This window comes from Sceloporus occidentalis, unplaced genomic scaffold (genome assembly GCF_023333645.1).
Source record: "Sceloporus occidentalis isolate IW3139 unplaced genomic scaffold, rSceOcc1.0.p SCAF_201, whole genome shotgun sequence".
NCBI classification, from domain to species: domain Eukaryota; kingdom Metazoa; phylum Chordata; class Lepidosauria; order Squamata; family Phrynosomatidae; genus Sceloporus; species Sceloporus occidentalis.
Genome location: NW_028317181.1, coordinates 329,328 through 1,460,724, shown reverse-complemented (window position 1 = coordinate 1,460,724; position 1,131,397 = coordinate 329,328). Strand labels below are relative to the sequence as shown.

At 47.3% G+C, this 1,131,397-nt stretch overlaps 33 protein-coding genes, 3 long non-coding RNA genes and 1 pseudogene across 70 annotated transcripts; 18 read left to right on the top strand and 19 right to left on the bottom strand.

Moving 5' to 3' along the window:
- The first annotated feature begins 26,987 nt into the window (after positions 1 to 26,987).
- LOC149278137 (uncharacterized) lies at positions 26,988 to 51,618 on the top strand. Its single transcript, XM_089502322.1, has 3 exons — positions 26,988 to 27,054; positions 48,191 to 48,313; positions 48,399 to 51,618. The coding sequence occupies exons 2-3, from the start codon at positions 48,283 to 48,285 to the stop codon at positions 50,267 to 50,269; spliced, it is 1,902 nt and encodes a 633-aa protein (XP_089358448.1). The 5' UTR covers positions 26,988 to 27,054; positions 48,191 to 48,282; the 3' UTR covers positions 50,270 to 51,618.
- A 22,723-nt stretch (positions 51,619 to 74,341) lies between these two features.
- On the top strand, positions 74,342 to 95,298 carry LOC149278136 (uncharacterized). Its single transcript, XM_089502339.1, has 2 exons — positions 74,342 to 74,966; positions 92,623 to 95,298. Exon 2 carries the CDS (start codon positions 92,787 to 92,789, stop codon positions 94,008 to 94,010), a length of 1,224 nt encoding a protein of 407 aa, XP_089358465.1. The 5' UTR covers positions 74,342 to 74,966; positions 92,623 to 92,786; the 3' UTR covers positions 94,011 to 95,298.
- Positions 95,299 to 113,583: 18,285 nt separating this feature from the next.
- Positions 113,584 to 137,583, bottom strand: LOC149278135 (vomeronasal type-2 receptor 26-like). The gene is made up of 6 exons (XM_089502384.1): positions 137,504 to 137,583; positions 136,582 to 136,873; positions 121,337 to 122,128; positions 120,533 to 120,760; positions 114,780 to 114,906; positions 113,584 to 114,476 (listed from the first exon to the last, which is right to left on the bottom strand). The coding sequence occupies exons 1-6, from the start codon at positions 137,581 to 137,583 to the stop codon at positions 113,584 to 113,586; spliced, it is 2,412 nt and encodes an 803-aa protein (XP_089358510.1).
- A 16,328-nt stretch (positions 137,584 to 153,911) lies between these two features.
- On the bottom strand, positions 153,912 to 168,762 carry LOC149278134 (uncharacterized). Its single transcript, XM_089502383.1, has 4 exons — positions 168,700 to 168,762; positions 161,015 to 161,141; positions 159,095 to 160,932; positions 153,912 to 153,991 (listed from the first exon to the last, which is right to left on the bottom strand). Exons 3-4 carry the CDS (start codon positions 160,920 to 160,922, stop codon positions 153,912 to 153,914), a joined length of 1,908 nt encoding a protein of 635 aa, XP_089358509.1. The 5' UTR covers positions 160,923 to 160,932; positions 161,015 to 161,141; positions 168,700 to 168,762.
- Positions 168,763 to 173,898: 5,136 nt separating this feature from the next.
- Positions 173,899 to 185,121, top strand: LOC149278132 (uncharacterized). Its single transcript, XR_016278788.1, has 5 exons — positions 173,899 to 174,464; positions 175,160 to 175,273; positions 181,751 to 181,858; positions 182,410 to 182,653; positions 184,885 to 185,121. It is a non-coding gene; the product is annotated as an uncharacterized LOC149278132 (long non-coding RNA).
- Positions 179,012 to 182,513, bottom strand: LOC149278133 (uncharacterized). Its single transcript, XM_089502355.1, has 2 exons — positions 182,383 to 182,513; positions 179,012 to 180,437 (listed from the first exon to the last, which is right to left on the bottom strand). Exon 2 carries the CDS (start codon positions 180,235 to 180,237, stop codon positions 179,245 to 179,247), a length of 993 nt encoding a protein of 330 aa, XP_089358481.1. The 5' UTR covers positions 180,238 to 180,437; positions 182,383 to 182,513; the 3' UTR covers positions 179,012 to 179,244.
- Positions 185,122 to 194,780: 9,659 nt separating the features above from the next.
- On the bottom strand, positions 194,781 to 900,764 carry LOC149278109 (uncharacterized). Its single transcript, XM_089502305.1, has 6 exons — positions 900,701 to 900,764; positions 898,127 to 898,683; positions 897,661 to 897,976; positions 325,713 to 326,417; positions 222,634 to 223,530; positions 194,781 to 196,542 (listed from the first exon to the last, which is right to left on the bottom strand). The coding sequence occupies exons 1-6, from the start codon at positions 900,720 to 900,722 to the stop codon at positions 195,407 to 195,409; spliced, it is 3,633 nt and encodes a 1,210-aa protein (XP_089358431.1). The 5' UTR covers positions 900,723 to 900,764; the 3' UTR covers positions 194,781 to 195,406.
- LOC149278131 (H-2 class II histocompatibility antigen, E-S beta chain-like) lies at positions 258,443 to 266,475 on the bottom strand. Of its 2 annotated transcripts, none has more exons than XM_089502340.1 (6): positions 266,353 to 266,473; positions 265,132 to 265,413; positions 262,768 to 263,046; positions 261,378 to 261,488; positions 259,771 to 259,870; positions 258,443 to 259,447 (listed from the first exon to the last, which is right to left on the bottom strand). In XM_089502340.1, exons 1-6 carry the CDS (start codon positions 266,432 to 266,434, stop codon positions 259,183 to 259,185), a joined length of 1,119 nt encoding a protein of 372 aa, XP_089358466.1. In that variant the 5' UTR covers positions 266,435 to 266,473; the 3' UTR covers positions 258,443 to 259,182. The 2 variants fall into 2 exon arrangements, with proteins under 2 accessions (XP_089358466.1, XP_089358467.1); XM_089502341.1 differs by having other exon boundaries at positions 259,337 to 259,447; positions 259,847 to 259,870; positions 266,353 to 266,475.
- Positions 267,501 to 278,597, top strand: LOC149278130 (H-2 class II histocompatibility antigen, E-D alpha chain-like). Of its 2 annotated transcripts, XM_089502364.1 has the most exons (5): positions 267,503 to 267,668; positions 268,010 to 268,279; positions 271,910 to 272,191; positions 276,212 to 276,365; positions 276,771 to 278,597. In XM_089502364.1, exons 1-5 carry the CDS (start codon positions 267,539 to 267,541, stop codon positions 276,772 to 276,774), a joined length of 840 nt encoding a protein of 279 aa, XP_089358490.1. In that variant the 5' UTR covers positions 267,503 to 267,538; the 3' UTR covers positions 276,775 to 278,597. The 2 variants fall into 2 exon arrangements, with proteins under 2 accessions (XP_089358491.1, XP_089358490.1); XM_089502365.1 differs by lacking the exon at positions 276,771 to 278,597 and having other exon boundaries at positions 267,501 to 267,668; positions 276,212 to 276,369.
- Positions 295,498 to 301,387, bottom strand: LOC149278129 (uncharacterized). The gene is made up of 4 exons (XR_016278791.1): positions 301,283 to 301,387; positions 297,951 to 298,061; positions 296,983 to 297,006; positions 295,498 to 296,585 (listed from the first exon to the last, which is right to left on the bottom strand). It is a non-coding gene; the product is annotated as an uncharacterized LOC149278129 (long non-coding RNA).
- LOC149278127 (uncharacterized) lies at positions 302,186 to 377,046 on the top strand. 2 transcript variants are annotated; one of them, XM_089502324.1, is made up of 5 exons: positions 302,186 to 302,267; positions 355,845 to 356,060; positions 360,781 to 360,867; positions 371,275 to 373,063; positions 375,926 to 377,046. In XM_089502324.1, the coding sequence occupies exons 2-4, from the start codon at positions 355,997 to 355,999 to the stop codon at positions 373,020 to 373,022; spliced, it is 1,899 nt and encodes a 632-aa protein (XP_089358450.1). In that variant the 5' UTR covers positions 302,186 to 302,267; positions 355,845 to 355,996; the 3' UTR covers positions 373,023 to 373,063; positions 375,926 to 377,046. The 2 variants fall into 2 exon arrangements, with proteins under 2 accessions (XP_089358450.1, XP_089358449.1); XM_089502323.1 differs by having other exon boundaries at positions 375,921 to 377,046.
- Positions 302,188 to 345,183, top strand: LOC149278128 (uncharacterized). 3 transcript variants are annotated; one of them, XM_089502337.1, is made up of 3 exons: positions 302,188 to 302,267; positions 342,896 to 342,982; positions 343,663 to 345,183. In XM_089502337.1, the coding sequence occupies exon 3, from the start codon at positions 343,731 to 343,733 to the stop codon at positions 345,126 to 345,128; it is 1,398 nt and encodes a 465-aa protein (XP_089358463.1). In that variant the 5' UTR covers positions 302,188 to 302,267; positions 342,896 to 342,982; positions 343,663 to 343,730; the 3' UTR covers positions 345,129 to 345,183. The 3 variants fall into 3 exon arrangements, with proteins under 3 accessions (XP_089358463.1, XP_089358462.1, XP_089358464.1); XM_089502336.1 differs by having other exon boundaries at positions 343,660 to 345,182; XM_089502338.1 differs by lacking the exon at positions 342,896 to 342,982 and having other exon boundaries at positions 302,234 to 302,267.
- On the bottom strand, positions 383,577 to 384,734 carry LOC149278126 (uncharacterized; the record flags this gene model as incomplete). The annotated part of the gene is made up of 1 exon (XM_089502381.1): positions 383,577 to 384,734. A coding segment is annotated over exon 1 (1,158 nt), but the record flags the coding sequence as incomplete, so codon positions are not given.
- Positions 404,311 to 427,345, bottom strand: BRD2 (bromodomain containing 2). Of its 7 annotated transcripts, none has more exons than XM_089502311.1 (12): positions 426,854 to 427,345; positions 416,999 to 417,302; positions 415,878 to 416,015; positions 414,788 to 414,929; positions 414,422 to 414,648; positions 413,938 to 414,321; positions 409,376 to 409,504; positions 409,012 to 409,275; positions 408,215 to 408,429; positions 407,686 to 408,005; positions 405,507 to 405,629; positions 404,311 to 405,317 (listed from the first exon to the last, which is right to left on the bottom strand). In XM_089502311.1, the coding sequence occupies exons 2-12, from the start codon at positions 417,191 to 417,193 to the stop codon at positions 405,181 to 405,183; spliced, it is 2,274 nt and encodes a 757-aa protein (XP_089358437.1). In that variant the 5' UTR covers positions 417,194 to 417,302; positions 426,854 to 427,345; the 3' UTR covers positions 404,311 to 405,180. The 7 variants fall into 7 exon arrangements, with proteins under 7 accessions (XP_089358437.1, XP_089358436.1, XP_089358434.1 ...); XM_089502310.1 differs by lacking the exon at positions 426,854 to 427,345 and adding an exon at positions 426,500 to 426,766; XM_089502308.1 differs by lacking the exon at positions 426,854 to 427,345 and adding an exon at positions 421,919 to 422,674.
- LOC149278124 (class II histocompatibility antigen, M alpha chain) lies at positions 432,419 to 441,047 on the top strand. Of its 2 annotated transcripts, XM_089502368.1 has the most exons (5): positions 432,423 to 432,532; positions 433,490 to 433,756; positions 436,898 to 437,188; positions 438,718 to 438,846; positions 440,214 to 441,047. In XM_089502368.1, the coding sequence occupies exons 1-5, from the start codon at positions 432,439 to 432,441 to the stop codon at positions 440,216 to 440,218; spliced, it is 786 nt and encodes a 261-aa protein (XP_089358494.1). In that variant the 5' UTR covers positions 432,423 to 432,438; the 3' UTR covers positions 440,219 to 441,047. The 2 variants fall into 2 exon arrangements, with proteins under 2 accessions (XP_089358495.1, XP_089358494.1); XM_089502369.1 differs by lacking the exons at positions 438,718 to 438,846; positions 440,214 to 441,047 and adding an exon at positions 437,307 to 437,486 and having other exon boundaries at positions 432,419 to 432,532.
- Positions 445,616 to 451,785, top strand: LOC149278123 (HLA class II histocompatibility antigen, DM beta chain-like). The gene is made up of 6 exons (XM_089502367.1): positions 445,616 to 445,865; positions 446,860 to 447,144; positions 448,205 to 448,486; positions 450,265 to 450,384; positions 451,108 to 451,143; positions 451,537 to 451,785. The coding sequence occupies exons 1-6, from the start codon at positions 445,811 to 445,813 to the stop codon at positions 451,542 to 451,544; spliced, it is 786 nt and encodes a 261-aa protein (XP_089358493.1). The 5' UTR covers positions 445,616 to 445,810; the 3' UTR covers positions 451,545 to 451,785.
- On the bottom strand, positions 454,419 to 464,491 carry LOC149278122 (E3 ubiquitin-protein ligase RING2-A-like). 3 transcript variants are annotated; one of them, XM_089502350.1, is made up of 7 exons: positions 464,384 to 464,491; positions 463,375 to 463,497; positions 462,398 to 462,558; positions 461,366 to 461,581; positions 459,071 to 459,385; positions 456,035 to 456,203; positions 454,419 to 455,025 (listed from the first exon to the last, which is right to left on the bottom strand). In XM_089502350.1, the coding sequence occupies exons 2-7, from the start codon at positions 463,450 to 463,452 to the stop codon at positions 454,924 to 454,926; spliced, it is 1,041 nt and encodes a 346-aa protein (XP_089358476.1). In that variant the 5' UTR covers positions 463,453 to 463,497; positions 464,384 to 464,491; the 3' UTR covers positions 454,419 to 454,923. The 3 variants fall into 3 exon arrangements, with proteins under 3 accessions (XP_089358476.1, XP_089358478.1, XP_089358477.1); XM_089502352.1 differs by having other exon boundaries at positions 459,071 to 459,370; XM_089502351.1 differs by having other exon boundaries at positions 464,412 to 464,457.
- LOC149278121 (uncharacterized) lies at positions 490,950 to 502,923 on the bottom strand. Of its 3 annotated transcripts, none has more exons than XM_089502342.1 (2): positions 502,836 to 502,923; positions 490,950 to 493,557 (listed from the first exon to the last, which is right to left on the bottom strand). In XM_089502342.1, the coding sequence occupies exon 2, from the start codon at positions 493,530 to 493,532 to the stop codon at positions 492,438 to 492,440; it is 1,095 nt and encodes a 364-aa protein (XP_089358468.1). In that variant the 5' UTR covers positions 493,533 to 493,557; positions 502,836 to 502,923; the 3' UTR covers positions 490,950 to 492,437. The 3 variants fall into 3 exon arrangements, with proteins under 3 accessions (XP_089358468.1, XP_089358470.1, XP_089358471.1); XM_089502344.1 differs by lacking the exon at positions 502,836 to 502,923 and adding an exon at positions 501,959 to 502,010; XM_089502345.1 differs by lacking the exon at positions 502,836 to 502,923 and adding an exon at positions 494,307 to 494,389.
- HSD17B8 (hydroxysteroid 17-beta dehydrogenase 8) lies at positions 515,002 to 521,528 on the bottom strand. 2 transcript variants are annotated; one of them, XM_089502361.1, is made up of 9 exons: positions 521,377 to 521,522; positions 519,174 to 519,364; positions 517,934 to 518,050; positions 517,742 to 517,840; positions 517,382 to 517,467; positions 517,213 to 517,297; positions 516,997 to 517,039; positions 515,645 to 515,719; positions 515,002 to 515,522 (listed from the first exon to the last, which is right to left on the bottom strand). In XM_089502361.1, the coding sequence occupies exons 1-9, from the start codon at positions 521,423 to 521,425 to the stop codon at positions 515,506 to 515,508; spliced, it is 762 nt and encodes a 253-aa protein (XP_089358487.1). In that variant the 5' UTR covers positions 521,426 to 521,522; the 3' UTR covers positions 515,002 to 515,505. The 2 variants fall into 2 exon arrangements, with proteins under 2 accessions (XP_089358487.1, XP_089358489.1); XM_089502363.1 differs by lacking the exon at positions 517,213 to 517,297 and having other exon boundaries at positions 521,377 to 521,528.
- On the bottom strand, positions 522,777 to 532,461 carry SLC39A7 (solute carrier family 39 member 7). Of its 3 annotated transcripts, none has more exons than XM_089502335.1 (8): positions 532,363 to 532,461; positions 530,105 to 530,671; positions 528,832 to 529,000; positions 528,662 to 528,745; positions 526,757 to 526,891; positions 526,142 to 526,255; positions 524,945 to 525,141; positions 522,777 to 524,585 (listed from the first exon to the last, which is right to left on the bottom strand). In XM_089502335.1, exons 2-8 carry the CDS (start codon positions 530,657 to 530,659, stop codon positions 524,334 to 524,336), a joined length of 1,506 nt encoding a protein of 501 aa, XP_089358461.1. In that variant the 5' UTR covers positions 530,660 to 530,671; positions 532,363 to 532,461; the 3' UTR covers positions 522,777 to 524,333. The 3 variants fall into 3 exon arrangements, with proteins under 3 accessions (XP_089358461.1, XP_089358458.1, XP_089358459.1); XM_089502332.1 differs by lacking the exon at positions 532,363 to 532,461 and adding an exon at positions 532,239 to 532,294; XM_089502333.1 differs by lacking the exon at positions 532,363 to 532,461 and adding an exon at positions 532,205 to 532,292.
- On the top strand, positions 532,899 to 556,347 carry LOC149278118 (retinoic acid receptor RXR-alpha-B-like). Of its 4 annotated transcripts, none has more exons than XM_089502329.1 (10): positions 532,899 to 533,037; positions 542,482 to 542,714; positions 542,853 to 543,006; positions 546,102 to 546,281; positions 547,223 to 547,449; positions 547,817 to 547,946; positions 548,265 to 548,397; positions 549,718 to 549,809; positions 550,618 to 550,723; positions 555,316 to 556,347. In XM_089502329.1, the coding sequence occupies exons 1-10, from the start codon at positions 532,950 to 532,952 to the stop codon at positions 555,461 to 555,463; spliced, it is 1,491 nt and encodes a 496-aa protein (XP_089358455.1). In that variant the 5' UTR covers positions 532,899 to 532,949; the 3' UTR covers positions 555,464 to 556,347. The 4 variants fall into 4 exon arrangements, with proteins under 4 accessions (XP_089358455.1, XP_089358457.1, XP_089358454.1 ...); XM_089502331.1 differs by having other exon boundaries at positions 533,000 to 533,385; XM_089502328.1 differs by lacking the exon at positions 532,899 to 533,037 and adding an exon at positions 541,888 to 542,099.
- COL11A2 (collagen type XI alpha 2 chain) lies at positions 565,079 to 662,269 on the top strand. The gene is made up of 67 exons (XM_089502379.1): positions 565,079 to 565,154; positions 579,111 to 579,278; positions 580,194 to 580,404; positions 584,890 to 585,052; positions 585,652 to 585,792; positions 592,937 to 593,230; positions 595,405 to 595,554; positions 596,226 to 596,405; positions 600,673 to 600,732; positions 602,900 to 602,941; positions 603,072 to 603,134; positions 603,522 to 603,596; positions 604,688 to 604,774; positions 606,767 to 606,823; positions 607,874 to 607,927; positions 609,256 to 609,309; positions 610,494 to 610,547; positions 612,139 to 612,192; positions 613,121 to 613,174; positions 614,564 to 614,608; positions 615,158 to 615,211; positions 615,297 to 615,341; positions 616,578 to 616,631; positions 617,799 to 617,843; positions 617,930 to 617,983; positions 620,380 to 620,424; positions 620,818 to 620,871; positions 621,765 to 621,809; positions 623,103 to 623,156; positions 623,257 to 623,364; positions 623,485 to 623,538; positions 625,188 to 625,241; positions 625,439 to 625,483; positions 626,922 to 626,975; positions 628,654 to 628,698; positions 629,466 to 629,519; positions 629,644 to 629,697; positions 630,603 to 630,656; positions 631,099 to 631,206; positions 636,436 to 636,525; positions 637,394 to 637,447; positions 642,796 to 642,924; positions 643,783 to 643,890; positions 643,985 to 644,038; positions 644,168 to 644,221; positions 644,940 to 645,047; positions 645,171 to 645,224; positions 645,913 to 645,966; positions 646,096 to 646,149; positions 646,672 to 646,725; positions 647,200 to 647,307; positions 648,462 to 648,515; positions 648,624 to 648,677; positions 649,056 to 649,109; positions 649,664 to 649,717; positions 651,229 to 651,336; positions 651,692 to 651,745; positions 652,122 to 652,175; positions 654,552 to 654,659; positions 656,136 to 656,189; positions 656,279 to 656,314; positions 656,415 to 656,468; positions 656,718 to 657,003; positions 657,818 to 657,930; positions 658,830 to 658,898; positions 660,950 to 661,210; positions 661,825 to 662,269. Exons 1-67 carry the CDS (start codon positions 565,079 to 565,081, stop codon positions 661,969 to 661,971), a joined length of 5,643 nt encoding a protein of 1,880 aa, XP_089358505.1. The 3' UTR covers positions 661,972 to 662,269.
- Positions 664,653 to 691,355, bottom strand: VPS52 (VPS52 subunit of GARP complex). 2 transcript variants are annotated; one of them, XM_089502320.1, is made up of 20 exons: positions 691,204 to 691,355; positions 689,592 to 689,673; positions 689,244 to 689,296; positions 689,063 to 689,138; positions 688,647 to 688,714; positions 687,468 to 687,643; positions 685,196 to 685,346; positions 684,138 to 684,238; positions 682,656 to 682,788; positions 681,818 to 681,875; positions 680,550 to 680,683; positions 678,909 to 679,064; positions 676,690 to 676,808; positions 676,304 to 676,427; positions 674,577 to 674,672; positions 671,183 to 671,290; positions 671,025 to 671,090; positions 668,925 to 669,036; positions 665,750 to 665,868; positions 664,653 to 664,936 (listed from the first exon to the last, which is right to left on the bottom strand). In XM_089502320.1, exons 1-20 carry the CDS (start codon positions 691,276 to 691,278, stop codon positions 664,790 to 664,792), a joined length of 2,154 nt encoding a protein of 717 aa, XP_089358446.1. In that variant the 5' UTR covers positions 691,279 to 691,355; the 3' UTR covers positions 664,653 to 664,789. The 2 variants fall into 2 exon arrangements, with proteins under 2 accessions (XP_089358446.1, XP_089358447.1); XM_089502321.1 differs by lacking the exon at positions 691,204 to 691,355 and adding an exon at positions 691,042 to 691,147.
- LOC149278115 (small ribosomal subunit protein uS13) lies at positions 692,024 to 699,959 on the top strand. The gene is made up of 6 exons (XM_089502376.1): positions 692,024 to 692,132; positions 693,614 to 693,712; positions 694,721 to 694,807; positions 698,552 to 698,653; positions 699,524 to 699,615; positions 699,835 to 699,959. Exons 1-6 carry the CDS (start codon positions 692,130 to 692,132, stop codon positions 699,908 to 699,910), a joined length of 459 nt encoding a protein of 152 aa, XP_089358502.1. The 5' UTR covers positions 692,024 to 692,129; the 3' UTR covers positions 699,911 to 699,959.
- Positions 699,973 to 735,333, top strand: LOC149278114 (ral guanine nucleotide dissociation stimulator-like 2). Of its 4 annotated transcripts, none has more exons than XM_089502317.1 (19): positions 699,973 to 699,988; positions 702,825 to 703,550; positions 705,175 to 705,333; positions 707,277 to 707,363; positions 708,029 to 708,228; positions 709,308 to 709,367; positions 711,216 to 711,513; positions 713,252 to 713,467; positions 715,407 to 715,510; positions 717,717 to 717,801; positions 718,652 to 718,729; positions 719,380 to 719,454; positions 721,125 to 721,157; positions 725,542 to 725,663; positions 728,129 to 728,221; positions 728,562 to 728,688; positions 729,047 to 729,292; positions 729,744 to 729,858; positions 732,879 to 735,333. In XM_089502317.1, the coding sequence occupies exons 3-19, from the start codon at positions 705,211 to 705,213 to the stop codon at positions 733,094 to 733,096; spliced, it is 2,280 nt and encodes a 759-aa protein (XP_089358443.1). In that variant the 5' UTR covers positions 699,973 to 699,988; positions 702,825 to 703,550; positions 705,175 to 705,210; the 3' UTR covers positions 733,097 to 735,333. The 4 variants fall into 4 exon arrangements, with proteins under 4 accessions (XP_089358443.1, XP_089358445.1, XP_089358442.1 ...); XM_089502319.1 differs by lacking the exons at positions 699,973 to 699,988; positions 702,825 to 703,550 and adding exons at positions 703,804 to 703,887; positions 730,725 to 730,804 and having other exon boundaries at positions 732,879 to 732,955; XM_089502316.1 differs by lacking the exons at positions 699,973 to 699,988; positions 702,825 to 703,550 and adding an exon at positions 703,804 to 703,887.
- On the bottom strand, positions 737,065 to 754,372 carry LOC149278113 (prefoldin subunit 6-like). 3 transcript variants are annotated; one of them, XM_089502372.1, is made up of 5 exons: positions 754,263 to 754,372; positions 745,783 to 745,881; positions 743,636 to 743,706; positions 738,266 to 738,390; positions 737,065 to 737,334 (listed from the first exon to the last, which is right to left on the bottom strand). In XM_089502372.1, the coding sequence occupies exons 2-5, from the start codon at positions 745,844 to 745,846 to the stop codon at positions 737,214 to 737,216; spliced, it is 381 nt and encodes a 126-aa protein (XP_089358498.1). In that variant the 5' UTR covers positions 745,847 to 745,881; positions 754,263 to 754,372; the 3' UTR covers positions 737,065 to 737,213. The 3 variants fall into 3 exon arrangements, with proteins under 3 accessions (XP_089358498.1, XP_089358500.1, XP_089358499.1); XM_089502374.1 differs by lacking the exon at positions 754,263 to 754,372 and adding an exon at positions 754,001 to 754,220; XM_089502373.1 differs by lacking the exon at positions 754,263 to 754,372 and adding an exon at positions 753,726 to 753,779.
- LOC149278112 (putative cation-transporting ATPase 13A5) lies at positions 775,687 to 813,087 on the top strand. The gene is made up of 30 exons (XM_089502378.1): positions 775,687 to 775,752; positions 777,520 to 777,693; positions 778,313 to 778,453; positions 778,917 to 778,987; positions 779,093 to 779,173; positions 781,813 to 781,882; positions 783,786 to 783,920; positions 785,089 to 785,161; positions 785,391 to 785,522; positions 787,964 to 788,134; positions 788,279 to 788,436; positions 789,945 to 790,133; positions 790,592 to 790,653; positions 791,620 to 791,767; positions 793,494 to 793,571; positions 793,964 to 794,138; positions 795,034 to 795,154; positions 796,451 to 796,575; positions 802,890 to 803,056; positions 804,115 to 804,216; positions 804,748 to 804,827; positions 805,115 to 805,157; positions 806,024 to 806,133; positions 807,521 to 807,617; positions 808,569 to 808,641; positions 809,581 to 809,755; positions 811,016 to 811,209; positions 811,759 to 811,847; positions 812,099 to 812,179; positions 812,887 to 813,087. Exons 1-30 carry the CDS (start codon positions 775,687 to 775,689, stop codon positions 813,085 to 813,087), a joined length of 3,582 nt encoding a protein of 1,193 aa, XP_089358504.1.
- Positions 814,804 to 823,198, top strand: LOC149278111 (zinc finger protein 92-like). Its single transcript, XM_089502377.1, has 6 exons — positions 814,804 to 814,816; positions 815,543 to 815,677; positions 819,924 to 819,994; positions 820,361 to 820,487; positions 821,400 to 821,486; positions 821,603 to 823,198. The coding sequence occupies exons 2-6, from the start codon at positions 815,650 to 815,652 to the stop codon at positions 821,620 to 821,622; spliced, it is 333 nt and encodes a 110-aa protein (XP_089358503.1). The 5' UTR covers positions 814,804 to 814,816; positions 815,543 to 815,649; the 3' UTR covers positions 821,623 to 823,198.
- Positions 823,349 to 1,073,580, top strand: LOC149278102 (uncharacterized; annotated as a pseudogene).
- Positions 843,680 to 879,237, top strand: LOC149278110 (C-type lectin domain family 4 member K-like). 5 transcript variants are annotated; one of them, XM_089502356.1, is made up of 10 exons: positions 843,680 to 843,748; positions 845,126 to 845,344; positions 846,630 to 846,708; positions 852,305 to 852,415; positions 854,228 to 854,347; positions 856,877 to 856,975; positions 858,797 to 858,883; positions 866,903 to 867,054; positions 873,786 to 873,892; positions 878,891 to 879,237. In XM_089502356.1, the coding sequence occupies exons 3-10, from the start codon at positions 846,666 to 846,668 to the stop codon at positions 879,063 to 879,065; spliced, it is 894 nt and encodes a 297-aa protein (XP_089358482.1). In that variant the 5' UTR covers positions 843,680 to 843,748; positions 845,126 to 845,344; positions 846,630 to 846,665; the 3' UTR covers positions 879,066 to 879,237. The 5 variants fall into 5 exon arrangements, with proteins under 5 accessions (XP_089358482.1, XP_089358484.1, XP_089358483.1 ...); XM_089502358.1 differs by lacking the exon at positions 843,680 to 843,748 and adding an exon at positions 846,217 to 846,332 and having other exon boundaries at positions 844,627 to 845,344; XM_089502357.1 differs by lacking the exon at positions 843,680 to 843,748 and adding an exon at positions 846,217 to 846,332 and having other exon boundaries at positions 844,627 to 845,615.
- LOC149278108 (zinc finger protein 250-like) lies at positions 901,603 to 906,535 on the bottom strand. The gene is made up of 4 exons (XM_089502296.1): positions 906,523 to 906,535; positions 905,643 to 905,777; positions 902,303 to 902,373; positions 901,603 to 901,830 (listed from the first exon to the last, which is right to left on the bottom strand). The coding sequence occupies exons 2-4, from the start codon at positions 905,668 to 905,670 to the stop codon at positions 901,603 to 901,605; spliced, it is 327 nt and encodes a 108-aa protein (XP_089358422.1). The 5' UTR covers positions 905,671 to 905,777; positions 906,523 to 906,535.
- Positions 937,800 to 939,646, bottom strand: LOC149278107 (uncharacterized). The gene has a single exon (XM_089502354.1). It carries the CDS (start codon positions 939,538 to 939,540, stop codon positions 938,008 to 938,010), a length of 1,533 nt encoding a protein of 510 aa, XP_089358480.1. The 5' UTR covers positions 939,541 to 939,646; the 3' UTR covers positions 937,800 to 938,007.
- LOC149278106 (uncharacterized) lies at positions 965,767 to 981,204 on the bottom strand. Its single transcript, XM_089502327.1, has 3 exons — positions 981,123 to 981,204; positions 980,749 to 980,862; positions 965,767 to 967,526 (listed from the first exon to the last, which is right to left on the bottom strand). Exons 2-3 carry the CDS (start codon positions 980,813 to 980,815, stop codon positions 965,923 to 965,925), a joined length of 1,671 nt encoding a protein of 556 aa, XP_089358453.1. The 5' UTR covers positions 980,816 to 980,862; positions 981,123 to 981,204; the 3' UTR covers positions 965,767 to 965,922.
- Positions 999,815 to 1,007,454, bottom strand: LOC149278105 (H-2 class II histocompatibility antigen, E-S beta chain-like). The gene is made up of 6 exons (XM_089502366.1): positions 1,007,370 to 1,007,454; positions 1,006,711 to 1,007,010; positions 1,002,580 to 1,002,864; positions 1,002,306 to 1,002,416; positions 1,002,060 to 1,002,083; positions 999,815 to 1,001,718 (listed from the first exon to the last, which is right to left on the bottom strand). Exons 1-6 carry the CDS (start codon positions 1,007,440 to 1,007,442, stop codon positions 1,001,702 to 1,001,704), a joined length of 810 nt encoding a protein of 269 aa, XP_089358492.1. The 5' UTR covers positions 1,007,443 to 1,007,454; the 3' UTR covers positions 999,815 to 1,001,701.
- Positions 1,009,038 to 1,016,365, top strand: LOC149278104 (H-2 class II histocompatibility antigen, A-U alpha chain-like). 2 transcript variants are annotated; one of them, XM_089502371.1, is made up of 5 exons: positions 1,009,038 to 1,009,161; positions 1,011,198 to 1,011,452; positions 1,012,306 to 1,012,587; positions 1,014,195 to 1,014,360; positions 1,014,987 to 1,016,365. In XM_089502371.1, exons 1-5 carry the CDS (start codon positions 1,009,095 to 1,009,097, stop codon positions 1,014,988 to 1,014,990), a joined length of 774 nt encoding a protein of 257 aa, XP_089358497.1. In that variant the 5' UTR covers positions 1,009,038 to 1,009,094; the 3' UTR covers positions 1,014,991 to 1,016,365. The 2 variants fall into 2 exon arrangements, with proteins under 2 accessions (XP_089358497.1, XP_089358496.1); XM_089502370.1 differs by having other exon boundaries at positions 1,014,195 to 1,014,402.
- LOC149278103 (uncharacterized) lies at positions 1,025,722 to 1,034,574 on the top strand. 2 transcript variants are annotated; one of them, XR_016278789.1, is made up of 3 exons: positions 1,025,722 to 1,025,742; positions 1,033,478 to 1,033,646; positions 1,033,880 to 1,034,574. It is a non-coding gene; the product is annotated as an uncharacterized LOC149278103 (long non-coding RNA). The 2 variants fall into 2 exon arrangements; XR_016278790.1 differs by lacking the exon at positions 1,025,722 to 1,025,742 and adding an exon at positions 1,032,354 to 1,032,494.
- Positions 1,073,581 to 1,098,272: 24,692 nt separating the features above from the next.
- On the bottom strand, positions 1,098,273 to 1,129,456 carry LOC149278101 (uncharacterized). Its single transcript, XM_089502346.1, has 3 exons — positions 1,129,421 to 1,129,456; positions 1,125,546 to 1,125,663; positions 1,098,273 to 1,099,386 (listed from the first exon to the last, which is right to left on the bottom strand). The coding sequence occupies exons 2-3, from the start codon at positions 1,125,571 to 1,125,573 to the stop codon at positions 1,098,338 to 1,098,340; spliced, it is 1,077 nt and encodes a 358-aa protein (XP_089358472.1). The 5' UTR covers positions 1,125,574 to 1,125,663; positions 1,129,421 to 1,129,456; the 3' UTR covers positions 1,098,273 to 1,098,337.
- Positions 1,129,457 to 1,131,397: the final 1,941 nt, after the last annotated feature.

The following is a 1,131,397-nucleotide window of genomic DNA, read 5'->3' as shown; positions in this document are numbered from 1 at the left end:
GTGGAATCTCTTTTCCTGTAACTTGCATCCATTGTTCCGGGTCCTGTTCTCTGGAGCAGAAAAAAACAAGCTTGCGCCATCCATTGCACCAGGACAAGGTGATCAGCTCCAAGCTGTCTTGGATGAAACCGATTATCTAGACCCATTTCAAACCAACTTCAGGGCGGGATACGGAGTTGAGACCGCCATGGTCGCCTTAGTCAATGCTCTCCGTCTGGGCATCAACAGGGGAAGTGTGACCCTGCTGGTGCTCTTGGACATCTCCACGGCATTCAATACCATAGACCATGGTATCCTTCTGGAACACCTGAGAGAGTTAGGTATTGGGGGCACTGCGCTCCAGTGGGTCAATTCCTACCTCTTGGGCAGATTCCAGATGGGGACAGCTGCTCTCGTAAAAGACAGCTGACATCTGGCGTTCCCCAGGGCGCCATTCTGTCCCCTATGCTTTTCAACATTTACTTGAAGCCACTGGGAGAGATCATCTGGAGACATGGGGCGCGGTGTCATCAGTATGCTGATGACACCCAAATATGTTTCTCTATGCTTCCGACTCTTGCAGTGACCAAAGATGGCATCTCTCCTCTGAATGCCTGCCTTGAGTCGGTCTGGATGAGGGAAAACAAACTCAGGTTTAATCCAGAGAAAACGGGGATACTAGCGATAGGATCCCTAGGCCCGGGCAGGGAAGTTTGCCAACCTGTCCTGGACTAAAGGACAAAGTTCGCAGTTTGGGAGTACTCCTAGATCTGTCTCTGCAGTTGTCATCTCAAGTAGATGCAACGGCTAGGAATGCTTGATACCAACTTTGGTTGATATGCCAACCTGGACCAAAAGGACCTTGAAGCAGTGTTACTTGCACTAGTAATCTCTCGTTTAGATTTCTGTAATGCGCTCTACATGGGGCTGCCTTTGTACCAAGTTTGGAAGCTTCAATTGGTTCAAAATGCTGCAGCCAGATTGGTCACTGGAACATAACACCAATATTAAAACCTCTTCACTGGCTGCAGATCAGCTTCTGGGCCCAATACGAAGTGTTGCTTATTACCTTTAAAGCCCTATATGTCTTGGGCCTGAGTTACTTGAGGGCACGCCTCTTCCTACACAATCTGCCCCGCACTCTCAGGACATCTGGGAAGAAATTATTAGAGGGTGCAAAAACTAGGTTAACAACAACTTCCCACAGAGCATTTTCCGCCATAACCTCCAAATTATGGAATGACTTGCCAGAAGAGATCCGCCTCATTACTACCTTAGATGCCTTCAAGAAGGCACTAAAGATAGATCTCTTCCGGTGGACTTACCCACCTGTTACCAGCATTGGAGCCTTAAAATCCTAAAAATGTGGATGACTTTTCTTCTGATGACCCTCTGCAGAGTGCCTGATGGGATACCTGACATAGAGTTCTCCATCACTGCAAGACAGACAGGTCACGTACGCTATTGAAACATAGATCAAAGAGGCCCAGATAGGAGTTGCCAACAGAAAAGAGTCATTCACACCTTTGAGGCAGATTTATGGCCAGGATGCTTTGCCAGGCCAGAAACATTCTCACCTTGGATGACCATTCTCACCTTGAAGACTTCTATAGATCAAGCAATCTTTAATATGTAGATTTGGCTTTGCTTTGAAATATGGAAACATCTCTTCTCCTGAGACAAGATTTTGCCTATTTAAGGTCCCTCAAATCTTTTGTAATTGTTCTGTGTTAGAATCCAGACAGGCTTCATGTCGGTCAGATTCTGATATAGTTCCAGTTCACTTCCCCTCCCTTCCTTCCCCTCCGTGTTTCTGAGTCTTCATCAATCTGGACCTGGAGCACCGCCAAAACAGGTGAATATTGCCATTAGAAAGCCTCATGTTATCCATCCAACGCTAACTTACTATATCCCTGAGTTCTTGGGTGATTGTGTGAGTGAATGCTTGTCTTATGTGTGTGTGAATAACAAACAGTATTCAGTTTCTAGAAAACTTGTCTCCATTGACCTATTACCTTGGCTACCTTTGTATTCATAGGACAGAGGCCACTACTCTATTTGAGCTAATGATAAATTCCCCAGACCAGGGTCTCCTTATTACCCACCCGATCTTCTATGAAGAACCTAAAGAAAATCCTACTTTTGGCTGTAATACTGCATGTTCGATGATGTTTTTATTGTCCTGAATTGTATTTTTAAGTGATGATATTTTATTGTAATCTAGATGTCATTGTGGTTTTATGCTTGTAATCCCGCTTCGATCCATTGGGAGAGGTGGGAAATAGAATTATTATTATTATTATTATTATTAAAAGAAGAGAAGGAAGAGGAGGAAAGGGAGGGAGGACATGTAGGACGCCAGCAGGGAAGGGGGAGACAGGAAGAGGAGGAAAGGGAGGGAGGACGTGTAGGACGCCAGCAGGGAAGGGGGAGACAGGAAGGCCAGGAAGAGGAGGAAAGGGAGGGAGGACATGTAGGACGCCAGCAGGGAAGGGGGAGACAGGAAGAGGAGGAAAGGGAGGGAGGACGTGTAGGACGCCAGCAGGGAAGGGGGAGACAGGAAGAGGAGGAAAGGGAGGGAGGATGTGTAGGACGCCAGCAGGGAAGGGGGAGACAGGAAGGGAAGGGAAGGAAAACTGAGAAAAGGGAAGAAGAGGAGGGAGGAAAACAGCAAATCTTGTTTGAAAGAATTTCCAAGACATGAAGACACACCGCACACACACCCAAGTCTGGGAAGAAGAGGAGGGCAAGAACAAAATGGCGTCCCCCAGGGCCTAATACCTCATTGGGGAGGGGGGGGCCGCCAACAGGAATGGTCTGGGCTTGGTTCTACAACGGACAGCTAGGCTGCAACAAGGAGTAGGCCCACCACATGTGTCTCTCCGTGCTTCCTTGCTGTGCTCTGGTTTTTCAGGGACAAACTGGGATGGTACAAGGAGCAGGGTGATGTGCGCATGTGCGCTCCTGCCACACCTCTTGCCCCTTCCACTGGTAGCTGCCATGCCCTCACAGAGTGTCCTCAGAAGTGGCACGCATGCCATAGGTTCACCAACATGAATCTAGACACTATACTTCTATTGATGCAGCCTAAAATCACATTGGCCTTTTTAGCTGCCGCATCATAATGTTGAGTCATTGTCAGAATCCATAGGCATGGTTCTGCCATGATTTGTGTGGTTTATGGAAAAGGACCTAAGCATCGAATATTGAAGGGTATTGAATACTGAAATGTATGTATGAATCATGTATGGGGTCTGAGAAGAAGAAATAGGAGTGCACAAATGGCAGGGGGCAAATGGTAAACAGGGTGATGGGATTTATGGTTTTATGACACTGTCCTTCCTGCATCGATCCTGGGATGTAGAGGAAGAAGGGACTATTGGAATTTGCTTTGACCGGGATCAAAGGCTGGGCAGCAACAGCCAGGAAAACGGGGGTGGATTGACTGTATTCTAATACTATGGGAGGGGAAAGGGATCCTCCCTGAGCTGGTAACTTCTGTCTTAATGTCTGAAATGAAAGTCTTTCTTTTCAATCACAATGTTATTCTGGCCATTGGGAACCGAGGGGCTCTTCAGACCGGCCATTAACAGCCCCACTGTCCACTGGTTCTGACACTCATGTTCAACTTGTGGCCTACTAGGTCTCCCAGATCCCTTTCACATGGACTGCTGTCAAGCCAGGTGTCCTCCATCCTGTATCCAGGCATTTCATTTCTTTGCCCCAAGTGTTAGCCCCGTTGTGAAGACACACCCAACTAAAGGCGGTGGCAGGTCCCTTTCATGTTCACAGACTCTCTGTTTAATGATCTGCTCCAGAATCTTTCCTGGGATTGATGTCAGACTAACTGGACGATAATTGTTGGGATCCCCTTCCCCCCCCCCCCCCGCCTTTTTGAAGATGGGGACAACTTTTCTGAGAAGACTGAGGCAAAGAAGGTGTTGAGTAATTCTGCCTTTTCTCTATCTCCTGTTAGCATTTTGCCATCTTCTCCACGCAGTGGCCCTACCGTTTCCTCCTTCTTCCTCTTGCTGCGGACATATCCAAAAAAGCCCTTTTTATTGTTCTTAACCTCTCTAGCAAGCCTGAGTTCATTCTGCGCTTTAGCTTTTCTGACTTTACCCCACAAATGCCTGCTATTTCTTTGAATTCCTTTTTTGTGATTTCCCCCTTTTTCCATTTCTTATACATGTTCTGTTTCAAACTCATCTCAGTTGAAAGTTCCTTAGTCATCCATCCTGGTTTCTTGAGACACCTCCCGTTTTTCTTTCTCACTGGAACTGTTTGAAATTGTGCCTTCAGTATCTTCCTTTTGAGAAACTCCCATCCGTCCTGAACTCCTTTATCTTTTAGTATTTCTGACCATGGAATCGCCCTCAATACTTCTCTAAGTTTACTGAAATCCGCTCTCCTAAAGTCTAGGATGCGTGTCTGACTCTGCCTGGCTTCTCCTCTCCATTGTATAACAAACTCCAGGAAAACATGGTCACTTCCACCTAAGGATCCCACCACTTGCACCCCATTAACCAAGTCATCCTTGTTGGTTAGGATCAGATCTAAAATAGCTGACCCCCTTGTTGCCTCTTCCACCTTTTGGACCATGAAATTGTCTTCCAGGCAAGTGAGGAATTTGCTAGGCCTTGAGGATTTTGCTGAGTTTGACTTCCTGCAAATATCAGGATAGTTGAAGTCGCCCATCACTACTACATCTCTCTTTTCTGACTGTGTGGTCATCTGTTCTAGAAAGATATCATCCAATTCCTCAGTCTGACTTGGGGGTCTGTAGCAGACTCCCACCGTAACATCCTTGTTGTTTCCCTCCCCTTTGATTCTTATCCAGATGCTCTCCACCTGGCTTCCATGATTGATGTCCAGGATCTCTTCACTGGTGTAAATATCTCTGACATATAGTGCTATTCCTCCTCCTTTCCTGTTTGGCCTATTTCTCTTAATAAGGTTATACCCCTCTATTTCCACATTCCAATCATGAGACTCATCCCACCAGGTTTCAGTGATGCCTATTATATCATATTTGCTTTGTTGTACTAGGAGTTCGAGTTCATCTTGCTTAATTCCCATGCTCTGTGCATTAGTGTAGAGACATCGCAGACCATGGTTCCCTTTTACTTGCTGCCTGTGCAAGTTTTTTTGCCTCCCACTGTTGGGTCCTTGCACTGTTTGCCTTGTTTCCTCTATGTCAGTTTGACTATTTTCGCCATCCCTTTCGCCTTCCTTAATATTGTCTCCCTTCCCCTCGGAACTTAGTTTAAAGCTCTCCTGATCAAGTTCTTGAGACTGTTGGCAAAAACATTTCTTCCAACTGGCGTGAGATGCAACCCGTCTGTTGCAAGAAGTCCCTCCTCATGGAACCGCAGCCCATGATCGAAGAATCCAAATCCTTCTCGGCGGCACCATCTGCGAAGCCAGTTGTTCACATCTGCTATTTTCCTCTGCCTTCCTGGACCATGCCCTTCAACTGGCAGAAGAGACGAGATGACAACCTGTTCATCCATTCCTTTCAGCTTCCTACCAAGCGCCTCGTAATCCCTTCTAATGTTCTGAAGGCTGTGTCTTGCAGTATCATTAGTTCCCACGTGGACCAAAAGGAAGGGGTATTGGTCAGTAGGCTTGACCAGTCTTGTCAGCCTCTCTGTCACATCACGGATCTTTGCCCCAGGGAGACAACACACCTCTCGAGACATCTTCTCCTCTGGAATATATAGCCAAAAATCTATGTAGGGGAATTTAGTTCAAATTGAGAGTTATGAGTTATGTGGGGGAGGGAGACAGTATTCTGGAAGGCGAAAGGGCTGGAGAAAATAGTCAAACTGACAAAGAGAGAACAAGGCAAGCAGTGCAAGAACCCAACAGTGGGAGGCATAAGAACTTGTACAGGCAGCAAGTAGGGGAGACCCATGGTCTTAAATGTCTTTACACTAATGCACAGAGAATGGGGAATAAACAAGATCAACTCGAACTCCTAGCACAACAAAGCCAATATGATATAACAGGCATCACTGAAACCTGGTGGGATGAGTCTCATGATTGAAATGTAGGAATAGAGAACCTTTTAAAGAAAAATAGACCAAACAGGAAAGGAGGAGGAATTATATGTCAAGGATATTTACACCAGTGAAGTGATCCAGGATATCAACCCTTGAAGCCAGGTGAAGTGCATCTGGATAAAAATGAAAAGGGGGGGGGGGGACAACAGATGGAGGAATTGAATGATGCCTTTCTAGAACAGATGACTACACACTCAGAATGGAGAGATGTAGTAGTGATGGGTGACTTCAACTATCCTGATATTTGCTGGAAGTCAAACTCAGCAAAATCCTCAAGGTCTAGCAAATTCCTCACTTGCCTGGAAGACAATTTCATGGTCCAAAAGGTGGAAGAGGCAACAAGGGGTTCAGCTATTTTAGATCTGATCCTAACCAACAAGGATGACTTGGTTAATGGGGTGCAAGTGGTGGGATCCTTAGGTGGAAGTGATCATGTTCTCCTAGTTTGTTATACAGTGGAAAGGAGAAGCAAAGCATAGTCAGACACACGTTCTAGATTTTAGGAGAGCTAACTTTTTTATTAATTTTTTTTATTGAAAAGTTAAAATTGTACAATAGATTGTAAATACATGTACATTCAAAAAATTTCTTTCCCTCCTCCCCCTTTCCTATTCCACTTATCCATTATCATATTTTCTAATACCTAAACGTTAAACCAGCTCTTCTTGTTTCTTCCTCTCTTTCTACCTCTTTTTTCCTTTCCTCTTATCTCACTATCTTTTATGCTACTTTATTCTTTCAAAGATTGTGTAATAATCTTAAGTGTTTTCTCTACCTATCTCTCCTTCTATTAAACCACATTACAATGATGTATATAGCACTATCTTTTTACTTTCTCCCCCCCCCCCCCCTTTTGCATTAGAACCATCCATTAACAGCTGGTAAAGGTCCTTATTTCCTTACAGTCTTAATCTTTAGGTAACTATAGTATCTATCTCTATTTAACTATCCTCTTTCCATCTTTTATTACAACATTTAATAAGGGGTCCCCATACTAAATCTTCCTTTATTTCTTCTTCTCTCATCAATGTTGTCAAGTTGTCCATTTCTATAACTCCCAGGGTTTTAATTAATCATTCATTAATTTCTGGAGATTTATTTTCTTTCCAATTTCAGCTCTGTTTTGATTTGCAAGATTTCTTGAATAATCTTATGTACTTCAATCCATTATTTTTTAATTTGGGGACATGTCCAGCACATGTGATACAATGTTCTGGGTTTCTCCTGACATCTCCAACATTTCTTTTCTTTCCTTTTATATATTCTAGCCAGTTTCATAGGCGAGAGGTTCCATCTATATAACATTTTAATAAAGTTTTCCTTAATATTTGTACATAATGTAAATTTTAAATCTTTACCCCACGCCCTTTCTCTGGTAACCCCTCTCTGGGTATGGAGATAAGTCCTCCTATTCTGGACGGGGTCACACTTCCGCTAAAGGATTGCGTTCGCAGCTTGGGGGTGCTCCTGGATTTGTCGCTTCAGCTGTCATCTCAGGTTGATGCGACAACCAGAAGTGCCAGTTATCAGTTTGGGCTGATACGCCAGTTGTGCCCCTACCTGGAGCAGCGGGACTTAGAAGCAGTTGTACATGTCCTGGTAACCTCTCATGTCGACTTCTGTAATGCGCTCTACATGGGGCAACCCCTGTGTCATGTCCGGAAGCTTCAGTTGGTTCAAAATATGGCAGCCAGACTGGTCACCGGAAAATCTAAATTTGACCATATTACACCAATTTTAAAATCATTACATTGGCTGCTCATTAGCTTCCAGGCACAGTACAAGGTGTTGGTTATTACCTATAAAGCTGAACATGGCATGGGTCCAGTTTACTTGAAGGAAGGCCTCCTCCCATTCAATCCTCCCCATACACTCCACTTGTCAGGGAAGAATCTCCTACAGTCCAGTAGAACCAGATTAGTGGCAACGTCCCAAAGAACCTTCTCCGTTGCCGCTCCTAAAAACTGGAATAACCTCCCTGAAGATATCCACCAAATATCATCAATTGAGGCTTTCAAGAAGGTGGTAAAAATGTCTCTCTTCAGGCTTGCCTATCCAGACTGATTAGATCATGAAGGAGTAACCTGTTCACATGTGCTCCTATGCTTTGTTGTCATCATGTAATGAACAATTACTCTTTGATAATTTACGATGCTATATTACTCGATCTTATTTTATAAATTGATATTTTAAGGAGAGCAGGATTGAGAGGTGGGAGCTCTTGCTGTGATTTATTTGTATTTTAAACTCTGTTGTTTCTCGCCTCAGTCCTCAAAAAGGAGGAGGCAGGATATAAATAAATATTTTGTTGTTGTTGTTGTTGTTGTTGTTATTGGACTGTATGGTCCTTGTGCTCTCTTCCAACTCTAGGATTCTAGTTTTGCACAACAAAAATGGTTGCCACATGCTTTAAGCTCAGGGGAGACTCAACAGGATCAGAACCTCTTCCTAGTGATTGTGGGTCCTGAGACCAACTCTCAGAGGGGCCACACTCCAGCGCAAGCCCTTGTTCTGCATGACAAGTATGGCTGCCATATGTCATGCTAACAGTCCAGGACGGGAGTCTTTGATATGTCTCATCAGCAGGGTTGCCGTGGATCAAGAACGACGCAAGGGCAACAACGAAAATGTTTCCCCTTTAACGTGACGTGGAAATATGGAAAACAGGATTCGACTTGGAAGGAGCAGGTGTGAAAACTGAGGGAGCAAGAAGCACTTAACAAGTAAGACATGCAGCAGATGACACCACACTACTAGCAGGCAATAGGCAGGACTATAACAGAATAGGGGTGCATCTACACTGTGGAAATAATGCAGTTTGACACCACTTTAACTGCCATGACACAAGGCTACGGAATTATAGGATTTGTAGTTCTGTGGGAATTGTGAATAAAGAGCAGTAAATCTGGATTACATCTTAAAGGAGGCCTTAGACTGCAGAAATAATGTTAATGTTAATGACTCGCTTTGCAAAGGCTTCGCTCTTTCCTTTTGACTTCGTGAGGGCACCTACTGGCCACACAGGCAAATTGCACTTAGCATTATTTTTCATATAGGCGCTATATACACTGGGCTCTCCATATTTCTTTTTTAATCTCCTTTTGGGCTCATTCCCACTTGCACTTTAGCCCTGTTTCCAATTTGGCTTCGCTATGTGCTGTTAACTGATTCCAAAAGGTCCCTCATTCCCACTATAATGTGGATCTTTTCATTATCCCTGCGGAATCACTTTTTGGGGCACGATTGTCATCCTCACTAGTTTGCGCCACTCCTGGCAATCATCAGGGCAGGAAGAGGAAGGAAGGAATGGAGCGAGCGAGAGAGAGAAGACCCAAGTTGGGGATGGAGGAGGGGAAGAAGCGACAGGAGGCAAGGCCCAGGAAGGCCTGCCTGCGTCTCTGGTGCTCCCTCCTTCCTGCCCCTTCCTTCTCTCCCTGACCTTCCCTTTCGCTGTTTATCCTTCCCTCGCCTTCTTGCTCTCCCTCCCCTGCTCCTGGCACACTCCTCCCCTCCTTCAGTTAACAAGGCCCCCTCTCCCCCGGTTCCTCGCCTGCTCCCTCCCTTGCTCCCTCGACTTCCAGACCCCTTCACCAGACACACACTCTCACACTCACAACACTCACTCGGCACACACACAAAAAAGAAGAGGAAGAAGGACAGGTTGCTTACCTGTAACAGTATTTCTTCGAGTGGTCATCTGCGAATACATACAAATGGGTTTCACTGCGCCTGCGCAGTGCTGTTCGGAAACTTCTGGAATCACTGGGCAAAGTTAACTTTGCAACATATAGAAACTTTTTGGCGGTAACTCCGCCCACCCGTTATAAGGCCCCTGCCTTCCCGCTCTTTCCCCAGTTCCGCAATTTTTTCCGCCAAGCAGGCGATGGAAAGAGCCAATCAGAGCAGGACACTGAGGGGACGGACGGGTGGGATTTGTATGTATTCGCAGATGACCACTCGAAGAAATACTGTTACAGGTAAGCAACCTGTCCTTCTTCTTCGTGGTCTCTGCGAATCATACAAATGGGTTTAGACTGACAGGCTTAGGTATACGGCGGAGGGAGTGTCCTGAAACCAAAGCTATGGTAAACCAAAGGTACATTTATTGAACAATAAACACCTTGAACCGTAAACGAGTCAGTCCTTTTGTTCATGCACAAACCAAACAAAGCAACAACATTGCTAAACCTGAGAGGGGAACAAGGGGTCATGCAAGACCAGTCCCATAGAAATTGTGCAACATAACATTCAACAGAACATAAACGCAAAGGCATTATATACACAAATGCTAAAACACCACCATCAGTAGTGCAATCAACGCAACCCTGAAACTAACACAGCCCTCCCGAAAGCTGCGTCTCGAATGGCTCTGGTGTCCAACCTATAATGTTTGATAAAAGTCAGAGGTTGGGACCAAATAGCAGCCTTGCAAACATCTTCCAAGGGAATGCCCGATAGGAATGCAGAGGATGCTGACACTGCCCTTGTGGAGTGGGATCGAACCCTGCCAGGGAGAGGTTTGCCCAGGAGTTCATAGCAGAGGTGGATGGTACCGGCCACCCATTTGGAAAACCTCTGCGGAGACACAGGCAAACCCTTTTTCGGTTCCGAGTAGCATTGGAAAAGTCTCTCGGACCAACTGGAGGCAGCAGTTCTGTCCAGGTAAAACGCCAGCGCTCTCCTGACATCAAGAGAGTGCAGGCTCCGCTCCGCATCCGAGGTCGGGTTGGAAGCGAGGGTGGGCAACACAATGTCCTGGCACATATGAAAGGCAGAGACAACCTTAGGTAAAAAAGTAATATCTGTCCGGAGGACCACCTTGTCCTTGTGAAACCTCAGGAAGGGCTGGTCCCTCCGCAAGGCACATAGTTCACCCGCACGGCAGGCAGAGGTGATGGCCACAATGAAGGCGGTCTTCCAAGTCAATAGTCTCAAGTCCGCTGTGGCCATCGGTTCAAAGGGCTTGGACTGAAGTGCGGCCAGCACCGCCTCCAAGCTCCAAGCTGGAGTCAGTACCGACACGGGATGGTACAGGTTGGCACATCCCTTAAGGAACCCCTTCAATGCCTCTAGAAGTTGGTCTCGCGAGGTCGCTGCAAAGAGCCAATCGTCCAGGTATGGAAACACCATATAGCCTCTTTGGTGAAGATAGGCTACTATCGGTGCCATGCACTTGGTGAACACCCTTGGTGCCGTGGCCAGGCCGAAGGGAAGAACGTTGTAGTGGTAAGCATCGGATCCGACGGCAAAGGTAAGGAATCGTCTGTGGGATTCTCGAATCCCTATGTGGAAGTAGGCATCCTTGAGATCGATGGTTGCAAACCAAAGTCCCTGGTGGAGTAAAGGCAGGATAGAAGCCAACGTTACCATGCGGAAACAGTGGTGGTCAAGGAATTGATTCAGATCTCTCAAGTCTAGGATTGGTCTGATGCCACCATCAGCCTTGGGCACAGTGAAGTACCGTGAAAAGAAAGATCTATGGAGAAGTTCGGGAGCCACAGGTGAGATTGCTCCCTTAGCAAGGAGAGAGCGCACTTCGTCGAGAAGGGTGTCCGAGGGTGGGGTGGAAACAAAAAGTCCAGTTGGGGGGAGGTCAAAAAACTCGAGGGCATAACCCCTACGGACAATTTTGAGGACCCACGAGTCAGATGTAATGGAGGCCCAGATGTTACTGTGAGGCCTCAGAATATCAAGATAGGAGGGAGGGGAAGAGGAGACGAAGCGCGCTGGGACCCTTCAGGACCTCTTTTTAGATTGGTCGGGCTCCTGTTGGCAGTTCTTCCGGTACCGACCAGTGTTGCGTCGACCGGAGGAGGAGGAAGACTGTGAGGGGTATCTCTGCCTCTGGGGTCCCTGTTGTTGAAAAGAACGGTCCTGCTGGAAGGGCCGCTGGGACTGACCTTGAGTGTGCCAGGGGCGCTGCCTCTTCCTAAACGGTTGGGTGGGCGTCGAAGACATGGCGTGCTTTCTAGCGGCTGCTTTCATACGATACTTCTTATTGAGAGTCTCATCAGTGTCGGTATGAAACAGGCCAGACCCGTCAATTGGCATCTCCTCAATAGCGGCCCTGGCATTGAGGTTGAGATCAGAGCTCCTGAGCCATGCATGTCGACGAAGGGTGATAGCGGCTGACATTGCTCTGCCCACACAATCTGTGATGTTTCTAGAAGTGGTGATGAGCCAGCTTCCTATAGAGTGGGCCTCATCCCTGATCTCTACCAGCTTGCGTTGAACCTCGTCCGGCACATCAGGGATCAGAGGAGAAATGCCCTCCATTAGCGTCTGGACATATGCCCCCATGCACGCATTATAATTCGTAGCCTTGGCAGCAAGGGCGGAGGCGGAATAGGCCTTCTTCGCCAACGCATCCACTTTCTTAGCCTCACGGTCTGCTGGAGATGAGGCTTGCTTTTGAGTGAAAGTCTGCTGGGAGCCCTCCACAATAGCAGAATTCTGCTTCGGATGCGAAGCCAACCATGGGCAGGAGGAGGGTGAGACCCTGTAGAGAGTCTCCACCTTTCGGGATGAGCCCGCCAACGAAGTAGGGGAATCCCACGCCCGCTTCAGTATGGTCTCCAGTGACGGTAGCAGCAGAATCGAAGGGGGAGTCGGGACCTTGCCTTGAACTCGACGTTCGACGGGGTCTTGGGCACCATCATTTGCGTAAGAGAATTCAATCTCGAGAGCATTGGCCATCTTGATGGTATGTTCACTGAAAGACCGAACGTCATCAGACGGAGAGGCCGGTCCCGGACAATGCATCTCCTGTGGAGAGCCTGGAGGTGACAGCTCTGCCTCAGATGGCTCGTCTGAGGACACAACAATCTCGGGCTCAGAGTCAAGTTCCTCGGGCTCCTGAAGCACCACTGGACGATTTGGGCGGGGCGCCTTCTTGGCAGGTGCCGGGGCTGTGGGTGCTGAGGAACCGTGCCCATGACGTGAGGGAGACGCAGGCGGATGCCTCGGTGTCGGTACAGCTGGATCCAGAGCACGGCGCTTAGGATGCTTGGATGAGAAGCACTCAAAGGCATGTTCCTTGGAGACAGACATATAATATTGACCCGTCTCCGAGTCATAGAAGAAGTCCGGGACCTTTCGTCGAGGGACCTCCTGTGTGGGCTCCGGAATCGGGGTTGGGGCCCGGGGCCCGGAAGACAACGAATCTTCATCCCCGGAATGGATGAACGGTACCGTGGACGCGTCCCGAGGTGTATTCATGGGGGCTATGTTGGTCCGACGGCAGGAGGAGCTGGGCTCGGAAGGAGGTATACAAGACACCGATGATGGAACTTCCCTGGCGGTTTCAGGCCGCTCAGAAGGTCCAGAGGATGACCTGGACTTCTTTGAAATCGGGTCGGGCTCGAAGAGGTTATCGAGGGCCGCCGAATGAGAGGCCTTGTCCAAGCTCTTCTTCCTTTTCTTAGAAGACTTGGAGGGGTCCCGGTCACAATGGGATCGCGAACCATCCCCTTTAGACAGAGAGGTGGTGTGGGCCCCTGCATCAACCTTGGAGGTGTCCGGAGGCATCAGAGAGGTTGACGACTTCGATTTTTTGGATGAGCTCCCACCGGACGTAGGAGTCTTGGAAACCGAAGCCTCGGTCCCGGACCCATGGGTCTTCGGGTCCCTTGGATTTTCTAGGGTCGAAGCCGGTTTGCGACCCGAGATCTCAGATGGGGTCTTAGAGACTTTGGGGCTGGTCTCAGATGGAGTGGCCCGATCCTTTTTCTTCCGAATGACAGAAGAAGAACTGGAAGATTCCCCTGTGCCCGAAACTTTATGAGGGCGTTTTGGGGGTTTGGTGGTGGCTCTGGGTGCATCAAGACCACGGGCCACAGCGGTGGCGGCACTGGGTTCGTTGAAACCACGGGCCGCGTCGGCCAGGGGAGCTGAAGACACGCTGGCCGGGCTGTCACGAGCCGGAGCAGAGCTCACTACCGGGGCTGAAGACGGTCGCGGGTCCCCCTCATCTGGTCTCTTGAGGACTCCCTGGGCAATAGCAGAGGTGAGACGAGACTCCCGGTTCTTCCGAGCCTGGGACGTCATGGACCTACAGAGTGGACAGGCCTTGACATCGTGGTCTCTCCCCAGACAAAGAAGGCAGGAGGTATGGGGGTCCTGGATAGGTACTTTACCACCACAGACGTCACACTTCTTAAAAGGAGCCGGAGACATGGTCGACGGAAAAAACGAAGCCAGCGTCAAAAACGGTCCGGAGTCACCAAAACACGGGGGACATGGAAGAAGAGTTGTCAAAAGTAGTCCGAAGTCAGAAAAAACCAGTGATTCAAGCCAAAAGAGCTAGCGAATGCAAGCGAAGTTCCCTACAGCAGCCAACGCGGCAGAAAAAAAGGAACTGGGGAAAGAGCGGGAAGGCAGGGGCCTTATAACGGGTGGGCGGAGTTACCGCCAAAAAGTTTCTATATGTTGCAAAGTTAACTTTGCCCAGTGATTCCAGAAGTTTCCGAACAGCACTGCGCAGGCGCAGTGAAACCCATTTGTATGATTCGCAGAGACCACGAAGAAGAAGGGGGAATTTTTTTAAAAGGAAAGAAGAGGAGAGGAGAAGAGAAGAGAGGAGGGAGGGAGGAAAAGGCGGCTTGGTCTGGGGAGCTAGTTCCCACCTTGGCTCCTGGGAGGGGATCCTTGGAGAAGGTGCATCGCCTCACCCCAGAATGCCCCCCTGGTTTGTGCAGGATTTGTCAAAATCCGCCTTCATATGGAGTTTGGGCAGCAGAGTTGGCATATAATTCCAGGGGAAAATGTCCAATGTGGGTGAAAAGTGACTGGGGTATAGAGTCATTGAGTTGGAAGAGACCCCAAGGGCCCTGATCCAGTCCAACCCCTGCCATGCAGGAACTCTCAATCAAAGCATCCCCATTGACTGACGGCTATCCAGCCTCTGTTTAAAGATCTCTAAGGAAGGAGACTCCACTACACTCCAAGGAAGGAGTGTGTTCCATTGTTAAACAGCCCTTGCTGTCGGAAGTTTCTCCTAATGTTGAGGTGGAATCTCTTTTCCTGTAGCTTGCATCCATTATTCCAGGTCCTGTTCTCTGGAGCAGCATGATGAAAGTACATTTCCAAAGAGCTGAGTCACAGGAAGTATGATCAGTGTGATATCATCGGGTGCAGTAAAGTGCTGCAAACATGCAAAGTCACCTTGCATGGCGGACTGAGTTAAATGTGACAAACCAGGAAAAGGCTGGGCTAAGTAGCCGCATGGTGTCCCTGGTATATAAAGGAGGAGCCTCTTTACACAGTGTGGGTTGATGTTGGTGGATGGTGTGTTGGAGTGTCATTGCTGTATATATTGGAACTTCTATGATTAAAGAGCCTCATGAAGAGACATCTGGCTAGAGTCTCATTTCACTACTTTTGGAAGGGGAGAGGTGCTTCTTCAGCCTGCACCAAGTTGCCTGTCGCTTGTGAGGTGGTAATCCTGGTGCCAGATGTTGGTGTGGTACCATGTGACCTATGCAACAACGCTAACAGGCAGCAGCAGCAACCTCACTTGCCTCCCGTTGCACAGGCGCCTGACAGTTCCTTGCACTTGCTGCTACAACAGTAGCACTAGCCACAGCAGCTGCAGCAGCAGAGGTCTCTGGCAGCGTCAACCATGGCAGTCACCCACCACCCACTCCATTGCCTCCACTCTGCTGCCCTGCTCTCCCACCTGCAGCATCATCACCACCACGCCGCCCCCTACCCTGCCGATCCACCGCCGGCACCAACTTCTACAGCCCAGGAAGAAGGAACGAAGGAAGGAAGGAAGGAAGGAAGGAAGGAAGGAAGGAAGGAAGGAAGGAAGGTACCTGGGAGGAGGAGGAGGATGGGGGACACAGCATGTTTTTTTAAAAACACACACATAAAATTAAGCAATGAATTGATAGAACAGCTTAGCAACTACTTGCCTTTGCACCCATGTCACACCAACAAATAAAAAGGCAGCACTGGGAAGTGTGTGTAATATCTCCAAAAAACTGGAGAGGGATGATAAACACCCCTCTGTCATTAGTCCCTGCCCCCCAGAATAATGCAATTCCAATCTATCTTCCCCACTTGCTGAACACTTTTCGGAATCAGTTGAAACTACTCTCATCAAGTTTTTTGTGTTTGCCTTGCTTTATCACAACAGGAATCAATCACACTGCGACAGGAATGAGTTTCAAATGGGAACGAGGGTCATTTAAACTGATCAGTGAATCGATTCTTTTCCTAGTGGGAACACAGCTCTTGTGAGATGTGGGCATTCCCCTAGACCAGTGATGGCGAACCTATGGCAGGCGCACCAGAGGTGGCACTCAGAGCCCTCTCTGTGAGCACACATGCTGTTGCCCTAGCACAGAGTTTGCCAGAGTTTCTTACTAGAAAGCCAGAGGGACATGGCACTTTGCAATAAGTGGGGTCTGGGTTGCAGTTTGGGCACTCGGTCTGTAAAAAGTTCACCATCACTGCCCTAGACCAGTGATGCTGAACCTTTTAGGGTTTGAGTGCTCCAACTGAAACTTATGCCACTGGGTATGACCTGGTGCCGGGGGAGGGACTTCCATGCAGGGCTTCTTCCCCTGCCCTCCTGGCCTCTCCAGATTCTATATGTGTAAATATCAAGTTGAAAGAGGGGGCTTGGTTTACCCTGCCTAAAATTGTACTATCATGTGGCATGCTTGTCTTGGTTAAAGGAATGGGTAACTTTAAAGGACCAAAAACTTTTAGACTTAGAAGGGACAGGAAACTATTATGGATGGCATGCTTACATATTTTATGAAAAAGTGAAAGTAAATAAGGCCTTCCTTCAACATCATGTTAGAAGAGCCTTGTTTAGAATTTGGTTAAGGTATAAGCCATACATATGTGCAAAAATTCCATTGTGCGCGGTGGAGGAGGGAATATTCTCTGTCCTTAACCAAAAGGTGCCACACCGCAGTCACCATCCCCAGAAGGGGTTTGGGCGGTGAGATGGACAACCTGAGAGGCCCTGGCGTGGCCAGAGGAGAGAACCACCTGTCCTTGGCCAGATTGCGCCCACTGCAGACATCAAACCTGGCAAGAGGTTTGGGCAGTGAGAGAGAGAGAGAGGAGGCAGACCTCAAGAGGTGAGTGAGTCCCTATAGGTGTGCTAGGAGTGACAGCTTGGCCCAAGTTGATCCTAGTACTCTGTGGACCGACCTTAGGATGGATTCAATCCTGTCCTGAGGGAAGCAGACTGTCCCTGATCATGTGTCTATCTTGGCTCCCAGATGATGTATCTGCTGGTCCAGACGGAGAGTACTCTTTTTGAAGTTGATCAGAAAGCTGTGTTTCTCCAGAGAGCTGAGGAACCTGTTGGTGTCCTGGTCCCCCGTTGTTCTGAGGGCGACCGGATCAGAAAATCGTCCAATTATGTGGAGATGCTGGGCTCTCCAGTGGGCAACCAGTGCCACCATAATTTTAGTAAAGACCTTCTGAGCGGACGCGAGACCAAATGGAAGTGCTCTGTATTGTAAATGCTGCATTCCATACTTGAAGTGCAGGAAGCATCTGTGGGAGGTGTGGATGGGAACATGCAAATAGGCATCTTGAAGGTCCAGCGAGGAGAGTTTCCAGGTTGCAGGCTGACCAGGATGTTCTTTAGATTTTCCATTCTGAACCTGACAGAAAGAGCTGTTCGAGAGTGGCACACACTCCCTCGGAGTGTGGTGGAGTCTCCCTCCTTGGAGGTCTTTAAACAGAGGCTGGATGGCCATCTGTTGGGTATGCTTTGAGATTTCCTGCATGACAGGGGGGTTGGACTGGATGGCCTTTGTGGTCTCTTCCAACTTTATGATTCTATGACATTTTCTTGCGAACAAATTGGTTGACGCCCCTCAGATTCAAGATGGCTCTCCAAGATCCATTCCTCTTGAGCACCAAGAATGTTGAATAGCAGCTTTGTCTGATCTGGTCCATTGGTACTGGTTCGATGGCCTTGATGGCCAGCAGACAATCGAAGACTTCCAGCAGGAGGCGGTGCTTTTTGGGATCTTGAGACTTGGAAGATGGTGCGAACATGTTGTGTGGAGTGTGACAAATCTTTATCTTGTATCCCTAGCGGATCGTGTCCAACACGCGCTTGTCTGCAGTGGATCTCTCCCAAATGTGCCAGAAGTCCTGAAGCCTGCCCCCTACTGGAGGTGTGCCATCATGATTGCTGGTTCTTTGCGAATATTTTGGAGCCCCCTCCATCCTTGGGGGGAGGGAAAGAGAATCAGTTTTGTTTGGGGAACTTGGAGTTTCCCCAGCAAGGCTTTCCAGGTCTGGACTCCCTGGCTTGAAAGGAGTTAGAACTAGAGAGAAAGAAAGACCTGGAGGATTGAAAGGCAGAGCGCTGTCTAAACTGCCGCCTATCCTCCCTTTTTTTTCCCCAAGGGTAAAGCATTCTTCTTATCCTTACCATCCACTAAGTCTGGTTCGAGGGATTCACCAAACAGCTTACCCCCTAGAAAGGGGGTGAAGGCCAAATTTTGATTGGATTTAGAGTCCACATTCCCATTTTTCAACCAGAATTGTCTTCTGACGGCCACGGTTGCTGCCTTTGCTCTAGCGCACTGCTGGACTGCATCAAGAGTACCATCTGCTGTGAAGGAGGAGGCTTTGGCAATCATGTTGATGGTCTTTCTGGCCTTGATGTCGACATTAAGCATTGTATGCAGGGGGTCCCTAGTCCACTGGAGGGTGGCACATGTTACCATGGAGACAGTAACTGCTCTAATGGCTATGGAGATAGCTTCATTGGCTTTCTTAATGACCCCCTCCACCCTCCTACCCTCTGGACTCTTAAGGGTATCCTCCCCGTCTCTACTGAATACTGCAGAAGAGACCAAGGCCGACACCAGGGCATCTACCAAGGGCACCCTGAGCTTATCCATGACTGCTTGTTGAAAATTATAAAGTTTACAAATGGTGCTATGATTGGGCCGGCTGGCAGCCGGTCTGCTGCATTCCTCCCTAATGATCTGTAGGGACAGTGAATCTCCTGAACTGTAGGAGCTGTAACCGGGAACAGCTCCTCATCAAATCTGGGAAGGTCAGAGTCCCGAGCAGGTGTTTGATTCGAGGGCAGGCTGATGCCCAGAATCTTAGTACTGTATTTTTTTTTAATAAGAAGGAGAAAATCTTCCACCCTGAATAGACGAGAGGAAATGGGAGCATCTTTGTTGTCCTTCCTCTTTCCTCAGACAGCTCTCCTTCGTCCGACTTGGAAGCTAAGGTTTCGTAGCTTACCTCTGTATACTCCTCGTCCAAGGAGTGGAGACAGTGAGACCGCTTGCGCTAGGAGGACAGCCTAGCATGCTTTGCTGAAGGGCGATAGGACTGTTCTGTGTCCTACTCTGAGGCAGAGGCCTCCTCTTCCTCCCCCCTAAACTCCGCTGAGGCCTGGGTGGGGGCCTGACTTGGGGTGACTGGGTCCTGGACCTGTTCCCCCGACTGCCTGCCACCCTGTGAAGTTCTATCGGGTTGGTTTCTGTGGGTTTCTGTAACTGTTCCTCCCCGAACTGGCCTGAGTTCCATGCTGCGTTCGGCTGCAGTGAGTTGGCAGAAGGCTTGGCAGGGCAATGGTCCTGTGCAGCGGCAAGCTTGTGATCTCTGGGGCACCAGCAAGATGACGGCCCTGACTGCTGCCACGAGGGCAAGATGGTGGCCCCTATCTGGGCTCACATGGCCAAGATGGCATTCCCCATCAAGGCCCATGTGGACAAGATGGCTACCCCCATAGGCTAGGGCAAGATGGTTGCCACCTGCTAGGACGAACATGCCATGTCTTGGGTCTGTGGTCCAGGGAGCTCCCCAGGCGTAAGGAAGGGGCCCCTCCCGATTGCTAGTGGGTCCAGGGGTTGGGCTTTTGCCCAGGGCCAGACCCTGCTCCAAGAGGGGAATTGATCACATGAGGAGTGAGGACTCCCAAGGGGCTGAAGGGCCCCAACCCCAAGGCTGCCTGCCGCTGGTCCCAAAGGGCTGTGGCCCGGGTTGATTTCCCTCCCCCTGGGAAGCCTTGACAATAGCCGGAGCTTCCTGAGCCAGGAAGGCCCAGAACCACTGAATCATCTCTGGCGGTGTGTATGTTTACTTCCGCCCTCCCCTCTGACGGGATCTGTAGCTCTCTGAGTCAGCCCTCCATTCTCCAACCCTGACCGTGTCAATCGGGAGGCCAAGGGTTCGGCAGCAGAAATCCCTCAGCTAGCTGCGGCCGTGCTTCCATCTCCTGGCTAACTGATGGAACTGGAGCCACAGGGCACCCATCTGGCAAAACCGGGGCTGGCCTGGGCTGAGTAGAAGCAAGATCCCCTGCTGACCTGGCCTCCTCTTCGCCCGCCATCCCAGAAAGGAGGGGAAACAACAGGAAAGCATGGGAAGAGAGGGAAATCTCCCCCCCCCCCCCTTTCTTTGGAAGAAAGGAAAAGGTGGGGAGGAAGAGGAGTAAGCCAGGCAAGTGCAAGATCTCCAAAGAAAGCAAAGGCTTGACTGAGGAAGAAAGAAATCATGTCTTACCAGGTGCATAGGCAGGAAGAAGACTGAGGTTACTAGGAGTCGCTCCTCCCATAGGGATGGGGCCAGGCCCCTGGCATGTTATTTCCCTTCCTGCCTATCAGGAGCCAAGTGGGCAGAGCTACTCTAGAAGGCAATGCCATAATCACAAAAAGTCAACATGGGTTTCAGAGAAACAAGTCATGCCAGACAAATCTAATCTCTTTCTTTGATAAAATTACCAGCTTGGTAGATGAAGGGAATGCTGTGGATATAGTATATCTCGATTTCAGTAAGGCCTTTGACAAGGTTTCCCATGACATTCTTGCAAACAAGCTTGTAAAATGTGGGCTAGACAAAGGAACTGTTAAATGGATCTGTAATTGGTTGACCGGCCGAACCCAAAGGGTGCTCAACAATGGCTCCTTTTCATCCTGGAGAGAAGTGACCAGTGGGGTCCCACAGGGCTCTGTCCTGGGCCCAGGGCTATTCAACATCTTTATCAATGACCTGGATGACAGAATTGGGAGCATACTTATCAAATTTGCAGATGACACCAAATTAGGAGGAATAGCTAATACCCCAGAGGACAGGATCAAGATTCAAAATGACCTGAATAGACTAGAAAGCTGGGCCAAAGCTAACAAAATGAAATTCAACACGGAGAAATGTAAGGTATTGCACTTAGGGCAGAAAAATGAAATGCACAGATATAGGATGGGTGACACCTGGCTGAATGAAACTACGTGTGAAAGGGATCTAGGAGTCCAAGTAGACCACAAGTTGAACATGAATGAACAGTGTGATGCGGCAGCTAAAAAGGCCAATGCTATTTTAGGCTGCATCAATAGAAGTATAGTGTCTAGATCAAGAGAAGTAATAGTGCCACTGTATTCTGCTTTGGTCAGGCCCCACCTAGAATACTGTGTCCAGTTCTGGGCGCCACAATTCAAAAAGGACATTGAGAAACTGGAGCCATGTGTCCAAAGGAGGGCGACTAAAATGGTGAAGGGTCTGGAGACCATGCCCTATGAGGAACGACTTAGGGAGCTGGGTATGTTTAGCCTGGAGAAAAGAAGGTTAAGAGGTGATATGATAGCCCTGTTTAAATATTTGAAAGGATGTCATATTGAGGAGGGAGCAAGCTTGTTTTCTGCTGCTCCAGAGAACAGGACCTGGAACAATGGATGCAAGCTCCAGGAAAAGAGATTCCACCTGAACATTAGGAGGAACTTCCTGACAGTAAGGGCTGTTCGACAGTGGAATGCACTGTGATAGAGTCTCCTTCCTTGGAGGTCTTTAAACAGAGGCTGGATGGCCATCTGTCAGGGATGCTTTGATTTGGATTTCCTGCATGGCAGGGGGTTGGACTGGATGGCCCTAGTGGTCTCTTCCAACTCTACGATTCTATGATTCTATGATTCTACTCATTGTTTAGGATGCTCACCTCCTTCTCTGCTGGGAAACAGGTAGAAAGAGGCCACAGAAACGCTTACCTGGAGAAGTGGAGCTTTGGCCATCCTCTCATATGACCTCCCTTAGCAGCTCCCTCCGTCTGGGGCTTAGTGGATCCTTCTCTGCCTCTGGGAACTCAGTGACTGTGTTTGGCAACGCCTTCTGGACCTGTAAGAGATGGGGAACAGGGGGTCGGGTTTGCCCCATTTAACTTGCATTCACCTCTTCTTCCAGTGCAGTACAACTGTATCTGAAGGACACTGCCCAATTACACTGGATTCAATTCTCTTTCGACCAGAGATGTACTTGGACTGTAACTGCCATCAGCCAAACTGACCTAATACAGTTGGCACTGAGGGTCAATGGAAGTTGTAGTCAAGCGACATCTGAAAAGCTACATTCTGGCACTGTATTCAATTTTTTTTCCTGAACCCATGGTAAGGAACAGGTGGTCCACTAGATTCTTTGGATGACCAATTCCATCAGCCATATACACAAGAAGTGAAGGATCATCGGAGGCTGAGGCTACATGGGAGTGTAGGGTCCCATGTTCCTTCTGCCATGCAGGAATACATAGGATCCTAGGGCTGGAGGGGATCCCCAAGGGACATCTGGTCCACACAGCTTCTTCTGCCATGCAGGAATACATAGGATCCTAGGGCTGGAGGGGATCCCCAAGGGACATCCGGTCCATACAGCTTCTGCCATGCAGGAATACATACGACCCTAGGGCTGGAGGGGATCCCCAAGGGACATCCGGTCCACACAGCTTCTTCTGCCATGCAGGAATACATAGGATCCTAGGGCTGGAGGGGATCCCCAAGGGACATCCGGTCCACACAGCTTCTTCTGCCATGCAGGAATACATAGGACCCTAGGGCTGGAGGGGATCCCCAAGGGACATTCGGTCCACACAGCTTCTTCTGCCATGCAGGAATACATAGGATCCTAGGGCTGGAGGGGATCCCCAAGGGACATCCGGTCCACACAGCTTCTTCTGCCATGCAGGAATACATAGGATCCTAGGGCTGGAGGGGATCCCCAAGGGACATCCGGTCCACACAGCTTCTTCTGCCATGCAGGAATACATAGAACCCTAGGGCTGGAGGGGATCCCCAACGGACATCCGGTCCACACAGCTTCTTCTGCCATGCAGGAATACATAGGACCCTAGGGCTGGAGGGGATCCCCAAGGGACATCCGGTCCACACAGCTTCTTCTGCCATGCAGGAATACATAGGACCCTAGGGCTGCAGGGGATCCCCAAGGGACATCCGGTCCACACAGCTTCTTCTGCCATGCAGGAATACATAGGACCCTAGGGCTGCAGGGGATCCCCAAGGGACATCCGGTCCACACAGCTTCTTCTGCCATGCAGGAATACATAGGACCCTAGGGCTGGAGGGGATCCCCAAGGGACATCCGGTCCACACAGCTTCTTCTGCCATGCAGGAATACATAGGACCCTAGGGCTGGAGGGGATCCCCAAGGGACATCCGGTCCACACAGCTTCTTCTGCCATGCAGGAATACATAGGACCCTAGGGCTGGAGGGGATCCCCAAGGGACATCCGGTCCACACAGCTTCTTCTGCCATGCAGGAATACATAGGACCCTAGGGCTGGAGGGGATCCCCAAGGGACATCCGGTCCACACAGCTTCTTCTGCCATGGAGGAATACATAGGACCCTAGGGCTGGAGGGGATCCCCAAGGGACATCCGGTCCACACAGCTTCTTCTGCCATGCAGGAATACATAGGACCCTAGGGCTGCAGGGGATCCCCAAAGTACATCCAGTCCATACAGCTTCTGCCATGCAGGAATACATAGGACCCTAGGGCTGGAGGGGATCCCCAACGGCCACCCAGTCCAGCACCATATTCTGCCATGCAGGAATACATAGGACTCTAGATAGCCAACTGTCCCCAATCATATGCTGTTCATTTCCTTTTTGTCTCCCTATGTGCAGTATTTTACATTTGTCCCTGCTGAAATTCTGAGGACCTTCTCCTGTGGCTTTCTGGGCCAGATTTCTGTCAGCATTGCTTTCCTGTGAGGCTGAGAAAGTGTCACCTTCCCAGAGTCGCTCAGTGGGTTTCCATGGCTGAGTGGTGATTTGAACACTGGTCTCCCAGAGGGGTCCAAGGATATGTCTATACTGAAGAACTAATGCCGTCTGACAGCTCTTTAATGTCTATAGCTCCACCCTACAGAACCCTGGGATTTGTAGTTTTATAGCATCTGGAGCCTTCTCTGGGTGTATCTGTATTGTAGAAATAATCCAATTTGACACCACTTTAACAGAATCCTGGGATTTGTGGTTTTCTGGGTTGCTGGCACTCTTTGGCAGAGGAGACTAAAGACCTTGCAAAACTACGAATCCCAGGATTCCATAGGCTGGAGCTTCAGCACCCAAAGTTGTGTCAAACTGCATTGTGGAAACCTGAGATCTGTACTTTTGTAAGGTCTTTAGACTTTTGGGTGTCTCACCAAATGAGAAATCCCAGGATGCCATAGAGATGGAGCCAGGGCCCTTTGACTGGGGTCCAACTTCATTATTTCTGCAGCGGAGATGCACCTCAGGGAAGGCTAAGGACCTTGTAAAACTACAAACCCCAGGATTTATGTAATACAGCACCAGGGCAGTTAAAGAGGTTTCAAACTGCATTATTTCTGCAGTGTAGATGCACCCTTTAAGGATAAATCCCTATTTACTGCTCAATTCTTTATCCATAACACCCAGCAAGAACATTTCTGGTAACGTCGGAAACTATGTTTTTGTTGTATTTTATGTGCATTGATGCGCATTTCCAATCACTGTTCACTTTCAGATCGGTCCACAACGTATGTATATTTCTATTCCAAAAGGTCTTTATCTTGACAACTCCAGCATTGATTTGGTGAACACATCCTGTGATCCATCCAGCTGACTTCCTTAGGAAGTTCTCTCACACAAAAGGTTATCTCCTGCTTTTCCCCACATAAACCCTTGGATCCTTGCTCAGCCATGGAAGCCCAAGTCCCACTCTCTCAGCCTCAAGAGGAAGGAAGGCCAGGGCCAACAAGAAAGCTTGCCAAGGAAAGCCCAAGACAGGTTTGCCTTCATGACCTGGAAAGGAGCGGTCACCTGGAGATCAGGAAACAATGGCAATGAACAAGGCACACATCTTCTTCCAGATAATGCACACAAGTACAATCCTAAAAAAGCAATAGCAAAATACAATAGTAAGCTACAATGCGCGCACACACACACACACACACAAAGGCAACAATACAGAATAAAAACTTTGTTTTGTGCACAAAATTGTTTTTAAAGTACTGTGTGTAAAATGATATGTATAAGTTGCATATGAAACATCAATGGATGCCGTGTTTCTTTAAATGTTTTATTTAGAACATATAAAACACATATAATAACATTATATGCACATTGTTTTCTTTTACACGATTATAACCTTCGGAGGTGGAGAAGAACTGCTGGACCTGATCCCATTCCCCACCACCGCTCCCTTCTCCTTTTGTGTCGTGTCTTCTTAGAGTCTAAGCCTGAGGGCAGGGAACCTTCTAACTAAAAGATTGTATGTACAGCGCTGTGTAAATTTACAGCACTATATAAATAAAGCTTAATAATAATAATAATAATAATAATAATAAGTACCAATGTTCTTCACTTTATAGCAAATTCTAATCCTTCTGACTCTCAGTTTTGGTCGCGTTTTGACTTGGATCCCATCTCCAAGGGATCGATCTCTTCATGCATTGGCAACATGGCATTGACATAGGACTGGGGTTCGAGTCCCGGCTCAGCCATGGAAAGCCATAGGGAGACCATTGGCAAGTCACACTCTCTCAGCCTCTGAGGAAGGCAAGGGCAAAGGCCCTCTGAAGGAACCTGCCTAGAGAACTCCAGAGTCGGTTTGACTAAGGGTTGCCATAAGTCAGAAAGGGCTTGAAGGGACGCAACCACCTCCATCTTCACATACTGCAAACTCTTCTGGTCCGGATAATTTGGGATAAGGGAGAGCCAACCAGCCCAAAACCCCAATGAGAGTCCCATCCCATGGAAGGGAGTCCCAGCATCTAACCCTGTCCTCCTTTGCCCTCCAGAGGGGCTTTCCTCTTGTCCTCCCAGATCAGGAAGGGACTGTTTGGCCATTATACCTGGGAGGGGACTGCAATGCCCATCATCCCCCTGTGAAAAGGGGCTATGGCCCAGTGGATAGAGCTGCATTGCTTTTGTGTTCTGGGGCAGGGTGAGGAGCATGAAGGGGACTGCAATGCCCAGCATCCCCCTGCGAGACGGGGAGCCCTGTGGCCTAGTGGGAAGAGCTTTTGTGGTCTGGTGGAAGAGGAGGAAGGGGAAGAAAGGAGGAGGAATAAGAGGGGTTCTCAGGCCAAGAGGGAGCTTGGAGGGGACGGCAATGCCCATCATCCCCCTGTAAAAGGGCTGAGCTGCATTGCTTTTGTGCTCTGGGGCAGGACAAGGAGTGTGAAGGGGACTGCAATGCCCAGCATCCCCCTGTGAGAGGAATCCCTGGGTCCTCCAGGGCAACTCTATCGTCAACATCTGTTGGAACTTGGCCTACAAATCCCGCCTCTAAGGCTGCATCCGCACTGCAGAGATAATCCAGTTTAACAGGGCTTTAGGTGCCAGGGCTCAATGCCAGGCCATTCTGGGAACTGTAGTTTGCTGAGGCCCCAGAAAAGGTTCAAGAAACGTCTCTCAAAAGGAAGAGAGGCCAAGAGGGAGGAGAACAGGAGGTTTGGCAGAGAGACAAGGAACAGATGGGGAAAGGGAGGCAGAGATGAGGATGAAGATGAATTGGAAAGACCTGGAAGCCAGAAGGCGATGGAAGGAGATGTTGCAATGGAGGGGGAGGCCGCCAGGGGGAGCCAGAGAGAGGCCTCCCGCCCTCACTCTCAGAGTCATAGAGTTGGAAGAGCCCAGAGGGGCCAGTCCTCCAACCGCCGAGTTCCGCTTCCTAGAGAGGCAAAAGGGGGGGGGGAGATATTTCAAAGGGCCTTTTGCTGTGAAGAAGAAGAAGAAGAAGGAAGAGGAGGAGGAGAAGGAGGTAAGAGGAGAAGGGAGCCCCAAGTGTCCCTAGTCTGACTCTGAGAGGGAAAGGCCTGGGCTGGGCCCTGCGTGGGTTCCAAGGGGCTGCCAGAGATCCCTTGTCATTCTGGAGGAATGTTTGAATGGCCCCCAGCAGAGCAGGAAGGGACCCTTCCCCCAAAACCCATGGGACAGATGGGATGCTAGGGTTGGAGGGGACCCCGAAAGGCCACCCAGCCCAGCCCTCCTAGAGAGAGAGAGAGAGAGAGAGGCCTAGAAGCCCGGATTCAGAAGGCTGAGCCTCAAGGAGGAGGCGCTGGAAGCATGGAAAGGCACCTTGCAGCCCCTCTGTGATCCCAGGGCGAGTCTGCTTACACAGACTATAGAAGATGGAAAGGGAGGGAGAGACTGCCTTGTGATCAGAGAAAACGCTGAACCAGAACAAGAAGGACTGGAACACGTGATAAAGATGTGATCAAGGAAATGGGTCTGTCAACAGGAGCAGCAACAAATGCCAAGCCTTGGTATAAATGTGATCAATGAGTTGCCAATCATATATTCTGCGTTGCTGGGGCAATATAAGATAAATATCCCTCTTGATCACAGTTCTATTTCATGGAGATAAAGGTTTAGAACATTATTGACATAGGAAGCAAGGGCAGATAGGAAAAGGAACTTTTTGTGTCGTCTGGTTATTGTGGTTGTCTTTTTACGTTATTGCCAATATTATTGTTAAATAAGCTATATTTTTAAAAGAAAGGGGGGGAAAGGGAGCCCCAAAGCTCAGCCTCAGAGAGACTGGGACAAATTCACTTTGCTGACTCTGCATTTGCAAAGAAGAAGAAGACTTTTTACTGGATAAGGTCCATTGCGCATAACTTCTGTCCTTGTTTTTGCTGCCATGTGCCGCCTGCAAGTCATTTCGGACCTATGGCAACTCTAAGGCAAACCTGTGGCAGGGGCTTCTTGGCAGCATTTGCTCAGAGGGGTTTGCCATGGCCTTCCCTTGAGGCTGAGAGACTGGGACTTGTTTAAGGTCTTCCAGTTGGTTTTGTGGCTGAGCCACAATCCGAACCCTGGTTTCCAGAGTCCTAGCCCAGCGCTTCAACCGCTCCGCCACGCTTCCTTGGTATCTCTACCACAAATTATGCAGTCGCGTTCCCCACATTTTGGACCTATGACCTCCTGAAAAGAAAGCTGTATCTCTTTCTGACAGCTTTGACTTTTCTTGCTTTTTCCTTTCTTCTGTTTCTTCCTTCCTTCCTCTTTGCTTTATATAATATGTATGAGTCCTTTTTAAACCCCCAAACAGTAATACCTTTTGTGGAGCCAACCAAAATGCACAAAATACATGTTGCAAGCCTTTGAAAAGCTCCACTGGCTTCTTCATCAGGCAAAGAGTTGTTGTTGTTGTTGTTGTTGTTGTTTGAACTCTGCTTTTATCCCAGAATTGGGCCCAAAGCAGCTTACAGTCTAAATACACACTGCAATTAAAAACTCATTAGGTGTTAAAAATCATCCAGGAGGGGAAAATGTATGTAGATGTTAATGCAGATGTAGGTCTTTCCCCTCTCTGCCTGATTTTTAACATCTTTGCCTGATGAAAAAGCCGGTGAAGCTTTGAAAGCTTGCAACATTTATTTTTTGCATTTTGGTTGCTCCCCGAAAGGAATCCCTGTTTTGTTGATTTTAGGTGTTATTGGTCAGGAACAACTGTGTGAATGCTCCCCTTCAGACAATAAAGCAGATCCAGTCAAACATCACAGGCAGACCTTGCGCCCTTTAGGCTGATCTGAGGTTACATGCGAAGCCCAGACACTGATTGTGTTATTTCATGTTCGCACCTCCATAGACCATACCTCAGTTGATTTGATCAACTGACTTTCTCACAGCCCCGTGGGTCCTGGTCCCATGTATGTCCCACCCGGTGTTTCCCATTGTAGCGCTCTCTGGCTCTCACGGCCTTCGGTCCCTGCAAGGCTCTGCAGCCTTGAGGACTGAGAAGCCTGGTCCTATTCCCACTCTGGCCCTTTCCCTTCCACTGGCAATGCAATGCCAGATAACAGACTCATTACTATAAGATTGTACTTACTAATTAAATATCTATCTCTATATCACTACCTTTATAAACTTATGGGCTATTTAACCATCATTAACAAATTCATAAATCAGTAGTCTTCTGTTCTATCAATATGCTTATACTTTATAGTTATACAGTCGCTTCCTCCATTTTTGTGGGGGATCTGTTCTGGACCCCCCTGCAAAAATGGAAACTTGCATATATTCAAGCCCCATTGGCTTGAATGGTAGCATGTTCTCATGCATGCATCCCATGGATATCCCATTTTAGCCAAGCCCCTCCATGAATAATTGAAACAGCAGACCTGAAGTCTCCGAAATGGAGGGACAGTTGTACACTAACTCAACATCTCATAGCTCTAGCCATCTCTCACCTAAAGCCTCTGTCTAAAGCTCTCACAATAAAATCCCCCCCTCCCCATTCTTCAGGTTCTATTGCAGATGCTGGCCTAGTTAGAAAGCTTATTAACCCTCACTAGGTAATACATTAATTATATAACATCTCCCATCAACATCATCACAGCATAACATAATTCCATATAAACAGGTCTAAGCCAATCTCATATTATGGCGAATTCATGATGGAAAATCTACAGATTTATTCCTGATGAAGACCAATCTCCCTCCTTTTTGACCCCATCTCAATAAATGGCAAATCAATATATCAAAGAAACAATAACACATTTATATAAATGATCACCAATACCATTAAATCATTTATGAGCAATTTAACTTGTTTGTCACTCAGCATTTTATACAGCATCAAGACATACCTTTTAAATTAAAGCCTCAGTTTAAATAGAATCATAGAATCATAGAGTTGGAAGAGACCCAATCTAAGGCCCTCAACAGACAAGCATTAAGAGCTGGCATTGGGGCAGAATGGGGGAGTGGCAACTGTACGCTGCGTGCCCCAACTCTACCCCCCATGCCAGTGTGATGCCACGTGCCCCACCACATGGTGGGAGGCGTCACACCACCCCCTTGGCGCAATGTGCATACATGTTGCGCCAAAGAGGCGTCAAAAAGCTGCAGCACCGGTGGCTATGGTGCCCTTAATGCAATGCAGAAAGAAGCTGCTTTTTGTGGCTTCTCTTTACATCACGGACCTGCTGAGTTGGGGCCGTAGCATGCGGTTGCCATGGCCCTGATCCAGCAAGGAAAGGGGCGGTGGGAAGCTGCTCCTTTGGGGCAGTCTGCCGAGCCCCTAAGGCTTCTTTTTCTCTCTTTGGATCTCAGGAGGCACGGCACACAGTGTAGATCTATGGACTTAGCAAAGTCCGGTGGGCCTTCCTTTATTCTTTCTCAGAGTCTCAACCGTCTCTGTAGTATGTCTGGTAGCATTGGCTTTTAAATTGCAAACTTCATTCTCTGCCAGTTGTATGGCCACAGTAGCCTTTAAACAGTCAAAGCCTTCCCCGGCCCTCTCACCCCCGAGTGACTCCTCACTGGGGATGGCCTCTCCCGGGTCTTCCTTTGGCCAGGGGCTGCAACCCAAGTGTTGCCTTTGTACCCAAGAACCCACTGCCAGCAACCTTTTTTGGGCTGATGCAAAAAGGGCACATCCGCAGGCTCTCTCAGTGGGAAAACCTTTTTTTTAATATAAATATTTTATTTGCACATATATCACAGTCACAATCATATGAACATGCAAAATAGACTAAAATACATAGACATACAAATACACTAACATACATACTAAAATCTTACACTACACCCTTAACCTCACAATTACACATAAACTTGTGACTTCCATCCTCTACAGTTTAACTTGTTGCTTTGTGTATCCCTTATAAATATTCTTTCAGATTCCCATATATGTTCCTATATTCCATCAAAACAATTCACTACTACTCATCTATTTCATTATATGTCTGTACAAAATTTATTTCTCTCCCTTGCAAATGCAATGCTCCTTCAGCAGATATTTTATCTACAAATCATTCCTATTAATTTATCATGTTCAAGATTTCAGGAAAAAGATCCCTTCTTAAGAAAATATCTCCCCCATTTCTCCCTCATATATTCAAACACCAAGTGCCAATCTTCTTTAATTTTTCTTGGAGAGGTATTTTTTGAGTCTGTTTGTCCATCTCTATTATTTCTATTAATTTCATTAACCATTCCTCTTTATTTGGAATGTCTCAATTTTCCATTTCCAGTCATGAAGGTGGGGGTTGGAGTAGCCTTCTCTGTTACATCTCTGGCTGGACTGTCCTCAGAGCTGCTCAGGGCTGCTGCAGGCCCTGTTCCCTCCGGCTGGAAACCTGTGGAACTGGAACTCACAATCTGGGGACAGGACCCCACTGACTGGCGCTGCTCCTCCCAGCTGGCAAAGTCTCCCTCGTCTTCCAGTGCCATTGAGGGCCGTAACTGGTCCTGGGTTATCCTCCAGTCCAAGGGCTGGACTGGTTTCTGTTTTTGCTTCCTTGGACAAGACGCCCTCCAAATCTTTGAGGACTTCCACAGCGTGAGCTTTTATGTGGGAAGCCTTTGAAGCTGTTTCTCTCAAGCTGATCATTGAGCCCTCACCTCCCGGCCCTCCTCTGTCAGTCCCATTCTCCAAATCATTGGGGGGTTGGCCCGGCTAGGTAGCTGGCGGTAATGGTGTCGGCACTTTAGGATCTCTGTCTGCTTTGGTAGGCTCGGGGATCTCTCTAGGGCAGTGGTTCCCAACCTGGGGGTCAGGACCCCTTTGGGGGTCGCCCAACCCTCTCATGGGGGTCGCCTAAGAGTGTTACCTCCCCCCCAGGATCCCTGGGGGCCTGCAAGAAACAGCCAGGATGAGGAGGAGGAGGAAAGGCCATTGTTTGCCTCCCAAGGGCAGGGTAACCCAACATCTTCCTTTTCCTAGGAGAGGTCCTACATTTTAACCTCTCTGAGGGGTCTAGGAAGAATTGCAAAACAGGGAGGGAAGGAGATGATTGAGAAAGGCAGGGAGACGAAGTCCTGGCTGGATGCCATGGGCAAGAAGGAGCCATTGAGGCAGGCAAGCGGAGGAAGCAGTGAGGGAGAAAGAAGGGCACCAGGCTGCTGGGGCCCTTTGGGGAGACAGAAGGCAGCCTGTCTGTGCCTTGCCTGGGCTTGGAGGAGGGGTGATCAGGGGAAGAGAAGGGAAGGATGGAGCATGGCCACTGCCTGCGTCCCCTCCAGTGTTGTCTCTGTCGCAGAGAAGAGGGCCAGGCCTGGCTCAGGGCACCATCCGAGGGAGGGCTCCTCCTCTGCCCTTTCCTCCTTGTCCTGCTCTGGGGGCTCTGGTGCTGCTGCAGCTGCCTCCTGATGCATGGATTGAGGCATGCAGTGGGAGCCAGCGCTTAACACACACACATGCCCATCCCCTTCCAAGTTCTTCTGGACTTATGACAACCCTGAGGTGACCCTAGCCATGGGGGTTTTCTTTCCAAGATTTCCTTGGAAGAAGTTTGTCATTGCCTTCCAATGAGGCTGAGAGAGTGTGACCTGCCCAAAGTCACCCAGAGGGTTTTGTAGCAGAGCAGGGGCTCAAACTCAGGTCTCCTCCTGGGGAGACACCAAAGCCCAGCACCGCAGGGCTACTGAATAGAGGCTGGCATCAAAGTGGCTTTTGTCCCATGGGCTTGGCTGTGGCAGCCATGGTGGCTGTCAGCCTGTTGCCAGTTTTCCCAGCAACTAAAACTGGCAGCCAGCATGGCCAAGCCCTTGGGGCAAAAGCCCCACACCAGCAGCTTGAGCTGGAAGGGGCTGGAGGAGGGGGAGGCTCAGGAGGGCACCAGGCCATGCTCTGTGGGGCAGAGGAAACTTTCCTCCCCCACTTCTGGGATTGTAAATTTGCTCCGTCCCCTCCCTCTTTGCTCCCCCTCAGCAGTGGGAGCTTCTGGGCTCCCCTCCTCAGGCGCAGCTGTGAGGGAAAGTTTGCCAGGCCCTGCTGGCTCCCCATGCTCCCTGCCCCTGTGGATGGCTGCATGCCGATGTGCTGTTAGTGGTGTTGCTGCTCTTGTTGTTTGGTGTCTTCAAATTGTTTCTGAATTATGGTGAGCCTAAGGAAGGCTTGTCACAGGGTTTTCTTGCCAAGGTTTATTTAGAAGTGGTCTTGCCAGTGTCTCCCTCTGAGGCTGAGAGAATGTGACTTGCCTAAGACAACTATGGGTTTCCATGGCCAAGCGGCAATTCAAACCCTGGTCTTCAGTTCACAAATCACTCCACCACACTGGCTCTTTCTTGAAGCCTATCACAGGGTTTCTTGGCAAAATTTGCTCAGAGGGGGTTTGCCATTAACCTTCCCCTGAGGCTGAGAGAGTGTGACTTGCCCAAAGGCACTCAGTGGGTTTCATAGCAGAATGGGGAATCAAACCCAGGTCTCCAGAGTCCAACTCTCAAACCACTCCATCACCCTGGCTCCTATTCCCATGTACCAATACAAAATAATTGCAGACTTTTGTTGTTGTTCTTGTGTGTCTTTCCTTTCCGACTTATGGCAAACCTAAGACAACCTTATGGGGTCTTCTTGGCAAGTTTCTTCAAAGGGGGATAGAGGCTGAGAGAGTGTGACCTGCCCAGGGCCACTTACTTGGCCACAAATTGTACCTACCCCAGAATGCATCACCCAATATATTGGTAGTCCTCCCCCAAACACTCTCATTTCTCTCCAACCAGCTTATAGCTGAGAGATGGAAATAATTTTTAAAGCACCATTTAAATCTGGACTATTTTTCAAAAAGTAAGGTCCAGAACACACTGCAGAAATAATCCATTTTGAGACCGCTTTAACTGCCCTGGCTCAGTGCTAGGGAACATGGGAGCTGTAGTTTCTTGTGGCCCCAGAACTCTTTGACAGGGAAGGCTAAATGTCTCACAAATTACACTTTCCAGGATTCCTTAGCATCGAACCAGGGCAGTTAAACTGGCCTCAAACTGGATTATTTCTGCAGTGTGTTTTGGACCTAAGTGGCCCATATTCAGTTTTGTAGCTGTTATTATAAACTGGAAAGACATAGAGTGCAAACTGCTCAAGTATCCTTCTCTTCTGGAGTGAGATGTGCTTTTCCAGCTGACTCTCACCTCTAAGGAGGGGGCTGCCAGGAGGATGGGGGGGGGAGCATAATAGCATAAGGGGGGGGGTATTAGGAGGGGTTTTGTGCATTTAAATTTTGTGGATTTATATTATTGTTTTTAGCTTTTATTTTGTAATGGCATCTACCTTTTTCTTGAATATCCTACATTTAGTGGTTTCTTTCCCTCCGTTCTGGTTATGACATTTGGTCTCTCTGCTCAAGGCTCCTCCACTGCTTGGCCTTCTCCCAAGAAAGAGCGGCAGCAGAGGATGGAATTAATAGTACTAATATTAATTATTAATAACTAGCCACTAACAATAGTTAATTAGTAAGTATTAATAATTAGTGGTTGATAATAATTAAAATTAATCAATCAGATATTAATACTGTATTATATAAATTCTGTAAATAAATAAATAATAATAACTAATATTTACATTGATTCATAACAGTAGCAAAATTACAGATATGCAGTAGCAACGAAAATTTTATGGTTGGGGGTCACCACAACATGAGGAACTGTATGAAAGGGTCCTGGCATTAGAAAGGTTGGGAACCACTGATCTAAAAGCTTATGATGATGTTCCACTCTCGACTATTATCATTGGCTACTGATAAACTGTTTTTTGGAGAACTAATAGGAATGTGGTAAATTCAGTATTAGTGTTTTATCAATTGTATTTGTACAGTATTATTGTATTATTTTATTGATGTAATCCCGCCTCAATCCTTGGGAGAGGCAGGAAATATAAATAATCATTTATTATTATTATTATTATTATTATCATTATCGTTATAATGTATGCCTAACTCCCTTAGCTCTTTGTCCAGTGTTGCTGGCATGGGGATCAGAGCAGCATTTTGGTCTACCTCTATCCAAATCTCTGCAAAGCTATTATCTGGATTTGTCCACTCCAGCTTCTGGTTTCCGTTAGCCCTCTGGACAGACAGCAACGGCATGTGCTGGACTCAGCCAAAGCTTTACTTTTATCCGGCTCCATCCTGGCTTCTGAGGGAAGAAAGGAGGTAGGCCAATCCCATCAGGCCTCCCCAAAGGAACTGAGCCCTTCCCAGAAGGCATCTGGCTCCAGGAACTGTCTAATTAAAAGATTGTATGTACAGTGCTGTGTAAATTTACAGCGTTATATAAATAAAGCTTAATAATAATGATGATGATGATGATCTTTGTCTGGAGGCACTTTAACAATGGTTCCTCTGGATGAACCTCACTGAAGGTGGCACAACTCTTAAGTCTTGGCAAGGCCCATGCCCTCCTGGCCTCTCCTCAGGCCAGCTGAGACCTGGGCTTCTTCCAAGCAGCCTCCCATAGGCACATGGTCTGACCTATTTTTCCAGCCCCCAGCACTCATCACAATCTGGTCACTGAAGGAAGGGGTTTCAGGTCTCGCCTTTAAGGGGGTTATTCTCAGGTGTGGTAGCTCCTCACTGCCTCTAGGACCTTCTATCTCGAGGTCTTGCTTTGTGTGGAATGCTTTGAGTCCCACCGGACCCTCTGAAGCCTCCCTCAGGGTATCCACCGCCACCACCCCATACTCCATAGGTGTGGATGTTGGAGTCTTTACCTTTAGACTGGCACTTGTCACCTCTGGTCAGCTCACCTCCTGTCCTGTTTTTTCTCCACTCTGCTGAGTGGGCTGGTTGGCTTGGTTCTCTTTTCCGGTCTCTGGCTTGCTGGCCTCCTCCTCTGGATCCCATTGTCCACCTGTTGCCTCTGTTGATGGGCCCAGTCTCACTGCTGCTACAGGAACCTCAGCCTGGTCAGCTTAACCTACTGGTGCCTCCTCTGTCAGGCTGGGTGGTGGAGTCAATGGCTCCACTCTCACTGTCTCACTTTGAAGCCTCCTCGGCTTCTCTGGAGGAAGCTTCATCCTTGAGTCATCGGCAGCCGCCTTATGTCTCAGTTCCCAGACCAACTTGGCCTCCCTCTTTTGCTCCTGTATGTCCTGCATCACTGCCGGCACAGCTTTCTACGTTTGGGCTAGTTCTTGTTTTAGTTTCTGGATACGTTTCTTCTGGTCCCCTTCATTCAAAAGGAAAGGGCTTGACTTGCCTCCCTTGTCAGCATTGCCGCTGGTTCTCCAGGAGGTTAGACGTGCCTGCCTTCCCCGCGAAGTTGCTGAGGTCATAGGCCTCTGTCCCATTTCAGTGTCTGCTGAATTGGTCCTTCCAGACAGGATCTGTTGGTGAAAGAGCTCCTTTCTAACCTTGAGTTGAGGCGGCTAGAGAAAACAATACAAACAGCTGCTCGACACGGAAGGACGATGCTGAGGACGGGAGGAGGAGTCATTGAGGACGGAAGGAAGGGCAACGAGGACGGGAGGAGGAGGTGATGGATCTTTGTTGCTGCGGCTGTTGAATTTATGGCACACGCATATGTGTGCACACAGCACCGCAAGCAGGCACGTACCCCATTATTTTCAATGGGGGCTTGAATATATGCGTTTTTCCAATTCATAATAATAATATTTCATAATAATAATATTTATTTATACCCCTCTCTTCAGCCAATTGGCTTAAAATTTGTTAACTAGACATTTCCCTGCCCTCAGGCTTACAATCTAAAAAAGACAAGACACAAAAGGAGAAGGGAATGGCAGTAGGGAAGGGGAAAAGTCCAGCAGATCTGCTCTCCCTCGGAGGCCTGTTGGAGCTGGCTTGCCTTTCTCTCCCTCAAGATGGTAGATAGAAGGAGGGCCTTCTTCTTTTCAGGCAAGGCCTGATGGAGTTGGCTTGCCTTTCTCTCCTTCAAGATGGCGGATAGAAGGAGGGCCTTCTTCTTTTCAGGCAAGGCCTGGTGGAGCTGGCTTGCCTTTCTCTCCTTCAAGATGGCGGATAGAAGGAGGGCCTTCTTCTTTTCAGGCAAGGCCTGATGGAGCTGGCTTGCTTTTCTCTCCTTCCAGATGGTGGATAGAAGGAGGGCCTTCTTCTTTTCAGGCAAGGCCTGATGGAGTTGGCTTGCCTTTCTCTCCTTCAAGATGGCGGATAGAAGGAGGGCCTTCTTCTTTTCAGGCAAGGCCTGGTGGAGCTGGCTTGCCTTTCTCTCCTTCAAGATGGCGGATAGAAGGAGGGCCTTCTTCTTTTCAGGCAAGGCCTGATGGAGCTGGCTTGCCTTTCTCTCCTTCCAGATGGTGGATAGAAGGAGGGCCTTCTTCTTTTCAGGCAAGGCCTGATGGAGCTGGCTTGCCTTTCTCTCCTTCAAGATGGCGGATAGAAGGAGGGCCTTCTTCTTTTCAGGCAAGGCCTGATGGAGCTGGCTTGCTTTTCTCTCCTTCCAGATGGCGGATAGAAGGAGGGCCTTCTTCTTTTCAGGCAAGGCCTGATGGAGCTGGCTTGCCTTTCTCTCCTTCCAGATGGTGGATAGAAGGAGGGCCTTCTTCTTTTCAGGCAAGGCCTGATGGAGCTGGCTTGCCTTTCTCTCCTTCCAGATGGTGGATAGAAGGAGGGCCTTCTTCTTTTCAGGCAAGACCTGATGGAGCTGGCTTGCCTTTCTCTCCTTCAAGATGGTGGATAGAAGGAGGGCCTTCTTCTTTTCAGGCAAGGCCTGATGGAGCTGGCTTGCCTTTCTCTCCTTCAAGATGGTGGATAGAAGGAGGGCCTTCTTCTTTTCAGGCAAGGCCTGATGGAGCTGGCTTGCCTTTCTCTCCTTCAAGATGGTGGATAGAAGGAGGGCCTTCTTCTTTTCAGGCAAGGCCTGATGGAGCTGGCTTGCCTTTCTCTCCTTCAAGATGGTGGATAGAAGGAGGGCCTTCTTCTTTTCAGGCAAGGCCTGATGGAGCTGGCTTGCCTTTCTCTCCTTCAAGATGGTGGATAGAAGGAGGGCCTTCTTCTTTTCAGGCAAGGCCTGATGGAGCTGGCTTGCCTTTCTCTCCTTCAAGATGGTGGATAGAAGGAGGGCCTTCTTCTTTCCCAGCAGAGAGGGTCCTGTCCTCCTGTAATCTGGGTTTAGCTCCTCCTATTTGCTCCTGTAGGCAGGGACAATAAACAAAAGACCGGCCCCTATATAGGGAGGAGCTAGCCCCCCTGAGCCTCAGTCTTGTTCCTGCCTAAGCTCCTAGCAGGATGTTCTCTTCGAGCCAGCGAAGTTTTTCCTTTCCTCGAAAGCGGTTTGAGATTTTCTTGGCCTTCCCTTCTTCTCCTCTCTCCTGCCTTTCCCCCCTTCCTTGGTGGTGGCTATGGCAGAGGACCCTGAGAGCATGGGTGAAGGGCCATCCTTAACCCAGGCTTCCCTAGCTCAGGGTCTGCCAGCTCAACAGAGGGAGCTGGCTTCAGAGGGAGACCCATTGGGAGGTGTCTGCTATTGCTCTGCAGCTTCTTTACTACAGCCTTGGAAGCATGAAGAAGACTTAAAATGGCAAGGGCTCCCAGGATTGGAGAAAGGTCTTGGCTTTGCCAATGACTCTCCCTCTCCTCCAGAGCTGCCCCCTTTCATGGTGGGAGCACAGGAGATCTCTGCAAACAGCATTGCAGCACATGGGAGCCGTGGGAAGAGATGGTGAGGGGTTTCCCCTCCATGTCTCTGTTTCTCCACATCACCTCTGCCCAGCCTGTTTAAGGCCAGGGATCAGTGAGGAAACTGGCCAGAAGTCATGGAAACTTCCCTCCTCAGCATCTCTGCCCAGCCAGAGTTCAGAGGACAGGCCAGCCAAAAGCCATGGCAAAGGATTTCTCTGCATCACCTCTGCCGAGCCTGAAATGGCCAAGGTCAGAGAGGCAAGCTAGCCAGAAGTCACAGGAGAATGGTGAGTACCAGGGGCCCTCTCTCTCTAGCCACCAAAGAACCTTTGCCAGATCTATGCCCTCGCTCAGGGCAGGCATTGCCATGAGGCCTCTGCCATGACCATTGCAGGCACTATGCCTAGCATAAGATTTGGGACTCTGCCAGGAGGGCAGATGGGGGCATTAACCCTTGGTCTCCCCCTTCCTTCCCATCTCTGGCCCCAATGGCACCCAGGACCCTAACAGGTGTGGGGGATCCTTTTGCAGACTGGGAAACACATGGTGGTGTTGCCAGGGCTCCTACACATTCCTTTTGAATTCTTATAATGAGATGGTGTGTAAGGAGGCAGATGATTCCTCCTCTGTGTTGCACAGACACATGGCTGTAAAGGAAGCTGGACTTGGCCCAGCAGGAGCTGAAGCTTCCAACTCTAAAATGGTCTTTTTTGGCTGCCACAGAGCATCCCACAAAAAGCACAAAATGGCTTCATGTCCACCCCAGAGAGAGCATGGCCTCTGCCACCCACTTCTAAACAGAGGCTGGAGGGCCATCTATTGGGAATGCTTGGATTGAGAATTCCTACATGGCAGAATGGGGTTGGACTGGATGGCCCTTGGGATCTCTTCCAACCCAGGGATTCTTTGAGAGGCCACATGGATACAAATCCTCCTGTGTTCCCTCCCCAAAAAATTACAACAACAAAAAGGGTTGAACCATTTGTGGATATCATGGGTGGAGAGTTCCCTTCACCCCCAATTGTGTTTGGCTGCCCCAAACCATGTCGCTCTTGAGAGAAAAGCTTGAGCGCTTGGCCTCTCCTTTCCATCAGAGATTATCCTTTCTCAGGACACAGACTTACCTCAGGTAAATGTAGAGCCATGTCCCACAGCAGTCCCTCTGCCCTTCCCAGCTACCTATGCAAGTGGGAGGGAGTTGAGGACCAAGCTAGCTTCTATCATGCAGCCAGGTTACTATAAAGCCTGCCTGAAATTAAAAGGGCTAAGCTGTAACCCCAACCTGAAGTTGGGGCTGTTTTAAACATAAATAAAACAAAATGCCCTGTGAGTATCAGGGCTACACTACAGGCCATAGGCAGCTATCTACCCATGATTAGCAATGGTCTTCAGTCACTGCTAACTTAAGAGCAGTTTCCTCAGTGCTTGGAATAAGCCACTGCCCAGGCAGCCTCCCTTGATGGGGCAAATAAAGGAGGGGAGAGCCCCCACATCAACAGGGCTGTGGGCTCAGATCTACAAGAGATACTGGTTAGCCTTTCTGGCGTTCATTTTATTAATGTTAGCACATGAGGTTTGAGTTGTGCTGTTTCTGCTTGCCCCCCTCTCCTTTTTCCAGGCCAGAGAAGATGCCTAGAAACCAATTCTTCAAGGGAGGGGCTAGCCATAAAAGCCACATGATGACTTTTCTTGCCTCCTCATGGGCCTCCATCACTGTCTCCATTAGGTCCAGAGCCTTTTTTGCCTTAGGTGGAACAGCCAAAGACATAGGATGAGCACATGGTTCTACCTCCTTTGTGCAAACTGTTATCAGCCATAGCACTTCTCATTAAGAGCATAAGTTTTAACAATACAGATTCATTTAAATGCTAATAAACAGGGTGACTCAAGCAAAGAGAAGGTCTCTGGTCACTCAGCAGACCTCTAATGCTTACATGCATTGAGGATCTTTGGTAAAAACATCTCATATGAGGTGATAGATATATTGGATTAAGGTGACCAACCAAACTCCATTTTAGTGGCAAAAGGATTATGTTCCTGTTATAAAACACAGTGAACCTCAGTCAGCTAGCCTCAAAAGATGTGGCTCCCCTTGCCTTCCCTTCTTTCTTGGAGAGATGTCTGTTAAAGGGAAGAAACTGAAAAACAACAACAACAATACAGTTTCTTCCATGAGATGGTTCTCACTATACAGGGGATTAAGAAAAATTCTTATCAAAAACAAACAGACAGACTCCTCTCCATGGGGGGAGGAACTCCCCTTCCTCCATGAGTGTTTTAAAACAATATAATCAGGTTTCTCTACTAAGGGGTTGCTTCAAATCCCATTCAGACATCCTACAGAGCCCTGAGGGGTCTGCCACAAAAATCACAATTACCTCTTACCTTGTCTAGATTGTTAAATTTTAAGTAAGAATGCCTGCTGATGGGCTTGCCATTCAACTGCTGCCTGGCTTGGGAAGCCTATTGTAACAGGATCTATCATGCATATGATGAATTGGGCTCAAGGCCATGAAGGTTCATGCTGCTAATCTCTTTTCTTTAGTGGTCTCAGGGTGCTGCAAGATTCCTTTGCATATTGTTGGGCATGCTTTGATTGTGATTTCCTGCATGGCAGGGGGTTGGACTTGATGGCCCTTGTGGTCTCATCCAACTCCATGATTCTATGATTTTATGGTTATAAGGTTAGCTGCTGTGTGGGTGAGTGTCTTATCCCTGATTGGGTTGTCATGACATGGTCTGGTCCAAACAACACCATTGTTTACTACCTTTTGGGGCTGGAAAAACGGACTTCCTAGTGCCTATGCCTTGTTTTCTGCTAGCAAAAATGCTCAGATTCAATATACCATACAGCTCCATATAGAGACTTACACCAGCCACCTATATGCTCACAGCTTATATATATATATATATATATATATATATATATATATTCCAAAAAACAAACAAAACAAAAATACAACACAGCAAACTATGATTTTACTATTTTATATAGGAGACTCCGTTTTACTATGCGATTATATTTTATGTGCCTTGAGCTTCCATGGATTTGGTATCCAGGCAAAGTCCTAAATCCAACTCCATTTCGAGGGCCCACTATACTATTTTAAATTTAGGTTTGTGTTCCTTTGACAGATCCCTTTTGTGGAGAAAATTCTCTCCTCGAAATTAGATACCAGAGGGCTATCCTTGCCAAGCCCTCTGTTCCCATTTCATGACTCCTTAGTCAGCAGTTCATTCAGCCGGGAGACCCCTCAGCCTTCATACAGGTTGATGATAGTCTGCTACATGGAGTTGGGGTGATTTTTGAAGCCTCTAGACAAGTTCATCCTCAGAAGAAATCAGACTTAATTCTGACCACAGGCCCTGTTAACACAGAGTGCATCTATGCTTCTGCATGGACTCACCAATGTCTGCGAGATAAAGGTTAATCCAGTGTCTTCTTTGCCTAACCATGGGATTAGTCTTGTTTTACACAGGTTCACAGATGTTCCAGTAAAGAACTGCACATTGTTTTGAAATTTTAATTGGAGGTCAGACATTAACATTCCTCTTTCAGAGTGGTAAGTCTTAATTACTACAAATGAAATCACCTTAATATCACCTTCATTTCTATAACCAGTTGACAAGGTGATCAGTGATAGGCTGGAAGCTGCCATAGGTCCAGATTAGATCAGGTTCTATTCTGATTGATCACATAATCCACTGCTTAGGCAAGTTCTCATCAACTGCTTCAGGTTTTCAGTGGCTGACCTGCTATAGTCTATCCAAGATGACATTAAGAGGGGACTTGACCCAACATGGTTATAAGGCAGGTGTCTGCCATCACGTCGTTCTGCTCCATACGGGAGCAGCTAGAATGGCAGCCATCCTCACATTAAGAGGCTGTTGAGGGGAGTTTTCCAACAGGGCCTGCCCACCAGACATCGTTTTCCATCTTGGGATGTGAACACGGTCTTAAAGGCTCTGAAGGTTGGGCCGATCAAGTCCCTTTGGGAGGCCTTCCTCAAACACCTCTCCCTCAAGGTCATCTTCCTCAGGGCCATTACCTCCGCCAGATGGGTGTCAGAGCTGGGGCCCTGTCGGTACGTAAAGACTTGTGTATTTTTAGGCCAGACTCAGTGTGCCTTCGTCCAGACCCTACCTTCGTGCCTAGGGTCAACTCAGCCTTTCAGGTGTCACAGGACATTCTCCTGCCTTCATTCTGCCACGATCCTAAGAAGGACTTGGGAAAGACCTGGCACACATTGGATGTGTGCAGAGCCCTCAAAATCTACATCAAGACGACTTCAACCTTAAGGTCATCTGAGATGTTCTTTTCCTTTCGCCTGGGCTCTTTGGGGTGCAAGGTACCAGTCTCGACTCTGAGTAGGTGAATCAGGTCTTCTATTCAAAAGAGCTACTGAACTCTTGATCTCACTCCACCCGAGGGGGTGATGGTGCACTCAACCAGGAGTGCATCTACCTCTGCGGCCTTGACCACTAGCGCCTCCCTGTCAGATATTTGCAGGGTGGCCACATGGAAGTCGCCTTCGACCTTCATAAGACATTACAAACTGGACGTGTCTCAGTCCGCTGAGGCGTCATTTGGAAGGAGGGTCCTCCAACAGATTGTGTCGGGGGCCACAGTCTCCTAGCAGCACCTCCCTCCCAGTTCGAGAGGGCTTTTGTAAATCCCAGATTACAGGAGGACAGGACCCTCTCTGCTGGGAAAAGGAACGTTGGGTATTTACCGTGACACGTTCATTTCCTGCAGAGAAGGGTCCTGGCATCCTGCCCACCCGGGTGCTGCCTGCGGCCTCCGACCCTGCCTGCCTGTTGATGGACCTGCCTTGTTCTTCTTCTTGTTGCTGGATTGGTTTTTCTGAGTTCTTGTTTGTTCTCGGACTAGTTTTTTCTAAGGTGTTCTAGTTAACCCTTAGCTGATGTTACTGAAGTTCAGTTCCTTGACTACCTTACTAGTCGCTTGGCTTGTTATTGACTGAGGCTCAGGGGGGCTAGCTCCTCCCTATATAGGGGCCGGACTTTTGTTTATTGTCCCTGCCTACAGGAGCAAATAGGAGGAGCTAAACCCAGATTACAGGATGCCAGGACCCTTCTCTGCAGGAAATGAACGTGTCACAGTAAGTACCCAACGTTCCTTTTTCAGGCAAGGCCTGATGGAGCTGGCTTGCCTTTCTCTCCCTCAAGATGGTGGATAGAAGGAGGGCCTTCTTGTTTTCAGGCAAGGCCTGATGGAGCTGGCTTGCCTTTCTCCCCTTCAAGATTGCAGATAGAAGGAGGGCCTTCTTCTTTTCAGGCAAGGCCTGATGGAGCTGAACATTTGAACAGGGCTATCTTATCACCTCTTAACCTTCTCTTCTCCAGACTAAACATACCTTCTCCAGGGACAGAACACACTCTGAACATTTTTGTTCTCTGGCATCTCCCATTTGAGAAATTGGTGTTTTGGGATCTCGTGGTGCAGACATGCTACACTAACAAGGCTCCCATTTAGAGATCCGTAAAACTGTCAGTAGACTTTCCTGTTCGACTTTAAGCCCTGGATCTGTTTCATTGTCTGAAGGGGAGTATTCACGCAGCTGTTCCTGATGTTAGTATACATTGTTCTTGTTAATGGCTGCCCTAGACATGTGGTTTTTTTTAATGTGTCTCTCAATTTGCAGGAGATCTGTTCTGGACCCCACCCCTGTGAATTGGAAAAACGCATATATTCAAGCCCCCATTGAAAATAATGGGGTACGTGCCTGCTTACGGCGCTGTGTGTGCACACAGGTGCGTGTGCCATAAATTCAACAGCTGCAGCAACAAAGATCCATCACTTCCTCCTCCCGTCCTCGTTGCCCCTCCTTCCATCCCCAATGACTCCTCCTCCTGTCCTTGTCATCCCTCCTTCCGTCCTCAATGACTCCTCCTCCCGTCCTCGTTGTCCCTCCTCCCGTCCTCGCTGCCCCCTCCTTCCGTCCTCAATGACTCCTCCTCCCGTCCTCGTTGTCCCTCCTCCCGTCCTCGGTGCCCTCTCCTTCCGTCCTCAATGACTCCTCCTCCTGTCCTTGTCACCCCTCCTTCCGTCCTCAATGACTCCTCCTCCCATCCTCGTTGTCCCTCCTCCTGTCCTCACTGCCCCCTCCTTCCGTCCTCAATGACTCCTCCTCCTGTCCTCGCTGCCCCCTCCTTCCATCCCCAATGACTCCTCCTCCTGTCCTTGTCACCCCTCCTTCCGTCCTCAATGACTCCTCCTCCCGTCCTCGTTGTCCCTCCTCCTGTCCTCGCTGCCCCTCCTTCCGTCCTCAATGACTCCTCCTCCCGTCCTCGTCCCTCCTCCCGTCCTCGGTGCCCTCTCCTTCCGTCCTCAATGACTCCTCCTCCTGTCCTTGTCACCCCTCCTTCTGTCCTCAATGACTCCTCCTCCCGTCCTCGTTGTCCCTCCTCCTGTCCTCACTGCCCCCTCCTTCCGTCCTCAATGACTCCTCCTCCTGTCCTCGCTGCCCCCTCCTTCCATCCCCAATGACTCCTCCTCCTGTCCTTGTCACCCCTCCTTCCGTCCTCAATGACTCCTCCTCCCGTCCTCGTTGTCCCTCCTCCTGTCCTCGCTGCCCCTCCTTCCGTCCTCAATGACTCCTCCTCCCGTCCTCGTCCCTCCTCCCGTCCTCGGTGCCCTCTCCTTCCGTCCTCAATGACTCCTCCTCCTGTCCTTGTCACCCCTCCTTCTGTCCTCAATGACTCCTCCTCCCGTCCTCGTTGTCCCTCCTCCTGTCCTCACTGCCCCCTCCTTCCGTCCTCAATGACTCCTCCTCCTGTCCTCAGCGTCGTCCCTCCGGGTCGAGCAGCTGTTTGTATTGTTTTCTCTAGCCGCCTCAACTCAAGGTTAGAAAGGAGCTCTTATTAACCCTTTCGTACTCCAACTTTGTTGTAATTGTTCTTCACTGCTCCTTTTCTCTCTCTCTTTTTTATCCTTTTGAGTCTTTTCTCCTTCCTTCTACATCTTCTTTCTTCCTTCTTTTTCCAGTCGCCCCCTTTTATTGTAATAGGAATCTCCCATGTAGAATTACCTTTGCTGTCTTTCCTTGTGTTTCCACCTTTCCACCTTAATATTCACATCACCTCACTTCTTCACTTCTTTTCTCTGATCTTTTAAATTATACAAGTAGATCACAAGCCATATAAAGATATCCGCAAAAGCTTCTCAATTAAGCGTGGTAGAAAGCTCAATAAGTGCCCATATTTTTGATGTTTGTTAATAAAATTGGTAGCGCCTCTGCCCAAAAAATGGAGAAACAGCTTGGCCATGAAATGCCCTTCGGTTCCACTGGTCTTGCCCCCTTCTTCCCAATCGAGAATCTAGACGGCGAGATCTCAGATCACAAACCTCCACCCGGTCCCCTCCGGTCTCCCTATGCCAAGGGTGAAACTGTGGAGGTATCGGGAAGCTTCCAGATGTCCCCCAAAACTGCAATATCTGATAGACCCCTTGACAGCTAGTTCAAGGGCTTCTCATTGAGGCGCCATTACCAACCGGAAGCGGTTAAGATGGAGGAAAGGCCTTTCTTCTGATTCTGGGTCTAGGCATGGAGCTGGGTCTGTCTCCTTCTCCCCTTGTGAGGCCAAGATGGAAGCATTCAAGATGGAGGGAGGGCCTTTACTCTGATTCTGGCCTTAGGCACGGTGGAGCTGGCTTTGCCTCTCCTTCTCCCCCTCTGAGGCTAAGGCAATGGCAGTGGGGATGGAGGAAGGACCTCTCAGTTGTTTCTGGGCCAAGGCATGGTCGAAGATGTTATTTATTATTAAGATGTCTTTAAGACTGTTAGATTTGATACTCAGTAATTATTGTTATTAAAAATTTATTGTTTGACAGTTTTGGTTACCTAATTAGATAGGTTCATAAGTGCCTCCACTGGATTAAACGTTTGATGTTGTGTTAGGGGGAGGTTTATATTCTTTTAACTTGGGTTGAATAATAGAGCAGTTAGGAAGAGTTCCATGTTATGGTAAAAAGATTCTTAATTGTATTAGAAAGTGCTTACATGGTTAACTGAAGAGGTTATGTTTATTGGGAATTCAGATTTGGAGCTGGTGTTTGTATCTGTTTGAATCCATTTCATTTTTGGTTAAACGCCCGGTGCAGTCAGACTGGGAAGAAGTGTTGTTTATTGCTAGAAACTTGTACAGTCAGCTCTCTCTATCCATGAATTTTTTATCCATGGATTCAAGCATCCACAGCTTGAAAATATTTTTAAAATATATAAATTCCAAATAGCAAACCTTGATTTTGCCATTTTACATAAGGGGCACCATTTTGCTATGCCATTGCATTTAATGGGACAGCATCCATCGATTTTGTTAGCCACAAGAGGTCCTGGAACCAAAGCCCAGCAGATACCAAGGACCCACTGTATATTAAACAATCTTGTTTTGAGAAAATGTTTGAGTGGATACTTTTGGATGAAAACTAACCGACTGTAACAGCTTTCTGACTTTGGGATGTAGCTGCTTATTGAACTGTAGATATATCTATTTTCGGGTTTGAATTCAAACCTGTATGAAACGCATTCTTGGTATATTATTTCCTTTCTATTCATTCAATAAAGTGCTCCCCTGTTAACTCCAGAAGCTGTTTATTGAGTATGAGGTGAGGGAGACTGCTAGGTCCGACACCTTGTCTGTATGGGCCAAAAGGCCTGGTTTCTCCTCATTTTGGCATTACCTTTTTTGGATGATGCATGGCCCAAATCCTGGTTTTGGGGCAAGGAATTCAGATGATGTCTTGCACATTTAGTTCCAGAAACAGAGTATAACTCTCCTCGAAAGAAGCCACGTTCTTGCAGCAGGATGGGCAATTCATCAGTAACAGAGGTAAGCCAGTTCACAAGAAACAACAAGTAGAGTTTTTAGGCAAGTCAAGGTATTCAAGAAGAAGAGGTCTGCAGAATAATCTAGTACCTATAATAGAATTGAGTGCCTATGGATTTTGGTATCCACGAGGTGTCATGAATCCAAACCATTGAACACCGAGGACCTGGAACAGTGGATGCAAGCTACAGGAAAAGAGATTCCACCTGAACATTAGGAGGAACTTCCTGACAGTAAGGGCTGTCTGACAGTGGAACAAACCCCTATGGAGAGCAGTGGAGTCTCTCTCCTTGGAGGTCTTTAAACAGAGATTGGATGGGCATCTGTCAGGGATGCTTTGATTGTGATTTCCTGCATGGCAGAGGGTTGGACTGGAGGGCCCTTGTGGACTCTTCCAACTCTGATTCTATGACCCATTGTACCTGTTTGAGGTGAAATGTAATTTTTCAACACAAGGACATGCAACAGTATTGTGTCATGTGGTAATTCAGTACAAGTGTAGATATGCACCACTATATTGTACCTTCTGCTCTCTCTGTCTAGGGATTTTTTATGCATGTATTCAACCATCTATGGATTGAACATTTATATATGTATATTGTTTCAAAATATAAATTTCAAAAAGCAAACCTTGATTTGGCTATTTTATATAAGGGACAGCATTTCACTATGGCATTTTATTTAATGGGACTTCAGCTCTTCTTGTCATTTTCTCCCTTTCAGCTCCTGGTCTCCTTTGAGGAAGTGTATTTCTCCAAAGAGGAGGAGTGAGGTTCCCTGGATCAGGGCCAAAGGACTCTCTAGAATAAGTCAGGATGGAGGATAATGGGAACGCGGCCTTTACGGGTAAGAAGTATTTCCACCTTTAACCCAATGAGATCCTCATTTTCTGTGTTCACCTCTAAATGGGACCTTATTTTTCTTTCTGAAGCAGGGAATGATCAGGAGGAGGAGGAATTTGTGGACCCCTTTGTGGTGTCAAGGAAAACATCCAAGATTGTTGTGGAGAAAGAGCAGTTTGGTAATCAAAGGGGACTGAAAAGGCAAAAGGGAAACGAATCAGACATTGGGAAGAAGGACATTACTGAACTCCTGACTCCCCAAGAAAACTACAAAGGGAAAAGAACGGTCAGCTGTTCTGTCTGTGGAATATCATTCCAATCTAAATTTCACTTAAACATACATTGCAGAATACACACAGAAGCAATACCAAACGAATGTGGAAAAAGCTTTAGACAGAGGCTACACCTACATTCACATCAAAAACCCCACATGGGAGAGAAGCCATATCAGTGTATGGAATGCGGAAAGAGATTTGACCTCCGTGGAAATCTGACTAAACACCAGAGGACCCACACAGGGGGGAAACCATACAAATGCAGGGAGTGTGGAAAGAGCTTCAGCCAGAATGGACATCTTTACACACATCAAAGAATCCACACAGGGGAGAAACCACATGAATGTATGGAATGTGGAAAGAGTTTCAGTCAGAGCGGACATCTTTACAGACATCAAAGAATCCACACAGGGGAGAAACCACATAAATGTATGGAATGTGGAAAGTGTTTCAGTCAGAATGGACAGTTACGTTCACATCAAATGATCCACACAGGGGAGAAACCACATAAATGTATGGAATGTGGAAAGAGCTTCTGCCATAGTTCTGGCCTTTTTTCACACCAAAAAATCCACATAGGGGAGAAACCCTATACGTGTATGGAATGTGGAAAGAGATTCTCTCATATTAAAAACTTACGTTCACATGAAAGAATCCACACTGGAGAGAAACCACATAAATGCATGGAATGTGGAAAGAGCTTCTCTCACAGTCAAACTCTACAGTCACATCACAGGATCCACACAGGAGAGAAACCCTATACATGCATGGAATGTGGAAAGAGCTTCAGTCAGTCTGTACAACTGCAATCACATCAAAGAACCCACACAGGGGAGAAACCATACAAATGCATGGAATGTGGAAGGAGCTTCGCTAAGAGGGTAGCGCTAAACTCTCATCAAAGAACCCACACAGGAGAGAAACCGTACAAATGCGTAGAATGTGGAAGAAGCTTCACTCAGAGTGGACACCTAAGTTCACATCAAAGAACCCACACAGGGGAGAAAGCCTATGCATGCATAGAATGTGGTAAGAGCTTCTCGTCTAGTGCAAATTTACATTCACATCAAAGAACCCACACAGGTGAGAAGCTGTATCAGTGCATGGAATGTGGAAAGAGTTTTGGCCACAGTGGAAATCTGACTAACCACCAGAGAACCCACACAGGGGAGAAGCCGTATCAGTGCATGGAATGTGGAAAGAGCTTCAGCCGGAACGGACTTCTTTACAGACATCAAAGAATCCACACAGGGGAGAAACCACATAAATGCATGGAATGTGGAAAGAGCTTCAGCTGTAGCGATAGCCTTACTTCTCATCTAAGAACCCACACCGGGGAGAAACCATATACATGTACAGAATGTGGTAAGAGCTATTCTTGTAGACAAAGTTTACATTCACATCAAAGTATCCACACAGGGAAGAAGCCATATCAGTGTGTGGAGTGTGGAAAGAGCTTCTCTCACAGACAAAATTTATATTCACATCAGAGACTCCATACAGGGGAGAAGCCATATTGGTGCATGGAGTGTGGAAAGAGTTTTGGCCACAGTGGAAATCTGACTAAACACCGGAGAACCCATGCAGGGGAGAAACCACACCAAATGCATGGAATGTGGAAAGAGTTTCTCTTACCGAAAAATTTATTTTCATATGTAAGAACCCACACGGAGGAAATCATATAAATGTGTTGAATGTGGAAACAGCTTCAGTAATAGTAGGAATGTATATTTACATCAAAGAACCCACACAGGGGAGAAACCAGATAAACGGATAGAATATGGAAAGATCTTCAGTCAGAAGGCACATCTACATAGACATGAAAAAACTATGGGAAAGAAACCATAAAAATTCATCTCTCCCAAATTAACTTTCTACCCCAAATACGACTCATGGGGTCAGGGAGAGTCACGTCATTTCAACTTATTGCATGTTCCTTTAGAAACATGATGCCATTATACCAAATTAACAAAAGAGGTTGAAAAGAAGCTAACTTTTGTTAAACAGAAACACTTTGAGTCTACTAAGAAGACAGGAAGGTGGCTTGCAAATAGGCTGGAAAAAGAAAAACTTATCCAGGAAATAGTCAGCAAAGAAGAAATTGAAACAAATCATGAGGGATTTATAATCATAGAGTTGGAAGAGACTGCAAGGGCCATCCAGTCCAACCCCATTCTGCCATGCAGGAACTCCCAATCAAAGCATCCCTGACAGATGGCCATCCAGCCTCTGTTTAAAAACCTCCAAAGGAGGAGACTCCACTACACTCCGAGGAAGGAGTTTGTTCCACTGTCGAACAGCCCTTACTCTCAGGAAGTTCCTTTTAATGTTGAGGAGGAATCTCCTTTCCTGCACTTTGTATCCATTGTTCTGCGTTCTAGTCTCTGTAGCAGCAGGAAACAAGCTTGCTCCCTCCTCAATATGACATCCCTTCAAACATTTAAACAGGGCTATCTTATCATCTCTTAACCTTCTCTTCTCTAGGCTAAACATCCCCAGCTCCCTAAGTCATTCCTCATAGGGCACGGTTTCCAAACCCTTCACCATTTTAGTCGCCCTCCTTTGGACACGCTCCAGTTTCTCCACATCCTTTTTGAATTGTGGTGCCCAGAACTGAACACAATATTCCAGGTGGGGCCTGACCAGAGCAGAATATAGTGGCACTATTACTTCCCTTGATCTAGACACTATACTTCTATTGATGCAGCCTAAAATCGCATTGGCTTTGTTAGCTGTCACATCACACTGTCGACTCATGTTCAACTTGTGGTAAGCTTGGACTCCTATATCCCTTAGATCTAGGAGATCTAAGATAAGAGATGTATAATTCTTGTTCAGCCAGGTCCCCCATCCTATATCTGTGCATTTCATTTTTCAGCCCTAAGTGCAGTACAATGCATTTCTCAGTGATGAATTTCATTTTGTTAGCTTTGGCCCAGCTTTCTAGTCTATTCAGGTCATTCTGAATTTTGATCCTGTCCTCTGGGGTATTAGCTATTCCTCCTAATTTGGTGTCATCTGCAAATTTTATAAGTATGCCCCCAATTCTGTCATCCAGGTCATTGATAAAGATGTTGAATAGCACTGGGCCCAGGACAGAGCCCTGTGGGACCCCACTGGTCACTTCTCTCCAGGATGAAAAGGAGCCATTTTTAGCACCCTTTGGCTTCAGCCAGAGAACCAATTACAAATCCATGTAACAGTTCCTTTGTCTAGCCCACATTTTACAAGCTTGTTTGCAAGAATATCATGGGAAACCTTGTCAAAGGCCTTACTGAAATCAAGATATACTATATCCACAGCAGACCCTTCATCTACCAAGCTGGTCATTTTATCAAAGAAAGAGATTAGATTTGTCTGGCATGACTTCTTTCTCTGAAACCCATGTTGACTTTTTGTGATGATGGCATTGCCTTCTAGATGTTCACTGACTCTCTGTTTAATGATCTGCTGCAGAATCTTTCCTGGGATTGATGTCAGACTAACTGGAGGATAATTGTTGGGATCCTCTTTCTTCCCCTTTTTGAAGATGGGGACAACGTTTGCCCTCCTCCAGTCAGCTGGGATTTCTCCTGTTCTCCAGGAGTTCTCAAAGATTATTGCCAATGGCTCCGATATTACATTTGCCAGTTCTTTTAATACGCTTGGATGTAGTTCATCTGGTCCTGGAGACTTATATTCATTTAGGTGAACCAGGTATTCCTGTACTGCCTCTTTACTTATTCTGTGCTGAAATTCCCCTATTCTGTCCTCTGTTCCTTTATCCTCAGGTTGAGCTCTCTTTGCCTTTTCTGAGAAGACGGAAGCAAAAAAGGTGTTGAGGAATTCTGCCTTTTCTCTGTCCCCTGTTAGCATGTGTACACAAAATACTACACAAAAGAACAACCTTGTTGTACAAAGTACAAAAAGTTGAAAAGAGAAAGAAAGAGGATTTAGAAAAAATCCTATCAAAAGATAATTTCAAAATGATTTCAGAAGAAAATTGAAAGACATTAAATGCACTATTCACAATACTGGAAATTAACAAGCAATAAGAAACCAAAAGCAAAGAAGGCCACAGGGCCAGATGGCTTTACAGCGGCATATTAGGAAAGTTTTGAAAAAGAATTAAAAAGTCTTTTGTGAGTTTTCGTATATCTTTCACAGAAGGTGGATATTTAGCTACAGAAAGATTTAGAGACAGATAAGGGGAAAAGAAAAAAGAGAGACATTTAAAATAAGGAAAGAGAAAATGTGCTTTATCTTTCTTTCTTTTTTCCTCCATGTGTAAATTGAAAAAAGTTATAAAGACTTATAGACAAGAATGTTATTTGGATAATATTAAGTCGAAATGTAATGTACTGAATATATGTAAAGAAAGAAAGGTCTTATCTATAGAAGTGGAAGTTTATGTAGCATAAATATATGTAAGAATTTAATAGAATTATTTGTAATTTGTTTATGGTTTATGGATTTTTGTTTTGTGTAAATAAGCAATACAATTACAACAAATCTACTAAGAATTAGGAGCTCCAAGGGGTTGGTGAGGAAGAAGTTAAAGGGTAATCAGCAAATGTATGAAGAAGAGAGAAGAGATTGAGAGGCGTGTGGGGGGGTAGAATTAATGGAACTAGAAGGAGCTATAGATACAAATAATTTTGTGTCTACATTGGCAGAGGGATTCAAAAACATTTTGTATAATGTTATACATGAAGACCAAACGGGTTTCCTTCCTTCAAGACACATGAAAGAAAATATAAGAAGAGTGTTAAATGCTATTGAATACTATGAAAGACATAGAATCATAGAATACTTGAGTTGGAAGAGACCGCAAGGGCCCTGATCCAGTCCAACCCCATTCTGCCATGCAGGAACTCTCAAACAAAGCATCCCCAACAGATGGCCATCCAGCCTCTGTTTAAAGACCTCCAAAGATGGAGACTTCACTACACTCCAAGGGAGTGTGTTCCTGGAGTTGCATCCATTGCTCCATTGGGTCCTAGTCTCTGGAGCAGCAGAAAACAAGCTTGCTCCCTCCTCAATATGACATCCCTTCAAATATTTAAACAGGGCTCTCATATCACCTCTTAATCTCTTTTCTCCAGGCTAAACATCCCCAGTTACCTGAATCGTTCCTCATAGGACATGGTTTCTGAGCACCACAATTTAAAAAGGATGTTGAGAAACTGGAGCATGCACAAAGGAGGGCAACTAAAAGGGGGGAGGGTCTGGAAACCATGCCCTATGAGGAAAGACTTAGAAGTTTATCGCATGGGAGGAATTTCTCTTAATTTCAAATAAAAAGAAAGTGGGACCAGAACGCATTCACATGAATTTGCTAGTTCAGCAAATTTACATGAATTTGAATTGCTTTTGAACTGACTTCCCATTGCCCAAAAATAGCTTGCCATTTCCCGAAATTGAGTATGGTAGTCTATCACACAATAACGTTAAACCCCATGATTGTGTTTGGATTGCCATTGGATTATACTTCCAATTTCCCTTGTCTGATAAACTCCTTAGGGAGCTGGGGATGTTTAGCCTGGAGAAGAGGAGGTTAAGAAGTGATATGATAGCCTTGTTTAAATACTGTATTTGAAGGTATGTCATATTGAGGAGGGAGCAAGCTTGTTTTCTGCTGCTCCAGAGAACAGCACCCGGAGCAATGATGCAAGCTCCAGGAAGAGAGATTCCAGCTCAACATTAGGAGGAACGTCCTGAGAGTAAGGGCTGTTCAACAGTGGAACACATTCCTCGGAGTGTAGTGGAGTCTCTTTCCTTGGAGGTCTTTAAGCAGAGGCTTGATGGCAATCTGTCATGATGATGATGATGATGAAGCTAAGCAGGGCCAGTTCTGGTTAGTCCTTAGATGGGAGAATGGGATCTTCTTGGCCAGGTTTGTTCAGAGAGTGATTGCCTTTGCCTCCCTCTGAAGCTGAAAGAGTGTTGCGGTTGGATTAGATGGCCATTAGGGACCCTAAGGCGAATCTCTTATAGGGTCTTCTTGGCCAGATTTGTTAAGAGAGGTTTTGCCTTTGCCTCTCTCTGAGGTGGAGAGAATGTGACTTGCTCTCATTGCCAAGCATAAGGGATTCAAACCCTGGTCTCCTACCACAAACCACAATACACACAACCGAAAAGGGTTACTCAGTAGTAAAGAATCTCTTTTAATTCATCAGCTAGTAATCTTTTGGTTTTTCTCTGATTACTCTCCCCTTGTAATTGAAAAGGCACTCTGTGTACCTCCAGGACCTTTTCCTAACATTTATCTAGCATAACCCAGAGGGACTTCTTTCAAAGCTCAGCTTTTCTTCACCTTTCCTTTCCAAGTGAGGGCAAAGGACAGCCAGTAGGAGAAAAATGCTGCCTAAAGACCCTAAAAGCACCAGGTCTTAGTAGCTGAGCTAGGCAGGGTCAGCCCTGGTTAGTACTTGGATGGGATGCCTCCAACGAAGACTGGGGGCTGGAGGTTGCCTAAGAAAACCCTGTGGAAATAATTCATGGGGTCTGGACTTACTGAAATATATAATATAATATATATAATAATTTATTTATATACCGCCTTTCCAATAAGATCAAAGCAGTTTACAAAATTACAAAAAATACATAACACATAAATGATTAACAAAAACAAATAAATAAAATACCTAAACAATACATAACGTATACAAGCTAAAATTCCATCCCTCATCCCTTAACTAAAATACACCCATCATTAAACATGAAACAAAATAACACAACAAAGCAATATTAAATAAACTCAAATAACATACATAACATTGTACCAAGAGAAAAAAGAAAAATATGAATAATACAAAATACAATATAAAGCATAACAACATATAACCAATTAACAATAATCAAATCTACACTAGGGAGATAAAAAGTTAAATACATTAACAAACTAATTTCAAAAGGGAGAAATGTAAGGTACTGCACTTAGGTAGAAAAATGAAATTCATAGATATAGGATTGCGAACACCTGGTTTAAGGAGACTTCTATATGTGAAAGGGATCTGTTTATCGCAATAACAGACAAAACGATGCAAAGGAATAGATGACTATAAAAATGGTAAATAACTATATATATAACTATAGTGTGTATATAACCAAATAAAATAGGAATAATAATGATTAAAGGATAACAATTGATGTAAAAGCTATGTGACTAAAATATAGGTGGGAAATGATATCCATGGAGTGGCAATCGATGCAGCAAAGAACTTGTTCTATGCTGCACGAATTGCATCCGCAGAGTCCCGTCCAGCAGAGCTGTTCAGGGTGGTCAAAGAGCAGAACTAACCCAATGGTCTCCAACCTTGAACCCTTTATTAGAATCAACTAAAGTCTGCTGTGATGCTTTTAACTACTTTTTTTGCAAATAAAATCTCTCAGATAAGGGCCGATCTTGATGCCAGCATTAAAACAGAGACTAAAAGAGAGATGTTTTATTTATGCTTTATAAATAAAGGTTAATAATAATAATAATAATAATAATAATAATAATAATAATAATAATGTCCAGTGACTCCGTGGACTATGTTAGACTGGATCACTTCAAGTTTGTAAATATCGATGAAGTGGACAAGCTTCTTGGAAGTGTTAGGAGGACAACGTGCCCTCTCGATCCTTGACCATCTTGGCTGACCATGCAGGGAGGGGATGCAGTAACAACGTTACTTCAATCCATAATCAATGCGTCCCTCAGGGAGGGGAAATTTCCGTGTAAGCTGAAACAAGCGGTGGTTTATCCACTAATGAAGAAACCATCCCCAGATCCCCTGATAAGAAACAACTACAGGCTGGTCTCTTTACTACCATTTTTGGGCAAGGTGATCGAGATGGCAGTTGCCCTCCAACTCCAAGTTGTCTTGGATGAAACCGATTACCTGGACCCATTTCACACTGGCTTTAGGCCAGGATACAGAGTCGAGTCTGCCATGATTGATGATCTCCATCTGGGTATCGACAGGGGAAGTGTGACCCTGCTGGTGCTCTTGGACATCTCAGCAGCATTCGATACCATAGACCAGGGTAGGCAACCTTTTTGAGCCGGGGGCCGGGTTGCTGTCCCCCAGACAACTGGGGGGCCGAAGCCAAAAAATAAATAATTAAATAATTTTTTTAAAAAATTAAATAAACCGGGACAAATGTAGGACAAAATTTTCAAATGGAGGGCACTTTTTCAAATAATGGAGGACACGCAAAAAAAATTGCTGATTTTTAAAAAAATGTTAATATAAATGCATGTTTCGGAGGCTTCTATAGACAATTGCCCCCCTTGCCCGCCATTTGCCCCCCTTGCCTGCCGCTTGCCCCCCCTTGCCTGCCTCCTCCTGATAGGCCAAAGGCTCCAGCGGCAATTGGCGGCAGGACCGGGCTGGGGCCGGTCCCAAGGCCTTGCCGGGCTGCATCTGGCCCGCGGGCCACAGGTTGCCTACCCCTGCCATACACCATGGTATCCTTCTGGAAGGCCTGAGGGAGTTAGGCATCGGGGGCACTGCGCTCCAATGGCTCCATTCCTATCTCTCAGGGAGATTTCAAATGGTGATGCAGGGAGAAAGCTGCTCCTGTAAAAAGGAACTGACATCTGGTGTCCCTCAAGGCGCCATTCTGTCCCCCATGCTGTTTAATATTTACACAAAGCCACTGGGCGAGATCATCCAGAGACATGGGCGCAGTGTTATCAGTATGCTAATGACACCCAAATCTATTTCTCTATGTCCCCGACTGTTGCAGTGACCACAGATGGCGTCTCCCCTCTGAATGCCTGCCTGAAGTCAGTTATGGGCTGGATGAGGGAAAACAAACTCAGGTTGAATCCAGAGAAAACGGAGGTATTTGCGATAGGAACCCCTGGTCCAGGGATGGACATTTGCCATCCAGTCCTGGACAGGGTCACACTTTCCCTGAAGGACGAAGTTCACAGTTTGGGAGTCCTCCTAGACCCGTCTCTACAGTTGTCATCTCATGTTGAGGCGGTGGCCAGGAGCGTGTGGTACCAACTCTGTTTGATACGCCAACTGTGCCCCTACCTGTTCCAGTGGGACCTTGAAGCTGTGGTACATGCACTGGTAACCTCTCGCTTAGATTTCTGTTATGCGCTTTCCATGGGGCTAGGTTTGTACCAAGTTTGGAAGCTTCAATTGATCCAGAATGCAGCAGCCAGATTGGTTACAGGAACACCTAGATCGGACCATATTACACCAGTCTTAAAATCTTTACATTGGCTGCCGGTCAGCTTCTGGGCGCAATACGAAGTGTTGGTCATTACCTTTAAAGCCCTACATGGCTTTGGCCCGAGTTACTTGAGGCAATGCCTCTCCCTACACAATCCGCCCTGCACTCTCAGAACATCTGGGAAGAATTTGCTTGACTTCCCATAAGGCCACGGCACCCAAATTGTGGATCAATCTACTGGAAGGGATCCGTCTTATTGCCACCTTGGAAGCTGTCAAGAGGGCACTGAAGACTCTTCCGGTGGGCCTACTGTTAGGGAAACATTCCCAACATGTTCATTTGAAAGGAGTGTCCTTAAGTGATGATGCGGAAAACCCGAAATGTCCATAGGCAATACGCACTTTATTTGGCCAAGGCGACCGCACACCAGCAGATGGTGATAAAAATGCTGCCGCCCCCAATAGCCATTTCCAAAAGTTTTTATAGTAAAACACAGTTCATTGTTTACATAGCATTAGCTTAATTGGCTATTTAGTACACACATGATTATACAACAGGCAGTTAATTGGCTATTGTCTAAACATCAAGTGATTGGTTGCATTCACTGTCCATGCAGTGTTCACACACTTTCTTATTGGCATGACATTTGCTTGGAGTCTGGAATGCAAAGAGATACTAGCTAGGATGACCCTGTTCCCTTCAAGGCCACAGCAAAGGGAGAGCATTGTATTCTCAAAGCTGTGGCGAAGGGAGGGGTGCGTGTGTGCGGTGTGAGTGTGTACGGTGGGCACACACAGGAACAAAAGGTGGGGGGCCATCATAGCCCATGCACTTTTACTCTGTAGCTCATTCTATGAGTCTACTGTAACCACTGATTCTTTTGCAAAGCCATGTACAGAAGCAGAAAGCAAGAAAGCATAAGTTCAGCCATATTTATGTCCCTCTCACTACCCACCTGTCCTATTATGATGACCCTGAAAGAACCCCACCTGACTAAGGCAAGGTGGAAAATAGATGACAAGCTAGCTTTTAGCAATAGTAGTGATATTGTGATTTTATTGAATGTTGTAATGTGTGTGTTTTTACGGGAGAGGCGGGAAAAGAGAAATAAATGTATTATTATTATTATTATTATTATTATTATTATTATTATTATTATTTTATATAAATGAACACACACATTTGTTTATATATGAAACTTTATTTATAAATGATTTTTATTAATTGCAATTAATATTTTTATTAAAATCTTAAAACACATTCAGAATTACAAAAGTCATTTTAAGCAGGGAAATAGATATAAAGGAAATAAACTTAATCTTTGTAATTCCTAATGTATTTTAAGATTCTTAATTAAAAATTATTTATAAATAAACCTCATCTTGGTCTAGATATTATTATCTGTCCTTCCCATGAATATTTCAGAATCTTTAGATGGTTTAGCAAAAGCATTTTAAAGTCCAGGTTCTTGAAGTAAAGGAGTAAAAAATAGCTATGTCAAGAGTGATCTTGGGTTGCATCTGTAACGAGCTGACCGCCAATCGGCCAATCGGAGGGCAGATGCCCTGAGCCAATCAGGTGCTAGATGAGGAATTTGAACGCTCCGCTTGGCAGTTGAGCTGGCAGTTGGGGTTAGAATCTTGAGGGAGGAGGCTGGTGTCCAGGAGTGGAGGGAACAGCTGAGTCCAGGGAGAGGACTGGGTTCCATGAGGTCCTGAGGGATTAGTCAGTTAGGGGAACTGCTAGGTCCAGAGAGGGACTGGGTTAGGTTGAGGAGTCTAGGAAAGAGAGACTCAGAGTAGCCAAACTCCAAAAGAGGGTTGTGTTACTTTAGACCTTAGGAGACATTGTTAGCCTTGGTGGCTGAGATAGGAAAAGGAATTGTCAAAAAGGGATACGAAAGTCCCAATATAGTTAAAGGTCGGTCAAATCTATACTATATCCACGCTACTATACTAGAAAATAACCTGCCATCTTAATAAGGGGGGTTCGGTAGAGAAATTGGTTGGCAGAGGTGGGATAAGGAAAGCCCAAGCGCCTGCCATCTTAAAAGAGGGAACCCATTACATATTTGGTGACAGCGGTGGGATAACAGAAGCCCCAGGCGCTTGCCATTATAGAAAAAGGATTGTGGTTTGCGTATCCGTTACAGCATCTACACTGTAGAAATAATGCAGTTTGATGCCACTTTAACTGCCATGGTCCCATCCTACAGAATCATGGGATTGGGAGTTTTGTGAAGTACCAGAGCTCTTTGGCAGGGAAAGCTAAAGACATTTTAAAAACTACGGGGTTCCATAAGATGGAGGTACATTTCTTAAAGTAGTAACAAACTGCACTATTCCTACAGTCACCTCCCTTGATCTGTTTAGGAAGAAATTAAAGACCTTTCTCTTCCGACAAGCTTTCCCCCAAGTGTCCTGATGTTATGCTATTCTCCCTCTGATATACAATTGTTTATCCAGCTAGTTTTGTTCTTGTGATTTTAATAGTTGTATGTTTATAGTTTTTATTGTATTGGGATGTTTTTATCATGTTGTTGTTGAGTGTTTTTTTTGTATTATTTTTTAATTGTACACTGCTGTGATCGAATATGGAATTTGGAATAGCGGTATATAAATAAAATTTATTATTATTATTATTATTATTAGATATATAGAACTATCCATCTAGCTATATCTTCTATCTTTCATTAGATACATAGAATTAGATATCTGTCTGTCTGTCTGTTTATCATTAGATATATAGATCTATCTATCTATCTATCTATCTATCTATCTATCTATCTATCTATCTATCTATCTATCGTTCCTGCCAGAGAGAGGAGGAGGAGAGAAGGAGCTGGGCAGCCATTTTGAGTGGTGACTGTTTGAATTTTTTAAAACTCTAGGAGAGTGCTAGTTGCTGAGGGGGTGGAGCTTCTGTGAGTCACATCTGTGAGTCACAAGGGGGTGGAGCTAGCAGACGAGCTCCTTCCAGAGCAGTTCCTGCCAGAGAGAGGAGGAGGAGAGAAGGAGCTGGGCAGCCATTTTGAGGTTTTTTTTTAAATCCAAAGAAATCTACAGCAGTGGCAGCAGCTGAGGAGCAAACCTTTAGTCAGAACCTTGCGCTTAAGTACAAACTAGCAGCCAGGACATTCCTATAAAGTTATATTCCCAGTAGACTGAGCTCGCTGCCAGAGACTGGTGAATAGACCATGCCATCAGGGGCCTCAATGTTGGTGTTTACCAGAGGATTTTTTGAGGAGGAAGCCGACAGTCCTGTTTCAGTGATTACGAAACACTTCACAATATGGACACCGAGGGAACTACTGCAGTCACATGTAATACTTGTGGGATGTTTGTTTTCTTGCCTACAGAAGTGGAGAACTTCACATGCACCAAGGGGAGATTGGGGAGGCAAAGGCAGGAGGGGGTCTCTTTCAACTCTATGATTCTATGATACTATTCCATGATCTCTGGACAGCCCAAGGGGAGGATCAGGGAGGCAAAGGGTCTCCCTGCCAAGGAACCTCCTGCCTTCTCTTCCCCGATCATCTCATTGGTCTGCCCATGGAAAGGATAGTGGAGGAGAAGGGTCTTGGAGGGGCTAAGGCCCTTTTTGCCTTCTCCTCCTCATCCTCTCCTTGGGCTACCCATGGAAAGGATCTGAGAGGAGATGGGTCTCTGAGAGGCCAAGGCACCTTCTGCCTTCTCTTCCCCAATTCTCTCCTTGGCTACCCATGATGCATCTTGGAGGGGTCAAGGCACCTTCCCCAATCCTCTCCTTGGGTGACAGCAGCCAGAGGAAAGCCATGGGGCAGAGAGGGGCTTTTGGGGGTCCTCCCACTTTCTCTTTCGGGGTTCAGTTCCATTTCTGTATGGCTAACCTGGGATTGAGAGTGGCCAGAGGAGGGCAATGGGGCAGAGAGGAGGAGGTCTTTGGGGTCTCTTGGGGGTCAGGTACCTTTCTGGAGCTGCTGGTGTTCTTCCACCTCTCTCTGGAGCTTCTTCCCCAGGGTCTCCTTTGCCATCCCCTCACGTCCGAATGCACAGCTTCCCCTTCCCTCTGTCTGTCTGGAGTGGTTTCCTCTGGGGAGGGAGAAGGAAAGGAGCCAGGTCAGGCTGGAAAAGAGATCCCCCTCATTCCTGCTGGATCATGGGCTCCAGTGGTACCCCTCTGTCTGAGACTCCTTGTGATCCCAGAGCCCCACCCCCACCACCCTGGATATATTTGGGGGTACAGGGGTTTCCCCTCCAGTTCCTTCCCCAAAGGACCCCCCTTCACCCACTTGGTGCAAAACATCCCTTTCGCATGGGGCACCACTGGCCAGGACCCCCACAGCCCCCCTTGAGCCCCATTGGACTGAGGTCACTTTAACTGCCTTGGCTCTATGTCCTGTGGAATCCAGGGATCTGTAGTTTGTGAGTCCCTTAGGATTTTACGGTCTAGTCCCCTGAAATCTCTAGAAGGGAATCCTAAATCCCTCCACCAAGCTCCAAATCCCAGGATCCCACAGGGCAGCCCCAAGCCATACTCTAGCTCTGTCGTCTAGAGCCCTGCTGCCCAGGGGATTCTGGGGGATGCAGGTAGGGTTGCTATACCCTTTCATGGTTTTGGGTGTGTAGGGAATGTCACCGCCTAGTTTTTATTACACATCCTGGGCCCCAGCCGACCGTGTACACACAGACACACACAGACACAGCCAGCCATGGAGGCGGGAGGCAGGCGTGCTCCGTCGTTCCTCAGAGGCAAGTCCAGGCCCCTTCCCTTCCCCCTCCTCCTCAAGAAGAAGAAGAAGAAGGAGACCTAAGGAGGAAGAGAAAGCGGAGGAAGCCTGTCCACCCCCTCTCTCTCACACACATATATACCCTCAGATGCATTTAGTCTCAGAGGTGCAACAAGATCTACATGATATAAAGATTTATGTTAATCTGGTTTCTAAAAAGATATATTAATGTTTTTTGCTTTTAGTTGGTTGTGTCCTCCATTTTTTGAATGTCCTACATTTTGGGCTAAAATTTGTCCTACAACTTGTCCTACATTTTGTCTTGGTTTGTGGTAGTGAATTATGGCAACCCTAGATGCAGTCCAAGAGGAAGCCCCCTTGAGTAGAGGAAAAGTGCCTCCTCTTCAGGCTTCCTCTTTTAGGGTAATAGAGCACCCAGAATCCCCCTCTCTGGAGCCATGATGGGGACTGCAGTCCAAGAGGAAGGGGCCCTTAGTGGGGGAGCGGTGCCTCTTGTTTCAAGGGAATGCAACACCCAGAATCCCTCTGTCTGGAGCCATGTTGGGGGGATGATGGGGACTGCAGTCCAAGAGGAAGGGGCCTTCAGTGTGGGAGCAGTGCCTCCTCTTTCAAGGGAATGCAACACCCAGAATCCCTCTGTCTGGAGCCATGTTGGGGGGATGATGGGGACTGCAGTCCAAGAGGAAGGGGCCCTTAGTGGGGGAGCAGTGCCTCTTGTTTCAAGGGAATGCAACACCCAGAATCCCTGTCTGGAGCCATGTTGGGGGGATGATCGGGACTGCAGTCCAAGAGGAAGGGGCCCTCAGTGGGGGAGCAGTGCCTCCTCTTCCAAGGGAATGCAACACCCAGAATCCCTCTGTCTGGAGCCATGTTGGGGGGATGATGAGGCCTGCAGTCCAAGAGGAAGGGGCCCTCAGTGGGGGAGCAGTGCCTCCTCTTCCAAGGGAATGCAACACCCAGAATCCCTCTGTCTGGAGCCATGTTGGGGGGATGATGAGGCCTGCAGTCCAAGAGGAAGGGGCCCTCAGTGGGGAAGCAGTGCCTCTTGTTTCAAGGGAATGCAACACCCAGAATCCCTGTCTGGAGCCATGTTGGGGGGATGATCGGGACTGCAGTCCAAGAGGAAGGGGCCCTCAGTGGGGGAGCAGTGCCTCCTCTTCCAAGGGAATGCAACACCCAGAATCCCTCTGTCTGGAGCCATGTTGGGGGGATGATGGGGACTGCAGTCCAAGAGGAAGGGGCCCTCAGTGGGGGAGCAGTGCCTCCTCTTCCAAGGGAATGCAACACCCAGAATCCCTCTGTCTGGAGCCATGTTGGGGGGATGATGAGGCCTGCAGTCCAAGAGGAAGGGGCCCTTAGTGGGGGAGCGGTGCCTCTTGTTTCAAGGGAATGCAACACCCAGAATCCCTCTGTCTGGAGCCATGTTGGGGGGATGATGGGGACTGTAGTCCAAGAGGAAGGGGCCCTCAGTGGGGGAGCAGTGCCTCCTCTTCCAAGGGAATGCAACACCCAGAATCCCTCTGTCTGGAGTCATGTTGGGGGGATGATGAGGCCTGCAGTCCAAGAGGAAGGGGCCCTTAGTGGGGGAGCGGTGCCTCTTGTTTCAAGGGAATGCAACACCCAGAATCCCTCTGTCTGGAGCCATGTTGGGGGGATGATGGGGACTGCAGTCCAAGAGGAAGGGGCCCTCAGTGGGGGAGCAGTGCCTCCTCTTCCAAGGGAATGCAACACCCAGAATCTCTCTGTCTGGAGCCATGTTGGGGGGATGATGAGGCCTGCAGTCCAAGAGGAAGGGGCCCTCAGTGGGGGAGCAGTGCCTCCTCTTCCAAGGGAATGCAACACCCAGAATCCCTCTGTCTGGAGTCATGTTGGGGGGATGATGAGGCCTGCAGTCCAAGAGGAAGGGGCCCTTAGTGGGGGAGCGGTGCCTCTTGTTTCAAGGGAATGCAACACCCAGAATCCCTCTGTCTGGAGCCATGTTGGGGGGATGATGGGGACTGCAGTCCAAGAGGAAGGGGCCCTCAGTGGGGGAGCAGTGCCTCCTCTTCCAAGGGAATGCAACACCCAGAATCTCTCTGTCTGGAGCCATGTTGGGGGGATGATGAGGCCTGCAGTCCAAGAGGAAGGGGCCCTCAGTGGGGGAGCAGTGCCTCTTGTTTCAAGGGAATGCAACACCCAGAATCCCTGTCTGGAGCCATGTTGGGGGGATGATCGGGACTGCAGTCCAAGAGGAAGGGGCCCTCAGTGGGGGAGCAGTGCCTCCTCTTCCAAGGGAATGCAACACCCAGAATCCCTCTGTCTGGAGCCATGTTGGGGGGATGATGAGGCCTGCAGTCCAAGAGGAAGGGGCCCTCAGTGGGGAAGCAGTGCCTCTTGTTTCAAGGGAATGCAACACCCAGAATCCCTCTGTCTGGAGCCATGTTGGGGGGATGATGAGGCCTGCAGTCCAAGAGGAAGGGGCCCTTAGTGGGGGAGCGGTGCCTCTTGTTTCAAGGGAATGCAACACCCAGAATCCCTCTGTCTGGAGCCATGTTGGGGGGATGATGGGGACTGCAGTCCAAGAGGAAGGGGCCCTCAGTGGGGGAGCAGTGCCTCCTCTTCCAAGGGAATGCAACACCCAGAATCTCTCTGTCTGGAGCCATGTTGGGGGGATGATGAGGCCTGCAGTCCAAGAGGAAGGGGCCCTCAGTGGGGGAGCAGTGCCTCCTCTTCCAAGGGAATGCAACACCCAGAATCCCTCTGTCTGGAGTCATGTTGGGGGGATGATGAGGCCTGCAGTCCAAGAGGAAGGGGCCCTTAGTGGGGGAGCGGTGCCTCTTGTTTCAAGGGAATGCAACACCCAGAATCCCTCTGTCTGGAGCCATGTTGGGGGGATGATGGGGACTGCAGTCCAAGAGGAAGGGGCCCTCAGTGGGGGAGCAGTGCCTCCTCTTCCAAGGGAATGCAACACCCAGAATCTCTCTGTCTGGAGCCATGTTGGGGGGATGATGAGGCCTGCAGTCCAAGAGGAAGGGGCCCTCAGTGGGGGAGCAGTGCCTCCTCTTCCAAGGGAATGCAACACCCAGAATCCCTCTGTCTGGAGCCATGTTGGGGGGATGATGGGGACTGCAGTCCAAGAGGAAGGGGCCCTCAGTGGGGGAGCAGTGCCTCCTCTTCCAAGGGAATGCAACACCCAGAATCTCTCTGTCTGGAGCCATGTTGGGGGGATGATGAGGCCTGCAGTCCAAGAGGAAGGGGCCCTCAGTGGGGGAGCAGTGCCTCTTGTTTCAAGGGAATGCAACACCCAGAATCCCTGTCTGGAGCCATGTTGGGGGGATGATCGGGACTGCAGTCCAAGAGGAAGGGGCCCTCAGTGGGGGAGCAGTGCCTCCTCTTCCAAGGGAATGCAACACCCAGAATCCCTCTGTCTGGAGCCATGTTGGGGGGATGATGAGGCCTGCAGTCCAAGAGGAAGGGGCCCTCAGTGGGGAAGCAGTGCCTCTTGTTTCAAGGGAATGCAACACCCAGAATCCCTCTGTCTGGAGCCATGTTGGGGGGATGATGAGGCCTGCAGTCCAAGAGGAAGGGGCCCTTAGTGGGGGAGCGGTGCCTCTTGTTTCAAGGGAATGCAACACCCAGAATCCCTCTGTCTGGAGCCATGTTGGGGGGATGATGGGGACTGCAGTCCAAGAGGAAGGGGCCCTCAGTGGGGGAGCAGTGCCTCCTCTTCCAAGGGAATGCAACACCCAGAATCTCTCTGTCTGGAGCCATGTTGGGGGGATGATGAGGCCTGCAGTCCAAGAGGAAGGGGCCCTCAGTGGGGAAGCAGTGCCTCTTGTTTCAAGGGAATGCAACACCCAGAATCCCTGTCTGGAGCCATGTTGGGGGGATGATCGGGACTGCAGTCCAAGAGGAAGGGGCCCTCAGTGGGGGAGCAGTGCCTCCTCTTCCAAGGGAATGCAACACCCAGAATCCCTCTGTCTGGAGCCATGTTGGGGGGATGATGAGGCCTGCAGTCCAAGAGGAAGGGGCCCTCAGTGGGGAAGCAGTGCCTCTTGTTTCAAGGGAATGGAACACCCAAAATCCCTCTGTCTGGAGCCATGTTGGAGGGATGATGAGGCCTGCAGTCCAAGAGGAAGGGGCCGTTAGTGGGGGAGCGGTGCCTCTTGTTTCAAGGGAATGCAACACCCAGAATCCCTCTGTCTGGAGCCATGTTGTGGGGATGATCGGGACTGCAGTCCAAGAGGAAGGGGCCCTCAGTGGGGGAGCAGTGCCTCCTCTTCCAAGGGAATGCAACACCCAGAATCTCTCTGTCTGGAGCCATGTTGGGGGGATAATGACGCCTGCAGTCCAAGAGGAAGGGGCCCTTAGTGGGGGAGCAGTGCCTCTTGTTTCAAGGGAATGCAACACCCAGAATCCCTGTCTGGAGCCATGTTGGGGGGATGATCGGGACTGCAGTCCAAGGGGAAGGGGCCCTCAGTGGGGGAGCAGTGCCTCCTCTTCCAAGGGAATGCAACACCCAGAATCCCTCTGTCTGGAGCCATGTTGGGGGGATGATGGGGACTGCAGTCCAAGAGGAAGGGGCCCTCAGTGGGGGAGCAGTGCCTCCTCTTCCAAGGGAATGCAACACCCAGAATCCCTCTGTCTGGAGTCATGTTGGGGGGATGATGAGGCCTGCAGTCCAAGAGGAAGGGGCCCTTAGTGGGGGAGCGGTGCCTCTTGTTTCAAGGGAATGCAACACCCAGAATCCCTCTGTCTGGAGCCATGTTGGGGGGATGATGGGGACTGCAGTCCAAGAGGAAGGGGCCCTCAGTGGGGGAGCAGTGCCTCCTCTTCCAAGGGAATGCAACACCCAGAATCTCTCTGTCTGGAGCCATGTTGGGGGGATGATGAGGCCTGCAGTCCAAGAGGAAGGGGCCCTCAGTGGGGGAGCAGTGCCTCCTCTTCCAAGGGAATGCAACACCCAGAATCCCTCTGTCTGGAGCCATGTTGGGGGGATGATGGGGACTGCAGTCCAAGAGGAAGGGGCCCTCAGTGGGGGAGCAGTGCCTCCTCTTCCAAGGGAATGCAACACCCAGAATCTCTCTGTCTGGAGCCATGTTGGGGGGATGATGAGGCCTGCAGTCCAAGAGGAAGGGGCCCTTAGTGGGGGAGCAGTGCCTCTTGTTTCAAGGGAATGCAACACCCAGAATCCCTGTCTGGAGCCATGTTGGGGGGATGATCGGGACTGCAGTCCAAGAGGAAGGGGCCCTCAGTGGGGGAGCAGTGCCTCCTCTTCCAAGGGAATGCAACACCCAGAATCCCTCTGTCTGGAGCCATGTTGGGGGGATGATGAGGCCTGCAGTCCAAGAGGAAGGGGCCCTCAGTGGGGAAGCAGTGCCTCTTGTTTCAAGGGAATGGAACACCCAGAATCCCTCTGTCTGGAGCCATGTTGGGGGGATGATGAGGCCTGCAGTCCAAGAGGAAGGGGCCCTTAGTGGGGGAGCGGTGCCTCTTGTTTCAAGGGAATGCAACACCCAGAATCCCTCTGTCTGGAGCCATGTTGGGGGGATGATGGGGACTGCAGTCCAAGAGGAAGGGGCCCTCAGTGGGGGGGCAGTGCCTCCTCTTCCAAGGGAATGCAACACCCAGAATCTCTCTGTCTGGAGCCATGTTGGGGGGATGATGAGGCCTGCAGTCCAAGAGGAAGGGGCCCTCAGTGGGGAAGCAGTGCCTCTTGTTTCAAGGGAATGCAACACCCAGAATCCCTGTCTGGAGCCATGTTGGGGGGATGATCGGGACTGCAGTCCAAGAGGAAGGGGCCCTCAGTGGGGGAGCAGTGCCTCCTCTTCCAAGGGAATGCAACACCCAGAATCCCTCTGTCTGGAGCCATGTTGGGGGGATGATGAGGCCTGCAGTCCAAGAGGAAGGGGCCCTCAGTGGGGAAGCAGTGCCTCTTGTTTCAAGGGAATGGAACACCCAGAATCCCTCTGTCTGGAGCCATGTTGGGGGGATGATGAGGCCTGCAGTCCAAGAGGAAGGGGCCCTTAGTGGGGAAGCGGTGCCTCTTGTTTCAAGGGAATGCAACACCCAGAATCCCTCTGTCTGGAGCCATGTTGTGGGGATGATGGGGACTGCAGTCCAAGAGGAAGGGGCCCTCAGTGGGGGAGCAGTGCCTCCTCTTCCAAGGGAATGCAACACCCAGAATCTCTCTGTCTGGAGCCATGTTGGGGGGATAATGAGGCCTGCAGTCCAAGAGGAAGGGGCCCTTAGTGGGGGAGCAGTGCCTCTTGTTTCAAGGGAATGCAACACCCAGAATCCCTGTCTGGAGCCATGTTGGGGGGATGATCGGGACTGCAGTCCAAGAGGAAGGGGCCCTCAGTGGGGGAGCAGTGCCTCCTCTTCCAAGGGAATGCAACACCCAGAATCCCTCTGTCTGGAGCCATGTTGGGGGGATGATGGGGACTGCAGTCCAAGAGGAAGGGGCCCTCAGTGGGGGAGCAGTGCCTCCTCTTCCAAGGGAATGCAACACCCAGAATCCCTCTGTCTGGAGCCATGTTGGGGGGATGATGGGGACTGCAGTCCAAGAGGAAGGGGCCCTCAGTGGGGGAGCAGTGCCTCCTCTTCCAAGGGAATGCAACACCCAGAATCCCTCTGTCTGGAGCCATGTTGGGGGGATGATGGGGACTGCAGTCCAAGAAGAAGGGGCCCTCAGTGGGGGAGCAGTGCCTCCTCTTCCAAGGGAATGCAACACCCAGAATCCCTCTGTTTGGAGCCATGTTGGGGGGATGATGGGGACTGCAGTCCAGGAGGAAGGGGCCCTCAGTGGGGGAGCAGTGCCTCCTCTTCCAAGGGAATGCAACACCCAGAATCCCTCTGTCTGGAGCCATGTTGGGGGGATGATGAGGCCTGCAGTCCAAGAGGAAGGGGCCAGTGCCTCCTCTTCCAAGGGAATGCAACACCCAGAATCCCTCTGTCTGGAGCCATGTTGGGGGGATGATGGGGACTGCAGTCCAAGAGGAAGGGGCCAGTGCCTCCTCTTCCAAGGGAATGCAACACCCAGAATCCCTCTGTCTGGAGCCATGTTGGGGGGATGATGGGGACTGCAGTCCAAGAGGAAGGGGCCAGTGCCTCCTCTTCCAAGGGAATGCAACACCCAGAATCCCTCTGTCTGGATCCATGTTGGGGGGATGATGGGGACTGCAGTCCAAGAGGAAGGGGCCAGTGCCTCCTCTTCCAAGGGAATGCAACACCCAGAATCCCTCTGTCTGGATCCATGTTGGGGGGATGATGGGGACTGCAGTCCAAGAGGAAGGGGCCAGTGCCTCCTCTTCCAAGGGAATGCAACACCCAGAATCCCTCTGTCTGGAGCCATGTTGGGGGGATGATGGGGACTGCAGTCCAAGAGGAAGGGGCCAGTGCCTCCTCTTCCAAGGGAATGCAACACCCAGAATCCCTCTGTCTGGAGCCATGTTGGGGGGGGGGGATTTTGCGAGGTGAAGTCTGAGTGACAGCTGCCTTTAGAGAGGAAGCAGTGCTTTCCCTTAAGGCTTCCTTTATTTAAAGGGGGATTGCAACCCCCAGCCTTCCCTTTCCCAGAGCTATGCTGGTGGGGGATGCTGGGTGCTGCAGTCCAAGAGGAAGCCTGGAGCAAGGCCGCTTCTTTCTTCCTCCTTGGGACCTTGGGGATGGTCACCTCGGAAGTCTCCAGAAGGGCCCCTTCTTTCCCCAAATACCCCCAAATCTTTTTTGTGGGGGTGGCATATCCCCTCCTCTTCCCGAGGAGCCCCACCCCAATTTCCCGGGGGAGGGGCAGAAGGAAAGAAGCAGGCGCCCAGAGCAGCCCCAACCCAGCCTCCCCCTCGCCTTCCTCCTCCTCTCCCGCCTCCTTGGATCATCGGAAGCGCCCCGCCCGCTTAATCCGTCGCCAAGGGAACCTCCACGGAGGCTCAAGGAAGGGGCGGAGCCAGGGTCAGTGATGCCGCTCACGCGCACCACTTCCGCCCGCTCCCAAAATGGCGGCCTCCATATAGTCCCCCAATGTACCATAGAGAGGAGGAGCGGCGGAAGCAGTGGAGGTGTTAAAAACTGAGGAGGGTCTACAGTTATATAGAGAATGAGATATAATATATCAATCAATCAAGGCCTTTATTACAGTCAACAGACCTCCAGGCAATAAAAAGAATTAAAAACAAAGCAAAACAACCACAACCAGTTTTAACACAACAATGACATATTAAGCATAAATATGCAAAGTCTGTACAATTAAAAATAACAGCGTTCAGTTAAGAGCAGATCCGGACCTTGTTATGCAAAGAGATACTGTGCACTATAAAAATGAACTGGGTCAAAAGGGGATGTTTACTATCAGTTACTAACACCAGTTATTGATTCTTGCTGTAGTAGTTATTATAGCCCTGCGGGTTTTAATTGCTGCAAAACAGAATTTTGCCAGCTCTTCTGTAACCTTTTTGTCAGTGTCCTTTAATAGATCTCTTGTGTACCAGCCCTGAGATCTTCCCTGAAATTTATCTAATAAGGGTTTTATTAATCTCAGTCTGTCATCCTTGTAGAAGGTACATATAAGAAGGATATGTGATATAGATTCTACAGACCCTTCTCCACAAGGGCACAGACAGTCTTTATATTCAACCTGTTGGAAGCGGCCTTCCAATACCGCAGATGGAAATACATTAAATCTTGCTTTAGAAAATGCCAAGTGATATTTGGGGATTGTAAGATTTTTTAAGTAGTTTGCTCTGCCCTTTAGATTAAATTCCAGGCCTAAATTAGTGGGAGAGCAAGTTGTCTTGGCAATTGATGATGAGTGAGATATAATATATAGACATGTGTGTCACACATACATACATACATACACCAGCCTTTTAATATGAAAGTTTAGGTTCCTATAGATAAAATTATATATGTACAGTAGAGCCTCGGGTTACGAAATTAATTCGTTCCGCGGCCGCTTTCGTAACCCGAACGGCTTTCGCAAGCCGAATCCCCATAGCCGCTAATGGGGAAAAGCCGTGATTTGGTGTAAAATCGCGCCGAAAAGCACCAAAAGTTTTTTCGGGACCCGAAAAAACTTTCGTAACCCGGATCAATAATTTCCTATGGGTTTTTTTCGGGTCCCGAAAAATTCGTAACCCGGGTATTTCGTATCCCGAGGTTCCACTGTATAAGTACAGAGGCAGAGTTCTCAGGCCCCTCCCCTGCTATATCCTTTTGGGACTACAACTTCCAGAACCCCCCGCGGCAAGCATGGCCCGCTTCTCTCTCTCTCTCTCTCTCTCTCTCTCTCTCAAAGGCCTGGGGAAATTATGATTTATTCCTAGACTACAACTCCCAGAATCCCCTGGAGGAAGAGTGCCATGCTTGCCATGGGGGGTTCTGGGAGATGCCAGAAAGAGAGAGAGAGAGAGAGAGAGACTAGGGCCTCAGGGCTTCTTCCTCTTGTCTGTCGATGTCTTGCCAAATCCCCCCTTCCTTCCTTCTTTCCTTCCTTCCTTCCTTCCTTTCTGCTGCTCTTCCTCCTTCTTCATGAAGCAGCAGCAGCAGCGCCTGAGGCAAAATGGCTCCCTCCTTCCTCTGAGGGCCTCCCTCCCTTTCTCTCTCCAGAGAGGAGGAATCCTGGCCATTGACAGGGGATTCTGGGTGTTGCATTCTCCCTTGAAGAGGAGGCACTGCTCCCCCACTAAGGCCCCCTTCCTCTTGGACTGAAGTCCCCATCATGCAGGCTCCCTCTCAGGAAGACACAAAAGGCCTCCTCTTGAACCCAGTCCTGAGGGAGAGGCGGAGGAGGAGGAGGCTGAGCCACAGCCAGAGCTTGGAATAAAGTAACTTTTGTCGCAAGACAATCCCCAGAAAACAGCCGCCTTTTGCCCATCTCTGTCTCTCAAGTGTGGCAGGAATCCCTCAAAATCATGGCTAATGTCTAACCCCCAGGAATGTTCTCTGAAGATGCCAGCCACAGAGGCTAGCAAAACGTCAGGAGGAAACTTTTCTGGAACATGGCCACGTAGCCCCCAAAACCCCCCCAGGAAAGTCTTTTCCATCAGAGGAAGAACAAGGAGCCACTGATGAACTTGCTTATATTATATGATGACGACGCCATATAGAACATTTTCAGTCAGTGATTCAGGGGAGAAGGCTGAGGAGGCCAGCCTTCTTCCTGCCATTTTGGAGGCTTCTTCCATTTTCCCTTCTTCCTCACTTTTCTTCCTTTCATCCTCAGTCAGAGGAAGACAAAATGGAGGCCACCGGCTTCTCTTCCTTCACAAATTTCAATCAAAAATTCCTCTCAGGTCCATTAATTGATTTTTAATGGAGAAAAATGGGCGGACAGGGATTGTTCTCCTCACTCCAGATTCCCTCACACACAGAACTCCAGCTCCCATAATTCTGTAGCCTTGTGCCATGGCAGTTAAAGTGGTGTCAAACTGCATTATTTCCACAATGTAGATGCACCCTTGTTCTGTCATAGCCCTGGCTATTGCCTGCTAGATGTCTGTTTTCATCTGCTCCACTTCTTACTTTGTGGGTGCTTCTTGCTCCCCCACTTTTCACACCGGCTTCTTCCGAGTCGAATCCTGTTTTCCATGTTAGTGCTACAGTAGTCGGACACGACTAGACAATCACCTCAAAGGGGAAACATTTACGTCATTGTTAACTGCCCTCATGTCAGTCTCAATCCATGGTGACCTCGCTGATGAGTCCTCTGCTCTTAGCATGACATGCGGCAGCCATCTTTGTTATGCAAAACTAGGGCGTGGGGTGTGACCCCTCTGAGAGTTGGTCTCAGGACCCCCAATCGTTAGGAAGAGCTTCTGATGCTGCTGAATCTTCCCAGTGGGCATAGCAATTATTTTAGCACGGCATGAAGCAGCCATCTTGTTGCACAAAAGTTGTGTTTCAGTGTTGGGTGCCATACCTCTCCAAACTGGTTTCAGCAGCCCCATTAGGTTTATTTGTTTCCTTTTTACAGGACTCGAATCTTATTGGTTTTTCTTCATACAGGTGTTCACTTTCAGACACACACAAACATTTATTAAATGGGTCCATAGGAAGTTGGGCATTTCTCTGTAGGAATATGGACTCCATACCACACACTGGATAAAATGTCTGGAGAGTTTGTGACAAAGGTCACAGACTGTCTGACATTTTATCCAGTGCTATACTTCTGTCAATGCTGTGCAATAATTGCGCAATAACATGGGCCTGTTACAGACTGCCAAAATAAAGCTGTTTCGGGTCTCTTTGGAGGTATGCTATTTAAATGATGCATGGGTCTTAAGAGTCCGGAGGTCGCGCCAAAGCCACACCCCATTCCTAAGTACTGGAGTGCAGCTTTGGTGAAGCTTCCGGATTCTTAGGATGCATGCATCATTTAAATAGCATGCCTCCAAAGAGACCCGAAGCAGCTTTATTTTGGCAGTCTGTAGCAGGCCATGATGATTTATACACGACATTGTGTGATGTCGCCATTATCGCACGATTATCGGCTGAATAGAATCATAGAATCATAGAGTTGGAAGAGACCGCAAGGGCCATCCAGTCCAACCCTGTGCCATGCAGGAAATCACAATCAAAGCATCCCCACTGACAGATGGCCATCCAGCCTCTGTTTAAAGACCTCCAAGCAGGGAGAATCCACTACACTCCGAGGAAGGAGTGTGTTCTACTGTCGAACAGCTCTGCTTTATTCATGGGATAATTGCTTGATAATGGCAACTTTGTGTGAAAACCATCCCATTATTGAGTGATATTGCCAGGAGCATAGTGCTACACTCCCATCTTTTTGTGCAGTGTGATACCAGATGCTGTCTGGTAGCAAACCTGAAAAGCAGGAAGGTGAAAAGGCAACAGTTTTTAATATGTGAATATAGACTCTGCCTAACACCAAAAAGGGAACATTTTTTTAATATGTGAATATATAGTTTGCCTGACATCAATCAATATCAGGCAAGGTTCTAGAGAAGTGTTTTGTGGGTTTTTCTGGCAATGAGGCTGTGTTCTGGGAGAATGTATTCCTGACTTTTTGCCCGCATCTTTGGCTGGCATTTTCAGAGAGTTCTGAGAGGATGCCAGACGACACAGATGCCGTCTGCTATATTTTATTGTTTGAATGTCAAAGTGTATTAATATGTATTATGTTTATTTTCTTAGAATTCCTGGCAGTAAGTTGGACAGTGAGCCACACTCCCTCAATGGAAAGTGGAGGAGTCTCCTTCTCTGGAGGTTTTTAAACAGAGGCTGGATGGGCATCTGCCACAGAGGAGTATTCCTGCATGGCAGAAGAAGAAGGGGCTGGACCGGATGGCCCTTCAGGATCCCACACGAGAGCCAGACAGAAAAACACATAGAGGATGGAGAGCATGGGTCTTTGCCTTATAATTGGGTTCAAATCCCCACTCAGCCCTGGGACCTTGGGCAAGACACACTCTCTCAGCCTCAGAGGAAGGAGGCTTTTGGCTTTTCATACCAGCCTCCAGTTCCACACTCAGCCAGAACTCTGTTATTCAGATGTTAAGGTTTGCATCAAGTTTTTAATACATTTTAAAATCCAATGCATAATGATTTTAATGATTAAAATTGTTATATATATATATATATATATATATATATATATATATTGATACATTTTTAACGCTTTTGCATTTTAAAATAAACTGTATTGTTTTCCAGGCAAAGAATGCCTTTCCAGGGATTTCCAAGCCCAGAAAAAGGGCTGAAATGGGAGTTGTGTGAAAGAGGGACACAGAGCAAAGTGTGTACAGCCTTCCCTTGAAATCCAGGCATTTTGTTTTCCAGTTTTTCAAGAAGAATCCTGACAATTTTGTGAGGAATGTGAGATCTAAAAGAAAGAGATGTAAACAGGAAAGGCCTGAGGCAATGCAAAGGAAAAAGGCTGTGTGTGTGTGTGTGTGTGTGTGTGTGTGTGTGTAAGACTGATAAGCCCCTCTTGTTATCTCCTTGCAACAAATGGCCAGATTGTGGGTCTGTTGCCCTTATGGCAACACAACAGCCACAAAGTTGGACAGATAGGGAGGAACCTCTCCAGTTTTGCAGGAATAAAAGCCTTGCAAGGATCCAAAATGTCAAGGCGAGAGACGAGGAAGAGGCCAGACTGATAAGAATTAATTGGTAATTAATGAGCAACCCTCGTTCATTAATGAAGAGGACCCCTGGAAATCCAAGGGACCCAAAAGGAGGAGGTTTCAGGCCTTTGCAAGGACCGCTTTCTGACTTTCCAGAAGCCCAAAGAATAAGGTCATTCCGATGTTAAGGTTTGCAGAGTTTTTAAGGCACTTTAAATGTTGATGGTTTTAACTGTTTAAAATTGCTTAATGGCTTTTAGGACATTTTACATTGGTGCATATTATTGCCTTTACATTGTTTTGAAAGGGCTATTGCTGCTGGCTGCTTTGAGTCCCTAAATTGGGAGAAAGGCGGCATAAGAATAAGAATTCTAATACAATATTTTCCTAACAGGGAAGTGCTGTTTTATTTGTTAACTTGGGGGAAAAAGAGCTAGGATCTTGGATAAAATGATTCTCGGGAGCTAATTATTGTCTGGTTTACATTAAATGCAATTGCATTAAATTAAATTATGAAATTGATTGCGTTTAACAGGGGCTTAAAAGGGAGACAAATAAGAGAGAAAACAGGGAAGATCAAGAGGTATGAAGTATGTGGGTGGTTTTGAATAGTATATACAAAGGTCTATATATAGCTTATTTATATTGTTTTAATGTTTTGTGTTTTTAAAATGTTTTAAATATGTCTTGTTTTTAGCCACTTTTCCCTTTTAAATTGCATTTTATTCTTTTAATGAATGGTTTGTGTACTAGCTTAATTCTGTTTTAATGTCCACTTTTTGTGTGCTTTTGACTGTATTCTTATTTAATTTGCAAACTGCTTTATATCCCAGTTTTTGGGGGAAAGTGGGATATGAATAAATACAATAATAATAATAATAATAATAATAAATGTGTGTTCAAAGCCACAGGCTTTTGTGAGATGTTATGTGAGGTTTGCTGTTTCCTGCTTCCTCTTCATGGAGTTGGTTCAGCCTCTGATCTTTCCCCAAAAGCCACGGATGGAATATCAAATGCCTTGGGATTTCTAGTTTTTCAAGGTATTGAGCCCGGTCTGGATGCATCTGCACTGTAGAAATTAATGCAGTTTGGCTCCCCTATAGCCACCATGGCTCCCTCCTACATAACCCTGGGATTTGTAGTTTTGCAAGGTCTTGATCCTCCTCTGGGTGCAGCTCCCTCCTACATAACCCTGGGATTTGTAGTTTGCTGAGGCTCCAGTACTCTTGACCAGAGGAAGCTAAACAGGCCTTGTAAAACTACAGATCTCATAGAATGGAGCTGTAGCAAAAGTGAATTATTTCTACACTGTATATACACCCAGAGAAAGCTAGAAATCCCTTCTAAAACTACAAATCTTCAAAAACTCTTAGATGCCTCCTCACATTTTTGAAGAGGAAATGGACAGTGAGACTTTCAGCGGAGTAATAACTATTGCTTTACACAGAGACGTAAGTATCTAGTCTCCTTTATTCCGAAATATTGTGAATTATTCCAAAATTGTCCTTATGGATGGCTGAGACAGTGTCACTTTTGCTTCTTGATTGTCTCATGCATGGCATTATTTAAAAGATTGTGCATAAAAATGACCTTTGGCTATGGGAATATATTGCATAGGAAACATTGATGGATTTTGTAGTTAGACTGTCCATCTCAAGGATTTCTCATTATGGCTACGCAAATATTCCCAAATCCAGGAGAAGAATCCAAAATCCAAAACAGTTTTGGTCCCAAGCATTTTGTATAGTGACACTGTCTCAGCCTCCGGCCATATGGACAATTTTGGAATATTTCAGGTGAATTGTAGGTTTGGGAGACAAAGTCTCTCTCTCTCTCTCTCTCTCTCTCTCTGTATGTGTGTTTGTTTATTTTATTTCACATACATATATATTAAAAACCTCAGTGTAAATGGAGGAAGGCAAGTCACAAATAAATAAGAAACGGGCCTTTCCCTCCACATGCCATGCTCTTCTTTAGAAACAGAAAATGCATCCTGAAAATAGCGACTCCATTGTCTACCGAAATTTAGGCAACTATTATTGTATGGATTGTTTGCAGGAGGGACAAGTACTGCAAGGGGATAGTCAGTTTGTTGTGAAATTAGAGTGTTGTTGTTATCTAGTTGTCTTGTTGTTGCTGTTGTGTGCCTTCAAGTCGTTTCTGGCTTATGGCGATCCTATAATGGGATTGGACTGCATGACCTTTGGGGGCCCCTTCCAATTCTGGAATCCTGTGCATTCCTGCCTGGTAGAATATGGGGTTGGACTGCATGGCCCTTTGGGGTCCCTTCCACCAACGCTAGGATCCTATGTATTCCTGCATGGCAGAAGAAGGGGGCTGGACTGGATGGCCCTTGGGGATCCCTTCCAATTCTAGAATCCTGTGCATTCCTGCATGGTAGAATATGGGGTTGGACTGGATGGCCTTTCAGGGATCTGTTGCAACTCTAGGATCCTATGTATTCCTGCATGGCAGAATATGGGGTTGGACTGCATGTCCCTTGGGGACCCCTTCCAATTCTAGCATCCTGTGCATTCCTGCATGGTAGAATATGGGGTTGAACTGGATGGCCTTTCAGGGGTCCCTTGCAACTGTAGCATCCTATGCATTCCTGCATGGCAGAAGGAGGATGCATAGTATACTATGATACTTCATAGAGTTGGGAGGGAACCCTAAGTGTAGCCAAGGGTCCGTTTAGGGGAATTTTATTATTGTTGTTGTTAGCTCAAATATTGCAAGAGGAGGGCCTGCTACGACACCCTTGCAGAATCGTCTCCTGATGTGTATACGGAGTAGACCAGGGGATTCCAATAAATAGAGCTGAGACAGACTTTAATAACTAGATGTCTAATTTATTGAAATAGGGGAAACACATTCTCTGCGCATACACACACACGTGCATTCAAGGCTCAGGAAAAGCAGGAGTTAGCATGGAATAGGATTTTAGGCATCACTGGGGTGATACGTACCAGAATGTAGACTCCCTCCAGGAATCCAAATGGAATATGATGGGGATGGCATGAGGCTCAGCCATGGAATGACTGGCCAGGAGTCAGGAACCAGGAGTCAGGTCAGGGTTCAAGGGGACAGAGCTTCCCCCTGAAATCCAGACTGGCCCAGTGAACAGGCAAATCTGATTATATTTATAGGCAAAATCTTGCTTCTGGCAAAGGGGCTTGATGGTGAGAACAAAGGTGTTTAATTACTTGCTTTTCACCTGGATGTCCCTGTCTGATGGTCTTCGTGGTCTTAAGCTGCTCCGACAACAGACTCCAGGAGGGGGCAAGAGCCTCATGATAACCCTATGATAATCCTCTTATGCGACTCCCTAGATATGATGATGTGGGTGCCCCTCAGGGGGGTGTGTGCATGTCCTCATGCCTCACTGGCAATGGAGGACAGGCTACTACAGTTCTTCTAGGGGTCATTAAGGGCTATCATTTATACCAAAATTTATATGAAGCACTATGGGTAACATAAGGGCTATGCAGTCCAGCCCCTTCTACCCTGCAGGAATACATATAATCATAGACTTGGAAGAGACCACAAGGGCCATCCAGTCCAACCCCATCCTGCCCTGCAAGAACTCACAATCAAATCATTCCCAACAGATGGCCATCCAACCTCTGTTTAAAGACCTCCAAAGAAGAAGACTCCACCACTCTTCAAGGCAGTGTCTTCCACTGTTGAACAGCCCTTACTGTCAGGAAGTTTCTCTTAATATTGAGCTGGAATTTCTTTTCCTGCAGTTTACATCCATTGCTCCAGGTCCTACTCTTTGGAGTAGCAGAACACAAGCTTGCTCCATCCTCAATCTGAACTCCTTCAAATACGTATCATACCATCCCTTAACTGTCTCTTCTCCAGGCTAAACAAATACTTCACTCAGTTGCTCCTCACAGGGCTTGATGGTTTCCAGACTTTCCACCATTTTGGTCACCTTCCTCTGGACATGCTCTCTGGAGCAGCAGGAAACAAGCTCTCTCTGGCTTCTGCATAGCATCTATAGATTTAAAAATGTATATATAAGTGTATGTGCATCGTGTCATCTTAAATCATAGAATCATAGGCCTAGAGGGCCATCCAGTCCAGCCATGCACAACTACAGCACTCCTGAAAGATGATGATGATGATGATGATGATGATGATTTTCATATTTTCCACCTTCTTCCCAATATAGGGAGTCAAGGTGGCAAACTACAAATCCCAGAAACCCCTAGTAGTGAGCTGCCATGGCCATTAATGTGGTGTCAAGCTGCCTTAATTTTGCAGTGGTGATGCAGCCTTTGCTAACTGTATATCTAAATGATAGGAGGAACTTCCTGACAGTAAGAGCTGTTCGACAGTGGAATACAATCCTACGGTGGAGAATGAATGGTGGAGTCTCTTATTTATTTATTTATTTAATAATTAATAATAATTTGTTTTATTTATATACCGCTATTCCAAAGATCATAGCGGTGAACAGCAAGTAAGCTAATTAGCAAGTAAGCTAATTAGCCCCCAACAGTCTGGGTACTCATTTTAGCGACCTCCTCGCAAGGATGCAAGCCTGAGTCGAGCTTGGGCCCTTTTGCTGGTCTTGAACTCGCAACCTTGTGGTTTCGAGTGAATGGCTGCAGTATAGGCATTTAACCACTGCGCCACCAGGGCTCCTTACAATTTACATTATTTATACCCCGCCCTTCAGCCCTAATGGCTCTCAGAGCGGCTTTGGAGGTCTTTAAACAGAGGTTGGATGGCCATCTGTCGGGATGCTTTGTTTGAGAGTTCCTGCATGGCAGAAGGGAGCTGGACTGGGTGGCCCTTTCTAGGGTCTTTTCTAACTTCTATGAAACATCTACATTTTCATATAGTTTTTAAATCCGTATTTTTAGATATGATCTTAGCTTCCTTGAGTCCCACTGATGAGAGGGAGGTGGGATTGTGGTTGTTGTTGTTGTTATTGCTGCTGCTGCTGCTGTTGTTGCTGTGTGCCTTCCAGTTGTTTCTGACATATGGTGACCCCATGGGCCTTTCTGAGGCTGAGAGAGTGTGACTCCCTGTAATGACTGGGCCCACCAGTCATTGGAGGAAGTTCTCCCAGACAACAAAGGGTTAAGCTGGGGGAGGTGCATGCTAATGAGAGCTTGCATCACATGCTAATGAGAATTTACACCACTTGATATAAGGCCCAACTGGCCAATCAGTTTTGCAGGAGCGGGAGTTTCAAAAATCTTCCCAACAGAGGCTTTAAAAGGCCTTGGACATCATGCAGTTTTTGAGTCTTTTTCCTTTGTGTGGTCCATGAGGGTCTTCTCTTGTTTGTGGGTCCAGGTGTTGGGCCTGGGTCAAGAGGCAGGCTTAAGGGATACTAGCTCCTTGCATCCAAAACCCCTCATGGACTGCATCTCCCATCCCAGTGTGAGTAGCTTAGGAAATGTGACAGCTAAAGCATTTAGGCTTTTGTGATTTTTCTCTTCTGGCTTTCCTGAAATGAATCTCTTGTAACTATGCATCCTGTTTCTGCACTTCCATGAATGATAACATATTGCTCTGTATACTGTCTACTTAGAAAAAATATTTTCTTTAACAGTATCTGCTGGCTCTCTACTCCTATACGCTTGCCTTTGATTAGTTGCTGCTTGCTTAGGTTAGCAAGGGATGGGGACCTGTAAGTCCTTAGCAAGTCCCAGTGTGTGCTAAGGGGAATTCATGATAGATTCCCTGGATGGTGGCAGCTTGACTAGAGGACCTCAAGGGATCCCATTCAGCTCAGCAGGGAGTGGGAACAGAGACCCAGGAGACTAGGGGCACTAGGGATCCCCTGTGGGTTAAGGACCAAGAACAAGGGCTGCTGTTGGCTGCTTGGACCCCAGGGATCATCCCACTCCCCAAGGAGGCCAGCTAGTGGGTTTCCATGACCGAGTGGGAAAGACTGGGAGTGAGTGGGAGCCAGCCAGGGGCTCAAAGCCGGCTTCCAAAGTCACTAAAATGAGTCTCTTATAGTTATAAACCGCGTAGAGACTGCTTATTGCGGTATGAAGTGGTATATAAATGAAGGCGCTATTGCTATTTATATTTATTACTATATATATTATATTTATTAATATTAATATTAGGAACCAGCATGGCATAGTGGTTTGAGTGCTGGACTGTGACTCCGGAGACCAGGGTTCAAATCCTTGCTCAGCCATAGAAACCCACTGGGTGACCTGGGTCAAGTTACACTCTCTCAGCCTCAGAGGAAGGAAAGGGCAAATCTCCTTGGAACAAATCTTGCCAAGAAAACCCTATGCTAGGTTTGCCTTAGGGCCACCATAAGTTGGAAATGTCTGGAAGGCACAGAAAACACACACACACAAAAGATAAATTAATATGGAATATCCTTCAAGTCATTTCCGACTTATGGTGACCCTAAGGCAACCCTATGACAGGGTTTTCTTGGCAAGTTGTGTTCAGAGAGGGTTTTACCCTGGCCTCCCTCTGAGAGAGTTGTGTTTTCATGCCCAGACAGGGATGAGGCTTCCTTGCCTCCCTCTGAGGCTGGGAGAGTGTGACTTTCATGGCCAGACGGGGATTCAGAGCCACCAACCTTGGTCTCCAGAGCAGTCGTTCAATTCTCAAACCAGGATGCCACATTGGCTCTCAATAACACAATTACTCAACAATAAATCATTAAAGAAAGCTACCCAGGAACAGATGCCATGGAAGAGTTTTTAAGAGACACAAATTGCAAAAATAACAATAAACCTGAGCTACAAACGGGCCGATCTTGTCTTCTCATTCAATCCTGGAGGATGCAGGAATCCAAACCAGGAATCCCAAAGTCCTCTGCTTGTAGCAAGGCATCCTCTGCAGACCTGTGTTGCAAGAGACAGAGGCGAAGACAAAAGATCTCAATGGATGTGTTGGGAGAATGGGCTACAGTCCGTTCTGATGTAAAAGATCTCAATGATTCAAGAATAGGATAAAGAGCAACGAAAGGCTGAGTTCATGGACCTTGTAAATTCTGATTTTGGATTTTAATTTCAGGATCCATTGAAGTGTGTCCCACACACTTCTTTGACGTGGGACAAAGAATAACAGAAGCAACAAGATTGGGTAACAACTGGGGGGAAATGTAATGGGATATTGATATTGATAGGGTTGCCATAAGTCAGAAGCAACTTGAAGTAACACAACCACAACAACACAGAGGTGTTGGTCATACAGCAAAGGACAATAGCATCTAAAATCCTAAAGACAAGGATAGATTTATTTGGCCAACAGAAATGCACATGATGTATTTTCTGTATTTCAGTCAGTCATGTAAAGGTATCCGTGTATTGTGGATTTTGTACCTAGGCTATTGTACTTATGCATTGTGGCAATTTAAGGAGAAATAATTTATGAATGAATGAATGAATGAATGAGTCTTTATTTATATACCGCCATTCCTTCGATCACAGCGGTTTACAGAATAATAAAATACAAGTTACATTAGCAAAAGTCCCCCATATTGAACAGTACAATACATCAATTAAAATGCATCATTCAATCATTAAAACCAGTTAAAAAACAATCAGACAATGCAATCAATACAATAGACACAATACACAGGAGAAGAATAGTGATTAGGACATGTGGGGGAAGGCTTGGCGGAAGAGGTAAGTCTTGAGATTTTCCTTAAAAGACTCGTCAGGGAGAGAGTTCCAAGTCCCTGGGGCCGAAACAGAAAAAGCCCTGTGCGCAGACGCTGTATATTTCACCTTAGGAACTCTCAAAATTTAGATGCAGCCTTTGCTGATTTGACATGTAAACTTCTGTCAAAGTTGTTTGAATATAGATATGTTGCTAGCTTCCTTGATTCCCGTTGGGTCATCTTGGCCTAGTCACACTCTCTCAGCCTCAGCAGTGGCAAACCTTCTCTGAAGAAACGTGCCAAGAAAACCACGTAACAGCTTCGTCGCCTTAGCGTTGCTGTAAGTCGGAAGTGACTTTGAAGGCACATAACAATAAGAACAGCAACAACATAATTAGAATCTCCCTAAGTTTAAGCTTTGTGAGCAACACAGCTTAGTAATGCCCCATTAGGATTGCCATTTGTCAATTGGTGAGCCAACTAGAAAAGGAGACCTGTTGGACTATATGGCATCCAAAATCCACCCAAGAGCAATACTGGCACAAAATGCCCCATTAGGGAGAACTAAAAGAAGGAAGGAAGAGAAAGGAAGGATGGAAGGAAGGAAGAGAAAGGAAGGATGGAAGGAAGGAAGAGAAAGGAAGGATGGAAGGAAGGAAGAGGAGGGAAGGAAGGCTCTAAAAGGAAATACAAAAGAAAGAAAAGGTCACTTCTGACTTTCCTTTCAGCAGCTATATCCATATACAATATAGTAAAATATACATACAGAATAATAATCATAATCATAATCATAATCATAATCTCTTATCAACCAGAGGTTGAGTCTCCCTTATCCAAAATGCTGAGGGCTAGATGTATTTTGGAGTTTTTCAGAGTTTGGTATATTTATATATGTATAATGGGGTATTTTGGAGATGGGACCCAAGTCCAACAATGAAATCCATTTGTGTTTCATATGCATTTCATAGATATAGGCTGAAGATAATTTAATACACAATATTTTAAAAATAATTTTGTGCTTCCATACACTGAACTGTCAGCGAAATCCTGAGACCACACCAATAATTCAGTAATTTCTCTAAACCTTCAGGATTCCTGAGTTTCCTTTACTTGGGGTCAGACCAGATGCTGTCATGGTCAGTTTTGGATTTCGGAATAATTCAGATTTCAGAAGTCCAGAGAAAGGAGACTCAGACTCTACTCTGTACATTTCTTCTGATAATGAACTCATGTTTTCAAAAACAGTCATTTCTGGATTTTTGCAGAAAAAGAGGAGGGTCTGCGATGCAAAAAAGCAAGAAGCCCCTCCAGCTTCCTTTTTTCTCTTTTTTAAAATAAAAATAAAATAAAATACAGTTAGCGGGCCCCTTTTCAGCAAGTCAATGGGGGTGCTTTGATTGAGATTTCCTGCATGGCAGAATGGGGTTGGACTGGATGGCCCTTGTGGACTCTTCCAACTCTATGATTCTATGATTCATTAATTAACATAAGGAATGAATCTAAGTGGGTCACCAATGAAAGGTTGGGTGCAAAGGTCTGGGCTGCTCTGCCTTCCTGCCTTGGAAGCAAAGTCCATTGGCAGACCTCTGGGTTTTACTTTGCAAGGAGTTTTTATTTTCTTTATTTTGGCCTTTTTAAAGGCGTTTCCCCCAAATTCTGCCAGATGATGAATCGGGGCTGTTGAGTCCTATGGCTCTGCTCCAGGCAATGCTAGACTGCAGGTCCCATCATCCAGCAGCACCACAGACTGCTGGGAACTCCAGTCTAATAAGGTTGCACACTGCAGAAATAATCCAGTTTGACACCACTTTAATGCTATGGAAAATCCTGGGATTTGTAGTATGTTGTGGCACCAGAGCTCTCTGACAAAGAAGGCTAAATGTCTCACAAAACTACAATCCCCAGATATTATTATTATTATTATTATTATTATTATTATTATTATTTTCTTATATCCCACCTTGATTTTCCATTGCATTAATCTAAAGTAGTGTCTTTCTACAATGTAGATGGACACCCTCATTACATAATTATAACGCTCTGATCCTACTGTGATTTTAAGTGTTTTTAAACTATTGCACTATAATTTTTTATTGATTGATTTTATATGCTGCCTTTCTCCCACAATAGGATTCTCTTAAAGGAGTTTGTTTTTAAAAAAAGAAAGGAACGTATTATTGTAATGTGTCTTGGAATTAAAAGTTATGATATATATATATATATATATATATATATATATATAGAGAGAGAGAGAGAGAGAGAGAGAGAGAGTGTGTCTTGGAATTAAAAATTGTGTGTGTGTGTGTGTGTATGTATGCCTTGGAATTAAAAATCCCTCTTGGAAGTGGGAATGAAATGTTGTGTGGATGCAGCCTGGGTTCTTAGCTCAGTCAGAAGTTGGAATGTAGTTCAGTTCAGAGCTGGGGAGTTCCTAGAATCCCCCGCCAGCTCTGTCGGGGGGATTCTGGGAGCTGTAGTCCCCCAACCCCATAATTGTTCCAAGCTCTGGTTTAGCATTTGGAGACGGAGGGTGGGTGGGTGGGAGTGAGAAAGACTCTTTTCCACTGGCAAAACCCTGTGTTTCCTGCAGCTTGTTTTGAGAAAGAGCTTTAAATCTGCCACCGGTGGTTTATAAATTATCCATAAATGCACCATTAAAGGCAAAGAGATCTATATGGGCCAGGAGGGTGACACTGTGAGCTGCCTTAAAACACCTTTGTGTGTTGTGTATGTTGTGCTTTGTGTGTGCAATGAGTACAGATTACAAAGTCTGGGTATCAAACACCCTCCTATCTCCCAAATGCTCATCCTCAGGTAGCTCCTTTTTTGTCCTCATCCTTAGGCCTTGCCTTCTTGTGCCTCCTCTGAGTGTCTCAGAGCATGAACAGAGTGTCTCTGAGCATGAACAGAGTGGCTGCCGCTCATTGCTTGAGCAGCTGCACTTTGCATTATCGACCTGAATTTATCTGATGTAAATATCTTCAGAGGAAGGACTCAGTTTACATCTGCACTGAAAAAATAATCCAGTTTGGCACCACTTTAACTGCCCTTGGCTCCATGCCGTGGAATGATGGGATTTGTAGTTTGTTGCAGCACCTGACAGAGATGGCTAAACTGCTCCTCAAAACTACAAATCCCAAGATTCCATAGCACATAATGGAAGTTAAAGTGGTGTCATTCTGAGGTAAACACTCGACCCTCTTTCTGTGTCTTGGGGGGGCACTTAGCCTCTCAAAATGGTGGTGGCACTTAGTCTGGACCCCCCCATCCCAAAATCCTGGCTACGTCCCTGTTCATAAGTTGTCTCTAGGAATTGCTAGGTCCTCACTGCCTCTCTGGCAAAGGCTGACCATAGAGTTGAGCTGGAGAACCTAGAAGCTCCTTGAGAAAACAGTGTTCTAGGCATTTGTAGGTCCTCCAGCATGATTCTGTGATCAGCTTCTGGCACATGTTGACCATAGAGTTGCACTGGAGGCCCAGGAGATTCCTAGAGAGGTGTAGTCTTAGATAAAAAGAATAGCGTTTTTTATTTACGTTTTTTCTTTTTCTTTTTTAAAAATATTTTTATTAACCTTCATATCTCCATAAATAATAATAATAATAATAATAATAATAATAAGCCAAGAGAAATCCAAATAAAAAATGCTAAAGTCCTTTCATACATCTATTTCTGCTTACAGATATATAAATTCCTGTATATTTCCACCTTTTATTCATCCAAACGATTTCTTTTCTTTTTTGGTTTTAAAACCCTTAACCCTTTATCCCCCCCCCCCCAATATATTAACCTTGTAGTTTGTATTTACAATAGATTTTAGGAACAATATCATATATATATTTGATATTCTTCCTAAAATTAACACAGGGCCCGTACAGACAGGCCAAAATAAAGCTGCTTCCGGTCACTTTGGAGGAATGCTGTTTAAATGACAGATGCATCTTAAGAGGCCAGAAGCTGCACCAAAGCTTCACCCCGGTCCTTAGGATTGGCGTGTGGCTTTGGCATGGCTTCTGGGCTCTTAGGACACATGCATCATTTAAATAGCATACCTTCAAAGTGACCTGAAGCAGCTTTATTTTGGTGTGTCTGTACAGGCTCACAGTTTCTTTGTTCAATCCACTTCTTATACCAATCAATTTTGGATAACATTGTGACTATGCATACTTCAAATAATCATTTGTATACCTTATAAATCTTCTTCTTCTGTTACTTTTCCCAGTCTTATGATAAAACAATCTTTAACCTTTCTTATATTTGTTCGTCAGTTTTGGCATACTGTTTTTCTTTACTCGTGTATTTATTTAACTTAGAGTTAGACTTTTTTCTTTTCCCCCTTTCTTCCCTCCCTTCCTCCCTCCCTCTCTCTCCCCTTCCCCTCCTTTCATCCTCTCTTTTTTGATTAACATTATATATGCGTCCATTTTTGCATTGTTGTTAAGTTTCCCAATCTAAGTTTGCTTTTTAGACCATTTGGCTTTGCAGAAGTTTCTAATTAGTTCCCTTCAAGGGTTGTCATCCTGTCCATTTCCTTCATATCCAAACACTTTTGAAGCCAATCGTCCACTGCGGGGGTTTCCTTGTCCTTCCATTTTGGGGTGTATGTCATTCTTGAGGCTGTAACTGAGTAGAGGATGTATTTTAGATGTTTCCTTTCTTCTTTTCCTTCTATTATATTTAGGAAGAAGCATTCTAGTGACATTTTCATCCTGGAGAGAAGTGACCAGATGACAGAATTGGGGGCATACTTATCAAATTTGTGAAAGGGATCTGGGAGTCCAAGTAGACCATAAGTTGGACATGAGTCAACAGTGCAATGTGGCAGCTAACAAGGCCAATGCGATTTTAGGCTGCATCAATAGAAGTATAGTGTCTAGATCAAGGGAAGTCATAGTGCCTCTCTATTCTGTTTTGGTCAGGCCCCACCTGGAATATTGTGTCTAGTTCTGGGCACCACAATTTGAAAAGGATGCCAGCATTTTCATTTTTCATTTTGATGAAATTTTGCCAGCTTATTAGGAGTTAGGTACCATCTGTGTACCATTTTGTAAAATTTTTATTTTATGTCCATACTTAACAAACTTTAGATCCTATCTCCAAGCTTTTTCCAGGCTTTCCAGTTGCATTGGGTGACCAATATGTTTTGCCCATTTGATAGTGCATTCTTTGTTTCGAATTCCAATTCTCTCTACAGTAAAAGCTTGTATAATTTAGATATAGTAGATTTTTGGGGTCCCATAAGTTCTGTTTTCTTTTTTTTGTGATACTTTCTAATTTAAGATCAATTTTAATTTTTTTGTTTAACTGACGATAAGTGAACCAATGATATATATGACCATCTTCCTCTAATTCTTTATTAGTTTTCAATCTGGGGGTTTCTCTTTCCCAATTCAGTAAATTATCATATTCTAGATAGCCTTTTTGATGTTTCGCTTGGCCTGTCCTCAATGCTTCTCGAGATGATAATTGGTAATTGGTTGCATATTTTCTGTTTAACTTTGTCCCAGACTCTTAGAAGAGATCTCCTGATTATATGATCTTTGAATTCTTTATTGACACCTGCCTTTTTGTTCCATAAATATCCATGCCAACCATATATTTAATTAAATCCTTCCAAATTCAGTGCCTTTTCATCTTATAACAATATCCAGCTTTGGATCCAATCTACTGTAGTCAAGAGTCTGTTCAGGGGAATAAATTATTATTCTTATTAGCTCAAAAACACAAGAGGAGGCCTGCTACGACAGTCCTGCGAAATCGCCTTCCGTTGTGTATTTATTTATTTATGGTATTTATACCCCGCCCTTCAGCCCTAAAGGCTCTCAAAGCAGCTTACAATTATTATTTTTAATTAGATGCTTCCCTGCCCTCAGGCTTACAATCTAAAAGACACAACACAAAAGGAGAAGGGAATGGTGGAGGGAAAGGGGATGAGGTCCAGTGGTTCTTCTCTCCCTCGGAGGCCTGGACCAAGGCAGATGGATTGGAGAGGGGTCTCTTCCTTCTTCCAGGGTAGCCCTGATGGAGCTGGGCCTGCCTATTCACTCCCTCGCAGGCCGATGGACCTGTATACCGAGTGGAGCAGGGAATCCAAGAAATGGAACAGAGACAGACTTTTCTAACTAATATCCAATTTATTAATAAGGTAAAAAACACACACACACAATTCACTAACACACACACACACACACACACACACACACTCTCACTCACTCACTCATACAAGGCTCAGGAATCATAGAATCACAGAGTTAGAAGCAGTGTTGCCAACAAGCCTGGAAGATAATTCCCGAAAACGTTTGTCCAAAACCCGCTGAATCCCCCCAGATCACACGGAATATTCAGCCACAATTCCCGGAAAATTCCCATAATGTTAAAATGGCGGATGTTTTGCAAATAAACGTAAACATAATTGAATAAAAATAATTGTAACTTATTTCAACTCTCAAAATCACCATTGAACCAAACAAAGAATCTTTCAGTCCTTTTAAGATATTTATTTTGACATGAAGGGGTTCAGGAAGGCTTGTGCCAAATAGAAACGTGTTCGGCTGCAACCGCACTGCAGAAATAAATCCAGTTTGACACCCTTTTAATTGCCATGGCTCAGTGCTAGGGAATCCTGGGAATTCTAGTTTTCGGAGACATTTAACCTTCTCTCTCAGCAAACTCTGGTGTGACAACAAACTACAATTCCCAGGATTTCATAGCACTGGGCCATGGCAGTAAAAACGGTATGAAACTGGGTTGTCTCTGGAGTCTGGAGTGAACATGCAGCCTGAGTTGGGTCCAAGACACACTGCAGAAATAAACCAGTTTGAGACTGCTTTAACTGCCCTGGCTCAGTGCTAGGGAACCCTGGGAAGTGTAGTTTTGTGAGACATTCAACCTTCTCTCTCAGCAAACTCTGGTGTGACAACAAATTACAGTTCCCAGGATTACATAGCACTGGGCCATGGCAGTTAAAGCATGAGTAAAGATGCAGCCTGAGTTGGGTCCAAGGCACACTGCAGAAATAAACCAGTTTGAGACTGCTTTAACTGCCCTGGCTCAGTGCTAGGGAACCCTGGGAAGTGTAGTTTTGTGAGAAAGAGCTCTGGTGCCACAATGAACTACAGTTCCCATGCATCTGAGCAAGTACACTTAAGTCTAGGAAAGCTCATGCTGCCAACTTTTCTTTCAGTGAGACTCAAAGGTGCTACAAGATCTCTCTATCATCATCACCATTATTATTATCATGATTAAATCCAAATGCAGCTGAAGAACTGGACTTAAACTGGCAACACTGATATGCTGTAGACTCATTCTCTGGGGCTGTGATCTGGAAGCGTGGAGGCAATTCCCTTGTCAAACCAGGGAATCCTGGGAATTGTAGTTTGTTGTGACATGAGACACTGCTTTTACCGGCAGCCAGGGCTCCATGCATGAAATTCTGGGCTTGGTGGTTTGTTGTGCCCAGAATCCCATCATCGCAGGGAGCCTTGCAGTTAGAAGCAGTGCCAAACTGGATTATTTCTGCAGTATGGATGGCAATGGAAAAGAGAACGAAAAAGAGATCCACAAAACAAAATTCTTGGAAGACAGGGCAGGGATGCCAACTGACCAGGTGCTCTGCCCATGCTCAGAGGCATATTTAATCACTAACACACACACACAGTCTCAGGGACATCACATTCACATCACACAACTAACTAGTAGGGCAGCCCATGGAAGGGAGGGAAGATGGAGATAAACATCCCTGATTATTCTACCCAGGTGCTCTGCCCATGCTCAGAAGCACCTTTCCACCTCTTTTTCTCCTCCATTCTTCTACTTTTGCCCTACTAGATTCTCCTCCCGTCGACCCAAAGGGTCCACCTCACAGTACAACAACGACCCTGAGAGGTAGGCTTGGGGCACTCTGCCCAAGCTCAGGAATTCAGAAATCCAAATGTCACTCTCAGGCAGACACAGAAGTCCACAAGATCAAGCCATGATACCATGATCAAGTATTGCCTTTGTGTGCCTTAAAACTTATGTCTGACTTGGAAATGCAAGGCAATTGGGATTAAGCCAGCCAAATCCCTCACTCCTCCTGGGCAACACTTTGTGCCTGGTTGGTTGCCTGCCTCTCTCTCCAGCAGCCACTTTGCCTGGAGCGGAGCCTGAATGCCTGGGGGGGGGGGGCAATCAATCACTGTCCTCTCTCTGATTGGCTGAAAACTGTTACACTCCAAAGGGTTGGTTGCTGCAGGCAGCCTTCTCAGGCTGGAGCTGAAAGTCGCCGAAAATGCACTGAAATAGAGGAAGGCACGAAAATCACACGAAAAGCTCTGAAAAGTCCCCGTTTTCGCCTGAAAGTCACGAAATTGGCAACACTGGTTAGAAGAGACCACAAGGGCCATCCAGTCCAACCCCCTTCTGCCAGGCAGGAATATCAGAGGTTAGGGTGGATAAAGAGTTCAGGCTTCACTAGGGCAATACTTTCCCAGAGTGTAGATTTGCCTCTGGGAATCGAATGGGGAAGAATGGCGATGGGACAAGTCCGTTCCGCAGCGTGGGTCTGAACACTGGAAATGCCGGTGTCCGAGTCAAAGGTCCCAGTGACGGAGTATGGAGACCTCTCAGGTGGCACACCGAATTGACCAAAGCCTAGGGTTTTTTATAGAGCCAAAAAGCTACTATGGTAAAGGTGTTTAATTATTGTGCTACCGCTTGGATTTCTAGATCCTGATTGTCTTAGTGGTTTTAATCTGTTTTGGAAATAGTCTGAGGAGGAGGAGGTAAGCAGATCAGGAAAGGCAAACATTGCACCCTCTGATGGCATGGTGGAAATGATAATCTCCTCTGTGACTTCCTAGACTATCTGGAGTGACAATATTCACTGAAGATGACTTCACCTTTTAGGTGTGGTGTGTACATGTCTCTCCACTTAGCTCTTAATGGCGGAAAGACATCCAGAGTTCATCTAGGGGCCATATATGGCTATCATTTATATCAAAATTTAATAAAGAGCATTTTCAGTAACACTATGGCACAAAAATAGTAGTACATTTTAAGATGTGGGATTCCCAACTCACCTCTTTCTTTGGCATCTTTCATTATTTTCCATCTTATTTGTGGCCCTTTCCTGGCCTAGATACATTTTGATAGATAAGTCTCCCATAGTTTGAAGGATTTATCATTAGTTAGAACTGGCAAACTTTGGGATAAAAACATTACTTTGGGCAAGATGTTCATCTTAACTGAGGAAATTATTCAAATAAGTGATAGGTTAGGATTTCTAGAATCAAAATAAATAATAGCGGTGACAGCGGTCCTCTTTCTTTTGCCCCTTTCGTGATTTGGCATGCTTTTGTTTTTTCACTGTTCACTACAGTTTGTACAAATTGTGTCTTATAGATCGCCTGTTTACAAATGTTTTACCAAAATCCATCCTTTTCAGTGTCTCTGTCATGAAACTCCAGTTTATTGCATCGCTGACCTTTTCCTTCTTCTTTCTCAACCAGGAAAATAGAATTGAATGGACCCAGCTTTGAATGATGAGAAACAAACCAGTATATTATGGAAATAGATGAAAGTGCAATAAGGAAACCAATAGAAGAGGAAGAAGAAGAGATCCTGTCAAGGTGCTGGTATTGGAGAACTCTGTAAGAAAGCATTAAGAAGTACAATGCAGTTAAATGTACCCACCACTGTCCGCATGGAGGCAAAACCATATCAATGCACTGAATGTGGAAAGAGTTTTATCAGTAGGGTAGGGTATAATCACCATAAAAAAACCCACACAGGGGAGAAACCACACAAATGCATGGAGTGTGGAAAGAGCTTCATCGAGAGCGGAGGTTTGACTATCCACAAGAGAACCCACACAGGAGAGAAACCATATAAATGCACGGAGTGTGACAAGAGCTTCACTCAGAGAGAAAACCTACGTTCGCATAAAAGAACCCACACAGGGGAGAAGCCATATAAATGCATGGAATGTGAAAAGAGCTTCAGCAGTAGGGTAGTGTATTATCGCCATCAAAAAATCCACACTGGGGAGAAACCATATAAATGCATGGAGTGTGGAAAGAGCTTCGCTAAAAGTGGAGAGCTGACTAGCCACCAAAGAACCCACACAGGAGAGAAGCCATATAAATGCATGGAGTGTGGGGAGAGCTTCACTCAGAGTGGAAGTCTACAGTTACATGAAAGAATCCACACAGGGGAGAAGCCATATAAATGCATGGAGTGTGGAAAGAGCTTCACTCAGAGTGGAAACCTACGTACACATCAAAGAATCCACACAGGTGAGAAACCCTATAAATGCATGGAATGTGGAAAGAGCTTCACTTGCAATGGAAATCTAAAGAGTCATCAAAGAACCCACACAGGGGAGAAACCATATAAATGCATGGAGTGTGGGAAGAGCTTCCCTTTCCGTCGAGTTCTACGTTTACATGAAAGAACCCACAAAGGGGAGAAACTCTATAAATGCTTGGAGTGTGGGAAGAGCTTCAGTCACAGTGGAACTCTAAGTTTACACGAAAGAACCCACACAGGGGAGAAGCCATACAAATGCATGGAATGTGGAAAGAGCTTCAGTTGCAGTAGAATTCTAAGTTCACATAAAAGAACCCACACAGGGGAAAAACCCCATGAATGCTTGGAGTGTGGGAAGAGCTTCGCTCAGAGTGGAAATCTACATTCACATCAAAGAATCCACTCAGGGGAGAAACCATATAAATGCATGGAATGTGGGAAGAGCTTCAGTTGGAATGCAAATCTAAAGAGTCATCAAAGAACCCACACAGGGGAGAAACCCTATAAATGCTTGGAGTGTGGGAAGAGCTTTACTTGTAGTGCAAGTTTATATTCACATCAAAGGATACACATAGAAGAAACCGTATAAACGCTTGGAATGTGGCAAGAGCTCCAGAAGTAAGGTGGGATGTATGGCACACACTGGAAAGAAACCATAGAAATGCTCTGAATGTAGTAAGAGTATGTACCGGACAGCAAAGAAGTGTCACAAGACTGAAATTGGAAATGGCAGAGTGTTTATGCAACAGCTCCCGTGGTGCGACATATTAATTTTAACATACAGATAGTCATATTGTGATTTATGAAATATGGAAAAGAGTCTGAATCTTTCCTGTAATTCCAGGTTCTTAAAGGCTTTTCCCAATGGAAAAACTCGAAAGGAGAGATTTCAGAGACAGAAATTAATTTTCGAAATGTATTTTGTTCTTCAAAGACAATATTTTCTGATTCCAAAGACTCAGCAGGACAGCTGCAGTCCTTTGATAAGAGTGAGTCTAATGAATTGTATGGCACAATTTTTCCACTCAAGGTCAGGAAACAGCTGGACAAAGGAACTGGAAACCTGCCAGTCATTGAGATGGACTCCTGAGCATCTTTATCCGAGACAGAAATAATGACAGACGATGAGTGTGTCTAACAAGCCCATAGCGCATGGCGTGGCTTTGAGGAGGAGTTTGCACAGACTCTTAGGAACCACAGCCTTGTTTTCTGCGTTTTCTTCCCTTCCCTTGGAAGAGGGAGACTTGCCTTCTGATGGCTTCTTCAGAACTTCCTTCTGGAGGGGAAAGGCTTTTGAAGGCGACTGTCCCCTTTTTAGTTCTAGGTTTTCATGAAGAAAAGGTCAAATATTTTGGATTTCAGAATTGCGGATAAAGGAGGCTCAGTTTTCACAGTGTCTATTAGAAATCTTGAACTGTTTATTATTATTTCATTATTAAGCTTATTGTTAATACCAAAGTGGATGGGGAAATAATCTTATTGAGCCTTTCCTGCAATTTCATTCTCTCGTATTGATCACCAGCGTTTGGGTTGGGACTAGCCTTCCCTGCTTTTCTGCCACTGTATATAGACTGGAGCCGCCTGGCTTTGCCTGTTTGCAATGTAAGTTTTTGATTTCTTCCCAGTGACTGCAATGTACCCTTTTGATTTTTGCCTAATAACTGCAATGTAACTTTTTGATTTCTGCCCAGTGACTTCTATGCAACCATTTGATTTTTGAGTAGTAACTGTACTTCAACGTTGTGTTTTCTGCCTAGTAACTGCAGTAGAAGTCCTTCCAACTGTTCTTTGAAATTGACACAAAATTCAAAATCGCCTGTTGCATATAACTCTATCTATCTATCTATCTATCTATCTATCTATCTATCTGCAACACAACCAATACAGATTTTATATATACATTTCCCAACTTCATCCATAATGAAAAAACCAGAATAAAAACCTTATTGGACACTTATTGCAGGGATTCCTTGTCCATACTTCTTCAGAGGCAGGTTTAGCCTTTGCCTTCCTCTGAGGCTGAGAGAGTGTGACTTGCTGAAGGTCCCCAGATGAGTTTCCATGGCAGAGCAGGAAGGGATTTGAATCCTTGTCTCCCAGCGTCCCAGTCCAGCATTTCCAACCCCTCCAACCCCCTTGAATCCCTTTTCCCTGCCTTGATGTTCCCCTGCCCTGGGATAATGGCACCGTCTGGAGCATGCCTTCGCCATCCCACTTTTTCAGAGGCTTCAGAAATGTCCCAGATTCTTCCTCCTCCTCCTCCTCTCCCCCTTTCATCTCAGCTAACATCTCTTGCTTCACATAAGAACCTCAATTAATATTAATAACATTGAGAGCGGCCCCATAAAGCCGGCTCCCGGCCTCCCCCAGAGGACGTCGCCCGCCCTCTTTCACCTGGGCAAGCGGCCCAGAGGACGCCTCACCGCCAGAGCGGCGCTTTTCGTTGGGGGCGGGGGCGGTGAGAGCGGCCCCATAAAGCCGGCTCCCGGCCTCCCCCAGAGGACGTCGCCCGCCCTCTTTCACCGGGGCAAGCGGCCCAGAGGACGCCTCACCGCCGGAGCGGCGCTTTTCGTTGGGGGCGGGGCCGGTGAGAGCGGCCCCATAAAGCCGGCTCCCGGCCTCCCCCAGAGGCGTTGCCGCTCTTTTCTTCCATCAGCCTGCGGCTGAAGAGGACTCTGAAGAGGACTCTCTTTAGACTCCCATACCAGCAAGGAGTCACTGGACCATGCCAGGTGTTGTTTTGTGGCTGCGGACAGTTTTGTGGCGCAAGGGACGAGATAGTTGTGCCCAAGTCAGCATAGGACAGAGGATGACTGTGGTGTCATACCTCTGTTCTTTTTGTGGTCAGCAAGGGGGAGGGAGAGGGCATGGACGTGGGGAATGCCTTGGCTGGGGAGGAAGAGGATAATATCGGTGCGAGCGGGGCTCCTATTGAGGTGGTGTGGGGCAAGGGGAGGTATGGCGGTAGGAAGGTGGACTTGCGTTACAGAGGAAGGCGAGATCGATGCTTAATATCTATCTCTCCTTGTCCGGGAAAGCAGCCAAAGGGCTGATAAGGCAGCTAGTTCCCAAACAAACAAACCCCCTCCCAGCACAGCAAAGTCAGTGTAAGCTACACAGTCCTGGAGATTCACAGTAGTTCTACCAAAAGGGATTACCAAGAGAATTGTCAGACGGTCCGAGGTTCAGGGTAACAGATAGGCAGGTCGATAAAGCAGTCCAAGGTCAAGGTTTCCGGGTATTCAAGACAAGAAGCCAAAGGAGCCAGAGACAGAATCTTTCCTCTAAAAGAGTCAGATATCCACTGGCAAAGAACCACACATGCTCCAGGTGCTTAAGAAGGCAAGGAGCCGGCCTTCAGCTGTGTCTGATTACGAAGACGCTTCTGATAAAGCCTCCGAGATCTTCGAAGGCCCTCTCTTTCTGCTCGACGCTCATTGAAGGTAGGCACACTGCCCAGATCCTCCTCCGTGTCCACAGCCTCGGTACCAGGCAAATTTGACTGCTGAATCTCTGGAGGGGCCATAGACTCTGCTCCAGCAGAACTAGGGCCAGCCTCTGGCTCCTCCGTTACAGGTTCAAGCCCCAGGGGCTCTGGCTCCTCCATTACAGGTTCAGGTCCCAGGGGCTCTAGCTCATCCTCTGAGTCCTCCAAGCCATCCTCCAGGCTGGGCATGACATTCCTTCCTGTCCCCCTCCTAACCAAAGGGACCTGAGGGTCATTCCAACCGTGCCACAAACCCTGTCGCTGCTCCTGTGCAATGCCAGGTCGATCAACAACAAGTCCCACATCCTCCACGATCTGTTGGAGGACAGAAACTGCGACCTGGCTTGCATTACCGAAACCTGGCTTGGGCCTGAGGGAGATGCGGTGTGGGCACAGGCCCTCCCTGCCGGGTTTTCGGTGAAGGACCAGCCCAGGTTAGGTGGGCGGGGGGGGGGTGTTGCCTTGGTCCACAAGAACACTTTGTCTCTCACCAGGAACCACATCCGACAAACTTCTTTTATCGAGTGTATTTACCTGACCCTGAAGGCTAGAGACAGTCTAGGGATTCTGTTGGTGTACCGGCCACCCCGTGCGCTAACGGACTCCCTTAACGAGCTGACACAGCTGGTCGCGGAGCTGATGTTGGAGATGCCCAGGCTTTTAGTCCTGGGTGACTTCAACATCCCTTTCGTGGCCAACTATATTCCATCCGGTGCGGCTCGGGAATTCATGGATACCATGGCGGCCATGGGCCTGTCCCAGCTGGTTACGGGTCCAACGCATTTTGCGGGTAATACACTGGATTTGGTTTTTTGTACGGATGTGGAAAATCCGTGGGCGGAAATAACTAATATTTCCCCCCTGCCATGGACGGATCATTTCCTCGTGGAGGCAAAAATCAAGGCTTCTACCCAGATCCCCCCCGGGGGTGGTGGACCTATTAGGATGGTCCACCCTCGAAGGCTGATGGAACCTGAGAGGTTCCAGGAAGCCTTAGAGGGGCTCATGGTTGGAAATGACGGCGACTCTGTTGATGCCCTGACTGGTATCTGGAATACCGGTCTCTCTAGGGCTATACACAGCATCGCTCCCAAGCGCCCTCTCAGACATGCTTCCAAGCGAAAGCCCTGGTATACGGAAGATCTCTGGGCGAGGAAGCGAGTCCTGCGACGGCTAGAGCATCGCTGGCGGAAACACCTATGCTTATCCGACAAGGCTCTCCTAGACCGCCTTTTGGAGGACTATGGAGAGGCGATACAAGCAGCTAAGAACTCATTCTATGTTGCTCGTGTCGCATCCGTGGAGTCGCGTCCAGCAGAGTTGTTCAGGGTAGTCAGGGAGCTAACTCAGCTCCCTCCCACCCTGAACCTTCTAAGGCAGGGGTAGGCAACCTTTTTGACCCGGGGGCCGGCTTGATGTTTCTCAGACAACTGGGGGGCCGAAGCCAAAAAATAAATAATTAAATAAATAAATAATATAGGACAACATTTTCAAATGTAGGACACATTTTTTTAAATGGAGGACATGAAAAAAAATTGATGCTTTTTAAAAAATGTTAATATAAATGCATGTTTCTTAGCCATGATCAAAATAGAGGACATTTGGGCATTATTCGTAGACAGATGACAGAAATGTACTTTCCTTTTGGTCAACCCCCCTCCCCCATTCCAAACAGCACATTTGGGCATTGAACATGGCTTTACTTAACATGGTCTCTTGCATATTTCAGAGGCTTACTGCATAACCAAACTCTTTGGGTTTCACACTGCACATGAGTTCACATGGCTATGCATATTTGACATGTAAAGCTGGTTTAATAAGAAGTGATTTGCCCTCGGTTTCATGTGTCTTGCACCAACTATACTTCTCAGAAGTGTGTACTTGGTCAAGGGACTTTGGTTTTTCTTCACTGCGCATGAGTTTGTAAAAATCAGAGCAACTTGCATTGGCCGTGCCTCAGAAGCTGGCTGATATCAATATCACCATCATCACCACCACCATCATTGTCACAACAAGGCAGCATTATAAGGACAAAAAACACACAGAAAGACAATTTGGAAAGTCACACTCTCTCGCCTTCAGAAAGTGTGGGCCCATATCACAAAAGCTGACTGATATCAATAAATAAGGGGTAAATATATAAATAAGGGGAAAATGTACATGGGAATACAGTTGCATCCAGGGGGGAAATGGGCATGGGAATACAGTTGCATCCAGGGGGAAAATGGGCATGGGAATACAGTTGCATCCAGGGGGGAAATGGGCATGGGAATACAGTTGCATCCAGGGGGAAAATGGGCATGGGAATACAGTTGCATCCAGGGGGGAAATGGGCATGGGAATACAGTTGCATCCAGGGGGAAAATGGGCATGGGAATACAGTTGCATCCAGGGGGGAAATGGGCATGGGAATATAATTAATTACATCCAGGGGGAAATGCATATTAGAAACGGCACCTTCTTCCTCCTCCTCCTCCTCTTGTTGATCATTTTTGGAGCCAAAGGGAAACAGCCGTTCCTTTCCCTTCCCTCTGGGCCAGAGGTCCTCCTCCTCCTCCGCATCCTCCTGCTCTTCCCAAGTTTCACTTTCTCATTGAGGCTGGCCAATGGCAGAGTGGTGCTAGAAACAGCCCCGCCCCCGCCATTTTTCTATTGGCCAGCCCCTGCCAGGCTCCCTGAAGAGAAGGAGCTGCTCTTTGCAAGGCGTGCGCGCGCGCAAACAAGGACTTGCAGGAGGTGCCTCCGGCTGGGGGAAGGAGAGCACAGAGGCGGAGGAGGCAGAGGAGGCTGCCGACTGGCCCAAAGGCCTTGGCGGCGGCGGCGCCTGCGGCAGGACCGTGCAGGGGCCGGATCTGGCTCCTCCCCGGGCCGGATCCGGCCCGCGGGCCGTAGGTTGCCGATGCATGTTCTAAGGCCTGCTGCGACCAATTTAACAACTTCTTCGCGGATAAAACCTCTCGGATAAGCGAAGGTCTTAACGCCGGCATTAAAGCAGAACCTAGGGTAGAGGCATCCAGAGCCTCCGTGGACTCCATTAAACTGGATCAGTTTGAGTTGGTTAGTACCGAGGATGTGGACAAGATCCTTGGAAGTGTTCGGAAGACAACCTGCTCTCTCGATCCCTGTCCCTCATGGCTAGCGGCTCAGGGGGGACCGGCAGCAACTTTATTGTTGCACCGGATTATTAATACATCCTTGAGGGAAGGGCAATTTCCAACTGATTTGAAATTGGCCATCGTAAAACCTTTGTTAAAAAAGCCCTCCCTCAACCCCCTGGTACATAGTAATTATCGGCCAGTCTCGCTGCTGCCATTTTTGGGGAAGGTGATCGAGAGGGCGGTTGCAATCCAGCTTCAATCGGTCTTGGATGAAACGGATTATCTGGACCCATTTCAAACTGGCTTTCGGGCGGGTTACGGGGTTGAGACGGCCATGGTCGCCTTGGTCGATGATCTCCGTCTGGGCATCGACAGGGGAAGCGTGTCCCTGTTGGTGCTCTTGGACATCTCAGCGGCTTTCGATACCATAGACCATGGTATCCTTCTGGAACGCCTGGCAGAGGTGGGAATCGGGGGCACTGCGCTCCAGTGGTTCCGGTCCTACCTCTCTGGGAGGTTCCAGATGGTGCAGCTGGGAGACGAATGCTCCGATAGGAGGGCCCTTACAACTGGGGTCCCTCAAGGAGCTATTCTATCTCCCATGCTTTTTAACATTTGCATGAAACCGCTGGGAGAGATCATCCGGAGACATGGGGCGCGGGGTTATCAGTACGCTGATGACACCCAAATAATCTTCTCTATGTCTCCGACTGATGCAGTGACCAGGGATGGCGTCTCTCCTCTCGTGGCCTGTCTGAGGTCAGTAATGGGCTGGATGAGGGAAAACCGACTCAGACTGAATCCAGAGAAAACGGAGGTACTTGTGATAGGCTCCCCTGGTCCAGGAATGGCGGTGGTTCCACCTGTCCTGAACGGGATCACGCTTCCCGTAAAAGACTCTGTACGCAGTCTGGGGGTGCTTCTTGACTCGTCGCTCCACCTTACAGCTCAGGTGGACGCGACGGTCAGGAGCACCTGTTATCAGCTTCGGCTTATTCGCCAGCTGCGCCCATACCTGGCCCAGAGAGACCTTGAAACGGTAGTACATGCTCTGGTATCCTCTCGATTGGATTTCTGCAACGCCCTCTACATGGGGCAACCCTTGTACCAAACCCGGAAGCTACAGATGGTACAGAATATGGCAGCCAGACTGGTCACTGGTACCTCCAGGACCAGTCATATTACACCTGTACTTAAAGATCTACATTGGCTGCCCATCCACTTCCGGGCACAATACAAGGTGTTGGTGATAACCTATAAAGCCCTACATGGCTTGGGCCCAGGATACCTGGAGGACCACCTCTCCCCATACATTCCGCCCCGCACCCTCAGAACATCGGGGCAGCAACTTTTGAGGGTCCCAGGGGCTAGACTGGCCTCCACAACAAGGAGGTCATATACCATCGTCGCCCCGACCCTCTGGAATACGCTGCCCTTAGAGCTCCGCTCAGCCACCTCCCTGGCCCAGTTCAGGAGGGAGCTAAAAACCTTCCTGTTCAGTTTGGCGTTCCCTGAAATAAATCCCAGCTAGTCTCCCCCTACCCTTCGACAGCGATGGCAGCTGGCTGTTGGGGTTTTAAAGTTGATGATGTGTTCAATGTTTATTTTAATATTGTTATTGATATATGTATTAGTATTTTATTGCATTAGCTGTTGTACACCGCCCTGATCGCTGGAAGGGCGGTATATAAATAAAACTTTATTATAAACTTTATTATCAATGATAATTGTTAGTAATAACAATAGTTGCAGTTGGCCTTTGGGACCTTGCAGCTCACTGGCTTTGGCGCTTGGCGGCCAGTTTTGGTGCGTGGGGCCTTTAAGGACCATCTGGGGGGAAGCTAGGGAGGATCCCCGCCAGGTGAGAGCGGCGGGGATAAAGCCGGGATACCGGGCCCTTCCTGGCACGCCCCCTTTCGCCTCCACGCCAGACCACCGCCGTCGCTGCCAGGACTGCGCCTTTTGCCGGGTGGCCTCCTCCCGGGGTGTCGGAGGTGCGCATCTGTGCACCGCCCCGGGAGTGCCACCCACGGACTAAGGAGCACCGCTGCTGCGCACCTGCGCAGTTGCGCAGTTTTTATTGGCGTGGGTGGCTTGGATTGGCCCTGGGAGCAGAGGATGCCTGTAGTGGCTAACCTCTGCTCCTCTAGTAGCCATAGAGGGGTGGGGGGAGGATAGGGATGCGGGGGATGCCTGGGCCGGGGATAACACCTTGGTGGGCGGAGCTCCAATCGAGGTTGTGTGGGGCAGGGGGAGGTATGGCGGTGGGAGAAGGGACTTGCGTTCCAGGGGAAGGCGTGATAGATGCATCATATCTATCTCGCCTTCCTGTCCCCCTCCCAACCTGAAGGACCTGAGGGTCTCTCCAACCGTGCCACAAACCCTGTCGCTGCTCCTGTGCAATGCCAGGTCTCTTAACAACAAGACCCACATCCTCCAGGATCTGTTGGAGGACTCTAAGTGTGACCTGGCTTGCATTACCGAGACCTGGCTGGGGCCTGAAGGGGACGCTGTGTGGGCTCAGGCCCTGCCTGCTGGGTACTCGGTGAAGGACCAGCGCAGGTTAGGTGGGCGGGGGGGGGAGTGGCCTTGGTACATAGGAACACCATGTCCCTCTCCAGGAACCACATCCGACAGACCTCCTATATCGAGTGTATTTACCTGACCCTAAAGGCTAGGGACAGTCTAGAGATTCTGTTAGTGTATCGGCCACCCCGTGCATTAGCGGACTCCCTTAACGAGCTGACACAGCTGATCGCTGAGCTGATGCTGGAGACGCCCAGGCTTCTTGTCCTGGGTGACTTCAACATCTCCCTCACGGCCAGCTATGTTCCATCCGGTGCGGCTCGGGAATTCATGGAGACCATGGCGGCCATGGGCCTGTACCAGCTGATACAGGGTCCTACGCATTGTGCGGGTAATACCCTCGATTTGGTTTTCTGTTCGGAAGCGGAGAATCCGTGGGTGGAAATAGTTAATGTTTCCCCCCTGTCATGGACGGATCATTTCCTGGTAGAGGTGAAACTCAAGGCCTCTACCCAGATCCCCCCCGGGGGTGGTGGACCTGTTAGGATGGTCCACCCTCGAAGGCTGATGGAACCTGAGAGGTTCCAAGAAGCCTTAGAGGGGCTCACGGTTGGAAATGACGGCGACTCTGTTGATGCCCTCACCGGTATTTGGAATACCGGTCTTTCTAGGGCAGGGGTAGGCAACCTTTTTGAGCCGGGGGCCAGGTTGCTGTCCTCAGACAACTGGGGGGCCGAAGCCGGGGGTGGAGCTTCCACCCTCTGGGGCGGAGCCGCATGCCAGGGGTGGAGCTTCCATCCTCCAGGGGCGGAGCTTCCACCGAAGCATCATCATCATCATCACCACTACTATCATTGTTACAGCAGTCCTTTCAGCAATAAATGCACCAAAAATACACAGAAATGCACTTTGGAAAGTCACACTCCTCCTCCTCCTCTTTCTCATCCTCCTCCTCTTTCTCATTGAGAGGGAATTTTGCAGAAAGAACACCAAGGGCAAGTAAATAATAATAATAATCATAATAATATTAAAGTTACAGGCATGCAAATTACTAAAATGCAATTCAAAATTAAAGGCAGCAAGCATGCACTGTCTCAACCCAGAAAAACACAAGTAGTTGGTGTAGCTTCAGCTAACCCCCTCCCCCAATGAACCAACCTCTCGCTGTAGCTGTGGCTCCCTTTCTCCCTGGCTCTGCACTCCTTCTGCCTCTCCTCCTTTCTTAGGGAGGAGGATGAGGAGGAGGGTGGAGGGCGAGGTGGAGCCTGCTGCAGCCCCTGGAGCCCTGTTGGAGTGCTCCAGGGGCTGCACCGGGCCTCCTAGATGGGCGCCGCCATTTTGTTTTTCAAAATGGCGGCCGAAGTCTTGCATGACCTTTGCCATCCTGAGGTCACACGAGACTTCGGCCGCCATTTTGAAAAACAAAATGGTGCCTGGAGCGGCGGAAAAACGGGGGCAATCGGTGGCAATCGGCAGCAGGACTGCGCAGGGGCCGGCGGGAAGGCCTTGGCGGGCCGGATGCGGCCCACGGGCCATAGGTTGCCTACCCCTGTTCTAGGGCTATACACAGGATCGCTCCCAAGCGCCCTCTCAGGCCCGCTTCCAAGCGTAAGCCCTGGTACACGGAAGATCTCCGGGCAAGGAAGCGGGTTCTGCGACGGCTAGAGTACCGTTGGCGCAAACACCTTCGCTTACACGACAAGACTCTCCTAGACCAACTGTTAAAGGACTACGGAGAGGCAATACGAGCAACAAAGAATTCGTTCTATGGTGCTCGTATTGCGTCCGCTGAGTCGCGTCCGGCAGAGTTGTTCAGGGTGGTCAGGGAGCTAACTCAGCTCCCTCCCACCCTGAACCAGATCCTTGATCCTTCTAAGGCCTGCTGTGCCTTGTTTAAAGACTTTTTTGTGGATAAAACTTCTCGTATAAGCGAAAGTCTGAGCGCCGACATTATAGCAGAACCTGGGGTAGAAGTGTCCAGAGCCTCCGTGGACTATGTTAAACTGGATCAGTTTGAGCTGGTGAGTACCGAGGATGTGGACAAGATCCTTGGAAGTGTTCGGAAGACAACCTGTTCTCTTGATCCCTGTCCCTCGTGGTTAGCGGCCCAGGGGGGACCGGTGGTAACATCACTGTTGCGCCGGATAATTAATTCATCACTGAGGGATGGGCTATTTCCATCGGATCTTAAATTGGCCATTGTAAAACCGATCCTAAAAAAGCCCTCCCTCGACCCCCTGGTACATAATAATTATCGGCCTGTTTCACTGCTACCGTTTTTGGGAAAGGTGATCGAGAGGGCGGTTGCTATCCAGCTTCAGGCGGTCTTGGATGAAACGGATTATCTGGACCCATTTCAAACTGGCTTCCGGGCGGGTTACGGGGTTGAGACGGCCATGGTCGCCTTGGTCGATGATCTCCGTCTGGGCATCGACAGGGGAAGCGTGTCCCTGTTGGTGCTCTTGAACATCTCAGCGGCTTTCGATACCATAGACCATGGTGTCCTTCTGGGACGCCTGGCAGAGGTGGGAATCGGGGGCACTGCGCTCCAGTGGTTCCGGTCCTACCTCTCTGCGAGGTCCCAGATGGTGCAGCTGGGAGACGTGTGCTCCAATGAGAGGCCCCTTAAAACCGGGGTCCCTCAAGGGGCCATTCTGTCTCCCATGCTATTTAACATTTACATGAAACCGCTGGGAGAGATCATCCAGAGACATGGGGCGCGGGTTTATCAGTACGCTGATGATACCCAAATCATTTTCTCTATGTCCCCGACTGATGCAGTGACCGAGGAGGGCGTCTCTCCTCTCGTGGCCTGTCTAGAGTCAGTAATGGGCTGGATGAGGGAAAACCGACTCAAGCTGAATCCAGAGAAAACGGAGGTACTAGTGATAGGTTCTCCTGGTCCAGGAATGGCGGTGGTTCCACCTGTCCTGAACGGGGTCACGCTCCCTGTGAAGGACTCCGTGCGCAGTCTGGGGGTGCTCCTTGACTCGTCGCTTCACCTGACCGCTCAGGTGAACGCAACGGTGAAGAGCACCTGTTACCAGCTTCGGCTGATCCGCCAGCTGCGCCCATACCTGGCCCAGAGGGACCTAGAAACTGTTGTACACGCTCTGGTAACTTCGAGATTGGATTTCTGCAACGCACTCTACATGGGGCAACCCTTATACCAAACTCGGAAGCTGCAAATGGTGCAAAACATGGCAGCCCGGCTGGTCACTGGTGCTCCCAGGACCAGCCATATAACACCGGTTTTAAAAGATCTTCATTGGCTGCCCATTCGCTTCCGAGCTCAATATAAGGTGTTGGTAATTACCTATAAAGCCCTAAATGGCTTGGGCCCAGGATACCTAAAGGACCGCCTCTCCTCGTACATTCCGCCTCGCACCCTCAGAACGACTGGGCAGCACCTACTGAAGGTGCCTGGGGCTAGATTAGCCTCCACTTCTCGGAGGACGTTCTCCATAGCTGCCCCAGCCCTTTGGAATGCGCTGCCCAAAGAGCTCCGCTCGTCCACTACCCTGGCCCAATTTAGGAAGGACCTTAAAACCTTCCTATTCCAACAGGCATTCCCCGAATAAATATCCTGTGGGCCTCCCTCCTCTTTCGTGGCCAAGAGGTTGGGCTATGGGGCTTTTTACTGTTGGTTTGTTTTTATATTTGTATTTTATTTTATTTAGTGTGTATTTTAATTGTTCACTTGTTGTATTTTATGTGTTGTAAGCCGCCCTGATCGAAGGAAGGGCGGCATATAAATAAAATTTTTATTATTATTATTATTATTACTATGCCCTTTCAAAAGGAGACGCTGCTGGATATTATTTGTGATCTGTTGGCAGACCACTCCAGATCCATTACACTGAAGGTGGCCCCTTTTGCAGGAGCAGCCCAAAGGATCCACTGCAAATGTCTAAAAACATGCGCAGAGGACTGCAAAGGGGACCGAGTTGCTGCAGCCCTCTTGTTGCCCTGGCATCTCTCCTTGCGTTTGAATCGGTTTTATTCTCTTTGTATTTTGTAGATACTTTTTGTGAGATATAAAAATCCACTTTCCAATTTGTTGAACTAAAGACAAGAAGGACTTAAGAAAACAGTCAAACAAATAATCAGGTGAAAGCGCAATAAGCCATATTTATTTGAACAAAATCATCAGTTCTGCAGAATAGGGTGCAATCAATCTATCAGCAAAAATAAGTAGAGAGAGAGAGCATGAGTTTACATAGAGTTCGCGCATATTTATACAGTTCTTTATATCATCATATTTTTCAGTGGCCAGATCAAGACATGCGATTAATCTTAAGACCTCCTTTGCATGTATGTAACCTCATATCATACATCTCATGACCATATAAATTAGGGGTCATTTATGTATAGGAGGTGCCGGATTATGTATTATCCTTATTAAGCATGCTCAGTTAAAAAAATTTGTGAACTTTAAGTCACCCTTTTATTAAAAAAAAGTATTCTTGTCAATTAGTGAGAATAAAACTCCTTTATCTCTTGATTTATTTCTCCCTTGTAACATTGCCCTTGATTTGCAGGTGCAGACAAAGGTTTCTTTCCTTTGAAGCTTCTTTGTCTATTTTAATTGCTAGATTTCTAATGCAAGCCTATTTCATTATTTTTTTTAAAAAACCGGACACTAGCCATCTTAATAGTCTTGATATAGCCAAACATTACTTATTCAGTCTATGTTTTATAAAATAACTAAACCCAAAATATTCTAGAATCGCAGAATCATAAAATAATAGGGTTTGAAGAGATCCCAAAGGCCATCCAGTCCAACCTTTCTGCCATGCAGGAACTCTCCATCAAAGCATCCCCATTGACAGATGGCCTTCCAGCCTCTGCTTAAAGACCTCTAAGAAATAAGTGTATCATGTTTATTTATCAAACATATAAACCCCATTAATTCTTACAAAACTATATATTTAATAGATAACAGTGTTCAGGTGTGCTATATATTTAATAATTGAAGTCCAATATACTTTTATAAAGTGAGCATAATACAAAGCTTATCTAAAAACTATTTCTTTTACTAACTTATATTTTGATAAAATTCCCTTTCAATAAAAGGGCCTCAACTGACCTTTATTCAATCCCATTAGATATATTGATTATAATAGTATTCATGTATAGATGTGGTTTTTATCCTATCTATATATGTAATCTAATTATAACATACGATTATATAATCCTTTCTACTCTAGTCATGTGTTTCTAACTCTTTTGTTAAGTCCTATGTGTTTGATTCAAATCCATTTCTCTCACTTTTGTGGAAAGCATGCTGGTTGTATTAGTCTAATTTCCCTGCAGTGCTTTGTAATATTTTGTAATGTACGTTGTACCACAAGCAAATAAACCTGATGATGATGAATAGTAGTAGTAGTAGTAGTAGTAGTAGTATAGCAGTTGGCTACCATGCCTCAATTTCCATTGGCCAAAGGAGGGAGGAGGGTGTGCTTCTTGGCCAGACAAGGGAAGCCTCTAGTAGAAATAATGCAGCTTGGTGCTACTTTTCCTGCCGTGGCTCCATCCTACAGACATCTGGGATTTGTTGTTTTGGGAGGCCCCAGCACTCTTTGGCAGAGAAGGCTAAAGCCCTGGCAAAACTACACATCCCAGAATTCCACAGGACAGAGCTACAGCACTTAAAGTGCCAAACTGTGTACTGTAGATGTACCCTAAGCCATGGACACTTAAAGATGCCCACGTTTGCAGAGTGGCCTTGCAGATCAGCCCCCAAACGCTGCCAGCCTCCCAAACCCATCCTGGGCCCTTCCTCCTCATGCGCCCATCGAGGGGCATTTCTGACCCACTGCTGCTGGGGCCCAGCATCCCAGGAGACACCCTTTTTGCAGAGGAGAAGAAAGACCCCTTTTTCATAGGCTCTTTTCTGGCACTCCTGCATCTCTCAGTAATAAATTCCTGCCAGAAAGGATGTAATATGATTTAGGGTTTAAAATAAGAGTGATGGGATTGTTTAAACATGTGGCTTTAGACTGTGGGAGAGAACAAGTGTAAATGTGCTTCTAAGGCTAAGAATTTGCTAGAGGTAACTAGAGAAGAATGCAGAGGAGTGATTTGCTTGCTTTTAGAAAAGGAGAATGATTGGGAGACAATTAGCAGACACTAATCCTCTTTTGCATTAGCCTCCCAGCCTGAGGCCGGCCATCAACACAGAGCAAGACACATGCAAATCACTCCTGCCTTCCCAGGATCACACAGGAGATATACACCCACTTTTTCCAGGCAGAGCATTCTCTGAAGATGCCAGACACAGATGCTGCTTGTGAAACGTCAGGAAGAACATCTTCTAGAACATGGCCACAGAGCCCCCAAAACCCACAAAAAACCATGGATGCCGGCCATGAAAGCCTTTGACTTCAGATCAGGGGGAGGTTTATAATGTTTGGTTTAAAGCTGTTTTAATATGTATCTGTGCTTATATAGTTTTATATTGTTTAGAGATATAGATTGTTGTTATATAATTTAAAGCAATAGCTGCAAGTGTCTCTTGTTCAAGATTGTTCAGACTAAATGCTGGTGAGAAAGAGTTTGTTCAATGCAGGGAAATATAACCAATTGTATTGTTACTCCAGGTTGTGGGGTGGGGTTGTCATGTACATCTGTAAAAGTGCCATCTATGTATTTTCCCTTTAGACTTGACAAGAGAGTCACAGATCTGTCTGTTATGATTCCTTTTCTGCAATAAAAGCTCTTCTTTCAAGAATCTTTTTTTTTTTTAATGTCTGAAAGAGATCTGTGGATTTGGGGCTTTCTGACAACCTCTCCCCCAACTTTTCTGGTGGCCATAAGTCAAGAGGGGACAGGGAGGTGCCTAGATTTGCACCCAGGCCCACCCTTTGCACCCAGCCCTGCCAGGCCCAATGCAGCCATGTCAGTTGCTGCAGATTAGGAACCAAAGCATCCTTGAAATGAGAGGAAGTTTGGCTTCCTCTTGGCTGACCTCAGCTGCTTGGACCGGACACATTTCTCTCTTTGCTCCCCCTGAAAGTTTGCTGAGCCTTCCAGCTTGGTCCAAGTGTTGGGGAGCGAAATCGAATCCTCCCCTGCTGCATCTGTCTGGTTTCCCTGCCAGGGATGATGGAGGAGGGAGGAAAGAGGAAGATATGGGGGGCAAGTGACCCCATGTGGGCCCTGAGAGGCTTCCCTTTTGTGGCCAGGAGGCTTCCGACTATGGCTACCTGGCGTATGTCCACCTGCGTCAAGGGTGGCCTATTTCAGATTGCAAAGGGGTCCCTTGCAACACCTTGGAGACTTAACTGTGGGAAAGAAGTTGTAACATGCGCTTTTGTAGACTTACATGCCACGCATTGGGGAGGACGGGGCTAAGTCTATGAAGGATGTCCTGCAACCTTTATTTTATTCATTGATTTATTTCCAGGATCCTGCCTTTCTCCCACGGTGGGACCTTTCACCCCACAGTTAGTTTCAAAGGGGCTGCAAGATCCCTTTGCAGAGCGGATGCATTTTTTGCATCGGAGGAATTTTTTAAAAAACTTCATATTTTTAAACTGTTTTAACTTAGATTGTTTTAAGTTTGTTAGCTGCCTTGAGTCCCTTTATTGGGAGAAAGGCGGGATATAAATAAACATAAAAATGATGATGATGATGATGATGATGATGATGATGATGATGAAATACACTTGGGGCAAAGAAATGAAATGCCTGGATACAGGATGGAGGACACCTGGCTTGACAGCAGTCCATGTGAAAGGGATCTGGGAGACCTAGTAGGCCACAAGTTGAACATGAGTGTCAGAACCAGTGGACAGAGGGGCTGTTAATGGCCGGTCTGAAGAGCCCCTCGGTTCCCAATGGCCAGAATAACATTGTGATTGAAAAGAAAGACTTTCATTTCAGACATTAAGACAGAAGTTACCAGCTCAGGGAGGATCCCTTTTCCCTCCCATAGTATTAGAATACAATCAGTCCACCCCCGTTTTCCTGGCTGTTGCTGCCCAGCCTTTGATCCCGGTCAAAGCAAATTCCAATAGTCCCTTCTTCCTCTACATCCCAGGATCGATGCAGGAAGGACAGTGTCATAAAACCATAAATCCCATCACCCTGTTTACCATTTGCCCCCTGCCATTTGTGCACTCCTATTTCTTCTTCTCAGACCCCATACATGATTCATACATACATTTCAGTATTCAATACCCTTCAATATTCGATGCTTAGGTCCTTTTCCATAAACCACACAAATCATGGCAGAACCATGCCTATGGATTCTGACAATGACTCAACATTGTGATGCGGCAGCTAAAAAGGCCAATGTGATTTTAGACTGCATCAATAGAAGTATAGTGTCTAGATTCATGTTGGTGAACCTATGGCATGCGTGCCACTTCTGAGGACACTCTGTGAGGGCATGGCAGCTACCAGTGGAAGGGGCAAGAGGTGTGGCAGGAGCGCACATGCGCACATCACCCTGCTCCTTGTACCATCCCAGTTTGTCCCTGAAAAACCAGAGCACAGCAAGGAAGCACGGAGAGACATGTGGTGGGCCTACTCCTTGTTGCAGCCTAGCTGTCCGTTGTAGAACCAAGCCCAGACCATTCCTGTTGGCAGCCCCCCCCTCCCCAATGAGGTATTAGGCCCTGGGGGACGCCATTTTGTTCTTGCCCTCCTCTTCTTCCCAGACTTGGGTGTGTGTGCGGTGTGTCTTCATGTCTTGGAAATTCTTTCAAACAAGATTTGCTGTTTTCCTCCCTCCTCTTCTTCCCTTTTCTCAGTTTTCCTTCCCTTCCCTTCCTGTCTCCCCTTCCCTGCTGGCGTCCTACACGTCCTCCCTCCCTTTCCTCCTCTTCCTGTCTCCCCCTTCCCTGCTGGCGTCCTACACGTCCTCCCTCCCTTTCCTCCTCTTCCTGTCTCCCCCTTCCCTGCTGGCGTCCTACACGTCCTCCCTCCCTTTCCTCCTCTTCCTTCTCTTCTTTTAATAATAATAATAATAATAATAATAATAATAATAATAATAATTCTATTTCCCACCTCTCCCAATGGATCGAAGCGGGATTACAAGCATAAAAGCACAATGACATCTAGATTACAATAAAATATCATCACTTAAAAATACAATTCAGGACAATAAAAACATCATCTAACATGCAGTATTACAGCCAAAAGTAGGATTTTCTTTAGGTTCTTCATAGAAGATCGGGTGGGTAAGCCCACCGGAAGAGATCTATCTTTAGTGCCTTCTTGAAGGCATCTAAGGTAGTAATGAGGCGGATCTCTTCTGGCAAGTCATTCCATAATTTGGAGGTTATGGCGGAAAATGCTCTGTGGGAAGTTGTTGTTAACCTAGTTTTTGCACCCTCTAATAATTTTTTCCCAGATGTCCTGAGAGTGCGGGGCAGATTGTGTAGGAAGAGGCGTGCCCTCAAGTAACTCAGGCCCAAGCCATATAGGGCTTTAAAGGTAATAAGCAACACTTTGTATTGGGCCCGGAAGCTGATCGGCAGCCAGTGAAGAGATTTTAATATTGGTGTTATGTTCCAGTGACCAATCTGGCTGCAGCATTTTGAACCAATTGAAGCTTCCAAACTTGGTACAAAGGCAGCCCCATGTAGAGCGCATTACAGAAATCTAAACGAGAGATTACTAGTGCAAGTAACACTGCTTCAAGGTCCTTTTGGTCCAGGTAAGGGCACAGTTGGCATATCAACCGAAGTTGGTATCAAGCATTCCTAGCCGTTGCATCTACTTGAGATGACAACTGCAGAGACAGATCTAGGAGTACTCCCAAACTGCGAACTTTGTCTTTAGTCCAGGACAGGTTGGCAAACTTCCCTGCCTGGGCCTAGGGATCCTATCGCTAGTATCTCCGTTTTCTCTGGATTAAACCTGAGTTCGTTTTCCCTCATCCAGACCGACTCAAGGCAGGCATTCAGAGGAGAGATGCCATCTTTGGTCACTGCAAGAGTCGGAAGCATAGAGAAACATATTTGGGTGTCATCAGCATACTGATGACACCGCGCCCCATGTCTCCAGATGATCTCTCCCAGTGGCTTCAAGTAAATGTTGAAAAGCATGGGGGACAGAATGGCGCCCTGGGGAACGCCAGATGTCAGCTGTCTTTTACGAGAGCAGCTGTCCCCATCTGGAATCTGCCCAAGAGGTAGGAATTGACCCACTGGAGCGCAGTGCCCCCAATACCTAACTCTCTCAGGCGTTCCAGAAGGATACCATGGTCTATGGTATTGAATGCCGTGGAGATGTCCAAGAGCACCAGCAGGGTCACACTTCCCCTGTTGATGCCCAGACGGAGAGCATTGACTAAGGCGACCATGGCGGTCTCAACTCCGTATCCCGCCCTGAAGTTGGTTTGAAATGGGTCTAGATAATCGGTTTCATCCAAGACAGCTTGGAGCTGATCACCTTGTCCTGGTGCAATGGATGGCGCAAGCTTGTTTTTTTCTGCTCCAGAGAACTGGACCCGGAACAATGGATGCAAGTTACAGGAAAAGAGATTCCACCTCAACATTAAGAGGAACTTTCTGACAGTATGGGCTGTTAGACAGTGGTGGAGTCAAATGTTTAATCTGATTTTAAAAAATGTTTTCAATTGATAAAATAATATAATTAATAGTTTAAGTACTTACAATTAATGAAATGATACAATTGGTACCTTAAACCTCGCGAAACCAGGGATAAGAGTGCTTTCCACTGAAATGAATGGCATCTGGCAGAGATTGACCATTCAGTTCTGCTGGAGGATCTAGAGAGATTCCTAGAGATTCTCTAGGCATTTCTAGGTCTTCCGGTGCAACCCTACGGACAATAACCATAGAATCATGCTTGAAGACATAGACAATGCTTACAGATAACATACTTTTTCGAACATGGGTAAGTAAAAATGGAGTTACTGGTGCCATACATACAGAGGATGTACTTTACATTATTTAATGGGAAGAAAAGTGTCTTACAATACTAACACCTAAGGAGCTATATTCCTATGAAAGACATGTGTGTTTTGTTACTATGCATTGAAAAAAATATTTTCAGAATCAGATGCCATGTTTAGTTTATGTCATTAGATGTTCCTTAATATTCAGGTCTGGTCTCAGGAGAAGGATGTAGCACTTGGGAATAAAGATGCATCCCAGGAGCCCAGCGCTGGAGGCCAAGATGGAGAAGATCTGGACGGCCACCATGTACTTTCCCTTGGTGCTCAGGTAGGCAGGCACAAAAGAGATCCAAATGCTGCAGAAGACCAGCATGCTGAAGGTGATCAGCTTGGCTTCATTGAAAGCCCCTGGGAGCTTCCTGGCTAAGAAGGCCACCGTGAAACAGATGGTGGCCAGGAAGCCCATGTAGCCAAGAGCACTGTAGAACATGGCCACAGACCCTTGGTTGCATTTCAGAATGATTTCTCCAGGCTGGGAGTACATATCAGAGTCAGGGAAGGGAGGATAGACCCCAAGCCAGATGGAGCAGATGAGAAATTGGACAAACGCAGGGCAAATGACAATGGACTTTGCAAGACTTTTCCCCAACCATCTCCTTGCATTGCTCCCAGGCTTTGTGGCCAGGAAGGCCAGCACCACAGTGATGGTTTTAGCCAAAACGGAAGAGACAGCAAGTGAAAAGATGAGGCTGAAAGCTGTCTGTTGGAGAAGGCAAGCTCCTTTGCTTGGCCGGCCAAGAAAGAGGAAGGAGGACAAGAAGGAGAGAAGGAGGGAGAAGAGTAGAAGGTAGGAGAGGCTCCGGTTGTTGGCTTTGACCAGTGGGGTTTCGTGGTTTTTAATGAAGATTCCTAAGACAAAGCAGGTGGTTAAGGACAAGAAGAGGGCAAAGGAGGCCAGGATTTTACCCAGAGGTTCTTCATAGGACAGAACGTTTATATCCTTGGCAATACACTTATTGTGGTCGTTGTTGGGGTGCTGATCATCTGGACATCGGGAGCATATATCTGCATCTGTAAAGATGAAGAACCAAAAGAGTGATTTTGACATCACCTGCTTCTGTCCTCCACTGGATCACTTAGAAGATCCTTTATTGTAACCAAGAACTGTCATGTCTCCAGTCTACTATACACTCCTTTCTTTCTTAACCCTTCTAAAGGGACAGTTCCCCTCCCTCCCAACATCACTTTGATTCTGACCTTTGTTTGTTACTGAGGCACAAGAGAGATCCTGCTTCTATCTGCTGAACACCATTAAGAAGCCATCTTCATCCCACAGTCTTTAAGAATCAGTAAATCATGGGAAACAACTCTTACCTTTCTGGGCAGAGAAGGTCCCTTCTGGGCAGGGAAGACAGTCATAGCAGCAGATGGGCTCTCCTTCCTGGACTGCCTTGTGCAATCCGGGTTGGCAGCTTTCCACACACCTGGCCTGGGGCAGGCTCTACCCATGAAGAGAAGGAAGGGCAAGGTTGAAGATGTTAAGGTAGAACTGGAGGGCAATGAGTCATAGATCTGGGAAGGGAAAACAGTCTCCAGTTCCCAGGTAATCTGGCCTTCAGCTTATATGTAGTGAAGAGTGAAGAGGACCAGCTCAGGTCCTTGCTGGTCATTCTCTCTTTCTCACTCAGACCTACAGAAAAACCCATTTTCATTTGGCAATGCAGAAAAACATGGACAGAAGATATTGAGAGATGGCAACGAAGTTCTGTGCCCCTACCCTTCAGACTTAATCTATTTGGATGCCTTCAGATGGGAAGGAAAGTGAGCCAATATCCATGGTGGAAAAATGGATTTGGCTGGAGTTTTTGGAGTGGTGCAGAGAGTTGGATGAGAAGGAAGGGCAGGCCCTACCTTTAGGCAGAAAAATGGGGTGATTACTGCTTTTATGATAGAGGGAGGGTTGGAGTTCTGGGGTTTTTAAATTGTAATTTGTAATTGTTTGATGTTTTATTTATTCTGTTGAAATCTGCTTTGATTCATTTGTGAAAAAGCAGAATACAAATTATTATTATTATTATTATTATTATTATTATTTCCCTTGCATTAGAAGGGCAGCACATTGTTCAGTCATTACTTTTTCATAAAATCATAGAATCGTAGAGACCCCAAGGGCCATCCAGTCCAACCCCATTATGCCATGCAGGAACTCTCAGTCAAAGCATCCCCTGTCAGGACCATGGTAAATAGGTCTGAGAAAATGACATGGATGTGGCCACTAGGTGGAGCTGTTGTGCAAGTTATTTACAGCTCTAGTGGCAGCATTTCAAACAGTGCATCAATGGAATGTTGATGCAACTGTCACTGAGGGAGAGTGAGACAGTTGGTGCCTCTGAGTCGGTTGTTACTGGTGTCAGTTATGACGGTTGGTGTTAGAGTAACGGCATCTCTGTTTGTTGTTATGGTTGTTTGGTTGGCAAAGTAACTTATTTATTAAAGCCCTCATATAGAGTGAAGGCTTGAAGTGCTCTTGTCATTATTTCTCAAGCCGGGACCTCAAGGCCGTTTGCAGTGGAGAAGGAATATTTTCCTTCTTAGCCTGAATACCTTTGCAGACCTCTCCTCAGATTCCTTCTCCCTGGCGTCCTGTCGACGTGGTTCAACTCTGCAGGTGGTCGTGGTGGACACAATGCGTCTTTCTATGCCCCAACATGCCTGACAGATGGCCATCCAGCCTCTGTTTAAGACCTCCAAGGAAGGAGACTCTACTACACTCCAAGGAAGGAGTGCATTCCACTGTCGAACAGCCCTTACTCTCAGGAAGTTCCTCCTAATGTTGAGGCGGAATCTCTTTTCCTGGAGCTTGCATACATTGCTCCGGGTCCTAGTCTCTGGAGCAGCAGAAAACAAACTTGCTCCCTCTTCAATATGACATCCCTTCAAATATTTAAACAGGGCTATCATATCACCTCTTAACCTTCTTTTCTCCAGGCTAAACATCCCCAGCTCCCTGAGACTTTCCTCATAGGACATGGTTTCCAGACCTTTCACCATTTTAGTCACCGTTCTTTGGACATGCTCCAATTTCTCAACATCCTTTTTAAATTGTGGTGCCCAGAACTGGACACAATATTCCAGGTGGGGCCTGACCAGAGCAGAATACAGTGGCACTATTACTTCCCTTGATCTAGACATTATACATCTTATCGATGCAGCCTAAAATCGCATTGGCCTTGTTAGCTGCCACATCGCACTATTGACTCATGTTCAACTTGTGGTCTACTTGGACTCCTAGATTCCTTTCAGACATAGTTTCATTCAGCCATGTGTCTCCCATCCTATATCTGTGCATTTCATTTTTCCACCCTAAGTGCAATACCTTACATTTCTCTGTGTTGAATTTCATTTTGTTAGCTTTGGCCCAGCTTTCTAGTCTATTCAGGTCGTTTTGAATCTTGATCCTGTCCTCTGGGGTATTAGCTATTCCTCCTAATTTGGTGTCATCTGCAAATTTGATAAGTATGCTCCCAATTCTGTCATCCAGGTCATTGATAAAGATGTTGAATAGCCCTGGGCCAAGGACAGAGCCCTGTGGGACCCCACTGGTCACTTCTCTCCAGGAGGAAAAGGAGCCATTGTTGAGCACCCTTTGGGTTCGGCCGGTCAACCAATTACAGATCCATTTAACAGTTCCTTTGTCTAGCCCACATTTTACAAGCTTGTTTGCAAGAATGTCATGGGAAACCTTGTCAAAGGCCTTACTGAAATCAAGATATACTATATCCACAGCATTCCCTTCATCTACCAAGATGGTCATTTTATCAAAGAAAGAGATTAGGTTTGTCTGGCATGACTTCTTTCTCTGAAACCCGTTTTGGCTTTTTGTGATGATGGCATTGCCTTTTAGATGTTCACAGACTCTCTGTTTAATGATCTGCTCCAGAATCTTTCCTAGAACTGATGTCAGACTAACTGGACGATAATTGTCGGGATCCTCTTTTTTCCCCTTTTTGAAGATGGGGACAACGTTTGCCCTCCTCCAGTCTGCTGGGATCTCTCCTGTTTTCCAGGAGTTCTCAAAGATTATTGCCAATGGCTTCGATATTACATTTGCCAGTTCTTTTAATACCCTTGGATGTAGTTCATCTGGTGCTGGAGACTTAAATTCATTTAGATTAACAAGGTATTCCTGTACTATCTCTTTGCTTATTCTATGCAGAAATTCCCCTATTCTGTCCTCTGCTCCATTATCCTCAGGTTGAGGAGTCTTTTCCTTTTCTGAGAAGACTGAGGCAAAGAAGGTGTTGAGTAATTCTGCCTTTTCTCTATCTCCTGTTAGCATTTTGTCATTTTCTCCATGCAGTGGCCCTACTCTTTCCTCATTGTTCCTTTTGCGGCGGACATATCCAAAAAAGCCCTTTTTATTGTCCTTAACCTTTCTAGAAAGCCTGAGTTCATTCTGTGCTTTAGCTATTTGTTTGAATTCACCTTTGGTGATTTCCCCCTTTTTCCATTTCTTATACATGCTCCACTTAAAACTTAACTCAGTTGATTTTTTGTTAATGAAAGACCCTGGGCTTGTGTTTCTGCAGAATACAAAGGTGGGGGCAGAGAGACTTGTATGTAGGTTAAAGGAAGACAAGATCACTCTACTGCAAAAAAACCCACATCTGGAGCATTTCATTGGTTAAAGGTTACTGAATCATGGGAATACAATAGTTATTATTCTCTCTTATTTCTATCAGAAGTGTAAGTAACACAGAGAGAGAAACCAACATTTACTCCAAAGAAATGGAAGGGTATTTTGGCTGAATGAATGCCAGTCTTGGCTGAAGTTTCCAGAAAAAGTAGGGGGGGTGGTGGCTCATGATGGGAATTATGTTGTCACGTTTAATTATTATAATTACTATATAGCAAAGAAGGGTTTTATTTTTGAATTGTTTGTACTTGATTTTAACTTCTACTGTGTGCATGTGGTCCCTTGTTGAAAGAAAATCCTCCATCATAATTAATAATGAAGCAGCGCATTTTTATGGTTTCTTGAGACATCTCCCATTTTTCTCTCTCACTGGAACTGTTTGAAATTGTGCCTTCAATATCTCCCTTTTGAGAGACACCTATCCGTCCTCATCTCCCTTCTTTTTTAGTATTTCTGAAAATGGGATCACCCTCAATATTTCTTTAAGTTTACTGAAATCTGCTCTCCTGAAGTCTAGGATGCATGTCTGATTCTGCCTGGCTTTTCCTTTCCACTGTATAACAAACTCCAGGAAAACATAGTCACTTCCACCTAAGGATCCCACCACTTGCACCCCATTAACCAAATCATCCTTGTTGGTTAGGATCAGATCTAAAATAGCTGACCCCATTATTGCCTCTTCCATCTTTTGGACAATGAAATTGTCTTCAAGGCAATTTCCACATTCCAATCATGAGACTCATCCCACCAGGTTTCAGTGATGCCTATTATATCATATTTGCTTTGTTGTACTAGGAGTTCAAGTTCATCTTGCTCATTTCCCATGCTCTGTGCATTAGTGAAGAGACATTGCAGACCATGGGTCCCTTTTACTTGCTGCCTGTGCAAGTTTTTTTGCCTCCCACTGTTGGGTCCTTGCACTGTTTGCCTTGTTTCCTCTGTGTCAGTTTGACTATTTTTGCCATCCCTTTCGCCTTCCTTAATATTGTCTCCCTGCCCCTCGGAACTCAGTTTAAAGCTCTCCTGATCAAGTTCTTGAGACTGTTGGCAAAAACATTTCTTCCAACTGGCGTGAGATGCAACCCGTCTGTTGCAAGAAGTCCCTCCTCATGGAACCGCAGCCCATGATCGAAGAATCCAAATCCTTCTCGGCGGCACCATCTGCGAAGCCAGTTGTTCACATCTGCTATTTTCCTCTGCCTTCCTGGACCATGCCCTTCAACTGGCAGAAGAGACGAGATGACAACCTGTACATCCATTCCTTTCAGCTTCCTACCAAGCGCCTCGTAATCCCTTTTGATGTTCTGAAGGCTGTGTCTTGCAGTATCATTAGTTCCCACGTGGACCAAGAGGAAGGGGTATTGGTCAGTAGGCTTGACCAGTCTTGTCAGCCTCTCTGTCACATCACGGATCTTTGCCCCAGGGAGACAACACACCTCTCGAGACATCTTGTCAGGCCTACAAATCACTGCTTCTGTACCCCTCAGCAAGGAGTCCCCCACTACGACCACATGCCTCCTCCGAGGCTTAGCAGGGACTGTTTCCTCGGGTGGGACTCTCAGGCTCCCCTGCTCTGTCCCTGAAGTCTGTCCATGCTGCTCTTCTTCATCCTCCTTGATAAGGGAAAGAGCTTCGAATCGATTCTCTAGCTTCAAGCTCCCAGAACAATCCCTTGTTGGCCTACTTCTCTGTGTGACATTCCTCCAGGTGTCTGTCTCCTGTGAATGTGAAGTGACCTCCTCTGCCCCAGCAATTAGGGTCCTAATATGCTGAAAAGGACTCCAGCTGCTGTACTTTCTCCCCCAAGAGTGCTGCCAACTTGCACTTGGTGCATGTGAAGTTCTCCACAGCTATAGGCAAGAAGTCCAACGTCCCGCAAGTGTTACAGGTGACTGCAGCAGTTCCCTCAGTGTCCATATTGAGAAGTCTTAAGTAATTACTGAAACAGGACTGTGGGCTTCCTCCAGCGTTAAGTCCTCTGATGACCTGGCCTTTTCACCAATCTCTGGCGGTAAGCTCAATCAACTTAGCCTCTACTATAGTTCTCCTAGGATGAAAAAAATTCTCTCCTTCTCCTCTCTGTGGCAGGAAGTGCTCTGGAAAGGCTCTGGGAGGAGTTATATAGAGCTAGTCTGCTAGCGCAGTCCCCTAGTGACTCACAGAAGCTCCACCCCCTAAACAACAACCACACTCTCCACTCAAAATGGCAGCCCAGCTACTTCTTTCCTTCTCTTCTCTGTGGCAGGAACTGCTCTGGAAAGGCTCTGGGAGGAGTTATATAGAGCTAGCCTGCTAGCTCCCCCTAGTGACTCTGCCCCCTAGTGACCTTTTGTTGCAGAAAGAGCTGTTTTGTGCCATATATAACTCTAAAACTGTCCCTCTGGTGATGTGTAGACCCTCCATACCAAATTGAACGCTCCCCTTTCCGCACCTGGTTCATCCCTCTGAGCCACAAGAGGGCACTCTCCTCAATCTTGAGGTTTTGGGCTGGTGATTCTTGCCTCTTCAGACTCCCAAATTTCACTCCGGCAACTGAGCCATTGGGCCACACTACTGTATTCCAGATATCAAAGTTGGCAGCCAGTTCCCCATCTCCATCCAAGTACACTCCATCCATGGACACATTGTAGACCCCAACATTTCTCAGGAAAGGGTGAAGCTGGAAGGACAAAGAGAAGTCTTGGTTATCTTAGCAAAATCTGTTTTGGTTCTTGCACGAGTCAGGATCAGGAGATCCCAAAGGCAGGATCAGCACATGTTCAGTGGATGAGTGCTTTGGCAACTTTTAGGATGCTATGTTAAATAGTGCAAGTGAATGGTCCTCATTCAGTTCAGATTTCTCCCAGGTCTCCCAGGGTGTGAGACAGTAATTCATGTCTTCAAATAAAGCCACATCCTTGAGTCACATCCTTCCAATTTTCACTGGAGTTCCTGGGGAAAGCAAGTCTGCTCAGGAGTCATCTCTTGCTCTTGGTGTATGAAAGGGTCATGAAAATACAGGTTAAAATCCCTCCTAGAAGACCTGATTCTGTGCCAGACACAAGTTGTGTTTCCAAAATCTAGAGGGTCATTGGTGGGGAAGGCACTGTCCCATCACTGGGGCAATGGTTAGGCCTCCTCCCTCCCAGTTTACCTCTCAGAACCAGATTATTGTTGGCTGGGGGATTCTGGCCCAGACAAAACAAAAGGTAACTCTTCCTAGCAATAGATAGGTTAGTGATGGAAAAGGACATACCTGCCATGATTGTAGTTGGGGAAGGTCTCGCCCATCTCTCCTGCCCACTGTTGTCATTCTCTTGGGCCTGGATGAGAAGGCGGCATGCAAAGCTTGTCCTACAGCCAGGACACTATAGTAAACTTGGTAGCCATCTTCCGTCACGTGGAGTTCCAGGACGTCCAGAGGGAAATCCTCTACCTGCTCACACCTCCTTCGGCCTTTCACAGAGAGCACAGACTTTGAATAGAAACAATTAAATGCATTAGCCAGGTTCTGGTCATAGGTGTAATCATTTTTGGGCCTCATGTTCATCTGGATTGAGAAGTACAAGAACCATTGGCTCTGATGGAAATGTAAAGAGTATCTGGAGAGGTTTGAGGTGAGGTCCAGTGAGGCTGTGATGATCCAGACTTTCCCTTCATTTGGCTTTAACATATTTTCAAACAAACGGGTTAGAAAGAGTATATTTCTAAATAAAGAGCGAGTGTCTCCATAGAAAACAAGGACCTTGACTTGCCTCCATCTGTGAATCTTGTCAAAGGTGAATCTCACTTCAGGCACATTAATTTCTGGAAGCATCCCTGAGACAACCAGACAGATCCCATGCCGGGTGAGCTGAGGCGTCAGGGCTCTCATGAACCTTTCTCCGTTGTCATTGTCTGGAGCAAAGAGACCGATCCAGGTCCATCCAAAATGCAGGAGGAGTTGAACAATCCCTGGGTACAAGGCTTCCTCTCTGGGAATCATCTGGTAGTAGAAGGGGAACTGGGTCTTATCATGAAGGTCACGGGAGATAAAACCATAACTCACCTAGTAAGAAATAAGTAAGAAATATATATATAATATATATATAAATTTTTATTTCTACCCCGCCCTTCCAAAAAATGATCAGCATATAAACAGCAATAGCAATAGCATTTACATTTCTTTATCAGTGAACTCTCTAAGTGGTTTACAACTATAAGCCAATTGCCCCCAACAAGCTGAGGCCTCACTGGAGGACAGTCCCTGGGTACAAGGCTTCCTCTTTGGGAATCATTGTGTAATAGAAAGGAAGTCACGGGACATAAAACCATAACTGACCTGGTAGTAAATAGAAGGAACCGGTGTCATCTTTTTCCTCACGACAAAGGTAGGAGATGGTTAACCTGGATTTTTACAAAACATAGAATCATAGACTCTGTCATGCCCAGCTTGGCTGAGGTCTCAGGGGAGGATGCTGACCCTGAGCCTGAATCGGAGCCTCAGCTTGGCCATAGCAATGCCCTGAGAGCCCCAGCAGAGTCTGTGGCCTCAGAAGAGACTCAGCAGCCAAACCTCCAGAGCCTTTAGGAACTTTAGACATGGAGGAGGAGGAGCAGGCACCAACATACATACCTTCAAGCTGAAAACCAGCTTTTCAAGGTGGTTAAGAAGTTAACACAGACTCCTTCTGCCTTGAACCCGTTATTACAACCTACTGAGGCCTGCTGTGACACTTTCATTGACTATTTAGCAGATAAAATCTCTCGGATAAGGGCCGACCTAGACGCCAGCCTTAATCCAGAAACATTAAGAGAGGCGCCCAGTGACTCCGTCAATGAAGTTAATTTGGATTAACTCCAGTCTTTGAGTACTGATGACGTAGACAAGTTGCTTGGAAAGGTCAAGAAGACCACTTGCCCTCTCAATCCCTGCCCCTCATGGCCGGCCATCCAGGGAGGGGAGGCAACTATGAACTTACTAAGATCAATAATCAGTGTCTCTCTGAGGGAAGGCTGCTTTCCAGCCAGTTTAAAACTGGCTGTGGTTAAACCTATTCTCAAAAAGCCTTCCCTTGATCCGCTGGAGAAATCTAACTATCAGCCAGTATCTCTTCTATGATTCTTCCGTTTTTGGGCAAGGTGATCGAGAGGGCAGTTGCCAAGAAGTTCCAAGCGGTCTTGGTTGACACTGATTATCTCGATCCATTTCAAACTGGCTTCAGGTCAGGATACAGAGTGGAGACTGCCCTGGTCGCCTTGGTCGATGATCTCCGTCTGGGCACCGACAGGGGAAGTATGGCCCTGTTGGTGCTCTTGGACCTCTCAGCGTTTTAGAGAGCAAGAGGATTCCCTGGACATAATGGAACTAATGATCTGGGACAAGTACTATGCATGCAGAGGAAGTTGTTGGGATGGAGGAGGTCACTTCCCACACAGGAGGCAGACAGCTGGAGTAATGTCAGACAGAGAAAAAGGCCAAGAAGGGATTGTTCTGGGAGCTTGCAGCTAGAGAATTGATTTGAAGCTCTTTCCCTTATCAAGGAGGATGAGGAAGAACATCATAGACAGACTTCAGGGACAGAGCAGGGGAGTCTGAGAGTCCCACCAGAGGGAACAGTCACTGCTAAGCCTCGGAGGAGGCGTGTGGATGTAGTAAAGGGGACCCAAGGTCTGCGATGTCTCTACACTAATGCACAGAGCATGAGGAATAAGCAAGGTGAACTTCAACTCCTAGCACAACAAAGCAAATATGATATAATAGGCCTCACCGAAACCTGGTGGGATGAGTCTCATAATTGGAAGGTGGAAATAGAGGGGTATAACCTTTTTAAGAGAAATAGGCCAAACAGGAAAGGAGGAGGAATAGCCTTATATTTCAGGGACATTTACACCAGTGAAGAGATCCAGGACATCAATCCTGGAAGCCAGGTGGAGAGCATCTGGATAAGAATCAAAGGGGAGGGAAACAAGGATGTTATGGTGGGAGTCTACTACAGACCCCCAAATCAGACTGAGGAATTGGATGATGCCTTTCTAGAAGAGATGACCACACAGTCAGAAAAGAGAGATGTAGTAGTGATGGGCGACTTCAACTACCCTGATATTTGCTGGAAGTCAAACTCAGTCAAATCCTCAAGGTCTAGCAGATTCCTCACTTGCCTGGAAGACTATTTCATGGTCCAAAAGGTGGAAGAGGCAACAAGGGGGTCAGCTATTTTAGACCTGATCCTAACCAACAAGGATCACTTGGTTAATGGGGTGCAAGTGGTGGGATCCTTAGGTGGAAGTGACCATGTTCTCCTGGAATTTGTTATACAATGGAAAGGAGAAGCCAGACATAGTCAGACACGCATCCTAGACTTTAGGAGAATGGATTTCAGTAAACATAGAGAAGTATTAAGGGTGATCCCGTGGTCAGAAATACTAAAAGAGAAGGGAGTTCAGGACAGATGGGAGTTTCTCAAAAGGGAGATACTGAAGGCACAATTTCAAACAGTTCCGGTGAGAAAGAAAAAGGGGAGATGTCTCAAGAAACCATAATCACAAAAAGTCAACACGGGTTTCAGAGAAAGAAGTCATGCCAGACAAATCTGATCTCTTTCTTGGATAAAATCACGAACTTGGTAGATGAAGAGAATGCTGTGGATATAGTAGATCTTGATTTCAGTAAGGCCTTTGACAGGGTTTCTCATGACATTCTTGCAAACAAGCTTGTAAAATGTGGGCTAGACAAGGGAACTGTTAAATGGATCTGTAATTGGTTGACCGGCCGAACCCAAAGGGTGCTCAACAATGGCTCTTTTTCATCCTGGAGAGAAGTGACCAATGGGTCCCACAGGGCTCTGTCCTTGGCCCAGTGTTATTCAACATCTTTATCAATGACCTGGATGACAGAATTGGGAGCATACTTATCAAATTTGCAGATGACACCAAATTAGGAGGAATGGTTAATACTCCAGAGGACAGGATCAAAATTCAAAATGATCTGAATAGACTAGAAAGCTGGGCCAAAGCTAACAAAATGAAATTCAACACAGAGAAATGTAAGGTACTGCACTTAGGGCAGAAAAATAAAATGCACAGATATAGGATTATGGGGGACACCAGGCTGAACATGATTTATACATGTGAAAGGGCTCTAGGAGTCCAAGTAGACCACAAGTTGAGCATGAGTCAACAGTGTGATACGGCAGCTAAAAAGGCCAATGTGATTTTAGGCTGAGTCAGTAGAAGTGTAGTGTCTAGATCAAGGGAAGTTATAATAATAATAATAATATGTTTTATTTATAGACCGCTATTCCGCGATGATCATAGCGGTGTACAGTAAAATCGTTAATACAATAAAAATACAGTTAAAGGAGGGAGAAGTCTCATCCTTCAGGCAGTCCAAGATGTTGCTGGGTCTGCCTGATGGCTCCCTCTGAGGCCGAGATGACAGTTGAGGAGGGAGGGGCCTCTTCCTTCAGGCAGTCCAAGATGTTGCTGGGTCTGCCTGATGGCTCCCTCTGAGGCCGAGATGACAGTTGAGGAGGGAGGGGCCTCTTCCTTCAGGCAGTCCAAGATGTTGCTGGGTCTGCCTGATGGCTCCCTCTGAGGCCGAGATGACAGTTGAGGAGGGAGGGGCCTCTTCCTTCAGGCAGTCCAAGATGTTGCTGGGTCTGCCTGATGGCTCCCTCTGAGGCCGAGATGACAGTTGAGGAGGGAGGGGCCTCTTCCTTCAGGCAGTCCAAGATGTTGCTGGGTCGGCCTGATGGCTCCCTCTGAGGCCGAGATGACAGTTGAGGAGGGAGGGGCCTCTTCCTTCAGGCAGTCCAAGATGTTGCTGGGTCTGCCTGATGGCTCCCTCTGAGGCCGAGATGACAGTTGAGGAGGGAGGGGCCTCTTCCTTCAGGCAGTCCAAGATGTTGCTGGGTCTGCCTGATGGCTCCCTCTGAGGCCGAGATGACAGTTGAGGAGGGAGGGGCCTCTTCCTTCAGGCAGTCCAAGATGTTGCTGGGTCTGCCTGATGGCTCCCTCTGAGGCCGAGATGACAGTTGAGGAGGGAGGGGCCTCTTCCTTCAGGCAGTCCCAGATGTTGCTGGTCTGCCTGATGGCTCCCTCTGAGGCCGAGATGACAGTTGAGGAGGGAGGGGCCTCTTCCTTCAGGCAGTCCAAGATGTTGCTGGGTCTGCCTGATGGCTCCCTCTGAGGCCGAGATGACAGTTGAGGAGGGAGGGGCCTCTTCCTTCAGGCAGTCCAAGATGTTGCTGGGTCTGCCTGATGGCTCCCTCTGAGGCCGAGATGACAGTTGAGGAGGGAGGGGCCTCTTCCTTCAGGCAGTCCAAGATGTTGCTGGGTCTGCCTGATGGCTCCCTCTGAGGCCGAGATGACAGTTGAGGAGGGAGGGGCCTCTTCCTTCAGGCAGTCCCTGATGTTGCTGGGTCTGCCTGATGGCTCCCTCTGAGGCCGAGATGACAGTTGAGGAGGGAGGGGCCTCTTCCTTCAGGCAGTCCAAGATGTTGCTGGTTCTGCCTGATGGCTCCCTCTGAGGCCGAGATGACAGTTGAGGAGGGAGGGGCCTCTTCCTTCAGGCAGTCCAAGATGTTGCTGGGTCTGCCTGATGGCTCCCTCTGAGGCCGAGATGACAGTTGAGGAGGGAGGGGCCTCTTCCTTCAGGCAGTCCAAGATGTTGCTGGGTCTGCCTGATGGCTCCCTCTGAGGCCGAGATGACAGTTGAGGAGGGAGGGGCCTCTTCCTTCAGGCAGTCCAAGATGTTGCTGGGTCTGCCTGATGGCTCCCTCTGAGGCCGAGATGACAGTTGAGGAGGGAGGGGCCTCTTCCTTCAGGCAGTCCAAGATGTTGCTGGGTCTGCCTGATGGCTCCCTCTGAGGCCGAGATGACAGTTGAGGAGGGAGGGGCCTCTTCCTTCAGGCAGTCCCCGATGTTGCTGGGTCTGCCTGATGGCTCCCTCTGAGGCCGAGATGACAGTTGAGGAGGGAGGGGCCTCTTCCTTCAGGCAGTCCAAGATGTTGCTGGGTCTGCCTGATGGCTCCCTCTGAGGCCGAGATGACAGTTAAGGAGGGAGGGGCCTCTTCCTTCAGGCAGTCCCTGATGTTGCTGGGTCTGCCTGATGGCTCCCTCTGAGGCCGAGATGACAGTTGAGGAGGGAGGGGCCTCTTCCTTCAGGCAGTCCCCGATGTTGCTGGGTCTGCCTGATGGCTCCCTCTGAGGCCGAGATGACAGTTGAGGAGGGAGGGGCCTCTTCCTTCAGGCAGTCCCCGATGTTGCTGGGTCTGCCTGATGGCTCCCTCTGAGGCCGAGATGACAGTTGAGGAGGGAGGGGCCTCTTCCTTCAGGCAGTCCAAGATGTTGCTGGGTCTGCCTGATGGCTCCCTCTGAGGCCGAGATGACAGTTGAGGAGGGAGGGGCCTCTTCCTTCAGGCAGTCCCTGATGTTGCTGGGTCTGCCTGATGGCTCCCTCTGAGGCCGAGATATATTTATATAGTTATAGTGCCACTATATTCTGCTCTGGAATACTGTGTCCAGTTCTGGGCACCACAATTCAAAAAGGACATTGAGAAACTGGAGAGTGTCCAAAGGAGCGCGACTATAATGGTGAAGGGTCTGGAAACCATGTCCTATTAGGAACGTCTTAGGGAGCTTGGGATGTTTAACCTGGAGAAAAGAAGGTTAAGAGGCAATATGATAGCCCTGTTTTAACGTTTGAAGGGATGTCATATTGAGGAGGGAGCAAGCTTGTTCTCTGCTGCTCCAGAGAACCGGACCTGGAACAATGGATGCAAGCTCCAGGAAAAGAGATTCCACCTGAACATTAGGAGGAACTTCCTGACAGTAATGGCTGTTTGACAGTGGAACACACTCCCTCAGACCTTCTTTGGAAGTCTTTAAACAGAGTCTGGATGGCCATCTGTCGGGGATGCTTTGACTGAGCGTTCCTGTATGGCAGATTTGGGTTGGATTGGATGGTCCTTGTGGTCTCTTCCACCTCTATGGTTCTATGATTCTACATGTCCCAAAATCATCAAGGGAATTTGGATGATTAAAGCAAAAGGCCACACTTCACTCCAAAATGAATATTTACATGTAAAATGGATGCTCTGTTGGGGGAACACACCAGTGGGACTCAAAAGAGCACAGTTCTTGAAAACACACCCCTGGGGCGAAGACAAAGTGGTCCCACTCCTCCTTCTTAGCCTCCCTGAACTTCAGAGCTGTGAAGCTCAGATCCAAACCGAATGCTGAGTAGTGAAGGACTTCTTCCCTCCTCCGAGTTCTACCAGACTGGAAACCCTTAAAACACTCCACCCTGAAAAACAGGGTTGTGACCATCACTCCCTCAGGGAATCTCCAAGACACACAAAAGCCATCCTTAGTGGTCAGGGGTCCTGAGACGAGTTTGGAGAGAGGTCACATGTAACCCCAAATCTGTATTTTGCGCAAAGAAAATGGCCACAGCTTGTCACATTAAAACAGATGGAAAAGCTATGCCAGTTGACTCATTGTTTTTATAATGTGCATTTTAGATGTTATTGTTATTGTAAGAATATTTTACGGTTAAAATTATTATTATTATTATTATTATTATTATTATTGATCTGACAAGGATGGGGCCTATTCTTAGCGGTCGGGGGTTCTGAGACGAGTTCAGAGAGGGTTCACATGCACCCCCCAAAACCATGTTTGGCAGAACCAAAATAGCTCCCTTCTTGGGGTTCAATGGAGGTTCCTATGGAGCCCCAAAAGATGGAACCCTAAAAGTTGGTACCCCAAAACCTAGAACCCCCTAAAGATAACACCCCAAAAAGTTGACACCCCAAAACCTTGAACTCTCCAAACAAGGAGGTGGGACTAAGACCAAAAAGGGGGCGGAGCACCTGTCACTTTTGATTTGACTAAAGGAATGGGTATTATACTACCATTGGATTTTTGAAACGATTGGATTTTTAAAGTATGTTTACAAAATACAAAGCTGAAAGAACAAAAAGGAAGTGAAAAGACAGAAGAGGGAGGCAGTGAGACGAGATGAATCTGGACCATATATGCCCAAAAAATGTTTTCTGGAATTTGGATAGCTATCAAATACATCGCTAAAGCAGTCAGATCTTCTGACCATTGAACAACGAATGCTAGATGTTTCTCTTTCCACCGCTGGTGTCTAAATCTTTTGGAAACATTAAAGGTACACATAATCCCCCCAAAAGTGGACTTTCTCTCATTCAACATGATTTAAGAGAGGAGGAGTAATCTACAACTGTCCATAATTCTTTTAATACAAAAGAAGACATCCAACTGGAAAGGGGTAACCACTGAGGACACTCACCTTTGCACCACAAAAATGTGGATTACCTAATAACTAAAATGACAAATTATTGTTGAGAATGGAAATGGAGGAAGAGTTGCTGAATATCTAGTGAAATGGGCTCAGACAAAAAATAAGGAACAGTTCCCCAAGATATGATGGCAGCAGTGAAAGTAATTTGAGCATAAGTGGAATGAGACCGTGATACTTTTGCATGAAGAGAGCATATTAGACATATAATTTTCACTGAAATAGGGAGCCAGTGTGGTGTAGTGGTTTGAGCGTTGGACAAGGACTGGGGACCAGGGTTCAAATGCCAGCTCAGCCATGTAAAGCCACTGGGAGACCTTGGGTAAGTAACACACTCTCAGCCTTAGAGGATGGCAATGCCAACCACCCTCGGAAGGAACTTGCCAAGAAAACCCCACAATAGGTTCACTTTAAGGTCGCCATAAGTTGGAAAGGACTTGAAGGAGCCCAGCAACACTGGAGACTTTTAAAGAAGAATGGAAATTCATGGGTGACTGAGATAGTGACACCTTTCTTTTATAATGGTTCCATGTCCAAAAACTTTGTTTCATTCACAAAAATATTCAAACAATTTGATGTAAAATTACCCTCAGTCTTTTTCAAAGATATTAAATATAAATGAATTTTGTGTTTAGAATTGAGCCTCATCTCCAAGACCGCTCATTATTTATGTATATGAAACAGAGGCATTTCAATATCCAATAATATTTGGAATTCAAACCACTTCTGATAATGGAGACTCAGCCTCTATCAGGTTTTGAAGCTTACATTGAATCATTCAATATGGTAGAAGTCAGGGGATAATATCTCACTGGTCAACTATTTCACTACTTTAGATGGCCTTAGATAAAGAAGAATTATTATTAACTATAACTATTCACCAGAGAGTTGCAAGTCCTAGATTTCTCTAGTGTTTTAGTGTGTCTGTTGCATTTTGTTCATTGTGTATTGTGTTTGATCGGAATTAATTTAGTTAGATTAGTTTGTAAGGTGTGTTCCTTCTAATATAGTAGTAGTAGTAGTAGTAGTAGTAGTAGTAGTGATTTATATTTATTTATATTCTGCCTTTCTCCCAAGACTGGGACTCAGGCTGGCTTACAATATTAAAAAAAAAGGTACATTTAAAACCATACAAAAATAGTACATTAAAACAGAATGAAATTGCTATAATATTGAAACAAATTGCTTATTAAAATGTCAAATACAATTTCAAAATATAAAGAATATTTCAAACACATGAAAACAATGTAGTTTCATGCTTTTAAATGTTTGGGTTAAGAATAGTACTTAAAATAATAAAGTACACCACACACTGGGTCTAAAATAGTGACCTTACCCTAAGGTTTTCTTGGCCACGTTTCTTTAGAGGAGGCACTCCATTGCCTTGTTCTGAAGCTGGAGGAGAATGATTTGCTCAAGGCAACCCTATGGGTTCCCATGGCTGGATGGGGATTCGAACCCTAGTCTCTTGCTGTCACAGACCCCGAGCCTTTTCCAGCTCTCTGTCTGCTGGAACCCTCCCTCTTGCAATAGACGTTAACACCTGGAGGGAGGACGTTTGCATCTCAATCTTGTGAAGTAGGGACACATTTGAGCACAAAAGAGTATGCCACTGAGCACTAATGTTAGAATCATCCAAGGCATTGTATGCTCCATCACTATGTACAGATGTGAGAGCTGGAGAGTGAAGAAATCAGATAAGAAGACATGGGGCTGGGGAAGAGTGCTGAGGAGACTGTGGAGAGCCAGGAAGACCAACAAATGGGTCCTTGAACAGATCGAGTCTGAATTTGGAGATGATCACATTGATAATAATAATAAATAATAATTTGTTTTATTTATATACCGCTATTCCAAAGATCATAGCGGTGAACAGCAAGTAAGTTAATTCGCAAGTAAGCTAATTAGCCCCCAACAGTCTGGGTATTCATTTTAGCTCCCTCCTCGGAAGGATGCAAGCCTGAGTCGAGCTTGGGCCCTTTTGCTGGTCTTGAACTCGCAACCTTGTGGTTTTGAGTGAATGGCTGCAGTATAGGCATTTAACCACTGCGCCACCAGGGCTGCTGATCAAATGGAGGCTGTCGAAGGAAAGACTCATTGGAAAAGACAATAATGCTGGGGAAGGTGGAAGGCAGTAGAAAGCAAGGATGTCCACATACCGGGTGGATGGACCCAATCTGGGAGGTCCTAATAATAAAACAAACTATTTGTATTGTCCCCCCTCTCCCAGGTGGATCCAGGTGGGATTACAACCTATCTTAAAATGCAATACACACAATCAATAAAATACATAAAAATTACAGTTAACATCAAGATTTACAAGCGACAGTGAAGCAAAGATGTTCTCATCATAATCAAGGAGGTGGGTCTATATCTTACATAAGAGCAGGTGGGAACGCTCTCTGGAAGAGTCTTAATGCTAGAAAAGGGAGAAGGAGCGGAAAGAGATGAACCCCACATGCTGCCTGTATCTACAAGACCAGAGCAGTGGAGACAGGGAGGCTTGGAGATGTCTCTCGAGTTGAGGTTGATCCAAGGGCAGCTAATTCCAACAGCAAGTCTCATCTGGCCAGGTCTCACCTGGAAGACTGTCTCCATTTTCTGGTCACCAGAATTCAAGGGGAGTGTGGACAAGTTGGAGTGTGTACGGGGAAGGCAACCAAAATTGCAGAAGGTCTGGAAACCATAATAATGCCCAGTGAGGAGGAGCTTTGGGAGCTGGGTATGTTTAGCTTTGGGGAGAGAAGGTTAAGGGGTGGCATGACAGCCATGTTTAGATATTTAAAGGGGTGCTATATTGAAGAGGGAGCAAGCTTGCTTTTTGCTACCTCAAAGAATAGGACACAAACCAATGGATTCAAGACTCCATCTAAAAATTAGGAAGAAGAAAGAACTTCCTGACAGTAAGATCTGTTTGACAGTGGAAAACGCTGCTTCTGTGGTGTTTCCTTCTTCTTCAAAAAGAAGAAGGCTGCTAAAGAAGATTTTTAAACAGAGACTGGATGGCCATCTGTCGCAGGGAGACCTTCAATGGTGTCTTCCTGAAGGGGATTGTCCTGGATGCCTTTGTGGTCTCCTGCAACTCTATGATTTTATGAAGCCTAACCTATAAAACGTTAGGAAAGGAGCAGATTCTCAAAAGGTGTGCCATGCGAGGAACAATCGATAGCCCCCTTAAAAGTGTGGTCTTTTAAGTTAGTACAAATATATACAGAACAGAAGACGGAGAAACAGAATGCTTCCCAATGGGCAAATTGGCAAAGGGATCAGACAAGGCTGTATCCTTTCACCCTCTCTGTTCAACTTGTATGCAGAACATATTTTAAGAAAAGCAGGCTTGAAGGAGGAGGAGTAAAAACAGGAGGAAGGAATATCAACAAGGAATCATTCCCATTTGATATTAAATCGGTTTAAATTAGTTTTTAATTCACATTGAAAACAGGTCATGAATTCTATTGACAACGAATCAAGTTCCCGCTATGGATTTGAATTATGCCCTTATTCCATGTCGTTCCCACTAGTGGTAATGAGCCCATGCTTCAAAATGGAGAACGCTTTTGGACAGAAAGCTGAAAGGGAGGACTGTGGCCTGGAAAGGGAGGATCTGTGGTTGCCCAGTGTGGAAGCCACTAAGCCCCTGACTGCAAGTGGGCTTCCCTGCCATCCCCACACCACTCCAGGGGGCCCTCCTCTCCACCACAGGCTCCACATCCGAGGCCACCACAGCCAGCCTTACCCACACTCCCTCGGGTGGCTGGATGGCAGGATGGGGGAAGGACTCAGGCACCTCACCCGCAAGGGGTAGCCCTTCCACATGCCTCCTCCATTCTTTGGAGGTGAACGGTGGTGCGTTGTAAGATGAATGAGCGAGTTCTGACTTAAACACCGAGCTGAAGAACCAAAGAACCAAGGAACATGGCCTTAAAACAAGCTAAAGAACCAAACAAGATGGTTCCGCGCAGAGCAATGATGTGAAGGTGGGGTTTGGCAGTAAAAGCGGAGAATGCTGAGGAATTTGGAAGCCGAAGTGAGGTGCTGTTCAGGTGTGATGAACAACAATGGCCAGGGAGTTTTCCTGAGCTGCAATGAAGTGAAACTGACAGGACAATGGACTACTTTGAACAGCATGGACCGCTTTGTACAGCATGTCTTCTCCAGAAAGAAGAAGTTGAGTAATGGGCTGCAATATTGCAAATTCCAGCAACTAAGAAGCCAGAGAGAGAAGAAAAGTATAAAGACCCTTGGCTTTTTCTCTAATTTTGTTGGCATCAACTGCGTGGCTACATTGTCATCCCCAGCCTTTGAGGGCAACTGATCATTGCTCAGCGGAAGGAAAGTGTGTGTGAGTATTGTATGAATGTGTGAGTGAATGAAAGAGCTCTTGATAATCAATGTTTGTATTATTTTTGCGATTTCATAAATGTTACATGCATAGTGTCTAAAACCAAATTTGGTGTCTCTCTGTTTGTATCAGCCCTGCTCTGAATAAGTCCACACAATGAGAAATTTTCATCACACACTCTCAGGTTAAATAGGTTGCCCTTACAAACTTGGGTATGACAGTGTCACGTCCTGGAGGGCTTCAAACGCCTGAAGCATTTCCCTCCAACCTCGGTGAGAAGGTGGACGAGAAAGGGAGACAGCCGCCCAGGGAGGATTGCGCTTCAGCCACCCCGCTCCTCCTCAGAGCGCCTCACCGGGAAGGCCTCCAGGGCTTGGGCAGCCATGACAGCCTTGGATGCTGAGCCTGTAGCAGATGGGAGGCCCCCAGGCGTGGCGCGAGGATGGGAGGGAGGGCGTCTTCCACCCAGTTTTGTCTCCCCTGACCTGAAAACCGATTGGACCACCAGGGTCAAGGTGTCCTGGGAGGACCGTGCTTCAGCCACCCCTGCTCCTCCTCAGAGTGCCTTGCCAGGGAGGTTGCCTGTCAGTTGTGAATTGAATCCATCAAAAAAACTAATGCTTGGAAAGAGCGATTTATTTGCATTTGACACGATTCCAAGCATATCTAAGCAGGTGCTTCTGAAACTGTTTCCAAATCACACTGGGACTGACCTCTAAGATACGCAAATGACACTGATAGTACTAGCAGAAAACCTCAAAGATGTGGAACAACTGCTAAGGAAGATCAAAGAAGAAAGTGCAAAGGCAGCTTTAATGCTGAACAGACAATGAAGAAATAGAAATAGTCAAAGAATTCCCATACTTGGGATCAAACATTGAGAGAAATGGGGACTGCAGTCTGGAAATCAGAAGAAGACTAAAGAGCCATTCAGACTACATTTTACCCCGGTTCCCAAACCGGTTTAAAAGTTGGAAGTTCTCACTCGCACCGATTTTTACACAACTCAATCAGGGGCTTGCACAACAGATCCAGGGAAAATCCCCCTTAGCGCGTTTTTTCTGAAAGCAGACTTTTTCCTCTTTCTTTCTGGAAAAACCGTTGTTTCCCTGCTGCCGGCAAATTGACCCCAGTCATGATCGGGTCAAGTTCAGGGAGGGATTTAGGTCAGAGGATCATGCCTCCCCTCTCCCCTCGGCTTTTTGCAAGCAGCTTTCCCCCCTTTTTGTCATTTTATTGACAGATTATGTGCATGCTTGTGCTACAGATGGGTACATAGGAATGTGTATGCTTGTGCTACATTTCCCTTTCCCTTACTTGCTGCTGCCCCCTCCCCAATGTCAGCCTCGCTACTCTCATTGTGGTAGGCAGCAGGGGAGAACCTCTTCTGTCTTCTTCCCCCTCTCTTCCTCCTTCTCCTCTTCTTCCCTGTTACCGCTGCTGTGGCTCTTCCTTCTCCTCTTCCCTCACCTTCTCTGCCATCCTCCTCTCCCTTATAGCCCCCTCTCACCCTCCTGCCTCTGCTTGCCCTCCTTTTCTCCCTCCTCCTCTTCCTCTTCTCTGCTCTTCCTCATTTTTCTTCTCCCTCCTCCTCCTCCTCTTCCTCTGCCAACACCACCCCCCCTGCAGGCTCTTTCTTCTTCTCTTCCTACTCTTGGCCTCCTCTTCCTCCTGCTCTTCTTCCTCCTCTCCCTGCTTCCTCTGCACCTGCAGCTGAGGAAGAGGAAGAGCAGAGTAGAAGAGGGGGAAGGAAAAGGAGGCCAAGTGGCAGCAGCATGACGGAGTGGGGAAAGGGAGCAGGAGGAATGCACTGGAGGTGGGATGGGCTGGGAGTGACCCCCAGGAGCCGAAGAGCAGCAGGCTCGCCTGACCCTCGGCTCCTAAGGCAGGCGGGCAAGGCAGGCCAGGAGGGGGGCCTCGGCTGCTCAGCCAGCCAGCTTTCCATCCCTCCGGAGAGGCCAAGGGCCAGGTAGAGCAGAGCGGAGTGGAGCCAAGTGGAAGGTGGTGACAGAATATGCGAACGCTGCCACCAGTTTAAAAAGGAGGGGGAAAAGCCCCATTCTGTTGGGCAATGGTTGTAGGAGACATTACCTTTGACAAAAGCGAAAGTGAATTTGATTGACAAGAAAGGAGGCTCCATTTTAAACCAGTACCGCAAATGTGAACTTCAGAGGGGCAAATTGCCCCAATTGAGGTAAAGGGTAGTGGGCACTTGTTTCTGAACAGATTCGAGAGGAGGAACCCGGATCTGCCCAGTTCTATCCAGGGCAAATGGGTGAGTGGGAATGGGGCATAAGAATGGGGAGGGTGGCTATGAAAGAACTACAAAAGATTCTAAAATGCAAAGATATACAACTGAGCACAAAAGTCAGAAATGTACAAGCCATTGTATTTCCTATTGGCATGTATGGATGTGAGAGCTGGACAGAGAAAAAAGAATACAGGAGGAAAATCAGCTCAAGATGTGGGGCTGGAGAAGAGCGCTGAGAATCTCATGGACAGCCAAAAAGACAAACAAATGGGCCCTAGAGCAGATCAAGCCGGAAACCTTCCTGGAAGAAGCCAAGATGACCAAACTGAAGCTTTCGTACTTCAGACACATCCTGAAAAGGAAGGACTCACTGGAAAAGACAATAATGCTGGGAAAGTTGGAGGGAAGGAGGAATGGGTTTTATTGGGTTGCAGGAGAAATGAAGCAGAGCAATGGGGGGCAGAGGAGGGTCTTGGAGATGTCTCAGCCATACGGTTGCCATGGGTCAAGATTAACTCGAAGCCAGTTAACAACAAACAACAACAACAAATATATTACACGGTCATCAGTACTAATCCTCTCTATGGTGATCCATACCTGAGGGATTTTGTAGATGGACAACATGTTTGCAATATGGATGGAGATTTCAGAATCGGCCCCTTCGATAACTGCTAGCAGTTCCTTCTGTCTTCCACAGCTGTAGTTTGGGATGCTCTGACCTTTAACCGAGAGCATATCCAGCAAGAGATCATATGTGATCCTTGCATTGAAATAGTTGTCGAAGGCGTTGTATCCCAAGGTGATGTTCGGTAAGAGTTTGGGGTTCTGGTTGATCTTCTGAATGGCAAGCCAGAAGGCCGGGATGTGGCTCCTAATTGTACCCGAATAACTGCAAATACAGAAAGAAACAAATGAAAATAACTCACCTTTTGTTTCCATAATTTGAAGGATTTGTCTTGGCAATAAAGACCACTTGAGCTAACTATCACAGTGAAACAGGTTTGAGCAGATGGCTGATCAGTTTTTGTGCATCAGTGTTTTGCAAAATGCCAAATATTGAGGGCACCAGAAGGTCTTGAAATACTTTGCTTGAATCCAGCCCTGAATCAGAAAGCGTAAAGAAGGGATAGAAGGTGAGAAGCTCAGGAAACTTACAGAGAATAGGACCCAGAACAATGGATGCAAGCTCCAAGAAAAGAGATTCCACCTCAACATTAGGCAGAACTTTCTGTTTGACAGGGAAGAAACTACTTCAATGGAGGAAGGTGGCATCTCCTTCTTTAGAGATTGTTTTTAAACAGAGGCTGGATATGGCCATCTGTTGGGGATGCTTTGGTTGTGAGTTCCTGCATGGCAAAAAGGGGTTGGACTGAATGACCCTTGATCTCTCTTCCAACTCTATGGTTCTATGAAATGAGGAAGAACCATTTAAAGCAGATATTGAAGATATCTAACGGGGTATTCAGAGAAGAGAGAGCCAGTTTGTTTTCTGCAGACAGAAACCAGTGGACAGTCTTACCCTGACTCACACAACCCGTCCCGTAAAGATTGAGTAAACAACCACTCTGAGATAAGGGTGAACTGGTAGCCAATAGTCATCCCCAACAGGCCTCCTAAATGAGTTCCAGCTGGGCTAGCCCACAATTTCTGTCCTGGTGTATGCAGATACCTTTTCATGTAGATAAAAGGAGGGCCTGCAAAGGAGTTGGGTCCAACCGCAGAGTTTGCAGCAGGCACAATCCCACCAATGAGCTGATCTCCTGGCCTGAAAAAATTGAAAAGGTCTGATGAATCGCTTTCTAAAATCAGAGGGCACTTGGCCTTTGCAGTCATTCCCCAGGATGCAGAGGAACAGAGAAAGAAGTGTAGAGGAAGAATAAAGACCATTTGGGCCATGAAGATGCTGCAGCATTTGAATCTTGGCTGCTGTGGAGAAAAGCAAGTCAGCAACCAGGGTCTCTGCTGTTGCAGATGCAAGTCCAGCCAAGTCTTCTGACCCAAAGGGACTGGATTATATTAGCATAACAGCACCAGTACTATCTCAGCCCTCCCTAAACCTCAATATCCCCCTGCCCCAAGTCTCCATGGTGCAAGTAGTATTTATCCTTTCTTTCTTTCAGGCTCATTGCAAGAAATTGCCTCCTCTTGCATTAGATTCTGATTTGTAATCTCTGGGTCTCATAATCACTGTCTTGGGAAAATCAACTGAAGCTAAATCTAAATCAACAAGATAATTATAAAGGGGGAAATAATTGGCTTTGCCATGTCCAGGTATCTCCAAACGCAAGTGTACAGCTGGAGGGGAAAAACATGTTTGTCAGGTCCAAAGAAGTTTCAGATGCTGAAAGTGGTGCTCATTTCCATAGATTATATTGAACAGGGGAACTGAACTTTTTGTTCCACTCAACTCTAACTTCCTTAACATCAAAGGCAGAGCTTTCCAAAAAGTATTGGTAAACTAGACTTATTGTTTTGCCTTAGAATCATAGAATCATAGAATAAAAGAGTTGGAAGAGACCGCAAGGGCTATCTAGTCCAACCCCCTGCCATGCAGGAAATCCAAATCAAATCATCCCCAACAGATGGCCATCCAGCCTCTGCTTGAAGACCTCCAAGGAAGGAGACTCCACTACACTCCATTGAGGGAGTGTGTTCCACTGTCGGACATGTCAGGGATTTGAAGGGTTAAAACACAGCACACAGGGAAATGCTTGTGTGTTTGGCCATGAGCATTCAGCAGAGCGGCTAGGTTGATCAGCACAGCTGAAGCTCATTGGCTCAAGGACACTTCAATGCCCAAGAGCACGTAGCCATGGATGATGAAACCATGTGTCTAAATTGCACAGGAGACACATGACATGGTTACACACCTGAACTCACTGGGTTTGAGAGACCACATGGTCTGGAGACTATATAAGTGCAGGGGTTGCAAGGGTGTGGTGTGGGTTTGTAGAAGGAGTTGGATTGGTGTGGTTTGGAGTTTTAGAGATCTGGTTTTGTATAATAGCACTGTGAATAAAGAGCACTTTGGGAGACTTAGTTTCTCTGGTGGTTTATCAGAAGAAGATATATCATCGGTTTGCTGTGTGTCCCCGGAGGTTCCTGCATTGCTGCAGTTCCTGGAAGACATCCAGTTGCTGTCATCCCAACTGGACTTTGGAGCCACGCTTCTCCTTCTGGAAATTTGCCAGCTCTGCTCCAAGAGTCTGATTTAACTCCAGGACTCCTGTGAGTTGCTGACAGTGGTTGTTGGACCTGACAGGACAGCCCTTACTGTCAGGAAGTTCCACCTAATGTTGAGGTGGAATCTCTTTTCCTGAAGCTTGCATCCATTGTTCCGGGTCCTAGTCTCTGGGCCAAGTGAAAACAAATCAGCTCCCTCCTCAGTATGGCACCCCTTCAAGTATTTAAACAGGGCTGTCATATCACCTCTTAACCTTCTTTTCTCCAGGCTAAACAAGCATGGTTTCCAGACCCTTCACCATTTTAGTTGCCCTCCTTTGGACACTCTCCAGTTTCTCAATGTCCTTTTTGAATTCTAATTGAACTGGATTGAATTGAATTCAGCACTGGACACAATATTCCAGGTGGGGACCAGAGCAGAATACAGTGGCACTCTCACTTCTCTTGATCTAGACACTATACTTTTATTGATGCAGCCTAAAATTGCATTGGCCTTTTTTAGCTGCCGCATCGCACTGTTGACTCATGTTCAACTTGTGGTCTACTTGGACTCCTAGATCCCTTTCACACAGACCAGCAACATCTTGGACTGCCTGAAGGACGAGTCTTCTCCCTCCTTTAACTGTATTTTGCATTGTATTACGATTTTACTGTACACCGCTATGATCATCGCGGAATAGCGGTCTATAAATAAAACATATTATTATTATTATTATTATTATTATTATTATTATTATTAAGTGATAGGATCATTAGGTGGAAGTGACCATGTTCTCCTCGAGTTTGTTATACAATGGAAAGGAGAAGCCAGGCATAGGAGAGCGGATTTCAGTAAAGTTAGAGAAGTATTGAGGGTGATCCCGTGGTCAGAAATACTAAAAGATAAGGGGTTCAAGATGGATGGGAGTTTCTCAAAAGGGAGATTCTGAAGGCACAATTTCAAACAGTTCCAGTGAGGAAGAAACATGGGAGATGTCTCAGGAAACCAGGATGGATGACTAAGGAACTTTCAGCTGAGCTAAGATTAAAAAGGGACATGTATAAGAAATGGAAAAAGGGGAAATCGCAAAAAAGGAATTCAAAGAAATAGCAGGCATTTGTAGGGGTAAAGTCAGAAAAGCTAAAGCACAGCCAAGGAGAAGCCAGGCATAGTCAGACAAGCATTCAAAATTTTAGGAAATCTGATTTTAGTAAACTTAGAGAAATACTGGGAGTGATCCCATGGTCAGGAATACTAAGAGAGAAGGGAGTTCAAAACTGTCCCCTCCTCTTGGTTGAAGCATTGGTCTACAGCCCTGGAGACCAGGGTTCGAATCCCTGCTTGCCCTTGAAACCCCCCCTAGATGACCTTGGGCAAGCCACACTTTCTCAGCCTCAAGGGGAAGGAAATGTCAAACCACCTCTGAACAAACCTTTCCAAGAAAACCCTGGGATTGGTTCACTTCAGGGTCACCATAAGTTGGAAACAACGTGAAAGCACACAACAACAACATGCCACCAGGGAGGCTTTTATAGGGTGTGTATGTTCTGTTCACGTTTCTTTAACCTTTGCATTTTTAATACAATTTTATACTCTTTTAACGTGATCTTTTAATTGTTTTTTAATTTGTATTGCTATTTTTTTAAAATCATTTTTTTCTGTGAGCCGCCTTGGGTGCCTTTCTGGGAGATACATTGCCTATAAATAAAATGAAAATATTAAAAATATTAATTAATTGAGGTGTGTCTGTATATCTGTATGATGCACACACAAGCCAATATTTTTGCAAAGTCAAACTGATTTTGCACAGTTTTGCTTTTCACAAATAAAGAACGTGCAAAATAACACTTTTACTTTGTAAAAATATTGGATTGTGTCTGCATTCCACAGACATAGTTGTTGTTATTGTATTTATTTATATCCTGCCCTTTCCTTAAAGCTGGGACTCAGGGCAACTTGCAATACTAAAACCAGTATAATTAAAATCATACAAAAATGAAATATTAAAATAGAATTACAGTCGTCCCTCCAACTGCCATTCGCGGTTTCGATTATTTGCGAATGGCAAGCCTGCAGGACAACTCCTCCCTCCTCCCTTATCTTACTGAGGCAAGGCCTCAGATGGCACGGCCTTCTTTGTTCCGGCGCAGCCTTGCCTTGGTTGAGGCAAGGCCTTCCTTAGGCCAGAGCGGCCTTCTTCTGGCTGGAGTGGCTTTTGGCTGTGCCAGCCAGAAGAAGACCGCGCCAACCAAGGCGACCTTCTTCCGGCCAGCACAGCCTATTTCCCAGCCGGCGCAGCCTTTCCTCGTCAGGAGCAAAGTGGCACCAGCTGGCTAAAGGCCTCTTGGTCAGAAGAAGGCCACTCTGACCTAAGGAAGGCCTTGCCTCGGCTGGTGCAGCCATTTTCCCAGCCGGCATGGTCCTGCTCCGGCCAAGGCAAGGCCGCGCCAGCCGGAGGAAGACTGTGCTGGCCGAGGCCTTGCCTCTGTAAGGGAAGGAGTGAGGGAGGACTTGAGACTTCGCAAATACTCAAGTTCCCATTGTCCCCAATGGCGGCACACCATTGGGGACGATGGGCCTTGAACATCCACAACATTTCAAATTCGTTGGGGTCCCTGGAACAGATCCCTCACGAATTCGGAGGGATGACTGTAAATTATTACAATATTAAAACAAATTACATCTTAAAAGAATAAAATACAGTTAAAAAGATTTTTAAAAATGTGGAAAACACTTTAAAGCAGTTAATATACCACAGTTAATATATTTTATTAATAGTATAGTAATAATAAAAGTTTGAGGGGTTTTTTTTGACATTGTTGTGAACTACTCAGTTCTTTCCTACTAACAGAGCAGCACTTTCTGGAGAGAGAATTAATTACTGTTTTGAAAATTAACCTGAGCATTGAGTTTTATAAAGTGGCATAAAAACTGGGTTTATTGTGACGCAGGTGTTTAAGAGAGGAAAAATCCAACTAATGCTCTTTCAAGTAAGAGAAACTCTTCAGGGAAATTGCAAGGTGCCAGAGAGCGCAGGTGTGTGAGAGTCTGCCACCGCGAAAACAACACTTAGGATCTTTAGAGATTTGGCGAATTGAAAGAGATTATCAATGAGATATTTGCAGCAGCTCTGAGCTGATGTGAGGAAAGATTAATCTGCTAAGAGAGAAACAAATAAGACAATATGTTAGAGAGATCTTGCAGCACCTTTGAGACTAACTGAAAGAAAGAAATTGGCAGCATCAGCTTTCGTAGACTTCAGTCAGCTCCCTCCGATGCATTTGGGGGAGTGGAGCCTAATTGCAGGACTAAAGGTCATCCGACACAGGGAGCGTTTCCTGAAACTGGCAGGTGGATTTGCCCCTGGGACGCAGAGGGAAAATGAGGTCATTCGAGAAAGAAACGCAAATGCAAAAATGCCCCGACAAAAGATGTTGAACTGAATGTGTCACTTTTTGCAATCAGTTAATCAATTGGTCATTCAACCTGCTGGGAGAAATCATCCGCAGACATGGAGTAGGGTGTTACCAGTATGCTGATGACACCCAAATATATTTCTCCATGTCTCAGTCATCGGCAACGACAACAGATGGCCTTTCTCCCCTCAGTCAGTATCTTGACGCAGTAATGGACTGGATGAGGGGGGAAAAGCTCAAGTTGAATCCAGACAAAACAAAATAGGGCTCCCTAAACCAGGCATCTGGGTGCAACCTCCAGCCCTAGAGGGGTTCACGCTCACATTCTGGGGGTGCTTCTTGATCCGTCACTTCACATGAGAAATCAGGTGAATGCAGCAATGGTCAAGAGTGTCTGTTATCAGCTTCGGCTGATACACCAGCTGCACCCATTCCTAGAACCGGGTGACCTCAAAACATGCACTGGTAACCTCAAGACTTGACTTTTGCAATGCAGTCTAAATGGGGCTACCCTTGTGCCTAGTCTGGAAACTGCAACTGGTACAGAATATGGCAGCTAGGCTGATTAATGGAACATCTAGGAGCGACCATATTACACCAATATTAAAGTCACTCCACTGGCTGCCTGTTAGTTTTCAGGCACAGTACAAGGTGTTGATAATCACCTTTAAAGCCCTACATGGCTTGGGCCCAACTTGCCTAAGGGATCGCCTGCTTCCATATAATCCGCCCCGTACTCTCAGGTCCTCTGGGAGGAACTTATTGCAGCCTATAAAGACTAGGCTGGCTGCAACCTCCCTGAGGACCTTTTCTGCAACCGCTCCCACTCTATGGAATGGTCTGCTGGATGGGATCCGTCAAATTATAGAATCATAGAATTATAGAATCATAGAGTTGGAAGAGACCCCAAGGGCCATCCAGTCCAACCCCATTCTGCCATGCAGGAACTCTCAGTCAAAGCATCCCTGTGATGTCCTGCCAGGACTGATTGAAACTTTCCCCTGCATTTTCTTTCACATCGGTTCAGGCCATAGTATGTTTAGTGTAGGAAAGTTCATTGTATTAGTTTGTGGGAGGAGCTGTAGGATCCCATGCATTATTTCCAGGTTTGGTTTGCCCTTTCCCAGCATGCTCTGCTGTAGCTGGAAGCCTTTAGTTTGGGAGCAGTCTTTGCTGTGAGCAGGCAGAGAGATGTCTTTTGGTGGCAAACAGGCCCAGACAGCCGGAAAGGGCATTTCTTACACTTTAGCCATTTTAGTTACCAATTTAGCCAAATAAGTTACCAAGGCCTGTTACAGACTGCCAAAATAAAGCTGCTTCGGGTCTCTTTGGAGGTATGCTATTTAAATGATGCATGGGTCCTAAGAGTCCGGAGGTCACGCCAAAGCCATACTCCATTCCTAAGCACCGGAGTGCAGCTTTGGTGCAGCTTCCGGATTCTTAGGATGCATGCATCATTTAAACAGCATACCTCCAAAGAGACCCCAAGCAGCTTTATTTTGGCAGTCTGTAACAGGCCCAAGTTAGCCATTTTAGTTACTATCAGCAAGAAAATAGAGGAATTCAGGAGCTGAAAGACCCTGCACCAGCTCCATTGAGTGAGGAGAGCAAACTAACATCAGACCCAGAAAGATGATATCCGGAAGATTTCTGCAACTGTAAAGTACCTTTTGTTTAGAGCTGGGGAGGAGAAAACTCTTTATTTTGTCCTTTAAATTAAATTCCCCCCCTTTTGAGCTTTACATTCAGCTTCAGAGCCTTTTTTGGGTAAAGAGTTTGATCTCACCAGGGTACCGGCGTTGCACACCCAAACCTGCCACCGCCTTTAGTTGGGTGTGTCTTCACAATCCCCGACAGATGGCCATCTGCTTAAAGACCTCCAAGGAAGGAGACTCCACTGCACTCCGAAGAAGGAGTGTGTTCCACTGTCTAACAGCCCTTACTGTCAGAAAGTTCTTCCCATTTATTATTATTATTATTTATTAACCTTTATTTATAAAGCGCTGTAAATTTACACAGCGCTGTACATACAATCTTTTAGTTAGACGGTTCCCTGCCCTCAGGCTTACAATCTAAAAGACACGAAACAAAAGGAGAAGGGAGTGGTGGTGGGGAATGGGATCAGGTCCAGCAGTTCTTCTCCACCTCCGAGGCCTGGACCAAGGCAGATGGACTGGAGGAAGGGCTTGGCTTCTTAATGGACGCTTAAAAGGAGGCTTCCTGGGTCAGAGAGGGGCTCGCCTCTGGGAACGCTTCTCCAAACAATATAGTCTTTATATTTTTCCTAATGTTGAGCTGGAATTTCTTTTCCTGTAGCTTGCATGTAAAGTAATATTGTGTTGCAATGCATACAATATATTGCATGCAAGGTAATCCTACAGGATTTGCCTTGCATTGATGCGACTTTGCTTAGCATGCAATGCAGTGCAGGATTTGCCTTTGCACGCAATGATATTGCCATGCATGCACTGCAACGCAGGTTTGCCTTGTATGCTGTGTGATATTGCCTTGTGTGCATTGAAATGCAGGATTATTATTATTATTATTATTATTATTATTAATTTTGCATGAACCAATGTTTGCATTTATTTGAACCCTCAGAAAGCAAAGGTGTCACTCTCTCAGCCACCAGTGAAACATACTTTGCTTTTTGGAATATATCCAAAGGGAAATTCAACCTGTATATCTTTACATTTTGTTAGTTTGTGTGGTCTGTGGGGGTATTGTCTTTTATGTTTGCAGACTGGATGTGGTTTTTCTTTTCTTTTATAGAATCATAGAATCATAGAGTTGGAAGAGACAACAACAAGGGCCATCCAGTCCAACCCCCTGCCATGCAGTTGGGAGATATAGTTTCACCCTATATCTTCTTTTACATTATTAAAGTTTATATATTACTTTAAAAGTTATACAGAATATGTGCATATGTTATATATATAATAGATAGATAGATTTGCATTAATTTGTCTTTATCTTTGGCATTGTTTTATCTCTTTACTGCACACTAAATTACATACTGAAATGCAGATACACAACGATTTTGTTATTTATTTATTTGTACCCTGTTTTCCCCCAAACAATTGGGACTCTAAGGGAACCTTATCAAAGGCCTTACTGAAATCAAGATATACTATATCCACAGCATTCCCTTCATCTACCAAGTTCATAATTTTATCAAAGAAAGAGATCAGATTTCTCTGGCATGACTTCTTTCTCTGAAACCCATGTTGACTTTTTGTGATTGTGGCATTGCCTTCTAGATGTTCACAGATTCTCTGTTTAATGATCTGCTCCAGAATCTTTCCTGGTATTGATGTCAGACTAACTGGAGGATAATTGTTGGGATCCTCTTTTTCCCCCTTTTTGAAGATGGGGACAACGTTTGCCCTCCTCCATTCTGCTGGGACTTCTCCTGTTCTCCAAGAGTTCTCAAAGATTATTGCCAATGGCTCCAATATTACATTTGCCAGTTCTTTTAATACCCTTGGATAGAGTTCATCTGGTCCTGGAGCCTTATATTCATTTGGATTAACCAGGTATTCCTGTAAAGTCCGCCCTCCCCATACATGTGGGATCTATTCTGGACCCCATCCCCACATATGGGGAAAAGAGGGTATGCTCAAGTCCCATAGAAAGTAATGGGGCAAATGCTCGCGACGGTGCACAGTGTGCGCGGCATGAGTACGCACCCCATTATTTCTGCCGGGGATTGCCTTCCGCGTAAGCTCAAATCCGCAGAAGGCAAGCCAGCCTATAAGGAGAGCCAACTGTACTATCTATTTACTCTGGGCTGAAATTCCCCTATTCTGTCCTCGGCTCCATTATCCTCAGCTTTTTTGGTAGCTTGCACCCATTATTCCGTGTTGTAGTCTCTGAAGCAGCAGAAAACAAGCTTGCTCCCTCCTCAATGTGACACCCTTTCAAATACTTAAACAGGGCTATCATATCACCTCTTACCCTCCTCAGAACATGGTTGTGTAAAAAACCAATGTTTCTGGTGTATTTGACACCATCTCACCATTTTAGAAGGAAACTCTCCTTCAACTAATACTAATACTAATAATAATAATAATAATAATAATAAATCTTTATTTTTATCCCTCTTTTCTGTGACGAGACAATCAAAGCAGCTCACAACACATTAAAATATCCACATTCTGTGGCCAGACACTTTTATTCAGGAAAGGCCTGCCAGAAGACATCCGTCTTGCCAGCTTTTTAAAAGCTGTCTAAGCTTGCAATTTGACGGATCTCATCAGGCAGGCTGTTCCCTAGTCTGGGAGCCATTGCAGAGAAGGCCCTCTGGGAGATAGCAGTTAGTATGGTTTGATTCCTCCCAGAAGACCTGAGTATGCGGGGTGCATTATATGGGAGTAGGCGATCCCTCAGATAGGTTGGATCCAATCCAGGTAGGGCTTTAAAGGTTATAACCAAGACCTTGTACTGTGCCCGGAAACTAATAGGCAGCCAGTGAAGAGATTTTTGGACAGGTGTTATTCGGTCACTCCTAGTTTTTCCGGAGACCAGCTTGGCTGCCATGTTTTGCACTAGCTGAAGTTTCCAGACTAGGCACAAGGGTAGTCCCATATAGAGCGCATTACAGAAATCGAGTTGTGAAGTTACAGTGCATGTACTACAGTTTCTAGGTCCTTTATTTCCAGGAAAGGGTGCAGCTGGCGTATCAGCCGGAGCTGATAACAGGCGCTCCTGATCATCGCATACACTTGGTTCATCATGTGAAGCAACGGATCTAGGAGTCCCCCCAAACTGTGAACACAGCCCTTTGTGGAGAGCATGACCCCATCTAGGACTGGAGGTTGCAACCCTATACCTGGTTTGGGGAGCCCTACTGTAAGTATCTCCGTTTTGTCTGGATTCAGTTTGAGTTTGTTTTTCCTTATCCAAACCATTACTGCCTCAAGACACTGATTGAGGGGAGAAATGCCATCTGTTGTCATTGCTGCTGACCAGGACATGGAGAAGTATATTTGGATGTCATCAGCATACTGATAACACCGTCATAACATGACCGTGGATGATTTCTCCCAGCAGCTTCATATAAATATTGAATAGCATCAGGGACAGTATGGTGCCTTGAGGGATGCCACATTTGAGCTCCGTTTTCGATGACCGACTGTCCCCGAGCATCACCCTCTGGAATCTACCCAAGAGGAAGGACTGGAACCACTCTCCCAGGCATTCCAAGAGGATGCCATGGTCTATTGTACTGAAGGCCACTGAGAGGCCTAGAAGCACCAACAGGGTCATGCTTCCTCTGTCGATGCCTAGATGAAGTTCGTCAGCCAAAGCAACCATGGCAGTCTCCACCCCACATCCCATCCTGAAGCCGGTTTGAAATGGGTTTAGATAATTGGTTTCATCCAAGATGACTTGGAGTTGAAGGGAGACAGCTCTCTCGATCACATTGCTAAAAAATGGCAGATTCTGCCTATGCAAACATCTCTCTCTTTATTGCTTTTTGCCAATGGCCATTGCAAAAATCAAAGTAATATTACAATATACATAAAATTTCCCTAAAAACAATATACAACAGATTGTACCAAATAGTAAAAGTTTAACATTGACAATTGTGGATAACTTGAATAACATGAATATGTTAAGATTCACAGTTGGGACTCTTTTAGATCAAATTATCTCCATTTCTTCCTAGTATTTTTAGCAGCAAAAGCAAACAATGCTACGCACCAGGTCACATATTTATCTGTGTCCATAAGGAGGTAAAGTACTGTTTCTTGAGAGTTCGAAAAGAAGTTATTATTAATTAAAGGTAAAATGAAACGGTCCCCAGGAGCTTTATAAAAAGGGCAACAGGTTACATAATGTACCAAATCCTCTGAATAGGGGCAGCCAACAATACATCTAAGTTCATTTTTCGGAACTTTTTAAAACCTCCGATCCCTTTCAGCTGAATCAAACATGTTAAGCCTCAGTTCTGTGAAGGCTTGATGCAACTGGGCGAAAGTGAGGTTGTCGAAATAATCGGGATGAATTGTCTGAAGCTATAATATAAATGGGCACATGGGGATTCATGGACAGTATGTAAATCTGCAAGGGTAGTAACTTCTAATATTGTATTATTTATTTTTACCTTCCTTGCAGGATAATCTAACCCTCAAAAATGGCAGATGAGAAAACGGCCTGTAATTCTGTTAAGGAAAAAGCAACATGGGATATACAGTGAAAGAAATAAAACATGTATGTGAGAGTCAGGGTGACTCAGCAGAAGCAATTAGAAGCCACACAGGTGTAAGAGGTAATGTAATTTACAAGTCCTAAATGCCAAGGACAGAAATGCAAAGTGGATAATTGAGAACACCTGAGAATTGTTAAGTGGTCAAGGCTGAGATGATGAAATCTTTAATTGTGGGTAGTAGTTGTGGGTAGTATTGGAGTAGTGTGGAGTTGTGTTGGATAGTTTTGGAGCTGTATATAGTAGAATAAAGTAGATCTTTTATATAAGACTACTGAGTTGTCTGGTGTCTTGAGTCAAGATAGAAGAGCCAGCTGGATCCTGAAGAAGTGGGAAGACTTCTGTGGAAGCAAGAGTGAGAAGGCTTGGAGAGTTTGTCAGGGTCTTCAGCCTATTCTCTGTAACTCTGCTGCTTTAGAGCAAAGCATTAACCACTGGCCAAAACTGGTCAGCGCCGGTGCGTAACAAGGTGGTGAGTTCGAGCCAGAGGTGAAGAGCTACAACTCCCATCATCCCTGACAAGGGTTACGGGCCCAGATACTGCAGCACCCAGCATCCACAGAAGCTGAAAGTTCCAGAGAGTGGAAGACAGATCAGAGCAAGCTGTTTACGCTGCACTGATAAGCTCCGTGAGTACCTCCTCCTGTGTTTTGATTAAGCCCGAAAGGGTCAGCTGTGCATACTCAGAAGGACTGTGTCAATTGAGTCACTGCACAAATTAAGATGGAGATTTTGAAGTTTAGTAAATTGAACAGAAGCAACTACTCCACCTGGAAGATTTATGCCCAGTCTCTACTAGTAAAAGAAAGTTTGTGGGCCACAGTTGAAGCCGGGCTGCCAGCCGCAGCAAATGAAGCCACGAAAGAAAAAGATAACAAAGCCAAAGCTTGTCTTTTTCTAATGCTGGAAGAAGACTTGATTAATGACGTAAGGGATAAACAGACTGCGAAAGATGTGTGGGAAACACTTCAAAGACTACACACTCCTTCAACTGCCTTTGCAAAAATGTTATGGTCTAAGAGAATTTATAGGCAGAAGATGGCAAAAGGGCAGTGTGTGATAGAACATTTGAAAACTATGCAAAACTTGTTTGTGCAGGGTGAGCTAAGAGGAGTAGAAATAAGTAGAGAACAGCAGTGTTATATTTTGATTGAATCACTAGACCCTACTTGGAGCAACATTACCAATGCTTTGCAAAACTTACCGGCAGAAGAACTGACGAGAGACTTAGTTGTGGCCAGGATTCTGGAAGAAAACCAGAGGAGGTTGTCTGAGAGAAATGACGCAGCAACTTCTAAGACTGTGCCAAGTGAACAAGCCAAGCCTGATGTGCGTGGGATGGACCAGGCAACTTCTTCGAGGGAGCAAAGAAAATGTTTCTACTGCAAGAAGATAGGACATCTGCAGAGGCATTGCAAGCACTTGGCTGCTGAGAGAAGCAAGCAAGAGAGCAGATGGCAACCACGGCACGATCAGAGGCAGAAGCAGTCCAAGCCGCCATTTTTGAAGGACAATAGAAATAATAATAAGGTGTTTGCAACCATGATTAAGGAAAAACAAAGTGCAAACTCTAAATGGCTTGTAGATTCAGGAGCCTCGACCTCCATGTGTAATAACATTAATTTGATTAGTGATAAGAAGCCAGCAAATGTAAATGCGGTAGTTTTGGCTGATGGGAATGAGCTTAGTACTGTAAATCAAATGGGGACAGTTTACATTCCAGGGCTAAAAGAAAACTTTAATGATGTTTTGCATGTAAAGGAATTAGAAAACAATTTGTTATCAGGGAGCAGATTAACAGACAGAGACTACATAGTCACATTTGAAAAGAACTTGTGTAAAATAACATTGAATGGGGAACTGCGTGGCATAGGTTTGAAAAAGGATAAGCTTTATTTCTTGGAGAAAAATGTTGATAATTACAAGGTAGAGAATGCTAATACTATTGATAATGTTCCAATGCACAAAGACTGCATACATGAGCTCCATAGAAAATTTGGCCATGCAAGCTTTAAGTGTTTGAAGAGTTTAATAAGCATGTGTCCAGATTTGAAAGTGGCAGAATGTAAAAATCATTTAGACTGTACTGTTTGTAATCAAGTGAAGGTCAGAGCTTTTCCAGTTGCTAAGAAATCCAAGAGAATTGCTCAAAGACCATTTCAATTTGTACATGCTGATGTAGCCCAAGCTAATTGTTTGTCATTAGGAGGAAGCAAATATTTCCTAGTAATTGTGGACAGATTTTCAAGGTATGCTTTTGTAAGAATATTGAAAAATAAGTCTGATGCTGGGCAAAGTTTGAAAGCATGGGTAAGAATGGTAGAAAGACAATTTGATAGCAGAGTTGGGACAATTGTTACAGATAGAGGTGGCGAATTTTTAAACAACCAGCTATATAATTGGTTCCAGAAGGTGGGAATAAGGCATGAAACCACTAACCCTGCTTGTCCTGGTGAGGATGGTTTAGCTGAAAGGAAAATCCAGGACATTAAAAGGATTTCTGCTTGCTTGATGGCAGATGCGGGGGTTGGAGACAGCTTTTGGGGTGAAGCAACTCTGACTGCCATACACATAAGCAACAGGTTGTATCATTCTGAGATTGAAGACATTCCCTACAGGGTTTTGTATGGGAGAGTGCCAAATTTTAAATACTTAAGAGTTTTTGGACAATATGCACATGTATACATACCTGCTTGTTTTAGGAGAAAAGGAGAACCCAAGAGTAAAAGACTTATGTTCCTAGGATACTCAGGGAATAGCTACAAATTTCATTTGGGAGGAAGAGAGGTGCAGTACTCCAGGTCTGCAAATTTTGAAAGACATGCTGGCTGGGACAAGCTGCATGCCAATAAAGAAGTGTTCTTGAGGTTAGGAAGCTCAAGTGAGCAGGAAGCCCAGACTGAACCAACTTCAGGAAACGGAGGGGTTTCAGTCAAGCCAGAAGCCTCTACTAGCAGTAGTGGTAGTACCTCAGATGGGGAGACACAAACAAGACCAATAACCACTAGGATGACAGAGGACAAGAGATTTAGCAAAAAGACAACATCTTCTAGTGCAGACAGTGATGAAGAGAGAGGCAGAACAACAGAATTCATACCCAGGCGAAGTCACAGAGTTAGAAAGTCACCAGATAGGTTTGTTGTGACACAGGCAAGAGCTTGTACAGTAGTAGAAGAGCCTGAGAGTTTTGAAGAGTTAGAAACCTTTTCTAGGGAAGAACAGGAAAGATGGTGTGAAGCAATGGATAGTGAATTTAGTTGCTTGGTGAACAAAAATGTGTTTGAAGTTGTGGATAGATCCAGATATAAGAAAGTGATTGACTGTAAATGGGTGTATAAGAGAAAGGAAATGCCTGATGGAAGTATTAAGTACAAAGCAAGATTGGTAGCTAAGGGTTTTGCACAACAGCAATATGAGAATTTTGACAAGACGTATTCTCCAACAGCAAAGCCAGAAAGTTTGAGAATGGTGTTAGCTGTAGCAGCAAGAAGGAACCTAGTTGTTGAACATTTTGATTTTGAAACAGCTTATTTAAATGCAAATTTGGATGAAGAAATTTTTATGGAACAGCCACAAGGTTTTGAGGAGAATGGAAGTCAGAAAGTTTATAGGTTGAAGAAGGCATTGTATGGTTTAAAACAGAGTGCCAGAGCTTGGAATTTGTGTATTAATGATGAGTTAGTTAAGCTAGGATACAAAAGAAGCGTTGCAGATGCTTGTGTGTATACAAAAGGAGACATAGTGCTAGTGATTTATGTTGATGACTTGTGCGTGGCAGCAAAGTCAAAACAGGAAATAGAAACAGTTAAGAGAGAATTGTCTGAAAAGTTCGTTTTAAAGGACCTAGGTTTGTTGAAGTCTTATTTAGGCATTCATGTTGAATGGACAGAAGAAGGACATTGTTTGTTAAACCAGAGAAAGAAGATAGAAAACTTGATAGAAAAGTGTGGATTACAGAATGCTAAGACAGTTAGAGCTCCAATGACAACTGGTTTCGTTTCTGAACCAACAACAAGAGATTTTGAGGACAAGACATTTTTCAGGAGCATAATAGGATCTCTACAATTCATTTCTTGCCACACTAGACCAGACATTTCGTTTGCTGTTAACGTTTTATCTAGAAGACTTTGTGATCCTAAAGTTGAGGATTGGACAGCTGTAAAACATTTATTAAGATATTTGAAAGGGACTATAGTCAAAAAGTTAATCATCAGAAGCAGTAATGCAGATTTAGATTGCTATGTAGACAGTTCGTTTGCGTCAGAATTAGGAGACAAGAAATCAGTCACAGGAATGATCATCAAGTATAGTGAAAGTCCCATAGTATGGAGAAGCAGAAAACAAACAAACGTAGCATTAAGCACATCTGAAGCAGAATTTGCAGCCTTGAACGAAATTGTGAACGAGGTACAATGGCTTGAACAATTGTTAAATGACTTGAACGAAAATTTCAGAGTACCAGTAGAAATTCAAGAAGACTCACAATCATGCATAGCGATGGCTGAAACAGAAAGTTTAAAGAACAGAACCAAATATGTGGGTGTAAGATACCAAAATGTAAGAGACATGGTTCAAAAAGGAGAAATAGAGTTGAGGTACATAGAAACACAAAATAACATAGCAGATTTGTTTACAAAAGCTTTAACAGTGGAAAAACATGAAAGGTTAACACAAATGGTTGGAATGACATTGTAAGTCACATACAATATTTTATTTCGGAGGGGATTGTTAAGGAAAATGCAACATGGGATATACAGTGACTGAAATAAAACATGTATGTGAGAGTCAGGGTGACTCAGCAGAAGCAATTAGAAGCCACACAGGTGTAAAAGGTAAAGGAATTAACAAGTCCTAAATGCCAAGGACAGAAATGTAAAGTGGATAATTGAACACACCTGAGAATTGTTAAGTGGACAAGGTGAAATGATGAAATCATTAATTGTGGGTTGAACCAAGAGAGCCAATGAGAGTGGATGTACACGCCCACTGGGTGGAAACTGACAAGAGTGGGTGGTATTTTCCAAATGACTATAATAATGGCTATGAATCCCAATGTATTTTGTGGGTAGTAGTTGGGTATTATTGGAGTTATGTTGGATAGTTTTGGAGCTGTATATAGTAGAATAAAGTAGATCTTTTATACAAGACTACTGAGTTGTCTGGTGTCTTGGGTGAAGATACAAGAGCCAGCTGGATCCTGAAGAAGTGGGAAGACTTCTGTGGAAGCAAGAGTGAGAAGGCTTGGAGAGTTTGTCAGGGTCTTCAGCCTATTCTCTGTAACTCTGCTGCTTTAGAGCAAAGCTTTAACCACTGGCCAAAACTGGTCAGCACCGGTGCGTAACAAGGTGGTGAGTTCGAGCCAGAGGTGAAGAGCAACAACTCCCATCATCCCTGACATGTTGATCCTGTCCTCTGGAGTATTAGCTATTCCTCCTAATTTGGTGTCATCTGCAAATTTGATAAGTATGACCCCAATTCTGTCATCCAGGTCATTGATGAAGATATTGAATAGCATTGGGCCCAAGACAGATCCCTGTGGGACCCCACTGGTTACTTCTCTCCAGGATGAAAAGGAGCCATTGTTGAGCACCCTTTGGGTTCGGCCGGTCAACCAATTACAGATCCATTTAACAGTTCCTTTGTCTAGCCCACATTTTACAAGCTTGTTTGCAAGAATGTCATGGGAAACCTTGTCAAAGGCCTTACTGAAATCAAGATATACTATATCCACAGCATTCCCTTCATCAATCAAGCTGGTAATTTTATCAAAAAAAGAAATCAGGTTTGTCTGGCATGACTTCTTTCTCTGAAACCCATGTTGACTTTTTGTGATTAAGGCATTCCCTTCTAGATGTTCACAGACTCTCTGTTTAATGATCTACTCCAGAATCTTTCCTAGAACTGATGTCAGACTAACTGGACGATAATTGTTGGGATCCTCTTTCTTCCCCTTTTTGAAGATGGGGACAACGTTTGCCCTCCTCCAATCTCCTGGGATTTCTCCTGTTCTCCAGGAGTTCTGAAATATGATTGCCAATGGCTCCGATATTACGTTTGCCAATTCTAATTATTATTATTATTATTATTATTATTATTATTATTTGTATACCGCCCTATGGCAAACCAATCCAGTTTGGATGTAGTTCATCTGGTCCTGGAGACTTAAATTCATTTAGCTTAACCAAATATTCCTCTACTATCTCTTTACTTATTCTGTGCTGAAATTCCCCTATTCTGTCCTCTGCTCCATTATCCTCAGGTTGAGCACCCTTTGCCTTTTCTGAGAAGACTGAGGCAAAGAAGGTGTTGAGTAATTCTGCCTTTTCTCTGTCTTCTGTTAGCATTTTGCCATCTTCTCCACACAGTGGCCCTACCGTTTCCTTCTTCTTCCTTTTGCTGCGGACATATCCAAAAAGCCGTTTTTGTTGTTCTTAACCTCTCTAGCAAGCATTTCATTCTGCGCTTTAGCTTTTCTGACTTTACCCCTACACACACCTGCTATTTCTTTGAATTCCTTTTGCATGATTTCCCTTTTTCCATTTCTTATACATCTTCCGTTTAAAACTTAGCTCAGTTGAAAGGTCCTTAGTCATCAATCCTGGTTTCTTGAGACATCTCCCATTTTTCCTCCTCTCTGGAACTATTTTAAATTGTGCCTTCAGTATCTCCCTTTTGAGAAAGTCCCATCCTTCCTGAACTCCTTTATCTTTTAGTATTCCTGACCATGGGATCACCTCCAGTATTCTCTGATTTTACTAAAATTAGCTCTCCTAAAGTCTAGGATGTGTGTCTGACTATGCCTGGCTTCTCCTTTCCACTGTGTAACAAACCCTAGAAGAATATGGTCACTTCCAGCTAAGGATCCCACCACTTGCACCCCATTAACGAAATCATCCCTGAACTGAGTTCCGAGGGGAAGGGAGACAATATTAAGGAAGGTGAAAGGGATGGCGAAAATAGTCAAACTGACATAGAGGAAACAAGGCAAACAGTGCAAGGACCCAACAGTGGGAGGCAAAAGAACTTGCTCAGGCAGCAAGTAAAGGGGACTGTTGGTCTGCGATGTCTCTACACTAATGCACAGAGCATGGGAAATAAGCAAGATGAACTCGAACTCCTAGTACAACAAAGCAAATATGATATAATAGGCATCACTGAAACCTGGTGGGATGAGTCTCATGATTGGAATGTAGGAATAGAGGGGTATAACCTTTTCAAGAGAAATAGGTCAAACAGGAAAGGAGGAGGAATAGCACTATATGTCAGAGATATTTACACCAGTGAAGAGATCCTGGACATCAATCATGGAAGCCAGGTGGAGAGCATCTGGATAAGAATCAAAGGGGAGGGAAACAACAAGGATGTTATGGTGGGAGTCTACTACAGACCCCCAAGTCAGACTAAGGAATTGGATGATATCTTTCTAGAACAGATGACCACACAGTCAGAAAAGAGAGATGTAGTAGTGATGGGCGACTTCAACTATCCTGATATTTGCTGGAAGTCAAACTCAGTCAAATCCACAAGGTCTAGCAAATTCTTCACTTGCCTCGGAGACAATTTAATGGTCCAAAAGGTGGAAGAGGCAACAAGGGGGTCAGCTATTTTGGATCTGATCCTAACCAACAAGGATGACTTGGTTAATGGGGTGCAAGTGGTGGGATCCTTAGGTGGAAGTGACCATGTTCTCCTGGAATTTGTTATACAATGGAAAGGAGAAGCCAGGCAGAGTCAGACACGCATCCTAGACTTTAGGAGAGCGGATTTCAGTAAACTTAGAGAAGTATTGAGGGCGATTCCATGGTCAGAAATACGAAAAGATAAAGGAGTTCAGGACGGATGGGACTTTCTCAAAAGGGAGATACTGAAGGCACAATTTCAAACAGTTCCAGTGAGAAAGAAAAACAGGAGGTGTCTCAAGAAACCAGGATGGATGACTAAGGAACTTTCAACCGAGATGAGTTTGAAACGGAAGATGTATAAGAAATGGAAAAAGGGGGAAATCATGAAAAAGGAATTCAAAGAAATAGCAGGCATGTGTAGGGGTAAAGTCAGAAAAGCTAAAGCGCAGAATGAACTCAGGCTTGCTAGAGAGGTTAAAGACAACAAAAAGGGCTTTTTTGGATATGTCCGCAGCAAGAGGAAGAAGAAGGAAACGGTAGGGTCACTGCGTGGAGAAGATGGCAAAATGCTAACAGGAGACAGAGAAAAGGCAGAGTTACTCAACACCTTCTTTGCCTCAGTCTTCTCAGAAAAGGCAAAGGGGCTCAACCTGAGGATAATGGAGCAGAGGACAGAATAGGGGAATTTCAGCACAGAATAAGTAAAGAGATAGTAGAGGAACACCTTGTTAATCTAAATGAATTTAAGTCTCTGGGACCAGATGAACTCCATCCAAGGGTATTAAAAGAACTGGCAAAAGTAATATCGGAGCCATTGGCAATCATATTTGAAAACTCCTGGAGAACAGGAGAGATCCCAGCAGATTGGAGGAGGGCAAACGTTGTCCCCATCTTCAAAAAGGGGAAGAAAGAGGATCCCAACAATTATCATCCAGTTAGTCTGACATCAGTTCTAGGAAAGATTCTGGAGCAGATCATTAAACAGAGAGTCTGTGAACATCTAGAAGGCAATGCCATAATCACAAAAAGTCAACACGGGTTTCAGAGAAAGAAGTCATGCCAGACAAATCTGATCTCTTTCTTTGATAAAATTACCAGTTTGGTAGATGAAGGGTCTGCTGTGGATATAGTATATCTTGATTTCAGTAAGGCCTTTGACAAGGTTTCCCATGACATTCTTGCAAACAAGCTTGTAAAATGTGGGCTAGACAAAGGAACTGTTAAATGGATCTGTAATTGGTTGACCGGCCGAACCCAAAAGGTGCTCAACAATGGCACCTTTTCATCCTGGAGAGAAGTGACCAGTGGGGTCCCACAGGGCTCTGTCCTGGGCCCAGTGCTATTCAACATCTTTATCAGTGACCTGGATGACAGAATTGGGAGCATACTTATCAAATTTGCAGATGACACCAAATTAGGAGGAATGGTTAATACTCCAGAGGACAGGACCAACATTCAAAATGATCTGAATAGACTAGAAAGCTGGGCCAAAGCTAACAAAATAAAATTCAACACAGAGAAATGTAAGGTACTGCACTTAGGGCGGAAAAATGAAATGCACAGATATAGGATGGGAGACACATTGCTGAATGAAAGTACATGTGAAAGGGATCTAGGAGACCAAGTAGACCACATGTTGAACATGAGTCAACAGTGCGATGTGGCAGCTAAAAAGGCCAATGCAATTTTAGGCTGCATCAATAAAAGTATAGTGTCTAGATCAAGAGAAGTAATAGTGCCACTGTATTCTGCTCTGGTCAGGCCCCACCTGGAATATTGTGTCCAGTTCTGGGCACCACAATTCAAAAAAGACATTGAGAAACTGGAGCGTGTCCAAAGGAGAGCAACTAAAATGGTGAAAGGTCTGGAAACCTTGCCCTATGAAGAGCGACTCAGAGAGCTGGGGATGTTTAGCCTGGAGAAGAGAAGGTTAAGCGGTGATATGATGGCCCTGTTTAAATATTTGAAAGGATGTCATATTGAGGAGGGAGCAAACTTGTTTTCTGCTGCTCCAGAGAACAGGACCTGGAACAGTGGATGCAAGCTCCAGGAAAAGAGATTCCACCTGAACATTAGGAGGAACTTCCTGACAGTAAGGGTTGTTCGACAGTGGAACACACTCCTTCCTCGGAGTGTAGTGGAGTCTCCTTCCTTGGAGGTCTTCAAATGGAGGCTGGATGGCCATCTGTTGGGGATGCTTTGATTTGGATTTCCTGCATGGCAGAATGGAGTTGGACTGGATGGCCCTTGCGGTCTCTTCCAACTCTATAACCCTCACAGCACAACCTCACAATTTAAATCCCCTATATATTATCAATCCCATCTCCATTCAAAACAAATTCTAGCAGGAAAGCATTAAACTAATGCCTTTGTGACATATATGTTTTCTTCCCTGTGTGGGTCCTTCGATGTGAATATAAATATTGACTACGAGAGAAGCTCTTTCCACATGCCATGCATTTATGTGTTTTCTCCCCTGTGTGGGATTTTTTATGTCGATGTAGATGTGAATTCTGATTGAAGCTCTTTCCACAGTCTATGCATATATATGGCTTCTCCCCTGTGTGGGTTCTCTGGTGGTTAGTCAGAGCTGCACTGTGGCTGAAGCTCTTTCCACAATCTGTGCAGTGATATGGCTTCTCCCCTGTATGGATTCTTTGATGCGAATGTAAATTTTGACTAGACAAGAAGCTCTTACCACATTCTATGCATGTATATGGCTTCTCCCCTGTGTGGGTTCTTTGATGTCGATGTAGATGTCCGCTGTGACTGAAGCTCATTCCACATTCCATGCATTTGAATGGTTTTTCCCCCGTGTGGGTTCTCTGGTGGTTAGTGAGATTTCCACTGAGGCTGAAGCACTTTCCACATTCCATGCACTGATATGGCTTCTTCCCTGTGTGGATTGTTTGATGTGAGTAAAGTTGCTCACTCCGAATGAAGCTCTTTCCACATTCCATGCATTTGTAAGGTTTCTCCCCTGTGTGGGATTTTTGATGTCGACGTAGTTGTGAATTGTCATGGAAGCTTTTTCCACAGTCTATGCATGTATATGGCTTCTTCCCTGTGTGGACTGTTTGATGTGAGTATAAATTTGTTCTACAAGAGAAGTTCTTACCACACTCCATGCATTCATATGGTTTTCCCTCAGTGTGGGATATTTGGTGTACAGTAAGAGCATCCCCCCTAATGAAGCTCTTTCCACATTCCATGCATTTGTATGGTTTCTCCCCTGTATGGGTTTTCTGGTGGTTGGTCAGATTTCCACGGAGACCAAAGCTCCTTCCACATTCCATGCATTTGTATGGTTTCTCCCCTGTATGGGTTTTCTGGTGATTAGTCAGATTTCCACGGAAGCCAAAGCTCTTTCCACATTCCATGCATTTGTATGGTTTCTCCCCTGTATGGGTTCTTAAATGTGTAGTAAGAGCATTCCCCCTAAAGAAGCTCTTCCCACATTCCATACATTTGTATGGTTTCTCCCCTGTGTGGATTCTTTGATGTACAGTAAGAGCATCCCCTCTAAAATAGCTCTTTCCACATTCCACGCATGTGTATGGTTTCTCACCTGTATGGGTTCTTAGATGTACAGTAAGAGCACCCCCCCTAAAGAAGCTCCTTCCACATTCCGTGCATTTGTATGGTTTCTCCCCCGTATGGGTTCTTAGATGTACAGTAAGAACATCTCCCCTAATGAAGCTTCTTCCACATTCCACGCATTTGTATGGTTTCTCACCTGTATGGGTTCTTAGATGTACAGTAAGAGCACTCCCCCTAAAGAAACTCTTTCCACATTCCATGCACTGATAAGGCTTTTCCCCGGTGTGGATTCTTTGATGTGAATGTAAACTTTGATTATGAGAGAAGCTCTTACCACATTCTATGCATGTATATCGCTTCTCCCCTCTGTGTGTTCTTTGAGGTGAACGTAAATGTACACTCTGACTGATGCTCATTCCACACTCCATGCCTTTATCTGGTTTCTCCCCCATGTGGATTCTTTGATGTGAATGTAAATTTGTTCTACAAGAGAAGTTCTTACCACACTCCATGCACTGATATGGCTTCTCGCCTGCGTGCATTTTTTGATGGGAATGTAAACTTTGATTATCAGAGAAGCTCTTTCCACACTCCATGCATTTATGTGGTTTCTCCACTATGTGGGTTTTTTGATGTGAATGTAGATGTGGCATCTGTTTAAAGCTCTTTCCACATTCCATACATTTATATGGTGATGGTCCTTTGTGGAGGCTGCAATGTGTGTTTAAGTGAAATTTAGACCAGAATGATTTTCCACAGACAGAACACTTGGCCTGTCTCTTCCCTTTCTCGGTTTCTTGGGGAGTCAAGAGTTCACTAATGCCCTCCTCCTGAGAAGCAGAAGCATTCTTCTTCCCATTCTCTGATTGGTTTCTCTTTTGCCTTTTCGGTCCCCTTTGATTCCTAAACTCTTGTTTCTCCACAGACAGCGGATGCAGTTTCCAATGGCACCACAGAGGGCTCCTCAAAATCCTCCTTCTGACCATTCATTCCCTGCTTCAGAAAGAAGAAAATCCCATTAGGAGTTGAACACTGAATCCCAGGATCTCATTTGGTTAAAAGTGGAAATGCTTCTTACCCAGCAAGACTATGTTCCCATCATCCTCCATCTTGACTTTCTTCTAGACAGCCTTGTGGCCCTGGTCCGGGGGATTTCACTCCTCTTTGGTAAAATACACAGCCACCTCCTTAAAGGAGACCAGGAGCTGAAAGGGAGAAAATGACAATGAGAGCTGAAGTCCCTTTAAATAATGGCATAAGAAAATGGTGTCCCTTATATCAGTTTGCTTTTTGGAATTTATATTTTGTTTCAGATTTTCAATCCAGAAGTGGTTGAATCCATGGATAAAGAATCCCTAGATATGGAGGGCAGATTGTACAGTATATTGGCATGTAACTATCTACACTTCTATGGAAGCAAAACTTGACTTAATACTATTACATGTACTTGTGTTGAGGAAATTAAAGTTCACCTCAAAGAGGTGGTATAGTGGGCCCTTGTTGTCTGCTGGGGTTTGGTCCTATGACAACACCTACTGTGCCTCAGTCTTCTGGTGCTCAACCTGAGGATAATGGAGCAGAGGACAGAATAGGGGAAGTTCAGCACAGAGTAAGTAAAGAGATAGTACAGGAATATCTCTCCAGGACCAGACAAACTACATCCAAGGGTATTAAAAGAGCTGGCAAATGTAATATCGGAGCCATTGGCAATAATCTTTGAGAACTCCTGGAAAACAGAAGAAGTGCCATCAGACTGGAGGAGGGCAAACATTGTCCCCATCTTCAAAAAGGGGGAAAAAGAGGATCCCAACAATTATCGTCCAGTTAGTCTGACATCAATACCAGGAAAGATTCTGGAGCAGATCATTAAACAGAGAGTCTGTGAACATCTAGAAGGCAATGCCATAATCACAAAAAGTCAACATGGGTTTCAGAGAAAGAAGTCATGCCAGACAAACCTTATGTCTTTCTTTGATAAAATGACCAGCTTGGTAGATGAAGGGAATGCTGTGGATATAGTATATCTTGATTTCAGTAAGGCTTTTGACAGGGTTCCCCATGACATTCTTGCATACAAGCTTGTAAAACGTGGGCTAGACAAGGCAACTGTTACATGGATTTGTAATTGGTTGACTGGCCAAAGCCAAAGGGTGGTCAGCAATGGCTCTTTTTCATCCTGGAGAGAAGTGACCAGTGGGGTCCCACAGGGCTCTGTCCTGGGCCCAGTGCTATTCAACATCTTTATCAATGACTTGGAAGACAAAATTGGGGGCATACTTATCAAATTTGCAGATGACACCAAATTAGGAGTAGCAGCTAATACCCCAGAGGAGAGGATCAAGATTCAAAAAGACCTGAATAGACTAGAAAGCTGGGCCAAAAGCTAACAAAATGAAATTCAACACAAAGAAATGTAAGGTACTGCACTTAGGGTGGAAAAATGAAATGAACAGATAAAGGATGGGTGACACCTGGCTGAATGAAACTACATGTGAAAGGGATCTGGGAGTCCAAGTAGACCACAAGTTGAACATGAGTCAACAGTGCGATGCGGCAGCTAACAAGGCCAATGTGATTCTAGGCTGCATCAATAGAGGTATAGGGTCTAGATGAAGGGAAGTAATAGTGCCCCTCTATTCTGCTCTGGTCAGGCCCCACCTGGAATATTGTGTCCAGTTCTGGGCACCACAATTCAAAAAGGACATTGAGAAACTGGAGCATGTCCAAAGGAGGGCAACTAAAATGGTGAAGGGTCTGGAACCCATGCCCTATGAGGAATGATTGAGGGAGCTGGGGATGTTTAGCCTGGAGAAGAGAAGGTTAAGAGTTGATATGATAGCCCTGTTTAAATATTCGAAGGGATGTCATGTTGAGGAGAGAACAAGCTTGTTTTCTGCTGCTACAGAGAATAGGACCAGGAACAATGGATGGAAGCTCCAGGAAAAGAGATTCCACTTCAACATTAGGAAGAACTTCCTGATAGTAAGGGCTGTTCGTCAGTGGAACATACTCCTTCCTCAGAGTGTAGTGGAGTCTCCTTCTTTGGAAGTCTTTAAACAGAGGCCGGATGGTCATCTGTCGGGTATACTTTGATTGAGATTTCCTGCATGGCAGAATGGGGTTGGACTGGATGGCCCTTGGGGTCTTTTCCAACTCTACGATTCTATGATTCTATATGTGTGAAAGGGATCTAGGAGTCCAAGTAGACCACAAATTGAACATGAATCAACAGTGTGATGCAGCAGCTAAGAAGGCCAATGAGATTTAAGGCTGCATCAATTCTCTGTCTTGGAATTCATTTTGTTAACTTTGGCTCAGCTTTCATAGAATCGTAGAGTTGGAAAAGACCCCAAGGGCCATCCAGTCCAACCCCATTCTGCCATGCAGGAAATCTCAATCAAAGCATACCCGACAGATGACCATCCGGCCTCTGTTTAAAGACCTCCAAGGAGGGAGATTCCACCACACATGTAGAGAGCTCCTGGCTGCTAGCTCCTTCCAGAGGCAAGTCTCTGACTCACCTCCTCTGAGGAAAAGTCCCCACAAGCCCCTTAAGGAAAAAAGGGAAAAGAAAAAGTGAAAAATTAAAGAAGCCCCCTCCAACAACGTTCTTAGGTCAGCTTCTCCTCTGTTCTCCAACACCTCCTTGACTATATAAGAAAAATTAAAAATTCGCCCAAGCACATGGACAAGATTAAGGGAATGCTGAGGATGTAGCAATTCCTAGTAAGGCCTCTGACAAAGTCCCCAACAATTTTATGGCCAATGTGGACTAGACAATGAAAGTGATCGGTGGATTTGTAACTGTCTGCTTCCTTCACTGTCCAACTGCCAAAGGGTGCTTAACTATGGCTCCTCTTCTTCATTCGGGAGAGAAGTGACCAGTGGGGTCCCACAGGGTTCTGTCCTGGGCCCAGGGCTATTCAACACCTTCATCAATGCCTGGCATGAAGGAATAGAGAGCATACTTAAGGTGGGAGGGAGATAGGGAACCGGTGTTCTTATGTTTGTTGTTACCCGCCTCAATCCAATACAGGGAGAGGCGGGATACATATTATTATTATTATTATTATTATTATTATTATTATTATTATTTACAAAATTTGCAGACACCAAATTAGGAGGAGTAGCCACAGAGGAGAGGATCAAAGGAAGTAATAGTTCACTCTATTCTGTTCTGGTCAGGCCCCACCTGGAATATTGGGTCCAGTTCTGGGCACCACAATTAAAAAAGGAAGTTGAAAAACTGGAGCATGTCCAAAGGAGGGCAACTAAAATGGTGAAGGGTCTGGAAACCATGCCCTATGATGAGAGAGCTGGGAATGTTTAGCCTAGAGAAGAGAAGGTTAAAAGGTGATACGATAGCCCAGTTTAAATACTTGAAGGGATGTCACATTGAGGAGGGAGCTAGCTTGTTTTCTGCTGCTCCAGAGACTAGGACCCAGAGCAATGGATGCAAGCCCCAGGAAAAGAGATTCCACCTCAACATTAGGAGGAACTTCCTGACAGTAAGGGCTGTTCGACAGTGAAGCAAACTCCCTCGGAGTGTAATGACCTCAATAGATTAGAAAGCTATCAAAACTAACAATAATGAACTTCAACAGGAAGAAATGTAAGATGTAAACGTGTGTGGTGTGTGTGTGTGATATGTAATGCATAGACATAGGGACACCTGGCTTCACAAGACATCATGTGAACGAGATCTAGGAGTCCTATAGACCACAAGTTGAACATGAGTCAACAGTGTGGTGCAGTAGCTAAAAAGGCCAATGCGATTGCAGGCTGCACCAATAGTAATGGAGTGTCTAGATCAGGGGTGCACAACTTGCAGCCCGCCAAAGGATTTCTGGAGGCCCGGGGCCAAATATTCAGGAGGAGGAGGATGTCCCGGCTCCCAGAGTCCTCCCTGATCACACAGGGCTTTGGAAGATGGGAACAATGGACTCTTCCCCCAGACCTCCCAGGAGAGCTTTTGCTGGGGGCAGGCTTACAGCTCCTCTCACCCCAAAGGGAGTGAGGCCCAGAGGGAGGAGCTTTTTGTAGGGCAAGCGGCAGAGTAGAGCCAGGAGGGCAGAGAGAGAGCAGGGAGTGAGAGAGCAAAAGAGCGAGAGAGGGCAAGGGTTTGGCTCATTAAGATAAGGGGCCCAGGGTCTTCACTGGGGTGTGGATGGGAGTGGAGGTGGAGGAGGAGGAGGAGGCCACCACACTTTTGGCGAGCAGCCTGGGATTCTGGATCCTTGCAAGGCTGCCCGCCTGGCAAAGCCCCCAGGCTGCTCAAAGGTGAGCGACTCGACAGAGGAGGAGGGGGGAAAGGGTTGTTCTCTGCCGTGTCATTCGCATGGCCTGGGTTTTTTACTGGGCAGGCAGCCTTGCCACTCAAAGATGAACAGCTTGGCATAAGAGGACAATGCGGTGGACGGGTTGTCTTGTCTCTTACCCCCATCCTCCTCCCTCCTCCTTCTCACAAGGCTGCCCGCCCATCAATGGGGGAAAGAGACAAGGACCCCTGCCCAGCGAGTTGTCCCCCTCCTCTTCTGCCGAGTCAGCAAGGCAAAACCCCCAGGCTGCTCAAAGGCGAATGACTTGGCAGAGGAGGAGGAGGAGGACAATGTGGTGCACAGGAGCCCTTATCTCTTTCCCTATCCCCCTCCTCCTTCTCCTCTTCCTCTAGAAAGAAAGGAAGAAGGAAGGAAGGAAAGAAGGGAGGAAAGAAAGAATCAAGGAAGTGAAGAAGTGAAGAAGGAAAGCAAGATGGGGGAGGGTAAGAGGAGGAAAAGAAAAAAGAAAGAAAGAAGAGAGGGAGGGAGGGAGGAAGCAGGGAAAGGAAGAAAGGAGGAAGGGAGGAAAGAGAAGCAAGGAAATAAAGGAGGGAGGGAGGGAGGGAAAGGAAGAAAGGAGGAAAAGAGGAAAGAAAGAAGCAAAAAAATAAAGGGAGGAAAGAAAGAAAGAAGGGAGAGAGGGATTAAAGAAAGAAAGATGGGAGGAAGGGAGGAAGCAAGCAAGCGAAGGAAGGAAGGGATGACCAGACTTTCCCTCCTTTTTCTAGACATGTCTCCCATCTCAGCCTTCCTGTCCAGGAGGAGGGATTCCAAAATGTCCTGCATTTTCAGCATGGCTAAGAAGTATGGATTTATATCCTTCCAGCTTCTATTTGGTCATGTCCTCCATTTTTCTTGAATGTCCTACATGTCACCTAAATGTCCTGCATTTCCCTGTCCTAAACCTATCGGCGGCCCCAACAACCTAGCAGGCCTTAATTTCGGCCCCTACCTCCTTCTAAGTTGGGCACCCCTGGTCTAGATCAAGGGAAGTAATAATGCCTCTGTGTTCTGCTTTGGTCAGGCCCCACCTGGAATAATCCAGTGTCCAGTTTTGGGCACCACAACTCAAAAAGCATGTTGAGAAACTGAGGCATGTCCTAAGGAGGACGACTAAAACGGTGAAGGGTCTGGAAACCATGCCCTATGAGGAATGACTTAGGGAGCTGGGGATGTTTAGCCTGGAGAAGAGAAGGTTAAGAGGGTATTTGATGGCCTTCAGTTCACTTTATTACGGTCATAGACCAGCGCAGCATGATAGCCTTGTTTAAATATTTCAAAGCATACCATACTGAAGATGGAGCAGGATGCAAGCTGCAGGAAAAGAGATTCCAGCTCAACATGAGGAGGAACTTCCTGACAGAAAGAGCTGTTTGACAGTGGAGCACACTCTCTCAAAAGAGGGGTGGGGGGAGTCTCCTTCTTTGGAGGCTGTTTTTAAACAGTGGCTGGATGGCCATCTGACTTGAGTGCTTGGATTGTGAGTTCCTGCATGGGGGACCTTGAGGTCTCTTCCAACTCTGTGATTCTAGGATTCGATGCCCCCTAAATAAATAGCTGCAGCCACTATCTCTGAGCAAACAGAGCTCAGCTAACAGGTGGCCCCAACAGAGGAGTTCTTTGTGGGTCTTTAGCTGGGGAGCAGCGTGATCCCTTCTTCTTCGTTTTGGCCCAGCCTTTGGATCTGTTAAAGTCATTTTGAATTCCGATACTGTCCTCTGGGCTATCAGCTTAGCTCTCCACCTAAATTGGTGTCATCTGCAAATGTCATAAGCAGGCCCTCTATTCTTTCATGCAAGTTGTTGATAGAGATGTTGACTAGCCCTGGGCCCAGGACAGGACCCCACTGGACAGCCCACTGGTCATTTCTCCCCAAGACGAAGAGGAGGAGCCATTGCTGAGCATCCTTTGGGTTTGGCCAGTCAACCAATTACTAATCCACCTAATGGCTGTATTGCCTAGCCCACAGTTTACTACCTTGTTCCACAGCAACATGAGGAAAACAAAATGAAACTGAATCCAGACAAGAGTCCTAAACTGGGGCTGGAGGTGTGTCTACCAGTTCACTCCCCCTGAAAGACTGTCTTTCCAGCTTGGGGATGCTCTGGATCCATTGCTCCAAATGACAGCTCAAAGAGATGCAAGAGCCAGGATGGCTGGTATGCCAGCTGCACCTCTACCTAGAGATGGAGGACTTAGGTGGCAGCACATGTGGTGGAAGCCTCAAGGCTGGAGTTCTGCAATGCGCTGAACACTGGGCTACCTCTGTACCAAGTCCAGAAACTTTGTTTAGTCCAAAATATGGCAACCAAATGGATCCCAGGGGAGTGAAAGGACAGGAAGAGCCCTCCCCTCCCTCCTGCCGACTGTCATCTTCTGGCCTGGGGGGGAGTGAAAGGACAAAATTGGCCTGCACCCCCACAGCCCCCCTTCGCCCCTCTTGGCCTGAGTTCAACTGCCTTGGCCCTCTGTCCCATGGAATCCAGGGGTCTGTTCTTTGCCTAACTCTAACCCTTTTAGAATTTTCTGGCCCTGTCCCCTGAACAACTAGAAATCTCTAGCAGCAAATGCTAAGTCCCTCCATTGAGCTCCAAATCCCATGATCCCAGAAAGGAGCCACAGCAATGAAAAGGGCAGCCCCCAAGCCATCCTCTAGCTCTGTCCGCAAGCAGCCAGGTGAGGTCTGGAGCCTTGCTGCCCAGGGAATTCTGGGGGATGCAGTCCAAGAGGAAGAAGCTGCCATGAGTGGGGGAGCTCTGAGGGGAATACAATACCCAGCATCCCTGTTTGGAGCCATGGGGGCCCCAGGGGATTCTGGGGCTGCAGTCCAAGCAGCCGCCTTGAGCAGAGGAGAAGTGCCTCCTCTGCCTGCTTCCTTTTTGAGGGGGAATGCAGCAGCCACAATCCCTGTGTCTGGAGCCATGTTGGGGGGATTCTGGGGGTTGCAGTCCAAGAGGAAGCTGAACTGAGAGGGGGGACAGTGCCTTTCTTTTCAGGGGTGAATGCACCACCCAGAATCCCCATCTGGAGCCATTCTGATTGTGGAGGGGGAATTTTGGGGGCTGCCATCTGAATGAAGGAGCAGTGCCTCTTTACTAGGCTTCCTCTCTTAGAAGGACTGGAGCACCCAGAATCCCCCTGTCTGGAGCCATTCTGGATGAAAGAGCAGTGCCTCTTCATTAGGCTTCCTCTCTTAGAGGGACTGCAGCACCCAGAATCCCCTGTCTGGAGCCATTCTGCTCTTCCTCAGACTTACCTTTTTTCTCAATGGGGATTACAACTCCCAGCATTCCCTCTCCTGGGGGATTCTGGAGGCTGAAGTCCAGGAGGATCCCTGGGAGTCATCGAAGGGCTCCTCTCCCTCCTAGAGCCTTTGGGGGATCGCGTCTACCATCAAGGACTACCAGCAGCCCCCCCATCAGCCCCCTCCTTCCCTCCCACTCACTTCCTCCTCTTTGGGTCCGCTTCCCACTTCCGCCAGACGAGTCCTTGGCCGAGGAAACTCCCCAAGGAGCCCCCCTCCCCAAAGGGAAAGGGGGCGGGGCCCTAACGGCCCACTTCCGCCTGGTCCTAAAATGGCGGCCTACCATAGAGAGGAGCGTCCTCGGACTCTATGGGAGAACCGTAGCTCTATGAATTAGGAGGAAGAGGAGGAGCCTCCGAGATCCCACAGAGATAGGAATGTATAGAGCTGGATCTAGTTTAAATACATATCGATTGAGAGGCACACAAATTAAAATGAGTCAGAGTAGAGAGGCAGAGTCTCTCTAAGGGGCTGCTCCTTGCTTCGAGGGAAGGGAGCCTTTTATTTCATGTGTGTGTGTGTGTGTATATATATATATATATATATGAAATTGTATACAGACTGAAGTGGAAATTATACATTTAATTTTATACAGAGCTATGCCTAAACTGTATCCTAAACTAAACTTACCTAAATTGTATACTCTCTCTCTATAAAATTATACACAGGCCTGTATCTAAACTTATTTGTGTATCTAAACTTACACACACACACACTCTGCCAATTATACTTTGTACACTTTATTCTATGCGTGGGTGTGTATGTGTAGATGTGCACATCTACACTGTTCCAATTCTATTACTTGTTTCAAATCTTTTGAGAAAAGGCAATTTGTTAACATTGCACTTTACATATCTAACAGGGACGTAGCCAAGGGGGGTCCGGACCCCCCCTTCCATTAGAAAAATGAATGGTGTGTGCTGCTGCGCCGCCGCACTCAAGCCCCAATATAATGGTGGCACTTAGTCTGGACCCCCCCTTCCTAAAATCCTGGCTACGTCCCTGTATCTAATGATCATTTGTTATTACCATTTTAAAACGAATAAGAGTATTTTTTTAAAAAATTAAAAGCTTTCCAAGCTCTCAAGAGGAATTCTTGTTTATAATTATTTTAAATAATTACATAATAATAATAATAATAATAATTTATTTATAGCCCAGCCAATCACAAGGAATCCGGGCAGGTCACAGCAATAAAAATACATAGCGACTACAATACAATAAAATACAATAAGAAAAGATAAAACAGCGCGATGTGAGTCACAGTAATTCACAGCGAGGCCTGTCTTTTTCACTCCCAGTCTGGATGATGACAGCTGGCATGGAGGGAGGGAGGGAGGGCTCTTCTTCTTGAGGGAAGAATCTAATTTTAATTAATTTTAATTTAATTCTTCTCATTACATTTAAGAGAAGAATTGCTGGGCAGAGCGACGTAAGCACAGTAAATGGGGAGTGGAACTAGGAAGGGAAGGCCTGCCGGAACAGATCCATCTTAAGAGCTGTAAGAGTAGAAATGTGGCGGATCTCCTTTGGCAGGTCATTCCAGAGCTTGGGAGCAGCGATGGAGAAGGCCCTCTCGGTAACTGAGCTTAGCCTAGATTTTTCCGGCTGAAGTAGATTCTTCCCAGAGGATCTTAGTGCATGGGACGGACAGTACAGAAGAAGGCGTTCCCCTAAGTATTCTGGACCCAAGCCATGTAGGGCTTTAGAGGTAATCACCAACACCTTGTACTTGCAGAAAATAATTGGCAGCCAGTGAAGGGATTTCAAAACCAGTGTTATTTGATCATTATGAGAAGTACCTGTAATTAATGTGGCGGCCATATTTTGTACAAGTTGAAGTTTCTGAACTTGTCACGAGGGTAGCCCTATGTAGAGTGCGTTACAGAAGTCCAGTCGGGAGGTGACCAGCGCATGTACTACTGTTTCAAGGCCCCTTGACCCCAGGAAGGGGCACAGCTGGCATATCAGCCGGAGCTGATAACAGGTGCTCCTGACTGACACATCCACCTGAGCTGACAGTCCCCCTTCAGGGCAAGTGTGACCCCATCCAGAACAGGCTGACATAACTCCATTCCTGGATTTGGGGTTCCTATAGCGAGTACCTCTGTCTTACCTGGATTCAGCTTAAGTTGGTTTTCCCTCATCCAGTCCATTACCATCCCAAGACAGGCATTCAGAGGAGAGATGCCATCCTTAGTCACTGCTTCAGTCCGAGACACAGAGAAATAGATTTGGGGGTCATCAGTGTACTTATTTAAATTGATGTTATTATTTAAGTAAATAATATGCTGTTGGAATTTAAAAGAGCATAAAAGAGCAGCCTCTTCTGGCAGGCCTATTCAGATGCGTTTTAAACTGTGAATTTTTAAATGTGGATTGTCTTAAGATGTGTACACCTTATTTGTCCTTTTAAATTAATGTGTGTTTTTAACTACTGTCTCTTAAACTGACCTTTCTCTGTCAATGGTTATTGTTCCCTGCCTCAGTCTATGGAGAAATAAATATCACCATCATCATCATCATCAGTATAATCATTGATGTTCTTCCTCTTATTATAAACAACATTATTTATAAATACACATAACTATCAGAACTGAGGGACGTGGGTTTTTCTTAACAAAAATGAATGCTAGTTTTACAGCGGTTTGCCATTCTCCATCCCAAAATGGCCCTCGGATTTGCTCCCGCATCGCATACAGTTGTTGTTCTTTTTCTTCCCTCACAACTTTCTCTGACATGACTATATTTTTGTCATTTGTGACTGAATGAAAATGATTATCCTGCAGAGAGGAGTAATGCAAAAGGGGTTCAAGTCTCTTCTCTTGGGCACTCCATCCACACTGCAGATGCAATCCATTTTGACGCCACCATTGGGGACAACCTCCGGGTTTGCCATCCGCGGATGCTCAAATCCGTATCTAAGAAGTGCCGGCTGTTGAGAGCCACCCACATACTTCATGCCTCACGATCTCTCCTGATTTCCCCTGTTTTCTCTCTTATTTGTGTCCGCCTTTAAAGCCCCTGAGAAATACAATTAATTTCATAACTCAGTTTAATGCAATTACGTTCAATGTAAAGTAGATGATAATAAGAATAAGAAGAAGATTTATTTATAGCCTGCCCAATCACGAAGAATCCGGGTGGGTTACAATAGTAAAAATACACTTAAAATACATTAAAATACAAAATTAATCTCTACCCAACCCCTGCATCCCGATGATAAAACTACAAATTAAATAATCAGAGTTAAAAATAATACAATACGCAATTAGCTTAAAATTAGAGGGAAAATTTGGCGGGCGAGAGACATAATAAATCGCAGCCGAGATCAGACTCATAGACGGGGAGAGGAAGCTAGGTTTTCCTCAGGAGAAAGAGCAGCAGAAGGAAGGAAGGAAGGAAGAAAGAAAGAAAGGAAGGAAGGGGGGCTTGGCAAGACACCAACTGGGGGAGAGACGAGCGGAAGAAGCCCTGAGGCTTGAGGAAGCCCTCTCTCTACGCGACTGTGGCGCTTTCATCCCGCTTCAACTGTCATGGCGGAGAGACAGAGAGAGGGGGCTGTATAATGGCGAAGGAGGAAGCCCCTGCTTTGAGGGTTTTCTCTCTGGGGGGGGCTAAGGGGAAATGTTTCTTTTTCTGTGTGGACTACGTCTCCCAGAAACCCCCACGGCAAGCAGGGCGCTCTTACTCCGGGGGATTCTGGGAATAAATGACGTTTCCCCCCCCCACAAGAGAGAAGCGGGCCATGCTTGCCGCGGGGGGCTCTGGGAGATGTAGTTCCCAAAGGATATAGCCGTGTTCCCTCCACTCACTGCTCGAGAGGGGTCGGCCTCTGTACTTTTATATATATACATATCTTTTTATCTATATGGACTTATACTTTTATATTCAAAAGGGGTTTGTGTGTGTGTACGTATTGCTTCTATATGTATTGGATCTCGTTCTGAAGGAGAAGGCGGCAGACTGCGCAGGCGCGGCCAGCTGAGGGCAAAGAAAGCAGACTGCGCAGGCGCAGCCCCTCCGGCGTTGGCGGGAAAGCAGAGCGCCTGAGGCAGAAGGACGCCTAGGGAGGAGGCCGGGTTGGTGCTGCTGCTCCCGCGCATGCGTCGTCCTTCCCTGGGGCTGGCTCTGCAGTCTGGCCCTTGGCTAGGGAGGAGGGGGCCAGTGCGCATGCGTCGCTGTCTCCAGTCACAAAGGGAGGAAGGCGGCAGACTCCTAAAGGCCTATTCATTCCTCCGTGGCAGAATGGGGTTGGACTAGATGGCCCTTGGGTCCCTTCCAACTCTAAGGGTCTCTGCACCTGAACTAATCCTTGCAAATGGGATCAAGCTGCTGCTCTCCCACCTGAGCCAGACATTTGCCCCCAAAACTGGAGATCTGCTCCTACGTCTCCCACCTGGAAGTGACCCCTGAGAAAAGGAGACTGAGGTCTGGCCATAGGGCAGGCAGCTGGGATTTGTAGTCCACCAACCAGATTCACAGGGCCAGAGGATTCCTTCCCATCATCCAAGGAAAAGAAGGGGGGCTTTAGGATGTAATCCACGCTGGGGAGACGCCATTCCATTGCTCAGAATGTGGAAAGAGCTTCACTGTCAGGCCAGGCCTTAAATACCATCAAAGAATCCACGCTGGGGAGACGCCATTCCATTGCTCAGAATGTGGAAAGAGCTTCACTCAGGTTTCAAACCTAAAAACACACCAAAGGATCCACACGGGAGAAGCCTTTCCGGTGCTCAGAATGTGGAAGGAGCTACAGAGACAACAGGAGCCTCAAAGCACACCAAAGAATTCACACCAGAAATCCTGAGGGAGTCCAGAATGTGGGAAATGCTTCAGGCAAAGCATGATTCTCAAACTGTATCAATAGATTTACATGGAGGCAGGTCACAGTTCCCACTTGAAGTTTCATCAAGGAGCAACAGAGAAGCCATAGAAATCCTTGGAAGAATACAGAACGACTTTTGCTGATAGACTACTAACCTTTAGTAGACATTAAAAAAAATAGGGAGAGGTTAGGAAGGGTAGTGAATGTGGGGCTGATCCAGAGTTGGAGAATATCTGCTTGGCTTTTCCTGTTGCCATTCATTCCACCTTCTCTCCTCTTTTATTTTCCCCATGTGAGGAGAAGCAGGACTGGAGCCACCATCTATGAGGCAGCGCTTGGAGTTGTCAGAACCATGGTTCTGTCAGAAGTTAGAACTGTCAAAATAGGTTTTAATAGTATCGGTTGTTAAATATATAGCTGGTAGTCTTGATAGATGCTGAAGAGGGTGGTTGGGCTTGCTGTAGATGGCTGGGAGCTTTTGGGAACTGAAGGATTGGGAATGTGCTGGAAGGGGTTTTTGGGGAGACTGGTAGAGACAGAAGTGGTGAGGAGAGCGGGAGAAGGGCCTGGCTGGAGGGGGTTTGTCTCTGGGCAAAGGAAGCGGAGTGAGTTTTTGCACCTGTTGAGGGAGGTGGAGTTGGGGAATATTGTAGGTTTAATATAGTTATTGTTGTTGGGGAAATTTTAGATCTGACTTAAATGCTGTTGACTGTCCTCCTCCATAATGCCCTGTCCAAATCCCTTCTTGATCTATGAGGCCTGGACAAAACTCTCTCTCCCCTCTTCATCCTGGAGGCGTCATGAAGCTGGAGACCTCTTCTATTTCTTTCTCAAGGAGGCAGGGTCGCTGCGGAGACATGCAGCTACCTTAAAAGAATACAAAGGAGTTTGGGATGGCAAAAAGAAAACAAGATAGGAATAGTGACTCAAACAATGACAAGTGACAGAAAAATGCCAGGTCCAAATAGCTTTCCAGCCGTATCATATACATTTTTTAAATAAGGAATAAGCAAGACCCTTCCAAACAGTTCTAAATGGCATTCTTCAAATTCATCAAATGCCATATAACTGGAGAGAGGCAAATATTGTATTATTGCATAATAAAAATTGAGATCCAAGTCAGCCCTCCTTATGCGCGGATTTGCCATGCGCGGATTTGAGCATACGCGCATGGCAATTCCGGGGAAATTGTCCCCAATGGCGGCGCCCGTGCATGTGCACCGCCATTGGAGACAAAAGTCCCTCTCCTCCCCTCCTCTTTCCCTCCCTCCCTCCTACCTATCTACCTACCCTCCCTCCCTCCCTCCCTCTGCCCCTCCCTGCTTACCTGCTACCTCCACTGGGATCCTGGGGTCTGTAGCTTTGTGGAGGGACTGAGAATTCCCAAAAGTGAGCTCTAGCATCATAGTTCAGCAAACTGGGCTGAAAAACCCTAAGGGCCTCCCAAAACTGCAGCTCCCCAAGCCCCCAGGAGAGCCCCCTCCGTGGGCAGGTGCCCCTGGCCCCTTTATGCACACCCTGATCCATGGAGGGGGGGCAGGGAAGGGGCTGCTTGGCACCCAGTGGGTCAAGGGGTCCCCCAAATAGCCCCAGGGTCAGAAGGGGGGTCAGGTGGAGGGGTCCCACTGGGGCCCATGGTCCAAGAGGAAGGAGGGGGTCCCTTTCTCAGCCCCCTTGTAGAATCCCACCCAGTCCCTGGACCCCCCTTCTCTCTTGAGGGACTTTTGAGGAAGCAGAGCCTGACCTGTCCCCTTCCCTTCTTCCTCCCCATAGGAACCCACAAAGAGAGGAAGAGGAGCTGCACTTTCAGAAGTCAGAGAATGTCAAAGGAGACCCTTCAGAAGGAGCTCCCGAGAGAGATGGAGGAACACCAGCACCTGCAGAAAGGTAAGAAACAGTCCTTGTGTTGTTGCTGTCATTGTGGTTGCTTTCCAGAGAGTTTCATGGAGAGAGAGAAGGAGGGGGACCTCAAGACCCTCTCCTCTCTGCCTCATGGCCTTCTCCCTCTGGCCTCTCTCAGTCCCAGGTAGGCCTTAGAAAAAGGGAACTAACCTACAAGAGAGAAAGAAAGAGGGGGACCCCCAAGATCCTTTCTCTCTGCCCCATGGCCCTCTTCCTCTGGCCCCTCTCAGTCCTAGGTTTGCCTCACAGAAATGCAACTGACCCCCGAGAGAGAGAAAGAGGGGAGACCCCAAGACCCCTTTCTCTCAGCCCCATGGCCTTCTCCCCCTAATCTCTCTCAGTCCTAGGTTGGCCTTACAGAAATTCTGCTGTGGTCAGGCCCCACCTGGAATATTGTGTCCAGTTCTGGGCACCACAATTCAAAAAAGGACATTGAGAAACTGGAGCGTCTCCAAAGGAGGGCAACTAAAATGGTTAAGGGTCTGGAAACTATGTCCTATGAGGAAAGACTTAGGGAGCGGGGGATGTTTAGTCTGGAGAAGAGAAGGTTAAGAGGTGATATGATAGCCCTGTTTAAATATTTGAAGGGATGTCATATTGAGGAGGGAGCAAACTTGTTTTCTGCTGCTCCAGAGAACAGGACCCGGAACAATGGATGCAAGCTACAGGAAAAGAGATTCCACCTCAACATTAGGAAGAACTTCCTGACAGTAAGGGCTGTTCGACAGTGGAACACATTTCCTCGGAGTGTAGTGGAGTCTCCCTCCTTGGAGGTCTTTAAACAGAGGCTGGATGGCCATCTGTTGGGGATGCTTTGATTTGGATTTCCTGCATGGCAGGGGGTTGGACCTAGCAGTCTCTTCCAACTCTACGATTCTATGATTCTAACTGACCCCCAAGAGGGAGAGAAAGAGCCCCCCCCAAAGATCCCTTCTCTCTGCTGTACCAGATGCTACACTACTTTTGATGCAGTCTACAATTGCATTGGTTTTTTTAGCTGCCACATCACACTTGACTCATGTTTCCCTACTAGGACTCCTAGATCACTTTCACAGGTACTGTTGTCAAACAGGTGCTCCCCATCCGTACATTTCATTTCCCCCGCTTAGTAGAGTACCTGGACCCAGTGCTGTTCAACATCTTTTTTAATGACTTGGATGAAAGAATAGGGGCTATGCTTATCATATTTGCAGATGAAACCAAATTAGGAGGAGTAGCTAATACCCCAGAGGACAGGATCAAAATTCAAAATGACCTGAATAGACTAGAAAGCTGGGCCAAGGCTAACAAAATGAAATTCAACACGGAGAAATTTAAAGTACTGCACTTAGGGCAGAAAAATGAAATGCACAGATATAGGATGGGGGACACCTGGCTTAAGGAGACAACATGTGAAAGGGATCTAGGAGTCCAAGTAGACCACAAGCTGAACATGAGTCAACAGTGCGATGCGGCAGCTAACAAGGCCAATGCGATTTTAGGCTGCATCAATAGAAGTATCATATCTAGATCCAGGGAAGTAATAGTGCCACTATATTCTGCTCTGGTCAGGCCCCACCTGGAATATTGTGTCCAGTTCTGGGCGCCACAATTCAAAAAGGACATTGAGAAACTGGAGCGTGTCCAAAGGAGAGCAACTAAAATGGTGAAAGGTCTGGAAACCTTGCCCTACGAGGAACGACTTAGGGAGCTGGGGATGTTTAGCCTGGAGAAGAGAAGGTTAAGAGGTAATATGATAGCCCTGTTTAAATACTTGAAGGGATGTCATATTGAGGAGGGAGCAAGCTTGTTTTCTGCTGCTCCAGAGACTAGGACCCGGAGCAATGGATGCAAGCTGCAGGAAAAGAGATTCCACCTCAACATTAGGAGGAACTTCCTGACAGTAAGGGCTGTTCGACAGTGGAACACACTCCTTCCTCGGAGTTTAGTGGAGTCTCCCTCCTTGGAGGTCTTCAAATGGAGGCTGGATGGCCATCTGTTGGCAATGCTTTGATCTGGATTTCCTGCATGGCAGGGGGTTGGACTGGATGGCCCTTGCGGTCTCTTCCAACTCTATGATTCTATGATTCTATGTCCAAAGGAGGGCAACTAAAATGGTAAAGAGTCTTGAAACCATGCCTTATGAGGAAAGACTTAGGGAGCTGGGGATGTTTAGCCTAGAGAAGAGAAGGTTAAGAGGTGATATGATAGTCTTGTTTAAATATTTGAAGGGATGTCACAGGAGGGAGCAAGCTTGTTTTCTGCTGCTCCAGGAACAACGGATGCAAGCTACAGGAAAAGGAGGACCTTCCTGACAGTAAGGGCTGTTCGACAGTGGAACACACTCCCTTAATGGAGGATGGTGGTCTCTCCTTCCTTGATGGCCATCTGTTGGGTATGCTTTGATGGAGTGTTTCTGCAATGCAGAATGGGGTTGGCCTGGGTGGCCCTTGGGGTCTGTTCCAACTCTATTATTCTATGAGGGGGGACTCCTTACCCACCACCAATCTCTGGGTCCATTGTTGTTATGTGTCTTCAAGACGTTTCCAATTTACGGCAGTCCAATCATGGTTTTTTCTTGGCATGTTTCTTCAGAGGGGGTTTGCCATTGCCATCCTCTGAGGCTGAGAGAATATGACTTGCCCAAGGTCACCCAGAGGGTTTTCATGGCCCAGCTGGGGTTTGAACCCTGGTCTCCAGAGTCATAGTTCCAAAACATGTGAGGAATGGATTGTTGTTTGAGTGAAAACTGGCACTAGAAGACTGAACAAAATGAAGATTCACAGTGCATGATATGGGAGTTACCTGGCAACCAAAGCGAGGATTTTTGAACCTGCTGGTGAGGTGATGGCGCATCTATGAGAACCAAGATGTAGCTGCCAAGTGTTATCTATAAGGAAAGGACATTCCATGCAAGGGCTGGTACGAACTGCAAGAAATTACAGAATGTTTGGACATGGACTGATAAGAGGAGAAATGTAGAGAACTCACCAGTCAAGGAAATTTCTGTCCGAAGGCCAAAGGGCAGTGGACATTGGAAGCAGAGAAGCAGAAAGCCTTAAAAGAGAGAGCTTTCCAAACCAGAGGTGTGCTCCTGGATCCACGGCAACAGGGCTCCCAAGGTCTTCATGAAGGACGAGTGATCAATGAACTTCAGTGAAGTGCCACCTCTGCATGAGTACTGTATGAATGGTGTGTGTGAGACCTCTCTTGGTACTTGAATATATATGTATATGTCTCTGTATTTTAATAAATGTTACACGAATAGTGTCTAAAACCAAATTTGGTGCTTCAGGTGCCTGTATTGGCCCTGCTGGGGCAAGTTTCCTGAGGGAGGACTTTCAAAGGCACTCTCAGTAAGAACGGATTGGTCTGAACCAAAGTGGGTTCGATGTGACAAACACACTGCAGAAATAACCCGGTTTGAGACCACTTTAACTGTCCTGGCTCAGAGCTAGGGCATCCTAAGAATTGTGGCACCAAAACCCTCCGACAGAGAAGGCTAAATGTCTCAAAAAACCCTACATTTTCCAGTCCTCCCAAGCACCGAGCCAGGGAAGATAAAATGGTCTCAAACTGGATTATTTCTGCAGTGTTTTGGACCCCAGTCTCCAGAGTCATCCCCAGATTTCTAATGATCACAGATCATTCAGTCACACTCATCATATTTGCTTGAAACATGAAGTGATGACAGCAGCCCAATAAAGCTGTTACAGTGCCATTTATTTTATTGGACAAGGAAAATAAGTTTTAACAATATAGAAAACGACAAAATCCGTTTCTCAGTCAAAAAACAAAAACAAAGCTGCACTTCTCTAATGGTTCCAGTATTTCCAAGCCAAGATAGTCATCTGGCTATGAAAATTTCCTATTCTCAGATTAAACTAAATGTAATGAAACATTTCTGTCTTCAGAGGGAACTTCTTTCCACAACCCATGCAGTAATCCAGCAATGATTCCATATAAAAACATTAATGTCACTTTGTGTGAGTTTTCTGGTGTTTAGTCAGAGATCTCACATTACGGCAGCGCTTTCCACAGTCGCTGCATCCATAGGGTTTCCCCGATGTGTGGGTCCTATGATGTCGATTAAGATGACCCTTGGTACCAAAGTGCCTCCCACATATGATGCACTGATATGGTTTCTCCCCTGTGTGCGTTCTCAGATGTAAACACAGACTTCCACTCAGAATGAAGCTCTTCCCACATTCCATACATTTGTATGGTTTAAATGTTGTGTGAGTTCTCTGATGTTTATTATATGTGCTTTTATCACGGAAGCTTTTCCCACAAACAAAGCATTTATGTGGCTTATGCCCTGTGTGGAGCTGTTCATGTACAGTAAGATATTCTCTCAATTTGAAACTCCTTCCACATTCCAAACATATAAATGGTTTCTTCCCTGTGTGGGTTCTTTGATGTTTAGCACATGTGGCCTTTGCTCTGAAGCTTTTCCCACACTCCATGCATTTATATGGCTTCTCTCCTTTGTGAGCTCTTTGGTGCACAGTAAGTGCTGCTCTCTGATTGAAGCCCTTTCCACATTCCATGCACTGATATGGCTTCTCCTCTTTGTGAATTATTTGATGCATAGTAAACGCTCCATTCTTATTGAAGCCCTTTCCACATTCTGTGCATTGATACCGTTTCTCCTCTGTGTGCATTCTTTCATGCAACTGGAGAGAATCTTTCCTACTGAACCTCTTTTCACAATGCTTGCACGCATATGGTCTCTCCCCCGTGTGAACTCTTTCATGTATAGTAAGCCTACTGAGAACACAGAAGCCCTTTCCGCATCCCATGCATTTGTATGGTGTTTCGTCTGTGAGGCCTCTTCGGTGCTCTAAAAAATGACTTTTTGCAGCAAACCTCTTTCCACAATGAGTGCATTTATAAGTTTCTTCTTCCGCATGGATTCTTTCATGGACACCTAGAACATCCTTCCTACTGAAGCTTTTCCCACATTTCATGCATTTATGTCGTTTCTCCCTTGTGTGTACTAGACTATGTCTATTTAGTTCGTTTTTATTTGCAATCACTTTCCCACAGACAGCACACTTCCCTGGTACTCTTCGTTTTCTCAGTTTCTCTTTTTCGGTTCCAAGTCTTGCTTCTTCTGCTAACTTAGACAGTGGCTCCCTATCATTCTGATGGTTGTGGCGATAATCTGCTGGAAAGAAAGGAAAAGAAGGTCTCCGCACAGGAACCAAGGATCTCATCAAGAATCAAAGCCTGCTCCTGCAAGATTCTCCCCTTTCTGCACTGTATGCTATGCTTAAGCTCACTTTCCCTTTTGAATATACTAGTAATGATTTTCTTTTGATCTGAACAATAAGTGGAACTTCATTCTCATCAAGTTGGGGAAACTGCATATTTCTGCACAGTATTCTATGCAGCTTCCACTGCAACAAATGCATCTGAGGAAGTAAACTTTAGTCTAAAAAAGCTCATGCTGCCAACTTCTTTCTTTCAGTTAGTCTCAAAGGTGCTAAAAGTCCTCTCTACATACCACTCCAACTCCCATCATTCCTGAACATGACTACACTGGCTTGAGCTCGTGGAAGGTGGAGTTCCACAATGTCTGAAGGGCCGAAGGTTCTCCATCCCTTTGCAATGGCTAGGGATTCAAAGAAGAAGATAGGAGGAAGGAATGTCAACCATCTAAGACAGGCAGATAGCACCATACAACTCATGGAAAACATCACAGACTTGGAATGAACACTAAAGAAGATCAAGGAAGAAAGTGCAAAGGCAGGGAAAGGCAGCCGTGAAAAAACTAAACATGCTTCTAAAGCGTAAAGATATACAACTGAGCACTAAAGTTAGAATAATCCAAGCCACTGTGTTCCTCATCAGCATGTACAGATAGAAGAACTGGACAGTGAAGAAAGCCAACAGAAAGAAAATAAACTTATTTGAGTTGAGGTGCTGGAGAAGCATTCTGAGGTGGATAGCCAAAAAGGCAAACAATATGGACCCTAGAACAGATTAAGCCTTAAATTGCCCTGGAAGCCAAGTTGATGTAAATGAGATTGTCGTACTTTGGCCACATCATAAGAAGGAGTGGGTCACTAGAAAAGATAATAATGCTAGGAAAGAGAGAGCGAAGCATGCCAGATGGTTATAGTCAATCAGAGAAGCCATGGGCCTGAGGCTGCAGGACCTAAGCAGAGTGGTTGAGGATTACGGGGATAGGAGGTGTCTCATTCGCAGGGTCACCAGGAGTAGAGGCTGACTTGAGGGCAGTTATCATCAAGTGACAGGGAACTGGTGTTTGGGCAATAGAGTCTAGGAGCAGACTGATGCCCTGGACATCTGGAGGTCAGTCAGTTGCAAAGAAACTGTTTGGGTTCAGTTTCTGGGAACCACAGACTGAAATGTCCATCCCTCTGTGTGTGTGTGTGTGTGTGTGTGTGTGTGTGTGTGTGTGTGTGTGTTGTTTGACTTCTTTCCATGATGTCTCACGTGCATCTTTCAACACAGGTCTACTGTGAGGAAAATGTTCTACCTACTTGTCCCTCGCTGTCTTTTTTTGGCCACAGAATCCTGCTTGTGCCAGCTCCATTGTACCACAAAGATAAGGCATTCTAGGTACGTATGAGAAAGGGCTGTTGAAAAATAATTTTGTGGAGGGGGGGGTCAAGTCATTTCTGAATTATGGCAACCTTAAGATGAACCTATAATGTGGTTTTCTTGGCAAGATTTGTTCAGAGGGGCTTTGCCCTTGCTTTCCTCCTTCCTTCCATTCTGTTTACCATTTCATACAATACAGGAATGTCCATGTCTGCTCATTATCTCTTATTACTTCCATTTCCACTTCATGCCCATTAATCTCCATTTAATATTTTCAGACTGCATTTCAGTGTGGGTAAGTAAAACTGTGGATTCTAGTCTTGCAACTGTACTGTTGTTGCTGTTGTTAACTGTCATCAACTTCGACTTACGGCAACTCTATGGACAAGAGACCTGCTTCAACAGGAAGCAGGTAGAAGGACAGACCCGAGGTCTGTCTCCCATGAGAATTAAATGGGATTAAGTACAAACTGAAGCATTCACCAAGATGTTCTCTCAATTCCCAGACCAGAAACATCCCCACCGCATGTATAGTCAAGTACCTCTTGATCTCTTCTCTTCCCTCTCAGAACCCCAGATGAAGGGATCTCTTCCTTCTTCTAACCAAGAAATGAAGTCTGGTTTGGGGAATTCTAAAGAAACAGAGAAACACAGTTGTTAATGCAAACCAGGACAGAACTGCATGAATGGGCCCATATATATTGTCTGTGCCTCCTGTCTTACTTCGGTCTTACTCCCATCTTACTTCTGGTAAAAGGGGGGAAACGCTGGAAAGCAAGAAGAGTAAAATATCAAGTTGACCTAAGAAGGCAGGTGAGAAGCCACTAGATATGTCTACCAGGAGAATTCACAATCTGATGGTTCCTTTTGTTTTCAGAAAGGGTGTATCCACACTGCAGAAAGAAAGCATTTTGGCACGACTTTAACTGCCATGACTCTATTTTACAGCATCCTAGGATCTTGAGTTCTGTGAGGCACCAGAGCTCTCTGACAGACCAGGCTGAATACAAGATACAGCTGTGTTAATCTGTAGTATCAATCTCTCTACATACCTTACTAAACTACAAATCTCAGAATTCCACAGGATGGAGCCATGACAGTTGAAGTGGTATCAAACTGCTTTATTTCTGTTGTGTGGATACATCCTGAGGTTAAATGAAACTAAAATGTTCTCTTACTACTTGTCTCAGCTTCCAGGTAAGGATCAATCCCACCACACATGCAATCAAGTACCCCATTACTCAATCCTCTTCTTCCCAGACTTTGAAAGAAGGATCTCCTCCTTTCGCCATGGTACAGAAAAAACATACCTTACTTATGGAAGCAACCATGGTTTTGCATTAGCAAAGTCCAGTATCCATTTTTTTTTGGGGGGGGGGTCTCTCTCTAGGTGCAAAGGAGGTCTATGATCCTTACCTAGGGAAGCCAAAGTATCATAATTCTCCATCATAACCTCCTTGTAGAGAGTCCTCTGTCCTGGATCCAGAAGGTCCCACTCCTCTTCAGTGAAATACATGGCCACGTCCTCAAAGGAGACCAGGAGCTGAAAGGAAGGAAAACACCCCTGTAATGATAATGATGATGATATTTATTCCTTACCCACCTCTACCCACAAATCAAGTCAGGGAACAAAAACAGACCAATAAATACACAACATCAGTTAAAAACACACATCTGTTTAAAAGAACAACAAGACACATACATATTAAAACAATCCACATTTACGTTTTACAATTTAAAAATCATCTGGAGAGGCCTGCCAGAAGAGAGTGATCTTTAACATTGTTTTATTCTGGCAGGCCATTCCACAGTCCAGGGGCGGCTGAAGAAAAAGTCCTCTGGCTGGTAGTTGCCAACCTAGTCCAGTCATATATGAGTTAGATTATACAGGAGGAGACAATCCCATAGGTAACCTGGACCCAAACCATGTAGGGCTTTAAAGGTAATAAGCAGTACTTTGTACTTTGCCTGCAAACTAATTAGCAACCAGTGGAGTGATTTTAATATTGGTGTGACCACTCCTGAATGTTTCAATAACCAAAGTATCTGAACTAGGTACAGAGTTTCTCAATGTACAGTGCAATGTTCAGCAACGTGTGCACTACCATCTTCAGGTCCTCCAACTCTAGGTAGGGCTGCAGCTGGCATAATATCCCAAGCGGATAGAAACAAAATCATAGAGTTGGAAGAGACCATAAGGGCCATGAAATCCAACCCCCAACAGATTGCAGCCCAACATTTGCTTAAAGACACTCCGCCACTCTCTGAGGGAGTGTCTTCCACTGTCAAACAGCCCTTACTGTCAGGACGTTTCTCCTAATGTTGAGCTGGAATCTCTATTCCTGCAGCTTGCATCCATTATTCCATGTCCTAGTTCGCCACCACTGTCCTAGTCTGTGGAGCAGCAGAAAACAAGTTCTCTCCAACCTTAGTATGACACCCTTTGAAACATTTCAACAGGGCTATCATATCACCTCTAAACTCTCTCTTCTCCAGGCTAAACATACCCAGATCCCTAAGTCTCTCCTGACAGGGCATGGTATCCAGACCCTCCACCATTTTGGTCACTTTGATGCTGCAGCCAGTGCAAAATCAGCAGCTCTGTTGCTGACTGGAATAACATACAATAGCGGTCCTAAAAGAATGTCAGGAATGGGAATTCCTGCCAGATAGGATATAGGGTTAAGGAAGATTGCCATGGGGTTTATAGTTGGTTTAGAGGGAGATTTGAGAAGGAATTGTGCTGCAAGGGTTAAAGTGTTTCTAATGACTGACAACTTGCTAGAGCTGACTAGAAAGGAATGTGGAGGAGTTATCTCTCTTCAGAAGCTTGCCTTTGGAAAAGAGAAGGGTGATTATGAGAAGAGGGAAAATGTAAAGTTTTATTGGTAGGTTTAGGATTGCTTTAAATATATTAATAATATAGGTTTATATTCTGATAATAAAGTTTGATAGTGATAAATATATATGCATATAGATAGATATTAAGGTTAATAAATAGAGTTATAGTTTGATATTGTGTTTCTATAACCACTTAACTGCAGGTGCATTGTTCCCAAGTTGTTTTGACTAAGCTGTACTGAGAAGGAGGTTGTTCCCAGGACTCTGCTCAAATGCCAGACGCCCGGATGTTAAACCATTACATCAAGATAAAAGAAAAACGCGGGAACTTTTGTCCAAGTATATAGTTACACCAGGTTGTGAGGTGGATGTATAAAAGTGGCAATTGTGTGTGTTCCATCTTAGATTTGTCAGACATTATAGACTTGCCTGTTAAGGTTTCTTTACTGCAAATAAAAGCTGTTCATTCACACCAAATGGGTCTGGATTCTGTCTTTTGTTTCTGAATTAAACCTGTGGGCAGGGGCTCACTGACCAAGAATTGCACTGGATTTCAATTTGGCTTGAGACCTCAATACTGGAAGAAGTCCCTATATGCAGTTTTTTGAGGACTGAGGTCTGCTGGCGGCATCCCACCAGAGAGATCAATGCAACATGTGAAGATGTGAGAGAGGGCTTCTCGGTCATGGCTCCCCGTTAGTGGAATGCACTCCCCTGGGAAGCCCCAGTCCGCCTTGAAAGTGGCTGAAAAAGGAGCAGCAAAGATCCACTCCTTCTTCAGCTGGCAAAAAGATGGCTTTTGCTGCCCCGCCACAACCCCATAGCAGCTTCAAGCCGCTCTGGCGCCGTGCGGTGTATAAATGCCATGTCACCAGAACACCTTGAAGCCGCCAATGTCTGGGCAGCCGCCCAGTTTATGGGTGACTTCAAGGCGTCATCATGACATGCGGCGTCTAAATGCTGCACACCAATTATGCTCTGAACTGGGCGTATTTGGACCATCTGCTCCGGCCCTTAGTTCCTACTAAAAAGATTGAGTACCTAAACCTGTATGAAAACATGGTCTGTTTTCCAACCTGAGCTCCCTGACGTTGGCTTGCAGAATCAAACATCAGGGGAACTGCTCTTGCTACTCCACTCCAACGAAAGGGGATCCGGATCGGGCCTCCGATGCTCCTGCTTTACCTGTGGAAGAAACAAGAGAAAGGTAAATGCCACCTACTCTTTTCTCTTTTAGTGGATATTTCAATGGTTTGCATACTGTAAGGGCTGCCAGCTTTCAGGGCCTAGTCCCAAGTCTCCAGTTTTTAGGGGGCATTTCTAGGCAGGGTAAGTTTTTCCAGTTTGTTATGGGGGATGCTCACCTTCAGGCCAAGAGGAAAGTGCTGGGTGCAAATCTCCAGCTCACCCAGAAGCGCCATGCCAGAATTTGCAAGGTTTCATATTTCTCAATATGAAGATCTTGCAAGGATATTCCAGGAGGATCTGTGCATTTACTGGGTTATCTTCCCTCCCGGCCATTGTATTTCCAGGACACTGCATCCTTCAGGCTAGAAGCAAGAAGGCTAGAATGGCCTAAATGACCCAAAGGCTGCAGATCCCATCTGATCTTGGAAACTAAGCAGGGTCAGTCCTGGTTAGTGCTTGGATGGGAGACTGCCAATGAATCCCAGGAGCAGGAGGCTATATTTCTGAGGAAGGCACTGGCAAAAACACCTTTAAATATTCCTTGCCTAAGAAAACCCTCTGAAATTCTTGGGCCAACCAAACTGCCCAATAACAGGTATCACTGTTTTGCAGGTTTTGTACTCTTGTTTATTGTGTGCCTTCAAGTTGTTTCTTATTTATGGCAACCAACCCTAAGGTGAACCTATCACCGTGTTCCCTTGGCAAGTTTCTACAGAGAGGGTTTACCATGACCATTCTCTGGGGCTGAGAGAGTGTGACGTGCCCAGGGTCACCCATTGGGATTCATGGCTGAGCAGAGATTTGAACCCTGTTCTCCAGAGTCCTAGTCCAATGTTCAAACCACTGTATTTTGCTGTACAGCCAACACTGTTGCCTCTGGATAGGTTTTTTGGATTCGGGGATATTGCATTTCAGCCGCAGCAAGGAAATCCTAAATACAAAGCCAAGGCACTTAACTTTTTAAAGTTACTACCTCCAGCAAAAGTAATTCCGACTGCATTTGGTGTGTTTTACCTAAAGAGGAACTAAATGTTGAGGCTTCTGGAGAAATTCATTGTTGCTGCCTAACAAAGGGACAGCTTCACTTGTGGGATCTTTTTGTGTTGCTAATGTGGGGTTTAATTTCTATTTCCTGGACTTTGAGGCTCCTTGTCTCCCAGAGACCACATGGCCAAAAGGGAGGCATGGCTATATCTGCTTCCACGCCATCTTAACTGAGAACACCAACATCTGACAAAATGTAGGCCTGTGACTCTCACACTGTCACCCCCCTCTGCTGTAAGGGCAAGTCACACTCTCTCAGCCCCACAGGATGGCAATAGCAAACCCCCTCGGAAGAAACTTGCCAAGAAAACCCTGTTGTCATAAATTGGAAATGGCAACAGCAGCAAATGATTTTGAACTCCTTTGCCTGATGAAGAAGCCAGAGAAGCTAGGAAAGCTTGCATCATATAGTTTGTGCATTTTGGCTGGCCCAATAAAAGTATCAATAAATGAAAGTATTTGGATGTTCTGTGCTCAAGAACAACAACCCAGCAAGGTAGATAAAGCAATTGACTCAGGCCTTTGAGGGCTGTGAGCCCAGAGGAAAAATACCTTTCCTGTGCTGTGCTGTTTATATTCATTGCCCATTTCTTTAGTGGTACTGAGGAATCGCTGATTGAAATCCAGGGATCACAGAGTTGGAAGAGACCCCAAGAAGGGCCATCCAGTCCAACCCCATTCTGCCATGCAGGAACTCTCAATCAAAGCACCCCCAACAGATGCCGCCTCTGTTTAAAAACCTCCGAAGAGGGAGACTCCAGTTCCACTGTCCAACAGCTGTTAGCTTCAGGAACTTCCTCCTGTTCTTTAGGTGGAATCTCCTTGCCTACATGGTTTTCAGTGGGTTTTTCGGGCTATGTGGCCATGTTCTAGAAAATCCTCTAGAACATGGCCACATAGCCCAAAAAACCACACAAAAAACCATGGATGCCGGCCATGAAAGCCTTTGACTTCTTTTGCCTACTGTTTGCATTCATTGCTCTGGATCCTATTCTCTGGAGCAACAGAAAACAAGCTTGTTGCAGCCTCAACATGACACCCCTTCAAATATTTAAACATTATTTGAGTCTTAATAAGATTACAAAATTTAAAGAACACAACACACCACTTTAGAGACTGGATGGAAGGCAGAATACTTAAGGAGGGGGAATAATTTCTACTTTTGGGGGGATGGGGGCCATTTACCTCTCTCCTGAGAGCACCCCTCTCCCCTTCAGCCTGCACTAGGGCGCCCTGCCCCATTCCAAATCCTAGAGGAAGTTGCATGGATCACCCCTTGTCTACTGCCCCCCTCTCCCCTATCACATCGCATGTTCCAATCCCCATGTTGCATCCTCACCTCTTTGTCCTTCTCTCCACGAAATCCCCAATGCCCCTTTCCTAGACTAATCCTAGTTGTCTTCAATATGTTAGGGGGCTGTCCTTTACCCTGGACCCTCCCCTACAATATACCCCATTTCCTGCCTCTTTAAGAAAGAGAGCCTTGGATGCAGAAAGAGAGGGCCTGGTTCTCAAGTTTACAGGTGACCCCAATTCCTCAAATAGCAATTCCTCAAAGGAAAAGACCAGAATCCAAAATAAGATTAACAGATGATAGAGAATTGGGTCAAAACTAAGAAAATGAATTTCAGCTGGGAGAAATGTAGCGTACTACACTTGTGCAGTAAAAAGGACCTGCACAGAATATAGGTCAGGGGACACCTGGCAGCACATGCAAGGAGTCTTAATGGACCACAGGCTGAACATGATCAAGCAATGTGATTCAGCTGCTTAAAAAGCCAATGCAATACTAGGCTGCATCAATAGGAGTGTAGTGTGTAGATCAAGGGAAGACATAGTGCCACTCTATTCTGCTTTAGTCAGGCCTCACCTGGAATAATCCTGTGCCCAGTTCTGGGCAACACCATTCAAGGGGGATATTGACAAGCAGGAGTGTGTTCAGAGTATCCAGAGGAGAGTGGCCAAAATGGTAAAAGGTCTGGAAACCACCAAGCCCTAACAGGAATGGCTTAGAATTACAATGCCAGACCTGTGTCTCTTTGCTTTTAATTAAAAGTTATTAATACATTCTGAAACAAGGCTTGTTTGTCTTGTAGCATCATAGAAACATAGATTTGGAAGGGTCATCCCCCCATCTCCCTTCTGTCATGCAGGAATACACAATCTCAGCACTCACTGTGACAAATAATAATAATAATAATAATAATAATAATAATAATAATAATAACGTTTATTTCTACCTCCTGCCTCTCCCACGGATCGAGGTGGGATTACAACCTTAAAAGACACTTAGTACAATTTACAATCAATACAACAATAAAATACTAACACTGAATTTACCAAAAATTCCTATTAGTTCTCTAAAAATTACAACTTGTCCATTAGCCCACAATCAGAGTCAAGGAAGAGCCATCGTCATAACCTTTTTATATGGAATAAGTCCGCTGGAAGAGATCTGTTTTGAGTGCCTTCTTAAAGGCCTCTAAGGTAGTAATGAGATGGATCTCTTCCAGTAGGTCATTCCATAATCTTGGGGCCGCGGCAGTGAATGCCTTATGTGAAGTTGTCATTAGCCTGGTATCATAATATTCTAGTAAGAACTTCCCAGATGTTCTGAGAGTGCGGGGCGGATTATGTAGGAGAAGCGCTCCCGCAAGTAACTTGGGCCCGAGCCATGTAGGGCTTTAAAGGTAATAACCAACACCTTGTATTGCACCCGGAAGCTAATTGGCAGTCAGTGAAGAGATTTCAGTAGTGGTGTTATATGGTCAAACCTAGATGTTCCGGTGACCAATCTGGCTGCTGCATTTTGAACCAACTGAAGCTTCCGCATTTGGTACAAGGGTGGCCCCAAGTAGAGTGCATTGCAGAAATCTAACCGAGAGATTACCAGTCCAAGAACCACTGCTTCAAGGTCCTTTTGGTTCAGGTAGGGACACAGTTGGCATATCAACCGAAGCTGATACCAAGCACTCTTGGCCGTCGCATCTATTTGGGATGTCAATTGTAAGGACGGATCCAGGAGTACTCCCAAACTGCGAACCTCATCCTTTAAGGGAAGTGTGACCCCATCCAGGACTGGGTGACAAAACTCCATCCCTGGAGTTGGGGTACCTATTGCGAGTACCTCCGTTTTCTCTGGGTTCAGTCTGAGTTTGTTTTCCCTCATCTAGCCCATTACCAATCCAAGACAGGCATCCAGAGGAGAGATGCCATCCCTAGCCACTGCAATAGTCAGGGACATAGAGAAATAAATGTGGGTGTCATCAGCATACTGATGACACCATGCCCCATGTCTCCAGATGATCTCTCCCAGCGGCTTCATGTAAATGTTGAAAAGCATGGGGGACAGAATGGCACCCTGAGGGATGCCAGATGTCAGTTCTCTCTTGGAAGAGCAGCAGTCCCCCAGCCTCACCATCTGGAATCTGCCTGAGAGGTAGGAATGGAACCACTGGAGCGGTGCCCCCAATACCTTACTCCTTCAGGCGTTCCAGAAGGATACCATGGTCTATGGTATCGAATGCCGCTGAGATGTCCAAGAGCACCAGCAGGATCACACTTCCCCTGTTGATGCCCAGATGGAGATCATCGACCAAGGCGACCATGGCGGTCTCAACTCCATATCCCACCCTGAAACCAGTTTGAAATGGGTCTAGATAATAGGCTTCATCCAAGACAGCTTGGAGCTGGAAGGCGACTGCCCTCTCGATCACCTTGCCCAAAAATGGTACAAGAGAGACCGGTCTATAATTGTTTCTCACCAGGGGATCCAGGGAGGGTTTTTTCAAAAGCGGTCTAATGATTGCTCGCTTTAATTGTGATGGAAATCTTCCCTCCCTGAGGGATGCATTGATTATAGATTGTAGTAATATTTTTGTTGCATCCCCTCCCTGGGCGGTCAACCATGATGGGCAAGGATCAAGAGGGCACGTCGTCCTCCTGACACATCCAAGAATCTTGTCCACTTCATTAGTATTTACAAACTCAAAATGATCCAGTCCAACAAGGTCCACAGAGTCACTAGATATCTCTCTTCCCATCTCTGCTATAATGCTGGCGTCCAGATCAGCCCTTATCCGAGAGATTTTATCCGTGAAAAAGTTATTAAAAGCATCACAGCAGGCTTTAGTTGGTTCAAATAATGCATTTAGGGTGGGAGACAGTTGAGTTAGCTCTTTGACCACCCTAAACAGCTCTGCTGGACGAGACTCAGTGGACGCAATACGTGCAGCATAGAAGGAATTCTTTGCTGCATGTATTGCCACTTCATAAGACTTCAATAGGATCTCATGGAGTGCCTTGTCGGATAAACGTTGATGTTTCCGCCAGCAGCGCTCTAGTCCAGTGATGGTGAACCTTTTACAGACCGAGTGCCCAAACTGCAACCCAGACCCCACTTATTTATTGCAAAGTGCCACATCCTTCTGGCTTTCTAGGAAGAAACTCTGGCAAATTCTGTGCTAGGGTGACAGCATGTGTGCCAACAGAGAGGGCTCTGAGTGCCACCTCTGGCACATGTGCCATAGGTTCGCCATCACTGCGTTATTGTGCAGTCCGCTTCATTTTACGAAGATCTTCAGTGTACCAGGAGCGGACTGGAAAGGACGCTCAGGAGCGATGCTGTCTATAGCCCTGGTAAGATTGTTATTCCAGGTATCAACCAAGGCATCAGCAGAATCGCCATCATTCCCAACCATATATCCCTCTAGGGCTTCCTGGAACCATCTGGGCTCCATCAGCCTTCATGGGCAGACCATTCTAATAGGCCCTCCACCCCCGAGGGGGTCTGGGTAGTAACCTTAAGTCCCACCTTGACCAGAAAGTGATCCGTCCATGACAGAGCAGAGGTATAATTTACCTCCGCCCACGGATGTTCCTGATCTGTACTGAAGACCACATCAAGTGTACTGGACTCGAGACTAATTGGGACAGGCCCATGGCTGCCATGGAAGTCAGGTAAATACACTCAAAATGATCTGTTTTCCGGATAGGTCTCCTGGTCAGGGTGAAGATAGATTTATGGGCCAAGGCCACTCCTCCCCCTCGCCCACTTTCCCTCACTTGCTCCTTAACGGCATACCTGGCTGGGGGGGCCTTAGCCCAGGTCACATTACTATCCTCTCCCAGCCAGGTTTCCATAAAGCAAACCAGGTCAGCATTTTCATCCTCTAACAGATTGTAAACTATGTGGGATTTATTCTTAACTGATCTGGCATTGCAGAGGAGCAGTGTGAGGGTCTGTGGTATGAATCATAGAATCATAAAATCATAGAGTTGGAAAAGACCCCAAGGGCCATCCAGTCCGACCCCATTCTGCCATGCAGGAAATCCAAATCAAAGCATCCCCGACAGATGGCCATCTAGCCCGGATTCTTCGTGATTGGGCGGTCTAGAAATAAATTATTATTATTATTATTATTATTATTATTATTATTATTATTATTATGTTCCTAGTGGTCGGGGGTCCTAAGACAAGTTCGGAAAGGAGTCACACGCACCCCCCCAAAAATAATCTTTGGTGCAACCAAAATGGCTGCCCTCTTGATTTTGGGGTTCTAGGTTTTGTAGTGTCAACATGCTACCTTTGGGGGTTCTAGGTTTTTGGAGCCAACATTTCAGGGGTTCTGCAGACCATCAATGGTGGAGTTGTAAATTAGCAAAAGAATATTGGTAAAAGATTCATTTTATAACAGAAGAAATTCTAGAACCACTGCTACTAATGGCTCCTAAATTGTTTTTGTTAGGTATTATTACAGATGAGAAGGAGGAATTTTTTTTTTTTTGGAAGTTTTTTATAGGACTATGGCGGCAAGAATTGAATATGCATCTAACTGGAAAAACAAAGAAGGTCCATTGATTGGAACATGGTTAATGAAATTATGACCTAATGGAGATGGATAAGGGCACAGTACAAGGTGTTGGTTATAACCTTTAAAGCCCTACATGGCTTGAGCCCAACCTATTTGAGGGATCGCCTGCTTCCATATAATCCGCCCTGCTGCACCCTCAGGTCCTCTGGGAGGAATCTATTGCCGCCTTTGAAAACCAGACTAACTGCTCCTTCCCAGAGGGCCTTCTCCGCAATGGCTCCCAAACTATGGAACGGACAGACGAGATCCATCAAATTGCCAGCTTAGACAGCTTTAAAAAAGCTGTCAAGACGGATCTCTTCCGGCAGGCCTTTCCTGATTAAAGTGCCCGGCCACAGAATGACTGCCCCCCACATCATGGATTAGTTCACCGCTCTGTCCTCACTGTATTTTTTATTGTGTTTTTAATAGATATTTTAATTGTAACGTTTAATCCTGTTTTAAGGGGGGAATTTGTGACATAATGTTGCAAATGTGGATTTTAATGTGTTGTGAGCCGCTTTGTCTCGTCACAGAAAAGGGGGATACAAATAAAAGTTTTATTTATTATTATTTATTTATAGTTAACATGTTTAATTAAAGGGAAAATCCTGGATGACTTTAGAGTGGAGACCTCCATTATCTTATATGCAACATGATGGGGTTGTAGTTTCATAATAGGATTTGATTAAGGAAATGATTGACTGAGTGGGCATAAACTACACCAATTGTATTTTATGACTAGGAATTATTTATCAGTTATATGAGGTGCCAAAATTAGACTAAGGAATTAATTGTATTTACACGAAGGAGGAATAATTATAGTAAGTGAAAAATAATTATGGGGAATAAACTTTATTTGTTCACATTATCTGAAGTAAGATACAAATATAGAAAGCTTTTAATCTGTCTGGAAAGCCTAACTTTATTCTGGGCTTTAGCTTTGCTTACTTTCCCCTTACATATACTAGCCATAGCCTGAATTCCTCTCTAGTGATTTTTTCAGTTGAAAACCTAGCTCAGTTGGAAGTTCTTGTTAGCCATCCTGGTTTCTTGAGACACCTGCTATTCTTCCTTCTTATTGGAACAGTTTTAGTTTGTGCCTTTAGTGTCTCAGTTTTAAGGAACTCCCATTCATTCTGAACTCTCAGTATCTTTCTCCATGGAATTACATATTCCTGTTTCCATACATTTATAGAAACCGGCTTTCTTAAAGTGTAGAATGCGTGTCTAGCTATACTAGTATAGTATAATGAATTCCAAAAGAGCCTGATCACTCCCACTGGGGGGTCCTACCATTTCCACTTAGTTCACTATCAGCTTACTCAGTGCATAACTGCTTAGGGAGTCCTGATTTCATGAATAAGTGACATAGAAATGTACTTGCTATTGCCCTTTTCCACCACATTAACCAGGTCCTCCCTGTTGCTTAGGATCAGATCTGAAACAGCCGATTCCCTTCTTGCCTCTTCTGCCTTCTGGACAAAGAAAGGGTCTGCAAGAAAGAAGGTAAGAAATTGGTTGGACCTGGTGCTATGGGCAGAGGATGACTGCCAAGAGATATCAGGATAGTCAGAGTCTGCCATTACCACTAACTCTCTCCTTCTTGAACATGCGCTCATCTCTTCCAGAATCTGGCTCTCTATAGTTGTCAGCAATTTTCTTCTTCTTTTGTTAAAACAACAGCAAGCATACATTTGGTTGAGGAGAGGAATGCTGCCAAAGCAGTCTGCCCTGGTTTCAGTAAGGCGTTCTCCTCTCTGCGGGTTCTTGCATGGCGATGTAGAGGTCTAAACGTGACTCAAACATGTGTTTTTTTAATTGTATTTATTACATTTTAAAATGTGCAAAGAAGCTAACAACACCCAGTCAGAGAAAACAGAAAAAGAAATGAAGAAACAAAGAAAACCACCCTACACTCACAACAAAGAGCTATTTAATGTCATAAACACAATGAAATCAATTACACACTAAGCTTAATGATCTAAACCAGAAAAGAACTCTGATCCCCTTAATCAGAAATGTGAAAAGAAAAGAAAACCTACTTGTGAAAATGATTCTGGCATAACAGATCTCACTGAATCTACTTGTCAGGAGCAGTGGTTCCCAGACCTTGGTCTTCCAGATGTTTTTGGACTTCAGCTACTTCAGTCTTGATGGTTCTGGAAGTTGAAGTTCAAAATTCCCGGAAGAGCAAAGTTTGGGAACCATTGTGCTAGAGTTACTAATATTCAAAACTACAAATTATCCAATCAATTGTTCTCTTGTTGATCAAGAAATCCATAAATGGTTTCTCATTCTATAAAAAAAATCATTTGGTTTATCTTTTATAGTCTGCCTCAATTTGGAGGCCAATTCTATAATTTTGGCCTATGGATTCTTCCAGTCAGTGCTCAGGTCCATTATTTTACCTGCTCTTCACTGGCAAAGAAGCAGTTTGTACATTTTACCTATCAAATGGCTACCATCTATGCATAATAACTTTTAAATCCTGATTTCTCCACCCCCTTTCATCCTGCCAATTCTTCATATCATCTCTGATTCTTTCCCTTAATTGATAATATGATAGTCATAGGAGTTAAAACCCTTTACTTTCTAAGTTTTCATCCATTTTCAGAAAAGCTTTTTGTATTTCACACATTTATCTGGTTTTCCCCATGTGGGTTCTTTGATGTAAACGTAGACTTCCACTCCGACTGAAGCTCGTCCCGCATTCCATGCATTTATATGGTTTCTCCCCTGTGTGGGTCCTTTGATGTGAACGTAGACAATCACTCCGGCTGAAGCTCTTCCCACATTCCAGGCATTTATATGGTCTTTCTCCTGTGTGGGTTCTCTGATGTAAACTTAGAGTTCCATTCCGACTGAAGCACAGTCCACATTCCATGCATTTATATGGTTTCTCTCCTCTGTGGGTCCTTTGATGTGAACGTAGACAATCACTCCGGCTGAAGCTCTTCCCACATTCCAGGCATTTATATGGTCTTTCTCCTGTGTGGGTTCTCTGATGTAAACTTAGAGTTCCATTCCGACTGAAGCACAGTCCACATTCCATGCATTTATATGGTCTTTCTGCTGTGTGCGTTCTCTGATGTGAACATAGATTTCCACTCTCACTGAAGGTCTTTCCACATTCCATGCATTTATATGGCCTTTCCCCTGTGTGAGTTCTTTGATGTAAACGTAGAGTTCCACTGTCACTGAAGCTCTTTCCACATTCCATACATTTATATGGTTTCTCCCCTGTGTGGGTTCTTTGATGTAAACGTAGAGTTCCATTCCGACTGAAACTCTTCCCACATTCCTTGCATGTATATGGTCTTTCACCTGTGTGGGTTCTTTGATGTGAGCGTAGATTTCCACTGTCACTGAAGCTCTTTCCACATTCCATGCATTTATATGGTCTTTCTCCTGTGTGGGATCTTTGATGTAAATGTAGATTTCCAATCTCACTGAAACTCTTCCCACATTCCATGCATTTATGTGGCCTTTCTCCAGTGTGGGATCTTCGATGTGAACTTAGATGTCCATTGTGATTGAAGCTCAGTCCGCATTCCAGGCATGTATATGGTCTTTCACCTGTATGGGTTCTTTGATGTGAGCGTAGATTTCCACTGTCACTGAAACTCTTTCCACATGCCATGCATTTATATGGTTTCTCCCCTGTGTGGGTTCTTTGATGTAAACATAGAGTTCCATTCCGACTGAAACTCTTCCCACATTCCATGCATTTATATGGTCTTTCACCTGTGTGGGTTTGTTGATGTCTCCTATAATCTCTAAGATCTCTGAAGTTCTTCCCACATTCAATGCATATGTATGGTCTTTTCCCCATGGGAACATTGCGATGTGTGTTGAATTGTAAGTTACATTTGCATATTCTCCCACAGACAGGACACTTTCCTTGATATGAGCATGAAGTCAAACATTCAGAACAGCTCATCAAAAATGATTTGTTCTTCTCATTATTCCTTTGGTTTTCCCTTTTTCTTTTCAATTCTTTTTCATTTCCACACTCGTCCTTTTCTATGAAAGACTCCATAATTTCCCATGACATCACAAGTGGCTTTGCATAGTTCTCACTCTGCTGCTCATTACCTGCTTGAGGAAAAGAAGATCCTAGTTAGGAACCAAGCACTGGAACCACGCAACTGGTCAAGAGGAAATCTGAATTACTGTTTTTAATGCTAAAATCTCCCCATTCCTTTTAGCATGATATGGAATATGAGACTCTCCCAGCCAAGAAATCATCACTTCCATTCAGGTCAATTTCCCTTTTAGCTTCAGTAGACTCAGATGTTTGTCTTCGTCTTATAGGTTCTCCAGACAATTGCTCATTCTATTAATGTCATCATATGACAATCCAATCATGGTGGCATGAGTCTCATGATTGGAATGTAGGAACAGAGGGATATAACCTTTTAAAGAGAAACAGGACAAACAAGAAAGGAGGAGGAGGAATAGCCCTATATGTCAGGGACATTTACACCAGTGAAGAGATCCAGGACATCAATCATGGAAGCCAGGTGGAGAGCATCTGGATAAAAGTTAAAGGGGAGGGAAACAACAAGGATGTTACGGTGGGAGTCTACTACAGACCCCCAAGTCAGACGGAGGAATTGGATGTTGCCTTTCTAGAACACTTATCAAATTTGCAGATGACACCAAATTAGGAGGAATAGCTAATACCCCAGAGGACAGGATCAAGATTCAAAATGACCTGAATAGACTAGAAAGCCAGGCCAAAGCTAACAAAATGATATTCAACACCGAAAAATGTAAGACACTGCATTTTGGGCAGAAAATGAAATGCACAGATATAGGATGGGAGACACTTGGCTGAACGAAATTTATACATATGAAAGGGATCAACAGTGCGATGCAGCAGCTGAAAAGGCCAATGCGATTTTAGGATGCATCAAGGGAAGTAATAGTGCCACTCTGGTCAGGCCCCACCTGGAATATTGTGTCCAGTTCTGGGCACCACAATTCAAAAAGGTGTAGAAACTGGAGCGTGTCCAAAGGAAACCATGTCCTATGAGGAACGACTTAGGGAGCTTGGGATATTTAGCCTGGAGAAGAGAAGGTTAAGAGGTGATATGATAGCCCTGTTTAAACATTTGAAGGGATGTCATATTGAGGAGGGAGCAAGCTTGTTTTCTGCTGCTCCAGAGAACAGGACCCAGAACAATGGATGCAAACTGCAGGAAAAGAGATTCCACCTCAACATTAGGAGGAACTTCCTGACAGTAAGGGCTGTTTGACAGTGGAACACACTCCTTCAGAGTGTAGTGGAGACTCCCTCCTTGGAGGTCTTTAAGCAGAGGCTGGATGGCCATCTGTCGGGGATGCTTTGATTGAGATTTCCTGCATGGCAGGGGGTTGGACTGGATGGCCCTTGCGGTCTCTTCCAACTCTATGATTCTATGATTTTATGAGGAGTGAAGTCTGAGCACCGGAGCCAAGTGTGCCTTCTAAGGGCTATCGATCCCGATAGAACCTTTGAAGCACAACAATCAGTTGAGTGTCTCGCAGAGATGATTTGTTGACCGCTGACCAAATGGGCCTTGATACGGATCGCCGCAGCAAACCTCTTCCGCTCTTCAGGAAGCTCGTCTACAAAAGGCTCAAGCTTTTCCATCAAGTGCTGTACATAAGCCCTCATACATGTCGCATAATTGGCAATTTTCATATCACAAACTGCAGAGGCATAGAATTTTTTGGCTAAGGCGTCCACTTCTTACTCTCCTTTTCTAGGGAAGAGAAGGGAAGGCAGTCTGGCAGCCTTCCACTATGGCAGAATTAGGCTTGGGGTGTTCAAAGACCCATCCTAGACTGGATGGGGCAGTATGGTACAGGTTTTCAATTTTCCTTGAAGAAGAGGAATGAAAGCTGGGGTCACCCAGGACCATTTGGCAATCTTTTCTAAGGACGGTAGATATGCCAACGATGGAGGGGCCAGAATGGACTCACGAATCCAGAGGTTGACCAGGTCGAGAGCATCATCTTCCTGTTGTTTGACTTCCAATTCGAGGGCCGAAGCCATCCAAATTACACGGTCTGAGAAGGACCTGACATCATCAGTAGGGGATGGTGGGTCAGGATCTCCCAGACGCAAGGGAGAATGGGACCTATCCAGGTTTTCAGGGGATGGAGAGCAAGACGGTCTAGAGTATTGGTGCAGAGAGCGTTTGGGAGAACCACGTCTCAAAACAGACTGACATCGAGGTGTGTGAGAACAAATGGAGGCGGCCAGGTCACGCAAGATGTACGTCACAGTGGTCATCTTGGTTGCAGCCGACTTTATCAGATGCTTACATAGCTGCCGCATATCCACAGGCAACAAGTAATTTCCTGTATCCACATCAAAAATCAAATCAGGGTAGCGATCAAGGAGCTCACTGTCAATGTCATCGTCATCCACGTCCTCCTGAGGTTGGGGCTCATCCTCCTCAGTACCAAGGGCTGCAGGGTCCCATTGGGGCAAGGTTTGTCTGCCTGAGACGGTAACACAGGAGGATCAGGGTCCTGGATCTCCCCTTCGTATTCAGAGCCAGTATCAAGGTGTACCAGATCAGTGTCGACACTGACCACAATAGGTTGAGCCAAAGGCAGTGAGGATATGGCTAAGCGGATATCATCCGGTACAGGAGGTCGGGTATCATCCGGAGGAAGAGCAGTAGATACTGAGATTGGAGGAACAGAGATGGTGCTGGGTGGTCCGTGACAAGCTTTCGAAACCAGAGAGGTGAAGCGAGCCCTTCTGAAAGACCGGTCTTGCTCATGGTCCGGGGACCTCTCAGACCTCTCCTAATTCCTCTTAGGAGCCTTTTTCAGCTCATCTCCATGGTCTTTGGAGACCCTAGGATTTTTCCTTGGCTTTTTCTCTTTTTTTGTCAGAGGATTTAGACTGAGCCTTACAAGCCTCAGGGGATATTTGCAGCTGCTCTAGCTGAGTCTCTGAGATGGAGGCTGCAGAAGTGGAAGCCGCTGTAGGCGGGCAAAGGGCTCTTTCATTGAATGCCTCCTTGAGCTTCTGGTACCTGTTTTTGCGGGCCTGAGAGGTCATGGCCTTGCACAAGGGACAGGTCTTGGTGTCCCAAGGCAGAGGACACACAAATCATCGCCATCCAATGTGGCCATCTTGCCTGCACATTTGCCACAATGCTTGAAAGAGGCCATCGGAGCAAAATGACCGAGTTGGAGATCCAGAGAGATCAAATCGAGGCTACCAGAGTCCAGAGGGAGATCGAGAGTGGCCAAAAATTCAAGCCAGTTGTCAATTCCAAAAAGAGATTCCGTGAGAGCTGTTAGGACTGAAAACAGTGCCAACGAAGTTCCTTGAGCTGCAGAGCGCGGCGGAACAAATCAACTGGAGAAGAGCAGGTCTAGCAGGGGCATTATATAGGATGGGCAGAGCTACCGCCAAAAAGTTTCAAAAAGGTGCAAACTAAGTTTTGCCTAGAGATTCCAGAAGTTTCCAAGCTAACTGCATAGGCACAGTAAAAACCCATTTGTGTGATTCACAGAGACCACAAAGAAGAAATGTATATATATAGAAATGCTGAAGTCTGTTCCCTTTATCTCTATGGTCCTGTATGTAGAAGAGTGTTTGCAACTCCAGTGAATTCTTTTGAAGGGTATGTAGAACTTTGTTTAGAACTATATGAATATTATTGTATCAAAGATAGATGAGCATTGTCCTATCTTTTTATATATTATATCTTAACAACTATAAACAGTTGGCCATCTATGAGCATGTAGACCTTGTCTCCTCCTTGACTGCTGTTGGGCCAGAAGCCCCCAGGCATGGCCAGGATACCAGGATCATTCATAATTCACACACTGGTCAGACTCTTCTCAATACAATTCAGCACAAGCTGAGAACTTTCCCAAGCTCACTACCCCTTAATCCCCAGAGAGGAGATCTCTTGACCAACATCTAGGCAGATACCTGCAGGTCCTTCTTCTTCCATGAAGCCCTGGTCAAAGGGGTCTCCTCCTCCTTCCAGACAGGAGATGAGATCTGGTTTGGAACACTCTTCCCAAGAAAACAGAGAGAGGAGAGTTAGTACTCTGTAAAAAATACTTAGGCATGCCAAGAGTGCTCACTGCTCCGATTTCTTCCACTGCAGTAAGAAAAACCTACGGTTAGAGAAGTGTACCTTGTTTTATCTACTGAGAAGAAACAGGAACGCTGTTTCAGGTCTGGCCCTGTTCTTAGGCCATCCCAGGAGGCAGAAACAGGGTCTTGGGAGACGTGTGTGTGTGTGTTTGTGTAGTGGCCTGCCTTCCACTTGTTGCCCATTGCCAGCTCAGACTCTATACATGGAATGGGAGTGGGAGCCATCTTGGTCTCTGTGGGATGTGAGTGTGGATGACCCAGGGGAGGAGGACCAGAAGGGGCCTTGCCATTTCCCAAGGGGGCCCTTCCCTACCAAACTCTAGAGACCAGCAGGTGTGAAATGAGGGGCCATCCTGTTCAGAGAAGCGTTCCCAGGTGCTGAGTGACTATTATTTGTTACTTGATGTTTTTAATTTGTTGCCTGCTTTACTTTATTGTACCCTTTCCTGTATTGTTATGTATTATTTATATGTATTATGCTGTTATTTCTTAGATTATACGCCATGGATAGGTTTACGTTATCTATTTTATTGTTTGTATGTACAGTGCTGTGTAAATCTACAGCACTATATAAATAAAGCATAATAATAATAATAATAATAATAATAATAATAATAATCAGACACAAGAAAGCAATGCACAAACCTATTGGAGAGAAGCCATCAGGGATGCAGTGAGGGAAAGTCTAAGGCCTTATGCTCATATCTCTTACCAAGAAGAGGAGTTACATCCCAGAATGGAAGTTTGTTTCTGGAAACGGGCATCAGGCAAATTCAGGTTTGGCAAAGAGAAGGCCCATCCAGGCACATGGGCCTTGTGGTTTCTTTAAAGCAAAGGTGCTCTTACTGCATTGGTAGAGTATTCAATGGGCTAAGGAGGCTCCCATGTTTGCCAGACCTCCTCTCCAATGCTTGGCTGGAATTTGGAGTCTTTTTGGCTTGTGAGTCTGTAATGACAGCCAGGATGTTGCCTCACTGGTGACTGGACGACAGAGTAGAAAATGTCTACCAAAGAGGAGTTCATCCTCTGAAGACGCAAGACATCCTTACCCAGAGTGGCCATGTTCCCATAAGTCTCCAGTATGACCTCCTTGTAGAGAGTCTGTTGGCTCCAATCCAGGAGGTCCCACTCCCCCTTGGTGAAAATCACAGCCACCTCCTCAAAGGAAACCCCAGGCTGAAAAAGAGGAGGAAAGAGCAGCACATAGCTGATCGCGCACAAATCTACACATGTGGAGCTGTGCTTGGATGAGGCTATACAACCCTTGTGGCGAATGGCAACATAGTACAATGGAACGGAGGCAACCAATAGGTGACCGAATGCACAATGCATGGCAGATGTCCATCTATGCACAATGTGCCACAGCATGTGCAATGGAGTTCCTGCAGCCTTGGACTGAATGCAGACTTTCCCCACCAGAGTAATATGGAAACATTTTCAATGAACAAATGAATAAACAGATGGAAAATGAGAAGGTGGTGGGGAAGGGAAAGGGAAGGGGAAAGGGAAGGTGGGGAATGATGGAGAAGACGATGGGACTCACCTCCTTCCTAAGTCTGTTCTCTGCTGCCTGGGCCTCCAGTTTCTGTTGGGCTGGCAAGCCTTTGCAGATACCTGGAAGAGAAGAGAGGTTTCTGCTGTTAAAGCCCACCCTGGTTGTCTCTGGACACAGAAGCAGGCTGGGGCTCCCTCCCTTCTGACCCCAAGTTGGCAGTCTGGACTCTGGCTGGAGCTGGTATTCCAGGCCCTGATCCTCTCTTTCAGCAAAAGGTGACTCTTAAAGAATGTAACCCAATGAAAGATGCCAAGTGGGTGGTTGAGAAAAACAACTACTGTAGAACTCTAGATTTGGGAGGAAACCCAAGGCCCATCCAGCCCAACCCCTTCTGTCATAGAAATGAAGACACAATCCAAGCCTGTGACAGATGGCCATCTGCAGCCTCTGTCCAAACACCTCTAGAGATAGAGATTCCACCACCCTCCGAGACCACAACCGATTCTCCTATGGAACAGCTCTTCCCTTCAGGAGGTTCTTCCAAATACTGAGGTGCGATCTCTTTTCCTGCAATTTTCATCCATTGCTCCATTGTGTACCAGTCAAGCTTGCTCTCTCCTCCATATGACATCTCTTCAAATAATTAAACATGGGAGTCACACACAGGGGGCAAACATTTAAAAGCCAAGGTTTGTAAGGGACCCCAAGGGACCAATTAGTCAAACCCTCTTCTTCCATGTAGGAATCCACAACAAGAGAGGCTTGGTGTCTTCTGAAGAGGAAATCTATTCTACTGTCAAAGAACAATGACAGAGAAATCTGAGTTCTTCCAAATGTTTAGGTTTGAGCTCTTTCCTTGTAATCCATTCTTTCACAGGATCCTAGAGTTGGCAGGGAGCTCAAAGGCCATCTAGTCCAACCCCATTCTGCAAAGTAGGAGGATACACAATCCAAACCCTCCCTGGGACAGATAGTCACTCAGCTTGTTTAAAATCCTCCGAAGGAAGAGACTCCTCCACTCTCTAAGGATGCAGCATTTTCCACCATGAAACCCCTCTTATGGGCCAGAAGTTCTTCCTAATGTTTTCCTATCTCTTGAACCCATTCTGTCTTATTCTCTGGAGCAGCAGAAGCTTGTTCCATCTTCAATATGGCATCCCTTCAAGTATTTAAATATGGCCCATATTATTTCACCCCTTAAACCGTCTCTTCTCCAGGCTAAACCTACCCAGTAGCTCCCTAAGTCTCTCCTCAGAGAGCTTGAGGGTTTTTCAAGAGGTACCCCTCTTTCTTTCTCTCTTGGGGGGTCAGTTGTCTTTCTGTAAACCCAACCTGGGGTTGAGAGGGGCCAGAGGAAGATGACCATGGCGCTGAGAGGAAGGGGTCTTGGGGAACCCCTCTTTCTTTCTCTCTTGGGGATCAGTTACCATTCTGTATGGCCAACGTGGGACTGAGAGGGGCTAAGGGAAGAAGGTCATCAGGGCGAGAGGAAGGGGTCTTGGGGGTCCCTTACCTTTCTGCAGGTGTTGCTGTTCCTCCATTTTCACCTAGATCTCCTTCTGAAGGGTCTCCCTTGCCATTCCCTTGTGTCTGAATGCACAGCTACTCTTCCTCTCTTTGTGGTTTCCTATGGGGAGGAAGGAGGGAAGGGGGCAGGTCAGACTCTGCTTCCCCAAAAGTCCCCCTAAGAGAGACAGGGAGGCCCAGAAACTGGATCTGAAAAAGATATCCATCTCCTTCCTCCTGGACCACGGGCACAAGTGGCACCCCTCCACCTGAGCCCCCTTCTGACCCTGGATCTATTTGGGGGCGCAGCCATTTCCCTTCTGCTTCCTCCCCCCAAAGACCCCCCTCCCTTTCCCACCAGGAGCAAAGCAACCCCTTTGTGTGGGGCATCATCAGCCAGGACCCTCACAGTCCCTCCAAGAACAAACAGGGGCCCAAAGGGACTGACCCACGGAGGAGGCTTCCGCACAGGGCACAGCTGGACCCGCCTTGGCCCTCTGTCCTATGGAATCCGGGGGTCTGTAGTTTCTGAGGCTCTTAGGATTTTCTGGCCCAGTCCCCCAAAACTTTAAGCAGGGAGTTCTGGATCTCACTGTGTATAATTACAGCGCTTTAGAAATAATGTTTAATAATAATAATAATAATTAATAATAATAATAATAATAATAACCACCAAGTTACCAATCCCAGGAGGATCCCACAAGAGAGAGTCATGGCAAGGGAGATGGCATCCAAGCCCTATAACTGCCTCCAAGGGAGGTCGAAATCTAGGCCAGGCCCAATGGTTCTTTGCTAGGTGGAATTAACACCCAGAATCCCCCTGTCTGGAGCCACTATACTGCCCTGGGGATGTTGGGGTCTGCAGTCCAAGAGGAGGCCTGGAGCAACGCTTCTTCCTTCCTCTGGGAAGGACCCTCCCCCCCATAATATGTCCATATTAAGCACCCCCCTCCTAAAGATCCCAGATCTCTTTATGGGGGGTTACATATCCCATCGTCCCCCACCACTCATGTCCCATCACCCCCTCCTCAAGTTCCAAAGGGGGACCCAGTGCCCCCAAAGCAGCCCCCTCCCTCCCTCCCACCGACCCACCTTCCTCCTTGGACCACCGGAAGTGCCCCCCAAATAGAGAGAGAAGGGGGCGGAGCCAAGTTCTCTGGAGACTCCCTTTCGGCCCCCAAATGCCCCCTCCCCTCCCCTCCCCTCCCCTGCCCTCCCCCAGACTGACTCTATGGCTGGCAGAGCAGTGGAGCTTTGGAAACAGGAGGAGGAGGAGGAGGTCCCATGGAAGCACTTGTAAACCGCTTAGAGTAGACAGTTAACTCAGTATGAAGCGGCCTATAAATGAAGCTGGGTTTCAGTTTCTATCTACCCTTCAGTCAAAACAAAAACAGGATAAAAGCTCATTAGGTGGAAAGGCAGAGTTTTAGGCCACAATAAGCAAGAGGGTTGTTGTTGTTGTTGTTGCTGTTACTGAGAGTGAAAGAAACACGGCACCCTTGCTCTCTTGGGGGATTCTGGGAGCTGTAGTCCAAGAAAAGCAATCGTTCCCAAAGCAGTGGCTTTCTTTGTCGTTACAGAAGTGTGGTTTTGGTCACATGGACGCAATTGTTTATAATGGCTTATAAACCATTTATATATATTTAAAGGTGCAACGAACATTATTGGTTTTGGGCTACTACAGCTCCCAGAATCCCCCGCAGTGTCACATTAGATGATTTCTGCAGGATGTTTTCAACCCTACAGCAGTTCTCTATAGAATCATAAGATCATAGACTCCTAGAGTTGGAAGAGACCCCAAGAAGGGCCCTGATCCAGTCCAACCCCATTCTGCCCTGCAGGAAATCTCAATCAAGGCATCCCCATTGACAGATGGCCATCCAGCCTCTAAGGCAGGAGACTCCACCACCCTCCATTGAGGGAGTGTCTTCCACTGTCGAACAGCCCTTACTCTCAGGACGTTCCTCCTAGTGTTGAACTGGAATCTCTTTTCCTGGAGCTTGCATCCATTGCTCCATTGGCTCCTAGTCTCTGGAGCAGCAGAAAACAAGCTCCTCTAGTGCACATCTATGATCAGATTCAACAGCCTTGGATCAATGCTATGGCACTCTGGGGCTTATAGTTTCTTATGGCACCTACCTACCTATCATCCTGCCAAACTAATGCAATTTGATACTGCTTTAACTGTTCTGGCTCCATCCTACAGAAATCATGGGCTTAGCAGTTTTGCAAGGTCTTTATAACATTGTCTGGGTGCATCTTCAATACAGGAATAATGCTGTTTGATACTGATATAACTACAATGGCTCCATCCTACAGAACTTCTGGGATTTGTAGTTTTACAGGGTCTTCAGCCTTCTTTGGGTGCACCTACACTGTGGAAACAATGCACTTTGACACTGCTTTAATGGCCATGACCTCATCATACAGAATGCTGGGATTTGTAGTTTGGTGAGGGGCTAGCACTCTTGGGTAGAGAATGAGCTAAAGACCTTGCAAAACTGCAAAACCCAGGAGTCCATTTCTACAGTGTAGATGCACCCAGAGAAGGATGAAGACCTTGCAAAACTACACATCCCAGGATCCTATGCAATGGCACTGGTTTAAATGCACCCAGAGAAGTATAAAGACCTTGCAAAACTACACATCCCAGGATTTCCATAGGATGGAGCTACAGCACTTCAAATGGTGCTAAAGCTGCATTATTTCCACAGTGTAGACGCACCAGGAGAAGGCTGAAGACCCTGCAAAACTTCCCATCCCAGGGTATCATTTGATGGAGCTACAGTGTAGCTGTACCCAGAAAAAGTACTAAAGACAACCTTGCAAAACTACACATCCCAGAGTCGCATAGGATGGAGTTCCAACCCTTCAAAACTGCATGATTTCTGCAGAGTGGCTGCACTCTCTCTGTCTCCCCCTTGCAGGGCCTACCTTGCAGGAGGGTGGTGCAATGCAAAGGCAGATGCTGAGGCTGAATAATTGATGATGATGATGATGATGATGATGATGATGATGATGATGATGATGCATCCAATGGACAAGGCTGTCACACACCTTTTACACCTGGGATCCTCACCTGGGCCAAAGCCAGCCTCTCTCTCTCTGCTGCAGAGTTTTTCTACAGACCAAAGAGAAAGGGAGGGGGCCACCCACATTTCTGGTTTCTCCTTTCTTCCATTTCCCTATCACCTGCCGACCTCCCCCTGCCATCTCTCTGTCCCTTCCCTTCCCTTCCCTTCCTCCCATCCATCCATCCATCCATCCATCCACACAGACAGACAGACAGACAGACAGATAATATAGGTAGGTAAGTAGGTGAGTGAGAGATAGATAATATAGATGGGTAGGTCTATCTGTCTATCTTTTTATACGTCTATCTGTCTGTCACCTACTTACCTATCTATGAGCTGGTACAGACCAGCCCTTTGTGAAGCCCCCATCACCTGCTAGGGTTGCCTCGGGACGGTGCTACCACACGCCCCTCAACCATAGCATGTGACGAGGGCATCACAATGGCGGCGCCCTGTACACATGGGTGCTGCCATTGTTACGCAAGCACTGCGCAACACTTGCATGAGCGCACCAGTGGTGCACTGTGGCACACTTGTCACACCACAGCCATGGCGCAAAAAGAACACACTTTTCATGGGTTTTTTTTACTCTGCAGAGTACTCCGCACGGTTTGGCGACTGCGGCTTCCCTGCAGAGGGAAAACAGGCGCCGGCAGTCCGCCCTTTTTGGACGGTATGTACCATGCCTGTATTATCTATTCATCAATCACCTAGTTTTATCATGTCTTATCACCTACCTAACTAACTGAATCTATTTATGTCTATATTATCTATCAGTCTATCACCTACCTATATCATCTGTTACTCTATCAATTTCCTGCTTACCTACCTATACTATACTATTTCACCTACGTACCTATTTACATTATCTATCTGTCCATCTGGCTAGATTGTGGTTTTAATATGGGTTTTAATTGTTTTGTATTTGTAATTTGTACTTTGTATTGACCTGTTGTGCACCGCCCTGATTGGAAGAAGGGCGGTATATAAATAAAACTATTATTATTATTATTATTATTATTATTATTATTATTATTATTATCTTATATATCAATCTATCACCTGCCTACCTATATCATCTATTATTCAGTCACCTACCTACCTATATCATCTATTAATCAATTACCTACCTACCTATATTATTATTATTATTATTAACCTTTATTTATATAGTGCTGTAAATTTACACAGCACTGTACATACAATCTTTTAGTTAGACGGTTCCCTGCCCTCAGGCTTACAATCTAAGAAGACATGACACAAAAGGAGAAGGGAGTGGTGGTGGGGAATGGGATCAGGTCCAGCAGTTCTATATCATCTATTAATCAATTACCTACCTACCTATATCATCTGTTAAATCAATCACCTATCCACTTACCTACAGCATCTAGTCTATTCTATCAATCACCTGCCTGCCTACCTGTTTCTTCCATCTAATCCTTGTCTATAAACTACCTACCTATATAATTCACCTATCTATATATCTATCACCTATCTACCTTTGTACCTACCTTCATCATCTCTCTATAAATCAATTACCCACCTACATATATTATCTCCCCCTCTCTCCTATCTATATCACCTGTCTACCTACCTGTATCATCTAAATCATGTATCTATAAGCTCCCTCCCTCCCTCCCTCCATCATCCACCCATCTATCTTATCTCTGTCCATCCATCTATCACCTACATCATCTATCTATTAACCAATTACCTACCCATCTACCTGCCTTCCTATCTAATTACATAATCAATCAATCAATGTAGGTCCCCCCTCCTGTTTTGCAAATCCCTACCTATCTGTATCCAAAGCATCAATTAAGTACCTGAAGTGGTGGATTACAGTTGCACAAAGAGTCCCCCTTGCAAGGTGGGTTTGGTTTTTTTGAGGGGGTCTTCTTTTTCAAGAAGGGGATGAGGAGGGGCAGGCTTTGCTGGTTCTCAGGCCTCCAAGGCAACAACAACCCAACAATAGCCTTTGCATAATTAAAAATAATATCCACTCAGGCCAGCCTGCCACAAAAAAATAAAAATAAAATAAAAAATAAATAAAATAAAAATAGCAAATGTTTTTGTACTCTTTTATAAACCCCACTCCCAAATTATGGCCAAATGCCTTCAAAAGTGCATGGGTAGCATGTCTACTACATTGCAGGGGGACTTGGGCCCATCTAATCTGGCACCCCCAGCCTCCCCTCCAGCCTCAAACAGTGTCAGGGTCATCTCTACTTAGAACCCATTCCAATAACTCAGTCCATCCTTAAAGTATTGCCTCTTATTTGCCTTTGGCCACTCAGGTACCGGGCCGGCCACACCATGGATTTCCATGGTGTACTCAGGTATGGACCGCGCCACCTGATGCAGCGCCATCAGTTTGGTATGGACCCTCTCGGCCCTGAAGAGGTCTTCAAACCCAGCTCTCAACGTTCACATGAAAGCCTGCAGGCCTTGGAGTTCTGGGGTGCCACTGTCATAAAGACTGACTAGCCATTCTGCAGCCTCTCCTTCCAAGCGGCTGGCAACGTATTTTACTTTGGCCGCTTTATCTGGGAAGGAGGCTCCACATTCTTGCATGTGCCCTGCTACCTGGGCCAAAAAATAGGGCAGCTGCTGTGTCTTGGCATTGAACTTCACCCCCAGCTGTCTTGTCAGCAGCTCTTGTAATCCACCTGGTCCCAAATTTAGGACTGGGATCCCTTGCTCCCAGAAGAGCCGGTCCTGCTGCCCTCACTTCTCCCTCCTCTTCTGCGGCTGGCTCTCCCTCCTCTGAGTCCTGCAGCATCTTCATCAGCTGGGCCATCATGCTCCTCATTTCCTCCATCTCCCTCTGCATCTGGGAGAACTCAGCATCCCGATCAGTGGCCTCTCGGGAAACGCTGTCCAGAGGTTCTGCGATTCCAACATCCCAAGCCCACATACTGCCGGTTCTCTGCCTCTCACGGTCCTTTGAGGGGGCAACTCGAACGGGAGTGTCTTCCCCCCTCAAGACTGTGGTCTTCGGCCGGGCTCCAAAGCCGTCTGCTTTGGAGGGCACTTTCCTCTCCTCCGGAGTCACCAAAGGAATTTTGTCATCTGGACTTGAATGGGTTTCCATCGTTCCAGGTTCAGTGAAGTCTGACTTACTGTCAGACTTCAGCAAATTCAGAACTGTGAGTCAACAACCAGTCCAAGGTTTCCAAACCCAGAAAACTTTATTGGAAACTCATGCACAAATTCAACAGCATTTAAGTCAGATCTAAAATTTCCCCAATAACAATCGCTATCTTAAACCTACAATCTTCCCCAACTCTACCTCCCTCCCCCTGCCTCTTTTTCCCAGAGACAAAACCCACTCCAACCAGCCCCTTCTCCTGCTCTCCTCACCACTTCTATCTCTACCAGTCTCCACCAAAGCCCCTTCCGGCACATTCCCAATCCTTCAGTTCCCAAAAGCTCCCAGCCATCTGCAGCAAGCCCAGCCTCCCCCCAACCACCCTTTTCAGCATCTATCAAGACTACCAGCTATACATTTAACAACCGATAGTATTAAAACCTATTTTGACAGTTCTAACTTCTGACAGAACCATTAATCTGACATGTCCAACCGGTGCCTCATAGATGGTGGCTCCAGTCCTCCTTCTCCTTATATGGGGAAAATAGGAGGAGAGAAGAAGGAAGGAATGGCAACAGGGAAGATCAGAGAAAAGCAAAGCAGATAGCTATCAGCAAAAGTCGTTCTGTATTCTTCCAAGGATTTCTATGGCTTCTCTGTTGCTCCTTGATGAAACTTCAAGTGGGAACTGTGACCTGCCTCCATGTAAATCTATTGATACAGTTTGAGAATCATGCTTTGCCTGAAGCATTTCCCACATTCTGGACTCCCTTAGGATTTCTGGTGTGAATTCTTTGGTGTGCTTTGAGGCTCCTGTTGTCTCTGTAGCTCCTTCCACATTCTGAGCACCGGAAAGGCTTCTCCCATGTGGATCCTTTGGTGTGTTTTTAGGTTTGAAACCTGAGTGAAGCTCTTTCCACATTCTGAGCAATGGAAAGGCTTCTCCCCAGCGTGGATTCTTTGATGGTATTTAAGGCCTGGCCTGACAGTGAAGCTCTTTCCACATTCTGAGCACTGAAAAGGCTTCTCTCCTGTGTGGCTTCTTTGGTGGGATTTAAGAAGTATGCTTTGCTTGAAACTCTTTCTGCAAACTGAGCGCTGATAGGGTTTATTCCCGATGTGAAATCTTTCATGTGATCTAAGACCTGCCCTCTGCCTGAACCTTTCCTCACACTCTGTGCATTTGTGTGTTTTCTTTCCTTTGTGGATCCTTCCATTTTCAGTAAGGTTGAACTGTCGACTGAAGCTGCTTCCGTGCTCAGAGGACTTCAACTGATTCTTTCCACTGCAAATAACCCTTTTGGTTTCTTCTTCAAGTAGTGGAATTCCATGGAAGGCACCTCCTTCAGAACCAATGGATTTCTTTCCCTGATTTGGTTTTGTCCTAGATTTCCTTCTCTCCTGTTCATTTGATTTACTGTTCTGCCTCTTATCTGCTGAAGGAATCAAAAGAGAGGTTTGATCAGGAAGGAATAGAGCCTTAAATCAGAAAAGCAACCAAGTGAGTGGTGGTTTTGAATAGAAGGTTTTCCAGATAGAGCTGCTGAATTGTGCCTCAGTTTGTTGAGCAGGATAGAGGTTGGTGGGCTGTTGGGAACATTATAACTGAATGTTATTAGTATTACAGGTTGAGTATCCCTTGTCCAAAATGTAGGGGCCAGAAATATTTTATATTTCATTGTTTGTCAGAATTTAGCTAATTTGCACATACTACGCAAAATAAGTAGTATAGTCTATTTGTAAGTTATCTGTGAAATGGTGGGAATCCAAGCATAGGCGCGTTACAAACGCGTCAAAAATACGTGCTCTGCGCGTACTAGGGTGAGAAAGGGGTGTACTAGGGTTAGAAAGGGGCGTCTATTCTAGATGCCCTTCAACCCTAGTACGCACGGAGCGCGCACAAAATGGCGGCGCCCTTCCACACGGGCGCCGTCATCTTGACACAGCGGACACATAGCATCCGCACGTCACAAAAGACGTCGCAAGTGCGCCATTGGCACCTCGCGACGTCATAAACGCGCCGCAATTAGAAGCACCATTTTGGGGCTTCTTTTTTGCGGTGCAGAGGAGCTGCATGGTTTGGACGCTGGGGCCCCTCCGCGCCGCAAATGATAGCGCCGGCAGACCGCCAATCTCAGGCGGTCTGTAACGCGCCATAGTGAACTATGCGAATTCACATCTTTTGCCATTTCCCAGAGACTTGTGTCTTTCCCTAGCCTTGCATCCCTGTGTTTGCCGACAGCCACCTGCTTTTCCACCTTCAAGGCACTCCTCCTTGTTCTTTCTCAAGGTGGTAGAGAATGGTTGGCAGGGTCCCTGGGGATCTCCTGTACAGAGACATCAGGTCGGAGTGACTCTCTCTCTAGCCTTGCGTTTCTGTTCAGGAGATCTCCAGGGACTCCAGCAGCCGCCCACTTCCACCTTGTGAAAGAATCAGCAGCAGCACTGCAGCCGCTGCTCAAAGGCTGGAAACAAAAAAAGTCTAGACGTTTAGAGGATTAGGCGGAGTAGCTAATACCCCAGAGGACAGGATCAAAATTCAAAATGATCTCAATAGAATCATAGAATCATAGAGTTGGAAGAGACCACTAGGGCCATCCAGTCCAACACCCTGCCATGCAGGAAATCCAAATCAAAGCATCCCTGACAGATGACCATCCATCCTCTGTTTAAAGACCTCCAAGGAAGGAGAGGGAGTTTGTTCCACTGTCGAACAGCCCTTACTGTCAGGAAGTTCCTCCTAATGTTGAATGGAATCTCTTTTCCTGGAGCTTGCATCCATTGCTCCGGGTTCTAGTCTCTGGAGCAGCAGAAAACAAGCTTGCTCCCTCCTCAATATGACATCCCTTCAAATATTTAAACAGGACTATCATATCACCTCTAAACCTTCTCTTCTCCAGGCTAAACATCCCCAGCTCCCTGAGACTTTCCTCATAGGACATGGTTTCCAGACCTTTCACCATTTTAGTCACCCTTCTTTGGACATGCTCCAATTTCTCAACATCCTTTTTAAATTGTGGTGCCCAGAACTGGACACAATATTCCAGGTGGGGCCTGACCAGAGCAGAATATAGTGGCACTATGACTTCCCTTGATCTAGACACTATACTTCTATTGATGCAGCCTAAAATCGCATTGGCCTTGTTTGCTGCCGCATCACATTGTTGACTCATGTTCAACTTATGGTCTACTTGGACTCCTAGATCCCTTTCACACGTAGTTTCATTCAGCCAGGTGTCCCCCATCCTAGAACTGTGCTTTTCCTTTTTCCGCCCTAAGTGCAGTACATTACATTTCTCTGTGTTGAATTTCATTTTGTTAGCTTTGGCCCAGCTTTCTAGTCTATTCAGGTCATTTTGAATCTTGATCCTGTCCTCTGGGGTATTAACTATTCCTCCTAATTTGGTGTCATCTGCAAATTTGATAAGTATGCTCCCAATTTTGTCCTCCAAGTCATTGATAAAGATGTTGAATAGCACTGGGCCCAGGACAGAGCCCTGTGGGACCCCACTGGTCACTTCTCTCCAGGATGAAAAGGAGCCAATGTTGAGCACCCTTTGGGTTCGGCCGGTCAACCAATTACAAATCCATGTGACAGTTGCCTTGTCTAGCCCACATTTTACAAGCTTGTTTGCAAGAATATCATGGGGAACTTTGTCAAAGGCCACCAAGGGCCATTTAGTCCAGCCCCCTTCTTCTGTCATGCAGGAATACACTTCTGAGAAGTATAGTTGGTGCAAGAAACCTGAAACAGCAAATCCACTTCTTGTGAAACCACCTGGACATGTTCAATATATGCATAGCCATGTTTAACCATGTTCAGTGTGAAACCCAAAGAGTTTGGTTCTGCAATAAGCCTCTGATTAAATATGCAAGAGATTGCCATGTTAAGTAAATGAACTAGGATCTTATGTATTCCTGAATGGCAGAAGGAGGTTGGACTGGATGGCCCTTGGGAAGTCCTTTCCAACTCTAGGATCCTATGTATTCCTGTATGGCAGAAGAAGGGGGTTGGACTGGATGGCCTTGGGGGTCCCTCCCAAATCTAGGATCCTATGTATTCCTGCATGACAGAAGAAGGGGCTGGACTAGATGGCCCTTGGGAAGTCCTTTCCAACTCTAGGATTCTATGTATTCATGCATGGCAGAAGGAGGCGGCTGGACTGGATAGCCCTTGGGGTCCTTTCCAACTCTAGGATCCTATGTATTTCTGAATGGCAGAAGGGTCTGGATTGGATGACCCCCTGGGATCCCTTGCAACTGTACAGTCCTATGTATTCCTGCATGGCAGAAGGGGGTTGGACCGGATGGCCCTTTGAGGGTCCTATGAGGCTACAATTCTCTGCCCAGGGTGCCTCTGGGAGGTCTCTCATTTGGGGGGTCATAGAATCATAGAGTTGGAAGAGACCCCAAGAGCCATCCAGTCCAACCCCTTTGCCATGCAGGAACTCTTAATCAAAGCATCGCTGGCAGATGGCCATCCAGCCTCTGCTTAAAGACCTCCAAAGATGGAGACTCCACTACATTCCGAGAGAGTGTGTTCCACTGAGGGAGCTACCTTGTTTTCTGTTGCTCCAGAAACCAGGATCCACAGCAATGGATGCAGGCTCCAGGAAAAGAGATTCCATCTCAACATTAGGAGGAACTTCCTGACAGTAAGGGCTGTTCGACAGTGGAACACACTCCCTTAATGGAGTGTAGTGGAGTCTCCTTGGCCATCTATTAGGGATGTTTTGATTGAGAGTTCCTGCATGGCAGGGGGTTGGACTGGATGGCCCTTGCGGTCTCTTCCAACTCTATGATTCTATGATTCTAAGAAGAGCCCTCCCTCCATGGCAACTGTCATGGCAATTTTAGTATTGGGATGGGACTAGTTTTGAATTTTATTGTATTCTCTATGTATTTTATTGCTGTAACCCACCCGGATTCCTTATGATTGGGTGGGCTTTAAATAAATAAATAAATAAATAAATAATTATTATTATTATTATTATTATTATTATTATTATTATTATTATTACTTCTAGACTTTGAGCATTGGATTGGGATCAAAAACACGCCACAAAACTAATCCAGTTTGAAACTGCTTTAACTGCCCTGAGTCAGTGCTAGGGGATCCTGGGAACTGTAGTTAATTGTGGCTCCAGAGCTCTCTGACAGAGAAGGCTCCATGTCTCACAAAACTGCAGCTGCCAGAATCCCCTAACATTGAGCCAGAGCAGTTAAAGCCCTCTCAAACTGGACTCTTTCTGCAGTCTGTTTTGGACCAGAGACTCTGGGTTCAAATGCCCACTTGGCCTTGGAAAGCCATTGGGCCAAAGTCACACTCTCTCAGTCCCAGAAAACCCCAATAGATCCCCCTTAGAGCCTCCAGAAGATGGAAAACGGAAGAACACAACAATAAAAATGCTCAGTGTTTGTATTGTCAGGCTGTTGCTGACTGTGATGAAAAGTATCCAGAGTTAGCAAAGTCCAATAACACCCCAAATCCACAAAACACAGAGACCTTTCTGGGGCCAACCAAAATCCACCTTGCCAGCTTTTGAAGCTCCACTGGCTCCTTCCTGCTCATGTGGGTTGTCTCCAGTCATGATATGAAGTCAGGATGGGTTTTGTTGCCCAGATGTTGGGCATCAGATTGCATTGGCTTCTGTAGCTGCTGCATCACACCGCTGGCTTTCATTCCTCTGCGTTTTATCCCAGAAGGAAAATGGCTTCTTCCACTGTATACACACTGCACATGCTCAGGAGAGCTCTCTTTCCTAGTCAGCCAGCCGTGGAACGTGTGTGTGTGAGAGTGTGGCCTGCCATTGGTTCTGCTGACCAGGCTCTTGTGCCATGAGCTCAGGGGGCACAAGAGTGTCAAATTATGGCAACCCCATGATTTCAAATGGCGGTCTCCCATCCAAGGACTAACTAGAGATGACCCAGCTTAGCTTCCCTGATCAGAGTGAATCTAAGGGTGCCTGGATGGTATTTAATAATAATAATAATAATAATAATAATAATAATAATAACAACAACAATTAGCCTGTCTCTCCTTTTTGGATCGATCCAGGTTCCAAGCAAAGACAAATGCCAATTACAAAGTCATAAAATCACAATCTCCATTCCCAACAAAAGCAACAAATTACTCAGTTTAAAAACACATCAGATTAAAATTCCAATCTAGATTAAAAACTATAAATCAGGCAGATAGTAGTAGTGGCTATAAATAGAGAGAGGGGCAGCCTAATTAGTTGTTGGAACTAATTGGGGAAGGCCTGCCAGAAAAGACCCGTCTTAACTGCCTTTTTAGAGGCTTGAAGAGTATCAGTCTGGCAGGCCATTCCAGAGTTTAGGAGCGGCTGAAGAAAAGCTCCTCTAGGAAGTCAGGGCTGGCGACTGTCTTCTTTGGCTCCAGAGGATTCCTGCCAGAGGACCTCAGAGTGTGGGGTGGGTTATATGGGAAGAAGAGGCGCTCCCGCAAGTACGCTGCATGACATGTAGGGCTTTATAGGGAATAACCAACACCTTGTATTGCTCCCAGAAGCTGACTGGCAGCCAGTGAAGATCTTTTGGGATATATGGTCTGACCTGGATTTCCCAGCCACCAACTTGGCTGCCGAACTAATTGAAGCTTCCGAATTTGGCACAAAGGTAGCACCAGTCCGAGTGTGTTGCAGAAATCAAGCCAAGAGGTTACCACCATTTCTAGGTCACCCGGCTCCAGGTAGGGCTGCAGCTGGTGTATCAGCCAAAGCTGATAGCAGGCACTCCTGGCTGTCGCATCAATCTGAGATGAGAGCTGAAGCCAGGAGTCCAGGCGCACTCCCACGCTGAGAACCCAGTCCTTTAGGGGAAGTGTGACCCCATCCAGGACTGGTCGATATCTCTCCAAACCTGGATTTGGTTTCCCTATCTCTGTCTTACTTGGGTTCAATTTGAGTTTGTTTTCCCTCATCCAGTCCATTAATGATTTAAGGCAGGCATCTAGAGGAGAGACGCCATCCTTATTCACTGCATCAGTCTGAGACATAGAGAAATAGATTCGGGCATCATCAGAGTACTGATAACACTGTGCCCCATATCTCTGGATGATCTCACTCAGCGGCTAAATTCTTCAATGTGTGTGAATGTGTGCCTTCAAGTCCCCTGCCGACATGAGTTTCAGATGGTGGTCTCCCAACCAAGTCCTGGAGAAGAGAAGGTTAAGAGGTGATATGATAGCCCTGTTTAAATATTTGAAAGGATGTCACATTGAGGAGGGAGCAAGCTTGTTTCCTGCTGCTCCAGAGAACAGGACCCGGAACAATGGATGCCAGCTACAGGAAAAGAGATTCCACCTCAACATTAGGAGGAACTTCCTGACAGTAAGGGCTGTTCGACAGTGGAATGCACTCCCCCGGAGGGTGATAGAGTCTCCTTCCTTGGAGTTCTTTAAGCAGAGGCTGGATGGCCATCTGTTGGGGATGCTTTGATTTGGATTTCTATTCTATGATTCCTAACCAGGACTGGCCCTGCTTAGCTTCCCTGATCAGTTGTCTATCACCATGAATTCTTGAGGGCGGTCCCCCATCCAAAGACTATCCACAGCTGGCCCTGCTTAGCTCCTGAGATGAGAGGGGAGTCTGGTACCTTGCAGGTATTGAGGCCTCTTTGAGTGAAACTGGGTCCAGGACTTGCCTTGGGGATTGGGGGCTTTGCAGTGCCCTCCCAGCCAATCAGCTTTAAGGGTAGGAAGCTTCCCTGGACTTCCCTGCCTGGCGACTGATGACGCTGCCTAGTCTCTTGCTCCTGATTGGTCACCATCCCTATGGCAGCTGGACTTTCTTCTCCAGTTGGTGGGGCTAAACCCAGAAAGTCCCCTCCAGTATTTGGGGGGCAGAGGGAGACATAGTTTCTTTCCCTATGAAGATAATGGGAATGCTGGGTTTGGGGGGGACCCTGCTGGTGGTGAGGATGTTGGGAGTGATGGTCCTCTCCCCACTAGAGGCAGTGGAGCCCCAGGGGAGCCAAAAAATAGGAGAGGGAAAAAAGAACCTTTTTGGCGGGGGGGACCCTTGTGGGGCACCAGGATCCCCCCCCCCCCCAATTTTCAGACTCTCAGGACCTTCGCCACTGACTGGATTGGGGATCCTAGTCACACTCTTAGCTTCAGAGGAAGAAATCTGGAGAGGAACCCCCACTTTTTGAGACCCAGAGCCATGTGAGTGTTGGACTCTGGTTCCTTGCTCAGCCCTGGAGGGGAGCAAGTCACACTCTCTCAGCCTCAAGTGGCAACCCCCTAAAGAGGAAATCTGGCCAAGAATACCAGAGCCATGTAATGGTTTGAATACGGGGCTCTGGCTTGAATCCCTTTTGCTCAGCCATGAAAACCCATTGGGCTACTCTGGGCAAGTCACACTCTCTCAGCCTCAGAGGGAATTGTTTTGGGTGCAGTGTGCATGCATGGCCAGCAGGTGGCAGTAACGCCCCACAAACCCAAAAGCCAAAGGGAAAGGCAGCTTTTGCAAAGGAAGTCCCTGATGAAAGCATTGGAATGGAAGGGGATGATGGGAAACATACCTTCAGGTGAATGCAAGAGCTGGCTTAGTCCTTGGATATTATGCAGCCCATCTTTCTTCCAATACGGAAGACAAAGCAGCTAGGCTTCCGATTCATGAAGGCTCCAAACTGGAGGCATAATGGTTCAAATGGAGAGGTTTTTTTTTTTTTTGGGGGGGGGGGGATGAGGTCTAAAGATGTAACAATTACTTTATGCCCCAATTTGAAAAGAAAACAGGTAGAAAGTGTGCAAAAAGTGCCTAACTCAAAGTAAGTTTCCAAAAAGGTCTATGAACTGTTTGATTTAATTTGAATTGCCAGGGTTTTCAAGGTGAAGAAGTTTTTTCAATGCAAATAAAAGAAAAACATAGTTTCCAATGTTACCAGAGATCTTGTTGCTGAGTGTTGTGGATAAAGAATTGGACAGTAAATAGAGATTGCACGTTAAAGGGTGCATCTACACTGCAGAAATAATGCAGTTTGATACCATTTTAACTGCCATGGTGCCATATTACAGAGATACTGGGATCTGTAGTTTTGCAAGGTCTTTAGCCTTCTCTGAGAGTGCATCTCCGCAGCAGAAATAATGAAGTTAGACCTCACTCAAAGTTCCCTGGCTCCATATCTATGGCATCCTGGGATTTCTCGTTTAGCAAGGCACCCAGAAGGCTAAAGACCTTCAAGAAGTACAGATCTCAGCATTCCATAATGCAGTTTGACACCACTTTGAGTGCGGTACCTCCAGCCTATGGTATTCTGGGATTTGTAGGTTTGCAAGGTCTTTAGTCTCCTCTGACAAAGAGTGTTGGTGCCTCAGAAAACCACAAATCCCAGGAAGGAGCCCTGACAGTTAAAAGTGGTGTCAAATTGCATTACAGATGCACCCAGAAAAGGCTGAAAATGTTATAAAACTACAAATCCCAGGGTTCATGTAGGTTAGAGCTATGGCCATTCAAGAGGTGTGAAACTGCACTATTTCTTCCTCTGGGAGACCAGTGTTCAAATCCCCACTCAGTCATGGAAACCCACTGGGTGACTCTGGGAAAGTCACACTCTCTCAGCCTCAGAGGAAAGCAATGCTGACAAAACTCTGCAGAAACCTGGCCCAGAAAGCCACAGGAGAAGGTCCTCAGAAGCCACAAACAACCTGGAGGCCTAGGACCAGCAACAACAACAACTACTTTAGCTCAGACATTTATTTGGTTGCCGTAACTTTTACAAACCAATTGAAAAAGTGGTCGAATATGTCGCAAGCCAACAATGAATAGAAGACTGGTTTCCTAACAAGGACCTATTTTAATTCTATAGAGACTTCTACTAAATGTTGAAGGTTTAAAAACCCAAGTAAAATATATATATATACACACACACACACACACACACACACACACACACATATATATATACATTTTAAAAACCTTTAAAAGATGCAGCCATTCAGCACTTCCACAGACAAACAATGGGCCACTCTTTTGGCTGCTGCTGAATTGCATGCAAACTAGGAATCCCTTCCAAAGACACTCTGGGGACAAAACAGCCAGGCTCTTGTGCCAGGCACTAGTGAGTCCGGAGCGTGGAAGACGACGGAGGTGTTGGTGTCATTGGCTGCAGCAGCCTCACCCAAACAGGGTTGCCAAATTACACAACCGGAAAGTGCGCCTGGACATTGCATAGTCGAGCAGAAGAGGAAGGTTTCACCAGAAATTGTGAAGAGGAGAGCAAGACATTCCTTCTTTTGCACAACGTTCTTTCTTTTGCACAACTGATAAGAGCCCAGTTCTTTTCAAAAACCCAATACTTAATTTTGCTCCAATGGGATTAAGAGGAGTGACCACAAAAAGCAAAGTTACACCAAAAAGGGGATCGATTAAACTTTTATTGTGATAACGGACAAAATGGTGCAAATAGTGAGTAACACAGAATATATATTGTATAGACTATGTATACTAAACTAAACAGGAATAATAATGACTAAATCAAAACAACTGACATAAAAGCCACGTGACTAAACTATAGCTGGGAAATGATATCCAAGGGGACCTTATATGAGACAATATACCATTTTCCATTTATAAATAGTTTTATTAAGACTTTTTAAATGCATAAAGAATTACAAAGGTCATGTTTAAGGGGGAAGCGGGGAAAAGAAACTAAACTTTGTAATTCTTAATACATTTATTTATAAGCCTCCTCTTGGTCTAAAACCGAGTCTATCAGCCAGAATCAACTTAAGCCATTTTATCCACTCTCAATTCCCAGCTGTAACAGAAATCAGTATCTATCCTTCCCTTTGCTATTTCAGGATCTTTAAATGGTTTCATCAAAAACACTTTAAGGTCCAAAAAACATTTCAAAGATTCTTCAAGTAAAGAAGTAAGAAATATCTATCACCTACCACTATCTAAAACATCTACAAACCAACAGAAACCGCTTTCCCTTCTAAATATGCAACATAGCATCCCATAGGAAGGAGCTACAGCATATCAAATTGTGTCAAACTGAATTATTTGTACAGACTAAAAGCACTATTGGTATACATAATTACTAGATGTCTCCTGATCTGAAGATAAAGAGTGTTAGTCTACCAAAGATGAATTCATCATTAGTATTTATATTACATCTATCTATCTATCTATTGATCTCTTGTGTTCCTCTCCCTGAGCTGAGACTCCTAGAATCACAGAAGGGCTCCCAGGGGCCATCTAATCCAACCCTGAGACCAGAAATGGAAATGTCAACCATCCCTGAAAGAAACCATCCAAACTTGGCACCAAAAGCTCCCAGGAGGGCTAGTCTGTTCCTTTCTGAGGGAGTCCATTCCATTCTCAACTTTCTCTTCCTGGGGTTTCCAGGGTGAAAACTGGACAGGGCTCTGATACCTTCAATGGCTGTACCGAAAAGGGGATTTTGGAAGCATTGCTTATTCTTTGATTGAAATCTCTCTCCTATGCAACCATTGATGGTACAGGAGATGTCACCAGTTTTCAGCCTGGCATCCTTAGCTCTTCTTAATGTTAGGGGAATCTCTGTTCATTTGAACCTCTTTGTTCTGCTCTCTGAAGCAACAGAAAATAAGTTCGCTCCCTCTTTTCCATGACATCGATTCAGATATTTAAAGATGATGCTAATAATAATAATAATAATAACAGGATTTATTTATATGCCGCCCAATCACTGGGAATCCGGGCGGCTTACAACAGAAGGGATAATAGACGGTTCCCTGCCCTCAGGTTCACAATCTAAAAAGACATGACATAAAAGAAGGGAATGGAGGGGGGGAGGGGATGAGGTCCAGCATTCTTCTCTCCCTCGGAGGCCTGGACCAAGGCAGATGGACTGGAGGGAGGGCTCTTCTTCTTCAGGCTAGCCCTGATGGAGCTGGTCTGCCTGGTCAACTGCCTCATAGGCCGGAAGATGACAGTTAATCATACCATCTCTTCGTCTTCTCCAAGCTTAACATTCTCAGCTCCTGAAGTTGTTCCTCATAAGTCTTGGGGGTTTGCAGACTAAACCATCTTAGGGCTACTCTACATTTGAAAGGATTTAGGAGTCCTAGTAGGCCACAAGCTAAACATGAGTCAACAGTACAATGCAGCAGCTAAAAAGACCAAGGCAATTCTAGACTGCATCAATAAAAGCATAGTGTCTAGATCAAGGGAAGTAATAATACCATGCTTTTCTGCTTTGGTCATTTCCGACCTGGAATACAGTGTCCAGTCCTGGGGACCACAATTCAGAAAGCATGTGTTCAAAGGAGGGCGACTAAAATGGTGAAAGTTCTAGAAACCAAGCCCTATGAAGAATGGCTTAGGGAGCTGGGTCTGTTTAGTCTGGAGAAGAGAAGGTTAAGAGGTGATATGACAGCCCTGTTTAAATAATTGAAGAAATGTTATACTGAGAATGGAGGAAACTTGTAGTCTGCTGCTCCAGAGAATAAGACACAGAGCAATGGATGCAAGCTACAGGAAAAGAGATTCCTGACAGGAAGAGCTGTTTGACAGTTATTTATATAGTTTCTCCCCTGTGTGAGTTCTTCGGTGTGAACGTAGGCTTGAACTCTGGCTGAAGCTCTTTCCACATTCCATGCATTTGTATGGTTTCTCCCCTGTGTGGGTTCTTTGATGTAAAGTAAGAGTATCGCTTCGGCTGAAGCTCATTCCACACTCCCTGCATTTGTATGGTTTCTCCCCTGTGTGGGTTCTTTGATGTGAAGTAAGGTCATTGCTCTGGCTGAAGCTCTGTCCACACTCCATGCATTTGTATGGTTTCTCCCCTGTGTGGGTTCTCTGGTGGAGGGTCAGAGGTCCACTGTGGCTAAAGCTCTTTCCATATTCCATGCATTTGTATGGTTTCTCCCCTGTGTGGGTTCTTTGATGTAAAGTAAGGTTATAGCTTCGGCTGAAGCTCATTCCACACTCCCTACATTTGTATGGTTTCTCCCCTGTGTGGGTTCTTTGATGTGAAGTAAGGTCATTGCTCTGGCTGAAGCTCTGTCCACACTCCATGCATTTGTATGGTTTCTCCCCTGTGTGGGTTCTCTGGTGGAGGGTCAGAGGTCCACTGTGGCTAAAGCTCTTTCCATATTCCATGCATTTGTATGGTTTCTCCCCTGTGTGGGTTCTTTGATGTAAAGTAAGGTTATAGCTTCGGCTGAAGCTCATTCCACACTCCCTACATTTGTATGGTTTCTCCCCTGTGTGGGTTCTTTGATGTGAAGTAAGGTCATTGCTCTGGCTGAAGCTCTGTCCACACTCCATGCATTTGTATGGCTTCTCTCCTGTGTGGGTTCTTTGATGAGAAGTTAGGCCATTGCGCCGCCTGAAACTTCGTCCACACTCCATGCATTTGTATGGCTTCTCTCCTGTGTGGATTCTGTGGTGACTAGTGAGATTTTCACTGTGGCTAAAGCTCTTTCCACATTCCATGCATTTGTATGGCTTCTCCAACCCTAGGATCCTATTTGTTCCTGCAGGGCAGAAGAAGAGGGCTGGAGGCCCCTTGGGGGTCTGTAGTGACTGGGGGGGACCTTTCCCTGGAGCCCTTGGCGCCCTGTGCGTGGCCTTTTACTCCCAGGGAGTCCCCTCTTGTCACACTTTCCCTTCTAGGATCTGCTAGGTCCCATTCCCCACTCCCTGCTGAGCGGAATGCGATCTCTTGAGGTCCTTTTCCTAAGCTGCCACCACCCAGTGAATTTTATACCTAGCCCCACAGCTACACCTCCCTACACACACACACTGCGACTTGTGAGGGATAGAGATTGAGTTTCTTTCTGTACTAACCCAGAGCAATCAGTGGCCGAGTTCAGGCACGTGTTCAGGAGCAAAGAGAGACAGCAGAGGCTTTGAAGAAAGAAGTTTATTTTGACTTCCAGTGGTAATGGCGGCGTGAAAAGTTCCTCCAGGAACGACTCCGGAGGAAACTTACGGCCCGCGGAGACGGGGGTAGGTGGGGTAAGGTACCCCTACCCAGAAGAACCCCCCTGGAAAGGGAGAGGCAGAGGGGCTCGGCAGAAACCCCCCAAAATTTAAACTTACTCAGTAAAAGAGCTGGGAAAATACGAGGGGTTCGAGCAGCCACGTCCGCGGGCAGAGGTGTCTCAAGCCGCGGCTTGGAGATTGAGGCGCCGCCGCCACTCTACACTGACTTGAAGTAAGCGACTTAGAGTAAACCTACCTGATTTATATACTTTCCACACTGGGATCCGACCCTAAGAGCATGCAGCTGGGTGAAGAAAGTGGGCTGAGTGGGGAGTGAAGAGTGCTGTTTGAAGCGGAAGCGAGAGTAAGGAGAGAGGGACGAAACGAAACGAAGCCCAGGAAGCCTTAGAGAGCCTGCTGGAGGAGAAGAAAAACGGCGGCTTGGCTGCGGAGCCTACTCTCTCTCGGACTACTCTCTCCCTCCCTCCATCCATCCTTGGCGGGTCTTTTTCTTTTTCTCTCCCCCCTTTCCCCTTTGTGTTTTATTTTTAGGTTAAGAAAAACGAGAGGAGGATTTGGAATCTGGACAAGGAAGTTGAAGCAGTGAAGAAAGGGGGAAAGCAAAGTGGAGAGCGGAGGAAAAGCAACTTGTGGACCTGAGAGAAAGAGCTGTGTGGAGGAAGAGGGAGAAAGTCAACAGCTACAACTTAAGAAGTGAAGCGAAGTCACGGACAGAAGGAATCCTAAGTGATATAAAATAGTGAGTTTTGCTATAGGTTTATTGGAAGGCAGAATGGTTCTATAAGGGAAAGTCAGGATTGGAAAGGGATTGAATAGGGAAAGTCTACAGAGAAAGGAAGAGGCAGAGGGAGAAAATGGCGACTGAGTGACCAGGTGCTCTGTTTGCAGTGTTTGTTTTGTTAAGGAAAAAGCAACATGGGATATACAGTGAATAAAATAAAACATGTATGTGAGAGTCAGGGTGACTCAGCAGAATCAATTAAGAGCCACACAGGTGTAGAAGGTAATGGAATTAACAAGTCCTAAATGCCAAGGACAGAAATGCAAAGTGGATAATTGAAAACACCTGAGAATTGTTAAGTGGTCAAGGCTGAGATGATGAAATCATTAATTCTGGGTAGAAACAAGAGAACCAATGAGAGTGGATGTACACGCCCACTGGGTGGAAACTGACAAGAGTGGGTGGTATTTTGCAAGGACTATAATAATGGCTATGAATCCTAATGTATTGTGTGGGTAGTAGAAGTGAGGAGTACTGGAGTTGTGTTGGATAGTTGTGGAGCTGTATATAGTAGAATAAAGTAGATCTTTTATATAAGACTACTGAGTTGTCTGGTGTCTTGGGTGAAGATACAAGAGCCAGCAGGATCCTGAAGAAGTGGGAAGACTTCTGTGGAAGCAAGAGTGAGAAGGCTTGGAGAGTTTGTCAGGGTCTTCAGCCTATTCTCTGTAACTCTGCTGCTTTAGAGCAAAGCTTTAATCACTGGCCAAAACTGGTCAGCGCCGGTGCGTAACAAGGTGGTGAGTTCGAGCCAGAGGTGAAGAGCTACAACTCCCATCATCCCTGACAGTTGAAGTGTTTTGGTGTATATTCAAGGAAGAATAACAGGAAAAGTGAGATCATCCCTACTTCCCCTTTGTTTTTAGTAATAACTTATAGTTACTAAAGTTATTTGTCTCCTTAGATAGTTCATTATCTTTGTATCACAAATCTGTTTTATTTTAGATTTAAATTGTATTAAGTAGTGTAACATTGTAACTGTATATCTGTTTTTTGGCAAGAACACTGTTTCTTGGGAGGGGGGAAATTTCCAATTGGCCTAAATTGATACAGATGTGAATGAATGTAACTAGAGGTTGGGGAGGTAGAAACAATCTTTAAAGAATAAAAAGGGGGCATAATTGGAGTATTGTATGATTGTATTGATTCTTAACTAAATTGTTAAATTTTTTTATTACTGCTAAATTACAAAACTATAAACAAGGATTTAATTAAGTAGCTGAATTTCCTTCTAGCCACTGGTCTCAATCCCCCCAACACATTTATAGTTGTACTTGTATTTTCTTCCTCTTTTCTCCACTTTTTGCCATTTATAGCTTGTTCTGAGGCTTGCTTTAGCTCTTATTTCCAACACCGGTGAGAAAACTGTTTAAGTAAAAGAAGCTAGTGGGGTTTGTTGGCAGCAACTTATTAAATCTAGGTAGAAAAGTGCAAATAATTAAACTAGTGAGTTTACTTAGTATATTTAAACTTAAAACCTAGTTATTATTGGTACTTATTAATTCAAACCTACTGAGGTATTTCTTTAATTAGTGCAAACCCAAATAATAAAGACTTAACTAATTTATTGTAACTGAGTAAAGCCAGAAAATAAATTGACCTATTCAGTCAATTTTTAGTAGGGTAATTTGATATCCTACTTTAAAACTTGTTGTTCCTGCAAAATTGCTTTCTATTGTCCTAAAAATTATTTTAATAATTTTTATGATTGCAGTAATTTGCTAACCTGGAAATAGTTAAATAAATAGAGAGCTGACTTGACTTGATAACCCATTTTTATCATACTAGACAAGCTCCAAAGAGATAATACAGGGGAAGAAATAAATAAATAAACAACTAAACAAACAAATTAAAAAAAATAAAAAAAAGAAAGAAAGAAAGAAAGAAGAACTATATAGGGTGAATATATCTTCATATATCCTTATTATCTCTTCCTCTGTTTTGTAAAGATGGCATCAGGGACAAGGAAACAACCGCCCTAAGTCAAGGGACGGCCCCAAATCATAGAAGACCATCAACATCAATAACAACTGAAACTTTAACTAAATCCCCGGATCCATTTGAGGCTCTATTAGAAGAAATGAAGTGGCTACAAGCAGAAACAAATGCGGAGATAAATAGATCAAGTGAGGAAATCAAACGGGAATTCAAGGCAGAAATGAGTGATATGAGATCTTGCCTTGACAAGATAAATGAAGATATGGGCAAAATAAGTGGAAGAATGAAGAATTTGGAAACTTATACGGGGAAAATGGAGAGGAAAATAACTGATGTAAAGAATGAATTATTGGAAGATCAGGAACAAATCTTAAGATTACAGATAAAACAAAGAGAGAACTGTTTAAAACTACGTGGCATACCCGAAAAGACTAACGAAAACCTATACGTAGAATTGGCCCCAGTTTTAGCAAGATATATTGATGAAACAGAAGATCACTTCCCTTGGGAGTTGGATCGGGTCTATAGATTGAATTCTCACGTTGCTAAAATGAAGAAGCTTCCGAGGGACGTTGTTGTGTACTTTGTCCGTAAACAAACACGTGACCTGATCCTACAACAGAGCTACAAATCTAAATTATCAATTGAAGGGAAGGAAATCATGATTTTGAAGGATATCCCAGGGAAGATTTTACGCCGGAGAAAAGACTATATGTTCTTAATTGACAAATTGAAGAGACATGGGATTTACTTTAAATGGGAAGAAATAGAAGGGGTGCAAGTATCGTGGAAACAGAAGAAAATAAGACTCAACTCATTAGACAAAGCAAGAGATTTCTTGAAAGAGATTGAAGATGAACTTCGAAATGGGGGAGGAGGGCCGGAGGGTGGAGGGGGGGTGTAATAACATGTAGACTGCCTTATGTCATCCTGAAATTTAAATTTGATGTATATCTGCCTCCCCACCTATTTGTATGGTTATTGATATCTTCATTTGTATGTAAATTGGTAGTTAACAATTTGTACTTGAGTGTATTCAAGAACACATAACTGTACTTGTTTATAATTAGTGGTTATTGATTATAGGTAATTACACTTGTGCCCCTAATGATATTTAATTGACTTTACCTTAAACAAAAAGAAACTGTTCGCTAGAATTTATCTTATGACAAACAAATCAAGGTTGTGAATAGATTTTATGACTAATAGACGTGAAGAAAGTAGTGTTTTTTTTTCCTTTCTCTTCTGTGTCTTAGGATCTGTATTATCTATCTGTCTGGAATATAAATTTATTACTTATATTAAAGTGCTTGTCATTTTAACAAAGTTCTCGTGTTTAATCGTTTAAAATTGATAATGAAGATCTTATCGTGGAACGTTAAAGGTCTCAACTCATCCCAAAAAAGAAAAAGAGTTTTTCTCTTTTTGGAACGAAATCAGACTGATATCATTTGTCTTCAGGAATCTCACATCAAAACTAAAGATATAAGATTAATTAGGAATAAAAAATTAGGTAAAGAGTATAGTACATCAATTGACAAGAGTAAAAGAGGAGTTGTTATTTACATCAAAGATCATATTGAATCAAAGGAGTTATTTAAAGATAAGGAGGGATACTACTTGGGAGTGGAAATCTGTTGGAAGGGGAAAAATGTCTAATATTAGGTGTTTATGGCCCCCAAGAGAACAAAAACAGATTCTATAAGAAATTACAAAATAAAATAATGGAATTCGATTATGAGGATGTGGTAATATTAGGAGATTTCAATGGTGTTATACAACCCAAAGTAGACAGACTCTCAGAAAAACACATTAAAGAAACACAAGGGAAACTCCCAAAAAGTTTTTTTGATCTAATGAGTAATCTGGGTATGACGGAGGTATGGAGACATCTCTATCCTAAAGAGAAATCTTATACTTTTTTTCCTGAAAGGCATCAGTCCCTATCGAGGATAGATATGTTCCTTGTATCTCAAGACTTAGTAAAAGAGATCATAAAAATGGACGTATACAACATCTCTGATCATAATCCAATTATTCTAAATTTGAAAAACACAAATAGACCCAAGAATTGGTACTTAAACGAAGACCTATTGAAAGATGGTAAAATTGTAGAGGAATTTAGGACAGTATTCAAGCATTTTATAAATGAAAATAAGGATAAAGGGGTTCAGCTTCCGATGGTATGGGATGCTGGGAAAGCTGTAATAAGAGGCTTCTTTTCCAAATGGAACATGACTCCAAAAACGCAAGAAACAAAAAGTAACAGAGTTAATTAATTTGTTAAAAAATAAAGAAAATGAACTACAAAGATTTCCAAGAGATAAGAAATTACAGAGAGAAATTAAATCGATTCAAAAACAACTTGAAGTAGAAGCAACAAATGAACTTAATAAGAAATTAAGATTAGCCAAACAAAAACACTTTGAACAGGCGAATAAAACAGGTAAGTGGTTGGCTTATAAATTAAAAAAGGAAAAAGAAAAGAAAGCAATTAATAAAATCAAACACGACAAAGGAATAGTCACGCAACAAGAAGAAATAAAAGAGGTTTTTGTGAACTTTTATCAGAATTTGTATAAGGAACAATTAGTGAGCCGCGAAGAAATCAAAGAATATGTAACTTTATCAGATATTGGAACCCTATCAGAGAAGCAACGATCACACTTAAACAATCCTATATCAATACAAGAAATCTGGGAAGCAATTGATTCAAGTAAAGTAGGAAAATCGCCTGGTAATGATGGCTTAACAGCAAAATTCTACCAAACATTTAAATTAGAACTGGGAGGCATACTACAGGAAATCATGAATGAAGCTTTAGAAGGGAATATCCCTAATTCCTGGAAAGAAGCAGAAATAATACTACTACCCAAAGAAGGCAAAGACATTCTAGAACCAGCAAATTACCGTCCAATTTCATTACTAAACAACGACTATAAAATATTTTCTACCATATTGGCGAATCGTCTAAAGTATTGTTTGAAAGACTTAATTGATAAGGACCAAAGGGGATTTTTACCGAATAGATTTATGAGGGATAATTCAAGAATTCTATTGGATATATTAGAATATTACGAACAACATAATGATGAACAATTAGGACTGTTACTCGTAGACTTAGAGAAAGCATTTGATTCAGTTAATTGGTATACCCTGATTGAGGTGCTAAAGAAAATCCAGGCAGGCCCAAACTTTATCAATTGGATAGAAACAATATACAAGAATCAAAGAGCTCAAATTAGAATAAATGGGGAGAAAACCAAATTTATTAATATAGAAAGAGGCACCAGACAAGGATGCCCCTTATCCCCGCTTTTGTTTTTATTAATAATAGAGCTTCTGATAAGAGAAATCAAAACAAATGATCAAATAAAAGGTATAAAGATTAAAAACCAACAATATAAGATTAGAGCCTTCGCTGACGACTTAATTCTTTCGCTGGATGACCCCCTTGGAAGTATTGAATTAGTAGTAGAAACCTTTGAAAAATTTGGCTTAATGACAAGTTGTAAAATTAATAAAACAAAATCGGCAATCCTAACAAAAAATATGGGGAAAAAAGATCAAAAACAATTGGAAAATAAAGCAGGTATTAAAATTGAAAAAAAAGTGAAATACTTAGGAATCTACATTTCAAGCAAAACAAATAATCTGTATGAGGACAATTACAAAAAAACTTGGGCAAAAATTAAACAAGATTTATTAAAATGGAACAAACTAAGTCTCTCATTAATGGGTAGGATTGCCAGTATTAAAATGATGGTGTTACCGAAATTACTGTTCTTATTTCAAATGATTCCTGTTATCACGATGGATAAGCCTTTTAAAGAATGGGACAAAGACCTGACACAATTCATTTGGAAAGGGAGGAAACCTAGGGTTAAATATAAAATAATGCAAGACTCTAAAGAAAAAGGAGGCTTACGTCTACCAAATTTTAAATTGTATTATGAAGCTTGTAGTTTAATTTGGCTTAAAGAATGGATAGAGTTAGCAAACCCGAAACTGCTTGAAATTGAAGGTGATGGAAATACCTTCGGATGGCATGCCTATCTAATTTATGGAAAAGATAAATCAAATAGATCATTTAAATTACATCTGATTAGAAACTCCCTCATAAGAATATGGAATAAATACAAATCAAGAATAGTTCAAAATGTAGAAGGATGGGTATCCCCACATGAGACATTTTATAGAAAAGAAATGATTGCGGATGTCAAATGGTACAAATATAAGGATATATTGGAAATAAATAAAGGGGAAATCAATTTAAAATCAAGGGAAAAATTAAATGAGGAAGGTTGGAAAATCAATTGGTTCGCATATAATCAAATTAGGTTGAGGTATAAAGAAGATCTTAAGACTCATAAAATAGAATTAACTCAAGGGAATTCAGAACTAGGAAAATTACTATTAGCTGACAATCCAAAAATAATTGGGAAAATATACAAAATTTTATTATCGTACGAAATGGAACAGGAGTTAGTGAAAGAAGATATGATCAAATGGGCTAAAGAAATAGGTCACACAATAGAGATGCATCAATGGGAGAAAACCTGGAAAAATAACGATGGGCTCACGGTTTCCCAGAATTTAAGAGAGAACTTCTATAAAATGTTCTTTCATTGGTCAAAAATCTATAAATACAACAATAACTTATGTTGGAAAGGTAAAAAAGAAATTGGAACTTTTTACCGCTGTTGGTGGTCATGCAAAGAAGCTAAAAATATTGGGAAATGATTAGCAATCAAATTGAACTTCTTATGGGGAAGAAAATACAAATGAGACCTGAGATCTTTCTGTTGGGCATTTTTGGTGATGACATAAAAGGAAAGGAAAGGAAATTCTTGTATTATTTGGTCACTCGATTGTGTTTCGCTCAGAAGTGGAAAAGTAATAATTGCCCAGGAATAGAAGAATGGATTTTTAAACTATATGAAGCTGTGATGATGGATAGATTAACTCAAGCATTAAGAAATGAGGACAAGAAACAGACGGAGGATGATTGGATGATGGTAACTAAATATATAGAGGCAAGATGGGGAGAGGTAGCTGTAATCTCATTTAAATAGATGGGACAGAGAACTCGGCCAACCTTATGATTTGAACACAATGGTTTTATATTAGAACTAAAGGGAAATAGGATCCACTAATATAATAGAGAAATTTGGAAAGTCAAATAGTATGAAGAATTACAAATATGAAGAAGGTAGGAGGAAGTCAATAGAAGTATGTGTCCAAGAGTGAAAGGAAAGGATGAATGAGAGTAAAGAGGTGGATAGTAGAGAAATTTGAGAGATATTAGAAGAACACTGTAAGTGGGAAGGTAAGAGAAAGTAGTTAGTATGAAGGTACTTAAGGAAGAGTAAAGAAGAGTAGGAGATAAGGGGATAGTTAGGAAGGCTGAGGAAGAGGAAAATACTTAAGGAAGGAACTAGGAAGTTAGGTTGGAAGATAAAGGGAGGGTAGGGTAGTTGATAAGATAGAAACAAGATAAAGGGTGGGCACAGCAAACATTAAACAATAAACAATGAAATTAATATTATATGTGTATATTTGTCTATGTTTGTCTAGTTAGCAATATGTAGGACTTTATGTGTAGTTAGTTGTGTATTTGATTGCGTGTGTATGGATATTGGTATAACTCTGTAGTTGTATTGTCATATACACATATATTTTAATCAATAAGATTTTATTTATAAAAAAAAAAGAAAAAAAAAAGAAAGAAGTTTATTTTTAAAAAAGGATAGAATAGGATAGAAGGGATTTCTATCACTCTTGCAAAGCCCCCTTGCCTTGCAGGTCACAGAACATAGTTATAGAGTTCATTCCACACAAGCCATTGTTGGATTTCCCATAGAAAGTTCTTGAATCTCGCGGTCCTACTCTCTGATTGGTCAGTTAGACCTTACATCAGCTATGATGTCACAGCTTATTAGCATGTGATGTCATCTCTCATTAGCATGTACCTCCTCCCAGATTAACCCTTTGTAGTTCAGGAGAAGTCCTCAGGTGACTGCAGGACCAGTCATCACAGGGTCCCTTCCAACTAACTCTAGGATGCTATGTATTCCTTGGAAGGATTTCCAAGGGATGCTCTTCAAAGAGGGCAAGGAAGGATGCAGATCAAAGGGAGGGAGAAGGAGTAGGAGCTCTTCTTCTTCCTAGGGAGGCCCCAATTCTTCCAACCTTCTGCTGGCTCTTCTTACAGCATTAACCTCCTTCTTCCATTTTTGGAAGGGGAGGGAGTTTCCTTTGGATCCAGGAGGAGGGAGTGGGGCCTAGTGGGTGGAGCAGGAAAGGGAAAAGGAGGGAAGGGGAAAGCCACGCTTGGAAGATCTCACACTTTTTAAGCTTAGGTTTTAACATTAGTATAATTGAATTATGAATTTTAACTTTTGTAGTTCATGTTTTTAAGTTCATGTTTTAGTTTTATCCTTTTCAAATTATGGCAAGCCACCATGAATCCCATCCCATATATAAATACATAAATGCAGTATGGATTTGGAAGCCTTTCTGGGTCCAGGCCGAGGAGAGAAATTCAACCCGCGCTGAATAACATGGGCCATGATAATCTGCTTTTTTTGCCATCCGTGGGAGCTACCAGGGTTGTGCAATTTCAAACAATTCTAATGAGGAAGAAAAATGGGAGATGTCTCAAGAAACCAGGATGGATGACTAAAGAACTTTCAACTGAGCTAAGATTAAAAAGGGACATGTAAAAGAAATGGAAAAAGGGGGAAATCACCAAAGAGGAATTCAAACAAATAGCGAGCAAGTGTAGAGATAAGGTCAGAAAAGCTAAAGCACAGAATGAACTCAGGCTTGCTAGAGAGGTTAAGAACAACAAAAACGGCTTTTTGGATATGTCCGCAGCAAAAGTAAGAAGAAGGAAACGGTAGGTTCACTGCGTGGAGAAGATGGCAAAATGCTAACAGAAGACAGAGAAAAGGCAGAATTACTCAACACCTTCTTTGCCTCAGTCTTCTCAGAAAAGGCAAAGGGTGCTCAACCTGAGGATAATGGAGCAGAGGACAGAATAGGGGAATTTCAGCACAGAATAAGTAAAGAGATAGTAGAGGAATACCTAGTTAATCTAAATGAATTTAAGTCTCCAGGACCAGATGTGTGTGCGTGAGTCCCTTCCTTGCCTCCAGGTCACAACAAGAAACTGTCCCCTCCTCTTGGTTGAGGCATTGGGCTACAGCCCTGGAGACCAGGGTTCAAATCCCCGCTTGGCCAGGGAACCCCTCTAGATGACCTTGGGCAAGTCACGCTTTCTCAGCCTCAAAGGGAAGGAAATGTCAAACCTACTCTGAACAAATCTTTCCAAGACAATCCTGTGATGGGTTCACTTCAGTGTTGCCATAAGTTGGAAACAACCTGAAAGCCCACAACAACAACAACATGCCACCAGGGAGGCTTTTATAGGGTCTGTGTGTTCTCTTCATGTTTCTTTAACTTTTGGATTTTTAATACAGTTTTATATTCTTTTAACGGGATGCTTATAATTGTTTTTAAATTTGCATTGCTACTTTTTTTTTAAATCTTTTTTTTTCCTGTGACCCGCCTTGGATCACTTTTTAGGAAGGATCAAATTAGGGGAATTTAATTAGCTCAAATTTAGCCGAGAGTTGGCCCTAACAACGCCACATGCCAGGATCGGGTCCCTATGTGTATAACAGAGGTCGCCTAGTCCACCCTCAAGAGAAAGAGACTCTGGTACCAGTTGGGTGCAATTAATCTAATGACATTTATTTCAGCATAAATAAAACCACACAGCACAAGGGGGCACACACACTCACACACACACACTCAATGCTATAGCAGGGGAGGGGTGAGTTTGGAGAGACAGGTTGACAAGGAGAGGAATGTGTGTGTGTGTGTAAACACACATATATATATGTAAACATATATATATATATATATATATATATATATATATATATACATATACACACATATATATATATGGTGCACTGGTCCAAACTGTGTGCAAAACTGAGAGGACACCTCTTATTTCCCAATATATATTGGGAAATAAGAGGTGTCCTCCCAGTTTTGCACCCAGTTTGAACCAGTGCACCCCTGGGACGACACACATACACACCCCAGGAATCATCCAGGCCCAAACTGGAGGGTTACATGAAAAAGGATGCACACTTTTCTTTTTTGAAATGCTTGCAATTTGCAAACTATTTTTTGCAAGAAATCCCTTGCATTTCCTGGAAAGAATTTGCACGCACAACACAAAACACACAACATAGATACAAGACACACACACACTCTTGGTTTTTAAAGGCACCAGGGGTTCCACAACGTTGTGAGATGGCTCCTTCCTCCCAAAAAATCCTCAGGCGTCCCTTTTTCAGGGTCGGTTTCCTTTGGGATCTAGAGGTACGGTCAATATATCAAAGGGGAATCCACCTGCCTACTTCCAGACTCCCTTCGAACACTGTGGCTCCATCCACACTGGAGAAGCTCCGCTCTGGACCCCACAACATACTCCAACTCCCAGAATTCCATAGCCTTGAGCCAGACAAGTTAAAGCGGTGCCAAACCGGATTATTTCTCCAGTGTGGATGCAGGCTGTGTCCCCCGTTGTTCAAGAATTCACAGAGCGGGTATCAGTGGAGCTTGGAGAAGTTACTTTTTTGGCTAGAACTCCCTTCCAGGCAGCATAGCTTGGGAAAGTTACTTTTGGGGGGGTGACAACTCATCGAATGCACTCAGGCTCCATGGAAAAGTTACTTTTTGCATTGCAGCTTCCAGAACCCTCCAGAGGCCAAGTGCCTTGAGAAAGTTACTTTGCAAATATTACTTGGGGTGGGGGGAACCCTGCTGCCAGTATGTCTTGGAAAAGTTACTTTTGGGACATTTACTTCCAAGACCCCCCCCAAGTCAACATGCCTTGCAAAAGTTACTTTTAGGGATTATGACTCCAAAGACCTTCAGACCTCCTTTGAAGATGACTTGTATATGTTACTTTTTGGATACAACGCTCAGAGCGCCCCTTCCAGCCACCATGGCTTCAAAAAGTTACTTTTTTGGATAACTTCCAGAACATGTCTTAGAAAAGTTGTTGTGTGCCTTCAGGTCATTTGTGACTTATGGCAAACCTGTCACTACGTTTTCTTGGGGGTTTGCTGTTGCCTTCCTCTGAGGCTGAGAGAGTGTGACTTGGCGCTGGGTTGGATTAGATGGCCTTAAGGGTCCCTAAGGCAAAGCACCAGGAAAAGAGATTCCACCCCAACATTAGGAGGAACCTCCTGACAGTAAGGGCTGTTCGACAGTGGAACAAACTCCCTCGGAGTGTAGTGGAGTCTCCTTCCTTGGAGGTCTTCAAACGGAGGCTGGATGGCCATCTGTCAGGGATGCTTTGATTTGGATTTCCTGCATGGCAGAAGGGGGTTGGACTGGATCAGGGCCCTTGTGGTCTCTTCCAACTCTGCGATTCTATGATTCTATGCATCAGGGGTTTTCCTGGCCAGATTTGTTCAGAAGAGGCCCAATGTTGCCTCCCTCTGAGGCTGAGAGACTGTGGAGTTGGATTAGATGGGCTTTAGGGACCCTAAAGTGACCCTATCACAAGGTTTCATTGGGCAGATTTATTCCAAGGGGATTTCATAGAATTGGAAGTTGGAAGAGACCTCAAGAGCCATCCAGTCCAACCCCTTCTGCCATGCAGGAACTCTCCATCAAAGCATCCCTGACAGATGGCCATCCAGCCTCTGCTTAAAGACTTCCAAGAAGGAGACTTCACCAAAATCTCCATTGAGGGAGTGTGTTCCACTGTCAAACAGCCCTTACTCTCAGGAAGGTCCTCCTAATGTTGAGCTGGAATCTCTTTTCCTGCTTGTGTTGCTCCATTGTGTCCTATTCTCTGGGGTAGCAGGAAACAAGCTTACTTCATCCTCAGTATGATATCCCTTCAAATACTTAAACAGGGCTATCATATCACCTCTTAACCTTCTCTTCTCCAGACTAAACAGACCCAGCTCCCTAAGTCTCTCCTCACAGGGCTTCATGGTTTTGAGACCCTTCACCATCTTAGTTGCCCTCCTCTGGTCACACTCCAGCTTCTCAACATCTTTTTTGGATTGTTATTCCAGGTGGGGCCTGACCAAAGCAGAATAGAGGGGCACTATGACTTCTCTTGATCTAGACACTATACTTCTATTGATGCAGCCTAAAATTGCATTGGCCTTGTTAGCTGCCACATCACACTGTTGACTCATGTTCAACTTGTGGTCTACTTGGACTCCTGATCCATTTCACACGTAGAAGTCGCCTTAATCCAGGTGTCCCCCATGATCCTATATCTGTGCATTGCATTTTTTCAGCCTAAATGGTGACCTTACATTTATCCCTTTTGAAATTCATTTGTTTTTCAGCAAGTCCAGTCATCTGTGGATTTATGACGACCCCATGAATTATTTCTTAGGCAACCTCCAGCCCTTGGTCTTCTTTGGAGGCCTCCCATCCAAGGACTAACCAGGGCTGGCCCTGCTTAGCACAGCTTCTAAGACCTGGTGCTTTTAGGGCCTTTAGGCAGCATGTTCCTCCTCTTGGCTGCCCTTTGCCCTCACCTGGAAAGGAAAGGTGAAGGAAAGCTGAGCTTTGGAAGCAGTCCCTGGGGCTATCTATGCAAGATGATAAATGATAGGCAAAGCACCTGGGGATACACAAAGTGCCCTTTCCATCACAATGGGAGAGTCATCAGAGCAAAAGAAACCCTCTCCCACCCTCCTTAATCCCATCATTCCTCTTCAGGCAACACCCTTTAAAAGAGGAACAAAAAGATTACTAGCTGATGAATTCAAGAGATTCTTTACTCCTGAGTAAGCCTTTGTGGTTGTGGGGGTTGTGGTTTGTGGTAGGAGACCAGGGTTGGAATCCCTTATGCTTGTTCCACTGGAAGGCCTTGGAAGCCCACCTTGAGCAAGTCACTCTCTCTCCGCTTCAGAGAGAGGCAAAGGCAAAACCCCTCTTAACAAAACTGGCCAAGAAGACCCCATGATAGGACCCCCTTGTTGTTGTAGTAGTAGTTGTTGTTGTTGTGTGCCTTCAAGTAATTTCTGACTTATAGCAATCCTAACATGGGGTTTTCTTGGCCAGACTTGTTCAGGGGAGGTTGCCATGGCCTTTCCTTCAGGCTGAGAGAGTGTGACTTGCCCAAGGCCAGCCAGTGGGTTTCATGGCCAAGCTGGGATTCGAACCCTGACCTCCAGACAGAGGCCTAGTCCAACACCCAAGCCATGCTGGGGCTCTGCCATCTGATCCAACCCACACATTCTCTCAGCCTTAGAAAGGAATACCCTCTGAGCAATTTTGCCAAGAAGCCCCCTGCTTAGCTTCCAGGATTAGACAGCATCTGATGGTGCTTTTGGGGTATTTAGGCCAGAACTGAGCTGGTTGTTTTGTTGTTGTGTGCCTTCAAGTTTTTCCGACTTATGGCGACCTTAAGGCAAACCTATCAGGTGTTTCCTGGGGCTGAAAGAGTGTAAAGTCACCCAGTGGGTCTCCATGGCTGAGCGGGGATTCGAACCCTGGTCTCCATAGTCCGACGCTCAAGCCACTACACTGGATATCTACCCTTGTCTTGACCAAGTTCATGGAGACACATGAGCTATCTCCACTTGTGGCTGGACTGCAACTTCCAGCAAGAGGACCTTCCCCTGGATGATCATCCCCTGGTTGATATGGAGCTCCATCATCCCTTCCTAACACAAGAATGCTAGGAATCACAGAATCCCACAGTTGGAAGAGAGACCCCAAGGGCCATCCAGTCCAACCCATTCTGCCATGCAGGAACTCTCAGTCAAAGCAGCCCCGACAGATGGCCATCCAGCCTCTGCTTAAAGACCTCCAAAGAAATCTCCATTGAGGGAATATGTTCCACGGTCAAACAGCCCTTACTCTCAGGAAGGTCCTCCTAATGTTTGAGTGGAATCTCTTTTCCTGCAGTTTGCACCCACTGCTCTGTATCCTATTCTCTGGAGCAGCAGAAAACAAGCTTGCTTCCTCCTCAATATGGCATCCCTTCAAGTATTGAAACAGGGCCTCATATCACCTCTTAACCTTCTCTTCTCCAGACTAAACATCCCCAGCTCCCTAAGTCTTTCCTCATAGGGCATGATTTCCAGACCTTTCACCATTTTAGTCTGAGCTGAGCAGAATACAGTGGCACTATTACTTCCCTTGATCTAGACACTACTGTTGATGCAGCCTACAATCACATTGGCCTTGTTAGCTGCCGCATTGCACTGTTGACTCATCTTCAACTTGTGGTCTGCTTGGACTCCCAGATCCCTTTCACATGTAGTTTCATTCAGCCAGGTGTCCCCCATCCTATATCTATGTGTTTTGCGAAGTTGAAGGCTTTCATGGCCAACATCCATAGTTTTTTGTGGGTTTTTCGGGCTATGTGACCATGTTCTAGAAGATGCCCACTTACCCCGAAAGACTCACGAAAAACTATCTATGCATTTTGTTTTTCTGCCCTAAGTGCAGTACCTTACATTTCTCCGTGTTGAATTTCGTTTTGCTAGCTTTGGCCCAGCTTTCTAGTCTATTCAGGTCATTTTGGATCTTGATCCTGTCCTCTGGAGTATTAGCTACTCCTCCTAATTTGGTGTCATCTGCAAATTTGATAAGTATGCTCCCAATTCTGTCATCCAAGTCACTGATGAAGATGTTGAATAACACTGGGCCCAGGACAGAGCCCCACTGGACACCCCACTGGTCACTTCTCTCCAGGATGAAAAGGAGCCAATGTTGAGCACCCTTTGGGTTCGGCCGGTCAACCAATTACAGATCCATGTAACAGTTGCCTTGTCTAGCCCACATTTTACAAGCTTGTTTGCAAGAATGTCATGGGAAACTTTGTCAAAGGCCTTACTGAACTCAAGATATACTATATCCACTGCATTCCCTTCATCTAACAAGATGGTCATTTTACCAAAGAAAGAGATAAGGTTTCTCTGGCATGACTTCTTTCTCTGAAACCCATGTTGACTTTTTGTCCAACAACATCTGGTGGCTCCAGAATTCGTACCTAGGCCTTTTTCAGCCTGAGAATTACTTCCAAGCAGACTGTTTTCAATGGGCCATTAATGAATTGCCCTCGTATCCTTGTGGCTATTCTCCTGGGGAGAGGCAGCATGGTGCAGTGGTTTGAGTGTTGGACTCTGGGAGACCTATATAAATAATAATAATAATAATTATTATTATTATTATTATTATTATTATTATTATTACCTGGGTACAAATCCCCCAGTCATGGAAACTCACTGTATGAGAAGCCAAAGGCTTTCATGGCCAGCATCCATAGGTTTCTGTGAGGTTTTTTGGGCTATGAGGCCATGTTCTAGAACATGAGTATCACTGCATGAGCTTAGCCAGGTCACACTCTCTCGACCTCAGGGGAAGGCAACAGCAAACCTCCAGTGAATAAATCATTTTCCTGTGGGACTTAATGGTTTACATGCTGGACCAGGGTTCGAATTCATGCTCATCCACAGATACCCACTGGGTGAACTTGGGCAAGTCACACTCTCTCAACCACAGAGGAGGTGACAGTGGCACATCCTCTTTGAAGATAACTGGCCAAGAAAAAGGGGCAGCGTGGAGCACTGCTGTTTGAGTGTGGGAGATCAGGGTTCGAATCCTCGCTCAGCCACAGCAACCCACTGGGTCACCTTGGCCAAGTCCCGCTTTCTCAGCCTCAGAGGGAAGCCATGGAAAGCTTCATCTGAACAATATATTGCCAAGGAAACTTTGTGGGATATAGTGGTTTGAGTGGGGAACAAGGACTCTGGGAGACCAGGGTTCGAATCCCTGCTCAGCCACAGAAACCCACCTTGGGCAAGTCACACTTTCTCAGCCTCAGAGGAAGGCAAGGCTGGCAAAAGTCCTCTGAACGAATCTGGCCCAGAAAAACCTTGTGATGGGTCTGCCTTAGAAGCCACCGTAAGTTGGGAAAAAGACTTGAAGACATGGATTGCAACTCCAAGAACCCCGACTTCTCTCTTGGGAGTTGTAGTCCAACCCACCCCTGAAGTGCCATAGTGCCTTCAAATCCCAGTTTAAAGACTAGTGTTCTCCTTCATAAAAGAGAGTTGTGGGGCGGGGAGGGTGGTCCATCTATTGCCCACCCCTCCACCCAGATTCCTCACATTCCTCCAGATCTTCTGATCCTCACCCAGACTCTTCTCCTTATCTCCTCTTATCAGCCCCAGGGGAGTTTTCCCAGTCTGGACTGGTAAGATCTGCCCAGCATTGAAATAAATGTGGGAGCTGGGGGTGGGTTTTCTTTGCTAGCCTCTTGTTCCCAATTGCTTTCAAGTTGGGTTTGACCTCTGGAGACCCTCCGACTGAGAGGCCACCAAGAGAAACCCAAATCCAAAGCTCAGCTCTTGCAGAACCATGGCTTCTGTGGAGTCCCTACACCTCTGGTGCAAGGTCTTCCTCTTTGGGGTTGTTATTTTCTGCCATGTGGACTTGGACTGGAACCCTATCCAAGAAACCCTGTGATCAGGTCTTGCAAAGTCAGTCCTTCTGCGGAGTCTATCAAACTCTAAGGCAGCCTTGCTCTTTTCCTATTGCCGCCTTCTTTGTTGACCTGGGCAGGAAGGGATCTGCACCCAGAGAAGGCTATGAAGGCCTTGCAAAACTAGAAATCCCCGGCTTCTGGAGGAGGGAGCCATAGCGGTCAAACCAGTGTCCAACTGCGTTAATGCCGCAGTGCAGATGCGCCCAGACAAGGCTATAGAGACCTTGCAAAACTAGAAATCCCAGGGCTCTGTAGGATGATGGGCAGAGCCAGGCAGTTACCTGTTTGCCCCGTTTATAGTGTCCGAGTGTCTATCCGCACTACAATAATTATATCAGTATTCATACCCACTTTAACAGTCCTGGCACCCTTGGGATGTGTAGTTTTCTCACTGAGTCTTCTCTCCCAGAGGGAACCATTCTAAAATACTGTAAGGAAAGGGATCATGTCTAGCACCGGAGAGCCCTAAGTCCCGATGGAGCCACCGCAGTCAAAGGGGAACGAAAGCGGGATAACTTGTGCAGTGTGGACCACACCTTGAGTCTCATGAGAGCTAAAGGAGGAAACGTGCTCTTGCCCAGAGGGAAACTATACTTGCCCAATAGGGAATCATGGGGGAAGACTTGCCCATAGGGAAACATAGGGATTGCTTGCCCTTAGGGAGGGCAAGGCTTCCCAAGCCAGCCATCCCTTCCAAGGAAGCCACTTCCCTCCTTGGGGAGAAGAGCAAGGCTGCCCTCCTGGGCCAGGCCTTGCTAGGAAGGAGCCCTCTCCGCCCCTTTCCTCCCCCCCGCCCCTCCCGCTCCCTTTAAAGGGGGCAACCCAGGAGGGCTGGGGGCTTCCTTGCCACGCCAGCCCTGCCAGGACGAGCCTCCCTCTCTGGGCGCACTCTCTCTACCAAAGGACCAGGTGGGTTTCTTGGGGGGAAAGAAGGGGGGACACGCTTCACTTGCAAAGCCCTGCCTGATCCCAAACCAGTTGCAAAGCAGGTTCCCATTGGAAACCAGTTGCCCGCTTGGGTTGTAAGCCAGTTTTTCCACTCTGGTTGCAAACCAGTTTCCTATTGCAAACTAGTTGCCCACTTCGGTTGCAAACTAGTTTTCCATTAGGAGCCAGTTGCAAACCAGTTGCCCATTTTCAAAAGGGGTTGCTTACTCCGGTTGCAAACTAGTTTCCCGCTGGAAACCAGTTGCCTTCTCCATTTACAAACCAGTTTCCCATTGGAAGCCAATTCTCCACTTGGAAACCAGTTTCCCACTGGAAACCAGTTGGCTACTTGTCTTCCAAACTAATTTCCCCTTGGAAACCAGTTTCCCACTCTGGTTTGTTTTGGGTGGGTGGGGGGCGAGGGGGGCCTTGAATGTGGATTTCACCCACAAAAGCCCCCGCTCCCAAAGTCTAGGGTTGCCACCTTCGGAGCCAGAGGGGGCTCCTCTGCCTTTAAAGGTCGCTCAGTAGAAGAGGGGAATTTCAGCCAGACTGGGCTACGGCGGAGAAAAGTAACTTTTCTGAGCGCAGCTGAGTCCCAGCCCTTCTAGTGAGGCATCAGGTTGCCATGTTTCAAGTTGGAGAGGGCGCCTGTGTCCTTCAGGGTCGTTATTAATAGCTAGAACCCGGGGCTGAAGGCATGGAGCTGGAACGCTCTTGGACTACACATCCCATCAGCCTTCCCAGTGTAGCTGGTGAGGGATGATGGGAGCTGCAGTCTAAGAAGAGCCAGAGGGCTACATTTTGGCCAAGACTAGTCCCAACCCTTCTCCTGAGGCATAAGTTTAAACTTGGAGAAGGTGCCTGTGCTGCTAATGGCACGCAAGACAGAATTTCATATTCATATATATATATATGTGTGTGTGTCTCATCCCTCCATATTTGCAGCTTTCATATTTGTGGATTTGATTAATATGTTCTCTCTAGGAATCTCTAGGTCCTCCAGTGCAACTCTATGGTCAGCTTTAACTAAACGTTGAGCTGAAAGACCTAGAGAGGGTACTCTACTAGGCCTTTGTGGCTCCTCCATTGCAGTTCTATGGCCAGTATCTGTCAGACATTGACCACAGAGTTGCCCTGGAGGACCTAGGGATTCCTAGAGAGAGCACTCTGCTAGGCCTTTGTAGCTCCTCCAGAGCAGTTCTATGGCCAGTATCTGTCAGACATTGACCACAGAGTTGCCCTGGAGGACCTAGAGATTCCTAGAGAGAAGACTCTACTAGGCCTTTGTGGCTCTTCCATTGCAGTTCTATGGCCAGTATCTGTCAGACGTTGACCACAGAGTTGCCCTGGAGGACCTAGAGATCCCTAGAGAGAACACTCTACTAGGCCTTTGTAGCTCCTCCAGAGCAGTTCTATGGTCAGTGTCTGTCAGACGTTGGCCACAGAGTTGCCCTGGAGGACCTAGAGATTACTATAGAGAACACTCTACTAGGCCTTTGTGGCTCCTCCAGAGCAGTTCTATGGTCAGTGTCTGTCGGACGTTGGCCACAGAGTTGCCCTGGAGGACCTAGAGATCCCTAGAGAGAATACTCTATTAGGCCTTGTTAGCTCCTCCAGCGCAGTTCTATGGTCAGTGTCTGTCAGGCGTTGACCACAGAGTTACACTGAAAGACCTAGAGATACCTAGAGAGAATACTCTACTAGGCCTTTGTTGCTCCTCCAGCGCAGTTCTATGGTCAGTGTCTGGCGGATGTTGACCACAGAGTTGCATTGAAAGACCTAGAGATCCCTAGAGACAACACTCTACTAGGCCTTTGTAGCTCCTCCAGAGCAGTTCTATGGTCAGTGTCTGTCAGACGTTGGCCACAGAGTTGCCCTGGAGGACCTAGAGATTCCTAGAGAGAACACTCTACTAGGCCTTTGTAGCTCCTCCAGAGCAGTTCTATGGTCAGTGTCTGTCAGACGTTGGCCACAGAGTTGCCCTGGAGGACCTAGAGATTCCTAGAGAGAGCACTCTGCTAGGCCTTTGTAGCTCCTCCAGAGCAGTTCTATGGTCAGTGTCTGTCAGACGTTGGCCACAGAGTTGCCCTGGAGGACCTAGAGATTCCTAGAGAGAGCACTCTGCTAGGCCTTTGTGGCTCCTCCAGAGCAGTTCTATGGTCAGTGTCTGTCGGACGTTGGCCACAGAGTTGCCCTGGAGGACCTAGAGATCCCTAGAGAGAATACTCTACTAGGCCTTTGTTGCTCCTCCAGCGCAGTTCTATGGTCAGTGTCTGTTGGATGTTGACCACAGAGTTGCCCTGGAGGACCTAGAGATTCCTAGAGAGAACACTCTACTAGGCCTTTGTGGCTCCTCCAGAGCAGTTCTATGGTCAGTGTCTGTCAGGCGTTGACCACAGAGTTACACTGAAAGACCTAGAGATCCCTAGAGAGAATACTCTACTAGGCCTTTGTGGCTCCTCCAGAGCAGTTCTATGGTCAGTCTCTGTCGGACGTTGGCCACAGAGTTTCCCTGGAGGACCTAGAGATTCCTAGAGAGAACACTCTGCTAGGCCTTTGTGGCTCCTCCAGAGCAGTTCTATGGTCAGTCTCTGTCGGACGTTGGCCACAGAGTTGCCCTGGAGGACCTAGAGATTCCTAGAGAGGTGTCCTCTCAATTAAAAACATGGTGTTTTTATTATTTGTAGTTTTCCCATATTCATGGGGGTCTTGTGCCCCTAACCCTAGTGAATATGGGGTGTGTTTGTGTGTGCGTATGAAATTCACTCTTGCATGCAAGTTTAAATATGGCAGCCATGTGTGTGTGTACAGTGTAACCCCACCTGATATGAATACCCCCCCATATGAATGCCATGCCCTGTCTGTGTATGATCCCTGCCCTGTTTGTTGATGCTATTGTTATTGTCTGATGTTGGCTATTTTATTGTTTTTAGCTGCTTTTAATTGAATTTGTATGTAAACACTCTGTGCTTATATTTAGTCTGTAACCCCGCTTCGATCCATCATGAGAGGCAGGGAAACAAAAATAAATTTTATTATTTTTATTATTAATTGTTTGCATGTAACTAATTAGAGGGCAAGCAACTGAACTTGTCTTTCTCTTTTCTGTCCTTAAGGATCACAATTCCTCACTGACGCAAGATGGTGGATCTGGACCTCGAGGGGGATGAGGAGGTCCTTTATGCCCAGGAACTCCGCCGCTACCTCCTCAGGCTGGGCCTCCAGTACTGCGACCAGGCCCTGATCCATGCCACCCGCTGCCGCATTTACGAATGCCCGGACTTCGGCTGCCTGAAGATGAAGCGCTTCGTCAGCCACGCCCGGTGCTGCTGGCGCAAGGTGGCCGGTGGCTGCCGCCTCTGTGGCCAGTTGAACGTCCTGTCCTCCCTCCACGCCAAGCAGTGCCTAGCTGAGCCATGCTTAGTCCCCTTCTGCTCAGAGGCTAAGGGCCTGGACCCACCCAATGTATCCGAGGAGCGTTACAGGCGCCAACGGAGGCAGGAGTGGTGGGACAGCCACGGATTTCCAACCATGCGGGTCAGAGGTGCAAACGATTCACGTCCAAGTTTCTCCATGGCTCACCGAAGGCAGCCCTATGTGAGATCAGCCGCCATGCCTGATGTCCTGTCTGGCGCATTTGCCATGCCCACACTCCGTGAAAGATCTGCCGCCATGTCTGATGTGACATCTGGCCAGGAGTCCTCAGGTGTGCCATCTGTGCCCACACTCTGTGTGAGATCTACCACCATGCCTGACATCCCACCTGCCCAGGGGTTTTCTGATGCACCAGTCATGCCCACACTCCAAGTGAGATCTGCTGCCATGCCTGATGCCTCACTTGCCCAGGAGTCCCTTGGGGCAAGACTCAGGATCACATTTGGCGCAAGATTTGCCACCATGCCTGACGTCCCACCTGCCCAGGGGTTTTCTGATGCACCTGTCATGCCCACACTCCATGCGAGATCTGCTGCCATGCCTGACGTCCCACCTGCCCAAGGGTTTTCTGATGCACCTGTCATGCCCATGCTCAGTGGGAGATCTGCCGCCATGCTTGAGGCCGCACCTGCCCAGGAGTCCCTTGGGGCAACACTCAAGATCACACTTGGTGCGAGATCTGCTGCCGGGCCTGGCATCCCATCTGCCCAGGAGTCCTCACCTGCAACAGTCGTACTCACACTCCGGTCAAGGTCAGGCACCATGGCTGACGTCCCGCTTGCCACCAACATGCCCACCTTGCCCAACGCTCTTGCCCAGAATGCTTTGCAGGAACTGGAAAGGGGCTTGAAGAACCTCCGCACCACAGAGAAGTGAGGGCACTCCGCCATCTGTCTTGTGAAACAATCCCAGTTTTTCTACACAGCCTATAAAAGGCCAAAACGTTGCAATTATAGACAACCTTTCTAGCCAGGCACACATTTTAAACATTCAGGGTTGCCAGAGTGATGTTTTGAAGTCTTGCATGCAGGTGTCCATTTTTAAACCTCGTTTGCTACGCCTGTCGAAATTCTATTTCCTAGCACCATCCTTAAATGCACAGGAGCCCTCTCTAGTTTTTAATCTGGCAACTTTAATAGAGGTGTGTCTATCCTTTAGGGTTGCCAGACTGAGAAATGGAGAGCGCGCCTGTGCCATTAAGAGTTGTGCCCCTCTGTTAGTGTGTGTTCTTTAGGGTTGCCAAAGAGGCGCCAGTCCCTCTTTAAGTCTTGAAACCAGATTAAAAGAAGCCACACCTGTTGAACTTCTCTATCCTAACACGACCATTAAAGGCACAGGAGCCCTCGCTAGTTTTCAGTATGGCAACCTTAATAGAGGTGTGTACATCCTGTAGGGTTGCCAGATTAAAGACTGGAGATGGTGCCTGTGCCGTTAACAGTTGTGCAAAGAAAGGAATATCTTGAAATCATCTAACAATTCCTGGGGGAAATTCCCTCTTCTACGCAACTATGAAATATCCAGGCGCCTCTCCAGTTGTCTAATTTGGCAACCCTGTTGCTATTGCCACTGATGACACCAGCACCATCCGTCTTGCACACTCTGTACTCACAAGTGCCATGCACAGGAGTCCATCTGTTTTCGCTGCCAAATCAAAACTCCAGGAGTGTGTTTTGAACCGATTCCAGTCAACACACAATTCAGCTGCAACCCAAAGCCTGTCTTGTTGTATGTCGCCTTGTTGTGTAACCATCATGGGGTGAGTTTCTGGAAGTGCCAAATGATGTGTTTTAAAAATAATACTTAGGTTACTTAGGTTTTATTAACTTTAAACTTTTTAATAGAAACCCCTATAGAGCATGCTGCATGTTATTCAAAGAGGTGTTTGTTAGGAGGCCACAGTTTATACTACTATTTTTTGCAAAGAATGTGATTATTGTTGGCTTCTCTGCGACAACCAAATAAACGTCTTCTGACCCAAAGTTGTTGCTTGCTTTCTGCCATCGAATTAACTCTGAATTGCTCCCTCCTGGGGTTTTCTGGGCCAGATTTGTGCAGAGTTTTGTCACCATTGCTTTCCTCTGAGGCTGAGAATATGTTCCTGAGAATATGGGAGTCATGAATAAAGAATTGGATAGTAAATATGGATTATACCTGTTTTGTTAATGACTTGCTTTGCAAAGGCTTCGGTTTTCCTTTTGGCTTTGTGTGCCATTACTGCCACCTACTGGCCACACATGCAAACTACACTTTAAAATAATGTTTACTATAGGTGCCCTGGGCCCCCTCCATTCCCTGGGGTTGAGGGTGCAAGGCCCCTGTGAAAGTGGGGAAACTGCAGATGAAAATAACTTACGTTACTCCTCTAGGAAGCTTTAGGTCCCCCAATGCAACACTATGGTCAATATCTGGCAGAAGCTGACTGGAGAATAGTGCTGGAACAACCTACAAATGCTTTGTTGTTTTTGTTATGTGCCTTCAAATAATTTCTGTCTTTTGGTGACCCTAAGGTGAACCTATCCTAAGGGTTTTTTGGGTGAGTTTCTTCAGAGCAGGTTTGCCATTGCCATCCTCTGAGGCTGAGAGAGTGTGACCTGCCCAGAGCCAACCAGTGGGTTTCCATGGCCAAGTTGGGTTTTGAACCCTGAACTCCCAGTGTGCTAGTCATAGAATCATAGAATTGGAAGAGACCACAAGGGCCCTGATCCAGTCCAATCCCATTCTGCCATGCAGGAACTCTCAATCAAAGCATACCCACTGACTGATGGCCATCCAGCCTCTGTTTAAAGACCTCCAAAGAGGGAGACTCCACCACTCTCCATGGAAGGCAAACAGCCCTTACTCTCAGGAAGTTCCTCCTAATGTTGAGCTGGAATCTCTTTTCCTGGAGCTTGCACCCATTGCTCCATTGTGTCCAGTTTTCTGGAGCAGCAGAAAACAAGCTTTCTCCTTCCTCAATGTGGCATCCCTTCAAATATTTAAACAGGACTAGTCCAACACTCGAATCATTCTCTAGGATTATCTCACTCTTCCAGCATGACTTTATATGGCCAACGTTCAGCAGAGTCAAGTTGGAGGACCTAGAGATTCCTTGAGAGAACATACTAATCAAATCCTCAAATGTGGAGGATTAGCTATCCTTAGGCAGGAAAAAACAAACAAACCCCAAAACATACAGCTATAGGATGGGGAAACCTGGCTTGACCACAGCATGTGTGAAGGGGATCTAGGAGTTTTGGCAGACCATAAGTTGAACATGAGGCAACAGTGTGATGCGGCAGCTAAAAAGGCCAATGTGATTCTAGGCTGCATCAATGGGAAGTCACTCTATTCTGCTTTGGCCAGAGAGGCGTGTTCCCATCCAGTCCAGAGAAGGGGAACTGTTGCCAAATTGACCACTGTTCTGCCCTGTAGTCCACCACTATTTGGAGCCCCCTGCCCAGATGCTTCCAAGCAAGTGAGAGGCCCCCCCCCAAATGGGATTGCAGCAGCAGAGTTGCTTTTAACTGTTGTTGTGTGTTTCCAAGACATTTTTAGGGCAACCCCAAGGCGAATTTGTCAAAGATGTCCAAAAGGATCTTTTGCCATGGCCCTCCTCTGAGGCTGAGAGAGTGTGACTTGCCCAAGGTCACCCAGTGGGTTTTTAGGCTAGATTGGGGATTTGACCTCTTTGTCCTCGGAATCATAGTTCAATGCTGTGAAAGCATTGCACAACTATTATTTTCTTCCAAATTCCCTGGATGTCATTTGGTCCCCCAGAGAAACTTGGGGGCACCATTCCACCCTCCTTACCCAAGCCCTACAAAGGGTATGGAGTAACTCCCTCCCCCCCCCCCCAAACTTCAAAATACAATGTCCTCCTGCTTTCATAGAATCCAAGAACACTCCCAATAAAGTCTCTTAAAGTGCATGGAGATGGCTTGTGGTGTGCTTCCTGCAAATGGCCAGCAGAGGGAGACAAAACTGTCGGTTGAAGGAATCTTCTTGTTAATAGAGAATCAGTTTTGGTGGGGATTTTGCCAGCCTCCAGACAGTGGACTTTGGTCTAGGACCTTAGTCCAAGAGTTGGAAGGGACGCTCAAGGGCCATCCAGTCCAGCCCCCTTCGGACATGCAGGAATACATACGATCCTCGAGTTGGAAGGGATCCCCAAGGGCCATCCAGTCCAGCCCCCTTCGGACATGCAGGAATACATACGATCCTCGAGTTGGAAGGGATCCCCAAGGGCCATCCAGTCCAGCCCCCTTCGGACATGCAGGAATACATACGATCCTAGAGTTGGAAGGGATCCCCAAGGGCCATCCAGTCCAGCCCCCTTCGGACATGCAGGAATACATACGATCCTCGAGTTGGAAGGGACCCCCAAGGGCCATCCAGTCCAGCCCCCTTCTGCCATGCAGGAATACACAAAGCACTCCCAACATATGGCCATCCAGCTTCTGCTTCTAAAAGCTTCCAAAGAAGGAGAGTCCACCACCCTCCAAGTCAGTGTCCTCTGAGGCTGAGAGAGCATGCAAAAGGGAGTCTCTGGTCATTCTGGACGACTGGGGACATGAACCCTGGTCTCCCAGAGTCCTTCCCCAAGACACTAACCATAACCCTAGGTTGGCTCTAGTAGGGCAACCCTCTTCTTGGCCAGAGGAGACTGGCCACCATGGTCTTCCTCTGAGGCTGAGAGAGTGTGACTAGGACTCCCAATCCAACACCCAACACTAGGCTGGCTCTCCCTACCAGTTTGAAAGTTCCCAAAAGGACCTGAAAAACTGAAAACTGGGGGAGTCTGGTGTGCCCCGAGGAAGTGGGGGGGCAGACCCCCCACAAAAAAAGTTCTCCCCAAGTGATGTTTGCTCACTTGGAGGCTCCAAGGCGTCCACTGCCTCTAGGGACTACCACACCCATCATCCCCACCACGAGTAGGGTCCCCCCAGAGCCCCCCATGGCCTCTATCCCCTCGGCGGCGGCAAGGAGAGGGTCTAAGTCTCCCTCTGCCCCCCAAGTACTGAAGGGCATTTTCTGGGATTAGCCCCCGTCAGGGGAAAATAAAGCTTCAGGTGGCGGCCAATCAGCGCAAGAGCCTGGGAAGCGTCATCAGTCGCCAGGCAGGAGGTAAAAGACCGAGATGTCTGTATCCGAGTCGCTAAATTTTAGCGGCTAAAATATCCCCAAGGCACCAGATCCCCTCTGATCTGGGGAGCTAAGCTGGGTCAGCCCTGGTTAGGAATTGGATGGGAGACTGCCATCTGAAATGCATGCGAACAGAAAGGAATGTACTCACACACATTGGAGAATTTAGGGCCTAAATACCATCTAGGCAACCTCAGATCCCCTCTGATCTTGGAAGCTAAGCCGGGTCAGCCCTGGTTAGGAATTGGGTGGGAGACCGCCATCTGAAATTCATGGACGCCGCCACGCCCCCCATGCCACCGGGGAGGCGGCCGGAGGACTTGCCCCCGCTGCGGCTGAAAGAACTGTGGTTTGTGCCCTGATACCATCTGGGCAGTTTTTTGGGTTTTTTTGTATTTGTGGTAACTCTGGGAGTTGGAGGGTTAATGCTGTTTGGATATTGTTATTGTTGTTATGTAATATTGGCTGTTTTGTGATATGCATTGATATTATATTGATAACTGTATTGTTGCCTTTTGTATTGAGAGGTATTGCCATTGATATTATGATGTATTTGAAATATGCAGTGTTATGTTATTGTTCTGCAAATTGTTGTAAACCGCCTTGATTAATTTGTTTTAGAAGGGCGGTATACAAATAAACCTTATTATTATTATTATTATTATTATTATGAGGTCCCCATAAGTCGACACTCCTGTGCTCATGGCACAAGAGCTTGGTCAGCAGGATCACTGGCTGCCCGTATTCTTGGGGGTTTCCTTTCTGCCAGGTGGCTCATTGCCAAAGGCCGAACAAAACAATACAACACACACACACACACACACACACACACATATATATTCCACTTGCTGGCTGGGAAGGAGAGTTCTCCTGAGCATGTGCAGTATACACAGTGGAAGAAGCCATTTTCCTGAAATGCAAAGGAATGAAAGCGGAACATGAGCCAGCGGTGTGATGCTGCAGCTAAAAAAGCCAATGCAATCCAATGCATTTCCAGAGGAAATAGCTGTGGGAAGGGGCAGTTTGGGCAGGATTTGGCCCAGAAGTCTCTCACTTTCTCAGGCTGCATCTACACTGCAGAATGAATGCAGTTTGACACCACTTCAACTGCCATGGCTCCATCCTACATAACCTTGGGATTTGTAGTTTTTCAAGGTCTTGAGCCCTCTCTGGGTGCATCTACACTTCAGTTTGACACCACTTTAACTGCCACGGCTTCATGCTATAGAATCCTGGGATCTGTAGTTTGTGCCGGCACCGGAATTCTCTGCTAAATGTGTCACCAAACATCAAATTCCAGAATTCCATAGCATGGAGCCACAGCAGTGAAAGCAGTGTCAGTCTGCATTACTTTCTTCAACACAAATGCAGCCTATGGCTCAATGTTAAGGAGTCCTGAGATTTGTAGTTCTGTGAGATACATAGCCTTCTCCATCAGAAACTACAAATCCCAGGATTCCTTAACATTTGAGCCAGGGCTGTGAAAACGGCGTCAAACTGCATTATTTCTGCAATACAGATGCAGCATATGTCTCAGTGTTATGGATTCCTCGGATCTGTAGTTTTCTGTCTCTGACCATCCAGAGTCTGCCAGCAACTGGTGACATCACCTGCACTCTGTCAGCTGATTGGCTACAATGATAGGAGTGGGGCAAGAGCTAAAGAGGTTGGGGGCTTTTCTCTGATGGGTTTGGGGTCATCTGCCTGGAAAAAGGACTCTGGGCCAGTTGGGAGAAGTGAGGTGGCAATAGGACCACAAGAAAGGGGGAGAGGGAGGGTGCCTCTGAGCATGGACAGAGTGCATTTCCTCCTCTAGCGGCCTTCTTCAGGGCCTAGGCTTGGGTTCCGAAGCAGAGACCTAATGCATTTACTGCAGAATGAATGTTTGTTTAGTCCAGGCCATAATTATATATATATTATATTATATATGCCTATAAATGGCAGGCCCCTTCCCCTCTGATGTTCTGCAGGAAGCTTCCAGGAGTCCCAGCTTGAGCTCATCCAATCAGAGTCTCGAGGACTGTTATGGTCATTGGTTGCCAGGCAGGGGAAGGGCAGTTTTTGCAACAGCCACCTCTTAGGGTTTCTACACATTGCAGAATCAAAGCAGTTTGACAACACTTTAACCTCAGTGATTCTTTCCCACAGAAACCTGGGCTCTGTAGTTTACTGAGGTACCAAACTACAGATCCCAAGATTCTGCAAGACAGTGCCACAGCACATAAAGCAATGTCAAACTGTTTTAATTCTACAATGTGGCTAAACCTTTAGTCTGGAATTTGTAGTATTTGGGGGGACAGCAAAGACCAGGCTGCATACCCCTAAATTACAAATCCCAGGATTCTGCCAGACAGTAACATGGCAGTTTATGAGTGGTTACACCCTTAACCTGGGATGTCTGTAGAAATAAGGCACTTTGAGACCACTTTCCATGGCTCCATCCTGGGAGTCCCTGGTATTTGTAGTTTGTGGGGGCCCCAGAGCTCCCTGGCACAGAAGGCTGAATCAATGGGGATGCTTTGATTGGGATTTCCTGCATGGCAGAATGCGGTTGGACTGGATGGCCCTTGGGGTCTCTTCCAACTCTATCACTCTATGATTCTATGAAAGCAGTGTCAAACTGTGTTAAATTCTGCAGTGCAGATGCAGCACTAAGAGAAGGTTGTTGCAAAAACTATCCTTTTTCTGCCTGGCAACCGATGAGCAAGACAGTCCTGGAGGCTGTGATTGGCTCAGCTGCTCAAGTCTCAAGTCTAGGAAAGTCCCTGCTGGACAACAAGAGAGAGGAAGGGACTTCGATTTATAATATAAATGTTATATACATATAACTTTTTAAAAACCCCAACCCCTCCCAGCATGCAGGATCAGACGCCCCAAGCCCTACCACCCAGCCTCTGTTTAAAGGCCTGCCAAGGGTCACATCTCTGCTCAGCAAGCTCTGCTCTCACCAAGAACCAGGCGCTGGAGTATTTCTCAGGACGATTTATTGACGAAAAGAAGACAGAGAATAACAGGCACTAATGACTTTGGAGTATTGTCAGCCCTAAAACACAATCTTTATACAGTTCTTTTGGAGAACCTGCCCCCCCCCCCCATAGTCCAACCAAATCTATCATTGGTCACTTGAATTCAGAAGTTCCCACCAAAGCAACTTTCCCATCTCACCAGCACTTTCTTTGTATGACATTCTTTCACACCGTCTGTTTTCCCTTTGCGCACCCCTTGGAGACAGGATAGCAGCCAGAACCATGAACATGTCTTCTCTCTCACAGCGATAGCACCCCACCTGGCTGTCCCACAAAGAACCCCCCTTCCCCACGGTTTCAACCTGCCCTTAGCACATGTCATAATCCCTTGACTAACTCTATAAAATAATCTAACACTGGCCTGCTATTAAACTATATCATAACATATATAATATCCAATTACCTTTTCTTTATAAAACCAAGTGTTCATTGTATCTATTATTTACAAGTCATTTATCCACCAATCCACTTTAACATTTTCACCATTTTAGTTCCAGCTCCAGCTTACTAAATTCCTTTTTGAATTGTCGTGCCCAGAACTGGACACAGAATTCCAGGTGGAGCCTGACTAAAGCAGAATAGAGAAGCACTATTACTTCCCTTGATCTAGACACTATACTTCTATTAATGCAGCCTTAAATTGCATTGGCCTTTTTAGCTGCCGCATCACACTGTTGACTCATGTTCAACTTGTGGTCTACTTGGAACCCCAGATCCCTTTCACATGGACGGTTGTCAAGCCAAGAGTCCTCCATCCTATATTTCTTTTCATTTCTTCACCCTAAGTGTACTTAATTAATCCGATGCAAGGAACTACATCACCTCTGCAAAGGGATCTTGCCCATTTGAAACCAATTGTGGGGTAAAAGGTTGCAGCACATGCTTTCATAGACTTAGGCCTGCCTTTCTCTGATGCATGGCATGTAAGTCTACATGCTACAACTTCTTTCCCACAGTTAAAACTCAAAGGTGTTGCAAGAGACCCCTTTGCAATCTAATACTCTGGACTAACACAGCACTGAAACAGGCCACCCTTGATGCAGGTGGACATGCGCCAGATAGCCATAGTTGGAAGCCCCCTGGCCACTGAAGGGAAGCCTCTCAGGGCCCACATGGAGTCACTTGCCCCCCATATCTTCCTCTTTCCTCCCTCCTCCATCATCCCTGGCAGCCGGGGAACCAGACAGACGCAGCAAGGGAGGATTCGATTTCGCTTCCCAGTGCTTGGACCAAGCTGCAAAGCTCAGCAGGCCTTCAGGAGAAACCAAAGAGAGAAATTGTCCGAGCAGCTGAGGTCAGCCAAGAGGAAGCCAAACTTCCTTCTAATTCAAGGCTGCTTTGGTTTCTAATCTGCTGCAGGAGGTTCAGAAAAGAGCCCAGAAAAAGGGGGGAGTCTCCTAGGATGCTGAGCCACTGCAAAAGTAATGCTGGCCCCAAGCTCTCCAGCAGAGAAGGCTAAGTATCCCACAAAACTACCAATCCCAGAATTCCATAGCCTCAAGCCACGGCAATTAAAGTGGTATCAAAATTGCATTAATTCTGCCATGGAGATTTACAATCCAAGAGGTGGTTGTTGCAAAAGCCATCCTTGATCTGCCTAGCAACCGATGACCAAGATAATTGTGGAGGGTCTGATTGGTTCCAATCTCAAGTCTAAAATAAAGTCCCACAAAGTGCTGAGTTTCTTGAACACAGCTCCCAAGCAGTGGATGCGAAGAAATGAAGACTGAAAGGTTGGAGAAGGAAGAATAGTCCATGAAGGGCTTGGGAACGTAAAACAAGAAGTTTGTGTGGTCTCCCCTCCAAGGACTAACCAAGGCTGACCCTGCTTAATGTCCAAGACCAGAGGCAATCTGATGTCTTTTAAGGGTCTTTAGGCAATTATTATTATCATCAAGGAATCTTTAGAGGAGCTTTTGCCAATTCCTTCCTCTGAAATAACACCTCCAGCACCCAATGGTCTCCCATCCAAGGGCTGATCCTGCTTAGTTTCCAAGGTCAAATGGTAATCTGATGCATTTGGGGTATTTAGTCCGGTATTATCACCAACAAGGAATCTCAGAGGAGGTCTTGCAAGTTTCTTCCTCTGAAATAGAGCTTTCAGCACTGCGAGTTAGTTGGTGGTCTCCCCTCCAAGGACTAACCAGGGCTGGCCCTGCTTAGCTACTAAGATCAGACGGAATCTGGTGTCTTTGGGGTATTTAGACCATTATTATCATTAAGGAATCTTCAGAGGGGGTTTTGCCAGTTCCTTCCTCTGGTGGTCTCCCATCCAATCCTAACCAGGGCTGACCCTGCTTAGCTTCCAAAATCAGGTGAGATCTGATGCCTTTTTAAGGGTATTTAGGCCACTCATTTCTTCCCAAAGATGTCTCATTTCCTGGTCTGCACCCCAAAGACCCTCGTTCTTCAACCAACGCACTGGTTCTCACTCTGCAAATGTCCTTCTGGGGGCTGGGGAAGCTGGACATTTGGCCACGAGGGTGGATCTAGGAAGACACCCAAACTGCAAACTCAGACCTCCAGGGAGTAAAACTCCGCCAAGGACAGGTTAAATATAAGGCCAGTTGTCATTACGAGACCTTACAAAAGTTACTCCATCTGACTGCAACTTCCAGGATGAATTCTAGGCTGTATCTGCACTGCAGAAATAATGCAGTTTGACACCGCCTTAATTGCCACAACTCTATGTTATGGAATCCTGGGATTTGTAGTTTGGTGGGGGCACTAGAGCCCTCTGACAGGGAAGGCTAAAGATCTCACAAAAGTCTAGTCCCAAGATTCCATATCATGGAGCCATGGCAGTTAAAGCAATGCCCAACTGCATTATTTCTGCAGCATGGGTTACTAATCAAATGCTCCACAAATGGGTCTCCTATAATTGGATTCAGGCTGTGGGGTGCTTTGAGCCAAAGACAGAGAGAGCATTTGAATCCCATCTTGATTCCCATTCTGGGAGAAAGGCAGGCTATAAATCCAACACATAAATAAATTTTGGGCATCTGCCATCTCCAAAAATACATCTTCAATGAGGAATGGGGAGCATTGACTCCTTGAGGAACCCATCTCCATAGAGCAACATGTAGAGCTGAGCAAGGCTGTCTCCACAAATTGGACAGGAAACTGTATATGTGTGTGTATGTCTGTGTGTGTGTATTGCAGGGAAGGTGGAGGATGAGTTGCCACCGAAGCCCCCCCCCCAAAAAAAGGTCAAGGGGGAAGGGAGCTGGACCTCTGAGTTGAAAGAACTGGAGAGCTGTCTTCTGCAAACAGGTAACCCATGTCCAGGCAAAAGAGTCTCCTCTGGAGGTGGTGCATTTTGGAAATTAGAGTTTCCCTTGTTTGGGAAACAAAATATTGACAACATCAAATCTAAAAATATTAGGAGGCAGCCTTCTTTTGGAAAAGATCCCAGGCTGAATGCTGCCCCGACCAAAGTGTATTCTTATTTGGGGTATCAAAATCCCCCTAAAATATATTCATTTGTGGGTGCTTTCCCAGGACCCCCAGCTTTTTGGGTAACACAGCATTTGCAAAAAAAGCAGGTAGACTGGAACCACCTGAGACACAAACTGTCCCTTCAAAAGGATGTTGATAAGCTGGAAGGTGTCCAGAGGAGGGCAATCAGGATGGTGAAGGGTCTAGAAGCCATGCCATATGAGGAGAGACTTAGGGAACTGGGTATGTTCAGCCTGGAAAAGACACAGTTAAGAGGTGATATGATAGCCTTGTTTAAGTATTTGAAGGGGTGTCACATTGAGGATGGAGTAAACTTGTTTTCTGCTGCTCCAGAGACTAGGACCCGGAACAATGGATGCAAGCTACATGAAAAGAGATCCCACCTTAACATTAGGATGAACTTCCTGGCAGTCAGAGCTGTTTGACAGTGGAGTCTCCTTCCTTGGAGATCTTTAAACAGAGGCTGGATGGCCATCTGTTGGGGCTGGGTTCCTGCATGGCAGAAGTGAGTTGGACTGGATGGCCCTTGAGGTCTCTCCCAACTCTATGATTCTATGCCCATGCCAAGCCAGCCAGGCCAAAGGCGTTGTTCCCCTGGTTGGAGAAGGCAGCATGGCAAGGCAGCCCTCTCCCCGCACCTCCATTCACCCACACTGGCTTCCCATTCTGGACAATAATGCTGCCCTTTCAAAGAGTCTTGGTGGCAGACCTTTACTCACCTACAGACAGCCTCCAAATAGGGTTGCCATAATTCTCTACTAAAAACTGGGACAAAATGTAGGACAAAATTTAGACCAAAATGTAGGACATTTAAGAAAAATGGCGGACCTTAACTGTCCTACATTTTGGGCTAAATTTTATCCTACAGTTGTCCTATATTTTGGTCTAAATTTTGTCCTACATTTTGTCCTGGTTTATTGTAGAGAATTATGGCAACCCTACCTCCAAACCTCAAAACAGGTCCTTACCTAAAGGAGGATATACAACACAGATGTGGACACCAGTGCAAAGCCTTGCCACAAACCCAGATGGTGACTCTGCCCACACATCTATTCAGGGAATGCCATTGAACAAGACCCTCCTTGAAGAAACTTGCCAAGAAAACCCTGTGATAGGGTTGCCATGAGTCAGAAACAACTTGAAGGCACTCAACAGCAACAAGGAGGGAGGCTGGGAAGAAGGAAGGCATGTATTTATTGACAGGACCAGAATTATATCAAGGCTGTGATTACAGAAAGAGGATTGTTATCATCGTAAAATAAGCAGCAGCTGGGCATTTATACAGTTCAATTAATTAGCCAGGAGCCAACAAAAGCAACACATGGGCCCTCGTCTCCAAAAACTTGGGTCCTCCTTGGCATTTGGGGGTGCCATGATGGTGGGGGGGGGAACAGAGGAGTGGTGCGAATAATGTAGCTTTACATAGAGTTATGTCAAATTTTGGATCCTCAGGGGCAAGAAAGGTCCAACCCAGGCATCATCTCATGGTTTCCTTATTGTTAAAAATAATAATAATAAAAAAATAAACCTCTTAATTTACTAGTAATGAGAACCTTGCCAGCCATTTTGTTCCTGGAGAAAACAGTCCTGTGTGGGACCTCGAAGGCTGTCACCTTTAGGGTGGAACAAGGTTCTTGGTTGCCTTTAAAGGGAGATTCTGAATTCAAGGGAGGCTGGGTCATCTCCAGGGAACGCTTTTTACGAGGAAGAGGAACTGGATTTCAGTCATTGGCAACTGACAGGATGGAGTTGACCCCCCCCACACACACACACACCAAGGGAACAAGGAATCCCAAAAGACTGTCTCCTTTAGGGCAGGACAAGGTTCTTGGTTACCATGAAACTGAGATTTGGGGTCTCTCTTAGAGGAATTCAAGAGGACTGGGCCATCTGTAGGGAGGAGAGGAGCCAGATTTCAATAATTGGCAATCGACAGGATAGAGCTGACCCCAAACACCCAAACCCTTCTCTTGCAAGCGGAAAAGAAGCAAAAGGAAGGCAAGCAAAGGCTGCGACTGTCCAGATGAAGAGAAGGGGGCTGGTGGTCTGTGAGGCTCTCCCTCAAGCTCTCCCTCCAAAGTTTGCATCCTCCGTTCTCAGGGCAACTGTCTCCAGGAAGGATGGATTGTGGTTCTCCACAATGCGAAGAAGTGGCAACAGAGTCTAATTCATGAGCCCAACTGGAAGCAGAGAAAGAAAATCATGAGTGAGGAAGAGCAGTAGCACCAGTTGCATCCATTTTGACACCCGTGAAACCTATTAGCCCAATTTACACCCCACCCAAGTTTCCCCCTGGCTGCACTTTCTGCCTTTTCTTCCTCTCTCGGTTTAAAACCCCCTCCCAGAAATCAGGGGTGCAGGTGGGACTATTAAGCCGGGAGAATCGCCCCAGGCATTTAGGAAAGAGGAACAAAGCCCACAAAACTGACTCATTTTGTGGGCTTTGTTCCTCTTTACTAAATGCCTGGGCATCACTGGGCTCTTTCACAATTCCTTGGGATACCTTTGCAGGAAAACATGGGGCAGGGCAAGTGGGTGGTGGGAAATGTTGAGGCAGAAGACAGCAGAGGAAATGTTACCTGTGGCCTGGGTCACAGTTCGACCTGTTGGGGGGAGAGAAAAGGAGAGAATGGTTTGTCCCTAGAAATGCAGACTACCTGCCTCACCCTCCAATGCCAGGTCAAAACAGCCCCCAAAATAGCTCTGTAGGTCACTATACATCTCTTCCACCATGCCCTACGGAAGCTGAACGTTGGAAGGAAGGATTCTCTTCCACAAAATCAGGACAATAGTATACAGCACAGGAGGATTATTGATCCCCCCTCCCACCGCAAAACACACACACACACACACACACCACATTCTGTAATTTAACATCGTTTTATTGCATATGTTTCAAATAAATGGTAAGCCTACACAGAAGGAAACCTGCATTCTTTTCTCCAGTCCCCCAACCACTTGCACCCAGTCCTGTCCATAGATAGATAGATAGAATCTCAAGGTAACGATGGAGACAGTTCCATTCCTTCCAAATTCCTAGCTAGCAGCCAAAACTCCATTGTGGATGGATGGATGGATGGATGGATGGATGGATGGATGGATGATAGATAGATAGATAGATAGATAGATAGATAGATAGATAGATAGATAGATAGATAGAATCTTAGGGTGGAGGTGAAGATGGAAATGGCTCCATTCCTTCCAAATTCCCAGTCAGAAGCCAAAACTGCATTGTATCACATGACCTTCAGCCCTGAAACCCAGGGTTGGCTGCTCTGGCCTTCAGATCTTGCAAATTGACCCTGGGATCCTGGCAACTTAACTTGGAGATGGAGAACCTGTGGCCCTTTGGATATCATTCAACTGCAAGTCACATCAAACTCCTTGGTCAGCCTAGGAACCAGTGATGTAGATTCGAGTCAATTGACTGGGACTTAAGTCAGACTCAAGTTGTTTCAATGACTTGACTTGGACATGACTTGGCCAAAATGACACCTTAACTTGACTTGACTTGTAGGTCTTTAGTAAGTGATTCTCAGTGCCATTTACTTTGAGCAGCAGGCAAGACCCGTTGATAGAAAACAGGACACATTTCTTAGAAGGGAACAGCAACTAGTGGAAGGATCCTTCTGAAGCTTTTGGAAATCTTCAGAAGGCTTCTTTTATGTACAGTGGGGACAGGCTGGCAAGCACATCTCAACCCCCACTTCAAGCCCGTTGCCTAACACATTTGCTGTTCCCCTCCAAGAAATGCACCTGTCCTTTTTTTCTATTAAAAGTTGGCTCCCAGACTTGAGATGCAAGTTGAGACGTGACTTAAAAGTATTTTGTAAGGACCTGAGACTTTACTTGAAGGCAGAGACTAGAGACTTGGCTTGAGATTTGGACTAAATGATTTGAGTATATCACTGCAAGGAACATTGGGAGTTGCAATCCATCAACTCCTGAAGGTTTCCAGGTTCCCATTCTTGGGTGAGAGTGGGACTTGTTGATACTAAATTCTGCTAGCATCTGCGACAATGGGAGAGCATTTTGCAAGTGCAAATATTTTGACCAGTCCCTCTTCCACAACATTACAAACACACACAGAAAGGGAAACTTTCTGCTCACCTTTCTTGTTCCTCAGGTAGAAAGAGAGCCCAGCAGCCACAAAAACCACCCCCAGGAGGATGCCCACGACCCCTGTCCACATCTTGCTCCGGGCAGAGTCTGACTGGGGTTCTGCAAAAGGAAGGAAACAAAGGAAGGGAGGAAAAGAAAGTGGGGTCTCTGGGGCTAGCCCAGAAAGATGCAGGGCACCTTGAACCCCTCAGAGTCCTTCACACACAGCCTCCCAATCTGCATACTAGAAAATGAGGAAGCAGGTTGAGGGTGTGGGTTATAGGGAAGGGAATATCTCAGGGTCTGGAAACCCAAAGCCCTGTGAGGAATGAGTTAGAAATTTGGGCACCTGTAGCATGGAGAACACTGAGAGGGGACACGAGGGAAGCCATCCTGAAAAATGGGAAGGGAAGGAGAAAATGGAGGCAAGTTGTCTTCTGCTGCTCCAGAAACCAGGACAGGAACCAACGGATTCGAATTATAAGAAAAGAGATTCCACCTAAACCTTAAGAAGGACTTCTTGACCATATTTTGACAATGAAATATGAACCCTATGAAGATCATGGACTTTCCATCTTTGGAGGTCAGAGAATCCTAGAATGCAAGAATCATAGAGTTGGAAGACACCTCAAGGGCCATCCAGTCCACCCCCTTCTGCCATGCAGGAACTCTCAATCAAAGCATCCCCGACAGATGGCCATCCAGCCTCTGTTTAAAAACCTCCAAGGAGGGAGACTCCATCACTCTCCGAGGAAGGAGTGTGTTCCACTGTCCAACAGCCCTTACTGTCAGGAAGTTCCTCCTCATGTTTAGCTGGAATCTCTTTTCCTGGAGCTTGCATCCATTGTTCCGGGTCCTGTTCTATTATATTTGTGTAAATATAAACTCATGCTTCTTAGGCATGTTCAAAATGGAGGACATTTTGATATTCTTCCTAGATAGAAGGTTGAAATGTAGGACTCATCCTGAAAAAGGAGGATGTCTGGTCTCCCTGGGTGGAGGACATTTTGGAATTTCTCCTGGACAGAAGATTGACATGTGGAAATACAGAGAAGATGATCGCCCAAGACATTTTGGAATACCTCCTGGAGAGAAGGCTGAAATGTGGATCACATCCTGGAAAAGGAGAGTGTCAGGTCACCCTAAATGGAGGACATTTTGGTATTCCTCCTGGAGAGAAGGCTGAAATGTAGGACATGTCCTGGGAAAGGAAGGCATCTGACCACCCTGGGTGGATTCTCCATCTTTGGAGGTCTTTAAACAGAGGCTGGATGTTCATGTTTGGGGAACTGGGTATTCCTGTACAGCAAGGGGGTGGACTAGTACTCATATGTTTGCCATGTGGTCCCTGGTGCCCCTTCCTTTCCCAAACCCCAAAGAAACAATGTCAGTTCCTCACCCCACTGGATGGAGGCAGGGCTGGCAAAGCTGGCATGCTCCACCTGGCAGGTATAGACGTCTCCCCGCTCTGGCTTTGTCACCAGCATCACCTGGATCCCGTAGGTCCAGTCCCCATTATCGATCAGGTCTGTGGTCATCACTTTGTCTTCCTCCTTCCCATTTCGGAGCCACATGATGTTGATCTTGGTGGGGAAAAAGCTGTCCACAGAGCAAATCAGCATCATATTGTGGGAGGAAGAGTCATACTCCATGGTGGTGATCTTTAGCTTGGGTTCAACTGGAGTAGAAGGCAGAGAAAAAGGGGAAGGAAGGAAAGGGTGAGGATGGGAGAGGAAGAGCAATGGGCTCTCAGCTGTGGGCCCCAGGCCAAGTCTGTTTCTGGGCACCGTGGAAGAGGGGGGAGAAGGTGGATCAGCTTCCTATCTGGGCTGAAAACTAGGTCAATGTGGTCTGTATCCTCCACCTCTGAAAGCATCAGGCAATCATCCCAGGATGATGGGCTAAAAGGTGTACTAAAGGCACAAAAGAGAGAGAATGTTACTGTAGTTGAATCTTCCCAGAAGTAAGGCAGGAGGACTTCCCCCCAATACCCTATGTCTGCAAAAGTATGCACTTTTATTTTCCTATGTGCCAGTTCTATGCACCTTTACCTTCCTATGCACCCACTCTATGCACCTTTACTTTTCTATGCTCCACACACCTTTACTTTCCAGTACAACAACTCTATGCACCTTTACTTTCCCATACACCAACACTAGGTACTTTTACCTTCCTAGGTGCCAACTCCATGGAGAAATGGAAATTACAGAGGAACAAAATGACTAATGAAACGGCAGGGGAGGTTATTATAAACAACAATGAAGACCTATAAAGGAATAATTATTTTATGTTATATTGATGTTTGTTGATTTGTGACTTAATAATAATAATAATAGTAATAGTAATAATAATTTTTATTCTGCTTTTTCACAGAGGAATCAAAGTAGATTCCAACAATATAAAAATGAAACATCATACAATTAAAAATTATGTATGGGCCCCGCAATTCAAAAAGGACATTGAGAAACTGGAGCCATGTGTCCAAAGGAGGGTGACTAAAATGGTGAAGGGTCTGGAAACCATGAAGCCCTGTGAGGAAGGACTGAGGGAGATGCTGGGGATGTTTAGCCTGGAAACTGTTGACAGTGGAACACACATCTTCATTATCTTATCATCTGTCCCAGGAAGGAAGGTGTCCTCTGTTCCCCTTCAGTGCCCTGCCTCATGATGTAAACAAGACATAAAACTACACCTTGGGTTAGTGTCACCTGGTGTAGTCACTCATGGTGTCCTCATCCCCCTCCATTGACCTCCTCTTCCCCTTTCACACCTAATAGAATCCTTAGTAATGCTTTTTGGCACTAATGTTACTCGTAAGTCATAATTCCTATACACTAATGTAATGTAATGCTAAAAGTTCTGACATAAACCATTAGAAAAATTAAAATGATACCTTCAAATGACCATATCATATGCATTGCACAACCTAAACGTATTTATATATACACCACCAGCACCCCCTTCCCCTTCTCCTTCTCCTTCTGTGTGGTGTCTTTTTAGATTGTAAGCTGAGGGCAGGGAACTGTCTGACTAAAAGATTGTATGTACAGCGCTGTGTAAATTTACAGCGCTTTATAAATAAAGGTTAATAATAATAATAATAATAATAATAATAATAATATACACAGTGATGATTTGGTTAAAATGTGATGTTGTTAAAGGAAATTTTAAAAGAATAAAAGTTTCAAAAGTTTCATTTTTAAAAAATCATAAAATTTTGAAATTTGAAACTTTAATTTAAAACCTTCTGGGGCCACTCCTTTCTCCTCCCCTGGAGCTTATCCCTCCTTGGCTCCCCCCATTTCTTAAAGGGAAGCCGGGGAATGCCACAGCCTGCTTTTGCCCAAATGTAGGTGTTTGAGGGGCAGTGGGGTCTCTCTCTCTCTCTCTCTCTCTCTCACACACCCCTCTGTTCTTAGGGGTCACCTGCTGTGGTCCGCCCCCTCCCTTAATTGGCGCCCCGCATCTGCTGCTGTTGTCCCTTTGGTCCCCAACATTGCCCTCCATTGATTGCCCCTCCCTTCCCTTCGGGCTCCCCTTTAGTTAACCACAGCGCTATTGTTCCTATATCGCCACACTCCCTCCTACTGTTTATCATGACAGATCCCTAGGCCTGAAGCAAAGCTCGGTAGGGTTGCCGGGAGCAAAGGGGGGGGGTCTCTGGGGGAGTGGGAAGAGCGGGGGGGGCAAAGGGGGAGGATTCCTGGGTGGGAAGCCCCTCTTCCTCCTGAACGGGGGGTGGGGGTGGGGGGGGGAGACGCACTTCTCCTTCGGAGGGCGAAGGGCTCGATGATGCCGTAGTTGTGGCGGCAGAAGCGCTCCACTTCGGCCATCGACCTCTGCAGCAGGTCTTTATCCCGGTTGAAGCGGTCGACGTTGGACTGGACCATGGGGGCCAGGGCCACGACGCGTCCCAGTTGGCTGTCGAAGTAGACGACCTCCTGCCGGTTGTAGATGTACCTCTGGAAGAAGCGCACGGTCTTGGTCTCCGTCTCGGTCCCGTTGAAGTGGCACTCGCCTCTCCTCTGGTGGACGAAGAAGGATCCTGGGGAGGGAGAGAAGGAGAGAGGCCTCGGGAAGGAAGGAAGAAGGAAGGAAGGAAAGGATGAAGGGAAGGAAGGAAGGAAGGAAGAGGGAAGGAAGGAAGGAAGGAAGGAAGGCGCCTTGGGGACCTGGAAGCGGAGGCTCCTCGGGACTCCCAGCCAGGCTCCCCGAGGAGGAGGAGGTTGCAGCCTTGGCCCAGGCTGCTCCTAGTCTCCGCTTGCTGCGTGTGAGTAGCTCCAGCAAAGCTCCTTCTCCCACGCCTCGCCTCGCCTTTCCTTTGGGGACTGTGTGGCGCAGCGGTTGGGTTTCTGGGCTCCAGAACTCTTTGGCTTAAGCCCTGCCATGGATGGCATTCCTCTATGACTCTCTTAGCAGAGAAGAGGAGTCAGCCTAAGGCGGCTGAGCAGCTGTTCAGTCAAGACAAGCTGCACAAGGCCTTGGATCCTTTGGAGCCAGCTGGATCTACTTGGTCCCTTTGGGATCTGTCACCCGGCTGCGGCGGGGCTTTCCTTGGAGGGGAAGGGGCGCATGGAGCAGGGCCTGGGCGAGGGGCTAGAAACTCTGGGGACCCAGAGGACCCAGCGAGGCTCTCCCCGGGGCTCTCGGGGGCAGGGAAGGAAGGAAGGAAGGAAGGAAGGAAGGAAGGAGGGAAGGAAGGGGCTCTCCCTGAGAGGTGGCGTTTCCTTCCTTGGAGGTCTTTAAGCAGAGGCTGGATGGCCACCTGTTCCAGGGGATGCTTTGAAGGAGAGTTCCTGCATGGCAGAAGGAGGGGCTTGGGCTGGGTCAGGGCCCTTCTTCTTGGGGTCTCTGTGATTCTATGATTCCTTGGCCTTCGCCCGAAAGGCCTTCCTCACTGACTGAGGGGCTGTGGAAGGGCCCGCGGCCGGCAGCATCCCCCTGCCTCCCAAGGGCCCTGCCCCTCTCTGCCCGGCAGACTCACCTGGGGGCCCCGCTGCAGCCCCGGACACCAGGAGAAGGAAGAAAGCCCCCGCCATCGCCCAGACGGACCCCACCGGCCCCATGGCCACCTCCAGCCTCTGCCTCTGCTTCTCCCCTCGCCTCCCGCAAGAGCCCCGACGGAGACTTTCCTGGGGCGACCCCTTCCCCGCCCCACTGGGCCAATCAGAGTCAGAAGCCCGCCCGCGTCACCAGTCGCCAGGCAGAGGAACCGAGAGCACAGCCACATCGGACTGATGGCCTCGGGAATTCGGGGCTTCGAACAAACCCCGAGGGCCACCCAGTCCAACCCCCTTCGGCCATGCAGGAAGTCAGTCAAAGCATCCCCTTTGAAACATGTTCATCATCCAGCCTCTGTTTAAAGACCTCCAAAGAAGGACACACCACTATCCTCCTTTGAGGGAGTGTGCTCTTACTCTCAGGAAGTTCCTCCTAATGTTTAGTTGCAATCTCTTTCGCTGGAGCTTGCATCCATTGCTCCATTGTGTCCTGTCCTCTGGAGCAGCAGAAAACAAGCTTGCTCCCTCCTCAATATGACATCCCTAGGTCGTTCCTCACATGCGCCAACAGTGCGATGTGGCAGCTAACAAGGCCAATGCGATTTTAGGCTGCATCAATAAAAGTCTAGTGTCTAGATCAAGAGAAGTAATAGTGCCACTGTATTCTGCTTTGGTCAGGCCCCACCTGGAATATTGTGTCCAGTTCTGGGCCCCACAATTCAGAAAGGACATTGAGAAACTGGAGCCATGTGTCCAAAGGAGGGCGACTAATAATAATAAATATAAATAAATAAAACTTTAATGTATATCCTGTTTTTTGTTTCCAGAATCAAAGTGGCGTACGACCTTTTAAAAATACAATGCAATGGTGAAGGGTCTGGAAAGCATGAAGCCCTCTGAGGAGAGACTGGGGGGGCTGGGGGTGCTTAGCCTGGAGAAGGAAGGTGAAGAGGGTGACAGGACAGCCCCCTTGCCCAGCCCCTCCTCTCCCGGCCCTTGGCCCTCCCCAGCCCCCTCCTCTCTCTCCCGGACGGGTTTTCTCCCAGCAACAGGCCGGTCAGCGCCGCCGCTCTTTTCTCATTGGCCAGAGAGAGAGAGAGAGAGAGAGAGAGAGAGAGAGTCCTTCTTCGGCGCCCATTCCTCTCCTGGCGCCGGCAGAAGAAGAGCCCGATGGCGGCAGGGTGGGCCTGGCAGTCCCCCTCCTCCGGAGCCCCTCGTCCCCGGCCACTCGGGGCCCTCGCCCGCCCCCTCCTGCTGCTGCTACTTCTGGCCTCGCAGCCCACCGGCGGCGCCCTGGAAGGTGAGTCCGGAGGAGGAGGAGAGGCGCCTGGTCCCCAGGAGGAAAAAGGGGGCGAAGGGGGACACCCCCCGAGAGGGACAGGCGCGCTTCCTCCTCCTCCTCCTCCTCTGTCCTGACAACAGCCCTGCCAGGTCGGCCGCTCTCGGCTCCCAGGCTCTGCCCGCTGCCCTGGGAGGGTGGCCCCCTCTTCCTCTTCCTCTTCCTCTTCCTCCTTGATCATCATTCTTGTTATTAGCATCTGTCTCTAGAGCCCTTTCCCCAGGAAGGCTCAGAAAAGAGAAGCCCAAGCGCCTTCCAAGGCAGCCGCCGGAGCCCACCCTCCTCTCCCTTCCTTTCCGCAGCCGAGGAGACCTACGTGGGGCTGGACTTCTTCCAGGAGAGCTTCCCGGCTCCTGGGGCCCCGGAGGCGGACGAGGGCCAGTTCCTGCAGCAGTTCCAGGGCCAGGAGATCTTCCACGTGGATTGGGGCCAAAGGGAGACCCACTGGCGCCTCCCGGACTTCCCCGGCTTCGCCACTTTCGAGGCGGCGGTGGCCCTGGGCTCCCTCAGCATCGATAAGAACAACCTGGAGGTCTTCATGGCGCTCAGCAACCGGAGCCAAGGCCAGAACGGTAGCAGCCAGCAGGCGGCAGGGGAGGAGGGGGCTGGGCCGGGACCCCTTCCCTTCCCCGGGAGACGCGGTCGGGAGCCCCAGGGAGGGAGGGAGGGAGGGAGGGAGGGGAGGGCAGCTGGGTGGCCCCGATCCCTTGCCTGGCCAGGGTCAGAGAGCAGCCCTGCGCCTGCCGCCTCAGAGGGAGGGTTCGCACCCACAGATCCCACCCAAAGCCACGGCTAGACAGCCCCCCAGGAAACACCACCCCAAAAAGCAAGCCCCAGCTTCCCCCGTTTGATCGCAGGGCTGCCAGTCCGTCTTTTGAGGAGAGTTGAGCATCCGGGGATTGCGGGGCTGTCCGCAGGGAGCCCTGGCTGGAAGCAAAGCCCCGCCGATGCCAAGGGCCCCCGGGGAAGCAGGAGGAGGAGGAGGAGGAGGGATCATAGCCATCGGGGTGATAAGAAGCACCTCCAAGCCCATTCTGCCGGGCAGGAACTCTCCAGCAAAGCACTCCAGCCAGCCTCCGTTTAAAGAGGTGGGATCTCAATAAGAATAATAATGATAATAATAACAACAACAATAATAATAATAGATGGTGCCCCTGTGGATGATGAGGCATCTCCAAGACTCTTTCCCACCCTCCTGCTCTCTTCAGGTCATGCAGATCCAGACCCACAGCCTCCTTCACAGAGTCCCTCCTCGCTTCCCCAGCATGACTGTTCTCTCCAGGGAGCCCTGCCTTCTCACGAAGGGCAAGAGCCTCGATCCCATCATCTTGGCTCCTTCCAGGGAGAGTTCTGGCTTGATCTGCTCTAGGACCCATTGGTTTGTCTTGTTCCCTCTCCTAAATGGTATTCTCAATGCTCTTCTCCAGCCCCACATTTCAAATGGTGTGTTGATTTTCTTTGTCCTTCCTTGACTGTCCAGCTCTCACATCATGTTGGATGGGGATGATGGGGAAGACAGTGGCCTGCTGGGGGATCCTGACTTAGTGCTCAGTTGTATGTCTTTGCTCTTCAGTATCTTTCCCAGTTCTTTCATAGCTGCCCTTCCCATTCCTAGCCTTCTTCTTCTTGCTTGGCTGCCGTCTCCATTCTGGTCAATGTTTGATCCTAGACAGGGGACTTCTTTAACTATTTCCATTGCCTCCTTGTCTAGTAAGCTGTTTATCTATTTCTTCTGGGGCCATTATTTTTGTGTTCTCTATGTTCAGCAATAAGCCTGCCGTTGCACTTTCGTCTTTGGCCTTCCTTATTAACTGACCCAAGTCTGTGATGTCTTCCAACAATATAATAATAATAATAATAATAATAATAATAATAATAATAATAATAATAATTCCTTTATTTGTAGCCCGCTTTTCCCGGGTAGATCAAAGCGGGTAACATAAACTGCACACAATCTGCACATTACAAACAACAGTCAATACATCAATATAGAAGCAATTAAAACAGGATTAAAAATTACACGGCTAAAACACAAACTAGCTGACTTAAAAGTGCATGCGCAATGTGCAATGGGGAGAGTGCAGGTGTTACAATGTCTGGGGAAAGGCTTGTTCGAAGAGGAAGGTTTTTAACCTCTTCCTAAATTGGTCAAGGGAGGTGACCCAGCGGAGCTCGCCGGGAAGAGAGTTCCAGAGCTGCGGGGATGCTGTCATCCACATACCTTAAGTTGTAACAACAGCAACAACAACAAATGATAAATAATTTGTTGTTATTGTTGTTATGTGTCTTCAAGTAATTTCTGACTTCTGGCAGAGCATGTGACTTGCCCAGGTCACCCAGTGGGTTTCATGGCTGAGCTGGGAATCGAACCCAGGTCCCTGGAGTCATGGTCCAACACTCTAACCACTATGCCACCCTGGTTCTCTGGAAAAAATAATACCCCATTGTATGTAAGGGGACTTCAGCACTCATGGATTTGGCTGCATGGGGGATCCTGGAACCAAACCCCAGCAGATACCAAGGGCCCACTGTAACAACAACAACAACAACAACAACAACAACACCTTATCGTATATAATGGAACTTGAGCATCCATGGATTTGGGTATCCATGAGGGGTTCTGAAACCAAACCCGGCATGGTAACTCATGGTGTCACCCCATCCATTGATCCCTTTCCATACCACACCATTTTAATGTGGTTTGTTTTTTTGTACTAATGTAACTTGTAAATTGTAATTCCCATATATCAGTGTATGCAATGGTCATAGTTGTGAGATAAACAACTAGCAAAATTAAAATTATACTGTTACATTACAATATCATATGCACATAATAGATGCATTTAGACAGAGGTAGTTTCATGCAGTTAAAGTGAAAATTTAGTAAAATGTGAGTTTTTAAAAGAAAAATATATTTTAAAAAAATATCATTTCATTTTTTTAATCACCTGAAGCCTCTCTTTTTTCCTCCCAGTGAGCCTCACCCCTCACCCTCTCCCTTCAGCATTTTAAAGAGACACAGGTGAATGCCACGGTCCATTGGATGGCCATCTGTCAATGAGGATGCATTGACTGAGAGTTCCTGCACGGCAGAATGGGGTTGGACTGGATCAGGGCCCTTCTTGGGGTCTCTTCCAACTCTAGGATTCTATGATTTCTGGCAAAAGGCAGGTGTTTGGGAGCAGTGGGGTCACCCTCCCTCAGGGTGCCACCTGGTGCGGTCCACACACCCCAAGTAGCACCACTGGTATTAGTATTATTATCACTATAAATTGTCCAAGCCACTGGCTGATCCCATATTGCAAGCATTCACTGGCTGATCCAGTCATAGAATCATAGTTGGAAGAGACCACAAGGACCATCCAGTCCAACCTTCTTCTGCCATGCAGGAACTCTCAATCAGTGCATCCCCAACAATTGGCCATCCAGCCTCTGTTTAAAGACCTCCAAAGAAGGAGACTCCACCACTTTCCATTGAGGGAGTGTATTCCACTATCTAATAGCTCTTACTGTCAGGAGGGGAGAAGCACATACATCAAAGGAGTTGTATGCCTTCTTATGTGCATTTTCAGAACAACTGAGATGATGATGATGATGAATTTCAATCCAACTTTCCTCCCAAAATTAGGCCTAGAGGCAGCTTCCAGTTTAAAAGAGCAATACAGTTAAAACTGGTGCTCTCAGTCTCCAGTGACATTACATTCCTGATTCAGAATAAATTCTCTCCTTGGCTTATGAGACTTTCTTTTCAATTGTCAGGACAGTCAGCCCACCACATCCACGGATTCAAGCATCCAAGGCTTAATCCTCACCCCCCCCCTCCATTTTTAAAATAAGGGATACCATTTTACTGCACTATTCTATATAAATTTAGTAAAATGTGAGCTTTTGAAAGAAAATGTTAAAAGAATGCAAAAATTAAAAAAACCTGTTAAATTTAATTTTAATTAAAAAAAAAAACACCTAAGGGACCCTCTCCTTTCTCCTCCGACTGAGCCTTGCCCCATTGATACCATCTCTTCAGCATTGTAAAGGGATGCCAATGTTTCAAGAGCAATGGGGTCTCTCCCACTAAAGGTGCCACCTGGTGCGTCCCGCACCCCCTTAGTGATGCCCCTGACACCACTTTAAGCTCAGAAACGTTTGCACTAAAAAGATCCAGGCAATGCATTTATGACCCCTTCCTTGTCTATCTTTCCTAGTGGCTCCTTCGGCAACCATGTATACCAAAGACCCCGTGGCGTTAGGGGATCCCAATGTGCTGATTTGCTTTGTGGATAAGTTCTTCCCTCCAGTCCTGAACATCACCTGGCTGAAGAACGGGGAGGAGGTCTCTGAGGGGGTTCAGGAGACCAGTTTCTATCCTAGTGCAGACAACACCATGAGAAAGTTCTCCTACCTGCCCTTTGTCCCGGAGGATGGAGACTTCTACGCCTGCCAGGTGGACCACTGGGGTCTCCAGGAGCCTCTCACCAAGATCTGGTGTAAGTCATTGCCCTCAGGCCTCCTTCCTCTTTACTCTTTTTTACTCTTTTCTGGAATCAGAAGTCCAGATTCTTAAAAAGCCCTAAGATCTGAGCCATGTATGACATTAAGCGCTATTGCATTCTATGTCCTGTTTGGTCTACCCCTGGGAATGATGATGGAGTTACGGAGCCACCTGCTCAGCTTCCCTTCCTTTTCACTTTCCTCATTTTTATTTGAAAGTTTCTCTTAAGATCTAGTAACTTGCAGTTTTTGGCTGTCATTTTAGGGAAAGATGGGGAAAATGCAGCCCAAGTAGGGTTGCCATATCCTGCCTGGGGGCGGCACTTTCCCGGTTTGGGGCGGGTCCGCACGGTCCCACCCCGGTTTGGCCCCGCCCCCAGGACACACACCCCCGTGACGACACCAGGCAGGGAAAGGATCCTTGTCTCAGCGAGGCCCTTTCCCTGCTTGGCGTCCTCTGACAGCGAGGGAAGTGGCCTGACAGCGGGAAAGGGTCTCACCTCGGCGAGGCCCTTTTCCGCTGCCTTGTTGCCTCCTCCGCCGGCGAGGGAGGTGGCCAGGCAGGAGAAGAGCCTTTCCTCTTCTTTCTCCTCCTCCTTCTGCCTCCTCTCCTCCTCCTTTTCTTCCTCTTCTTCATCATCTTCTTCCTCCTCCTCCTCTTCTTCTTACTCTCCTCCTCCTCCTCTTCTTCCTCCTCCTCTTCTTCTTCTTCCTCCTCTCCTCCTCCTCCTCCTCCTCCTCCTCCTCCTCTTCCTTCCCTTCTTCTTCTTCCTCCTCCACTTCTTCTCCACCTCTTCTTCTCCACCTCATCCTTCCCCCCTTCCTCCCCTTTTTCTTCCTCTCTACTTCCTCTTTTTCCTCCTCCTCCTTTTCCCCTCTTCCTCCTCCTCTTCTTCCTCCTTTTCTTCTTTTCCTCTTCCTCCTCCTCTGCTTCTTCCACTCTTCCTCCTCTTCTGGTTTTTGGCCAGAAAAGGAAGCACATTTCTGCCATCTGTCTAGGAATAATACCAAATGTCCTCCATTTTGATCATGCCTAAAAAACATGCATTTATATGAAATTTTTTTTTAAAATCTTCAATTTTTGCATGTCCTCCATTTTAAAAAAATGTGCCCTACATTTGAAAATTTTGTCCTACATTTGCCCTACATTTTTCCTACATTTGTCCCAGTTTGGAGGTCCTGACTTATGGCAACCCTAAGCCCAAGGGATGAATGCAGACCAGAACCCTATGTCTGCAGGGCCCAAAGTCACCTGGCATTTCCCCCGAAGGCATTCCCTGGGCCCCATCAAAAATGCAATTTGGAGGATGCAAATTTTGGACAATTTTTCATCCCCAACTCTCCCCGCCCAAAAAAAAAACCCCTCCCACTATACAACAAATATGGTGCCCATCTTCCCAACCTGAGAAACTTCAGCCTGCCACCCAACCTTCTAGGGACAGATTTTTGGACCAACCTGGATCACTTCCAGTGCAACTTGCAGGGGGAACTGAACCCACTCTCCACGCAGCTACTTCTTCTTGTTCATGGTAACAGTGGGTTTGTTTTTGTTTTTAAAGGAATCTGAACTGTGTGATCCCAGCCATATACTGTGATTGCACACTCCCTTCTTGGGTATAGTAATCATTTGTGTGCCTTACAGGTGCCTTAACACAACAACAACTTTTATGTATAACAGCCTTTCCATTTAAGGTCTGACCCGTGTATAATATTGAACATATCTGTATTATTGCATTAATGTTCTGTTTGAAATCAGAAACGCAGACTCTGAAAAGCCCTATGATCTGACCCATGTAGGGCATTAAGCAGACCAGCATTATTGCATTATATGTCCTCTTTGGTTTATCTGTGGGAAAGACAATGGCGTTATGGAGCACCTACTCAACCACCTTTTTCAGTCTTAGGAGATATTGGAATTAATTTTGATTTTAAAGTTTCCCTTAAGATCTAGTAACTTGCCTTTTTTATTGTCGTTTTAGGACAAGAGGGGGGAAAGCAAGGCTATGGGATGAACCCTAATGTCTGTAGGGCCCAAAGCCTACCAAAAGAATTCGCTTGGCCTCAGCAAAAAAGAGATTTGTCGGCGGCAATATTTGGACAATTGTCCATTGCCAGCCCCACTTACCCACCCCCCACATCATACACAAATATACAATCATAGAATCATAGAATCATAGCCATCTTTCCCCACCAAACCCAGAAACTCCAGCTTGCCACCTAAACCTTATCGGGGCAGATTTTTGGCCCAAACTGGATCACTTTCAGTGTCCCAGGACACTTGCAGGGGAAACTGAAGCCTTCCCACCAGTTACTCCTTCTTGGTAATAGTGGGTTTTGTTTTGTGATCCCATCTCCCACTGTGTGCTGTGAGTGCATACTCCTTTCTCGCTTATAATAAGGATTTGTGTGCCTTGCAGGTGCTATAACCATAACAACAACAGCAACAACTTTTGTTTATAATGCCCTTTCCACTTTTCCAGACAGTTAACAGAACATGAAAGTGGGCTTTCCTTGGGCAGGAAAAGAAGGAACAAATGGAAACACACACATTCTCGTATACCCTCCAGACTTAAGCCAAATGTCCATGATGCCATTTTGGGAACACAAGCCATAGCAAAAAGTGTGCACTGAAACACAACATGTGGGTTCATAGTTGCTGTTGCATGCATTTTCCAACTTAGGGCAACCCTAAGGAGAATCTGTAATGATGTTGTCTTGGCAAGATTTGTTCAGAGGGGGCTTGTCAGCTTTGCCTTGTTGTTGTTGCTGTGTGCCTTCAGGTCAGTTCTGACTTAGGGTGACCCTAAAGGAAACCTATGATGGGGTCTTCTTGGCAAGATTTGTCCAGAGGGGGGTTACCACCACCATCCCCTGAAGCTGAGAGAGTATGGCTCACCCAAGGTCACCCAGTCGGATTCATGGTCAAGCTGGGAATCGAACCCTGGTTCCCAGTGTTGCAGTCCAATTAGGCTTGCCATATCCCGCCTGGGGGCGGGACTTTCCCGGTTTGGGGTGGGTCCGCACGGTCTCGCCCCGGTTTGGCCCCGCCGCCGGGATTCCCCCCCCAGCGAGGCTCTGGAGGCGGCTCCGCGATCGCGGAGTCCTCCAAGGCCTCACTGGGACTTGGGAGACGCTGTCTCCCAGGCCCCAGCGAGGTCCTGGAAGCGGCTCCGCGATCGCAGAGTCCTCCAAGGCCTCGCTGGGACTTGGGAGACGCTCTCCCCCAGGCCCCAACGAGGCCTTGGACAAGGTTTAAAAATGTAGGACCTTTTTTTTTTAATTTCCTGGCCAGGTAATTTTTTTAAAAGGTCCTACATTTTAAAACCTTGTCCTACATTTTCCCCGGTTTGGAGGTCCTCAGGGATCGCAACCCCAAGTCCAATGCTCAAAACACTGGCTCTCAAACACCAAAAAACAAAATAGTATCATACCCTTATCAAATGATGTAGAAGCCTACAAACCAAAATCTGGGCTTTTAATGGACTGTGGGGTACCATAAACTACATAATGTTTGACTCGCAGCTGAAGTGTGAAAAAGATACACCCATAGTAGGCATAATCATGAGGGCAGGAAAGGTGCAGGAAAATACTCCTTGTTGCACCTGAAGTGGAATCATGAGCCTGGTAATGCTCCAAACAATATTAAGGCCAACCAATTTTATTTAGCATAACATTTAGGGGACTGCAGGTCGCTTCATGAGAACCAAGACTCAGTTGGCAGATAAATATTTGTTTGCCAGGAAGGGTGGACAGGTCAAGTGTGGTGAGAAGGTAACAACAACAAACGCTGACAATTCGTCACAATTGGTACCTTTGTGATAGCACAGACATAACTGGCATAGAGGAGTTTGTAAGTGCATGCGATACATAAGTCTGGGATTTCAGGGCAAAGACACTCTGGGAGAAAGGAGATTGTCAGGGCTTGTTCTGGGGTCTTTCACACAGATGCAAGACACAAACACGCACACACACTTATCCTTGCCTTGTGTCTTCTCCTGTGTCTTTCTCACCCCTAGATGCCAAGGAGCCTACCCCTCTCCCCGAGACGACCGAGAACGTGCTTTGTGGCCTGGGCCTTGCCATTGGCATTCTGGGCATCATCACGGGCACCGTCCTCTTCTTCAAGGCCATGAGGATGAATGACCACAACAGTCGCAACCGGGGTGGACTGTGAGTCCATCTCTTTCCATTTAGCAGTTGGGCTGAGAGTCAGTTCCTTGGAGGGCTTTGCCATGGGGGGGAGGGGAGGGCGGGCAGTATGGTAAGGTCAAAGGGGCATCACTGTCCCACCAGAGACAGAGATGCTCAGATCTGAGAATGGGCATTTGAGTCACAGCTGAGCCTTGGATTCAAGATCACCAAAGATGAGTTGAAACCTAAGAAAAGCCATCAGGGGGGTCTGGGCAATATCAGCTTTAAGTCACAGAGGGATCTGCAATGGATTGTGTCCCATTTTACCTGCATGTGGGCATATCAAAACTCAGTCAATGGATAAACAATGCAGATATTCATATCCTCATCATGGGGAAGGAAGTGGTTCTCTTTGCTAACCAGACCCACTCTTTCCTTTCCCAGATAATCAGCAAAGAAAGGGGCGCTCTGTTGTCTTGGGAGAACCTCATCTTGGAAGGACCTCCATCTTGCAAAGACCACCATCTTGCAAGGACCTGTGCTTCTCTCGCTTGTCTCCCAGCCTGGCTTCCTCAGCTGCAAGAACCTCATATTCGCTCTGCTCTGTCTGCCCCATATCACCCCACTGGGAACCCAAACCAAAGAAACTGGATGAGACAACTTGGCTGCTCCACCAGCATCCATCCATATTGCAACCATCAACTGGTGTATTCCAGCATCAGCCAGGAAGCTAAACATATGAAAGGGCCTAGAGGAATTGTTGTTGTTGTTGTGTGCCTTCAAGTCATTTCTAACTAAGATGGACTATCATGGGGTTTTCTTGGCAGAATTTGTTCAGGGCGTCTTTTTTTTTTTTTTGCCTTCCTTTGCGGCTGAGAGAGTGTGACTTTCAAAGGTTTCCGAGCAGAGATTTAAGCCCTGGTCTCCAACGTGTAAACCACAGCATCACTCTCTCTCTCTCTCTCTCTCTCTCTAAGGGCCAAGATGGTTGTAACTAAAGACCCACTGAATCCATGGGATTTACCTCCATATAGACTCACTGTTCAGCAACTGAGTGAATGGCTCTACTGTAATTCAGAATAACCAAGAGGTCCCAGCCACTGTTTCTATTATTCGGGGGGATGTGAAGGTCTGAAAGACATCTTTATCCCCCCCCCCCCCATTAAAGGGGGTTCCAGTTCCATATACCCCCAATTTCTGTCTTGACTACCCTTTCATATCCTCATGCATCACATTGGAGCTTTCAAGCCTTATAAGAGCTGGAGGCTCTTAAGTCTTTATAGAATGGAAGATCCATGTTACCTGAATATACTAAAAGGCACAATCAGATGCCATGTGATCTTGGACACTAAGCAAAGTCAGCCCTGGTTAGGACTCAGATGGGAGACCGCCCAAGGATCCTAGGTGCTGGAGGCAATATTTCAGAAGAAGAAATTGGCAAAACCACCTCAGAGTCTTCCTGGCCAAAGAAAACCCTGTGAAACTATCTTCCAACACTAGGATTTTAGAAGAGGGTTGGACTGGATGTCTTTTGGGGTCCCTTCCAACTCTAGAATTCTATGTATAAGTCAACAGGCAACTTGAAGGCACATACACACATTGAAGAATCTAGGCCCTAAAGACCCTAAAGGGCACCAGATTCCTGTCTGTTCTTGGAAGCTAAGCTGGGTAGGGCCTGGTTAGTCCTTGGATGGGAGATCACTAATGAGTCCCTGGTGCTGTAGGCTCTATTTGAGAGGAAAGAGCAGACAAAAACCACCTCTGAGGGTCTTCCTTGCCTATGAAAATCGTGTGAAATAGATGAGGTCGCCATAAATCAAGAGTCAGCTTGAAGGAGCTCTCTTGCACACATTGAAGAATTTAGGATCATGGCTCAGGAAGGTTAATGCCTTCCTCCTTTTTGGCTGAAGGAAAACTGAAGGGAGAGAGAGACCTGTTGATTCCCAGGTATGAGGGGAAGACTGTGTTCTTTGCACTCAGGGCTTCTGCTGTGATGGGGTGGCCCTACATTCTTGGAAATGACTTGAAAGCACACAACCTTCTCCTAGTTCTGCATCAAGAAGAAGGGTTCGCCCAGCCTGCTTTGCCAAGAAACCCTAAAATGTCTCTGCGTTGAGGAAAGTGTGCTTTTTGCTTCTATTAATGAATGTGTACAATCCTAACTCTGCATTTCGTAAAGGTTGCCAAGCAGAGCTCAAATAAACAAAGCCTAAATTCTGACGCTGCATTTTAAAATCACTGATAATTCATGCTGTTTTAAATTTGCTCGGCTGGTTTTATTGTATGCCACTCTGGGAAGAGGGTGGCAAATAAATAAATAATTGCATTATTAAAAAGGGTGGCAAATAAATAGTTTCATTATTAATTTCTAGTTTTCTTTTTTTAAAACTGCAACACAAAGGTAAAAAGTTAAGGAAATGGAGGGCTTTTGCCAAATATGTTGGACCCACAGCGGTCATCTGGCTGACCATCTCTGTCAAATGCAAGTGCAGTTTCCACAAAGATTATTCCCAGGTGTTTGTTTAATTTGAAGCAGGGAGTGAGATCCCAAATGGCAGATCAGTCCTGATCAGAAGCTGCTCCAGGTTCTAGGCAAGAATATACTGAATATGTTTTGAATTCCTAACAGAATAAGAACAGAACTGCATTAAAACAATATATAGTAACTCACTAGATGCAACTCTTTCTCTTCCAAGAGTTGAAGAAACGTGGTGCTTTGCAAACACATTTTTCTGCAACCCACTTTGCCTTTTTTGTGACCTCACTACAAGTTTCAACCAAAGCCCAAAACTATGGTGCAATCTGGGCCTTCGTAGAGTACAGGTTAACAGGTTTTCTTATTTGACTTATCATGTCTCTTCCCAGTCTAGGATGCTATGTATTCCTGCAGGGCAGAAGAAGGAGGCTGGACTGGATGGCCCTTGAGGGTCACTACCAACTCTAGGATCCCATGTATTCCTGCATGGCAGAAGAAAAGAGGCAGCCCTTGGGGATCCCTTCTATGGCTCCAAGCCTCTGCTTGAAAGAAAGAGGCTGGAGGAGACGGGGGGGGGATGATGGGAGTTGCAGGATTATTACAACTGTTCCCTCTCCTCTCCTGCTGGGCTCTCTTGGGAGGAGGAGACCAAGGGTGCATCCATGGCAATCCCTGGGATTTGTAGTTTATAGTGGTCCCATAACTCCCTGGCAGAGGCGGCTAAATACGTCTCGCAGACATACATACCCCTAAACTCAATAGCATGGAGCCAAGGCCAGCTGAAGCCGTATTTGCAACAAACTTAAGAGAAGGTTGTTGTAAAAACCATCCTTTCTCTGCCTGGCAACCGATGACCAAAGCAGTCCCGGAGGCTCTGATTGGCTCAGCTGTTCCAGTCTCCCGTCTAGGAAAGTCCCAGCTGGACAGCAACAGAGAGGAATACAAATAATACAAATTATATGCATAAAGACAGTAAACAACTCTTATCAGGAGCAACCGCCAGGTCTGGAAAGTCCCAACTTACAGCTCAAACTTTCTTGGAGTTTAGCAAATTGGCTTGCATTTAGGTACTCTGCACTTACTCAGAGGGGATTCCTGCGCTAGATTTAATGGCCCTTGGAGTCACTTCCACGAAACTACAAATCCCAGGATTCCCTAAGACGGAGGCATAGCAGTTCAAAGCAGTCTCAAACAGCCTCAGACTGGTTGCTGCCTTTCCCTAAGTCAGCAAATGAGGAGGGATTGGGACCAAATCCTGCCTTGTATTGGCCTTCCCCCCCCCCCCCCCATTGCCATACATTAAGCCCTTTAAACCTAGAGTGCAATTTTGCCCTCTGCACATGCTCAGGGGCACCCTTCCCTCCAGCCAGGCAAAAGGTGGAAATAATCAACAATCATGAAACAAAGAGGGTTCAGTGGAAGAGACTGAAAGGCTTCTATGGATGTGGGATTGAGGCTCCACTGCTGTGTAACTTTCCTCCACTGTGTAAGAAAAGGGAAGAGAGGACCCAGTTACAAATATAGGCCACTCTTTTGGAAAGGGATCTTTCTTGGAGAGGAAAGATGGGGGAAAGTGGTAGCATGTGCTTTTGTGGACTTAATTCCTCTGATGCAAGGAATATCCGCCTGCAAAGGGATCTTGAAGCCCCTCTGAGACTTAACTGCGAGGAAAAAGTTGTAGTATGCACTTTCATAGACTTAGGCCTCCATCCTCCAATGCATGGAACATAAGTCTACGAAAGCCAATGCTATATTTTATAATATTATTATTATTATTATTATTATTAACCTTTATTTATAAAGCGCTGTAAATTTACACAGCACTGTACATACAATCTTATTATATTATTTATTTATTTGCACATCTGCTGCCTTTCTCCCTGAAGAGAAGCTGCAGCTTGTTTTGCACAGTGTGCCTCAAAAGGTGTTATAGTCATCACGACAGAAAAGAATGTGTTTAAAACTGGTTTTTATTTACCAGACTTTTACGTGTGAAGTACTCAGTAAGTTATTACTGGAGATAGAAAATAAAATTTAAATAATGATGAAAAAATACAGAATTGATAAAGTTGGAATGAAGTAACAATTATGTTAATTTGTACAATTTCAACTGTTTAGTACTATGCTTTTTAACTTGTATAAAAAACTAATAAAATTATGTGTGTGTGTGTTGCAAGACCCCTTTGCAATCTGATATTCTGGATGAACACAATGATAGCTCTGAAATATGCCACCCTTGACGTAGGTGGACCAAGACCAGGTAGCACTAATTCATAGAATCATAGAATCATAGAATCGTAGAGTTGGAAGAGACCACTAGGGCCATCCAGTCCAACCCCATTCTGCCATGCAGGAAATCCAAATCAAAGCATCCCTGACAGATGGCCATCCAGCCTCTGTTTAAAGACCTCCAAGGAAGGAGACTCTATCACCCTCCGAGGAAGGAGTGTGTTCCACTGTCGAACAGCCCTTACTCTCAGGAAGTTCCTCCTAATGTTGAGGTGGAATCTCTTTTCCTGTAGCTTGCATCCATTGTTCCGGGTCCTGTTCTCTGGAGCAGCAGAAAACAAGCTTGCTCCCTCTTCAACATGACATCCTTTCAAATATTTAAACAGGGCTATCATATCACCTCTTAACCTTCTCTTCTCCAGGATAAACATCCCCAGCTCCCTGAGTCGTTCCTCATAGGGCAAGGTTTCCAGACCCTTCACCATTTTAGTCGCCCTCCTTTGGACACATGGCTCCAGTTTCTCAATGTCCTTTTTGAATTGTGGCGCCCAGAACTGGACACAGTATTCCAGGTGGGGCCTGACCAGAGCAGAATACAGTGGCACTATTACTTCTCTTGATCTAGACACTATACTTTTATTGATGCAACCTAAAATTGCATTGGCCTTTTTAGCTGCCGCATCACACTGTTGACTCATGTTCAACTTGTGGTCTACTTGGACTCCAAGATCCCTTTCACACGTAGTTTCATTCAGCCAGGTGTCACTCATCCTATATCTGTGCATTTTATTTTTCCGCCCTAAGTGCAATACCTTACATTTCTCTGTGTTTAATTTCATTTTGTTAGCTTTGGCCCAGCTTTCTAGTCTATTCAGGTCATTTTGAATCTTGATCCTGTCCTCTGGAGTATTAACCATTCCTCCTAATTTGGTGTCATCTGCAAATTTGATAAGTATGCTCCCAATTCTGTCATCCAGGTCATTGATAAAGATGTTGAATAGCACTGGGCCCAGGACAGAGCCCCACTGGACATCCCTCTGGTCACTTCTCTCCAGGATGAAAAGGAGCCATTGTTGAGCACCCTTTGGCTTCGGCCGGTCAACCAATGACAAATCCATGTAATAGTTGCCTTGTCTAGCCCACATTTTACAAGCTTCTTTGCAAGAGTGTCATGGGAAACCTTGTCAAAGGCCTTACTGAAATCAAGATATACTATATCCACAAGCTGGTAATTTTATCAAAGAAAGAGATTAGATTTGTCTGGCATGACTTGTTTCTCTGAAACCCATGTTGACTTTTTGTGATTATGGCATTGCCTTCTAGATGTTCACAGACTCTCTGTTTAATGATCTGCTCTAGAATCTTTCCTGGTATTGATGTCAGACTAACTGGACGATAATTGTTGGGATCCTCTTTTTTCCCCTTTTTGAAGATGGGGACAATGTTTGCCCTCCTCCATCTGCTGGGATTTCTCCTGTTGTCCAGGACTCCTCAAAGACTATTATTGCCAATGGCTTCGATATTATATCTGCCAGTTCTTTTAATACCCTTGGATGGAGTTCATCTGGTCCTGGAGACTTATATTCATTTAGATTAACAAGGTGTTCCTCTACTATCTCTTTACTTATTCTGTGCTGAAATTCCCCTGTTCTGTCCTCTGCTCCATTGTCCTAATTGGAAGCCCCTTGGCCACCAAAGGGCCCACAAGGGCCCATTCCTTGATCCTCTCTGACCCCCAAATCCTCCTCCTTCCTCCCTCTTCCCCATCATCCCTGGCACGGGAAGAAGGCAGATGCTGCATTGGGGGGATTCGATTTCGCTTCCTGACGCTTGGACCAAGCTGCAAGGCTCAGCAGGCCTTCAGGGGAAGCCAAAGAGAGGAACGAGACTGGTCCAACACCTGGGCTTAGCCAAGAGGAAGCCAAACTTCTTAAGTCAAGGCTGCTTCATTTTCTAACCTGCAAAAATTGACATGGTTGCTAAAGGGTGGGTCTGGGTGCAAATCTAGATCGCCTCTTGACTGATGGCCATCAGGAAAGTTGAGGGGGGGGGCTTTAGGAGGGTCAGAAAAAGTGGGAGACCCCCCTCCTTTCCCCCTCCTATTGCCCCAAAGGGGTTTTCTCCTCTCCTGCAAGAGGGAAATCTCCTGATATGCTGGGCTCTATGGTATGGGATCCTGGGATTTGTAGTTTGCTGTGTCACCAGAGCTCTCCGGCAGAGAAGGCGAAATGTCCCACAGAACTAAAAATCCCAGAATCCCATAGCCTCTAGCCACAACATTTAAAGCAAACTGCATCAATTCTGCAGTGGAGATTTACAGACCAAGAGGTGGCTGTTGCAAAAGCCATCCTTGCTCTGCCTGGCAACTGATGACCAAAACAGACCCCAAGCATCTGATTGGCTCATTTCAAAAGTCTAAAGGATAAAGTTCTACAAAGTGCTGAGTTTCTCAGTTTCAGCTCAAAAGCGGAAGAATGGGTCACTGAGGGCTTGGAAACTGACCACAGGAAGCCCTGCTTAGCTTCCCAGATCAGAGGGACTCTTGTTGCCTTTTAAGGGTATTTAGGCCATTATTACCATCATCAAAGATACTCAGAGGGGGTTTTGCTTCCAGCAGCCGGGATTCTTTGGTGGTCTCCCACTCAAGGACCAAGTCAGTTACCAACTAGGGTTGACCCTGTTTAACTTCCAAGATGAGATGAGATCTGGTCTCTTTCAGCTAATAATAATAATAATAATAATAATAATAATAATAATAGCTTTATTTTTACCCCGCCTCTCTGTCAGAAAGACAATCAAGGCTTCTTACAATTAAAAGAAAGAATACAATGTCCCAATTATTCCCTCCCTCACCTAAAACCTCAATTGAACACATTGACCATTAAAACAGTCAAATAATCAGAGATGAGCCAGTTTAGGCCCGTATTTAGGATATTCAGGACATTATCTTGAGGGAGAGAGAGGCAGGCTGGCTCCACCAGGGCTAGCCTGAAGATAGAGCACCCTCCCTCCGGTCATAGAATCATAGAGTTGGAAGAGACCACAAGAGCCATCCAGTCCAACCCATATCTCCATATCTTCAATCTCTCTCTCTCTACAGGCTCCTTCCCTTCGGACTTCAAACATGCTCTCATTTCCCCAATTCTGAAAAAACCTTCTCTTGACCCCTCCTCTTTGTCTAGCTATCGTCTGATTTCTCTTGTTCCCTTTCTTTCTAAGGTCTTGGAACGGGTTGTTTATTCGCACTGTCTTGAGTTTCTTGAAGCCAGCTCCATTCTTGATCCCTTTCAGTCTGGTTTCCGCCCAAGGCATTCCACAGAGACAGCCCTCACTAAGATCTCCAATGACCTTTTACAGGCCAAGGCTAATGGCCTTTACTCTGTTCTCATCCTTCTTGATCTGTCTGCAGCCTTTGACACCATTGATCACTGTCTTCTAGTGGATATACTTTCTGACCTTGGGTTCTCAGGCCTGTTACAGACTGCCAAAATAAAACTGCTTCGGGTCTCTTTGGAGGCGTGCTATTTAAATGATGCATGCACCCTAAGAATCCGGAAACTGCACCAAAGCTGCACTCCAGTGCTTAGGAATGGAGTGTGGCTTTGGTGCGACCTCTGGACTCTTAGGACCCATGCATCATTTAAATACCATACCTCCAAAGAGACCCGAAGCAGCTTTATTTTGGCAGTCTGTAACAGGCCTAAGACTCTGTTCTTGACTGGTTTGGATCTTACTTGTCTGGCAGATCATTCGCAGCGATTGCAGGCGGTCAGACTTCATCCCCTGTTCCCTTCTCTGTTGGAGTTCCCCAGGGCTCTGTTCTGGGTCCCCTTCTGTTTTCTCTCTACACACTGTCCTTAGGAAAACTCATTAACTCTTTTGGCTTTTCCTACCATCTATATGCCGATGACACCCAGCTGTATCTTTCCGCCCCTGACCTTTCTCCAAGGCTTGAACAGCAAGTTTCGTCTTGCCTCACAGCTGTCTTGCAATGGATGCGCCATCGGCGTTTGAAGCTGAACATGTCCAAGACGGAGCTTCTTGCCTTTCCTCCTAAGCCCACCCTTCAACACTCCTTTTCTGTCTCTGTTGACAACATTTCTATTCAGCCAGTCCAGCAAGCCCGCAGTCTTGGTTTTATCCTTGGTCAGCACTGTCTTGCCGGCATGAATTTTATTATTTTTATTGAACTGTTTTAACCAATTTTTGTAAAGTTGTATTATTGTATCATTGTATGTTTGCTGTGCACCGCCCTGATTTTAAGAAGGGCGGTATATAAATAAATTTATTATTATTATTATTATTATTATTATTATTATTATTATCTTTGACTCTTCTCTGTCATGTATCCCTCAGATCCAGACCACAGCCAAGGCTTGTAGATTCTTTTTGTACAATATTGCCAAAATCCGACCATATCTCTCCGCCTCTTCTGCCAAGATCCTGGTCCATGCCCTAGTGATCTCACGACTGGATTACTGCAACATCCTCCTGGCTGGGCTTCCTCTCTCTCACCTCCGTCCTTTAATCTGTCCAGCATTCAGCTGCACGCATTATCACTTCCACCCACCGCTCTGACCACATCTCTCCTGTGTTGGCATCCCTTCACTGGCTCCCCCTCCCTTTCCGTATTCAGTACAAGCTCCTGCTGTCAACGTTTAAAGCCCTCCATGGACTGGCCCCTCCTTACTTATCAGACCTTCTTTCTCCTCACCTTCCCACTCCATTGTTCCCTCCGTTCTGGTAGTCAAGGTCTGCTGTCTCAGCCCAGGATTTCCTCTGCCCCATCTAGGATTCGCCCCTTTTCACTCGCTGCCCCTCACTCCTGGAACCTTCTTCCCCCACAAGCAAGAGCCATCACTTCTTTAACCAGCTTCAAAACAGAGTTGAAGACCATCCAGTTCAGAGAAGGGTTCTCAGCCATTGCATAATTGTCGCTTGCTATTTGATGTTCCTTTGTTGCCTGTTTTATTGAATCATTTCCTGTATTGCTATGTCCTTCCTCCAGTCCATCTCCCCTGATCCAGGCCTCAGAGGTAGAGAAGAACTGTTGGCCCTCATCCCCTTCCCCTTCTCCTTTTGTGTCATGTCTTTTTTAGATTGTAAGCCTTAGGGCAGGGAACCGTCCAATTAAAAAGATTGTATGTACAGCGCTGTGTAAATTTACAGCGCTTTATAAATAAAGGTTAATAATAATAATAATAATAATAATAATAATAATAATAATAACCCCATTCTGCCATGCAGGAAATCCAAATCAAAGCATCCCCAACAGATCGCCATCCAGCCTCCGTTTGAAGACCTCCAAGGAGGGAGACTCCACTACACTCCGAGGAAGAAGTGTGTTCCACTGTCGAACAGCCCTGACTGTCAGGAAGTTCTTCCTAATGTTGAGGAGGAATCTCTTTTCTTGTAGCTTGCATCCATTGCTCCAGGTCCTAGTCTCTGGAATAAGTGAAAACAAGTCAGCTCCCTCCTCAGTATGGCATCCCTTCAAGTATTTAAACAGGGCTATCATATCACCTCTTAACCTTCTCTTCTCCAGGCTAAACATCCTCAGCTCCTTAAGTCGTTCCTCATAGGACATGGTTTCTAGACCTTTCACCATTTTACTTGCCCTCCTTTGGACACATTCCAGTTTTTCAACATCCTTTTTGAAATGTGATGCCCAGAACTGGACACAATATTCCAGGTGGGGCCTGACCAGAGCAGAATACAGTGGCACTATTACTTGTCAGCACAACTGCTGGGGTCCAACAACCCTTGTCAGCAACTCCAACGAGTCCTGGGGTTAAATCAGACCCTTGGCGCAGAGCTGGCAAATTTCCAGAAGCCGAAGCGTGGCTCCAGAGTCCAATTGGGATGACAGCAACTGGATGTCTTCCAGGAACTGCAGCAATGCAGGAACCTCCAGAGACACACAGCAAACCGATGCTGTAGCTTCTTCTGATGAACCACCAGAGAAACAAAAGTCCCCAAAGTGCTCTTTATTAACCCCTGGGCTTATATAGTCTCCAGACCATGTGGTCTCTCAAACCCAGTGAGTTCAGGTGTGTAGCCATGTCATGTGTCTCCTGTGCAATCCTGACACATGTTTCATCATCCCTGGCTACGTGCACTTGGACACTGAAGAGTCCTTCACACAATGAGCTTCAGCTGTGCTAGATCAACCTTGCCACTCTGCTGAATGCTCATGGCCAAACACACACACATCAAGCATTTCCCTGTGTGCTGTGTTTTAACCCTTCAAATCCCTGACATTACTTCCCTTGATCTAGATACGATACTTTTACTGATGCAGCCTAAAATTGCATTGGCCTTTTTAGCTGCTGCATCACACTGTTCACTCATGTTCAGCTTATGGTCTACTTGGATTCCCAGATCCCTTTCACACGTATAAGTCTCTCGTTCAGCCATGTGTCTCCCAGTGAGTCACAAGGGGGCGGAGCTAGCAGACTAGCTTTATATACCAACTTCCAGAGCCTTCCAGAATAGTCCGGCCAGAGAGAGGAGAAGGAGAGGAGCTGCTTGGCAGCCATTTTGAGACCGTGTGCTTGAGACCGTGTGCTCGTTGCTGAAGGGGAGGAGCTTCTGTGAGTCACATCTGTGAGTCACAAGGGGGCGGAGCTAGCAGACTAGCTTTATATACCAACTTCCAGAGCCTTCCAGAACAGTCCGGCCAGAGAGAGGAGAAGGAGAGGAGCTGCTTGGCAGCCATTTTGAGACCGTGTGCTTGAGACCGTGTGCTCGTTGCTGAAGGGGAGGAGCTTCTGTGAGTCACATCTGTGAGTCACAAGGGGGCGGAGCTAGCAGACTAGCTTTATATACCAACTTCCAGAGCCTTCCAGAACAGTCCGGCCAGAGAGAGGAGAAGGAGAGGAGCTGCTTGGCAGCCATTTTGAGACCGTGTGCTTGAGACCGTGTGCTCGTTGCTGAAGGGGAGGAGCTTCTGTGAGTCACATCTGTGAGTCACAAGGGGGCGGAGCTAGCAGACTAGCTTTATATACCAACTTCCAGAGCCTTCCAGAACAGTCCGGCCAGAGAGAGGAGAAGGAGAGGAGCTGCTTGGCAGCCATTTTGAGACCGTGTGCTTGAGACCGTGTGCTCGTTGCTGAAGGGGAGGAGCTTCTGTGAGTCACATCTGTGAGTCACAAGGAGGCGGAGCTAGCAGACTAGCTTTATATACCAACTTCCAGAGCCTTCCAGAACAGTCCGGCCAGAGAGAGGAGAAGGAGAGGAGCTGCTTGGCAGCCATTTTGAGACCATGTGCTTGAGACCGTGTGCTCGTTGCTGAAGGGGAGGAGCTTCTGTGAGTCACATCTGTGAGTCACAAGGGGGCAGAGCTAGCAGACTAGCTTTATATACCAACTTCCAGAGCCTTCCAGAACAGTCCGGCCAGAGAGAGGAGAAGGAGAGGAGCTGCTTGGCAGCCATTTTGAGACCGTGTGCTTGAGACCGTGTGCTCGTTGCTGAAGGGGAGGAGCTTCTGTGAGTCACATCTGTGAGTCACAAGGGGGCGGAGCTAGCAGACTAGCTTTATATACCAACTTCCAGAGCCTTCAAGAACAGTCCGGCCAGAGAGAGGAGAAGGAGAGGAGCTGCTTGGCAGCCATTTTGAGACCGTGTGCTTGAGACCGTGTGCTCGTTGCTGAAGGGGAGGAGCTTATGTGAGTCACATCTGTGAGTCACAAGGGGGCGGAGCTAGCAGACTAGCTTTATATACCAACTTCCAGAGCCTTCCAGAACAGTCCGGCCAGAGAGAGGAGAAGGAGAGGAGCTGCTTGGCAGCCATTTTGAGACCGTGTGCTTGAGACCGTGTGCTCGTTGCTGAAGGGGAGGAGCTTCTGTGAGTCACATCTGTGAGTCACAAGGGGGCGGAGCTAGCAGACTAGCTTTATATACCAACTTCCAGAGCCTTCCAGAACAGTCCGGCCAGAGAGAGGAGAAGGAGAGGAGCTGCTTGGCAGCCATTTTGAGACCGTGTGCTTGAGACCGTGTGCTCGTTGCTGAAGGGGAGGAGCTTCTGTGAGTCACATCTGTGAGTCACAAGGGGGCGGAGCTAGCAGACTAGCTTTATATACCAACTTCCAGAGCCTTCCAGAACAGTCCGGCCAGAGAGAGGAGAAGGAGAGGAGCTGCTTGGCAGCCATTTTGAGACCGTGTGCTTGAGACCGTGTGCTCGTTGCTGAAGGGGAGGAGCTTCTGTGAGTCACATCTGTGAGTCACAAGGGGGCGGAGCTAGCAGACTAGCTTTATATACCAACTTCCAGAGCCTTCCAGAACAGTCCGGCCAGAGAGAGGAGAAGGAGAGGAGCTGCTTGGCAGCCATTTTGAGACCGTGTGCTTGAGACCGTGTGCTCGTTGCTGAAGGGGAGGAGCTTCTGTGAGTCACATCTGTGAGTCACAAGGGGGCAGAGCTAGCAGACTAGCTTTATATACCAACTTCCAGAGCCTTCCAGAACAGTCCGGCCAGAGAGAGGAGAAGGAGAGGAGCTGCTTGGCAGCCATTTTGAGACCGTGTGCTTGAGACCGTGTGCTCGTTGCTGAAGGGGAGGAGCTTCTGTGAGTCACATCTGTGAGTCACAAGGGGGCGGAGCTAGCAGACTAGCTTTATATACCAACTTCCAGAGCCTTCAAGAACAGTCCGGCCAGAGAGAGGAGAAGGAGAGGAGCTGCTTGGCAGCCATTTTGAGACCGTGTGCTTGAGACCGTGTGCTCGTTGCTGAAGGGGAGGAGCTTATGTGAGTCACATCTGTGAGTCACAAGGGGGCGGAGCTAGCAGACTAGCTTTATATACCAACTTCCAGAGCCTTCCAGAACAGTCCGGCCAGAGAGAGGAGAAGGAGAGGAGCTGCTTGGCAGCCATTTTGAGACCGTGTGCTTGAGACCGTGTGCTCATTGCTGAAGGGGAGGAGCTTCTGTGAGTCACATCTGTGAGTCACAAGGGGGCAGAGCTAGCAGACTAGCTTTATATACCAACTTCCAGAGCCTTCCAGAACAGTCCGGCCAGAGAGAGGAGAAGGAGAGGAGCTGCTTGGCAGCCATTTTGAGACCGTGTGCTTGAGACCGTGTGCTCGTTGCTGAAGGGGAGGAGCTTCTGTGAGTCACATCTGTGAGTCACAAGGGGGCGGAGCTAGCAGACTAGCTTTATATACCAACTTCCAGAGCCTTCCAGAACAGTCCGGCCAGAGAGAGGAGAAGGAGAGGAGCTGCTTGGCAGCCATTTTGAGACCGTGTGCTTGAGACCGTGTGCTCGTTGCTGAAGGGGAGGAGCTTCTGTGAGTCACATCTGTGAGTCACAAGGGGGCGGAGCTAGCAGACTAGCTTTATATACCAACTTCCAGAGCCTTCCAGAACAGTCCGGCCAGAGAGAGGAGAAGGAGAGGAGCTGCTTGGCAGCCATTTTGAGACCGTGTGCTTGAGACCGTGTGCTCGTTGCTGAAGGGGAGGAGCTTCTGTGAGTCACATCTGTGAGTCACAAGGGGGCGGAGCTAGCAGACTAGCTTTATATACCAACTTCCAGAGCCTTCCAGAACAGTCCGGCCAGAGAGAGGAGAAGGAGAGGAGCTGCTTGGCAGCCATTTTGAGACCGTGTGCTTGAGACCGTGTGCTCGTTGCTGAAGGGGAGGAGCTTCTGTGAGTCACATCTGTGAGTCACAAGGGGGCGGAGCTAGCAGACTAGCTTTATATACCAACTTCCAGAGCCGCGCGCCTAACAGCGCGCGAATTTTAGTTTTCTTTAACTCAACAACTCTGCTCAAGTGGCATCAGGTTAGAATCGGATATTGAAACAGAACCTTCCCTTTAAGTGTAAGATAGCAGCCAGTACATTCCTTTAAAGAAGTATTCCCAGTAGATTGACTGTTATACTCATTACTAAAGACTTTGCAGTATGGACAACGAGGGATCTGCTGCAGTCACCTGCAACTCTTGTGGGATGTTTCTCTTCTTGCCTACAGAAGTGGAGAACTTCACATGCACCAAGTGCAAGTTGGTAGCACTCTTGGAGGAGAAAGTGCAGCAGCTGGAGTCCAGAGTAGCTACACTTCAGCAGATTAGGGAACAAGAGGATTTCCTGGACACAATAGAACTAACCATCTTGGATGAGTACCACGCAGAGGAAGATGCTAGAGTGGAAGAGGTCACTTGCCAAACAGAGGAGGCAGACAGCTGGAGGAATGTCACAAAGAGAAGTAAGCCAAGAAGGAATTGTTCGGGGGAGCTTGCAGCTAGAGAATCGATTCCAAGCTCTTTCCCTTATCAAGGAGGATGAAGAAGAGCAGCCTGGACAGACTTCTGGGACAGAGCAGAGGAGCCTGAGAGTCCCACCCGAGGGAACAGTCGCTGCTAAGCCTCGGAGGAGGCGTGTGGTCGTAGTGGGGGACTCCTTGCTGAGGGGTACAGAAGCAGTGATTTGTAGGCCTGACAAGATGTCTTGAGAGGTGTGTTGTCTTCCAGGTGCAAAGATCCGTGATGTGACAGAGAGGCTGACAAGACTGGTCAAGCCTACTGACCAATACCCCTTCCTTTTGGTCCACGTGGGAACTAATGATACTGCAAGACACAGCATTCAGAACATCAAAAGGGATTACGAGGCGCTTGGTAGGAAGCTGAAAGGAATGGATGCACAGGTTGTCATATCGTCTCTTCTGCCAGTTGAAGGGCATGGTCCAGGAAGGGAGAGGAAAATAGCAGATGTGAACAACTGGCTTCGCAGATGGTGCCGCCGAGAAGGATTTGGATTCTTCGATCATGGGCTGCGGTTCCATGAGGAGGGACTTCTTGCAACAGACGGGTTGCATCTCACGCCAGTTGGAAGAAATGTTTTTGCCAACAGTCTCAAGAACTTGATCAGGAGAGCTTTAAACTGAGTTCCGAGGGGAAGGGAGACAATATTAAGGAAGGCGAAAGGGATGGCAAAAATAGTCAGACTGACATAGAGGAAACAAGGCAAACAGTGCAAGGACCCAACAGTGGGAGGCAAAAAAACTTGCACAGGCAGCAAGTAAAAGGGACCCATGGTCTGCGATGTCTCTACACTAATGCACAGAGCATGGGAAATAAGCAAGATGAACTCGAACTCCTAGTACAACAAAGCAAATATGATATAATAGGCATCACTGAAACCTGGTGGGATGAGTCTCATGATTGGAATGTGGAAATAGAGGGGTATAACCTTATTAAGAGAAATAGGCCAAACAGGAAAGGAGGAGGAATAGCACTATATGTCAGAGATATTTACACCAGTGAAGAGATCCTGGACATCAATCATGGAAGCCAGGTGGAGAGCATCTGGATAAGAATCAAAGGGGAGGGAAACAACAAGGGTGTTACGGTGGGAGTCTACTACAGACCCCCAAGTCAGACTGAGGAATTGGATGATATCTTTCTAGAACAGATGACCACACAGTCAGAAAAGAGAGATGTAGTAGTGATGGGCGACTTCAACTATCCTGATATTTGCTGGAAGTCAAACTCAGCAAAACCCTCAAGGTCTAGCAAATTCCTCACTTGCCTGGAAGACAATTTCATGGTCCAAAAGGTGGAAGAGGCAACAAGGGGGTCAGCTATTTTAGATCTGATCCTAACCAACAAGGATGACTTGGTTAATGGGGTGCAAGTGGTGGGATCATTAGGTGGAAGTGACCATGTTCTCCTGGAGTTTGTAATACAGTGGAAAGGAGAAGCCAGGCAGAGTCAGACACGCATCCTAGACTTTAGGAGAGCGGATTTCAGTAAACTTAGAGAAGTATTGAGGGCGATTCCATGGTCAGAAATACTAAAAGATAAAGGAGTTCAGGACGGATGGGACTTTCTCAAAAGAGAGATACTGAAGGCACAATTTCAAACAGTTCCAGTGAGAAAGAAAAACGGGAGACGTCTCAAGAAACCAGGATGGATGACTAAGGAACTTTTAACCGAGATGAGTTTGAAACGGAAGATGTATAAGAAATGGAAAAAAGGGGAAATCACGAAAAAGGAATTCAAAGAAATAGCAGGCATGTGTAGGGTAAAGTCAGAAAAGCTAAAGCGCAGAATGAACTCAGGCTTGCTAGAGAGGTTAAGAAGAATAAAAAGGGCTTTTTTGGATATGTCCGCAGCAAGAGGAAGAAGAAGGAAACGGTAGGGCCACTGCGTGGAGAAGATGGCAAAATGCTAACAGAAGACAGAGAAAAGGCAGAATTACTCAAGACCTTCTTTGCCTCAGTCTTCTCAGAAAAGGAAAAGGGGCTCAACCTGAGGATAATGGAGCAGAGGACAGAATAGGGGAATTTCAGCACAGAATAAGTAAAGAGATAGTAGAGGAACACCTTGTTAATCTAAATGAATTTAAGTCTCCGGGACCAGATGAACTCCATCCAAGGGTATTAAAAGAAGTGGCAAATGTAATATCGGAGCCATTGGCAATAATCTTTGAAAACTCCTGGAGAACAGGAGAGATCCCAGCAGACTGGAGGAGGGCAAACGTTGTCCCCATCTTCAAAAAGGGGGAAAAAGAGGATCCCAACAATTATCGTCTAGTTAGTCTGACATCAGTTCTAGGAAAGATTCTGGAGCAGATCATTAAACAGAGAGTCTGTGAACATCTCGAAGGCAATGCCATCATCACAAAAAGTCAACATGGGTTTCAGAGAAACAAGTCATGCCAGACAAACCTAATCTCTTTCTTTGATAAAATGACCATCTTGTTAGATGAAGGGAATGCTGTGGATATAGTATATCTTGATTTCAGTAAGGCCTTTGACAAGGTTTCCCATGACATTCTTGCAAACAAGCTTGTAAAATGTGGGCTAGACAAAGGAACTGTTAAATGGATCTGTAATTGGTTGACCGGCCGAACCCAAAGGGTGCTCAACAATGGCTCCTTTTCATCCTGGAGAGAAGTGACCAGTGGGGTGTCCAGTGGGGCTCTGTCCTGGGCCCAGTGCTATTCAACATCTTTATCAATGACCTGGATGACAGAATTGGGAGCATACTTATCAAATTTGCAGATGACACCAAATTAGGAGGAATGGTTAATACTCCAGAGGACAGGATCAAGATTCAAAATGACCTGAATAGACTAGAAAGCTGGGCCAAAGCTAACAAAATGAAATTCAACACGGAGAAATGTAAGGTACTGCACTTAGGGTGGAAAAATAAACTGCATTTGGGGGTATTTAGGCCATTATTATTATTACCAAGGAATCCCCAGAGGATTCTGAGAGTTCTTTCCCTTGAAATAGAGCCTCCAGCACCTGCTATAATGGCCACAGCTCCATGCCATGGCATCCTGGGATTTGTAGTTTGGGGGGGCACCAGAACATGGGGTTAAAGTGGTGTATGACAGGGAAGCTTAAGTATCTCACAAAACTACAAGACTTCCATAGCATGGAGCCATGGAGGGTTAAAACAGTGTCAAACTGTGGAATTTTGGGATTTGTAGTTTGATGAGGATTTCCAGCACAAACTACAAATCCCAGGATTCCACTGGGGTTAAAGTGGTGTCAAACTGCTTTATTTCTGCAGTGCAGCAATCAAGAGGCAAAGTCGGAGTCACTACTGCCAACCCCAAACTATGACAGCTGAGTTCGAAATCGGTGAGGCGATCATCATTGGTCTCCAGCCTGAAGCCTCCCTGACTTCTTGGCCTTCAATGGAGCCAAAGACTGCATCCACACTGCAGAAATAATGTGGTTCGACCTTGTTTTTAAGTGCCATGCCTCTGTGCTGCAAAATCCTAGAATGTGAGGTTTGTTTTGGCACCAGAGCTTTTGGAGAGATTAGATATCTCACAAAACTACAAATCCCAGGTATCCTTAGCATGGAGCCATCAGGGACATAGCCAAGGGGGAGGGGGTTCTTGAGGTCCAGACCCCCCCTTCCATTAGAAAAATGAATGGTGTGTGCTGCTGCGCTGCCGCGCCCAAGCCCCATTATAATGGTGGCACTTAGTCTGGAAAACCCCCTTTCCTAAAATCCTGGCTACGTCCCTAGAGCCATGGCAGTTAAAGTGGTATCAAACTGGATTAATTCTGCAGTGTGGATTCAGCCTGAGCAAAGCTTCCCACTTTGCACTTCTAGGAGACGAAGCTGCAGCGCTGCAAAATCAGGGAGCCTTAGATTTGGAAAGGATGTCTAGTCCAACCTCCTGGCCTTATGCCCAATAGCCATGCTAATTTCAAAGTTTTAAAAGCACAAAATTGAAGGTTTAATGGTTTGAGCATTGGATGACTATTCTAGAGACCAGGGTTCAAATTTCTGCTCAGCCATGGAAGCCCACTGGGTGACCTTGGGCAAGTCACACTCTCTCAGCCTCAAAGGAAGCTTGCCAAGAAAACCCACAATAGGTTTGCCTTAGGGTCGCCAAAGTCAAGTAACACAACAACAACAACTGGGAAGAGGGAGGGTATCAATTTATTGATATGACAGAAATCATATCAAGGCTTTGATCACAGAAAGAGGATTCTTATCAATAATAATCAGTATCAGCTTGAAATGTATACGTCACAATTAGCAAATTTGCCAGGAAAGAATAAAATCAATGCGGAGGCACTCATTTCTAAAAACTGGGACCCAACTTTGGCATTTGGTCTTAGCTTGTCGTGGGGGAAAAGAGTAAAACCCTCCAGAGGAAATGGAGTTGTGGGTGTGAATTAAGTAGAATTATGTCGAAATTTGGATCCGAAGGGGCAAGAAAGGTCCAACCTTGGCAAGGCAACTCATGAACCAAGAAAGGATTTTCTTTGGTTAAAAATTAAAAACGGACCTCTTAATTTACTAACAAATTAATTTACAGGAGGCTATTTTGGTCAGCAAGTCACACTTTCTCAGCCTCAGAAGGAAGCCATGTCAAAGCAACCTATACGTCTGGGAGACATAAAAAAAAGTAGCCATGTAATTTCCCAAAAGGGAAGGGAATGGGAGCCCTGCCAGCCATTTTGTTCCAGGTGCAAAGAGTCCTGTGTGGGAAAGACAGCCACCTTTAGGGTAGAACAAGGTACTTGGTCATCTTTCATTTGAGATCCTGGATTCAAGGGAGACTGGGCCATCTCCAGGGGACACCTCTTTTGTAGGAAAGAGGAACTGGATATCAGTAATTGGCAATTGACAGGAAAGAGTGGACTCCCAAACACCAAAGGAACCAGGGGTCTTGTGGGACCTGGAAGACTATCACCTTTAGGGCAGGACAAGGTTTTTGGTTGTCATTAAATTGAGATTTAGGGTCTCTCCCAGAGGAACTCAAAGGAGTCTGTGCCATCTATATGAGGAGAGGAACCAGATTGCAATAATTGGCAATTGACAGGATAGACTTGACCCCAAACACCAAGGAAACAGTCCAAACTCTTCTCTTGCAAGCAGGAAAGAAGCAAAAGGAAGGCAAACAAATGCTGCAACTATCTGGATGAGGAAGAAGGGGTCGGGTGGTCTGTGAGGGTCTCCCTTGAACTCCCTCCAAATTTTGCATCCTCCGTGGTGTATGGAAAAAACAGGGTGGCTGTCAGCAGGAAAGAAGGAAGGTAGTTATGCCACAATCCAAAGAAGCAGCGACCGAGTCTAATCCATGAGCCCAACTGGAAGCAGAGAAAGAAAACCATGCGGGAGAGTCTGGAGAAAGCAGAGAAAAGTGGGTAATTGTGGGGAGGGGGCTACACATTTCTCAGCAGAAGCATTGGCCACATCAATTTTTGCACCCGTGGAACTTATTAGCCCAACTTCCACCCCATCCAAGTTGCCCCCTGCCTGCATTTCTGCTTTTTCTTCTCCTCTCAGCTTAAAGCTCCCTCCCAGAAATCAGGGGTGCAAAGGCACTGTGAAGCCAGGAGGACTGGGGAAGGGGACCATGACACACAAAAGTAAATGTGTCCGACTTCCAGCATCACTGGTCTCTTTCATCCTTCAAGAGGGCATGGTACAGGGCAGGTGGGTAATAGGCAGTTTTGAGGAGGAAGAAAGCAGAAGAAAAGTTACCTGTGGTCTGGGGCACAGCATGGCCTGTTGGGAAAATAAAAAGAGAATAAGGTTTGTTTGGCTTTAAAGGGTCCCTGGAAACACAGCTCACCCACCCCACCCTCCAATGCCAGGCCAAAATGGCCCCCAAAATGGCTCTGTAGATAACCATACATCTCTTCCATGTCCAAATGTGGTAGGTAGGTAGGTAGAATCTTAAGGTAGAGATGAACATGTGGCCCTTCAAATGCCATTCAACTGCAAGTCCCATCAGACGCATGTGCCAGTCTAGGCAGTGGCAAGGAATCAGTGATGTAGACTCAATTCAATCGACTCAGACTTAGGTCCAACTCAAGTTGCTTCAATGACTTGACTTGGACTTGAGTTGGCCAAAATGACACCCTGACTCAACTCATCTTGAGACTTGTATATTTTCAGGGACTGCCTTGCTGGTGCCATTCACTCCGAGCAGCAGGCAAGACCCGCCCTCAAAGTGTGGGACGCATTTCTTAGAAGGGACAGCAAATGCGTTGGGCAATGGGCTTGCTGAACAGACCTCAACCCCCATCTCAAGCCCACTGCCTCACATGTTTGCTGTTCCTCTCTAGGAAATGTGGCCCAAGTTACAAATTGGCTCTCAGACTTGAGACTTGACTTTAAAGTATCTTATAAGGACTTAAGAGACTCGACTTGAGACTTGAAGGTAGAGACTTGAGACTTCACTTGAGACCTGGACTAAAAGACTTGAATATATCAATGCAAGGAACATTGGGAGTTGCAATCCATCAGTTCCTGAAGGTTTCCAGGTTCCCCATTCCTGAGTGAGAAGGTACGCTACCATATTCTTCCCTACTGGGACCAGTTTAGACCAAATTTTGCTAGCGTCTGGGACAAAGCTGGGACTGGGAGGAACTTTTCGAAGTGCAGATCTTCTGGCTCGTCCCTGTTCACATTACAAACACACACACAGAGGGAGACTTTCCTCTCACCTTTCTTGTTCCTCAGGTAGAAAGAGAGCCCAGCGGCCACAAAGACCACCCCCAAAACGATGCCCACGATCCCCGTCCACATCTTGCTTCGCGCGAAGTCTGACTGAGGTTCTGCAGAAGGAAACAAAGGGAGAAAGGGAGAGAGAGAAAGTGAGGTCTCTGTGGTCAGCCCAGAAAGATGGGGGGCACTTGAACCCCTCAAAGTCCTTCACCCACAGCTTCCCAATTTCCATGAGAGAAGCTGAGGAAGCAGATTGAGGGTGTTGGTTAAAGGGAAGGAAGACATCTTCAGGTCTGGATACCCAAAGCCCTGTATGGATAAAGTTGCGGAACTGAACACTTTTAGCTTGGAAAAGAAAGGATGGACAGAGGACATGAGGGAGAAGATGGAGGCAGGTGGTCTTCTGCTGCTCCAGAAACCAGGACAGGAACCAATGGATTCCGTTTACAAGAGAAGAGATTCCACCTAAACATTAGGAAGAACTTCTTGACTGCTTTTTGATAGGCATTGATCTACACCTTTTTAATATATTTAAATGACAATCTCTGACCAGCATCTTGATATCAAAAAGTGCATCTTGACCTGAGTAGCTATATGGCCCTAGCATGTGATCTAAAGAACAGGTTCTCACTGAAACAAGGGGAAGCCATGAGTTTTGATATGTAAACGAATTTCCTTTCCCAGCTTTGATGAGATCATGCCAGGAGCTGCCTTAAAGATGCTATCATGTATCTCAAGGAAGTGTCTCTCTCTTTGTGATTGAGGGGGAACCATTTGAATCAAAGGAATGGCATTTGAATAGCCATTTGGGTCCCTACTCTGGCAGAAACATTTGGGTTAGATCAAAACATTTGGTTAAGATGTGAAATACACTTCAAACAGTTTCCTTTGATTACCCTTTGTCTAGAGACCCTGTTAAACCCTTAAAAAGGTCTCCTAAATTTAGGGAGGGGCGGCCAGCCATTCACTGCTGGTAGCCACTCGCTGCTACTAGACTCTCTCACTGCTGGCAGCCAACATCTATGTCAGTTTTGAAGTCAGGGTCTCTCTCTGACTTGGTCTGCTACCCTCACAAAAATTGGACTTCCCAAGATAGAACCTCTACATCAGGTGAGTATTTCCATTAGAAAGCCTAATATCTATCCCACATTTACTATGTTATTTCCTGAGTCTTGTATGAATGTATGAGCGTATGTGCCTGTATGTTTGAATCCCTATTTCCAATAAAAGAGACATTGGTTGTACTTAAAGCCTCTGCCTCATTTCTGGATTTCTAGTTCCTGGTATACAGATCGAAGGGGCGATCCCATCTGAGGTGTAGTAACAGGCCTCCTCTTGTGACCTTGAGATAATTAAATTCCCCATTGATAATTTAGTCACTGTTCACTGATACATTTTCAACAATGGAATATATCCCCCCCCCCATGAAGATCATGGACGCGTGCTCCATCTTTGGAGGTTTTTAAAAACAGGTCAGACCAGCAATACTCAGGAGTCCTTCAGTTGTCTATATTCCTGCACGGCATCGGTTTGGACTAGATGGCTCTTGGGGTCCCTTCTGGCCCTTTTCCAGGAAGTGTCCTGCATTTCAGCCTTCTGTCCATATGGAATTCCAAAATGTCCTCCATTTTGAACATGACTCAGATGCATGAATTTATATGTACAACTAGCCCTCTACATTTGAGCGTTGACTTTTGCAGACTTGTTTAATATGTTCTCTCTAGGAATCTCTGGGTCCTCCAGAGAAATTCTGAGGGAGGTTGAATATGAAGTGTAGCTGGAGAGATTCCTGGAGAAAACACTTGGTTAGGTATTTGTAAATCCTCTAACAAGATTCTATGGCAAAATTATAGGAGATGTTGAGCGTTCTGCTGGAGGACCTAGAGATTCCTAGAGAGGTATTCTCTCTGGTTAAAAAAAGAATGTTTTTTTATTTGTGGGTTCCCCCCCACTTTCACAGGGGTCCTGTGCCCCTAACCCCAGCGAATGTAGATATGAGTGTTTTAACTTCTATCTGGGGGAGCTTGTTTTCTGCTGCTCCAGAGAATAGAATAAGAACTAATGGATTCAAATGATAAGAAAAAGTAAACACTAGGAAGAATGTATTGACTGTAAAAGCTGCTTGAGAGCACAATGAATTGCCTCAGAAGGTGGCGGAAGCAGGGTGACCAGGTGTCCTAACTGCAAAGGAGGGCAAGGCACTGCAAAATGTAGGACATTCAAGGAAAAGACAGGCCATTCCCAAATAAAAGCACTCATAGAAATATACATTCATGCTTCTTAGTCATGCTCAAAAGGGAGGACATTTTGGAATTCCTCCTCAACAGAAGGCTGAAATATAGGATAGGTCCTGGAAAAGGAGGATGTCTGAATATTTTGGAATTCCTCCTGGAGAGAAGGCTGGTATGTAGGACGCGTACTGGAAAAGGAAGACATCTTGTCATCCTGGAGAGAGGACTTTTTGGAATTGCTCTTGGAGAGAAGGTTGAAATGTGGGATATGTTCTGGAAAGGGAGGGCACTTGGTCACCTTGGGCAGACTCTCCACCTTTAGAGGTCTTTAAAAATCATAGACTCATGGGCCCTGATCCAGACTAACTCCCTTATTCTGCCATGCAGGAACTCACAGTCAAAGCATCCCCATTGACAGATGGCCATCCAGCCTCTGCTTAAAGAACTCCAAAGAAGGAGACTCCACCATCCTCCATTGAAGGAGTGTGTTCCACTGTCGAACAGCCCTTTCTGTCAGGAAGTTCTTCCTAATGTTGAGGTTGGATAGTCATGTTTGGGAAACTGGATATTCCTGTATAGCAGAGGGCTGGAGTAGCCCTCATATGTTTGCACTGTGGTCCCTGGTGCCTCTTCCTTTCTCAAACCCCAAAGGAAGAATGTCAGTTCCTCACCCCACTGGACAGAGGCAGGGCTGGTGAAACTGGCATGCTCCACCTGGCAGGTGTAGATGTCTCTCTTCCTCTCGCATGTGCGGGAGGGGCGCCGGGGCCAGGGGTGGAGGGAGTGTACTCGAAGGAAGCACAGGACCCTGGGGCCCATAGACTTGACCGTAGTCGAGAACCCTGGGGCTTCCTTGCCCAGTGGCTCCCTCGGGGCCAGTCCTGTGCTTTGATTTAGCCGGACCCTCCAGCGACCAGGCCCCCGCCGGAGGGGCTCCGCTGCGAGGTCTCCGGAGGGGGGGAGGGCCTTCCTTCCTAAAACCACTCCCCCCAACCCCCCCTGCAGCCCATTTCTTGTTCCAGCAGCGGGCCGAGTGCTACTTCGGGACCCGGGGCACGGAGAAGGAGGAGAAGGAGGAGGGCCCCTCACATGTGCAGTACCTGGAAAGGTCCATCTACGACCGGCAGGAGATTGCACGCTTCGACAGCCAACTGGGACGCTTCGTGGCCCTGGCTCCCATGGCCCAGTCCAACGTCGACCGCTTCAACCGGGACCCAGAGGTCCTGCAGAGGAGGATGGCCAACATGGACATCCTTTGCCGGCACAACTACGGCATCGCCGAGCCCTTTGCCCTCTGAAGGAGAAGTGAGTCCTCTCTGCCAAAAGAGGTCCGGAGGAAGAGGGATGCTTGCGGAGGAGGGAAGAGTTTGGGAAAGAGAGGATGGCCTCCTGCCCCTGCCCACCTCATCCCTCTAGTTAAGGACCCCTGGAGATGGGGCAGGCATCCTGGGAGGATGGGCTCCTGGGTTTGGAAGGGACCCCAGCAAGGGCCCTGGCCCAGCCCAAGCCCCCTCATCTCCTGCCATGCAGGAACTCCCCATCAGAGCCTCCCCATGGCAGGTGGCCATCCAGCCTCCAAGGGAGGAGCAAGGACGTAGCCAGGGGGGGTTTGGGGGGTCAGGACCCCCCCTATCAGGCCCTGGGGGCGTTCAAGCTCCTTCCTCCCCCCTCCCCTCCATTAAAACCACGGCAAGGGAACAGAGGAAAGACAAAACAAAAGTTCCCCTTTTCCCTCTGCTCCATGGCTTTAATGGAGGGGGGAGGCAGGAGGGAGGAGGGAGGAGGAAGGAGCTTGAACGCCAGTTGCAAGGTCAGAGAGAGAGAGAGAGTCCCTGTGACTCCTTTCGCTTTCGTTTCCTTCAGAGTCCGGCTTCCACTCCTCCTCCTCCTCCTCCCCCTTCCTCCCTTGTGCTTTTGCAGAAGAAGGAAGAAGAAGGGAAGGAAGGGAAAAAAGGAAGGAAGAATAAGAGGGAGGGAGAACTGAAGAAAAGAAGGAAAAGAAAGGGAGGAAGAGGAAGGGGAGAAAGGAAGAAAGAAAAAAGGAAGGAAGGAAGCTTCTAAAAGGAAATATAAAAGAAAGAAAAGGTGACTTCTAATTTTTAGCTGTTATATCCATGTACAATATAGTATAATAATAATAATATCCCTTACCCAAAATGCTGAGGATTAGATGTATTTTAGATTTTGGAGTTTTTCAGATGTTGGTATATTTATATACAGTATGTCTAATGGGATATTATACTGGGAGATGGGATCCATGTATGTTTCATATGCATCTCATAGACATAGACTGAAGGTAATTTAATGCACAATATTTTTAAAATAATGTTGTGCTTCTGCACACTGAGCTTCAGCAAAACCCTGAGACCACTATGCCTTGTATCATTCAATAATTCAGTAATTGATCTAAACCTTCAGGATTTCCAAGTTTCCTTGAGTTGGGGGTCAGACCAGATGCTCTCAGGGTCAGTTTGGGGTTTTGGAAGTCCAGAGAAAGGAGACTCAGACTCTACTCTGGACATTTCTCCTGAGAATGGACTCATGTTTTCAAAAACAGTCATTTCTGGATTTTTGCAACAACAAAAAAGAGGAGGATCTGTGATGCAAAAAGCAAGAGGCTTCCTTCCAGCCTTGTTTCTTCTCTTTTTTAAAAGACAAAGAGAATCAAATGCAGTTAGCTGGCCCCTTTTTAGCATGTCAATGGGGATGCTTTGATGGAGAGTTCCTGCATGGCAGAATGGGGTTGGACTGGATCAGGGCCCTTCTTGAGGTCTCTTCTGACTCTAGGATTCTATGATTAATTAATTAACATACGGAATCAATCTAAGTGGGTCGCCAATTCAAAGTCGGCTGCAAAGGTCTGGGCCTCTCTGCTCTCCTGCCTTGGAAGCAAAGTCCATTGGAAGACCTCCTCTTTGCAAGGCGTTTTATTTTCCTTATTTTTGCCTTTTTAAAGGGGTTTCCTCCAAATTCTGCCATATAATGAATCGGGGCTGTGGAGTCCTATGGTGCTGCTCCAGGCAATGCTAGACTGCGGGTCCCATCATCCAGCAGCACCACAGACTGCTGGGAACTGCAGTCTAATAAGGCTGCACACTGCAGAAATAATCCAGTTCGACACCACTTAATGCTATGGGAAATCCTGGGATTTGTAGTATGTTGTGCCACCAGAGTTCTCTGACAAAGAAGGCTAAATGTCTCACAAAACTACAATACCCAGATATTATTATTATTATTATTATTTTCTTATATCCCGCCTTTCTCCCAATATATGGACTCAAGGTGGTGATTTTCCATAGCATTAATCTAAAGTATGTCTTTCTACGATGTAGATGGATACCTCCATTACATAATTTGTTTGGGGATGCTTTGACTGGGAGTTCCTGCATGGCAGAATGGGGTTGGACTGGATGGCCCTTCGTGGGGTCTCTTCTAACTCTATGTTTTTATGATTAATTAATTAATATATGGAATCAATCTAAGATGATGAATCTGGGCTGTGGAGTCCTATGGCCCTGCTCCAGGCAATGCTAGACTGCAGGCCCCATCATCCAGCAGCACCACAGACTGATGGGAACTGCAGTTTAATAAGGCTGCACACTGCAGAAATAATCCAGTTCGACACTGCTTTAATGCTATGGAAAATCCTGCGATTTGTAGTATGTTGTGCCACCAGAGCTCTCTGACAAAGAAGGCTAAATGTCTCACAAAACTACAATACCCAGATATTGTTGTTGTTGTTATTTTCTTATATCCCGCCTTTCTCCCAATATACAGACTGAAGGTGGTGATTTTCCATAGCATTAATCTATAGTATATCTTTCTACAATGTAGATGGACACCTCCATTACATAATTTGTTGGGGATGCTTTGACTGGGAGTTCCTGCATGGCAGAATGGGGTTGGACTGGATCAGGGCCCTTCGTGGGGTCTCTTCTAACTCTATGATTCCATGATTCTGTAGCACTCTGATCCGACTGTGATTTTAATTGTTTTTAAATGTATAAAGGTATAAAGTCTTATAATGCAAGCCATGCACCGATGGACTATTGCACTATAATTTTTTATTGATTGATTTTATACCTTTCTCCCAAAATAGGATTCTCTTAAAGGGGTTTGTTTAATATAAAAAGAAAGGAACCTATAATGGCTTGGAATTAAAAATTATGGTATAGATAGATAGATAGATAGATAGATAGATAGATAGATAGGTCTTGGAATTAAAAGGTGTGTGTGTGTGTCTCAAAATTAAAAATCCTTCTTGGAAGTGGGAATGAAATGTTGTGTTGATGCAGCCTGGGTTCGTAGCTCAGCTCAGATGTTGGAATACAGTGTCTCAAAGCATGAGCAGAGTGTCTCTGAGCATGAACAGAGTGGCTGCCGCTCACTGCTCAAGCAGCTGCACTTTGCTTTATCGAGCTGAATTTATCTGATGTAAACACCTTCAGAGGAAGGACTCAGTTTGCATCTGTACTGAAAAAATAATCCAGTTTGATGCCACTTTAACTGCCCTTGGCTCCATGTTGTGAAATGCTGGGATTTGTAGTTTGTTGTGGCACCTGACAGATGACTCAACTACAGTTCCCAAGATTCCATTGCACGAAGCCATAACGGAAGTTAAAGTGGTGCCATCAAGGTGTCGAGGGTAAACGCTCAACCCTCTTTTTGTGTCTTGGGGGGGCTCTTAGCCTCTCAAAATGGTGGCACTTAGTCTTGACCCCCCCTTCCCAAAATCCTGGCTACGTCCTTGGGAGGAGTCGCCTTGGAGGGAGCGTGCTCCACTGGCCAACAGGAAGTTCCTCCTATTCTTTCATTTAATGCTTTTATTTCATATTCTTGCAATATACAATACATAACATTTCCCTAGATAGATAGATAGATAGATAGATAGATAGATAGATATCTCTGCATTCTAACATCTTGTATCTAAATACCTTTAATATACCACCCCCCTTCCCCAGAGCCATTCCCATCCAAAATTTTAATTCATCTCATGAAGATGATTTTCCATATTCTTTTCTTAATACTTTTTCAATAATTTTTCCATATCTCATCAAAATCATGTCTTTTCCACAATTCCTTTTTTACTTCCAGTTTACATGTTGATTGATCATTAATAGCTAATTTCCATACTTCTTTATACCAATCCTCCAATTCTACATCTATTTTCATTCTCCAACATTTTGCTATCATTAATCTTGCTGCTGTGAGCAAATTTGTTGCCAAATCTTTTCCCTCTTTTTTCCATTCCTCAGCATCATATAATGACAACAAAACTATGTTTGGTTTTCTATCTGTTTTTACAATCATAACATTTTCTATTTCTAATATCCCTTTCCCCCCAAACCTTTGTACTTATTTACATTGCCTATATGTCCCTTCCTCTTGGCAACCTCTCCAACAATATTGTGAGTTATTCTTGTCAATATAATGTGATCTTGCTGGTGTCAAATACCTTTTCCAAACCAATTTATAATAGTTTTCTTTGATCCGTATCGATAGATTTTTCAAATGTCTTTGTTCCCAAATTTTATTCCATTCCTTTTCACATACTTTACCTCCTAATTTTTCTTCCCATATATTTTTCAAAATATTTTCATTTCTTTTCTTTCCTTCATTCTCTACCAATATTTTATAAATTTTACTAATTATTCCTTTCATGTTCTCATTTTCCTCCATTTCACTGCCTTTCTGAATTATTTGTTCAAATTGTGTATATTTTTCCTTTTCTATATTTCTTTTCTTCCAGTTTTTAAACCATTGTTCTATTTGCATATAATGAAACCAAGACATTTTTATTCCCATGTTTTTCTTTTATATTCCCTTTTCCTCCTCTTACTTCTGTTTTCTATTCCATCTATTTTCCTTTCCCTTAATTCCTTATCTAACAAACCTCAACAAATCTAGACCCTTTCATACATTTAGTTTCCTCCTAGCATCAGTCAGAAACCTAAATATATGCAAGGGCCTAAATTTGTTGTTGTTGTTGTTATTCTGTGCCTTTACGTCATTTCCAACTAAGATGAAGCTACCATGAGGTTTCCTTTGCAGAATTTGTTCAGAGCTATTTTGCCTTCCTCTGAGGCTGAGAGAGTGTGACTTGCAAAGGTCGACTGTGGGTTTCCAAGCAGGGATTTGAACTCTGGTCTCCAACATGCCACTGCACCACTCTCTGTAAGGGCCCAGATAGTTGTGAGTATAGTAAAGACCCACTGAATCCATTAATTTGCCTCCATGTTGACTCGCCAATGGGTCTACTCTAGTTCAGATTAACCAAGAGGATCCCAGCTGCTGTTCCCTTTACTCAGAGGGTGACTGAGTGAAGGTCTCAAAGACATCTTTAACCCCCCCTCCATTAAAGGGGGTTCTAGTTCCAGACGACCCCAATTTCCATCATGGCTACACTTTCACATTGGAGTTTTCAAACCTTACAAGGACATTCTAGAGTCATTTGAGAGGGAAGATCCATGTTATCTGAATACCCTCAAACGCACCATCAGATCCCATCTGATTTTGGAAGCTCATCAGGGTCAGCCCTGGTTAGTCCTTGGATGGGAGACTGCCAACAGATATCTGGTGCTGGAGACAAAATATTGCAGAAGAAGCAACAGGCAAAACCACCTCTGAAAGTATTTCTGGCCTAAGAAAACCCTATGAAATTCATGGAGGTCGCTGTCTTCCACCTTTAGGATCCTATGTATTCCTGCATGGCAGAAGGGGCTTGCATGGACCAGGCAACTTGAAGACACATACTCACACTGAAGAATTTAGGGCCTAAATACCCTTAAAGTCACTAGATTCCTGTCTGATCTTGGAAGCTAAGCAGGGTCAATTCTGGTTAGAACTTGGATGGCAGACCACCAATGAATCCCAGGTGCCATAGGTGCTATTTCAGAGGAAGGAACTTGCAAAACCACCTTTGAAATCTTCCGTGCCTAAGAAAATCCTATGAAATCCATGTGGTCACCATAAGTCAACAGTCAACTTGCTCACTCTCACACACATTGAAAAATTTAAGGCCTAAATACCCTAAAAGGCACTGAATTTGTCTGATCTTGGAAGCTAAGCAGGTTAGGCCCTGGATAGTCCTTGTATGGAAGACCAGCAACAAATCCCAGGTGTTTGGGGCAATATTTCAGAAGAAGGGACTTGCAACCCCCTTCGAAATTCATGGACTTGCCCATAAGTAAAGACCTGCAGGCATGCATACAATTGCAACTTTTGCATGGAGTCCCAGGATCATGGCTCAGGAGGATTAACGCCTTCCCCCTTTTTGGTTCAAGGAAAGTGAAGGAAAGACATGTTGGATTCCCCGGTATGTATGTGGGGAAGATTTTCTGCTTCATACTCAGAGCATCTTGCTGTGATGGGGTCGCCTTCAGTTGGAAATGACCTGAAGGCACACAACGCAATAACCTTCTTCCAATTCAGCGTGAAAAAGAAGGATTCACCTAGTTTGGTCTGGAAAGAGGCCCTAAAATCTCTCTGCCTTGGAAAAAGTGCTCTTTCTGCTTCTATTAATGAATGTGTGAAATCCTGACTCTGCATTTCATATAGATTGCCAAGCAGAACTCAAATAAACAAAACTTAAATGCCAATGCTGCATTTTAAAATCATGCTGATTGATCATTTACACTGTTTTAAATTTGTTAGGCTGGTTTTATTGTCTGCTGCTCTGGGGGAAAAAGGGTGGCAAATAAAGCAATAGTTGCATTATTAAAAAGGGTAGCAAATAAATAAAATAGTTGCATTATTATAGTTATGGGCTTCTTCTTCTTCTTTTAAAACTGTAACCCAAATCAAGGAAATGGGGTTCCTTTGCCAAACACATTGGACCCACAAAGGTCATTTGGAGAAGTAAGCCGTACCTCGTTGGTCCTCGTTGTCAAATGCAAGTATGCTTTCCACAGAGATTATTTCCAGCTATTTATTTAAATTGAGGCAGATAATGAGATACTAAATGGCAGATCATTCCTGATCAGAACGAATGACATTTATTACCAGCACAAAACAATATAATGCAATACAATATAGTAGAATGACCAATACATAAAAAGTTCAAGCGATACAAATAAAAAAGAAAAGCATCATGGAGATGCCTCATACAAGGGTTATAAGATACTAGGATAAATATTATTGTACATCAAATTTTGTCAATTTTCTCAGTGACTCAGAAACCAAAATAAATTCTAAAAACTATATGATAAGAAATTATTCAAATAGTAAATGAAATAGTTAAAATTAAAAATAAAACACCATTCTGCATTGGCAAGCTATTGCAACAACGCAAAAACTTGCCGCCTTGGCTGTAATCCCTGGCTGGTGGTCAGCCCAAAGACAGTCAATATAGTCAGGTTCTAGGCAAGAATATACTGAATATGTTTTGAATTCCTAACAGAATAAGAACAGAACTGCATCAAAACAATATAATAGATCTAGAAGTAACTCTTTTTCTGCAAAAAGTTGAAGAAATGTGGTGCTTTACGAAACACACTTTTTCTGCAACTAACCTGGGATTTCTTGTGACCACACTATAAGTTTCAACCTCTGCCTAAAACTTTGGTGCAATCTGGGTCTTGGAGAGCACAGGTTAAAAGGTTTGTTTATTTGATTTATGTCTCTTCCCATTCTAGGAACCTCTGCATTCCTGTATGGCAGAAGAAAGGGGTTGGACTGGGTGGCCCTTGGGGGTCCCTTCCAAATCTAGGATCCTATGTATTCCTGCATGGCAGAAAGGGCTGGACCGGATAGCCCTTGGGGGTCCTTTCCAACTCTAGCCACCTACATATTCCTGCATGGCAGAAGGGTTTTGGACTGGATGGCCCTTCCAACTCTAGGATCCTATGTATTCCTTCTGCCATGCAGGAATACATAGGATCCTAGAGTTGGAAGGTACCCCCAAGGGCCATCCAGTCCCACCACCTTCTGCCATACAGGAAAACATAGGATCCTAGAGTTGGAAGGGATCCCCAAGGGCCATCTTGTCCAGCTCTCTTCTGCCCTGCAGGGAGACACAATCCAAGCCCTCCCTGGGAGAGATGGCCATCCCACCTCTGCTTAAAAACCTCCTCTCAGTGGGCCTGGGAGGGAGGTATAGGGAGAGATGCTTGGCATGTGGGGGTGGGGGTGATTCCATAATTTGCATCCTTGACCTATATAGGCTGAGGGCAGGAGGGGGGGGGGGCTCCACAGGATGCTCACAGGGGTCCTGGATGCTTCAGAAGGGTTTTGTTCCCAGAAGTAGAGTTCAAGAAGTGAGAGCTGTTGGACAGAGGGACATGCTCCCTGGGATGCAAGCTGCAGGAAAAGAGATTCCAGCTCAACATTAGGAAGAACTTCCTGAGAGTAAGGGCTGTTTGACAGTGGAACAAACTCCCTTGGAGTGTAGTGGAGTCTCCTTCCTTGGAGGTCTTTAAACAGAGGCTGGATGGCCATCTGTCGGGGATGCTTTGATTTGGATTTCCTGCATGGCAGAATGGGGTTGGACTGGATAAGGGCCCTTGCGGTCTCTTCCAACTCTATGATTCTATGATTCTATGAAGTCTCCTTCTCTGGAGGTTTTTAAACAGAGTCTGGATGGCCTTCATTCCCAAGGAGGGGGTTGGACTGGAGGCCCCTGGGGTCTAAGATTCTAGGATTCTAAGTGCGGTGCCCCAGAGATGGGATGATGGGTGCCTTCCTTTGCCAGCTGTTGGGCTCCTTCTTCCATCCTGCTGGAGCCTGCAATACTTTCCAGAGATACAAACTAATGGAATGTACAGACAGGCCAAAATAAAGCTGCTTCGGGTCACTTTGGAGGTAAGCTGTTTAAATGACACACACGTCTTAAGAGGCCATACGCTGCGCCAAAACTGTGTTCCGGTCCTTAGGACTAGAGCATGGCTTTGGTGTGGCTTCCAGACTTTTAGGACACATGCATCATTTAATCAGCATACCTCCCAAGTGTCCCAAAGCAGCTTCATTTTGGCCTGTCTGTACAAGCTCCAAGTCTTGCTTTTTACAAAAGTGAAAGCTTCCTTGCCTGGCAACTGATGACAGGCCATCACCGAGGCCTGCCATTGGCTCAGATGGAGGAAAGTCCCCTGGCCATAAACATCAGCCACAAGCGATGCCAAGCCCTGGCTTTTGTATTCAGGTGACAAGGCCAAGCTGGACTTGCAGGGAAATTCCCAGAAGGCCCAGGGCCAGAATGGCAGAGAGGCAGGGAGGGAGGGGTCTGTCCAGGGGAATAAATAATAATAAATACATAAAATGTTTATTTATAGCCCACCTTTCCAGAGATCAAGGCGGGTTACATAATATACCGTTACAGTATAAAAACACAATAAAAACAAGAAATTACATTAAAAAATGGCAGATAACAAGTTAGAAATAACAACATCCATCTAGCATGAAATATCATAACAGAGACAGTGAGGGGGAGGGAAGGCTGCATTGGGAACAATTAGGGGAAAGCTTGTTGAAACAGGAAGGTTTTTAACCCCTTTTTGAACAGGTCGAGGGAGGTGGCCGAGCGGAGCTCATCGGGAAGCGAGATGGAGAAGGCTCTCTGCGTTGTTGTGGCATATTTCCAGTCTGGAACTCTCCGCAGTTGCTTCCCCGCCGACCTGAGTGTGCGGCAGGGCGGATTATATGGAGAGAGGCGGAGAGCTCCTGGGCCCTTTCCCAGCCACACTGGGTCCCCAAGCAAGCTTCCCAGCCTTTGGGGGGAAATCCATCCACAGCCCTCCCTGCTTTCCTCCCCAGGAGAGCAGCTTCCCATTTGACACAAAGGAGGAGGAGGAGGAGGAGGAGGATGGAGGGGAAGAGAAGGCTCCCCAAACTGAAATAATAATAATAATAATAATAATAATAATAATATGATTTATTTATATTCCACTTTTTCACAAGGAATCAAAGCAGATTTCAACAGGTATAGCAATAAAACAGCATACAGTTAAAAATTACAGTTAAAAGAACAACCCCATATCCCAACCCTCCCCCGATCATACAAATAATAATCAGAAACCATAAAAGGAAATTAAACAGCAGGATAATTTAAAAACATACCAATTACAAGTTCACTAAAAGTGCAATTAGATTTAGGCACAAAAATGCCTTCTTAGAGGGGATGACAGGGCCAATGATTTCGGCTAATCTGGAAAGGCTTGCCAGAAGAGGAGATCCTTCTTGACAGCCTTTTTAAAGGCTTTCAAGGTGGTAATATGACAGATCTCGTCCGGCAGGTTGTTCCAGAGCCTAGGAGCAGCTGATGACAAGGCCCTCTGGGTCACCACAGACATCTGCTCTTCTTGGGTTGCAGCAGCTTCTTCCCAGAGGACCTAAGCATTTGGGGTGGATTATGCAGAAAAAGGTGCTCCCACAAATAGTCTGGACCCAGGCCATGTAGGGCTTTAAAGGTTAGAACCAATAACTTGTACCTCGCCCAGAAACTAATAGGCTGCCAGTGGAGATATTCTGAACCTGGCACAAGGGTAGCTCCATGTAGAGCACATTGCAGAAGTTGAGAGGAGGGGTTACCAGAGCATGTACTATTGCTTCAAGGTCTCCCCTTTCCAGGAAGGGGCACAGTTGGCATATGGGCCAAAGCTGCCAACAGCTTCCTCCTTTCCCATCAGCCTGCAGCAAAGGGGTGTCAAAGGGACCTTCTAAACTGAGAGATAAAAAGGGGTTGGTGTCATGAGCTTCCCAAGACTTGACTCTGCTGCCCCTGAGGAAGAATTAAGGTCTAGGAAAGCTCATTCTCCCTTTCTCTCTGTTAGTCTCAAAGAGGCTGCAAGGTCCCACTATCCTTTTTGGGTGGTAGTGGACTCTCCTTCTTTGGAGGTGTTTAAACAGAGCTTGCAATGGTCAGTGCTTTGACTGTGTCTTCCTGCATGGCAGAAGGGGGTTGGACCTGACGACCCTTGAGGTCTCCTCCAGCTCTATAATTCTATGCTACTACAAGGCTATGGTCTTTCTGGAGTGTTTTTCTGTGGTGTCAATTCCTGCATGGCAGAAGGGGCTTGGATTAGATGGCCTTCCAGCTCTAAGATGAAAACAGACACAGAGCTGCATGAACCAGACTGGTTCCTCTGCCATTCAGGAGTCAGACGACTGTGTCTGCATCCACACTGGAGACATAACCCAGTTTGGCACCCCTTTAACTCTTTCTGGCTCAAAGCTATGGAATTCTGGGAGCTGGAGTTTGTTGTGGGCCCAGAGCGGGGCAGATATAGGCTGGAAAGGAAGGTGGGGTGAAAAGAGGGAGTAGCTCTTCAAAAGGGAAGACGATGAGTAGGGAATGTGGAAGAAAAAGAGGAGAAAGGACGCTTCCTGCAAGACCATTTGGGGAATGTGGAGGAATAATGACCACTGCCCAGCACAAAGCAGCTTTAAAGTTCCTTGTAATTGTAAGTCAAGCTGCTGTTTATGAAAAGGAAACAGATAAGAAGCTCGTCTAAAGAAAGCATGGACTTTGTTTGGAGGCTAGCACCATCTAGCGGCCTCTTTATGTTACCGCAGCCCAAGAGGGGATGTTTAGCTGGAGTTTTGGAGAATGAGAGAAATTAATCTCAATCAAACACATAAGATTTAATAAAAGAGTTAAAAACACATGAATAGAGTAGAAATCATGTAAGACTATATAATCATATGCTATAATTAGATTATATATATATATTGATTAATCTTATCCACTGAATTCCATATAAAAAGGTTATGACGATGGCTCTTCCTTGACTCTGATTGTGGGCTAATGGACAAATTGTAATTTTTAGAGAACTAATAGGAATTCTTGGTAAATTCAGTGTTAGTATTTTATTGTTGTATTGATTGTAAATTGTACTAAGTGTCTTTTAAGGTTGTAATCCCACATCGATCTGTGGGAGGTATAAATAAACTATATTATTATTATTATTATTATTATTATTATTATTATTATTATTATAAACCACATATATACACATATACTATTATAATCAAAATATATATTTAATAGAACAAAAGGTTAAACCTCATGTAACCTTAAAAGTGTTTGCCTTTAACTTTAAAATCACTTAAAGGGTTAATCTTCAGGTCAAAGGCTGAGGCCCTTTAACTGAAAGAGAATTTTATAAAAACATAAGTTAATAAAAGAAATAGTTTTTAGATAAGCTTTTTACAACATGTTTACTTTATAAAAGTTTGTTGGGCTGTAAGTTTCTAAATATACAAACACTTGAACATTGTTATCTATTAAATACATTACTTTGCATGCATAGGATCTGATCAAACATGAACCCTGTGTGCAGGAAGGAATAAGGAGAAGTAGAATAGGCTGACAGAGCTGGAAGGAGGCCCCAGGGCCCATCTGGTCCACCTCTCTCCATTGAAGAAGCATTTCTTTAGTAGTGGGCAGATGTGAGAGAGAGGGGTGTAAGTGCCAGGGGTGTACCTACTATATCTGACACCCATACTCCTTCCTCTCTTCATTCCACAGCCTTTTCCCAGGTCTGGTGGAGCTGCTGCCCAGATGGAGGTGGAGGAGATCCTCCAGATCCAGAAGGCAGCCCCTTCTTGCCACCAGCATACTGCTGTCCGCACCCCCAGCATCCCCTTCATAAGCCCACCACAAGGGCCCAGCAGGAGACTCAGAACGTGGCCCATCTCTGGCCAAGGAGGAGAAAGTGAGCTTTCCATTCTGGGAAGGAAAAGGTCAGGCGGTGGGTCCCCTTCGGCCAAGGGCCAAGGGCACGGGTCCAAATGCTGGCAGGAGACAGGCCTCGCCTCCTGCACTTTGGTCTCTTCTCTCTCCCTGGGAGCCAGCGGAGAATGTGGCCTGGGCTGGCCCTCGGTATCCTGGGGGTCATCCTGGGCCCCATCCTCTTCTTCAAGGCCAGGAAGATGAAGGAGGGGAATGGTCTCCATCGCAGCAGGGGACTCTTGGGAGGAGGAGGAGGAGGAGGAGGAGGAGGAAGGGCTTTCAGTGGGGGCAGCTGGAGGGTAAGGGCCACCAATGAGGCAAACAACTGGTTCTCCTGCTCTTCCGTCTCTTTCTCTTCTTCCTCCTCCTCCTCTTCTTCCCCTTTCTCCTTTTCTTCTTCTTTCTTCTTCCTCCTCTTTTTACTCCACCTCTTCTCCTCCTTCACTGCTTTCTCCTCCTCCTCCTCATTCTCTTCACTTCTTACTACTACTTTTCTTCTTTCTCCTTCTTGTCTTCTTCCTTTCTCCTTCTTTCTTCCCTTCCCACTTTCTCTTCCTTTTCCTCCTCTAACACGTATCCCTTCTCCTCTCCTTTTTCTTCTTCTCCTTCTTCTCTTCTTACACTTTTTCTTCCTCCCCTCCTACTCTTCCTTACACTTATTCCCCTCCTCTTTCTCTTCCTCCTTTTTCTTGCACTACCTCTTCCTTATTGACTTCCTTCTCCTTCCCTTCTTCCTCTTCCTTCTTCTCTTCCTTCTCCCTATTCTCTTCTTACGTTCCTTGTTCCTCTCTTCTCCCGCTTACACTTATTCCTCCTTTCCCTTCTCCCTCCCCTTCCTCTTCTTCTTCCGCTTCCTCCTCCTTCTCCCTCCAATAGTCATCTTGGCTTCCAGGGAGAAGTTCAGTCCGGATTTGCTTTGGGGCCCATTCATCTGTCTTGTCCTTTTCCAGGTTCCAGCTGAACCCAGGTGGCTTTTCTGCCCCTCTGGTCCCCTGCTTTCTGCAAGGAGGACCTCCCTTATGCGCCGCTTCTCCTTCCTGGACCAGACTTGCTTGCAAAAATCAGCCTTGAGAACCTGCTCCTCTCTTGCAAAACCTTCTGCCTTCCTCTGCTGAAAGTACCCAAACTGGCCCCCAAATTCCCAGATCCTGCAGGGCTGGGTGTCTCTTGCCTCTTCCCAGGTGAAAATGGACACCATTAAGCATCGTACCTTCAGGAACAACCCACGGGCTCAGAGAAGACCAAAATTATAGCTCAATGGATTAAATGAAATTAGGGGATTGTTCCTTTCCATTTGCTTAGAGAGATGATGGGAGAGGGAACCTTTCATCCAGTCTATTTGGTTCTACTTTGTGTTGAAAGCAGAGTGGAGGGTGAACCCTGGCTGAACTATTGCAAATGCATTGACCTCTTTGGAGAAATCTTAGCAAGCTGCAGCAAGCAATCAATTAAGTCTTGAAAACTGTACCAAGATGCACCTTTGTTCTCTGATTTGCACCCAGATTTTTCTTCTTGGCTGGAGCTGAGCCTAGAATTTGAACCCTTGTCTCACATTTAGTGACAGGCCATGAAAACTGGAGACTCAGAGCCAGGCCTTCAGATCTGACCACCCTAATTATTTTAAGAGCCAGAAATGCTTATGCATTTTTGCAAAGGAATAAAAAAAGGTGTGCTTTGGATTAGAGTGGCAGCCTCCTCTGAAGGTTTTTGTACTGCAGCTCCCAGCATCCCTCACCCTTGGCTCTGCTGGCCAGGGGCTGATAGGATTTGCAGTGTGAAGCATTCTGACCCCTGTTTCTTGGAAATTAAATTCTTTATTCTGTGCCAAGTAGCCTCACCAGGACTACCTCCATTCCTGTCCTCTGGAGCTCATGGCAAAGGAAGAAAGGGTTCTTTTAGGCAGAGGGGTAATTTGGTGGCCGGGGGGGGGGGGGGAGAGACTGGAGACCCCCTGCCCCAGGGGCTGCTGGGATGTGCAGATTGTCCAGGGGAGATGTCTTTGCTCAGGCAGCAGTGGTTCATCCTGGGTCTATTTTGCTCAGCCAAAGTAGGGAGGGGGCTTTGGGAATTGATCTGGGGTTAAGGGATGTCCCTGTTGTGGCTGGAGTCCCGACAAGACTAACCAGACCCCCAGCTGGCAAGGAGCATCTGGAAACCCAAAACCCCAGTGGAGTCTGGCATAGAAAAGAAAGGCATGCAGCTCATCTCATTTGGGCTCCTGTTTCTACTGGGCAGAAGAGGATTTCACCAGAGCCAACCTGGCCATTAGCTTCATGCACAAAATACTTTTTGCTTATACAAAGCTTTCTTGCTTAGAATAAAAGCTTTCGTAAGAAGGTCTCCTCTTTTCCGCTCTCTTCATTTGCCTTTGCTCAGTTGTGTGTGGGTTTAGGGGTGCCATCTCTCATCTTGGGAGGCCAAGAGAAAGTCTCTGCAAAGTGAGAAGTGGGGAAGGGGTAAGGTGACCTCTCAGTGACTTTCACACTAAGTTAATAAATTTGGGATGTTGATGAAGCCTCATTGCAGCCAGTGTCCCAATAGCACATCTTTTCTTGAGATGAGGGACTGGGGTTGCCTTGGGGTCATGGCAGCTGAACTTCTGCCCTGTTCCTCAGAGGGACACTTTTGGGAGGGCCAAAAAGGGGAGGTGGGGTGCCACCGGCGCTGCCATGGTCCCCAGGGAGTTCACTCCTTCTCATGCTTCAGGGATGAAGCCCACCCTTCATGCTTCTCCCAAAGTCACGGCTCACATGGAGGCAGAGACCCAGAAGGGCAGGAAGTCTGGGTGCTGCTTCTGCTAGCTGCCAGGAGGACAGAACCAGGGCCTTCGGCATGATAGAGCTGAGGGCAACATCACAAATGGACAGATGACACATGCACAGGGAAGCTGCATTGGCCATTTAACAAATCCAAACAAAAATCCATTCGTGATATCTTTGTTGGCCAACCCAAATGCACAATATACTTGTTGCAATGGGCTTCTTCATCAGGCAAGATGTTATATACCTAACAGAAGGTGTAAAACAATTGGAGATGTCAGTCAGATGATGGGGAGGATGTCTTTTGCAGGCAGGCTCCCATGGCAATAGGGAGATTTCCAAAGTCCAGGGAATGTAAAGTCCCTTTGCCTCTCAAGAGGGACCCTGGCAGCCTGGCTATGTATTTCTTGTTATGAGCACTCTCTTTTTCCTTTTCTATCCTGGCCATTTCCTTGGTTGATTTTCCAAATCTCTACACTCTCATGAGGTTCAGAAATTGAAGTATCAAGTCTAGCCACCATTTCTTCCCTGACCTCTTCTTCTTCTACCATTTCTGGCACGGCTGGAGGTTTTATTTTTTTAGGAGGCATGTTTTGAGTATTTCCCTACAATTACCTCAAACTTTTACCTCAAGAAATACGTCTAAATATCTGTGCCTCAACTGAGTATTGAGGTGGCACTTTGTTCCCAACAGCCACTTAGTGATTTTCAACTTTACTCTGAAATTTTACCTCAGAAACCACACTTCTAGTTTGTTTTTTAAGTGTGCTTTTCTCCTTTTCCTTCTAGTCTCTTACAATTACCTCAGAGATACCCTTTACAATTATCTCAGAGGTTACTCTACTGACACAAACACCTAGATCTTAAATTGTAGAACTTTTTACTCTAAAGTTCAAATAAAATATTGGGTATCTGGTATCTCTCAGCTACTGCATTTTTCGCATCCCACCACTGCCACCAAAATATTATGTGACGACGACCACTTAAATTTTTCCAAACCACTGTTCTTTTAGGTTTAATGGCACAAGCACTTGTATTTTTAACCCCATGTATGTTTGAATTTGTAGTAGCATGTTAAATATTCAAGTGTCAAACAAGCCTCTATTTGAAACAGGAATAAAACTTCATTTACAAGAAGATTTAAACAGTATTTTGCTTATTGAGATGGTATATATATTTATTACTTTCAGGTATTGTTTTCTTAGTTTTATTTAGCTACAAATTTAGTTAACTTCTCCACAGTCCTGTAATTAACAAACTCATATCCAGGACCCTCACACCGTCCTTATCTTTAGGTTCTTTTCCTAAACCTATACCAGCCACCAAGGCTAAATATCCCTCAGGATATGACCCCACAGCAACTCCCTCTCTTCAGTTTCTGTGTGTGTAAGGAATCCCTCAACACTATAAGTCTACCCCTATAAGTCCTTCACTTCTGGACTTTAAGTACAACTGTCCCTCTCTGGACTTAGCAAGACCCTCTTGCTCTGAAAACCAAACCCTATCTGAAGTTCCTAACTGCCACAATGGGACTTTCAGTATTTCCCTGCCAGCATCTCATTGGCTCATTGGCTCAGGCAGGTGGCTCATGATTGGCTGCCGCTATTGCTAGGCTATTCTATCTTTTCTCCACAGACACCTCTCTAGGAATCTTTAGGTCCTCCAGTGAAACTCTGTGGTCAACGTCCAATAAACACTGAGCACAGAACTGCACCAGAGGAGCTACAAATGCCTAGCAGAGTGTTCTCTCTAGGAATCTCTAGGTCTTTCAGTGCATTTTAACTAAAAATTGACCATAGAGTTTCACTGGAGGACCTAGATATTCCTAGAGGGAACATATTAATTAAAGCCGTGAATAATCAAAGCCGCAAATATGAAGGGATGAGTATAGTTTTCTTTTAAGTCTTTTGCAAGTGTGTGTTTCAATCTTCTGTTCCAGTTGGTTTCCCATTCTTTTAGTTTTATATCATAGAACCATAGAGTTGAAAGAGACCCCAAGAAGGGCCCTCATCCAGTCCAAGCCCATTCTGCCATGCAGGAGCTCTCAGTCAAAGCATCCTCATTGACTGATGGCCATCCAGACTCTATTTAAAGACCTCCAAGGCAGGAGACTCCACCCCATTTTATCATAGCTTGGTCTATTGTTTCCTTTTCCATTTTTATCATTAGTAGCGTTTGTAAATCTTTGAAATCGCTTTTCTTTTTTCCTAACACCAGTATTTTATCTAATTCTGTTTGATCTTTGGCAAAGCCTTGTAATTTGCTGTCTATCTTGCATCTGTCTCTTTCCTAGCAGACAAGGTCCCATCATCCTCTAGAGTGGGGTAGTTCCTCCCATTTGCTCCTAAGTAGGCATGGAATAAATACAAAAGCCCTCCCTTAGGAAGCCAATCTTCTTTCCTGCCTACACTCCTAGCAGGTTGCCTTTTGGAAGAGCTAGCCAAGTTACTTTTTCCAAGCCATCTTTGGTCTGGATTCTCCCTGGTCTTTCCCTTTCTCTGCCTCATTGCCGTTTTGCCCTCGCTATGGACAAGATTCCAGCTGAAGCTGCAGCGGAGGGCTTACGACTTCCTCTGCCTTGGACCGGGTCAAACAGCGCAGGGACACAGAGTTGGGCACGCAGAGTTGGTTATTACCTTTAAAGCCCTAAACGGCTTGGGTCCAAGCTATCTCAGAGACCGCCTCTTCCCATACAATCCTCCCCACGCCCTCCGCTCCTCTGGGAGGAACTTGTTGCACCCTCAAAACCAAGGCTTGCGGCGACCTCCCGGAGGGCTTTTTCTGCTGTCGCCCCCAGGCTCTGGAATGACCTGCCGGACGAGATCCGTCAATTAACATCTTTGGACAGCTTCAAAAAGGCTGTCAAGACGGATCTCTTAGGGAAGGCCTTCCCAGACTGAAATATCCCGGCCTCAGGATCTCCCCCCTCCTCAGTAATGTCTCCAAAGCCCCCTTTTCTTTTCTTTTCTTTAGAACTGAAGTTGCAGTGGTTTATCGGTTGGTATTATTTTGTTTAATTTATTGTTGTTCTAACTAGTTATTGTGGTTTTAAATTAGATATGCAGTTTAATAACTTTTTAAGGGGGAGGGAAATATATTGTTTTTATGCTGTATGTTATTTTAATGTTGTAAACCGCCCGAATTGGTTCGCCACAGGGCAGCATATAAATAAATTTTTTTATTATTATTATTATTATTATTATTATTATTATTATTATTCTGAGAGATTCTTCCTATGTGCTGAAAGATCATGATTGCGCACCCATGAAAACATGTGGAGCTTCTTGTTTGTCAGATCAAAAGGAAGAATCTCCTGTTAGTTAGACATAAAAGTTAAATCGTACTCCTCCCCTCAGGAAACTAAAGTTAACTATTACTAAGTACACAAACCCAAAGGTCAGACACAGATGTTTAACCAGCCTTGCTATGATTAATCAATTATCCTGCATTTCTTACTTGCTTGTCTCTGTCTATAAAAGGAATGGACTTTCCTAGGAGTTTATCAGACGAGGGAAATTGGAAGTATAATCCAATGGCAATCTGAACACAATCATGGGGTTTCACGTTATTGCATGATAACCCACTACACGCAAATTTGGGCAATGGGAAGTCAGTCCGAGCGCAATCATGGGGTTTCATGTTATTGTGTGATAGACTGCCACACACAATTTCGGGCAATGGCATGCTATTTTCGGGCAATGGGAAGCCAGTTCGAATGCAATGAGTATTCATGTAATTTCGCTGAACTAGCGACTTTAAGTGAATGCATTCTGGCCCCACTTTCTTTTCATTTGAATTTAAGAGAAATTCCTCCCGTTTGATAAAGTCCCTAGTCCGTTGTCAATTAAATTAGCCAAGTGTCAGTTCAGTTGATCAGGATCAATTAAACGGTGCATACCAGATGGCTGGTCTTGTCTGGTTTCTCTGCACAGCCAGGGAAGGGGTTCAGGGCCAGGGAGTGTGGAGGTAGCACTGGCTCCAACTGACCTTCCAGATTTCGGGGCCCTCCGGAATTCCCCTGCCTTTACCAGCCTCATCGAGGCGATTTTTGCCATATCTGTGGGACACCCTTCCAGGGCCCCTTGCGTCCAGGGACACCCACCCTACTTCAGGGCATAGGGTGGCTTCTCACCTGCCAACTGAGCCAGTCACAACTCAGAGGCTTTGGGAGCCGCCATCCCATTCAGTGGGGGCTCCCAGGACTGGGGAGATTCGGGGTCATCCTTGGCCTCCTCCTCGCTCCATGAGACCCTCGGAGTTGTTTCCACCACCACCCCATTGCCATGTCCCCAGCCCAGCCCAGGCCCCTCCTGGACAAGCCCCGACAACTGCCTCCAGTCCACCCTTTGGGAAGGGCGACAGTTGAACGCTGCCTCTGGTAGGCTGCTGCCCGCTCTCACAAACAACGGCCACCACCTTCATCCCTTTCTTGCTGGCTCCCCACCCCAAGTGGCTCAGGTTAATGGCAGCAGCCTTTTCAACCACATGGATAGCGGCTGCCATCTTGGCCATGTGGTTGGTGGACACTATCTTGGCCAGGCACTTTTCAACCACCTGGATGGCTGCTGCCATCTTGGCCAGTCTGCCCTCCTCCTCTCTGACCCAAGGCTGATGGGCCTGCTGTGCGGCCTACTAGGAAACCAGGGTGAGGCCAGGGGAGGGGTCTCCCTGCCTGTGATGGAGTACAAGGCCTCACACTTCCCCCATGAGGCAAATACAGGCCACTGAGCCTACCGGAGAGATATGTTTGGTCTCCCCCTCTCCCTCACCAAGAGAGCTAGAAGAGGGAGTCAGCTTGACCGGAGTCAATGTGGCCCCAAGTGGGTCATGCTCTCTTGACCTCAGAGCCGACAAGGGTGGCCCTCCTCGATATATGGCTTCTCCAGGTGGACGAGAGGGAGGGAGAGCCCAACTCATACTATCGGCATTGCTCTCCCATTGGATCTGGTAGCCTCCAGAAGGGCAGCTGGCCCAGGGTGGGGGGAAACGTTTCCACTGCCGCCACCCTCCACACTATTGCCATGCCAGCCTCAGGTGTCCAGGGCTGTATTAAACAAGCTGGCCACCAGAAGTCCAGGCCAAGCTCGGACAGGAAGCCCGACAATCCCCCCTGCCATGGATTCTGAGGCCCTCCTAGTGGTCACCCTTGCCATGGACAGACATCAGGGAGGCCCTCAGTGTTTGTTTATTCTTGACTTGATTGACATCCTGAAGATTGCCTGAGACAGAGAGGTGGGGGGGGGCAGCTTCTAATGAGTAATATGGGTCCAGGTCTGTGCCCATTGGGCCCTCTGCCACTACTTCCTGGGTGACCAGGGCTTCTGTCCTGTGGTTATAAACCTATCTTTACAGGCCACCCCGTTCAGGTGGGGTCCTAGTGTGCTGTCCTGGCCTCATTGGTCATAGTGACATAAGGCTGGCCATGCTACAGTCATGACAGAGCTTGGGGACAAAGGCCAAGCCAGCAGGGGTCCTTTACATTCTTCAGGGCCTCCTTAAGACTTTTCAGAAGGGACACTGAGGGGCCTGAAACACTTGTGGGATGTTTGTCTTCTTGCCTATCGATATGGGGAACGTCACCTGCACCAAGTGCAAAATGGTAGCCCTCCTAGAAGAGAAAGTACAGCAGCTGGAGGCCCAGGCCGCTACACTTCGGCATCATAGGGAGCAAGTGCTTTTCATGGACAGAAAGGACCTGACTGTCCTGCATGGGAAACAAACAGAGGAGGTTGCTGGGGAGGAGGAGGTCACTTCACATACTACAAAAGTAGATGGTTGGCAGAATGTCACACACAGAAGTAAGGAAACCAGGGATCATTCGGTGAGCTTGCAGCTACAAAATTGATTTGAATCAGGGATGATGATGATGATAATTAACCTTTATTTACACAGCGCTGTACATACAATCTTTTTAATTAGACAGTTCCCTGCCCTCAGGCTTACAATCTAAAAAGACACGACACAAAAGGAGAAGGGAGTGGTGGTGAGGAAGGGTATGAGGTCCAGCAGTTCTTCTCTACCTCCGAGGCCTGGACCAAGGCAGATGGACTGAGGGAGGACTTGGCTTCTTGGAGCTAGCCTGCCTCTCTCTCCTACAAGATGGTGACTGAGGGGAGGGCTTGTCTTCTTCCAGGCAGGCCTGGTGGAGCTAGCCTGCCTCCCTCTCCCTCAAGATGGTGGATGAAGGGAGGGCTGTCCTCATTTCCCCCATTAAACCCCCTGGTCCTCCAATCTTTCCCTTTTTAGAGAAAACAGAGGCCAAGAAGGCTTCTTTATCCCTGGTTAGCACTTGGCCATCTTCTTCTCCACACAGCGACCCTGTCTTTTCCTTGTTCTTCCTTTTACTGCAGACAGAACTAAGAAAGTCCTTTCTATTGCTTTTAATCTGTCTGGCAAACCTAAATCCATTCTGAGCATTAGCTTTCCTTACCTTCCCCCTCCGAATGCTGACTATAGGCCTGAATTCCTGTTTGGTTCTTTCCCCATTTTCCCATTTCTTTACAAGCTTTTTTTTCCAACGCTTAGCTCAGTTGAGTTTTATAGTTAATGATTTTGGTTCCTTTAGACATCTCCCATTTTTCACTTCTTAAACTTTCTACAAGTTTTAGCTTGAGCCTTTAGTACCTCAAATGTTGTTGTTGTTGTTGTTGTTGTTATTAGAAAGATCATGAACGCCCTTCTCTGTCAGGATCCTTGTCCATGGGATTACAGCCAGTAATTCCCTAAGTTTAGAGAAACTGACTTCCTTAAAGTCGAGAATGCCGCTCTCCATGGCTTCCCCTTCTCACGGCCTGAAAATTCCCAAGAGAGGAGCCTGGTCACTCCGGCCAAAGGGAGGGTCCCACCACTTGCACCTCATTGACCGGGTCAATCCTCCCTGTTGGTTAGGGTCAAGTATGAAACAGCCGACCCCCTTCTTGCCAATGAAAGGGTCTGCAAGAAAGGAAAGAAATTTGTTGTACTTGATGCTATGGTCAGAGGTTGACTGCCAAGATATATCTCAGAATAGTCGGAGTCTGCCATTACCACCAACTCTCTCTATTTGGAACATGCGCTCATCTCTTCCATGAAGACATCATCCGTATCCTAAACCCTGGTCTCCAGAATCTGGCTCTCTCTAGTTGTCAGTAATTTCCCCTCTTTTTTGTTAAAAAAAACAACAATTATAATGTTGGTTGATCAGAGGAATGCTGCTGTCTACCCTGGTTTCAGTAAGGCTTTCTCCTCTCTGTGGGTCCTTTAATGGGTCTAAACTGGCTCAAACACGTTTTTTTCTTTGTAAAAATTGTATTTATTAGATTTTAAAATGTACAAAAAGGTTAACGACATCCAGTTACAGAGAAAACAGAAAAAGAAATGAAGAAAAAAAGTAAACCATCCTGTACATACATAGCACCTATATAAAACTAAAGCTACACTCAGTATACAGAATCTAATGCCATAAATACAATAAATCCATCACAAACTAAGCTAAATGATCTAAAACACAAAAGAACTCTGACCCCTTTAAAATGAAATGTGTAAAGAAAGCCTATTTGTGAAAATTATTCTGTTGTGATAGATCTGACTAAATCTACTTACTAGAGTTACTAATAATCAAACTGCAAATTATTCCATCACTAATTCTCTTATTGCTCAAGAAATTTATAAAGCGTTTCCAGTTTCCAAAAAATAAACAAATCCTTATTTGGTTTATCTGTTATAGTCTGCCTCAGTTTAGCAACTTCGGGGCTCATTCTGCAAACTTGGCTGATGGATTCTTCCATTGTTGGTGCTTCGGTTCATTCCCATTTTGGGGCCAATACTGTTCTTATAGTTCATATTTGTTTTCTGATTCCAGATCTATAATACCCAACAGAAACACTTCTGGTGACATTTACAAACACTGTCTTTTAAACTGTGTGAATTAACACACCAATCTTAGACCAGGAACAAATCCCATGCATCAATTTGCACATTATGGCCCATATTTTGTGGCCTACCTTATCATGCATTGTTTTATCAATTTATCTTCCGTCTCCAGGTTCACCTCTGAACAAAAGTCATTTTCTCCAGACTCATTACACAATTCTTTCTTATCTTGGTTAAATCTCTTCATACCTTGTAAGGAACTAAACGGATTAATAGAATCGTAGAGTTGGAAGAGACCACAAGGGCCATCCAGTCCAACCCCCTTCTGCCATGCAGGAAATCATAATCAAAGCATTCCCGACAGATAGCCATCTAGCCTCTGTTTAAAGACCTCCAGGGAAGGAGACGCCACCATTCTCCATTGAGGGAGTCTCCTTCCCTCAATGAGGGAGTGTGTCCCACTGTCAAACAGTCCTTACTGTCAAGAAGTTCCTCCTAATGCTAAGGTGGAATTTCTTTTCCTGTACCTTGCCTCCACTGCTCCATTGTGTCCTATTATCTAGAGCAGCAGAAAACAAGCTTGCTCCCTCCTCAATATGACATCCCTTCAAATATTTAAACAGGACTATCCATTAAAAGTCTATACTCTCCTCAAGAAGTTACTATCTTTATTTAAGATGGCAACTAAGTTGATTCAGGTATGGAAGATCCTTATGCCCTGCAGATGGCAAAAAATGGAGGACTTCAATTCCTCTGGTATTAAATAGGGGCATGCAAGAAGGCAGCCATTGAAACTAATGGCGTTTGCCATCCATGGATGCTTAAATGTGCAGATGGGAAGCCCATGTTGGGGCATTCATGCTATATATATATATCCTTTATACACTTTAGCCAATTTCTCTGGGGTAATATACATTTATACATAGTTTTGTACAGATTTTCTTTATATCTTTTTCCATTGATCCATTCAAATTTATGTCTCAATTTATTTTGTCCAATTAATTATGTATTCTTTAACCTGCTCTTCTTCATTGTCAAATAGAAGTAGCAATTTGTACATTTTGCCTATCAAATGACTACCAAATGAATGTGCATAAAAACTTTAAGTTATGATTTCCCCCTCTTCATAATGCCAGTTCTTCATATCTTCTCTCTTCCCTTAAATGATAATATGACAGCCATTGTACTTTAAACCCTTCACTTTCTAATTTTTCATTCTTTTTCAGAAAAGCTCTTTTGGCATTTCATACATTTAGCTGGTTTTCCCCATGTGGATTCTTTGATGTGAACGTAGATGATTACACCGACTGAAGCTCTTCCCGCATTCCACGCATTTATATGGTTTCTCCCCTGTGTGGGTTCTTTGATGTAAACCTAGATGTCCACTCTGAGTGAAGCTCTTCCCACATTCCATGCATTTATATGGTCTTTCTCCTGTGTGGGTTCTTTGATGTGAACTTAGTCTTCCACTCTGAGTGAAGCTCTTCCCACATTCCATGCATTTATATGGTCTTTCTCCTGTGTGGGTTCTTTGATGTGAACGTAGACTTCCACTCCAAATGAAGCTCAGTCCACATTCCATGCATTTATATGGTCTTTCTCCTGTGTGCTTTCTTCTATGTAAACGTAGATCTCCACTCTGTTTGAAGCTCAGGCTGCATTCCATGCATTTATATGGTCTTTCCCCTGTATGAGTTCTTTGATGTAAATGTAGACTTCCACTCTGACTGAAGCTCCTTCCGCATTCTATACATTTATATGGTTTCTCCCCTGTGTGGGTTCTTTGATGTGAACTTAGCTGTCCACTCTGTCTGAAGCTCTTTCCACATTCCATGCATTTATATGGTTTCTCCCCTGTGTGGATTCTTTGGTGTGAACATAGATGTCCACTCCAACTGAAGCTCTTCCCACACTCCATGCATTTATATGGTCTTTCCCCTGTGTGGGATCTTTGATGTAAACGTAGATTTCCATTCCAATTGAAGCTCTTTCCATATTCCATGTACTTATACAGTTTCCTCCTGGTGTGGGTTCTTTGATGTGAATGTAGGTGTTCATTCCCTATGAAGTTCTTTCCGTGATCTGAGCCTGCAGTCAGATGTTCAGAAAGTTCGGCACCCTGAGAGGCAGAGGAGTTATTCTTCTTGTTTGTCCTTTGGTTTCCCGTTTTGCTTTTCAATTCTTTTTCATTTCCAAACTCCTCTTTTCCCATGAAAGGCTCTGTAATTTCCATTGATGTCACAAGTGGCTCCTCATAGTTCTTATTCTGCTGCTCATTACCTGTTTCATGAAAAAGGAGAACCGGTTAGGAGCCAAACACAGAAACCATGGACCAGGCAAGAATCAATCTGAATTATTTCCTTTATCTTATAATCTCCCCATTCCTTTTAACATTATTTACTTTTGCTTAGAGACTCTTTCAGCCAATAAATCATCAGTTCCATTCTGTTCAATATCCCTTTTATCTCCAGTAGACACAGAGGTCTGTCCCTCTTTCCTTTTGGAATAGAACAGGCATTTCCAGTTCCAGAAGCTTATATGAAGCAAAGGAAAGTCGACAGGTGTAGCGAGATTAGAGGAAGAAGACTCCCTGAAATGGGAAAAATGAACTTCCTACTGCCAGTCTTTTCTATCTTTCTATGTTGGTTATCACCTATAAAGCCCTAAATGGCTTGGGCCCAGGGTACTTGGAGGACCGCCTCTCCCCATACAATCCGCCCCGCACTCTCAGGTCGGGTGAAAGACATCTTTTAAGAGTTCCAGACGCTCGATATGTATCAGCTCAGAGGGCTTTCTCTATTTCAGCCCCTCAGCTCTGGAACTCCCTCCCCAATGAGCTCCGTACTTCCACCTCCCTCGATGCTTTCAAGAAGAACTTGAAGACTGTTTTGTTCCGCCAGGCTTTCCCCCGTGAGCCTTGTGATCATTCTCTTCCCCGTGGCAATGTTTTTGTGTATTCCATTCTACACAGCCACTTGTATAGGGTGTTGTTAGTTTTTACTGTTCTTAACTGTTAACTTTGTATTATTGTCATGCTGATGTTTTAATTGTCTTACTCTTTGATGTACACTGCTGTGATCGCTGGAATAGCGGTATAGAAATAAAATTTTTTATTATTATTATTATTATTATTATTATTATTATTATTATTATTATATCTGTCCCAAGTCAAAGGAAGCTCCTGGTCAGACACTGAAGGGAAGATGGACCAAGGCCAAGACTAGAGACTTTATCCTACTGAGGGCAATTTGACAAATATGAATAACACCAAATTAAACCCTGTGGACTCTATTCTGGGGACAAACCGAACAAATGCATGGAATGTGGGAAATGCTTGTGTCAGCATGAAGAACAATGTTGACATCCATGCCTTTGTTTTGGGTCAGAAGCCACTGAGTATGGCCAGTCCACCAGAATCATTCATAATTCTTAAATGGGTGAGACTCTTCTCAATAAAATTCAGCACAAGCAGAAACCTTCCCCAAACCCACTGCTCCCCTAATCCCTAGACAGGACATCTCTTGACCGGACATCTAGGCAGGTACCTGCAGGTCCTTCTCCTTCCATGGAGACCTAGTCAAAAAGGTCTTCTCCTTCCAGACGGGAGATGAGATCTGGTTTAGGATATTCTGCCAAAGAAAACAGAGAGAGAATACCTAGGCATTGCTGGTGTTATTATTTTATTGACTTATATCCCACCTGTCTCCCAGTATAGGTACTCAAGAGATGAACAGCACACTTAAAAGTTCTAGATGCGGTATCCCAAAGGTGCTCCTTAATACTCTGGCTTAACTGATCTGCTCCCTGATTTCTTCTATGGCCCCAAGAAAATGCCAAGAACCAGGGAAAATGTTAGAGGACTGGTCCTGCCTTAGGTCAGGTGAGGACACCATCCCAGTTGCTGAGTGAAGACATATGTGCGTGTTGTGTGTTGTGGCCTGCCTTCCACTCCCTCAGCCAGTCCAGGTCCTGCACATGGAATGGGAGCGGGTGCCATCTTGGTAGGCAGGACAATGGCTGGGGCTGGCTGTGTGCAGGATGTGTGTGTGAATTAATGGAGGAGGGCAGATGGAAAGAGCTGGCAGAAGTAATCTCAGAGCCATTGGCAATAATCTTTGAGAGACCCCAAAGAACAGGAGAAGTCTAGATTGGAGGAGGGTCAATGTTGTCCCCATGTTCAACCCAAACTATTACCTCCCAGTTAGTATGATATCAATACCAGGGACTATTCAACAGAGTCTTCCCAAGGAGAACGACCAAAATGGTTAAAGGTCTGGAAACCATGAAGCTGTATGAGGAGATATTTAGCCTGGAGAAGAGAAGGTTAAGAGGTGATACGATAGCTCTGTTTAAGCATGAAAAAAAGCATACAATGGATCAGGACTGAAGAAGAAATATTAATAGTAGGATATGTTTATTGTGCTGTTGTGTTTATTGGAGGCACAGTTATGCAGTGGTTCTGGTCTTTCTTGGAAGGACGGACTCAGAAGGTGGTGTTGGGGGACTCTTGTTTGACTCCCTGACCACTGACCTGTTCAGAGTTCTGTGTGGTCCCCAAAGTTATTCAACATCTCCATGAAACCACTGGGAGAGGTCATCCAGAGTTTTGGGGCGTGGTGTCACCAGTATGCGGGTGACACCCAGCTCTATCTCTCCTTCCCATCTGACTCCAAGGAAGCTGTCTCTGTGCTGAACCAGGCCTCACCTGGAATAAAACTGTGTCCAGTTCTGGGAACCACAATTAAAAAAGGATGTGGACAAATTGGAGCGTGTGCAGAGGAAGGCGACCGATTGAGGATGGAGCAAGCTTGTTTTCTGCTGCTCCAGGGAACAGGATGTAATTGAGCAATAGAGGCAAGCTACAGGAAAAGAGATTCCACCTCAAGATTAGGAGGAACTTCCTGACAGTAAGGGCTGTTTTATAATGGAAGACACTCCCTTAATGGAGACTGTGGTGGAGTCTCCTTTGGAGACTGATTCTAAAGAGAGGCTGGATGGCTGTCAATGGAGATGCTTTGATTGAGAGTTCCTGCATGGCAGAAGGTGGTTAGCCCTTCTTTGGGCCCCTTCCAACTCCAACCACCCTCCTTGAAACACTTGAAAGCTCTGGCAGCCAGCTGAGAGGGAGGTGGAGACAGAGAGCAGCAAACTGTTAAATGCAATTCCTCTCTGATATTTGCTGGAAATCAGACAAATCCTCAAGGTCTAGTAAATTCCTCACTTGCCTTGGAGACAATTTCATTGTCCAAAAGGTGGAAGAGGCAACAAGGTGAGCAGCTATTTTAGATCTGATCCTAACCAACAAAGATGACTTGGTTAATGGGGTGCAAGCGGTGGGATCCTTAAGTGAACATATTCTCCTGGAGTTTGTTATACAATGCAAAGGAGAAGCCAGGCATAGTCAGACACACATTGTAGATTTTAGGAGAGCTAATTGTAGTAAACTTAAGAGAAATACTGATCCCATGGTCAGGAATACTAAAAGATAAAGGAGTTCAAGACAGATGGGAGCTTTTCAAAAGGGAGATACTGAAGGCACAATTTAAAGGTTCCAGGGAGGAAGAAAAATTGGAGGTGTCTCAAGAAACCGGGATGGATGATTAAGGAACTTTCAACTGAGCTAAGTTTTAAATGGAACATGTATAAGAAATGGAAAAATTGGGAAATCACCAAAAAGGGATTCAATTAAATAGCAAGCATGTGTAGGGGTAAAGTCAGAAAAGATAAAGCTCAGAATGAACTCAGGCTTGCTAGAAAGGTTAAAAACAACAAAAAGGGTTTTTTTGGGGGGTATGTCCACCACGACTTAAGGTGCTGGGGATATTTAGACTGGACAAGAGAAGGTTAAGGGGTGATATGATAGCCCTGTTTAAATACTTGATGGGATGTCATATGGAGGAGGGAACTTGCTTGTTTTCTGCAGCTCCAGAGACTAGGACCCAGAGCAATGGATGCAAGCTCCAGGAAAAGAGATTCCACCTCAACATCAGGAGGAACTTCCAGACAGTCAGGGCTGTTCGATAGTGGAACAAACTCCCTCGGAGTGTAGTGGAGTCTCCTTCCTTAGAAGTCTTTAAACAGAGGCTGGATAACCATCTGTTGGGAATTATTTGATTTAGATTTCCTGCATGGCAGGGGATTGGACCGGATGGCCCTTGGGATCTCTTCCAACTCTATGATTCTATGAAAAGGAAGGAGGAGGAAACAGTAGGGCCGCTATGTGGAGAAGATGGCAAAATGCTAACAAGGGACAGAGAAAAGGCAGAATTATTCAACACCTTCTTTGCTTCAACCTTCACAGAAAAGGAAAAGGGTGCTCAACCTGAGGATAATGGCGCAGATGACGGAATAGGGGAAATGCAGCACAGAATACTGTCTCCCTCCCCCACATAACTCAGTTTAAGGCCCTCTTGATCAAATTTTTGAGACTGTTGGCAAAAATATTTCTTCCAACTTGCATGAGATGCAACCCATCCGTTGCAAGAAGTCCCTCCTCATGGAACCGCAGCCCATGATCAAAGAATCCAAATCATTCTTGGCGGCACCATTTGCGGAGCCAGTTGTTTACATCTGCTATTTTTCTCTCCCTTCCTGGACCATGCCCTTTGACTGGGAGATGAGGCGAGATGACAACTTGTGCATTCATTCCTTTCAGCCTGGCTTTTACTTTCCATTGTACAACAAACTCCAGGAGAACATGTTCACTTAAGGATCCCACCGCTTGCACCCCATTAACCAAGTCCTCCTTGTTGGTTAGGATCAGATCTAAAATAGCTGACCCCCTTGTTGCCTCTTCCACCTTTTGGACCATGAAATTGTCTTCCAGGCAAGTGAGGAATTTGCTAGGTCTTGTGGATTTGGCTGAGTTTGACTTCCAGCAAATATCAGGATAGTTGAAGTCTCCCATCACTACTACATCTCTCCCTTCTGAGTGTGTGGTCATCTGTTCTAAAAAGGCATCATCCAATTCCTCAGTCTGACTTGGGGGTCTGTAGTAGACTCCCACCATAACATCCTTGTTTCCCTCCCCTTTGATTCTTATCCAGATGCTCTCCACCTGGCTTCCAGGATTGATGTCCTGGATCTCTTCACTGGTGTAAATGTCCCTGAAATATAAGGCTATTCCTCCTCCTTTCCTGTTTGGCCTATTTCTCTTGAAAAGGTTATACCCCTCTATTTCTACATTCCAATTATAAGACTCATCCCACCAGGTTTCCATGAGGCCTATTATATCATATTTGCTTTGTTGTACTAGGAGTTCAAGTTCATCTTGCTTATTTCCCATGCTCTGTGCATTAGTGTAGAGACATCGCAGACCTTGGGTCCCATTTACTTGCTGCTTGTGCAAGTTTTTTGCCTCCCACTGTTGGGTCCTTGCACTTTTTTTCTTGTTTCCTCTGTGTCAGTTTGACTATTTTCGCCATCCCTTTCACCTTCCTTAATATTGCCTCTCTCCATTGCTCTGTGTCTTATTCTCTGGAGCAACAGAAAACAAGCTTGCTCCCTCCTCAATATGGCATGCCTTTAGATATTCAAACCAGACGATCATGCCACCCTTTAACCTTCGCTTCTCCAACCTAAACCTATCCAGTAGCCCTCTTAGTTCCTCCTCAGAGGGCTTGGTGGACTAAAGGGCTACTGATCCAGTCATCCTTTTGACAGAGAGGACCAAGATCTGGAAGCAAAGAGTTAGAAGGGAGCCACAGTCGTCCAAGCAAGGAGAGCAATCCATCCTCCAAGGAAGAAGCCCTATTCCACCGCAAAAAAGCTCTGACCGTAACATTCAAATTTGGTGTCCAGAACTGAGCACAATATTTCAAGGGCTTTTGACAACACTTTACTATTAAAATAATACTGTTTCTAGGCCACAAATGGGTGGCAGAGAGGCGTCCCCAAGAGCCAAAGGGCCTACAAGTGAGTCCTGTTGAGCCAAGACCCTCTCTGCGGAGGAGGGGGAGTCTCCCAAATTTCAAAAATACTCCAAAATGGTCCACAATGTGATATAGTGACACCTGTACTTTCTGATGGTGCAGTGTACACAAACTTTGCTTCATGCACAGAATTATTTAAAATATTGTGTATAAAATTACCTTCAGGCTACAATTTAGATGCATATAGAATTTAAATGAATTTCATGTTCAGACTTGGTTCCCACATCTCCAAGGTAAAATAAAATACTCCAAAATCCAATAATAATAATAATAACAATTATAACAATAAAAATCCAAGCCACTTCTGGTCCTGAGCCTCTGGGATGACAAGGGAGACTCACCTTGTATGGCTAACCTGGGACTGGGAGAAGAGGAAGGCAATGGGGAAGAGAGGAAGGGGTCTTGGGAGTCCTCTTGGGGGAGTGGGGGGTCAATTACTTTTCTGTAAGGCCAGCCTAGGACAGAGAGAGGCCAGAGGGAGAAGGCTATGAGGCAGAGAGGAAAGGGTCTTGGGGTTTGACTCTCTCTCTCTTTCTCTCTTGGCGGTCATTTCCCTTTCTGCAAGGCCAGCCAGGGACTGAGAGGGGCCAGAGGGAGAACCATGGGGCAGAGAGGAAGGAGTCTGAAGGGTCCCCCTCTTTCTTTCTCTCTTAGGGGTCAGTTCCCTTTCTGTTAGGCCAACTTGGGAGAGAGGCCAGAGGGAGAAGGCCATGGGGCACAGAGGGAGGCACCTTAAGGGTCCCCCTCTTTCGTTCTTTCTTTCTCTCATAGGGGTCAGTTCTCATTCTGTAAGGCCAACCTGGGACTGAGAGGGGCCAGAGTGAGAAGACCATGGGGCAGAGTGGAAGGGGTCTTAAGGGTTCCCTCACTTTCTTACTTTCTTTCGTAGGGGTCAGTTACCTTTCTGCAAGGCAACCTGGGACTGAGAGGGGCCAGAGCGAGAAGGTCATGGGGCTAAGAGGAAGGAGCTGGAGATCCCCCTCATTCTTTCTTTCTGTTTTGGGCTCTCTTACCTTCCTACAGCTCCATCTTCCCCTGGAGCTCCTTCCAAAGGGTCTTCTTTGCCATTCTCTGACATCTGAATGTGCAGCTTCTCTTCCTCTCTTTGGGGGCTCCTATGGGGAGGAAGAAGGGAAGGGGGAGGTCAGGCTGTGCTTCTCCAAAAGTCCCTCCAGAGAGGAGAAGGGGAGCCCAGGGACCGGATGGAACCCACAAAGGGGGCTGGGAAAGAGACTCCCCTCATTCCTCCTGGACTATGGGCCCTAGTGCGACCCCTCCACCTGAGCCCCCTTCCGACACTGGGTCTATTTGGGGATGCAGGGCTTTTCCCACTAGTTCCTCCCCCTCTTTTTACCCACCGGGTGCAAAGCATCCCTTTTGGCCAGGACCCCCACAGCCCCTCCGTTCTCATTAGAAGAAGAACAAAAAAGGGCCCAAAGGCACTGACCCACAGAGGAGGCATCCGCACAGGGCACAGCTAGACCCGCCTTGGCCCTCTGCCCTATGGAATCCGGGGGTCTGGAATCTGTCAGGTCCTTAGGATTGTCTGGCCCATTCGAGGGAGTGCTAGGCCCCTCCAGCATGGTACAAATCCCAGGATCCCACGAGAGGCAGCCATGGAAAGAACTGCCTCCAAGGGCAGCCGGGGGAGGTCTGCAGATTTGTTGCTGGGGAGGGGGGGATTCTGGGGGATGCAGTCCCAGAGGAAGCTGTCCTGAGTGGAAGAGCCATGCCTCCTCTTCAGGGATGAAGGGAACACCCAGAATCCCCTGCTTAGAGCCATTCTAACCAGGGGATTCTGGGGGTGTGAGTGGGGAAGAAGTGCCTCTTCTTCGGGGATGAATGCAACACCCAGAATCCCCCTGTCTAGAGCCATGCTGCCTTCAGGGATTCTGAGGGGTGCAATCCTTGAGGCTTCCTTTTTCGAGAGGGACTTCAACACCCAGAATCCCCCTGTTTGGAGCCACCCTTCTGCCCTGGGGATGCTGGGGTCTGCAGTCCATACGAAGCGCCCCCTCCCCAAAATATCCCAAATCAATCTTTGGGGGAGTCACGTATCCCATCATCCCCACCCCAAATCCCAATGGGGGAAGGTAGGAGGGAAGGCAGTGCCCCCAAAACAGCCCCTTCCCACTGACCCTCTTCCGCCTCTCTTCTTCCTTGGACCACCGGAAGTGCCTCCTCCCAAGGGAACCCCTCCCTCGAAGAGAGAAAGAGAGAGAAGGGGCGGAGTCAAGGTCCCTGGGCCCACTTCCGGTCACAAAATGGCGCCCAGTGTGACGTCATACCATAGAGAGGAGGAGGAGGAAGAGCGGCGGAAGACTCTATGGCAGAATAAGAGGCCTAAAAGCCCAATGGACGCAGAGGGCTGTATCGACACTTCTGTCAGAGTTCCCTATCTACAAAAGCAGAGTTTTTAGGCCACAATATGCAAGAGTGTTGTTGTTGTTGTTGTTGTTGTTGTTGTTAGCGAGAGCGAAGGGAGAATTAACTTCTACTACTACTACAGTTCCCAGAATCCTCCACAGCCAACACTTCAACACCCAGAATTCCCTCCCTGGGGATGCTGGGGTCTGCAGTTGAACAGGATAGATAAACAGAGGATAAATAAATAAATGAGGGTAAATAAATAAACACGGAACCCTTGCTCCTTCAGGGGATTCTGGGAGCTGTAGTCCAAGGAAAACAAACATTCCCAAAGCAGTGACTTTCTTTGTCGTTAGAGAAGAATGTTTTTGTACACATGGACGCAATTGTTTATAATTGTTTATAAATCATTTATATATATTTTAAAAGGGTGGATATTTTATGGCTATAAGTACACCGAATATTATTTGTTTTGGGCTACTACAGCTCCCAGAATCCCCTGCAGAAAGCATCACAGTTGCTATAGGGGATTCTGGGAGCTCCAGTCCAAGAAAAAAGCCCAAACGTTTCCCAACATTATAGGGTCATTACGTTAAACACAACTGCAACACGTGTGTGATGTTTGTCTTCTTGCCTAAAGAAGTGGAGAACTTCACATGCCCCAAGTGCAAGTTGGTAGCCCTCTTGGAGGAGAAAGTGCAGCAGTTGGAGTCCAGAGTAGCTACACTTCAGCAGATTAAGGAACAAGAGGATTTCCTGGACAGAACGGAACTAACAATCCTGGACAAATACCACGCAGATAGGGTTGCCATAACCCGGCGGCCCCCGTGACAATCACGGTTTCGGGGGGCCCCTCCCGGTCCCGGTCTGGTTTGGGCCCCCACCCGTGCCTTGTTCCCAGTTTGAGGGCCCGCTCCGGCCATTGCCGCTGCTGCTAATGTGGCTGCTGCGGTGCCAACCCACCTCCTCCTCCGGCTCCGCCTTCCTCCTCCTCGGTGGCAGAAGCACCGCCGCCATTGCGTCAGGGCTTGCCCACCCGCGCACTCGTGCGCGCAGCTCCATAACAGGAGCTTGTCCCTTGCTTTGGCCAGCCAGCCATTGGCCGGCTGGCCAAAGAGGACAGGCTCCTCAGCGCGCGCCGCCCAGCCCTCAGCAGGGGCCAGTGGCAGCGCACGTGCCTGCCCCGCTTCCCTCCACACACGCGCGCGCCTGCCATCATAAGGAGGAGGAGGGGGGAGAGGAGGAGGAAGGAGCCGGAGGAAGGGTGCCTTGAAGGGCAGAATTGGGCCAGAGATAGAGTTGCCATAAGTCAGGACCTTCAAACCGGGTCAAATGTAGGGCAACATTTTCAAATATAGGACACGTTTTTTAAAAAATGGAGGACATGCGAAAAAATTGAGGTTTGTTTAAAAAATGTTAATATAAATGCATGTTTTTTAGGCATGATCAAAATGGAGGACATTTTGGCATTATTCCTAGACAGATGGCAGAAATGGACTTGCCCTCGGGTTCAACTGTACTTCTCAGAAGTGTGTACTTGGGCAAGGGACTGTGGTTTTTCTTCACTGCGCATGAGTTTGTAAAAATCATAGCAAGTTACATTGGCCGTGCCTCAGAGGCTTGTTGATATCAATATCACCACCATCATCATCATCATCACCACTATAATTGGCCAAGAAAGGCAGACTTGTTAGCATTCAAATCGCCATAAATACACAGAAAATGCACTTGCATATATTTAGGAAAAAATTGGGGGAATACTTATCAAATTTGCAGATGACACCAAATTAGGAGGAATAGCTAATACTCCAGAGGACAGGATCAAAATTCAAAATGACCTGAATAGATTAGAAAGCTGGGCCACAGCTAACAAAATGAACTTCAACAGGGAGAAATGCAAGGTACTGCACTTAGGGTGAAAAAATGAAATGCACAGATATAGGATGGGGGACACCTGGCTTAAGGAGACAACATGTGAAAGGGATCTAGGAGTCCAAGTAGACCACAAGTTGAACATGAGTCACCAGTGCGATGCGGCAGCTAACAAGGCCAATGCGATTTTAGGCTGCATCAATAGAAGTATCATATCTAGATCCAGGGAAGTAATAGTGCCACTATATTCTGCTCTGGTCAGGCCCCAGCTGGAATATTGTGTCCAGTTCTGGGCACCACAATTCAGAAAGGACATTGAGAAACTGGAGCCATGTGTCCAAAGGAGGGCGACTAAAATGGTGAAAGGTCTGGAAACCATGCCCTACTAGGAACAGCTTAGGGAGCTGGGGATGTTTAGCCTGGAGAAGATAAGGTTAAGGGGTGATATGATAGCTCTGTTTAAATATTTGAAGGGATGTCATATTGAGGAGGGAGCAAGCTTGTTTTCTGCTGCTCCAGAGACTAGGACCCGGAGCAATGGATGCAAGCTGCAGGAAAAGAGATTCCACCTCAACATCAGGAGGAACTTCCTGACAGTAAAGGCTGTTCGACAGTGGAACAAACTCCCTCGGAGTGTAGTGGCGTCTCCTTCCTTGGAGGTCTTCAAGCAGAGGCTAGATGGCCATCTGTCGGGGATGCTTTGATTTGGATTTCCTGCATGGCGGGAGGTTGGACTGGATGGCCCTTGTGGTCTCTTCCAACTCTATGATTCTATGATTCAACTAGCTGGCTTAAAGTGCGAGTGCAACATGCAACGGGGAGCGAGCAGATATTACAATGTCTAGGGGAAAGCTTGTTGGAAAAGGAAGGTTTTTAATCTCTTCCTAAATAGGTCAAGAGAGGTAGCCGAGTGGAGCTCTTCAGGAAGAGAGTTCCAGAGCTGCGGGGCCGAGATAGAAAACGCCCTCTGTGTAGTCGCAGCATATTTCGTGTCTTGAACCCTTAACAATTGCTTCCTGGTTGACGGTGCAGATTATATGGGGAGAGGCGGTCCTCCAAGTACCCTGGGCCCAAGCCATTTAGGGTTTTATAGGTAATAACCAACACCTTGTATTGCACCCGAAAGCGAATGGGCAGCCAATGCAGATCTTGTAGAACAGATGTTATATGGCTGGTCCTGGAGGATCCAGTGACCAGTCTAGCTGCCATGTTCTGCACTAATTGAAGCTTCCGGGTTTGGTACAAGGGTTGCCCTATGTAGAGCGCATTACAGAAATTCAACCGAGAGGTTACCAGAGCATGTACCACCGTTTCAAGGTCCCCCCGGCCCAGGAAGAGTCGCAGCTGGCATATCAGCCGAAGTGCTCCTGACTGTCGCATCCACCTGAGATGTAAGGTGGAGCGACGAGTCCAGAAGCACCCCCAGACTGCGAACAGAGTCCTTCAAGGGGAGCGTGACCCCATTCAGGACAGGTGGACAAATTTCCATCCCCGGGCCAGGGGAACCTATCACTAGTACTTCCGTTTTCTCTGGATTCAAGCTGAGGCTGCTTTCCCTCATCCAGCCCATTACCGACTCCAGATAGGCATTTAGAGGAGAGATGCCATCCCTAGTCACTGCATCAGTTGGAGACACAGAGAAATATATTTGGGTGTCATCAACGTACTGATAACACCACGCCCCGTGTCTCCGGACGATCTCTCCCAGCAGTTTCATGTAAATGTTGAATAGCATGGGGGACAGAATGGCTCCTTGAGGGACACCAGATGTAAGGCCCCCCTTATCGGAGCAGATGTCCCCCAGCTGCACCATCTGGAATCTACCCGAGAGGTAGGAACAGAACCACTGGAGCACAGTGCCCCCGATACCTAACTCCCTCAGGCGTTCCAGAAGGATACCATGGTCGATGGTATCCAAAGCCGCTGAGATGTCTAAGAGCACTAACAGGGACATGCTACCCCTGTCCATGCCCAGATGGAGATCATCGACCAGGGCAACCATGGCAGTCTCAACTCCATAGCCCGCTCGGAAGCCAGTTTGAAATGGGTCTAGAAAATCAGTATCATCCAAGACCGATTGAAGCTGAGGGCAATCGCCCTCTCGATCACCTTCCCCAAAAAAGGCAGCAGTGAAACAGGCCGATAATTATTATGAATCAGGGGGTCTAGGGAGGGCTTTTTTAACAGCGGTTTTACAATGGCCAATTTCAAGCTAGATGGAAATCGCCCTTTCCTAAAAAATGAATTAATTATGCGGTGTAACATAGCGGTTACGGCCGTCCCCCCCTGAGCTGCTAGCCAAGAGGGACAGGGATCGAGAGAGCAGGTTGTCTTCTTAACACTTCGAAGGATCTTGTCCACTTCCTCAGTACTCACAGACTCAAAATTATCTACTCTGGATCCTGAAGAAATACTGGCATTGAGATCAGCCCTTATCCGAGATGTTTTATCCACAAAGAAGTTGTTAAACTCGTCACAGCAGGCCTTGGATGGTTCCAAAATAGAGTTCAGGGAGGAGGGAAGCTGAGTAAGCTCCCTCACTACCCTGAACAGCTCTGCTGGACGTGGCTCCGCAGACGCAGTACGTGCAGCATAGAATGAATTCTTTGCTGCACTTATTGCCACTCCGTAGGCCTCCAAAAGAGTGTCCAGGAGTGCCTTGTCGGCTAAGCGCTGGTGTCTTCGCCAGTCGCGCTCTAGTCATCGCAGAACCCGCTTCCTTTCCCTGAGATCTTCCAAAAAGATTCTGCTTTTTGGAAGCAGGCCTGAGAGGACGCTTGGGAGCGATACTGTGTATAGCCCTGGAAAGGTCAGTATCCCAGATGTCAGTCAGGGCATCAACAGAATCACCGTCAGTTCCAACCATATACCCCTCTAGGGCTTCTTGGAACCTTTTGGGTTCCATCAGCCTTCGAGGGTGGACCATTCTAATAGGTCGGCCACCCCCGGGAGGGATCTGGGTAGAAGCCTTGATACTAGCCTCAACCAAGAAATGGTCCGTCCATGACAGGACAGAGATATTGGTAACCTCTGACCACAGAGACTCCATGTCCGTACAAAAGATGACGTCGAGTGTATTACCAGCTGAATGTATGGGCCCTGAGACCAATTGGGACAGGCCCATGGCAGTCATGGTAGCCATGAACTCCCGAGCCGCACCAGTTGGACTATGGCTGGCCTCGAAGGGGATGTTGAGGTCCCCCAGGACAAGAAGCCTAGGGGACTCCACACCAGCTCCAAGACCAGCTGTGTCAGCTTGGCCAGGGAGTCTGTTAGCGCACGGGGTGGCCGGTAAACCAACAGAATCCCTAAACTGTCTCTGGCCTTCAGGGTCAGGTAAATACATTCGATATGGACAGTTTGTCGGACATGGTTCCTGGTTAAAGAAAAGGTGTTCTTATGAATCAAGGCAACACCCCCCCCCCCCCGCGCACCTAACCTGGTCTGGTCCCAGATGCTGAGTTGGAACTCCGTAGGCAGCTTCTCTAGGTCGGTGCGCAGCTGCGCAATCCTAACACCCGAACCTAGAGAGCCACCTGGCCACAGCAAACACAGCAACAGTCCTTCGGAGGGCACACAAACGGGGGCGGGACGAGGAGTCCAGCAGGCTGGCTTTGTAGCGTGTCTCTGCCACTGACACGCCCCTCTCTCTGCCTTCCCCCAGCTGTTACCGGGCACTCCTCAGTCCTGGCTGGAAACGCTGAGTTGGAACTCCGTAGGCGGCTTCTCTAGGTCTTGCAAGGAGGGGTATCTCAGTCTTGTAGGCACACCTGTCTTACATTTTACACATTTATAAGACCTTTTCTGTCACAATATGTTATCTTAATTTTCTAGAAACTCCCATTACATGTATATTTTTCCAAGTAGACCACAAGTTGAACATGAGTCAACAGTGCGATGCGGCAGCTAAAAAGGCCAATGCAATTTTAGGTTGCATCAATAGAAGTATCATATCTAGATCAAGAGAAGTAATAGTGCCACTGTATTCTGCTCTGGTCAGGCCCAACCTGGAATATTGTGTCCAGTTCTGGGCACCACAATTCAAAAAGGACATTGAGAAACTGGAGCCATGTATCCAAAGGAGGGTGACTAAAATAGTGAAAGGTCTGGAAACCATGAAGCCCTATGAGGAACGACTCAGGGAGCTAGGGATGTTTAGCCTGGAGAAAAGAAGATTAAGAGGTGATATGATAGCCCTGTTTAAATATTTGAAGGGATGTCATATTGAGGAGGGAGCAAGCTTGTTTTCTGCTGCTCCAGAGACTAGGACCCGGAACAATGGATGCAAGCTCCAGGAAAAGAGATTCCACCTCAACATCAGGAGGAACTTGTGTTACAGTGTAAAGTGTCCCACTGTGCAATCCAGCTAGATGTTTCATCAGCTAGGCACAAGGTGCATGCAGGCACCAGGTTGTCCTTGAGGCTATGAGCATCAGCTGTGCTTGATCAGCCTTGTCCATCCCAGGTTAGATGCTCATGGTCAGACACACACACATCAAAGCATTTCCCAGTGTGCTGACTTTAACCCTCGACATTAAGGCCAAGGTAAATGCACTCAATGTGGACCCTATATTTGTGGACCAAGGCCACTCCTCCCTCACCCACGTCGCCTTAATGTCTGAGCCAAGATGGCAGAGCTATCATCACCCAGCCAGGTCTCCGTAAACCAAGCCAGGTCAGCCTTTCCATCCACCTGGAGATCATGAATTGCGTGTTGCAAAAATCAAGTCATGCACTGGTAACTTCAAGACTTTTTGCAACGCACTCTACATGGGGCTACCCTTATGCCTAGTCCAGAAACTCCAGTTGGTACAGAATATGGCAGCCAGGTTGGTTACAGGAACAGCAAGCAGTGGCCATATAACATCAATATTGAAGTCACTCCACCATTAGTTTCCGGGCACAGTACAAGGTATTGGTTATCACCTTTAAAGCCCTACATTGCTTGGGCCTAACCTATCTAAGGGATCACCTGCTTCCATATAATCCGCCCCATACCCTCAGGTCCTCTGGGAGGAATTTACTACATCCCTTAAAGACCAGGCTGACAGTGACCTCCCAGAGGCTATTTTCTGCAGCTGCTCCCAACTTATGGAATGGCCTGCTGGACGAGATCCGTCAAATTACCAATCTAGAGAGCTTCAAAAAAGCCATCAAGATGGATGTCTTCCGGAAGGCCTTCCGGAATAAAATACTCAGCCACAAAAAAACACTTCCCCATTTATCGAGCTCTGTCCATGGTTATTGTTTGGATTTTAAAATGTTAATTTTAGTCTTATACTGTTTAATCCTGTTTTAAGGGGGGTACTATGTATATACAGATATAGTTTAGCCTGTTGTACGCTGCTTTGATTGCTTGGCAAAAGGTGGGATAAAAATATGTATGTATTTATTTATTTATTTATTTATTTATTTATTTATTTATTTGAATTATATGAGTCTTGTTGTTGACTGACCTGGCATTGCACAAGAGCAGAGAAAGGTTCTGTGGTTGGTCTGGTATGATCTTAACGTCATCTTCTCCAGGCTAAACATACAAAGCAATTCTCTTAGTCTCTCCTCATAAGACATGGTTTCCAAACCCTTTCCCATTTTGGTTGCTTTCCTCAGGAAGACTCTCTGCTGAATAGTCCCTGGTACTAATGTCAGACTAACCGGGAGGTAATAGTTTGGGTCCTCTTTTGTTCTCCTTTTGGAAGATGGGGACAACGTTGACCCTCTTCCAATCTGATGGGACTTCTCCTGTTCTCCAGGAGTCATCAAAGATTATTGCCAATGGCTCTGAGATTACTTCTGCCAGTTCTTTCCATCTGCCCTCCTCCATTAATTCGCACACACATCCTGGGAACATCCAGCCCCAGCCATTGTCCCGACTGCCAAGATTTCCCCCGCTCCCATTTCATGTGTAGGAACTGGACTGGCAATGGGCACCATGCTCCCGAGGGAGTGGGAGGCAGGACACAACACACACATCTGTCTCCAGGATCTTTCCACTCAACATCTCCAGATGGTGTCTCCACCCGGCCTAATGGCAGGACCAGTCCTCTAACACCGTCCCTATTTCTTGGCATTTTCTTGGTGCCATGGAAGAAATCAGGGAGCGGACCAGTTCAGCCAGAGTATTAGGGAGGACTTTTGGGACACTGCATATAGAACATTTTAAATTTGCTGTTCACTACTTGATTCCCTGTATTGGGAGAAAGTCAGGATATAGGTCAATAAAATAATAACAACAATGCCTAGGTATTCTCTCTCTGTTTTCTTTGGCAGAATATTCCAAATCAGGTCTCATCTCCCGTCAGGAAGAAGGAGAAGACCTCTTTGACCAGGGCCCCACGGAAGGAGAAGGATCTGCAGGTACCTGTGTAGATGTTGGTCAAGAGATGTCCTCTCTGGGGATTAAGGGGGCAGTGGGTTTGGGGAAGGTCTCCGCTTGTTCTTAATTTTATTGAGAATAGTCCAAACAATTTAAGAATTATGAATGATTCTGGTGGGCTGCCCAAGAGAAAGACATGACGGTGAATATCATTCTTCATGCCGACATAAACATTTCCCATGCTCCATGCATTTGTTCGGTTTGTCCATGGCATTTAATTTAGTGTTATTCATATTTGTCCAATTGCCCTAAGCATGATGAAGTCTCTGGTCTTGGCCTTGGTCCACCTTTTCTTTTGTGCCTGACCAGGGGCTTCCTTTGACTTGGGATAGATAGAAAAGACTGGCAGTAGGAAGTTCGTTTTCCCATTTCAGCGAGTCTTCTTCCTCTACTCTTGCTACACCTGTTGAGTTTCCTTTGTTTCTCTTATGCTTCTGGAACTGGAAACTCCCAAGAAAAAAGAGAGATAGACCTCTGTGTCTACTGAATCTAAAGGGGAAATTGACCAGAATGGAGTTCATGATTTCTTGTCTGAAAGAGATTCATATTCTAAACAGAAGTAAATCATGTTAAAAGGAATAGGGAGACTATAAAATAAAGAAAGTAATTCAGATTGATTCTGTGCTTGTTTCCTAATTGTTTCTCCTTTATCCTGAAGCAGGTAATGAGCAGCAGAGTAAGAACTATGAGGAGCCACCTGCGACGTCAGTGGAAATTGTGGGGCCTTACATGGAAAAAGAGGAATTTGTAAATGAAAAGCAACTGAGAAGAAAAAGGGGAAACGAAAGGAAAAATGAGAAGAACAGCTCCTCTGCTTCTCAGGATGCTGAATTTTCTGAAGATCTGACTTCAGGCTCAGATCAAGGAGAGTGTCCTGTCTGTGGGAGAATATGCAAATGTAAATCACAATTAAACACACACTTCAGCATTCCCATGGGAGAGAGACCATATAAATGCATGGAATGTGGGAAGAGCTTCAGTCAGAGAGGAAGTCTACATTCGCATCAAAGAATCCACACAGGAGAAAGACCATATAAATGCATGGAATGCGGCCTGAGCTTCACTCACAGTGGAAGTCTACGTTTACATCAAAAATCCGACACAGGGGAAAGACCATATAAATGCATGGAATGTGGGAACAGCTTCAGTCAGAGTGGATATCTAAGTACACATCAAAGAACCCACACAGGGGAGAAACCATATAAATGCATAGAATGCGGACTGACCTTGAGTCAGAGCGGATATCTACGTTTACATCAAAGAACCCACACAGGAGAAAGACCATGTAAATGCATGGAGTGTGGAAAGAGCTTCAGTCAGGGTAGAAGTCTACATTCACATCAAAGAACCCACAGAGGAGAGAAACCATATAAATGCATGGAATGTGGAAAGAGCTTCAGTCAGAGTGGAAAACTACGTTCCCATCAAAGAACCCACACTGGAGAACGACCATATAAATGCATGGAATGTGGAAAGAGCTTCAGTGACAGTGGAAATCTACGCTCACATCAAAGAACCCACTCAGGTGAAAGACCATATAAATGCATGGAATGTGGAAAGAGCTTCACTGAAAGTGGAAAACTACATTTACATCAAGGAACCCACTCAGGTGAAAGAGTATATAAATGCAAAGAATGTGGAAAGAGCTTCAGTCGCAGTGGAACTCTACGTTTACATCAAAGAACTCACACAGGGGAAAGGCCATATAAATGCATGGAATGTGGAAAGAGCTTCAGTGAGAGTGGAAATCAACGTTCACATCAGAGAATGCACACAGCAGAAAGACCATATAAATGCCTGGAATGTGGGAAGAGCTTCAGCCGGAGTGATTGTCTACGTTCACATCAAAGAACCCACAGAGGAGAGAAACCATATAAATGCATGGAATGTGGAAAGAGCTTCAGTCAGAGTGGAAAACTACGTTCCCATCAAAGAACCCACACTGGAGAACGACCATATAAATGCATGGAATGTGGAAAGAGCTTCAGTCGGAGTGATGGTCTACTTTCACATCAAAGAACCCACACAGGGGAGAAACCATATAAATGCGTGGAATGCATGAAGAGCTTCAGTCGGAGTAATAATCTACGTTCACATCAAAGAATCCACATGGAGAAAACTAGCTAAATGTATGAAATGCAGAAAGAGCCTTTTTGAAAAAGAATGAAAAATTAGAAAATGAAGTTTTTATAATAATAATAATAAATTTTATTTATATACTGCCCTGTGGCGAACCAATTCGGGCGGTTTACAACATTAAAATAACATACAGCATAAAAACAATATATTTCCCTCCCCCTTAAAAAGTTATTAAACTGCATATCTAATTTAAAACCACAATAACTAGTTAGAACAACAATTAATTTGATTTAATTTGTTTTATTTATATACCGCTATTCCAAAGATCATAGCGGTGAACAGCAAGTAAGCTAATTAGCAAGTAAGCTAATTTGCCCCCAACAGTCTGGGTACTCATTTTAGCGACCTCCTCGGAAGGATGCAAGCCTGAGTCGAGCTTGGGCCCTTTTGCTGGTCTTGAACTCGCAACCTTGTGGTTTTGAGTGAATGGCTGCAGTACAGGCATTTAACCACTGCGCCACCAGGGCTCCCTGGTGTTAATAAATTAAACAAAATAATACCAACCGATAAACCACTGCAACGTCAGTTCTAAAGAAAAGAAAAGAAAAGAAAAGGGGGCTTTGGAGACATTACTGAGGAGGGGGGAGATCCTGAGGCCGGGATATTTCAGTCTGGGAAGGCCTTCCCTAAGAGATCCGTCTTGACAGCCTTTTTGAAGCTGTCCAAAGATGTTAATTGACGGATCTCGTCCGGCAGGTCATTCCAGAGCCTGGGGGCGACAGCAGAAAAAGCCCTCCGGGAGGTCGCCGCAAGCCTTGGTTTTTGAGGGTGCAACAAGTTCCTCCCAGAGGAGCGGAGGGCGTGGGGAGGATTGTATGGGAAGAGGCGGTCTCTGAGATAGCTTGGACCCAAGCCGTTTAGGGCTTTAAAGGTAATAACCAACACCTTGTACTGGGCCCGGAAACCAATAGGCAGCCAGTGGAGGGACTTCAGAACCGGAGCGATGTGGTCCCTTCTAGATGTTCCTGACACAAGCCTAGCTGCCATGTTTTGAGCCAGCTGTAGTTTCCGAACCAGGCACAAGGGTAGCCCCATGTAGAGCGCATTACAGAAATCAAGGCGTGAGGTTACCAGCGCGTGCACAACCGTCTCGAGATCCCTTACTTCCAGAAAAGGGCACAGCTGGCTTATCAGCCGAAGCTGCTAACAGGCGCTCCTGACTGTCTCATTCACCTGATTTGTCATCAGGAGCAACGAGTCAAGGAGCACCCCCAGACTGCGAACACAGTCACTGGAGGAGAGTGTGACCCCGTCCAGGACTGGAGGTTGTAACCCAATTCTTGGTTTCAAGGCCGCTACCGTGAGCACCTCCGTCTTGTTCTGATTCAGCTTCAATCTGTTTTTCCTCATCCAGCCCATTACCGCCTGAAGACATTCATTGAGAGAAGAGATGCCATTAGAATTCAAGGCCGACGAACGAGACACGGAGAAATAGATTTGGGTGTCATCAGTGTACTGATAGCACCCAGCACCATAACTCCGTATGATCTCACCCAGCGGCTTCATATAGATGTTAAACAACATTGGGGACAAAATAGCTCCCTGAGGGACCCCACAAAGGAGCTCCCTCTTTCTGGAGCTACTGTCCCCGAGCAGCACCCTCTGGGACCTGCCTGAGATGAAGGACCAGAACCACTGCAATGCAGTGCCTCCGATACCTAATTCCCCCAAGCGGTCCAGGAGGATGCCGTGATCTATCGTATCGAAGGCCGCTGAGAGGTCTAAGAGCACCAACTGGGTCACACTACCCCTGTCGATGCTCAGACGCAGATCGTCAGTCAAGGCAACCATGGCAGTCTCAACCCCAAAGCCTGTCCTGAAGCCGGTTTGAAATGGGTCTAGATAATTGGTTTCATCCAAGACAGCTTGGAGCTGAAGAGCAACCGCCCTCTCGATTACCTTGCTCAAGAATGGTAGAAAAGAGACTTGTTCATATCCAGGGGGTCCAGGGAAGGTTTTTTCAGAAGCGGCCTAACAGCATCTTCCTTCAGATAAGATGGAGTATGTCCTTCCCTGAAGGACACATTGATGATATCCGTAAGGAACTTCCTCAATGCATCCCCCCCCTGGACGACCAGCCATGATGGGCAAGGTTCGAGAGGGCAGGTTGTTTTCCTCACCTTACCAAGCAGCTTGTCCACATCCTCGGTACTCACCGATTGGAGCTGATCCAGCATAACTTCATCGACTGAGACGGTGGACACCTCGCCTGTAGATTCTGTTGCAACAGTGGCGTCTAAGTCGGCTCTTATCTGAGAGATTTTATCTGCGAAGAAGTTGTTAAACGCGTCACGGCAGGCCGTCGTCGGGTTAAGCAAGGGATTTGGCGCAGGAGGTACCTGCGTCATTTCCCTCACCACCTTAAACAGCTCTGCTGGACGGGACTCTGCAGATGCAATACGTGCAGAGAGAAAGCTCTCTTTGCTGCACGCATTGCCTCCCAATAGGAACAAAGAAAGTTCCTATGGTGAGTTCTGTCAGATAGGAGTCGAGTCTTACGCCACCTACGCTCTAGTCGTTGTCTGAACAGCTTCATTATCCTAAGCTCTGGTGTATACCATGGCCTACGATTTGAAGCGGATTGGAAAGGACGCTTGGGAGCGATCGTGTCGCTAGCCCTGGTAAGATCGGTGTTCCAGGTATCAACCAGAGCATTGACAGGGTCACCGGCATTCCTAACCATTAAACCCTCCAAGGCTCTCTGGAATCCTATTGGTTCCATTAGTCTTCGAGGGCGGACCATTCGAATGGGTCCACCACCCCCGGTGGGGCAGATATTGGCTCTCAGTGCCGTCTTGACCAGGAAATGATCCATCCATGACAATGTGGAGGTACTTAACACCTCCGCCCACGGATATTCCTGTTCCGTACTAAAGACCGCATCGAGTGTATGACCTACACAATGTGTGGGCCCAATGACCAGTTGGGATAGGCCCATGTTTGTCATGGTCTCCAATGGCTGTCATATTATCAATTAAGGGAAAGAGAGAAGGTATGAAGAACATTATGAAGAGGGGGCAATCATAATGTAACTTTTTATGCATAGGTACATTTGATAGGCAAAATGTACAAATTGCTACTTTGACAATGAATAAGAGCAAGTTAAAGAATATATAATTAATTGGACAAAATTCATTGGGACATAACATTTGAATAGATCAATGGCAAAAGATACAAAGAAAACCTGTACAAAACTATGTATAAATGTATATTGCCCCAGAGAAATTGGGTAAAATGTATATATATAGCATGAATGCCCCAACGTGGGCTTCCCATCCACAGATTTAAGCATCTGCGGATGGCAAATCCCATTAGTTTCAGTGGCTTCCCTCATGCATGCCCCTATTTCATACCAGTGGAATTGAGGTACTGCGTTTTTTCCATCTGCAGGGCATAAGGCTCCTTCATACCCCAATCAAGATAGTTGGCACCTTAAGTCAAGATAGTACAGTGCGCCCACGCCATACCCAGGTACACTATATGCAGCTTTCAGCTTACACTGAAGCCACGCTGCAATACAATGTGTGCTGCCACGCCTGAGTGGTAAAGGGAGACTCCGACTATTCTGATATATATCTTGGCAGTCATCCTCTGCCGAAAACTTCAGGACCAACCAATTTCTTAACTTTCTTGCTGACCCTTTCATTGTCCAGAAGACGGAAGAGAGAAGAAGGGGGCCGGCTGTTTTAGGTCTGATCCTAAGCAACTGGGAGGATTGACCTGGTCAGTGAGGCAGAATATAGCAATAGCAAGTACATTTCTATGTCCCTTGACCATGAACTCAGCGCTCCCTAAGCAGTTATACACTGAGTAAGCTAATAGTGAACTAGGTGGAAATGAGGGCACCCTTCAGTGGAAGTAGAAATGTCTTATACTATGGGAAGGAGAAGCCAAGTGTAGCCAGACACACATGCTACACTTTTAAGAAAGCCGGTTTCTGTAAATGTATGGAAATAGGAATACATAATTCTATGACAAAGATACTGAAAGAGAAGGGAGTTCAGGGTGGATAGGAGTTCTTTAAAACTGAGATTAGACTAAAGGCACAAACTAAAGAAGGTAACTGTCTCAAGGAACCAGGATGGCTGACTAAAGAAACTCCAACTGAGATAGGTTTTCAATGGAAGATGTATCAGAAATGGAAAAACGGCAATCACCAGAGAGGAATTCAGGCCTATGGCTAGTCTATGTAAGGGGAAGGTAAGCAAAGCTAAAGCCCAAAATGAAGTTAGGCTTGACAGACAGATTAAAAACAATAAAAGGGGCTCTTTTTAAAAAAAAGTTATCTCCATTGAGCCAATATGGAGAAAACAGCTTAGTTTACACTGAATTTTTTTTTTTTTTGCATGAACATGTGAGTAAATCTTTATATCTGCAGAGATATAAAGATATATACAAAAATTGCTATACGCTGAGATAGGGATAGAAAATGATATTTCTTTGCTTGCTAAATCTGTCTGGTGTTGAAGCTGGGTAACATTTAGAAAGAGAAGTGAAAGCTGTTCTCAAAGCAGGAAGGAGAAATAAACTCCTTGATAAAAACTGACTTTCTCTTGTGTATAAATTATGTATTAATATGGAAAAGATGATTAAACTCACTGGGGAAAGAAGAACCCACAGATATGCAGCAGAGGAAGGACACTACTAGTGGGCAAGAGCCAAGGCTATAGCAGAATAGGGGTGCATTTACACTGTGGAAATAATGCAATTTGACACCCCTTTAGCTGCCATAGCTGAAGGCTAGGGAATTCTGGGAGTTGTAGCTTTCTGAGATATGTTGTCTTCACTGCAATGTCAAAAATGTGTATGAGGGAATCCAGAGTGTCCCTATCCGTCCATTGGTCTCCCACATAAATATATCTATCAATGGGCCCGAGAGGAATTTTTAATTGGAATTTGTGAGGGAAGGGAAGCTGGTGGCTTTCATTTTGTCTTCCTCTGATTGAGGCGAAAAGAAGGAAAAGTGAAGGAGGAGGAAGAAAAATGGAAGAAGTCTCCAAAATGGCAGGAAAGGCAACCTCCTCAGCCTTCTCCCCCTTAATAACTAAAAATATAATGTCATAATATAAGCTAGTTATTTAGTGGCTTCTTCTTCTTTCTTGGATGAAAAGATTTGCCTGAGGGTTAGACATTATCTATTATTTTTAGGGATCAAAAATCCTAACACTTGAGGGGACCGAGATGGGGAAATGGTGGCTTTTCTGGGAGCTGTCCCTGGGCAAAAGTAAATTTCTCCCATCTCTGGCTATAGTTTGAGTCTCCTTTGCTTCCCCCTTTCGCTTCAGCCCTGGGTTCAAGAGGATGAAATGGTGCTTTTCTGTGTCCCTGAGAAGAAATAAAAACTCTAAACAAATGAGACTGATTCCTTCTCCCTGAAAAGAGAAAGAGAAGAGAAGCCTAGGGAGCCATTTTGCCTCAGGCGCTCATGGAGGATGCCAAAGGAGATGGGCCAATAATGACAATAATAATAACAAATGGGTGCTGTTGTTATTATTGACCCAAATCCTTTGGCCTCCTTCATGAAGCACCTGAGGTAAAACAGCTCCTAGGCCTAGGGTTGCCATATCCCGCCGGGGGGCGGGACAATCCCGGTCTGGGCGGTGCCAACCCGGTCCCGGTCCGGTTTGGTGCCCAAACGGGACGGCCCCGCCCACCGCGGCCACCTCAGCCCCCGCGGCGGCTCCAAGGCCTTGCTGAGGCCTGGGAAGGCTCTCCGCAGTTGGAGCTCCGGCCGCGGAGACGCTCCCTCCTGGGCCCCAGCGAGGCCTTCGAGGCGGCTCCGTGATTGGAGCTCCGGCCGCGGGGTCCTCCAAGGCCTGTGCGAGGCCAGGGAGGAGGAGGAGGCTGCTTCCCACCGCGGCAATCGCCGCGATGAGGAGCGGCCCCTGCCTCTTTCCCGGCCTGGGAGCAGGCCTAGGCTTCCTCCCAGGCCGGGAGGAGGAGGAGGACGCTTCCCTCCGCGGCGATCGCCGCGATGAGGAACAGCCTCTGCCTCTTTCCCGGCCTGGGAGCAGGCCTAGGCTTCCTCCCAGGCCGGGAGGAGGAGGAGGAGAAGGACAAGGTTTAAAAATCTAGGACTTTTTTTTAAATTTCCTAGCCAGGAAATTTTTTTAAAAAATGTCCTACATTTTCAAACCTTGTCCTACATTTGTCCCGGTTTGGAGGTCCTCCATTATGGCAACCCTACCTAGGCCTCTCTCCCTCTCTCCCTCTTCAGGGAGGAGGAATCGGTCTCATTTGTTTAGAGTTTTTATTTTATGAGTGGATTTGGGAAGAAATTGATGTTTCTGGGAACTCAGCTGAGGAACAGACAAGAGGAAACCCTGAGTCCTTGGTTGGGCTTCCTGTCTATGCGGCTGTAGCGCTTTCATCCCACTTTAACTGCCTCAGAGGTTCCCCCAGAGGGACTATTGCGCACACTGTTGCCAATTTCGTGACTTTCACACGGAAATCGGGATTTTTGAGTGCTTTCCGTTTGATTTCCGTGTCTGGCTCCATTCCGTGGAGATTCAGGGACTTTTGCACATTTCAGCTCCAGCCCTGACTCTGAGAGCGAGATACAGAGCAACCGATCCTATTTGGAGTCACACTAACGGTTTTAGCCAATCAGAGGGAGGAGAGTGGTCGCCCCCGCCCTCAGGAAAAGCTCAGCCAGGATGGATGCTGCGGGAGACAAGGCACTTATACACACACACACATATACACAGCGCACACACATATATACATATACATATATACAAGCACAAACACACACAGATATATATATATATATATACACACACACACAGACACACACTCATATATATATATATATATATATATACACACATAAATGTCACAACAAACTACAATTCCCAGGATTCCCTGGTTTGAGAAGTGTCCCCGACTGATGCAGTGACTAGGGATGGCATCTCTCCTCTAAATGCCTGCTTGGAGTCGGTAATGGGCTGGATGAGGGAAAGCAGCCTCAGTCTGAATCCAGAGAAAACGGAAGTACTAGTGATAGGTTCTCCAGGCCCAGGGATGGAAATTTGTCCACCTGTCCTGAATGGGGTCACGCTCCCCTTGAAGGACTCAGTTCGCAGTCTGGGGGTGCTTCTGGACTCGTCGCTCCACCTGACTTCTCAGGTGGATGCGACGGTCAGGAGCACCTGTTACCAGCTTCAGCTGATAGGCCAGCTGCGACCCTACCTAGGCCAGAGGGACCTTGAAACGGTGGTACATGCTCTGGTAACCTCTCGGTTGGATTTCTGTAATGTGCTCTACATGGGGCAACCCTTGTACCAAACTCAGAAGCTTCAATTAGTACAGAATATGGCAGCAAGGCTGGTTACTGGTTGTTCCAGGGCTAACCATATAACACCTATTCTGCAAGATCTACACTGGCTGCCAGTTTGCTTCCGAGCACAATACAAGGTGTTGGTTATTACCTATAAAGCCCTAAATGGCTTGGGCCCAGGGTACTTGGAGGACCGCCTCTCCCCGTACAATCCGCCCCACACACTCAGATCGGCTGGGAAGCATTTGTTGAGTGTCTTGAAGACGAGATATACATCGACCTCACAAAGGGCATTCTCCATCTCAGCCCCGCAGATTTGGAACACGCTCCCCGACGAGCTTTCCGCCATGTATCCTGATAGTGTTTCCCCTCGATATGCACATGGTTTCATCCAGCTAGTTTGCATTGGGTTTTAATAGTTGTATGGTTATAATAGTTTTTAATTGCAATTTTAGTAGCTTTATCATTTGATTATGATAGTAATATGTTACTTTTATTTTGAATTGGTTTGTTTTGTTTCTGTTGTACACCGCTTTGATCTAATTTTGGAAAAGAGGTTTATAAATAAACTATTATTCTTATTATATTATTATAATTGCCTCCATGCTTCCAGATCACAGCCCCAGAGAAAGAGTCTACAACAGTATATCAGTGTTGCCAATTTAAGTCCACTTCCTCAGCTGCATTTGGATTTAATAGTGATAATAATAATGGTGATGATGATAGAGAGATCTTGTAGCACCTTTGAGACTGACTGACTGAAAGAAAAGTTGGCAGCATGAGCTTTCCTAGACTGAAGCGTACTTCCTCAGATGCATGGGAATTGTAGTCTATTGTGGCACCAGAGCTTTCTCACAAAACTACAATTCCCAGGGTTCCCTAGCACTGAGCCAGGACAGTTAAAGGAGTGTCAAACTGGATTGTTTCAGCAGTGCAGTTGCAGCCCAACATGTTTGTATTTGGCACAAAGCTTCCTGGACCCCCTTCATGCAAAAATAAATAGCTTAAAAGTATTAGAAGGTCTGAAAGATTCTTTGTTTGGTTCAATAGTAATTTTGAGAGTTGAAATAAGTTACAATTATTTTTTATTCAATTAGAGTTATGTTTATTTGCAAAAGATCCGCCATTTTAACATTACGGGACTTTCCAGGGCTTTTGACTTGATATTCTGGGTAATATGGGGGGCATTCTGTGGATTTGGTAAAACATGCCAGGAAATATCTTTGAGGCTCGTTGGCGACACCGATTGCACATATCTGTCCACACAGATAGAGAAACGCTTGTACAGTGCGTAAAGAAAGGCCCTGCTTTGAGGGTTTTCTCACATGAAAGGAAACGCTTTATTCTTCTTGCACTACAACTCCCATAATCCCCGGGGGAAGTGTGGCATGCTTGCCATGGGGGATTTTGGGAGATGTAGTACACGAAGTGTTCACTGCGGCCCAAAAACTCTGCCCCTCTCTCTTATATATACTTTTGGCTTTCCCATTGAAAGGCAGTGTGTCTCTCCATCCTTTGCCTCTCTTAGGCCTTACAGCCTCCTCCCTCCTTGTTTCCACAATTCCACTGCTCTGCCATAGAGATGCTTTGATTTGGATTTCCTGCATGGCCGAATGGGGTTGGACTGGATGGCCCTGGCCTAGTGGTCTCTTCCAACTCTATGATTCTATGACTTCCGCCGCTCCCCTCTCTATGGTAGACCGCCATTTTGGGACCGGAAGTGGGGAGTCCTTTTTAGGCAGCCTGGGCCCTGGCTCCGCCCTTCGTTGGGAGGGGCACTTCCGGTGGAGGGTCCAAGGAGGGTGAGAGGGAGGGAAGGAGGGAGAGGGGCTGCTCCTCGCTTTGGGGGAATTCGGGCGGGTGGGCTGTGCGGACCCCCCCCCAAAGAAAAGGATTGGGGCATTTGGGGAGGCCTCTTTCCCTGTGGGGAGAAGGGGCACAGCATCCCCAGGATTCCTCTGGGAGTGCATCCCCCAGCATCCCCCAGGAAGCAGGGCTCCAGGGAAAGCTGAGGGTCGCAGTCCCCCTGAAAATGGAAGCCTGAAGGGAAAGCACCCCCAGAACCCTCCCAGTCAGAATGGCCCCAGGCAGGGGATTCTGGGGGTGGGGATGATGGGATATTTGGCGGAGGGGTTCTTAATATGCACATACAGATTATGGTTGGGGGGTGTTGATCCCTAGCGTCCCCAGAGGAAGGGAGAGGCATTGCTCCAGGCTTCCTCTTGGATTGCAGGGCTCCAAATGAGGATTGCATTCAACTCAGGGCAGCTTCCTTTTGGATAGCAACCCCCACAAGCCCCCATGGCTCCAAATGAGGATTGCATTCAATTCAGGGCAGCTTCTTTGTTTTGGAAAGCAACCCCCAGAATCCTCCATGCTTCCAAATGGCGATTGCGTTCTCCTCAGGGCAGCTTCTTCATCTTGAACTGCAGCCCCCAGAATCCCCCAAGCCCCCATGGCTCCAAATGAAGATTGCATTCAACTCAGGGCACCTTCTTCCTCTTGGATAGCAACCCCCAGAATCCCCCAAGCCCCCATGTTTCCAAATGGGAATTGTGTTCCCCTCAGGACAGTTTCTTCCTCTTGGATAGCAACCCCCAGAATCCCCCAAGCCCCCATGGTTCCAAATGAGGATTGCATTCAACTCAGGGCATCTTTTTTGTCTTAGACTGCAGCCCCCAGCATCCCCCAAGACCCCATGGCTCCAAATGAGGATTGCATTCAACTCAGGGCACCTTCTTCCTCTTGGATAGCAACCCCCAGAATCCCTCAAGCCCCCATGCTTCCAAATGGGGACTGCGTTCCCCTCAGGGCAGCTTCTTCCTCTTGGATAGCAACCCCCAGAATCCCCCAAGCCCCCATGCTTCCAAATGGGGAATGCGTTCCCCTCAGGGGAGCTCTTTCCTCTTGGACTACAGGTCTCAGCATCCCCCATCCAGCAGGGCCCCAGAACTCCTCCAAATTCATACAGACAGAGCTGGAGAGCCTAGGGGCCATTTTCCTTGCCCTGGCTCCTTCCTGAGGGATCCTGGGATTTGTAATTTTAGGATTCTCCACTAGAGAGCTCTAGCATTGTAGTTTGGGGGACTGGACCAGAAGATCCTAAGATCCTCATAAACTACAGATCCCCGGATTCCATAGGATAGAGGACCAAGGCAGGTTCATCTGTGCCCTTCCTCCGTGGGTCAGTCTCTTTGGGCCCCTGTTTGTTCTTGTTCTAGTGGGAATGGAAGAGCTGTGGGGTCCTGGCTATTGATGACCCACGTGAAGAGGATGCTTTGCACCCAGGGGGTAAAGGGGGTTGCTTGGAGGAGGAACCAGAGCAGAAATGCCTGCACGCTCAAATATCCAGCTAGCGATGGTGGGGGTCTTGTGGGGTCAGAAGGGCATGATCCAATGTGGGTATTATTCTCGCCCCCATTTAGGGTCTGATCCAGTACGTGGGCCCCCCTTCTCTCTTGAGACACTTTTGGGAAAGCAGAAGCTGACCTGCCTCCTTCCCCAGAGGAAACCACGATGGACAGACAGAAGAATGGCGAAAGGCAATAAGTAGAGGTGTACATTCAGACGTGAGGGGATGGCAGAGACACTGCCAAAGGAGCTCTGGGGGAAGATGGAGAAACACCATCAGCTGCAGAAAGGTAACCGACCCCTGAAAGAAAAAAAGGAGGCACTCCAAGACCTCCCTCCTCTCTGGCCCTTCTCAGTCCCAGGTTGGCCTTAGAGAAAGGTAACTGACCCCCAAGAGCGAAAGAAAGAGGGGGACCCCCAAGAGCCCTTCCTCTCTCCCCCATGGCCATCTCCCTCTGGCCTCTCTCAGTCCCAGGTTGGCCTTAGAGAAAGGTAACTGACCCCCAAGAGCAAAAGAAAGAGGGGGACCCCAAGACCCCTTCCTCTCTGCCCCATGGCCTTCTCCCTCTGGCCTCTCTCAGTCCCAGGATGGCCTTAGAGAAAGGTAACTGACCCCCAAGAGCGAAAGAAAGAGGGGGACCCTCAAGACCCCTTCCTCTCTCCCCCATGGCCTTCTCCCTCTGACCTCACAGTCCCAGGTTGGCCTTAGAGAAAGGTAACTGACCCCCAAGAGCGAAAGAAAGAGGGGGACCCCCAAGACCCCTTCCACTCTCCCCCATGGCCTTCTCCCTCTGACGTCTCAGTCCCAGGTTGGCCTTAGAGAAAGGTAACTGACCCCCAAGAGCGAAAGAAAGAGGGGGACCCCCAAGACCCCTTCCTCTCTCCCCCATGGCCATCTCCCTCTGGCCTCTCTCAGTCCCAGGTTGGCCTTAGAGAAAGGTAACTGACCCCCAAGAGTGAAAGAAAGAGGGGGACCCCCAAGACCCCTTCCTCTCTCCCCCATGGCCTTCTCCCTCTGACCTCACAGTCCCAGGTTGGCCTTAGAGAAAGGTAACTGACCCCCAAGAGCGAAAGAAAGAGGGGGACCCCCAAGACCCCTTCCTCTCTCCCCCATGGCCATCTCCCTCTGGCCTCTCTCAGTCCCAGGTTGGCCTTAGAGAAAGGTAACTGACCCCCAAGAGTGAAAGAAAGAGGGGGACCCCCAAGACCCCTTCCTCTCTCCCCCATGGCCTTCTCCCTCTGACCTCTCAGTCCCAGATTGGCCTTAGAGAAAGGTAACTGACCCCCAAGAGCGAAAGAAAGAGGGGGACCCCCAAGACCCCTTCCTCTCTCCCCCATGGCCATCTCCCTCTGGCCTCTCTCAGTCCCAGGCTGGCCTTAGAGAAAGGTAACTGACCCCCAAGAGCGAAAGAAAGAGGGGGACCCCAAAGACCCCTTGCTCTCTCCCCCATGGCCATCTCCCCCTGGCCTCTCTCAGTCCCAGGTTGGCCTTAGAGAAAGGTAACTGACCCCCAAGAGTGAAAGAAAGAGGGGGACCCCCAAGACCCCTTCCTCTCTCCCCCATGGCCTTCTCCCTCTGACCTCTCAGTCCCAGGTTGGCCTTAGAGAAAGGTAACTGACCCCCAAGAGCGAAAGAAAGAGGGGGACCCCCAAGACCCCTTCCTCTCTCCCCCATGGCCATCTCCCTCTGGCCTCTCAGTCCCAGGTTGGCCTTAGAGAAAGGTAACTGACCCCCAAGAGTGAAAGAAAGAGGGGGACCCCCAAGACCCCTTCCTCTCTCCCCCATGGCCTTCTCCCTCTGACCTCTCAGTCCCAGATTGGCCTTAGAGAAAGGTAACTGACCCCCAAGAGCGAAAGAAAGAGGGGGACCCCCAAGACCCCTTCCTCTCTCCCCCATGGCCATCTCCCTCTGGCCTCTCTCAGTCCCAGGTTGGCCTTAGAGAAAGGTAACTGACCCCCAAGAGCGAAAGAAAGAGGGGGACCCCAAAGACCCCTTGCTCTCTCCCCCATGGCCATCTCCCTCTGGCCTCTCTCAGTCCCAGGTTGGCCTTAGAGAAAGGTAACTGACCCCCAAGAGTGAAAGAAAGAGGGGGACCCCCAAGACCCCTTCCTCTCTCCCCCATGGCCTTCTCCCTCTGACATCTCAGTCCCAGGTTGGCCTTAGAGAAAGGTAACTGACCCCCAAGAGCGAAAGAAAGAGGGGGACCCCCAAGACCCCTTCCTCTCTCCCCCATGGCCATCTCCCTCTGGCCTCTCAGTCCCAGGTTGGCCTTAGAGAAAGGTAACTGACCCCCAAGAGTGAAAGAAAGAGGGGGACCCCCAAGACCCCTTCCTCTCTCCCCCATGGCCTTCTCCCTCTGGCCCCTCTCAGTCCCATGTCGGCCTTACAAGTTCAGTCTACCTTGGTATCCCAAATGTTCAGGACCAGAAGTGTCTGGGATTTTTGGGGAATTTGGAGTATTTTATTCTACCTATTGAGATACCTTGCCTCGATTTCTGTAATGCATTCTACATGGGGTTGCCCTTGTGCTTAGTTTGGAAGCTTCAGTTAGTACAGAACATGGCAGCCAAGCCAGTCTCAGGTATAACTAGGAGAGACCATATTACACTGATCTTAAGATCGCTCCACTGGCTGCCCATTACTTTCCGGGCGCAGTACAAGGTGTTGGTTATTATGACCTTTAAAGCCCTAAATGGCTTGGGCCCAATCTATCTTCAGGACCGTCTCCTTCTGTATAATCCTCCCCACGCAGTCAGGTCCTCTGGGACGAATCTGTTGCAACCCATAAAAACTAGGCTGTCTACAACTGCCCAGAGGACCTTTTCAGCAACCGTTCCCAGATTATGGAATGGCCTGACAGGAGAGATTTGTCACATTACCACTTTAAACAGCTGTTAAGATGGATCTCTTCCGGCAAGCCTTTCCCAAATAGATAACCAGCCACCAAACAAGTTAACCCTGTTGTTCCCTGATTTATTCTACAGCCTTTTTTGATTTGTTTATTATTTAAAGGTATGTTTTAATCTGTAAACTGTTTAATTGTATTGGGAGGGGGGTATTGGGATATGGGATTGTATATTTTAACATGTAAGCCAACTCGGTTGTGTTGCACAGAGAGGCGAGATATAAATAAATTATTATTATTATTATTATTATTATTATTATTACCTTAGAGATGGAGGAACCAAGTGTGGACATGAAATTTTTCATTTTCCACACATTATATTTAATAAAATGTCCCATCAGAAAGCAAAAGTGTCAGTCTGTCTCAGACTCCCCTTTCGGCCATTTTGGAGTATTTTGGAAATGTGGGAGACTCCCCCTGCTCCCAGCAGAGAGGGACTTGGCTCAACAGGAGTCCTTTGTAGGTCCTTGCGCTTTTGTGGACATCTCTCTGCCACCCACTGGGGCCTAGAAATACTTTTCTCCTCCCCCCCCCCCCCCGAAATTATTCCTTGGGGAAATACAAATCTTTCTCATCTTTCTTAACTTTTCATGTATTAAAAGCACATCTGTTAGATATTATGGTTGCTATCTGTCTTCCTTTGGAAGAACCATGTAATTTTTCCTAAATAGCAACCCAGTTCAGTCCTTTGTCCCTTTTAAGCAGGTATTCCTGCACTACTTCTTTACTTATTCTGTGCTGTGTTTCCCCTCTTCTGTCTGCTGCTCCATTTTCCTCAGATTCAGCACCCTTTTTCTTTTGTGAAAAGACAGAAAACAAAGAAGGTGTTGAGCAATTTTGCCATTTCTCTGTCCCTTGTTAGCATTTCACCATGTTCTCTATGCAGTGGCCCTTCCATTGCCTTCTTCTTTTCTTCATTCCTTTTGCTTTGGACATATCCAAAAAAGGGATTTTCCCCTTTATTGTCCAGTCGCCAGTGAGGCAACATTCAGGTCTGTTATGTCTTCTGTTGCAGTTAGTCTAAGACTCACAAGCCAAATAGACCCCAGATTTATTGCTTCACAAAGTCCAGCGGAGGGGTGGCAAAGAGGGGTGCCTTCTCAGCCCATTCAATATTCTAAGCACTGCCCTATTTTCCCGGTTCTGCTTCCCATCTGTCTCTCATGAGCTTCCCTTGCGTCTGAGGTTGGCAAAACAGGAAGAAATCATCAAGGGGGAAGCCTATATATCCCATAAGGAATTGGGAATAGGGTTAGTGCAACCCAAACCCACACCTGTCCCCCGGATCTCTTTACTCCGCATCTGCCTCCTGGGATGGCCTTGCTTCATGTCAGGACCAGTTCTGAAGCACCTTCCCTGTTTTTCTTGGTGCCATGGAAGAAATCAGGCAGCAGACTGGCTAATCCCGAATATGAGGGAACACCTTTGGGATGCCGTACAGGGAACATTTTCAATTTGCTGTTCACCCCTTGAGTCCCTATACAGGGAGAAAGGCAGGACATAACTAAACAAAACAATAATAATAGTAACAACAATGCCAGCAACAACAATGCCTAAGTATAGTATTTTGGCTGCCTATTCGCTTCCGGGCGCAATACAAGGTGTTGGTTATAACCTATAAAGCCCTACATGGCTTGGGCCCAGGATACCTGGAGGACCGCCTCTCCCCATACAATCCGCCCCGCACACTCAGAACATCTGGGCAGCAGCTACTGAGGGTCCCAGGGGCAAGATTAGCCTCTACAGCAAGGAGGACGTTTACCATCTCAGCCCCGACCCTCTGGAATACGCTGCCCATAGAGCTCCGCTCGGCCACCTCCCTGGCACAGTTCAGGAAGGAACTAAAAACCTTCCTGTTCAAGTAAGCATTCCCCGATATAAGCTCCAGTTAGTCTCCCCCCCTCTGACGGCAATGGCGAGCTGGTCAGAATGTACTTTTAATGTAAATTTTAATGTATTTTTTCTTATTGCATATTGTATTGTATTGTGTATCTGTTTATTATGCTGTACACCGCCCTGATTACAAGAAGGGCGGTATAAAAATAAAACTTTTATTATTTTATTTTATTAGTACTAACTATTCTTTCTCTATTTTCTTTTGCAGAATATCCCAAACCAGATCTCATCACCTGTCTGGAAGGAGGAGAAGACCTCTTTCACCACAACTCCGAGGAAGGAGAAGGACCTGCAGGTACTTGCCTAGATGTTGGTCAAGAGATGTCCTCTCTGGGGATTAAGGGGGCAGTGGGCTTGTGCTGAATTGTATTGAGAAAACGCCAACCTGTTTAGGAAAGTATGAAGAATTCGGGTGGACTGGCCATACCTGGGGGATTCTGGCTCAAGAAAAAGGCATGGATTTGAACATTGTTCTTCAGGCCGACTCAAACACTTTTCATGCAATTTTTTGGTTTGTTTGCTTCATCCCCCAAGATGGACTCTACATTATTTAGTTGAGTGTTATTGGTATATGTCAAATTGTCCTGAGCAGGATAACGTCTCCGCTTTTGGCTGTCGTCCACCTTCCCTTCTGTGTGTGACCAGGGGCTAATAATAATAATAATAATAATAATAATAATAGTTTATTTTTATCCCGCTTTTCCAACTTTTGATCAAAGCGGCGTACAGATTTAGATAAAAAATACATCAAGATAAAACAATTAAAACAGCATTTAAAAACAATCACAATAACAACAATAGGGTCAGCTGAGTGGGAGGAATCCAAAACATTGCAAGGTCATAGACAGAGGGGGTAAAACATAAAATAACATCTCATGGGGGCTTGGGGGAAGAAAAAGGTCTTAAGATTCTTCTTAAAGAGATCTAAAGATGTAGTGGAGCGGAGATCGTCTGGGAGATTATTCCATATTCTAGGGGCCGAGATAGAAAAGGGCCGTTGCGAGGTCCTTGCATAACGTGCCATTGGGACCTCCAGCAAGTTCTTCCCTGCCAACCTGAGTATTGACTGGGGACAGATAGAATGTCCTGTTAAATGGAAAATGTATAAAAAATGGAAAAGTGGGAAATCACCAAAGTGGAATTCAAACAAATAGCAAGCCTGTGTAGGGGTAAAGTCAGAAAAGCTAAAGCACAGAATGAACTCAGGCTTGCTAGAGAGGTTAAGAACAACAAAAACGGCTTTTTGGATATGTCCGCAGCAAAAGGAAGAAGAAGGAAACGGTAGGGCCACTGTGTGGAGAAGATGGCAAAATGCTAACGGGACAGAGAAAAGGCAGAATTACTCAACACCTTCCTTGCCTCAGTCTTCTCAGAAAAGGAAAAGGGTGCTCAACCTGAGGATAATGGAGCAGATTAGGGGAAATGCATCACAGAATAAGTAAAGAGATAGTAGAGGAATACTTGTTAATCTAAATGAAAATAATTCTCCAGGACCAGATGAGCTACATCCAAGGGTACTAAAAGAACTGGCAAATGTAATATCGGAGCCATTGGCAATAATAGTCTTTGAGGAGTCCTGGAGAACAGGAGAAGTCCCAGCCGACTGGAGGAGGGCAAACATTGTCCCCATCTTCAAAAAGGGGAAGAAAGAGGATCCCAACAATTATCGGCCGTTTAGTCTGACATCAATACCAGGAAAGATTCTGGAGCAGATCGTTAAACAGAGAATCTGTGAACATCTAGAAGGCAATGCCATCATCACAAAAAGTCAACATGGGGTTCAGAGAAAGAAGTCATGCCAGACAAACCTTATCTCTTTCTTTGATAAAATGACCAGCTCGGTAGATGAAGGGAATGCTGTGGATTTCAGTAAGGCCTTTGACAAGGTTTCCCATGACATTCTTGCAAACAAGCTTGTAAAATGTGGGCTAGAAAAGGTAACTGTTACATGGATTTGTAATTGGTTGACCGGCCAAAGCCAAAGGGTGCTCAGCAATGGCTCTTTTTCAGCCTGGAGAGAAGTGACCAGTGGGGTGTCCAGTGGGGCTCTGCCCTGGGGCCAATGTTCTTCAACCTCTTTATCAATGACTTGGATGACAGAATTGGGGGCATACTTATCAAATTTGCAGATGACACCAAATTAGGAGGAGTAGCTAATACCCCAGAGGACAGGATCAAGATTCAAAATGACCTGAATAGACTAGAAAGCTGGGCCAAAGCTAACAAAATGAAATTCAACACAGAAAAATGTAAGGTACTGCACTTAGGGCAGAAAAATGAAATGCCTAGATATAGGATAGGGGACACCTGGCTTAAGGAGACTTATACATGTGAAAGGGATCTAGGAGTTCAAGTAGACCACAAGTTGAACATGAGTCAACAGTGTGATGCAGCAGCTAAAAAGGCCAATGCAATTTTAGGCTGCATCAATAAAAGTATAGTGTCTAGATCAAGGGAAGTAATGGTGTCACTCTATTCTGCGTTGGTCAGGCCCCACCTGGAATATTGTGTCCAGTTCTGGGCACAATTCAAAAAGGACATTGAGAAACTGGAGCCATGTGTCCAAAGGAGGGCGACTAAAATGGTGAAAGATCTGCAAACCATGTTCTGTGAGGAAAGACTCAGGGTGCTGGGGATGTTTAGCCTGGAGAAGAGAAGGTTAAGAGGTGATACGATAGCCCTTTTTAAATATTTGATGGGATGTCATATTGAGGAGGGAGCAAGCTTGTTTTCTGCTGCTCCAGAGAACAGGACCTGGAACAATGGATGCAAGCTCCAGGAAAAGAGATTCCACCTCAACATTAGGAGAAACCTCCTGACAGTCAGGGCTGTTCGACAGTGGAACACACTCCTTCCTTGGAGTGTAGAGGAGTCTCCTTCCTTGGTGGTCTTAAACAGAGGCTGGATGGTCATCTGTCGGGTATGGTTTGATTGAGATTTCCTGCATGGCAGAATGGGGTTGGACTGGATGGCCCTTGTGGTCTCTTCCACCTCTATGATTCTATCACAAGAGGAAAGAAGTACAGACATCTGTGTCTACTGGAGCTAAAGGGGAAATTGACCAGAATGGAACAATGATTTCTTGGTTGAAAGAGTATCACGTTCCAAAGGGGAGGTAGATTTCAGTACAGTGAGTGGGGGGGCAGTGTGGCTCTGGTCTGTAGAGATAATCTTATCTTGACCAGGATACCTGTCTGGAAAACATACCACTTTGAATGTATGTACCTCACCCTGAAGACCAGGGATAGTATAGGGATTCTGTTGGTATACCGTCCACCCCGTTGCCTAACAGACTCCCTATCCGAACAGACACAGCTGATCTCTTAGCTGCTGTTGGAATCGTCCAGATTTTTATTTCTGGGTGACTTCAGCATCCCATGCGATACCAGTTTAACAGGTGCGGCTTGGGGGTTCATGGAATTCAGCACAGGCATGGGCCTTTCCCAGTTGGTCACCGGGCCAACGCATTGTGCAGGTCATACCCTCAATGTGGTCCTCAGTATGGGGCAGGAATATCTGTGGGCAGAGGTAATTAGCACCACCACACTGTCATGGATGGAGCATTTCCTGATCAAGACTGAACTAAGAGCCACAGTCGCCCCGTTGAGGGTGGAGGACCCATTACAATGGTCCACCCTTGAAGATTAATGGAACCAACTGGATTCCAAAAAGCTTTAGCGGTTGGTAATGCTAGTGATTCTGTTGAAGCTTTGGTCAATACCTGGAACACTGACCTTACACGATTGCTCCCAAGTGTCCTTTCCAACCCACTTAAAACCATAAACCATGGTATACGGAAAATCTGCAGAAAATGAAGTGGGTTGGACAACCATGAGAACGCGTCTGGCGCAACACTTGACTCTTATCTGACAGGCCTTGTCATAGGAAATTTCTTCATTCCTATAGAGGCGATACAGGCAGCACAGATATCTTTCTCTGAATGTATTGCCTTTGTGGAGTCCCATCCAACAGAGCTGTTTAGGGGACTGACACAGGTTCCACCTATGCAGAACCTTTTACTTAACCTGAGAACAGCCTGCTGTGACACGTATTCTTCTTCTTCTTCTTAATAATAATAAATAAAAATTTTATTTATATACTGCCCTTCCATTGATCAGGGCGGTGAACAACATGATAAAAACAATACATACATTATACATATTAAAAACAACTTAAAAACCCCGGTCAGCCATCCGTCTTGCCGACAACATAGAGAGGGAGGCCATCTAGGATTTCACTCGGGGAATGCAGTTCGAAATAGAAGGGTTTTTAAGTCCCTTCTAAACTGAGCCAGGGAGGTGGCCGAGCGGAGCTCTGTGGGCAGCGTGTTCCAAAGGGACGGGGCAACGATGGAATACGTCCTCCTCCTCTTCTTCTTCTTCTTCTTCTTCTTCTTCTTCTTCTTCTTCTTCTTAAAATTTTCCAAAAAATAAAGCAAACAGCTTATATGTTGTCTTATCATGATATATATATATATATAACATTGCAATAGATACCTCCTTTGTTACTGCAATAATAAATGCTTTGTTTATCATACGTTTAATTGTCTTATTCATTTCCGTTTATGTCATTGTATCTCTCTTTCCCCCCCAAATACAGTGTCCTCCTTAACAAAGCTATAAACCATTGCTGACTTACTGTAATAACCATCTTTTTTTACAGAATTTTCTAATGGGAAACCACGCTTCATTTACCTTTTCAACATCCCCCTGTTTTAATAACAGAGTCAATCCATCTCTTCCATTGTGCTTAGTTTGAATAGCTATTCATCTATAGTTGGTATTTCTTACTTTTTCCATCTTTCAGTTATGAAAAGAGGACTTTCTCATACTTCTTATAGTTTGGGTGACTGATTTTATCTGACATACTGAGTAAATAGACTTCTGGTTTTAACTCAAATTTTATATCAAGAACTTTCTGAATGGTCCTCTCTCTCAGCAGTTGCAGCGTCTGGTCTCAGGGTTCCATGGATTTGGTGTGACTGACGCTGTTGAGTGTTTGGAGTTGCACTCCCTGTCTTTTTGGTGCCCTTTAGGGCTGACACCAGGGCAGCCGGGCCTTTACTCACTTTGCCCTGGGGCTTTAGCTTTAACTCTTTGGTTGCAAGTTTTCCTGAGGCTGTAGAGCCCTCAGCCTTGGAAGTTCTAGTGTCTGGTCTTGGTGTTTCAGGAACTCGGTGTGTCTGAGGCCTCTGGGTCTCCAGTGTGGCCCTCTCTGCCTCCGCTGCCTCTGCTTGAGGCGCCACCCACACAGCTGGGACTTTTCCCTCCTCACCCTGGGGCCACCGCCTTAGGGTTTTTGCTGTGGGTACTGCTACAGCCCTGGGTCTCTGGCCCACCCCGTTTTGGAGGACAAGGTCTGGCCACTCACCCCGCTGAGTCGGCGAAGCCAATGGCTTCCATCTTCTTTCTGGGTCTTTGGCTTGGGCCCTCGGGAGTTTTGGGGACACGCTCTTCCTCTCTTGGATGGATCTTGTGCATTCCAACACTCCAAAGTCTGCGAGACGTTTAACTGCAGGTCTCTTACCAGCTGAAGACTCCCTTGAGGCCTCTGGGGTCTGGCTCTCTTTCGCAGCCTTCTGGCCCTGGCTCCACAACTTCAGGGCAAGCCGTTTCCTCCTTGGAGACAGGATAGCCACCACTCGGCTCTTCAGCCCCTTTCCCTTGGGGCTTAAGTCCTCCAAGCAGCTTTCCCTGGTTCTCCTGCCAGTCTCGCCTGCTGCTTGCTATAGGCACACCGACAGGCGTTCCGCAGCCATTGCGATCCGCTCCAACCGCAAGGCAAGAGCGACACATTGCTGCTCCAGTCGCTCCTCCATCAGGCAGGTTAAAAAAGAAAAGTTAGAGGAAAAGGGAATGGGTGTAGGTTTTGGGGCTTTTGGGGGTCAGATGAATCAGCACCCCCGCCCAGTCCCTACAATGGTGATTCCTGACAAACTGTCAGGCTCCCAATTGCAGCCCCCCTCTTACAACTAGAGGCTGTACTTTAAAAAAGGAACAGCTTTATTGAAGAAAGAGATACATACAACAGAAGTGACTTTTTTTGTCAGGAATGAAGATGCAAAGTTACAGATGGGTTATATAGTCCCACCAGCATACCCACCCCCATAAAGCAATAAAGTAAATTAATTGGATCAGTCTTTCCCGCGCAGTGAAGAATCTCCTCCCCAATGATGGAATGTCCTCTAGTCTGGGATCTCTGGCAGACTCTCAGAACAGTTAAGTTCTCACAAGGCGTTATCTCCTCCTTGCACCTGTGGCCTTGAAGCACAAACATCCTTCACCACTAGACTAAGTAATAATGAACCTTAACAGCCTATAAGTATATTCAAGCATGGTTATATATCCCATCATCTCACATTCCAACATACATGGCAGCATTTAAAATATAACAGCAACATATATAAGCATCATGAACATATTACCATAACATCATATAAGCAATAGCAATAACTCCTAAGGTTTAACTCCCGCTCCCAACTCAGGAACAGTCTCTGCCTGGCTGGGTAACTCCCCAACATTGTCACATTCCAATCCTAATAAGCACAGAAGCTAACCATCAGTCTATCCCCTTCTAGCATATTCTAACAAACCAATATATATCAAACCCATTATAAACTTATTCTAATAATATCTAGACAAAACTTATAATCCTTATGACAGAAACCCCAAATGAATATATGAATGCAGGGGATTTCTGACAGGCTTTTTCTTACCATTCCAGATGAATTTTTAACGTCTCTCTCCCATTCCTTAAAGCATTTGTGTCTGAAGTTATAGACAAATATTGAAATAAGAAATTCATTTTTGGTAAGACGATCATAGGATCGTTTTTATGGCCTCAGTTCTTCCTGTTAACAAAAGATTTAGTTTCTTCCATCTCTCCAAAACCTCTTTGATCTCCTTCCATTTTGATTTGTAATTAATATCAAACAAGTCTAAGTTTCTTTTGCTGATCCAAATCCCCAAATATTTAATCTTGTTTTTAATTATACAACTTGTTTCCAAGTGTTTTTCTTCTTCTTTTGATAATTTTTAGTCAATAAAACTGTCTTCTTATAATTGATCTTAAATCCTGAAACATTTCCAAAATCCTCAGTTATTAGAAACAAAATTTCTATTTGATACATTGGATTCTCAAGGATAATAGCCAAATCATCAGCATAGGCCTGTAGTTTATATTCTTCATGTTTGATTCATGTGCCTTGGATATTTTTAGCTTGTCTTATGTGTTAGGAAATGACATGTATGTGATCACAAGATAGAGCTGTAGCGGAACCTATTAAAGTTCCAATGGCAGTTGACAGTTGACACTTGCATTATGGAATGTTGATGCTGGTCAGTCCTTCTGAGAGAGTGTGTCAGTTATGACAGTTGGTGTAAGAGTAACTGCCTGTTTTTGTTGTTATGGTTGTTTGGTTAGCAAAGTATTTTATTTATTAAAGTAACTCATTTATTAAAAGTCCTTGTATAGAGTGAAGGCTTGAAGGGGGAGCAAGCTTGTTTTCTGCTGCTCCAGAGACTAGGACCTGAAGCAGTGGATGCAAACTGCAGGAAAAGAGATTTCACCTCAACATTAGGAGGAACTTCCTGAGAGTAAGGGCTGTTCGACAGTGGAACACACTCCTTCCTCGGAGTGTAGTGGAGTCTCCCTCCTTGGAGGTCTTCAAATGGAGGCTGGATGACCATCTGTTGGGTGTGCTTTGATCTGGATTTCCTGCATGGCAGAATGGGGTTGGACTGGATGGCCCCTGTGGTCTCTTCCAACTCTATGATTCTATGGTTATTTCTCAAGCCGGGAGCTCAAGTTCTTTTGCAGTGCTGAAGGAATATTTTCCTTCTTGGCCTGAATACCTTTGCAGGCATCTTTTCAGATCCCTTCTCCCTGGTGTCCTGTCGACGTGGTTCAACTCTGCAGGTGGTTGTGGTGGACACAGTGCGTCTTTCCACGCCCCAACAAGGGTTATGGGCCCAGTAGCCGCATAGACAACACTAAAGAAGCTGTGGGTGATCTATTTCTGCAATTGGTGAGCTGTGTTTGGATTACTAGAGGGCTGAAGAGAAAAGTCCTGGAGAGGAGTGAGTTAAGTGCTGTCTGCTCACAGACTCTGTCGTTATCAGTTTGGTTTTGGAAGCTTATTCTTGTTTGACAGACTGCCCAGACTGTTATCAGTATCGGAATGTTTGTTTGCAGCTGTTTAAGTCGCAGACTCAGTGCAAACATGGAAGCGGCTGTCAAGTTTGAGAAACTGTCCGAGAAGAATTATACTTCATGGAAAATGTATATGCTAGCTTAAAGCAGGACTTATGGGACTATGTAAAGAAACAGCCAGATCCTACTGATGAAGACCAACTAGCTGGTAATGAAAAAGCTAGAGCAACAATTGTTTAAGCTATAGAGCCAAGCCAGCTAAATCATATTAGAAATAAGAAGTCAACGTTTGAAGCTTGTAAAGCTCTTGAGGCTGTTAACCAACCAGCTGGAGCCTTGTCTAAAATGCTGTGCAGCAGAAGGCTATATTGTTGTAAACAGCAGGAAGGCGAATCCGTGATTGTATACTTAAAAAGGATGCAAGAAAACTTTGCAGAGTGCAGCGAGCGTGGCATCCAGATTGCTGGGAAAAAGGCGAACTGCCATCAGATCTCCGAGATGCAGTCATCATCACCCTGTACAAGAAAAAAGGAGCAAAATTGGATTGCTCGAACTACCGAGGTATAACACTGCTCTCCATTGCTGGAAAAATCCTCGCAAGGATACTGCTGAACAGATTAGTTCCTGCCATTGCAGAAGAGCTTCTCCCTGAAAGCCAAGGTGGCTTCAGAGCTAATAGGAGCACTACAGACATGCAGAACTCTTTGGGCTGGAAGTCAGTCTGAAGAAAACGGAAGTTCTCTACCAGCCGGCACCACAGGAAGAACACTACCATCCCCACATCACTGTAGGCACATCTGTGCTTAAGTCCGTCCAGCAGTTCACCTACCTGGGAAGCATCATCTCCTCAGACGCCAAGATTGATAAAGAGATCAATCACAGACCGGCAAAGGCATATAGCGCATTCGGAAGGCTTCACAAAAGAGTCTGGAGTAAGAAACACTTGAGGCAAAGCACAAAAATCAGTGTGTATAGAGCCATTGTACTGTCTATTCTCCTCTATGGGTCTGAAACATGGGTCACCTATCGCCAACACCTATGACTCCTTGAACGCTTTCATACAATTGGAGACTTTCCGCTATGCTTTCTGCAACTGGACCTGTTTGTCCTGGATTGGCCTTTTTAGTCACCAATGCGCTTGTACAAAGCGCGGGATGAGTCCTTCCTGAATCTTCGTTCGTGAAGCAAAGCCAGATATATATGGCTGTTGACTGGCACATAGAGAAATATATTTGAGTGTCATCAGCATATTGGTAACACCCCGCTCCATGTCTACGGATGATTTTTCTTCCCAGTGGCTTCATATATATATATATATATATATATGAAGCCACTGGGAAGAAAAATCATCCGTAGACATGGAGCGGGGTGTTACCAATATGCTGATGACACTCAAATATATTTCTCTATGTGTCAGTCAACAGCTTTGACAACAGATGCTATTTGTCCTCTCAATCAGTGTCTTGAAATGGTAATGGGCTGGATGAGGAAAAATAAAGTCAAATTGAATCCAGACAAAATGGAGGTACTTACAGTAGGGGCCCCAAACCAGGTATTGGGTTGCAACCTCCAGTCCTAGAAGGGATCATGCTCTCCTCAAGCAGTCTGGGAGTGCTCTTAGATCCATTGCTCCACATGATAAGTGAATGTGACAGTCAGGAGTGCCTGTGATCAGCTTCAGCAGCTGATATGCCAGCTGCGCCCGTTCCTGGAAGTAAGAGACTTAGAAATGGTAGTACATGCACTGGTAGCGACTTGATTTCTGCAATGCACTCTACATGGGGCTACCCTTGTGCCTAGTCTGGAAACTCCAATTAGTACAAAACATGGCAGCCAGGTTGGTCATCAAAAAATCTAGGAATAGCCTATGTTAAAGTTGCTTCACTGGCTGCCTATTAGTTTCCAGGCACAGTACAAGGTTTTGGTTATTACCTTTAAAGCCCTACATGGCCTGGTCCAGCCTATTTAAGGGTTCGTCTACTTCTGTATAATCTGCCTCAGGTCCTCTGGGAGGAATTTATTACAACCTTATAAAGACTTGACTAGCAGCAACCTCCCAGAAGACATTCTCTGTGGCTGCATTCCCAGATTGTGGAATGCTTTACCAGAGGAGATCTGTCAAATTTCCTGCCTAGACAACTCTTAAAAAGCTGTTAAGATGGATATCTTCTGGCAAACCTTCCCTGAACAGAACAATCGGCTAATGTATTCTCCCCACCATAAGTATCTTTCTACTATTTCCCAGTAGATGGTTGTTATCAATATTTTAACAATTGATTTTAATTGTAATGTGTTTAATTGTTTTAAGGGGAGGTTACATATGATATTGTACAGGGTGTATGTAGTGTATATGACTGTCTTTTAACCATGTAAGCTGCTTTGATTGCTCCTGTAGCCAAAAAGTGGGGTGGTATTATTATTATTATTATTATTATTATTATTATTATTTTAAAAGAAATATTGTCAAATAAATAAGGTAATTGAGATTGATTCTTGACCAAGTCCATGTTTTCTGTGTTTGGCTCCTAACTGGATCTTCTTTTTCCTGAAGCAGGCAATGAGCAGCAGAGTGAGAACTATGCAGAGCCACCTGTGACATCAATGGAAATTGTGGAGCCTTCAATAGAAACAGAGGGGTTTGGAAATCAAACAGAACGGAAAAGGAAAAGGGGCAACCAAATGAAAAATGAAAAGAACAACTCCTCTGCCTCTCTAGGGTCTGACCTTTCTGTATGTCTAATTTCATGTTCAGACCAAGAAAAGTATCCTCTCTGTGGGAGAATATTCAAATGTAAATCACAATTAAACATACACTTCAATGTTCCCATGGCGGAGACACCATACAAATTCATGGAATGTGGAAATACCTTCAGTCACAGTGGAAATCTACATTCACATCAAAGAACCCACACAGGAGAAAGACCATATAAGTGCATGGAATGCGGTCTGAGCTTCACTCACAGTGGAAGTCTACGTTTACATCAAAGATCCCACACGGGTGAAAGATCATATGAATGCATGGAATGTGGGAAGAGCTTCAGTCACAGTGGTAGTCTACATTTACATCAAAGAACTCACACAGGAGAAAGACCATATAAATGCATGGAATGTGGGAAGAGCTTTGGTCGGAGAGATGGTCTATATTCACATCAAAGAACCCACACAGGAGAAAGACCATATACATGCATGGAATGTGGAAAGAGCTTCAGTCAGAGTGGACATCTACATACACATCAAAGATCCCACACAGGAGAAAGACCATATAAATGCATGGAATGCGGGAAAAGCTTCAGCCGGGGTGACATTCTACGTTCACATCAAAGAATCCACACAGGGGAGAAACCATATAAATGCATGGAATGTGGGAAGAGCTTCCATCAGAATGCAAGTCTATATTCACATCAAAGAACCCACACAGGAGAAAGACCATATAAATATATGGAATGTGGGGAGAGCTTCAGTCAGAATGGAAGCTTACGTTCACATCAAAGATCCCACACAGGGGAAAGACCATATAAATGCATGGAATGTGGAAAGAGTTTCAGTTGGAGTGGAAGTCTACGTTTACATCAAAGAACCCACACAGGAGAGAAACCATATAAATGCATGGAATGTGGGGAAAGCTTCAGTCGGAGTGATAGCCTACATTCACATCAAAGATCCCACACAGGGGAAAGACCATATAAATGCATGGAATGTGGAAAGAGCTTCAGTCAAAGTGGAAACCTACGTTTACATCAAAGAACCCACACAGGGGAGAAACCATATAAATGCATGGAATGTGGAGAAAGCTTCAGTAACAGTGGAAATCTACGTTATCATCAAAGATCCCACACAGGGGAAAGACCATATAAATGCTTGGAATGTGGAAGGAGCTTCAGTCACAATGGAAGTCTACGTTTACATCAAAGAACCCACACAGGAGAGAAACCATATAAATGCATGGAGTGTGGGGAGAGCTTCAGTCGGAGTGATAGCCTACATTCACATCACAGAACCCACACAGGGGAAAGACCATATAAATGCATGGAATGTGGACTGAGCTTCAGTCAAAGTGGAAATCTAAGTGCACATCAAAGAACCCACACAGGGGAAAGACCATATAAATGCATGGAATGTGGACTGAGCTTCAGTCAAAGTGGAAATCTAAGTTCACATCAGAGAACTCACACAGGGGAGAAACCATATAAATGCATGGAATGTGGGAAGAGCTTCAGTCACAGAGATGGCCTGCATTCACATCAAAGAACCCACAGGAAAAAGACCATATACATGAATGGAATGTGGAAAGAGCTTTAGTCAGAGTGGACACCTACTTTTACATCAAGGAACCCACACAGGTGAAAGAGTATATAATGGCGAGAGCTACAGTGACAATCTGTTTTCACGTCAAAGAACCCGCACAGGGGAGAAAACAGATAAATGCATAGAATGTGCAAAGAATTTTTCTCTTAGTGACACTTTACATTTACATCAAAGATCCCACACAAGGGAGAAACCATATAAATGCCTGAAATGAGGGCAGAGCTTGAGTCAGAATGAAAATCTATGTTCAGCTCAAAGAACCCATTTGGGAGAAACTAGTTAAATGTATGAAATGCAAGAAGAGCTTTTGTCAAAAAGAATGCAGAATTAGAAAGTGAAGGGTTCAAACTACAATTGCTGTCATATTATTAATGAAGGGAAAGAGTCCGAGAGGCTGTGAAGAGTTGGTAGTATGAAGGAAGAATCAGAATTTAAAATGTTGTGCGCAGATGATAGTCATTTGATAGGTAAAATAATAATAACAACAATAATAATAATAATAAAACTTTTATTTGTATCCAGCTTTTTGTAAAAACCATCAAAGCGGTGAACAACATATAAAATCATACAATGAAATACACAATATTCCCCCCTTAAAAGAAAAGTAAACAAATTGAGATTAAAATTACATAAATAACATTAAAATCTAGTGATTGTGGGCAGGGTCATGGCATAGGCCAAAAGTCTCCATTATGTGGCCGAGCGCTTTATTCTGGAAAGGCCTGCCATGTACAAATGTACAAATCTACTGAAATTCTGACACCGAAGAAGAACAGGTTAAAGAATATATGATTAGTTAGGCAAAGAAATTGGGACATAATATTTGAATGGCTGAATGGGAAAATATTTGGATGAAAGGATCATGGAAAACCTGTATAAAATGATGTACCAATGATATATACCCCAGAGAAATTGGCCAAAATTTATAAGGGATATACAGCACGCTTGCCGCAAGTTTGCCAGTGGCTTTAAGCATCCACAGACAGCAAAGCCTATTGATTACAATGGGTGCAGCAGCCCTAGAGGAGAGATTGCATGCGTGCCGCCATTCAGTGCTTAAGGTCCCACGGCTTTTGCCATCCGTGGGGCGGTCTAGGACAGAACTCTGCAGATAAGAAGGGCCCACTGTAATTAATAACACATGATGGAAATGTGGGGAAATGAGTTGGCTTTTGCTTCCATATGTTGTGGAGTTGCAGGAGAATTCAGAAATATTGGTTTAAATTGAGTAAATGGATACAAAGATGTAAAGAAATCAGACAAAGCCATCTGGAATTGACAATTTAATTGACCCCTGGCCAATTCAATTGACTCCTGGAACCCCACAAGTCTTTTTCTTTTATAGGCAGTTAGGAAGAATGCAGCATAGGTGGTTAATCCGCTGTGCCTTGACCTTTGGATTTGTTACTTGTAATAGTTAACTCATCGCTTCAGATGAGAAATCAGGTGAATGCAACGGTCAAGAGTGCCTGTTATCAGCTCCGGCTGATACACCAGCTGTGCCCTTTCCTGGAACGGGGGGACCTCAAAATGGTAGTACATGCGCTGGTAACCTCAAGACTTGATGTTTGCAATGCGCTCTACATGGGGCTACCCCTGTGCCTAGTCCGGAAACTTCAATTGGTGAAGAATACGGCAGCCAGATTGATTACAGGAACAACTAGGAGTGACCATATTACACCTATATTGAAATCACTCCACTGGCTGCCTGTTCGTTTCCAGGCACAGTACAAGGTGTTGGTCATTACCTTTCAAGCCCTCCATGGCTTGGGCCCAACCTACTTAAAGGACCGCCTCCATCCGCACAATCCGCCCCGTAGCCTCAGGTCCTATGGGAGGAATTTGTTGCCATCCACAAAGACCAGATTGACGGCAACCTCCCAGAGGACTTTTTCTGCAATCGCTCCCACTTTATGGAATGGCCGGCCGGATGAGATCCATCAAATTGCCAACCTTGAGAGCTTCAAGAAAGCTATCAAGATGGATCTCTTCCGGCAGGTCTTCCCAGAATAGATCCCGGCCATGTAACGCTCCCCCCCCCCCCCAGACATATACAAATGAAGACTCTGCCCATCGTTATTTTATTATTGGTAGTATTGTTTTTAGATTTTATTGTCTGTAATTTTAATGGATAGAATTGTATAATCCTTTTTTAAGGGGGGTTGGAAATAGTATATATTGTTGTATTTTTTAAAGGTTGTACGCCGCTTTGATTGTGGAAACAAAATGCAGGATATAAATTAAAGTTTTATTTATTATTATTATTATTATTATTATTATTAACTTGTTTTTTTTCCTCAGACAGGAAATGCCAGGTTAACTTGCAGTTTATGTCTAACTAGTAGGAGATTCTTCCCTTTTCTCCAAAAAACAAGCTCTCTCATGTTTGCATGAGTGAAGGCAATGTCCATAGCAAGAACTCTCCTATACAAAGGATTATAGGATTTAAAATGACTCTTGATCTGGAATTTGATCAGGTCTTTGGCAGCCCCAGCTGGAGCCGTCCTAGCAAGGCCTAGGAAATTGAAAGTATGGCCAGAGTATATGTGGAATGCGTGGATAAATGAGTAGAGGTTGCTGAAATGGAAAGGTTAACTGATTTGTTTAAAGGGGAAACCATTTTTTTAGCTACTTGGAGACCTTTCACAGAATTTCTGAAACAAAATATGTTTTTCAAAACTAGTTGGTGGAACATGTATATTATAATGTGTATCTAGAAAGTAAGTGTTAGGTAATGATGTTAAGTTACAAAAGATAAACAACTGTGTATTTCAAGGTTAAAAAGTAAAAAAATAAAATAAGAGAAAAAGTGGATTAACACAAACAGTTTAAGAGAGTCAAAAGGACAATCTGAAAAAACATCATTTACTGAATAAAGGTTTCTTTTCATAGAGTAGATCAACAATAATTCACAACCGATGCAACCTCCACCACGACATAAACATTTGGCAATGGAACACACTTCTTCCTCAGAGAGCGGTGGAGTCTCCTCCTTTGGAGGTCTTTAAGCAGAAGCTGGATGGCCATCTGTCAGGTATGCTTTGATGGAGAGTTCCTGCATGGCAGAAGAAGGGGGTTGGACTGGGTAGCCTTTGGGGTCTCTTCCAACTCTAGGATGCCATGATTCTATGATCAAGCGCTCCGGAAGACCCAGCCGTTCCAGGATCTGATTAAGTAGAGAACCTCATTAACACTGCGAACCTTTGGACGTTCTCCAATACTCTCCTTCTGCCTTATCATATCCATATCATTATTAGTTGGTTGTTTGGATCTTAATAATTGTTAGATGGCCCTTTATATCTTTCTGTGGACTTCTGAACTTTTCTCAATACTGTTTTTCTACATTATTGTATCCAGATTGTTGTTGCTTTTTTATTTTGTTATTAATAATTGTTAGATGGCTGTTTTTATGTCTTGACATTTTACACAATTCCCGATTTGTAATAAAATTAGATTAGATTGGGGGGGGGGGGGGGTTAGACACAATATATTTAACTGAAAAAAATCAGTTTTAAATAAACAGCAATGGCTCAAATTTGATAGAGATAGAGAAAGGAACCAGGGGAAGATGCCCTCTGCCATCTCTGCTCAGAGGCGTCACTTGGGTTGGGCTCCCATCTGGAAGGGGCCACCCTTTCGCGTTCCCATTCAGGCCCTTTAGAAGAATGGAGAACTTTATGCAGAGTCTCCACGTCCGCTCTCCTTTTTTGAAAACTTTGGTTTGAACTCCGCATCTCATACCAAAAGGACGGAGGCAATTATCTACAAACTTCTCCTTGAACACACGGATGGCCAAGATGTGCGCTCATTTTGGCAAGGAGAATTGAAAACTTACTTCTGTCACTGCAAGGGCTCCTATTTGGTCTTCACTCCTATTCAAATCCTATTCAGCATTTGTGAGGGGGAATGCTTTGAAAAGCATCCGTAGCTGATATCACATACCTGTAATGCTCTCTAAAACGGTTAAAACGCTCTCTCTGGATTGCTGGAGGGGTTGTAAATCTAGAGGCTCTTATATGAATAATAGGACATTCAATCCACATATTCATATAAGAGCCTCTAGATTTGAAAGTGAGGAAATTTTGGGAGGCAGTTCTCTATCAGATTCCATGTATCGCTGGCCAAACCACAAATTTCTGTCCAATGTTGCTTTTGCTTTCTATATTTGTTAAAAGTAATTCTAACTTGAAACATCGGAAAGTGATCTTTTTTCTTATTACTGCTACCAAATGTTGGAAGTCAGGTGGCCTCTCCATTGAGAAATGGTGGCCTAGAATTTGGGATATAGGTGGTTGACAGAGAAAGTGTCTGCTCCGGTGAGGTTTTGCATTGGCCACAAAGGACTGACACTTTTCTAGAAGACTGGATGACCTTATTGACTGTGTTAATCATCCCTCCCACTGGATCCCACCTCCTGCTTCACGGACGGACCTTTGGGGGGACATTCGGCACCTTGAGAAGCCGAACTCTGGCTCTCACTCAGAACTAATTTTTGATTCTGCTGCAGAATAACTCTTCATCAGATACCTACCCTTGGCCCTTGTAGTTGCTCCTTGTTGTTGTTCTACAGACTTTGTGTTTGATTGTAAAACTTCAATAAAAATTTAATTAGGAAAAAAAAAAAGAATGGAGAATTTTACCTCTGGCATTTAATAAGAATGGAGAATTTTATTTATTTATTTATTTGCGGTATTTATACCCCGCTCTCCAACACTATAAAGGCGCTCAGAGCGCGGAGAGTTATTCAGATGTTTCCCTGCCCTCAGGCTTATAATCTTAAAAGACATGGCATAGAAGGAGAAGGGAATGGCGGTGGGGAAGGGGCTCAGGTCCAGTGTTCTACCTAGAGATGGAGGACGCAAGGATGGCAATGCATACGGCGGTAGCCTCAAGGCACTGAACACTAGGCTACCTCTGTACCAAGTCCAGAAACTTCAGCTAGTTCTAAACATGGCTGGCAGTCAGATGGATAAGTGGGACATCCAGGAGTGATCATGTCAGACAAAAATTAAAATCTCTCCACTGGCTGCCTGTATCTGGCCACACTTTATAATAATAATAATAATAATAATAATAATAATTTGTTTTATTTATATACCGCTATTCCAAAGATCATAGCGGTGAACAGCAAGTAAGCTAATTAGCAAGTAAGCTAATTTGCCCCCAACAGTCTGGGTACTCATTTTAGCTCCCTCCTCGGAAGGATGCAAGCCTGAGTCGAGCTTGGGCCCTTTAGCTGGTCTTGAACTCGCAAACCTTGTGGTTTTGAGTGAATGGCTGCAGTACAGGCATTTAACCACTGCGCCTTTAAAGTTTTACCTTTAAAGCCCTACATGGTTTGGGCCCAAGTTACCTACAGGATCTCCTCCTCCTCCCATGGAATTGCCCCACTTATGTGAGCTCACATGTCCCATATGTCCAGGTCCTCTTGAGGACATTTACAGCCACTCACTCACAAACAACAAGGTTGTGAGTTCAATACCAGCAATAAAAGGGGCTCAAGCTTGACTCAGCCTGGCATCATTCCGTAGGTCACTAAAATGAGTAGCAATTGGCTCACACTTTGTAAACCACTTAGGGAATGCTGAATATATACTCTGTGTGTGTGTGTGTATGGACTGCTTGCATACCTGTAACTGTTTCTTTGAGTGGTCATCTGCGAATACATACAAACAGGTTGTACTGCGCCTGTGCAGTGCTGCTCACAAAACTTCTCGAATTGTGGTGGTAAACCTATGCCATGCGTGCTGGAAGTTGCAGTCCGGGCTGTTTCGCCGGGCACGGGCCCTTGGGGAAGGAGAAACAGGCACACGCGTGCCCGTTCCTCCTCCTCCCTGCCATTTTCAGGCCTCCCGCTATCTCTTGAAGACAGCGGGAAGCAAGAAAATGGTGCTGGGCAAAAGTAGACAACTGGAGGCTGGGAAAGGGTCGATGGGGAGGTGGAGTGACCAGTGCATGCCAGTTGCTCCTCCTCAGAGACCTTTCCCAGCCTTCAACTGTCTCCAGAAAGACAGCTGGGGGCAGGGAAAGGCCCCTGAGAAGGAGCAGTGGCGATGTGCCAGGTCCTGGGCTCCATCGCAGCCCTTCAAGCCCCGGACCTCCCTCTGGAGAGAGAGCTCCAGGGAAGGAATGGCTGTGGAGGAGCCCAGGAAGGCAGTGGGCCGGGTCCTGGGCTCCGTCGCGGTCCTTCCAGCCCTGGACCTCCCTCTGGAGAGAGAGTTCCGGGGAAGGAATGGCTGTGGAGGAGCCCAGGAAGGCAGTGGGCCGGGTCCTGGGCTCCGTCGCGGTCCTTCCAGCCCTGGACCTCCCTCTGGAGAGAGAGCTCTGGGGAAGGAATGGCTGTGGAGGAGCCCAGGAAGGCAGTGGGCCGGGTCCTGGGCTCCGTCGCGGTCCTTCCAGCCCTGGACCTGTAAGATCCGCCAACTTCCACCAGTGATCCACAACAGCAACTTGCTCAAAAGCAGTGAAGTTTATTGAGATACAGATGAAAGTGAACAGACAGACTTTTCAGTGAAATCTGAAAGGCAAACCTCAAACACCAAGTTAAAAGTACTCAAGCCCCCACCTTTTTTTCCTCTCCCGCCTTTTCTCCTCTCCACCTTCTTCCCCCCTTTGCTTCCCAGGCTAACTAGGCTTGAGAATCCAACCTGACCTTGGACAGGCTTCGCAGATGTCTCCAGCTAATTAAACAGTGCATTCCAATCCTAAGTTGCAATCCTCCCCATCCCCCCTAGCAAAGCAAGCAAAGCTGGCAGAGCTACAATTAAAGCCATTACCCAGAATATGAACAGAACCCAAAGGGAATGTGAATATTGATCAGTAATTGGCTTTGGAGTTCTGACACTCTGCCCCCCCAAAGCTCTATTTATCCAATTTAGGTTTATCAGGGTAAGCCAAATGAAACTCATGTATCAGTCGCTCAGCATTGACATGTTTAACCCCCACCCACTCAGCCATATCAACTGGGAAATGTTTCCACTGCACCAGGTATTCTAAGCCCCCTTTTACAACCCTAGAGTCCAAAATTTTCACAATTTCAAAATGTTCTTCCCCCTCAATGAGCAATGGCAGTGGAGCAGGTTCTTTCAGTTCATCTTCAGTCCTCTTCCCAGCAGGCTTCAGCAGGCTGAAATGAAATGTAGGGTTAATGTGTTTGTACATCTTAGGCAGGTCCAACTCAGCAGTCACTTCACTAACAAGTCTTTTCACAGCAAACGGACCCACAAATTTGGGGCCTAATTTTTTACAAGGCACTCTACACTTTAAATTCTTGGTAGACAGGAACACCCAGTCTCCCTCCTGAATGTCCCAACCAGGCTTCCTGTGCTGATCAGCAAAGCGCTTGTAGTCCAATTTGGCCTGTTTCAATGCCTCCTCAATTTTAGTCCAACTGTCCCGCAATAGCTGACTCCACTTCCCCACTGGCACCGGATCCTTTGGTTCAGGGGACAGTTGTGGGATGACCCTAGGCTCATAGCCAAACACCACTTGGAAAGGAGACATCCCAATGCTGGCATGACTAGAGACATTAAAGGCCACCTCAGCATGGGGCAGCAAGTCCATCCAGTTATCTTGTAGGTAATTCACATAGCACCTTAAATAGACTTCCAGGCTCCGATTAACCCTTTCCGTCTGACCGTCCGTCTGGGGGTGAAAAGCAGAGCTGAACGCCAATTGCACCCCCAACTTGTCTTGCAAACACCTCCAAAATTTGGAAGTGAAGGACGATCCCCGGTCGGACAGAATCTTGTCCGGCAAACAATGGAACTTGTATATGTTTTCAATGAAAAGGTCAGCCAGTTTGGATGCAGTGGGGACCCCTTTGCAACCCACATAGTGCACCTGTTTGGAAAACAAGTCCGTAACAACCCAAATGGTATCTTTGCCTTTGCTTTCAGGCAAGTCAGTAATGAAGTCCATTGCAATGTGTTGCCAAGGCCTAGATGGGGTCTCCACCGGCTGCAATAGGCCACTCGGCTTGCCCGTGTGGGGTTTGGCTCTGGCACAAATTGAACACCCCTGTACATAAGCCTCCACCCCTTTACGGGCTTTGGGCCACCAGTACTTGGAGCTTAGTGTCAGCCAGGTTTTAATGAAACCCCAATGACCTGCGGCTTTGACATCATGACATAGTTCCAGCACTTTAGACCTGCAGGCCCCAGGCACATATATTTTCCCATCTTTGGTCCATACTCCCTGCTCTGAGCATTGGAGTTCAGTCTTTAGGCCTGCCAACTCCTCATCTGTTTCATATGCCTCCAAAATTTCTCTCACCATGGGGTCTAGAGCTTCCAAGCTAGAGTCCTGCTCCTTTTTGGCCTGGGAGCGCGTGGTCACTCCCAGCCCCAATTGTTTGGAGGAGAACAGAGTCTGAAGTTCACTACGTTCTTGTTGTCCAGGGCCATGCATTCTGGACAACCCATCTGCCAGTACATTGTCTTTACCAGGGAAGAACTTTATTGTGAAGTTGAACTTATAGAACTCTTTTGCCCACCGCCTCTGTTTGGGAGTCAACTGCTTGGGGGTTTGTAGGGCCTCTAAGTTTCGATGATCCGTCCACACTTCGAACGGGTGTGGAGCCCCCTCCAAGAATTGCCTCCACACCTCCAGAGCCCTCTTAATGGCATAGGCCTCTTTCTCCCAGCATGGCCAACCTTTTTGGGTAGAATCAAAACGTTTAGACAAATAGGCGCAAGGCCTCAGTTTGCCCTCGCTATCCCTTTGCATCAGCACTGCCCCCACTGCTTCATCTGAAGCATCTACTTGCACCACAAAAGGCTGCTCAGGGTCTGGGTGCTTTAACACAGGCTCTGTACTGAACAATTTCTTTAGCTGCACAAAAGCCTCTGTGCACTCCCGAGTCCAGTCCACTTTAAAAGAAGGTTTCATTCGGGCTGCCTGTTCTCCAGCACTTGCAGGTTCACCAGATTCCCCCACCTTGGTTTTTAACAGATTGGTGATGGGTAATGCAATTTGAGCAAAATTGGGGATGAACTGTCTGTAAAAGTTAGCAAACCCTAGAAATCGTTGCACCTGTTTGCGGGTTTTTGGTTGCGGCCAGTTCATGACATCTTGTACTTTATGCGGGTCCATTTGTAATCCCCGGGTGGATACTCTATATCCCAAGAACTCCAAATTATCTGTATGAAATTCACATTTAGACAGTTTAACATACAGTTTGTTCTCTAACAGCCTTTGCAACACCTTTCGCACCAGTTTCACATGGCTGGGAAGGTCCGGGGAGTAAATGAGGATGTCGTCCAAATATACCAGCACCCCTTCGTACAGCAAGTCCTGCAGCACCTCATGGATCAGCTGCATGAAACACGAAGGCCCTCCCGCAAGGCCAAACGGGAGGACTAGGTATTCGAACGCCCCCAACGGGCAATGGAATGCGGTCTTATATTCGTCCCCCTCCTTAATCCTTACTCGAAAGTAAGCATCCCTTAAGTCCAATTTGGTGAAAATCTTCCCCGTGGCCAATCTGCTCAACATGTCCTTCATCAATGGAAGGGGATATTTGCTACAAGTGCTGATAGCATTCAAGTTCTTGTAATCTGTCACCAACCGCAGGGACCCATCCTTCTTTTCCCTGAAAAACACTGGCGCACCGAACGGTGAACTGGAGGGGCGGATGAACCCTTTGGCCAAATTCTTGTTAATGAACTCCTTCAATGTCACCATCTCCCTTGGAGTCATGGAGTACAGTTTGGGTTTAGGGAGTGGGGCCCCGGGGGTCAATTCAATGGCACAGTCTGTGTCTCGGTGAGGCGGCAAGAGGTCGCACTCAGTTTCTTCAAACACTGCACTCAAATCCTTATAGACCTCTGGGAAACTCCCCATCTCCTGTAGCCGGTTGACTGTCGCTTTTGGGTAAGGGCCATAGACCGTCACCGCAGTGGCACGGTGCGGCTCTCTCCCCATGTTCCCTGCAGGCGCCACATGCTTACTGCACCCAGGGTCGTTGAACACCAACTGCTTGGTTTTCCAATTGATGAATGGGTTGTGAAACGCCAGCCAGTCTATTCCCAACACTAAATCGCAACCCCGGGTGGGCCCAACCACAAACCGGAGGGTTTCCCAATGTCCTGAAACCTGAAGCATAAGTTTCTCAGTCTGATAACTGCTGGGTTTTCCCCCCATGACCGTCCCATCCATCTGCAGGAAAGGGATTGACTCCGGCAAAGGCTCCTGTTCAATCTGGAGCGATTGCACCAGCTTTTCGCTGATTAGACATCGGGTGCACCCCGAGTCCAGAGCTGCCAGCATTGGCTCTGTAGTCCCTTTTATTTTATGTCCCAATTTAACTTCCAAGTAATAAATGGAGACCCCTCCACTCACCAAATCCGGAATGGCCTGGTCTTGGGCCGGTCCAGCTGGGCGCTCGTCCTCGGCCCCGGCCGGCTCGGCAGCCTGGCCGGCGGCCCCTTTCCCTGGGCCTCCGGAACCGCCTGGCGCCGCCTTGGGGGTCTTTTTGCCGGTGGCCCTATCCGGGCAGGTCGCAATCATGTGGCCCTTTTTCCCACAAGCCAAACACAGGCCCAGTCTCATCCGGCGCTGCTTCTCCACCTCCGCCGAAGACTTGGGTCTGCCCTCTCGGCCCGGGGTCGCGGCCACCTTCCCTTGTTGGAAAGCTGCTCGCTGCTTGGCAAGCCGAATCCGCTCCCTGGTGGCCTCCGCCTCGCCGGCACAACGAATCCACTCTTGTAGGCCCGCGGGCGTTTCTCTCATCAGGATCCACTCTAGCAGGTCTGCGCGGAGGCCATCCTGGAACTGGCGGGTCATCATCGCGTCCGGATAATCCGGAATGTTTGCAGCCACGCTCCGGAACTCCAACACGTACTCTGCCACGGATCGACTTCCCTGCTGCAGGGTGGCGAACTTGGCCTTTGCCCGATCCACGCGGAACGGGTCCTCGAACCGGGCTCGAAGTGCTGTCATGAAGGCGTCCAGGGACCGCAGCTCGGGTGCCCCACAATCATACAGCTGCACTAGCCACTGAGCCGCTTGGCCCTCCAGTCGGCCGGCCACGCATCTCACCTTCTCGGCTTCGTCCGGGAAGTAGTCCCCTCGAGCCCGCATGTGCCCCGCCACCTGCGCGAGGAAGAATGGGAGCTGTTCCGGGTCCCCGTTGAACTTGGCCTCCAGCTTGCCCGCCAACAGCTCGCGCAGCGCCTCTGCTTCTCCCCGACGAATTCGTGAGGTTCCCCCCACTCCTCTCCGACGAGAGGGCGGCCTTGAGCTCTGGTCATCCTCGTCCTCCATCTCCGAGTCGACGTCCTCCTCCAGGTCCACTGGACGGGCGGCCCGGGCGGCGGCGAGTGCGGGTGCCTTTCGGGCTTCCTGCCCTGGTTTCTTCCCTTCCTTGGGCATCAGGGTGGCCATCATCTCCTTCAGTTGACGGATGTCGTCCTTGACACCTGCCACCTCCTCCGATAGGTCCTCAGGTCCGGGGCTCTGCAACATAGCTTCCCCCAGTCCTTGGTTCCACGCCGTCAGTCTGCCAGCCCGGCGCCGGTGTCTCCCGGTCCCCGCTGGCAGGTACCACCAGTCCTCTGGTTGGTCCTCTGAGCTGGTCCCTGTCTTGGGCCTTGCTCCCTGGCGTTCCTCGACGCCGCTCTTTCCCTCGGTCCCGAGGGCCCCGGTGTCTTCCACCACCTCAATCTCCAGATCGGATGGTTCAACCTGCACCTTCACCTCAGTCATGATGACAAGTAGATTACAGTAGATTTCACTGACTGTAAGATCCGCCAACTTCCACCAGTGATCCACAACAGCAACTTGCTCAAAAGCAGTGAAGTTTATTGAGATACAGATGAAAGTGAACAGACAGACTTTTCAGTGAAATCTGAAAGGCAAACCTCAAACACCAAGTTAAAAGTACTCAAGCCCCCACCTTTTTTTCCTCTCCCGCCTTTTCTCCTCTCCACCTTCTTCCCCCCTTTGCTTCCCAGGCTAACTAGGCTTGAGAATCCAACCTGACCTTGGACAGGCTTCGCAGATGTCTCCAGCTAATTAAACAGTGCATTCCAATCCTAAGTTGCAATCCTCCCCATCCCCCCTAGCAAAGCAAGCAAAGCTGGCAGAGCTACAATTAAAGCCATTACCCAGAATATGAACAGAACCCAAAGGGAATGTGAATATTGATCAGTAATTGGCTTTGGAGTTCTGACAGGACCTCCCTCTGGAGAGAGAGCTCCGGGGAAGGAATGGCTGTGGAGGAGCCCAGGAAGGCAGTGGGCCGGGTCCTGGGCTCCGTCGCGGTCCTTCCAGCCCTGGACCTCACTCTGGAGAGAGAGCTCCGGGGAAGGAATGGCTGTGGAGGAGCCCAGGAAGGCAGTGGGCCGGGTCCTGGGCTCCGTCGCGGTCCTTCCAGCCCTGGACCTCCCTCTGGAGAGAGAGCTCCGGGGAAGGAATGGCTGTGGAGGAGCCCAGGAAGGCAGTGGGCCGGGTCCTGGGCTCCGTCGCGGTCCTTCCAGCCCTGGACCTCACTCTGGAGAGAGAGCTCCGGGGAAGGAATGGCTGTGGAGGAGCCCAGGAAGGCAGTGGGCCGGGTCCTGGGCTCCGTCGCGGTCCTTCCAGCCCTGAACCTCCCTCTGGAGAGAGAGCTCCGGGGAAGGAATGGCTGTGGAGGAGCCCAGGAAGGCAGTGGGCCGGGTCCTGGGCTCCGTCGCGGTCCTTCCAGCCCTGGACCTCCCTCTGGAGAGAGAGCTCCGGGGAAGGAATGGCTGTGGAGGAGCCCAGGAAGGCAGTGGGCCGGGTCCTGGGCTCCGTCGCGGTCCTTCCAGCCCTGGACCTCACTCTGGAGAGAGAGCTCCGGGGAAGGAATGGCTGTGGAGGAGCCCAGGAAGGCAGTGGGCCGGGTCCTGGGCTCCGTCGCGGTCCTTCCAGCCCTGAACCTCCCTCTGGAGAGAGAGCTCCAGGGAAGGAATGGCTGTGGAGGAGCCCAGGAAGGAAGTGGGCCGGGTCCTGGGCTCCGTCGCAGCCCTTCAAGCCCCGGACCTCCCTCTGGAGAGAGAGCTCCAGGGAAGGAATGGCTGTGGAGGAGCCCAGGAAGGCAGTGGGCCGGGTCCTGGGCTCCGTCGCGGTCCTTCCAGCCCTGGACCTCCCTCTGGAGAGAGAGCTCCAGGGAAGGAATGGCTGTGGAGGAGCCCAGGAAGGCAGTGGGCCGGGTCCTGGGCTCCGTCGCGGTCCTTCCAGCCCTGGACCTCACTCTGGAGAGAGAGCTCCGGGGAAGGAATGGCTGTGGAGGAGCCCAGGAAGGCAGTGGGCCGGGTCCTGGGCTCCGTCGCGGTCCTTCCAGCCCTGAACCTTCCTCTGGAGAGAGAGCTCCAGGGAAGGAATGGCTGTGGAGGAGCCCAGGAAGGCAGTGGGCCGGGTCCTGGGCTCCGTCGCGGTCCTTCCAGCCCTGGACCTCACTCTGGAGAGAGAGCTCCAGGGAAGGAATGGCTGTGGAGGAGCCCAGGAAGGCAGTGGGCCGGGTCCTGGGCTCCGTCGCGGTCCTTCCAGCCCTGGACCTCACTCTGGAGAGAGAGCTCCGGGGAAGGAATGGCTGTGGAGGAGCCCAGGAAGGCAGTGGGCCGGGTCCTGGGCTCCGTCGCGGTCCTTCCAGCCCTGGACCTCCCTCTGGAGAGAGAGCTCCGGGGAAGGAATGGCTGTGGAGGAGCCCAGGAAGGCAGTGGGCCGGGTCCTGGGCTCCGTCGCGGTCCTTCCATCCTCGGAGCTCCCTCCAGAGAGAGAGCTCCGGGGAAGGAAGGGCCGTGGAGTAGCCCAGGATGGTGGCGTGCCGCATACTGGGCTCCATCGCAGCCCTTCCTTCCTCGGAGCTCCCTCTGGAGAGAGAGCTCCAGGGAAAGAAGGGGCGTGGAGCAGCCCAGGACGGCAGCGTGCCACGTCCTGGGCTCCATCGCAGCCCTTCCTTCCTCGGAGCTTCCGCCGGCGAAAGAATGGCTGTGGAGGAGCCCAGGATGCGGCACGCCGCTGTCCTGAGCTCTGTCGTGGCCCTTCCTTCCTCAGAGCTCCCTCCGGAGAGAGCGCTCCAGGGAAAGAATGGCCGTGGAGGAGCCCAGGATATGGCATGCCGCTGTCCTGGGCTCTGTCACAGCCTTTATTTCATCGGAGCTCCCTCTGGAGAGAGAGCTCCGGGAAAGGAAGGGACATGGAGGAGCCCAGGATGGCGGCATGCTGGCAAACTGCAGAGGACAGAGCACTGTCCTCCGTGGCCCGTTTGCCGGCCTCTGACAGCCCCAAAAGGGACCCTCAGGGGCCGGCAAATGCCAGGGGGAGAAGCCACATGGTCCCTCCCTCTGAAAAGTCCTGCCCCCTGGAGGGCAGAAGCCCCATCCCCTTAGGTGGAAGCCCCACCCCTGGCACCCAGCCCCCATCCTGGGGGTAGAAGCCCCGCCCCCGGCACACAAACTGTAAAAGGTTCGCCATCCCTGTTCTAGAATCACTGGGCAAAGTTACCTTTGCAACTTTTTGGCGGTAGCTCCACCCATCCCTTATAAGACCCTTGCGTTCCCGCTCTTTCCCCACTTCCGAATTTACACCGCATGAGTGACATGCGAATGAGCTAATGAAGAGCAGGACACTGAGGGGAGGCTGGGCGGGATTTGTATGTATTCGCAGATGACCACTCGAAGAAATGCCGTTACAGGTAAGCAACCTGTCCTTCTTGTTCATGGTCTATGTGAATCATACAAATGGGTTGAGACTGACAAGCTTTGGTCAGCAGCAGAAGGAGTATCATGACAGCAAAGTAAGGTTCAAATAACACTGTGTTTATTACACAATAAAATCATTGAAGCCAAGAACTGTGTCAATTGTATTTTGTACTTCAGCGAATAGTACTGTAACCTGATTAAGTAAAAGGCACACAGTAACAAATTAGGTCATGCAAGACTTATGTAAACCATGAGAATGCTGTAAACAAGCCAATTTTGGCAAAAAGACATTCTTTGAAACCTGTAAACAATGGAAATGCAGTGCAATCCATGTAACCCTGAAACCAACACTGCCCTCCCAAAGGCTGCATCCCGTTTGGCCCTGGTGTCCAGCCTGTAATGTTTGATGAAAGTCAAAGGTTGGGACCAAACAGCAGCTTTACAGACATCCTCCAAGGGGACCCCAGTCAAGAATGGGGAGGATGTCGCTGCCGCCCTAGTTGCATGGGACCGAACCCAATAGCTCATAGCAGAGGTGGATGGTTCCAGCCACCCATTTTGAAGCCTCTGTGCAGTCACAGACAGTCCCTTCTTCGGTTCTGAGTAGCATTGGAAAAGTCTCTCAGAATGACTCGAACCCACAGTTCTGTCCAAATAGAAGGCCAAAGCCCTCCGAACGTCCAAGGTGTGCAAACTACATTTGACCTCATTGGTCAGGTTCGAGGCCAGGGTCGGAAGGACAATGTCTTGACACATGTGAAAGGCAGACACCACCTTAGACAGAAAGGTAATGGTGCAGAGGACAGCCTTATCCTTATGAAACCTAAGGAAAGCTGGTCCCTCCGCAAAGCACAGAGTTCACCCGCTCTGCGGGCAGAGGTGATGGCCACCAGGAAGACCGTCTTCCAAGTCAAGAGTCTCAAGTTAGTCTCAAGTCTCCTTCCTTGGAGGTCTTTAAACAGAGGCTAGATGGCCATCTGCTGGGGATGCTTTGATTTGAATTTACTGCATGGCAGAATGGGGTTGGACTGGATCAGGGCCCTTGCGGTCTCTTCCAACTCTATGATTCTATGATTATATGTGGCCATGGGTTCAAAGGGCTTGGATTGTAAGGCAGACAGCACAGCGCCCAAGTTCCAAGACCGGCGGGTGAAGGTTGTTGCAACCTTCCAGTAAATTCTTCACAAGAGGGCATAGGGGAATTTCAGTACAGAATAAGTAAAGAGATAGTAGAGGAATACCTGTTTAACCTAAATGAATTTAAGTCTCCAGGACCAGATGAACTACATCCAAGGGCTTTAAAAGAACTGGCAAATGTAATATCAGAACCATTTGCAATAATAGTCTTTGAGAACTCCTGGAGAAGAGGAGAAATCCCAGCCGACTGGCGGAGGGCAAACGTTGTCCCCATCTTCAAAAAGGGGGAAGAAGAGGATCCCAACAATTATCCTCCAGTTAGTCTGACATTGATACCAGGAACGATTCTGGAGCAGATCATTAAACAGAGAGTCTGTGAACATCTAGAAGGCAATGCCATCATCACAAAAAGTCAACATGGGTTTCAGAGAAAGAAGTCATTCCAGACAAATCTAATCTCTTTCTTTGATAAAATTACCAGCTTGTTAGATGAAGGGAATGCTGTGGATATAGTATATCTTGATTTCAGTAAGGCCTTTGACAAGGTTTCCCATGACATTCTTGCAAACAAGCTTGTAAAATGTGGGCTAGACAAAGTAACTGTTAAATGGATCTGTAATTGGTTGACCGGCCGAACCCAAAGGGTGCTCAACAATGGCTCCTTTTCATCCTGGAGGGAAGTGACCAGTGGGGTGTCCAGTGGGGCTCTGTCCTGGGCCCAGTGCTATTCAACATCTTTATCAATGACCTGGATGACAGAATTGGGAGCATACTTATCAAATTTGCAGATGACACCAAATTAGGGGGAATAGCTAATACCTCAGAGGACAGGATCCAGATTCAAAATGACCTGAATAGACTAGAAAGCTGGGCCAAAGCTAACAAAATGAAATTCAACACAGAGAAATGTAAGGTACTGCACTTAGGCCAGAAAAAACAAAATGCACAGATATAGGGCGATGGGGGACACCTGGCTGAATGAGATTTTTATGTGTGAAAGGGATCTTGGAGTCCAAGTAGACCACAAGTTGAACATGAGTCAATAGTGAGATGCGGCAGCTAAAAAGGCCAATGCTATTTTAGGCTGCATCAATAGAAGTATAGTGTCTAGATCAAGAGAAGTAATAGTGCCACTGTATTCTGCTCTGGTCAGGCCCCACCTGGAATATTGTGTTCAGTTCTGGGCACCACAATTCAAAAAGGACGTGGAGAAACTGGAGCCATGTGTCCAAAGGAGGGCGACTAAAATGGTGAAAGGTCTGGAAACCATGCCCTATGAGGAACGACTTAGGGAGCTGGGGATGTTTAGCCTGGAGAAAAGATTAAGAGGTGATATGACAGCCCTGTTTAAATATTTGAAGGGATGCCATATTGAGGAGGGAGCAAGCTTGTTTTCTGCTGCTCCAGAGACTAGAATGCGGAACAATAGATGCATGCTCCAGGAAAAGAGATTCCTCCTCAACATTAGGAGGGACTCCCTGAGAGTAAGGGCTGTTCGACAGTGGAACACACTCCTTCCTCAGAGATTATAGTGGAGTCTCCTTCTTTGGTGGTCTTTAAGCAGAGGCTGGATCTGTCAATGGGGATGCTTTGATTTGGATTTCCTGCATGGCAGGAGGTTGGACTGGATGGCCCATGCGGTCTCTTCGAACTCTGACTCTATGACAGAAAAGAGGGCCAAAAATACATTTATAATAAGTAGAAAGAAATGAACTAAATTGCGACAACCAAGAGAGTTTATTGGATCATTTGTTGTTATTGTTCACTATTGTCAAGGTGACTTTGACTTAAAGTGACCCTGTGAATGTGAGATCTCCAAGTCACCCTGTCATCAACTGCTCTGCTCAGGTCTTGCAGATTCAGGGCTGTGGCTTCTTTGATCGAGTCTATTCACTTGTAATGCAGTCTTGTTCCTTCTACCCTCCCAGGCATTTTTGTCTTTTCTCGTGAGTCATGTCTTCTTATGATAAGTCCAAAGTATGATAGTTTAGGCATCTTGGTTTCTAGGGAATGTTGTGGCTTGATCTGTTCCAATGTCCATTTATTTTTGTCTATAGAGCTCTCCTTCAGCACCACATTTCAAATGAGTTGATTTTCTTTCTTTCAGCTTTCTTCACTGCTTAGCTTTCACAACCATACATAGCAACTGGAAATACTATGTCATTGACAATCCTAACTAGTATTCACTGATACAACTTTATACCTCTAGATCTTATCTAGTTCTTTGGAGAATGGAGGATAAAACAACATCATTGTGTGCTATGATATAGAAGGTTGTAGTGTGGTTAAGATGTGCTAAGAAAAGTGTCTTATCACAGCCTTGGGACTCCGCATTGTGCTTTATGCAGGACTGGTTACACAGCTCGTTTCCTGTAGAGCTGTGGTTGTTTGTGGGTTGGCTAGATGGATTTTGAAGGAGGATGGTGACACATCAGAAATAATATGGTGGTTTGGAATACTGAAGATAAGGAATGGTTGGAGAGACAAAATTGTACAAAGAAAACCTGCAAGAAATGAGTATATTCACTCAGGGAAACGGAAAAAGGGGCACTATGCTGACAGCGGTGAATGCGATGTGGCCTTTCATACTCTACAACCGTAGCACTATGATCCCCCTCTATCTGCCATAGCTACGTGTAGGGAATTCTGGAGTCTAATACTGGGTAGACTGAAAGGGCTCAAAGTCTTACTAATGCATCATTCTTTTCCAACCACAGGAAGAGAAAACCATCTTGCCCACTCTATATCATAGTAAGTCCCAGAAATTATTATTTTGGACTACAACTCCCAGGAGCCCTCTGACATCATAGCCCATGGCTGTGCTGGCCAGGGGTTTCTGGGAGTTAATAGTGTCCTATGCTGCAGTCAGCAAGTGTCCCAGGAATCAGGTAGTTCGAGTCCAAGAGCTGTTGAGCAGTTAATTCAGTCCAGGTCAGTGTAGCCAGCAGGACAAAGGGACAAAGTGCAGTACCTTGCATTTCTCCGTGTTGAAATTCATTTTGTTAGCTGGGCCAAAGCTAACAAAATGAAATTCAACACAGAGAAATGCAAGGTACTGCACTTAGGGTGGAAAAATGAAATACACAGATATAGGATTATGGGGGACACCTGGCTGAATGAGACAACATGTGAAAGGGATCTGGGAGTCCAAGTAGAACACAAGTTGAACATGAGTGAACAGTGTGATGCAGCAGCTAAAAAGGCCAATGCAATTTTAGGCTGCATCAATAAAAGTATAGTGTCTAGATCAAGGGAAGTAATAGTGCCATTGTATTCTGCTTTGGTCAGGCCCCACCTGGAATATTGCGTCCAGTTCTAGGCACCCCAGTTTTAAAAAGATGTTGAGAAACTGCAGCGTGTCCAAAGGAGGGTGACTAAAATGGTGAAGGACCTGGAAACCATGCCCTATGAATCATAGAATCATAGAGTTGGAAGAGACCGCAAGGGCCATCCAGTCCAACCCCCTGCCATGCAGGAAATCCAGATCAAAGCATCCCCAACAGATGGCCATCCAGCCTCCATTTGAAGACCTCCAAGGAGGGAGACTCCACTATACTCCGAGGAAGGAGTGTGTTCCACTGTCGAACAGCTCCCTAAGTCGTTCCTCATAGGGCAAGGTTTCCAGGTTTCCAGACCTTTCACCATTTTAGTCTCCCTCCTTTGGACACACTCCAGGGATGTCATATAGAGGAGGGAGCAAGCTTGTTTTCTGCTGCTCTTGAGACTAGGACCCAGAGCAATGGATGCAAGCTGCAGGAAAAGAGATTTCACCTCAACATTAGGAGGTACTTCCTGACAGTAAGGGCTGTTTGACAGTGGAACAAACTGTCACTAGGGATGCTTGGATGGAGAGTTCCTGCATGGCAGGGGGTTGGACTGAATGGCCCTAGCGGTCTCTTCCAACTCTATGATTCTATGAAGATAAAGCGCCCTCCCTCCATAACTGTCATCCTTCGGCCTGTGAGGGAGTGAATAGGCTGGCCCAGCTCCATCAGGGCTAGCCTGAAGAAGAAGAGCCCTCCCTCCAGTGCATCTGCCTTGGTCTAGGCCTCAAAGGGAGAGAAGAATGCTGGACCTGATCCCCTCCCCCTCACCATTCCTTTCTCCTTTTGTGTCCTGTCTTTTAGATTGTAAGCCGAGGGCAGGGAACCGTCTATTATCGCCTCTGTTCTAAACTGCTCTGATTCCCAGTGATTGGGCGGTATATAAATAAATCCTATTATTATTATATTATTATTAAAGACTGCTGGGAGCCCTCGACTATCACAGGGTACTGTCTAGGATGACCGAATAGCCAGGAAGATTGAGACAGGGAGACCCTGTATAAGGATTCATTCTTCCTATTGGTTTAAGCGGAGGAGGCCGGTGAATCCCAGGAGCGTTTGGCAATTTTCTCCAGGGAGGGAAGCAGCGGGATCAATGGCGGTGTCAGCACCTTCCCATGGATCCGTTTCTCTATGGGGTCCGTGGCCTCGTCCTCAGTGTGCGTGATTTGAAGATCCAGAGCATTTCCCATTTTGATGATGTGCTCTGTGAAGGTATGCACATCATCTGTTGGAGAAGAAGAGCCAGGTTGGAAAAATTCCTGGGGCGACTGATGACCAGCCTCATCCGAAGAGCCAGTCTCCACATGGGATCTTCAAGGGACATCGTGTTGCAAGCCGTCTTGGTCAGAGTCAGAGAATTCAGCCACCACAAGCGGATGAGAGTGAACAATGGTGTCGGCAGCAGATCGAGTGGGGGTCAGTACCATATGAGTGGGCATCTCCACCTGATGGACCACTGTGCGTGGAACCGGTGTTGGGGATCAGTGGCCACCCGGAGAACCCGAATGAGGAGACACAGTTGGCAGAATCTCAACCTTGTCATCGGAGATGTGGTGAAAGGCCAAGGTCACTGGTGGAGAAGAGAGTGAGGCTGAAGCAGATGCAGCACAGACGCAAGGATGCTCGGGATCAACCGGTACCGGCAGGACTTTCGTGGGATCCGAGGAGGCCCAGCCCTTAGAAGCAGATTCAGAGACGGTCTGGTCCTTGGACGCAGTACCGTGCTTGGAAGCCGAGTGGGAGTTCTTTGGAGTCTCCGTGCGCACCCTCTTAGAATGGGAGGAGACATGAGGTGAAGCATAACCAGAATCTGAAGGCCTTTTCTTTGAGGATTTCAAGGCAAAACCCGTCAGGGAGCTCGAATCCTTATGGGCCAAAACACTCTTCTTGGAGCCCGAGTCCTTATGTTTGGATTTGTCCTTCTTGGAGGACTTAGATCTGGCCTTTTCGGTAGCTCCCTTGGGCCCAGCGTCCCCTCTTGGGGCCATGGCACTAGGCTCAGCACTGGAGCTCTGGGCCACAACAGACACCACTGTAGGTACTGACTCCAAGGCCGCTGGAACAGAAGCGGGCATCAGAGCCTGTTGATACAGGGCAGCTTTGGGGCAGGAATCCTGGTTCTTTCTTGCCTGCGGTGTCAAGGACTTAGAAAGCGCACAGGTTTTAGGATTATGAGCCTCACCCAAACAGAGTAGACAAGAGGAGTGCAGGTCTTGGCCAGGGATCTTGCCACCACAGACGTCACACTTCTTAAAGGGAGCTGGCGACATCGTAGCCAAATTGGTGTTCAAGTCTGTAGCCGAGAATGGTCAACAAAACAAGGAGGGAGTGAGATCGAGAATGGTCAAGCAGTCCATTAGTCAAATCTGTTAGTCAAAGTCCAGTGATAACAAGTAAATAACAAGCAGCGAAGTTCCCCAAGCAGCTAATGCGGCGGAAAGAAGGAACTGGGGAAAGAGTGGGAACGCAGGGGGCTTATAAGGGATGGTTGGAGCTACTGCCAAAAAGTTGCAAAGTTAACTTTGCTCAGTGATTCTAGAAGCTTTCCGAGCAGCACTGCGCAGGCGCAGTACAAGCCATCTCTATGATTCGCAGAGACCACGAAGAAGAAATCTTATTATTAAATGCCCTGCGCTGTCCTGCTATTGCTCCTCCAGTCAGCCAGGACTGGGTTGGCCACTGTCAGCCAGAGAACCATTCCTCCCTTTAGCCACCCCAAGGCTGCCAGAAGACACAAGCTTCATTTATATACCGCTTCATACCGCCTAAGCAGTGTCTAAGCGGTTTACAAGTGTAAGCTAATTTGCCCCAACAATCTGGGTACTCAGATGGATACCTTGGCTGAATTTCAAACAGTATAAAAGTCCAGTCCCTTCTGGCAGGCCTATCCAGATGGTCTTTTTAAATCCTACATTTGAAATGTGGATTGGTCTAATACGCATGTGTCGTGTTTTAAACTGAGGTGTGTTTTAAACTAATCTTGTGTTTTTAATGGATGTTGTCTATTTGTTGGTCTGTTGTTCCAGACTTCTGGTCTGGAGCATTTGGGTTGACAAGGAAGAGTCAACCTGTAAGGCCAATCTAGGACTGAGAACATCCAGGGGGTCTTGAGAGTCCTCCTCTTTCTTTCTTTCTTTTTGGGGAGTCTGTTCCCTTTCTGTAAGGCCAACCTGGGACTGAGAGAGGTCAGAGGAAGAAGGCCATGAGGCAGAGAGGAAGGGGTCTTGGCGGTCCCCCTCTTTCTCTATCTGTTTTGGGGGTCAGTTACCTTTCTGTATGGTGAACCTGGGAGTGAGAGGATCCAGAGGAAGAAGGCCATGAGTCAGAGAGGAAAGGGTCTTGGGGGTCCCTCTCTCTCTCTCAGGGGTCGGTTACTTTTCTGCAGCTGCTGATGTTTCTCCTTCTGCCTCCGGAGCATCTTCTGAAGGGTCTCTGCCTTCCCCTCCCATCCGAACATGCAGCTCCTCCTCTTCCTCTCTTTCTCTGTCCTTTTGGGAAGGAAGAAGGGAAGGGGGCAGGTCAGGGTCTGTTTCCACAAAAGTCCCCTCCCTCAAGAGAGAAGGGGATCCAGGAAGCCTAAAAGGGGGCTGAAAAGACATCCCCTTCATTCCTCCTGGATCATGGGCCCCAGGGGGACCCCTGTGCCTGAGCCCCCTTCTGACCCCAGAAGACCACTCCCGGGACATATTTGGGGGTGCAGGGGTTTCCCTTTCAGTTCCTCCCCCAAGGACCCCCCTTCACCCTCTTGGTGTGAAGTATCCCCTTCGCATGGGGCGCTACTGGCCAAGACCCCCACAGCCCCCCTTCAGCCCCATTGGCCTGAGGTCACTTTAACTGCTCTGGCCCTCTGATCTATGGAATCCAGGGATCTGTAGATTGCGAGGCCCTTAGCAGTTTCTGGCCCAGTCCCCTGAACTACAATACTAGAAATCTCTAGCAGGGAATTCCAAGGCCCCCAGAGCTACATGTCCCAGGATCCCACAGGAAGAAGCCATGGCAATGAAAATGGCAACCCCCAAGCCATCCTCTAGCTCTGTTCGCATGAAGCCAGGAGAGGTGTGGAGTCCTGCTGCCCAGGGGATGCTGGGAGCTGCAGTCAAGGATGAAGAAGCGGCCCTGAGTGGGGGAGAAGGGCTTCCTTTTGTCACGGGGACTCCAATACCCAGCACCCCATTTCCTATCTTTGGGGGGATTCTGGGGGCTGCAGTCTAAGAGGAAGAAGATGCCCTGAGTTGGGGAGAAGGGCTTCCTTTTGTCAGAGGGACTGCAACACCCAGCATCCCCTTTCCTGGCTTTGGGGGGATTCTGGGGGCTGTAGTCCAATGGGAAGCCTGGAGTATCTGTGTCAGCACAACCACTCGGGTCCAACAACCACTGTCAGTAACTCAAATGAGTCCTAGTGGTTAAATCAGACCTTTGAGCAGAGCTAGCAGTTTTAGAAGCAGAAGTGTGGTTCCAAAGGCAGTTGAGATAACAGCAGCTGGATGTCTTCTTCCAGGAACTGAAGCAATGCAGGAACCTCTGGGGACACACAGCAAACCGATGCCAGACTTCTTCTGATAAACCACCAGAGAAGCTAAGTCTCCCGAAGTGCTCTTTATTCACAGTGCTATAATACAAATACTGTACAGATCTCTCCAAACTCCACAACGCATACCAACTCCTACTACAAACCCACAAGCTATCACTTGAAACCCCTGGGTTTATATAGACTCCAGACCATGTGGTCTCCCAAACGCAGTGAGTTCCTGTGTGCAACCATGTCATGTGTCCCCTGTGCAATCCAGACACATGTTTCATCATCCATGGCTATGTGCATTTGGACACCAAAGTGTCCTTGAGCCAATGAGCTTCAGCTGTGCTGATCAACCTTGTCCTTCTGCTGAATGCTCATGGCCAAAGACACACACATCAAGCATTTCCCTGTGTGCTGTGTTTTAACCCTTGACACTCTGACAATCTGTGCCTCTCCTTTCCCTCTTGGGACTTTTGGGGGATGGACACCTCTCAAGCTGCCTCTCCCTCCCTGAAATAAACAAGGAATCACATATCCCATCATCCCCAACACCACTCAATTGTCCAGAGGAGGGGAGGAAGGTGTGCCCCAGACAGGATTGGGAGCATACTTATCAAATTTGCAGATGACACCAAATACCTCAGAGGACAGGATCAACATTCAAAACGATCTGAATAAAGCTGGGCCAAAGCTAACAAAATGAATTTCAACACAGAGAAATGTAAGGTACTGCACTTAGGCAGAAAAATGAAATGCACAGATATAGGCCAATGCGATTTTAGGCTGCATCAATAGAAGTATAGTGTCTAGATCAAGGGAAGTCATAGTGCCACTCTGTTCTGCTTTGGTCAGGCCCCACGTAGAATATTGTGTCCAGTTCTGGGCACCACAATTCAAAAAGGACATTGAGAAACTGGAGCGTGTCCAAAGGAGGGCGACAAAAATGGTGAAGGGTCTGGAAACCATGCCCTATGAGGAACGACTTAGGGAGCTGGGGATGTTTAGCCTGGAGAAAAGAAGGTTAAGAGGTGATATGATATGAGCCCTGTTCAAATATTCAAAAGGATGTCATATTGAGGAGGGAGCAAATGTGTTTTCTGCTGCTCCAGAGACTAGGACCCAATGGAGCAATGGATGCAAGCTGCAGGAAAAGAGATTCCACCTCAACATTAGGAGGACCTTCCTGACATTAAGGGCTGTTTGACAGTGGAACACACTTCTTCCTCAGAGTGTAGTGGAGTCTCCCTCCTTGGAGGTCTTCAAGCGGAGGCTGGATGGCCATCTGTCGATGGGGATGCTTTGATTGTGATTTCCTGCATGGCAGAAGAAGGGGGTTGGACTGGATCAGGGCCATTCTTGGGGTCTCTTCCAACTCTATGCTTCTATGCCAATGTCAGCCATATTAAGGCTTCTTTCCCCCCTGGAGCCCTGTCGCTCAGGGGATGCTGGGGGCTGTGGTCCAAGAGGAAAAAGCTGCCTTGAGGGGGGCAGTAGGGCTTACTTTTCTGAGGGAGACTGCAATCCCATCATCCCCCAAAAGCACTGCAGGCCCCATCTAGCGCCCCTCCCCTGAGCCTCCAAAGTCTTCCGAGGGAGGGAGGAGCGTCGCCTATCCCATCGTCCCCCGCCCCAAACAACCCCAAAGGAGCCAGAGCCTTCTGCTCCTCCACCGGAAGCCCCTCCCACTTCCGACAAGGAGACGCTCCGCGCAGAGGCAGAAAGGGGGCGGAGCCAGAGTCGCTCCACTTCCGGCCGGCCGGCTCCGAAAATGGCGCCCTCCTCGGCCCTTCCTACCATAGAGAGGAGGAGAAGGAGCGACGGAAGACTCTATGGCAGAGCAATAGAGCTCTGCGAAGGGAGAAGAGGAGGAGCCTCTGGGAGCCCAGAGATAGGAAAGTATAGAGCTCGGTCTCCCTTTCTAGAAACAGAGAAAGCAGCGCTTTTAGGGGCCGGAGCGAAGTGGGAATTGACTCTCTCCTTGGGCTGCTGCTGCTACTGCAGCTCTCAGCATCCTCCACGGCAAAAGCTTGCTCCCTCGGGGGATTCTGGGAAGACAGAGTGGCACTATGGCTTCCCTTCTTCTAGAGACACGACTTCTCTATATGGATCACATTGGCCTTTTTAGCTGCCGCTTCACACTCTTGGCTCATGTTCAACTGGTGGCCTACTAGCACGCCTAGATCTGCTCTGGGGGATTCTGGGAGATGTAGTCCAAGAGTAACAAACGTCTCCCCTGAAGAGAGAAAAACCCTTCAAGCAGTGGCTTTTTTACCAATAGAGATCTCAATATCATTCATAAGTCCTTGATATATATTTAAAGGGTGATTGTTATTATTTATTTTTGGCTACTACAGCTCCCAGAATCCCCCACTGCAAGCATAATATGCTCTTCTGGGGGATTCTGGGAGCTGTAGTGCAGGGAAAGCCACCAAGAATAGAGGAAACCCTTTAGAGAGTGGCTTTCTTTATCATTAAATACATGTGTTTTTGCACACGTGGACTCCATTGTTTATAATTACACGCATCCCTCCAGATATGCAGATCTGATTATTCACAATTTGATTAATATGTTCTCTCTAGGAATATCTAGGTCTTCCAGTGCAACTCTATGGTCAACGTGACTAAAAGTTGCACTGAGAGACCTAGAGATTCCTAGAGTGAACACTAGGCCTTTCTAGCTCCTCCAGCGCAACTCTATGGTCAGCGTCTGGCAGGTGTTGAACAGAGTTGCGCCAGAGCGATTCTTAGTTTCAAATGTGCAAAAGCGCTCCTGCTCCCTGCAGAGACCTGGGCCTCCAGGTTCAAAGCTGAGTGCAGGAGTACCCCCAAAATGTGAACCTGCATCTTCAGGGGGAGTGTGACCCCATCTAACCCTGGCTGGATCCCTATTCCCCAATCTGCCTTCCAATTGACCAGGAGCACCTCTCTCTTGTCTGGACTAAGTTTCAACTTGTTTGCCCTCTTCCAGTCCATTACTGAATCATAGAATCATGTAGGATCATAGAGTTGGAAGAGACCCCAAGGGCCATCCAGTCCAACCCCATTCTGCCATGCAGGAAGTCTCACTCAAAGCATCCCCAGTGACAGATGGCCATCCAGCCTCTGCTTAAAGACCTCCAAAGGAGGAGACTCCTCCACAATCTCCGAGGAAGGAGTTTGTTCCACTGTCGAACAGCCCTTACTCTCAGGACGTTCCTCCTAATGTTGAGGAGGAATCTCTTTTCCTGCAGCTTGCATCCATTGCTCCATTGTGTCCTGTTCTCTGGAGCAGCAGAAAATGAGAGAAATAGATTTGAATCAAACACATAGGATTTAACAATAGAGTTAGAAATACATGACTAGAGTAGAAAGGATTATATAATCGTATGCTATAATTAGATTACATATATAGATAGTATGGAACCACATATATACATGTATACTATTATAATCAATATTTCTAATGGGATTGAATAAAGTTCAATTGAGGCCCTTTTATTGAAGGGGAATAAAAAAATAATAATAATAAGTTGGTAAAGGAAATAGTTTTTAGATAAGTTTTTATATTATGCTCACTTTATAAAAATATATTGGACTTCACGTTATTAAATATGTAACACACTGTTATCTATTAAATAGATTGTTTTGTAAGAATTAAGGGGTTTATATCTTTGATAAATAAACATGATACACTTTTCTTAGAGGTCTTTAAACAGGGACTGGATGGCCATAGGTAAATGGGGATGTTTTTGATTGAGAGTTCCTGCATGACAGAAGAATGGGGTTGGACTGGATGATCTTAGGGATCCCTTCCAATCCTATTATTTTATGATTTTGTGATTCTAGAATATGTTGAGTTTAGTTATTTTATAAAACATAGATTGAATAAGTTACTCTTGGCTATATCAAGACTATTAAGATGGCTAGTGTCTTGTTTAGAAAATAAATAAATAAATAATAAAGTAAACTTGCATTACAAATATAGCAATTAAATTAGACAAAAGGGTTTCAAAGGAAAGAAACCGTTGTCTGCACCTGCACATCAAGGACAAAGTTATAGGGAGAAATAAATCAACAGATAAGGGAGTTTTATTCTCACTAATTGACAAGAATACTTTTTTTCATAAAAGGGTGACTTAAAGTTCACACCAAAATCTAACTGACCATGCGTAATAAGGGGTTATGAATATTAGAACACACCTATGAATCTATAATGACTAATTTAAATGATCATGAGATGTATGATATGGGTGGTGATGTTACATACATGCAAAGGAGGTCTTAAGACTAATCACATGTCTTTATCTGGCCAATGAAAAATATGATGATAATAATGATGATGATATAAAGAACTGTATAAATAAGGTGCAAAATCTGTGTAAACCCGTGCTATCTCTCTTTGCTTAATTTTGCTGATAGATTGATTGCACCCTATTCTGCAGAATTGATTATATTTTTAATAAATATGGCTTATTGTGCTTTCACCTGATTATTTGTTTGGTTGTATTCTTAAATCCTTCTTGTCTTTAGCTCAACAAATTGGAAAGTGGATTTTTATATCTCACAGAAAACAAGCTTGCTCCCTCCTCAATATGGCATCCCTTCAAGTATTTAAACAGGGCTCTCATATCACCTCTTAACCTTCTCTTCTGCAAGCTAAACATACCCAACTCCCTCAGTCCTTCTTCATAGGGCTTTATGGTTTCCAGACCCTTCACTATTTTTGTCCCCTTCCTTTGGACACATGGCTCGTTTCTCAATGTCCTTTTTGAATTGTGGGGCCCAGAACTGGACACAGGATTATTCCAGGTGAGGCTTGCTGACCAAAGCAGAGTAGAGTTTCCCCATTACTTCCCTTGATCTAGACACTATACTTCTATTGATGCAGCCTAGAATTGCATTGGCCTTTTTAGCTGCCGCATCACACTGTTGACTCATGTTCAGCTTCTGTTCCACTTGGACTCCAAGATCCCTTTCACATGTAGTTTCATTCAGCCAGGTGTCCCCCATGATCCTATATCTGTGCATTTCATTTTTTCACCCTAAGTGCAGTACCTTACATTTCTCCCTGTTGCGAAGTTCATTTTGTTAGCTTTGGCCCAGCTTTCTAGTCTCTTCAGGTCATTCTGAATCTTGATCCTGTCCTCTGGAGTATTAGCTACTCCCCCTAGTTTGGTGTCATGTGCAAGTTTGGTAAGCATTCCCTCTATTCCTTCTTCTAAGTCAGATAAAGATGCTGAATAGCAAACTGGGCCCAGGGCAGAGCCCCACTGGACACCCCTCTGGTCAGTTCTTTTAAGGCGTGGTCTGTTTTAACATCATACTAATTTCATTCTATTTTTAATGCATGAATTTTGTGTGTTTTTAATTGTACTGTCCTTTTAAATGATAAGCTGCTCTGAGGATCCCAGTTCAAAGGAGGATTCCAATAAATAAAAATAAAAGGTATATATGCAATTAGTGAGAGCCAGTGTGGCACAGCAGTGTTTGGAGACCCGGGTTCGAATCCCAGCTCACTCTCTCAGCCTCAGAGGAAGGCAATGGCAGCAGCCAAAACAAAAAACAAAACCCTGAACACATAGAATCATAGAAGCATAGAGTTGGAAGAGACCCCAAGAAGGGCTCTGATCCAGTCCAACCCCCTCCTTCTGCCATGCAGGAACTCTCAGTCAAAGAGATGGCCATCCAGCTCTGCTTAAAGACTGCCTCCAAATTGGAAATGACTCAAATGCACACAGCGATAATACCTTCAATATTCAATATTGTAATTCAAAATATTCAAGATTCTATGTTCAATAATATAATAGCAAGAATACCTAAAAAACCTTGAGATCCATTTTGTAAGACAGTCGCCACCAGTTTGTGGAGAAAGAATCACAGTCTAAACTAAATGGATTTAACAAATAGGCTAAATTAAATCGATTTAATTTATGGCCAAAATTAAAATGGACAAACTCTGCCAGGCCTCTTTCCCCACAAAAATATGTAAAAGTGGGGTGAAAATTTCTCTTAGAAGCAGAAATTAAAAGAGGTTATTCCATGTCCTTCATAGAAATGGCAGAATAATAATTCCCCCCCAGAACTGGGTTGAGGAAAGCCTTGCTTCAGAGCTCTGGTTTACATTTAGTTTTAAACATTGGGTTTTAAAAATGCAAGGAAAATCATTTCCAAAAAAGAGGTATTCCAGAGTAAAGGCCTCCTTCCTTCCTTCCTTCCTTCCTTAAGAGAGAGCGCTCTTGCCAGGAGGAGGCTGGGGGCAAGGCAGACCCCCCCCTCCGCTTTTAGTTTTAAAAAGCATTACATTGTTATTCCGCCTTTTCCCCAAGAAGGCTCACAATTTAAGACAAATAGGATTAAAATCAAACATGGAATCATATTGCAAAGCATGAAAGGTTTTCTCCTCCCTTGGAAATAGAAGGGTAAAAATACAAATGCAAGGGAATGATTAAAGACTTCCTCCTGCCAATTCCTTGGCCTTACAAATACCTCAGAGAAGACCTCTCTAGGAACCTCCAGCTCCTCCGGTGCAACTCTCTGCTCAGTCTCTTCTGGCAGAAGCTGATCACAGAATCTCACAGGAGACCAAGATTCCAAGAGAAGCGTTCTCTCTAGGAATTTCTAGGTCCTCCAGCAAAAATCTGTGGTCAACTTCTGGCAGAGTTGCGCCGGAGGACCCAGAGATTCCAAGAGAACACATGAATCAAAACCACAAAGAATCCAATCTGCAAAGAGGAGGACAAATGTATCTCACAGATTCCCATGAGAAACCCAGTCTCTCCCTCACTTTTATTTCCCTGGGCATACAAAGACCAATGTGAGTACATATAATGGCATCGCAGAGACTGTTCCAGGATTTGCTAGACTGTCTAGGAATCTCCAGGTCCTCCAGCACAACTCTATGGCCAACCTCTGGCAGAGGTTGCCCTGGAAGACCTAGACTAGATTCCTAGACCAAACCCTTCTCTAGTATCTGTGGGCCCTCCATTGCAATTCTACAGTCACCTTCTGGCAGATGTTGACCACAGAGTTGCCCTGGAGGACCTACATTCTTCGAGTGGCATTCTCTCAGGTTTATGTGTGTGTGTACACAAAAATAAATGGGGTTTTTCCACTTTTGGGGCTAGAGCCCTCCCTTCAGCCACCATTTTGGGGAGAGAGAGGCAGGCAAGCTCCAACTGCCTGCCTGAAAGAAGAAAAAGCCCTCCTTCCGACCACCATCTTCAGGGGGAGAGAGGCCTGTTATGTTTTATTTTGACTTTGTATTGTACTTCCTGTTGTACACCGCTTTGATCTAATTTGGAAAAGCGGTATATAAATAAACATTATTATTATTATTATTATTATTATTATTATTATTATTATGTGCACATCTCCTTTGTCCTTTTAAACTGGGATGTGTTTTAACTGATGTTGCCCGCATCGATCCACAGTGAGGGGGCTAAGAAATAAATCTCCTCCTCCTCTTTACCTTTTTGCTAGAGAAGCGGGGCAAAAATAAAGCTTTTCCTGTACCTATTCTTGATTATTTACCCCCCTCTGGGTCCAGCGCTCAGCCACTCAGCACCATCCTCCCAAAGTGCGTCCGCACACTTTAAGGCACACAAAGACAAGGCACACAAAGCCCGCCGTTGTTGACCCAGACCACAAACGCCGGTCCTGTATTAACATTTTGGTTTTTATTTACATGTTAACCAGAAGTCGTAACATACGGTTAAAGATGAAACAAGAGCCCCAGAAGGAAGGAAGGATAGAGACAAAAGGGGGTGAGGAAGGAGGGAGGGAGGGAGGGGTTGAAAGGAAGAGTAGAAAAAACAATAATATACAGTCAAAATAACAACAGTAATAATAACAATTAAAAAAAGAATGCTCAAGGGGGCCACTGCTTTGCACAACCCTCCTGTCACTTCCCCTTGCTTTGTGGGGCGTGTGGCGGCCTCCCCGGTGCCCCCCGCACCCCCTTCTTCTTCTTCAGCTCCCCAGGAAAGCCACTGAGGGGGAGGCAAGGAAGGAAGGAAAATAAATAAAACCTCAGGGCCCCCCCTGCGGCAGGCGGCAAAGGAGGAGGAGGAGGAAGCCCCCCCTGCACACACGGGCAAAGTCTCTTCTCTCCTCTGCTCTGGGCTCCAAGTCCAAACATTGTGGGTCGCACACACGCAGCCTCTCCTCCTTTCCTTGTCCCTCCAGGGAAGGAAAAGAGGGAGGGAGGAAGGAGGGGAGGGGCGTCACAAAACCAAAACTTGCCCAACGCCTTATAAAACCACAAATTTTTTGTTGTTTTCTTTTCTTTTTTTCAAGATCCAAACAAAACAGTAAAACACGGCCCCCTTCCCTCCCAAAACTGTACAGAGCAGGAAGGACCCTCCCCAAAGGGTCCAAAGGGGAGGAGGGCTGGCCTCGGCGGAAGCAGACACCCCCCGCCCTCCGGACAACGTAGTCCTTCTGTCTCCCCGGTCCTGGTCCCGCGGAAGAAGCGGTCCCAATGTGTGGCCCCGTCCGTCCGCCCGCCCTCTTCCGGTCATCCCTCCTGCGGCCTAGCTGGAGTCCGAGTCGCTTGTGTCCGAGGAGGAGGACGAGGAGGAGCTGGAGCTGCTTGAGTCTGAGCTGGAGCTGCTGGCACTCAGGCGAGAGACCGCCACTTGCTGCTGGGCCGATTCGGGCTTCTCGCTGGCTGCAGGGTGGCAGGGGCAGAAAAAGAGGGTGCATTAGGTGAATGAGGAAGCCCCAACGCACACATGGGCAGCAGCACCCAGAGAGACAAGTGGGAGGGGGGGGACACTGACACACACACACACACACACACACACACACACACACACACACACACACACACACACACGGTCGCCTCCGAAGGACTCACCCTTCTTGGGAGGCTTCTTAGCCGAGTTGAGCTGCCCGCTGACATCCTGGAGGCGCTTCTCCAGCTCCCGCTTCTTCTCCAGGGCCAGCTCCTCCTTCGTCTTGCCCACCGGCCGCTTCAGAGCTGAAAGGGAGGAAGGAAGGAAGGAGGTTTATGGGGGCACACGAAGGGCTACTGGGGGCACCCTTGCCCACTGTGGCCCTCCTCTTCCAAGTCCAACACCAGCCCTGAAAGACCCACTCCCCAGTGGCTTCAAGCTAGGGAAAGGGCCACCTAAAACCCAGGCCAGCAAGACATCCCAATGGCCCACACCCTGGAGACCCCACCTTTTACCCTCCCTGCCCAGACAGTCAGTGCAAGTGCACATGAAAGAGCGAGTGAGTGAAGGAATGAGGGGAGAAGGAAGAGGAAAAGAAAAGAGGCGAAGGGGAAGAAGGCAAGAGGGGCAGGGCCTGCTCACCACCCCCTTCTTGGCCACTTTGCTTGGGGAAGCCCAGCCCCTCCTGCCTCCAAGCCCCCCACCCAGAGAGGCACCAGGACAGCGGCCACCCTGAAGGGAAGGAAGGCCTCCAGAAAGAAAGCGCTAGACAAGAAGGACGTCTCCTCCCCCCCAAGAACACCCACCCTGGGAGCTTTGAGGGAGGAAGGGTGGCCAGGAGGAGGCCGAACCTGCCTCTCTCAACTGAAACCATCACTTTACATTATTTAAGGTCTTGGGTCTCCCTGCAGAAAAGCCATTAAGTCACTAACCACATAAAAGACCTAGCTGCATCACTCTGGAAAATCAGTATGCAAACAGATCTTGTTCCACCCTTGAGACTCACAGAAAGAAAGAAGTTGGCAGCAGGAACTCTCCTAGAGTTCAACCTCCTTCTCCAGAGGCACGTTTTGGATTGGAAAATCCAGGCCCAGCCCTATGGAAGTGTCTCTGATTCTCCGCTCCAAAGGATGCCTCTGAAGGAGCAGGCTCCAGCTGCCCAACTTCTCTCTCAGTCTCTCAATGCAAGATCCCTTTCCCATAAAACTTCCTTCATGTTTTAAAAACCACTCTTCTTTCTCTCACAGAACTCTGTTGGAGAAACTCTCCTCCAAATCCCTCCATGGCCCTGCCACCCTCAAACCACCATGGTCCAGGGAAAGGTCAAAGCAGAGAGCGGCCACTGAGGAGGCAGGAAAGCCCCGAGAAACACAAATGGGGGGCGGCCAGTTTATTACCTGTAAGAGTGTGTTTTCATGGTCTAATAGTACAGTAGGCCCTCCACATTCTCTGGAATCAGGTGGCACAGGACCCCCCCCCCCCCCCCATGCAAGTGGGAAAACTACAGACACCATTTTGAGAGGACATCTCTCTAGGAAGCCCTAGGTCCTCCAACGCAACTCTCTGGAAGCTGACCACAGAAAAATGCTGGAGGACCTACAAACGCCTAGAGAAGTGTTTTCTCACAACTCTACGGTGAACTTCTGGTAGAATAGTGCTAGAGGACCTAAGTATTCCTAGAGAGATGTATCAATCAAATCTGTGAATAAGCAAATCCGCAAACGCCAAAGCCACAAATGTGGAAGGAGGACTGTATTGTATTTTGACTGTTGGTTTTCTGCGTTGTCTTTATAAATTGTTGTACCCCATCTCAAACCTTGAGAAGAGATGGAAAGAAATAATAATACTATTATTATATTATAAAACTGAAAGATAGTTAGCAGCCTGAGTTTTCAGAGACTTAATGCCTACTTCCTCAGATGGATTTTGGTGGAGAAGTAGACTTAAGTCTATGAAAGCGCAGACTGGCAGCTTCTCTTTCAGCGAGTCTCATAGGTCCAACAAGATCTCTTTACGTACGGACTCCACAGACTAACGCGACTATATCTTTGATTCCTATTAGTATTATTTTTATTATACTACAGAGCTGGGGAATTTGGGGCCTCTGCGCTCCTGTGGGCCTCACTTGGCAAGCAATGCTGGAGGAGGGATGGAGTCCAGTCCTGGGAGGCCCAAAGTAGCCCCCCACCCATCCCTTGTTCCACATGCAGCCCAGCCCCAGGCTCCAGGCCCCTCCGGGTGGAGCAGCACACTAGGCCTGCTGCCCCTCCCTCTGGCTTCTTTGCCCAGCGCTGGCTCTTCCCAGAGACCCCAACCCACTCCCGGGCACAGGCTTCCTATCACTGCCCCCTCCAGACTCACTCTCGCTGTAGGGCTTGCGAGGCTTCTTGCGCAGGCACGAGAGGACGTAGCGCTCCAGCTCCCGCAGGGTGGAGGGCTTGAGCGTCTCAAAGTCGATCTCAATCTCCTCCGGGTTGGAGTCGCGCAGGGAGGGCTCCCGGGACTGGATGATGTGCACCACCCGGCCCAGCTTCTCCCCGGGCAGCTTGTTGATGTCCAGGCTGAGCTGGCGCTTCTCGTCGTAGGTCATGGGCTTGCTCTCCTCCTCCTCCTCCGAGTCATACAGCGGCAGCGGTGGCAGCGGAGGGGGCGTCGACTTGGAGCCCCCCTTCTTCGAGTTCCTGGGCGGGGAAGAAAAAAGGGAGCACAGGTGAAAATGCGCATTGCCCACAGCTTAGCCACGCCGGGACTGCGCATGCAGCTGTCAGACGGGACTTGGCTTGTTCACGCAAGGACTTCGCCATGGTCGGTCCGTAGGGGAAAGAAAGAGTCATCACCCAGCCACACTGCCACCCACCCACCTCACAAAATGGCAGCTGGGTCCACTCACTTGTTTCCTCCGCTGCCGCCACTTCCCCCTCCGGCTTTCTTGGACTTCTTGGTCTGTGCCACGTGGGGGCGGGCCTCCTCGTCCCCCACCTTGCCCTTCCTCTTCTCCGACGAGGACCTCTTCTTCCTCCGCTTCTCCTTCTTGTCCCGCTTCTTCTTGGGCTTGGAGACAGGGCCTTGGGAGAGGGCTGCCAGCTGCTCATGGACCGCCCGCAGCTGCAGGGCCAACAAGAGCTTGTTATGAATGTACGTAACGCCATATCTGTCCTCTTAAACTGAGTAGTATTTTACCTTACGTGTAAGTTAAGGGAAAGTTTCAGGGATAAAAATGTAGCTTTTTATGTGATACATGGATAAGTAAAGGTGAAACTTAATGGCACGTAACAAAGAATGCAAAGGGGAAAGCTTCGGGCCTCTCCCAACCACCATCTGCCTGGAGCTGGAAGAGAAGGTCTTAACATCAGCTTGGGAAGGGAAGGAAGTGGAGATAAATGGGGTGTTTGGTGGAGACATAGATCTGAAGGAGGATGGGGAGAGGAGGTTTCTTCCATCTGACTGAGGAGGAATCACACTCCTCCCTGGGCAGCTCTTTCAGAAACCACTGCCAAGGCACCAGGACCTTTCTAAGCAGTACTGGCCCATATATATGTTCACCCAGCATTTTAGGTTCTATTTTTGGGCACAAATTGTTTGACTCATAGGCGAGGATATATAGTAATTAATGTGTTTTAGACAACGTAGTCTGTCTGTTAATTGTTGTTCAATCTATTACTATCATCATTATTGTTACCGTTGTACCTGTTCCTGGAGCTCCGCCAGCCGGTTGGCCCGCTCCTCCTCTGAGTCCGAACTCTCCTCGCTGTCCGAGGAGCTCTCGCTGCTGCTCTCGTCCTCATCCCCCTCTTCATCGTCATCATCGTCGTCGTCATCATCGTCCTCGTCGCTGGAAGAGTCGTCTGAGGAGGACTTCATCAAGAGCCCCGGCTGCGGGAGCGAGGCGGAGGGAGGGTTGAGGTCAATGGGCTCGTCCGGCATCTTGGCGTAGCTGAACTCGAAGACGTCCTGTGGGGAGGGGGCAGGGGAGGTTGAGGCCCTGGGCTCGCTCAGCTGGGGCCACCAGGGAGGGAGGCTTCTGGGCTGTGACCCTCTCCTGCCCGCTCACCTGCAGCTTGCGAGCCATGGCCACCACATCATGGTCGGGGGGATTGTACTTGTAGCAGTTGGAGAACATCAGCCGCACGTCGGAAGCAAACTCCTGCGCATCGCGGTAATCCCGGTTCTCCATCTTGCGCTGAATTCACCAGAGGCAGAGAGAGAGAGAAAGAAAAAGTTTAAGTTTAAAAAAGGAAGAATTGGGACACTAGACTCGGAGCTTTCAATCACACAAGGAGATGCATAACCCAATCTCTTTTACAATTACAAATAATATGCTGCAAGATTAGCCTTAATTCTCAAGTCTAGCTTAAGTGAATTAACAAAACACAGCCTGTCTGAGCCTTAGAGGGTGACATGATACAGCCATCTTTAAATGTTTAAAGGGCTGTCATCATGAAACAGATGGAAGAAGATCGAGGTAGGACTAGCTGGCCATTGGGGGTCCCTTCCAATTTGCAGATTCTATGAAACACACCTCCTCCTCATAGAAGTACCTCTGAATTAATATACGTCTTAAAGTCCCCTGGCTTTGAGGTAAAGAACACAAACCAGTGGAGTCAAATAAAAACAGGGTTGTAGGGAGAGGAACAGGTTTTTCTAAAGACCCACAAAACAATTTTTTGGTTTAACATGGTGTTTGGTTTTTTTTGCATTAACGTGTAGGACTGCATTAATACTGGACTAAATCAGAAAAGTAAGTAGCAAAACGCAGCTCAGATGTTCTGGCCAGTAGCTTGAATCACAAATGTTCTTAAGTAAGTGCTCTTTCAATGGAAGCTGTTTTGAGTGAACGTACAATGAACAACTGCCAATGAAACAGTTAGTTAAAATGTTTACATTTGGGCAGCCACTGCTATTCTAGTAAGAGGGCTGCAGAACTGTCATGAATCCGTTTTTAAAAAAGAAGTAGTTTGGTCATTTAAACCAACATCAGCCAACCTTGACTAACAACAACAACAACAACAACAGGGTTGGAGTAAATGGCCTCTAGGGTCCCTTCCAATTTGAGGATTCTCTGACTTTGGCCCAATACACACTGCAGAAATAACCCAGTTTGAGACCGTTTTAAGTGCCCTGACTCAGTGCTAGAGAATCCTGGGGGGTGTAGTTTATTGTGGCACCAGAGCTCTGACAGGGGCGGCTAAAGGTCTCCCAAAACTAGTTCCCAGAATCCCCTAGCATTGAGCCAAGGCTGTTACAGCAGTCTCAAACGGGATTGTTTCTGCAGTGTGTTTTGGACTCTTTTGTGATCCCCCACCCCACTTTTGTGGTAACTCCACCACCATTTCTGCAACTGCCAACTTCACCTTCAGAACAAGGTGCTCTGCCAGTCGCTTTGTGTTATTTGTGGTGATCCTATCAAGGGGTTTTCTTGGCAAAGTTTGTTCGGAGGCAGTTTGCCCTGGCCTTCCCCTGAGGCTGAGAGAGTGTGACCCAATGGGTTTCATAGCCATTTCGTGGGAATCGAACCCTAGTCTCCAAAGTCCTACTCCAACACTCAAACCACTAGGCCACACTGGTTGTAACATATTTTAAAAGGGAAGGGACTGACTCTGAAGCCAATTTCAGCTCTGGAAGGTGGTCCTGCCAACAGGTCCAAGGCCTGTCTAGTAACCCATCCACCCCTCAGAGGCTGAAAGGAGCTTTAAAAGGCATGGAAGCCATATAGAGTGGTCCCTCCACATTCATCGGGGTTTCGGGTAAAGGACACCCCCTTGGATGTGGAAAAACAGTATTCTTTTTACACCTCCTCTCTAGGAATCTCTAGTTACTCCAGGGCAACTCTGTGGTCAATGTCTGCCAGAGGTTGATCATAAAATCGTGCTGGAGTCTCCTTCCTTGGAGGTCTTTAAACAGAGGCTGGGCAACCATCTGTCAGAGATGCTTTGACTGAGAGTTCCTGCATGGCAGAAAGGGGTTGGCCTGGATCAGGGCCCTTGGGGTCTCTTCCAACTCTAGGATTCTATGGAGGACCTACAAATGGATAGAAGAGTGTTTTCCTTAGGAACCTCTAGTCTCTCCAGCACAACTCTATGGTCAACTTCTGGAAGAGTTGCACCTAGAGATTCCTAGAGAGAACATATTAATCAAATACACAAAAGCCAAAGCTGCAAAAGTGGAGGGACAACTGTACAAGTAAAACAGTTCAGGGAGGCTCAGTGGCACAGACAGACCTTCAGGCCACAAGCACAATCCCATCTGCCTCCATTCTCCCTGCCAAAAAGAAGGGGACCATTAATTTAGGCAGTCCACCTGATTATGGATTTCATTAAAGGTCGAGTCCCCCTTCTCCAAAACACTCAGGAGCAGAAGTGCTTTGGGGTTTTTCAGAGGCTGGAATATTAATATCTATGAGGCCTCTTGGGAGATGGGCCCCAATTTTAAAGAGGAAATCCATTGATGTTTTGTACACACTTGATACACATAGGTCCAAAACACTAGAATGGGACAAACCTACCTGCTTGGTTAAGAACAGAGCCTTAAAATGTTTAGAAGATCAGTCTCTAGCAATAAAATATTGGAAAGAAAAAAGTACTGTAGCTTTGAGATTTATAAATGTAGAGGTACACAACGTGAGGCATATATAAACGTTTAGCTAATTGATTTATAGCTCTGTAATTTGGCTATTATTGTTATAGTTATCCCTAAAGGCACATTAGTGTAAATATGTTAATTAAAAGTAGAATGTACAATAGTAAATGGTAGAGAATGTAAGAAAACAATAGAGTGACAAGGAAAATGAGGAACCAAAAAGGAAGAGCTTTAGACAAACCAGGAGGAAGTTCAACGGCTCTTCTATTTCTGAGTAGTTTATGAAAAGTGGGAAAAGGAGGAAGGGAGAACATTTTTAGTGCTCAACTATATAAACTGCAATGACCTGTTTGATTTTACTTTATCGTCTTAAGAAATGAAAATCACTGTAAAAGAATGGCTAAATGAATAAAACAGAATAGGGGGGAAACACTGTATAAATAACCTGGCTTGAGACTGCTTTAACTGCCCTGGCTGAATGCTAGGGAACTCTGGGAACTGTAGTTTTGGGAGACCTTTAACCATCTCTGTCAGATTTCTGGTGCAACAATAAACTACCATTCCCAGCATTCCCTAGCCAGGGCAGTTAAACCTGTCTCAAACTGGTTTATTTCTGCAGTGTTTTGGATCATAGAATGTCAACATTTTTAACAATTTTGTGCCTGAAACTTAAGTTAGTATATATAATTATCATTATTAATTGTTACCTAGACAGATTGTTAATTCTGGAGTTTCAGATATGGGGGACCCCAAGTTGTCATTAGTAGTGTAAAGGTTAGCTTAAAAAAACCCCAAAAACCAGTAGTCTCCACAAACCATTGTATTATTATTATTATTATTATTTATATCTCGCCCAGAGATAAGCCAGCTTGAGCCCAAAACTGGGACTCAGGGCAGCTTACAATACTAAATTGCAAGGCTTTTACTCTGGGAGCACCTCTGGAAAGCCCTGGCGGCCTCTATTTTCTCATCCGTCCCGTTTTTAGGGAGGGCACAAACCGTTATGCCTATGGGCATTTTGGAAGTTCCTTGGCATTCTTTTCCTTGGTTCCATCCTTACAGACTTTCTTACATGCCCTTACGTTTTAACCTTGACTCATTCACAGGTCACATCAAAATCCAATATTTTGGTCCCCAAACCTGCCCTTGACGTCTGCATGAGCTCATCTTATTGTCCGGTATGTACAGTACATTTCACGGATAATGTGCATTTTATACATGTCTTGTTTAATAGGCCCACAATTCTCATGCTCAAAACATTTCATGTACATCTTGTGTATAAGGTACATTTTATATATTTGCACATTTTATGTTCACGTAATGGTCCTTTTATACACAGAATTTAAAATACTTTTGTGCATGAACAAAAATGAGCCACTTTGAGACTGCTTTAAGTGCCCCGTTTGTTGCGTCTCAATGTCTCGCAAAACTAGTTTCCAGGATTCCCTAGCATTGCGCCAGGGCAGATAAGGCAGTCTCAAACTGGATTATTTCTGCAGTGTGTTTTGGACCTCAGACATTATCTCAGCCACCCGTATCAACAATGATTTTGGAAGATTTTGGAATTTCAGATTAAGGGAGACTCAACCTGTGTTATTATGCTGTAATTTGTAATGGAAGGATGGAAGAGGCAGGCAAGAATAAATCAATCTTCTGTGCAGTGTGATTGGCAAAGATCCAGGGAAGGGAGGCCCTTGTCCCTTTTCATTCTGCACCACCTTCTAAAATTCAACAACAGAAGCCTTTCCTAAAGAGAGTCCTCCTCCTTCCTTGCTCCTTTGTGCTTGGCTGCCACATGTCTTCTCCCTACGCAGACTTGCTCATAGGCCAGGCTAACCTTTCTCCTTCTACACAAAGCCCTCTGGATGAGAAACCGCATCCTTTCCATGGCACAACACCCACTACTCCCGCCTCAGCCCTGAATACTAACAGGAGAGAGAGGGCACAAACACAGAACGCTCAAGGGGCGTAAAGCCAGGTCCAGGCGCGCCCTCCTGCTGCCCCCCGCTGCCAAGGCCAGCCCGGCCAGGGGCCCACCTTGATGGTGCTGAGGTCCATGGGGTGCTTGATGATCTCGTGGTAGTCGTGGAGGCCCAGGGCTGAGGCGTCCACCGGCTTGTAGAAGGGCCAGGCGTAGGCTGCGTGCTTCTTGGAGACCAGCTCCTTCAGGATGCCGTTGCAGTACTTGAGCTGCTCTGAGAGCTTCCCCCGCTTGGAGGTCTGGTGCTGCTGGGAGTCCGGCAGGTCCTTCCGGGGGGGCTTGATGGGGCGCCCACTCTCCCGCCGGGCTGGGATCTTGGCTGCTTTCGACTCCAAAAGGGCCCCCGAGGGGGAGGACTCCCCGCCGTCCCCACCCGTGGTGGCCATGATGGCCGTGGGTGTGGGGGTGGTCGTGTCCGCTTTCCGCTTCACACCTTTCTTCTGAAGGAGGAGATAGCAGGGTTCAATGGGCTCACCAGAGAGACAAGGGGAAAGGCCAAGGGACCCCCTCCCCAGCCCACAACTTGCCCTCCCAGCTTACCTTGGCCACAGGCTGCGTTGGGGTAGGGGCGGTCGGCACAGGCTGGGAGGAAGCAGCGGCGTGGAGTGGCTTCAGAAGCGGTGTGGCAATGACCGACGGGTGGGGGATGTTGATGACCGTGGTGGGGATGTCCGTGGAGGCTGGGAAGAGCTGTGTCTGGGACACGGACGAAATGGCTGGGACCTGTTGGGCGGCGGCGGCGGCGGCATTAGCAGCAGCCAGGAGTGCTGTTGGTGAGGGGAGAAAAGCAGCCCAGTTCAGGGAAGGGGACCCCTAAAAACCTAACCGCCCTCGTCTCCTTCCACTCAAGGAGTGGGTTCATCTTCCCCACTTTCTTTGGGGTGCCCTGCCCCCCTCCCTCCTTACCTGCCGCCCGAGAGGCCCCTTTCTTGTGGCTGTTCTTGGCCACGGTGACCACAACCTCCTGCTCCTCCTGAGGCATCTGGGCCACCTTCTGCAGCAAGATCTTCTCCAAAGTTTGAGCCATCAGGACAATGTCGTCTGTGGTCTGCGGGAAGTGAAGAGGGTCAGGGCAACACACACAGGCAAAGAAGCAGCCGCTTCAAGACAGGCACTGGGGCTGGTCTGAGGGCAGACCAGGTCTCAAACCTCTGCTCGGCTGCGGAAAGCACTGGGTGACCTTGGGAAGGACACACTCTCTCAGACTCAGGGTAAGGCCAGAGTGGCAAATGTCCCCTGAAGAAGCCTGGCCAACAGAAGCTGGGCTGGTTAAGCCCCAGAACAGGGTCACTGTACATCCATGGTCCAAAACAAACTGTAAAAATCATCCAATCTGACACTGCTTTAACCGCCCTGGCTCAATGCTATGGAATCCTGGGAACTTTGTGAGAGATATTTAGCATTCTCTGTCAGAGAGCCCAGAAACTGCAATTCCCAAAATTCTCCTTTGGACCCAAATCAAGTTGGGAACACATTAATCAACAAGGCCCTCACACAAATACTGGGAAGAAATGCCTGACAATGAAAGAGGGACTGCCTCGGAGGGGAGGGGGCTTTCCTTGGAGGCCTTTGAAGAGAGGCTGGGTGGGCATCATCTTCCAGGAGGGCTTTAGCTGAATATAGGGGGTTGGACTACATGGCCCCTGGGGGGTCCCTTCCAACTCTAGGATTCCAAGCTCTACACTCACACCTGGCGCTCTCCAGCTTTGGTTCTTATCAGCTGCAGCTAATAGGCCAGGTATGGCTCTTCTTAGAATTGGAAAACCCAAAGATGGGACATGCTGGTGACCTCAAGCCTAGACGTCTACAAAAGACTGTACATTGAGCAACTTTGGTATCCCAGCTTGAAAACTGCACTTACAACCTCCCTTTCTCTCAAAATGGGGCCCACAACACCTTTAACGTGAACTTGCCCCTTCCAAATGACACTACAAGGCAACCAGGGCCTCCTGCCTTGCCTCCCACAGCCCCACTGTTCTGCCCCCCCCCCTCACACCTTGTTGTAGATGTAACAATTGGTGAACATGGTGTTGAAGTCCTGCATACACTCGACTGAGCTCCAGTAGTAGTTGTTCTCCAAGCGCCGCTTGATGGTCCCCATGTCCATCGGCTTAGTGATGATGTTGTGGTAATCCTGGGAAGGAGATGAGGGAGAGGTGAGGGTCAGAGGGCAGACTATCTGGACATGCCACCCCCAACCCCACAACAGTGACATAGCTGGGGCTAGGTAACAGACTCAAGGGCTGCCTACACCTACTGAGGTGCCCTGGCCACAATAGCGGGGGGGGGGGGGCATGGAGATGTAAGGGAGGCATGCTGTGCCCCAACCTACTTTGCAACCCACAATAAGCCCAGAAAATGCTGAGGGGGATGGCATTCATCTTGCAAGGGATCCCTGCTCTTTTCCTGGGGGGAATCACAAGCTCCGCACTGGGTGAGCCTGCCTGCCAACTCCGAGGGGCAGCCTTGGCACCCAACTGCGCCTCAAAGAGCCAGGCAAGTGGAAACCTAAAGGGAGGGTTTAGTCATTCCATTTTACCTCAGGGCTTTAACTCCTTAGGTGCCACAGATGTGCTGGCCTTTAATTTGGGGGGCCACTTGATGTCTTCTACAAAGTCATGGATGGGAATCTGCAAAACGCATTCAGGGGACAAGAGATTAGATCCAGGAGGGGGGAGCAGCGTGATGTAGCGCTCAAGCGGCTGCGTCATCTCATCCATACCTTTGTAGGGGGGAGGGTGGCACTGAGGAGGGGCAGCTGCTCTGGGTGCAACCCCTGGCCAGGCCAAGGGTTCAAAGGGGGCAGATACGGGGAGCCAAGGCAGCTAGGGTGGGCACTGGGCCAAGCAGGGCAAGAAGCTGCAGGTGGCCACTATGCTGCTCAAAACTGTGAAAGCAGCCCAAGCAGGAGACTATCCCCACAACCTTTGCATATCAGGGGGGCGGCTCTGTCACGCGGAAACCCTCCCCTCTATGAACAAATGCAAACTGGGGAGTCATGCCACGGGAGGGGTCTGACAACCAAAGCAACCACAATACAACAGACCTCCCCCCCCCCTTGTATGTTGTATATCTTGTCTTCCTCCCCTCCTCTCCCAGGCAAGGGAGGCCAATTACCGGGAGGCCCAGCTTGACCGCGTCGACTGGCTGCCGGAAGGGCCAAGCAAACTGGTGCTTCCACAGGGCCTTCATGACCACCTTGTGGAGGTACTGCAGCTGGTTGGTGACCCGGCCAGGCTTCTTGGGGTTGGAGACCTCCGGAGGGGGCGGGTTGGCCGGGGCCAGCTGGAGGGCCGGCACCGAGGAGGCCATGGTGGGGCTCTCAAAGCCCTCGTAGAGCAGTGATGGCTTCCGGATCCGCTTCCCCGGCGTGGACTCAGCGGCCAGGCCCACCAGACTCGCATTGCCCTCCCCCAGGATCCTGCAAGACAGGAACAGACCCAGCCGCCATCAGCACCCAGGCACCCCCTTGGCCCAGGGAAACAGGGTCCCCCTCAAGCCCCCCACTCACTCAGCCACACTGCTGGCAGCTGTCTGAAACCCCACCACCAATGGCCACCACACCAGTGACCGCAAGAGCAGCCCCAGGGGAGTGAGACCTCAATGGCCCCACAGGCCTGCAAAGAAAAGACCTTCTGCAGCCAGAGTAAGCAGCTGCTGAGCCCCCTACGCTAGCTCCCATCTTCCTCAGAACACAAAGAAGCATGGAATCACAGAGGTGGAATAGACCCCAAGGGCCATCCAGTCCAATCACCTTCTGCCATGCAGCAACTCACAATCAAAGCACCCCAACAGATGGCCATCCAGCTTCTGTTTAAAAGAGGGAGACTCCACCAGACTCCATTGAGGGAGTGTCTTCCACTGTCAAACAGCACTTAGTGTTAGGAAGTTCCTCCTAATGCTGAGTGGGATCTCCTTTCCTGTAGTTTGAACCCCTTACTCTGGGTCCTAGTTCTCAGGAGCAGCAGAAAACAAGCTTGCTCCAGCCAAAATAGGGCATTCCTTCAACATTACACTCACAGCTCACCCCACAAGTCCATCCCCCCCCCCCCCAGTTACTTCCACAACAAGCCTGTAGCCAAAGGAGGACCATCCTACAGGCAGCCTTCCAAGGGAAGCCAGACCCAGCAACCTTTAATACACAAGTTTCACCATCTGGGCTGATCCTGGGAAGGTGGGGCAAGAGAAATCTATGAAAATGGGGCAGGGAGTGGGAAAGAGCGCAAAGGGGAGGCATCAGGGAGAATGTCTCCAATAGGAAAGGGACCGGGGGGGGGGGGGGGGGCTGCAGTTTGTCCTGGCGTGACCTAGCTCCCAAAAGATGGCAAAGAAACCTTGGGGCTGACTGGGCACAGCTGGGCAGGAGGGGCACCGTGGGGTGTGAGGGTGAAAGGGAGGCATGATTCAGCCCTTGTAGCCCAAAAGACACAACGCTCAGGCTCTGGGTTCAGGGCCCTTCATCATTAGAGGCCCCCTGGGTGCTGGGAATGGAACCCAGGGCCACCCTCCAGCATCCCTGGCCAAAGGCTATGGCAGGAAGCAAAGAGAGGCGCTCTAGAAGAGGCAGATGTGGAGCACAGCAAGAGCCGGTATCGTCTTCAGCTGCATGGGAAGCCTGGGCTTGGGGAGTCCCAGAAGGCTTAGTCAGCCCAGCTAAGGAATGCTGGGGGGCTGGTGTGATCATGCCTACCCAGCCTTCAAAGCAAAGCCATTCCCCAGCAGAGGAAGAAGAAGACAACCTCAAATGCATCCCTGCAGAGCAAGCTCTCCGCAAGGCTACCCAAAGGCCCAAACGCCATCAAGGCAGGCATCTGGACTACACAGCCTTCTTCTTCATCAAGGCCAAGAAGGTACACAATCTGGCCAGGGATGGGGGTGGCAATGTGCCATCTAGCCCATTGGCTGTGCCTGTTCCCCTCCTTCCTCCTCTGGGGGCACCCCAGAGGCCCAGGGACGGCCAACCCCAGGGTTCAGGTGCCCCGGCCGGCCGGCTGCAAAAGGGGGCCACACTGCCAACGCCTGCGAGGAAACTGCAGGGCAACCATTGAGGTCTACACACTGCAGAACTAAAGCAGCCTGACACCCCTGTAGCTGCCATGGCTCCATCCTACGAGGCCCTGGGATTCGTAGGACAGCTGAGGGGGGTATAGTCAGGGCTCTGGCGCCATACCAAACTACAAACCTAAGGACGCTGTGAGACAGCAACCAAACAAACTGGGGGGGGGGCTTTAAAGGACATCATTTAAGAAATACCGACAGCCCTCTGTATCCACGCATTCCCCCAGATTTAATTCTATTTTAGTGCTCATTTTTAAAATGTTTTTAACTGTATTGTTGCTTTTAATTTGTAATCTGCTTAGTGTCTCAATTTTGGGGGAAAGCAGTATCTAGCAAGCTATAGAATAAACCCTCCATGGCTTGAAAATATTCATATTCAGACACAGACACACAGAGACATAAATGTTAAGGTTTGTTGTTTGGGAATGTGTGTGTCGCCCTCTAAAACAGCAAACCTTGATTTTGCCCTTTGATAGAAGAGTCAGCCTCGCACAGAGTGGAACTGGAGGGCCCACTGACTATGGCATCCGTGGGGCAGGGCAGGAACCAAGCCCCAGCAGATACCAAGGGCCCTCTCATCAGCAGAAGAGCAATACTATGCCATTGGTATGGAACTTGGCCATTCACAGATTTCGGCATCCCCAGTGTGTGCGTCCTGGAGCCCAACCCCAGCAGCAGGTACAGAGGGCCCAGTGTCATATCAATAATGATAGACCCCATTGTATATAATGGGACCTGAGGTCAGACAGATCTGAGTCTCCCTGGGGAAAGGTCCTGGGACCAGCCCCATCGGACACAAAAAGGCCACACCAATGTCACAGAATAATCCTCATGTCCCACTGTAATGGGAGCTGAGCAGAGAGGGTCCTGGGAGCCCAAGGGCCTGCTGTCTAATGGGACCTGAACATCCAGGGATTTTATTATCCATTGGGGGGGGGGGTCCTGCAACCAAACCCCAGCAGATTGCAAGGAAGAACAACAACCCACTCTACCAAATGGGACCTGAATGTCCATGAATTACGGTATCCACCTGGAATCAAACCCCAGCGGACATCAAGGGCCCACTCTAATAATAATCATAATAATAATATCATCCCGCTTGAGCTTTGGGTATGGGGGGGCAGTCCTTGAACCAAACCAGTGGACACGAAGGGCCCCCATTACGCTGGCCATTTGCTGTAACAAATGAAATGCAATGCAAGGGCCCCCCATGTGTTATAACCAGGCCAATGCTGCGCGCTGCTTCTCCCTCCTGCGCTGGGGCTGCCAAAGGGGTGCCGCACTGCCTCACTTGCGCAGTGTGAAGGTTGCTGCTGCTGTTGTTCACTGCCTGCCCCTTGGCTTTGACCCAGGCTGACCCTATGAAGGGGGGACCACCAAGCCCCCTGCCAAGCAGCGGCACTCTCTTGGAGACTTTGGCTGCATCCACACTGGAGAAATCACCTGGATCGGCACCGCTTTCTGGCTCAAGGCTGTGGAATTCTGGGAGTTGGAGTATATTGTGGGCCCAGAGTGAAGTTTAAGGAAAGAAGGCCCCACAACATACTCCAATTCCCAGAATTTCATAGCCTTGAGCCAGAAAGCAGTCCCAAACTGGGTTATTTCTCCAGTGTGGCATCCCCTGAGGTTCAGACCCAGGACCCCCCCCCCCCATTGATATCAAAATCTACCAATGTCTCTTGTTACTATTATTATTGTCCCTTGGTCTCTGCGGGGGTTTGGGCCCAAGTCCTCCCCTGGATAGCTAAAACCTCGGCTGCTCAAATGCCATTCAAGACAATAGGGTAGGAATATTGCTGTTGTTGTTGTTGTTATTACAGTGGGCCCTTGGCCTCTGCTGGGATTTGGTTCCAGGATATCATAATCATCATCATAGCCAATGTATATAATGTGAGCAGAGCATCCAGGCACTTTGGGAGCCATGGCTCTCCCAATGGATACAGGAATCCAGGGATGCTCAGGGCCCATGAAATAAAATGGATCATCATCCCTGGCGCCTGCTGGACTTCCCTCTGGAACCCAAAACCCACAGAGGCCCAGGTCCCACTGAGTGCCCCCTTTATAGAAAAGGGCAAAATCCAGGCGGCCTTTGGGGAATTTATATTGATAGATAGAGAGATAGATATGGACACACACACACACACCCCTGTATTTTGGAGTATTTTCAGGCCAGGGATGGTGGACTCTATGGACACTGAGGATCCGCTGTGTAAATACCTCTCTATAGATATAGGCGGGTAGTAACTCCCATACCTCTGATCAGGGCACTTAGATAGAGATGGATAGATATATGTATTTAATCCTTAAAGTTCTGCATCTGGTCTATATAGTTTGCATATGAATCCATGGAGATAGATGGGGGTATTGGAGGGGGCATAGAGTCCCAGTATTTCTGTATTTGGCCTATATAGTTTGTGTCTTGTATTTGGGCTATATGTTTTATCCAACTGAATCATCTCTTTTTCTCCCTGTGTGTGTGTGTATGTGTGTATATATACACACACACACACACACACAGATGCTCCTGATAGACGAAACACAGGAATTTACATATCTATCTTTATCTGAAGTGTCTATCTTTGTATACAGGGAAACTTCACAACGATGTATACAAACCAAACACAGAAATCGTGTGATTGTACACACACACACACACACAAAAGATATATGGGGGCATATACAGATATGGACACACACACCCCCCCCTTACACATGCCTATACAACTCCTCTGTCCCCAGTCCAGAAAGGCCTTATCCTGAGGCCCAAGGCATCATCAGCAGCCATAGGGAGCCAAGGGGCTCCTGCTGCTGGAAACATCAGGGGAGGGAGGCAGAGGGGGCGGGGGCGTTTGGCTCGGTTGCTAAGCAACGGGGACGTCCACCCCCCGCGCGCGCGTGCCCAAAGAGGGAGGCCCGCCTTGTCTGGCTGTTGTTGTGGCTGCAAAGCAACGCCCGTCCCGCCGACCGAGAGGTACGTACTTGCCGTTGGGGTTCACGTTCTGCAGCATGCCTCCCTCCGCCGCCTCCTCCTCCGGGGGGTCTTCGGGGGGGCCCCCCACTTTGCCCCTGGGGCGGAGGGTCAGAGGAAGAAGAGTGGCCCTTCTTTCTCTCACCAGCGAAGGCGGCGGCGGCGCATTATCCGGCGGCAGTGAGAGGGTTAAGCGCGGCCAGGTAGGGACAATATAACATGGAGAGAAAATGGCGGCCTTTGCGGAGGAAGCGGCCGCGGAGGGGGGCGTCCCTTCGAGGGCCCCGGGGACCCCCCAACCCCCGGGCGGAGACCGCAATATAGGCCGCCCTGGGTCTCCAAGAGCCCGCCGCGTATAAAGGGGAGGGTCCCCGGGAGAAGCGCCGCGGTCCGAGGCGCGGATGGCACTGGATTGGGACTGGGAGCACTGGGAGCGTTGAGGAGAGGCGATCCAGCCAACCGCTACGGAAGCCGGGAGGAGGAGGAAGAGTCGGAGGAGGAGTGTCCGCTGAGGCGCCCGGCCAGGATGGCTCCGGATGGAGTCCGCCCACCGGCTCCTCTTGTCCCCGGCTGTGCCGGCGCTCGCTCGCCTAGGCCGCGATCCGTCCTCCGCTCCAGCGAAATGGCGCCGCTCGGCCTGCCCCCGGCCGGCCTTATATAGACGCCAGCCCAGCTCCCATTGGCCGTGCGAGGCGCTGACATCACCGTTCCGCCCGGCCACGCCCCTCAGCTCGCTGGCGGGCGGAGGGAAATCGGGCGGCGGGTTCTCATTGGCCGCCCCCGCCGTCCATCACTCGCCCCCTTCTTCCACTACCCCGCCCAAGCCATCGGGCGGCTTTGCCATTCGTTGCCTTCTCATTGGCCGCTGCGTATGGTAGAGGGGCGGGCCGGAGGTTAACAGGCAGGCGTTGGTTGTTTTCTCTGGCGGCCCCGCCCACCGCAGAGTGAGGAGGAGGAGAGGCGCCGCCATTTTGTGGAAAGGAAAAAAGCAGGGCGCGGGGCGAACAATGGGGAGAGGCGGCCGAGGCGCCCCGCTCGGGGTCCCCACAAAAGATGCGGGGCTCCCGGTTTGTTGCCCCCTCAAGAAACGACCCAGTGGGGAGAAACCCAGTAACACCAAGCACAAAATCCCCCTCAGATTCCCCTTCCCGCCAAAACCCTGAGGAGACCCTCATTCCCCTCAGAGACACAACACAAAACGATCATGCTCCAGTCGTAACCCCTGGCTGCATCCACACTGGAGAAATAACCCAGTTTGCACCGCTTTAACTCTTATCTGGCTCAAGGCTATGGATTTCTGGGAGTTGGAGTTTGTATATATACTCCAACTCCCAGAATTCCATAGCCTTGAGCAGGAGAAAAAGTTAAAGCGGTGCCAAACCGAACTATTTCTCCAGTGAGGATGCAGCCCGTCAGATGAGAACAAACATGAACATCTCTTGTTTTTCCCCAGCTCCATACTTTGTATTCAGAATGACATATACACACAAACATTGTGTGTGTGTAACTGTACACAATTTGCACAATTTCTGACAGAACAGGTATTATTTAAAAAATATAAAAAGGGTTATTTGTGAGCCTTGACAGCCACACAGCTGAGAGGCCCCAACATCCTCCTCTCACCACAGAGAGGCACAGAGGTAGTGACACACATGACCCTGCAAAAGCACCCACCTCGCACACCCAAAAGTGCAGTGGGTCAAAAGTGTAACGAGAAAGTAGGCAGACGCACCCACAATTGTGGGGCAGCCTCTCCTTGGGTGGGTCACCATCGGCCTAGTCGGGCCCACTACTCCCTGGAAGGCTCCACTGCTGAGGAAGGGCGCTGCGGCAAAAGTTGCACAAATCCACACAAACACACAACAAAACAAGGGTCCCACAGAGCCCCCCCCCCATTCTTGGCTCTGGCCAGCCCCACAACAGCTCTGGGGTTGGATAGGATCTTCGGAGGCGATATTTTGATTGCTCAGCACCCCACTTTCATCCATTTACACCACAAAACACATGCAAATCCTGGTCACGCTCCTTCCCAAAACGGTGTGAGAGGAATTTGGAAGCCACAGGTCTCACCTTGCATCTCTGAGGCCAGAGGAGCAGGGCTGTGGATGATGGGGGGCGCACTTGCTCAGAGGCTGCCCCATGTCAAAGTCAAGTTTGATAGCCAGAGCTCTGCCCCACCAAGGGTCTCCTTTGGCCGCCAAAGCCACCCTGCTCTGCCTGCCCACATCCCCAGAGAGAGAAAGGTGTGGGTCTCCTTCAGCTTTTCTTTTCAAACAATGGTGGGTTTTCTCAGCAGTGTGGGTCTGCCACTATGGCCTCCGCCTGAGGTTGAGAAAGCATGACTTGATCAAGGTGCCAGGCTGTGGAAAGTGAAATAATAGGAACGCTCTTTTCCTTCCCTCTCAAAGGAGGCTATGGGACCCCTGCCCCATTTTCTCCCCAAAATGGGGGAGCCAGCTTCCCACACAGCAGTGCTGCCACTTCTCTTCCGCAACCTTGCAACCTTGACCCACAGCCGCTGCCAAGGCCCTCCCGAAGGAGAGACCAGGCCCCTTCCTGGAGGAGGCGTGAGGGCACTCCACCTCCACCACAGATAGACACAACGCACAAGCCACCCGAGGGCCTCAGACAAATGTGTGGCATGTTGCGCATGGGGCACACAAGGGGTCTCCTCCTCCTGGTTGTTCTTGAAGACGACCCTTGGAAGCATCGTTTTTGGTGGGGTTTATGGAGGAACCCCTCCCCACTGCTGTGCAGAGACCCCTCAACCGAGCTGTGGAGGGCAAGGAAGGTTTGTCCCACGTTAAGCCAACCTGGGAGAGGAAAGGGGGGAACATGTGCATGTTATGGGGCTGAGGGTCTTCTACCACTGCAGCCACCCTTTGCCAGTCTGTGGCCATGCCACAAATCTCCCCTCTCCTCTGCAGAAAGGTGTGGAAATGGGGTGGATTCAGGGGGTTACATTCGTAGAGGGTGGTCTTCTGGCTTAATGTGGGGCAAACCTCCTTTGCCCTCCCTAGCTGGGTTGGGGGTCTCATTGCACAGCAATGGGGGGTCCGCCCCTTTCTCACCCTTGCTAGTTGGGGTGGGGGACCCTTTGCACAGCAGTAAGGGGTCTGCTGGGCACACAGGCTCATGCCCCAGAAAAAAAACATGGCTTCCGAGAATCTTCCTGAAGAACAAGCAGGGGAAGGAGATCCCCCATATATAGAGACATAGATATATGCATTCAAAGTGGCATGTGTCCTTGTGCAGGGCATGCGCCCCTGTGTGCATTATGGGTGCACAGGGGCTGCACTTTGGATGGATGGCCGGATTGTTCTGGAAAGCCGGGCGATGAGTCACATCCTGGCATGGCTGCCTCCGCCGCACGCTACAACCACTTCTTCCTCCTCCTTCTCCTTGCCTGCCAACAAAGGGGGAAGAGGTGGGGGGCACATCCTGCCCCGTCAAAGCCAGAACTGGACACGGCGGGGGAAATGTGGGGTGTCCCCCACCAGCACCCCTTATTTTCCACCTTTCTGCAGCAAGGCTTCCCACCCCCGCCCTCCTCAAAGCAGCCATTTCGCATTTTGCAAAACAAGGGGGGGTTGGTTTTTGGCTGGCCACCCCAGCCCCACTGCAGACAAAACAGGTGCACCTCCCCCCCAAAAAAAATAGGGGGGGTTAAAGAGAAAGTGAGGGGTGGAGAGAGGAAAGGGGCGCCTCCCGAAGCCGCCTCCTCCTCCTCTTCCTCTGCAATCCTGGTGCAGCAACAACAGCAGCAGCCATGACACAGCACTCTCCTGAGGCATCCATCTTGGAGAAGGACAAAAAGGGAAAGGGGGGCAGGACAAGACACACACACACACCCCCCACCTATTAAAATGGCCCCCAGGAGACTGCAATCTCTCTCTCCCACACACACACACACACACACTCTGCAAGAATGGCCCCACGAGGCTGCACTTCAAGCAAAGGGTTCAAAGGCCACACACACAAGAGCTCCTTTTGCCATTTTGTTGCACTCGTTTCCTTCCACAAAAAGGCCTCTTGTTGCCTTTTTGTTGCACAAACAACACCGACTGCATTCATTTCCTTCCAGAAAACCCCTCTGCTTGCATTGTTGTGGCCCTAAACCCATCCACTGCATTGCTTTCCTCTCACCGAAGCCCCGGGGGGGTTTGATTCCCTGCATAAACCCCCCCCTCTGGTTGCATTTCTTTTCCACAGAAGCACCCAGCTGCATTTATAGCCTTCCACAAAACCCTCCTTTGCATTGGTTTCCTTGCTGTTCTTACATGTCACCCATAAAATGCAGCAACAAGGACCCCCCCCCCTTTTTCTCCCCCAGGAGGACGCTTTCCTAGCCAACAAAATCCCAGGGGCGAAGGCCTCGGGCCCTGGGCCCCCAAGCCTCTCCAAAGCCCAACTCTTTGGCATTCGCCCTTTGGCCATTTTGCAAGCTCTCCTTGGAAGACAACGCCCAACAGCCATTTTGCAAACAGGGCCAGTCCTCTCCCCCCCAAAAAAACCCTCGCCCCCCTCCATTTCTCAACCTCCCCAACAAAATAATAATAATAATAGGAGTAATAATAATAATAAAGCTTTACCCCAGTTTCTGCGAGGCATTTTGCCAAAGACCTTCTCCTCCATTGCAGCTTTAAAGGAAAATGGGGCCCCCACAAATCCCTGCCCCTCCCCTCAAAGAAAACTATGTCTCCCTCTTTTCCCCTCTCTCTCTGTGGGGGGGGCAGTCCCCTTTGTCGGGTGCCACGTGACCGCCCTCCTTCTCCCCTTTCTTCACAGTTGCCGCTGGCCCTTTAAGCGGCCACCGCCCGTCCTCGCTCCTGATTGGGCGAAAAGCCTCAGAGGGGGAGGGAGCAGAGGCTTGACTGACAGGCACCCACCTCGCATTCCCGAGCCCAGCCCCTCCCGGCGGGGTCACGTGGCCGGGAAGGACTCACCCGATTGGTGGAAAGGGAAGCCGCGTGACCGCTGAGGAAGGCTTCTTGGCAGCGGCGGCTGAGGCCTAGCCGCCATCTTGAACAAATCCATCTCTTTGAAGTAGAAATGGAGGATTAAATAAGCCGGGAAGCCACTTCCAATTTTGGTTTTAAATCCCCTTCTTCTTCTTCTTCTTCTTTGTTTTTAAAATCCAGCAAAACCGCCGCCGCAACCGCCATAACCGAGGAAACGTCGACGTCACTGCGCTCCTCCCGATTGGCTCCCGATCGCCACGTGACCCTCTGGCGTAAAAGAGGCCCGGATGACGGCCTCCTCTGAGGGGGGGGGCATCTTTTCCCTTCGCCCTGAGGGGAAAAAATAAAATCCAAATGTTTCGGCGACGGAAAGTCCTCGAAAGCGTTCGGAATAAGGAGCGGGGCGACGCTGGGGGCCCTCCTCCCCCGCCGAGGCCTGGCTTTTGGGGTGAAGTCAGCATGGCTCCCGCGACGCCCCCGAGGATCCAACTGCGCATGCGTCCCTGCGCCACTGCCTCTTCCATCCCCCACCCGCCTCTTGCCTCCAGGGCGCATGCGCCAAGTCCTGAGCACGTGAGGACGGAAAAGGGAGGGGGAAGGAGGAGGTTGCGGGCGCATGCGCAGTGCGGCCCCGCTGCAGTCTTCCTTTTCTTTCTTGTCTGCCAGCAGCTCAGTTTTGCAAAAGGAGGTTGCACTTCATTAACGCAATTAAGGATGGAAAGGGGCGGCAAAGGGGCCTTTTCCTCCCCGCCATTCCCATTTTGGGGTGTAAGTCCCAGAAATAAGGCCAGAACCCCCTTCCATTGGCATTAAGCCCCAATTAATCCCCTTTTAAACTTAAGGATAGAGAGGAGAGAAAGGGAGGAAATCAGGCCTTTCCCAGGAGGCTGAGGCAAAAGCAAGCTGCTGCAGTTCACCACTGTTCTTCATACCTTCCAAGGGCCCAATTAAGGATAGTCCTAATCAATCCACCTTAATTGCACCCAATTAATGCAATTGTTAATGGAGGAACCTGGCCCTTCCCAGGAGACTGAAGCAAAAGCAAACTGCTGCAGCCCCCATTAACACTGTTATTCATACCCTCCAATCGCCCAAATTCACAGGGATATTTTCAATCAATTTGTAATTAATTCTTAATTTAGGAGGGAGATTCACAATTAATCCTCTTTAATTGCACCCAATTAAGGGTAGAGAGGAGGGAAAGGAAAGGAAACCGGCAAAGGCAAACGGCTGCAGCATCCATTAACACTGTCTTCATTCCTTTCAGTGGTCTGATTTGGCAGAGAGAGTCCCAATTAATCCTGTTTAATTGCCCCCAATTAACTCAATTCAAGATGAAGAAGTGAGAGAGCGAAGAATCTGGCCCTTCCCAGAAGACTGAGGCAAAAGCAAATCCCTGCCTCCTCAATTAACCCTGCCATTCATGCCCTCCAATGGCCCATTTTGGTCAGGAAAGACCCAATTGATCCTTTTTATTTGCGCCCAGTTAACTCAATGAAGGATGGAGGGGAGAGAAAGGGAAGAATCTGGCCTTCTGGAATAGCCCCTGAGCATGTCTAGAAAGCAGGTATCTTTTGAACTCTGTCCTGCTCTCCCAGTATCGTCCTGCCTTCCCCTTAGAAAGAACAACAAAACAGAATATTTATGCATCACGGTTGCTGTAAGAAGATAAAAGAGGGGGGAAACAAGACCAAGCAAGAAAGTACAGTGGAACCTCGCCATAGGTGGGTGCGCCATACGCGGCCTTGAGCATACACACTCAAGCTGCGGCGCGCGCGCGGGGCAGAAGGGGCGGCGCGCCCCATTCAGTTGAATGGGCGCGCGCCCCCGTTGCGCCACGCGCACCTCCGCGCCGCCGTGCACGAGCCCCATTGTTTACAATGAGGCTTGAGCATAGGCGGAAATCGCCATACGCGGCGGGATCCGGAACGGATCCCCCACGTATGGCGAGGTTCCACTGTATATCAAACACCATTTACAGTCATTTTTGCATTAGGATTAACTATATAGGTGTCCAGGTTGACTTGAAGGTAGTTAACAACAATAACAACACACACACACATATATAAACATATACACAAATTTATATCATAGGATCATAGAGTTGGAAGAGACCGCAAGGGCCATCCAGCCTCTGCTTAAAGACTTCCAAGGAAGAAGACGCCACCACAATCTCCATTGAGAGAGTTTGTTTGACTGTTGAACAGCACTTACTCTCAGGAAGTTCCTCCTAATGTTTAGTTGCAATCTCTTTTCCTGGAGCTTGCATCCATTGCTCCATTGGGTCCTAGTCTCTGGAGCAGCAGAAAACAAGCTTGCTCCCTCCTCAATATGACACCCCTTCAAATATTTAAACAGGGCTATCATATCACCTCTTAGCCTTCTCTTCTCCAGGCTAAACATCCCCAGCTCCTTAAGTTGTTCCTCACAGGGCTTCATGGTTTCCAGACCCTTCACCATTTTAGTCGCCCTCCTTTGGACACATGGCTCCAGTTTCTCAATGTCCTTTTGAATTGTGGTGCCCAGAACTGGACACAATATTATTCCAGGTGGGGCCTGACCAAAGCAGAACAGAGGCACTATTACTTCCCTTGATGTAGACACTATACTTCTATTGATGTAGCCTAAAATCGCATTGGCCTTGTTAGCTGCTGTATCACACTGTTGACTCATGTTCAACTTGTGTTTTACTTGGACTCCTAGATCCCTTTCACATGTATGAGTCTCCTTAAGCCAGGTGTCCCCCATCCTATATCTGTGCATTTCATTCTTCTGCCCTAAGTGCAGTACCTTACATTTCTCCCTGTTGAATATGGTCCAGCTTTCTAGTCTATTAAGGTCATTTTGATCTTTGACCTTCTCCCCTGGGGTATGAGCTATTCCTCCTAATTTATACTACATCCACAGCATTCCCTTCATCTACCGAGCTGGTCATTTTATCAAAGAAAACGATAAGGTTTGTCTGGCATGACTTCTTTCTCTGAAACCCATGTTGACTTTTTGTGATGATGGCATTGCCTTCTAGATGTTCACAGACTCTCTGCTTAATAATCTGCTCCAGAATCTTTCCTGGTATATATTTCTGGACGATAATTGTTGGGATCCCCTTTTTGAAGATGGGGACAACATTTGCCCTCCGCCAGTCGGCTGGGACTTCTCCTGTTCTCCAGGAGTTCTCAAAGACTATTATTGCCAATGGCTCCAATATTACATTTGCCAGTTCTTTTAGTACCCTTGGATGTAGTTCATCTGGTCTTGGAGACTTAAATTCGTTTAGGTTAAACAGGTATTCCTCTACTATCTCTTTACTTATTCTGTGCTGAAATTCCCCTATTCTGTCCTCTGCTCCATTATCCTCAGGTTGAGCCCCTTTGCCTTTTCTGAGAAGACTGAGGCAAAGAAGGTCTTGAGTAATTCTTCCTTTTCTCTGTCTTCTGTTAGCATTTTGCCATCTTCTCCACGCAGTGACCCTACAGTTTCCTTCTTCTTCGTTTTGCTGCGGACATATCTGTCATCTTCCGGCCTATGAGGGAGTTGACCAGGCAGGCCCAGCTCTATCAGGGCTAGCCTGGAAGAAGAGGCTCATCTCTCCATAACTGCCATCTTCCAGCCTGCGAGGGAGTTGACCAGGCAGGCCCAGATCCATCAGGGCTAGCTTGGAAAAAGAGGCTCGTCCCTCCATAGCTGCCATCTTTCGGCCTGGGAGAGAGTTGACCAGGCAGACCCAGCTCTATCGGGGCTAGCCTGGAAGAAGAGCTCTCCCTCCAGTCCATCTGCCTTGGTCCAGGCCTCAGAGGGAGAGAAGAATGCTGGACCTGATCCCTCCCCTCACCATTCCCTTCTCCTTTTGTGTTGTGTCTTTTCAGATTGTAAGCCTGAGGGCAGGAAACAGTCTAAATTCCCAGTGATTGGGCGGCATGTAAATAAATCCTATTATTATTATTATATCCCAAAAAATCCCTTTTTATTGTTCTTAACCTCTCTAGCAAGCCTGAGTTCCTTCTGCGCTTTAGCTTTTCTGACTCTACCCCTACACATACCTGCTATTTCTGTGAATTCCTCTTTGGTGATTTCCCCCTTTTTCCATTTCTTATACATCTTCCGTTTCAAACTCATCTCGGTTGAAAGTTCCTTAGTCATCCATCCTGGTTTCTTGAGACACCTCCCGTTTTTCTTTCTCACTGGAACTGTTTGAAATTGTGCCTTCAGTATCTCCCTTTTGAGAAAGTCCCATCTGTCCTGAACTCCCTTCTCTTTTAATAATAATAATAATAATAATAATAATACTGTTTGTTTATAGCCCGCTTTTCCAAAGAGATCAAAGTGGTTACAACAAAGGTACTACACAATGTACAAATTTACAAACAGCATCCACATTAAAAAATCCATGACAATAGATCAGAGTATTAAAAACAAGATAAAAATTACAAGGTTAAAAACCGCAACAATAACTAGCTTAAAATGCTAGTGTAAAGGGGAGAGAGCAGAAATCACAGCATCTGGGGGAAGGCCTGTTGGAAGAGGAAGGTCTTCAGCTTCTTCCTGAACAGGTCAAGGGAGGTAACCGAGCGGAGCTCGCCGGGAAGAGAGTTCCAAAGCTGCGGGGCAGAGTTGGAAAATGCCCTCTGTGCAGCCACGGTGTACTTCATATCAGGAACCCTCAACAGATTATATGGGGAGAGGCGGTCCTCCAAGTACCCTGGGCCCAAGCCATTTAGGGCTTTATAGGTCATTACCTTGTATTGGGCTCGGAAGCGAATGGGCAGCCAATGAAGATCTTGCAAAATAGGTGTTATGTGGCTAGTCCTGGAGCATCCAGGGACTAACCTAGCTGCCATATTCTGCACTAATTGAAGCTTCTGAGTTTGGTACAAGGGTTGCCCCATGTAGAGCGCATTACAGAAATCCAATTTTAGAATCATAGAGTTGGAAGAGACCGCAAGGGCCATCCAGTCCAACCCCATTCTGCCATGCAGGAAATCCAAATCAAAGCATCCCAGACAGATGGCCATCCAGCCTCTGCTTAAAGACCTCCAAGGAGAGAGACTCCACTACACTCCGAGGAAGGAGTGTGTTCCACTGTCGAACAGCCCTTATTATCAGGAAGTTCCTCCTAATGTTGAGGTGGAATCTCTTTTCCTGGGGCTTGCATCCATTGCTCTGGGTCCTAGTCTCTGGAGCAGCAGAAAACAAGCTTGCTCCCTCCTCAATATGACATCCCTTCAAATATTTTAGTATTTTAGTATTTCTGACCACGGGATCACCCTCAATACTTCTCTAGGTTTACTGAAATCTGCTCTCCTAATGCACACACGCGCGCGCACGCACACACACACACACATATATATACACATACACATATATATTGCCCCCCCCCCCCCCTTTCCTTCTCTCTCTGCTGCTGGTGCATCTGCCCTTCAGAGCTTGGGCCCAGCGCCTTCTGCCTGGCAACCGGTGACGAGGAAGCGCTCCGGAAGCCCATTGGCTGCTGTGCAGGGGCACTCTGCCTAGAGGGGAAAGCCCAGAGTTTGGGGGGTTTGCCTTGGTTCAAGGGGGCAGAAGGGGTCGCTATGGGTCCCAGGCGGTGCCCAGGGGGGCTCCTGGGGGGTCTGCTTTTTTTCTGGGGGGCCACAGGAGGAGGAGGAAGAGCAGATGCAGCGCAAGGTACCTGGCTGACTTTGAGTGTTTATGTGTTTCAGTAAGCAATGAGAATTTCCAGCACCTTGGAAACTTGGAAAAGGAGTTGGCAGCATGAGCTCTCCTAGACTTAAGTCTACTTCGTCAGATGCAATTGAGGACGTAGACTTCTGCATCTAGGAAAGTATTCCTGCTGCCAACTTCTTTCAGTCAGTCTCAAAGGGTCTGCAAGATCTCTCCACATACTGACTCCAGAGACTAACAGGGCTATGTCTTTGTGTGCGTGTGTGAACTTGGGAGGGCTTATTATGTCTGTTGTTCTTGTGCTTGTTGTTGCTAAGTGCCTTTGAGCCAGTCTCAACTCATGGCGACCCTCTCTCTGGATGAGACGCCTCCAAGACCCCCTCTCCCTCCTCCATTCCTGCTCTGCCCAGGTCCTGCAAAGTCATGGAGGACCCCCCCCCCCGCTCTCTGGCCTGGGGCCTTCCTCTCTCCCTCCTCCTCCTGCCCTCCGCCTTCCCCAGCATTACACTCTTTTGCAATGATCCATCATGCCTTCTCATGATCTGGCCCAAATACGACAGCCTCAGCCTGGTCCTCTTGGTCCTCTTCTTCCGGGGAGCTTTCCGGCTTCATCTGCTCCAGGACCCATTGGTTTGGCCTTTTGGCTGCTGTCCATGGGGTCCCCAGCCCTCTCAGACCCATAGAACCCTAGAGTGGGAAGAGACACCTAAAGGGCCCTGATCCAGTCCAGCCCCCTTTTGCCATGCAGGAACTCTCACTCAAAGCATCCCCATGGACAGAGCAACAAGGCAGGAAATACAGAACACAGCCCTGACAGTGGAAGGGAATGGAGTCTCCTTCCTTGGAGGTCTTTGAGCAGAGGCTGGGTGGCCCTTGTCCTGTTGGTCGGTTGATTGATTCATTGATTAATTGATTGGTTGTTTTCTCCCCCCCCCCCCCATGACCCAATCCTTTGGCCAGAGGCTCCCTCCCACCTCTTTTCGGAGGTCTTCTCCTGCCAGCCGGACTCCCCCTTCCTAGGCCTGGCCCAGACGCTGGACGATGAGCCGCTCTTCTGGTTCGACTTCCCGCGGTCCACCTGGCAGCCCCGGCTGCCCGACTTCCAGCCCGAGGAGAGGAACCGGACGTCCCAGGTTCGAATCCTGAAGCTGGCCCAAGTCTGCAAGGCAGCGCTGGACAACCTCACCGAAGTCTCCGAGGCGGGCGCCCACATGCCGGAAGCCAAAGGTGGGAGCCAGGCAGGCAGTGCCAGCCCAGCACCCCCACATTTCCCAGATCCAGCTTTCCTCAGGAGTCTGATTTGAGTTGAGGTGTCTGTATTGCTACCTTGACGGTCCCTGCTGCCCTGAATTTCATACATTTTTCCTAGGCAGGTTTCTTCTTCTGAATTAAAGCCTAAAAGCACTTAGAATTCATTGGCAGTCTCCCATCCAGGTTCTATCCAGGGCTGACCCTGCTTAGCATCCAAAATCAGACGGGAATCTGGTGCCCATTTTAGGGTATTTAGACCTAAATAGAGTTTTCCAAGGGCGAGAATCCCCAGAGATAGCTTTGTCACTTTCTTGCTCTGAAATACCGTCTACAGCACCTGGGATTCATTGGTGGTCTCCCATTCAGGTACCAACCATGGCTGACCCGGCTTAGCTTCCATGATCAGATGCGATTCTGGTGCCTTTTGGGGAGTTTAGACCTGTCCTGACCAGGGTTTTCGTAAGAGGTGGGTCTCCCATCAAAGTGCTGACCAGGGCTGACCCAGCTTAGCTTCCATTCTCAGATGGGAATCTGGTGCTTTTTGGGGTATTTTGGGTGTATTTAATTAGTTAAGTTAATTTATATCCTGCTATTTTTCTTATGCAGCCCAACGGGGCTCATAAATTTCACTTAAAGTGCAATCAAAACTATAGCTAATATTGTACAAAAGTTTTAAAACAATTAGTCCCATTTAAATATATATATATATATATATATATTCCCCAAAAGCAGCTAAATTATAAAAATAATGATTGGAAAAATATATCCAAGCGCAAGACTTCTGCCAGAGACACTGCCTTGCGTCCCGAACCGGGAGAAAGGAGGAATATTGATTAAAGAAATTAATTTATCTTCTTCATTTAATTAATTTTGTGCTATTTTAAATAGATGATTTTAACTGTTTCTTGTGGTGACATTATAAGAATGTTTTTATCTTTGTGAGCCGCCTTGGGTCCCTTTTTGGGAGAAAGGTGGCAGAGGAGAGTAATTAATTAATTCACATAAAATAAAATAATTGAAATAAAAAATAAATAAAACAAAATAAAAATAGTTCACACTCAAAGGTCTGAATAAACAAAACACAATAAAGGCTCCTTGCTGTTATAAACGTCTCCAAGTCTTACCTATCCAGCTTCCCCTTTAATTTCTCAATACTCAAAAGGGAGAGGTCAGATACAAATAAATATTTATTATTATTATTATTATTATTATTATTATTATTATTATTTCAACAGCATCCAAACTGATTTAAAGGTGACCAAGTTCAAAATTAATATTCGATCAATTAATTGCGGCAAGTCCTTGCAAACCTTCCTTTGTGAATCTGGGCTGCTAAGTGTTAAGCGATAGTTTGGAATTATTTGCAAGACTGCCTTTGCCTTTCCTCCATGGAGTTCCTTGAGAGTAAACAGCTTTTGCACTTCAAACTCTGTTTGCAGCAATAAAAGCAAGCTGAGGACGAAGATCCTCAGAGTACCCAAGAGGACAGGATCTAAATTCAAAATGACCTGAACAGACTAGAAAGCTGGGCCAAAGCTAACAAAATGAAATACAATACAGAAAAATGTAAGGTACTGCATTTAGGGCAGAAAAATGAAATGCACAGATATAGGATTATGAGGGACACCTGGCTGAATGAAACTACATGTGAAAGGGATCTGGGAGTCCAAGTAGACCACAAGTTGAACATGAGGCAACAGTGCAATGCAGCAGCTAACAAGGCCAATGCAATTTTAGGCTGCATCAATAAAAGTATAGTAACTAGATCAAGAGAAGTAATAGTGCCACTGTATTCTGCTCTGGTCAGGCCCCACCTGGAATATTGTGTCCAGTTCTGGGCACCACAATTCAAAATGGATGTGGAGAAACTGGAGCCATGTGTCCAAAGGAGGGTGGCTAAATTGGTGAAGGGTCTGGAAACCATAAAGCCCTATGAGGAACCCCTTAGGGAGCTGGGAGAAAGTTAAGATGTGATATGATAATTGTTGTATTTTATATTTTACTGTTGTCAACCGCCCGGATTGGTTTCCCATAGGGCGGTATACAAATAAATATTATTATTATTATTATTATTATTATTATTATAGCCCTGTTTAAATATTTGAAGGGATGTCACATTGAGGAGGGAGCAAGCTTGTTTTCTGCTGCTCCAGAGAATAGGACACAATGGAGCAATGGATGCAAGCTCCAGGGAAAGAGATTCCAGCTCAACATTAGGAAGAACTTCCTGAGAGTAAGGGCTGTTCGACAGTGGAACACACTTCTTCCTCGGAGATTGTAGTGGATTCTCCTTCCTTGGAGGTTTTAAACTGAGGCTGGATGGCCATCTGTCAATGGGGACATTTTGACTGAGAGTTCCTGCATGGCAGAATGGGACTGGACTGCATGGCCCTTTTTGGGGTCTTTTCCAACTCTATCATTCTATGATTCTATGCAAAGAGAAACTAGGACATTTTAAAAGCTGCTGGAAATGTGGGAAAGCAGAGGATTAATCGGGATTCTCTCCGCAAAATCTGTATTTTTGGAGGGTTTGCAATGGAAGTAAGCTGAGGACAGAAGAGGAGGAGGAGGAGGAGGGAGAAACTGGGACATTTTAAAAGTGGCTGAGGAAGTGGGAAGGCAGAGGATGAATCAGGACGGTTGCAGCTGAATTTGGATCGTTGGAGGTTTTGCCATGGAAATAAGCTGAGGACAAAAAGTGGGAGGAGGAGAAAGAAACCGGGACATTTCAAAAGCAGCTTAAAAAGTGGCATGGCAGAAGAATAATCAGGAGTCTCCCCGCCAAATCCAGATTTTTGGAGGGTATGAGGACAAAGGAGGAGAGAGAAACAGGGACACTTTAAAAGCAGATGAGAAAGTGGGAAAGCAGGGGAATAAATGGGATTCCTTTTGACAGATTCGGACGGTTGGAGGGTTGCAAGAGAAGGAAGCTAAGGAGGAAAGGAGGAGAGAGAGAAACCGGGACATTTTGAAAGCAGCTGAGGAAGTGGAACAGCAGAGAAACAATCCTGAGTGTCCCTGCCAAACCTAGGTCCTTTGTGTTACCTTTTCCCATTGTGGACGACCTCTTTCAGAGGATGCTGACCCCTTCTCCTCCTCTCCTCTGCCCCATTGCAGGCACCCCCCAGTTGGAGGTCTTCACCCTGCGGCCACTGGAGCTGGGCCGTCCGAACACCTTGGTCTGTGCGGTCAGCAACCTCTTCCCGCCTTCGGTCAAGCTCAGCTGGCAGCTGGACGGGGAGCCCCTGCCGGATGAAGCCCCCGGGCCCCGGGCCCCCCAGATCTACCCGGTCCTGGGCCTTGACTTCCAGGCCTTCTCCTACTTGGAGGTCACCCCACAGCAGGGCCAGGTCTACAGCTGCACCGCCAGGACCCCCCGGGACACGGCCACCAGCGTGGCCTTCTGGGGTGAGTGACCGCCACCAAAGCCCCTGGCCAAGTCCGCACTGCGGAAATTAATGCACATTAGCACCGCTTTAATTTCTTTTCTTTTTTCCCCTAATATACATTTTTATTCAATTTTCAGAGAAACAGATATACAATTAACTAATAAACGTATATACATATCGGACAAACAAAACAACAACAATACAGTTCAACATCATGACACTTCCAAAAGACTTCAGGAGACCAACTCTTCACTGATTCATAAATTTATCTTCCTTTCTGCATATTCTCTTCCAAATTAAATTTTATTAATTGTTTACTCTTCCTGTTTCTACAGCTTTATCTCATATTTCTAATACAACAGAGATCATATCATAAAGTCTTACAACATTTACCTCCTATTCTTAGTGATCTTCCCCAACGCAATCCTACATATCTATCGACCGGTCATTCCCCCATTTCTTCTTTATTTTCCCCCCAATCATTGGTCTTAGTTTTCTTTAATTCTCCATTTAACTTTCTTGATAGGATATCGGTTTCATCAGTTTGTATTTCTTTTCTTAGTTTCCAATATCTCGCATATACCAACCCGGCTGCGAACACCGCTTTAATTTCCAGAGCGCCATCCTCTGAGGATCCTGGGATTTGTAGTTTGCTGCAGCAGTGGAGCTCTCTCTGACACAGGAAGGCTGAATGTCTCACTAAAACTACAAATCCCAGGATTCCAGAGGAGGATGAAGAGGAGGCTATATCTGCACTGCGGAATTTAATGCTGTTTGAAGACGCTTCAGTTGCTGCGGCACCAACTTATGATAATCCTGGGATTTGTAGTTTGCTGCAGCAGCAGAAGTCTCTGGCAGTGGAAGGCTGAATGACCCGCCAAACTACAATTCCCATAATTCCTTAGGAGGAGGAAGAGGAAGCTGCATTTGCATTGTAAAATTTAATGCAGTTGGTTTTAATTTCCGTAGCACTGTCCTATAGGGATCCTGGGATTTGTATTTTGCTGTGGCACCGGAGCTCTCTGATGGAGAAGATGGGATGTCCTGCCAAACTACAAATCCCAGAATTCCAGAGGAAGGGGCAGTTGCATCTGCACTGCAGAATTTAATGCGGTTTGATGCCACTTTAACTGCCACAGTGCTGTCCAGTGGGAAACCTGGGATATGGAGTTAAGTGAAACAGCCTTCCTCTGTCATACAGAGAGCTGGTGCTGCAGCAAACTACAAATCCCAGGATTTAACATAGTTTGATACCGGGAATCCTGGGATTAGTACTTTGCTGTGGCACCGGAGCTCCCAGACAAAGGCCAAATAGCTCGCCAAACTACATATCCCAGAATCCCAATGCAGGTGCAACCTGGTCCACTTCCTACCTCACATCCCCCCTGGGCTGCCTCAGAAAACTACAAATCCCAGGATTTCTATACAATGGCACCATGGCACTTGAAGTGACGTCAAACTGCATTAATTACACAATGTGGGTGCAGCCTTCCTTCCTTCCTCTTTCTTCCCCCAGGGACCCCAAGTGACCCCCTATTTTTTCCGCAGTCCCCATGGACCCTATCGACCCTGAACTCCTGGCGAACGTCCTTTGCGGCCTGGCGTTTGGTCTGGGCATCCTCTTCACCATTGTGGGAGCCATCCTCCTCTTCCTCACCTTCCGGGTCAAGGAGACAGGTAGGACCCTGGAATTTATAGCATCTGCACTGCAGAAATAAATGCAGTTTTTGATGGCACTTTAAGTGCTGTCGCTCCATCCCTTTGGAATCCTGGGATCTGTAGTTTTTGCCAGGCCTTGAGCCTTCTCTGGATGTATCCACACTGTAGAAATACATGCAGTTTTGACACTGCTTTAACTCCCATGGCTTCCTCCTACAGAAATCTTAGGATTTGTAGTTTTGCAAGGACTTTATAGCCTTCTTTGGGTGCATTCACACGGTAAAAACAATGCAGTTTGACACCACTGTCAAGTGCTGTTAACTCCGCGCTAGGATTTGTAGTTTCTCAAGGTTCTTCACGCCTTTTCTCTGCCTGAGAGTTCTGGTGGTTCCTCATCAAACTACACATCCCATGGAAGTCACAACGCAGATGCACCCCAAATCTCTCTTTTTTCTAAGGGTTGCCAGATTAAAAACTGGAGAGGGGGCTCCAGCCCTTGGCAAAAGTTGCATAGGAAAGGGGATACTGCACCCACTTTTCCCTTTTGTATAAATTGTGTAAATTTGTTTAAAGATAACACAATTTCAACAGGGAGAAATGTAAGGTACTGCACTTGGGGCAGAAAAACTAGATGCACAGATATAGGATTATGGGGGACACCTGGCTGAATGAGATTTATCTGTGTGAAAGGGATCTAGGAGTCCAAGTAGACCACAAGTTGAACATGAGTCAACAGTGTGATGCAGCAGTTAACAAGGCTAATGCAATCCTAGGCTGCATCAATAAAAGTATAGTGTCTAGATCAAGGGAAGTCATAGTCCCACTCTATTCTGCTTTGTTCAGACTCCACCTGGAATATTGTGTCCAGTTCTGGGCACCACAATTCGAAAAGGACATTGAGAAACTGGAGCCATGTGTCCAAAGGAGGGCGACTAAAATGGTGAAGGATCTGGAAATATGAAGGGTCCATGAGGAAAGACTTAAGGAGCTGGGGATGTTTAGTCTGGAAAAAGTCAGGTTAAGAGGTGATACGATAGCCCTGTTTAAATATTTGAAGGGATGTCATATTGAGGAGGGAGCAAGCTTGTTTTCTGCTGCTCCAGAGAACAGAACCCGGAACAATGGATGCAAGCTCCAGGAAGAGATTCCACCTCAACATTAGGAGGAACTTCCTGACAGTAAGAGCTGTTTGACAGCGGAAGATGCTGCCTTTGAGTCTCCTTCTTTGGAGGCTGTCTTTAAGCAGAGGCTGGATGGCTATCTGTCAATGGGGATGCTTTGATGGAGAGTTCCTGCATGGCAGAAGGGGGTTGGACTGGATCAGGGCCCTTGAAGTCTTTTCCAGCTCTATGATTCTAAATGGTTTTCTCTTGTCTCTTCCTCAGAGTGATCTGTCCTGAAGGCCTGACAAAGACCCTTGGAGGAGGAGAAGCGGCCGCTTCAGGGGCCCCCAAACGTGCCCCTGGTACCAACCCACTGTGGGCTGGGTGGGTGCATTTTGTGGCCCCATGCTGTGAGATCGAGGTTGCCCCCCCCACTTGGCCCCGGGGTCACTCGGTCCCTTGCCCACCTCAAGAGAGGTCCCCTGCCAAACCATCCTCTCTTCTTCCTCCAGATTTGGGGGGCTTCCTGTCGACCCTCCCTCTGTACCCCCTCCGAACCCCAATTTCTGGCTGCTCTTCAAAGCTGTTGCACCACAGAGAGGAATCCGTGGGGATGTGCTCCAACTGTCTAGATTTGGCCGGGAGATTCCTGCTTAATCCTCTGCCATCCCACTTTCTCAGCTGCTTTGAAAACGTCCTGGTTTCTCTCTCCTCCTCCTGCTCCTCTTTTGTCAGCTGACTCCCATTGCAAGCCCTCCAACGCTTTGCATTTGGAAGTGAGATTCCCAATTAATCCTCTTCCATCCCGCTTTCTCAGAAGCTTTTTAAATGTCCTGGTTTCTCTAAAGGCACCAGACTCCCTTCTGATCTTGGGAGCTAAGCAGGGTCAGCCTTGGACAGCCCTTGGATGGGAGACCACCAAGAAATCACCAGTGCTTTCAGGCTTTATTTCAGAGGAAAGAACTGGCAAAACCATCTCTGAGAGGGATCCCTGGCCTAAGGAAACCCTCATAAAAAAACCATGGAGTCACCATAAACTGAAGGCACAAAATTCACACACAGAACCTGGATCCCAGAAAGATACCAGAAAGAACTTAATAAAATACTTGGAAACCAGATTTGTGGTTGTTTTTCTGTATTTGTGTGTGAAACCGTTTTCCTTGCAGCTCGTTCCTTTTTGGCCGCATCTGCACCGCAGAAATAAAGTAGTTTGACACCAGTTTAACATGCTATGAAATCCTGGGAGTTGTAGTTTCTCTGCCACAGAGCAAACAAACTACAAATCCCAGGGTCCCCATGGGATGGGGCCATGGCATTTAAAGCAGAGTCGGACTGCTTTATTTCTGCAGCCTGGCAGCTGCTTCTGATGCTTTAAGACCATATCGTAAAATTAAAAAAAAATGTTTCAAATCAATCTGAAACCAATTTAAACCAAACCAAATACAATAAATAAATTAACAAAAATAAAATTTTGAGGATGTGAAGATAAGGGGGCATTTTTTCATATTAATATGATTTTTAATATGTAAGTCGGTGGTGCTATGTATGTAAATTATAATAAAAATGTTAAGTGGTGGACTTTTAAGAAAAGTTACAGTTCTAAGAGTCACTGTTTAAATAAATTAAATAACATAGATTGCAAATGACACACAAAAATTTTTCCTGAGCATTATGCATCTGCACTGACAGAAATAATGCAGTTTGGCACCACTTTTAACTACCAGGGCTCCATCCTAGAGAAACCCTGGGATCTGTAGTTTTGCAAAGGTTTTTAGCCTTCCTTGGGTGCATGCAACCACAGAAATAATGCAGTTTGACACCAATTTAACTCCCCTGGCTCCGTCCTACATAAATCCTGGGATGTGTAGTTTTATGAAGGCCTTAGCTGTCCTCTGGGTCCATCTACACTTCTGGAATAACGCAAATCAACATCACTTTTAACTTCCAGGCCTTGCAAAACTACAAATCCCAGTATTCCATAGGACAGAGCAGTTTCACTTAAAGAAGTGTCATGCTGCATCATTTCTACCTAGAGAAGTCGAAAGGCCTTGCAAAACTACAGATCCCAGGACTGCATAGGACAAAGTGGCGTCAAACCGGATTGTTTCTACAGTGCAGATGCACCCTCCTTTGAAAGAAAAACCCAGGACAAAATTCCAAGAAACAAAACAGAAAGTGAAAATGCCTGAAAGCAAATAAAGGAAGCAAAGAGGCAGCTTTGGTTTTTCAAAGAGGAAGCGTGAATCTGTTCAAATATTAAAAAGGAAGAAGGAGGAAATGTGGGCGAAAAGGAGGCTTTTTCCTGAAAATGTGATTAATTTTGTTGCACGGAAAAGTGAAGGCGTTCTCCTTGGCAGAGCAATGTTTTAGTTCATTACTTGTTTGGTTTGCACTGCCAACTAGTCAATAAAATAGTAATACTTATTTTATTTAATGATAGATAGATATTGTATAATCATAGTAGAATATAATTATGTTGTTGTTGTTGTTGTTATAATTGAAGAAGTCAAATGACTGAACTGTTTGCATGCTTCCCAGACCGCTTTGTTTCTGATGCTGCTGCTCCTGCCCTTTTCCAAAGGGAGCTTCTTCTTGGCTTCTGGAAGTTAAACAGCTTTAATTTCTGAACAGAATTAAATTAATTCCAGAAAGCATGTTTCTCCAGGCCTTTGGCTTCACCTGCGGAATCACAAACCCAGGAGAAAGATAGGAACGACCCCCAGGTTTGGGAGTGCTGGGGTCTTCCTTTTCTCTTCAAGGGGGCATGGTCCTTCAGGGGATCCATCAGAGGCCATGTGAGGACCGGGGATGCTGGGATTTGGAGTACAAAGTGCCCAGAGAGCACCAAGATGAACACGAGTCGACAGTGTCATCATGGAATCCTAGAGTTGGAAGAGACCCCAAGAAGGGCTCCAATCCAATCCAAGCCCCTTCTTCTTCTGCCATGCAGGAACTCTCCACCAAAGCCTCCCCATTGGCAGATGGCCATCCAGCCTCTGGAACTTCCTGAGAGTCAGGGCTGCTTGACAGAGGAACACACTCCTTCCTCAGAGATCATAGAATCATAGAGTCATAGAATCATAGAGTTGGAAGAGACCACAAGGGCCATCCAGTCCAACCCCCTGCCATGCAGGAAATCCAAATCAAGGCATCCCCGACAGATGGCTATCTAGCCTCTGCTTAAAGACCTCCAAGGAAGGAGACTCTATCACCTTCCGAGGAAGGAGTGTGTTCCACTGTCGAACAGCCCTTACTCTCAGGAAGTTCCTCCTAATGTTGAGGTGGAATCTCTTTTCCTGGAGCTTGCATCCATTGTTCCGGGTCCTGTTCTCTGGAGCAGCAGAAAACAAGCTTGCTCCCTCCTCAATATGACATCCTTTCAAATATTTAAACAGGGCTATCATATCACCTCTTAACCCTCTCTTCTCCAGGATAAACATCCCCAGCTCCTTAAGTCTTTCCTCATGGACCCTTCATATTTCCAGACCCTTCACCATTTTAGTCGCCCTCCTTTGGACACATGGCTCCAGTTTCTCAATGTCCTTTTTGAATTGTGGTGCCCAGAACTGGACGCAATATTCCAGGTGGGGCCTGACAAGAGCAGAATACAGTGGCACTATTACTTCTCTTGATCTAGACACTATACTTCTATTGATGCAGCCTAGAATTGCATTGGCCTTTTTAGCTGCCGCATCACACTGTTGACTCATGTTCAACTTATGGTCTACTTGGACTCCTAGATCTCTTTCTGTGCATTTCATTTTTCTGCCATAAGTGCAGTACCTTACATTTCTTTGTGTTGAATTTAATTTTGTTAGCTTTGGCCCAGCTTTCTAGTCTATTCAGGTCATTTTGAATTTTGATCCTGTCCTCTGGAGTATTAACTATTCCTCCTAATTTGGTGTCATCTGCAAATTTGATAAGTATGCCCCCAATCCAGGTCATTGATAAAGATGTTGAATAACACTGGGCCCAGGACAGAGCCCTGTGGGACCCCACTGGTCACTTCCCTCCAGGAGGAAAAAGAGCCATTGTTGAGCACCCTTTGGGTTTGGCCTCCTTCCTTGGAGGCTGTGTTTAAGCAGAGGCTGGATGGCCCCCTGTCAATGGGGATGCTTGGATGGAGAGTTCCTGCATGGCAGAAGAAAAAGGGGCTTGGACTGGATCAGGGCCCTTCTTGGGGTCTCTTCCAACCCTAGGGTCCTAGGAGCCCCATTCACAGAGGCACATTTGCAACCCCGGCCTCCCTCTCCTCCTGGGCCAAAGTCCTTCTCCAGAAGCAAGGGAGGCCTTGGAGAAATTTAGGACTTTGGGGGGGAAGTTGGCCCCTTTTTGGAGGAAGTGAAAGTGGCCCTTTTAGGAAGGCAGTCAGACTCAGGGCCTGGGAGGGAAGAAGCCAGAGGGAAGTGGCAGCAGCAGAGGAAGAAGAGGAGAAGGGGGGCAAAGGGGGCATCCACACGGCGGAAATAAATGCACTTTGACCCCACTTTAAGTGCTGTTGCTCCATCCCTGTGGAGCCCTGGGATTTGTAGTTTTTGCAAGGTCCTTAGCCTTTCTCTGGGTACATCTCCATTGTTGAAACAAATGCAGTTTGAGACCGCTCTAAATGCTGTCATTCCAACTTATGGAGCCCTGGGATGTGTAGTTTTCCAAAGTCCTTAGCCTTCTTTGGGTGCATCTTCTATACTATAGGAGTAAAATCCCTTGGTGAGAGAAAGGCAGGATATAAATATTGGAAATAAATAAATAAAGTAAAAGAGGTTCTGTTGCTCCATCCCTGTGGAGCCCTGGGATTTGTAGTTTTTGCAAAGTCCTTAGCCTTTCTCTGGGTGCATCCAGAACCTAGAAATAAAGGTAGTCTAACACCACTTTAGGTGCTCCATGTTGAGGAACCCTGGGATTTCTAGTTTTTCCAAAGCCTTCAGACTTTTCCTCTAAAGGGACCAGTTGCCTGGCAGAACTACAGATCCCTGTAGGATGGAGCCAGGGCAGTTAAAGGGGGGGTGTCCAAAGGGCATTGTTCCTGCCCTTTGTGTGCACCCAAAGAAGGCCAAAGGCCCTGGAAAACTACAAATCCCAGGACTCTATATAGGGTGGAGCCACAGCAGTTAAAGGGGTGCCAAATTGCATTATTTCTTCAGTTTAGGTGCACCAAGCAAAGGGTAGACATCTGGCAAAACTACAAATCCCAGGATCATATAGTAAAGTGGTGGAAAACAAACTCCAGAATTCCATATAGGGATAGAGCTGCAGCACTTAAAGCGCCAAGCTCAAGACGTTTTCAAAACTATAAATCCCAATGTTCTGTAGAAGCCAGGGCTTTTAAATTGGTGCCAAACTGCATTTATTTTTACCCAGAGACCATTGCAAAACCGGCATCATTCCTGTAGTGCAGATGCACCCAGATGTGGCCAGAAAAACTACAAATCCCAGGATTCTATATGCATTATTATTCCTAGATGATGGAGCCGCAGCCCTTAAAGCGGTTTCAAGCCGCATTATTAACTCTTCCGCCGTGCAGATGATGTTGCCAAAAGCGGTCAGTGCTGCAACAGTTTCCTTCTGGAACTCCGCAGCGGATGGAATCTCCCCGGCGACTGATGACGCGGCGCCGCTCTCCGTCCCCATTGGCTCCCCAGGAAAGGGCTGAGAGAGTGGCTTTCGTTCCCTGCCCCTCATCGCCCCCCAAGGCAAGGGGCCCCTAGAGCAAGTGTGTGCAGCAGCTGGGAGGCTGGGGGCATTTTAGGGCCTGTCCCTGCGGAACTCCTGGCCACTGGAGGCTGGCAGTGGGCCCATGGGGAGGGCAGCAGGGGGCCAGTAGGGCCAAGGGCCAGGAAGAGGGCCATTCCTTGGGGGTCTCCTGCTCTGGAGAGAACTGGATGGGGGTCTTCAGCCCTTGGTGGTCCCTGGCTCTGGGGGCCCTCTGGCCAGCAGGTAAGGAGAGCCAATGGAAGTCAATGGGGGGGTCTTTGGGAAGTTACTTTTGGGACCCCCTCCCCTTGCCCTGAGGCTGAGAGAGTGGAGCCCCCGGCTATTGGGGGGAGTTTGGGGGGAGATCCAGCCTCCTCGGTGGCCTCTGCCCATACGCAGAGTGCCATCCCTCCTTCCTGGGGAGCAGTGCAGAGCTCCTTCCTCCTTTGGCTTTTGCAAGGAAGGACATCGTAAGGGGAAAACACCCCCCTTCAAAAAAAAGAAAGTGGGAAGAAAGTGACAGTGCAAAAGAGTTGGGAGTGGGGGGTCAGAGGAGGGGGGGAGCTCCCAGCAACCATTTTGTCATTTCGGTGGGTGCATCTGCCCTGTAGACCCAAGGCAGTGGGACCCCACTTCCTCTCTCGCCCTCCGTCCCTGAAGTCACTTCCATCGCAAGCCCTCTCACCGCCTCCTTTGGGATGAATCCTCTCCTTTCCCACTTTCTCCGCTGCTTTTACAGTGTCCCTCTTTCCTTTTCCTCTTCCTCCTTCGTCCTCAGCTTACTTCCATTGCAAGCCTTTCAAATGCCCCAAATGGCCAGGCAGAGTCCCGGTTATTCCTCCGCCTTCCCACTTGCTCAGCTGCCTCTAAAACGTCGCAGTTTCCTCCTCCTCCTCCTTTGCCCACAGTTTACTTCAGGTGCTGCAAAAATCAGATTCTTATATCCTGCTTTTCTCCCAATATAGGACTCAAGGCAGCACTCAGATTAACCCATTTGCAGTGAATTAACTCCCAGGGGAGAGGAGAGGAGGGTCCAGGTTGGTGCCCTTCCCAGGAAACCCAGGCAAAAGCAAACTGCAGCCTTCCTCGCTTATCCCTTTTCCCATCTTGACCAGCCCCTGGGGTCGCTTGACCACACGCCATGAAGGGACACTGGTGCCAAGAGAGTGACCCTTTGCGCTCCTGTTTCCTTGCCCTCCTTTCTCTCCCCCGTCCCTCTCTGTCCCTCTCTGTCCAGGGGCCTTTGTCCTCCAGCTGGAGACCGACTGCTTTCTCTCTGCCACCGGCCAAGTCCTCTGGACCAACTGGACGCTGACCTTCAACAAAATCCCCTTCATCTGCTACGACAACGACTACCAGCAGTTCCTGCCCTGCGGCCTGGGGACCTTCTATCCCTGGGACCAAGTGTCCTATCAGCTTTCCCAGCAGCTGGATGCCACTGGCCCTCCCCAAGGACCGGCTGCCTGCCAGGCCTGCCAGGGCCAGACCCAGTCCCTCTGGAGCCAGACAGCAGACCGCTGGAGTGAGTAAACGGCGGGGGGGGGGGGTTGACCGGAGGCCAAGGAGGTGGGGGTTACATGCAGTGCACTGGTTTTACTGGATAGAGGGGGAAAAGTCCTCCAGGCACTAACTCCCTGCAGGATCTGACAGGCCGGGGGTTTTAAAAATGGGAAATCTACCAAAGTGACCCCAAGTGAGAATGGACAGAAGCTGGGTGGCTATTGGTCAAGGGGGCTTGGACTATGTATCCCTGCATGGCATGACTTTGGACCGGGGTCTTTTCTGACTCCTATGAAGTAGAAGGGCATGCTGATTTTGCGGTGAAAACAATTACAGCGGGGCTCTCTATTTAAGCATCCGTGGACCGCAAGCCCCATTGGCCTCAGTGGCAGCCTGTGTCTGGTGCCACCATTAAGTACAACAGGACATGAGGTCCCACATTTTTTCATATCCGCAGGGTGGTCCCAAACAGATTCCCCTCCAGATACGATGGTCTCACTGAATTTCTTTATTAAAAAGACAGACAAAGAAACCAGCGGAACAGTCTGTATTCAGTGCAAGCTGTTTCTCAAAGTAGAAATGGGGGGAAATAGCACAGGAGCTAAAAACCCTGCTCCTGGCTAATCTAAGAAGGGTGTAGCTAAGTTCAAGAGACTACAGGCTAAAACACACACAAATGGATTTCCTCACCCTCCGATTTGAAGAAGAGGACTGGAGATTGGAGCAGCAGAAGGCAGGTCTCACGGAGATACTCTGTATTTGACTTCTTGCTAAAGTAGGGGCAGTCCCCTAAAAGTGATGGGGACGCCTCTGGATGGGGCAAAACATGGCCTGAATGTTGTTCTTGAGAGGGTTCAAAAACCAGCCACAATATTGGACTGGGTGGCCCTTGGGGGTCTCTTCCAACTCTGATTCGATGATTCTATGGTTCTGTATGCTACATCCTAGCAAGTGATGGCACATGCTAATCTGGCAAGTAAGGGCACATACCATCCTGGCAAGTGATGGCACAGACCAATGGCCTTGGGGATTCAGTTGACGTTTGTACTGACTCCATCTTCCCCCTTGCTTCCTCTCTTCAGCACCCCCAAATGTCCTTGTTTTCCCGGTCACCCCCCGGAACACTCCATCACCCATCATGCTGGCTTGCGTTGCATGGGGCTTCTACCCGCCTGAAGTGAACATCACCTGGTTCTGGAACGGGGCCCAGCTGAAGGACAAAGTGGGGGCCCTCACCCTCAACAACAATGGGGACTGGACCTACCAGGCTCGGCGGACGCTGCCGGTCGACCCCCAACTCGGAGGGATCTACACCTGCAAAGTGGATCATGTCAGCCTTGCAGAGCCCATTGCCAAGCAGTGGGGTCAGTTTTGGGGATCGGGGCTGGAAAATCAAGACACGCTGATAGGATACCCTCCAAGAGTTCCCCTTTGGCAGGGACAGCCGCACGCAACCCTCTGCCGCCCCACTTTCTCTGCTGCTTTTAAAGTGTCCTGGTTTCGCTCTCCTCCTCCTTGGTCCTCAGCTGACTTAAATTGCTGCAAACTGAGTTGACAAAAGTCATTCACAGTCATTTAACTCTATGGTTCTATTACACTTGTCCCTCCATATTCGCTAGGGTTAGGGGCACAAGACCCTCGTGAATATTGGGTTGGACTGGATGGCCCTTGTGGTCTCCTCCAACTCTACAATTCTATGATTCTATGAATATGGAAAAACAGTAAATAACAAAAACATTATGCTTTTTACCTGAGAGGACACCTCTCTAGGAATCTCTAGGTCCTCCAGGGCTACTCTGTGGTCAACGTTCTACAGATACTGACCATAGAACTACGCTGGAGGAGCTTCAAAGGCCTAGTAGAGTCATTTCTCTAGGAATCTCTAGGTCCTCCAGCACAACTCTGTGGTCAACGTCCAACAGACACTGACCATAGAACTGCGCCGGAGGAGCTACAAAGGCCTAGTACAGTATTCTCTCTAAGAATAACCTCTAGGTCTTTTTAGTGCAACTTTTAGTTAAAGTTGACCACAGAGTTGCATTGGAGTACCTAGAAATTCCTAGAGAGAACATATTAATCAAATCCGCGAGTAATCAAATCCACAAATATCAAAGCTGCAAATATGGAGGGATGAGTGTATTCTATTAACTCAGAAGGGAAGGAATCTTGCTCTTAGGTGCAAGGCTTTCCTGAATGCAAGCCATAAATTCCTGTGTTTCTGTGCTTTCTTTGGAAGTACCTGGGAAGCAATTGAAGGAAGATGCTTGATTCATTTGTTACTGCAGCCTGCAAAAATGATCCGGAGGATGCATACATTTACTTATACAATGGGATCTTATAGCACCTTTGAAAGCATTTTTCAAGGACTTGAATCTACTTCCTCAGATGCAGGAAGTGCCTAGGAACAGATCTTCATAAACAGGAATCTGAAGAATAGACCCAACTCTATGGAAGCTTATGCTACCGATGTCTTTTTTTCTCTCATTCATTCTCAAGGGTGCCGCAAGATCCCTTTGCAGACTGATCCATCCTAGTATGGCGATGTCTTTGGATTCTGTGCATGGGTTTTGTTAGCGTCCTCCTCTTCCTCCACCCAGCAGCTGTGGAAGCAGGGCTCACCCTCCACTCTGCTCCAAATCCCCTGGAGCAAATCTCACCTCCCCAAGTAACTGAAAAGGAATAATCCCTCATTTAATCTTGCTCTGATGACATTTTTATTTTCAAGAGCAGAGTGGAGGGCGAGCCCTGGCCCCACAGCTGATGGATGGAGAGGAGGACGCAAGAAAACAAACGCACAGAACCTGAAGATGGCATTTTAAGGGACGCCATTTTACTATGCCACAGGAATTGAGTCTCCAGGAAGTTTGGTATCCATAGGGAGTCCTGGAACTAAACCTCAGCGGATACCAAGGTCCCACTGTATGTCCCATCATCCTCCCTGTATGTTTCAGTGGCAAGCTCTGAGCAACTGTGGGTGGTTTCTCTGAATGCCTGGCACTTAGTGGCATCTCCCAGAGCCATTGTCTCTTGATCTCAGGTTTTTGGCAACCCTAATTGTGACCCCCAGGTAGGGGCAGGGCACATCTCTGCTATTGGCACATCCACCTAGGAGGACATTAACACCTTCTCCTTCTCTCTGCAGCGCCCGGTTTGTCTCTGGACCTGCGTCTCAAAGTGGGTCTGGCTGTGGCAGTCTTGGCTGTGGGCACCGTCTTCCTCACGGTGGCCACCATCTTCTGGAGGAGGAAATGGGCGCCGCAAGGTAGGCCCCAGGGGGACAAAGGAGCGTCCGTGCCCAAAGCAGGCATCGCTTTCATACCCTCCGGCATTTCATGGAGGAAGTCCAGGATGCGTGCGGCTGAGCAACACCAAAGCATGGTCAAGAGGGCAAAGGTTACCTTAACAAGGAAGAACCCACAAGATATGAAAGGCTGCAGCAGTTTGCTTTTGCCAAAGTCCACAGCAAAGGGCAAGACTCTGCCTCCTTTAATCTCTCCACACTACTAAGTTAAGGGAGTACAAACCTTGATGATGGTGATTTCTAATGCACCCTTTCCCCCACATTGTGACCATTATTATTAGTAGCAGTAGCAGTAGTGTTTCCAATGCATCTTTTCCCCAGGTTGGGACCATTATTATTATTATTGTGAAGTCGAAGGCTTTCCATGGCCGGGATGCATAGTTCTTTGTGGGTTTTTTGTGGGGCTCTGTGGCCATGTTCTAGAAGAGTTTCTTCCTGACATTTTGCCAGCATCTGTGGCTGGCATCTTCAGAGAATGGGGACGCATGAGCTTTCCTAGACCTAAGTCTGCTTCCTCAGATGCATTTCCCACTCTCCACCAAATGCACCTGAGGAAGTAGATGGAAGTCTAGGAAAGCTCAGGATGCCAACTTCTTTCTTGCGTTGAGTCTCAAAGGGGCTGCGAGATCTCTCTGTATACGTGCATCACTTGTTAATCCAGGACTCTCATCTCCTTCTTTCCAGGTTACGTTCCTATTGATGGCAGCACCTACCCAGAAGGTAAGCACCCCGCAAAAAGCCAGTAAACTGAAGGAAAACACATGCATGCTGCATCCACACTGGAGAAATACCCTGGTTTGGCACCGCTTTAACTTTTATCTGGCTCAAGGCTATGGAATTCTGGGAGTTGGGGTATGTTGTGGGGTCCAGAGTGGAGCTCTCTGGACCCCACAACATACCCCAACTTCCAGAATTCCATAGCTTTGGGTTAGAAAAAGAATTAAAGCAGTGCCAAACTGGGTTATTTCTCTAGTGTGGATGCAGCCAAAACTTCTAAAACACAACAGATGTGAGAACTGGCACGTGCCAGCCACCCTGGCCATCCTAAATTTCCTTATAGGAAATGTATACCGTACTAATAACAACCCTCTCCTTTTCTGCCTCTTTCTGCAGGGCACTAAGGGGTCCCAATCCTGCCCCAAGCCATGCAACCGAGACCCATCCAGGACCCTCCTGTCTGGAAGCGAAGAGAGATTTGGAGATGTATTTCATGCTCCCAAAGCACCCTAGCTTTTCCATTTCCCAATCTGCATTTTATTTTCCCCATAAAACTGGAAGGTCTCCGCCTCATCTGCAGTTCCGTTGGACGCTTTTACAAAGCCAGTTGAGGCGCTGGAACGAATAAAATGCTTTTTGGAAACACCACAGTTTCATCATTTGTAATTCTGCATAGCATCCAACCCTTTTGCATTGCCTGACAAGAGTAGACCCATTGAAGCAAAGGGGTTTACTTTTGTGTAGGTGAGCTAATGGTTCTCTTCTTGCATGGGATAAACTAATGGGGAAAGCCTCTGCTGTATTCCTCATGCATTGAGGGGGGGACTTGTCTTTATTATTATTTTAAATTTGCATTTCAAAAATAAAAATGTGCATTTTAAACTGCAGTGTTAAATTTTGCATTTTAAAAATTAAATTTTAAAATTTGCTTTTTAAAAAGACTGAAAGCAGGCATGTGTGGCTCTGTGTGCCACTGCTGCAGACCTTCTGCCAAAGGAACACATATCCTGTGCATCCCAAGTCAGACTATTGAAGTCCGGTCCAGGCCAGTATTCCCACCTCTGGCTGGCAACTTCATTGGAGGATTCGTTTCTGGCCCCTCCATGGAGAGGCAGCCTCTATCCCTGGGCACCGACCTTGGCAGCAGAAGGGCAGGGATCGTCCCTCCCATCCTCCACCATTTGGAAGGGAATCCATGTAGTCCAGCAACATTGTCTCAGGCTGTCATGAGTCAAGAGTGTGATGCAGCAGCTGAAAAGGCCAATGCGATTCTAGGCTGCATCAATAGAAGTATAGTGTCTAGATCAAGGGAAGTAATTGTGCCACTGTATTCTGCTCTGGTCAGGCCCCACCTGGAATATTGCATCCAGTTCTGGGCACCACAATTTAAAAAGGATGTGGAGAAACAGAAGCCATGTGTCCAAAGGAGGGTGACTAAAATGGCGAAGGGTCTGGAAACCATAAAGCACTATCAGGAGAGACTTAGGGAGCTGGGTATGTTTAGCCTGGAGAAAAGAAGGTTAAGAGGTGATATGAGAGCACTATTTAAATACTTGAAGGGATGTCATATTGAGGAGGGAGCAAAGAACAGGACACAACGGAGCAATGGATGCAAGCTCCAGGAAAAGAGATTCCAGCTCAACATTAGGAAGAACATCCTGACAGTCAGGGCTGTTGGTCAGTGACAGATGCTCACTTGGAGTCTGGTGGAATTTCCCTCTTTGGAGGTCTTTAAATAGAGGCTGGATGTCCATCTGTCAGGTACCGTAAGGTACTGCACTTAGGGCGGGGAAATGAAATGCACAGATATAGCATTATGGGGGGCACATGACTGAACGAGAGGTTTATACATGTGAAAGGGATCTGGGAGTCCAAGTAGACCACAAGTTGAGCATGAGTCAACAGTGCGATGCAGCAGCTAAAAAGGCCAATGCAATTTTAGGCTGCATCAATAAAAGTATAGTATCTAGATCAAGGGAAGTAATAGTGCCACTCTATTCTGCGTTGGTCAGGCCCCACCTGGAATATTGTGTCCAGTTCTGGGCCCCACAATTCAAAAAGGACATTGAGAAACTGGAGCCCTGTGTCCAAAGGAGGGCGACTAAAATGGTGAAGGGTCTGGAAACCATGAAGCCCTATGAGGAACGGCTGAGGGAGATGCTGGGGATGTTTAGCCTGGAGAAAAGAAGATTAAGAGGTGATATGACAGCCCTGTTTAAATATTTGAAGGGATGTCATATTGAGGAGGGAGCAAGCTTGTTTTCTGCTGCTCCAGAGACTAGAATGCGGAACAATAGATGCATGCTCCAGGAAAAGAGATTCCAGCTCAACATTAGGAAGAAGTTCCTGACAGTAGGGGCTGTTCAACAGTGGGACACACTTCTTCCTCAGAGATTGTGGTGGAGTCTCCTTCTTTGGAGGTCTTTAAGCAGAGGCTGCTTAATGGGGATGCTTTGATGGAGAGTTCCTGCATGGCAGAAGAAGGGGGCTGGACTGGATCAGGGCCCTTCTTGGGGCCTCTTCCATCTCTAGGATTCTATGATTATTGAAATTTCTGCCTGGCAGCATCTGTGCCACTTTAGCATTTATTTCAGGAAAGGTTCTTTAGCAGCCCTACCTGGAGATGCTTGAGGTTGAACCCAGGGTCTTCTGCATAAGGAGAGAGATCTGCCCTTGTTCACTCTCCCAGACCCCCTCCAGCCCAGCATTGCCAGCTCAACCGGCAGCCATTATGGGGCTAAGCCAGGGTTGCAAGAGGGCTTCTTCCCTTTGCTCCACTTGGGCTTGAACCTGGCATCTTCCCCCCACAAGTTAATTTCCTACTCTTTCAGCTGAAACCTCTATCCAAGGAACCGTAAATTGTGTTGCGCGATTTACCACAATTGCAATTGCAACGCTATCACCCTATGGACGTTTGGGATTTATAGTTTTTTGCTGGAGGGTGTTGCAGCTCTCTGGCTGAGATTTCTCCCTGAACTGCAAATTTAGGAGGATGGAGCCCCAGTATGGCCATTGAACTGGGATCATGGAGGACATAATTGTGAGATCCCCCAAATCAGAACAGCCCAGGCCTTTGCGTTTGTCGCCCTGGCATTTAAAGTGGGATCGTAGCTCTACAATTAGGGGCTGCAAAAGGACCCCAAAGCTGAAAGGGACCCCCCTGGAAAAGGACCAATCCCACCCAGCCCAGATATAGGATATCTCCTAAATATTTTCAGGACGTTTCCCCCCCGAAATCAGAGCTCGGTTTGCACAAAATGGAGACAAGACAAGACTCTGGAGATCAGCTTCCAAAGTGACCTAAAACTTCCGTGATGAATTCATTTCCACACGCACAAAAAAGAGGGGGGAAATCCCCACATTTGTATAAAAATTGGCCAGAAACCACCAAAATCCTCTGTCCTGGGCTTGCGGACCCCTGTTTCCAACCGCCATCCTCTTCCTGGACCCCCAAAATGTGGGGTGAAAGCAGCGTGTGAGCAGCAAGACCCCAATCATTGAAGCCAGGGGGGAGAAGCCAAAGCAATGGGGCAGTCGGCCCAAATCCCAGCCATCCTGGGGGGCTTCAGGGATCTTTTTTGCTGGGGAGGGAGAATGCCAGATATATATATATATATATATTTTCAGCCATTTGCGGTTTCGCAGCTTGCGACGTGTCCTCCATCTTGTCATGAACTTGGACAGTGTCCCCCAAGGGTCAAAACCAGCATCACTTTCTCTCTACCCAGGACTCGAACTCGCTGCTGTCCCAACCATTTGGGGGGTTGGGGGCTTGTCCCTTGATTATTTCTGCTCCTTGGTGGGAGCATAGTAAAGCTCCAAGGGTCTGCTCAGTTTCCAGTACTTCTCATTCACAAGCTCCAAAGTCACGGATCCGTTCAGCGTCTGGAAGAAGGAAAGAAGGAAGGAAGGAAAGAGGGAAAGAAGGAAGGAAATGGAAAGGTTAGGAGAAGCAAGGAAAGTTAGTGAGACTGCTCTCCTAGCCCTAAAAAAATTAACGGGGGGACAATCTGTTGGAAGAACAAGTAACAACAGAATTGTATTTTCAGGTCAAAATGACCCCAAAATAGTGTTTGGCAAACAGGTAACTCAAACAAGTGATCCATGCCGCACAATAAATTTGCTATCTGCCCTCTCCCCCTGTTCTTCCCCATGGCTTTCATTTATAGAAAGGGGAAGGAATCTCCCAGAATTCCATTCAGGGGATAAAAAATACCCACAACCCCCTGGAGAAGCTGACTCGAACTCTAACCATAACCCTAATCCTGGTGACTCCATCATTGTTTTATTTTACATTTGTCCCTCCACATTTGCTCTAGGGTTAGGGGCACAAGACCCAGTGGGTGAGAAAGGCCTGTTTTTTCAGGGGGGAGGGTTGGACTGTATCTCCCAAAATCCCCTGCATATCCATAGTAGTTGCAAATGATTCTGGACGCTGCATTACAAAAAATTCTTCCAAACTTTGCAGGCATTGGGGCCCATGAAACAGACCTGATTTTTATTTTTAGGACTGCATCTCCCAAAATCCCCTGCATGTCCCTAGGAATTGCAGATGATTCTGGGCACTGCATTACTGGGGCCTATGAAACAGACTGCATTTATTTTGGACTGCAGCTCCCCAAATGCCCTCCTTATCCATAGCAGTTGTAGATAATTCTGGGCACTGCGTTACAAAAAAGTCATCCAGACTTTGGAACAGGTTGACCAGAAAACGGCACCTCTGACAGGTGATTGCCTCCTTCCTGATGCCTTTGACTCTTGAACCCGCAGCCCCCCCAACCACTCCCGCCTGCCCCTGCTGTTGTGGTGGGGTCCCATCGAACCCCCTTCCCGACCCACAGAAGACCCGTGGCCCACTGCCTTTCCCACCATCCCCGACTGAAGGGGCTGTTACCGTGAATGCCCCGCCGGTGGTGGTGATGTAAATGGTGTACTGCTTCTCGCTGACATCCTCCAAGGCGGGCGCTTCGGGTCCGGGCCCCGGGGCCTCCTCCAGGGCGATGCGCAAGGCCAGGTATTTGGAGAGGTGGTCCACCGTGGCGTTGGCCGTGGTCTTCACGTACCTGCGGGCGAAACAAGGAGGGTGGACACGGGAGACAGGGGTGAAAAACGGGTCGGACTTCTGGGGGGCAGGGTTGAGGGGTAGATGGGAGGATCCCATGGCTCTTGGGATTTGGCTGACCCAGAAAATTACAGCGGGCCCTTGATATTTGTGGGTTTGCCGTCTGTGGATTTAAGCATTCCTGGACAATGAGTCCCATTGCTTTCAATGGGGTCCATGTTTAGCATCTGCGCACATGTTGCGCCCACCAGTCAAATCAATGAGATGTAAGGTCCTGCATTTTTCCTTATTCGCAGGAGAGTCCAGAACAGAACCCCCATGAATACGAAGGGAGGAGTGTACAAAAAACATGGAAGCCTGTTCTCTAATGAGGGCGTCTAATTAGGAATCTGCAGTTTGCAATCTTCGTAATCAAATCAACCATCCCCATAAATTCTACAACTTGCAGTCTAATGAAACTTTTTTAGCAACCATTCCCATTACTTCTGCAGTTTTTCATCTTTGTAATCAACCATCCCCGATTGTCTTTGACAGACAGGCGGGGTAAAAATAACGTTTTTGTTTATTATTATTTAATTCTGCAATTAAATAATCTTTGAAATCTAATTACCCAGTCCTATGAATTCTGCAATTTTCAGTCTTCATAATCAACCATCCCCATAAATTCTGCAATTTGGGATCTTCGTAATCAACTTTCCCTGTAAACTCTACTATTTTGCAATCCTTGTAATCAACCATCCTGTTAAATCCTGCAATTCACCATCTTCATAATCTAACCAATCATTCCTGTAAGTTCTGCAATTTGATATTTGCAATATAAGTGTACATTTACAGCGCTATATAAATAAACTATAATAATAATAATAATAATAATAATAATAATAATAATAATAATATTCGTAATTAATCATTCCCATAAACTCTTCAATTTGCAATTGTAATCGACCATTCCCATTAACTCCCCGGAACATAAAGATGTTACCGTTCCTCCTAAAACCATTAATGTTAAATCGACAAATTAAATCCTGCTCGTTAATATCATTAAGTGAGAGAGTGATTAAAAATGAGTCTTCTAAATTACCTCAAAAAAAGTTGTCAAGAACTGAGTAAACTTCCCTCAATTTGGTAAATCCCTTTTCTGGTCAATCATAGGATTAGCAAATGAAAGTCATGAGAAAAGTGAGTGCATGCGCACTGTGCAATCATAGCAGTCTGATACTGCTATTATTGTTGTTGTTGTTGTTGTTAAATCCTGCTTTTTCCCCAAGTTGGAACCCAAAATGGTTTGCATTAGAAATATACCATTAAAAATATACAAAAATAAACATTAAAATAGAGTTCAACTGGTACAGCGTTAAAAGTCATTATTCATTAAGAGAGTAAAATGCCGTTAAAAATGTTTAAAAACAACACAAATTAAAACAGTACAAAACCCCTAAAGTTCTTTAAAGACTTACTTTTAAAAACTATTGTGGTTCTGTCCTGCAAAATCCTGAGATTTGCAGTTTGCTAAATAACTCAACGAACTATAAATCCCGGGACTCTAGAAGACGTGGCCATTAAAGCAGTAGAACCAAAGCACTATAACTCTGCAGTGAGGAAGCACTATGCAAATGTCACCGCTGGGGTTAAATGGTTTAAGAACTGCTGTCTTCAAGGGTTTAGATAATTGTGGTAGACTGTTGATTAATGACTTTGTCACTTTTGTATGTTTTAATTTGACTCCCAATTGTTAATAATAATATTAATAAATTAATTAATAATAAAATAAATCCACACAAGTCAAACTGCAAATGTGGAGGCCTGACTGTTATAATACATTATATAATATATATAATATTATATTATATTGATATTAATTTTATTTATTTATTTATTTATAGAGCGCTGTAAAGTGTGCACAGTGCTTTACATAGTAAGGGTTAAATAAAATAAGGAGAAAAAAGAATAAAACCCTGCCAAGCAGCGTACAATCTAAAACAACAACAGTACATGATTACAAACACTACACAATTAACACATTTAATCATTACATGATTAAAATATCTGGGAAGCGTTCCCAGATATTACATGATTGTTATCTAATGTCATTTTAATTTGTTGCCTGCTGCATCCTATTGCTTGAATGCTAACATGTATTAATATGTACAGTATTGAATTTAATTATTTGTGTAGAGTGTATGCACAGGCAGGCTGATCTTCCGTGTTTTACTTGATTGTATGTACAGCGCTGTGTAAATTTACAGTGCTATATAAATAAAGCTTAATAATAATAATAACAATAATCTCTAAAATAATACTAACTAGTATACAGTACAATAAAGACAAAGTGAGCGACAGATTAGTAATACTACTAATTCCTAATACTACCAATATTATAATACTACTACATCTATTCTAATAGCAATAATATTGAATTAGATTAAGTAATTTTAAACGTATTTAGTTCCAAGCTGGAGAATTAAATCCCCCCCAATGCTCCCCTGAAATGGAGCGATGGCAGGAACTCATTTATTATTTATTATTTTATTTATTTTATTTTTATCCCGCCTTTCTCCCAAAATGGGACCCAAGGCGGCTGACATAGATAAAGCACAACAATTACAACTGTACAGTTAAAATCACAAAAATATAAAATTGCAAATACTACATTTAAAAAGATACAATGTTTTGTATACAACTTGATCCAGATAGCGGCTCACACTCTGCAAGGAGCAGCAAAAGGGGGTCAGGGGTCTTTTCGTGGGACTGGCCATGATGCCCCCCCCCAGCAAATGCAAATCTCCCTTTCAGGATGGCCATTTCACCCCACCTATCCCAGTCCACCGACCCTCCATGGGCCCCGATCCCGGTCCCCAGTGCCCCTACCTGGTCTGAGAGTAGGCCCCCTTCTCCACCAGGACCGGATGGGGACGGAAGACCAGCTCGATCTCGCTGCTACTACCAGGCTCCCCTCCAGGTTCGGGGCTCCCCCGGCCCCCTTCGTGGGAGGTCTCAGGTTCTGCGCACGATTCGTCGGAGGCGCGCGACCGCTTGCGGCTGGGCCCGGCCTCGGGCTGGCTGGGGGCAGAGGCGTTGCTGAGGTGGGACCGGCTGTCGCAGTTGTCCTCCGCGCCGCTGAACGTGGTGTTGTCCGACTCCTGGGGGTGCTTCCGGACGCGCTGACTCCTGCGGGCGGGAAAGCTGGGGGCGTTAAAATCAGAAACACAATGGCCTTTTCATTGTGTGGTTGCTGGACTGTCACAGAATCATAGAATCATAGAATCATAGAGTTGGGGGAGACCCCAAGAAGGGCCCTGATCCAGCCCAAGCCCCTTCTTCTGCCATGCAGGAGCTCTGAGTTAAAGTCTGATTTATTGTGACATGTTGAACATAGCACCCCGCATGATTATTAAAGTTATGGCCAATTTTCAACCCATTAAATCAGTGTCCGGACCCTCAGTCAAAAGGAGGAAGGAAGGCACAAACAGAGGGAAAGAAGGAGATAAAACAGAGGGCAGAAATGCCCAAAAGGCTCAGAGTTTGGAGCCAGTGGAAAATGGGGACCAGACAGCCCTTTGGCGCGGCAGAGGCATCTCGCCCGCTAAAATCCATCTTCCTTCCTGTCTTGGGTGCGAAGCTTGAAAGAAGTTGATGTTTTTCCATTTTCTGAGGGTGAGGTTGTTAAAGCAGCCTCTAAGGCCTTTCTGTTATTGGGGGATGATTCCCAGCCCCCAAATATGACAGCATTGCTGCCCTCTTGCCTTGCCAGAGGATTAAATTAAAATCATTTGCCTCTGATGCAGAAATCTGCAAGACGGAAAAAAGTCTTGGTGCATTTGGAAAGAGAGCAAAAGTCTGGAGCTGGGCTCAACTTTCCATTGTTGGAAATTGGAAAAGAAAGAGACAGAGAGAGATGCCAATGGAAAGAGGCAGGTGGCAAATGTCTCAGAGTACGGAAAAGAAAACACGACACCCAAATGTGACTCCCCCCCCCCTCTTTTGGGGCTAATGCAAGAGCTGCGGTTATTCTGACCATGGATGTGAGAGAGGTGACTGTCATTCTGGAAGAAAGCTAAACCCTGGGAGAATTTGGAACCAGGCTTAGGACAGACTTGGAATGGATCTCCAAAGGCCACATAGTCTGACCCCCATTTGCCATCCACAGGCTGACCATATGAGGAGCAGCTAATACCCCAGAGAAGGTCAAAATTGAAAATGACCTGAATAGACTAGAAAGCTGGGCCAAAGCTAACAAAATGAAATTCAACACGGAGAAATGTAAGGTACTGCACTTAGGGCAAAAAAATAAAAGATATAGGATTATGGGGGACACCTGGCTGAATGAGAGACTTATATGTGTGAAGGGGGTCTAGGAGTCCCAGGTAGACCACAAGTTGAACATGAGTGAACAGTGCGATGCGGCAGCTAAAAAGGCAAATGCGATTCTAGGCTTCATCAATAAAAGTATAGTGTCTAGATCAAGGGAAGTAATAGTGCCACTGTATTCTGCTCTGGTCAGGCCCCACCTGGAATATTGTGTCCAGTTCTGGGCACCACAATTCAAAAAGGACATTGAGAAACTGGAGCGTGTCCAAAGGAGAGCAACTAAAATGGTGAAGGGTCTGGAAACCATGCCCTATGAGGAACGCCTTAAGGAGATGGGGATGTTTAGCCTGGAGAAGAGAAGGTTAAGAGGTGATATGATAGCCCTGTTTAAATATTTGAAGGGATGTCATATGGTGGAGGGAGCAAGCTTGTTTTCTGCTGCTCCAGAGACTAGGACCCAGAGCAATGGATGCAAGCTCCAGGAAAAGAGATTCCACCTCAACCTTAGGAGGAACTTCCTGAGAGTAAATGCTGTTCAACAGTGGAACACACTCCTTCCTCGGAGATTGTGGTGGAGTCTCCTTCCTTGGAGGTCTTTAAGCAGAGGCTGGATGGCCATCTGTCAATGAGGATGCTTTGATGGAGAGTTCCTGCATGGCAGAAGGGGGTTGGACTGGATGGCCCTTGTGGTCTTTTCCAACTCTATGATCCTAAATATAGTGTCCAGATTGAGGGAAGCCATAGTCCCACTCTATTCTGCCTTGGTGAGGCCTCATGGGGAATAATACCGAGTCCAGGCCCCAAGGCGATGCGCGTGCTGCTGCGCATGTGTGCCGACCGGGCGTCTGTGCATACCTGTTCATGGCCTGCATCTTCAGCCCCTCTTCCATGCTGCTGCGGAGGGCCTGCTGGTTGTGGAGGCGGTTGAGTTTGGCCAGGACCCGGTCCTGATGGGCCTCGTACTCATCCCGGCTGGGGTAGATCTTCGAGATGAGGGCATCGAAGTTGGGGTCCGGCCGCAGCGAGCGCTTCGAGACCAGCTTCTTCCGACACGTCGGGCACTCTTTGTTCCTGGGGCGGGGAAGGGTAGCGGGTGCGAGAAAGAAACCTCAAACAAGTCAGATTTGGAACATTACCACACAAGTCTTCTCTCCAGACCCTCCAACTAACAGACCCTCCAACATTTCGCAGATTAAAACAAGGACACTTTGAATTGAGTTTGCAGCAAAGGAAGGCAGTCTGAGGACTAAGGGGGAAAGTGGGAGGAGGAGAGGAAAACTGGGATGTTTTAAAATCAGCTGAGAAAGTGGGAGTCATCAGGACCGTCCCTGCCAAATCAGGGACCTCTGAATCTCTCTTTTCTTAAATTACCTTTTGTACTACAAATCCCCCAAACCCTGCCAGGGTGCTTCGGTTCCCTCTGGGGATGGCCCACCTCTCAGGGTTGCCATGTTGACCTTCTGCAAAAGAGGGCTGGGCTGGAAGGCCGCTTGGGATGCTAGCTCTGTACAGCTGGTCCTCCCCATTTGCGGCTTTGACTTTTGTGGTTTGATTACTGGTGGGTTTGATTCATATGTCCTCCCTAGGAATCTCTGGGTCCTCCAGCACAGCTCTGCCAGAAGCTGACCATAGAGTTTGTTCTGGAGAACCTACAAGTTCCTAAAGATTTGAGTTTTTTCCTTGCTCACAGGGGTCCTTCCACCCCCAACCCCAACGAATGCGGAGGGACCACTGTAACTCTCAGACTTGTCTTGTGGCAGAGAGTTCCAGGGATGAACCCTCTGCACCATGTGAGTCCCATTCCTCCCAAATCCCCCCACCTTCCATAATCCTGCGCAATCTCCACCCAAACCATGGTCTCCCTCCCAAAAAACCCCGCATCAGTACCCGCTGCGCAGGGCGGTGACGATGCAGTCGGAGCAGAACCGGTGGAGGCACTCCTTGGTGGTCATGGTGTGCTTGAGCATGTCCAGGCAGATGGGGCACATGAGCTCGCTGTGGAGGCTGCGCGGGGAGACAGCGATCTCCGTCCCATCCATGATGGCCTCCTGGGAGGAGGGGGAAGCAGGGGAAGGGACACATGTTCGTTTCAATTAGTGTTTGAATTCATTTTAATCCCATCCCCACTGGACACCCCACTGGTCACTTCTCTCCAGGAGGAAGAAGAGGAGCCGTTGTTGAGTAACCTTTGGGTTCGGACGGTCAACCAATGACAAATCCATGTAACAGTTGCCTTGCCTAGCCCACATGCAACTATTAAATGAATCTGTAAGATATAATGGGGCGCATGGAGAGAGCATTGCATAGTGGTTGGAGTGTTGGACGATGAATCTCAAGTCCAGGGTTCAATTCCCTCCTTGCCTGTGAAACCCACTGAGTGACCACAGCAACTGACTTCAAGGCACAACAAGAACAACAACAACATGGTTAAAAAGTGAGACCCCCCCAAAAGAGTTTAATATTACAATTATGATCATTATATTAATTCATATCCCACTTTTTACAGTCCAGAATTGGGACTCAAAGGGACTCACCACTGAAACGAAGGATACAACTAAACAGATACCGCAAAATAAAAAAGGAAAGGCCTCCAAGGAGAGGGTCATTCTGCCCATGAAGTGCCACGGCCGAGGAGGCCACCGTCATTCTCATCTCTTGACCCCAATCGTGACCCGCAGCTTCAGGCAATGGGGTCCCGGTTTTGAGCAGCCTTGAATGCCACCTTGCATTCGGATGCAAAAGCCACCTTGATGGGCGTTTGGGGGTCACTCCAGGTGACCTCCAGGGTGCTGGCCCTTCTCTGCCCCCCAAACTGACCCTCTGCCCCCCCATTTGGGCCTTTTGCCCCCCCCCCCGACACTCACCTGGGGGGTCCGGTGGAGTTCATAGAGGCTCAGCTCCCAGGTCTTGCTGGTGTTCTGGGCATTGGCCGGAGTCGCCATGGCCGGAGGGGGTAGCGGTCAGTCCCTGTGGTCACTTTGGGGGTACTGGCAGGAGAAAGAAAGAAAAGCAGTGGTCAGAAGAAGGGAACGGTCAGTATAATTACAGCACTCTAGAAATAAAGTTTAATAATAATAATAATAATAATTGTCCCCCTCAAAAGGACCCAGAGTGGCACTCATATGCCAGTCCTGCCAAGGAAGGCAGAGGAAACACTGGCTGCATCCACACTGGCTCAAAGCTATGGAATTCTGGGAGTTGGAGTTTGTACATACTCCATCTCCCAGAATTCCATAGCCTTGAGCCAGATAGAGTTAAAGCGGTGCATTTATACAATCCCAATGAACCATAAACTATCAATCCCATTGTTACATCGAATCCATTTCTGACAGGGAAGCATCCATTAAGCATTTACAAAATGGGCATCCTGACAGGATGTCCAGGATGGCTGGACTGTCAGGCCCAGAATCCACCCAACCCACACCAGGGGATTCTGGGATATGTAGTCCAGGCCAAAAAAAGTTGATTTCCCCCCACTCTTTCCAAGCCCTGATTTCAGATGATGCTTTGATGGAGAGTTCCTGCATGGCAGAAGAAGGGGGCGGGACCCTTCTCTATGGGGCTGAGTCTGGGCCCCTCTTTCTGTCCCCCCTTTCCATGCATGCACTCTGCACATGCTCAGGAGCCAACCCCCCTCCGCATCGACCCCCCAAATCCAGAATCAGGGGCTCAAGGGGGTGTTCTGCACTCTGCACATGCTCGCTGTCAACCCTCTCCTTTTGCAAACAACAAACAACAGAGCTCTGGGGCTTTTGTTGTTGCTGTTGTTTTGCAAAATGGGGGGGGGGCTGATTTCCTCCTCCTCCCCCCATAGAACCTGCCTCCGCCCCTCTTTTGCAAAATGTGGGGGTTCCCAATGCACCCCCAAATTACCACTTCTCCCCTCCTTCCTCCCTGGGACCTTCTTCTCCTCCTTTTCTTCCTCCTCCTCCTCCTTCTTTCCCCCCTTCTCTCCTTCTTGGGGGGGGCAAGAAGAGGGGGTGGGAACCTCCGAGGCCTACGTCACTTCCTCCCCCTGACATCACACACACAAAGGGCTTTCCCCGCCCTCCTTCCCTCCCCCTTTTTCCCTTTGCAGAAGCAAGGAAAGGCTGCCTTGCAGGCAGGAATCCCTCTGGTGCAGCCTTGCCAGAGGAGACCCATAGGAGCAACGGGGCTTGCACAAGTGTAAGACCCTCCCTAACTCTAGGCTTTGCAAGGAAAGGGCTCCTGGATTGTGTTACTGTTACTCTTGACTGTGTCCTTTGTTGCAATCGATCATGCAACACAATTTCAATAAGAAATTGTAAACAAATGACTATAGTGATATTTTGTTTATTATTATTATTACTATTATTATTATTATATTAATATTATTGTTAATATATTTCATATATTACACTATATTGTATATATATATATATATATATATATATATTGTACAAAATAGCAATATAGTCATTTGGACTGCAACCAAAGGCCAACGGTTGTGTCTATTTCCTGCTCTCCTGCCCCGATGGAGCCATGGCTCTGATGGGATTTATTGCTGTGCATTAAAATGCTGAAAACAATGCATTAAACAGACTGAAAACATCATTAAAAAGTTCATCAGCTGAAAAGCCAGACAACGTTTTAAAACAACAAAAAACACTTTATTAATATAGCAACAGGAACAGCATATTCTTATTATTATTCTTATTACTATTATTATAATAACTATTTGTATCCCACTTTCCCCCCCAAATTGGAACTCAAAGCATCTTACAATTTTAAAAACATATGAAAGTGACCATGCAATAAAATTCAACAGACACAGGATTAAAACACATTATTAATTAATTAAGCACATTATTAATTAAAATGCTTAAAAACAACACAATTTGAACAGTACAAAATCCCCAGGCTATTCTTTAAATGTGAGCAACATGTTGATGCTATTGTTATTAGAGTATTATTATATTTGCATATTTGTTATGTTATTATTGTATTATATATTAGTATGAAGATTGTTATTACAGTAATATATATTAATATTATTATATTAGTTTAGCTTTCTATAAATATTGTTATAGTAATTTATATTATAATAATATAATTAATGTAATAATTCATGTTTATATAAATATTATAGTAATTGATTTTAGTGTATATTTATATAAGTATTATTATTACATTAATTGATATTATTATTTATGTTTATGTATTCATTATTATTATTATTATAGTATTTTATATTATTATAACAATTATAACAATAATCATAGTAATTCACATTTATATAAATGTTATTATTGTTATTGGTATTTATATTATAGTAAAATATTTTTATTATAGTAATTTATATTTATATAAATATTATTGCTATTAATTTATATTTTATTATTATTATTACAGTATTTTATATTTATATAATAATAACAATAATTGTGCTAATCCATATTTATATAAATTCTGTTATTGTTATTGTTATTTAAATTATAGTGATCTATATTTTATTATTGTTATAGTAATGCATATTTATATAAATATTAACATTTTAGTAATTTATATTAATATTATTATTTAAATTATAGCAATTCATATTTATATAAATATTAATGCCATTATATTAATTTATATTTATATTTGTTATTATTATTATTATTATTATTGTAATTTAGATGTATATATTATTATATTTATTATTAATGTTTATATAATTAGTATAGTAATTTGTATTATTATTATAGTTCATGTTATATTTATGTAAATATTATTTGGGTAATTCACATTTATACAAATATTATTATTGTTGTTATATTTATATTTATATTATTATAGTGATTTATATCTTATTATTAATATTACAGACCAACATGCTTTGAACTGAAATACAGAATTGAAATGGTCTTTGATCTGCATCATCATTCTGGTTTTTGAAATTAAGAGTATCAATAGTGAAACCGATACCCAAAAAGATCAGTGAAGCAGAGCATCAGTGCCCATAAATGCCACGGAGAGGTTGGCAATGCCAGTGCTTCCCATCATCCCCTGGACTTGCCCCAGCCTCTCACTATTCTTCTTAAAATGAGGCTTCTAGAACTGAACCCAGGGCTACAAACAACGAGGCCTGAGCAATGAAAAATATAGAAATATAGTAGGGCTATTAACTCTCCCCAGTTTGGAAACAAGGCCCCTATTAATGCATGCCAGGATTGCATTCGCCTTCTTTGCTGCAGCGTCACACACAGATGTCTCACACTTGATTTAGAATCACCAGTAATCCCAGTTTTGCCACAAAAGACTGATGAGCTAAGGGCCATCCAGCCCACTCTCCTTCTGCCATGCAGGAATACATAGGATCCTACAGGCAGAAGGGATCCCCAAGAGTCTTCCAGTCCAACCCCCTTCTGACATGCAGGAATACATTGGATCCTAGACTTGGAAGGGACCCCCAAAGGCCATCCATTCCAACTCCCTTCTTCCATGCAGGAACACATAGGATCCTAGGGTTCAAAGTTACCCCCAAGGGCCATCCAGTCCCACCCCCTTTTGCCATGCAGGAATACATAGGATCCTAGAGATGGAAGGGACCTCCAAGGGACATCCATTCCGATCCCTTTCTGCCATGCAAAAATACATAGGATCCTAGAGTTGGAAGGGACCTCCAAGGGCCATCCAGTCCAGCCCCCTTCTGCCATGCAGGAATACATAGGATTCTAGGGTTGGGAGGGACTCTTAAGGGCCCATCTTTTCCAAAACTCTTCTGCCATGCAGGAAGACAGAATTTAGGCATCCCCGACAGATGGCCGTCCAGCCTCTGTTTAAAAACAGCCTCCGAAGAAGGAGACAACACCACAATCTCGGAGGGAATGTCTTCCACCGTCGAACAGTTCTTACTGCCAGGAATTTCTTCCCAGCATTGAGCTGGAATAACTCTTTTCCTGTAGTTTGCACCGGTTGCTCTGTTGTGTCCCATTGCTCTGGAGCAGCAGAAAACAAGATCTTGGCTATCTGTGCAGCAATGCAAGAGAGCAGCAGGGGAATAAACAAGATGAACCTGAACTCTGAAACAAAGCAAAGCCAATAAGCCCCAACAGGCCTCACTGGAACCTGGCCTCTTGCTTGGAGGGCAAGGGATTGGGAGCAAAGCCTGGCTCTCTGCACCAATGAAGTGGAGCCAGGCCCTGCATTGCTGCTCCTGTCAGACAAAGAGACCTGTGTAACCCAGAAGCTTCACTGTTCTCTCTTCCTTTCTCCAAAGGGTTTTATTCTCCGGCACAAAGGAAAGGCGGCCATTCAGGGGAACCAGTTCTATGTGGGGCTGGTGTGTGTGGGGGGGGGGGCTGAGGAATGAAAGGACCCCCCTCCCAAGGGACTAGGGGCAGAGGGGCCGCTTTGGGCAAAGGGGGGGATCTTTCTTTTGGTCAGGGATTTTGCAAAGGGCCGAGGCCACCCACGCCGAGCCGAACCCATTGTCCCCCTGAAAAAGAGGGTCTGGGGGATTATTGGGGGGGGGGGGGTTGGTTGGACTCTATAAGCTGCCTACAATGGAAGGGGAGGGAAAGGGGGGTCACTCACTGCATCCCCCCAAAATCCCCTTTCTGCTCAAGAGGCCCAGTCTTGAATCGGAGCAAAGGGACGGAGCTGACGGCCTGCAAAAGCTGGCCCTTAATGAGCATCTCTGGAAGTATATTTTGTGGGGCGTGGGTTCAAATTATGCCTTCAAAACATCCCCTCCCATCCATGTGTGTTGCTGGGGTTGCATATCCCATCGCTCCCTGGGTGTGATGTGGCTGCTGCTCTCTGTGCATCCTCACTGTTCCAGGAATGGAAGATCCAGTTTCTAATCTGAGTGCAGCAATAAGGCTGCTTGGGACTGCTTTAGCCACCATGCTACAGAATCCTGGGACTTATAGTTTGTGGTGACACCAGAATCAGTGGACAGGAACCCTGGGATTTGTAGTTTTGCGAGCTCTCTACCCTTCCCTGGGTGCATCTACACTTCCGAAACAATGCAGCATGACTCCACTCTCAGTCCGGTCGATCCATCCCTATGGAACCCTGGGATATGTAGTTTTGCAAAGGTCTTGATGGCCTTGTCTGGATGCATCTATGCTATTTTATCTGAATAAAGAGCTCTGTGTGATCCACAGGTCTTCCCATGAAAGAGCGCTGTGCGATCTGCAAATAAAAGCTGTGTGTGTGATCCACAAGTCTGTACCAAAGCTCAGGGTGATCCCAAGGTTTTCCCAGTCAAGAGCTCTGTTTGATCTCAAAGTCTGTAAAGCTCTGTGTGATCTCCAGATCTGCCCAAGAAACAGCTCTGTGTGATCTGCAAATGTGTCATCCCCAATTCTTCCCAATCAAGGGTCCTGTGCAGGGCGACTGGGTGCCCTAACTGCAAAGGAGGACGAGGCACCACGAAATGGAGGACATGGTGGGAAAATCTAGGACACTATCAAGTAAAAGCTACAAGCGCTAGTATAAATATGGATTCATGCTTCTCAGTTAATCTCAGAATGGAGGACATTTTGGGATTCCTCCTGGACAGAAAGTTGTAGGACATTATTAACCTTTTAACCTGCGAAAGGTCCCCTGGCTCTGTGCAATCCACAGTCTGCCTAAGGAAGAGCTAGAAAGAGGCCGGTGTGACCTGTGAGTCTGCACCACAAAGCGCTTTCCCATGCAGTCAGCAAGTCTGGACAATGAGGAGCTCTGAGTGGTCTGCAAGGCTGTACAACACAAGTCTCTGCAAAAGCATTTATTTATGTATTATATTTATTTATATCCCGCCCTTCTCCGAAGACTGGACGGCTCTATGCCATCCAAAGGTCTCCAGCCAAGAGCTCCGCTTGATCTGCAAGTCTGCCGATAAAGAGCTCTGTGTGACCTGCAAATCTGTGCAGTTAAGAGATCCTTAATTCTGCCCCACAAAGAGTGCTTTGTGATCTGCAAGTCTGCCCAATAAAGGGCTCTGTGTGATCCATAAGTCTGCCCAATATGTTAATTTGACATTTATTCTTCCTTGTCTCTTCCAAGCCATCTGGCCCTCTGCTTTGCTCCGTCGGGTCGCCCTCCGACCCCCGGCTCCTGACGTCCAGACTCAACTCTCGGGTGCGGGAACAAGAATTGCGTTTGGACAATCACAAGCCAAGGGTCAGCGCTGGGAGGATTCGGGGTCCGGCCTTCAGCGGCACCCAGGATTCAGACAAGGTTCAGCAGAGACTTAGCGGCAAAGGCACACAGCTTAATACTCCAGCATGAGAGATTGCAAACACTCAGGGCCAACTAGTACTTGAACATAACAAGGGGAATATCTAGGAGTCCTGCAAGGATTGCAACGGGTCCTAGGATATCTTGCAATAGAAAGCTGCAGCATGGGATTGGCATCTGCCTCTTGAGGGCCCTTGAATGGCATTTTGGGAGAGAGGCAGGCTATGAATCCCGCAAATAAATAAACATAGTAATCTCAGATGGGGGACTGGATGGCCCTGGGGGTCCCTTCTAACTCTAGGATTCAATGTATTCCTGCATGGCAGAAGAAGGGGCTGGACTGGATGGCCCTTGGGGGTCCCTTCCATCTCTAGGATCCTATGTGTTTTTCTAATTGTAGGCCACATAGACTTTAAAATCCAAGAATCTCAGGGCAACTATGAAACAGACCTTTGAGTGTAAGGGAGTGCTCCTGAGCATGCACAGATTGCTTTCTTGCAGCCAGAGGTTGTTGCCCTGCAAGCCACTCTCTGCAGACTCCAGGCCACCAGACAGAAGAGCTGTGCCAGTTTCCAAGGAAGGACCCTGCATGGCTTCGGCTACTAAAAGGCAACCTTGCTAGCCCCAAACCTGGGATGATCTGGCCCTTGTTCCTGGGCCACAGAGTCGAGAAGAATCCAGTGAGAGGAAAGGGGAAGCAGTTGAAAGTCAGACATGGAAATTGGAAATTTGGGGGGAGATGCAAGCCTGCAAAAAGAGATTTTTCAAAAATTGTGTGTCAGTTTAGGACTGTAGGGCCCAAAATTTAAGAAGATGCTGCCAATTCCTTGTCTTCCCAACGCCTGCTATTCAGGTAGACTGCCTTTGAAGACAGAGGCTCCATTTCAATTGCAAATTTGCACATTTAAAGTTGCATACTTGCAAATTGCAATATTGCAAATTGCAAGTGATATATTTAAATAATTTAAATAATTAAAATGTAAATGTGTCATTTACTTGTACTTAAACTTGTAGTTTACTTTAAATTTGTACTTTATTTAAAATTTAAAATTTAAATTAATTAAAATTTTAATAATAAATAATAATAATAAAATTTTATTTATATGCTGGCTCTCCCTCAGGATTGAGGCAGCTTACAATATCAAATAAAATGCAATATAAAATACAACGTATAGTAAAATGCATTCTACTACTTCCCTCCCTCCTTCACTATTCTATAATAAACTATCATATACCATTAAAACCATTAAAATAGTCAATTAATTATAATTTAAAATTTAAATAATTAAAATTTAAAATTTAAGTATCGCTAATTTAATGTTTACATTATTGTTAATTAAATTTAAAACTCAAAATTAATTTTCAAATTTAAATTTAATGTATTAATTTTCAAATTTAATTTAATTTACATTTTAAAATTAAAATTTAATTTAAATTTAAATTTTTAAATTTAAATTTTTTAAATTTTAAATTATTTAATTTTAAAATTTCAATTATTTATTTTTTAAATTGAAACTGCTTAAATTTTAAATTTAAGTTACTTAAATTTTAAAATTTAAATTATTTAAAATTTGAATTTGAATGTCGCTGATTTAACATTTAAATGATTGCTAATTCAAATTATCTATAATTTTTTTAATTATGGCAATTCTTCCTCCATTTGCATCTAGACAAATGTCATTGAAACCTCCCAGAACATTGCTGCAAAAATGTAGTTGCACTTCATTCTTTTTGCTAGTATGGAATACATAACAGAGTTACTCTCCAAATGTGGGAAATAGAGTTACTTTGCCGGCGTAACGTTTTCTAGTTACCTTTTCAAAGTCGGAGGAGACATTTTTGATAGGAAAACATCAGGATTTTACATCGTTTCTCTTTCTAATCCTAAAATTGGTGCGTCTAAATAACAAAAAGGTAATTTACAAAAGTTAGAAACAACGCAACAGGCGACATGAGTTGCAGCCCTTGCAAAATGCAAGAAGTGACAATGGCAGTTTCTAAAACACTGCAACAACTACCAGCAACAAATTACTTTGCAAAACAGAGGTACAAACTCTGAGGATTTACTAAGTAACTTTCCCACTAAATGTAACTTTACCTGTAGAGGCTGAGCCTTCTTTATCTGCAATCCCAAAATCCAAAAAACCCAGAGCCTTTTAAATAGCAGCCTCTTTGCTTTTCTGAGGGTCCAAAGCACATGAGTTTCATGCTCAAAATTATGAGAAGTATAAAAATTGAAAAGTATAATTTTAAAAAGACATTATGCTTCAGGCTCTGAGCATAAGACGCATACAAAACATGAATCAGTTTCGTGCTTAGACTTCGGTCCTGTCTCAAAAATATATCTTCTTAGATACATGCAAATCTTGCACACATTAAAAAATAATCTGAAAAAATGCTAAATGAGGACATTTTTGGCCAAGAAGCGAAGCTCCCCGGAAAGGACTGAAGGCGGCTAATTAAACCCGACTGGCCTCCAGGAAACGTACGCAGAGCAAAGGACAACAAGATCCAGAACCCACAAAGCTTCATTGGACAACCAAAAGGCACAAAATACACAAAACCTTTGGATTTTTTGGCATTTTGTTTGGCCAATAAAGTTGTGTGGGTTGTGGATGTTGTAGTCAACTGGCCTCTGGATTACTTGTAACTTGTATGAGGCAAAGAATTTGACTAAAATCCTGTCTTGTGGCTACCTTTTTTGTCCCACTTTAGTTACACGTCAAGTAACTTAAAGCTTTGGGAATCTGCAGCTACAAGGCAATAAATGCGTCCCCAGATGTTGCCAAAATAAAGAACACAAATTAAGAAAGAAAGAAATAATGACCGACAAGGGCGAATTACTTTTTGAAACCTTACCCGTCTCCGAATTACTTGTAACTTGTATTACTCAAAAACTTGAGAACTTAAATCCATGAAACTGGGCCGGGAAATGTCTAATTAACAAATTGTAAGCCACTCTGATAGCCTTGGCCAAAGAGTGGGGAATAAATACATAAGTAGTATCATCATCATCATCATCATCATCATCATCATCATCATCTACTAGCGTCAATCCCTGCCCTCTCTGTGTTTCATTTCACTTGAAAGTAAAATAAAAGAAAGTAACTTTCCATGGAAGTTTGCAAGTACAAGACAAAGTGCATGTCCCCTGTGCCCTCTCCCCAAGTTCCTATTATTATCCATTATCTATTATCTATTATTATTATTATTATTATTAAAAATAATATCCTGCTTCTCCCCCCCAAAAATTATTTAATTTTACAAATTAAAACAGCACAGTTAAAAAGACAAGAAAAGGGCAGCAGAAATAAAACCCCAACATTAAAAGCATCCCTCGCCCAAAGCATAAAATGCAACCAGAAAGATAACGTTCCAGATGTTGCTGAAGTTGCAATGCACTGTCCAAAGAGGGTCAAGAGGGTCGGGGATTATGGACTTTGCCATCAGGACCAGGGGCTTTTCCAGACACCAAACTTCATGTGGGTCTGGGTTTTGGGGAGGCTCTTCCTGGTTGCAAAAGACTGCAAAAGCTAGCCTCACTCCCATTACCTTTTAAACTGGATCACGATTCGGTCAGGACTGGTGTAAATGCATGATTCCCCGTCCGAATCACTGAAGCGATTCCAAAAGGGGGGCCCACGTTCTAGACCCATTTAACCTGCGTCTTTTTGACGCTGGCTTTTCCCCGCTTCTTTTCAACCAAATTGAATCTGTGCAAGTGGGAACCAGAACCGGATCAGATTCGATTTCACAGTTCAGCTTTAAATGAATAACTTTGGTGCAAATGGGAACCAGACACAGATTTTGGAATCGGTTTATTGAAAGGGAAAAACATGTTTTCCAAGGCCTTGGAGCAGAACCGATTCTATTTAAACCAATTCATTTCCCAATGCAAACCACAAGTGGGTTATCTTGCTTCAGGAACCGGTTTAAATGGAACCAATTCATTTGTGAATGGGAACCAGAAGTGGGTTGTTTTGATGCAATTCCATGCCAGGAAATGAGATCAGGGCAAAAACCGAGTCATTCCTCCAGTCCGGATGCAGCCTAAAAGTGTGGCAACATCCTCCATTTGCAGCAATTGAAAAGAGACTAATGTGGAAGCAGGAGAGAGGAGCCGGGACATTTTAGAAGAGGTCGCAAAAGTGGGATTAATTGGGATTAATTGGGACTGTTGATGCCAAATCAGATTAGTTGAAGGGTTTGCAAAAGAGGAGGAGAAGAGAGAAACAGGTACATTTCAAAAGCAGCCGAGAAAGTGGGATTGCACAGGAATTAATTGGGAGTCGCTCTATAAATCCAGATAGTTGGAGGGTTTGCAAAGGAGGAGGATAAACCGGGCCATTTTGGAAGCAGCAAGAAAGTGGTACGGCAGAGGATTAATCTGGATTATCTCTGCCAAATCTGGACTGATGGAAGGTTTGCAAAAAAGGAGAAACCGGGACATTTTAAAAGCATCTGAGAAAGTGGGAAGGCAGAAGATTAATTACCACTTAGGTAATGCCAAAGGAGGACAGTCAGGGGCAAAGCATTTGCAAAGGCTGCACATTGCATTGGCCTTTTGCACAGTGCTTTGGAGGCTTCTGAACCATCTGATGATCATCTATCTATCTATCTATCTATCTTAATTAATTTCACATCCATTGCACCTGTTTACTTTGGATTTGTCCCCAAGAGCTTTGAAGAAATTTGTACCCAAGAGCTTTGAATAAAATTCACAAGTTCTTTTTGCAAGAGGCCACAGTTGGTCTCAAAAAGGACTTTTTATACAGAGCAAGGCAGCTATTTCTTTGGAAAAACCCGTCCAAATCAGGATTGCAATATATATATATATATATATCCATTTATAGGAACAGATCAGAAGGTATTTAGAAAGAGAGAGAGATTGTGAAAATATTCGTAGAGGCTGCATATAACAACTAGATATGATGCATTAACAAACACACAAAGTCTTTGAGGAACCCAGAGTCTTCTCCCGTCTTTGTCCTCATCAAACCCCTGGTTCCCTGGAAGGACATTTTTTTAGAAACCACAACTAATCCTCCTCTTTTCCAAAACCTTTCTCCTACTTTCCCTTTCTTGTCTTCTCTCTTGCCCTTTGCCAAAACCTTTTCCAAGCTCCAAAATGGGAGGAAAAAACCTCCCCAATTCCCTCCCCACAACTATTCAGAGAGGCATGAAGCAGCCAAAGTTTCCTCCTTTACAAAATGTTTGCAAGACGGTTGGGATTTTAAGTTTGCCATAAAAATTACATTTGGTCTTCTATGCAAAAGTTGCATTTAATGGTATTGATGCTTCTTCTTGCTCTTCTTGGTTGAAGCTATTGCTCCAAGAAGTGACCCTACTTTGAACATGCCAAGTTACATGACGAAATCTCTCTGATTTCCTAGATTACCAGAATCCAAATCTGTTCAGGGTCCAAAACTCCATTTAGCGATATTCAGAAGATTGTGAAACTGGGAAGAAGAAGAAGGAGGAGGAGGAGGAGGAGGCCAGTTATTATCCAATCGCTGCAGCTATTGAGCGATGCAAGGCTTCTTCCTTTAGGGCTGGGAAGGCAGCTTTGCCATAAAAAGAATGGCATCTTCTTTGCAAGCATTTCTGAATGACTTAAATCTAATGGCAATCAGGATTACTCTTCTTCTTGGCGGCTCTTAAAAGTGACCCTGCTTGAAACAGGCCAAGTGCTCTGATGAAAATGATTCCTTGGAAAGCAACCGAATCTCCGAGGCTCCGAAAAACGAGCAAAACTGAGAGGATGGTGAAACTGGGAATAAGGGCAAGAGGTTTTTGGACCTTTGATGATCATTATCCAATGCAGCCTCACAAATTCCTAGAGTCTTGGATAGAATCTGAAACTTCAAGGGTCCAAAAAGAAATCCAGTTGGCAGTATTTAGAAGACTGTGAAGTTGAGAATAAAAGCAAGAATGGGTCAATTGTCCAACGAAACCTCACCGATTCCTGGAGCTTTTGATAGAATTGGAACCATCGAGGGTCCAAAAACCCAAGTGAGCAATATTTAGAAGACTGTGACATGATCCAAGAAAACTTCCTCAGTTCCTCCAAAACTCCATTGAGCAATATTTAGAAGATGTAGAAGATTGTGAAACTGAGAATAAAAGCAGGAACGGGCCAATAATCCAATTAAACCTCACCGACTCCAAGATTTTTTGATAAAATCTGTTAGCAATATTTAGAAAGCTGTAGAATTGAGAATAAAAGGAAGAATGGACCAATTATCCAATAAAGCTCACAGATCCCTAGATTTTTGGATAGAATCGGAATCATCATGGGTCCAAAAACTCAAATTAGCAATATGTAGAAGACTGCGAAATTGAGACTAAAAGCAAGAACAGGCCAATTATCCAATGAAAAGTCCCTGGTTCCTAGATTCTTGCATAGAATAATGGTTTTAAAAAGGCTCTTTAGTTTGCAATATCGAGGAGAAGACAGGAACAAGAAGAGGCTGCCTTACCTAGGAATAGCTTTCCAGTTCCTGGACAGGAGACTTGAATCACTGGCGGCTGGCAATGTTTGGAAGGCCCTGAAACTCAGAATACAAATAAACGGCCGTATTATTTGATGATAAATCCTCGATTCCTGGATTCCTTGGTCCAAATCCACTCCGTGAGAGAACAACTTAAAAAGCAAACGTTAGTCATATTGGGAAAATGGAGGAACTAATAATAGTAATAATAGGAACAGGTCACATTAGTCAATAAATACCTTGCCGATTCCTGGACTCTCGGACAGAACCCAAATTGCTGATGGTGCCAAACTTGGAGAGAAACCTGCCCCGGCTTCTCCCCCCTCCTTCCCTGAAGCCCCTGTCCCCCAAATTTTCCTTGCAAATGGCCCTTTGCTGCCCCCCAAAACCCCTTGGTCCGCTCCTCCTTGGCTTTGGGGTCTTCTGGGGACCCCCACCCCCAAAAGAAGCAAGCCTTCCCCTGAGGAGAATTTGCTCCTGGTGGACTCCAAAGAAACCTTCTCCAAGATGTTGGGGGTCATCGGGGGGGGGGGCTGGACCCCATCCGTCCCTCCAGCTGCTCCGCCGGACCCCCCCAAAGCTCTTCCCACCCAAACCCTGACCATCTCCCACCCCCACCCCCCAATTGGGACCCATACGACCAGACCTTGGATGGAGGTCCTGACCTTCTTCGGACTAAGGTGCAGAAGTGAGACCCCAATGCGGCAAAAAAAGAGGGAGAAAGTCCAGGAAAGGGTTCTGATGCCCCCCAAAAGCCCCTTTGAATCCTGACCCCCAAATCCACCACCACCGCCTTTCCATTTTAATTTTAAAAAATCCCAATGGCAAAGCAACCTAGGCCTGGAAGAGAAAGTTCTCCTGGGAAAGGGGCCTGTCTCTTGGCTATCCTTGCAAAAGGAGACCCACTTTTCCTGGACCCCCTCTTTTTTCTGGGGGGCTGGAGTGGGTGGTCTCCATTGGGGGCCCCCATGCCCCTCTCCTTCTTGTGCTCCTCTCTTTCTTCCTCTTCTTCTCTTTCTCCATCCATCCCTCCTCCTCCTTCTCTGGGTCTCTGCAGCTGGACCTACAATAGGCCCCAGATATTTGGGGAGGGGGGCTTGGAGGAGGAGGAGGAGGAGGAGGAGGAGGAGGGTCTTCTTCAGCTGCTTCAATGGGGCCCCCCTTGCCAAAGAGTTGGGGGTCCTGGCCATGGAGGAAGGGCGAGCCAGCCACCCAGGGCGCGGGGGGGGGGCAGAGCCAAGAAAGGGGGCTCCCGTTGCCTTGGCAATGGCTCCACAAAGGACTTGGGGGGCCCAGGAAGGCCAGAGAGCCCCCCTCCATTTGTGGGTCAGGGGGCTTCCAAGAGAGGGGTGGGTTGCCCAGGGAGATGGGGCCTTGAATGGCAGGCATGGCAGCCGGCCGGCTTCAAAAGGGGGCAAAGAATAGGGCAGGCTGGCCTTTTGGGGGGGGGATTGTGACCCCCACTAATCCCCCCTTAGTCCTAATCCCCAGTCCTCCAAATCCAAGGGGGCCCAGCAGAGAAAGGGACAGGCCTGGCAAAGCTGGACAGGCTGGGAAATGGGCACAACTGGGGCACTGGCCAAGGTGCCAAGGGGCAAAGCAGGACCCCCAAAGAGAGGCTCCTTGGGGGCCTTCTGTGGGTCTGGGACAGGCAGAAGTCCAACAGGAAAAGAGGCTGCTTTTCCTCTGGCCATAAAGGGTTGCCATAATTGTCCACTATTACCAGGGACAAAATGTAGGACAAATTCAAAACCAAACTGTAGGACAACTGCAGGACAAAACTCAGCCCAAAATGTAAGACATTTAAGGTCCTCCATTTTTCTTAAATGTCCTACATTTTGGGCTGAGTTTTGTCCTGCAGGTGTCCTACAGTTTGGTCTAGATTTTGTCCTACTTTTTGTCCTGGGCTTTAGTGGACAATTATGGCAACTGGCAAAGTTTGTGAAGTTTACTAAGCTACTTTAGTTGTCAATTAATTGTAAAATTAGTTGGTAAGTTAGTTCATGGTAAAGTTGCCAAGTTGCTGAATTAATTGTCACTAAGCTATTACATGAATTACTGAAAAGTAATTACAGTTAAATCGAAGGCTTTCATGGCCGATGGCATCCATAGTTTTCTGTGGGGTTTTTGGGGGGGGGGGCTCTGTGGCCATGTTCTAGCAGAGTTTCTTCCTGAGGTTTCGTAAGCAGCATCTGTGGCTTTGGCATCTTTAGAGAATGCCTCCATGCCAGTATTCTCTGAAGATGCCAGATGGCACAGATGCTGGCGAAAGGAAGAAACTCTTCTAGAACCTGGCCACAGAGCCCAAAAAACCCCACAAAAAACTATAATTACAGTTAAATTATAGTAATTGTAACTAAATGGTGATTGGGTGCTTCCCCTGGAACCCCCTTTGGCCTTCTTGGATCCTATTTTGTGGGTCTGGGACAGGCAGAAATCCAACAGGGAGAGAAGCTAAAGTATGGATTTATGTATCCCACCTTTCTCCCAAAATGGGGTTCAAGGCGGCTAGCTGGAGATGGGCACCATTTGGAACTACTTTAGTTACAGCGGCAGTTTAGTTTACAGCAATTATTACACTAATTGTAGCTAAGTTATAAGTAATGTAACTCAATGACAGTAATTGCAACTAAGTAGTAATTGGATGCTTCGCCTTGAATCCCGCAGAAGAGGGAGAAGCAACAAAAGACCCTTCAAGTTAAATGCAAAGTTATTGAATTGTAAAGTTTACTGAGCTACATTAGTTGTAAATGATTTGTAAAGTTAGTTAGCTAATTAATGGTAAAGTTACCAAGTTGCTAAATTAATTGTAACTATGCTATTAACTGAATTATTGAAAAGTAATTACAGTTACATTACAGTAATTGTACCTAAGTGGTAATTGGATGCTTCCCCTGGAATCCCATTTGGCCATCTTGAATGTTAAAGTATATATATTCAAGATGGGATGTATATATCCCACCTTTCTCCTAAAATGGGGTTCAAGGCAGCTAGCTGGGGATTTGGAACTATTGTAATTACAGATGCAGTTCAGTTCACAGTAATTGTTTCAGTAATTGTAACTAAACTATGGGGTTTATAACCCACTTTCCCTGCAAAATGGGGTTCAAGGCAGAGATGGGCACCATTTGGAATTACCTGAATTACCACTGCAGTGTAGTTTGCATTAACTGTTACAGTAATTGTAACTATGTTACAATCATTATAACTAAGTTATAGTAATTATAACTACATAGTAATTATGCTACATCTTAAATACCAGTTAGTTATAAAGCTACTGTAAAGCTGCAAAGTTATTAAATTAATTGTAACTAGGATACTAATGGAATTTTAATAAAATAAATGTAATTACGTTACAGTAATTCTAGCTAAGTAGTAATTGGATGCCTTGAATCCCATTTTGTGGGTCTGAGACATCATGGCACTTTGCAGCAAAAGAAACAACACAAGAATCTTTAAATTAATGGTAAAGTTTCTGAATTATAAAGTTTACTAAGCTACTTTAGTTGTAAATTAATTGTAAAGTCAATACATTAATTGTAAAATTACCATGTTACTAAATTAATTGTAACTAAGTTGCTAATTAAATTATTGCTACATAATTGTAATTAAATTGCTGCAATTGTAACTAAGTGGTAATTGGGTGCTCTGCCTTTAACTCCAATTGTAACTGAGTGGTAATTGGGTGCTCCGGCTTGAATCCCAATTGTAACTGAGTGGTAATTGGGTGGTCCGGCTTGAATCCCAATTGTAACTAAGTGGTAATTGGATGCTCTGCCTTGAACCCCAATTGTAATTGAGTGGTAATTGGATTCTCCGCCTTGAACCCCAGTTGTAACTGAGTGGTAATTGGATGCTCTGCCTTGAACCCCAATTGTAATTGAGTGATAATTGGATGCTCTGCCTTGAATCCCAATTGTAACTGAGTGGTAATTGGATGCTCTGCCTTGAACTCCAATTGTAACTGAGTGGTAATTGGATGCTCTGCCTCAAACCCCAATTGTAACTGAGTGGTAATTGGATGCTCCGCCTTGAATCTCAATTGTAACTGAGTGGTAATTGGATGCTCCGCCTTGAAACCCAATTGTAACTGAGTGGTATTTGGATGCTCCGCCTTGAATTCCAATTGTAACTGAGTGGTAATTGGATGCTCCGCCTTGAAACCCAATTGTAACTCAGTGGTAATTGGATGCTCTGCCTTGAACCCCAATTGTAATTGAGTGGTAATTGGATTCTCCGCCTTGAATCCCAATTGTAACTGAGTGGTAATTGGATGCTCCACCTTGAACCCCATTTGTAACTGAGTGGTAATTGGATCTCCTTCTTGAACTGCAATTGTAACTGAGTGGTAATTGGGTGCTCCACCTTCAACCTCAATTGTAACTAAGTGGCAATTGGATGCTCCGCCTTGAACCCCATTTTGTGGGCCAGGGACAGGCCAAAATCCAGTGGGAGAGAAGCTTCATCCCTTTGGCTTCCTGTGCAATGGGAAAACAGCAAGAAATGCAGGCCCTTGTCAAGCCTACTGACCATTACCACTTTCTTTTGGTTCATGTGGGAACCAATGATACTGCAAGGCACAGCCTTCAGAATATCATAAGGGATTATGAGGCTTTGGGTAAGAAGTTGAAAGAGGTGGATGCACAGGTTGTCATCTCCTCTCTTCTCCCAGTCGAAGGGCATGGGCCAGGAAGGGAGAAGAAAATAGCGGATGTAAACAACTGGCTCCGCAGATGGTGCTGCCAAGAACGATTTGGATTATTGGATCACGGGCTGTGGTTCCATGAGGAGGGACTTCTGGCAAGGGATGGGTTGCATCTCACGCCAGTTGGAAGAAATGTTTTTGCCAACAGTCTCAAGAACTTGATCAGGAGGGCTTTAAACTGAGTTCCGAGGGGCAGGGAGACAATATTAAAGAAGGCGAAAGGGATGGCGAAAATAGTCAAACTGACATAGAGGAAACAAGGCAAACAGTGCAAGGACCCAACAGTGGGAGGCAAAAGAACTTGCTCAGGCAGCAAGTAAAGGGGACTGTTGGTCTGCGATGTCTCTACACTAATGCACAGAGCATGGGAAATAAGCAAGATGAACTCGAACTCCTAGTACAACAAAGCAAATATGATATAATAGGCATCACTGAAACCTGGTGGGATGAGTCTCATGATTGGAATGTGGAAATAGAGGGGTATAACCTTATTAAGAGAAATAGGCCAAACAGGAAAGGAGGAGGAATAGCACTATATGTCAGAGATATTTACACCAGTGAAGAGATCCTGGACATCAATCATGGAAGCCAGGTGGAGAGCATCTGGATAAGAATCAAAGGGGAGGGAAACAACAAGGGTGTTACAGTGGGAGTCTACTACAGACCCCCAAGTCAGACTGAGGAATTGGATGATATCTTTCTAGAACAGATGACCACACAGTCAGAAAAGAGAGATGTAGTAGTGATGGGAGACTTCAACTATCCTGATATTTGCTGGAAGTCAAACTCAGCAAAATCCTCAAGGCCTAGCAAATTCCTCACTTGCCTGGAAGACAATTTCATGGTCCAAAAGGTGGAAGAGGCAACAAGGGGGTCAGCTATTTTAGATCTGATCCTAACCAACAAGCATGACTTGGTTAATGGGGTGCAAGTGGTGGGATCCTTAGGTGGAAGCGACCATGTTCTCCTGGAGTTTGTTATACAATGGAGAGGAGAAGCCAGGCATAGTCAAACACGCATCCTAGACTTTAGGAGAGCGGATTTCAGTAAACTTAGAGAAGTATTGAGGGCGATTCCATGGTCAGAAATACTAAAAGATAAAGGAGTTCAGGACGGATGGGACTTTCTCAAAAGGGAGATACTGAAGGCACAATTTCAAACAGTTCCAGTGAGAAAGAAAAACGGGAGGTGTCTCAAGAAACCAGGATGGATGACGAAGGAACTTTCAACCGAGCAAAGTTTGAAACGGAAGATGTATAAGAAATGGAAAAAGGGGGAAATCACAAAAAAGGAATTCAAAGAAATAGCAGGCATGTTTTGGGGTAAAGTCAGAAAAGCTAAAGCGCAGAATGAACTCAGTCTTGCTAGAGAGGTTAAGAAGATAAAAAGGGCTTTTTTGGATATGTCCGCAGCAAGAGGAAGAAGAAGGAAACGGTAGGGCCACTGCATGGAGAAGATGGCAAAATGCTAACAGGAGACAGAGAAAAGGCAGAATTACTCAAGACCTTCTTTGCCTCAGTCTTCTCAGAAAAGGCAAAGGGGCTCAACCTGAAGATAATGGAGCAGAGGACAGAATAGGGGAATTTCAGCACAGAATAAGTAAAGAGATAGTAGAGGAACACCTTGTTAATCTAAATGAATTTAAGTCTCCGGGACCAGATGAACTCCATCCAAGGGTATTAAAAGAACTGGCAGATATAATATCGAAGCCATTGGCAATAATCTTTGAGAACTCCTGGAGAACAGGAGAAATCCCAGCCGACTGGAGGAGGGCAAACGTTGTCCCCATCTTCAAAAAGGGGAAGAAAGAGGATCCCAACTATTATCATCCAGTTAGTCTGACATCAATCCCAGGAAAGATTCTGGATCAGATCCTTAAACAGAGAGTCTGTGAACATCTAGAAGGCAATGCCATCATCACAAAAAGTCAACATGGGTTTCAGAGAAACAAGTCATGCCAGACAAACCTAATCTCTTTCTTTGATAAAATTACCATCTTGGTAGATGAAGGGAATGCTGTGGATATAGTATATCTTGATTTCAGTAAGGCCTTTGACAAGGTTTCCCATGACATTCTTGCAAACAAGCTTGTAAAATGTGGGCTAGACAAAGGAACTGTTAAATGGATCTGTAATTGGTTGACCGGCCGAACCCAAAGGATGGTCAGCCATGGCTCCTTTTCATCCTGGAGAGAAGTGACCAGTGGGGTCCCACAGGGCTCTGTCCTGGGCCCAGTGCTATTCAACATCTTTATCAATGACCTGGATGACAGAATTGGGAGCATACTTATCAAATTTGCAGATGACACCAAATTAGGGGGAATAGCTAATACCCCAGAGGACAGGATCAAGATTCAAAATGACCTGAATAGACTAGAAAGCTGGGCCAAAGCTAACAAAATGAACTTCAACACGGAGAAATATAAGGTACTGCAATTAGGGTGGAAAAATGAAAGGCACAGATATAGGATCATGGGGGACACCTGGCTTAAGGAGAGACTCATACATGTGAAAGGGATCTAGGATCCAAGTAGAGCACAAATTGAACATGCAATGCAATTCTAGGCTGCATCAATAGAAGTATAGTGTCTAGATCAAGAGAAGTAATAGTGCCACTGTATTCTGCTCTGGTCAGGCCCCACCTGGAATATTGTGTCCAGTTCTGGGCCCCACAATTCAGAAAGGACATTGAGAAACTGGAGCCCTGTGTCCAAAGGAGGGCGACTAAAATGGTGAAGGATCTGGAAACCATGAAGCCCTGTGAGGAAGGACTGAGGGAGATGCTGGGGATGTTTAGCCTGGAGAAGAGAGGCTTTAAGGGGTGATATGATAGCCCTTTTTAAATATTTGAAGGGATGTCATATTCAGGAGGGAGCAAGCTTGTTTTCTGCTGCTCCAGAGAACAGGAACCGGAACAATGGATGCAAGCTCCAAGAAAAGAGATTCCAGCTGAACATTCGGAGGAACCTCCTGAGAATAAGGGCTGTTTGACAGTGGAAGACACTCCTTCCTCAGAGAGAGGTAGAGTCTTGTTCTTGGTGCCATGTCCCATGACTATTATAGTCCCTGCCATGGGTCAGAGTTAGAGAACTCTGGAAATATATTTGGACAGCATAGCTTGTCTATGTTGAAGAAGGATTGCTGTCAGACAGGGGAGGGGTGCTTATGTCATTTGTTGATGTTCATATGTTTCTTCTTTGTGGTCTCTGCGAATGCACACAAATGGGTTGGAAAACCTTTGCTGCACAGGCACAGATATAACCCATTTGTGTGTATTTGCAGATGGCCACTCGAAAAAATGCAGTTACAGGTAAGCAACATCTGTCCTTACACCTGTAATGTCGCACCTGTCGTTGTGATGTATATGTATTGGGATGCCCAGTGTCCAACTCAGCTGTTATATAGTGTGCTTGGATATGGAATACCTTAAAGATCTTTTTTGCTTGGGTGAAATGCTGCAGCCAGTGGGGGATTGGGGGATAAATGCCTTGTAAATAAAGATTGTGTCTTAGGGTTGAGAATATTCCAAAGCCATTAGTGCCTGCTATTCTCTCTCTTCTCCTCTTCAGTCCATCTCCTGAGAAAGGCTCCGGCGCCTGGCTCCGAGGGATCTGCTGCTGCCAAGTGGCGCTCCTATACCTCCTGCCTGGCGACTGATGACGCTTCCCAGGCTCTTGCGCTGATTGGCCGCCACCTGAAGCTTTATTTTCCCCTGACGGGGGCTAAACCCAGAAAATCCCCCTCAGTACTTGGGGGGCAGAGGGAGACTTAGACCCTCTCCTTGCCGCCGCCGAGGGGATAGAGGCCATGGGGGGCTCTGGGGGGACCCTACTCGTGGTGGGGATGATGGGTGTGGTAGTCCCTAGAGGCAGTGGACGCCTTCGAGCCTCCAAGTGAGCAAACATCACTTGGGGAGAACTTTTTTTGTGGGGGGTCTGCCCCCCACTTCCTCGGGGCACACCAGACTCCCCCAGTTTTCAGTTTTTCAGGTCCTTTTGGGAACTTTCAAACTGGTAGGGAGAGCCAGCCTAGTGTTGGGTGTTGGATTGGAGTCCTAGTCACACTCTCTCAGCCTCAGAGGAAGACCATGGTGGCCAGTCTCCTCTAACCAAGAAGAGGGTTGCCCTACTAGATTGTTCCAGGTCCTGTTCTCTGGAGCAGCAGAAAACAAGCTTGCTCCCTCCTCAGTATGACATCCCTTCAAATATTTAAATAGCGCTATCATATCACCTCTTAACCTGACTTTTTCCAGACTAAACATCCCCAGATCCCTCAGTTGTTCCTCATAGGACATGGTTTCCAGACCTTTCACTATTTTAGTCACCCTCCTTTGGACACATGGCTCCAGTTTCTCAATGTCCTTTTTGAATTGTGTGCCCAAAACTAGACACAATATTCTAGGTGGGGCCTGACCAGAGCAGAATACAGTGGCACTATTACTTCCCTTGATCTAGACACTATACTTCTATTGATGCAGCCTAGAATTGCATTGGCCTTGTTAGCTGCCGCATCACACTGTTCACTCATGTTCAACTTGTGGTCTACTTGGACTCCTAGATCTCTTTCACATGTACTTTCATTCAGCCATGTGTCTCCCATCCTATATCTGTGCTTTTCGTTTTTCCGCCCTAAGTGCAATACCTTACATTTCTCCGTGTTGAATTTCATTTTAATAAAAGTTTTATTTTTATACCGCCCTTCTTGCAATCAGGGCGGTGAACAACATCATTCAAAACACAATACGTAATGCATACATGCAATAAATAATAGATTACAATAAACAACAATTAAATTAAATTAAATAAACAACAGATTACAGTTAAAATCACAATTAAAAAACCGGTTCTGGCCAGCATACCACTGCTGTCGGGGGGTGGGGGGGGAGACTAGCTGGAGCCTGTATCCGGGAATGCTAGCTTGAACAAGAAGGTCTTTAATCCCTTCTTGAACTGGGCCAGGGAGGTGGCCGAGCGGAGCTCTCCAGGCAGTGAACTCCAGAGGGTCGGGGCCGAGGTGGTAAAGATCCTCCTGGATGTGGAGGCCAATCTTGCCCCTGGGACTCTCAATAGCTGCTGCCCAGATGTTCTGAGTGCGTGGGGCGGATTGTATGGGGAGAGGCGGTCCTCTAGGTATCCTGGGCCCAAGCCATTTAGGGCTTTATAGGTTATGACCAACACCTTGTATTGCGCCCGGAAGCGAATAGGCAGCCAGTGCAGATCTTTAAGCACTGGTGTTATGTGGCTGGCCCTGGATATGCCAGTGACCAGTCTGGCTGCCATATTCTGTACCAATTGTAACTTCTGGGTTTGGTACAAGGGTTGCCCCATGTAGAGCGCATTGCAGGAATCCAATCGAGAGGTTACCAGAGCATGTACTACCGTTTCAAGGCCCCTCTGGCCCAGGTAGGGACACAGCTGGCGAATCAGCTGATAACAGGTGCTCCTGACCATCGCATCCACCTGAGATGTAAGGTGGAGCGACGAGTCTAGGAGCACCCCCAGACTGCGCACAGAGTCCTTCACAGGAAGCGTGATCCCGTTCAGGACAGGTGGAACCACCGCCATTCCTGGACCAGGGGAACCTATCACAAGTACCTCCGTTTTCTCTGGATTCAGACTGAGTCGGTTTTCCCTCATCCAGCCCATTACTGACTCCAGACAGGCCACGAGAGGAGAGACGCCATCCTAGAATCATAGAATCATAGAATCATAGAGTTGGAAGAGACCACTAGGGCCATCCAGTCCAACCCCCTGCCATGCAGGAAATCCAATTCAAAGCATCCCTGACAGATGGCCATCCAGCCTCTGTTTAAAGACCTCCAAGGAAGGAGACTCTATCACCCTCCGAGGGAGTGCATTCCACTGTCGAATAGCCCTCAGTCACTGCATCAGTCGGAGACATAGAAAAGACTATTTGGGTGTCATCAGCGTACTGATAACACCGCGCCCCATGTCTCCGGATGACCTCTCCCAGCGGTTTCACGTAAATGTTGAAAAGCATGGGAGACAGAATGGCTCCTTGAGGGACCCCAGTTGTGAGGGCCCTCTTATCGGAGCACACGTCTCCCAGCTGCACCATCTGGAACCTCCCAGAGAGGTAGGAACGGAACCACTGGAGCGCAGTGCCCCCGATTCCCACCTCCGCCAGGCGCTCCAGAAGGATACCATGGTCTATGGTATTGAAAGCCGCTGAGATGTCCAAGAGCACCAACAGGGACACGCTTCCCCTGTCGATGCCCAGACGGAGATCATCGACCAAGGCGACCATGGCCGTCTCAACCCCGTAGCCCGCCCGGAAGCCAGTTTGAAATGGGTCCAGATAATCCGTTTCATCCAAGATCGATTGAAGCTGGATTGATTTTGTTAGCTTTGGCCCAGCTTTCTTGTCTATTCAGGTCATTTTGAATCTTGATCCTGTCCTACTGGATGGCTCTTGGGGGTCCCTTCCAACTCTAGGATCCTATGTATTCCTGCATGTCCGAAGGGGGCTGGACTGGATGGCCCTTGGGGATCCCTTCCAACTCTAGGATCGTATGTATTCCTGCATGTCCGAAGGGGGCTGGACTGGATGGCCCTTGGGGATCCCTTCCAACTCGAGGATCGTATGTATTCCTGCATGTCCGAAGGGGGCTGGACTGGATGGCCCTTGGGGGTCCCTTCCAACTCTTGGACTAAGGTCCTAGACCAAAGTCCACTGTCTGGAGGCTGGCAAAATCCCCACCAAAACTGATTCTCTATTAACAAGAGGAGTCCTTCAACCGACAGTTTTGTCTCCCTCTGCTGGCCATTTGCAGGAAGCACACCCCAAGCCATCTCCATGCACTTTAAGAGTCTTTATTGGGAGTGTTCTTGGATTCTATGAAAGCAGGAGGACATTGTATTTTGAAGTTGGGGGGGGGGGAGGGAGTTACTCCATAGCCCTTGTAGGGCTTGGGTAAGGAGGGTGGAATGGTGCCCCCAAGTTTCTCTGGGGGACCAAATGACACCCAGGGAATTTGGAAGAAAATAATAGTTGTGCAATGCTTTCACAGCATTGAACTATGATTCCGAGGACAAAGAGGTCAAATCCCCAATCTAGCCTAAAAACCTACTGGGTGACCTTGGGCAAGTCACACTCTCTCAGCCTCAGAGGAGGGCCATGGCAAAAGATCCTTCTGAACATCCTTGGCAAATTTGCCTTGGGGTTGCCATAAAAATGTCTTGTAGACACACAGCAACAACAGAGTTAAAAGCAACTCTGCTGCCACAACCGCATTTGGGGGGATGGGGGGGCTCTCGCTTGCTTGAAAGCATGTGGGAGGGGGCTTAAAATAGTGGTGGACTACAGGGCAGAACAGTGGTCAATTTGGCAACAGTTCCCCTTCTCTGGACTGGATGGGAACACGACTCTCTGGCCAAAGCAGAACGGCGGTAACTTCTATGTTACGCCGTATAATTAATTCATCCTTCAGGGAGGGGCGTTTTCCATCTAGCCTAAAATCTGCAGTAGTAAAACCTCTGCTAAAAAAGTCCTCCCTGGACCCCCTGATTCGGAGTAACTATCGGCCTGTGTCACTGCTGCCTTTTCTGGGGAAGGTGATCGAGAGAGCGGTTGCTTTCCAGCTTCAAGGGATCTTGGAAGAAACAGATTATCTGGACCCATTTCAAACCAGCTTCCGGATGGGCTATGGCGTAGAGACTGCCATGGTCGCCTTAGTCGATGATCTTAGTCTGGGCATGGACAGGGGAAGCGTGTCCCTGTTAGTGCTTTTGGACATCTCAGCAGCTTTTGATACCATTGACCACAGTATCCTTCTGGAACGCCTGAGGGAGTTAGGTATCGGGGGCACTGTGCTCCAGTGGTTCCGTTCCTACCTCTCGGGCAGATTCCAGATGGTGGAGCTAGGGGACGTCTGCTCCGATAGGAGGGAACTTACATCTGGTCTCCCTCAAGGAGCCATTCTGTCCCCCATGCTATTCAACATTTACATGAAACCGCTGGGAGAGATCATCCGGAGACACGGGGCGCGGTGTTATCAGTACGCTGATGACACCCAAATATATTTCTCTGTGTCTCCAACTGATGCAGTGACTAGGGATGGCATCTCTCCTCTAAATGCCTGCTTGGAGTTGGTAATGGGCTGGATGAGGGAAAACAGATTCAGCTTGAATCCAGAGAAAACGGAAGTACTCGTGATAGGTTCCCCTGGCCCAGGGATGGAAATTTGTCCACCTGTCCTGAATGGGGTCATGCTCCCCTTGAAGGACTCAGTTCGCAGTCTGGGGGTGCTTCTGGACTCGTCGCTCCACCTGACTTCTCAGGTGGATGCGACGGTCAGGAGCATCTGTTACCAGCTTCAGCTGATAGACCAGCTGCGACCCTACCTAGGCCAGAGGGACCTTGAAACGGTGGTACATGCTCTGGTAACCTCTCGGTTGGATTTCTGTAATGTGCTCTACATGGGGCAACCCTTGTACCAAACCCGGAAGCTTCAGTTAGTACAGAATATGGCAGCTAGGCTGGTCACTGGATGTTCCAGGGCCGACCATATAACACCAATTTTGTATGATCTCCATTGGCTGCCTATTTGCTTCCGGGCCAAATATAAGGTGTTGGTTATAACCTATAAAGTCCTAAATGGCTTGGGCCCAGGGTACTTGGAGGACCGCCTCTCCCCATATAATCCGCCCCGCACACTCAGGTCATCTGGGAAGAGTTTATTGAGGATCCCTTCTACAAGATATAGGTCAGCCTCTCAAAGGGCCTTTTCCATCTCGGCCCCTGGGATCTGGAACACCTTCCTAGAGGAGCTCCGCACCGCCACCTCCCTGGATCTCTTGAAAAAGAGACTGAAGACCTTCTTGTTTCAGCAAGCCTTCCCCGATGTTCCTTGATATCATGTGACTCCCCCCTATATGTACTGTACTATCGACTGCACTCAGCTAGCTTGGATTTGATGTAATGGTTTTAATTTGTATAACTGGAATGTTTTTATTGAAGTTTTATTTATGTATTGCAATTTTTATTCTGTATTATCTACTCTGTCATTGCAGTTTTTACCTGTACACCGCTTTGATCACTGCGGAAAAGCGGTTTATAAATAAAACTTATGATTATTATTATGACTTCCCATTGATGCAGCCTAGAATCACATTGGCCTTTTTAGCTGCCGCATCACACTGTTGCCTCATGTTCAACTTATGGTCTGCCAAAACTCCTAGATCCCCTTCACACATGCTGTGGTCAAGCCAGGTTTCCCCATCCTATAGCTGTATGTTTTGGGGTTTGTTTGTTTTTTCCTGCCTAAGGATAGCTAATCCTCCACATTTGAGGATTTGATTAGTATGTTCTCTCAAGGAATCTCTAGGTCCTCCAACTTGACTCTGCTGGACGTTGGCCATATAAAGTCATGCTGGAAGAGTGAGATAATCCTAGAGAATGATTCGAGTGTTGGACTAGTCCTGTTTAAACATTTGAAGGAATGCCACATTGAAGAAGGAGAAAGCTTGTTTTCTGCTGCTCCAGAAAACTGGACACAATGGAGCAATGGGTGCAAGTTCCAGGAAAAGAGATTCCAGCTCAACATTAGGAGGAACTTCCTGAGAGTAAGGGCTGTTTGCCTTCCATGGAGAGTGGTGGAGTCTCCCTCTTTGGAGGTCTTTAAACAGAGGCTGGATGGCCATCAGTCAGTGGGTATGCTTTGATTGAGAGTTCCTGCATGGCAGAATGGGATTGGACTGGATCAGGGCCCTTGTGGTCTCTTCCAATTCTATGATTCTATGACTAGCACACTGGGAGTTCAGGGTTCAAAACCCAACTTGGCCATGGAAACCCACTGGTTGGCTCTGGGCAGGTCACACTCTCTTAGCCTCAGAGGATGGCAATGGCAAACCTGCTCTGAAGAAACTCACCCAAAAAACCCTTAGGATAGGTTCACCTTAGGGTCACCAAAAGACAGAAATTATTTGAAGGCACATAACAAAAACAACAAAGCATTTGTAGGTTGTTCCAGCACTATTCTCCAGCCAGCTTCTGCCAGATATTGACCATAGTGTTGCATTGGAGGACCTAAAGCTTCCTAGAGGAGTAACGTCAGTTATTTTCATCTGCAGTTTTCCCACTTTCACAGGGGCCTTGCACCCTCAACCCCAGGGAATGGAGGGGGCCCAGTGCACCCATAGTAAACATTATTTTAAAATGTAGTTTGCATGTGTGGCCAGTAGGTGGCAGTAATGGCACACAAAGCCAAAAGGAAAACCGAAGCCTTTGCAAAGCAAGTCATTAACAAAACAGGTATAATCCATATTTACTATCCAATTCTTTATTCATAACTCCCATATTCTCAGCCTCAGAGGAAAGCAATGGTGACAAAACTCTGCACAAATCTGGCCCAGAAAACCCCAGGAGGGAGCAATTCAGAGTTAATTCGATGGCAGAAAGCAAGCAACAACTTTGGGTCAGAAGACGTTTATTTGGTTGTTGCAGACAAGCCAACAATAATCACATTCTTTGCAAAAAATAGTAGTATAAACTGTGGCCTCCTAACAAACAACTCTTTGAATAACATGCAGCATGCTCTATAGGTTTCTATTAAAAAATTTAAAGTTAATAAAACCTAAGTAACCTAAGTATTATTTTTAAAACACATCATTTGGCACTTCCAGAAACTCACCCCATGATGGTTACACAACAAGGCGACATACAACAAGACAGGCTTTGGGTTGCAGCTGAATTGTGTGTTGACTGGAATCGGTTCAAAACACACTCCTGGAGTTTTGATTTGGCAGCGAAAACAGATGGACTCTTGTGCATGGCACTTGTGAGTACAGAGTGTGCAAGACGGATGGTGCTGGTGTCATCAGTGGCAATAGCAACAGGGTTGCCAAATTAGACAACTGGAGAGGCGCCTGGATATTTCATAGTTGCGTAGAAGAGGGAATTTCCCCCAGGAATTGTTAGATGATTTCAAGACATTCCTTTCTTTGCACAACTGTTAACGGCACAGGCACCATCTCCAGTCTTTAATCTGGCAACCCTACAGGATGTACACACCTCTATTAAGGTTGCCATACTAAAAACTAGCGAGGGCTCCTGTGCCTTTAATGGTGTAGGATAGAGAAGTTCAACAGGTGTGGCTTCTTTTAACCTGGTGGTTTCAAGACTTAAAGATGGATTGGCGCCTCTTTGGCAACCCTAAAGAACACACACTAACAGAGGGGCACAACTCTTAATGGCACAGGCGTACTCTCCATGTTTCACTCTGGCAACCCTAAAGGATAGACACACCTCTATTAAAGTTGCCAGATTAAAAACTAGAGGGCTCCTGTGCATTTAAGGATGGTGCTAGGAAATGGAATTTCGACAGGCGTAGCTTTAAAAAAACGCTGGTTGCAAGACAAACGAGGTTTAAAAATGGACACCTGCGTGCAAGACTTCAAAACCTCTCCAGTTGTCACTCTGGCAACCCTGAATGTTTAAATTGTGTGCCTGGCTAGAAAGGTTGTCTACAATTGCAATGGTCTTTTATAGGTTGTGTAGAAAAACTGGGATTGTTTCACAAGACAGATGGCGGAGTGCCCTCACTTCTCTGTGGTGCGGAGGTTCTTCAAGCCCCTTTCCAGCTCCTGCAAAGCATTCTGGGCAACAGTGTTGGGCAAGATGGGCACGTTGGTGGCAAGTGGGACGTCAGCCATGGTGCCTGATCTTGACCGGAGTGTGAGCACGACTGTTGCAGGGGAGGACTCTTGGGCAGATGGGATGCCAGGCCCGGCAGCAGATCTCACACCAAGTGTGATCTTGAGTGTTGCCCCAAGGGATTCCTGGGCAGGTGCGGCTTCAGGCATGGTGGCAGATCTCCCACTGAGCATGGGCATGACAGGTGCATCAGAAAACCCTTGGGCAGGTGGGATGTCAGGCATGGCAGCAGATCTCGCTTGGAGTGTGGGCATGACTGGTGCATCAGAAAACCCCTGGGCAGGTGGGATGTCAGGCATGGCAGCAGATCTCACTTGGAGTGTGGGCATGGCCGGTGCATCAGAAGACTCCTGCACAGGTGGGATGTCAGGCATGGTGGTAGATCTCACACGGAGTGTGGGCACAGATGGCACACCTGAGGACTCCTGGCCAGATGTCACATCAGACATGGCGGCAGATCTTTCACGGAGTGTGGGCATGGCAAATGCGCCAGACAGGACATCAGGCATGGCGGCTGATCTCACATAGGGCTGCCTTCGGTGAGCCATGGAGAAACTTGGACGTGAATCGTTTGCACCTCTGACCCGCATGGTTGGAAATCCGTGGCTGTCCCACCACTCCTGCCTCCGTTGGCGCCTGTAACGCTCCTCGGATACATTGGGTGGGTCCAGGCCCTTAGCCTCTGAGCAGAAGGGCACTAAGCATGGCTCATCTAGGCACTGCTTGGCGTGGAGGGAGGACAGGACGTTCAACTGGCCACAGAGGCGGCAGCCACCGGCCACCTTGCGCCAGCACCACCGGGCGTGGCTGACGAAGCGCATCATCTTCAGGCAGCCGAAGTCCGGGCATTCGTAAATGCGGCAGCGGGTGGCATGGATCAGGGCCTGGTCGCAGTACTGGAGGCCCAGCCTGAGGAGGTAGCGGCGGAGTTCCTGGGCATAAAGGACCTCCTCATCCCCCTCGAGGTCCGGATCCACCATCTTGCGTCAGCGAGGAATTGCGATCCTTAAGGACAGAAAGGAGAAAGACAAGTTCACTTGCTCACCTTCTAATTAGTTACATGCAATTAATTAATAATAAAAATAATAATAAAATTTATTTTTGTTTCCCTGCCTCTCATGATGGATCGAAGCGGGGTTACAGACTAAATATAAGCACAGAGTGTTTACATACAAATTCAAATACAAGCAGCTAAAAACATTAAAATAGCCAACATCAGACAATAACAATAGCATCAACAAACAAGGCAGGGATCATACACAGACAGGGCATGGCATTCATATCAGTGTGGGGGGTATTCATATCAGGTGGGGTTACACTGTACACACACACATGGCTGCCATATTTAAACTTGCATGCAAGAGTGAATTTCATACACACACACACACCCCATATTCACTAGGGTTAGGGGCACAAGACCCCCATGAATATGGGGAAACTACAAATAATAAAAACACCATGTTTTTAATTGAGAGGACACCTCTCTAGGAATCTCTAGGTCCTCCAGGGCAACTCTGTGGCCAACGTCCTCCAGACACTGACCATAGAACTGCTCTGGAGGAGCCACAAAGGCCTAGCAGAGTGTTCTCTCTAGGAATCTCTAGGTCATCCAGGGAAACTCTGTGGCCAACGTCCGACAGAGACTGACCATAGAACTGCTCTGGAGGAGCCACAAAGGCCTAGCAGAGTGTTCTCTCTAGGTATCTCTAGGTCTTTCAGTGTAACTCTGTGGTCAACGCCTGACAGACACTGACCATAGAACTGCGCTGGAGGAGCTAACAAGGCCTAGTAGAGTATTCTCTCTAGGGATCTCTAGGTCCTCCAGGGCAACTCTGTGGCCAGCATCTGACAGACACTGACCATAGAACTGCTCTGGAGAAGCTACAAAGGCCTAGTAGAGTGTTGTCTCTAGGGATCTCTAGGTCTTTCAGTGCAACTCTGTGGTCAACATCCGACAGACACTGACCACAGAACTGCACTGGAGGAGCAACAAAGGCCTAGTAGAGTATTCTCTCTAGGGATCTCTAGGTCTTTCAGTGTAACTCTGTGGTCAATGCCTGACAGACACTGACCATAGAACTGCTCTGGAGGAGCTACAAAGGCCTAGTAGAGTATTCTCTCTAAGGATCTCTAGGTCCTCCAGGGCAACTCTGTGGTCAACGTCCGACAGACACTGACCATAGAACTGCTCTGGAGGAGCTACAAAGGCCTAGTAGAGTGTTGTCTCTAGGGATCTCTAGGTCCTCCAGGGCAACTCTGTGGCCAACGTCCGACAGACACTGACCATAGACCTGCTCTGGAGGAGCTACAAAGGCCTAGTAGAGTGTTCTCTCTAGGGATCTCTAGGTCCTCCAGGGCAACTCTGTGGCCAACGTCCGACAGACACTGACCACAGAACTGCTCTGGAGGAGCAACAAAGGCCTAGTAGAGTATTCTCTCTAGGGATCTCTAGGTCTTTCAGTGTAACTCTGTGGTCAATGCCTGACAGACACTGACCATAGAACTGCTCTGGAGGAGCTACAAAGGCCTAGTAGAGTATTCTCTCTAAGGATCTCTAGGTCCTCCAGGGCAACTCTGTGGCCAACGTCCGACAGACACTGACCACAGAACTGCTCTGGAGGAGCTACAAAGGCCTAGTAGAGTGTTCTCTCTAGGGATCTCTAGGTCCTCCAGGGCAACTCTGTGGCCAACGTCCGACAGACACTGACCATAGAACTGCTCTGGAGGAGCCACAAAGGCCTAGTAGAGTGTTGTCTCTAGGGATCTCTAGGTCCTCCAGGGCAACTCTGTGGCCAACATCCGACAGACACTGACCATAGAACTGCTCTGGAGGAGCCACAAAGGCCTAGTAGAGTGTTCTCTCTAGGAATCTCTAGGTCCTCCAGGGCAACTCTGTGGCCAACGTCCGACAGACACTGACCATAGAACTGCTTTGGAGGAGCTACAAAGGCCTAGTAGAGTGTTGTCTCTAGGGATCTCTAGGTCTTTCAGTGCAACTCTGTGGTCAACATCCGACAGACACTGACCATAGAACTGCACTGGAGGAGCAACAAAGGCCTAGTAGAGTATTCTCTCTAGGGATCTCTAGGTCTTTCAGTGTAACTCTGTGGTCAATGCCTGACAGACACTGACCATAGAACTGCGCTGGAGGAGCTAACAAGGCCTAGTAGAGTATTCTCTCTAGGGATCTCTAGGTCCTCCAGGGCAACTCTGTGGCCAACGTCCGACAGACACTGACCATAGAACTGCTCTGGAGGAGCCACAAAGGCCTAGTAGAGTATTCTCTCTAGGAATCTCTAGGTCCTCCAGGGCAACTCTGTGGCCAACGTCTGACAGACACTGACCATAGAACTGCTCTGGAGGAGCTACAAAGGCCTAGTAGAGTGTTCTCTCTAGGAATCTCTAGGTCCTCCAGGGCAACTCTGTGGCCAACGTCTGACAGACACTGACCATAGAACTGCTCTGGAGGAGCTACAAAGGCCTAGTAGAGTGTTGTCTCTAGGGACCTCTAGGTCTTTCAGTGCAACTCTGTGGTCAACATCCGCCAGACACTGACCATAGAACTGCGCTGGAGGAGCAACAAAGGCCTAGTAGAGTATTCTCTCTAGGTATCTCTAGGTCTTTCAGTGTAACTCTGTGGTCAACGCCTGACAGACACTGACCATAGAACTGCGCTGGAGGAGCTAACAAGGCCTAGTAGAGTATTCTCTCTAGGGATCTCTAGGTCCTCCAGGGCAACTCTGTGGCCAACGTCTGACAGACACTGACCACAGAACTGCTCTGGAGGAGCTACAAAGGCCTAGTAGAGTGTTCTCTCTAAGGATCTCTAGGTCCTCCAGGGCAACTCTGTGGCCAACATCCGACAGACACTGACCATAGAACTGCTCTGGAGGAGCTACAAAGGCCTAGTAGAGTGTTCTCTCTAGGAATCTCTAGGTCCTCCAGGGCAACTCTGTGGCCAGCATCTGACAGACACTGACCATAGAACTGCTCTGGAGAAGCTACAAAGGCCTAGTAGAGTGTTGTCTCTAGGGATCTCTAGGTCTTTCAGTGCAACTCTGTGGTCAACATCCGACAGACACTGACCACAGAACTGCACTGGAGGAGCAACAAAGGCCTAGTAGAGTATTCTCTCTAGGGATCTCTAGGTCTTTCAGTGTAACTCTGTGGTCAATGCCTGACAGACACTGACCATAGAACTGCTCTGGAGGAGCTACAAAGGCCTAGTAGAGTATTCTCTCTAAGGATCTCTAGGTCCTCCAGGGCAACTCTGTGGTCAACGTCCGACAGACACTGACCATAGAACTGCTCTGGAGGAGCTACAAAGGCCTAGTAGAGTGTTGTCTCTAGGGATCTCTAGGTCCTCCAGGGCAACTCTGTGGCCAACGTCCGACAGACACTGACCATAGATCTGCTCTGGAGGAGCTACAAAGGCCTAGTAGAGTGTTCTCTCTAGGGATCTCTAGGTCCTCCAGGGCAACTCTGTGGCCAACGTCCGACAGACACTGACCACAGAACTGCTCTGGAGGAGCTACAAAGGCCTAGTAGAGTGTTCTCTCTAGGGATCTCTAGGTCCTCCAGGGCAACTCTGTGGCCAACATCCGACAGACACTGACCATAGAACTGCTCTGGAGGAGCCACAAAGGCCTAGTAGAGTGTTCTCTCTAGGAATCTCTAGGTCCTCCAGGGCAACTCTGTGGCCAACGTCCGACAGACACTGACCATAGAACTGCTTTGGAGGAGCTACAAAGGCCTAGTAGAGTGTTGTCTCTAGGGATCTCTAGGTCTTTCAGTGCAACTCTGTGGTCAACATCCGACAGACACTGACCATAGAACTGCACTGGAGGAGCAACAAAGGCCTAGTAGAGTATTCTCTCTAGGGATCTCTAGGTCTTTCAGTGTAACTCTGTGGTCAATGCCTGACAGACACTGACCATAGAACTGCGCTGGAGGAGCTAACAAGGCCTAGTAGAGTATTCTCTCTAGGGATCTCTAGGTCCTCCAGGGCAACTCTGTGGCCAACGTCCGACAGACACTGACCATAGAACTGCTCTGGAGGAGCCACAAAGGCCTAGTAGAGTATTCTCTCTAGGAATCTCTAGGTCCTCCAGGGCAACTCTGTGGCCAACGTCTGACAGACACTGACCATAGAACTGCTCTGGAGGAGCTACAAAGGCCTAGTAGAGTGTTCTCTCTAGGAATCTCTAGGTCCTCCAGGGCAACTCTGTGGCCAACGTCTGACAGACACTGACCATAGAACTGCTCTGGAGGAGCTACAAAGGCCTAGTAGAGTGTTGTCTCTAGGGACCTCTAGGTCTTTCAGTGCAACTCTGTGGTCAACATCCGCCAGACACTGACCATAGAACTGCGCTGGAGGAGCAACAAAGGCCTAGTAGAGTATTCTCTCTAGGTATCTCTAGGTCTTTCAGTGTAACTCTGTGGTCAACGCCTGACAGACACTGACCATAGAACTGCGCTGGAGGAGCTAACAAGGCCTAGTAGAGTATTCTCTCTAGGGATCTCTAGGTCCTCCAGGGCAACTCTGTGGCCAACGTCTGACAGACACTGACCACAGAACTGCTCTGGAGGAGCTACAAAGGCCTAGTAGAGTGTTCTCTCTAAGGATCTCTAGGTCCTCCAGGGCAACTCTGTGGCCAACATCCGACAGACACTGACCATAGAACTGCTCTGGAGGAGCCACAAAGGCCTAGTAGAGTGTTCTCTCTAGGAATCTCTAGGTCCTCCAGGGCAACTCTGTGGCCAACGTCTGACAGACACTGACCATAGAACTGTTCTGGAGGAGCCACAAAGGCCTAGTAGAGTGTTCTCTCTAGAAATCTCTAGGTCCTACAGGGCAACTCTGTGGCCAACGTCTGACAGACACTGACCATAGAACTGCTCTGGAGGAGCTACAAAGGCCTAGTAGAGTGTTCTCTCTAGGAATCTCTAGGTCCTCCAGGGCAACTCTGTGGCCAGCATCTGACAGACACTGACCATAGAACTGCTCTGGAGAAGCTACAAAGACCTAGTAGAGTGTTGTCTCTAGGGATCTCTAGGTCTTTCAGTGCAACTCTGTGGTCAACATCCGACAGACACTGACCACAGAACTGCACTGGAGGAGCAACAAAGGCCTAGTAGAGTATTCTCTCTAGGGATTTCTAGGTCTTTCAGTGTAACTCTGTGGTCAATGCCTGACAGACACTGACCATAGGACTGCGCTGGAGGAGCTAACAAGGCCTAGTAGAGTATTCTCTCTAGGTATCTCTAGGTTTTTCAGTGTAACTCTGTGGTCAACGCCTGACAGACACTGACCATAGAACTGCGCTGGAGGAGCTAACAAGGCCTAGTAGAGTGTTCTCTCTAAGGATCTCTAGGTCCTCCAGGGCAACTCTGTGGCCAACGTCCGACAGGCACTGACCATAGAACTGCTCTGGAGGAGCCACAAAGGCCTAGTAGAGTGTTGTCTCTAGGGATCTCTAGGTCCTCCAGGGCAACTCTGTGGCCAACATCCGACAGACACTGACCATAGAACTGCTCTGGAGGAGCCACAAAGGCCTAGTAGAGTGTTGTCTCTAGGAATCTCTAGGTCCTCCAGGGCAACTCTGTGGCCAACGTCCGACAGACACTGACCATAGAACTGCTCTGGAGGAGCCACAAAGGCCTAGTAGAGTGTTCTCTCTAGGAATCTCTAGGTCCTCCAGGGCAACTCTGTGGCCAACGTCTGACAGACACTGACCATAGAACTGCTCTGGAGGAGCTACAAAGGCCTAGTAGAGTGTTCTCTCTAGGGATCTCTAGGTCCTCCAGGGCAACTCTGTGGCCAACGTCTGACAGACACTGACCATAGAACTGCTCTGGAGGAGCCACAAAGGCCTAGTAGAGTGTTCTCTCTAGGAATCTCTAGGTCCTCCAGGGCAACTCTGTGGCCAACGTCTGACAGACACTGACCATAGAACTGCTCTGGAGGAGCTACAAAGGCCTAGTAGAGTGTTCTCTCTAGGAATCTCTAGGTCCTCCAGGGCAACTCTGTGGCCAACGTCTGACAGACACTGACCATAGAACTGCTCTGGAGGAGCTACAAAGGCCTAGTAGAGTGTTCTCTCTAGGAATCTCTAGGTTCTCCAGGGCAACTCTGACCATAGAACTGCTCTGGAGAAGCTACAAAGGCCTAGTAGAGTGTTGTCTCTAGGGATCTCTAGGTCTTTCAGTGCAACTCTGTGGTCAACATCCGACAGACACTGACCATAGAACTGCACTGGAGGAGCAACAAAGGCCTAGTAGAGTATTCTCTCTAGGGTTCTCTAGGTCTTTCAGTGTAACTCTGTGGTCAATGCCTGACAGACACTGACTATAGAACTGCGCTGGAGGAGCTAACAAGGCCTAGTAGAGTATTCTCTCTAGGGATCTCTAGGTCCTCCAGGGCAACTCTGTGGCCAACGTCCGACAGACACTGACCATAGAACTGCTCTGGAGGAGCCACAAAGGCCTAGTAGAGTGTTCTCTCTAGGAATCTCTAGGTCCTCCAGGGCAACTCTGTGGCCAACATCTGAGACCATAGAACTGCTCTGGAGGAGCTACAAAGGCCTAGTAGAGTATTGTCTCTAGGGATCTCTAGGTCTTTCAGTGCAACTCTGTGGTCAACATCCGCCAGACACTGACCATAGAACTGCGCTGGAGGAGCAACAAAGGCCTAGTAGAGTATTCTCTCTAGGTATCTCTAGGTCCTCCAGGGCAACTCTGTGGCCAACGTCCGCCAGACACTGACCATAGAACTGCGCTGGAGGAGCAACAAAGGCCTAGTAGAGTATTCTCTCTAGGTATCTCTAGGTCTTTCAGTGTAACTCTGTGGTTAACGCCTGACAGACACTGACCATAGAAGTGCGCTGGAGGAGCTAACAAGGCCTAGTAGAGTATTCTCTCTAGGGATCTCTAGGTCCTCCAGGGCAACTCTGTGGCCAACGTCCGACAGAGACTGACCATAGAACTGCTCTGGAGGAGCCACAAAGGCGTAGTAGACTGTTCTCTCTAGGAATCTCTAGGTCCTCCAGGGCAACTCTGTGGCCAACGTCTGACAGACACTGACCATAGAACTGCTCTGGAGGAGCCACAAAGGCCTAGTAGAGTGTTCTCTATAGTAATCTCTAGGTCCTCCAGGGCAACTCTGTGGCCAACGTCCGACAGACACTGACCATAGAACTGCTCTGGAGGAGCTACAAAGGCCTAGTAGAGTGTCCTCTATAGGAATCTGTAGGTCCTCCAGGGCAACTCTGTGGTCAACGTCTGACAGATACTGGCCATAGAACTGCAATGGAGGAGCCACAAAGGCCTAGTAGAGTCTTCTCTCTAGGAATCTCTAGGTCCTCCAGGGCAACTCTGTGGTCAATGTCTGACAGATACTGGCCATAGAACTGCTCTGGAGGAGCTACAAAGGCCTAGCAGAGTGCTCTCTCTAGGAATCCCTAGGTCCTCCAGGGCAACTCTGTGGTCAATGTCTGACAGATACTGGCCATAGAACTGCAATGGAGGTGCCACAAAGGCCTAGTAGAGTATTCTCTCTAGGGATCTCTAGGTCCTCCAGGGCAACTCTGTGGCCAACGTCCGACAGACACTGACCATAGAACTGCTCTGGAGGAGCTACAAAGGCCTAGCAGAGTGCTCTCTCTGGGAATCTCTAGGTCCTCCAGGGCAACTCTGTGGCCAACGTCCGACAGACACTGACCATAGAACTGCTCTGGAGGAGCTACAAAGGCCTAGTAGAGTATTCTCTCTAGGGATCTCTAGGTCTTTCAGTGTAACTCTGTGGTCAACGCCTGACAGACACTGACCATAGAACTGCGCTGGAGGAGCTAACAAGGCCTAGTAGAGTATTCCCTCTAGGGATCTCTAGGTCCTCCAGGGCAACTCTGTGGCCAACGTCCGACAGACACTGACCATAGAACTGCTCTGGAGGAGCTACAAAGGCCTAGTAGAGTGTTCTCTCTAGGAATCTCCCTCCAGGGCAACTCTGTGGCCAACGTCTGACAGACACTGACCATAGAACTGCTCTGGAGGAGCTACAAAGGCCTAGTAGAGTATTCTCTCTAGGGATCTCTAGGTCCTCCAGGGCAACTCTGTGGTCAATGTCTGACAGATACTGGCCATAGAACTGCAATGGAGGAGCCACAAAGGCCTAGTAGTATCCTCTCTAGGTCTTTCAGTGCAACGTTTAGTTAAAGCTGACCATAGAGTTGCACTGGAGGACCTAGAGATTCCTAAAGAGAACATATTAATCAAAGCCACAAATATCAAAGCTGCAAATATGGAGGGATGAGACACACACACACACACACACACACACACACACATATATATATATATATATATGAATATGAAATTCTGCCTTGCGTGGCATTAGCAGCACAGGCACCTTCTCCAAGTTTAAACTTATGCCTCAGGAAAGGGTTGGGACTAGTCTTGGCCAAAATGTAGCCCTCTGGCTCTTCTTAGACTGCAGCTCCCATCATCCCTCACCAGCTACACTGGGAAGGCTGATGGGATGTGTAGTCCAAGAGCGTTCCAGCTCCATGCCTTCAGCCCCGGGTTCTAGCTATTAATAACGACCCTGAAGGACACAGGCGCCCTCTCCAACTTGAAACATGGCAACCTGATGCCTCACTAGAAGGGCTGGGACTCAGCTGCGCTCAGAAAAGTTACTTTTCTCCGCCGTAGCCCAGTCTGGCTGAAATTCCCCTCTTCTACTGAGCGACCTTTAAAGGCAGAGGAGCCCCCTCTGGCTCCGAAGGTGGCAACCCTAGACTTTGGGAGCGGGGGCTTTTGTGGGTGAAATCCACATTCAAGGCCCCCCTCGCCCCCCACCCACCCAAAACAAACCAGAGTGGGAAACTGGTTTCCAAGGGGAAATTAGTTTGGAAGTCAAGTAGCCAACTGGTTTCCAGTGGGAAACTGGTTTCCAAGTGGAGAATTGGCTTCCAATGGGAAACTGGTTTGTAAATGGAGAAGGCAACTGGTTTCCAGCGGGAAACTAGTTTGCAACCGGAGTAAGCAACCCCTTTTGAAAATGGGCAACTGGTTTGCAACTGGCTCCTAATGGAAAACTAGTTTGCAACCGAAGTGGGCAACTAGTTTGCAATAGGAAACTGGTTTGCAAGCAGAGTGGAAAAACTGGCTTACAACCAAAGCGGGCAACTGGTTTCCAATGGGAACCTGCTTTGCAACTGGTTTGGGATCAGGCAGGGCTTTGCAAGTGAAGCGTGTCCCCCCTTCTTTCCCCCCAAGAAACCCACCTGGTCCTTTGGTAGAGAGAGTGCGCCCAGAGAGGGAGGCTCGTCCTGGCAGGGCTGGCGTGGCAAGGAAGCCCCCAGCCCTCCTGGGTTGCCCCCTTTAAAGGGAGCGGGAGGGGCGGAGGGGAGGAAAGGGGCGGAGAGGGCTCCTTCCTAGGAAGGCCTGGCCCAGGAGGGCAGCCTTGCTCTTCTCCCCAAGGAGGGAAGTGGCTTCCTTGGAAGGGATGGCTGGCTTGGGAAGCCTTGCCCTCCCTAAGGGCAAGCAATCCCTATGTTTCCCTATGGGCAAGTCTTCCCCCATGATTCCCTATTGGGCAAGTATAGTTTCCCTCTGGGCAAGAGCACCTTTCCTCCTTTAGCTCTCATGAGACTCAAGGTGTGGTCCACATGCACAAGTTATCCCGCTTTCGTTCCCCTTTGACTGCGGTGGCTCCATCGGGACTTAGGGCTCTCCGGTGCTAGACAAGACCCCTTTCCTTACAGTATTTTAGAATGGTTCCCTCTGGGAGAGAAGCCTCAGTGAGAAAACTACACATCCCAAGGTTGCCAGGACTGTTAAAGTGGGTATGAATACTGATATAATTATTGTAGTGCGGATAGACACTCGGACACTATAAACGGGGCAAACAGGTAACTGTCTGGCTCTGCCCATCATCCTACAGAGCCCTGGGATTTCTAGTTTTGCAAGGTCTCTATAGCCTTGTCTGGGCGCATCTGCACTGCGGCATTAACGCAGTTGGACACTGGTTTGACCGCTATGGCTCCCTCCTCCAGAAGCCGGGGATTTCTAGTTTTGCAAGGCCTTCATAGCCTTCTCTGGGTGCAGATCCCTTCCTGCCCAGGTCAACAAAGAAGGCGGCAATAGGAAAAGAGCAAGGCTGCCTTAGAGTTTGATAGACTCCGCAGAAGGACTGACTTTGCAAGACCTGATCACAGGGTTTCTTGGATAGGGTTCCAGTCCAAGTCCACATGGCAGAAAATAACAACCCCAAAGAGGAAGACCTTGCACCAGAGGTGTAGGGACTCCACAGAAGCCATGGTTCTGCAAGAGCTGAGCTTTGGATTTGGGTTTCTCTTGGTGGCCTCTCAGTCGGAGGGTCTCCAGAGGTCAAACCCAACTTGAAAGCAATTGGGAACAAGAGGCTAGCAAAGAAAACCCACCCCCAGCTCCCACATTTATTTCAATGCTGGGCAGATCTTACCAGTCCAGACTGGGAAAACTCCCCTGGGGCTGATAAGAGGAGATAAGGAGAAGAGTCTGGGTGAGGATCAGAAGATCTGGAGGAATGTGAGGAATCTGGGTGGAGGGGTGGGCAATAGATGGACCACCCTCCCCGCCCCACAACTCTCTTTTATGAAGGAGAACACTAGTCTTTAAACTGGGATTTGAAGGCACTATGGCACTTCAGGGGTGGGTTGGACTACAACTCCCAAGAGAGAAGTCGGGGTTCTTGGAGTTGCAATCCATGTCTTCAAGTCTTTTTCCCAACTTACGGTGGCTTCTAAGGCAGACCCATCACAAGGTTTTTCTGGGCCAGATTCGTTCAGAGGACTTTTGCCAGCCTTGCCTTCCTCTGAGGCTGAGAAAGTGTGACTTGCCCAAGGTGGGTTTCTGTGGCTGAGCAGGGATTCGAACCCTGGTCTCCCAGAGTCCTTGTTCCCCACTCAAACCACTATATCCCACAAAGTTTCCTTGGCAATATATTGTTCAGATGAAGCTTTCCATGGCTTCCCTCTGAGGCTGAGAAAGCGGGACTTGGCCAAGGTGACCCAGTGGGTTGCTGTGGCTGAGCGAGGATTCGAACCCTGATCTCCCACACTCAAACAGCAGTGCTCCACGCTGCCCCTTTTTCTTGGCCAGTTATCTTCAAAGAGGATGTGCCACTGTCGCCTCCTCTGTGGTTGAGAGAGTGTGACTTGCCCAAGTTCACCCAGTGGGTATCTGTGGATGAGCATGAATTCGAACCCTGGTCCAGCATGTAAACCATTAAGTCCCACAGGAAAATGATTTATTCACTGGAGGTTTGCTGTTGCCTTCCCCTGAGGCCGAGAGAGTGTGACCTGGCTAAGCTCATGCAGTGATACTCATGTTCTAGAACATGGCCTCATAGCCCAAAAAACCTCACAGAAACCTATGGATGCTGACCATGAAAGCCTTTGGCTTCTCATGCAGTGAGTTTCCATGACTGGGGGATTTGTACCCAGGTAATAATAATAATAATTATTATTATTATTATTATTATTATTATTATTATTTATATAGGTCTCCCAGAGTCCAACACTCAAACCACTGCACCATGCTGCCTCTCCCCAGGAGAATAGCCACAAGGATACGAGGGCAATTCATTAATGGCCCATTGAAAACAGTCTGCTTGGAAGTAATTCTCAGGCTGAAAAAGGCCTAGGTACGAATTCTGGAGCCACCAGATGTTGTTGGACAAAAAGTCAACATGGGTTTCAGAGAAAGAAGTCATGCCAGAGAAACCTTATCTCTTTCTTTGATAAAATGACCATCTTGTTAGATGAAGGGAATGCAGTGGATATAGTATATCTTGATTTCAGTAAGGCCTTTGACAAGGTTTCCCATGACATTCTTGCAAACAAGCTTGTAAAATGTGGGCTAGACAAGGCAACTGTTACGTGGATTTGTAATTGGTTGACCGGACGAACCCAAAGGGTGCTCAACAATAGCACCTTTTCGTCCTGGAGAGAAGTGACCAGTGGGGTGTCCAGTGGGGCTCTGTCCTGGGCCCAGTACTGTTCAACATCTTTATCAATGACCTGGATGACAGAATTGGGGGCATACTTATAAAATTTGCAGATGACACCAAATTAGGAGGAGTAGCTAATACTCCAGAGGACAGGATCAAGATTCAAAATGACCTGAATAGACTAGAAAGCTGGGCCAAAGCTAGCAAAACGAAATTCAATAGGGAGAAATGTAAGGTACTGCACTTAGGGCAGAAAAACAAAATGCATAGATAGTTTTTTGTGAGTCTTTCGGGGTAAGTGGGCATCTTCTAGAACATGGTCACATAGCCCGAAAAATTCACAAAAAACTATGGATGTTGGCCATGAAAGCCTTCAACTTCGCAAAACACATAGATATAGGATGGGGGACACCTGGCTGAATGAAACTACATGTGAAAGGGATCTGGGAGTCCAAGCAGACCACAAGTTGAAGATGAGTCAACAGTGCAATGCGGCAGCTAACAAGGCCAATGCGATTGTAGGCTGCATCAACAGTAGTGTCTAGATCAAGGGAAGTAATAGTGCCACTGTATTCTGCTCAGCTCAGACTAAAATGGTGAAAGGTCTGGAAATCATGCCCTATGAGGAAAGACTTAGGGAGCTGGGGATGTTTAGTCTGGAGAAGAGAAGGTTAAGAGGTGATATGAGGCCCTGTTTCAATACTTGAAGGGATGTCATACTGAGGAGGAAGCAAGCTTGTTTTCTGCTGCTCCAGAGAATAGGATACAGAGCAGTGGGTGCAAACTGCAGGAAAAGAGATTCCACTCAAACATTAGGAGGACCTTCCTGAGAGTAAGGGCTGTTTGACCGTGGAACACATTCCCTCAATGGAGATTTCTTTGGAGGTCTTTAAGCAAAGGCTGGATGGCCATCTGTCGGGGCTGCTTTGACTGAGAGTTTCTGCATGGCAGAATGGGTTGGACTGGATGGCCCTTGGGGTCTCTCTTCCAACTGTGGGATTCTGTGATTCCTAGCATTCTTGTGTTAGGAAGGGATGATGGAGCTCCATATCAACCAGGGGATGATCATCCAGGGGAAGGTCCTCTTGCTGGAAGTTGCAGTCCAGCCACAAGTGGAGATAGCTCATGTGTCTCCATGAACTTGGTCAAGACAAGGGTAGATATCCAATGTGGTGGTTTAAGCACCGGACTATGGAGACCAGGGTTCGAATCCCCGCTCAGCCATGGAGACCCACTGGGTGACTTTACACTCTTTCAGCCCCAGGAAATACCTGATAGGTTTGCCTTAAGGTCGCCATAAGTCGGAAAAACTTGAAGGCACACAACAACAAAACAACCAGCTCAGTTCTGGCCTAAATACCCCAAAAGCACCATCAGATGCTGTCTAATCCTGGAAGCTAAGCAGGGGGTTTCTTGGCAAAATTGCTCAGAGGGTATTCCTTTCTAAGGCTGAGAGAATGTGTGGGTTGGATCAGATGGCAGAGCCCCAGCATGGCTTGGGTGTTGGACTAGGCCTCTGTCTGGAGGTCAGGGTTCGAATCCCAGCTTGGCCATGAAACCCACTGGCTGGCCTTGGGCAAGTCACACTCTCTCAGCCTGAAGGAAAGGCCATGGCAACCTCCCCTGAACAAGTCTGGCCAAGAAAACTCCATGTTAGGATTGCTATAAGTCAGAAATTACTTGAAGGCACACAACAACAACAACTACAACAACAACAACAACTACAACAACAAGGGGGTCCTATCATGGGGTCTTCTTGGCCAGTTTTGTTAAGACTGGGGTTTTGCCTTTGCCTCTCTCTGAAGCGGAGAGAGTGTGACTTGCTCAAGGTGGGCTTCCAAGGCCTTCCAGTGGAACAAGCATAAGGGATTCCAACCCTGGTCTCCTACCACAAACCACAACCCCCACAACCACAAAGGGTTACTCAGGAGTAAAGAATCTCTTGAATTCATCAGCTAGTAATCTTTTTGTTCCTCTTTTAAAGGGTGTTGCCTGAAGAGGAATGATGGGATTAAGGAGGGTGGGAGAGGGTTTCTTTTGCTCTGATGGAAAGGGCACTTTGTGTATCCCCAGGTGCTTTGCCTATCATTTATCATCTTGCATAGCCCCAGGGACTGCTTCCAAAGCTCAGCTTTCCTTCACCTTTCCTTTCCAGGTGAGGGCAAAGGGCAGCCAAGAGGAGGAACATGCTGCCTAAAGGCCCTAAAAGCACCAGGTCTTAGAAGCTGTGCTAAGCAGGGCCAGCCCTGGTTAGTCCTTGGATGGGAGGCCTCCAAAGAAGACCAAGGGCTGGAGGTTGCCTAAGAAATAATTCATGGGGTCGTCATAAATCCACAGATGACTGGACTTGCTGAAAAACAAATGAATTTCAAAAGGGATAAATGTAAGGTCACCATTTAGGCTGAAAAAATGCAATGCACAGATATAGGATAGGGGACACCTGGATTAAGGCAACTTCTACATGTGAAATGGATCAGGAGTCCAAGTAGACCACAAGTTGAACATGAGTCAACAGTGTGATGTGGCAGCTAACAAGGCCAATGCAATTTTAGGCTGCATCAATAGAAGTATAGTGTCTAGATCAAGAGAAGTCATAGTGCCACTCTATTCTGCTTTGGTCAGGCCCCACCTGGAATAACAATCCAAAAAAGATGTTGAGAAGCTGGAGTGTGACCAGAGGAGGGCAACTAAGATGGTGAAGGGTCTCAAAACCATGAAGCCCTGTGAGGAGAGACTTAGGGAGCTGGGTCTGTTTAGTCTGGAGAAGAGAAGGTTAAGAGGTGATATGATAGCCCTGTTTAAGTATTTGAAGGGATATCATACTGAGGATGAAGTAAGCTTGTTTCCTGCTACCCCAGAGAATAGGACACAATGGAGCAACACAAGCAGGAAAAGAGATTCCAGCTCAACATTAGGAGGACCTTCCTGAGAGTAAGGGCTGTTTGACAGTGGAACACACTCCCTCAATGGAGATTTTGGTGGAGTCTCCTTCTTGGAAGTCTTTAAGCAGAGGCTGGATGGCCATCTGTCAGGGATGCTTTGATGGAGAGTTCCTGCATGGCAGAAGAAGGGGGTTGGACTGGATGGCTCTTGAGGTCTCTTCCAACTTCCAATTCTATGAAATCCCCTTGGAATAAATCTGCCCAATGAAACCTTGTGATAGGGTCACTTTAGGGTCCCTAAAGCCCATCTAATCCAACTCCACAGTCTCTCAGCCTCAGAGGGAGGCAACATTGGGCCTCTTCTGAACAAATCTGGCCAGGAAAACCCCTGATGCATAGAATCATAGAATCGCAGAGTTGGAAGAGACCACAAGGGACATCCAGTCCAACCCCCTTCTGCCATGCAGGAAATCCAAATCAAAGCATCCCTGACAGATGGCCATCCAGCCTCCGTTTGAAGACCTCCAAGGAAGGAGACTCCACTACACTCCGAGGGAGTTTGTTCCACTGTCGAACAGCCCTTACTGTCAGGAGGTTCCTCCTAATGTTGGGGTGGAATCTCTTTTCCTGGTGCTTTGCCTTAGGGACCCTTAAGGCCATCTAATCCAACCCAGCGCCAAGTCACACTCTCTCAGCCTCAGAGGAAGGCAACAGCAAACCCCCAAGAAAACGTAGTGACAGGTTTGCCATAAGTCACAAATGACCTGAAGGCACACAACAACTTTTCTAAGACATGTTCTGGAAGTTATCCAAAAAAGTAACTTTTTGAAGCCATGGTGGCTGGAAGGGGCGCTCTGAGCGTTGTATCCAAAAAGTAACATTTACAAGTCATCTTCAAAGGAGGTCTGAAGGTCTTTGGAGTCATAATCCCTAAAAGTAACTTTTGCAAGGCATGTTGACTTGGGGGGGGGGGTCTTGGAAGTAAATGTCCCAAAAGTAACTTTTCCAAGACATACTGGCAGCAGGGTTCCCCCCACCCCAAGTAATATTTGCAAAGTAACTTTCTCAAGGCACTTGGCCTGTGGAGTGTTCTGGAAGCTGCAATGCAAAAAGTAACTTTTCCATGGAGCCTGAGTGCATTCGATGAGTTGTCACCCCCCAAAAAGTAACTTTCCCAAGCTATGCTGCCTGGAAGGGAGTATTAGCCAAAAAAAGTAACTTCTCCAAGCTCCACTGATACCCGCTCTGTGAATTCTTGAACAATGGGGGACACAGCCTGCATCCACACTGGAGAAATAATCCGGTTTGGCACCGCTTTAACTTGTCTGGCTCGAGGCTATGGAATTCTGGGAGTTGGAGTATGTTGTGGGGTCCAGAGCGGAGCTTCTCCAGTGTGGATGGAGCCACAGTGTTCGAAGGGAGTCTGGAAGTAGGCAGGTGGATTCCCCTTTGATATATTGACCGTACCTCTAGATCCCAAAGGAAACCGACCCTGAAAAAGGGACGCCTGAGGATTTTTTGGGAGGAAGGAGCCATCTCACAACGTTGTGGAACCCCTGGTGCCTTTAAAAACCAAGAGTGTGTGTGTGTCTTGTATCTATGTTGTGTGTTTTGTGTTGTGCGTGCAAATTCTTTCCAGGAAATGCAAGGGATTTCTTGCAAAAAATAGTTTGCAAATTGCAAGCATTTCAAAAAAGAAAAGTGTGCATCCTTTTTCATGTAACCCTCCAGTTTGGGCCTGGATGATTCCTGGGGTGTGTATGTGTGTCGTCCCAGGGGTGCACTGGTTCAAACTGGGTGCAAAACTGGGAGGACACCCCAGTTTGGACCAGTGCACCATATATATATATATATATATATGTTTACACACACACACACATTTTACATGGAAATAAAGGGTATTTCCCCCAGTGTGGAGATGAAGGCTTTCATGGCCGATGGCACCCATAGTTTTTTGTGGGCTTTTCGAGGGGCTCTGTGGCCATGTTCTAGAAGAGTTTCTTCCTGACATTTCGCCAGTATCTGTGGCTTTGGCATCTTCCAAGAAAATCCAGCAAATACTGGGCTCAGCGAAGGACAGGAGAGACTGCATGCCCTGCAGCTGCGCAAAAGTCTCCATAGGGACCACCAAACGCAGTGTGCAAACAAGAATCAAGGAACACGAGAGACACTGCAGACTGGGGCAGCCAGAAAAATCAGGGACTGGATGGCCCTTGCGGTCTCTTCCAAGTCTATGATTCTATGACTCTAACATGCCACAAACCATCCTGGACATCAAATGCTGTTTGAAAACACTGAAATTCTGGGTCATACCAACAACTATCAGGTCAGGATGCACAGAGAAGCCATTGAAATCCACAAACACCTGGACAACTTCAACAGGAAAGAAGGAGGAGGACTTGTAGCCAAACTTCATTCACTTTATTCTGGCATGGTCCAGAATGTCACTGTTTTCAAACAGTATTTGATGCCCTGGTTAATGTAACAGATTAAGAAGCAAATCACTCCTCCCTACCCAGGCTCACACAGTATATATAAATACACACACACACACACACACATCCAACTTTCTTCCATGCCACCATTTTCTGAAGATGCCAACCACGGATGCTGGCAAAACATCAGGAATAAACTCTTCTAAAACATGGCCATTATAGCCTGAAAAGTCTTTAAAAAAATGTTCTATAGAGACTTCTACTAAATGTTGAAGGTTTAAAAACCCAAGTAAATATATATACACACACACACACACACATATATATATATACACATACATTTTAAAAACCTTTAAAAGATGCAGCCATTCAGCACTTCCACAGACAAACAATGGGCCACTCTTTTGGCTGCTGCTGAATTGCATGCAAACTAGGAATCCCTTCCAAAGACCCTCTGGGGACAAAACAGCCAGGCTCTTGTGCCAGGCACTAGTGAGTCCGGAGCGTGGAAGACGGAGGTGTTGGTGTCATTGGCTGCAGCAGCCTCACCCAAACAGGGTTGCCAAATTACACAACCGGAAAGTGCGCCTGGACATTGCATAGTCGAGCAGAAGAGGAAGGTTTCACCAGAAATTGTGAAGATGAGAGCAAGACATTCCTTCTTTTGCACAACTGATAAGAGCCCAGTTCTTTTTAAAAACCCAATACTTAATTTTGCTCCAATGGGATTAAGAGGAGTGACCACAAAAAACAAAGTTACACCAAAAAGGGGATCGATTAAACTTTTATTGTGATAACGGACAAAATGGTGCAAATAGTGAGTAACACAGAATATATATTGTATAGACTATGTATACTAAACTAAACAGGAATAATAATGACTAAATCAAAACAACTGACGTAAAAGCCATGTGACTAAACTATAGCTGGGAAATGATATCCAAGGGGACCTTATATGAGACAATATACCATTTCCCATTTATAAATAGTTTTATTAAGACTTTTTAAATGCATAAAGAATTACAAAGGTCATGTTTACGGGGGAAGCGGGGAAAAGAAACTAAACTTTGTAATTCTTAATACATTTATTTATAAGCCTCCTCTTGGTCTAAAACCGAGTCTATCAGCCAGAATCAACTTAAGCCATTTTATCCACTCTCAATTCCCAGCTGTAACAGAAATCAGTATCTATCCTTCCCTTTGCTATTTCAGGATCTTTAAATGGTTTCATCAAAAACACTTTAAGGTCCAAAAAGCATTTCAAAGATTCTTCAAGTAAAGAAGAAATATCTATCACCTACCACTATCTAAAACATCTACAAACCAACAGAAACCGCTTTCCCTTCTAAATATGCAACATAGCATCCCAATGCCCCAGTTCGGCACGGAGAGCCCTGAATAACCGTCTCCATTCCCACTTGTCCAACTCCTTTTAAAATGTCCTGCTTTCCTCTCCTCCTTCATCCTTAGCTTACTTCACTTGCTCCAAATTGAGCTCAAAGGGCAAATGTTGTTAAATGAAAAGTGAGGAGAGAGGCAATGCAGTCTTGCTCTTCCCAGGAGACTCAGGCAAAAGCAAAATGCTGCAGCGTCTCTTAGCTTTCCTGTTTTTCCTCATGTCTAACTTTCTCCGTCTTGTTAAGACTTTTGATGTTGCCTGGCTGCATGTGTCCCAGTTTTTATTTGCAAAATGTAAGATTTTAGGGAAGAAGACAGTGATTGAGGGATGGGCCACTGATTCAGAAGGAATGGACCAAAGAGGAAAAGAATAGGAGCGTTCCAGGTATGCCTGCAAGGAGATCCTCGACTTGGAGCATGGGTGACATTCTTCCAAGAGTAACCTTGAGTTGAAATAATGTAGGTTGATATTGGCATTTCTCCATCCTAGAGAATCCTGGGATCTGTAGTTTTTGTGTGGCACCTTCACTCTTTGGTAGAGAAGGCTAAACACCTTGTAAAAACTACAAATCCCAGGATTCCATAGGAAGGAGCTACAGCACATAAAGTGCTGTCAAACTGGATTATTTGTACAGAGTAAATGCACTCTTGGTATAAATAATTACTGGATGTCTCCTGCTCTGGAAGAGAAAGAGTGTTAGTCTAACAAAGACGTCATCATCATTAGTAGTTATGCTTCACCTATCTATCTACCTATCTCCTATGTTCCTCCCTGAACTGAATCATGGAAGGGCTGCCAGGGGCCATCTATTCCAACCCTGAGAGACCAGATATGGAAATGTCAAGCATCCCTGAAACCATCCAAACTTGGCACCAAAAGTTCCCAGAGAAGGCCAGTCTGCTCCTTTCTGAAAGAGTCCGTTCTATTGCCAACTTTCTCTTCCTGGGGTTGCCAAGGTGAAAATGGACAGAGCTCCTATACCTTCAGTGGTTGTGCTGAAGAGGAGATTTCGGAAGCGTTGCTTATTTTTTGGGTTGAAATCCCTCTCCCATGTCACCATTGATGTCACCAGTTTTCAGCCTGGCATCCCAGCTCTTCTTAAAGTTTAGGTGGAATCTCTTCTCATTTGAACCTCTTGGTTCATGTTCTCATAGTCTCTAGAGCAGCAGAAAATAAGCTCACTCCCTTTTCCATGAAATCACTTCAGATATTTAAAGATGGCACTCATCACACCATTTCTTAGTCTTCTCTTCTCCAAGCTAAAAATTCCCAGCTCCTGAAATTGTTCCTCCTAAGTCTTCAGGGTTTCCATACTAAACTATCCTGGGGCTAGTCTTCATATGAAAGGATCTAGGAGTCCTAGCAGGCCACAAGCTGAACCTGAGCCAACAGTGTGATGTGGCAGCTAAAAAAGCCAATGAGATTGTAGCTTTTAGGATTATAGTCTCTAGATCAAGGGAAGTAATCGTGGCACTTTATTCTGCTTTGGTCAGGCCCCACCTGGAACAATACTGTGACTGGTTCTGGGGACCACAATTCAAAAAGCATGTTGACAAGATGGAGCATATCCAAAGGAAGGCAACTAAAATGGGGAATGGTCTAGAAACCATGCCTTACGAGGAAAGACTTAGAGTACGTTTAGTATGCAGAAGAGATGGTTAAGAGGTGATATGATACAGCCCTGTCTGAATAATTAAAGAGATGTTATATTGACAATGGGGAAAGCTTCTTTTCTGCTGCTCCAGAGAATAGGACCCAGAGCAGTGGATCGAAGCTACAGGAAGAGATTAACATTACGAGGAACAACTTATGAGCTGTTTGACAGTTATTTACATGGTTTCTCCCCTGTGTGAGTTCTCTTGTGTTTAGTCAGAACTCCGCTGTTGCTAAAGCTCTTTCCACATTCCATGCATTTATGTGGTTTCTCTCCTGTGTGAGTTCTCTGGTGTTTAGTCATATGTTCACTGCGGTTGAAGCTCTTTCCACATTCCATGCATCTGTATGGTAATTTTTTTACACAATACAGTTCCTCTCTAGGAATCTCTAGGGCCCTCTAGCGCCACTCTGCCAGAGGTTGACCATAGAGTTGTGCTGGAGGACCTAGATGTTCCTAGAGAGAACACTTTTCTAGGCATTTGTAAGTCCTCCAGCATGACTCTATGGTCAATATTGGCCACAGAGCTGCGCTGGAGATTCCTAGAGAGGCCTTCCCTGAGATTGAAAAAAAATAGTGGGATTTTCTATTTGTGGTTTTTCCCCATTCAGGGGATCTTTCGTCCCTAAACCCAGCGAATGTGGGGGGACCACTTTGTTTTAAAATTAATGTTGTGCATGAAACCAGCTTTGCGTCCGCGCAAGCAGCAATGGCAAAGGATGGGTTTTCCTCCCAAAAGCAACAAAGGCTGCATCTGCAGTGCAGAAATGATCCAGTGTGACACTGCTTTAATTGCTGTGATTCAATGCTATGCAGTTCTGGGATTTGTAGTTTGTTGCAGCACCAGGCATCTCTGAAAGAGAATCCTAAATGTCTCACAAAACTACAAACCCCATGATTCCATACCATGGAGCTGCAGAGGCTAAAGTGGTGTCAAACTGGATTAATTTCTGCAGTGTGGATGCAAACAAAGGGCGGCATTTTTACGCTGCAAATTCTACCGTCTTCTTGCAACTTAACAATAATAAAATAAATAACAACATATTTGTTTGTATCCTGCCACTTCCCAAAAAGGCACTTTAACGGTGTTCTGTTTCCTTCTGAATTCACATTTATTTGAATACAATTAACTCATTGCCCATCCATTCCAAAGGCACGCAGATAATTAAAACAATTCCTTTTGCTGCCTCCGCAGCCGGAGTCGGTTTTCGGCAAGTTCAGGAAAACCCCCAAAACCTGAAAAATAGGCGACCCCCAAAGTGCAAAAATCAAGCTGGTGACCCCCAACATGACCAAACACATTATCTTTTCTTTCTTATTAAATGTCCATCCTGAAGGATAAGCCCAGGGTCCGGCCTCTGAGCTTCCTTGCCTTAGAATAATTCAAATGTCTTGCAATAAAATCTGATTTGCATTAAAAGCTGTCTAGCCGAGGCATGGCCCCATGGACGGACCACCCCCCAAAATCCTTCCTTGGGCCAGAGAGCGTGGCCTTCAGGGAGAAAGCGGGGGTCTCCTTTCTTCTGGTGTGCATTTATTTGGTGCAATTTTGGGAGTGAGATATTTTGCTTCGGAGAAACAGAGACGGCTGGTCAGATGAAAAGACCCCCTGCGGAAGGAGAGCGGGTTAAAGCCCAATCCAAATCATGCATCCCCAAAACACCCCTCCCTCAATTCCAAAATTTCACTATAAAGGGCCAGGACTTGAACTCGGGACCCCCCAAAACTCACCGGTCACCTCCAGGCTGGCTCCCGTGATGTAGCAGCTGTCCTCCGAGGCCAGAAAGGCACAAACGTCAGCAACATCTGGCCAAATTGAAGAGAAATGCGAAAATAAAGGTGGCACAAAAATGAAATAAATGCATAAATAATACAGTTAAAATACACGACTATATAACCATTAAAATATACTCATATAATACATTTTAAAATATGCTAATTAAAATTTATTTCAATGCATGCATGCACCCAGTTTTAAAATGATCATCATCATCTATTTATATAGTGTTACCCATGCAAAATAAAACACTGAAAATACAAAATACACATTATGTTATGTTATATTATTATAAACAAACCTTGCATACACCAAATTTATATTTTAATAAATAAATAATAAAATTTTTATTTATACCCCGCCCTTCCGAATGATCAGGGCGGCTAACAAAGTGCACCGAAGCGCAGACAAAGTACAAGGTTAAAAACAAACACAATATTATCAGTCATAAAAACAATAAAAACCCCCTTAGCCCAACCTCACGGCCACGAGAGAGGAGGGAGGCCCACAGGATGTCTTAGACGGGGAATGCCTGATTAAATAGGAAGGTTTTTAAGCCCTTCCTAAATTGGGCCAGGGTGGTGGATGAGCGGAGCTCCGTGGGCAGCGTGTTCCAGAGGGCTGGGGCAGCTGTGGAAAAAGATCTTCTGGCCGTAGCAGCCAACCTAGCCCCAGGCACCTTCAGGAGTTGCTGCCCGGATGTTCTGAGGGTGCGAGGCGGAATGTACGGGGAGAGGCGGTCCTTCAGGAATCCTGGACCCAAGCCATTTAGGGCTTTATAGGTAATAACCAACGCCTTATATTGTGCTCGGAAGCGAAATTTTATATATTTATATTCATATCTAATATATATATTTATATTGATATCTATATCTAAATACACATTAATCTTGTTCAACCAATAATATAAAATACTAAAATGAAATAAAAAACCCCACGCACGGACATAATGCAAAATAAGACGGAATAAGAAGTAGAGATAATCAAATATAATAAAAATATATAATGCATTTTTATCAATAAATAAATTGTTGTTGTGATGCTTTAATAATATTTTATCTTGCGTCCCTTTTTTGGGAGAAAGGCGGCACAGAAGTGAAATAAATAAACAAACAAATAAATAAAGTATAATTTTAAAAACACACATGCATAGACATAATGCAAAATAAAACAAAAATAGCCATAAATAAATGAAATGAAATGAGATAATCAGATATACTAAAAACAGAAAGCAGGATAAAGCACTCTTGTAGCTTTTGTCGGGTGGGGGGCTATGTTTGCCCCCCAACTTGGAGGAAAGACTGACCTTCAGGGTCTCCCAGTCGGCCCAGTGGCACCATCCCTGCAAACTGGGGAGAGTGGGGAGAAGAGAAGGAAGAAAGAATGGGAAGAACAATGAGGAAAGAGTGGCATTCGAACCCAGAACCCCCACTCAGTTACAAACCAGCAACTCTGGAAGCCAAGAGGAATGGTAGTTTGTGTCCCCCCTCAAAAAAGGGGGTGACAGAAGGAGGAGACGGACCTTGTCCAGGACTTTCTGGGGGACTTTGTCTGTCATCGGGGAGCGAATGAACCCAGGAAGGACCGTATTGCAACGGATGCCGTACCTGAAAGTGGAGAGAGGGAAAGGCACAGAATGCCTTGGGGGACCCCCAATGTGCCCCCCATAGTCCTAAAACTCTGGGTCCTACCTGGCCAGCTCCTTGGCTGCCGTCTTGGAAATAGCCTCCACTCCGGCTTTGGAGGCGGCATAGTTCACCTGCCCCAGGTTGCCCACCTGGAAAAGGAAGAGAAAAGGAGGCTCCAATGCAGGATCCTACATAATAATTCATGGCAGAAGGGGGCTGGACTGGATGGCTCTTGGAGACCCTCCCCACTCTAGGGTCCCATGTATTCGTTCATGGCAGAAGAAAGGTGATAGACTGGATGGCCCTTGGGTGTCCCTTCCATCTCTAGGATCCTATGTATTCCTGCATGGCAGGAGGGGGCTGGGCTGGACTGGATGGCCCTGGGGGTCCCTTCCAACTTTATGTATTCCTGCATGGCAGAACCTTGCCCACGATGCTGCCCATGTTGATGATGGATCCTCCGGAGGCATTGCCACTTTCCACGAGGGCCCGGGCCACAGCTTGTGTCACCAGGAAGGTTCCCTGGAAGGAGAGATGAAGAAAGAGGGGTCACATGGGGGGTCTCATTGGGAATAGGGGAACCCCCTCCGCAAACTGCCTGGGCACAGTGGTCACCTTGAGGTTGACCCGTAGCACGGCGTCGAAGGCCTCCTCCGTCTGCTTGAGCAGGAACTCGTCCATGGTGATCCCCGCACAGTTGACGCAGACGCTGGCCGGGCGGGAGAAGCGGGTCTGGGGGCACAGGGGGGGTTAGGGGCTGCCAGGAAGAGGGGCCGAAGAGGGCATGAGGGCCCACCCTCTTGGACAGATGGAAGGGATCCTGGCATCAGCCGGCCGGCAGACAAATATTGGAGCAGGGAGTGGTCTCAGGGCTGGAATCGGACTCTCGCAGACCCAAGTTTGAATCCTTGCTCGGCCATGGAAACCCACTGGCTGACACTGGACAATCTTTAGTATTATTATATTTATTTATATCCCATACACCGGTATAATATTAAAGCATCACGCACTCAAAGAGTAAAACACAATCAAAGTCACACTCTCTCAGCCTCAGAGAGGGGCAAAGGCAAACCCCAACAAAGGAACCTTTGCCAAGAAATCCTCACAATGGGTTTGCCTTCGTCAGAAACCAACGGAAGGCCCTCCATATTCAGAATATGGATTTGGAACAATAAATTAAGTTAAAAGAAACTTTTAACCTATTTTTTTAACTTAACTTTTAGCTTATACATATTAAATAGATATAAAATATTATATATATATATATATATATATATATATATATATATAATGTATAATATAATATATTTAATATGTAAAATATTATATATATAATATGAATAAACGTATTTTTAATGAGTTAATAAGCTTAAACTTTCAAAAGTTAATAAAGTTCACTTTTAAATTTATTATAAAAATATATTTTTGGGACCATTTCATAAACTTATTTTCAATAAGTTAACGAACGAACTTAAAACTCATGTAACTTAATTAATAAAAAAGTGAATAAACTTATAAAAGTTAATTAACGTACCACCTGGATGCCCACCAAATGCCAATCAAGAAGATGGCACACAAATACACATCACAGTCAAGAGTGCAAATTATGCAGTTTCCTTATTTTCCTGCACTACAACTCTCATCAGCCAGATGGGAGCTACAGTCCAGCAATCTGTTTGACATCACCTGGATGCCCACCAAAGGCCAACAGATGGCACACACCCTGGACACAGTCAGGAGTGCGAATTCTGCTGCCATGACTTTCCAGGACTACAACTCCCATCAGCCAGATAGGAGCTACAGTCCAGCAACCCTAATGCCCCAAGCACTGATGGCGATGCCTGCTTGGTACCACCTGGATGTCGGCCACGAGTCCAGCCACGCTCCTGGCGCAGCCCACGTCCACGTGCAGGACCTGGTGGTCTCCCGGCCGGAGTCCCTTCAGCGTCTGGGCTGCCCCGGCTTCATCGCAGTCCGCAATGGCCACTGTGGCCCCTTCGCGCGCCAGGCGGGCACAGACGGCACGGCCGATGCCACTGGCACCCCCTGAAGGAGAGAGGAAAAGCCCCCCCAAATATGACCGGTCAAAAAAGAGGCCACAGCCTGAGTCCAGCCCCTGCTTGGCTTTGTCCACTCAACCCCAGGCAGGGAGGCGTCCAGGAGGTCACTCACAATGGCCCCTCCAGGCCACCTCTGCCCCTGGCTTTGCCAGCAACGCAGGCGGGGACCCAACAGGGCAAGAAAAGGGCTTCATGCCAAATGTCTACCCTTGGCAGCTTCCGTCTTAACAATGGAAAGAAAGGCCAACAGGTCATTTAATACATATTGAATGATATATTTCATTTAATATATGTAGATATTTACCCTTGCCAAGCTCCTTCTCAACAATAGACAGGACATCTAATATATCTATGTATTTATATTATACATACACAATTATATCATTAAGCTATACATACATACATACATATATATATATATATATATGGTGTGTGTGTGTGTGTGTGTATATATATATATATGAGAAATATGATACGTATCATTTAATATATGCATATATTTACCCTTGCAATCTTCCTTCTCAACAATAGGCAGGACTCCCAACAGTTCATCTAATATATCACACACACACACACAAAAGCTATTATATCATTAAGATTATATATATATATCATTTAATATCTGTATACAGTTATCCTCGCCACCTTTCTTCTCAACAGGCAGAAATGCCAGCAGGTCCGTTGATATCTGATATATTAACACGTATATATTATTTAATAGATATAGATATATCTATATCTATATATAATATAAATACCATATATGTATGAGTGTCTCTGTGTATATATATTTTATAGTATATGATATATATCATTCTCTCTCTCTCTATATATATATATATATATGCTTGCCAACTTCCTTCTCAGCAACAGGCAGGAATGCCAACAGGTCAGTCAATATATGTATTGGGCCCACAATAAACTCCAATTCCCAGAATTCCATAGCCTTGCGCCAGAAAAAAAAGAGTTAAAGCGGTGCCATTTAATGGCTTAATGAAAGAGGAATGAAAGCAATGCAGATACAGAAAAAAAAGGAACTTTCCCAAGCAGGTTGGGGGATTTGGGGCATTGCAATCCCAGAAAAGGTAACTTTTCCAACCTGGCTCAGGGATTTTTGGGCACTGCAACTCAAACAGTTACTTTTTCCCAAGATGGCTGAGGGGTTTTAAAAACCGCAATACAAAAGTTACTTTTTTCCCCAAGGTAGATGAAGGATTTTAGCCATTGCAATACAAAAAGTTACTTTTTTCCCAAGCTGCCCAGGGGGATTTTAGGCATTGCAATTCCAAAAAAGCTGGTTGAGGGATATTAAGCATTGCAATAGAGAAAAGGTAACTTTTCAAACCTGGCTCAGAGATTTCAGTCATTGCAATACAAAAAGTTACTTTTTTCCCAAGCTGGCTGAATTTTAGGCAGTGCAATACAGAAAACAGGTAACATTTCCAAGTTGCTTGAGGCATTGCAATAGAGAAAAGGTAACTTTGCCAGGCTGTCTGGGGCATTTTAGGTATTGCAAAAGTTACTTTTCCCAAGCTGGCTGAGGGGTTTAAAAAACTGCAATACAAAAAGTTACTTTTATCCCCAAGTTGGCTGAGGAATTTTCAAGCACCAAAAAAGTTAAATTTTCCAAACTGGAGGGGGGCTTTTTAAACATTGCAATTCAGAAAAAGTTACTTTTCCCAAGCTGGATGAAGATACAGGAAAAATATTTTTTCCCAAGTTGCCAGGGGCATTTTAGCAATTGCACTCCCAAAAAAAGGTAACTTCTCCAAGCTTTGCTTGGAAAATGGTTCCTTGACCCCCAAACAGCCCCCCATTTCCCCCCCAGAGCTCCCCAAGCCCCTTTTTCAATTGCATTTGCAGCCCCCTTCTGCTTTGCAAAGGGGTCCTTGCAATTGCAACGCCCAAGCCCCCTCCTCACAGGAAGTGGGGGTGGGGGAAGCAGCCCCCCTTTCCCCCCAGAATCCCCCATCCAACCCATGCAAAAGAGGGGGCCACCTGTGACCAGGGCCAGGGTGCCCCCCAGCCTCAGAGGAGCAGCAGCCATGGCTTCTTTGCTGGTTGCACTGGACTTTGCAGCAGCAGCAGCAGCAACTGAAGGGGATGATGATAGAGAGGGAGGGACAGAGAGGACACAGCAAGGGAGGCCACCTCCCCCGGAAGTGGGGGCCATAGAGGTCTCAGGCTGCTGGGCCGGGCCCCTCTAGGAACCCCTCTCTATGGTTTTACCCTCCAGTCCTCCAAGGCTCTGGTTGCCCCATCCCTCCCTCCCTCCCTCCCGCTGCAGGACTTTGAATGCAAGGACTCCATGGTCCAGAATGGCCGGGATTTGTAGTTTGGTGGGGGCCTCTCTCTCAGCAAAACTACAAATCCAAGGACCCCCCCCCCAAGATGGCAGTCAAAAGTAGGGATCAAATTGCTTTTTCTAAAATTCTGCAATGTTTGTGGATGCTTTTGAACCCGGGATGCTCTTCCCTAGTCCTTCCTCTCTTGGAAGCAGTTGTAAGCAATACAAATAAAAGGTACTGTTTTTGCAAGTTGGCTGGCTGAGGGATGTTGGCCTTTGCATCTATTATTATTATTATTATTATTATATTATATATGTGTGTGAGAGAGAGACTTTTTCCCAGTTGCCCAAGGGGTCTTAGCCATTACAATACAGAAAAAGTTACATGTTCACAATTACCCAAGAGGTTTTAGCCATTGCAATAAAAAGGTAACTTTTCAAAGTTGCCCAAGGGGTTTTAGGCATTGCAATACAAAAGGGGTAACTTTTCCAAGTTGCCTGAAGGGTTGATGGGAATGCCGCACGTCCCCCAAAGGCTGCATTTGGACCGCAACTCCCATCATTCCCCCCAACAGTGGCTGATGGGTCTTGCAGTCTGGCTGCCTTGAGTCAGAGGTGGGGAGGTGCCAAGGGGAAAGTCCTGGCCAACTTCCATAGCTTTGCCGGTATATGCTTGACCATCTAGCCAGGCACAGGCTTGACTGGCCAAGCATGTGCTGGGCCAGGCATATGTTTGACCATTTGGCTAGGCATGGGCTTGACAGTCTGTCCAGATATTTGCTAGACCAGGTATATGCTTGACCATCCAGCCAGACATGTGCTTGATAGTCTGGCCAGGTATTTGTTAGACCATCCAGCCAAGTATATCCTCGACCTCCAGCCAGGCATGGGCTTGACTGGCGAGATATGTGCTTGACCGTCTGGCCAAGTATGTGCTAGGCCCAGCATGTGTTTGGCCATCTGGTGAGGCACATGCTAGAATGTCCAGCTAGGTATGTGCTAGACCAGGTATGTGCTTGACCGTCTGGCCAGGCACATGATTGGTCCAACTTGCTCCCCCCCAGGCCAAACTGACCACAGGGAGGAACTAAAAGACAGAGACACCATCACATCCTTTGGATCTAGAATCCTTTTATTGTTACTATGTGGCTAAGTGACCACTGCCCCCTACAATGGCCCTCCACCTCCACCAGCATCCTAACCCCCAAATTATCATCACCATTAACAAAGAAATCTCCTTTGGGGGAAAAATAATGATTAATTCAAGCCTCAGGGTCCCGTCCCCCCAGATTGCGCTGACCCAACCAGAATCAATTTGAACCAAATGCATCAGTCCCAGACTGAAATTTAATTCACTTCCTCCTATTTGGTCCACACACACTATGGCTCCCATTCTCCCCAGTAAACTTTAGGGGGGATGATGGGAGCCATAGTCCAAAACGTCAGGAGCAAGGGCGAGATTGAAGGAACTGGGTTAGAATCCAGGCAGCAATTTGGTTTAATTGTCAAAAGGGCCCCATTTGCCCCCGGGGTCTCTACTGTCCACTGCTGTCCAGCAAAGGGATGGCAAGTGAATTATTTCTCATATTTTCCTATTTTTCCTGGTTTTCACCCATTTCTTGACCATTGATAATCTCACACAATGTTCTACAAAAGATTCCCCCCAAAATCATGTAAATATATACATATAAAAAGGAAGTGTACACATGAACTAAGCCCTCCTGACGCGTCTTAAAGAGTATTAAGAGGAAAAGGTGTCCTACCCTGCAAGGCTGGCGGTAGGAATGGAATGTTTCTTCTCCCACCTTCCTTCATCTGGAGTAACATTTAAAGCAGCAGAAAAGACACATACAGAAACAAGGGGGGGTCCCTTTGCTATCTTTTGGTGGCATGTTGGGGTTTGAGGGGGAACAAAGGTCCTATCATCCCCATCTGCAACACCTGAGCTCATAAAGCTTGGAAACCTGCAACTAAAAACTAACCTCAACCCCACCTTCCACCATTATATACATTCTGGAGCCATGATTTCCAATAAACCCCTAACCCAAATCCAGAGCTAGGGCAAAAAACAAAACAAGTTACTCGTTTTGGACCACAACACCTAGAATCCACTGGGCAGGGGGATTCTGGGAGGGGCAGCCAGCAAAAGCCACTCTTCTCGATCTCTGTCCAGCATCACATTTCATCACTTGAAAAATCTAGTCCACCAAATCTGCATTTCCCCCCCATCTTGTTTTGGTCCTATTTGGTGATACCCCCATTCTCCCGGCCCCATAACCAGGGGTCGGAAGGGGGTCCCTTTGGCCCCCGACACCAAAGGAAAGACCATCCCTCTGCCCCAGACCCCCCATTTCTTTTGCGTCCCATAGAAGTAGAGCAATTCCCATCATCATCCATCTAGGAGTGGAGATGGGACAGTAGAGTTGGCCCTCTGGAGGTCCAGACTGGCTTCTTCTTATGGCTCCTCACAGCGCCCTCTGGAGGCCAGGAAGAGCATGGCTGGGGAGGCAGGAAATTCTGGATTTTCAGGTGACAAAGTTTAGGATCCTCCTCTTTGCAGGCTCCGGGAAAGCATGGTGGGAGTCAAGAGACCTCCTCCTCTTCCTCTCGTGGAACACCGTGGGGGACCTATTGCCCCCGAACCCCCCTGCCGGCCGCCTCTGCCCCGCTACTCGTACTGGGCGATGAAGACCATCATGGCCACGCCACCCATCAGCCCTAGGACCTCCAGCAGGGACTGAACGGGCCCCGAATCCTGGAGCAGCTCCGGGATGACCGAGACGGTGGCCACGTAGATGAAGCCCCCGGCCGTGAAGGGCAGGATCCAGGCGGTGGCCGCCTCACCTACCCCTTCGGCCAGCAGGGAGCAGACCGTCCCCGCCAGCGCCCCCAGTGCCGTCACCAGCTGCAGCTTCATGGCCTGAAAGAAGGAGGGACAGAGTTGGGGGGTGTATCTCCACAGCAGAGTTAACACACTTTGATGTTGCTTTAACCGCCACGGCTCCATGCTATGGAGCGCAAGAGTTGCGAAAGAACTCTGTACATGCTCTGAGCCCGGAGGTAGCTAGGGACCCCTATTTCTCTCCCTTGCACCCCTTCCCTTTGAGGACAATAAACTCAAACTCCCTTCTCTCATGTCAAACCAAGTCCACACTCAAACCCCTCTCAAACCGCCAGCTAGAAACCATGATTTACCCTCCTCTAACCAACTTTTTTTTTGTCTTTGAGGACAACAAACCTTTGAAGAAGTGGCAGGTGGGCATGGGCGCAAGGTCTTACCTTCCTCTTGCTACATCCGGACTGGACAAGGATGGCGAAATCTCCCACCTCGTGGGGCACTTCGTGGAGCAGGACGGTCAGGGTGGTGATGGCGCCCACCGTGGTCCCGGCCAGGAAGGAGGCCCCCAGCGCCAGGCCATCCGTGAAGTTGTGGGCGAAGTCGGCCGCCAGGTTCAGGTAGCCGGCCACGCGCATGGCTGGTGGGGAGGGAAAGAGGAAGGAGAAGAGAATAATGAGAAGAGGGTGAGGAAGGAGGAAGGAAGAGAAGAAGAGGGAGAAGAAAAGGAGCCGGATGAGGATGAAGGAGAGAAAGAGGACAAGGAGGATGATAAGAACAAGAAGAGGTTGATGAAGGAGGAGAGGAAGGAGAGAGAAAAGGAAGAAGAAGAGAAGCAAGAGGAGGAAAAGAAGGAAACAAAAAAGATGGAGGAGAGAAGGAGGAAGGAGAGAAGAGGATGAGATAGCAAGGGAAAGAGAAGATTAGGGAAAAGGAAGAAAAAGAAAGAGAAGAGGAAGAAAAAAGGGAAAGGAAGAAGAAGAGAAAGAAGAAAAGAAAGGAAAAGGAGCAGGAGGGGGAAAAGAGAGAAGAAGAAAAAGAGGAGGAGAAGTGGAAGAAGAGGAGGAAGAAAAAGGAAGACAAAGAAAGAAGAGGAGGAAAAGGAGGAGGAAAAAGGAGGATGAGGGGGCAGAAGAAAAGAAAAAGGAAGAAGAAGAATGGAAAGAGGAGGAGGAAGGGAGAAAATGACGAGGAGACGGAGAAGAGGAAGAAGGAGGAGGAAAAGAAGGAAGAAGAAGAAAAAGAAGAGGAAGAGAAGGAAGAAGAAGAGGGGAAGGAGCGGGAAGAAGAAGAAGTGGAGGAGAGGATAAAAAGAAGTGAAGGAAAAATATGAGGAGGGAGAAGAGAAAGATGAGGGAGGAAAAAGGAGCAGGAGGAGAGGAAGAAGAGAAGAGGAATAAGAGGAAGAACAAAAGAATGAGAAGGCGCAAGAATAAGGAGGAGTAGGAGAGGAAGAAGGAGGAAGAGAAAAGGAAGATGAAGAAGGAGGAAGAGAACAGGGGGAGGAGGTGAAGGAAAGGGAAAGGAAAGAGGAGGAAGAGGCAGGTGGTGAGTCAGGGGCTCCAGAGCCCTGGCACCGAGAGGCCAAAGAGCAAACCCCCTTCCTAGCCTTCCCAGTATCCTCCCCTCCAAGTTCTTACTGGTCCCAGGGGTCTCCTTCTCCTTCCTCTTGGAGGCTGCCTTCTCTGCTGGGCCCTTCTGGGCAGCAGCTGGCTCTCGCTCCGCCTCATCATTGCTGCTCTTGGCCTTGGCAGCTGCGGAGAGATGAGGGGGGGGGTGGACGGGAGAAGAAGATGAAGAGGGGCCCGGACCCCCAGCTCTGCCCCCCATTTCCACAACCCAGTCAGACCCAGAATAGTTTATACTGCAGTTAGCCCTCCACATTGGCGGCTTTGACTTCTGCAGATTGGATTATTTGCGGATTTCATTAATATGTTCTCTGAAGGAATCCCTAGGTCCCCCAGCACAACTTGATGATCAATGTCCGCCAGAGGCCACACTGGAGGAACGTCCTGGAGATTCCTAGAGAAAACACTTCTCTAGGCATTTGTAGGAACTCCAAGACAATTTTATGGCCACCATCCGACTGGTTCTGAAGATTCCTAGAGAGAATACTTCTCTAGGGATCTGTAGGTCTTCCAGTGTAATTTGCAAGGTCTTCAGCCCTTCCCTGCAAAAGAGTGCTGGTGCCACACAAAACTACAGATCCCAGGGAAGGAGGGCATGTTCCTGGCTAGTGACCTGGCCCTACTCACCGTGGCTGTGTCCGTGGCCATGTCCATGCCCATGGCCCCCCTTGACATGCCGGACAAACTTTTCCACCACCAGGAAGGCCACGATGCCCCCCAGGACCCAGAGGCCGACCGACATCATGTGCTGGTGCTCAGGACCTGCAAGTGGTGGACAGAGAAGAAAGTGATAATACAGGGGTCTTCCAGTCTCCAGATTTGCCCCCTTGGATCCCTATATTGGGAGAAAGGCAGGTTCTGGGACTCCCCCCCTTTGACACCAAACTCCGTGGACGATCCAGTCTCATAAATTCAACGTTGTTGTTGTTGTTGTTGTTATTATTATTAAGCTTTATTTATAGAGCACTGTAAATTTACACAGCACTGTACATACACTCAGTTAAACATAGAATAAAATAAAATAAACCTCCCTAAGGCATACATTCTACTAAAACAATTTAACAAAATATGTATTAATACATATTAACATTAAATAATAAAATATAACAAGCAATAAATAAAAAATGGCCTAGTAAAATGGTGTCCCTTATATAAAAAGGCAAAATTAAGGTCTGCTTTCTGGAATTTTTCTGTCTTAAAAATATTTTCTAGCCACGGATGCTTGGATCCGTGGATAAAAAACCCATGGATACGGAGGGCTGGCTGTAAACAAAATAAATACAGCTGGCTCTTCACATTTGCAGCTTTGACTTTTGCAGAGTCCATCATTTGCGGTTTTGATTAAAAGAACTGTAGTTTTGTGAGTTATTTAGCCTCCTCTCTCAGAGAGAGCTCTGGTGCCACAATAAACTACAATTCTCAGGATTCCCTAGCACTGAGCCAGGGAAGTTAAAGCGGTCTCATACTGGATTATTTCTGCAGTGTCTTTTGGACCATAGTCTTCTCTGTTGGAGAGCTCTGATGGCAAAGCAAACTACAAATCCCAGGATTCCATAGCGTGGAGCCATGGCAGTTAAAGTAGTGTCAAACTGGATTATCTCTGCAGAGTGGATGCAACCCTGGCATTTTCTTGGACTTCCTCTGAGGATGAGAGAGTGTGACTTGTCCAAAGTTACCCAGTGGGTTTCTCTGAGCCAAGCAGAGATTCGAACTCTGATCTCTGCAGTGTCCTGGCTCAATGCTCCAGCCATGACACCCGGCTGGCTCTACGGCAGGGCCAAATGGACATGAAGCAACCCACCAGAGCAGTGGTAAAGGTATCCAGAAGTACTCCAAAGCCCATCTGCCAGGCGACATCCACTGCACTGACCTTGGCCTTGCCCTCCCTACTTAACCTGATGGGTCAACCAGTGAGTTTTCAGGCCTGAGTGGGAATTTGAACCCTGGTCTCCCAGAATCCTAGTCCAGCACTGAAAGAAGCTACACCACGCTGTATCCTAACATGGCAACCCTCTCCTTGAATTTTCTTGGCACCATATTTTCAGAGGGGCTTTCCACTACCTTCTTCTGAGGCTGAGAGAGTGGGACTTGCCCATAGTTCTCCCTAAGCCAAGTAGGGGTTTGAATTCTGGTCCAACTACGACACCATACTGGTTGAATTTTCTTGGCATGATTTATTCATTGCCTTCCTCTGAGGCTGAAAGAGTAGGACTGGGTTGCTTCATGTCCATGTGGCTCTGCTGTAAAGGCAGTGTGGCCTTATGGTTGGAGCACTGGACTAGGACACCACAGAGACTTCTGCTAGGCCCAAAAATCCCACCGAGCGACTTTGGACACATTAAACCAAGCAGGCATTTGAATCCTGGTCTCCCTTATCCAATGCTCCAACCATGACACCACACTGGCTCTATAGCAGAGCCAACCAGACACAAAACAACTCACACCATGCCACTGTATAAGCTGTAAATGTTTGGGAACAAGGACTACACACCCCTTCTGCCTGGGGACCTCCTCAGACGTGGTTGCACTTACCCTGGTGGGAATGCCCGTGGCCAGGCCCCGTGGCGTGGTGGTGGTGGCCATGCCCATCTCCGTCCCCGTGGTGGGCGTGGGGTTCTGTAGGAGGAAAATGTTGAGAGGGTGAGCGGAGGAGGGAACCCTGTCCATCCGGATCTGGGGCTCCGGGAATCGGTGCCACTCACCCAAGGCGTGTGGTATGAGGTGGAGGAAGGCATCCCCCAGGAGGCCACCCGAGGCAAAGCTCAGCAGGAGCTTGAGGAGGGACTGGTGCTGGGCCGTGTTGGACTCCACTGGGATGAGGAAGAGGATGAAGTAGGGGGCGGCACTGATCAGGAGCGTGGCCCCGATGGCCTGTGGGAGAAAGGGTCATGTTAGCAGGGCAGAGAGTGGGAGCCAAGAGCCACGGCAACTGCAAGGCAGAGAACGCCTGGCTGACCCCACAGAGGTGTCGGGAAGACTCTAGAAGGGAGCCAGAAAAGTCAGCCATCCACATTTGTGGCTTTGGTTATTCATGGATTTGAATAATATAATGTTCACTCTAGGAATCTCTAAGTCCTCCTGCGCAGCTGTGCTGGACGGTGGCCATAGAGTTTCACTGGAGGACCTAGAGAGAACACTTCTCTAGGTATTTGTAGGGCCTTAGCGCCATTTTAAGGTCAGTTTCTAGTGGACGTTAACCCTAGAGTTGCTCTGGAAAACCTAGAGATTGCTAGAGGTAACACTTCTCCAGGCATTAGTAGGTCCTCCAGCATGATTCTATGGTCAGAACACTTCTCTAGGAATCTGTAAGCCCTCCAGTATGATTCTATGGTCAATTTCAAGCCAATTTTGACCTTAGAGTTGTGCTGGAGGACCTAGAGATTCCTAGAGAGACCACTTCTCTGGATATGCTCCATCTTTTCAATATCCTTTTTGAAGCGTGGTGTCCAGAATTACCCAGAATACATAGGATCCTAGATGTGGAAGGGACCCCCAAGGGCAACCCAGTCCTGCTCCCTTCTGCCATGCAGGAAGACACCATCCAAGCCATCCTGACACTGATTTTACTTATACATCATGGGGAAATATTGTAATAGTACTGTAGCTGGTGAGAAACAAAGCATCTCTGAAACAAAGCATCCCACAGAACCTCTGCTTAAAACCCTCCAAGGAAGGAAGGAAGGAAGAGTGAGCAAGCAAGCAAGGAAGGAAGGAACGGAAAGATGAAGGGACTGAAGGAAGATAGGAAATGGAAAGAAAGAAGGAAGGATGGAAGCAAGGAAGGAAGCAAGCAAAGGATGGAAGGAAGAAAACAAGGAAGGAAGGAAAAATCCTCCTGGGAGTTTTCGCCAGACAAAGGTAAGATGCCCTCAAGTCTTGTGCACAGGCCAGTGGCACAGTTTGGGCATGGATTTGCATAGCTCCCACCGAGGCAGGGGCCAAAGCACCCCCCTCCGCTCAGCCCCACAGACTCACGTAGGCCCACAGATGCAGTGGCTCCAACTTCTCCCTCCGGAGAGGCTCCTTTTCACGGCCAGGGAAGGATTGGCCTTGGCTGGGGCCACCGATGTGACCTTCGTGCGAATGGCCATGGGCGTCCTCATGGGCATGACCGTGCCGGGGGTCCTCGTGCGCGTGGCTGTGCCAGTGGTGAAAGTCCTCATGCGCGTGGCCCTGGGGATGGTCCTCGTGAGCATGGCTATGCCCATGCCAGATATGTTCGTGCGTGTGGCCATGGTGAAAGTCCTCGTGTGCATGACCATGGGGGTGGTCCTCATCAGGGTGGCCGTGCCAGATATGCTCGTGTGTGTGGCCATGGCGTGCGTCCCCGTGGCTGTGGGGATGGTCCTCGTGAGCATGGTCATGCCAGATATGCTCGTGTGTGTGTCCATGGTGTAAGTCCTCGTGCGCATGGCCGTGGAAGCCTTCGTGCTGCCCAGACGCGGCACCCAACAGCAGCACGGAGCAGACAGTCAGGACGGCAACGATGTCTCCCAACCGGTTTGTCCACAACCATTTGCAGGCCGCCATCACCACAGTTCCCTGTTTGGGGAGAGGATGAAGGCCATTAAGGGGAACACGTCTGTGCAAAATGGTGGTGGGGAGCTCCCCATTCTCCCCATTGCCTCAGCCCAGATCGCTCAGAATAGGCGTCCGCACTGCAAAATTAAGGCAATTTGGTGCCAAGATGACTCCATCCTACAGATCCCTGACATCTGTAGTTTTCCAGGTCTTTACAGCAATAGCAAGTACATTTCAATACCGCATATCAGTGCACTTAAGCACTCCCTAAGTGGTTTACAAAGTGTAAACTTATAAACTTCTGAGGGTGCATAGACACTGCTTTAACTACCCTGGCTCCATCCTACGGAAATCCTGGGATCTGTAGTTCTGCAAGGTCTTTATAGCCTTCTCTGGGTGCACTGAGACTGCAGAAATAATGAAAGTTGACATCGCTTTGAACTGCCTTGATTTCATCCTACAGAGATCCTCAGACTTCTAGTTTTACAAGGTCTTGAGCCTTCTCTGGGTGCACTGACACTGGAAAATAATGCAAACTGACATGCTTTAAACTACCATGGCTAAAACTATAAATCCCAGGGTTCCATAGGATGGGGCTAGAGCATAGCAGGGGGTTGGACCAGAAGGCCCTTGTGGTCTCTTCCAACTCTGATTCTGTGATGATGCCTGAATAGTCATATGCTAGTCATATCCCTATGGTTCTGTTTGGAAAGGATTCGTCCAACAGAAGAAACAATTGCAGGGAGAGTTCCTTTGTATTTCAAACCAGGACAAGGTAACTCATGCCCTGGGCTCTAGGTCAGCATCCGCCAGTTGACCTACCTCCGTCATGTTCATTTCTGTTTTTAATGGATATACTTTATTAAAATCCATTATTATTATTATTATTATTATTTAGTATTATGCTGCAATTTCATTTGTAATTTGACACCTTTCTGCCTGGTGATGAAAGCCCTCCCTATTATTATTATTATTACTATTAGATATTACACACCAGAGTTTAGGAAAGTTACTTTTTTCCCTTTACTACCCCTCTCTTAAGGAAAAAACAGTGGGAAGGGGGAGTAAGGGTTGCTAAGCCCTGCATTTTTAAAAAACTGTTATTATTTGTAGTAATTAATCTTTATTGATCGTTAAAAGAACAAGCTCCTCTGCTAAGCCCTGATTCTAAGGCTGGGTTTTTTGAAAGGCTGCATCCACACTGGAGAAATAACCCAGTTTGGCACCGCTTTAACTCCTTTTTCTGGCTCAAGGCTATGGAATTCTGGGAGTTGGAGTTTGTTGTGGGGTCCCCACAACAAAGTCCAACTCTCAGAATTCCATAGCCTTGAGCCAAACAAGTTAAAGCGGTGCCATACTGGGTTATTTCTCCAGTGTGGATGCAGCCTAAAAAAGTCTTTGAGGATTCAGTCCTCCAGAGCCATAGAGTTCACTGACCCTCCCATCATCCCCAGTTACTGACCCCCACCCACCCATTATCCCCCCTCCCCACAACCTTCTCTAAGGCCATGGAGGACCCCCACAACCCCACTCTCTGCCCCCCATCGCCCCCACCTTCTCCTCTGCTTCCCCTGCGCAGGATTCTCACCCAGCTCCTCTGGATCCGTTAGCTCCTGGCTTAAAACCTGACGTGGCATCCCTGCCCCGCCCACTCACTCACCCATTCACCCCCCCCACACGAACAAAACCTCGCGGGAACTCCCAAATCTTACCCCCTCCTCCCTTTATTGCTTTATTTTCAGCCTTCTAGCCCGGCCCAGTCTCCTCTTATCCCCCCTTTTGCCCTTTTACAAAATGGCGCCGGCGGAGACAGAAATGCCTTCAACAAAGATGGCCGCCGTCCACAGCAAGGCCTTTGAGACTCAGGCAGGGAATTGGCTGCTGAAGGAGCCTTGCCCTCAAGAAAGATGGCGGACGTGGGGGGTGGAAACAGTCGTCATTACCCTCATCCAAGATGGCGGCAGCACGTTTTATACCTAGAGAACGGGAGGAGGAAAATGGCCGCCGAAGGAGCTTTGCCCTCAACAAAGATGGTGGTTCGATTAACAAAATGCACTCCTATAACGAGGTAAGGGTTCGCAGCCGTCATCTTTCTTTATGGCAAGGCAAACCTAGCTGAGGAAGCCTTTTCTGGGAGTAAATGCGGGGGAAATCGTTATCCGCCGAGCGCCTCATTATGGGAGGCCTGTTGACGTCACCGACGTCTCCGCCGCCATTTTTCTTGATGGCAAATCAAAACCCTGAGGAGATTCCCCTTTTCTTAAATCACAGGAAGGAGTGGACTAGGCCGCCGCGGGGCATGCCGGGAGGAGGCCCTCCCTCCCTGGTTCCCAGTGCCTTGTGGGAAGCTCGAGCCGAGAGGACAGACCGGGAGCGCGCGGGGCCTGGTGGGTAAAGAGAGGACAGAAGAGACACACAAACGAGGGGGCGGCGTCGGGGTCCCCCCCGTTGCCCTCGTCATCAGCACAAGAATCGGGGTTGTGCTTGGGTTTGGCGCGGAGCATGCTGGGAGCGCGGCCCAGGAGGCCCGAGGGGGCGGCCGCGCTGCCTTGTGGGTAAAGAGAGGCTGAGGCGGCGGCGGCGGCGGCGCTAGGCCCCTGGCGCGGTGCCTTGTGGGAAGGCCCGGCCCAAGGGAGCCAGGCGCTGGGCCAAGGAGGAGGGTCGGGGCCCAGGCCCCCGAGGGAGAGAGAGAGGGAGGCTCCTCGCCATGGGAGACTCGGGGCGCGCCGGAGCAGGTAAGGAAGGCAAGGGCCCCCATGGGAAGCCAGACGGAGGCGAGGGAAGGGGAGGAAGAGGCTCCCCGGAGAAGGGGGGGAGCTGCCCCCTCCCCAAGTCAAAAAAGGGGTCGCCCTCCTCACGTGGCCCCATGGGGCCAAGATCCACCCCCCAGACGCCCTCCAGGGGGCATCCATCGACCCCTATAGAGAGAACCCCCCCCAGACTCTCTAGAGGCCCACTGATCCCTATGGCCCTCCCCCGTAAGCAGGAGGGGGCAGGGGAAAGGGGAGGGAGGAGAGGCCCCCAAATAGGAGCATAGAAGAAGTCTAGACAGCCCCCTCCCAAGTGGAGGAGAGGGCAGAGGAAAGGGGCTTGGCTTCACCCAACGTCTCCCCATTGATTCAGGGCCTCTCCGCATTCTGCATGAAGGACCCCCGTGGATGTGGAGAAAAGAAGGCTCCTTTCTCGGACTCTGCGGGTCCCCAGGGCAGCTCCGAGGCCGACCCTCAGAGAGTCATGCCAGAGGGCCTCCAGAGGACTAGAGGAGTCTTTACTCTAGGGACTGCCAGCTCCTCCAGCACAACTCTGTGGTCAATAGCATATTGAGGAGGGAGCAAGCTTGTTTTCTGCTGCTCCAGAGAATTGGACACAATGGAGCAATGGATGCAGAGGACAGGAAAAGAGAGTCCAGCCTGAGAGCAAGGGCTGTTTGACAGGGGAGCAGACTCCTCCCGTGGAGACTGTGGAGGAGTCTCCTTGTCAGTGGGGATGCTTTGATTGAGAGTTCCTGCATGGCAGAAGGGGTTTGGCCTGAGGGCCCTTGGGGCTCTTCCAACTCTGTGAATGTGGAGGGCCAGCTGTACTAAGGAAGTCTCCTAAATGGCTTTGGCTTTTGCAGTCTGGGTCTCCCCCCAAGTGACACAGCCCCCCACCCATAGGGTCATTATATTGGGGGAGCTTGGAGAGAGCCAGGAGGGGGTCAAGAGAGGAATAAAGGTTGTTGGTGAGGGGGGCAGAGAGGAAGAAGAGGCTCACCCCCAGACCATGGATGCATGGTAGGCCCAGTCCTCCCAACCACCCCATTTTTGGGGGGTGGAGGTGTTGTTCTTATGACCACCTGTCTCTCCAACAGAAAGGGAAGAATAGGGCACACTTAGAAAGAGAAATATATTGGCTGCATCCACACTGGAGACATAACCCGGGTTGGCACCAGTTTTCAGCACCCTGGCTCAAGGCTCTGGAATTCTCTGCTCTGGGCCCCACAACGTCCTCCAGCTCCCAGAATCCCATAGCCTTGAGCCAGACAAATTAAAGTGATGCTAAACCGGGTTATTTCTCCAGTGTGGGTGCAGCAACAAGGAGGAGGAGGAGGAGGCTGTTGTTGTTGTTGTTGTTGTTGTTGTTGTTGTTGTCGTCTTAAGTGCCTTTGAGTCAGCTTGGGCTCATGGCAGCCCCACGGATGAGAGGACGACGCGTCCAAGGCCTCTTGTCCTCAGCCGTTCTGCGTAATTCTTCCTAATTCCTTCAGGGCTTGTCCTCCTTGGCTGAGTCTCACCATCTGGCATGCGCTCTATTCCTCTTGACTTCTACTGTTCCCAACATTACTGTCTTTTCTAATGACGTGACCGAAACACAACAACCACAGTTTTGCCGCCTTGGCTTCCAGGGAAAGTTCAGGCTTGATCTGCTCCAGGACCCATTTGTTACTCTTTTTGGCTGTCCATGGCATCCTCAGCACTCTTCTCCAGCTCTACATCTCAAAGAAGTGGATCTTCTTCTTTTCTTCTCTCCTGAGGGTCCACAGCCTTACCTGGTAATAGGGAGTACAAGGGCTTGAATCGTTCTACTCTTTAGGATCTTGCCTCGTTCTTCCCTGGCTGCCCTTCCCTTTCCTAGACTTCCCATTTCTTGGCTGCAGTCCCCGTTCTGATCAGTATTTGATCCAAGGTATGGGAAACCTTTAACTATTGTGATTTCCTCTAGTCATGGAACGGAGTAATCTAGGCTGATTTTATGTACCTCCTCCATGGTCATTATTTTTGTTTTGTGCTTAACGTTATGTGTAACGTTAGGCCTACCTTTGTGCTTTCTTCTTTGACTTTCTTTGTGAACGCTTTGCGAGCGTTCCAGGTCTGTCATGCTTTCCGCTTGTAGTTTGGTGTCATCTGCTTATCTTAGATTGTTGATGTTCCTCCTGTCTTCACTCCTTCTTCACTTGCTGTTCATATGACATTTTCTGTGTACAAGTTGATCCGAGGCTGTCTTCCCCAAAGGGCTCATATAAAAGGTCTAGATGTCGTCCCCCGGTCATATATTGGCCCAAACCACACTGCATAAATTGCTTTAGCTGCCTTGGCTCAGTGCTAGGGAATCCTGGGAATTGTGGTTACTTGTGGTACCAGCGCTCTCTGACCTAGAAGGCTATATGCCTGTACATATTTTTGTAAATACAGCTCCCTGGATTCCCTAGCTTTGAGCCAGGGCAGTTAAAGTGGTCTCAAACCGGATTATTTCCACAGTGTGGTTTGGACCATTGTAGAGACGGAAGGTTAAGGAAGTGGAACTATTAGGGTTAGGGTTATTTAGAGAGGAGAAGGCGATTTTGAAAAGAGGGGGTCTTATTAATGGAAGAAAGTGTGGGGATGGGGTGGGGGTGGTTTTTGCTAGTGTCTAGATGCCTGCCCCTTGCCTTGCTCTGACCGAGTTCCTCTTTCCAGTAAAGTGGATGCGGGTTTCCTTCCCCCCCCCCCCCCCCCCCCCGATTGTGTTTTATTTCTGTTTGGGTTCCTGTTGATGTCCATCCCTACAATGTGGAAAGGGTTTCTCTACACAGTAGCCACATATAGCTGCCAGAAATCCAACCAGGTGGAGCATGACCTTCTCTCTCTGGAGAAATGCGAATTGCAGATGGCTTCTGAGGGGGCAAATTTATTTAAGATTTCAAAGGTTTGTTGGGTGTGAGTGGCGTCTGTGGAAAGCATGCCTCTGTTCCATGTGGTGGTTGCCTCTAGGAGAGGCATGGGTAGTTGTGCTCATGCTTTCCTTGGTCATCTGGTTGCGCCTCCACAGGAATTGGATTCTGGGCCACAGAGCCCCTTGGTCTGATATTGGAAGCCCCTTCCAGCTTGTATTATCATATCTAAGCATGAAGAAGAGAAGATTAAGAAGGGTATGAAGGTTAAGAGGGGAACTAAATTGTGAAAGATCTGGGAACCACCAAGCCCTCTGAGGAGCAGCTTAAGGAGCTGGAGATATTTAGCTTGGCGAAGAAAAGGTTAAGGGGTGCCATGATAGCCCTGTTTAAGTATTTGAAGGGGTGTTACATTGAGGAGGGAGCACACTTGTTTTCTGCTGCTCCAGAGAACAAGACACAATGAAATAATGGATGCAAGCTTCAAGAAAAGAAATTCCAGCTCAACATTAGGAGAAACTTCTAGACAGTAAGGGCTATTGGACAGTGGAACACACTCCTTCCTCGGAGATTGTGGTGGAATCTCCTTCTTTGGAGGTTTCTAAACAGAGGCTGGATGGCCATCCCTCAGGGATTCTTTGATATTGAGGTCCTGCATGGCAAAATGGGGTTGGACTGGATGGCCCTTGGGGTCTCTTTTAACTCTCTGATTCTCTTTGCCAAGGAGCCGGCCCTTTTGTGAGCAAGTGGAGCTGGTGTTTAACGGGGAGAAAATGTTGATCAGCTTGTCTTTGGTCTTGACCAGCAGGCACTAGGTCTCAGATCCAGCGAAATCTTTGTTTCCAAATGAAGGCCAGGCAGAGGGCCACTCTGCTGCTTCTCAGCTTTGCACATCTTCCTCTTTTCTACAATCCAAATTTTGGCAGAAGTGCTCTTGACCCAAAGACCCCAGCGCCTCACAAGAACTCCCCAATGGATAGGAACAAAATCCAGGTCAGGGTCCTAGCAAATTAAAACCATCACTGGACCCGGAACGGTGGATACAAACCGCAGGAAAAGAGATTCCAGCTCAACCTTAGGAGGAACTTCCTGAGAGTAAGGGCTGTTCGACAGTGGAACACACTCCTTCCTCGGAGTGTAGTGGAGTCTCCTTCCTTGGAGGTCTTTAATCAGAGGCTGGATGGCCATCTGTCGATGGGGATGCTTTGAAAGAGAGTTCCTGCATGGCAGATTGGGGTTGGACTGGATCAGGGCCCTTCTTGGGGTCTCTTCCAACTCTAGGATTCTGTGATTCTATGATCTAAATTTGCTGGGGTTAGGGCTCAAGTCCCCCTTGAAGTAGAAAATACTGCAAATAAAAAGCACTATTTTTTTTACCTGAGGGAACACCTATCTAGGAATCTCTAGGTCCTCCAGGGCAACTCTGTGGTCAACATCTTCTGTAAGTTGACCATAGAATCCCGTTGGAAGGCCTACAAATGCCTGGAGAAATGTTTCCCCTAGGAATCTCTAGGTCCTGCATTGCAACTCTTTGGTTGGCGGACCTAGAGATTCCTAGAGAGGACATATTAATCAAAACCACAAATAGTAAAAGCTGCAGAAGTCAAAGCCGCAAATGTGGAGGGCTGACTGTAGTGGCTAATCTCCTCGCAATAAACCTCATGATAGGATCAGCATATGTTTAGAGCCAGCGTGATGATGTGGTTGGAGTACTCAGAATGAAAAAAGGGGGAATTATAGGGGAAGGGATGGGGCAGTGCGGCTCCAAGGGGGCACTCAAACGCCACCACCAGCCCCTTAAAAAACTGAGGAGCAGAGCTAGAGAAAGAGCCTGTTCTGGACCTTTTCTGGAGAAGACAAGGCATGCGCCCCATGCGTCTCAGGCTCCTGAAGACTAGGAATGCAAAGATTTCTCACAGATTTTTTATTGTAGAGAAAGGAGGTGTTGACTTATCCACTTTGCGCTTTGTCATGAAATTGCTCAACTGCTGCAAAAAAAATGCACATTTCGGGGCATCTTTGCAAAAAATTTCATTTGCAAAAAAGAAAGCCCTCTATTCTTTTTGCACTAAGGAATCCTTCTTTTTGCATAAATGACAATAATCTGTACAGAAGCTGATTTATTTTGTTCTAGACTGGTTTCATGCCAGAGGGATTTTTTATTTGTGTGTAGCAAGCAAGGCTTTTTTCCTATCCACAACCAAAGAATTTTAGGCTGAAAGAAAATCTTGAACTAATAAATATCATTGGGAAGCATGCATGCAGACGGGTTTCATGGGCGTGCAAAAGGACTGGTTTCATGCAAAAGGTATTTTTTTCATTTGTGTGCAGCAAACAAGGGTCCCCCCCCCCCCGCCAACAAATAAATTTTAGGCTGAAAAAAAACCCTGACATAAAAATATCATTGGAAAATATGCATTTTTATGCTGGACGCTGGTCCCAGGATCCTTTGACCATTTGTGCTCAACATTTGTAGAGGGATTCCTTCCTGGATGAAGCTGTTGGAAGATGGACATCTAAGAGCTTTCTATAGAGGAGGATAAAGTTCGACTGAGCATTTAAAGGAACTTCTTGACAGCGAAAGCAGTTCAACAGTGCACCCAGTTTCCTGGAGAGTTGGTTGGTGAGGTCTTCTTCTCAGACACCTTCATAAAGCTCTCAGGACATCTTCCATGGTTCTTTGCTGCCAGTGGGTTAGACTAACTGACTTCTGGAGGACCCTTCCAATTTTATGTTTCTATAATAAACATACTGCAGGGGGGAAAACAGAGAAAATCAAAATGTGCAAATGGGGCCAGTCTTCCTCCCTCCATAGGAGAACTGTCCTCTCCTCTAGTCTTTTTCCATCCTCCGGCTGAAAATTAAGTGCATCACAATCCCTGGCTGGCTGAGAAGGACTCCAGAGCCCATCTACTGGCCCTCATAGCCACAGCCCTTGGGGAGATGGACATGGCCTGTAGGAAATCTGTGAGAGTTTGGCCATGGAGCTGGAGGCATTGCTCAAGAGGGTTAGTCATCCCCAAAACAGCAGAAGGAGGGCTCTTGTCACATGGAGGACGACGGAGGCGGCTTTGTTTCCTGCTACAACGGGGATTCAAGCGCCAAGAAAGGAGATTTCAACAGAAGATCAGGGAGAGATTTCCTGGCAAGAAGAGCTGGGACAATAAGGTCTCCTCTCAAACAGAGGTCAGATGGCTGTCTCTTGTGCGCACTTCGGTGGTGGAGTGCTAGCTTCCTTGGCAGAGTTTTGGACTGTATGACCCTTGGGGGTCCCTTCCGCTGAGAGCTAGGGAGACCTTTCAAGGGGCTTTCCTGCAGGGGTCTGCAGACTGTTTTGGTGCCTGTTGAAAGAGCCCTGTTCCAGTAGTTTCCCCAGTTTTCGCCACCTGCAAAAGGTATCTGTCTGAATACATGAGTTCCTCCACATTTGCTGGGCTTGGGGTAAAGGACCTGGCTGAATGTGGAAAAACCGTAAATAAAAAAACATTCAGAGAACACCTCTCTGGGAATCTCCAGTGCGACTCTGTGGTCAACATCTGCCCAAAGTTGATGATAGAATCATGGTGTATAGAGAAATGTTTTCTCTGGGAACTTCTAGGTTCTCCAGCATAACTCTCTGGTCAGTTTCTGTCAGAGTTGCGCTGGAAGACCTAGAGATTTCTAGAGAGAACATATTAATCAAAACCACAAATAACAAAATCTGCAAAAGTCAAAGCCACAAATGGGGAGGGCCAACTGTAATTTCACCTCCCCTAGAACCGAATGCAAAAAACCAACTCTTTGGGATAGCAGCACCCAGAATCCCCCAGCCAGCGCAGCACCTGTGCCAGGGGAAAACAAATAGCCCCACAGAAACCATACAACACTTTCTAAAGACATTTTCCCCTTGGAATAGTTTACTGTTAACCACCTGGCCTTGTGGGGTCTCAAAGCTGCTGGAACTCCCAGCAGTGTGCATTTTGTGATGTCCAGAAGCAGCGGTGGCTGTTACCTGGAGGGCCAGAACTGGACAAAGGATTATTCTAGGTGAGGACTGACCAAAGCAGAACAGAGTAGCACCATGACTTCCCTTGATCTAGAGACTATTCCTCCTCTTCCCCAGCCAGGGGCTTCAGGCCCTTTTCGATCACAGAATCACGCTGGAGGACCTACAAATGCCTAGAGAAGTATTTTCTCTAGGGACCTCTAGGTTCTCCGTCAGCACAACTTGGTGGTCAACCTCCTGCAGAGTTGTGCAGGAGGACCTAGAGCAGTGTCCCAAACTTTGGCCCTCCAGGTATTTTGGACTTCAACTCCCAGAAGCCCCAGCAAGCTTGGCCAACAATCAAGAATTCTGGAAACTGAAGTCCAAAACATCTGGAGAACCAAAGTTTGGGAACAACTGACCAAGAGAACCCTAGAGAGTCAAACTCTATTGTGAAGTTGAAGGCTTTCCTGGCTGGCATCCATAGTTTTTTGTGGTTTTTGGGGAGTCTGTGGCCATGTTCTAGGAGAGTTTATTCCTGATGGTTCACCAGCATCTGTGGCTGGCATCTTCAGAGAATGCTGGCATGGAAGAGAGTGGGGTTTATATGCGGTTGGTTGAGAGGAAGCATTTCCCTGTTAATCTGTGTAGCGTTCTGTTGTTGAGTGGCAAGGCCTCAGGGCTGGAGGAAATGCAAAAAGGGATTGTGTCTGCTTCATTAGGGGCTCATTGTCTGCTGGGAAAACTCTGGACCATGAGTGGGTTTTTTCATTTACATTTTGCTGGGTCTTGATTGTGTTGTTTTTCAGGACTGGTAGCCAAAGTTTGTTCACTTTCAGGATTTCGTCTTTCCCATTGAAGTTGTCCAGGTTTTGTGGATTTCAATGGCTTCCCTGTGCATCCTTACCTGATAGATAGTTGATGGCCTGGTCCAGAATTTCAGTGTTTTCAAACAGCATTTTATGCCCCAGATGGTTTATTATGTCTTGTGCTCCTGCTGGTTTTTCTGGCTGACCCAGTCTGCAGCGTCTCTCATGCAGTTTGAAAACACTGAAATTCTGGACCATGCCAACAACTATCAGGTCAGAATTCACAGGGAAGCTGTACTTACTTGGCAAGGGAGATACCATGATCAAAATATAATAGTAAATGTTGTTGTTGTTGTTGTCATAATATAACAACATATATCCAAATATATTTCCACAAGTTCTAATAGTTGTGGCAAAATAACAAAGAAATTGTGGAAACTGTAAATAGTAAATGGATAGCAATGGTGGCAGGATTTTGAAGCCGTCTCAGTATTTCTTCATCAGTAGTACTAAACTGTAGATCCCAGCTATGTATCGGTTCCAAAATTCAGTGCCCAAAATGAAGTTTTTCCAAACGGTTGGAACTGTTATCTCAAGTTTAGACTCATTTTTTGCCCCTTTCATTGTGAAGACGGCTTCCTACGTTGAAGACATATGTCGCTTTATTCAGCGTATAGAGGATAGGCAGGTAGATTCGTCTGCCTGTCCAGTTGCTTTAGATGTAGATTCCTTGCATACATCCAGACCTCATACAGAAGCTCGAGAAAAGGGCAAAAACGATTTGCCGTCTCGTTCCATTCAGAAACCACCTATGCGGGTTTGTTTTAGGTGTGATTTTGGAAAATAATTAGATTTAATACTCATTTCTTTCTCCAAATCCAGGGAGTAGCTCTGGTGACTGGTATTGTGTGGTGATGGTTGAGCCTTTAGTCATGCTTTATTTCTTTGCAGTAGTTGTTAAAGAAGAAGCACTTTGTTCAGGCGGGGGGATCAGTTGGGGGGCAGGACTTTTCCCCTTCAGTTCCTATATTGGGAGAAAGGTGGCATGTAAGTAAATGTAATAATAATAATAATAATAATAATAATAATAATAATAATAATAATAATATTTTTTGGGGGGTGCCTTCCCCTCTCCCTGTCCTTCCCCCCGAGCTGAAGGCAAGCGGCCAGGAAGCTGCCTTGGGCCCGCGTGTTTCCTGGTGGTTTTGCACAATATCCGGAGGGGAAGTGGAGGGTGCCCAGGGTGGGGGCTTCTGGGGAAAGGCTGGCAGGGTGGAGACTGGGGAGATCCCTCTGATTTGGGGGGGGGGGACTTAGTGACCCCACTTTGATTTCACGGTGCTGCCTTGTCACTCTAACCCACCTTCTGCCTTCTCTCCCTCCCTCCCTTCCCCCCCCCCTTTCCCTTCTTCTTCTTCCTCTTTTAAAGACTGCCGGAGTCCAGACAGCTCTTCCCTGAGCTCCTCTCCCCCCCTGAGGGGCACCGGGACGTCCCCGCCGCCTGAGCCCTCAGCTCCCTTGCACCCTTCCATGATCGGGTCGGCCATGACCACCTCCATCGGAGGGCTGGGCTCACCCTTCCCGGTCATCAGTTCCTCCATGGGATCCCCCGGCCTCCCTGCGACACCCTCCATCGGATACGGTCCTGTCAGTAGCCCTCAGGTGAGCGGCCCAGTCTCTGTACCCATGGTGGGCTTCTACAGAGGGGTAGGGGGACAGAATACCCACTTTCTGGACTACAGTTATTTTGAGGCATTGGGCAGGACCAGTCCAACGTTCCCTTCTCTCATGCCCTTCCAGATCAACTCCACAGTCAACCTCTCTGGCCTCCACTCGGTCAGCAGCTCGGACGACGTGAAGCCCCCACTGGGCATGAGGGTGGTGCCCAGCCACCCCCATGGAGGTTTGATGCCAGGGAAGCGCCTCTGCGCCATCTGCGGAGACCGGTCGTCAGGTGTGCGGGAAACCCGAGTTGGTGTTGGCATTGCCGGGGGGGGGGGGGGGGGACTCTGGATGGTCTGGTTCATGGTTGTGGGTGGGCTGTGGGCAGAAACACTAGCTTCCCAGTCTTTACAGATGGGCTTTGAGGCAGGACTGTGGGACTTTATTCATTTATTTCATTTGTATGCCCCCTTTCTCCCAAGGCGGGATTGCCAGTCAGCTCCCAGAACGAGTAGCAAAAAAAGCCAGAACATTTTTTAAAAATGAAAACAAATCCAAAATCAAAATATAATCCAATATAAAATTCTTTAAAAACTACAGTGGGCCTTCCATATTTGCTGATGTAGCCCCTCTCCTGTGAAAGTGAGAAAACCACAAATAAAAACCCACTCAATTTTTTTACCTGAAAGAAAACATCTCTAGGAATCTCTAGGTCCTCTTGAACAACTCTATGGTCAACTTCTCCCAGACACTGATGGTGCCAGGACCAAAATAAAGCCTCCCTTTAAGATCTTAGGGTCCTGGCAGGTTCTTATGGGGAGATACTATCTTTCAGATAGTCTGGACCTAAGCCTTATAGGGTTTTATAGGTCATGACCAGCATTTTGAATTGTGCCTGGCAATAAACTGGTAGCCAATAAAGCTGTTTCAACAAAGGAGGTACAGTCTCCCTATAACTGAAAAGGGACAAAGATAACATGGATGATGATGATATCGACATGCATGTTGAGTCTCCCTTACCCAAAACTCTTGGGGCCAGAAGTGTTTTGTGTTCTGGATTTATTTTGGTTCATGGAATATACTGTATGCATTTATAGAATGATCTATCTTAGAGATGGAGCCCAAGCTAAATGTGAAACTCATTTCTGTTTCATTTACAGTTGGCCCTCCACATTCACTGGGGTTTGGGGCTCAGGACCCCCATGAAAGTGGAAAACCACAAAAAACCCACTATTTTTTTTTTACCTGAAAGAACACTCTTCTAGGAATCTCTAGGTCCTAGCACAACTCTATGGTCAGCATCAAGTGGAGGTTGACCATAGAATTGTGCTGGAGGCAAATGCCTAGGGAAATGTTTGATCAAGGAATCTCTATGGTCAACTTCTGTCAGTCACACTGGAGGACCTAGAGGTCCTAAAGAGAACTGGTTCATCAAATCTGCAAATGATCAAATCCACAAAAGTCAAATCCACAAACATGGAGGGCCGACTGTACACCTCATACATGTAGCCTGAAGGTAAATTTTATATGCAATATTTTTAATACTTTTGTGCATGAAACAAAATTTATGTACACTGAACCATCAGACAGCAAAGGTGTTGCTCTTTCAGTCACCCGTGTGGACGATTTGAGATTTTGGAATATTTCAAAATCTGGAATCTTGGGTAAGGAAGACTCAACCTGTATAGATAAAGACCGAGATTGGATTATAGAGATGGCAGTCCTTACGGAGAGCAGAATTGGAGACATGGTGAGGGACCTAGACCTACAAGAGGAGATGCAGCCCCTCAGGAAAAGTCCAACAACCGGGGGGGGGGGGGGCAGGGAGCAAATCCTACATTTTTGGACAGTATCTAAATCTTTGGGCACTAAGGGGATGGGTATAGGAATAAAGGAAAACAATACGGCCTGTTCCAGGAGTGGTGCCTCTCGTTGTGATTGCGCTGTTGTGTTCCTCTTTGTGATGGTTTGGAACAGGCTACGTAATTTGATGATTTGTCCCTGATTCTGAATGCGAATCACCGGTGGCCCAGAATCTGAATCAGTCAAATCGGGTACACAGTGAAACTACGATTAGCTAGCTCTCCACATTTACGGTTTTGACTTTTGCCAATTTGATTATTATGTTCTCTCCAGGAATCTCTAGGTCCTTTAGCACAAATCTGTGGTCACCTTCCAGTGAAAGTTGACCATGGAGTCACACTTGAGGACCTAAAGGTTCTAGAGGGAACACTTCCCTAGGCATTTGTAGGTCCTCCAGCGTGATTCTATGGTCACTTTCTGGCAGATCTATATCTAGAGATTCTTAGAGAGGTATTCTGCCAGGTTAAAAGATCTTTATATTTTTGTTTTTTGCAATGCTCTGAATCAGTCTAACAAAGAATACACTGTTTTTTAGAGGCAGTGGTCTGAGTGCTGAGACCAGGCTTTGAATGGGAATGAGTTACACACTCTCAGAGGAAGGCAGTGACAAACCTGTCGAGAAATCCCGAGAAACAGCAAGGTGCAATGCTTTCAGTGTGGGATTAGGAGACCAGGGTTCAGATCCCTGCTCAGCTGGGGAAACCCACTGGGTCACCCTGAGCAAGTGACAGTCTTTCAGCCTCTTAGGAAGGCAAGAAGGGCAAGTCCCCTCCAAACAAATCTTGCCAAGAAAACCCCGTGACAGTTTTTGCCTCATGATCACTATAATTTCTTACCTGCCCCTCCCTATGGATAGCAGCAAGGAACAACAACAAATAAACAATGCATAATGCCAATTAAAATACATTAGTTTAAAAGGGTAAATAAGACATACACATTCTAAAGCAATCCGCATTTAAAATTCATCATTTAACAATCATAGTTTAAAAATCATCTGGATAGGCCTGCCAGAAAACACTGGACTTCAATGCTGTTTTAAATTTAGACAGCGTGTTCAGTGCTCTTAGAAATTCTGAGGCCATATCCTGCTGTCCAGTCTCTCCTGGCAGGTCATTCCACAGTCTGTGGGTGGCTGAAGATAAATTATTATTATAATTAAATTATTATGTTTATTTATTTCCCTCCTTCCCAATACAAGTCCTCTGGGTGATTGTTTTTTGTGGGTTATTTGGGCTTTGTGGCCATGTTCTAGCAGAGTTTCTTCCTCTGGGTGATTGTTACCAACCTAGTCCTGACCAACTGGAGTAATGGGAAGTCTGGGAGTTGGGTGCCAGGCTGTGGCAATCGGGGTGGGTAGTTGATGAAGTGGAGAGAAGGGGACAGGGCACAGGGTGCCGATGGAGAGGGGGGCTGAGGAAGGAGCCCCGCAGCCTCTGGGAGGGCAAGGGAGGGAGGGGCAGAGCTGACCCGACACTCAGTCCCCGCCTTCCTCCTCCTTCCGGCGCCCCCCGGCCCCCCCACCAGGGAAGCACTACGGGGTGTACAGCTGCGAGGGCTGCAAGGGCTTCTTCAAGCGCACCATCCGGAAGGACCTGACCTACACCTGCCGCGACAACAAGGACTGCATCGTGGACAAGCGCCAGCGCAACCGCTGCCAGTACTGCCGCTACCAGAAATGCCTGGCCACCGGCATGAAGCGCGAAGGTAGCGGGGAGGGGGGCAGGCCCCAGAGGGGTGTTGGGGACAGACACTGGGAGGGATGGCGGCGGAGGGGGAGGTTGAGAGGCAGCTGGTTAGGCCGGCCATGAGACAGGAAGGGGACAGCGGGGTGGCACTTGTGAGTTGGACTCCTCTGCTGGCATTGCTTTGGTGGCCTCTCTGTAGCATTTGCCTCATAGAGGTGGGGAAGGGGGACAGGTGGAGCACAGAGGGCGTTGGTGAAACGGTCTCAGAAGCCCCTGGGAGATGGTTCTGCATGCCAGGGAGTGGGAACCAGACTGGCCTTCACGGCCCCATGGGCTGTCTAGGTGGGACTCCTAGACAGGGGGCCGCTTTCCACCCACAGGGCCCCAGACTTTCGTGGATGGGGGGAACCCTAGCCAAGTTGGAGGGGAGCCACTCATCAGAATTGCCTTCCGTGACTCTGATGGATGTGGGGCTGGGGGTGTCTGGCTCCATGGAAGGGCAGTGCCAAGAGTTGGGGTGTTCTCCAGGAGCAGTGGCAGCGGTTGATCTCTGTGTTCGTCCTCCCCCACAGCAGGGGGTCCCCACCACGGCTTCCTCGGGGTTCGGGGGGAGCCTTGGTGGCGGTTCCCTTGCCAGTGCCAGGCCAGGCGGCATCAGGCATGACTCTCGGTCCTCCTCTTGCCTCTCAGGACAGGAAGGGGACCGCGCTTGCTGCCTGTGCAGCCTGGCCTGGTGGTGGTCAGTCCCCTTATTCCATCTGCCCCCCCTTCCTCCTCCTCTGAATTGTGACAAAGTTGGTGCTTGGATCCTCTTAGAGGATGTCAATGAGAAGCATCCGAGAGTGCGCCACATCCCATTTCTGCCCTTTGGGGATCAATAGTAAGAGGAGTAGGGGCCTTCTAGATTGTCTCTTTGACCCCAGTCTCTTTCCATGCCTCCCCACCTGCCCTCCCGCCCAGCGGTGCAAGAGGAGCGCCAGCGCGGCAAGGACAAAGATGGGGAGGGGGACCTGGTCGGGGGCGGCGCCAATGAAGACATGCCTGTGGAGAAGATCCTGGAAGCCGAGCTGGCCGTCGAGCAGAAGTCGGACCAAAGCGTTGACGGATCCGGCACGGGGGGCAGCTCGGTGAGTTGGCGGGGGGCAGCGGGATCGGGACGCTCGCCCCAGACGTTTGACACCAGCGAGGTAAATACCAGCAGGGCTTGCAGAGGTTAGGCTACCAGGGACGGTGGGAGAGTCGGGTGGGAGGGTCTCGCATGGAAGTCGTGCATTTGAGGCTGGGGTGGGGGGGGGGTCAGACGTCTAGTGTGAGGCTCCCTGGAGGGGTCCCAAAAGGAGGTTTGTGAACAAATCAGTTGAGGGACCCTCGGGAAGCGGAAATGTTGGGACCTTGTGGGTCAGATGGAGGGCTGGCAGTTTACCTCAAGAAAGAGGTAATGAGTTAGTGCTGAGGGGGGTTGAAGTGGGGAGAGGGGTGTTTGCAATGCTCCCCCCTTGGCAAAGGCCCCCCACCCACCCTCCTCGTCTTCCTCTTCTACGCCGGCTCTCGCAGCCCAACGACCCCGTGACCAACATCTGCCAGGCAGCCGACAAGCAGCTCTTCACGCTGGTGGAGTGGGCCAAGCGCATCCCCCACTTCTCCGAACTGCCCCTCGACGACCAGGTCATCCTATTGCGGGCAGGTGAGTGAGAGGCTGGTGGGGCATCCGTGGGGCTCAGCTTGCTGCTCTCCATGCCACCTTTGAACAGTGTCCACCTCCTTAGCTGCTGGGAGGCCCCCAAGCCCCTGCCTACTGGCAAAGTGGGGTGGGGAACAGGGGTCCAGTCCAGTTGGGTTTGCCCCCCCCCCCAGGGGCCCATTGGGGTCTCTATGTGACTGGTTCAGCCTTTCATCCACTAACTCTTCTCTACTCCACTGCCATGGGTCCCTGCATTGGTAGAAAGGTGGGATATAAGTAAATAATAATAATAATAATAATAATAATAATGCTCCACGGCAGGTTGGAACGAGCTGCTGATCGCCTCCTTCTCGCACCGCTCCATTTCGGTGAAAGACGGGATTCTGCTGGCCACGGGCCTCCATGTCCACCGCAACAGCGCTCACAGCGCCGGCGTGGGAGCCATCTTTGACAGGTGCCCTTGGGAGGCATGCCTGGGAGTAGGAGGGTTGGGGGAGGTAGGAGGCTGGATGTGGGAGGGGGCAAAGGGGGTGGAAAGGGCTTCTCTCTCCCTCTAGCGGATTGCCCCCTTATGGCCTGTTGGGTCTTTTTAATCCAACCCTCCCCCCCGCCCCCAATGGTTGGACAAGTCGCTCTCTTTCAGTCTCAGAGGATGGCAGTGGCAAAGCCCCTGCAAGGAAACTTGCCAAGCTCTGTACTATGTTTGCCTTAGGGTTGCCGTAAGTCAGAAATGACTTGGGGGCACAAAACAACAAACACAAAGTGGGGGTCCATCCACCAGCCATCGCCTCCTCTTCGGTGGAAAGTTTCCAGGGGAAAGAAGCCATCCTAGCAAAAGCGCACAGATTGTACCAGTCCTTGGCTAACCCTAATTCTCATGCTGTTTGGCCTCAATGGAGACAGAAGGAAGCTTTTCCTGTTCCAGTCTCTTTGTCAAACCTTAGAGTTGGAAGGGAACCCTAAAGGCCATCTAAACCAACCCTCTGCTGTGCAGGAATCCACAACTAAAGCCCCTGAGAGGTGGCCATCCTCCAAAATCTCCAATGATCTCCTAAGAAAGAGAGAAAGATCTCCACCATCCTTCAAGGCTGTTTATAGTTGCCCCTCCATTTTCACAGACTTCGGATCCCCAACCCTTGCTTACTCGCGAGGGGCAAATGGAGGGGGAAGCAATGGGTGTGCACCCATAGATGCGTGCCACCATTCAAACCAATGGGGTTGAATATCTGCAATTTCCATTTTCAAGAGGGAACGGATTCCCAGCAAAAACGGAGGGGTGACTGTATTTGTAATTTGAATCCATTGGTTTGTGTTTCATTCTCTGGTGCAGCAAAAAACAAGCCACCTCTATCTTTTTGTGTGACTTCCCTTCATTTAAGGATGGCTCTTATCTCGATTGCCTCTTATCCAAGCAAAACACACCCAGATCCCTAAGCTATCCTCAGCGGTTCCCCAACTTCAGCCCACCCAGGTTTTGGACTTCAGCTCCCAGAATTTCTGTCAATCAAGTTGGGTGGGGGTTCTGGGTGCTGAGGTCCAAAATCTCTGGCGGACCAGAGTTTGGGAACCATCCTTCACACAGCAATAAGCTTGGAGAAGGAGCAGTTAGAGGTGCCAAGGCCTGCAAACATCTAACTGCTCCTTCTCCAAGCATATTTCTATGTGAATATTGAATTTTCAAAGGATGCCTGCCACTTTGTTCCTCTGGACATCACCCCTCAAGTAACCCATGCCTCCTTTCCCTCCTTCCCACATTTCTTTCCGTCCTCCGCAGGGTGCTGACCGAACTGGTGTCCAAGATGCGCGACATGCGGATGGACAAGACGGAGCTGGGGTGCCTCCGAGCCATTATCCTCTTCAACCCAGGTCAGGGGCCTGGGGGGCACCCATGGGGGTCGGCACCGGCCCTTTTTGTGTCCCTTGCAGAGACAAAGTGGCTTTGTATATGTGTAGGAGACAGACAGACAGACAAAGGACTCGGCATGGTAGGGTTGCTGTGCATTGGTTTATGACACTTCTCTCTGCTTCTAGTTTATTATTATTATTATTTATTATTACCTGCCTCTACTCATGAATTGAGGCAGGGAACAACAACAGTTAACAAATACGTATCATCAGCTAAAACACATTAGTTAAAATATAAAGCATACCCTCCACATTTGCTGGCTTTAGGGCTGCAGAACCACCCCCACCCCCCGATGAAAGTAGAAAAGCAGCAAAAAACCAACAACAAAAACCCACTTCTTGTTTTACCTGAAAGAATATCTCTCTAGGAATCTCTAGATCCTCCAGGGCAATTCTATGGTTAACATCTGCTAGAGTTTGACCATAGAATCCTGATGGAGGACCTACAAAAGCCTAGAGAAGTGTTTTCTCTAAGAACCTCTAGGTTCTCCAGCACAAGTCTGTGGACAATTTCCGGCAGAATTGTTCTTGAGGACTTAGAGATTCCTCTAAGAGACAACATATTAATCAAAACTGATTAATCAAAGGCACAAATATTGAGGGACAATTGTGTTTCTGTGTGTGACTTTAAGCCAACCATGGTTTGAGCCCCCAAATAGGTTTTCCTTTTTCCATGTGGGGGTCATTGTGTGTCTGTGTGTCCATGTGGGTCTCTGTTTTGGAGTGTGCTGATTCTCCTGTTGGTTCTCCTTCCCATGCCACCCTCCAGACGCCAAGGGGCTCTCCAACCCGGGTGAGGTGGAGCTCCTGCGAGAGAAGGTCTACGCCTCTCTGGAGTCCTACTGCAAACAGAAGTACCCCGAACAGCAGGGCAGGTATGGGCAAGCGGGGCTGGGGGGGTGGGAGACCAGGCTGGGGGGCACCTGGGAGGATGACCCCATGGATTTCATTGGGGTCTCTTAGGCAAGGGGTCCTCAGAGGTACTTTTACCTTTTAAGGGCATTTAGGTCATCATCATCATCATCATCATAGAATCATAGAATTACAGAGTTGGAAGAGACCGCAAGGGCCATCCAGTCCAACCCCCTACCATGCAGGAAATCCAAATCAAAGCATCCTTGACAGATGGCCATCGAGCCTCTGTTTAAAGACCTCCAAGGAGGGAGATTCCACTACACTCCGAGGAAGGAGTGTGTTCCACTGTTGGACAGCCCTTGCTGTCAGGAAGTTCTTCCTAATGTTGAGGTGAAAGCTCTTTTTCTGTAGCTTGCATCCATTGTTCCAGGTCCTAGTCTCTGGAGCATCAGAAAACAAGTTTGCTCCCTCCCCAATATAACATCCCTTCAAATATTTAAACAGGGCAATCATCATCAGGGAATCTCAGAAGAGGTTTTTCTGAAGGCAGGATCGATGTCTGAAAGCGATCCCACCTTCAGCTCACTCTGTTACCCAGAATAGATTGGGGAGCTTACCAACCATGCCACAGAACCTTACCTTGCTCCTTTGTAATGCCAGGCTGGTAAAGAATAAGACCCACATCATCCACAACCTCCTTGTGGATGAGGAAGCCGACCTGGCCTGTTTCACAGAGACTTGGCTGGGGGATGATAGTGCCATCACTTGGAATCGAGTCCTCCCAGCTGGGTACTCTGTTAATGAGCAGGTAAGGGAAAGTGGGCGAGGGGGCGGAGTGGCACTGGTCCACAGAGATAATCTCACCTTGACTAGGGCCCGTTGCAGACCACCGAGAAGCGGTGATCTGCCGCCGCCGCCGGTTGCATGTCCGGGAACCGCAGCAGCCACACGGCGCGGTTCCCGGACGCTGCAGAGAAGGAGCACGAAAATCATGCTCCTTCCTGGGCCCCGGAAGAGATGCCGTGAGGCACTGGTCGCGCACTCGCTGCGTCACTTCCAGGGCGCAATGTGCGGATGCAGAGCGTCTGCTACGTCAAGATGGCGGCGGCCGTGTGGAACGACCGCCACCATTTGTTATGGACTCAGTCCGTGGTAGGGTTAGGGGTGTCTGGAAGAGACGCCCCTTTCTAACCCTAGCACAGACTGAGTCCGTCCTAGGGTGCCCGTGTGTAATGGGCCTAGGATACCTATCCAGAAAACTGACTGCTTCGAGTGTGTGTACCTCAGCCTGAAAACCAAGGATAGTATAGGGATTCTGTTAATATACCGTCCACCCGGTTTTCTAACAGACTCCCTATCCAAGCTGACACAGCTGGTCTTGGAGTTGTTGTTGGAGTCACCCAGACTTATAATTCTAGGCGACTTCAACATCCCACGCGAGACCAGTTTAACAGGTGTGGCTCTGGAGTTCATGGATTCCGTGACAGACATGGGCCTATACCAATTGGTTTCCGGGCCAACGCATTGCACAGGTCATACCCTCGATGCAGTCTTCAGTACGGAACAGGAATATCCATCCGTAGGCGGAGGTGATCAACACCACCGCACTGTCGTGGACGGATCATTTCAGTGGTCAAGGCTGGACTAAGAGCCACAGTCTGCCCCGTTGGGGGTGGAGGACCCATTAGAATGGTCTGCCCTCGAAGGTTACTGGAACCATCTGGATTCCAGAAAGCCTTACAGGATTCCTTGGTTGGTAATGCCGATGATTCTGTTGAAGCTTTGGTTAATACCTGGAACACCGATCTCGCCAAGGCCATCAACACAATTGCTCCCAAGCATCCTTTCCAACCCGCTCCTAATCGTAAATCATGGTACCCTGAAGATCTGAGGAAAATGAAGTGGGTTGGACAACGACTAGAGCGTGACGGGCATGACACTCGATTTATCTGACAGAGGTCGTCATAGGAAATTTCTTCGTACCTATAGAGAGGTGATACAGGCAGCGCAGAGATGTTTCTCCTCTGCATGTATCGCATCTGCAGAGTCCTGCCTAGCAGAGCTGTTTAAGGGTGGTAAGGGAACTGACACAGGTTCTACCTGTGCAGAACCCTTTGCTTAACCCGACAACAGCCAACCCGCTGTTGAGGTTAAACTGGATCGGTTTGAGTTTCTGAATACCGATGATGTGGACCAGAACCTTGGAAATGTGAAGAAGACGACATTCCCCCGATCCCTGCCCATCATGGCTGGTCTTCCAGGGGGTGATGCCTTGATGGCATTTCTTGAAAGTGTCATCAATACATCCCTTAGGGAAGGTTGTGTTCCAACTTGCTTAAAAGAGGCGGTTGTTAGACCGCTCCTGAAAAAAACCTTCCCTGGACCCCCTGGATATGAACAACTATAGGCCTGTTTCTTTGCTGCCATTTTTGAGCAAGGTGATCGAGAGGGCTGTCGCCCTTCAACTCCAAGCCATCTTGGATGAAACCAATTATCTAGACCCATTTCAAACCAGCTTCAGGACAGGGTTTGGGGTGGAGACTGCCATGGTTGCTCTGGCTGACGATCTTTGTCTAGGCATTGGCAGAGGAAGCGTGACCCTGTTGGTGCTTCTAGACCTCTCAGCAGCCTTCGATACAATAGATCACGACATCCTCTTGGAACGCCTGGGAGAGTTAGGAACCGGTGGCACTGCACTCCAGTGGTTCCGGTCCTTCCTCTCGGGTAGATTCCAGAGGGTGATGCTCGGGGACAGTCGCTCCTCGAAAACGGAGCTCAAATGTGGGGTCCCTCAAGGCGCCATACTGTCCCCGTGAAGCTGCTGGGAGAAATCATTCTCAGACATGGGGCAGGGTTATCAGTATGCTGATGACACCCAAATATATTTCTCCATGTCCCGATCAGTAGCTATGACAACAGATGACATTTCTCCTCTCAATCAGTGTCTTGAGGCGGTAATGGGCTGGATGAGGAAAAACAAACTCAGACTGAATCCAGACAAAACGGAGGTACTTACAGAAGGGGCCCCCAAACCAGGTATAGGGTTGCAACCTCCAGTCCTAGATGGGGTCAAGCTCTCCACAAAGGACTGTGTTCGCAGTCTGGGGGTGCTCCTAGATCCGTCGCTTCACATGAGCTCCTAGATCCGTCGCTTCACATGAGAAATCAGGTGAATGCGACGATCAGGAGCGCCTGCTATCAGCTCCGGCTGATACGCCAGCTGCGTCCTTTCCTGGAAGCAAAGGACCTAGAGACTGTTGTACATTCACTGGTAACTTCACGATTTGATTTCTGTAATGCGCTCTACATGGGGCTACCCTTGTGCCTAGTCCGGAAACTTCAACTAGTGCAAAATATGGCAGCCAGGCTGGTTGCCGGAAAAACTAGGAGTGACTGAATAACACCCATCTTAAAATCTCTTCACTGGTTGCCTATCAGTTTTCGGGCACAGTACAAGGTCTTGGTTATAACCTTTAAAGCCCTACATGGCTTGGGTCCAACCTATTTGAGGGATCGCCTGCTTCTATATAATCCGCCCCGCTAAACCCTCAGGTCCTCTGGGAGGAATCTATTGCAGCCTTTGAAAACCAGACTAACTGCTCCCTCCCAGAGGGCCTTCTCCACAATGGCTCCCAAACGGTCTGCCAGACGAGATCCGTCAAATTCTCAGCTTAGACAGCTTTAAAAAAGCTGTCAAGACGGATCTCTTCCAGCAGGCCTTTCCTGATTAAAGTGCCCGGCCACAGAATGACCGTCCTCACATCCTAGAATAGCCCACCGCTCTGTCCTCGATATATATTTTTATTCTGTTTTTAATAGATATTTTAATTGTAACATGTTTAATCCTGTTTTAAGGGGGGGAATTTGGGACATAATGTTGCAAATGTGGATTTTAATATGTTGTGAGCCACTTTGATTGTCTAGTTACAGAAAAGCAGGATACAAATAAAAGTTTTATTTATGATTTATTATTATTTTCTGGTTGCTTCCTCTAAAATAGAGCCTCCAGCATCAGGTATTCCTTGGCGATCTCTCTTCCAAGGACTAACCAGGCTGACCCTGCTTAGCTTCCAAGATGAGATAGGAACTGGTGCCTTCAGGGTAGGCACACAACAACAATTTCATGGAGACTGGGAAGGGAGAGGCAGAAATGCACAACTAAAACACACCAACCTCTGTGTGAAGACCCCCAGAGAAGGACCCTGCGAGGGAGTCTGTTTCACTCCCAAACAGCCCTTACACTCAAGAAATTCTTCCTGATGTTGAGCTGGAGTGTCTTCCCTTGCAGTTTGAACCCACTGGTTCATGTCCTGGTCTCTGGGGCAGCAGAAGTCAAGCTTTCCCCCTCTTCCCCACGACAGCAGATATTTCAGAAATGGCTCCCCGGTGTAACAGGGCAATGGACAGCCTTATAGGGCTTCCCTCCTGTGGAGGTCTTTAAACCAAGGTCCAGTGGTCATCCTTTGTGAGTGCTTGGGACTGGGTGGCCCTTGGGAGTTCCATTCCGACTCTAGGATCCTTTGTATTCCTGCATGGCAGAAGAAGAGGGTTGGGCTGGATGTCCAGGGGGGGCTCTGTTCCAAGTCTGAATGCCTGCCCCCATCTGTTGCAGGTTTGCAAAGCTCCTGCTCCGCCTGCCAGCCCTGCGTTCGATCGGCCTAAAGTGCCTGGAGCACCTCTTCTTCTTCAAGCTGATTGGGGACACCCCCATCGACACCTTCCTGATGGAGATGCTGGAGGCCCCCCACCAGATGTCCTGACCGGACCCCCGAAGGAGACAACACTCCAGGGAGGAGAAGGAGCAAAGACCAAGGGGGAAGGCCCTTCATGGACAGCGGCGCATAGACACTGCGCCAGACCCTGGCACCCACACACCCTGGACCCTCCTCGCCCTCTTCCTCGTGACACTGCGGCCCTCCAAACCCCCCATGCATCCCTCTTTCTGCCATGCCTGGATTTTAGGGGCGCTCTTTGGAGCAGAGATTGGGGGGGGAACGTGTGCTTTGGATTAGCCTTCCTTCCCCAAATTTTGGGGAGCGGCGGGGCGGGAGGCTCTTCCTCAGGCCCCCCAACCCATACGTGGCCAGAGCCGCCCACAGCCATGGACACTGCTCAGAATCAGGTTTAAAGTCAAGGTACTCCACGATTGATAGGGCCGCTGTGGCTCCCTTAGTGGGGGGCACTGTCACCCCTCTATGCTTTTGGGGGGTTGAGGTGGAGGTCCTGTCCCAAAAAAATCCCCCCTTCTTTCTTTTGACCTCTTTTAACATCCTTTTTTTTTTTTTTGGACTCTGAAGACGTGAGTAGTTGGGGTTAATTTCTTAGTGTTGGGGTGCAGTGGGGGGGGCTCTGTATCCCCCCATGGCACAACGGACCCCTCCCACAATAATAGGATAATTTGTTTTAATCACCACCCCCCTGCTTTTAAACCCCTGGGGACAGGAAAGGGGGGCACCCTCACATTTTTATTTTCTTTTAGCCTCAGTAACGGTTATCCAGTGGTTCCTGTTAGGTTTATTTTCTTTTCCCCCCCCAAAAAAAATGCCCCCAAGGACTGAACAAACACCTTCTCTCACCCCCCAAGTCTATCCAGGACTGGATTTCTCACCCCCCTGTACCCCCAAAAAAGAGAAATACTGGTTTATCTGCACTTTGGCCCTCATCTATGCAAGGAGGGGTGGAATTTGGGGTGGGAGGGAGGGAAAAGGGGGTGGGTTGGCTTGGGGTTGGGTTGTCCCCCACTCTTCTTGGGGGGTTGCAAGCACTCCCCAGCCCCTAAGTGTAAAGATTTGACTCTCCCCCTCCTTCCTCTTAACTCTTGGGGCCTTGGATTGTGTGAGAGAGGAATCGGACATTTGGGGGTGTCAGCGATGCATTGTTTAGGGGAGCACATGCCATTTTTGCTCCCCTGTTTTTCCTTAATGGGCCGAGGGCATGCTCCTCAGTGCCCCCATTATACATGTCAGATCATAACCCTTCACCCCACCTCCCATTTTCCAAAGGAGGGACTGAAAGTGGTGTGTGTTTTTGATTTTGGGGGGAAGGAAACAGGGAGCCCCTTCCATGCACGTTGCTCTCTTTCTAAACCATCATCCCTCCCACTCCCCATTTTGCCCCAGCATGCCTGGCTTCATTCATTCTCCCCACCACCACCAAAAAAACCCTCACAATTTTTTCCCCGTTCTGTTAGTCCGTCTCTTCTGCGCACCCTCTCCCCTGGTTAAACCACGTTTTTTATTTTGGGGAAGCATATTGATTTAATAAAAAGCTGCTCTTTCCAGAGCCCCTCCCCCCATCACTCCTGTCCCTGTTTTCCCTTTTTGTTGGGGGAATGATCCCCCCATTTTCCCCCAAGATTTAGCTGAGCCTGTCTGCAAAATCAGCTGTGGTGTCTCTGGGTGCATGCAGAGTGCCAGGCTTGATTTCAACCCAGGACTGGCCAAATTTTTAAATGCACTTGAGGATGTTAAATGGGGGGAGGGGGGGGGTTTAATTTTTGTTTTAAGACCGCCTCCCCTAGAAATGGTTGTCTCTGTCTTTTATGAATTTCCTCTTCTGGCCACAAGAGGGTGCCATTGCCTCATCTATAGAGCCAGATTTTGGGGGCTCACTTTCAGATCTCTATGATTTTACTCTCTCCCCCTCTTTTAAACCCTATGCCCCCCCAAGCCCCCCAAAATAGTCCTGATGGCCAGGCCATCTCTCCGCAAGACACGGTTGGCCCCAGAGACCCCCAAATCCCAACGGGCTCCATCTTGTTGTATGTTTTCTTCCGTGGGGTGGGCAAGTGGGGGCCATCTGTGCCACCCCAAAACTTCGGAAGAATAAAACTTTAAAATATCTGTCTCCCTTTCTTTGGTTCCCCCAGCTATAAATTTATACTGGTAGAGGTCTCGCCCTTCTCCCTACACACATTAGGGCTGAGTCTGCACTGCAGAGTTAACCCAGTTAGATGCCGCTTTAATGGCTGTGGCTCCTTGCTGTGGAACCCCTGGGATTTATAGTTTTTCATGGTAATGGCGCTGTCTCTGAACTGAGCTGTGGCAGTTAAAGCAGTGTTAATTTCTCCAGTGCGGATGCAGACAGTCCCACTGGGCATTCATTCGTTTTTTTGAAGCCACAGTAAAACCAGTTTAACCAGCTTGGCATGTTGGTTTGAGCATTGGGCTCTGACTGGAGACGAGGGTTTGAATCTTGGCAAAGAGGACAACTCTCCTCTGAACCAATTCTGCTGCGAAGACCCCCCTTGGGTGAGTCACTCTCTCAGCCTCAGATGCAAAGTCATCAAGCTGTCTCTGAACAAATCTTGCCAAGAAGACCCTCGGAACCATAGAGTTGGAAGAGACCCCAAGAAGGCCCCTGATCCAGTCCAAACCCCTTCTGCCATGCAGGAACTCTCCATCAAAGCATCTCCATTGACAGATGGCCATCCAGCCTCTGCTTAAAGATTCCAAGGAAGGAGACTCCTCCACAATCTCCAAGGAAGGAGTGTGTTCCACTGTCAAACAGCCCTTACTCTCAGGAAGTCCCTCCTAATGTTGAGCTGGAATCTCTTCCCCTGGAGCTTGCATCCATTGCTCCATTGTCTCCGATTCTATGGAGCAGCAGAAAACAAGCTTGTTCCCTCCTCAATATGACATCCCTTCAAGTATTTAAACAGGGCTATCATATCACCCCTTAAAGCCTCTCTTCTCCAGGCTAAACATCCCTAGCTCCCTAAGTCTTTCCTCATAGAGTTTTATGGTTTCCGTTATAGTTTATGCCCTCCTTTGGACACATGGCTCCATTTTCTCAACATCCTTTTTGAATTGTGGCGCCCAGAACTGGACACAGGATTATTCCAGGTGAGGCTTGCTGACCAAAGCAGAGTAGAGTTTCCCCATTACTTCCCTTGTTCTAGACACTATACTTCTATTGATGCAGCCTAGAATTGCATTGGCCTTTTTAGCTGCCACATCACACTGTTGACTCATGTTCAGCTTCTGTTCCACTTGGACTCCAAGATCCCTTTCACATGTAGTTTCATTCAGCCAGGTGTCCCCCATAATCCTATATCTGTGCATTTCATTTTTCTGCCCTAAATGCAGTACCTTACATTTCTCTGTGTTGAATTTCATTTTGTTAGCTTTGGCCCAGCTTTCTAGTCTATTCAGGTCATTTTGAATCATGATCCTGTCCTCTAGCTCCTCCTAATTTGGTGTCATCTGCTAATTGATATGTATGCCCCCAATTTGGCCATCAAACCACTACGGCCCAGTGGTTTGAATGTTGGGCTGTGACTGGAGACCAGAGTTCGAATCCCAGCTTGGCCATGGGATCCCACTGTATGACCTTTGGGTGAGTCAGACTCTCTCAGCCTCAGAGGAAGGCAATGGCAAACCTCTGAACAAACCTTGCCAGGAAAACACCTGGAATAGTTTCTCTACAGGTTGGAAGCCAAGGCACACAACAACAACAACGATGGTTTGTCTTAGGCCTGCTATAAATTAATTTTGCAGCAACATTGAGTTCCATGAGCATGAACAGAGTGCCTTCATGGTGAATTGCAAAAGGGTTTGCTGTGTAACTGCTATTTCCAGGCTTTTATTGGGGTTGTGTGTGTATGTTTGTGTGTGCATTGTGGTCCCCTTAAAGCACCCCTTTTTTCTCTGTGCACCTCATTTCTCACCCCGCTCCCACAAACACACAGCAAAAAGGAAATGGTGGCACCCCTTTCCCTGGGAATTTTTTTTTTCATGCCACAAAGACACACACAAAAAGGGCCAACAGGAGACATTGCAAATGAATCAGGAAAAACGACACACACACACAGAGTCCCTGGGGAGAAGTCCTTGGCTGACCTGCTCCTCAGCCCTTGCTGTGTGTGCAAATCCCACAGCCCTAGACACACACACACAAAGGTTGCATGTGTGTGTATGTACAACTAAGGGCTCCTCCATCCTGGCCATGAATGGGCCTCAGTCCTTCCCTGGGTGTGTGAGTGTGAGGGTATGAGTGTGTTTTCACAGGCTGGGCTTTGCGCAACCATCATTGCAACCCTCCCTGCTGCTGCCACTGCCACACAAAGGGGGTTTTGTAGCCCCCCATCAATGGGCCCTTGTGTTGCCCCTCACCTGGCGGCCCTGGCAGCCCCCACAGACCCTGGCAGGGACCTCTGTGCGAATCCAGCAGGGAAAGGAAAGACTCTTTGCAAGGAACAGGGCCGCCTCCTCTTCCAAGTTGGCCATGCAGGAATACAGAGGATGCTAGGGTTGGAAGGCACTCCTTAAAGGCCACCCACTCCATACCCCTCTTTTTGCCATGCAGGAATACAAAGGATCCTGGAGTTGTTAAAGGCCCCTCAAAGGCCACCCAGTCCAATCCCCTTCTTCTGCCATGCAGGAATACATACAATCCTAGAGTTGGAAGGGACCCCCAAGAGCCACCCAGTCCAACCCCCTTTTGCCCTGCAGGAATACCTAGAATCTTAGAAATGGAAGAGATCCCCCAAAGGCCATCCAGTCCAGCCCCCTTCTTCTGCCCTGCAGAAATACATAGGATCCTCTGGTTGGGTGGTATCTCGGCCTCAAGACAAGATAGCCGCTTGCAGAATTACATGAGGAATTAACATTAAGAATGGCATCACTCCGCTCTTCCCCTGGTCCCTTTTTTGGCAAAGGTGTTGCATGGAGGACGAATGAGGGCCGGGCCAAGTTCCAGGGTGCGCTGGGCCCCCAGTCGCTCCCGCTCTCTTAATAGTATTTTTAGCAGCTGAGCGGAGTCTCCTCCTTGGGCCACTTTGTGGCCTGAGACTCAGGATGGGCCGCGCCTGGTGCCAAGAATAGAGACCGTGTTTGTCCTCCTCGGCTGCCTCCCAAAAACACATTCCTGCTGCTGCTGCTGGTGCCGCCGCCTCCTCCTGGACTCCACCTTGACCCTGAAAGAGAGACATAGATGGGGAAAAGCCTGGCCCTGACCCCCCAATAGGCAGAAGAGAGACCCACAAATGGACCACCAAAGCTGGACCCCACAACATACTCCAGAATTCCATAGCCTTGAGCCAGACAAGTTAAAGCAGTGCTAAATTGGGTTATTTCTCCAGTGTGGATGCAGCCCAGGAAAGGCAATCAGTGCATGGTCACTGCAGTCCATGAAAGGGCCTAGTTCAGCCCCCCAAAGTCTGCATGGCCCATGTTCACAGAACCATACAAGGCCCATCCGGTCAGTCCCCCCAGACCGCCTGCAAGCCCTCCCTCGCACAGATGACCCTCCAGCCCTGGGCTTGAGAGTCTCCAAAGAAGGCCTCTCCCTCTGCTTGACCGCAAGGGCCTTGCCCACCCTGCCCTGGCATCCCAGCCCTCCCTGTTGGCAGACGCTACCAGCTGTACAAACAACAGCAAAAATAAAACATTAAAAAACACCCTGTTTGCTGGGTTTCTCTGCCCAGATGGCCTCTGTGCAATGGGAGATAATCATAGATCTGTCCAGGCCGGATCCGGGCGGCCCTCAAGGCCTGGCAGGCTGCAATTAGCACCCAGGACCCGGCTGTGGCAATGGCAGCCTTGCAGGCCAGGAGTGGTCCTCGCCAGCCCAGGCTGACCCATGCGGCCGCCACAAAGCAATGGGCTGCCAAGGAGGGGTGCTTTGGTTTTGGCTTTAGCCAGGGCCCTGAAGAGGCAGCCGGCCTCGGAAAGAAGCACACATGCGCACCCCTCTCCGGCTTCTCTAAAGTCTGGAAATGGAGGCCTTGGTGCTTAAGTAAAAGACCCCCAACCTTTTCACTTGCAGCAATAATTACATGCGACCAGAGGAGTCGTGTCACTAGAGATGTCCGCTGTCTGTCCATCCATCCATCCACACAGCCATCCATCATTCCATCCATTCGGTCACCTATTCATCCATCCATGCATCCATCCATTCACCCACCTGCCCATCCTTCCATTCATCCATCCATGTCTCCACCCCTCTTCCCTCCATCTCTTCATCCATCCACCTAATCCCATTCCTTTATCTATCCACCCATTCCTCCATCCATCTACTCACCCATCCATCCATCCATCCATCCATCCATCCATCCCAGTTTCCATCCCTTCATCCACCCATCCCTTCATCCATCCATTCATCTACTCACCCATTCATTCATCCATTCACTCATCCATCCATCCATCCCACTTTCCCTCCCTCCCTCTGCCCATCCCCCATCCTTCCCTCCTTCGACTCACCCACCCATCCCTCCCTCCTTTGACCCATCCATCCATCCCTCCTTCCACCCACCCATCCTTCCTTTGACCCCTCCCTCCCTCCCTCCCTTCATTCGTCCATCTACTCAACCCATACACTCACCCATCCCACTTTCCATCTGTCCATCCTTCCATCCATCTTTCTCTCCATCCCTCCAGCCATTCTCCCACCCATCTGTCCATCCCTCCTTCTACCCATCCCTCCTTCCATCCCTCTGGTCAAAGCAGAAGACCTCCACTTTCTGGTGATGTTATTGTTACTAGAGAGTTGTTTTGTGAGGGTTTTTTTCTGGCTTTAGGCATCTGAACCACATGAACCCCTTAGTTGGTTTTGCCCCATGGCTTCAGGATCTGGGGGTGCAGGAGGCTCTGCTCCAGGCAGCAAAGTGCCTTGGGTCAGCCCCAAGGAGCAAAGTTCTTCATAGTGTGCTGGTGGTGGTTACTTCTGGGTCTGGTGGGGGGGGGGGCAAAAGGAGGAGATTGCCCCACCAGATACCAATAATGCCCCCTCCCTAATTAAATTTTCCTTCAGGATCCCCAATTCCCAGCATTTGCAGAAAATGGGGCTTTGAAGATGGCTCCCAAGTGGCTTTTTGGGCAAAATGGGGGCTTATGTGGTCATCCATCCTGACTCCCTTTGCTGGCAAATGAAAAGTGAATTGCAGTTGGCCCTCCACATTTGCGGTCCTTTGCAAATCGGATTATTTGTGATTTTGATGCTTATGTCCTCCCTTCTGGAGAACAAAGAGGTCCATAGAGAGAACACTTCTCTATGCATCTGCAGGTCCTCCAGCATGACTCTATGATCAGCCTCTGGCAGATGTTGACCATAAAGTTGCGCTGGAGGACCTGAAGATCCCTAGAGAGGTATTCTCTCAGGTAAAAAGAACAGTGGGGTTTTTTATTTATGGTTTCCCCACATTCACGGAGGTCCTGGGCCCATAACCTCAGCAAACAGAGAGGTCACCCTTTAAATACCCCAAATCAATCAATCAATTAGTAAATTAATCAGTCTATCTGTAGATATCTATATGTATATGCACACACCCAGGTTGCATCTGCATTGTAGAGATAATGCAGTTTGACTCAGCTTTAGCTAAGACAAAATAAATAATAATAATAATCCTAATCCCAAATGCCCCCTTTTTCTTGCCCCCAAATCTCTCTCCCAACAATGATAACAACGGATGGGATGGCCATTACTGGGATCTCTTCCAACTCTTCTATGATTCTGCGATGATGTGTATGGATCCCATATTGCCCGGCAGAGCTAGGCCTGGCATCGCCTCCCGAGACAGGAAGCCATCTGGCTAATTACAGGCCTTTCCCTAATTACCATTCCCTTTTGGGACTAGGCTAAGGAGGAATCGCCCGCCTTGCCCCAGTGCCAATCCCTGTGCCAGGGGCGCGTGTGAGACCCCCAACAAGGGTTAGCGTGTTGAATTTGCACAATCAGAAAGAGCAAATTAATAATATGCGTAAATAGGGTGGCCATCTGTCCCGGAAAACCTGGGAAATCCTGGGTTTAACAGATTAAGGAAAAGAGCCCTTAGTTTGGGTTAGGATTAGGGTTAGGTTAGGGCTGAAACATAATGCCAGGGGAATGTGCCAGGATTAACATGCTGAATTGGCACAATTCAAAACCAGCAAATTAATAACAGGCCTAATAGGGTTGCCATTTGTCCCGGAAAACCTGGGAAATGTTGAACTGAGTGGATTTAAAAAAGGGAGCTCTTCCTTTGGATTAGGATTAGGGCTGAAACCCACGGTTGGTCGGAAAAAGTGCAGGGATTAGCGTGCTCCGTTTGCACAATCAGAAACAGCACATTAAGAACATGCCTAAGGATATAATGATTTGCCTAACGTGAAAAGCGGATGCAGGGAAACGAGGGGCTGGAACATGGCAACCCTACCCTAGGACTAGCCTGCCAGGCAACACAGGCGCCGGCCAGCAGAGCCCCACGGCTGGGGATAATGGGAATCCTAGAGTGGGAAGGGGACTCCAGTAGAACACCCCCAGCAGGATGCCCCTCAGTCACTGGGGCAGCCCTAGAGGGGCATTTAAAGAGGGGAACCAGGCCACCCTCTTCTCTCCGCCAGACTGAACATGGCCAGCTCCCTGAGCATCTCCTCCTAAACGTTGTCCTCCATCGCTCTTGTCAGCCTTGTTGCCCTTCTAGGAACTTGTCCATATCCTACCTCTAAGTTTGAACCCAGGACTCTAGATGAGGCCTGACCAGCCGCCCAGAATATAGTGGGACCATTATTTCCCTCGACTTGGAAACTATGCTTCTATTAATGCATGCTAGGATGACATTCGCCTTCTTTGCTGCACCATCCCACTACGGGCTCAGGCTCCACTTATCACACGCCCAGAATGGCCCCGAGGTCCTTTCCCCATCTTGGGCGCTAAGGCAAGCATCCTCCGTCCTACGCCTCTCCTATCCTTCCTTCCATCTTTCCTTCTATGCTGCCTTTCTTCTGCTTTAGGACCCAAGCTAACAGGAAAAACAACACGCTAAAAACAGCACCATCAAGACCCTGCCATTCAAATGACATGTAAAGAGAAGAGAGTGGTCTATAATCCCCTATTCTTGAGGGTGTATTCCTGCATGTCAGGAGGGGCTGGGCTTCCTAGGGTCCTCGGTGTTCCTGCAGGGAAGAAGAAGAAGGGGCTTCTGCCTAAGGCCCTTCTTCCAAACCCCAGGAGACCCCCCAGTCCCAGTCCCAGTCCCCAGCCCTTCTCTTGCCGAGCCTTTCGGGTGGCGAGGGAGATCCAGTTTGTCTGGGCTGATCTTGGGGGGGCTGCAGGGGGCCAGGGCATCTCCCCCCCCCTTTTGTGTGTCTGTTTCTGAGGAGGGGTCTTGCCGTGTGCCTCCTCTGCCCAGCAGCCTCCTTTCCTGGGCAGAGTCCAAGGGGCAGCCCCCCTCTCTCTTTTTTGGGGGGGCGTGTCTGGGGCGAGGGAGGGGCGGGGGCAGGCTGCGCTGGGCATCAGAGCCAGAGGCAGCCTCCAGCTGCTCTCCTTCTCCATCATTCCCTCCTTCTCCTGCTCCTTCTCCTCCATCCCTTCTTCCTCCCTCGGGGTCGACCCCGGGACTCTTCCGCCCGAGGCCCCTCCGCCTCTGGGCCCCTGAGGCAGGAGAGCCCTCTCTGGCCATGGAGCCCCTCCGCCTGCTGGCCTGCCTCCTGCTCCTGCTGCTCCGCTGCCCTCCGCCTCTCCGCGGCGCCCCAGGTAAGAAGAAGGAGAAGGCAGCCCCCAGCATCCGCGGCTGGCCCTCCCTCGCCCGGCGGGGCTTCGGGGGAGGGAGGGAGGGCTCCAGGGGGAGGGGGCAGAAGGAGACCCCAGCCAAGGGGCAAAGGGCACCCCCTTTGATGTGGGGTAAAGGGGCACCCTGGCTTTTTTAAAGGGGGGCAATAGGGAATGTAGGCTCTCCCCAAAAGAAGGGAGCAGCCCTGAATATGGTGAAATAAAATGGGGAGTGTCTCTCCCCCCCCCCGATAAAAAGGGGACACAGACACTTCCAAGCCCCCCTTTTCTGTCCGGTGGGGTTTGGGGGGGTCTCTCTTTCAGGGGCTATGGCCCGTGGTCTTTGTACCACTAATCATTATTGGTATTGATAATGTTAATATGGGGGGGGGGGGGATTTCCTTGCAAAGCCCCCAACCCCCCTCCCCAAACGGAGCCAGCTCTGGGGTCTTCTTCCTTGTCGCGATTCGGAAGCGCTACAGACTCGAGTTGCAAATAAATCAACATTTCGGGGGGGGGCGGGCTGCGACCCCCCTGAAATGCCCTTCCGAAACCTTCCTTGCGAAGAGAAGAAGCGAAGTAAAGGGTCTGGGAGAGGAAAGTCCCTAGCCTTGCCAATGGGGGGCTTGGCGGGGAATGGGGGGCTGGGAGGGGGCTTTGGGGGGTAGAAGGGGGCTCCCCTTTTGGTATTTCTTTGGGGGCTTGTTCTCTACTGGGGAGAAGAGCACCCCCTCAATCTGCAGGGCTTTCTGGGGGTCTGGAGGGGAGGGGTCTGTCTTCCTTTTGGGGGGGCTGGGGGTCTCCGCCTCCTGCCCCCCTTCCCAGACAGGGCAGCCTTGCTCCGGCAACAGAGGGGGACTGGGACCCCACCCCCTGGGACCCCCCCAAAGAGAGACCCCCTTGACTCCTTTCCTGCTCCCCCTTGAGAGAGCTGGCTCCCCCCTTTCCTGGGTGAGCTCCTCACTGCTCCCACCCCCATTCTCAAGGCGGCTGCCCCCTTTCTCCTGGCCTTGGGTCCCCCTTTGCCCCCAACTGACTGAGGTGGCAAGCCCCTTGGGCAGGTGGGCTCCTTCCTTGGTCCCCCCCCCCCCTTTGCCCCTCTTGCCTTGACCTCCGTGGGCTCCTCACCTGGGTCCCCTCTTTCACTTGGTGGAGGCCCCTTACTGAGGCCGCCTTTCTGGAGGCTGCTCTCCCCTTTTATCCCCATTTATTAAAGTGGGTGCCCCCCTTTATCCAGGTCAGTCCCACTTTTATCCCCCTTTAAGGAGGTGGTAAGCCCCCTCTTTATAGTCCATTGCCTTAGTGGGTCCCCCCTTTACTAGGTGGGTTCCTTATCTGGTGTCCCCCCTTTAATTCTGGTGGCTTCCTCCCTTTAGCCAGGTCAGATCCCCCTTGATCCCCCTTTTACTGAGGCAAATTCCTTCCTTTATTCCGGTGGCTCCCCCTTCATCCCTCTTTGTGGAGGTCCCCCCCTTTTCCAGGTGGCTTCCTCCAGCCTCTCTGCCTCCCGCCATTGCCCTCCAAAACTGAAGTCTCTGGAAAGCATTTCGAAGGCATGGAGGAACATTTGGGGTCCCCAAAGGATAGCCAGTCCAACACCCCCCACCCCATGCAGGAGGAATACACACAACTCAAAACACTGCCCAAAGGTGTGTGGACAGGGTTCCCCATGGCATTCTGGCAAACAAGCTTCTCAAATGTGGGCTAGACTACAAGGCAACTGTTACAAGGATTTGTCATTGGTTGACCGGCCGAAGCCAAAGGGTGCTCAGCCATGGCTCCTTTTCTTCATCCTGGAGAGAAGTGACCAGAGGGATGTCCAGTGGGGCTCTCTCCTGGGGCCAGGGCTATTCAACATCTTCATCAGTGACTTGGATGACAGAATTGGGAGCATACTTATCAAATTTGCAGATGACACCAAATTAGGAGGAGTAGCTAATACTCCAGAGGACAGGATCAAGATTCAAAATGACCTGAATAGACTAGAAAGCTGGGCCAAAGCTAGCAAAACGAAATTCAATAGGGAGAAATGTAAGGTACTGCACTTAGGGCAGAAAAACAAAATGCATAGATAGTTTTTTGTGAGTCTTTCGGGGTAAGTGGGCATCTTCTAGAACATGGTCACATAGCCCGAAAAATTCACAAAAAACTATGGATGTTGGCCATGAAAGCCTTCAACTTCGCAAAACACATAGATATAGGATGGGGGACAGCTGGCTGAATGAAACTACATGTGAAAGGGATCTGGGAGTCCAAGCAGACCACAAGTTGAAGATGAGTCAACAGTGCAATGCGGCAGCTAAAAAGGCCAATGCAATTTTAGGCTGCATCAATAGAAGTATAGTGTCTAGATCAAGAGTAGTAATAGTGCCACTGTATTCTGCTCTGGTCAGGCCCCACATGGAATAATCCTGTGTCCAGTTCTGGGCGCCACAATTCAAAAAGGACATTGAGAAACTGGAGCCATGTGTCCAGAGGAGGGCGAATAAAATGGTGGAGGGTCTGGAAATATGAAGGGTCTATGAGGAAAGACTTAGGGATCTGGGGATGTTTAGTCTGGAAAAAGTCAGGTTAAGAGGTGATATGAGGCCCTGTTTAAATATTTGAAGGGATGTCATACTGAGGAGGGAGCAAGCTTGTTTTCTGCTGCTCCAGAGAACAGGACCTGGAGCAATGGATGGAAGCTACAAGAAAAGAGATCCCACCTCAACTTTGGGCTGGATGACCTCTAGGTACCCTTCAAACTCTCTGATATCGCTTTAATTTCTCCTGTTGAGGGTGGTGTTTGGGTGTGAATCATGCTAACCACCTGAGGCTGTTGCACTACAAACCCCAGCAGCCCCAGCAGTTGGGTTTATAGTCTAGCAATATCTGCAATTCAGAGAAATTGCAGGTTGGAAGTGGATGATAGGATCTCTAAGGGTCCTTTTCAACCCTCTGCTTCTCCTTTTGAATAAAAATGGATATTATTTCAACTACTGATTGCAAAAACCCCTGCTATATGTCTGCCTCTGCTCTCCCCTCCCCAAAAGCCCGTTTTAGCTTGTGAAGCAAGGATGTATAGACTTGGAAGGGACCCCCAAGGGCCATCCAGTCCAGCCCCCTCTTCTGCCATGCAGGATACATAGAATCAGAGAGTTGGAAGGGGCCTTAAGGGACCACCCAGACCAAAGCCCTTCTGCCAGGCAGGAATGCAGAGAACCCTACAGTTGCAGGGGACCCCCAAGAGCCATCCGCCCCATTCTGCCAGGCAGGAATACATCCCTCAAGCCCCCCCAAAAGATGCCCGTCCAACCTCTTTTCAAAGACTTCCAAAGAAGGAGAGCCCAGCCTTCAATGAGAAAATCTTTCCATTTTCAAGCCAGTCATGCTGCCAATACAGTCTCCCCAAAAGTGGGAAGATTTTGAACCCACAAAGCTCCACAGCTTGGAAAAATATAACTTTTTTGGACTCTGACTCCCTGAATGTTGGCTAAGGGATCATGGGAACTGCAGTCCAAAAGTAGTACTAATAACAATAACAATAATAATTTTTATAAATGGGAAAGACCGAGCCACTTTTCCAAAGGCTCATTATACCGTGGCAGTGTGTTCCAGGGCTTTTTCCAACACTGAATTCTGGAATAGTTGAAAAGTGGGTGGCCAACTTTTGGGACTGTTTTTAGTTCTGTGTATTCCTGCATGGAAGAATGGGGTTGTGCCCATTAAGATTTTATCCCAATGAATACAAGGGCTGTCTGTGTGTTTTCTTAGGTGAACTCTTTCTTTGGAGGACTTTAAACTGAGGTGTCCACCAGAATCATAGAATCCTAGAGTTGGAAGAGACCCCAAGAAGGGCCTTGATCCAGTCTAAGCCCATCCTGCCATGCAGGAACTCTCCATCAAAGCATCCCCAGTGACAGATGGCCATCCAGCCTCTGCTTAAAGACAGCCTCCAAGGAAGGAGACCACCATCAAACAGCTCTGTCAGGAAGTTGCTCCTAATGTTGAGCTGGAGTCTCTTTCCCTGTAGCTTCCATCCATTGCTCCATTGTCTCCTATTCTCTGGAGCATCAGAAAACAAGATTGCTCCATCCTCATATATTTAAACAGGGCTATTACTGTATATCCCCTCTTAACTGTCTTTTTTCCAGGCTAAACATACCCAGCTCACAGAATCCTAGAGTTGGAAGAGACCCCAAGAAGGGCCTTCATCCAGTCCAACCCCCTTCCTGTGCCATGCAGGAACTCTCCATCAAAGCACCCCCATTAACAGGTGGTCATCCTGCCTCTGTTTAAAGACCTCCAATAAGGAGATTCAAAAGCAGCATCTTCCACTGTCAAACAGCCCTGACTGTCTGTCGGGAAGTTGCTCCTAATGTTGAGCTGGAATCTCTTGTTTTCTGCACCTTGCATCCATTGCCCCATTGTCTCCTATTCTCTGGAGCAGCAGAAAACAAGCTTTTGGATTTCTGCTTGGCGTGAGGAAGTCGCAAGGAACCTTTCTGTCTGGATTTAAGATGTCAGGAGCCTCCGAGAGCCAAAAACACACATAATTTCAAACTCCGGCAGACTTGAAAAGGGCCTTTTTCTCTTTCTTCATTGGAGAGGCGCGCAACCTTTGGAGCTAACACTGGGCTCTTTGTCAGGGATGTTTTCCACCGGATGCAAAGCCTGGAAATTAAAAAAGCCGAGGGAGTGGCAACGGGGGCTGGGGGGATAAAATAGACACAAAACCCACAATCTTTGGGTCACTGGCAATTTTCTGCTCCGGCTTTGAAAGCAAAATGGCTCTCAGTTTGCCTCTGACAAAGAACTCTGTGTAGCCCCCAAACTTGCAAGATTTTCGGTCTGACCACATTTTACGGGCATAAGAGGGGCTGGTGTTCCTTGCTGTGAGCGTTCAGGGGCACTGATTGAAGCAAAGGGGTCCTAAAACCCTAGATTGGGAAGCGGGACCCCATTTCGGTGTGGGGCAGGTTTGCAAACTATGTTCCTTAATGTGAGCCACTTTGCTATTTTTGTTGACAGGCCCATTTTGGAGAGGTCAGATAAGGGAGATCTGGGTTGGAGGTTGGAAAGTTCCTTTATTTTTATGGACTGCAGTTCCCAGCATTCTCAACCAAAGTGGATTCTGGGAGTTGCAGTATACATGTCCATATATGTTTCCTTGCTCTGCCCCTCTCTCGTGGGTCTTACAAAATACTACAGTAGTAGCTGCAGTGGAAGAAGAGAGAGGAGCAGGAGTGGACCTGGAGAAAAATACTTTTTAATTCCATGTATTTTGGCTTTGCTCCCATTAAGAGAAACAGAGCCGCTTTTGCTCTGGTCTGAATTCCTGAGTTATGTTTCCTGCTCTGAGTTTTGTGCATTTATTAAAAATGAGTGAATAGCCGCCTTTAACTTTCTGCAGATCCAGCAGCGCTCCTTCCTTCTTTGCTGCAGGAAACAGGGACTTTGGGGAACTATGTCTCCCAGTTTTCCCCCAGTTCCAGTTTCAAGGCTCTTGTGGTCTTTGCTGGTGCCCAGTCAGAAAGTGTAGAAATCACCATTGCTATTTGGATTGCACAGCTTTGAATCAGGGAACCTTAGGGTTGGAAGGGCCTTGTAGTCCTAACCGCATTCTGCCATGCAGGAATGCCTTTGCGTTGCTTGTTGAGTTATGGAGACCCCATGAATTTTACAGGGTTTCCTTAGGCAAAGGTTGGTTTTGTCAGTGCCTTCCTCTAAGACGGAGCCTAGCGCGCCTGGGTTTCCTTGGTTGTCTCCCATCCAAGGACTATCCAGCACTGACCCTGCTTAGCTTCCAAGACCAGATGGCATCTGATGGTGTCTTTAGGGTATTTGCAAAATTGTTATTATAATCAAGGAATCCCACTCAGAGGTGGTTTTCCTTTTCTTTCCTCTCAGATATAGCCTAGAGCACCTGGGATTCCTTGGTGGTCTCCCATCCAAGGACTATCCAGGGCTGACCCTACTTAGCTCCCAAGATCAGACAAGATTTATTGCCTATAGGATATTTATGAAATTATTATAATCAAGGAATCCCACTCAAAGGTTTTTTTTTTGCCAGTTCCCTCCTCTAAAACAGAGTCTTCAGAGTCTGTGAGTCCTTGGCGGTCTCCCATCCAATGACTATCCAGGGCTGACCCTGCTTAGCTTCCTTTATTAGCTGGGATCTGATGGTACCTTTTGGGTATTTAGGACATTGTTATTATAATCAAGGACTCTCACTCAGAGATGGTTTTACCATTTCCTCCAAAATATAGCCTAGAGTGCCTGGGATTCATTGGTGGCCTCCCATCCAAGGACTATCCAGGCCTGACCTGGCTTGGATTCCAAGACCAGAAGGGCCCAGAACTGGACGCAGTGTAGCAGAATAGAGTGGCACTATTATTTCCCTCAATCTAGAGACCATGCTTCCATCAATGCAGCCTAGAATTGCATTGGCCTTTTTAGCTGCCACATCGCACTTTTAACTCATGTTCAGCTTTTGTGGCCCACTAAGAGACCAATGATTTCTCAGAATCCAGTATGGTGTCGTGTTTCGAATGCTGGACTTTGGAGGACCAGGGTCCACTCAGTAACCCATTAGGTGGCCTTGGTTGCATTAGTTGCCCTCTCTCTGCCTCAAACAAGGACACCGCTCCTTGAATAAATCTTGCTGCAAAAAACCCAGCAGACACCAAGGACCCATTAACAACAACAACAACAACAACAACAACTTCATACTATTGTTTATAATGGGACTTAAGCATCCAGGGATTTGGTATCCATGGGGTGGTGGTCCTGGAACCAAACCCCAATGAAGACTAAGGGCCCGATGATGATGATGATGATGATGATGATGATGATGATGATGATGATGATGATTCACCTTTAGATTTAATGGGACTTGAGCATTCACAGATGTTGGTACTGAGAGCAGTCCTGGAACCAAACCCCAGCTGATACTATGGGATCATTGTAATAGTAGTAGCAGTAGTAGTACCTCATTGTAGATGATGGGACTTGGGATCCTGGAACTAAGGGCTCAACAACAACAACAACAAAAACAATCCATTGTATCTAATGGGACTTGAGCATCCATGGATTTTGGTATCCAAGCAGTAGTAGTAGTAGTAATAGTAGTAATAATAATAATGTCATAATATGCCATTGTATTTAATGGGACCTGAACATTCATGGATTTTGAATATCTGCGGATACCTTGGAAGTCATCATCATTGTCGTCGTCGTTGTCATAATATGCCATTGTATATCATGGCATGATTATCTGCTGATTTTGGTATTCACGGGGATCCTGGAACCAAACCCCAGTGGATACCCCAGAGGACCCACTGTATATCCCATGGGGCTTGGTTCCAGGACCCCAGTGGATAACAAGCACCCTGGATGCTCAGGTCCCTTTATGTACAATGTTATTATTAATTGCAGTAGGCCCTTGGTGTCTGCTGTGGTTTGGTCCCAGGACCTCTTAGTGGATACCCAAATCCACAGACGCCCAGCTCCCATCATATGCATCATAGTCAGTAATAAATAAATAAATAAATAAATAAATGGGGGGAATCAAGGTTTGCATATTGGAATTTTTGGAAAACATGGTGGACAGCAGAATAATGCCTGGGCACAGCGTCTGAGAATCATAGAATCATAGAGTTGGAAGAGACCGCAAGGGCCATCCAGTCCAATCCCATTTTGCCATGCAGGAAATCCAGATCAAAGCATCCTCGACAGATGGCCTTCCAGCCTCTGTTTGAAAACCTCCAAGGAAGGAGACTCCACTACACTCCAAGAAAGGAGTGTGTTCCACTGTTGAACAGCCCTTACTCTCAGGAAGTTCCTCCTAATGTTGAGGTGGAATCTCTTTTCCTGCAGCTTGCATCCATTGCTCCGGGTCCAAGTCTCTGGGGCAGCAGAAAACAAGCTTGCTCCCTCCACCATATGACATCACTTCAAATATTTAAACAGGGCTATCATATCACTTCTTAACCTTCTCTTCTCCAGGCTAAACATCCCCAGCTCCCTCAGTTGTTCCTCATAGGACATGGTTTCCAGACCCTTCACCATTTTAGTTGCCCTCCTTTGGACACATGGCTCCAGTTTCTCAATGTCCTTTTTGAATTGTGGTGCCCAGAACTGGACACAATATTCCAGGTGGGGCCTGACCAGAGCAGAATAGAGTGGCACTATGACTTCCCTTGATCTAGACACTAGACTTCGATTGATGCAGCCTAAAATTGCATTGGCCTTGTTAGCTGCCGCATCACACTGTTCACTCATGTTCAACTTGTGGTCTACTTGGACTCCCAGATCCCTTTCACTTGTTGTCTCATTCAGCCAGGTGTCCCCAATCCTATATCTGTGCATTTTATTTTTCTGCCCTAAGTGCAGTACCTTACATTTCTGTGTGTTGAATTTCATTTTGTTAGCTTTGGCCCAGATTTCTAGTCTATTCAGGTCATTTTCAATTTTGATTCTGGAGTATTAGCTATTCCTCCTAATTTGGTGTCATCTGCAAATTTGACACCAAATTTGAGGGTATGGCGGTGGTGGCCAAGAGTCCCCTTGGCCCCCTTGACCAGTCCCTGGTGGCCTTCTTTGGTGGCCCCTGGCCTAGGCTTGCCATGTGTCCCGAAAAACTGGGGGAATCCCAGATTGAAGGGATGTCAACAATGTTAAATGTTGAAATGTGGGGTGTATCTGTGTGTGTTTGGGGTTGTGTGTGTGTGTGTGTGTGTATACTTTTGTCCCAGTTTTGTGGAAGAGAATTATGCCAACCCTACATGGATGCCCCCAGTTTGCATCTCCAAAAGGTGGAGAGATGTGGGGATACTGGGCCCATATATATTACATGTATGATGATGGTGATGATGATGATGATGATGATGATGATGATGATGATGATGATACAGTGGTAACTCCCCATTCACTGGGTTTAGGGGTGAAGGACTCCCATAAATGTGGAAAAACCACAAATCAAAATACCACTATTCTTTTGACCAAAGACAAGACCTCTCTAGGAATCTACAGGTCCTCCAGTGCAACTCTATGGCCAACATCTGCCCAAAGTTGACCATAGACTCATGCTGGAGGACCTACAAACACCTAGAGAAGTGCTTTCTCCAAGAATCTCCAGGTCCTCCAGGGCAACTCTGGAGGGAAAACCATGTTCTATCTATGGTCATCATCTGCCAGAAATTGACCAAAGAATCACGATGGAGGTCCTACAAACACCTAGAGAAGTGTTTTCTCTAGGAACTTCTAGGTTCTCCTGCACAACTCTATGGTCAGCCTCTGGCAGAGGTGCCCTGGAGGACCTAGAGATTCCTAGAGAGGACATATCAATCAAAACCACAGAGAATCCAATCTGCAAAAGTCAAAGCTGCGAATGCAAATGGAGAGCCAGCTGTATAAAGGAATATAATAAGAATAAGAAGAATGATGCTGATGCTGATGTTCCTGGTTCCTTCTTCCAGCAAATGTCCTCTTCTGGAGGTCTGCAAAACTCATCTTTGGCTCTAAGGCCAGACTGGCGTTGTTTTGATCCGTGGGTTGACATTTGGGAGGCATCTTGGCTACTCTCTTGTCCAAAATGCAGCTGCCTGGGCATGTTTGGGGGCATGCAATACCCGCTGCCCTGGGTGCCCCCACCCCTTGACCCCTGGAGAGTGGGCCCCACTTTGCTCCAAGCCCCAGCAAGGTCTTTCGGGGGGGGGGTCCCTTGAACCCCCCAAATATCTCACCTCCCTCTCACTCAGACTTCTCTGGCTTTCCTGATGTCATCTTTTGCAAATGAGTTCCCCAGGCCTTGGCATCGCCCTTCAAGAAAGGGATTTGGAGTATGCAGTGTGCAAGGCTTGAGAGAGCCAGTTTCCCCGTCTCTGCCCCCCAACCAGCCCTGACACCCCACCTGGCAGACAAACACCCCCCACCCGGCCTGCGATGGGTCACGCCTGCATTTCCACTCTTGGGCCGACTCCTGGAAAAATGCAATTTTCCCAGCTGCAAATTCCTGGCTGGTTGCAATGGCCTTTGCAATGGGGAACAGCTGTTCCTGATGCTGGATTTTTTTTGGGGGGGATGAAGAAGTGTGGGGCAGGGAGGACCCCTGGGTTGCTTGCAAAGGGAGAGGGATGGAGGGCGAGGGGCCGGGATTCGAACTCAGGTCTCCAGAGTTATTGTTGAACCACTTCTCTTGGTGTGTTAGCTGCCTTAGGTATGTACCACATGGAGAAAAAGGATGGACTGTAAAAGGAAGAAAGGAAGGAAGATAGATAGAAACATAGATAGATAGATAGATAGATACTGAGGTGTGTTTACACTCAACCATTACAGCAGTTTCATCCCACTTTATGGAAAGCAGAGTCCAAAGGCATGGGTTTTTAGTCCCAGAGATCGGCAACCTGGCATCTCACAAGGTTGGAAAAAAGTAACTTCTCTAGGCTTTTGCATCCCCCCTTCCCCAGCCTAAGGGCAAACAAGAGGGTCCCCAGCTGGATTCCCTGCCTCTCTTTATGGGGGCAAGGTGAGGGGGAAGAGAGAGACACACGCATGTGCGTGCAAGGCGTGCGAGCGCCGTGTGAGAGCCATGCAAGGCCTGCACACATGGGAGTGTAAGGGTGGCCTCCCCTGGCCCTGGAAAGCAAAGAAAGAAGGCGCCTCCTGGCATCCTCCTGAGAGTGTGTGACGGTGTGACGGTGTGTGCAAAAGCGTGTGCTGCCCAGGATTCGAACAAAGGGCCTTTTCATCCTGCAGACAGAGGAGGGAAGGAGAGGTGGAAGGAAGGCAGCCTCCTTCTCTCGCAAGGAGAGGCCAGATCACAAGATATCTGGAAAGGGAGAAGAAATCCCACCCAGGCACCCTCCCCTCCTCCTCCGCGTTTGCCATTGCCTTCCCCTGAGGCTGAGAGAGTGTGACTTCTTGCCCAAGGTGGGCCTCATGGCTGAGCCCGGATTCGAACCCTGGTCTCTAGAGTCGTACTTCAATTCATGATGACCCTCTCGCAGGGCTGAGAGAGTGTGACTTTTGTCCACGGTCACCCAGTGGGTTTCATGACTAAGCCAGAATTCAAACCTTGGTCTCCAGAGTCATAGTCAAACTTACGATGACCCTATCGTAGGGTTTCCAGGAACTGAGAGAGTGTGACTTTGCCCATGGTCACCCAATGGGTTTCCATGGCCAAGACAGAATTCAAACCCTGGTCTCCGGACTCGTCGTTCAACGTTCAAACCACGGTGTCACCATAAGTCCGAAACAATTTGAAGGAATGAAGGTTCAGGTCCAACAGCTGTCTGAAATTCTATATGGTTTGAGCATTACTGGGCTCTGGAGACCAGGGTTCGAATCTCACTTGGCCATGGAAGCCCCCTGGGAAGTCAGACTCTCTCGGCCCCAGAGGCAAAACCCTCTGCACACTTACCAAGAAGACCCCACTGAAGGGTCTTGGCTTGAAGGTATGCAGCCTCAAACAGCAAACTTTCTATTGATCATTTGGCCCACTTCAGATACTACTACTACTAATAATAATAATGATAATAATATCATCTTTAATTTTGCTCTGGCTCCATTAACCGAGTCTGAAGTGGTTTAAGCCTCTTTTCTCCCCCATTTCATCTCCATATCTGTGGTCCTGTTCAGTGCAAATGTCCTGGGTTCGAGTTCCATCCACAGCCTCCCCAGAGGATCATGTTTTGAGGGGGATCTCTCTGTTCATGTTTAATAAATGGGGTATTAAAAACAGATACCCCTCTGCCTTCAAGGGGGCTGGTTTCAGAGGGGCTTGCTCAGTAGTGGGATATCATCATCGCTGTGGTCATCATCATCATCATCATCATCATCATCATCATCATTTATATTGCACCATCCATGTGCACAGCGCTTTACAAACAGTTGCAGAAATTAATATTAGATAATATAATGTTCAGTAATATAAAATAGTAAAGTCCGCAGTTTGGGGGTACTCCTGGATTCATCTCTGCAGTTATCATCTCAAGTGGATGCGATGGCCAGGAGTGCTTGGTACCAGCTTCGGCTGATACGCCAACTGCGCCCCTGTCTGGACCGAAAGGACTGTGAAACTGTAGTGCACGCACCGGTAACCTCTCGCTTGGACTTCTGTAATGCGCTCTACATGGGGCTACCTTTGTACCAGGTTCGGAAGCTTCAGCTAGTCCAAAACGCTGCAGCCAGACTGGTCACTGGAACTTCCAGGTCAGACCATATAACACCGGTATTAAGATCTCTACCCTGGCTGCCTATTAGCTTCTGGGCTCAATACAAAGTGTTGGTTATCACCTATAAAGCCCTATATCATGGCTTGGGCCCGAGTTACTTGAGGGAGCGCCTCTCCCCATATAGTCCGCCCCGCACTCTCAGAACATCAGGGGAAAACTTACTAGTCCACCTAAGGTGAGACTAGCAGCAACCCACCAGAGAGCATTGTCAATGACATTGTCATCGGCTGCACCAATGCACTGGAATAAACTCCCAGAAGAGCTTCGGATGAACTCCACATTGGATGCCTTCAAAAAGGCTTTAAAGACCTCCCTCTTCCGATTAGCATTTCCTCCAGACTCTTTATAGAGAATGTTTCCTCTGACAGAGATGGCTAACTACGATCGACAGATTCCATGTTTGTGTTTGTTTTATATGCTGCTTTGATTTTTATTGGTATTTAACTGTATAGAGATGTTATGATACGTGTTTTTATGATGTGTGTTTTTTAAAAACTCCGTGAACCGCTTTGATCGTTCCGGAAGAGCGCAGATAATCAAATGTACGAAAGAGGGTTGCTTTTTCCTTCCAGTTTGATTTCTGGGAGGTTTTCTGAAGGCGGTTCTTGGGTTTCGCAGCCTAACGTTGATCCTAATCTGTTTGGATTTGCTTCACCTTTTAAAAATAAAACCCCAGTAATACTGGGAAAGCAGCAGCAGCAGCACCAGGCTCTTTTAAAAAGGGCCTGTTTCGAACTCTGGCTCTTGGACGGGCGGCTGGCAGGGCTGCCCTCTTTTCAACCAGGCCTGGCTTCTCAGCCATTTATGTTGGCCCCGGCATGACATACCCTCCATGATGATGATGATGACCATAATAATGCCCTCCACCATTTTGCAGATGAAAAGTGGAAGTCGAGTGTGGTCATAGAATCACAGAACTACAGAATCCTAGAGTTGGAAGAGACCCCAAGAAGGGCCCTGATCCAGTGCAGCCCCCTTCTTCTGCCATGCAGGAACTCACAAGCAAAGCATCCCCATTGACAGATGGCCATCCAGACTCTGCTTAAAGACCTTCAAGGAAGGAGACTCCATCATTCTCTACTGAGAGAGTATATTCCACTGTCGAACAGCCCTTACTGTCAGGAAGTCCCCCTTAATGTTGAGCTGGAATCTCTTTTCCTGGAGCTTGCATCCATTGCTCCATTGTCTCCGGTTCTCTGGAGCAGCAGAAAACAAGCTTGCTTCCTCCTCAATCTGACATCCCTTCAAGTATTTAAACAGGGTTATCATATCACCTCTGAACCTTCTCTTCTCCAGGCTAAACATCCCCAGCTCCCTAAGGCTTTCCTCATAGGGCCTCATGGTTTCCAGACCCTCCACCATTTTGATGGCCCTCCTTTGGACATGATTCTCATATTTCTACGATTGTATAGCCAAACATGGCTTCTTATGTTCTTATGTCTGTGCATTTGGAGGCTGAACATCTGTCTGTTGTAGATGATTTTAGCCGCGTCCTCCATTGCGAACCAAATATTGAATGGGGAATCAGACTATATCTCCTCTGAGGTCCCCTTCTAATTTGAGTATAGGCTGATTCTATGGGAGACTGGAGGATTTTGAAGGACTGGTCATGGTGGTGGTGGTGGTATTTCGGGGTGGGGGCAGAGGTTTAATTTGAAGACACTCCCCCCCAATAATTAATGCCTGCTTATATTTTTCTCTCCCTGTCGCCCACAATCTGCTGCAGGAGACCCAGTCGATGTCTTGAAAGTCCTCCAGTTCCAGAAACAGCCCGAAGGCGTGCGCAAGACGGCCGGATTCTGCCCCAAGCGGCGCGGTGGGTCTGGCCCGGATGTGGCCTACCGGATCTCCCGCCTGGCCCAGATCAGCGCCCCCACGCGCCAGCTCTTCCCAGGTGGGTCACGTTGGTGTGTGTGTAGGTCAGTGCTTGCTGGCTTTGGTCGCATGGGACTCCATGGAACGGACACTGGCTCCGCATCCAAATTATACTTTTAATAAGTGCTTGTTCTTGGAGAAAGGCAGCCCTTATTGTTGATTATTAGTAGGGCAGGAGCCAGGAGTGTGATGCTGCAGCAAAGAAGGCAAATGCCATTTTAGCCTGTGTTAACAGAAGCGTAGTTTCCAAATTGAGGGACGTAACAGTGACATATAAATAAAATAAATACAGCTGAACATTAAGAAAACAAAAATACGCACCGCAGATGGTTTGCATTGCTGCCATAATCCTGGGATTTGTAGTTTTGTGAGCTATTTACCTGGTGCAACAGGAAACTACAAATCCCAGGATTCCATAGGATGGGGAAGCTGCCTTTGCGATTTCTGGAGTGAGGAAGAGGCACCAGCTTTTGGGAGGTGGGACATTGTACCTCCAGAACTGGGAATGTTCCTCTTTTTGGATGACAAATCCCCCAGCATTCAAAGGCATTCTGGGACTTGTAGTCCCAAAGGTACATTCTCCACTGCACCCTGGAAGAGAGGTCTGGTCTGCCACAAATGGATTGTAGTTTATTGGGGCACTAGAGCTCTCTGACAGAGAAAAAGGCTAAATATCCCAGGAAACTATAAATCCCAAAATTACGTAGCACGGAGCCATGGCAGTTAAAACAGTGCCAAACTGCCTTAGTTCTGCAGTGTGGATGCTGCCCTTGCAGAGGATGTTCCTAGGAGCGTTTGAGTAAAATTACACTTTATTGTCATTTCTTTCGTGGAGAAGACCCTCAAAGAACATCTAGTTCAACCCTGGAACTCCCAGAAGTGGGATTTGTGGAGCGCCAAGGGAAGTTACTTTTTTTGTTATTCCTTCTTCCAGGCAAATTCCCGGAGGATTTCTCCATCATGGCGCTGGTGAAGCCCAAGGCAGGACTCCAGGCCTTTCTCCTCTCCATCTACAACCAGCACGGCATCCAGCAGTTGGGACTGGAGCTCGGACGCTCCCCCGTCTTCCTCTACGAGGACCAGAGCGGACGCCCGGCCCCCGAGGACTACCCCATCTTCAAGGGGGTCAACCTGGCCGACGGCAAGTGAGTGCCTCCCATCACTCTGTCTCACGGGATCCTTGCGTTGGAAGGGACCCCCAAGGGCCATACAATCCACCCCCTTCTTCTGCCATGTAGGAATACATAGGATCCTGGAGTTGGAAGGGACCCCCAAGGCCCATCCAGTCCAAACCCCTTCTGCCATCCAGGAATACATAGGGTCCTAAGGTTGGAAGGGACCCCAAGGGCCAACCAGTCCAGCCCCCATCTTCTGCCATGTAGGAATACATGGGATCCTAGAGAAGGATGGGACACCCAAGGGCCACCCAGTCCAACCCTCTTCTTCTGCCATAAAGGAATACATAGGATCCTAGAGTAGGAAGGGACTCCCAAGGGCCATCCAGTCCAGCCCCAATCTCTGTTTTAAGGCCTCCAAAGAAAGGGAGTATCCACCAGCGTCATAAAACTGACCGACTAAGAGCCTTTCGGTGGAGTCCTTGAAGTGGGACAGAGCAGATGGGCCCTAGAGTCCCTTCGCTCTCTAGGATTCTGGGATTCTTTCGTTTTAAAGTCTACCCCGCAGAGGCCTAAATTGGCTGCATGGGTGTGTTTCTTCCTCCACCGTCAGAGGTGTTGTTGTCGTGATGTTTGGGTGTGTTTTTGCGTTCTTTGACCTGCGAAAGACATCATTTGTTGTTCCTGGAAAGTGTGGGTTTGGGAAAAACATTGCAAGAGGCAAAACATTGCAAAAAGAGAACTTTGCAGGGATTTCTTCTGAGTTCCAGAGTGTCCTCCATTCTGGGTGACCAGAGATGTCCTCCTTTCCATGATGTGTCCTCCATTCCAGCCTTATGTCTAGGAGGAATTCTAAAATGTCTTCCATTTTGATCAGGACTAAGAACCCTGAATTCACATTTATATGAGTGGGTTTTTTTAAAGCTTTGTGTGGCTATGTCCTGCATTTTCCTTGGATGCCCTCCATTTCATAGCACCTTGTCTTCCTTTGCAGTCATGATATCTAGTCACTTTTGTTGCAAAAAGGAGAGCTTGTGGATAATTGTTGTTGTTGTTGTGGCTCCTTTTGGTTAAATCCCTTCATCGTTGCAACCTGCCAGGCAAGGAGATATAGCCTGTTACAGACTGCCAAAATAAAGCTGCTTCGGGTCTCTTTGGAGGTATGCTATTTAAATTATGCATGCGTCCCAAGAATCCGGAAGCTGCACCAAAGCTGCACTCCAGTGCTTAGGAATGGAGTGTGGCTTTGGCGTGACCTCTGAACTCTTAGGACCCATGCGTCATTTAAATAGCATACCTCCATAGAGACCCGAAGCAGCTTTATTTTGGCAGTCTGTAACAGGCGTTCCTGTTTTTTGCTCTGCATTGTCTATGCCATGTTTGGCAGAACAGTATTTGAAGTGGACTACAGCTCCCAGAAGTACCAGGCATTTTGGCCGACAGCCAGGAATGATGGGAGCCGAAGTCCAAAACATCTGGAGGACTAAAGTTTGGGGAACCACTGCTCCAGAAACTGGAACCTGTGTCTGGCCAAGCAACCTCGGAAAGTGGACGAGGTGGAAGAAGTTATGAGGACGAACGCCAAACGAAGGAAGGCTGCTGCGGTTTGCTTTTGCCTGAGCCAACTGGGAAGGGCAAGGTTTCATCCCTTCTTTTTCCTTTCCATCTGCTGAGATGATGAAGAACCAACTACTTTTGCAATCTAAACTCCGTTTGCAGCAATTAGAGGAAGCTGAGGACCAAAGAGGAGGAGGAAGAGAGAGAAACCGGGACATTTTTAACAGCGGCTGAAAAAGTGGGATGGCAGAGGATTAATTTAAACTCTCCCTTGCAAATCAAGACAATCATACGGTGTGAATACTCCCCTATTTCCATGCAAAATAATCCCCTAAAATGTCCAGATGCAAAGGGAAGCCATTCAAAAAGCCCCATCTCGGCTCTGCTATTCATCCCGACAGGGCTTTCCAGACAGTCGGGAAACTGTAAACACATAAAGCAGAATATCCTTTTTTCCATCCTTGCTCCGTCCGCATTGCTGGAAAGTCCCAGCAGAGATGCGTCAAACCCTTCCCTGCCCTCCTGTTTTTGGCAGGAGGCGAAATGTCTCCTGGCAATGGCCGGCCGCACGTTTGCCCTGCAGATTCCCCAGGATCTCCGCTTCCTTTCTTGGAAGCCACCAAATTCTTAAACTCTTTTGGCTGTGTAAAAAATTGCAAAGCGAAAATCTGAGTTTGCACAGATTTAAAGCACCTGGATGCGCATCTCAAATTCATTATTCCTTGGCTCTGACTTTGGGGTTTCCTTGGCACAGAAATGTCCATTTTTCTTCTACTATGTGCATGGATTTATTTTAAAATTTTGCACCAAAAGGTCCTTCCCTGTTTCTGAACTCGGGACCTCCTTCCTCTCCTACCTTCACAATGCTGATGTCTCTTCCTCCCCAAAATATGCAAATCTTTGCTCATTACCAGCATCCTTAGCTTTAAGAGGAGAAGCTAATACTGTACTCCAGAGGATGGGATCAGAATTCAAAATGACCCTTAGGGGTCCCTTCCAAGTCTAGAATCCTATGTATTCCTGCAGGGCAGAAGGATGAGATTGGACAGCCCTTGGAGTCACCCAGCTCTATGTTGTTTGTATTCCTGCATGGCAGAAAGAGGCTGGGCTGGATGGCCCTTGGGATTCCCTTCGAATTCTAGGATCCTATGTATTCCTGCATGGCAGAAGAAGGGGCTGGACTGGATGACCTCTTGGGGATCCCTTCCAACTCTAGGATTTTGTGATTCTATGAATCTGCTGTGAGCTGTACCTCAACATTAAAAACACTATTGAAATGCCCAAACCTACCCTGGAGGCTAGGCTTCAGTATTTGAGCTAGCATTTAAGTTCGGAGTAGAACCCAGAGCAGATTCGCCATGGATCCATTGGAAATACACACAGGTGCAGCTGACCAAAAGGACCTAGAAACAGTAGTACATGCACTGTTAACCTCTCGCTTGGATTTCTGCAATGTGCTCTACATGGGGCTACCTTTGTACCAGGTTCGGAAGCTTCAGTTAGTTCAAAAGGCTGCAGCCAGTCTGGTCGCCGGAACATCCAGGGCAGACCATATAACCCCGGTATTAAAATCTCTTCACTGGCTGCCCATCAACTTCCGGGCTCAATACAAACTGTCGGTTATTACCTATAAAGCCCTACATGGCTTGGGCCCGAGCTCCTTGAAGGAGCGCCTCCTCCCACACAATCTGCCTCGCACCCTCCGAACATCAGGGAAACATCTGCTAGAGTGTCCGAGAGTGAGACTGTCAATAACTCACAAGAGATCATTTGCTTCGACAGCACTGATTCTCTGGAACAACCTCCCTGACGAAATTTGAGTCTGCCCTACTTTGGATGCCTTCAAGAAGGCTCTGGAGACATATTGATTTCGATTAGCATATCCGTCTGACTCTCTGTAGTCACTGTTCTTGATAGAATTGCATTTTATTGACTGATAGATTTTGGACTGTGTTTTTATGTATTTTAATATTTGAAGTTTATATATATATATATATATATATATATATATATATATATAAAAACTGAATGTAATTATATTCTTGATGTATACCACTTTGATCATTGGAAAAGTGGTATATAAATAAAGTTGTTTATTATTATTATTATTATTATTATTATTATTATTATTATTAAATTCTTCCTCCAGTCCCTAAATTCATAGCACCGGAGACCTGAGAGACCGAAAACCCTCCACATCTGGATTTCCTCTTTCCTTTTTGCATTCCTTTTGTCCTTTTTCTTCCGAGGCCAGAAGTGTATTTCCTAAAGACTCCACTGAAGTCCTAAGTTACTGCAAGGCCAAAGATTTTGTTTGCAGAGGGGGGGGGGTTAGTTTTGGGGAGCGCATTGGCCTCATTTCGCCCCCCTCCCAAGATACCTACAGCCAGGGATCTATTTATTCATTGCAAGGGAGGGAATAACCCTGTGGCCTTCCAGATGCTATTGGATTGCAAGTCCCATCACCCCCAACACGGGATTGCAGTCCAGCCACATCTGGAGGGCCACAGGATGACTTGCACCATTGATTTTATATTTTATCAGACAAATACCCCAATTAATTGAAATAAAAATGAGATGAAAATTGGCTCACAAACAAGAAAATTCCACCCACAGACTGGCAAACTGGAATATCTAAACGATACTGGATTTTTTCAAAGATCATCATCATCAAATATATTTTTACTTATCATGACTGCTCTTACTGTCCGTAAATTCTTGCTAATTATTACTATAATTAAAAAAATACATTGGTTAATTGGCTTTACTTACATGTTACCTTTCTCCCAGCATGAGATGCAGGGTTGATTATGGAAGGTTAAAGCAAGATGCATGAGGATAACAAGGTTTAAATGCCGCCAGGGCTCTCCTTAAAATGCTGTTGCACTTTTATTTTCCAATTTTAAATGTAAAATGAAAAATTAAAGCTTTCCTTTTCCATGGATTCCTGCTGCCCAGGTGGCACCGGGTGGCCCTCAGCGTCAGCAAGAAGCAAGTGACCCTGGTGCTGGACTGCAAGAAGAAGGCGACCCGGCCCCTGCCCCGGGGGAACCAGCCGGCCATCGACACGCGCGGCATCACCGTCTTTGGAACCCGCATCCTAGATGAAGAAGTCTTCGAGGTAGGCCTGTCTATAAAGGAGCAAAATCCATGAGAGCAGTCTTTTAAACCTGGTCTGTATCACCTCTTAAACCTGGCTAGCCTCTTCTTATAAACCTGGCTAGCATGCCCTTATAAACCTGGCTAGCCCCCCCCCCCCCTCCTTGTAAACCTGACTACCATCTCCTTATAAACCTAGCTGACGTCTCCTTATAAACTTGGCTAGCATGCACTTTTAAATTCAGCTAGCCTCCCCCTTTGGGTCTGGCTAGTATCCCCTTATAAACCTGGTTAACATCCATGTATAAACCTGGATAACATCCCTTCATAAACCTGGCTGGCATCTCCTTGTAAACCTGGAAAGCATCCCCTTATAAACCTGCCTAGTATCCTCTTCTGAACCTGGCTAGTATGCCCTTTTAAACCTGGCTAGCCTCCCCTTATAAACCTGGCCAATATCTCCCTATAAACCTTGTTATCATCCACGTATAAACCTGGATAGCATCCCCTTTTAAACCGAAGAAGCAGGGAATTTTAGCCCCTCTGCAGCAAAACTACACATCCCTAGGTCCCCCTCAGAGGCAGTCTAGGTCTCCCAGGGTCTTTCTCCTTTCCCCGCAGGGAGACATCCAGCAGCTGCTCATCTCCTCCAGCCCCCAGGCGGCCTATGACTACTGCGAGCACTACAGTCCCGAGTGCGAGGGGGCGACGACCCACAAGCCCCAAGCCCAGGAGGCCCAGCAGAGACCCACCAGGCCGCAGGTGAGAGCAGGGGGGTAGAGGCCCTCATTTGGGGGGCGGGGGGGTCTCCCCTTAATCACTTTCCATGGATTTGTTTGGTTTCGATTCGTTTGGGATTTCTAGACCGCTCTGCAGGGAAGTGGGTTGCAGACCCCCCCAAACACTATTTTATATAATTCCAAATAAAAACCAGGGGTGCATCTACTTTGCAGAAATAATGCGGTTTCTACACAGCTTTAACTACCAGGTCTCTGTCCTACAGAATTTGGTAGGAAAAGGTAAAGACTCTGCAAAACTACAAATCCCAGGATCCCATCAGACAGAGCTACAGCTGCCTTGAGTCACTATACCTGGAGAAAAGCGGGACATAAATAATAATAATAATAATAATAATAATAATAATGATGATGATGATTTATTTATAGCCCGCCCAATCACAAGGAATCCAGGCGGGTTACAACAGTAAAAATAAAGATAATAAAATAAAATGCAATAAATAAATAAAATACAATAAAATTAAAGAGAGCGAAGTGAGAACATTCACAGTTAGGCCTGATGGAAGTTGGGCCTCTCTTTTTCACTCCCTCCCAGGTCTGATGGTGATGATGATGATGACAGGATGGAGGGAGGGCTCTTCTTCTTGAGGCAAGGATTTTATTTTAATTAATTTTAATGTAATTCTTCTCATTAAATTTAAGAGAAGAATTGGTGGACAGAGTGACATAAGTCACAGTAAATGGGGAGGGGAACTAGGTTGGGAAGGCCTGCCGGAAGAGATCCGTCTTAAGAGCCTTCTTAAAGGCTGTAAGAGTAGAAATGTCACGGATCCCCTTCGGCAGGTCATTCCATGTCTTTGGAGCCGCAATGGAAAAGACCCTCTGGGTGAATGAAGTGAGCCTAGATTTTATTGGCTGAAGTAGATTCTTCCCCTTCGAGGACCTTAGAGTGCGGGACGGACAGTATGGAAGGAGGCGATCCCTTAAGTATTCTGGACCCAAGCCATGTAGGGCTTTGAAGGTAATCACCAACACCTTGGACCTTGCCCGGAAACTCATTGGCAGCCAGTGAAGGGATTTCAAAACCGGTGTTATGTGATCGGTACGACGAGAATCTCTAATTAACCTGGCTGCCATATTTTGTACAAGTTGAAGTTTCTGAACTTGGCACGAGGGTAGCCCCATGTAGAGCGCATTACAGAAGTCTAATCGAGAGGTGACCAGCGCATGTACAACTGTTTCAAGGTCTCCCTGCTCCAGGAAGGGGCGCAGCTGGCGTATCAGCCGAAGCTGATAACAAGTGCTCCTGACTGTCGCATCTACCTGAGCTGTCAGGTGAAGCGACGAGTCAAGGAGCACCCCTAAGCTGCAGACAGAGTCTTTCAGGGGAAGTGTGACCCCATCCAGAACTGGCTGACATAATTCCATACCTGGGCTTGGGTTTCCTATAGCAAGTACCTCCGTCTTACCTGGATTCAGCTTGAGTCGGTTTTCCCTCATCCAGTCCATTACCGCCCCAAGACAGGCGTTCAGAGGAGAGATGCCATCCATAGACACTGCATCAGTTTGAACATAGAGAAATATATTTGGGTGTCATCAGCGTACTGATAACATCCTGCCCCATGTCTCCGGATGATTTTTCCCAGCGGCTTCATGTAAATGTTAAACAGCATAGGAGACAATATTGCGCCCTGGGGTACACCAAATTTTATCTCTCTTTTAGAAGAGCAACTGTCTCCTAGCGCCACCATCTGGAATCTGCCTGAAAGGTAGGACCGGAACCACTGTAGAACAGTGCCTCCGATACCTAACTCTCTCAGGCGTTCCAGAAGGATACCATGGTCGATGGTATCGAAGGCCGCTGAGAGGTCTAAGAGCACCAGCAGGGTCACACTTCCCCTGTCGATGCCTAGACGGAGATCATCAACTAAGGCGACCAAGGCCGTCTCAACTCCGTATCCTGCCCTGAATCTGGTTTGAAATGGGTCCAGATAATCAGCTTCATCCAAGACTGCCTGTAGTTGATTGGCGACCGCCCTCTCAATCACCTTGCTTAAGAATGGCAACAACGAGACTGGCCTATAGTTATTTCTATCCAGAGGGTCCAGGGAGGGCTTTTTTAAGAGTGGTCTGACCACTGCCTCCTTAAGACAAGAAGGCAGGGTACCCTCCCTGAAGGATGCATTGATTATATTTTTCAGCATCAGCTTGACTATATCACCCCCCTGGACAGCCAGCCAGGATGGGCAAGGGTCAAGAGGGCAAGTCGTTTTTTTCAGACTACTAAGGAGCTTGTCCACGTCCTCAGTACTTACCGACTCAAACTGATCCAGTCTAACTGTAATGGCGGAGGCGTTGGATGCCTCTCTCATTGCTTCTGACTTAAAGTTGGCATCTAAATCAGCTCTTATCCGAGAGATTTTATCTGTGAAATAATCATTAAAAGCATTACAGTAAGCTATGGTTGACTCTAATAGAGGGTTCTGGGTGGGAGGCAGTTGTGTTAAACTCCTTACCACCCTGAACAGCTCAGCTGGACGAGATTTCACAGATGCGATAGATGCAGAGTAGAAAGATTTTTTGGCTGCATCTATCGCCATTTGATAGGACCTAAGAAAAGTCCTATGAAGTATCTTATCAGATATGAGTTGAGATTTCAGCCAACGCTTCTCTAGTCGTTGTCCAACCCGCTTCATTTGTTTAAGCTCTTCAGTGTACCAAGGGTTACGGTTTTTACTGGGTTGGAAAGGACGCTTGGGAGCAATCATGTCTATAGCTCTGGTGATGTTGTTATTCCATAAATTAACCAGAACTTCAACAGAGTCACTGGCACTGCCAACCATAGAACCCCCGAGGGCTTCTTGGAACCTAATGGGTTCCATCAGCCTTCGAGGGCGGACCATTTTAATTGGTCCTCCACCCCTAGAGGGAGGAATAGTAGTCTCCAGACCAACCTTAACCAGGAAATGATCCGTCCATGATAATGCGGAGATACTAGTTATTAAATAAATGAAATAACTAATAATAATAAATATAATAATAATAAAGTGATTTAAAAGTGATATCAAACTGCATTTATTTCTACATTGTGGATGCACCCAGAAATATCTTTTGTATGTTTTAATGTTAACTTATATAGTTTTAAATGGATGATTTTAACTGTTTTTTTTATAAAATGTCACTGTGAAGTTTGTGAGATGTTTTTAATCTTGTAATCCGCCTTGGGTCCCTTCCTGGGAGAAAGGCAGCATAGAAAACGGAATGAATAAATAGAAACCGATCTCCTTCAGGGGCCGGTGCAATCCATTTAGACCCCCTTAGTTTCTGTAAGGCCCTCCGCTCGGTCCCCGGAACCGCTTTCGATCCCGGTTGCCTTGTCCGCACTGAGTTGATTTTCCCTTTTGCTGGAGTCTGCCATTCAAAGCGTGCGTTTTTCTTTCTTTCCCAAGAAAGAAAAAAGGAGAAATCACCTCTTTTCCTCTCCTTCAGTACTCTGGTGAGGATGTGGAAGAGGACGATGGGTATTCGGACTTTTCTTACGCTCCCGGGAAGGACGGGGCAGGCACTTCCTCCTCCTGGCCACTAGGGGGAGACAGGGAGCAGGTAAGGGGAGGGGCGTCACAGGCTCCTCCCCCTCCAAACGTGTCTGTCTGTCTGTCCCTCCATTTGTCCGTCCTCGTATCCGGGAGCCCCGTCTTTGTTTTGTGGGTCTGGGACCCATCCGTTGTCCGTCCATGTCCTTCCATCCACGTCTGTCCATCTGTCCATCCATGTCCATCCGTCTTTTACGCAGCGGCTCAATAGTTGGGGCAAAATGGGGGGCAGCTGGAATGGAAAAGCCCTCTGCCTCAATTGCAGAAAGGACCAGACGTTTGGGGTCATTATGTGCCTGTCTAGATGTTGTTGGATCGCAGGTCCCATTGGCCCTTCCCAGCCACCAGAGGATCATGGGAGGTGTAAATAAGACAACAAAGCCCATGAGGATTATACGACGGGCCCCATATTTGCTGGGGTTAGGGGCACAAGACCCCCTTGAAAGTGGAAAACCTACCAATAAAAACAAAACCCCGCTATCCAGAGAACACCCCTCTAGGAATTTCTAGGTCCTCCAGAGCAACCCTATGGTCACAATCTGCCAGATATTGACCATGGAATTGTGCTGGAGGACCTACAAATGCCCAGAGAAGCATTAGGACTACAGTTCCTGCCGCAGATTGATGATGATGATAATAATAATAATAATAATAATAATAATAATAAATTCTATTTTTATCCCGCTCCTCTGCGCAACGCAACCGGAGCGGCTTACAACATTAAAATATACATTCCAATAAAAATACATTCCATGTCCCACAATCCCACCTCTCCTTGAAATACAATTAAACAGTTAATAGTTTAAAACATCTCTTTTAAAAAAAGCAAAGATTTGAGCAGTATGTTTTCTCTAGGAATCATAGCGCTGAGCGATATGCTCTCTCTCTAAAAGTCTCTAGGTCCTGCCAGACAAAAGCAGATCATGGAGTAGTCAACTTTTGGTGGATGTCGACCATAGAGTTGCACTGGAGGACCTAGAGCAGGGGTAGGCAACCTTTTTGAGCCGGGGGCCGGGTTGCTGTCCCTCAGACAACTGGGGGGGCCGAAGCCAAAAAATAAATAATTAAATAATTTTTAAAAATTTAAATAAATAAATAAACTGGGACAAATGTAAGACAAAATTTTCAAATGGTGGACACTTTCAAGTGGAGGACACGCAAAAAAATTTGCTGATTTTTTCAAAAATGTTAATATAAATGCATGTTTCTGAGGTTTCTACAGACAATTGCCCCCTTGCCTCTGCGCGCAAGAGGCCAAAGGCCCCGGCGGCAATCGGCGGCAGGACCGGGCTGGGGCCGGTCCCAAGGCCTCGCTGGGCCGCATCCGGCCCGCGGGCCGCAGGTTGCCTACCCCTGACCTAGAGATTCCTAGAGAGAACCCTTCTCTAGGCATTTTTAGGTCCTCCAACACAATTCTATGGTCAGTTTAACTGTTGATGTCGACCATAGAGTCGCACTGGAGAACCTAGAGATTCCTAGAGAGAACCCTTCTCTAGGCATTTTTAGGTCCTCCAACACAATTCTATGGTTAGTTTAACTGTTGATGTCGACCATAGAGTCGCACTAGAGAACCTAGAGATTCCTAGAGAGAACCCTTCTCTAGGCATTTTTAGGTTCTCCAACACAATTCTATGGTCAGTTTAACTGTTGATGTCAACGATAGAGTCGCACTGGAGGACCTAGGGATTCCTAGAAAGAACCCTTCTCTAGGCATTTTTAGGTTCTCCAACACAATTCTATGGTCAGTTTAACTGTTGATGTCAACGATAGAGTCGCACTGGAGGACCTAGGGATTCCTAGAAAGAACCCTTCTCTAGGCATTTTTAGGTTCTCCAACACAATTCTATGGTCAGTTTAACTGTTGATGTCAACGATAGAGTCGCACTGGAGGACCTAGGGATTCCTAGAGAGGTGTTCTCAGTGTTTTATTTTTTAAATGTGTTTTTTTTCACCACTTTCCTGAGGTTCCTGCGCCTCCGAAATGTGGAAACATTATTGCTTTGTGCTATGACCGCCAGGTTTGGCACGGCTTTAACTTGTCTGGCTCAAGGCTATGGAATTCTGGGAGTTGGAGTATGTTGTGGGGTCCAGAGCAAAGCTCCACTCTGGACCCCACAACATACTCCAACTCCCAGAATTCCATAGCCTTGAGCCAGACAAGTTAAAGCTGTGCCAAACCGGGTTATTTCTCCAGTGTGGATGCACAGCGCGGTCCCTTCAATGAATGGAGGGTGTGTTTTTTGCCTGCCGTCGGGTTTCGCTCCGGCTGCCTTGGCTCAGGAACCGTCTGCTCGTTCATCATGCGCTTTATGTGCAGCCGCTCGTTTCAACAGTATTCCTTTTCAGGTCTGAAAAAGAGGGTTTTTGCGCCCACCGTTTCTCCTATTTGCAGCCAGAGGAGGAATGTTCTGTTATTTCATTTATATCTAAACGGCTCCATCGTTTTGACTACTTCTCTGTGGCCTTTTCGGCTTGCGATGGCTGGCTTGTCTGGACACACAAGGAATTCCCAGTGACACAAGCACACATGGGCACATGGTTGTGGGATGTCAATGAGAAATGCACATACACATTTGTGGCTGCTGCAAATAGTTCGCCTAACTGTACATTTATTTATTTGAAGGATTTGTATCCCACCTTTCTCTCACAATGGGATTCAAGGCGGGTTGCTGTGATTTTGCGGAGCGTTTAGCACAACAAATTGCCCCGAAATAAGAGGACGATGGATGGGGAGGAAAAAAAAGGATGGCCCTTGATTTGGGAGCCATCGCCGCTGTGGTCACTGCTATTGGGTGACCAGATGTCTTCATTGCAAAGGAGGACGAGGCACCGTAAAATGTAGGACATTCAGGAAAAAGGGAAGGCATTGCAAAATAAAAGCTTAACAACACTCCTGTTAAATATGGTCAGCCCTCCGCGTTTGCTGATTTGATTAATATGTTCTCTCTAGGAATCAGTAGGTCCTCCAAAGAAGGACGTTGACCATAGAGAGGTGCTGGGGGAGCTAGAGGTTACTAGAGAAAACACCTCTCTGGGCATTTGTAGGTCTTCCAACATGATCCTTTGGTCAAACTCTGGCAGATGTTGACCACAGAGTTGCTTTGGAGGACCTTGAGATTCCTAGAGAGAAACTTCTTTAGCCATTGATAGGTCCTCTAGCATGAGTCTGGTCAAATTCTGGCAGATATTGACCATAAGGTTCTGGTGGAGGACCTAGGGATTCCTAGAGAGGTATTCTTTCAAGTTTAAAAAGTAGTGTGTTTTTTCATTTGCCGTTTCCCCATTTTCACGGGGGTCCCGTGACTCTAACTCCAGCGAGTGTGGCGGGCCTACTGTATAATCTCATGCGTAGTCATGCTCAAAATGGAGGACATTTTGGAAATCCTCCTGGACAGAAGGTTGAAATGTAGGACGTGTCTTGGGAAATGAGGGCCAGTGGTCACCCTGCATTCATGCCTTTGTCTTTCCTCCTGTGTTGTTGTGTTGTTGCTCTGTTGTTGTTGCTGCTCCTTCATCTTCGCCGCCACCTTCATCGCCATCCATCACCATTTTCATCCTCATCCTCATCACTGCTAGAAACCAACCAAGGCCAAGACCCCCACTGCTAAACCCAAACCCAAACCCAAGCAGCCCCAGAAGCGCCAACTGATGGGCACGGCGCCCAGCTATGCCAAGACCAGCGCCAAAAATGGGAAATCTCCCGGCAATGGCAAGTCCACCTCGGCCAATGGGAAGTTCTACAATGGCGGCGGCAACAGTGCCAAGGCGGCATCCAAATCCTCCGCCACGAAAAACTCTCTGGGCCGATCTGGGGCCCATGCGCAAGCTGGCGTTGGTGCATCTCGGCTGCGTGGGAACAGCTACCAGCAGGTAGAGCAAGAGGGAAGGATGCAGGTCTGTGGGTTCACAACCTGGTATCCCCCCCATTGAGGGATGAAAGGACACATCGCCTTGGTGTCCCCCCCAAAAGACCCTCTCCATCACCCCCCCCATCAGTCTGTATCTCTCTGTGTGTAACCAGGTCTTTGTTACATCCGTGTGTCACCGTGTCTTTGTCACGTCTGTGCGTAACCACAGGGCTTTGGTCACCTGTGTCCTCGCGATGCATGTTCTTCCTCCCCGAAAAACGTGGGCTGTGGGGAAGGTGTCCCAGTCAAGAGAAACAGCCACAAAAGCTCTAAAGGCGGCCATGTTCGTTGGGGGGGGCAGATTGGATTCGGTGCCCCCTGGGAAGGGGTTACGTGAGCTTCATCTGCCCCCCAGGCATGCCCCTTCAGTGTTTTGGCCTTGTGTTTCTCTTGAAGCCCCTTCCCCTCAAACGGAGCCAGCTTTCTCTCAGTCCAGGCCACGGGAGGCTGAGATTCTGGCCCCAAGATCACTTTGTCCCCCCAAAAATGGGAGAAATGATCTGGGATGAGGAATCCTTCCCTTCGAGGAGACGTTTGGACTCACTAACGGTGTCCTCTTCTCTCTGTTTTTCTCCCTTCCATCATCTTTTCTCTCTGATTTCATCAATCCATCCTATGCGCCATTCTGTTTGATCCTCAATTTTTGGTGCCCTTCCTCCTTCACTGTCCTTTCACGCTCCCCCCTTCCTGTGTCCCTTCCATTTCCCTTCTTTTCTTTCATCAATTCACTCTTTCTTTCTCTGTAAATCCATTGATCCCTTATTCTCGCCGCCCCCCTTTTTTATTAAACCCCTTGTTGGGCTCACCTTCCTTCCTTTCTTTTCTCCTCTTCCTCCTTCCTTCCTGCCTCCTCTCTTCTCCCTTTTCTTTTGCTTTCTTTTCTTTCCCTCTTCCCTCCCTGCATTGCTTCTCATGGCTCCTCTACTCTCATCACTTCTTCCCTCTTCTCTAATTTTTTCTCCTTTATTCTCATTTCCTCTTTCCTTCTCTTCTTTTGTCCTTTTCCCTCCTTACTTCTCTTCTCCTCTTTCTCCCTCCACTGTTTCTCTCCTCTCCTTCTCTTCTATTATTTTCATCCCTTCCCTTTCCCTCCTCAACCTCCTTCTCTTCAATCGTCTCCATTCATCTCTTCACCACTCCTCACTTTTCTTCTCTCCTTTCTCTTCCCCTCTTCTCTCCCCTTCTTCCTCCACCACTACTCTCTTCTCCTCTGATTCTCTTCTTCTGTTCATCTCACTACTTTTCTATCTTTCTTCTCTTTGCCTTTTTTCTCCTTCTCATCTCCTCTTTTCCTCTCTCCTTTTCTCCTCTTCTCTTGCCCCTCGGCTTCTTCCATCTCTTCTTTTCGTCTCTCCTTCCTTTATGTTCTCCTCACTTATCTTCTTTTCTCCTGTTTTCTTCCCTTCTTCGTCCTCAATCCTCTCCTCTCTCCTCTCTTCCTCTCTCCTCTCTTCATGTCCCTTCCTATTTTCTTCTTCCCTTTTCTCCTCTCTTCTCCTGTTTTTTCCTTCTTTCTCCTCAATCCTCTTCTCTGCCATCTCTTCCTCTATCTTCTTCCCTTGTCCCCTCATCTCCTCTCTTTTCTTCTTCTCTCTTCTTTTTCTGTTTTCCCCTTCTTTCTCCTCCCTCCTCAATCCTCTTCTCTCTCTATCTCCTCTTCCCTTGTCCCCTTTTCTTCTTCCCTTTTACCCTCTTCTCTTCTCCTTCCCTTCTTTGTTTTCTTCCTTTCTCTCCTCAACCCTGTTCCATTCCATTCCTTCCTTTGTCCTCTTCTCCTTTCTTCTATTCTCCTTCCTTCTCTACTCTTTTCCCCCTCTTCTCTTCTTTCCTTCTCCTCTCCTCAACCCTGTTCCATTCCATTCCTTCCTTTGTCCTCTTCTCCTTTCTTCTATTCTCCTTCCTTCTCTACTCTTTTCCCCCTCTTCTCTTCTTTCCTTCTCCTCTCCTTTTCTCCTCTTCTCTTTCCTTCTCCTCATCTCTTTTCTCCCCTCTTCTTCTCTCCCTCCTTCCACCAATCCATCCTTTCATCAACACACCAACACCGATCCCTCTCTTTCCCTCAAATGCCCCTATTGGTGCCCTCTCCTTTTCCCTGTCCTTTGGCCCTCTTTTTCTTCTTCCCATGTGCCCCCCAAGGATGTGGGTTTGCCCCCGACAGAGGAGCCCTGGGGGTCCCCGCACGAATACCCCGACTACACTCTCCCTCCGGATGCGGACGCCACTTACTGGGAAGAGACCTCCCCAAGGGAAGGGTCACCCCCGGACCCTTCAGTCCCACAGGGAGAGGTAAATGCCACCCCCATCCCCAGATTACAACAGGAGAGCCAAGATTTGGCGGGGGGGGGGGAGGAGTTGTACTACAGTTCACAAAATCCCCCATCCAACTGGGAGTTATAGTCCAAAGAAGCACCAACAAGTAGAGATACTCCATGGCCTGTTTCCCACTTGTTGTGGTGGAAATGGGGAATAACTGGACAAAGGGGAACTATGGGGCATTCCTAGGAAGGGGTTGGCCGGTGGGATTGAGCGCAAACTCTGGACACCCAGGTTCCAGCCTCCGTGACCAGTTAGGCAATGGGCAGTCAATCAAAGAACAAGGCCCCAGTGTAGCTTTCTCCCAAGGGAGAAGGATGGTGGTCAGCCATGCTGGACAGAGGGACATTTATAGTTGCAGGGGACTCTGCCCCTGGGGCTAGTGAACTGATCTTTAGCTGCAGGATAGATTCAGGACCTTGGTCAGATCGTTCCTCATTGGTGGAACCACTGGCCTGGATCATGTAAAGTTCGGACTAAAAGCCAAGGAAGATTCATATCCCGCAGCTGATATCCCGTTGGGTTATCTGGAAGGGAGGATGGAATGGGGGCCCCTCAGGTCAGATGAGGGTCTGGATGCGGGGGCTGAGCCCCACTTCCCTCCTCTAATGTCTTGTTGGGTTCCCACCCTGTCTGGGGGGCAGGAAGAAGCGGCCGGCCCACATCCCACGGCGGCAGCAGCGGAGGAGGAAGTGGTCTTTGCGGAAGAGGAAGGGCTCGGCGTGGGCCTGGAGTACGAATACACCTATAGGACCTATGGCGAGGGGGAGGAGCCGTCGGAGCTGGGCCCTGTGCGCCCGGCCGAGACCCCCCACAGTGGAGGCGTAAGTGGGGCGCACGACCCCTTCATGGGGAGACCCCCGAGGCCTTTCTCCTCTGTCCTCCCTTCTGTTACGTCATGGTGTCGCTGACACTTCCTGTTTTGTGAGTCCACTTCCTGTCAGTTGTGCATTTGTCTGTGTTGCGCGGTGATGTCACTTCCTCCTGGCTGCTGGTTGGCTTCTGGGAATTCTTCCTCCTCCCTTCTATTATGTCATGGTGTCGCTGCCACTTCCTGTCTTGTGAGTCCACTTCCTGTCAGTTGTGCATAGTGCAACCACAACTCTTATTTCAGCAACACACTGTTTACGTGTCACTTCCTGCTGTCTTTTCCTAAGGTGTTTCCTGCTGTTGTGTTGTGTTGTGCTGTGTTCACTTTGCTTGTGGCGTCCGGTTGTTCTTGCTCTCTTTCTGTTTTGTGCCATTTGGCTGTGGATCAAGGCTGGTTGTTGTCACTTCCTGTTCATCGCTGACTGTTTCCTGTCACTTCCTGCGCAGAAGCCATCACTTCCTCCTGCCTTTGCAACCACCTGCCACTGTGTGGCAGCACTTTACCCTTTTCCCTGTCTCTTATGGTTATTGCTCTCTCTGTCTGTCTCATGACATCATTTCCTGCTTTGGTCATCCCGTTTCTAATAATTGTCGCGTTTTGATGTGTCTTTTCCCCGACTACTTCCTGTGACCTTACCTCTTTGGTGATAGCACTTCCTGTGATGTCATTACCTGCCTTTCCTTAACTTTCTCATGTTTTCCCAAAATGGCGGTTTGCTTAGAAATGGGTTGCCATGGCCCCGGCAACAGGAAGGCCTTCTGTGGGCTTCCTCCTTGTTCTGTGATGTCATCATGCAACGTTATGATGTCATCACATACAAGGCCATCTCTGCAGACCAATTGGACAAATTACTGATTTGGGTAGTGGGAAAGGCGGAAGCCCCCGCCCCAAAAACGGGACACGGTAATTTATGACCCTGGCGGCCATTTTGAGAAGTTGTTCCTAAGCACTGCCCCTTTTGGTCCCCTTCCTTCCCTCCTCCTCATGAGTAGACCATTGCTTCCAGTCTTTGGGTGCATCTACACTGTAGAATTAATGCAGTTTGACACTGCTTTAATTTCCAAGGCTCCGTGCTTCCTGTGGAATCCTGGGATTTGTAGTTGGGGGGCAGCCCTCTTTGGCAAAGAAGGCCATGAAGACCTTGCAGAACTACAAATCCCAGGGTTCCTTGATGGGATGGAGCTACAGCACTTAATTATTACTACATTATTATTATTATTATTATTATATCCCACTTTCCCTGCCAAAGTAGGAACTCAAAGTGGCTTACAATTTTAAAATAATGATAATAATTAAATATTAAAAGTGGTGTCAAAATGCATTATTTTTTCTAACAACAACAACAACAACAAATATTATTACAATTTTTATTATAATACATCTATTATAATAATAATAATAAATAATAATATGTTTTGACACCACTTTTAATAATATTAATGATAATAACTGTAATAATAATAATAATAAAAAATGTATTATAATGTATTATTATTATAATCCATTTACTATTATTATTATTTATTAAATATTAAATTTATTATTATAATAAATTTTATTTCTTTCCCAAATCTCCTGAGGGCCCAAGGCCTTTTGTATGTTAAAATGCAAAATACAATTAAAAAAGAAAACACATAAAACCAAATGTTAAAATACAATACTATAAAACCATTAAAATACACTCATATAATACATAGTTGACAATATACCAATTAAAAAGTCACAGTTTACAGTGTGGACGCACCCTTTGAAGGATTTGTGAAATTCACAGATTCTCCTTTGCGGTTGTCGTTTGAATGAAATTAAAAATTCAGGTAATGAGAAGAAGGTTTCCAGGTTTGGAAAAAGGGATTTTGCAGGTGAAATTCTCCAACTTTGGAGAGATGTAAAATCCCTAAATTCTGTGTTATTGTGGGAAACATTTTCTCTTCTTCTTTTTTTTTTAAAAAAAAGGAAAATAATGGATAAAATTTTAAAGCAATTTCAATTTTTAATGAAGTTTAAAGGAAAGCAGGATAAAAATTTAAAGGAATGTAAAATTCAATTTAAAATTTTTTTAAGGACTACAGGATAAAGTTTTAAAGGAATTTAAAATTAATTTTTTAAAAAGGAAAACAATAACATTTTAAAGGAATTTAAATTTTTAAATTTTAAAAACTGTTTAATTGCTTTTTAAGAATTTTATTTTGCCTGTTTTATACTGTTTTAACTTGGACTGTTTTAGATTTCTAAGCCTGTATTGGGCAGGCCTATTATAAACATAATAATAATAATGGAAAACAGAATGAAATTTTAAATTTTAAAAATTCCAAAGGAAAACAAGATAAAATTTTAAAGGAATTTAAAATTTTAATAATTCCAAAGGAAAACAGAATAAAAATTTAAATGAATTTTTAATTTTTATTTTTTAAAAAGGAAAACAGTATCAAATTTTAAGGGAATTTAAAAATTTTAAATTTTGAAAATTTAAAGGAAAATGAAGGATGAAATGAAAATTCTGTTAAAATCCTGTTTGAAAGTGGAAGAAATCTTAAGACAATCCTTCCCATACTTTTGAACATTTCAAATATGCAAAGTTATTAATGAAGAAGGACCCACAAACGATAAGGAATTGGGAAGAGTCGGAGGAGCCCTTCGTCCCTTTGCAGAATCAATGGCCTGCAAACCCCTTTTGGATTTCGAACTCAGCTTGCAGCACTTGGAATAAAATGGGGACGAAGGAGGAGGAAAAGAGAGGAAATTCGGACGTTTTAAAAGCAGCTGAGAAAGTGGGAAGGCAGAGGATTAATTGCAGACTGGAGACATTTGCAATGGATGCAAAGGGATATTTTCTATAGTCGGGATTTCTTCTTGTTTCCCCTTTTAAGTGTTTTGACCATCATGATTATTATCATCAAGGAATCCTCAGGACTGCTTTTGCCAAGTCCCTCCTCTGAAACCGAGCCTCCAGCACCGGGTCTTTGTCGGCGGTCTCCCATCCAAGGACTATCCAGGGCTGACCCTGCTTACCTTCCACGATCAGACCAAATCCGATGCCTTTTAAGAGCATTTAGGCTATTACTATTATCATCACGGAGTCCTCAGAGGTGGTTTTGCCAATTCCTTTCTCTGAAATAGGTTTGGGATTGTTTTTTGGGAGGGGGCTGTACAAAAAATGAATTTTTGCTTAGATTTCTTTTAGAAGTTGGGGGGGGGGGGCTTTTTGACTTGCAAATGGAAAGCCAGAGCAGGACTTGAGCAAAAGATGGAGGGCCTTATTTATGCCCCCTTTTTTATAAAGCCAGGCAAACTTTGGGGGCCGGAGGGGAGACGGGTGCGAGGAACAAAAGGACGCTTGTGTCCCAAACGGACCGAGGAATTAGCTTTCCCAGCCAAAAAATAAAACAAACAGTTCTAAATGCAGAGCAAGCCTCCACTAAGATTTTTCCAGGAAAGGAGGCTGCATCTACACTGCAGAATTAACGCAGTTTGACGCCGCTTTAAACCCTTGAGCTCCATGTTCTGGAATTCCTGGGATTTGTAATTTGCTGCAGCACCGTAGCTCTCAGAATTCGTTTTTTGTACAAACCCTTGATGATAATAATAATGGCCTAAAATCCCTTAAAGATACCAGATCTGGTCTGATCTTGGAAGCTAAGCAGGGCCAGCCCTGGATAGTCCTTTAATGGGAGACGGCCAAGGCATACCCGCTGCTGGAGGCTCTCTTTCAGTGGAAGGAAATAGCAGAACCTCCTCTGAGATTCCTTGCTGACAATAATAATAATTATTATGTCCTAAATACCCAAAAGGCACCAGATCCCCTCTGATCTTGGAAGCAGGGTCAGCCCTGGATAGTCCTTGGATGGGAGACTGTCAATGAATCCCCAGTGCTGGAGGCTCTGTTTCAACCTCCTCTGAGATTCCTTCATGATAATAACAATGGCCTGAATACTCAAAAGACACCAGATCTGATCTGATCTTGGAAGCTAAGCAGGCTCAGCCGTGGATGGTCCTTGGATGCGAGACCACCAAGGAATAACCTGCTGGAGGCTCTGTTTCAGAGCCACATCCCCCAACCCAGTCCTTCCAAGATTTGGGGGTCTAACCCAGTTTCCTGCACTCCAAAATGGAGGCCAGGGAATTGGGGGACAGAGTCACACCATGCGTGTGTGTAAGTGTGTGATGGTTGTGTTATACTGACTCTGCCCCTTTCTTTGCGGCTACATGTCTGTGACCCACAGGTCATCCACGGACCCAGAGGTCTGAAAGGAGAGAAAGGGGAGCCGGCCGTCTTCGAACCGGTGAGTTGTTGCAGAGTGCAAAAATCGAGTCACACTCTCTCAACTGCAGAATGCTCAGGTCCGGGAGACCAGGATTCGAATCCCAGCCCTGGAGGGTCACTGGGTGACTCTCTCTCAGCCTCGGAGGCAGCAATCCTCCTCTGCAGAAATCTGTCTGGAATCCTAGAATCATAGAGTTAGAAGAGACTCCAAGACGGGCCCTGATCCAGTCCAACCCCATTCTGCCATGCAGGAGCTCTCAGTCAAAGCATCCCCATTGACAGATGGCCATCCAGCCTCTGAGAAACTTTTAGGACTTATTAAAGTCAGAGTTTATTGAAGGTGCACAGCAACAAAGTTTAGTGTGTAGTTTGTGCTTTGCCAACATGGGTTTCAGAGAAAGAAGTCATGCCAGACAAATCTTATCTCTTTCTTTGATAAAATGACCATCTTGGTAGATGAAGGGAATGCTGTGGATATAGTATATCTTGATTTCAGTAAGGCCTTTGACAAAGTTCCCAAAGACATTCTTGCAAACAAGCTTGTAAAATGTGGGCTAGACAAGGCAACTGTTACATGGATTTGTCATTGGTTGACTGACCAAACGCAAAGGGTGTTCCAGCAATGGCTCCTTTTCATCCTGGAGAGAAGTGACCAGTGGGGTGTCCAGTGGGGCTCTGTCCTGGGCTCAGGGCTATTCAACATCTTTATCAATGACTTGGGTGACAGAAATGGGGGAATACTTATCAAATTTGCAGATGACACCAAACTAAGAGGAGTAGCTAATACCCCTGAGGATAGGATCGAAATTCAAAATGACCTGAATAGACTGGAAAGCTGGGCCAAAGCTAACAAAATAAATTTCAACAGGGAGAAATGTAAGGTACTGCACTTAGGGCAGGAAAATGAAATGGGGTGAAATGGAGTTGGATTGGATGGCCCTTGGGGTCCATGAGTCTAAGTGCAAGCCCTTCCTGGACAAATCTTGCAGAGAAAGATTAGAAATGGTTGCAAACGACTTGAAGGCACAGACAAACAACAAATTACACTCTTTTCTGGGTGTATTTGAGCGTCTGGTTTGTGGTTATCTCAAAATAGCCCTGAAATCACAGGCTTTCTGTTTTTGGTGTCATAAACTATAACTCCTTGCATGGAGGGTGCCTTCCCTCACCATCGCAGGACAGTCCCCGAATGAGGAGGAGGTTGCAGCGGTCTCTTCCATGACGCACAATTGTAGGACTGTGGGTCCACTTTAAATGCCATGGCTGCATTCTGTGGGATCCTGGGATTTGTAGCTTGGAGGAGACGTTAGGGGGAAGCTCTTTGGCTAAGAGATCCAAGCCCTTTTCATTACAGTAGTTCAATTGTCTTGGAACTGTGGGATTTGTAGTTTTTAATTACAGTAGTGCAATTTCACTTTGACCGTCCTTGGCTTGGAAATGTGGGATTTGTAGTTTCTCACTGCAGTACTTCGATTGCACTTTAACCATACTTTTCATGATATAAATTCACTTGCCCTTTAAACCCATCACTGTCTCAGTGCTGTGAGATCCTGGGATGTGTAATTTGAGGGAGACACTGGGAAAGCTAAGCACCCTAAGCATCTAGAACTGCACATCTCAGGATCCCATAGCCTCTTTCCATGGCAGCTAAAGTGGAACCACGGTGCTATAACTCAAATTACTCAGAGACCCTTGTTTGGCTGTGGACCGCATATTTATATAGTAGCTCAGTTGTACTTTAGCCATCATTGGCTTAGCCCTCTCTGTTAGCCCCCTGGGATTTGAATTTTTTGGGAGGTCCAGGGGCCCCTTGATATCCGTTGGGTTTTGGTCCCAGGACCCTCTGTGCATGCTTAAGTTCTATAAATACACTGGTATTTTTTATATAAAATAGCAAAAACAAGGCTTTTTTTGGAAATATTTCCAAACCGTGGATGATGGAATCCATGGATGCAGAGGACCGGCTATACTTAGAATCCTATAGTTTTCGAGAAGCCATTCCCAGGATCTAGTAACGTGCAAAGTGGCATCAAGCTGGCATAACTCTGTAGTGCAGATGGCACTCCTGCTCTGGGATTTGCAATTTGTGGGAGGCACTAGAGCTCTCCGGCTGCACATAAACATGTGCCTTGGTTGTAACCAACCCTTCTTTTCCATGTATTTTCTCCTTCTTTCTTCCTCTATAGGGCATGTTGGTGGAGGGAGCTCCTGGACCAGAAGGACCCCCGGTAAGAGATGTGTGGACAATGGCATTGCAAGGGTCAGGATGTGAGGGAATATCCTCCGTCTCTTGCCCCCTTCTTTGTTAGCACACAAACAGCTGCAGACCCCAGTTATGTCTCTTTCTTCTCCTTGCAGGGCATGAGTGGCCCACGAGGTACACAGGGACCCCCTGGACCCCCCGGCGACTCTGGAGAGAGGGTGAGTAAGGAGCAACGGGGACTTCTGCCCTGCAGGAATACATAGGACCCTAGAGTTAGAAGGGACCCCCAAGTGCCATCCAGTACAAACCTCTTCTTCTGCCAAGCAGGAATACATAGGATCCTATAGTTGGAAGGGATCCCTGAAAGGCCATTCAGTCCAGCCCCCTTCTGCCATGCAGGAATGCATAGGATCCTGGAGTTGGAAGGGACCCCTAAGGGCCCTCCAGTCCAACCCTCTTCAGCCATGCAGGAATACAGAGTGCTTCCAGTTCTATGATTCACCCTATACACACCCAGACTTTGCCCATGAATGGGGCCCCAAAATGGCTTCCTTCCCAAACTGCCTGGACATTTTGCACTCAGCGCTCTCTGCTCTCTCCCGCAGGGTCCTCCAGGGCGACCTGGTCTCCCCGGATCAGACGGCAGACCCGGACCTCCCGGCACTTCCATGATGCTCCCGGTGAGTCAGGAACAGGGGAGCCAGAATAAGGCCCTGAGGGGTCCCCTGATCTTGGGGTGCTGAGCAGGAGGAGGATCCGCACTATATTTAGCAATGGTGGGTCTTACTGGGCTGGCTGACTGTGTCCAGAAGTGACCAAATGCTTCCAGTGCGCGAGTGTGGTGAATTATCTGCAGGTTTTATTCCTTGTGGAGCTGTCCAACAGCAAAACATCAGGGAAGCATCAAAGTGGTGGCTGCATGGGCCAGAATACACTCTAAGGGTATCCTGGTCCTGAAACTTCCCCATTACCTGGCACTCTCATTGCAATGCCATACATCTGTTTGCATGTGTGTCCTGCTGTGCCAACTGGTGCTGCCCCCGTGGCACGTCGCCAGCTGTGAAGTTAGAACAAGCGTTGGACGTTCTGACCTCAGAGTGAGCAACTGACTGCTACCGTGCCGGACAACATAGCGGGATGCATTGTAAACAGCTGCTGGGCATCGCAACCGAGGACTCCAGGCTTTCTGGGACGATACAGAGCAAAAGGCACATTTTTAGCATTCATTATAAAAAGGAGTATACCACCGGTTTGATGCTGAATGGATTTGTCCAACTGCACCAGAAGTGGGGTTTGGGCCCTGCATCATCCATCAAGAGGGCATTATCATACCACGATTTGAATTTGAGGGCAAAGTGCTTGAAATTAGAGGAACACCGACATCTTAAGCTATGCAGATGACACCATTCTGCTAGCAGAAAATAACAAACGACTGGATCATGCCCTGCAGACAGCAAGGACATCTTGGAAGACCTAATAAGTCAGCCTCAAAGAAGACGTATAAGAAACATGGCCTGCTAGTGAGGACCATGCGGCGAGAAAAAGATCAAGAAAAGTGCTTGAGATGGAAAGGTTCTGGAAATGCCTGGAGAACGGGGAGCAATCTTGGATTTGGCAACTCTCTCCAGTTGTGATCCAAAGGGCCCAATACCAAGGCCAGTGCCATTTCCTGGTGCGAAGGCAATGCGTCTTTGGAGCCAGCAGAAAGGATGTAAAATTAAAAACGGGGCACCAAAGGTCTGTCGTAACTCTCCGTTTTTTCCTCTTCCAGTTCCGTTTCGGGAGCAGCGGAGGCGGCAAGGGGCCCGTGGTGGCCGCCCAGGAAGCCCAAGCCCAAGCCTTCCTGCAGCAAGCCCGCGTGAGTCTGGATTTAAGCCATCAGGGTGGGATTGTGTATCTGTGTGTGTGTGCAGAAAGATGGAAAGGAAATTTTGGGAAGAATCCCGCTGGTGCTACTTAGATAATGGGAGGAGGGAATCCTTCTCCTGTTTGCAGACGATGTGATGCTGGGAAGGGTGGCCTATATTATTTATTATATTTATTAATAATAATAATAAATGGTTTATTTATATACCGCCCTTCCAATGATCAGGGCGGTTCACAGTGGTTAAAATTACATAAAATTCCAAATATACAATGTTAAAATACAAAGCAGTACAAAAGAAAAAACAACATTAGATTAATTTGTATACCACTGGATGGAAATGAAATAAATTAAATCCAATAGCGGCAAGGGCATGGGAAGAGGGCTTCCTGGTGGCTGTTCCCACGCATATCATTCTGTTCAACAGGAATTGTGCATTTTAAGTGCTTTAATTGCTTTTAAAAATAGTTGCACGTACTATTCCTTTTTTAAAACAAACATGGTATATCACACTTTTATGTTTGCTCAGTTTTGATCTATGATGTAAGATACTTTTTGGGAGCAAAATGGGGCAATAAATAAATAAATATGCTCCGTTAAGCAAGGCTGGATCCGCATGAATCGGGATAATCTGCAAGCAGTTTGGCATATTCTGGCCCCGGAGTTTCACCAGTGTTCCTGCCACTGCATTTTCTGGGGCCGCCATTATGACGCTGGGTGGCTATTTGCATGGAATTTGATGCTGGCAGAATCAGAACGAGGTCAGAACGAGGGGCCCAGCTGTATGGGATTGATGCTGGGCGCCTCGTTCTGACCTCTGTCTGATTCACGCCGGTGTCACCTTGTAAACAGGCGCTGGGCATTGCAACGAAGGATAATTCATTGTAATCCATGTTAAGGGTGGCATACCCTGGTTTCTGTGCTGAATTGGCCGTACGTCATTCAGGCATTTTGCACCAGAACCAGGGATTGTCTGGACTGCTTGCCGAGACGGACACAGCCTGTGGGCACAACCAGACTAACGGGAAGATCCTAGACTCTGTTCTGATTTCATACTGGTTTCAACACCACTTTTAACTGTTGTGACTCCATCCTATGGAATCCTGGGATTTGCAGTTTGGTGATGCACCAGTACATTTGAGCAGAGAAGACCTTGCAGAACTACAAATCCCAGGATCCCCATAAGATGCAGCTACAGCACTTAAAGTGGGGTCAAACTGTATTATTTCTACAGTGTGGATGCACCCCAAATTCTGTTTCCTCAGGTGCATAGAAGAAGTAAAGCTATGCTACAACTTCTTTCTTTCAGTGACTGGCTGTACAGATTGCCCCTAAGGGTTGGCCTGCAGCCGCCTTTTTCTTCGCCAGATCTGGGTTGCGGCATCCACACGCTGCAGACCCGATATGGCCTTTCCGTAGTGCAAAAAGAAGCCGCAAAAAGAGCTTTTCTGCGCCATGGAAAAGGCGCCATACCTGCTGGTGCCACAGCTTCTCTGCGCTCTATTAGTGCTGCATCATCTGGATGCAGTGCCAGAGGAGTGCTGTGATGCCACCTGGCATATGGTAGGGTGCGCGGTGTCGTGCTGGCGTGGGGGCAGACTTGGGGTTGCCACGCCCCCACGACGGCCTTTGATGCTGGTCTATGCAGCCCCTTGGTCTCAAAGGTACTACAAGATCCCTTCACAAACTGATATCCTAGACTAACACCAAGGTTTCTTGTAGGATCCTGGGATTTGTAGTTTGCTTGGAAGCACTGTCCAAAGGGAGAGGATCACAGAGTTCCTCCACCAAACTATGAATCCCAGTTTTCCAGGGTAGTTAAAGAGGGGTGCAAGGACTAACACTGGCAACTCTTTTGCATTCTTCTATGAAAATGTCACATATGCAACCACAAACCCCACATGTTTGATTTCTGGTGCGCTTTTGGGGGTCTCTATGTGGCTTTGCAGAGGTCTAACCCCCAACTCTTTTTCCTTCACCCCACAGATGGCCTTGCGTGGCCCCCCAGGACCCATGGGATACACCGGCCGACCGGGCATCTTGGTGGGTATTTGTCCCTTTTGGGAGCTAAGAAGGACTAAAATAACAGGTCTTGTTTTATGGGGTTCAGAGTTTGCCCTCTGCATGTGTGTCTGTATTTTAGGGGTGCAAGGAATCCTTTCAAATTTTCACACTCTCATTGAGGAAGAATCGCATCCAAGAAAAGCTTGATGGTTGCACAAACAACTATATATCCCAAGGATGGCAATTCTGCTTATTTCATTCTCCTGCAGACGGGGAAAAGAATGTCCAAAAATGTCCACTCCCCACTGGGCAAGATGACCAGATGTTTTGCTCATTTTTGGATGGTTTTTCGTATTTCAGGGGCCTTTTAAAATGGAAATTCCTTTTGCACAAACAAATATTATTTATGTAAACATATAGGTGTGTGTGTATGATATATGTTTATATAAATACAGTTATATTTGCTTGTGCAAAAGGAATTTTCACAAAACACTGCTTCTTTATCTGCAAATATTTCAGGACCTTTTTGTGTGTCAAAATTCCTTTTGCACAATATATATATATATATATATATATATATATATATATATATCATGGTGTTGTTTAGAGTTTTGCAAGGACAAGGTTTTCACAGAAGAGCCCCTAAATGTTGTTTTTTTTTGCGGGGGGGGGGGGAATCATTTGAGAAGATCTTTTAAAACTCTGGCAGAGTAACTTCATCCAGTGGGGGACAAAAATATCTGAACTTCTTTCTGTGGTCTCCTCTGCACTGCCAAAAAACACTCCTCAGCAGGATGCATTTCTGGACCGGCGGATTCAGAGTTCCGTCCGCACTACTTACTTACAATGATATGATTCCACTTCCCATCATGGCAACCTCCGATGGGATCCTTGATGTTTGGGGGGAAAGGTGCTTAGAATTCTCCGCCAGGTTTGCAAATCTCAGATTTGCATTGGATGATGGAGCCACCATGGGAGTTAAAGTGGAACCGTAGTGCTGGAATTGGACAGTGCGGAAGGTAGTGTTGACCCATGTGTTCCCCTGTCCACCTCCAAAGACCAGCTGATCATGACACTTTTCTCTTCCAGGGTCAACCTGGCAGCCCTGGCGTGAAGGGGGAAGCAGGAGACTTTGGCTTCCAGGTAAGGTGACCTTTGACCTCAGGTGAAGATTCGTGGGGGTCCTAGATTTCCTGGTTGCACCCCCAGGACCTCCATCTTTGGAAATGCATCCTCTTCGGCTCTCCTTTGACCCCAAAAGGAGGCACCCCAAGACCTTGCTCTGCCAGCTCCAATGGAGCAAGAAGCATCCGATCAGAGCTAAGATCTCTTCCTTGGTGCTCCCAGGGTTTTTTGGGAAGCCCACCTGCCCTGCAGGAAGGCATTGCCTTGTGTCACGATGGAAAATCCCCCCCAAGAACAGTCGCCCCCTTGCATTCCCTACAACCAGATGTTTAACGGGCTCCAGTTGATGACCCCCCCAAAACCCTTTCTTGTGTATGGTGTGTTTTGCGTTTGTGCAGTCATGCGTGTATGGAGAGCGTCTGTGTCTCACAGGAGTGAGACAAATAAGTGAAAGAGTGTGCATGAATGTAAGGGTCTGGAATATGTCAAATATGTGATAATGTGTGTATGTGTGTGTGAGAGAAAATGTGTGCAAGGCAATGCATGTGTCTTATAGAAGAGACATGTGTGAAAGAATATGGGTGTTTATGTGTGTGTAAGAGAGAGAATGTGTACATGATTTTGTGGATTACAGATGTCGAGTCTCCCGTATCTGGAATGCCAAAATCCAAAACACTCCAAAATCCCAAACTTTTTTCATGGGGGCTGAGACAGAGTGACCCCTTGACTTTCGTGATGGTTCAATGGGCACAAACCACATTTCATGTGCAAAATTATTTTTAAAATATAGTGTATAAAATTACCTTCAGGCTGTGTATAAGGTTTATGTGAAACATAAATAAATTTCATGTTTAGACATGGGCCCCATCTCCAAGATATCTTGATGCAAATGCCCCCAAATCCAAAATGGTCCAAAGGTTTGGCTGAGATATAGGGACACCTTTGTTTTCTGACGTTGTTCCATGCACAAAAATGCCTTTTGGTAATTGAATAAGGTTTATCCAAAACATAAATAGATTTCATGTTTGGACTTGGGTCCTGTCTCCAAAATATCTCATTGTGTATGCATGCAAATATTCCAAAATCTGAAGCCTGAAACTCTCTTGGTCCTGAGCATTTTGGATAATAAGGGAGATGCAACTTGTATTTCGGGACATGTATAAGAGAAAGTATGTGTGTGCAGACAGGAGGTGTGTGAGAGACAATACACTTGAGTGTGACTATGTGCATCTCATGAGCGTGTGAGGAGAAAGGGGGTGTGCAAAGACATCAGGTCCCCCTTTCATTCCCTTCCAATCGGAGACCCTCCTTGACCAGGCAACCCAGGATGTGCTTTTCCTTGCCAGGGGCCCCGGGGACCGAATGGCTTGACCGGACCCCCAGGGAAGCCTGGACGTCGGGTAAGTTCCTCCCTTCCTTGCTTTTTTTTAAAACTGAACTTGTCTATCAAAACAATCCAGAAAGTAACTTTTCAGAAAACACTTAAGAGCAAGGGTTGTCATTTTCGCAGTGTGCATGTGTCTGTTGTTGTGCCTCCCCTCTTTCTAATTTTCCAGCGCACAGTGGGCCTTTCACATTCACTGAGGTTGGGGGAAAGTGGGGGAAACACAAATAAAAAGTCTCTCTCTATTTTAACCTAAGAGAACACCTCTCTAGGAATCCCTAGTTCCTCCAGCGCAGCTCTGTGGGCAACATCTGCTGGAAGTTGACTAATTGAATTGCACTGGAGGACCTAAAAATGCCTAGAGAAGTGTCCTCTCTAGGAATCTCTACATCCTCTAGCTCAACTCTTTGATTGAGATGGAGGTTGACTATAGAATTGTACTGAAGGACCTACAAATGCCTAGACAAGTCTAAGAACCTCTCCGTCCTCCAGCACAACTCTGTGGTCAACATGTGCCAGATGTTGGCCATGGAATTGTGTTGGAGGACCTACAGGTGCCTAGAGAAGTCTAGGAATCTAGGTCCTCCAGCACAGCTCTGTAGTCAACATGTGCTGGGAATTGACCATAGAATTGTACTGAAGGACCTACAAATGCCTAGAGAAGTGTTCTCTCTAGGAATCACTAAGTCCTCCGGCATGATTTCTTGTGGACATTGACCATAAAGTTGCTCTGCACGATCTACAGATTCCTAGAGAGACCACATTAATAAAATCCATGAATAATGAAATGCATAAAAATTAAAGCTGCAAACGTAGAGGAATGTCTGTCTTGAAATTCTTTTAAAAGCTGTGGCTGTTAATGGTTTTGAAAAGATTCTCCTGTGGTTTTTGTCAGTATCATTTTTTAAAAGTTTGTGTGGTGGGATCCCTTAGATCCATTATGGGAAGAAAGGTGAGATTTTTTAAAAATAAATAACAAAATAAGTAAATAAAAATTTAAAAATAGCAAAAAGGAGGAGGAGGAGGAGGAGGAGGAGGAGAAGTTGCTTTAGAAAACCAGGGAAGATGGCAAGGAGGCCTGTGGCCAAGGCAAATACCAAGATATTTGCACAACAGATATCTGCCAACTTTTCCAAATATGCCAGCGATGTGGGAGCAACCTTGTTCACCCTGTTGTGCTTTCTCTGGTCTTTCCCGCAGGGCCGTGCCGGCGCAGATGGCGCCCGGGGGATGCCAGGGGAGTCTGGTGCCAAGGTAAGGTGGCGCCTGAAGGTGCTTCCTCCACCTCTGGGTCTAGCACCTTCTGTGGGTCCATCAGGGTTTGGAGATGATCACACAAGGGCCAATTCCATTACAACTGTGCCATTGGAAGTTGGCGGAAAAACCATGCGATAGTGATAGATAATTTCACACTTGGGCCCTCGACAGACCAGCAAAAAATGCCATCGTGAGGGCAGAATGGGGATGTGGTGTCATATCAGTGTCACGTCGCCCAATCAACCACACAGCGGGCAGCATAATGCCATGTCTTTGGCGCAGCATGTAGACACACTGTGCCAAAGAGCCATGTAAAAGCTGCAGTGGCACTGGAAAGGGTGCAAAAATAACCCACTTTTTGCGGGTTCTTTTTGTGCCAGGTTGGGGGCATGGTGTGGTTGCCGCATCCCCGACCCAGGGCTTCCAGGGGTGGCACAATGCCGCTTCTTAGCAGCGGTCTGCCAAGCCCCATAGTAATAATGATACAAAAATGGCAGAGAAACGCAATTGCATTCTGTATTCTTGTATTGTTAATATATTGTTATCAAACATTTTGTGCATGCACTGCTTCGGCATTACTGCACATGTCTGAGAATCATGGTTCCGTCCCGAATAGAACAAAATAAACTTGATATATTTCACAACATTATTTTACATTTATTTTTATCCAGCTGAAACAAAATGGTGCCCTGCGCCTCAAAATATGAGATAACCCCAGTAACAGTCGCAGCGATGAGAATTGAAAGGCAGTCTGGGAAAGTTCCTGGTTGCTCTGCCATCGTGTGAAGGAAACGTTTTTGGCTTCCGCAGAGTTTCCCTGTTAAAATTCTTTTTGGAAACAAATCCATCTAAAGATCCAAGAAATTTTGGAAATAAGTTTTGAATTAAAGACTGAAATTTATGTGTTAAACATGTTGGACAAAATAAATCCTCAAGTCGAAAAGAAATACAAAAGAGTTATCCTATTTGGATGACAGCAGCAAGGCTAATAATAGGAGAGAATGGGAAAAAACAGGAATGACCGAACGACTTTGATAAATCAAGGAGATGCTGATCGGCAAAATGAAGCGCGATCCCCAATCCAAGTATATTGCAAGAAAAGATGGCAATAAGAGGGCAAGCAAATCTAGAAATGGAAGGAGAGCCTCCATTAATTTTGTATGGAAGGGTATGGTACACAGGATAATAATGAGAGATACGGCGATTAAATGGAATCAAAAAAGACAAATATACAACAGTAGGAAAAAGCAAAGTGTTTAATATAGCAGGAACAAAGGAAGTTTGCAATGTATGGAGTTGTAGATAACGCTGTAGTATGATGAAAGAAATAGCTGGGATTTTTTAATGTTTGGTTTTATTAAAAATGTATAAAAATTAAAAAAACCAAGGAAGTCTAGGATCCTTACCCTTTATGTCGAAGTACGGGATGACTGCAAAGTCGTGTGAAAACATGTGCGCAATAATGGCAGGAGCACCCGGTTTCTCTCCCGTCTCTTAGCCCCGTGGGATAATCTCCATAGTCTCTGTTTGAGGTCCCCTTCTCTGATCAAAGACTCAGGGGACCCGGGTCTTTCTTTCCTCTCCGCAGGGCGAACGGGGGTTCGACGGACTTCCAGGCCTCCCAGGGGAGAAAGGACACAGGGTAAGCATAGTAGAAGAAGTGCCGCCTAGTATTCACAGCAGAAGGAGGAGGCCGTGATGGTGTCCTTAGGCTCTCCCAAGGATCTCCTTTGAGGCTCCCACATTCTTCTCTCTTGCTCCATGCTGGAGATCCTGCACTGAGCAGTGGGCTGGAATGGAGGGCCAATGGGGGTCAGTGGCCTCCCTAGGGTCAGGGTCACTTGGTGCGGTCACTCAGGGTGTCACCACCCCCACATTGACCACCTCCTCCTCCCCCCATTTCTTTCATTTTTAATTACATTTCTTAATAAGCAAGTATATTTTACATCTCTTGTTTATCATTTACATTATTTACCTTTTCCATTCCCTTCCCCACTCACCCTCTTTCTGTCTCAAAATATTTATCTTGATATTATATTTCACTGTTTCCTGTTTCCTGTTTACATAACAGCAAGAAACAAATATTGGGAAATAATTCTTTAAATGATATGAGAGAATGGCATGAATCATTGTATATGTATAGTTGCTGAATGGAAGACCAGAAGTCCCTTTTTTCTTCTTCTTTTACTTTGTTGTCTTTTCTTCTTCTTTGTTTCTTTCCTTTTTTGACCTTTGTAATTTTTAGTGTATTTCAAAAAATTTAATACACACACACACACACACACAAACACACACACACACACACTTGGAAAGACTAGTTTATATTTTACATGAGCTTTTGTGGAGATCAATCCATTTGCTCAGAAGCATTTCTGCATTACTGAAATTCACCCACTGAGCATCCGGAGTCCAGATGCAACCGAAAGGAGCTCAGCGGTCACAAAATCCTACCAGAAAACTACAATTCCCAGGTTCCTCTGGATGGAGGGGGATGGGGGACGGGAGAACAGCTATTTTAAATTAGGTCTACAAGCATTTTAATTGCAACTTTTACTCCCTTTCCCTGCTAGGGAGACTCTGGATCGCAAGGGATCCATGGCCCTCCGGGAGAAGACGGCGAGAGGGTAAGAACTACGGATTAATTAGGAAAAAGGAGCAATTTCGGGTGGGCGGATTTCATTCCAAGACACCAAAACCCATGGATGTTCAAGTCCCGTTATATAAGTTGAATACCTTATATAAAACAGCAAAATCAAGGTATGCTTTTTGGAATAGATAGATAGATATTGAATATTTTTGAAGCCGTGGATGCTTGAATTGGTGGATAAAGAATCCATGGATATAGAGAGCTGACTGTAAATGGCATCCTTGATATAAAACGGTGAACAACTCAAAAGGCTTGATATTGCAATATTTTCGAGCCATAGTTGGTTGAATTGGTGGATACCAAACCCTTGGATACAGATGGCTGGTTTATATCCTGCCTTCTAGCCAGACTAATTTATACAGTGTAGGATGAAAGGTTGGAAAAGAAAATGAACAAGTTACTGAGTTAAAAGGACAGATAGAAATGGGAGAAAGGAGTTTGGAGGAGTTTGAAGGCTCGCATGAAACCAGTTGTGAATGACCATGGCAGGAAATTGATCACACAAGAATCCATCATTTCTAGCTAGTCGCTGGCCATGTCTGGACGGCCAAAATCAAATGCCTTCTCCATCCTCTTGGCCAGAAGTCCATACAACACAAGACACAGTCCTCAAATCTGGTGATGACAGTCCTAATCGGATGACGTCCGACACATTTAGTGCCAAACCTGGGATATAATACTCTTTAAATGGTTTTTAAAAAGTCACTAGTTGCTCCAGGGATTATTCAGACATTGTTGTTTTTAGTGTGACTCTGTGAATAATCTCAGGGGTTATTCAGACGGTGAAAATGATCTGGGTTGAATCTTTGTTGTTCACATGCATTTCGAATTTGGTGGGGGCTGTCAAAAAACCCATTTCATCTTGGATAATTGATAATTGGGTTTCCTCCAACATTTTAAATGATTGGCATCATTGGCAGTGTGAATAACCAATGCAGGTAGACCTGAGATAAAACTCTTGGTCAAGAGGACAGGGTGACCCCTGTGTAGTCTAGACTCCATGCTGGATGGACAAGGAGACTGTTTTATTTGCCCCATCCAGACCTGGCCAGGGACTTGGTAGAAATGACTGTTTTGTGGTCATTTCTCTGCTGTAATCATTCCTAACTGGTTGCTCCTGGAGTATCCTGTCCTCTGCGGACGCCGCCACTTAGTTCCTTGTGGACTAGCCACTTGAGTTTATTAAAAGGCAGAAGGTGAGAGTCATTAGGGGCTGAATGAGGAGTCTCCAAACACAGGGAAAGAAGGGGGGCATAAATGCAGGATTTGGGAGGACATTGCTCCCCACGAAGTGACTGCCTCTCTGTCTCTGGACCCAGACTCCGAAATTCCAGGTGATGCTGTTTTATCCTTTTTCTGATTCCAGGGAGATGATGGAGAAGTCGGACCAAGGGGCCTTCCAGGAGAACCGGTACGTACCTCCGAGTCCTGCAACGGATTCTGGGAAGGAGCGGCCTCTCATGGTCCAGCAAAGACCACTGTTTTGTACTGTATTGTATTTAAATTTACTGTGTGCCATCTTGAGCCCTTATATTGGGAGAAAGATGGGATATAAGTAAATAAAAGAAGACGAAGACCAAAATATTGTGCAAATATCTACCATCTTTCCAAATATTCCAAAAACACGGGAGAAACATTGTTTGCATGAACAGCAGGCAAAGAGGCAAGTGCGCTTGGGATGTTGTTGTTGTGTGTTATCTGCCATCAAACCGACTCTGTTGAATGGCAGTCCTACAAAGGAGGGATTGCCAAGTCTTGCTGTTATCAATGGCTCTGCTGCTCAGGTCTTGCAAATGCAGAGCTGTGGTTTGCGGCGTTCCTTCTGGGTGAGTGGTACGGTTGTGACACATGTGCACAAATGCAACATCCCACTACCTGTGAGAACGAGGCAGCAAAAAAAGTAAATGAAATCATTAACGGGGTGCTTTCTCTTCCTCTTGTTGCTTTCCTTCCCCTGCAGGGACCCAGAGGTTTGCTGGGCCCGAAAGGCCCCCCAGGCATCCCAGGACCCCCGGTAAGTCTTGGGAAGGGTCCCCCATTCCACAGACCACCCCCCGGCCCAAAGACCACTAACATCCCATCTGTCCGTGTCCCTGTAGGGCGTCCGAGGCATGGATGGACCCCATGGACCCAAGGGCAACCTGGTGAGTAGCCGCTGTGGGCTCTCTTTGGACAGGGGGCCGATTGGGGGTCTCACAGGCCCCCTTTATGGCCTGTTTCCTTCGAACCCGGCTCTCCAGGGCAAGGAGAGGGGTGTCTCTACCCAACATCTTAACATCTTTGTTTGCCAAAGTTTTTAGTAGCATAGTTTTTCATTATCCATAACACACATGCAAAACATCTATCCCTCTTATTCATTTTCTGTATACAAACTGAACCCACAAAACCTGTTATCCCTCTATCCCTTACCTCCTGCCTCGGATCTTTACTTTCCAAGTTGGGATTGATTATTTATTATTTATTCTTCCCTTTGTACAAATTTTCTTTTCTTCCTCCTCCTCTTTGATCATTCTCTTTGCTATTATTCTGTCCCTGCGAGCTATATTCCTAATCTTATTTTATTCATCTTATTATATTGCAATCTTATCTCATTAATCTTATTACACCAGTATTCCAGTTATTTTAAGCATATCTAATTTTGGTTAGTTATACATTAAACAATTATTTGGTTTCCCTTCTTTTCCCCATTTTTAAATTGTTTTATTCTAAATAAGACAAGTTAATTTGTCCATTTCCATTGAGGCTAGTATTTTCATTGGCCACTCATCTATCAGTTGTATCATTTCTTCTTTCCATTCTCATGGCTGATATTAAGTACAATATACATTTCAGGTGCTTTCTTATCTCTTTCCCTTCTACCTAAAATAACTCCAACATTATTTGCATTATTTTATGTATTTTGAGCCAGTATCCTTTTGTTTGTGGACATACCCTCCAAATGTGGTACAGCACCCCTCTATTTATTCCACATTTCCAATATTTAAAATGGCCACTTTTATGTATTTTCCTCATTTTAGATGGTGTCATGTACCACCTGTGGGTCTTCTTAGAAAAATGTTCTTTAACGTCCACATTTAATGTAAATTGTATTTGGTTTCCCAAAGCTTTAAACGCTGCCCTGCTTGCACTTAAAATGGTTGCAACACAGAATGAAATTTGTTTTTCTGCACCGCCATTGAAAAGTCAAGGACCCTCTCCAGCTTCCCGAGGGGACGATTTCATGGAGACGAGAGCAGCCTTGGTCTCCAATTTTGGGGAAATTGCCCCCTTATCCCTTCCTCAAATTTATGGCTCCTTGGGTCCACAGACCCCCAACCCCAAACCTGTCCCCTTCTATTTTGTGGGCCAGGGTCTGACTTTTCCTCTTTGTTCCTTGCCAGGGTCCTCAAGGGGAGCCAGGACCCCCGGGCCAGCAGGGGACGCCAGGGACGCAGGTGAGTGAAGGCGAGCGGACGGACGGACAGCGGGGCCCTATGGCACGTGGTCAAGGCGTTCATTGGCCTTTTTCCGTGGCCCCACATCCCACCACGGCTGAGGAGGGGCTGCCTGGGAAACCCCAAAAGAGCTGGGCAGCCATACCTTTCCTTCCCCCAGTTGCTGTCCACAGAGCCTAGGCTGCCTTTGAACATGGAGGCGCCATTAAAATAGACGTTGGCTGCATCTGCACAGCAGGAATAATGCACTTTGATGCCACTTAATAGCTCTGGCTCCATGCTATGGGAATCTTGGGATGTGTAGCTTTGTGAGGTATTTAGCCATCTCAGTCAGAGAGCGCTGTCACCACAACAAACTATAAATCCCATTATTCCCATAAGGTGCATCCATGGCCATTCACAAGTGGTGCCAATCTGCATTAATTCTGCAGTCAGGGGAGAATTAATTCTGCAGCCGTTGATGGGCAGATTTATACAGCTGCATCCACACTGCAGAAATAATCCGGTTTGACACCACTTTAATGCTGTCATGTCTCCATGCTGTGGTATTCTGCGAACTGAAATTTGTTGTGGCACCAGAGCTCTCTGACAGAAAAGACTGAGTGTCTCGCAAAACTACAGTTTCCAGGATAAAATGGCGTGAAACTGGATTATTTCTGCAGTGTGGATGCAGCCTACATTTGTTTGGATGCACTACGAAAGAAAAGAAAGTAAAATCTAAATTGTAATCTTGAATTAAAACTCCCAGAATCCCTTTGGAGGATCCTGGCAGCTGTGGTCCAAGAAAGGGCCTTTCCCAGGCTCTGTAGCTCCTCCTGAATACATCACTTAAATACATATTGATTTAAATTGACAAATACAATATACACATATTAAAAGAACTTAAAATCCACAATTTAAAAACCACCTGGATAAACCTTTTGGAAGAGGCAGGTCTCCAATGCTCCTTTAAATTCAGGCAGCATATTCAGCTCTCGGATCTCTTCCGTCCGGTCATTCCTCAATTTGGGGGTGTCTGAAGAAAACATCCTCTGGCTGACAGTTGCCAACCTAATCCTGGCTGGCTAGAGCCTGGGAATTTAATTTTTAAATTATTATTATTATTATTATTATTATTATTATTATTATTATTATTATTCTGTGCTTCACCCTATCTTCTCTTTTTAGGGTCTGTCCGGACCCCAAGGCGCCATGGGACCCCCTGGAGAGAAGGTGAGCAAAGCCGGGAACACCCACCCATTATTGGCACTAAACCACACAGTCTCACGCTCTGACTTGACCCTTTGTCTCTCCTCCAGGGTCCACAAGGGAAACCGGGTCTCCCTGGCATGCCTGGCTCTGATGGACCTCCGGTAAGTGCCAACCCCCTGCAGGAAATCTCAATCGAAGAATCCCCACTGACAGATGGCCATACAGCCTCTGCTTAAAGACCTCCAAAGAAGGAGGCTCCTACACAATCTCTGAGGAAGGAGTGTGTTCCACTGTCGAACAGCCCTTACTGTCACGAAGTTCCTCCTAATGTTGAGCTGGAATCTCTTTTCCTGCAGTTTGCATCCATTGTTCCATGTCACATTCTCTGGAGCAGCAGAAAACAAGCTTGCTCCAGTGCAACTCTGTGATCGACACTTGCAGAAGTTGATCATGGAATCACGCTGAAGGACCTTGTTCTCCACCAGCACAACTCTATGGTCAATGTCTGGCAGAGTTGCGCTGGAGGACCCAGAGATTCCTAGGGAGAACATATGAATCAAAATAACAAATAATCAAATCTGCTAAAGTTAAAGCTACAAATCTGGAGGGACAACTGTATAGAAAGATGCCCGTCAGATTTAGCTGGCAGACATTTCTGTTCTTTTTTCTGGAGTGCCCGCAGTTGGCACGAACGCTGTGCCGCCATGATGGATGCTTAATGTATCGCCATGCTGAGCAAGTGACAGTGCTAGGGCCTGCCGCTGTGATGTCATCAAAGCCTGCGCCGTCTGTGACATCACCATGGCCCACTGCTGCTTGTGATGTCACAACGCCGTTCGGGGCCCCACAACATACTCCAACTCCCAGAATTCCATAGCCTTGAGCCAGGGCAGTTAAAGCCATGCCAAACCGGGTTATTTCTCCAGTGTGGATGCAGCCTTAGTTGCTGCAAACTGAGTTCAAAGTGCAGAGGGCGAAATCTTGCCCTTCCCAGGAGGCTCAGGCAAAAGCAAACTGCTGCAGCATCTCCTGGTTTAAGGGCTCATCCTCCTCACCAATACCTTTTGCACGCCTCCAAAGTGTCTGCATTTGGCAGGAGAGTCCCAGTTAATCTTCTGGAGTCCCACTTTCTGAGCTGCTTTTAAAATGGAGTTGTCACCTTCCCAGGAGTCTCCCAGGGAACCATTTCAAGCAGGAAGTGAGTGGCTGCCGCTTACCAGGAAGTGCCCTTGTGCCATTTGCCCTGTAACTTTATTAAACAGGAAGTGGCCTTGTGCCCTTTGCTTTGTACAGTACTCAGTTACCATATTAAACAGGAAGTGAGCCATTTCCACTTTTTCGGTCGCCATTTTAAACAGGAAGTGACCTTGTGCTATTTGCCCTGTAACTTTATTAAACAGGAAGGGAGCTGCTGCCACTTAACCTGTCACCCTATTAAACAGGAAGTGACCTTGTGCCCTTTGTCCTGTTCTCAGTCACCATATTATACAGGAAGTGAACTACCTCCACTTACTGGGTCACCCTATCAAACAGGAAGTGACCTTGTGCCATTTGCCCTGAGCAGGAAGTGAGCTGCTGCTACGGATTTAGTTAGCTTTATTAAATAGGAAGTGAGGTATTAATATGCCCAGTAGAGTAGACTGTTAAACAGGAAGTGTTGCTGCCATGTGTCTGGCAGCCATATTTAACAGGAAGTGAGGGGCTATTACATCCCCAATGGCCATATTGGACAGGAAATGAGGGGTATTGTATTCCTTGCAGCCATATGAAACAGGAAGTGAGAGTCTATTACATTCTTGGCAGTAATGTTAAACAGGAAATGAGGGGTATTACATTCCTGGCAGCCATATTAAACAGGAAGTGAAGGGTATTTCATTCCTGAAAGCTATTTGAAACAGGAAGTGGGGGGCTGTTACATTCCTGGTGGCCATATTGGACAGGAAGTGAGCTGCTGCCATGTTTTAAATAGGAAATGGGATCCTTTGCCGCTGCCGCCCCCCCATTTCTGTGGCCAGAGGCAACTAAAATAGTGGCTGTGGGCAACTAAGGTTGCTTAGTTCTGCCACATTATAGAAATAAAGCACTTTGACGCTGCTTTAACTGCCATGGTTCCATGCCATGGAATTCTGGGATCTCTGATTTTGTGAGACATTTAGCCTTCCTTGTCAGAGAGAGCTCTGGTGCCACAGCAAACTACAGATCCCAGGATTCCATAGCAAGGAGCCATGGATGTTGAAGTGGTGCCAAAGCACCTTTATTTCTGTCGTGTGGCAGCAGCCTAATGGTCCATCTGCACTGCAGAAATAATGCAGCTTGACACCGCTTTAAATGCTGTAATCCCGGGATTTGTAGTTTTGCAAGGACTGTAAAGGGCTTCCCTGCCAGTGCCTCTCCAAAACTACAAATCCCAGGGCATCCGCAGTACAGTACAAATGATGGGTTTTGTGGGGAAATTAGGGATTAATAATTAGGCTTCTTCTCTCCTTCCCTTTCTTATAGGAAATCAAATAAATATAATTTCTTGTGTTTTCTCTTATCTCTGAATCTTCTCCTTTAGGGCCACCCTGGGAAAGAAGGCCACCCGGGCACCAAAGGCAACCAGGTGAGTGGGAAAGCCGGAATTTAGACATTGAATTTTAAACAAGGAGGATGAAACCATGAAAAAGTGGATTGATGCTACTGTTAAAGGGCTGTATTTCACCCAGCAACCTATTCGTTTGCATTCTTCTTTTTGTTGAGGTCGACTACTAGTAATTAAAAATTGATTTTGGAGACCAGTTTCCAGAATGGGAATGCTCTGGCAATGGGGTAGACATGTGTGGAAGGGGTTTCCTATGTGGGGGCAAGGATGCCCACTGATTTTGTCTCCTCATCCAGGTGTGGTGGTGCTGCACCAGTTGAATTCCTGCATGCAGGAGGAAGATACAGTATTCCCAACTTCCTTGGGATTGTGCATTAATCCTTGTGTGCTTGTTTTTCCGGTTCTCTCTCCCAGGGCCCATCCGGTCCTCAAGGTCCGATTGGCTACCCAGGTCCCCGCGGTGCCAAGGTAGGCGTGCGATTGGTTGAAAGGGCTTGGCATGACTGGGGGACCTGAGAGGAATCACTAGCGAGTGCAGGAAGTGTGGATGGCGCCGGGTGACACATCAGAGGGGGATACACACCTGGTGGGGCTGAGGGGAGAGGGGTAGCTGGATGCTTGCGGATGGACGGCAGGCGCAACATGGCTGGTGGAGGGGGGCACCAAAATTTGAGGGCACCAAATACCCTCCAAATGTCGGCATCTGATCTTCATCATCAGCTTATTTCCACTGCATACCTCCAAATGCGTGGATTTGGCAGGGACAGTCCCAATCAATACTTTGCCTTCCCACTATTGCAGCTGCTTTTGAAATGTCCCAGTTTCGTCTTCTTCCTTTCCTCCTTCACCCACAAGTTTACTTCCACTACAAACCCTCCAAATGTTTGGATTTGGCAGTGACTGTTCCAGTCAATCCTCTGCCTTCCCACTATTGCAGCTGCTTTTGAAATGTCCCAGTTTTGCTTACCTCCTCCTTTCTCCCTTCGTTGTCAGTTTACTTCTATTCCATATCCTCCAACTGTCTAGATTTGGCAGGGACAATCCCAGTTAATCCTCTGCCACCCCACTTTCTCAGCTGCTGTTAAAATATCCCAGTTTCTCTTTCCTCTTCTTCCTTTCCCCTTTCATCTTTAGCATTACTTCCATTCTATACCCTCCAAATGTCTGGATTTCACAGGGACAGTCCCAGACAATTTTCTGCCTTCCCACTTTCTCAGCTGCTTTTGAAATGTCCTGGTTTCTCTCTCCTCCTCCTCTCGCTCTTCCCCATTTGTAGTCAGCTTATTTCAGTTGCTGCAAAGCCTCATCCTCACCATTCCAAATAACTGCTCCCATTTTTATTTCTCTCCCTTGCCTTTCAGGGAATGGATGGTATCCGCGGCTTGAAGGGACACAAGGGCGAGAAGGTAAGATTTCTGTGTCTTTGGCAATCAGACCGAACGCAAGCAAACCCATAAAACCAGGATTTGCTTTCAGGAAGGAAACAGTTCTTAACTTTTCTGGAGAATGGTAGTGTTGGATTCTCTGGATGGTTAACCCATTTAATCTGGGGCCCACTGGACAACTGGAGGTTTCTTAGAGTGGAAACCTGCACTTTTCACAGGGAAATTCTTGGACTAGGATTCTGGGAGACCAGAGTTCGAATCCCTGCATAGCCATGGAAAACAGACACTCATCCTCAGAGGAAGGTGGTGGCATCATACCTTCTCTGAAGAAACTTTGCCAGGAAAAAGGCTTAGCAGAAGTTTGCTATATGGGAGAGCATGGTGTAGTGGTTTCAGTCTTGGACTGGGACTCTGGGAGAGGGAATCTCCATTTAGCCATGGAAACCCACTGGGGAAAGCATACTCTCCCTTATGGAAAGGTTTGAGCATTGGGTTAGGACTCTGGGAAAGCAGAGTTCAAATCTCCATTCAGCCATGGAAACCACTGGAGAAAGCACACTCTCTCAGCCGTTATGGAAAGGTTTGAGCATTGGGCTAGGACTATGGGAGAGCAGAGTTCGAATCTCCACTCAAACCATGGAAACCCACTGGAGAAAGCACACTCTCTCAACCCTCATAGAAAGGTTTGAGCGTTAGGCTAGGACTCTGGGAGAGCAGGGTTTGAGTCCCTGCTCAACCATAGAAACCCACTGGGTGACCTAGGGCAAGTCACACTATCTCAGCCTCAGAGGAAGGCCATGGCAAACTTCCTCTAAACAAATTCTGCCAAGAAAACCCCATGATAGGGTCTCCTATTACGATTGTCATACATTAGAAACAACATGAAGGCACACAACAAGAAGAACAATACAGTTGACCCTGTACATTGGCGGCTTTGAATTTTGTGGATTTGATTATTTGTGGTTTTGATTAATATGTCCTCTCTAGGAATCTCAGCTCTGCCAGAAGTTGACCATAGAGTTGCACTGGAGGACCTGGAGTTGCCTAGAGAAAACACTTCTCTAGGTATTCGTGGGCCCTCCAGCATGATCAACTTCTGACAGATACTGACCACAGAGTTACACTGGAGGACCTGCAGATTCCTAGAGAAGGCATTTCTTTGGTCAAAATAATAGTAGTTTTTTTTATTTGTGGTTTTCCCACATTCATGGGGGTCTTTCATCCCTAAACCCAACAAATGTGGAGGGACATTAGATTTGGTTTCCAAGCAGAGGAGTCCCTCCCCTAATTCTTTCCTGTTTCTCTCTCTTGCAGGGAGAGGAAGGTTTCTCCGGCCAGAAGGGCGACTTTGGCGTGAAAGGGGACCGGGTAAGGACAACCCCCTTTGTACCCACGCCCCACTTTGCTTCTCTATTGGGCCTCCCTGATGCCTGTTCTACCTCTCAATGTTCTTCCTCTCTGCACTCAGGGTGAAGTTGGTGTCCCGGGGTCCCGAGGCGAGGATGGTCCAGAGGGGCCCAAGGGCCGGACGGGGCCCCCAGGCGACCCAGGGCCCCTGGGCCTTGTAGGAGAGAAGGTGAGGATGGTGCCATGAGCAGCATGGAGGAGGTGGAAAGACCAAATGCAGTGCCCTCTTTTGCGTGGTTTCTTCCTTGAGATGAAGTTTTAAAATACATTTATTTCTTCTTTTTTACAGGGCAAGCTGGGGGTGCCAGGGCTGCCTGGATATCCGGGGCGACAGGGCCCCAAGGTCAGTATGGGACCCCAAATTCTGGCAGTGACCCTCTGCTCTCAATAGCACCAGGAGATGGTATCACACGAGAGGCAAGCATCTGCATCCCGTGAATAAATTGTCATTAAATCATGTGAATATCCCGAAATGGCGGGATGGTTTTCAAACAATGTCGTGCGACACTGCTATTATCCTGCCATTGTCCCATGAACACAATGGCAAAATCGCGTAGCTTTTCAATCATGGGAAAATCCTGTGAATGAAAAGTGGTGCGATTTTGCCACTTTATTCTTGGGATAATGGTGGGATAATAGCGAGGTGGTTTGAAAACAATCCCGTTATTGTGGGATATTCATGGTTTTAATTACTATTTTTTTATGGGATATGGACGCTTGTGATAAAGTCCATGGGCTGCTGGGAAAAAAATCAATTTTGCGGCCGGTGTGAAATCACTTTCACTACTGTCAGCAGGGAGAGGAATCAAGATGGAAGCATCTCGGAGCCATTTATGTTGCCCTCTGTAATCTCACCGCTCTCCTGCAATGCCTTACTTGATAGTCTATAGTTACTTGATAGTTATTTGATAGTTCATAGTTCATTCAAGGTCTCGTCTAGTATTATTTAGAAGCTTCCTCCCAGCAGGACAACTGCTATAGCATGTGCCGTTCTCTGTGAAACACATTTTAAAATATTTTAACAGTTAGGAAACTAGTAATTCCCCTGCTTCCCAAAAGTCAGCGAGTGGAAACTAGCTAACAAGGGGTCTCGGTTCAGGAGCATAAGGAGAAATTAATTCCTGCAACAGAAGTGGAAATGGCCAACGGGAAGCTTTTAACTAAAAGCCCAAAGTGCTTCCGTAGCCTTTTGTGATAGTTTGTCCTGCAGTTGAATTTTGTTGTGCAAAAGGGTCAACGCGTAATATGGTCACGTGGTGCATAAAAATGAAATAAATAAGTAAATAAATAAAGGGGTCACCACAACACTTGGAAGCAGGGGGTTGGACTGGATGGCCCTGGCGGTCTCTTCCAACTTTGATTCTATGATCTTCCAAAATGCATCCAGGAATTTTTCTTTTATTAACAGATTTCTATTTTGGTGACCAAACTTATTATTTTTAACGTGTTGGTGATGAGGTAGCTGCATCTGCTTTCTCAGTTTTCTTTCTGTTTTGCTGTTAGCATTTGCTCAGTGAGGGATTTTTGGGGTGGCTGCAAAACAGCAGGATCATCTAGAGCAGAAACTGCTCCTTTCCCAGGATGCATCTACATCATAGAAATAATACCATTTGATAGCACTATAACTGCCAAGGCTCCATCCTACAGAAATTCTGGGATCTGTAGTTTTGTGAGCCACCAGCTTTCTTTGGCAGATAAGGCTTAAGGACTTTGCAAAACTACAAATCCCAGGATTCCATAGGACAGAGCTGCAGAGCTTAACGTGGTCCCAAACTGGATTATTTCTAGGTTGCGTAGATGCATTCCCAGGTGACAGCTTTTGCAAGGAGGCATTTCTTTTGCCAGGTTCTTTGCTACCTGTGTTTGCAAAAGGTTTGTTTAGAGATTTTAATGTGCACTACCTAGAATCCCTTTCTTGGGGAAAAGGCGGGATATAAGTAGATAAAATAATAAACAAGAAATAATTGCAATTTCCTTTCCTTTCTTCCATAGGGCTTGCAAGGATTCCCAGGTTTTCCTGGAACAAACGGCGAGAAGGGGGGCAGGGTAAGTAGCCCTTCTCCTCAAATAGCACCCCCCCCTTTTTCTTCCACTTTTTTGGGGGGCATCTCATGATGCTTAAATGGGGACAAATTAATCAGTAGGAAGTGTGGCTGGGAAGGAAGAGGGGGAGGCACTTTCATGGTTTGGCTTCTGACCCCCCCCCCCCCCCCGCTTTCTCCCATTCTTGTTTTTTTCTGCAGGGCATTTCTGGGAAGTTGGGGCCCCGAGGCGAGCGAGGACCCACGGTGAGTAATGGGGCATGGGGAGAAGAAAAGACCCCAAATCTGTGGATGGAGACCCTGTAATAGCAGGAACTGGGGAGGGTGGCTGCTGGAGCAAAAGTTCCCCCAGAGCCTTGTTATTCCTAGGGTGACCAGGCGTCCTCCTAACCACAAAGGAGGACAAGGCACTGCAAAATGTAGGGCCTTCAAGAAAAACAGAGGGCGTTGAGAAACTGGAGCCATGTGTCCAAAGGAGGGCGACTAAAATGGTGGAAGGTCTGGAAACCATGAAACTCTATAAGGAGATACTTAAGGTTAAGAGGTGATATGACAGCCCTGTTTAAATATTTGAAGGGATGTCAAACAAACAAGCTTCATTTATATACTGCTTCATACCCCCTAAGCAGTGTCTAAGCAGTTTACAACTGTAAGCTAATTTGCCCCCAACAATCTGGGTACTCATTTTAGTTCCCTCCTCGGAAGGATGCAAGCCTGAGTGAAGCTTGAGCCCTTTTGCTGGTCTTGAACTCGCAACCTTATGGTTTTGAGTGAGTGGCTGCAATACAAGCCTTTAACCACTGCACCATCAGGGCTCATGTCATATTGAGGAGGGAGCAAGCTTCTTCTCTGCTTCTCCAGAGAATAGGACACAAAGGAACACAGGATGAAAGCTACAGGAAAAGAGATTTCGTCTAAATATTAGGAGGAACCTCCTGAGAGTAAGGAGTTTATCACACGGGGGGCAGGGGGGGGGATTGGAAGTTTAAACTGAGTTTATCTCATGAAAATTACACAATACTATTAAAACACAATTATGATTTTCACACACAGCGCGATAAAAAAGTCATTATCCCGGGAATAACCAGGGAATAACCAGGCAATAAAGGCCAAGAAATAATTCATGGGACTTTCCCCGTGAATGATTTGTTGCTATTGATTGCCTGGTTATTTCTGGGATAATGGCACTTTAATTGGTTGTGATTGCGACGTCGTGTGAAAACCACTAAGCACGATTTTCACAGCATAAACAGTGTTGATATCTCCAATTGTCCCTGTGTGATAAACTCCTAAGAGCTGTTTGACAGTAGAAGACACTCCCTCAGAGTTTGGAGGACTATCCTTCTTTGGAGGTCTTTAAACAGAGGCTGGCTGTCCATCTGTCAAGTATATTTTGATTGAGAGTTCCTGCATGGCAGAAGAAGGGGCTTGGACTGGATGGCCCTTGAGGTCTCTTCCATGATTCTGTGAGGAATCATTGCAAAACAAAAGCTCAATCCCTCATATTATAAATGAATTCATGCTTCTTAGTCATGCTCTAGATGACATTTTGGACTTCTTCTTAGATGAAAGGTTGAAATGGAGGATATGTCTTGAAAAAGGAGGACTGGGGGTCACCCTGGATATTCATCCTTTCTTCTTCTCTTAATTCTTCTTTGTCTTTCTCTCCTTTTCTTTCTTCCAGGGCCCCAGAGGCCAGCGAGGGCCACGCGGAGCCACAGGGAAGTCTGGAGCAAAGGTGGGTGATGTGTGGTGGTGCGTATGTGTGATCCTAGGAGGATGGAAATGCCAGTTGGACTTTAGGGGGTTTGCAGGTTTGGGGGCTTCTCCATCCTCGCAGGGTCAGGCAGGGTCTCCATGACCCATTTTCCCCATCTATCAGTGATCTATCAATTGATCAATCGATTGATTGGTGTCTGTGTGTGTGTGTGTAAGAAATGTGCACCAGAGAAGTAATTCTCCAGCAGGTGGGAAGAAAAAAGAGAGAATCATCTTGGTTTCTGATTATTATTTTCTCATTTAATTTAATTTATTTTTATTTTTATTTAACATTCAACTGCGTTGGTTTCAGGTGGTTTTTTGTAAAGTGCTTGTGAAATGGAACCATAACCTTTGCTGCATTTGGAAGAACCCAAGAGGCACCATATAACTCTCAGTAAAAGGATGTACAATAATATCCAAACTCCACAAAACAGCGATACCTCTATTGGGACAACCAAAATGCACAAAATATATCCTGCAAACTTTGGAAGCTCTGCCGGCTTCTTCATCAGGCAAAAGGGGTTAAAAATCAAAAAGGATTGTGTGTGCGTGTCCTTGTTCATTCATCTAAACAAAATCGTTGTTGTCGTTGTTGTACCTTTGTGTCCTCCTGCCTTTCCCTCCAAAACTTTGTCTCTGGGCAATTTACAAACTGAAGCAAACCCACGGTTACAAAAAAATTAACGTGGAAAGGAAATCAAAGGTAGCATTACCATTTTTTAAAAATTAAAATGTGCCATTAAATTCTAATTTCACTCAAGGAATCAAGTCTACAAAACCTCAGGCTACAACCTCTTTAGCAAAACAAGTGTTTAAAGTGACACAAGATCCCTTTGCAAACCGAAATTCCTTGGGTTTAAGGAATTTTGTCTACGAAAGCTCAGGCTAGAACTTATTTTGCAAAGCAAGGTCCAAAATACACCGCAGAAATAATCCAGTTTGAGACTGCTTTAACTGCCCTGGATCAATCCTAGGGAATTCTGGGAACTGTAGTTTTGTGGAACTTTTAACCTTCTCTGTTAGAGGGAGCTCTGGTGCCACAACAAACTACAGTTCCCAGGATTCCCTAGCACTGAGACTGGGGTTCGAATCCTTTCTCAGCCTGGAAAAGCCACTGGCTGACCTCAAGGGCAGTTGCACTCTCTCAGCCTCAGAGAAAAGCAATGGGAAACCGTTGTAATTTTTAATTGTATTTTTTAAAATTGTAAGTTGCTTTGAGTTCCAACTTTGGAGTGAAAAAGCAAGATATAAATATAACAACAACAACCCCCCCAGAAAAAAGCTAGCCAAGAAAACTCCAAATTGGGTCACTTCAAGCTGGAAATGACTTCAGCAACAACAACAGCAGCAGCAACAGAATAAAGAGGTTGCTTGTGTGTGTTGCTTCCTGTCACAAAGCTGTTATTTCAGAGGTAGACTGCTCCTAAGCATGGAGGGTCCATTTGGACTTGAGAGACAGGCAAAATAAAATGAGGGAAGGAAGGTTTTTGGGTTTTTTGCAAGATCTGGGAATTGAGATGACACAGAAGATGGAAAGCTTCCAGGGAGATATTGATGCCCCCCCCCCAAATGTTGTGTGTTTGTACAGGTACGCAACCACACATGCTAATAATGACTTTCTAAATAATGATGTTCCCTTTTTGCTGCCCATCCAGGGGACCTCTGGGAGCGAAGGACCAGCCGGACCCCCAGGAGAACGGGTGAGTGGCCACGCAGGACTCCCCTGCAAATAACAAGACAAGAAGAAGAAGAAGAAGAAGATTGTGGTTGTGGTGGTTGCAATTAGGCTGGAAATTGCACCTGGAAGAGAAGTAATTTGCAGTTTGGGAGGGGGTTGTGATGGGAAGGAAATTGGCTGCCCCAATTTCTGGGAGTCCAGAGAAACCTATCAAGATAAAGAAGGAGGGAGGAAGGACAGCAGGCTATTTCAGATTGAATCTCCCTCTTCCAGAATTCTGAAATATTCCGAAATGTTCCAGAATTGTCACCATGGGTGGTTGGGAGGATGTTCAGTGTACACACATTTTGTTTCATGCACAAAATTTATTATTTAAAATTTGGTAGGAGTTGAGTCTCCCTTATCTGGTAATCTGAGACCCAAAACATTCCAAAATTGTCCTCCTGGGTGGCTGAGACAGAGTGACCCCTTTGATTTCTGATAGCTCAATATCATGCTTAGACTTGGGTCCCATATCCAAGAAAACCCATTATGCACGTGCACGTGTTCCAAAATCCGAAACATTTCTGATCCCAAAGATGCACCCCTAAATCCTGCAGTGCCCTGGCTGTTTGGTGTGTCTGCCGGCATTCGTACTCACCACCCCAGCCCTAGTGCAACCGCTTGGTGCAAGGGAGGTTTTGCCTCACTCCCATCATCCTTGTGGCAGGGATGTGAGGGGTCTGGGGTTCTGTTCGCTTCTCCTAAGCACCCCGAATCTCACAAATCTCCATTTCTCTCTCCTCTTAGGGTCTACCTGGATCCCAAGGACCGAATGGTTTCCCCGGGCCCAAAGGACCCCCGGTGGGTAACTCTTCTGGACCCTCTTCCCTTGACCCCTGGATGCACAGGGGCCTCAGACACCAATATCTGCCCCTCTTCCCTCCGTCCAGACCACTGACTCATTTCTGTTTGTCCCTCTCCGCAGGGTCCCTCCGGGAAAGACGGCATCCCCGGACACCCCGGGCAGCGAGGAGAAGTGGTGAGTGGCTCCAAGGGTTGGGGCTCTGGCTCATAGAGTCCCCAGACCCTAGAAAAGCAGGAGGACCCCCAGGCCCTCTTCTTCCACACACAACAAAATCACCCCCAAAAGTTAGTCCACTATCTAGTCAGAATTGTAGTCCTCAGTACTATTTTTATAAAATAATATCAATTTTTATTACACACAAATAACACAACAACAAATGCAGTGTGTGTGTGTGTGTGTGTGTGGGTGTGTGCGCACGTGTGTGCAAACATTAGTATTAAATATTATTTATTATATAATGTATAATTTATTATTTATAATATTAATGATATTATAATAATATAATAATACAGTATTGGAATTCCAGATACATATGTCATAACATGTAACATTTATCTAACAACAACAACAACAACAGTTTTTGTTGTTGTTATTGTTTTTATCTTGTAAGCCACCTTGGTTCCCTTTCTGGGAGAAAGGCAGCATAGAAGTTAAGTAAATAAATTAAATATTATTATTATTATTATTACCACCCATCTCTCCCCATGTAGGATCGATAGTGAGATTACTAGAAGTATTCCTGTTTAATATATTTCTAAAAATTGTTTTTGCTTCTCAGTGGAAATAAGTGAGAAAATCCGTAGAGCCCAACATGCAAGTCAATGTTTAAGGGTTTAGATTCTAGAATGGTAACTGTTTAGTAAGATTGTTATACAACGTATTATTCTTTGTTATTGTTTTATAATATAATATGTATATTATTGCATTATATGTGTGTGTGTAGAATATATATAGTCCACTATATTAATTATATCATATAAAAGATTTTATCTCTGTACTGGCCCTGAGAAATTATTATTGGAATTCTTCAATGATTGCAATGATCTCAATTGGCCTCTTGTTCCTCCTTCTCCCCAAAGGGTTTCCAAGGCAAGACGGGACCCCCAGGAGGCCCAGGCGTGGTGGGACCCCCGGTGAGTAAAGAGAGACTCCGAGGGAAACCCCTCTCTTTGACACTTGGTGTGCGTGGAGATCTCCAACCTTGGGGGCTAATTTGAAGAAGGGTCTTCAAAGGGCCCCTCCCTCTGACACCCTCTCCTGAAATTAACCTCTGAGGTCAGAGGACCCCCACGTGCATCTGAGACGCATGCGCCTGCCATTCTAATCATGAATGTGCCGTTGGAGTGCTGTATCCACAGGCTTGCCATCCACAGATCTGAGCATCTACAGATGGCAATCCGCATTGTCCCAAATGGCTGCCCATGCACACCTCGTGCCGCCATTAAGGAGAACAGGACTTGAGGCCTTGTGCTTTTTAGTATCCATAGGATGGGGGTCCAGATCCCCAGCAAATACAGAGGTCCAACTGCAGATGGATTTTCTTACTCCTATTCTTACTCCTCCTCTTCATGACAGGGTCCGGCAGGAGAAACGGGGCAGATGGGCGAGAGGGGCCACGCAGGACCCCCAGGACCCCCAGGGGAGCAAGGCCTACCGGGCCCAGCCGGAAAAGAAGGGACGAAGGTAAGCAGGGCTGTGCGGCATGACATGCACAGGAGCCCTTTCTTTTTAGACTGCAGTTACCACAAATAGATCTTACACTTTTGGTCTTGATTTGAAGTGCCAGCAATACAGACGAAAGAGTTTGGGAGCCCGATATTTGAGGGGGTGACTCTCCCCCTGTCTCCGTGCCCCAGGAACCTCATTCACATGTCTTTCTCACTCACACATTGAGGGTTTGTTATTCACACCAGTGAACCGATCTTTCCGGGACCCTAGTCTTCGTGAGTTTGTTTACACACACGTTTAGGCACCTTCCTTTGTCACCATGAGCGGGATTAGGAACCCCTTTTCTCTCTCTTCTTTTTCCTCTCTCTTTCCTCCTTTCTCCCCAGCGGCGGCTGTTAGGCTGGGGAAGGGGCGGCGCTTTCTTGACTGTGTGCGCAGTCGATGATGCGAATGCATTCAGAACCCATTAAAGCAACAGTTCTCAGCCTGTAGATTGCAACCCCTTTGGGGTTTGGATGACCCTTTCACAGGGGTCGCCTAAGACCCAAAGTTGGCACCATAATCTTTGATACTGTAGTGCAGCGGTTCTCAACCTGTGAGTCGTGGCATTAGGAAGGCTGAGAACCACTGCGTCAAAGGCATGGAGACTTTTATCCCGGGTCTCTTTGGGTTTATGCGCATTGTTGTTCCCACAGCCAGCAATGCAAATCTTTTGCAAAAATTTGGGGAAAAGCCCAATATTGATTATCCCGGGTTAAGTGGGTTTTTTGGCAGTCAACCCCAACTTAATCGAGTGCATTTGGGATGTGTGTGAACAACAAAGATTCATCCCGAACTCATCCTGGATTACGTATTTTCATTGTGCGAATAACCCTCTAGTTTCCTGCGGAAAAAACATTGTTTTTATTTTCAGGGACAAATACTTTGGCACAGAAAAGGACCACCTCCGGGGGCAGAAAATAATTCATTTTTGCACATGATTTTGTGTGTGTGCAGGGTTGTGTGTTGTAACAGCCAGGAATTCTGAGAGCTGAAGCCCAAAACATCTGGCGGACCAAAGTTTGGGAACCGCTGCTGCAGCCCTTTTGGGACTAATTAAGCGAAGGAAGCTGTAGCTTTTGTAGACTTGGATCTGCTTCCTCCATGACTCTAATGACTCTGAAGAAGCAGACCGAGGGTGCGTCTACACTGTAGAAATAATGCAGTTTGACACCACTTTAAGCGCCATGGATCGAAATCCTGGGATTTGCAGTTTTGCAGGGTCTTTATCCTTCTCTGCCGAGGAATGCTTCTGCAGCACAAAACTGCAGATCCCAGGATTTCTGTAGGATGGAGCCAGTGAAAGCGGTATCAAACTGCATTATTTCTACAGTGTAGATGCACCCAGGGAAGGCTAAAAAGACCTTGCAAAACTACAGATCCCAGGGTTCCATGGGGATGCGGATATAGCACTCAAAGCGGTGTCCAAACTGCATTATTTCTAGAATATAGATGCATCCCTAGATCTACAAATGATACAACTCCCCCCCCCCCCGGTTCAATCTAAAGGTATATTACAAGAGCCCTTTGCCTGCTTTCCTTCTTAAAATCCAAGTTTCATGAGGCTCTGCCCCTTGCCCTCTGGGTCCTGCTGCTCCTCATCTGCCCCCATCACTTCCTCTTATTAAAAAGCCCCTTCCTGGGCCTAAAATGGGGCAAATTCGGGGAGAAGAATGTTGCCCGCACCTCCTAGCAGGCATTTCAGTATATTTGGAAGCAATGTCCTGTACCCCTTTCAAGGTCCACATGTGGCCCATGGGCCATGCTCCCATCAGCCTGTCCCAGCCAAAAGCAAGGAATGCTAGGAACTGCAATCCAAAAGCCCCTAGAAGGCCGGAACATTCCCAGCCACGGCTTGCATCCAAGACTGGATTCACTAGCAAAGAACAAAGCAGAACATATGATGGGAAAATGTTGGTTCTATTACTATACAGCCTAGGATCACCTTAGCTTTTTGTGCTGCTGCATCACAGCGCTGGCTCATGATGGACCAGAACCCTGACTTTTTGAAGTTTGGTAGAGTTTCTCCCCTTTTCTTTTTTGGGGAGAAATAATAATAATAATAATAACAATAAATGTTTTCTTCAGCGGGTGGGATGCCAATAGCTTCCTTTCCTCTCTTCCTTTGCTTTGTCGCTGCTATGCATTTTCTAGGAACTTGCACTCAAGACGGAGGATTTCGTTACACACTAGGGTTTCTTGCAAATAGGGTTGCCATAAGTCAGGACCTCCAAACCGGGACAAATGTAGGACAAATGTAGGGCAACATTTTCAAATGTAGGACACATTTTTAAAAAATGGAGGACGTGCAAAAAATTGAGGGTTTTTAAAAAATGTTAATATAAATGCGTGTTTTTAGGCATGATCAAAATGGAGGACATTTTGGCATTATTCCTAGACAGATGGCAGAAATGGACTTGCCCTCGGGTTCAACTGTACTTCTCAGAAGTGTGTACTTGGGCAAGGGACTGTGGTTTTTCTTCACTGCGCATGAGTTTGTAAAAATCACAGCAACTTACATTGGCCGCCCGTGCCTCAGAGGCTTGTTGATATCAATATCACCATCATCATCATCATCATCATCATCATCATCATCATCATCATCACCACTATAATTGTCCAGGAAAGGCAGACTTGTTAGCATTCAAAGCGCCATAAATACACAGAAAATGCACTTGCATATATTTAATAATAAAAAACAATGGGGAAAAAATAAAAAACAAGGCAGAGGTGTATATATTTAATAATAAAAATTAATGTAATAAAATAAAAAACAAGCAATAATAAAAATTAATGAAATAAAATAATCAAACTGTGAGCGTGGTGCAGTGATGTGAGTGTTGGACTATGACTGTGGAGGTCAGGGTTTGAATCCTGGCTCAGCCATGTGATGTAAGCCCAGTGGGTGACCGTGGGCAAGTCACACTCTCTCAGCCACAGAGGATGGCAATGGCAAATCCCCTCAGAAAAAAACTTGCCCAGAAAACCCCATGACAGGGTTGCTGTCTGCAAAGAGGTCTCAGAGCGGGTGATTTCTGCAGGACAGCCATAGGGTGAATCCACACTGTAGAAACAATGCAGTTTGACACCACTTTAAACTGCCATGGCTGAGTGCTAGGGAATCCTGGCATCTGTAGTTTCTTGTGGCACCAGAGAAAAAGAGAAGGCCAAGCAGCCCACAAATCTACAAAATCCCAGAGTGCCATAGCACTGAGCCATGGCAAAGTAGTGTCAGGCTGGATGGTTTCTGCAGAGCAGAGGCAGCCATAGGATATAGCTATACCAGTGGTCCCCAGACTGTGCCCTTTAAGGGATTTGAGACTTCAGCTCCCAGAATCCCAGACTGTTGGCTAACATGGCTGAGGCTTCTGGGAGTGAAGTCCAAAAATCTCTTAAGAGGCATAGTTTGGGGACGACCACTGATCTGCACTGTAGGAACAATGCAGTTTGACACCACTTTAAAACTGAGTGCTGGGGGACCCAGAGCTTTGCAGTTTTTGTGGTGGCACCAGAGAGAGGAGGCTAAGCAGCCCACAGATCCACAAAATCTCAGAATGCCACATGCCACAGTTAAAGCGGCATCAAACTGCATTAATTGTTCAAGGTAGATGCAAACTCCCTGCTTGCTGGAGGGAAAAAACCAAACACTCCTGCAACATCTCTGGCAGAATAAGCAAGCTGCCCAGAAGGATGGCAGGGGCTTTGGGGGGCGGGGGGGGGGAGTGATGAGCTAAAAAGGTGGGCTAAAAGCACCTCCCCACTTACTTTTTGACAGCCTCTATAGATCCAGGGATGGGGACTCCGCCTCCTTGCCTCCACTGTACTCATAAAGGACCCCACTGATGTCTAATAGCAGCCCTTTAATGCCTGCCAGGGCTTTTGCCCACTCAGCCATAACCCTGAATGGAAGCAAGAGGTGAGCAGGGCTATGGAGACACATGCTCAGAGCTTCCCTGCGCGCAATGGCCTCTGGGAAATGTAGTCCTCCCTTCACAACCAGGGACCAAAAACTCCAGTCCTCCTGAGGAGACTCTGGCCCTAGTGAACTCTGCGACCTAAATAATAATAATAATAATTATTATTATTATTATTATTTATTTATACCCTGGCTCTCCAATGAGATCAAGGCTGCTTACAACAATATTCAAAACACTAAAATAATAACCACAAAGGAGGTCAAGGCAATGCAAAATGAATGCACCACATTCCCAAATAAAAGCTCAAAACACTCCTATAAATAAATAAATAAATAATCATGCTTTTTAGTCAAAAAATTAATGAAATAAAATAAAACAAGCAATAATAAAAATTAATAAAATTAAAAAATTAAAAAGCAATAATAAAAATTAATAAAATAAAATAAGTATTTTATATTTTTAAAAATAATTTAAAACCCCCCAAAAACCAAGGCAGACCTAATGGCCACTGACTCAGCTTTCCTCCTCCTCCTCAAGGCTATGGAATCCTGGGAACTGTAGCTCTGTAGACCATTCAGCCTCCTTTTGTCAAAAGAGCTCTGGTGCCACAAGAAACTACAATTCCCAGAATCCCATAGCACTGAGCCATGGATGTTTAACGGAGGGTCAAACTATTTCTGCAGCCTTTTGCTACCCCAAAGCCCTTCCTATTTACAAGCAAGGCAAAATCTCTTCCTTCCAAGCCATTGAAAACCAACCCAAGGGGAGGGGGGCTGATTGCTTCTTTCCCATTGGTCAGCTTCGGGAGAAATTTGCATATTACAAGTAAAGGTGTTTAGGGCCACAAAAACGATCCTGTGATAAAGAATTACAAGAATACTGACATGGTATACATTTAAAAGATGAGGCATTTAGACTCCCAGCGAAACATGAACCATTTATGGCCTTTTTTTTTCCCTCACTGTAACCTGGAAAGTAATGCCTTTTGCAAGACATATATACCAAGTGGGCTGGCAATAGCTCTGAGTGGCAGGTCTCCTGAAGACCTGTTCTCTAGGCTATCCCAGGCAGGGAGGCGGGGAGGGTGGCCCACAGCCATGGGGAGGGAGGGGTGGAGCTGCCTCCAGGGCCTCACTTGGGGGGGGGAGTCCCGGGGGTGGGGCCAAGCTGGGGTGGGACCCTGTGGCCCCGCCCCAAACCGGGAAAGTCCCGCCCCCAGGTGGGATATGGCAACCCTACTTGCAAAGCATCTTTGGGGACACAACTTTCTTTTTCTCATTCATTTCAGGGTGACCCTGGGCTTCCCGGAGGCCCCGGGAAGGACGGCCCGGCCGGACTGCGAGGTTTCCCCGGAGAACGAGGCCTCCCTGGCACGCCGGTACGTAGGGTTTTGCGCTGTACGTGGCATTTACATCCCTCCGGAGAGGAGGACGGGTTCTGGAAACGTTCCTGCATGTAGAAGGAAACAAGTTGGGTAGCCCCAAAAAGTTATTTTCTGGGGAGGAAATGGAATTCTGGATAAAAATTCTGGAGAAGAACGAAGAACCTGAAAAGTTAATCAGGTGCAGAGCAGATTAATTAGTTAAACTGAGATGAAACAAAGACAATTAAAGGAAGCCCTTTGGTATTTTTTTGGGTGGGTGCGTTGCTTATATATGTTAATATTAACATATATTAATATTAATGCAAAATGGAGCTATATAAATAGATTTTTATTTATATAGCTTCATAGGGTACATGGTGCTTTATGACAGAATTTAGACCTCAATAATATAAAATACTATAGTACTGTACTTAATAATAGAATACATTACTAAAATACTAAAAATGCAGTAATAAACTACATTGGAAAAAAAGAGGCTAAGACACAAATACAAAATACAGAATAAAATAGATAATGTTTGCATCGCTCTCCCTTTTTAAAATATATATTATTAAAAGAGGTGGCTTCAAATCAGCATAAATCATTAATATTAACAGTCCCTCTTCACAGTTTAATAAACAATTCTGTATTTGTGAAAATGTTATTATATTTATATTATATTATATTTATATTATTTAAAAATCTATTAATATATAAATAACTTTACAATATGGCATTATACAGTCTAACAGTTCTTCTTGTATAGTTGTATAGTTGCTGCTCTCGATTCCCAACAAAAATGTGTGATAAAAACGGAATTAAGCTGTCTCTTTTTCTCCCTGCACTTGGGGGCTATTGACTGACCCTTCTTCTCTTTTCTCAGGGGGGTCCAGGACTGAAAGGCAATGAAGGGCCACCCGGACCCCCGGGACCCGCTGTGAGTATTGTATCCAGATCCCCTTTTTGAAAGACGTATGACATATACCGTGTTTTACTAGGTTTCCGGCTTGCGGCAACCCTAAGGCAATCCTATAATGGGGTTTTCTTGGCAAGATTTGTTCAGAGGGGGTTTGCCTTAAATAATAATAAAATAAATAAAATAATAATAAAAATTTTATTTGTATACCGCCCTTCCTATGATCAGGGCGGTGAACAACAATCAAAACAATACAGCGTATCAACAACAAATTAAAACAAAAATTAACATAGACAACAATACAAATACAATACAACTATTAAAACCAATATTAAAAACCCCCACCAGCCAGCTACCCCTGCTGTCAGAGGGGGGGGGGGGAAACTAGCTGGAACTTATATCGGGGAATGCTGATCGAAACAGGAAGGTTTTCAACTCCTTCCTGAACTGGGCCAGGGAGGTGGCCGAGCGGAGCTCTATGGGCAGCGTATTCCAGAGGGTCGGGGCGATGATGGAGTATGACCTCCTTGTTGTGGAGGCTAATCTAGCCCTTGGGACCCTCAGTAGTTGCTGCCCAGATGTTCTGAGGGTGCGGGGCAGAATGTATGGGGAGAGGCGGTCCTCAAGGTATCCTGGGCCCAAGCCATGTAGGGCTTTATAGGTTATAACCAACACCTTGTATAGGCAGCCAATGTAGATCTTTAAGTACAGGTGTAATATGACTGGCCCTGGAAGTGCCAGTGACCAGTCTGGCTGCCATGTTCTGTACCATCTGTAGCTTCCGGGTGTGGTACAAGGGTTGCCCCATGTAGAGCGCGTTGCAGAAATCCAATCGAGAGGTTACCAGAGCATGTACTACCGTTTCAAGGTCTCCCTGGGCCAGATATGGGCGCAGCTGGCGAATAAGCCGAAGCTGATAACAGGTGCTCTTGACCGTCGCATTCACCTGAGCCGTGAGGTGAAGTGACGAATCGAGAAGCACCCCCAGACTGCGCACGGAGTCCTTCACAGGAAGCGTGATCCCGTTCAGGACAGGTGGAACCACCGCCATTCCTGGACCAGGGGAACCTATCACAAGTACCTCCGTTTTCTCTGGATTCAGTCTGAGTCGGTTTTCCCTCATCCAGCCCATTACTGACTCCAGACAGGCCACGAGAGGAGAGACGCCATCCTCGGTCACTGCATCAGTCGGAGACATAGAGAAGACTATTTGGGTGTCATCAGCGTACTGATAACCCCGCGCCCCATGTCTCCGGATGATCTCTCCCAGCGGTTTCACGTAAATGTTGAAAAGCATGGGAGACAGAATGGCTCCTTGAGGGACCCCAGTTGTGAGGGCCCTCTTATCGGAGCACACGTCTCCCAGCTGCACCATCTGGAACCTCCCAGAGAGGTAGGAACGGAACCACTGGAGCGCAGTGCCCCCGATTCCCACCTCCGCCAGGCGCTCCAGAAGGATACCATGGTCTATGGTATCGAAAGCCGCTGAGATGTCCAAGAGCACCAACAGGGACACGCTTCCCCTGTCGATGCCCAGATGGAGATCATCGACCAAGGCGACCATGGCCGTCTCAACCCCGTAGCCCGCCCGAAAGCCAGTTTGAAATGGATCCAGATAATCCGTTTCATCCAAGACCGATTTAAGCTGGAGTGCAACCGCCCTCTCGATCACCTTCCCTAAAAATGGCAGCAGCGAGACTGGACGATAATTACTATGCATCAGGGGGTCGAGGGAGGGCTTTTTTAACAGCGGTTTTATAGTGGCCAATTTCAAGCTGGATGGAAATTGCCCATCCCTCAAAGTTGTATTAATAATCCGGTGTAACATCGAGGTTACCACCGGTCCCCCCTGAGCCGCTAGCCATGAGGGACAGGGATCGAGAGAGCAGGTTGTCTTCCAAACGCTTCCAAGGATCTTGTCCACATCATCGGTACTCACCAACTCAAACTGATCCAGTTTAATGGAGTCCACGGAGGCTCTGGATGCCTCTACCCTTGGTTCTGCCCTAATGCCAGCGTTAAAACCTTCACTTATCCGAGAGGTTTTATCCGCGAAGAAGTTGTTAAATTGGTCACAGCAGGCCTTAGAAGGTTCAAGGATCTGGTTCAGGGTGGGAGGGACTCTGCGGACGCGACACGAGCACCATAGAACGAGTTCTTAGCTGCTCGTATCGCCTCTCCGTAGTCCTCCAAAAGGTGGTCTAGGAGAGCCTTGTCGGCTAAGCGTAGGTGTTTCCGCCAGCGGTGCTCTAGACGTCGCAGGACCCGCTTCCTCGCCTGGAGATCTTCCGTATACCAGGGCTTACGTTTGGAAGCGGGCCTGAGAGGGCGCTTGGGAGCGATACTGTGTATAGCCCTAGAGAGACCGGTATTCCAAATACCAGTCAGGGCATCAACAGAGTCGCCGTCATTTCCAACCATGTTCCCCTCTAAGGCTTCTTGGAACCTTCTGGGTTCCATCAGCCTTCGAGGGTGGACTATCCTAATAGGTCCACCACCCCCGGGGGGGATCTGGGTAGAGACCTTGATTTTTGCCTCCACGAGGAAATGATCCGTCCATGACAGGGGAGAAATGTTAGTTATTTCCGCCCACGGATTTTCCGCATCCGTACAAAAGACCAAATCCAGTGTATTACCCGCAAAGTGTGTAGGACCCGAAATCAGCTGGGACAGGCCCATGGCTGCCATGGTATCCATGAATTCCTGAGCCGCACCAGATGGAACATAGTTGGCCGCGAAGGGGATGTTGAAGTCACCCAGGACAAGCAGCCTGGGTGTCTCCAGCAGCAGCTCCGCAACCAGCTGTGTCAGCTCGTTAAGGGAGTCCGTTAGCGCACGGGGTGGCCGATACACCAATAGAATCCCTAGACTGTCCTTAGCCTTCAGGGTCAGGTAAATACACTCGATAAAGGAAGTTTGACGGATGTGGTTCCTGGTGAGAGACAAGATGTTCTTATGTATCAAGGCCACACACCCCCCCCGCCCACCTAACCTGGTCTGATCCTTCACCGAAAACCCGGCAGGGAGGGCCTGTGCCCACACAGCGTCTCCCTCAGGCCCAAGCCAGGTCTCGGTAATGCAAGCCAGGTCGCACTTGCTGTCATCCAGCAGATCGTAGATTATGTGGGTCTTATTATTAACCAACCTGGCATTGCACAGGAGCAGCGACAGGGTTTGGTTTGTGGCACGGTTGGAATGACCCTCAGGTCCCTTTGGTTGGGAGGGGGACAGGAAGGAGAGATAGATATAACGCATCGATCTCGCCTTCCTCTGTAACGCAAGTCCCTTCTCCCACCACCATACCTCCCCTTGCCCCGTACCACCTCAATGGGAGCTCCACTCATGCAGATATTACCCTCTTCCTCCCCAGCCAAAGCATTCCCCTTGTCCATATCCTCCCCCTCCCCTTTCCCAGCAACTAAAAGAGCAGAGGTCAGGCACTACAGACATCCTCTGCTCTAATGCTGGCATAAACACAACCCCTCTCAGCCCTTGCGCAGCCAGAAGTGCGCAGCTGTGCAGTTGCGGAACTGCGGAGTCCCCCAAGTGCAGTCCGTGGGCGGCCTCCCCGGGCCGGTGCGCAGGTGCGCACCTCCGACAACCCAGGGAGAGCCGCCCAGCAGCAACGCAGTTCCCGGCAAAGGTCCGGTGGCAAAAGGGAGGCGTGACGAAGGAGGAGTCCAGCAAGCTGGGTTTTGAGCACGGAGCTGCCCCGACGCGCCCCTCGCTCCGCCTTCCTCCCAGGTGTCCTGAATTCGGCTCACCGGAGCCGCGGTGGAACTGCCAGCAAACAAACGGGAGTCCCCCAAGTGCAGTCCGTGGGCGGCCTCCCCGGGCCGGTGCGCAGGTGCGCACCTCCGACAACCCAGGGAGAGCCGCCCGACAGCAACGTAGTTCCCGGCAAAGGTCCGGTGGCAAAAGGACTACTACTATTGGCCTACCTCTGAGGCTGAGAGAGTGTGACTTGCCTGGAGTCACCCATGGGTTTACATGGCTGAGCCAGGATTTGAACCCAGGTCTCCAGTGTCATAGACCAGTGCTCAAACCACTACTTTACCAAATCCATGACTTTAAATTGCTCCTTTTATTTGTCCATTGCGCTGAAATTTAGGGGGAAAACATCTTTCCACATTTGCATTGTATCCTTGAGCAGAGCCCATTGCTGAACGCGTTTGCCATCCTTTTCTCCTCCAAGAAACAAACCCGCCCCGAGCTCTGGGTGCGAGTCTTGCCTGCTGCCGGAAAAAATAACTTTAGAAGGATCCATCCTATTCCCCATTTTTGCAGCAAGGACAGGCTGCAAAAGAGACACATTTCTTGAAGGGGAACAGCAAACGCGGTGCTACTCCATGGGCTTCCTAGTCGTCCCCTGCCGCACAGACGACATTTTGGAATTCCTCCTGGATAGAAAGTGGAAAATGAGGAGCTATGGTCACCCTGCAGAAAGGGCCATATAGTTGACCACCTTCCCAAAGTGGTGGCCATGATCCAGCAACAATAGTAATAATAGTAATTATTATTATTATTCCTATTATTTTTATTATTTTGGAGTTCCTCCTGAACCTGGACCATTGAGAGACTCATCCTCCTGGAATATGTTCTCCATTTCTCTCTTCACTCCCTAAATAGTAGTAGTAGTAGTAATAATAATAATAATAATAATAATAATACATTTCTTAGAAGCCTCTCCCTGTGGATCGAGGTGGTGAACAACAACAAATCAGCAAAATTAAAAACACATTCATTGAACCATGCAGTGCTTTAAGGGGAGGAATAAGACATACATGTTTTGAGACAATCCCCATTTAAAATTCATCATCTAATTTCCCAATGTAACGGCTTAAGGAAACCCTTGGGCTGGGCTGGCATCCTGGTCAGCAGCCTTCCCCGAATCTAGCAGCCTCTTAGACTACAAAGCCCACCCTCCCAGGCTGGCTGAAGATGATGGGAGTTATAGTTCAAGGAGCCTCCAGTTGAGGAGATAAACCAGATGGCAGGGCAGACCTTTCCCCTTTCCTTTGCTCAAGGTGTCCCCTGCTTCTAAATCTTCAGATGCATATTTAAAAGCAGCTACAACACCCGAAACTATCAAGAGACCCATCGTCCTGGAATACGTTCTGCATTTCTCTCCCCCAAATAATAATGATTTGTCGATTGCAGGGCCATTTCTTGATGCAATATTACCAATACTTTTCGTGCGCCCTCCTCCTCCTAACCCAGTCCCTGGGGTTGGTGAGGGCCTGCTCCAAGTGTTGCACATCCCACAATGTGGTGCTACTCCCCCGGGGGAGACCCTGGACCCCAAGCCCAGTTCCTTCTTTGCCCCCCCAAAATGAGACTCAAATGCCCCTCTTTCCTTTCTTTTCCAGGGGTCTCCAGGAGAGAGAGGGGGCCCTGGCTCAGGAGGTCCTGTTGGGGCCCCAGGACGGCCAGGACCCCAAGGACCCCCCGGGTCGGCTGGGGAGAAGGGGGGTGCCGGTGAGTACGGGGGACAATGGGTGGGTGGGTTCCACAGGGGGCAGACATCCAGCCACACATACTGCCCTGTTCAGGGGCCAAAAGCTATCTACGGTATCTATCTTTCTGTTCGTCTATCTACTTGTGTATCCATCAATCTATCTGTGTCCATCCAATCATTTCTGTGTGTGTCTTCTGTCCATCTGTCAGCCTATCTATCTATCTATCTATCTATCTATCTATCTATCTATTCATCCATCCATTACCTGCCTGTCTGCCTATCTGCTCTGTCTGTCTTTCTGTCTGTCTATCATCTATCCCATCTATCTGTTTACAGCACTATATAAATATATCATCATCATCATCATCATCATCATCATCATCATCATCATCATCTATTCCATCCGTCCGTCCAATCATCCATCTCTCTCTCTCTCTGTATATATATCCATGCATCCCTCCATCCATATATCTACTAATGATCTGTCTCTGTCTGCCTGCCTTCCTTTAGGGGTACATCACTGATCTCTAGGTCTGCAGAAATGATCCAGTTTGACACTGCTTTAACCTCCATGGCTCAGTGCTATGGAATTTCGGGATTTGTAGTTTCGTGAGCTATTTAGTCTCTTCTGTGGGAGAGCTTTGATGCCACAACAAACTACAAATCCTAGGAATTCCATCACATGGAACCATAGCAGTAAAGTAGTGCCAAACTGCATTGATTCTGCAGTGCAGATCAGACCTAGGAGATTTGTGTTGTGTGTGTGTGTGAGTTGTTGCTTGCCCATGAATCCCACAGAACCTCCACCAAAAAGTCTCTGGGGGCGTCAGTGAGAAATTGGACTCAGTCAGCTGGCCCCTCACCCTCCGTGTCCCCCTCTTTTTCTTCCCCCAACCAGGGCGAAAAGGGTCCCATGGGTCCCGCTGGCCGTGATGGCGTCCAGGGCCCTGTCGGCCTGCCTGGCCCTGCTGGACCCCCAGGAGGCCCCGGAGAAGACGGCGACAAGGTAAGACCCCAAAGTGGAGCCCCCGTTCCCCCTGCCCACTCCTCTGACCTCCGGGCTCTGAGACCCCCATTGACTCGGTCTCTTTTCCCCACAGGGTGAAGTCGGGGACCCAGGACAGAAGGGCCCCAAAGGCGGCAAAGGGGAACATGTGAGTAGCAACCAGCCCCCCAAAATCCCCCCAAATTGAGGGGGGATATTGAGAGAGAAGGGAGGGGTGTGGTCTTCCTTCACCCCATGTCCCCCCCATACTTCTCATAACAATATCTCCCCATTTTAGGGTCCTCCCGGGCCACCTGGCCCCCTTGGATCCCTTGGTCAACCTGGAGCTGCGGTGAGTAACTGGGCAAATAGGGGGCAATGGGGTGGGTTCATGGGAGGGAAGAATCCCCCCCCCCATTGGACGCTGAACCTCCTGATTTTGGATACAAACATCGACCCAAAATTTCACCCGGATGCATCCGGGGGACGAATTGTGTGTTCGGTCTTTTTGGGGAGTTGTGGGGTGAAGCACCCAGAATTTTTCTCCTGCTGATTTCAGTTGCAACCCCCCCCCCCCAGGCTGAAACTTTTTGGAGGGCTTTTGGGAGGATTCATCAGCGCCCAAAATGGAGAGCAATTTGGGATGTCCAGATTTATTATTATTATTATTAACCTTTATTTATGATTTAGAAGCCAGAACTCAGTTTTGGGGGTCTGGAAGTGGGTTTATTGGGGCTAAAGACATTCATCTGCTCCTGGGGCCTCTCTTGTGTGACTGGTTTTTCCCCTCCTCGCTCGGTTCGGCCTCCAAACAGTTTTCCCAAAATGAGTGTGAATGCTGCAGCAAAGAAGGCTTTTTTGGGCTGGGGGGGGTTCGTCATCACCCAAAACACAGAGCTACAAAGTCAGTCCCATTTGGGAGGTCCAGATTTTTAGGCCAGTTCTCAAAGGGTTTGGCAGGGGGGCTTGGAGGGCCAGTTTTCTGGGCGGGGGGATCTGGGAGTGGGTTTGGGCAGATTAGAAGCACTCCTGGAGGCCTCTCTTGCGTGACTGATGTTCGTTCCTTTTAGGGTGCCGACGGAGAGCCCGGAGCAAGGGGACCCCAGGGACACTTTGGGGCGAAAGGGGACGAGGGGACGCGGGGATTCAATGGCTCCCCAGGACCCATTGGCCTGCAGGTGAGTAAAGCTCTCCTTCTTCCTCCCATTGGATGAAGATCCTGATCTTCATCTTCCTCCCAATCTTTACCTGACAGGTAAGCTCACCTGACATTGGCCACCTTTCTCTCCTTTTTCGGACAGGGGATGCCTGGACCAGCCGGGGAGAAGGGGGAAACCGGAGACGTGGGGCCCTTGGTGAGTGACCCTCTGTCCCTTTTGATGGAAATTATTATTTATTATTATAGTCAGCCCTCCAGATTGGTGGCTTTGACTCTGATTGATAGGGTCTGTCTAGGAATCTCTAGGTCCTCCAGCGCAACTCTGCCAAAAGTAGACTATAGCATTGCACTGGAGGACTTGGAGATTCCTAGAGAAAACACTTCTCTAGGCATTTATAAGTCATCCACCTGATTCTGTGGCCAGCTTTTGGCAGATGTTGTCCATAGAGTTGCACTGGAGGACCTGGAGATTCCTAGGGAAGTGTTCTTGCAGGTAAAAAGAAGAGTAGGATTTATTTATTGGTGGTTTTTCCACTTTCACGGGAGTCCTGTGCCCCGAACCCCAGCGACTGTGGAGGACCAACTGTGTTGTTATATTTATTCATACCCCGCTTTTGCCCCGAAATTGGGATACAAAGCAACATACAGATTAAAACAGAATTAGAGTACAAATGGTTGCTTGAAACGGAGGTTGGGTGGGCGTCTCTCAGGAGTGCTTTAGCTGAGGATCCCTACCCTGGGCCAAGGGGACTAGATAACCTTTGGGAAGTCTCTTTGGGGGTCCCTTCCAAACCATCATCCCTGATAGCTCATCCTTGGTAATAGGAGCAACGAGAGAACCTGGGATGAATGGATCCTAATGCATAGATTTTCTCCCCACGCAGGGACCGCCGGGACCCCCCGGACCGCGAGGCCCAGCCGGACCCTCCGGAGCAAATGTGAGTGCGAAACACCCTTTTCGTGTCAACCCTTGGACCCCTAACCTCCAAGGGTCCCCCCCATCCATCCCACTCCGCCATCACCACCTTATTTCTGGGGTTGACCTGCAAATCTCTTTCTCCCTGCAGGGTCCGCAAGGACCCCCCGGAGGCGTCGGGAATCTCGGACCTCCAGGACAGAAGGTCAGTGTCCAGCCACCATGACCCCTCCTGGGCTCTTTGGCCAAAGGGTTGTGGGCAAGGAGTGGTCAGAGGGTCATTGGGGAAAGGGAATTTGACACAAAGGCAGTTTAAAGCCAGTTAAAAACTGAATAAATCTTTTGGGGGGGGGGTTAGATTTAATGTGTGTGTGTGTGTGTATACCAATTTTAAAAAGTTTAAGCCAGTTTCTTACATCTTCATGTCTGCAGAGTGGGATGAAACTATCCTGGCCCAAAAAGCTTTAATGAAAAGGCACGTTTTTTAGACATAGAAGGCTTTCTTGGCTATTCCCTATTCTTTTTTTAAATCTATTTCCATTTCTTTACTGTGGTTTAAACAGGTTGGTCTTCTTTTGGAAGACTGTCCCTTTTCTAAACCTGAAAATCTGATTTTGTGAACAGTTCCTGTACCTCCTGGACAGTGCAAAAATACAGGGAAATGCACTGGAGGGTGGGAATCGGCTCAGATGGGAAGGGAGCATTTGACCTCTTTCTGTCGTTTCAGGGTGAACCTGGAGAACCAGGGGGACCTGGAGTCACCGGAGAGCCAGGTGGCAAGGTACGGATCCTCCCCTTCCCACCCTTTTTTACCTGCTTCCTAACCTCACCTGTCTGCCCTCCAACATGAACATTAATTGAACATGAGCCAGCTCTCTGTGATGCTGCAGCGAAAAAGGCGAATGCAGCCCCATTATATTTGGCACAGGCAGGCCTAGCATGGAGTCCTGAGTACAGAGAGCGAAATAGATGTTTTAAAAGGAGCTGAGAAAATGGGAAGACAGAAGATTAATTGGGGGCAGTGGGAGGGCAGGCAGTGGGTGTAAACTGAGGATGATGGAGGAGGTGGAGGGAACCAAGACATGTTCAAAGCAGCTGAAAAAGTGGGAAGGGAGAGGGTTAATCAGGAATCTCCCGGCCAAATCTGGACAGTTTGAGCTGCCCCCCTGGAATTGCTACCCAGAGATAGACTGCCTCTCAGCCTGGAAGCTCCATAGGCCCACATTGTGACTCCCAGGCGTTTCTCTCCTTTCAGGGACCCCGAGGTGAACGAGGAGAGAAAGGGGAACCTGGAGCCGCCGGAGTCGCTGGCCCCCCCGGCGGGAAAGGACCCCCCGGAGATGACGGCCCCAAGGGAAACCCTGTAAGTGGGGGGCTCAGGCAGAGGGTGTTTGGGGGGAGATGTGGAGTAGGGAGAAAACCAATGGCAATGGCACCCAAGGAGCAAGAGAGAGGAATCGCCTCCGTTGAGAAGCCTTGACCAGCCTTTCTGAAGAGGAACTGGGCCTGCAGAGAAGTTACCTTTTTTGGCCAGAGTGTGCCTGAGCTCAATGGGAGCCCTTGAGACCAGCCTTTAACTAAGGACCTTGCTGCCGCCATCCGATGACCAAGTATTCCACTTTAGCAATGCACTGGGATGTTGCTGGGAATTGCAGTGGCACTTTACTTGCCGACCGTAGAGAAGAACTGGGCCAAGCTAAGGCGCATGAAAGAGTCGTGCAAGAGAGGCAGATCACCTTAAAGGAAAGCATTATTCTAAGGGAATTTGTACAGCAAAAGGATATCACTCTGTGAAGGACCAATGACAGAAAGTATAAGTTACAGAGTCAAATCAATTCAGCCAAACCAGAAAAACAAATCAAAAGATCCTAATGCCACTGACTGGTGCATTCTCCTAATCCTACTCACAGGTCTGATGGGATTTGTAGTCCTTGGTGTGCATAGGATAGCTGGGATCCTGGGCTCCATTGTCTGGCCCCAACAGCCTCCCAATTCAAGGTTTGCCTAGCCAGAGCCAGAGACAAAGGCAGATAGAGCAAATCCTCATGTTGCATTAAAGGCTTTTCAAGATCCTCTTCCCCAAAAATTGGAGCGTGTCCAGAGGAGGGTGACTAAAATGGTGAAGGGTCTGGAAACCATAAAGCCCTATAAAGACTCAGGGAGCTGGGCATGTTTAGCCTGGAGAAGAGAAGGTTAAGAGGGGACATGATAGTCCCGTTTAAATACTTGAAGGGATGTCATATTGAGGAGGGAACAAGCTTGTTTTATACAAGGGGCACCATATTACTGACCCACTGTATATAATGGGATTTCAGTATCCATGCATTTTGGTGTCCACAGGACGGATGAGTGGGTCTGCTTAAAACCAATGGGTCGCCGCAGATCAGATAGATGACCTTCTGGGATCCTGAAGGGGGGATCTCTCCCTTGACACCTTCCAAATCAGACAACTGACCCATTGCATTGTGTTTAGTGCCCAGTGGTAATGGCCGTCCCCCACTTCTCTCTGTCTTGCAGGGTCCGGTCGGTTTTCCTGGAGACCCAGGGCCCCCTGGCGGAATTGGGCCGCGGGTGAGTACCCCCTATTCCTTCCCCAAAGCCCCCCCAGAGGACTTGAGGTTCTTGGTCAAGAGCCAACCAGGCATCTCTCTTTCTCCCTCCCCCCCCCCCCCCAAACAGGGCCAAGATGGAGCCAAAGGTGACCGGGGAGAAGATGGGGAGCCAGGAAAGCCGGTAAGGAAGGACTCAGGTCTTGATTTGAACCCAAGGTATGTCAAGGGAGTCCCTGGTAAAGAAAAGGTGAAGGACCACCCATCAAAAAAAGGCATATAATTAAGAATGATGTAGCAGTTTATAATTATGCTACAGTTAGAAACACTGGAGCACCCTTCCTTCCAAATGGTTGGTTCCCCAAAGGCTTTGTTTGCCCACGGAGGGGCTCTGTGTCCTTTCTGAGCTTCCGAAAAAGGGAGATGTGGAGCTTGGGAGAGGCAGCCACCAAAAAGGCCCCGTCTGTTTGGCTGCCAGAGCTTCTTTCCCTCTGTTTCTGTTTCTTTTCTCTGGTTTGGGTCTCCAACCAGCCTGATCTGACCTCCTTTCTCTCCTCTCCAGGGCTCTCCAGGTCCAACGGGTGAAAATGGACCCCCCGGACCCCCGGGCAAAAGGGTGAGTGAGTGGCCACAACAAGGTAGGGCTGGTCCTTTGGGGTCTTCTACAAATACTACAGTGATCTCTCCACATTCGCTGGGGTCAGGGGTGAAACCCCCCCCCCATGAATGTGGAAAAAACACAAATAAAAAAGCACTATTCTTTTTACGTAACACCTCTCTAGGAATCTCCATGTCCTCCAGTGCAACTCTGTGGTCAACATCTGCCAGAATTTGATCCCAGAATCCAGCTGAAGGACCCACAACATCTGGAACATCTAGGTCCTCCAGCACAACTCTATGGCCAACATCTGGCAGAGTTGCGCTGGAGGACCCTAGAGATTCCTAGAGAGAACATATAAAGCAAAAGCGCAAATAATCAAAGCCACAAAAGTCAAAGCGACAGATGCGGAGGGCCAAGTGTATTCTCACACACAGAGGTTGTGTTTCCCTTACTATCTGAAACATTCGGGACTAGAAGTGCTTTGCTTTATGGGTCTCCCAGCCTGTATTTGTAGGTCGTGGAGATAGATAATAAAAGAGCATTTAATCATGGGATTCCTCTCTCCGCAGGGCCCAGCTGGAACCCCAGGCCCCGAAGGACGGCAAGGAGGGAAAGGCAAAAAGGTGAGTATCTCTGCCAGGTAAATGCCAGTCTCACCTGGATGGAGGGTTGGTCCAGGTGAGCAAAAAACACCGGGCAAAGAGGACGCGGGCTTTAGTTCTGCCCGTCTTAAAAGGTTTAACAGGTGTCAAGATAACCTTTAAGGTCTTTAAGCAGAGGTCAGATGTCCACCTTGTAGTGGGTTCCCTCATGGCAAGGGGTCAGACCAGATTGCCCCTGGAGAGACCTTCCAACTTTGTGCTTCTGATGTCCAAAACACACTGCAGAAATCATCCACTTTAGCTGCCCTGGCTCAATGCTATGGAATCCTGGGAATGGTAGTTTATTGTGGCCCCAGAGCTCTCTTGACAGAGAAGGCTCCAAGTCTCACAAAACTTCAGTTCCCAGAATCCCCTGGCATTGAGGCAGGGCACTTAAAGTAGTCTCAGACTGGATTATTTCTGCAGTGTGTGTTTTGGACCTCAGCGATCAATAATTCTGCCTTTGAATAGATCAAGAATTAAATATTCGGCTTTTATAAAGATCAATAATTCTAAATATTCTTTTGTAATGAGCAATAATTCTACCTTTATATAAATCAAGGATTATTTGTCTATTTATTTATATTGTATTTATACCCTGCTCTTCAGAAATGCTCTCAGACTGGTCTACAAATTTCTAATTAAACAGAATTAAATATTCTGCTTTTATAAAGATCAAAAATGATAAATATTGCTATGTAATGAGCAATAATTCTGCCTTTATATCAATCAAGGTTTATTTATTTATTTATTTTTAATGTATTTATACCCCACTCTTCAAAAATGCTCTCAGAGTGGCTTACAAATTGGTAATTAGACAGTTTAATTAGACAGAATTAAATATTCTGCCTTTTATAAATGTCAATAATTATAAATATTTTGCCTTTACAAAGAGCAATAATTATCTTTATTTATATATTGCCCAAAACAGGAATGCAAGACAGATGCGCAAATTAAATCTAACATAAAGCAGCTAAGAGCCTTATTGCATTATTAACCAAACCCGGGAGCCTAATAATAATAATAATAATAATAATAATAATAATAATAAATGTATTTATATCCCGCCTCTCTGTGCCACACAGCTGGGGCGGCTTACACATTAAAACAATACAATCTCATCCGAAATCGTGGTTTGTTTTCTGCCTCTGCATGACTCTCATTCTCTTCAGGTTGTAAAAGTGTGGTAAAAGCGTCATTTTTGCCAAACAGATTATTCCAACTTGGCAAATGGGTCACTTTTATGACCCTCTCTCGCCGTTTTACATCCGAAAGAGAATGCGGAGGGAGGGAGGAAAAGAAGACATGTCTTTTCATTTGCCTCCCGGGTTTGTTTTAACAATGCAATAAGGGATAACCTTAAAGGTTAGCTTTAAAAACGTGATCAAAACTGTCCAGGGCATTCAAACAAATTGGTTGGAAGTGATTTCAAAGAGTCGTATACAATGGGGACCCATGCCCACCTTTCAATGTAATTATGACCTTTTTTCCAGGGGGAACCGGGCTCTCTGGGACCCCCGGGCAGGACGGGGTCCGTAGGGCCACAGGGACCCCCAGGGAAGCCGGGGACAGATGGACTGAGGGGTCTCCCCGGATCCGTGGTGAGTAAAAGAGCCCAAAAGACACCTCTGGGTTCCTCCTGGTTTTTTTTTGGGGGGGGGGGAGTCACTGCCTGCGAAGTGGGTGGATGTGGGGCTATGGGGTGGAGAGGAGCTGGCGTGGGGCGCTTGGAGTTGGGGGGAATGTGGTGGTCTGGCCAACTTCCGTCATGGGAAGGGCAGGAGAAGGGGGACAGCTGGGTTCTGGAGAGGGAGACGGTTCCTCTGGATTGTAGACCCCAGAATCCCCAGCACTCAGGGGGGGCTGCCCCACAGAGGGCAGTGTGGTGGGTCTTGCCAGGGCCTGAGGGGCACTATTTAATATTTCCCCCCTCCCTTCTGTCGCCTTCTCTTCCAGGGCGCTCAAGGCAAACCGGGACCCACGGGTCAAGCTGGACCCCCTGGACCGACGGTGAGTGGTCCAGAGTTTGCTTCAGGGCTCATGGGGGGCAGCCAAATGCTTTGTGGGGCCAGGAGTCTGTTAATATCATCAAAATTTGGTAGATGGCATGCATCTTTTCATTGAAGAGAGAAGGAGTCATTCTGGTGCAGAAGGGCTCAAATGGCTGAGTTAGTGACTCACAGGCTCTGGCCACTCAGGGTTGTAGTCCAAGTTTGGAGTGGGTTTCATGCACCCGGCCCCATGAAGGTTCCCATCTATTCTATCATGATGGGAACTCTAGAGGGCTGGAGGGTTGAGTGGGAGGAGGCATGTCCCGTGGGGCTGAGAGAGAGTCCCCCATGTCTCCAGGGGGAGTGTTTTGAGAAGCTCCTTGGTTGTTTTACAGGGACCCCCTGGATTGCCAGGACTGCGAGGCGACTCTGGACCCAAAGGAGAGAAGGTGAGATGGGGTTTCAAGCTCGCTTGGTCTGCCTCGTACGTATCATAGAATCCTAGAGTTGGAAGAGAAACCCCAAGGGGCCATCCAGCCCCATTCTTCCACGCATTAACTCTTAATCAAAGCATCCCCATTGACAGATGGCTGTCCAGCCTCTGCTGAAATACCTGCAAGGGAGTGTCTTCCACATAAGAACTCCCCTGATTGCCATAGGCAAGTGTGGTTCTGTGCAGCTGGGTGACGTCTGGAGGACAGCGAACCTTATTTCTCCACCTGGTTGGTTTCAACGGGACCCCTGAAATGGCTGATATAACCCTTGATCCTATAGTCCTAATGGGGTTGGAGGAGATCTGTGGGTTTCTTCTGGGATCAGTGTGCACACAGCAGCCCTGGCAGGAACCCCAGTTGCGATAGCGACGCAGAAATGGACAACCAGCAGTTGCCTTGCAAAGGCCAGACAAGGATTCAATATAGCTATTTAGTTACGAGATCGAGGAAAGGTGACTTTTTGGGACTACAATTCCCAGAATCCCTGGACAGGCTGCATGGCCAATGTTTCTGCAGATTGTGTTCCAAAGAAGTCAGAATTCCAGCCTCTGGGTTGAGAGCACTTTCGGTAAATTATGTGCAAACGCAAGTTATAATGTATACCATTATATACCATTAATTATGTAATAATAATTACGACAATACAATAATAAAGTTTTGCCCAATATAGGGGCTTCAAGGTGGCTAACAACAAATTTAAAGCACTACAAATTAAAAACAATACAAAAGTATTATAGAGTATAAATATAAGGTTACAAGTGAATTGGAAATAAATTACAATTAAATATTAATGGCTTGTAATGAATTACAATCCGTTGCCTGTATTTGTAGTTAATTAACTGCATTTGTGCTGCATTTCTAGATTTCACAAAAGACCGTTTGTTTATCTTATCGTTGAAGATGGCAGTAATATTTCAAATGCCAAAAGTACAAAGGCGTCTCCTGCCTGAGAAGTGAAATGGACTGGACTGTGTTTTTAATCCAATAATTTCCCCCAGGTTGACAATATTTTTGTGATTATTTATCTTAATCCTTTGAAGATCCCTGAAAGTATGAGTGTGTCGCGAAAGTCTGTCTGAGCCAGGCTTCTCCTAGCAGTGACATTGGAGTTTCTCACAAGGGAGGCATCCCATGCAGAAATGGCATTTGAAATCCTAAGAAAACACGCAAAAGCGTGATTGATTTTCAGACACATCAGGATTAATACAACATTAAACCAGTTAGAAAGTCAACAAAATGTGATTCTTTTTCCTTCTGGGATTTTCCGGAAGTAAAAGGAATAATCTTTTGTCTGATTTCTAGCCGGGTTAATGTTGCATTAATGTACCTTAACAGCGACATTGTCTGAAAATCAATTGTGCTTTTGCGTGTCTTTTCTACTTTCTATCTAGGTTAATGTTGGATTAACCCGGATGATAATAAATCTACTGATAATAAATCCACTTTCTTGGGGGTTTTTCACTTGAAATCCCATTTTTTGTATGGGATTCCTCCTGTGTGATAAACTCCATAGACTAGACTATGTGACTAAATCCAATAATACCTCTAGGGTTTACAGTTATTTTGTGATCTTTAAGAGAGTGATTTATTTATCTTGGATTTACCTTTTGCAGATCGCAGGATTATTTCAAACCCCGAAAGTATGAGTGCCTCTTGATGTCTGTCTGAGCTGGGTTTCTCCTAGGAGTAACTTGGACTGGACTGTGTTACTAAGCTCGATAATATCCCCAGGGTTTATGATATTTAGTCATCTTTAAGAGAGAGATTTATTTATCTAATATTTATCTTTCGAAGATCAGAGGAATATTTCAAATGCCGAAAATACGAGCGCGTCTCCATGTCTGTCCTCCCTTCTTAGTTGGGTTTCTCCTAGGAGTAAAACGGACTGGGAACCGTTGTTGAGTCCAGTCATTTCACTGAGGTTTACAATATTTTTGTGTTTTTTAAGAGAGAGATTTGTTTATCTTGGATTGATCTTTGGAAGATCCCCGAAAGTACGACTGTGCCTCAACGTCTACCTTTTGAGTTGGGTTTCCGCTAGGAGTAAAACAGACTGGTCTGTGAGTCCAGTGATTTCTCCGAGGTTTACAATATTTTTTAACCCTGAAGAGGGCGATTTATTTATCTTAGATCTATCTTATGAAGATCACAGGGATATTTCAAAAGCCAAACCTGTGAGTCCGTCGTGGCTTCTGCCCGCTCTCCCAGGTTCGACTTCTCCCAGGAGGCAATGGGACCAGAGGAGGGCGCCACGAAGTCCCAGTCTGCCCATCGTCCTCCCACTCCACCCCATTAACCCCCATATGTTTTTCTCTCTGTGTCTCCTCGCAGGGCCACCCGGGTCTCATTGGCTTGATCGGACCCCCGGGGGAACAAGGGGACAAGGGGGACCGCGGCCTTCCCGGACCCCAAGGGACCAAAGGGCCGAAAGGAGAAACGGTGAGTTTTGCAGGAGGCCAGGGTTGGACTCCCATCCAGAACAAAAGCTGCCTTCAATCCCATTTTGGGACAAAGGCCGGGTATAAATCCCTTAAATAAAATAATATTTAAAAATACAGCTGTAAGTAAGTGGAAAGCGCCAGATCCCGTAAACGGCTCTAAAAAGTGGGATGATAATCCATGAACTGTAAACTGTGCCATCCAGAATCCACAAAACAATATAATAATGCGCAAAACTTTTGTGGATGTTGAATGTCGTGCTTCACCACATGGCCAACACGGCTACCTATGGATACATAAACAATACCCTAGTCTATAGGGTATCACACAGGATGCTTTGTTGTTGTCGATGTCGGTTTCCACAAGGAGCATAGCTGCCTCTTTGGCATTTCCTCGCAAATATCTCCCTCCTTGGAATTAAGTTTCAGACAGACCTCGAAATAGTAAACCACACCTTTGGAGTCAAGGGAGGACCCCCCCCACACACACACACAGATATAGTGTGCCTGATGCCCAGGGGATACAGGTGGGCAGGTTCTGGGGGCAGGTCTTGCAGATGGGAATGGAGGAGACATTTGGGGCAGTGTTTTGGCCCTAGATGAAAGCAGGAGTGTTTTCTCCCTTCCTGGCTGGGTTTTAGATGGACCAGAAGGAAGGAAGGAAGGAAACTATGAAGGGACTGAAGGAAGAAAGGAAATGGAAGGAAGGGAGATAGGGAAAGAAAAATGAAGGGAAGGGAGGGAGGGAGGGAGGAAAAGGAAAGAAGGAAGGGAAAGATGAAAGGACGGAAGGAAAGATGGAAGGAAGGAAGGAAGGAAGGAAGGAAGGGAAAGAAAGATGAAGTGACTGAAGGTAGAAAGGAAATGGAAGGAAGGAAGGAAGGAAGGAAGGGAAGGATGAAGGGACTGAAGGAAGAAAGGAAATGGGAGGAATGAAGAAAGAAAGAAAGAAAGAAAGAAAGAAAGAAAGAAAGAAAGAAGTGTACAGAAGGGAAAGAAGAAAAGAGGGAGGGAGGAAAGAATAAAGGAAGGAAGGGGAAGGGGGAAGGAAGGAGAAGGCCTAAGGGAAAGATGGATGGCTGGAAGGAAGGGAAAATGTTGAAAGGGGGGTAGAGGCAGAAATGAAAGAGAAGAGAGGAGGGAGGGGGGAAGGGTAAGGAAGGAAAGGGCAGAAAGAAAAGATAGACAGCCAAAAGGAAGGAAGGAAGGAAGGAAGGAAGGAAGGAAGGAAGGAAGGAAGGAAAAAAGGATTAAAACCAAAGAAGGAAGGAAGAGAGGGCAGAAAGGAAAGAGAAGAAGAAAAGAAAGAAGGAAGGAGCAGAAAGAAGGGAGGGAGGAAGGGAGAGAAAGAAGGGAAGGCAAGGGAGTACAGAAAGGGGGGAAAAAGAAGGAAGGAAGGAGGACAGAAGGGAAAGAGAAGAAGGAAGGCAGCCCATCTCCTGCGTAATAACATCCCCGCTCTTTCTTCCTCCTGCAGGGCATCCCTGGTCCCTCCGGCCCCCTTGGCCCCGCTGGCCCCCCTGGACTTCCGGTGAGTGACCCTTCGTCCCCCTCCCTAGCCCCCCTTTCCCCCTTCCTGAGTGACACCCTCTAACTTGGTTTTTCCTCCTCCTTTTCCAGGGTCCCCCCGGCCCCCAAGGTGCCAAAGGAGCCACGGTGAGTGTCCCCCCCACAAGGTGGATATTGGGGGGTGGGCATGTTTCTCCTCCAAGACCCTCTCATGAGGACTGACTTTTTGGGGTTTCTTTCTTTCTAGGGTCAAGCAGGGCCTAAAGGTCAGCGTGGGGTTACTGGTCCCCCCGGACTCCCAGTAAGTCACCTGACCCACCTTTCACTCCTTTCTCCCCTATAGATAATGCTTTCTAAGGGTATCCCATGCCTGCATGTAATTTGCACCTAGGACTTCCCACTGTTTCCTCTCTTCCTCAGCAGTTCCTCTTTTGTGCCGGAGGGGGCTATGCTGCACCACGTGCCCAGGGTTTGGTTGGCACAAAATGGCGCCCGCGTAGCCCTCTTGGCCCTCTGCCTGCTTTCCTCTGCCACCTGCTTCCCCTTTCAGGGCCCACCAGGTGAAGTCATTCAGCCGCTGCCCATCCAGAGGCCCAAGAAGAACAAGCGCTCGGTGGATGGCAGCCAGATTGTTCTGGAAATGGAGGAAGAGGAGGAGGAGAAGATGGCGTCGGACGCTGCTGGGCCCGCACCCTCGCAGGGCATGGAGGAGATCTACGGGTCCCTCAATTCCCTCCGACAGGAGGTGGAGCACATGCGGAAGCCACTGGGCACCCGGGAGAGTCCCGCCCGCACCTGCCAGGACCTCTGGCTCAGCCGCCCAGAGACCCCTGACGGTGGGTGAAGTGGCTGGACCCCTTGGTCCCCCAGAAAGGGCTTTGAGCCAGACATGCCAAGGGGGACTACCACCTTGCCCTGGCTCTGAGGCCTTTGCAAATGGCTACTTGAGGCCTCATGGTTTTCATTAATATACAGTAGGCCCCCCACAGTTAGGGGCTCAGGGACCCCATGGAAGTGAGAAACCTGCAAATAGATAGACACTATTTTGAGAGGACACCTCTCTAGAAATCCATAGGTCTACCAGCGCATCCCTGTGGTCAACGTCCACCAGAAGTTGACCATAGAAACGTGTTGGAGGACCTACAAATGCCTAGAGAAGTGTTTTCTCTAGGAATCTTGAGGTCTTCCATTGCAGCTCTATGGTCAAATTCTGGAAGAGTTGCCCTGGAGGACCTAGAAATTCTTAGAGAGAATGTATTACACAAACCCGTGAATAAGCAAATCTGCAAAAGCCAAAGCCAGAAATGTGGAGGGATGCCCTTTTCACCAAAAGACAGAACATCAAACCTATACAGTCAGGAACAAAATGATAAAAACTCAACACTATAATAATACAATAAACCATAATATATAATAATATAATATGATATAATATAATAATAAAATATACCAGAGTACTAAAATAATATACAAATGCATTGAACACAAAACCTGCTGGAAGACCTAGAGATTCCTAGAGAGGTGTCCTCTCAGGTTTAAAAAAAGTGTATTATTATTATTATTATTATTATTATTATTATTATTACAGTTCTCCACTCTCCTTCTTAAAGCCCAAGCCGGGCGTTTACGGTTCCTCTCCTGTCTCTCCAGGCGACTACTGGGTGGACCCCAACCAGGGCTGCTCCCGGGATTCCTTCAAGGTCTTCTGCAACTTCACCGCCGGAGGAGAGACCTGCGTCTTCCCCAGCCAGGAGACCCGAGAGGCAAGAAGAGGCGATCGCGGCGGAAGGGGACTTGGGCCAAGGCGCAGGAAATTGGGGTTTTGTTTATATATACTGGGTTTATATCCCGCCTTTCTCCCAAGATGGGATTCGGGGCGGATTGCAATCAGTTCCAAAGGATATATACAACTAAGATGAATTTTAAAAGGCCAGGCTCCACATGATGCTGGGCACCAGTGTTGCCAATCACCCTTGAAGGAAATCACCCTGAAAATTCCCAAAATGCCCCCAAATTCCCCAGGGCATCTGGGTCACAGGCGGGACTTCCGAGTCAAGGGACCGCAAAGCCATCTGGGAAGGTAAAAGAGGGCAGGAACTTCTGGGTCAGTCATTTTTGGGGGGCTGGAAAGGCATTTTAGGCGATTTTGGGGGGGGCGGGAAGTGAAATAATTCCCTATAAACGGAAAGGCTTTTAATTCCCCAACCAAAAGGTTTAATTCCCTGGAAATTCCCCCTAAATTTTTAATACCCGAAAATTCCCTGGAAAAGCTTTTTATTACCTGGAAACTGGGGAATTCCTCAGGAAATGGCAACACTTCTGAGTACCTCCATCTTTCCTCCTTTGGAGCGGCCATTAATAGGTTGCAAAAATGGCTCTCTGAAAAGGAGGGCTGGTGACGGCGCGGGCATCGGCCAAAGAGCGCTATGCACAGGCGGCGTTTGCCAGCAAATACTCACTGATTTGTTTTTATTTGATTGTTGGCGCAATGGCTGTGCTGCCCAGAGCTTAGAAAAGCCCCCCTGCCCCTTTCTTTGGAGAACATACTCCAGAATTGTGGGGTTGTGTATGTGTGGCAAGGCATTACTATGGTCCCCAGTTCAACAATCCCACCAGGTGGGCAGCATCCTCTTTAATCGAAATGCTTTCCCTCTCTTCTCAGGTGCCAATGTCTGCGTGGGAGAAGGAAACCCCCCAAAGCTGGTTCAGTCAGTTCCAGACAGGAAGCAGGGTGAGTTTGGGAAGGAGAGGATGGGGGCAGAGATGGTTACACTCGCAGTCTATGGAGTTTATCCCACAGCAGGCTAAGTGCTTACGTCCCGTGCAGAAATGGGATTTAAATCCCGGAAAAATCCTGCAAAAGCGGGATTGTTTTCAGACTCATTGTGGGCATTGAGCTTTAACACAAAAATAACCCACACTTAACCCATTTTTACTTCACTTGTCTACTTTCTGTGCTGGTTAATGCTGGATTAATGCTCAATGCCCCCAATGTTGTGTGAAAGTGACCACTCTTTTGCAAATGTGTCCACTTTCTGTGCATATCCCAACAAATGCAACCACCACTTAAACATGAGACTAAAATTATATTTTACAACCACACCGTGTGGCTAACAGAGACAACCATCAGTTGCCCATACGAAATGCTAGGCACAAAATGCTAATTACAACACAATTACTCAGCAAAAGTCCTGTAGTATTCCCAGTCCTTCTGGCCTCTGCTGCAGAGAACAAGTGGAATACCTTTCAGAAATATCAAGCGATATACTGCGAATTCTTCATAATGAGAGGCAATCTTTCAGGTAATAGCTCAGGTAGAAAGGTAGCAAGACGACTATCTGCGGAGCTTTTTTTTAGCCATTTCAAATGTTGAAATTCGGTCTTTCACTGAGTGATTGTGTTGTAAATAGCATTTTGTACCTAGCATTTTGTGTGGGCAACTGACAGTTGCCTTTGTTAGCCACATGATGTTATTGTAAAATATAGTTTTAGTATCATACTTAAGTGGTGGTTACATTTGTTAGTGTATGTGTGTATTTATATGACAATAAGTCCACCCTTGCCTTACGCTGGAGATCCATCCTGCCCCCCCCCCCCGCGTAAGACAAAAAGCGCATATGCTCGAGCCCCATTAGATATATTGGGGCTTGTGCTTGCTGTGTGGCCGTGGGTGTGTGCCATGGGCGCACATGCCATTCTCCTGGTGTTTCCACATAAGCTGAAAGCCATTTATAACAAGGCCACGTATGGAGCGGACTCACTGTATACAGTGGACCCTTATTATACGCTGGGGTTTGGTTCCAAGATCTCCCGTGTATAACAAAATCCGTGTATGCTCAAGTCCCATAACATATAATGACAGAGCAAAATGGTGTCCCTTATAAAAAATGGAAAATCAAGGTAAATGTATACTTTTTTGGAACATTTTCAAACTGTGTATGCTTAAATCCGTGTATAAAAAATCCGTGTATAAGAAGGACCGACTGTATTATATATTATATGCTCATTAATAAGTCTAGAAATTTAGGTCAAAAAATTGACCCAAAAAGCCTATCCATGGGTCAATATAAGTCCTGTATTTTAACTCTTATTTAAAAGAAGGAACCATCCCTGGGTAAAAAGCAAGAGTATAATCTGTCCTGGAAGCACTGACCCCTCTACTCTCTCATCCCTCCAGCCTTAAGAGTGAGCACAAAGGGTTATGTCTGATGGAATTTTATAGGTTCTTTGACATTGTTTTGCTTTGCTTCATCCTTTAGATCCTTTGCTATATGGCCCTACATTTTACCCTTGACTTATCCATGGGTCATAGCAAAATCCATAATTTGGCCCCAAAACTTGCCCTTGACTTATACATGATTCTATGATTCATTGAGGTCGACTTATATAGTTGAGTATCTATGGTAGATTTATAGTACCTTGGTACTTGGTGAATTTCCCCCTTTCTTTTTGAACTCTTGTAGCTGGCCATTGTGGGGGGTTAGAAGGCCGAGAGACACACAAACCCACAGATAAGGTGGGCAGGGACCCTTGCACACTGGTGGGATAGACTGCTCCTGAGCAGGGAGGGTCTTTCTTTTCTGCTGCCCATGGCCTTGTCCTTCCAGGGAAGGAAGTCTTCACTGGAATGGGGGCACAGTAGTGAGAAGGCGCTGCCAGCAGAGTCAGCAAAGGCTGGTGGGAGAGGGCAGGGGAGGGGAGTTCTGGGGCAGTGGGTTCTGTGGGAATACGAGGGGATGCTCGGCACCCAACTCTTCCGCCCCCTTTCCCTCCTGCCCCCAGTTCTCTTATACGGATGCAGACGGAAACCCACTGGGCGTCGTCCAGCTGACCTTCCTCCGCCTGCTGAGCGTTGCAGCCCGGCAAAACTTTACCTACCACTGCCAGCGTTCGGCCGCCTGGCACAGCCGGGAGACCCCTAACATCACTCCCTCAACCACAGTGGGGGGCTACCAGCACGCCCTGCGCTTCCTGGGGGCCAACGAGGAGGACATGAGCTACGACAACAGCCCCTATGTCAAGGCCTCCATGGACGGCTGTGCGGTGAGTCCTTCTTCTGGGTGTGGGCAAGGAGGGACCCAGACGGCCCCTTAATCTCGCCCAACATGGCTGATGTGGCATACCCTCCAACCATCCTGGTCCAGCGGGGACAGTCCCCATTAAGCCCCTGCTGTCCCACTTCCTCAGATGCTTCTAAAATGTCCTGGTTTCTCTCTCCACTTCTTTTAACCTTCTCCTTTGGCCCCCAGCATGCTTCCATTGCTGTAAACTAGGTTCAAAATGCAGAAGCCGTTTGCTCTTCATTAAAGCAGCAGTTGAGAGAAGAGAGGAGGGACCGGGGTCTTTCCCTTCCCAGTAGGCCCATCCAAAAGCAAAATGCAGCAGCCTCCCTTAGCTTGTGCATTCGTCCATAATTTGTGCCGCCTCGACGATAGAGTGGACCCTTGCTATCCGCTGGGGTTTGGTTCATAGATCCCCCATGGATAATAAAATCCGTGTATGCTCAAGTCCCATTAAATATAATGACATAGCAAAAGGGTGTCCCTTATAAAAAATGGAAAATTAAGGTTTGATATTTGAAATCAAGACTTCTTTTGAACATTTTCAAACTGCCTTTTTCTTCCCACTGTTCCCCCCCTAAAAAAATAACAATCCAGGTGCGGAAAGGGTCTGGCAAGACCGTGGTGGAGGTCAACACGCCCCTCGTGGCGCAGCTGCCCCTGCTGGACGTTCGCGTGATGGACTTTGGGGAGCCTGACCAGAAATTTGGGTTTGAGGTGGGACCGGTCTGTTTCCTCGGCTAGGACAGTGACCCCCTGGACCCACCGCCCACCCTTGCCGCCTCTTTTGCCCTCCCTCGGTCTCCAGTGGACAGACCACCTTCCATCGACTGAATGGGAATCATCCAAAGCCACAGACGTGCATCCTCTCGAACCCACCACCAGCCAGAGTAATAGCACAGAGACCGAGGGACACGCCACCATCACCACTGGGCAGATTGAGGGGACAGCTGGCAGACCAAAGAGACTTGGACATTGGAAACGGATCAATATTTTATTGTGTGTGTGTTTTGGTCATCCCAACTATTCCTCCCGCCCCCCCTCCTCCCGCCCCCCTCCTCCTCCTCTTGCAGTGGATGCTGGGACTGGCACACACATAGCCTTCTATTAGTCCTGGCACCTGCTGTGCATGTGGAGAAAAACCACAGGGGCTTAGCCCTCCCACCCTTAAAAGACCCCCCCACGCAACACCCCCAGAGTCTCCTAGCTATCCTTTCCGACATGCAGCCCTTGGCCTGGGCCATAATTCCAGTCAATCCAGAGGGTGACCGAATGCCCCCCTCTTTGGCTCTGGGCAGTGTCTGGATTTGACTTCTGCAATCTTGCAAGGAGGATGCAAAGCAGCCCTTTCCCCCCATTAACTGCTCCCATTTGCCCCCCAGCAATTGCAGAAAGGAGTCCCTGGGGGTCTGTTTAGGCCTCTTTCCAAATGAGCCCCCATATGCTTGCTGTAATCCCTGGTACCCCATAGATGTCCTGCAAACATCCCACTTGCTGTAATCCCTGATATACAGTAGTCCTCCCGCTTGCCGTAATTCACACTGCACCCGACTTGTCACAATCTGGAGGGTGACCAAATGCCTCCTTTTTGGTTTGGGGCAGCTTCTGAATTTACCTTCCGCTGGTGCAACCCTGCAAGAGGGAGCAAAGGCAACCCCTTCCCCCCATTAACCGGTTCCATTTTCCGTCCAGCGATTGCAGAGAGGAGCTCACTGGAGTCAGTTCAGCCCCTTCCCGAAGGAGCCCTTGGTTGCTTGCCATCCCAAAAGGGCACCCTTGACACTGGCGTGGGTGAACTTGGGGCATAGGGATTCCCTACCTCAGAGACAGAGGCCAGGACAGTCTGGATTTCTAGGGGACCCCCCAGCATCTCTTTGGGGCCCCCCACTTTTTCTCCAAGGGTCTGGCGGTAGCCAAAACTCTTCTTGAAATTCCCACCGATTTCAGAACGCAGCTCTCTGCCCCAGTGAAACCAGTGGGCTTTTGCCAAGTGCTTGCAAAGTTGGAATGATAGTCCCCCAAAATTCAAGAAGCCCCCCTCCCCAAGACCTTCCCCGCCTCTCAGCCTTTGAAGCACAAAAAAGGGGATCCGTTTCAGTCTCTATTGAAAAAGTGCCTTTGGCCCTAAGAGGGCCGTCCCCCGGAAGAGAAAAGGAGACTGTGTATTTTATTTTGTTTTTATAAAAAAGAAGAAAAAATTAAATTAATTATATTATTTAAAGGAGTGGATATTAAAAAGAGAGGAAGAGAAAGACTATTTTTGTCTCCTGCTGCACATTTTTGTGTCTTTATGGGGGAAAACAGAGAGGAAAAAAGAGTCTCGCACCCACTTTCTGGTGCATTTTTAAAAAATTGATATTTTCTCTGGGTCACCTGCAAAAAGTCAAAGATTTTTTCCCTCCAAAAATAAGGGGGTTGTCCAAATCCTTTTGCTTTTTTGTTTTCTAAAAAGCCCCCAGCCCCCCCTGGTCCTGGTGCTAGACGCAGGTGACCCTTCCGCCGTGTCACGTTTTGTAAGTAAAAATGTGGAAATTGTATTGTGTAATAGAAAAAAAATCTATACTTTTGCTGCTCTCTTTGGGTCCGTTATTCTGATTTCTCCATTCCGCCTCGCAAATTGCCGCTTTTCTTGCGTATCCCTTCCCCATTCCTTGCTTGAAAGTGGGCTCCACATTTAGAATTAGAAAAGGGACACCCAAAGGCCATCCAACCCAACCCCATTTTACAACAGAGTACAAATATAATTAAACCTTTGACAGAATTGAAAACAAGACAGTAAAATGAAAAAACAGCAATTCTTTGGGGGGCTGATTTGCCAGCTGGGCAATCAGCCCCCCAAAGAATCTGCCTTCAAGTCGCCTGTCAACTTATAGGGACCCCAGTAATTTCATAGGGCTTTCTTAGGCCAGGAAGACATAGAAGTGGTTTTGCCAGTCCCTTCCTCGGAAACAGAGCCTCTATGGCATGCGGCATTTTCCTGACAGTCTCCCATCCAGGTACTAGCCAGGGCTACCCATGCTTAGCTTCCAAGATTGGACAGGGTCTGGTGCCTTTAGAGTATTTAGGCCTTGATTATCAGTCTGTATGTCTTCAAATCGCCTGTCAGCTTATGGCAAACCCATACATTTCATAAGGTTTTATTTTAGGCAAGGAGTCCTCTGATTCCTTCTTCTGAAATGCATCTCGCAGCACCTGGGATTTGTCATTGGTCTCCCCTCCAAGGACTAACCACAGCTGCTCCTACTTAGCTTCCCACAATTAGAGGGGATCTGGTGCTTTTAGGGTATTTTTTGGTTTAAGTCATTTCCGACTTATGGAAACCCTAAGGCGAATCTATCGCAAGTTTTCTGTGCCTGAGAGTGGGTTTCCAAGGGCAGCCCCATACGAACCCCATGTTCAACACAAGTAATCTAAGGGCCCCACTGTTGAGTTCGGAATGGATTTATTATCACTAGACAGAAGAAAAATACCAAGATGGTGGAACAGGACGCAGTGCCCCCCCCGGTGGGGCCAAGGATCTGGGGACGATGGGCCATGGAGTGGGATGAGGAACAGCCCACCCTCAGAAGTTGGGCTTGTGTTTCTTGACCTCGACCATCAAGTGGTGGATGTTGATGAGCTCGGAGCGGATGGGCAGGGCCTTGAGCGGGGCCAGGGCCATCACCTTGTGGAAGCGGTGGTAGTACTGGATCAGCTGCGTCAGCGCACCCTGCACACAAAGATGGCGATAGAGTCAATCCCTCTGCTCAGAGTCCAGCAATAGACCCCGGCCCACATCACCCTGACCCCCACAAACCACAGCCAGCCCACGTATTACGCAAGCTCCTATTACGTAGTTTCTGTTAGAATCATAGACTTGGAAGAGACCAAAAGTGCCATCCAGTCCAGCCCTGCTGGACCTGAAAATGCCTAGAGAGGTGTTCTCAGTAGGTCCTCCAGCAAAACCTAGAACCCTGTGTCTGGTTCTGGGCACCATAATTCAAGAGGGATGTGGAGAAGCTGGAGCTGGTGGCCCAAATGGTGAAAGGTCAGTTTCAGTGATACATGACTGGAAAAAATATGTCCTCTCTGGGCGGGCATTTTCTAGGTGGCATTTCTATGCTGTGTGGCAACCAGAACCAGGAGCCTCCCCAGGCCCCCCCCATCAGCCTTAATTTCTTCTTGAAGTCAGGAGCCTAAGGGCTTAGAAATGTCTAGAGGAGTGCTCTCTCTAGTAATCGCCAAGTACTCCAGCATAACTCTATGGTCAACTGCCAAAGAATTGGACTGGAATTGGGGTCTCTTCCAACTCTAGGATCTTAGGTATTCCTGCATGGCAGAAGAAGGGGGCTGGGCTGGATGCATTCTTGCATGGCAGAAGGGTTGGAGGGGATGGCTCCCTTCCAATGCTAGGATCCTTTGTATTCCTGCATGGCAGAAGGGGGTTGGGCTAGATGTCTCTTGGGGGTCCCTTCCAACTCTATGATCCTCCCTCACAATCCGGACCTCTATTTCCTCTCCTCCCGGTGGATCCCTCTTCTACCTGGATGATGGTGGTGCCGTTCTTGAAGTTGGTGAAGGAGCGCATCACATCCTGGCTCAGGGACTCCACGGCTGACTTCCATGTGGCAGCGAAGCCACGCACCAGTTGCGTCACCCGGGCTGCGGAGAGGAGATAAAGACAGAGGAGGAGGAAGAAATAGGTGAGGGGCTGTTCTGAAGAGTGGGGGCTGTTCCAGCCCCCTACCAGTGAAAAGGCTTTGCCTGGTATCAAAATGGGGCTGGACTGGGTGGCCTCTGTGGATCCCTTCCAACCCTAGGATTTCAAGATTCTGCCTAAACCTTAGGAAGAATCTCCTGATGGTAAAAGGTGTTCATCGCTCTTGCACAATAAGCCTTGTCCAGAGGAGGGCCACCAAAATGGTGAAGGGTCTGGAAACCATGAAGCCCTATAAGGAGAGTCTTTAAAGAGCAGGCGATGTTTAGCCTGGAGGTTAAGAGGTGATATGAGAGCCCTGTTTAAATACTTGAAGGGATGTCATATTGAGGAGGGAGCAAGCTTGTTTTCTGCTGCTCCAGAGACTAGGACACAATGGAGCAATGGATGCAAGCTCCAGGAAAAGAGAGTCCACCTAAACAATAGTAGTAATTTCCTAAAACAGTAAGCGCTGTTCAAAAGTGAATACTGTATCTGAGCTATGTCTTTTAACTTTTGTATATTTTGAATACACAATGGAAGGCAGTGCCTTGGAGTCTGGTGGACTCTCCTTCCTTGGAGGCTGTCTTTAAGCACTTGTCCCCCCTGCCATGACTTTGACCAGGAATGTCCTTGTCTTGGGCAAGGGCAATGGGACATGGACTCTCGAGGTTCAAGTGACGCAGAAGCAAACCAAGGACAATGAGCTGTGCAGGTGTGACCCATCTCCCATCCTAATAATGGGCAAGGCCCCCCTGCATGTCCCCCCCCCCCCGGGGTCTAATCATATTCTGGGGTAATGAAGGGACTTAGGAAGACAGTGGAGGCCCTTGGGATCCCCTGGGATTTGGTTCCAGGACCCCCGGGGATACCAACATTCCTGGATGCTGAAGTCCTATTATATACAATGGGATATCATTATTGTTATTATTACTAGAGTGGATCCTTGATATCTGGTGGGGTTCGGCTCCAGTTATCCCATGGATACCAAACTTCTGGATATGTAGAGCCCATTATATGCAATGGGATATTATTATTATTACTACTAGTAGTAGTAGTAGTACTACAGTGGGGTCCCTTGGTATCTTCTGGGGTTTGGTTCCAGGACCCTCAATCATCCCTCCACATTTGTGGCTTTGACGTTTGAGGATTTGGTTATTTAAGCTAGGTCCTCCAGTGCAACTCTGCCAGAGGTTGACCATAGAGTTGGTCTGGAGATTTACTAGAGAAAACACTTCTCTAGCCACTTTGTCGGTCCTCCAGTGCAAGTCTATGGCCAACCTCTGGCAGATGTTGTCCACAGAGTTGCGCTAGGGATTCCCAGAGAGGCATTCTGTTGGGTTAAAAGACAGTTGCCCCTCCGTTCTTGCAGGACTTGAGATGCGCAGTTTTGAATATTCATGGAGAAGTGACTGTTGATTTCAATGGGGTGATTAATGCAAACTAAGGTTGCATCCACACTGGAGAAATAACCTGGTTTGGCACTGCTTTGTCTGGCTCAAGGCTATGGAATTCTGGGAGTTTCTCGGGCCTTGTTCTCGATTGGTTCACATCTTACTTGTCAGATCGATCTTTTTCAGTGGTCTCGGGTGGTCAGACCTCGTCTTCTGTCCCCTTATCTGTTGGAGTTCCTCAGGGCTCTGTTTTGGGTCCCCTTCTGTTCTCTTTATACACACTCTCCCTTGGCAAACTTATCAGTTCTTTTGGTTTCTCCTACCATCTTTACGCCGATGATACCCAGCTGTACCTTTCCACCCCTAATCTTTCAGCAGAGCTAGAGCAGCAAGTGTCATCCTGTTTAACAGCTGTCTCCCACTGGATGCACCATCGGCGTCTGAAGCTCAATATGTCCAAGACTGAGCTTCTTGTTTTCCCTCCTAAGCCCACCCTTCACTATTCCTTTTCTATTTCTGTCAATAACGTCTCTATCCAGCCGGTCCAGGAAGCCCGCAGTCTCGGTTTCATCTTTGACTCCTCTTTGTCATTTATCCCACAGATCCAGACTACAGCCAAAGTCTGTAGATTTTTTCTCTATAATATCGCCAAAATCCGTCCATATCTCTCAGCTTCTACCGCAAAGACACTGGTCCATGCCCTAGTGGTCTCACGACTAGACTACTGTAACCTCCTCCTGGCAGGGCTTCCTCTCTCTCACCTCCACCCATTAATTTCTGTTCAGCATTCAGCTGCACGCATTATTTCACTCGCTCGCCGTTATGATCATGTCTCCCCTCTGTTGTCTTCCCTTCACTGGCTCCCTCTTCCTTTCCGCATCAGGTACAAACTTTTGCTACTCACCTTTAAAGCCCTGCATGGGCTGGCCCCTCTTTATTTAACTGATCTTCTCTCTCCCTACATCCCTACTCGCACTCTCCGCTCTGGTAGCCAAAATCTCCTCTCTCAACCCAGGATCTTCTCTGCCCCGTCCCGGATCCGTCCCTTCTCTCTAGCTGCCCCTCATTCCTGGAACCTTCTTCCTCTGCATGCACGGCTCATCACTTCCCTAACCAGCTTTAAGGCTGAGCTGAAAACCATATTGTTTAGGGAAGCGTTCTCAGGGAATTTGTGATTGTTATCTGGCTGTCTGACAATATTTGATGTGATGTGATTTGTTTGATATTTGATGTTTTTAATCTATTTTTTCCTTTCTATATGGTAATTTTATCTATTCCTCTTTTAATTGTTATTATCTTAGAATGTACGCCTTGGGCAGGCTTTTATTTACTCCTAATTTTCCGACTTTGTACAGCGCTGTGTATAATTATAGCGCTATAGAAATAAAGTATAATAATAATAATAATAATAATAATAATAATGGGAGTTGGAGTTTGTTGTGGGCCCAGAGTTTGGGCCCCACAACAAACTCCAACTCCCAGAATTCCATAGCCTTGACTCAGAAAGAGTGAAAGCAGTGCCAAACCAGGTTATTTCTCCAGTGTGGATGCAGCCTAAGCCTTCTGCATCCACGTTTCTCTGCCCTGCTGTCAAGGACTGTGGAGCCCATCATCCTGGGTACGCTCACCTTCCTCGCCTCGCAGCCGCTCCAGCTGGCCCCTTTCTGCCAGCGCCTCTGCCTCCTTCACAAAGGCAATCATGCCCCCAAAACCCGGGGCCAAGAGCTCCTCGATGAACTCCTGCAAAGGTGGAAAGAGAAGGTGACATGAGCTGCTGTGCAACCCCACAAACACGTGGCGGGGTTGGCCGTGGAGCCCCAAAGGTCCTCTGAGCCTGAGAGGCAGCATGGAGAAAAAGGAACCCTGTTTTCTGCGTCTCTGCTCCAGAGCTACGTAGAGCCACGGATTCGAATCGCAAGAAAAGAGGTTCCACGTAAACACAAAGCAGCATGTGTGCAAGTGCCTTTAGGTTGTCTGTTGTCTAACTGTGAACCCATGAATTTCAAAAGGAATATATTAGGCAAGGAGTACTCAAAAGGTGGCTTGGCCTCTGAAATAGATATTTGGTGGTGGCCTCCCACCCAAGTACCAACCAAGGCTGACTCTGCTTAGCTTCCAAGATGGTGCCTTTCAGGTATGTAGGCCCTGAGCTATACTGTGCATCTGCGTGCCTTCAGGTCGCCATGAACCAGTGGGGTCCCACAGGGCTCTGTCCTGGGCCCAGTGCTATTCAACATCTTTATCAATGACCTGGATGACAGAATTGGGAGCATACTTATCAAATTTGCAGATGACACCAAATTAGGGGGAATAGCTAATACCCCAGAGGACAGGATCAAGATTCAAAATGACCTGAATAGACTAGAAAGCTGGGCCAAAGCTAACAAAATGAAATTCAACACAGAGAAATGTAAGGTACTGCACTTAGGGCAGAAAAATAAAATGCACAGATATAGGATTATGGGTGACACCTGGCTGAATGAAACTACGTGTGAAAGGGATCTAGGAGTCCAAGTAGACCACAAGTTGAACATGAGTCAACAGTGTGATGCGGCAGCTAAAAAGGCCAATGCTATTTTAGGCTGCATCAATAGAAGTATAGTGTCTAGATCAAGAGAAGTAATAGTGCCACTGTATTCTGCTTTGGTCAGGCCCCACCTAGAATATTGTGTTCAGTTCTGGGCACCACAATTCAAAAAGGACATTGAGAAACTGGAGCGTGTCCAAAGGAGGGCGACAAAAATGGTGAAGGGTCTGGAGACCATGCCCTATGAGGAACGACTTAGGGAGCTGGGGATGTTTAGCCTGGAGAAAAGAAGGTTAAGAGGTGATATGATAGCCCTGTTTAAATATTTGAAAGGATGTCATATTGAGGAGGGAGCAAGCTTGTTTTCTGCTGCTCCAGAGAACAGGACCCAATGGAGCAATGGATGCAAGCTACAGGAAAAGAGATTCCACCTGAACATTAGGAGGAACTTCCTGACTGTAAGGGCTGTTCGGCAGTGGAATGCACTTCCTCGGAAGGTGATAGAGTCTCCTTCCTTGGAGGTCTTTAAACAGAGGCTGGATGGCCATCTGTCAGGGATGCTTTGATTTGGATTTCCTGCATGGCAGATTGGGGTTGGACTGGATGGCCCTAGTGGTCTCTTCTAACTCTAAGATTCTATGATTCTATGAATTTCAGAGAGTTTCTTAGGCAAGGAATCTCAGCCAGTCAGAGGAGGTTCTGCCTGTCTCCTTCCTCTGAAATAGGGCCGACATCTTGTTGGCAGTTTCCCTTCCAAAGATTAACCAGTGTTGACCCTGCTTAGCTTCCAAATTCAAACAGGATCTGGTGCCTTCAGGGTATTTAGTTAGGCTTACCCCTAAATAGGGTTTTCTTAGGCAAGGAACCCTCAGAGGCAGTTTGGTCAGTTCCTTCCTCTGAAATAATTGTCTCCAGCACCAGTTATTCCTTGGTGGTCTCCCACCCAAGTCCCAACCAAGGCCGACCCTGCTTAGCTTCCAAGATCAGGCAGAATCCGTTGCCTTCAGGGTATTTTGGCCCACTGACCCCCATTAGGTTCTCACGTCGTACCATTGATTCACTTTGACCGCTTCCTTACATCTTCACCTGAGCTTTTCAACACCAAAGAGTCCCAGACACTGTGACTGGCAAAGGGGGGGGGGAGGGTATGTGGCATGGCATGACCCTGCAGGGGGTGACCCCCAAAACAGCCATCTCTCACCTGAGTTCGAGCGTTGAGCAACTGCTGGAACCCTTCAACCTCCTTGCTCTCTTCTACTGCACGCTCCTGCAAAATGGTTGAGAGAAGCGTGAAATGGGGGGAAAGGAGTGCTGCTGCTCCCCCCCAGTCCTCCCAGTCCCTTGCAGCCCCCCGCTTACCATGAGGACCCCCAGCATCATGTCGTAGTTGTTGATGAGGAAGATGAGCTGCTCTTTGCGGGAGGAGAATTCGGCCGCCACGCGCAGGACAAAGTTCTCCACCTCCGTCTGGCGGGGAAGAAAGAGGGGGCATGTCAGAAAACAGGGGCAGCCCCAAACACACACACCCACCTGTATCCAGGGTTGCAAAGTACAGTATCATCCAAAATCCTCAACACAGGGATACCTTTATTCATGGATAGTATTAATATGTCTTCTCTAGGAATATCTAGGTCCTCCAGCACAACTTCATGGTCAACTTGAACCAAAAGTTGCACTGAAGGACCTAGGGATTCCTAGAGAGAACACTCCTTCTAGGCATTTGTAGCTCCTCCAGTGCAACTCTATGGTCAATGTCTGATAGGTATTGACCACAGAATTGCACCGGAAGACCTAGAGGTTCTTAGAGAGCTGTTACCTCAGGTAAAAACATAGTGTTTTTGTTATTTACGGTTTTTCCACATTCAGTGTGGTCTTGTGTTCCTAATCCCAGCGAATGTGGGGAGACTAGTATATATCTTAAACACTTCTTTAACAAGACCATATACAGTTGGCCTGCCATATCCATGGATTCTTCATCTGCAGATTTAACCATCCACGGCTTGAAAATTATCTCAATATATAATGTATACAGTGGTCCCTCCACATTCACTAGGGTTAGGGGCACAGGACTATTCCCAGAGAGAACATATTAATACAATCCGGGAATACTCAAATCTGCAAAAGTCAATTCCGCAAATGTGGAGGGACAACTGTGTGTGTGTGTGTGTGTGTGTGTGTGTGTGTATTAAAATGCAAACCTTAATTTTGCCATTTTATATAAAGGACACAATTTTACTAGAACATTATGGGCCCATTCCCACTGGTGGCATGACCCGCATTGGATCCTGGGTCTGCCACGGGTAAAACCCTGATTCCAAAAGGCCCCCCATTCCCACTATGAAAAGGGGGCCTGTTTGGAATCGGGGTTTTCCTTTGGCACGCTTGTCGTTCCCATTGGGGAAGACAAGCAGCCATCCCTTTCCTTCTCCCTCTCCCCCTTCAGCGATCCAGGGTGGCAGAGGCCCCAGAGGGACCCCATGGGTCCCTCTCCACTGCCACCCTTGGATTGCCTCCTCCTCCTCCTCCCTTCCTCCCCCGGAGGACATGAGTACAGAGGCGCACACGCGCACATCCTGCGTCCTCCAGGCCAGCTGCCTCCCTCCTTCTGCCTCGGCCTCCTTCTAATGTAAGCCTGCCGAGGCAGAGAAGCAGAAGGAGCCCAGGCAGCAGCATGGAGGAGGAGGAGGAAAAGAAAGAGGAAGAAGAGGAGCAGAGGATAGGGCTGCTGTTGCTGTTGCCTTCACTGTCAAGCTCCAGTCGCCAGCACCCATGGAGGCAGGGAAGCCGGGGGAGGAAGAGAGGGAAGGGGGAGGAGGAGGAGGGGGGTGAGGGAGGGAAGGAGGGAGGGAATGCAGATGGCAGGGAGATGGCAGGAGCCATTGCAGCTTCCCCTGCCATTTCCCTGTCACTGATGGGGGATGTGAATCCGCCTGTGGTTTCCATTGGGATGGATTGATTTATTTTACAATAAATCGATTCATCCCAAAAAACAGTACTTTGGTTTGTAGCCCTTACCATGCCCCCAGCTGGAAAGGGCTCCTAGCGCAGTGACAAGCAGCACCAGGCCGCAAGCGTGGAGGCGGCGTGAGCACCAGCACCACCACCAGGCCCATAGCGTGGCAGAGGCCCAAGTGCCACCACCGCCACTAGGCCCATATGACCCTCTGGATTATCCGACTTTTTCGAGTATCCAACCTATGGGACTGCCACTTTACGTCAGATAATCGAGACTCTACTGTATTATTATCCCCCACTGTATATAATGGAACGTGAGCAGTCATGGTTTTTTTGGTATCCACAGGATGTCCAGGTACAAAACCACTGCAGATACCAAGGGCCCACTGTATATACATCAGTATACTTCCTATCTTTCTTTCACTGAATATTACTTTCCTGTTTTCCTATCTGTGACTATCATTATAACCCAGCTCATGGTTTATTCCGTCCCTTATTCTCTCTATCCTTCAGATTCACCCAAATCAAGTTTAACTTAACCTTTGCCTGTCTACTTAATTTTCATCAATTCACCAGTCTTGCCTTGTGTTTGCTTGAGCAAGTCTCTGTATATTTCCTTTTTTGTTAGTCCTGATTATCAATCTTGCTTTAACTTTTCTAATAAATAAAAAATGTTTCAATACGTAAATCAGTTACTTGCCTCGACCGATCTTATGTAGGCTGCATCCATGCTGGAGAGATAACCCGGTTTGGCAGCACTTAACTGACCTGGCTCAATGCTATGGAATTCTGGGGGTTGGGGTTTGTTGTGGGCCCACAACAAACTCCAACTCCCAGAATTCCATAGCATTGAGCCAGACAAGACTGGTTGAGCCTGGGGAAGGCAGCCGGGAGGGAGGCAGGGCAAGCGGCACCTCCTCTTTACTTCCCACCCTCTGTCCCAAGAGAGGACTCTGGGGAAACCCCCTTCCATCTCCCGGAGTATGGACACCATTACATTTCGCACCCAGCGCCAAACCCTATGCCGCAGCTGGACCTTCCAGGGGGCAAACGCAAACCAGACAACTGCCAGAAACAGAATCCCACCTGGACCCTAAAAGAGGACATGTGGGTGGGAGGAGCAGTGGGGTGACCGCCTGGGACGTCACCTGACGCTGTCTGCACCCCCTTGTACCTCCTAGTGAGAGAGGGGAGCCCCAAGAGATCAAAGGCCCGATTCTCTTCTCCAGGGGTTCCCTAGTTACTGCCCCCCCAGCAGCTCTCTTCGGCCAGCAGCTGCCCTACCTTCACCTTTCCCTGGTGTGTGTGTGTGTGTGTGTGTGCGTGTGCGCACACATGCGTGCACAACCCTCCAGATGTGGCTGGACTTCAACTCCCATCCACCAGCCCTAGCCAGAATGGTGAGATATAAAGGAAGCTGTGGTCTGCAGGATTCCCACCTATCCTGCCTTATCTCTTCCTTGAAAGGAACTGCCATGGGCTGAAAACTGAGCATGGGCGACCTCCACCCCACCACCTCAGGAGTCTAGCAGGGCCAGACTAAGGATCAGACTAAGCTGGTCACCCTGAGCCAATCCTCAGTTCCACCGGCCTGATCTGCTTCCTTTGACAGGGACCAAACTTTGGCCATACACCTTGCCATCCTTTTCTGTTGTTACCAGGAGTTCCAATTCTCCCTTGGGGCAGTGACCAGTCTCCAGCAAACAGGTTCTCCCCCATCCCTCCACCGTGTCTCCCCTGACCAAGAAGCCCAGAGGCTCCCAATATTTGGAGGGCCTTCCCCCTCTTGCTATCCTACCTGGAGCTGCCCCAGGAGAGTCAGGGTCCGCTCATGGGGGAAGGTCTGGTTGATGCTGACGATGGCCGAGGAGAACTCTGCGTAGCGACGGGTGATCTGCAGGAAGGACAGAGACGGGGAAATGGGGTTAGAGATATTGCTCCATGGCCATCAGGGACTGGACGGTGGTGGTGATAAGGCTCCTCTCTGCCCCTTAACTCAGTTTAACTGCCATCCCAGCATCCACTGAGGGTCTCCTCCTCTGGGTCAGACCTCCAAGGAGGAGTCTCCATCTTTGGAGGTCTTTAAGCAGAGACTGAATGGCCACTTGTCAATGGGGATGCTTTGATTGAGAGTTCCTGCACGGCAAAAGGGGGTTGGACTGGATGGCCCTTCTTGGGGTCTCTTCTAACTCCAGGATTCTATTTTTCTATGACCACCTCCTCCTCTCAAACTCCCCATCCAGACCTCCAAGGAGGAACCTCTGAACTGGACATACGATGGAGGCTTCAGACTTAGGAGGAGGAAACTCAGAGGAGAACACTCTCAGTGGATGCTGGGATTTCAGTTAGTTACCCTGGTAGTGAGGCCTTGTGTCAGAACCAGGGAACCAAGCGAGCCCCTCCACACCTTAGCCGGAGTGTGTCTGCAGAAGGGTGACCAAGATTATTAAAAGTCTGGAAACCATCAAACCTTAGGAGGAATGGCCAAGGAGCTGGGCAGGTTGAGCTTGGAGAGGAGAAGGTGAAGAGGGGACATGATGACAGCCACCTTTAACTATCCAAGGGGACGTCATGGAGAAGATGGAGGCAGCTTGTTTTCTGCTGCTTCAGAGACTTGGACATGAGTCCATGGGTTCGAATGGCAAGAAAAGAGATTCTACCTAAACCCTTTGCCAAAAGAGCCGTGACAGTGGAAGATGCTCCCTTGGAAAGTGGTGGATTCCCCATCTACGGAGGTCTTTAAAAGGAGGTTGTGTGGGTCTTTCTCAGGAATGGTTCAGTTGTACATTCCTGCATGTCAGGAGGGTTAGGGAAGATGGCTCTAGAACAAGAAGGGGCTCCAAGGCCTATTTAGGCCAGCTCTCTGTCATCCAGGTACAAACAGCTAAAGCTCTCCTGAGATATGCCCAATATCCCTCCTCTGTTCAAACAAGGAGTATCTATCCCTTCCCAGAAGATCCGTTCCATGGTTGAGCACTCTTATGGCCAAGAAGCTGCTCCTAATCTTCAGCTGGAATCTCTTTCCTTGAATGGTTTGAATCCATGGATTTGTGTCCTAATCTCTGGAGCAGCAGAAAATCATCTCACTCCATCCTTCCCATGACATCCCTTCAGATATTTAAAGATGGCTGTCATCATCATGTCCCCTCTCAATCTTCTCTCCTCCAGGCTAGCCAGCTCCGTAAGGTTTGGTTTCCACTTTTCACCTTAGGAAAGTTGCCTTTCTCTGAACATGTTCCAGCTTGTTAATATCCTCCTTGAACTGTAGTACCGAGAAATGGACAGAGCATTCTCCCAAATCAGGTTTGACCAAAGCAGACTAGAGTGGCACTAATACTTCCTTCAGTCTGGATGCTATGCTCCTGTTGATGCAGTCCACAATTGCATTGGCCTTTCTGGCTGGTGTATCACACTGGTGGCTCATGTTTAGCCTAAGACCCTTAGCTGGAGATCTCAGAAGACCACTCCTTGACCTTCTCTTCCCTAGCCAGGGCCTGCCCCTTGACCCGTCCTTGCTGGACCTACGTAGTGGGGCCGGGTGTCCAGGAAGCCCAGCTTCTGGGGATCTGTATTCTGAATGCTCTGGATGTTCAGCTCCAGGATGTGCTCGAAACGGGGCCACAGCATCTCCAGCAGTGTGTCCCAATACCTGCGAGGGGAGAGTAGGGATAGAAGAGCAGGTGGGCCGGTCACTTGAGGTCCTGCAGGTCACAACTAACCACAACCGGAGTCTGGCATGGCATGTGACTGGTTGGGTGAACAAGGGAGTATGCCCCACACAACATGGTCCCCAGCTTAGCATTTCCCTTATGGCTGATGGTGGTGGGCCCCTCTTCAAAAGGGGGCAATGTGTTGAGAAAGGAGAGTCTGAGGTCTCCAAAGAAAGAAAACAGCCCTGTGCACTCACTCACTTGTCGATGGCAGGGACATTGCGCTTGGCCATGATGGTCTTGAAGCGCAGGACGATGTGGATGCAGAGGAAGATGGCGATGCTGTCGTAGCAGTCGCTCACGTAGGCATCCATGTGCTTCTGTGGAGGGAGAGAAAGATTTGGGTTTGACACAGCAACACACCACTCAGGTCCAAGTCATCTGAAGGCCCAGATCCTCCCATTCAGCCCTGCCTGGGCTTTAGGGTCTTTCGCGGATGCCCTTTTCTCTGCCCCACTGCCCTTACAGGGACATCCAGCAGAAACATTGGGGAGACAAGGCTTTCTGGGTGGCTAAGCCTAGGCTCCTGGGATTCCCTCCCAAGAGAGGGTAAGGCTGGCACCCTCTTGAGATAAATGGAGAGCCTTCTTCCCAGGTAACAAAGGGTTAAAATGTGTGGAGATAGCAACTGGCCAGTGAGAAGGGCAACTGGGAAGAAGCTAACCCAAACCCTAACCCGAACCTGAACTTTTGAGATGGTTCCAAGAGGTGTTTTTATGAAAAGCATTTCCTATTGACTGGTAGATTATACCTAAATTTTGGGTGATGTGAATTTACAAGCTTCTCCTGTTTTAAAGTGACGTTTGCAGGCCACCTTGAGTCCCAGGCTGGAACAGCAACCTTGGTAATACTGGTGAGAAGGACCCCCTAGTTTGCTTGCTGTCCTCATTGGGGCTGCCCAGTCTGGCTTGCCCCCATATTTGGAGACCCTTCCCCTTGTTAACCAATGCCTCCCCTCCCCGCTTTCCATGGACTCTGAGCTCTACATTCCTAGAGAATCCATTGAGGATGGGATCAGAGAGAGAAAGGGATTGAGGGGAAAGACAGACAAGGATTCTGGAGAAAGGACAGACTCGTAGGTGTCTACAGAGCCCAGATTCAGAGACTGTTCCCGTGGCATACGCCCAAAAGGACCCAGTTCCTCTCCGCTGGCTTCTTGGGACAGGCCTGGGTCAGAGGAGGCAGTGGAGTGTCCGCAGGTGTCAGGACTGGGCTAATCCTGTGCTGGCCTTGTGCTGGGGAATCCTATGGATCGTTCAGTTGATCCAACTGAGGTATTATCCTATACATGGGAATGACTTGGAGGATGACTTGGAAGCTCTGCTTTATTTGAATATCCTGTGGGCTGACCAGTAAGGAACAGAGGAATTATGTTGGGCGCGGTATTGATATGTATGTGATATGAGATGTATGCCGACTAATATGCATTTGATATGGAGTGTTATCCACAGCCATCACAAGGATCTGATCTATTGCTCTTACTAGCTGGCATGGGGTCTGCAACTAGGTTGTGGTACTTGGGAGGGGGAAAATATCAAAGGGTGGCATGGGTCTAACAAACAGGTAACACCGGGTGATGGAGGTGGTGCGTCGCTTTAATGTCTATAGTTTTAAAGTGCTTCCATCTTTTTAATTTTATTCTATTTTTTAAACAATTGATCATCTGTTTAAATTTTGAAACAGTTTAATTCTATTTCAATTGTCACTTTTGTATGTTTTTAATTGTATTTTTTTAAACATTTTAACTGTAGGTTTTTAGACCGTAAGCTGCTTTTGGGGTCCCAGTTTTGGAAGAAAAGCAGAATACAAACTAATATAACAAATAAATAAGTCTGCAGCAAGAAACAGCTTGCGGATCATCCACAGAAGCCTGATTGACGATGGTCCAAAACATACTGCAGAAATCATCCAGTTTGAAACCCTGGTTCACTGCTAGAGAATCCTGGGAGATGTAGTTTTGTGAGACACTGAGCCTTCTCTGCCAGAGAGCTCTGAGGCCACAATGAAGTACAATTCCCAGGATTCCCTAGCACTGAACCAGGGCAGTAAAAGTGGTCTCATACTGGATGATTTCTGCAGTGTGTTCTGGACCTGTGTCTGGGGGGAGACTTCAAATAGTTCTGACAACAATCCTGAACGAATTCAAGAGACAGGACTGTAGCTCTGTGGTGAAGCTTGGCCCCCCCAAATATGCATAAAGAACCATAGAGATCAATCCCCCAAATCTCCAAGTGGGGCTCAGAAGCCCACCCAGATGGATCCTGGAGAGCAGTGAGCTGCCACCCGCTGCATGTGCCACGTTAAGTGAGGCAGGCACCTTAGCAAGGCAGTTTCCTCCAGAATCTACTGAGAGGGCGCCAAGTCCTCCAACACCATCCGCCACTGCCGCCCCCTTCCCCATTCCCGTTGCCCCTACTCACGAGGAACATGGCCAGGGTCTTGCCCATGACAGTGTGGAAGAGGTCCAGGGCGGGGGTCCCAGTCACCAGGAAGAAGTCGCAGAGGAAGAGGTACTCCCGGCAGCTGTTGTCCAGCAGGGCGTAGTGCTGGCTCCGGAAGAGGGACTCAAAGGGGTACTGGGGTGGGGAGAAGGAGAGGACGGTCCATCAGCCCCCCTGACCCTTAGGTCCCCTGCCCCCACCCCACCATAGACTCAATCCACCTCACTACAGACTCAAATCCATTCCTTCTACTACTGGTTCAAAACTGTGACAACCCCCCCAAACCAAACTTAGAATCACAGAATCATAGAACTTGGATAAAGTCCCAAATACAGTCGGCCCTCCTTATCCACGGATTTTTTTATCTACAAATTCAAGAATCCATGGATTTAAAATATTTTTTTAAAAATTATAAGTTCCAAATATCAAACCTTGATTTTCCATTTTATATAAGGGACACCATTTTGCTATGGCACTGTATTTAATGGGACCTGAGTCTCCACGGATTTTGTTATCCACCGTGCAGTATAACCGAAACCTATTAAAAACTCCACCAGCCCCCCCATACAATAATAATAATGATAGCCCCCCACATTTGCGGCTTTGACTTTTGTAGTTCTGTTTCATATGTCTTCTCTAGGAATCTCTAAGCCTTCTAGTGCAATTCTGCCAGAAGTTGACCATAGAGCTGTACTGGAGAACCTAGAGGTTGTAAGAAACATTTGCTGGCAGATGTTGACCACAGAGTTGTACTGGGGGACCTGGGGGTTTCCAGAGAGGTGCTCTCTCAGGTAAAAAGAATAGTGTTTGGGCTTTTTTGCAAATGTAGAGGGACCACTGTAATTCACAACACCTGAAAAAGAAAACCCAGTCCTCAAATGTATTCAAATCCATACTTTCCACCCCCATTTTAAAAGCAGCATACTGACTTGGGTGGGGGTGGTGGACTCAAACCAAACATTGATAAAGTGACATAGGGCCCGAACAGACAGGCCAAAATAAAGCTGCTTCAGGTCACTTTGGAGGTATGCTGTTTAAGACGCATACATTATTTCAACAGCATACCTCCAAAGTGACCCGAAGCAGCTTTATTTTGGCCTGTCTGTTGGGGCCCATAGACTGAATTAAAGTCATATTTTAGACTGTAAGCCTGAGGGCAAGGAACTGTCTAATCAAAAAGAAAAAGTAAGACGGTCTGAGAGCCTTTGTGGCTGAAGAGCAGGGTATAAATACTCCAAATAAAATAAAATAAACATTAAAATGAAAGAGGTCCATTCTCAGATGAGTCCAAAAGAAGGTTTGTGGGGTGCAAAACCCAAAGGATGCAAGCATGACCCATCTCCATGCTCCCCAATGGGTGTGTCTACACTGTAGAAATAATGCTGATCGACACCACTTTTAACCGCCACGGCTCAGTCCTACAGAAACCCTGAGACCCATAGTTTTCTCAGGCACCAGCCACTCTTTGGTAAAAGACCTTGCAAAAATGACACATCTGACAGGGCTACAGCGCTTAAAAAGTGGTGCCAAACTGCATTATTTCTACAGTGAGGATGCGCCCCATGGCAGAACGCAGCAAGGGAATAGGGTTGTGGGTTCGATTCCAACCCCAGTACTTACCCGGACGTCGCTCTTTTGGGCGGAGTGGGGAACAATGATGGGCCCCTCCAGCTCAGTGCTCCCGATCACATTCCCTCGGTTGCCCAGCGTGAAAATGGTGTTGCGGTTACGGAGAGAAGGCTTGGAGAAGAAGCGTGGATGCCGGGCCGAGTCAAGGGCGACGCCAGGAAAATGTAGGCCTACCCAAACACGAGGGGTTGCAATTTGGCCCTCTCTTTTCCTCTCACCTGTGTACATCCCTCACCCCTGAGGGGCAGTGCAAAGGAGCCCCATCCCCAAAACTTTGCCCCCTGGGCAGACCCGGGTTCAAGTCCTCTCACCCAGCACGACTGGGCTGCCACCCTATCTAAGGCATAAAGCCAGCCATAACATCCTATAAGTCATTAACACCAGTGGACAATTTTTGGATTTTATTGTGCCTAACTACACAATTCACTTTGGGCTTTGATGCTGTCTTCCTGCATGCCAAAAGGGGGTTGGATGATATCTAAACGTTTATACTGTTGGTGGAGTTTCCTTCTTTAGAATTGGAGCGTGTCCAAAGGAAGGCCACCAAAATGGTGAAAGGCCTGGAAACCATAAAGCCCTATGAGGAAAGACACAGGGAACTGGGGATGTTTAGTCTTGAGAAGAGAAGGTTAAGAGGTGTTACGATAGCCCTGTTTAAATATTTGAAGGGATGTTATATTGAGGAGGGAGCAAGCTCCAGGAAAAGAGATTCCAGCTCAACATTAGTAGGAATGTTCTGACAGTAATAATAAATATTATTTAGGTATTTGAAGGGATGTCATATTGAGGAGGGAGCAAGCTTGTTTTCTGCTGCTCCAGAGAAGAGAACATGGAGTCTCAATGGATGCAAGCTCCAGGAAAAGAAATTCCAGCTCAACATTAGGAGGAACTTCCTGAAAGTCAGGGCTGTTCGACAGTGAAATGCACTCCTTCCTTGGAGAGTTATGGAGTCTCCTTCTTTGGAGGTCTTCAAATGGAGGCTTGATGGCCATCTGTCGGGGATGTTTTGAGTGAGATTTTCTGCATGGCAGAATGGGGATGGACGATGGCCCTTGGAGTCCCTTCCAACTCTTATGATTCTAGGTTTTAACAGAGGCTAGATGGCCATGTGTCACAGGAGAGGCTTTGATGGTGTCTTCCTGCAGGGCAGAAAAGGGTTGGGTTGGATGACTCCTGGGGGGTCCCTTCCAACTCTAGGATTCTATGTAGGACGCCTCCCCCATCCAGACCCCAGTGCCTTCTTGGCAAAAGAAGGATATCCTTCTTGGCGGTGTCCTCCACTCCCATGAGGTCATCCTTCTCGGCCACTTCTTCGTACTGCGGGTCAGAGAAAGGAGAAGCAGAAGCAGAAGAAAGACCAAATGAAGAGAAAGGAGATTATCACATGGGGTTAAGAAACGGGAGGGAAAGGGAATGCTCCCGTCACAATCACGCAAAGATTTTCTCACAACGTTGTGCTCATCCAGTACTTCTCCCATAAATCACTTGGAATGCTCTTGTAACTTCTTATTAACTGGGCTACCCAAGGAATGGTTTGCCAGTAGCGCTTCACTTGCGCTATGGCAAAGGTGAGGAAACCAATAACGTTCCATTTGCGCTTTCGCAGAGCAACCCAGGACCTTGGCGCAGTCTGCATTTCGGTACAGACAATTCATTCCCATTGCTAGGATTGTTTTTGGAGTGGATTTCTGTCCTATTCTGAGGTGTAAGGAATGAGCTTGATTCAACTGGATATAAACAGTGTTGTGAAATATATAAATTTTACTTCATTGAATTCGGGACAGAACCATGATTTTCAGACATGTGCAGTCGTGCCAAAGCGGCGCATGCGTGAAGCATTCAATAATGATATACTAACTATACATGAATAGATGTATGCGGAATGCAATTGTGTTTCTCTTTTGTTTTTATATCATCATTATCGTGCAACTGTGCAAAAATATCGATCGCTATAGTGCTATGCTTCCATTATCTTCCCCTAGCAAGACTGGTGTGAGATTAGCCCTATGTGATGACCTCCAAAGTGTGCAGAAGTGTCTCAGGAGAGGAGGGGTCCAGAGGACAACGCTGGTCAGGGTGGGCAGCGTCCCCTCTTACCTGCACCTTCATGAGTCGGCTAGTGTAGGACTTGAAGTAGCTGAGGTAGATCTTGCTCATGGTCTCCACGTACTCGTCCCGGACCTCCTTGGCCACCGCACGCTCCTGGCCCACCAGGAACTGGTAGAAAAACCTGTTGCAATAAATAACAACAACAACAATAATGATAATAATATCCTGTCCCCCCTCCCCCCAAAAATTGGGATACAAAGCAGCTTACAAATTAAACAACAATACAGTTAAAACATACAAAAGTGAGCATTAAAATAGAATCAAACTAATACCGTACTAAAACACACCACTCTTTAAAAGGAATAAAATGACATTTAAAATCAGGAAGAAGCGGCAAGAAGAGAGGACTTAGGGCTGCTCACACTCACCCTCCAGACAGACAAGCTTCATCCGCTTAAGCAATTAATAATTTAGTAACTGGTGAGCAACTGGGCATTTGAATAACTGGGCACTTGAGTAACTGCACATTGGAGTAACTGAGCATTTTAATAACTGGGCATCTCAGTAATTAGGCATTTTAATAACTAGGCATTTTAGCAACTGGACATTTGGGTAACTGGGCAGTTTAATAACTGGGTATTTGAATAACTGGGCATCTGAGTAACTGGACATTTTAGTAACTGGGCATTTTAATAACTGGGCATTTGGTTTCTGGGCAGTTTAATAATTGGGCATTTGAGTAACTAGGTATTTGAGTAACTGGGCATTTTAATTACAACTGGGCATTTTAGCAACTGGGCATTTGAATAACTTGGACTTGGGTAACTAGGCATTTGAGTAACTGGGCATCCAATGAACTAGACTCCATAAGAAGAGTTACCATTTTGAAAGGCAGAATAAGATGAGGATAGTAGGCCCTGGGGATGGGGAGCACTTTGCAACAGAGATATGCTAAGGAGTGTTCCCTTTTAGGGGAGTCATGAACAGTATAAAGAATAGAAATAAGAATGGAGATGTTAATATGCATATTGTGAAAAATAATGGTTTAATTAATAATAAATGGTTTAATGAGAATAAGATTTAGACAATATATACTTAGTATGATTTATAACACATTGTATACGTAATACTATGTAGAAGAAATTTTCTTTTTTTCCTTTTTCTTCTTTTTATTTTATTATGTCGTATTGTTAATAAAAATTATTTTTTTAAAAATACCATTTTACAAACAAAGGTCCAAAGCACACTGCAGAAATAATTCAGTTTGTGACTGCATTTTGATTTTATGATATGATTCTATGCTTTAACTGCCCTGGCTCAGAGGCAGGGAATCCTGGGAATTGTAGTTTTATGTGGCACCAGAGCTCTCTCTGACAGAGAAGACTAAATATCTCACAAAACTAGAGTTCTCAGCATTCCCTGGTATTGAGCCAGGGCAGTTAAAACAGTCTGAAACTGCATTATTTCTGCGTTGTGTTTTGGTCCAAAGACTCTGGGGCTCTTCACGCTCCGGCCAGCCTTCCTTCCTACCTATACTTGAGGAGGGCGTTCTGCGGGATCTGGTAGTTGGTCATCGGCTTCCGGAAGGAGTAGATTTTCTGCAGGATGAACTCCCGGATCTTGGCCACCGCCTGGCGGAGGGAGAGAACGAAGCATTGAGGCAACATTTCAAGGCAGACGTCTGGGCACCGGAGATAAAGTGGCCTCCCCATCCCTGGAACCACATGGCCTGGGGACCACTGAGGGGCAGCGGCCAAAAGGGCACACTCGGCCCTCTTTCACTCCAGTGTGAGCAGGACAGGGTTCTGGAGCGAAGGCTGGAGGGAACGGTCAAGTGCACCCGTCTTCTATGGAGTCACTTGGTGTCGGCTGCATCCTCATACAATCATAAGAGTTGGAAGAGACCCCAAGGGCCACCCAGTCCAACCTCAATCTGCCATGCAGGAATCCCAATCAGAGCATCCCTGATAGATGCCCATCCTGTCTCTGTTTAAAGACTGTCAAGGAAGGAGACGCCACTACACTCTGTAGGAGTGTCTTTCTCTATCAAACAGCTCTTACTGTCAGGAGGTTCCTCCAAATGTTGAGCCTCTCTCCCTATGGGAAGAAGGGACCCCTATGGGCAGCAAAGAGGCTGCAAAGCCACAACCCGCTCCTCTTGTGAATCACAGAATCATAGAGTTGGAAGAGACCGCACGGGCCATCCAGTCCAACCCCATTCTGCCATGCAGGAAATCCAAATCAAAGCATCCCCGACAGATGGCCATCCAGCCTCTGTTTAAAGACCTCCAAGGAGGGAGACTCCACTACACTCCGAGGAAGGAGTGTGTGCCATGTCGAACAGCCCTGACTGTCAGGAAGTTCTTCCTAATGTTGAGCTGGAATCTCCTTTCCTGGAGCTTGCATCCATTGTTCTGGGTCCTGTTCTCTGGAGAAGCAGAAAACAAGCTTGCTCCCTCCTCAATATGACTTCCTTTCACATATTTAAACAGGGCTATCATATCACCTCTTAACCTTCTCTTATCCAGGCTTGCTTCTCCTCCTAAATCCAAAGTGCTAAGGAACAGATGCGATGCCATGCCACTCACCTTGGCCTTCAGCTTGTCAAGGACATCAGTCACATCCGTACAGGCCATGGTCTCGCGGAAGGCCTGCTCCTTCACGGCGTTGATCTTGTTGTTCAGCTCATGCAGCTGCTCCAAGAAGGCCTGATCCGTCACCGGCGTTTCCAGGATGGTGCTGAGGAGGGAAAAGGAAAGAGCGAGACGCTCAGAGGAGGGCACCCTATGGAGTACCCCAGCAGCAAAGAGGCTGTTTAAGCATTCTTGGGGTCTCTTCCAACTCTATGACTCTATGAGACTATATTCCGAAGTAGTCAGACATCATTTGGACTCCTGTGGGCGCACCTAGACTGCACTATTAACGGCCATGGCTCCATCTTACAGGATTCTTGGTTTTGTACTTTTGTGAAGTATTTCACTTTCTCTACACTACAGAAACAATGCAGTTTGATCAAAGTTTTCACCACTTCCTGGGATTTGTAGGGTTGTTAATTTGTTTTTTACATTTAAAAGTCATACATTGTTGAAGATAAGTACAGAGATCTAAATGATCTTGACTTAAAGAATAATGTTAATATTTTAAAAAAATGTTGGTATATAGAGTCATCGAAGTACAAACATGTACAATTAAACACTTCCCATAGTATCTCATTAGGTGAGAGTGATCAGAGTTTGAACCATTGAACCTCTCTAAGCGTTTAAATGTAGATGTCCATCATCCGTTACGTACTGAATATTTAGCTAATGCTTAAACTAATACCGTTCCCATAAAATTGAACAGTTAATAAAGTTTTCTGCTATGGAGTAAATATGTGTTCTCTTATTAGATTTTGTTTTAGTAGATAATTTTTTATCTTTAAATATTCTTCATTCCAGTAGAATACTTACACCAAAATTAAACAATAAGCAATCAGAAAATATAGCATTATTAAGTTAACTTTCACTCTGAAGTTAGTATTAACTATATTTTCAGCGATTTCCTTGGATTTGTAGTTTTGTGAAATACACTCATCCCTCCATATTTGCAGATTTGATTATTCACGGATTTGATTAATCTGTCCTCTCTAGGAAGATCTAGGTCCTCCAGTGCAACTCTATGGTCAACTTTAACTTAAAGGTACACTGGAGGACCTAGAGATTCCTAGAGAGGACACTCTACTAGACCTTTGTAGCTCCTCCGGCGTAACTCGATGGTCAATTTATGTCGGATGTTGACCAGAGTTGCCCTGGAGGACCTAGAGGGGTTTTTGTTATTTGCGTTTTTTCCATATTCGCAGGGGCCTTAATAATAATAATAATAATAATTTTTATTTATATCCCGCCTTTCCAATTGCATGATCAAGGCGGCTTACAAGACAAAAAACGATAAAATACAAGTAAAACATCACAATATAAAAGTTTAAAAACATCATTACTAGGGGTAGGAATGGGAATCTATACAAATCACAATTCACTAGGGGCAAGAAAAAGACAATATATTGCACTAATCCGGGGTCGAAAAACAGAGGGCAAGGAGCGGAGAAAAAACACTATTACCTAAAGTGAAAAAGCCAACTGGAATAGATGCGTTTTTAATTGTTTCTTAAAAGAAACTAAAGATGCAGAGGAACGGAGCTCTACAGGGAGCTTATTCCACAATGAGGGGGCGGCGATAGTGAAAGCCCTCTGTGAGGTCCTCACCAAATGGGATTTAGGGACCTCTAACAAATTGGTCCCAGATGTTCTGAGTGTGCGGGGCGGATTGTATGGGCCCCTTGTGCCCCTAACCCTAGTGAATATGGAGGGACACGTGTATTTCACTTTCTCTGAGGGCATCTACACTGGTGAAATAATGCAGTCTGACTCCACTTTTAACCGCCATGGCTCCATCCTACAGAATCCTGGGATTTTTAGTTTTGTGAGGCACCAACACTCTTCTCCTTCTATCCCTCCTTTCTCCCAATATAGGAATTCATGGTGGTTTTAGCAGAAAAAAGTACCAATTCCAGGATTCCATGGGATGGAGCTACAGCACAGCCAGTTAATTGTCCAAATTAACACACCTTGCTGGCGGAAGGAAAGCAGAGACCTGAACTTGGATTTTGCTGTGTTTAGAATCACAGAATTGGAAGAGACCTCAAGGGCCACTCACTCCAACCCCATTCTGCAATGCAGGAACTCTCAGTCAAAGCATCCCCACTGATAGATGGCCATCCAGCCTCTATAAGGGATGCATTTGGATGTCCACTTTTCCTGTTCAGCCCATCGTCCCCAACCCTCTGCCCACAACCAGTTCCCACCCCAGTCCACATAGACGGACCTGATCATGACGTTGGGAACCACCAGTTCATCCACCAGCTGGGAGAGGCGCCCGCGGACGGCCTGGCGGTTCCGGAGCCGGACGTTCATGGCCACCGACTGTTCCTGCAGGGTCTGGATCTCGCAGCTGATGCTGCTCAGGTCAGACTGGAAAGAGCTCAGCATGGCCTCCATGCGCTGAGGAGAAGAGAACAACCCTCTGGTTAGGAATCAAGGGATGGCAAAGAGCCAACGGTGGGACAGCACCACAGATAAGAGGCAACACACCGGGATGGCAAGGTCCCCTCCAAAGAGGGTGCCATGTTCTAGTCCAGTGGTGGAGAACCTTTTAGAGACCGAGTGCCCAAATTGCAACCCAAACCCCACTTATTTATTGCAAAGTGCCACGTACCTCTGGATTTCTAATGACAAACTCTAGTGAAGTCTGTGTTGGGACAATGGTGCGTGTGCCCACAGAGAGGGCTCTGAGTGCCACCTCTGGCACGCATGCCATAGGTTCGCCATCACTGTTCTAGTCCCTCAAATCCAGGCATACAGTTTGCATATCATTTTATTTATTTATTTATGACATCCCTTCAAATACTTAAACAGGGCTTATCATATCACCTCTTAACCTTCTCTTATCCAGGCTAAGCATCCCCAGCATCTCCCTAAGTCTTTCCTCATAAAGCATGGTTTCTCCTCAGAGGACTGGGTTGTTTGCAGGCCCTTCACCAGTTTGGCCACTTTCCTCTGGACATGCCCCAGTTCCTCCACATCTGTTTTGAATTGTGGTGCCCAGATCCAGACACAATATCATTCCAGGTGGGGCCTGACCAAAGCAGAAGAGAGTGGCACTATTACTTCCCTTGATCTAGACACTATACTTCTATTCATGCAGCCTAGAGCCACATTGGCCTTTTTAGCTGCTGCATCACATTGCTGGCCCATGTTCAGCCGGTGGTCTACGAAGACTCCCAGATCCCTTTCACATGAACACTTGTCAAGCCAGGTTACACCCATCCTAGATCTGAGCCGTTTATTTTTTTCCTGCCTAAGTGTAGTACCTTACCTTTCTCCCTGCTGAAATTAACTATTTTAATTTTGGCCCAGCTCCACAATGTGTTAAGGTCATTTTGAATTCTGGTCCTGCCCACTCTGGGGTGGCTCTCCCCCTCCATCCCCTGACCGCCCCACTCACCTCCAGGACCGCATCGCAGGCTGTGATCTGGGTATGGAGTGAGGCAATGTTCTTGCTTTCCTTGATGTCTGAGGAAGACTGCTAAGGAAGAGCCGACTACATGGAGGAACCTCCAGAGGAAAACCTGAGGAGAGAGTGAGGGGCCCGACACCCTTCTCCCACCCCAAAAGTGGCAAGAGCAAGAGCACGTATGTTTCTATACTGCTTATCAGTGAACTCAGCACTCTATAAGCTGCAAGCCAATTGCCCTCAACTAGCTGGGGACTTATCTGACTGACCTACGAAAGGATGGAAGGCTGAGTGGACCTTGGGACCCTGCAGGGATCGAACTCACAACCTTGTGGCTGCAGTCCCAGCATTGAACCCCTGCGTCCCTCTACGTCCTGAGTCTCAGCCTCCCAGGCTGAGGAGGATACAGTCCTTGATGGAGGCGTGCTCTATCTGCTGCAGCTCCATTTCCACTTGCTTGGAGTACTGCCTCAGGTCCACTCCCTGCCAGACAAAAGCAGAGAGTTGTGGGGCAGAAGAGAAAAGGCCCAGCCAAGCCCTATCCGCCCCACGTCCCAGACCTTGCCAACCTCACTGGTGGCACCTCACCGTTTTCAAGGCCTCCTGCACCAGAGCGTCCTCCAAGTTGGCTTGGATATGACCTGGAAGATTAGACAGAAAGAACAAGAATAGTATTAATAACATTAATAGTAATAATGTGGGGTCTTGCCATCCACAAGCTTGCTGTTCGCAGATTTGAACATTCGCAGACAACAAGGCCTGGTGTTCCTGATAGCGGCACTTTCATGTGGCTGTATACATGTCACACTGCCATCGCGACAACAGGACGTAGGGTCCTGCATTTTTTCGTATCTGCAGGGGGGTCTGGAACAGATCCCCGGTGGATATGAACAGCGTAGGAGGATTAACCAGGATATTCCCTTCTTCCCAACTTACTGTCCACTTCGTCCAGGATGAACTCATCCGAAGTGAGGTCCAGCTCCCCGAGGTTCAGCTGCAGGGGCTCATCGCTTTGGCCCTGGAAGCAGAGAGACACAATTAGGGATTTGGCAGGGAGAGAGAAAAGGAAGGAAGGTGGAAAGGCCTAGAGGACTCTCCCTCCATCTTAACTGCTACTCCCTGGCCTTGGAGGGAGAGAAGGAGAGGCAGGTTCTGCTGGACATGGCCCCCTTTCCCACCACCATCCCCTTCTCTTCTGCCATCTCTGTAGATTGCAAGCCTGAGGACAGGGAACTGTCTACAGATGGCCTTCCAGCCCCCTTTTCCCATGCAGAAATACATACAATCCTAGGGTTGGAAGGGACCTCAAGAGCCAAAACACACTGCAGAAATAACCCAGTTTGAGACCGCTTTAATTGGCCTGGCTTAATGCTAGGGACTTCTGGGAAGTTTTGTGAGGCATTCAGAGGCCTCTGGTGCCACAACAAACTACCATTCCCAGAATTCCACTTCATGGAACCGTGGTGGATAAAGTGGTGTCAAACTGGATTATTTCTGTGGTGAGGATGCAGCCAATGGTTAACAGCAAGAGGAACAAGACCAATAAAACCCCGGCTGTCCAGAGGAAAGGCAGAAGGGGGTCCCTTCGCCCTTTTGCTGCTTCCTTGGACACCAGGAGAAAAGGGAGCAGCCCCCTTCCCCAATTTGGGTTGTCTTTTGGGGATCCTCGGCCCTCTCCTCCAGCCCCACAGAATCTCAAAGGAGGGGGCCTTCTTCCTGTCATCTTTCTTAAATACCCAGCTCTCACATCCATCCAAAGCAACAGAGGGATGGCAACCACAAAGAATATAGAACAAGAACTATAATATTATATACACTTATAGTGTTTTGTGGGCTTTTTGGACCGTGTTCCAGAAGAGTTTATTCCTGACGTTTCGCCTAGAGATGAGCCTTCAGCTTCACATTATTTAAACTTACTTTATGTAAATATATTATAAATATAACATTGTAATACATCTTATAATTATTGTAATTCTCTAATGATGATGATGATGATGATGATGATAACAGTGAAGAAGCTGAAGAAGAAGCAGGAGGCAGGCAGAAACCCAACAGGAGCATCTCTTCTGCCCCACAGCAGAGACCATATAGCCTTATATCTGTATCTATATCCATATATATATTATATATGTGCAATTTACAAATGTGTGTGTATATATATATATATGTATATATGTATTAATGTCAATATATTAATATTAATATGTATCACTAACGATATATAGTAACATATATATCAGTATCAATATATATCAATTTCAACATATATTACTATTAATAGTAATGCATATTATATATCTGTATCTGTATACATATACACACACACACACATATACTGGGTATATATATTTAATTAATGTAGATATACAATCAGTCTACAATATACATATATAGCAAGCCCTCCCAAGTGGCGCTGGGTGACGTCTGAAGGGCTGAGGAGGGGGCAAAGCAAAGAAAGACGAAAGACCCCTTCCCAGGTATTTTGGGGGACCGGAAGTGGGGGTCTCTGGGGGACCGGAAGTAGGGGGTGCACAGGTCCGGCGCCCACCTCTTCCTCCTCCGCCTCCCGGGAGCGACGCCTCTGCCTCCGCTGCAGCCGCTCCTGTTCCTGGAGCCCCGCCATCGCCACCGGGCCTCCGTCCTCGCCGCTACATCCGGGACTCCCCGGAGAGCCACTTCCGGTCTTAGGAGCTGGGGACTACAAGCCCCAGCATGCCCCGCGGCGACGAGGCGGAAGAGGCCCTGGTCTCTCGAGATCCTCAGCCATAAGCGCCGCACGAGGCGCGCGGAGTCTGGATGTTAGAGGAGGAGGAGGAGGATAAGAACGATAATCGTTATAGCAACGCAGCAACAGCACTTTTCGTTTCATCTTTAGGCCGCCAGAGAGAGAAACAGCGCCAGTATGGCAACGGTCAAATTGGGTTGAGGCGCGAAACGTGGCCTCGTTGGACTGCAAGTCCCATCGTTCTCGGCTGGCCGGACCCAAGGGAACCACACTCGCTAAATGCGCAGCATTCCACTCTATGGCCGGCTCTATTATTCCTATCTCTATGACCACCGAGGCGGAAGTAGGCGCAAGCTGAGGCGGAAGTAAACTACCGAGGCTTTCTCTCATCTTATCTATCTCTATCGCCACCGAGGCAGAAGTAGGCGAAGCCATAGGCTCTGCATTTTCTATCTCTATAGTCACCGAGGCGGAGGTGAGCGATGGCTGGCTCTACACTCCTATGGCTATTGGCCACCGAGGCCAAAGTGGGCGGAGGCTGAGCCGGAAGTGATATTTCCGTCCTCCCCTTTTAGCCGACCTTTAGAGACTGAGGGGGGCGCGAGTGAGAGGAAGCCGGGCATCCCTTACCGGAAGTCGGCTTCATTCGGTGGGCGTGGCTCGGTATATCGAGGCCTCTGCGGCGGAGCAACTTCCTTTTCCGGCCTCCGCTGAAGCGAGAAGGGGCCTGTGCAGCAGAAGCCGCAGCCATGGTGGGTCCCGGGGGGGGGGGAGGCGGAGAATCCGTCGCCATCCTCGGCGTGGGCCACGCGGGGAAGGCCGGGGCCCGGCTGGGCCGGGAGGGGAGAGCCGGGGCTGCGTCCTGGGGCCGGAATGGAGGGCAGCGCAGTAGGCCTCCCGAAGGGTTGGAAGGCAAGGCTTGGGCCTGGAGTTCAAATGGGCGCCAGTGGCTGAAGGTCTGCTGCTGCTGCTGCTGCTGCTCAGCGCCCCAATGGCCCCGCTTTTGCTTAGCCCTCCTGGGTCCTCCATTGCAGCTCCAGGGCCAAGATCCAGCCTACATTGAAGAGAGGATAGCGCTGGAGGACCCAAGAGGCGTTTCCCCAGGGCTCTCCCGCGCCTGGAGGGCTTGGGCTGGATGCTCTTGCGGTGTCTTCCAACTCTATGGTTCTCTGACCACAGGATCATGTTGGAGGACCTTCAGAGGCCCAGAGAAGGGGCGTTTCCTCTAGGAACATCTAGGTCCTCCAGCACAACTCTATGGTCAGCTGCTGGCAGAGTGGCGCCAGAGGACCAAGAGATCCCCAGGGAGAATGTATGCATCAAGACAGCGAACAACCCCCAAAGCTGTAACATGAGTTTAGACTGTATCTCTGTGTTTGTGTGTGTTGTGTGCCTGGCTTCCATTTTGATGTATGGTGAGTATCCTGGGGCTTCTTTGGCAAGAGAGCTTCAGAGCCAGGCTGAGAGAGAGAGAGAGAGAGGGTTTCCGTGGGTGAGCAGGATTCGGACCCTGATCTCCAGAATCATAGTCCAGTGCTCAAACCGCTACGCATCTCTCTCTCTATGTACACATATGTATGTATCTGTATAGCCAGCATGCTGTACTGGTTTGAGCATTGGGTTATGATTCTGGAGACTAGGGTTCTAAGTTATTTCTTTATACCCTGCTTTTCTCCACAATTGAGTGTGTGTGTGTGTGTGTGTGTGTGTGTGTAGATGTACACCAGTCCCTCCACATTTGCGAGGGTTGGGGGCACAGGACCCCCGTGACTGTGGGAAAACCACAGATAACAACACTGTTTTTAACCTGAAAGAACACCTCTCTAGGGATCTCTAGGTCCTCCAGTGCAACTCTGTGGTCAGCAGAGGAGCTGCAAAGGCCTAGTGGAGTGTCTTGATTAAAACTGACCATAGAGTTTCACTGGAGGACCTAGAGATCCCTAGAAAGAACATATTAATAAAACCTGTGAATAGTCAGAGCCACAAAAGTCAAAGCCGCAAATGTGGAGGGATGAGTGTCGTGTCAAACTGCATTGTTTCTCCAGTGCAGATGCTCCAGGAGAAGGTAAAAGACATTGCAATAGTACAAATCCCAGGAGGCTACGGGAGTCAAAGTGGTGTCAAACTGCATTATTCCTGCAGTGCAGCTGCACCTTAAATGGCTCTGCCCGGTTTTTGTTCACTTGCCCCTGTTTCTGGATTTTGGCTGAATGTGCCTTTTGTTTTGCTCCAGTCTCTCGTGATCCCAGAGAAGTTCCAGCACATCCTCCGCGTCCTCAACACCAACATCGACGGGCGCCGGAAGATCGCCTTCGCCATCACCGCCATCAAGGTCTGTGAAGAAATAGGCAGGATGGGGCGGTGGGCTGAGCCCTTGCGATAGGCAGGAGCTGTGTTCGAGGTCCTCCTCCGGCTCCCCATGTGGCTGCCTGGTCCTCCTCTTGCTTGAAAGGCCTGCAGCCCAAAGCACATGGCATGGAAGCTGGGCTGCACTGGGCTGCGGGTGAGTGAGCCCCTCTCTGATTCAGAAAGTGAAGCTCAGCAGGGACACTCACCCAGCCCCTGTTTAAGGGCCTCCAAAGGAGGAGAGCTTACCACCTTCTGGGGCACTTCAAAACAGCTCTTTCTGTCAGGAGGTTCCTCCTAATGTTGAGCTGGAATCCCTTTACCTGGAGCTTCCATCTGTTCCTTCATTGTGTCCTATTCTTTGGAGCAGCAGAAGACAAGCTTGTTCCTTCCTCAGTATGACACCCCTTCAAGTATTGAAACAGGGCTATCATATCACCTCTTAACCTTCTCTTCTCCAGGCTAAAGATCCCCAGCTCCCTGAGTCGCTCCTCACAGGGCTTCATAGTTTTTAATATAATTGCGGATGAAGTAGCTCTAGCCAGATGTCTGCTTCTGTTTCCAGTTTTGGAAGGGAGAGGTTTGGATCAGGCTCCCAAAGGCTGTCATTCCAGCAGTGGCATTCTTAGAAAAGGGTGTATGGGAATAATAGGTCAGGGAGGGGTCCTTTTCCCACCCCTCTTTTTTTGCCTCGTCTTTTTGGCCCGTGGAGAATTGAGAAAGTGTCCCTGGAAGCAGAAGATTCCTACTCAAGGCCCCAATCCCCTCCCTTAGCCCTTAGAACCATACAGTTGGAAGACACCACAAGGGCCATCCAGTCCATGCAGGAACTCTCAATCAAAGCATCCCTGACGGCTGGCCACCCAGCCTCTGTTTAAAAACCTCCGAGGAAGGAGACTCCCTCACTCTCCGTGTCCCACTGTCAAACAGCAATTACTCCCAGGACATTCCTCCTAATGTTGACCCTCTTCCTCCCCCTTTGTCCCACCTGCAGGGCGTTGGCCGGCGTTATGCCCATGTGGTGCTGAGGAAAGCCGACATCGACCTGACCAAGAGGGCTGGTGAACTCACTGAGGATGAGGTAAGAAGAAACCGTCTCTAAACTTGGAGGCCTGGGGGCTCCCCCCTATTTCTCTACTGGGAACACCAGTCTGTGGGGTCAGGGCCTTTTCTGCTGTGGCACCCCTTGGGCAACACCCTCCCCTTGGAGTCCCAGTTGGTCCCAGCACTGGCTTTGTTTAGGTGCCTATTATTACTACTGAGGAGCCCCCACATTCACAAGGGTTAGGGTCACTGAGCCCCCATAAAAGTGGAAAATCACAACCTAAAGGAACACCTTTCTAGGCATTTGTAGGTCTTCCAGTGTAATTCTGTGATCAGTACTTGCCAGAAGTTAACCATAGAATTGTGCTGGAGGACCTACAAATGCCTAGAGAAGTGTTCTCTCTAGGAATCTCTAGGTCTTCCAGAATGATTTCTGCAGACTTTGCCCATAGGGTCAACCTGGAGGACCTAGAGATTCCTAGAGGGAACATACTAACCAAATCCATGAATAATCAAAACCACAAAAGTCAAAGCTGCAGATGTGGAAGACTGGCTGCTGTTTATTATTATTAGTATTAGTATTAGTATTGGTATTATTATATTTATTAGTATTTGTATCCTCCTTTTTCTCCAAAATTGGGACTCAGATCGGCTTACAGACTAAAAATGGTGCCACTAAAGTGTTGTTCATATTAAAGCAGATTGTTCATTTAAGTTGCTATTCATTTATTTACTAAAGTCTTGGGGACCCGCTTGATTCCTTCCCAAATTCATTTGGTTTTAAATTGCTCTTGCCTTCTTAGCTTGTTTTTAGCCTGTCTGTTGACTGAAGATTTAGTGAATGAATAAGACTCATGCAGTTGGGCCTCCACATTTCCCGCTTTGACTTTTGCAGCTGTGACTACTATGTTCTCTCTAGGTCCACCAGAGCTACTCTGCTGGCAGTTGACCATAGAGTTGTGCTGGAGAACCTAGAGTTTCCTAGAGAAAATGCCACTTCTCTATAGGCATTTGTAGGTCCTCTGACATGATTCTGTGATCAATTTCTGCCAATGTTGACTGTAGAGTTGCACTGGAGGACCTGGAGATTCGTGGTGAAAACACATCTTTAGGCATTTGTGGGTCCTTCAGCACAATTCTGTCTTCAGTGTATGCTGAATGTTGGCCATAGAGCTGCACTGGAGGACCTAGGAGGGTGTCACATGGGGGCTAAGTGCCTGAATCCATGCAGAAATGTGATTTAAAGCCTAGAAAAATCCCACAAAAGCCAGGGTCATTGGGGGCATTGAGCATAAATGCAAAAACAACCCACACAGAAAGAGAACAAAATTGCTTGCCTTTTACTTTCAGATCCCAAAAATAAAAACGCAGCTGTTTTGTCCACCTTCTGTGTGAGTTAATGCCGGATCGATGCTCAGTGCCCCTGACGTCGTGTGAAAACCAATCCTGCATTTGCGGGATTTGTCCACACTGTGTGCATTCATGCATGACGCTGTGTGAAATTGATCCGCTTTTGTGGGATTTTCCCATTTGAAATCCTGTTTGTGCATGTGATAAACTCCTAGGGTTTCTTAGAGGGGTGTTCTTGGGTTTAAAAGGTGTATTATTTCCTTTCCTCCCACTTTCACCCCAGCCAACGCGGAGTCCCACTGTAGACTGCTGCCTCCCTGCAGCCTGCGCTGCCTCTGTGTGCGGTTCCACTGTCTTGTGTGAGGGCCATTTTTTTGGTGCCTGCACACTGGGGAGCATGCCTCCTTGACTCGGTTTGACCGCTGCACGGTCTGGTGGCTATTGATTCCCCTGCAGGCCCCCCTGGTCCTGGCAAGTGGAGCCATGGCCAAGCCGCCTGGTCTTTTTGGCAGACTGAGTAGAGAGCGTGACTCGCAGGGCTGGCTCCTTGGCCGCTTTGGCTACCAGCTGCAGCAGAGGAGCCGCAGAAGCGCTGGCCTGGAGAGGGTTTCTCAGCCCAGGCTCTTCCATGCTTGCTCCCAACCACATTTTTAAAAATATCAGAACACCTCTCTAGGTCCTCCAGCTCAGCGTCCGGCCAGAGTTGTAACAGCCTGGGGCTGTCCTTGTTCTCATCATCATTGTGACCCTTCAAGTTGTTTCTGGCTTGCAGCAACTGTAAGATGAACTTGTCATGGGGTTTTCTTGGCAATTTTCTTCAGAGGGCAGTTGCCATTGCCATCCTCTGAGGCTGAGAGACTGTGACTTGCCCAAGGGCACCCTGGTGGTTTTCCATGGCTGAGGTTGGCCCACGCTGCCCTGGCTCTCTCTAATAGGGTCCCTACCAAGGCCTTTTCCTCAAAGTGGGAGAGGGGCCATGCAGGGTTCTCTTGTGGTCCACCTTTTGATTGATTTGATTTATGTGGTTTCCCAAATGATGTTTTGTGCCTTTGGACCCTTTCTGACTTATGATAACCCTGTCTGGGAGGTTTCTTGGCAAGATTTGTTCAGAAGGGGTTTGCCTTTGCCTTCCCTTTGAGGCTGAGAGCATGTGACTGGCTTACAGTTTAACTTGAAACAATATGAAAGTTTTAAACAAGTCAACCTACTTTTAAAGAAATTAACTTCAATAGAAATCCAAAATGCAAAACTTTATTGATGAGTGGCTTAGGTCCAAAACGCACTGCAGAAACAATCCACATTGAGGCTGCTTTAACTGCCCTGGCTGAGTGCTAGGGAAACCTGGGAATTGTAGTTTATTGTGGCACCAGAGCTCTCTCTGGAGGTGAAGCCTAAATGTCTCACAAAATTCCCCGCATAAGGGGAATTGCGCATATGCTCAAGCCCCATTTAAACAAATGGTGCTTGCGCACACACACCATGGGCACATGTGCCATTACCCCTTATGGGGCGTGGTGCCCCTTTTCCCAATATGGCTTTCAACATAATTAAAGTTAAGTTAAAAAAAATTAAAAAATTAAAATTAAATGTGTGTAAAATTAACTTCAGGCCAGGTGCAGAAAGTACATACGAAACATGAATGACCCCTCGACCTGTGGATAAGGACTCAGGTTTTTGGGGTTAATTTTTGAACCTAAATGTCTAGGCTTATAGATGAGTATATACAGTAATAGCAACCACCTCCCTTGGGTAAAACCTTTGTGTTAGTAGTCGACATGAAGGTTTTATCTCACACCATCTCTCATTTCCAGTCATGAAGTGTTGGACTTCACCAGCCCCAAAATGTAAGAAAATGCATATCTGGCTTTTAACTGCACTCTTATCAACACAGGTGTTTGTTTTCCTGTTTTGCAAATTCAATTAAAGGAAGCTACTAGCCCTTCATGAAAAATGATTGAGATGCTAGAAGCTCTCCAGAGGAGAAAGCACTCCTCCAGTTTGAGACCACTGTAACTGGCTCAGTGCTAGGGAATCTTGGGAAGTATAGTTTATTGTGGCACCAAAGAAGACCAGGGTTCACATCCCCACTTGGCCATGAAACCCACTGGGCGACCATAGACCCGTCACATGCTTTCAGTCTCAGAGTAGAGCAATGGTCAACCCCTTCTGAACAAATCTTGCCCAGAGAGCCAGTGACTGGAAGGTGGCACATGATAAAATAAATCCTCAAAGGAGTATGAAACCGTTGGTGCACATTAGCACTGGAACCGTGTGATATTCCTGCTCGGTCATTTACGGAGGTTGAACCCCTTCCATCCTGCTTCTCCCTGATCTCACTTGGCTCCATCTTGGCCTTTGCTCCGATGTGGGTTTGCTTGTGAGGAATGGAAGATGCGTGACGCTCACGGTGGTCTCTCCGGCCCCCAAACAGGTGGAGCGCGTCATCACCATCATGCAGAACCCCCGGCAGTACAAGATCCCCGACTGGTTCCTCAACAGGCAGAAGGACGTCAAGGACGGGAAGTACAGCCAGGTGAGTCTCTAGCGCTGTGGAGGAGGGCTTGCGGCGGGTGGGGGGGAGAACTGGCTTTCTGCCCCTTGGGGTACATCTGCCCTGCGGAATTAACTGAGCTGGACACTACTTTTAACTGCCGTGGCACCATCCTACAGAAATCCTAGGACTTGCAGTTTTGTGAGGAACTGGCATTTTTTGGCAGAGACAGCTGAAGACCTTATGAGGTTACAGATCACAGGGCTCCCTAGGATGGAGATAACAGCACTTAAGGTGGTGTCACTCTGCATTATTTCTACAGTGTAGAGAGATGTATCCTTGGGCTCTCCGAGGCCCAAATACACTGTCCAAAAAACAGGGCAAAGGCCACCACCAGCAGCTGTTTAGGAACCCCCTTTGCAATTACCTGTGTGCTCCTGAATGGCATTAAGGGGCTGGGTTAGATGACCCTTGTAGAGCCCCTCCAACTCAAATTCTGATTGACATGGTCACTATCTGTGAATACAGTCAGACCCCACATTACGCAAGGGATCTGTTCAGGACCCTTCATGTGTAAGAAATATACATATCATCTGGAATCTTTTCTCCTAAACTGTTCTCTCTAGGCATTTTCTAGTTTCTGCAGCTTGACTGTATAGTATGTTTGCAGTGAACATTGACCATAAAGTTATGCTGGAGGACCTACAAGTGCCTACAGAAGTGCTCTGTCTAGGTGTTGTCTAGCTCCTCCAGTGTGACTGTTGTCAACTGCTAAACTAGGGCATCATGCAAGCTCTGCTCTGGGCCCCACAACAAACCCCGGCTCCTAGAATTCCATAGCCTGTACCAAACCGGGTGGGCACTCCAAGTGGCCGAGAGCCTCCACGACACTTCCCCCCCTCTCTCTTGTAGGTCTTGGCCAACGGACTGGACAACAAGCTCCGTGAGGACTTGGAGCGCCTGAAGAAAATCCGGGCGCATCGGGGCCTGCGCCACTTCTGGGGGTGAGTCTCAGGGGTGGTGAGGTCAAAGGACAAGAGTGAAGGGAGATCGGAAGAGAAAGGTTTTCCCTCAGCAACAGGAGGAGGAGGAGAAGGGAAACCAACCTCCCCTTCCCCTCTTTGAAGGTGGGAGTCCCACAGAGAAGGCCTTGCCCTCCCATGTTGGGGGTGGAATGGAGAGAAAGGCCCTTTCTGATCTGTTGCTCTCTCTTCCCCTCGCAGCCTCCGCGTCCGTGGGCAGCACACCAAGACCACCGGCCGCCGTGGCAGGACCGTGGGCGTCTCGAAGAAGAAGTAGAGCTTTCCATGTGCAAATAATAATAAAAAAATACCGTTTTCCAGCCCCATCCGGCCTTGTCTTTTGCCGATGCAGGGGGTAGGTGTGGGGAGCCCTTGTGGAATCAGTGGCCTCCGAGAGCCACGTGGCGCGGGGAGAAACAGGTTGAGGAGGGTGGGAATGTTGTGGGCTGTAAGATGTCCATCTGGTTCCGAGTTCAAAGCCACGGGTCCCTAAAAAGAGATGAAAAGGATTGGGGCTTTTGGCTTTAGAAAAGAAACAATAAGAGATTTTTCAGAATCCCACAACTTAGCATGGACTCCGTCCCAAAGAAAAAGCCATGAGGAGAGAGGAGTGTATTTATGCTCCTATCCTCCTTATTTTTCCCAGTTGGGACTCCAAGCGGCTTAGAACTTTAGGGAAATGCTGTGGTGCCTCCCCATTTGCTGGGATTAGGGCAGAGGAGCCCTGCGAAAGGGGAGAAGACCAGAAATAAAGACACTACTTTTTTAACCTCAGAGACCACCTCTCTAGGAATCTCTAGGTCCTCCAGCACAACTCTGTGGTCAATTCGCAGCAGAATTTCTCCAGAGGACCTAGTGGCTCCTAGAAGGGACATACGAACCAAATTCACAATCCAAGCGGCAAATGTGGAGGGCCCACCGTATAATTGAATGGTGTTTTTCCCCCCAGTGTGGTTCCTAGGATTTCTGTGTTTCCTCCTGTTCCATGCTGCTTAACGTTTCAATATGGTTTTGGACTAGGAGACCAGGATTCGAATCCCAGCTTAGCTATATGAGCCCTGGTGAGCAGTGCTTCAATGCCAGTACCTGCAGCCACTCTCTCAGAAACCATAAGGTTGTGAGTTTGATACCAGCCAGGGGCTCAGGGTTGACTCAGCCTGGCATCCTTGTTGGGGGCAGTTGGCTGACACATTCCCTGATCACAGTCTTGAGTGTTGGACTAGGACTCTGGGAGATCAGAGTTCGAATCCCCACTCACTAAAGAAAACCCTCTGGGCAGCCTTGGCTGATGCACACTCTCAGTCTAAACTCTGTGGATTTGGAAGGACTGTTGACAATAACATGTGTCAGGTCACCTAAGGAAAGAGGTTGCCAGGAGCCCTTTTGGGAGGAGAATGGGGCGCAGGAGGTCTGCCCCAACATGCCCCTGTCCCAAATCAGCCATTTCCTCAATTTATTTGGGGCCTCAGGCCCTGCGTGTGTCATTCTGAAGACTTGCTCTTTGCCAGGACTTGATTTCCTAAGAGATGAGGCAAGGGAAATGGTTGCCATTCCAGGCTGGGTCCATGGCAGGTAACTCTGGGTCTTGGAGGGAAGGGAAAATAACATCATTATTCCTTGCAGGGTTGAGCGCTGGACTGGGGCATTTTATACATACACATACATGTATGCATATATGTATATATAGTCTTTACTAGAAAGCCAGTATGATGCAATGGTTTGAGCGTTGGACTGTGTTTCTGGAGACCAGGGTTCGATTCCCAGCTCAGCCATGAAACTCACTAGGTCACACTCTCTCAGCCTCAGGGGAAGAAGGCAATGGCAGACCACCTCTAAAAAAACCTTGCCAAGAGAACCCCAGGGTAGGGTTGCCACACAAAAAGCATCGCTTCTGCCCTTGTGATCCTTTGCACACCGCAAGGAAAGGGCAAATGGCTTTGCAGGCTGTGAGGCACTGGTTTCTCCTGAGTTGATGGGACTAGAAGGTAGCACCCTAGGCTTGGAAGGGATCCCCCAATTTAACCACCTCCTTCTGCCCTGCAGGAATACATAGGATCCTAGTGTTGGAGGGGAGCCCAAGGCCATCCAGTTCAAGCCCCTTCTGCCATGCAAAAATTCATAGGATGCTAGACTTGGAAGGGACCTCCAGGGGATCATCCATTCCAACCTCCTCCTGCCATGCAGGAATACAGAGAATCGGCAGATCCCTTCAAATACTTGAATTCTGTGATTCTGCTACATATTTAAACGGTTTTTGTGATCTTCAGGGTGTGTTAACACAGCTTTCTAACTGAAGGAACCTCACAGTTGGCAGGACTAGGATTTTAAAGTTAAACATGGTGATTGTGGAATGACCTCTGTGCTACAGGGAGGTGTGTTTGTGTGTTGTCTCTGCTTAGTTACATGCTTTGGGGCTTTGGGGGTGTCCTTCCAACTAACTGCTGCCTGTTGCTGAATATTTTGTAGTTGTATTTTAGCTTTCCCCTTTTGATTTTACTTTTTTGAGAGCTGTAGGTCTTCCAAGTAAAAGTACTATGCAGTTGCTTTGCAAAAGTGTGTACTGTGTGTCCCTAGTAGGATGGAGGGCTGCCATTTGTGGCCTTTTCCTGCGGGTGTGTTTGTGCCTTGTGTGACACGCAGGCTGCCAAATGCTTGGTAACCGCCAGCCTTATCTCTGACTCCAAACAACAAGGCCTGGGCAGGAATCCAAGTGGAATGGCCCAGAGACCGCTCCCTGTTTAAACCAGGCAGGAGTCTGCACCAGTGGGACATCCGCTGCCTTCCCCACTTGGAAGGAAAATGTGGTTCCATGACTGGACCTCCTCAGCCTCCCTGGGGTTAAAGGAAGGGGAAGGCAGGAAGGCCCTTGGTGACGCAGGCCCTTCCTGGAGGCAGGAAACTGGGCTCCCGGGCCCCTATTGTGCTCCTTCCTCTGCGGAAACCCCAAGGAGAGAGAGAGGGCTTTCCAAATGGGTGGCTCTGCAGGGATACAGAATGGGGGAAGCGGAGGTGGAGGGTGGGGGCAGGCCTTGGACTGGGGCTTCCTGCATGGCTCTTGGGGCTCCATTTCCAACCCTAGGATCCTATGTATTCCTGCATGGCAGAAGAAGGGGGTGGACTGGATGGCCCTTGGGAGCTTAGAAACTCTACCTTTTTGGACTGGAAGACTGAGACGTTCTTCCTTTGTGCAGCTTAGGGAAGTTACTTCTCTGGACTACAAGACCCCGACCGCACGGCCTCCTGGGATGGGATGGATGTGGCACTTGAGTCCCTGGAGATCTTACAATATTGCTTTCTAAAACAAAGGAAGAAGAAGAGTTAACATATAAGGAATATACATGAACACAAACAGCAAAGGCCATTGCCATTTGGGCTCAGCAACATGGACTATGTAATTCACTGGTCTTTAACTGCCATGGCTGAAGGCTATGGAATTCTGGGAGTTGGAGTTTGCTGTGGGGCCCAGAGCAAACAGGTTATTTCTCCAGTTTCTGTTTCCTTTGCCATAATGCAGTTTGACACCACTTTTTAGGTGCTACGGCTCCCTTTGGGGATCTGTAGTTTTGCTAGGCATTGCCCTCTTGGGCAGAGAAGGCCTCGTCGGCTGGGCTGAGAATCCCAGCATCCCGTGTGACGGAATGATCATGGCGTCAAACCCCGTTGTTCGCACAGTGCTGCGTTTTCCTGTCCCCTGCGCAACCTTTTCCTGAGGCCACATCCTGCTCCCCGTAGTAGACTTTGAACCCGTTTGCAAGAACTTCCTCTTTAACGGCGCGCTATAAATCTCCGGTTCCTCGTTTGGATCGACCCAGAAGAGTTGTTGGTGGCGCTCTGGGCGGAAGCGGGCCTTTCTGGCTGCGTCCCACAAAAGTGGGCCACAAAATCCGGCTCCAGAAATCCTGGGTTCCAGTTCCATGGTTTGTAAGATGTGGCCTCCCAGGGCTGCCTTGACTCCACTCCGGGGGTGAGGCTCCGCTGCCGGGTTTTCCCCCTCAGCTGGGCTGGCTCCCTTCCCAGTCCGAGCGGATCTCTGCGCCGGGTTTCCCTCCGGCTTTGTCCCTGGCTCTGCTCCAGGGGTCTCTTGCTCCACTTCCGGACTTTCCCTGCTGCCAGCTGCCTTCTTGGCATCAGTTCATCCAGGAGCTGCTCTTGCTGCTGCTGCGAGTGCGAATTAGGGGCAGTCTGCAGCAGAAAGGAAGGAGGCTGGGCGGCACTACAGGGCTCTCCAGCTTCATGCCCTTGGCAGGAGCCCAGGTGAGACCCCAGGGAGGGGGAAAGGGGGCTGGGAACTTGGGGAAGGGGTTTTGGGGGGAGGGGTGGGGGAGGGGAGGGGATGATGGGAAGGTGAGTTTCATTGAGGATAAATATGAGGTTGGCTGGCAGCTCGGTGTTGGAATGGGGGACTCCAGAGGCCATCTACTCCAGCCCCTTCCTCCTCGGAGGCTGCAGAGGGAGGCACAAACACACAGCCCCAGAGAGTGGTTAGAGCACTGGGTTCAAATCCCCACCCTCAGATAGCCAGATAGAAGCTGGGATGGAAAAACCTTTGGAGATCATCCAGCGTAGTTGTTTGAGTGGTTGGACTATGACTCTGGAGGCCAGGGACAGGTCACACTCTCTCAGCCCCAGAGGCTGGCCAGTGGCCGACCCCTTCTGGCCAAGAAGACCCCAGGGCAGCTTTGCCTCAGGGTCCCCGCAAGTCAGAAAGGAACTTGAAGTCACACAACAGCAGCAGCAGCAGCAGCAACAACAAACCTTCCTTCCCAGGCTGTCTGTATTCCTTTCTGTGTCTCTCTCTCCTTTGGCTTGGCATCTTCCTAGTCTCTAGAGCTGCAGGGACCAAGCACCAGACACGCGCCGAGGGAGCCTTCGTAGCACAACGTTAGCTTTAAGTCACCATCGGATTGTAGAGCTGGAAAGGGACACCCGAAGCCTCTGGGCCTCGACCCCAGCTTTTGCCATGCAGGAATGCCTTGTCCAAAGGAGGGTCTATGAAGAAGGACTTAGGGAGCTGGGAGAAGGTTGAGAGGTACTATGAGAGCCCTGTTTTAAGTATTTGAAGGGCTGGCATATTGAGGAGGGAGCAAGCTTGTTTTCTGCTGCTCCAGAGAATAGGATGCAATGGTGCAATGGATGCAAGCTGCAGGAAAAGAGATTCCAGCTCAACGTTAGGAGGATCTTCCTGAGAGTAAGAGCAGTTTGAGAGTGGAACACACTCCTTCCTCGGAGATTGTAGTGGAGTCTCCTTCCTTGGAGGCTGCCTTTAAGCAGAGGCTGGATGGCCCTCTCTCAGTGGGGCTGCTCTGATGGAGAGTTCCTGCATGGCAGAAGAAGGCGGGGCTTGGACTGGTCTGGGGCCCTCCTTGGGGTCTCTTCCAACTCTAGGACCCTCTGATTCTAAAGGGCCTCCTTCCCAGAGGAGATCTTTTGGGGTGGGTTTCCTTCAGAGTCTGGGGCGAAGGCTGTGTGAGGAAGGGCCCCCGCTTGGGGTTGGCTTGGGCCCCTAACCGATCATGTTGTGTCTTCTGCCCCCCATTAAAGCTGCTGCTCTGGGGGGGTCCATAGCCAGGGGCCCGGATGCTGGCCCGCTCCTTGCGCCACCTGCTGGACGGGGGAGGAGGCGACAACGCCGGGGTGACCCTCAGCGCCTTTCGAACCCGGGCCCCCGACTCTGACTGTGGGCCACTGGCTCCAGAACCGGTGAGTAGCAGAACATGGACCACAAATAAGAACAATGATGACAGCAAATTATGATTAGTAATATTAATTAATAATTATTCAGGTTGATTGATGCACTTGGCTACTTATTCCCCACAAACACACTGGCCTCTTGCAGTGTGTCTTCAGGGTGCAAACACACACCTTGACGGATGCACAACATTCCATGCACTAAAGGGGGACACGTGGCCATTTGGACCTTTGGACTACAGCTCCCAGTATCCCCAGCCAGCAAATGCTGGGAGGTGTAGTCCCTGTGTCTGTTGTCCTGTTTCCATTGTGAGCTGCCTCTTGCTTCTGTTTCAGGGGCTTTTTCAGACTGCACCTCCCAGAATCCCCAGAATCTGGCTGGGGCTTCTGGGAGTTGTTGTCCAAAAGCTTTCCCTTTGAGAAGGTGAACACTGTGCGTTTGTCAAGCTGTGTGTTTGCAACGTGAAGTTGCACTACAAGAGGCCATTGTGTTGTGTGTACAATCTGGTTGTTGCATCACAAGAGGTCAGTATGTTTGTGTGTGCATGATCTGGTTGTCACATTGTGAAAGACTAGTCGTGTTTGGGTGTGTGTAATCTTGTTGCACTGCAAGAGGCCAGTGTATTTGTGTGTGTGCAGTCTGCTTGTCGCATTGCAAGAGGCTGTTGTGTTGTGTGTACGATCTGGTTGTTGCACTGCAAAAGGCCTGTGTGTTTCTGTGTGTGTGACATCTGGTCATCGCACCACAGAAAGCCAGTTTGTTCATGTCTGGGATCTAATTGGCGCATGGCAAGAGGCTGGTGTGTTTGTGAGTGCAATCTGGTTGTCACACCGCAAGAAGCCAGTGTGTTTGTTTGTGTGCAGTGTGGTTGTTACACTGTACAAGCCCTGTGTGTGTGATGTGGTTGTCACACCACAAAAAGCCAGTGTCTTTGTGTGTGTGTGATCTGCTTGTTGCATGGCAAGAGGCCAGTGTTTTTGTGTGTGAGAGAGAGAGAGATGGGTGTCACATTGCATGAACCCAGTGTGTTTCTAAGTGTGCGATGTTGCACCTTGGTCCACATACTACTGTGTGCAGGAGGAGGAGGAGTGTGTGTGTGTGTGTAGAGAGAGAGAGAGAGATGAAGATAAGGCTCTGTTTATCGCATGTTAATTGTGTTGTCTAGGTAACACACACAGCACACCTTTGACCTCTCGCTGTAGTTACGTCTGCAATGTGTGCGCATTTGTGCGTTTGCGTGTGTGTTGGGCTGGGTTTGGCGCGCACTGTCTCGCCCCTTTCCAGGTTGTGTCCCTGCAGGTGTGTCCACGGCCAGGTGTGCACTTGTGTGCCCTCAAGCATAGCTAAAACACACACACAATTGCAAAAAGTTGTCAAGCTTTGCACTGCTAAAGGGGGGGGGGGGAACACAAGCACACACAACACACCCCTTGGGGAATCCGGCTGGGCCTGTTTTTGGGGAAGTCTTGCAGGGCGGGGATTGGGCCGAGAGAGCGGAAGAAGAAGAAGAAAGAGGAAAGCGGGAAGCGAAAGAACGAGAAAGGCCCCGAAAGAAAGACGAGAGAGAGAGAAAGTGGGGTGCAATGGGGTCCCCAACAAAACCCAGCCCTGACTCCTGATCCTCTTTCTTTCCTTCCATGCTCGCCCCTGCAGTGTAGGGCCTAAGTGTGGGTGGTGTTGTTGTGTGTTTGTGCACCTTTACCTGCAAGGGGTGACACTGTCTTGTCACTGGGGCCATGAAGGTCTTCCTCCGCTTGGGGGGCTGCCTGGAGGCCGCAGGGGGGTCCACCGACGCGGGGGTCATGCTCACACGCCGCACACGCTGGTACTGCCTCCCCGTCAAGGTGGGACACGGGTTCGAATCCTGGCGGGAAAAAGAAGTGGGGGGGGGCTTCTTGAGAAAAATGTCTATTGATTTTATTTAATTTTGTTACCCCCCTCCCCCCCAAAAAAGGACCCTGTGACCCTTTGGGAAGAAGCGGACGAAGGGGTGCTCTACACTGTCACCTCCACGACTCCGGGGGGCGCCAGTGGCAGAAAGGTGAGCAAGCTGGGATGGTAGGTGTTGGACTGCAACTCCCAGCATTCTGGGAGGGCGACTGACAAGGTTCTGGGAGTTGCGATCCAGTAGGATTCTGGGACTTGCAATCCAAGAGTTCGTTGTGGTTCTTAATTCCTCCAGCTTTTGTTTGTTTGTGCAGAAGGATTTATTTATTTATTTATTTGGACTGCAACTCCCAGCATTCTGAGAATGCAATTCCAAGAATTCTGGGAGTTGTGATCCAAAAGTATTGGTTTGGTTTGGAGTTTCAGTTGTTGTTCTTAACTCCTTAAGCTCTTGTTTATTTGTGCAATATGTGTGTGTGTGTGTTTGTGTGTCTTTGACTGCAACTCCCAGCATTCTGAGAATGCAATTCCAAGAATTCTGGGAGTTGCAATCCCAAAGCATTGTTTTGTTTTGTTTTGGTGTTTTGGTTGTTTTTTTTAATTTCTCAAGCTCTTGTTTGTTTGTGCAACAGATATGTGTGTGTGTATGTTGCACAAACAAATATCTATAGGACTGCAACTCCCAGCATTCTGAGAATGCAATTCCCAGGATTCTGGAATTTGCAATCCATTTTAAAAAATTTGTTTACAATTTAAATCCCGACGCCGGACGGGGGCAAATATGAATAGAAACCTTCTCTTTACCGGACGTCCCTCCAGGGCCAGGAGCAGGAGGAGGAAGAGGCCGTCCCATCATCCACTGTCCAGTCGCGGGCCCTGAAGGCTGGCACTTTGCCCCGTCTGGTGCGGCACTTGCTGGACGCCCCGGTGCTGGGCGACACCTGCTTCATCCCAGCCTTCCTGGCCACCTACCGGACCTTTGCCAGTCCTCCGGAGGTCCTCCGACTTCTGCTGGACAGGTGGGCAAAATTTTGCATTGTTTTGGTGTGGTAGGCAGAAATCCCACTTGTGTAGAGAGCTTAAAATCCTCATTAAAGCTCCCCTTGGGGGCGATTTATGCTCTCGCTCAGCTGTCCTACCTTGCAGGGCTGGCGTGAAGGGGAACTATACATCCCACCCAGGGAGCCTTAGAGGAAAGGGAAAGCACTGAAAGAAAAACACTGAGTTGCAATGCAGAAATAACCCAGTTTTAATGCCACCCCAAAGTGCTGTTCCTCCCTCCCTAGGGAACCCTGGGATTTGTAGTTTTTGCAAGGTATTTTTTAGCCCTCTCTCTGGGTGCATCTACACTGCAGAAATAACCCTGTTTTAATGCCGCTTTAAGTGTTGTTGTTCCATTCCTAGGGACATCCTGGGATTTGTAGTTTTTACAGCATCTTTCTAGCCTTCTCTGCCCAAGTTGTTTGACCAACTACGAATCCCAGGGATTTGTTAAAGGGGTCTCAAACTGCATTATTTCCGCGTGACGGGGAGGATAAGGAAGCCTCACCCGGGGAATTGCTGTCTGTGACACATGAGAAAAAGTGCTGAACTGCAGAAATAACCTGGTTTGACACCAGTTTAACTGCTCTAACTCTTGCCATATGCAAACCCTGGGATTTGTAGTTTGGTGAGAGATCGCTGGTGCCTCGGCAAACTACAAATCTCAGGCTAAGGAAATGTAGCCGTGTCGCAGAATTAAAACAGTTCGACGACGCTTTAACTGCCATGGCACGAGGCTGTGGAATCCTGGGGTTTGTAGTTTGTTGAGGGGCACAAAACTACAGCTCCCAGAATGCCTGAGAGATGGCCATCCAGCCTCTGGAGTCTGGGTGGCCATCTGTCAATGGGGATGCTATGATTGAGAGTTGCTGCATGGCAGGAACGGGGTTGGACTGCATGGCCTTTCTTGGGGTCTCTATGATTCTGTGGTTCTATGAAACTGGTATCAAACTGGATTATTTATTCAGTGCGGACGCAGCCTGGAATGGACTGGAGAGGAAACAATCCCTTCTTCTTCTCCCTCCTTTTTAAATCTTATTATTTCCTCTCTTCCAAGGTTGCAGGAGGTGACAGGGCCGGGTTCGAATCCTGCGCCAGAAACGACGGAGTTGCGGCGGTGAGTGACGCGACCCCCGGGGACCCCTCCAAAAAACCCAAATCCTTCATTTCTTTAGACTTTGTAAGCATCTCCATTTCCCCAGGAATGGCTCATTTTTGCTAACTGAAAGTTTAAAGCATAGTGCACTCTTTGCATGCTCAGAGGCACCGTTAACTTGTCCCAGGCTTCCCTGTCATCTCAAACCCATCCAGTCCGGCCAGTTTTCTGGAACGAAAGGCGTGATCTGTGGGTTTTTTCAGTCCAGTAATGCAAGAACGAAACCTTGGGAAAACTACAACTCACATACATAATGAATTTCTATTTTAATTAATTTAATTGTAATATAGTGATTTAATTTTATGTTTATATTTTTATTATATATGTTTGATATTCTGTCCTTTGGTGGATATGAATAATTATATAAACAAACAAACAAACAAACAATATATTAAAGCTATAATTTAATTTATGATATAATTTGTAATTAATAAAATTGTATTTTAATTAATTTAATTATGATATAATCATTTAATTTTATATTTTCATCTTTGGTTATATGTGTTAGATATTCTGCCCTTTGGGAGGATATGTATATTAACTAATTTATAAATAGTTAATTTATATTTAATCATAATAGAATAATTTCATACTATATTCTTATTTTTTATTATATATTTTTTGATATTGTGCTCTTTTGTGGATATGAATAATTTATATAACAAACAAACAAAGAGAAAATATATATTTAGACATAAATTTAATTAATGTATAATTTAACTTGTGATGAATACATTTCTGTTTTAATTAATTTAATTATAACATAATTTAATTTTACATTTTCATTTTTGATTATATATGTTGATATTCCGTCTTTTGGGGGAATGAATTTTATATATCAACTTTAACCAAAAGCTGCACTGGAGGACCTACAGATTCCTAGAGAGGACATTCCAGTGCCACTCTAACTAAATGTTGCGCTGAAAGACCTAAAGATTCCTAGAGAGAACACTCTACTAGGCCTTTGTGGCTCCTATGGCCAGTGTCTGTCAGACGTTGACCACAGAGTTGCCCTGGAGGACCCAGAGGTTCCTAGAGAGAATACTCTACTAGGCCTTGTTAGCTCCTCCAGCGCAGTTCTATGGTCAGTGTCTGTCAGGCGTTGACCACAGAGTTGCCCTGGAGGACCTAGAGATTCCTAGAGAGAACACTCTGCTAGGCCTTTGTAGCTCCTCCAGAGCAGTTCTATGGTCAGTGTCTGTCGGACGTTGGCCACAGAGATTCCTAGAGAGAACACTCTACTAGGCCTTTGTAGCTCCTCCAGAGCAGTTCTATGGTCAGTCTCTGTCGGACGTTGGCCACAGAGTTTCCCTGGAGGACCTAGAGATTCCTAGAGAGAACACTCTACTAGGCCTTTGTGGCTCCTCCAGCGCAGTCCTATGGCCAGTGTCTGTCAGACGTTGACCACAGAGTTGCCCTGGAGGACCCAGAGGTTCCTAGAGAGAGTACTCTACTAGGCCTTTGTAGCTCCTCCAGGGCAACTCTATGGTCAGTGTCTGTCGGATGTTGACCACAGAGTTGCACTAGAGGATTTGCAGTTTTCCTATATTCCTGGGGGTCTTGTGCCCTTAACACCAGTGAATGTGGGGGGATGGATGCACTACTGCTAATAATAATAATTTATAATCAATATGATGATGATGAATTAATAATACAAGTAATATTTTTTTTTTATTCCTTGTTCTGGGGTTCCTCTTGGGTCTCTGGGTGGTGGAGATGTAGGCACAGCTTTGCAGAAGTTACTTTCCCTGGTATTTGGATAGCCTTGGTTTCCCTGCTGACACTTCCCATTATCCCCTTTGACTGCAGCTCCCTGAGATCCCTGCTTTGCTCCTGGCTGGATGGCTTTCCCAAAGACTTTGCTGGCCTGGAGCCTGCCTTGCAAGAGCGGCTGTTGTGCTGGATGCGTTGGGCCCTTGGAAGGGGCTCCGACCCTGAGAAGACCCTCCTGGCCTCTGGGACACAGGATGGGCCCCCTGGGAGGGCCACGGAGGACGCCACGGAGGATGCCACGGAGGACGACGAGGACTGGCGGGACCCTGACCCCCACTATGTCCTGGGGCTGCAGGCGGAGGACGTGGCTGCCCACTTGACCGCCACTGACGCCGTGAGTGCCACGGGGGGAGGGACACATGTCTAGAGGCGTTTCTGCGCTTTAACTGCCATGGCCCCATCTTACAGAGTCCTGGGATTTGTAGTTTGGTGAGATGCCATCTCTCTTTGGCAGTGAAGGGCTAAAGACCTTGCAAAACTACAAATCCCAGGATTTCATAAGGAGGAGCTGCAGCACTTAAAAGGGTGCCCAAACTCCAGTATTTGCAACCTCTCTCTTGCAAAATTTTAATTTTAAAGTGGTCTGGAGAAATTCTCAAACGATGCTCCGAAGGCTATATCTAAGAGGTTATTTGGCTCGAAATAAATCAATAAATCTTGTTACTTCCTGTCTGGACAGAGATATCCCGTATTCCCTAAAAATGGGTCCGCAGCCAAATATCTCCATTCGGATAAATCCTGTGTTGTTCCTCATTTGCTTCTCTTGCCTTCTGTTATTATTGGTTTTTTCATTTTTGCATATATACACTTGTCCCTCCATATTTGCTAGGATTAGGGGCACAAGACCCCTGTGAATAACAAAAACACCATGTTTTTACCTGAGAGGACACCTCTCTAGGAATCTCTAGGTCCTCCAGGGCAACTCTGTGGTCTGACAGACACCGACCATAGGACTGTTACCAATGAATGCCTAGCAGAGAGCTCTCTCTAGGAATAATCTCTAGGTCTTTCTGTGCAACTTTTAGTTAAAGTTAGCCATAGAGTTGCGCTGGAGATCCTAGAGATTTCTAGAGAGAACATATTAATCAAATCTGTGAATAATCAAATCCACAAATATCAAAGCTGCAAATATGGAGGGATGAGTATATATGTACATACACTGGGCCCTTGTTATCCGCTGGGGTTTGGTTCCAGGATCCCCTGTGGATACCAAAATCCACGGATACTCAAGTCCCATTAAATAGAATGGCAGAGCAAAATGGTATCCCTAATATAAAATGGTTAATTAAGGTTTACTATTTGGAATTTATACTTCTTTTGAATATTTTCAAGCCATGGATGCTTGAATCGGTGGATAAAAAAAAGTCCATGGATAAGGAAGGCCAACTGTGTGTATATATATATATATGTGTGTGTGTGTGTGTGTGTGTTTTGCATTTTTCTAATTCCAATCAAGTGAAGAAAAGCAGTCCTGGATATACTGGCTAAGATGAGCCTTTTCATATCCTGCTTTTTGCAATCCTACCTTTCCCTCGGGCATCCCAAAAATATTAAAACCAAGACAAAGAAAGACTCAGGGGATAACATTTTGAAAGTCCTGGGGGCGTGTTTTATTGAAAACATTTTTATTTAAGATCCATTCCCTTGTTCTGTGTGTTTACCTGTTTCCAAATGCCGCAAAGGGAGCTTTGCATGCAAGCCAGGGCTCTGTGATTTGCTTTAATTTTGGGTTCAGATGCTCTCCACCTGCAACCAAAAAAATAAACTTCTTCCCCTCCGATGGGGCTTTAAAAGCCCCTTTGCTCCGGCGAGCCTTTGCTTTGCTTGACTGGATCCAACGCATTGTCCTTGTTGCCCTACTTTCCGGGGTCCAGGGAGGAGACCCTCTAATGATATGTTTGTGGGGCATTACAGCACTTCACTCATGAGCTTGTTGTTGTTGTTGCTCACCCCCAGCCTAATTTTTGGCCATGCAGGCCACCCTCTTGTTTCCCTGCAGGAAGGCGCAGTTAGCGCACCACAGCGCAGGCGTTGCAGTCCAGTTTACGGATGTTTCTCCTCTTTGCCCCCAGGACCTCTTCCTGCGGCTGGTGCCCCATGAGTGCCTGGGCTCCTTGTGGTCTCAGCGGGACAAGAAGGGCCACGAAGGGGCCTGCCCCACGGTCCGGGCCACGGTGGCCCAGTTCAACCTGGTGGCCAGAGCGGTGGTCTTCTCCTGCCTGGGGGACACGGGGCTCAGGGCCGCCCAGCGCGCGCGGCTCCTGGAGAAGTGGATCCGGGTGGCGGAGGTGAGTCCTGTGCGGGCGGCCGGGCGGATCTCCTCCCATGATGATTCAAGGATCCATCGGAACGAAAAATGGAATCGCCAAAGCAATTGATGCACACAGAAGAGTTAAGTGAGATGCAGCAACAAAACCTAAAAGCAAAGGCATAGTCAGAAGCCATTTATTAGAGCTGCTTTTCACTTTTTATTTTTATTTCATTGCAAATAAAATATATAATACATACATAACTAAAAGTTACATGATCCCCTTATTACCCTACCTTAAAACCAGAATAACAAGGCCATAAAATACAAGTTAAAATTAATTAAAATAGACATGTTTTAGGCTAATTTTGCATCCTCTTTGGGACCAGGCCCTTGGCTGGGTTTTTCCTGGCCTCTAAAATAAAGAGGCAACCAGGCTTAAAGGCAAAGGAGGAGTTAGCACTGCTTTGTTGCAGCTGTTTTTTTACTGAGGTCCCTATGGGCAACTAGGTGCCACCCCCAACAAATTGGGCGCCTGGCTTGGATTACAGCTGGTTTTGCAACCCAGGCAGGTGTCTTTAAATAGCTTCTCTTCTACTACAGCCAGCATAGCATAGTGGTTTGGGCATTGGACAATGACTGCAGAGACCAGGATTCAAATCCTTGCTTGGCTATGGAAACACAACTGGATGACTTCTGGCAAGGCAGCCTCAGAGGGAAGGAATGGCCAGGCTCTTCGGAGCCAATCTTGCCAAGAAAACCCTAGGATAGGTTTGTCTTGGAAAAAATACAAGTAAATTGCCTCTATCTATCTATCTATCTATCTATCTATCTATCTATCTATCTATCTATTAACTTCTCTAGGAATCTCTATGTCCTCCAGTGGTCAACCTCTGACCATAGAATCCGCCTTGAGTTCCCATACCAGGAATAAGGCAGGAAATAAATAATAGAATCAAGCTATACATCTCTAGAGAAGTGTTCTCTCTAGGAATCTCTATGTCCTCCAGCGCAACTCTATGGTCAACATCTGGCAGAAGCTGACCATAGAAACTGCCTCTCTATACTGTGAGGAAGGCGGGATATAAACATAATACTAATAATCATAATTGAATTATACTGGAGGACTTAAAAATCCCTAGAGAGGTGTTCTCTCTAGGAACCTCTAGGTCCTCCAGCACAACTCTTTGGTCACCTTCTGGAAGAGTTGTGCTGGAGGACCTAAAAATCCCTAGAGAGAACAGGTGACTGTTACAGACTGCCAAAATAAAGCTGCTTCGGGTCTCTTTGGAGGTATGCTATTTAAATGATGCATGGGTCCTAAGACTCCGGAGGTCGCGCCAAAGCCACACTCCATTCCTAAGCACTGGAGTGCAGCTTTGGTGCCGCTTCCGGATTCTTAGGATGCATGCATAATTTAAACAGCATACTACCACAGAGACCCGAAGCAGCTTTATTTTGGCAGTCTGTAACAGGCCATAGTAATCAAATCTGCAAATAGTCAAAGCCACAGATGCGGAGGGATGACCGTACTTTATATTATTCTACATCGTTTTAGCTGGTTTAAAACCATTTGCTTTAAAGCAAGAGGCAGATACGTTTTTGTTGCCTTTTGTTTGTGTGCCTTCGAGTCGTTTCCGGTTTATGGCGGCCCCAAGGCGAACCAACCCTGGGTTTTCTTGGCAAGATTTGTTCGGAGGAGGTTTTCCATTGCCTCCCTGTGAGGCTGAGAGAGTGGGACTTGCCCAGAGTCACTCACTGGGTTTCCATCATGGCCAATTCAGGATTCGAACCCTGTTTCCTAGAGCCATACTCCAACACAAAAACCACTATACCATACTGGCTGCGTTTTTAGCCTTTTAAAGTTATGGTGATTTGTTGTCTTAAATTGATTTATCTTGCACCGCTGTGAGATCTTTGGATGTAAATGAGTGAATTAACTTTTTTTGGGGAGGGGTCTCCCCGATCTTCCTCTCCAGGAATGCTTCTTCCTCCGGAACTTCTCCTCGCTGTACGCCGTGGTCTCGGCCCTCCATTCCACACCTTTGCACCGCCTCAAGAGGACCTGGGAGGAGACCTCCAGGTTGGGAAACCCCTCCGCTGTGACCTGGGGTGGGCAACGCACCAGACCCCCGTTCTGCAGCCCCGGGAAGCCCCCAACCCTTTCAAAAAATTAAAATTTTGCACATATTTTTGGGTAATTTTTAACCCCCAAAATGGTAGACTGAGCTCAAAGCCAGCCAAAGATGTGTCAATTTATATCCCCTTCAAATCCTTCCCTGCGCAGTCAGCAAAATGGTGGCCACAAGTGGCACAGATAGCATTTCCAGATTTGTCTAGACTGTATGAAGTTGTCATGATTTGCTATTTTCAAATACAGTTCCCCCCCCCCCCCCCCACATTTGCGGCTTTGACTTTTACAGATTTGGTTATTTGCGGTTTTGATTCATATGTCCTCTCTGGGAATCTCTGGGTCCTCCAGCGCAACTCTGCCAGAAGTTGTCATAGAATCATAGAATCATAGAATCGTAGAGTTGGAAGAGACCACTAGGGCCATCCAGTCCAACCCCATTCTGCCATGCAGGAAATCCAAATCAAAGCATCCCTGACAGATGGCCATCCAGCCTCTGTTTAAAGACCTCCAAGGAAGGAGACTCTATCACCCTCCGAGGGAGTGCATTCCACTGTCGAACAGCCCTTACTGTCAGGAAGTTCCTCCTAATGTTCAGGTGGAATCTCTTTTCCTGTAGCTTACATCCATTGTTCCGGGTCCTGTTCTCTGGAGCAGCAGAAAACAAGCTTGCTCCCTCTTCAATATGACATCCTTTCAAATATTTAAACAGGGCTATCATATCACCTCTTAACCTCCTTTTCTCCAGGCTAAACATCCCCAGCTCCCTAAGTCGTTCCTCATAGGGCATGGTTTCCAGACCCTTCACCATTTTTGTCGCCCTCCTTTGGACACGCTCCAGTTTCTCAATGTCCTTTCTGAATTGTGGCGCCCAGAACTGGACACAATATTCTAGGTGGGGCCTGACCAAAGCAGAATACAGTGGCACTATTACTTCTCTTGATCTAGACACTATACTTCTATTGATGCAGCCTAAAATAGCATTGGCCTTTTTAGCTGCCGCATCACACTGTTCACTCATGTTCAACTTGTGGTCTACTTGGACTCATAGATCCCTTTCACACGTAGTTTCATTCAGCCAGGTGTCACCCATCCTATATCTGTGCATTTTATTTTTCCGCCCTAAGTGCAGTACCTTACATTTCTCTGTGTTGAATTTCATTTTGTTAGCTTTGGCCCAGCTTTCTAGTCTATTCAGGTCATTTTGAATCTTGATCCTGTCCTCTGGGGTATTAGCTATTCCCCCTAATTTGGTGTCATCTGCAAATTTGATAAGTATGCTCCCAATTCTGTCATCCAAGACATTGATAAAGATGTTGAATAGCAAATTGGGCCCAGGAGAGAGCCCTGTGGGACCCCACTGGTCACTTCTCTCCAGGATGAAAAGGAGCCATAGAGTTGTGCTGGGAACCTAGAAATTCCTAGAGAAAACACCTCTCTTTGCATGGACAGGTCCTTCAGCCTGATTCTGTGGTCAAATTCTGACAGATGTTGACCACAGAGTTACACTAGGACCGATTCCTATAAAGGATAGTGGGATTTTTTGTTTGTGATTTTTCGACGTTCATGGGGATCCTTCACCCCAAATCTCAAACTTCCTTGCAAAGGGCAGGCACAGATCCAGGAATCATGTGTGGAGGTTGCAAGGAAATTGCAAAGGAGTCTGCAAAGACATTGGTATCTCCTTCTTTATACCAGTTACAATACCCTCCTCAGGGTGGTCCCCTCGGTCTCCTGGGGCTTAAACTACATTTAATTTTGCAACAAGGTTAGGGTTTCCATAACCTCCAGTGGCCTCAATTTGGCAGCAATAGTCCCCATTAATCCTCTGCCATCCCATTTTCTCAGCTTCTTGTACAATTTCCCGGTTTCTCCTGCTTTCCTCCTTTGTCCTCGGCTTATTTGCATTGCATACCCTCCAAATATTCTGAATTTCCAGGTACCGTCCTGATTGACCCTCTGCCTTCACACTTTCTCAGATGCTTTCAAAATGTCCCAGTTGCTTGCCTCCTTTGTCCTCAGCATCCTTCCATTGCTACCTCTTGGGGCTGGGAAGTACTTTTGGGTTTGCTGTTGCCTGATGTGGCTTCTCTCTTGCCTTCTCTCCCCTCCTTATATCTCCAAATCCCCTCCTTATATCCCCAATTTTCCTCCGCAGGGACTGCCTCCGCTGCTACGAGGAGCTCAGCGCCATCTGCTCAGAGGAGGACAACTACAGCCAGAGCCGGCGGCTCCTCTTCCAGGTACACAGCGACCCATATGGACTCGGCCCTTTCCTTCCAAAGTTGTGATGGTCTGATTTCTTGCACCAAAACCGACACTGCCTTGCCTTGAACTCTCCCACCCAACTGTCTAGATTTGGCTGGGAGAGTCCCAGTCAATCCTCTGCCATCCCACTTTCTCAGCTGCTTTTAAAAGGTCCTGGTTTCTCCCTTCTCCTCCACCTTCGTCCCCAGCTTACTTTCATTGCAAACCCTCCAGCCGCCCCGATTTGTCAGGGACAGTCCCGATTATTTTTGCACCTGCTTTTAAACTGCCTCAGTTTCCTCTTTCCTTCTCCCCCCGCTTTCTCCCTTTTGCCCCCAATGGCTGCAAACTAGTTCAAAGTGCAAGAGGCGAAGTCAGTTCTATGATTCTGTTCTATGATTCATAAAGCAGAGGCAATGTGCAGGTGCATAATACAACAAATGAATATATTTATAAAGAAAAAAAGCAAAAAAAATTAAATTCAGGGCCACGTAGAGGAGTCTTGTTGCCCCGTTGAGATGAAGTGAAAGAAAGAAATTGCCCCAGGAGCTTTCCTAGACATCAGTCTACTTCCTCAGATGCATTTGGTGGAGTGGAAGCCAGCTACAGATATATATGCCATTGGTATGTGAGGACGTCAATTCAAATTACAAATGCTTTGTGTATGGAGATGAAGTTGCAGGTCCAGTTTTAACGATGGTCACTAGTGCACAAAGCCAAAGGAAACTGATTTCGGTGAATGGAGATGAAGTGGCAGGTCCAGTTTTGCAAAGCCTGCCCCTGCCATGTTTAATAGGATTGCCCTCTCTCTTTCCCCTCATCTCTATCTTCCGGACCCTTGGAAAGGAAGGGGCGCCCAGAGGATTTGGTGCGGATCTTGCCACGCGGAGGCATCAACGGCGGTCCCTAGAGCAGCGACCGACAGTAAGCGCTCTGGAGAGACGACTAGTCCTGGGGCAACCAGTGGATGGTTTTGACTACAGCTCCCACCCTCCCCTGTCCTTAGGCTTGCTGGCCAGGGATGATGGATGTTAGAGTCCCAAATATTGGAGTGTTGGACCTGGGCTGGCTTAGACCTGTTGAATTTGGAAATGGGGGGGGGGGTATACTGGGTTTCTCTTTAGCCGCCCCCAAATTGTGGAATGACCTGCCAGGAGAGATTCGACCTCTGAATTATGCCCTCTGAATTCAAAACAGCATCGAAGACTAATCTCTTCTTGCAGGAGATGATCCAGATGATTTTTTAAAATTTGCAAATGGGCCCCTGAGCAAATCTTGCTAAGAAACCCCATCATCCTTTGGGCAGCGGCAGCCCTTTTCGTGCCCTGCTACTCTTTTTTTCTTATCGGTTTGTTTTAAGAAACCCCCTTGCTTTGCACCCATGGCCCTGTTGCCAAATGCAAGAAATCCAATTTCCTTCTGTGCATGCTTTATTTTGCTGCTGGACAAAAATATGTCTGGATGGATATTGCAATAATTTATGGAGGGGGGAGGGTTTAAGGCTGGACCCAGATGGGGAGTTTCATCATTTCTTAATCTCTGTCTTCTTTTCCCCATTCTCCCCAAATACTCAGGGGGTGGTCCCCTACCTGGGCACTTTCCTGAAGGACTTGGTGATGTTGGATGCAGCAACACGAAACCGGCTGAAGGTGAGCAAGAGGAAGGGCTGAAACACCCCCCCCCAACTAAAGGGGGTGCATGGAGATCCGTGACCCTAAAACCCATTAACACGGACCCCATACACACAACTGTGTGCCCTGTTTGATCCTCACCCAGCACCTGCTGCAGGCGGAAATTCAACTGGTTGCAGGTGGCGCAAGGCTGCCAGACCCCAAAGGGGGTGTCTATGAAGATCGGTGACCCCTATGATTTGCCACACATATATATAAGGGAGCACCATTTGCTTCTCTATACTTGTGAGTTTGCTTAATTTTTTCTAAGGGCAGCCTGGAAAACCGAGTCTCCAGTCAAGAATAAAATCATGATTAAAATACAGTGGTCCCTCCCTATCTGTTGGGGTTAGGGTTAGGGTTAGGGTTAGGGTTGGGGTTGGGGTGAAGAACCTGCTTTAAAGTGGGAAAACCACAAATAATAATGAAAATACAATATTCTTTTTATGTGAGAGGACACTTCTCTAGCAATCTCCAGGTCCTCCAGGTAACCTCTCGATTGGATTTCTGCAATGCGCTCTACGTGGGGCAACCCTTGTACCAAACCCGGAAGCTTCAACTGGTGCAGAATATGGCAGCCAGACTGGTCGCTGGTCGTTCCAGGACGGACCACATAACACCTATTTTAAAAGATCTCCACTGGCTACCTGTTCGCTTCCGAGCTCAATACAAGGTGTTGGTTTTGACCTATAAAGCCCTAAATGGCTTGGGCCCAGGGTACTTGGAGGACCGCCTCTCCCCATACAATCCGCCCCGCACACTCAGAACATCTGGGACCAATTTGTTAGAGGTCCCTAAATCCCATCTGGTGAGGACCTCACAGAGGGCTTTTACTATCGTCGCTCCCTCATTGTGGAATAAGCTCCCTGTAGAGCTCCGTTCCTCTGCATCTTTAGTTTCTTTCAAGAAACAATTAAAAACGCACCTATTCCAGCTGGCTTTTTCACTTTAGGCAATAGTGCTTTTTCTCTGCTCCTTGTTCTTTGTTTTTCGACCCCGGACTAGTGCAATATATTGTCCTTTTCTTGCCCCTAGTGAATTGCGATTCGTATAGATTCCCGTTCATACCCCTTGTAATGATGTTTTTAGACTTTTATATTGTGATGCTTTTAACTGTGTTTTATTATTCTTTGTTTTGTAAGCCGCCTTGATCATGCAATTGGAAAGGCGGGGTGAAAATAAAAACTATTATTATTATTATTATTATTATTATTAACTCTATGGCCAACATCTGCCAGAGCTTGACCATAGAATCAAGCTGGAGGACCTACAGATGCCTAGAGAGGTGTTTTTTTCTAGGAACTTCTAGGTCCTCCAGCACAACTCTATGGTAAACGATTGACAGAATTGCGCTGGAGGACCTGGAGATTCCTAGGGAGAATGTATTAATTCAGTCCGCAAATAATAAAACCCAGAAAAGTCAAAGCGGCAAATGCTGAGGGCCAATTGTAACTCCTGCTAAGAGTCGATTAAACATCCTTGATTTCACATTCTTTAAACATTGGGGTTTAATGTTCCATTGCATTATTTTGTGGGTAAAGTAGCTTCTCCTTTCCTCTGGGAAGGCAGGGAGTTGCAAAAGAGAGTTTATTTTCTTGCAGTATCTATGCGCGCCTTGCACTAAATCTATCTCTCTCCCTTTATTTCAGAATGGGTACATTAACTTCGAGAAGCACCGAAAGGTATGTGTGAGGCTAACTGAAACTGTGCGCGAAATGTAGGACACTGACGAAAAATGTAGGACCCCTTGCCAGATAAAAGCTGAAAACACTCACGTAAACATAGATGTATTTCCTCTGGTTTATGCACCGCTCTGTTATTTCTGTTTTATGTTTCTATTCCATGTTTCCATTTTGAACAAATGACCTTTTAAAATATTGTAATTGTTTAATTCCATTTTAATTGTCGCTTTTTCTTTTTCTTTTCTTTTTTTAAATTTTTTATTAAGAATAAAGTATAACAATCTATAAAGAATAAAGAATAAGAAAAAGAAAAAAGAATAGAAAAAACATATATCTACACTAAACGATAGAAATACATATCGACATTATAACATACACACATATATTTACATAAGATCATCGATATCACTGTCCTTCTAGTTATACTTCCTTTACATTTGGAGATTTACCGCATATTGTAAATTACTTATTTACTCCATATATACAACCTGTAGTAATAATGCATTCTCATGGTGATATACAAATTACACAGTTTAGAATCAACCATAACTATTATTCAATTGTATATTTTACCCTTTTGATTTTCCCTTTAATAAAGCCGACAATATATCCATACTTCTGGCTTCGTAAATTCTAATCAGCCATTCTTCGATTGATGGGTTATCTGATATTTTCCAATACTGTGCAAACAATATTCTTGCGCACGTTAACCATATATAGAATGATTCTATTCAATTTTACATTTTTTACGTTGTGAGTCATATTCAGTAAAAATAAGTGTGGTTCAAAAGGAATATATATTTCAAGAATACTTTCCATTGCTGCATGAATCATTTGCCAGTAACCTTTAGCTTTGCAGCATGACCACCGCATATGATAAAAATTACCCTCAGGCTTACTACATTTCCAGCATTTAATACTGCCTGTTTTATATATTTGGTGGATTTTTTGAGGGGTTAAATACCACCTATACAACATTTTCAAGTAGTTTTCTTTATAGTTTTGGCACAATGTAAATTTGTTGGTTTCTTTCCATGATTTTTCCCATTCTTCTATAGTAATGGTCTTATTGATGTCCTGTGCCCATCTTATCATACTGTGTTTAATGGCTTCATTTTCAAGATCTCTTGCTTTTAGTAACTTATAATATTTAGCTATATGTTTTCCTTGCTGATCCATCATTATTTTATCAATTTCATTTTTATCTAAAGTCACACCAGTTGTTTCCTTATCTATCTTGAATCGACTTTTTATTTGATTATATAAGAACCAATCTTGCATCTCCCCTTTCTCATTAATTTCTTCCATTTCTTTCATAGTATATTTCCCTTCAGATGTTTTGTTTATTAAATCATTGTATCTTAACCATTGTTGATCTTTACATTTTGTTCTTCTATAATATGCTTCCTGTATAGATACCCATGATGGAATATGGCTATAAAATTGATGTTTCACCTTATACCACACTTTAAGGAGGGATCTTCTTATCACAGGATGATTAAATATATTGTTAGCTTTAGGTTTTATATACCACATATATGCATGGATTCCTAAGCACAAATCAGAACTTTCTAGATTCAATACATTTTCATCCCTCAAACTAATCCATTCTTCTATCCAGTCAAGACATGCAGAGTAATAGTACGACTTAAAATTTGGTAAATCACAACCTCCCTTTAATTTGTCCTCTGTTAGAAGTTTCCATTTTATACGTGCTTTTTTGCCCTCCCAGACAAAACTAGACAAAGTATTTATCATTTGAGATAATTGGGATATTACTAAATAGGTATAACATTCGTGGTAAAATATTCATTTTAATTACAGCAATCCTCCCCAAAAAAGACAAATTATATTTAGTCCATTTTGTTAGATCTTTTTTAATTTCCGACCATATTTTTATATAATTATTCTTGAATAATTCAATGTTTCTCTTTGTAAAGTAAATTCCCAGGTATTTAACTTCAGTTTCAATAGAGTATCCTGATATTTTTTAAAGCTCTTTGTCTTCCTCTTTTGAAAGATTTTTAGTGAGGATTGTTGTTTTCTCAGAATTTATTTTGAATCCAGCTAAGGAGCCAAATTCTTGGATCGTTTGGATCAAATACTTAATACTCTTACATGGTTCATCTAGAAAAATCACAATATCATCTGCAAACATTTTGAGTTTGCATTCAGTATTCTTAATTTTGATTCCCTCAATTAAGTCTTCTCCTCTTATTTTGTTGGCCAAAACTTCTAATGTTAGTATAAATAATAAGGGAGAGAGAGGACATCCTTGTCTCGTACCCCTTCTAATCTTAAAATTCTTAGATTTTTCTTCATTAATGAGTAGATATGCTTTTTGATCATTATATATCGATTTTATCCATCCTTCAAAATTCTCTCCCATCTCGGCCTTTTTAATAACTGTTATGAGAAAATCCCAGTCTACTCGGTCAAAGGCCTTTTCTGCATCAAGCAAAATGCAAGCTAATTTTTGTTCATTATGTTGTTCGAAGTGTTCTAATATATTTATAAATGATCTTATATTATTTTGGCCTTGTCTTCCCGGTAGGAACCCATTTTGGTCTTTGTGAATATACTCCACTAATGTTTTCTTTAATCTTTCTGATAAAATGGATGAGAAAATTTTATAGTCCACCTTAGTAAGAGATATGGGTCTATAGTTTTTGATTTCAGTAGGATCTTTGTCTCCTTTCGGAATGATTGTTATTAAAGCTTCTTTCCATGATTCAGGAATACCGTTTTTATGTATTAATTGTCGCTTTTGTAAGTTTTTAATTGTATTATGTTTTTAGACTGTTAAGCCGCTGTGAGCCCCAATTCTGAGAGAAAAGCAAGAATCAAATTAATATATAATAATAATAATAATACTAGTGTTGCATAGACTGATTTCTCTGCTGTACCCAGCTGTAATTTTCTGATGAACCTATCTTCGTTAAAACGCCTTGCTGGTTTGCAAAATACTCAAAACCAGTTCCAGTTTTGGGAGAAAGGCAGGACCTAAGCAATAATAACAGCAATAACCTCCTAGACGTTGCCAAATAAAAGCGAAAAACACGATATAGAAACATAAATTTCATTCCTTCTGGCTTATGTATTATTATGTACAGCTGTGTTACATATTATGTCCTCAACCCTATTTTTCTGATGAACTTACCTCCATTAAGAAGTGTTGCTGGTTTGCAGTATATTGATTTAAAATAGATAAAATGAAAATAGTGTTTAAAATTGTACTTTGCTAGTCACAAACCCTTGACTGGATCTACATTTGAATTATCCCTTTCCTTTGTTATTTGTCCTCTTTCTTTATGTATATTATTGTTTTTCACCTTCACAAAAACATATATATTTATTTCGACACGCGCTCAATGATAGAATTACAATTAAGATGACAGTATTTCTAATATCTTGCTCATTACCTTCTTAAACCATCAAACGAGGCAGTATTTACACATGTATTTTACACATGTTAGTTATTATCCTAAGTATTAACCAAAAGCAATACTCACAAAGTAACCCTTTTCTTCTTTTAAAAATTCAATCAAGGCCTCCCAGTTTTTAAAAAATTCTTCCAATGATTTTTTTCTTAATCAAGCCAGACTATTTATCAATATCTAGAAAGTCATATAGTTTCGTAATCCATTTATCTATATCTGGTAGAGCAGCATAAAGTATTCTTGCTGCACTTATCATGTAAAAAAGTAATTTACCGTACTTTATTTCTATTTGTTCGTCCTCAGTCATGTTTAGAAGATACATTTTAGGATTTGCTTGTTCGTTAATGTTAATAATCTTCGTATGTATCAATGAACAGTACATTTTTGCTTTTTTACAACCCCACCAACAATGGTACCATTGGTTCCAAACTCTACATTTCCAACGTTTATTGTTTGCATTTTTATTCATTTTAGCTAAAATATATGGTGTTATGTGCCATCTAAAATTGCATTTTGATTAAGTTTTCTTTTAGTCTGCGCTGAAAACTCTTTGAATGGTTGCCCTGTGACCTCCAGCAGCTCATTACCCAGCACATTCGTTGTCCTTTTTTCCGTCCGAGAAACAAATGCTCACCCTGAGCTCTGGGTGCGAATTTTGTATGCTGCAGCTCCTGGGGAAAAAAAGGAGGACCTGACAAGGCTCCATCCTATTGCCTTTATTTGCCGTGAGCACAGACTGCCAAGGAGACAAACGTCTCAAAGGGGAACAGCAAATGTGTTAGTCAATGGCCTTCTTGGTCATCCTCTATGCAGATGACGTTTTGGAATTCCTCCTAGACCCAAGGCGGAAATGGAGGACATGTTTGTTACCCAAGGAGGGCGCAAGCGATGCGACGGGAATGCGATGTGGATTAATGCCTTCCTCTCTTCTCTTCTTCTCCCAGGAGTTTGAGATCCTGACCCAGCTGCGCCTCCTGCAAGCCAACTGCCGCAACTACGCCTTGAACCCAGACCCGGTGCTCCGCGGCTGGTTCCGGCGCCTGCCCAGCCTCAGCGAGACCCAAAGGTGGGCAGAGGGGTGGGTTTTATGCCAAAAGGCACACGGGGTTGCACCCTTCGGACTTTCAAAACCAGTTCGACTAGTATAGGTTGAGGTCATACTGTTATCTGAAAGGCTTGGGACCAGAAATGCTTTGGATTTCAGATTTTGTAGGTTTTTGGAATATTTGCATTTATCTACTGAGATACGGTTGGCCCTCCGTATCCACAGAGTCTTTATCCATGGATTCAAGCACCCACACCTTGCAAAAATAAAATTATACAGTCCTCCCTCCATTCTTGCGGTCTTCGGATTCGCGTCCCTCACTTAAGCGAACAGAGGGACGAATGGAGGGTGAATGAAAGGGGCGCATGTCTGTGCCTATATTCAAGCCAATGGGGCTTGCATGTAGGTGAATTCTGCTTTTGTGAGGAGCTCTGGATCCTCACAAAAAAGGAGGGGCAACTGTGTGTGTGTGTGTGTGTGTGTATACACACGCATGCATGCACACATATGTGCGTATACAATCGGCCTGCTGTTTTTGCGAGGGATCTGTTCCAGAAACCCCTGCGAAAACAGAGACTCACCCATAGAATCATAGAGTTGGAAGAGACCGCAAGGGCCCTGATCCAGTCCAACCCCCTTCTTCTGCCATGCAGGAAATCCAAATCAAAGCATCCCTGACAGATGGCCATCCAGCCTCTGTTTAAAGACCTCCAGGGAAGGAGACTCCACTACAATCCAAGGGTATTACCTACTCAAGCCCCATAGGCTTCAATGGGGTGCGTGCCTGCGATTGTGTGCTGTGGGGGTGCGCCCCATTGAAAATAATGGAGGTCGCCCCTCTGTGAATATTCAAGACCACGGACCTTAGGGTCATGAGAACGGAGGGGCGACTGTAGATATAAACAGTTGCGGCTTTTAACTTTTATTTGCTTTTTCAGTCCATATGTCCTCTCTAGGAATCTCTCGGTCCTCCAGCACAACTCTGCTGGAAGTTGACCCTAGAGCTGTGCTGACAGAGAACCTAGAAGTTCCTAGAGAAAACACTTCTCTAGGCATGTGTAGGTCCTCCAGAATGATTCTATGATCAACTTCTGCCAGATGCTGACCATACAGTTGCACTGGAGGACTTGGAGATTCCTAGAGAGGTGTTTTCTCAGGTGAAAAAAACAGTGGGACTTTTTATTTGCATTTTTGGGACTTCACAGGGGGTCCTTGACCGCTAACCCCAGCGGATGGGGAGGGACCATTGCCAATTCCAAAAAGTGAAGTGTGATTTTGCTGTTTCATAGAAGGGGCACCATTTAACTACCAATTGTATTGGATGGGACAGGAACGTCCATGGATTTTGGTCTCCACGGAGGGTCCTGGAACCCAGCCCCACAAATGACTGAGGGTCTCCACTATTTTGGAGATGGGACCCAAGTCATGAAATTCATTTATGTTTCATATACAGTTTGAGCCCCTCTAATGTGGAATGGCAAAATCTGAAATATTCCAAAAAGCCAAACCCTTTTAAAGGAGCGGCTGCGGCAGAGCGACCCCTTTGCTTTCTGACACTTCCATGTCCACAAACTGTTAGGAGCCCTGGTGGTGCATTGGTTAAATGCCTGTACTGCAGCCACTTACTCAAAACCATAAGGTTGCGAGTACAATACCAGCAAAGGGGCTCAAGCTCGACTCAGGCTTGCATCCTTCCAAGGAGGCCGCGAAAATGAGTACCCAGATTGTACCCAGATAGTAATCTCTCAGTCCTCCAGCACAACTCTATGACCAACATCTGGCATAAATTGACCATAGACTCAGAGTGGAGGACCTACAAATGCTTAGAAAAAGAGTTCTCTCTAGTAATCTCTCAGTCCTCCAGCACAACTCTATGGTCAACATCTTGCAGAAATTGAGCAGAGAATCGTGATGAAGGACCTACAAATGCTCTAGGAACCTGTATGGTTAGAGTCGCACTGGAGGACCTGCAGATTCTTAGAGAGAACATTTTAGTCAAATCCATGAACAATCAAGTTTGCAAAAGTCAAAGCAGCAAATGCGAATATTCCAAAATCCAATCTGAAATCCATAACACTTCTCATCTCAAGCATTTCAGGTAATAAGAGAGACTCCACAAAGAGAAAAGAGAGATGTGCAAAATAAAGGAATAGAAAATGATTGCGATGGGGTGCAAATAAGTGATATGAATAATAATTATTATATTATGTTGTAATATAATACGATATATGCTATAATATATGTAATACGTAATATAATATAGTATATGTTACATCTGAAATTAAGCTACCGTAGTTTAATTCTGTTTCCATGTGCAAATTTGTATGTTTTCAATGGTACTGTTCTGATTGTAAGTCACTTTGTGTCCCAATTTTGGAGGGGAAAGTGGAATATAAATAATAATAACAATGATAATACTAATAACAACAATAATAATTTGGTGTTAGATACTGACGCTCCCCCTTTTTCTCTCTTGTCTATCCCAGCTACCAGCTTTCCTGTGCCATTGAGCCTCTGGGAGAAGGGGGGACCCCAGCCAAACCCATGAAGCCCACCCTGGTCATCACCCACTGCACCGAGTGAGAGGACGATGGGTCTGGGGGTGATGGGTGCATGAGTGGGCAGACCTACGGGCCCCTCTTCCTCTCCCTACCAGACACTTGGCATCCTAGAGTTGGAAGCAAGGCCCCAAGGGGCCATCCAACCCCCATCCTCCCAAAGGCAGGAAATACTTACAACTAAGAGGGTTGGACTGGATGGTTCTGGAGGGGGGTCCCTTCCAACTCTAGGATCCTATGTATTCCTGCATGGCAGAAAGCAGAAGGATGGGAAGGGGTCCTATGGTCAGGTGGGAAGGTGGAGTCCCCCTCTAATGGGATTTCTCTGTCTCCCTCTTTCTCTCTGGATGGGATCATGCAGCCTCCTTGCCTCCCTCAGCATGAGCACCCTGGTTCCCTGGGACCGACCCTGCTCCCCGAACCCTCCTCCGGACCTTCTCCTTCCGCCTCTGTCAAGCTCCGGTCAGGGACAAGACCGCCTTCCTCAGGTGAGTGAGTCAGTGAGCCAGAGATAGAGGGGCCAGCAGGGATGGAGGGGATTGTTTGTTGTTCTTGTTGTTCCAACTCTAGGATCCTATGTATTCCTGCATGGCAAAGGTCATTTGTGACTTAAGGTGACCCTAGGCAAAGCTGTCATGGGGGTTTCGTGGCATGGTTGTTCAGAGGAGGTTTGCCATGGCCTTCCCCTGAGGCTGAGAGTGCATGACTTGCTGAAGGGTCTCTGGTCTCCAGAGCCATCAGACCACTATGTCATGTTGGTTCCAGGCTTTGAGGTACCTAGAGCCCTTTTCGGTTGCCCTCCTTCTTATTTCATCTTCACTGACTCTTGCTACTCTTTCCTTCCAGCACACGAAGTGGCCTTCCGTCTCATCCTTGGACACTGTGTCCGAAAGCACCGCGCCCGCTTCTCCCGGGGGCCTTGCCCCTCCACCCCCCCAGGGGGGCACCTTCATCAAGGGGCACCGCCGCTCGGCCTCCTGTGGGGCCGCCTACCCTGCAGCCCCAAACGCCGCGTCGTCAGTGGGCTCCGAGTGCCGCATCATCCGTGTGAGAATGGCGCTGCAGGACGGGACCCTCTACAAGAGCATCCTGGTGAGGAGCAACGGGGGGCACAAAGGCACATATACACACCTATACAATCTCTGGGTCCTTTTCCAGGAATAGGGAGCCTGTAAACTCTGGGAGGTATTATTATTCAGATTATTATTGTTATTATTATACACGTATCAATTCAAAGAGCAGACAAGACATATGCATATTAATCCTGCAATAAACTTATCTTGTAAGCTGCCTTGGGAGAAAGGCGGCATAGAAATTAAAATGAAATAAAATAAATACTAAAACAATTCACATTTAAAATTTACAGTTTAAATCATCAGGTCAGCCTGCAGAATGCTATATTCATATATTTCATCATAGTGGAGTGCTTCAGACCTGAACTGATTACATTGATTGACTGATTGATTGAAAAAATGACTTTGACATGTAGAGACCTGTACAACGTTTCTGTCCGGAGCAAATGACGTCTCTTCTGTCCTTGTAGGTCACCAGCCAAGACAAGGCCCCCGCCGCCATCGCAAAGGCACTGGAGAAACACAACCAGGATCGGAGCTTGGCCTCCCAGTATGAACTGGTGCAGCTTCTCCCAGACGGCCGAGGTGGGCATTGTGGGTCTGCAGAGGGGATTGGGGGGGCGGTGTTTGACAGAGAACCCCATTTGGTACAATGCGCCTTGCAGCACCTCTTGGATATTTCTTTAAAGTCAATGGATTTTAGTGGATGCGGTGCTTCAAAAGTACCGTCAGCTCTCCACATTTGCGGCTTTTCAGATTTTAATATTTGCAGCCTTGATTAATATGTTCTCTCTAGGAATCTCTAGGTCCTCCAGTGTAACTTTGCCAGAAGTTGACCACAGAGTTGTGCTGAGACGCTTCTCTAGGCATTCGGAGGTCCTCCAGCATGATTCTATGATCCACGTCTGGCAGATGTTGACCATAGAGCTGCACTGGAGGATGCAAGTGTCGTAGAGCCATAGAGTGGGAAGGAGAGATCCTGCCATGCAGGAATACACAACTCAAGCACTCCTGAGGGATACCCAGCCAGTTTCCTTGAATTGTGGTGCCCAGAACTGGACACAATATTCCAGGCGAGGTCTGACCAGAGCACAAATGTTATTGTGTGCCTTCAAGTCGTTTCTGACTTACGACGACCCTAAGGCAGGCCTATAATAGGGTGTTCTTGGCAAGATTAGTTCAGAGGAGGTTTGCCATCCAAAGCAGAATATAGTGGCACTGTGACTTCCCTCGATCTAGACATTATACTCCTATTGATGCAGCCTAGAATTGCATTGGCCTTTTTAGCTGCCGCATCACATTGTTGTCATATGTTCAACTGCTGGTCTACTAAGAGCCCAAGATCTCTTGCACATGCACTTCTTCTAGCCGCACATCCTGTATTTGTTTCCATGAGAACTAGACGCAGCATTCAAAATAGCCTCATTGTCTCTTTCCCTGCTCTCACACAGCTCCAGGTCTGAATCCCATTGGTAAACCCCACTAGAGGAGACTTTCCAGGCTCCAGAGACTTCTTCATGAGGCTAAAGAGGTTAAAAATCATACTAGATCATGCATTTTGTCAAGATGCAGCTCTTGTTGTTCTGGGTTGAGATGGCATGGAAGGCTATCCATTCAGAGCTTCTGGGAGACAAAGAGTTGTAAAGTCCAGGGAATAAAATTTAAGCTCCATTAGTAACACAAAAAGGTATTTCCTTTGAGATCCATGAGTTTAGAAGAACATTGAGAAGCCAAGTGATGATGTCCTAGGAGAGTCAGTTGAAGCTGACCGGTGAAAGATGGGGAATGACGGAGGCAGGTGGATGGACAGGGACTGAGAAACGGCCGACTCTTGGTGCTGACCTTAAGGCCTGGGAGAAGCCCTGCTTCAGCAGATCCCAAAACATAAATAGCTTTAAAGGTCAACAACCGGCCCTATAAAGCTGAGAACCTGATTTAGTCACGCAGGCGCAGAGTAGTGTTTTGGATTTTGGAACATCTATATTTGCATACATGTACATAGACTGCATTTGCACTGCAGAAGTAACCCGGTTTGACCCACTTTAACTGCCATGGCTTAATGCTATGGAATTCTGGGAACTGTAGTTTGTTGCAGCACCAACAAACTACAGTTCCCATGATTTCACAGTATTGAGCCATGGCAACTAAAGTGGTATCAAACTGGGTTACTTCTGCAGTGTGGATGCAGCCGTAATGAGATATCTTGGAGATGAGACCCAAGTCTAAACACAAAATTCATTGATGTTTCATAGACACCTTATTCACATAGCCAGAAGGCAATTTGACACATAATATTTCATACATAATATTAACACAAAATATTTGGTAGTAATATTTTATGCATAATACGGTGGGTCCTTGGTGGTTTCCATTGGGGGGGATTGGGTTCCAGGACCCTCCCTCCATAGATCCCCAAATCCGTGGATGCTCCAGTCCCATTAAATGCAATGGCATAGCAAAGTGGTGCCCCTTATATCCAGTGGCAAAATCAAGGCTTGCTATTTGGAATTTATACTTTTTAAAAAATATTTTCAAGCCATGGATGCTTTGAATCTGTGGATAGAAAAACAGTGGAGAAGGAGGGCCGACTGTATTGTAAAATAACTTTGTGCATGAAATAAAGTTTGTTATACACTGAACCACCACAAAGCAAAGCGGTCACTACATGGATCTGTCAGAAAGTTTTGATTTTTGGAATGTTTCAGATATTGAAATTCTGGGTAACAGAGACCCACTGAACCCTCCAACATTTCATAGATGAAAACTGGGACATTTGTGACCAAGAAACATCAGAGTGAAATTGTTAATCAGTCAAAAGTCAGGAGAGAGTGCAGCGGTTTGCTTTTGCGTGGGACGACTGGGAAGGGAGAGATTTGGCCTCTCCTCCTCTCTTTGCCGAGTTAGATGGGTTTGAACCACTTTTGCGCTTTGAACTCAGTTTGCAGCAACCGAAGTAAGCTGAGGACAAAGGGAGGAAGGCAGAAGAGGAGAGAAACCGGGACATTTTAAAAGTACTGTAGATGAAAAAGCAGGAAGGCAGAGGATTAATTGGGACTCTCCCTAACGAATGTGGAGAGTTGGAGGTTATAATAATAATTCTTTATATCCTGCTCCTCTGAACTATCGAAGCTAAAATAATCCAATAAAATACAATGTCATATAATAAACATCCTAACCCTACCCCTCCCTAACCCTCCCATCAGGAATCATAAAGTACAATTAAATTATCAATTATTAAAACAACCATTAATAATAAATAAAATGGAGGGATGCCGCTCATAAAAAAGTCTGAATCTTTGGCAGTCCAGTTCTGAACTGACTGGATTAGCGTCCCATTTTGGGAGAAAAACAGCATATAAATCCAATAAATACATAAATAGAGTAAATTGACATTTCCATGAAGGGGCTCAACAGTCACTTAATCTGGGTACACCCAAAGCAGAAAAACAGTTCAGGTTTTGCAAAGCTGATGCGTCCTTAGAGCAGCTGAGGTCCAGCAGAGGAATTAGAGAGCCGTAAAAGGGGAAACGTGGCGGAGGGTCAGGCCTTGGCAAAGTCTGGGATGATGGCCTCTTGATCCTTCTTGTCTTTCTTTTTACCCGCAGAACTGGCTTTCCCACCAACGGCCAACGTCTTTTACGCCATGAACAACTCATGCCAGGACTTCATGCTTCGAGCCAAGCAGCTGCGGGAGAAAGCGCTCCCACTGACAGCCACACCACCAGCCGCTCCCAGGAGCCCCACGCCGAGGCGGGTGGAAATCAGCGCCACCTTCCCCAAGATCAAGGCCACCGGCCGCAAGATCGCCAAAGCCTTGTTCTGAGGCAGATGAGGAAACCTGAACTCGGACCCGGTGGTCAATGAAGCTGCACGCCGATGATACATTGGTTTTGCTCCCCGATGCGTCAAAATCGGTGCCCGTCATGGCAACTATTGTGACACTGGATGAACACTGGTCTTCCCAAGGAACTGGGCGTGTTGCGTAGATTTCGGAGCCGGGGATGGGAATCGGCACTGCGCAGGTCTACCTACTTTCAGCGTTCAGGACATCTCAACTGATAGACACCGTAAAGCTGCACAAATGATACATTTGACTACTTTAAGCACCAAAGAGTTTCCGTTTTGCGATGTCTGCCGTGCACTTCCTGTTGGCGTCATGGCTGACGTCCTGTTTTTTGCAAGAGTACCTGTCTGCTTTCGGGTTTGGCTCCTATGCTCCCACCCCATGCCTTAACTCTGTGACTGTTTGCAGTGTAACAGCAGAATGATGCCGTCGTTCTGAGGCCTCACTTCCTGCGTGGATAGGAAGCGCCATTGCGGCAGTTACTGAGGTGGCCATCTTAGGCAGCCCAGATGCTGAGCTCGTTCGTGGTCTGCTCTATCCATGGGAAGTTTCAACAGAGCAATCGGGGGAGAGCGATTACGGACACTTTTGCATATTAAGCTAACGCAAAAATCAAAATGGAGTCAGAAGGGGATGGGGCGGTTTTCTCAGGGAGATTCTCAGCCAAAGAGCCCACCTTCTTCTGCAAAGCTCAGCATCACTGCGCTTGCAATTAAACACTAATTACTGTTGGGTTTTTTGTGGGTTTTTCAGGTTCTGAGGCCATGTTCTAGTAGTTCCTGACGTTTCGCCAGCAGCATCTGTGGCTGGCATCCTCAGGGAACATCTAGAACGTGGCCACAGAACCTGAAAAACCCACAAAAGACTATGAACATCAGCCGTGAAAGCCTTTGACTTCACTAATTACTAATATTATTTTAGCAAAAGGACACTACTGCATGAGTATGGGGGGGGGGGGGAGTTGAAGGTGTTTTGGACTTCGACTCCCATGAGCCCCAGCCAGCTTCTTCAGCAGTCAGGAATTCTGGGGGCTGAAGTCCAAAACGTGTAGAGGAACATAGTTTACTGATGAACTGTTTTTATCCTATTTAAAAGAAATAACTAATTTTGAGTTTTTAAAATAGCCCCATCAATCCATGCATCGTTCTGTCTCTCTTCTCTGTTTTCAAACAGCCTTACCATTGTGTGCCTTCTCAGAGCCATAGAGTTGGGAGAGACCCCCAAGGGCCATCCAGTCCAGCCCCATTCTGCCATGCAGGAACTCACAATCGAGTCATTTCTGACTAATGGAAACCTACCGCAGGGTCTTCATGGCAAGATGTGTTCAGAAGGGGTTTGCCTGAGACTGAGAGAGTCGGACACTTGCCCAAAGTGGGTTTCCATGACCAAGTGGAGATTCGAACACTGGTCATCAGAGTCCCAATCCTGTGCTCCAACCACTATGCCACGCTTCCTCTCCCACAAGAAACCCATTGAGTTTCTATTTAACGCACATACACACACCCTTAACTCTTTCATCCCTTTGCTTGCTCAGTACCCAGTTTCATAGCAAAGCCAAAACATTTAAGCCTTGCAGCTTTCCCCTTAAATACCTTTTAATACTACATTCATCTCTCCATATTTGCAGCTTTGATTATTCACAGATTTGATTAATATGTTCTCTCTAGGAATCTCTAGGTCCTCCAGTGCAACTCTATGGTCAACTTTAACTAAAAGTTGTGCTGAAAGACCTAGAGAGAATACTCTTCTAGGCCTTTGTAGCTCCTCCAGCGCAGCTCTATGGTCAGTGTCTGTCGGACGTTGGCCACAGAGTTGCCTTGGAGGACCTAGAGAGGTGTCCTCTCAGGTAAAAACATGGTGTTTTTGTTATTTGCGGGGGTCTTGTGCCCCTAACTCTAGAGAATATGGAGGGACAAGTGTATTTATGCCTTAGCCCCAATTCTCTTGGAGAGAGAGGCCTTGAACTGGAATAGCCCTTCCTGTCAAATGGCTTTCTGAGAAAGGGACGCTGGGAGGCCCAGCGGGGATGATGGTCTCAGGAGTGGTCCAAGGCCCAGGGAAAGGAAGGGTCTCTCCTGTGCCTTCTCCGCCCCAATTTCCCACTCCTCCCAAGCACAAATATCATTTTTTAGAATTTCAAACTTGTTTTGCTGGACTGGGCTGGGATGTCATCCTCGCTAGGAAATAAAAGGAAAAGGAAGCTTTGTGATACAAAAGGATGTGAGAAGTGAGTCACTTGTTTCCTGATCCAGCCAGCCATATCCCAGAACTCTTCCTGCAGGAAGGAGAGTGCCTCTGAGGATACAAAGAGTGCATTGGCAAAGGCAGGCAGCGCTTAAGAGCTGCCAGGACTGCAGCCAGGGCTTCCCTAGCACAGGATATGGCTCCGAGAAAGCCATCCACCAGAAGAGATGCACCAGAGTTTGTTTTTCCCCCACAGGCAAATGGGAGCGCAGTTAACACTTGGTGCTTTGGGCTCCAATTTTAGTTTGCCTTCCGCTGGGAGTCTCAAGCGTGGCCTCCCTCTTGCCAAGACATCAGCCGCTTCTGCCGGGACAAATGCAGGGGGTGAACGATTACAGAGAAATGCCAGGGCCTACTGCCAGCAAGGAGGAGCTACTTGAGTCCTGAATGGGACCCCTGAGACCTATGGAGCAGAACAGATGGGGAGCAGGCTGGAGACAAGGGGCTCAGGCACAAGGCCAGCTCCTGGGATGCAGGCAAAAGGCCCTTGGACCACATCCCTCCATAGGGGCTGGACAAGGCAACCATTAGGGAGATTTGTCATTGGCTGACCAGCTGAACCCAAAGCAGGGTCAACCATGGCTCTTCTTCTTCGTCCTGGAGAGAGGTGACCAGTGGGGTGTCCAGTGGGGCTCTGTCCTGGGCCCAGGGCTATTCAACATCTTTATCAATGACCTGGATGACAGAATTGGGGGCATACTTATCAAATTTGCAGATGACACCAAATTAGGAGGAATCGCTAATACTTCAGAGGGCAGGTCAAAAGTCAAAATGATCTGAAGAGACTAGAAAGCTGGGCCAAAGCTAAAAAAATGAAATTCAACACAGAGAAATGTAAGGTACTGCATTTACAGCGGAGAAATGAAATGCGCAGATATAGGATGGGTGACACCTGGCTGAACGAGAGACTTATTTGTGTGAAAGGGATCTGGGAGTCCAAGTAGACGACAAGTTGAACATGAGTGAACAGTGCAACGCAGCAGCTAAAAAGGCCAATGCAATTTTAGGCTGCATCAATAAAAGTATAGTGTCTAGATCAAGGGAAGTAATAGTGCCGCTCTATTCTGCTTTGGTCAGGCCCCACCTGGAATATTGTGTCCAGTTCTGGGTACCACAATTTAAAAAGGACATTGAGAAACCAGAATGGTGAAGGGTCTGGAAACCATGTCCTATGGGAGAGACCTAGGGAGCTGGGGATGTTTAGCTTGGAGAAGAGAAGGGTAAGAGGTGATATGATAGTCCTGTTTAAATATTTGAAGGGATGTCATATTGAGGAGGGAGCAAGCTTGTTTTCTGCTGCTCCAGAAACAGGATCCAGAACAATGGATGCAAGCTCCAGGAACAGAGATTCCACCTCAACATTAGGAAGAACTTCCTGAGAGTAAGCGCTTTTCGACAGTGGAAGATGCTGCCTTTGAGTCTCCTTCTTTGGAGGTCTTTAAGCAGAGGCTGGATGGCCATCTGTCAATGGGAATACTATGAGAGTTCCTGCATGGCAAAAGGGGGGTTGGACTGGATGGCCCTTTTTGGTGTCCCTTCCAACTCTAGGATTCTATTATTTTTTTTAGTTACTTGTCTGTATTTCTAGGGATTTATGGCTTTGGTATAACCTCCTTTCTGGGACTACTTCCCCCCTTTGACTTACCTGTGTGGAGATGCAAAAGAAAAAGCAGCCATTGTTGCAGAGAGAGAGAGAGAGAGACTGAGATCAGAACCTAGTTTTATTTTAAACAGAGGATCTAAGGCCTAAAGGCCTAACACAGAAGCTGGAGCCCCCTTTCCCTCCCGCTGCCAGAGTCCTTCCCGGCTGGCTCTTTCCAGGCCTTAACCGCAACCTCGGCGCTGCTGCCCTTCAGGCCTTGACGGCCACCTTGGCCTGGGCCTTCTGGAAGTCCTGCTGCAGCCGCGCCAGCAACTCCCGCTGCTGGTCCGATTTCTTCTCATACTCCTGCATCTGGGCCTCATACCGCTTGCTGTGGAAAGACACCAGAGTCAGGGGCACTCTGCACTTGGCTAGAAAGATCCTTGCTTTGCGTCCCAGGAACATGCTTTTCTCCATTCTCTGAGCCAGCTGGAGCCCAGAATCCCATTCCACAAGCCCTTGACGGGTAAAGGAGGCCTCTTGCTTTTTTTAAGAAGGAAAGAAAAATCCCACTTAAGCATAAGGAAGAGCTGCAAAAGCTGTTCCGCAGCAGGATGTGGGCTCTCTTTCTTTGGAGGCCTTTAAAGGCAGGTTGGAGGGGCATCTTGTTTCGGGAGCACTTTTGTTGTGGGTTCCTGCAGCATGGCAAAAGGGCTTGGACCCTGGGATACCCTTTCTAGCTCTATGAGTCTAAGCCTCTGCACAGTGAGCCTTCCACATTCGCTGGGGTTAGGCGTGCCTCAAAGTGGGAAAACACTGCAAATAAATACTTTTTTTAACCCCAAAGAACACCTCTATAGTCATCACTAGATCAGTGGTTCCCAAATGTTGGTCCTCCAAGAAGTCCAAACTATCTGGAGGACCAAAGTTTGGGAACCACTGGCCTAGGGTCTGAAGTGTGGTCCAGACCTGGCACTCCCTGCCAGTGAGTGTGTGAACCTGCCTCTATCTTCTCCTCAGTGAAACTCATCTCTTGAGCCGGAGGCACCTAGGACACACTGCATGCAGGAATTGGTCAGTGGTTTGTCCAGTCCTGATGCCTCTCACCAGCAGCTGCTGCTTTCCAGAGAGTCTGAAGGGAGGAAAGCTGCCCCAGGGAAGCCTTGAGAGTCCCTCTTAACTGGGAACAGTGTGAAGGCAAGGCGGGCACCCTACTCTGGAGTCAGGCCAAGCCGGCCTCTGTCCCTTCCTACAGCAAGGGAGGCTCAGAGCGGTGGCCTCAAGGGGCTCCGTGCACTGAACCCTTCCCCGGATCCACTCACATCTCTCCAGTGATGTACTCCAGCCTCTTCCCGACCGTCGCTTTCGCCTCATCCATGTCCTGCTTCACCAGCACCGGCCCAATCAGCTTGTAGACGGAGTTGGAGGAGTCCAGGAAGTCCAGTTCCTACAGGAGGGATTTTGGGAGGTGAGAAAAGGCAAAGTAAGGCACTGTCCAGCGTGTGTGTGTGTAGCACATTCTTTGAGGGCCCTGCCTGGTGCAGTGGGTCAGAGAATCCTAGAAGTGGAAGAGACCCCAAGGACCATCCACCAGAATCCCATTCTGCCATGCAGGAACTCTCGATCAAAGCATGCCCAGTGACTGATGGCCATCCAGCTTCTGTTTAAAGACCTCCAAGGAAGGAGGAGCACAGGGCTATGGCTCTGGGAGATTAGGATTCAAATCCCCTTTGCTGGGCCAAGGAAACCCACTAGGTGACCTTAGGAAGGTCCAGGGTCACCAGATGACTGAGGACAAGGCACTCCAAAATGTAGGACAGTCAAGAAAAAATGTAGGGCATTACCAAATACAGTCAGCCCTCCACATTTGCTGTTTTGACTTTCGCAGACTTCATTATTCACGGATTTGGTTAATATATCCTCTCTAGGTCCTCCAGCATAACTCTGCCAGAAACTGACCATAGAGTTGTGCTGGAGAACCTAGAAATTCCTAGACAGAACACTCCTCTAGGCATTTGAAGGTCTTCCAGTGTGATTCCATGATCAACGTCTGGCAGATGTTGACCATAGAGTTGCCCAGGAGGAGCTAGAGATTCCTAGAGAGGTGTTTTCTGAGGTCAAAAGAAATGGGGGATTTTTTATTTCCACAGCCATGGGGGTCCTTTACCCCAAACCCAGCGGATCTGGAGGAGCCATTGTAAAAGCTAAAACACTAATGTAAATATAATGTTGCTTCATATAGTTTATTGACAGCTATATTGCATATACTCTATTTTACTATGTACTCAGCTGTATTTTTCTGATGAACGTAATCTTGGTTAAAATGCCTTGTTGGCTTGCAATAGACTTACAGAACTGTGAGCAAGACAAGTGCTTACAATTGTAGTTTACTAGCAAACTACAAACCATTGACTGAATCTACATTTAAATCATTCCTTTCATTTCTCAGCTGGGCTGAAATTAGGGGGGAAATACATTTCCAACATTTCCATTATGCCCTTCAAGCAGCCCATTGCCTAACATGTTTGCTGTCCTTTTCCCCCACTGAGAAACAAGCCTGCCCTAAGCTCATGGAAGCCAGGAGGAGAGCATCTGGATAAAAATTAAAGGGGAGGGAAACAACAAGGATGTTATGGTGGGAGTCTACTACAGACCCCCAAGTCAGACTGAGGAATTGGATGATGCCTTTGTAGAACAGATGACCACACAGTCAAAAGGTGGAAGAGGCAACAAGGGGGTCAGCTATTTTGGATCTGATCCTAACCAACAAGGATGACTTGGTTAATGGGGTGCAAGTGGTGGGATCCTTAGGTGGAAGTGACCATGTGCTCCTGGAGTTTGTAATACAGTGGAAAGGAGAAGCCAGGCAGAGTCAGATACGCATCCTAGACTTTAGGAGAGCGGATTAGAGAAGTATTGAGGGTGATCCCATGGTCAGAAAAACTAAAAGATAAAGGAGTTCAGGACGGATGGGACTTTCTCAAAAGGGAGATACTGAAGGCACAATTTCAAACAGTTCCAGTGAGAAAGAAAAACGGGAGACGTCTCAAGAAACCAGGATGGAAGACTAAGGAACTTTCAACCGAGATGAGTTTGAAACGGAAGATGTATAAGAAATGGAAAAAGGGGGAAATCACAAAAAAGGAATTCAAAGAAATAGCAGGCATTTGTAGGGTAAAGTCAGAAAAGCTAAAGCGCAGAATGAACTCAGGCTTGCTAGAGAGGTTAAGAACAACAAAAAGGGCTTTTTTGGATATGTCCGCAGCAAAAGGAAGAAGAAGGAAACGGTAGGTTCACTGCGTGGAGAAGATGGCAAAATGCTAACAGGAGATAGAGAAAAGGCAGAATTACTCAACACCTTCTTTGCCTCAGTCTTCTCAGAAAAGGCAAAGGGGCTCAACCTGAGGATAATGGAGCAGAGGACAGAATAAGTAAAGAGATAGTAGAGGAACACCTTGTTAATCTAAATGAATTTAAGTCTCCGGGACCAGATGAACTCCATCCAAGGGTATTAAAAGAACTGGCAAAAGTAATATTGGAGCCATTGGCAATCATATTTGAAAACTCCTGGAGAACAGGAGAGATCCCAGCAGACTGGAGGAGGGCAAACGTTGTCCCCATCTTCAAAAAGGGGAAAAAAGAGGATCCCAACAATTATCGTCCAGTTAGTCTGACATCAGTTCTAGGAAAGATTCTGGAGCAGATCATTAAACAGAGAGTCTGTGAACATCTAGAAGGCAATGCCATAATCACAAAAAGTCAACATGGGTTTCAGAGAAACAAGTCATGCCAGACAAATCTAATCTCTTTCTTTGATAAAATTACCAGCTTGGTAGATGAAGGGAATGCTGTGGATATAGTATATCTTGATTTCAGTAAGGCCTTTGACAAGGTTTCCCATGACATTCTTGCAAACAAGCTTGTAAAATGTGGGCTAGACAAGGCAACTGTTACATGGATTTGTAATTGGTTGACCGGCCAAAGCCAAAGGATGGTCAGCCACGGCTCTTTTTCAGTCTGGAGAGAAGTGACCAGAGGAGTGTCCAGTGGGGCTCTGTCCTGGGCCCAGGGCTATTCAACATCTTTATCAATGACCTGGATGACGAGCTTGGGAGAATACTTATCACATTTGCAGAGGACACCAAATTAGGAGGAATAGCTAATACTCCAGAGGACAGGATCAAAATTCAAAATGACCTGAATAGACTAGAAAGCTGGGCCAAAGCTAACAAAATGAATCTCAACACGGAGAAATGTAAGGTACTGCACTTAGGGCGGAAAAATGAAAAGCACAGATATAGGATGGGGGACACCTGGCTTAAGGAGACAATATGTGAAAGGGATCTGGGAGTCCAAGTAGACCATAAGTTGAACATGAGTCAACAGTGTGATGCGGCAGCTAAAAAGGCCAATGCAATTCTAGGCTGCATCAATAGAAGTATAGTGTCTAGATCAAGAGAAGTAATAGTGCCACTGTATTCTGCTTTGGTCAGGCCCCACCTGGAATATTGTGTCCAGTTCTGGGCATCACAATTCAAAAAGGACATTGAGAAACTGGAGCCATGTGTCCAAAGGAGAGCGACTAAAATGGTGAAAGGTCTGGAAACCATGCCCTACAAGGAACGACTCAGGGAGCTGGGGATGTTTAGCCTGGAGAAGAGAAGGTTAAGAGGTGATATGATAGCCCTGTTCAAATATTTGAAGGGATGCCATATTGAGGAGGGAGCAAGCTTGTTTTCTGCTGCTCCAGAGACTAGGACCCAATGGAGCAATGGATGCAAGCTCCAGGAAAAGAGATTCCACCTCAACATTAGGAAGAACTTCCTGAGAGTAAGGGCTGTTCGACAGTGGAACAAACTCCCTCGGAGTGGAGTCTCCTTCCTTGGAGGTCTTCAAGCAGAGGCTGGATGGCCATCTGTCAGGGATGCTTTGATTGTGATTTCCTGCATGGCAGAATGGGTTGGACTGGATGACCCTTGCAGTCTCTTCCAACTCTATGATTCTATGATTCTATAAGGTCTGGGTGCGAGTCTCGTCCGCTGCTTCTGCCTGGGAAAAAAGGATTTTAGAAGGATCCGTCCTCTCTTCCTATTTGCCATGAGGACAGGCTTTCAAAGAGATGGATTTCTCAAAGGGGAACATCAAATGTGGTGGCAATCAATGTGTTTCTTTGCCATGCTCAAAATGGAGGACATTTTGGATTTCTTCCTGGGCATAAGATAAGGTCCAAAATCCTGGTAAAGTCCCACTCTCTCAGCTTCAGAGCAGGGCAGCGGTGGTTGCAAAATCATTAGGGTCATTTTGACACCAAATTAAAACTTGGCTTTTAAAATCAAAGCTGCCCAACTGATTTTACCCAGGCTTTGAATGTCTTATGGCTACTTTGCTTAAATTTGGTTTAAGTGGTCATTATTTATAAATTACATAATATATATTTTAAAAAATATTTTTATTAAAGGTTCCAACTACAATGAAACAGCCTCCATAGAAATAAAAGGAAAAGGAAATTAGAAAGATTCCCTGCCTTCTTTCTGTTTCCATATATATATATATATATATATATATATATATATAGAGAGAGAGAGAGAGAGAGAGAGAAGGGTATAATTTCTGAAGAAAAAAACATAATTAGCTTACAGAAGAAATGAAGAAATCACGAAGGTCATTTCGTTTCTGGTTATGTTTTCTTTATGTCTTATGTTTCGTATTGTTGTTTGGGAAATGTAGTGTTTTCACAGAATCTTGTTTTGTTTTCTTTTGTATTCCTGTTTTGAATGTCATGTTTTGGTTTTTTTGTGTAATGTGTGCTTTTAAAGTTATTAGAAAATCAATAAAAATTGTTTAAAAAAAGTGATGTACATCCTTTTTGAGTTGTGTTGCCCAGAACTGGACACAGGATTATTTCAGGAGAGGCCTGACCAGAGCAGAAGAGAGTGGCACTATGACTTCCCTTGGTCTTGAGACTATACCTCTATTGATGCAGCCTACAATTGCACTGGCCTTTTTAGCTGCCGCGTCACACTGTTGACTCATGTTCAACCTGTGGTCTACTAGGATTCTTAGATCCCTTTCACACATAGAAGTCTCCTTAAGCCAGGTGTCCCCCATCCTATATTTGTGCATTTCATTTTTCCATCCTGAATTTAAGTAGCTTACATTTCTCCGTGTTGAATTTCATTTTGTTAGCTTTGGCCCAGCTTTCTAGTCTATTCAGGTCATTTTGAATCTTGATCCTGTCCTCTGGGGTATTAGCTATTCCTCCTAATTTGGTGTCATCTGCAAATTTGATAAGTATGCTCCCAATTCTGTCACCCAAGTCACTGATAAAGATGTTGAATAACACTGGGCCCAGGACAGAGCCCCACTGGACACCCCACTGGTCACTTCTCTCCAGGATGAAAAGGAGCCATTGCTGGAACACCCTTTGCGTTTGGTCAGTCAACCAATGACAAATCCATGTAACAGTTGCCTTGTCTAGCCCACATTTTACAAGCTTGTTTACAAGAATGTCTTTGGGAACTTTGTCAAAGGCCTTACTGAAATCAAGATATACGATATCCACAGCATTCCCTTCATCTAACAAGATGGTCATTTGTCTGGCATGACTTGTTTCTCTGAAACCCGTGTAAACATTTTGTGATAATGACATTGCCTTCTAAGGTGGAGGGGAAGGGAGGGAGGAGAAGACTCACCTCTTTCACAACGTTGTTCTCTGTCAGCTGGGCCTCCAGTTTCTGCCGGGCGTTCATGCATTTGCTGATATCTGGAAGAAGAAAGGGATGTCTTCTGTTAGGCAGCAACTCCTTTCCCAAGCATCATATCAATATAACATCAATACAATTTTCCTTCATGTCCCCGATACTTCAATGCCTTAGAATTCAGATATCACCTTAATATATCACAATATCATGTTAATCTAGTTTTCTTCAAGAAATGATAATCATATATCATGTATCTTATTATTTTCAACTTCCGTTATTCATCTCCATGTCATTTCATCTCCATTTACATTTTAATACAAAAATTATTACATACCCCTTTATCCATTGTTCTTTTCTCTATTTTCTCTATATTCTAATTTTCTTATTCCACTTCCATCGCTACGTCTGTCTTTTCTATTTTGTTTTTTATCTCTTATTCGATTTATGCCCCATACATCCTTTCAATACATGTGCTGTTTCCCCCCTTTTAATCTACAGGAAAAGATATTCTGGCTCAACATTAGGAGAGACTTCCAGAGAGTAAGGGCTGTTTGATAATGGAAGACACTTCCTTGGGGTCTCCTTCCTTGGAGGTCTTTAAGCAGAGGCTGGATGGCCATCTGTCAATGGGGATGCTTTGATGGAGAGTTCCTGCATGGCAGAAGGAGGGTTGGGCTGGATCAGGGCCCTTCTTGGGGGGTCTCTTCCAACTCTATGATTCTATAATTCTTTCCTTGTAATTTCTAGAGTTGGAAGGCACCCCCAAGGGCCATCCGAACCAACCGCATTCTGCCATGAAGGAGGATAAATAACTAAGCATCCCTGAGAAACGCCCAAAGTCCTCCAAGGCGCTGGGTAATTTAAGTTTTCTAAGGCTTCAGCCTTTGGGTAGGAAACAAAAATACTGAAATATTAAAAAACGGCAAAGCCAAACCTATTAGGGTTTAGCTCTGAATCAGCAGAGTAGCAGAAAACGTGTCCTTGTCTAACTGTGTTTCCCTAAGAGCTGAGACCGACTCCAAAAGCAACAGAAGTAGCTTGGAGTTCAAACAACAGTTTACTAATGGCTTTAGTCTGCATATACACAAAGGCTATATCCTAATCTAGCTTGCTGTGTATCTCATTGAGATGCGGCAGCTAAAAAGGCCAATGCAAATTTAGGCTGCATCAATAAAAGTATAGTGTCTAGACCAAGGGAAGTCATAGTGACACTCTATTCTGCTCTGGTCAGGCCCCACTTGGAATAATCCTGAGTCCAATTCTGGGCACCACAATTCAAAAAGGATGTGGAGAAACTGGAGCCATGTGTCCAAAGGAGGGCAACTAAAATGGTGAAGGGCCTGGAAACCATGAAGCCCTATGAGGAACGACTTAAGGAGCTGGGGATGTTTAGCCTGGAGAAGAGAAGGTTAAGAGGTGATATGATAGCTCTGTTTAAATATTTGAAAGGATGTCATATTATAATAATTAATAATTTGTTTTATTTATATACCACTATTCCAAAGATCATAGCGGTGAACAGCAAGGAAGCTAATTTGCCTCCAACATTCTGGGTCCTCATTTTAGCTCCCTCCTCGGAAGGATGCAAGCCTGAATCGAGCTTGGGCCCTTTTGCTGATCTTGAACTCGCAACTTTGTGGTTTTCAGTGAATGGCTGCAGTACAAGCATTTAACCACTGCGCCACCAGGGCTCCCTTTGAAGAGGGAGCAAGCTTCTTTTCTGCTGCTCCAGACACTAGAACAATGGATGCAACTCCAGGAAAAGAGGTTCCACCTCAACATTAGGAAGAACTTCCTGACAGTAAGGGCTGTTCGATAGTGGAACATACTCCTTCCTCGGAGATTGTGGTGGAGTCTCCTTCCTTGGAGGTCTTCAAACGGAGGCTGGATGGCCACCTGTCACTGGGGTGCTTTGATTTGGATTTCCTGCATGGCAGAATGGGGTTGGACTGGATCAGGGCCCTTCTTGCGGTCTCTTCCAACTCTAGGATTCTATGTAGTTGCAAAATACTCTAAAATTCTGGTCCTGGTCATTTGGGATGAGAAGGGAGAGTGATCCTGTGCAGCCAGCCTGGGACTGAGAGGAAAGCCACGGGGCAGAAGGGGGTCCTCTGGTATTCCTCTCAGGGGTCGGTTACCTTTCTGCAGCTGCTGGTATTTCTCGAGCTCCCCTTGGAGCTTCTTCTGAAGGGTCTCTGCCATCCCCTCACGGGCGCAGAATCTCTCGCAGGAGCGCTCTAGAGGAAGGAGGAAAGGAGGCCGGTCAGGCTCTGCTTGCGTAAATGTTGTTGGTGTGTGTGTGTGCGACCCAAAGTCCCCATGCAGAAGCTTTGCGCCAGGAACAACACATGCACTAGGATTGGGGGCACAAGACCCCCATGAATATGGAAAAACACAAACAACATGAACACCACGTTTTTACCAGAGAGGACACCTCTCTAGGAATCTCTGGGTCCTCCAGGGCAACTCTGTGGCCAACGTCCGACAGACACTGACCATAGAGTTGCCCTGGAGGAGCTACAAAGGCCTAGTAGAGTCTTCTCTCTAGGAATCTCTGGGTCCTCCAGGGCAACTCTATGGCCAACGTCTGACAGACACTGACCATAGAACTGCTCTGGAGGAGCTACAAAGGCCTAGTAGAGTCTTCTCTCTAGGAATCTCTGGGTCCTCCAGGGCAACTCTATGGCCAACGTCTGACAGACACTGACCATAGAACTGCTCTGGAGGAGCTACAAAGGCCTAGTAGAGTGTTCTCTCTAGGAATCTCTAGGTCCTCCAGGGCAACTCTGTGGCCAACGTCCGACAGACACTGACCATAGAACTGCTCTGGAGGAGCCACAAAGGCCTAGTAGAGTGTTCTCTCTAGGAATCTCTGGGTCCTCCAGGGCAACTCTGTGGCCAACGTCTGACAGACACTGACCATAGAACTGCTCTGGAGGAGCTACAAAGGCCTAGTAGAGTCTTCTCTCTAGGAATCTCTAGGTCCTCCAGGGCAACTCTGTGGCCAACGCCTGACAGACACTGACCATAGAACTGCTCTGGAGGAGCCACAAAGGCCTAGTAGAGTGTTCTCTCTAGGAATCTCTGGGTCCTCCAGGGCAACTCTGTGGCCAACGTCCGACAGACACTGACCATAGAACTGCTCTGGAGGAGCCACAAAGGCCTAATAGAGTGTTCTCTCTAGGAATCTCTGGGTCCTCCAGGGCAACTCTGTGGCCAACGTCCGACAGATACTGGCCATAGAACTGCTCTGGAGGAGCCACAAAGGCCTAGTAGAGTGTTCTCTCTAGGGATCTCTAGGTCCTCCAGGGCAACTCTGTGGCCAACGTCTGACAGACACTGACCATAGAACTGCTCTGGAGGAGCCACAAAGGCCTAGTAGAGTGTTCTCTCTAGGGATCTCTAGGTCTTCCAGGGCAACTCTGTGGCCAACGTCCGACAGACACTGACCATAGAACTGCTCTGGAGGAGCTACAAAGGCCTAGTAGAGTGTTCTCTCTAGGGATCTCTAGGTCCTCCAGGGCAACTCTGTGGCCAACGTCCGACAGACACTGACCATAGAACTGCTCTGGAGGAGCTACAAAGGCCTAGTAGAGTGTTCTCTCTAGGGATCTCTAGGTCCTCCAGGGCAACTCTGTGGCCAACGTCCGACAGACACTGACCATAGAACTGGTCTGGAGGAGCTACAAAGGCCTAGTAGAGTGTTCTCTCTAGGGATCTCTAGGTCCTCCAGGGCAACTCTGTGGCCAACGTCCGACAGACACTGACCATAGAACTGCTCTGGAGGAGCCACAAAGGCCTAGTAGAGTGTTCTCTCTAGGGATCTCTAGGTCCTCCAGGGCAACTCTGTGGCCAACGTCTGACAGACACTGACCATAGAACTGCTCTGGAGGAGCTACAAAGGCCTAGTAGAGTGTTGTCTCTAGGATTCTCTAGGTCCTCCAGGGCAACTCTGTGGCCAACGTCCGACAGACACGGACCATAGAACTGCTCTGGAGGAGCCACAAAGGCCTAGTAGAGTGTTCTCTCTAGGGATCTCTAGGTCCTCCAGGGCAACTCTGTGGCCAACGTCCGACAGACACTGACCATAGAACTGATCTGGAGGAGCCACAAAGGCCTAGTAGAGTGTTCTCTCTAGGAATCTCTAGGTCCTCCAGGGCAACTCTGTGGCCAACGTCTGACAGACACTGACCATAGAACTGCTCTGGAGGAGCCACAAAGGCCTAGTAGAGTGTTCTCTCTAGGGATCTCTAGGTCCTCCAGGGCAACTCTGTGGCCAACGTCTGACAGACACTGACCATAGAACTGCTCTGGAGGAGCCACAAAGGCCTAGTAGAGTGTTCTCTCTTGGGATCTCTAGGTCCTCCAGGGCAACTCTGTGGCCAACGTCTGACAGACACTGACCATAGAACTGCTCTGGAGGAGCCACAAAGGCCTAGTAGAGTGTTCTCTCTAGGGATCTCTAGGTCCTCCAGGGCAACTCTGTGGCCAACGTCTGACAGACACTGACCATAGAACTGCTCTGGAGGAGCCACAAAGGCCTAGTAGAGTGTTGTCTCTAGGGATCTCTAGGTCCTCCAGGGCAACTCTGTGGCCAACGTCTGACAGACACTGACCATAGAACTGCTCTGGAGGAGCCACAAAGGCCTAGTAGAGTGTTCTCTCTAGGGATCTCTAGGTCCTCCAGGGCAACTCTGTGGCCAACGTCTGACAGACACTGACCATAGAACTGCTCTGGAGGAGCCACAAAGGCCTAGTAGAGTGTTGTCTCTAGGAATCTCTAGGTCCTCCAGGGCAACTCTGTGGCCAACGTCCGACAGACACTGACCATAGAACTGCTCTGGAGGAGCCACAAAGGCCTAGTAGAGTGTTCTCTCTAGGAATCTCTAGGTCCTCCAGGGCAACTCTGTGGCCAACGTCCGACAGACACTGACCATAGAACTGCTCTGGAGGAGCCACAAAGGCCTAGTAGAGTGTTCTCTCTAGGGATCTCTAGGTCCTCCAGGGCAACTCTGTGGCCAACGTCTGACAGACACTGACCATAGAACTGCTCTGGAGGAGCTACAAAGGCCTAGTAGAGTGTTCTCTCTAGGAATCTCTGGGTCCTCCAGGGCAACTCTGTGGCCAACGGCCGACAGACACTGACCATAGAACTGCTCTGGAGGAGCCACAAAGGCCTAGTAGAGTGTTCTCTCTAGGAATCTCTAGGTCCTCCAGGGCAACTCTGTGGCCAACGGCCGACAGACACTGACCATAGAACTGCTCTGGAGGAGCCACAAAGGCCTAGTAGAGTGTTCTCTCTAGGGATCTCTAGGTCCTCCAGGGCAACTCTGTGGCCAACGTCCGACAGACACTGACCATAGAACTGCTCTGGAGGAGCCACAAAGGCCTAGTAGAGTGTTCTCTCTAGGGATCTCTAGGTCCTCCAGGGCAACTCTGTGGCCAACGTCCGACAGACACTGACCATAGAACTGCTCTGGAGGAGCCACAAAGGCCTAGTAGAGTGTTCTCTCTAGGGATCTCTAGGTCCTCCAGGGCAACTCTGTGGCCAACGTCTGACAGACACTGACCATAGAACTGCTCTGGAGGAGCCACAAAGGCCTAGTAGAGTGTTCTCTCTAGGGATCTCTGGGTCCTCCAGGGCAACTCTGTGGCCAACGTCTGACAGACACTGACCATAGAACTGCTCTGGAGGAGCTACAAAGGCCTAGTAGAGTGTTCTCTCTAGGAATCTCTGGGTCCTCCAGGGCAACTCTGCGGCCAATGTCCGACAGACACTGACCATAGAACTGCTCTGGAGGAGCCACAAAGGCCTAGTAGAGTGTTCTCTCTAGGGATCTCTAGGTCCTCCAGGGCAACTCTGTGGCCAACGTCTGACAGACACTGACCATAGAACTGCTCTGGAGGAGCCACAAAGGCCTAGTAGAGTGTTCTCTCTAGGGATCTCTAGGTCCTCCAGGGCAACTCTGTGGCCAACGTCTGACAGACACTGACCATAGAACTGCTCTGGAGGAGCCACAAAGGCCTAGTAGAGTGTTCTCTCTAGGGATCTCTGGGTCCTCCAGGGCAACTCTGTGGCCAACGTCTGACAGACACTGACCATAGAACTGCTCTGGAGGAGCTACAAAGGCCTAGTAGAGTGTTCTCTCTAGGGATCTCTGGGTCCTCCAGGGCAACTCTGTGGCCAACGTCTGACAGACACTGACCATAGAACTGCTCTGGAGGAGCCACAAAGGCCTAGTAGAGTGTTCTCTCTAGGGATCTCTAGGTCCTCCAGGGCATCTCTGTGGCCAACGTCTGACAGACACTGACCATAGAACTGCTCTGGAGGAGCCACAAAGGCCTAGTAGAGTGTTCTCTCTAGGGATCTCTGGGTCCTCCAGGGCAACTCTGTGGCCAACGTCTGACAGACACTGACCATAGAACTGCTCTGGAGGAGCTACAAAGGCCTAGTAGAGTGTTCTCTCTAGGGATCTCTGGGTCCTCCAGGGCAACTCTGTGGCCAACGTCTGACAGACACTGACCATAGAACTGCTCTGGAGGAGCCACAAAGGCCTAGTAGAGTGTTCTCTCTAGGGATCTCTGGGTCCTCCAGGGCAACTCTGTGGCCAGCGTCTGACAGACACTGACCATAGAACTGCTCTGGAGGAGCCACAAAGGCCTAGTAGAGTGTTCTCTCTAGGAATCTCTGGGTCCTCCAGGGCAACTCTGTGGCCAACGTCTGACAGACACTGACCATAGAACTGCTCTGGAGGAGCCACAAAGGCCTAGTAGAGTGTTCTCTCTAGGGATCTCTGGGTCCTCCAGGGCAACTCTGTGGCCAACGTCTGACAGACACTGACCATAGAACTGCTCTGGAGGAGCCACAAAGGCCTAGTAGAGTGTTCTCTCTAGGAATCTCTGGGTCCTCCAGGGCAACTCTGTGGCCAACGTCTGACAGACACTGACCATAGAACTGCTCTGGAGGAGCTACAAAGGCCTAGTAGAGTGTTCTCTCTAGGAATCTCTGGGTCCTCCAGGGCAACTCTGTGGCCAACGTCTGACAGACACTGACCATAGAACTGCTCTGGAGGAGCCACAAAGGCCTAGTAGAGTGTTCTCTCTAGGGATCTCTAGGTCCTCCAGGGCAACTCTGTGGCCAACGTCTGACAGACACTGACCATAGAACTGCTCTGGAGGAGCCACAAAGGCCTAGTAGAGTGTTCTCTCTAGGGATCTCTAGGTCCTCCAGGGCAACTCTGTGGCCAACGTCTGACAGACACTGACCATAGAACTGCTCTGGAGGAGCCACAAAGGCCTAGTAGAGTGTTCTCTCTAGGAATCTCTAGGTCCTCCAGGGCAACTCTGTGGCCAACGTCTGACAGACACTGACCATAGAACTGCTCTGGAGGAGCCACAAAGGCCTAGTAGAGTGTTCTCTCTAGGAATCTCTAGGTCCTCCAGGGCAACTCTGTGGCCAACGTCCGACAGAGACTGACCATAGAACTGCTCTGGAGGAGCCACAAAGGCCTAGTAGAGTGTTCTCTCTAGGGATCTCTAGGTCCTCCAGGGCAACTCTGTGGCCAACGTCCGACAGAGACTGGCCATAGAACTGCTCTGGAGGAGCCACAAAGGCCTAGTAGAGTGTTCTCTCTAGGGATCTCTAGGTCCTCCAGGGCAACTCTGTGGCCAACGTCCGACAGAGACTGACCATAGAACTGCTCTGGAGGAGCCACAAAGGCCTAGTAGAGTGTTCTCTCTAGGGATCTCTAGGTCCTCCAGGGCAACTCTGTGGCCAACGTCTGACAGACACTGACCATAGAACTGCTCTGGAGGAGCCACAAAGGCCTAGTAGAGTGTTCTCTCTAGGGATCTCTAGGTCCTCCAGGGCAACTCTGTGGCCAACGTCCGACAGACACTGACCATAGAACTGCTCTGGAGGAGCTACAAAGGCCTAGTAGAGTGTTCTCTCTAGGGATCTCTAGGTCCTCCAGGGCAACTCTGTGGCCAACGTCCGACAGACACTGACCATAGAACTGCTCTGGAGGAGCCACAAAGGCCTAGTAGAGTGTTCTCTCTAGGGATCTCTAGGTCCTCCAGGGCAACTCTGTGGCCAACGTCCGACAGACACTGACCATAGAACTGCTCTGGAGGAGCCACAAAGGCCTAGTAGAGTGTTCTCTCTAGGGATCTCTAGGTCCTCCAGGGCAACTCTGTGGCCAACGTCCGACAGACACTGACCATAGAACTGCTCTGGAGGAGCTACAAAGGCCTAGTAGAGTGTTCTCTCTAGGGATCTCTAGGTCCTCCAGGGCAACTCTGTGGCCAACGTCCGACAGACACTGACCATAGAACTGCTCTGGAGGAGCTACAAAGGCCTAGTAGAGTGTTGTCTCTAGGGATCTCTAGGTCCTCCAGGGCATCTCTGTGGCCAACGTCTGACAGACACTGACCATAGAACTGGTCTGGAGGAGCTACAAAGGCCTAGTAGAGTGTTCTCTCTAGGGATCTCTAGGTCCTCCAGGGCATCTCTGTGGCCAACGTCTGACAGACACTGACCATAGAACTGCTCTGGAGGAGCCACAAAGGCCTAGTAGAGTGTTCTCTCTAGGGATCTCTAGGTCCTCCAGGGCAACTCTGTGGCCAACGTCCGACAGAGACTGACCATAGAACTGGTCTGGAGGAGCTACAAAGGCCTAGTAGAGTGTTCTCTCTAGGGATCTCTAGGTCCTCCAGGGCATCTCTGTGGCCAACGTCTGACAGACACTGACCATAGAACTGCTCTGGAGGAGCCACAAAGGCCTAGTAGAGTGTTCTCTCTAGGGATCTCTAGGTCCTCCAGGGCAACTCTGTGGCCAACGTCCGACAGAGACTGACCATAGAACTGCTCTGGAGGAGCCACAAAGGCCTAGTAGAGTGTTCTCTCTAGGGATCTCTAGGTCCTCCAGGGCAACTCTGTGGCCAACGTCCGACAGACACTGACCATAGAACTGCTCTGGAGGAGCCACAAAGGCCTAGTAGAGTGTTCTCTCTAGGGATCTCTAGGTCCTCCAGGGCAACTCTGTGGCCAACGTCCGACAGACACTGACCATAGAACTGCTCTGGAGGAGCTACAAAGGCCTAGTAGAGTGTTCTCTCTAGGGATCTCTAGGTCCTCCAGGGCAACTCTGTGGCCAACGTCCGACAGACACTGACCATAGAACTGCTCTGGAGGAGCTACAAAGGCCTAGTAGAGTGTTCTCTCTAGGGATTTCTAGGTCCTCCAGGGCAACTCTGTGGCCAACGTCCGACAGAGACTGACCATAGAACTGGTCTGGAGGAGCTACAAAGGCCTAGTAGAGTGTTCTCTCTAGGGATCTCTAGGTCCTCCAGGGCATCTCTGTGGCCAACGTCTGACAGACACTGACCATAGAACTGCTCTGGAGGAGCCACAAAGGCCTAGTAGAGTGTTCTCTCTAGGGATCTCTAGGTCCTCCAGGGCAACTCTGTGGCCAACGTCCGACAGAGACTGACCATAGAACTGCTCTGGAGGAGCCACAAAGGCCTAGTAGAGTGTTCTCTCTAGGGATCTCTAGGTCCTCCAGGGCAACTCTGTGGCCAACGTCCGACAGACACTGACCATAGAACTGCTCTGGAGGAGCTACAAAGGCCTAGTAGAGTGTTCTCTCTAGGGATCTCTAGGTCCTCCAGGGCATCTCTGTGGCCAACGTCTGACAGACACTGACCATAGAACTGCTCTGGAGGAGCCACAAAGGCCTAATAGCAAAGCCACCAATATGGAGGGCTGCGTGTCCTCTCCAGGAGGCTTTTCCTCTTGGTTCTGATCTTGACCGAGCAAAGGCTCTGCTCATCCGCTGCAGAGGAGACCAGCCTCGCCAGGCAGCCAGGCACCGGCGCTCCTCCCTTAAGTCCGCATTCACTGGGGGAGACCTTCTTCCAGCCCTGAACTGGAGGGATGATGATACATCGGAATGCCTAGGCTCTAGCAATGTCCCCTCCCTGCAGAATGAAGGGGGTTCCCTTCCAACTCCAGGGTGCTATGGATTCCTGCCTGGCAGAAGAAGGAGAAAGGGCTCGGACCGGATGGCCCTCGGGCGCCTGCCTTAGCCTCCCCGGGTCTGCTGCGTGGGGCCAGAGGGGCTGTCCATTCTCCTCCATTCCTCCGCCCCAGGGACTGCCTTGAAGCAAAGGGGCAAAGCAGCGCCTTTGCAGGGAGTGACTGCCAAGGACCAAGAGGCTTCCCTTCAAACGTGCGGGTTCCCTGTCTTCCTTTGCGGCAGAAGCAGGGCAATCCCGATCCAGCCCAGCCCCTTCCTCCTCCTTCTGCCAGGCAGGGACTCTCGGCCAAAGCAGCCCCCTCCGGCCCCTCTTCCTTGCCTCTGGGTGGCCCTTGGGCTCCCTCTCTCCTCCGGGGTCCCCTGTCTTCCTGCGGGGCGGAGGAAGGAAGGAAGGGGCTGGGCTGGTGGCCCTTAGCGGCGGCGGCGCCCTCCAGCTGCAGGCTCCTCCTCCGTGTGCTCCGCGCTCGCTGCCCCGGGCCCTGCTGCGCGGGGGATTCTGGGGGCTGCAGTCCAAGAGGAAGGGGGCCCGACCGGGGCCCATCATCCCCGCCCCAAGGCCGGTCCCCTTCTGCCCCACTCACCCTCGGCCTCTTCCTCAACCGCCTCGGGCCGCCGGAAACGCCTCCCCCACTTCCGCTCGAGGAGTCCGTCTCCAAGGAAACCCACGAGGAAAGCGAGAGAGAGAGAGAGAGAAAAGGGCAAAAGAAGCCGACGGCGCCCATTTCCGCCCGGCCTCAACATGGCGGCCCCACGGACCTTCCTGCCATAGAGAGGAGGAGGAGCGACTCGGAAGACTCTATGGTTGGAGCCACGCGAGGGAGGAAGAGGAGGAGCCTCCAAGGGCCCACAGAGATAGGAAAGAGTAGAGCTATGTTGTCTCCCCTTCGAGGAAGGGAAAAGGAGAGGCTTCAGGGGGTTAAAGGGGAGCCTTGTGGTTGCTGCTGCTGTTCCTGAGGGAGAAAAGGACATTCGTTCCTCTCTTGGGCTGCTGCTGCATACTGCTCCCTCAGGGGATTCTGGGAGCTGTAGTCCAAGACACAAGCCCTCAGGAGAGAAAACCCTGAAAGCAGGGGCTTCCTTTTCTCACTCTAGACAGCCCTGTTTTGTACACAACCGTTTATAATTATTTACAAATCAAAAGGGTGATTCTTTTATTCCTCTAAAAACGCACACCGAACATTATTAGTTTCTTGCTACTACATCTCCCAGAATTCCTCACAGCAAAGACAGCCGGCTGCTTCCTGGGGGATTCTGGGAGCTGTAGTCCAAGAACAACGAACGTTTCCCAAACCCTCGAGAGAGGAATCCACACACAACTGTTTAGAATCATGATGATGATGAGGATGATGATGAATAGTTTTATACAGGAATGATTATAAGCCTGATCTATCCCAATGTTTTTATCTTGATGTAAGGCCGGGAGTACTCTGTCACTGCAACATCCAATTGTTAGGCTTTATTCTGTGAACGCTTTCCCCCTCGGCCTTTCTGTTTGTTACTTTTGGTTTGTTGTCTTTGGTTCAGGCTAAGGCTTTCTTGTCTTGATGGCCTGGAGAAGAAGCGCCTGCAGGAGGCCAGTGGGCCAGAACCGGACCAGCACCGGCGGTGCTCCTGGACTCAAGCAGCTCCAGCTCCTCCTCTTCGGACACAAGCGACTCATTGGACTCCATCTCTGCCAGAGAGAGAGGTCATGGAGTCCTAGAGTTGGGAGAGAGCCCAAGAAGTCTGTCTACATCTTGACAAGAAGGGCCCTGATCCAGTCCAGCCCGATTCTGCCATGCAGGAACTCTCCATCAAAGCATCCCCATTGACAGATGGCCATCCAGCCTCTGCTTAAAGACCTCCAGGGAAGGAGACCTCACCATGGTCTAAGTCAGTCCATTCCTCCATTGAACAGCCCTTACTGCCAGGGGGTTCAGCTGGAATCTCCTAATGTTCAGCTGGAATCTCTTTTCCTGGGGCCTGCATCCAGATGCTGCTGCTGCTGCCTTGGATTATCCCATATAATCAGCCCATCATCACCAAGAGCCTGAACAGGATTTGCAAGCATCTGCTGGGGATCCTGGGCAAGCCACATTCTCTCAGCCTCAGAGGAATAAATCTTGCCAAGAAAACCAGACAATAGGTTCACCTTTGCTGTCTGTTGTTGTGTGCCTTCAAGTAACATCTGACATATGGGGACCCTAAGGCAACCCTAGGACAGGGTTTTCTGGGGCTGAGAGCGTGTGACTCATAGAACCATAGAGTTGATTCTATGTCCAACCCCCTTCTTTGGCCATGTAGGAACTCTCAAAGCCCTTCCTGGGCCAGATGTATATCCAACCTCTGTTGAAAGACCTCCATAGAAGGAAACTCAGCCATTCTCCATTGAGGCAGCATTACTGTCAGGAGGTTCCTCCTAATGTTGATCTGGGATCTTTTTTCCTGACCCATCAAGATCACGCAATGGGTTTCCACAGCCGAGGGGGGATTTAGCCCTGACCGCCAGAGTCACCGTCCAGCGCTCAAACCGCGACACCATGATGGCTTCGCAGGTTCTCCTTAGCAGTGCCATGGAAGTCGGAAACAACTTGGAGGCACACAACGCACCAAAGTCTGATATTTGCCTGACCACTGATTCCAGAGGCTTCCTATATATAACATCCATTGTGCCAGGAGGCTCACATCCCAAAGTGGCTGATCTAATTCATTTCTGCCCTGCCTTTCTCCTGACGGCACAGAATACAACCGGCCCTCTTTCTCTCTGGATTCTGCATCCATGGATTCAACCATCCACAGCGTCAAAATATTTTTAAAACAAAACCTTGATTTTGCCATTTTACATAAGGGGCACCATTCAACCATGGCACTGTATATATTGTGCATCTAAGGCACAACGGCAATTAACTAATAGCAATGTAACAGCCATTAAATATGCTGTCCTATTTTTAAAAAAGCACTAATTTAAATCAGCATTAAATCCTCTAAAAACATTGCAATGAAAATATGAAAAGATTCTTTTGCAAAGTCCCCTGGATTCTGGCCAGTTTCCTCCGGCCTCCCTCCAAAGACGCCTGGCTGGAATAAGTCCCTTTGCCTAATCCTTGCCTCCATCATCCCCTTGGACTATCTCTCCCACTGGGTTAATGGGGCTGGGCCAGCCGTGAGCGTTTGCAAGTAGGCCAGCTTGCAAGGCTGTTGTGCAGGACAACTGTGTGGGTTACCATTATCATACACCCCGCTGGGACAAATTAATAGGTTTGTGGACCTCACGCCCTTCGTGGCTGACAAACCCAAGAGGGACAGGAAAACATCCGGGTGTGGAGGAGCCTTGTGTCCATTCCTTTGGGAGAAAAACCCTCCGTCCGCTCCAGAATATAGAGTGCAGTCTCCTCTCTAATGGACAGTCAGTTCCAGAAGGGTTGGGCCAGAGCCAGGGGCCTTAAGATCAAGCAGTGTCCAGTTTCCATTGAGCCCTTTCAGGACTGTGGCTCTATCTGCACTGAAGAATTAACACAATTTGACACTGCTTTAACTGTCATGGCTTAATGTGATGGAATGCTGGGATGTGTAGTTTGCTTTAAGTGTTGTGCCACGGCGGTTAAAACGTGTCCAACTGCATTAATTCTTGAGTGTGGATGCAGCCTGGGACTTGCTTGAGAGCAAACTGATTCAACCCTCTTGGGTCCATGAGACCCACTGTGGATTAATGGTTTGAGTGTTGGATTAAGATTCCTGGACGCTAGGGTCCATCTACACACTCAGTCCTGGAAACCCTTTCGGTGGCCCTGGGCAAGTCACACTCTCTCAGCCTCCTCAGGGCAATGCAATGGGGGCAACCATCTTATGAAGAGCTCTGGCCATGAAAAGGCTCTAATGGATTTTGGACTAGGACTCTAGGAGACCAAGGTTTCCCAGGACCCTGGCTGGCCATGGAAACCTTTTGGGTGGCCTTGGGCCAAGTCACACTCTCTCAGCCTTAGATGAAGGACATGGGGGTGGCAAGCCCTCTCTGAACAAACCCTGCCAAGAAAACCACATCAGAGGGTTCCATTATGACCGCTATAAATTGGAAGCAGCTTGAAGGCATGCAACAGCAACCGTTTAATCCACTGATTGTAAAAGCTTCTAGGGGAAGAGAAGCCATCTTGTGGTCCTATTAAGACCTCCCTTGAATTCCCAGGTGGAGACTTTTGGTCTTCCAGACGCTCATGCATCTCTCAGTCTCATCATGCGTCACCACTGGGGAGGGGGCTGATGGGAATTAAGAGTTCAACTGAGTGCTGGAGGACCTGCCATCTCCATCCCTGAGTGCTATCGGGAAGAAGGGGCTGCGTGGGCTTAATCCCAGTGGAGCATCTCTTGGGGTCGGCTGTCAGGCGTCGGGAGTCTGGGGACGCTTCCTCCCAGAAGGACCCACCCGGGTTCAGCATGAAGAAGAACTAGTAGGAGTCCACTTCCAGTTTGGGAAACATAGTTTTGGGAGGAAGGAGTTTTAAGGAGCTGAAAGCCCTGCAGGTGGTAGTCTACCTTTTCTCCTACTCTAAAAATGCTCCAGCCTGGGTCTCTTGGGAGCACATGGAGTGCACGAGCCACATGGTGCCCACCTCTGGCCTTAATTCTGGCCCCTCCAACTCCAGGTCTCCTAGCAGGCAGTGATCTGTTCATGAGAGCAGAATGGTGGAAAGCTCCTCCGCAAGCAACCCAGTTGCCCTCTCACCCACCAAAGGCAACTAGATCCAAAACATGGCCAGCAGCAAATGGAGCAGAGCCACTCCTGCCAAGGCAGGCCCTGGGGTCTCTCAATATGGCAGACCATCGGTGGTCCAGCACTCCTCCAGTTCTTTAAGCAGAGGCTGGATGGCCATCTGTCACAGAGAATGCTTTGACTGAGATTTCCTGCATGGCAGAAGAAGGGGGTTGGACTGGATCAGGGCCCTTCTTTGGGTCACTTCCAACTCTAGGACTCTATGATTCTATGATTCCCAGCCAACCTGGTAAGATGGGTGGGATGTCTCCTGCCCCATGGCATGGCCATCTCAGCCTTCCCAGGGAGGGCAACCATTGGGCAACAGGGTCAGGCAGATGGGCCACCAGAAGCTCAGCCAGCGCCTGCCTCCGGATGCCCACCTTCAGAACCGGAGGACCACGGATGGACTATGGATGGAGGACCTCTGAGAGCCATCTCCTGACCCAGGCCACCATCCCTGCGGCTGCTCTTGGGACAGAGAGGAAGCCTTGGCCCAAATCACCCACCAAGGCGTTTGCCATTGAGGTTTGGGTGTAGTCTCACCTGAAAACAGAGAGAATGGCAGGTGAGATCAGAAAGGAAGATAGAGGAGTTTCCTCCTTTTTGGGCACATCAGGTTTTGTGACTTTTTATACAGCCGCTTGCAAGATGCAAAGGATGCTGTTTAGATAAAAGCTTGCATTCCTTTCCATCATGAGGCAGGACAATTCCTGCAGAAGCTCCAAAGGAGAGGGTTCAGACAAGGATTAGCTTAATCCGTGAAGGCAGTGTTTTGGTTGAGCCCAAATAGGCCTCCAAAGGGACCGTCTTCTTCCTTGCCTTGCTGGTTTTCAGGATCTTTTTGAGAGGTTTTGGGTTGACAAGTTGGACTTCTTTCAGAAGAGAGGATGAAGGACCTTTTTTGCTGCGCTTTGCTGGAACTGATCTTTCTTTTATTTGGAGAAGTCTTTTGGAGACAGTTACTGGGCTTAATTTTCTCTCCTTTCCCAATGTTTCTGTATAACCGATATCCTTCTATGTCTCTGATTTTTCACCATTTCTATTTTTATTTTGAGATTTTATTTTTAACAAGAAGATTTCCTGGAATATTATTGCTTTTTCTGTCCATCCTTCCTGGTCGAATTGCTCCAAGGGACCCTCTGCGCTTCGAACCAGGTAGATAGGACTTTCATATTGCCTTTTAACACTCTTCTGGATGCTTGCTTCTGGATTAGGCAAAACTAACCCAGAGATTAATGAGATGTTGGATGTTTCTTTGGATCGCATGGTTGAGTCAGTGGGCATGAATCTTCCTGGGCATCTTCCATCTCTGAGCAGAGCGAGGGGCTCCTTTGTTTTCCAGGGAGTGTGTGTGTTTGTGTGTTTGTGTGTGATCCAATGAATGGGAAGAAGACACAGCTGGAAGAACCCTGGTAGAAGCCTCAGGGCGAATGCAACCCATTTGGAGCCCTCCTCTGTCCTGATGGAGCTGGACCGTCCACAAAGGGAAATTTGGCCTTTTGGCCTGATGCTTTTCAATACTCTTGGCTGAGGGTCCCCAAACGCACGGGGGTCTTGGCCTGACTTTGCCTAAGACCTTTTGGGGAGGTGTAGTTCACCCCCACCTTCACCTTGTCTGGGATGGAGGGGTTTCACCCCATGCTTTTTGGGGCCTGGGTTCAAAACAATTGTAGAGAACACCTTGGTCCTACAACAACTTTGCTTTGGAGTGATACTTTTTTATTTGGATGAAAGTATCTTCAATCGAAGCCAAGTGCTTTATCTTGTCATCAGCCTGGAAGAGGTACTCTGATGGATTCACTACAGGAGCCACAGGAGTGACAGGGGTCCTTGGCTTTTTGTGTTGCTATTGGAGTTTAAACTTACCATCTTACCAGGTTGGCTGGGAATCATAGAATCATAGAGTCCTAGAGTTGGAAGTGACCCAAAGAAGGGCCCTGATCCAGTCCAACCCCCTTCTTCTGCCATGCAAGAAATTTCCGGACTTTAAAACTCTTTTGTCTCCCAGAACCCAAATGGTCAGAAGGTAGCAATGGCCTCTGTCCGCATGGAGACCCCTCCAGACCCCCTTAACTGAGAACAACAACAGCAGCAACAACAACAACAGCATCTCTTTTCCTTTCTCTTGTGTATCATTTTTAAGCACCTTTACAAGATGAAGAAGAAGAAGCCAGTGGAGCTTCGAAAGCTTGCATCATGCATTTTGTGCATTTGGGTTGGCCCAATAAAGGTACTTCTGTTTTGTGGATTTCGGTTGTTATTGTAGTTTGCTGTTTGGCCAATCCAGACATGTTTTAGAGATCCACCCAGGCTGTGCAAAATGGGATTGCAGAAAGAGGGTTGTTTTGCTCTCAGTATCTGCAATGCCCACATTTAATTCTATCCTGCACTACTTTTATGGGGTTTGTAACTTCTCCTACCAACAGTGGGAACTCAATTGCGCAGCCACTTTCTGCCCAGGCAGGGATGGCCTTCTTCTGCGCGGCTGTTTCCATGCCCACACTTTGCCCCTTCTTCCTCTCCTTGGCATCCTTCTCTCTTTCCCTCGTCAGCAAGTTTTCCCCATCTTTCCTTGGAGGGTAATTTTCTGTTCCGATAAGGTGCCAGATCACTCCTCCATTCGTTTTAACAATGGGGCTGGGCAGCCTTCCTACAGAGCTGATGCCTATCTCCAAATGGCACACTGATAGGGAGATTTATTAGGTGTTTATCAAGCAGAATAATCCGGAACAACTGCTGCCCAGTGTCCCAGCCCTGCCCTGGACTGCCATGCCTGCCAAGGGGAACAAACAGACCAAGCTTAATGCCCATGGTGCCTCCTCCTCCTCTCCATCTTCCACAGAAAGGGGGTGTTCTCACTTAAGATTTGAAACGATTTAAAATACAACGTTTTTAATAAAACCGATTCAAAATAACCCTGGTCTTATCCCGCGTTCCAAATCGCTTTTATTCTTCGTTCCTATCTGGTTTTTTAAATCGAAGTTTTTACCTGCTAGCGTTCCTACTTGGCATGAAATCGGTGTTTAAATAAATCGATTTTTCTCCTCCATACCTTATTTGGAGCTGTCAATCAATAGTACGTCAGAATGACGTAACGTTAATCCGGAATATTTGGAAGCAATTTATCTTTTGGCATCGTTTCCATTTCATTGACCGTTTGTGAATTGATGTATTTTTGGCGGGTTTTTTTTTCAAATGGACCAATGAAGGCGCTTAATCGCTCAAACGTCCTCTTCTGCGTCTCCCCATATTACCTGCCATAACTCAGTGCTAGGGAATCCTGGGAATGGTAGTTTATTATGGCACCAGCACTCTCTGGCAGAGGAGGATAAATGTCTCACAAACACAACAGTTCCCATAATTCCTTAGTACTGAGCCAGGGCAGGTTAAGGGGTCTCAAACTGTATTATTTCTACAGTGGGTTTGGAACTACAGATGAGGGTTTTTTCATAAATTAAAAAAGTTGTTACTTTATAATTACCTTATATACACACACACACACACACACACACACACTCATATGCAAACACACACACAAATATATATGTGTATATATACCTATATGTTTGTGTGTGTATGCATTTATATATATATATGCATGTGTGTGTGTGAGTATTCATATATAATCGTGTGTGTGTGTGTGTGTCTGTCTGTCTGTCTGTCTGTCTGTCTGTAGTGTGTGTGTGTGTGTGTGTGTGTGTGTGTTTCCCAAATCGGATCAAGGAGGAGAAGGCAGTGGGTTTCAGTGGGTAGAGACTGTTCTGCATCCAAAGCCCAGGGTTGGAAAATGGGATCAAGGAGGAGAAGGCAGTCAGTTTAAATGGGATAGAGACACAAGACAGAAAAGGGGAAAAGAGAACGATCCCAGCGGCAAGAGGCTACAGTCAAAAAATAGATAAAGGGACAAGAGCAAGGGTGAGAAAGCAGGAGAGAAAACAGAGCGTGGGGTAAAGACCTAAGAGAGAGGAGAGAGTAAAAGCCAAATAAAGCAAGAACAAGAGACGTCCCAAGACAGCCAGGGAGCATCCCTTCAGAGAGCCCAGAGATCAATGAAGGAGGCTGCTGGAAAAGCAGGGAGGGAGCACTCTTCCCAAAGATTCTCTTTCCAGGGTTGGAGGAGAAGGCAGATTCCATTTGAGAAATGGAGGGAGAAAGGCTCTATCACCCCCCCCCCCATTGATCAGAGCCCTTCCCTGCCTGGGCGAGATCAGATGCCTCCTCGCGAGGAGCCTTCCCTTCCCTGCCTGGGCGAGATCAGATGCCTCCTCGCGAGGAGCCTTCCCTTCCCTGCGTGGGCGAGATCAGATGCCTCCTCGCGAGCGAGGAGCCTTCCCTTCCCTGCCTGGGCGAGATCAGATGCCTCCTCGCGAGGAGCCTTCCCTTCCCTGCCTGGGCGAGATCAGATGCCTCCTCGCGAGGAGCCTTCCCTTCCCTGCCTGGGCGAGATCAGATGCCTCCTCGCGAGGAGCCTTCCCTTCCCTGCCTGGGCGAGATCGGATGCCTCCTCGCGAGGAGCCTTCCCTTCCCTGCCTGGGCGAGATCGGATGCCTCCTCGCGAGGAGCCTTCCCTTCCCTGCCTGGGCGAGATCAGATGCCTCCTCGCGAGGAGCCTTCCCTTCCTTGCCTGGGCAAGATCAGATGCCTCCTCGCGAGCGAGGAGCCTTCCCTTCCCTGCCTGGGCGAGATCAGATGCCTCCTCGCGAGGAGCCTTCCCTTCCCTGCCTGGGCGAGATCAGATGCCTCCTCGCGAGGAGCCTTCCCTTCCCTGCCTGGGCGAGATCAGATGCCTCCTCGCGAGGAGCCTTCCCTTCCCTGCCTGGGCGAGATCAGATGCCTCCTCGCGAGGAGCCTTCCCTTCCCTGCCTGGGTGAGATCAGATGCCTCCTCGCGAGGAGCCTTCCCTTCCCTGCCTGGGCGAGATCAGAGCCCAAGCGGGCAGGGAATGCCTCTTCGAGAGGAGGCTTGCCTTCCTGCCTCTCCTCCGTTAGAAATGGGCTCTCCCCACACAGAGGGGAGGTTGCAATCCACCGGGGGAAGCCTTGTAGTCCTTTGGCAGATGCAGGCGCTTGAGCAGCCGGGACTTCAGGCACTTAAAGCGCTGAAGAGATTAAGCGCCTGTAAACCATTAAAATAAAAAATAAAAATAATCCTTATCTCTTATTGAAAGACCACAGCGGACAAAGGGGTGAGGGAAGCAAAAATGGCGACAGCCAGACGGATGGGGACAGAAAGGGCAACTCCCCCAAGGCCAGCCCCATCGCACTCCGCTCCTCCCATCCAGCTAACCTGATTTCAAAGGCTGTCGTTCCTATTTAAATGCTCCAGTTCCTATCCCGATTCAAGGGAAAAATGTAGGTCGACCCTAGTACTTTTTTAACGCGCGTTAAATGACGAAAACACGATTCAAAATTTTAAACCGCTCTACGATTTGAATTGTAGTGGGGACGATTGCGGGTTGCTCTAGAACCGTTCTAGGTTTAAATCGGATCCTAGTAGGAACGCCACTCCTAGGATTCGATTCAGAACGCGGGGTTTCACCTAGTGAGAACAACCTCAAAGAAAGGACCACTTCCCCATTGCCATTACATTCAGTTCATATAGAAAAAGAGAGAGAAATGTAAATAATATTGCAGCCACACTGCCATTACGGACAACAGGACACCTGAAATCCCGTTGTCCCTAATGCCATGGCCGCATGTATGTGCCGCCATTGGGGACAACGGCACTTGAGCATCTGCAGATTTTGGTTTCCTTGGGGTGGGGGGGACACCAGATCCCTTGGGACTATGTTTAAGGGTTTTAAAGTCTGCGGTGGCTTAGTGGTTAGGATACCAATTCTTATGATCAGAAGATTGGAAGGTTGGCTGTTCGAGGCCCGGGTGCCGCATGATGGGTTGAGCTCCTGTCTTTAGTCCCAGCTTCTGCCAACCTAGCACTTTAAAAGCATGCAAACACAAGTAGATAGGTAGTTACCACTTCGGTGGGAAGGTAACAGCGTCCGGTGCAGTCATGCTGGCCACATGGCCACCAGAGCAGTCCTCAGGCAATGCTGGCTCTTCGGCTTAGAAATGGAGATGAGCCTCGGCCCCTAGACATTCATGCCAAGGGACTACCTTTACCTTTTACCTTTAGTGTGCTTTTAATAATAGTAATATTGAACTCCTTTTAAACTTTTATGCATTAGTGTTTTAGCTGTTGTCTTTATACACACTGCCTTGAATCTCATTTAAGAGGAAGGGGAGATATAAACTCAATAAAGAAATTAAAGCAAGATGGGCAGGGATGGTAAAAGATAAGAAAAATGAATGTGGCTTCCCTGTGTGTTGTCCTTCTTCCTCCAAGATGTGTTCAATGACAATGACAACGACAGAAAGAGGAACACCAGCACCAACCAAGATCCAGGTCTGGCCCTCGCCAACATGGCCAAGTGTGACCAAAAGTCACTTTATAGCCCCATTTCCCCAGGGCTTCTGTGCCCACTGTCTCCACCGATGCCTCCTTTGAGGACCTGAGAATAAGGAATAAAGCGGATGGGACACGCCGGAAGGGATGGGTCTCGCATGAGTGGCCTTTTGGGGAAGCCAAGCAAGGAGGACGCTTGCATAAAGGGGAACGCACATCACTTAGGAAACAAAAGGGAATAGCAGCCTCCATAAAATGCACGGCTGGAGATGTTGTTTGCTCTCAAGTCAACTTCAAATTCTGGTGGCCCTTTGCCCAAGAGGCTTCCCAGAGCCCCAACCACCAATGAAGGGGCTCAGGTCTTGCAAAGTCAGGGCAGCAGCAGCAGCCGACATGGATCCTAGAAGGAATAATGGGGGACTTCCTCTTTAATGAGACCCATAGTCTTTTCCAGTGAGTCATCTCATCTCATGATGCCCAAGTGTGTGCTATGTGTGTGTGTGTGTTGTGTGCCTTTGGGTTGTTTGCAACTCTTTATGGTGACTCTAAAGAGTGTGGCTTGCCCAAGGTCCCCCAGTGGGTTTCCGTGGCCCAAGAAGGATTCAGACCTCCAAAGATGTCATCCAGCGCTCAGACCACTACGCCAGGAGGCAGCCTTGACTAATGCATTTAAACAGAATTCCTTCCCTCCCGTGGGTAAGAAGGCTGTGTCCAAGACTGACCCATGTCTGCATTGCTCATCCTGCTGGGAACCGCTGACAGTCAAGAGAATTTTCCTTTGGCCGCTCTTCAGAGAGAAAGAGAGGTTCTTGGAAAGTGTGGGCTGCGCCTGAGGAAGCTTGAAGGCAATGGTTGGAAGCCAGCCGCTCCTCGGATGAAAGAAGCCTCTTTGTGCTGAATCAGAAAACAGGTGTAGTCCTTGAGAACAAGAGATTGGTTGGATAAGGAGACAGAGTTTGCAGATTGCAGGAGGGAGGCTCAGCACTTCTCTCTGCCATGCTCTTCCATATCTGCGCATAGCAAAGCCACACTCCAGCAATGGCTGTCTCATAATAATAATAATAAATAAATAAAGTTTTTATTTATATCCCGCACCTTCCTTCGATCAGGGCGGCTTACAGTATAAAATTTCAAACAACAATACATACAATAAAATCCAAAATACATCACATATAAACAATAATAAAAAATACAGGCAAAAAAGCCCCAAAGCCCTTTCTCTTGGCCACGAAAGAGGAGGGAGGCCCACAGGATTTTTAATCGGGGAATGCCTGTTGGAACAGGAAGGTCTTCAAATCCTTCCTGAATTGGGCCAGGGTGGTAGTCGAGCGGAGCTCAGTGGGCAGCGTATTCCAAAGGGCTGGGGCAGCAGTGGAAAATGTCCTCCTTGTGGTGAAGGACAATCTAGCCCCAGGCACCTTCAGTAGCTGCTGCCCAGATGTCCTGAGGGTGCGAGGAGGAATGTACGGGGAGAGGCGGTCCTTTAGGTAACCTGGACCCAAGCCATTTAGGGCTTTATAGGTAATAACCAACGCCTTATATTGGGCCCGGAAGCGGATAGGCAACCAATGGAGATCTTTCAATACCGGTGTTATATGGCTGGTCCTGGGAGCACCAGTGACCAGCCGGGCTGCCATGTTCTGAACCATTTGCAGCTTCCGAGTTTGATATAAGGGTTGCCCCATGTAGAGTACATTGCAGAAATCCAATCTCGAGGTTACCAGAGCATGTACAACAGTTTCTAGGTCCCTCTGGGCCAGGTATGGGCGCAGCTGGCGAATCAGCCGAAGCTGATAACAGGTGCTCTTGACCGTCGCAGTCACCTGAGCAGTCAGGTGAAGCGACGAGTCAAGAAGCACCCCCAGACTGCGCACGGAGTCCTTCACAGGGAGCGTGACCCCGTTCAGGACAGGTGGAACCACCGCCATTCCTGGACCAGGGGAACCTATAACTAGTACCTCCGTTTTCTCTGGATTCAATTTGAGTCGGTTGTCCCTCATCCAGCCCATTACTGACTCCAGGCACGCCACGAGAGGAGAGACCCCATCCCCAGTCACTGCATCAGTCGGAGACATAGAGAAAATGATTTGGGTGTCATCAGCGTACTGATAACCCCGCGCCCCATGTCTCCGGATGATCTCTCCCAGCGGTTTCATGTAAATGTTAAATAGCATGGGAGACAGAATGGCCCCTTGAGGGACCCCGGTTTTAAGGGGCCTCTTGTCGGAGCACACGTCTCCCAGCTGCACCATCTGAGACCTCCCAGAGAGGTAGGACCGGAACCACTGCAGCGCAGTGCCCCCGATTCCCACCTCTGCCAGGCGTCCCAGAAGGATACCATGGTCTATGGTATCGAAAGCCGCTGAGATGTCCAAGAGCACCAACAGGGACACGCTTCCCCTGTCAATGCCCAGACGGAGATCATCGACCAAGGCGACCATGGCTGTCTCAACCCCGTAGCCCGCCTGGAAGCCAGTTTGAAATGGGTCTAGATAATCCGTTTCATCCAAGACCGCCTGAAGCTGGATTGCAACCGCCCTCTCGATCACCTTTCCCAAAAATGGTAGCAGCGAAACAGGCCGATAATTATTATGAACCAGGGGGTCGAGGGAGGGCTTTTTTAGAATAGGTTTTACTATGGCCAATTTCAGTTGTGATGGAAATTGCCCATCCCTCAAAGATGTATTAACTATCTGGCGTAACAAAGTTGTTACCGCCGATCCCCCCTGGGCCGCTAACCACGAGGGACAGGGATCGAGAGAGCAGGTTGTCTTCCGAACACTTCCGAGGATCTTGTCCACATCCTCGGTACTTACCGACTCAAACCGATCTAGTTTAATAAAGTCCACGGAGGCTCCGGACACCTCTACCTTAGGTTCTGCTAAAATGTCGGCGTTCAGACCTTCGCTTATCCGAGAGGTTTTATCCGCAAAAAAGTCGTTAAATAAGTCACAGCAGGCCTTAGAAGGTTCAAGGATCTGGTTCTGAGCGGGAGGGAGCTGAGTTAGCTCCCTGACCACCCTGAACAACTCTGCCGGACGCGACTCTGCGGACGCAATACGAGCACCATAGAACAAATTCTTTGCTGCTCGTATTGCCTCTCCGTAGTCCTCTAACAGTTGGTCTAGGAGAGCCTTGTCGTCTAAGCAAAGGTGTTTCCGCCAACGGTACTCTAGCCGTCGCAGTGACCGCTTCCTTGCCCGGAGATCTTCCGTATACCAGGGCTTGCATTTGGAAGCGGGCCTGAGAGGGCGCTTAGGAGCGATACTGTATATAGCCCTTGAAAGACCGGTATTCCAGATAGCGGTGAGGGCATCAACAGAGTCGCCGTCGCTTCCAACCATGGACCCCTCTAAGGCTTCCTGGAACCTTTTGGGTTCCATCAGCCTTCGAGGGTGGATCATCCTAACTGGTCCGCCACCCCCGGGGGGGATCTGGGTAGAGACCTTGATTTTCGCCTCTACCAGGAAATGATCCGTCCATGACAGGGGGGAAACATTAGCTATTTCCACCCACGGATTCTCCGCCTCCGAACAGAAGACCAAATCGAGAGTATTACCCGCACAATGCGTAGGACCCTGTATGAGCTGGGACAGGCCCATGGCCGCCATGGTATCCATGAATTCCCGAGCCGCACCGGATGGAACATAGCTGGCCGTGAGGGAGATGTTGAAATCACCCAGGACAAGTAGCCTGGGCGTCTCCAGCATCAGCTCCGCGACCAGCTGTGTCAGCTCGTTAAGGGAGTCCGTTAGCGCACGGGGTGGCCGATACACTAACAGAATCCCTAGACTGTCCCTAGCCTTCAGGGTCAGGTAAATACACTCAATATAGGAGGTCTGTCGGATGTGGTTCCTGGTGAGGGATACGGTGTTACTGTGTATCAAGGCCACACCCCCTCCCCGCCCACCTAACCTGCGCTGGTCCTTCACCGAGAACCCGGCAGGCAGGGCCTGAGCCCACACAGCATCCCCTTCAGGCCCAAGCCAGGTCTCGGTAATGCAAGCCAGATCACACTTTTGGTCCTCCAACATATCGTGGAGGATGTGGGTCTTGTTGTTTATTGATCTGGCATTGCACAGGAGCAGCGACAGGGTTTGTGGCACGGTTGGAGCGACCCTCAGGTCCCTAAGGTTGGGAGGGGGACAGGAAGGAGAGATAGATATGATGCATCGATCCCTCCTTCCCCTGGAACGCAAGTCCCTTCTCCCACCGCCATACCTCCCCCTGCCCCACACTACCTCAATTGGAGCTCCGCCCGTGAGGATGTTATCCCCGGCCCAGGCATCCCCCACATCCCAAGCCTCCCCCCACCCCTGTATGGCCATTTAAAGAGCAGAGGTTAGCCACCCCAGGCATCCTCTGCTCTCGGGCTACCCAAGCCTCCCTAGCCCAATAAAGCTGCGCAGTTCCGCAGCAGCGGTGCTCCCCAGTCCGTGGGCGGCACTCCCGGGGCGGTGCCGGGAGGAGGCCGCCCGGCAGAAGGCGCAGCTCTGGTGGCGAAGGTGGTCCGGTGAGGAGGCAAAAGGGGGCGTGTCAGGGAGGGTCCGGTTGCCCGGCGTTTATACCCTCCGCTCTCACCTGGCGGGCTCCTCCCTGGCTTCCCCCCAGGTGTCTCTTAAAGGCCCCGCGCACACTGGCCGCCAAACGCCAAAGCCAGTCACAACGCCCAGAGTCACAAAAGAGTCCCGCTGCGGTGCTCCCCAGTCCGTGGGCGGCACTCCCGGGGCGGTGCGCAGATGCGCACCTCCGACACCCCGGGAGGAGGCCGCCCGGCAGAAGGCGCAGCTCTGGTGGCGAAGGTGGTCCGGCGAGGAGGCAAAAGGGGGCGTATCAGGGAGGGTCCGGTTGCCCGGCGTTTATACCCGCCGCTCTCACCTGGCGGGCTCCTCCCTGGCTTCCCCCCAGGTGTCTCTTAAAGGCCCCGCGCACACTGGCCGCCAAACGCCAAAGCCAGTCACAACGCCCAGAGTCACAAAAGAGTCCCGCTGCGGTGCTCCCCAGTCCATGGGCGGCACTCCCGGGGCGGTGCGCAGATGCGCACCTCCGACACCCCGGGAGGAGGCCGCCCGGCAGAAGGCGCAGCTCTGGTGGCCGCTGGGTGGGCTGGAAGCAGCGACCCTTGTTTCAGCCGGTCACCCTCAGGACAGCCATGTGCTGAGGGCAGGGGGTCTCCAAAGATGGGGCAGGGTCCCTGGAAGGGCATGGGGTCACTCCTCAAGGGGACATGAGGCCTGGAGGTCTTACCCTCCTCCTGCTCCTCTTCCCAGAACTTTTCATGAGCATTGAGTTAAATATGTGCATTGAGTTAAATAAAACATCTCTAATTTGAACGCTGCTATTTCCTTACAAAATGTTCAAATAACAACAACAACAACAACAACAATAATTTATATGCCACCTCTCCCATGGGATTGAGGCATCTTACAGTAACAAAAAATACAATATAAAATACAGCAAATAATAATAATAATAATAATAATATTTATTTATATCCCGGTGCAGTTTGGGTGGTCTTCATCATGGTCTGTATCCATGGAAGGCCATGGAAGACCAGGGGGATTATTCAGGGAAGGCCTGTCGGAAGAGAATATATGAATAAGAGAATATGAATGTGTGTGAATGAATGTGCAAATGAAAACAAACTAAACAGACTATTTTTATTCAGACACTCTCTCAGGTCCTGTAAATCCAGGCCTCTTTGGCCTGTTGGGGATGCTTTGATGGAGAGTTCCTGCATGGCAGAAGAAAGGGGTTGGACTGGATCAGGGCCTTCTTGGGGTCTCTTCCAACTGACTCTATGATTCTATGACCTCTTTGGTTGAGTCCATCCATCTGGCATCTGGCCTTCCTCTCTGTATAATCCTTCCATCTTAGGATCATAGAGTTGGAAGAGACCGCAAGGGCCATCCAGTCCAACCCCATTCTGCCATGCATCTTCCCAGCGTTACTGCCTTTTCTAGTGAGTCCTTCCTTCTTATGGATGCGGCCAAAGTACAGCAGCTGCAGTTCGTTCATCCTGGTTCCCAGGAAGACCTCTGGCTTGACCTCTAGTCCAAGGGCTGTCCATGGGATCCTCAGCGTGTCTTAGACCATGGATGTCCCTTCCTCCTGTCTTCACCCCTCTTTCTTCCAGGTCTCATCCCGTTTTCAAGGGTCTAATCCTCAATCCTGTGGGAGAGGCCGGGTAAAAATGAAGTTTCTATTCCATTCTATTTTATTCTTTCTGCACAATATTTTCTGCATAAACATTGAACCTGTGGAGTAGTGATGCTCTGCATCCTTATTTACCCCTTCAACAGTTGAAAGCCATCCTATTTCTCCATGTTCTGGTCTAACAGTTTTTGACTGCTGCTAATGTGTTTTTTAAAGCAACAAAAAGCTGAATTTTAAATAGTTAAAACAGGCAAGAACCTGCTTTTCCAACCCTAGAGAAAGCATTGGGGATTCTCCTTCCTGAAACTGCTCCAAAGGCCCCAGGTGAGGCGGCTTCTGTGCCAACCTCAGCAGGAGAGCGTTTTCTGTGCCAAGGTGACTCAGTGCGTGTCCTTCCCAAATCCCGGCTTATCAAGGCTTCCCATCATCCCTGGCATTGGCACCTGCCTCGCTTGGCAGAGAGGAGGGGAGACTGGGCACATTAATTATAGCCCTTTGGTGGGCATCGCCTTTTCCCAGCTTTCTACCTGGCACTGGCTGCAAGGCAGCAGGACCTCGCATCACCTCTTTTTCGTGTGGGAGATCAAACCACAATGCCCAAAAGCCATTGGAAGCAGCAACGCTGGCCTTTCATCTACTCCCAGGCCTAAAAAAACCCATTGGGGCGGATGGAAGATCCCCTTTGATAGAGGGAGATACTGCAGAAAGGGTAGGAACCTTGGATTTGCTCAGCAGGGAAGAGAATCATAGAATCATAGAGTTGGAAGAGACCCCAAGAAGGGTCCTGATCCAGTCCAGCCCCCTTCTTCTGCCATGCAGGAACTCTCCATCACAGCATCCCCAGTGACAGATGGCCATCCAGACTCTGCTTAAAGACCTCAAAGTAAGGAGACTCCACCAGACTCCATTGAGGGAGTGTGTGCCACTGTTGAACAGCCTTTACTGTCAGGAAGTTCCTCCTAACGTTGAGCTGGAATCTCTTTCTTTCTGCAGCTTGCATCCATTGTTCTGAGTCCTATTTTCTAGAGCAGCAGAAAACAAGCTTGTTCCATTCTCAATGCATGTTGAATTTCATTTTGTTAGCTTTGGCCCAGCTTTTTAGTCTATTCAGGTCATTTTGAATCTTGATCCTGTCCTCTGGAGTATTAGCTATTCCTCCTAATTTGGTGTCATCTGCAAATTTGATAAGTATGCTCCCAGTTCTGTCATCCAAGACATTGATAAAGATGTTGAATAGCAAATTGGGCCCAGGAGAGAGCCCCACTGGACACCCCACTGGTCACTTCTCTCCAGGATGAAGAAGAGGAGCCATGGCTGAGCACCCTTTGGCTTAGTTGCCTTGTCTAGCCCACATTTTACAAGCTTGTTTGCAAGAATGTCATTGGGATCCTTTTCAAAGGCATTACTGAAGTCAAGATATACTTGATAAACTGAAATCAAGTATATCATTGATATATTGAAGTCAAAATATTCAGGGAGGGAAATGAATCATGGAATCATCTGGGAAGAGAGCCCTAGAGCCATCCAGCCCAGCTCCGTCTTCTGCCATGCAGGAATGCCCTGTCCAAACCCTCCTCCCTGGGAGAGATGGCCACCCAGCCTCTGTTTGGAAACAGCCTCCAAAGAAGGAGACTCCATCCCTCTCGGCTTCCATCATCAAACATCTCTTCCTCTCAGAAAGTTCTTCCTAACATTGGGGTGGGATCTCTTTTCCTGCAGCTTGCACCCATTGCTCCATGGCTGCCAACTGACCAGGAGACCCACAATCCCATGCGCCAACCACTTCTGACTATCCTTTGGGGAAGATGTGGCCATACTGGACAGTACTGTCTCTCCAGTGCTCCCAAAATGGACAATGATAGTGGGTCTCCTGGTCAGGATGACACCATGACACTTCCTTCTTGAGCAGAGATGCCCCACAATCCTCAGATTGCCCTGGGCTGGACCCATGGCTACCTCCCTGGTGGAGGAGGCTTCTCCAAGCCCCACTGTCCTCTGCCTCTCAGGTTCAGCAGCTTCTGGCCGGAGCCTCCTTGGCCAGGTCTGTCCATCTGGCCTGTGGCCTGGCCCTCCTTCTCTTTTCCTGGCATTGTTGTCTTTTCTAGTGAGTCTATCCTTTTCATGGATGTGCCAAAGGAGAACAGCCGCAGCTTGGTCATCCTGGCTTGTGTCCGAGGAGCCCTTTGTCCGTCTTCCGGGTCATAGATGGCCTCCTCAGCCATCTTCTCCAGAACTGCATCTCCAATGAACTGGTTGTTTTCTTTTCTGCTTTTTCCACCGTCCAGCTCTTGCATCCGCACATAGCAATGATGAGGAAGACGATGGCTTGCCCAGTTCTGACTTTGGGGCTCCACTGTCTGCCTTTGCACTTGAGGATCTCTAGTTCTGCCATGGCTGCCCTTCCCACTCCTAGTCGTCTTCTGCTTCTTCTCCTCTCTTGACTGCACTTTCCATTCTGATCAACGTTTGATCCAAGGAAGGGGAACCCTTTTACTATTAAAAGTTACGTAAATCATTTGTGGTCATTATTTTTGTTCTCCAGGCCGGGCATGTATTGGTCACTCCACTGTGGGAAAGGCTTGTGGGAGTGATAGGCATAAATGTACCATTTCATAAGAGTTTATCACAAGGGAGGTGAAGTGCCTAAATCCCTTGCAAAAAAAAAAAAAAGGGGGGGGGGGTGATTTAAAGCTTGGAAAAGCAGAAAAGCAAAAGTGGGATTGCTCTCACACTCACAAGGGACACTGAGCATTAGCACAAAAATAAACTGCAAAGAAAGTGGACTTTTGGGAGAATCCGTTGATGCTCAATGCCCGCGGCGTCATGTGAAAACGATGCCGCTTTTGCCGGATTTCTCTATTTTAAATCCCGTTTCTGCATGGGAAAACCCCCGTGCGATAATAAACTCCAAACAGTAGACCATTTAGTCCAGTTCTTTTGCTCTTTTTATGGTACCTTTACATCTATCACTCACACAAACCCTTTTTACTGTGTGGTGACCAATACATCCCAGGGCTGGGGGACTGAGGAGCCACCGGTCAAAAACCGCCAGGGTCCGAGTCATATAGGCGGCATTCTTGGCCGCTGGCCACCATCAGCCTCCCTGCCTCCCTTCTGCAACCTGCAAATAGCTCCCGGCAGGCGGCCAAACGTAGCTGCAGGCGGCATGGAGGACCACAAGCCTGGTCTATGGAGCCTCCTTACAGCGAAAGAGACCCTGAGCCCACCCAGCCTTCATTGGTCTGCCTTGACTCTTTCTGAAGCCTGTTTGCCGGGGACGATGGGAACTCCCTGCGGCTGCTGCCTGGAAATGGCCAAGTGAACTGGGCGAGATTTTTGCCCGCATAACAAAGCCTTCCTCTGCGCATCAACAGCCCAAATGAAAGGCCTTCAGGAGACCTTGTTATTGACAGCCCTGCTCAGGTTTTGCAAACTTTCTTGATGGATCCAGTCCACCTGTATTGCCGTCTTCTCAGCACTTTGACGCTTTATTGTCTTTTCAAGGGAAACTCACATGGAGGATGTGGGAGCCATAGGGTCTTCCCACTCATGTTCCTCAGCCACCAATGTAAACAGGAAAGCTGTGTTTGATCCTAGAGATCCCAGAATCATAAAATCCTAGAGTTGGAAGAGACCCCAAGAAGGGCTCCATCCTCAATATGACATCCTTTCATGTAGTTAAACATGACTATCATGTCCCATCTTAACCTTCTCTTCACCAGGCTGAAGATCCCCAGCTCCCCAAGTCTCTCCTCATAGGGCTTCATGGTTTCCAGACCTTCACCATTTTAGTTGCCCTCCTTTGGACACATGGCTCCAGTTTCTCAATGTCCTTTTTGAATTGTGTGCCCAGAACTGGACACAATATTCCAGGTGGGGCCTGACCAGAGTAGAATATAGTGGGACTATGACTTCCCTTGATCTAGACACTATTCTTCTATTGATGCAGCCTAGAATCGCATTGGCCTTTTTAGCTGCTGCATCACACTGTTGACTCATGTTCAATTTGTGGTCTACTTGGACTCCTAGATCCCTTTCACAGACATAAATCTCCTTAAGCCAGGTGTGCCCCATTTATATCTGTGCATTTCATTTTCCTACCTTACATTTCTCCCTGTTGAACTTTATTTTGTTAGCTTTGCCCCAGGTTTCTAATCTATTCAGGTCATTTTGAATTTTGAACCTCTCCTCTGCGGTAATTAGCTACTCCTCCTAATTTGGTGACATCTGCAAATTTGATAAAGGTGACCATGAGAGAGGAATTTAAATATCTCCCTGGCCAGTGTCCCTGGAGCCCCTGTCATTTCATACATCCCAGCCTTGCCTCTCCTTCCTTGCTCTTTTCAAAGCTAAAACTCCCAAGCGCCTCAAGGATTTTCTCCCAAGGAATGGCTCCAGACCCAGAGTTATTTTGGGTTGCTGCATGTGCCATGTTTATGGAGCCCCGCAATGTCCTTTCCTGGGACAGAGTGGCCATAATGGGTTCTGGTCCTGCTTTCATCAGCCGATCCTGGTGTGCAAAAAAAGGTGCAAAGGAAGTTCTTGCACAAGAGGCTCGCTGGTTGGAGCAGGTTTCCTCCTCTGTGGGTTTCAAAGGGTGTGTGCTGCTCCTGATCCTTAAAGGCAGCAGCCGGGAGCATCATGCCGAAGGCCACTCCTGCCTTGGGTTCGGGTCCTGTGCAGCACTCCTCCAGAGTGAGTGACAGCTGTCAAGTTTAATGGGAAGGAAAATCTCGTCAGATGACCACCATGCCCTGCTCAGCAAAGGGAAGGAGGACGAAATGGTAAGCGGCGGCAGCCAGTTCACTCACAGGAAACCTCTTCCCAGAGGAGGGAACTTTCCAGGTATTTCTATACATCCACCTTGTTGTTGATGATGTTGTTGTTGTTGTGTGCCTTCAAGTCATTTCTGGCTTATGGTGACCCTGTCATGGGGTTTTCTTGGCCAGCGTCTTCAGAAGGGGTTTGCCATTGCCATCCATTGAGGCTGAGAGAGTCTGACTTGCCTAAAGTCACCCATTGGGTTTGCATGGCTGAGCTGGAATTTGAACCCTGGCCTTCAGAGCCCTAGTCCAAATGCTCAAACCACTACGCCACTCTGTCTCTGCCTTGCTTTTCTATTTGAAATGACCAAATCTGCCTTATTGGTCTCTGCTTAGGACCCCTTGGGGCTGGAATGAGTTTATTCTCCAATTAGAAATGATCCCTGTTTTTCTGCCTGGTTTAAAATTTACGGGCAAATCTTGTATTGGTCTCTGACCATAATGAATTTCATTCAATGGGCAAATATTTTGTTGGCCTCTTGCCTCTTGCCTTCTGCTCTTCTTCAAGGGGTTTTTGGTGGACGGACGGATGGACGGCTGCTGGTGCTACATGTCTTTTGCAAAAGGAAGAGCTGAACTCGGGGCAGATGCTTCCCAACGACTCTCCAAAATCTCCCAGGAGCCTCCAGGGCCGGCCATTTTGTCCTCTTTCTGGACCACCTGCCTTTGGAGTGTGTTTGGGACTCTCCATGGAGGCTGTTTGGGTGCAAAACCATCATCGATGGTCCCTCGGTTTGGGGGAAAACAAACTGAATCTTAAGACAGAGAAGAGAAAGTGTTTCTGGTCGGCTGGAAGGTGAATCAGGGAATAGGGAACACAGACTGGAAACTATTTGGTTTAGAGATGATAAAACCTGAATTCGAATTACAATTGTCTTTCAACGATGCTAACCTAATAGCTAAAATGTACAAGTTATTATTAAGGATGGATATGGAAGATGAGCAAGTAAAAGAACATCCTGTATATACTCGACCGTAAGTCGACGTCACGTATAAGTCGAGGGCAAGTTTTGGGGTCACAATTAAGGATTTTGCTATGACCTGTGGATGTTGAAGGTTAAACTTTAGGTGCATATAGCAAAGGACCTAAAGGATTTAGCAAAGGAAAACAATGTCAAGGAACTTATAAAATGCCAGTAGACATAACTCTTTGTGTTTACTCTTAAGGCTGGATAGATGAGAGAGTAGAGGAGGGTCAGTGCTTCATATATCTATTATACTCTTGTTTTTCACCAGGTGATGGTTCCTTCTTATATATAAGACTTAAGATAATGAATAAATTAAATTAGAGTTAAAATAATAAATAAGATACAGTATTTACATGAACTTTTGGGGTCAATTTTTTAACCTACATTTCTAGATGTATCTGGGCACAGAACCTTGGCCGTAATACTTGGATGGGCCAATGGGAAAGGATGTGGAAAGAAGAGTTGGCGTTTATTTTGGTTTATGACTTATACGATGATATACTCCTGGCATTTAACTCCAGAAAAGATTCTAGGCATTTGTAAAGGCACAAACTCTGGCAGTTTGGAGAGCAGTGATTGCAAGAGAGATTGGAAGTGGCTCATGGTTGTTTCTCCTGCCCAGCGCTTTGCCTTTGCCTTCTGGCACCAGTTGAAGATGCAGGATTGCCAAGGGAGGCCATGGCCAAATGCTCCTCTGGTCTGGTGCCTCTCTCAACAAAGCACTTGCTGACCTTGGGGCACTGGATTTTTCCTTCCTCAGGAGATATTTGGCTACAAGACCCAAGGTTTCCGGAGGGCTCTGTGCCTTTGTGGGTCCTTCTTCTCCTTTGGAGGCCTCTGGCTCCTCTTCTCCTGGAAGCCGGAGTGGGACGTCTGGGCAAACTGCGCTCCCTGCGACCTGGAGGAGGCCGACACCCTTTTGCTACGGACAACGGTCAGTCATACCCTTTGGCTTCTCCACATGCATATGTCCCCAAGGGTGTTATAGCGAGGGTCATGCATGTCCCTTGCAGGACCACGGCTGCATCTACACCACAGAAATAATGCAGTTTGACACTGCCATGGCTCAATGCTATGGAATTCTGGGATCTGTAGTTCTGTGAGATGTTCAGCCTTCTCTTCCAGAGAGCTCTGCTGCCACAAGAAACTGCAAGTCCCAGGATTCCATAGGATGGAGCCATGGTGGTTAAAGCGGCGTCAGAGGGCTTTAATTCTGGAGTGCAGTTGTCTTCACGCCTCACAAGCAAGGAATCTGCTGGACCAGAGAGCAATTGGACAATTGTAGGGAGGCAGCAGAGAAGCCTGAAATCTCCTAACTGCTTTCACAAAACTTCTTTAAAATGAATGGATAGAAATTGTTCTTTGCAAAATGACAAATTTCACTTGAAGCATTAATGGCCTCTTTCCAAAGCCTTTGTGATTATGGCTGAAATTCATGGAGCCCCAAACAACCAGAAAGTGGACCGTTGTCTTTGGCTCCTATTCAAGAAACACACGATTCCTGTGACATTATGGAAGATCTGCCAGACATTTCTCCATCTCTTCTCTTTTAGGATGAGTTTAAAAAATACATGAAGAAAAAGGTGATTTGGCTTGAATTGCTGAGTCTCTTGGAGAGTGAAAAACTGGATGGTATTTTTGACGGAGATCGGGAATCTGTCATAAGCCGAGCCATTGCAAGGCCTGGCCTGAAGGTAAGCTTCTCCAGGTTTATTCGTTTCATCACAGATTGAAATGGAGGGCAGTGGATCGGCCAGAGGTCAGAGCTGGATGAGGTCAAGCGGTCATCCCCCTGGAAAAGCCTAAATTCCTCAGGATCCCACTTTTCTTGGCTTGGGCAAATCTCCCAGGTTCAAGGTCCTGAGTGGAAACTTTTGGGAGCCTGCATCATGGAGAACAGTCTCAATCTGCACCAAACCTACCTGGCTTGAAAGGAAACAGGAGGGTGACTGATCGCCAAAACTGAGCTATAACTTTTTAAACCCCCACCATTCCTTTTTATCCAGTTTAGAAACAAAGGTAAGCACATACAAAACTGAAAACACTCCATTACAAGCCTAATGTATAAAATCAAACCCATTAGAGAGAGATTGGACTGCTGTTGTCCACAAGAGCCTTTCGTTCTCAATGGCTCTGTATAACGCTTTGCTCTTGCAGGTGAGGTGCGTCCAGGTGCAGAAAGTCCGCTACGCCTGGGACACTCTGGAAAAGGCCTTCGTCAGGGTTGGGTGAGCTTTTCGTTGCATTGGCAGGAAACTATTGCGGGGAGGGATGGAAATGGGAGAACCTTAACCTGAAATATCATTCCACCTCTCTGTGCCGACACCTTCTAGGTCCCTTGAGGACAACACCTCTTGCTACAAAGTGCACCAGAAATTTGGAGAAGGGCTGACAAGGAAACAGAGAGACGTTAGGTATGCCTTTTCTTCACTCGGAAGTGGTCAGAAAAGTGGCCAAAATGAGATCCCTGGTCCCTTTCTCTCCCTGGGAACAAAAATGTTAGGCAGTCTTTGATAAATGACTTTTTGGATGTATTTTCCTCCAAATGTGATGGCGATGCCCAGGGTTTAAAATATTCTGATAAGGAGCAAGACTGAGATGGGGCCCACCTGAAAAATGGAGTTTTGGTGGCGATTTTGCAAAGAAGAGACCATGAAGAGGCCAAGGTCCGTTGTTCTGAGCTGGCTTTGTGGTCTCTTTGCAACCCAACTGGTTATAGAGTACCATCATAATCATAGAATCATAGAATTGTAGAGTTGGAAGAGACCACTAGGGCCATCCAGTCCAACCCCTTTCTTCTGCCATGCAGGAAATCCAAATCAAAGCATCCCTGACAGATGGCCATCCAGCCTCTGTTTAAAGATCTCCAAGGAAGGAGACTCTATCACCCTCCGAGGAGGGAGTGCATTCCACTGTCGAACAGCCCTTACTGTCAGGAAGTTCCTCCTAATGTTCAGGTGGAATCTCTTTTCCTGTAGCTTGCATCCATTGTTCCGGGTCCTGTTTTCTGGAGCAGCAGAAAACAAGCTTGCTCCCTCTTCAACATGACATCCTTTCAAATACTTAAACAGAGCTATCATCATATCACCTCTTAACCTTCTTTTCTCCAGGCTAAACATCCCCAGCTCCCTAAGTCGTTCCTCATAGGACATGGTCTCCAGACCCTTCACCATTTTAGTCGCCCTCCTTTGGACACATGGCTCCAGTTTCTCAATGTCCTTTTTGAATTGTGGCGCCCAGAACTGGACACAATATTCTAGGTGGGGCCTGACCAAAGCAGAATACAGTGGCACTATTACTTCTCTTGATCTAGACACTATACTTCTATTGATGCAGCCTAAAATAGCATTGGCCTTTTTAGCTGCCGCATCACACTGTTCACTCATGTTCAACTTGTGGTCTACTTGGACTCCTAGATCCCTTTCACACGTAGTTTCATTCAGCCAGGTGTCACCCATCCTATATCTGTGCATTTTATTTTTCCGCCCTAAGTGCAGTACCTTACATTTCTTTGTGTTGAAGTTCATTTTGTTAGCTTTGGCCCAGCTTTCTAGTCTATTCAGGTCATTTTGAATCTTGATCCTGTCCTCTGGGGTATTAGCTATTCCCCCTAATTTGGTGTCATCTGCAAATTTGATAAGTATGCTCCCAATTCTGTCATCCAGGTCATTGATAAAGATGTTGAATAGCACTGGGCCCAGGACAGAGCCCTGTGGGACCCCACTGGTCACTTCTCTCCAGGATGAAAAAGAGCCATTGTTGAGCATCCTTTGGGTTCGGCCGGTCAACCAATTACAGATCCATTTAACAGTTCCTTTGTCTAGCCCACATTTTACAAGCTTGTTTGCAAGAATGTCATGGGAAACCTTGTCAAAGGCCTTACTGAAATCCAGATATACTATATCCACAGCATTCCCTTCATCTAATAAGCTGGTCATTTTATCAAAGAAAGAGATTAGGTTTGTCTGGCATGACTTGCTTCTCCGAAACCCATGTTGACTTTTTGTGATGATGGCATTGCCTTCTAGATGTTCACAGACTCTCTGTTTAATGATCTGCTCCAGAATCTTTCCTAGAACTGATGTCAGACTAACTGGACGATAATTGTTGGGATCCTCTTTTTTTCCCTTTTTGAAGATGGGGACAACGTTTGCCCTCCTCCAGTCGGCTGGGATCTCTCCTGTTCTCCAGGAGTTTTCAAAGATGATTGCCAATGGCTCCGATATTACTTTTGCCAGTTCTTTTAATACTCTTGGATGGAGTTCATCTGGTCCCGGAGACTTAAATTCATTTAGATTAATAAGGTGTTCCTCTACTATCTCTTTACTTATTCTGTGCTGAAATTCCCCTATTCTGTCCTCTGCTCCATTATCCTCAGGTTGAGCACCCTTTGCCTTTTCTGAGAAGACTGAGGCAAAGAAGGTCTTGAGTAATTCTGCCTTTTCTCTATCTCCTGTTAGCATTTTGCCATCTTCTCCACGCAGTGGCCCTACCGTTTCCTTCTTCTTCCTCTTGCTGCGGACATATCCAAAAAAGCCCTTTTTATTGTTCTTAACCTCTCTAGCAAGCCTGAGTTCATTCTGCGCTTTAGCTTTTCTGACTTTATCCCACAAATGCCTGCTATTTCTTTGAATTCCTTTTTCGTGATTTCCCCCTTTTTCCATTTCTTATACATCTTCCGTTTCAAACTCATCTCGGTTGAAAGTTCCTTAGTCATCCATCCTGGTTTCTTGAGACGCCTCCCGTTTTTCTTTCTCACTGGAACTGTTTGAAACTGTGCCTTCAGTATCTCTCTTTTGAGAAAGTCCCATCCATCCTGAACTCCTTTATCTTTTAGTATTTCTGACCATGGAATCGCCCTCAATACTTCTCTAAGTTTACTGAAATTCGCTCTCCTAAAGTCTAGGATGCGTGTCTGACTCTGCCTGGCTTCTCCTTTCCACTGTATTACAAACTCCAGGAGTTTGTAATCCCTCTATCATTTCACTGCTGTGTAGGCAACCAAATTGCTTCTTCTGCATTGATATTGACTCTTTCCATCTCTTTCCATTAGGAAGCTGGTTTGTGGACCCAACACCATGGATGTCGAAGTCCGTCCGGTCTGGAAACTGCTTCTCAAAGAGGTAGCCAAATCCTCATCCTTTTCCAGGAGAGTTTCATATTGAAGGCATTAGTCCAAGCCTCTCTCAGAATGTGTCTTCTGCAATGTAGAAATAATGCAACTTATCACCACCTAAAGTCTTGTTGCTCTATCTCCCATGGAACCCTGGGATCTGTAGTTTTACAAGGCCTTTAGCCTTCTCTGCCAAGGAGGGATGGTGCCTCACCAAATGACAAATCCCAGGTGTCTGTAGGATGGAGCTATGGCAGCTCAAGTGAGGTCAAAGTACATTATTTCTGCAGTGTATATGCAGCCTTAGTCCCATATTCAGTTCTGCAAATTTTGATCCATTCTGTTCAAAACCAAACTGAAACTCAAATTCTGTGTTTGCACAATGCAGCACAGTGCCATTTGTGTGGCTTTGAAGCCTTGACTCCAGCAGGCGGTGTGGACCTGCCAGCTGGACAGATGGCACAGCAGCTGAGGGTGCGCTGACCCCTGGCTGGCCGGCCAACCCCCAAGGCCTTCTCCTGACTGCCTGGGCGGCTTCTGGGTTTAGAGGGCCAGGAATATGGGTGGCTTGGCCACCACAGTCTCTGGCTCAGCCCTTTAGGGGTGCGGAGTAAGGCTTTAGGGATGTCCGTCCATCCCTCTTACTCTGAAATTCACAGGAAGTGCAACGGAGGGGTGGAGCCCCTGGACTCGGATTGAGAGAAGGGTCTGGAAACCCCCAAGCCCTATGAGGAGAGACTGAGGGAGATGCTGGGTATGTTTGGCCTGGAGAAGAGAAAGTTAAGAGGTGATATGATAGCCCTGTTTAAATATTTGAAGGGATGTCATATTGAGGAGGGATCAAGCTTGTTTTCTGCTGTTCCAGAGACTAGGATCCAATGGAGCAATGGATGCAAGCTGCAGGAAAAGAGATTCCACCTCAGCATTAGGAGGAACTTCCTGACAGTAAGGGCTGTTTGACAGTGGAACAAACTCCCTCTCCTTCCTTGGAGGTCTTTAAACAGAGGCTGGATGGCCATCTGTCGGGGATGCCTTGATTTGGATTTCCTGCATGGCAGAATGGGGTTGGACTGGATGGCCCTTGCAGTCTCTTCCACCTCTATGATTCTATGATTCTATGATGCCCCCGAGATTAGCCCATGAAGCAATGGATGGAAGCTCCAGCAAAAGAGATTCCACCTTAACTTTAAGAGGAACTTCCTGACAGTAAGGGCTGTTCAACAGTGGAGTATGCTGCCTTGGAGTCTCTTTCTTCGGAGGTCTTTAAGTAAAGGCTGGATGGCCATCTGTCAGTGGAGATGCTTTGATTGAGAATTCCTGCAGGGCAAAAGAAGGGGGTTGGACTGTAACAGGAAAAAGAGATACGTTGTTGAAACAGATCTATGATAGGAAGGAAAGCAGTTCATAAGGTGTGAGAGAATTTTAGTGACGTTAGAGTATAAGGATGGGTAGGGTTTGTTTTAGGCAGATTAGGTAGGCAGAAAAGAGAGAGATAGATTTAGAAAGGTTAGAGTAAGCATAGAAGGGTAGGGAAGCTGTGAAGGGCTTGAGAGGCAGAGTCGAAGGAATAGGAAGAAAGTATGGGGATAAGAGAGGAGGAGAGGAGTGGCTGAAGAGGGTCAAGATTGTGAGAAAGAGGAGGAGGAGAAGGATGGTTAATGGAAGGATGAAAAGAATGGGAGGAGTGTGAGAGGAAGAGAGGAAGAAGTGATGAAGGAGGAAGGAAGGGAGACTGGGATGATAAGAGTGATATGTGATGGCTCATGTTTATGTGAAGTAATAAGTTTGGAATAACAATAAAACATCAAGAAGGGGGTTGGAGTCTCTTCCAACTCTATGATTCTGTGCAAAGGTCCCAGGGAAGGAGCCTGGGGTGTGCTGTGCTGACCTTCTGTGGCCTCCTCTTCTGGCAGATCGTGAACCCCTTCTACCTCTTCCAAGACTTCACCCTGATCCTCTGGCTGGCCCAAGGCTACCTCGAGTATTCCATTGCCATCATCGTCCTGACTGGCCTCTCCATCGGCCTCACCGTCTACGACCTCCGACAGGTATGCCGGACCTCCCTCTGCAGGAAGAGAGGATGATGGGGAGGCAGATGACGATGATGACTACAATATCTATTTATATCCCCCCCCCCCATCTGAGACTCAGAGCAGCTTACAATTTAAGATACCAGGGCAATTAAAAGCCTACAAAAATGATGCATCAATGAGATAACTCTTGCCATGCATCTTTCCGCTTCATTTAGAGCAGCCTTAATCCTGCATCGACCGAAGCATGGCTCTATCGGGAGGCGGCCTCCCTCTGTGACTCAGGGTGCATCTACACTGTAGAAATAACATGGTTTGATACTGCTTTAAGTGCTGTAGTGCCTTCCTATGGAATCCTGGGATTCTGTAGTTTTGCATGCCTCTAGCCTTCCTTGCCAAAGAGTGCTGGCGCCTCAGTAAACTACACTGAGTCGCTTGCTGTCTTCCAACTCTATGATTCTATGGTTCTACACATCCCAGTATTGCATAGGATGGACCTGTGGCAGTTAAAGTGACATCCAGTTATTTCATCAGTTTAGATAGACTGACCCTACTTAAGGTGACCAGACACCCTCCTTTTCCAGGATGGGTCCTACATTTCAACCTTCTTTCCAGGAGGAATTCCAAAATGTCCTCCAGTACACATTTATATTTCTATGAGTGCTTTTAGCTTTTGTTTGGTAATGCCCTCCTTGTCCTACATTTTGCAGTACCTTGCATTTAGGACACCTGGCCACCCTGACCCCAGTCCAAGCAGGACGTCTTGCTTGGTGGTTTGTGGCTGCTCCATGCTTGGGAGAATGTCCTCTGCACATGCTCAGGGGCTCCCTCTCTCTCCCCTGTTATTACCTCTGAAGCCCCAGGGCTGGAGTTGAAGGAAGGGCTCCCCATAGCCTTTCCTCAAGGGGCCTTTGGAGCCCATCCTCTTGTCTCTCAATGGGGTGGGAAGGAACTGGGGAACAGCCTCCTGTTGAGCCAGGCCCTTTTCTCTTTTCATTAGTTTTGAAAAGTGCCACCGGACAGCATTGCTCTCTTGCAGCAGCAAAGGTACCAAATCCATGCATCCATGGGGTCTGAATTTCTGCCCCCATATCTTGCCCATCTTGCCCACTTGCTTGGGAAAACCACCTTTGGGAGTCGAGGCTCTGGTCAAGCATGTCACCATTTCGCCTTCTGTTTCCCACAGCAATCGGTCAAGCTGCACAACCTGGTGAAGGAGTACAACAAGGTCCGCGTCGTGGTCTTAACAAAAGATGAAGGTGCGGATTACAAGCCTACTGGAAGCCCATCAAGTGCTTACTTGCATCTGTAATTTCCTCCCAACTGATGATTTCAAGGGATAGATCGTGTTTCTGGAGATGGTCCCTCTTTCACATATGCACTCCAAGCTGAAGGATAATGATGGCGAGGTGTTTGAGGCCAAGCTCAAAGGAGCCAGAGGGCCTCCAAGAACCCATTTCCTTGATTGATTTCCTCCCCCTGCCTCAGGTAGCCATACGTCGGAGTCCTGCCACTTGGTCCCTGGAGACGTCCTGCTCTTGGAAGGCCAGAAGCTCTCCCTGCCCTGCGATGCCATCCTCATTGATGGAGGCTGCGTGGTGGACGAGGGCATGCTCACAGGTGGGAAGAAGCTGTGGTTGTCCCCTATGTGCCCTTGGCTTGGGCTTCCTTCCTACAAGGAGCAAGTCAGCCCTTCTTCCTTTCCGCTCCCTTTTGGAGAGTTGAAACAGTTCTTTGGAACCGGGGCAGACCTTCCAAATTGTTGCTAGCTGCCCTCAAGTCTTTTTTGGGATGTAGAGCTGGAGGAGAGTGCTGAGGATGCACCAGGGATGGTCATAAGACAAACAGATGGGTCCTGGAACAGATTGAGCCTGAAATCTCCCTGGAAGCCAAGATGATAAGGTTGAGATTGTCATACATTGGCCACATCATGGGAAGGAACAACTCACTGGAAAATAGCATAATGCTAGAAAAGGTGACCGGCCGGTAAGTGAGGCATCGGCAAGAAGACTGTCCTCAGCCGCTCAGCTCTTGCAGCCTCAGGCCCAGATCTTCCTCCCTGACTGACTGCATCCATCTGGCTTGGGGGCTTCATCTCTTCCTGCATCCCTCCACCTTTCCTAGCGTGGTCTTTTCCAACGAGTCGCTCCTTCTCATAATGTGACCAAAGGATAGCAATCTCAGCTCAATTGTCTTGGCTTCTAGGGAGATTTCAGGCTCGATCTGCTCTAGGACCCGTTTGTTTGTCTTTTGGGCTATCCATCAGCACTCTCCCCAGCACCAAATCGCAAGAGATGATTTTCTTTTTATCGGATCTCTATGCTGTCCAGCTCTCACATTTGTACATAGTGATGGGGAATACAGTGGGCTGGAGAATTCTAACATTCGGGCTCAACTGTATACCCTTGCGCTTTATGATCTTGTCCAGTTCTTTCATAGCTGCCATTTCCAAATCCTAGTCTTCTTCTGATTTCCTGGCCGCAGTCTCTATTCTGATCAATGTTTGGACCAACATTTGGGAACTCTTTGGCCTTTCAAGTAGCAGAGATCAACCAGTAGACCCATGCTCAATCCTTACCATCCCTTGTTCCTCTGTATTAAAATGCCAGTTTCAGCCATTGTGTTGCTGGCTTTTCCCTCCCTTTCCTCATAGGATCCTAGAGTTGGAAGGGTCCCCCAATAGCAATAGCGATAGCAAGTACATTTCTATACACCACTTATCAATGCACATAATGTACTTGGACCTATGGAAGGATGCCAGGTTGAGTCGACCCTGAGCCCCTGGCTGGGATCGAACTCACAACCTTGTGGCTTGTGAATGATTGGCTGCCGTACAGACATTTGACTACCGCACCACCAGACCACTGCGTCCCCCAGAGGTCATTGTGTCCAGCCCCCTCCTCAGTGCAGGATCTCCAGCTAGAGCATGCCTAGCAGCAGGAGCTGGTGTCCAGCCTTATTTTGAAGACCTCTAGGTTCCTCCTAATGTTTAACCAAAATCTACTCCTCTCTAACCTAGAACCATGAGACCTGGTCCTTCCTTCTGGGGCAGCCCTTGAGACGTCTAAAGAGGTCAATCATGGCACCTCTCAGTCTTCTCTTCATCCGGCTGGACATGCTCTGCTCTTCCAACCTCTCCTCATAGGTTTTGTTCTCCATTCCTCTTCTCATCCTCATTGCCCTTCTCTGAACCTGCTCCAACTTGTCTCTGTCCTTCTTAATATGAAATGCTCACAACTGAACTCAGGACTCCAGATGAGGCTTAACCAGGGCAAAGTATAGGCAGACTATTACTTCCTTCAGCTTGGAAACTATGGCTCTAATAATGCAGACTAAGATAGCATTTGCCGTCTTTGCTGTGGCATCACATTGCTGGCTCATGTTCAGCTTATGGTCAACTGTAATCCCAAGGTCCTTTTCACTTCTAGTACTGCTGAGCCACATATCCCCCATCCTATACCTGGGGCCTAAATGTAGAATTTTGCATTTGTCTCTGTTGAATTTCATTCTCTTAGTTTCAGCCCATTTTCAAGTGTCTCAAAGTCCTTTTGAATTCTGTTCCTGTTTTCCATTGTGTTAGCTTCCCCTCTCAGTTCAGTCAACCACAAACTTGATAAGGGCCCCCTCCCCATATCATGTTTTAAATAGGCAGGTTTTTTAGTGGGGGGGGGGCAGGAATACTTTATAAGGGTCCATGAATGTTGGTGATTTGGTGTTATTGCTGTATCTCAAGTGATTAATGGAGCAGGAAAGGGGAAAGGGGGGGATGGAGTAATCATTTTCGGGGGGCAGGCAGAGATGAAATGTCCCCTTGGTGAGAGCTTGCCCATCCTTGCTCCACCATGGAAGCTCTCCTTGGCCTGTGCAGATGACCGGAAAGGCTGAGGGGCCGAGCGTTGTCCACAGAGCCCCCACCATGGACAATGAGGACAATGAGGACAATGGCTGCTGGTTCCTTCCCTCCTTTACTGGACTCTGCTGGACGCAAAGGTGGGCCTCTGGGAATTGGGAAACACAGGCTTATATAGGTTATGCCAAACCTTGTGCCAATGCTTTCATAGGGGAGAGTGTCCCAGTGACCAAGACCCCCTTGCCTCACATCGACAACACTGTGCCCTGGAGGAAACACTGTGGAGAAGACTACCGGCGGCACGTCCTCTTCTGCGGCACGGAGGTCATCCAGACCAGGCGGTCAGGCAACGGTCCGGCCAGAGCAGTTGTCCTGCAAACGGGTGAGATGACCGAATTTGTGATTCCCCTCCTCCCTTCCGTTCTGGGGGGGGGGGGGGTTCTTCATCTTCCCCCCCAACTACCCACACCTGACTAAATTATGTCCATCCAGAGAGACCACATGTTCCCTGAACATCTTCCTACAGGTTTCAACACGGCCAAGGGAGACCTGATGCGGTCCATCCTTTACCCAAAGCCCTTGAACTTCAGGCTCTACAAAGAGGCCTTCAAATTCATTGTCTGCCTGGCTCTGGTTGGGATCCTGGGGCTGATCTACGCAGCTTGTGTGTACGTGAGCCACAAGGTGGGTTTTGGCAACACAACGGAGCGGTCACCCTCCGACCCCCATGGCTGCCTGGGGGCTGGGAAGTCCATGGTTCCCCTTACGGAAGAAAGGTCTTGCTGCTTTTGGTCTGGGAAGGTTGAAAGAACATCACTAAGTGGGTGCGAGGGACATGAACCACACAAGGTGACCCCTCAGAGGGTTACAGAGGGCTACATCCATCCCAAGAGACCCTCTGGCCGCCCTCCTTTGCCAGCCAAGGCCCCTCTGCTGGTCATCCACTGTGGCCACTGGGGGGTCCTTCTGTCCAGCAGCACTACACAACCTTAGTTGTGCCAATGGTCAAACCAAAGGGAGGGACCCAGGGGTCCTTTTTCTTACTCTCCCTCCAAGTGGGAGCTGAAAGAGGATAGTGCATTTGGGTTTCAGCCAGCTAGACATGACCCCTTTTGTGATACCTCATTGCACACATACACACCAGGACATGTCCTACATTTCAACCTTATGTTCTGGAGGAACTCCAAAACGTCATCCATTCTGAGCAGGACTAAGAAGACAACTGAGGAAGAGTAGCACCAGGAGGAGCAGGACAACATGGCCTCCTAGTCATAGGCAAGCTCTCTGTCAGCCCTTCATTGCAAAGCATCTCCCTGTCGGGGCTTAGGGAGATGCGCTGTGTCCATTGCGACCGTGTGGCAGAGTGGATCCACGCAGGCAGGATCCACGGAAAGGCTCTTGGAGAGAGGTCTGGAAAGGCTTTGGCTGCAAGGGAAAATCCCTCCCACGCAGGCTTCAGCCTTAAGTTCTCGGCTTGAAGAAATAACACTGGTGGACAGCAAGGCTCTCTCGAACGCAGGGCTTTAATCACTTGTTGCAAGCTATTGACAAGATCCCACAGAAGACCAGACAGCCGTCTTGGATACTCACAGCTATATATACAAACAGCCACTGATCACAAGAACTCAACCATAGAGAGAGTCACCTTCTCCCTTCTATAGGTGGTCTTCTGTGAAGTCATGTGACAGCCATGCCAACAATGAAATCTGGATGGTTTCATCCCCAGTGGATGTTGCATCATACTGTATCCCACGATGCACCCCTTGACTGACTTCACCTACTGCGCATGTTGCATCAGATGTCCCATGATGCACAGCTCTCAAATGCTGACTCATGCACACCTGCCACTTGAACTGTAGCTGCCTCTGCTCCAGTTCCTCCTAATGGCCACATCCATGTCATTTTCCAGGCCAATGTGGAACATGGTCCTGACACTCCCAGCTCTTCATTGCCTCTCGAAGGATGGCTCTGTGGTCCATGTTGCAGCCGCGCAGACCCTCCCTGGGGCAAAATGGCCCCTTGCATCTCCCCTGTTCCTTGCCCACGGCCACCAGATCCCCACAGAAACCTTGCTCCTCTCTACAATGGGTGCCATCCTCCTTCACTTTTCCCTGGAGATACACACTGGACACACACTGCTGCCTCCATCCCTCCTCATGCTCTGCCTGGGGTGTGTTTGTGCTTTTCCTTAGGAACCTGTTGGAGACACGGTGGCGATGGCGCTCCTCCTCATGACCATTGCCATTCCTCCGGCCATTCCGGCTGCCTTGACCACTGGCGTTGTCTATGCCCAGCGTAGGCTGAAGAAGAAGAAGGTCTTTTGCATCAGCCCACAGAGGATCAACATCTGTGGCCAGATCAACCTGGTCTGCTTCGACAAGGTGCACGACCCACAAGAGACTGGGACCTCTTCAGGAGGGTCTTTGGTTACGGCGGTGTAGGGACACAGGGGGAATGTTGTGGGAGATGCTTGGCCCCAAAAGCAGGGTGCATGGCTGGTTGCGGCAAGCCCCTTTCTCTCCATCTCAGCCCCGTTGGCCCATTTGTTGTTGTCATGCGTCTTCAAATTGCTCCCGCTTATGGAGATCCTGCCATGCAGAATGCAGGCTTCTTCTACACTGCAGCAGCCCAGTTCAGGGGTGAGAAGCGTTTTATATCCCAGAAAGGGCTGTTTAAATGCCAAATCCTCTGCCTATATTCCGTTTTATTGCCACTGTCCCTCAATTCCATCTATAATGGGGGGCTTTGGGGGGCTGACTTGGCCCTCCCAATTGAATGGAGGACCAAGGGCCCTTATATATATAAACGTACCATAACCTTGCTGTTTTCCTGGACCTAGACTGGCACTCTGACAGAAGATGGGCTCGACCTCTGGGGCTTCCTGCCTTGTGAAAACCAGAGGTAAGGATGATTGGCCACCAATGTGATCTGTTTGTTGTTGTGTGCCTTCAAGTTATTTCTGACTTGTGGTGACCCTAAGGAGACCCTGTCATGGGGCTTTCTTGCCTCTTTTCTTCAGAGGGGGTTTGCCATTTCCTTCCCCTGAGGCTGAGAGTATGTGACTTGCAAAAGGCGACCCAGTGGGTTTACATGGCTGAGCCGAAATTCGAACACTGGTCTCCAGACTCATAGTCCAATGCTCAAACTACTATGGACTTTATCACTGGTGGGAAACCGGGGGTTTAAACAGCCATTATCGTGTGCAAAATGTGATATCGCACTTAAGATTTTCACACACATTGCTATTAAACAGGCAATAAACAGCAACACATCATTTCCCTGTGAATGGTTTCTTGCTGTTTATTTCCTGTTTAATAGTGACATTGTGTGAAATTCTCAACTGTGATATCACGTTTTGCACAGGATAATCGTTGTTTACATCCCCCAATTTTGCCCTATTTTCCCCGTGTGATAAAGATGTATGTCATGCTGGCTCTACGACCTAAAATCATAGAATCATAAAATCGTAGAATTGGAAGAGACCCCAAGAAGGGCCCAGATCCAGTCCAACCTCATTCTTCTTCTGCCATGCAGGAACTTGCCATCCAAGCATCCCCTTTGGCAGATGGCCATCCAGCCTCCAAAGAAGGAGACTCCACCATCCTCCATTTAAGGGACCGCATTTGTGAAGGACAAAAATGGTAGAGCACAAGACAGTGCCCTGCCCTTTGCCCAGCCTAGACTTGAACTTGTGGGGCAAATGTTTGATCCCGAGAGAGCTTTCCTTCAGTCTTAGACTTCTAAGGAACCTCATTGTTCCTCTCCAGTGTAAAGACTGGTGCCATATTGGGTCCAGAGTAGGGATGCCATCTGGCAACGCCTCTCCTTGGGTCAGGGTCCAAAACCTAATTCTGGCCTTTGCCTCAGTTTCCAGCCGGTCCACCGCTTCTCCGGCTGCCCTTTGCCCTGGGGACCGCTGTGCCAGGCCATGGCCACCTGCCATTCACTCCTGCTTTTGGACGGGAAGATTCAGGGGGACCCCATGGACCTCAAGATGTTCGAGGGAAGCGGATGGGTGAGTCCTCTTTGGTTGCCCTCCTTCAACTGCCTCTCCATAAAGAGACCTCTTCCGCTGTCTCTGGGAGTCCTAGAATCATGTTCCTAGATATTTTGATCCTATGCATGTGTCCATTTTCCTTTATGTCATAGAGTCATAGAACCATAGAGTTGGAAGAGACTACAAGGGCCATCCAGTTTAGCTCCATTCTGCCATGCAGGACCTCTCCATCAAAGCACCCCTGACTTTGAGATCATATTGTATATTTTCTGGATAATTGGTTTTACAATTGTATTATATAATTTTATATTTTATATATCCTTCCCTCCTTCTTTCCTTCCTTCTGTGTGCGTACATATATTTTAGACTGGTTTACTTGTAAAACACCATGTACATTAGTGGTGCTCTGTAAATAAATGATGATGCTGGCGATGGTGATGGTCATCATCATCTCAAGATGACAACCTTTGAGAGAAGTGTTTCAGGCAAACGTTTATCAGAAGCCACGTAAAAGCTCAAATTAAAAACCGCCTGCCAAATCACCCCCTCCGAATATGTGTGTTCAACGGATGGTTTAAAGACCATTCTTTCAGGAGTCTGGGTCTGAGAATCAATGCAGAATTTGACATGGATTGAACTGCCCTGGCTCCATCTTCTGGGTCCCTTCTGGGAGAAAGGTGGGGTGCAAATGAAATTAATCAATCAGTTAATTCTAGCCTCCCCAGAGCTCTCTGGCAAAGAAGGCTAAATAGCTCACAAAACTACAGCTCCTGTTATTCCGTGGCAGTTAAGACCATTTCATTCATTCTGCAGAGCTAGCATTTGGCCTCCGTCCTCAAAAATCTCAAGGCCAGAAGTGGTACACCCCCCCCCTTTTTTTAAAATAAATTTTTATTAAAACAAAACATTAAAACATTATTTCATTGTACTGAAATTATTATTATTATTACAAAGCTGTGTATAATTCTTTACATTGCAAACTTCCTTTGTTCCTGCTATATTAAATGCCTTGCTTTTTACTGTTGTTACATATTAGTCTTATTTGATTTCCGTCTAATCAACGTATCCCTCGTTAGTATCCTTTTTTCCACACACCGTTCCATACACAATGAATTTGAACTCTCATTCCATTTCTGTATTTGCTTGCCTACTTATTGCCATCTTTTCTTACAATATACTTGGACCGGAGACCTCTCTTTGTTAGCCTTATCAGCATCTCCTGATTTAGTAAAATCATTGGTCGATCCGTCTCTAACATCCCATTAAGTTTAAATAGCCGTTCATCTACAGTAGGTAATTCTCCTGAATGGGAAACCCAAAGAAAGAGCTTTCCCAGAACCTGGGTTTTGGAAGTCATGTACAACATTTGTTTCCATTTTTCCTTTCCTTGAGCATTCCTTAATTCATCTGCCACATTCAGAAGATAGACTTCTGGGGAGGTTTTTGTAGCTGACTTTCAGCATCCTCCAGATCTTCCAATGGATGTTCCTCCAGAATGCCTCCATTCCGGAGCATAAGCAGCAACTGTGGATCCTGGATCCTTTCTCCTTTCAGCATTTCCAGCAATTATTACTTTTGTATATTTTAGTAATTTTATTTCTGGTGTTAAATGCCAACAATAAAGCCATTTTTAGATCATTTCCCCAAATCCTTTGACATTTAGTGAAGGTAAATGCTTTTTTCCCTTGCTTGATGATGCCAGCTCTGCAGTTCAAGTGGTCTTGTGTGTCTTTCTACCTGACAGGAGCTGGAAGAGGAGAGGTGCGCAGGTGCGCCAGAGGCATGTGTTGCTGTTGTGAAGCCAGGACCTGCTGCTTCCCAGGTGAGCTCTGAATCTCCCTTTGCTCTAAGACCCCTCATGGTCAAAACTGGACACCTGGGAGCTGGACACAGGTCCTTTCTTTGCCTTCTCTTGGCTTTGGCTGTGAATGTGGAAGTAGATAGGAGAATTACTTTTTCCTGGCTGGAAAGCAGATTGTTGTGTGAACAGGGGCAAGTAGCCACAGGATGCTTCTCATGTAGAGCCGAGGGATACTCCGAGAGAAAAGCGACTTCCAAACAGTTTAGTTGGTCCGTCTTGCCTCATGAAATGGCAGCCCAAGCCCCTCACAGAACCAGCGGTCGGAACCCCTTGGAGTCAGTCTGTCCAGCAATGCCATCCGCTTGGACAGAGATGTCCAGCTGGAGGTCCTGTCTGTTTCTCCCTCCCCACAGGCCCCCCTGGAAGGCATGGCCATCCTGCGCCAGTTCCCCTTCTCTTCTTCTCTGCTGCGGATGTCGGTCATCACCCAAGAACTGGGGAAGAAGGAGGAGGAGGAGGAGGACGCCTGCCATCTCTACATGAAGGGAGCCCCAGAGGTGGTGGCCAGCCTTTGCCAGCCAATGACCGGTAGGAGCTGAATGTCCATCCTGACACCCCCCCACACACACACACATACATTCGCCTGGCCAAAGCCCGGGAGGACGCTTGACCCCATTCCCAGTCAGATATACTCCAGCTCTGCCCATAATGGGAAACACAGGCATCGCCATCAGCAAAAACTAAAAATAACCAAGAATATCATGGGAGCTGCATTGGACTAAAGCAGTGGTTCTCAACCTTCCTAATGCTGCAACCCTTTAATATAGTTCCTCACGTTATGGTGACCCCCAACCATAAAATTATTTTTGTCTCAGTTCCCAAGACCATCAGAACTATGTGTTTTCTGATGGTCTTAGGCGACCCCGGTGAAAGGGTCATTGGACCCCCAAAGAGGTCATGACCCACAGGTTGAGAACTGCTGGACTAAAGTGAAGCATCCCAGTCTGGCCCAGCATCCACTTCCTATAATGGCCAACCAGTTGCCCAGATGCAGGATAGGTCTGGGATGAGACCCTTGCAATTTGCTCACCCAAAATTGCTATAAGGCATTCTGCTTCTGGCACTATGGCCAAAGTTTAACTCTGTGCAGGATAGTTCTCTATACGAAATGCAGACTTTCCCTTTGCCAAGACATTTGAAGACTACATGGTCTTAGCCCAAAGGCTGAGAAGCCTTCCTAGAAGATGAGGAGCACTTGGTGGCAACCCAGGGAGCCCTCCAGAGAGAGACAGTGTGCTGCTCACCAAAGGAGCCAGATGCTTCCATATGGCTGCCGTATTGTCCTGTATGCGCCATTCCTGTGGCATCTGCGCCTGTCCTCCATCTCCTCCCGATATTGAAAGCTTTGCTGAGGCTGCCTTAGGCTTCTCCATTGACTCCATTGACCCATGTGTCTCTGACCCAGACTGTTTTCCTCCCATAGTTCCCCCGAATTTCGAAGCGGAGCTGAGGCCCTTCACTTCGCAGGGCTTCCGGGTCATTGCCTTGGCCCACAAGGAGCTGCTGCCCCTGGAGAGAGCAGTCAGCCTGGGCGGCCTGGAAAGGTAAGCCTCCCGGAGGAGGGTCAGCCTCAGGGAAGATTGGATGGATTTTCCCAAAAGTAAAAAGCGGCCAATTTTGTTCACTTTCTGGAGTTTATCAGACATGAGTTTTTGGCGATTTTTCCTGCCTATCGTGCAATGTTTGTGCCACCAAAATTGTGCAATAACGTGATAGTGCGATGTTCTTCCAGACGCTATTCATTTCTATGGGAGCCCGTTGCGCAACGCTCCCGTAGTTTTAGCGTCATTCCTCCTCTTTTTGGGCACTACGGGGAAAAAGAGAAATCAGGCCTTTGTCTCTCGTTACCCTTGCGAATGCGTTGCAAAATGGTTTGGTGTGGTAGGCAGCAATGCAAAGCGACGCAAATGTTACTGATTGCAAAGTTCCCATGATGCTGGGCTGCTTTTTCACCCCATTCCCTTCCGGTGGCCTTCCTTTTTCAGGACAACCCCGAGGGAGGGGGGGTGGGAGTGGGGGGTACGTACAACTAATGTATGCAAGGGATTCCCCCAAGGGCCATTCGGTGCAGCCCCTTCTTCAGTCCTGCAGGAACACGTAGGATCCTAGAAATTAAAGGGACCCCAAAGGGCCTTCCACTCCTGCCCCGTACTCTGTCCTGAAGGAATACATAGGAGGCTAGAAACTGGAAGGGGCTTCTCCCCTCTCCCCTCTCTCCCCCGGAAGCACAAAGGTCAGGATGCCACCAAAACCTCCAAGAAACATGCACAAATATGTTGATGCGAAATGTTCAAGACAAAAGGAAGGCGCTGGTGTAGTAAAAAGTTCCACTATGCATGGTTTCGCATCACGCAAATCGCAACTTTTGCACAACTGTAGCACTAACATAACATTACGGGGGAATGATGGAAAAGCAAGCAATGTGGTAGAACATCGCTTTATAAGGTCATTGCGCAACGTTTGTTTCACTTCCTTAGCGGAATTGAGGGTCCAAAAACTCGCGTCTGATAAACTCCTCTATCTCAAAGGAAGCCCTAGTCTCACTCTTCTGCTTTGGTCAGACCTTCCTTGGAATGTTGTGTCCAGTTTTGGGCACTACTGTCCGGGACAGATGTTGACCAGTTGACCAGCTGGACTGTGTTCAGAGAAGGGTCACCAAGGTGGCCAAAGGTCTGAAAACTAAAAGCCCCAAAATGAACACTTGAGGGAGCTAAGAGAAGAGGAGAGAACTCTCAGTCTTCACCACATCAACTCTTAGGCTCCTCTAACCCCAAGTGTCATCTCCTCTTTCCTCCCCTTGCAAAAGTGGGGCTCACCCGTTGCCTTCTGATCCCTCCCAGGGACCAAGTGGAGTCCAGCCTGACCTTCCTGGGGCTCCTCATCATGGAGAACCGGCTGAAGAGCGAGACCAAGCCCGTCCTGGAGGAACTCAGCTGCGCCCGCATCCGGAGCGTCATGGTCACAGGTGGGCCTGAGGAGTGGGGCTCTCTGTCTGGCAAGGGCCAAGGGTCAAGGCGCTTGGGACTGTCTGCTGTGAGAATGGACAGAGCTATCAAAATAGCCCAAGCCCTCGGAGGAGCAACTGGGGATGTTTAGCATGAAGGAGAGAAGGTGAAGAGGTGATATGAGAGCCCTCTTTAAGTATTTGAAGGGATGTCATATTGAGGCAGGAGCAAGCTTGTTTTCTGCTGCTCCAGAGAATAGGACACAACGGAGCAATGGAGGCAAGCTCCAGGAACAGAGGTATTCCCCAGACAGTAAGAGCTGATGGAGAGTGGAAGGCGCTGCTGCCTCCATGGAGGCTGGTGGGGTCTCCTCCTTACTTCTGCTTTCCATAGCTTATTGAGCCCTTTTCATTACCCTCTTAAAATTAGGACTCACATTTAATATTTAGTCTTAAGTAAATACTAGGCAGACCTTGTCCCCCTTCTCCTCCTCTGCCATTTTGTTGATGGTTTAATAGTAGTAAGGTCATTTATTTATGTGAGGGGGATCTTGGCCAATCTGGCTGGCCAGGCAGGTGTCCATTCCTCCCTCGCTGCTCCATGTCCATTCATCCCAAAGCTTGACCCTTGGCAGAAGAGGCCAACCGTCCTAAATAAAAGGAGGGCACTGTTCTTTGGCGGTTTAATAAAGAGCCAAGCCCTTTGGCTTTCTTGCTCCTACATTTTCCTTAGGGGCTCTTCAGACTGGCCTTAAAGAGTCGGGGCGTAGCATCCTCACAATGCACACCCTGGCTCCGCCCCCATGGCACCATGATGCTGCACATCACACCACACGGCGCACAGCATCACGGCACTCCTCTGGTGCTGCATACATATGATGCCGTGCTGAAGGAGTGCCATCAAGCTGCAGCAACATGGCTGTCGTGCCCTTTGTAAGGCGCAAAAGGGAGCCACTGGGGCTGTAGAGACACCCTCAAAGGGGCGGCTGCAGCCACCCCTATTTCAGCCAGATTGGGGCCACAGCAGATGCACACCACAGCCCTGATCTGGCTTTTGCAGGGCACTTTGGTGGCACTCCTTCAGCACTGTGCCGTATGTACGCAGCGCCGGAGGAGCACCGTGATGCTGCACACTATGTTGTGTGACGTGCTGCGTCATGGTACCATGGGGGTGGAGCTGGCGCATGCATCTTTTTTTTTTAATTTACACAGACATACATATATACATCAATACAAAAGAAACAAATAATAGATATCACAATACAGTACATAAAATGCTTAAGAACTTAAGATATAATCACTCTTCAATACTTCCATCACCCTTGTGGACCTTTACTTCTTTAGCATGGTTGAATCCCATCGGGCTAAAATACCCTATTTTCCTTCATAACTCTTATCTTGATTCATCTACTCAATTATATCATGAGATTAGTCTTATCATTATAGAAAATCCAGGAATGTTTTCTTATGCTGTTTTCCTTAGCACATATCTCATTTCTATCTAATTCTATATATCATTCAAACTATATGTCCTTTCAGACATTCAAAGAGAGAACAATATCAAAAATATAGTTGTCGGGTATTAACCGGAGTATAAGTCCAAACACTCGCATTTCTTATTCACATTCTTTACATCCTTCCCCTTGTTAATTTCTGTTAATAGATCCATTTCCTTGGCCTCTCTTAATTTGATTATCCAATCTTCTGTCTGCAGTCTCTCTTTCTGTTTCCATACCTGGGCATACATAATTCGCGCCAATGTTACCATATACAAAATAATAGAATACATCTTATTCACCATTGGATTGTCTAATATACACACCATGTTTAACAGAAAGATGCGAGGATCTAAAGGGATGTCTATTCTTAAAATTTTTACCATTAAGCTGTTTATATTTCCCCAAAACTTCTTTGCCATTTCACATTTCCACCAAAGATGGAAAAAGGGACCCTCTTCTTTCCCACATTTCCAACATAAATTACTTGCAGGCTTGTACAGTTTATTGATTCTTTTTGGTGTCATATACCATCTATAAAATATCTTGGTATAGTTCTCTCTATAGTTTTGACAAATTGAAAACTTTTTGGTACCTTTCCAAGACCTTTCCCAGTGCTCCATTGTGATAGTGTTTTGGAGATCCTGAGCCCATTCAATCATGTTATGTTTAACATTTTCATTTTCCAAATGTCTTCCCTTAAGAATTTTATAGTATTGAGATAAATGGTTTTTCCCTTTATCCAACAACACTTTATCTATCTCGTTATTTTCTTTATTGAAGCCTATAGATTTCAAATCGGCTCTACATTTGTTAGCAGTTTGGAAATATAGGTACCACTCAACCTCCCGATCAGCAACATAAATATCTTTTTTCTGTTTTAGGTCTCCAAAAAATCAAGTCCTTATATGTCAACCATGAGTTTTTATAATCCTTAGTTCTTCTAAAAAAAGCTTCTTGTGTGGTAAGCTAATATAAAAGAGAGCTTTAATCTCCTTCCATACTGATAACAGAGCATTTCTCAAATAGTGATGTTTAAAACCTTGATGTTCCTTGATTTTATCATACCATAGGTATGCGTGAATTCCAAATCTTAAATCTCCGCATTCCAAGGTCATCAATCTATCATTTTCTAATCTTACCCAGTTCTCCATCCAACACAAGCAAGCGGCATAATAATAACACTCCAAGTTGGGCAACGCACATCCTCCTTTATACACATCACCTTATTCTAGCTCTTTTCCCTTCCCAGAGAAACTTAGATAACTCTTTCTGCCATATAAATAAATATTTTTGTTCTGCAATCACTGGTAAGTTCTGAAACAAATATAAAAACCTGGGGAGGATGTTCATCTTTAGGACAGCAATTCTCCCATAGAAGGAAAGATGTAGTTTTGACCAATTAAGCAGATCTTTCTTTATCTCTTTCCAAAGAGTGATATAATTGTTTTGAAACAAATCTATGTTCCTGGACGTTAGGAAAGTCCCTAGATACTTTGATTTCTTAGCCACCTTATATCCTGAAATAGAGCTCAGTTCCTTTTGCTGTTTGTATCCATATTTTAGTTAACAGTTCTGATTTATCCTGGTTAACTCTTAATCCCGAGAATTCAGAAAATACATACATTGTGTTATTCAAAGCTCAGATATTATGCAACGGGTCTTCTACAAAACAAATAAGATCCTCTGCGAATGCTCTTGCTTTAAAAACGTGGTTTCTGATAGAAATTCCTTTAATTTCAGTATTAGACCTGATGTTATTCATTAACACCTCAAATGCAATAACAAATAAGAGAGGTGACAAAGGACACCCCTGTCTTGTCCCACGCTTTATCCCAATATAATCTGTTCTTTCACCATTGACAAGCAATTGTGCCCGTTGCTCTTTATATATCGCATTTATCCAAGTTAACAGATTATTACCCAATTTCATTCGATTCAACAATTCCTTAAGAAAGCTCCATTCAATCTTATCAAAAGCTTTTTCTTGATCAACCAGAAACATAGCTATTTTTTAATCAGGGTTAATTTCACAACGTTCTATTATGTTCAATACAATTCTTAAGTTATCTTTTCCTTGGCGATTGGGTAAAAAACCCCATTGGTCCTCGTAGATATGCTTAGTCAGAACTTCTCCCAATCTGTCAGCCAGTATAGATCTTATAGTCAATGTTCGTCAATGAGATAGGTCTAAAATTATTCACATCTTCTCTAATGTTCATGTTTTTCGGGATTAAAACAATCAAGGCATCTTTCCAAGTCTCAGGTAGTCCATTAACTAAACTATCGTTGATAGTATCTTTCAAGGGCCCCACCAACACCTCCTCTATTTTCTTATAATATATGGCTGGAAAGCCATCCGGTCCCGGGGATTTATTAACTTTCAATTTCCTGATTGCTTTTATTACTTCTTCTTTAGTTATCTCATGGTTTATTTTCGCATTTTCCTCATCAGATAGAAACAACGAAGTTTGATTTGAAAGGAAATTTTGTAGTTCTTCTTTCACATCAGAGCTTTCTTCAGTGTCATTATATAAGTTCTGGTAAAAAATGTTTAAATAAATCTTTAATATCTTTTTGTTCAGTATATTTAATGCCCTTGTAAAAAACACTTGCGATCATTTTTCTTTCCTTTTGCTTTTCTAATTTTGCAGCCAATAGTTTCCCAGCCTAGTTGCCCTGTTCAAACATTTTTTCCTTATTTCTTCCACATCCAGAATTTTTAGTTCTTGCTTTAAAATCAACACTTTAGTTCTTAAATCCTTATCGCCTTTCTCTTTCCATTCTCTATCACTCTGCTCCAGTTCTTCTTGTAGTTTGGCCCTTTTATAAAGTAATCCTTTTTGTTTAATTGAGTTAAGTTTAATCAGATTCCCTCTGATCACGGCTTTACTGGCATCCCAGATAGCTTTCTTTTTCACATCTTCTGTCTCATTCTCCTTAAAATAATCTTGTAGGGCTTCTTTTATCTTATTACATATTTCCTCATCATTCAGCAAGCCATACGGCAGTCTCCATTGGAAATCTTTTTTGGGTTCACAAAGCTCCATATATATTAGGTTGTGGTCCGAAAAGGTTGTCACTCGTGTGTCCATAGATCTTATAAGCGGCAGTAATTCCTTAGATGCCATAAACATATCGATTCTAGAGAAAGAATCATGCGCTTCAGAAAAAAAGTGTAACTACTGGAATTATCATATTTATATCGCCATAAATCTTGCATATCATAATCTTTATATAACTGAAAAAAGGCCTTTGGCAGCTTCCCCTGATTTTTTTAAATCTTCCTTGGTCCTTCACACTTCCTATCTAATTCAGGGGCAATAACTGCGTTAAAATCACCCATCAATAACATATTATTATAATGATGTTCCGATAATACTTTATATAAACCTTTAAAAAATTCTTCTCTATTTTCATTGGGTGCGTATATTCCTAATGCCAAAAAAGTAAGATTAGAAACCATCACTTCAACCGCTATATAGGAGCCATTATTATCTCTAAATATTTCTTTCGATGACCATTTCTTATTGACATAGATCGTCACTCTCCTTTTCTTCTTATCGGTGGAAGAATTGTAGCCGTTTCCAAACTTTGGATTTCTTAGTACTCTCTCTTCTTTAGATTTAATTTTAGTTTCCTGAATACAAATTACGTCTCCCTTTAGCTTCTCCAAGGAGTGGAAAACCATATTCCTCTTGTACTTAGAATTAATTCCCTTGACATTCAGTGAGATAATTTTGACCATTTTACACGTCTGGTTCTCCAAAGGTAAGTATTTTTAATGTGTGTGTGTGTGTGTGTGTGTGTGTGTGTGTGTATATATATATATATATATATATATATATCTACATATCTACATATAAAACAACTCCACCCCTTCCTCCCCTATTTTATTTTATTAAATCAACACTATCCTTAGAGAAACAGTACAGTATTAAAAAACCAACTTTCTAAGAACCCTCCTTGTCAGGGTTCATTTAGATCTAACTCTTCTTCGGTATTATTTTCCTCCTCATCTTTCTGTTCATCATTCTTAGATTCATTCTCATCTCGGTTCTTCTTCAGGAGATCCATTTTGTTTTAGCTTGCTTTCTCTTCTTAATTTTATTTCTATCTCCTTAGCAGCTTTCTCCACTGTGTCTATCTTGACTCTTTTCTGTCTGTACATAAATGATACACCTTCCACTCTGTCCCATCTATATTCTACATTTAGGTATTTTAACAGATTGATCAGTCCTCTATATTTATGTCTTGCCAGCATGATAGAAGGTGGAATGTCCTTATAAATTTTTGCTTCTTTGCCTTCGATCATAAGTACAGAATCATAGCTCTTTTGAATAATCAAGTCTCTAACTCTCGTTCTTGTACAGCAAAAAATTATATCTCTTGGATAATTCTTCTCTCTTGCTTGAACAGAATTAATCCTAAAGATTTTGTCACATTCAGATTCCATTTTTTCAACAGAGTATCCCAAACAATCCGCTAAAGATGGTAATAATATATAATATCATGAGGATGCTACACTCTGCTGCCATGCTGCTGCCATGCTGGCCTCTGAACAGCCTGCTTTTTGCAGCTTCTTTTTGTGCCCTGCAAATGCCAGATTGGGGATGCAGTGTGCGGTTGCCATGGCCCTGATCTGGCTGAAACAGGGGCAGCTGCATGCCCTGTCTGTACAGGCCCTTAGTCCCCCCCATCTGTGTGCAGGGGCCACTATAGATGGACAGCCCCTGAATGCCCTTAAGGGTCAGGGCTGTCCTGGCGGTGGGATGGAGGCAGATGGGCCAATAGGCCAAGCCCCAGAGGAACTAAACCTGTTTGTTGTCTTCCTTCCAGGAGATCATCTTGAGACGGCCGTCACGGTCGCCAGGACCTCTGGCATGGTCTCCAGGGGCAGCAGAGTCATCCTGGTGGAGGCCGTGGAGGCCGAGGGGGAGCACTGTCCGGCGTCCATCGCTTGGCGGACGCTGGAGGATGCGCAGCCAGGGATGGAGAAAAGCCAGGTAAGGCAGCATTTCTAGAGCTCTTCCTAGATACTCGGTCACAATAGGCGTGATGGCCATGTGGGGCAAGGAGCTGGCATTGGGCAGCAGGAGATGGGTTTTGGGGGTGTCCTTCTGCAACCGGGTCAAGCAGCTCCATGTGCTACAATGCAAAGTGCTGGTTCTGACTCACGAAGCCATCCCGGGTTATCTATCAATCGGAAGACTAGAAGGGTCCCTTCCATGCTCTCCTTCTGGCAGCAGGAAAAACACTTTTCATGGTCTTGATAGATCCTTTGGGAAATGCCTGCTGATGGAGAACGGGCATTTAATAAAACATGGCACTCTCTGCATCTCCCTCTCTCTTTTTAAAAATATATATGGTTTTTTATTGTTAATAAATCACTCATCATTGAGATTAGGAAGGTCAAGATTAGCATGTGATATGAATAAATACATTAATTAATATTAGATGTAAAAGAAATTAAAGTAACACAACAGAACACTTTGTCTTTAAGGGATGGGTTCTATTGGACGTGAATAAGTAAATAAAGGAAGAATATTGATTAGCCGAAATGCAGATACAGGGGATGTGATATTAAGAGTAAAGTCTAATAGAAAGGAAAATTGGGGGGAGGGAGAGAAAGAAGGAGGATACTTGGAAATTGTATCATTATGGAAGGTGTATTGATATACTGTATTATATGAAACCATAATGCCAATACACAAACACAGAGTGTGTGTGTGTATTTGTGATATATGAAAGCTCAATAAAAGCTTTTCAATCAATTGATAAAGTTTCATAGCATATCAACTTTTGTTATCCCTTAATGACGTGAATTTTTATTTCTGTATCTGTTTTAAGTGTTGTACGCAGCCTTGAGTCCCAGGGTTGGGAAAAGGGTCGGAAACAAATAGACCAAATCCTAATAACGATAGCCAAGGTTGGAGCCCTTGGCGCTGGTCAGATGTCCAGGGCTGGCCCCAGGTCCACTTTGGCACCAAGCCGTCCTGCTTTCATCCATTGCATTTGCACAAATCCGATCTATCCTGGGAACTGTTTCCCCCTTGTCTTCCAGGATCCCTGCATCACCGTTGATGGCAAGAGCGACTTCCACTTTGCCTTGGATGGGAAGACCTACCAGCTCCTTCAGAAATACTTCAGCACTTTGCTGCCCAAGGTGAACTGGGAGGGAGCGGGTGCAAATCCCGCTGCTGCTGCCGCCGGTTCTCAGGGCTCCCCTTAATCTCCAGCTGCAAACCCAAGAAGGTTTTCATGGAAATGTGTTTCTGTCTGTGTCTTTCTTCAAGTCACTGTCAACTTATGGCATGGTGACCCATGGTGAATTTTCATTGGGTTTTCTTAGGCCAGGAATCCTCAGAGGCGGTTTTGCCAGTTTCTTCCTCTGAAATAGAGCCTCCAGTTGTTGATGGTCTCCCATCCAAGTCCTAACCAGAGCTATTGCCTAGTTTCCAATATCAGATGGGATCTGGTGCCTCATAGGTCTTCATGGAAATGAGCACCACAGAGATCAATGTTGCTCCCTTGGAAGCAAGGTACTCCAGGACGGGACTTTCTCACGACAGAAGAGGCATGATTTCATTTCATTTATTACGGCAAATGGCTAGCATAGAAGAGACATCACGAACCTTCCTCATTTTTCAAGTATGCGGAGATGGCAGCTGTTAATGGTGGGTTTTTCTTTCTGCAGATCCTTGTGAATGGAACTGTGTTTGCAAGAATGCCTCCTGCGCAAAAGTCCAGCCTCATTGAAGAATTTCAGAAACTGGAGTAAGTCTTTGCAATGCAGGGAAAGAGAAAGAGAAATTGATAGAAGATTCGATTGATTGATTTTGCAGCTACTTGCAATCAGTGAGGCAAATAGTTCCAAAACCAAAGAATCAAATTAACCAATTAAAAATGATAGGAGATTTGATTAATTGCTTTTGCAACTACTTGCAATGACCTGGGTTATCCGACGACAAGTAGCTGCAACACGAACATTCGAATGGAGAAAGGATGCTATTGTTTTGGGGGAAAGGATGGATGGTTAATCGGGGACCTCTCCTCTCTCACAGTTACTACGTGGGGATGTGTGGAGACGGAGCCAACGACTGTGCGGTATGTCACCCAGAGAGCGGCGCATTGCGGTGTTTACGGTTGAGTCCCATCATCACAAGTGGAAATAACATTTTGAAATAGATGTCATAGAAGGAGCGCGTGGATTTGGGGGGCACTTGAGGTTGCTGATCATGCACGGATCTTTCTGTGTTATCAGTTCATCTGATAGCATATCAGTTTAGTATCACCATCTGTTTATCGTACATTGAACTCCAGTCAGGAGCAAGGAGGAGCTGAGCTGGATGCTGGGAAATCTAGTGGCGACAAAAGCGCTCCTTTAGTTTGCGCCATGGAGTAATTCTTCTAAAAGTACTATTGCGCAGAATTTGCTTTCTGAGACAGATTGCCCGTGAACGCACCCAAACGTCCCACCGCAGCCTCCATCTTGTGGCCAGCAGAGGAGTCCGGAGGGGTTGGTTTATTGAGATCTTGAGACCTCCATCCAGAGAGATAAGAGGAGGGAGCCTTCTGGGATTTTTAGTTCTGTGGGCTATTTAGCCTTTTCCGACAGAGAGCTCTGGTGCCACAACAAACTACAAATCCCAGGATCCCATAGGATGGAGCCATGGCAGTTAAAGCACTGTCCCACCGCATTATTGCTGCAGTGTGGATGCAGCCCCAGAGAATTATTTATAAAGCAGGTAAAATGACGGAGCCCCCCAAAGTCTCCTTTTACAGACAAGCGTCTATCTAGTTTTTGGCACCGTCAAAAGTGGCCATGATGGTTGGCCATGATGCCTGAGATTTTGAAATTACGAAACGTGAGCGCTGCAGCGCCCACAAAAACTGCTGCCATTTGTACTGTAGAACAGTGGACTGGGTGCGAATCCTTCCTCTGACCCTTTGGCTCTCTTTCCACCAAACAGGCTTTGAAAATGGCCCACGCAGGGATCGCCCTTTCGGACCAGGAGGCCTCTGTGGCGTCACCCTTCACCTCACAAATACCCAACATCGAATGCGTGCCGCAACTCATACGGTGCGTTTTATCTATTTGTTTATCTCAAGGACTTATATCCCGCCTTCCTCTTGCAATGGCATCCATGGTGGCTTGGCCTCCCCAACATTCACCACTGTGATGCTCCTGTGGGTCCTTCCCATTGACGTAACACACCTGTGGCTTTGAGCATGGCTTGTGAGAATGAAGGACCCTTCCCCAGTCTGTGTCCCTCTGCGTTTCTCTTGTCCTGTCTTTCATAGGACCTTCTCACACTAGCAAAATCCTGCTGAGAAACGGGATTTGAAGTAGCAAAAACCTGCAAATGTGGGAAGTTTATCAGATGACGTTCCTGCAAACGTGAAAGTTAAAGTGAAGGCACATGGGACAAAAATGGCAGCTTTTTACTTTAGTGTGATAAGGTCCATAGCGTCATGTGGAGGACCTTGGCGAAATGGAGGGACATGGCTGGTTCTCGCACAAACACAGCTGTCTGTCACAGGTCTTTATCACAACAATCACGTTGTTCAAGCAAAAGGAAAGATACTGGTATGTAAACAGTCACTTTTGCCATGGTGCCATTTTGAGGACGCATGTTCCTGCAATCCGTCTTATGCACTGCCTTTCTAACCCTGTTTTGTTTCTCATGTCAGGCACACTTCCTCTTCTTCTTTTGGCCACAATTCTATTGTTTCAACGCTGTTGCCATTCCATTCTTCCAATTGAAACCGCGCACATGTACCCAATGGGGCTCATCGTCTGCCCATCTCAGTCCCACGTTTGTGTAATGTGCCTATCCATTCGCTGGCCACGCTGGTTGCTTTTACTCCATTCTCCATTATTTACTGGTATTTTATTTTTGAAGATTTGTTTTGCTGCGATTGCACACTTGTGACACGCTGGTAACCCGCCGCGGCAGTGCAGGCGTGCAACTTCAGAAAAACAATGTTTTAAAAACGCCAGGGAAGAGAGTCAAAGCAATGCTGTCCCCATGCGCCATGATGTCCTCTTTCTCCAGAAGTGGTGTGACTGCATGCAGTTTGGGGAAAAGGAGAGGGAGAAAAGGAGGGCCTTTTTTGCGCGTGCACACGCGTGCGCACACACCTCATGGGAATGCCAGAGTATCAAAATAATCGCACCAGAAACAATAGTGGAACAGCAGCAATATTGGGACCATTAATGGGTTTTCCTGTCAATTAATAGATGTGATCCAATAAAAGTGGAAATGCAATGTGACAACAGGAGAGTCACAACAGGAAAGTGATAAGAATAAGCCAGTGCAAATGTGCAACAACCTGTTGCATGATAAGCCCTTTAGTCTGAGATGTTTTATTCTATGGGGCTGAATGATGCTTTTCCAAAGGGAGAGTTTGGGCAACGGCAGACCCCTGCAGCCTTTTTTAACCGGTGCTTCGCTCCCCCGTTTCAGGGAAGGCCGTGCTGCTCTTGTGTCCTCCTTCGCCGTGTTTAAATACCTGGCGCTTTACGGAATGGCGCAGTTCATCGGTACCTCTCTGCTCTTCTGGGTATGCGTTTTCATTCTTTAGTCCCCAGGATCACTCAGGAGCATTACAGATGGTTAAAGGTCACTCAGTTTCAGCCGCTTTGGAGAAGGATGGACACAGGATGACCCTTGCGTTGGTCTCTTTCAACTCTGTGGTTCTGCGATTCCTCTCTGGGCTCATCTGTAGGACTAACGCAGTTTGACTACCATGGGTCCATCCGACATCATCCTGGGATTTGTAGTTTTGTGAGCCATCAGCACTCTATGGCAAAAAAGGCTACAGGCCTTGTAAAACTACAGATCCCAGGACCCCATGGGCTGGAGCTGCAGCACTTGAAGTGGTGTCAAACTGCATTATTTCTACAGTGCAGATGCAACCTCTGTTTAAGGGCTAAAATGTTCCTCATTTTGCACACTCAGTTGCCCTTGAGAGAGAGCGCCTTCCAAAGACAACCATTGTTGGGCGGCCGTCATAGATTCCCATCGAAAGTTAAATTTGGCTACATCTCACAGGCTGCGCATTGAGTCAGAGCATCTCAAACATCCCCAAAAAACTGGTAAAAATCTGTTTGAGCTGTTTACCTTTATGCTGTCACAGGCAGACGATCGAGGTATCACTCTTCTGTTGGCTTTTGTTGTATTTCACAAATAGAAAAAAAACATAGTTTTATTTAAACAGTTAAAGCAAAGCTTCAGAAAGGTAAATCAAATTTGGGCCACGTTTACAAAGCCTTGTGTCCCTGTCTGTACTGTGTATATGTCAGTCTGTGTGTATACAGTATGTGCCTTCTTTAAGTCACACGTTGACTTATGGCAACCCCATGCATTTCACGGGGTTTTCTGACCAAGGCTGGCCCTGCTCAGCTTCCCAGATCAGATGAGAATCCCATGCCTTTGGGTATTTAGCCCTCCGTCTGCATTAATGAAATAATAATCAAGCCTTCCTTGAACCAATTTTAATCCCCCCCCCCAGCAAACCCAGATCTTTGGGAATTACCAGTACCTCCTGCAAGACGTCTGCATCACCCTCGTCGTCTGCCTCACAAGTAAGCGGATCCTCACCCTCTTATCTTTCTGAACGGTCTGGCTCCATCTATCTATGTGGGTTGCTTTTATTTTTAGTATCTTTATTATTATTATTTTTACTTATATCCCCCTCCCCTTAAACCCAGTATACGGTTAGCAGTGGGTGTCGCTTAATCCAGGACAAGTGATGCACAAGGCGTGTTTTCAAAGTTGATTTGTTTATCTAGTTCTCAACTGATCTAGAACCCACAGATAGCTGCCCTGGTCAGGATGAGCTCAGGTTCCAGGTCTGTTCCCAACCTTTGGTCATTTCAGATGATTTGGACTTCCCTCCCATAACCTCTGGCTGTTGACTATGGGCCTGTACAGATCAGCCCAAAATGCCAGCCTATGGGCGGAGTCATGGCATAGCGTCTGCACACTTGATGCCATGACCTTGCTCCCATGGCGCCATTTTGGCATGTGCCTATTTACATAGCATGCATCACGATGATGCTGTGGCACAGCGCCCAAATGGCACAGCATGGAAGGGGCATCATAATGCCGTCCCGCGGCGCTTATGACAACCCTTCCAGGGAGCTGCTTGGGTCAGCTTCTTTTTGCTCCCTCCAGGGAACGGATCGGTGCCGCTGTATACAGTTGCTGCGGCTCCAATCCGGGGCAAAAAGGGGCGGCTGCATGCCACCCATCTGTATAAATTGTCTGGGGATTCTGGAAGATGAAATGCAAAGCAAACAGAGGCCCAAAGGGATGGGACAGCCACCGATAAGGTCTGGACATGGCAGTTTCTGGTGCCGCTCTTGGGAGGCTGCCCTTGACCTCTCAGTTGTGGAAGCCCTCCCTGGAAGAAGAAGAAGGTTGTCTCCTTCGCTAGGATCACCATCTTGGCTTGAACCAGGAGAGGACCTCGAGTGGCACGTGCTTTTTGGCAGAACTTTCTGGTTCTTTCCCCCCGGCAGTGAGCTTGAACCATGCCTATCCCAAGCTGGCCCCCCACCGGCCTCCGGGACGCCTCCTCGCGCCGTCGCTATTGCTCTCCATCGTCCTCAACGTCTGCTTCACGCTCGTGGTCCAGGTCTTCGCCTTCCTCTTCGTGAAGCAGCAGCCATGGTACTCCCAGCTGCGCAGCCACAGGTCAGAACCCTCCCCAAACAGGGATCCCCCCCTTTCCTCCCAAAAAGAGGCTGGGAGCCAGAAAGAGAGTGAAAGGACAGCCAAGACAATAAAGCCTAAAGGACAAGAAAAGCCAAAACCAATGTGATCCTGGTCTGCGTCGATAGGAGCGTAGTGTCTTGATCGAGGAAGGTCACAGTCCCACTCTCTTATACTTTGGTCATAACTCACCTGGAATAATCCTGTGCCCAGTTTTGGGCAACAAAATTCAAAAAGGACATTGAGAAGCTGGAGGGTGTCCAGAGGAAGGCAACTAAAATGCTCCAGAAACCACAAAGCCCTATGAGGAGAGCCTTAGGGAGCTGGGGATGTTTAGTCTGGAGAAGAGAAAGTTCAGAGGTGATATGATGATAGCCCTGTTTAAATACTTGAAGGGATGCTTGTTCTCTGCAGCTCCAGAGGCTAGGGAGGTTATCACACAGAGATGCGAGAGAGATCGGATTGCTTCCCCCATCGCTATCCCATCCATGACAGCGATTGCGCAAAAGCCTTTTATAGCATAGTGCTGATCCTATCATTATCCTGTCGCTGAAGCGGCATTGCCTTAACGTGAACTCCCATTAATGCAAAATGCTGGGCAATGTCAGTTCAATGACAGGACAAAGACAGGAGCAGCACATCATCATAAGAAAGCCTTTCACTCAATTGATATCACTCATGCCTTCTGGATAGGATAATATATGGATAAGCAGGACGTCATCTGAAAGTCCTTCCCGCGATTGCGCAGGAAGGATGGGTCAAGTGACGTCTGGTGCCCCGTGAGATAATCTCCTGGGACACAGAGTCTCAATAATTTCAAGCTCCAGGAAAAGTGATTCCACCTAAATATTAGGAAGAGCTTCCTGACAGTAAATGTTATTGGATAGTGGAAGACATTGCTGCCTGAGATGGTGGTGGGACCTCCTTCTTTGGAGGCTGCTTTCAAGCAGAGGCCGGGTGTCCATCTTCTGTCCCAAGGAGGAGGGCTTGGATGGTGAGTTCCTGCATGGCAGAAGAGAGGGTTGGACTGGATGGCCCTTCTTGGGATCCCTTCCAACTCTAGCATTCAAAGGCAGTATCTCCTTTATTGTCGTTTTGCAGTTTTCTGGGGCTGACAAAGAACAACAACATCTGAGCCCCAGCCCTGCCTCACGGAATTGCCTGGGATGGGAATGCAGGCAGGAACCAGTCAGGGCCAAGGAGAAGTGGATTTCCCATTCTTGGGCCTCCTTTTCCTTTCAGGGGTTGCCCCTCCGGGAGCCACCCTCTCTTCCCAGGCGACAATGGGACGATGGCCAACGCCACAGAGCCAGAGGAGCACCGCGTCCTGAGCTACGAGGACACCACCCTTTGCCACCTGGTTACCCTCAACTGTCTCATTGTGGCCTTTGTCTTCTCCAAGGGCAGACCCTTCAGGAAGCCCATCTACACAAACTGTGAGTCCCAGGGGAAGACCCTTGCTTTCTCAAATCTCCTGCTTTGGGGATTCGGTGCTGGGACCTCCTCCACAGGCAAAACCAGCGTCTGCCCGGACCAAGAAGCCCGAGGCATTTGTAGAACTACAGAGCTGGACAGGGATGTCCAGTCCAGCACCCCGAATCCAGTGCAGGAATCCACCAGTAAAGTACCCCTGGCAGGAGGGTATCCAGCCTTTAGGATTTGCAAGGAAGGAGAGAGTCCATTGTCTTCTTGCAGAAGTCTTTTGCATGCTGAGGTTGCCCTGCCAAGACATTCTTCCTAATGTTTAGTTGCAATCTCCTCTCCTTTGAGTCTGAAGCCATCATGCCAGGGAATCTGGCTACCTTTCCCAGCCAAATAAAGAGAACACTTGTTATCCAGGTAGCATTCTTGTTCTTCAAGGGGAATATGGAGATGCCCTTGCTTGTCCGTTCTTGGCTGCCATCAGTCTGTTTGAGAAACGCACCATCGTCTCTCTTGTAGGATTGATTAGGATCGCCTCCTTTTCTGTTTGTTTCCTTCTTTAGATGTCTTCTCCTGCCTCCTGGGCCTCCAGCTTGGGGTCTCCTTGTTTCTTGTCTTTGCCAACATAGAAGTTGTCTACAAAGGGATGGAGGTGAGCGCTGAGGGTCTCTGGGGCAAGGTGTGCCCCCCACACCCAAATCCCCCCGTAGTATTAGGATGTGGATGGCTGGCAAGGGATTAAATGCAATGCTTTCTGCTTGGAACAAAATGCAGGGTTACGCTCAGCTGGCCTAGAGGGAAAGCCCTTGGCCAGGCTGAGCTGGACGGTCCAAGGTCCGAAGTACAAGGACCGCCAGGCCTGGCCAGCGGATCCAAAGGATTAACTCTTTGCCTCCCTCTCAGCTTCTCTGCATCCCAACCATCTGGAAGGCCTACCTTCTGGTTATGCTGGCGGTCACCTTTGGTGTCTCATTATTTGTGGAGGTAAGTAGACAACTGGCTTTGTCTCTTGGGCCCCTTGGAAACTGGCTCCATGCTTTCCCTTTGGACTTTATCACACAGGGAAAATTGGAAGGTTAACTGAAGGTTGATCCGAGGTCATCCAAGGTATTTCACGTAATTCCGCAAAAGAATTTCAAACGACGCCACACGCAATCCAAATGCAATCGCGAGTCACCCCAGGAATAGCTGCATTCGCATTTGCGTTAGTATGAAATGCGTCTCTAGATCGGCCATGGGATTCCCCCCATTAGAAACAGACTACAATTCCCATGATCCTTTGTTGCATTTTCCTTCCTGTATTCCCTGGTTGCTAAGAGCAAAGCAGTTCTTTTCGGAGGAAAAAGAGCAAAGGGGGGGGGGAGGTAAAGATGAGGAGCCGGAGCATGCCTCCTCCTTATTCCTCTCCATCTCTAACTCGGGGGGAGGGGGTCCTTGGGTCCGGAATTGTATCCTCCTCGCTGCACAGGCTGATGGATACTTATTCATGTGATGAGTTCATTTGCATTCGCACTGCTTTCTCTTTCAGATGGGTGCTGTGTTTGTCTGTGCACATGATAAGCTACTACGTAATTTTGTGCATTGTCACATTGGCCCCGCTTTCTTCTTTTTTCGGGACAGTGATACATTTCTCCCGTGTGAAAAAGTACTTTGAGCCAAGTGGCGCTCATCCAATTCTCTCTTCTTTGCAGGACGCCATCTTGCAAAACTACCGCCTCTGGCTCTGGATCAAGGCCCTCTTTCGGTTCCGATCGTCTAGCCGCTACCGGAGGCTGCAGAGGCGGTTGGAGAGAGACATGACATGGCCGCCCACGGAGCACGGAGACGTCGCGGCGGAGAGAAAAAGCCAGGCCTACGCCAACCCCGTCTACGAAAACATCGAAGAGAACTAGCCGGCCGCTGGATAAGGACCAACTGACCTCTCTGTACAGGATGCAAACTGAACTTTCTCAAAGGACTGGACACTGTTCCAGGGAAAACCCTTTGGTGGCCTGGAGGTCAATGCCTGGCTCCCTTTCGGACCACAGCCTGAGGGTCAAGCCACCTTTTGCTGCAAAAGGCTGTTTTGAGGGCAACTGTATGGGCAGCAAACACCCACTTTGTGAAAATAAAGTTAACTCTGATTTTGTTTTCCTTTAAAAAGATATTAAGTGGTTTTATGTTATACTCTTTGCGGCTAATAGAAACGAGAGCAGGAAGCAAGGATCGTTTTCTTGGGTTGGGGGAGAAACTAATCACATACATATAAGTAGAGCATCAATCCTGAAATGCCTCTTTCATAGGCTGCTGCCACATTGCAGAAATAATGCAGTTTGACACCGCTTTAGTGGCCATGGCATCATCCAACGGAATGCTGGGATTTGTAGTGCCACCAAAGCTCCCTGTGAGAGAAGGACGAATCGTATTAGAATCATAGAATCCAAGGAAGGAGTGTAGAATCATAGAATCATAGAGTTGGAAGAGACCCCAAGAAGGGCCCTGATCCAGTCCAACCCCCTTCTTTGCTCAAAGCATCCCTATTGATAGATGGCCATCCAGCCTCTGTTTGAAGACCTCCAAGGAAGGAGACTCCACCCTACTCTCCGAAGAAGAAGTGTATTCCAGTGTCGGACGGCCCTTACGGTCAGGAAGGTCCTCCTGATGTTGAGCTGTAATCTCTTTGCCTGGAGCTTGCATGCGTTGCTCCATTGGGTCCTGTTCTCTGGAGCAGCAGAAAACAAGCTTGCTCCCTCCTCAATGCTGCATCTCACTGTTGACTCACGTCCAACTTATGGTCTACTTGGACTCCTAGAACCCTTTCACACATAGAAGCCAGGTGTCCCACAGCCTATATCTCTGCATTAGGAATAGAACAGGGAAAGCTCAGTCCATGAGGCGGGAGGAAACCAGGTGAAAGGGATAGAGGAGCAAGGACAGAGGAAGATGAAGAGATGAATAAAGGAACAGCGAAATGCAGCAAGTAGAATCCAGACTTGAGAGTAGAGGGAAGTGAGGGACAGAATGGATCTTTTGTCTTTCATCATCACAATGCAAAACCTACAGCTGTTGCCCATGTATGTCAAGCAATGGGGATTGTGCAGATATAGCTTTGGGTTGAGGTCTATTTTGGTATGTCTTCTTCTAAGACCATGCTTTGCTATAGAGTTATCTTATGGATGGAGATGCGCTGTTGCTGAACCTTTAAGAGACATCCACCTTCCAGAGGAAAAACCCAAGGCACACTCTCTCAGCCTCAGGCAAAACTTGCCTTAGCCATGGGTTCTTTGACCCATTCATCTTCTGCTCTGCTGTATAGCCTTTATAAATGTGGGCCATCTCTGGCCGGCGGCGCTGAGAGAGAGCTGGCGTTCCCCACCCCTGGACCATCTTCCTCTATGCTTTCCTATCTCTGTGGGCCTTTGGAGGCCCCTCCTCTTCCTCCTTCCATGTCTCTCCTGCTCTACCATACAGTCCTCCGACGCTCCTCCTCCTCCTCCTCTCTATGGTCGGGAGGCCCCAGGCAGCCATTTTGGGACCAGGCGGAAATGCCTTTAGCCCCGCCCCTTTCTCTCTAGGGAGGGTCTCCTTGGCAAGTGGGCGGGGCGCTTCCGGTGGGTGGCGCAGGGAGGGCGAGGAGAGAGAGTGAGTGGGGCTTCTTTGGGGCCCTTCCTCCCCTCCTGAAACCCCCTTTGGGCCTTTGAGGTGGGGATGATGGGAGATGCCACTCCCCCGAAAGAGCTGGGAGATCTGGAGGTCCTTGTCCCCAGAAGGAGGAGGAGGAGGAGGCCCTGCTCCAGGCTCCCTCTGGGACTGCAGCCCCCAGAATCCCCTGGGCAACATGGCTCCAGGCAGGGGATGCTGGGAGTGGCATTCCCCCGGAAGGCATTCCCACATTCAGGGCAGTTCTCTCTCAGGCTGCAGCCCCAGGATTCCTGCAGCTTCCTCCTGTGGGATGCTGGGATTTGTAGTTCTAGCTCTAGGGCCGTAGTTCAGGGGACTTTGCGAGGATGGAGGGCTGCCAAGGGGTCCAGTTGTGCCCCATTCGGAGGAGGCGGGAAGGTCCCTTTGGGCCCCTCTTGGCTCTCCCTGGTCAATGGAGGGGGTCTATGGGGGTCCTGGCCAATGGGGCCCCACGCGAAGGGGACACTTTGGACCCAGGAGAGGAACCCTTGCACCCCCAAATAGATCCAGAATGATGGGGGTCAGAAGGGGCTCAGGCAGAAGGGTCCCTCTGGGGCCCATGGTCCAGGAGGAAGGAGGGGGGTCTCTTTCCAGCCCCCTTTGAGGGTCCCATCTTTGCTCTCCAGGGATGGGACTTTTGGGGAACCAGGGCCTGACCTGCCTCCTTCCCTTCTTCCTCCCCAAAAGGAAACCACTCCAGACAGACGGAGAGAGAAAGAGAGAAGGAGAAGCTGCGCCTTCGGACGTTAGATGAAGGCAGAGACCCTTCAGAAGAAGCTCTGCTCTGGAGGGAGATGGAGGAACATCAGCAGCTGCAGAAAGGTAACTCCCAAGAGAGAGAGAGAGAAAGAGAGGGACCCCCAGGACCCCCTCATCTCTGCCCCATGGCCTTCTCCCTCTGCCTCCCCTCAGTCCCAGGCTGGCCTTAGAGAAAGGGAACTGACCCTCAAGAGAGAGAAAGAAAGAACGAGGGGGACCCCCAGGACCCCCTCATCTCTGCCCCATGGCCTTCTCCCTCTGCACCCCCTTAGTCCCAGGTTGGCCTTAGAGAAAGGGAACTGACCCTCAAGAGAGAGAGAGAAAGAAAGAGGGGGACCCCCAGGACCCCCTCATCTCTGCCCCATGGCCTTCTCCCTCTGCCCCCCCTCAGTCCCAGGTTGGCCTTAGAGAAAGGGAACTGACCCTAAAGAGAGAGAAAGAAAGAACGAGGGGGACCTCCAGGACCCCCTCATCTCTGCCCCATGGCCTTCTCCCTCTGCCCCCCCTCAGTCCCAGGTTGGCCTTAGAGAAAGGGACCTGACCCTCAAGAGAGAGAGAGAAAGAAAGAGGAGAACCCCCAGGACCCCCTCATCTCTGCCCCATGGCCTTCTCCCTCTGCCTCCCCTCAGTCCCAGGCTGGCCTTAGAGAAAGGGAACTGACCCTCAAGAGAGAGAAAGAAAGAACGAGGGGGACCCCCAGGACCCCCTCATCTCTGCCCCATGGCCTTCTCTCTCTGCCCCCCCTGAGTCCCAGGTTGGCCTTAGAGAAAGGGAACTGACCTCAAGAGAGAGAGAAAGAGGGGGACCCCCAGGACCCCCTCATCTCTGCCCCATGGCCTTCTCCCTCTGCCCCCCCTCAGTCCCAGGTTGGCCTTAGAGAAAGGGAACTGACCCTCAAGAGAGAGAAAGAAAGAACGAGGGGGACCTCCAGGACCCCCTCATCTCTGCCCCATGGCCTTCTCCCTCTGCCCCCCCTCAGTCCCAGGTTGGCCTTAGAGAAAGGGACCTGACCCTCAAGAGAGAGAGAGAAAGAAAGAGGAGAACCCCCAGGACCCCCTCATCTCTGCCCCATGGCCTTCTCCCTCTGCCCCCCCTCAGTCCCAGGTTGGCCTTAGAGAAAGGGACCTGACCCTCAAGAGAGAGAAAGAAAGAACGAGGGGGACCCCCAGGACCCCCTCATCTCTGCCCCATGGCCTTCTCCCTCTGCCCCCCCTCAGTCCCAGGTTGGCCTTAGAGAAAGGGAACTGACCCCAAGAGAGAGAGAAAGAGGGGGACCCCCAGGACCCCCTCATCTCTGCCCTGTAGCCTTCTCTTGGCCTCTTTCAATCCTCGGCTGGCCATACAGGTTGAGTCCCCCTTGTGACCCCAAATGATCCGGACCAGATGTTGGAGTCTTTAATCCTACCTGATAAGACCCCATGGAGATGGAGAAGCCACGTCTGAACATGAAATTCATTTGCCTTCCAGATAGGCATACATCTCAAATGGAGCCTGGAGGCCATTTTATACACACTATTCTTAATCCTTCTGTGCAAGGAACAAAGTGTGTCTACACTGAGAGATCAGCAAAGAAAGCTGCCCCTGAATCTCAAAGGAACCATTTTGGATTTTGGAGCCTTTGGGGGTTTGGAATTCCGAATCAGGGAATCAGGTGTCCAGTTCTGGGCACCACAATTTAAAAAGGATGTCAAAAAACTGGAGCATGACCAAAGAACGACTCAGGGAGCTGGGGATGTTTAGCCTGGAGAAAAGAAGGTTAAGGGGTGATATGATAGCCCTGTTTAAATACTTGAAGGGATGTCATATTGAGGAGGGAACAAGCTTGTTTTCTGCTGCTCCAGAGAACAGGACCCAATGGAGCAATGGATGCCAGCTCCAGGAAAAGAGTTTCCACCTCAACATTAGGAGGAACTTCTTGACAGTAAGGGCTGTTCGACAGTGGAACACACTCCTTCCTGGGAGTGTAGTGGAGTCTCCTTCCTTGTAGGTCTTCAAACGGAGGCTGGATGGCCATCTGTCGGGGATGCTTTGATTTGGATTTCCTACATGGCAGAAGGGGGTTGGAGTGGATGGCCCTTGTGGTCTCTTCCAACTTTATAATTCTATTTATTTTACAGGAGGGCTCTTCCAGTTCTGTGATTTCTGTCCTGTCTCCCTCCCCCAAAAGTGGGGTTCAGCCAAAAGCAATGGCTGGGGATCCAGGAGAGTGAAGAGGAGTCCTTTCCTCGGTGGGCCTGGCTCCCTGGCCCAAGATGGCTGCCCCTTGGCTGGCAGTATTGGCTCCTGGTCAGGGGGGTCAGGGGTCCCCTGAAGAGCCAGAGGCAAGTGGGGCTCCTTCTGGGTCAGTGGCTGGAAGATGGAGGTTGTAGTAATTGCCCTCAGGTGGAAGAGGCTTCCTGGGAGGAGGATGGCCTCTCCTTCCTTGGAGGACTTTGGGGTCTCTTAATTTTTTAGCCCCCTCATGGCTTCATAGAATGACAGAATCGTACAGTTGGAAGAGTCTCCAAGAAAGGCCCTGATCCACTCCAACCCTCTTCTTCTGCCATGCAGGAACTCTCCATCGAAGCATCTCCATTGACAGATGGTCATCCAGCCTCTGTTTGAAGGTCTACAAGGAAGGAGACCGCATCATGCTCCGAGTGAATGCCGTTCCACTGTCAAACAGCTCTTACTGCATATCCAGTGAATTTTCTTTCTCTCTGCTTCCTTCCCTGTCCTTTGGATCTATTTAGTAGGACTGCTTCACAGTTCTTGTTTGAGAGAGCAAGGGACTGCCTCAGAAAGAGGTGGGGTCTCCCCCATTTCCTTCAGGGCAGAAAAGGGCTGGCCTCCATGGCCCCTTGGGGTCCCTTCCAACCCTTGGCCTCTCAATATTTGTATGAACAGAAGGCTAGACTCAGAAGCCCCTCAGAAATGGGGAAATGTCTGCAAACCCTGAGGAGAGAGGGTAGATTTAGCCTGGAGAAGGGACATTTAAGGGGTGAAATGATATGGGCCGTAACTAAATATTGGAAGGGATGCCATTTTGAGGATGGAGCAAGCTTCTGCTGCTTCGGAGAATAGGACACAACGGAACAATGGGTTCAAGAGATAAGACAACATTAAGGAGAAAGTCTGGAGCATAAGAGGAGTTTCTTGGTGGAAAATGCTGCCTCCTTAGAGAGTGGAAGAGTCTCTTCCTTGGGAGGATTTTAAAGATGGCCTTTGGGGTTTCTGCCAACTCTAGGGTCCTATGTATTCCTGCGTGGCAGAATGGGGTTGGACTAGATGGCTTTTGGGGTCCCTGCCAACTCTAGGGTCCTATGTATTCCTGTGTGGCAGAATGGGGTTGGACTAGATGGCTTTTGGGGTCCATGCCAACTCTAGGGTCCTATGTATTCCTGCGTGGCAGAATGGGGTTGGACAAGATGGCCTTTGGGGTCCCTGCCAACTCTAGGGTCCTATGTATTCCTGTGTGGCAGAATGGGGTTGGACTAGATGGTCTTTGGGGTTCCTGCCAACTCTAGGGTCCTATGTATTCCTGCGTGGCAGAATGGGGTTGGACTAGATGGCCTTTGGGGTCCCTGCCAACTCTAGGGTCCTACGTATTCCTGCGTGGCAGAATGGGGTTGGACTAGATGGCCTTTGGGTTCCCTGCCAACTCTCGGGTGCTATGTATTCCTGCATGACAGAATGGGGTTGGACTAGATGGCCTTTGGGATCCCTGCCAACTCTAGGGTCCTATGTATTCTTGCATGGCAGAATCTGGTTGGACTAGATGGCCTTTGGGGGCTGCTCTAAATGTTTGTCCCCTGTGTGGGATTCCCATCTTTAATATTGGAAAGGATGTCATAGAGAGGAGGGAGCAATGGATGCAAACTGCAGGAAAAGAGATCCCAGCTCAACCTTTGGAACGAGGTCCTGAAGGGAAGAGCGGTTCCACAGGAGAGTCAGTTGCGTTATTGGAGAGCAGAGGAGTCTCTTTCTTTAGAGGTTTTGAGACAGAGGCTGCGGATGTCCATCTGCCAAGGAAGGGCTTGGACTGTGCCTTCATTTCCATGTCAGAAGGGCTTGGGCTGGATGGCCCTTGGGTCTCCTTCCAAACCTAGCCTTCTATGGTCACCACTTTTCTCAAGCACCTGCTTGGCATCTCTCCTTGGGTTACATTCTTTAAGAGTCACCTTGTGCTGAAGGAGAGGATCAGGGCCTGGGATATCAGCTCCAGACAGACCTCCAACTTGGGGTCCGAAGGGAGGGAGCCCCAGCCTTCCTCTGTCTTCTGAGAGAACCAAGGTGGGCTTTGACAGCAGGAACCCCTCTCCTCTTCCAGATACTGGCAAAGGCATGGCAGCCCAGCAGAAACTGGAGGCCCAGGCGACAGAGAGCAGCCTCAGGAAGGAGGTGTGTCCCGTCTTCTTCTCCGTCACTCCCTTTGTTCCCCTTTCCTTTTCCTTTTCCCTTCCCACCACCTTTTCATTTTCCCTCTATTTCTTCATTTCTTCTTTGAAGTGTTTCCATCTCACTCTGGTGGGGAATGCCTGCATTCAGTCCAAGGCTGCAGGAGATGCATTGCATATGCTGTGGCACATTGGGCATGGATGGGCATCTGCCCTGCGTTGTTCATTCGTTCGCCCATCAGTTGCCTCTGTTCCACTGGACTATGCTGCCATTCCCTAGAAGGGTTGCGTAGCATTATCCGGACACAGCCCCACATGCTTCAATTTGTGCGAGATCAGCCTCATTCTGTCCTTTCCTCCTCTTTTCCAGCCTGGGGTCACCTTTGAGGAAGTGGCTGTGGTTTTCACCAAGGGGGAGTGGGACCTCCTGGATCTGGGCCAGCGGACTCTCTACAAGGAGGTCATGCTGGAGACTTATGGGAACGTGGCCTCTCTGGGTAAGGATGCCTTGCGCCTTCAGGGGATAGACTTGGATTTTGGGGACATTTACTACTCTGTCTTTCAGTCATCAGTAAGGCAACTATTGTCATTGATATAGGACACACAAACGAAATAGACTACAAATCCCAGCTGAGCATTGGGGAGGAGATCTGGCAAACATGGGAGCCTCCTCAGCCCATTGAATGCTCTACCATAAAACCACCTTTGCTTTAAGGAAAGCACAAGGAAACCTATGTGCCTGCATGTGCTTTCTCTTTGCCAAACCTGAATCTGCCTGAAGCCAGTTTCCAGAGACAGACTTCCATTCTGGGTGGGGATGGGATGCCACTCCTCTTCTTGGTCAGAGATCGGAGCCTAAGGCCTTGGACCTTCCCTCCCTGCCTCCCTGGTGGCTTCTCCCAAAGACGCTTGTGCATTGCTTCATTTGTCTGACTCCTTCATTTCCCACCCGCTGGTTCCCTAGGGTTTGGGAGGGAAGGGCAGGGCCACATCCGGTCTTCCTCCTCTGGGTCTTCTGCACTCGCATCCCACAGAGAACCAGGCCAAGCCATGGGGCTGCTGGCCAAGATGGCTCCCACTCCCATTCCATGTATATAGAGCCTGGGCTGGCAATGGGCAACAAGTGGAAGGCAGGTCACCCCACAAACACACACACAAACACACATGCGTCTCCCCAAGACCCAGCTTCTGCCTCCTGGGATGGCCGAAGGACAGGGCTAGTCCTGAAAGACCTTTTCCGTTCCTTCTCAGGAGATATAGCAAGAGACACTCCTCTAATCTTAGGGTTTTCTTGGTGGAGAGGAAGAAATCAGGGAGCAGAGAGGCAAAGCCTGAGTATGAGGGAGCTCCCTTGGAAGGCCTAAGGACTTTGACAGTCCTAACTGTCCTCTCTCTGTTTTCTTTGGCAGCATATTCCAAACCAGATCTCATCTCCCGTCTGGAAGGAGGAGGAGACCCCTTTGACCAGGGCTCCATGGAAGGAGAAGCACCTGCAGGTACTAGATGTTGGTCAAGAGATGTCCTCTCTGGGGATTAAGGGGCAGTGGGCTTGGAGAAGGTCTCCGCTTGTGCTGAATTGTATTGAGAAGAGTCCAATCCATTTGTGAATTAGGAATGATCCTGGTGGGCTGACCATACCTGGGGGCTTCAGGCCCAGCTGCAAATAAAGAGGAAACAAGGTCTGCCTGCTGAAAGATGCTCAACAGTTTCGTGTTTGCTAAAAAGCCCAATGCCTTCCTCATGTGCTAAAAACACATATAAATACAATTAAGATGTAATAGACCACACTCCTCAGTCAGTGATACAAAAATATTCATATAGTTCTAAACCAGGGGTTTCCAACCTGGGGGTCATGGCCCCTTTGGGGGTTGCTCGACCCTTTCTTGGGGGTCGCCAGGTTGGGATTCCCCTCCTTCCCTTTTCCCCACGGGTGCTGGTGGACACCCCGAGGAGAAGGGGCCGGGGCCGCCTCACTGCTTCTCCCCGTGGGTGCCTCCGAAGGCACCCGCAAGGGGAAGGGGAAGGGGCCAGGGCCGCCTCGCTGCTTCTCCTCACGGTGCCTCCGATTTTAAAAGATCTTCACTGTCTCCCAATCTGCTTCTGGGCGCAATACAAGGTGTTGGTTATCACCTTTAAAGCCCTACATGGCTTGGGCCCGAGTTACTTTCAGGAACGCATCTCCCTATACAACCCGCCCCGCACTCTTAGAACAACAGGGAAGAATCTGTTGGAATCAACAACAACCAAATTTGCCTCAATTTCCCAAAGAGCTTTTACTAAAGCTGCTCCAAGAGCGTGGAATAGTCTCCTGGAGGAGATCCATCTGGCTACCTCCCTGGAAACTTTCAGGAAGGCAGTTAAGACGGAGCTCTTCTGGCGAGCGTATCCAGCCAACCTTATGTAAGACAGATCCTGCTCCTTGAGTAGGATGAATATATCCTTGTCCCACTGTCACTTGTGAGGTTTTACAGTGGGCCCTTGGTATACACGGGGGATCCGTGTCGGACCCCCCACGTTTGCCAAAATCCGCTCAGGTCCCATTGTCCCCAATGGCGGAGTGGGTGCACACGCGCCGCCATTGGGGACAAAATCCCCTCTCCCCCCCTCTTTCCTTCTCTCCCTCCCTCCCTCCCACCCACCCACTTACCTATCTACCTCCCTCCTTCCCTCCCCCTTCCCCTCTCTGCTTACCCGCTCCATCGCCATGGTGCCTCCTCCTCCGCCACCGCGGGAAAGGCCGGGTGCTGCTGATGGAGGCCAAAACGCTTCCAAGCTGCATCCGGCTCTTTCATGGTGGCGGCGGCGAGGAGGACGAAGCCAGGTGGGTGGGTGGGTGGGTGAGAGGGAGGGAGGGAGGGAGGGGACAAAATCCCCAGATTTGCCATGCGCGTATGCTCAAATCCGCGCATGGCAAATCCGCATACAAGGAGGGCCGACTGTACTTTTAAATGTGAATTTTAGGTATTTTATTGACTTGTAATTCACTTTGTATGATACTTTATCATAGGTTGTGATCCCACCTCACTCCATCCGGGAGAGGCGGGAAAATACAAATAAAATGTATTATTATTATGTTATATTAATTTTTAATTAAGATTCAGTACATTACAAAGAGTGTACTACATCTAGTTTAGCAAAGATTGGTATAAAGAAAATAGAATAGGAAAAGAAAAATAGATATTAACAAATCAGATCTTGCGATATTACCATTTGTGTAAAGGTAGTAATTCTAATCTAACAGTTCATAGTTGTTTCCTATCATGAGTAAGTAAACGCCTTTAACAAACTATGAATCTACTGTTGTAATTTAATTCCATACATTGTATATTTTATTCTATCCGTTCTGATACCCCGTTTTTGTTCCATTTCCCCTCAAATTCTTGTTTTGTTTTCCCTGCGATATATGTCAGTCTATTCATTATTAACAGACCATGGAACTCTACATTCACATCAAAGAACCCACACAGGAGAGAAACCATATATATGCATAGATTGTGGAAAGAGCTTCAATCGGAATGATAGTCTACATTCACATCAAAGAACCCACACCAGTGAAAGGCCACATAAATGCATGGAATGTGGAAAGACCTTCAGTCAGAGTAGAAATCTACGTTCACATCAACGAACCCACACAGGGGAGAAACCATATAAATGCACTGAATGTGGAAAGAGCTTCAGTCAGAGTAGAAATCTACGTTCACATCAAAGAACACACACAGGAGAGAAACCATATATGTGCATAGAATGTGGAAAGAGCTTCAGTCAGAGTAGAAATCTTAATTTACATCAAAGAACCCACACTGGAGAAAGACCATATAAATGCATGGAGTGTGGAAAGAGCTTCAGTCGGAGGGATAGTCTACATTCACATCAACGAACCCACACAGGGGAGAAACCGTACAAATGCATGGAATGTGGAAAGAGCTTCAGTAGAAGTGGAAAACTACGTTCACATCAAAGGACCCATACAGGAGTGAAACCATATAAATGCATAGAATGTGGGAAGAGCTTTACTCAGAGTGGAACTCTACGTTCACATCAAAGAACCCACACAGGAGAGAAACCATGTTAATGCCTGGAATGTGGGAAGAGCTTCAGTTGGAGTGATAGTCTACATTCCCATCAAAGAACCCACAGAGAAGAGAAACCATATAACTGCATGTAATGTGGGAAGACCTACAGTCACGGTGAACGTCTACATTTACATGAAGGAACCGACACAGGAGAGAAACCATGTTAATGCCTGGAATGCGGGAAGAGCTTCAGTCGGAGTGATAGTCTACATTCCCATCAAAGAACCCACATGGGGAAACCCAGATACATGTATGAAATACAAAAAGCTTCTTTGAAAAAGGATGAAAATCTAGAAAGTCAAGGGTTTAAGTGGAATGACTGACATATGATCAGTTGAGGGAAAGAGTCAGAGAGGATATGAAGAACTGACTGGATGAAGGAGGAAAATCAGGATTTAAAAGTTTTTATGCACAGATGGTAGTCGTTTGATAGGTAAATGTACAAATTGCTTCTTTGACAGTGAAGAGCAGGTGAAAGAACATATGATTCTTTGGGGGGAGTTGGGGCTTAATATTTGAGAGGATCAGTGGGGAAATGTTTGGATAAAAGGTATAGGGAAAATCTGTACAGAATGATGTATGAATGTATTTTTCCCCGGAGAAAGTGGCCAAAATGTATAAAGGAGATAAATAAAAGCAATAAATAAAAATGTCCTTTCTATGCCGCTTTTCTGGAGCAAGACAATCAAAGCGGCTACCAACCAAAAGATCCATAAAGGAAAGTGTACATAAAATTGCAATGTCCCCCCTTAAAAACGAGTTAAATATATTATGATTCCATCCGTTTTCAGTCTATTAATATTAGCATAACGTGGGAATGGTGATTTTATTCCATGGAGCAAAGGGGTATCATTCTGCGGCCGGGGAATTTTATTCCGGAAAGGCCTGCCGGAAGATCTCTGAGCTGGGAATTGGATGGATCTCTTTCAGCCCATGACTGGCTAATTTGTGACTATCGAGTCAATTGGATTTACACTCCTTGAAAATTATAAATAATGTTGTTAAAAATAAGAAATGGTGAGCCAGTTGTTCCTCTGTAGTAAAGCTATATGTGGTACTGGAATGGAATACGGAAAAATATGAATTGAGAAATCAGTATTCAAATCAATTCAAGTTAACATGTGTGAAACTGTGTCCTTATTCGAAGCTAGAATATATTGTTTTGGCCTGAGAGGGGAAGCCTGACTAAAAAGAGCATAACCTGATTTCTTAGCCCTAAGTAAAGAAGCAAAGAAGCCACTCTATAATAGTTTTGATTTTCCTACTCCCTGTTTTATAATTATAACTGTTATGGATTTAACTGGGATGAAGCTGTGGGTGCATTGGATCAGAGTTAAAATGTTGTTCTTAATGGAAGTTGTAATGACATCCTAATAACTTGTTAAATTGTTTTTCCCCCCTTGCCTGGGAAAAGGGGGGCCACAGATGAAGATAAGAGGAACAGATTTATGCCCTATTTCACACCCGGAAGCTGAAATGCACAAAATCTGTACATCTGGATTCCAGGCAGCTCCTTCGAAAGAAGACATTTTTTCCAGAGACATTGCCTCTTTTTCTTGTTTATGTTCCTTGTTTCTGTTTCTGTTTTCTGTCAATAACTGAGTTTGTTCTAAGTGGAGACCTAGAGTATCATATCACCTCTTAACCTTCTTTTCTCCAGGCTAAACATCCCCAGCATCTCCCTAAGTCCTTCCTCATAGGCCATGGTTTCTAGACCCTTCACCATTTTGTTTGCCCTCCTTTGGACACATGGCTCCAGTTTCTCAATGTCCTTTCTGAATTGTGGCGCCCAGAATTGGACACAATATTATTCCAGGTGGGGCCTCACTAAAGCAGAATACAGTGGCACTATTACTTCTCTTGATCTAGACACTATACTTCTATTGATGCAGCCTAAAATTGCATTGGCCTTTTTAGCTGCCGCATCACACTGTTCACTCATGTTCAACTTGTGGTCTACTTGGACTCCTAGATCCCTTTCACACGTAGTTTCATTCAGCCAGGTGTCACCCATCCTATATCTGTGCATTTTATTTTTCCGCCCTAAGTGCAATACCTTACATTTCTCTGTGTTGAATTTCATTTTGTTAGCTTTGGCCCAGCTTTCTAGTCTATTCAGGTCATTTTGAATCTTGATCCTGTCCTCTGGGGTATTAGCTATTCCCCCTAATTTGGTGTCATCTGCAAATTTGATAAGTATGCTCCCAATTCTGTCATCCAGGTCATTGATAAAGATGTTGAATAGCCCTGGGCCCAGGACAGAGCCCTGTGGGACCCCACTGGTCACTTCTCTCCAGGATGAAAAGGAGCCATTGTTGACCATCCTTTGGCTTTGGCCGGTCAACCAATTACAGATCCATTTAACAGTTTCTTTGTCTAGCCCACATTTTCCAAGCTTGTTTGCAAGAATGTCATGGGAAACCTTGTCAAAGGCCTTACTGAAATCAAGATATATCCACAGCATTCCCTTCATCTACCAAGCTGGTAATTTTGTCAAAGAAAGAGATTAGATTTGTCTGGCATGACTTCTTTCTCTGAAACCATGTTGACTCTTTGGCCTGTTACAGACTGCCAAAATAAAGCTGCTTCGGGTCTCTTTGGAGGTATGCTATTTAAATGATGCATGGGTCCTAAGAGTCCGGAGGTCGCACCAAAGCCACACTCCATTCATAAGCACCTGAGTGCAGCTTTTGGTGCAGCTTCCGGATTCTTAGGACCCATGCATCATTTAAACAGCATACCTCCAAAGAGACCTGAAGCAGCTTTATTTTGGCAGTCTGTAACAGGCCTTTGTGATGATGGCATTGCCGCCAGGCAAGGAAAGTATGGCAGGCTCCATCCAGAGGGAAGGAGGAGCCCAAGAGGAAGCCCAAAGGAAGGAAGGAGGGCAGCCATTCTCCCATCTCTGGGGCACCATCTGCACTGAGAAGCACAGGATGCTGGGAGAGTTGGAAGGGAGGCCAAGAAGGGGCCCACTTTTCCTGCCATGCAGGAACTCTCCCTCCAATGTGCCGCTGGGCCCCTCTGAGCCTCCCATGGAGCCCTCCTGGACCCCTTGGCCTCTCTAGGTCAGGGAGGCAGCTCAAGGCATGGCAAGCCTCTCTCCCTAGGCCTGCCTCCCAGCCCCAGAGAGAAGGGTCAAGCAGAGGCTGAATGGCCCTCTTTCCCAGGGAGGAGGGCTGGTATGGTGTCTTCCTCCAGGGCAGAAGGAGGAGGCTGCGCTGGATGAACCCCTGGGATGCCTTCCAACTCTAGGGCCCTATGTCTCCCTGCATGGCAGAAGGGATTGGACTGGATGGACCTTTGGGGGTGCCTTCAAACTCTAGGATCCTATGTATTCCTTCATGGCAGGAGGGGTTGGACTGGATGGCCCTTGGGCATCCCTTTAAACTCTAGAACCCTGTGTATTCCTGCATGGCAGGAGGAGGAGGGTGCACTGGATGGCCCTTTGGGGTCCCTCCCAACTCGAGGATCCTCTGTATTCCTGCAGGGAAGAAGAAAGGGGTTGGACTGCATGGCCCTTGGGGGTCCCTTCCAACCCTAGGGTGCTATGTATTCCTGCATGGCAGAAGGAGGAGGCTGGACTGGATCAGGGTCCTTGGGAGTCCCTTCTAACTCTAGGGTTCAATGTATTCCTGCATGGCAGAAGAGGGGCAGGACTGGATGACCCCTTGGGATCGCTTCCAACTCTAGGATTCAGTGTATTCCTTCATGGCAGAAGAAGGGGCAGGACTAAGGTTCATAATAATAATAAGAAGAAATCAAAAGGAAGCTAACAGCTTTACTTCTGCAGACTGGACTACCGTTAAACCGCATTGCAAGCCTCTAGAAAGCAGTATGTCCTCCCGGGCTTTCTTATCCTAGAATCCTCGAGTTGGGAGAGACCCCAAGAAGGGCCCTGGTGCAATGCAAGCCCTTTCTTCTGCCATGCAGGAACTCTCCATCCAAGCCTAACCGGCAGTTGGCCATCCAGACTCTGCTTAAGGGCCTCCAAGGAAGGAAACTCCCCACAATCTCCAAAGAAGTGCTCTATGGCGCCCTCCGGTGGCTGCCTGAGGTAGGAAGTAGAAAATAAAATAATTAATAATAATAATAATAATAAATAAAAATTTTATTTATATCCCGCCCTTCTAGAAATCAGGGCGGCTTACAGCATGGATTAAAATACAATCAATATACACATTAAGAGTTAAAATGCAATACAATAATTATACAGAAAAGTAACCAACAAAAGCCCCATAGCCCAACCTCTTGGCCACGGAAGAGGAGGGAGGCCCACAGGATTTTATTCGGGGAATGCCTGTTGGAACAGGAAGGTCTTTAAATCCTTCCTGAATTGGGCCAGAGTGGTAGACGAGCGGAGCTCGGTGGGCAGCATATTCCAAAGGGCTGGGGCAGCTGTGGAGAATGACCTCCGTGTAGTGGAGGCCAACCTAGCCCCAGGCACCTTCAGTAATTGCTGCCCAGACGTTCTGAGGGTGCAAGGCGGAATGTATGGGGAGAGGCGGTTCTTCAGGTATCCCGGGCCCAAGCCATTTAGGGCTTTATAGGTAATTACCAACGCCTTATATTGGGCTCGGAAGCGAATGGGCAGCCAGTGGAGGTCTTTCAAAACCGGTGTTATATGGCTGGTCCTGGAAGCACCAGTGACCAGCCGGGCTGCCATGTTCTGAACCATTTGCAGCTTCCGAGTTTGATATAAGGGTTGCCCCATGTAGAGTACATTGCAGAAATCCAATCTCGAGGTTACCAGAGCATGTACAACAGTTTCTAGGTCCCTCTGGGCCAGGTATGGGCGCAGCTGGCGAACCAGCCGAAGCTGATAACAGGTGCTCCTGACCGTCGCATTCACCTGAGCAGTCAGGTGAAGCGACGAGTCAAGGAGCACTCCCAGACTGCGCACGGAGTCCTTCACAGGGAGCGTGACCCCGTTCAGGACAGGTGGAACCACCGCCATTCCTGGACCAGGGGAACCTATCACAAGTACCTCCGTTTTCTCTGGATTCAGTCTGAGTCGGTTTTCCCTCATCCAGCCCATTACTGACTCCAGACAGGCCACGAGAGGAGAGACCCCATCCCCAGTCACTGCATCAGTCGGAGACATAGAGAAAATGATTTGGGTGTCATCAGCGTACTGATAACCCCGCGCCCCATGTCTCCGGATGATCTCTCCCAGCGGTTTCATGTAAATGTTAAATAGCATGGGGGACAGAATGGCTCCTTGAGGGACCCCAGTTTTAAGGGGCCTCTCATCAGAGCACACGTCTCCCAGCTGCACCATCTGGGACCTCCCAGAGAGGTAGGACCGGAACCACTGGAGCGCAGTGCCCCCGATCCCCACCTCTGCCAGGCGCCCCAGAAGGATACCATGGTCTATGGTATCGAAAGCCGCTGAGATGTCCAAGAGCACCAGCAGGGACACGCTTCCCCTGTCGATGCCCAGACGGAGATCATCGACCAGGGCGACCATGGCAGTCTCAACCCCGTAACCCGCCCGAAAGCCAGTTTGAAATGGGTCCAGATATTCCGTTTCATCCAAAACCGCCTGAAGCTGGATCGCAACCGCCCTCTCGATCACCTTTCCCAAGAACGGTAGCAGCGAAACAGGCCGATAATTATTATGAACCAGGGGGTCAAGGGAGGGCTTTTTTAGGATCGGTTTTACAATGGCCAATTTAAGATCCGATGGGAATAGCCCATCCCTCAGAGATGTATTAATTATCTGGCGTAACAACAGTGTTACCACTGGTCCCCCCTGGGCCGCTAACCACGAGGGGCAGGGATCAAGAGAGCAGGTTGTTTTCCGAACACTTCCGAGGATCTTGTCCACATCCTCGGTACTCACCAACTCAAACTGATCCAGTTTAACATAGTCCACAGAGGCTCTGGACACTTCTACTCTAGGTTCTGCTGTAATGTCGGCGTTCAGACCTTTGCTTATACGAGAAGTTTTATCCACAAAAAAGTCGTTAAACATGTCGCAGCAGGCCTTAGAAGGTTCAAGGATCTGGTTCAGGGTGGGAGGGAGCTGAGTTAGCTCCCTAACCACCCTGAACAACTCTGCCGGACGCGACTCATTATTTTATTAATTAAAATAATAACGTAATTTAACAATTATTTTGTTAGGGAGCAATTAGGAGGAACGTAGAATCATAGAGTTGGAAGAGACCGCAAGGGCCCTGATCCAGTCCAACCCCATTCTGCCATGCAGGAAATCCCAATCAAAGCATCCCCAACAGATGGCCATCCAGCCTCTGCTTAAAGACCTCCAAGGAGGGAGACTCCACTACACTCCAAGGGAGTTTGTTCCACTGTTGAACAGCCCTTACTCTCAGGACGTTCCTCCTAATGTTGAGCTGGAATCTCTTTTCCTGCAGCTTGGATCCATTGTTCCCCTTCTAACTCTAGGATCCTCTGTATTCCTGCATGGCAGAAGAAGGGGCTGGACTGAATGGCCCAACTCCAAAGTTGCGTCTGAGGGAGGAGACTCAAGTCGTCTAGGGAAGCTCAGTGTCCCCAACTTCTTTCTCTTTCTCAGTGACTCTTGAAGGTGCTGCAAGATGCTCCCTTTGTGTACCATTATCTTCCGTTCTCCTGCAAAAGGGCCTAAGACTCAGTGCCTGCAGCATCCATTGCTCCCTTGTGTCCCTCTCTCTTCCTCCCAGACTGGCAATCCCATCATCAGCCAAGGATTATGGGTAGGCGGATTCACAATAACACCACAACCACCACCAACAGTAGAGCTACGTCTTTGGACCCCAGGCAACATGGCAGAGCCCAATGCTGCTTCTTTGGCCAGAAGGTCCGGTCCCAGGCAGGGCTCCAAAGGAGTCCCAGCTTATCTGGGGTCCATTGAACGGCTGGCTCTTTGGGGAGGGCTTGCTTCACGCTGAAGGGGTCTGGCAATGTCAGGGCTCATGCTCTTGCTGCCTCAATGGTTGATGTGATTCATTTACGGCGCATGGCCAGCATCACTGCCTTGCTGGGTGCGTCTGGTTTTGGAAAGGAAGCCTTCTGTCTAATTTGTGCATTTCGATGATGGTGGCTGTAATCTTATTAGATGCCCAAAAAGCCTTTGACAATCTATGTTGGGAATTTATGTTTGCAGTACTAAAGAAAATGGAATTAGGCGAAAATTATATAAAATGGATAAAAGAAATCTACAAAGAGCAAAATTCTAAAATACTGATTAATGGAGAAAAGACCAAAAATATTCAGATTGGAAAAGGGACCAGGCAAGGCTGTCCTCTATCTCCCTTACTTTTTATTACCGCCTTAGAAATATTGAATCATAAAATCAGAAGAGAGAGAAACATTGCAGGAGTAAAAATAAGGGATTCTGAATATAAAGTACTTGCATCTGCGGATGACCTGGCAATCATTTCATCTAATCCAGTGGCAGACATTATACAACTACTCAAAACAATAGAAGAACATGGGAATCACGCAGGCCTGAAGATTAATAGAGAAAAATCAATCATTTTGTCCTTAAATACAAATCAGAATGATTGTGAAAAAATCAAAACGCTTTCCAACTTTGAAATAAAAAATAACGTAAAACATTTGGGACTAAATATTACAAGAAAGAAGATAAAAGTCTACAATTGGAAGGCTTTGATAACGTTGTAGGTGGGCATGGCTATTTATTATTACATGACCAAATTAAAACAAACAGAAACTTCAACAACCGTTTTGTAAGGAGGTCTCTATTAAGAGTTTGGCAGAAATATAAACCCTTTTTTGTAACTAAATTCCTGGATGGGCTTCGATAAATGAAGCCTTCTTCAGAAGAGAAAGGATGGAAGGTATGGAATGGGTAAGATATAAGGATTTGTTGAAGATAGAAAAGGGGATATTTAAAGTTAAAAGAATGGAAGAAGGTTTCAGTGTTAATTGGTTTCTATATAGGCAAATTGTGGAACGATTTAATCTAGACAACAAAAAATATCAGATAGAAAAAGAAGATACCGCATTTGGAATATTAATGACCGAAGATACAGAACATATCATCTCTAAATTATATAAACTGTAACTAAAAATAGAAATGGAAGACGAAACCGTGAAGCAGTTTATGATAAATTGGGCACAGGATCTTAAAACGCCAATATTGATGGAAGAAGGGGAGCAAAATTGGAAACATACACTAAGCAGAGAAGTGAAAGAAAACTGTCTGAAACGACAATATAGATGGTATATAACCCCGGAAAAGTTGAGTAAGATGCATAATCACAATAGGAAAGAATGCTGGAATTGCAAATGCAAAAATGCAAATTACATACAAATGTGATGGGAGTGTAAGAAAATTAAAAACTTTTGGAGCCAAATTCACATAGAATTAGAGGAAATGTGAAGGATTCAAAATTAGAAACTGATTGTGGAAACATTATCTTTTACATGATAACAGCTGCAAGAATGGTGATAGCAAGAAGGTGGAAAAGTAAAGATGTCCTGCTGATAAAAGATTGGTACTTGGAAGTGTTTGATAGGATAGAATCTGATGGACTCAGAAATATATTGCGGGATGGAGAAGAGTCAAGATGGGAAGGTATCTGGGCATCCATTATAGACCATTGTAAAGAGCAAATAAAGAAAGCACCGAAATAGAACATAGAAAAGGAAAACGATAGAAATTTAGAAAGCAATAGGATTATTAAATATTAATAGAGTGCTCAATAATATAACAATATGAGTCAGTGTTTGGAAACGAAATAATGGTTGATGCCACACAAAGGAAAAGTAACACTAAGAGATGTGGAGTGTACAAAAGATAACAGAACTGTTAGAATACAGGGAAAATGTTAACTCTAAATGATATTAATAATTATGCATCTTTCAGATAATTGGTCTATAATGTTATACTCGGAAAATACAATGGATATATTTTGATATATTATGGGTAACGATGAAAGAGTAAGTTTGAACAAATGTAACAAAGAAAGGAAGAATGTTAATAGGGAAAGTACGTAATAGTCAGATGTCTTCAACTTGAAGGAGGGGAAGGGATTTTAAATGTATGTTGTTTTTGTTAATGTGATTGTGGTAGTTATGTGGTTGTTATAATGTTTTGTTTTGCTTTGGTATTTTTCCTCTTTTTTGTTGTTGTTATGATTGTTGACATCTTTTTTTTTGTAAGAATATTTTTTTCTTTCTTTTTCCCTGTTTTGTTTTTAATCAATAAACTGTTTTTAAAAATATTTTATATATATATATATATATATATATATATATATATATATTTGTATCTATAGCTATATAGATATAATCTTTATATAACTATATATTTATATCTATATAGATGTCTATATGGCTCAAATCAAGTGCCCCCCCCCAGGACTACTAGTCCCGTGGGGGGGGGGGGAAAGGCCATTGTGATAGGACCAAGCTCCAATTAACTGGTCAGTCTATCTCTTGACCAAGATCTGACTGTGGACGGGAGGCCATGGCCTGGTCACACACCCGAACTGTAAGTTATATTTTACTGTTGCCAACCGCCCGGATTGGTTTCCCATAGGGCGGTATACAAATAAATAATAATAATAATAATAATTATTATTATTATTATTATTATTATTGCATCTAACCTAACATCTGGAGCTAAGACTAGGGGCCCAGATGACCTATAACAGTGATGGCGAAGCTATGTCACACGTGCCAGAGGTGCCACTCAGAGCCCTCTCTGTGGGCACATGTGCCGTTGCCCCAGCACAGAGTTTGTCAGAGCTTGGTAATAGAAAGCCAGAGGGACATGGCACTTTGCAATAAATAAGTGGGTTTTGGGTTGCACTTTGGGCACTCAGCCTCTAAAAGGTCCACCATCACTGACCAAACCAGGTGGCCAGAAGGTGACCTCTCAAATACAATCTATAACACAGGAGAGAGGTCCTAGCCATCACTGCTGTGGTGGCCTAAGATATAACAGCCCCTAGAGAAGGTCTTGCATGCCTCTGACTAGGTGAAATCAGGGGGTCTAGTCCATCTATGGACCGCCAACGGCTTTGTGGGGCTCTGGAAGACCGGAGGTCAAACTATAACAAGGGGCCCTGCAAAGGGAGCCAGCTGGACCAAGGGCCTGAGAAGGAGAATACAAGGCTCCTTGTCTAAGGAAGACAAGGGGCTGAAAAGTGACCGATCCACCAGCTCTGATCCCCTTTTTTTCCTTTTAATTTTTATTAACTTTTCTTTAACATATATACAAAATAAGAAATAACATATATATCCTTCTTCCCCTGCTCCCCCTCCCCCTCCCATACGGCTTGAAAGTTGATTTGTACATTGTTTATATTTAATACATACCATTCCTTATGTGGGATTTAATTACATTATGAACTTCTTTGTACTCCGTGCTCCCCTTAACTTTCTCCAACAAGATATCCCAGCCCCTGTTCCATGCTTCCTCTTTCCTTTCCCCACTGTATCTTAATCTTCTATCCCTAATAATTTCAAACAGCAGGTTCTCTGCCAAATACATATCTACCTTGGTAGAAGTCCAGTTGTTACTATCCTTCCATCCTAATGCTATCACTGCATGTGCTGCTTTTAATATAATCTTTATTGCTTTTTCTTCATTGTTCTTCCATTCCTTATTTTTCCATTTTAAAGTTATACAGTTCTCTTTAGTCAGCTGGACATCCTTGCCTATAATTTTGTTAATCTCTCTTATCACATTATCCCAGAACTTCTGGACACATGGACAATCCCATATGAATACAAAACCCTTTGGACTCCCCACAATGCCAACATTTTGCTGATGGAGAGGGGGTCCTATACCATCTCCCTAAAAATTTCATCTGTTGCTCCTTGATTCTGGTACACTTATTTCTCTTAATCTCTTGTATCCACAATTGTATATCTTCACTTGATAAACTTAGATCACTTTCCCAAACCCCTTTCAAAATATCTACGATTTTACACTGATACTCTAGTATTGTTCTATATATGAATCCAATAATACCTTTACCTTCTGGCATCTTTTTAATGATCATCTCCAATGGTCTTGCTTTGTTTTCTTTCGTGTCTCTAACTATATCCTTTAGAAGTTTATTAATTCCAGCTGCGTGGACCCAGTGTTTTCTTCCAATTACATTGATGAGTCTTTGCTTCCCCCACGGATTGCCCTCTTGATCAAACGGGTTGCCTATAACTCTAATGCCTTCATTTTTCATTTTCTTTAATATTCTCCCTTGATCCTCATTGTTCCTTATGTCCAGACTTTCAATGGGAAACCATTTCAAGTTTCCATTTACCAAGATGTTTTGTCCACTCAGCTATATTCCATTTTATTTATTAATCTTTCTAACCCATTTTGTTTCCCAGTTGTATTCAAATTCTAAAATTCTTTTAATCTGGGTTGCTTCAAAGTGGGATGAAAAAGGATGTCCTCTCTCCCCCACCCTCCTTCTTCTTGATGGCCATAAATTAATGCTTTTATAAGTCTAGGTTTTTTATTTCCCGAAATCCATCTTTTTATTGATCTGTTTTTACGGGGATCCTTACTGGGATTGTTTGAAATAGATAGATAAATTTGGGTAGCATCATCATTTTGAACATTCTTACTTTTGTAAGCATATTCCATTTTTTACTTGGCCATTTATTAATTTTTGTTGTTGTCATTTTCCATAAGCGGTTGTAGTTACTTTGTACAATGTTGTTCAAATTTTTAGTTAAAATTACCCCCAAATACCTCATCTTCTTTATCCCTAGCTTTAAATCGTTTTAATTTTCCTCTGTTCTTCCCAATTGGTGTTTAAGAACAGTATTTCTGATTTTTGCATATTTATTGTAAGACCAGATAATTTCTTAAATGTCTCTATTATATCTACTAATTTGTTAACACTTCTAAAAGGGTCTTGGGTGGTTATCAATGCATCATCTGCGAACAAATTCAGTTTCAATTCCTCTTTACCCGCTGTCAGAGTGCGGGACCAGAATGCTGGACAATCAGCCAGTCAGCTTAATTGATGAATCAACAGTACTTTATGGATGGTTCCAGAATCGGACATTCCCCATCACTCAGCTTCTTAGCTGAGACTGACCCCTCCCAACCAACCAACGCAATGCATCAGTCCCCCTTGGCAAACGCCCTCCCATTCCTCCCTGGTTCCCATCCTCCATCGCTCATCTCCCCAACCTAGAGACTGCACTCCAAACCTCTGAGGACCAGGCCTTCAAGGCCCCCTGATAAGCACCACCTGGAGCTAACAGTTACAACCCAGCTTTCCCCCTACAAGCCTAGCTAAGCCTACTCTAGCCCCCATTATCCACAACCACTATAGATCTGGTAGAATACACCCAGACAATATCCTTTAATTCCTTTTTCATCCTTGATCTCATTTGCCAAGGCTCTATTACTAATAAAAATAATAAAGGGGAGAGAGGACATCCTTCTTTCATCCCGCTTTTAATTTTGATATTCCTAATTACCATTAACAATAACTTGAACCTCATTATCTGTATATATTTCTTTTATTAACTCACTAAACTGACTCCCTAGCCCAAATTCTATACAAGTTTTATACAAATAATTATGATTTACTGAGTCAAAGGCTTTGTATACATCCAATTTAATTAATGCCACTTTATTCTTGTGTTGTTTTGCATGATACATAACATTAAGGACATTTCTAATTGGGTCCCCAATAAGTCTCCCTTTAATAAATCCATATTGATCTTCTCCAATTAAGTTTGGCAGAAAAGTTTTCAACCTATTAGCCAAAATTTTTGTAAAAATTTTATAATCTTGGTTACAAAGAGTAATAGGACGGTAAGATTCGGGATTATCCGGGTTTTTATTCGGCTTCAAAATCAAAATTATTTCTAATTGCTTTGTCATTAATATTTCATGAAATATTTTGACCATATAATTGCATAATTCATTTTTAAATATTTTATAGAAAGTACTAGAAAACCCATCAGGGCCTGGAGATTTAACTCCTTTCAGTTCATCAATTACTTTTTCAATTCCTTCCCTTCAAGTGATTCCTTTGCGCCTCTTCTAATTTAGTCTGGATATTTATTCTCTGATTTAATGTCTCCCTTTCTCTATATAAGTTTTCATAAAATTTTTCCATTACTTCTCTTATTTTATCCTCGTCATGCAATGTTTCACCATTATCATGTATTGTTTTTATCTTGTATTGTAATCTTCTTAGCCCTTGTAAGCCTCCTTGATCATCTTTTTGGAAAGGCGGGGTAAACATAAAAATTGTTACTATTATTATTATTATTATTATTATTATTATTATCCTGTATCTTATTAACCCATTTCTTCTTTTTCTCTCTTTTTAAAAGTCTTGCCCAGGCCTTCATACTCTTGGTATCTCAAGCTTGGTAATCATTCCTAATATATAATAAATTCCTTGTCTAGGTCTTCTAGGTCTTTCTTCTTTCTATCCCATTGTAGTTTTATATTTTCCCTTTTGTATTTTTGGGATTCTTTCTGTAAAAATTCCACTTCCTTAACCAAATTTTGTCTATACTGATAATTTTCCTTCTTAATTTCCCTCTTCGCACCGCCTTAAAGGCATCCCATACAGTCTGCAATGATACCGCTCCATTATCGTTTATTTCAAAAAAGGATTTAATTTCTTTAATTATCTCATTCTTATTATTTCCTTTCATTGTCACTATAGGGTTAAATCTCCATTTCTTTACTTTTTAACCGTTGGTATTGTTAAGTTCACGTATAGGGGGGCATGATCCGATCGATAACCAAATCCCCTCGGTTTTAATATCATTTATCTGAACAATATTATCTTTTTTCACTATAAAAAAGTCTATATGGGTAAATGTTTTATGTCTTGCAGAGTAAAACGTATTGCCAGGGGATTTGTTCCCTACCTTTTCATAACCATCTATCATATTCCATTTATTTAAATTCGTTCCTGCATATCTATATTTTACCCCACCTAACTTTAGTTTACTTAAGTCACAATTAAAGTCTCCACCAACAAACAAGTCTCCTTCAGTAAAGCCATCCAGTTTTGAAAAGACCTTCTCTATAAATTTACACTGATTCGTATTCGGAGCATAAATGCATGCTAAGGTAGTTTTCAAATTCATTAGGTTCCCTTTGATAAATATATACCTCCCCTCTTTATCTTATACTATTTTTTCCATCTGAAAATTAATCCCTTCCCTTATTAAAATAGCAGCTCCGCTAGCTTTATTAGTTCCTCTGGATTCAAACTGTTTATCCCATTTAGCATAGTTCAGGAGCTTAGATTTATCTTGTTTTTTATGTGTCTCCTGAATCATAAGGATGTCCGCTTTCTTATCTTGAAGTAATCTATACAGTCTATATCTCTTAACTGGAGTACTCAAGCCATTACCATTAATAGAAAGGATATTAATTCCTTTCATCTCAGCCCACCCCTTGTTTAGTTAGAATTTCCGATACCCACCTCTTGCACATCTTTCCAGCCGTTACCCCCTTCCCGCTTCCAGTCTTCTGGCCCTTATGGCCAACCTGGAGCATGCGCATGGCATAGAAAGCCTGCCACCATGACTGGCACTTAACTGGGTTGCGTTCTTCCTGTCGCATCCCCTCCCAGTATCCTAAACTTTAACTTTCATTTGCTCTCCCTGCTATTACAGTATTCAAAACCTGAATTTCTTATTACCTCCTTTAACCCGTTCAAAGTCCTTCAATATATATTTAATGTTATCCTTATTTCTTTACTTCTTAACAAAACATAATGCTGAGTGTCATACTTTTACTGCTATTGGTTGATCATAAATCCTGGTTGCTTAAAGTCCGAAATCTTGTTAGCCCAAATAGCATCATTTCTCCCACCAGTGCCAAACATAGTGCAATTTGCACTTTTCACCATCACTTTCCCTTCTTTGCTTTTCTCTCTTTGCCTCTCCTTCGATATTCCATAACCCTTTTCTCCAATCGTTATCCAGTCCCTCATCCTCCGCTGCTTCTTCTGCCTGGTTACTTGTAGGTTCTTTTCCATTCTGTTGTTTAATTCCTAATTGTTCCAGCATTTTTTGACCTTCTTCTAAATTTCTGGCTTTGAATAACTCTCCATTTTTGCTGTATAGCTGTTGGAAACCCCCAAGGAAACTTTTGACCAGCCTCCATCAAAGAAGTTGTTACTGGCTGCAGTTGGTATCTCTGCTTTCTGGTTTCATTGGAGAGTTCTGGAACAATTTGCACTTTGGTCCCTTTGTGCTCCAAGTTATGCAGAGCTCTTAATTTCTTAAACACAAAGTCTTTGGTCTTTTCCCTGAGGAACAGGATAATTACATCTGGAGTGTATTTATTAGTTGTTTGTTTTTGTTTATGATACCCAGAGGAGCGATCTGCCCTCTCAATGTCATCAGGCAATAAATCTATTCCATGCTGCTAGGGCCTCTATTAATCCTGATGCATGTATATTTGAAGGAAAGCCTTTCAACCCCAGATTCTTTCTCCTCTGTCTGTCCACTGGGTTTCTGCTCAAGGTCAGCCCTCTGTTCTTGGGGTTCCACAATCTCTTTATTATTTTTGTTTGAACCCTCCCATGCTTCATTCGCTGCTTTTTTTAATCTCTCTTATATCCTGAGAGAGTTCCTGAACAGTCAGATTCTTAAAAGCGTCCAAATGTTTATCTAATTTGTTTTCTATAATGTCCATCTTATCATTTAACTGAGATACTTCAGTTTTCATAGGAGGACTCACCTCCTCTGCTTCTGTTGCCATTTTGCTGTGAACGCTGTTTTGCAACGAAGCTGATCGTGAGCCTTATTCCTCTTGATTTCTTAATGTTATTTTACTTTTGTTGTAGAAGAAATCAGTTTCCTCTCTTTATCTCTCTAGCTGCGTCAAATTTCATTCATTAAGCCGCAGGGAGAAGTAATACATCTTACTTATTTATATCATCCTGGAAGGGAAAGACCCGAAGGCGTCTATCTTCTCTGCCAGCGCATGCGCAAATCCCAGCTCTGATCACCTTAAGGGACTGGAGGAGGGTGTCTCAGAGCAAGGAGGGTGCCGGTAATGGCCAAAAACACAGTTGTTGTCTCCCATGCCAAACCGCCAACCTGGGGGTGCTCCTTGGTTGGGCGGAAGGGTAATGTCGAAGCGGTGATAGCACCCACGCCTATTAGGTGGTTTAACCCAAGGGCCAACCAGGCCTGGTCATGTAGCTCCTAGATCAGGTAGGGTCTGGCACGGCCAGGGAGGTGAGGCCATGGGCCCCAGTCCAACGCAGTAACAGAGTAAGACCCCATCAAAGAGCCTACTCAGCAATAGCTCCTACTCTTTGGAATGCACTTCCGGAAGAGATCCGCCTTAGCAGTACACTGGAAGCCTTCAAAAAGGCATTGAAAACCTATCTCTTCCAGCAAGCATACCCTCCCGACTCTCTGTAGAGAAAATATTCCCCAATTAGATCAATGGTATTTTATAGCTGTTTTTAGATAATTTTATTGAATAATTGTAATTACCATTGAATGTTTTCACCTGTTTTTATATTGTATGTGATAGTCCTTGTAGATGTGCACCGCTTTGATCTCGAGGAAAAGCGGAATAAAAACAAACAGGTTTTTTAATAACAGACCCCAGTCAGGAGGAAATAAAAAAGCGGAGGAAAGCTGCCCTGGTTGACCTCCCAGGCGAAAGCCTGTCACCTCCCCAAGGCCACACTGACGCCGATGAAGGACAGGGAGACCAGGCCACAGAAGGGGCTGCCCTGGTTGACCTCCCAGGCGAAAGCCTGTCACCTCCCCAAGGCCACACTGACGCCGATGAAGGACAGGGAGACCAGGCCACAGAAGGGGCTGCCCTGGTTGACCTCCCAGGCGAAAGCCTGTCACCTCCCCAAGGCCACACTGACGCCGATGAAGGACAGGGAGACCAGGCCACAGAAGGGGCTGCCCTGGTTGACCTCCCAGGCGAAAGCCTGTCACCTCCCCAAGGCCACACTGACGCCGATGAAGGACAGGGAGACCAGGCCACAGAAGGGGCTGCCCTGGTTGACCTCCCAGGCGAAAGCCTGTCACCTCCCCAAGGCCACACTGACGCCGATGAAGGACAGGGAGACCAGGCCACAGAAGGGGCTGCCCTGGTTGACCTCCCAGGCGAAAGCCTGTCACCTCCCCAAGGCCACACTGACGCCGATGAAGGACAGGGAGACCAGGCCACAGAAGGGGCTGCCCTGGTTGACCTCCCAGGCGAAAGCCTGTCACCTCCCCAAGGCCACACTGACGCCGATGAAGGACAGGGAGACCAGGCCACAGAAGGGGCTGCCCTGGTTGACCTCCCAGGCGAAAGCCTGTCACCTCCCCAAGGCCACACTGACGCCGATGAAGGACAGGGAGACCAGGCCACAGAAGGGGCTGCCCTGGTTGACCTCCCAGGCGAAAGCCTGTCACCTCCCCAAGGCCACACTGACGCCGATGAAGGACAGGGAGACCAGGCCACAGAAGGGGCTGCCCTGGTTGACCTCCCAGGCGAAAGCCTGTCACCTCCCCAAGGCCACACTGACGCCGATGAAGGACAGGGAGACCAGGCCACAGAAGGGGCTGCCCTGGTTGACCTCCCAGGCGAAAGCCTGTCACCTCCCCAAGGCCACACTGACGCCGATGAAGGACAGGGAGACCAGGCCACAGAAGGGGCTGCCCTGGTTGACCTCCCAGGCGAAAGCCTGTCACCTCCCCAAGGCCACACTGACGCCGATGAAGGACAGGGAGACCAGGCCACAGAAGGGGCTGCCCTGGTTGACCTCCCAGGCGAAAGCCTGTCACCTCCCCAAGGCCACACTGACGCCGATGAAGGACAGGGAGACCAGGCCACAGAAGGGGCTGGCTTAGAAGTTTAAGACTTAGTCAGAGGTATATTGTGACCTCTACTCCAATAAATAATAATAATGATGATGATTTATTTATAGCCCGCCCAATCACAAGGAATCCAGGAGGGTTACAACAGTAAAAATAAAGATAATAAAATAAAATGCAATAAATAAATAAAATACAATAAAATTAAAGAGAGCGAAGTGAGAACATTCACAGTGAGGCCTGATGGAAGTTGGGCCTCTCTTTGTCATTCCCTCCCAGGTCTGATGGTGATGTCATGGAGGGAGGGCTCTTCTTCTTGAGGCAAGGATTTTATTTTAATTAATTTTAATTTAATTCTTCTCATTAAATTCAAGAGAAGAATTGGTGGACAGAGTGACATAAGTCACAGTAAATGGGGAGAGGAACTACGTAGGGAAGGCCTGCCGGAAGAGATCCGTTTTAAGAGCTTTCTTAAAGGCTGTAAGAGTAGAAATGTCACGGATCTCCTTCGGCAGGTCATTCCATGTCTTTGGAGCCGCAATGGAAAAGGCCCTCTGGGTGACTGAAGTGAGCCTAGATCTTATTGGCTGAAGTAGATTCTTCCCCTTCGAGGACCTTAGAGTGCGGGACGGACAGTATGGAAGGAGGCGATCCCTTAAGTATTCTGGACCCAAGCCATGTAGGGCTTTGAAGGTAATCACCAACACCTTGGACCTTGCCCGGAAACTCATTGGCAGCCAGTGAAGGGATTTCAAAACCGGTGTTATGTGATCGGTACGACGAGAATCTCTAATTAACCTGGCTGCCATATTTTGTACAAGTTGAAGTTTCTGAACTTGGCACGAGGGTAGCCCCATGTAGAGCGCATTACAGAAGTCCAATCGAGAGGTGACCAGTGCATGCACTACTGTTTCAAGGCCTCCCTGCTCCAGGAAGGGGCGCAGCTGGCGTATCAGCCGAAGCTGATAACAAGTGCTCCTGACTGGCGCATCTACCTGAGATATGGAAATATTTGAAAATTCAAGAAGAACAACCACCATCATCATCATCATCATCATCATCATCATCATCATCATCATCATCATCATCGTTAAAGCAGACCTTTTAGCATTAAAAGCACCGAAAATACACAGAAATGCACTTTGGAAAGCCACACTGTCTCACATTCAGAAAGAGTGACTGCATGTCGCAGAAACTGACTGATATCATCATCATCATCATCATCATCACTATTATCATTGTTAAAACAGAGCAGACCTGTACAAATGGAATGGAAATCCTCCTCCTCCTCCTCCTGCTACTCTTCTTCTTCTTCTTCCTGCTCCTCCTCCTGCTCCTTCCTTCCTCCCTCCTCCTCCTTCCTTTCTTCTTTCCTTCCTTCCTTCCTTCCTCCCTCCCTCCTCTTCCTCCTGCTCTTCCCCCGCCCCTTCCTTCCCTCCTCGCGGCTGTCGGGCAGCCGCGGAAAGAGAAGGATGGGAAGGAGGAGGATGACCGATGCCCTCCCTCCCTCTCCTGCCTGGGGCTTGGGCCTTCACAGAGACCGGGAAGGAGGGAGCAGAGCGCCCATGATCGCCGCGATCGCGGGTGGCCCCCATGCCCTTTCCCGGCCTCTGTGGAGGCTTGGGCTTTCACAGAGGCCAGGAAGGAGGGAGGAGGCCGCCTTTCGCCAGCAGCAATTGGCAGCAGGACTGGGCTGGGGCCGGTCCCTAGGCCTTAGTGGGCCGCATGTGGCCCGCGGACCATAGGTTGCTGACCCCTGTCTTAGCCCTTGGCCTCCTCTCCTGGCCCAGTTCCCTGAAGGACGGACTCTGATTGGTCCCTCCCTCTGCAGAGAGAGAGAGAGAGAGAGAAACAGAGCGGGATCTAAAATGGCGGCCGACCATAGAGAGGAGGAGAAGGAGTGGCGGAAGGAAGACTCTATGGAGGTAGGCTTGCCATATCCCGCCTGGGGGCGGGACTTTCCCGATTTGGGGCGGGTCCACACGGTCCCGCCCCGGTTTTCCCCCGCCCCCGGGCAGGATATGGCAAGCTGAGGGAGGCTTCCCTTGCCGCCTGGGCTCCGCTCCCCGCCGTGATTGCGGCGAGGCCCAGGCGGCGAGGGAAAGCCTCCCTCAGAGGAGGATTCCCTCGCCACCTGGGCTCTGCTCCCTGCTGTGATCGCGGCGAGGCCTGGGGCCCAAGCGGCAAGGGAAAACCTCCCCTCAGCGAGGCTCCTATTCAAATGTAGGACACACCAAAAACGTGTCCTACATTTGAAAATTTTGTCCTACATTTCCCCTGGTTTTGAGGTCCGGACGTATGGCAACCCTATATGGAGGCCCAGAGAGATAGGAAAGCATAGAGCTGGACCCACTCTTCCCTTAAAATTAGAGGCATGTACCTTCATTCTGTGCAAAAGGAGAGCTTTCGGGAGCGGCCTTGTTGTTGTTGTTGTTACTGAGGGCTGCTGCTGTTACTACAGCTCCCAGAATCCCCCACGGCAATGACAGCACCCTTGCTCCCTCTCTCAGGGGATTCTGGGAGCTGTAGTCCACGGAAAACAGCCCCAAACACCCCCAGAGAATCTCTGGCCTGTTACAGACTGCCAAAATAAAGCTGCTTCGGGTCTCTTTGGAGGTATGCTGTTTAAATGATGCATGCACCCTAAGAAACCGGAAGCTGCACCAAAGCTGCATTCCAGTGCTTAGGAATGGAGTATGGCTTTGGCGCGACCTCCGGACTCGTAGGACACATGCATCATTTAAATAGCATACCTCCAAAGAGACCCGAAGCAGCTTTATTTGGGCAGTCTGTAACAGGCCTCTGAAAGCCTTGGACCTCCCAAGAGAAATGCCGACGTTTCCCAACTTCTTTGGGCCGTTCCTTGAAACGCAGCGGATTCTAGACCTCTCCAACTCCCGCTCCATGGCCCCAAAACCCAGGGCCCTTCTTGAGGATAAAAACATGGCTGCTGGTTTGATAGGAATTTGGCTTTATAGAGAGAGAGACAGAGAGAGAGCTAGATAGAGAGATAGATAAATAGATAGGAGAGAGAGAGAGAGAGAGATGGACAGATCTCAAAAAGGCCTCAGGATGACTTATTATTATTAACCTTTATTTATAAAGCGCTGTACATACAATCTTTTTAATTAGACTTGCCCTGTTTCTCCGGAGTTTTTCTGGGTGCGGTAGGCTTTTAAAAAAATCATGACCCAAAAATACATTTGAAAACAGCTGCAATGTTTGGTTTTTTGGTGGAGGGGGAGAGGCAAAAGATGCGTGTTTGTGTGAGCATGATCTTTCCCTCTCTTCCCTCAACTGAGGGTCAGGATTTGAACCTGCAGCTGCTTCTGACCTGAGCTGCTTGGGATGCTTCCTGGTTCTGGCTCTCTTACATGCGGTTCGATTGGACAAGGCAAGCAGCCAATCACGGCAGAGCAGAAGGTGAATGGGAGGGTTCTAGAATGTTCTACCTCACAGGGAAAGATAGTTGAAGCAAAGGAAGGAAGGAAGGAAGGAAGGAGCAACTCCAAGAAACACAGGTAGGCTGAAGGTAAACTGACTGACTTTCAGGGGTTTCTGAACTGGGCTAGTACTGGATGGCGACTGTAATCTCCATGGAGTGGCCTTACACCCATCATCACCATCACCATCACCATCATCATCATTTATACCTGTCTTTGCCCACAAAACTGGGACTTAAAATAAGCAGCTAACAGCCCAGAGGACAGGATCAGAATTCAAAATGACCTGAATAGGCTGGAAAGCTGGGCCACAGCTAACAAGACGGATTTCAACAGGGAGAAATGTCAGGTACTGCACTTAGGGAGAAATGCAGAGAGCTAGGATCATGGGGGACACCTGGACTGAGGAGACTGATCCCTGTGAAACTTAGGGACCTAGGCGTCCTAGTATAGACCCCAAGGGTAGAGGGACCCCCCCCCCCGATGCCATGGCAGGAGCCTCCGAAGCCCCCATCCCTGTCAGCAGGAGGCCCCTCTAACCTCCCTCCTGCGGAGCCCACCTTCCAGAGAAGCAACCGTGTGCCAGGCACCTCTCCACAGATCTCCTGCTGCAGCTATGGCTGTGGCTCGTCCCTTTTCCCTGCATTGCTCAGCCATCATGGGGAAGGGAGATGGCATAATGCCTGGTGCGCAAACAGCATGCCAGCCCCAGCTCTTCACACGAGATAAAACACTGCCCTAAAGCCAGGGTTTTGGGGAAACACCACGCTTTCCTGCAACTTCACTCCAGGAGAAGGTCGGGTTAATGGGGGCGACTCATTGAATTCCACCAGAAATTGCCACGCATTGGGGAAAAACGCAGCACCGGCCTCGAGGTGAGGATGGGATTCTTTGCCCATGTGGACAAGGCTCCTGACACAGATATACCATTGGCTATTTTTGGTCATTAGGAGGCCCCCATCAACAAGGTCAAAAGGAAGAAAGGCAGGGCAATTTCAGTGAATGCTGCTCTGAAATTGCTGCTTTCCACTCTGAATTTTGATCCAAAAACTCTCCACTGAAAACTGTGAGTTCAGCTGTATTACATTTGTCTTAAACAGGGGTGAGGGCCCTCCAGGTGTTGTTTGGGACTGTATCTCCCAGTATGCTTCACTATTGACCGTGTTAGAATCATAGAATCCTAGAGTTGGAAAAGACCCCAAAAAGGGCCTTCCAGTCCAACCCCATCCTGCCGTGCAGGAACTCTCCATCAAAGCATACCACTGGGATTTGCAGTCAAAAAACCTCAGGAGGGTTGCAGGATCCCCACTCATTGTAAGGTAATGCTTTAACCATTGGCTCTGTTGGCTTACCCCTCATATAGACCAGAGGATGAGACAACACTCAAAGTGAGGAAAAGATGGCACCCAAAAAAATTGCAATATCTTTCCTTTGGATGAAAGGTAAGTTGACTCTACCATTCTTCTCCCTTTACAGGAATCCTTCTGTATCCACAGGTCTCCCTTCTGTCCTAGACAAGGATGTCCTTGCTGCCATTATTCTTTCTTGCCCTCAAAACCAAGTAAATCACCCTTTTTTGCCCCTACTGGAAGAGGCTGCTTGAAAACAGCAATTTATGTTTTTTTGGAGAACTAATGGTATGCTGAAATGTAATCTGTGCAAAATAAAACGCATGGGGTTGTTTAATACACACACACACACACCCTTAAAAACCAGGATTTTCTGTGCAGAAAGACATGCACACACACACACGGCCCTACAAAAAGGATGGGACTGTCAGATGCAGGAAGTAGGTTTCCAGCGCAGAGAGCATAGAATCATAGAATCGTAGAGTTGGAAGAGACCACAAGGGCCATCCAGTCCAACCCCATTCTGCCATGCAGGAACTCTCAATCAAAGCATCCCTGACAGATGGCCAGCCTCTGCTTAAAGACCTCCAAAGAAGGAGGCTCCACTACTCTCCGAGGAAGGAGTTTGTTCCCTGTCCAACAGCTCTCACTGTCAGGAAGTTCTTCCTAATGTTGAGGTGGAATCTCTTTTCCTGTAGCTTGCTTCCATTGTTCTGGGTCCTGTTCTCTGGAGCAGCAGAAAACAAACTTGTTCCCTCCTTAATATGACACCCCTTCAAATATTTAAATAGGGCTATCATATCCCCTCTTAAACTTCTCTTCTCCAGGCTAAACATCCCCAGCTCCCTAACTCTTTCCTCATAGGGCTTCATGGTTTCCAGACCCTTCACCATTTTAGCCGCCCTCCTTTGGACACATGGCTCCAGTTTCTCAATGTCCTTTTTGAATTGTGGTGCCCAGAACTGGACACAATAGTTCAGCTGGGGTCTGACCAAAGCACAACTTGGGAAGGCTTTATTAACCTTTATTTATAAAGCGCTGTAAATTTACACATTTCTCTCCTCGGCCCCCATCAGTGATTAAAATATTTGTGAATATTGTTTCTGTTCTTCCTGAATAGCATATTATGCCGTTTACGTCATTCCTAGCATGCTATCAGCCCTCGCAGTATATTTCCATGATATCCATTCCCAAGAGAGGTTTCCTTCCATGGTTCTAGTAGTGTCCACTTTGGTGGTTCTGTAGTGCTATGGCAAGGCTTGCAGCCCATCATCCAGCATCCCCTTTGGGAGCTGTGGCCAAAGTGAGACATAGCAGTCCATCCTGCTCACTCATCCCTTTCCCTACAAGGCAAGCCTTGAGTCAGAGGATATAAAGCCCAAGGAGGTTTGGTATGGAACAGGAGACCGAAAAAGACTTTGCACTGAACAGGCCTGGTCTGCAGAGTGGGAAGGTGGTTTGTGGACCATTTAGGCTTCCCTGTTGGAGACACTAGCTGACACAATAAACTACAATTCCCAGGATTCTCTAGCACTGAGCCTGGGCAGTTAAAGTGGTTTCAAACTGGATTATTTCTGTAGTGTGTTTTGGATCACAGTTAGTCTCAAAGGTGCCGCAAGGTCCCTTTGCATAGATATAAAAGTTAAACATCAAGGTTTCCAAAGCTAGGATTTCTAAATCTACTCCATGTAAGCTTTCCAAATCCAATTTTTGCTGAAATTTAGGAAACATTCATTGAGTCCCCTGCAGAGGAAGAAGGAAAGCTGCTTCTGAGCAGCCATTTTGACTGACTGTTCCGCTCTCCAATAGCCCATATTGCCAGGACTTTCTCCTAATGTTGAGGTGGAATCCATTGTTCCGGGTCCTGTTCTCTGATGCAGCAAAAAACAAGCATTCCTAACCAACAGGGATGACTTGGTAAATGGGTGCAAGTGGTGGAATCCTTCGGTGGAAGTGACCATGTTCTCCTGGAGTTTGTTATACAGTGGAAAGGAGAAGCCAGGCAGAGTCAGACACGCATTCTGGACTTTAGGAGAGCGGATTTCAGTGAACTTAGAGAAGTATTGAGGGTGATCCCTGTTCAGAAATACTAAAAGGGAAGGGAGTTCAGGACGGATAGGACTTTCTCAAAAGGGAGATACTGAAGGCACAATTTCAGACAGTTCCAGTGACAAAGAAAAACGGGAAGTGTCTCAAGAAACCAGGATGGATGACTAAGGAACTTTCAACCGAGATGAGTTTGAAATGGAAGATGTATAAGAAATGGAAAAAGGGGGAAATCACCAAAGAGGAATTCAAACAAATAGCTAGCAAGTGTAGAGATAAGGTCAGAAAAGCTAAAGCACAGAATGAACTCAGGCTTGCTAGAGAGGTTAAGAACAACAAAAAGGGCTTCTTTGGATATGTCCGCAGCCAAAGGAAGAAGAAGGAAATGGTAGGGCCACTGCGTGGAGAAGATGGCAAAATGCTAACAGAAGACAGAGAAAAGGCAGAATTACTCATGACCTTCTTTGCCTCCGTCTTCTCATAAAAGGCAAAGGGTGCTCAACCTGAGGATAATGGAGCAGAGGAAAGAATAGGGGAATTTCAGCACAGAATAAGTAAAGAGATAGTAGAGGAACACCTTGTTAATCTAAATGAATTTAAGTCTCCGGGACCAGATGAACTCCATCCAAGGGTATTAAAAGAACTGGCAAATGTAATATCGGAGCCATTGGCAATCATATTTGAAAACTCCTGGAGAACAGGAGAGATCCCAGCCGACTGGAGGAGGGCAAACGTTGTCCCCATCTTCAAAAAGGGGAAAAAAGAGGATCCCAACAATTATCGTCCAGTTAGTCTGACATCAGTTCTAGGAAAGATTCTGGAGCAGATCATTAAACAGAGAGTCTGTGAACATCTAGAAGGCAATGCCATCATCACAAAAAGTCAACACGGGTTTCAGAGAAAGAAGTCATGCCAGACAAATCTGATCTCTTTCTTTGATAAAATTACCAGTTTGGTAGATGAAGGGAATGCTGTGGATATAGTATATCTTGACTTCAGTAAGGCCTTTGACAAGGTTTCCCATGACATTCCTGCAAACAAGCTTGTAAAATGTGGGCTAGACAAGGCAACTGTTACATGGATTTGTAATTGGTTGACCAGACGAACCCAAAGAGTGGTCAGCAATGGCTCCTTTTCATCCTGGAGAGAAGTGACCAGAGGGATGTCCAGTGGGGCTCTGTCCTGGGCCCAGGGCTATTCAACATCTTTATCAATGACCTGGATGACAGAATTGGGGGCATACTTATCAAATTTGCAGATGACACCAAATTAGGAGGAATAGCTAATACTCAAAACGACCTGAAGAGACTAGAAAGCTGGGCCACAGCTAACAAAATGAAATTCAACACAGAGAAATATAAGGTACTGCAATTAGGGTGGAAAAATGAAAAGCACAGATATAGGATCATGGGGGACACCTGGCTTAAGGAGACTCATACATGTGAAAGGGATCTAGGATCCAAGTAGAGCACAAGTTGAACATGAGTCAACAGTGAGATGCGGCAGCTAACAAGGCCAATGCAATTCTAGGCTGCATCAATAGAAGTATAGTGTCTAGATCAAGAGAAGTAATAGTGCCACTGTATTCTGCTCTGGTCAGGCCCCACCTAGAATATTGTGTCCAGTTCTGGGCACCACAATTCAAAAAGGACATTGAGAAACTGGAGCCATGTGTCCAAAGGAGGGCAACTAAAATGGTGAAGGATCTGGAAACCATGAAGCCCTGTGAGGAAGGACTGAGGGAGCTGGGGATGTTTAGCCTGGAGAAGAGAGGCTTTAAGGGGTGATATGATAGCCCTGTTTAAATATTTGAAGGGATGTCATATTGAGGAGGGAGCAAGCTTGTTTTCTGCTGCTCCAGAGAACAGGAACCGGAACAATGGATGCAAGCTCCAAGAAAAGAGATTCCACCTCAACATTAGGAGGAACTTCCTGACAGTAAGGGCTGTTTGACAGTGGAACACACTCCTTCCTCGGAGTGTAGTGGAGTCTCCTTCCTTGGAGGTCTTTAAGCAGAGGCTGGATGGCCATCTGTCGGGGATGCTTTGATTTGGATTTCGTGCATGACAGGGGGTTAGACTGGATGGCCCTTGCAGTCTCTTCCAATTCTATGGTTCTGTGATTCTATGCTTCTAAGCGTGTTCCATCCTTAATATGATATCCCTTCAGCTCTTTCTGCTTCCTCCCCAGAGTCACATCAACCCTTCTGATGTTCTGAAGGCAGTGCCTTGCAGTATCGCTGGTTCCCACATGAACCAAAAGGAAGGGTTAACGTTCAGTAGGCTTGACCAATCTTATTAGTCTTTGTCATATTGCGGATCTTTGCCCCGGGGAGACAACACCCCTCTCGAGACATCTTGTCAGGCCTACAAACCACTGTTTTTTGAGGGTGTTTCGGGCTATGTGGCCATTTTCTATCAGAGTTTCTTGCTGACGTTTCGCCAGCATTTGTGGCTGGCATCTTTCTCTGAATATGCCAGCCACAGATGCTGGCGAAACGTCAGAAAGAAACTCTGCTAGAACAGGCCCCATAGCCGGAAAAACTCACAAAAATCTATGGATGCCGGCCATGAAAGCCTTGTACAAACCACTGCTTCTGTACCCTCAGCAAGGAGTCCCCCACTGTGACCACATGCCTCCTCCGAGGCTTAGCAGTGTCTGTTCCCTCCGGTGGGACTTTCAGGCTCCCCTGCTCCGTCCCTATCCATGCTGCTCTTCCTCGTCCTCCTTGATAAAGGAAAGAGATACAAATCGATTCTGTAGCTGCAAGTTCCCAGAACGATCCCTGCATTCCTTATTTCTGTGTGTGACATTTCTCCAGCTGTCAGCTTCCATTGTATGTGAAGTGACCTCCTCTTCCTCCCTAGCAACCCCCTCTGTGTGTTTCCCATCCAAGACCCTTTGGTCTATTTTGTCAATGGAAACCTCTTGCTCCTTAAGATGCTGAAGTTTAGATACCTGGGCCTCCAGCTGTTGGACTTTCCTCCAAGAGGGCTACCAACTTGCACTTGTTGCAGGCGAAGTTCCCCACATCTGTAGGCAAGAAGACAAACATCCCTCAAGTGTTGCAGGCCCCTCAGTGTCCATACTGAGAAGTCTGAAGGAGACCCTAATGGAAAACTGTGGGCTTACCCCATTAAAGACCAACGTAAAGGGCCCCCATTGGCTTGGCCTTTGTTCCCAAGTTCTCTCATTGAGCTCCATCCACTGGGCCTAGAGTTATGTGGAGAGCTCCTGGCTACTAGCTCCTCCTGGAGGCAAGTCTCTGACTCACGTCCTCTGAGCAAAAGTCCCCACAAGCCCCTTAAGGGAAAAAGTGAGTAAGAAAAAGTGAAAAACTAAAGGAGAACCCCTCCAACACCGTTCTTAGCCCACCTTCTCCTCCTCTATGCTCTAAGTCTTCCTTGAATATAAAAAACCCTTCCTTCCTTGGAGGCCTTTAAGCAGAGTCTGGATGGCCATCTCTCAATGGGGATGCTTTGACTGAGAGTTCCTATGTGGCAGAATAAAAGATTTGGTCTGGATCAGGGCTCTTCTTGGGGTCCCTTCCAATTCTGGGATCCTGTGATTCTACTGTGTGGAAGTTGTTTTATATGTTGCTCTGTTCATTCCTGATGCCATCCAAGCTGTTATTGTTTTGTAGAGCCTGCAAACAAGGACGCAGTGGCACGCAAGGACTCAGTGGCACGCAAGGACTCAGTGGCACGCAAGGACTCAACAGCTATAGGTGCTCCTGGGAAAACCAAGAAGAAGAGTACGTAAGCTGCGGAGGGAGACCTTGCCTGTTTCCCGAAAAGAGAGGAAGGCACCAGGACCGGCTGGAAGGACGGCCAGAGCCAGTCTGGAGGGAAAGAACCGAGAGAGAGGAGAGAAGCTGGCAAAGGCCAGCTTTAGTCCAGGCAGCCCTCCAAATGTGGTTAAAGGGCAATTCCCATCAGCCCCAATGGAATGGACCTGTTGGCTCTACTTGGATCCATGGTTGAAGGGTGGGAAAGCAAACCCTCATGTAAAGACCACTAATTCAATGGGTCTGCTCTGGTTGGGACTGGCAACTGGATTCAGCCGTGTGAAAAGAGTCACTAAATACAAGCCAGGAACAACGGACCAGAGAGCAAGTCTCCGTTTGGGAAACAATTTTGTGGGGAAACCTATTGCCATTATGTGAAATCCATGCTGCTTTCTGTGTGTCCCAGACTGAAAGGTGGACAGCCTCTCCTCTTGATCAGGCCTTTGGAGGCACCAACACATTTGCAGCTCTGACTTTTGCGAATTCGATTATTCAGGGATTTGATTAATATTGGCATGGTACAGAGTGCCAAAAAGAGGTGCCTCCCCGGCGCCTCTCTTTGCTTCGCAGGAGCGCCACAGCAACCAAATTGCGTGGCGCTGCTGCAGAGCAAAAAAGGAAGCGGCTCCTTTTTATGGCAATGCTGCAAAGCGCCAGAGACGTCACAGTGACATTGCAGCTGTGCGGCCCCGTTTGGAAGTGGTGCAGCTGAGATGTCATTGTTACGTGCCCTGTCCAGTGGGCGTGCCATAGCTGCGGCACATCCATGATGTGGGAGGGTTGCCGGTTGTGTGGGCGCTCCGTCCACCAGGCAACTCTCGCACGTGACGAGGGCGCAGCAGAGGCCTGTCTGTTCCGGGCCATTATTTCCTCTCTAGGAATCTCTAGGTCCTCCAGCACAACTCTGCTAGAAGTTGACCATAAAGTTCTGCTGGAGGACCGAGACATTCCCAGAGAAAACCCATCTCGGCATTTGTGGGTCCTCCAGCATGATTCTGTGGTCAACGTCTGGTGGATGAATTGCACCTTAGAATTGCACTGCTGGACTTAGAGACTCCTAGATAAGTGTTCTCTCTGGTTAAAGAAAGAAGACTCTGATTATTTGCATTTCCCCACTTTCACAAGGGCCCTGTGCCCCTGGCCCCAGTGAATGTGGGGGCCCTCTGTATTCTTAAATCATCTGCTTTGTGGCTTATGGTTTATTCACTAGCCCCACTCATCATTACATTTTAAAAATGTATAGATTTCAAATTAGTACGAATGGCCACTATCAACCCCCCTCATGCCTCCAGTATTTCCTTGCATTTCCATTCTGACGATTCTTGACATTTCTAGCCATCAGTCTTTCCAGTGTTACACACTGCATTTATTTTTTATTTATTATGGTATTTATACCCCGCCCTTCAGCCCTAAAGGCTATCAGAGTGGCTTACAACTATTATTTTTTATTAGACGGTTCCCTGCCCTCAGGCTTACAACACAAAAGGAGAAGGGAAGGGGATCAGGTCCAGCAGTTCGTCTCTCCCTCTGAGACCTGGACCAAGGCAGATGGACTGGAGGGAAGGCTCTGCTTCTTAAGGACAGGCGCTGGGCCTGTCTTTTCACTCCCTCCCAGGATGGATGGAGACAGTTGCCATTATGACATTTAGATGCGTTGGCGAAAGGTACCATCGATGGAGCATCTTCAAAACGTTTTCCTTTAAACTTTGGCATAAGGTAAACCCTGTGATTCTATGACTGATGGTTAAACCTGACTCGTCTCCCCTTTTTCCTTCCCAGTAACGCCACGTGAAATCTGGAGGAGGGTGAAAGCCTTTTTTCAGTCTCCCAGTGGGGCATATGCTAGCATCATGCTCTCCATGCTTCTCTTCGTGGCCGCCTTGGGGATGCTTGTCATGTGTAAGTCCAATGCTTCCTGCAAAGGGGAGCTGTCCGAATTTACTTGTATTGGGCTGGAGTGAAGGGTAGAATCATAAAATCGTAGAGTTGGAAGAGACCCCAAGAAGGGCAGTCCAGTCCAATCCCCTTCTGCCATGCAGGAACTCTCAATCAAAGCATACCTGACAGATGGCCATCCAGCCTCTGTTTAAAGACCTCCAAGGAGGGAGATTCCACCACACTCCGAAGGAGGAGTGTCTTCCACTGTCAGACAGCCCTTACTGTCAGGATGTTCCTCCTAATGTTGAGGTTGATGCTTTTAAGAAGGTCGGGAAGCAATGAGACCTTTGCTCCCTGCTTTTAGGTCTCCTTGCTTTCAGGAAGACACGACTGTGATTGAATCTTCCCTGCTGAGGATCAATGCAGGATTGCATTGGAAGATCTCCTCCGATATGAACCTCCTAAGAGCTGGGCTGGGAATCATTTGTTCCTCCTGATCAGGGGTAGGCAATCTTTTTGAGCCAGGGGCCGGGTTGCTGTCCCTCAGACAACTGGGGGGCCGAAGCCAAAAAATAAATAATTAAATATTTTTTTTAAAAAATTAAATATATAAATAAACCAGGACAAATGTAGGACAAAATTTTCAAATGGAAGACACTTTTTTAAAAAAATGGAGGACACGCGAAAAAATTTGCTGATTTTTTTAAAAATGTTAACATAAATGCATGTTTCTGAGGTTTCTATAGACAATTGCCTCCCAAAGGCCCCGGCGGCAATCGGCGGCAGGACTGGGCTGGGGCCGGTCCCAAGGCCTCGCCGGGCCGCATCCGGCCCGTGGGCCGCAGGTTGCCTACCCCTGCTCCTGATGATGTTGAACTGCAGCTCCCAGCAGTCCTTGCCAGCAAAGCCAGGGGTGAGGAATACTGGGAGGTGCAGTCCAAACACTTCATTCCACTGCCTTGAGTCCCTATATTGAGAGAAAGGCGGGATATAAGAAAATAATAGTAATAATAATAATAATAATAATAATAATAATTCCCGCGCCTGACACAGAGCTCCTTCATAAAGCCAGAATAATGTCACTGAAGAAGAGCCTGCCTAGCCCTGCCTCCTTCCTTGCAACTCGCTTTTCCTTTCTCCTCCGATATTTAATATGGACTCTCTTCTCTCTGAGCAGGGCAAGGCTTTTAAAAAGGGACACACAGACACAAACAGTGGACCCTTGGTATCAGCTGGAGTTTGGTTCAAGGAACCCCTGTGAATACCAAAATCCAGGGATGTTCAAGTCCTATTAAATACAATGGCATCCCTTACATAAAATGGCAAAATCATTTTATATACTTTTAATACTTTTTTTGAATGTTTTGAAGCTGTTAGATGCTTGAATCCGTGGATAAAAAAAATTAATTGCAGAATCAGTTGTGGGTTTATGGCTTACTGTTTGTGTGTTGGGGTTTTCCTTTTTCCCCCTCAAGCCCCATTAAAGAAAATGAATTGTTGTTGTTGTTGTTATTGTTGCAATGAGCCCTTGGTATCTGCTGGGGTTTGGTTCCAGGACCCCTGTGGATGCCCAGGTCCATGGATTCTCAACACCTATTAAAGAAAATGGGTATTGTTATTACTATTATTGTTATTATTATTAAATAATAATAAACCCGCCTCAATCTTTTTGGAGAGGTGGGATAGAAATAAATGTTGTTGTTGTTGTTGCTGCAGTGAGTCCTTGTTATCTGCTGGGGTTTGGTTCCAGGACCCCTGCCGTGGATACCAAACTCCGTGGATCATCAAGTCCCATTAAATACAATGTCATAATAAAATGGTGTACCTTAAATAAAAATGGCAAAATAAAAAAAAAATGGCTTATTGGCGCATATATATATATATATATATATATATGACTATTTCCATGGCATGGATGCTTGGATCTGTGGATAGGAAATCCGTGGATACGGCGGGCCGACTGTAGTTACAGTAAAAGACTAAAGAATAGATTGAGGCACTTACACACGCACTATAGCTCCGTAATTCAGAAATTGAAAAGCCTCTTTTTCCTTTTGTACACACACACACACACACACCAGTCTCGGGAGACCCTTCCTACCTGGGACCTAAGGTCACTCGTTGCGGTTTACCCCAAATTCTAAGGAAACCTCTGGCAGTTTTCCCAGACTTGGAATGTAAGCAGGCGTTTCACTTTCTTCTTTATCCAGACAAAAACTGGAAAGACATAGGCCCCCTCCGCACTGCAGAAATAATCCTTAGGGTCCCCATAAGTTAAAAATGGCTCGGAGGCACACAACAACAATGTGAACCGACAGGGTCCCATGGCAGAAGAACAGGTTGAGTGTGTTGGGTTACAGCCAATGTGTCTACCCCAAAATGTTTAATAAGCTAAGGCTTTTTAAAATAAAACACCCAACAACAGTCCTGTGGTTGAAGCTCCTGGCTCTTGGGCTGGAATCAGGGTTTAGTGGATAGCCAAACATGCTTCCCACCTGGCATAAAAGAAATCTTAGAACGGCATTTCGTTTCTTCCTCTCTCTCCATTAGATGCTGTCGAATTTAGGGAAACATTGAGACTTCGCCTGGCAGCAAGGAGAGTTTCAAGATTTATGACAAACCGTGACATCAACCTCAAAAAAAATTCAAGTAAGCATTGAGCCCTCGTGACGCCATGCGCCTCCTCTGCCTGTCCCCTGCCCTTCCGTCCAATGGAGAATGAGAAGTGGGTGGTATGAAGGGCATGGTAGACAGACGTGGGGAGGACCCCACACTGGTCAGTAGCATGGGGGGGTGGTCTGAGTGTTGGACTAGGACTCCGGGAGACCAGGGTTCGATTCCTAACTTGGCCATGGAAACCTATTTGGTGACACTCTCTCAGCCTCAGAGGATGGCAATGACAGCTTAGGTTGCTGCTGCTCCTTCCTCCTGTCCTCACATCCCTTCTTCTGTGTCCAAGCCTGCTTTTCTTACAATATGTTCTGCATACATATTTGACAGATGTAGGGTGAAAGGATGCAGCCTTGCCTGACCCTGGAGAATGCCAACTGGGAACCATTCTGTTTCTTTGTGTTTTGTTCTGACAGTGGCCTCTTGTTGTAAGATACAGATTCCTCCTCAGGACTATCAGGTGCATTGGCACTCCCATCATGGCTTTAAGGGCCTTCTTCCATAGCCTTTCACGATCTTTGCTGTAGTCTATAAAGTACATGCTGATTTTCTTCTGGAGTGCTTTTATATTTTATTCAGACTCAAAAGTGAAGTCCCTTCTAATGGTCAGTCAAACTCTATCCACCTGTAAATTCAAGCCGTTAGACCTAGCCCTTCCCTCCGGAGGAGCAGCAGAGAACAGGCCTGACCCTTCCTCTCTGTGGAAGGCACTTGAAGGCAACAGTCATGGATGCCACACAAACAGCAATCTTCTCTTCACCCAGCTCCTTCAATGGCTCCTCCTATGCTTTGCTCTCCATGGCCTTCACAGGGTCCTGCTCCATCTTGTCCTTCTTTCTTAAAGTGAGACACCCAGAATGGACCCCAGGACCCCAGATTGTGAGGCCTGACTAGTGCAGAATACAGTGGGACTGTTCTTTCCTTCCGCTTAGAAACTATGCTTCTATGGCTTAAAATAAATAGCATTCGCCTTTTTTGCCGCAACACAACACTACTGGCTCATTTTCAGTTTCTGTTCAACGACAGTTCCAAGGTCCTTTTCTCATAGAATCGTAGAGTTGGAAGAGACCCCAAGGGCCATCCAGTCCAAGCCCATTCTGCCATGCAGGAAATCTCAGTCAAAGCATCCCTGACAGATGGCCATCCAGCCTCTGTTTAAAGACCTCCAAGGAGGGAGACTCATGTAGTACTGCTGACCCAAATATCCCACCCCCTTCATAACTATGCATTTTGGGGCCATGTTTGAGCAAAATGCTTTGACCTCTGGGAGTCCTGAGGGCCACAAATATGGCCCCGGGGATTGGATGAGGCCCACGGGCTGCTCTTTGCCTATGCCTTTGCTAGAGAGGAGTAGGATATGTTTGCATTCCCATGTCTTCAATGGTTCCAGTGTTTTAGGGATTGAAATACAGTGGGCCCTTGGTATCTGCTGGGGTTTCGTTGCAGGGTCTCCCGTGGATACCAAAATCCATGGATGCTTGTTCCATTAAATACAAGGACATAGTAAGATGGAGTCCCATATCTAAAATGGCAAATATAAAGGTGTGTTTTTTGAAATATATATATATATATATATATATATATATATATATTCTGAATATTTTGAAGCTGTGGATGGTTGAATCCGTGGATAAGGTTGACTATACTAATTGAAGATACATGAATGGAGTACAGTAATGAAGCCACAGACCTTTAAAAGCAGTTACATAGTTGTGGGGATGGGATCCTAGTGTAATGTAATACAGAAAGATGCAAACCATGCTACTATTTGATCTGACTTTAATCCTTCTGATGTTTTAGCCCGTGAAAAACTCCTTGCAGCCCAGAGCTATGCAGAAGTATTGTCAACGTGGACTAAAAGAATCAAAGACTTGGAAGAAGAAATCCGTAAGTTCCAAAGAGATGGTGAGGTTGAATTGTGAGAGTAAAGAGGGGAAGCTGGCCTGAGGTGGCACATGCCAAAAGTCCCTCTCCTTCTATGCAGCTCTGAAAGGTTCTGGGCCCCTGAACAGTTGGCAACCAAGCTGAAGATGAAATGGTTCCAAATGGTTCCTTTCATAAGGACCCAAACAACCCAGTTCTGCTTTGCTCTGTTTTGGTTACCGATGGGAAAGGAAATGGCCACTTCATAAGAGCCAAAGAGTCTGCTATTATACTATGTGAATTGCTTATAAAATATATATCTGTTTAAAGAAGAAGAGCCAACTAGCCACACAAACCATCCTGGCAAAGAGCAAAAGACCTTTCCTGGATGTTGTCCCTTGGACCAGGATTGTTAGAAATCTCCTTGCACAGGTGAAATCTGGATTCCCTTCGATGATGATGATGATGATGATGATGATGATGATGATGATGATGAAACTCTGGGCGAGAGCTCTGTCTTAGGAATTATGTATATATTTTCTCCTCATTTCTTAGCCCAGAAATAGAATCATAGAATCATAGAGTTTGAAGAGACCGCAAGGGCCATCCAGTCCAAGCCCCTTCTGCCATGCAGGAAATCCAAATCAAAGCATCCCCGACAGATGGCCATCCAACCTCCGTTTGAAGACCTCCAAGGAGGGAGACTCCACTACACTCCAAGGAAGTGTGTTCCACTGTCAAACAGCCCTTACTGTCAAGAAGTTCCTCCTAATGTTGAGGTGGAATCTCTTTTCCTGGAGCTGGCATCCATTGCTCCATTGGGTCCTGTTCTCTGGAGCAGCAGAAAACAAGCTTGTTCCCTCCTCAATATGACATCCCTTCAAATATTTAAACAGAGCTATCATATCACCTCTTAATCTTCTTTTCTCCAGGCTAAACATCCCCAGATCCCTCAGGCGTTCCTCATAGGGCAAGGTTTCCAGACCCTTCACCATTTTAGTCGCCCTCCTCTGGACACATGGCTCCAGTTTCTAAATGTCCTTTTTGAATTGTGGTGCCCAGAACTGGACACAGTATTCCAGGTGGGGCCTGACCTGAGCAGAATATAGTGGCACTATTACTTCCCTTGATCTAGACACCATATTTCTATTGATGCAGCCTAAAATTGCATTGGCCTTTTTAGTTGCCGCATCACACTCTTGACTCATGTTCAACTTATGGTCTACTTGGACTCCCAGATCCCTTTCACATATTGTCTCCTTAAGCCAGGTGTCCCCCATCCTATATCTGTGCTTTTCATTTTTCCGCCCTAAGTGCAGTACCTTACATTTCTCCGTGTTGAAGTTCATTTTGTTAGCTTTGGCCCAGCTTTCTAGTCTATTCAGGTCATTTTGAATCTTGATCCTGTCCTCTGGGGTATTAGCTATTCCCCCTAATTTGGTGTCATCTGCAAATTTGATAAGTATGCTCCCAATTCTGTCATCCAGGTCATTGATAAAGATGTTGAATAGCCCTGGGCCCAGGACAGAGCCCTGTGGGACCCCACTGGTCACTTCTCTCCAGGATTAAAAGGAGCCATTGTTGAGCACCCTTTGGGTTCGGCCGGTCAACCAATTACAGATCCATGTAACAGTTCCTTTGTCTAGCCCACATTTTACAAGCTTGTTTGCAAGAATGTCATGGGAAACCTTGTCAAAGGCCTTACTGAAATCCAGATATACTATATCCACAGCATTCCCTTCATCTACCAAGCTAGTAATTTTATCAAAGAAAGAGATTAGATTTGTCTGGCATGACTTGTTTCTCTGAAATCAGTTTTGGCTTTTTGTGATGATGGCATTGCCTTCTAGATGTTCACAGACTCTCTGTTTAATGATCTGCTCCAGAATCTTTCCTAGAACTGATGTCAGACTAACTGGACGATAATTGTTGGGATCCTCTTTCTTCCCCTTTTTGAAGATGGGGACAACGTTTGCCCTCCTCCAGTCGGCTGGGATCTCTCCTGTTCTCCAGGAGTTTTCAAAGATTATTGCCAATGGCTCCGATATTACTTTTGCCAGTTCTTTTAATACCCTTGGATGGAGTTCATCTGGTCCTGGAGACTTAAACTCATTTAGATTAACAAGGTGTTCCTCTACTATCTCTTTACTTATTCTGTGCTGAAATGCCCCTATTCTGTCCTCTGCTCCATTATCCTCAGGTTGAGCACCCTTTGCCTTTTCTGAGAAGACTGAGGCAAAGAAGGTGTTGAGTAATTCTGCCTTTTCTCTATCTCCTGTTAGCATTTTGCCATCTTCTCCACGCAGTGGCCCTACTATTTCCTTCTTCTTACTTTTGCTGCGGACATATCCAAAAAAGCCCTTTTTATTCTTTTTAACCTCTCGAGCAAGCCTGAGTTCATTCTGTGCTTTAGCTTTTCTGACCTTATCTCTACACTTGCTAGCTATTTGTTTGAATTCCTCTTTGGTGATTTCCCCATTTTTCCATTTCTTATACATGTTCTGTTTAAAATTTAGCTGAGCTGAAAGTTCCTTAGTCTTCCATCCTGGTTTCTTGAGACGTCTCCCATTTTTCTTTCTCACTGGAACTGTTTGAAATTGTGCCTTCAGTATCTCTCTTTTGAGAAACTCCCATCCGGCCTGAACTCCTTTATCTTTTAGTATTTCTGACCATGGAATCGCCCTCAATACTTCTCTAAGTTTACTGAAATCCGCTCTCCTAAAGTCTAGGATGCGTGTCTGACTCTGCCTGGCTTCTCCTTTCCACTGTATTACAAACTCCAGGAGAACATGGTCACTTCCACCTAAGGATCCCACCACTTGCACCCCATTAACCAAGTCATCCTTGTTGGTTAGGATCAGATCTAAAATAGCTGACCCCCTTGTTGCCTCTTCCACCTTTTGGACCATGAAATTGTCTTCCAGGCAAGTGAGGAATTTGCTAGACCTTGAGGATTTGGCTGAGTTTGACTTCCAGCAAATATCAGGGTAGTTGAAGTCGCCCATCACTACTACATCTCTCTTTTCTGACTGTGTGGTCATCTGTTCTAGAAAGATACCATCCAATTCCTCAGTCTGACTTGGGGGTCTGTAGTAGACTCCCACCGTAACATCCTTGTTGTTTCCCTCCCCTTTGATTCTTATCCAGATGCTCTCCACCTGGCCTCCATGATTGATGTCCAGGATCTCTTCACTGGTGTAAATATCTCTGACATATAGTGCTATTCCTCCTCCTTTCCTGTTTGGCCTATTTCTCTTAATAAGCTTATACCCCTCTATTTCCACATTCCAATCATGAGACTCATCCCACCAGGTTTCAGTGATGCCTATTATATCATATTTGCTTTGCTGTACTAGGAGTTCAAGTTCATCTTGCTTATTTCCCATGCTCTGTGCATTAGTGTAGAGACATTTAAGACCATTTGTTCCCTTTACTTGCTGCCTGTGCAAGTTTTTTTGCCTCCCACTTTTGGGTCCTTGCACTGTTTGTCTTGTTCCCTCTCTGTCAGTTTGACTATCTTCTCCAGCCTTTTTGCTTTCCAGAATACAGTCTCCCTCCCCTACATATCTCAGTTTAAAGCCCTCCTGATCAAATTCTTGAGGCTATTGGCAAAAATGTTTCTGCCAACTGGTGTGAGATGCAACCCATCCCTTGCCAGAGGTCCTTCCTCATGGAACTGCAGCCCATGGTCCAAGAATCCAAACTGTTCTTGGTGGCACCATCTGCGGAGCCAGTTGTTTAAATCCGCTATTTTCTTCTCCCTTCCTGGCCCATGCCCTTCGACTGGGAGAAGAGAGGAGATGACAACCTGTGCATCCACCTCTTTCAACTTCCTACTCAAAGCCTCATAATCCCTTATGATATTCTGAAGGCTATGCCTTGCAGTATCATTGGTTCCCACATGAACCAAAAGAAAGGGGTAATGGTCAGTAGGCTTGACAAGTCTTGTCAGCCTCTCTGTCACATCATGGATCTTTGCCCCAGGGAGACATCAAACCTCCCGAGACATCTTGTCAGGGCCACAAACCACTGGTTCAGTGCCTCTCAGCAAAGAGTCCCCCACGACCACCACTCGCCTCCTCCGAGGCTTAGCAGCGGCCGTTCCCTTTAGTGGAGCTCTCTGGGTCCCCTGCTCTGTCCCTGAGGTCTGTACCTGCTGCTTTTCCTCGTCATCCTTGATAGTAGAGAGAGATTGAAATCGATTATGTAGCTGCAAGCTTACAGAATGTTCCCTGGTTTCCCTACTTCTGTGTGTGACATTCCTCCAACTATCTCCTTCTGTTGTGTGTGAAGTGACCTCCTCCTCTCCAGCAACTTCCTCTGTGTGTTTCCTGTCCAGGACCATCTGGTCCCTTCTGGTCAGGGAAACCTCTTGCTCCCTATGATGCTGAAGTGTAGCGACCTGGGCCTCCAGCTGCTGTACTTTCTCTTCTAAGAGGGCTACCAACTTGCACTTGGGGCAGGTGACGTTCCCCATATCCCTAGGCAAGAAGACAAACATCCCACAAGTGTTGCAGGTGACTGCAGCAGGGCCTTCAGTGTCCATTATTATTATTATTATTATTATTATTATTATTATTATTATTATTTATAAAGCGCTGTAAATATTGAGAAGTCTTAAGGAGGCTCTGAAACAAAACTGTGGGTTTCCCCTGCTAAACACAAGTGTAAAGACCCCCTGATGGCTTGGCCTTTGTCCCCAAACTCTGTCCTTGAGTTCAATTCACTGGCCTTATAGTTATGTAGACTAGCTCCTTTCAGAGCAAGTCTCTGACTCACTTCCTCTGAGCAGAAGTACCCACAAGACCCTTAAGGAAAAGGGAAAAGAAAATGTGGGAAATTAAAGGGCCCCCTCTAACAATGTTCCCAGGCCAGCTTCTCCTATGTACTACAAATCCTCCTTGACTATATAACCATTTTTTAAAAATAAAAATAAACAATTTGCACGCCGTTAGGCATGCGCCTCCCCCAGCACTTAAAGAGAATGAGGCTTCTGTCCACTCCCCCCAAGATCCACAGCAATATCCCAAGTTTAAAAGGGTCAGATCTCACCAAAGCACATGGAGAAAGAAAACCAGCTTTCCTCCTTGAAAGAGTGAAATAGAATCCTCTTGGTGTTTTACACACGTGTAGCTTCCCTTACACACACAGGCGTCCTTTTTACAGTCCCAGTATCATGTCCACATCTGTCCTGTTTCCAGCTGGCGAGGGCTCAGGCGAGTAACCGTTATGTAAAGGAGGGCCACCAAAATGGTGAAGGGTCTAGAAACCATGAAGCCCAGGAGGAGAGACTTAGGGAGCTGGGTACGCTTAGCCTGGAGAAGAGATGGTTAAGAGGTGATATGATAGCCCTCTAAATACTTGAAGGGAGGGAGCAAGCTTGTTTTCTGCTGCTCCAGAGAATAGGACACAATGGAGGCAAGCTCCAGGAAGAGATTCCAGCTCAACATGAGGAGGAACTTCCTGACAGTAAGGGTGTTGGACTGGATGGCCCTTGCGGTCTCTTCCAACTCTATGATTCTAGGTTCTTTGGGAAGTTGAGACCAGTCTGGTTGGATGTACTTCCAACAGATTTCCCCCAGAAGTTCCGAGAGTGCGGGGCAGATTATATAGGGAGAGGCGTTCCTTTAAGTAACTGGGACCCGAGCCATGTAGGGCTTTATAGGGGATAACCAACACCTTGTATTGCGCCTGGAAGCTAAATAGGTAGTCAATGAAGATCTTTCAAAATAGGTGTTATATGGTCAAATTTCAAAGAACCAGTGACCAATCCAGCTGCTGCGTTTTGTACTAATTGAAGCTTCCGAACTTGCTCCAAGGGTAGTCCCATGTAGCGCGCATTGCAGAAATCAGGGCAAGAGATTACCAGTGCAAGTACCACTGCTTCAAGGTCCCTTTGGTCCAAGTAGGGACACAGTCGGTGTATTAATCGAAGTTGGTACCAAGCACTTCTGGCTGTCGCATCTACTTTAGGAGGAACTTCCTGAGAGGAAGGGCTGTTTGACAGTGGAATACATTGCTCCCTTGGAGATTGTGGTGGAGTCTCCTTCCTTGGAGGCTGTCTTTAAGCAGAGGCTGGTTGGCCATCTGTCAATGGGGTGCTTTGATTGAGAGTTCCTGCAGGGCAGAAGGGGGCTGGACTGGATCAGGGCCCTCCTTGGGGTCTCTTCCAACTCTAGGATTCTATGATCCCCAAGAACTGCCAGGGGAAACCAGGCCAGTCCCAAGGCTTGTCGGGGCTTAAAAACAGAATTATGGTCCAGGCAGTCAAAGAAGAGAAAGCAGTCATGACCAGAGTCCAAAAGTGAGGGAAGAGTTGCTGAAAAGGTCCATCGCAAAGCAGACTCCAAAGAGAGCCAGGGAGCCAGTTTGGAGGCTGTTCTTCTCTAGCAGCGGATGGAGTGAATATATCACCAGCAGTTCATCCGCCCAGCTGCCTCCTTAGCTCAGTCTCCTGCATTTAAACTGGAGAGCCATTGCCTGACCATCATCATCATCATCACCATCTTGGCTCCGATGAATAATATCACTCTAATAACCGGTCTTTGGGAGATTTAGTGCCTCTGGGAGAAAACAACAACCACAGTTTCTGTAGTGAGCGGCAGTTTGGAATCAATTGCAGAGTAACGAAATGGGTGCAATAGAAAGGACACAATAGCAGATGTTTTTAAAGAGATAAATAAATAAAAGCACTTCCAAGAAGTGACACTTCTTGAAATGTGCCACTTTGATTCCTCCGTTCTTGAGCAGAATCCAGATGACGGTGTGGGCGGAGCTGGGGGTCCCGCTTGCATCTTTGCTGGGTGTCTTCCCTTCCCACCACGTGCGAAACAGCCTTACTCCCACGCAGGATGGGAGGCAGTCAAACTTTACTCACAACTATTAACACCACAACAATTGGGTGGCCCACAGTCCCTCCACCAACTGAAACAGGGTCCAGCTGTTAACTTCACAGCAAGACCTACTCAGTCCAAGTTCCAACAAAAAGGGGTTCCTTTCCTCCAGCCCCTTCCTTCAGCCTGGTCTTCCTTGACAGAGCGAGGGGTCTGGGCACCGGCGTTCAGGCTGGGGTGCCCACCATTCTTCCTCGAAACCGCAGCCTGTTTCTTTTCCCCAATCCTCTTCTGGGGAATAATCAACCCCTTTGGAGCCCTCTGAGCTTCCCAGTCATGCCTTCCTTCCCTACGTCCCTCTCTCCTCGGACTCTGCTCTACCCTTCCTCTCCCTCGACCGACCGGCCGCCTCTCCACGCCACCGTCTTCTGCATTCCAGCCTTCCTCCCGCTCCCTTCTTATACCTCCCCCTGGCTTCCTGGCCCCGCCCTGCCTCCCTCAGAGGCTCCTCCTTCTTCTCCGCCCTTGGAAGCGCCTTCCCTGACTCCACCCGATCAACCCTCCTCTCACCTTCGCCCACCTTACTACAGACGGATGGTGCAAAAGTCCCATTGGCAGTACCTGATAGACTATCAAATTGGTCTCTTGCTATCCCTGCGGTTGCCATTACCATCAGCACCAAGAAGAAAGCATTGTGTTGCTGAAGGTTGAGTCTCCCTTCTCCCTTCCGAAATCTGAACTGCTGCAAAATCCAACATTGCCCACGTTTGCTTTGTGATCATACACCAACTTTGCTTCATGCACAAAAACATTGAAAATGTCGTGTATAAAATGACCTTTAAGTTGTGTTTATAAGGTGCAATAGAACATAATTGAATTTCATGTTTAGACTTGGTTCCCATCTCTGAGATGTCTCCTTATGTATATGCAAATATCCCCTAAATCCAAAACATTCCACCAAAACACTTCTGGACACCAGCATTTCAGAGAAGGGAAACTCAACCTGTATATATAACAAACTTATCTGTCTGTAAATGTACATACATACTTTGACTGTATATCTGCATGGACTCTTCACAAACTAGCTTCTCCTGAATCTTCTCCTCTGTATTCCCCCATCCTTTCTTCTTTCTTCTTCTTCTTCTTCTTCTTCTTCTTCTTCTTCTTCTTCTTCTTCTTCTTCTTCACACTTTCTTGGTTTGGATGGCAGAAGAAATTGAAAGCTTAATTGTGAGAGACTGGGAAGTACACGATAACAGCATCTATTATTTTGAGCACGAGCGTATGTCGTTTCAAAAAGCGGTGGAATTTTGTGCGACCAACAAATCCTTCGTGGTCACCGTTGAAAAAGAAACAGAAGAGGTGAGCAGAACCTGGGAGACGTCCATGGCAGGTCTCAATGGCTGGCCTTTCGATGCCATGCTGATTCCTTGTGCTTAGATGGGTTATTGTGGGTTACTGTGTCTTGGGAGTTTATCAGACGTGAGTTTTTGGCGATTTTTCCTGCCTATCACGCAATGTTAGCGTCTCCAGCGTTGCGCAATAACATGAAAGCGTGATGTTCTTCCAGACGCCATTCATTTCTATGGGAGCCCGTTGCGCAATGCTCCCGTACTTTTAGCGTCATTCCTCCCCTTTTGGGGCATTACGGGGGAAAAGGGAAGCCAGACCTTTGTCTCCCGTTATCCTTGCGAATGCGTTGCAAAATGGTTTGGTGTGGTAGGCAGCAGCAAAATGCAACGCAAAAATTACTGATTGCAAAGTTCCCATGATGCAGGGCTGCTTTTTCACCCCATTCCCTTCCGGTGGCCTTCCTTTTTCAGGACAACTCCAGGGGAAGGGGGGGGGGTTGCTCTGCCCTGCATGAACACCAAGGAGGCTGAAAATTTAAGGGGCCACTAAGGATCATCCATTCCAGCCCCATTCCTCTGCACTGCATGAACAGGAATGGGGCTGGAATGGATGACCCTTTGGTGTCCCTGACATTTGCAGCCTCCTAAGTGTTCATGCAGAGCAGAGGAATGGGGCTGGAATGGATGAGCCTCAGGGACCCCTTACATTTGCAGCCTCCTGTCAGGGGCTCCTAAGGGCAAATGTCAGGGGTCCCTAAGGGTCATCCATTCCAGCCCCATTCCTCTGCCCTGCATGAACACCGAGGAGGCTGCAAATGTCAGGGGCCCCTAAGGGTCATCCATTCCAGCCCCATTCCTCTGCCCTGCATGAACACCGAGGAGGCTGCAAATGTCAGGGGTCCCTAAGGGTCATCCATTCCAGCCCCATTCCTCTGCCCTGCATGAACACCGAGGAGCGTGCAAATGTCAGGGGCCCCTAAGGGTCATCCATTCCAGCCCCATTCCTCTGCCCTGCATGAACACCGAGGAGGGTGCAAATGTCAGGGGCCCCTAAGGGTCATCCATTCCAGCCCCATTCCTCTGCCCTGCATGAACACCAAGGAGGCTGCAAATGTCAGGGACCCCTAAGGGTCATTCCAGCCCCATTCCTCTGCCCTGCAAGAACACAGAGGAGGCTGCAAATGTGAGGGGCCTCTAAGGGTCATCCATTCCAGCCCCATTCCTCTGCTCTGCAAGAACACCGAGGAGGCAGCAAATGTCAGGGGCCTCTAAGGGTCATCCATTCCAGCCCCATTCCTCTGCCCTGCATGAACACCGAGGAGGGTGCAAACGTCAGGGGCCCCTAAGGGTCATCCATTCCAGCCCCATTCCTCTGCCCTGCATGAACACCGAGGAGGGTGCAAATGTCAGGGGCCCCTAAGGGTCATCCATTCCAGCCCCATTCCTCTGCCCTGCATGAACACCGAGGAGGGTGCAAATGTCAGGGACCCCTAAGAGTCATCCATTCCAGCCCCATTCCTCTGCCCTGCAAGAACACCGAGGAGGCTGCAAATGTGAGGGGCCTCTAAGGGTCATCAATTCCAGCCCCATTCCTCTGCCCTGCAAGAACACCGAGGAGGCTGCAAATGTCAGGGGCCCCTAAGGGTCATCCATTCCAGCCCCATTCCTCTGCCCTGCAAGAACACCGAGGAGGCTGCAAATGTCAGGGACCCCAAAGGGCCATCCATTCCAGCCCCACTCCTCTGCCCTGCAGGAACACCGAGGAGGCTGCAAATGTCAGGGACCCCAAAGGGTCATCCATTCCAGCCCCATTCCTCTGCCCTGCAGGAACACCGAGGAGGCTGCAAATGTCAGGGACCCCTAAGAGTCATCCATTCCAGCCCCATTCCTCTGCCCTGCAGGAACACCGAGGAGGCTGCAAATGTCAGGGGCCCCTAAGGGTCATCCATTCCAGCCCCATTCCTCTGCCCTGCAGGAACACCGAGGAGGCTGCAAATGTCAGGGACCCCAAAGGGTCATCCATTCCAGCCCCATTCCTCTGCCCTGCATGAACACCGAGGAGGCTGCAAATGTCAGGGGCCCCTAAGGGTCATCCATTCCAGCCCCATTCCTCTGCCCTGCAAGAACACCGAGGAGGCTGCAAATGTCAGGGACCCCAAAGGGTCATCCATTCCAGCCCCATTCCTCTGCCCTGCATGAACACCGAGGAGGCTGCAAATGTCAGGGGCCCCTAAGGGTCATCCATTCCAGCCCCATTCCTCTGCCCTGCATGAACACCGAGGAGGCTGCAAATGTCAGGGGCCCCTAAGGGTCATCCATTCCAGCCCCATTCCTCTGCCCTGCATGAACACCGAGGAGGCTGCAAATGTCAGGGGCCCCTAAGGGTCATCCATTCCAGCCCCATTCCTCTGCCCTGCATGAACACCGAGGAGGCTGCAAATGTCAGGGGCCCCTAAGGGTCATCCATTCCAGCCCCATTCCTCTGCCCTGCATGAACACCGAGGAGGCTGCAAATGTCAGGGGCCCCTAAGGGTCATCCATTCCAGCCCCATTCCTCTGCCCTGCAGGAACACCGAGGAGGCTGCAAATGTCAGGGACCCCAAAGGGTCATCCATTCCAGCCCCATTCCTCTGCCCTGCATGAACACCGAGGAGGGTGCAAATGTCAGGGGCCCCAAAGGGTCATCCAAAGAGCTGCAGCACTGAGAGAAAAGGGAACCTTCAAGCTGCGAGGTTATTTATTTGAAAAATAAATAAAAATCAAGATAGGGGTGTATATATTTAATAATAAAAATAATGCATCCTGTATCCCCCACTCCCTGCCACCCCAGAATGCCTCTTGCACATGTCATAATATTAATAATACAGTGGTACCCCGGGTTACGAAATTAATTCGTTCCGCGGCGCCCTTCGTAACCCGAAAGATTTCGCAACCCGAAAAAGCCATAGCCGCTAGCGCTGGAAAGCCGCTTTTCGTGCGAAATAGCGCCGAAAAGCACCAAATTTTTTTTCGTAAGCCGAAAAAAAAAACGTAAGCCGAAACAGTTTTTTCCTATGGAATTTTTTCGTATCCCGGAAATTTCGTAACGCGGTGCTTTCGTATCCCGGGGTACCACTGTAATAATAAATTGGTCACCGTAAATGCCAGAAAAGGATGCGATTGCCATGCATTCTTTTATGACTTTAAAAGCAAGTCAGAGCTGTCCCTGAATCCTTGCAAAAGCATGTATCGTTTTGCCAATTGCCTAATTGACAAAAGCAACAAACGTTACATTCGCATTTTAGCATGGATTCTCCAAGGTAAAAAGTGCCCTTTTATTGTTCCCTTTCACTTTTATTAGATGACTTCCAGGAAAGGGATACTGTTGCAAAGGGCAAATACACACACACACACACACACACACACACACATATATATTTCTCAGCAAAAAACACAACAAAACATGCACTCATTTTGTATATATTTAATCATACACATAATGGGGGAAAATACTGCATTTGCCCTCCAAAAGCCACCCTGATTTGCCCTTTTGCCTTCTGTCACCCTTTGCATCCAGATTCCCCTTTTCCCTTCGGCTCTTTACTTCTCCCCCTCCCCTCTGCTAAATAGGACCCTAGAGATGGGGGGGAACCCCCTCGCTCCCCCGGAAGCACAAAGGTCAGGATGCCACCAAAGCCTCCAAAGGGCATGCGCGAGGATTTTGATGCGAAATGCTCGACAGAAACGGAAGGCGCTGGTGTAGTAGACAGTTCCGCTATGCATGGTTTCGCATCACGCAAATTGCAACTTTCGAGCAATTGTAGCGCTAACATAACGTTACGGGGGAATGACGGAAAAGCAAGCAATGTGGTAAGACATCGCGCGAAACAGTCATTTCGCAACGTTCTTTACACTTCTTTAGCGCAATTGCAGGGTCCAAAACTTGAGTCTGATAAACTCCTTGCTTGGGTCCTTCAGGAGCAAAAGGCAAGCGTGGCTGAAGGAAGACTTGCAGGGGCTCTGTTCCAGTTCAAACTGGGAGGGATATCTCCTCACTTTCAGCCTACATTTGGGGACTTTCAGGACAGGAATGGATTTCATGCCTTCTCGCCTTACACCTTCTTAGATGCAAGGTGGATGTGCTTGACCACATTCACTTCAGTCCTATTTTTCTACATGACTAGAGTAAAGCCCTTGAATCAGAGGGAGCAATCTGTGGGTTGAGGTGCTTGGATGGGTTTATTCTAGATGAGATGAATGAACAGGATTCTGTTAATTTGGAAACAGAGTTCCCAGCAAGGGCCATGATGCTTCCTACGGGAATCTGGAGCCTCTAATCAAAAACAATGATATTCCAGTCTTGGGTTTCAAGCCTTCCTACCCAAAAGGGGAAAAAAGGGAGAGCAAACACCACTTAGTATTTACTAACTCAAACATTAGCCCATTCCAAACAGATCAGCACACTCTTTGAACTGAATCATAGAGTCATAGAGCTGGAAGAAACCCCAAGAAGGGCCATCTAGTCCAACCTCCTCCTTTTGCCATGCAGGAACTCTCCATCAAAGCATCCCCATGGACAGATGGCCATCAAGCCTCTGCTTAAAGACCTCCAAGGAAGGAGACTCTATTGCTCTCCAAGGAAGGAGTGTGTTCCACTGTCGGACAGCCCTTACTGTTAAGAAAGTCCTCCTAATGTTGAGGTGGAGTCTCTTTTCCTGGAGCTTCCATCCATTGTTCTGTAGATTGCATTATATTCTCTGGAGCAGCAGAAAACAAGCTTGCTTCCTCCTCAGTGTGACACTGCTTCAGCTATCTAAACAGGGCTATCATATCACCTCTTAACCGTCTCTTTTCCACACTAAACCATGAAGCCCTATGAGGAAAGACTGAGAGAACTGGGCATGTTTAACCTGGTGAAGAGACGGTTAAGAGGTGATATGAGAGCCCTGTTTAAGTATTTGAAGGGATGTCATATTGCTCAGGGAGCAAACTTGTTTTCTGCTGCTCCAGAGAACAGGACACAATAGAGCAATGGATGCAAGCTCCAGGAAAAGAGATATCAACATTAGGAGGAACTTTATGAGAGTCAGGGCTGTTCGACAGTGGAACATACTCCTTCTTCAGAGATTGTGGTGGAGTCTCCTTCTTTGGAGGGGTTTAAACAGAGGCTGGATGGCCATCTGTTAATGGGAATGCTTTGATTGAGAGTTCCCGCATGGCATAAAAGGGTTGAACTGGATGGCCCTTGGGATCTCTTCCGACTAGGATTCTATGATTTTAGGTCCCAAAGTCTTTCCTCATAAGACATGGTTTCCAGGCCCTTCACCATTTTGGTGGCCCTCCTTTGGACACACTGTTGTTCCTTGTTGTTGTTGTTGTTGTGTGCCTTCAAGTTGCTTCTGGCTTACGATGACCCTAAGGTGAAGCTACCATGGGGGTATTTTCGTGGCCGGTGTCTTCAGAGGTTAGTTGCCACAGCCGTTCTCTGAGAGACTGTGACTTGCCCTGCGTCTCCCAATGAGTTTGCAAAGTCCAAGCTGGCAAGCAGAGCCTGGTCTCCAGCGTCATGTAGCCCAATGTTCAAAGCACTATACCGCATTGGCTCGCGACCCTTTGCATCTGGGGAGAAGGCGCTGGCAAATGGTGGGATTCCCATTCATCACAACCTGTAGCCTCATCATCACCATAGCCACTAAGTTTGCATATCCATGGCTGGTCATGGCTGCCATCTATACCAGTCTGTCCTGGGCACCATTTTGCTCCATGCATCTGAGGAAGCAGATATGGTCTGTCAAAGCTTAGGCTACAACTTCTCTTACTGTTACTGGTTGTACTGACTAGCCATTAAGGAGTGTACCTTAATGGGGGCATGGAGTGGGGGCATGGTGTACGCATGACACACGCCCACATGCTGCACCACACGAAGGGTGATGTCACGGCGCTCCTCGTGCTGCGTCTAGATGACGGAGCGCCAAATGAGCGCCAAAAAGTCATGGTGCCAGCAGCTATGGTGTCCTTTCCATGCTGCAAAAAGGAGCCACTTTTCCAGCTCCTTTTTGTGCAGTGAAAAGGCAAGATCAGTGCCGTGCCATGTAGTTGCCATGGTCCCGATCCGGCACTAAAAGAGGCATTTTTGTCAAGGCCTTTAGTCTCAAAGATGTTATGAGATTCCTTTGCATAACAACAGAGCAGTTCTTGTAGTGACATAAAATATTTTATTCCTGCCATACTTACTGCACTAGCTTACTATGATTCATAGAAATAACAAGTAGTAGTCTTACCTAATTACACTACCCTTCATTAGCATTCTATAGCACTAACTTTTTTATTGTTAACATCTCCCCATTTAATGTACTGTCCTATTTTATTTTATTTTTCCCTGCCAGATGGCAATCTTGATAACAGTCGGACTACATGATGTTCCATGCAATGTCTGATCCGTATGGCCTTCAGTTGAATTCACTTCCCAGTATAAAATAGCTGTTCCAAGACAAGAGAATTCGCACATAGAGCAACATACTCCAGAATTTGCTATAATTCACATCTACATCACTTAACATAAATCAACAACAACAACAACAACAACACTTAGGATGGGAACAGGAGTGGTTTTGATATTGAAATGGAGGGGTGGGATGAAGATGCTGCCTGTTGTGATGTTGTACACACACACAAACACAAGTGTGTGTGTATCTCCCTTGGGGAGGAAATGGTTCTTTGGAAAAGCTTTGAGGAAGACCCAGTGACTTGTTCTATTTGCAGGAGTATTTGGAGGCCTATATCACGACTAGAACACTTTCTTTCTGGATTGGACTCCATAAGAAAGGAAACGAATGGGTCTGGTTTGAAGACATCCCTGTGACAGTGACGTAAGTAAGTTCAGGAGCAAAATGCATCCGTCACTTGTGTTTAAGAAGCTTTCTTAGATATATATTTCCTGCTGTTTGTTTCAAGGTGTGTTTCAAATAATCCAGTCTTTAATTTCCATTAAAAGAGAGATTGAGAGAGAGATTGGAAGAAGGCAAATACACTTGGTCCTCCACTTTTGTGGCTCTGGCTTTTACGGTTTTGATTGTTTGTGGATTTGATGACTATGTTCTCCCTAGGAGTTGCTAAGTCCTCCAGAGAATGTGCAAATGTGCTCCTGGCTATTGCTGAAAGCTGGGCATCCAGCCTCAGAGCGGGATCCAGGAGGAAAAGACCCAAGCTGCCAGCCTGAGATTTTGGGGGGAGCGTGGCCCCATCCATCCCAGGCTGAACCCCTGTTCCCTTGACCTTGCCTGAGAATGGAATATTAGAGACTGTCCGATAGTTATCCAAAAGGGTGGGATCCAGGGAGGTCTTTTTCAGTGATGGCTTCACCAGAGCCTCCTTGAGATGAGATGGACATCTGCTTTGCTACAGCAAAGCATTCACCACTGGCCTTAGCCACTTGGCCAATCTCTCTCTGGTTGCCTTCAGAAGCCAGAAAGGACAAGGATCCAGTATGCAAGTGGTGGCCCTAACTTCTCCAAGGATCCCGTCCACATCCTCAGGCTGCACAGACTGAAACTTATCCAATAAAATGGCACAAGCAGGCACCAAGACTACATCCCCTGGACCTCGTGGTTCTAGTCTCCGACCCACTCGTTTCTTCACCAGGGAACAGGGCCATGCCTTGCTCTGCTTCATGGGAGGGACGCTCGGGGCCATCATGTCCATTCCCCTGGCCATTCCCCTCTTCCAGAGATCTGCTGGGGTTTTGAGAGGATCACCTGCCAAGGCAAACTCCCCAAGAGCCATCAGGACTCCATCTGGACCCATAAGCCTCTTGGGTCGGACTATCTTAACCGGCCCCCAGCCCTGCAGAGCCTAAGCCCTCCCAGTAGTAACCAGTCCATGACAACGGTGCAACAGAGTGGTCCTCCACTCCCAGATCACAGCCATAGAATCGTAGAGCCATAGAGATGGAAGAGACCCCTTGAAGATTGCGCCAGAGTCTCCTTCCTTGTAGGCTGTCTTTAAACAGGGGCTGGATGGCCATCTGTCAGTGGAGATGCTTTGATAGAGAGTTCCTGCATGTCAGAAGAAGAAGGGGGTTGGACTGGATCAGGGCCCTTCTTGGGGGAGTATATCCCACTGTCAAAGATTCGGAATTATTTCAATACTTTAGTTCTTTGTGGGGGTTTTGGGGCTATGCGGCTGTCTTCTAGAAGAGCTTATTCCTGACATTTTGCCAGCAGCTGTCTCTGGCATCTTCATGGTGAGGGTGATTTCTCTGAACATGCCAAAGCCACATCTCCTGGCAAAACTCTTCTAGAACATGGCCTTATAGCCCCAAAAACCCACAGAAAAAGGTATGAATGTCACCCTTAGGGGCCCCTGACATTTGCACCCTCCTCGGTGTTCTTGCAGGGCAGAGGAATGGGGCTGGAATGGATGACCCTTAGGGGCCCCTGACATTTGCACCCTCCTCGGTGTTCTTGCAGGGCAGAGGAATGGGGCTGGAATGGATGACCCTTAGGGGCCCCTGACATTTGCACCCTCCTCGGTGTTCTTGCAGGGCAGAGGAATGGGGCTGGAATGGATGACCCTTAGGGGCCCCTGACATTTGCACCCTCCTCGGTGTTCTTGCAGGGCAGAGGAATGGGGCTGGAATGGATGACCCTTAGGGGCCCCTGACATTTGCACCCTCCTCGGTGTTCTTGCAGGGCAGAGGAATGGGGCTGGAATGGATTACCCTTAGGGGCCCCTGACATTTGCACCCTCCTCGGTGTTCTTGCAGGGCAGAGGAATGGGGCTGGAATGGATTACCCTTAGGGACCCCTGACATTTGCAGCCTCCTCGGTGTTCTTGCAGGGCAGTGGAATGGGGCTGGAATGGATGACTCTTAGGGGTCCCTGACATTTGCAGCCTCCTCGGTGTTCTTGCAGGGCAGAGGAATGGGGCTGGAATGGATGACCCTCAGGGGCCCCTGACATTTGCACCCTCCTCGGTGTTCTTGCAGGGCAGAGGAATGGGGCTGGAATGGATTACCCTTAGGGGCCCCTGACATTTGCAGCCTCCTCGGTGTTCATGCAGGGCAGAGGAATGGGGCTGGAATGGATGACCCTTTGGGGTCCCTGACATTTGCAGCCTCCTAGTTGTTCTTGCAGGGCAGAGGAATGGGGCTGGAATGGATGACCCTCAGGGGCCCCTGACATTTGCAGCCTTCTCGGTGTTCATGCAGGGCAGAGGAATGGGGCTGAAATGGATGACCCTTAGGGGCCCCTGACATTTGCAGCCTCCTCGGTGTTCATGCAGGGCAGAGGAATGGGGCTGGAATGGATGACCCTTAGGGGCCCCTGACATTTGCAGCCTCCTCGGTGTTCATGCAGGGCAGAGGAATGGGGCTGGAATGGATGACCCTTAGGGGCCCCTGACATTTGCAGCCTCCTCGGTGTTCCTGCAGGGCAGAGGAATGGGGCAGGAATGGATGACCCTTAGAGGCTCCTCACATTTGCAGCCTCCTCGGTGTTCTTGCAGGGCAGAGGAATGGGGCTGGAATTGATGACCCTTAGGGGCCCCTTACATTTGCAGCCTCCTTGGTGTTCTTGCAGGGCAGTGGAACGGGGCTGGAATGGATGACTCTTAGGGGTCCCTGACATTTGAACCCTCCTCGGTGTTCTTGCAGGGCAGAGGAATGGGGCTGGAATTGATGACCCTTAGGGGCCCCTTACATTTGCAGCCTCCTTGGTGTTCTTGCAGGGCAGTGGAACGGGGCTGGAATGGATGACCCTTAGGGGCCCCTGACATTTGCACCCTCCTCGGTGTTCATGCAGGGCAGAGGAATGGGGCTGGAATGGATGACCCTTAGGGGTCCCTGACATTTGCAGCCTCCTCGGTGTTCATGCAGAGCAGAGGAATGGGGCTGGAATGGATGACCCTTTGGGGTCCCTGACATTTGCAGCCTCCTAGTTGTTCTTGCAGGGCAGAGGAATGGGGCTGGAATGGATGACCCTCAGGGGACCCTTACATTTGCAGCCTTCTCAGTGTTCATTTAGGGCAGAGGAATGGGGCTGGAATGGATGACCCTTAGGGGCCCCTGACATTTGCAGCCTCCTCAGTGTTCATGCAGGGCAGAGGAATGGGGCTGGAATGGATGACCCTTAGGGGACCCTGACATTTGCACCCTCCTCGGTGTTCATGCAGGGCAGAGGAATGGGGCTGGAATGGATGACCCTTAGGGGCCCCTGACATTTGCAGCCTCCTCGGTGTTCCTGCAGGGCAGAGGAATGGGGCTGGAATGGATGACCCTTAGGGGTCCCTGACATTTGCACCCTCCTCGGTGTTCATGCAGGGCAGAGGAATGGGGCTGGAATGGATGACCCTTAGGGGCCCCTGACATTTGCACCCTCCTCGGTGTTCATGCAGGGCAGAGGAATGGGGCTGGAATGGATGACCCTTAGGGGCCCCTGACATTTGCACCCTCCTCGGTGTTCATGCAGGGCAGAGGAATGGGGCTGGAATGGATGACCCTTAGGGGCCCCTGACATTTGCACCCTCCTCGGTGTTCATGCAGGGCAGAGGAATGGGGCTGGAATGGATGACCCTTAGGGGTCCCTGACATTTGCAGCCTCCTCGGTGTTCATGCAGAGCAGAGGAATGGGGCTGGAATGGATGACCCTTAGGGGCCCCTGACATTTGCAGCCTCCTCGGTGTTCATGCAGAGCAGAGGAATGGGGCTGGAATGGATGATCCTTAGTGGCCCCTTAAATTTTCAGCCTCCTTGGTGTTCATGCAGGGCAGAGGAATGGGGCTGGAATGGATGACCCTTAGTGGCCCCTTAAATTTTCAGCCTCCTTGGTGTTCATGCAGGGCAGAGCAACCCCCCCCCCCTTCCCCTGGAGTTGTCCTGAAAAAGGAAGGCCACCGGAAGGGAATGGGGTCAAAAAGCAGCCCTGCATCATGGGAACATTGCAATCAGTAACATTTGCGTTGCATTGCGCTGCTGCCTATCACACCAAACCATTTTGCAACGCATTCGCAAGGATAACGGGAGACAAAGGACTGGCTTCCCTTTTTCCCCGTAATGCCCCAAAAGGGGAGGAATGACGCTAAAAGTACGGGAGCATTGCGCAATGGGCTCCCATAGAAATGAATGGTGTCTGGAAGAAGATCCCGCTTTAATGTTATTGCGCAACGTTGGTGACGCTAACATTGCGCGATAGGCAGGAAAAATCGCCAAAACCTTGCATCTGATAAACTCCCAAGTTTCAGCCCTTTGCTATGTGCAGTTTGTTTGCTTTGTTTGGTCCAAGATTGACTCAGTGGATTTAAATAGAGGCTTTCGAGGGGGTGCTTCACAATTTTAAACTGCTTTTTAAGGCACCTCTGTACTGTAGGAATACGGTTGTCTGAGACCACTTTATTAAGTGCTGTAGCTCCATCCTGGAGCATCCTTGGGTTTGTAATCTCTTCTAGGAGAATTTTTCCGTATGTGGAGAGAGACCTTGCCTTGCACTCATGCAAACATGAGAGCGCTTGCCTTTCGCATTAAAGAGGAGAATTCATCTCCTGGTTAGGCCTAAACTGCAAGGTTAATCTGGCTCTTCCAGTCCGAGGATGAAACCAGGTTAACTGTTACGAAGTAGGCAAATCCAGAGGTCAAGGCATTCTTCCTGCCTATTTCTTTTCTGCCTAAAAAAGAAAGAGAGATGTATGGTTCCAGGGTCAATGGAATTGTCCATCCCAGATGGAGCAATTTGCCTGAGTTCTTTACTTCAGCCCTCTCTCACAGAATCATAGAAATATCAGTTGTTTTTAATGTGATGAACAGTTTAATGATGCTTCAGTGATGAAGACTGGTCAGCCGGTCCTGAGAGGAAGGCTTGTCTCTCCTTTTCCAGGTTCTGGGCTCCTGCGAGGCCGGTGGTCGGAGTCCCCCCAGGACCCAACGCTGGAAACTGCGTCGTCATTACCCACAATTGCCAACTGCCCAAGCAGTGCTGGGAGGATACGTCATGCCACTACTCCAGGAGAGTCCTCTGCAAGCGAAGACCCAACAAACAGTTAGTGGACTGACCCTTAAAGCTAACCAGGACAGACTCTGGACACGGTAGAAACAAGATGCTGTTATGGATCTGGGATGAAGAACAAGAGTCCAGGCCTCTGGTGTCCATTTTGAGAAGACCCCTGAATTACCAAAGAGCTTAGTTTGTAACCTTAGACCTATAATGGCCAGAACAATAAAGAATGGAAGAGGATGGGATGTGGAAATGCCTTGATTTAATACAACTGGTGCGGGTGGCTCTTGGGATGTTTCTCCTGGCATGCCTCCCCATGGGCTATCATGGCTAAGGCTGATGGGAGCTGCAGTCCAACAAGAGGATCACATTGCTCACTTTTCATTGAGTAAAACTGCCAATTTATCATACAATCAGAAGCAGAGAAGCAGAGAGTAAGAGAACCATGCAGTTGGAGGAGACCCTGGGGGAAGCCCCTTCTTTGTCTGCCATGCAGGAACTCACCGTCAAAGCCTTCCCTGAGAGAGATGGCCATACAGCCTCTGTTTCAAAGCCTCCAAGGACGGAGCAGTATATCCCACTGTCAAACAGCTCTGGCAATTCTTCCTGAGATTGGGGTGGGATCTGTAGTTTGAACCCATTGCCCCTTGTCCTAGTCTCTGGAGCCATGAAAGGCAAGCCTGCTCCCGTCTTCGATATGACACCCCTTCCAATTTAAACAGGGCTATCATATCACCTGCTAACCTTATTTTCATCAGGCTGAACATCCCCAGGTCCCCAAATCACAAGTTGAACATGACTCAACAGTGGGATGTGGCAGCTAAAAAGGCCAGTGCTATTCTGTTTTGGTCAGGCCTCACTGGAATAATCCTGTGTCCAGTTCTGGGCAGCACAGTTCAAAAGGGATGTTGAGAAACAGGAGAGTGATCAAAATGCTGAAGGGTCTGGAAACTATAATTCCTTATGAGGGAAGATTTAGGGAGCTGGAAAAGAAACAATTAAGGGGTGATATGATAGCCCTGTTTAAATATGGTAAAGGTATGTCATACTGAGGAGGGGGCAAGCTTGTTTTCTGCTGCTCCAGAGAAAAGGACACAATGGAGCAATGGATGCAAACTGCAGGGAAAAAGATTCCACCTAAACATTAGGAGGGACTTCCTGAGAGTAAGGGCTGTTTGACAGTGGAACACACTTCTTCCTTGGAGAGCAATAGAGTCAGAGGCCGGATGGCCATCTGTCCCAGGGAAGTCTTTGATGGAGAGTTCCTGCATGGCACCAATGGGTTGGTCTGGATGGCCCTTTTTGGGGTCTCTTCCAAGTCTCTGATTCTATCCAAGTATTCTCCCTTACAGAGGCTGAATGGGATTTGAATGGGGGTGAAGACCAAATATGTGCCTATGCAGGTTCTGAAATCCTGGCTTTCAATCCTCCTTACCAAAATGGGTGCATGTATTGGCCTTCTCCATATGTGTGTTCCAGGAGAGGTTTGTAGATAACTTCCGCTGTCCCTTTACTATAAGACATAAGCATAGAATAGTAGAGCTCTGGAGACAGTTGTTTACATCTGCTATTTTCCTCTCCCTTCCAGAAGAGACGAGAAGACAGCCTGTGCATCCATTCCTTTCAGCTTCCTACCAAGCGCCTTGTAATCCTTCTGATGTTCTGGAGGCTGTGTCTTGCAGTATCATTGGTTCCCATGTGGACCAAAAGGAAGGGCATTGGTCAGTAGGCTTGACCATTATTATTATTCTTTATTTATATAGCGCTGTAGATTTGCACAGCGCTGTACATAAAATAATAAATATATAAGAGTAAGCCTGCCTATGGTGTACAGTCTAAGAAATAATAGGATAAGACATATAAAATACATAGCAATACAGGAAATGGTTCAATAAAACAGGCAACAAAAGAACATCAGATAGTAAGCGACAATTATTCAATGCCTGGGAAGGCTTCTCTGAACAGGATGGTTTTCAACTCCGTTTTGAAGCTGGTTAAACAAGTGATGGCTCTTGTGTCTCGCGGGGGAAGAAGGTTCCAGGCGTGAGGGGCAGCAAGTGAAAAGGGGCGAATCTGGGATGGGGCAGAGGAAATCCTGGGCTGAGACAGCAGACCTTGACTACCAGAACGGAGGGCCTGAGTGGGAAGGTGAGGAGAAAGAAGGTCTGATAAAGTCCATGGAGGGCTTTAAATGTCAAGAGCAGGAGCTTATACTGAATGCGGAAAGGGAGAGGGAGCCAGTGAAGGGATGCCAAGACAGGAGAGATGTGGTCAGAGCGGTGGGTGGAAGTGATAATGCCTGCAGCTGAATGCTGGACAGAGATTAAAGGACGGAGGTGAGAGAGAGGAAGCCCAGCCAGGAGGACGTTACAGGAATCCAGTCGTGAGATCACTAGGGCATGGACCAGGATCTTGGCAGAAGAGGCGGAGAGATAAGGTCGGATTTTGGCAATCTACAAGCCTTGGCTGTGGTCTGGATCTGAGGGATACATGACAGAGAAGAGTCAAAGATGAAACCAAGACTGCGGGCTTGCTGGACTGGTTGAATAGAAATGTTGTCCACAGAGACAGAAAAGGAGAGTTGAAGGGTGGGCTTAGGAGGAAAGGCAAGAAGCTCCGTCTTGGACATGTTGAGCTTCAAACGCCGATGGCGCATCCACTGCAAGACAGCTGTGAGGCAAGACGAAACTTGCTGTTCAAACCTTGGAGAAAGGTCAGGGGCGGAAAGATACAGCTGGGTGTCATCGGCATACAGATGGTAGGAAAAGCCAAAAGAGCTAATGAGTTTTCCTAAGGACAGTGTGTAGAGAGAAAACAGAAGGGGACCCAGAACAGAGCCCTGGGGAACTCCAACAGAGAAGGGAACAGGAGATGAACTCTGACCACCTGCAACCACTACAAAAGATCTGTCTGACAAGTAAGATCTAAACCAGTCAATCTGATAATCATAGAATCATAGAATCGTAGAGTTGGAAGAGACCACTAGGGCCATCCAGTCCAACCCCATTCTGCCATGCAGGAAATCCAAATCAAAGCATCCCTGACAGATGGCCATCCAGCCTCTGTTTAAAGACTTCCAAGGAAGGAGACTCTATCACCTTCCGAGGAAGTGCATTCCACTGTCGAACAGCCCTTACTGTCAGGAAGTTCCTCCTAATGTTCAGGTGGAATCTCTTTTCCTGTAGCTTGCATCCATTGTTCCGGGTCCTGTTCTCTGGAGCAGCAGAAAACTGATAAATGAAACAGTTGGGGAAAAACAGCAACAGTAAATTCTTATATTACATGATTACAGCTGCAAGAGTGAAATAGTCCAAGCCCTGGAAAAAGGAAGGAATGCCTGATATAAAAGAATGGAATTGGAAAATATATTAATACATGGATTACAATAAATTAACACAATTATTTTTTAATTTTTTTATTTATAATACAACAATAAAAACATAACAAAACACTAAAAAAAGAGCATACAAGAGATACCCACAATGTCAAATAACAGCAATACTTGCTAAGCTGTGCACCTGAAAGTCAATAAATACAAATAAATCAAATAACTCTTTGAGCTATTACTATTATTATAGTTTATTTCTATAGCGCTGTAAATGTACACAGCGCTGTACATAAAAATAATCAAATCATCTATTTATCCCATTATCTTCAGAATCATATCTACATAAAAAAGAAAAGCCAGCCTTGGGGTCCGAATAAGCGTTCTAGTTCTGGGAGTAAATAAAACATTTCACCGACGACTTTAAGACTCTGCGTCACTGAACAAAAAAGAAAGAAGAAGGAAAAGGGGACAAAACATAGGAAAGAGCAGAAATACTATTCTTCTTCGTGGTCTCTGCGAATCATACAAATGGGTTTCACTGCGCCTGCGCAGTGCTGTTCGGAAACTTCTGGAATCACTGGGCAAAGTTTCCTTTGCAAGATATAGAAACTTTTTGGCGGTAACTCCCCCAACCCGTTATAAGGCCCCTGCCTTCCCGCTCTTTCCCCAGTTCCTTTTTTCCGCCGCGTTAGCTGCTGTTGGAACTTCGCTCGTCACTCTGTCTGTTCAGAATCACTGGCTATTTGACTTCGGACCGTTCTTGACCATTCTACTTGCTGACTTCCCTATTGTACTTCGACCTCGGACCGTCTGACTTCGCTCTTGCATTCTTCTTTGGCTTCGTCGATCCGGAAAGAAGTCCCCTCCCTTCAAAAAGTGTGACGTGTGTGGGGGCAAACTCCCGGTTCAGGACCCACACTCGTCATGCTTGCTTTGCTTGGGCAAGGACCACGACATGAAGGCTTGCCAGTTGTGTAGGTCCATGACGTCCCAAGCGAGGAAGAATCGGGAGTCCCGCTTGACCTCGGCGATCGCGCAGGGTAAGGTGCAGGGTGAGGGTTCCCGTCCAGCTTCCGCCCCTTCTCCAGTGACTGCGCCCTTGGCCTCCAAGTCCCGGGAGAGCCCCACGAGTGCCGTTTCTGCACCCCCAGCGACTACTGCACCTTCTCATGTGGCCCGTGGCCCAGACAGGTCCAGCGCCACCGGCAAGGCTTCGCAAGTGGCCAGCGGCCCTGACAGGTCCAGTGCCACCGACAAGCCCTCAAAGCGCCCCCACAAGACTTCGGGGACCGAGGATTCGACGGCTGCAGCCTCCCCGGCTCAAACAGCGTCTCTCTCCAGGTCCGTCTCCGGCGTCGGTACCGGCCGAGACCCTTCCGTCTCGTCTCAGAAGTCCAAACCGGCTAAGAAAAACGACAAAGAGGCTAAGGGAAAGGAGGATCGTGCTCCAACCACTGGCACATCAAAATCCAGCTCTCCTCCCAAGCCTAAGTCCTCCAAGTCTGGAACTCCTGTGATTGTGGACCTGGAGGACAACCCGTTCTTCCCTCCGGAGACACCAAGGGCTCCTAAGAGAAAAGCCAAGGCCACAGAGTCTGCATCGTCGGCCCCGAAGCAAAAGAGACCGCGGGAGGAATCCTCCAAAGAAGCCTCTACCTCCAAGGGTGCTTCTAAGGCTACCGACCATCGCTCGGGTTCTAAGCACCGCTCTCCGGACCGTTCAGTCCCAATCCCACAGCCTGCGGCTCGGCCCCGGACGGAGGTCCAGGAGCAGCCCTCATCAGGGAGAATTGAGGATAGTTCAGTCCCGAGCCCTTCAGGACTTACCACCGCTCCCTTTGGAGACTCTGGGGATGAATGCTCGCTGTCGGGAGGATGCCGCTCCCCGACCCCGGTCCCATGTCCGCCTGCCCTGCGGGCTTCGGGGGTCGAGCCGGAAGATCCTGAGGTCTTCTATGACTCCGAGGCAGACTGGTACTACATGGAGGTCCCTCGGGATACGGTGCTGCGTAGATTTGAGGAGAAACGTCATCGTCAGATCCCTAAGGGCAAGGCCTCGGTACCGGCTCCCAAGCCTTCAGATGCAGGAACTAAGGCTGCAGCGACCCGACTGGACCCGAGGGCTCGTCCTTCAACAACCCCTCATGACCAGCCCAGGATAGATGATTTGACTATCCAGTCGGACACGGAATCGGACCTGGTCCAGGTGCTGTCCCCAGCTTCCCAGTCCGATGATGAGCTCTCGCTTCAGGACTCTCCACAAGACATGCATCATCCAGAGCCAGCCTCCCCCACGGATGACCTCAGGACCTTTAGCGAGCATATCATCAAGATGTCCAGGGCTCTGGACATTGAGTTGGCTTAGCCTGAGGAGACAGCTCGGGACCCGGTAGAGCGCCGTGTGCATGGCCGGATCCCAACCCCACCGTCCATCCCTCTCCTGCTGTCGCTAGAGACAATCATCAAGAGGTCTTGGGAGACTCCTGCTTCCCTGGTTGGGACCTCATGCAAGATAGAGTCACTCTACCGTGTCTCCCCTGCAAGCTATGCCTGGCTGTCGACACACCCCAAGCAGAACTCTGCTATTGTGGAAGGTGCCCAGGTCGCCTCTACCCACAAGCAGGCGACCTCTCCTGTAGACCGTGAGGGCTTTGGGCTTTGCGGCCGGATGTCCTGCCCCTTCCCGGCCTCCCAACCAATCAGGGAGGCCACTGGGGAAGAAGGGGCGGGACTTCTGGCTGCAAAGGGTGCTGGGGCTTGCAGTCCTGTCCTCGTCCCCTTCTCCTCACAGGTGCCTTTGATGGCACCCGCGAGGAGAAGGGAACGAGAGGAGGTGATCCTGGCCCTTTCGCCTTCTCCTCGCAGGTGCCTTCGATGGCACCCGTGAGGAGAAGGGAAGGGGAGGAGGCGACCCTGGCCCTGTCACCTTCTCTTCGCGGGTGCCTTCGATGGTACCCGCGAGGAGAAGGGAAGGGGAAGAGGCGACCCCGTCCCCTTCTCCTTGTGGTTGCTGGTGCTAGCGCCGGCACTTGCAGGGAAAAAGGGAGGAGGGGGAGGCGGGGGGAATCCTAACCTGGTGACCCCCAAAGGGGTCGCGACCCCCAGGTTGGGAACCCCTGGTCTAGAAGCTCAGCAAAAGCAAATCAGGCTAGAAATAGAGCCATATACATAATATACAACAAATAACCAATAAAAGAACACATAATGTAGCAGTTCCTGCTACAGAGAGGAGGAGGAGAGAGGTAGCTGGGCAGCCATCGTAAGTGGTGACTGTTTAATTTGGTTTTAAACTCTAGGAAGAGTGTGCTTGTAGTCACATCTTCAGTGAGTCACATCTGTGAGTCACTAGGGGGCGGAGCTAGCAGGGAGCCCTGCCATAAGAGGCTCCATCGCCAGCCCCTTTTCTGCTGAAGCCTCCTTTGGCCAGAACAACTGCCTTTTGGGAAGCACAGTTCCCAGCATCCCCAAGCAGTAGGCACACATGCTCACACGGGTTAGACTTCGACAGACTAGCATTCCCAGCATCCCCTCGTCAGCACAGACGCAACAAGTTGCTGAAGAACAAGAGGTGTTCTGAGGTGCCTACTGTCACGATGGCAGATGGTGTGGAGAGAGAGTCCAGAGACGTGGGAAGAGTCTATATCCCCAGCTTGGCTAAAGACTTTGAAAACGTTTTGTGTGTACCTGATTTGAATCACTGTCTTGTGAGTGTGTCTGCCTTGACAGATGATGGGTATGAGCTAACGTTTAAGGGGGATGACTGTGTAATTTCCATGGATGGCAGGTGTGTGCAAAAGCACAAAAGAAAGACAAAATTTACCACATGGTGAATAGGGCTGAATGTGCCACAGTGAGTAATGTGCCTTTACACTCTAACTGTGTGCATTACTATCACCGGGTAATGGGGCATGTTAGCTTTTCTAGCTTGAAGAAATTGTGGGAGGTGTGCCCCGATATGAAAGTGCCTAATTGTGGTAACGACCTGAATTGTGCTGTGTGTGGGAAAGTCAAGCCGAAAACTTGGCCAGTTGCCAAACAAAGCAAATGCACTTCAAACAGGCCGTTTGAGATAGTGCACGCTGACTTAGCAGGCCCTTTGCCAGCAAGTCTTGGCAACAGCAAATTCTGTTTGGTAATTGTAGACAGACACACCAGGTTTTCCTTTGTGATGACCCTTAAGGAAAGGAGGGAGGCTGTAAATTCCTTCAAGAAGTGGGTCAACATGGTTCAAAGGGAATTCAAATGCAAGGTGGGGGAAGTAGTGACAGAGGGAGGAGGTGACTTCCTCGGGAAAGAGCTGAAAGCCTGGTTGAAGGGCAGAGGCATCCGTCACAACCATGCAAACCCTGGAGGTCCTCTAGAGGACGGGTTAGCTGGGAGAAGGATTGACATGCTCATGCAAATGAAGGATAGCATGCTCCTTGATGCAGAAGCTCAGCAAGGGCTTTGGGCAGAAGCAATACTGGCAGCAAATCACCTGGTAAACAGGGTGTGGGATGCTGCAGTGAAGCAGACTCCATTTCAAAAGCTGCATGGGAGGCCACCAAACTTGAAGAGGTTGAGAGTGTGGGGCCAGTATGTAACTGTCAATGTTCCTGTAGAATTCAGGAGGGATGGTGAGCCAAAGTGGCAAAGGGTGATGTTTGTGGGGTACTCGGGGAACAAGTACCGGTTTCTGTTGGGCAAAGGGAAGATCCTGTTGACATGGAATGACAGGTTTGAAGGGCATTCAGGTTGGGACAGACTCCATGCCAACCAAGAGGTGTTCCTAAGGTTGGGCCAGCTGAAAACCAGTGCTGGGAATGGAGGGGCAAAGCAGCAGGCATCTCCACCTGAAATAAAGCCCAGCTCATCTGGAGGGCAAATTACACAAACACTCACACCTGTTCCGACTGCAAAATTTGAGGTGGCACCCAGGGTGGATTCTCAAGTCCAGACAAGCTCTGAGAGTGAGGACGAGAGGGGCAGGACCAAGGTGTTTGTGCCCAGGAGAACTCACAGGGTGAGAAAGCCACCAAAGAGGTTTGTGGTGCAGGGGGCTAGGGCATGCACAACAGAAACTCAGACTGAGATACTGGCATGCACAGAGGCACTTGCACAAGGAACTGGGGCAGTGGAACAAGTTGAGGCACAGGTGCAGGAGAATAGGGCATGCACGATAGGGACTCAGACTGAGGCACTGGCATGCTCTAAGGCACCAGCACAGGAAAGTGCACAGGTGAAGCATGAGGAGGCTGAGGTGCAGGGTGAATTCAGAGTGCCCATGCTTTCACAGAAAGGGAGGTTTTTGTGCTAAAGCAAGCACAAGTCACTTCTGGAGCAGAAATAGGGAAGGCACAGAACGCACGAGGTGTTCGCAAAAAGGACAAAGGTGTAGGTGGTGCAGTGGGATAGCTGGTCAGCTACAAGAGTTTTTACATGCACACTTACACACACACCTCTATGCATTTAGAGGGGATTGTCAGGGATTTGAAGGGTTAAAACACAGCACACAGGGAAATGCTTGATGTGTGTGTCTTTGGCCATGAGCATTCAGCAGAAGGGCAAGGTTGATCAGCACAGCTGATGCTCATTGGTTCAAGGACACTTCAGTGTCTAGGTGCACGTAGCCATGGGTGAAGAAATCATGTGTCTGGATTGCACAGGGGACACATGACATGGTTACACACAGGAACTCTGGGGTCTATATAAACCCAGGGGTTGCAAGGGATAGCTTGTGGGTTTGTAGTAGGAGTTGGTTTGGTATGGTTTGGAGTTTTGGAGATCTGTATTTGTATTAGCACTGTGGATAAAGGGCACTTTGGGAGACTTTGGTTTCTCTGGTGTTTTGTCAGTAGAAGTCTTGCATCGCTTTGCTGAGTGTCCCCAAAGGTTCCTGCACTGCTTCAGTTCCTGGAAGACATCCAGTTGCTGTAATCCCAACTGCTTTTGGAGCCACGCTTCTGCTTCTAAAATTGCTAGCTCTGCTCAAAAGGTCTGATTGAACCACAGGACTCGTTTGAGTTGGTGACAGTGGTTGTTGGACCCCAGCAGTTGCGCTGACAGAAAGAGCCTCCTCCCTCCATAACGGTCATCTCCTGGCCTGAGAGGGAGTGATCAGGCAGGCCCAGCTCCACCAGGGATAGCCTGAAGAAAGAGCCTCCTCCCTCCATAACGGTCATCTCCTGGCCTGAGAGGGAGTGACCAGGCAGGCCCAGCTCCACCAGGGCTAGCCTGAAGAAAGAGTCTCCTCCCTCCATAACAGTCATCTCCTGGCCTGAGAGGGAGTGATCAGGCAGGCCCAGCTCCACCAGGGATAGCCTGAAGAAAGAGCCTCCTCCCTCCATAACGGTCATCTCCTGGCCTGAGAGGGAGTGATCAGGCAGGCCCAGCTCCACCAGGGCTAGCCTGAAGAAAGAGCCTCCTCCCTCCATAACGGTCATCTCCTGGCCTGAGAGGGAGTGATCAGGCAGGCCCAGCTCCACCAGGGCTAGCCTAAAGAAAGAGCCTCCTCCCTCCATAACGGTCATCTCCTGGCCTGAGAGGGAGTGATCAGGCAGGCCCAGCTCCACCAGGGCTAGCCTGAAGAAAGAGCCTCCTCCCTCCATAACGGTCATCTCCTGGCCTGAGAGGGAGTGATCAGGCAGGCCCAGCTCCACCAGGGCTAGCCTGAAGAAAGAGCCTCCTCCCTCCATAACGGTCATCTCCTGGCCTGAGAGGGAGTGATCAGGCAGGCCCAGCTCCACCAGGGATAGCCTGAAGAAAGAGCCTCCTCCCTCCATAACTGTCATCTCCTGGCCTGAGAGGGAGTGATCAGGCAGACCCAGCTCCACCAGGGCTAGCCTGAAGAAAGAGCCTCCTCCCTCCATAACGGTCATCTCCTGGCCTGAGAGGGAGTGATCAGGCAGGCCCAGCTCCACCAGGGCTAGCCTGAAGAAAGAGCCTCCTCCCTCCATAATGGTCATCTCCTGGCCTGAGAGGGAGTGATCAGGCAGGCCCAGCTCCACCAGGGATAGCCTGAAGAAAGAGCCTCCTCCCTCCATAACTGTCATCTCCTGGCCTGAGAGGGAGTGATCAGGCAGACCCAGCTCCACCAGGGATAGCCTGAAGAAAGAGCCTCCTCCCTCCATAACGGTCATCTCCTGGCCTGAGAGGGAGTGATCAGGCAGGCCCAGCTCCACCAGGGCTAGCTCAATCCCAGAATCAAAGAAGGAATTCGACAGAAAAAATAAATACGGTTGAGATGAACCAAATGATTCTAGACAAAACAGAAAATTTATCAATGAGTTTGTCCACAAATCTGGTTAAAGAGATGAACAATTTTAAGAAAGAAATAAAACAGGAGATAAGGTCCGATCTGAAAGAAATTAAAGAAACGGTTGATAGCTTGACATTAGAGATACAGAAAACAAAGCAAAGAGTGGACATTTTAGAATTTAGAAGTGAAAAATTGGAAACAGATTATGGTAGACTCCTAAATAAAAGGGATAAAGAGTTGGATGAGAAGGCACTCTGGGAGCAGAAATTGAGAGAGAAATGTATAAAAATTAGAGGTCTACCAGAAGAAAAGGACGAGAAACTAGATGAAACATTAATCACCGAAATTGCAAGATTTTTGAGGAAAGACCCCGTTTTTTTAAAGACAAAATCGACAATGTTTATAGACAAAACTCACAAGTAGCAAAACAAAGGGGTCTCCTCCGTGACGTGGTAGTTTATTTTGTTAAGAAACGAATTAGGGACACATTTCTGGCTAAGCATAACGAAACTCCATTCAAATATAAGAATCTAGAATTGAAAGTTCTGAAAGACATCCCTGGACGTATTTTACGAAAAAGAAGAGATTATAATAATTTGACTACCTTTTATAGGAAAGAAGGAATTTCATATTGATGGGATGTTCCGGAAGGACTAACATTTTGGTGGAGTAAAAAAAGAGTCATAGTACTGCAGCCATTCACTCGAAACCACAAGGTTGCGAGTTCAAGACCAGCTAAAGGGCCCAAGCTCGACTCAGGCTTGCATCCTTCCGAGGAGGGAGCTAAAATGAGTACCCAGACTGTTGGGGGCAAATTAGCTGACTTGCTAATTAGCTTACTTGCTGTTCACCGCTATGATCTTTGGAATAGCGGTATATAAATAAAACAAATTATTATTATTATTATTATTATTATTATTATTATTAAAATTAATTCCCCTCAGCAACCAAGACCTTTTCGAGACGTGCTGAAGAGCAAAGGAAAGACAAAGATAAAGAAGAAGGAAAACATATTCAAGTCGGGAAAAATGATGAGTTAAATCAAGACAGATTAGAAGAAACAATCTCCACACCATCGAACCTAGACTTCCAAGCTCTACTGGAAGAAGAAGATAGACTGAGAAGAGAAGAGCAAGAAGAAGAAGAGGCCGTTCACGAATAACTGTGATACTCTGTACTATACCGCCTTAAACCTTCTGATCACTTCCCTTATTTTTTTAATACCTTAAAAAATCTTACCTTTGCATTAAAGTGAGAGCTCAGTTTTGTTAGAAGATACAACTGGGACATGGCTGACACTTTAAAATTGTTGAATGTACAGGGATTAAATACTCCCCAGAAAAGGAAAAAGGTTTTTAATTATTTGCAAAAGTTAAAATTTGATGTAATATGTCTTCAGGAGACCAGAATAAAAGAAAAGGATAGGAGATATTTGAGATCTGTGAAATTAGGACAAGAATATATATTACATATAAAGTGAAAAAGAAAGGGGTAGCAATATATATCAATGGGGAATATACAGGTAAAGAAATATTTAGTGATAATGAAGGACATATCATTATAGTGGAAATAAAGTACAAAGATCAAAAATACAGACTGATTGGTATCTATGGTCCGTTGGAGAATAAAAATAAATTCTATAAAAACTGAAGGGAATACTAATGGATTTGGAAATAGATAATATAATAATGTTGGGAGACTTTAACGGGGTGATAAACCCCTTACTGGACAGGTTTTCAGGAAAAAGAACTAAAGTTAATCAAGGTAAGTTACCCCATGGATTTTTGGAGTTAATGAATGTCCATTCTCTTGGAGAATAAAACATGGTGACAATAAAGACTTGGTTGAGGATAGACACGATCTTGACCTCACTACATTTGACTAAATATATCAGTAAGGTGAAAATCCTATCAAAGATCTGGTCGGACCACAGTCCAGTGCAACTGGATTTAAATTTAGGCAAGAGGGAATTTAATTGGAGACTAAAGTCAGGGCTATTGAAGGATGAAAAGCTTGTGAAAGACTTAAAGCAAAATATTGAATTCTATTTTAAAGAAAATTCAACTGAAGAGACCTCACCCCAAATCATATGGGATGCTACGAAATCAGTGATTAAGGGTTGGCTGATAAAAAAAGCATCTGAGGGGGAAAAAAGATTCGGGAATAGAAACTGGCAAAGAGCAATGAAGAATTAAAAAAATTGGAATCAATATTACAGAAAGACCCAACTAATGTGAAGATTCAATATGAGATAAAACTCCTTCAAAAACAGATGAGACTCTATTTGGTAAAAGAATGGGAAAAGAAAATGAAATTGGTAAAACAGAGATATTTTGAATCAGCCAATAAATCGGGGGAAATTTTGGCAATACAATTAAAGAGGGGAAAAGCGAAACGCACTATAATAGCTATAAAAGAGGAAGATGTCTAATTTACGAGCCAGAAGGAAATTAAAACAGTTTTCTTAAAATATTATAAGGAATTGTATAAGAAACCAAATGTTGACTAATCTAAAATAAGGAAATATTTGGAAAGGTTGAATATGAAGGAGTTTACGGAGGAACATGGGGATAAATTAAATAGACCAATTACTTTGCAAGAGCTTTCACAAGCTATTCGTAACAGTAAATCCAACAAATCCTTAGGCCCTGATGGGTATATAAGCGAATGTTATAAAATTTGTGAAGAACAAGTGGAACAACCATTATTGAATGTGATGAACGAGGTCAAGATCGGCAAGACACCTCAAACATGGAAACCGTCAAACACGATTCTGATACCTAAAGAAGGTAAAGACCTATTAAATCGCATCAATATTGGCTTTAAGACTGAAATTAGTATTAACGGATTGGATCCATCCTGATCAAATGGCTTTCTCCCCAATAGAAAGATTAAAGATAATATTAGGAATATATTAAATCTGGTTGAAATTCATGAAAAGAAAATAGGGGGGAAATTGGCTTCCTTGACGCAGAGAAAGCCTTCAATAATGTCTACTGGAAGTTCATGTTTGGGGTATTGAAAAGTATAAAGGTAGGGATAGGGTTTTAAAAAACGATTGAGACAATTTATGATAAGCGAGAGACAAGGATTATAGTAAATGAAGAGAAAACAAAACCCTGTTCTAGATATAAAGGGGCAAGACAGGGTTGCCCACTGTCTCCCCTGTTATTTTTAATGGCGTTGGAACCCTTATTAATAAATATTCGAGCAAATCATATAACTGAAGGTTTCAAATTAAAAGATCAGGAATATAAATTGAGAGCATTCGCGGACGATTTGGTATTAACAATCTCTAACCCGGTAGATAGTAGTCAGCAGATATTGAAGATATTAAAGAAATTCGGTAAAGTAGCTGGCTATCGAACTAATATTGACAAGACAAAAATTCTGGATATGAATTTAACAAAAGAGGAAAGGACAGTAATAGAACAAAAACGGGTTTCAAATTGGAAAAGAAGATTAAATATTTGGGCTGTACATTAACTGCTAAAAATTTGGATCTCTTCAGAAATAACTATGAAATCACTTGGGAATTAATTAAAAAAGAATTGGCAAGATGGGGAAAATTAAATCTATCATGGATGGACAGAATCGCTACGATTAAGATGGTGGTTCTGCCCAGAATGATGTATTTGTTTCAGACAATCCCGATAATAGTAAATGGTAAACCATTTCAGAAATGGGAAAAAGATCTAAACAAATTGATCTGGAATAACAAAAAACCGAGGGTAAAGCTCAAAATAATGCAACAGAAAAAGGGGGACTTGCCTTACCAAACCTAAAATGGTATTACTACACAGCAGTCTTGGATTGGTTAACGGATTGGTTAAGACTAGATAATGAAAGGGTTCTAAGTCAAGAGAAAATAGATTAAACATTTGGCCTACATGGATATCTATTTTATGACAAAATTAAATTAGATAGGGATTTTAATGATCATATATTAGGGAAATCACTGAGTAGGATTTGGAGTAAATGGGCGTCTCCCAATGAAGCATTGTGCAACCGAGTAGTGATTAAAGAGAATGCGTGGATAACGTTCGCAGACTTAATAAAGTTAAAGGAAGGTGTAAGAACTATGAAATCTCAAGAAGAACTGGAAATAGAAGGCTATGGATGTGATTGGTTTTCATATAGGCACTTCAAAGAAAGAAAGGTATATGATGGACAAAAAAATAGAGGGTATAGGACCAGCCGAAGCACAATTAGAAGCCACTATTAAAAATCCAAAGAAACAGATTTCTAAATTTTACAATTTAATTAGGAACGCTGAGTTAGAAACAGAAATTATTAAAGATTATATGATTAAATGGGCGAAAGATTTGAAGACAACGATCCAATTAGACCATTGGGAAAGATTGTGGAGGACGAAACTGAAATTATCCCCTTGTGTTAAAGAGAATATACATAAGTCACTGTTGAGGTGGTATTTAACTCCTTAGAAATGATCTAAAATCAAAACAGAGAATGCTGGAAATGTAAAAAAGAGGTCGGTACCTACCTTCATTGTTGGTGGACATGCCCCAAAATAAATGAGTTCTGGAGAAACATACATAATGAAATAAAAAACGATACATATGAAAGGAAGACCGAACCCATGAATCTAAAGAGGAAGCTGGAAAGGAAAAACTATGGTTTTATACGACTGTGGCGGCGAGTATCGATCGCAAGGCTTTGGAAGTCGGAAGAAGTACCTCTCTGGAAGACTGGAAATTAAAAATGATGGGATTTGGGGAAATGGAAAAATTAACGACTTTAATGGGGAAAGGTTCTTTAGATGGATTTCACAGGGAGCGGGAACCTTGGATAAATTATATACAACAATAGGATCAGTGTAATGAGAGTAGAGTATATTGATAATATTAGATTAGGGTGGGATATTCAGATATTAATTTAAAAGGGTTAAAGTAATATGAAATGAACTTGGTCCAAACACTCTTATGTAAGAGTTAAATTCATACCCAATGGTGAACATATAAAACCCTTTGGGAATAGGTTTAAGAGCTAGTGTACATTTTTTTTGCTTAAGGTAAATGGTGGATTGCACATCTAAAGGAAGTATATGTTATTATAATAATAGAGGAGGTATAAAATAGGTAACACAGGCGGGATACAGGCGGGCAGGGGAAGACGTCTTGGAGGTGTATTCTGCTGAATACGGAGCCTCCAGACCGCCCGCCCCGGGGGCGTGGCTCAGGAGATGGGGCTTCCACATGGGGGGCAGTGAAGACGCCTCACCTGGGGCCGTTTCTGACCCGCAGTTTCCAAACCGCCGCCTCGGAGGACGCTGCAAAGAGAGAAGCAGCTTCCTCACGGGCGGCCAAAAACGGGGCTTTTTTTTTTTCCTTTGCCGGCTGGCGGATGCGCAGCTGCAGCGCTAAGCAGCGGCGGCAGAAAGCCTATGGGCACATTTAAAGTGCCCAAGCCCCTTTAAAACTTTTCCCCCCGCTCTGCCCAAGAACAATGGTGGTCTCCTGCCAGCTGGTGATCAGCTGGTGTTGGCATCCTTGTCCGCTTGCACTTTGCCAGTGTCACCAGCATCATGGATGCCTCCTCTCCTTTGGTCCCCGCGCTCTTGCTGAATCTGCAATGCACAGCTACAGCTGTCTCCGCTGCCACCGCTGTCCCCCTGCCATCCCCCATCACCTCCCTTGTATATATGTAAATATTTACAGTTTTAGGGGTTTTTTATTGTTAGGTGAAAATGGCACAGGAATGTGTGTAGGGGCTCACTTTAAAGTCCAAACTTTCCAAGCAGCGCATGCGTACATGTTGCTCTAGGGTTAGGGTTAGGGTTAGGGTTACGAGTCTTAAAATGCTCTGCAGCTGTGCTGCAGCTTCCACACCTGCATGGCAGCTGACACTGCAATTAAAGCCTGACTGCAAACTGTGCATGTTCCAGGACCCCGACTCATTATGCGACGCAGCAGACACGGAGCTTTTAAATGGGCAACTTAAATTAGCGGCGTAGCAATTCTGGCGTACCGGTGCAGCAGCTTACAGACGGAGCTGCGCAGCTGCGCATCAAACGGAAAAGAAGCGGAGAAAAGCAGCACCTTTTTAATGCCGCCTCTTCCCGCTTGGGGCTTGCGGGCGGCGTGTTCATGGCGGCATTCAGGTAAGGCCCGTCTGAAGGCTCTACCTTCATGACGTCATGAATACACCCCTTTTTGCCCGTCTGTATCCCGCCAAAGTATATATAAATGAAAAACCAGATGTATTTAATGTGTTGTATCTTGTGTTGTATGTAAACTTTTTATTGTGTAAATAAAGTTATTAATTAAAAAAAGAGAATATTTTGAATTAACATGTAAATCTTAGCCCCATAAATCTTTCCCATCTTATGCACCCAGCGCATACAGAAAAAGGACCCTTCCTTATCCTGACAAACCCAACGATGGCTTGGAACCCCTTTGGACATTTTTGCATCTAATTTGGGGTGAAGGACCATCTATGCACCATCTTATACAATATCTTTGCTCCACCTTTTGCCCCATACGTCTATTTGCCCCGGAGGTTCCCCCCAGAAGTGCCTCTGCCCCCGTCCCTCTATCAATGGGATGCTTTGAGTGAGAGTTCCTGCATGGCAGAATGCGGTTGGACTGGATCAGGGCCCTTTTGGGGGGTCTCTTCCAACTCTATGATTCCATGATACACTTAATGGATTTACTTAATTTCTTAACATTAGGCCTGCTACCCAGAATAGACTGGGAAGCCTACCAACCGTGCCCCAGAACCTTCCGCTGCTCCTCTGCAATGCCAGGCCGGTCAAGAACAAGACCCCCATCGTCCACGACCTACTCCTGGATGAGGAAGCCGACAGAGACCTGGCTGGGGATGATAGAGCCGTCGGTTACTCAGTTAGTGAAAAGGGAAGGGGAAGCGGGCGAGGGGATGGAGTGGCCCTGGTCCATAGAGATAATCTCACCTTGACCAGGATACCTGTCTGGAAAGCAGACCACTTTGAGAGTATGTACCTAAGCCTGAAGACTAGGGACCGTATAGGGATTCTGTTGGTCTACCATCCACCCGTTGTCTAAGGGACTCCCTATCCGAACTGACGCAGCTGGACTCAGAGCTGGCCTTGGACTCCCCCAGACTCTTAATTCTGGGCCACTTCAACATCCCACTCGAGAGCAGTCTATTAAATCTTACAGGTGCAGCTCAGGAGTTCATGGAGTCCATGGCAGACATGGGCTGAAAGAGATCCATCCAATTACCAGCTCAGAGATCTTCCGGCAGGCCTTTCCGGAATAAAATTCCCCGGCCGCAGAATGATACCCCTTTGCTCCATGGAATAAAATCAACATTCCCACGTTAGGCTAATATTAATAGACTGAAAACGGATGGAATCATAATATATTTAACTCGTTTTTAAGGGGGGACATTGTCATTTTATGTACACTTTCCTTTATGGATCTTTTGGTTGGTAGCCGCTTTGATTGTCTTGCTCCAGAAAAGCGGCATAGAAAGGACATTTTTATTTATTGCTTTTATTTATCTCCTTTATACATTTTGGCCACTTTCTCCGGGGAAAAATACATTCATACATCATTCTGTACAGATTTTCCCTATACCTTTTATCCAAACATTTCCCCACTGATCCTCTCAAATATTAAGCCCCAACTCCCCCCAAAGAATCATATGTTCTTTCACCTGCTCTTCACTGTCAAAGAAGCAATTTGTACATTTACCTATCAAACGACTACCATCTGTGCATAAAAACTTTTAAATCCTGATTTTCCTCCTTCATCCAGTCAGTTCTTCATATCCTCTCTGACTCTTTCCCTCAACTGATCATATGTCAGTCATTCCACTTAAACCCTTGACTTTCTAGATTTTCATCCTTTTTCAAAGAAGCTTTTTGTATTTCATACATGTATCTGGGTTTCCCCATGTGGGTTCTTTGATGGGAATGTAGACTATCACTCCGACTGAAGCTCTTCCCGCATTCCAGGCATTAACATGGTTTCTCTCCTGTGTCGGTTCCTTCATGTAAATGTAGACGCTCACCGTGACTGTAGGTCTTCCCACATTACATGCAGTTATATGGTTTCTCTTCTCTGTGGGTTCTTTGATGGGAATGTAGACTATCACTCCGACTGAAGCTCTTTCCACATTCAGTGCATTTATATGGTTTCTCCCCTGTGTGGGTTCGTTGATGTGAACGTAGACTTCCACTCCGATTGAAGCTCTTCCCACATTCAGTGCATTTATATGGTTTCTCTCCTGTATGGGTTCTTTGATGTGAATGTAGACTATCACTCCTATTGAAGCTCTTTCCACATTCCACGCATTTATATGGTTTCTCCCCTGTGTGGGTTCGTTGATGTGAATGTAGACTTCCACTCTGACTGAAGCTCTTTCCACACTCCATGCATTTATATGGTCTTTCTCCAGTGTGGGTTCTTTGATGTAAACATAGAGTTCTACTCCAATTGAAGCTCTTTCCACATTCCATGCATTTATATGGTCTTTCTCCAGTGTGGGTTCTTTGATGTGAATGTAGACTATCATTCCAATTGAAGCTCTTTCCACAGTCTATGCATATATATGGTTTCTCCCCTGTGTGGGTTCTTTGATGTGAATGTAGATTTCTACTCCGATTGAAGCTCTTCCCACATTCCATGCATTTATATGGTTTCTCTCCTGTGTGGGTTCTTTGATGTGAATGTAGTTTTCCACTTCTACTGAAGCTCTTTCCACATTCCATGCATTTATGTGGCCTTTCACTGGTGTGGGTTCTTTGATGTGAATGTAGATATCTACTCCGATTGAAGCACTTCCCACATTCCATGCATTTATATGGTCTTTCTTCAGTGTGGGTTCTTTGATGTGAATGTAGACTATCATTTCGATTGAAGCTCTTCCCACATTCTATGCATATATATGGTTTCTCCCCTGTGTGGGTTCGTTGATGTGAACGTAGATTTCTACTCTGAGTGAAGCTCTTTCCACATTCAGTGCATTTATATGGTTTCTCTCCTGTGTGTGTTCTTTGATGTAAACGTAGATTTCTACTCTGACTGAAGGTCTTTCCACATTCCATGCATTTATGTGGCCTTTCACTGGTGTGGGTTCTTTGATGTGAATGTAGAGTTCCATGGTCTGTTAATAATGAATAGACTGACAATGTATATCGCAGGGAAAACAAAACAAGAATTTGAGGGGAAATGGAACAAAAACGGGGTATCAGAGCGGATAGAATAAAATATACAATGTATGGAATTAAATTACAACAGTAGATTCATAGTTTGTTAAAGGCGTTTACTTACTCATGATAGGAAACAACTATGAACTGTTAGATTAGAATTACTACCTTTACACAAATGGTAATATCGCAAGATCTGATTTGTTAATATCTATTTTTCTTTTCCTATTCTATTTTCTTTACACCAATCTTTGCTAAACTAGATGTAGTACACTCTTTGTAATGTACTGAATCTTAATTAAAAATTTATATAACATAATAATAATACATTTTATTTGTATTTTCCCGCCTCTCCCGGATGGAGCGAGGCGGGATCACAACCTAAGATAAAGTATCATACAAAGTGAATTACAAGTCAATAAAATACCTAAAATTCACAATTAAAAGTACAGTCAGACCTCCTTATAAGCAGATTTGCCATGCGCAGATTTGAGCATACGCGCATGGCAAATCCGGGAATTTTGTCCCCTCTTTCCCTCCCTCTCTCCCTCTCTCCCTCCCTCCCTCCCTCTCACCCACCAACCCACCCACCTAGCTTCGTCCTCCTCGCCGCCGCTACCGAAAAAGAGCCGAATGCAGCTTGGAAGCGTTTTGGCCTCCATGAGCAGCACCCGGCCTTTCCCGCGGTGGCAGAGAAGGAGGCGGCACGGCGACGGAGCAGGTAAGCAGGGAGGGGAAGGGGGAGGGAGGGTAGATAGGTAGGTGGGAGGGAGGGAGGGAGGGAGAGAAGGAAAGAGGGGAGGAGAGGGGATTTTGTCCCCAATGGCGGCGCGTGTGCACCCACTCCGCCATTGGGGACAATGGGACCTGAGCGGATTTTGGCAAACGTGGGGGGTCCGACACGGATCCCCCGTGTATACCAAGGGCCCACTGTAAAACCTCACAAGTGACAGTGGGACAAGGATATATTCATCCTACTCAAGGAGCAGGATCTGTCTTACATAAGGTTGGCTGGATACGCTCGCCAGAAGAGCTCCGTCTTAACTGCCTTCCTGAAAGTTTCCAGGGAGGTAGCCAGATGGATCTCCTCCAGGAGACTATTCCACGCTCTTGGAGCAGCTTTAGTAAAAGCTCTTTGGGAAATTGAGACAAATTTGGTTGTTGTTGATTCCAACAGATTCTTCCCTGTTGTTCTAAGAGTGCGGGGCGGGTTGTATAGGGAGATGCGTTCCTGAAAGTAACTCGGGCCCAAGCCATGTAGGGCTTTAAAGGTGATAACCAACACCTTGTATTGCGCCCAGAAGCAGATTGGGAGACAGTGAAGATCTTTTAAAATCGGAGGCACCCACGGGGAGAAGCAGCGAGGCGGCCCTGGCCCCTTCCCCTTCCCCTTGCGGGTGCCTTCGGAGGCACCCACGGGGAGAAGCAGTGAGGCGGCCCCGGCCCCTTCTCCTTGCAGGTGCCTTCGGAGGCACCTGCGGGGAGAAGGGAAGAGGATGAAGTGGCCCCGGCCCCTTCTCCTCGGGGTGTCCACCAGCACCCGTGGGGAAAAGGGAAGGAGGGGAATCCCAACCTGGCGACACCCAAGAAAGGGTCGAGCGACCCCCAAAGGGGCCATGACCCCCAGGTTGGAAACCCCTGGTTTAGAACTATATGAATATTTTTGTATCACTGATTGATGAGTGTGGTCTATTACATCTTAATTGTATTTATATGTGTTTTTAGCACATGAGGAAGGCATTGGGCTTTTTAGCAAACACGAAACTGTTGAGCATCTTTCAGCAGGCAGACCTTGTTTCCTCTTTATTTGCAGCTGGGCCTGAAGCCCCCAGGTATGGTCAGCCCACCAGGATCATTCCTAATTCACAAATGGATTGGACTCTTCTCAATACAATTCAGCACAAGCGGAGACCTTCTCCAAGCCCACTGCCCCTTAATCCCCAGAGAGGACATCTCTTGACCAACATCTAGTACCTGCAGGTGCTTCTCCTTCCATGGAGCCCTGGTCAAAGGGGTCTCCTCCTCCTTCCAGACGGGAGATGAGATCTGGTTTGGAATATGCTGCCAAAGAAAACAGAGAGAGGACAGTTAGGACTGTCAAAGTCCTTAGGCCTTCCAAGGGAGCTCCCTCATACTCAGGCTTTGCCTCTCTGCTCCCTGATTTCTTCCTCTCCACCAAGAAAACCCTAAGATTAGAGGAGTGTCTCTTGCTATATCTCCTGAGAAGGAACGGAAAAGGTCTTTCAGGACTAGCCCTGTCCTTCGGCCATCCCAGGAGGCAGAAGCTGGGTCTTGGGGAGACGCATGTGTGTTTGTGTGTGTGTTTGTGGGGTGACCTGCCTTCCACTTGTTGCCCATTGCCAGCCCAGGCTCTATATACATGGAATGGGAGTGGGAGCCATCTTGGCCAGCAGCCCCATGGCTTGGCCTGGTTCTCTGTGGGATGCGAGTGCAGAAGACCCAGAGGAGGAAGACCGGATGTGGCCCTGCCCTTCCCTCCCAAACCCTAGGGAACCAGCGGGTGGGAAATGAAGGAGTCAGACAAATGAAGCAATGCACAAGCGTCTTTGGGAGAAGCCACCAGGGAGGCAGGGAGGGAAAGTCTAAGGCCTTAGGCTCCGATCTCTGATCAAGAAGAGGAGTGGCATCCCATCCCCACCCAGAATGGAAGTCTGTTTCTGGAAACTGGCATCAGGCAGATTCAGATTTGGCAAAGAGAAGGCACATGCAGGGACATGGGTTTCCTTGTGCTTTCCTTAAAGCAAAGGTGCTTTTATGGTAGAGCATTCAATGGGCTGAGGAGGCTCCCATGTTTGCCAGACCTCCTTCCCAACGCACAGTTGGCATTTAGAGTCTTTTTGGCTTGTGACTCTTTCCTATATCAATGACAACAGTTGCCTCACTGGTGACTGGACGACAGAGTGGACAATGTCCCGGAAAGAGGAGTCCATCACCTGAAGACGCAAGGCATCCTTACCCAGAGAGACCACGTTCCCATAAGTCTCCAGCATGACCTCCTTGTAGAGAGTCCGCTGGCCTGGATCCAGGAGGTCCCACTCCCCCTTGGTGAAAACCACGGCCACCTCCTCAAAGGAGACCCCAGGCTGGAAAAGAGGAGGAAAGGACAGCATGAGGCTGATCTCGCACAAATCGAGGCATCTGGGGCTGTGTCCGGATGATGCTACGCAACCCTTCTAGGGAATGGCAGCATAGTCATTTGTATGTACAGCGCTGTGTAAATTTACAGCGCTATATAAATAATGGTTAATAATAATAATAATAATAATAGTCCAGTGGAAGGGAGGCAACTGATGGGCGACTGAATGCACAACGCATGGCAGATGTCCATCCATGCCCAATGTGCCACAGCATACGCAATGCATCTCCTGCAGCCTTGACCTGAACGCAGACGTTCCCCATCAGAGTGAGATGGAAACACTTCAATGAACAAATGAATAAATAAACAGAAAATGAAAAAGCGGTGGAGAAGGGAAGGGGAAAGGAGAAGGGGAACAAAAAGGGAAAGGGATGGGGAAGGAGAAGGAAGGGACGAACAGAGAAAACGAGGGGACTGACCTCCTTCCTGAGGCTGCTCTCTGTCGCCTGGGCCTCCAGTTTCTGCTGGGCTGCCATGCCTTTGCCGATATCTGGAAGAGGAGAGAGGTTCCTGCCGTCTAAGCCCACCTTGGTTCTCTCAGGAGACAGAGGAAGGCTGGGGCTCCCTCCCTTCGGAACCCAAGTTGGAGGTCTGTCTGGAACTGGTATCCCAGGCCCTGATCCTCCCCTTCAGCACAAGGCGACTCTTAAGGAATGTAACCCAAGGAGAGATGCCAAGCGGGTGCTTGAGAAAAGCAACGACGATAGAAGCCTAGGTTTGGAAGGAGACCCAAGGGCCTCCAGGGCAAGCCCTTCTGATATGGAAATGAAGACACAGTCCAAGCACTTCCTTGACAGATGGTCATCCACAGCCTCTGTCCCAAAACCTCTAGAGAAAGAGGCTCCTCCGCCCTCCAAGACTGCAACCGATTCTCCAGGGAGGAAAACAAAATGCATAAATATAGGATGGGGGACACCTGGCTTAAGGAGACTTCTATGTGTGAAAGGGATCAAGGAGTCCAAGTAGACCAGAAGTTGAACTTGAGTCAACAGTGTGATGCAGCAGCTAAAAAGGCCAATGCGATTCTAGGCCTCATCAATAGTGTCTGATGGAGTCTCTTTCCTTGTAGGTCTTTAAACAGAGGCTGGACAGCCATCTGTCAATGAGGATGCTTTGATGGAGAGTTCCTGCATGGCAGAAGAAGGGGGTTGGACTGGATCAGGGCCTTTCTTGGGGTCTCTTCCAACTTTACAATTCTGTTATTCTATGAAGCCAAAGTCCTCCAAGGAAGGAGAGGCCATCCTCCTCCCAGGCAGCCTCTTCCACCTGAGGGCAACTACTACATCCTCCATCTTCCAGCCACCGACCCAGAAGGAGCCCCACTGCCTCTGGCCCTGCAGGGGACCCCTGACCCCCCTGACCAGGAGCCAATGCTGCCCCTTCCTCAAAGCCAGCCAAGGGGCAGACATCTTGGGCCAGGGAGCCAGGTCCACTGGGGAAAGGACTCCTCTTCACTCTCCTGGATCCCCAGCCATTGCTTTTGGCTGAACCCAGAGGGCTGAATCCCACTTTTGGGGGAGAGAGACAGGACAGAAATCATAGAATCATAGAACTGGAAGAGACCCCCAGTAAAATAAATCGTATTTTGGGTGGAAGGGGAAGGAGAGAGAGACAGAGAGTTCTGCCTTTCTCCTCTGACCATTTCACGCAAGTTTTATATATCTCTGTCACGTCTCTTCTAGATTTCCCTACGCTAAACAACCATAAATGTGGAGAAATCTCTTCAAGCCGCTCCCTCCAGGGCTTAGAATCGTAGAATTGGAAGAGGGACCATCCAGTCCAGCCCCCTTCTTCTGCCATGCAGGAACTCTCCATCACTGCATCCCCATTGACAGATGGCCATCCGGCCTCGGCTTAGAAACAGCCTCCGAAGAAGGAGCCTCCACCACAATCTCCGAAGGGAATGCCTTCCACTGTCAAAGAGCTCTTATTCTCAGGAAGTTCCTCCTATAGTTGAGGCAGAAACTCTTTTCTTGCAGCTTGCATCCATTGCTCCGTATTTCCTAGTCTCTGGAGCATCAGAAAACAAGCTTTCTCCCTCCTCAATAGGAGCCTTGACCTGCCCTTCTCCAACCTTCCGCCTGTCTCTCCAAGGCTCCCCTCCAAAGGTTTGGCACATAAGCCTCCAGGTCTCTAAAAGAACAATTCAAGCCTACCTTTAAGACAGTACCCTTTCTATGCTACGGCGGGCGGCAGAGAGGGGCCTCTGGGACTGGAAGGACCTAAACCCTAGTCCTCTTCAAGAGGCAGCCAGAAAGGATGCTGCTGGCCTTCTCTGCAGGCTGAGTCTCCCTGATTCGGAATTCCAAACCCCCAAAGGCTCCAAAATCCAAAATGGCTCCTTTGAGATTCAGGGACAGCTTTCTTTGCTGATCTCTCAGTGTAGACACACTTTGTTCCTTGCACAGAAGGATTAAGAATAGTGTGTATAAAATGGCCTCCAGGCTCCATTTGAGATGTATGCCTATCTGGAAGGCAAATGAATTTCATGTTCAGACGTGGCTTCTCCATCTCCATGGGGTCTTATCAGGTAGAATTAAAGACTCCAACATCTGGTCCGGATCATTTGGGGTCACAAGGGGGACTCAACCTGTATGGCCAGCCGAGGATTGAAAGAGGCCAAGAGAAGGCTACGGGGCAGAGATGAGGGGGTCCTGGGGGTTCTCCTCTTTCTTTCTTTCTCTCTCTTGAGGGTCAGTTCCCTTTCTCTAAGGCCAACCTGGGACTGAGGGGGGGCAGAGGGAGAAGGCCATGGGGCAGAGATGAGGGGGTCCTGGGGGTCCTCCTCTTTCTTTCTTTCTTTCTCTCTCTTGAGGGTCAGTTCCCTTTCTCTAAAGCCAACCTGGGAGTGAGGGGGGGGCAGAGGGAGAAGGCCATGGGGCAGAGATGAGGGGTTCCTGGGGGTCCCCCTCGTTCTTTCTTTCTCTCTCTTGAGGGTCAGTTCCCTTTCTCTAAGGCCAACCTGGGACTGAGGGGGGGCAGAGGGAGAAGGCCATGGGGCAGAGATGAGGGGGTCCTGGGGGTCCCCCTCGTTCTTTCTTTCTCTCTCTTGAGGGTCAGTTCCCTTTCTCTAAGGCCAACCTGGGTCTGAGAGGGGACAGAGGGAGAAGGCCATGGGGCAGAGATGAGGGGGTCCTGGGGGTCCCCCTCTTTCTCTCTCTCTTGAGGTCAGTTCCCTTTCTCTAAGGCCAACCTGGGACTGAGGGGGGGCAGAGGGAGAAGGCCATGGGGCAGAGATGAGGGGGTCCTGGGGGTCCCCCTCGTTCTTTCTTTCTCTCTCTTGAGGGTCAGTTCCCTTTCTCTAAGGCCAACCTGGGTCTGAGAGGGGACAGAGGGAGAAGGCCATGGGGCAGAGATGAGGGGGTCCTGGGGGTCCCCCTCTTTCTCTCTCTCTTGAGATCAGTTCCCTTTCTCTAAGGCCAACCTGGGACTGAGGGGGGGCAGAGGGAGAAGGCCATGGGGCAGAGATGAGGGGGTCCTGGGGGTCCCCCTCGTTCTTTCTTTCTCTCTCTTGGGGTCAGTTCCCTTTCTCTAAGGCCAACCTGGGACTGAGGGGGGGCAGAGGGAGAAGGCCATGGGGCAGAGATGAGGGGGTCCTGGGGGTCCCCCTCGTTCTTTCTTTCTCTCTCTTGAGGGTCAGTTCCCTTTGTCTAAGGCCAGCCTGGGACTGAGGGGAGGCAGAGGGAGAAGGCCATGGGGCAGAGATGAGGGGGTCCTGGGGGTCCCTCTCTTTCTCTCTCTCTCTCTCTTGGGAGTTACCTTTCTGCAGCTGCTGATGCTCCTCCATCTCCCTCCGGAGCAGAGCTTCTTCTGAAGGGTCTCTGCCTTCATCTAACGTCCGAAGGCGCAGCTTCTCCTTCTCTCTTTCTCTCTCCGTCTGTCTGGAGTGGTTTCCTTTTGGGGAGGAAGAAGGCAGGTCAGGCCCTGGTTCCCCAAAAGTCCCATCCCTGGAGAGCAATGATGGGACCCTCAAAGGGGGCTGGAAAGAGACCCCCCTCCTTCCTCCTGGACCCCAGAGGGACCCTTCTGCCTGAGCCCCTTCTGACCCCCATCATTCTGGATCTATTTGGGGGTGCAAGGGTTCCTCTCCTGGGTCCAAAGCGTTCCCTTCGCGTGGGGCCCCATTGGCCAGGACCCCCATAGACCCCCTCCAGCCCCATTGCCCCTCCCCCCTCCATTGACCAGGGAGAGCCAAGAGGGGCCCAAAGGGACCTTCCCGCCTCCTCCGAATGGGGCACAACTGGACCCCTTGGCAGCCCTCCATCCTCGCAAAGTCCCCTGAACTACGGCCCTAGAGCTAGAACTACAAATCCCAGCATCCCACAGGAGGAAGCTGCAGGAATCCTGGGGCTGCAGCCTGAGAGAGAACTGCCCTGAATGTGGGAATGCCTTCCGGGGGAATGCCACTCCCAGCATCCCCTGCCTGGAGCCATGTTGCCCAGGGGATTCTGGGGTCTGCAGTCCCAGAGGGAGCCTGGAGCAGGGCCCCCTCCTCCTCCTCCTCCTTCTTCTGGGGACAAGGACCTCCAGATCTCCCAGCTCTTTCTGGGGAGTGGCATCTCCCATCATCCCCAGCTCAAAGGCCCAAAGGGGGTTTCAGGAGAGGAGGAAGGGCCCCAAAGAAGCCCCACTCACTCACTCTCTCTCCTCGCCCTCCCTGCGCCACCCACCGGAAGCGCCCCGCCCACTTGCCAAGGAGACCCTCCCTAGAGAGGAAGGGGCGGGGCTAAAGGCATTTCCGCCTGGTCCCAAAATGGCTGCCTGGGGCCTCCCGACCATAGAGAGGAGGAGGAGGAGGAGGAGGAGCGTCGGAGGACTGTATGGTAGAGCAGGAGACGCATAGGAAGGAGGAAGAGGAGGGGCCTCCAAAGGCCCACAGAGATAGGAAAGCATAGAGGACGGCAGAAGCGGGCCTTACTTGGCCTCCTTCCCTTTGAGGCCCTTGAAGGAGAGGGAATGGAGCTCAGAGGGAGCAGAAAGGAGAGGCCTCAGAATGGCTTCAAAAATGAAGAGATTTCAAATTTAGAAATTGCAATGTATAAAAAATAAACTGTTATTGAAGATGTTCCCTTTCGATTTTCTTGTCAATGATTCAATGAATTAAGTCCCAGCAGAGGAAAGATATGCGCTTGTGTCTTCTTCCTGCCATGAGGCCGGGTGGGGACACCATGAAGATGTGTGCCTCGTGTGCGTTGTGTGTTGTGTGTACAGCAGTCTGCCTTGCGCTCCCTCAGCCAGTCCAGGTCCTGCACAAGGAATGGGAGCGGACAATGGCTGGGGCTGGATGTTCCCAGGATGCGAATTCATGGAGGAGGGAGATGGAAAGAACGGGCAGAAGGAATCCCAGAGCCATTGGCAATAACCTCTGAGGACTCCTGGAGAAATCCCAGCAGATGAGGAGGGCAAATGTTGTCCCCATCTTCAAAAAGGGGAACAAAAGAGGACCCAAAGTATTACCTCCCGCTCAGCCTGACATCAATGCCAGGGACTATTCTACAGAGAGTCTTCCGGAGGAGAGCGGCCAAAATGGGGAAGGGTCTGGAAACCATGAAGTCCTATGAGGAGAGACTGAGGGGATTGCTGTGTATGTTTAACCTGGAGAAGAGAAGGTTAAGAGAGGACATGATAGTCGTAGAATCATAGAAGCCTAGAGTAGGAAGAGACCCCAAGAAGGGCCCTGATCCAGTCCAACCCCTTCCTCCATGCAGGAACTCTCCATCAAAGTACCCCTATTGACTGATGGCCATCCAGCCTCTGTTTAAAGACCTCCAAGGAAGGAGACTCCATCACAATCTCCAAGGAAGGAGTGTGTTCTCAGGAAGTTTCTGCTAATGTTAAGCTGGAATCTCTCGTCATGTAGTTTGAACCCATTGCTCTATTGTGTCTGGAGCAGCAGAAAACAAGCTTGCTCCCTCCACAATATGACTTCCAATATATAAACAGGGCTCTCATATCACCTCTTAGCCTTCTCTTCTCCAGGCCAAACATCCCCAGCTCCCTAAGTCTCTCCTCAGAGGGCTTCATGGTTTCCATTTTGGTGGCCCTCCTTTGGACACATGGCTCCAGTTTCTCAACATCCTTTTGGAATGTTTTTGTTGTTCCAGGTGAGGCCTGACCAAAGCACAATGGAGTGGCACTATTACTTCTAAGCTAATGTTTAAGTACTTGAAGGGATCTCATAGGGAGGATGCTGCACCACAGAACAGGACCCGGAACAATGGCCAATGCTGCCCCTTCCTCAAGGCCAGCCAAGGGGCAGCCATCTTGGGCCAGGGAGTCAGGTCCACCGGGGAAAGGAACTCCTCTCAACTCTCCTGGATCCCCAGCCATTTGTTTTGGGTGAACCCAGAGGGCTGAATCCCACCTTTGGTGGATAAAGACAGGGCAGAAATCATAGAATCATAGAACTGGAAGGGACCTCAAGTAAAATAAATACAGTGCAGCCGCCTTATACGTGGACGTGCTATATGCGGCTTTGAGCTTATGTGCAAAGCTGAGTGGGAGCATGTGGGGTGACGCATCCCATTTGGATGAATGGGCTGTGCACCCATGGCGCACACACGCCACCGCATGCATGAGCCCCATTAACCTGAATGAGACTTGAGCATGCACAGTATTTGCCTTATGGGAGGAGGGGGTCCAGAACGGATCCCCTGCGTAATCCAAGGGCGCACTGTAGTATTTTGCAGTGGAGGGGGAAGGAGAGAAAGAGAGAGAAAGGATTCTGCCTCTCTCCTGTGACCACTTCATGCACAGTTTTATATATCTCTGTCACGTCTCCTCTACATTTTCCTAAAGTAAACAACCATAAATGTGGAGAAATCTTCTTATGCCGCTCCCACAAAGGCATAGAACTGTAGAGTTGGTCCAACCCAACCCTTTCTTCTGCCATGCAGGAAATCTCCATCAAAGCATCCCCATTGACAGATAGCCATCCAGACTCTGTTTGGAAACAGCCTCCAAGGAAGGGGACTCCATTGAGGGAGTGTGTTCCACTGTCAAAGAGCTCTTACTGTCAGGAGGTTCCTCCTAAAGTTTAGGTGGATCTCTTTTCCTGGCGCTTGCATCCATTGTTCCAGCAGCAGAAAACAAGCTTGCTTCAGGCACCCTTGCTCCTTCAGTTGTGGAAGAACCAGGCCTAGAATGGCTTTTTTTAATCACGACCCAGCTCCATCAGTCCTGGCCTGAATGAAGCAGGCCCTCCCTCCATCTGCCATCATCCAGAGATAGAAGGGCAGGCCAGCTCCATCGGGCCGAATCAGAGTAAGAAGAAGGGCCCTCTTCCCAGTCCATCTGCCTTGGTCCATGCCTCCAAGGGAGAGAAGATCTGCTGGACTTTCCCCCTTCCCCACTGCCATTCCCTTCTCCTTTTGGGTCTTGTCTCTTTAGATTGTAAGCCCAAGGGCAGGGAAATGTCTAATTAACAATTTGTAAGCCGCTATGATAGCCTAGTTGACCATAGAGTTGTCCTGGAGGACCCAGATGTTCCTAGAGAGAACGCTTCTCTAGGCATCTGTAGGTCCTCCAGCATGTTTCTATGGTCAGTTTCTGGCAGGGGTTGACCACAGAGTTGCACTGGAGGACTTGGGAGATTCCTAGAGAGGTAAAAAAAGATGGTGCTTTTTTTGTTCTGTGGCTTTCCCACATTCGCGGGGGTCCTTCAATGTTATCTCCAGCAAATGCGGAGGGACCATTGTAATCAGATATACAGATATCCCCAATAAATCTTACATGAGTTTTATACTACAGTAAGCTTTCCATCTTAAGCAACTGGGGAAGGCCAAAGTGCAAGCATCTCCTCATTTCAGTTCAGTTTATTAATTGCTTTCTTCTCTCTATATCACCCAAATGTTCTACATTATTCCACCTGGGGAAAGCTACTTATTTGGACTATAATCCCCATCATCCCCTTCCCACTCAGGCGGCCGGAGGAGAGGCAGATAAAAGAGACCCTTTGGTTGCTTTCTTGGCAGGGCCGGCTCTGGTTTATATTGGCCTCTTTCAGCTCATTTAACAGCATTTCGGTCCCACTTTAACGGCTATCAGGGCTCTACTGTGTATCTCCATTGGAATGCAAGGATTTGTCGGTTGGAAAGCATGTCGAACTACAAATGCCAGCATTCCCAACATGGCAGAAAAAGTGGGGTTAAACTGCTAGAGTTGTGTAGTAGACAGAAAGACATACCAAAATCTCAGGGCTTATCAGTATATTTCTTAAGGAGGTCACTATCAAATCCGGCAAAATTTAGGGCCATAAAAACAAGTGTCGGAGGGTTTTGATGGTCTTGCTAGTTTGTCTGATTTGAAGTTTTTTTTATAGTGTTCTTGATTTGTTTAATTCTGTTTTAAGGGAGGCAGGGATAGAGGATTATTTAAATTATGGGATTTTATTGATATTTGTCTGTTTTGTAACCTGCCTCGATCCAAAGGGAGAGGCGGGATATACATAAACTTGATTATTACTGTAATGTTATTATAGGAATCTCCTCTCCATTGACGCCCGCTTGTCGTGGGGGAGAGGCTTGCGTACCCTAATGAAGCTGTGAGCTATGCTGGTGGTGGTATAATAGCCACCTATGGGGCCTCCCATGCCAGACAGGTCACAACCGAAGGGTCTGACCAAGAGCGCCAAAGGGCAGGATGGGCTCTCTAGCCTTATGGCAACCATCCTAGGAGAAGGAAAACTCTGATCCCAAACCCGGGCAGATGGTGCTCGTATAACCCTGTAAGGTCAACCATCTCAGAAAAGGAAACTCTAATCAAACCTACGACCCGAGGACCTCGCTGCCACTGTCCATGCTTGTCAAGGCCTCAGCAGACGAACCTCTGGTTTAAAGGGTGAGGCCAGTTCTGTGCACGCTGCGCTCCACCAGAAAAATCCATTGCACAGGATCGAAGGACACATCCAATCTCTGAAAAAGCCCTGTAGCGATAGGCAAGGGACGAAACAGCAGGTGTAAAGATGCACTGGAAGCCGCAGACCCAACCCTGCATGCAGGCAGTTCAGGACTTTGGTCGCTTGAGACTGACTGGGGATGATAGTCTTGTTCGGCAGCATCCTGAATGACCAAGCAGCCTTTTTAAAGGAGAGCACTGCTTGCTCCATATGGAGAGGGGCCTAGAAAAGGTGGCCTAAAGAAAGCTCATCCCCAACAACCCGGTTGGCTAGCCGCGGCCAATGGGCATCTTCTGATGCGGTCAAACAAAGACAAAGAGACAACGGCACACACCAGCCTCCAAAGGTGCAAACAGATTAACGCTCGCATGCTGGAACATCAGAACCATGCAAGATTCTGCAGACAGTGGACGTCCTGAGCGCCGTTCTGCTCTAATAGCCCATGAATTGTCACGACTTAACATCGACATCGCTGCCCTTAGTGAAGTTCGTCTCAATGAGGAAGGCAGCCTTAAAGAACACGGTGCCGGCTACACACTCTATTGGTCTGGCAAACCCAAAACTGAAAAACATCTTTCAGGTGTAGGTTTCATGATCAAAAACTCCATCGCCTCCAAACTCGAAACCCTGCCAACAAGACACTCTGATCTCATTATCTCCTTACGCCTCCCACATGTTGTTCTGTTCTGTATATGCAAGCTGACCCTGTGGAGAAAGACAAATTCTACTCAGACCTATGCCACCTTATACAAAAAGTCCCTGCAGAAGACAAAATCATTATCCTTGGTGACTTCAATGCCAGAGTAGGAAAGAACTTCAAAGCCTGGAAAGGTGTTTTAGGCAAGCATGGTGTTGGAAACTGTAACGATAACGGACGCCTCCTGCTAGAATTTTGTGCAGAACAGCAGCTGACTATTACAAACACCATCTTTCAGCAGAAAGACAGCCTGAAGACAACCTGGATGCACCCCAGATCCAAACACTGGCACCTCATTGACTACATCCTAGTGCGCCAGAGAAATATTCGCGATGTCCATCATACCCGAGTGATGCCCAGTGCAGAATGTCAAACAGATCATCGCCTCGTAAGATGCAAACTAAATCTTCATTTTAAGTTCAAACCTAAGAGGGGTGGCATCCTAAAGAGGAGACTCCTAGTCAACAATCTTCAACAAGCTGCCATGAGAGACAACTTCCAGGCAAATCTGCAAACAAAACTTGAAGACCACCCTATAGACTCTTCTCCTACAGCGCTTTGGCAACATATCAAAAACAGCATCCTGCCGTCTGCGGAAGAATCCTTGGGGTTCTCCCTCAAGAAAAACCAAGACTGGTTTGATGAAAACAACCAAGAGATCCAGGAGCTGTTGGCAAAGAAGAGAATTGCTCACCAGGGATACCTCATCCAGCCATCCTGCCATGTAAGAAAAGCAGCCTTTTGCCTCGCATGTAGTCAACTCCAACACAAACTCAGAGACATTCAGAACAAGTGGTGGATCAACTTAGCAGAAAAGACACAACGTTGTGCAGATCTGGGTGATTCCAGAGGATTTTACGAAGCTCTTAAAGCAGTGTTTGGACCTACATATCAGACCCAAAAGTTCCCTATACAGTTCAGATGGTCAAACGCTAATCACAGATAAAGCTTCCATTCTGAACCGGTGGGCTGAACATTTCCAAAGCCTCTTTAGTGCCAACCGAGTAGTCCAAGACTCAGCTATTCAACAGATGACACAACAACCAATGAAGAAAGAATTGGACATAGCTCCCACTTTGGAAGAAACCGTTAAGGCCATACAGCAGATGAAAAATGGCAAGACTGCTGGGATTGATGGAATTCCACTTGAAGCTTGGAAACATGGAGGTCATGCACTCCATGCTAAACTCCACAAACTCCTTGTGAGTTGCTGGGAAAAAGACGAACTGCCATCAGATCTCCGAGATGCAGTCATCATCATCACTCTGTACAAGAAACAAGGAGCAAAATTGGATTGCTCGAACTACCGAGGTATAACACTGCTCTCCATTGCTGGAAAAATCCTCGCAAGGATACTGCTGAACAGATTAGTTCCTGCCATTGCAGAAGAACTTCTTCCCAAAAGCCAATGTGGCTTCAGAGCTAATAGGAGCACCACAGACATGGTATTTGCCCTTAGACAACTGCAAGAGAAATGTAGAGAGCAGAACAAAGGACTCTATGTAACATTTGTCGACCTCACCAAAGCCTTCGACACTGTGAGTAGAAAAGGTCTGTGGCAGATCCTGGAACGACTAGGATGCCCCCCCAAATTCCTCCAAATGATCATCCTGCTACATGAAGGCCAGCGAGGTCAAGCCAGATATGGCGATGCTCTCTCGGAGCCCTTTCTAATAACTAATGGTGTAAAACAAGGTTGTGTTCTTGCTCCAACTCTGTTTACAATCTTCTTCAGCATGATGCTGCAAAGGGCTATGGCAGATCTCAAAGAAGAAGACGGCATTTATATACGCTACCGTACTGATGGTAGCCTGTTTAACTTAAGCTGCCTAAGGGCCCGCACTAAGACTCTAAACCATCTAGTCCGTGAGCTGCTTTTTGCTGACGATGCTGCCCTTGTTGCCCATACGGAAGCAGCTCTGCAGCGCCTAACATCTTGTTTTACTACAGCTGCAGAGCTCTTTGGGATGGAAGTCAGTCTGAAGAAAATGGAAGTTCTCTACCAGCCGGCACCACAGGAAGAACACTACCATCCCCACATCACCGTAGGCACATCTGTGCTTAAGTCCGCCCAGCAGTTCACCTACCTGGGAAGCATCATCTCCTCAGACACCAAGATTGATAAAGAGATCGATCACAGACTGGCAAAGGCATATAGCGCATTTGGAAGGCTTCACAAAAGAGTCTGGAGTAAGAAACACTTGAGGCGAAGCACAAAAATCAGTGTGTATAGAGCCATTGTACTGTCTATTCTCCTCTATGGGTCTGAAACATGGGTCACCTATCGCCAACACCTACGACTCCTTGAACGCTTTAATCAGCGCTGTTTACGCACAATTCTAAATATACACTGGACTGACTATGTGACAAATGTTGCTGTCCTCGAGCAAGCAGGGATCCCCAGCATTGAGGCCATGCTATTGAGGACACAGCTGCGCTGGGCAGGACACGTTTCTAGGATGAAGGACCATCACCTCCCCAAAATAGTATTCTATGGTGTACTCGCCACGGGTCAAGAGCGTAAGAGGGGCGCCTCAAAGAAGAGATACAAGGACTCCCTGAAACAACATCTCAGGCTTGGCCAGATAGATCACCAACAATGGTCCTCCCTGGCCTTGCATCGGGAGGCATGGAGACGCACTATCCATGACGCTGCAGCCTTCTTCGAAAGCTCACGCCAAACGAGCCTCGAAGAGAAACGACAACGCAGAAAGTACCGCAACCTGGAAACATCACCCAAGGAGACTTTCTGCTGTGCTTTCTACAACTGGACCTGTTTATCCCGAATTGGCCTTTTTAGTCACCAACGCGCTGTTTGTACAATTAATAATAATAATAATTTGTTTTATTTATATACCGCTATTCCAAAGATCATAGCGGTGAACAGCAAGTAAGCTAATTAGCAAGTCAGCTAATTTGCCCCCAACAGTCTGGGTACTCATTTTAGCTCCCTCCTCGGAAGGATGCAAGCCTGAGTCGAGCTTGGGCCCTTTTGCTGGTCTTGACCTCGCAACCTTGTGGTTTCGAGTGAATGGCTGCAGTACAGGCATTTAACCACTGCGCCACCACTGTGCGGGATCATGAGTCCTTCCTGAATCTTCGTTCGCAAAGCAAAGCCAGAGAGATTATAGGAATCTAGCGTTCTACATCTGAAATCCTTCAGCTTTGCTCCATCTTCACAAAGAACTCTGCATAAAATGTTTCACACACAAAACCACTGAAAGAATGACGTTGGGCCCTCTGCATTTGCTGGGCGAGGGGCTGAAGACCACTGTGAAAGCGGGGAAACCCACAAATAAGAAGCTACTAGGTTTCTCAAGCTGAGAAAACACCTCTCTTGGGATCTCTGGCACAATTCAATGGTCAGCATCAGTGGGAATTTGACCACAGAATTGTGCCGGAGGGCCTACAGATGCCTAGAGAAGTGTCCTCTCTAGGAACCTCTAGGGTTTTCCAGCATGACTCTCTGGTCAAATTCCAGAGATTCCTAGACAGAACACCGTAAAGGAAATCTGTGAATAATGAAAGCCACAAAGGCGGAGGGCTGTTTGTATCTATAAAATTACCTTCAGTTAAACTGGGGCCAAACTGCATTTGCAGATGCAGCCTCTTCTGTCACAGCCCAAGAGCGCCATCGTGAGGCTGGGCTAGAGTTGCAGCATGCGCAGTGGGCCAGGAATCCATGGTCTCTTCTGTGCAACCTGCCCTCCATGGGGATATAGATCATATTTCTGTGCTATCTCTTTCCAATCTTCTCTTGAAGTTCTTTTCTTCAAGGACTGCTGTCCTGAGGTCTGAGACAAAATGCCCAGGAAGACTGACGTGTTCCACAACTGGTTTTTTGTGTATCTGGATTCCTAATACCTGATTTGTGCCCACTGATCCTCTAGAGCAGAAGGCGCTGTTACCCCAATGCAGAGGGCGGAGGGGCATCGCTGGCAGAGGACGACATATACTGCCTTGGAGGATAATAAGCCAGTGAAGGTCTTCCTAGTATTGTGGATGATGGACTAAGCCTTGAGTAGATCTCTGGAGAGAACTGGCATCTGAGCAAGGGCTTTGGATTGGGTGGCCCCCGGGGTCCCTTCCAACTCTAGGCCACCCAGTGACCCCCAAAAAACCCTCCAGGGACATATTTTGGGGGTGCAGGGGTTTCTGTTCTGATTCCTCACGCCAAGGGACCCCCTTTGCCCACCAGGCGCAAGGCCTCCCATTTGTATGGGGCACCGTTGGCCAGGGCCCCCACAGCCCCCATTGGCCTGAGCCTTCTTTAACTGCCCTGGCCCTCTGGGTCCCTGCTGCATGGAGGATGATGGGGGCTGCAGTCCAAGAGAGAAACGCCCTGAGTCAGTGGGGGAGCACTGAGGGGAATACAGCACCCAGCATCCACTTTTCCTGGAGCTATGCTGGGTGGGGCATGCTGGGGGCTGCAGTCCAAGAGAGAGGCGCCCTGAGTCAGTGGGGGAGCACTGAGGGGAATACAGCACCCAGCATCCACTTTTTCTGGAGCCATGCTGGGTGGCCATGCTGGGGGCTGCAGTCCAAGAGGAAGTCTGGAGCAGGGCCTCTCCTTTCCCACCATCCTCTCTCTCTCTCTTTTTTGGGGAGATCATAGAATCACAGAAAGTAGTATATAGTACATCCCTTTTGTCAAACAAAAAGTGACAGTTGCCCTGCCCCCTGGATATGTGGGTTCTAGGTCTTGGGGTGTCAATTTGGGGGGTTCTAGATTTGGGGGTGCTAACTTTTGGGGGGGTTTCTCAGGAACCTCTCCTGAACCCCCAAAGGGCAGCCATTTTGGTTTTTACTAAACATGCTTTTGGGGGGTTCGTGTGACCCCTCTGTGAACTCGTCTCATCCTGCCTGACCACTAGGAACAGGCCCCGTCTCTATTCAATGAACGGCGTAGCGGCAAGGTGTGTTCGAAGTTGAGAAGCGACGGCCATTTTTTTCTGCACCAACGAAGGTTTTCGGGGTGGTTGTGAGGTGTCTCCGAACTCGTCTCAGCCTCCCGAAGTGAACGGTTCAGAGGTCTGCAGCGATCTGCAGATCCCTGCCCCTTTCCCCGCCCCTAGGGGTGTTTTTTCAAAAAATGGCGTGCTTTTGAGTTCCCCGCCCACAACGCTGATTGGCCCAAATCTCTCTCGCCTCTGCGCCAGCCAATGGGTTCTGGCAGAGTGGGACCACGCTCTCGAGGCTCAGAATATATGAGCAGGGGATGCTAGCATTTGGGGTTCCGTAGGAACCTCCTTTGAACCCCAAAAGATCAGACATTTTGGGGTTTTTGCCAAAGATGATTGGGGGGTGACCCCTCTCTGAACTTGTCTCATTCCACCTGACCACAAGGAATAGACCCCATCCCTACCCAATTAGCTGCAAGGAATGTTTGACGGTGACAAGTGGTGGCCATTTTGATTGCGCAAAGCATAGATTTTGGGGTATGTGTTACCCCTCTCCGAACTCATCTCAGGACCCCTGATCACTAGGAACTGCTTTTGTGTGGCTCGGAGATTCTCTGAGGGTGTGCTGGACTGCTGGTGTTTTCAGTGTTACAAACCTGTTTTTTTCAAGTTGGAGTGTTTCCAGGCTGGTAGAACTGGGTAGAGGGAAGAGTCCTTCACTCTTCAACAGCCGGTTTGGATCTGAGATTCAGAGCTCTGAAGTGCAGGGAGGCTAAGAAGAAGGGGCAGAAAGACCATTTCTCCTCTGCTAGGGGTGTGTTTTCAAGAACAGCGCTCTTTTGAGCATCGCTGATTGGTCCATTTCCCTCCACCCCCAACCAATGAAAGGCAGGGAGTTGGGAGAGTGCCCTCCCTCCCCTGCAGGGTCAGATGTACAGCGCTGCACCCTTGGGCCCCTGCACTCAATGCTGCTGCATTCTCCCTAGGCTCCCAGGGCTTTCGCTTTTCCCTCCCCAAGATCTGTTTCTGCATAGAGCAGCCCCACTGGTGTGTTCCACCAACAAAGGATCCATTTTTCATGTAAATATTGATTTTGGGAGTGAAGTGATTGCTTTGATCCTCCAACTTCCTTGATACTCATCTAGGAACAGCTTTTGTGTCTCTAGGAGATTCCCCAAGGGAGTGGTGATGCTTTCAATGTCACAAACTTGTTTTTCAGGGGGGAGTGTTATACATTGGAGCCTTCCCAGGACCCCCAGCTCTCACCCTGATGCTCCCAGGGGCCTTTCCCTCCCCACTGCCTGTTTCTGCATAGAGCAGCCCCATGTGTGGGTCTTCCACCCAATAGAGGAGCCATTTTCATGGAGATATTCATTTTGGGGGGAAGCGTGAACCCTCCCTATGGTCATACAAAATCCTTTGACCACCAGTAACAGATTTCCAAGCCCCAGCCCACCCCACCCCCTGGATGCTTCTTTATTCAAAGGAAAACTGCTTTGCCTTTTTGGACCATATTTTGTTCATGTTCTACAAACTTGCATTTTGAGGCAAGGTGGGAGCCTTCTTCCACACTCAGACTAAAGCTTTCCCCCTATCCTGGCTTACTTCTGAATACTGCTGACCGTTCAGCATCTTCCAGCCCAAATAAGGAATGCTAGGGAGATAAGGGCCGCTTCCATTTCCTTGGGAATGTTTGTCTCCTGTTTACAGGACGGTTGTTTTTCCTCATACAAGTGTTCGTTTTGAGATAGACTGCAGATCTTCTATACACTCAACCCATACGCTTCTTCCATAGGTGCATGTTTCCACCACAACATATCTGTGCCAGCATTTTGAAAACATGCAGAGCCCACATGCTTTTGATCTCGCCTATGCACATACACCCATCCTCCGATTTCATGTGCGAAGTTAGTAGCAGTGCCCCTGCAACACTATTCTGCCCCCTCCCACCTGGAGATATATGTGTTCTGGCCCCTGCCTCCAGAACCCGACACCACAATTGCTGCAAAGGGTCTAGGTAGGGACTCCAGCAGAATGTATGAAGACTGTCCCAGGGCAGTTATTGGCATGAGGTCTGAGGATAAGGGTTTAGAGCAATGATGGGGAGAGGGCTGGTGGGGATTTTCTGTCTTTCTTTGCAAAAATAAGAATGCGGAGGCTCTGCAAAGGGAGATCTGCTGCACAGGGAGGTTATAAGTGTTGCTTTGTTGTCTGGTTGCAGTGCAGGAAGATGAAAAGACAGTAGTCTTTAATTTACGGGTAGAACAGCAAAGCAGAGAGTTATAATGACAGGAGTTTATTGGTGAAAAGCTTAGAAAGGAGGGAAGCTAGGAGTTGTAGAGGGAGGGGGGAGTAGGACCCCCTTTAGACAAACTTTGCAAGCCCAGAAAAAAACTCTGGCTTGGAAGTCATGTTAAAAGACAAAGCAGTCGGGTATATACATTTAAACAGATACATTGTACAATGTGTGTATCAGTGCCTGGCAATTGGGTGAGAAACTCTTTATATAAAACAATTAAATAGAAAACACTGCTTTTTGGACAATGCAACTTTTCCCAGAGGGATAGAATATGAGTTGGGACACTGCAAGGTATCTGATAAGAAACCCTTTATTATCTCATGAGAGCCACAGGGCGGGGGGTAGATGTCCCAAGCGGAAAGACAGATAGAGGAAGGGCATGCTAGAAAGAAGGGTGTGTTAAACAACAGCAGAATTAAAGTCGGGAGAGAGGATCCGACCAATAGGTCAACATTATAATCATTAATAGCCTGTTCAAATGAACCAATCAGGCGCCACTTTGAAAGAGAGAGGAATAGGGGAGGGCTTTCAGGAACGTCCAAAAAATCTCCATCAAGCTTTTCAGAGGCAGGACCGAAACAGAAGAGGAAAAGTAGAAGCTTCTTCTATCGGGTAAAGACGGTTTTGCTGTTTGCTAACTCAGCATAAAGAGGATTAGTATTAGTACAGAATAAAGGTACACACAGAAGTTAATGATCCTCTTTGTGTTTAACAGCGAGTTAAAAAAGAAAAAAAATGAAGTATGCAGACAAGTGATATTTTAAAATGGTCTCGTTTTTGATCTGTGCAGCTTCCAAAGCCATGTGCACCAACTCTCTTAATTCCCAGCCTTGTTAGATTTTGGGGCGAGGGAGGTGTGGAAGAGGTTCAGACTCCTACTGCTGTTGCTTATTTAGATGTGTAGTTTTTAGGTATAAAGAGCAGCATCTGATCTTTTCCCAGAAGCTGTGGATGCAGGATAATAAATGTCTAGGGCTTTTTAACCACTTATTCCTCTTCAGCTTTTGCAAAAACTCTTAATTTACACTCCTCTGGATTTGGAGGAAGAATGGGGCAGGGAGATCTTCTGCCCAGTATTAACTATTAGCTTACACAGAGCCATATGTTCATTGGTCTTCAGAAGGGGATGCAAGACTTGCCAAGTGCCAAGTATCTGCCCTCTTTTTAAAACGGTTTGATTGGTCTCACTTCCCTGACAAACCTAAATGCAATTAAGTCTACAGTCTATGTATGTGATCTTTGTGGGTAGAAGAGGTAAAGGAGGCAAAGTCACAAATTTGTGATCTTAAAGAGGCCAAAGCATTTCGGTCATGTTACAAAAGGGCCTTCCTTAGCGAATGAAATAAAGGTACATTTAGTATAGTTGTGGTACCGGGACATCACATAAACCATCTCTAAAAACATACATTCTTAAAAAGCAAATATTCTCACATCTATACATATTACCAGAGATTTTAGGAGCTGAAGTCTGCACTTTCAACAAAGCGGCCACTGAGTCTTAGGCAGGGACTACATTAAGTTCTTATTTATGTATTTTGAAGTAAGATCAGCCAATGATGCAGATGGCCATAAAGTAGCTTAGCTCTGGTCTATCTGGTTGATGCAATATTAACATTATTTTTAGCCATTTATTCCAAATTTTTAAGTAAGGCACTTTATTTCTCAAATTGAACAGCAGTTCAGCTATTCTTTGTTTGATAGATTTCGTTGTTCTTCTTGTATACATTTTCTTGCATTTACATTGGATTGCACAGATTACAAAAGTGCTTTTACAAGGCCTGGAATGGGTCGATTTATACCATTTTGGGACTACAAATCCTTTCACGGTGGTTGTGTATTTACAGTATGCACAATGGCCACAGGGATAATGGCAGGGGGGGCATATGTGCCCCAAACACAGGGCTGTTGGGTTTTCTATTGGGGGGGGGGGGTGTCTAAAAGCCATCCTCATCAGCATGTCTTTAATATTTCTTGATCTTTTGTATGATATCAGGGGTTATTCTTTGCATCCTGAAATATTTTCAATCAAATACCAATGTTTCTTTATAGGTTGTTGTAAACTATTTGTTACATGGTGAAATGACGACGCACAATGTGTGCAATTCCTGGGAGGGGGGGGGTCTATCCTGTTTCTTCAAAAGCTCTGAGCGAGACCTGCATGCAGCTTAAGATATCCATTCTCTATAACAGGCTGTGGATAAGCTCTAGCCCATAACTGTTTATTTAATAGATCTGATTCCATCATGGATTGTTCCTTCTTAGAACAGCGCCATCTCAGTCTTAGGAACTGCCCACAGGATGATGGAGATGGTTGCTTTTCATAGGTCAGGGATGACAGCTATCAAACTTCAAGTAAGTTTGCATTTTCGTCTGTAGGTTTCCCGTACATTGATGTGATAAGATGATCACCTTGTTGTTTAAACTCTTAAACTCCAAAAAGCGGACCTCTGAGTTACTGTATTCTAAATCGAAATGTATATTAGTATCAATAGTGGTTATCAACTTGTAGAATTTTAATTAATCTGCATTACTTCTCCATATAAAAATGGAGAGGAGACAAAGGGATGAAGAAGCGATGATAGCCCAGCTGACTGAGAAATAAGAGTATACTGGATGATTATTTAACATACAATTCTCTATTCTTAGTTAATTCCTTAGTATTATGTAATGAAAGGCCTTTTTCCTTTTTTAAAGCCAGACTTCTTGGGAATGAACATTATTCTTATTCATAACGGTTGTAAGAGTGGCAAGAAGCCATTTTCAAAGTTGAAAATGATGAAATTTACTAGGACACTTATCACAAGTACAGCTACTCAGATAACCATTGATATAAACTGAATAAATAATTGGAGGTGAACATGTTGACTACTGCACTTACAGCTATGTCCCCCAACCTGAAAAACCATGTTAACTGCTTTGACTTTGCGGGCCATTTGTTTTCACTCTATGTACAGCGTTACTTGAGTTTGGTCAGTCGAAAGAACCCAAACCTCAAAGGGCTTCCCCACCCTTCTTTCCATTACCCCCAAACGGTTTGGCTTTTTAAAAATGCCCTAAATGTTTATTTTTTCTGTGCAAGTAGTTTCATGCCGTCTCTCTTTCTCAGCCACTCAACTTGGAAGTTTTTTGCTAATACATTTTTGGACTTTTTAAATGCTGCTGCTGCTGCTACTCTTTCCATACTAAGAGTGCTGCTTTTCCCCACCCAGTCCTTCCATTATGTGTGAGCGCTCAATAGGGAAATTGTTTGGATATCTCTTAGCAGAATGTAAAAGTTGACTTAGCTTTATCCATGAAGGTGCAATGAAAGGATGGATATTTGTATCACAATATTTCAATTGTGACAATTTTTATTACCTGGGGAATGAAGAATATTATACCACATAGCAATACCCCCACTGTAAATACATCAAAGCAAGATATAAATGAAAGGAAATAAGCCTTTACCTTTTGGTTGCATTTTACTCTTTTATGACACTGTATTGATAATTTTGAAACTGTGTAAAAAGGTAGGTTTGAAAAGAAATAAGCAACTCTCCAGCTACTTTCAAGCAGGAGTTTCCAACCATGTGTTGCATTGCTTGCAAAAAACAAAATCAAAAAACAACAACCCAAACCTACCTTTTTCTGCTAATAGCCAAAGACCTTTTTTGTTTAGGCAGATCTTTGGTGCTTAAGTTGTATGGCAAAATTGTATGATTCACACTGCATTAAAAACACAGAAAGGGGGCCAATCAACCTCTCATGGGAAAAAGTTCCCTGGACTGGGAGTAGCCACAAAGAAGAGAAAGTCCTCCCCTGAAGCTGGGTTTGGGTTTTGTTTTTTGTTTGTTTTTTTTTTGCAATGCAAGGAAGTAATAGTGCCACTGTATTCTGCTCTGGTCAGGCTCCACCTGGAATAATATTGTGTCCAGTTCTGGGCCCACAATTCAGAAAGGACATTGAGAAACTGGAGCCATGTGTCCAAAGGAGGGCGGCTAAAATGGTGAAGGGTCTGGAAACCATAAAGCCCTGTGAGGAAGGACTGAGGGAGCTGGGGATGTTTAGCCTGGAGAAAAGAAGGTTAAGAGGTGATATGATAGCCCTGTTTAAATATTTGAAGGGATGTCATATTGAGGAGGGAGCAAGCTTGTTTTCTGCTGCTCCAGAGACTAGGACCCCATGGAACAATGGATGCAAGCTCTAGGAAAAGAGATTCCAGATTAACATTAGGAGGAATTTCCTGACAGTAAGGGCTGTTCGACAGTGGAATGTACTCCTTCCTCGGAGTGGAGTGGACTCTCCTTCCTTGGAGGTCTTCAAACAGAGGCTGGATGGCCATCTGTCGGGGATGCTTTGATTTGGATTTCCTGCATGGCAGAAGGGGGTTGGACTGCATCAGGGCCCTTGTGGTCTCTTCCAACTCTATGATTCTATGATTCTAAGAGGAAGGTGCCCTGAGTCAGTGGGGGAGCACTGAGGGGAATACAGCACCAAGAATCCACTTCTCCTGGAGCCAGGATGGGTGGGGCATGCTGGGGGCTGCAGTCCAAGAGGAAGTCTGGAGCAGGGCCTCTCCTTTCCCACCATCCTCTCTCTCTCTCTCTCTCTCTCTTTCTTTTTTGGGGAGATTCTACATTAAAGGAGTCCTAACGAAAGCACCATTTGGTTCCTAGTCTCTTCTGCCTTGAGAGCTCCATGGATACCGGAATTGAGGGTATCTGTTAAACATCACCCTGTCATAAAACTGCCTGACTGGCGGGAATTGCTTGCTGCTCTCAGCTGACAGTTCCCGATATGTGATCATCCTGAGCATAGCGCATGGTGGCAGCAACTCCTTCCCAGAAGGCCTTTCCCTGAGAGGTTTAGATACAGGTGTTGTTACCCTAAGATCCATCATGTCTGTCTGTCTGTCTGTCTGTCTGTCTATCTATCTATCTATCTATCTATCTATCTATGTATATGTGTATATATGTGAGAGTTTAACCCACTGGACTTCCCCTCTGCAACCTCCCTCCAATCCTTGTCCACTACACCCATTCATGACAGTCCATTAAAGCATAAGATTATGTGTCTAGAAGCTATCTCTACTTATCTGAATCACCGCATTTCACAACATGGAGCCAAGGGCAGTTAAAGTGGCATCAAACTGGATTATTTCTTCAGTGCAGATGCAAACTGAGTCCTTCCTCTGAAGGCGTTTACATCAGATAATTTCAGCTCGATAAAGCAAAGCGCAGCTGCTCAAGCAATGAGCAGCAGCCACTCTGTTCATGCTCAAAGACACTCTGTTCATGCTTTGAGACACTGCCTTCCAACCTCTGCGCTGAGCTAAGAACCCAGGCTCCATCCACACAACATTTCATTCCAACTTCAAGAGGGGTTTTTAATTCCAAGACACACATATTATTATTATTATTATTATTATTATTATTAACCTTTATTTATAAAGCGCTGTAAATTTATACACACACACAATTTTTAATTCCAAGACCTATCTATCTATCTATCTATCTATCTATCTATCTATCATAATTTTAAATTCCAAGACATTATACCTTGGAAGGCAGGATATAAAATCAATCAATACAAAATTATAGTGCAATAGTCCATCAGTGCATGGGTTTCATTATAAGACTTTATGACTTTATGCCTTTATACATTTAAAAACAATTAAAATCACAGTCGGATGAGAGGGCTATAGAATCATGGAATCCTAGAGTTGGAAGAGACCCCAAGAATGGCCCTGATCCAGTCCAGCCCCATTCTGCCATGCAGGAACTCCCAGTCAAAGCATCCCCAAACAAATTATGTAATGGGGGTCTCCATCTACATTGTAGAAAGACATACTATAGATTAATGCTATGCAAAATCGCCAACTTGAGTCCATGGGATATAAGAAAATAATAACAACAACAACAACAATATCTGGGTATTGTAGTTTTGTGAGACATTTAGCCTTCTTTGTCAGAGAACTCTGGTGGCACAACATACTACAAATCCCAGGATTTCCCATAGCATTAAAGTGGTGTCGAACTGGATTATTTCTGCAGTGTGCAGCCTTATTAGACTGCAGTTCCCAGCAGTCTGTGGTGCTGCTGGATGATGGGACCCGCAGTCTAGCATTGCCTGGAGCAGGACCACTAGGACTCCACAGCCACGATTCATTATATGGCAGAATTTGGAGGAAACCCCTTTAAAAAGGCAAAAATAAGGAAAATAAAAAGGCCTTGCAAAGAGGAGGTCTTCCAATGGACTTTGCTTCCAAGGCAGGAGAGCAGAGAGGCCCAGACCTTTGCAGCCGACTTTGAATTGGCGACCCACTTAGATTGATTCCGTATGTTAATTAATTAATCATAGAATCCTAGAGTCAGAAGAGACCTCAAGAAGGGCCCTGATCCAGTCCAACCCCATTCTGCCATGCAGGAACTCTCCATCAAAGCATTGACATGCTAAAAAGGGGCCAGCTAACTGCATTTTATTCTCTTTGTCTTTTAAAAAAGAGAAGAAACAAGGCTGGAAGGAAGCCTCTTGCTTTTTGCATCACAGACCCTCCTCTTTTTTGTTGTTGCAAAAATCCAGAAATGAGTGTTTTTGAAAAGATGAGTCCATTCTCAGGAGAAATGTCCAGAGTAGAGTCCGAGTCTCCTTTCTCTGGACTTCCAAAACCCCAAACTGACCCTGAGAGCATCTGGTCTGACCCCAACTCAAGGATACCTGGTAATCCTGGAGGTTTAGATCAATTACAGAATTATTGAATGATACAAGTCGGCATAGTGGTCTCAGGGTTTTGCTGAAGCTCAGTGTGCAGAAGCACAACATTATTTTGAAAATATTGTGCATTAAATTACCTTCAGCCTATGTCTATGAGATGCATATGAAACATACATGGATTTTAAGGGAACCATCCAATTAAAAAGATTGTATGTACAGCACTGTGTAAATTTTCAGCGCTTAATAATAATAATAATAATAATAATACAATTTATTTATATCACACCCCTTTGAGGTCAATCGGGGCGGCTAACAGCAATAAAATACAATACATTATACATCAAAACTCCCCCCTTAAAAATTATTAAATCAATTATAATTAAAACCAACAAATTAAAGAACATTAACACATACACATTACAAGACAAAAACAAACCAAAACAATAAACTATGGTGGCATTTCCAGGGAGGATAAGAAGAGAGTTCCTGAGGCCGGGGTTCTCCATCCCGGAAAGGCCTGGCGGAAGAGAGCCGTCTTGAAGAAGGCAAATTGAGAAGGGGATAGGGTCAAGGCTCCTTGAACTTATGACTAAGATTAAGTGTTGTGTCTGGTCTCAACTCTTTAGAAAGAAGATAGAAAGTATTAGGATAATGAGATAAATTTTCCTACCTATCTCAGAGATGTTTAATTCACTAGTGTTTGGTCCTTTGGTGACATGTAATGAAAGCCTCCCTGGAGGATAGAAAGAAGGGGAGGCCTGGTTTCCCCAGACAATATAGATATAATAGGGAAATAAGATAAATGATAGAGAGAAAAAATCATAGATCTGTTCAATCAACAGTAACAGTTAATGGAACATTGTAGAGAGATGAAGTAGGAAAAACTGACCATGAATCAGGGAATAGAATTCGAATGGAATAGGCTGGAAAATAGAATAAATTTCTACAAGACAAAAGAGAGGATTTTGATTCCGGATGTTCAGTGTTTGCATATTATTTTCTTTTTGGGGAGGGGGAAGAGAGGAGATGTAACTAAGATTATGGTTGAGCAGTGTTAATGTGTTCTTTTTGTGTGTGTATATATATATATATATATATATATATGTAAAGATTAGTTTTTAATAATAATAATAATAATAATAAAAATAAAGCTGTCTAAAGATGTCAGTTGACGGATCTCGTCCGGCAGGTCCTTCCACAATCTGGGGGCGACAACAGAAAAAGCCCTCTGGGAGGTAGCCAAAAGCCTAGCTCTTTGAGGCTGCAGCAAATTCCTCCCAGAGGAGCGGAGTCTGTGGGGAGGATTGTATGGGAGGAGGCGGTCCCTGAGATAGCTTGAACCCAAGCCATTTAGGGCTTTAAAGGTGATAACCAACACCTTGTACTGGCTCCGGAAACTAATAGGCAGCCAGTGGAGGGACTTCAATACTGGAGTAATATGGTCCCTCCTCGATGTTCCTGACACTACTCTCATCATTTATTTATCATAAATAAAGGGTAATAATAATAATAATAATAATAATAACAATAATCCCATCTCCCATTATATCCCATTAGACATATCTAAATATACCAAACTCTGAAAAACTCCAAAATCCAAAATACATCTAATCCTCAGCATTTTGGGTAAGGGATATTATTATTATTATTATTATTATTATTATTATTATTATTTAACTATTTTGTATATAGAGACAACTGCTGAAAGGAAAGTTAGAAGTCACCCTTTCTTTCTTTTATATTTCCTTTTAGAAGTTTCCTTCCTCTTTCTTTCTTTCTTTCTTTCTTCCTTTCTCCCCTTCCTCTGCCTTCCTTCCTTTTCCTTCTTTTCTTCAGTGCTCCCTCCCTCCGTGTCTCTCATTCTTCCTTCTTTTTTTCCCTTCCTTCCTGTCTTCCTTCCCTTCTTCTTCCTACTCTCCTTCCCCAGGAAGAGACTTTTATTCTGGCAAAAGCACAGGGGAGGAGGAGGAGAAGGAGGAGGAGGAGGAGTGGAAGGACTGGGATGGAGAGGAAAAGAAAGGGAAAGAAAGCACAGGGAGAGACCCCGGCCCACTCCCCCTCCCTCCCTCCCTCCCTCCCTCCCTCTCTCTCTCTCTCTCTCTCTCTCTGAGCCTGCAACTTTTGTTTGGTCTTTCCCCTTTTCCCTCTCCCAGTTCTCTGTGGTTTTGATGGAGGGGAGGAGGGAGAGAGGACGGAGCTTGAACGTCCCCAGGGCTGAAGCGGGGGTCCAAACCCCCCAAACCCCCCTTGGCTACATCCCTGCCTGTGACCTCATCAGATTACCTAAAGGTATAGTTGTAGGTGAGAGTAAAAGAAGGGCTTGTAGAAGGCCAGGAAGCATCTATCACCTCTGGGGAACAGCAGCAGCCTGGTTTTATATCAGCTGCAGTCTCGACAAACAAAGCTAAAGACCCAATCAGGGTCTAGCCAAGAATCCCTAGGCAAACCTAATAAGCTATCCAGGATCAAGGCCCCTAGACTGGCATGGACAGGAGCAGGTGGCAGCCTAAAGCAGAGGCCAATCATGGACAATTAGAACCCTCCTGACTGACCACAGATCTAACCAGTTGTAGTTCTGGGACTGAGTCTGTGGGGGTCAGCGCAAGGCCGAGTTAAAAGTGGACCCGGATGCATCCTACCTTCCTGGCTAAAGGTAAAATCAATGTTCTATAGAAAAATACCAGGATGGGTTTCGCCACACGAAGCCCTTTTTGGAAGATCGCAAATGTCTACCTGGCTGAGATATGAAGACCTACTGGTTAAAAAGTCTGCAGGTAACTGTACTTTAAAAGAGATTGGAGACATAACACCTACGGAGACCCAAAAACACTGGTTTTTATACTCCCAACTGACACAAAGATTTAAAGTGGATAAGGAAAAGGAAAACTTTGAAACAGATTATTCTGAACTAGATCCCATATTACTGAAAGGCAAGAACAAACTGACATCTAAACTTTATAAAATATTATTACAAAGGAAACTGGAGCAAGAAGTGGTGAAGAATCCCATGATCCATTGGGCCAAAGATATCGGAAGAGCTTTCGAATTGGAAAGTTGGCAACACGCCAGGAAAATCACATTGAAATTCTCCGCGTGTCAAAATCTCCATGAATTTAGATGGCACTTAACGCCTGCAACGATTGCAAACATCCATAAAGGCCAAAGCAACCAATGTTGGGAATGTGTAAAAGCCAAAGGAACATGGTACCATGTATGGTGGGAATGCCCAAAAGTAAAGAAAGACTGGCAGCAAATACACTCGGCGATAACTAAGATTCTAGGCATAAAGTTCGAACAAACTCCTGAAATATATCTTTTGAACATGACGAATAAGATCCCAAGAAAAACAGAAGCTATCCATTGGCAGAAAATTCTATAGATGGTAATGGCAGCAAGATGACTCTTGGACCTCGAATGAGGTAGCTGTAGTTGACGAGTGGCTAGTGAAATTGCATGGTATGATGGAAATGGACCGATTGACCGGAATTATTCACGGGAAAGATGAGAGAAAGACAGAGAAAGAATGGGAGGCTGTAAAGGTTTTTTGTGGTGAACAATGGGAAGAGACTGGAAATAGTAGGAATGTAGATTCGGAAGTATGAAATCTATTTAACAAGGATAAGAATAGGGAGACGTCAACTACCAATGAGTAATGGATACTGAAGTTACCGAAAAATAAAAATATTGATAATATAAGGTGACAATTACAATGCAGTAACAAACAAGCAAAATGAGTGTTATACTACGGAAGTAAGGATTCTATTTTATGGTGTTAGTCTCTTTGTTAGGGTCGGTGTGGGTGTGTACATGTGTTATAAAGATGAGACAGGAAATAACATTATGCTGACAATAATGGAAAGATTGTTAGTTGTTGTATGTATCGACATGTTAATACAATAAAGTTTATTAAAAACAAAAGTGGACCCGGAGGCCCACCGGACAGGGATACGAAGCACGGCTATTGAGAGACATAACCCCAGAGCAAGACAGGAGACGTCCTGTAGAGACCTGACACTGAAGACATCAGTCCAAGCCAAGGGACCCACATCAGCAGGAAGCCTGGGAGGGAGGTCGGGCCGCCTGGGAGGACTCAAAGGGACTCGTGATGCCCCTGTTGCCGGAGCATCCCTTGTATAATCATGTCCATCTTGGTGAAATGAGGATGACTCACCTGACAGTCGACCAGGCAGGAGAGCAATTGATGAATCTCTGGGGAAAACCATAAGCTTAACAAGTGTAATAGGACTGATAGCAGCCACAAGGAAAGGCCTGTGGTGGCGGAGGTTGATGTCAGCGGTGAAGTTCAGGCATCATTGATCACCCGGGGAGACCAGGTATAAACATAAATGTTATAAGCATATCAGTATAATCAACATTAGTCATAAACATAGGGCTTTCGCAAGCGGATGTGACAGAGCCCTGACAGCCAGGGAATGGCCCTCAAGTGGCTGTAACCATTAGGCCACAAAGAGCGAGGTGTGGTCATCGTCTAGCCTCAGACTGGACTAAGGTCTCAACCTCCAGGCTTTTTTTTTTGTTTTGTCTTAATATCTATATCACTATCTATATCTATAGATATATAAACAGGCCCAGAAGTGAGGAGGTGGTCACCCAAAGAAACAGGTGTTGTCTAGGTGGTGGTGAAGTGGACCTGAGTGGCCCCTTGACAAGAGGAGGAATGGTCAACCTGGGCACCTCAAACCAACAAACAGTGAGAGCAACTGGCCACCCAAATCAGAGGCTAAATAGGCTCAAGGCTATGCCCACAGATAGCCCACAAACCCTCAGAACAAAGCAACCCTGAGACCTAAGGGGAACAGTCTTGCATGGGAGCCGACCCTTAAGGAAGTGTGTATAGAAGTCTATAGCTATATCTTATATAATGGCTATATATAGATATATCGACATATATCTATATCTATATACAGTATATCTAAACATATAATCTCTATATATTAGTCTATATATATATATATGGCCCAAAACAAGCCCCCGCCCAATGGCCAGTAGTCCAGAGGGAGGAATAATAGCCAGCTTGAGAGGGCCAGGCTTAAATTGACTTGTAGCTAAAGCCCGACTGAAATTTGATTGCGGACATGAAGTCACACCTGACCTGTAAGCTCTCTAGCCTAAGTTCTGGAGTCAAGCCTGGGGCCCAGGTGACCTAAAAGGCCTTGGCTATCCAGGTGGCCAGAAGGTGACTCCTGGGATATGTAACACTGGAGATAGGTCCTATTTATCACTGAGGTGGTGGTCTAGGATATGATAGTCCCCAGACAGGGTCTGGAATGCCTCAATGGAGGCCAGCAGCAATCTACTGACGAGGCGAAATCAGAGAGTCTGGTCATAGAATCACAAAACCTAGAGTTGCCAGAGACCCCAAAGGCCACCCAGTCCAACCCCATTCTGCCATGCAGGAACTCTCAGTCAAAGCATCATTGACAGATGGCCATCCAGCCTGTTAAAAAAACCTTCAAGGAGGGGGATAACTACCCTCCGAGGGAGTATGTTCCATCTATGAAACACAAACGATGTTGTGGAGCTTAGGGAGACCTGAGACCAAACTATAATAAGGGCCCCTAGAGGGGGAACCAGATGACCCAACAGCCCTAGAAGGGGAATGTGAGGCTCCTTGTCCAAGGAGGACGAAGGGCTGAAACCCGATAGATCTACCAGCTCTGATCACCTGAAGAGACTGGGATAGGGTGTCTCATAATAAGGAGGGCACTGGTAGCGCCAAAAACACAGTTGTTGCCCCACCACAGCCAGCTGGCAACCTGGGGGTGGTCATTGACTGTGATGTCGAAGTGGCAATTGCATCTACACCTCGAAGTGGTTTAAATCAGGGGCCAGTGAGGCCCAATCATGTAGCTCATAGACTGGATAGGATTAGGCATGGCCAGGTAGGTGAGGCCATAGGCCCTAATCGAATCCAGTGATAGACCAGCAGGGATAGATAGATAGATAGATAGATAGATAGATAGATAGATAGATGACTCAAATATATCAGGTCGGAAGCTAGCTGACCTCCGAGGCAAGGGAGTGTGACCTCCCCAAGATCTCACTGACTCTGATGAAGGCCTTGTGTCCGATCAGTAAGCCTAGGCCAAGGAAATAGCTTACTTGTAATTAAAAACTTAGTGAGAAGTAGCATCTGACCAGCAGAAAAGGCCCTGTGGAAAAACAGGGGAAAGCACCATGGCATGAAGGAGGAGTTCTCTGATCTTCCAGAAGGTGGTGCCCTAGCTGACCATCATGTGGCCCAAAATGGCTGCCCCCATAAATTGCCATGTGGCCCAAAATGGCTGCCCCCATAGATTGCCATGTGGTCATGGTGGCCCCCGTTAGCAGGCCATGAAATGAAGGTAGCTGCTTGAACAGCCGCTGTTGTAAATGGCAGCAAAAACCCCGAGGCGTCCCTGACCAAGTCCAGGCACAGAGGCTTGACCAGCCCGTCTCAGAGGGGTGTTGCTGCTGCTGCTGCTGCTGCGACTAGGGCAAGCAAGCAGGCTCTCTCTCATCCCAGCCGTCGGGCCAAGGGAACTGGGGTCTGAAGCTGGAGAAAGGGGTCCTTTCCCCTCGGCCAAGAGCCAGCTCTTCCTGGGCTCATCAGGAAGGAAGGGGGAGTTATGAAATAAAAAACCTCCTGTAAACACAGGGAAGTTTAACCCAACTGTTGGAGAGGTGTTGGGGAAGGATGGAAAGGGCCCAGGGCTAATCATCACTGGGGGGTGAGTGTCAGCAGGCTCACCTCTCAGACCCTGACTCTGAACGGCCGGCCAGCGGAGGGAAGGGATCTATCTCTGAACCTCTCCCTTGGCCGAGATCCTGAAATCGTCATTTAAGAAGTTGTCTCTTGAGGCTTTGATGCTGTGGACCCCAGTCAGGGCTGGGAAGGGAGCCTGATGGGACAGACCTTTTCAGTCACTCCAAGAGTGAACCTCTCCCCTGGCTGAATCACTGAAGAAGGTGGCAGATGGTGGCTGTTGAGGCTCTGGGGTTGTGGTCTCAAGCCAATGGGGATAGCCCCCCCAGCCAGCCCAAGGTCTCTTCCCCCAACATGCCCTCCCAAGATAGGAATGGGGGGAGGCAGATACGACCCCCTCAGGAATGCTGAGGGCTATAGAAAGGCACATAACCCACACAAAAGGGAAAGAAAAGGAATGCTTAGATGCAGATGTTCGCTGCTGGAAGAGACACATCCTGCCAGGAAGAAGACTGAGGCCCAGGAGGACTAGCTCCTGCCGTCCCTATAAAGGCGAATGCAGACGATTTGGCTATAAATATAGAAGATCCCAAGGAAAATATGAAAAAGGTAATAGAAGAAATTCAGGAATTTGGAAAATACTCAGGACTAAAAGTTAACAAGTCTAAAACAAATATTCTAATAATGAACACATCCAAAAAAGAAGGAAAAGAAATACAACAAATATCTAACTTTCAAATCGGTAAAAAAATCAAACATTTAGGAATTGTACAAACAAAAAAGAATTCTGAATTGTTTGATAACAACTACGTTAAAATTTGGGGGGAAATAAAAGAAGATTTTATAAAATGGGAAAATTCAAACCTATCATTATTAGAAGAATCTCAGTAATAAAAATGTCTGTTCTACCAAAATTACTGTTCCTATTCCAAAATTTACCTCTAATCTATAATGAAAAGGTTTTTAAGGATTGGGAAGTTCATCTTGCAAAATTTATTTGGCAGAAGAAAAAACCAAGATTCAAATGGAAAATAAGAAAGAAGTGGTTTGGGGACTCCTGGTTTGGAAATATATGATTATATATGTGTACTAAGAATTCAAAAGAATTCCTAACGTATAAAGAGCTAATCAATGTTGAAGATAAAACACGAAGGCTAAAATCAAATGAAGAATTAAAAAACAAAGGTTATATTTGCCATTGGTTCCCATATAGACAATTACGGGAAAGATATAAGATGGATTTACAACTAGAAGGTTTTGAAAAAGAGGAAAATGAATTAGATAAGATTTTGTTACACTCAGAAAAATCAACCATCTCCAAATTGTATAAATTACTTTTAAAGTAAGAGTTAGAATAAGAAACAATCAAAGAAAGCATGACAAGTGGGGCTGGAAATGTAGGTCACCCAATAACCCTTGAAAAATGGGAAAGAGCCCGGGGTCAAGATTTAAAATTCACTCTCTCAACGGACCTGAAAGAAGACTTTTATAAAATGCTTCACAGATGGCATTTATCACCAAAGAGATTAGCAAAAATAGTAACAACTGTTGGAAATGTGGCAATCAGGAAGGAGCATTATATCATCATCACTTAGCTGACAAGACACTCCTTGAGTCTCTTTTGAAGGCTTACGGAGTGGCAATAAGTGCAGCAAAGCATTCGTTCTATGCTGCACGTATTGCGTCCGCAGAGTCGCGTCCGGCAGAGTTGTTCAGGGTAGCGAGGGAACTAACACAATTGCCCCCCTCCCTGAACCCTATTTTAGAGCCAACAAAAGCCTGTTGTGACAAATTTAACAACTTCTTTGTGGATAAAACCTCTCGGATAAGGGAGGATCTCTACTCCAGTATTTCTTCAGAACCTATAAGAGAGGTGTCCGGAGCTTCCGTGGACTCTATTAAACTGGATCACTTTGAGTTTGTGAGTACTGAGGAAGTGGACAAGATTCTTGGAAGCGTTAGGAAGACAACATGCTCTCTTGAGCCCTGCCCCTCATGGCTGGCAGCTCAGGGGGGAACAGCGGTAGCATCTATGCTGCACAGCATAATTAATACATCTCTTAGTGAGGGCCGGTTTCCATCTAGCTTGAAATTAGCAGTTGTTAAACCTCTGCTAAAAAAGCCCTCCTTAGACCCCCTGATACATAACAACTATCGGCCTGTGTCGCTGCTGCCTTTTTTGGGGAAGATGATCGAGAGAGCGGTCGCCTTCCAGCTTCAATCGATCTTAGATGAAACAGACCCATTTCAAACCGGCTTCCGGGCAGGCTATGGAGTTGAGACTGCCATGGTCGCCTTAGTCAATGATATCCGTCTGGGTATGGACAGGGGGAGCGTGTGCCTGTTAGTGCTTTTGGACATCTCAGCGGCCTTCGATACCATCGACCATGGTATCCTTCTGGAACGCCTGAGGGAGTTAGGTATCGGGGGCACTGTGCTCCAGTGGTTTCGTTCCTACCTCTCAGGTAGATTCCAGATGGTGCAGCTGGGGGACTGTCGCTCCGACAATAGGGCCTTACATCTGGTGTCCCTCAAGGAGCCATTCTGTCCCCCATGCTATTTAACATTTACATGAAACCGCTGGGAGAGATCATCCGGAGACACGGGGCGCGGTGTTATCAGTACGTTGATGACACCCAAATAGTCTTCTCTGTGTCTCCGACTGATGCAGTGACTAGGGATGGCATCTCTCCTCTAAATGCCAGCCTGGAGTCGGTAATAGGCTGGGTGAGGAAAAACAAATTCAGCTTGAATCCAGAGAAAACGGAAGTACTAGTGATAGATTCCCTGGGTCCAGATAGTGGAATCTGTCCACCTGTCCTGAATGGGGTCACACTCCCCCTGAAGGACTCAGTTCGCAGCTTGTGAGTGCTTCTTGATTCGTCGCTCCAACTGACTGTAACGGTCAGAAGCGCCTGTAATCAGCTTCGGCTGATACGCCAGCTGCGTCCCTACCTGGACCGGGGGGACCTTGAAACTGTAGTACACGCTCTGGTAACCTCTCGATTGGATTTATGTAATGCGCTCTACATGGGGCAAACCTTGTACCAAACCCGGAAGCTTCAATTAGTGCAGAACGTGGCTGCCAGATTGGTCACTGGATGTTCCTGGGCAGACCACATAACACCTATCTTGAAAGATCTTCACTGGCTGCCTATTCGCTTCCGGGCGCAATACAAGGTGTTGGTAATTACCTATAAAGCCCTAAATGGCTTGGGCCCAGGGTACTTAGAGGACCGCCTCCTCCCCATATAATCCGCCCCGCACTCTCAGGTCGGCCGGGAAGAATTTGTTGAAGGTCCCAAATGTGCAATATGCAGTGACCTCGCAAAGGGCCTTTTCCATCTCGGCCCCAAAAATGTGGAACAACCTTCCTGACGAGCTCCATTCCACCACCTCCATGGATCTCTTCCAAAAGACCCTTAAGACCCTTTTCTTTCACCAAGCCTTCCCCCCATGAGATGGGATATTGTGCCCTTTCCCTCGATTGGTAACGGCTTTTGCAATGTTTTTGGACTTGCAATGTTTTTGGATGGCTGTGTAATAGTTTTAATATGAATTGTTTTATTGTTATGTTGTAATTTTGTATTGGAATTTTATCTGTACGCCGCTTTGATCATCGCAGAAAAGTGGAATAGAAATAAAATTTTATTATTTTATTATTATATATTTGGTGGACCTGCCCAACTGCAATTAAGTATTGGAAAACAACGATGCACAGCTCTATACAAAGGACTTTACAAATTCAAATTAAACTCAAACCGGAAAGTTTTTTGTTAAATATAAAAGAGGAAAAAGATGAAAGAACGCATTTAAAAAATTATTTTATATCTGATTACAACTGCAAGAATTACATATGCAAAAAATGGAAACAAAAGGAAACACCAACACAAGATGAATGGTTTCAAAAAAGCATCGAAATGATAGATTTAGATAGACTAATAATAGGAATAAGAAGAATAAGAATAAGCGGGATTAGAACCAAAAATCTCCATACAGTGGCAATCATGTCTAAAATACATATCATAAAAACACCAAAGAGTATAAAAATTACAATTACAAACTAACATTGTTAATAAAAGTAACATGGAAAGAAGGCTGGAATAAAGACTGGATGTTATTAATGAATTTTTATAAGAATAAGGACTAATAGAGCAAAAACAACTGGAAAGAGTATAATGAATAATCTATTGTTATGCCTTTGTTGTTGTTTCGGTTTGTTTTCAACTGATTCTAAGTTGGGCAGATACCACTCAAGTGTCAAAAGGATGGCACCGATTAATTGGTTTAGCATATGCACACTAACACCACTAATTAATTTAGATGCTTGCTTATTATATGTAAGAAAGTTGAAAGGAATTAAATTTTAAAGAAGAGGTATATACATCAAACGATAAGAATATGTTAAGCTATGCACGGATTTAGATGAATTAACATAAAGATGATAGATTACATATGACAAGCCCTCTCTGAAGATGCCAGATGCCACAGACGCTGGCAAAACATCAGGAAGAAACTCTTCTAGAAATATGTGTCAGGGATGATGGGAGTTGTAGCTCTTCACCTCTGGCTCTAACTCACCACCTTGTTACGCACCGGCGCTGACCAGTTTTGGCCAGTGGTTAAAGCTTTGCTCTAAAGCAGCAGAGTTGCAGAGAATAGGCTGAAGACCCTGACCAACTCTCCAAGCCTTCTCACTCTTGCTTCCACAGAAGTCTTCACACTTCTTCAGGATCCTGCTGGCTCTTGTCTCTTGACTCAAGACACCAGACAACTCAGTAGTCTTATATAAAAGATCTACTTTATTCTATTATATACAAATACTATATGCCCTCACAATCGCTACAATCTCCAATATCTCCAAAACTACTCCAACTACCCAAAACACTCCAATCTACTCCACAAAATACATTGGCAAACATAGCAATTATTATAGCCATTGTCAAACACCACCCACTTAGTCAGTTTCCACCCAGTGGGTGTGTACACTCATTTTGATTGGTTCACATAGTTCAACCCACAATTAATGATTTCATCATTTCACCTTGTACACTTAATGAATCTCAGGTGTTTCCAATTGTACATTCTATAATTCTGTCCTTGACTTTCAAGACTTCTAAATTACATTAGCTTTTTCACCTGTGTGGCTTCTTAATTGCTCTTGCTTAGTCATTGTGACTTTCACATACATGTTTTATTTCTTCTACTGTATGTCCCATGTTGCATTTTCCTTAACAATATGGCCATATAGCCCCCCCCCCCCCGAAAAACCCACAAAAAACAAAAGTCTTTTCGTCATAATATATTTAATTCTTTTTTAAGGAGGGGGGTTGGAAATTTTATGTACACTTTTGTATATGGATTTTTCAAGTGGTAGCCGCGTTGATTGTTTATCTACAGAAAAGTGGGATAGAAATGAAAGTTTTATCTATCTATCTATTTGTTTATTTTCTCCTTTATATATTTTGGCCACTTTCTCTGGGAAAATATACATTCATACATCATTCTGTACAGATTTCCCCTATACCTTTTATCCAAACATTTCCCCACTGATCCTCTCAAATATTAAGCCCCAACTCCCCCCAAAGAATCATATGTTCTTTCACCTGCCCTTCACTGTCAAAGAAGCAATTTGTACATTTTAGCTATCAAACGGCTACCATCAATAGATTATATCTTTGTGGTAAATGTAGTTTTCCACTTTCAATGAAGCTCTTTCCACATTCCATGAATTTATATGTTCCTCTCGTGTGGGTTCTTTGATGTGAACATAGACTTTCACTGTCAAAGTAGCAATTTGTACTATCAAATGGCTGCCATCAATGCATAATAACTTTTAAATCCTGATCCTGTTCTCTGACTCTTTCCCTTAATTGATAATATGACAGTCATTGGAGTTTAAACCCTTCACTTTCTAAGTTCTCATCCTTTTTCAAAAAAGCTTTTTGTATTTCATACATTTATATGGTTTCCTCATGCGGGTTCTTTGATGGGAACGGAGTTTTCCACTCTGACTGAAGCTCTTCCCACATTCCATGCATTTGTATGGTTTCTCTCCTGTGTGGGTTCTTTGATGTGAAAGTAGACCATCACTCCGACTGAAGCTCTTTCCACATTCCATGCATTTATATGGTCGTTCTCCAGTGTGGGTTCTTTGATGGGAACGTAGTTTTCCACTCTGACTGAAGCTCTTTCCACATTCCTTGCATGTATATGGTTTCTCTCCTCTGTGGGTTCTTTGATGTGAATGTAGACTTCTACTCTGACTGAAGCTCTTTCCACACTCCATGCATTTATATGGTCTTTCTCCTGTGTGGGTTCTTTGATGTGAATGTAGTTTTCCACTCCGACTGAAGCTCTTTCCACACTCCATGCATTTATATGGTTTCTCCCCTGTGTGGGTTCTTTGATGTGAACATAGATCTCTACTGTCACTGAAGCTCTTTCCACATTCCATGCATTTATAGGGTTTCTCCCCTGCGTGGGTTCTTTGATGTGAACGTAGATTTCCACTTCCACTGAAGCTCTTCCCACATTCCATGCATTTGTATGGTTTCTCTGCTGTGTGCATTCTTTGATGGGAACTGAGATTTCCACTCTGACTGAAGCTCTTTTCACACTCCATGCATTTATATGGTCTTTCTCCTGTGTGGGTTCTTTGATGTGAATGTAGTTTTCCACTCCGACTGAAGCTCTTTCCACACTCCATGCATTTATATGGTTTCTCCCCTGTGTGGGTTCTTTGATGTGAACATAGATCTCTACTGTCACTGAAGCTCTTTCCACATTCCATGCATTTATAGGGTTTCTCCCCTGCGTGGGTTCTTTGATGTGAACGTAGATTTCCACTTCCACTGAAGCTCTTCCCACATTCCATGCATTTGTATGGTTTCTCTGCTGTGTGCATTCTTTGATGGGAACTGAGATTTCCACTCTGACTGAAGCTCTTTTCACACTCCATGCATTTATATGGTCTTTCTCCTGTGTGGGTTCTTTGATGTGAATGTAGTTTTCCACTCCGACTGAAGCTCTTTCCACACTCCATGCATTTATATGGTTTCTCCCCTGTGTGGGTTCTTTGATGTGAACATAGATCTCTACTGTCACTGAAGCTCTTTCCACATTCCATGCATTTATAGGGTTTCTCCCCTGCGTGGGTTCTTTGATGTGAACGTAGATTTCCACTTCCACTGAAGCTCTTCCCACATTCCATGCATTTGTATGGTTTCTCTGCTGTGTGCATTCTTTGATGGGAACTGAGATTTCCACTCTGACTGAAGCTCTTTTCACACTCCATGCATTTATATGGTCTTTCTCCTGTGTGGGTTCTTTGATGTAAATGTAGACTATCACTCCGACTGAAGCTCTTTCCACATTCCGTGCATTTATATGGTTTCTCCCCTGTGTGGGTTCTTTGATGTGAACGTAGTTTTCCACTCTGATTGAAGCTCTTTCCACAGTCCATGCATTTATATGGTCTTTCTCCAGTGTGTGTTTGTTGATGTCTCCTATAATCTCCAAGATCTCTAAAGTTCTCCCCACATTCCCTGCCTTTGTTTGGTCTCTTCCCTGTGGGAACATTGAGATGTGTGTTTGACTGCGATTGACTTCTGCATATTCTCCCACAGATAGGACACTCTCCTTGATCTGAGCATGAAGTCAGACATTCAGAACAGTTCACCAAAAAGGACTTGTTCTTCTCATTTTTCCTTTGGTTTCCCCTTTTTCTTCTCAGTTGCTCTTCATTCTCACACTCCTCTTCTTCCATGAAAGGCTCCATAATTTTCCATGATGTCACAAGTGGCTCCTCATAGTTCTTGCTCCACTGCGCATTACCTGCTTGAGGAAAAGAAGATCCAGTTAGGAGCCAAGTACCTGGTCAGAAGAAATCTGAATTACTGTTTTTCATCCTAACATCTCCCCATTCCTTTTAGCATGATTTACTTCTCTGGAATAGGAAACTCTCTCAGCCAAGAAGTCATCAATTCCTTTCTGGCCAATTTCCCTCTTAGCTCCAGGAGACTCAGATGTTCGTCCTGGTTTTAAACAACAGGACTATCCAGTCCCATAGGCTTATAAGAGCAAAGGAAACTCAAGAGGTGTAGTAAGGCAAGAGGAAGAAGGGAAGAATCATAGCGTCATAGAGTTGGAAGAGACAAGAAGGACTGTTAATGCTTTTGATGATGTTGCGCAGCACATAAGGCAACACATCAACCTTTGGCCCCATATTCTCCGCCTTCGTGACTGTAGTCAGCAGCTTATGAGCTGGAGAAACACCTCTCCTTTCTTAATGAGCAAAAAGACACTGTAAACTTCTCTTAGATGAGGCTTTTATTCTTAGAAGAAGTTCCACTGTGTACAACAATATAAACATTGTCACCATCCACACTAGTGGCAACCCACTCTGAGGTAAAATGCTCGTCACTACTCTAGCAAAGGCTCCGTGAGGCCTACTAGGCCTTGCCTCTCGCTGTGGTGCCGCAGTGGATCCATCCACCCTCACAGTTCAGACTGGTGGCATTCTACAGTACTTTACAACACTTGTTGAATCTAAATGAATTTAAGTCTCCAGGACCAGATGAACTACATCCAAGGGTATTAAAAGAAGTGGCAAATGTAATATCAGAGCCATTGGCAATAATAGTCTTTGAGAACTCCTGGAGAACAGGAGAAATCCCAGCAGAACGGAGGAGGGCAAACGTTGTCCCCATCTTCAAAAAGGGGAAGAAGAGGATCCCAACAATTATCCTCCAGTTAGTCTGACATCAATCCCAGGAAAGATTCTGGAGTAGATCATTAAAAAGAGAGTCTGTGAACAGAATTGGAATTAGAATTGGAAGAGACCACAGGGGCCATCCAGTCCAACCCGATTCTGCCATGCAGGAAATCACAATCAAAGCATCCCCGACAGATGGCCATCTAGCCTCTGCTTGAAGACCTCCAAGGAAGGAGACTCCTCTACACTCCAAGGGAGATTGTTCCACTGTCAAACAGCCCTTACTGTCAGGAAGTTCCTCCTAATGTTCAGGTGGAATCTCTTTTCCTGCAGCTTGCATCCATTGCTCCATTGGGTCCTAGTCTCTGGAGCAGCAGAAAACAAGCTTGCTCCCTCCTCAATATGACATCCTTTCGAATATTTAAACAGGGCTATCATATCACCTCTTAACCTTCTTTTCTCCAGACTAAACATACCCAGCTCCCTAAGGCATTCCTCATAGGGCATGGTTTCCAGACCCTTCACCATTTTAGCAGCCCTCCTTTGGACACATGGCTCCAGTTTCTCAATGTCCTTTCTGAATTGTGGGGCCCAGAACTGGACACAATATTCCAGGTGGAGCCTGACCAGAGCAGAATACAGTGGCACTATTACTTCTCTTGATCTAGACACTATACTTCTATTGATGCAGCCAAAATTGCATTAGCCTTTTTAGCTGCCGCATCACACTGTTCACTCATGTTCAACTTGTGCTCTACTTGGACTCCTAGATCCCTTTCACACGTAGTTTCATTCAGCCAGGTGTCTCCCATGATCCTTTATCTGTGCATTTCATTTTTCTGCCATAAGTGCAGTACCTTACATTTCTCCGTGTTGAATTTCATTTTGTTAGCTTTGTCCCAGCTTTCTAGTCTATTCAGGTCATTTTGAATCTTGATCCTGTCCTCTGGAGTATTATCTATTCCTCCTAATTTGGTGTCATCTGCAAATTTGATAAGTATGCCCTCTATTCCTTCATCCAGGTCCACAAGTGTCGCAGGTGAATGCAGCAGGTCCCTTGGTGTCTATACTGAGAAGTCTTAAGGAGGCACTGAAACAAGACTGTGGGCTTCCCCTGCTAAACCCCAGTGTAAAGATCCCCTGCTGGCTTGGCCTTTGTCTCTGAATGTTAATGAGCTCAGTCAACTGGGACTATAGTTAGATACAGAGCTCCTGGATACCAGCTAGTTCCAAAGGCAAGTCTCTGTCTTACTTCCTCTGAGCAAGTTCCCAGAAGCCCCTCGAGGGAGCAGTGACAGAAAAGTGTAAAATTGAAGGAGATTTGCCAAGTACTTCTCCTGTGTACTCCAAGCCCTCCTAGACTATAAAAAACAAAAATGAGTGTGAAAAGAAAAATTTGTGTGCCAGGTGTCCCCCATAATCCTATATCTGTGCATTTCATTTTTCCGCCCTAAGTGCAGTACCTTACATTTCTCCATGTTGAAATTCATTTTATTAGCTTTGGCCCAGATTTCTAGTCTCTTCAGGTCATTTTGAATTTTGATCCTGTCCTCTGAAGTATTAGCTATTCCTCCTAATTTTAGTGTCATCTGCAAATTTGATAAGTATGCCCCCATTTCTGGGATCCAAATCATTGATAAAGATGTTGAATAGCCCTGGGCCCAGGACAGAGCCCTGTGGGACCCCACTGGTCACTTCTCTCCAGGATGAAGAGGAGCCATTGTTGAGCACCCTTTGGGTTCGGCCGGTCAACCAATTACAGATCCATTTAACAGTTCCTTTGTCTAGCCCACATTTTACAAGCTTGTTTGCAAGAATGTCATGGGAAACCTTGTCAAAGGCCTTACTGAAATCAAGATATACTATATCCACAGCATTCCCTTCATCTACCAAGATGGTAATTTCGTCAAAGAAAGAGATTAGATTTGTCTGGCATGACTTGTTTCTCTGAAACCCATGTTGACTTTTCGTGATGATGGCATTGCCTTCTAGATGTTCACAGACTCTCTGTTTAATGATCTGCTCCAGAATCTTTCCTAGAACTGATGTCAGACTAACTGGAGGATCATTGTTGGGATCCTCTTTTTCCCCCTTTTTGAAGATGGGGACAACGTTTGCCCTCCTCCATTCTGCTGGGATCTCTCCTGTTCTCCAGGAGTTCTCAAAGACTATTATTGCCAATGGCTCCGATATTACATTTGCCAGTTCTTTTAGTACCCTTGGATGGAGTTCATCTGGTCCTGGAGACTTAAATTCATTTAGATTAACCAGGTATTCCTGTACTATCTCTTTTAATTATTCTGTGCTGAAATTTCTGTATTCTGTCTTCTGCTCCATTATCCTCAGGTTAGGAGAGTGTTCACAACTCCAGTGAATTATTTGGAAGAGTACGTAGAACTTTGTTTAGAACTATATGAATGTTTTTGTATCACAGATTGATGAGTGTGGTCCTATCTTTTTATATATTACATCTTAAGTGTATTTATATGTGTTTTCAGCCTCTGAGGAAGGTGTTGGGCTTTTTAAACACTAAACAGTTGAGCATCTTTTAGCAGGCAGACCGTGTCTCCTCTTTGTTTGCATTTGGGCTAGAAGCCCCCAGGTATGGCCAGCCCACCAGGATCATTCCTAATTCACAAATGGATTGGACTCTTCTCAATACAATTCAGCACAAGCGGAGACCTTCTCCAAGCCCACTGCCCCTTAATCCCCAGAGAGGACATCTCTTGACCGACATCTAGTACCTGCAGGTGCTTCTCCTTCCATGGAGCCCTGGTCAAAGGGGTCTTCTCCTCCTTCCAGACGGGAGATGAGATCTGGTTTGTGATATGCTGCCAAAGAAAACAGAGAGAGGACAGTTAGGACTCTGTCAAAGGCCTTCCAAGGGAGCTCCCTCATACTCAGGCTTTGCCTCTCTGCTCCCTGATTTCTTCCTCCCCACCAAGAAAATGCTAAAGAGAAGGCACATCCAGGAACATGGGTTTCCTTGTGGTTTCCTTAAAGCAAAGGTGCTTTTAGGGCAGTGATGGAGCATTCAATGGGCTGAAGAGGCTCCCATGTTTGCCAGACCTTCTCCCCAACACTCAACTGGGATTTGGAGTCTTTTTGGCTTGTGAGTCTATCCTATATCAGTGACAATAGTTGCCTCACTGGTGACTGGGCGACAGAGTGGACAGTGTCAGCGAAAGAGGAAACCATCCCCTGAAGGCGCAAGGCATCCTTACCCAGAGAGGCCATGTTCCCATAAGTCTCCAGCATGACCTCCTTGTAGAGAGTCCGCTGGCCCGGATCCAGGAGGTCCCACTCCCCCTTGGTGAAAACCACGGCCACCTCCTCAAAGGAGACCCCAGGCTGGAAAAGAGGGGGAAATGGTACGTTAGACTTACCTGAAATACGTCCCTTCCATCAGAGAAGATCCAGGCATCCTGACTATGGGTGGCTCCGCCCACTTCAGTTCCTGATAGGCAGAGAAGAGAAAACAAAGAACAACTGGGGCCTAGCCCCGCCCCCATGGGCGGAGCTGCCTGGGAATCCCTCAGTCGATGACTAGCTGAAGGCGCCTTGCTGAGAGAGAAAAACATTGTGGAGTTACAGCCCACCTGCACCAGTAGGCGAACCATACAGAGTGGGGAGGATGCCCGGACCTTCTCTAAGTCTAACGTACCATTTCCCATCAGGGAAGGGGCCAGGCATCCTGACTATGGGATTTAAAAAAGCTATCCAACTTCAGGGTGGGCCGGCTGGTGCGGAGGGCGAAACAGGAACAATCTGCTGTAACACCCTTCAACCGAAGGCCGCCTCTGATGACTGAAAAAGATCCAACTTGTAGTGCCTGACAAAGGTGGATGGTGACTTCCAGGTGGCCGCTCTGCAAATTTCGGCCAAGGGGGCATTAGTGGTCAGGGACGCCGAAGTAGATGCACCCCTAGTTGAGTGAGCTGTGATGCCCTGAGGTGGGTTAAGATTCAGGGTCTTGTAGTATGCAACAATACACTGTCTAATCCACCTTGCCAAGATAGCTAAGGACACCTTTTTCCCTTTGGAGTTTGGGCAAAAGGATATGAAGAGAGCCTCCGACTTTCTGAAGGCGGCAGTCCTCTTTAGGTAGATCTTGATGGCCCTTCGGACATCCAGGGTGTGCCAGATCTTTTCCAAGTCCTTAGATGGTCCAAGACAGAAAGACGGCAGGATGATGTCTTCTGTGGAGTGGAATACTGAGTGAACCTTGGGTACAAAGGTGGGGTCTGGCTGAAGAAGAACCGAGTCTGGACGGATTATGCATAACTCCTTGCGCATTGACAGGGCACCCAGTTCCAAGACACGTCGGGCTGATGTCAGTGCTGTGAGGATCAATGTCTTCCAGGTAAGGAATTTGAGAGAGGCCTCTCTCAAGGGTTCGAAGGACTGGATAAATGCCTTTGAGGACTTCATGAAGGTCCCAGGAGGGAAATTGATGCCTGGTTGGTGGAGCTCTGTTAGTCACTCCCTTGAGCAGTCTGCGAATGTGGAGATGGTGAGAGATCTTGGCCGCCTCCTCATGAATCATAGAATCATAGAATCATAGAATCGTAGAGTTGGAAGAGACCACTAGGGCCATCCAGTCCAACCCCCTGCCATGCAGGAAATCCAGATCAAAGCATCCCTGACAGATGGCCATCCAGCCTCTGTTTAAAGACCTCCAAGGAAGGAGACTCTATCACCTTCCGAGGAAGTGCATTCCACTGCCGAACAGCCCTTACTGTCAGGAAGTTCCTCCTAATGTTCAGGTGGAATCTCTTTTCCTGTAGCTTGCATCCATTGTTCCGGGTCCTGTTCTCTGGAGCAGCAGAAAACAAGCTTGCTCCCTCCTCAATATGACATCCTTTCAAATATTTAAACAGGGCTATCATATCACCTCTTAACCTTCTCTTCTCCAGGCTAAACATCCCCAGCTCCCTGAGTCGTTCCTCATAGGGCATGGTCTCCAGACCCTTCACCATTTTTGTCGCCCTCCTTTGGACACGCTCCAGTTTCTCAATGTCCTTTTTGAATTGTGGCACCCAGAACTGGACACAATATTCTAGGTGGGGCCTGACCAAAGCCGAATACAGTGGCACTATTACTTCTATTGATGCAGCCTAGAATAGCATTGGCCTTTTTAGCTGCCGCATCACACTGTTGACTCATGTTCAACTTGTGGTCTACTTGGACTCCTAGATCCCTTTCACACGTAGTTTCATTCAGCCAGTTGTCACCCATCCTATATCTGTGCATTTTATTTTTCCGCCCTAAGTGCAATACCTTACATTTCTCTGTGTTGAATTTCATTTTGTTAGCTTTGGCCCAGCTTTCTAGTCTATTCAGGTCATTTTGAATCTTGATCCTGTCCTCTGGGGTATTAGCTATTCCTCCTAATTTGGTGTCATCTGCAAATTTGATAAGTCTGCTCCCAATTCTGTCATCCAGGTCATTGATAAAGATGTTGAATAGCACTGGGCCCAGGACAGAGCCCTGTGGGACCCCACTGGTCACTTCTCTCCAGGATGAAAAGGAGCCATTGTTGAGCACCCTTTGGGTTCGGCCGGTCAACCAATTACAGATCCATTTAACAGTTCCTTTGTCTAGCCCACATTTTACAAGCTTCTTTGCAAGAATGTCATGGGAAACCTTGTCAAAGGCCTTACTGAAATCAAGATCTATTATATCCACAGCATTCCCTTCATCTACCAAGCTGGTAATTTTATCAAAGAAAGAGATTAGATTTGTCTGGCATGACTTGTTTCTCTGAAACCCATGTTGACTTTTTGTGATTATGGCATTGCCTTCTAGATGTTCACAGACTCTCTGTTTAATGATCTGCTCCAGAATCTTTCCTAGAACTGATGTCAGACTAACTGGACGATAATTGTTGGGATCCTCTTTTTTCCCCTTTTTGAAGATGGGGACAATGTTTGCCCTTCGCCAGTCTGCTGGGATCTCTCCTGTTCTCCAGGAGTTTTCAAAGACTATTATTGCCAATGGCTCCGATATTACTTTTGCCAGTTCTTTTAATACCCTTGGATGGAGTTCATCTGGTCCCGGAGACTTAAATTCATTTAGATTAACAAGGTGTTCCTCTACTATCTCTTTACTTATTCTGTGCTGAAATTCCCCTATTCTGTCCTCTGCTCCATTATCCTCAGGTTGAGCACCCTTTTCCTTTTCTGAGGAGATGGAGGCAAAGAAGGTGTTGAGTAATTCTGCCTTTTCTCTGTCTCCTGTTAGCATTTTGCCATCTTCTCCACGCAGTGGCCCTACCGTTTCCTTCTTCTTCCTCTTGCTGCGGACATATCCAAAAAAGCCCTTTTTATTGTTCTTAACCTCTCTAGCAAGCCTGAGTTCATTCTGCGCTTTAGCTTTTCTGACTTTACCCTACACATGCCTGCTATTTCTTTGAATTCCTTTTTCGTGATTTCCCCCTTTTTCCATTTCTTATACATGTTCCGTTTCAAACTTTGCTCGGTTGGAAGTTCCTTAGTCATCCATCCTGGTTTCTTGATACACCTCCCGTTTTTCTTTCTCACTGGAACTGTTTGAAATTGTGCCTTCAGTATCTCTCTTTTGAGAAAGTCCCATCCGTCCTGAACTCCTTTATCTTTTAGTATTTCTGACCATGGAATCGCCCTCAGTACTTCTCTAAGTTTACTGAAATCCGCTCTCCTAAAGTCTAGGATGCGTGTCTGACTCTGCCTGGCTTCTCCTCTCCATTGTATAACAAACTCCAGGAGAACATGGTCGCTTCCACTTAAGGATCCCACCACTTGCACCCCATTAACCAAGTCATCCTTGTTGGTTAGGATCAGATCTAAAATAGCTGACCCCCTTGTTGCCTCTTCCACCTTTTGGACCATGAAATTGTCTTCCAGGCAAGTGAGGAATTTGCTAGACCTTGAGGATTTTGCTGAGTTTGACTTCCAGCAAATATCAGGATAGTTGAAGTCGCCCATCACTACTACATCTCTCTTTTCTGACTGTGTGGACATCTGTTCTAGAAAGATATCATCCAATTCCTCAGTCTGACTTGGGGGTCTGTAGTAGACTCCCACCGTAACACCCTTGTTGTTTCCCTCCCCTTTGATTCTTATCCAGATGCTCTCCACCTGGCTTCCATGATTGATGTCCAGGATCTCTTCACTGGTGTAAATATCTCTGACATATAGTGCTATTCCTCCTCCTTTCCTGTTTGGCCTATTTCTCTTAATAAGGTTATACCCCTCTATTTCCACATTCCAATCATGAGACTCATCCCACCAGGTTTCAGTGATGCCTATTATATCATATTTGCTTTGTTGTACTAGGAGTTCAAGTTCATCTTGCTTATTTCCCATGCTCTGTGCATTGGTGTAGAGACATCGCAGACCATGGTTCCCTTTTACTTGCTGCCTGTGCAAGTTTTTTTGCCTCCCACTGCTGGGTCCTTGCACTGTTTGCCTTGTTTCCTCTATGTCAGTTTGACTATTTTCGCCATCCCTTTCGCCTTCCTTAATATTGTCTCCCTTCCCCTCGGAACTCAGTTTAAAGCTCTCCTGATCAAGTTCTTGAGACTGTTGGCAAAAACATTTCTTCCAACTGGCGTGAGATGCAACCCGTCCGTTGCAAGAAGTCCCTCCTCATGGAACCGCAGCCCATGATCGAAGAATCCAAATCCTTCTCGGCGGCACCATCTGCGAAGCCAGTTGTTCACATCTGCTATTTTCCTCTCCCTTCCTGGACCATGCCCTTCAACTGGCAGAAGAGACGAGATGACAACCTGTACATCCATTCCTTTCAGCTTCCTACCAAGCGCCTCGTAATCCCTTTTGATGTTCTGAATGCTGTGTCTTGCAGTATCATTAGTTCCCACGTGGACCAAAAGGAAGGGGTATTGGTCAGTAGGCTTGACCAGTCTTGTCAGCCTCTCTGTCACATCACGGATCTTTGCACCTGGAAGACAACACACCTCTCGAGACATCTTGTCAGGCCTACAAATCACTGCTTCTGTTCCCCTCAGCAAGGAGTCCCCCACTACGACCACACGCCTCCTCCGAGGCATAGCAGCGACTGTTCCCTCGGGTGGGACTCTCAGGCTCCTCTGCTCTGTCCCAGAAGTCTGTCCATGCTGCTCTTCTTCATCCTCCTTGATAAGGGAAAGAGCTTCGAATCGATTCTCTAGCTGCAAGCTTCCCGAACAATTCCTTCTTGGCTTACTTCTCTTTGTGACATTCCTCCAGCTGTCTGCCTCCTCTGTTTGGCAAGTGACCTCTTCCACCCTAGCATCTTCCTCTGCGTGGTACTCGTCCAAGATGGTTAGTTCTATTGAGTCCAGGAAATCCTCTTGTTCCCTAATATGCTGAAGTGTAGCTACTCTGGACTCCAGCTGCTGCACTTTCTCCTCCAAGAGTGCTACCAACTTGCACTTGGTGCATGTGAAGTTCTCCACTTCTGTAGGCAAGAAGAGAAACATCCCACAAGAGTTGCAGGTGACTGCGGCAGATCCCTCATTGTCCATACTGCAAAGTCTTTAGTAATGAGTATAACAGTCAATCTACTGGGAATACTTCTTTAAAGGAATGTACTGGCTGCTATCTTACACTTAAAGGGAAGGTTCTGTTTCAATATCTGATTCAAACCTGATGCCACTTGAGCAGAATTGTTGAGTTAAAGAAAACTAAAATTCTTGAAGTTGGTATATAAAGCTAGTCTGCTAGCTCTGCCCCCTTGTGACTCACAGATGTGACTCACAGAAGCTCCTCCCCTTCAGCAACGAGCACACGGTCTCAAGCACACGGTCTCAAAATGGCTGCCAAGCAGCTCCTCTCCTTCTCCTCTCTCTGGCCGGACTGTTCTGGAAGGCTCTTGAAGTTGGTATATAAAGCTAGTCTGCTAGCTCTGCCCCCTTGTGACTCACAGATGTGACTCACAGAAGCTCCTCCCCTTCAGCAACGAGCACACGGTCTCAAGCACACGGTCTCAAAATGGCTGCCAAGCAGCTCCTCTCCTTCTCCTCTCTCTGGCCGGACTGTTCTGGAAGGCTCTTGAAGTTGGTATATAAAGCTAGTCTGCTAGCTCCGCCCCCTTGTGACTCACAGATGTGACTCACAGAAGCTCCTCCCCTTCAGCAACGAGCACACGGTCTCAAGCACACGGTCTCAAAATGGCTGCCAAGCAGCTCCTCTCCTTCTCCTCTCTCTGGCCGGACTGTTCTGGAAGGCTCTGGAAGTTGGTATATAAAGCTAGTCTGCTAGCTCCGCCCCCTTGTGACTCACAGATGTGACTCACAGAAGCTCCTCCCCTTCAGCAACGAGCACACGGTCTCAAGCACACGGTCTCAAAATGGCTGCCAAGCAGCTCCTCTCCTTCTCCTCTCTCTGGCCGGACTGTTCTGGTAGGCTCTGGAAGTTGGTATATAAAGCTAGTCTGCTAGCTCCGCCCCTTGTGACTCACAGATGTGACTCACAGAAGCTCCTCCCCTTCAGCAACGAGCACACGGTCTCAAGCACACGGTCTCAAAATGGCTGCCAAGCAGCTCCTCTCCTTCTCCTCTCTCTGGCCGGACTGTTCTGGAAGGCTCTGGAAGTTGGTATATAAAGCTAGTCTGCTAGCTCCGCCCCCTTGTGACTCACAGATGTGACTCACAGAAGCTCCTCCCCTTCAGCAACGAGCACACAGTCTCAAGCACACGGTCTCAAAATGGCTGCCAAGCAGCTCCTCTCCTTCTCCTCTCTCTGGCCGGACTGTTCTGGAAGGCTCTGGAAGTTGGTATATAAAGCTAGTCTGCTAGCTCCGCCCCCTTGTGACTCACAGATGTGACTCACAGAAGCTCCTCCCCTTCAGCAACGAGCACACGGTCTCAAGCACACGGTCTCAAAATGGCTGCCAAGCAGCTCCTCTCCTTCTCCTCTCTCTGGCCGGACTGTTCTGGAAGGCTCTGGAAGTTGGTATATAAAGCTAGTCTGCTAGCTCCGCCCCCTTGTGACTCACAGATGTGACTCACAGAAGCTCCTCCCCTTCAGCAACGAGCACACGGTCTCAAGCACACGGTCTCAAAATAGCTGCCAAGCAGCTCCTCTCCTTCTCCTCTCTCTGGCCAGACTGTTCTGGAAGGCTCTGGAAGTTGGTATATAAAGCTAGTCTGCTAGCTCCGCCCCCTTGTGACTCACAGATGTGACTCACAGAAGCTCCTCCCCTTCAGCAACGAGCACACGGTCTCAAGCACACGGTCTCAAAATGGCTGCCAAGCAGCTCCTCTCCTTCTCCTCTCTCTGGCCGGACTGTTCTGGAAGGCTCTGGAAGTTGGTATATAAAGCTAGTCTGCTAGCTCCGCCCCTTGTGACTCACAGATGTGACTCACAGAAGCTCCTCCCCTTCAGCAACGAGCACACGGTCTCAAGCACACGGTCTCAAAATGGCTGCCAAGCAGCTCCTTTCCTTCTCCTCTCTCTGGCCGGACTGAGGGAGGATAGACATTATGGCCGCCACTTGATGCTTTACTGTGTTGGGGTGAAGTCCCTGATTTACTCCGTCCTGGAGGAACTGCAGGACTGTTGGGACCGACACCTGAATGAAATCTTTATTCTTTCTCATGCACCACCTCTTGAAAACTCTGAAAGTGTATTCGTAGACCTTGAGCGTCGACTGACAGCGGGATGCCAAGATGGATTCAATTACCTCAGGGGAGTATCCGTATGAATTCAACATGCGCCGTTCAATTTCCAGGTGTGTAGCTGAAGCCAGGCTGGATTCGGGTGGTGGACCTGACCCTGGGCGAGAAGATCCACTCTGGTGGGCAGAGATAAGGACCTGATTGAGAGGCTGAGGATCTCTGAGAACCAAGGGCGCCTGGGCCAAGCCGGGGCCACCAAAATGACCTCGGCCCTGTTGGAACGAACTCTGGACAGAAACTTGTAGAGGAGGGGGACTGGAGGGAATGCATAGAGGAGGCCCTTCGGCCAAGGGCAGTTGAGGGCGTCTATGTCCTCCACTCCCTCCGTCTGGAACCTGGAGAAAAACCTCGGAGTCTTGGCGTTTGCCGGTGATGCGAACAGGTCCAGTGTCTGGGTTCCCAGTAGCGATGTGATGTGGAGGAAAACTTCTGGGTGGAGACTCCACTCTGCATGGTCTATATCTGTCCGACTTAGCCAATCGGCCTTTGAGTTCAGCTTTCCTTGAAGATATTCGGCGTCCAGCGACATCACGTTGGCTTCGGCCCATGTTATCAGCGACGGGGCTTCATCCATTAAGGATCTGGACCTCGTTCCGCCCTGACGGTTGACATGAGCCTTCACTGTGGTGTTGTCTGTCCTTATCAGGACAGGTTGGTGAGAAATTAGGTGGTGGAAGGTCTGGAGCGCTAGCCTGATTACTCGCAGCTTCAGCCAGTTGATGCTGTGGGCTCGCTCTGTCGAATTCCACTTGCCCTGAGCTATGTGGTGATCTGGATTTTCAGAGGCTTCCAGATGGGGTTTCCGTTCTGAACCGAGCTGGAGATCCACCAGTGGAGAGACTGTCGCACCTTGCTGTCGAGAGGGATCTTCTTGGTTGTCTTGAGGGCTATGGGCCTTTGGTGAGGTAACAGGAGCCATTGCAGAGGTCTGGCATGGAATCTTGCCTAGGGAAGACAGTTGATGGCCGCAATCATGAGGTCCAGCAAGTGGGCTAAGAGATGAAGGCTGGGTCTCGGCGTGGCTAAGACCTTGAGGACCGATTGTTGGATGGATTTGATCCAGTCCGGAGGGAGGCACACCAAGCCCGCCTGTGTCGATCAGGGCTCCCAGGTGGTGAATCCTCTGGCTCGGGAGCAGGGTGCTCTTTTCCAAGTTGACCAGGAACCCACGATCTTCTAGTGACTTGAGGATCGTGGATGTGTCTTGGAATGACTGATGCCTGGATGGGGCCCAGATCAGTAGGTCATCCAGGTAAGGGTAGACATGGAGATGTAATGACCTCAGGTGGGCTACTAGAGCTACCATGACCTTGGTGAAGACCCAGAGGGCCGACGCCAGACCAAATGGGAGTGCTCTGTACTGGAAATGGCGCCTGCCATATTTGAATCGGAGGAAAGTTGTGATGAAGGGTGTATAAGAATATGCAGATACACATCGTGCAGGTCCAGGGAAGAAAGAAAGTCCCCGGGTTGAAGGCTGTCCAGAATGGATTTGAGTGTTTCCATTCGGAATTTCTTTTTGATGATGAAGCGGTTGACCGCCCTCAGGTTGAGAATGGCTCTCCCCGTTTTTCTTGGGCACCAGGAAAAAGGTTGAATAGCACCCTGCTCCTCTCTGGTCTGTGGGAACAGGTTCGATGGCACAAATGTCTAGCAGTCTTTGGATGGCTTCCAGCAGGAGGCAATGCTTTGTGGGATCGCTTGACTTGGGGGATGGTATGAACGTGTTGCGAGGCCTTTGGTGGAATTTTATTTTGTAGCCTCTTAGCACGGTGTCCAGGACCCACCTGTCCGTGGTGGATCTTTCCCAAGCCTGTCCGAAATCTCGAAGCCTGTCTCCTACTGGAGGGGAGCCGTCATAGTTGGTTTTTTATGGGAAGATTTGCTCCCTGTGCCGTCTTTGGCGGGGAAGGAGGGCCGATTTTGCTTGGAGAATTTGGAATCTCCCCATCGAGGCTTATTGGCCCTTGAATCTCTGCCTCGAAAGGACTTTGAGGGATTGGAGGAGGAGAAGGGCTGGGAGGGACGAAAAGAGGGGCGACTACGAAACTGCCTCTTGTCATCTCTGTTTCTTGCCAAGGGCAAGGCTTTTTTCTTGTCTTTGCCCTCTATCAAAACTGGCTCAAGGGACTCCCCAAACAACTTGGTGCCGAGGTAAGGGGTGAAAGCTAAGTTCTGCTTAGATTTAAAATCCACATTCCAGTTTTTTAACCATAATTGGCATCTGACCGCCATGGTCGCAGCCTGCACCCTAGCATATTATTGCTGGATCGTGTCTAGTGTGCCATCAGCCGCCAGGGCGGATGCTTTAGTGATCTTGTTAATGGTCTGCCTAACCTTGGTCTCTGTGTTGGGGAGGAGGTCGAGGAGTTGGGGGGACCACTGGAGATTGGCACACATTACCATGGAGACAGTGGTCGCCGCCCTGATGGCTATTCACATGGCCTCGTGGGCTTTTTTGAGGGCCCCTTCGATCCTCCTGTCCCCCGGGTTCGTGACGGTGTCCTCTCAGTCCCTGCTGAACACGGTTGAGGAAACCAAGGCTGACACGGGAGCATCAACCAAGGGGACCTTTAGCTTGTCCATGACAGCTGACTGGAGGATATAGTGCTTGCGGAGGACACTATGGTTAGGCCTCTGAGCAGCCGGGCTGTTCCATTCATCTCTAATAATCTTGGAGGCCTTTAAGCAGAGGCTAGATGGCCATCTGTTGGGGATGCTTTGATTTGGATTTCCTGCATGGCAGAATGGGGTTGGACTGGATGGCCCTTGCGGTCTCTTCCAACTCTATGATTCTAATCTGCATGATGTTGAATGGACAGGGAACCTCCTGAACGGAAGGGGCTGTAATGGGGAATAGATCCTCCCCCACCCTGGTAAGGTCCGAATCCAGGGGATCAGAGCGTGCTGGCGGGAGGGCAATCCCTAAGGTTTTGGTAGTTTTTTTGACCAGGGGGATGTAGTCCTCTGGACTGAAGAGTCGGGATGACATGGGGGTATCCTTAGTCTCATCACCCTCATCTAAAGAGAGCTTGCCCTCTTCGGTCTGTGAATCTGATGATTCACCCCCCCACCCCCAGGGACCTCCTCATCCGAGGAGTGACTGGAGTAAGAGCGAGGTTGTTTGGAGGACCTCCTGACATATCTTGGCATTTTGCGTGGGGGGCGGTAGGAGTGTTCGGACTCCGAGTCCGAGCATGAGATGTGGTTGTCACTGGCTTTGGAGTCTGCTGGTGACTCTATGGGGTTAGCGGGAGGGGGCTCTGCCCGGCCTGCGGAGGCATTGCTGGACCCTCCGCTAGAGATTAGAGGGACGCCTGATCCTGCCCCGCCCGCCCCTTCCGTGTCTGTTTGGGTCTGGGTGGGGGTGCTATGCGTCGTGGTGGGTCCCGCTTGGTGTATTTCTGGAGTGGCACCAAGATGGCGGCCCCCATCCTGGGACCTGCGTCCAAGATGGCTGCCCCCATGGGAGGCCGCATGGCCAAGATGGCCGCCCACAGCGGCAAGCAATGCAGCATCTCCCCCCACTGGATCGGGGAAGCCCCGGTTTGCCTCCGCAAGCCAAGGGGTCCCCCAAGCTGCCGAAGCGGCTCCCTTGCGGTCTCCTGTAGGAAGGGGGAGCTGGGTGGGAAGGAAGGGGCCCGGCCACATGACCATCGGCGGCATGGCTGGGGCGCTGAGGGTTCCACCACCCCAGAGGAAGGGACTCGTCCTCCCCATGGCTGGCGCCTCCCGCTCCAAGAAGGCTCTGAACCAGCCTGGCATGTCCGGGGGAAGTCCTTACTCACGTCCCTTGAGGTTTGTGACTCCTTTGGGGACTCTCTCTCTTGGGGCCCTGACTGGATCGCTTGGGAGGTCCTGGGCTCTGCAGCGGTAGAGGGGGCCTCAGGGCGAGCAGCTGGCAAAGCCGGGGTTGGCCCGGGCTGGGCAGGAGCGCGCTCCTCTGGAGCCCTGGGCTCATCTTCCGAAGCCATCCGCCAGGCGGGGAAGGGAGGGAGGAGGGGGAAGGAATATGGTTTGGTTTTTTTCTTCTATAGGTTAGGAATGGAGAGGAAGGGAGCAAGGAGAGCCAGGCAAGTCCAGGGAGCAATAGAGAAAAAAGTCTGAAGAAGAAGAAGAAGAAGAAGGTATGTCCTAGTAGGAACAAGGCAGGAAGAAGACTAAGGGATTCCTGGGAGGCTCCGCCCACGGGGGCGGGACCAGGCCCCAGCTGTTCTTTGTTTTCTCTTCTCTGCCTATCAGGAACTGAAGTGGATGGAGCCACCCACAGTCAGGATGCCTGGCCCCTTCTCTGATGGGAAAGGACAGCATGTAGCAGATCCTAAATCATTTCCTCCAAAGATGATTCCCGGCCGGCCAAAAGATTCCCCCTCCTCACCCAATGGACTCAAAAGGTTGGAGCGAGGGAAGGAAGGAGGACATGGAAATTCTGGGTCAGATCTTGGTGAGGTATATAGCGTAAATCCGCAGGATGATTTACACAACCCTAGTGAAAAACGGCAACAGAGTAGAGAGGAACCAAGACTCCAAATAGGGACTAAATGCAAAATACATTGCACATGCCCATCCATGCATAATGTGTGACACCACATGCGCAATGGTGCTTCTGCAGCCTTGGACTGAATACAGACGTTTCCCAGCAGGATGGGATGGAAACATTTCAATGAATAAATAAACAGGAGCTGAGAAAGTGGAGAGGAAGGAAAGGGGATTAGAGGAGAAGACAAGGGGACTGACCTCCTTCCTGAGGCTGCTCTCTGTCGCCTGGGCCTCTGGTTTCTGCTGGGCTGCCATGCCTTTGCCGGTATCTGGAAGAGGAGAGGGGTTTCTGCTGTCAAAGCCCACCCTGGTTCTCTCAGGAGACAGAGGCAGCCTGGGGCTCCCTCCCTTCACACCCCAAGTTGGAGGTCTGTCTGGAGCCAGTATCCCAGGCCCTGATCCTCCCCTTCAGCACAAGGTGAATCTTAAGGAATGTAACCCAAGGAGAGATGCCAAGCGGGTGCTTGAGACAAGCAAGGACCGTAGAAGCCTTGGTTTGGAAGGAGACCTAGGGGCCTTCCAGCCCAAGCCCTTCTGACATGGAAATGAAGACACAGTCCATGCCCTTCCTTGACAGATGGCCACCCACAGCCTCTTTCCCAAAACCTGTAGAGAAAGAGGCTCCTCTGCTCTCCAATAACGCAACCGATTTTCCTGTGGAACCGCTCTTCCCTTCAGGACCTCCTTCCAAAGGCTGGGCTGGGATCTCTTTTGATGCAGTTTGCATCTATTGCTCCCTCCTCCGTATGACATCCCTTCCAGTACTTAAAGATGGGAGCCCCACACAGGGGACAAACATTTAGAAGCCTAGGCTTGGCAAGGACACCAAAGGCAATCTAGTCCAACCCCATTCTTTCTGCCATGAACGAGGAGAGACAACCCAAGCTCTCCCTGGGACACATGGCGACCCAGCCTCTTTAAAATCCTCCAAAAAGTAAAAATACTCCAAAATCTGAAACCCAAAACACTTCTGGTCCTGAGCATTTGAGATCACAAGGGAGACTCAACCTGTATGACCAGCCTACGGTTGAGAGTGGCCATAGGAAGAAGGCCATGGGGCAGAGAGAAATGGGTCTTGGGGGTCCCCTTCTTTCTCTCTCTCTTTTGGGGGTCAGTTCTGTTTCTTTAAGGCCAACCTGGGACTGAGAGGGGCTAGAGGGAGAAGGCAATGGGGAAGAGAAGAAAGGGTCTTGAGGCTCCCCCTTTTTCTCTCTTAGGGGTCAGTTCCCTTTCTCTAACGCCAACCTGGGACTGAGAGGGGCCAGAGGGGGAAGGCCATGGGGCAGAGAGGAAGGGGTCTTGGGGGCCCCTCTCTTTCTTTCTCTCTCTCTTGGGGGTCAGTTCTCTTTCTCGAAGGTCATCCTGGGACTGTGAAGGGCCAGAGGGAGAAGGCCATAGGGCAGAGAGGAAGGGGTCTTGAGGGTCCCGTCTTTCTTTCATTCTCGGACGGGGGGGGGGGGGCGGGGGCGGTGCCCTTTCTGTAAGGCCAACATGAGACTGAGAGGGACCAGAGGAAGGTCATGGGGCAGAGAGGAAGGGGTCTTGAGGGTCCCGTCTTTCTTTCGTTCTTGGGGGGGGGGGGATCAGTTCCCTTTCTGTAAGGCCAACATGAGACTGAGAGGGACCAGAGGGAGGTCATGGGGCAGAGAGGAATGGGCCTTGGGGGTTTCCCTCATTCTTACCATTCTGCAGGGGCTGTTCTTCCTCCATCTTCCCCCGGAGCTCATTCCGAAGGGCCTCCTTTGCCATTCTCTGACGTCTGAACGCACAGTTCCTCTTCCTCTTTTTGTGGGTTGCTACGGAGAGGAAGAATGGGGGCATGTCATGTTCTGCTTCCCTAAAAGTCCCTTAAGAGAGAAGAAGGGGGCACCGAGTACCAGATGGGACCCTAAAAGGGGGCTAGGATTCCTGTCCTTCCTCCTGGACTATGGGCCCCAGAGGGACCCGTCCGTCTGAACCCCCTTCTGACCCTGGATCTATTTTGGGATGCAGCAGGGCTTTCCCCCTTGGACCACTAGGTGCCATGCAGCACCTTCCATGCCCCCCATGGACCAGGGGGAGCCAAAAGGGGGCCAGGGGCACCTGCCCACGAAGGAGGAGGCTCTCCACGGACGTTTGGGGAGCTGCAGTCTTGGGGGGCCCTTAGGGAGCTCTCTTTTAGGGAATTCTTAGTTCCTCCACAAAGCACCAGACCCCAGGATCCCAGAGGAAGGAGCCCCCACGATCTGCCCCTGTCTCTGGATGAAGCTCCGGGGATTCTGGGAGATGCAGTCCGAGAGGAAGCCATCCTAACTGGATGAGCAATGCCTCCTCTTCAGGGATGAAGGCAACACCCAGAATCCCCTCTTTGGAGCCATTCTGACCAGGGGATTCTGGGGGATGCAGTCCGAGAGGAAGGAGTCCTGAGTGGAAGAGCAATGCCTCCACTTCAGGGATGAAGGCAACACCCAGAATCCCCTCTTTGGAGCCATTCTGACCAGGGGATTCTGGGGGATCCATTCTGGGGGAGGCCTCTCCCTTCCAGGTGGACCTTGGCTCTGGGCTCCTCAAATCCTCGCCCTCTGTCCCTATTCATCCCCCTCCTTCCTCGGAAAGGCCTCTATCCCAAACTCTGGTCCCTTTGGGTTTATAGGCCCAGCTTCCCTTCCTTCCTTCCTTCCTTCCTAGGCTGCCTTTGTCTCTGGTTCGTGGAAGGAAGGAAGGAAGGAAGGAAGGAAGGAAGGAAGGAAGGGAGCCTCCAGCGCCATCGTCCTCATCCTCGGCGTCTTCCACATTCAGGCCCCTCTCCCCAAAACTCTGGAGCTCTTTTCCTGGGAGGGGTCTCCTGTCCCATCATCCCCAAAGGCCCACTCTCTGCCCCTTCTGCCCCACTCACCCTCCTCCTCCTCCTCCTCCTCCTCCTGGGACCACCGGAAGCGCCCCCCACTTCCGCCAGGCGAGTCCGGCGCCAAGGAGCAGGAAAAGGGCGGAGCCAGAGCCCTGAGGAGGCTTCCGCCCGGACCTAAAATGGCGGCCAACCATAGAGAGGAGGAGGAGGAGGGAAAGGACCAGTCTCTCAGCCCCTGAAGTCTAGCTTTCCTAGACTTAAGCCTACTTCCCCAGATGCATGGGAATTGTAGTTCATTGTGGCACCAGAGCTCTTTCTCACAAAACTACAATTCCCAGGGTTCCCTAGCACTGAGCCAGGGCAGTTAAAGCGGTCTCAAACTGGATTATTTCTGCAGTATGGATTGGACCTTGAGCATTTTTAATAACGAAGGTCCAAAACACTGCAGAAATAATCCAGTTTGTGACCGCTTTAACTCTCCTGGCTCAGTGCTAGGGAATCCTGGGAATTGTAGTTTGTTGTGGCACCAGAGCTCTTTCTGATAGAGAAGGCTCAGTGTCTCACAAAACTACCCTTCCCAGGTAGGGTTGCCATAACCCGCCCCGCCCCCCGTGACCATCACGCTTTTGGGGGGCCCCTCCCGGTCACGGTCCGGTTTGGGCCCCCACCTGTGCCTGGTCCCCTGTTTGGGGGCCCGCTCCGGCCATTGCCGCTGCCGCTAATGCGACTGCTGCGGCGCCAACCCACCTCCTCCTCCAGCTCCGCCTTCTTCCTCTTCCTCACCTTCAGGGCGAGGGCTTGAATGCTGCCCAGGCCTTGGTACGCAGGCGCGCGCGCTGCCGCTGGCCCCTACTGAGGCCTGGGCGGCATTCAAGCCCTCGCCCTGGAGGCGCGCCTGCAGGCTTCAGGGCAGGGACAGAAGGGTCTCTCCTCCAAGGGAGACCCTTCTCTCCCTGCCTTGGGGCTTGCCCCGCCAGCCAGGCAGGCTCCAAGGCAGGGAGGAAGGGTCTCTCCTCGAAGGGAGACCCTTTTTTCCCTGCCTTGCAGCTTGCTCCTCTTCTTTCTCCTCCTCCTCTTCTTCTGTCTCCTCTCCTCCTCCTCCTCTTCCTCCCCTTCTTCTTCTTCCTCCTCCTCTTCTTTTCCACCTCATCCTTCCCCTCTTCCTCCCCTTTTTCTTCCTCTCTACTTCCTCTTCCTCCTTTCCCCCTCTTCCTCCTCCTCTTCTTCCTCCTTTTCTTCTTCTCCTCTTCTTCCTCCTCTGCTTCTTCCACTCTTCCTCCTCTTCTGGTTTGACCAGAAAGGGAAGCACATTTCTGCCATCTGTCTAGGAATTATGCCAAATGTCCTCCATTTTTATCATGCCTAAGAATCATGCATTTATATGATTTTTTTTAAAAAAACAACATCATTTTTGGCGTGTCCTCCATTTTTTAAAAAAAATGTGTCCTCCATTTGAAAATTTTGTCCTACGTTTGTCCTACATTTGTCCCAGTTTGGAGGTCCTGACTTATGGCAACCCTATTCCCAGGATTCCCTAGCACTGAGCCAGGGCAGCTAAAGCAGTCTCAAACTGGATTATTTCCTCAGTGTGTCTTGGACCCAACTCAGGCTGCATCTTCACTCCAGACTCCAGAGACAATTCCCAGGATTCCATAGCACTGAGCCAGGGCACCTAAAGTGGTCTTGAACTGGTTTATTTCTGCAGTGTGTCTTGGACCTAACTCAGGCTGCATCTTCACTCCAGACTCCAGAGACAATCCAGTTTCATACCGTTTTTACTGCCATGGCCCAGTGCTATGAAATCATGGGAATTGTAGTTTGTTGTCACACCAGAGTTTGCTGAGAGAGAAGGTTAAATGTCTCCCAAAACTAGAATTCCCAGGATTCCCTAGCACTGAGCCAGGGCAATTAAAAGGGTGTCAAACTGGATTTATTTCTGCAGTGCGGTTGCAGCCGAACACATTTCTATTTGGCACAAAGCTTCCTGGACCCCCTTCATGTCAAAATAAAGATCTTAAAAGGACTGAAAGATTCTTTGTTTGGTTTTGATGGCAATTTGGGGAGTTGAAATAAGAAATATATATATATATACACACACACACAGACACAAACCTACACAAATCTACAAAAGATCTGCCAGACAAGTAAGATCGAAACCAGTCAATCTGGTAAATGAAGCATTTGGGGAAAAACAACAACAGTAAATTCTTATATTACATGATTACAGCTGCAAGAGTGAAATAGTCCAAGCCCTGGAAAAAGGAAGGAATGCCTGATATAAAAGAATGGAATTGGAAAATATATTAATACATGGATTACAATAAATTAACACAATTATTTTTTAATTTTTTTATTTATAATACAACAATAAAAACATTACAAAACACTAAAAAAGAGCATACAAGAGATACCCACAATGTCAAATAACAGCAATACTTGCTAAGCTGTGCACCTGAAAGTCAATAAATACAAATAAATCAAATAACTCTTTGAGTTATTACTAGTATTATAGTTTATTTCTATAGCGCTGTAAATGTACACAGCGCTGTACATAAAAATAATCAAATCATCTATTTATCCCATTATCTTCAGAATCATATCTACATAAAAAAGAAAAGCCAGCCTTGGGGTCCGAATAAGCGTTCTAGTTCTGGGGGTAAATAAAACATTTCACCGACGACTTTAAGACTCTGCGTCACTGAACAAAAAAGAAAGAAGAAGGAAAAGGGGACAAAACATAGGAAAGAGCAGAAATACTATTTTCGATCCTAGTATCACTACTAAGAAGACCCTGTAAAACTGATCATGTTAATCAATATGACTAATCACTTCATTCTCTCGGTGAAGTTATAATATACCATCACTGTATTTCTATTATGTTATATTTCATGGCAAATGTGGATAATAGCTTCAACAAAGTTAATCCAATGGGATTAATCAGTGTATTCTATATCTCTGGGTTTCTGTAAGTTCAAACCATAAACGGTTGTTTAGTCCACAATTGCTATAGATCTATTCTCTTTACCTTCAGTTTGCGCATAGACAGTCCAGCATTTCCATTCTTTAGAAACATTGATTAAAGATTTATTTTTCGTTAAAGATGACAACTTGTCCTTTCCATAAAGATCATACAACTTCAACTCCATTCATTCCTCCACTTCCCAGTATTTTGGGTAAAGTTGTCTAGCTGCAATTATGGCCAGGGATATTAATTTTCTGTCCTTGCTTTCCAGATTATCATTATCTAATAATATATTCCAGAGATAGAACCTGGTTTCCATACGATCTTTATTTACTTTCCATTTCCCAAAACGCTTCAGCCTTTTCACATTTCCACTAAATCTGTAGATAAGAGCCAATTTCCGGTTTGCATTTCCAGCAAACTCCCTGATTTCCTTTGAACGTTTTAGAAAGTCGATATGGAGTCACATGATTTACTATCAACCTTTATTTATAAAGCGCTGTACATTTACACAGCGCTGTACATACAATCTTTTTAATTGGACGGTTCCCTGCCCTCAGGCTTACAATCTAAAAATTAACACAATTACTGGGAAACAGACCTATGCAAAAATTTGAGGAATGCGGTATCTTGAAAGAATATCGAGAACAGCGGTTCCCAACCTTTCTTGGGCCGCGAGCCCCATTCCGGGCGAAAGTCCCGCCCACGACCTCCCTCATTGGTTGGGAGGCGAGAAAGGGGCGGGACTTTCGACTGCCTACAAGGCCCAATGGGCTTTGCGGCCGGATGTCCTGCCCCTTCCCGGCCTCCCAACCAATCAGGGAGGCCACTGGGGAAGAAGGGGCGGGACTTCCGGCTGCAAAGGGCGCTGGGGCTTGCAGTCCTCATCCCCTTCTCCTCACAGGTGCCTTCGATGGCACCCGTGAGGAGAAGGGAGGTGCCTTAGATGGCCTAACCCTAACCCTGGCCCTTTCGCCTTCTCCTTACTGGTGCCTTTGATGGCACCTGCGAAGAGAAGGGAAGGGAACGACCCCGGCCCTTTTGTCTTCTCCTTGTGGGTGCTTTCGATGGCACCCGTGAGGAGAAGGGAAGGAGAGGAGGCGACCCTGTCCTCGTCCCCTTCTCCTCACAGGTGCCTTTGATGGCACCCGTGAGAAGGGAAGGGGAAGAGGCGACACCGTCCTCGTCCCCTTCTCCTCATGGGTGCCTTAAATGGCCTAACCCTAACCCTGGCCCTTTCGCCTTCTCCTCCCGGGTGCCTTCGATGGCACCCACGAGGAGAAGGGGAGGAGGCGATCCTGGCCCTTTCGCCTTCTCCTCCCCGGTGCCTTCGATGGCACCCACAAGGAGAAGGGAAGGGGAGGAGGCGATCCCGGCCCTTTCACCTTCTCCTCCTGGGTGCCTTCGATGGCACCCGTGGGGAGAACAGAAGGGGATGAGGCGACCCCGTCCTCGTCCCCTTCTCCTTCTCCTCACAGGTGCCTTCAATGGTCTAACCCTAACCCTGTCCCTTTCGCCTTCTCCTCGCGGATGCCTTCAATGGCACTTGCGAGGAGAAGAGAAGGGGACGAGGCGATCCTGGCCTCGTCCCCTTTTCCTCACAGGTGCCTTTGATGGTACCCACGAGAAGGGAAGGAGAGGAGGTGACCCCGGCCCTTTCGCCTTCTCCTCATAGGTGCCTTCAATGGCACCTGCGAGGAGAAGGGAAGGGGAACAGGCAACCTCGGCCTCGTCCCCTTCTCCTCACAGGTGCCTTCGATGGTATCTGCGAGGAGAAGGGGAAGAGGCGACCCCATCCTCATCTCTTTCTCCTCACAGGTGCCTTCGATGGTACCCGCGAGGAGAAGGGAAGGGGAACAGGCAACCCCGGCCTCGTCCCCTTCTCCTCACAGGTGCCTTCGATGGTATCTGCGAGGAGAAGGGGAAGAGGCGACCCCGTCCTCGTCCCTTTCTCCTCACAGGTGCCTTCGATGGCACCCGTGAGGAGAAGGGAAGGGGAAGAGGCAACCCCGTCCTCGTCCCTTTCTCCTCACAGGTGCCTTCGATAGTACCCGTGAGGAGAAGGGAAGGGGAGGAGGCGATCCCGGCCCTTTCGCCTTCTCCTCCCGGGTGCCTTCGATGGTATCTGCAAGGAGAAGGGGAAGAAGCGACCCCGTCCTCGTCCCTTTCTACTCACAGGTGCCTTCGATGGTACCCGCGAGGAGAAGGGAAGGGGAACAGGCGACCCCGGCCTCATCCCCTTCTCCTCACAGGTACCTTCGATGGTATCTGCAAGGAGAAGGGGAAGAAGCGACACTGTCCTTGTCCCTTTCTCCTCACAGGTGCCTTTGATGGTACCTGCGAGGAGAAGGGAAGGGGAACAGGCAACCTCGGCCTCGTCCCCTTCTCCTCACAGGTGCCTTCGATGGTATCTGCAAGGAGAAGGGGAAGAAGCGACACTGTCCTCGTCCCTTTCTCCTCACAGGTGCCTTCGATGGTACCTGCGAGGAGAAGGGAAGGGGAAGAGGCGATTCCGGCCCCTTCTTCTTGTGGTTGCCGGCGCTAGAGCCGGCACCCACAGTAAAAAAGGGAGGAGGGGGAGGCAGGAGGGAATCCTAACCTGGCAACCCCCAAGAAAGGGTTGAGCAACCCCCAAAGGGGTTGCGACCCCCAGTTTGGGAACCCCTGGTCTAGAAGCTCAGCAATAGCAAATCAGGCTATAAATAGAGCCATATACATAATATACAACAAACAACCAATTAAAGAACACAAAATGTAATTGGAAGACTTCAACAAGAAAACAAAAACATAATAATACGAACATACGTGAGAGATCACAAATATGTCTTGGTAATACATGAGATCACAAATGTACACTAATATGTGCACTGTACATTATGTATTGGTAATAAAAATAGGGAAAGAGCAGTCCGAGTGAAGGGGGGAAAACAGGTGAAATGAATAAAGGAACAAGGACAAAAGAAGATGAAGACATGAATAAAAGTGAAATGAAGCAAGTAGAATTCAAACTCGAGAGAAGGGGAAAGGAAGTTACAGAATGTATGTTCTGTGTTTTATCATCACAATATAAAACCTATAGCTGTTGTCCATGTATGTTAGGTAATGGGGATTGTGTACATATAGGTTTGGATTTAGGTATATTTTTGTATGTTTTTTTTCCCAAGACCATAGTTATGTTAAGGATGGAGATGCGTTGCCAAACCTTTTAGAGACATCCACTTCCAGGGCAGGACATCCAGAGAAAAAACATCCAAGGCACACTCTCTCAGCCTCTGGATAGCAATAGCAACCCCCCCCCCCTTGTCAAAACTTGCCTTTTCATGTGTTCTTTTACCAATTTATCTTCTGCTGTTGGGGAGTGTGTGCTGTATATCCTTTATATAATTTAGCCATTTCTCTGGGGTAATATACAATATATTCTTTAACCTTCATTGTAAAATCTAAGTAGCAATTTGTACATTTAGGGCCAGAATAGATGGGCCTTTGGCGCACCCGTGACACATGCGAGGGTTGCCTGGTGGGCAGAGCACCCACACACCCGGCAACCCTTGTACGTAATGGACGCGCTGCAACTGCGGCACACCCACCAGACAGGATGTGTAATGATGACGTCGCAGCTGCGCCGCTTCCAAACGCCATGTCACAGCTGCGACGTCACTGCAACTTCAATTTCTGGCACTTTGCTGTATTGCGGCAGCACTGCAAAACAGAGCTCTTCCGGGCGCCCCTTTTTTGCTGTGCAGCAGCATTGCACAATACACTTGCTGCAGCTCTCCTGCAGAGCAAAGGGAGGCGCCAGGGAGACGCCTCTTTCTGGCGGTCTGTACCCCGCCTTAATATACTGATTTCCTCCCTTTCATCCTGCCAGTTATTCATATCCTCCCTGACTCTCTCCCTTAACTGATAATATGGCAGCCATTGTAGTTTAAACCCTTCATTTGCTAACTTTTCATATTTTTTTCCTAATGTGGTTTTTTGATATAAAATTAGAGTTTTATTCCAACTGCAGCTCTTCCCACATTACTTGCATTTATATGGTCCTTATGCTACGTGGGATCTTTCATGCAAACATAGATTTCCACTGTAACTAAAGCTCTTTCCGCATTCCACGCATTTATATGGTTTCTCCCCTGTGTGGGTCCTTTAATGAGAACATAGACTTCCACTGTCACTAAAGCTCTTCCCACACTCGGTACATTTATATGGTGTTTCTCCCGTGTGGGTTCTTCCATGTAAACGTAGTTTCCCACTCTGACTGAAGCTCAGTCCACACTCCATGCATTTATATGGTCTTTCTCCTGTGTGGGTTCTTAGATGTGAACGCAGAATTCCATTCACACTGAAGCTCTTCCCACATTCCATGCATTTATATGGTTTCTGCCTTGTGTGACTTCTTTGGTGTAAACGCAGAGTTCCACTGTGACTGAAGCTCTTGTCACATTCCATGCATTTATATGGCCTTTCCCCTGTGTGGGTTCTTTGATGTGAATGTAGACTTCCGCTCTCACTAAAGATCTTTCCACATTCCATGCATTTATATGGTTTTTCCCCTGTGTGAGTTCTTTGATGTAAACGTAGTTTTCCACTCTCACTAAAGATCTTTCCACATTCCATGCATCTATATGGTTTCTCTCCTGTGTGGGTTCTTTGATGTGAACTTAAATTTCCACTGTGACTGAAGCTCTTTCCACATTCCATGCATTTATATGGCCTTTCTCCTGTGTGGGTTCTTTGATGTGAATGCAGATGTCCTCTGCAATTGAAGTTCAGTCCACATTCCATGCATCTATATGGTTTCTCTCCTGTGTGGGTTCTTTGATGTGAACTTAGATTTCCACTCTGACTGAAGCTCTTCCCACATTCCATGCATTTATATGGTTTTTCTCCTGTGTGGGTTCTTTGATGTAAGCGTAGAGTTCCACTGTGACTGAAGCTCTTCCCACATTCCATGCATTTGTATGGTTTCTCTCCTGTGTGGATTCTCTGATGTTTACGTAGACATTCACTCTGACTGAAGCTCTTCCCACATTCAATGCACATATATGGTCTTTCTCCTGTGTGGGTTCTTTGATGTGAATGTAGATGTCCACTCTGACTGAAGCTCTTCCCACATTCCATGCATTTGTATGGTTTCTCTCCTGTGTGGATTCTCTGATGTTTACGTAGACATTCACTCTGACTGAAGCTCTTCCCACATTCAATGCACATATATGGTCTTTCTCCTGTGTGGGTTCTTTGATGTGAATGTAGATGTCCACTCTGACTGAAGCTCTTCCCGCATTCCATGCACATATATGGTTTCTCCCCTGTGTGGGTTCTTTCATGGGAATGTAGTGTTCTATTCCAACTGAAGCTCTTCCCACATTCCATGCACTTATATGGCCTTTCCCCTGTGTGGGTTCTTTGATGTGAATGTAGAGTCCCGCTGTGACTGAAGCTCTTTCCGCATTCAATGCATTCATATGGTTTCTCACCTGTGTGGGTTGTTTGATGTAAACGTAGAGTTCCACTCCGACTGAAGCTCTTCCCACATTCCATGCATTTATATGGTCTTTCTTCTCTGTGGGTCCTTTGATGTGAATGTAGATGTCTACTCTGAGTGACATTTCCATTTTTCCTTTTGTTTCCCCCTTTTCTTTTCAGTTCCTCTTGATTTCCAAACTCCTCTTCTTCCATGAAAGGGTCCATAATTTCCATTGACGTCGCAGGTGGCTCCTCATAGTTCTCATTCTGCTGCTCATTACCTGCTTCAGGAAAAAGGAGAACCGATTACAAGCTAAGCACAGAAACCATGGACAAGGCAAGAGTCAATTTGAATTACTTCCTTTATCTTATAATCTCCCCATTCCTTTTAATGTGATTTACTTCTGCTTAGAGACTCTTTCAGCCAAGAAATAATCAATTCAATTCTGGTCAATTTCCCCCTTGGCTCCAGTAGACACAGAGGTCCTTCCCTTTTTCCTCTTGGGAAAGAACGGGAGTTTCCAGTTCCAGAAGCTTCTGAGAAGCAAAGGAAACTCAAAAGGTGTAGCAAGACGAGAGGAAGAAGACTCGCTGAAATGGAAAAACCCACTTCCTAATGTCAGTCTTTTCTACCTGTCCCAAGTGATAGGAATCCCTGGTCAGACACAGAAGGGAAGGTGGACCAAGGCCAAGACCAGAGACTTTATCCTCCTCAGGGCAATTTGACAAATATGAATGACACTAAACTAAACACTGTGGACTCTGTCCTGGGACAAACCGAACAATTTCATGGAATGTGGAAAGTGTTTGAGTTAGCATGAAGAACAATGTTCACATCCATGCCTTTGTTTTGGGCCAGAGGCCACTGAGTATGGCCAGCCCACCAGAATCATTCATAATTCTTAAACGCGTCGTACTCTTCTCAATAAACATAAGCTGAGGCCTTCTTCAAGCCCACTGCCCCCTTCATCCCAAGAGGCCATCTCTTGACCAACATCTAGGCAGGTTATGCTCCTTCCACTCACTCCAATAGGCAGGCAGAACAAAAAGACTTTCCAGTGACCCCAGGTGGGCTGAGCTAACCCTAGAAGGCCAGTCTTGTCCTGCCTATCACTCCAGTAGGACGTGTTTGCTGTTGCTCTGCAACTTCTTCACTACAGCCACTCCAGGCTTCTTCCTTCTCTTTGTTTCTCATGCTGCCTTGGAAGCATGAAGAAAGATTTAATATGCCAAGGGCTCCCAGGATTGGAGAAAGGTCTTGGCTTTGCCAATGAGTCTCCCTCTCCTCCAGAGCTCTTGGCAAGGGTTGCCCTGTTTATGTATTTGAGGTGATAGATAGAATGCACCTGGTCAGGGCTCCTGGGGTGTTTCACTAAGGATTTGGTTCTGCACCTCCATGGGAATTTCCTTGAGCAGCCTGTTTAATGCTCTCTGGTATTCCTCTGTGGGATTATTAGAGAGGATCCTGCAAAATGTAGCTTTGGACAGTTGCCTCCCAGCCTCCTGCATGTAGGCAGGTTTGTCCCTTACGACTACAGCTCCTCCTTCGTCAGCCTCTCTGATGCCAATATTGGGGTCGTCCTTGAGGATGCATACAGCATCGTGTTGTATATGAGGTTCTGTCATAAATGGCATCTCTTACGGATCATTTCTGTCTGGGAATAGTGGCGGAAAGATGCTACGTAAAGGTCTAGTTCTGTGCCCCGGCCATCAGGAGCAGTCCGAGTGGAGTTCTTCTTTTTATGAATCTGAGATATATTGCTGTGGTTTCTGCTGCTGTGTTGAGGAGACACAAATGTTGGTACTTACCTGCGATATGTTCATTTCCAGCAGATGAGGGTCGTAACATCCTGTATTCTGCGTTAGCTCCACCCAATTTGCTCCCAAAGGCAGGGACAAGAAAGCAAAGACCGGCCCGATATCGGGAGGAGCTAGTCTCCCAGGCCCCAGTCAATAACAAGCCAAGCGAACAGAAGGTAAACCAAAGGAAAGGGCATTTATTAGCAACAGACAAAACCTTTAAGAAAGGAAACTCATCAAAAAACAAACCAACCGAAAAATTAAAGGCAGCTCCGCCAACAGCAAGGGTCGGAGGTCGCAGGCAGCCCCCAGGTTGGGTAGGATGTTAGGACCCTCATCTGCTGGAAATGAACATATCATGAATAAGTACCAATGTTCATTTTCCCAGCAGACAGGCTCCTAACCTCCTGTATTCTGGGATTGACCAAAGCCCCTCAGTCTAGGGAGGGAAGATGCCATTAGGAGGCTGAGGCCCCCGACACCAGCCATTGGAGGACTCTAATTAAGCAAGTCGACCCAGTGGATTGAAAACACATACAACCTGAAATGCTTTACGAAGGTGGACAGTGTGGACAGGGAGGCACTCGTGGCCAGGGCCCCAGAAGTAGCCGCACTCCTAGTGGAGTGAGCTGTCATCACTCAGGAGGGGTCTAGCTTAGGACCTGGCAACAGTCTCATAAGAAAACATATGATCTATCCAGACAGGAAAGATGGCCAACCTCATCATCCCAAGCCTCATGGTGGGAGGAGACCAGAAAGGCCTCCAGCCCTCAAGATGTCAGAATCTTAATCCTAGTGCTCTGAGCACTTCTAGTGTGAGACAGATGTTTGTAGGCTGTGTTGGTTGAGACAAATCTGAATGAAAAGCAACATGAGTCACAAGGAATGCCAAGGCCACCCCTGGAACCAGGGAAGGATGGAGCCGAAGCACAGCCAAGTCAGGTCTGGAGAAGCAAAGCTGTTGAGTAGCGATGGCTGTGGTGACAGAAAAGAAGGGAATAAGATGGGCCCTCCAGCAAGGCCTCCTGGAGAAGCTCAAGGGTCAGGACCCTGGGGATGGAATGTAGATGTAAGATCCAACAACTTCCACCAGTGATCCACAACAGCAACTTGCTTAAAAGCAGTGAAGTTTATTGAGATACAGATGAAAGTGATCAGACAGACTTTTCAGTGAAATCTGAAAGCCAAGCCTCAAACACCAAGTTAAAAGTACCCAAGCCCCCACCTTTTTTTCCTCTCCCGCCTTTTCTTCTCTCCACCTTCTTCCCCCCTTCCTTCCCAGGCTAACTAGGCTTGAGAAACCAACCTGACCTTGGACAGGCTCCGCAGATGTCTCCAGCTAATTAAACAGTGCATTCCAATCCTAGGCTGCAATCCGTCCCAAGCACAGCGCCCCATCCCCCCTAGCAAAGCAAAGCAAAGCTGACAGAACTACAGTTAAAGCAATTACACAACAATATGAACAGTAACCAAAGTGAATGTGAAGATTGATCAGTAATTGGCTTTGGAGTTCTGACAGTAGATCCCTGGGGGGAACCGACTCTGGACAGTGGAGCCTGAAGGGGACAATGCCCTAAGCAAGCCCATAGAGCAAAGGGTGGGCAGCGAACCTGGCTGTCCTCCTATGAGGCTGAGGGGATGATGTGGTTAACAACAGACAGCGGACTGTGTAGGATCACAATCTATGTTTGGAGTCTATGGAAGAACTGGATGAGAATGGAGTCAGAAGGAAAGGTTAGGACAGACTAGCTGTTTGGACCTGTGGCCTCATAGGATGACCAAAAGGTGTAGTTGCAGGATGAGTCTACAGGATATCAGTGTTGCCAATTGAAGTCCACTTCTTCAGCTGCATTTGGATTTAATAATAATAATAATAATAATAATGGTGATGATGATGATAGAGAGATCTTGTAGCACCTTTGAGTCTCACTGAAAGAAAAGTTGGCAGCATGAGCTTTCCTAGACTTAAGCATATTTCCTCAGATGCATGGAAATTGTAGTTCATTGTGGCACCAGAGCTGTTTCTCACAAAACTACAATTCCCAGGGTTCCCTAGCACTGAGCCAGGGCAGTTAAAGCGGTCTCAAACTGGATTATTTCTGCAGTATGGATTGGACCTTGAGCATTTTTAATAACGAAGGTCCAAAACACTGCAGAAATAATCCAGTTTGTGACCGCTTTAACTCTCCTGGCTCAGTGCTAGGGAATCCTGGGAATTGTAGTTTGTTGTGGCACCAGAGCTCTTTTTGATAAAGAAGGCTCAATGTCTCACAAAACTACACTTCCCAGGATTCCCTAGCACTGAGCCAGGGCAGTTAAAGCAGTCTCAAACTGGATTATTTCTGCAGTGTGTCTTGGACCCAACTCAGGCTGCATCTTCACTCCAGACTCCAGAGACAATTCCCAGGATTCCATAGCACTGAGCCAGGGCACCTAAAGTGGTCTTGAACTGGTTTATTTCTGCAGTGTGTCTTGGACCTAACTCAGGCTGCATCTTCACTCCAGACTCCAGAGACAATCCAGTTTCATGCCGTTTTTACTGCCATGGCCCAGTGCTATGAAATCCTGGGAATTGTAGTTTGTTGTCACACGTTTGCTGAGAGAGAATGTTAAATGTCTCCGAAAACTAGAATTCCCAGGATTCCTTAGTACTGAGCCATGGCAATTAAAAGGGTTTCAAACTGGATTTATTTCTGCAGTGTGGTTGCATCCGAACACATTTCTATTTGGCACAAAGCTTCCTGAACCCCCTTCATGTCAAAATAAATAAAAGGACTGAAAGATTCTTTGTTTGGTTCAATGGTGATTGTGAGAGTTGAAATAAGTTACAATTATTTTTATTCAATTATGTTTATGTTTATTTGCAAAACATCTGCCATTTTAACATTATGGGAATTTTCTGGGAATTGTGACTGAATATTCCGTGTGATCTGGGGGGATTCAGTGGGTTTTGGACAAACATTTCCGGGAATTATCTCCGAGGCTTGTTGGCAACACTGATTAGTAACCAGTCTTGCTGCCATATTCTGTACTAATTGTAGCTTCCGGGTATGGTACAAGGGTTGCCCCATGTAGAGTGCATTGCAGAAATCCAAGCGAGAGGTTACCAGAGCATGTACCACCGTTTCTAGGTCACCCCGGCCCAGGTAGGGATGCAGTTGGAGTATCAGCCTAAGTTGATAACAGGTGCTCCTGACCGTTGCACTCACCTGAGATGTGAGGTGGAGCGACGAGTCAAGGAGCACCCCCAAACTGCGTATCGAGTCCTTCACAGGAAGCGTGATCCCGTTTAGGACAGGTGGAATCACCGCCCTTCCCAGACCGGGGGAACCTATCATGAGTACTTCCGTTTTCTCTGGATTCAAGCTGAGTCTGTTTTCCCTCATCCAGCCCATTACCGACTCCAGACAGGCCACGAGAGGAGAGATGCCATCCCCAGTCACTGCATCAGTCGGAGACATAGAGAAAACTATTTGGGTGTCATCAGCGTACTGATAACCCCGCGCCCCATGTCTCCGGATGATCTCTCCCAGCGGTTTCATGTAAATGTTAAAAAGCATGGGAGACAGAATGGCTCCTTGAGGGACCCCAGATGTAAGGGCCCTCCTATCGGAGCACTTGTCCCCCAGCTGCACCATCTGGAACCTCCCAGAGAGGTAGAATCGGAACCACTGGAGCACAGTGCCCCCGATTCCCAACTCTCCCAGGCGCTCCAGGATACCATGGTCTATGGTATCAAAAGCCGCTGAGATGTCTAAGAGCACTAACAGGGACACACTACCCCTGTCCATGCCCAGACGGAGATCATTGACCAAGGCGACCATAGCAGTCTCAACCCCGTAACCCGTCCGAAAGCCGGTTTGAAATGGGTCTAGATAATCCGTTTCATCCAAGATCGATTGAAGCTGGATCACAACCGCCCTCTCGATCACCTTCCCTGAAAATGGCAGTAGCGAGACTGGCCGATAATTGTTATGCATCAGGGGGTCAAGGGATGGCTTTTTGAGCAGAGGTTTTACCGTGGCCAATTTTAAGCTCGATGGAAATTGCCCATCCCTCAAAGATGTATTAATAATCCGGTGTAACATTAAAGTTACTGCCGGTCCCCCCTGAGCCGCTAGCCATGAGGGACAGGGATCGAGGGAGCAGGTTGTCATAGAATCATAGAATCGTAGAGTTGGAAGAGACCAGTAAGGCCATCCAGTCCAACCCCCTGCCATGCAGGAAATCCAAATCAAAGCATCCCTGACAGAGGGCCATCCAGCCTCTGTTTAAAGACCTCCAAGGAAAGAGACTCTATCACCCTCCAAGGGAGTGCATTCCACTGTCGAACAGCCCTTACTGTCAGGAAGTTCCTCCTAATGTCTTCCTAACACTTCTAAGGATCTTGTCCACATCCTCAGTACTTACAGACTCAAAGTGATCCAGTACAACCGAGTCCACGGGGGCTCTGGACACCTCTATTCTGGTTTCTGCTCTAACACTGGTATCGAGACCTTCCCTTATCCAAGAGGTTTTATCCGCGAAGAAGTTGTTAAATTGGTCACAGCAGGCCTTAGTTGGTTCAAGGATCGGGTTCGGGGCGGGAGGGAGCTGAGTTAACTCCCTCACCACCCTGAACAACTCTGCTGGACGTGACTCTGCGGACGCGAAATGTGCGCCAAAGAACAATTCCTTTGCCGCATCTATCGCCTCTCCATAGTCGTCGAAAAGACGGTCTAGGAGAGCCTTGTCGGATAAGCGCTGGTGCTTCCGCCAGACATGCTCTAGCCGTCGCAGCACCCGCTTCCTTGCCCGGAGATCTTCCGTATACCAGGGCTTCTTTTTGGAAGCAGGCCTGAGAGGACGCTTGGGAGCGATACTGTGTATAGCCCTGGAGAGATCAGCATCCCAGATGTTGGTCAGGGCATCAACAGAATCGCTGTCATTTCCAACCATATACCCCTCTAGGGCTTCCTGGAACCTTTCAGGTTCCATCAGCCTTCGAGGGTGGACCATTGGAATAGGTCCGCCACCCCCGGGAGGGATCTGGGTGGATGCCTTGATTTTTGCCTCTACCAGAAAATGATCCGTCCATGACAGGGGGGAAATATTAGATATTTCCGCCCACGGAATTTCCATGTCCGAACAAAAGAGCATATCAAGTGTATTATCCGCAGAATGCGTAGGCCCCAAGACCAGTTGTGACAGGCCCATGGATGTCATGGTATCCATGAATTCCCAAGCCGCACCGGATGGAATATAGTTGGCCGCGAGAGAGATGTTAAGTCTCCCAGGACCAAAAGCCTGGGAGACTCCAGCATCAACTCCAAGACCAACTGTGTCAGCTCGTTAAGGGAGTCTGTTAGCGCACGGGGTGGCCGATAGACCAACAGAATCCCTAGACTGTCTCTGGCCTTCAGGGTCAGGTAGATACACTCGATGTAGGAGGTTTGACGGACATGGTTTCTGGTCAGAAACAAGGTGTTCTTATGCACCAAGGCAACACCTCCCCCCCGCCCACCTAACCTGGTCTGGTCCTTCACTGAGTACCCGGCAGGTAGGGCCTGAGCGCACACAGCTTCCCCTTCAGGCCCAAGCCAGGTCTCAGTAATGCAAGCCAGGTCACAGTTGTTGTCCTCGAGCAAGTCATGGATGATGTGGGTCTTATTTTTGATGGACCTGGCATTGCACAGGAGCAGAGACAGGGTTTGTGGTATGGTTGGAGTAACCCTCAGATCTCTTTGGTTAGGAGAGGGATGGGAAGGGGAGACAGATATTAAGCATCGATCTCGTCTTCCCCTGTAACGCTGATCCACTCTCCTACCACCGTACCTCCCCCTGCCCCATACTACTCCAATAGGAGCCCCACCCGAGCTAGGAAAGTTATCCTCTGCCTCCCCACCCAAAACATTCCCCACATCCATAACCTCCTCCTCCCCCCACAATACAGCACCAGGGGCAGAGAGAAGACACCTCAGTCATTCTCTGCCGATAGCTGGCAAGGATACGTCTCCCCTGCCCTTGGTGCAGTCACAAGTAAGCGTAACTGCGCAGCTGCGGAGATGTAAAAGTCCGGTTCACAGTCCGTGGGCGGCTCCCGGGCCAATGCGCAGCTGCGCACCTCTCTACAACCCGGGAGACCGCCCGGCAGCAGTTGCAGCTCACAGCAGCAGTCCGGTGGCAAGGGGGGGGAATGGTGAACCTAGGCACCTCAAAATGACAAGCAACGAGAGCCACCGTCCACCCAACCAGTGGCTAAATAGGCACAAGGCTACTACGCCCAGGGCAGCCCATCAACAGACATAGCAAAGCATATCTATATCTATCTACAGTATATCTACATATGTTTTGTATCTATATCTATACATCTCTCTCTCTCTCTCTCGCTCTACATTTGTATCTATATCTATATAATCTTTATATAACTATATATTTATATCTATATTGCTGTCTATATTTGGTTCAAATCAAGCCCCCGCCCCCCAATGTCTAGTAGTCCATTGAGGGAGGAAAAGGCCAGTGTGATAGGACCAGGCTCCAATTAACTTGCAAGTCTATCTCTTGACCAAGATCTGACTGTGGACATGAGGCCATGACCTGGTCACACTCAAACTGTAAGACATCTAACCTAACATCTGGAGCCAATACTAGGGACCCGGATGACCTATAAGACTTTGGCTAGCCAGGTGGCCAGAAAGTGACCTCCCCAATAGGATGTATAACACAGGAGAGAGATCCTAGCCATCACTAGGATATGGCAGCCCCTAGAGAAGGTCTCGCATGCTTAAATAGAAGCCAGCCACGAGCTTCTGACTAGGTGAAATCTAGGGGTCTAGTCCATCTATGGAACACCGACCACGCTGTGGAAGACCTGAGGCCAAACTATAACAAGGGGCCCTGCGAAGGGAAGCAGATGGACCAAGGGCCCGAGAAGGGGACTATGAGGCTCCTTGTCCAAGGAAGATGAGGGACTGAAAACCGATCAATCCACCAGCTCTGATCACCTGAAGTGACTGGAGGAGGGTGTCTCAGACCAAGGAGGGCGCAGGTAATGACAAAAAACACAGTTGTTGTCTCCCATGGCAAGCCGCCAAACTGGGGGTGGTCCTTGGTTGGGTGGAAGAGTGATGTCGAAGTGGTAAAAGCACCCACACCTATCGGCCAACCATGCCTGATCCTGTAGCTCCTAGATCGGGTAGGATCCAGCCTGGCCAGGTAGGTGAGGCCATAGGCCCTGGTCGGACCCAGTAACGGACCCCCAGCCAGAGGAAATAAAAAACAGAAAAGCCGCCCTAATTGACCTCCGAGGCGGAAGAGTGTCCAAAGCCTTCCTCAAAGACTCTGAGGAAGGACAGGAAGCCCAGGCCAAGTAAAGAGCTTCTTTGCATTTTGAAAAACTTGGTGAGAGGTATCTTGTGAGTCATCTCTGGAGGAAGGCCTGAAGAAAAGGCAGGGGAAGGGCTGCAGCCAGCATGGGGGAAGGAAGAGCTCTCTCATCATCCAGAAGGTGGCGCCCCAGGCTGACCATGTGACCAAGATGGTTGCCCCCTTTCTCACTGGAACTGTCTGAAATTGTGCCTTCAGTATCTCTCCTTTGAGAAAGTCCCATCTGTCCTGAACTCCTTTGTCTGCACCAGAGGATCAATGGACATGAGTCAGACATTAGGAATGGGACTGTACAAGAAACGGTGGCAGACCATTTCAGTCTCCCTGGGCATTCCTCTCTCAGACCTCAAAACAACAGTCCTGGAACAAAAGAACTACAAAGGGAGAGTGGAAAGAGAAACAGCAGAGTTGGAATTCAAGGGATTGAACAGTGATGGTGGCTTCCTGGCCCACTAGACCCCTTTCAGCACTCTCTGACCCCATCCTCAGCGGGGTGCCCTACACCCCAGGAGAGCCCTATTGCTAAACTGGATCTGCCACTTTGTCTCCATGCACCAAGGCTAGATCCAAAGGCCTTTGTTTACAAATGACCATTGACTGGGCATGCCACTACATTTCCATGTGCAAAGGATTGTGATTTTTACCTCAGTGGATCCAAAACTATGGAACAACTTCCTGGAAGAGATCCGTCTTATTTCCTCCTTGGAGGGTTTCAAGAGGGCAGTTACAATTAATTAATTAATTTGTTTTATTTATATACCACTATTCCAAAGATCATAGCGGTGAACAGCAAGTAAGCTAATTTGCCCCCAACAGTCTGGGTACTCATTTTAGCTCCCTCCTCGGAAGGATGCAAGCCTGAGTCAAGCTTGGGCCCTTTTGCTGGTCTTGAACTCGCAACCTTGTGGTTTTGAGCGAATGGCTGCAGTACAGGCATTTAACCACTGCGCCACCAGGGCTCCCCGGATCTCTTCCGGCAAGTCTATCCACCTAAAATTCTGTAACGACATCATTCACTCTTCTATCCAGGATCAGAATATTTTATTTTATAAATGTTGACTGCACTGTTTTTAACTGTTTTAATGTTTGAAATCATATGTTTTATCCTTGTATTTCATTGTCACTGTTGGGTTGTAATCCTGCCCCAATCCACCCGCGAGCAGCAGGAAAATACAAATAAATTTTATTATTATTATTGTTGTTGTTCTACACACCAAGGGCATAGATTAATAATAATAATAATAATAATAATAATAATAAATTTTTTATTTCTATCCCGCTTTTTGCCAGGCAATCAAAGCGGCGTTCAACAGGTTAAAATACATCCATATATACATAATGCCCCCCCTTAAAACAAGATTAAACAATGTAAGATTAAAAACTACATATTAAAACCAAGTAAACTAAATAAAAATCATCATGGGCAGAGTTCACTGGAGGGGAATTCTTATTTGAGGCCGAGCATTTATTCCGGGAAGGCTTGCCGGAATAGATCCGTCTTAATGGCCTTTTTAAAGCTCTCTAGATTGGTAATTTGACGGATCTCGTCTGGCGGCCATTCCATAAATTGGGAACGGCTGCAGAGAATGTCTTCTGGGGGGTCGCCGTCAACCTGGTCTTTAAAGGCTGTAATAAATTCCTCCCAAGGGACCTGAGTGTACAGGGCGGATTATATGGAAGCAGGCAATCCCTTAGATAGGTTGGGTCCAAGCCATGGAGGGCTTTAAAGGTGATAACCAACACCTTGTACTGTGCCCGGAAACTGATAGGCAGCCAGTGGAGTGACTTCAATATTGGTGTTATATGGTCACTCCTCGCTGTTCCTGTGACCAACCTGGCTGCCATGTTCTGTACCAACTGGAGTTTCCGGACTAGGCACAAGGGTAGCCCCATGTAGAGCGCATTGCAAAAATCAAGTCTTGAGGTTACCAGCACATGTACTATAGTTTCCGTTCCAGGAAAAGGCACAGCTGGCGTATCAGCCGAAGCTGATAGCAGGCGCTCTTGACCGTCGCATTCACCTGATTCCTCATCTGAAGCGACGGGTCGAGAAGCAGCCCCAGACTGTGAACACAGTCCTTTGAGGGGACCGTGAACCCCTCTTGGACTGGAGGTTGCAGCCCAATCCCTGGTTTGGGGGCCCCTACTATAAGTACCTCCGTTTTGTCTGGATTCAACTTGAGCTTGTTCCATTACTGCCTGAAGACACTGGTTGAGGGAGAGATGCCATCTGTCGTTGTCGCTGATGACCGGGACATGGAGAAATATATTTGGGTGTCATCAGCATATTGATAACACCCGGCCCCATATCCACGGATGATTTCTCCCAGCGGCTTCATATAGATGTTAAATAGCATCAGGGACAGGATGGCGCCTTGAGGGACACCACAATTAAGCTCTGTTTTTGAAGAGCAACTGTCCCCGAGCATCACCCTCTGGAACCTCCCCGAGATGAAGGAGCAGAACCACTGCAACACAGTGCCTCCAATTCCTAACTCTCTCAGGCGTTCCAGAAGGATATCGTGATCTACTGTATCAAATGCCGCTGAGAGGTCCAGCAGCACCAACAGGGTCACTCTGTCGATGGCTAGACGAAGGTCATCAGTTAAAGCAACCATGGCAGTCTCCACCCCAGACCCGGTCCTGAAGACCGTTTGAAATGGATCAAGAAAATCGGCTTCATCCAAGACCACTTGGAGCTGAAGAGCAACTGCCCTCTCCATCACCTTGCTCAGAAATGGCAGATGGGAAATAGGCCTATAATTTCTCATGTCCAGGGGGTCCAGGGAGGATTTTTTCAAGAGCGGTCTAACAATCGCTTCTTTCAAGGAAGATGGTATATGACCCACCCCAAGGGAAGCATTGATGATACGTCTAAGAAGTGCCATCAATGCCTCACCCCCCTAGATGGCCAGCCATGATGGGCAGGGATCAAGAGAGCATGTTGTCTTTTTTACCTTTCCAAGGATCTTGTCCATGTCATCAATACTCACAAGCTCAAACTGATCCAGTTTAATCTCATAAACGGGTTTACTGGACACCTCAGTAGTCGGTTTTGCTTCAACATTGGCATCCAAATGGGCTCTTATCTGCGACTGAGAAGGGTCAGAGGGAGAAGGCCATGGGGCAGAGGGGAAGGGGTCTTGGGGGTCCCCCTCTTTCTTTCTCTCACTCGTGAGGTCAGTTTCCTTTCTCTAAGGCCAACCTGGGACTGAGAGGGGCAGAGGGAAAAGGCCATGGGGCAGAGAGGAAGGGGTCTTGGGATTCCCCTTCTTTCTTTCTCTCTCTCTTGGGGTCAGTTCCCTTTCTCTAAGGCCAACCTGGGACTGAGAGGGGCCAAAGGGAGAAGGCCATGGGGCAGAGAGGAAGGGGTCTTGGGGGTCCCCCTCTTTCTCTCTCTTGGGGGTAAGTTCCCTTTCTCTAAGGCCAACCTGGGACTGAAAAGGGCCAGAGGAGGAAGGCCATGGGGCAGAGAGGAAGGGGTCTTGGGGGTCCCCCTCTTTCTTTATTCTCTCTCTCTCTCTCTCTCTCTCTTGGGGGTCAGTTCCCTTGCTCTAAGGCCAACCTGGGTCTGAGAGGGGCCAGAGGGAGAAGGCCATGGGGCAGAGAGGAAGGGGTCTTGGGGGTCCCCCTCTTTCTTTCTCTCTCTCTTGGGGGTCAGTTCCCTTGCTCTAAGGCCAACCTGGGACTGAGAGGGGCCAGAGTGAAAAGGCCATGGGGCAGAGAGGAAGGGGTCTTGGGGGTCCCCCTCTTTCTTTCTCTCTCTCTTGGGGTCAGTTCCCTTTCTCTAAGGCCAACCTGGGTCTGAGAGGGGCCAGAGGGAGAAGGCCATGGGGCAGAGAGGAAGGGGTCTTGGGGGTCCCCCTCTTTCTTTCTCTCTCTCTTGGGGTCAGTTCCCTTTCTCTAAGGCCAGACTGGGACTGAGAGGGGCCAGAGGGAAAAGGCCATGGGGCAGAGAGGAAGGGGTCTTGGGGGTCCCCTCTTTCTTTCTCTCTCTCTCTTGGGGGTCAGTTCCTTTTCTCTAAGGCCAGACTGGGACTGAGAGGGGCCAGAGGGAGAAGGCCATGGGGCAGAGAGGAAGGGGTCTTGGGGGTCCCCCTCTTTCTTTCTCTCTCTCTTGGGGTCAGTTCCCTTTCTCTAAGGCCAGACTGGGACTGAGAGGGGCCAGAGGGAAAAGGCCATGGGGCAGAGAGGAAGGGGTCTTGGGGGTCCCCTCTTTCTTTCTCTCTCTCTTGGGGTCAGTTCCCTTTCTCTAAGGCCAACCTGGGACTGAAAGGGGCAGAGGGAGAAGGCCATGGGGCAGAGAGGAAGGGGTCTTAGGGGTCCCCTCATTCTTACCTTCCTGGAGCTGCTGGTGTTCCTCCATCTTCCCCTGAAGCTCCTTCCGAAGGGCCTCCTTTGCCATTCTCTGACGTCCAAAAGCGCAGCTCCTCTTCCTCTCTTTGGAGGTTCCTATGGGGAGGAAGGGGGCAGTCAGGCTCTGCTTCCCCAAAGGTCCGTCCAGAGAGGAGAAGGGGGCCTCAGGATCAGGATGGGACCCTGAAAGGGGGCTGGGAAAGGGACCCCTCCTTCCTCCAGTGGGACCCCTCCGCCTGAACCCCTTCGGACCCTGGGTCTCTTTGGGGTGCAGGAGTCCCCCAGCCCCACCTCCAGCCCCCCTTTTCCCTCCTGGAGCTGCAGGGGCTGAAAGGGGCTCCATTCCAGGGACTGACCCACGGAGGAGGAGGAGGAGGGCCTTGGCCTTCCGGGGCCCTATGGGGTTATCTTAGCCCTTGGCCTCCTCTCCTGGCCCAGTTCCCCGAAGGACGGACTCTGATTGGTCCCTCCCTACGCAGAGAGAGACAGACAGACAGACAGACAGACAGAGCGGGACCTAAAATGGTGGCCGACCATAGAGAGGAGGAGAAGGAGCGGCGGAAGGAAGACTCTATGGCAGGACCTTTCCGCTCTGAGGAGGAGGCCCTTAGCATCGCCTGGCCCAGTTCCCCGAAGGACGAGGCTGGGGCTCTCAGAGGAGGGTTCTGATTGGTCCCTCCTTCCACAGAGAGAGAGCGGGACCTAAAATGGCGGCTGACCATAGAGAGGAGGAGAAGGAGTGGCGGAAGAAAGACTCTATGGCAGGACCTTTCCGCTCGGAGGAGGAGGAGGAGGAGCCTCCGGAGGCCCAGAGAGATAAGAAAGCATAGAGCTGGGCCCACTCTTCCCTTAAAATTAGAGGCATGCACCTTCATTCTGTGCAAAAGGAGAGCTTTCGGGAGCGGCCTTGTTGTTGTTGTTGTTACTGAGGGCTGCTGCTGTTACTACAGCTCCCAGAATCCCCCACGGCAATGACAGCACCCTTGCTCCCTCTCTCAGGGGATTCTGGGAGCTGTAGTCCACGGAAAACAGCCCGAAACCCCCCCAGAGAATCTCTGAAAGCCTTGGACCTCCCAAGAGAAACGCCGACGTTTCCCAACTTCTTTGGGCCGTTCCTTGAAACGCAGCGGATTCTAGACCTCTCCAACTCCCGCTCCATGGCCCCAAAACCCAGGGCCCTTCTTGAGGATAAAAACATGGCTGCTGGTTTGATAGGAATTTGGCTTTATAGAGAGAGAGACAGAGAGAAGAAGGTTAAGAGGTGATATGAATGCCCTGTTTAAATATTTGAAGGGATGCCATATTGAGGAGGGAGCAAGCTTGTTTTCTGCTTCTCCAGAGAATAGGACCCAATGGAGCAATGGATGCAAGCTGCAGGAAAAGAGATTCCAGCTCAACATCAGGAGGACCTTCCTGACCATAAAGGCTGTTCGATAATGGAACACACTCCTTCCTCGAAGATTGTGGTGGAGTCTCCCTCCTTGGAGGTCTTTAAGCAGAGGCTGGATGGCCATCTGTCAGGGATGCTTTGATTGGGATTTCCTGCATTGCAGAACGGGGTTGGACTGGAAGGACCTTGCGGTCTCTTCCAACTCTATGGCCTGTTACAGACTGCCCAAATAAAGCTGCTTCGGGTCTCTTTGGAGGTATGCTATTTAAATGATGCATACTGTTAGAATCCTGTTAGTATTCTACCAGATAGTGATTAGTGTTGAAGTATAGTAGTTGCGGATGATGGGGCTTTAGTTGCAGCTAGAAATGTAGATAGTGATGTTTAGTGCATAGCAGGGCCAGGTGTCTTATCGGGTGGCCTTGAAGGCCTGGCTCTCTGAGCAGGGAATGTGCTTTCAGTTCTGTGGGAACCAGGAGGGGCTTCGCTTGGCGGGTTTCTGCATGGGAGGGGATTTTGGCTTTTGGGAATTCTGTTACTGTGTCTGTGGGGAGGTGTGGTTAGTCTCAGCTAAGAAGCTGAGTGAGGCACATGTCTGATTCTGGATCTATCAATAAAGTGCTGTTGATTATATCAATCAAACTGACTGGTTGATTGTCTGGGATTCTGGGTGCTAACTCTGACCAGGGCATAGAAATGGATCCTGCTAAAGTGCAAACTGTATTAGATTGGGCACCACCAAGGAACCGCAAAGATGTTCAAAAGTTTTTGGGCTTTGCCAACTTTTACAGACAATTCATTCCTGATTTTGCCAAAATTGCCTTGCCCATAACTGACCTGCTTAAAACTAAGTCTTTGGAGAAGAAAGGGGGGAGGTGGCGCCAAAAGGAGGCAAAGTGCCCAAACCTTCTGCTCCAATTCTGTGGTCAGAGGAGTGCCAGCGGGCCTTTGACCAGAAAGCTGTTGTTCAGTACTGAACCCATTTTGCTTCACCCAGACCCAGATAAAACTTTTGTTGTACAAGTGGATGCCAGTGACTTTGCTATGGGCGCTGTATTGTTGCAAAGGGACAATGAGAACAAACTCCGGCCATGTGCTTACCTGTCTAGGAGGTTCCTAGGAAGGAAGCTGAAAGGAATGGATGTACAGGTTGTCATCTCGTCTCTTCTGCCAGTTGAAGGGCATGGTCCAGGAAGGGAGAGGAAAATAGCAGATGTGAACAACTGGCTCCGCAGATGGTGCCGCCAAGAAGGATTTGGATTCTTCGATCATGGGCTGCGGTTCCATGAGGAGGGACTTCTTGCAACGGACGGGTTGCATCTCACGCCAGTTGGAAGAAATGTCTTTGCCAACAGTCTCAAGAACTTGATCAGGAGAGCTTTAAACTGAGTTCCATGTGGAAGGGAGAGAATATTAAGGAAGGCAAAAGGGATGGCGAAAATAGTCAAACTGACATAGAGGAAACAAGGCAAACAGTGCAAGGACCCAGCAGTGGGAGGCAAAAAAACTTGCACAGGCAGCAAGTAAAAGGGAACCATGGTCTGCGATGTCTCTACACCAATGCACAGAGCATGGGAAATAAGCAAGATGAACTTGAACTCCTAGTACAACAAAGCAAATATGATATAATAGGCATCACTGAAACCTGGTGGGATGAGTCTCATGATTGGAATGTGGAAATAGAGGGGTATAACCTTATTAAGAGAAATAGGCCAAACAAGAAAGGAGGAGGAATAGCACTATATGTCAGAGATATTTACACCAGTGAAGAGATCCTGGACATCAATCATGGAAGCCAGGTGGAGAGCATCTGGATAAGAATCAAAGGGGAGGGAAACAACAAGGATGTTACGGTGGGAGTCTACTACAGACCCCCAAGTCAGACTGAGGAATTGGATGATGCCTTTCTAGAACAGATGACCACACACTCAGAAAAGAGAGATGTAGTAGTGATGGGCGACTTCAACTACCCTGATATTTGCTGGAAGTCAAACTCAGCAAAATCCTCAAGGTCTAGCAAATTCCTCACTTGCCTGGAAGACAATTTCATGGTCCAAAAGGTGGAAGAGGCAACAAGGGGGTCAGCTATTTTAGATCTGATCCTAACCAACAAGGATGACTTGGTTAATGGGGTGCAAGTGGTGGGATCCTTAGGTGGAAGCGACCATGTTCTCCTGGAGTTTGTAATACAGTGGAAAGGAGAAGCCAGGCAGAGTCAGACACGCATCCTAGACTTTAGGAGAGCGGATTTCAGTAAACTTAGAGAAGTATTGAGGGCGATTCCATGGTCAGAAATACTAAAAGATAAAGGCATTCAGGACGGATGGGAGTTTCTCAAAAGGGAGATACTGAAGGCACAATTTCAAACAGTTCCAGTGAGAAAGAAAAACGGGAGGTGTCTCAAGAAACCAGGATGGATGACTAAGGAACTTTCAACCGAGCAAAGTTTGAAACGGAAGATGTATAAGAAATGGAAAAAGGGGGAAATCACGAAAAAGGAATTCAAAGAAATAGCAGGCATTTGTAGAGATAAGGTCAGAAAAGCTAAAGCGCAGAATGAACTCAGGCTTGCTAGAGAGGTTAAGAACAATAAAAAGGGCTTTTTTGGATATGTCCGCAGCAAGAGGAAGAAGAAGGAAACGGTAGGTTCACTGCGTGGAGAAGATGGCAAAATGCTAACAGGAGATAGAGAAAAGGCAGAATTACTCAAGACCTTCTTTGCCTCAGTCTTCTCAGAAAAGGAAAAGGGGGCTCAACCTGAGGATAATGGAGCAGAGGACAGAATAGGGGAATTTCAGCACAGAATAAGTAAAGAGATAGTAGAGGAACACCTTGTTAATCTAAATGAATTTAAGTCTCCGGGACCAGATGAACTCCATCCAAGGGTACTAAAAGAACTGACAAAAGTAATATCGGAGCCATTGGCAATAGACTAGAAAGCTGGGCCAAAGCTAACAAAATGAAATTCAACACAGAGAAATGTAAGGTATTGCACTTAGGGCAGAAAAATAAAATGCACAGATATAGGATGGGTGACACCTGGCTGAATGAAACTACGTGTGAAAGGGATCTAGGAGTCCAAGTAGACCACAAGTTGAACATGAGTGAACAGTGTGATGCGGCAGCTAAAAAGGCCAATGCTATTTTAGGCTGCATGAATAGAAGTATAGTGTCTAGATCAAGGGAAGTCATAGTGCCACTCTATTCTGCTTTGGTCAGGCCCCACCTAGAATATTGTGTCCAGTTCTGGGCGCCACAATTCAGAAAGGACATTGAGAAACTGGAGCCATGTGTCCAAAGGAGGGCGACAAAAATGGTGAAGGGTCTGGAAACCATGCCCTATGAGGAACGACTTAGGGAGCTGGGGATGTTTAGCCTGGAGAAAAGAAGGTTAAGAGGTGATATGATAGCCCTGTTTAAATATTTGAAAGGATGTCATATTGAGGAGGGAGCAAGCTTGTTTTCTGCTGCTCCAGAGAACAGGACCCGGAACAATGGATGCAAGCTACAGGAAAAGAGATTCCACCTGAACATTAGGAGGAACTTCCTGACAGTAAGGGCTGTTCGACAGTGGAATGCACTCCCTCGGAGGGTGATAGAGTCTCCTTCCTTGGAGGTCTTTAAACAGAGGCTGGATGGCCATCTGTCAGGGATGCTTTGATTTGGATTTCCTGCATGGCAGAATGGGGTTGGACTGGATGGCCCTTGCGGTCTCTTCCAACTCTATGATTCTATGATTCTATGATTCCAGAAGGCTGAAATAACTTGGTCTTGTTGGGAGAAGGAGGCCTATGCCATTAAACACGCCTTAGAAAGTTGGCGACAATTCTTAGGAACCTGGAGGCATTGCAAACTCCTCGAAAGCTGACCCCCAAACAGAGGAGGTGGGCCAAGGACTTTTACAAATACAAGTTGAAGCTGAAATTCTTCCCTGGGCGCCAAAACATTTTGGCTGATGTGCTGTCTAGATTGCCACAACATGAGGGGAAGGATGCAATCCCGCTGGAAACTATCTTTTCCCCTGAGCAGTTGGGCTTGGCTGTGATTACTCGCATCAAAGCCAAAGCTTCGATTTCTCCTCCTTCACAGGCTAAGTCTGATGTTCAGTTGGATGACATGCTGCTATGAATCCAGCAGGTGGCAGATGCCGATGACTGGCTACTGCACCACAAGGACTTGTTGTCTCGTAATGCTCAGGGCCTGTGGGTAAAAGGTTCTAAGGTCTATGTTCCAGCTTCCATGAGAGAGGACATTTTGATGCTGTGCCATAATTCTAAAGCTGCTGGACGTTGGGGTTATCTAAAGACTTGGCACAAACTACGCAACACCTATTGGTGGGAGGGTGTGCGTGCTGATGTTGATGCCTATGTAAAGAGTTGCCCTGTTTGTGCTAGGGCCAAGCCTGTGGTGGGCAAGCCTAGGGGTTTGCTTCACCCTTTGCCCACGCCTGATACACCATGGAAACACATTGCTATGGACTTTATAACTGATTTGCCACCAAGTAAAGGCAGAGACACCATTTGGGTGGTGGTAGACTTATTTTCTAAGAAAAGAAAAAGAGCGGAGTAGCTATCTATGTAAATGACAAAACCGTGGCTAAAGACATTATAAATGATGCAGAGGGAAGAATTATAGGAATTGAAATAATGGTAATTGGGGAAAAAACTTTAGTAATCGGTGTTTACGCACCAAGAGAAAGACAAAGTAAATTTTATAAAAAATTAAATTAAAAAACGGAGAAATTGGATTATGAGAACTTTATTATGGTGGGGGACAGGAATGGGTGCTGGAAATTAAATTAGATAGACACTCAAGGAAAGATATCAAAGTTAAGCAGGGAAGGCTTCCGCAGAAATTCTTTGAAATGAAAGCTCTCTTTTCGCTATTGGATCCATGGAGACATAAAAATCAAAAGGTTAAAGATTTTACATTCTATTCAGCACCACACAATTCGGCATCAAGAATCGACATGTTTATGATATCTAAAGATTTACTTAGGGAGGTAAAAGATGCACAAATAAAGATAAACAAAGTCTCGGATCATAATCAGATGATTTTAGAATTGAAACAACCAAGACAAGAATATAGTTGGAAATTGAATGAAAATATAATAAAAGATGAAAAGAATAAAAAACAATTTAAAGAAGAAATACAAAAAACTTCATAGAAAACAAGGTGGAAGATAGAAAGGTGAAGATAATCTGGGACGCTTCCAAGGCAGTCATGAGGGGCAAACTGATGGAAAAAAGCTTTGAGAAGAGAAGTAGGGGAAAAAAGAGATACAAGAAATATCGAAAGAGATTCAGGGCAAAGAAGAAGAGAGAATAAGGGAGCCCAAAAATGGAAAAAAGAAGAAAGAATTACTACTATTGAAAAAGAAATTAACGGCGAAATCAACGGAAGAAATAAGCCAAAAGATGAAATTTATAAAACAAAGGTTCTTTGAATTTGGCAATAAAGCAGGGAGATTTTTAGCCTATAAAGTTAGAAGGAAGAAAGAAAAGAGCATAATTACGGAACTACAGGAAGATGGAAAGAGAAATACAGAACAAAGCAAAATTAAGAAAATCATTCAGAACTATTACAGAAACTTATATAGAGAATCTGAGAATAAGGAGAAAAAGGAAGAAGAAATACAAGAATATTTGAATAATATTAAAAATATAGAATTAACGGAAGAAGCTAAGGAAATATTAAATAAAGAAATAATGGTGGAAGAAATAAAAGAGGTGATAAATAAAGCTATAAACGGAAAAGCGCCCGGCCCAGATGGATTCTCAATTGGATATTACAAAATTTTTATGGAGGAATTGGTTGAACCCCTAAAGAGGACATTTAATGAAATAATCAAAGATGGAATTCCAGAGAAATGGAGAGAAGCCTACATAGTATTGTTACATAAAGAAGGCAAAGATTCAATACTACCCTCAAACTACAGACCTATTTCCCTCCTCAATGTGGAAATTTTCACCAGTATAATCACTGAAAGATTAAAAATTATATTGACAAAATGGATAAAACAAGATCAGTGCGGTTTTTTACCCAAAAGATACATGAAACAAAAGATAAGGGCGGTAATAAATTTAGTGGGATATTATGACAAACACTCAGGAATTGAAGCAGCCATGTTGTTTGTGGATGCAGAGAAGGCGTTTGATCATTTGAATTGGCTATTTATGAAAAGATTACTGGGAAAAAATTAAATTAGGAGGGGGAAAAAACAAAGTGGATAACAGAAATTTATAAAGACCAGGAGGCAAAAGTCATAGTAAATGGACAAAAAACAGAGATATGTAAAATGACAAAAGGTTCAAGGCAGAGATGCCCGCTGTCACCACTACTCTTTATTTTATGTCTGGAAACTCTTTGCAATAATATTAGAGATGACCCAGAGATAAAAGGAGTGAGAATTAAAGGGAAAGAGATAAAGCTGAGAGCGTATGCGGATGATGTAGAGCTGATGATAGAAGAACCAATTAAGACAACACCAAAAGTGTTGGAAAAGGTGTATCAGTTTGGGCAGGATTCAGAATAAATAAGTTAAAATCGGGTCTCTTAACGTTTAATATGAATAAAAAGGAACAGGAAACACTCCAAACAATATCTGGAATACAAATTCAAAAGAAGGTCAAATACCTGGGAATTAATATATCGAATAAGAATATAGAATTATATCCAAACAACTACAAAATAATGTGGAAAGAGATCAAAGCAAAGCTTTAAAAATGGGAGGAACTACAATTATCTATATCTGGGGAAATTGCCCAAATAAAAATGAGCGTTTTACCCGAGGTAACATTTTTATTACAAAATCTACCCATTATTATAAATGAAAAGGTCTTCCTAGAATGGGAAAAGGATATAATTACTTTATTTGGTCAGGAAGGAGAAGTAGAATAAAATGGAAATCGCTGACTGATTCCAGGGAGAGAGAGGGATGGGCATTACTGGACTTTCAAATATACTTTCATGCCTGTAGTAAAGGCTTGGGTGCAACTTAAGGATGATGTTTTGCTTAACCTGGAGGGTTTCATGCTGATCTTTGGTGTGGGGAAATAGATAAAAACAAACAGTTCAAAGGCCATACGGTGAGACACGCACTTTTGAAGGTTTGGGAGAAATACAAAGGGAAAATATATACAAAGCTTCCAGGGTGGACCTCTCTGCATAAAGCTTTCTTGAAAAGGGACAAAATTGAATCTATTTTGGAAATCAATAATGAATTAGATGTGACAATGTTAAGTGAAAAGGAGGGATCGATAGTGAAATTGTATAAACTGTGTTTGAAATTACATTTGGAAACGGAAGCCACTAAAACAAATATGTTGGAATGGGCAAAAAATGTGGGTCGCAATATATCTATGGAAAAATGGGAAAGGGGCAATGATCTGAAGTTTACGGCATGCGTGGACATAGAATCATAGAATCATAGAGTTGGAAGAGACCACTAGGGCCATCCAGTGCAACCCCATTCTGCCATGCAGGAAATCCAATTCAAAGCATCCCTGACAGATGGCCATCCAGCCTCTGTTTAAAGACCTCCAAGGAAGGAGACTCTACTACACTCCGAGGAAGGAGTGCATTCCACTGTCGAACAGCCCTTACTGTCAGGAAGTTCATCCTAATGTTCAGGTGGAATCTCTTTTCCTGTAGCTTGCATCCATTGTTCCTGGTCCTGTTCTCTGGAGCAGCAGAAAACAAGCTTGCTCCGTCTTCAGCATGACATCCTTTCAAATATTTAAACAGGGCTATCATATCACCTCTTAACCTTCTTTTCTCCAGGCTAAACATCCCCAGCTCCCTAAGTCGTTCCTCATAGGGCATGGTTTCCAGACCCTTCACCATTTTTGTTGCCCTCCTTTGGACACGCTCCAGTTTCTCAATGTCCTTTTTGAATTGTGGCGCCCAGAACTGGACACAATATTCTAGGTGGGGCCTGACCAGAGCAGAATACAGTGGCACTATTACTTCTCTTGATCTAGACACTATACTTCTATTGATGCAGCCTAAAATAGCATTGGCCTTTTTAGCTGCCGCATCACACTGTTCACTCATGTTCAACTTGTGGTCTACTTGGACTCCTAGATCCCTTTCACACGTAGTTTCATTCAGCCAGGTGTCACCCATCCTATATCTGTGCATTTTATTTTTCCGCCCTAAGTGCAATACCTTACATTTCTCTGTGTTGAATTTCATTTTGTTAGCTTTGGCCCAGCTTTCTAGTCTATTCAGGTCATTTTGAATCTTGATCCTGTCCTCTGGGGTATTAGCTATTCCCCCTAATTTGGTGTCATCTGCAAATTTGATAAGTATGCTCCCAATTCTGTCATCCAGGTCATTGATAAAGATGTTGAATAGCCCTGGGCCCAGGACAGAGCCCTGTGGGACCCCACTGGTCACTTCTCTCCAGGATGAAAAGGAGCCATGGCTGACCATCCTTTGGGTTCAGCCGGTCAACCAATTACAAATCCATGTAACAGTTACCTTGTCTAGTCCACATTTTACAAGCTTGTTTGCAAGAATGTCATGGGAAACCTTGTCAAAGGCCTTACTGAAATCAAGATATACTATATCCACAGCATTCCCTTCATCTACCAAGCTAGTAATTTTATCAAAGAAAGAGATTAGATTTGTCTGGCATGACTTGTTTCTCTGAAACCCATGTTGGCTTTTTGTGATTATGGCATTGCTTTCTAGATGTTCACAGACTCTCTGTTTAATTATCTGCTCCAGAATCTTTCCTAGAACTGATGTCAGACTAACTGGACGATAATTGTTGGGATCCTCTTTTTTCCCCTTTTTGAAGATGGGGACAACGTTTGCCCTCCTCCAGTCAGCTGGGATCTCTCCTGTTCTCCAGGAGTTTTCAAATATTGCCAATGGCTCCGATATGACATTTGCCAGCTCTTTTAATACCCTTGGATGTAGTTCATCTGGTCCCGGAGACTTAAATTCATTTAGATTAACAAGGTATTCCTCTACTATCTCTTTACTTATTCTGTGCTGAAATTCCCCTATTCTGTCCTCTGCTCCATTATCCTCAGGTTGAGCCCCCTTTTCCTTTTCTGAGAAGACTGAGGCAAAGAAGGTCTTGAGTAATTCAGCCTTTCCTCTATCTCCTGTTAGCATTTTGCCATCTTCTCCACGCAGTGACCCTACCGTTTCCTTCTTCTTCCTTTGGCTGCGGACATATCCAAAAAAGCCCTTTTTATTGTTCTTAACCTCTCTAGCAAGCCTGAGTTCATTCTGCGCTTTAGCTTTCCTGACTTTACCCTACAAATGCCTGCTATTTCTTTGAATTCCTTTTTCGTGATTTCCCCCTTTTTCCATTTCTTATACATCTTCCGTTTCAAACTTTGCTCGGTTGAAAGTTTCTTAGTCATCCATCCTGGTTTCTTGAGACACCTCCCGTTTTTCTTTCTCACTGGAACTGTTTGAGATTGTGCCTTCAGTATCTCCCTTTTGAGAAAGTCCCATCCATCTTGAACTCCTTTATCTTTTAGTATTTCTGACCCTCAATACTTCTCTAAGTTTACTGAAATCCGCTCTCCTAAAGTCTAGGATGCGTGTCTGACTCTGCCTGGCTTCTCCTTTCCACTGTATAACAAACTCCAGGAGAACATGGTCACTTCCACCTAATGATCCCACCACTTGCACCCCATTAACCAAGTCATCCTTGTTGGTTAGGATAAGATCCAAAATAGCTGACCCCCTTGTTGCCTCTTCCACCTTTTGGACCATGAAATTGTCTTCCAGGCAAGTGAGGAATTTGCTAGACCTTGAGGATTTGGCTGAGTTTGACTTCCAGCAAATATCAGGATAGTTGAAGTCGCCCATCACTACTACATCTCTCTTTTCTGACTGTGTGGTCATCTGTTCTAGAAAGGCATCATCCAATTCCTCAGTCTGACTTGGGGGTCTGTAGTAGACTCCCACCGTAACACCCTTGTTGTTTCCCTCCCCTTTGATTCTTATCCAGATGCTCTCCACCTGGCTTCCATGATTGATGTCCAGGATCTCTTCTCTGGTGTAAATATCTCTGACATATAGTGCTATTCCTCCTCCTTTCCTGTTTGGCCTATTTCTCTTAATAAGGTGATACCCCTCTATTTCCACATTCCAATCATGAGACTCATCCCACCAGGTTTCAGTGAGGCCTATTATATCATATTTGCTTTGTTGTACTAGGAGTTCAAGTTCATCTTGCTTATTTCCCATGCTCTGTGCATTGGTGTAGAGACATCGCAGACCATGGTTCCCTTTTACTTGCTGCCTGTGCAAGTTTTTTTGCCTCCCACTGCTGGGTCCTTGCACTGTTTGCCTTGTTTCCTCTATGTCAGTTTGACTATTTTCGCCATCCCTTTTGCCTTCCTTAATATTGTCTCCCTTCCCCTCGGAACTCAGTTTAAAGCTCTCCTGATCAAGTTCTTGAGACTGTTGGCAAAAACATTTCTTCCAACTGGCGTGAGATGCAACCCGTCTGTTGCAAGAAGTCCCTCCTCATGGAACCGCAGCCCATGATCGAGGAATCCAAATTGTTCTTGGCGGCACCATCTGCGAAGCCAGTTGTTCACATCTGCTATTTTCCTCTCCCTTCCTGGACCCTTCAACTGGCAGAAGAGACGAGATGACAACCTGTACATCCATTCCTTTCAGCTTCCTACCAAGCGCCTCGTAATCCCTTTTGATGTTCTGAATGCTGTGTCTTGCAGTATCATTGGTTCCCACGTGGACCAAAAGGAAGGGGTATTGGTCAGTAGGCTTGACCAGTCTTGTCAGCCTCTCTGTCACATCACGGATCTTTGCACCTGGAAGACAACACACCTCTCGAGACATCTTGTCAGGCCTACAAATCACTGCTTCTGTACCCCTCAGCCAGGAGTCCCCCACTACGACCACACGCCTCCTCCGAGGCTTAGCAGCGACTGTTCCCTCGGGTGGGACTCTCAGGCTCCCCTGCTCCATCACTGAAGTCTGTCCATGCTGTTCTTCTTCATCCTCCTTGATAAGGGAAAGAGCTTCGAATCGATTCTCTAGCTGCAAGTTCCCCGAACAATTCCTTCTTGGCTTACTTCTCTTGGTGACATTCCTCCAGCTGTCTGCCTCCTCCGTTTGGCAAGTGACCTCTTCCACCCGAGCATCTTCCTCTGCGTGGTACTCATCCAAGATGGTTAGTTCTATTGTGTCCAGGAAATCCTCTTGTTCCCTAATATGCTGAAGTGTAGCTACTCTGGACTCCAGCTGCTGCACTTTCTCCTCCAAGAGTGCTACCAACTTGCACTTGGTGCATGTGAAGTTCTCCACTTCTGTAGGCAAGAAGAGAAACATCCCACAAGAGTTGCAGGTGACTGAGGCAGATCCCTCGTTGTCCATACTGCCAAGTCTTTAGTAATAAATATAACAGTCAATCTACTGGGAATACTTCTTTAAAGGTAAGTACTGGCTGCTATCTTACACTTAAAGGGAAGGTTCTGTTTCAGTATCTGATTCTAACCTGATGCCACTTGAGCAGAGTTGTTGAGTTAAAGAAAACTAAAATTCACTCACAGAAGCTCCTCCCCTTCAGCAACGAGCACACGGTCTCAAAATGGCTGCCAAGCAGCTCCTCTCCTTCTCCTCTCTCTGGCCGGACTGTTCTGGAAGGCTCTGGAAGTTGGTATATAAAGCTAGTCTGCTAGCTCCGCCCCCTTGTGACTCACAGATGTGACTCACAGAAGCTCCGCCCCTTCAGCAACAAGCACACGGTCTCGAGCACACGGTCTCAATATGGCTGCCCAGCAGCTCCTCTCCTTCTCCTCTCTCTGGCCAGACATAAGAGAGAACTTCATGAAAATGCTGTTCAGATGGCATCTTCCTCCGGCTAGGATAGCTAAAATGTATAAAAACAAGGAAAACACATGTTGGAGAAGTAAGAAGCAAACAGGGACATTTTATCACATCTGGTGGACTTGTGAATGTATACAAAGGTACTGGAAAGAGGTGCATAGAATTGCTCAGAAGATTAATAAGGTTAAGATTAAATTTGAACCAGAAGTGTTATTGTTAAACATGTTAGATGAGGCAGAAGCTAGGAAGAAGCGGAAGCCTATATTAATAATAATAATAATAATAAAATTTTTATTTATATCCCGCCCTTCTAAAAATCAGGGCGGCTTACAACATGGGTTAAAATACAATCAAAACACATCAAGACAAGAGTTAAAATACAAAACAGTAATCATACAGAAAAAAACCCAACAAAAGCCCCATAGCCCATCCTCTTGGCCACGGAAGAGGAGGGAGGCCCACAGGATTTTATTCAGGGAATGCCTGTTGGAACAGGAAGGTCTTTAAATCCTTCCTGAATTGGGCCAGGGTGGTAGACGAGCGGAGCTCGGTGGGCAGCGTATTCCAAAGGGCTGGGGCAGCTGTGGAGAATGACCTCCGTGTAGTGGAGGCCAACCTAGCCCCAGGCACCTTCAGTAATTGCTGCCCAGACGTTCTGAGGGTGCGAGGCGGAATGTACGGGGAGAGGCGGTCCTTCAGGTATCCTGGGCCCAAGCCATTTAGGGCTTTATAGGTGATTACCAACGCCTTATATTGGGCTCGGAAGCGAATGGGCAGCCAATGGAGGTCTTTCAGAACCGGTGTTATATGGCTGGTCCTGGGAGCACCAGTGACCAGCCGGGCTGCCATGTTCTGCACCATTTGCAGCTTCCGAGTTTGGTATAAGGGTTGCCCCATGTAGAGTACATTGCAGAAATCCAATCTCGAAGTTACCAGAGCGTGTACAACCGTTTCTAGGTCCCTCTGGGCCAGGTATGGGCGCAGCTGGCGAATCAGCCGAAGCTGATGACAGGTGCTCTTGACCGTCGCATTCACCTGAGCAGTCAGGTGAAGCGACGAATCAAGGAGCACCCCCAGACTGCGCACGGAGTCCTTCACAGGAAGCGTGACCCCGTTCAGGACAGGTGGAACCACCGCCATTCCTGGACCAGGAGAACCTACCACAAGTACCTCCGTTTTCTCTGGATTCAGCTTGAGTCGGTTTTCCCTCATCCAGCCCATTACTGACTCCAGACAGGCCACGAGAGGAGAGACGCCATCCCCGGTCACTGCATCAGTCGGAGACATAGAGAAAATAATTTGGGTGTCGTCAGCGTACTGATAACCCCGCGCCCCATGTCTCCGGATGATCTCTCCCAGCGGTTTCATGTAAATGTTAAATAGCATGGGAGACAGAATGGCTCCTTGAGGGACCCCAGTTTTAAGGGGCCTCTCATCAGAGCACACGTCTCCCAGCTGCACCATCTGGGACCTCCCAGAGAGGTAGGACCGGAACCACTGGAGCGCAGTGCCCCCGATCCCCACCTCTGCCAGGCGCCCCAGAAGGATACCATGGTCTATGGTATCGAAAGCCGCTGAGATGTCCAAGAGCACCAGCAGGGACACGCTTCCCCTGTCGATGCCCAGACGGAGATCATCGACCAGGGCGACCATGGCAGTCTCAACCCCGTAACCCGCCCGGAAGCCAGTTTGAAATGGGTCCAGATAATCCGTTTCATCCAAGACCGCCTGAAGCTGGATCGCAACCGCCCTCTCGATCACCTTTCCCAAAAACGGTAGCAGCGAAACAGGCCGATAATTATTATGAACCAGGGGGTCGAGGGAGGGCTTTTTTAGGATCGGTTTTACAATGGCCAATTTAAGATCCGATGGAAATAGCCCATCCCTCAGAGATGTATTAATTATCCGGCGTAACAACAATGTTACCGCCGGTCCCCCCTGGGCTGCTAACCACGAGGGGCAGGAATCAAGAGAGCAGGTTGTTTTCCGGACACTTCCGAGGATCTTGTCCACATCCTCGGTACTCACCAACTCAAACTGATCCAGTTTAACATAGTCCACGGAGGCTCTGGACACTTCTACTCTAGGATCTGCTATAATGTCGGCGTTCAGACCTTCGCTTATACGAGAAGTTTTATCCGCAAAAAAGTCGTTAAACAAGTCACAGCAGGCCTTAGAAGGTTCAAGGATCTGGTTCGGGGTGGGAGGGAGCTGAGTTAGCTCCCTGACCACCCTGAACAACTCTGCCGGACGCGACTCAGCGGACGCAATACGAGCACCATAGAACGAATTCTTTGTTGCTCGTATTGCCTCTCCGTAGTCCTTTAACCGTTGGTCTAGGAGAGTCTTATCGTCTAAGCGAAGGTGTTTGCGCCAACGGTACTCTAGCCGTCGCAGCGCTCGCTTCCTTGCCCGGAGATCTTCCGTATACCAGGGCTTTCGTTTGGAAGCGGGCCTGAGAGGGAGCTTGGGAGCGATCCTGTGTATAGCCCTAGAGAGACCGGTATTCCAAATACCGGTGAGGGCATCAACAGAGTCGCCGTCATTTCCAACCGTGAGCCCCTCTAAGGCTTCTTGGAACCTCTCAGGTTCCATCAGCCTTCGAGGGTGGACCATCCTAACAGGTCCACCACCCCCGGGGGGGATCTGGGTAGAGGCCTTGAGTTTCACCTCTACCAGGAAATGATCCGTCCATGACAGGGGGGAAACATTAACTATTTCCGCCCACGGATTCTCCGCCTCCGAACAGAAGACCAAATCAAGAGTATTACCCGCACAATGCGTAGGACCCTGTATCAGCTGGGACAGGCCCATGGCCGCCATGGTCTCCATGAATTCCCGAGCCGCACCGGATGGAACATGGCTGGCCGTGAGGGAGATGTTGAAGTCGCCCAGGACATATTATATATGATTCCTACAGCGAGGATTACGCTTGCAAAGTGCTGGAAAGAAGAAAAGGCTCCAGAGATAAACGACTGGTTAATAAAGACTCTGGATGTTTTGGAGATGGACAGGATGACGATGCATCTGAGAGAAGAGGAAGGAAACCAGGATCAAAACTGGGATGCATTTTTGACTTCTGCTTAAAGTATTGGAAGAGAGGAATATAGAAGTTAGTAGTAAAAGTATATTTAAAGGAACTTAGAAGGTTGTATAATGAAATTAACAACAACGATAAGATAGACATTTATAAGGGAACGACTGAGAATATAAAGATGTGGGTAGAAATTATAGAAACATTTAAATACACAATCCCTTAACGTAGCGAAAAACAATGTATAACACAGTGAGATGGGGAAACAATATCTGGAGTTTAAACCTTGGTGTCAACTAACCTGCTTTAAACCATGGTTCTGAATAGCCTGCTTTAAACCATGGTTTCGACTAACCTGCTGTGGGGGTTGGGGGCTGAGCTGGGGCTTGCCTTGGATCTAGGGGTGAACGGGTGCAGCTTGCAAACTGAAGCAGCTTTGAATTAGGACTTAATTTGGCTTTGATTGGGGCCAGTTTCTCTTCCTTGCTTCCCCCGAAGGCTTGCAGAGGCCCGCTGGGTGCGTGGGGAAGCGAAACCCAAACCCGCCACAGCATCCTTTCCCATGCCAGAGACCAGTCTGGGGGAGGAAGGAGGACGCAGGGTTGGAAAAGCTGCAGAGGAGGTGGCTTCTTGTGGCCCTGAGAGGCTTTGCTTCTGTTGTCGGGGGGGGGGGGCTACAAAGCAAGGCTCCCTCGCTACAGGCGGGTGGACTCTGAACACTGGAAGGAACCCCTTGCCATCAAGAGAGGCCCCAAAATAGAGCGATGGTCCAGAGTGCTGGTGGGGTCTCTCCTCTGGAGGTCTTCCAAAAGGGGCTGGAGAGCCCCCTCCTGCTGCTGGGGATGCTCTCCCTGGAGATCCAGCACTGAGCCAGGAGTTGGAGCGGATGGCCTCTAAAGTGGCCACCCAACCCTTCTATGCTTCCATGATCCTAATGGCTTGAAGTTCCAGGAGGATAGATTTCAAATGAACATTAGAAGGCACTTCTTGGCGATGACAATGGCCTAGAGAAGGTGGGGAAGGGTCTTCATATCCGAACAGCTTCCAAAAGCAGGACGGACGATCTGCCTGGAGTTGGAGCGGATGGCCTCTAAAGTGGCCTTCCAACTGGGTCATTCCCGCTTGCCCCTTGATCCGCCTCCTGCACCAATTCCTGAACCGGTTCTGCAAACAGCGTGGCTCCTGCTCTGTTTGCGCCGGTTCCAAGAATTGGTGCAGGAAGTGACGTCCGCGGTTTCCCCGCCATGCCTCCTTCCCTGCGGATCAGCCTGGTTCCCACTTGGGCTGAATCGATTTATTTCCAAATCATGACCCAGTTTAAACCATTGTGGGAGATTCTCCAACAGAGAAGGCGAAATATCTCACAAAGCTACAAAGCCCAGAATTCCATAGCATTATTGAGCCTCGGCAGTGAAAGCGGTGTCAAACTGCATCATTTCTGCAATGCAGAGGCAGCCTATGGCTCAGTGTTATGGATTCCTGGGATTTGTAGTTTAGTGTCTGTTCAGCCAGATTCTGCCAGCAACTGGTGACGTCACCTGCGCTCTGTCGGCTGATTGGCTACTGGGGCTGAAGAGGCCGAGGGTGGGGGGCTTTTCTCAAAAAAGTTTGGGGTCATCTGCCTGGAAAAAGGACTCTGGACCGCAATAGGACAAGGAAGGAGAGAAAGCATGCCTCTGAGCATGGACAGAGTGCATTTCCTCCTCTGATGGCATCCTTCAGGGCCTGGTCCTGGGTTCAGAATAGGCTCAAGTGACCCATATCCAAGGAGAGGCCCGAAGGGGGGTGCTCCATCCTGCCCTCCTGGGGGGGGGGGCTTGGGGGGCTCTCAGAGCATGTATACCCCCTCCCAACTTCCAGCCATAAAAGTTCCCCTTAGCAGCAAAAAATAGCAAGGAAGAAGAAAGCATTTATGGCACCATGAAGTTTGGTCTACTCCAAATGTATATAATAAATTTATATTTATATATATATTCTGATTATTTTGTGCCTAAAAATGACAGGCCCCTGTTATCCCCCCTCCCCTCTGATGTCCTGCAGGGACGTTCGAGGAGCCCAGCCTTGATCTCAGCCAATCAGAGCCTCAAGGACTGTAATGGCGTCATCAGTTGCCAGGCAGAGGAAGACCAGCTTTTGCAACCACCACCTCTTAGGGTTTGCAGCATCCTCACTGCAGAAATAAGGCAGTTTGATACCACTTTGGCTGCCATGGCTGTATCCCACAGAATCCTGGGATCTGTAGTTTACTGAGGTATTCAGCCTAGTCTTCCAGAGAGAGCCCTGGCCCCTCACCAAACTACAAATCCCAGGACTGCATAGGAAAAGAGCCATGGCAGTTAAAATGGTGGGCACCCAAAGTCACACTTTCTCAGCCTCAGAAGAAGGCAAAGGCAAAGCTCTTCGAAATCACTGAAACCTGAGCTGCATCCACACTGGAGAAATAACCCGGTTTGGCACCGCTTTAAATGCCCTGGCTCAAGGCTATGGAATTCTGGGAGTTGGAGTTTGTTGTGGGCCCAGAGTGGAGCAGAGCTCCACTCCCAGAATTCCATAGCCTTGAGCCAGAAAGAGTTAAAGCAGTGCCAAACCAGGTTATTTCTCCAGTGTGGATGCAGTCCTGGTTGGATGAATCCCATGATTGAAAGTAATCGAGGGGTAGATTTGAACCCTGGTCTCTTGGTCCTCCGAGTCCTTAGAACAAATCTTGCTCAGAAAACCCATGATCGGTTTAGTTTCAGAAACGACTTGACGGCGCACAACAACAACTATGTGCAACAATACTATTCAGAGATCTCAAAAATGCTGAAAATGACTTTATTGACTGAAAAAAAAAGAGAGAGAGAAACTGATATTCCTATTTGCAGGGCTTGTTGCAAGATTGACCAAGGTGAAAAGCAGAGAGTATACAAATACATTGCTATTGTCACAAAAGTACCTGGAAATGTACAAAGAGGCAAGTGTCTGTTTCCCTGTTTATCACAGAATCATGGGGCCCTGGTCCAGTCCAACTGCCTTCTGCCATGCAGGAACTCCCATCACCGCCATCATCTCTCAAAAACGGCTGGAAAGGAGCCTCCTGTCCTTATGCACTAGGTCTCTTCCACAATTAGACCGCTTGGGTCCCACCACGAAGACTGTCCTGGGTTCAGTGTATGGGATTTTAGCTTTTATAACCCTACAACCATAGAGCTGGAAGGGGTTCCCAGAGGCCATCCAGTCCAGGGCAGGACATCCAGCCAGAGCATCCCCAGCAACCTCTTTATGAAGACCTTGCTTCTAATGTTCAATGCCCTCCTGTAATTGCAATCCATTAGACCTGGTCCTACCCTTGGGGTCCGTAGGGAACAGTTCTGCCCCCTTCTTCTCTGGGGCAGCCCTGGAGGGGAGTTTGAAGAGGGCCACCATGACATCCCTCAGCCTTCTCTTCAGGCTGAAAATGCCCAGGTCCTTCAAGCTCTCCTTATATATGTTCTCCATCCCTCTGATCATCCTTCTCTGTCATTCTCTGAACCCATTATTTGTCTCTATCTATCTTAAAAGGTGCCCAGAATTGCCCTCAGGACTCCAGATGAGGATTCCTCACCAAAACAAAATGTCATAGGACTATGCTTCCAATAACGCAAACTAAAATAACATTCACCTTCTTTGCTGCAACATCACATTGCTGGCTCATGTTTGGTTGGCCGAATAAAGGTAGCCCTGTTTTGTGCATTTGGGATGTTATTGCATTTTGCTATATGGCCAACACAGCCAACCCCTGGATAGGTATAATATTCCCCTTGTAGCTTCATGGCATACCAGGGCTCCCCAGAGGAGAATTACCAAAGGAGGGCGACTAAAATGGTGAAAGGTCTGGAAACCATGCCCTATGAGGAACAACTCAGGGAGCTGGAGATGTTTAGCCTGGAGAAGAGAAGGTTAAGAGGTGATATGACAGCCCTGTTTAAATATTTGAAGGGATGTCATATTGAGGAGGGAGCAAGCTTGTTTTCTGCTGCTCCAGAGACTAGGACCCGAAGCAATGGATGCCAGCTCCAGGAAAAGAGATTCCAGCTCAACATCAGGAGGAACTTCCTGACAGTAAGGGCTGTTTGACAGTGGAACACACTCCTTCCTCGGAGTGTAGTGGAATCTCCCTCCTTGGAGATCTTCAAGCAGAGGCTGGATGGCCATCTGTCAGGGATGCTTTGATTTCAATTTCCTGCATGGCAGAATGGGGTTGGACTGGATGGCTCTTGCGGTCTCTTCCAACTCTATGATTCTATGATTCTATGATCAACACCACAGAAAACTACAAATCCCAGGAATCGAAAGGCAGTTAAAGTGGTCTAACTGTGCAGTGCAGAAGAGACCCTTGGATCCCTTGGATGCGTTTTGACATTTCATGCCAACAAGGAACTGGGAAAAGGGGAAACATAGTCAGCTTCGTAAACTGAAAACTTGCAAATAAATCACCCAGAAGCAAATAAACTCAAAGCGAGGGCAGGGAACTGGTTTGGGTTTGGGTTAGCATTAAGCTGAAGGTTAAGGCTAGGGTTAGCGTTAGGGTTAGGATCCTCCTCTCCTTTCCTCTCTTCTCCTTTTGTGTCTCCTCCAAAAACTTTGCATCCTCCAAGGAAGGAAAACACGCAGCTGTCGGTGGGAAGGGAAGCGGATTCCTTGCCTTGTCCATGAAATGCAGACATCTAGCTCATGAGTGCCGCTGAAGAGAGAGAAGGCAATGGAGAGAGAAAGAGGTGAGCCGGAGGAGAAGAGACCCTCCCAGACCCCCAAGGAGCAAGCAGGGCCTCCACAATCCCCACCAGAATGACCTCCTGCCCACCAAAGAAAGGCTCCAGGCGCCAGCTGCAGCTCCCTCTGCTGGCCATTGAAAGAAAGAGCTGCCCAGGGCATCTCAATGCACTTGAGGGTTGCTCAGTCAACTCCAACGGACTCAGAAGGGATCCAGTGGGGAGGCTCACTTAGGAGGATCCACTGGCTCTTCTGGGCCTGGTCAGTTTGGGGAAGCAGGGAGACAGTGGATGGAGTGTGGAGAAAAGTTACCTGGAGACTGGGGCAGAACGTTCCCTGGAAAAGAGAAAAAGGCACAGTCAGCATCCTGGTTTCTCTCAGTAGCTGAGAGATCTAATACCTCTTTCTAAAACTGAGCCCCTTTAGAGTTTCTAGTCCATAGATGGCAATGTTTGCCCCGTGGCATGCATCCCTTCTTCCCAAGGCAGCCAAATGTTGCCAGAGGATGCAACTGTCCAGACGGCATGCAGTACCAGATCTAAACCCCTTCCTCCTCACCTTTCCTGTTCTTGAGGTAGAGGAGGAGTCCCGGGACCAGGAAGACCAGGCCCAGGATGATGCCTGCGATCCCTGTCCACATCTTGCTCCGGGCTGAGTCCGACAGGGGCTCTGGAAAAAGAGGAGAAGGTGGCATTCGATTGACTAGAGTGGGACCTGCTGCATTGTGCCCCTTCAGGGACCCCCACCTCCTCCCCAAAGCCCAGAAGGTCAGGACGAGGGAGGGAGGGGGGTGTAGGGTCTTGGGAGGGGACCCATTTCTCCAGTTTCTCACCCCACTGGACTCTGGCAGGGCTGGTGAAGCTGGCATGATCCACCTGGCAGGCGTAGACGTCTCCCCGCTCTGGCTTTGTCTCCAGCATCACCTGGATCTGGAAGGTCCAGTCCCCATTCCGGATCAGGTCCGTGGTCATCACCTGGGGCCCCTCTTCCTCCTTCCTGTTCCGGAACCACTTGACCTCAATCTCGGCCGGCCAGAATCCGTCCACATCGCAGATCAGGACCGTGTGTCCAGAGGAGGTCTCATGCTCTATGGGGGTGATCTGCAGCCTGGGCTGGACTGGGAAAGGGGAAGGCAGGGCAAATGGGGGTCAGAGGCTGAGGGAGGGAAGGTAGGGCCCCAAAGACTCTGAGGGAGATGGGATGAGACCCTGAAACATTTCAAAACCAACACAAGCCAGTCGTTGAAAATGCAGGACTTTGCGTGGCCACCTAGAATCATAGAAGCATAGAGTTGGAGGATACCCCAAGGGCCACCCAGTTCAACTCCCTTCTTCTGCCATGCAGGAACTCTCAATCACAGCATCCCCATTGACAGGTGGCCATCCAGCCTCTATTTAAAGACCTCCAAAGAAGGAGACTCCACCAGACTCCGAATGTGCTCCTCTCCATTTCTCTCTAGACCAGATGACCTTTCCAGCTCTAAGAGTCTATGGCAGGGGTAGGCAACCTTTTTGAGCCGGGGGCCGGGTTTCTGTCCCTCAGACAACTGGGGGGCTGAAGCCGGGGGGGTGGAGCTTCCACCCTCCGGGGGCGGTGCCACACACTGGGGGTGGAGCTTCCACCCTCCAGGGGCGGGGCCAGTGCTGGAGGCCTCGCCCTCTTTCCGGGCCCCTAACGGGCCCCAGGCCCTGTCAGGGGCCCGCAAAAAAGCCAACGGCGGGCACCAGCACTAGAGGCCTGGCCCTCTTTGCCAGACCTGCCACCCCCCATCTCACATTCATTCTCTTTTCTTCCTCCCTTTTCCTTCTTCCATCTCCTTTTCTCATTCTCCCACTTCCTTCCCTCACTCCCACTCTTTTTCCTTCCATCCGTCTCTCTCTTCCTCCCTTTTCCTTATTCTTCCCTTTCTATTTCCCTTTCACCTTCTTACTACCCTTCCATGCCTTTCTTCCTCCATTTCCTTTATTCCCCCTCTCTCACTCTCCCTTTTACTCTTTCTTTCTTTCCTTCCATTCATCTTTCTTCCTTTATTTCCCCTTTTTTCCTTCCCTCCATTCCACCTCTTCCTTTATTTCCCTCTCTCTTTCTCTTCCTCTTTCCTTCTTCCTTCCCTCCTGTCTTCCTAGCTCCCTTCCCTTCCCCCCATCTCTCTCTCCACACCTCTTTCCTTCCTTCCTTCTTTCCCTTCCTGCTGGAGGCAGAGGTCCATCCCTTCTTCCTTCCCATCTCCCCTTCTCTTTCTCCTTCCTTCCTTCCCTATGTCTCCCTTCACATCCCCCTTTCCCTCATGTCTGTCTTCCTCCCTCCCTTCCCCATCTCTCCCTCCACACATCTTTCAATCCTTCTCGCCTTCATTTCCCCCTTCCTTTCTTCTTTCTTCCTGGCTCTCTTCTCTTCATCTCTACCTCCACACAGCTCTTTCTTTCTTTCTTTCTTTCCATCCCTTCCACTCTGTCTCCTTCTTTTCATCTCTTTCCTTCTTTCCACCCATCTCTCTCTTCCTTTTCCTTCCCCCTCCCTTTCTCATTCTCCCCTTTCCCTTTCTCTCCCTCCCTCCACCTCTCTTCCTTCCTTTCTTTCCTTCCATCCGTCTCTCTCTTCCTTTTCCTCCCACCCTTCCTTTCTCATTTTCATTCTCCCTTCTCCCCATCTCTCCCTCCACACCTCTTTCTTTCCTTCCCTCCTTTCCACTCTCCTTCCTTCCATCTCTTCTTCTTTCCCTATCTTTCTCCCTTTCTTTCTCTCCCTTCCACTCTCTCTCCTTCCTTCCTTCCTATCCTCACTTCCCTCACCTGCTGGAGGCAGAGGTCCAGGAAGGAAGAGGCCAGCAGCCCCCCCCCAAAGGCCCCACCCGCTCGCGCGAGAGACCTTTGGCCTCTCGTGCGAGCGAGCGGCGCCTTTCGCTTCTCGCGCGAGCAGCGGCTCGCGCGAGAGGGAGGAGGCTGGCCCCCCCAAGGGCCTGGTGCTGCCGCTGATTGCCGCCGCGGCGGCAGCACCGGCCGCAGGCCGGTCCCCTGGCCTTGGCGGGCCGCATGTGGCCCGCGGGCCGGGGGTTGCCGACCCCTGGTCTATGGTTCTTTGTTGTTAACTGCCATCAAGTCCACTTCGCTTTCTGGTGACCCTCCAGGAGTCCCCCTGGTTATCCACAGCTCTGCTCAGGTCTTGCAAAGCTTAAGAGAGATGGGGCCAGGCAAACCTCTTTGGGTTGCCGCAGCAGAGAAAGTGTTGTTGGCTGGACCCACCAGCCTCAACCCGCCAGATGGAAGCAGGGCTGGGGAAGGTGGCATGCTCCGCTTGGCAGGTATAAGAGGTATCCCTGCTCTGGCTTGTCTCCAGCATCACCCGGATCCAAAGGAGACTCCACCTCTGTCTTTGGAGGTTCTCAAACAGAGGCTGGATGGCCATCTGTCCCAAGAGGAGCCTGGCGTGTGTCCTCCTACGTGGCAGAATGGGGTGGCCTTGGGTGACCCTTCCAACTCTGGGATTCGGTCATTCTATGAACCGCAGCAGAGCTTCCACTGAAGATCTCTGAAGTGATTTAGGGCTTTGCAGGCCAAGGCTGGGGCCTGGAATTGAGCTCTGAAGCAAATGGGAAGCCTGGGCTGTATCCACACTGGAGAAAGAATTTCAGCATCCTGGATCAAGGCTATGGAATTCTGGGATTGAAGTTTCTTATGGGGCCCAGAGCAGAGCTTAAGGAAACCATGAAGCCCTATGAGGAAAGACTTAGGAAGCTGGGGATGTTTATCCTGGAGAAGAGAAGGTTAAGAGGTGAGATGATCATAGCCCTGTTTAAATATTTGAAGGGATGCCATATTGAGGAGGGAGCAAGCTTGTTTTCTGCTGCTCCAGAGAACAGGACACAATGGAGCAATGGAGGCAAGCTCCAGGAAAAGAGATTCCAGCTCAACATTAACTTCCTGAGAGTAAGGGCTGTTCAACAGTGGAATATGTTGCCTCAATGGAGTGTAATGGAGTCCCCTTCCCTGGAGGTCTTTAAACAGGGGGGCCAGGTGGGCATTTAAGGGGCCATTGACCCCTGTCCTGCAAGGACTGCCCTGGGCTGCATCCACACTGTAGAAATAACCCACTTTGGCACCACTTTTCAGCATCCTGATTCAAGGCTATGGAATCATGGAAGTTGGAATTTGCTGTGGGGCTTACCTCCATCTTGAGGGGGAGAGAGGCCTGTTATGTTTTATTTTGACTTTAGATATTGTATTGTACTTCGTGTTGTACACTGCTTTGATCTAATTTGGAAAAGCGGTATATAAATAAACATTATTATTATTATTATAGAACCTAATAGATTCTTACAGCTGGAAGAGATCCCAGGAAGGTCCCTGATCCAGTCCAACCCCATTCTGCCATGCAGGAACTCTCCATCAAAGCATCCCCATTGACAGATGGCCAGAGAGACTAGGACTGAGGTTTTGTTATGTCCTGATGTTGGGTCTTCTTTAAGCCCCCAAAGGACCTGTTCGTTGCCTCCATTCTCTAGGAAGCAGCTGCAGACAGAGGAACAGGGTCCGAGTGGCCTTTCGGCTCTTTCTGCCAATGGAAGGCAGGCTCTCTAAGAGGCTTCTCTTTCCTTTCGGTACAGTTAAGGCTGCATCTCCACTGGAGAAATAAAAAGCCGGGTTGGCCCCGCATTAACTCTTTATCTGGCTCAAGGCTGGTATGGAATTCTGGGAGTCGGGCTTTGCTGGGGGCCTTCCTTCCTCCCCTCCTTAAGCTCCGCTCCGCTCTGAGCCCCACAACAGTCTCCAACTCCCAGAAGCCCATAGCCTCCAGCCAGATACAGAGTTAAGGCGGTGCCAAACCGGGTTGTTATTCTTTCTCCAGTGCGGATGCAGCCAAAGGCTCCGGGGCCTTTTGGGGCGGGGTCCTCCTCTGGGTCCTGCTCCCGGGAGAGGCCCCCCCTGGGCCTGGCCTCCCTGCCTCCCTCCCCTCTCTCTCTTACTCCGCCTGGAGCGGGCGAAGGGCGCATAGATCCCGTAGTTGTGCCGGCAGAAGCGGTCCACGGCGGTCCGTTTGTACTCCAGGAGCTCCTTCTGGCCGTTCCAGTAGGAGGCGTCGGGCTCCCCGAGGAGGGAGATGGCCCTGTACTCGCCCCAGTCGCTGTCGAAGCGGACGTACTCCTGCCGGTCGTAGAGGTACCTCTCGACGAAGCGGACCCCCGAAGGATCCCCCTCTTCCTCGGGGCCGGTCCCGTTGGAGGTGAAGCTGCACTCCGAGGTGGACTGCAGCAGGAAATGCCCCTCTGTTGGCGGAGAGAAGGGGGGTCAGCGGGGGGGGGGCTCTGGGTCCGGAGGGGCCCCCAGGCAAGGCGAGGGAGAGGGGGCAGCAGGGGGCAGCGGAGCAGGGCCTGTGAAGAAGGGCCTGGGAGTAGGAGGAGGAGGAGGAGGAGGAGGGAGAGGACTAGGGACCCAGTCGGGGGGGGCGGTCTCCCCGGAACATGGGGGGGGCAGGAGGGGGTCCCAGCAGGGCGAGGGCGAGGCGGGGAGGGGCCCAAGGGGCCTGATATCGCGCACCCCCCCCCGGAGGGAGCCCCAACACCTCTCAGCCCCAGAGCCAGGGCCACGGAGACCCCTGAAGACAGCAGAAGAGCGCGAGACTCACCTGGGGGACCCCCCGCCCCACTGCGCCCCAGAGCCAGGGCCAGAGCCAACAGCAGCCCCTGCAAAACGGCCATGGCCTGCCCTGCCTCCCTGCTTCTGCGCCGGAGAGAAAGAAAGCCCACCCTAGGGACTCCCTCTGCCCCAACGGAGGCCGGGGCCAATCAGGCGCGGAAGCGATCCGTGCGTCACCGGTCGCCAGGCAGAGCAGCCTCGCTGGCGAGCCCCTCAGGCTGATTGGGAAAAGGCTCAGCGAGGGTCGGGGGGCCAATCAGGCGCGGAAGCGCTCCTTGCGTCACCGGTCGCCAGGCAGAGCAGCCTCGCGGGGGAGCCCCTCAGGCTGATTGGGAAAAGGCTCAGCGAGGGTCGGGGGGCCAATCAGGCGCGGAAGCGCTCCTTGCGTCACCGGTCGCCAGGCAGAGCAGCCTCGCGGGGGAGCCCCTCAGCCTGATTGGGAAAAGGCGCAGCGAGGGTCGGCGGGCCAATCAGGCGCGGAAGCGCTCCTTGCGTCACCGGTCGCCAGGCAGAGCAGCCTCGCGGGGGAGCGCCCCAGTCCAGCTGATTGGGAAAAGGCCCAGCAGCAGCAGCAGGAGGAGGATGATTGTTGGAAAAGCATTGCCTTCTCTCTGCCCCTCTCCAGATAGATAGGATTTCCTGCATGCATCTCTACTGTCTTCTTCTCTATTTGCATGCCATTTGGTCCTGTTAAATTCCAGGGGCAATAAATACCTTTGTAAGTTGGTAAACAGGTCATGGGATCTAAGTGACTTCCTTAGGAAGTTCTCTGGCAGAAGAGATCGCTCCTGCTTTCCTTCGGTCTCTCCATCGCCATGCCTTGCTCTCTCAACTTCCCTCCCAAAGAGGGTGAGATACACACTCCTTCTCTTCCCTGAACTATTCGCTAGATAGCTGAGGATGGAGCTTCCGTGGATTTAAGCCATTGGTAAAGTTTTGTTTTTTAAGCTACAAGCTCTTTGTGTCAGCCTCAGTTCTTATGGAAGCATCTTATTATTGTTAACCCTTATTTATACAGCGCTGTCAATTGACACAGCGCTGTAGATACATCTTAAGACAAAAGACTGTTTGGAAACTTGAATTCCCCCACAATCATCATCATCATCATCATCATCATCATCATCATCATCACACAAAGTCCACATACTCGACAAGCCCCGCCACCCCCCCAAAAAAAGGAAGAAGAAGGGGGAAAGAAAGAAAGGAAGGAAGGAAGGAAGGAAGGAAGGAAGGAAGGAAGGAAGGAAGGCAAGGGAGCGCCGAGGGCCGAGAGGGAGCCCCAGGCAGGCCTTGATGCCTGGCTTGGGGACAGAGAGTGAGACCTAAACCCCGGAACGGCTCCCTTCACTCCTGCCTGGCTTTGGAAGCTAAGTGGGGCCGTCCCTGGACCTTTCTCGGAGGGGAGACCCTGGCTCCAGGAGCCCTGGGGCCCCGTTTCGGGGGAAGGGAGGGGCCGATCCCTGGCCGGAGAGGACCTTGGGTCGAGACCCAGCCAGGAGGGCGTCCCCCGAGGAAGGCAGCTCAGTCTCCGTCCGGAGGAGTTCTACCCGGAGACAGAGCGCGCGGCGCCAGGGCCTTTCCCCATTGGCTGGGCGGGCGGGAGGGGCGTGGCCTCGGCCCCACCCTCCTTTGCCCCGCTTTGCCTTTCGGAGGAACTCAGAGGAGAGGATCGGCGCAGCTGCTCCGGGAGAGAGACAAGCCAAGAGCCCAAAGGATGGCAAGGCCCATCATCCCCTTCCTCCTCCTCTTCCTGGCTCTTCTGGGGGCCAGAGCCATCAAAGGTGGGGATGCCCTGGTTTTGGGGGGGTGGGGGGGTTCCTTGGGGGAGCTCTAGCCCTTTCCTACTTATGGGGACCCTCCCTCCCCCGAAGGTTTCCCAGAGGGCCCTTCTGCCTCCTCCGAGGCTGAGAGAGTGTGACTGCCCTGTTGGGAGGAAGCCGGGGGGTTCCGGGGGGGCCTTTCTCGGTCCCCCATCTCCTCCTCCTCCTCCTCTTTTTATTACTGGGGTCAGAGGGGTTTTGGGGTGTTGGTGAACCGTGTTCCTCGGAGAAAGCGGCGGAGAAAGGGCAGCTGCCTTCTTTGACCATCTGTCCAGTTCTTTACTAACTTTGCGACTTAAAAACATGTCGTTCTTTCCCTTCTTTGCCCGGGATCCTGAGCAGCCCTTGCGCTCCCTTCAAGGCTCAGCCACAATCATGGCAGGAAGAGCGATGCTCTTTCATCCCGGAGGAATCACTGATTCGCCACAACTGGCCAGAGGAAGCCCCGGGGCAGGTCCTCCTGGAGGCTGCCAGGAGCCAGGACACAGTCACAGACTCTGGCCCAATCTTCTCCAACGCAACACACAGACACACTCTTTCGGTAGGAAACTCTCTGGGTCGCACCTGCTCCGTCTTTCCTTTGCTGTGAGCCGCCTTGGAGCCTCCGCTGGCAGAGAGTCACTACTAAGCATTAGATGAAAAGTGGAGTCCAAGGAGGCTTTCATGGATGCTGCTGGAGCCTGGGCTGCCTTCCTCTGGGGCCCCTCCTGGGTCTCACCTCAAGGGTCCTCTGGGGCCAGGGATCTGCCAGTCCCTTCCTCCAAAAGGGAGCCGAAAAGCCCCTAGCCGTCCCTGGTGGCCTCCCTTCCCAGGACTATCCAGGGCTGACGCTGCTTGGCTCCCAAGGTCCCAGGGACATGGCCAGAGAGACACACAAAAACTATGGAATAAACTGCATGGCTCAGTCTGACTAAAGGCAAGAGGAAGAACGGAGAAATCGCACGTGTCTGAAATATTGTGGGCATACACTCTGCTCTGTTGTTCCACTGTCTGCGTAGATGCAGAGGTTGTGTGCTTTGCCGACTCTCGAACGCAGCAGGGCATTGTCCACGTGAGAAGCAGCAACCCGTGTCTAGATCGAAACCGCACAAGGCTGAAGACGGAGCTTTGCGGATGGCGACTGCAAACGCCAAGCTGACATTGAGTCTCACACATGTTCCTCTCACGCCCAACAGGGGGCACTGTTTTTAAAAACACATACTTTTTACCTGTCAGAGGTGTGAAATCTATGTAATAACAGGTCTATGAATACAGAAACAGGCGTGTATTTGAATGGAACGCTGTGTCAAAAGAACTTTTGGAGATTTAGGATTTTGAACAAACAAACATTTCCATCTTTATGGATATAGATATGTGTGTCTCTGTGTGTGTGGTTCTTGTTATTAACCACCTTTGAGTCAATTCTGACTCATGGCTGCCCTGAGGACAAGGCATCTCCAAGGCCTCCCTGTCCTCTGCGGCTCCTCCAATGCTCTGCTCAGGTCCTGCAAACTCAGACTCATGAATGACCTCCTTGAAGGTCATAGAGTCAGAGAGTTGGAAGAGGTCATCTTACCCCAACCCCTAACCCCAACTGTAACCCTAACCCTGAAGGTCACATAATCACAGAGTTGGAAGAAGCCACCCTAACCCCAGCCCCAACCCTGTGCTCCATTAGCCATCGTATGTTTGCAATATGGTCCCTGGTGCCCCTTCCTTTCCTCAACCTGAAAAAGAACATACAGTTGGCCCTCCACTTTTGCACCTTTGACTGCTTGTTGTTCAGGAGTTTGTTGCCAGGAGGGAAGGAGGCAGGGCCTTCAGTTATTGGTGGTTCTCCCACTTTCACGGGAGTCTTCCGCTCCTAAACCCCCCAAAGTGGAGAGCCAACTGTATACATTCTTTTTAAATTGCGTTTTGTATTTTAACATCTTGTATCCCGTCTCGAGCCTTGAGGAGAGGGGGAAATAGATTATTATTAGTAGTAGTAGTAGTAGTAATGTATTTTCCTCCTGCAGTCCACATGGAAACGCAGCTGGACTTCTTCCAGGAGAGCTTTCCATCAGGAAAGGAGTCTGGGGAGTTCCTCCAGGACTTTGACGGAGAGGAGAAGTTCCACGTGGATTTGGACCGCAAGGAGGACGTCTGGCGGCTGCCCGATTTCACCCACATCACCAGCTACGATGCCCAGGGGGCCCTCAACAACATGGCCATCATGAAGTTCAACCTGGGGCTCCTCATGAAGCGCAGCAACCGCACTCGGGCCCAGAATGGTACCAGGAATCGGGAGTGGGCCAGATGGGGCTGGTGGGGGCCTCTCCATTTCCCCATACCTCTGAGTAATGCCTCCACTGAGTCATAAAATCATAGAGGGGGTCTCTAAAGGCCACCCAGTCCATGCACAGCTAAGGCAGTCCTGAAAGATGCCCATGCAAAGAGCTGCAAAGATGGACAGTCCACCACCTCCAAGGCAGTTTATCCCCCGTCAAGCAGCAGAGTAGACTTGGAAGGGACCTCCAAAAGATGCCCATGAAAGACCTTCATGGTTTGCAGACCCTTTACCATTTTAGTCACCCTCCTTTGGACATGCTCCAGTTTCTCAATGTCCTTTTTGAATTGTGGTGCCCAGAAGTGGACACAGGGTTATTCTAGGTGAGGCCTGACCAAAGCAGAACAGAGGGGCACTATTACTTCTCTTGATCTAGACACTAGACATCTATTGATGCAGCCTAGAATCGCATTGGCGTTTTTAGCTGCTGCATCACACTGTTGACTCACGTTCAACTTGTGGTCTACTTGGACTCCCAGATCCCTTTCACACATATAAGTCTCCTTAAGCCAGGTGTCCCCCATCCTAGATCTACGCATTTCATTTTTTCTACTTTCCATTTCTCCCTGTTGACTTTGTTATCTTGGGCTCAGCTTTCTAATCTGCTGAGGTCATAGCTGTATACATTTTCCTAGCGTCATCTTAGCTGCTTCTGCTTCTGCAATATGGAACTGAATGTGGAGGCGCCAGTCCTGCAGGGGAGCTTCCTCATGAGTAAGATGGAGGGAGGAGAGGGGAAGAAGGGCTGTGTGTCGGGGGATCCCTAATGCCTTCTTCTCCCCCCACTCTTTTCTCAGTGGCTCCTTCAGTCAGCGTCTACAACAAAGGCCCCATGGAGTTCAGGGAGCCCAATGTCCTCATCTGCTTCGTGGACAATTTCTCTCCTCCGGTGGTGAACATCTCCTGGCTGAAGAACGGAGAAGAGGTCTCTGAAGGGGTGCAGGAAACTGGCTACTACCGCAGCGTGGACTTCACCTTCCGGAAGTTCTCCTACCTGCCCTTCGTCCCGGAGGACGGAGACTTCTACGTCTGCCGGGTGGACCACTGGGGTCTCCAGGATCCTCTGACCAAGATCTGGTGTAAGTCGGCCCCTCCAGCCTCCTTCCTCTGAGCTTCAGGAAACCCAGATTCTCAGCTGGGAGGACTAAAAACCCCAAGGTCTGAGCAAAACATGAACATTGTGTGCGGCATGTTCCCAGCTTTGAGAGGGAATGAGGAGAAGTACAATAGGATCACAGAGCTGGAAGGAAGCCCAGGGCCCCTCTTGTCCACCCTCACCATTAAAGAAGGATTTCTTTAGCAGTGGGCAGATGGGAGAGAGGGAGATGTAAGCACCGGTGGTGTACCTACTACATCTGACACCATCTTCGGATACTCCTTCCTCTCTTCAAAAGCCTTGTTCTGGATCTGGTGGAGCTGCTGCTCAGGTGGAGATGGGGGAGACTTCCTTTCCCATCCGGTCAGCAGATCCTCCAGATCCACAAGGCAGACCCTTCTTAGAATCATAGAATCATAGAATCATAGAGTTGGAAGAGACCACTAGGGCCATCCAGTCCAACCCCTTCCATGCAGGAAATCACAATCAAAGCATCCCCGACAGATGGCCATCTAGCCTCTGCTTAAAGACCTCCAAAGAAGGAGACTCCACTACACTCCGGGGGAGTTTGTTCCACTGTCGAATAGCCCTTAATGTCAGGAAGTTCTTCCTAATGTTCAGGTGGAATCTCTTTTCCTGGAGCTTGCATCCATTGCTCCATTGTCTCTTGTTCTCTGGAGCAGCAGAAAACAAGCTTGCTCCCTCTTCAATATGACATCCTTTCAAATATTTAAACAGGGCTGTCATATCACCTCTTAACCTTCTTTTCTCCAGGCTAATCATCCCCAGCTCCCTAAGTCGTTCCTCATAGGGCATGGTTTCCAGACCTTTCACCATTTTAGTCGCCCTCCTCTGGACACATGGCTCCAGTTTCTCAATGTCCTTTCTAAATTGTGGCGCCCAGAACTGGACACAATATTCTAGGTGGGGCCTGACCAGAGCAGAATATAGTGGCAATATTACTTCTCTTGATCTAGACACTATACTTCTATTGATGCAGCCTAAAATCGCATTCACCTTGTCAGCTGCCGCATCACATTGTTGTCTCATGTTCAACTTATGGTCTACTTGGACTCCTAGATCCCTTTCACACGTAGTTTCATTCAACCAGATGTCCCCCGTAATCCTATATCTGTGCTTTTCGTTTTTCCACCTTAAGTGCAGTACCTTACATTTCTCCGTGTTGAATTTCATTTTGTTAGCTATGGCCCAGTTTTCTAATCTGTTCAGGTCATTTTGAATCTTGATCCTGTCCTCTGGGGTATTAGCTACTCCCCCTAATTTGGTGTCATCTGCAAATTTGGTTATCTTGCCGGAAAACCAGGTGACACCCCAGTGCTGTCCGTGCCCCTTTCACCCCTTTAATAAGCCCACAACAATGGCCCAGCAGGAGACTCAGGACGTGGCCCAGGTGGCCCATCTTTGGCCAAGGAGGAGAAATAGGGAAACAGGAGAGGTCAGGGCCAGGTGGTGGGAGAGAAGCCAGACCCCCGGGTGGGACCCCTTCGGTCAAGTGCCAGGGAAACGGGTCCACATGCTTGCAGGCACTTCTCACTTGCACTTTGTCTCTTCTCTCTCTCATGGTCCCAGATCCCCGGAAGCCGGTTCCCATCCCAGAGACAGCGGAGAACGTGGTCTGTGGCCTGGGCTTGGCCCTTGGCATCCTGGGGGTCATTGTGGGCCCCATCCTCTTCTTCAAGGCCAGGAAGATGAAGGAGGGCAATGGCCTCCATCGTGGCAGCAGCAGGGGACCCTTGTGAGGAGGAGGAAGAAGGGCTTCCGGTGGAGCAGCTGGAGGGTAAGCGCCACCTCCTTCTTTTTTCCTTCTGCATCCATTTCTTCTTCTTTTTCCACTTCTTCCTCTTTTTATACCACATCTTCTTTCTCCTTCTCTTTTCTCTTCTACCTCCTCCTCCTCCTCCTTTTCCTCCTTCTCTTCTTCCTTTTTCACTACCTCTTCCTTCTCCTCCTCTTATTCCTCTATCACTTTTCCTTCCTCTCCTCCTCCTATTGCTTCCCTCCTCCTCTTTCTCTTATACTTATTCCCCCTCCCCTCCTCCTCTTTTTCTTCCTCCTCTTTTTCTTCTTGCACTACCTCCTCCTTATTCACTTCCTTTCTCCTTCCTTTCTTTCTCTTCCACTATCCCTTCCTCTGCTTTCTTCTCTTCCTTCTCCTTATGCTTTCCCTCTCCTCCTACTCTTCCTCTTACACTTCTTCCTCCTCCCCCTCCTCCCTCCTCTCCTTCTTCTTGTTCCCTACTTTTCTTCTTCTGCTTCCTCCTTCTCCTCCTTCCAATAGTCCACTCTTCTTGGCTTCCAGGGAGATTTGCTTTCAGTCTGGATTTGCTTTGGGGCCCATTCCTTTCTCTTCTCCTTTTCCAGGTAACCCCTCTGAGCCCAGGAGGCCTTTCTGCCCGGCTGGACCCTCACTTTCTGCAAGGAGGGCCTTCCTTCTCTGCCGCTTCTCCTTCCTGGACCAGACTGGCTTGCAAAAATCAGCCTTGAGAACCTGCTCCTCGCTTGAAAACCGTCTGCTCTCCTCTGCTGAAAGCACCCAAATTTCTCCCCAAATTCCCAGATCCTGCTGGGCTGGGTGTCCCTTGCCTCTTCCCAGGCCAAAATGGAGACCATGAAGCAGCGTACCTTCAGAAACAACCCACAGGGGCTCACAGAGAGAGAACACGGTTTCCTCTTCCGAAATCAAAACCAAAATTAAAGCTCAGGGGATCGTTCTTTTCGATTTGCTTAGAGAGGTGATGGGAGAGGGAACCTTTCTACTTTGTATTGAGAGCAGAGTGGAGGGTGAGCCCTGCCTGAACTACTGCAAATGCATTGACCTCTTTGGGGAAATCTTTGCAAGCTGCAGCAAGGAATCAATTAAGCTTTGAAAATTATGCCAAGATGCACCTCTGCTCCCTGAGATGGAGATTTGCACCCGGATCTTCACTCTTGGCTGGAGCTGAGCCTAGAATTTGAACCCTTGTCTCACATTTAGTGACAGGCCACAAAAACTGGAGGCTCAGAGCCAGGCCTTGAGATCTGGCCATCCGAATTACTTTAACAGCCAAAGATATGTGTGCACTTTTGCAAAGGAATTTTAAAAATGTGTGCTTTGGATTAGAGGGTCAATCTTGCAGCCTCCTCCGAAGGTTTTTGGACTGCAGCTCCCAGCTCCCCTCACTCTTGGCTCTGCTGGCCAGGGGCTGCTGGGATTTGCAGTGTGACACCATTCTGACCCCTGTTCCTTGGGAATTACATTCTTTATTCTGTGCCAGGTAGCCTCACTTGGAACACCTCCATTCCTGCCCTCTGGAGTTCATGGCTCAGGAAGGAAGGGTCCCTGGCCTTTTAGGCAGAAGGGTCATCGAAGGGGACTGGGGACCCCTTGCCCCAGGGGCTGCTGGGATATACAGATTCCCGGGGCTTTGCTCAGGCAGCAGGAGTTCATCCTGGGTCTGTTTTGCTCAGCCAAAGAAGGGGGAGGCTTTGGGGATTGATGCGGGGTTAAGGGATGTCTCTCTTGTGACCGGAGGCTGGACAAGAATGGCCAGACACCCAGTTTGCAACCCCAAACCCCAGCGGAGTCTTGCATAGAAAACAAGCGCATGCAATTCATCTCCTTTGGGCTCCAGTTTCCAAAGTGGGCAGAAGAGGACTTCACCGGATCCAACCCGGCCATTGGCTTCATGCACAAGATGCTCTTTGCTCATATCAAGCTTTCTTGCTTGGAATAAACACTTGCATAAGAAGGTCTCCTCCTCTCCACTCTCTCCATTTGCCTTTGCTCGGTGGTCTGTGTGGGCTTAGGGGTGCCATCTCCCCCCCCCCCCTTGGCAGGACAAAAGAAATTGAGAAGTGGGGCAGGGGCAAGGTGAACCCGACAGTGGCATTCATACCAATTCAATGAATGTGGGGTGTTGAGGGGTGGCATCCAGGGGCCTCCTTGTGGCCAGATGGGGGTTGCCTTGGGGCCAAGCTCCTGCCCTCTTCCTCAGTGGGACCCTCTGGGGAGATAGCCAGGGTCCCCAGGGGCTTCCCTCTGTCCCCCGACTGGAAGTCTTCCATGCTTCAGGGATGAAGCCCACCCTCCATGCTTCTCCCAAAGTCATGGGGCACATGGAGGCACTGGGTGCAAGAGAGGGCCCAGGAGGGCCTGGGGTCTTTGGGTGCTGCCTCTGCCGGCTGCCGGGGGGCCAGGGCCAGCAGGGCTTTCGCCACGATGGAGCCAAGGGCAGCATCACAGAGGGACAGATGGACACATTCATGGGTGGCTGCGTTGGCCATTTGACAAATCCAAACGAAACCCCATCGATGACACCTTTGTTGACCAACTGAAATGCAAAATAGACTTGTTGCAAGCTTTCGAAGCTGCGTGGGTTTCTTCACCAGGCGAGAGGTTACAAACCAGACAGGAGAAGAAAAACAATTGGAGATGTTAGTCAAATGCCTGCTGCATGTTGTTTCAGTCCTCAAGGAAGAGGCTGTGATGGGGAGGATGCATCTTTTGCAGGCAGGCTCCCATGGGGCAAGAGGGAGCTTCTCCAAGTCCAGGGAATGCAAAGCCCCTTTGCCCCTCAGGAGGGACCCTGCCAGCCTGGCCAGCTAGTGCCCAACCGGGCAGTGGGCTCAGCTGGCCAAAGGGGCTCAGGCCGGAGGCCTCCAGGGCCATCGTCCAGCGGGGCTGCATTGGAGGCAGCAGCGGAGTTGACACTCGACTCGAGTCAAAGGGAGGCCAGTCTGCATTGACTTCTGCAGTGAGGAGGTTGCTGCCAAAGCCATCCTTCGTCTGCCTGGCAACCGATGACCAAGAGAGTCCCAGAGGCTCTGATTGGCTAAGATTGACTTTGGCCCTAGGAAAGTCCCTTCAGAGGAAAGGACTCCAAAGCCCATCATCCTGAGGGCAACTGCCAGCCCTGGAAACAAAACCCCAACTGATCGCTCAGGCTTTCTTTTTGGGGTTTAGCAAGTCTGTCTGCACAAATCCTGCCTGGGAATGGCCCCTTTCCCCATGAACATGATGCATTAAGCCCTTTAAACCTAGAGTGCCATTTGGCACTCTGCACATGCTCAGGGGCACCCTTCCCTCCAACCAACAATAATTAAATAAACAGGGTTAAATGCAAGAGACCAAAAGGATGCAAGGAGTGCAGGATCGAGGCTTTGCAGAATGAGAAACTCAGGCTCTGCTGCTGTGTAACTTTCCTCAGCGGTGTAAACCAAGGGAAGGGAAGGCCCTTGCAAATTATAGAGACCGCAAGGGCCATCCAGTCCAACCCCCTGCCATGCAGGAAATCCAGATCAAAGCATCCCTGACAGATGGCCATCCAGCCTCCGTTTGTGTTTGAAGACCTCCAAGGAAGGAGACTCCACTATAATCTCAGAGGAAGGAGTGTGTTCCACTGTCGAACAGCCCTTACTCTCAGGAAGTTCCTCCTAATGTTGAGGTGGAATCTCTTTTCCTGTAGCTTGCATCCATTGCTCCATTGGGTCCTGTTCTCTGGAGCAGCAGAAAACAAGCTTGCTCCCTCTTCAATATGACATCCTTTCAAATATTTAAACAGGGCTATCATATCACCTCTTAACCTTCTTTTCTCCAGGCTAAACATCCCCAGCTCCCTAAGTCGTTCCTCATAGGGCATGGTTTCCAGACCCTTCACCATTTTTGTCGCCCTCCTTTGGACACGCTCCAGTTTCTCAATGTCCTTTTTTAATTGTGGCGCCCAGAACTGGACACAATATTCTAGGTGGGGCCTGACCAGAGCAGAATACTTCTCTTGATCTAGACACTATACTTCTATTGATGCAGCCTAAAATAGCATTGGCCTTTTTAGCTGCCGCATCACACTGTTCACTCATGTTCAACTTGTGGTCTACTTGGACTCCTAGATCCCTTTCACACGTAGTTTCATTCAGCCAGGTGTCACCCATCCTATATCTGTGCATTTTATTTTTCCGCCCTAAGTGCAATACCTTACATTTCTCTGTGTTGAATTTCATTTTGTTAGCTTTGGCCCAGCTTTCTAGTCTATTCAGGTCATTTTGAATCTTGATCCTGTCCTCTGGGGTATTAGCTACTACTCCTAATTTTGTGTCATCTTCTAATATGATAAGTATGCCCCCAATTCTGTCATCCAAGTCAAGATGTTGAATAGCACTGGGCCCAGGACAGGCCTTTGTGGCACTTTGTGGTCACTTCTCTCCAGGATGAAAAGGAGCCATTGTTGAGAACCCTTTGGGTTCGGCCGGTCAACCAATTACAGATCCATTTAACAGTTCCTTTGTCTAGCCCACATTTTACAAGCTTGTTTGCAAGAATGTCATGGGAAACCTTGTCAAAGGCCTTACTGAAATCAAGATATACTATATCCACAGCATTCCCTTCATCTACCAAGCTGGTAATTGTGGCAACCCCACTGGCAAAACCATGGGGTCGCGACCCTCTCTCAGGATAGCAATGCTAATCAAGATTGAGATGTGGCAGTTCTGCTGGCAAACCAGAGAACTGTGACCCTCTCTCAAGATAACAATGCTTTATCCATAATCAGATAGATAAGTCCATGCTGACTTAGCAGGTCTTCACATCCTGCTTCCACTGCAAAAAGGGCACGTAACCTAGCAAATGATTGTAAGGCAAGCAACGGACTAATGTAAGCAAGATGACAATAAAAGGCCCAGCCAAAAACCTGGCTGAAGAGGCTTGTGAACCCCCATTGCTGTCTCTGCGTCTCTTTGCCGCGACAAAGAAGGAGATCAGGTTTGTCTGGCATGACTTCTTTCTCTGAAACCCGTTTTGGCTTTTTGTGATTATGGCATTGCCTTCTAGATGTGTGGGGGAAATGGTAGCATGCACTTTTGCAGACCTAATTCCTGAGATGCAAGGAACACGAGGATGCAAAAGGGATCTTGTGGCACCTTTGAGACTTATCTTGCAAAAGAAGTTGTAGTCTAAGCTTTCGTAGACTTAATTCCTGAGATGCAAGGAATATCAGGATGCAAAGGGCTCTTGCAACCCCTTTGAGATGTAAATCTGTGGGGGAAACATTGCAGCATGTACTTTTGTAAACTTAATTCCTCAGACGCAGGACTCTCTGGTTGCCAAGGGATCTTGCGGCCCCTTTGAGACCAAAGGTGCAGAATGAGGTTGTAGTCTAAGCAGCGGAAGAAGGGAGGCTTCAGGCCTCTCCAAGACCAGGACCACCCTAAATGTACCTGGGTTTCCCCCGATTGGGAGTTCCTGCATGGCAGAAGAAGGGGGTGGGCTGGCGGTCTCTTTCAACTCTATGGCTCTGAATCCGTGGGGAACAGTTCCTAATCCTTGGCCCAGGGGTTGCCTCCCCTCCAGAAGAGAGCAAAGAAAGACTCCAGGACTGATCCGCTTCCAAGGGGACCTTGCGGAGGACTAGGAATCCACCTGTTGTCCTTGGCTGAGAGTCCCAGGGCTTATTTCGGTGCATGCGTCTCTTTGGTCTTAGTTCCTAACAATGGACAATCAAAGACTGAATTCACTCTCCCTTCGCCAGCCCAGCAGGTTGCCAAACGTAAGAGCAAAGGATAAAACAGTTGAAGGGAGACGTAGTTCCCAGGACTTCCCAGCAGCAGCATCTGCAATAGGATCTGTAGCACCAAGGCCAGCTCCCGCTCTTCCTGGCCTCATTCCCAACATCATTTATGGGCGAACTCTAGTCTGATAGTGGGAATGGCCCCAAACCAATGAACGTGAAACTGTCTCCATTGTGGGGAAAAGCATGCCTTGAGAGCATCCAGTCTGACCCCAAATGAAAAGGAACTTGGGAATCTTGGTTTGAACTCTTAGATGAATCACTGAATTACTCCAAGGGTCTCAGGGTTCAGCTTACAGTGGCTTGCACTTTCGTAGATTTAATTCTTCCGACGCAAGGAATCTCAGTCCACAAAGGGATCCTGCGGCACCTTTGGGGCTTATTTTCCAAAAGAGGTTGCAGCCTAAGCCTTCCTGGACTTAACTCCACAGATGTAAGGAATATTAGGATCCCAAGGGATAATAATAATAATAATAATAATAATAATAATAATAATAATAGTTTATTTCTATCCCGCTTTTCCAATTCAGATCAAAGCGGTGTACAAATCCAGATAAAATAACAATAATCAATAAAACAGATAAAACAAGATATAAAACAGCATATAAAACTAATACTTGAGTAGCTGAGTAGGAGAATCCAGAAAAACATAGCCAGAGTCGTTACCAAATAGAAGGGGAAACCAAAGTCACATCTCATGGGGGGAAAGCTTGGGAAAAGAAGGTCTGGGGTTTCTTCTTAAACAAGTCCAAAGATGTGGTGGAGTGGAGCTCATCAGGGAGATTGTTCCATATTCTCGGGGCCGAGATGGAAAAGGCCCGTTGTGAGGTCACCGCATATTGCGCAATTGGGACCCTCAACAAATTCTTCCTGGCTGACCTGAGAGTGCGGGGCAGATTATATGGGGGGAGGCGGTCCTCCAAGAACCCTGGGCCCAAGCCATTTAGGGCTTTATAGGTTATAACCAACACCTTGTATTGCGCCCGGAAGCGAATGAGCAGCCAGTGTAGATCTTGTAAAATAGGTGTTATATGGCTAGTCCTGGAACATCCAGTGACCAACCTTGCTGCCATATTCTGTACTAATTGAAGCATCTGGGTTTGGTACAAGGGTTGCCCCATGTAGAGCGCATTACAGAAATCCAATCGAGAGGTTACCAGAGCATGTACTACAGTTTCAAGGTCCCTTCGATCCAGGTAGAGTCGCAGCTGACGTATCAGCCGAAGCTGATAACAAGCGCTTCTGACCGTCGCATCCAGTTCAGATGTCAATTGGAGCGACAAGTCCAGAAGCACCCCCAGACTGCGAACTGAGTCCTTCAGGGGAAGTGTGACCCCATTCAGGACAGGTGGACAAATTTTCATCCCCGGACCCAGGGAGCCTATCACGAGTACTTCTGTTTTCTCTGGATTCAGGCTGAGTTTGTTTTCCCTCATCCAGCCCATTACTGACTCCAGACAGGTGTCTAGAGGAGAGCTGCCATCCCTGGTCACTGCATCAGTCGGAGACACAGAGAAGTATATTGGGTGTCACCCTGTGTCTCCGGATGATCTCTCCCAGCAGTTTCATGTAAATGTTGAATAGCATGGGGGACAGAATACCTCCTTGAGGAACTCCAGATGTAAGTGTCCTTTTACTGGAGCAGATGTCCCCCAGCTGCACCATCTCGAATCTACCCAAGAGGCAGGAACGGAACCACTGGAGTGATACCTAACTCCCTCAGGCGTTCCAGGATACCATGGTATCGAAATCCGCTGAGATGAGATGTCCAAAAGCACTAACAGGGACACGCTACCCCTGTCCATGCCCAGACGGAGATCATCGACTAAAGCGACCATGGCAGTCTCAACTCCATAGCCCGCCCGGAAGCCGGTTTGAAATGGGTCTAGAAAATCCGTATCATCCAAGATCCCTTGAAGCTGGAAGGCGACCGCTCTCTCGATCACCTTCCCTAAAAATGGCAGCAGCGAAACAGGCCAATAGTTATTATGAATCAGGGGGTCTAAAGAGGGTTTTTTCAGCAGAGGTTTTACAACTGCTAATTTCAGTGAAGATGGAAACTGTCCCTCTCTTAGAGATGTATTAATTATGCGGTGCAACAAGGTTGTCACCGCAGACCCCCCCCCCGAGCTGCTAGCCATGAAGGGCAGGGATCGAGAGAGCATGTCGTCTTCCTAACGCTTCCAAGGATCTTGTCCACTTCCTCAGTACTAACCGACTCAAAATGATCCAGTTTAACAGAGTCCACGGAAGCTCTGGACACCTCTCTTCTTGGTTCTGAATAAACACTGGCATTGAGATCAGCCCTTATCCGGGAGATTTTATCCATGAAGAAGTTGTTAAATTTGTCACAGCAGGCTTTTGTTGGCTCTAAAATAGGGTTCAGGGAGGGGGGGCAGATGTGTTAATTCCCTCACTACCCTGAACAGCTCTGCCGGATGCGACTCTGCGGACGCAATACATGCAGCATAGAATGAATGCTTTGCTGCACCTATTGCCACTCCATAGGCCTTCAAATGAGACTCTAGGAGTGCCTTGTCGGCCAAGTGCTGGTGTCTTTGCCAGTTGCGCTCTAGTCGTTGCACAGCCCACTTCCTTTCCCTGAGATCTTCCGTATACCAGGGTTGTTTTTTGGAAGCAGGCCGGAAAGGATGCTTGGGAGCAATACTATGTATAGCCCTGGAGAGATCAATATCCCAGATGTTAGTCAGGGCATCAACAGTCGCTGTCAGCCCCAGCCATATAACCCTCTAGGGCTTCTTGGAACCTTTTGGGTTCAACCAGGAAATGGTCCGTCCATGACAGGGCAGAGATATTAGATACCTCTGCCCACGGAGTATCCATGTCCGTACTGAAGACGATATCGAGGGTATTACCAGAACGATCTTGCGAACCCTTTGAGATTAACTGTATGTTTGGAAAAAAGTTGCAGCATGCGCAGATTTGCAGATTTCATTCCTCCGATGCAATGAATCTCAGTGTGCAAAGGGGTCTTGTGGCACCTTAACTTTGTGGGAAAATTTGTATCATGTGCTTTCATACATTTTATTTCTTCCAGCGCATAGAACGGCCCATGCTGCAACTTCTCAAAGGTCTTGCAAGACCTCCGGATTAATACAGTGATGGCTCTGCAAGACGCCTTCCTTGACCCAGGGTCACTCCTGGCCCCTCTCTGCCCCCCAAATCTCCCTCTTCTCCATCATCCCTGGCAGAGGAACCAGGAGAGGCTGCAGGGGAGGATTCAATTTCGCTTCCCAACGCTTGGACCAAGCTGCAAGGCCCAGCAGGCCTTCAGGGGAAACCAAGGAGAGGAATGGGCCCGGTCCAAGCCTTGGTTGCAGTTGGCCAAAAGGAGGCCAGACTTCCTCCCAATTCAAGGCTGCTATAGTTTCTAATCTGCAAAAACTGAGATGCCAAAACAGGGGATCCCTGATTGCATTGGGTCTGGCAGGGCTCTGGGTTCAAATCTAGGTGCCTTCCAAATCCCCTCTTGACTTATGGCCACCAGAAAAAGTTGGGGGGCTGCAGGAGGGTCAGAGAAGGGTCCAGGAAAAGTGGGGAACCCTCACCCCTCCCCTCCTCTCCTCTCTTCCTGTCCCCAAAGGTTCCCCCCCCCCAAGAGATGCTGGGCCACATTGCAATTTGACTGTCATGGCTCCATCCTATAATAGGATCCTGGGATTTGTAGTTGGCTGTGGCTCCCAGAGCTCTCCGACAGAGAAGGCTAAAATGTCCTGCCAAACTACAAATCCCAGAACTCCATAGCCTGGAGCAATCGCAATTAAATTGGTGTCCAAAATGCATTAATTCTGCAGTGGAGTTTTGCAGCCCAAGAGGAGGTTCCTGCAGGAGCCATCCTTTCTCCGCCTGGCAACCGATGACGAAGGCAGTCCTGGAGGCTGTGATTGGCTCCAGCCTCAACTTTAAGATAAAGTGCCACAAAATGCTGCTGAGTTTCTCGAACACAGCTCCCAAGGAGAAGGGTGCAAAGAAAGGAGGGAGTGAAAGGCTGGGGAGGAAGACTTGGTCATGGAGGGCTTGGAAAGCTAAAACAAGAAGCTTGTGGGTGTGCTTTCATCTTCTGTGTTGACTTATGGGGACCCCCCCCCCCCATGCATTTTCCAGAGGGTTTTCTTAGGCAAGGAATCCCCAGTGAAATGGAACCTCCAGTGCCTAGTATTCCCTGGTGGTCTCCCATCCAAGGACCAACCAGAGCTGATCCTGCTTAGTTTCCAATATCAGAGAAGCTCTGGTGCCTTTTGGGGTTTTCTTAGGCCAGGAATCTCAGTCAGAGGCGGTTTGGGCAGCTGCTTCCCCGGAAGTATAGCCTCCAGCACCTGGGATCCCTTGTCAGTCTCTCCTCCAAGGACCAGCCAGGGCTGACCCTGCTTAGCTTCCACTATGAGACGGGGTCTGGTGCCTTTCAGGGCATTTAGGCCATTCTTATCATCCTCAAGGAATCCTCAGTGGTTGTTTTCCCAGTTCCTTCCTCTGAAACAGAGGCCCTGGCAGTCCCCCATCCAGGTATTAACCAGGGCTGACCCAGCTTAGCTTCTAAGGACAGATGGCAGTCTGGTGCCTTTGGGGTATTTAGGCCATTGTTATCGCCATCAAGGAATTGCAGAAGAGGTCTTGCAAGTTCCTTCCTCTGCAATATCACCTATAGCCCCTGGGATTCCCTGGTGGTCTCCCATCCAAGGACCAACCAGGGCTGACCCTGCTTAGCTTCCAAGGTCAGATGGTCATTTGGGGTATTTTTTAGGGGATGACAAGGGTGTCCGAATGGGTATTTTAGGAGGGGAGGAGCAATGTGAAAGGGGCTGGCCCGGGGCTCTTCTCTTTCCCGGCATTCCTGGTGCCATTGGTGCCTGTGTGTGCAAATGTATTGGTCTTCCAAATTAAGCTTCCGGTTGCCTAGGCGCTCTGTCCGGTGTTGGCACAGAGCCAATTGCTTCTCTGGCCTCCAAACGCGGTAAGCATATTCCTTCCCCCCCGCATGACCCCCCCCCATTGCTGCTCCACATAAATCCGAGTGTGAGGAGGAGACCCATTGAACACCATTATATTGACTATTAGACGACCTTCTTTGCTGCCTGAGCTGCTGCTGATGGGCTTTGCATGGCCTTGGTTTGCTGGGGCTGGAGCCAGGCTTTCTGGGTTGGAAGCATTGCTAGGCCTTCGGGTAGAGAGTTTGGGGGCCATATTTAGGGGGAGGGTTTGGGGGGAGGAAGGGGGGCCATCTTTGTTTGCTTGCCATGTGCTCCTGACACAAGAAGAGACCGGAAGAGAGGGCGCTGCTAGGGGTGGGCATGATGGGTGGGCACGTGTCAGTCTGGCCGCCGCCTGTCCTGTGCCCCCTGTGCCCACCCACCCTTCGGACGCCCCCCAAACCCTCGGGAGAGAGCCATTTGTCGAAAGCCCTTTTCCTAAAAACGCTCTGCAAGTGCAGAGAGGGCAGTTTTGGAGCTGGCTTCCCAAGAGCTCCGCTCGACCCTCTCCCTCGACCAAACCTTCCTCTTCCAACACGCTTTCCCCCAGTTCTACTGGCTTTTCTGCCCCCTTCGCTTTGGCTACTTTTTGTAAGGTTTTGATCTGTGTTTTTAATCCCTTGTTTTAATCTCTGATCTTGTTTTATATTGTATTGTTGGTATTTATCGTTTGTTGCTCTATGATGTTGTAACCCGCCTTGATCTCATGGAAAGGCGGGCTAGAAATAAACAATTTCTCTATTTATAAAGTGCTCTTCTTCCGGTTGTTGCTCTTCCTCCCTTGAGTTCGGCGGAGGAGGGAATATTTGGCCAGAGAGAGAGAGGGGGGGGTCAAGAAATGGGGGGTTTAGTAGCAATCTGGGGGGAGCAAAAAGTGCAGATGCAGCAGGGACAGAGCCAGGATTTTGGGAAGCCCGCCCCCCCCCCCCGCCAGTCACAGAAAGAGGGTCGAGCGTTTACCTCAGGATGGCACCACTTTTAACTTCCGTCATGGCTCCCTGCTGCTATGGAATCTTGGGATTTGTAGTTTTGAGGAGCTGTTTAGCCATCTCTGTCAGGTGCCGCAACAAACTACAAATCCCAGCATTCCACGACACAGAGCCAAGGGCAGTTAAAGTGGCATCAAACTGGATTATTTCTTCAGTGCAGATGCAAACTGAGTCCTTCCTCTGAAGTCATTTACATCAGATAAATTCAGGTCGATAAAGCAAAGTGCAGCTGCTCAAGCAATGAGTGGCAGCCACTCTGTTCATGCTCAGAGACACTGCCTTCCAACTTCTGAGCTGAGCTAAGAACCCAGGCTCCATCCACACAACATTTCATTCCCACTTCAAGAGAGACTTTTAATTCCAAGACATATATAGATATAGATAGATGTACACACACACACACAATTCTTAATTCCAAGACTCAGCTATCTGTCTGTCTGTCTGTCTGTCTGTCTATCTATCTATCTATCTATCTATCATAATTTTTAATTCCAAGACATTATACCTTCCTTTCTTTTGTGAAAAACAAACCCCTTTAAGAGAATCCTATTTTGGGAGAAAGGTATAAAATCAATCAATAAAAAATTATAGTGCAATAGTCCATCAGTGCATGGCTTACATTATAAGACTTTATGCCTTTAAATGTATAAAAACAATTAAAATCACAGTCGGATGAGAGGGCTATAGAATCATGGAATCATAGAGTTGGAAGAGACCCCACGAAGGGCCCTGACCCAGTCCAGCCCCATTCTGCCATGCAGGAACTCCCAGTCAAAGCATCCCCAACAAATTATGTAATGGGGTGTCCATCTACATTGTAGAAAGACATACTGTAGATTAATGCCATGAGTCTGTATATTGGGAGAAAGGCGGGATATAAGAAAATAATAATAATAATAACAACAATATCTGGGTATTGTAGTTTTGTGAGACATTTAGCCTTCTTTGTCAGAGAGCTCTGACTACAAATCCCAGGATTTCCCATGGCATTAAAGTGGTGTCGAACTGGATTATTTCTGCAGTGTGCAGCTTTATTAGTCTGCAGTTCCCAGCAGTCTGTGGTGCTGCTGGATGATGGGACCCGCAGTCTAGCATTGCCTGGAGCAGCACCATAGGACTCCACAGCCCAGATTCATTATATGGCAGAATTTGGAGGAAATCCCCCCTTTTTTTAAAATTAAAATTTTTATTCATTTCTTCAAACAATACAAACAATTAAAATAAAATAAATCATCATCATCATCTATTACAACCATTTCTAAGTTTACTATGTATATTACCATCCCCGTCCCGTTCTCCAAAAGCGCTTCCTTAGGCATACTCCAATATCCCATACTTTCTTATCATAACCTACTAGCTCTTATCTTTTTTTTCTATATTATAATTCCATAGAAACATTTTTACTCACTTATACGTTCTTTTCCATTTTAAATCATCTAATCTTAATTTATAACCACTTGCCTTCCCTGCTGCATAAACGACCCCTTCTTGCAATAACGTTCACATCTCAAATACTATAGGAATTACACCTCTTTTTTCCTTTAACATATATTCTTCCCACGGTTCCCATTCTCTGTAAAATTTATCCATTGGGTTTCCTCTAAGGATCATGCTCAACTTCTCCGATTCGTAGAATTCCTTGACCTTTAATCTCCAATCTTCTATCGTTGGTGATTGTTCGGATTTCCAATATTTGGCCAATAATGTTCTTGCTGCAACTATCATATAAAACATCAATTTCTCCTTTCCTTTTTCCATATCGAGGGTATTTGTTATGTTTAAAAGATGCATTTTGGGTTTGGCATTGTCAGTATTTTCCAGGATTTCACCAATTTCTTTATGTATTCCCTCCCAAAATGCTATAGCTTTTGAGCAACCCCACCAACAATGTACTTACGTTCCTGCTTTCTCATTACATTTCCAGCACTTATTGTTTTTCCCTTTTACGTGGTTTTGTAAACATTTTCCTTCACTGCCGCGCATGGTGTGCACTTTAGTTTAACCTGCCATAGTTTTCCCCACTGTTCCAGTTGTATTTGTTCATTCAAATCTCTCGCCCATTTAATCATATGTTCTTTAATTTGTTCTTGTTCTAGTTCAAATTTTTGAATTAAATTATATATTTTCGAAATTTGTCTTTTTGGATCTTTAACTATCTTTTCAAATTCTTCATCGGCTGGATTTATTCCTATTGTTTTATTATCCATTACAAATCTTTCTTTAAGTTGTCTATTAGTAAACCAGTTACACGAGAAACCTTCATTTTTTAATTCTTCTTGTGTTTTCATTTTCCTTTCTCCATCTTGCCCTTTCATTATATCCCTATATGTTACCCATGAATCTTTTTTTAACTCTTCTTCCCTTTTGAATAATGCTTCGTTAGATGATGTCCACAATGGCATTTTAACCTCCCATCTATTTTTGTATTTGTTCCAAATCCTTAAGAGCGTCCTCCTTATTAAATGATTGTTGAAATTTGCTTCTAACTTTATCTTATCGTAAATCATATATCCATGAATTCCGAATTTTAAATCTATTATTTCCAGATTTAATGTTCTCTTCTTTCCCAATCTCACCTGGTCGAAAACCCAATCTAATACACATGAATGGAAATACCACTTTAAGTTCGGTAAGGCTAGACCACCTTTGTTAACAGAATCGTGTAGTACCTTCACATTAATTCTAGATTTTCTGTTATTCCATAGAAATTTGGATCGATCTGTTTCCCATTTTTTAAAGATCGAATCGTTTGCTATCATTGGTAATTTCTAAAAGGAAAAATAATTTTTGGCAAGACTGCCATCTTAATGGTAGCAATCTTCCCCATCCAAGATATGTTTAATGTGGCCCATTTCTCCAAGTCCGCTTTAATATTTTTCCATGCCTTCTCGTAATTATTTCTGAATAACTCCCTATTATTGTTCGTTAAAGTAATTCCCAAATATTTTATAGATTTTGCCAAATTAAATCCTGCTTCTTCTTGTAATATTTTTCTTTCCTCACTGTTCATATTAAGGGTCAATATATTTGTTTTTTCAATATTAACTCTATATCCTGCCAATTTTCCAATTTTTTCAAAATTTTTAAAATTGGTTCACTACTTTCGATTGGATTTGAAATCGTCAAAACTAGGTCATCTGCATAAAGCCCTTAATTTATATTCCTCTCCCTTTAATTTAAAACCTTCAATCTCTTGTTTGTCTCTTATTTGGATCAATAAAACTTCTAGGGTCATTATGAATAACAAAAGTGAAAGGGGACAGCCTTGTCTTATATATTTTACATGGTGTTGTTTTTTCTCCATTTACTAAAATACACATTTCTTGTTTATCGTAAATTGTTTCCACCCCTTTCTGAAAACTTTCTCCCTCTCTACATTTTTCAATACCCCAAACATGATCCCAATTGATTCTGTCAAAGGCTTTCTCCGCATCTACGAAAAACATAGCCAATTTTTTATCAATTTTATTCTCATGAGTTTCTATCAAATTAATCAAATTTCTAATGATGTCTTTGATCATTCTATTAGGGAGAAAGCCGTTTTGGTCTAAATGGATCCAATTAGATAAAATCTTTTTTAATCTTTCTGCCAGTATTGCAACAAAAAAATTGTAATCCAAATTGAGTAATGCTATAGGTCTGTAATTTTTCAAATTTGTTGAGTCCTTTCCCTCCTTTGTAATGGATTGAGTCCATGTTTGGGGTATCAACCCTTTCATGACCTCATTCATTGTTTGTAACAATGGTTCGATAAAGCTTTTTTCCACATTTCTTATAAAATTCATTTGTGAATCCATCCGGTGATTTGTCTATCTTACTTTTCTGATAGCCTGCAAAAGCTCTTGTATCGTTATTGGTTTGTTTAATACATCCCTTTGTTCTCCTATTAATTTGGTTAAATTTGTAGATTTTAAATAATTACTTATTTTAGATTCATTGATTGATGGTTTTTTAAAGAGATCAGTATAAAATTTCAAAAACCTTTTTTAAATTTTATTTTGATTAATTACTAACTCCGCCTCTTCCTTAATAGCCGTAATTAATCCTTTCGCTTTTTCTTTTTTGATTTGATGGGCCAAAAATTTTCCTGGTTTATTAGCGGACTCGAAATGTTTCTGTCTAACAAATTTTAGTTTCTTTTCCATATCCTCTGTCATTAAAGTTGATAATTGCTTTTGTTTATAGCGTACCTCCCTCAGAATTTTTCCGTTTTGGGGTTTTTTCTTCACTCTTTTTCTTTCCCCTCTAGTTCTTTATTAAGCTTATCTAATTTTTCATTTCTTTGTCTTTTTAATTCTGAGGCTTTCTTAACTAGAAACTACCAAATCTGTCACAGTCGGTTGGTTCAATAACAAAAGCCATTTACCCAATAAGAGAGCCCTTGCAGAAAAGCCTTTAACAGGCTTCTTTCCAAAATGTTCTTTTCTAATTATTTAAAGGATTAGAGTCAATTTTCCCTTTCTCCTATTACTATATCTCCTCTATTCAACTTAAGTTCTTTATTTCCCTCTTATCTTCCCTTCTATTAAGCCACGTCTGTTCTATCTTTCTTCAAACCGTTTGTCTTTCCTCCCTCCGCTTCATTGCTTCCTTTCTCTCCTCTATCTCTCAGGAGGATCTCCGGTCTCCTTGAACTCTCCTCCGGTTTCTGTCTCTTTCTATCCGGCACCGTTGTTTCCTCCTCTTCTCCCGAAGTCCGGCCTGCCGCTCTATACTTGCTTCTATACTCTATCAACTCCTGGCTGTTGTCGTCGCTTCTTCTCCTTCCAGGTCCTCCCGGCTGCTCTGCAGTCTCTACTCTATCGAGTCCCAACCTCCGCCGTCACTTCCTTTCCCTCCAAAGTTCGTCCAGCCACTCTGCAATCACTTCCGCACTCTATCGACTCCAATCTGTTGTCATTCCTTCTCCAACACTCCTCTCTCCTTCCGCCGACTCCCCCTCCTCGTCCGACCCATCTCCTCCAATCACTCTCCCCCTCACTCCTCCGCGCTCTCTCCTCACTCCTCCAAGGCCCTCTCAACTGCAGCCGAGTGCTCAAGGTCGGGTTTTTAAACCCTTAGACTCTCCTACGGCATCTATGCACTGGACCTTTGGGTTTCCACCTTAGTCCACAGGCAAACTGCCTCCTAAAGTCCAGTCGGAATGGATAACTCAGGACATTCTCAAAAATAATGGAAAGGAGAAATAATTTCCGCGTTCACGTTATGAAACGTTGCTTTATTTAAACTTCAATATCGTAAAACAACCCCAAGAGGTTTGTGAATCCCTTTCTTCTTTGGCTCTGATGAGATTACAACAAGGGGCTAGTTTTGGAAAAAGAGAAAAAGACTTTAAAGCAGCTAGGTTCTCTCTGCTTTGTCTCCTTATTTTCCGTCCATCTTTTAAAGGATAAGAACCTCCATAGTACATAACCCGTTCTAATGGAAAATGTGCAGCTGTTACTTATCTGGATAATTGGATGCCTTGCTTCTTTAACTCAATCCTTTAAATATCCACGTCTTAAAGTTTTTAAGTTGGTGACATCTCTGTGCGGTGGATTGCCCTGCAGACCCTCCATCGTCCCGTTCACTTCTTTCCTTCCTCACGTAGCGGGTAGAACTTACTCTGATTTCTCAGTCCGAATACGGTGTAGGGTCTTCCGCTGGGCCCCCTCTGATTCCCCTGCTTTTCAGGGGAATTTCCTGGCTCCCCGAAAACTTTCTGGGAAGCCAGGGCTCCCGTTTTGATCTGGGTGCCTCCGCAGTGATCTCGGAGGCTGTCCTATTGAGAAGCCATTACAACCGGAAGTCCTCAGAAATAATCGGCGGAAACCCCTTTAAAAAGGTGAAAATAAGGAAAATAAAAACCCCTTGCAAAGTAAAACCCAGAGGTCTGCCAACGGACTTTGCTTCCAAGGCAGGAAGGCAGAGAGGCCCAGACCTTTGCAGCTGACCTCTCATTGGCGACCCACTGAGACTGATTCCTTATGTTAATTAATCATAGAATCATAGAGTCGGAAGAGACCCCAAGTCCAACCCCATTCTGCCATGCAGGAACTCTCCGTCAAAGCATCCCCATTGACATGCTGGAAAGGGGCCAGCTAACTGCATTTTATTCTCTTTGTCTTTTAAAAAAGAGAAAAAACAAGGCTGGAAGGAAGCTTTTTTGCATCACAGACCCTCCTCTTTTTTGTTGTTGCAAACATTCAGAAATGACTGTTTTGAAAACCTGAATTCATTCTCAGAAGAAATGTCCAGAGTAGAGTCCGAGTCTCCTTTCTCTGGACTTCTGAAACCTGAATTATCCAAAACCCAAAACTGGCCACAAGAGCATCTGGTCTGACCCCAATTCAAGGGAACTTGGCAATCCTGAAGGTTTAGATATATTACTGAATAGTTGAATTATACAAGGAATAGTGGTCTCAGGGTTTCGCAGGCTGCTCAGTGTACAGAGGATATTGTGCCTTAAATTACCTTCAGCCTATGTCTATGAGATGCATATGAAACATACATGGATTTAATGGCTGGACTTGGGTCCCATCTCCCATTATAACCCATTAGACATATATAAATATACCAAACTCTGAAAAACTCCAAAATACATCTAGTCCTCAGCATTTTCGTTAAGGGAGACTCAAGCTGTAGTTGATGGGATATTATTATTATTATTATTATTATTATTATTATTATTATTATCACTATTATTATTATTTTACTATATTGTATATGGATATAACTGCTGAAAGGAAAGTCAGAAGTCACCATTTCTTTCTTTTATATTTCCTTTTAGAAGCCTCCTTCCTCTTTCTTTCTTTCTTTCTTTCTTTCTTCCTTTCTCTCCTTCCTCTTCCTTCCTTTTTTCCCTTCCTTCCTTCCTTTCGTCTTCTTCCTCCTCCTCCTCTCCTTCCCTAGGAAGGGAGACTTTTATTCTGGCAAAAGCACAGGAGAGGAGGAGGAGGAGGAGGAGTGGAAGGACAGATGGAGAGGAAAAGAAAGGGAGAGAAGTCACAGGGAGGGATCCCACCCACTCCATCCCTCCCACTCCATCCCTCCCACTCTGAGCCTCTCTGCTCCCTCCCTGCAACTTCTGTCTTTTCCTCTTTCCCTCTCCATCCCAGTCCTCCGCACTTTTGATGGAGGGGAGGGGGAGAGGAAGGAGCTTGAACGTTCCCAAGCCTGAAGGGGGGGTCCGGAGCCCAGAATCCCACCCCCCCGGCTACGTCCCAGGATGCAGTTGAGTAGTAATCACAGAAATATAGCAGTTTATGAGATAATTGCTGCAAACCTTGGGGAAAAGGGGTTCCAGAGGACCGGGAATGAATGTAGGGCCAAGGCCAATAACTATGCCTTTTTTTAAGGAGCTTCAAGACATCTTTGCTGGCGACTGAAGCATGGAGCCTATCCGGGTCACTTCGTCCACGGAAGTTACATTTGTGCAGAAACCAGTGGAAAGGCCTCCGGAGACCCAGGTCCAGGTGGCAGACCCACTTCAGCCGGAGAAAGGGTCGGAGGAACTCTTTCCCAAAGGCAAGTATGCAGTTTGTACTCTGCTTGTACCCATTTAGGTGCAAATCGAAATTATAGTTGACCAGTGATGATTCATTAATTCAGCTTTATTTTTTTTTTTGGGGGGGGGGGGGGGAGAATTTCTTTTGGTATTCATTGATATTCAAATCCAGAATAATGATTCAGTCTAATTTTATAGTAAATGAAATCTTTAATGTTAATGCTAATCTGTCCCTTGTTTTACTATTCTCAAGAAACAGACATAGCAAGGCAGCTTCAATCCTTCACTCCTGCAGAGAGGTTGGCTTTGATTCATCGCAAGCAGGAGCCTACCTCAACAGAGAAGATGGCCGATAAGATGATAGCTAATTCCGCCACCAACCTGGGCCTTCAGTTGGCACGCATGGATGCCAATGTGGCACGTGGGCAAGAGCGTTTTGAACGGGAAATGCAGTTCAAGGAAAGATACCGTGAGGAAACTAGGGCTGATTTTAAGGAGCTACTAAGTGTATTCAAAGAGTATACTACAATTTTGAGGGATATGTCACAAAAAAAGGATAGCAGCACAGCTAGAAGCAGTTTGTTGAAGCGTGCAAGAAAAACGGGCAGCACTGTGAGCAGCCCTGTTCCTCCAAAACTCCCTGCAATGGCAGCTCAGCAGTATTTTAATGGTGTGGAAGATGCCTCTCAGGCACCCACTACCTCTGCCTTGATGGGAAATAATACTGGCCAGCCATCGGCCAATGACCATTGATTAGTGGCTAGCAAGTGTCGCCCACAAAGAGCTGTTAAGAAACCTGCCCCACTGTCCCCTTGAAAGGTTGATGTTAATCTTTACATCAGAACTGTTTGTATATCATTATCCATCACTAACAGTTTGAGTGATGTAGCTAACATCTATGTTTACCTATATCTATGAATGATTCGCTATTAAATTTTTCTATCACAACCCTTTTCCTGCTTTCCTATATGCCTCCATCTGGTAGAGCCCTGTTCTGGTTCCATGAGGACTGGTGTGTCAATGTGTCATTGTGCAGACCCTGGGGTAACTACAATGAGTTTTATGTTTACCTTTACTTACGTTTCCCACAGCTAAATAAAAGGTATTTATCAAGTTGGCACAGAACACATGACAATGTAGTTGAGTAATATATAACTTTCCACTTATGTGCAACATGTATATTTGGTTAACCTACAGCAAAAGTAATGTGTGATCACCCTGAAAGAGGTGGAGGGAGAGGAGGACCTTGACACGACGCAGAGGAAACAAATCATGCAAAGGAAGTGTTCAGTATTAAAATTATTTAACAGTTAAACATATTGCGATAACACTTTAAGGCACACTTGAATGTTGCATCAACATTAATAGCAAGAGAAAATCACAAAGTAATTGAGGAATATTGCAATTTTTTAACATTTTGACATTGTGCAAACATAGCTGGACGCACAGTTGTATGTTGCAGCAAAAGTAATAGCAAGGAAAATACACAAATTAATTGTGCACTAGTGCAATCATTTTAAGAGATTGACATAGTGGAATCATAGCTGAAGGCACAGTTATATGTTGCAGCAAAAATAATAAGAGAAATACTCAAATTAATTGTGGATTAGTGCAATCGTTGTAACATTTTGACATAGTGCAAACTCAGTTGAAGGCACAGTTATATGTTGCAGCAAAATTAATAACAACAAAAAGACACACATTAATTGTGAACTAGTGCAATCGTTGTAACAGTTTGACATGGTGCAAAAATAGCTGGAGGCACAGTTGACCACAATTCTCTTCAGTGCTTAGAAGGATAGGAGGCCAAACATGCCAAAACATAGCATGGTTCAAAATAAATACCTGAGTGTCCACTAATATATTCATGGTTAACAGGAGGGAGGGTGGGAGCACAACAAAATAAACCTGACCGCTATATAATTCATAGTGGTCAGAAGGGTAGGAGACCAAACATGCCAAAAGAGAAATACCTGGGTGTCCAGTATTATATTCATAGTGGACACTAGGGAGGGTGGTAGCACAATCAGCCATTTCTTTAGGTAGTTTCTTAGGTACACCAAAAGAAGACTGAGCAGAATGTGTAGCATGCACAGTATTTCTGGTATGGTTCCACACTAATGCTGTGCGCCCTTTTCAAAATAGTATGCTCACTCCTAGAATGGATAGGAGATACATGCTGGCAAAGGTCACAAAATCCATCCTTAATCAATTATGAAACACTGTTTCAGAGTCTTTTGCAAAGGATAATTAAAACTATTGTCATGTGTTTTCAAAAAAGCAAGACCATCATTTAAAAAGAATGCACAAGGAAACTATTTGTGTGGGTTGCCATCCATTTGACCTTTCCAAAACAGCAACATACACATTGTTTTTAAATACTCACCATTTAGCTGCTCAGCATGTTGCTGGACAGGAGAAGGAGGAGGAGGACTGGGAGATCTGCAGGGCTAGCAGCATCCCCAGAAGCGAAGAATCTGCTAAGGAAACAAATAATGTGTATGTAGACTTTATAATGCTCACTGCAAGAAAATTATTAGTATTAAATCAGGTAAGCATTACATTTTTCGGCATTAAATGTTCAAGTGAACATATGATTACGTTGCACATATAGCTGTCTGCATAGCATAGATCACTACCTTTAATAAGTCAACTATTAGTGCAAATGAATACATATCAGCATGTATCTGTACATATTAATGTCTGTTGACAGGTATGTATGAATGCATAAATACATTCTTACGTGCAGATAATAATTATAAAAAATAATTAAAATCTTTTATCTACTATTTGCAATGATTATTCAAATATGTTCCTGCACTATTCTACACATCATTAAATATGCTATTGTTTAATAATAAACATACATACATATATAGTAATTAGTTATACATATAATTGGTGCTTACTGAAATTCTAAATGACTTTGTTACATATTAAGCGATCAGATAAATTTACACATATAATGCGCTGTATAAATTTACAGCGCTTTATAAATAAAGATTAATAATAATAATATGGGCTATCAATGTAAGTCCATATACATAGACATACATTCATACATACCAAAACTGCTTGGGAAAAGAGATCATTTTTAAAATAATAATATTAAAACCAATTAATTTATACAAATTATTTTTGCTCAGGCAATTTGCCTTAATGAGCATTATTTCAAAAAGCATTACTAGCACCAACACATTAGTAAATAGTAAACAGAAAAAGACGTGATCATGATATTAACAATCATTATACGACTAAAAAGTAATTCAGATTTAGCCCTGCCAGGGTTGGTTCCAGAATTAAAAGTGCATTATGTGTTTATGAGTTAAGAAAAAGGTATTCCCACACGTACCATATGCTCCAGTACAGATCCTGGAGATGCAGAGGCAGCCGGGGGGGGGGGGGGGGTGGGGGGGTGGGGGGGGGCAGCCTGACCTGTAGTGGATTACAAGCGGGGTTTCAATGCTTGCGAATATGGATTCTAAAGTTTGTAAGTGGGTGGGAGGAAATAAAGTTGGTAGCTACTGACCAGCGGGGCATCTCTCCCTCCAATGGGGACTGCCCCCATCCGCCACAGCTCTTTCAGGAGCTCAAAGTGGGCAGGCTGTTCGTCCTTGGGGGGGTTCTCCCCATGATGAGCCATGGATGCAAAGAAGTCTGTTTTTAAGTATTTACACTTTCTTTGCCCCTGCTCTGGGTCACGTACGTACCCCCCCTCGGTCCACAGTTGTGCAGCCACCCATATTTTTCTTCGGGGTGGACTGCATCAACTGCGGGACCACCGCTGGGAGGGAAAGTATGATGCCCAGCATCATAGTAACCTCCTCCGTCCTCCAATACCCAAAACGCCTCACACCAACCTGCGCCATCTTCTCTACCCACAAATCCAGCTCCCTGCAACCCAGCCTTTGATAGGCCCACCGAGGTTCAAGAAGAGGGCAGACAGAGTGGCGCCATAAACCCTTTCCATGTTCTGTAGGTGAAACAAAGTTTTTTGTCAATTCAAAAAAATGAAGAGTCGCATATCTGAATAGACACATAAGCGCCCAGGCGAGGGAGGGGCTGGGCATCCACGCCTAATTCCATTGAATGCTAGGCTGCAACAGCGCTTTTGGTTTTGTATTGTACAAGTTAGTATTTCAGCCATGATAGTGCAATATTTAATCCTACTCCTTCATGGCTGGGTATGCTAAATACTTGTTCCGTGTGTGTCCTCCATGCATAAGCGATGAGAAATATCCCTTCCTGTATCCCTGCAGTTGCACTGCAAGAATCTTTTGCATTACATTGCTAAAGAGATAATGCTAAACATGCATAAGCATAAGCAATGCAAGCAATAAACTGCTTCCACGCAAACGCGTTACTTTACACCTTTGATTAGTAGTGCAATTGCAAGACAGACTAGTTTTTGAAAGGCAAGGATTTTATTGTTTTCAAAAGCTTTTGCAAATACAAGACATTCCTGTAGAATATCATTGAGAAAATAACAATGCCATCCTTGCCAATGGAACGCAAGGTATGTTTTCCTTCACATGATTTATAGCAGGGAAAACATTTCACGTTTCCAATTTTCATAAAACAATGGGATTCTGGGTGTTTGCTGTCGGTGTTAGTTGGCAAATGAACAGACTCAACCGGAAATCGTGTTATTGTTTATTGAGTAGAAAAGAGAAAAGCCCCAAAAAGCAGTAACATGAAAAATCATGAATAACCATTTGTTGCAAAATGTTGCTTTTTAGAGCAACAGTGAAGCATAGATCAGCACACCATGCATAACTTGTTTGCAAACTCAGGATTATGATAGATAGATAGATAGATAGATAGATAGATAGATAGATAGATAGATAGATGATAGCTGAGTCTTGGAATTAAGAATTGTGTGTGTGTGTGTGTGTGTACATCTATATCTATATATGTCTTGGAATTAAAAGTCCCTCTTGGAAGTGGGAATGAAATGTTGTGTGGATGCAGCCTGGGTTCTTAGCTCAGCTCAGAAGTTGGAATGCAGTGTCTCTGAGCATGAACAGAGTGGCTGCCGCTCATTGCTTGAGCAGCTGCACTTTGCTTTATCAACCTGAATTTATCTGATGTAAACACCTTCAGAGGAAGGACTCAGTTTGCATCTGCACTGAAGAAATAATCCAGTTTGATGCCACTTTAACTGCCCTTGGCTCCATGTTGTGTAATGCTGGGATTTGTAGTTTCTTGTGGCACCTGACAGAGATGGCTAAACAGCTCCTCAAAACTGCAAATCCCAAGATTCCATAGCAGCACAGAGCCATAACAGAAGTTAAAGTGGTGCCATCTTGAAGTAAACGCTCGACCCTCTTTTTGTGTCTTGAGGGGGGCTCTTAGCCTCTCAAAATGGTGGCACTTAGTCTGGACCCCCCCTTCCCAAAATCCTGGCTATGTCCCTGGTCCACAGAAGCTCTGGACACTTCTCCTGTTGTCTCTGTTGAAATGCCAGTGTCAAGATCAGTCCTTGTTAAAGTTGTTAAAACCGTCACAGAAGGCCTTAGTTGCTTCTAAAAGAGGGTTCAGGCGGGAGGAAGCTGGGTCAAAATACTTGTTTACAAAGGTGAGTAGAAACATAAATAGGCATACCTTTCTGAAATCACCAAGACAGACTGCCTTCCTGAGTAGCACCATTTCCATGCACAGCACCACTTGGATTATTGCCTTGTCAGCTGTAGTCTTGCCCACTCCAAGAAAAGTGGCAACGGTGGGATAGGACCCTTGTGAGCAAGGACCCTTGTCCTAGGACCCTTGTGAGCAAGGAAATATATGGCGATGGCAACCTGCTTATCAACCGGAACGGCCTTCCGCAGACGTGTGTCCCGCCGGGTTAGATGAGGACGCAGCTCCTCCACAATCGTATTAAATAACGCACGAGGCATTTGGAAGTACTTTTTCCACATCCAGTCTGACCAGACAGTTCTAGCAAAAGCGTTCCAGTGCACATCACTCTTGGGGTACACCCACCACCTTCTCCGCATCGTCTCATAGCACTTCAGAACAGCATGCAAATAGGAAGAAAGGACCCCATCCAAAAGATCAAAATAGGCAGCGATCTCAGAGCCAGAGTCGTCAGAGCGGACAGCACCGGCATCAAGGATTCCCAGAACTTCTTTTCTACGCTGCAACCAATTTAGAAGCATTATGCATGCCTGAAAACTGGTCAGCAGAGCCTGGTGTGTGTCCATGATTGTAGAATAGTAGAGTGACCAGGAGCCGGAGAAGGGAGGAGGGAGAAGCAATGACCAGAAGAGTAGCCGGAAACCACTGGGCCGCTTGACAAAGTAGGCGAATAAGCCCTTAAGCGCTTCTCATTGGCTGCTTTAAAAAAAAGTGCCAAAAAAGGGGGGAACAGACAAAAATGGGGACGGAGGAGCAGGAAAAACCAAGTTAAATTGATTTGATTTATAGTGACGACATGTTGATTGATGGCTGCTTTTTAAAAAAAAGGTAAATGGGAACGAGGGGCAAATTGAACCGGTTTAAAAATACGATGATGTAAATTAAATGGGAACGAATGGAGGGTAATATTTTCCACCACCTACGCAAATGGGAACGATGGTCAAGAATCGAATCTGAAACCAAATCTTGATTGGCTTACATTTAAGTGGCTTTAAAATCTAAGTGGGAACGCCCCCCAAGTAACACTGCCCCATCTTGGGATCAAGCGACGGCCATGTTCCCCATTGTGACAAACCAGTGTCGCCCAGAAAGAACAGTAAAGAACCCTGTCCCTCTGTCCCCATGAAGTGGCAGGGCTTGACAGCAGAACAGACCCACTCCGGTGGTTGGTACCAATCCGTTCAGTTTCCCCCTTAACATTTAGTCACCTTCTGCTGTTACCTTTGGGAAATAAACTGTTTTCTTCACAATCCTTTCTGCTTTTCAATATCCATTTTGTAGAACGCGGAGGTTTTTTGGAAAGTATCCCTAATGAAGGGATCCGCTGGATGGGAGCAGAAATTGTAGGGCACTTTATCTCCTCCTCTCTCTGAGGCAGAAAGGATGGGAGCAGCACAAACTAATCCTTCTTTGTTTCCCCACAATCTTCCTCTCCTCACATCAGTGCCTTCTCCGGTGGTCTGTGCCTGGTCATTATGTGGCTGGAATACAACAGCCTCAAACAAATCATCTTGGAAACTGATGTGTGAAGGAAAGAGAGAGGAACCACAAAGCAGATGGCTGGCCTCACTCAGTCTGGCTGCTATGGGCACGGCTCCGATGGGCTTGCGAGCAAAGCAGATAAAACGCGCAACAGACAGATGGGATTGATGTAATGGCAAATCCCACTTCTGCACCGATCACAGACCTGTCCAGTTTGTCCTTCCTGTAAGTATGGCCGCTTCATTAGCACAATATAACCTTCGGTCTATTTCCAGCTACAGATGAAGCAGGGACTTTTTCCTGGAAGGTGACAGGCAAAGTCAGTACTTCTTGGCCTGGAAATCCGCAAAGGCGGCCTGGTCTCCCCGCTGCCACCATCCAATGCCTGGCTTTTTAACTCCAAGAAGAGAGAGCCAGGTGTTTACACTACAAACATGGGATCTTTAATATTTAGCAACAAAATAAATCTGTAGGAAAATATTCAAAATTCGCTTATATCTAAAATATACGTTAGAAATATTTAAATAAATGCTAACATTTGTTCAAATAATTGTAAAATACAGTAAATAAAGTGGTAGAAAATATTAGAAAAATCGTAACAAAAATAGGAAACTTCTGATAATGAAATAAGCAACTTATCTGTATTTAAAAAATAATAATCACAAAGACAATTATAATCATTGGTGAAATTACAAAGAATAACAAAAGAAATTAAATAAACCCACTATTATTATCACAGTGGAAAATAAAGACGGAAAACATGACATATTTTTTAAATTAAATTAACAATTAAATCAACATGCGCTGCTCCAGATCGGCAACTGCAGAAAGGAATGTGCAAAATACTAACCATCGAAAGCAACAATACTACTAGGTGAACCGCCAGTTTGAAGACCAGGCCATCAGGAAATCATTAATAAACGTTTGGAAGAAAGTAAAACAAATATTCTATCATGAAATGCCTACTTGGTTGGAAGATAACTCTCCCCTCAGAATCCACCACCCCTCTAAAATATAAAGACTGAATTAAATGGCGCAACAACAGACCTTCATTGAAATCTAGTATGGAATTGGCTGAGGAAGGTATTATTTGCCCATGGTTTCCCCATTTGCAACTGAAGGAGAAGTTTTTGGCGGATGAAAAACAATTTGGATTTATGATCAAAAATAATGACTTGGATGAAATTATTTTTAAACCAGAGAAAGGTATGATTTCTAAATTGTATAAACTATTTCTTTTTAGAGAGATGGAACAAGAAACTATTAAGGAATGTACAATAAAATGGGCAAGAAAGATAGGCCACACTATAAATTTAAATGCATGGGGAAGAGATCTTAAAATAACTTTGTCTATGGCCATGAAGGAGAATGTATACAAGATGGTGCATCGCTGGTATTTAACCCCATGTAAAGTGGCAAGAATCAACAAAGGAAAGGAAGGAAGGGAGATGTTGGAAATGTATGGCGAACCAAGGAACATTTTATCTTATCTGGTGGCTATGTCCCAAAGCAAAAATATTTTGGAGGAAAATGCATATGATAATTTCAAAAGTGCTTAAAAGACAAATAAAATTAGAACCTGAACTATTTCTTTTGAATATGGTGGAAAGTAAAGAGGACAGGAAACACTTAAGACTTATCCTCTATTTAGTAACAGCAGCGAGGATGGTTTACGCGCAGAAATGGAAAGATAAAGGAGTTCCTTCCATAGATGAGTGGCTTACGAAAAGTCTGGAAATGTTAGAACTGGATAAACTTACAAGGTATTTAAGAGGGAAATGGATGGACGATTCTGAAGACGATTCGACCTGTAACAAGATTTGGATATGATATCTTGCATTATTAGTAGCCCTTTAGATCTCTCAGAAAGAATATATGCAAAAATATCTCTAGGCTTTAAATAACAACAAAACTTTATTTATATATGCGACCTTTCTTGTATTCTAAGTATGATCTCTTAGATGTTTCAACTATAAACAGTAACTCCAAGTATTATAGTAAGAGACGTAAGAGGTATGACATAACATACCAGTAACAAATCACAAACCAATATCAACCAAAAGTCGGTAACAACCATTAGTAGTAAGAATGCAATTATAATATTGCTCAAGAAACAAGTCAAGCCAAAATAATAATTGTCCAAGGGTGGGAGGGAAGGAAGGGAAAGGGATTTGGGAGGTAATAAAAGGATAAAAATCGTAAGGTACATAGAAAACATGTTAGCAATCGGAGAAGTATTTTTGTTTGAAAATGCATTATGATTATGATCTCAGTATATAGTCTATGTAATAGAATTAATTTCAAGTCTTGAACAAAACAATGGATTATTATTGTATCTTTTAAATAATAATAATAACAACAACAACAGCATATAACCTGCCAATGGGGTAAACTAGAACTCATATCTTACAAAACAACAACCCTAAAATAAAACTGATGTGTATAGTGAAAAAAAGAAAGAAGAAAGAAAGCAACAATACTACAGTGGGGTAACGATTGCAATTCCTCGGTCGGGTGGGTTAGTAATCCAAGCTGGCGGCAAAGTGCTCATGGGCATTGCATGCTGTTTACTGACAAGCTTGCAGTGGGATGATGCGCACCAAGCATCTCTCAGCCACTGCCACTGCCACTGTCCTCAGAGCTGGATGCCCTTCAAATGTACGCACACATGATTTCACAAAAGAATACCTCATGGATCTCGTCCATCTGCCTCTCTGCAGTTAAAAACTCAGTTAAAATGTATATATTTCTAAATCCACAGGCAATTTATATAAACTTGCATATGGTGTCATTGTGTGCGTGTGCATAACGGTGTGTGAAAGTACAACATTGTATTAGCTAATGGATATACTGTAGATGTGCATCCACAGCTTTCTTTCAGTGTATGCATGGGCCAGAAGTATGCTAAGCATACTGTACTTTTGTGGAGAGGAATCCATTATCCTTTCACGGATTTGGTGAAGATGTATTTTTGAGGTTATTAGCAGCAATACATTGTCAGGAGAAGTTTATGTGGCTGTGCGTGTCTTTGAGCGTATATATGCACATACACACAGATGTGCCTATGCATTACCTAGGTTTTCCCATCCCTCTGTCTGCATGCGTATATGTTTGGTGGGAGACATCAGTGCCTCCATGCCGCATTATGTCCATGAACATTTTACCAAACTACAAGCAATACACACACATGTACTGTTTATGTATGTAATGTGAATACACACAAATATATATATATATATACATATTTATGTATAAACATGCATATAAACACGTGTATATTTATATATACATTGATACATATAGATCTATGAAAACATAGATCAATGAAAACACATATCATTAGGTATTTATATGTTCATATATCTATGTGTGATTATGTGGTTTTATATGTGTACATATGTACATATATATGCATCTCTCTCTCTCTCTCTATATATATATATATACACACAGTAATATATATATATATATACACATATATACAGTAATATATATATATATATATATATATATATATATATATATGGTTGCAGGGGCAAGAGGGGCAGGGACCCCTTTGGTGCCGTCTTGCCTGACCCCGATGATGCTCAGAGCAGGAGGTCCTTTCCCTCAGGGCCCCCCAAGGAGCCCCCCAAGTCCCAAGCGAAGGGCACTTACAGCCCCCCTTGTGCCCCTCTCCTTCAAGCACAGGATTCGCCCGGAGGGAATATTGTGGATCACGTGCCGATAGAGAAACCAGACTTGCCCATAGGGAATCATTGGGGATCACTTTGTCAGAAGCCGTGAGATCTAATACAATATCAAATATAGCCAGTTCATTAATATTCTCTTATTGCATATTGTTCATATATAATCACTGTCTATCAGATAGATAGATAGATAGATAGATAGATAGATAGATAGATATTAGTTCTGCCATTGCTTTGGGGGCAGGGGCATTGGAGAGTAGGGTGGAATATTATAGGCAATGTTTTGGTTTGATTGGGGCCTGCTAGCGGCTTGGAATGCAAGAGAGAAAAGGGGGTGTGAAGGAGCCAGTGCTCCAAGGTGAAGGTGCTAAGCTGCCATGGTGACTTGGCGAAGAGTGTGTCTGGTGTGGTGGGCATCTGGGGGGAAAGGGTGGGGGCTATGGTTGGTTTAAACTGAGGTTTGGCTTCTAGGATTTCAGATTCTGCAAAAAAGTGTTTGCGGATACTTCTGCCGTGTTCTTACAATAAACTTTCTCGTTTTGGCAATAAGTTGGTTGTGGATCATTGTACAGAGGATTCCAAGTCTCACACACTTGCCCATAGAGAAAACAGTCTTCCTCATAGGCAATCATTGGGGATCACTTGCCCATAGAGAAACCAGACTTCCTCATAGGCAATCATTGGGGATCACTTGCCCATAGAGAAACCAGACTTCCTCATAGGCAATCATTGGGGATCACTTGCCCATAGAGAAACCGGACTTCCTCATAGGCAATCATTGGGGATCACTTGCCCATAGAGAAACCAGACTTCCTCATAGGCAATCATTGGGGATCACTTGCCCATAGAGAAAACAGTCTTCCTCATAGGCAATCATTGGGGATCACTTGCCCATAGAGAAACCAGACTTCCTCATAGGCAATCATTGGGGATCACTTGCCCATAGAGAAAACAGTCTTCCTCATAGGCAATCATTGGGGATCACTTGCCCATAGAGAAACCAGACTTCCTCATAGGCAATCATTGGGGATCACTTGCCCATAGAGAAACCAGACTTCCTCATAGGCAATCATTGGGGATCACTTGCCCACGGAGAAACCAGACTTCCTCATAGGCAATCATTGGGGATCACTTGCCCATAGAGAAACCAGACTTCCTCATAGGCAATCATTGGGGATCACTTGCCCATAGAGAAACCGGACTTCCTCATAGGCAATCATTGGGGATCACTTGCCCATAGAGAAACCACACTTCCTCATAGGCAATCATTGGGGATCACTTGCCCATAGAGAAACCAGACTTCCTCATACGCAATCATTAGGGATCACTTGCCCATAGAGAAACCAGACTTCCTCATAGGCAATCATTGGGGATCACTTGCCCATAGAGAAACCAGACTTCCTCATAGGCAATCATTGGGGATCACTTGCCCATAGAGAAACCAGACTTCCTCATAGGCAATCATTGGGGATCACTTGCCCATAGAGAACCCAGACTTCCTCATAGGCAATCATTGGGGATCACTTGCCCACGGAGAAACCAGGCTTCCTCATAGGCAATCATTGGGGATCACTTGCCCATGGAAAAACCAGACTTCCTCATAGGCAATCATTGGGGATCACTTGCCCATGGAGAAACCAGACTTCCTCATAGGCAATCATTGGGGATCACTTGCCCATAGAGAAACCAGACTTCCTCATAGGCAATCATTGGGGATCACTTGCCCATAGAGAAACCAGACTTCCTCATAGGCAATCATTGGGGATCACTTGCCCATAGAGAAACCAGACTTCCTCATAGGCAATCATTGGGGATCACTTGCCCATGGAGAAACCAGACTTCCTCATAGGCAATCATTGGGGATCACTTGCCCATAGAGAAACCAGACTTCCTCATAGGCAATCTTTGGGGATCACTTGCCCATAGAGAAACCAGACTTCCTCATAGGCAATCATTGGGGATCACTTGCCCACGGAGAAACCAGACTTGCTCATAGGCAATCATTGGGGATCACTTGCCCACGGAGAAACCAGACTTCCTCATAGGCAATCATTGGGGATCACTTGCCCATAGAGAAACCAGACTTCCTCATAGGCAATCATTGGGGATCACTTGCCCACGGAGAAACCAGACTTCCTCATAGGCAATCATTGGGGATCACTTGCCCATAGAGAAACCAGACTTCCTCATAGGCAATCATTGGGGATCACTTGCCCATAGAGAAACCGGACTTCCTCATAGGCAATCATTGGGGATCACTTGCCCACAGAGAAACCAGACTTCCTCATAGGCAATCATTGGGGATCACTTGCCCACAGAGAAACCAGACTTCCTCATAGGCAATCATTGGGGATCACTTGCCCATAGAGAAACCAGACTTCCTCATAGGCAATCATTGGGGATCACTTGCCCATAGAGAAACCAGACTTCCTCATAGGCAATCATTGGGAATCACTTGCCCATAGAAAAACCAGACTTCCTCATAGGCAATCATTGGGGATCACTTGCCCACGGAGAAACCAGACTTCCTCATAGGCAATCATTGGGGATCACTTGCCCATAGAGAAACCAGACTTCCTCATAGGCAATCATTGGGGATCACTTGCCCATAGAGAAACCAGACTTCCTCATAGGCAATCATTGGGGATCACTTGCCCATAGAGAAACCAGACTTCCTCATAGGCAATCATTGGGGATCACTTGCCCATAGAGAAACCAGACTTCCTCATAGGCAATCATTGGGGATCACTTGCCCATAGAGAAACCAGACTTCCTCATAGGCAATCATTGGGGATCACTTGCCCATAGAGAAACCAGACTTCCTCATAGGCAATCATTGGGGATCACTTGCCCATGGAGAAACCAGACTTCCTCATAGGCAATCTTTGGGGATCACTTGCCCATAGAGAAACCAGACTTCTTCATAGGCAATCATTGGGGATCACTTGCCCATAGAAAAACCAGACTTCCTCATAGGCAATCATTGGGGATCACTTGCCCACGGAGAAACCAGGCTTCCTCATAGGCAATCATTGGGGATCACTTGCCCATGGAAAAACCAGACTTCCTCATAGGCAATCATTGGGGATCACTTGCCCATGGAGAAACCAAACTTCCTCATAGGCAATCATTGGGGATCACTTGCCCATAGAGAAACCAGACTTCCTCATAGGCAATCATTAGGGATCACTTGCCCATAGAGAAACCAGACTTCCTCATAGGCAATCATTGGGGATCATTTGCCCATAGAGAAACCAGACTTCCTCATAGGCAATCATTGGGGATCACTTGCCCATAGAGAAACCAGACTTCCTCATAGGCAATCATTGGGGATCACTTGCCCATAGAGAAACCAGACTTCCTCATAGGCAATCTTTGGGGATCACTTGCCCATAGAGAAACCAGACTTCCTCATAGGCAATCATTGGGGATCACTTGCCCACGGGGAAACCAGACTTCCTCATAGGCAATCATTGGGGATCACTTGCCCATAGAGAAACCAGACTTCCTCATAGGCAATCATTGGGGATCACTTGCCCATAGAGAAACCAGACTTCCTCATAGGCAATCATTGGGGATCACTTGCCCATAGAAAAACCAGACTTCCTCATAGGCAATCATTGGGGATCACTTGCCCATAGAGAAACCAGACTTCCTCATAGGCAATCATTGGGGATCACTTGCCCATAGAGAAACCAGACTTCCTCATAGGCAATCATTGGGGATCACTTGCCCATAGAGAAACCAGACTTCCTCATAGGCAATCATTGGGGATCACTTGCCCATAGAGAAACCAGACTTCCTCATAGGCAATCATTGGGGATCACTTGCCCATAGAGAAACCAGACTTCCTCATAGGCAATCATTGGGGATCACTTGCCCATAGAGAAACCAGACTTCCTCATAGGCAATCATTGGGGATCACTTGCCCATAGAGAACCCAGGCTTCCTCATAGGCAATCATTGGGGATCACTTGCCCACGGAGAAACCAGGCTTCCTCATAGGCAATCATTGGGGATCACTTGCCCATGGAAAAACCAGACTTCCTCATAGGCAATCATTGGGGATCACTTGCCCATGGAGAAACCAGACTTCCTCATAGGCAATCATTGGGGATCACTTGCCCATAGAGAAACCAGACTTCCTCATAGGCAATCATTAGGGATCACTTGCCCATAGAGAAACCAGACTTCCTCATAGGCAATCATTAGGGATCACTTGCCCATAGAGAAACCAGACTTCCTCATAGGCAATCATTGGGGATCACTTGCCCATAGAGAAACCAGACTTCCTCATAGGCAATCATTGGGGATCACTTGCCCATGGAGAAACCAGACTTCCTCATAGGCAATCATTGGGGATCACTTGCCCATAGAGAAACCAGACTTCCTCATAGGCAATCATTGGGGATCACTTGCCCATAGAGAAACCAGACTTCCTCATAGGCAATCATTGGGGATCACTTGCCCATAGAGAACCCAGACTTCCTCATAGGCAATCATTGGGGATCACTTGCCCACGGAGAAACCAGGCTTCCTCATAGGCAATCATTGGGGATCACTTGCCCATGGAAAAACCAGACTTCCTCATAGGCAATCATTGGGGATCACTTGCCCATGGAGAAACCAGACTTCCTCATAGGCAATCATTGGGGATCACTTGCCCATAGAGAAACCAGACTTCCTCATAGGCAATCATTGGGGATCACTTGCCCATAGAGAAACCAGACTTCCTCATAGGCAATCATTGGGGATCACTTGCCCATGGAGAAACCAGACTTCCTCATAGGCAATCATTGGGGATCACTTGCCCATGGAGAAACCAGACTTCCTCATAGGCAATCATTGGGGATCACTTGCCCATAGAGAAACCAGACTTCCTCATAGGCAATCTTTGGGGATCACTTGCCCATAGAGAAACCAGACTTCCTCATAGGCAATCATTGGGGATCACTTGCCCACGGAGAAACCAGACTTCCTCATAGGCAATCATTGGGGATCACTTGCCCACGGAGAAACCAGACTTCCTCATAGGCAATCATTGGGGATCACTTGCCCATAGAGAAACCAGACTTCCTCATAGGCAATCATTGGGGATCACTTGCCCACGGAGAAACCAGACTTCCTCATAGGCAATCATTGGGGATCACTTGCCCATAGAGAAACCAGACTTCCTCATAGGCAATCATTGGGGATCACTTGCCCATAGAGAAACCGGACTTCCTCATAGGCAATCATTGGGGATCACTTGCCCACAGAGAAACCAGACTTCCTCATAGGCAATCATTGGGGATCACTTGCCCATAGAGAAACCAGACTTCCTCATAGGCAATCATTGGGGATCACTTGCCCATAGAGAAACCGGACTTCCTCATAGGCAATCATTGGGGATCACTTGCCCACAGAGAAACCAGACTTCCTCATAGGCAATCATTGGGGATCACTTGCCCATAGAGAAACCAGACTTCCTCATAGGCAATCATTGGGGATCACTTGCCCATAGAGAAACCAGACTTCCTCATAGGCAATCATTGGGGATCACTTGCCCATAGAAAAACCAGACTTCCTCATAGGCAATCATTGGGGATCACTTGCCCACGGAGAAACCAGACTTCCTCATAGGCAATCATTGGGGATCACTTGCCCATAGAGAAACCAGACTTCCTCATAGGCAATCATTGGGGATCACTTGCCCATAGAGAAACCAGACTTCCTCATAGGCAATCATTGGGGATCACTTGCCCATAGAGAAACCAGACTTCCTCATAGGCAATCATTGGGGATCACTTGCCCATAGAGAAACCAGACTTCCTCATAGGCAATCATTGGGGATCACTTGCCCATAGAGAAACCAGACTTCCTCATAGGCAATCATTGGGGATCACTTGCCCATAGAGAAACCAGACTTCCTCATAGGCAATCTTTGGGGATCACTTGCCCATAGAGAAACCAGACTTCTTCATAGGCAATCATTGGGGATCACTTGCCCATAGAAAAACCAGACTTCCTCATAGGCAATCATTGGGGATCACTTGCCCACGGAGAAACCAGGCTTCCTCATAGGCAATCATTGGGGATCACTTGCCCATGGAAAAACCAGACTTCCTCATAGGCAATCTTTGGGGATCACTTGCCCATAGAGAAACCAGACTTCCTCATAGGCAATCATTGGGGATCACTTGCCCACGGAGAAACCAGACTTCCTCATAGGCAATCATTGGGGATCACTTGCCCACGGAGAAACCAGACTTCCTCATAGGCAATCATTGGGGATCACTTGCCCATAGAGAAACCGGACTTCCTCATAGGCAATCATTGGGGATCACTTGCCCACAGAGAAACCAGACTTCCTCATAGGCAATCATTGGGGATCACTTGCCCACAGAGAAACCAGACTTCCTCATAGGCAATCATTGGGGATCACTTGCCCATAGAGAAACCAGACTTCCTCATAGGCAATCATTGGGGATCACTTGCCCATAGAGAAACCAGACTTCCTCATAGGCAATCATTGGGGATCACTTGCCCATAGAAAAACCAGACTTCCTCATAGGCAATCATTGGGGATCACTTGCCCACGGAGAAACCAGACTTCCTCATAGGCAATCATTGGGGATCACTTGCCCATAGAGAAACCAGACTTCCTCATAGGCAATCATTGGGGATCACTTGCCCATAGAGAAACCAGACTTCCTCATAGGCAATCATTGGGGATCACTTGCCCATAGAGAAACCAGACTTCCTCATAGGCAATCATTGGGGATCACTTGCCCATAGAGAAACCAGACTTCCTCATAGGCAATCATTGGGGATCACTTGCCCATAGAAAAACCAGACTTCCTCATAGGCAATCATTGGGGATCACTTGCCCATAGAGAAACCAGACTTCCTCATAGGCAATCATTGGGGATCACTTGCCCATAGAGAAACCAGACTTCCTCATAGGCAATCATTGGGGATCACTTGCCCATAGAGAAACCAGACTTCCTCATAGGCAATCATTGGGGATCACTTGCCCATAGAGAAACCAGACTTCCTCATAGGGAATCATTGGGGATCACTTGCCCATAGAGAAACCAGACTTCCTCATAGGCAATCATTGGGGATCACTTGCCCATAGAGAAACCAGACTTCCTCATAGGCAATCATTGGGGATCACTTGCCCATAGAGAACCCAGGCTTCCTCATAGGCAATCATTGGGGATCACTTGCCCACGGAGAAACCAGGCTTCCTCATAGGCAATCATTGGGGATCACTTGCCCACGGAAAAACCAGACTTCCTCATAGGCAAGCATTGGGGATCACTTGCCCATGGAGAAACCAGACTTCCTCATAGGCAAGCATTGGGGATCACTTGCCCATAGAGAAACCAGACTTCCTCATAGGCAATCATTAGGGATCACTTGCCCATAGAGAAACCAGACTTCCTCATAGGCAATCATTAGGGATCACTTGCCCATAGAGAAACCAGACTTCCTCATAGGCAATCATTGGGGATCACTTGCCCATAGAGAAACCAGACTTCCTCATAGGCAATCATTGGGGATCACTTGCCCATGGAGAAACCAGACTTCCTCATAGGCAATCATTGGGGATCACTTGCCCATAGAGAAACCAGACTTCCTCATAGGCAATCATTGGGGATCACTTGCCCATAGAGAAACCAGACTTCCTCATAGGCAATCATTGGGGATCACTTGCCCATAGAGAACCCAGACTTCCTCATAGGCAATCATTGGGGATCACTTGCCCACGGAGAAACCAGGCTTCCTCATAGGCAATCATTGGGGATCACTTGCCCATGGAAAAACCAGACTTCCTCATAGGCAATCATTGGGGATCACTTGCCCATGGAGAAACCAGACTTCCTCATAGGCAATCATTGGGGATCACTTGCCCATAGAGAAACCAGACTTCCTCATAGGCAATCATTGGGGATCACTTGCCCATAGAGAAACCAGACTTCCTCATAGGCAATCATTGGGGATCACTTGCCCATAGAGAAACCAGACTTCCTCATAGGCAATCATTGGGGATCACTTGCCCATGGAGAAACCAGACTTCCTCATAGGCAATCATTGGGGATCACTTGCCCATAGAGAAACCAGACTTCCTCATAGGCAATCTTTGGGGATCACTTGCCCATAGAGAAACCAGACTTCCTCATAGGCAATCATTGGGGATCACTTGCCCACGGAGAAACCAGACTTCCTCATAGGCAATCATTGGGGATCACTTGCCCACGGAGAAACCAGACTTCCTCATAGGCAATCATTGGGGATCACTTGCCCATAGAGAAACCAGACTTCCTCATAGGCAATCATTGGGGATCACTTGCCCACGGAGAAACCAGACTTCCTCATAGGCAATCATTGGGGATCACTTGCCCATAGAGAAACCAGACTTCCTCATAGGCAATCATTGGGGATCACTTGCCCATAGAGAAACCGGACTTCCTCATAGGCAATCATTGGGGATCACTTGCCCACAGAGAAACCAGACTTCCTCATAGGCAATCTTTGGGGATCACTTGCCCATAGAGAAACCAGACTTCCTCATAGGCAATCATTGGGGATCACTTGCCCATAGAGAAACCGGACTTCCTCATAGGCAATCATTGGGGATCACTTGCCCACAGAGAAACCAGACTTCCTCATAGGCAATCATTGGGGATCACTTGCCCATAGAGAAACCAGACTTCCTCATAGGCAATCATTGGGGATCACTTGCCCATAGAGAAACCAGACTTCCTCATAGGCAATCATTGGGGATCACTTGCCCATAGAGAAACCAGACTTCCTCATAGGCAATCATTGGGGATCACTTGCCCATAGAAAAACCAGACTTCCTCATAGGCAATCATTGGGGATCACTTGCCCACGGAGAAACCAGACTTCCTCATAGGCAATCATTGGGGATCACTTGCCCATAGAGAAACCAGACTTCCTCATAGGCAATCATTGGGGATCACTTGCCCATAGAGAAACCAGACTTCCTCATAGGCAATCATTGGGGATCACTTGCCCATAGAGAAACCAGACTTCCTCATAGGCAATCATTGGGGATCACTTGCCCATAGAGAAACCAGACTTCCTCATAGGCAATCATTGGGGATCACTTGCCCATAGAGAAACCAGACTTCCTCATAGGCAATCTTTGGGGATCACTTGCCCATAGAGAAACCAGACTTCTTCATAGGCAATCATTGGGGATCACTTGCCCATAGAAAAACCAGACTTCCTCATAGGCAATCATTGGGGATCACTTGCCCACGGAGAAACCAGGCTTCCTCATAGGCAATCATTGGGGATCACTTGCCCATGGAAAAACCAGACTTCCTCATAGGCAATCTTTGGGGATCACTTGCCCATAGAGAAACCAGACTTCCTCATAGGCAATCATTGGGGATCACTTGCCCACGGAGAAACCAGACTTCCTCATAGGCAATCATTGGGGATCACTTGCCCACGGAGAAACCAGACTTCCTCATAGGCAATCATTGGGGATCACTTGCCCATAGAGAAACCAGACTTCCTCATAGGCAATCATTGGGGATCACTTGCCCACGGAGAAACCAGACTTCCTCATAGGCAATCATTGGGGATCACTTGCCCATAGAGAAACCAGACTTCCTCATAGGCAATCATTGGGGATCACTTGCCCATAGAGAAACCGGACTTCCTCATAGGCAATCATTGGGGATCACTTGCCCACAGAGAAACCAGACTTCCTCATAGGCAATCATTGGGGATCACTTGCCCATAGAGAAACCAGACTTCCTCATAGGCAATCATTGGGGATCACTTGCCCATAGAGAAACCGGACTTCCTCATAGGCAATCATTGGGGATCACTTGCCCACAGAGAAACCAGACTTCCTCATAGGCAATCATTGGGGATCACTTGCCCATAGAGAAACCAGACTTCCTCATAGGCAATCATTGGGGATCACTTGCCCATAGAGAAACCAGACTTCCTCATAGGCAATCATTGGGGATCACTTGCCCATAGAGAAACCAGACTTCCTCATAGGCAATCATTGGGGATCACTTGCCCATAGAAAAACCAGACTTCCTCATAGGCAATCATTGGGGATCACTTGCCCACGGAGAAACCAGACTTCCTCATAGGCAATCATTGGGGATCACTTGCCCATAGAGAAACCAGACTTCCTCATAGGCAATCATTGGGGATCACTTGCCCATAGAGAAACCAGACTTCCTCATAGGCAATCATTGGGGATCACTTGCCCATAGAGAAACCAGACTTCCTCATAGGCAATCATTGGGGATCACTTGCCCATAGAGAAACCAGACTTCCTCATAGGCAATCATTGGGGATCACTTGCCCATAGAGAAACCAGACTTCCTCATAGGCAATCTTTGGGGATCACTTGCCCATAGAGAAACCAGACTTCTTCATAGGCAATCATTGGGGATCACTTGCCCATAGAAAAACCAGACTTCCTCATAGGCAATCATTGGGGATCACTTGCCCACGGAGAAACCAGGCTTCCTCATAGGCAATCATTGGGGATCACTTGCCCATGGAAAAACCAGACTTCCTCATAGGCAATCATTGGGGATCACTTGCCCATGGAGAAACCAAACTTCCTCATAGGCAATCATTGGGGATCACTTGCCCATAGAGAAACCAGACTTCCTCATAGGCAATCATTAGGGATCACTTGCCCATAGAGAAACCAGACTTCCTCATAGGCAATCATTGGGGATCATTTGCCCATAGAGAAACCAGACTTCCTCATAGGCAATCATTGGGGATCACTTGCCCATAGAGAAACCAGACTTCCTCATAGGCAATCATTGGGGATCACTTGCCCATAGAGAAACCAGACTTCCTCATAGGCAATCTTTGGGGATCACTTGCCCATAGAGAAACCAGACTTCCTCATAGGCAATCATTGGGGATCACTTGCCCATAGAGAAACCAGACTTCCTCATAGGCAATCTTTGGGGATCACTTGCCCATAGAGAAACCAGACTTCCTCATAGGCAATCATTGGGGATCACTTGCCCACGGAGAAACCAGACTTCCTCATAGGCAATCATTGGGGATCACTTGCCCACGGAGAAACCAGACTTCCTCATAGGCAATCATTGGGGATCACTTGCCCATAGAGAAACCAGACTTCCTCATAGGCAATCATTGGGGATCACTTGCCCACGGAGAAACCAGACTTCCTCATAGGCAATCATTGGGGATCACTTGCCCATAGAGAAACCAGACTTCCTCATAGGCAATCATTGGGGATCACTTGCCCATAGAGAAACCGGACTTCCTCATAGGCAATCATTGGGGATCACTTGCCCACAGAGAAACCAGACTTCCTCATAGGCAATCATTGGGGATCACTTGCCCATAGAGAAACCAGACTTCCTCATAGGCAATCATTGGGGATCACTTGCCCATAGAGAAACCAGACTTCCTCATAGGCAATCATTGGGGATCACTTGCCCATAGAGAAACCAGACTTCCTCATAGGCAATCATTGGGGATCACTTGCCCATAGAAAAACCAGACTTCCTCATAGGCAATCATTGGGGATCACTTGCCCACGGAGAAACCAGACTTCCTCATAGGCAATCATTGGGGATCACTTGCCCATAGAGAAACCAGACTTCCTCATAGGCAATCATTGGGGATCACTTGCCCATAGAGAAACCAGACTTCCTCATAGGCAATCATTGGGGATCACTTGCCCATAGAGAAACCAGACTTCCTCATAGGCAATCATTGGGGATCACTTGCCCATAGAGAAACCAGACTTCCTCATAGGCAATCATTGGGGATCACTTGCCCATAGAGAAACCAGACTTCCTCATAGGCAATCATTGGGGATCACTTGCCCATAGAGAAACCAGACTTCCTCATAGGCAATCATTGGGGATCACTTGCCCATAGAGAAACCAGACTTCCTCATAGGCAATCTTTGGGGATCACTTGCCCATAGAGAAACCAGACTTCTTCATAGGCAATCATTGGGGATCACTTGCCCATAGAAAAACCAGACTTCCTCATAGGCAATCATTGGGGATCACTTGCCCACGGAGAAACCAGGCTTCCTCATAGGCAATCATTGGGGATCACTTGCCCATGGAAAAACCAGACTTCCTCATAGGCAATCATTGGGGATCACTTGCCCACAGAGAAACCAGACTTCCTCATAGGCAATCATTAGGGATCACTTGCCCATAGAGAAACCAGACTTCCTCATAGGCAATCATTGGGGATCATTTGCCCATAGAGAAACCAGACTTCCTCATAGGCAATCATTGGGGATCACTTGCCCATAGAGAAACCAGACTTCCTCATAGGCAAGCATTGGGGATCACTTGCCCATAGAGAAACCAGACTTCCTCATAGGCAATCATTGGGGATCACTTGCCCATAGAGAAACCAGACTTCCTCATAGGCAATCATTGGGGATCACTTGCCCATAGAAAAACCAGACTTCCTCATAGGCAATCATTGGGGATCACTTGCCCACGGAGAAACCAGACTTCCTCATAGGCAATCATTGGGGATCACTTGCCCATAGAGAAACCAGACTTCCTCATAGGCAATCATTGGGGATCACTTGCCCATAGAGAAACCAGACTTCCTCATAGGCAATCATTGGGGATCACTTGCCCATAGAGAAACCAGACTTCCTCATAGGCAATCATTGGGGATCACTTGCCCATAGAGAAACCAGACTTCCTCATAGGCAATCATTGGGGATCACTTGCCCATAGAGAAACCAGACTTCCTCATAGGCAATCATTGGGGATCACTTGCCCATAGAGAAACCAGACTTCCTCATAGGCAATCTTTGGGGATCACTTGCCCATAGAGAAACCAGACTTCTTCATAGGCAATCATTGGGGATCACTTGCCCATAGAAAAACCAGACTTCCTCATAGGCAATCATTGGGGATCACTTGCCCACGGAGAAACCAGGCTTCCTCATAGGCAATCATTGGGGATCACTTGCCCATGGAGAAACCAAACTTCCTCATAGGCAATCATTGGGGATCACTTGCCCACAGAGAAACCAGACTTCCTCATAGGCAATCATTAGGGATCACTTGCCCATAGAGAAACCAGACTTCCTCATAGGCAATCATTGGGGATCATTCGCCCATAGAGAAACCAGACTTCCTCATAGGCAATCATTGGGGATCACTTGCCCATAGAGAAACCAGACTTCCTCATAGGCAATCATTGGGGATCACTTGCCCATAGAGAAACCAGACTTCCTCATAGGCAATCTTTGGGGATCACTTGCCCATAGAGAAACCAGACTTCCTCATAGGCAATCATTGGGGATCACTTGCCCACGGAGAAACCAGACTTCCTCATAGGCAATCATTGGGGATCACTTGCCCATAGAGAAACCAGACTTCCTCATAGGCAATCATTGGGGATCACTTGCCCATAGAGAAACCAGACTTCCTCATAGGCAATCATTGGGGATCACTTGCCCATAGAGAAACCAGACTTCCTCATAGGCAATCATTGGGGATCACTTGCCCATAGAAAAACCAGACTTCCTCATAGGCAATCATTGGGGATCACTTGCCCATAGAGAAACCAGACTTCCTCATAGGCAATCATTGGGGATCACTTGCCCATAGAGAAACCAGACTTCCTCATAGGCAATCATTGGGGATCACTTGCCCATAGAGAAACCAGACTTCCTCATAGGCAATCATTGGGGATCACTTGCCCATAGAGAAACCAGACTTCCTCATAGGCAATCTTTGGGGATCACTTGCCCATAGAGAAACCAGACTTCTTCATAGGCAATCATTGGGGATCACTTGCCCATAGAAAAACCAGACTTCCTCATAGGCAATCATTGGGGATCACTTGCCCACGGAGAAACCAGGCTTCCTCATAGGCAATCATTGGGGATCACTTGCCCATGGAAAAACCAGACTTCCTCATAGGCAATCATTGGGGATCACTTGCCCATGGAGAAACCAAACTTCCTCATAGGCAATCATTGGGGATCACTTGCCCATAGAGAAACCAGACTTCCTCATAGGCAATCATTAGGGATCACTTGCCCATAGAGAAACCAGACTTCCTCATAGGCAATCATTGGGGATCATTTGCCCATAGAGAAACCAGACTTCCTCATAGGCAATCATTGGGGATCACTTGCCCATAGAGAAACCAGACTTCCTCATAGGCAATCATTGGGGATCACTTGCCCATAGAGAAACCAGACTTCCTCATAGGCAATCTTTGGGGATCACTTGCCCATAGAGAAACCAGACTTCCTCATAGGCAATCATTGGGGATCACTTGCCCACGGAGAAACCAGACTTCCTCATAGGCAATCATTGGGGATCACTTGCCCACGGAGAAACCAGACTTCCTCATAGGCAATCATTGGGGATCACTTGCCCATAGAGAAACCAGACTTCCTCATAGGCAATCATTGGGGATCACTTGCCCACGGAGAAACCAGACTTCCTCATAGGCAATCATTGGGGATCACTTGCCCATAGAGAAACCAGACTTCCTCATAGGCAATCATTGGGGATCACTTGCCCATAGAGAAACCAGACTTCCTCATAGGCAATCATTGGGGATCACTTGCCCATAGAGAAACCAGACTTCCTCATAGGCAATCATTGGGGATCACTTGCCCATAGAGAAACCAGACTTCCTCATAGGCAATCATTGGGGATCACTTGCCCATAGAGAAACCAGACTTCCTCATAGGCAATCATTGGGGATCACTTGCCCATAGAGAAACCAGACTTCCTCATAGGCAATCATTGGGGATCACTTGCCCATAGAGAAACCAGACTTCCTCATAGGCAATCTTTGGGGATCACTTGCCCATAGAGAAACCAGACTTCCTCATAGGCAATCATTGGGGATCACTTGCCCACGGAGAAACCAGACTTCCTCATAGGCAATCATTGGGGATCACTTGCCCACGGAGAAACCAGACTTCCTCATAGGCAATCATTGGGGATCACTTGCCCATAGAGAAACCAGACTTCCTCATAGGCAATCATTGGGGATCACTTGCCCATAGAGAAACCAGACTTCCTCATAGGCAATCATTGGGGATCACTTGCCCACGGAGAAACCAGGCTTCCTCATAGGCAATCATTGGGGATCACTTGCCCATAGAGAAACCAGACTTCCTCATAGGCAATCATTGGGGATCAGTTGCCCATAGAGAAACCAGACTTCCTCATAGGCAATCATTGGGGATCACTTGCCCATGGAGAAACCAGACTTCCTCATAGGCAATCATTGGGGATCACTTGCCCATAGAGAAACCAGACTTCCTCATAGGCAATCATTGGGGATCACTTGCCCATAGAGAAACCAGACTTCCTCATAGGCAATCATTGGGGATCACTTGCCCATAGAAAAACCAGACTTCCTCATAGGCAATCATTGGGGATCACTTGCCCACGGAGAAACCAGACTTCCTCATAGGCAATCATTGGGGATCACTTGCCCATGGAAAAACCAGACTTCCTCATAGGCAATCATTGGGGATCACTTGCCCACGGAGAAACCAGGCTTCCTCATAGGCAATCATTGGGGATCACTTGCCCATAGAGAAACCAGACTTCCTCATAGGCAATCATTGGGGATCACTTGCCCATAGAGAAACCAGACTTCCTCATAGGCCATCATTGGGGATCACTTGCCCATGGAGAAACCAGACTTCCTCATAGGCAATCATTGGGGATCACTTGCCCATAGAGAAACCAGACTTCCTCATAGGCAATCATTGGGGATCACTTGCCCATGGAGAAACCAGACTTCCTCATAGGCAATCATTGGGGATCACTTGCCCACGGAGAAACCAGACTTCCTCATAGGCAATCATTGGGGATCACTTGCCCACGGAGAAACCAGACTTCCTCATAGGCAATCATTGGGGATCACTTGCCCACGGAGAAACCAGGCTTCCTCATAGGCAATCATTGGGGATCACTTGCCCATAGAGAAACCAGACTTCCTCATAGGCGAGCATTGGGGATCACTTGCCCATAGAGAAACCAGACTTCCTCATAGGCAATCATTGGGGATCACTTGCCCATAGAGAAACCAGACTTCCTCATAGGCAATCTTTGGGGATCACTTGCCCATAGAGAAACCAGACTTCCTCATAGGCAATCATTGGGGATCACTTGCCCACGGAGAAACCAGACTTCCTCATAGGCAATCATTGGGGATCACTTGCCCACGGAGAAACCAGACTTCCTCATAGGCAATCATTGGGGATCACTTGCCCATAGAGAAACCAGACTTCCTCATAGGCAATCATTGGGGATCACTTGCCCATAGAGAAACCAGACTTCCTCATAGGCAATCATTGGGGCTGGGCTGGATCAGGGCCCTTCCTGGGCTCTATGGAACTGGGAATCCTTGGTGTGGCTTTCTGTCTACACGGCTGTAAAGCGCTTTGGGCCCACGTTAACCGTCATGGCGGCTCAGACTGCGTAGAAGCACTCAGACACACACACCGACCGACCGGTGTCATGAAGGGCTTGGGGACAAGGAACCGGAAGAATGTGCCCTTTTCCTGGACTGCACCTCCCAGAATCCCCCGAGGGAGCAGCCTGGCATGGCTGGCGTGGGGGATTCTGGGAGTTGCAGTGGCTCCACTCTTTTGCCTCTGTAGTTCATTATGAACCCCAGATGGAGGCTGCTCCTGTACAGATGTGCCTCTCTCTATGTAAGGGAGGCCTTTCCCTCCAGAGGAGAGGGCTGTGTCTCTGCTTCCTTCCTTCCTTCCAGACAGGCCTAGTCTCAGTCTCTGCTTTAGCCCAGCCTTTCCTGGAGGGAGGGAGGGGGGGAGGACTCCTGGGGAAAACTAGGGCTCTCCCCCTCTTGCCCCGCCTCTGCTGCAGCCGGAAGTGGGGCGCCCCCTCCGTGGCTCCGCCCCTTTCTCTCCAGGAGGGAGGGGCTCCTCGGCTGGAGGAAGGGGGAGGGGGCGCTTCCGGGGGCGCTTCCGGTGGTCTCAGGAGGAAGAGGGTGAGCGGCAGGGAAGGGGCTGCTTTGGGGGCACTTCTTCCTGTTTAAAAACGTGAAGAGATGCCATATTGAGGAGGGAGCAAGCTTGTTTTCTGCTGCTCCAGAGATTAGGACTCAATGGAGCAAGGTTCAGGAAAGAGACTCCAGCTCAGCCTTAGGAGGAACCTGCTGAGAGTCAGGGCTGTTCGACAGTGGAACAAACTCCTTCCTTGGAGAGCAGTGGGGTCTCCTTCCTTGGAGGCTGGATGGCCCTCTGTCAATGGGGATGCTTTGATTGGGAATTCCTGCATGGCTGAATAAAGGGGTTGGACTGGATCAGGGCCCTTCTTGGGGTCTCTATGACCCAGAGATTCCTAGAGAGGTGTCCTCTCAGGAAGAAACATAAGGCTTTTGTTCTTTATGGTTTTTCCACTTCCACGGGGGTCTTGTGCCCCAACCCTAGGGAATATGGGGGGACAATGCGCAGACTTCCATTCTGGCTGGTGGCCAATAACAATAGCAATAGCAAGTACAGTGGGCCCTCTGTGTCTGCGGGGGATCTGTTCCAGACCCCCCCCATGGATACCAAAATTTGCGTATGCTCAGGTCCCATAGAAGTCAATGGTGTCACGTCACCATAGAGCCATAGAATCATAGAGTTGAAAGAGAGCCCCAGGGCCCTGATCCAGGCCAACCCCTTTCTTCTGCCATGCAGGAACTCTCAATCAAAGCATCCCTGGGACAGATGGCCATCCAGCCTCTGCTTAAAGATCTTCAAAGAAGGAGACCACTTAAGACGATGGCACTTTGCCCTCTCCCCAATGCCAGCCTCGCTGTTCTCACTGTGGCAGGCAGCAGGGGCTACCTCCTCTTCCTCTTCTTTGCTCTTTCTCCCCACTTCTCCTCCTTCACTTCTTCCCCTGTCGCTGCTGCTGCAGCGGGTCTTTCTCCTCCTCCTCTTCCTGTTCTCCTCCTCTTCCCCTGTTGCCACTGTGACAGCTCTTCCTGCTCCCCCTCCGCTGCCCTGCTGCCACTTGCCCTCCTTTTCTTCCTCTTCCTTCTCCTTTTCCTTCCTGCTCTTCCTCCTCTCCGAGGGGCTTCCTGAGGCCAGTAGAAGCCCAGGGACCAGGAAGGCAGGCAGCTCCTGCAGGATCCAGGCACAGTGGGGGGAGGTGGGCGCCATAGCTCTTCCCAGAGGCTCCTTTCTCCTCCTGCGGATGGGGCTGCGGCTGTTCCAGCAGAAGGGGAGCAGCCCCAAGGCCACCAAGAGGCCTCTCTGCTGGAACAGCCACAGCCCCATTCGCAGGAGGAGAAAGGAGCCTCTGGGAAGAACAGGCACAGCAGAGGGAGGTGCCTGGATCCTGCAGGAGCTGCCTGCCTTCCTGGTCCCTGGCTTCTACTGGCCTCTGCCTCTTGCCTCCCAGGGGTCACTCCCAGCCCACCCGCCTCCTCTGCCTTCCTCCTGCTCCTCTTCTCCCTCTGTCATGCTGCCGCCGCTCGTCCTACTTTTCCTTCCTCTTCCCCACATCCTCCACTTTCTCCTCCTCCTCTTACCCCCCTCTGTTGCCCTGCCACCACTCATCCTCCTTTTCTTCCTCCTCCTCGTCTTCTCCTTTCTTCCTCATTCTCCTTCTCCTCCTCCTCCTCATCTCTGCCACCTCCTCCTCCGCCAACAGCCCCTCTTGTGGGCTTGCCATCTGCATATGCTCAAATCCTCAGATGGCAAGTCTGCATATACTGAGGGCAGACTGTACATTTCTTTACTGCTTGTCAGTGCACTTAAGCACTTCTGAATGTGTAAGCTGTTTCCCCCCAACAATCTGGGGAGTCATTTTAGCTACCTACAAAAGGATGCAAGGCTGAGCAGACCTTGGAGCTCCTGGCAGGAATCAAACTCACACCGTTTTGGCTGTGATGGCTGCAATACCTGCATGTAACCACTGCAACACCAGGCCTCCCTGGTGACTCTTCCAGGTTTTTGCTTGGTAACAGATATGGGAAAAGGCAGGGCCACCTCCGGTCCTCCTACGCCGGGTCATCCGCACTCGCATCTCACAGAGAACCAGGCCAAGCCATGGGGCTGCTGGCCAAGATGGCTCCCACTCCCATTCCGTGTATATAGAGCCTGGGCTGGCAATGGACAACAAGTAGAAGGCAGGTCACCCCACAAACACACACACAAACACACATGCGTCTCCCCAAGACCCAGCCTCTGCCTCCTGAGATGGCCGAAGGACAGGGCTAGTCCTGAAAGACCTTTTCCGTTCCTTCTCAGGAGATATAGCAAGAGACACTTCTCTAATCTTAGGGTTTTCTTGGTGGAGAGGAAGAAATCAGGGAGCAGAGAGGCAAAGCCTGAGTATGAGGGAGCTCCCTTGGAAGGCCTAAGGACTTTGACAGAGTCCTAACTGGCCTCTCTCTGTTTTCTTTGGCAGCATATCCCAAACCAGATCTCATCTCCCGTCTGGAAGGAGGAGGAGACCCCTTTGACCAGGGCTCCATGGAAGGAGAAGCACCTGCAGGTACTAGATGTTGGTCAAGAGAGGTCCTCAATGGGGATTAAGGGACAGTGGGCTTGGGAATGGTCTCAGCCCATGGCGTCAGTGGGGTTGGTGTCACCCGGTCCGTTAATTCATGACCTCTTCTTGTACCAGGCCATAAGAATCCTTAGTAATAGTTTTGTAATAATATTACTCATAAATTATAATTCCAATATATCACAGAATGAAATGGCAATACTATTGACATAAATAACTAGCAAAATTTAAATTATGCCATTGAATTATAATACCATATGCATAGCTGAAATGTCATTATTTATTTATTTTATTTCCAGGATTTATATCCCACCTTTCTCCCACAACGGGATTCAAGGCTGGTCACAACATTTTAAAAAGACAGAGCTAAAACATTGATTATAAAAGTTAAAACTAAATTAAATACTACTAACATTTAAAACATAGATTAAAAACAGCATAGTTTAAAACAGTAAAAATCATTAAACATGAAAAGAGCACACCCACCAAACGGCTGCCTAAACAGAAATGTATTCAGCTGCCTTTCTGGCAGAAGGAGAGCAGGGATTGGGACCAACCTGATGTCCTCCTGTGGCAGGGAGTCCCACCGTCTGGGAGCAGCCACCAAGAAAAAGGCTCTCTCCAGAGTCGTCCTCTCTAGACGCACCTATGGCGAAGCCACTGGGGCTGAGAGAAAGCCCTCTCCAGCAAACCTTAGTGCTTGGGATGACTTCTATGGGGAGATATGGCTCTTCAGATAGTCTGGACCCAAGCTGTCTAGGGCCATAGAGGTCAAGACCTGCCCCTTGGGTTCTGCCCGGAAACAGACCGGCTGCCAGTGCAGATGTTTCAGAGGGAGAGGCATGATCCCTGCAGCCAGCCCTGGTCAATAATAATAATAATAATAATATGTTTTATTTATAGACCGCTATTCCGCGATGATCATAGCGGTGTACAGTAAAATCGTAATACAATACAAAATACAGTTAAAGGAGGGAGAAGTCTCGTCCTTCAGGCAGTCCCTGATGTTGCTGGGTCTGCCTGATGGCTCCCTCTGAGGCCGAGATGACAGTTGAGGAGGGAGGGGCCTTGCCTGCAGCAGTTTGCACTCGCAGCAGTTTCTGAACAGGTCCCAAGGGCAGCCCCACACAGTGTGCGTTACAGTCGTCCAAAGGGGATGTCACCGAGGCATGTGTCACTGGAGCCACATTTGGCCTCTCAAGGAACTGGTGCAGCTGGCGCACTAGTTTCAACCGCGCAAATGCACTCCTGGACACTGCTGAGAGCTGGGCAGCCAGGTCAGACCTGAATCCAGGGACACCCCCAAACTGCAAACCTGAGACTTCAGGGGAGCCTGACCCCATCCATCAGAGGCAGATTCCCTGTTCCCTGATTTGGATTAAGCTTCAGTTTGTTTGCCCTTATCCAGGCCATTACTGACAGCAGAATCATAATAATATGAGCAAGGTGGGATTACAACATAATAAACATACAAAACACAGTAAAACAATAGATGAAGCCGTAAGCCCTCCCACCATTAGAAATCATAAAAATTCAACAATTAAAATAGTTATGTCAATAGCATAATCTAAAATAATCATAGAATCATAGAATCGTAGAGTTGGAAGAGACCACTAGGGCCATCCAGTCCAACCCCATTCTGCCATGCAGGAAATCCAAATCAAAGCATCCCTGACAGATGGCCATCCAGCCTCTGTTTAAAGACCTCCAAGGAAGGAGACTCTATCACCTTCCGAGGAAGTGCATTCCACTGTCGAACAGCCCTTACTGGAATAGACCATTAAAGGCAGATGGGGATTATCCTTCATCGGGAGGTCAGTCTGGGAAGGCCCATCGGAGGAGATCCGTCTTGACAGCCTTCTGGAAGGCGTCTAGGGATCTCCTCCAGCAGGTCGTTCCACACTTTCAGAGCAACAGAAGAGAAAGTCCTCTGGAAAGTTGCAGCTAATCTGGATTTTAGTGGCTGGAGTAGGTTCTTAGCAATAGCAATAGTAAGTTTATTTCTATACTACTTATCAGTGCACTTAAGCCAGTGGTTCCCAATCTAGGGGTCGGGACCCCTTTGGAGGTCGAATTGCAGTTTCACAGGGGTCGCCAGGGCACCGCATCCTAAAGAAAGGGCCTCCAAGCTAAGCTCATTAAAGCAGCAGCCACCTCCAGGCCTCTCATTTACTTAGCAACTGCCCACAGCATCCCTTTCCTTCCTCTATCATGAAGATAGAGCTCTGCAAAAAGGCAGAGAGACAGCATAGCCAATGAGTTCCAGTTTCACTATGGTGGGTTACAGACCGCCCGTTTGGGGCGGCCTGCACCCGCCCCTTTCCCCAGTGTATCGGGGCCTCAGCTGCCAGACCGGCAGCCTCCGAGGCCCCGATCCGCCGCTTTGCAGGCTGCGGGGAAGCGGCAAAAGGCTGCTTCCCCGCAGCCTGGAAAGGAGTGTCCTTGGGGCTTCAAGCCCCAAGGACACCCCGCAGAAGTGCGTCGCTGGGCGCAGGCGTCTGAAGGCTGCGCCCAGCGACGCAAAGCAGGAAGGAGCTCCGAAATGGAGCTCCTTCCGGGGTTGCGCAAAGGGTGCCACAGGTGCCCTGGCGCGGCCCCAATACGTCACAACCGCGCCACCTTGTTTGGAGGCGGTGCGGTCGTGATGTATTGATGGTGGCGGCCATGTGGAACGGCCACCGCCATTTTGTGCACGCGGAGCACGTTCTAGGGTTAGGGGGTGCGGAAGTACCGCCCCTTCCTAACCCTAATACGCGCTCTGCGCGTACTATATGGCCTGTTTGTAACGGGCCTTAGAACCACTACCCCTCTGCCCCTCTATGATGGGGCTTTCTGGTCAGGTTTCTTCAGAGGGGGCTGGCCATTGCTATCCTCTGAGGCTGTTTTTGTGATTAATCACTGCGCTTTATTTATGTTCAATTTGTAACAATGAAAACACAATTCATAACAGTAGCAAAATTAAAGTTATGAAAAAGCAACAAAAATAATTTTATGATTGGGGGTCACAACATAATGAGGAACTGTATTAAAGGGTCGCGGCATTAGAAAGGTTGGGAACCACTGACTTAAGCAATCCCTCAGCGGTTTTACAATGTGTAAGCTAATTGCCCCCGGCAATCTGGGGACTCCTTTTAGCGACCTCAGAAGGATGCAAGCCTGAGTCGAGCTTGAGCCCTTTGGCTGGCATTGAACTCGCAACCTTGCAGTTTGTGAGTGAGTGGCTGCAGGACAAGCATTCTTCCCCAAGGAACTGAGAGTCCAGAATGGATTGTATAGGGAGAGGCATTTCCACAAGTAGCCTGGGCCCAAGCCATGCAGGGCTTTAAAGGTGATGACCAACAACTTGTACTGCACCCGGAAGCTGATTGGCAGCCAGTGTTATATGGTCGAGCCTGGATTTGCCAGCAACCAGTCTGGCTGCCATGTTTTGGACTAACTGAAGCTTCAGGACTTGGCAGAAGGGTAGCCTCATGTAAGGCGTGTTGCAGAAGTCAAGTCATGAGGTTACCAGCGCATGTACCACGGCTTCTTGGTCCCTTTGGTCCAGGTAGGGCCACAGCTGGCATATCATTCAAAGCTGATAGCAGGCAGTCCTGCCCATCACATCTATCTGGGATGAGAACCAAAGGGACAGGCCCAGGAGGACTCCCAAGCTGCGGACACAGTCCTTTAGGGGAAGCGTGACCCTGTCCAGGACTGGTTGACAAATCTCCAACCCAGGCTTTGGGGTTTCTATAGCGAATACCTCTGTTTCCCCAGGATTCAGTTTGAGTCTGTTTTTCCTCATCCATTACTGACCTAAAACAATCATTCAGAGGAGAGATGCTTTCCTTAGTCACAGCAGCTGTCTGAGGCATGGAGAACCATATTTGGGTGTCATCAGTGTACTGATAATATTGCTCTCCGTGCCTCCGGATGATCTCTCCCAGCGGCTTCATGTAAATGTAAAACAGCATGGGGACAGGACGGCCCCCTGGAAGACACCTGACTTGAGCTCCCTTTTAGAAGAGCAACTGTCTCCCAGCATCACCATCTGGAATCTGCCCAAAAGATAGGACCAGAACCACTGCAACGCAATGCCCCTGATACCCAACTCTCTCAGGCGCTCCGGAAGGATACCATGGTCAATGGTATCAAAAGCCGCTGAGAGGTCCAAGAGCACCAACAAGGCCACACTTCCCCTGTCGATGCCCAGAAGGAGACCATCAACTAAGGCGACCAGGGCAGTCTCAACTCCGTATTCTGCCCTGAAGCCGGTTTGAAATGGATCTAGATAATCAGTTTCTTCCAAAACTGCTTGGAGCTGAGAGGCAACCGCTCTCTTGATCACTTTGCCCAAGAATAGAAGAAGGGAAACAGGCCTGTAGTTGTTTTTGTCCAGAGGGTCAAAGGGCTCCCCCCCCCAATAGCTGGAAATTGACCCTCCCTAAAAGATGCATTGGTTATAGATTGAAGGAGCACCTTTACTGCATCTCCTCCCTGGACGGCTAGCCATGAGGGACAAGGATCGAGGGAGCAGGTTGTCTTTTTCACACTACCAAGAAGCTAGTCCACTTCATCAGAACTCACAGATTTAAATTGATCCAGTTTAACATCGTCCGCGGAGTTGCTGGACACCTCTCTTGTCATCTCTGCAATATTGCCTGGGTCCAAGTCAGCTCTTATCTGTTGTTATTATTATTATTATTATTATTATTATTATTATTATTAACCTTTATTTATGAAGCGCTGTAAATTTACACAGCACTGATATTTTATCTGCAGATATTTATTTACAGATATTTTATCTGCAAAAAAGTCATTAAATGTGTCACAGCAGGCTTTAGTTGGTTCCAATAGAGAGTTTAGGGTGGGAGGCATCTGCGTCAGATTTTTAACACACTGAACAGCCCCACTGGATGAGATTTCGCAGACACAATATGTGCAGCGAAGGAGGATTTCTTTGCTGCATCCATCGCCACTCCATAGGAATCAAGGCAGTCCCTATGGCGTGTGTTGTCAGATAAAAGTCGAGCCTTTCGCCAGCAGTGTTCTAGTTGTTGCGCAGCCCATTTCATTTTCCGAAGATCTTCTGTGTACCACAATTTACGATTTGAAGCAGGCTGGAAAGGACGCTTGGGAGCGATTGTGTCTAGTGCCTCTGTAAGATTGGTGTTCCAGGTATTGACCAAGGCTTGGACAGAATCTCCGTCGTTGCCAATGATAGAACCCTCTAGGGCTTTCTGGAATCTGTCCAGTTCCATCAGCCATAAGTCCTCCAGGCCCCAGGGGGATCTGGGTGGTGGCCTTCAGTCCAGCATTGACCGGGAAATGGTCCATCCATGACAGGGCAGAGGTCTGAATTACTCCGTACTGAAGACCACATCGAGGGTATGACCTGCACAAAGTCTTGGCCTGGAGACTGATTGGGACAGGCCCATGTTTGTCATGGTGTCCATGACCTCCTGAGACGCACCCATTAGATCTGAAGAGCCTGACTTGAAGGGGATGTTGAGGTCCCCAGGATTAAAGGCCTGGGGACCTCATCATCCCCTTCAAGTCAGGCTCTTCAGATCTAATGGGTGCGTCTCAGCACCAGCTCTGAGACCAGGAGCCTCAGCTTGGCCAGAGAGTCTGTTAAGTAACGGGTGGACGGTAGCCAAGAGGATCCCCAGACTGACGCTGGCCTTCAGACTTGATGTGGTCTGTTTTCACGACAGTCTCCTGGTCAAAATAAGGTTGTTTTTGTGGACCAAGGCATCTCCCCCCCCCCCTTGCCCACTTCTCTTAACCTGCTCCTTGATGGCAAACCTGGCTGGGAGGGCCTAAGCCCAGGTTACGCTGCTATCGTCCCCAGCCAGGTTTCCGTAAAACACGCCAAGTCGGCTTTTTCCTCCAATAACAGATCGTATATTATATGAGTTTTGTTTTTGATCAACCTGGCATTACACAGGAGCAAGGAAAGGTTCTGTGGTATGGTTGGCACGCTCCCCAGTTCTTTTGGGGTAACAAGGTGAATAGAAAGTAAGATAGGTTTCAAGCACTGATCTCGCCTTCCCTTGTATTTATGTTTCATCTTGTTAACGCCGCGTCTCCCATTGCTCCGCACTACTCTGATTGCCACTCCATAGTTAACCTTGACTGCCTCCCGGTGTTTACTATCGTCAGTGTTTTTTCCCCATCTGCTCCCATCCTCTTCCATTAATCTCATTAATTTACCAAGAACAGCCTGAGCAGGTAGCCAAGATACTACTCCCCAATTAGTCCTCTTTCTAATATGCCAATATAGTTAGGCACACTATATATGACAGAGGGAGGAACATGCGTCAGGCCTAGTCTCCTCCACTGCTGGCAGATGGTGTTATGAGGGCAGGTATGGGACTCATATCATGGTGATGATATACCTGTATAATAATAATAGGTCCTGTAAGAAATAAACTTGCTTCCTCCTCAATATGACATCCCTTCAAATATTTAAACAGGGCTCTATCATATCACCTCTTAAGCTTCTCTTCTCCAGGCTAAACATAGCTCCCTAAGTCTCTCCTCATAGGGCTTTGTGGTTTCCAGACCTTCCACTATTTCTGGTCACCTTCCTCTGCACACGCTCCAATTTGCCCACATCCTTTCCGAATTGTGGTTCCCAGAACTGGACACAGTTTTATTCCAGCTGTGGCCGGGTTCAGCCCAGATATAGCTTCCTTGGAGTCAAGTGGGAAGGAGAGATGGAGCTGGGTGTCATCTGCATACTGGTGACACTGCACCCCAAAACCCTGGATGACCTCTCCCAGTGGTTTCATGGAGACGTTGGATAACTTTGCAGACAACACAGAACCCTGACAGACCCCACAGGCCAACTGTCAGGGGGTCAAACAGGAGCCCCCCAAGACCACCGTCTGAGTCCGTCCCTCCAAGGAAGACTGGAACCACTGCATAACTGTGCCCCCAATAAATAAATAAATAGAAAAACAATTAGTATGCAATAAACATATCCTACTATTAACATTTCTTCTTCAATCCTGATAAATCATATGCTTTTTTCATGTAGGGCTATAGTATATTACATCTTAACCACCTCTTCTCCAGGCTAAACATCCCCAGCCATTTCCTCAGCCTCTCCTCATAGGGCTTCATGGTTTCCAGACCCTTCATCAGGAAGACTCTCTGATGAATAGTCCCTGCTGTTAATGTCAGGCTGACCGGGAGGTAATAGTTTGGGTCCTCTTTTGTTCCACTTCTTGAAGATGGGGACAATATTTACTCTCCTCTAATCTTCTGGGATGTCTCCTGTTCTCCAGGAGTCCTCAAAGATTATTGCCAATGGCTCTGAGATTCCTTCTGCCCGATCTTTCCATCTGCTCTCCTCCATGAATTCACACACACATGTTGCACACAGCCAGCCCCAGCCATTGCCCTGACTGCCAAGATGGCCCCGCTCCCATTCCGTATTTGTCTAATTGCCCTCAGCAGGATAAAGACTCTAGTCCTGGCCTTGGTCCACCTTCCCTTTTCTGTCTGACCAGGGGCTTCCTTTGACTTGGGACAGATAGAAAAGACTGGCAGTAGGAAGTTCGTTTTCCCATTTCAGTGAGTCTTCTTCCTCTAGTCTATCTACACCTGTTGAAGAGGAAAGAGAGACAGACCTCTGTGTCTATTGGAGATAAGAGGGAAATTGGCCAGAATGGAATTGATTATTTCTTGGCTGAGCGAGTCTCATATTCTAAACAGAAGTAAATCACGTTAAAAGGAATGGGGAGATTACAAGATAAAGAAAGTAATTCAGATTGATTCTGTGCTTGGCTCCTAATTGGTTCTCCTTTTTCTTCAAGCAGGTAATGAGCAGCAGAGTAAGAACAATGAGGAGCTACCTGCGACGTCAATGGAAATGATGGAGCCTTTCATGGAAAAAGAGGAGTTTGAAAATGAAAAGGAACTGAAAAGAAAAAGGGGAAACGAAAGGAAAAATGGGGAGAACAACTCCTCTGCTTCCCAGGATGCCGAACTTTCTGAACATCTGACTTCAGGCTCTGATCAAGGAAAGTGTCCTGTCTGTGGGAGAATATGCAAATGTAAATCACAATTAAACACACATCTCAATGTTCCCACGGGGCAGAGACCATATAAATGCATAGAATGTGGACTGAGCTTCAGTCGGAGTGATAGTCTACATGTACATCAAAGAACCCACACAGGAGAAAGACCATATAAATGCATGGAATGTGGAAAGAGCTTCATTCAGAGTGGGCATCTATGTTTACATCAAAGAACCCACACAGGAGAGAAACCCTATAAATGCATGGAATGTGGAAAGAACTTCAGAGACAGTAGCTCATGCAGCAGACACCAAAGAACCCACACAGGGGAGAAACCCTATAAATGCATGGAATGTGGGAAAAGCTTCAGTCAGAATGGAACTCTGCATTTACATCAAAAAACCCACACAGGAGAAAGACCATATAAATGCATGGAATGTGGACTGAGCTTCAGTCATAGTGGAACCCTACATTCACATCAAAGAACCCACACAGGAGAGAAACCATATAAGTGCATGGAATGCTGGAAGACCTTCAGTCATAGTGGAAATCTACGATTACATGAAAGAACCCACACAGGAGAAAGACCATATAAATGCATGGAATGTGGAAAGACCTTCAGTTGGAGTGGAACTCTAAGTTTACATCAAAGATCCCACATGGGGCAGAGACCATATAAATGCATGGAATGTGGACTGAGTTTCAGTCGGAGTGATGGTCTACGTTCACATCAAAGGACCCACACAGGGGAGAAACCATATAAATGCATGGAATGTGGAAAGAGCTTCAGTCAGAGTGGAAATCTCAGTTCCCATCAAAGAATCCACAGAGGAGAGAAAGCATATAAATGCATGGAATGCGGAAAGCGCTTCAATTGGAGTGATAGTCTACTTTCACATCAAAGGACCCACACAGGGGAGAAACCATATAAATGCATGAAATGCTGGAAGAGCTTCAGTCATAGTGGAAGTCTACGATTACATCAAAGAACCCACACAGGAGAAAAAGCATATAAATGCATGGAATGTGGAAAGAGCTTCAATCGGAATGATAGTCTACTTTCACATCAAAGGACTCACACAGGAGAAAGGCCATATAAATGCATGGAATGTGGAAAGAGCTTCAGTCAGAGTGGACAACTATGTTTACATCAAAGAACCCACACCGGAGAAAGGCCATATAAATGCATAGAATGTGGGAAGACCTTCAGTCAGAGTGGAAATCTACGTTCACATCAAAGATCCCACACGGGGGAGAAACCCTATAAATGCATGGAATGTGGAAAGACCTTCAGTCGAAGTGGAAATCTGTGTTTACACCAAAGATCCCACATGGGGGAGAAACTATATTAATGCGTGGAATGCCGGAAGAGCTTCAGCCAGAGTAATAATCTACATTCGCATCAAAGAACTCAGATGGGGAAAACCAGCTAAATGTATGAAGTGCAGAAAGCTGTTCTGGAAAAGGATGAAAAATTGGAAAGTGGAGAGTTTAAACTACAATGGTTGCCATATTATCAGTTAAGGGAAAGAGAGAATATGAAGGGCTGGCAGCATGAAGGAGGGGATATCACAAGTTTTATGCACAGCTTGTAGTCATTTGATAGGTAAAATGTACAAATTGCTACTTATATTTGACAGTGAAGAAGAGCAGGTTAAAGAATATATAATTAATTGGACAAAATAAATTGGGACATAATATTTGAATGGATCAGTGGCAAAAGGTACAGGGAAAACCTGTACAAAATGTGCAGATTCAAGCGTCTGCGGATGACAAACCCCATTAGATTCTATGGCTGCCCTTTTGTCTGGCCCTATTTAATACCAGAGGACTTGAGGTCCTGTGGTTTTGGCCCTCAGCGGAGCATAAGGCTCTTTCGTACCTGAATCAAGAGAGTCAGCAGCTTAGGTCTAGTAACTTCTTGAGGAGAGTATAGACTTTGATTGTTTCGTTCCTTACAACTTGTACCAGAATGTAAACTTTGGGTTCTTCCATAATTTGTTGTTGGAGAAATATGGAAGTCTGGTTTGAATGTAATTATATAAATTAGAGAATATGGTAGTGGAGAAATATCATAGAATCCTAGAAAATTGGAAGAGACCCCAAGAATGGCCCTGATCCAGTCCAACCCCATTCTTCTGCCATGCAGGAAATCCAAATCAAAGCATCCCCATCGACAAATGGCCACTTTAGAGAAGGGGATGACTAAGCCTGTAGAGTTGGGTGGTGGAAGGGTGACTCCTTTGAGGGGAAAGGAATGTGGAGGGAAAGGAATGGTGAACATAGTAACGGCTCAAGTTTGGCGGTGCGCAGCCTTGGAGGAGCTGTGGCTCCCTTGATCCCACGCAGCCTGGACTTTCCTGATGGGATGGATAGCTGAGAAAGTAAAAGTGTGGGTTAAAATTAATTTTACTCTAGATGTTACTTGGTTTGATTGGGTTCATAAGCATTTAGTCTAATTCAAGGTTATGAATTGGTGGGAACAGGTAGGAATTATCTCACTGTTGTGAGGAAGCTTGCTGTCCATGGAGTGGTTCTCAAAACATCTTCTATGGGGGGAGATTTTGGATGAGGAGGTAATTAAGTTGCCAGTTATGTTTTTAGTGGGAATATAATAACCAATGGGGGTTGTTGTGGGGTGGGATGTTAACTGGGGCGTAAAATGGTCTAACTGTTATTGTAAGTTAGATCTGACCATAACACCATGCGCTGTGCCTTTTGTACAGTCTCTTTCTTGCAATAAAGTTTTTAGTTTAGAGGTCTGCTCTGAAATTTGACTTTCTTGATGAAGACTTTGGTTAGGCCTGTTTCTGACACAACGCATGGAGAGATTTAAGGATTGCGTAATGAGTGTGGAGAAAATGAGTTTTGCTCAGAGGTGAAGCTGGAGATAAACTGGTAAAAGAATGCATGACGAGGTGGGCCACAAAATATGGGCCATAATGTGCAAATCAATGTGTGGGATTTGTTCTTGGTCTAAGATTGGTGTGTTAATTCACACAATTTCAAAGGTTGTGTTTGTAAATGTCACCAGAAATGTTTCTGTTGGGTATTATGGATCTGGAATTGGAAAGCAAATATGAACCATAAGAACAAAATTTGCCCAAAAATGGGAATTAACCGAAGGGCCAACAATGGAAGAATCAATCAGCCAGGTTTACAGAGTTTGCCCCTAAAACTGAGGAAGCCTATAAAGAATAAACCAAAGGAGGATTTTTTGGAAACTGGAAACATTTTATTTATTTCTTGAGCAATAAGGGAATTAATGATGGAATAGTCTGCAATTTTGATTATTAGTAACTCTAGCAAGTAGATTTAGTCAGATCTGTTATGACAGAATAACAGTCTCAAGAATTTGATCAGGAGGGCTTTAAACTGAGATATGTAGGGGAGGGAGACCGTATTCTGGAAGCCAAAAGGGCTGGAGAAGATAGTCAAACTGTCATAGAGGGAACAAGGCAAACAGTGCAAGGACCCAAAAGTGGGAGGCAAAAGAACTTGCACAGGCAGCAAGTAAAGGGAACACATGGTCTTAAATGTCTCTACACTAATGCACAGAGCATGGGAAATAAGCAAGATGAACTCGAACTCCTAGTACAGCAAAGCAAATATGATATAATAGGCATCACTGAAACCTGGTGGGATGAGTCTCATGATTGGAATGTGGAAATAGAGGGGTATAAGCTTATTAAGAGAAATAGGCCAAACAGGAAAGGAGGAGGAATAGCACTATATGTCAGAGATATTTACGCCAGTGAAGAGATCCTGGACATCAATCATGGAAGCCAGGTGGAGAGCATCTGGATAAGAATCAAAGGGGAGGGAAACAACAAGGGTGTTACGGTGGGAGTCTACTACAGACCCCCAAGTCAGACTGAGGAATTGGATGATGCCTTTCTAGAACAGATGACCACACACTCAGAAAGGAGAGATGTAGTGATGGGCGAGGATTTTGCTGAGTTTGACTTCCAGCAAGGTCTAATACAGAGGTAGGCAACCTTTTTGACTCGGGGGCCGGGTTGGTGTCCCTCAGATCTCACTGTTTCAAAGTGTCCCTATTCAGAATGTCACTGAATAAAACAACAGACTGAATGGTAGAGCCTTGTATGGAAAAAGCTTTCCCTGGTAAGCTGTGTGTTATCCGACAAGGCACTCCTAGACTCTCATTTGAAGGCCTATGGAGTGGCAATAAGTGCAGCAAAGCACTCGTTCTATGCTGCACGTATTGCGTCCACGGAGTCACGTCCGGCAGAGCTGTTCAGGGTAGTGAGGGAGCTTACCCAACTGCCCCCTCCCTGAACCCCATTTTGGAACCATCCAAGGCCTGCTGCGACGAGTTTAACAACTTCTTCGTGGATAAAATCTCTCAGATAAGGGCTGATCTCGACGCCAGTATTTCTTCAGGATCCAGAGTAGAGGTCTCCAGAGCTTCCGTGGACTCAATTGTACTGGATCATTTTGAGTCAGTGAGTACTGAGGAAGTGGACAAGATCCTTAGAAGTGTTAGTGTCCCTCATGGCTGGCAGCTCAGGGGGGAACAGCTATAACTATTATGTTACGCCGTATAATTAATTCATCTTTTAGGGAAGGGCGATTTCCATCCAGTTTGAAATTGGCCACTGTAAAACCACTGTTAAAAAAGCCCTCCCTAGACCCCCTGATTCGAAGTAATTATCGGCCTGTTTCGCTGCTGCCTTTTTTGGGGAAGGTGATCGAGAGGGCGGTTGCTTTCCAACTTCAAGCGGTCTTGGATGAGATGGATTTTCTAGACCCATTTCAAACTGGCTTCCAGGCGGGCTATGGAGTTGAGACTGCCATGGTCGCCTTGTTTCGATGATCCCCGTCTGGGCATGGACAGGGGAAGCGTGTCCCTGTTAGTGCTTTTGGACATCTCAGCGGCTTTTGATACCATTGACAATGGTATCCTTCTGGAATGCCTGAGGGAGTTGGGTATCGGGGGCACTGTGCTCCAGTGGTTCCGATCCTACCTTTTGGGTAGATTCCAGATGGTGCAGCTGGGGGACTTACATCTGGGGTCCCTCAGGGAGCAATCTTGTCCCCCATGCTATTTAACATTTACATGAAACCGCTGGGAGAGATCATCCGGAGACATGGGGCGCGGTGTTATCAGTACGCTGATGACACCCAAATAGTATTCTCTGTGTCTCCAACTGATGCAGTAACCAGGGATGGCGTCTCTCCTCTAAATGCCTGTCTGGAGTCGGTAATGGGCTGGATGAGGGAAAACAGACTCAGTTTGAATCCAGAGAAAACGGAAGTACTTGTGGTAGGTTCCCTGGGTCCGGGGAAGGAAATTTGTCCACCTGTCCTGAACGGGGTCACGCTTCCCGTGAAGGACTCAGTTTGCAGTCTGGGGGTGCTTCTGTCAGGAGTGCTTGTTATCAGCTTCGGCGGATACGCCAGCTGTGACACTACCTGGTCTGGGAGGACCTTGAAACGGTGGTACATGCTCTGGTAACCTCTCAGTTGGATTTCTGTAATGCGCTCTACATGGGGCAACCCTTGTACCAAACCCGGAAGCTTCAATTAGTGCAGAATATGGCAGCTAGGTTAGTCACTGGATGCTCCAGGACTAGCCACATAACACCCATTCTGCAAGATCTTCATTGGCTGCCCGTTTGCTTCCGGGCCCAATACAAGGTGTTGGTAATGACCTATAAAGCCCTAAATGGCTTGGGCCCAGGGTACTCGGAGGACCGCCTCTCCCCATATAATCCACCCCGCTTTCTCCGATCGGCCGGGAAGCAATTGTTGAGGGTTCCTAATACGAAGTACATCTCGACTGCACAGAGGGCATTTTCCAACTCTGCCCCACAGCTTTGGAACTCTTCCCGGTGAGCTCCGCTCGGCTACCTCCCTTGACCTGTTCAGGAAGAAGCTGAAGACCTACCTCTTCCAACAGGCCTTCCCCTAGGCGTTGTGACATCTGTTCTCCCCCCATTACACGTTCACTTTTAAGCTAGTTTTTGTTGTGGTTTTTAATGTTTGCAATTTTTTTTTTATCGTGTTTTTAAATGGTGTTTTAAATTTGGTGTAGTTTCGTGTGTAAATTGTACATTGTTTTGTGCTCTTGTTGTAACCCGCTTTGATCTCTTTTGGAAAAGCGGGCTGTAAATAAACAGTATTATTATTATTATTATTATTATTATTAGATAATTGTGATGAGGTAGATGGATTGGGATGCAGAAACAACTACAACTAAGAACATTGACCCATTTTAGCTCTAGCACCTCATTCCAAATTTTCTTTGTTTTAAATGTAGAATTAAAGAAGATCGGAAGAAGCCTCTTTGTTTTTACAGTTTTTTAATTGTCCCAATATTCATCAGACGTCTTGTGGCTTTTAGTATCAGCCAATGAATCTTTGCTTTCCTGTATCTTGAGGAAGCAATGAAATAGTGATGCGAATGGTATATGTCTATGTGAGCAAACGTTTAGAGTTCAGAGGACCCATAGCTCTGCTGAATTTGTTATGAAAGACAGACTGCAGTCTTCCTCCCGCCCTTTAGCATCAATCAGCCAGGACTGAGGCTATTTGTGTCATTGTTTGAGAAGACAGGTATTGTCACTTACACTGTTGTTGTAGGTTTAGGTGAAGCAGTGTCTGGACTGATGGTAAGGTTGCTAACTAAGCTCAGACCACTGTCTGCCAAACCTATTGTCTCTTGTAAAACATTGTCCCTTCGGGGGGGCCAAGCCAAAAAAAATAATTAAACATTTTTTTAAAAAATAAATAAATAAATAAAAGAACCTGGACAAATGTAGGACAAAAAATTAAAATGGAGGACACTTTTTTACTAAAAAAATGGAGGGCACGCAAAAAAATCTGCTGATTTTTTAAAAAATTTTAATATAAATGCATGTTTCTGAGGCTTCTATAGACAATTGCCCCCTTGCCCACCGCTTGCCCCTGCTTGCTCCTCCTTGCCCCCCTTGCCCAATGCTTGCCCCGCACGCTTGCGCGGGAAGCCAAAGGCCCCGGCGGCAATGTGTGGCAGGGCAGGCTGGGGCCGGTCCCTAGGCCTCGGTGGGCCGCATGCAGCCCATGGGCTGTAGGTTGCCGACCCCTGGTCTAGTAAATTCCTCACTTGCCTGGAATACAGTTTCATGGTCCAAAAGGTGGAAGAGGCAACAAGGGGGTCAGCTATTTTGGATCTGATCCTAACCAACAAGGATGACTTGGTTAATGGGGTGCAAGTGGTGGGATCATTAGGTGGAAGTGACCATGTTCTCCTGGAGTTTGTTATACAATGGAGAGGAGAAGCCAGGCAGAGTCAAACACACATCCTAGACTTTAGGAGAGCGGATTTCAGTAAACTTAGAGAAGTATTGAGGGCGATTCCATGGTCAGGAATACTAAAAGATAAAGGAGTTCAGGACGGATGGGACTTTCTCAAAAGGGAGATACTGAAGGCACAATTTCAGCAAAGAGTAGATGAATACCTTGTTAATCTAAATGAATTTAAGTCTCCAGGACCAGATGAACTACATCCAAGGGTACTAAAAGAACTGGCAAAAGTAATATCGGAGCCATTGGCCATAATAGTCTTTGAGGACTCCTGGAGAAGAGGAGAAATCCCAGCAGAATGGAGGAGGGCAAACGTTGTCCCCATCTTCAAAAAGGGGAAAAAAGAGGATCCCAACAATTATCCTCCAGTTAGTCTGACATCGATACCAGGAATGATTCTGGAGCAGATCATTAAACAGAGAGTCTGTGAACATCTAGAAGGCAATGCCATCATCACAAAAAGTCAACATGGGTTTCAGAGAAACAAGTCATGCCAGACAAACCTAATCTCTTTCTTTGATAAAATTACCAGCTTGGTAGATGAAGGTAATGCTGTGGATATAGTATATCTTGATTTAAGTAAGGCCTTTGACAAGGTTTCCCATGACATTCTTGCAAACAAGCTTGTAAAATGTGGGCTAGACAAAGGAACTGTTACATGGATCTGTAATTGGTTGACCGGCCGAACCCAAAGGGTGCTCAACAATGGCTCCTTTTCATCCTGGAGAGAAGTGACCAGTGGGGTCCCACAGGGCTCTGTCCTGGGCCCAGGGCTATTCAACATCTTTATCAATGACCTGGATGACAGAATTGGGAGCATACTTATCAAATTTGCAGATGACACCAAATTAGGAGGAATAGCTAATACCCCAGAGGACAGGATCAAGATTCAAAATGACCTGAATAGACTAGAAAGCTGGGCCAAAGCTAACAAAATGAAATTCAACACAGAGAAATGTAAGGTATTGCACTTACGGCAGAAAAATGAAATGCACAGATATAGGATTATGGGATACACCTGGCTGAATGAAACTACATGTGAAAGGGATCTAGGAGTCCAAGTAGACCATAAGTTGAACATGAGTGAACAGTGCAATGCGGCAGCTAAAAAGGCCAATGCAATTTTAGGCTGCATCAGTAAAAGTATAGTGTCTAGATCAAGAGAAGTAATAGTGCCAGTGTATTCTGCTCTGGTCAGGCCTGTCCAGTTCTGGGCCCTACAATTCAGAAAGGACATTGAGAAACTGGAGCCATGTGTCCAAAGGAGAGTAACTAAAATGGTGAAAGGACTGGAAACCATGAAGCCCTACGAGGAACGACTTAGGGAGCTGGGTATGTTTAGCCTGGAGAAAAGAGGTTAAGAGGTGATATGATAGCCGTTTAAATATTTGAAGGGATGCCATATTGAGGAGGGAGCAAGCTTGTTTTCTGCTGCTCCAGAGAATAGGACCCAATGGAGCAATGGATGCAAGCTACAGGAAAAGAGATTCCACCTGAACCTTAGGAAGAACTTCCTGACAGTAAGGGCTGTTTGACAGTGGAACAAACTCCTTCCTCGGAGTGTAGAGGAGTCTCCTTCCTTGGAGGTCTTTAAGCAGAGGCTGGATGGCCATCTGTCAATGGGGATGCTTTGATTGGGATTTCCTGCATGGCAGAATGGGGTTGGACTGGATGGCCCTTGCGGTCTCTTCCAACTCTATGATTCTATGTTTCTGTGATTCTATGTTGTTAAGTTTGCTGTTCACCACTTGATTCCCTATATTGGGAGAAAGGTGAGATAATAATATAATAACAACAACAATGTCTAGGTATTCTTTCTCTGTTTTCTTTGGCAGAATATCCCAAACCGGATCTCATCTCCCGTCTGGAAGGAGGAGAAGACCCCTTTGACCAGGGCTCCATGGAAGGAGAAGCACCTGCAGGTACTAGATGTCGGTCAAGAGTGTCCTCTCTGGGGATTAAGGGGCAGTGGGCTTGGAGAAGGTCTCCGCTTGTGCCCAGTTCTGTCAAGAAGAGTCCGACCTGTTTAAGAGTTATGATCACGCTGGTGGGCTAGCCATTCCTGGGGGGTTTCTGGCCAAAGACAAAGGCATGGATGTGAACATCGTTCTTCAGGCCGACTCAAACACTTTCCACACTCCAGACGGGCCGAAAAGGACGCCCTCGTCACGTGCGAGGGGTGCCTTGGGGCGGCCCTTCTAGACACCCCTCACTCCTCGCACGTGACAAGGGCATCAAAATGGCGGCGCCCTGTACAGACGGGCACTGCCATTGTTATGTGCTGGACACATAGTGCCTTTATGATGTTGCAAGTGTGCCATTGGCGGTGCAAGAAGAACCTGCTTTTAATGGGTTCTTTTTGCTACGCGGGGAAGTCCTGCAGTTTGGTGGCTGCGGCTTCCCTGCGGAGCAAAACTAGGCCCCGGGAGTCTGTCCTTTTTGGATGGTCTGTCCCCTGCCAATGTGAGACTTAGCGTATCTGTTTAAGGTATTGTTTCTGACCCCACTATAGGTCTGAGATTGTAAAGCATCCTTGGGAAAGCTGACTTGCATATGAATGGTTCTTGAATGTGTATCTGGTTTTTAAAATGGATTAATTTTAGTTCATCTCATTTATCTCTAGCTTGGAGTACTTTCTGTAGTCTCCCGGTGGCATATTTCTTTAATGAGCAGAGAAAAAGTGGAAGTCAAGCCTGGCAGTCCAGAGGCTTCTAGGTAGATGCCTTTGAGTCAGAGGCACCGTGGCTGTTTCTAAATGGTGAGAGCAAGAGGAAGAACAAATGTTGCTTGGGAAGGAGGTCAAAGGCTGAATGAGAAGTCGGGTAGGAAGGCGTCCATAGACCACAAATTGCACATGAGTCTGTTACCCATGCTGCTCCATATAAATTTTGGTATAAATGATAACCCTTAATGACCCCGAGATGAACTCTAACAGCCTGTCCACCATCCAGGTGAAAAGCAAGTAATTCAACACCTTTGTTCTCACCATCAAGCCCCTTTGCCAGAAGCAAGATTTTGCCTATAAATATCATCAGGTTTGCCTGTTCCCAGGGAATTCTGGATTTCAGGGGGAAGCTCTGTCCCCTTGAATCCTGACCTGGCTCCTGGCTCCTGGCTCCTGGCCAGTCATTCCATGGCTGAGCCTCATGCCATCCTCATCATATTCCATTTGGATTCCTGGAGGGAGTCTACATTCTGGTACGTATCACCCCAGTGATGCCTAAAATCCTATTCCATGCTAACCTATGCTTTTCCTGAGCCTTGTATGTGTGTGTGTATGCTAGTGAATCGTATGTGTTTTTCCCCTTATAAATAAATTGGTTATTAATTCTAGAAGTCTGTCTCAGCTCCATTTAGTGGGATCCCCTGGTCTACTCTGTATACATATCGGGAGACGATTCTGCAAGGGCCGTCGTAGCAGGCCCTCCTCTTGCAATATTTGAGCTAATAACAATAATAATAAAATACCCCTAAACGGACCCTTGGCTACATGTCAACAGTGCGATGCGGCAGCTAAAAAGGCCAATGCAATTTTAGGCTGCATCAATAGAAGTATAGTGTCCAGATCAAGAGAAGTAATAGTGCCACTGTATTCTGCTTTGGTCAGGCCCCACCTGGAATAATATTGTGTCCAGTTCTGGGCACCACAATTCAGAAAGGACATTGAGAAACTGGAGCCATGTGTCCAAAGGAGGGCGGCTAAAATGGTGAAAGGTCTGGAAACCATGGAGCCCTATGAGGAGAGACTGAGGGAGCTGGGGATGTTTAGCTTGGAGAAGAGAAGGTTCAGAGGTGATATGATGATAGCCCTGTTTAAATATTTGAAGGGATGTCATTTTGAGGAGGGAACAAGCTTGTTTTCTGCTGCTCCAGAGAACAGGACCCGGAACAATGGATGCAAGCTACAGGAAAAGAGATTCCACCTCAACATTAGGAGGAACTTCCTGACAGTAAGGGCTGTTTGCCAGTGGAATGCACTTCCTCGGAGGGTGATAGAGTCTCCTTCCTTGGAGGTCTTTAAACAGAGGCTGGATGGCCATCTGTCAGGGATGCTTTGATTTGGATTTCCTGCATGGCAGAATAAAGGGGTTGGACTGGATCAGGGCCCTTGCGATCTCTTCCAACTCTATGGTTCTAAGTTTCTTTTTTTAATAAATTTTATTAAATATTAAAAACATACAATAAAGATTAAAAAAAATCCCATATACCAAATATAATCCAAAATAAAACTATGAGGATTACGGGGTCCTCCTCCCTCCTTCCCACCTTCCTTGGTTACTGACTAATTTCTAACATTATCCACTACTTTTCCTTACTGAACTCTAAATAATCATATGACTTCTGTTGGTTCTTTCAAATTTTCTTAAATATTCTTCATAACCTTCCGTATTAACGACTATTCATTATTCCTGTTTTTACTTAGCCTAATAGACTCTAAATATTTCCCTCTAATCTAATTTTTATATACCTACAGTTAACATCACAACCTTATTTATAATTATAATTTTAAAGTAATCAAAAGTATTTGTTATTGTTTCACAGAGAGATAGCTAAATTTACCACAACGTTACCATCATATATCTGTCACCTGAAAAACCCTTCCTATTTTACTCTATACTCTATTTTACTCCCTCCTTCCTTCCACTTTTCTAGCCAAAGAGACCTGAGGGTCAGCCCAGTCGTACCACAAACCCTGTTTCTGCTCCTATGCAACGCCAAGTCCATAAAAAATAAGACCCACATTATGTACGACCTTTTGCAGGATAAAAACTGCGACCTGGCGTGCATCACTGAGACCTGGCTGGGGCCTGAGAGCGAGGCAGTGTGGGCCCAGGCCCTTCCAGCCGGGTACTCAGTTAAGGACCAGATCAGGTTAGGTGGGCGGGGGGGCGGTGTTGCCTTGGTCCATAAAAACACCCTCTCCTTAACCAGGATCCCAGTCCGGAAAACAGACCACATCGAATGTATTTACCTGTCCCTGAAGGCCAGAGACAGTCTAGGGATTCTGTTGGTCTACCGTCCACCCCGTGCGCCAACAGACTCCCTGGCTGAGCTGACACAGCTGGTCTCGGAGCTGGTGTTGGAGTCCCCTAGGCTTCTTGTCCTGGGGGACCTCAACATCCCTTTCGAGGCCAGTGACATTCCAACAGGTGCGGCTCGGGAGTTCATGGCTACCATGACAGCCATGGGCCTGTCTCAATTAGTCTCAGGGCCAACACATTGTGCTGGTAATACCCTTGATGTGATCTTCAGTACGGACATGGAGGCTCCGTGGGTAGAGATCTCTAATGTCTCTCCCTTGTCATGGACAGATCATTTCCTGGTTGAGGCTAGAATCAAGGCTTCTACCATTAACCCTCCCGGGGGTGGCGGACATATTAGGATGGTCCACCCTCGAAGGCTGATGGAACCCGGAAGGTTCCAAGAAGCCCTAGAGGGGTATATGACTGGCTCTGACGGCGATTCTGTTGATGTCCTAACTGACATCTGGGATACTAATCTCTCTAGGGCTATATACAGTATCTCTCGCAAGTGTCCTTTCCGGCCTGCTTCCAACAAACAACCCTGGTATACGGAAGATCTCAGGGTAAGGAAGCGGGCTGCGCAACGACTAGAGCGCAACTGGCGAAGACATCAGTGCTTATCCGACAGGACACTCCTTCGCTCTCATTTGAAAGCTTACGGAGTGGCAATAGGTGCAGCGAAGAATTCGTTCTATGCTGCACGAATTGCGTCCGCAGAGTCGCGTCCAGCAGAGCTGTTCAGGGTGGTGAGAGAGCTTACCCAACTGGCTCCCCCCCTGAACCCATTATTGGAGCCATCTAAAGCCTGCTGTGACGAATTTAACAACTTCTTTGCGGATAAAATCTCTCGGATAAGGGCTGATCTCGATGCCAGTATTCATGCAGATCCTATAAGAGAGGCGTCCGAAGCGTCCGTGGCCCCTGTTATACTGGATCACTTTGAGTTTGTTAGTACCGAGGAAGTGACAAGATCCTTCGAAGTGTTAGGAGGACGACTTGCTCCCTTGCTCCCTGTCCCTCATGGCTGGCAGCTCAGGGGGGAGATGCAGCGTTAACACTCCTGCATCTCATTATCAATACATCTCTAAGAGAGGGCCTGTTTCCATCCAAATTGAAATTAGCAGTGGTTAAACCCCTGCTAAAAAAACCCTCCTTAGACTCCCTAATCCATAATAATTATCGGCCCATCTTGCTGCTGCCTTTCTTGGGGAAGGTGATCGAGAGAGCAGTCGCTTTCCAGCTTCAATCGATCTTAGAGGACACCGATTTTCTGGACCCATTTCAAACCGGCTTCTGGGCGGGCAATGGAGTTGAGACTGCCATGGTCGCCTTAGTCGATGACCTCCGTCTGGGCATGGACAGGGGGAGTGTGTCCCTGTTAGTGCTCTTGGACATCTCAGTGGCCTTTGATACCATCGACCATGGTATCCTTCTGGATTGCCTGAGGGAGTTAGGTATCGGGGGCTCTGCTTTGCAGTGGTTCCGTTCCTACCTCTCGGGCAGATTCCAGATGGTGGAGCTGGGGGGCTGTCGCTCTGATAAGAGGGCCCTTCCATCTGGGGTCCCTCAAGGAGCGATTTTGTCCCCCATGCTATTCAACATTTACATGAAGCTTCTGGGAGAGATCATCCGGAGACACGGGGCGCGGTGTTATCAGTACACTGATGACACCCAGATAGTCTTCTCTGTGTCTCCGACTGATGCAGTAACTAAGGGTGGCATCTCTCCTCTAGATGCCTGCTTGGCGTCAGTAATGGGCTGGATGAGGGAGAACAAACTCAGTGTGAATCCAGGGAAAACGGAAGTACTGGTGATAGGTTCCCCAGTGCCGGGTGGTGAGATTTGTCATCCGGTCCTGAACGGGGTCACGCTTCCCCTGAAGGACTCGGTGCGCAGCTTGGGAGTACTGCTTGATTCATCGCTCCAGCTGACATCTCAGGTGGATGTGATGGTCAGGAGTGCTTGTTATCAGCTTCGCCTGATACGCCAGTTGCGTCCCTACCTGGACTGTAGGGACCTTGAAACAGTAGTACATGCTTTGGTAACCTCTCGATTGGATTTCTGCAATGCGCTCTACATGGGGCAACCCTTGTACCAAACCCGGAAGCTTCAAATGGTGCACAATATGGCAGCTAGACTGGTCGCTGGTAGCTCTAGGTCTGACCATATAACACCCATCTTGAAAGATCTTCATTGGCTGCCAATTCGCTTCGGGGCTCAATACAAGGTGTTGGTTTTGACCTATAAAGCCCTAAATGGCTTGGGCCCAGGGTACTTGGAGGACCGCCTCTCTCCATACAATCCGCCCCACACTCTTCGAACATCCGGGACAAATTTGTTGGAGGTCCCTAGGTCACATTTTGTGAAGAGCTCACAGAGGGCTTTTGCCATCGCTGCCCCTTCTCTCTGGAATAAGCTCCATGTAGAGCTCTGCTCCGCCGCTTCATTAGCCTCTTTTAAGAACAATTTAAAAACGCATTTATTTCGGTTGGCCTTCTCACCTTAGTTAATTGTTCTTTTCTCTGCCCCTTGTCTTTTTCCTTTTGACCCCGGACCATCGTAAATTGATTTTTCCCTTTTCTTGCCCTTAACATGTGTATTTTACTGATTCCTGTTCCCATTCCTTGTAGCAATGTTTTTAACCCTATATTGTAATTGTTTTATCTTGTATTGTAATGTTTTTAACCTTTGTAAGCCGCCTTGATCATCTCCATGGAAAGGCGGGGTAAAAATAAAAATTATTATTATTATTATTATTATTATTATTATTATTATTATTATTCCTCTGTAATAGTATACACCTTAATCTTCCTTTAAATTCCTCAGATATGTTTTCCAAACCTTCCATTCTTCATAGAAACCTTCCAGAGGTCTATTTTTTACCAGGCGTGTCAATTTCTCCATCTCCTAGAGACCCAGCATCCTCCATCTCCAACCCTCGATTCTTGGGCAGAGATCTTTTTTCCAGTCCTGAGCGAGAGTCTACAGTCCTTTTACCCTCGGTCTGTTTCGTAATCTCATTCTGTCTCCCAGCCCTAACCCTTTTTATATTGCTCTCTTACAAACATTTGGAACTCTAGGGCACCATTTTTTTTATACTTTGACCAAACCTTAAACAACGATTTTCTAATAATGTGATTATTAAAGTTACTATCTCCTTTTTGTTTATCATATACTAAATATCCATGCAGGCCAAATTTTAATTCAAATTCTTCCAAATCCAAGTGTCTTCTATTTTCCAGTCTTATCCAATCTAACATCCAACCGAGAACACAGGCTTGGAAATGCCATTTGAGATTGGGCAATGCTAATCCCCCTTTATCAACCAAATCATGTAATGCTTTCATTTTTATTCTGGGCTTTTTCCATTCCATATAAATTTAGATAGATCCCTTTCCCACTTTCTAAATGGCGTTTCACTAACTATTATCGGGAGACTTTGGAAGAAGAAGAAAATCATTTTTGGGAGAATGTCCATCTTTATAAGAGCTATCTTTCCCATCCATGAAATTTTTAAATCTTTTTAAATATTTTTCCACATTCTGCCATAATTGTTTTCAAAAAGATCTTTATTTTTTGTAGTAATATTAATACCTAAATACTGAGTAATACTTCCAATACTACGATAAAGAGGAGAGAATGGACATCCTTGTCTCGCTCCTCTATTTACCATACGGCTATTCGTTCTTTCACCATTTACCCAAATTTTAGCTTCTTGTCTTCATAAATTGCTTCAATCCAGTTTTGAAATACGAAACCCACATCCAATTTTTTCAATAATTCAATCAGAAATTGCCAATATACATTATCAAACGCTTTTTCTGCATCAATGAACATAAGAGCCAATTTCTTATCTATATTTTTTTCATGAATCTCAATTAAATTAATTAAATTTCTTATATTATTTTTAATCATTCTGTTTGGTAGGAAGCCGGATTGATCTTTTTGAATCCAATTAGTCAGAACACTTTTTAATCTCTCTGCCAAAATTGCTATGAAAAATTTATCATCTGTATTCAATAATGCCATAATTTTTAAGCAACGTTCCACCTTTTCCTTCTTTTGGGATCAGGCTTATTATATCTGTTTGAGTCCATGTTTGCGGTATCCTGCCGCTCACAACTTCATTTAATATGTGTAATAACGGTTCGTTAAGATACTCGTGACATTTTCTATAGTATTCATTCATGAAACCGTCTGGACCTGGAGTTTTCCCTGACTTACTTCTTTTTATTGCCTTGACCAATTCGTCTAAAGTAATCGGGTTATTCAAAATTTCTTTCTGTTTTTCTGTAAACTTTACAATTTTTTGTGAATCCAAATAATTTTTAATCTTTAACGAGTCTACTTTTGGGTATTTAAATAATTCCGCAAAATAATCTAATACTTTTTTCTTCATTTTATTTTGGTGAGTGATTATCTTATCTCCCTCTTTGATCATCGAGATGGTTCTTTTAGATTTTCCTTTTTTTAATTGATATGCCAATAATTTACCCGGTTTGTTTGCTGTTTCAAAACATTTTTGTTTTAAAAATTTCAGTTTCTTTTCCATCTCCTCCACCAAAAACACTGCTATTTGTTTCTGCAGATATTTAACTTCTTATTTCCTGGTGTTTGCATCATTTGGATGTTTTTCCAATTCATTTTCTTTGTTTTGTAGTTGCGAGTTCAAATGTCTCAATTTTTCTTCTTTGTTCCTTTTTTCCTCAGAGGCTTTTTAAATTAAGCAGCCCCTTATGACCGCCTCGTCTGCATCCCAAACGCCTTATCTAGGTTGTCTTCAAATATCTTTTAATCTCAACATTTAATTGTTTGATAATCTCCTTATTTTCTAACAATTTTGAATTTAGTTTCCAACTGTATTCCTTATTTCTCCTCAGATTTAAATTTGATTGTACTGGATTATGATCCGATAATACTCTAGGTAATATCTTAACATCTTGAATCTTTGGGTTTAGATGTCTATTCTAGACTACGTCTTATGCGGGTTGGAATAAAAGGTGTAACCTTTAGCCTCCCGTCTTTTGTTCTCCAGAGATCCTGCACCACCAATAATTGTGTTAACTCAAAATTCTATCTCTCAAATAGAATAGAAATAGGAAAGAAAACCAATTCGTCAATATTTATCAAATTTTAATATATCTTTATTGAAATGAAGTAAAGTTTAAAATTTAGTAAGTTTTCCGTGTAGGTCTTTAAATTCAAGATAAGAAAATTATATTTAGCACAAGTTGAATGTTCTGTGTGTTTTGCTTAATAGATCTCTTCCCCTTCTCTCTCTTCTCTCCTGATTCTAATTTCCTCCCGTATCAGCTCTTGTTCGTCGTATTCTAGGTCCGGGATTGAGGGGCCTTGCAAGTTCAGCCGCTCTCCTCCTCCTTCCTCTCCATCCTGTTGGTTTCTTTGTTCAGTATCCCTATCTTCTCCTTGATTTGTCTCTTGGCTTGTCTCAGAAATTGTTTTGCCTGCTCCAACGCTCTTCTTTTCCCACCAGAAGGTTAACCCTCTGGTAGTTCCCACCTGTTTGTAATCTTCTCATCTCTCAGAACGGAGGTAAGGCTGGAATACTCCCTCCGTTTTCTCAGTATTCTTCCCGGGATCTCTTTTAGAATAATCCTCAGTTCTTGATTTCTGAAAGGAAATGGTGTATCGTTGTGTAGGTTTAAAAATGCGTCCCTTACTGATTTTCTGACAAAAAACCCAGTGCGTCACGGAGTAGTCCCTTTTGTTTAGCTATTAAGGAATTAACACCATACAATTTATCTATTTCAGATTCAAAAGATGCAGGATCCCTTTTCAAAAAAAGTGCTCTTTCTTCTGTTAGTTTCCCACAAAGGTCTAGGTCCTTTTCTTCTGGGACACCCCTAATTCCGACTGGTTTTCCTTTGGCTTTTAATTCAGCAATTGCTTTTTCATCAAGTTCTCACTCTTCTTTTGCCAGGATTTTTATTAACTCATTCTCAACTTTCTCATTCTTAATTTCCAGAATATCCACCTTTTGTTTAACTCTTTGCGTCTCTTGTCTTAGCTTTTCCACTGTTTGGTTATTTCTCTCAAATCTTCCCTGATTTCTTGTTTATTCAAGTCTTCAGACAAATTGGTCATATTTATAGACAAGTTTTCAATCTTCTCCAATAGCAATTCATTGATATTTATATTCTTTCTCTTCTCCGATGAGTCTTCTTTGCTCTGTGTTTTGTATATTCTGCAAATTTTGTGTATTGGCTTTCTTAGTTTGGGTCCTTGTATTCATTATCTTCACGCCAATTATTTAAGGTTTTCGTACTTTTAAATACCTAATAATTTCAATAGAAATTAACAGATGACTTACAGCCACTAAAATCCTATTCTGTACTTGCTAAATTTCCTTTCCGTTCCTCTGATTGCCTATCTATATTTATAGGTATTTATGTACACAAATATTTTTCTATTTTACCCCCTAAACTAAGATTGTAAAGACAATACAGTCACAAAACGTTAATAATTCAGTTTTCTTTCTCTATGCAACTCTTATCTTCATTATCCAAAAGAAGCAACAATCTATTACGGAATTATTACACTATAAAACAGGTGGAAATTAAGATAATTCAAACCTTTTTAAACTAGAAAAAAGGGTTTATTTCCTCCCCTCCAAATGAGCATCTCTCTCTCCCCTCCCTTCCTTTCTCCTTCTCTCTTTTCCCCCACTAACTGATTTACTATTAATATATATTTAACACAATATCAATATATAAATGACATCAAAAACATTAACACTGTCACCATTTCCAATATAAGTGTCCACTCTCATCATCCTTTTCCCCTCAGTCTGAGTCCATCAATTCTTTCTCTTTGTCTAGTCTCACCTCCCCGCTTTTACTCTATCCACCACCAACTTTATTTACCTTCCCCAGTCCTTATCTTTATTTATCTTGACCAGTCCTTAACTCCGTCGTCACTTCTGCCGAAAACTCGCTTACTGTTGTTAATATTGTTGTTTCTCCCCACCTCCTGGAGTCTGGACCGTCTTGTCTCCTCTGATCTCCACCACAATCCTTCTCTCTGTCCTCCAGCTCGGCTTGTCCTCGCCGACTCCTCTCTCCTACCAGAATTCGTCCCTGTTCGACCCGTCCTCTCCACACTTCCCGCTTCCTCTCATCTGGTCTTCTCTCCGTCACAGTCCTTCGTCACAGTCCTCCAACTCCGCCGTCCTCATAGCTCCAACACGCCACTTCCTCTGCCCTTCTATCCCTGGGAATTCCACTCCTCCTCCTCCTGAAAAGAAGAAAACTCGCATCTCTCTCCCAAGTCAAAACAAACAAGCTTCCAAGGACACTTCAATCAACACAGCTGTAAGCAATCTCTTCAGAGGTCTGGATTTCACAAGACCAGTTCTCGTCCGTTTTGTATATTTAGTCAAATCTGTGAATGCAATTAATTAAGTTTTAAATTTAAATTACCTTCCAAAAAAACTCAGGTATGTCCGTAGAGTTTTCTATAAAATTTTACCACGTCGAATACTTGTATCCATATAGGTTTAACAGGGAAAAACAAAATTCCACTCCATTATCCGTGAATAAGGGTGGCATGAGTTATGTCCATCCGGAATCACTCCAAAAGGAATTAGCAGTTATTTAGTCAGTGCCTTAGAACCGTTCAAAATCCCGTAGTTCTCTTCTCCTTTTCTTTATAAAAGTGGTGGTTGCCTCTGTGCGCGGAGCCTAAGGCTTTCCACTAAAGATCAGCCGGGCGTGGATTGCTCTGCAGGCTCTGCACTCCTCGCATTTCATCCCAGGTTCCCTCCGGAGCCCAGAACTACTCTGTTTCCAGCGCTTGGATGTGCAATCAAGCCCTCCGTCGAGCCCCCTCAGACCCCTCTATCTTAGAGGGGATTTCTACGGCTCCCAATTGATTATGGGGCCTCTAGATTCCCGCTGCTGAACAGAACGTCTTCAGCACTATCTGAAGTCCATTCAACGAGGCGCCATGTCACCACCAGAAGTCCTATGATTCTATGAGACTCTGCTTAAAGACCTCTAAAGAAGGAGACTCCACCACAATCTCCAAGGAAGGAGTCTGTTCCGCCTTACTCTCATCCATTGCTCCATGGGGTCCTATTCTCTGGAGCAGCAGAAAACAAGCTTCCTCCCTCCTCAGTATGACACCCCTTCAAATATTTAAACAGGGCTAGCATATCACCTCTTCTCCAGGCTAAAGATCCCCAGCTCCCTCAGTCCTTCCTCATAGAGTTTTATGGTTTCCAAAGCATTCACCATTTTAGTCACTCGAGGAACAAGAAAGGTGAGCAGAGGCCTCCCTCCATGTTGTGTGTTGTGTCTTTGTAATGTTCTGGAACTGGGACCGGCCAGAAGACCTGCCTCGTCCCAGACGCTGGAAGAATTCATGCAAATGGTCCCAGCACAGAATATGGCAGCATAACTTCACGCAGGGATGGGGACCTGGAGATCTACAGGAGCTGAGGGATTGCAACTCCCAGTGCTCTTTGCAGTGATACACTCAAGTATTGTAGTCCAAGTCTCTACCTTTAAGTCCTTGCCAGATGCGGTGTGTCTTCTTCAGGCCCTTCCTTTTTTCAAGGAGGATTGCAGCACCCATCATTCCCTTTAGCCATGCTGGGAGGGAGATGCTGGGGGATGCAGTCCAAGGGAAGGGGAAAAGGCCTCCCTTTCCAGGGGGAATGCAACACCAGAATCCCCCTGCCTTGCCCTTCCTATTTAAGAGGATTGCAACAGCCATCGTTCCCTGGATCCATGCTGGGAAACACACCCACACCCACTATATATGTGTGTGTGTGTGTGTGTGTGTGTGTGTGTGTGTGTGTGCATTCAAGCTTGCTCCCTCCTCAATATGACATCCTTTCACATATTTAAACAGGGCTATCATATCACCTCTTAACCTTCTCTTCACATCCTCCATCTTCTGGCAAAAGCCAAATGTGGTCTTTCTCTTCTGACTCCGGCCGTAAAGAAAGAAGATCTGTGTTCTGCTTCTGTGTGGCTTTTGTGCGGGGGTCCCTACATTCCTGCTTCAATATCAGATCATGCCATGATATAATAGGCAAGTTATTTAGTGGCTGATTCTTCTTTCTCTCGTGAAAAAGGCTTGCCTGGGGGTCAGCCATTACTTTTAGGGTTCCAAAGGCCCTAACGTTCCTGCAACACCTGAAGGGAATGAGGGGGGAAATGGCGGCAAAGGAAGTTTATTCCAGGCTCTGGCTCCACTTCTCCCTCCGGACTCAGCCCTGGGTTCAAGAGGATGGAAGGGGCCTTTTCTGTGTCCCTGAGAGGGAACCAAAACCCAAAACAAACAAAGTTCCTCCTGAGATTCAGCCGGATGCCCTTTCTCTGTCCTCCTTCTCTGCCTCTTCTGTGCTCGTTTCCCCCATTAAACCCCCAGATCCTCCACTATTTCCCCTTTTAGACAAAACGGAGGCCAAGGAGGCTTCTTTATCCCTGGTTGGCACATCTTCTCCGCACAGCGACCCTCTCCTTCCCTCGCTCTTCCTTTTGCTTCGGACAGAACCAAGAAAGCCTTTTCCGTTGCTTTCAATCTCTCTGGCAAACATAAATCCATTCTGTGCATTAGCTTTCCTTACTTTCCCCCTACATACTGTATATACTTGTGTGTAAGTCGACCTCATGTATAAGTCGAGGCCAACTTTTGGGGCCAAAAATATGGATTTTCATATGACCCGTGGATAGGTCGAGGGTGTGCTCCCCTCAGCGTCTCCCTCACTGGGCTTTCCTCGCAAAAGAAGCCCAGAAAGGGAGAGCCTTTTGGGTGATCGCGCATCCTCCTGGCGTCTCCTCAGCCAGGTCCCTTCGCTGAGGAAAGGGCCTTGCCAAAAAGAGGCTTCTGGGGAAGGCGATCGCCCTCCCCAGCGTCCCCTGAGCGAGGCTCCTTCCCAAGGGGAGGGGTCTCGAGGCTCCTTCCCAAAGGAAGGGGTCTCGCCCAGGAGAGGCTTCTGGGGAAGGCGATCGCCCTCCCCAGCGTCCCCTGAGCGAGGCTCCTTCCCAAGGGAAGGGGTCTCGAGGCTCCTTCCCAAGGGAAGGGGTCTCGCCCAGGAGAGGCTTCTGGGGAAGGCGATCGCCCTCCCCAGCATCCCCTGAGCGAGGCTCCTTCCCAAAGGAAGTGGTCTCGCCCAGGAGAGGCTTTGGGGAAGGCGATCGCCCTCCCCATCATCCCCTGAGCGAGGCTCCTTCCCAAAGGAAGGGGTCTCGCCCAGGAGAGGCTTTGGGGAAGGCGATCGCCCTCCCCAGCGTCTCCTCTGCCAGGCCCCTTCTCTGGGGAAAGCCTGGTGGAGGAGAGGCTGCAGGGCGTGCGATCGTCTCCCTCGCTGGGCGTCAAGGCTAGTGGGGGCTGCGGGGCCATCGGGCGCCCTTGAGCGAGGCTCCTTTCCAGCGTCTCCCCAGCTGGGCTATCTCTTGCAGAGGTAGCCCAGCTGGGGAGAGGCTTGGTCAAAGTACCGCATTGCCCCGTAGATAACTCGACCCGCGATTTTGGACGTCATTTTGGGGCAAAAATTTCTCTCCTTAGTCAAGTATATACGGTACACTAGCTATAGGCTAGAATTCCTCTTTGGTTCTTTCCCAGTTTCCCATCTCTTTATTGAAACACTTAGATCCATTGAAAGTTTTCTAGTTAATGATTCTGTTTCCTTTAGACATCTCCCATTCTTACTTCTTAAACGTTCCACAAGTTTTAGCTTGAACCTTTAGTATATCAAGTTGTTGTTATTATTATTGTTGTTGTTATTGGAAAGAAACTCCCATCCATCCTGAACTCCCCTCTATTTCAGGATCCCTTCCATGGAGATACAGCCAGTAATCCCCTAAGTTTACAGAAACCGGCTTCTTTAAAGTGGAGGACGCAGTTATCCATGGCTTCCCAGGGTCTGAAAACCCGGCCGAAGAGAGGAGCCTGGTCACTCCGGCCAAAGGGAGGGTCCCCTAATGGCACCCACTGACCAGGTCAGGCCTCCCTCTTGGTCAGGGCCAGCTCTGACTCCCTTCTTGGACAATGAAAGGGTCTGCAAGAAAGGGAAGAAACGTGTTGGACCTGGTGCTATAGACAGAGGTTGACTGCCAAGATATACATCAGGACATTCAGAGTCTGTCATTGCCACTAACTCTCTCCTCTTTGAACATGCGCTCATCTCTTCCAGGAAGGCATCATCCGCATCCTGAACCCTGGTCTCCAGAATCTGGCTCTCTCTAGTTGTCTGGAATTTCCTCTCTTTTTTGTTATCTGCCCTGGTTTCAGGAAGGCTTACTCCTCTGTGGGTCCTTTCATGGGGATGCAAACGCTTTATTTGTCTTTGTACAAATTGCATTTATTCAATTTTAAAATGTACAAAAAAGTTAACGACATCCAGCCAGAGAGAAAACAAAAAGAAATGAGGAAAAAAATAAACCATACTATACATACATACATACATAATACCTATATAAAACTAAAGGTGCAGTCAGTATACAGAACTATCTAATGCCATAAACACAAACAAATCCATCACAAAGCTAAATGATCTAAAAGAGCAAAGAACTCAGACCCCCTTAAACTGTAATGGAAAAAGAAAATGGTTTTTCTTTTCTAGTCTGCCTGAGTTTAGCAACTTCGGGGCTCATTCTGTGAACTTGGCCGATGGATTCTTCCATTGTTGGCGCTTCAGTTCATTCCCATTTTGGGGCAAATGTTGTTCTTATGGTTCATATTTGTTTTCCAATTCCAGATCCATAATACGCAACAGAAACATTTCTGGAGACATTTACAAATGCTACCTAAATTAAGGCACGAGTCTTAGACCAAGAACAAATCCCACACATCGATTTGCACATTATGGCCCATATTTTGTGGCTCACCTCATGCATTGTTTTCCCAATTTATCTTCTCTCTCCAGCTTCATCTCTGAACAAAAACCATTTTCTCCAGAGGCATAAGGCAAGTCTTTCTTATCTTGCTGAAATCTCTCCATACATTGTAAGGAACGAAACCAATCAAAGTCTATACTCTCCTCAAGAAGTTACAGTGGACCCTTGAGTTACGCAGGCATCTGTTTCGGACCCCCGCGCAAGGCGCATCGAGTGTATGCCTCAGGCCTATTGAATATAATGGGGGCTCACATTGTATTGCAGAGTGGCTTCAGTGTAAGCTGAAAGCTGCACATAGTGCGCCCATGTATGGCACGGGTGCACTGTACTATCTTGACTTAAGCTGGCGATTACCTTGATTCAGGTATGAAAGAGCCTTATGCCCCATAGATGGCAAAAATCGTAGGACCTCAAGTCCTCTGGTCTTAAATAGGGGCACACAGAAGGGCAGCCATTGAAAGTAATGAGGTTTGCCATCTGCGGATGCTTAAATCTGTGGACATTCATGCTATGTATATAGCCTTTATGCATTTTTAGCCCATTTCTCTGGGGTAATATACATTTATACATAACTTTGTATGGATTTTCATTGTAGCTTTTACCATTGGGCCATTCAAACATTATGTCCCAATTTATTTTGTCCAATTAATGATATATTCTTTAACCTGCTCTTTTTCATTGTCAAAGATAAGTAGCAATTTATACATTTTACCTATCAAAAGACTACCATCTGTGCATAAAAACTTATAAATTAAGATTTCTCCCCCGTCATAATGCCAGCTCTTCATATCCTCTCTCTTTCCTTTCACTGATAATATGGCAGACATTGTAGTTTAAACCCTTCACTTTCTCATTTTTCATCCTTTCCAGAAAAGCTCTTTCTGCATTTCATAATTTAGCTAGTTTTCTTTAATGTGGATTCTTTGATGGGAACGTAGATTATTACTCTGACTGAAGCTCTTCCCACATTCCACACATTTATAGGGTTTCTCCCCTGTGTGGGTTCTTTGATGTGAGCTTAGAGTTCCACTTTGACTGAAGCTCTTCCCACATTCCATATATTTATATGGTCTTTCACTTCTGTGGGTTCTTTGAGGTAAACATAGTTTTCCACTTTCAAGGAAGCTCTTCCCACATTCCATGCCTTTATATGGTCTTTCTTCTGTGTGGGTTTTTTGATGTAAACGTAGACCATCTCTCCGACTAAAGCTCTTCCCGCATTCCTTGCATGCATATGGTTTCTCCCCTGTGTGGGTTCTTTGATGTAAACGCAGATGATTTCTCCCACTGCAGCTCTTCCCACATTCCATGCATTTATATGCTTTCTCTCCTGTGTGGGTCATTTGATGTAAACGTAGAGTTCCACTACGAATGAAGCTTTTTCCACATTCCATGCATTTATATGGTCTGTCCTCTCTGTGGGTTATTTGATGTGAACGTAGATTTCCACTATAAGCGAAGCTCTTTCCACATTCCGTGCATTTATATGGTTTCTCCCCTGTGTGGGTTCTTTGATGTGAATTTAGACCTCCACTGTGACTGAAACTCTTTCCGCATTCCATGCATTTATATGGCTTCTCTCCAGTGTGGGATCTCTGATGTGAATGTAGATGTGTTCTCTGACTGAAGCTCTTCCCGCATTCCACACATTTATATGGTTTCTCTCCTGTGTGGGTTCTTTGATGTAAACGTAGACCAGCTCTCCGGCTGAAGCTCTCCCCACATTCCATGCATTTATGTGGTCTTTCCCCTCTGTGGGTTCTTTGATGTAAACGCAATTTTCCACTTTCAATGAAGCTCTTCCCACATTCTACACAGTTATGTGGTCTTTCCCCTGTGTGGATTCTTTGATGTGTACGTAAACTTGCACTATGACTGAAGGCTAGTCCACATTCCATGCATTTATATGGTTTCTCCCCTGTGTGGGTCCTTTGATGTGAACGTAGGTGTGAACTTCGACTGAAGTTCTTCCCACGTTCCATGCATTTATATGGTTTCTCCCCTGTGTGGGTTTTTTCATGTAAACGTAGAGTTTCACTGTGACTGAAGCTCTTCCCACATTCCATGCATTTGTACGGTTTCTCCCCTGTGTGGGTCCTCTGATGTGAACGTAGATTTCTACTCTGAGTGAAGCTCTTCCCACATTCCGTGCATTTATATGGTCTCCCCTGTGTGGGTTCTTTGATGTAAACGTAGATTTCCACTCTGACTGAAGTTCTTTCCACATTCCATGCACTTACATGGTTTCTCTCCTGTGTGGGTTCTTTGATGTAGATATAGACCATCTCTCCGATTGAAGCTCTTCCCACATTCCATGCACTTATATGGCCTTTCCCCTGTGTGGGTTCTCTGATGTGAACGTAGACTATCACTCCGACTGAAGCTCTTTCCGCATTCAATGCATTTATATGGTTTCTCCCCTGTGTGGGTTCTTTCATGTAAACGTAGTTTTTCACTCCGACTGAAGCTCTTCCCACATTCTATGCATTTATATGGTTTCTCCCCTGTGTGGGTTTTTTCATGTAAACGTAGTTTTTCACTCCAACGGAAGCTCTTCCCGCATTCCATGCATTTATATGGTCTCTCCCCTGTGTGGGTTCTTTGATGTAAACGTAGATTTCCACTTCCACTGAAGTTCTTTCCACATTCCATGCACTTACATGGTTTCTCTCCTGTGTGGGTTCTTTGATGTACATGTAGACCATCTCTCCGATTGAAGCTCTTCCCACATTCCATGCACTTATATGGCCTTTCCCCTGTGTGGGTTCTCTGATGTGAAAGTAGACCATCACTCCGACTGAAGCTCTTCCCGCATTCCATGCATTTATATGGTCTCTCCCCTGTGTGGGTTCTTTCATGTAAACGTAGTTTTTCACTCCGACTGAAGCTCTTCCCACATTCTATGCATTTGTGTGGTTTCTCTCCCATGGGAACGTTGAGGTGTGTGTTTAACGGGGATTTACACTTGCATTTTCTCCCACACAGAGGACACTCTTCTTGATCTGAGCCTGAAATCAGATGTTCAGAAAGCTGGGCATCCTGGGAGGCAGAGGAGGAGTTCTTCTCAGCTTTCCTTTGCTTTTCCCTTTTGCTTTTCAGTTCCTTCTCATTTCCAAACTCCTCTTCTTCCATAAAAGGCTCTGCGATTTCCATTGCCGTCGCAGGTAGCTCCTCATAGTTCTTACTCTGCTGCTCATTACCTGCTTCAGGAAAAAGGAGAAACAGTTAGGAGCCAAGCACAGAAACCATAGACTGAGCAAGAATCAATCTCAAGTACTTCCTTTATCTTATAATCTCCCCATTCTTTTTAACAAGATTTACTGAAATCTACCTTCTGTTTGGAATCTTTAGACACAGAGATCTGTCCCCCTTTCCTCTTGGGATACAATAGGAGTTTCCAGTTCAAGAAGCTTACGAGAAGCAAAGGAAACTCAACAAACAAACAAGCTTCATTTATATACCGCTTCGTATTTATTTACCGCCGAAGCAGTGTCTAAGCAGTTTACAATTGTAAGCTAATTTGCCCACAACAATCACGGTACTCATTTTAGCATTCTCCTCGGAAGGATGCAAGCCTGAGTTAAGCTTGAGCCCTTTTGCTGGTCTTGAACTCGCAACCTTGTGGTTTTGAGTGAGTGGCTGCAGTACAGCCATTTAACCACTGCGCCAGCGGGGCTCTTACGCCAGCGGGGCTCTTACGCCAGCGGGGCTCAACAGCTGTAACAAGACTAGAGAAAGAAGACTCCCTGAAAAGGAAAAACCCACTTCCTACTGCCAGTCTTTTCTATCTGTCCCAAGTCAAAGGAAGCCCCTGGCCAAACACAAAAGGGAAGGTGGACCAAGGCCAAGTTCAGGGACTTTATCCTCCTTAGGGCAATTCGAAAAATATGAATAACACTAAACTAAACCCTGGGGACTTTATACTGGGACAAACAGAACAAATGGGATCCTTAGGTGGAAGTGACCATGTATTCCTGGAGTTTGTTATACAATGGAAAAGAGAAGCCAGGCAGAGTCAGACACGCATCCTAGACTTTAGGAGAGCGGATTTCAGTAAACTTAGAGAAGTATTGAGGGCGATTCCATGGTCAGAAATACTAAAAGATAAAGGAGTTCAGGACGGATGGGACTTTCTCAAAAGGGAGATACTGAAGGCACAATTTCAAACAGTTCCAGTGAGAAAGAAAAACGGGAGCTGTCTCAAGAAACCAGGATGGATGACTAAGGAACTTTGAACCGAGCAAAGTTTGAAACGGAAGATGTATAAGAAATGGAAAAAGGGGGAAATCACAAAAAAGGAATTCAAAGAAATAGCAGGCATTTGTAGGGGTAAAGTCAGAAAAACTGAAGCGCAGAATGAACTCAGGCTTGCTAGAGAGGTTAAGAACAATAAAAAGGGCTTTTTTGGATATGTCCGCAGCAAGAGGAAGAAGAAGGAAACGGTAGGGCCACTGCATGGAGAAGATGGCAAAATGCTAACAGGAGATAGAGAAAAGGCAGAATTACTCAAGACCTTCTTTGCCTCAGTCTTCTCAGAAAAGGCAAAGGGGCTCAACCTGAGGATAATGGAGCAGAGGACAGAATAGGGGAATTTCAGCACAGAATAAGTAAAGAGATAGTAGAGGAACACCTTGTTAATCTAAATGAACTTAAGTCTCCAGGACCAGATGAACTACATCCAAGGGTACTAAAAGAACTGGCAAATGTCATATCGGAGCCATTGGCAATAATAATCATTGAGAACGCCTGGAGAACAGGAGAAGACAAGGTTTGACAAGGTTTCCCACGACATTCTTGCAAACATGCTTGCAAAATGTGGGACAGACAAGGTAACTGTTACATGGATCTGTAATTGGTTGACCGACCGAAGGCAAAGGGTGCTCAATAATGGCTTCTTTTCATCCTGGAGAGAAGTGACCAGTGGGGTGTCCAGTGGGGCTCTGTCCTGGGCCCAGGGCTATTCAACATCTTTATCAATGACTTCGATGACAGAATTGGGGGCAAACTTATCATATTAGATGACACTAAATTAGAAGGAATAGCTAATGCTCCAGAGGACAGGATCAAAATTCAGAATGACCTGAATAGACTAGAAAGGGACATGGGCTCTTCCCTGTGATATGTCCATTTCCAGTAGATAGGAGCCCCACATCCTGCAGTTTAGGTTATGCTCCCCCCACTCACTCCAATAGGAAGTCAGTAAAGAGAGAGACCCTCTGGTGACCCCAGGGGGATGGAGCTAACCCTAGAAGGCCAGTCGTAAAACAGCCGAATGCTCCAGAAAAAACATACACAATTTATTTGCATATCAACCTATAGAGAACTGGACGACGACAGAGACAGGCAGTGAGCAATCTAGCTTGCTCTCCATAGGGAAGCACTATGTGGATATGAACCACCCTTCTGCCAGCACCTCTGAGGGTGGGGCTCTTATCTACTGGAAATGAACATATCCCAGGTAGGAGCCAATGTCCCTTTTCCCAGTAGATAAGACTCCCACATCCTGTAGTTTGGGATTTACCAAAGCCGATCTAAACTGGGTGGGTACTGCTGGCCCTTCAGAGACATAGATAAGCTGGTGATACCTAACAAGTGTGTATGGTGGCTTGTAAGTGGCCGCCCTGACGGTCTTTGCTATAGGACCTAGGATGCCTAGAGGTGCTCATGCATCTGGAGTCTTAGGCATGGGTGACTTGGTTTATGGTGGTAACCTCTCAAGGATTTGTGGCAGGTAGTAATGCTGGGCCTGGCCCACCTACTAGGTGTGGAGGCTGATGCCTTCTTGCCCATAGAACAGGACTAAAAGGAAACAAAGAGGGGTGTCAGAGGAACGAAAGCTGTTTCTCCTCTATGGGTGGCTGGCTCTCCAGCATGGTGTATGTTTTAAATTCTTTCCAATGTCTGGGAGAATGAAGGAGAAGGCTGCGGGTATCTGATTCTGACCTCTGAGGAGGTTAGAGCTCACCCTGAGGGTGGGGTCTGGGTCTGGCTGAATTGCCATGGAGTCAGTTGCAATAACATTGCGCTGCTAGTGTGATAGCAGGACCCCAGGCTCAGACCCCAATGTGCCAAAGGGCAGAATCAGGAGGGGCCCCAACCAGGCAAATGGTTTAGAGAACATCTCCCTTAGGAACTCAACAAGTCACCTGAGGAGTCTGACCATGGAGATGGGATGCCATCCCATCCTGGCCCCTTGCCTGTGTCACAACAGTGAGGTTATCAGTGTAGTCTGTTTATGGCCCCCGGCCATGTCCTCCTGGAAGAATTTCAATACAGAGAAGACGGAGGGTTTCAGGGAGTCCTGAAGGACATCCATGCTAACTAATGTGTTATAGAACACTGCTTCCCAGGCTATCTGCTCTGCGGAAACAGCAATTGTTTATATCGTTTTATAATAAAAATAATAAAAATTTTATTTTTATACCGCCCTTCCATTGATCAGGGCGATGTACAACATATTAAAACAATACATATAATAGAAAATACATATATTAAAAACAGATTAAAAATCTAGTCAGCCAGCCGTCTTGCCGACAGAAAGAGGGGGGCCATCAGGAGCTTCAATCGGGGAATGCAGCTCGAAATAAAAAGGTTTTCAAGTCCCTTCTAAACTGGGCCAGGGAGGTGGCCAAGCGGAGCTCTGTGGGCAGCGTGTTCCAAAGGGCCGGGGCAGCGATGGAATACGTCCTCCTCGATGTGGAGGTAAGTCTGGCCCCTGAAACCCTAAGTAATTGCTGCCCAGACGTTCTGAGGGTGCGGGCCGGAATGTATGGGGAGAGGCGGTCCTTCAGGTATCCTGGGCCCAAGCCATGTAGGGCTTTATAGGTAATCACCAACACCTTGTACTGTGCCCGGAAGCGAATAGGCAGCCAGTGCAGGTTTTTAAGCACAGGTGTAATATGGCTGGCCCTGGAAGTACCAGTGACCAGCCTGGCTGCCATATTCTGCACCAGCTGTAGCTTCCGGGTATGATACAAGGGTTGCGCCATGTAGAGCGCATTGCAGAAATCCAATCTAGAGGTTACCAGAGCGTGTACCACTGTTTCAAGATCCCTCTGGGCCAGGTATGGGCGCAGCTGGCGAATAAGCCGAAGCTGATAACAGGTGCTCTTGACCGTCGCATTCACCTGAGATGTAAGGTGAAGCGACGAGTCAAGAAGCACCCCCAGACTGCGTACGGAGTCCTTCACAGGAAGCGTGATCCCGTTCAGGACAGGTGGAACCACCGCCATTCCTGGACCAGGAGAACCTATCACAAGTACCTCCGTTTTCTCTGGATTCAGGCTGAGTCGGTTTTTCCTCATCCAGCCCATTACTGACTCCAGACAGGCCACGAGAGGAGAGACGCCATCCTCGGTCACTGCATCAGTCGGAGACATAGAGAAGACTATCTGGGTGTCATCAGCGTACTGATAACCCCGCGCCCCATGTCTCCGGATGATCTCTCCCAGCGGTTTCATGTAAATGTTAAAAAGCATGGGAGACAGAATGGCTCCTTGAGGGACCCCAGATGTAAGGGCCCTCCTATCGGAGCACTCGTCCCCCAGCTGCACCATCTGGAACCTCCCAGAGAGGTAGGATCGGAACCACTGGAGCACAGTGCCCACGATTCCCAACTCTCCCAGGCGCTCCAGGATACCATGGTCTATGGTATCGAAAGCCGCTGAGATGTCTAAGAGCACTAACAGGGACACGCTACCCCTGTCCATGCCCAGACGGAGATCATCGACCAAGGCGACCATAGCAGTCTCAACCCCGTAATCCGTCCGAAAGCCGGTTTGAAATGGGTCTAGATAATCCGTTTCATCCAAGATCGATTGAAGCTGGATCACAACCGCCCTCTCGATCACCTTCCCTGAAAATGGCAGTAGCGAGACTGGCCGATAATTGTTATGCATCAGGGGGTCAAGGGATGGCTTTTTAAATAAAGGTTTTACAATGGCCAATTTTAAATCAGTTGGAAATTGCCCTTCCCTCAAGGATGTATTAATAATCCGGCGTAACAGTAAAGTTACTGCCGGTCCCCCCTGCGCCGCTAACCATGAGGGACAGGGATCGAGAGAGCAGGTTGTCTTCCGGACACTTCCGAGGATCTTGTCCACATCATCGGTACTTACCAAATCAAACTGATCCAGTTTAATAGAGTCCACGGAGGCTCTGGATGCCTCTACCCTAGGTTCTGCTCCAATGCCGGCGTTAAGACCTTCGCTTATCCGAGAGGTTTTATCCGCGAAGAAGTTGTTAAACTGATCACAGCAGGCCTTAGAAGGTTCAAGGATCTGGTTCGGGGCGGGAGGGAGCTGAGTTAGCTCCCTGACCACCCTGAACAACTCTGCTGGACGCGACTCCGCGGACGCGACACGAGCACCATAGAACGAGTTCTTAGCTGCTCGTATCGCCTCTCCATCGTCTTCCAAAAGGCGGTCTAGGAGAGTCTTGTCGGATAAGCGCTGGTGTTTCCGTCGCAGAACCCGCTTCCTCGCCCGGAGATCTTCCGTATACCAAGGCTTACGTTTGGAAGCCGGTCTGAGAGGGCGCTTGGGAGCGATACTGTGTATAGCCCTAGAGAGACCGGTATTCCAAATACTGGTCAGGGCATCAACAGAGTCGCCGTCACTTCCAACCATGTGCCCCTCTAGGGCTTCCTGGAACCTTCTGGGTTCCATCAGCCTTCGAGGGTGGACCATCCTAATAGGTCCACCACCCCCGGGGGGGATCTGGGTAGAGACCTTGATTTTTGCCTCCACGAGGAAATGATCCGTCCATGACAGCGGGGAAATGCTAGTTATTTCCGCCCACGGATTTTCCGCATCCGTACAAAAGACCAAATCCAGTGTATTACCCGCAAAGTGTGTAGGACCCGAAATCAGCTGGGACAGGCCCATGGCCGCCATGGTATCCATGAATTCCCGAGCCGCACCGGATGGAACATAGTTGGCCGTGAGGGAGATGTTGAAGTCGCCCAGGACATGTAGCCTGGGCGTCTCCAACATCAGCTCCGCGACCAGCTGTGTCAGCTCGTTAAGGGAGTCCGCCAGTGCACGGGATGGCCGATACACTAACAGAATCCCTAGACTGTTATGGGAGTCTAAGAGGAGTAGCAGATCTGGGAAGGGACTGCCACTTCCACTAGCATTGGTATAGAGATGGAGAGGGACCGGGTTTACCCAGACACTGGCAGGAATGTCAGGCATGGGTGCCCTTTGTTCCATGGCCTAACCCTATTTTCCCCTTAGTAGTCAGTCCAGGGGAAAACACAAGCTAGTGATCCCAATGGGGAGAAGACGGATTGCCAGTTAAACCCTATCACTGATCACCTTGTCAACTGGTTATAGCAATGAAGGTGATATTAAGGTGATTTCACGTGTAGCAATTAAGACTTACTACTCTGAAAGAGGAATGTTAATGTCTGCCCTCCAACTAATACTTAAAAACAATGTGTAGTTCTTTACTGGAACCTCTGTGAACCTGTGTAAAATAAGACTAATCCCATGGTTAGGCAAAGAAGACACTGGATTAACCTTTATCTCGCAGACATTGGTGAGTCCATGCAGAAGCACAGATGCACTCTGTGTTAACAGGGCCTGTGGTCAGAATTAAGTCTGATTTCTTTTGAGGATGAACTTGTCTAGAGGCTTCAAAAATCACCCCAACTCCATGGAGCAGACTATCATCAACCTGTAGGAAGCCTGAGGGGTCTCCCGGCTGAATGAACTGCTGATTAAGGAGTCATGAAATGGGAACAGGGGGCTTGGCAAGGATAGCCCTCTGCTATCGAATTTGGAGGAGAGAAATTCCTCCACAAAAAGATCTGTCCAATAAAAACAAACTTCACCTTTAAATAGTGCAGTGAGCCCTCAGTATCTGCTGGGGATGGGTTATCGGACCTAGCATGAAAACCAAATCCAGTCCATGATATGACATATATTTACAAGCTGTGGCTGTAGCTCCCTACATGGAGCTTTATGCTACATGGTATATTAGATCTGAGCAGGTGTGTGTGAGACGAACTAACTTACAAACCAGCCAATCAGAAGCCAGAGACCCTAAGCCAATCAGGGGCTGGCTGAGGAGTTTGAAGGTTCCGCTTGGCAGTTGGGGCATGGAATCCTGAGGGATGAAGCGGGAGTTCAGTGGGGCAGAGAGTCAGGGAACCGCAGAGTCCAAGAGAGGACGGGTTCCAATAGTTCCTGAGGGAATAGTTAAGGAACTGCTTTGTCCAGAGAGGGACAGTATTAGTTCTGGAGAGTCTAGAGAAGAGAGACTCAGGAAGAGGGCTTTGGGTTACATAATTTCCTGACTGTGTGGCTGAGTTAATATTATGAGAGAGTTAAAACCAGACCTGTATGTATGTAACCAAAGAAGACATAGTAACCACTTAACGTCAAAGTTGCCTTTGCCTATTCCGTTGTAAAGTAAACTTTTATTCTTCTTGACACACCCACTTGGCCTGTGTTTTAAAACCCATCCACACAACGGCCCTTTGAAAACCCAGAGGGGTGTTGGGTCGAAAGGAAGGAAAGAACTGTGAGGTGGCGGGGAGTCCTTACAGTGTGCTAGCAGAAAACAAGGCAAGCCCATGTTTCCAACCTCAGAAGAAGCAGGGACGTAGCCAGGATTTTGGGAAGGGGGGGGGGGTTCCAGACTAAGTGCCACCATTATAATGGGGCTTGGGTGCGGCGGCGCAGCAGCACACACCGTTCATTTTTCTAATGGAAGGGGGGGGGTCTGGACCCCAAGAACCCCCCCCCCCCTTGGCTACATCCCTGGAAGAAGGCAGTGTTCTTTGCTGTTCTTTGAACCAGACTTTGCCATGAAAACCGAGCCTGGGAAATGCACCCACAAAGTGGCTAACCTTATAACAATAGTATGCAAAGGCATCTTGTAGCATCTTGAGACCAACTAAAAGAGAGAGACTGGCAGCATGAACCTTCATGGCCGTGAGGAGCCCAATTCATCATATGCATGATAGACCTTGTCACAATAGGCCTATCCAGGGCAGGGAGCAGTTGTATGGAAAGCCCATCAGCAGGCTTCTTTCCTAGTTAAAATGTAACTATTTAGACTAGTTAACAGGTAATTGTGTTCTTCTTTCATGGCCGACCCCTCAGGGCTCTGTAGGATGTCTGAATGGGATTAGCAGAAAAGCCTGATTACATTGTTTTAAAAGCCTCATGGGGGAAGGGGGGTTTCTCCTGGGATGCAGAGGAGGCTGTTTGTTTCTGATTAAGAATTTCTCTCAACCCCCTGTATTACGGAGAACCATCTCACAGAAGAAACTGTATTTAAATAAAAAATAAATAAAATTTTTATTTATACCCCGCCCTTCCGAATGATCAGGGCGGCTAACAAAGTGCGCCGAAGCGCAAACAAAGTATACAATATACAATATAAAAGCAGATACAATAATACACATCCATAAAAACAATAAAAACCCCCTTAGCCCAACCTCACGGCCACGAGAGAGGAGGGAGGCCCACAGGATGTCTTAGTCGGGGAATGCCTGATTAAATAGGAAGGTTTTTAAGCCCTTCCTAAATTGGGCCAGGGTGGTGGATGAGCGGAGCTCCGTGGGCAGCGTGTTCCAGAGGGCTGGGGCAGCTGTGGAAAAAGATCTTCTGGCCGTAACAGCCAGCCTAGCCCCAGGCACCTTCAGGAGTTGCTGCCCGGATGTTCTGAGGGTGCGAGGCGGAATGTACGGGGAGAGGCGGTCCTTCAGGAATCCTGGGCCCAAGCCATTTAGGGCTTTATAGGTAATAACCAACGCCTTATATTGTGCTCGGAAGCGAATGGGCAGCCAATGGAGGTCTTTAAGCACGGGTGTTATATGGCTGGTCCTGGGAACACCAGTGACCAGCCGTGCTGCCATGTTCTGCACCAGTTGCAGCTTCCGAGTTAGATATAAGGGTTGCCCCATGTAGAGTACATTACAGAAATCCAGTCTCGAAGTTACCAGAGCATGTACAACAGTTTCAAGGTCCCTCTGGGCCAGGTATGGGCGCAGCTGGCGAATCAGCCGAAGCTGATAACAGGTGCTCTTGACTGTCGCATTCACCTGAGCAGTCAGGTGAAGGGAAGAGTCAAGGAGCACCCCCAGACTGCGCACGGAGTCCTTCACGGGGAGCGTGACCCCATTCAGGACAGGTGGAACCACCGTCATTCCTGGACCAGGGGAACCTATCACCAGTACCTCCGTCTTCTCTGGATTAAGTTTGAGTCGGTTTTCCCTCATCCAGCCCATTACTGACTCCAGACAGGCCGCAAGGGAAGAGACGCCATCCCCGGTCACTGCATCAGTCGGAGACATAGAGAAGATAATTTGGGTGTCATCAGCGTACTGATAACCCCGCGCCCCATGTCTCCGGATGATCTCTCCCAGCGGTTTCATGTAAATGTTAAATAGCATGGGGGACAGAATGGCTCCCTGAGGGACCCCAGTTTTAAGGGCCCGCTCACTGGAGCACACGTCCCCCAGCTGCACCATCTGGGACCTCCCAGAGAGGTAGGAACGGAACCACTGAAGCGCAGTGCCCCTAATTCCCACCTCCGCCAGGCGTCCCAGAAGGATACCATGGTCTATGGTATCGAAAGCCGCTGAGATGTCCAAGAGCACCAACAGGGACACACTTCCCCTATCAATGCCCAGACGGAGATCATCGACCAAGGCGACCATGGCCGTCTCAACCCCGTGACCCGCCCGGAAGCCAGTTTGAAATGGGTCCAGATAATCCGTTTCATCCAAGACCTCCTGAAGCTGGATCGCAACCGCCCTCTCAATCACCTTCCCCAGGAATGGTAGCAGCGACACTGGCCGATAATTGTTATGAACCAGGGGGTCAAGGGAGGGCTTTTTTAGGATCGGTCTTACTATGGCCAATTTAAGATCCGATGGAAATCGCCCATCCCTGAAAGATGTATTTATTATCCGGCGTAACAAAGATGTCACCGCCGGTCCCCCCTGGGCCGCTAACCATGAGGGACAGGGATCAAGAGAGCAGGTTGTTTTCCGAACACTTCCGAGGATCTTGTCCACATCCTCGGTACTCACCGACTCAAACTGATCCAGAATAATACGATCTACGGAGGCTCCGGACACTTCTACCCTAGGTTCTGCCGTAATGTCGGCGTTCAGACCTTCGCTTATACGAGAAGTTTTATCCACAAAAAAGTCATTAAACAAGTCGCAGCAGGCCTTAGAAGGTTCAAGGATCTGGTTCAGGGCGGGAGGGAGCTGGGTTAGCTCCCTAACCACCCTGAACAACTCTGCTGGGCGTGACTCCGCGGACGCAATGCGAGCACCATAGAACGAATTCTTTGTTGCTCGTATTGCCTCTCCATAGTCCTCTAACAGTTGGTCTAGGAGAGTCTTGTCGCTTAAGCGAAGGTGTTTCCGCCAACGGTACTCTAGCCGTCGCAGAGCCCGCTTCCTTGCCCGGAGATCTTCTGTGTACCAGGGCTTGCGTTTGGAAGCGGGCCTGAGAGGGCGCTTGGGAGCGATTCTGTGTATAGCCCCAGAAAGGCCGGCATTCCAGATGCCAGTAAGGGCATCAACAGAGTCGTCGTCATTTCCAGCCGTGAACCCCTCTAAGGCTTCTTGGAACCTCTCAGGTTCCATCAGCCTTCGAGGGTGGACCATCCTAACCGGTCCACCACCCCCGGGGGGGATCTGGGTAGACGCCTTGATTATCACCTCTACCAGGAAATGATCCGTCCATGACAAGGGGGAAATATCAGCTATTTCCACCCACGGATTTTCCGCCTCCGAACAGAAAACCAAATCGAGAGTATTACCCGCGCAATGCGTGGGACCCTGTATCAGCTGAGACAGGCCCATGGCCGCCATGGTCTCCATGAATTCCCGAGCCGCACCAGATGGAACAGAGCTGGCCGTGAGGGAGATGTTGAAGTCACCCAGGACAAGAAGCCTGGGCGTCTCCAACATCAGCTCAGCAACCAGTTGTGTCAGCTCGTTAAGGGAGTCCGCTAATGCACGGGGTGGCCGATACACTAACAGAATCCCTAGACTGTCCCTAGCCTTTAGGGTCAGGTAAATACACTCGTTATAGGTAGTCTGTCGGAGGTGGTTCCTGGTGAGGGACACGGTGTTCCTATGTACCAAGGCGACACCCCCCCCCCGCCCACCTAACCTGCGCTGGTCCTTCACCGAGTACCCGGCAGGCAGGGCCTGAGCCCACACAGCATCCCCTTCAGGCCCCAGCCAGGTCTCGGTAATGCAAGCCAGGTCACACTTAGAGTCCTCCAGGAGGTCCTGGAGGATGTGGGTCTTGTTATTAATGGACCTGGCATTGCACAGGAGCAGCGACAGGGTTTGTGGCACGACTGGAGAGACCCTCAGGTCCTTCAGGTTGGGAGGGGGACAGGAAGGCGGGATAGATATGACGCATCTATCCCGCCTTCCCCTGGAACGGAAGTCCCTTCTCCCACCGCCATGCCTCCCCCTGCCCCACACAACCTCAATGGGGGCTCCGCCCACCAAGATGTTATCCCCAGCCCAGGCATCCCCCGCATCTCTATCCCTCCCCCACCCTCCTATGGCTGTTAATGGAGCAGGGGCTAGCCACCGTAGGCATCCCCTGCTCCCAAGGCTATTCTAGCCTCCTGCACCCGCTGACGCTGCGCAACTGCGCAGATGCGCAGCGGCGGAGGTCCGAAAGTCCGAAGACGGCTTTCCCGGTGGCGATGCGCAGCTGCGCACCCTCGCAGACCCCGGGAAGAGGCCGTCCGGCAAGGGCACAGTCCCAGCGGTGACAGCGTTGGCGGCGTCGGTGGCCCCTAGTGCGAGGAGGCAGAGGGGGGCGTGTCCGGGTGGGCCGGTTTCCCGGCTTTTGTACCCGCTGCTCTCACCAGCGGGCTCCTCCCAGACTTCCCCCAGGTGTAACAAACAGCCCCCGCTCGCACCTGGCCGCCAAACGCCAAAGCCAGGCCGAGACCAGTGTCTTAAAGGGACCGCCGCCGCGGAGGTCCGAAAGTCCGAAGACGGCTTTCCCGGTGGCGATGCGCAGCTGCGCACCCTCGCAGACCCCGGGAAGAGGCCGTCCGGCAAGGGCACAGTCCCAGCGGTGACAGCGTTGGCGGCGTCGGTGGCCCCTAGTGCGAGGAGGCAGAGGGGGGCGTGTCCGGGTGGGCCGGTTTCCCGGCTTTTGTACCCGCTGCTCTCACCAGCGGGCTCCTCCCAGACTTCCCCCAGGTGTAACAAACAGCCCCCGCTCGCACCTGGCCGCCAAACGCCAAAGCCAGGCCGAGACCAGTGTCTTAAAGGGACCGCCGCCGCGGAGGTCCGAAAGTCCGAAGACGGCTTTCCCGGTGGCGATGCGCAGCTGCGCACCCTCGCAGACCCCGGGAAGAGGCCGTCCGGCAAGGGCACAGTCCCAGCGGTGACAGCGTTGGCGGCGTCGGTGGCCCCTAGTGCGAGGAGGCAGAGGGGGGCGTGTCCGGGTGGGCCGGTTTCCCGGCTTTTGTACCCGCTGCTCTCACCAGCGGGCTCCTCCCAGACTTCCCCCAGGTGTAACAAACAGCCCCCGCTCGCACCTGGCCGCCAAACGCCAAAGCCAGGCCGAGACCAGTGTCTTAAAGGGACCGCCGCCGCGGAGGTCCGAAAGTCCGAAGACGGCTTTCCCGGTGGCGATGCGCAGCTGCGCACCCTCGCAGACCCCGGGAAGAGGCCGTCCGGCAAGGGCACAGTCCCAGCGGTGACAGCGTTGGCGGCGTCGGTGGCCCCTAGTGCGAGGAGGCAGAGGGGGGCGTGTTTTAGTTTCTTCTCTTGTGAAAGAAGGGAAGGAGAGGGGAGCCAGCTCTCCTGAGGCTAGTTGACTGAGGTTCCTGTGTGGCGCTTCGATGGTCACATTAATCCAAGATATCTTTCACCCCACATGAGATGGGTTTTTTAAAAAGATCTTCAATGGTGTAAGCATTGCAGATCCACTGAGTAACCAGAGAAGGGAAGTATCTTTCTCCTTTCTTGAGTCCCCCTGATTCTTAGACTTTAAACAAATCTGTATTATTAAAGCCCTTTGCTCTTATTGAGAAGTATGGCTGACACTAGTTTGCACAAGGGAGGTTACAACCATGTGCTCATCTTGTGTCTTAGCTGTCCCAGCTAAGGCAAAGAGGCTCTGGCCCTAATGGAGGCAGGGATGGAGGCCTCTGAGGAGGGAAGAAAAGTCATCATTTGGCTTTTATGGGTAGCCCCCCCCCCCATTGAATTAGTTTCCAGGCATCTCCTCTGCCCTGGTTAAAGGGGGGGAGAGAACCGGGCCAACCATGAGGAAGAAGAAATATTGTGCAGACTCCAGACTCATGGACTAACAGTAATAAAATGAACCCAAGAAAAGTTAACCCGTATCTCTTGTAAATCTGAGCCACCAGCACTGTTGCTGTGGGGGCTCTCACCTCCTTATTTGCCCCATCAAGGGAGGCTGCCTGGGCAGTGACTTCTTCCAAGCACTGAGGAAACTGCCCTTAAGCTAGCAGTGACTGAAGACCATTGCTAATCATGGGTAGATAGCTGCATATGGCCTGTAGTGTAGCCCTGATTTTCACAGGGCATTCTGTTTTATTTAGGTTTGAAACAGCCCCAACTTCAAACTGGGGTTTAGAGGCTTAGCCTTTTCAATCTCAAGCAGGCTTTATAGTAACCTGGCTGCACGATAGAAGCTGGCTTGGTCCTCAACTCCCTTCCCACTTGCATAGGTAGCTGGGAAGGGCAGAGTGGCTGCTGTGGGACATGGCTCCACATTTACCTGAGATAGGTCTGGATCCTGGGAAAGGATCAACTCCAATGGAAAGGAAAGGCCAAGCGCTCCAACTGCTCTCTCAGGAGTGCCACAGTTTGGGGTAGCCAAACACAATTGGGGGTGTAGGGAATTCTCTCTCCATACTTCCCACAAGTGTCTTACCCCCCCCCCCCTTTTGAGGAGGGAATGCAGGAGGATTTGTATCCATGTACTCTTTCAGAAAATCAGAGTTGGAAGATAGCCCAAGGGCCATCCAGTCCAACCCCATTCTGCCATGCAGGAACTCTCAATCAAAGCATATCTAACAGATGGCCCTCCAGCCTTTGTTTAGAAGTGGGTGGAAGAGGCCATGCTCCCTCTGGGGAGGACATGAAGCCATTTCATGCTTTTTGTGGGATGCTCTGTGGCAGCCAAAAAAGACTGGGCTCAGTCTAGCTTCATTTGCAGCCATGCAGCCCAGATGTCCACTGTGCATGTCAGAGGAGGAGTCATTTTCCTCCTTTTCACCATCTCATATAAGAATCAAAAGGGAACGTGCAGGAGCCCTGGCAACACTACTATGTGTTTCTCAGGCAGCAATAGGATCTCCCAAAACTGTTGGGGTCCTGGGTGCCACTGGGGCCAGAGATGAGAAGGAAGGGGGAGACCAAGAGCTTATCCCCCATCTGCCTTCCTAGTGCCTGCAGTGGCAATGGCCTCCTGGCAATGCCTGCCCTGAGCAAGGGCATTAGATCTGGCAAAGGTTCCTTGGTGGCTGGAGAGAGAGGGCCCCTGGTACTCACCGTTGTCCTGTGACTTCTGGCTGGCTTGCCTCTCTGACCTTGGCCGTTTCAGGCTGGGCAGAGGTGATGCAGAGAAATCCTTTGCCATGGCTTTGGCTGGCCTGTGCTCTGAACTCTGGCTGGGCAGAGATGCTGAGGAGGGAAGTTTCCATGACTTCTGGCCAGTTTCCTCACTGATCCCTGGCCTTAAACAGGCTGGGCAGAGGTGATGTGGAGAAATAATAATAATAATAATAATAATAATAATAATAATTTTTATTTATAGACCGCTATTCTGCAATGATCATAGCGGTGTACAGTAAAATTGCAAAACAATACAAAAAATTGCAAGGCCTCTCTCCCCCTGGAGATGGTGGTTGGAGGAGGGCTCTTTGTCTTCCAGGCCAGGCCTCTCTCCCCCTCGAGATGGTGGTTGGAGGAGGGCTCTTTGTCTTCCAGGCCAGGCCTCTCTCCCCCTCGAGATGGTGGTTGGAGGAGGGCTCTTTGTCTTCCAGGCCAGGCCTCTCTCCCCCTGGAGATGGTGGTTGGAGGAGGGCTCTTTGTCTTCCAGGCCAGGCCTCTCTCCCCCTGGAGATGGTGGTTGGAGGAGGGCTCTTTGTCTTCCAGGCCAGGCCTCTCTCCCCCTGGAGATGGTGGTTGGAGGAGGGCTCTTTGTCTTCCAGGCCTGGCCTCTCTCCCCCTGGAGATGGTGGTTGGAGGAGGGCTCTTTGTCTTCCAGGCCAGGCCTCTCTCCCCCTCGAGATGGTGGTTGGAGGAGGGCTCTTTGTCTTCCAGGCCAGGCCTCTCTCCCCCTCGAGATGGTGGTTGGAGGAGGGCTCTTTGTCTTCCAGGCCAGGCCTCTCTCCCCCTGGAGATGGTGGTTGGAGGAGGGCTCTTTGTCTTCCAGGCCAGGCCTCTCTCCCCCTGGAGATGGTGGTTGGAGGAGGGCTCTTTGTCTTCCAGGCCTGGCCTCTCTCCCCCTGGAGATGGTGGTTGGAGGAGGGCTCTTTGTCTTCCAGGCCAGGCCTCTCTCCCCCTCGAGATGGTGGTTGGAGGAGGGCTCTTTGTCTTCCAGGCCAGGCCTCTCTCCCCCTCAAGATGGTGGTTGGAGGAGGGCTCTTTGTCTACCCCTCAGCATTTGTTCCCACGGCTCCCATGTGCTGCAATGCTGTTTGCAGAAATCTCTTGTGCTCCCACCATGAAAGGGGGGCAGCTTTGGAGGAGAGGGAGAATCATTGGCAAAGCCAAGACCTTTCTCCAATCCTGGGAGCCCTTGCCATATTAAGTCTTCTTCATGCTTCCAAGGCAGCAAGAGAAACGAAGAGAAGAAAAGGACTGGAGTGGCTGTAGTCAAGAAGCTGCAGAGCAACAGCAAACACATCCTACTGGAGCGATAGGCAGGACAAGACTGGCCTTCTAGAGTTAGCTCAGCCCACCTGGGGTCACCAGAAGGCCTCTCTCTTTACTTCCAGCCTATCTGGAGTGAGTAACCCAAACTACAGGACGTAGGGGTCTTATCTACTGGGAAAAGCTGGGCCAAAGCTAACAAAATGAACCTCAATGGGGAGAATTGTAGGAAAGGCAGAAAAATGAAATGCAGATATAGGATTATGGGGGACACCTGGTTGAATGAGAGACTTATACTTAGAATCATGGAATCGTAGAGTTGGGAGAGACCACAGGGGCCATCCAGTCCAACCCCATTCTGCCATGAAGGAAATCCAAATCAAAGCATGGCCAATGACAGATGGCCATCCAGCCTCTGCTTGAAGACCTCCAAGGAAGGAGACTCCTCTACACTCCGAGGAAGGAGTGTGTTCCACTGTCGAACAGCCCTTACTCTCAGGAAGTTCCTCCTAATGTTGAGCTGGAATCTCTTTTCCTAGAGCTTGCATCCATTGCTCCATTGGGTCCTATTCTCTGGAGCAGCAGAAAACAAGCTTGCTCCCTCCTCAATATGACATCCCTTCAAATATTTAAACAGGGCTATCATATCACCTCTTAACCTTCTCTTCTCCAGGCTAAACATCCCCAGCTCCCTGAGTCATTCCTCACAGGGCATGGTTTCCAGACCCTTCACTATTTTAGTTGCCCTCCTTTGGACACATGGCTCCAGTTTCTCAATGTCCTTTCTGAATTGTGGTGCCCAGAACTGGACACAATATTCTAGGTGGGGCCTGACCAGAGCAGAATACAGTGGCACTATTACTTCTCTTGATCTAGACACTATACTTCTATTGATGCAGCCTAAAATAGCATTGGCCTTTTTAGCTGCCGCATCACACTGTTGACTCATGTTCAACTTGTGGTCTACTTGGACTCCTAGATCCCTTTCACACGTAGTTTCATTCAGCCAGGTGTCCCCCATCCTATATCTGTGCATTTTATTTTTCCGCCCTAAGTGCAATACCTTACATTTCTCTGTGTTGAATTTCATTTTGTTAGCTTTGGCCCAGCTTTCTAGTCTATTCAGGTCATTTTGAATCTTGATCCTGTCCTCTGGGGTATTAGCTATTCCCCCTAATTTGGTGTCATCTGCAAATTTGATAAGTATGCTCCCAATTCTGTCATCCAGGTCATTGATAAAGATGTTGAATAGCCCTGGGCCCAGGACAGAGCCCTGTGGGACCCCACTGGTCACTTCTCTCCAGGATGAAAAGGAGCCATTGCTGACCACTCTTTGGGTTCGTCTGGTCAACCAATTACAGATCCATTTAACAGTTCCTTTGTCTAGCCCACATTTTACAAGCTTGTTTGCAAGAATGTCATGGGAAACCTTGTCAAAGGCCTTACTGAAATCAAGATATACTACATCCACAGCATTCCCTTCATCTACCAAGCTGGTAATTTTATCAAAGAAAGAGATTAGGTTTGTCTGGCATGACTTCTTTCTCTGAAACCCATGTTGACTTTTTGTGATTATGGCATTGCCTTCTAGATGTTCACAGACTCTCTGTTTAAGGATCTGCTCCAGAATCTTTCCTAGTACTGATGTCAGACTAACTGGACGATAATTGTTGGGATCCTCTTTTTTCCCCTTTTTGAAGATGGGGACAACGTTTGCCCTTCGCCAGTCTGCTGGGATCTCTCCTGTTCTCTAAAGGCCAACCTGGGACTGAGAGGGGCAGAGGGAAAAGGCCATGGGGCAGAGAGGAAGGGGTCTTGGGATTCCCCCTCTTTCTTTCTCTCTCTCTTGGGGGTCAGTTCCTTTTCTCTAAGGCCAACCTGGGACTGAGAGGGGCCAGAGGGAGAAGGCCAAGGGGCAGAGAGGAAGGGTTCTTGGGGGTCCCTCTCTTTCTTTCCCTCTCTCTTGGGGTCAGTTCCCTTTCTCTAAGGCCAACCTGGGACTGAGAGGGGCAGAGGGAAAAGGCCATGGGGCAGAGAGGAAGGGGTCTTGGGGGTCCCCCTCTTTCTTTCTCTCTCTCTTGGGGGTCAGTTCCTTTTCTCTAAGGCCAACCTGGGACTGAGAGGGGCCAGAGGGAGAAGGACATGGGGCAGAGAGGAAAGGGTCTTGGGGATCCCCCTCTTTCTTTCTCTCTCTCTCTTGGGGATCAGTTCCCTTTCTCTAAGGCCAACCTGGGACTGAGAGGGGCCAGAGGGAGAAGGACATGGGGCAGAGAGGAAGGGGTCTTGGGGGTCCCCCTCTTTCTTTCTCTCTCTCTTGGGGGTCAGTTCCTTTTCTCTAAGGCCAACCTGGGACTGAGAGGGGCCAGAGGGAGAAGGCCAAGGGGCAGAGAGGAAGGGGTCTTGGGGGTCCCCCTCTTTCTTTCTCTCTCTCTTGGGGTCAATTCCCTTTCTCTAAGGCCAACCTGGGACTGAGAGGGGCAGAGGGAAAAGGCCATGGGGCAGAGAGGAAGGGGTCTTGGGGGTCCCCCTCTTTCTTTCTCTCTCTCTTGGGGATAAGTTCCCTTTCTCTAAGGCCAACCTGGGACTGAGAGGGGCCAGAGGGAGAAGGCCATGGGGCAGAGAGGAAGGGGTCTTGGGGGTCCCCCTCTTTCTTTCTCTCTCTCTTGGGGGTCAGTTCCTTTTCTCTAAGGCCAACCTGGGACTGAGAGGGGCCAGAGGGAGAAGGCCAAGGGGCAGAGAGGAAGGGGTCTTGGGGGTCCCCCTCTTTCTTTCTCTCTCTCTTGGGGTCAGTTCCCTTTCTCTAAGGCCAACCTGGGACTGAGAGGGGCAGAGGGAAAAGGCCATGGGGCAGAGAGGAAGGGGTCTTGGCGGTCCCCCTCTTTCTTTCTCTCTCTCTTGGGGTCAGTTCCCTTTCTCTAAAGGCCAACCTGGGACTGAGAGGGGCAGAGGGAAAAGGCCATGGGGCAGAGAGGAAGGGGTCTTGGGATTCCCCTTCTTTCTTTCTCTCTCTCTTGGGGATCAGTTCCCTTTCTCTAAGGCCAACCTGGGACTGAGAGGGGCAGAGGGAAAAGGCCATGGGGCAGAGAGGAAGGGGTCTTGGGGGTCCCCCTCTTTCTTTCTCTCTCTCTTGGGGTCAGTTCCCTTTCTCTAAAGGCCAACCTGGGACTGAGAGGGGCAGAGGGAAAAGGCCATGGGGCAGAGAGGAAGGGGTCTTGGGATTCCCCTTCTTTCTTTCTCTCTCTTGGGGATCAGTTCCCTTTCTCTAAGGCCAACCTGGGACTGAGAGGGGCAGAGGGAAAAGACCATGGGGCAGAGAGGAAGGGGTCTTGGGGGTCCCCCTCTTTCTTTCTCTCTCTCTTGGGGTCAGTTCCCTTTCTCTAAGGCCAGACTGGGACTGAGAGGGGCCAGAGGGAGAAGGCCATGGGGCAGAGAGGAAGAGGTCTTGGGGGTCCCCCTCTTTCTTTCTCTCTCTCTTGGGGGTCAGTTCCCTTTCTCTAAGGCCAACCTGGGACTGAGAGAGGCCAGAGGGAGAAGGCCATGGGGCAGAGAGGAAGGGGTCTTGGGGTCCCTCTCTTTCTTTCTCTCTCTCTCTCTTGTGGGTCAGTTCCTTTTCTCTACGGCCAACCTGGGACTGAGAGGGGACAGAGGAAGAAGGACATGGGGCAGAGAGGAAAGGGTCTTGGGGGTCCCCCTCTTTCTTTCTCTCCCTTCTCTTGGGGTCAGTTCCCTTTCTCTAAGGCCAACCTGGGACTGAAAGGGGCAGAGGGAAAAGGTCATGGGGCAGAGAGGAAGGGGTCTTGGGGGTCCCCCTCTTTCTTTCTCTCTCTCTTGGGGTCAGTTCCCTTTCTCTAAGGGCAGACTGGGACTGAGAGGGGCTAGAGGGAGAAGGCCATGGGGCAGAGAGGAAGGGGTCTTGGGGTCCCCCTCTTTCTTTCTCTCTCTCTCTCTCTTGGGGATCAGTTCCTTTTCTCTACGGCCAACCTGGGACTGAGAGGGGACAGAGGGAGAAGGACATGGGGCAGGGAGGAAAGGGTCTTGGGGGTCCCCCTCTTTCTTTCTCTCCCTTCTCTTGGGGTCAGTTCCCTTTCTCTAAGGCCAACCTGGGACTGAAAGGGGCAGAGGGAAAAGGTCATGGGGCAGAGAGGAAGGGGTCTTGGGGGTCTCCCTCTTTCTTTCTCTCTCTCGTGGGGCCAGTACCCTTTCTCTAAGGCCAACCTGGGACTGAGAGGGGCAGAGGGAAAAGGCCATGGAGCAGAGAGGAAGGGGTCTTGGGGGTCCCCCTCTTTCTTTCTCTCTCTCTTGGGGTCAGTTCCCTTTCTCTAAGGCCAGACTGGGACTGAGAGGGGCCAGAGGGAGAAGGCCATGGGGCAGAGAGGAAGAGGTCTTGGGGGTCCCCCTCTTTCTTTCTCTCTCTCTTGGGGGTCAGTTCCCTTTCTCTAAGGCCAACCTGGTACTGAGAGGGGCCAGAGGGAGAAGGACATGGGGCAGAGAGGACAGGGTCTTGGGATTCCCCTCTTTCTTTCTCTCTCTCTCCCTCTTGGGGCCAGTTCCCGTTCTCTAAGGCCAACCTGGGACTGAGAGGCGCCAGAGGGAGAAGGCCATGGGGCAGAGAGGAAGGGGTCTTGGGGGTCCCCCTCTTTCTTTCTCTCTCTCTTGGGGGTCAGTTCCTTTTCTCTAAGGCCAACCTGGGACTGAGAGGGGCCAGAGGGAGAAGGCCATGGGGCAGAGAGGAAGGGGTCTTGGGGGCCCCCTCTTTCTTTCTCTCTCTCTCTTGGGGGTCAGTTCCTTTTCTCTAAGGCCAACCTGGGACTGAGAGGGGCCAGAGGGAGAAGGCCAAGGGGCAGAGAGGAAGGGGTCTTGGGGGTCCCCCTCTTTCTTTCTCTCTCTCTTGGGGTCAGTTCCCTTTCTCTAAGGCCAACCTGGGACTGAGAGGCGCAGAGGGAAAAGGCCATGGGGCAGAAAGGAAGGGGTCTTGGGATTCCCCTTCTTTCTTTCTCCCTCTCTTGGGGATCAGTTCCCTTTCTCTAAGGCCAACCTGGGACTGAGAGGGGCAGAGGGAGAAGGCCATGTGGCAGAGAGGAAGGGGTCTTGGAGGTCCCCCTCTTTCTTTCTCTCTCTCTTGGGGGTCAGTTCCCTTTCTCTAAGGCCAACCTGGGACTGAGAGAGGCCAGAGGGAGAAGGCCATGGGGCAGAGAGGAAGGGGTCTTGGGGTCCCCCTCTTTCTTTCTCTCTCTCTCTCTCTTGGGGATCAGTTCCTTTTCTCTACGGCCAACCTGGGACTGAGAGGGGACAGAGGGAGAAGGACATGGGGCAGAGAGGAAAGGGTCTTGGGGGTCCCCCTCTTTCTTTCTCTCCCTTCTCTTGGGGTCAGTTCCCTTTCTCTAAGGCCAACCTGGGACTGAAAGGGGCAGAGGGAAAAGGTCATGGGGCAGAGAGGAAGGGGTCTTGGGGGTCCCCCTCTTTCTTTCTCTCTCTCTTGGGGTCAGTTCCCTTTCTCTAAGGCCAGACTGGGACTGAGAGGGGCCAGAGGGAGAAGGCCATGGGGCAGAGAGGAAGAGGTCTTGGGGGTCCCCCTCTTTCTTTCTCTCTCTCTTGGGGGTCAGTTCCCTTTCTCTAAGGCCAACCTGGGACTGAGAGAGGCCAGAGGGAGAAGGCCATGGGGCAGAGAGGAAGGGGTCTTGGGGTCCCCCTCTTTCTTTCTCTCTCTCTCTCTTGTGGGTCAGTTCCTTTTCTCTACGGCCAACCTGGGACTGAGAGGGGACAAAGGGAGAAGGACATGGGGCAGAGAGGAAAGGGTCTTGGGGGTCCCCCTCTTTCTTTCTCTCCCTTCTCTTGGGGTCAGTTCCCTTTCTCTAAGGCCAACCTGGGACTGAAAGGGGCAGAGGGAAAAGGTCATGGGGCAGAGAGGAAGGGGTCTTGGGGGTCCCCCTCTTTCTTTCTCTCTCTCTTGGGGTCAGTTCCCTTTCTCTAAGGCCAGACTGGGACTGAGAGGGGCCAGAGGGAGAAGGCCATGGGGCAGAGAGGAAGGGGTCTTGGGGGTCTCCCTCTTTCTTTCTCTCTCTCTTGGGGCCAGTACCCTTTCTCTAAGGCCAACCTGGGACTGAGAGGGGCCAGAGGGAAAAGGCCATGGGGCAGAGAGGAAGGGGTCTTGGGGGTCCCCCTCTTTCTTTCTCTCTCTCTTGGGGGTCAGTTCCTTTTCTCTAAGGCCAACCTGGGACTGAGAAGGGCCAGAGGGAGAAGGCCATGGGGAAGAGAGGAAGGGGTCTTGGGGGCCCCCTCTTTCTTTCTCTCTCTCTCTTGGGGGTCAGTTCCTTTTCTCAAAGGCCAACCTGGGACTGAGAGGGGCCAGAGGGAGAAGGCCAAGGGGCAGAAAGGAAGGGGTCTTGGGATTCCCCTTCTTTCTTTCTCCCTCTCTTGGGGATCAGTTCCCTTTCTCTAAGGCCAACCTGGGACTGAGAGAGGCCAGAGGGAGAAGGCCATGGGGCAGAGAGGAAGGGGTCTTGGGGTCCCCCTCTTTCTTTCTCTCTCTCTCTCTCTTGGGGATCAGTTCCTTTTCTCTACGGCCAACCTGGGACTGAGAGGGGACAGAGGGAGAAGGACATGGGGCAGAGAGGAAAGGGTCTTGGAGGTCCCCCTCTTTCTTTCTCTCCCTTCTCTTGGGGTCAGTTCCCTTTCTCTAAGGCCAACCTGGGACTGAAAGGGGCAGAGGGAAAAGGTCATGGGGCAGAGAGGAAGGGGTCTTGGGGGTCCCCCTCTTTCTTTCTCTCTCTCTTGGGGTCAGTTCCCTTTCTCTAAGGGCAGACTGGGACTGAGAGGGGCCAGAGGGAAAAGGCCATGGGCCAGAGAGGAAGGGGTCTTGGGGGTCCCCCTCTTTCTTTCTCTCTCTCTTGGGGTCAGTTCCCTTTCTCTAAGGCCAGACTGGGACTGAGAGGGGCCAGAGGGAGAAGGCCATGGGGCAGAGAGGAAGAGTTCTTGGGGGTCCCCCTCTTTCTTTCTCTCTCTCTTGGGGCCAGTACCCTTTCTCTAAGGCCAACCTGGGACTGAGAGGGGCTAGAGGGAGAAGGCCATGGGGCAGAGAGGAAAGGGTCTTGGGGGTCCCCCTCTTTCTTTCTCTCTCTCTTGGGGTCAGTTCCCTTTCTCTAAGGCCAACCTGGGACTGAGAGGGGCCAGAGGGAGAAGGACATGTGGCAGAGAGGAAAGGGTCTTGGGGGTCCCCCTCTTTCTTTCTCTCTCTCTCTCTCTTGGGGCCAGTTCCCGTTCTCTAAGGCCAACCTGGGACTGAGAGGCGCCAGAGGGAGAAGGCCATGGGGCAGAGAGGAAGGGGTCTTGGGGGTCCCCCTCTTTCTTTCTCTCTCTCTTGGGGGTCAGTTCCTTTTCTCTAAGGCCAGACTGGGACTGAGAGGGGCAGAGGGAGAAGGCCATGGGGCAGAGAGGAAGGGGTCTTGGGGGCCCCCTCTTTCTTTCTCTCTCTCTTGGGGGTCAGTTCCTTTTCTCTAAGGCCAACCTGGGACTGAGAGGGGCTAGAGGGAGAAGGACATGGGGCAGAGAGGAAGGGGTCTTGGGGGCCCCCTCTTTCTTTCTCTCTCTCTTGGGGGTCAGTTCCTTTTCTCTAAGGCCAACCTGGGACTGAGAGGGGCCAGAAGGAGAAGGCCAAGGGGCAGAGAGGAAGGGGTCTTGGGGGTCCCCCTCTTTCTTTCTCTCTCTCTTGGGGTCAGTTCCCTTTCTCTAAGGCCAACCTGGGACTGAGAGGGGCAGAGGGAAAAGGCCATGGGGCAGAAAGGAAGGGGTCTTGGGATTCCCCTTCTTTCTTTCTCCCTCTCTTGGGGATCAGTTCCCTTTCTCTAAGGCCAACCTGGGACTGAGAGGGGCAGAGGGAAAAGGCCATGGGGCAGAGAGGAAGGGGTCTTGGGGGTCCCCCTCTTTCTTTCTCTCTCTCTTGGGGTCAGTTCCCTTTCTCTAAGACCAACCTAGGACTGAGAGGGGCCAGAGGGAAAAGGCCATGGGGCAGAGAGGAAGGGGTCTTGGGGGTCCCCCTCTTTCTTTCTCTTGGGGATCAGTTCCCTTTCTCTAAGGCCAACCTGGGACTGAGAGGGGCCAGAGGGAGAAGGCCAAGGGGCAGAGAGGAAGGGGTCTTGGGGGTCCCCCTCTTTCTTTCTCTCTCTCTTGGGGTCAGTTCCCTTTCTCTAAGGGCAGACTGGGACTGAGAGGGGCCAGAGGGAAAAGGCCATGGGCCAGAGAGGAAGGGGTCTTGGGGGTCCCCCTCTTTCTTTCTCTCTCTCTTGGGGTCAGTTCCCTTTCTCTAAGGCCAGACTGGGACTGAGAGGGGCCAGAGGGAGAAGGCCATGGGGCAGAGAGGAAGAGTTCTTGGGGGTCCCCCTCTTTCTTTCTCTCTCTCTTGGGGCCAGTACCCTTTCTCTAAGGCCAACCTGGGACTGAGAGGGGCTAGAGGGAGAAGGCCATGGGGCAGAGAGGAAAGGGTCTTGGGGGTCCCCCTCTTTCTTTCTCTCTCTCTTGGGGTCAGTTCCCTTTCTCTAAGGCCAACCTGGGACTGAGAGGGGCCAGAGGGAGAAGGACATGTGGCAGAGAGGAAAGGGTCTTGGGGGTCCCCCTCTTTCTTTCTCTCTCTCTCTCTCTTGGGGCCAGTTCCCGTTCTCTAAGGCCAACCTGGGACTGAGAGGCGCCAGAGGGAGAAGGCCATGGGGCAGAGAGGAAGGGGTCTTGGGGGTCCCCCTCTTTCTTTCTCTCTCTCTTGGGGGTCAGTTCCTTTTCTCTAAGGCCAACCTGGGACTGAGAGGGGCCAGAGGGAGAAGGACATGCGGCAGAGAGGAAGGGGTCTTGGGGGTCCCCCTCTTTCTTTCTCTCTCTCCTGGGGTCAGTTCCCTTTCTCTAAGACCAACCTAGGACTGAGAGGGGCCAGAGGGAAAAGGCCATGGGGCAGAGAGGAAGGGGTCTTGGGGGTCCCCCTCTTTCTTTCTCTTTCTCTTGGGGATCAGTTCCCTTTCTCTAAGGCCAACCTGGGACTGAGAGGGGCCAGAGGGAGAAGGCCAAGGGGCAGAGAGGAAGGGGTCTTGGGGGTCCCCCTCTTTCTTTCTCTTTCTCTTGGGGATCAGTTCCCTTTCTCTAAGGCCAACCTGGGACTGAGAGGCGCCAGAGGGAAAAGGCCATGTGGCAGAGAGGAAGGGGTCTTGGGGGTCCCCCTCTTTCTTTTTCTCTCTCTTGGGGTCAGTTCCCTTTCTCTAAGGCCAGACTGGGACTGAGAGGGGCCAGAGGGAGAAGGCCATGTGGCAGAGAGGAAGGGGTCTTGGAGGTCCCCCTCTTTCTTTCTCTCTCTCTTGGGGGTCAGTTCCCTTTCTCTAAGGCCAACCTGGGACTGAGAGGGGACAGAGGGAGAAGGCCATGGGGCAGAGAGGAAGGGGTCTTGGGGGTCCCCCTCTTTCTTTCTCTCTCTCTTGGGGTCAGTTCCCTTTCTCTAAGGCCAACCTGGGACTGAGAGGGGCAGAGGGAAAAGGCCATGGGGCAGAAAGGAAGGGGTCTTGGGATTCCCCTTCTTTCTTTCTCCCTCTCTTGGGGATCAGTTCCCTTTCTCTAAGGCCAACCTGGGACTGAGAGGGGCAGAGGGAAAAGGCCATGGGGCAGAGAGGAAGGGGTCTTGGGGGTCCCCCTCTTTCTTTCTCTCTCTCTTGGGGTCAGTTCCCTTTCTCTAAGACCAACCTAGGACTGAGAGGGGCCAGAGGGAAAAGGCCATGGGGCAGAGAGGAAGGGGTCTTGGGGGTCCCCCTCTTTCTTTCTCTTTCTCTTGGGGATCAGTTCCCTTTCTCTAAGGCTAACCTGGGACTGAGAGGGGCCAGAGGGAGAAGGCCAAGGGGCAGAGAGGAAGGGGTCTTGGGGGTCCCCCTCTTTCTTTCTCTTTCTCTTGGGGATCAGTTCCCTTTCTCTAAGGCCAACCTGGGACTGAGAGGCGCCAGAGGGAAAAGGCCATGTGGCAGAGAGGAAGGGGTCTTGGGGGTCCCCCTCTTTCTTTTTCTCTCTCTTGGGGTCAGTTCCCTTTCTCTAAGGCCAGACTGGGACTGAGAGGGGCCAGAGGGAGAAGGCCATGTGGCAGAGAGGAAGGGGTCTTGGAGGTCCCCCTCTTTCTTTCTCTCTCTCTTGGGGGTCAGTTCCCTTTCTCTAAGGCCAACCTGGGACTGAGAGGGGACAGAGGGAGAAGGCCATGGGGCAGAGAGGAAGGGGTCCTGGGGTCCCCCTCTTTCTTTCTCTCTCTCTTGGGGGTCAGCTCCTTTTGTCTAAGGCCAACCTGGGACTGAGAGGGGCCAGAGGGAAAAGGCCATGGGGCAGAGAGGAAGGGGTCTTGGGCGTCCCCTCTTTCTCTCTATTGGGGGTCAGTTCCCTTTCTCTAAGGCCAACCTGGGACTGAGAGGGGCCAGAGGGAGAAGGCCATGGGGCAGAGAAGAAGAGGTCCTGGCAATCCCCCTCTTTCTCTGTCTCTTGGGGACCCCTTACCTTCCTGCAGCTTCTGATGCTCCTCCATCTCCCTCTTGAGCTTCTTCTGAAGGGTCTCCTTTGCCTTCCCCTCAGGTTGAAAGGCGCACCTCCTCTTGCTCCGTCCCTGGAGTTGTTCCTTTTGGGGAGGAAGAAGAGAAGGATCCAGGTCAGGCTCTGGTTCCCCAAAAGTCCCATCCCTTTGTCTATGTGGGCTAGACAAAGGAACTGTTAAATGGATCTGTAATTGGTTGACCTGCCGAACCCAAAGGGTGCTCAACAATGGCTCCTTTTCATCCTGGAGAGAAGTGACCAGTGGGGTCCCACAGGGCTCTGTCCTGGGCCCAGTGCTATTCAACATCTTTATCAATGACCTGGATGACAGAATTGGGAGCATACTTATCAAATTTGCAGATGACACCAAATTAGGAGGAATAGCTAATACCCCAGAGGACAGGATCAAGATTCAAAATGACCTGAATAGACTAGAAAGCTGGGCCAAAGCTAACAAAATGAAATTCAACACGGAGAAATGTAAGGTATTGCACTTAGGGCGGAAAAATAAAATGCACAGATATAGGATGGGTGACACCTGGCTGAATGAAACTACGTGTGAAAGGGATCTAGGAGTCCAAGTAGACCACAAGTTGAACATGAGTCAACAGTGTGATGCGGCAGCTAAAAAGGCCAATGCTATTTTAGGCTGCATCAATAGAAGTATAGTGTCTAGATCAAGAGAAGTAATAGTGCCACTGTATTCTGCTCTGGTCAGGCCCCACCTAGAATATTGTGTCCAGTTCTGGGCACCACAATTCAGAAAGGACATTGAGAAACTGGAGCGTGTCCAAAGGAGGGCGACAAAAATGGTGAAGGGTCTGGAAACCATGCCCTATGAGGAACGACTTAGGGAGCTGGGGATGTTTAGCCTGGAGAAAAGAAGGTTAAGAGGTGATATGATAGCCCTGTTTAAATATTTGAAAGGATGTCATATTGAGGAGGGAGCAAGCTTGTTTTCTGCTGCTCCAGAGAACAGGACCCGGAACAATGGATGCAAGCTACAGGAAAAGAGATTCCACCTGAACATTAGGAGGAACTTCCTGACAGTAAGGGCTGTTCGACAGTGGAATGCACTCCCTCGGAGGGTGATAGAGTCTCCTTCCTTGGAGGTCTTTAAACAGAGGCTGGATGGCCATCTGTCGGGGATGCTTTGAATTGGATTTCCTGCATGGCAGGGGGTTGGATTGGATGGCCCTAGTGGTCTCTTCCAACTCTATGATTCTATGATTCTGAGGAGCAAAGAGGGCCCAGGGACTGGATGAGACCCTCAAAGGGGTCTGGAAAGAGACCACCCTCTTTCCTCCTGGACCATGGGCCCCAGTGGGACCCTTCTGCCTGAGCCCCCTTTTGACCCCCACCATTTTGGATCTATTTGGCGGTGCAGGGGTTTCCCCTCCGGTTCCCTATCCTGGATCCAAAGCGTCCCCTTCGCGTGAGGCACCGTTGGCCAGGACCCCCACAGCCCCTCTCCAGCCCCATTGCCCTTGCCCCCCTCCATTGACCAGGGAGAGAAAAAAGGGGGCCTAAACGGACCTTCCCACGGAGAAGGCCTTTGAATGGCGCAGAACTGGACCCCCACCTGAGGGCAGCTGGACCCCTTGGCAGCCCTCCATCATTGGAAATGAATGGTCTTCTGGCCCAGTCCCCTGAATTACGGCCCTAGAGCTCTCTAACAGGGAATTCTGGGTCCCTCCACTAAACTACAAATCCCAGGATCCCTCAGGAGTAGGGTTGCCATATCCCGCACCCCGGCGGGACAATCCCGGTTTGGGCGGTGCCATCCCGGTCCCGGTCCGCCGCGGCGACTCCAAGGCCTTTCTGAGGCCTGGGGCGAGGCCGGGGCGATCGCCGCCGTCCTCCTCCCCTCCTTCCTGGTCCCTGCGGGGGCCAAGAAGGAGCCGAGGCCGCGGCAATCGCTGCCGGCCTCCTCCCCTCCTTCCTGGTCCCTGCGGGGGCCAAGAAGGAGCCGAGGCCGCGGCGATCGCTGCCGGCCTCCTCCCCTCCTTCCTGGTCCCTGCGGGGGCCAAGAAGGAGCCGAGGCCGCGGCGATCGCCGCCGGCCTCCTCCCCTCCTTCCTGGTCCCAGCCGGGGCCAAGAAGGAGCCGAGGCCGGGGCGATCGCCGCCGGCCTCCTCCCCTCCTTCCTGGTCCCAGCCGGGGCCAAGAAGGAGGCGAGGCCGGGGCGATCGCCGCCGGCCTCCTCCCCTCCTTCCTGGTCCCAGCCGGGGCCAAGAAGGAGCCGAGGCCGCGGCGATCGCCGCCGGCCTCCTCCCCTCCTTCCTGGTCCCTGCGGGGGCCAAGAAGGAGCCGAGGCCGCGGCGATCGCCGCCGGCCTCCTCCCCTCCTTCCTGGTCCCTGCGGGGGCCAAGAAGGAGCCGAGGCCGCGGCGATCGCCGCCGGCCTCCTCCCCTCCTTCCTGGTCCCAGCCGGGGCCAAGAAGGAGCCGAGGCCGCGGCGATCGCCGCCGGCCTCCTCCCCTCCTTCCTGGTCCCAGCCGGGGCCAAGAAGGAGGCGAGGCCGGGGCGATCGCCGCCGGCCTCCTCCCCTCCTTCCTGGTCCCAGCCGGGGCCAAGAAGGAGGCGAGGCCGGGGCGATCGCCGCCGGCCTCCTCCCCTCCTTCCTGGTCCCAGCCGGGGCCAAGAAGGAGGCGAGGCCGGGGCGATCGCCGCCGGCCTCCTCCCCTCCTTCCTGGTCCCAGCCGGGGCCAAGAAGGAGGCGAGGCCGGGGCGATCGCCGCCGGCCTCCTCCCCTCCTTCCTGGTCCCAGCCGGGGCCAAGAAGGAGGCGAGGCCGGGGCGATCGCCGCCGGCCTCCTCCCCTCCTTCCTGGTCCCAGCCGGGGCCAAGAAGGAGGCGAGGCCGGGGCGATCGCCGCCGGCCTCCTCCCCTCCTTCCTGGTCCCTGAGGGTCCCAGGAACGAGGAGAGGCCGCGGCGATCGCCGCCGGCCTCCTCCCCTCCTTCCTGGTCCCTGAGGGTCCCAGGAACGAGGAGAGGCCCCGATCCTGGCCTCCGATCGTGGCGGGGCCCAGGCGGGGAGGGAAAGCCTCCTTAAGTGGAGGCTTTCCCTTGCCGCTTGGCCTCCGCTGCGATCGCAGTAAAATGTAGGACAGAATTTTCAAATGTAGGACACACTTTTTGTGTGTCCTACATTTGAAAATTTTGTCCTACATTTTTCCCGGTTTCGAGGTCCGGCACTATGGCAACCCTACTCAGGAGGAAACTAATCAAACCGTGGTGGGGGGGTGGTGTTCGGGCTGCAGTCTGAAGAAGAACTGCCCTGAATGCAAGAGACGTTGCCTTCTCTTCCAGGGTGAATTCAACTCCCAGAATCCCCCTGCCTGGAGCCATGTTGCCCAGCAGGTATTCTGGGGACTACAGTCCCAGAGGAAGTTGCCCTGAATGGATGTGCAAGGTATGCAACACCTATAATGCCCCTGTTTAGATAAGGGACTTGGGGGCTGCTGCAGTCCAAAAGTGTGCCCTCCTGAATGCAGTTCCCAGCATCCCCCCTCAGGAGGAGCCACTCTGCCCAGCGGGGGATTCTGGGGGCTGCAGCCCCAGAGGAAGCTCTCCTGAATGCAGTTCCCAGCATCCCCCCTCAGGAGGAGCCACTCTGCCCAGCGGGGGATTCTGGGGGCTGCAGCCCCAGAGGAAGCTCTCCTGAATGCACTTCCCAGCATCCCCCCTCAGGAGGAGCCATTCCATGGGGAAGCCTGAAGCAGGGCCTCTTTCAGATCTTTTGGGGGAGTGGCATCTCCCATCATCCCAACCTCAAAGGCCCAAAGGGGGGTCAGGAAGGGAGGAAGAGCCCCCAAATAAACCCCACTCTTCCTCGCCTTACTTGCGCCAGCGGAAGCGCCCACTTCCACCCGGCCAACCGTTGCCAAGGAAGTGCAGAGAAAGGAGGCGGGGCCAGAGCCTGCCGGCGCCCCACTTCCGCCTTGTCCTGAAATGGCTGCCTGGGCCCTCCCTACCATAGAGAGGAGGAGGAGGAGCGTCGCAGGACTCTATGGTGGAGCAGGAGAGCCGTGGAAAGGAGGAAGAGCCAGTGTTGCCAATGTGGGGACTTTCACACGGAAAGGGGGACTTTCCAGAGCTTTTGGTGTGATTTTGGTGCCTGGCTCTATTTCAGTGCGTTTTGGGTGACTTTGGCCCATTTCAGCTCCAGCCCTGACTCTGAGAGCGAGGCTGGGGCTACAGAGAGAGCAAGCAGCCCTTGGCAGTCTTCAGCCAATCAGAGAGAGGACTGGAGAGTGGTCGCCTCAGGAAGCGCTCTCTTTCTCTCTCACATAGGAATTGTAGTTCATTGTGGCACCAGATCTCTTTCTCACAAAACTACCCTTCCCAGGGTTCCCTAGCACTGAGCCAGGGCAGTTAAAGCGGTCTCAAACTGGATTATTTCTGCAGTGTGTCTTGGACCCAACTCAGGCTGCATCTTCACTCCAGACTCCAGAGACAATCCAGTTTCATACCGTTTTTACTGCCATGGCCCAGTGCTATGAAATCCTGGGAATTGTAGTTTGTCGTCACACCAGTTTGCTGAGAGAGAAGATTAAATGTCTCTGAAAACTAGAATTCCCAGGATTCCCTAGTACTGAGCCATGGCAATTAAAAGGGTTTCAAACTGGATTTATTTCTGCAGTGCGGTTGCAGCCAAACACATTTCTATTTGGCACAAAGCTTCCTGGACCCCCTTCATGTCAAAATAAAGATCTTAAAAGGACTGAAAGATTCTTTGTTTGGTTCAATGGCCATTTTGGGAGTAGACATAAGTTCCAATTATTTTTATTCAATTAGGGCTACGTTTTATTGCCATATTAAGATTATGGGGACTTTTGGGGGATTTCGACTGAATATTTGGTGAGATACGGGGGGATTGGGTGAGTTTTGGGCCAAACGTTTGGGGAATGATCTTCCAGGCTTCTTGGCAACGCTGAGAGATAGGAAAGGCTAGAGAAATGGGCCTTGGTGGCCTGCCTCCCTCTGAGGCCCCTGAAGAAGAGGGAATGGAGCTCAGAGGGAGCAGAAGCCACAGAGGCCTCAGAAGGGCTTTTAAATATCACATTTAAGTTTAAAAATTGTAATTAAAAAAAATTACATTGTAAAACTTGTAATTGTTTGACTTCCCTTTGAATGTTCTATAATATTTTTGGTTGGCATCCATGATGAAATTAAAGCAAATAAAAACTTTAATAATCATTTGATAAGGAAACCACTCTTCAGAATCTGGCTAAAATATAAGCCCCACATTATCCAAAAAATCCCCAAATGGACATCAATCAATGAAGCCTTCTTCAGAAGGGAAAGAACGAAAGTTCATGTGATGATCGCTTAAAATTGGAATTGGGAGAATATAAAGTGAAAGCAATGGAGGAGCTAATAGAGGGAGGCCTGAATTGTAATTGGTTTCTCTATGAATGCAAATGGGGGAAAGATATAAAATGGAAGTGCAATGGATGCATGGCAACTTCAGATACATTGACACATTTGCTGAAAAATGGAAATGTTAATGAGGCTGAAAAACAATGGAGTCCAGTTATCCTACCCGACTTCTCATTCAGCCTTTGACCTCCTTCCCAAGCAACGTTTGTTCTTCCTCTTGCTCTCACCATTTAGAAACCGCCACGGTGCCTCTGACTCAAAGGCATCTACCTAGAAGCCTCTGGACTGCCAGGCTTGACTTCCACTTTTTCTCTGCTCATTAAAGAAATATGCCACCTGGAGACTACAGAAAGTACTCCAAGCTAGAGATAAATGAGATGAACTAAAATTAATCCATTTTAAAAACCAGATACACATTCAAGAACCATTCATATGC

Bases quoted from the DNA above. Each gene is read 5' to 3' on its own strand.
- LOC149278107 (XM_089502354.1), bottom strand. From the start codon at position 939,540: ATGGACTGTGGAAAGAGCTTCAATCAGAGTGGAAAACTACGTTCACAT.
- LOC149278136 (XM_089502339.1), top strand. From the start codon at position 92,787: ATGCAGTTAAATGTACCCACCACTGTCCGCATGGAGGCAAAACCATAT.
- LOC149278101 (XM_089502346.1), bottom strand. From the start codon at position 1,125,573: ATGGAGGAGCATCAGAAGCTGCAGGAAG. The intron at 1,099,387-1,125,545 runs GTAAGGGGTCCC...TTTTTCCTGAAG, and splicing joins GCATCAGAAGCTGCAGGAAG to CAGGTAATGAGCAGCAGAGT.
- LOC149278112 (XM_089502378.1), top strand. From the start codon at position 775,687: ATGGGAAGGAAAATCTCGTCAGATGACCACCATGCCCTGCTCAGCAAA. The intron at 779,174-781,812 runs GTATGCCTTTTC...TCTTTCCATTAG, and splicing joins AGGAAACAGAGAGACGTTAG to GAAGCTGGTTTGTGGACCCA. The intron at 794,139-795,033 runs GTAGGAGCTGAA...TTCCTCCCATAG, and splicing joins CCTTTGCCAGCCAATGACCG to TTCCCCCGAATTTCGAAGCG.
- LOC149278108 (XM_089502296.1), bottom strand. From the start codon at position 905,670: ATGGAGGAGCATCAGCAGCTGCAGAAAG. The intron at 902,374-905,642 runs GTAACTCCCAAG...CTCCTCTTCCAG, and splicing joins GCATCAGCAGCTGCAGAAAG to ATATCGGCAAAGGCATGGCA. The intron at 901,831-902,302 runs GTCAGTCCCCTC...CCTCTTTTCCAG, and splicing joins AGAGCAGCCTCAGGAAGGAG to CCTGGGGTCTCCTTTGAGGA.
- LOC149278133 (XM_089502355.1), bottom strand. From the start codon at position 180,237: ATGAAATGTGGGAAAAGCTTCAGTAGGAAGGATGTTCTAGGTGTCCAT.
- LOC149278114 (XM_089502317.1), top strand. From the start codon at position 705,211: ATGCTGGCCCGCTCCTTGCGCCACCTGCTGGACGGGGGAGGAGGCGAC. The intron at 707,364-708,028 runs GTGAGCAAGCTG...ACGTCCCTCCAG, and splicing joins GGGGCGCCAGTGGCAGAAAG to GGCCAGGAGCAGGAGGAGGA. The intron at 719,455-721,124 runs GTGAGCAAGAGG...CCTTTATTTCAG, and splicing joins CAACACGAAACCGGCTGAAG to AATGGGTACATTAACTTCGA.
- LOC149278115 (XM_089502376.1), top strand. The intron at 693,713-694,720 runs GTCTGTGAAGAA...TCCCACCTGCAG, and splicing joins TCGCCATCACCGCCATCAAG to GGCGTTGGCCGGCGTTATGC. The intron at 698,654-699,523 runs GTGAGTCTCTAG...TCTCTCTTGTAG, and splicing joins AGGACGGGAAGTACAGCCAG to GTCTTGGCCAACGGACTGGA.
- LOC149278137 (XM_089502322.1), top strand. From the start codon at position 48,283: ATGGAGGATAATGGGAACGCGGCCTTTACGG. The intron at 48,314-48,398 runs GTAAGAAGTATT...TTCTTTCTGAAG, and splicing joins TGGGAACGCGGCCTTTACGG to CAGGGAATGATCAGGAGGAG.
- LOC149278110 (XM_089502356.1), top strand. From the start codon at position 846,666: ATGGCACCCAAAAAAATTGCAATATCTTTCCTTTGGATGAAAG. The intron at 858,884-866,902 runs GTAAGTTCCAAA...TTTGGATGGCAG, and splicing joins AGACTTGGAAGAAGAAATCC to AAGAAATTGAAAGCTTAATT. The intron at 867,055-873,785 runs GTGAGCAGAACC...TTCTATTTGCAG, and splicing joins TTGAAAAAGAAACAGAAGAG to GAGTATTTGGAGGCCTATAT.
- LOC149278135 (XM_089502384.1), bottom strand. From the start codon at position 137,583: ATGACTATTGGCTACCAGTTCACCCTTATCTCAGAGTGGTTGTTTACT. The intron at 122,129-136,581 runs GTATGGATCACC...ATTTCTTACTAG, and splicing joins CCATCTACAAAATCCCTCAG to GTGAGTTATGGTTTTATCTC. The intron at 114,907-120,532 runs GTGCGGAAAGGG...CTTCATGGGTAG, and splicing joins GGCTCAGAGGGATGAACCAG to AGCCTGCCCCAGGCCAGGTG.
- LOC149278128 (XM_089502337.1), top strand. From the start codon at position 343,731: ATGGAAAAAGAGGAATTTGTAAATGAAAAGCAACTGAGAAGAAAAAGG.
- LOC149278122 (XM_089502350.1), bottom strand. From the start codon at position 463,452: ATGGCGACTCCGGCCAATGCCCAGAACACCAGCAAGACCTGGGAGCTG. The intron at 462,559-463,374 runs GTGAGTGTCGGG...CCCTCCTCCCAG, and splicing joins AACTCCACCGGACCCCCCAG to GAGGCCATCATGGATGGGAC. The intron at 455,026-456,034 runs GTAACAGCCCCT...TCCTTCTTCCAG, and splicing joins CCACCGGCGGGGCATTCACG to ACGCTGAACGGATCCGTGAC.
- BRD2 (XM_089502308.1), bottom strand. From the start codon at position 421,947: ATGCTGCAGAACGTGAACCCCAACGGCAA. The intron at 414,649-414,787 runs GTAAGGAGGGAG...CCTCACCAACAG, and splicing joins AGGGGCCTCTCGGGCGGCAG to CACTCCTGGCTGCTGCTAAT. The intron at 405,630-407,685 runs GTGAGTCTGGAG...CCTCCCTTTCAG, and splicing joins TCGCAAGCCCTACAGCGAGA to CTCTGAAGCGGCCGGTGGGC.
- LOC149278118 (XM_089502328.1), top strand. From the start codon at position 541,967: ATGGTTGAGCCTTTAGTCATGCTTTATTTCTTTGCAGTAGTTGTTAAA. The intron at 543,007-546,101 runs GTGTGCGGGAAA...CCCCCCCACCAG, and splicing joins CTGCGGAGACCGGTCGTCAG to GGAAGCACTACGGGGTGTAC. The intron at 547,947-548,264 runs GTGAGTGAGAGG...GCTCCACGGCAG, and splicing joins GGTCATCCTATTGCGGGCAG to GTTGGAACGAGCTGCTGATC.
- VPS52 (XM_089502320.1), bottom strand. From the start codon at position 691,278: ATGGCGGGGCTCCAGGAACAGGAGCGGCTGCAGCGGAGGCAGAGGCGT. The intron at 689,674-691,203 runs GTGGGCGCCGGA...CTCTGCTTCCAG, and splicing joins GGGAGGCGGAGGAGGAAGAG to GGCCAAAGCGATGAGCCCCT. The intron at 689,139-689,243 runs GTGAGGTGCCAC...TTTGTCTGGCAG, and splicing joins TGCAGGAGGCCTTGAAAACG to GGAGTGGACCTGAGGCAGTA.
- HSD17B8 (XM_089502361.1), bottom strand. From the start codon at position 521,425: ATGGCTGCTGCTCCTCTGAGGCTGGGGGGCACCCTGGCCCTGGTCACA. The intron at 519,365-521,376 runs GTGGCCCCCTCT...TCTCTCCTTCAG, and splicing joins CACCCTGGCCCTGGTCACAG to GGGGTGCCAGTGGCATCGGC. The intron at 518,051-519,173 runs GTGGTACCAAGC...CTGTGCCCCCAG, and splicing joins GACTCGTGGCCGACATCCAG to ACCCGCTTCTCCCGCCCGGC.
- LOC149278127 (XM_089502324.1), top strand. From the start codon at position 355,997: ATGGCAGAGACACTGCCAAAGGAGCTCTGGGGGAAGATGGAGAAACAC. The intron at 356,061-360,780 runs GTAACCGACCCC...TTTCTTTTGCAG, and splicing joins ACACCATCAGCTGCAGAAAG to AATATCCCAAACCAGATCTC. The intron at 360,868-371,274 runs GTACTTGCCTAG...TTTTTCCTGAAG, and splicing joins GGAAGGAGAAGGACCTGCAG to CAGGCAATGAGCAGCAGAGT.
- LOC149278109 (XM_089502305.1), bottom strand. From the start codon at position 900,722: ATGGAAGGAGAAGCACCTGCAG. The intron at 897,977-898,126 runs ATATGCATAGAC...CAAAGAACCCAC, and splicing joins ACACAGGGGAGAAACCATAT to ACTGGAGAAAGACCATATAA. The intron at 196,543-222,633 runs GCCTACGTTCAC...GAGATCTTAGAG, and splicing joins GAGCTTCAGCCAGAGTTCAA to ATTATAGGAGACATCAACAA.
- LOC149278130 (XM_089502364.1), top strand. From the start codon at position 267,539: ATGGCGGCAGGGTGGGCCTGGCAGTCCCCCTCCTCCGGAGCCCCTCGT. The intron at 268,280-271,909 runs GTAGCAGCCAGC...TATCTTTCCTAG, and splicing joins CCGGAGCCAAGGCCAGAACG to TGGCTCCTTCGGCAACCATG. The intron at 272,192-276,211 runs GTAAGTCATTGC...TCTCACCCCTAG, and splicing joins GCCTCTCACCAAGATCTGGT to ATGCCAAGGAGCCTACCCCT.
- LOC149278124 (XM_089502368.1), top strand. From the start codon at position 432,439: ATGGGTCCCAGGCGGTGCCCAGGGGGGCTCCTGGGGGGTCTGCTTTTT. The intron at 432,533-433,489 runs GTACCTGGCTGA...TCCTTTGGCCAG, and splicing joins AAGAGCAGATGCAGCGCAAG to AGGCTCCCTCCCACCTCTTT. The intron at 433,757-436,897 runs GTGGGAGCCAGG...GCCCCATTGCAG, and splicing joins CCACATGCCGGAAGCCAAAG to GCACCCCCCAGTTGGAGGTC.
- LOC149278106 (XM_089502327.1), bottom strand. From the start codon at position 980,815: ATGGCAAAGGAGGCCCTTCGGAAGGAGCTTCAGGGGAAGATGGAGGAA. The intron at 967,527-980,748 runs GTAAGAATGAGG...TTTTTCCTGAAG, and splicing joins ACACCAGCAGCTCCAGGAAG to CAGGTAATGAGCAGCAGAAT.
- LOC149278134 (XM_089502383.1), bottom strand. From the start codon at position 160,922: ATGGTCAGAAGGAGGATTTTGAGGAGCCCTCTGTGGTGCCATTGGAAA. The intron at 153,992-159,094 runs GTAAGAGCTTCT...TTGCTTCCACAG, and splicing joins ATATACATGCATAGAATGTG to AAGTCTTCCCACTTCTTCAG.
- LOC149278105 (XM_089502366.1), bottom strand. From the start codon at position 1,007,442: ATGGCCGTTTTGCAGGGGCTGCTGTTGGCTCTGGCCCTGGCTCTGGGG. The intron at 1,002,865-1,006,710 runs GTAAGAGAGAGA...CCCCTTTCCCAG, and splicing joins CTTCGCCCGCTCCAGGCGGA to TCCAGCCCAGGCTGCAGATC. The intron at 1,002,417-1,002,579 runs GTGAGAAACTGG...CTCTTTTTCCAG, and splicing joins CCCTGCCAGAGTCCAGTGGG to AGCCCCTGTCGGACTCAGCC.
- LOC149278121 (XM_089502342.1), bottom strand. From the start codon at position 493,532: ATGGTGGATCCGGACCTCGAGGGGGATGAGGAGGTCCTTTATGCCCAG.
- LOC149278131 (XM_089502340.1), bottom strand. From the start codon at position 266,434: ATGGGGCCGGTGGGGTCCGTCTGGGCGATGGCGGGGGCTTTCTTCCTT. The intron at 265,414-266,352 runs GTGAGTCTGCCG...CTCCCTCCCCAG, and splicing joins GGCTGCAGCGGGGCCCCCAG to GATCCTTCTTCGTCCACCAG. The intron at 259,871-261,377 runs GTGAGCAGAAAG...TCCCCCCAACAG, and splicing joins CTACCTGAGGAACAAGAAAG to GTCGAACTGTGACCCAGGCC.
- SLC39A7 (XM_089502335.1), bottom strand. From the start codon at position 530,659: ATGGCGGCCTGCAAATGGTTGTGGACAAACCGGTTGGGAGACATCGTT. The intron at 529,001-530,104 runs GTGAGTCTGTGG...TTTCTCCCACAG, and splicing joins CACTGCATCTGTGGGCCTAC to GCCATCGGGGCCACGCTCCT. The intron at 528,746-528,831 runs GTGAGTGGCACC...TTCCTCCTACAG, and splicing joins CCTCATACCACACGCCTTGG to AACCCCACGCCCACCACGGG.
- COL11A2 (XM_089502379.1), top strand. From the start codon at position 565,079: ATGGAGCCCCTCCGCCTGCTGGCCTGCCTCCTGCTCCTGCTGCTCCGC. The intron at 585,793-592,936 runs GTGAGAGCAGGG...CATCACTGCTAG, and splicing joins AGAGACCCACCAGGCCGCAG to AAACCAACCAAGGCCAAGAC. The intron at 661,211-661,824 runs GTGAGTCCTTCT...ATAACAATCCAG, and splicing joins CCTCCATGGACGGCTGTGCG to GTGCGGAAAGGGTCTGGCAA.
- LOC149278123 (XM_089502367.1), top strand. From the start codon at position 445,811: ATGGGGGTCTTCAGCCCTTGGTGGTCCCTGGCTCTGGGGGCCCTCTGG. The intron at 448,487-450,264 runs GTCAGTTTTGGG...TTCTCTCTGCAG, and splicing joins GCCCATTGCCAAGCAGTGGG to CGCCCGGTTTGTCTCTGGAC. The intron at 450,385-451,107 runs GTAGGCCCCAGG...CCTTCTTTCCAG, and splicing joins GAGGAAATGGGCGCCGCAAG to GTTACGTTCCTATTGATGGC.
- LOC149278104 (XM_089502371.1), top strand. From the start codon at position 1,009,095: ATGGCAAGGCCCATCATCCCCTTCCTCCTCCTCTTCCTGGCTCTTCTG. The intron at 1,011,453-1,012,305 runs GTACCAGGAATC...CTCTTTTCTCAG, and splicing joins CCGCACTCGGGCCCAGAATG to TGGCTCCTTCAGTCAGCGTC. The intron at 1,012,588-1,014,194 runs GTAAGTCGGCCC...TCATGGTCCCAG, and splicing joins TCCTCTGACCAAGATCTGGT to ATCCCCGGAAGCCGGTTCCC.
- LOC149278113 (XM_089502372.1), bottom strand. From the start codon at position 745,846: ATGGCAGAGACCCTTCAGAAGAAGCTCCAAGGGGAGCTCGAGAAATAC. The intron at 738,391-743,635 runs GTGAGTCTTCTC...TCCCTCCTGTAG, and splicing joins AGAACAACGTTGTGAAAGAG to GAACTGGACTTCCTGGACTC. The intron at 737,335-738,265 runs GTGAGTGGATCC...GTCTTTCCACAG, and splicing joins GAGTACATCACTGGAGAGAT to CAAGCGGTATGAGGCCCAGA.
- LOC149278111 (XM_089502377.1), top strand. From the start codon at position 815,650: ATGGAGGAACATCAGCAGCTGCAGAAAG. The intron at 815,678-819,923 runs GTAACTCCCAAG...CTCCTCTTCCAG, and splicing joins ACATCAGCAGCTGCAGAAAG to ATACTGGCAAAGGCATGGCA. The intron at 821,487-821,602 runs GTACTAGATGTT...TTTGTGAATTAG, and splicing joins GGAAGGAGAAGCACCTGCAG to GAATGATCCTGGTGGGCTGA.